The sequence below is a fragment of the Natrix helvetica genome (genome assembly GCF_964273705.1).
Source record: "Natrix helvetica genome assembly, chromosome: 1".
Classification (NCBI taxonomy): Eukaryota; Metazoa; Chordata; class Lepidosauria; order Squamata; family Natricidae; genus Natrix; species Natrix helvetica.
Window position 1 is genome coordinate 203,500,406 of NC_138548.1, and position 969,702 is coordinate 204,470,107.

The 969,702-nt window shown below is 42.0% G+C and overlaps 28 protein-coding genes, 4 long non-coding RNA genes and 1 pseudogene across 66 annotated transcripts in view; 11 read left to right on the plus strand and 22 right to left on the minus strand.

The window, feature by feature from the left end:
* Positions 1–8,539, plus strand: part of LOC309383282 (leucine-rich repeat neuronal protein 1-like) — a 48,709-nt gene extending 40,170 nt beyond the window's left edge. For both annotated transcript variants that reach the window (XM_081935649.1, XM_081935648.1), the window contains exon 2: positions 5,596–8,539. In XM_081935649.1, the coding sequence (XP_081791775.1) occupies positions 5,716–8,229 (2,514 nt within the window). In that variant the 5' untranslated portion in view covers positions 5,596–5,715 and the 3' untranslated portion in view covers positions 8,230–8,539. The remainder of the gene's footprint in view (positions 1–5,595) is intronic.
* A 10,307-nt stretch (positions 8,540–18,846) lies between these two features.
* On the minus strand, positions 18,847–48,426 carry ELK1 (ETS transcription factor ELK1). The gene is made up of 6 exons (XM_081950991.1): positions 48,021–48,426; positions 43,719–43,927; positions 41,854–42,282; positions 32,225–32,638; positions 26,376–26,477; positions 18,847–25,584 (listed from the first exon to the last, which is right to left on the minus strand). Exons 1-6 carry the CDS (start codon positions 48,064–48,066, stop codon positions 25,486–25,488), a joined length of 1,299 nt encoding a protein of 432 aa, XP_081807117.1. The 5' UTR covers positions 48,067–48,426; the 3' UTR covers positions 18,847–25,485.
* Positions 48,427–56,835: 8,409 nt separating this feature from the next.
* UXT (ubiquitously expressed prefoldin like chaperone) lies at positions 56,836–70,426 on the minus strand. 4 transcript variants are annotated; one of them, XM_081954799.1, is made up of 7 exons: positions 70,276–70,426; positions 69,292–69,410; positions 69,077–69,158; positions 68,853–68,920; positions 59,050–59,157; positions 57,610–57,673; positions 56,836–57,180 (listed from the first exon to the last, which is right to left on the minus strand). In XM_081954799.1, exons 2-7 carry the CDS (start codon positions 69,375–69,377, stop codon positions 57,115–57,117), a joined length of 474 nt encoding a protein of 157 aa, XP_081810925.1. In that variant the 5' UTR covers positions 69,378–69,410; positions 70,276–70,426; the 3' UTR covers positions 56,836–57,114. The 4 variants fall into 4 exon arrangements, with proteins under 4 accessions (XP_081810925.1, XP_081810928.1, XP_081810927.1 ...); XM_081954802.1 differs by lacking the exon at positions 70,276–70,426 and adding an exon at positions 70,191–70,209; XM_081954801.1 differs by lacking the exon at positions 70,276–70,426 and adding an exon at positions 69,629–70,080.
* On the plus strand, positions 70,323–82,654 carry LOC309393033 (ER membrane protein complex subunit 3-like). The gene is made up of 8 exons (XM_081954763.1): positions 70,323–70,617; positions 72,590–72,647; positions 73,429–73,522; positions 78,978–79,082; positions 79,843–79,924; positions 80,051–80,130; positions 81,161–81,240; positions 81,988–82,654. Exons 1-8 carry the CDS (start codon positions 70,460–70,462, stop codon positions 82,096–82,098), a joined length of 768 nt encoding a protein of 255 aa, XP_081810889.1. The 5' UTR covers positions 70,323–70,459; the 3' UTR covers positions 82,099–82,654.
* Positions 82,655–82,814: 160 nt separating this feature from the next.
* On the minus strand, positions 82,815–115,755 carry USP11 (ubiquitin specific peptidase 11). Its single transcript, XM_081954728.1, has 21 exons — positions 115,428–115,755; positions 109,962–110,071; positions 108,742–108,872; positions 106,858–106,975; positions 106,622–106,767; positions 103,339–103,400; positions 103,000–103,099; positions 101,368–101,541; positions 101,121–101,279; positions 99,428–99,652; positions 98,839–98,922; positions 98,643–98,737; positions 96,357–96,563; positions 90,627–90,769; positions 90,179–90,520; positions 89,269–89,339; positions 88,189–88,301; positions 87,696–87,845; positions 86,660–86,775; positions 85,605–85,693; positions 82,815–84,336 (listed from the first exon to the last, which is right to left on the minus strand). The coding sequence occupies exons 1-21, from the start codon at positions 115,607–115,609 to the stop codon at positions 84,163–84,165; spliced, it is 2,991 nt and encodes a 996-aa protein (XP_081810854.1). The 5' UTR covers positions 115,610–115,755; the 3' UTR covers positions 82,815–84,162.
* A 3,322-nt stretch (positions 115,756–119,077) lies between these two features.
* Positions 119,078–215,244, minus strand: CDK16 (cyclin dependent kinase 16). Of its 7 annotated transcripts, none has more exons than XM_081938032.1 (17): positions 215,234–215,244; positions 160,662–160,804; positions 157,600–157,740; positions 155,188–155,321; positions 154,343–154,468; positions 154,121–154,177; positions 149,675–149,789; positions 144,195–144,289; positions 143,155–143,217; positions 134,089–134,212; positions 133,694–133,814; positions 132,021–132,118; positions 131,455–131,560; positions 130,679–130,721; positions 128,860–128,950; positions 125,268–125,345; positions 119,078–123,486 (listed from the first exon to the last, which is right to left on the minus strand). In XM_081938032.1, the coding sequence occupies exons 2-17, from the start codon at positions 160,777–160,779 to the stop codon at positions 123,449–123,451; spliced, it is 1,548 nt and encodes a 515-aa protein (XP_081794158.1). In that variant the 5' UTR covers positions 160,780–160,804; positions 215,234–215,244; the 3' UTR covers positions 119,078–123,448. The 7 variants fall into 7 exon arrangements, with proteins under 7 accessions (XP_081794158.1, XP_081794155.1, XP_081794153.1 ...); XM_081938029.1 differs by lacking the exon at positions 215,234–215,244 and adding an exon at positions 205,447–205,583; XM_081938027.1 differs by lacking the exon at positions 215,234–215,244 and adding an exon at positions 203,981–204,001.
* Positions 215,245–215,506: 262 nt separating this feature from the next.
* On the minus strand, positions 215,507–216,337 carry LOC309385062. The gene is made up of 3 exons (XR_014174155.1): positions 216,288–216,337; positions 216,131–216,202; positions 215,507–215,555 (listed from the first exon to the last, which is right to left on the minus strand). It is a non-coding gene; the product is annotated as an uncharacterized lncRNA (long non-coding RNA).
* A 7,550-nt stretch (positions 216,338–223,887) lies between these two features.
* On the plus strand, positions 223,888–248,825 carry LOC309393025 (uncharacterized protein). Of its 2 annotated transcripts, none has more exons than XM_081954738.1 (21): positions 223,888–224,086; positions 225,222–225,280; positions 226,132–226,230; positions 227,129–227,256; positions 229,149–229,295; positions 232,117–232,200; positions 232,307–232,474; positions 233,201–233,297; positions 233,418–233,641; positions 234,457–234,610; positions 236,125–236,336; positions 237,831–237,948; positions 238,880–239,085; positions 240,469–240,586; positions 242,230–242,399; positions 242,782–242,855; positions 243,252–243,379; positions 244,497–244,686; positions 245,808–245,946; positions 246,350–246,446; positions 248,616–248,825. In XM_081954738.1, exons 1-21 carry the CDS (start codon positions 224,064–224,066, stop codon positions 248,696–248,698), a joined length of 2,718 nt encoding a protein of 905 aa, XP_081810864.1. In that variant the 5' UTR covers positions 223,888–224,063; the 3' UTR covers positions 248,699–248,825. The 2 variants fall into 2 exon arrangements, with proteins under 2 accessions (XP_081810864.1, XP_081810865.1); XM_081954739.1 differs by having other exon boundaries at positions 226,138–226,230.
* Positions 248,826–251,805: 2,980 nt separating this feature from the next.
* Positions 251,806–271,454, minus strand: LOC309393041 (transforming protein RhoA-like). Of its 2 annotated transcripts, none has more exons than XM_081954776.1 (5): positions 271,303–271,454; positions 256,996–257,156; positions 256,332–256,452; positions 253,360–253,490; positions 251,806–253,140 (listed from the first exon to the last, which is right to left on the minus strand). In XM_081954776.1, exons 2-5 carry the CDS (start codon positions 257,149–257,151, stop codon positions 252,967–252,969), a joined length of 582 nt encoding a protein of 193 aa, XP_081810902.1. In that variant the 5' UTR covers positions 257,152–257,156; positions 271,303–271,454; the 3' UTR covers positions 251,806–252,966. The 2 variants fall into 2 exon arrangements, with proteins under 2 accessions (XP_081810902.1, XP_081810903.1); XM_081954777.1 differs by having other exon boundaries at positions 256,996–257,153; positions 271,303–271,450.
* A 3,057-nt stretch (positions 271,455–274,511) lies between these two features.
* UBA1 (ubiquitin like modifier activating enzyme 1) lies at positions 274,512–322,360 on the minus strand. Of its 4 annotated transcripts, none has more exons than XM_081954453.1 (26): positions 322,189–322,360; positions 288,845–288,961; positions 286,855–286,913; positions 286,475–286,643; positions 286,216–286,350; positions 285,758–285,864; positions 285,443–285,533; positions 285,202–285,334; positions 284,262–284,359; positions 283,882–284,028; positions 283,301–283,477; positions 282,986–283,093; positions 282,243–282,323; positions 282,009–282,164; positions 281,564–281,729; positions 280,932–281,128; positions 280,512–280,576; positions 280,072–280,267; positions 279,888–279,962; positions 277,490–277,679; positions 276,955–277,043; positions 276,632–276,724; positions 276,204–276,395; positions 275,484–275,585; positions 275,255–275,355; positions 274,512–275,162 (listed from the first exon to the last, which is right to left on the minus strand). In XM_081954453.1, exons 2-26 carry the CDS (start codon positions 288,959–288,961, stop codon positions 275,027–275,029), a joined length of 3,180 nt encoding a protein of 1,059 aa, XP_081810579.1. In that variant the 5' UTR covers positions 322,189–322,360; the 3' UTR covers positions 274,512–275,026. The 4 variants fall into 4 exon arrangements, with proteins under 4 accessions (XP_081810579.1, XP_081810581.1, XP_081810580.1 ...); XM_081954455.1 differs by lacking the exon at positions 322,189–322,360 and adding an exon at positions 316,100–316,255; XM_081954454.1 differs by lacking the exon at positions 322,189–322,360 and adding an exon at positions 313,490–313,574.
* A 1,164-nt stretch (positions 322,361–323,524) lies between these two features.
* LOC309385153 (caM kinase-like vesicle-associated protein) lies at positions 323,525–358,261 on the minus strand. Of its 2 annotated transcripts, none has more exons than XM_081939276.1 (11): positions 358,134–358,261; positions 338,874–338,969; positions 336,940–337,071; positions 331,437–331,511; positions 330,353–330,491; positions 330,037–330,157; positions 329,630–329,705; positions 328,538–328,674; positions 328,069–328,147; positions 326,438–326,525; positions 323,525–325,223 (listed from the first exon to the last, which is right to left on the minus strand). In XM_081939276.1, exons 2-11 carry the CDS (start codon positions 338,966–338,968, stop codon positions 325,017–325,019), a joined length of 1,149 nt encoding a protein of 382 aa, XP_081795402.1. In that variant the 5' UTR covers position 338,969; positions 358,134–358,261; the 3' UTR covers positions 323,525–325,016. The 2 variants fall into 2 exon arrangements, with proteins under 2 accessions (XP_081795402.1, XP_081795403.1); XM_081939277.1 differs by lacking the exon at positions 358,134–358,261 and adding an exon at positions 342,289–342,552.
* Positions 358,262–366,490: 8,229 nt separating this feature from the next.
* NDUFB11 (NADH:ubiquinone oxidoreductase subunit B11) lies at positions 366,491–424,957 on the minus strand. The gene is made up of 3 exons (XM_081936415.1): positions 424,738–424,957; positions 386,094–386,224; positions 366,491–366,677 (listed from the first exon to the last, which is right to left on the minus strand). The coding sequence occupies exons 1-3, from the start codon at positions 424,927–424,929 to the stop codon at positions 366,548–366,550; spliced, it is 453 nt and encodes a 150-aa protein (XP_081792541.1). The 5' UTR covers positions 424,930–424,957; the 3' UTR covers positions 366,491–366,547.
* A 1,005-nt stretch (positions 424,958–425,962) lies between these two features.
* Positions 425,963–458,589, plus strand: RBM10 (RNA binding motif protein 10). Of its 2 annotated transcripts, none has more exons than XM_081954499.1 (24): positions 425,963–426,071; positions 432,117–432,235; positions 436,101–436,287; positions 439,003–439,194; positions 439,550–439,619; positions 441,795–441,868; positions 443,834–443,920; positions 444,787–444,847; positions 444,944–445,117; positions 448,489–448,649; positions 449,490–449,587; positions 449,711–449,798; positions 450,880–451,078; positions 451,181–451,341; positions 451,426–451,567; positions 451,717–451,808; positions 451,958–452,131; positions 452,758–452,907; positions 453,663–453,728; positions 454,046–454,231; positions 456,735–456,809; positions 456,913–457,016; positions 457,164–457,293; positions 458,327–458,589. In XM_081954499.1, the coding sequence occupies exons 2-24, from the start codon at positions 432,219–432,221 to the stop codon at positions 458,450–458,452; spliced, it is 2,814 nt and encodes a 937-aa protein (XP_081810625.1). In that variant the 5' UTR covers positions 425,963–426,071; positions 432,117–432,218; the 3' UTR covers positions 458,453–458,589. The 2 variants fall into 2 exon arrangements, with proteins under 2 accessions (XP_081810625.1, XP_081810624.1); XM_081954498.1 differs by lacking the exon at positions 425,963–426,071 and adding an exon at positions 426,456–426,591.
* LOC309392928 (uncharacterized protein) lies at positions 458,237–464,886 on the minus strand. Of its 2 annotated transcripts, XM_081954551.1 has the most exons (8): positions 464,765–464,886; positions 462,980–463,233; positions 462,732–462,795; positions 461,133–461,260; positions 460,196–460,314; positions 459,582–459,717; positions 459,084–459,180; positions 458,237–458,919 (listed from the first exon to the last, which is right to left on the minus strand). In XM_081954551.1, exons 1-8 carry the CDS (start codon positions 464,832–464,834, stop codon positions 458,873–458,875), a joined length of 915 nt encoding a protein of 304 aa, XP_081810677.1. In that variant the 5' UTR covers positions 464,835–464,886; the 3' UTR covers positions 458,237–458,872. The 2 variants fall into 2 exon arrangements, with proteins under 2 accessions (XP_081810677.1, XP_081810676.1); XM_081954550.1 differs by having other exon boundaries at positions 458,237–459,180.
* A 19-nt stretch (positions 464,887–464,905) lies between these two features.
* Positions 464,906–476,288, plus strand: LOC309392940. The gene is made up of 2 exons (XR_014175513.1): positions 464,906–465,044; positions 476,074–476,288. It is a non-coding gene; the product is annotated as an uncharacterized lncRNA (long non-coding RNA).
* On the minus strand, positions 468,617–481,899 carry LOC309392921 (adiponectin receptor protein 1-like). Of its 3 annotated transcripts, none has more exons than XM_081954516.1 (8): positions 481,839–481,899; positions 480,790–480,982; positions 479,991–480,143; positions 476,111–476,282; positions 474,462–474,648; positions 472,863–473,050; positions 471,967–472,160; positions 468,617–471,215 (listed from the first exon to the last, which is right to left on the minus strand). In XM_081954516.1, the coding sequence occupies exons 2-8, from the start codon at positions 480,907–480,909 to the stop codon at positions 471,087–471,089; spliced, it is 1,143 nt and encodes a 380-aa protein (XP_081810642.1). In that variant the 5' UTR covers positions 480,910–480,982; positions 481,839–481,899; the 3' UTR covers positions 468,617–471,086. The 3 variants fall into 3 exon arrangements, with proteins under 3 accessions (XP_081810642.1, XP_081810641.1, XP_081810643.1); XM_081954515.1 differs by lacking the exon at positions 481,839–481,899 and adding an exon at positions 481,763–481,831; XM_081954517.1 differs by lacking the exon at positions 481,839–481,899 and adding an exon at positions 481,343–481,528.
* Positions 481,900–487,857: 5,958 nt separating this feature from the next.
* Positions 487,858–494,227, minus strand: VMA22 (vacuolar ATPase assembly factor VMA22). The gene is made up of 6 exons (XM_081935776.1): positions 494,072–494,227; positions 492,491–492,619; positions 492,105–492,208; positions 489,742–489,848; positions 489,135–489,296; positions 487,858–488,215 (listed from the first exon to the last, which is right to left on the minus strand). Exons 2-6 carry the CDS (start codon positions 492,617–492,619, stop codon positions 488,091–488,093), a joined length of 627 nt encoding a protein of 208 aa, XP_081791902.1. The 5' UTR covers positions 494,072–494,227; the 3' UTR covers positions 487,858–488,090.
* Positions 494,228–495,311: 1,084 nt separating this feature from the next.
* Positions 495,312–504,313, plus strand: IMP4 (IMP U3 small nucleolar ribonucleoprotein 4). The gene is made up of 9 exons (XM_081935775.1): positions 495,312–495,474; positions 496,060–496,168; positions 497,293–497,376; positions 497,494–497,603; positions 498,044–498,176; positions 498,817–498,971; positions 499,886–499,980; positions 501,140–501,213; positions 504,095–504,313. The coding sequence occupies exons 1-9, from the start codon at positions 495,472–495,474 to the stop codon at positions 504,205–504,207; spliced, it is 876 nt and encodes a 291-aa protein (XP_081791901.1). The 5' UTR covers positions 495,312–495,471; the 3' UTR covers positions 504,208–504,313.
* On the minus strand, positions 502,576–504,088 carry LOC309383329. The gene is made up of 2 exons (XR_014173825.1): positions 503,811–504,088; positions 502,576–503,580 (listed from the first exon to the last, which is right to left on the minus strand). It is a non-coding gene; the product is annotated as an uncharacterized lncRNA (long non-coding RNA).
* A 955-nt stretch (positions 504,314–505,268) lies between the features above and the next one.
* On the minus strand, positions 505,269–559,467 carry PTPN18 (protein tyrosine phosphatase non-receptor type 18). The gene is made up of 17 exons (XM_081935774.1): positions 559,326–559,467; positions 542,636–542,744; positions 541,006–541,079; positions 539,625–539,720; positions 538,567–538,605; positions 538,361–538,429; positions 536,876–536,938; positions 535,793–535,935; positions 526,807–526,873; positions 525,096–525,173; positions 523,182–523,271; positions 516,261–516,340; positions 515,299–515,639; positions 511,921–512,003; positions 511,128–511,155; positions 508,997–509,095; positions 505,269–505,832 (listed from the first exon to the last, which is right to left on the minus strand). The coding sequence occupies exons 1-17, from the start codon at positions 559,416–559,418 to the stop codon at positions 505,765–505,767; spliced, it is 1,620 nt and encodes a 539-aa protein (XP_081791900.1). The 5' UTR covers positions 559,419–559,467; the 3' UTR covers positions 505,269–505,764.
* A 15,585-nt stretch (positions 559,468–575,052) lies between these two features.
* Positions 575,053–596,661, plus strand: LOC309399889 (vacuolar fusion protein MON1 homolog B-like). Its single transcript, XM_081968078.1, has 6 exons — positions 575,053–575,190; positions 579,647–579,751; positions 581,267–581,725; positions 585,871–586,669; positions 587,921–588,068; positions 589,461–596,661. The coding sequence occupies exons 2-6, from the start codon at positions 579,667–579,669 to the stop codon at positions 589,680–589,682; spliced, it is 1,713 nt and encodes a 570-aa protein (XP_081824204.1). The 5' UTR covers positions 575,053–575,190; positions 579,647–579,666; the 3' UTR covers positions 589,683–596,661.
* A 9,386-nt stretch (positions 596,662–606,047) lies between these two features.
* On the plus strand, positions 606,048–614,661 carry LOC309399898 (synaptonemal complex central element protein 1-like). Its single transcript, XM_081968091.1, has 8 exons — positions 606,048–606,139; positions 606,941–607,030; positions 608,602–608,665; positions 610,651–610,708; positions 610,881–610,995; positions 611,453–611,542; positions 612,753–612,845; positions 614,590–614,661. Exons 1-7 carry the CDS (start codon positions 606,099–606,101, stop codon positions 612,808–612,810), a joined length of 516 nt encoding a protein of 171 aa, XP_081824217.1. The 5' UTR covers positions 606,048–606,098; the 3' UTR covers positions 612,811–612,845; positions 614,590–614,661.
* Positions 614,662–622,643: 7,982 nt separating this feature from the next.
* Positions 622,644–652,482, plus strand: CXXC1 (CXXC finger protein 1). 2 transcript variants are annotated; one of them, XM_081951362.1, is made up of 15 exons: positions 622,644–622,797; positions 623,403–623,518; positions 624,799–624,899; positions 626,928–627,070; positions 629,436–629,594; positions 629,761–629,787; positions 634,449–634,556; positions 637,280–637,464; positions 638,403–638,610; positions 642,543–642,653; positions 645,201–645,250; positions 649,810–649,906; positions 650,775–650,927; positions 651,205–651,355; positions 651,911–652,482. In XM_081951362.1, exons 1-14 carry the CDS (start codon positions 622,795–622,797, stop codon positions 651,349–651,351), a joined length of 1,608 nt encoding a protein of 535 aa, XP_081807488.1. In that variant the 5' UTR covers positions 622,644–622,794; the 3' UTR covers positions 651,352–651,355; positions 651,911–652,482. The 2 variants fall into 2 exon arrangements, with proteins under 2 accessions (XP_081807488.1, XP_081807489.1); XM_081951363.1 differs by lacking the exon at positions 629,761–629,787.
* A 4,162-nt stretch (positions 652,483–656,644) lies between these two features.
* Positions 656,645–733,262, plus strand: LOC309384358 (methyl-CpG-binding domain protein 1-like). Of its 11 annotated transcripts, none has more exons than XM_081937770.1 (18): positions 656,645–656,850; positions 680,733–680,878; positions 683,997–684,111; positions 684,739–684,786; positions 689,995–690,320; positions 692,607–692,692; positions 695,756–695,796; positions 697,883–698,026; positions 698,178–698,312; positions 703,638–703,688; positions 704,121–704,186; positions 706,586–706,642; positions 711,440–711,523; positions 712,725–712,889; positions 719,319–719,558; positions 721,261–721,371; positions 722,515–722,634; positions 731,725–733,262. In XM_081937770.1, exons 2-18 carry the CDS (start codon positions 680,769–680,771, stop codon positions 732,184–732,186), a joined length of 2,361 nt encoding a protein of 786 aa, XP_081793896.1. In that variant the 5' UTR covers positions 656,645–656,850; positions 680,733–680,768; the 3' UTR covers positions 732,187–733,262. The 11 variants fall into 11 exon arrangements, with proteins under 11 accessions (XP_081793896.1, XP_081793899.1, XP_081793902.1 ...); XM_081937773.1 differs by having other exon boundaries at positions 656,645–656,846; XM_081937776.1 differs by lacking the exon at positions 711,440–711,523.
* Positions 733,263–752,286: 19,024 nt separating this feature from the next.
* On the plus strand, positions 752,287–764,830 carry LOC309384707. The gene is made up of 4 exons (XR_014174105.1): positions 752,287–752,993; positions 753,900–754,005; positions 763,416–763,484; positions 764,110–764,830. It is a non-coding gene; the product is annotated as an uncharacterized lncRNA (long non-coding RNA).
* A 37,776-nt stretch (positions 764,831–802,606) lies between these two features.
* On the minus strand, positions 802,607–807,856 carry LOC309383678 (lysozyme C, milk isozyme-like). Its single transcript, XM_081936482.1, has 4 exons — positions 807,727–807,856; positions 806,961–807,116; positions 804,247–804,325; positions 802,607–802,881 (listed from the first exon to the last, which is right to left on the minus strand). The coding sequence occupies exons 1-4, from the start codon at positions 807,758–807,760 to the stop codon at positions 802,713–802,715; spliced, it is 438 nt and encodes a 145-aa protein (XP_081792608.1). The 5' UTR covers positions 807,761–807,856; the 3' UTR covers positions 802,607–802,712.
* Positions 807,857–850,858: 43,002 nt separating this feature from the next.
* Positions 850,859–854,162, minus strand: LOC309385341 (lysozyme C, milk isozyme-like; annotated as a pseudogene). Its single transcript, XR_014176880.1, has 4 exons — positions 853,938–854,162; positions 852,997–853,157; positions 852,096–852,174; positions 850,859–851,145 (listed from the first exon to the last, which is right to left on the minus strand). The product of XR_014176880.1 is annotated as a lysozyme C, milk isozyme-like (transcript).
* Positions 854,163–859,530: 5,368 nt separating this feature from the next.
* Positions 859,531–873,496, minus strand: LOC309385344 (lysozyme C-like). Its single transcript, XM_081939705.1, has 4 exons — positions 873,352–873,496; positions 873,001–873,162; positions 860,760–860,838; positions 859,531–859,817 (listed from the first exon to the last, which is right to left on the minus strand). Exons 1-4 carry the CDS (start codon positions 873,479–873,481, stop codon positions 859,751–859,753), a joined length of 438 nt encoding a protein of 145 aa, XP_081795831.1. The 5' UTR covers positions 873,482–873,496; the 3' UTR covers positions 859,531–859,750.
* Positions 873,497–877,180: 3,684 nt separating this feature from the next.
* LOC309385340 (lysozyme C, milk isozyme-like) lies at positions 877,181–879,784 on the minus strand. The gene is made up of 4 exons (XM_081939699.1): positions 879,563–879,784; positions 878,619–878,780; positions 877,714–877,792; positions 877,181–877,467 (listed from the first exon to the last, which is right to left on the minus strand). Exons 1-4 carry the CDS (start codon positions 879,696–879,698, stop codon positions 877,401–877,403), a joined length of 444 nt encoding a protein of 147 aa, XP_081795825.1. The 5' UTR covers positions 879,699–879,784; the 3' UTR covers positions 877,181–877,400.
* A 10,738-nt stretch (positions 879,785–890,522) lies between these two features.
* On the minus strand, positions 890,523–904,148 carry LOC309385346 (lysozyme C, milk isozyme-like). 2 transcript variants are annotated; one of them, XM_081939709.1, is made up of 4 exons: positions 903,909–904,148; positions 903,558–903,719; positions 900,318–900,396; positions 890,523–890,726 (listed from the first exon to the last, which is right to left on the minus strand). In XM_081939709.1, exons 1-4 carry the CDS (start codon positions 904,036–904,038, stop codon positions 890,660–890,662), a joined length of 438 nt encoding a protein of 145 aa, XP_081795835.1. In that variant the 5' UTR covers positions 904,039–904,148; the 3' UTR covers positions 890,523–890,659. The 2 variants fall into 2 exon arrangements, with proteins under 2 accessions (XP_081795835.1, XP_081795834.1); XM_081939708.1 differs by lacking the exon at positions 890,523–890,726 and adding an exon at positions 897,543–897,824.
* An 11,336-nt stretch (positions 904,149–915,484) lies between these two features.
* On the minus strand, positions 915,485–918,658 carry LOC309385339 (lysozyme C, milk isozyme-like). Its single transcript, XM_081939698.1, has 4 exons — positions 918,442–918,658; positions 917,488–917,649; positions 916,583–916,661; positions 915,485–915,639 (listed from the first exon to the last, which is right to left on the minus strand). Exons 1-4 carry the CDS (start codon positions 918,575–918,577, stop codon positions 915,573–915,575), a joined length of 444 nt encoding a protein of 147 aa, XP_081795824.1. The 5' UTR covers positions 918,578–918,658; the 3' UTR covers positions 915,485–915,572.
* A 3,759-nt stretch (positions 918,659–922,417) lies between these two features.
* On the minus strand, positions 922,418–948,475 carry LOC309385338 (lysozyme C, milk isozyme-like). Of its 2 annotated transcripts, none has more exons than XM_081939696.1 (4): positions 948,242–948,472; positions 947,293–947,454; positions 946,388–946,466; positions 922,418–922,704 (listed from the first exon to the last, which is right to left on the minus strand). In XM_081939696.1, the coding sequence occupies exons 1-4, from the start codon at positions 948,375–948,377 to the stop codon at positions 922,638–922,640; spliced, it is 444 nt and encodes a 147-aa protein (XP_081795822.1). In that variant the 5' UTR covers positions 948,378–948,472; the 3' UTR covers positions 922,418–922,637. The 2 variants fall into 2 exon arrangements, with proteins under 2 accessions (XP_081795822.1, XP_081795823.1); XM_081939697.1 differs by lacking the exon at positions 922,418–922,704 and adding an exon at positions 945,161–945,447 and having other exon boundaries at positions 948,242–948,475.
* Positions 922,845–969,702, minus strand: part of LOC309385345 (lysozyme C, milk isozyme-like) — an 83,082-nt gene continuing 36,224 nt past the window's right edge. The window contains exons 2-3 of the mRNA XM_081939707.1: positions 935,932–936,093; positions 922,845–923,730 (exon numbers count right to left, since the gene is read on the minus strand). Of these exons, the coding sequence (XP_081795833.1) occupies positions 923,648–923,730; positions 935,932–936,093 (245 nt within the window). The 3' untranslated portion in view covers positions 922,845–923,647. The remainder of the gene's footprint in view (positions 923,731–935,931; positions 936,094–969,702) is intronic.

Below are 969,702 nucleotides of genomic sequence, written 5' to 3' on the forward strand. Positions count from 1 at the left end.
CTCTCACACACACACACACACACACACACACACACACACCCCTTAAGGCACTAACTAACTAACTACACTAAGTAGTCAGAGGGATGGAAGGTACCAAGTCTGGATCCCATTTTATTCCTTTGATTAGCTAGGATTTGGTTTTGGGTCCCCCTCCCTCCCTCCCTCCCGCTAAGGCCCTGCTTTGTTTGCCTGGTTCAGGTGATATTTTTCCTTTACTTCCTTAACAACTTGTTTCCTTCTTAGCTATTTCCCTGAAGGGTTCTTTTAGCAAGATTCCTGCTTATGTGCCAGCTTCGTCTTTTGTTATGGCAATTTCATCCTAGTTTCATACCACCAAGAACAATACTAGGAGATGTAGGGAGATGGTTTATTTGGAAAATAACAAATCCCTCTATTCCTGGGGGGGGGGGGGGACCTTCAATATACTTGTCACTCAAGAGTAGAAAAAACATTTTCTGCTGAAATTCTGTTTTCCTTACAGTCTTTAAATATGAAGGATCCTTGTGCTCTTTTGCATCTGGCTACCCTAGTGTACAGATTAAAACATACCTATTTTATGCCGAGGTTAAATTCCTTTTTTGGTGAAAAAAGCATCTCTCTATATATAATAAGAATATGAAAACTCACTATTTATTTAAAGCAGGAGTATGATGGGCATATTGATGGCAAGGTACGCCTTCCATGCCTTTGGGATGTCTGCATTAGTAAATCACCTGTTTAATCACTGATAGATGAAAGCAGTTTTTAGCAGTAACTATCTGTATATATTTTGCATGTTCTACTTTGTCATTGTCATACTTACAGCAAAAATGCACTAAAATGTCACCTATGAAAAAGAGCTGCAGTACGGAATCTCCACACTTTCAAAACCTCTCTGGCTTTTAGATATTTGGGATCACCCAGTGATCCCTTTCCTCACATAAGCTATTTAAACTAAGGGTCAGGCAAATCCTGCAAAGAAACAGCACATGGTAAGAATTAGGAAATAACTGCTGGGGGCAAAGATGGAATTTAAAGCTTTCAAATTCCTGTATTTCCCTGAAAATAAGATATAAATATTTTCTTTTGATCCCCAAAATAAGCGCTTGGTCTTGTTTTTGGGGAGGTCTTATTATTTTTGAGGTGCAGGAGGCGGCGAACATGGTCACCTCATGGCTGCTGCTGTGTTGCAATATTTTCAGGGAGGGCTTATTTTAGCACATGCGCTCAAAAGCCTGATTGGGCTTATTATCCAGGGAGGTCTTATTTTCAGGGAAGCAGGGTAGGATGTGAAATGAATTTTCAGAGAGCTAATCTTACAAAGCGATGGAGAAGATAACCACCATTTGGCCGAGCTGAACTGCATCAGAAGAACAGCAGTTTATGAAAATTCACATAAAGAATTCTTCTGAATTCCCACCAAAGCATCTGCTCCACTGAAAGAGGCATAGTTCATAATCCATCAGCAAAGGCAAATATATTATCTGAAGAAAAGTAGCTTTTGCCAAAACTGTTGCTGCTCTCCAAAAGAACGTAACTTTTGCCTGTCAAATATCTGGCTTTGGAGCGGGCGGGGTGGGGGGGTGGGGAGCTGTGAATGTTTCCACCAGACATTTTAGCTGAATAGATATGGCAAGGAGATAAGGATGATGGGCACATTCTCGTGAACATCTGTGGTCTCACCCAATCATCTCCTCCTCCCTATTCAGTGCACCATCTTCACAACTTTAAAAAGGACAGCTGCTGTTTTGTAAGGAACAAGAAGGCAAATGAAGGGTATATTGCCATATTTAAAAGGCATATATGATAGGTTGATTGTATAATCCTGCTTACCTAAGATGTGCCCAGTGTACATAGTAGAATTTATTTCTTTAGGAAATTTATTGCAGACTGAGAGCAGACCGACATTCTTCAAGAGACAAGTAAAATTGGTCCAATATTTAACTTACTGCCACATAAAGTAGGTTATTTCTCTTGTGCTTGCACATTCTGTCATTATCCTGCTAGAAACTCAAGGAAGAATGTACAGATTTGCCAAACAGAATGCTGTCCAACTATAAACTAGAACCTGATTTTCTGAGCTTTTAGGAAAGACTAACAGAATAATAGAGTTGGAAGGGACCTTGGAGGTCTTCTAATACATCATCCATTGCTCATTTATTGTCCATCATATATCATCCATTGTCCAACCTCCTGCTCAAGCAGGAGATGATGGATTACATCATCCAACAAGATGATGGATTACATCATCTATCATCTTCTTGTTCTTATTCCAGATATAATATCTTGTAGTAGCGACTATTCCATTTTGACTGATCTCAAAAGAAAAAAATTAGGCAGAGTCAGATCTGGCCTAAGTACTTGGGTAGGAAATCCCAGAAGTGTAGGTTGTATGGAGGAGTCAAAAGGACAAAGAAAACTGCATAGATCAGGGGTGTCCAAACTTGGGAACTTTAAGACTTGTGGACTTCAACTCCCAGAATTCCCCAGCCAGCATGGCTGGCTGGGGAATTCTGGGAGTTGAAGTCCACAAGTCTTAAAGTTCCCAAGTTTGGACACCCCTGGCATAGATGTAGCCTTGTAGTCATCAATTCACTACTTCCTTACCTTTCTGTATATTCATTAATTGAGATGGTTGTCCGTATCACCAGGTGTTTGGATGGGCAAAGCAAGACGGAAGGAAAATTACGCTTTAGTGCAAAATATACAAATGTGCAGTTCTTTCTCCTGCATCAGTAATACCAGTATCATTTACAAGGAGCAACTCAAAGAAGCATTCATTGCCACTTTTCACCATACAGGAAAGGCTGCCTAAGTAGTTCATTCCAGATAATACCAGCCATGAGGGAGGGAGGAGGTTGAGAACAGCTACAGTGGATCCCTTGTTTTAGTTCTCTGCTGCCTTGACCATCTTCCAATGCTCCACAGGTTCTCTTCTTGTGGACTTTCCATCCTGATGGCCACAGGAAGGGCTGCATTGGAGAGCTGCCTTTCAAATATATATAGTTACACAAAGTGATTGCACTCCAAAGAGTGCTATGGTATGTTTTAGTGTAAATTACTACCATGTTTGAGTGAACTATCATGCTGTGGTTTGTACACATTAAACCCTAACTCAAAACACAGTTTGTTTTTTGGCTGGCAGAGTGCTGCAGGCTGGGCAGGCCGAAAACAGGCCACTGGGTGGTGGGTGTGTGTGTGTGGCAGGTGGACCGTTTTGGCCGGCAGAGGCACTGCGAGCTGATCCTTTGATATTTTCAGGCCGGCCCCGCGGGGTGGATTTAAGCATCCCGTGGGGCGGATCCAGCCCATGGTCCTTGAGTTTGATACCCCTGTTATAGATTGTTCGTATTGGCAGCTGCCTTTCCCAAGCTCTGTGCTTTTAACTATCTGTTTCTGATAAGTAGTCCCGTTTATCATTATCCAAGAAATCCTAATTGCATACCAAGTTGTTATTTAAACCCATGGCAAACTTGGCTGATGGCTGATCCTGAAGTATAGAGATGGTCAGAATAAATCACGCCGCCTTTCGTGAGTCCAGAAAAATTGCACCAGATGTAGGTTCCCCCAGATAAGTGTAGCAAAGCAAACTGAAGGAATTGTTTCTCCTGAGTATCTTAAAGCAAAGAAACAATCACCAAACACTGGCTGGATGATTTTCACTGCATGTCTGGCAAATTCAGGCCCGCCTTTTTAATTTTTATATATGGTAATTGATGCAAGATTATTATATGTGCAATGATGCAAAAATACTGAAGCACCCATACTGGAGGAATGGATAGCAAAGATGGCAGAATTGGCAGAAATGATAACACTGACCTGTTTGGCCAGGGCAGGGATGGGTTCCTGCCAGTTCTAACCTCTTCTATAGAAGAGGTTCCACAAATCTACAGTGCCGTTTAGAACCGGTTCCAGCTCCCTCCCCCCGCCCGTCCACACATCATCAAGATGAAGAGCGAGAGGAGGAATTCTGGGAGTGGAAGTCCACAAGTCTTAAAGCTGTCAAGTTTGAACACCACTGGGTTTTTTTTCCCTAAAGGGTTAGGGGTGCAAGGGTCTTGTAACTTGACAGCTTTAAGACTTGCGTGCTTCAAATGCCAGAGTTTCTGAGCCAATATTTTGTCGCTAAGCAAGAGCGTTGTCAAGTGAGTTTCACTACATTTTACAAGTTGGCCACTCCCACCCAGTCACATGACTGGCAAGCTACTCTCAGCCAGTCACATGGCCAGCAAGCCACTCCCACAAAGCAGGCCACACCTACAGAAGAGGTTCTAAAAAATTTTGAAACCCACCACTGGGCCAGGGACAAAAGTATTATTGGAAACCATTTATAGACTTTTTTTCTGAAATAGAAAAAAAGTGAAATGAGTTTGTGACTTGACAATTGAAAAAAGACCACCTAAGGGGCTGAAGGGATTTTTGTAATATTAAAAGAGGGAGGACAATGAGTTTGTCTATAACATTTATTTTTTCCGGTTGAGATCTTTCAATCTTACACAGGAAAAGACCCGAATACAACAAAACCAGCATACCTACACCTGCGAAAATATACGAAAACACACACACACACACACAACATATATATATATATATATATATATATATATATATATATATATATATATATATATATATATATATATATATATATATATATATATATATATATACATACATACATTACATTACATTACATTACATTACATTTGTCTTTTATCTATGTAAAAACTCTTCATAAAAATTACATTAGACAAGTCTTGCCCTTTTAAAAAATCGCTGTGACATTTTCAAAACTAACAAAAACCCCCTTAGTTTATTTATATAGTGCATATGAGATTTAGTAATCTGGTTTGTCATTTTATGGTAACAATAGGTGACCTAAAATGCCATCAGTCTGAATTCAGAAATGGAGGCTAAACTGGGGTTATGAATGGAGTTTTATGTGGCAAACTTAATGCAAGCTCTCTTAAGGCCACAGACTTTCTATGGTATAAATCTGTCCTGAAATGTAGGAACTAAACAATCTGAGTTTATCAGCTCAGAGCAGAATTGGGAAATGGATGTGGGAAACAATATGAGGCAAAAACAGGGACTAGGAGAAATGTAAGGATCACAATGGCTATAAATTAGAGCTTGATTATTACAGAGTTTAGCTTAACATTTCTGACTGAGGTTACCTACCTTTTGCTTTATAAAATAACAGAGAATAGGAACTGACTCTAAAAATTAGTACCTTTAGAAGCAAGTGCACATTTTGTAAAACCGAGGGTCTCATTTGGGCTAGAAGTGACAGGGCTGCACTGTAAAATATTACCAGAAAAGGGACAAAAACTGATGTTCATCTACAATATAAGTTATGCATAAAATGAATGAAATTAAATCTAGTTAATATGACATTCATTCATTCATTTTCTCTTTTCTCTGTTAATGCTGCCACCAATTACAGTGGGTGGACAATGTTTGGGGAAACTTTTTGAACTTTTAAAGACCGCATGACCACCAGACCCAAGCTGACTGCTGACTAGAATCTCAAAACAGCTTTGATGAACTTTCAGAATAAATGTTTACCCTAGGAAGCCTTATACTTTCATATCCATCCTTTCTTTTCTCTTCCAGAGATGACAAGACTCCATAGGCTATTCTGAGCTCGTCTGATGGATTAAAGTCATCCTTTCTATTCGAAACTATACCATAAGTGGTCGGTGGTCAAGAAGGCTCATAGCAGGGAAGAGCACCATGTCCTGTTTCCCCTTGTATGCTCTACTGTTGCTGTGTCTACAAGGATCACCATTTGCCACGCACTCCTGCCCTCCACAGTGTGTCTGCGAGACTCGCCCATGGTTCACTCCCCAATCCATTTATCATGAGGCCAGCACAGTGGACTGCAATGATCTGCTGCTTACCCGGGTACCCGGCAATCTCTCCTCAAACACCCAAGTCCTTCTGTTGCAAAGCAATAAGATCTCCAAGGTCAACGGGGAGCTCCAACACTTGTCCAACTTGACTGAGCTGGACCTCTCCCAAAACCACTTCTCTAGAGTCAGTGATGCTGGGTTGGCTAACCTTTCACATCTCATTACACTTTACCTGGAAGAGAATCAGGTGGAGGAGCTTTCCAACCACTGCTTAAGTGACCTTACTTCACTAGAGGAACTCTACATAAATCACAATTGTATCTCCTCTATTGAGCCATTGGCTTTTGCGGGCTTAACCAACTTGCTCCGGCTGCACCTCAATGCCAACCGTCTCCATGCCATTGACCATCGTTGGTTCCTCCCACTCCACAACTTAGAGATCCTGATGATTGGAGAGAATCCCATCTCCCAGTTAACAGGGGGGAGTTTTCAGCCTTTGGAAAAGCTTCATAGCCTCGTCCTAGCTGGGATGCAGCTCACTGAAATCCCTCCTGATGCTTTCCAAGGTCTGGACTACCTGGAGAGTCTCTCCTTTTATGATAACCACCTTTCATATGTTCCCACCAAGGCATTAAGAGGCCTACCTCACTTGAAATTCCTGGATCTTAACAAAAATCCTATCACAGAAATTCAGCCAGGAGACTTCAAGGATATGCTGCATCTGGAAGAGTTGAGCTTCAATGGCATGGAGGAACTTACCGGCATCCACAAAGGGTCATTTGAGAATCTTCCAGAATTAGCCAAGCTTGAGCTGTGCAACAATCCACATCTGTCATACTTGCACCCACTTGCCTTCCAGGGGGTGCCGGCTCTTCGCACTCTGTTAATCAGCAATACAGCCCTTGGCTTTCTTCCCTTAGGCCTGAGAGATGCCTTGCCAACTTTGGCTGAACTCAGCCTCAATGGGAATCCATTGCGATGCGATTGCTTAGAGAACTGGAAACCATGGATCACAGAACACGTTCGGCTGATTGAATCGCAAACGACCCTCTGTACTTCACCTTCAGAAGCCATGGGTCAAGAGCTCCAAGAAGCCCTTAAAAATGTCAGTGGGGGAGGTTGTTTGCCAGAAATCACACCCAATCTTCCAGAACACATGGAGGCATCATCTGGTTCTACAGTGATTCTGAACTGTCAGGCCAGCTCAGAGCCGCCACCACAATTCCATTGGATCTTACCTTCTGGGAAAAAAGTGACTGCTGGAACAGGCAAGATGCATCTTAGGGCTGGTGGGACCCTTGAGATTAGCAGAGCCAACCCAGCAGATTCAGGAGTCTACACTTGCGTAGCCCGGAATGAACTAGCCTCTACTAGCCATAGTCTGTCCCTCAATGTCATTGGAGAAAGACCTGTAACTCCTGCCAGACTTTTGGTCTTTGCCAAAAAGGTACAGTCGCATTTTGTGGTGTTGGAATGGACCACATCTTACATAGAGGGGCATAAAAATGAAAGAGATGAATCAGCCACTGCCCACCCACCACCTCCTCCACCCTGGTCATCAGCTACCATGCGCATCCATAACCCCCATTTTACCTACACCTCACGAGTTCCTGTGAGCATCCGGGAATACAACCTCACACACTTGCAACCTTCCACCCGTTATGAGATTTGCCTTACCGTCATGTCTTCCATTCCCAGGTCCTCCATTGCTGCCAGTTACACTGATGTTCCCTCTGCCGTAGCAGCTTCTACAAACTCTCCTTTGTCTTCTGTGAGTTCTTCAGATATGGTCACCGCAACCACAGGTGCTTCTGTGCCATCTCTGAGCTCTTTGATAATCCCCAGGGGTCCTTCCTTGTCTCTCATGAGTCATTCAACTGTGGTTTCTCCAGGAACTTCCAAATCCTCCTCTGCACCCATGACAGGTCCCATGGAAGCTTCTGCAGGTCTTCAATCTGCTTGGTTATTGCCCCACGCTCAGCACGTCTGCCTCAATGTCACCACCAAGGATGCCTCCCTCTCCGTGGAGCTGATGGGAGGCTGGGCAGGAGGGGCAGCCTTGGCTGCTATTACTGGCTCCTTATTAGCAGCTCTGAGTGCTGTGCTCCTGCTCCTTTGTGCTTCTCGGCGACTCAAGGAGAAAGGGTGTCGCCATTCACTCAAAAAGTACATGCAACATGCAGCCGCCATCCCACTCAACGAGGTCTACCCTCCCCTGATCAGCTTGTGGGATGCAGAGGGAGACCCTTCCCTCCCAATGGCTCCGCTAGCACAACTGGCTCCGCCCACACCAACCTTGCCACTTCCCCCTGCCATAGGTGGGCACACTGTTTTGCTGCCATCTCCTCCTGGCCAGATTGACACTTCCAAGACTTACCTATGGCAACAGCCATGAAGGAATTTGAGGTGTGCTGGTACCCATACCTCAACACAGACATTGGTGGGAAATCTCTCCTCCCTGTGGCTTTTAGGATGTCAGAATTGGGTCTCCAGGCCTTCCCAGTTCAGGTTCTTGCCTCCCACTTTTACCCCTTGTACTCACCTGTGCACTATATGTACCAAGGGCACAAGGAACTTGGACATTTTTTAGCCAAGGTCTCACTGTGTAGTTATAGCCAACGAGGGAGGATAGTATCAGGCAGATAACAGGGCCCCTGGGACAGTGTAGCCCCTGGGGGGCAGGTAAAAAAATGAATAAAATTGAGTTGGACAAAGTTTAAAATATGTGGATGTGTTTGTTGGGGAAGGAGATATATTATTGAAAACAGGCAATGCAAGGAACCAAATCTCTTCACCTCAACCAGGATCAAGCCCGTTTTTCTGTCACCCAAGAAGATTGATATGCTGCCCTCTAGTGAACATTTTGGGGATAATAAGCCTGCTTCTCCTTTTGAGCAAGATTACAGGCTCCCATTTCAAGGGTCAAAAATAGCAAAATAAGAATCTGAATAGAAATCTCTTATACCTTCTAAATCTATACTTCCAGGGAGCTTAAGTTATTTTTACTCAGTGGTATTTTTACTCAGTGGTATTATAAAGGCACTATGCATTTGTCTAGTCCAAACTTGGCAACTTTAAGACTTGTGGACTTCAACTCCCAGAATTCCCCAGCCAGTTCTGCTGGCTGGGGAATTCTGGGAGTTGAAGTCCACAAGTCTTAAAGTTGCCAAGTTTGGACACCCCTGGTCTAGACCCTCCTAATTTTTATATTATTACTTCACATAATGTAGAGCCGGAGTCCCCCAACCCTTGGGTCGCGGCCCAGTACCGGGCCTTGAGCCATTCAGAACCGAGCCACAGAAATGGTGGGCAAGCGCGTGCATCCCCACTTGCACAAGTAGTGGGCAAACACTTGCGTGCTTGCCCGCTGCTCACACGAAACCATTCCATCTCCCCACCACCGCCACCAGTTCACAAAGCTAGAAAGGTTGGGGAACTCTGCTCTAGAGGCATGAGCAATTAGGGAAAAATGACAAAGGACCAGGAATAGTGACACCATTGGGGCAGGGTGAGACAGAGGCCTCGGGTGCAGATGCTACTTTGCAATCTTCCAGAATCGTTCTTTTGGAGGAAGAGACCTGAATATGTGCAGCCTGTCCTGGGGCTGATAAAACTAAGCTGGTGCTGTGGCACAAAGAAGAACATTATCCTAATACCATCACGGATATGCTGGTCAATTATTTACTTCTTGACTGGAAAGAAGACACCATATTATTATTTTAGTGTTTTGTCTTTTGCCTTGTGCAGCAGCAAATTGTCTTTGGTCCAGCTCAAGTCAGACTTTGACACCACTTACAGGAAAGGGTTCTGTGGTTCCCACTTTTTTTTTTCTTTTACTATTATTTTCAACAATTATTACACCTCCCTATAAGTATTGGGGAGTGAGGTTTTCCGTGGGAAGGTATTTTTCGGGGTTCCTTTCTTTTCCTCTTTAATTTCACTTTACAAATTTGAAGACTTCAAATGCTTTTATTTTGTTTCCATTAAAATTGGCAGGAAATCCCCATAGCAATTTCTCGCTGAATTTTGAGAGTCCAGTTCTCAGGGGTTTAGGAAACCACAAAAGGGTGCAAGCTGAGCTGTGAGTTCCTTCCCTCAGTTCTATGTGCACAGGCCTGACACTTGTCAGCTTGGATGTTGTTTCTGCCAAAACTGTTAGCTCTTGTTACCAGAAGAGGCAAGAAAGCACCAGGAACCAGGCTTCTTATTTTATCAACACGGTTTTGCTGAGATTTGCTGAGAAGCTACAGTGTTTCCCCGAAAATAAGATAGGGTCTTATTTTCTTTTGACCCCCAAAATAAGCGCTTGGCCTTATTTTCAGGGAGGTCTTATTATTTTTGAGGTGCAGGAGATGGCAAGGGTGGTCACCTCATAGCTCCTTCTGTGATGCAATATTTTCTGGGAGGGCTTATTTTCTTGGGAGAGCTTATTTTAGCACTCAAAAGCCCGATTGGGCTTATTATCTGGAGAGGTCTTATTTTTGCAGGAAACAGGGTAGTTGGGCGATGCTGATACATTTGCTATTCTTTCTCCAGGGAAAACCATTTCTAAAATAATCCTTACCAAGAAAACTGCAGAGACTAGATTCTATCAAAGTCCAGGCAGTCTAAGGAGTTTCACCGGGAGCTAAGACTGACTTAAAGGAGATACATACATTTTTATTCTTCCTCCACCATCCCCATTCCATGGCAGTATGTCATCATGTCTTAAATCTAGTTTCCTTTCTTTTCTTTAATTAAGCCACTAACCAACCACATTATGGCTTACAAAGTTTTTGTGTCTAATCATTGTATTCTCTGGTCATTTGGCATCCTCAAAGGGCTGATTCTCCTCCCTCTCCTTGTTTTCCCCCCTCTCCTAATTTATGTGTGAGGGTGAGAGAGAGACAAAGAGAGAGTCCACAAAAGAACAAAACTGAACAAACAAAACAAAACTTTTGCAAAGTTCTTAGTTCTCCAGGCCTGCTGATACCAGCTTTTTGAGGTGTTGCTATGCAGGAGCTACATAATAATCGGCAATTGGAATGAGTTTGTTATTAGCATATCTCATTATTAAAAGGAATATCTCTTTATCATATACACCTAAACACTAGATGTAGGAGGCAATTGTCAGGGGAAATCCATCACTTTTACACTCTGCTTGTGACAATCTGGAAGAAACTGGAGTGGCTGCTAATATAAAGAAAAGAACTAGATCAGCCTTTCCCCGTCCAGTGGATATGAGAGATAATTACTTTCATCATCTCCCAAAGGGTACAATTCAGAAAAGCATGTATTGTTTCTAAAATGAATCTGGACTTTGAGTCCCGAATAAATTTTTTTGATAATCTTTTGCTTTTAGAATCCCACAAACCTTGAAGTCAAGCCTGGAGATGCAGAGTGGATGTCCCCAATGACCTTCTATATTCCATTATACAGATGTGTACCTGTTATTGTGTGTGCTGCATTGAAACCTCTGCTGATTGGCTTACTTGGCACAACAGTGCACAAGGTCAAAATCCTTCCATATGTATTCGTATGGTCAGTGTTGCCAGTCCTGTTTCTTTGAAGTAATGACAATTTGTCCTGACAGGGCACAGAAACCTTGGGGCAGTCTGGGAGTCGGGAAATATAAATAGCCTATATAGCTTAGAATAAGAGGGACTCTGTAATATTGCCAGAAAGGAAATCACTTTGCAAGGCAAAAGTATAGAACAAGATGTTGGTTATCAGGGATACTACTGCTATATAAATGTAACCATTGCATATGATGGAAATTCTACCATCTTTTATCATTTGATGTTGACAGATCAATGTGATCTAGATGGCAACCTAGGGATCAAGAAGATGAGTGGAAGAAATTTTACCTAATCATCCAATTTTCTACCTTAAGGGGAAGTCAAATTGGTAGCTTGCAAATGGCTCCATAGCCTTAGAGCAGGGGTGTCAAACTCAAGGCCCGGATCTGGCCCATGGGGTGCTTAAATCTGGCCCTCGAGGCCTGCCTGGAAATATCAAAGGACTGGCCTGCAGTGCCTCTGGCAGCCAAAACAGGGCATAGGGGAGTCATACAAGGCTCCCCGTGCCCCGTTTTCGGCCTGGATAGCCTCCTGCAGCACTCTGCCAGCCAAAATGGGGCGCAGGGGGGGGCAAAGTGTTGCAGGAGATGTCCATCCCATCTCCCCACCCTGGCCAGCCTGCAGAGGAGAACTACAATGCTTATCCGGCTCTCAAAGAAATCCAGTTTGACACCCCTACCTTAGAGCATCCATTCCAGAGGTGGTATTCAGCAGGTTCTGACCAGTTCTGGAGAACCGGTAAATACCACCTCTGATTTGTCCCGCCCCCATCTATTCTCTGCCTCCTGAGTCCCAGCTGATCGGGAGAAAATGGGGATTTTGCAGTAACCTTCCCCTGGAGTGGGGAGGGAATGGAGATTTTACAATATCCTTCTCCTGCCACGCCCGCCAAGCCATGCCCACCAAGCCACATCACGCCTCCCAAGCCACAGAACCGGTAGTAAAAAAAATTGAATCCCACCACTGATCCACTTGTGCATATAAGATTCCTGGTGAAGAAATGACAGAGTTTGTATCATCAGCAACACCATTTTGCTATTATACTGTTTGTTCCAAAGTGGAGCTGTGCTAGAAAAAAAAAAAGCTAACCTTAGCAACATTCACACAATGCACACACACACACACACACACACACAATATTATCTGGGTGGAAGGTATAGATGATCACCACTAGCTGTTTATCAGTTCTGGATACAACAAGTGATGTGCAGTTTGGCAATGAATAGTGAAGAGAGTACCATGATGAAAGTAACCATTGTTGGACTTGGCAAACCACAGACCCAGGGACAGCAGGATTAAAAAGATCCAGAATGGTTCTGGGCAAAGAAGGAGAATTAATATAACATTTATACAAGTCGGGTTTCTTCAACACACTAGGCTAAAATTTACCTACCAGTTTTAGTCATCACCAGCCAGGATAGTTGATCTATGGTTCAGAGAGTTGTTCCAACCTGTACATTGATGAATCACTTAACCATCGTTCAGTTTAACTATAGATTCATGTTCTGTGAATTTGCAATGTGCCAAAAGCTTAATAAAATTCTTAGCAGTTATATAACTATTTCTGGTGGTTTTGCAACACTCCCCCACCCTGCCACAACACTATAAATTGGGTCAGAGTTTTTATCACCCTACTGTATCGTGACAATGAAGGCCTGAGGTAGAAAAGTTGCAGCTCTGCTAATGTTTCCTAACCAGTGACTAGCGGTGATAAGATTTCGGTGAAGAGCCTTTAACGGAACAGCTGTTCCAACCCCCAATGCCACATAAGCTATAAGAAACAACTCCTTCTCCTCTTTTGTTAAAAAACTTGGCTTGAAGCAAAGCAGCCAGAGCCAAGGGTGGCCAGGTGGGACAGAGGAGCTGGAAGGAAGACAAAGCCCAGGAGAATAGCAACCTTGATCTCCAAAGCCAAATTTGGCATCCACCCACATTGCAGCAGACTAGAAATATATTGGCATGAATTAAAGAACAAAGAGACCAGGTACAGTAGCTACATTTAAAATGAACAGCTAATAAGCGCCAGAGGGAAGGGAAAGGTGGAGCAAGTGATTCACCCACTCATTAGACTTAAAGCTGCCAACTTTTCTATTACTTCCTGGCAGGGTCCCCATATCTTTAACAGCAGTGTGACATGCTGAATTTCTTTTACATACGGCTGTCTCCCCAGGCAAAGTTCAACCAGCTGAATGCCTGTTATTTGGAAAGCTTAAGGACACAGAAGCCATGCCAGAGAAGAAAGCTGAAGACCCAGAACTCCTTAAATCAAGGCTGCAGGAGCTGAAGAAACAAGAAGTTGGAGTTCAGGAGATAGACAGAGGAAAGGGCAGATTGAAAAACAAGCTTAGACTCTCTGGAGGTTAAGCTCTCCAGGGCTCTAAATATGTCATGTTACATGTGAGGGAAAATGTGTGAAAAAGCATTTGAATCTGGGAGTGTATATAAAGATAATACATTAAAAAGCATTTTATGAGTATTTATGGTGATTGCTTCTAAATTTCAGAATGACTACCTGAAGAATCTGTGGAAGAACGTTCTATGCTCCCCTCCTCCATTTTACTTAAAGGAAATCTATTGGTGCTTTGACAAACAAGCTTTGTGTTAGATAGATTGATCTTTCTCACACATTCTAAACAATCCACAAAGCAATGAAAATAGAATCGGCTATACACTGCTACATTGGTACGCAACTGCTTTGTCACTCATCTAATTTGGTTCTCAAAGCATTTGGATGTGAAAATGTTATCCCAGTACTTGTTGTTTGTTTGATACTCAACACACAAGCTAGAACCTGTCGGTGTCAGCTGCCTTGTGATTCACTACATTATTCCTTACGGGAAAAATGTGTTTGGTATTCATTGTTTTTGGTACTCATCGCAGCTCCCAGAACCAATTAACGATGAGTACTGAGGTACCACTGTATATGCAAATAGTATGAGCACATGAGGAACAAAACTAGGGTGGCAGTGATGTAACATTTCTTCTCTTCTGAGATTCATTCGGGGGGGCTAGGAATAGAAGGCCATGTGGCTCAGATTCCTTACAGTCATATATCGGAAGGCAATTAGGATGAACTTCAACTCCCAGCAGGTTCAGGCAAGCTGGTCAGTGGTAAAGGATGCTGGGAATTGCAGGAGAGCCCAAGGTTGCCCATCCGACTCAAAGGGCTTTAGATCTATGTCACATATAAAAATAATGGGGCTATATGAAGTGTTACAGACTTGAAGTTGCCTATTAACAGGAAACAACTGGGTAACAGCGGGAACAGATGCATACATTATCTGATTATATAACAATAATCTATATCAGATTAAAAACAATTGTCTACATTGTATAGCAGGGGTGTCAAACTCGATTTCATTGAGGGCCACATCAGGGTTGTGTTTGACCTTGGGGGGGCCAGGTGGGCATGGCCAACTCAACGTCACTCGACATCACTCGTAGCACAAGAGCGCTCTGCCAGCGAAATCGGGCTCCAAAACTCTGTTTTCAGCTGCGATGGCTTCCTGCAACTCTCTGCCAGTGAAAACAGAGCTTGGGAGGGCTACCCGTGGCCCTCCTGACTTCTGTTTTCTCTGGTAGAAGCACGGAAGGCTCTGCTTCCAGAGTGGCCCCATGGGCCAGCTCTAAGCACTAGATCTGGCCCCCGGCGTTGAGTTTGACACCCCTGTTGTATAGAATATAATATACTACAATAATACAATAGTAGAGTTGGAAGGGACCTTGGAGGCCTTCTAGTCCAACCCCCTGCCTAGGCAGGAAACCTACATTGTATAACGATTTCTAGAGTGTATTTGCTGTATACACACAGAAAGCAAGTTTATATACATACAATTTTGTGCACATCTACACTCAGTTGGTCCTCTTTTGGGCATTACCCTTGCAGCTGTTTCATGGCTGTAACACAAATTCTTGCAATTTTCAGTGGGAAGAAAAAGCAGATAGGTGTATTTACAGCCACCATATTTAGGGGTGGGGGGAAATAAAGGGGAAAAACCTGAAAAGGAGGCAAATCCGAAATACATTCCAAAGGATAAAAAAAAAAGTGTTTATCCTTTTAACTGTGCTTTACAAAGGAAAATTGAAGAGGAAAGAAAATAAATAATTATATTAAATAATTCTAAAAGACTGCTTTCTGAAATAAAGAATGATCTTTTAAAATAAAGGATGCATTGTCAGTCTAGGTATATTAAGCTTCCCAAAGGCACAATACACCCAAAATAAATCCCTCCTTGAGTATTATTTAATCAGATCAAAAATTCTAGCCTGAGGCAGACTAAAAAGTTTGCTTGTTTGTTTATTTTTTTAAAGTAGTTTTCAACCATTAAATGGTTCCGTGCCTCTGCATTAAGATGAACATCACTTTAGGGCAGGGGTGTCCAAACTTGGGAACTTTAAGACTTGTGGACTTCAACTCCCAGAATTCCCCAGCCAGAATGGCTGGCTGGGGAATTCTGGGAGTTGAAGTCCACAAGTCTTAAAGTTCCCAAGTTTGGACACCCCTGCTTTAGGGGGAGTGGGAAACAGGAGAAAGAGTGGTTGGCTGGGGAATTCTGGGAGTTGAAGTCCACAAGTCTTAAAGTTCCCAAGTTTGGACACCCCTGCCCTAAAGTCTGGCTGGGGAATTCTGGGAGTTGAAGTCCACAAGTCTTAAAGTTCCCAAGTTTGGACACCCCTGCTTTAGGGGGAGTGGGAAACAGGAGAAAGAGTGGTTGGCTGGGGAATTCTGGGAGTTGAAGTCCACAAGTCTTAAAGTTCCCAAGTTTGGACACCCCTGCTTTAGGGGGAGTGGGAAACAGGAGAAAGAGTGGTTGAGGAAAACTTGTACCTTTTCCCCTGCAATTTGCCTCAGGACAAAAAATAAGTCATACCGGTTTTTCAATTTTGCTTGACCTGTGGTGGGGGTAACATACCATTGTGTACTGTGCAGAGATACTTCCATGTGCCTTGCTGTTTTTAACTGTCCCCCAGCAGATGGACTTTTTGGGAGAAGGATGCCGGCACATAACAGCAGACCCTGAGGGAAAAAAACCATTGGAAAGAGCAAATTTCCCTTTCTTTATTATCTCCATTGTAAGGAAAAGCCGTCTCAAAGTGGAGACCACTGAGAGAACACAAGCAGGAGCATTTCAGGCTGACTTCTTCCTGCACAGAAGGCACAAGGGCTACTAATAAAGGATATACATTAAATATTATGTCCATGTGATTTTAGGTTTAACCAAAGGCTGCCCCTCTTGGGCTGAGCTGAGATGCAATTCAGGAGGGGCATTTTGTGTTTTAATCCCATGTGAGCAACCTTTCTCTCTCTTTCCGAGTTCCTCCTTGCTCTTACGAAAAACATGAAGGTAAGCCGAAGGAGAAAGAAGGAAAGGATCCAAATTACTGCATGTGCCAGTTAGTGCCTTAAGGCATGATGAAACCTGTGTGTGTTGTCCTCACAAAGATTCATAAACATTCATATTGTTAATCCAAACACACAACACTCTTGAGTGTGCTTCATTTTATTCTGTATAATTCAGTTTGTGGTGGGGAAGAGAGTTAACACTTAGGGTTAGCCTGAAAGGATAATTTTGCACTGCATGTAACACGTACACCATACTGAGAGGCCAGGTGGTGCAGGGATGAAGTGTTGAACGCCATGGTTCAGTCAGGAAAGCCCATGAGGTGACTTTGGGCAACTTATTTTCTTTCAGCCCAACCTACCTCACAGGGCTGCTGTGTGAGGACCACTAAGAGGAAGGAGTGCTATGCATAATACCTTAAGCACCTTAAAAAAAAAAGGCCAAGCATACAATAAATAAATAATGGTGCTGTTTGGGAGGGTGTTATTTATGTCATTGTCTTCTGTTTAGCCACAAGGTTGGTAGAATATTAGCAGCTAATTGGGAGACAGAAGTAGAAATTCTGTCCTTGCCCCACTTTAAATATGCCACTGTTGAGGTAGTTTTTGCTGCTCCCAGATACTCCATATACATCTACAAACCTGTTAGTTTTCTCTCAACACCAAAGCCTACCACATATGGGGAAAGTTCCCATCTCTGCTGCTTAACCCTCTCATTGCCATTGAATGCATGGTAGCAATTGCAAAGCACACACACACACACACACACCTCCCAGCGATAGCCGGACGTGTGTGAAATATTGATCCTGGTAGTCCTAAAAGTGCTTTTCCAAAAGTTCTTCCTCTGTTCTTTTCCTTGGAAAGTCCAGCTGCTTCCTGAAAAAAAGCACTTTTGGGACAATCATGACCTGGATGACTGAGAATCTCTACAGATTTTCCTTGAAAATGTTTTGCTTCTCATCCAAGAAGCTTCTTCAGTTCTCTCTGCTTCAGAACTCAAAAAGCATCTTGAATGAGAAGCAAAATTTCTTCAAGGGAAAAAAACAACTCCAGTTGCCTTTTGTAAAAACACCTTTCGGACAACCATGACCCTAGGTAATTGAGAATCTCCATAGGCCTTGGTCCTCGTAGTCTCAAAGAATAAGATTTTGAATTTCCCACTGCTTCAGATATGGCAGCACCTTCCTTTTATTGGCCTCTACTCTCAAGCTATGTAACCTGTTGCAAAGGAGAGAATACCAAGCAGTTCCCCATAAAATGGATTCCTTCCTTCCTTCCTTCCTTCCTTCCTTCCTTCCTTCCTTCCTTCCTTCCTTCCTTCCTTCCTTCCTTCCTTCCTTCCCAAGAGAGGTGTAGTGGCATGGAGGCAGAACAGGGAAGGTCTGCATAGAGCACCAGTTGCACCATGGCAGAGCTCATACCACATGAGAAATGGTTGGACCTGCATTCTTGTGATCTGGGCTGTTAGCAGCTACACTGGTTGTTTTGCACCCCAACAGCTCTTCTCTAGAATTATATTTTTCCCTTCTTTCTTGACCATTGACTGGAGCACCCTTACCCTCTTCACTGTGAGAGACAAAGGAAAAGACTTACTTTATCCTTCTAGCCATAGTAAAATGGAGCATTAATCTATACCAGTAGTGGGTTCCTACCGGTTTGGACCGGTTCGGCTGAACCGATAGTGGTTTGGCGGCCTGGGTTGCTGGAAACGGCAGCGACTCAGGCCTGCCACGCCCCTGAACCAGTTCTTCAGGCGGTGCCATAGGCGCCACCATCTTGTTTTTCGCTTCTGTGCACAACTATTTTTATTGCACTGCGCGCAACGTACCCACAAGCGAACCAGTAGTCCCCTAGTCTATACCACCAACATTTGGAAGTGGGATTTGTGGTATGAAAGCAAATTTATCAGTCCAAAGAAAACATAAGGCAAGGTTGTGGTTCTCTGAGGGTCTGTCCTTTCTGAATTTTCCTCTTCGTAATGGCAAAAGCAACAGCTGTTATGGAGTCTTTTTTTTAAATTATGTTGGAGCATATGCACTAGGAATGACACATAGAACTGGAGTCTGTTAGAGAAACAGGAAAGGAAAATAAAAAGAAATCAGCAATGAATGAGTTTTGTTGAAAAATAAATTTATTTACAGGGCAGGATCCCAGAGTTTCGTCATAAAAATAAACAGGATCCAAACCCCAGTGCAGAGGTAACTAGAGAGGGACAGATCCTCATCACCTCTGGCTCAGGGACCAAGACCAGTTCAACAATGAAGAGAAACAGGGAAAAGAAATAATTCCCCAGACCATCTTGTAGGACTTCCTCCATGGGAAAAGAATCCCAAGAAAATATCTACTTCAACCAAAAATGTTAAATCCCTGGATTTTGCCCTGTTCTTTTCACATTATCTCACCAATCCCTGCTACACTGGCACTCTTAGCAACTCAAAGTGCCACTGAGAAAGAAATAAATTCTGAATATCATAGACTCAGCATGTTCAAGTGAGAAAGGCAAAAAAGACACTCCTGGTTTTTAGTATGTGTGTTAGGTACATTTTCTTGCTATAAATTAAATCAAATATTCTTGGAATCGGTCATGCAAAGTATCCCATTCAGAGACTACGGGGGAATTAGCATTTCCCCCTGACATTCTCCCAATTAAATTTGGAGGCTACAGCCAAATTTTGGAGGTCAGACTTCAGTATTTCTATGGTCAAATATAAGCCCGAAAGATGTGGATACACAGTCCCATCAAAGCTTTGCAGAATGACAGATCAAGCTCTTAGCCCTTTTCATCAAGAATGACCAGGCCAAATTAATCCAGCTTTATTTTATTCAAGTCCTATGGGGGGGTGGGGGGTCGGAGATCATCCTATCTCCTTAGTCCCATCTTTTCAAAATCATCTAAAAGCAGCCTCTTTAAAATATAAGACCAAATGCAAGCTGAAAGACTTGCAAAATATAGACTGTGAAATGGAATGAAATAAAGTCATGGTGCTTTATAATAAACCACAGAACTGAGCAATAATATTTTTCCTGGATTGTACTCTTGTTACGCAGCAATGCTCCACCATGTCAAATTCTCTACCACCACCACTTCGATTTCATTAACGAATAAACAACTGATGTACCAGTTGGGCAGTGCAGAAAAATCAACTTTATAATGGGAGCAAAATGTACTGACAACTGCAACCCAGTGTACATTCTAGGGGGGGAAATGGTATACCTGATTCATTTGTGAGGAAACACAAACCTCAAATGAGTCTTTAGAATCAATGATACTGTGGTATTAATTCTTTGGGATGGAAGTTCATGGACATTACATTTGGTGCCCTAGTCCATTACAATTAATAATAAGATTTTATGGTGCTTTACGATTCCTGGTAGAGACTGGGGGCTTTTATTTGTCAAGTGAAATGATCTGATCTATCATTTTGTTTTCACTTGAATATTTTATTGCAGAGACTTGGATCCTTGCTGGAAGAGGTCAGACTTCAGTCTTAAACAAGGGGATTGTTTTGAAATTCACTAACCATACATACAGTATGAGATTGGGTCTTGCCTTATTTTCCAGATTCCTTTTCTGCAAGGTCTTAAGCATGCAAACTGGATGGCTGTCTTTTAGGACTGTCATCATGAACAGTATTAAACGAATACATGTCTGTTAACAATTTCAGGGCAAGGAAGGCTGCTCAACATCCCACTGAGAATGGAACCTGCTCATTCCTACCTTTTGTGCACTGTCAAAAAATGCCAGCCTTTTTTAAAAAATAAAAATAGTGGCAACTTTGCCTATTAAACATACTCGTTTCGAAAAAGGTAGCCAGCTGGCAACTAGAGCTTCTGCAGTTTTTAGCCATTTTGTAGAAATACGAATTTCTTACCGATAACTTTTCTCTCTTCTACATCAAAAGCCACCTCCCTTTAAATGTCATCTTATAAGAAGAGGACAAAGTGAAATATTTCATGGCTGTAAAAACTCTTGTCAAAGAAACACATTCAAACCAATTGTTTGAGAAGTGTGAGGAATGCTATGCATTGTGGCATTTGAGGATTTTAATGGAATGGAGAGAAAATGCACTTTCATGCTCATCTGTTCTAGAAGGACATCTCCTGGCATAAACTGGGGGAGTATTTTAAGGCTACTGCTGCTTCTCTCTCATTTAACATTTTGCCAAGCAGATAACAGTACACAGTTTATTAAAGTACTTCATCTTTTCACCACGAGGAAGGTATAAAAGGATTCACATCTACTGCCTTCACCCAGTTCAATTAAAAATTTTGGAAGGAAAATTGAATTTTGGATTTCAGTGGACTTAAAAATGTAAATGATAAAAGATCCCCATTTAATTTACTTTTGTGGTTAGGATACTATCAACTTACAATTATTTTTATTAATGTTCTTTGAAAGATATTAAGCACTTTCAGAGTAAATTATCTAAATTATGTTTTCCCTTTTTTGAAGATAAAGGAATCCATAGCCCCATGAATCCCGAAGAGTTACTTATGAAAGGAATATAAATATATACCTATGTGTCTGTATTCTGAATAGATATACCTTTATCATATATCTCTGTGTGAGTCTATGTGCTTCTCTCCCTCTCTCTCTCTAAAATGTTTGCAATCTTCTTTAGTAGTCCTTTTGCAATTGCCCCTTGAACATGCCGCCATAGCAGGGATACCTTTGTTGTATGTGTCAGCAATAATATATGGCTACAAAATATTGTCTTACTCTAGCACAAAGTTTCTGAAAGCTGCACAAGTTGAAGTGAGGAAAGAAGCCTGGGACCGCAGTGCTACTATTTGGCTCTGGGAGCCACACCCTCCTAAGCCCTATTAGGACTTTAAAGCAATTAACCCTGAAGACCAAGCTTCAGGATGGAGAGTGCCGAAGCAGCCATTGGTCCTAGACAAGATTCTTGTAAAGCTACTTTGCTGGGTGCTCTCAATAAAACTGGGCAAGCCCAATGGCACCTGCATGAGAAAAAAACAGAGGTTTAATGTGGAAAGCCAATGACTTAAGAAAGCAACCATACCCCAAAGGGTTTAAACATTTGCATCGGCTTCCACATGGCTTGACCATCGGTCAATAATGGCTTACATGACTTATTCATTGTTTGCATATGGTGTACTCAAAGTATAACCACATTCCACTTACAGTTTACAAGAAACAATGTTTGCAATTTTACTGATGGCTACTCATGGTTTACTCATGGCCTGCATGTAGGAAGGCTAAAATAAAACTGAAGGTTATTGTTTGAAAGTACACTGCAGATCCATTTACAATGCAAATACTTACTCTTGATGAACTAGTGGCATTACATAAATATGCCACAAAATAAAGCTTTGTTCATTTTTTACACATCAGCTTGAATGCTTTGTGCTCAGCCACAAAATAGTCTTCCTTTCCATCTGTTTTGCTGAATATGAGTACAGCATGCATGTGTGTATATGTATATTTTGTGTGTGTTGTGTGTGTATACACCCACGTACATACCCACATACCCACACACATGCATGCTGTGCTCACAGTTTACTCTAAAGTACAGTTTACTTATACACAAATCACATATGATTTACACATGATTTGAATGGTAACACCCATGAATTGTACCTGATTGTTTTGCAGATTGCTGATCACACAAAGTGCCTAATTTATTAAATAAAACTGTAAACCACCTCTTATAAAGCACTTAGATTTCTCCCAGGAGGAGGCAATATGGAAGTGCAACAAAAATATAATCAGTATTATTATTAATGCTACAGAATAGGATGATTAAAAATAAACCATATTTTTTTTGGCTATAAACGTTTGTTTTTGAAGCCTTCCCAAATCCAGTATCTAAAATATTGATTAAATCTTAAATTTCCTACTCAGTTTCATCTCTTTCTTGCCAGAAGAAATCCAGGTAGACTTGCTTAATTCCCTATGAAATCGGATTCTATCTCAACACTTCAAAATTACAACAGCGCTCCATTGGGCATATCTTTTAAACTCACTTCTACACCATTCACATAGAAAAGTTGGAGCAGGGAGTGAGTTAAAAGCAAGTTGGCATCTAGATGGTGAAATCCTGCTCTTACTTCACCTCTCTGCAGTCAGTTTCCCAAGTAATTTAATTAAAGTTTTACATACTGAATGAGACTTCTCCTAGAGCATAGAAAAATCACTTGGGAGTTCAGTACAAATTGTGAGGAGGTAAGCCTGTTAGTTGCAAAAAATTCAGGCACATTCCTCTTTTGCTCTCTTAGCTGGGTCCCTTAGCCTGCTGCCCATTTTCATCATGATTCATACGCAAGATTTTAACCCACAGATTTTCTGGCATTCTAATCTAAATCCCAGTGATCACAAATTTTAGTGAAGTCATTCTCCAATGATAGATTTTCTAATACCCAAGTTCAGAGTCTGGCCTGACCTTCTCATCAAATGTTTGCTTTGATCCTTCTTACTGGTATTAATGTGCTGATTTGCTCTTACAGAGCTGACTTTCGTTATCCATACTTTAAGGAACTGCTCAGTAGCTGTTAGTATTCCTGGAATGATACCAAGAATGCCAAGGGACATTGCAGGGAACACCTTCAGCACAAGGCAAGATAGTGTCTATGGGACCGCATACTCTCTCCAAATACACCCTGGAAAAGGCTTCAGACTGGTGTCTTCTCAATAGTTTGGATTAAGACTTGAGATCTTCAACCATCACAGTTGGAAACTGTTCTTATAGAGAACCTGGTCCATCATTATTGAAGTTCCATTGCAAACTCTACTGGGAATAATTTCAAAACCACATTTCTCCACCCTACGCCTTTTTCACTTCAAAATTTGTACACAGGTACATACAAACAATTAGAGAGCGAAATGCTTTCCAACTTCACTTTAAAAGAATCTTCTCCCATTCCCATCCTGTGGTTTAAAAAATAGCTATCAAAATGGACAGATGAAAAGATAAATATAGATCTGAACCATCTCCTTTTCTCTTAATACAACTCTCTTGACAATAGATAAAATTGTGATATATAGATATAGATACTCTGTGAAAAAATAGAAGGTGCCAGGAACTCTGATTAAGAATTGGCTGATACCTCTGAAATAGCATATCTTTTGTGGCATTAACAAATATTTATGGATAACCTCCAAAAAACCCCACAATAAACTAGCGATGAAATTCTTGTCATCTGAATATATGAGTTCTAATAAACCCACTGATAAAGAGACGCAGCCCTTTGCAGAGTCCCTTTATGATGCATTTGAAATAAAATGTGGAACTATAGAAATATACCATTTCCACTGTTTCCATTTAAAAAAAAAGCTTTTTTTTGGTTCCAGGAATTGAAGAGATTGTAAGATGGTGGATTTGCCATTGCTGTTTCCAGGATGACTCAAGAGTTGGAAGAAAACTGGAGAGGTATATGAGATCAGGATCAATCTGTAATGAACATTTTCCACCATAATAGCTGATGCCTGATATTTCTTCTATGGTGACAGAAACGAAACCATAAAAAGCAGTCAAAAATAGAGAAGGTAAAGACTTCCCCTTTGGCCATTTCTGTCATGACTTTTGATCGCCAGGAAATAAATTAAGGAAACCATTCTGCTACAAAAAAAAAAAAATAGGTCTTGAATTCAGTAAGCAGACTTCATTCTCTGGTCTCCACGTTGACGAATCGGTGACTTTTGACCAATGGGGGAAAATGATCAAAACCTCCCCAGCTATAATCTTGGTGTCAGATGGAGAATTTTTCTCCTAAAGAAATACCAGAAACATTCTGACCAGTAAGTAAAAAAAAAAATCACAATTAACTCAGTTTAAAGTAAATGCAACTGATGCTGTTGCTTTTGCTGGTCAAATAGAAGATGGCTGACAGTTAATTCCTACTGTGTTGCACAGCAAACACATCCCGTTATTTTTTCCCCCTATGAAACCAAATCAAATACAGTAATGACTTATCAGTATTCTTGGAAGAAACATGATCAACAGTGCTTCCTCTTCTCTACTTTGTTCACCTGCAACCGAAGTGAGTTGCTATGGCACTCCCACACCTATCCATCCAAGATCAAAGCTGACCAAAATCCCTTATGACTGTATATCCTGCCAAAACAAAAATGGCTTGCATATCAGCGTGTTGTCCATATATAGATAAAACAAATAGGACTGGCACTGGTTTCTTTGTATACTCCTAAAATGAACCTGGCTGGCAGGATCTACTTACTTCTCTAATAATAACTAAGCTAAAAGTAAGCCAGGAAAAAAAAGGTAGAGATGAAGTGAGATACTTGATTTATCTTGCAAAGTGGATGAAGATTGGTAGCCTTCTTGACCTTGGACCATCAGATGAACTGTTATTAAAAGTGACTACCACCACATGGGGACAGATAAAGAAAGCCATATTGCCACAACAGTGTCAAATAAGGGCAGCCTCTTGGAGAGGCGACCAAATAAAGCTTATATTCTCGTTGCCCTCACAGACATATTTGAGGGCTGCCTGAATTTTGCAACAAGAAGCAAGTGCGACACATCAAGTGCTTGATACCAGCAAAACACCATTTGGTTTCAAAGAAAAATTCCGGCAGATCAAAGATTAATGGATGAATCTGCTTGCCTATGCCATTTCCATTCTTCAAGCTGACGTGGCTTGAATCATCAAAGGGTGCTTCCAGTTAACGAAGGGACACATAGCTTCTAGCTGAAGTAGACCCAAGTGCTTGAAAAGAGACTCAAGCCAGTTCTTTGGCAAGAGTAGAGAATGTGGTGATGCAGAGGAAAGATTATGGCTTCTGGGGACCAGGAGAAAGGACTACAGGAGTGGAGAGTCCATCCACACTGAGTGACGGGATGTGAACCTGCGAGCTAGAATTACTGGGAAACTGAAAAGAGAGAAAGAGGGAAAAGCTTAGGATCTGTCTAATGATTGCGTAGCCTATGAAAAAAACAATTTTGAAAGGGCACAATTTGAAGCGTGAGGGTTGAAATGCTCCATCTTCTCCTTTCCTCATTTCAAATCTCCACACATGCATATCACATACACAAACATTGGCTTTCCAACAAGAGCCATTCTTAAAAGTAAAACAAAAGTAGTAGCCTTGAAGACTTGGCCGTTCTCCCAGGCCTGAATTTAGGATGACTGGGACCCCTTCTGAGTTTTGTTGTTCGCTAGATTTGATACCTTACATTTTTCTTATATCTACTTTCTTATCTCTTGCTAGTTGTTTTTTTAAAAATTTTTTTTAATTTTTATAGTATTGTGAGCTGTCCAGAGTCATTTGTAATTGGGCACTGCTAAATTAAATTATTAAATTAATTCAGAACAAAGTTAGGGCAATTGGGGGCTGAAACTAATATTTTGTAATCCCACTGTTGAACAGATTGTCAAATTTGTATTGTACATTAGGTCCACGATTGATTCAATTAAAAATAACAGACAAAGAGGTCCATCAGGTTTATTTTAGGATGTTCGTATCCTATTGGATTACATTCCAATTGCATGGAAGCTGATATCGGGACCCCAAAAAATGGATTGCCCGTGATTATTCTTCCACTCTCTCAGGAAATTATGATTTCAAATCCATTCACTATTAGTGATCCCAATCTCAGGTTTTACCTTTCCCTCAGACATCCTTTCTCTCCCCTCACAGATGATATAGATTTCAAACCATACCTGGAAGGAAAGCTTGGCTGGGCTGCGTGGTGCAATGGGGCTCAGGGTACTCCAGAAATGGATGGTGGGTGGCAAGGAACTTGGGGTGAGCAGTACTGGAGTCTGCAAAGAAGAGCAGAATAAAACAACAAAAATTTAACAAGGAAAACCAGCAACATCCCAATTCTTCAAAATAGCCACTTATTGCATTGGCCAATTTTTCCAAGTTTGGTTCTCACAAAGAAAAGATTTTGAAGGAGAGAGTTGGCACTCTTCTGTTGCGAATATTCTCATTTTTCCACAGGTATTAAAGAGATATTTTCCTTCTTTGCATATAGAGAAGCATCAGTGCTGTGGACAATCTTACAAGCTTTCTATTTTGGTGTTTATCTGGTTATATGTATTTTTAAAATCATGATTTATTATTGAAGAGACATACTTTTTTAAAATTATGCATTATTATTTGACAGACATAACCACTTGTTACAACTCAGGCTTATCATTCAGCTGCAAGCTATTTTTGCAACTTGGCAAACCATTTTTCCAGTCTCCAACTCAGAAGGTAAGGTATGCACAATTGTGGGTGGACATCAACTTTCAAAAGTCACCAACTTTCAAAAGTCACCAATACTAAATGAAGTTGGGCTTTTTTAACCATAATGGCCATTTAAAAAGCGTCTTCAGAAACATCTAGGTAAAAGTATCAGTGAAAGGACTTCCCCAATAGTGTCAGGCCATAAAATTATAAATTTTCACCTAGACTATCAGAGACTCCTTTCTCATATCCAGAATATCTCTTCAGATTTCTCTTGTCTCTGGTCTAGTAAGTAAAAAAATCAATTGCTGGTATTCAGGAAGGAGAGCTGATCCTGAAGGCCCTAGTTGTCCTACTGTACAGGTATAGCTTTTAGATATTGATGATAATGAAATAATAATAATAATAAAAAACAACCATGGTACCACATCCAAACATTTTATAAGATACATCAACAAACTGCAGCTTCCTGCAATAACACCAGTGGAACTGCAAAGAACTGCACTACTTGGAACATCGTATATTTTAAGAAGGTACTTGGTTGATACTTAGGATTCTTGCATCAACCCGTATCAACCATTAGCACCAGACAATGGTATTTGTGATTTATTTGCACTTTTGAATGTTCAGTTGATTGAGTTTCATGTTTAATGAATAAAGCATATAAAAAAAACCAGTGACACCCATTGTCATCGGGGCACTTGGTACCATGTCCAAGAATTTTATAAAACACATCAAGAAATTGCAGCTTCCTGCAATAAAACCACTGGAATTGCAAATACTGTGCTATTCGGAACATCATACATTTTAAGAAGATACTTGGTTGATACCTAGGACACTGGCAGCAACCCGTATCAAACATTAGCACCAGTTAATGGTATTTGTGATGCACTTTTGAATAGTCAGTTGACTGAGTTTCATGTTTAATGAATAAAGTATATCATCATCATCATCATCATCATCATCATCATCATCATCATCATCATCATCATCATCATCTTCTTCAAAGAAGTTTTAAGCAATCTATTCAAATCAAGTTTGCTCCTTGCAGTTAGGAAAGCACCTCCAGGTTCTATCCCAGGTTTGAGGAACAGCTTAAAACTCAGCGGAACCTGCTGTTAAAACAAGAGAATGTCACACTGTATATACATTTCATGTATGCTGACTTACAAGATTGCCAAGCTTGCAGAGAAGAGAACATGAACATGTCTGGGGATAAAAATGGATTTTGGCTGCACATGTGATATACGGATTAAATTATTGCCAAACTTTCTTTTCAGCAGGCAATACTACGGGTGGCCCAGGTGAAGTGCAGTAAGCATCTTACTAAGAAGTATTGTGTGAATGCCTTGATTAGTGGCAGAGGTCAATACTACTATTCATGTAGTAATCACTTTTTTTTTGTAATTTATAAGTTTTTTACACCAATCCAATCCACTGAGCCTCTAAATTGGGGTATAACAGTTCACCCAAAACTAGCCTGATAGAATTTATTTGCAATATGTGGTCAACGGCACATAGAAGATTTCAACTTGGCATGTAAGAGAAGTAAATGATAAAAAGTTTTATGAAATGAATGAACGAAAAACTGATACACTTTTTGTATGAAATCAAGAAAAATGGGAAGGATGTAATGGATATGAATGAAGGTGATCTGGTCTTGTGGACTGGAGTTGCTGCATACATGGAGGTATATGAAAATGTAGGCTTAATTATGAACAAAATGGCTAAAGCGTACATCCAGAAGAATGAATTTTTACACTCTTTTGGAGATCTGTGAAATCAGGAATTCACAATATGGAAGAGACATCTTATCCTCTACTGATTTGGAAATCAATAGAAAAGAGTCAGGGATGAGTTTGATGAAAATTGTGCAACATTCTGAATGGATGTGATGGGGGTGGGGAATTATTCTAAGAGGGACATGGATGTGTGGATAGATAGAAATAAAATGAGAGTACAAAAATGTGATTGGGCTGTTAGGAGACCCAGGAATACATCAGAAAGATAACTGGGAAGTATCTGTTTAAAAGACATATGTAGTATTATAACTATCATGGAATAGGGATAAATTAAAAAAACCTGATGAAAAACCTAGATAGGGATCATTATTAAGAGTAGATCTTCGGGGAAATGCCAGTGAAAGAACAATTGCAGGAAAAGTAAACGATATGAAAAAAAAATGTATGAAAAATATTAGCTTAGCCTCCCAACAGAACAAATAGAAAGGGGGCATGAGAAAAGAGGGCATGATAACCGCTTGGAAGAGGGAGAAAAAAAGTTGCATTCCAAAGGGTATAGAAGGGAAAGTATGAAAAAAAAAAAGATGCTTGGTGAAGTTATGAACTGAAAGAAGTTGAATAAGAGAAATTGCTCAGAGAATTATTCTGGCAAAAATGGGGATGAGATAAAGATGTATAGAGTATAACATACAAAGAGAATAAAAGATAATTGCATAAATTAAAAGCTTGTTTAAAAAAAATATGTCCAACAGACAGGCTGCACGAGATAAAACCAGAGAAAATTGTTCCAACATGCCTAGGGTTCAGCCTGCACTGATTCTCACATGTAACCTGTTTCCTTGGCATTATTTTTTTGAGTAGGGGCCACAGTTGTTCTGCTATTCTAGAAGACCCCTAAAAATGTGTCCAGAATTCGCTTCGCGCATGATCTACACTACAGCAGTGAATTCCCACTTGGGGAACTTGAAAAGTAACTCAAGTTACCAATCAATGCACACCTTAAGGAAAGTGATTGTAGTTTCCCCACCATCCCCACCTCCCTTCAGGTACATAATGCTGGTTACTAGAAAGAAAAACAAAACCAGAGAATGGATCAATTGATGCCTTTAAAGGGTCCCACATTAAAGCTGTAAGGACAGCACCATTTACTGGCAGCAAATGCAATTTTGTCAACATGCTGGCACAAGAGTACAGTTTTGTCAACATAGGCTTTGTTAATTTAGGAGGAATGCACATCAAACATGAGGATTCAGGTTTTTGCTGTTGGGCAGATCCCTGATAAATATATGAACATGAGAAAGTCTTAACTCAAATGTATTAATTGAGAAAAAAATGTAAGATAAACAAGTGCCAAGTGTGGAATGTTTTCCAAGAATGTGGAATTGAAGTAAGGCTGCTGAATGCAACAGGTGTGGCATACAAGTAAAATATATTACATGCTTCCTGAATCATTCCAACACCAAGAACAGAGCAAGAGAATATCTGATGTTGTACCTGGAGCCAGCGGCGATGTGGCGGGAGGGAAAGTGGGTCAGAAATGCAATAAGTTAATAAATGGTTGTGGTGATATTATAGATGTGCTAGTCAGAGAAATGAATATGCATGTCCTTTTGTATGCAGATAATTCCATTTACTGGCCTGAGACTATTTGCAATTATGTTACATGGTATGTGACACTGGGACAATGAAATAACCATATGCAATTCATACATAAAGAGCAACTAAATAAATGCATACATTTAGTGAGTGTTTACCAATATGGGGAAATAGATGGAATTTTTGGAAAAGTAATGGGAAATATATGGTCAGCTGCAAGAAATGAATGTTTATAAAAAGAAGTGAAACGGTTATGTACAAAAACATGATTCTGCACACTCTATTATATGAGTGTTGGAAATGTCAGAAGAAATATAATAGTATTTTGAGTGCAGTGGAAAATAAGATACATAAGAAGTGTGCAAGTGTACAAAAAGAGGTACGGCTGGGAATGAACAAGTGATGAAAGGATGTATGAGGAATGCAGAAGTTAAGTGCCCATGTTAAAGAAGTACAATGAGGTGGTTTGGTCACATAGAGAGCATGAATCAGCTATATTAATGTGCTTTCCTACCATTCCTGAATTGGAAGTATGTTGACATGTTTCCTTCAAAGCCTACCTGCAGTTTAATGTGACGTTGTTTTAGGGCAGTGTTTCTCAAACTTGGCGACTTTAAGTCCTGTGGACTTCAACTCCCAGAATTCCCCAGCCAGCTATGCTGGCTGGGGGATTCTGGGAGTTGAAGTCCACAGGACTTAAAGTCGCCAAGTTTGAGAAACACTGTTTTAGGGCAATGATTGGTGGGTTCTCTGCTACCTTTCCTCACCCACCCAGTATTGTCTATCAATAGTAAAAGCAACCATCAATCACTTTTCTCAACATATAGCAGAGTAAGGTAGGACAAGGTACTCATTTGTGTTATTTCTGTATGTTCACTGAGTGCTTACCATGGCAAGCTGAATCACCCGGTAAGTAGGCTTTTTCCTTTTCTTATGGGGGATGGAATTCATGTAATGTTTTAAAAAAGTTTTTGCCATAGGAATAGCGCTCTCTTAATTTCTGAGAAGAGACCGATATTCTCATTGAAATTTCAGTAGAAACACACCTCTTCCCCAGTTTGGCATGCCTCTCTAAGCAGTCAGGTAATTTAAATAACTAAGCCAAATTATATGCCAAGACTAGCCATGAAGTGGATAGTAGACAGACGGCTATATGTATGGTGGCGATGATAGAAGAAACTGAAGAACTATATAGAGAATATTACAGTAGGGGGAGGGGGGAATTTTGATAGGCAGGTGGGATTAAGAAAGATGTGCCCAAGAAGAGTGACTGGATCAAGTGGAAAAGGAAATATGAGATTCAGGGTAAGACGGAATTGATGAGATTCTTAAAAAGAGAGAGATGAGAAGTTTTAAAAACAAAAGACAATGTACGAATCAGGGCATGGATGCGGTGGAAGCAAGGATAGACTGTAAGGAAAGAACAGTATTAAGAGGCGTAGTGAATGGATGGAGCAGTTTGGCGCAGTAGTTATTGGGGTAGAAAACAAGAGACTGTGAGTTCTAATCCTGCCTTAGACAAAAAAGCCAGTTGGATGACCTTGGGCTACTCTCAACTTTAGGAGGGGGGGGGGGGCAAAAGCAAACCCACTTCTGAAATCTTGCCAAGAATACTGCAGGATATGTTCAGGCAGTCGCCAGGAGTCAACACTGACTCGAAGGCACACCCCTCACTCCAAAAGTGAACAGTAAATTAGAATTAGTTATATGTTCTTTTCTTCTCTATTATCTCATGCCTTTAATTCTTTTTACTCATTACTTCGCATTTATTGCCTGTGTCTTAAATACTACAACTAATCTCCACCCAAACCCAAAGAAACAGTGTGATAGGTTTTTCTGCCTGGCACTCCAAGGAAACAGTAAACATCCCGCTCAAATTAGATGCATCCACAATGAAAACCAGATCCCTTTAACTTTGGAAAGGAATCCCCAGTTGCATCCTTAGTTTGTGGGAACGGATCAAAATCCAGTAAACCTACTGAAAAGTATGGTCTCACCAGTGCATGGGAGGAAATAACTGTGGTTGGTGTCAAGGTGCTTCCCGTCCCGCCCGGCGCCAGGAGGCTGTTAACAGCTGCATTCACTTTCTCTTGAGTTGGCAATGAAGGAAGCTCCAAGACCTTAGGCTTCTTGCCCTTCTGTGGCTGCCCCTCAAGAGAAACAGACACCAGGCTGGGAGATAACTGGGCTTCCTTCTTCAGTAGCCTCTCTCCGTCTTGTTGCAGATCGGCCTCCACAGATTCCTTCTCCGGAGAAGACTTCTCAGGAGAAGCTGCCTCTTCCTTCACTCCACCATCCATTAAAACCATCAGAGCAGCTGCCTCTTCGTCAAGGTCCAGGTTCTCCTCCACTTTCACTAGCACCTTCTCATCAAGGACAGGAGTCTCCAAAGGAATGGGCTCCACTATGACCTGGATGGAGACAGAAAACAGAGATGATAAAAGTGATGCTACCAGGAGAAGATTTGGGAGATCAAAGAGTGTCTCCTAAACAAAGCAGAACCAGTTTACTTGGTTTGGAAGTTAATTGCTGTTTACAGGGGAAGTCCCAAAAATAAACCTCAGAGCCTAACTTTGCTCAAATGATTCGTTTGGTACTGTAGACTAGTTTCAGGCACAGTTCAGTTTTCTTCCCGAGTTCTCTGCTAATAACCGGTCCTTTTGTAAAATAAAAAAATAAAAATAAAAATCAAGACTCACTCTTGGTCTACTGATCTGGGACTAATTTGTTTGCTCTGTTTTCCTTAAAACTGAGGTTTCATAAAATGTATCTTTCAGGTTGGCCATACATTCCCTTTCTTTCAAAACACTGTCAGATTATTTCAAGATGGTCATGAAACTGCTCTCTGACGGTCATGGCCATGAAACATCCTCTCCTGAGGCATTTGGAAATATTTTGTCCCTACAAAACCATTTCCCCCAATCTGGCGTCCTTCATATGTGCCAGAAATAAAGTTCCTAAAATTCCAAGCCAGGACAGTCACTGTCTGTATAGGCTGGGGATTCTGAAAATTGCAGTTTCAATACATCTGGAGGGCACCGGGTTCAGGAAAGGCTTCTGTTAAAGAAAACTGGATCCCAGCAAAAAGCTATTAGCAGACTGGTTGCAATTTTAGTCAGAAGCTCTTTTGCTATGTCCAACAGTACCTAGGCTACCACATCAACCTAAAATACAATGTGAGTTTTACCTTAGCATGTTATATGAACCAATCGATTTCAAAATCATGATTTACATTACAGCATAATCTATGATGCTGCCACAGAAATATGCTTAGTCAACACACCATTTCTAAGCACATAATTTAGCACAATATGAGACTGTAGTCATTGATTATATTCTAAATACATAGTTATTTTTTATTGTCTTGCTCCTCTCTCTCTCTCTCTTCTCAAACTTCTTCTAAATATGTTCTCCAGTCTAAATCCACTTCATAAGCTTTTTCTGGCTATGTATTATCCCAGCCATTATTCTAACTATTGCCATTTCTATATTGGCCAACCCCTTTTAGTTAACATGTTCCTTACGGTGCAAACAAACAGAAAAAGAAAACGAGAGCCCCACTTTCTGATCCTTAGTTGTTTATAAAGTTATTTGAGAGTCATTGTTCATTCTGTATATGTGATATACAATTTAAACATAAAGCAAGTTTTAAAAAGCTCTTCTCCATTTTTGCTCTTCATTTCCTTGTGTGCCAGTTTCAAACTCCTTTCAGCAACTGCTTTTATACTTTCTTGCTTTATATATTTAGAGTTAAACTTAGTTGCTTTTCTGTATTACTTTTATATACATACACACAAATGCACATATGTGAATTTTTGTAAAAATATAAATTAAAACCATATTTTAACCCTATTCTTTCTTAGGTCTGGATTTCCTATGATGGGTCCTGTTTTCCCTACATAGTAACTTCCTTTGCTTTTTATATTATAGTTTTATACTTCTATACCCTTTGTGTATTGTACTGCTTTATTGGTCTTTTGCCATAACAAGGTGTTTTTTTTTAGTATGAACTTAAGAAAAGCCCTGTGGGTCACAACAAAAGCTAGTCTAATTCAGCATTCTGCAGACTGCTCAACAACAAATGGAGAAGTTTGCAAGGGGGATATATGTCCAATAACACTATCAACTGGTAATTAGGACAAGCAATTTTTGATTCTGTAGGTTTTTGTTTAAAGGGTATTTCCCCTTTTAAAAACATCTACATTAAAAGGTCATGACCATAGTTGGTAGCTATAAATTCCATATTTAGCTAATGGATAGTCACAAATTTAATGTCATAAGGCAGAAGAAAAACATCACATGATATATCTAACACATTAAAACCAAGATGGAAAAATATTTTAAAATACAGAACCCTAGCTGCATTTTAAAGCATTTTAATATGTGATGAAATATTTTTAAAAAATTAACTGTCTATTAAAACACATTCAGGGTGCCTCCGTTTAAATGCCACTTACGGCTCTTAAAATCCTTGAGAAAGACTCCAGAACTTATCTAAAATTCTCAACAAATAAGAACAATAGTAATAGTAGGTAGATAAAAATGCCAAATCCAATCTAAATTTATGGCTGACTGTGCAATGGACCATAATAATTGAATGTACGGTATATATTATATATAATATATATATAAAATAAGAAAATCAAAACTAATTTGCGTGTGAAGTATTATCTATAGAGTAAGGAATTGCAGAGGATATAGAACAACTGAAACAAAGTGTCATGGTTATTGCAGAGAAGATCAAAAGATATGACAATTGAATATGAATATTCCAACAAATTTTGCAGTTTAGAGCAAATTGACATCAATGCTTTAAAACCTTTGAAAATGGGAAAGGACTGACAAATAATGAAAAGCCTGACAAGAAAAGATCCTAAAATTTTAGAAAGGTTTGTGAGGAAAACAATGCAATAGGAATCCAACATGGATTAAGCAAGATGAAAACACAGTGAAAGTACTTATATGGAAGACATTACAATAACTTAGAAATGGCATGAAAGCAATCAGAGAAGATCAAAAACTCTTGGACCAGATGAGTGCCATAGATTCTGGCTAAAATCGCTGACAAATCTACGGTTGAGATTGGCAGACCAGATGAATAAGGTTTTGGAAGCATCAGAAAACAAACAAAGTGAAAAGGAGAATGGAAATAAGCCCAGAAACTATAGATCCATCACCTGTTTGCCTATAACATACAAGTTATTTATGGGCATAAATGCAAATCAAATCTATAGTGATTTGGAAAAAAAAAGATTTACTCCCCGTAGAAAAAAAAGGGTGCTCCAAGAATTTGAGGGAACGAAGGACTAGATATTGATTGACATTCTTTTAAAGAATTAAAGCAAATATGTTTACACTTGGATAGACTGCAAAAAGACATTCAATTCTCAATGTCTCGAAATTTTTGGAATCAGCAGAAATGTTCAGCAATTTATGAACACATCAATGAAATTTTGGCAAATGAAGCTGATGGCTAACAGGGAAGAATTTGAAGATGTCAAAATCAAACATGAAATTTTCCAAGATGACTCATTATCACCTTTGCTTTTTGTACTATCAATGTACAATTTTGTACTAAAATTGCTGACAATAATTTTAAGCAAGACAAATTGTGGGTATGAATTGGCCAAAAATTTTCATACTTATTATATATAGATGATTTTAAACTATTATGAAAAGCAAAGGCTAAACTTGTTTCCATATTAAAAAGCACAAAAGACCTCAGTAAAGATATTTGAATGCAATTAAGCCTCCACAAGTGTGCAACCATAGTCATAAAGTCAGGCAAAATTGTTGAACACAATGAATGCAGCTTAACAATGAAGATCTAATAAAGGCGATAGCACCAGAAGGCGGCTACAAATATTTGAGAATTTTGGAAGTGTCCAATTTATTACAGAATCAAATCCAAGAAATGATCCTTGCGGGAGAGGGGGTGGTCTATAAGCGCTCAGTAAATAAATAAATAAATAAATCCATTCTACATCAAACAAGTTCAGAAACTTTTGAAATCAAAACAAAATGGTGGAAATATCATGAAAGCAGTTAAAACCTGAGCAGTTTTTCTTGTTTGCCACATAGAAAGAATAGTTGATTGGACTCAAATGGAACTTGATAACTTGGATTGAAAGACAAGAAAATTAATGACAAGACGCCATACTTTGCTCCCAAAAAGTGATGCTGATCGACTATATTTTCAAAGAGCTGAAGGGGTAGAGAACTTTTATACTTGAAACAAACTAAGAAAAGCATGGCCTAAATGATTAAATTAAGAAAAGCGAAGAAATTACTGGTAGTTGAAGGCAATCATTCAAGGAAAGCTCTTGAAAACAAGAAAAGTGAAGGCTCAACATGGAAAAGAATATAGAATTGAACAATTTGTTAATTGGAAGAACAAGTCAATACATGGTTAATGCTTAAAGGAAATAGAAGGAAAAGCTGATTAAAAAAACCCACATATACTGTAGTTGGACAAGATCAGGGGTATTGCAGAAAGAAACGGAAGGCTTTATTTTAGTGGTTGAGGAACAAGTTTTGACTATTAACTGCACCAAGGTAGAAATTCAACATGTATCAAACAACAGCAAATGTCATCTTTCTGGTTAAAAAAAAAAGATGAAACAATTGACCATTTGATCAATGATTTCAGGAAAATTTCACAAACTAATTATAACTCATGGCCAAGTTGCCAGAATTATTGATTAGAATCTTTGCCAAAGGTTTGGATTTTGAATGGAGTAAAAATTACCAGGGCCATGAAGTTGAGAAGGTTTTGGAAAATGAGAGGGTTAAGATGTTACGGGACTTTAAAATCCAAATAGACAGTCATCCTGTTCATAACATGCTTGATATAACAATTATTGAAGAAACAAAAATATGATTCACTGATGTTGCTATTCTGGATGATGCCAGGATTAAGGAAAAACAATTAGAAAAAAAATGAAATTCTGCAACTTGCAATTTGACGCTGAACACTTATGGAAAAGGAAATCTGCTGTTATACCAATCACGATTGGAACACTCGGAGTGATACCTAAAGGAGTTCCTTGATATCTGGAAATATTCAATTTATCAGACCTGAACCACCTTCTGGAACTGTCTATATTGTTAGATGCTATCTTAATCATTCTTAGGTCCATGGTTAAGACTTGAATTATTAAGTTTCTACTAGTCTTACTTAGACTGTGAATCTAACTGTAGATTACTCATACATCACAATTAATTGCATGTTACCAAATCTTTCCAGACTCATGCAGCTAATAGCAAGACACCAAAACCCAATAAACGTACATAATAAAGTAGCAAAATTAATCCATAGCTGCAAATAGTATCATAATAAGAGCACAATAAACCTCCCTCCATTCCCACCCCCTGCAGCCAGGAACTCTGGGAGCTGTAGTCCACAAGCTACTGGGAAAATATTATTCTGCTGTATTTTATTAAATATATTAGTACAAAAAAAAAGAGCACAATAAAAACAACAATTGTAGCGTAAATAAAATTCGGCTATAGATATCAAGCGATTATTCCCCAAAGTCACCTTGAAAAAAAGGTTGGTCTTCATTTATTTCTGAAGCACTATTATCAAGGGGGCCAGCCTAGTTTCTAGAGGGGAGGGGGGTTAACCACTAGTGCCGTGATTGAGAAACAGCATTTTCTGGCATCAACTCCAAGGGTGGGATTCTACCAGTTCGGGCAAACCTGTAGCTCTGAAGGAGCGAACCAGTTTGCTTCCACAAGCAAGTGGGTCTGCCCAGCTGCCCAGCGCTTTACCTACCTATCTTCTTAGCTGAGTTACACGGCAGAGTGGATTGCTGCGCCTCAGCTGTTTTCCTTCCCAAGCAGCAATCCAGAAGGTAAGTATATTCTCGCAGCGAGCCAGTTGTTAAACCGGTAGGATCCCATCCTACCCCTGATCAACTCCGCTTACTGCACTACATCGGGGTTCCACACAAGGGCGGGTTCCTATACTGGTTGGTATCAGTTCGCTTCGCTCACTTGAGCGCCCACCACGCACAGTTGACTATAAATTGTACTGCACATGCACAGAAGCAGAAGAGACCGAGGAACCATTTCGGGGGTGTGGCCAGCCTGGATCACTGCCGGTTCTGTGACCCAGAGCAAATCACCACTACTGGTTTGGGAGCAACCCACCTCTGGTTCCACATTTGGTTGGAATAGGTGGCCCTGGAGATGTATTTTATAAGTAGACCTTTGAATGGCACTAAGAAATCTACTAGTTACTAACTCACAACATGCCAGATAGATGTAATCATAGCAATTACTGTATGCCAGTCAGCAAAATGCTACTGCATTGTGAACTATCTGTATTTTCTCAGTGATTTTCAAAGGCAGCTCCATGTAAAACACATTGCAGAAGTTTATAACCTTGTGGTGGAAAGGGAATGAATCACTGTGGTAGCTCTTCCCACTTCAGAAGGGCCATAATTGGCTCACCAATCGCCCTCCTGGCCACAACAGTCAACAATCTATCCAGTTATAGCTGTGAGTTCTGGAGATTGACAGAGGAGAATATACAACTAAGTCTTGCTAAGTAACTTAACCTGATTGTTAAGGCTCACTTTCTACCTGTTTCATTCCATCAAGATAACCAAACATCTTCAAACAGTGGAAGAAATTTTATTCAAAATCTCCAATGAGGCCCGGATACTATAAAGCTGAGTATCATCAGTCTATTGTGGAGAGACTCTCCCAGCAGTTTCACACATATTAAATAGCAAGAGGGCTAGACTGACTCCTCCAGCATCCCACAAGGAAGTGACCACCAAGCAGATACCTTCTTCCCCACCACTGATTGGAACTGCCCACTGATCTACCAACAGAACCACTGCAAAACAATGTCCTTAGTCCACAGGCAGGAAGATTCTATAGTTAATAATACCAGAAGCCGCATGCCCAGTAATATCACATAGAACGTGCAGCTCTTTGCTTCACTATAACTCCCTGTCAGAAAGGGGGGAAATGATAAATATTTGATTCTCTGGCTACTCTTTACAGGATAAACACTTTATCCCAATGTTTTTCAGTTTTTTTCTACAGGTTTACTTTGAAAAAAAAATTACATGTTCCCAAACTACCCTTATCATCCAGCATTCGCAAAAATAAAATTCCCATTCCCATGGGAATACCCATGTCTCTGTCTCAAGCGGGACCTCCCCGAGGAGAGAGGTTTTTAGCACGTCACAAAAGAAGCCATTCCTAGAAACACTCCCTCTCCAGGTGGAACAACTTTTATTCTTCTGAAAATGACACAAAGTTCTCTGAGAGAATGAAAAACAAGCTCAGTACATAGCCTTCCTGAACTTCTGAAAGAAAGATTATAATCTACATGAAGCTGGGAAAAGGCCCAAAGCCAGAAAGGGACTCTGGCTTCAGTCATTAGACTGTCGTAGGGAACTTATGGTAGGCAAGTTGAGCTAGAAATACTGCATGGCAATTATTTCTATTTTGAATCTCTGCTTTTTTAGTGTAATTTATTACTTCTGATATGTATTGTCTAATGCAAGCTCAGTGTCTTTGTCTTCTGACAGACTGGAACTCCTTTACAATAGAATTAGTTCTAAATAGGAGCAGGCCAGCATTATCTCTACTTAGCCAAACCTTTTATATTTTCTTATGGGAGATCCTTTTAAAATGCTATCTGAGATTCAGCAACTGTTTTTTTTTTAAGGATTTGCTTTGCATTGGAATATTTTGCTTCTGACCATTTAAAGCCAAAAATAATTTTTACATTCTCCCTTTTGTTTTTAAATAAGGTTTTATGTTATTTGCCTCTTGTGAGATTGATCTAGCTCCCCAAAAGGGGAGAGGAAAGAATGGGCTATTTTCCATAATCAAACAAACCTCAATACTACATGGACAGTAGATGGTGCTATAGAATTTATCTTATTTATTTATCTCTCTGTTTTCTTCGTTTTAAATTACCAGGAAGTGACAGAAGGTGTGAAAAGCTTATCCTGCTTGTATGTCAGGATTAGTGGAGAAGATGCTAGGGAAAGCATTCCCAGCAAGAAGGACCAAACTGCATACCAAAGCAGGAGGTGGAGCTAGGGTGTGTAGATCCAGAAGGGGAGAAGAGCTGAGACTGCCAAGCTTTCATCTTGCAGGCTTAGTCCTGCTGTCACAAACATGTAATAATTAAAGGCCCAAAGATAAAACCAGAAACAAAATGGCAACCCCAACAGGGTACAGCTAGTCCTTGGCTCATGACCACAAATGAGCCTAAAATGTATGTTGCTAACTGAGAAATGTGTTAAGTGTATTTAACCATTTTGCAACTTTTCTTGCCGCATTTGTTAACTGAATCACTGCAGTTGTTAAATTAGTAACCCGGTTGTTAAGTGAATCTGGTTTCCCCAATTGACCTCGCTTGTCGGAAGGCTGCAAAAGGGGATCGTGTGACCCTGCGACACTGCAACCATCCTAAATGTTAATTCGGTTGTCCAGCATTCGAATGTAAATCACATGACGATGCAGATGCGGCAATGGCCATTAAGTATGAAAAATGGTTGTAAGTCAATTTTTTTCAGTGCCGTTGTAACTTGGGACAGTCACTAAATGAACTGTTGTAAGTAGAGGACTACGTGTACACACAAGGATCCCATGACAGCCAAATGTGGGCATTCTATAGTTCAGTCAGCACTGCTGGCCCTACTAAAACCCTCTTTCCTGCTGGAGATGGCTATTCTTGTCCTTCTCCTGCTGTTCTTTGCTAGCCTTATTCATTTTTCTGCCCTGCCTAAAATATCAGTATTTTTCTTCAAAAGGATGAAGGGGAAAAGAAGCAGGAGCTTTGAATTGCTTCGCTATTTCCTTGGGTGTTTTAATCCAATACAGGTAGACTTACAATCGTTTGTTTAGTGACCGTTTAAAGTTACAACGGCACTGAAAAATATGACTTATGACTGTTTTCCACGCTTACGACCATTGCAGCATCCTGTGGTCATATGATCAAAATTCAGATGCTTGGCAACTGACTCATATTTATGACGATTGCAGTGTTCCAGGGTCATGCGATCGCCTTTGACGACTTCCTGACAAGCGAAGTCAACAGGGGAGTCAGATTCACTTCACAACTGTGTTACTAAGTTGCAGTGATTCACTTAATAACTGTGGCAAGGGTGGTTGTAAAATGGGGCAAAGCTCACTTAACACATGTCTCACTTAGCAACAGAAATTTTGGGCACTTCGACTGAGGTCATAAATCGAGGACAACCTGTATATGCATATATATATATATATATATAGATAGATAGATAGATATAGATATAGATATAGAGATAGAGATAGAGATAGAGATAGAGATAGATAGATATAGATATAGATATAGATATAGATATAGATATAGATATATAGATAGATATAGATATAGATATAGATATAGATATAGATATAGAGATAGAGATAGAGATATAGATATAGATATAGATAGATAGATAGATAGATAGAGAGAGAGAGAGAGAGAGAGAGAGACACCACTGCAAAAGATGAAGCAAACCCATCCAGGGAGTGATCTGCTGAGATCTTATCCAAAGCCCCCTTAAAAACTGAAGCTAGCTCTAGTCTTCCCCTTCCAGCAAGCTAGAAATCTCCCTTCATGACTCACCTGCAGGGACTCTTGCGATTCCTCTGGTTCTTCAATGCTTATATGTAGTTGCGGGAGGTCCTCCACTGGGGCCATGGAAAAGGGGGCCATTGGCTCAGGAGCAGCAGCAAGAGGAGGCACCACAGGCAAGACCTCTGTTTCCTGGCGTGAGGGCCGTCCAACGGGTGAAGGGTTCTGTAGTGACTGAATGGTGAAAGTGGAGTACAGTCCGGAACGCATGTATTCATTTCGACTGCTACGTGGGGCACCTCCGCCTCCTCGGGGAGCTTTGGAGGTACCAAATGCTCCTTCACCCCCTTTGGCCTCACCTGGGACCTGCTCAGGTTTTTTGGTACCTGCCTCATCCTTCATGCCTTCCATACTCGAAAGTTCCGGGTAAGAGACAAACTTGTAGACAAATTTCTGACCACTGACTTTACGGATGATATTCTGGAATGGACAGAAAGGATGGCTGAATTAGAGCAGCAGAGACAAAGTAATCCAGCTACGTTTTTCATGAGACAACGTTCTATTCGGTGGTGGGTTCCTACCGGTTCAGGCGAACCCATAGTGGTTTGGAGGCCTGGATCGCTGGAACTGGCAGAAACCCAGGCCTGCCACGCCCCCAAACTGGTTCTCCTGCCGCCGCCATTGGGGGCGTCATAGGGGGCACCATCTTGTTTTTTGGTTCTGCACATGCACAGAGCAATCTTAATTACACTGCGCATGCGTGCACAGCACATGTAAAATGTGCGCGCACAGCACACACACAAGTGAACTGGCAGTAGTGCCTGCCGGAACCCACCCCTGGTTCTATTGATAATGTTTTTCTGGAAAGATATTTGAATTTTAAAAACCCAGTGTCTTCTGAAATGAGCTAGACTGCAGTTGACACTTTCTGCCTTGAAAAAATAGAACAACTATTTGCTGTGTTTTATTCGGCTTTTGGGACAATACGTATGTGCACATGTGTATCTGTTAAAGGAGAGTAGCTTTGAAACCTTCAGACAATAATAATGTGTAGGTGGATTTCTAGCAGTTGATAATGACTGCCAATATCAATTGGAGCTGCTGGTAGATTAGCAAAAACTGAAGGTCGGCAGATGTTGATGGTGTTTGCTTCCATTTATGTATTCCATAGATTCACAAAGTTGGAAGGAGCTGTGGAGGATTTGCTCCTGTGTGATGCAGGAATCCTAATTTAGCACCCCAAGCTAAAGCTTAGCATCCATTGGAACAAATACAAGAAAACACCACCCTTCTGTGTTAGTATAATTCCACCGTCAAGCTGCTCTTGCTATTCAGAAGCATTACTTAACCTTCAGTTGAATTCTGACTTCTATTGTATTTTATTTCCTGCATTCAGAATGAGAGAATGTGTTTTGGCTATATATATATATATATATATATATTTAAAAACTTCAATGGGCTTTCTTCCAGGGGGGGAAAAATCAGGTCACTCTGTTCTGGAAAGTGGGGTGCATATAACAAAACATCAGTTGCTAGATGTTTCTAAATCTACTTTGTTTTCCTACAAATAATTACTCTTTTCTTATTGAGATACAAACAATTTTCAGAGATTTCATATAAATTCAAGCTTATCTTTGCAGGTATAAGAACTGCAAAGGGGCAGGGGAGAGAAAAAGGAAGCTTGGGAGTCTCAGAAGACAAATATAGACATTTAGCATTTAATTCTTGCAGAGAGTCTCAAAACAAAGCCTGTGCACCATCATTTACTCCTTCCCTATTGATCTGTAAGAAAAGTTCATCTACCCAAATATTCTTTTAGGTTTCCACTGTGCTCTCCTTTAATTAAGGCTGGGCTGAAATGGAAAGCAAAGCAGGAACTGGCAGATTCATCTTGAATTTACAAAGTGGTCTCTCACTTTGTCATAGTAGTAACGCAGGGCCCGGCTCAGCTTGTCATAATTCATGTTGGTCTTGTTCTTCCGCAGGCCCCAGAGTCGTGCAACCTCTTCTGCATCCACCAGCTTGAACTCCCCATCATTGGATGTCCATGCAATCAGATGCCCATTGCTCTGCTGTTCCAGCAATTGCAGAAGAAACTGCCACAGAGTGACTGAAGGATCCATGACTAAAGGGGGGGAGGGGAAAAGGAAGAGCAAAAGGACAGCCAATTCAGGGATACGGATCGTTGAAGGGCCTTGATAGGTAACAAGTAACATTTGCAAATGAGAAGAATCCAGGAATAAGTGCTATGGTTGAGGTTGACTAGAAAATGAGGGTTTCTCTCATTTACAGAGAGAAAAAATAGCATCGAGGAAAAGATTGGGCTGAATCATTCTTTGACATACTTGCTTTCTACATGCAAGGAAATGGGGATGAGGATGGGGCTCATTGCAAAGCAACCAGTTATTCTAGTCTCCCCAATCAATCACACAGGTACTCTCACACAGCCATGCTGAAGAGATAAATTTTTTTTAAAAAAGTGTAACCACTTGATTTGGCTAAAACCAGTTTGGTGAATACTTCCAGATGAGCTTTGTAAGGCTGTGTCCAGTCTATTGAGCTGTGAAGCGAAGAGTAGCCTAGGATGGGGGAAAAAACACACCACAAATACCATGAACATCAACTCTTTGGGCTGCTTCAGAGTCTTGATACAGAATGTTTAAACAAGCTATTGCTTCAGGGCTTTCCTCAAAGACATTTGATTTTTAAAGGGGAAACGCTGAAGATAACATTAATCTTTTGTCCAGGATCCACAGACTTAAAAGAACTGCAGTCCTCAGCCTTCTTGGAGGGTGTTTCATCACTTTTCAAACAACAGAATGGATTCTTTCTTTGGTCTATATGGCCTACACTGGACTTTGAAGTGCTGGGTGAGAAATGTACTCCAAATAGTGAGCATGGGCCAAATTAAAGAAATGGAACCACGGCCAAAAAGATATTCCTTTTCGTATAATTAAAATTTAAATGCATGGAATTTACCCAGTAACTCCCTGTGCTTTTATTAATTTCCTTTTATGTCACCTCAAACCTACAGTTCAGCAGCAGTTTTTGAATGAGTTTTGGGGATAATGTGCAATTCCGGGAGCACTGATTACAGATTATTGATATAATAGCACACACAGTACTCAAATAACCAGAAATGAGACCAAAGAGCACTGGCTAGGGCTACGAAGTCACTCCCTTGCAGGCTTTAAATATAACTTCTATAGCTGTAAATGATTATTTGTGTGATGCTGTTCCTTTATCACTGGAAATTATAAAAGCATCTCATGCAAAACCTTGATTTTTTTTTTTTGCCAGATATAATGGGGGGGGGGGCTGAATCATCAATTATGCATGCAGTATCATGTCATCAGTTTGCTTCATCAAGGACAACAAAGATAATCCTTGATTATCCCAATCTTTAAAAAATAATGCTACAGCTTGCGCTGGGACATAACTATTAAAATAGAACAATGAATAACAACAGAGTAGATACCATTCCACCCCTCAAAAGAGCTATTATAATAGATATTGCAGGAGTACCCATGCACATATGTAAACAACTGAGAATGGGTTAAAAACACAGTTTCACCTCACAAAATGTCTGGAACCTGAGTAATACTCAAACAAACAAGGCTCCCTCCCAAAATTAGCCATGGGAATTGTTCCAAATGACCTGAAGCAAAATTAATTCATGGAGAGCCAGCAGTCCTATTCAACACCGCAAACACACAATCATCCTTTCCTTTAGATCCAGGTCATTCCTGAAGAGCATTTGGCATTTTTCTTCCTTTGGAAAGGCTTAAAATATCATATTGTCACCTGAACAAGACCTCATGCATCCAAGGAGAAAAAGAATGTGATAGCAAGGTCCACCATCTTTTACAGTGGAGTTGTTGAGGCCCATAGTGAACCTCTGAGAAGCATGTCAGGGGCCAGGCCCCAAAAAGTAGGTGAGAACAGTTGAAAATGGGTGTAAACAAGGACACCTTTTTTTTGCATTTTATATAAATGCAAACCAAATTAAAATATATTTAATTAAGGAAAATTCACTTCCCTGTAGTAAAAATTTCCCCTTTCTCTCACATTAATTATTCTAATGTAATAGCAAGTTTTGGAAAGGTCCTTGGGATATCCAAGACTATTAAGGGCTTAAATAACCTGTGGGCTGCTGGTTATATATTCTTGCTTTAGAATGCAACATTTTTTTGTTAAAAAGAGTTAATTCTAAATTTTCAAAAACAAGGGAGAAAAGAGGTAAGGATTCATGCTTAAAGATCACTAAGTTAGATGACTTAGTGCCAATTTATGCAATGAGGGCTTAAGCCAAAGCTTTACAGAAAGAGTAAGTTTCAAGGAATTTGAAGGAAGTGATGATACTCCATATAGATGCCTAGAAGGAATAACCAAGCAAAGAAAAGGCAGTTGTCTCATTCCTGTAGTCTTTAGTTCTGTAATCATTTTTATTCTGTCAGTTATTTATTCTGATATTTAAAAAAATTAAATGCTAATAACTATCCATTTCAGCCATCGGGTATAATGAAGGATGAGTTGATCCTACAGTACATCTGAATGCTTGTGTCCTACACTGTGTCTCATTCACACATAACCAAGGGAAATGTGCTGCAAAACAAGACAGTGTGAGGGAGAAAGAAAGCAGAAGACTGTATGCAGGGAATATATGCAAAAGACATAGCCACAGGTACATTGTAAGAAACAGATACTTAACAGAAATATGTGGCTGTTTAATTGCATTTGCATATATATCAGCTAGATTTTAAATCATTGTAATTCATGCTACCATACCTTAACGCCTCAAGCAGCAATCACTAATTTCTAAAATGGAATCAGAGAGGTCAAAATTGCAGCTGAAGACATTCTTCAGCCCAAATAAACACTAAAGAGTTGGAGGTATTCAGGGGGAACAAAATGCATTCTACATATGCTCCAAGAGGTTTCCGGAAGGTTGAATCTACCTGGGTGCTTCCCAAATCCCAAATCCTGAACCACAACAGAGATAAACCCCATTCCTTTCTGAGCTACTGTAGTCTATTTCCTCTGTCATATGTATGCATGTGATTTCTATGCACTGTCGTAGTGAGACCTTCTAGTCATCCATATATTTTTTTTAAAAAAAGAATTAACTTGTGTTCACCTCTTTCATTTTCCCAAGAAGCACACAAAATACCCAGTTTGTTGTTTCTGATTTTGGAGGGAAAGTATACAGGAGGTCTGAGAGAAAAGTCACACTGAGTAAAGGCTTTTTCACCCACTCATTCCTCTTCTCCTGTTTCCTCGGCTCCACTTGTAAATGCCTATCTGGATTTGGCCTAAAGAAAGGATTTTAGGGCTGGATTTCATAAAAAATCTCATCAAATGCTGTAATCCAGCAGTAAATGTAGTGAAGGCTGTAGGGAAAGCTGGGAAAGACTACAGGCCTTATCAGAAGAGATGAAGGAACAAGGAACAAACTTAGAAGAGAGGTGGGAAAAGCCCAGAATTATTTTTGACATGTAACTGACATGGGTTTGATGGTAAGAGCATTTTGGTAATCTATGATTTTATTGTATTTTATGTTTGATGTCTTGGCCCAAACATGTCTTATTTGTGTGCATACACGTGCGCACACACGTACACACACGTACACACACACACACAAACACATAACACGTAGCACTTGAACAGAAGATCCTAATAAAAATAGCTAGTGGTAAGATGTTTTTGTAGGAAATCAATGGGATGAAAGTGCCATGAACAGGAGAGATGTGGTACCCCATCTCTCCTTTCCAAGTGAAAACAAAATTATTTTAAGGTAATAAAGCATATGTGACAGAAATCTCCTCTGGCTGCCAGGAGTCCCCATCTCAAATGCCCAGCAAAGGGGACCCACAAATAAACACACACAGTTTCACCCTGTTTGCACATCCATCCTGTCTCTCTCTCTCTCTTTCCCAGATTTTAACAAGGATGGGTTCACAATAATCTGAAAATGACTTCAGACTCAAGATTGGTAGAGGGACAGGTAATGCCTTCTTTCTGTCACTTTCCAGTCATGGGTGTGGGAGGTGGTATCACTTGCCCAAAATGCTGTGCCCATCTTTTCCCAAGCTGTCTAACCCAAGACCAGCTGTCAACTGGGAGGAGGGATAGTTACCTTCTGGATCTCTAAGGTCTTAGAGTTAGAGAAGAGGCGTGAACGGAGGTCTCTCTTTCTCCCTCCATCGTCTACTACTCACCAGTGAGCATGGCGGCGCCCCCCAACCCAGATCCCGGCGGCTCCATGGGCTGGGTAGGGGGCCCCAGCTCTGCCGCCGGGGGGGTGGGTAGCTTGCCAGTCCGCTTGCTGTTTCCCAGGCGAGAACGACCTGCCTCGGTCCCCTAGTTCCCACTTTCCTTCTCAGTTCGTCCGCTGGCCCTGTTGCTCTTTCCCACCACCTCTTGCTGGTCCCACTTGAGGTTGCCGACCGGTCTCAAGTTGAGGGTCTCTCCGCTGGGATGGATCGCCGTCGGGAGGGCTCGGCGAGGCGGGCTCTCTCGCGTGGGGAGGCGGCGAGTGTCCCCCGCAAGACCTTGACGTCGCCGGACCGCCTCGCCACTCGGCGTGGGTGCTCTCTGGGATGTGCTGGGGAGGGTGAATGGGGGAGAAGGTGCGGGGGGGGAGGAGAGGGGGCGGATCCGCTCTTCTTCCTGCCTCTGACGAGCCGTGCAGGCCGCTGGTTGCAGCGCCGGGGATGCAGCGGTGACGGCGCCTGTCACATGGAGAGAAGGCGGAGCCGGCAGCGGCCCGGTCGCCTCGTTCCGTCTCCTCTCTGCCTAGGGCTGCACGGTGTCCGCGGGTAGAAGCGCTCCAGGCAGAGTCCCGGGTCAGGTCCGAAGCCCGTGGAAGACTGGCGTGAGCCCGATCTCTGCTGGAGCGAGGCGGGAGAAATTGAGGGCGCCTGGATCTCTGGCTCTGGAATCTGGATCTCTCTGCTCAGGCCGAGGCAGGAGATCTATTGAAACCAGGACGCCTGGGATTCTTTCCTAAAACGCGGGTTACGGAGAGCCGAGAATCCCAGGCTGGGCTGACCGCTCTGGACCGGCGGGCTGGAGACGCCGCCAGAACTTCCTAGGTTGAAGATGGAGTGAGAGGATCCTTGCGAAACCCGAGCTTCTCGGCCTGTTGGATGCCAACTACGGGAGGAGAGATTCCAGGACATCTAGGCTCTACCTCTACACGAGGAAGTCCGCAAGGCTCTTGCAAATGCGGAGGGGGACGGGGCTCCTTCAGCAGTGTTAGGACTAACATTCCCACCATTCCCAGACGCCATGAGGACACCTGTTTGGAGAAAGCTGGGCTGGAAAAAGTTAGGACCCAGAAGTGAGATGGGGGTAGGGGGGGGGGGAGATGTCCATTCCTCCGCTATTCCAGCCAAACATCGCCGCCCCCTCCGCCCACCTTGCGAGGGGGGGTAGATCTTGCCTTCGTGGCAGCCAGCCCACGACCTTCTCGCCCCCTTCGCCTGAGCCTTATTTGCCCCTTGGTTACCACGGCAACGGAAAGCCACCATGACAGCCGAGGCAAGGCAAGAAAAAGGGTGGGTGGGAGAGAAATAAGATGCTGCCATGGTAACCTCTGGCCCTAGAAGGATACGATTGTTCAAAAGGCTCCATTCCTCTCCTAACGGAAAGTTTCCCAGGCCTAGACTGGCTGGGGAAAGGGACTGAAGGAGGGGTGATGACCTTTGGTGGGTAGGGAGGCGTTATTTTGTAAAATGAGGGGGGGCAACATTTTTGCTCTCCCCAAATGCCATCAGAATCAGGAGCAGCAAGGTCATAGTTCATTTTTTGCAATTAGTCATAGGAATGCTACTTATCACAGAAGCAGCTCATCAGCACAACACAGTGATTATAAACAAATTTTGGGGTGCTTATCAGGATTATTAAGGTAAAATATTTGAATTGCTTTAACCAGAGTTCAGTGAACTATAATCTCATACTGATCTAACAAACAGAAAATCCTACTTTTCAATAGAAATTAAAGGAGGTTGCTCTCTGAGTGCCACTGAATTCACTAACATCCTAAATCTTAAGTGATCTAGGCAGGCTTTCACTTTAGCAGTTTAATGCCATTGGCTTTATTTATATGTACAGTATTTGTTAGATATTCAATAGAATTTCCAGAGGAGTTAAAATTAACATTAAAAACATTAAAATGTTGACATAAATGTGTTAGATATTAACATATATCGGGATAAGTCTTCCCTCTGGTCCGCTCCTACAGCGGGAAACAGGTATCCCTCTGATTGGTCGAGGGGCGGGCCCAATCCCTATAAAAGGGGAACCCTCCGACTACCAAACAAGCTGGATCACTATTACTACTAATAAAGAGCTGTTAAGTCACTTCGTGTCCGCAGTCTGTCTCTCGTTGCCCCGATCTAACATTGGCGACGAAGGTGGGATCGAGAGACAGATAGGACGAAGAACGCTACCTCCAGAATCTCCGGATTTGATCCAGCCCAGGAATTCGGCAGCAATTCCGACAGCCATCTCAGATCACCGCAGCGCGGCAAATTCAAACAGAGAAGATGGCGATGCATGCTCCCCCCGCTCCTTTCGACCCAGCAAACGACGAATGGGAAGCCTTCATGATTCGTTTCGAGTGTTTCCTCGAAGCGAACGAATACACGGGGATCACTGATGCGAGGAAGAAAAACATCTTCCTCGGCTACTGCGGAAAAGAAGTCTTTAATACGGCCAGAGACCTCACCGCGCCTACTCCAATACAAGCAGTATCGTGGACAACGTTGCAACAGACTCTGCAAACTCACTACGCGCCAAAACCTTCCCGCCATGTCTGCCACAAAGAATTCAACATGAGGACTCAGAAGGCGGGAGAATCCATTAATCAATATGTTGCAGCCCTACGAAAAGCAGCAGCTCACTGCGAGTACAGGGATCTGGAAGAACACATCTTAGAGCAACTCATCTGTGGGTTAAGAGACATTTCGCTGCAAAAGAAGCTGTTGGCAAACCCGAATTTAACCCTACAGACAGCGTTAAACGAAGCAAGAGCGTCAGAATCAGCGGAGAAATCATCTGTAACCATACAACGAGGGGCCAACATAAACCAGCCAGCAGCAAGGCAAACCAGAGTGCACTACGAGGACGCAAGCCCTGACTACGAGAATCCCGAGTTCGAGGACAGTCACCTGATGCAGAGCAGTCACTTGAGGCCTGGGGGGAGACCCGGATCCCGTTTGCCGCCCTGCGCAAGTTGCGGAGGAAATCACCCCAGGTCTACTTGTAGGTTCAGGAACGTTGTTTGTTCGCATTGCAACAAACTTGGGCACATCGCACGAGTGTGCTGGAGCGGAGTCCCTGCCTCACGGCAGCCACCCATGTACCGCCAACAGAAGCCCAACCCAGGGGCTTGGCGAAATCAAAAAGGGCGCCCAGAGAGAAATCCACAAGTGTTTACCCAGAGAGAACATTTCCAAAGAGCTGAACGAGCGTATCCCCAGAGAGATTACTCACAAGGAGTTGAGCGAGCGTATCCCCAGAGAGAATACACACAAAGAGCTGAACGAGCGTTCTATCAAGACGCTCAACGAGAGTATTTTCAGGATGTAGACGATGAGATAGAGTTGACCCAGAGAGAGGAGTTGCGAACGTATCTCACCACAATACATCAAGTCCGCCCTAAGCGGCCCAAAAGGCTGAGAGTCACAGTCCTCTTGGAGGGCTCACCCTGCGAGCTAGAAGTCGACACAGGATCGACCCTGACGATCATTTCATGGGCATCCATGAAACAGGCTATCCCTAGCCTCAGAAAGAGCCAACTACACGCTCCAGACGTCCTGCTACGAGACTACCAGGGGAACCAAGTCCCCATCGTGGGCCAAGGCACGTTCCACATCTGTTTCAAGGACATCGAAGCCCAGCTGCCCGTGACCATCGCCAGGGCGCCATTGCAGAACCTTCTGGGGCTTGATTGGTTTGAAGCCCTGGGGTTAGAAGTCACCGGGATCAACGCCGTAAGAAACAGCAGCGCTGAACAGATTTTTAAGGAATTCGAGGATGTGTTCAGCCCCGGTCTTGGTAAGTATGTGGGTAAACCAATATCATTCAATTTAGACCCTAAAGTGGCGCCAATCCGACTTAAACCGAGACGAGTGCCTTTTGCACTCCGCCCTAAAATAGACAAAGAGATAGATAAGTTAGTGGAGTAAGGAATCCTTGAGCCGGTAGATCACGCGCGCTGGGAAACGCCCATCGTGACCCCAGTCAAGCCAGACGGATCAGTCCGCATCTGCGCGGACTATAAGTGCACAATTAATGTCGCGCTACAACAGAGCGCATATCCTGTGCCAGTAGTACAGCACTTATTGCACTCGTTGGGGCCAGGAAAGGTATTTGCAAAGTTAGACATGGCACAAGCTTACCAGCAACTGCCAGTTGATAGCGCCACAGCGGAGGCCCAAACGATAGTGACGCATAGAGGAGCATTCAAATGCAACCGGCTACAATTCGGCGTTAGCATTGCCCCAGGATTGTTCCAGAGCGTCATGGAACGACTGTTGCAAGGGATACCAGGAGTCGTCCCCTATTTTGACGACATCTTGGTGTCAGCTGCAAACGAGGAGCAATTAAACAAAAGAGTCAGATCTGTTTTGGCCAGAATCAGAGAAAAGGGTCTCCGCCTTAAAAAAGAAAAATGCCAAATTAACGTGCCTAGCGTAGAATTCCTGGGTTATAGAATCGATGGTCAGGGAATACACCCCACTTCAAAGAAAATTAAGGCGATCCAGGACGCCCCCACACCACGAAATCAGACCGAGTTGCAGGCCTTCCTCGGATTACTTAACTTCTACAGCGTTTTTCTGAGACAGAAGGCGACCGTTGCTGAGCCACTACACCGTCTACTCCAGAGGAACGCACCATGGAAATGGGGACGATCCGAAGCTGCAGCTTTCGCCGGAGTAAAGCGTCTACTCACCACTGACTCATTGCTTGTTCAATACAGCCAGACCCTACCGCTGGTATTGACCTGCGACGCATCACCTTTCGGAGTTGGAGCAGTCCTCAGCCACAGGATGCCCGACGGAAAAGAAGCACCCATCGCGTTCTACTCCAGAACTCTTTCATCGGCCGAAAGAAATTACAGCCAAATGGACAGGGAAGCGCTGGCTGCCGTCGCGGGAGTAAAGCATTTCCACGAATACCTCTACGGCCGCGATTTTGAACTGATCACAGATCATAAACCGCTGTTGGGACTTTTGGCGGGAAACCGCCCCACTCCGGTTTCCCTTTCTCCTCGCATGACCAGGTGGACTGTTTTCCTGGCTGCATATTCATACAAATTGATACATCGACCGGGCTCCACTCTTGGACACGCAGACGCACTCAGCCGTTGCCCATTACCTGACATTCTGCCAGACCCCACTCCAGAAGTACCGGTATTGCTCATTGACTGTTTGGATTCGGGACCGGTTTCTTCCTACGATGTTGCAAGGTTCTCCTCTAAAGACAATGTAATAAAGCAAGTTCAAACTTGGGTTTGGAGGGGGTGGCCAAAGGGAAATGTGGGCCCGGAATTCAAAATGTTTTGGTCGAAACGAGACGAGCTCTCAGTACTACAAGGGTGTTTGTTGTGGGGGGATCGAGTTGTTATTCCGTATGCTTTACGTAAAAATGTATTAGATGCTTTACATATGGGTCATCCGGGGATTGTTAGAATGAAGGCGTTAGCAAGAAGTTACGTGTGGTGGCCAAACATGGACAAAGAAATAGAGGAGTGGGTGGCCACTTGTGACCCATGCCAGGAATCGAGACCAGCACCCCCGGAAGCGCCCGCCACAGAATGGGAGAAACCCAAAGCACCCTGGTCGCGAATACACATCGACTTCGCAGGGCCATTCCAAGGTCAGACGTTCCTTATAGTTGTGGATGCATATTCGAAGTGGCTAGATGTAGTCCTAATGACTTCAACCACGGCAGAGGCAGTCATAAAGGTTCTACGGCGACTCTTCGCCACCCATGGCCTGCCAGATCTCCTCGTATCCGATAACGGGCCCCAATTCACGGCCATGCACTTTGAAACATTTTTAGCAGGGTTGGGAATCCGGCATGCCCTCATCGCGCCATTGCATCCAGCATCAAACGGACAGGCGGAGAGAATGGTGCGATTCGCAAAAGAGGCCCTCGCCAGGATGGGTCCAGGTGATTGGCAAACACGCATTGACCATTACCTCCTCATTCAACACATTACCCCGAGCGCAACGACGGGTAGGAGCCCCGCTGAACTACTCATGGGCCGTCGCCTACGGTCTCACCTAGACCGGCTCCACCCGAATTACTCTGCCACGGCTCCCCCAGACTCTACAAGTAAGGTCCGGTCTTTCAGAGTAGGGGATTCAGTATACGCTCACAACTACACGGGGGGAACATTATGGATGCCGGCAAAGGTCATAGGCATCACGGGTCCACGATCATATTTGCTAGAGCTAGAAGATGGGCGGAATTGGAAAAGGCACATCGATCAACTGCGGGGTCGCCTAACACACCCCAACCTTAGAAATGAAGACGAAAGTTTCCTGTCTACGGAAAGTCAGCCACAAGAAAACCCCAGCATAGGAAACAACGACGCCGGCGAGCCAAGCGTGGAACAAGACTACACACACGTAGCAGAGCAACCCCCAGACAGCGCAGCTGAACAAACTCCTGAACACCCGAGCAACGAAGGCACAAGACCTCCAGAACGGGAAATAGAAAAAGCACCCGATCCTGCAACTACTTCAAACCAACCCGCACCCAGTCCTGCAACCACTTCAAGCCAACCCAAACTACGACGTTCCTCCCGAGCAAGACAAACACCCACCTACCTAAAGGATTATGTTACCTACCGCAACGTCCCATCTAGGAGGGGAGGGGTGTTAGATATTAACATATATCGGGATAAGTCTTCCCTCTGGTCCGCTCCTACAGCGGGAAACAGGTATCCCTCTGATTGGTCGAGGGGCGGGCCCAATCCCTATAAAAGGGGAACCCTCCGACTACCAAACAAGCTGGATCACTATTACTACTAATAAAGAGCTGTTAAGTCACTTCGTGTCCGCAGTCTGTCTCTCGTTGCCCCGATCTAACAAAATGTGCATGCAAATGCAAACTGGCAAACATGACACAAATTAATTGGTTTTTATATCCTGTTTCAGAAAAAGTCATGTTTAAAAAGGTTATCCAGCCAAGGATGTTACAGTATGATTAGAAGTGTTTTTCATTCAAATACATAGGTTGCACTGAGAAGACATTTTGCATAACCTAAAACAAATGTATCACAAATTTCAGCATTCTTGACTCTGGAATGCCATTTAAAGAATCATCTTCTTGGGAATTATCATTTGATGTACTTGTGTTTACAAAATCTTTCATCTAATTAACTTTTACAAACTTGGAACTTTATTCTGATTCTAAAACCATTAGCATTATTGCCCCCTGCCCAGGATTCCTAAGCATGGTAACTTCATCTCACAACTACATATAAGAACCAGAGGAATCTGCAGATGTCATGAAGAGATTTCTAGCTTGCTGGAAGGGGAAGACTAGAGCTAGCTTCAGATTTTAAGGGGGCTTTGAATAATGACATCCATCATGCAAGTTGTATCTCAGTTCACAGCTGCAGAAAGGTGCGGAAAATGTTTCAGAAGATGCCATTGTTTTCTGGAGAGTAAAAACGAAGGAGAGAAATAGTTTCAGACTTGCAAGAGTCTGTTAATGTAACCTTGAAAACTAGTATTCATTGCTGTGCTTCACTGACTACTTCAAAGGGCTAACATCTAGTTTGAGCAGCCCACATGCAAATGGTCACAGTGCCTTCCTACTGCCTCTTGAATTTAAGTAATGCATACCTTGCAATCTACCTATCACCTTAGCCACCATATATCCACACAGCTCTCCATCTTACTTAACTACCAGTAATAGCCATGCAAGCCACAGGTCTATGCATGGTTCACTCCAAAATTGCAATACTTTGCATATCCTTCAGTAGCACTATTAGATCAATCTACTGGGTTTATTCAGAGACTACACTTAAGCGGTCAGCTAAATGCTGAACAGGTGCATTTGCACGTGTTAAGCTTGTATACAGTAGAATAATTTCTACTGCATTAGATTTTGTTTCCTGAGTGTGGCTTAACATATTGGGTAACCTAGCCTATTTGAACAATGTATGGGTTAATGTTGATCAAATTGAGCTATGAAAGTTGTGATAAAAAGGCAAAGTCCACCTAGAAAATGGGCTAACTCTTAAGTGAAGTGTGTTATATGAAAGGACACTGAGTCACTAGAGTAAGGAGCAGGTAAATCAGCCCCAACTCATCCCTTCCTCCCAATTATCTGTTTTTGATTTATCAGTATTTTATAATCAGGACAGGAAAAAATCCTATTAAGGTAACAGTAGCTCTGCTGGATATGGTCAAGGCCAATTTTGTCAGCTTCTTTGTTTCTCCCAGTAGCCAGTCAAGATACCTTTGGAATGTTTGCAAGATGGAGATGGAGACATACCCCTCATTCACTTCTCCACTCTGTCCTTCTGCAAGAGGTATTTGGAGGCATTGTATTTCTAGCCTGGCCTTATCCTTTATCAAATGTGGTAAGTATTCACAATATTCCAAATGCTGTATGAGGGCATTGCATTGCAGGTTTTTTTTCCCAGGGTGTTAACTTGAAGAATACAACTGAAGTGTATGATTGATGGTAGTTACATTTTGAAAGGGAGGTCCTCTCTTCTATGTTAAAATTCCATTATCAAAAAGGCAATAAATAATCGTAATACCAAGATTGTTCTATTGTATCAAAAAGTTCATGAAATCTTTCTATAAATCATACATATCTTATTTTTATTTTTTATATTTTATTTATTTTGATAGGAAGAAAAGGTTATAAACATAAAATAAACGAGGAAAAAGTAAAGATGTCAACTTTGCACAAGTAAAAGCAGAGGCTATTCTTATAAATTAAAACACAACTTAATGGAACAGATACTGAAAATGGAAGGAAGACAAGAGTCCAGAATCCAGTACAAATACATAATCTTTATTAATACAATTATTTTTAAAATGAAACACTAAAATTGGAACCAGACATGGGAGGAAGTTCAAAGAGCCTAACACCCTCACTAAAAGTGGAGTTGTTCTTCCCCATGTCACTGTGTCTCCCCATGTCACCTCATGCCACTGTGTCTCTTTCACCAGTTTCTCCTCATGCATGCAATCCCTACTGCAGCAAAAAATCCAATCCAATTTTCTTCTAGAAAACCAAAATTACTCCCTGTGGATCACAGAAGATGAATACCTAAAGGAAAACATCGCTTCTGTTCTCCTCAGGCAGATCTTTGAAACCTTGCAGTTCACGTAATCCCTTTGGAAAGAAAAAGAAGATGAGATTCAGGTTTCTCTACTGATTCCTTTTATTTTCTTTTGTAGCATAATCACGATCCCAAACTATATAAGAAAAAAAATATCCTCTTTATTTCATAAAGGAGCTTTTTTGATCTGATGTGGGACAAAAGCACCTAACCTCTTCAGCCTGTATGGTACATCATCACACTAGTTATGGAAGATGGAAATAGCCATCCAACATACCTGCCAACATTGCAGCTTGGGAAAGTCAGAACAGTAGCCTAGGAAAGAGCAGTTCTTACTAATTCTGCACAATTACTCTTTTCTTCAAGTCTAGTTCCAACCCACCGTCATTTCTTTCTCTGCTTGCCAGAAGAATGAATGCCATCTGCCACATCTCCCCATTTCTCCCCCAACAGTAAAAACTTTGCTGACCACATCCCATTACCTCTAAAACCATCCGGATATTGGCTTTTATTCTGGCAGAATCTTTAGTAAGAGTTTCACTGAGCCTGTCAAAAAACAGAAAAAATCCACAGGAGATAATGGAGAAGGAAGGGTTGGCCTGGTAAACCATAACAGCTCTTGATCGCCCATTGATGAAGACAATATGGCATACAGGGAGGACCTGTTTTTATAGTGCATGCTGGAAAATTTATCTGAATATGAATAAGAATGCAATCCTATATGAACCCATCAAAGTTCAAACTCCACTGAATACAAACATGGATTAAGCTGCACAAAAGAAAAGGAGGACATATATTTTTTCTGCACAAGAGACTTCATCTATGCTTGCTCGGCTCAATATTTTATAGTTTGCTGGAGCCAATCGAAGTAAAAAGAGGACATGTCCAGCTATGATGCAGAATGTAGCTGCACAGAATTCAGGCTCACCCACAGAATTGGGTCTCGCATTTTCAAAAGTATCCAAGTTATTGATGTTACTTCACTGCTCATTTCCAATTCTACACTGCGGAGAAGTCATTTTAATTGTGGTTTGGTTTACATTTAGTTTGGTTATCATTACAATTCAGTTACCATTCCTATTTCACAAATGATCTATTTTCCATCATCTGTGGTTGGAAATTGCCTTTACACTTATAGAAAGACACTTTTTAAATGCAGTGGATAATTGCATTATTGTAAGTTATTTTGCGAGCCAGCTGACTGGAAGCGTGATCTGAACAGGAGGAAAGAATTTAGAAAAAATATTCCCACTAATGGCTAGTATTTAAGGATATAATCCAATTAGCAAAATTATACTCCATAAGTTTCAAATTCAGAAACTGCACTGAAAACCACTTTAGGAGCCAATCTTGCTTCTAATCATACACTTGCAACCTCCTTGTCCTTTCAATCTCCTCACTTTATAAATACAGTACCACTTTATAAAGTTGTAGCCATGACTAATGATATATAGCTGCATGAAATGTATACCAATACCATAAAGATGCACTGAGTTTACATTAATTTACATCCAATAAATCCAATAAACAGAATAGAACATGCGATGACATTCTTTCCAAACCCTGTGAATGTTATTTCTGTGATGGCCGATGACTGTCAGATTCTTAGCCTCATGCACAACAATACAAACTGCAGATTTTTCTATGCCAGAGTGACTATTAACTATGTTAAGTCAATAATATGTACATGCGCTAAAAGAATACATGGATCTACTGAATCAAATATTTATTTTAAAAAATGGCTATACTATAATATAGTCTCATCTTGTACATACATTCAAGAAGCGTGTTCTGCTTATAGCAGCCAGAAAATAGGGAAGCATACTAACCCTAGGTTTTATCAAATAGGACATAACAGAGCAAATCATCTTTCAGTAATGAGGTGGGAATAGAAAATATAAAGAATAAGTTCTTCTACTTACTCATTAAGCAACTTCGTCTTCTTCTCAATGAAGGTTAGCGCCTCTGGTAGAGTCAGCTCCACAAAGAACCCATAACCCAGAGCTACAAACATGGTGGATGTATCAGGCCTATAGGCAGGAAAAGGAAACTGAATACAATTGGCATTTAATGCAGCCACAGAGATAACCAAAATAGAAACTGTTATTCTGCTGAGTATAAAAGATCAGGTCACGTTCTGCTAAATTACATGAGTTTGTTTCATTTTGAATTGTACAGATCTAACCATTTATGATTTCTTTAATAAAGGCTAAGGAAATCGTAGTTGCATATTATGTAAATCCAATCACAGTTTATATTATTTAAAACAATGCAAATATATCTCAGAGAAAATGAGTCATCTCTTCCTATTTTCTTCATGAAAGCTAAACTGGCAGACATTAGGAAGATTTGAAATGTAAAATATACCATGTTGAGGTAGAATATACTGAAATTAGTTAATGAACCAAGAAAAAAATGGAGTATAGTAAACAAAGCATACAATGTAGTACAGTAAAGATTTCCTTCAGTTGAGATCAACTTCTTGGTAATTACATGAATATTAGCTCTGTTGGAAGCAAAATGGAAATGGTTTGCCACTGTCTTTATCTGGGAATTTTTTTCAAGCTTCACTATCTAGCTTCCAGATCCAGGATTTCCTGGTTGTTTCCTATCCAAATATTATCCAGATCTGTTCCTATATAGCATTTTTTGGATTAGTCAATGCCAGCTAAATACTGCCATGCATTCAGTGTTTCTTTTTCCAGTTTTGAAATATTTGGGTGATAGCAGTATAGTATAACCGAAAGTAACAAAATGGGTGTTGGTCCTTACCTGATATGCTCATTTTCTGGCAGCCAGACTGGCTATGCTCTGTCCATTAACCAATCGGACTGAGTCTACACATATGATGTCATTGAGCCCTTGTGGCTCCTCCCCAGTTTCAGATGAGGAAAACTATAGACTCAAGTGAGAATTGTGAGCAAAAAGTGAAAGTCCATAGTCACTGTATCTCTCTCTCTCTCTCCTCCGCATAAGGAATCCCCTCACGTGACCCATACCAAGGCGGGGCTGGTTGCTGTCTCTACTCTTACCAGAAAGTGAGCATATTAGGTAAGGATCAATGCCCATTTTCCTGTTATCGTAGAGACAGCAGCCAGACTGGGACATACCAAGACTGGGCTATCCACTAGGGTGGGAAATTGTAAAAAAGGTCCATTAGGGCACAAGCACTTGTTGCAGCGCCCTGCGCCCAAAGTCCACGTCAGCCGAAGCATATTTGTCCAAATTGTAATGACGTATGAAGACTGTGGGAGACGCCCAGGTGGCCGCCCGGCAAACTTCTTACAAGGTGGCTTAAGTGGACCAAGCTGCAGATGTCGCAGCGCTGCGTGTAGAGTGAGCTGTAATGTTTGCAGGGACCTGTATGGATTGAAGTTCATAAGACAGTTTAATACAGGCTCTTATCCAGCGCCCCAGACTAGACAATGAAGCCTTGGTACCCAAGGAGGCCTGGCGAAAGAAGATGAAGAGAGCTTCCATGCGGTGGAACGAGGGGTGCGGTCGATGTAGATCTTGAGGGCACGACGTACGTCAAGAGTGTGCCACTTTTGCTCCCTCTCATGACGGGGAGACGGACAGAAATCAGATAAGGTCAACTCCTGACCTTGGTGGAAACAGCTATTGACCTTTGCTATGAATGTTCTATGAAGGCGAGACGAACCACCCACAATTCTAGCCAATTTATGCTGTTTTGGCTCTCTTCGAGGGACTACTGACCCTGAGCCACTAGGTCCTGCATGTGTGCCCCACATCCTGTCAGACCTGTGTCCGTCGTAAGTGTGAGACGGCACAGCTCCCTGAATAAAATCCCTTGCAAAATTGCCGGGGACTGCCACCATTTGAGAGTGTAACACCTGTCTGGGAAGGGGGACCCTGAGGGGAGAGCTGCCCCTGTCGGCCTTTTGATGTGGAAGCATGAACCATTGAAGGCTCCTGCTGTGAAACCTGGCCCACGGGACAATCCCGAAGCAGGATACCATCTTGCCCAAGACTTGGAAGAGAAGAAGGGATGCCTTGCGTAGACATAGCACCTTCCTGACAAGTTCCCTCAGCCTGAGAATGCGGTCATTGGATAGGAACACCCCCTCTGCCATGGTGTCTATCAAGACCCCAAGGTGGAGAAGGCGAGTGCTGGGAACGAGGTGAGTTTTTTTGAGATTCACCCCGAACCCATGATTCCGCAAGTTGTGAATGGTGAGATCTCTTTCTGCCTGAACCGGAGACTTGGACAACAAGAGGATGTCATCCAGGTAACAGAGAATCCAAACTGGGGATGACCTGATGTGGGTGGCCAGTGCTGCCAGTACTTTTGTGAAAACCTTGGGAGCAGAGGATAGACCGAACGGAAGAGCTCGGTACTGGAAGTGCCTCCCCCCATAGGAGAAGCAGAGATATTTTTGGTGTTCTATGAAGATGGGGATATGAAGGTAAGCTTCGGTCAAGTCTACCGATGTGAGGAAGTCGCCTTTCCTGATCGCTCGGAGGATGGTGTGCAGAGAATGCATTTTGAACTGCCGATAGACAATGTGGCGGTTCAGTGTTTTTAGATCTAAAATTGCTCTCCATCCCCCGGAATTCTTTGGTACCACAAACAGGCAGGAATAAAAACCCCGCCCTTCCTGATGGGGAGGAACCAGTTGGATGGCCCGGATCTCCAACAGGTGCTGAATGGCCTGTTCCATCAGTGCTCTCTTGCGAGGACATCCGAGACCGGGCATGGCACGAAATGTTCCTGGGGAATGGAGAGGAATTCTAGCATGAGACCAAATTTGACAGTTTTGAGTACCCAATTGTCTGTTGTGGTCTCCTCCCAGCGGTGGGCAAAGAACATCAGGCGGCCTCCGATCGGAAGATAGTCCAGATAGTCATTTCCTACGTGAAAAATGGTGGTTGCCTCCTCCACGGTAAGATTTCTTGGAGGGGAAACGCTGTGTGTTTCTATTGGACCTGTCCTGGTGAGATCCCTGTGTAGGATTTGCGTTGTGGCTGGGGGAAGGAAGGCCCCCCGTCTGCCGGTCAAAAGAGTGACCTCCTATAGAAGGGAGCGGGCCGACTGACCTGTTTCTTGTAGATGGATGAAAGGACCTTGCACTTGTCTTTAGATTCTGTGAGGTACGGGTCTAAGGGATTACCAAATAATTGGGTGCCACTGAAAGGGGAGGCTGCTAGGCGCCATTTGGTACAGACATCCACCTGCCATGGCTTGAGCCAAAGCAGACGCCTGGCCGTGACCGAAGAAGCCATGGCTTTAGAAATGAATCTAGCAGCATTAAGGGAAGAATCAGCCGCAAATTCAACTGCTGCCCTGATCTTGTTGAGATCCTTATGTGATCTAGTGTCAGTAGGAGCAATGCGCTCCTGAAGCTGTTCAATCCAAACCAGGGCCTCCCTAGAGAAAAAGGAAGTGGCCGTAGAGACCCTAACAGCCCAGGCCCCAGTCTGATAGTTTTTGACTAAGGTTTGATCTGACCTTTTCTCCTCAGGCTTGAGAATCTCCTCAGGGGCTCTAGCGACTACAGTAGGTGAAGACAGGGCTGCAACCGGTGTGTTCACTGGGGGAGTCTCGAAGAACGTGGTGAGGTCTGGTGCAATGTTGTAGAGACGTTTGTCAAGGTTGGTTGGCTGTGGGCCCGTACCTGGAGATTTCCACTGCTTCTGGAAGACGTTCAGAGTATCTTAGGAACAGGGGTCACCTCTTTTTCCACCGTGGGTTCGGTGAATGTGGTACTGGGACCCTCAGTTGAAGCCAGTTCTGCCTGTTTATCCTGTGAAGTAGAAGCTGAAGCAGAAGATGGTTAAGTTAGCAGCTTTAATGGCCTTAAATAGAAGGGAGTTGAAACTATCAGTTTTGAATAATCCGGTAAAGGCAGGGATATCTGGGGTGACCACCTCGTCATCAGACAGGTCTGAGTCCCGCAGATTATCTTGCTCCCTGCCAATTGAGGCCTGAGAAGTAGAGGCAGAGGGATCAGATTGCTGAGCCGCAGCAGATGATTTATGCTTATGGCCATGTGATAGAGCAGGTTGGGGTTGCTGTTGTAGGACAGCATCCATGACCTGTTTAATGGTTTCAGCAATGATGTTTGCCGTATCAGCAGGAGAGGTGTACATGGTGTGGGGCCCCCCGAGAGCCATGTATAACCGGGAGGGAAGCCTGTTCAAAGGTGTGCTCCCTCTTGAGAGGGACATCAAAGAAATTGCCTCTGTTGTCAGGTTCCATCGAAGACAAGGATTCCGAAGAAGACAATTCCCCTTCTGAATAGGCCGGGGGAGGCGGGTGTCAGGGCCCATGGGAGGCAAAACAGGTGGAGCTGGGGACGCCACTTGGTGATCCTCGGAGGGAGGGCTGGGCACTTAGACAATGTTGTTGTTTTTGGGCCCTCTGAAATTCTTTCTCAAGGGCCTTCTGCCTGCGCTCTTCTGGTAGTCGCTTTAGAGACCTTGGGGTTTACTCCTGAGGAAGGGGCCTCTTTGGCTTGCCTCTTCCTGCTGCTCTTTGCTCCTGATGGCCCTGCGTCCTCTAGTCCTGCATTCGTATCCATAACTGGATCAGCCATTTCCCCCAACATAAATCAACACCCCAATAAGATAGGCAACGGTCTCACCCGTTTGCTGGCCAGGCGCTCCTGATCCCGTCCACCTGGGGGGATCCTGCATTGCTGGGCACTCCAAACGGCTGCTGTAGAGTTCACACCTTTTTTAAAGCGTCCAAAATGGCCGACTTTTTTTTTCTGAGGCTTTTCCGAGCCTCAAAATGGCCACCACTATCTTCGCGGGCTTTTCTGACCGACAAAATTTGCCACCGCTACTAAGTGTGGCCAGGCGATCTGCAGAATGGCCAGCAGCCTCGCCTGGAACTGCTGCGCGCTATATGGCCGATCACGCGTCCCTCCGAGTGCCCAGTATCAAGGAGCGCCGCGGGGAAACAGCCGTGGAGCCGTAGCTCGTGAGCTGGCCGATCTGATTGCAAGGCAGGCTTCCTGAGCGAACTCGTGGCCGCAGGCAATCAGACGAGGAGAGTCAGCCAGAGATCAGTTTTGAAGTTCCCTCCAATTTGTAGAATAAAGGATTAAGGAACCAATTTAAAGGAAGAACATTTTTTTTTTTGAAAAATTCACCAATTAAAGATATAATTAAATAATTTGGAGGAGAGATCAATTCTCACAGCCAGTCCAGGTTGGACTGAGTCTAAAAACTGGGGAGGAGCCACAAGGGCCTGATGACATCATAAGTGTAGACTCAATCCGATTGGTTAATGGACGGAGCATACCCAGTCTGGCTGCTGTCTCTACGATAACAGGAAAATAGATGGGATGGATTAATTTTTTTTCCTACAAGAGGAAAAAAGATCTAAGAGCAGGAAAGCAAAGTGAAAGAGAGTTGATCTTGTAGATTGTTTTCTATAAACTGTTGTACTTCTCTACTCCCATACATATATACCGGTACGTGTAAAGTTAACTTTCTAATATATTACATTTGTACTACTGTAGGATGATATAGAAAGAGAGCACCATGCTGTCCATTAAACCACCAATACCTTTTAAGGGTGCCTCAACATTCAGGGATGATAAAAGAAGAAACAGTTGAAAAGAATAGGCAAGACGTACAATAGAGTGCAATAACAATCTGCCTGGTAAATTTAGCCCTTTTTGTAATCTCAAAGGTCCTTTTTCAAGAGGCAACTGGACTTTGTTTTTCTTTGAAGACGTATCACTTCTCATTCAAGAAGTTTCTTCAACTCTGACTGGATGGTAGGAAATGGAAGGATTTTTGTAATGTTTCAACAGGGTTTATTTCTCTTCTGTTCTTCCCAGCTATTTCTTCCCCTTGTCTTATCTCCATCCAGTTTTCATCTTTTTTCTTTCCTCTCCCCTTCCCAGGGAAGCTCCACCATCCCCACATCATGTAGAAAGAGAAACATGCTCATGTGTATGGGTTGTATTTGAAGATAGCAATTACAGGTAATCTTTGGCTTACAATCATTTAGTGATGGTTCAAAGTTACGATAGCCTTGGAAAAAATGATTTACAATTTGTCCTCTCACATGACTGTCACAGCATCCTCCAGTCACATGATCACAATTTGTGATCTTCCCAGCTGGTTTCTGGCAAAAAAAGTCAATTGGGGAAGCTGGATTTGCTTAACTAAAATGGTGGTTTATTTTTACCCAATATAGGTAAAATGTAAACCCAGGTCTGGTGACATGATGACTCACTTTAACATCTGCTCTGATAGAAATTCATGTCCCAATTCTTGTTGTTAAGTCAACAACAAATAGAGTTAACTTATTTTAAAGACAATGTATGCTAATTAATCAATCTATAAGCCCTGAGAGATTATTATTATTATTATTCATCAACAATTGTCTATCTTTGTTAAATATTTTTCATTCTTATACAGGATGCCAGCTTTTCATCATTGTGTTTTTGTTTGGCAAACACAATCTCTTTCTGCTTACAGTTAATGTGTGTTCACACTATCCTTGGCCCTTTGCTATTAGGAAGAGGAAAGAAAGAAGTGTTACTTCACACTCAGCCACCTGTCTTTATACTGGGCAATGCTAGTGGGAAAGCAGCCTAAATTTGGCTCTCTTTCTGCACATTATCTTTCAATGCACAACCTTTTGTTCTTAACCAAGAATGAGTTCATCTGGGGATAAAATATCCACAAATCATCATCATCATCCATTCGTAATGAAGTTGTAGATTTCATAACACTAATATTTAGGGAAAAGCAGAGAACATTTTTATATCATATTTTCCCAGGCTGAAAAATGAAATGTTAATATTTTTTATTTATAGGGAAATTTGGTTAAGAGAGTTAACTCCATTCAGACGCATATTCTGACAGATGGGGTGGGGGGGAGTCAAGAGAAAAGACAAGACTTTCACTGCTTGTCTCTCTTCTGACTTTGCCTTTTTTCAGTGTTCCATCTTCTTTTCATTTCTAACACCATTTGTTAAAAAAAAATACTTCCTAAACTAGCAGTCGCCTTAGACAGCAAGATGGGCCGCATATATATTTAACAAATATTTATATTATTATTTTTTTATATTTTATTATTTCTTAGATTTTTAGACCGCCCCTCTCCCAAAAAGGGACTCGGGGCGGTGGACAGTCAATACAATAAAACCAGTCATAATAATTAAATACATTTAAGCTACATTTAAAATACATTTGGAGGGGGAGATAGGCTGTACTAAGAAATAAATACCTAAAAACATCACAATTAAAACCCCAAACCCTAAAATAAAATAAATCCCTGGGAGGTAAAACTAAGAAAGTGCCATAAATGTATATGTATAGTAAGTATTTTTTTAAAACCCTGAACCTAAAAACATTTTATTGTGCAGCCCAAAGAGTTTTCTCCAGAATGTTTTACCACTAAGAATAGCCTGAGTGCATGACTCATCATTCTGAGCATGTTTCTTGATTGAGGGGATGGAGAACTAAAAGTCCAAATCATTCAGAGAAATTGCAGGCAATCTCCTCAGCAGATTTGCCCATTAGTCCAACAAAAATCTTTGATTAAATCATTTTTCACACTTCACTTAGAGCTTTCTCATGCAACACAACATGAAAATTAAGGTTTTAGAAAGGATCTGGATGTCTTGTTTGGGGATTAGGCTGTAAATTACAGCATACAGTATATAAATGGTGCCCTGTAAATAGGTTTCAGCCTTTACAGCTGTCCTATGACAGCCTAACCAAAAAGGAAACCATTTACAAGAACCTAGCAGAGATTACTTTCAAAAATTTAATTTAGGAACCCTATTACGCTATTCTTTCCTTACATTTAAAGAAGAAAAATTTAATTTTCTTGGTTTTTTCCTAATAAAATGTATTTCAACCTTTTGACAAGTGTTTCAGGTTAAGAAAATAATAATAAGATTGGGCCATGAGAAGATATATAGATTCCTTGTTATATTATAAATCAGGTTATATAATATTAGAATATAGGGTCATGACGGCGAACCTATGGCACATGTGCCAGAGGTGGCACACAGAGACCTCTCTGTGGGCACGCACACAGTCGTCAGCTGCTCTTCTGGTTTCCGGTATACACATCCATTTTCCAGGGCATTTTTAGGGCATTTTCTGGCACAGTTTCAGGCCATTTTTGACTCCAAAAATGCCCCTGAAAACAGTGCAAAAAACGCCCCCCAAATGGCCCAAAACAGGCCATTTTTAGGCCATTTTTCAGCTATTTTGGGGCTAAAAACAGTCCTAAAAACAACCTGAAAACGGCCAAAAAATAGGCATGCACACTGGCCAGCTGGTTTTCAGGTTTCCGGCGCTCCTGCCTCACATGCATGCACACATTCCAGTTTGGCCACTCGGTGCCAAAAAGGTTTGCCATCACTGATATAGGGGCATTCAAAGGTGGGAGAGTCAAGGCAGAAAAATAGTTTTCAATAAGAAATAGATAAATCTGTGAAGACTGAAACTATCAGTGGTTATTAATTATGACAGTTATAAAAATATACTATTCTAGTATGAATATTTTTTTAAATATTTTTAGGAATGGAAGGAAGTTACCTGGCCTATTTTAAAATCCAAACCAAGACAAGATATTTTGAGTACAGATAGTCCTTGACTTACAACCACAACTAAGCTCAAAATATGTGTTGAGACATTTGTTAAATGAGTTTTGCCCCATTTTATGACCTTCTTTGTTAAATGAATCACTGCAATTGATAAGTTAGCACGGTTGTTAAGTGAATCTGGCTTCCCCATTGATTTTGCTTGTCAAAATGTTGACAAATGTAGGTGATCACATGACCTTGGGACACAGCAATGGTCATAAGTATGAACCAGTTGCCAAGCATCTGAAGTTTAATCACATGACCATGGGACAAAGGCTGTAAAAGTGAAAAATGGTCCTAAGTCACTTTTTTTAGTGCCTTGTAACTTTTAGCAGTCCTTAAATGAACAATGAGTTGGAATTTAAGTGTATTATGTAATCATTATTAAATATTTTATTTGTTAAATTGTTTTATCTAATTCCAAATTAATTATATTTATAACTTGCTTTTGGGCCTTTTGGTCATAAATAAAATCATATCAGCCAAAGAATAATAATACAAGAAGCTATAGTGTTTTTATTCTTTTCACTGACTTCATAGTCAATCACTGTGAAAAACAGGATGCCAGTTCAGATAAATATTAATCCAGCATGCAATTTGTTTATCCTCCACCAGATACTCTTTAATAGCTGAAATCCTTCAAACCTATCATTCACACACAGGTAGATCATATTAGTTTTATGAAGAAGAAGAATCACCAATAATCACTTATAAATTTCAAAGTGTATTTGTATATCTAATCTCACTACAAGAATATTATCATTTCTATTTATCTTTATTAAATCCTTTAGACTTTAGCATTTGTATGATTGGCAGTCTTTGAAGAAGTGCAGCCTTCTTCTCAATCATGAAGAAAATTAAATAATTGATGAATAAACTGTCACAATTGATTTGACTGCCACTACAACAAACTTAACTGCTAGTAGATACACAAAGATCACTTCTCTTGCAAGAGAGAATGGACTAAATAGCCCGCTGTCTCATTTCAACTACTGCGATTTTACCAGTTGGTTCTTATGAAAGGCATAAAAATAGTATTTTTAACTGAATTTCTCAAAAGTTGCAGAACATATAAAAAAGCATAAAAGACTAGAACGTTATATGATATTGAATACATGGAAGATCAGTGAGCTACTCACACTTCTGCATTGACATAAAAATGGCAGCCTAGATCCACTTGAGTTTTCAGCTCCTGGCTTCCTGTTTCCTAAAAGAAAATAACAAATTTACCTGGGGCACCGCAGCTCTTAATTCTTATCTCCTACCTAGTGTCTACTACAACAGGGTACTACTACATCACAAGGTTGAAAAGTATAAACAGTATATTTCATAAATCAAGTAGTTGAAAAGAGTTTTGAATTACCTGTAAACGTTCAATAATGTTCTTGAGTTGCAAATACTGAGCAATCTTTTCATAAAGCTCATCTCGCTGCTCCAACACTTTCCTGTAGGGAAATATCAATGTCTGAAATATCTATATCAATGACTAAGAGACTTAGAAAGCATGACATATGATGGGTTAACTGCAGTGAGGTAGTTAAAAGGAGGATTTGGAAAGTATTTTTAAAAATCACTCACTTAAGGTCTCTCTGCAAAACATCACTGATAAATGCTTCATATTGAAGCACCTTCTCTTGTAGCTGCTGTTCACTAAGCATCACCATGAGAGTTCCACCAAAAATATTAGTAAATAGATCCTGGAGTGGAAAGTAATAAAGTTAATTGGAAAAAAGAATATGTATAACCAGGAAATAAAGAAAGAAAGAGATTTTGGAAAGTTAGTCCACCGGACCTGCTTTTGCAAATGATATTTTGTGTTGCCTGCAAAAACCCTGTAGGCAAATACAGCCCATTTTTCTCCCCATCATTTCCCCCTTTTCGGCATTTTTTATAATTATCTAATTTGAATATTTACCCCAGGTCAGCCCATGAAACCCAGAAATGCACATTTAGGTACAATAAGGACAGGGCAGAATTCCTTATCCTTTCTCGAAAACGCAAGCATGCAATCTACAAAAGGTAGAAAAGCAGCTCCGAAGCGTCGCCCTACAAGCAGCAGCACCAAGGAGCCCCGTCCCTTCTCTACATCCAGGGTCCTACGACTTTAAAAACGAGGTTAAGTCTCTCCTCGGACTCAAGCTCGCTTCCAAGCACGTCAGAAAAGAAGGGAGCCAGGAGGGAGAAACTGTTGCCCCCCTCCACCCGACCCATAGCAGCTTTATGTATCCAGTGAAAGCCGCCAAATTAGGGGGGAGGTTGCCCGAGGCAGAAAAATTAAAGCAACGCTCTTCTTTTCCCGCTCTAAGACAGGAGGCGGTTCCTGTCGGCTCGGCGTCTGAGAAATCAAGTGGTTTTATTTTCCCAATTTAATTATGGGGCAGCCTCGCCCAACCTGGTGAACTTCCAGATGTGAGGGCGTTTTAAGTTTCCAATAGTGGCCGGGAATAGGGAGAGGGGCACCAATTTAGGGCAACTACCCTGCTGCCATGTTTTCAGGGAGGGGGGGGGGAATAATCGCTATCGCTTCTGATAGCAATGTGAGGGCGGCCATTCCTCCTTTACCCGAGCCTCCCTCCAGTTTTCATTCGGGCTCTCGAGACGTCAGGTACATAAACATGACACCGGAAGTGAAAGGTACTTCCGGTTGATAGGCGTTCCCGCCGCCTTCGTCTCGTTGCAGCCCGGCTCGCCTCAATGATTAAGGAGGCTCTTTCTTTGATTCCGCGGTCTCTCTCGCGCGCGCTCGATGACGGTGCCGGATCTGCGGCTGGACCCTTCCATTCGCTTCTGGATTCTGCTGCCCGTGGCCTGGATCGCGATGGCTGTGGGGATTCTGCGCCTGCGCGTGGCGAAGTTGCTGCGCGGCGAGCGCGAGCCGGCCTGGCCTGAGCAACTGCAAGACACGTGAGTCGCGGGAGGTGGGGGTGTCGCGAAGGACGCGCCGACGTTCCAAAGCATCGGGCGGGGGGAGGTGAGATGCGCGACCTCGCTGGAACGGTTGAAAGTCCAACGATTCTGTGGCACTTTTGGCATTCTGGTGGGGGAATTCTGGGACTTGAAGTCCACAACGTCTCAAGGTTGCCCAGTTTGAAAACAACCGGGCAAGAAATAAGTAGTAACCCCGTCAAGAATTTTCCGTCAATTCTTGGCGGGGTTGCTACTTTTCTCTTGCCTGGTTTTGTTTCAAACTAGGCAAGTTTCAGACTTGTGGACTTCAAGTCCCAGAATTCCCCAGCCAATATGCCAAAACTAGAAAGCCAAACTGGTTCCCGTGATCATGTGATCAAAATCCAGAGGCTTGGCACTGGGCTCATACTTAGGACCATTGCTGTGCCCCAAGGTAATGTGGTTGCCTTTTGCAACCTTTTCACTAGCCAAGTCAATGGGAAAACCAGATTTACATAACAATTGGGTTACTAACTCATCAACAGCAGGGATTGACTTAACAACTATGGCAAGAAAGGTTGTAAATGGGACAAAACTCAAAGTCTCGCTTAACAACATAAATATTGGGCTCAATTGTGGTCATAAGTCGAGGACTACCTGTGCTCAATGCCTAACTCAGTTTAATATAAATCTAGTGCTAATATACAATGAAAATGCCCACCAGCAGCAATAAATACAACATTAAACAGACTCATGGCCTGCCCGTCTTTTAGTCAGTCTGAAACTAGCATATTTTTCATCTTTCCTGAAAAAGTGGGGGGAAAGTTGAAGAGAGACCATACGTAAAAAGAATTCCATAATGTTTACATTAGGGAGCAACAGCCTTTTTCTTTTTGATGGTTCTCAGCTAAGAATAAGCAGATATTAAACTTCAAGATATCAGCATAAACCTGTATTTCTTAAACTGTCTTCCACAAACTTCCTCAAAAACACTAAAGAACATACCACTTTTTTCTTCATGGTGTCTTTGTGAAAAGTGGATTTTCAGCAGGCTACAATCAAGCTCAAACATCAGGAACATTAGCTCATTCTTTTTAAAAAAACAGTTCTCATTCCAGATGTAGAAAAAAAATACAAGCTTGCACATCCTGGTAATGATTTATAATTGGTGCATTAAATGTAAGAGAAAATGAAGAATATGAACATTTTTATTTCAATATTCTTTGCATTTCCCTTCCCCCCTTTTAAAGAAACACAAGTGTTGTACTCCCTATTGGGGATATTTCTTTTGAAAGATTCATGGAAACATGTAGATATTTTCAGCTATGTATTATATACTTTTGTGAAGATTCAAGGCAATCCCATTGTGTTTTTAAATGACTTATAATAAATGTCTCCATAATGCAACTGCAGTTCCCCAAGTGGCTTCCAATGATATCCCATGTAAAGGATGCTGACTTCATGACACCTATATGAAGCTGTTGTAAAATATACTTCTTGAGTAGAGTTATTTCGCTGATCATGAAGAATACTGGAGGCAAAGAAGCCTTGCATGTTTTTTAATTGCCTATTTCCAGTGTCATGTTGATGACATTGGAACCATGTCAACTAACTACTACAAAAACATAAAGGGGAAGTCACAGTAGGAATCATGCAACAGTTCTCATAATACTGCAAAAATCAAGGAGTTTGGTAGCACCTTTTAAAACTATCACATTTTATTAAAAGGACTTCTCATTTTTGAAACCAACAAAGCTTTTCTCCTACAATGTCTATAATATTGCATGGGATTCTAAGGGACCAATTAAATTTCATAGACTACTTCATCAGTGCCTTTAAAATGCTGCCTTAAGCAACTGTATACAGGTAGATTGTGTGTGGGGGAACAAAGTGTGGTTTGATGATATATCCGGATTTGCACATGAGATAATCTCTTGGGCTAACAAACTTTATTAGTATTACAACTGAACTTGAGTGCTCTATCTGTCAGGCAAATTCTGACTCGCAGCCGCCTCTTGAGAGAAAATGGACGGTTCCTAACTCACCAGGTGAGAGAATGAAGTCAGCCTATTCTTGAACACCCCTATTCCTTAGACAGATTTTGGCAGATGCCCATCAGAAGCTTCTTGGCATGAAGATATCTCCCAGCATTTCAAGCTGCATGTGCTTGTTCCTATCAAAACCAAAACTTTGCTAAGGATGCAGAATGAACTAACAAACATAACCAAAGTGGATTTTGCTGCTCCTGCTGTTGTTTTGTGATACTTACCTCAGGTTCTCTTGGATAACAGCTGTTCCTGGACCAAGACTGTTTTTGGATGACTTTTTCAATGAACTTTATTTTAACTTCTATATTGTCACTGTCTTCCGAGATTCTAGAATTGTTAGACTTATTGCTGGTGTTATTTAAGGTTGTTCTTGTTTTGTAGGTTGCTCTGGTAATATTATTATTTTAATCAGCATACTTATATTAGTATTTGACCTTTGCCTATGCATCTCCCTATCCACCTGACCCAAATTAAAATGACATTCATCATAATATGGCACTACAGACTATATGAACTTATGTGCTTATCTGGAATTGCTTTCTACATCTAGATGGATAGGATTGAACTTTAAGAGACTAGCTGAAGGCAAACCTACAACAGTGCTCTACCTATAAGTAAGGTATGCTAAAGATTTCAAATAGAATGCAAGAGAGGTACTGTAAGCAACTCTAAATAAAGGTAAATTTATAAATGAGATTGTCAACATGAACTATGTGTATTTTTCTTTTCTGAACAGAAAAGAATTTCAACTCAAGTTTTGTCACCTTTTTATTTTTTCCAGGGATTTCTTATGCGCAAGCATTACTTCAATAATTCTGAGAATGGCTTCTTTTGCAAAACTAAACGCAAACTGCAGTCCCGAAACCCGCTGACAGGTAACAAGTATTTATATTTATTTATTTATTTATATTTGGTGCTTCTAGACCGCCCCCTCTCCCAGAAGGGACTCGGGGCGGTGTACAGTCCATAGAGAATATCACAAAATACAATAAAAAGTTAAATATGTACAGTTTGGAGGAGGTTAAAATGCAATTAAAAGAACTGTACAAAGCTAATATAAATATAAGTTTTAAATCCCTAAAACAGACACAACAAATTAAAAAACCCCTAAGATAACCAGATAATAATACATTTGCCAGGAGGGACAGTTGTAATTATGCCAGGCCTGCTAATCGGAACAGGTGAGTCTTCAATTTTTGCCGGAAGGAGCGGAGGTCAGAAGTGGTTTTAATGTCGGGGGGGAGGTCATTCCAGAGGGTTGGGCCCATCACAGAGAAGGCCCTACTCCTTGGTGTCGCCCGTTGGCATTGCCTAGTGGACGGCACCAGGAGAAGTCCCTCCCTGTGTGAGCGAATTGGCCGCAGGGATGTATGTGGGAGGATGCGATCCCGCAAGTAACTAGGTCCCGTGCCATGGAGCGCTTTAAAGATGGTAATCAGCACCTTGAAACGCACCTGAAAAACCACAGGTAGCCAGTGCTGCTCGCGCAGGAGAGGTGTTACGTGGGAGTACCTCGTACTCCCCATCACAGCCCGCGCGGCTGCGTTCTGAACTAACTGCAGTCTCCGGGCGCGTCCCAAGGGCAGCCCCATGTAGAGAGCGTTGCAGTAATCCAGGCGGGACGTCACCAGCGCATGAGTGACCGTGCGTAGGGCATCCCGGTCCAGTAGGGGGCGCAATTGGCGCACCAGGCGAACCTGGTGGAACGCCCCCCTCGCCACGGCTGCCACATGGTCATCCATTGACAGCCGGGCATCAAGGAGGACGCCCAAATTGCGCGCCCGTTCCACAGGGGGCAATTGTTCGCCCCCTATGGCCAGCGATGGAATCAGCTGGCTGAACCGAGGTGCCGGTAGCCACAGCCACTCGGTCTTGGAGGGGTTGAGTTTAAGTCTGTTGCCCCCCATCCAGACCCCGACGGCTTCCAAGCACCGAGACATCACTTCGACAGCCTCGTTGGGGTGGTTTGGGGTTGAAATATACAGCTGAGTATCATCAGCGTAGAGGTGATACTCAACCCCAAAACCACGGATGATCTCACCCAGCGGCTTCACATATGTGTTGAACAGGAGAGGCGAGAGGACCGACCCCTGTGGCACTCCACAAGTGAGTGGCCTCGGGGTCGACCTCTGTCCCCCTGTCAACACACATTGCCTCCGATCGGAGAGGTAGGAGCCGAACCACCGCAAAACGGTACCTCCGACTCCTATCCCCTCCAACCGGCGCAATAGGATACCATGGTCGATGGTATCAAAAGCCGCCGAGAGGTCTAATAGGACCAGGATAGAGGAACAACCTCTATCTCTGGCCCTCCAGAGATCATCAACCAACGCGACCAAGGATGTCTCTGTGCTGTGCCCGGGTCGGAAGCCGGACTGGCGTGAGTCTAGATACTCGGATTCGTCAAGGTGTCGTGGAAACTGCTGCGCCACCACATTCTCAACAACCTTCGCTAGAAACGGAAGGTTGGAGACTGGACGATAGTTAGCTAGCTCCATTGGGTCGAGTGAAGGCCTCTTAAGTAAGGGCCTCACCACCGCCTTCTTCAAGGCGGTTGGTAAGGATCCCTCACCCAATGAGGCATTCACCAGGCCCAGAAGCCAGCCTCGGGTCACCTCCCAAGATGCCAGTACCAACCAGGAGGGACACGGGTCCATTAAACATGTGGTGGGTCGCAGCCGTCCACGCAACCTATCCAAATCCTCGGGGGCAACAGAATCAAACTCCTCCCAGGATGGTCTCACAAGACTCGCTGTTGGCGGCCCGTCCGGTCCACTGAGGGGGGCCCATCCGCTCCGGATCTGAGCGACTTTATCCTGCAGATATTCCCCAAACTCCTCTGCTCTGCCCTGCAAGGGTGCCCCCTGCGTCCTCTGTGACAAGAGGGAGCGGGTCACCCTAAACAGGGCGGCAGGGCGGTTATCCGCGGACGCAATAAGAGCAGCGCAATATCTACGTTTGGCCGCCCTTAATGCCACAAGGTAGGTCCGTAAGTAGGCTCTTACCTGTGTTCGATCAGATTCGGAGCGTGAGGACCTCCACCTGCTCTCTAGACGTCTCCTATGGCGCTTCATCACCCTCAGCTCCACGGTATACCAAGGAGCCAGAGTGGGTCGCTGCCGCAGGAGAGGTCGCAAAGGCGCAACCCGGCGCAACCCGGTCCAAGGCCCCAGCCGCCGCCCTATTCCAGGCGGCCGCTAGGTCCTCTGACCGAGCGCTGGTCAGGGCTACAGGTAATGGCCCAAGCTCCGTCTGGAACCTATCCGGCTCCATCAGGTGCTTGGGGCGGTACCAGCTTGGACCATCTGGTCCCGCCTCCTCGCGGTGGGGGGTAGCGCCAGGGAAGTCCAGCCGGAGACATGAGTGATCTGACCATGACAGGGGTGTAACAACAAAGTCCCCTATACCCAGATCACTCGTCCACTGCTCAGATACAAAAACAAGGTCCAATGTGTGGCCACCTTCGTGTGTGGGGCCCTGAATTAACTGGGTCAGGCCCATGGCTGTCATGGAAGCCATGAACTCCCGAGCCACCTCAGACGCTGCTCCCGTCGACGGCAGGTTGAAATCCCCCATAACCACAAGCCTGGTTGTATGACTGGTTTGTACTCAGAGGGGGTAGCAGAAGCACCTTAAGTGGACTCACCTTAAGTTTTTGCCATTTCCTGCCCTAGTTCAAAAGATTGTTATCCGTAGAAAGAGTCTCAGTTTTGGGTATCAATATTGACTGTAACATTTTTGACATATATCAGTGTTTTTCAAAATTGGCCATTTTAAGATATGTGGATTTCCCAGAATTCCCCAGCCAGCTGATGTATACGTCTACTATTGAAGCTTTCTCAAAATAGTTTACAGAACCAGCTCTATTACCACCCTTCTTGCTGTTGTCACTGTTACATAAACCAGCCAAGGCTCCCCCATAAGAGGGGTGGGAGGCATTAAACTATGTTGTCTAAAGGATCTCTTGTCGATTCTGTTATGGAAAATGTTTCTGTATTCTGTGTGGCAGAAGGCTATCAAGAAGGTTCACAAGGATTACACTCCATGTTTTGTAGGGGCATCCATTTGAATGTGTATTCTCTATTAGACTTTCATCCTTCCAAACACTGATTTTGCCATGACTTAGAGAATGAGAAATCTAGTGAATGGTTGGTTGAGATTTCCCTTTGCTTTTAATTCAGTAGGTAAATAGGAAAATTGCTCTGCTTCCAGTTTGCTCACTGCACCCATTCCTAATACAGAAATCATACTGCAGTTTTCCTTATCATACTGATAGGATTATATATTTGAGGTCCTATTGCAGTGATAGCGAACCTTTTTTGGCTCGTGTGCCACAAGTGGGAGGAGCGCAGGGGGGGTCGAGTGTGGGCGTGCCGCACCCATAATGCGCGCACAACACGCGACCCTCCCCATTTTTACATGCTTTTTTCGCCCTCCCTGGGCTCCAGGGGCTTTATAGGAGCCTGGGGAGGGCGAAAAGAGCCTACCCTGACCCGCCGGAGGCCCTCTGGAGGCTTCAGGGACCATCCGGAGGCTTCCCTGAAGCCTTTGGAGCGCTTAAAACCACCCTCCGAGCAAACCGGAGGTGACTTCCGGGTTGCTCGGAGGGTCGTTTTAAGCGTTCCGAAGGCTTCAGGGACGGTCCCTGAAGCCTCCGGGGGGGGGGGGGGCTCTTTTCGCCCTCCCCAGGCTCCTATAAAGCCTCTGGAGCCTGGGGAAGGCGAAAAATAGCTTTTAAAAAGGTGAACTCAGCTGGCCAGTGCGCGCATGCGTGCTGGGCAGCGCCTCACGTGCCCTGACAAATGGCTCCGTGTGCCACTTGTGGCACGCATGCCATAGGTTCACCATCACTGTCCTATTGGATAGTCACACCCATCCCCCATTCCCTTTTGAGGGAAGCACAGCAATAGATAACATAGAAAAATAATACAAAATAGTATGCTAAAGGACTAAGACATAAGAGAAGGTAAATTTAGCTGATGTTAAACTATTCAGTATCCTTGCCTCCACCATAATTTCACTGCTTTATAATTGTCATTTTAAAAATTTCACTCTTTTTCCATCTAATTGAGGATCCTCCAACCATATAGACATGGTCTTCCTCTTCTCAAGTCATTTGCTCTTATCTTATACATATTGTCATACACATTCTTTGGAATATAAACATTAAATTATATATTACTAAATTAGGCTAAGGTACATGATTGTCCCTGCAAAAAGAAATGAGGCTTTGGTAAAAGACAAGATTCAGAGCAGGGAGCAATTCCATTCCATCTTTTGATTCGTCATCTTGACTGACAGCAGGTTTCAAGGGCTGCTCTAGGAGATGGCTTTCTTAGCCTTATTGGGATGCAAAGTTTCAAACCTGCCTTCCTCTATATAGTACATACAAAAAACATGCCCAATTTACGCTGCCTCCTGCGCATGTCCTCCATTGTTCTGCCACCGAGTCTGGTTTCCTTATCCTTCATCTAATCTTTGTCACCTTTCCTCAGTCTTCTTATCGATCTTATTGGGGGGGGAACCGTCTGAAATGCCTGGGAATGTAAGCAGATTGCTGCTTCTTTGGATCATTTTTGTCAAGATGTCTTCTTACATTAGCACCAACTGGAAAAGGAGGAAGGGCATTGCCAAACTTCACAATAGGCCTAGAGGCTCCAGGCAATTTATTTTTCCTAAGGCAGAGACACATAGCTTTTAGAAATTTTCAGTGTAGACTCAGTCACCTCTCCAAAACCTCTCTCATAGGTTGTTAAGTACATGACAGCAGTACTTACAGTATTCAATTACTGTAACTACAGTAATTCAGTAACTACAGTATTCAATTTTAAGTACACAACACTAACTTTAATTTTTGCCATCGTTCCGGCCATTAAATATCAATCTCCGAAGTTTCATATCCGGGCCCTAAATAATTCCTAATCTGTCAACTAAAATAAGTGCTTTAGTGTAGGACTTATGCTTAACTGCTTGCAAACATAGCCCATACTCTGCAACTAGCAGACTTGGGTGGTCTGTGTATTAGGCTAATTAAATACATTTGTGTTTGACTAGATTCTTCCAAGAAGAAGAGAGCTCCTTGGGGCACCAAAACACTTTCCTTGGTTACCATGGTTCAAAATTGCCACCCCCCATCCCTGTATTGTAATATTTAAGTACAGTAGGGATTACCCAAACGCAAACCACCACAGATCAAAACTTTAAAAATAGGCCTGAGTGAAAGTTGACTTGGAGGCCCACTTTAATGTGCTTTAAATATTCTGCAGTTTTTTCTCTATTGTTAAATATGGTGAGGGCTCTAATTCAACACTTCCTTTCCCTTTCCTTTAGATCCCACAATGGTTACAGAGATGATGAAGGGCAACCTTATCGATGTTCTGCCCATGATTCTCATTGGAGGCTGGATCAACTGGGCCTTCTCTGGCTTTGTGGCTAGTGAGTGGAGGGGAATCAGTGAGGGGAGGTGACAAAGCATTTTGTGTATAGTTTCCTATTTATTTGATATCCTCTGTTATTCAATGTCTCCAATGACCTTCGGGCTTGTGAATATTGAGTTAAAATGATTACAGCCTGCAACACTATTGAAATAGAACCATTTTAATTAAAATAGTGAAATGATGAGGAGAGCAAGATGACCGCGCCAATAACTTTGCTAATGTACCATGTGGTTTACAGTTCTTAGTTTAGCTGGTCCGTGAGGTACACCTAGTTTTATATTGTTACAAATGTAGAAATGCAGGTGATTGGTTGCTTGTTGTCGTCCAGATATGCTGAGACCTCATTTCCCAGGACTATTCAGCCAGCAAGCTAGCTCAGTACACCTGAAAGGCACAGCCTGGGAATGGCTACTGCGGCATCTGAACCATAAATCAGGAGGTTCACTTTGTTTACTTCTACCTTGAATTTTAGGATAGCCATACACCGCCCTGTGTTAATTTATAATACAGGAAAAAGAATGTGGCATTACCATTGTAGCAACATAAGGGTCAGGTTTGGAATGCCTTGGGAAACAAAGCAGCAAGGGGTACGTGGTCCAGCAGTTTTAGTAGAAATTTTCATCTGATCTGGATATGGGTGTCATATCTAAAGCAACAAGGAACAGCAGTTTGGAAAGGTTGGGGAGCTGGGGATTGAATGGTGAGAGTAGAATTTGGAGGGAGAGGCAACTCTAATCCCTCTCCCTCCAACCTTCTAGCTAAGGTTCCCTTCCCCTTGACCCTGCGATTCAAGCCCATGTTGCAGCGTGGAATTAACCTGCCTTCCATGGATCCCTCATGGTAAGCCGCCATCTGCCCCAGGTCTAGCCAGTCCTTTGGGCGGCAGGATGGGAAGAAGACATTGGTTGTGGATTGGTGAGCAAGAAGGCTGTTCAGGATAGTTACTGAAAACTCTTCTTTTCCCAGGGTGAGTTCGGCATCCTGGTATTTCCTCAACGTCTTTGGACTCCGCAAAATATACAAGCACGTTCTGAGAGAGGATCCTGGTGAGAAATTGTTCATAGGGAGGGACCCATGTGTGGGCTTAGTAGCCTTTCAAGTGAGCAAGCTAACCTTAAGAGACCCGGATACAACGCTTGCAACTCCCAACTTCATGGTTGCATAGAAAACAGGAAGAAAACATTCCGTAAACAGTAGAGTTGAATAATGAGAATGCTAGAGGGGGACAATGTAGCCTTAAATGGAGTTTGAATTGTTCCTAACTTACTACATTGTCAGGTCTGGCTTTCAGATCTAGCTTTGTAAATGGTTACAGAAATAGGATGCTGTGCCTCCTACAAGTCCTATTTGCAGAACAGCATCTGCCACCTTCCTTTGTGGCATAATAAAAGCTCACTTGATGCATTGAATCACAAACTAAGCCAATCACATTTTAGCTTAGCCTGTGCTATGGATTTAGCTTGCATGATTACTTATGGTTCATGTGTCGTGTGAATCTAGCAATTGGGTTAAGTAAACCATCTTATGAGTGCAGCATAAGAACTAAGTTTTATTTATTTCAACTTTCAGTCTAGTCTCTACTACCTTTTCAAGCAAGATTCAATATTTCAAGATTGTTTTGACTTATTCTTTTCCCAAAAGAAAATATCCAGCCAGCATTCAGTAATACCTTCATTCTAATTTTCTTAAGAGTACATCTTATCCAGTTATGAATGTGCACTTTATAATTGTTTTGTCCTTATAATTACAGAGAAATAATTTCAAGGATAGCTATAACAGTCTGTCATAATGGGGGAAACCTTTCTAGTATTCTGTAGTCTCAGATTCAAGATACACACATAGAGTAAATCTCACTAGGCAATTATAGTTTCCACATGTTCCCCTGGCTTCTCGTGCTCTCCTAATAAACTTAACTCTTCTATAATGTAGAAACCTTACACTTAATAAAATGTGATCTGCTGAGTGTCTTGATATTAAGTTTCCATTCTGCCTCTGGCAGAATATTTGCTTACCAGTTAGCCTAAGTAGGCTTTCATTCTCACATATTCGCACTTACCTTTCTTTCCTTCACTGCAGAGCCAAGTCAGCTATTGCTCGAAGTTCAGTTCATGGGCCCGGATATTCCTGCTCCACCAGATCCCAACAAGGCCTTCAAAGTAAGGTTCTTTATTCTACTGAATAATTCTACTGAAAAACATTAAGACAGGTGCAGGGAACCAGCTATTACCAAACTACAACTCCCAAGATCCCTCACCATTATCTATATTGACCGGGCTTCTATAAAGGCCGTAGAGGATCATAGGTTTTCAATTCATTGTGTGAACTTCTGTTTTATTATGATTGTCAAAATTTCCTTTAGATCAGAATATGCTCTGTCAGGAACATATTCCAACAATGGATGAGAAAGCAAACTTATTTCATATAAATCAAAACTATAGTAAAAAAACAACCACCACAAATTATGTTGGATTAATGTAGAACAGGAACAGGTAATCTTTTCCAGGAAATGGGAAGATGGGATTTTTGAAAGCAAATGTCTTCATAAAATGCCTTCCAAGGAAGGCATGGCTATCACGAAACACCCTGTCAGTAGGTAGCAAATGGGTGGTATTACCTGCACTAGACACAGGTGCTTCCAAATACTTTAAAATACTTAAAACCTTTCCCCCTTTTTCTGAATAATTGGGCATTCTTCCCACTCACCATTAAAAGAAAAAACATTCTTCCAAGACGTGCAATTTTTCTTAATGTGAAAACTAAATCTACTGAAAGTCATTTAATTTGAAGCCTGGGCTTCGATTCTGCCACTCTTGTAAGATGGTAGTGCATTGGTGGATATAATAGTACTTGAGAGTTACAGCATGGATTCGTAAATTACCAACAAACCCTTTCTTTTCTTTCAGGCTGAGTGGGAAGCCTTGGAATTGGTCTCTCACCACTGGGCACTTCAGGATGTTGAGGAACAGCTGATATCACAGGACCTCAAGTTGACCGGGATGTCCACGCCAGATTGAGCTCTATCAGTCCACTCTGGAGTACAGTCCTACAGAATGGCAGTGCCCAGAGATGCTCTGCTCATCACTACGAATTGGTGGCCAAGGATCACCTATTGTGCATGGTGTGCTAAAGTTGTGAAGCTGTGCTTGACTTAAATGGCAAAAGGCACTGACAGGGCTGAAAATCAATGATCATCAGTCTGATCAGGAAATGGTTTTAGAGACCTTGTGAAGAGCTGAAGCCTGGAATAGTGTCTGCTGCCATTTCCTGGTGTGCAGCAAGAGGAAAAAATGTGATAAATGTATCCGGAGGCTTCAGGTAGAAATTTAATGTATATGGTATTGCAGAATACTGAGTAATAAACCAAGGTAGCTGCAACTCTTCCTGCCCGATCGTTATCTGTTCAGGGACAGATTCTAAGAGGTGCTAACTAGACACCAAGTTTAAATACTTTTAGCACAGCACTGAAATAACTCTTTGTGGGCACAACAGAGTTATCTCTAGCAAGAGGGATATCTAGATTGAAACTCTTAGGGGGTACAATTGCCTGATGTGAGCTGAGAAGCTTAGCAGATGTGGATGTTCTTGGTTTGTACTGACCGAAGCAAAATAGAAAGAAAACAAATCATTACAGACCTTGGTTCAAAGCCCCCCAAAGGGGAATAAAGCAAGGCAAAAATGTACTCCGTGTGCATCCTGTAAGGGACAATACCAAGGGAAAAGAGAGTCCATATGCCTTTTAAAAGAAGTTACTTTATGTACACATGCCAAAAAAATATTTTCTTCTGCAAGATAACTTCAAGAGAAATAAAAGCTCAAAGAGTTAAGTGAAGGAATAATCTTCCAAACTCTTTAAGTAATTAAATGCACTATGTGCTCCTGCCAACAGTGAGTGTCCAGTGCTTGATCAACACTGCTTCCTGCTGTATTCCATCCACTGCATTGCGCACACAAACCTATTTACAAACTAGTGCAATCCCTGAGCCTAGAAGTAGCAACAGCAGTGGCAGCAGAGACTCGGTAAAGGAAAGAAGTCCAAAGCTTTGCTCCAACGGGGATACACCTGGTAGGTATCAGGACAACTGAGAAGAAACTTCAAGAGCTGGTAGTTAAGTTTCTCCTACAGTCCTTAGGCTTAAGGGAACTGTAACACAGTACAGACTGAAAATGGCTGTCTTCCCAAACAGGTTTGGATGCAAGAGTAAAAAGTAGGGTTTTAGGGCTCAGCGGCTCTCAGTCACCTTAATAACTGGAGAGAAGCTTCAGAAATGAGGAAAATTACAAATTCAGAAACATGCATACGAGTTGCAGATTTCTACCAGATGCTGGAAGATAGGCAGGACAATATTGGAATTATTGCTTAATTGGGAAGCTAAAAGGAGGCACTTGGAAGGTAAATGACAGGAAAGAATATGGAGGGGGTGGGGTACATATATCCAGACCTATCCAATGTCAGACGTAGGGCAATAGCAGGGAAGTGTCCTAATTGGCCAAAGACTACACAGGAGTTAGTATCTCTGCAAACTCCTCCCAAAGCACAGGAACCAGCAATGGAGAACCGCAGGCGAAGACAATGAAGTCCCGAGCAGCAAAACAAGGACAGATACCCTGATTAGAGAGTGGCCTAATACTGCGGGAGATTGGGGGTGGGGTGCGGAGTGCACAGCCAACATAAAAATGATGCATTTAAGTTTCCTTCCACGTAGGAAACCTAGCGCTAATAAAAGCATCTCAATTTTGAGATGTAAAAAAAAGGGAATGGAGGAGACAATCCAAGCAGCCTCTGTTCTCCCCCCCCCCCCAGCCATCTTATTATGTTGATGTAAGGCACAAGCCTTTTAAAGGGTAGTCAATCTTCCCCCCCACAGTGGGGAACCATGTGCTAGGCAAAGAGCCTTGCACTTTGGGACACAGGGCGATGGCAGGTCTGCTTGTGCTGGTAAGGGGCTCTATCTCGTCTCCTACATCCCTGCCCTGCCCTTATTCCAAGGCCTGAAATCCAGCTGCCCCCTTCAGTTCAAGGAAGGGAACGTATATGGCTCTCCTCCTGTTGCAAATGGAGAAGGGAAGCGAGGTGAAGGTCAGTCCACATCCATGAAGTCCCGGTTTGCTAGCTCTTGAGCGTGAGAATCGCAGCAGGCAGCATAGTCCTCCTCATTCCCGCAAGCAGATGTACTCGTCGTGGATGCAGCAAGGGGAGTTGGGTGGCGGATTTTGTCCTGGCGTTGATAGAAGAGGACATAGGCAGCTTTGGACTGGCGAGAAGAATGGGGGAAAGTTAATGAATGACAAAGAACAACACAGCCTGGAAGATACACTTGGGAAAGCAGCTTCCGGGTCAAAAAGAAGGGAACAATTGAATTGACAATGGTTTCCCATCTGCCTAAATCCCCCAAACTTGATGGACTATCAAACTGGCCAAGGAAAGACTAGACAGGTCACAAAAAACTTTATACAAAATTTTGCATTGCTTTAATATAAGAGGCATCATAGGAGATAAAGCTTTGCATTGTCATTGTTTATTCCAGCTCGGCCACTATGGAAAGAATGAAGATTCTGAAGCATGTCCTCAGAGCAGGTTTCTTCAGTCTTTTAAATTTAATCCATGGCTCTTTACTAGGACCGTGATGGTGAACCTATGGCACGCATGACAGGGGGGGGGGGGCATGCAGAGCCCTCTCTGGGCATGTGCGCCATTGCCAGATGCTCTTCTGGGTTCTGTTGCGGGCATGCATTGTGGCCAGCTGATCCGGCACGCATGCACGCGGTAGTCAACTGCTCTCAGCATGCATGTGCCGGAACCCAGAAGTGGATCTGGCCATCCTGCGGATGCACACCAGCCAGCTGCTCTCTTCCAGGTTCTGGTGCTCTGGCACGCGCATGCACTCCAGTTTCGGCACTCGGTGCAGAAAAGGTTAACCTTCACTGTACTAGGAAGTACTGAAACTGACCCCTCCAGAATGTGCAGCCCAAAAAAGAATCACCATACTAGCTGGAAAAACCAGGGATGATAGTATCTTAAAAAATACCCAGGTATCAAAAAGCTGGGTTTAAATAATTCACTTTAATACAGGACATTAGTCACATTCTGCACTTTTACTCCCACTGCAGGTGCAGCACACATCTTACATAGCAATCCTCCATCGTACAATGCCCTGAGTCGATGGCAAGTCTAAGGACGCAATCCAAGGCAAATAAGCCTCCTTTCTCCCCTACAGTTGTTGGAAATGACTCTTTAGAGACATCGGAATGTGTCTCATTTCTTAACAAGTAAGAATATATAGGCAGTTTATTTCCATTTGCTCCCACTAAGAAGCCCAGTCCGCTTGGAAACACATGGTTTCCAAGGTTCCGCTCAAAATTTACCCCTAAAACAAATGCAAGTCAAAGAATATATTGTGTTGCAAGATCCGACAATCCGTGCAGCAAAAAACGATGAAGGAGAACAGCGCTTTGATTATGCAGCAAGACGTTCGCTGGCAAAGTACTGAAATGAGCCCCATCCCAAGATGAAATGCCTTACCTCAATCTGGTTGTTTGAAACCGCAGACACGTTGCTATCATCAAAATAAAACCACACCCCAGTGTCCTTGTTCCGGGCAAAAGTGGTGTCTAGAGAGTACAAGAGTTGAGTCAGATCATGCCGTATTCTTTTGTTATCCACCCAGAAAACAAACGCGGTCTTATCACAAAGGAATTCAGCAGAGTTGTGTTTCATGTCTGTTTCTTTACAGTTCCAGTGAATATATCCCCTGAGCTAAGCTCTTCTCTTTTTTTTTCTCATTGTTTTTGCCTTCTAATCATGTTGGGCTGAGAGAGAATGACAGCCAATTCGGGCCAGTGGTTGAGGCACCAGACTAGAAACAGTGTCTAGTCCTGCTTCAAGCACAAAGCCAGCAGGGTGACCTTTGGGCCAGTCATTCTCTCTTAGCTCTAGGAACCAGGCAATGGCACAGCACTTCTAAAAAATTTGACACAAAATACTGCAGGGACTAGTCCAGTGAGTCATCAGGAATGAAGACTAGTTCAAAGGAACTAAAAAAAAGAGTGATCTTAAGTCTCCTTCCTAACAGAGGAAGAGAAAACAAGATTCTTTCCTTACAGTTAGTTAAGTATTGGTACCGTTTGCCAGCAAAAAATTGGAGCAAGTTTTCAGCTACTACTTTGCAACTACTTTAAGGACAAAGCGTCCTCATCCATCAGATGAGTGGCAGGCAGCTTGTGACCTCCAGATGGAGAGGAGGAGGAGTGCAACAAAATAAAAACAAAAAAAACATAGCAGATGGGTTCATGGACCTGAAAGTTATAACTAAAGGCAAAGTAGGTTCTGAAACAGAGAGGCTGGGGAAATCTTGTTTGCTTGTTTATTACATTTATATCCTGCCCATCACACTGATAAAGCGACTCTGGGTGGCTTACACTTCCATATATAACTATCCTTCAAATATTTTTGCACATATCCCTTACTAAGAGCAGTATATTTTCATTGGATTATGCTTCAATTATTCTTCGTTGAAGCCCCTAATTTCTCCCCGCCTCCTAAAAAAAATCTACTTCCTCTAGGGCCAGGATACATACAATGCCCATCCCGGAGGCCACCATAGTGATTGGACACAGCAATGAGGTCATATTTGTACAGAGAAGCATCAGTTTCTTTCTGGGGTTTGATGATGAAATCTGAAAAATCCAGGCCCCTGTAAGAGAGAAATTACAAAGCCACTTTGTTTTTTTTCAACAGTTGCGTAAGGATACCCCGACAGCAACCCCTCTGGAGAAACGTCATATACTATGTGCACAAAGGAATTGCTACTATCTCAATGTGGGCTCCCAGCTGCCACCATAACTTTACACTACGGCAGTCTTCCACACCTTGAGCCCGAGATGCGTCTGACAACAAATTTCCAAATTGCCTCACAGTCTTTATCAAATGTAACCCAAGAGAGCTGAAGGCTTCAGCAGAAGGAAAGCGGTGCTGCATTTCCCCCTGTTCTTTCAATTAACTGGTATTACACAAAGCAAGTATTTTCTGCAGAGAGCCTTAAAACAGGGACAGAGAATCTCCCCACATTTGCGGGAGGCCAGCATGCCCCGTTTCTAAATCCTCAACAGCACTGGAGAGCTACCTTTGAAAATCCTTTAGCAGCAAAATCAACTATGACAGGGTATCATGGTGATGGGAGCTTAGACGATTACTGAGATTTCTTCTTATTGATGTAACATACATACAGTACATACCCATCATGCTATTATTCCCTTTATGGTGTAGCAGTGTAACAGAGTGCAGAAAAGAAGTAAGTAGTAAGCAACAACAACAACAAAAGGTAGATAATAGAAAGGAGAATATAGATAAATCTAGTTTCACCAACACCATTCACACAGTCGATTCAGGCTGAGTTTTTGATGGCCTCCAAAGTAGACGATGAAGGCTTTCAATCATCTTTCACAATTTCAGAGGCCATAAATGATCACTCATCTGTTTCCTCAGACGAAAGGATGAGCGTTCCTCGGTTGCATTTTCCATGATCTATGCTATCCAAAGGTAAGCCACATACATACAGCACCCACCCATTTCACTCCTGGTAGCAAAAAATAATGACTAGATCCCCTGGCTTACTGGATAGGGAATTCCACGAGGGTATCAAGTTTCTCCCGGGATAATTTGGTATAAGAGAAACGCTTGAGGTGAATAATCAGAATCTCCGGTAGTGACCATAAATCCAGCTTCTTGGTGGCAAGTTGGTGTTTTTTGCAGGTGGGACAATACCTGAAACAAACAAGTCCATAAGCCTGACACCTTTTCCTTAAGCATTCCACAAATTGCCTCCTTTCCCTCTCCCCAATCTTGAGAGAGAGGTTTTAGCATGGAATGATCCAATGAGAGCTTATCATATATTCCAAAATCTGTTGGATCTTCTATTTGATTTGGATTATTATGAAATAAGACCCACATGGATTTCTTTGGCTCATGTAGCATTCTTGTTTTGTTATCTTTATCTACTGAATTTTGAAGTGTTGACCAGCACTAAGTCAGCATCCAATCACCTCACACCCTTCCCTGCTACCTTAATGAAAGAGCCTCTATCATAGACAGGTTTTTCAATTCTCACCAGGGATTTTCCTCCTCCAGTGTTTCCATGGTAGTGAACAATTCAATGCACTCCTGCAGCTTAATGGGATCCTTCTTCAGCGTGTAGTCCATACAGTCATGTTTGTCATAGCCCTAAAGGGAAGAACAGCCGTACATGATGGATAAAGTGATCAGAGGCTAACTTCTCCCCCCAAGAGAGAAAGAAAGAAAGAAAGAAAGCTTCTTGTTCTCCAAGGCACCTGAGGGTAGAACAAGAAGCAATGGGTGGAAACTAATCAAGGAGAGAAGCAACTTAGAACTGAGGAGAAATTTCCTGACAGTTAGAACAATTAATCAGTGGAACAGAAGTTGCCTCCAGAAGTTGTGAATGCCCCAACACTGGAAGTCTTTAAGAAGATGTTGGATAGCCATTTGTCTGAAACGGTATAGGGTTTCCTGCCTAGGCAGGGGGGTTGGACTAGAAGACCTCCAAGGTCCCTTCCAACTCTACTATTGTATTGTATTAAAGAGCAAGGTCGTTTTCACATTTATATCTGAGAAAAAGTTTTGAGAGCCCAAGATGTCATACGTTAAAGGTAAAGGTTCCCCTCACACATAGGTGCTAGTCATTCCTGCCTCTAGGGGGAGGTGCTCATCTCCATTTAAAAGCCGAAGAGCCAGCGCTGTCCGAGGACGTCTCATTGGTCATGTTGCCGGCATGACTAAATGCCGAAGGCTCACAGAACGCTGTCCCACCAAAGTGGTCCCTATTTTTTCTACTTGCATTTTTACATGCTTTCGAACTGCTAGGTTGGGACAAGTAAGGGGAGCTCACTCCATTACACGGCGCTAGGGATTCGAACCGCCGAACTGCCGACCTTTCTGATCGACAAGCTCAGCATCTTAGCCCCTGAGCCACCGTACGTTAGGCGTTACTTTATTATCCGCACAACTCTGCAAGACTGATAAAGAGTGTCTAGCCTAAGATCTCCTGGTGAGATTTGTAGCTGAGTCTACACTTGAGACTTCGCCACAGTAGTCCAGGTTGCAGAACTCGAGCACAATACTACAGGAAAAACAGGAAAGAGAGGGTTCCCTACTTAGAAAGTTACACACTCACTTCGGCCTCGATGTCATTGTAGTAGCGCTTCTTCATTTCAGAATCCCAGTCCAGAGCAACATATGGTAGGGCTGAAGCAAAGGATGAGAAATTGAGTCAGAAATCCAGGAATGTTGCATGTTAACTGCATAGGTTCAGCAAGCAGACTGGGCCCAGGCATGAGTGCTCTGTTGCCTTGGCTTTCCCTCCAGCACACATACTGCGAGCAGTCAAGGCAGCACTCACCTTTCCAGTCCTTAAAGCATCATACAGTAGCTGTTTCTGTGGACGTTTTGGGCTCACCTATAAAATCCCAGGACCAAAGGGCTGAGACGTTAGCTCATCCCAGGAAAAGACCGCTGAGATTAATGGAGGGATTTGAATGATCTGATGTAATGGGAACAAGTGAGAAGATGTAAAGCATGGGTGGGGAACTATGGTCAGTCTGAGGGTTGGTGGCCAGATTGGGAATGATGGGGAAACATCATTGGCACGGTCACAAAAGGGCTGCTGAGGGAAGCCTGCAATGGTGGCTGTGATGGAAAGGCTAAAAGAGTCTTATCCTTGTGAGTCTCAATACATGATAGAAGTCAGGACAGAAACCCCAAATACTGACTCCTTTGCAGCTGAGGGCTTCATTGATGCTATATAAGGCAGACCTATTTCTGTTATTGCAGTTTCTCTCCATGCTCAGCTTTCCCTGTCTCTAATAGCTTCCCTTCCTATTACACTTATTATGTCCCTTTAGAGCAGAAGTGGGGAACTTGTGGACTTCAACTCCCAGAATTCCTGAGCCCTGCTGGCTCAAGAATTCTGGGAGTTGAAGTCCACAGGTCGTAAAATTCCCCAGCACCACCACCACCACCAAACATTTTCTTAGCGGAAAGCTTTGTTACCACGAACTTGAAGTTATTCTACCGGAGGGACTTACAGTTGATTGTTCTCAGAGGATTGCTCTCCTCTTGGCCGGCCAGCCAGTCACTGGTGCCATTAGAACTGACGGGTTGGACTGTAAAAAGCAATTTTGGCCGCTTCTGGGGCAGACAGCATTTGCGCTTCGCCTGGTTGGCTGTAGGAGGACTGGGACTAAAAGGCGGCACACGGGGAGACTGGGGAAGCTGTGGGGGAGACGTGTTGGGGCTCCGCCTCTCCTCCACACTAGCCCCTTCTTCCCCCACCGATGTGTCCGAAGGGGTTTCCTCTGTCCCTGAGCTAGGGTCCTGATTGGCAAAGCCTTCCGCTGTTGTTTCCTCATCTTCCTCCTCATCCTCCCCTGCAAATTACAGGCAAAGACAGGCAGGTGTGAATTAGCATGAAGGTCTCATTTTTTCCTCCCTTCCTATTCAAAACACTCTTGTTATCTCACCAGCCTTCCTCACCTTCACTCAGCCCATTGGATCTCTTATTGTAGAGATCCTCTTCTTCCTCCTCTTCTTCTTCCTCCTCCTCCTCTTCTTCCTCCTCCTCCTCTTCCTCCTCCTCACTCTGTTCTTCCTCAGAGTCTGGCCATGTCACATAGCGGCTGTCAAAGGGAGAAGCAGATCACATCCTCTGCCTGACACAGGGAGAAGAAGCTTTCACCTGCCCCTGTGACTGTGATCCAATGAAAGGAACAGTTGTAGGATCAGGGATGGACAGGTTCCGGGAGGTAGGGGGAGATATTATGTGGTCAGATGTCTGTCAACATTCATTTAAAAAAAAAAACCAACCTTACAATTTAGTCAGACTTCTGATATAGGATCAGCTTGCTCTTAAGGCCTTAAAACACCAATAGGGGGGGGGGGGGGGGGGGGGCATCTGAATGACAGGAAAACCTCATTTCAGAGGGCAGGCATTGTGACCGAGAAGGCAGATTTATGGGTTCCTGACAGGCGGCAACGTTTAAGTAAACCCACAATATACCACCTTGCTGGATTGAATCAGCCCGGCATACCAAGGCATGCCCATCACTGCCTATCCTGCCGCAATCCAGTCCCGTTGAAGTTTCCAGGTGGTCTTCAGCCCATGAAGTGTGAGTTTCAGTAGTCAAGCCATGAGGCACCAGGGTTCAAGTGACTGTCTGAAGGGCCTCCCAATCTAGGAAGGGGCACAACTGGTGCATCAAATGAACCTGTGCAAGGGCCTTCCTGGTCGCAGCTGCCACCTGATCGAGAAGCAGCTGAGTCCAGAAAGACTCTCAGATTGCACAGCCTTCTTGAAATGGGGAAATGCTACCCCCATCCAAATATGTCAGAGCCACAATCCCTGGGAAGCAAAACACTACCCTCTCGGCATAATTGGCTTGAGTACAACTTTGCTATCCTGAACGGTGTATTTGACTGAGACTAAATGGCAGGCCATCATTTGGTTATGCAAAGGAAGCGCCAGGATGGGACTATGCAAAAAAGCCACACAACACACCCATATGGGCCCCCTCCAGTCCTGTAGCAGTTCTTGCACTTGTCACAGCTACAAAGTCCAATTCTCCTTTCAGGAGGTCCCAGTAGCTAGCGAAGAAAATCTATCATCCCGACCACGTTGCCAGACAGCCTGCTTCACCTCCCTGTTTTTTGCCATGACTAAAACCAGGAGGTTAGCTCCAATCTAGGGCCAGAATGTCAGGTGGTCTCACCTGAACTGCATGTCTAGAAGCTGGCGTGGGAGGAGTCACGTGGGTATTATCACGGCCCATTTGTCCGGAGACTGAGGTAATTTTGAGACCACTCCCTCTACTCCTCCTCGTGACTCCCTAGATTAACCAACGGTACAGTCCAAGAAGAGCCTGGGAAGGAAGGGAACAAGAAAACACTAAACAACAACTCCCTCCCCTAGGCCAGATTGACCAACATCTAATCTCCCTCAGGCCCCCATGCGCAGGCGCGCACGGAACAGGCGGGTAGTGACTGCTCCCATGCCAGCTTCTAGACATGCAGTTCAGGTAAGATCAATTGACAGTCTCGGAAGCGGGGTGTGGGAGGAGTCACATGTGGGACATACCAAAGCTGGATGTCCATGGGAGGGAAATATTGGGCCTGAATCCCCCCGAGTGTCCAGCACTCTCTGAAGAACCCTCCTACCAAATGATGCCTCCGCAGAGGCAGAGGCATCCAGCCGGTAATGCCTAATGAAGGGAGAGGGCGAGGCCCAAGCAGCCGCCCTGCAAATGTCCTCAATGGGCGCCTGGGTAGCCCAGGCCGCAGAGGTTGCCGCACTCCTGGTGGAGTGTGCAGTGATGCCCTCTGAAACCAGGATCCCCCGTGCCTCATAGGCCTTAGTGATGGCTAGCCTAATCCACCTGCTGATGGTGGCAGGTGATATCTTTGCCCCCCCGGTAGAAGCCTGGAAGGAGATGAAAAGCGCCTCCAACCTCCTGAAGGCAGCGTTTGAGGTATATACGCTATGCCCTACGCACGTCCAGGAGGTGCCAGGACCTTTCTCTCTCTCTGGAAGGTGCCGGACAGAAGTCCGAGAGCACCACCTCCTGAGCCCTATGGAAGGGGGTGTTGACCTTGGGAAGGAAAGCAGGGTCGAGTCTGAGAACCACCCTGTTGTTGTGGAAGGTGCACAAATCTGCCCTGGCAGATAAGGCATTGATCTCAGATACCCGCCTAGCTGAGGTGATAGCTACCAGGAACACCACCTTAAGCATAAGGAGCTGGAAGGATACCTCCCTCAGAGGCTCGAAGGGCGCCTCCGTAAGCGCCTGGAGCACTGTGGGAAGGTCACAAGTGGGAAACCGAAGGATCACCGGGGGCCGAAGTTTAGCCGCCCCTCTGAGGAACCTCTTTATGACTGGGTGCTTAGATAAGGTCCTAAAGCCCACCTCCCCAATGATCGTGGCCAAGGCTGAGCCCTACCTTCTGAGGGTACTGGGGGCCAGACCTTTTTCTAACTCATCCTGGAGAAACTCCAGTACCTGTGATGCTGATGCCGGGATCGGATCTACCTGGGCCGACCTGCACCATGTTACAAAGGAACTCCGGGTCGCATCGTAAATGCATATGGCGAACTTCCTTCTGGAAGCCTCAATGTTCCTGATCACCCTGGCTGAGAACTGTGCCTCCCTCAGCTGTTCCCGCTCAAGGGCCAAGCGGTTAATTGGAGCCACTCTGGATCTGGATGATCCAGACTCCCCTGGCGCAGAGCTACCTCCTCCCCGGGAATCCTCCAATGAGGCAGAACCGACCTACCCACTAGGTCCACAACCCAGGGACGCCAGGGCCAATGGGGCGCTATCAGGATCACTTCTGCCCTCTCTAGCACTAGCTTCCTCAGAACCCCGGGAAGGAGACGAAGGGGAGAGAAGGCATAAAGGAGGCCTGATGGCCATCTGCAGCGAAGGGCGTCGCCGTCCACCACTCCTCGGGCCGAGAACCGTGAGATGAACCTTGGAACCTGGGCAGTCAATAGGGTGGCGAAGAGATCCACTGTCGGCCGACCAAATCTCTGGCAAATCCATTCGAAGTTGCTGGGATGCAACTGCCACTCCCCGTGGTCCATCGTCTCCCTGCTGAGCCATTCTGCCTGTCGGTTGTCCACCCCGGAGATGTGTTCCGCCAAATCAACAGGAGATTCCTCTCTGCCCAGTTGCCCAGTCGAACTGCCTCGTCGTGAAGTGCCAAGGAGTGCGTGCCCCCTTGCTTGTTCACATGAGCTTTGGCTGCCACGTTGTCCGTCAGGACCAGAAGATGTTGACCGGCCACCGCCTCCTTGAAGGGAAGGTGATCTAGGCCCTGTATTGGTAATGCACCCCCCCCCCATATGCAACCTAAGGAATTTACGGTGGTCCGGTGCAATCATGATGTGGAGGTACGCTTCTGTGAGATCAATGGATGCTAAGAAGTCACCTTCTCTGATACCTTCTAAGATGGACTTGAGGGAAGCCAACTTAAATTTCCGGTAGACCAGTCTGGAGTTGAACAATTTGAGGTCTAAGATTGCCCTCCAACCCTCTGAACTTTTAGGAACTATGAACAGATTGGAATAAAACCCTAAAACCCTCTCTTCTTCCGGGACCAACTCCACTGCCCTGATGTCTAGCAAATGCCATGTGCATAACGAAACGCTTAGCCAGATCCTTGGAGGAAGGGAAAAGACGGAACCTAGTCGGGGGACTGCAAACCAAACTCAACCAACTGAAGAACCCATGCATCAGTAGTGATGCGATTCCAGCGATCCGCAAACAAGGTAAGGCGACCGCCGATCGGGTGATCCGATCCCAAATCACTTGTTCCTGCGGTAGGGACAGCCACCACCACCACCACCCTCAAAAGGGACGCTTACTGGGCTGTTGGTACCTGTCCCTGTCCCTAGAGAAATTCCTATCCCCCTGTCTGGGGTATCTGGGAGCAGAATACCTCGGCTGTTGGAAGTCCTGCTCAGTGGGACCAATAGGAGGACCTCCCCGGCGTCCTGAAGACTAGGCAGGAGACAGAGGGGGAGACAGGGGGCTAGCCCCCCTCGCAGAGCCACGTGGGGAACCAGGAGAACCCAGTTGGACCTCTGGCAAGGGTAAAGGCCAAAGGGGAGAGTGTGACCTGGATGGGGAAGGGCTGATTTCCTCCCTTATCCTTCTACCAGCCGTCCTGGTGATGCGGGGCTCCTTGCTAGGCTCTCTCCTCCTAGCCGATTTGGAGATGGCCTTCTTTGAGGTAGACCTCCCCCTCGTTACAGGGGTAGTTCCTCGGGAGGTCCCCTCGTCCGGATCTGAATCTCCTGGTGATCTAGGGGCAGCCACCACCACCCCGCTCCTCGTGGCATCCGCCATTGCTTTACTCAGTTGTTGCCTTCCCACCTCCTCTCATGCTGCCAACCGGCCTGGGCTTCTGTGGGCGGTCCGGAGCTCCTTCAGACCGGCGCCCCCCACAACCACGCCACTGATCCGCGGCTTGAAGAGGCCGGCCCACCACCGAAACAAAGGGGCCCTCCCCGGACTACCAGCGGAGCACAGGCCCGAAGGACCCTCCCCACTGGTGTTCCTGGGCGCTTGCGGTGGCTGCAGACAATCGCGACGATCTCCGCACCCCACCACGTGCGTCCCAAGATGGCGCCATCCAAGATGGCAACTGCTGACCACACGGTCCGATTGCAAGCTGGCTCCGACCGAGCCGCTCCCTCAGAAGCCTCCTGAGTGCTCCGCACCACCCTCCAATGGAACCAGGGGCTGTGCGGACAGCACCCTCTGGTGCGCGGCCTGGAGCCTCCTCTTTAACAGACCAGCGGCTTGGGGGCTCCCCAGTAACGCAGCAAGCCCGGCTTGTGCAGAGAAAAAGGTTTAAACAACACAGAGACGCAAGGAAGAGAGGTGGAAGGAATCACAAGTGGGAAAAAGACTAAGGACAAAATTAAAGTAACCAAAAGCACCTCGAAACCAATGGAGAGTCAGAAAAAGTACTCCTTCTAGGCCGAAGACTGAGGTTAATCTAGGGAGTCACGAGTAGAGGGAGTGGCCTCAAAATTACCTCAGTCTCCGGGCAAATGGGCCGTGATAATACCCACATGTGACTCCTCCTATGCCCCGCTTCTGAGACAAATACTTTTGGGGCAAAATCAGAGCTTGGATCCTTCAAACAAAATCAGTACATCAGTTGTAATGGTATAAAATAGAAGTGGATTCACTCCGAATTACTGGAATAGCACTGAGTTGAGACTTCCATGAGACATCTTTTTCCCAATTTAGCCATCCCACCAAGAGCCACAGTGGTTCAGTGGTTAGAGTGCAGTACTGCAGCTTATTTCTGCTGACTTCTGGGCTGCCTGCAATTTGGCAGTTCAAATCTCACCAGGCTCCAGGTTGACTCCGCCTCCTATCCTTCTGAGGTGGGTAAAACGAGGACCCAGATTGTTGGGGGCAAGAGGCTGATTCTGTAAACCGCTTAGAGAGGGCTGCAAAGCACTGTAAAGCGGTAGATAAGTGCTATTGCTATGTGGACTTCAATTCCCAGAATGCTCAGGAATGACCCTATTGGTTGGGGAAACACTGGGAATTGAAGACTCTTAGTAAGGGGGGGTGGGGGAAGGATCCAAATTGGAGAAAGCCGTTTCGGGGGAGTATTCTCGTACATCTCTCCCTTCATATTCCAGCTGTGAAGGAGCTATGCTAGGCTAGCTCACAGATTGAAATCACTCACGAGAGCCGATGCAGCAGGAGCTGGTACAAGGCATCTGAGGAGAGCTGATCCCGGGGCACAGATACCAGAAGGGGGTGACCAAAAAGCACCACCCCATAGTAGCTGTTGCTGTAGTCCCGGCCCTGGGTACGCTCCCGAAGGTAGATTGGCAGTACCACTGCGTCTGCTGAGGCTGGGTCTTCCAGACAGGACACAGAAACCTCGTATCTGGAGGAAGATGGAGAGACATGCAATGAGGAGGAGGAGGAGGAGGAGGAGGAGGAGGAGGAGGAGGAGAAGGAGACTACTTGCTTATTTATAGTGTTTCATTTCTCACCTAACCTCTATTTACCGTATTTTTTGGAGTATAAGACAGACCTTTTTCCTTCAAAAAAGAGGCTGAAAATCTGGGTGCGTCTTATACACTGAATACAGCATGTTTTGCCTCCCAAAGTCCCACCCCTTCACCAACTGGCCATGCATACCCTTATGGAGGCTTTCAGAGAGCTCCTGGGGGCTGCGGAGGGCAATTTTGCCTTACCAGCCCCCAGGAGTTCTCTATAAACTTCCTAATGCCCTTTTTTGACAAAAAAATGGGCCCGTTTTCACAAAAAAATGGGCCCGTTTTCACAAAAAAAGGGCAATTTTTTGGTCATTTGGGGGGGGGGGCTCACCCCCAGGAACACTCTACAAGCCTTCTAAAGGCTATTCATGCCCTTTTGGGGAGGGGAAGCATGCCGTTTTGGGAAGGCTTGCAGAGTGCAAAAACTTTTTTTAAAAAATTACCTCTTCAAAACCTTGGTGCGTTTTATACTCCGAAAAATACGGTAAACGCCATTCCAAGGTAATAAGCAGAACCAGAAGTGCACAATACACATAAAATTCTATAAACACAGTAGAAACAAAGACTTTATAGATCACAAACTGAGAGGCAATGAGCCACTAAACAGTACAAGGGAAACAGCGTCAATTACAATTACAATTGGAAGACAAATACAAACTTGATGGCTATACGGGTAGCCCTCCACTTACGACCGTTCATTTAGTTCCATTCAAAGTTACAATGGCCCTGAAAAAAGTTACTGATCACCATGTCTCACATGTATGACCACTGCAGCCTCTTCACGGTCACGGGGAGTTACGTCCGGATGCTGACAACTGGCTCCCATTTATGACGATTGCCGTGTCCCAGAGGTGATGTGATCATCGTTTGAGGCCTTCCGACAAGCAAAGTCAACGGGGAAGCCAGATTCACTCAACAACTGCAGTGATTCACTTAACAAATGTGGCAAGAAAAGTTGTAAAATGGGGCAAAACTCCCTTCGCAAATTTCTCGTTTAGCAACATAAATTCTGGACTCAATGGCGGCTGTTAAGTCAAGGACTACCTGTAAGACTATAACGGTGGGCCCAACCAAATTTCCTTAAGGAAAGGAAGAAGTTCAAAAGCAGCAGATAGACCCTTAGGTGGGCAGCTTCAATTTTCCAAGTACACTGACATCAACTTGCTTCTGACACTGAAGGAAATGTGCCCTAAACTCTAAGAGTGTCCATCTTGAGTGCCATCCCAAGATCTTCCTTCTCTGCCTTTATCTGCTGGGATAAAGTAACAGGACTCGGTGCATGTCATGCTCGGACCATGCCAACCCACTGAGCTATGACATACTTATCTCTTGTGCTCATTGTTGCTTCTGCTATCACAACTGACCTACCTCTTTTTGCTGTGAACCTACTCACTATAGTAAAACGGTAGTCTAAATTACAGGTCCATCTTATTATTCGGACTCATTGTAATGGAAAATGCTCCAGTGCGTTTTATAGTGAGGAGGGGATTGACTACCTGACCTCCCCAAGATCCCTTCCAATTCTGTAATTCTACGTTTTACTAGCTCTCACTCCTTGGCCTTATTTAAAGTAAGAGCATCTTAAGAGCCGTGGTAGTGCAGTGGTTAGATTGCAGCGCTGCAGGCTACTTCTGCTGATCACCGGCTGCCAGCAGTTTGGCAGTTCAGATCTCACCAGGCTCAAGGTTGACTCAGCCTTCCATCCTTCCGAGGTGGGTAAAATGAGGACCCAGATTGTTGGGGGCAACAGGCTGACTCTGTCAACCGCTTAGAGAGGGCTGGAAAGCACTGTGAAGCGGTATATAAGTCTAAGTGCTATTGCTATTTTATTTCGGGCTTTTCCAATCTGGGCTTTTTAGGTAAGTCAACTGTGCTGAGTAATGAAAGTTATAGTCTATTGCACTGGAAGGGCATCAGGGTAACAACTGCTCTGCCTTATATTATTATCCCATCCCCAAACTCACATGAAGATGTCATCCCGTTCCTGGATACAGCTGAGAGATTCTTCCCTCTGATAGATCTTGTAGAAGCGGTGACTGAACACATCGGCCACCATCATCTGGAGAGGAGGCGAAGACACAGTCATGAGAAAGGGAAGGCACAGAACAGGCTCCTACAGTCAATTGAGGCATCTCTCCTTCACCCTCCTGGCAAACTTACCCGCTCAGCAGGCACATCTGTGTGCTCTGATAAAGCATGACAGAGATCTAGCATTTTCCCAGCTTTCGGGACGATCAGCCTATGCTGTAAGAACAACAACAACAACAGAGGCCAGGTCCAAACTAGTAAGAAGGTCAATTGAAAATCAAACCTCAAACCCAAGTCAAATTCCTCACTAGGCTGAATCCATCTCCAGGACAGAAACTGATCTGGGGATAGACCTATAGGTCTCAATTAAGTGCAAAGTCCATAGTCGGATCTAAACTATTTGCATTCTCTATCTTTCAGCATAAATCCTAAAAATAAATTGAAGCTATATCAACGCCAGTCAAATTTGGGTTCCGTTTGGTCACCGTTGTCCAAATAACTGGAAACCTCTTTCCTGGGTTTCAGATGGGAACCTTTTTCCCCACCCCTAGTATCAAGCGTGAAAATGTCTACATATATACAAAGGCTCTAGGGCCGTTTCCCCGCCAACTCCGGAACCCTCAAATAAATTATAATCAATCAATCAATCAAATAATTCAAATAAAGATGTGCCACAACTTTCTTGCCACAGTAAAGTGCCTTCTAGGCAGCTCGTTGGTACCTGTTCAGGTTTCTTACAGGGATCCATGGATACAAAGAAAACCTCCAGCACTCGGTCTTTGCTGATTGGCAGAGGGGCACTGAGGTAGCAGAAGGGGTCAAAGGTCACCGAAACTTTGTTACATTCAGGGCAAACCAATGTTGATTTGAAGAGTCCATGGAAGATATCAACAATGATGGAATTGTTGCGACGTTTGTGATTGCGCCACGCTTCTTCTGCTACTTCCTGAACAGAAAGAGGTAGAATGAATAGTCTGAAAAGCTACAGCCTCTCTCTTCCCACGCTCACCCATTTTTTCTGAATTACAATTCTCAGCATTTCACTTTACTAAATACATCAGCTGAAGCAATGTTCACCACAACTTGAGGTCAAAGGGAAGTTCCCTATCTCTTCCTAGATGCTTACAAGCAGAAAAGTTTATTTCAGAATTTTACCATGGAGTTTGGCAACAAATACCTCACAATTAATAAACAAATCCCAACCGCCCCCAAAGGACTTTTCCCCTGCTACCCTTCTTTTTAAAGTGAAACCAATTATTCATGCTAGTTTCATCTGCTGTTGGGAAAAAAAACTGCAAGGGGATATAGGGGGAGAGAAAGAGGAGGTCTATTATATCACCACCAATTAATGCATAGCATATGTGATGGAAAACCTCAAGAGAATTTATAAGCATTGTAAACTGAGCACAGGAGTCTGAAGCAAGGATCCTATAGAAAGGAATAGCACTCAGTCCCTAGTGAAAAGACATCCCCAGTTCACTGCAGTAATGGAGTAGTTCTTATGGTCCATTGCCTCATTTCAGCAGATTCCAAGCCTCATCAAATTACATCCAGCTTCCTTTATTTTTTTACTGCCAAATCTCTATCTGATTACTATAAAGCCTTTGGAAGCTTCACCCCCCACCCCCACCCTTTTATCACTGCATTGCCCTGTTCTTGCTCAGGGAGAACAAAAGTTTGGTTTTTATTTCTATCTACATGCTAAGGTTTCAAGAAAAACCTCCCTCTCGTGAAATTTAGACGAAAGCAATAACATTTAGAGTTCACTGAACTTTGGAGTTGAGGAATCAATATGAATTCTTCATGGGACTGCACTGGGAGTAAAGGATTGATTGATTGAATTTGCTTAGTCTCTAGTACCTCATTTCTGTGACTCTGGGCAGATTACCAAGTTAACCACCCCATAGAAAAAATAAACCCATACTGTAACAAGAGTCATTAGAAACAGTAAAAAAAATAGCCAAAAGCCCATAATCTGTGGGAAAGCACCGTTTTTCTAGCAGCACTACCAGATACCCGGGCCAGATGACAAAGCCATGTCTTCAGGCCCTTCCCGAATTCCAACAAGGTCAGGGCCAGTCTGATGATGTTCCAAAGGGCAGGAACCATGCGGAAAAGGCTTTCCTCTTGGATCCCATCAGATGATATTCCTTCATGAACCCACAACACACCCTTCCCAGCTAGACCTGGCAGGCAGGTGTGACTGGGCAAAGGTCTTCCTTCAAGTTCCGTTTTTCCATACCGTGGTATAAAAATTGAAATGGACCAGAAGAACGCATGTAAAGATCACAATGGAAATTCAACAGACAAGATCTCCAGTTAGAAGCTTCCAAGTTTGATGATACATTATTCCTTCTGCAAAGACACTGGCTAGAATTGGACCCTCTGACATTTCCCATACAGTCCATGCTCACCTCATCGGGTCTCCCTGCTGCATCCTTTAATTCAATGTACTCTTTCTTCTTCACGCGGTTGAGATCCTCATGCAGACCATCAAGCAGGAAGGAGAGAAGCTCCTGGGAGTCGTGCTGCTGATAGCCAAGGAACTGAGAGGCAAAATGGCCCACTTTGGTCTGAAGGGAATGCAAAAACGGCCTCTGAGATCAGCAACGCGCTAAGGTAGAGCAGTAAAAAAGCAGCCAAGGCAAGAATGCAACTAACCTTGAACATTCGGGGCACGATGGAGCGGTGGTGGCCAGACCACTTCTGTTTAATGAGATCCGCATAGGCTTCAGCAATTTCACCTTTCATGCCAAGAGGGTTGCTGAAGTTTAACTCATCCAGGTAATTATTATTGAGGAAGTATTCTGTCAGAGGGGGCACATTGCTGAGACACTGGAAGAAAGAATGAAAAGGTGCCAAATGTAGTGTTGAGTGGTAGTTCGTTTTTCAGAATGAAGCTCGGGGGGAAGAAACACCTTTGCCGCAAAGAGAATATTTTCCTTTGTGAAATGAAATTAAAAGGAAGGTTAAGCAAACTGATATTGACCCAGAAGTGGAGAACTTTTCCAGTAGCCATTTTTTCACATAAACAAAAATAATGTGCACAAAAGACGTGCCTAGCTCTGGCATTTATACAGCCATTATTTTTATAATGGGTACACAAACTCTCATTAGTAAGGAATGGGTAGATGCAATTTAGCTTTTTACTAGTTTCCCATAGCGAAAGGTCAGAAGAGTCCTTTCCGTTCCTCTTCCCATTGGGTAAAAGAAATATTTGGCTGCATTATTACAATCTATGTTGTTGTACTTTCTCCAATTTAAAGTTAAGGAAGAGGAAAAGAAGGGAATTATTTACAAGGGAATTTAAAAAAAAAAAACAGAAAAGAGCAATCTTTAATTTATCAATCCTTCCAAGTCATGATAAAGATGGTGTAATCAAAATTCCTTGAACTAGGAAATCCATTATTCTTCCACAGATGGTAAGATGGTACAAAAGGACCCTGGGTGGGTTGCAACTCCCTCATCCAAATCCATGTGTGGGAGAGAAGCAGGAATTTCTAGCCATCTTTGCTGAGACAGTTGGTTCTGTTGATCAAATGCTGCAGTGGGCAGGAAAAACCTATAGCTTCCTTGCTGTAAAGGATGGGAAAGACATCATGCCTCACTGGCATGTATGGGGCAGAAATGAGAATTGGTTACGGGGGGTACTTGGGAGTGGAAAGTAAATATAAACAAAGAGGTGGTGTTATTAGAGTTGATATTAGGTTAGGACTGTAGAGAGACTGATACAAGCAGACTTTATTGAATTATCGTACATTATCATACTGTAAGAGAGATCTGTTTTGTTTTGATTAGGATACCGGACAATCAAATGCAACCAGAGGCTTATCACTAAGAGGTGGCTGGTGATATCATAGCTTTCCAGATGATTGAATTCTCCATTTTATGGTTTGCAGGTCAAGCAAAAGCTATTGTCAATATTATACTTTTTACAAAATTGACATTTATCGTAATAGATCACACAGATAAGTACACAAGTGCCCTTCTCAGAAAAAGGGTGGCCCTTTTTTATCCCTTTTGGAAGCATTCAGGGATTGGTGAGTGTTAAGAAACAATCAGCCAAGATGGGTTAATTCCCTTACAATGTAACAGCTACTCTAAACAGGCATTCAGGCAGACAGTTCCAAAATGCATAACCCGTTAGTGCATGTTACATGTGGGCAGACATGTAACAACCCTGGCAATGCACCCAATATACTAGCAAAATGTGAGCAAAGTTTTTGTTCTGCTTGGTGGCAGGTCATCACAGTACCCAAAGTTTGGCACCAAAAGATCACTCATATTTCTTACTTGCAAAGCGGAGTTCATGAAGCACGTGTTCCCCAGGTTGGTAAGGCCACAAATCCCTGGCTGGCCCCGGTACCGCTCTTCCTCGTCAATGGAATTCTTCCTGAAAAGATGCAAGGGAAGTGAGTGTGAAAAAGAAGAGGCGAAACCCACAGCCTGCTTGGTTCCTGTTGGAGCAGGACGAGATCAGAAGACAGCCAGACCTCCCAAAGCTCAGGCAAGCCGGGACCGGGAATGCTGCCCAATTTGGACAGTACAATCCCACCCTAGGCATCCATCCCCTAGAAAGGGGACGCAGGTACACCTCAAAAGTGTGGAAATTGTAATGCGTTAGATACTCACATGATATGTGGTCTGGAACTGGGCCAAGTACCGTCTTTACTCCTGGTCTCCATTATCACAATCTGCAGGGAAGAGGTACAAGTAGCAAAAGGTCAATAGAGGCACAATTAAAGTTTAAAAAAACCAAACCTGGGCCACATTGACTAGTATATGGCTGGGCAACTGTCCATGGCCTGTAGAGTCCTTGGGCCTCTCTGAGTTGGGTTGTTTTGTTACCAAACTAGTTAGCATTATCAGCATTGAGGATGTGACCTAGTTTGGTAATGAAATGACTGCAAGAAAACAACCAAGCTCAGAGAGCACCAAGGATCCCATAGCACAGGGGTGTCCAAACTTGGCAACTTTAAGACTTGTGGACTTCAACTCCCAGAATTCCCCAGCCAGCTCTGCTGGCTGGGGAATTCTAGAAGTTGAAGTCCACAAGTCTTAAAGTTGCCAAGTTTGGACACCCCTGCCATAGCATCTATATTATTCTGGAGTTGCTCAAGCTACCCAAGCACATTTTTAAAACCCACAGAAAGCAGACATGCTATAGTACAAATCTAGCTGAAAGCAATTTCATCTTTCTTTCCATTTTCATTGCTTTTACAGCATCTATCTCCTTGCTCTTATCGTCTATCCCTTGTTATTGCAAGGGTCAAAGCAACATAACTTTCAAACCATTGCTTGCATATCAAAGTAGTGAATGGCTCAAGGGCAGCACAGGCACTCCTATGGTTTGTCAAAAATGCAAACTTATCCTTCATTTTCTCTCCTACTGCAAGGCAACTCCCCTAAGGTTTAACAAGATCAGCTAAACATTTCGCCGGTGAATGCCACAAATGCTAAGTGGGTTAATTTTGGGTTGCTGTTTTTGTTTGGCATTTTGTGGGAACCCAACCTACTTATATAGTAATTCATTTATTGCTTAATATGTTATGTGAACTCCCCCAAAATGACCATTAAGCAACCAGGGAAATGCCTGTTAGGTGAACCTAGATACACGCATGCACACAATTCATTCCATCTATTTTTTTTCATTTTGTTTTATCTTATCTATTTTTAATTTTGACTTGATGACTTCCATGGAAATGGAACATTTTGAAGCCATTGGTGAATAGTTTCCCTAGAGAAATTATAATGCGAGGCACAGCTGTTTCCAACAAAAGCAGCATTTTATCATAGCCTCTAAGAGTGCACACACTCTCTTATGGTACTGGAACATTCATTAACACCTAATTGTGGCCAAAGAGCTTCCCCCCACCACACACACAATTTCCAAATATGATTGTGATCATACATTTTCTTCAATGTTAAAAGCAGGAGATCTGAGATAGAAAAGGCGTTGGAGGATGTTTGAATGTGTGATGTCAAGAAATACAGAAGGCTTAAAATCAAACTAGCTGCCCAGAGGTTCTTTCCCTTGTTAAGATGGGTGTCGGAGAGGCCATAAAAGATTCCTAAGGGGGAAAAGCATTCTGCATGTCTTCCAATATCCTCCCTCAGCACAAATGTCTTGAGACCTTCCAAAACAGATTTCAGGAAGGAGACCTAGAAGCAAACAAAGTAATAGCCAAAAGCCAACATGGGTTTGTCAAAAACAGATCATGCCAGACTAATCTTATTGCATTCTTTGATAATGTGACAAAATTAGTGGACCAGAGGAATGCCATTGATATAGTTTACTTGGACTTCAGTAAGGCATTTGATAAGGTAGACCATAACCTACTACTAGATAAAGTAGAAGAATGTGGGTTAGACAGCATCACCACCAGATGGATTCGTAACTGGCTGACCAACCGCACTCAACGTGTAGTCCTCAATGGAACTGCATCTACATGGAGGGAGGTATGCAGTGGAGTACCCCAAGGCTCTGTTTTGGGCCCAGTACTCTTCAACATCTTCATCAATGATTTGGATGAGGGAATAAATGGGCAAGTCATCAAATTTGCAGGTGACACCAAGCTGGCAGGAATAGCCAACACTCCAGAAGACAGGCTTAAGATACAAAAGGATCTTGACAAACTTGAACATTGGGCACTATCTAATAAAATGAAATTCAATGGTGAAAAGAGTAAGGTTGTACATTTAGGCAAGAAAAACAAAATGCACAGGTACAGTATAGGTGGTACCTTGCTCAACAGTAGTAACTGTGAGAGGGATCTTGGACTCCTAGTGGACAACCATTTAAATATGAGCCAGCAGTGTGCAGCAGCTGCCAAAAAAGCCAACGCAGTTCTAGGCTACATAAACAGAGGGATAGAATCAAGATCACGTGAAGTGTTAATACCAATTTATAATGCCTTGGTAAGGCCACACTTGGAATACTGCATTCAGTTTTGGTCGCCACGATGTAGAAAAGATGTGGAGACTCTAGAAAGAGTGCAGAGAAGAGCAACAAAGATGATTAGGGGACTGGAAACTAAAACATATGAAGAACGGTTGCAGGAACTAGGTATGTCTAGTTTAATGAAAAGAAGGACTAGGGGAGACATGATAGCAGTGTTCCAATATCTCAGGGGTTGCCACAAAGAAGAGAGAGCCAAACTATTCTCCAAGGCACCTGAGGGTAGTACAAGAAGCAATGGGTGGAAACTAATCAAGGAGAGAAGCAACTTAGAACTGAGGAGAAACTTCCTGACAGTTAGAACAATTAATCAGTGGAACAGCTTGCCTCCAGAAGTTGTGAATGCCCCAACACTGGAAGTCTTTAAGAAGATGTTGGATAGCCATTTGTCTGAAACGGTACAGGGTTTCCTGCCTAGGCAGGGGGTTGGACTAGAAAACCTCCAAGGTCCCTTCCAACTCTACTATTGTATTGTATATAACTAATAGGTCTCCTTACTAAAATTGATCAAGTGTTGGGGGTTTCTCTTGTTTTTTCCCCAAAAAGTAATTATTGGATCTGGATCCAAGTATGCCAGTTGTGTAGGAGATGCAAAGAGTGGCTTCTATCCAATAAAAACTGCTGCTAAATCTTAAATCGGCTTTGCTAGTTAGATAAGTGTAGTCCACTGTAGTCTAAACTTGTAGCCCCTCTCCAGACAGACTCTGTCTGTCTGATTATCTCAAATCCAGTCTTTGGAACTGATAATCTCAAATCCAGTTCAAACTGCTATCTTCCAGATGGCTCCACCTTCAGCCAGCCTGCTCAATGCTGATGGTAACAATCAAACACAGTTGAGGAGCAACAGGCTGTGGAAAACCAATCCATATAAATATGCCAGAGACAAATTTTGGCCCAATACCAATTCTGCCTCATTTTGTAAACAGGCCAGCCTCAACCTGGTGACAGCAGCGTTACCTGCCCTGAACTTAGGCAGGCATCCAGCACAGTCATCTGCAAGTTTCGTAACCTCTCATAGGAGCCATCAGCATTTTTCACCCAGAGTCTTGATTCATCTTCTGCTGGAACTGAAAACTGATTCCGGGCCTCTTTTAGCACTGTATCTAAGAGGACAAAGAGAAAAAAATGACTTCTTGGGACAAAACCCCACTGTTTTTCCCTCTCGGCTGAATTCAGAATTCCTGAGACCTTACCAATGGTATCCATCCGGCTAAATTGAGAGATCACAGGACTGTCTACATCATTGTGCTGACAGAGGTACAGCTCAACCAAGTAAACCTCCACCTTCTGCATGCTAGGAAGATCTACCACCTGGGAAGGAAGAATCAAAATATCATTAAACAGAATAGCATTAAAAGAAATTGGGGGAATCAGTAATGGTAGAGACTTATTGCTCTGAATAGACTCAGAAGGGGAAAGCCAACCCCATCCTTAAAGCCGAATGGCCCTTATTTATTAGTAGAACACATAGTTCTTTCAGAAAAATATGTAAAAAGAAACAAAAGTTGTAACACTAGCAAGAACCTAGCAGGATGTCCATCAGTATATGGGATGTACAAGCAGCATTCTTGGCAGGAATGAGATCCATGAACTAATAATCCCCCATAGGTTTTACTTTCATTACATAAGCCACTCCCCGTTCTCTCAACCCCTCCAATTTACCATTAGCAAGACCTAGATAATGATGCGGGAAAGATTACTTAAAAAAAAGGTAGCATATAAATTAAGTATTAAATTCTACCGTGTTTCCCCGAAATTACGACATGTCCTGATAATAAGACCATGCCATATTTTTCCGGTGGGCAAAAATATACGCCCTCCCCCAATAATAAGCCCCCTGGACAAGATACAATACAATACAATACAATACAATAGTAGAGTTGGAAGGGACCTTGGAGGTCTTCTAGTCCAACCCCCTGCCTAGGCAGGAAACCCTATACCGTTTCAGACAAATAGCTATCCAACATCTTCTTAAAGATTTCCAGTGTTGGGGCATTCACAACTTCTGGAGGCAAGCTGTTCCACTGATTAATTGTTCTCACTGTCAGGAAATTTCTCCTCAGTTCTAAGTTGCTTCTCTCCTTGATTAGTTTCCACCCATTGCTTCTTGTTCTACCCTCAGGTGCTTTGGAGAATAGTTTGACTCCCTCTTCTTTGTGGCAACCTCTGAGATATTGGAATAATGCTATCATGTCTCCCCTAGTCCTTCTTTCTCTTAAGCTAAACATACCCAGTTCCTGCAACCGTTCTTCATATGTTTTAGTCTCCAGTCCCCTAATCATCTTTGTTGCTCTTCTCTGCACTCTTTCTAGAGTCTCCACTAGATAACACTCTATGGTTGTGGGCTGGCTGTTGGAAGAATCTGGTGGGACAGAAAGTCTTCCCGCAGCCAGCCCACACCATAGAGCATAATCCCAGAGCGGCCGCTTTCGGAAGACTTGGCAGCGGATCTCCGGAGTTTGGAAGCCGGTTATGCTCCAAGCATGGCGGCGGCGGCAGGACTGCAGCGGTGGCAGCACCCTGACCCAGCCCTGCAGGGAGAGCTGGCCATGGTGAGGCTGGGAGGCACGCAAGCTGGAGGCAGAACAAGTGCTCCCACAACCTCTCTTTCCAGCCGGGGAGAGCACCACGCGGCTTAGCACCTTTGGGATATTACTGGGTCAGTGAGTGGCGCTCTGCCCGGCTGGAAAGGGGGGTTGCCGGGCAGCTGCTCATGAGCATGGTCACCTCATGGCGGCTTTGTTGCGCTGCTGTGACAGCGCAACACAGCCGTTTGCCCCTGAGGCTGTACCCGGCTCTTTGGGCGCCCGCTCGCAAGAGAGCAGCCACCCGGCAACCCCAAACCAATAAGCCACCCACCCCCCAATAATAAGGCCCAAGCAAAATTTGGGGGGTCAAAAGAAAATAAGAGCCTGTCTTATTTTCGAGGAAACACGGTATCTCTAGAAAAAAGTCTTCCACCCACATAGGGAGTTGAGTCTTCATTCTCTGGCTTTCTATTAATTACAATGGAAAAATGCTGCAGGGCATGCAAATGCCAAAAAAAAGCCTTTGCTTCTCAACTCCAAATTTCTCACCTTTCGTTCAATGGCTGGCTGGCCATGTTCAATGCCGTACCAGCTCACCAGCTTGTCCCACACTTCCTCTGGCACCAGAATGTACTCTTCATGTTCTATCAGCCTGTCCTTCAACCGGTAAGATTCCAAATCTGAAGGGAGAAAGAAGGAGGGCAGGCTGAAATCATGGAGAGCTCACCCTCTTTAAAGGAGCCCATAGCTTAAGAGCAACTGAGGCCTCATCAATTTTGGCATTCATGAAAAGGAGCCAAGGGCTTAACATGGAAATATTTTTGTAGCTTCCCTAGAAGGCCCCTTCTCATAAAACCAGTATGGTATAGCACCGTGGTGGTGAACCTATGGCACCAATGCCACAGGTGGTACGCAGAGCCATATTTGGCGGCATGGCAGCCCTACGCTTTGGTGCACATGTTGATTTTCGGCTTTCTGGAGGGCCAAGGGAGGCTGCTTTCGCCCTCCCCAGGCTTCAGGAAAGCCTCCAGAGGCTAGAGAGGGCGAAAAACAGGCCCAACGGGCCAACCGGAAGTTTGCTTCTGAACTTCCGGTTGGGCCGTTTTTCGCCCTCCCCGGGCTCAAGTGTAGGGAGGGTGAAAAAGGCCTCCCCCAGAGGGCCATGGGAAAGCCTCCGGAGCCTGGAGAAGGCAAAAATCCCTCCCCTTGCACGGGGGGTCGTGCATGCATGTGTGTGTGGGGGTCATTCACGCATGCGCAGGTGGGGGAGGTTCGTGCACACATGCACAGGTGGGGGGGCGCGCACACATACAATTTTGGCACACCTTTAGAAAAAGGTTATCCATCACTGGGTGTGGCAATTACTGCTGAAATAGGGCAGAAAGCCAGATTCAGTCTAAGCTACCTGGGAAATATACTATATGAAGTTGGGTCTATAATTTTTCAGATTCACACATTGTGACAATTATTTTATCTATCTTATGTTGATTTAGCATGCCATATGAACCCACTCATTTGTGTCTTATTCAGCAAACCACATTAGGTCATCTCTGCTGAACGGCAGTGAGAAAACCCAATGTCACTTTTCATTAACCCAATATATTTTATTGGTCTATTGCAATGATCAAATGTACGCAATCTGGAGCATTCTAGTGGAAGAAAGGGAAAAATCACATCATTCGTATCCTCCTGATTAAGTAATGTGGGAATTTATCTGAAAGGCAGAGAAGAAGCCTCAAATGAAAGAAATAAGGCAGAGGAAACTATACCTTCAAAGAGTTCAGCATTGTTGATCCGTCCAGGGAAAGCATTTGAGTTCTGATCTCCAGATTCCACATAAGCTTTCCACTGCTTGTACCAATGATTTTCCAGCAAATACCTGAGCAAGGAAGCAGACAGCTCAAATCTAAATCGAGACCACATTCTAACATACAATCAGGAGCAGTTACCGGTAGCAATTCTTCTCCCTCCCATTCCCAATCCCAAATAGGATTATAAGAAGTCCAGGCCTCAGACTGAAACACCGGCTGTCTATGTGATTATGCTAAAGAACGGCAAAATTCTGTCTGCAGTCCTTATAGGCAAATCCCCGAGACTCCTAAATATTTCCTAAAGTTTCAGATCTTTAAGACAACAGACGTAAACTTACGAAAGTCAAAAATCTTTTCAAGGGCTTCCTAGAACCACAATATGACAATATGTTCCATTCCCTGTAACATCTTACATGACATAGTTGCAGCTGGCATCTCTCATTCCCTTCCATGGTCTTTAATTAGGATGGCTTTGGTGAAACAGGGAGTAACATAAAACCATGTTGTTTGTTCATCTCTCATTCTCCAAACTGGAATTTATGCCACCAGTTATTCCTAATTCAAATCTCTACTGTTAACTGTCAATTTACCAAACCAGTCACTGTCCTTGTGCCATAGTTTACTAACCCTTCAGTTGCCCGCAACAGATAGAAATGCAGACAAATGGGTACGAAACACTTGGTAATCCTTGGAGAACCTTACATTTATAAATGGCTAAAATCTGGCCTCCTTAGTTATCTGCTTATTTTCCACTTCCCAAAGTCAAATGTTTGGACAAGTCAGTTTGAATTTTCTGCTCAGCAGCAAACCATAATCCTTGTTCTTCCTAGCTGTTGACTACTCCACTAAAAAGAAAATGCATTCCATTCTCAACACAATTAATATTATGGTGTACCATTGTGCCGCAACATCAACAAATCAGGCCGTGCAGGCTGTAAAAAGAACTTCCCCTTGGTTTGACTTGGAAAGTAGAGTAACACCCCCCCCCAAAAAAAAAAGTCTGTAAAAAAAAAAAGAGGCAATCTCAGTGTAATCCGCTACCATTAGCTTCACTGAAAGGCAAAGAGAAATCTACCAGCTCCATCTGCCTATGTATCTATTATACTTAGAAAGCACCTTCACTAAATTCCATGGTTCTTGCTTCTAAATAAATGTATGTAGATTATAGCCTGCTGAAAATTTTTCCTATTGCCATACCAAGTAATGTAGAGATTTATTTAAAAAGGAAGCATGGTGTAAAACTGGTTGGTAAATAGCTTTTTGTATTGAATCTATTTGTCGGCAGCAAATACAATATTGGATGTATAGTTGTAAGACAAGGTCTAATTGCAGCTTGATTTAGTATGGACAGGCACTGTAACAAAAGATGACCATGTATAGATAGATGCACTGCTCCCAGCAGCTGCTAATACTGTCACTAAGGAATACTGGGAATACCTGGAGGGCCACAGTATCTCAAGGCGCCCCAGTTTGGTGTCAATGGCTAAGATCTAGAAACTTGTGACCACAAGTTTGAGTCCCACCTTGGGTATGAAAGCCAGGTGGATGATTTCGGGAAAATCCCTCTCTCAGCCCAACCCTCTTCACAGGGTGAGTATCGTGGGGAAATAAGGAATATTAAGTATGTTTGTTCCAGAAGTGGTATTCAGCCAGCTCTGACAGGTTCTGGAGAACCAGTAGTGGACATTTTGAGTAGTTTGGAGAACCGGCAAATAGGCTGGCCACACCCCCACTGCCTCCCATCTGATCTTCTTTTGTTGCCCTGAACAAAACAGGAAATCAGGTTAGTGGGGAGGGAATGGGGATTTTGCAGTATCCTTCCCCTGCCACACCCACAAAGCCACACACTGCCCACAAAACCACGCTACGCCCATAAAGCCACGCCCACAGAACAGGTAGTAAAAAAATTTGAATCCTGGTTTGTTCCCTTGAGTTTTAAAACCACAAAGCTTTAAAAATTAAACGCCTTAAGGTTGAAGCGGATGTTGAAAGTGCCATGTGTGTGCACATTGTCAAGTTGGTGATGACTCCTGGCAGCCGCCTGGACAACTCCCTGCAGTTCTTTGGAAGATTTCAGACGTGGCTGACCATTACCTGCTTCTTGGGGCTAAGAGAGAATGACCGGCCCAAAGTTACACAGCACTGTGCATAAAGTTTCTAGCCTGGTGTCTTAACTATAACATCAAACTAGATTTCTCAAAAGTGCATTTGTTACTTACTACCCCTCCCTTGTTTTTCTTCATGCATTATTTTTTTCAGCAGGCTATAATCTACATACATTTATATAGAAGCAAGATCCATGGATTTTGGTGGGAGTGCTTTCTAAGTATAATAGATACATAGGCTGAGCCTGTAATTTCATTATAAGAGGGTAAGTTATAAATGTGCAAGATAGTTTCTTTTGTAATAACACAAGAGGAGGTTCCTATTCTCTTACTGGGTTGCTGCTTCCTGTTTGTCTCACTCTAGACATAGCAGCATACAAATCAGCGTGTAAGGGAAGACTCAAACAACATAACTTTAACGGCCATCCATCAGGATACAAGAACAATTGAAATAATTCCTATTGTGAGCTCAATTTGCTTCATAAACTAGGAAGTCTGGTAGCTGAGGAGTGAAACCAAAGTCACTTTCTTAGACAAGCACTATTTAAGGACGATCACAAGTAGGTCAACTGACTATGTAAAATAAAGGGGAAAGAAAGCAGAACTGGAGTTTTGCCTCCAAAGTGAGATACATCCCCAGTGAAACAAACTTTGTTTAGACACATAAGACTTCACCTTATATTATTAGTATATCAATTATAACATCTACCTCAGCATGCAAAGCAGGGGTTATTCCATTAAGCCGCAATATTCTCAAAAAGGCACATAAGCAAATAATTTAACACAGGAGCCTCAAGGATGCCCATGACAATTCATCCTCTGAAACAGGCAGGCCTTGTGCTGAACTCCAGTAGACTTCTACACCCATTTCAAAGTGCTACTAGTCACCTACAAAGCCCTATATGGTGTAGCTTGGTAGCACCATAGCCTTGCCAAAAATGAATCTAGCCATCTCAGGAAAGGAATATCAGGAAGATCTATTAAGTGTCCCACTCTTTATTTTGAAGTCAGAAGAATATTTTCTATGGCAGTGACCATACTTTGGAACTTCTAACCTACAGAGGTTCATGAAGCCCCATCCATGATATCATTCAGAAGAGCACTAAAGATAGTTTTATTTCACCAAGACTTCAACCCTAGCTAAACATTGCTGATCTCTATGTTAGGGGTTGGCTGATTTATAGTTGTTGTTTTAAATTAACATGTTGCCCCATCTTTTAAGTTGGGCAGAATCTAAAAGCTATGAAATAAATAAAACTAATCTAATGGGTGAGATCATCTGTCACTATGGACTGTATCACCAATATGCTAATGATACTCAGCTGTCTCGGCCCATGGTGAATTAAGTGATGCCATGTCGTCCCTCTCGCGGTGCCTGGAGGCTGTTAGGGGTTGGATAGGGACCAACGGGTTGAAACTAAGCCCTGGCAAGAGTGGCTCTGGGTTTGGGGTTCTTTGGCCCAGGGAGAATTGCCATCTTTGGTCTTGGATGGGGTGGCACTACCCCAAACAGACCCTATGTGTAATCTGGAGGTTCCCCTGGACTCACGACTCCTGCTCGAAGAGCAGGTGGTAGTCATGGCCAGGAGGGCCTTTGCGCAACTGTGGGTTGTGCACCAGTTATACCCTTTCTTGGATCAACAATCCCTACTCACAGTCACTCATGCCCTAGTCACTTCTCATCTTGACTATTACAACACCTCTACATGGGGCTGCCCTTGAAGAGCATCCAGAGGCTCCTGTTGGTGCAAAATGCAGTGGCCAAAATGGTTTTGTGCAGACCCTGGTATGCATATGTATCACCTCTCCTGCAGGAACTGCATTGGTTGCTGAATTGCCTCCGGGTGCAATTCAAGGAGCTGGTTGTCACCTTTAAAGGGATCTGAGAGACCATCTCTTGCTGATCCCATCTACCCAAGCCATCAAAGCGGGGAGGCAGGGAACGCTGTGTGTCCCATCCCCGAGGGAGATACACTTGATGGGAAGCCACCTTCTCTGTGGTGGCTCCCCCTCTCTAGAACATCATTTCCACCAGAGATTAGAATGCCCCCCCTCCTTTAATACTCTTCCAGAAGGCGCTGAAGCCCTGATTCTGCCAGCAGGCCTGGGGAACCCAGAGCGGGATGGAGCCCATTAAATGGCTCATGTGATCAGCTGTCGCCTGGGCAGGGTGTGTGTGTGATTTTATTATACTATATTAATTTGATTCTTTTTATTAGTTTTATTGTTTTAAATGTGGTTTTATATTCTGTAAGCCGCCTTGAGTCACCGGCAGGCAGCAATATAAATTTAATAAATAAATAAATATTTTTTTAAAAAAATATCTGGTCTGCCAAGCACTAATCCATGTCAATCAAAGTTACCTATAGCTTGAAATTCTACTAGTTACAATGATAAAAAAAAATACAAGATTTCTAGGAGAAGAAAGAGGAAGTGACCAAAAAAAGTCAAGTTTCCTTTATAGCGGAAACTAGTTCCTCCTTTATATGAATGACAAGTTGATTTTTAATTCCGTTTCGGTTTCCTTTCTTGACTGGTAAAATAAGGGACAAACATTTGATGATTATGGAGAAGAAATCTACTTTCAAAGTACTCAGCTGGTCTAATTAAAAAGTATCTATTCATCGTGATACTACTGAACCAAATGGAAAAGAAAAGGAGAGAAATAACCAAACTCAGCTAACTTGGGAAAACATGCTTCAGAAAGCTATCCAGTTTACAATTAAGATTGCTAAGAGCCACCGTTGTACACCCACCGTATATTAAGAATATATGACATACTGAGCATCACTTAACCAACCCAGGAGCAATTAGGGAAAGCATTAGACATATAAGAAAAGGGGACAAATCTAAATAAGGCGATTTTGAGAAGGCCCTTCAGCCAGAGGGAGACTACATGGTACCTAGTTCGTCCTAAAATAAAACTTCATTCATGTTTGCCTCAGTGCACTAATTGAAAGCGCATATAAGGCTAATAAGGGGGGGGGGGGCGTCCGCGGATCATGCCCCGAATCAAGGCTTGGGCGAGGCTGGGAGCAGGTGAACCCAGTAACAAGAGTTGGAAGGGATCTTGGAGGTCATCTAGTCCAACCCCCCCTTGCTCATGCAGGAGACCTGTACTAGGGATTCGAACCGCCGAACTGCCGAGTTTTTGATCGACAAGCTCAGTGTCTTAGCCACTGAACCACCTGGTTAGGTCCCCGGTGGAAGCGAAGGAAGCGGGGGAGCGCTCAAGGATCGACAGAGACCCCAAAGCCCGAGCAACCTCTCCACCCGGGATGCACCCCCCCACCCCCGCCCCCCGCTTTGCACTACTTACCACTTATCTCCCGCTCCCAGTGGTCTCTTCCTCCCGGGCTGGCCCGGCCCCTCTCCCTCTACCTGCCGCCGCTGGGCCTCCAGCCCAGGCAGCCTCTTCTCCGCCATCGCCACCCACTCCTCCGCCAGCCCGGAAACGAGAAAGGGAGACACCTTATTTCCCTCTCCCGGCTCCTTCTTCATGGCCACGCCCACCCGCTTCCGACCGGCCGGAGGGATGTGGCAAACGGGACGGAAGAGAACGGACCTAGAGCACCATGTTGAATGCGGCCTGCGGCGAAGGCGTCGCGACGACAGGCCGCGCTGTCCGCCCTGCCCTATTGGTGGGCTGGTGGCGCGGGAAATTGAACGAACGGGGGCGGGGCGGAATGGGGCGTCGCGCTTTGATTGGATGATCCGCGTTTACGCTGGTCAGAAACAAGAGGCGACGAGATTACTTTTCTCTTACGACAGGCATCCCCAAATTTGGCAACTTTTTAAGACTTGTGGACTTCAACTCCCAGAATTCTCCAGCCACCTATGCCGGCTGGAGAATTCTGGGAATTGAAGTCCACAAGTCTTAAAGTTGCCAAGTTTGAACACCTCTGTTTTACGGCATTTTTTAAAAAAAAAAAACATGGTAAAAAATGAGGGCGCCTGTTCATGTATTGATCCTCTTCCGGCGCTGCTGACCTTCGTCCCGCTTCGGTGTCAGAATTCTTGCGACTGAAGTAACCATGACCAGGAAGATACCGTGCCGCGATGCTTGCAGTTGCCAATTTTACTATGGGCAAGTTTTAAAGCGCCTACTCGGCTAACGCCGCTCTTCACGTTGCCGGTCGAAATGAATTTTTGGCGCTGTGGTTTGAAGAGCCGGGGAGAAAACAAGAGCCGAAATAGCAAACTGCCTATAATTTTTAAATTGCCTTTTGAGATACTAAAGCTCTCTCTCAGCGGTTTTTAAAGTTATTTACGCATTTGATGCCACACTTTCTAACAGAGGATCTCACTATTAGTTTAAGTTCCTATGCAGATTTGCATAACCTGAATACGAGCGTGGTATTTTGTGCTGAGACGGCTATTTTGACTTAAAATTAAAATAAAAGCATAATGTAGAATAGCGCCAGTTATTGAGAGTCCAGACTTAATACATTTTGGGAAACCAATGCTATAGAATGGGCAGAATGAGACATTCCTGAATGCAGCCGTGTACCCAATTTTATTCAAAACTATTGTGGGCAAGGCAAACCATGGCTTGGCACAATGCATGTAAAGTATGTGGAAAGTTAGCACTCACCCCTCTCTTGGTAAAATTAAATATTTTAGGAAATATTAAAAAGGCAGAATATTATATTTCTCCTAAAAGAGAAATAGAAATCTTAAGGGAAACAGAAACTGAACCACAGGTCCCTGCCCCCAAGCAGATACTAAGCTGAGCCCAGCTTTTAGAAATGCAGATTTGGTCATCCATTCAAGATGGATTCAGGATATTTTGAACAAATGCAGAATTAAGTAGAATGGTAGGATCAGCCCTCACTCAAGATCCAAACCAGGAAAGCCATTAAGACACAATAGGAATGGCCCAGCACCCTTTCAGAACACAAGCCTCTTCATTGCATCACCCAGCAGGCTTCTAATTTGATTCAAACTGACCCTACATGGGAGTCTGACTACAGCAACCAACAGAATACATGCTCTTGCCACAGGAAGCTCAAGGGCAAGGCTCAAGAGAGGGTATTAATAACTCTATGTATTCAGCTGCACCAGGACCTCAAACCCATGCGGTCCTGTCCATCCACAAACCATCTTTCCAATCAGCCTCCATGCTTCCAGTGTCTTTCTTCCCACTCTGAACTGAACTAGATAGATTTTTCTTCGAACAAGTCCATGCAGTTCTTTCACTAACTTTTTTTTTTGCAATACCTTAGCAACCCTCTACACTACACTTTACCTTTGATTTTTTCCCCCCAAACTACCCTTCCCATGCAACGGAAAGTCCTGCAGGACAGCTTGAATGTACACATTGCTTAAGAATGTCCCAAGTTGAGAATTATGGATGAAACTTCAAAGCATACTTTGACTTTTATAGCATTTAACTTTGTGTAGATTTACGTATTGCAAAGATGAAACAAATTCTGTTGTGAAGAGAACAGGTTTACTAGTCTGCCCATTCCAACATTACAAAGTGTAAGTGCAATGTCTTAATTGTTATTAGTTCAGTGGGCTAAACATGGCAATCATTTCCTAAACTATTAGCAAATAAGATCAGGATGAAGCCGCTTAGCAGTAATCCTCACGTTTCCCACAAACCAGCATGCCTGCTGGTACCCTCCTTGGCACCCACTAGCCTCACTTTTTAGAAAATAAAATCACCTGCACAAATTCAAGGCAAGATAAACAAGGGATTATAGGAATCACTGAAATTGTGGGTAGCTTTAAATCCATTTTACTTTTTAAGGGACCAATAGGTTTGTGGCAGTCCTTTTTGTAAAATAAAGTAACAATTTTATCCAGTAGATCCCTGTTCTCAAAATTCCAAACATCAACCCCAAAATGTTGGGTAACTGTTGTGGCCCAGCAGGAGCCTTGGAGCTACCACCAGACTTCGACAGCAAGGGTCCCTATGAGTCGGCTCTGGAGGACCCTGGACAGGGTTCCGACTCCGAGCAGGGATCAGAGAGGCTGGTTGGCCACCAGGAGGCGCCTGAGGCATGGAGCAGTGGTGAAAGCCAAAGGGAGTGTGCTCCTGATGTCATGCCTTGAAGAAGTGGGGAGGAGACAAGGGACAGTGAGTCAGACGTCAGCAGTGAGTTGTTGTTGGATGCTCATCACCATAGAGCTAATAGGCATCAGGAACAGTTGCGCAGTTACAGGAGGTAATTGCACTCGGCTGATGGTAATTAGACTCCTCTCCAGACTATAAAAGGACTGCTTGTGCACACACCCTTTTGCAGAAGTCAATGCATGAACTAATGTGGGAGAACAGTCTTGTGAGTGTGGCAAACTGGATTGCTGCTAATGCTTATCAGTGCCGGGTTGTTGCTGAAGCTTATCTGTGTTGGATTGCTGCCAAGGACCTGTCTGTCTGTAAATAAATTCTGTAACTTATCTTTGGCTCGGAGTGTGTGTTGGTGGGGGACGAGGGGGGTCAGAACAGGTAACTAGGTCTTAGCATGTTGCATGACTATCTGCCATTAAGCCAAGATGGGTCACAGAAAACTATATTCACTTCAAAATGACTTATTTCTCCAGGTGTCCCATGACATGTATGAATAGAAATTTTGCTTTTCAGCAGGACAAGTTTCTTTCTAGTGGCTCTACTGAGGTGCGCGGATAATATGGTATTCTTCATAGAAGACTGTTATCTAATCTGGCAACAGTCATTCCTCATCAACTGGCTGGCATTTCATGAAGGCAAAATCCTGACTTCAGAGGATTCCCCAGAGCCCTATCAATGGGTAAACTTGCTTGTGAGTCAGCATGTCATTTCCATGGTTTGCCTCTGAGAAATCTGAAGGTGCTTTACAGTGCTTACTGATATGAACCGAGCATCTGGAAATATTGGTAGGAGCAGAAAATATCTAAAAGGCAGTCAAATGTTTTTTTCTCTTCTACTGAAGAAAAAGATCCCTTTATTCTTAATCCCAACTCAAGATTAAATACAACGCAGCATACATTGAAGATTGTTGGAGACTTTTAATCAGTTCCATACATTTGGATATGGTGCATTAATTAACCCCAAAGAAGGTGGACAGAGCATGAGGGGGGAGACAAAAGATTGTTCATTTTGTTCCTTAGGGACTTTTCTTCTATAAATGGTAAGCTTTGATCTTTGAAACAGAAAGTTCCTCCCCCAATTCAAGTTATGTACAACAATAAGAGTTTCTTCTTCCATACTAGGAGAGCTGAAACTCCTTATCTACTCCACTGATGTGGAGGGAAGCAGGATTGAGGTGGGGGAGGCCCATGGAGATAGTCCATTCCATATGTTAATGATTATCCATTCCTGGGTTTCTGTTTCCTGCAAGAAGAGGTTGGTTGCTTGTCTCCAGTCTAGAAACAAATTATGAGGTTCTGCCCTTTCCCACCCTCCTCAAAAGCAACATCCAAATCCTCTGTACATTCATTATCCAACAGGCCATCTTCAGTTTTCTTCTCACATAAAAGCTCGCATAATGGATTGTATTAAGAATACATCCATACTATAAGCAAACTGGTTTAGCCATCGTGGGTGGCGTTTGTTCCGGCTGTCATTTCTGAGAATTCTGAATCCTCAGTTTAGGACCTAAACTGCTCCCAAATTCTCAGCATTATTCTGAACTCACACTTCCCCAAATTCCTGAACTCAATAAAGTCATTTGTGTTTGGAGAATACCTCATTGTCACACCTCGGCTACATTTTTCCATATTCTAGAACCTCATTTCTTCTCCTTCGACAAAGGCAAAAAATGGGAATTCCATGAACTAAACCAGATTAGATTCTGGATCCCTTCCCCAAAGGTAGCCCTGTATATCTTGGCCTTATTTCTCCGTTAATTTACTCAACCACAGCATAATATGAGTTCCTGGCAGTCCCATACAGATTCAATACTTAATCAGCTATGGTTTGTGGTCCTCCACTAGGGTTAAGAGGTCTGTTTGGATTAACAATGGATAAAGAATGCAGCAAATCAGCCCTTAAAACTACGGCCTCAAGTGGGGTCCTGAATCCAGAGTTTGTGTTACCTATGGTTGAACACTGTATTGAGTAAATCTTAAACCAGAGGTAGTCAACCTTTTTATACCTACCGCCCACTTTTGTATCTCTGTTAGTAGTAAAATGTTCTAACCGCCCACAGGTTCCACAGTAATGGTGATTTATAAAGTAGGGAAGTAAATTTACTTTATAAAATTTATAAAGCAGAGTTACAGCAAACTCCTACCGCCCACCATGAAAGCTGGAACGCCCACTAGTGGGTGGTAGGGACCAGGTTGACTACCACTGCCTTAAACTGTCTCCTGATCTCCCCAGTTTTTCTGGTGACTCCTTATATGTCCTCTAGGAGCAGGATTTTAAATTGAGCAATCTCAGCTATAGACTCACTGTACCTCTACCATCAAGATTCCGACAGCAAACCAAGTCTAGTGCTCTTATCGCATTGACAAATTATGCCTGCAAGAATGGAAGTAACAAAACATACACATGATTGTTGAGTTCCTGCTGGAAGTATGACCTCGTTTCAGACTGACTAAAGACAGGTCAGTTTTGAGGGCAGAGAAACTTTTTGAACCACTAGGTCCAGAGTGCTTCAGAGACATGTTCCAGGGAGGAAGGCAAGAACTCTGATCAGAAGGGACTAGAAAATGATCCCTCAACTAGAGGCTTCTGATTCTAAGGTGCAGTTGAAAGGAGAAAGGACCTGGGAGGCCATCGTCAAAAACCCAGTAGGCAGTAACTAAGGGGAGGATCATGCAAGCAGGTTAGTGGGCTAAAAAGGACCTGTGGATATTCACTAGGTTGAAGGAAAGAGGCTGGTCTTTCCTGCTTATTAGGATGTCTGTGTAAACACAACCTTCTTATCTCCTGAGCTGAGCACTGGTTACTTTCAACCTATGCACAGAGGCTAATGCTGGGCAAAGTAGTGTAGGCTAGATTTTTCCCCAGATGTCCCCATTGCACGGACAGCAGCATCTGAATGCCAAGGCAAGAGGTCACCAGCACCACAAACTCCTTGCATCCCAGGGCACAAGGTAGGCTACATATCTGTCCTCTGTAGGCATTTTCAGAAATCCTTTTAAGTTGCCTGAGCGTTGTAAGAGTAACTAGAATAGTTCATCGTATGGCTCTCATCAAGGGAAGATCTTGGAACCTTAGAAGCGCTTCGTGCTGCATATAAAAATGGTTGCATATGTACATATATACACAGACATACGCACGCACGCACGCACACACATATATATAGGCTGTGATCAAACAGCAAAAATTGGTACCGTCTTGTCTAATACCCCTGGAGCACAAACTCTAGGAGATGGATTTCCCCACCCTTCAGTTCTGTGCACCGAAGTTTCTGTGCCCTGAGCTCAAAGGAACAGTCCTGGCCTTGGGAGCTGTGATACTGTTAGGTGTTTTTCCCTCTTCCTGTAAATTAGCTCTCCTAGTTGTAGGACAATTGGAAGCAGAGGGAGCCCAGACACTGAAAATACAGAGGCAGGCCCCATGGAGACTTTTTTGTCTAAATATGGAAGGCTCTGGAATACAGAGCTGAATCTCTAAATACTGTAATACACAGAGCAGGAGGAAAGGGCATCAGAGTCGTCTGAGTAAAGACCAAAAAAGTAAATCCAACAGGCAGATAGTTTTGGAGGGATGTTGGTCAAAGCAAAGGGGGCTAGCTCCTCCAGAAGCACAGACAGGAGTTGATCGATCTTTGAACCAGTGAAGACGTAGCTGGGGAAAGGGCCCATTGCCTCCTAAGTATCTCTGATTCCCAATGGTAAAAGAGGTAATTGGAGTGGCTCACTGCAGAACAGTTGCTCTGTTCTGGTTTACTTTGGATTCAAAAAACAGAATGGGAATTAATGGGAATGATGTAACCCACATAACTAAGGACTAAGAACCTGCCCCTGCAAATTGTTACAATGATAACAACGGGGTGAACATTGTAGGAACTGATGTGAAAATCTAAGCAGCACTGAGACAAGGCAAATGATTTCCATGAAGACCAAATAAAGGTTGGCATTACGTATGTTTTGGACGATTACTCCCATATTCCTAAACTTCTGGTCCTGCTGACTGAGGATGAGGGGGTGGTGTTGTCCAACATTTTTGGAAAGTGCCAAGGTTTTCATACCAAAATAAACACAGCATCGGAGAAAGATCTCGATGGGCCCGTTCTAACATAAGTCGTTTGGATATAAGAAATGTTAAGACAAGCTACAAATCATGATCACCTAGGAACTGTAGTGTACATAAAAAACAAAGAACAGGGGTGAGAGAACAAGGCACAATCCACTGGGAATTGGATCCACCATCCTACACAAGGCCTACTAGAATATCTGATCCTTGTGTCTGGACTAGAAGTCAGTGGACTGCGTCTGGAAAGGCAATGGAAGAAATGCAAACCCTGAGTACCAAGCAAGTAATATAAGAGCCGTAACAGATGAACAGGAGTGAAGCTTCGATTCAGAGCACTAACAAAGCACAAGCCCAGGCGAGGCACCAGTCAAGACCCAAGGGATCAAAACGGAGACTCCACTTTGGTGTGAGAAGGAGATGGAAGCAGCTCCAAAGCTGAGCAAAAAGGGGTTCTGCCTTGCAGCCAGAAAGTCCCAATAAGAAAGAAGACAGGAAAAGAAGGACCATCTTTCCAAAGATTTGGAGAATTCTCAGAGGACACCTGGTTGCCTGGTCCTCCCCTGGACTTCAAAATACACAGTTAGGCCAGGAAAACAGATTCCCCCATCACACCCAAAGAAAGTGATTATAGCTGGGGAGGAGGAGTCCGCTCATTCATCCTAAATACTAACAACCTCCCCACTCCCATCAATTCCTAGATTACGGAGTGCAAAGGATGGAACTACTCTGGCCCCAGTGCTTCTCCTCCCTCCACCTGGCCCACTATTGGGATGAGATAGGGAGGGGATTGGCTCCCTCAGAGTTAATACTGTACACTCCCCATTTCTGGAGAGGCTAGGGTGTGTGTGTGTGGGGGGGTGTCTCTCTCTCTCTCTGTATAGATATTTGTAAATATAATATTTATAATATTGCATTGAAAAAATAAAACTTAAAAAATAAAATGAAACACCATGTGTGTGAGAGGGAGGGAGGGAGAGTCCGTCCCAGCGGCACAGAGAATTAGTGGCTGGCTTGTTGGTGCCAGGAGCGGTCATTTTCTCCTCGGTTCCAGGGCCCCCCACCCTTGCCCAGCAAATTCCCAGTACAGGTTCTCATGCCACAGTTCAATACCAAGAAGCCACCAGTGGAGACAGTCCATGGGGTGGAGGTGGGGGAGTGGGGGAGAAACCTGGCTTCTTTCTACCCTTGCCAGCCCAGAACTGTAGGCTTCAAAGCAGCAGGCTTGGTCGTCCATTCTGACCATTCACTGTAGGGAAACAGCAAAAGTGTTATAGATAGAATGCATTTTGCGCCTTCTCCCAACTTCTAGATCATCATTTTTCAAACTGGACAATTTTAAGATGTATGGACTTCACCTCCCAGAATTCCGATTGCCAAGTTTGAAAAACACTGTTTTAGAGGGTGTGATTGCCATTAACATTCCCCCCAGATTCCTTCTAATGTTTCCTCCCCAACCTCGTAGTGTCTCCCTGTCTCATAGAAATACCTGGCCTTGTCACAATGCTTTGAGCAATCTGGAACTGCATTTTTTTTTTGTAATATGGATACAAATTTCACATTCTCCCAGCAATCTGATGAAGCAGCCAAATTAGGTAGGTCCAATATCTTTAGCCCCATTTTATGGATGGAAGAACTGTGGGCTAGAAAATGCAGCTTGCCTAACACCGCTTGATGAAAGCAACACCAAGCTGGGTTTTGAACAAGGGCGATTCAATCCAATCCGATTCGCTCACACAGAGAGGGACTCCTCTGGGTGCCGTCCACTAGGCTGTGCCAGCGGGCGACGCCTAGGGGAAGGGCCTTCTCTGTGATGGGCCCGACCCTCTGGAATGACCTTTCCCCCCGACATTAGAATGACTACGGATCTCCGCTCCTTCCATCAGAAACTTAAAACCCACCTATTCCAGCTAGCCGGCTTGGCCTAATTCCATCTTTCCCACCTCAGTTTTATTTCTAAATTTTTAGGATTGGTTTTAGGGTCTGTTTTTAATGTTTTTAATTTTTATAAATTCGTACAGGGGTTGTTTAATTTGATTTTTAGCTATGTATATGTTGGTTTGTATGTTTTTAAATTTATTCCTGTACACTGCCCCGAGTCCCTCCAGGGAGAGGGGGCGGCCTAGAAATTTAATAAATTATTATTATTATTATTATTATTATTATTATTATTATTATTATTATTATTATTATTATTATTATTATTATTATTATCCTAAGGTTCCAATGCCACACGCTTTTTGCCTCCTGGTTCCTTCCCCCACCTCCTCCATCATTTTGCTCCACCTTCCCTACTTCTGATCCCAAATTTCTTCAGCTTTGAACTAATAGGGAAAACTTTGAATTGGAGATGCACTGAGCTAAAAAGACTCAAGTCTTTGAAAGAGAGGTGCCAGGAAGACTCTAGTCAGGGTGACTGAGAGGGGGGATGGTGCCAACTCATAGCAGTAGCACTTAAGACTTATATACCACTCCACAGTGCTTTTACAGCCTTCTCTAAATGGTTTAGAGAGTCAGCCTATTGCCCCCAACAATCTGGGTCCCCATTTTACCCACCTCAGAAGGATGGAAGGCTGAGTCAACCTTGAGCCTGCTGAGATTTGAATTGCAGCTAGCAGTCAGCTGAAGTAGCCTGCAGTACTGCACTCTAACCACTGCGCCACCTAGGCTCTCATGATGATGAGAACAGGAAGAAGTGCCAATGGAAGTGGGTGGGGCACAGATACCTAGCCTGGTGACTACAGTTCAATGTCCACTAACTGGAACATGGTTGCTACTTATGGGAGCGGTGAGAGTGGCTACTGCATAACCACACACACAGATGTAGCGTTAAGCAGGGAGATGGGAAAAGACTGATTCTCCAAGAGAGCAGTCTTTGGAGATAGAAAGGGACTATCAAGGTGCCCCTTCAGTACCAAGAAATGTGGGCCACCCATTCAGGGGGAGGAAGAGACTTTTATTCAAAGCTGAGGGCTAACGGAAAAGCTGAGGGAGTCCTGTTGACAGAATTGCTCGACAACCACTTCTCACCTGATTCAGGCAGGGAAGCAGATCTCAGCCCAGTCTCCTTCTGTAACTGAATCTCCTTTAGTGCAAATATTGATGTTGCTACAGGAGAAGAAAAGAAAGAACACAAAGCCAGTGAGATAACCCTAATTACTAGGTCGGCTATTATATAGCATGTGAACTGATAAAAGGATTAAAGTAGTGTGTGTGAGAGAGAGGGGGGGGGAGGGAGAGTGGGGGGGGAGAGAGAACGAACACATATTGGCAAATGTTTGAATCCATTTTTATGGATTTTATCCCATTAAGGGAAGTAGTAGATACTGGTTTCCTTCTGATCAATCACGTTGATCCTCAAAGACTGTCTAGACTCTAGACAAGTCCCTGCAGTTTTCGTGGTGAGTTTTCAGAAGTGACTTGCCACTGTCTTTTAACTAGGGCTGAGGGGAAGTGACTGACCTAAGTCCCCTCAACTGGCTTTATGCCTGAAGCAGAAAGATAACTTAATCGCCTTCCAGTTTCTAGCCTGGTGCCTTAACGGCCATACCAATCTGTTTACATTCAAGACAGGCATTCTTCATTGAGCTTTGATGTATGGAAAAATGAAAGTTATTGATTAGAAAATGAATGTTAGTGGTTCCATTATGGATGAAATATATATTGCATACTATCCGGTTCTCAGTTATTGGCCCATTTGAAACTCTTAGAGCAGTGGTACATAACATTAAAGGAAAGTTTAACAACAAATAATGTTGTCACAGTAGATTGTGTAAAACATGTGACAGTGAAGTTTCATTTAATCTGATGCAATGAATTTTCAACAAGTGTTTAAAATTCAACAATAAATATCAGCATTTAGGTTATGGGAACAAAAACTTCAAATAGATCAGGGGTGTCCAAACTTGAGAACTTTAAGACTTGTGGACTTCAATTCCCAGAATTCCCCAACCAGCATGGCTGGCTGGGGAATTCTGGGAGTTGAAGTCCACAAGCCTTAAAGTTCCCAAGTTTGGACACCCCTGAAATAGATCCTACATGGGAAGGCTAAGGGCTCTTCCCCACAATCTAACCACAGATGGAAATCTATTTTTAAATGGATATAGAAGGCTTGTCCAGATGTTAACCTCAGCAGACCTACCCATAAGGCAGCCTAAACTCATCTTCCTGATCCAGTTTTAAAGCGATGTTTGCCGGTTTCTTCCAACATAAACTAGAATGGAAGGGGTTTCTTCCAAGATAAAGTTAGGGGCAGGACACCTATACCACCCCAGCCATTGGCCACTGATTTTTGTGTGGGAGGAATTTATGGGTGGGAGAACACAGGATCTCCTGCCGTGCCAAAAAACCAGCTTTCCCACCAATTTTGCCAAACCACGGATGATGGGAAAAGCAGGAAAAATAGAGAAAGGGGAGGACACTGGAGTAGAAGTAACTCTGCAGTTAGTTCCCTGCCACTTACAAGCCTAGGAAGGAAAAGTGGCAGGGCAGGGGAAGAGAAATGGAAATAAAACTGCTTTCTGTCCTTCTCTCTCATTGTTTCTTTTCTCTCTCACCCATGAGAAGGATGGTACTTTGGCTGCCAGATTTCCAATCTCACAGATTTGTTACTTCTGGACTCCTCTACTCCTTTCCTCTGCAGCTCCCTGGGCATCACTCTTCTAATTCCATGGAAAGCTCACTCTATGAGCTGACCGTCCTGCAGTTTTCTGCTGCCAGTAGCTGACAGCAAAGAAGCTATTCCTCATTCGGCCTCCTCCCTGCCCTTCTTCTGCCTTGTTGAGGCAGAGGATGAGGTCAGTACTTCTTTAGGCCAGCATATTTTTCCAGAGGCCCGGTTTTGGAAGGCAGCACTTCATTGCTGCCATGAGGAAGAGCCCCCAGATAAGAAAGTGAGGTCATCTCAGAAAATGAGAAAACTGAAGTGCAGGTTAATTAAAGCCAGGCTAAATAAAAAGGACAGGAGAAGCAGGAAGCAGGTCAGGGAGGTGCAAGTCTAAGGAAAAGACTCTTCGCACAATGTGCCAGAGGGCCAAATAGTAAACATCTAGATCAGGGGTGTCAAACCTGCAGGCCGGATGTGGTCCATGGGGCCAGCCTGGAAATATCAAAGGACCAGCCAGAGGTGGATCTGCTGGTTAAAATTGGCTGCAAGGGGGGGGGGGGGCTGTATGCCCGTTTTTGGCCTCCACAGCTTCCGGCAGCACTCTGCCGGCTAAAAACAGGCCACATGGAGCCTCCACGTGGCCCAATTTAGGCTGGCAGAGTGCTTCTGGAGGACGGGGAAGCCAAAAACGGGCCACACAGGGACCTCCCGAGATATTCTTGCATAACAACTTTTCAACACATCCCTAAAAGAGCACAAAATGTTCGGGATCATTGATCTTGGGTTGAACATCTGATCAGATCACCTGGAAGCCAATGATACTAATCCTATTCTTTATATAACTTTTATAAAAGATTACAAGGGAGAGGTTCCAAGAAATTTATTTTCCAACCATTTCAGAAGTTAAATGGTCACTATTCGGACAGAATTTTCAACTAAACAAAACTGCTCAGAACAGAAACATTATATTTGGGAGAAGGGAAGCAAAGGCATTTACAAAAGTCTAAACACATACACACACTCCCACACACAAAACTGAAAGCCAAGTTATCAACAGCTACATGCCTGCAGTTTTCTGGATATGGTAGAAAGAACAACTGAAAAATATATATATTAACACCTTAAAGAACAAGTGAGTTGCACTGACCTCAAAAATGTGGAGAATTCTGAAAGGTGTAATCAGAGTCTTATTTAAGATGTAGGGCATTTTTATTGTTAAGGCACATAGGACCCTAACACTAAGATCACTTGACAGTTACGGTACATATATTTCAAATTATTATTATTTACTTTTAAACAATGGGGTATAAATTTAGAAACCAAACGTTTAGTGGAGTGTGAAGAATAAGTAATAGATGTTTGCCCGTAATACATGGTAGAAAAGATAGGAACATGGCTATAGTAAAGAACTGTGGAAAGAAAGAAGGGGAAAAGCACATCTTGAGCCTGTGTCAAATGTCCACCATAAGCACGCTTACCCTGGCTAAGTCCAGCATGACCACGTCCACCCCTGGCCGCCACCACCATCCCGGCCCTCTGAGGTCAAACACAACCCTGATGCGTCACTCAATGAAATCGAGTTTGACACCCCTGATCTAAATCTTCTGTTTTTCGTGATTCTGAATTGACTGGAAGTATGAAGATAGCTGTTATATGCTGAAGTAACTGATCAGATTTGCCCTGCAGTCTTTACCAGGAAATTACACTAACCCACTAGATGAGCTGAGTAATAAAATAACTGCAAAAAGAGCATGGGTGCCCTTAAATTCTTAGCCCATCAATGAAAACGTCCTCTCCAGTTAACCACTACATAATAACAGATGGAACTGAGAAGTTAAAAGAAGTTAATGGAGATGTCATTCACAGCAAGAACTGGTCATAGCATGCAAAAGAATTCATGGTCATCCACTTGGTGTTTTCATCACATGCCCTTCTCTTAACCTTGTTCTCATTCACTCAACCACTACTTGACATTTCTGGCCTCCCTCCCTCCCTCCATCTTCAGCCTGCACCTACTGTCTGGAAGTTTGAGGACCCGCTCTCCCAGACTGTGGAAGAACAGGTGACGCATGGCCTCATCTGCAGAGATCCGCTTCCTGCCCTCAAACTGCATTCGGGGAGAGAAAAAGAGAGAATAGAAAAGAGATCAATCTTAGTGACTCGATGACGGTTGCTAATGGCATCTAGCTTTTTGCTCCTAATACAAAAGCATTTCCCCCCCAAAAAAAGTTATCACATTGTTGGAATCACAGGTTAAAGTGTGCCCCAAATCTCCACAACATCAAAACACAACCATTCAGATACCTCTGTCTCCTCTTCCCAATGCTTATGACAAGAGAAAACTCAGAACAAACTGAAGTGCTGACCCAGAATGCAAGGAATGTGCAAAGTATATTACTTTGATTTATATCCCACCTTTATTATCCCACCACTCAAGGTGGTGAACATAATTCCACACACTTTCCTCCTATTTTCTCCACAATAGCCCCGTGAGGTGAATTGAGCTGACAGAGTGGCCCAAGGCCACCCAGTCGGCTTTCATGGCTAAGGCAGGACTTGAATCAGTCTCCTACTTTTTAGACTTAACAAGTAGACCAAACTGGGCGTAAAAGCACCAGGATTTTAACTATCTTCAGTTACAAGGATACTATGAATTGTAAAATATTTCTAATCAAGTATTGACTACATATAGCACCATTTTTTTTAAACACACGGATTTTACACTCCAGGCAGGCTGCAAACAGCCCACAGGGGCTGTACATGGCAGGCTGACAATCCATGCCTAGTGCAAAATATTTGAATTGGATCAATATTTGAACTTTTGGATCAAAGGTTTCACCTATTTTGACCAACAGACAAATGAATAAAACCCTGCCAGCAACGACCTGCAAAACAAGCAGAGGGGCTGAAATCCATAGTGTTCAAAAACTCTTCTACTTCTCCATCTACAGCCACATGCCCTATTAGCACCCATAGGTTGTACAGGGAGGAATTAAGGCGAGCAAAGCAGAATTATTTCTGCAGGAGCACCTCCTCTATGATGGATCCCCTTGATGGATCCCTTTTAATGTATTCCACTTTGGAATTTGTTTTGTGTGTACGCGCATATATGCAGACATTCCCAAAGAATACCTCTGCAACAGTCCTTGAAGATAAGCAGTTTTACTTGAGGTCCTAATTGGTAGCCCATTTTGTCCAGTGCATTTATTCTTTGGGGACAAGACAATACTTTCTTTATATGATCACTATTTGTTAATGAGGTTGACTGTTGCTTGCTTGCCGTGGCAGGGAAGGTTTTTTTACTGCTTAGGGATGGGAAAGGAATGTAAGTAGTTTAGGATTCCTAGAAGAAAAGGTCAGAGACCTGAAAACCTTAATTATCCAAACAAACAAACAAAATAATAATAATAATAATAATAATAATAATAATAATAATAATAATAATAATAATACCAGGACTTAAAAATTGATATTCAACGATTATGGCACAAACCAGCAGTGGTCATTCCAGTGGTAATCGGCACACTGGGTGCTATTCCAAAAGCACTGGAATTACATTTAAAACAGTTAAAACTTGACAAAATCACCATCAGTCAAATGCAAAAAGCTGCACTGATTGGATCTGCACGTATATTACGAAAATACGTTATGACGTCCTAGGCCCCTGGGTGGGGCCCGACCTAGTAATCAATGCCAAATCCGGGGAAACAACTGGCCGCTGTGATACAATCGTATAATAATAATAATAATAATAATAATAATAATAATAATAATAATAATAATAATAATAACAACAACAACAACAACAACAACAACAACAACAACAACTGCTCACCTGCAGCAGCTTTCCTAAAAGGTCAACCCCATCATTGTCCAGCCTGTACAATTAGGAGAGAAAAGAAAGGACAGATTCATTAATTTCCTGAGGAAAATTGTGGCTTTGCTTCCTGGGACTGTTATTCTCTGACACTGATGCTGCTATCCAATGTCATCCCAACATCTGAAGATGTAAAATATTTCATGTCCCTAAGTCAAGTATTCATCTGGAATGCACCAAAAAGTCATCGATGTTTCTTCCACCCGTGGAAGCCAAGGCCCAAACAAAGATCTTGTTAATCCCCCTTTCTTCCCAATAAAGCACAAAGATTTTAAACAAATGCTCATTGATGCACCCTAGCAACTCACAACCGTGTATTTGGGTCTTGCCTGGAATTCATCAGTGACAGTACCCCGGGCAAAACTCCTTGCCTGCATCTCTGCTGAAAAAAAAGAGCAACTGGACAGGAAATATCTTCAGTACAAGATCCTGGGAGGACCTGACCCCACTATCTTTACTCTTGGACTATCTTTACTCTTTCCACATGAGAGAGGGAGAAAGCAAGACAAGCTATCTATGGCTGCACATTGAGTCCATATGTCTCTTTTCTTCTTCTTAAAGAAGTCTCCATTCTTAATGGTTGAAAGGATTACATGAAATTGTCCAAAACGTCCTATCCTAACTCTACGGAGGACGCAGCCATCTTTCTCCTTCTCTTTTATGAGATCATTACAGCAGCCATGTTGTCACCTATCAAAAGCTACCATATCTGAACTACAGACGTTGACACTCACCGTGGAGCGTGGTTGATCAGGGCCTCAGAACGATATTTGGGGTAGTTATACGCTCGGAATTCTTCATTGGACAGGATTCCAGGCCACGTCTCTTCATTGGGTGTCCCTGGCAACAGAGAAGAAGAAGCAGAGTTCTGAAAAGTAGCTTAAAAAAGGGATTTCCAATTTTCATATCACATGAAAGTAGCAAAAAGATGAGAAACAAGTTCATTTCAGCAGCATGGCCAAGACTTTCCCTCTCCTGGATAGTTTTCACTCCAGCTGATAGGGGTGATTTCCCCCCCCCCCCTTTGTTCCAAGCTCCTTTTCTTCTTCTGAATTGTATCTTTCAAATTTCAAGTGAGATCCGAGACATTTTTTTTTTTTAGTGACAGACAGGCTGATCTGGGAATGTTTTAAAAAATGTACTTGTTTTGGATCATCTTATGGTGTTTTAATTGGTATCCCTGAAGAAACTCTTAACCTCCATTATGAAGTTATAGATCAACCTGTCCGATGGTCTTCCTTTCCTCTGCCTCCCATTTCTTCATTGATTTCCCAGCAATGCAACCTTGGCAGATATTTACCCAATATCCGAAAAATGAAATGCAGCTGCTCCTCAACTGTGGAGCCTGGGAAGAGTGGCCGCCCTGTGGACATCTCATAGAAAATGCAGCCCACACCCCTGTGGAGGAAGGCAGGCAGATTTCAATATCAGCACCAAGAAAATAGGAAGGACTGTAACTTTGTGCTATCAATTACATCTTATCTCTGTTGTGATGACTGAACAAAATCACTTGTAGACCAACAAAACATTTCTATGACCGGATGTTGCTGGTCAGCCAATGGTTTTGGCATTTGAAACCATATTTTCAAAAATCTGCCTTAAATATATATAATAGTCCGCATCAAAATGAGTGTGTGTGTGTGTTTAAATCTGAACATTCTGCTAAAAAAGGGAGCAATTAATGTTTCCAATGACCCACATGTGATGGCTGACAAATTCGCAGTCTCGTGTTCGAGACCCATTGCTGCAATGGGGAGGGGGTGAGCTCCTATCACACACTCCAGCTCCTGCCGACCCAACAGTTTGAAAGCAGGAAGCTGTGAGTAGATTAATGGGTACCATTTCGGGGGGCAACTTCACAGAGACATGAAAGGAACCCCCAACTGGGCATCCCCTGGGCAACGGTGATGTCACCGGCAAATCCTTTAGCCATGGGAAAAAATATCTGGAATTTTGAAAATATCCAAAAATATACTTAGGATTTTAAACAGAGCACCTATATAACATTATCATCTATATATTACGGTAAATATCAATTCATGTGAATAAGCTGACTTGTCTGCCAGGATGAGCCACTGCTTTATAAAACTGATGTTATGCTTCCTGGAAACCCCACAGCAGTTTAAAAACCACTAGAGGTAACCCTCATCTAACAATGGTAATTGAGATAGGAGCTTCTGTCACTAAGCAGTGTGGTCACAAAGAGCGACATCACGTGAATGCACTGCTTAGTGACAGAAATTCTGGCACTTCTGCTTGCCATCATTAAGCAAACCAGTGCAAGTTGTTAGGTGAGGGTAACACATTGGCTGCGATTTGCAACCACCTACTGGCTTCTCTACTGGCAAAAAAAAAAAGGTCACAAATTTATGTGACCGTGGGACACCGCAACGTCCAAACTGCGAGCTGAGCAACCAAGCACCCAGATCGCAAAGATACAGTGACCAACATAAGGACCAGTCATAACTACCACTTGTTCATCATAATTTTGCACGGACACTGAACGAATGGTTCTTAAGCGAGGACCACTTGTATTCTTATTGCAAGAAGAGTTGACTGGAATTGGGGAGACCCAAACTGAAGTTAACTGCTTTAGGGAATCAGCAGATGTACATTTAGCACTTCACTCTAGCTTCGATCCTCTTTTTCTCTTCTACAACAATTTCCTTCCTGAACTCTGAGTGGCCTAGAGTGTGTTTATTAATGAACGAGGCACAGAGCCTCAGTTCTGCATACAAGCCAGGAAGGACGCAGCCTGAGCCTTTTCAAAGATGATGGGGAAAAATGCAAAACATATTTTCTGAAAACTTATAATTAACTAAATTGTTTTGTGCAGTTTTTAAATCTTAGGAGTACTTTTTTGAACTTGGGTATCATTTAATTGAGTGCCCCACGATGTGGCAAATGAGTAAGTTGCCCTAGGGAACTATTTAAAAACAACAACAACAGGGAATCAGACATTAGAATCCGTACCACATGTCAATCTGGGTGGAATATTCTGTCGAGCCCAGAAGAATATCAGGCGGCCGGTACCAAAGTGTTACCACCTCGTTGGAGTAGGTCTTGGTGGGGATAGATTTTGCCCGGGCTAATCCTGTAAAACACAGACATGTATTTGCAAAACCTTCCATGCAGCAGAGGGATTCCTCATCCTCCTGCTCCTGTTTTAAACTATGTTACAGCTGATAGAATTGTAACAGTGGAATTTGATAATATATTGCCAAACATTGGAAGTATGATAGGAATGAAAAATCTGGTTCAATCCTCCTATCGCTCCTACCCACGAGGCCATCAGTTACCAAGAATAAGAGCATGCCAGCCTGAAGGTTGCTGGGATATAGATCCAAAAAGGATTTGACAATACTCACCAAAATCTGCTAGTTTGAGCTCCCCTCTCTCGTTAATAAGCAGATTCTGGGGCTTCAAGTCTCGATGCAGCACCTTCTGACGGTGACAGTAGGCTAGGCCACGTAGCAGCTGGAACAGAAACAACTGGAAGAGGGAACAAAGCCACCGAAGTGAATTTTTCTAGACAAACACAATTTCCTACCATTCACAGAATAGTTCATGCTGCACATCTTTTACACAGACATTTATGTACAATAATTGAACTGTATGTTGCTTTCTTTTCCTGATACACTTCCAAACCACACAGCAGTGCAACATAGCATGAAAGGAAAACACAGGTAGTCCCCAGTTCTGTTCCCAAGATCTGCCCTTTAGTTGAATTTGCATGTAAATCAGAACCAGTATTACTGTACAATACTGTGCAACTAGTATTGTGTAATGAACTTGAAACATTGTGTATGACTTGGATTTTGCTACAATAGGCTCTGTACTTAATTGTGGGTCATCCTTAAACTGAGGCATTCTTAACTTGGGGATTTGCTATATATAGTTAAAAGTATTTTTTTTTAAATTCTCTTTACTGGACATCACTGCTTGTGATCACTTGGGGAATATGTATCTTCAAAAGCACATTTAGTACATTTAATGTAGGAATGTCCAATAGCAGTTCCACTTGAGTCCAAAATTTGCACCATGGACAGGAAGGCTATGCAGAGAGTGGTAAGGATGGCAGAAAAGATTATTGAAATTCATTCTCTTCTTTCCAGGGCGTGGCATATAAGCAATACTTTAACAGGACTTGCAGTACTGTCTGAGATTCTACGCATCCTCTCCATGACCGGTTTTCTTTGTTACCTTCTGGGAGGAGGCTTCGCAGTATCCAAAGTAGAACAACGTTCAACCTTGTCAAATCTCAAGACTCTTTTTTCTGCTATGTATTCTAAATGGTGTGGTGTGTGTGTGTGTGTGCAGTATATGTGTGCACACACACACACATATATTTCTTTTGAGAGTGGACATCAGAATTTCATATTTTAATGTATCCTAGTGTGTTCACAGAAAAAATGACAATAAAGGTTAGCTTAACACAAAGGGATAAAACAGTCCAACCTATCAAAAACAGCACAACAAAAATCAGATTAGGAACACAAGTTGAAATAGGGAAGAAAATGGTAAGTCTACCCTACATGAGTTCTACCCTAGATGAGTTCAAATCACCAGGACCGGATGGATTACACCCCAGGGTTCTGAAGGAACTAGCAGATAAGATCTCAGAACCACTGAACTATATCTTTCAGAGATCCTGGAGCACCGGGAAACTACCAGAGGACTGGAAAAGAGCTGATGTGATTCCCATCTTCAAAAAAGGGAAAAAAACAGATCTAGGAAACTATAGACCTATCAGCCTGACCTCAATACCAGGAAAGATTCTGGAAAAGATAATCAAGCAACGAATTAGCGAACATCTAGAAGCAAACAAAGTAATAGCCAAAAGCCAACATGGGTTTGTCAAAAACAGATCATGCCAGACTAATCTTATTGCATTCTTTGATAATGTGACAAAATTAGTGGACCAGAGGAATGCCACTGATATAGTTTACTTGGAGGTAAGGCATTTGATAAGGTAGACCATAACCTACTACTAGATAAAGTAGAAGAATGTGGGTTAGACAGCATCACCACCAGATGGATTCGTAACTGGCTGACCAATCGCACTCAATGTGTAGTCCTCAATGGAACTGCATCTACATGGAGAGGAGTATTTTGTGGAGTACCCCAAGGCTCTGTTTTGGGCCCAGTACTCTTCAACATCTTCATCAATGATTTGGATGAGGGAATAAATGGGGAACTCATCAAATTTGCAAATGACACCAAGCTGGCAGGAATAGCCAACACTCTAGAAGATAGGCTTAAGATACAAAAGGATCTTGACAAACTTGAACATTGGGCACTATCTAATAAAATGAAATTCAATGGTGAAAAGAGTAAGGTTCTACATTTAGGCAACAAAAACGAAATGCACAGGTACAGTATAGGTGGTACCTTGCTCAACAGTAGTAACTGTGAAAGGGATCTTGGAGTCCTAGTGGACAACCATTTAAATATGAGCCAGCAGCGTGCAGCAGCTGCCAAAAAAGCCAACACAGTTCTAGGCTGCATAAACAGATGGCTAGAATCAAGATCACGTGAAGTGTTAATACCACTTTATAAGGCCTTGGAATACTGCATTCGGTTTTGGTCACCATGATGTAGAAAAAATGTGGAGACTCTAGAAAGAGTGCAGAGAAGAGGGACAAAGATGATTAGGGGACTGGAGGCTAAAACATATGAAGAACGCTTGCAGGAACTGGGTATGTCTAGTTTAATGAAAAGAAGGACTAGGGGAGACATGATAGCAGTGTTCCAATATCTCAAGGGTTGCCACAAAGAAGAGAGAGACAAACTATTCTCCAAGGCACCCGAGGGCAGAACAAGAAGCAATGGGTAGAAACTAATCAAGGAGGGAAGCAAGTTAGAATTGACAGTTAGAACAATTAATCAGTGGAACAGCTTGCCTCCAGAAGTTGTGAATGCACCAACACTGGAAGTCTTTAAGATGATGTTGGATAGCCATTTGTCTGAAACAGTATAGGGTTTCCTGCCTAGGCAGGGGGTTGGACTAGAAGACCTCCAAGGTCCCTTCCAACTCTGCTATTGTATATTTGTATCTTATTTTATATCTTATGATACATTCAATTCTTCTCATATATCACATAGGATCCATGATATTGGGGTGGGGTGGGGGGTTGTAATTGCCTGGACATACACCTACAAATATTTTAGGCCCTGAACATGTGGGACTTAGAAGCTCTGTTCCTTTAATACCATTAAAGAGAGATAGAAAAAAAAATCAAGATGGGATCATGGAAACAGCTTGCAAAATCCTGGTACAGTACATCTTTTACTTTTCAGTAAAACATTAATAATATATATGGTGCATTTGACTTAGTGCGATGGTCTTTTTTTCTACAATGGAGGTTATCCACAATTGCTTCTCCCATTCACTCCATCAGACAGGAACAAATATTCTTTGATGCCCCTATATACAGAGAGAGCAATCTCCAAGCCTACCGATGGAAATATCAAACAACACGAGAATTCCAAAATTAGTAAAAAATTAGTAAAAACAACATGAGAATTCCAAAATTAGTAAAAAGACAGAATAAAAGGCCCTGATGTTCACAAGGAACTGGACATGGAAGAGTAGAATACCTTCTGTCCACTGCAGCAAAAAAACCTTTAATGATAGTCCAATGTTATTTTTCCAAAGGGGAGAAGGATATCCACAGCTGGAATCTACCAAAACATTTCCAAAAGTGGCAGATGTCTGATTGTCATATATGTGGAATATATATATATATATATATATATATGCTGGTCTTGTTGTATTCGGGTCTTTTCCCGTGTAAGATTGAGATTGTCTTGGCAACGTTTCGGCGAGTTCTCACTCGCCATCCTCTGGCTGGTGTTTTTGGCTAAAAGCATGGCCAGAGCTGCCGTCTTCCTATAAATCTTGGTGTGTGTGTATGTGTGTGGAGTGCTGGTTTTGTTTCAGTAAGTGGATTGATTGGATGTGTGGCTGTATCATGATTGGTAGATTGGTGCTGATTGGTGCTGGCTGTGGGTCCGCTGTTGTTTTGTGCTGTAAGTAATCTCCAAAACTGAACACTTCAACAAGAGAATAATTATGGAAGCTATCGAAATAGAGAAACACCCCAACAACATAAATAAACGTGACGATGCCTCCCGCCTGCCAGACATCTGGAAACCAACCCTGGTATAAACAAACGAGCCCCACCCACCATCCAGGCATTACAACACAAAACAACAATGGACACACAGCCAGCACCAATCAGCACCAATCTACCAATCATGATACAGCCACACAGTCAATCAATCCACTTACTGAAACAACGCCAGCACTCCACACACCTCCACCCCCATCAAGATTTATAAAAAGACAGCATCTCCGACCACGCTTTAAGCCAAAAACACCAGCCTGGGGATGGCGAGTGAGACCTCGCCGAAACGTTGCCAAGACAATCTCAATCTTACACGGGAAAAGACCCGAATACAACAAGACCAGCATACCTACACCCGTGAAAATCTACGAAAACATATATATGTTTACCAAGGCATATCTACCAAGGCTTGCACATCTAAACTGAAGTGCTGCACAGTGGAAGAGATGAATGATCATGCCAGCTGCCCTACTAATGTTTAACAGAACAACCTGAGGGACAAAAGTACAGAAATGGATGCAATCTTAGTAGAACAAGTTGTGGCTCTGACCAAAACAGCAGCACAGCAACACTTAAAGAACTATGCAGACCAAGATTCACCTGCAGAGACTTGCAAACAATTACTCTGTGCCACAATGGCTGTTGAAATAAAACAAACCCAAAAATATAAATCTTGACGGTTTGCCACCTCTAGCTCGTGCTAGTCATTTTTAACCTAGACAAAATAAAAGTTGGGAGGCACAACCCCTAATATGTGCTGAAAACATTTATGCATAAATGAAGATCTTAGGCATAGCTAAGGTCCTTAGGCATAAAGGATAACCTTAAGTAGGCATGCATGATTAAATAATTCAGAGCACACACAAAAACATATACGGCACTGCAAGTTCAGAAATATGACAGGTTGAAATAACAGCAATTAATTATTCTGAACAGCGATAGAAAAAATGGGAAGTTTAAAGCAGGCTTGGAAGCCATTCAAAACTTAACATGTCTTCCACGGCTGCTGCCTGTGTGGAGAATCAGAAGAAATAATTCAGTTTTCAGTTGGTGACATGAAGAGAGGTTTTCCCAAGCTTCATAGTGATTCTTACCTGAGATCAATTGGACAATCAAAGCAATCAGCCATGAGTGGAAAAGACTTTGGATGTACTCCACCGAAATAGAAATCAGATGCAACTATCTGTAGTGTAAGGTCTTCCTTACTACTTCATTCAGGTCAGATATGCACGTAGGTTGTGGTGTTTCCCACCAGGAGTATGTGGTAATGGTACAGAACAGGACTGTCAAACTCCTGGCCCATGGGCCACATGCATCACATGCTGGCCACACCCATGACCGGTTTAGCAAAGGGGGGGGGGAAGTCCCAATACATGTGACACCGCCATGACGATGTATGTTTGACACCCTTGGTATAGAAGATGACTGAAGCTAAGCAGAGCCCGATGAATGGCCTCAAACTCCAGGAAGTTGATAAGGAAGAAGCAATAGCCCTCAGCTTAGCAGCACAAATAAAGCCAGTGATAGCTGATCTAGCTATGTAGTTACTACTGTTGGAGGAGTGCATGACCACAAAGTTTTTCCCTGTTGAAATCATGGAGATCTTTGTTTAAGAAAAGGCAGCCAGGCATTGATTCCATGGCCTCACTACTATTTCCTTCAAAAATGGCAGAAGTTCCAACAAAAATGATCTCTGACCTATGCCTGCAACCATGACTTTCTTGAGATGAGCTAGAGTTAGCACACGTAAGAGCAATCTGACAAGGTTCTTTATCTCCCCTGTTCTTTGAAATACAGGCTGTAGTTAATTTTTTAATACTGTACCCAAGTGCGGAAAGAGTAGGAAAATCTGTGTCTTTCTAGGCTGTCTCCTATCTCCAGACTGATCAGTCACAAAGTCATTGTCTCACTCAGCAGATGCTAAAACAAACCTCATGAAAAAATCATCTAGGTAAAGATAAACATGAATTCCCCAATCCCACAGAAACATCGCCAATGTAAAGTGAATGTTTTAGGAACCAACGTCAAGCTGAAGGAGAAAATAGCTTGAAAACAGTTCTCCAAACATTTTAACCGGAGGATCTGGTGGTGAGAGGGGTAGATCAAAATATACAGACCGGCCTCCTGAAGATCCAGGGAAGCTAGAATGTATCAGCCTATGAGACATTCCATGATGGAATCCAACGACTCCATACAAACCCTGCAGTATTCTATATGCTGATTCCCCCACTTCAAGTCTAGTATTGTTTCTCCTCCTCATCTTTTCTTTCAGGGAACCACAGCTCATATATAAAGTAGCACTTGAGGCTTTTTCAGCAGGTGTAAATGGTTCAGTGGCCTTGATGGCCAGAAAAAGATCTATCACCACCCCTAGTATTTGGCAGTCCTTCTGATTTCAAACCCGAGGAAAGAAATGAAGAATAATTTGGAACACAATGAGATATCTCTGCTGCATGTGCAGAGCATTTGAGAGACTGATGTTGTGAGCCAACGAAGCCTGCCATCATTGCTATTTGTGAGTCTCTTTGCAAAGATGTGAACGCTATATCCTCTAAACTGAAGATGGGAAGGTTATTGTTTCAGCTGTATGAGAGCCTAGATTCCAAAATGAACCAAGAAGGGCCAAAAAAAAGTGTCCCTGGTTTTTTTTATTAATTTCTCACCTAGGTGAAACTAGGGAGTCTTCATTTTTCCCTTAGTTTCCATCAGAACTTTATCTAAGAAATCCTCCAACGACTTATAATTTTTAAAGCTGCTGGGGATAAAAACACAGTTGGTTTTGGAACCTACATTCAACTTGCAAATGACCTTAGTTGAGAATTATGGTACATCAAGGTTGAAATCTGCCATGAAGTTAGCTTTATTGCCCAGATAATATACCCCCCTACATATTGCAACCAATTCCAAATAAGATAAAAGAAATTGCTTATGCTAAAAAATAGAGGCCATAGCAATTGAGGCACTGGCTACCTTTGTGTCATGACATCTGATCACATTTAAGAAAAACACGTGTTATCCTATTGGGATGAGGGAGGTTTTCTCCAGCATCATGCCTGAAACCAATGGATTATTGGAGCATTCATGAAAGAATCTTCAAGGGTTCAAAACAGAGAAAGAGATAATGATGTCTGGCCACTGTTGGTAATTTCTTTTTGAGTGAAACTTATTTGGTTTTCATGGCCAGGTTGACCAGTTACTGAGAGGCCCTTAAAATTAGCCTCTTACTGACTTCCTTGGTCAAAAGTGAAAAATCCACACAAGAAAAAAGGCTCTGAATAAGCTGTTATTTTGGTGTTCTCTTCAGCCAGATGTTATCCAGCTTCCCCATTAAAGGAAATGGTTTACGTAAGGCAGTAAGACATTCTACTATTTCCTCTCTGTCAAGTACCAGGAAAACAGGAGATTCAGGCAGTTCAAATGAGTATAAAGATTTACTGCAAGCTTAAACTCTCTACAACAATCTAAACAACTAATGATCAAGGGAAATTACCAGGAGTTAAGAAAGGAATTCAAGGGGGATTGGATTTAGATCTCTTATGGGCATGCAGGGACTCATGACCGATGACACATTTGATCACTCCCTCAGACTCAGCCTGGTCATCTCCTACACTCTCAGTCTTCAGTCTGAGTCCCAGTTTGCAGTTTTGCCCAGATTCCTTTAAGATTAAGCAAAGAGGGAGAAGGCCCCCTTATAAAGACGGGGTCACTTATGAAACAACTTTTTAAGACAAAGCTCCTACACACCAGGTTACCCATAAAAAGTGGAGGCAGCTGAGCAAGATGAAGTTTCCTGATTTCTCTTCCAAGTTTCCTGATTTCTCTTCTCTTCCAGTCATCAAAGATGTGACTATGAGGCAAACTTTGAGGGGAGCATGACTCGCATTTTAGAACCCAGAGAGCAAACAGAACGAAAGGAGCAAATCATTCTATGATTACATGCCTAATCCAACTTCACATTCCAGATGGAGGGAGCACTCTCCCAATCATCAATACAAGGGAATCAGTGATCATTCACTATAATCCTTAGGAGGTGCGAGGGTGTATTTCATGCCCTAAAAAACGCTGTACACCAATATTTATTGACACCGGTGCTCCTATGAATGTAGGTTGCAACCAGGGTGAATAGCCAGCCCTCCTGCAAAAGTAACAAGGCAGAGCCCTGAGATAAGTGATCCTAACTCCAGGGTAGCATACCTGAATAATCCCACAAGAGCTCCCTGAGAAATGGAGCTAGAAAACCAGCCTGGAGGTTGCTCTCTCTCTCTCTCTTCCTATAGGGAGAACAAGAAATTCGTAGCCCTGCCTGTTGAAAGGAGTGGAAGGGAGGAAGCCAACTAAGGATACTCTCCTCCACTACAAGAAACACATCAGATCCCCCAATGAAATCTACAACTACAGGTAGTCCTTGATTTACAACAGTTCACTTAGTGACTGTTCAAATGTCAGGCCTGTAGTTATGTTCTTTTTAGGATCTTTGGCCTGCCACACTTTTTAATAATTTCCTATGTGTTTTAGTAGTGTAGTAGTTGGGAGGGGGGAATAGAAAGGAGTAGGATTGTGGAATGTATTGTTGACATTCTTTTATAGAAGCCAAGGTCATCTTTTGTCTCCGCACCTCGACACCTGACCGGAAGCAGAGGGGTGTAGATGCCAGCGTGGAAGATGATGATTGGAACATGTGATGGATTATGGGGTGTGGGGATAGATCATGAACTTTCAACTGGGTGGAATCCCAGGAAGAACATTAGAGTTGGAATTCCATAGACGTGCTAACTTGCCTGTATGAATAAAAGGGAACTTTAAGGATGATTCTGCCTGGTCTCTGATATATTTCATACATGGTATTTAGAACGCTAACATCGAATTTACAACGGCACTGAGAAAAGTTACCTATGACCATTTTTCCCACTTATGACCACTGCGGCATCCCTCATGATCACATCATCTACATTTGGATGCTTGACCTCTGATTCACTTTTATGACAGTTGCCGTGTCCCGGGATCATGTGATCACCTTCTACAACCTTCTGACAAGCGAAGTCAATGGAGAAACCAGATTCACTTAACAGCGTGTGTTAATTTAACAACTGCAATGATTCACTTAACGCATGTGGCAAGAAAAGTCATAAAATGGGGCAAGACAAATTTCTCACTTAACAACATAAATTTGGGGCTCAGTTGTGGTTGTAAGTTGAAGACTACCTGTAATCTTTGCTGGCACTGTAAGCAATTCTCCTATCACTGAAGAAGCTGAAAGCAACCGCTGAAAGTAAAGGATCAGCCGTACTAAGAATTAACCCTTACCTTCACATTGTGCATATTTATTACGTTCCCACAATCATCTAGATACTGTTTGAGGTCTTTATCCTGTGAAAGAAAAGGACAGGATCTTATCTCTGGTACATTTATTGTTTCAACCAGATAATATTGTTCAACAATTAAATCGGAAGGTCTTAATATTGGGTAAGCAAACACAGACTGGCACACACAGCTTTACAGCTGGAAGATTCACTGCGTGTGGTTCCCACTCCTCCCATGATATAATGGGCCAAAATAGCAATCTGAGAACCAGTGGTACCCCAAGCATCCATCTCTACCTCAACAGTGCTCCAGCTTGAGTGGCTTGAACTGAAGTAAGAGGGAGGGTTGCATCAGATACTCCATGCCAGCTGGTTCCCAGGCTGACTCGTCTTAATTAAGGCATGTGTAATGAGTACAGTGAGCTTGGGCACTATGGTGATTCCCCCCTTATAGATACAGGCAACTGAATTAGGAAAATGAAGCATGGGAGCTGATGGAAACCAGTCCCTGATCCAATTCTCTATTCATAGCTCCACCAAGAAGCATTGACCAAAGGCATTACAAGCCTCTTATCTTTCAGCCCCACAAACCTCCCACGTGAAGCAAGAAAGCAACTGTAGAGATCTACGATATATACTTGTTTTGTGTAGAGGTCAAATATATGAAACGCTTTACCTTCTTAGAAGGAGGAGTGGTAGTGTCATTTATTAAGCTTTTGGAACTTAACCGTTGAGAACTACGGTAGGTTCCACCCAAGCTACAGAACCTGCTGCTGAACTGGCTGTTCCAAAAACAAGCAGAGAATTCTCTCAAAAGTACTCGAATTCTCCCAGAAAACTACAATTCCCAGAAGTCCTCAGAAGGACGTCTCTACTGCCTGGAGTTTAAAGACCATCATTTTCGAACCAAAGTGGCAGCTTGCATATAAGGAAAGAGGGTGGCAACTCTTAATTTTCTAGATCTTAGTGAGAACTGGATTTTCAGACATAAAAGAAAGTTGCGCTCCAATTTATTGCATTCCTTCCCCTCCTCCATATACTCACTAAATACTCGAAGACAAGAGTCAGGGACTTCTCTGTATGGATGATATCATGCAGGGTCACTATATTGGCATGTTTCAAATCTTTTAGAAGCGAAACTGTAAGAGAAAGAGGGATGGGAGACATGAGATCTGCATCACAAATACTTCTAATGCAATCATTTCCAAATACGTGGCTTGGAAATATTTATTTGAACATAAAAGAAAAGAATTCAAGGTTCCTGGAAGCCGAAAACATACTTAAGGAGCTGTCTGTTGCACTGTTCTAAAGTTAAGTATTCTAGCCTTGAATTCAATTATGGGAGAGAAAGCTAGGGACCTACATTTATCTGTGTAGATGAACTGCAATCCAGGTCTGAAAGGGATATGACTGCAGGAGTGTTTAGCTATGTACATTGGCCATTTTGCCTCTCTAATATCAATAATGTTCTTTCTTTCCTCCTTATGCAGATGCAAAGGGAGGGAGATCTGGCTTCATACATTGTTTTATAGGGCCAATGAAACTGGAGGACTTTGGAGAAGAATGGTTAAGATGAAAGGGTTGCATCCATCTGCTGAGATCCAGCTGAGATTTGCTAAACAGTGTACCCATTGGCTTGCTTCTTTGCTCTTTCATTTCTCCATGTGGCTGCATACACTAAGAACTTTTACTTTTTAATAGTTTGAGAATCAGCTGCCCTGTTTCAACGTTGGTGTCAACATCTGTCTTAATTACATTAAAAAATTTAGGGTCCTGCTGACAACCTAGCAATGCATCTCTTGCATGTTGGCAGAAAGGCTGCAGCTAATCCTGATTTCAATTTATGGCCACAATTGAACCCAAAATGTATGTTGCTAAGCGAGCCGTTTGTTAAGTGAGTTTTGCCCCATCGTACGACCTTTCTTGCCACAGTTGTTGAGTGAAACACTGGAAGTTGTTCAGTTGGGTGGTTAAGTAAATGATGGTTAAGTAAATCTGGCTTCCCATGGACACTCAAAAGGTCACAAAAGGCCATCACATGACTCCGGAACACGGTCATAAATCTGAGTCAGTTGCCAAGCATCTGAATTTTGATCGTAGGACCATGCTGCAGCAGTTATTAAGTGAGAAAAATTGTCATCATCACTTTTTTCAGTGCCGTTGTAACTTCAAATGGTTACTAAACAAACTGTTGTAAGTCAAAGACTACCTGTATATGAACGTTACATGAAAAGTAACGTTCCGCTTCTATTTCGTTAAAATATCCCTATTCATTCACTTTATGAATGAAGCAGGAAAATGTTCCCTGAAATAAATTCTTTTGTTACTTCAGTTTACATAATCACGATCATTTGCTACCCACTTCTGCCAACGATAACTTCTTAAAACTCTCACAAAAGAACCCCACATTTTGTCCTTTCTACCTTTTCAGTCAGATGCACGTGAAGGTATTCCTTCAATTTGATTTGGGGGAAAGGTGAAAGTTGTATGGCACCAACTCTTACTGTATGGTGAATGGGGATAAAAACATGAGAGCAACTCCTCTTGGGTGGCTCTTGATTTATAAGGCCTAGCGCTGCCGTGTTGCTGCAAAATGTTCTTCTTGTACTTTTGATCGTTGTTCCAAAGTTTTAAGTGTTGCAATACAGCACTCTGATTTTGATAACTCTGCCAGGCTCAAGAAAATGAATGAAAATACCACTCTCTCCATCTCAAAAAAAAAACTGGAAAACTGAATTTTCCTGCCAAACCTGGGTTGAACTTTTTCCCCCTGCAGATGAAATTATGTGATGATATTCCTTGGCTTCATTTCTGGGTCATAATGATGAGCCCATGTTTCATCAGCTATTGTGATGCTGTGAAAAAATTCCTCATGTTCATTCTCATTGTGCGGCCATGTTATGAAATGTGCATCTGGAGAAAAAGCTGGGGGGATTGGGGGAGAATCTCAGCCAGAATGAGACAACTCGCAACAGCCAACTTGACATGGTCAATTCACCATGGTCAACTCTCCACAGCTAACTCACCATAGCCAACTTGCCGTGGGACAATTGAACAATTCAATTATTTAAAATACAATGAAAATATATTTTAATTTTTGTCATTCACATTCATTCTGTCCCTCCTTTTGCATCCTTTCTTTAACAATTCTATTCCACCGTTTCTTAGTTATTAGTATAACTCTTGTTCCGCACCGAGTTGGCCATGGCAAGTTGTCCCACCTCAAGTTGGCTGTAGTGTGAGTTGGCCATGGCAAATTGTCATAGACCCAATCTCAGCAGCACCACAGTTTCTCAGGGAGGAGGCAGCACATTCCAGAAGAAGCTCAAGTTAAGAGACTACACAATCCCGAGCTAGATGAAGGTGGGAGGAAGAGGTTCAGGGTAAGGTTATGGAAGGTTCGTAGGTTATAGCTTTAGACTGGCAAGATTCTGTCCATTAGGTGTAAGCAAGATTTTGATGAAGGTGGGAGGAAGAGGTTCAGGGTAAGGTTATGGAAGGTTCGTAGGTTATAGCTTTAGACTGGCAAGATTCTGTCCATTAGGTGTAAGCAAGATTTTGATGAAGGTGGGAGGAAGAGGTTCAGGGTAAGGTTATGGAAGGTTCGTAGGTTATAGCTTTAGACTGGCAAGATTCTGTCCATTAGGTGTAAGCAAGATTTTGATGAAGGTGGGAGGAAGAGGTTCAGGGTAAGGTTATGGAAGGTTCGTAGGTTATAGCTTTAGACTGGCAAGATTCTGTCCATTAGGTGTAAGCAAGATTTTGATGAAGGTGGGAGGAAGAGGTTCAGGGTAAGGTTATGGAAGGTTCGTAGGTTATAGCTTTAGACTGGCAAGATTCTGTCCATTAGGTGTAAGCAAGATTTTGCTGTGTTGTTTTGGGGCAACTGCCAACAGACAGTTGCTAGCAAATTTTAACTCCTGAAGTTTTTATCTCTGCCATCATCATGAAAGGAATCCATGTTGCACATATCTTCTGTTACAGGTAGTTCTCAACTTGCAACCATTTGTTTAGTAACTATTCAAAGCTACAACGGCACTGAAAAAAGTGACTTATGACCGGTTTTCACAGTTACGACAGTTTCAACATCCCCAGAGTCAAGAGATCACAAATCAGGCACTTGGAAACTGGCAGGTATTTATGACAATGGCACTATCCCAGGTTACCATTTGTAACCTTCCAAGGCAAGTACAGTCAATAAGGGGAGCCAGATTCACTTAACAAGTGTGGCAAAAAAGGTTGTAAAAGGAGATGCAACTCACTGAACAACTGCCTTGCTTAGCAGCAGAAATTTTAGCCTCAATTATGGTTATAAGTCAAAGGCTTATACCTGCACTGAAGAACATCAATAAGGCGGACCACTTGAAATGCCAAGACCGATTGAAATTTCCCTTTGAGTAATCTGCCAATTGTCCCTAATCAAAGTTCATCAACTGTTTTGATGTGAAACTTGGTGGTTGTCACAGGTCTGCTTTGTTCTTGATCATAGAAATCAGCACTTCCCAATTCACTATCTTTACATTTTTTGGCCCAGCAGCACAATGTTCACGTCAATGCATTCATCACCGTAAGCAACCTACACTCAGCAATGGCAGTCAAAAGTACAGTTCAGCACGTTGTTTAAAGCAAATACTGACTGTAGGCTTCTATTTCACAAACAGCAACCCCAGCCGTTCTTCACAGCAACTTTCCCCCAATGAAATGAAAGAACAGGCAGACCAGAGTTCCTAATACAGGGAGTCCTCACGTTATGACCACAATTGAGCCTAAAAATGTATGTTGCTAAGTGAGACAGTTGTTAAGTGACTTTTGCTCCATTTTACAACTTTTCTTGCCGCCTTTGTGAAGTGAATCACTGCAGTTCTTAAATTAGTAACCTAGTTTTTAAGGCGAATCTGGTTTCCCCACTGACTTTTCTTGTCAGAAGGTTGCAAAAGGTGATCTCATGACCCTGGGACACTGCAACTGTCATAACTGTGAGTCAGTTGTCAGGCATATGTATTGTATTGTATTTTATTTATAGATCAAACACTACTGTGTGTCCAGATTATATTATCTTTCCCTGGGCTTCATTTAAGAATCCATGCCAACTGTCTAGTCTACTGCATAATCTATTGTTCAGTAAAAAAAAATAATCAAGGAGAGAAGCAATTTAGAACTGAGGAGAAACTTCCTGACAGTTAGAACAATTAATCAGTGGAACAGAAGTTGCCTCCAAAAGTTGTGAATGCGCCAACACTGGAAGTCTTTAAGAAGATGTTGGATAGCCATTTGTCTGAAACGATATAGGGTTTCCTGCCTAGGCAGGGGGTTGGACTAGAAGACCTCCAAGGTCCCTTCCAACTCTACTATTGTATTTATTGTATTGTATTATCCAAATGTACATCACATGACCGTGGGGATGCTGCAATGATCGTAAGTGTGAAAATGAGTGTTGGTCCTACCTGAACACGGTTTCTCCTCAAACGGGGAGAGAGAATTGGTCATAAGTCACTTTTTTTCAGTGCCGTTTTAATTTCCAAAGGTCACTAAGAGAATTGTTGTAAGTTGAGGACTATCAGTACAGGTAGTCCTCGACTTACAATAGTTCATTTAGTGACCATTCAAAGTTACAACGGCGGTGAAAAAAGGGACATGACCATTTCCCCCCGTTATGACCTTTTGCAGCAGCCCAATGATCATGTGATCAAAATTCAGATGCTTGGCAATTGGTTCATATTTATGACCGCTGCTGTGTCGTAATGTCATATAAACCCACTTTTGTGATCTACTGACAAATCAATGGGGAAGCCAAATTCACTTAACAACTGGGTTGCTAACATAACAACTTCACTGATTCGCTTCACAACTATGGCAAGAAAGGTTGTAAAACGGGACAAAACTGACTTAACTAATGTCTCACTTAACAACAGAAATGTCGGGCTCAATTGTGGTCGTAAGTCGAGGACTACCTGTATTGCCATCTGCTCGCAAGTCACAGTGCTCACTATTTTTCATTCAGCCCCTGCAGTTCAAAGATGGAAAAATGAAAATCTCACTTGTAGATCTGTCTCTCTAGACATCTAACTCATCCAGACTTCGACTGAATTCTACTGCATTTCTTCCTATGGTTTTTTTGTATTTCAAGGTCTATGCCCATCTACGGCAGCCTTCCCTGCTTTGACACGCTCTAAATTGCTCAGGATTCCATGCCAGCAGGACCGTATCTGAAGAATATGGGATTAGGAAAGGCTGAACTAAACGTTTGGTAAATGACTCCTCTAGGTGCAGTTACGGCTGTTTGGCTCAGATGAATGCTATGCTTTTCTTTGCTTTTAAGGTCTACAGATTCTTCTAACCTCCCATTACTTTATAGCTACATGGAGTTCTCAAGGCAGCTTACAAGTGGTGCAATTCTATAGCAAGCCAACCAGTTTTCAGGATTCTTTTCTTTCAAATAATACCTTCCCACAGTTTCTGTTAAAGGACAAGAAAATGCAAGGGTTTCTTTCCAAGCCCTAGAAGAAGTGGCTACAGGTTTATACCTTCCCGAATGGCTGTGCAAGGGGCGCCCTCTTCATGCTCAAGACGGATCTCCTTCAAGGCTACCAAGTTGTCAGTGAGTTTACTCTTTCCCTTGTAGACAGTGGCATAGGTTCCCTGAAGGGAAAGAGGCAGAATTTAAGTTAACAGCCCAACACGGTACTTGTAAACTGGCTAGTCTCTTAAGACAATGAGATGGCAGATATACAAATTTGATTAAATAATTTTTGATAAATAAATATCCTGTCATCTTTTGTAAGCACCAGCCCATCCCTCAGTTCTTGCATTTCACCCCACACTTAAGATAAAAAACTACAGTTTCAACATAAACATTATTTCAATGTATATCTTCTTTCATTGTCTCTCATTCCCTTTTCTCATCCTCATCCCACCCTGATGTTCCTTCTCCTCGCAATTCCCGTCTTCCCAAGCCTAAACTTCCCTAAAAATTATCTCTGAAGTTGTACCGATCAAATAAACTTGTCATTTCAATGAGAACAATCCCTACTTTATGGATTGTTCACCCAACTTCTTTGTTACCATTTCACTAGTGGCAGTGACATTTATACTCTTCCAGCAGAAGAAGATATATGTAACTCATGGTTGGACTGTGGAGTCCTTGCTGCTCTCTGAGCTTAGTTGTTTCATTACCCGACTAGGTAACATCATCAGTGCCAGTGAGTGTGGAATTTCCTCTTTCCTTGGCAAGAAAACCACATGTCCACCAACGCTGGCAGAGCAAGTTACTACAGTATGTATAAACAGAGAGCAAATTCCACACTCATAATGTTATCTACTCAGGTAATCAAATATCTGCAAGCCAACAGCCAAGCTCAGAGAGTACCAAGGACATATTTATACTCTTCACAGCCACAGTGATAGTTATATTCAATTTGCAGCAAATATGTGAGTCTGGCACTTGGGTTTGTAAGCCCCTCTCAGGCTTGTTTGGGCATCATCGGTGGGCATCATCGGTGGGAGAAGCATCCGAGGGGGTTCGGGAGTTCATGGCTTCCATGACAGCCATGGACCTGACTCAATTGATTCAGGGCCCGACACACGAGGGAGGACACACCCTGGACCTTGTTTTTGTCTCTGGCCAGTGGTTGAGTGATCTGGGAGGAGGGGACGTAACCATCACTCCCCTGTCATGGTCAGATCACTCACTCCTCAGACTCGACTTCCCTGGTGCTACCCCCCGCTGCGGGGAGGCGGAACCTGAAAACACTAGATGGTTCCGCCCCAGGCGCCTGATGGAACCAGATAGGTTCCAGACGGAGCTTGGGCCACCTCCTGCAACCCTGACCCGCCCCCGGGTAGAGGACCTGGTGGTCGCGTGGAATAATGCGACTACCGGGGCCTTGAACCGGGTGGCGCCTTTGCGGCCGCTCTGGCGGCAACGATCCACCCTGGCCCCTTGGTTTACTGAGGAGCTAAGGGTGATGAAACGCCGTAAGAGATGCCTAGAGAGTCGTTGGAGATCCTCCCGTTCCGAATTTGACCGAACACAGGTACGAGCCCATTTAAGGACGTACCTTGTGGCACTGAGAGCGGCCAAACGTCAATATTGTGCCGCTCTCATTGCATCCGCAGAGAACCGCCCTGCCGCCCTGTTTCGGGTGTCCCGCTCCCTCTTGTTCCAGAGGCCGCGGGAGGCCCCTTTACAGGGTAGGGCAGAGGAGTTTGGGAAATACCTGCAGGATAAAATCGCTCAAATTTGGAAGGATTGGGTCCCTGTCAGTGGTCCTATGGAGACGTCCGTGGCGAGTCTTGAGACTTCGATCTGGGAGGAGTTTGACTTGGTTGCCATCGAGGATTTGGACAGAGTGCGTGGACGACTGCGACCCACCACATGTTTATTGGACCCGTGCCCCTCCTGGCTTGTACTGGCATCCTGGGAGGTTACACGTGACTGGCTCCTGGGCCTAGTGAACGCTTCGCTGAGTGAGGGGTCTCTCCCGGCCTCTTTGAAAGAGGCGGTAGTGAGACCCTTGCTCAAGAAGCCTTCCCTGGACCCTATGGAGCTGGCCAATTATCGTCCTGTCTCCAACCTTCCCTTCTTGGCGAAGGTTGTAGAGAGTGTGGTGGCTTATCAGTTTCCACGGCATCTGGAGGAAGATGATTATCTAGATCCGCGCCAGTCCGGCTTCCGTCCCGGGCACAGCACGGAGACGGCCTTGGTCGCGTTGGTAGATGATCTCTGGAGGGCCAGAGATAGGGGTTGTTCCTCTATCCTGGTCCTATTAGACCTCTCGGCGGCTTTTGATACCATCGACCATGGTATCCTGTTGCGCCGACTGGAGGGGCTGGGGGTCTGGGGCACCGTTTTGCGGTGGTTCGGCTCCTACCTTTCCGGTCGGACGCAACGTGTGTTGGCAGGGGAGCAGAGGTCGACCCTAAGCCCCCTTACGTGTGGGGTGCCACAGGGGTCGGTCCTCTCGCCACTCCTGTTCAACACATATATGAAGCCGTTGGGTGAGATCATCCGTGGTTTTGGGGTGGGATATCATCTGTACGCTGATGATACTCAGCTGTACATTTCCACCCCGAACCACCCCAGCGAGGCCGTCGAAGTGATGTCCCGGTGTGTGGAGGCCGTACGGGTCTGGATGGATGACAACCGACTCAAACTCAACCCCTCCAAGATGGAGTGGCTGTGGGTACCGGCTCCCCGGTTCAGCCAATTAATTCCATCCTTGGCCATCGGGGGCGTTCAACTTGCCCCCGTGGAGCGGGCGCGCAATTTGGGCGTCCTCCTGGATGCCCGGCTGTCCATGGATGACCATGTGACAGCCGTGGCAAGGGGGGCGTTCCACCAGGTTCGCCTGGTGCGCCAATTGCGCCCCCTACTGGACCGGGACGCCTTACGCACAGTTACTCACGCCCTGGTGACGTCCCGCTTGGACTACTGTAACGCTCTCTACATGGGGCTTCCCTTGAAATGCACCCGGAGGCTACAGCTGGTCCAGAACGCAGCCGCGCGGGTAATTATGGGGAGTACTAGGTACTCCCATGTGACACCTTTCCTGCGCGAGCTGCACTGGCTTCCTGTGGTCTATCGGGTGCGTTTCAAGGTTTTGATAACTATCTTTAAAGCGCTCCATGGCTCAGGACCTAGTTACTTGCGGGATCGTATTCTGCCCCATACATCCCTGCGACCAATTCGCTCGCACAGAGAAGGACTCCTCCAGGTACCGTCCACCAGACAGTGTCGAGGGGCGGCGCCTAGGAGTAGAGCCTTCTCTGTGGCGGGCCCAGCCCTGTGGAATGACCTCCCTCCGGATATCAGGACTACGTCTGACCTCCGTTCCTTCCGAGTTAAGCTCAAGACCCACCTATTCCAAGTAGCTGGCCTGGCTCAACCATGATCTAACTATATCGCTCCTGACGGGTTTTTATTAGTATAATTCAATTGAATTTATTTATTGGGATTTTTAAATATTGTGACTTTTTCATTGTTTTACAGCTATCAGCCTACCTCCTCCTTGTATACGTCTTATATACGTCCTTGTCATATGTATGTCCTGTCCAGATTTGTATTGTACTTTGTATTCTATTTGTTTATTGTACGCCGCCCCGAGTCCTTCGGGAGAGGGTGCGGCTTAGAAATAAATATTCTATAAATATTCTATTCTATCAATAAATTAGCCATAGCACTAAGTGCATATACTGGTAGAAAGATACCTGTAACCAGTCTAGTTTTATCAGGACAGGAGAGTCTCTGACCAGGAATAGATGGGGATATTTTGTTCTTGACTTTATAACTTCAAAACAGTTAATGCTTTTCTTATTTATCCTACCCTGAAGTAGGTCATTAATAAGTCATTCAACAAACCCTCAAATGGGGTAAAATTGGAGCTCTGGATAGTAGCTGAGAAATATAAAATTCCAAGTGCATGTGCTTCTTTCTTGTGGGAAGGGAAAAGGAAGGGAAGGAAACTGATTCTCAGTTTAAAGGACTTCCAAATTCATTTGATTACATTTGACTCTCCCGGGCAAATCAAATCTTAAAGGTGGCTACCAAGATGGCAGGAACTAAAAAAAGTATTAGAATAAAAGATCAAATAAAATATATAGGCTAAACAATTTGCTCATGTACTGTACAATGGTGGAAGTAATAGTGCCGTTAGAAGCCATGTCCAAAATCAGAACATGGAAGAAGATTGAAGCCTGGGAGGTGGGCTTTCTTCCCATAACAAATGGTTTGGTCATGACTACTAGAGATGGTAAGAAAACAACCCACTGCGGAATGTTGTTCGCCACCATTAAAAGACTGGCAAGATCCGAGTCCAACCGGTAAGATAAAAAGATGGGAGCTGAAACCACCCTGAGCCCCTATACACCGAAACCCATTGCGTGTTCAAACAAAGAACCACCATTCGTCACTTGAACTACAATCCAGTTCTTACCTTTCACCAGTCTGAAAAAGGCCAGTTCACAACACTCACCTCTCCCAATTTGTCTAACTTCACGTATGTCTCCAGCTTCCCAAAGCCAATCTCCGACTAAATGAAAAAAGAACAAAGTGTAATGGATCTGCCCTCTTCGGTCTGGGGTGCTTAGAGAGTCAGTAACAGCAGCAGTTGTTGACCTGCAGTACTTAGTACCGATCCCGCACCAGTGAAGGAACAATGGGAAGTAGGAAGGAGGGACAGACGATTCCTATTTACCAAAGAGACTCTGCGTAACCGCCTGCTCAAGGGTTTGTCAAAGAGAGGACTGTTGAGGGTCAGCTTCTCCAGGTAGCCTTCGGGCAGACGGATGTCAGCTGGGAGTGACAGGCGCTTGTTAATATCCTGGGAAGCAAGGAGAAATTAGTCCGCTTTGTTTATTAAAGCATCCCAAAATTAGAAGCCTAGATGGATGGATGGATGAATGGACTGACAGATAGTAAAAGGAAATGCACAGGGCTAGAAGTGAAGAAAGCAGAGTCTCCAGTTTCTCCTGCACTAGCCTGATACAAATAAATAAATAAATCATAACTTCTCCTTTAACCAGTATGAAATCTAAGCAAAGACTAGGTAAGCCTGAGAAGAGCATCAATAACCTTTGGATTCTTCAGGACATTTGGGGGTGGTCTAGAAACCTTGGTAGGAGTTTCCTGTGCAATCTCACAAACCCATATATGGGAATACAAAGAAGTCACAAGGAACGATCCAATTTTACTGAATATGTTAAACTTGGTATCTGGATTAACAAATAGTAGACCTAAATAAACCACTAACAAACCAACCCCCAGTTTAATTTAGTCTAACATGCAGTACAAACCCGGCAAGGAATTTGGTGCAAAATCTATGCATTTATCAAATGTTTGTCTTACTTTATCTGAGGTTACTTGGAGTAGACTTTGCCTTCCCTAACCACTGAAGTTAAGAGAGTGTAACTTGAGAAGCAGGACATCTTTATTCCTTTCACATCTCTCCTTACAAAAACAGCCCATTATAATGGCAGACAGAGAACTCTTTGTTCCCACCTTAAGCTGTCCATCCATCATCACCAGCCAGCACCCACATACCTCAGTGGAAATCTTGCGCGCCGGGTTGTTCCGCATGCGCACTCGGACTGGAGACTGCACCTCATCTGATGATGTTCCTGATGCCTGATCACTCTCACCATCCGAACCCATTTTGAGGTCCTCGTGAACAATTTCTACACCAAGGAGAAAGGCAGATGAAGACACGGTGGGCAGAGAGGACTCACCCCATTCCCTCCAATATTTGTAAAGCTGGGCTGCAGAAGGAAGGAACGGATCAGCCCAATGTGTTGGAACTAGAACTCCCATCATTCCCTGGCCATGAGCTATGCTTACTGAAACTTCTAGAACTGCAATCCCATTACAATTGGTGGGCACTAGTCGGGAAGTGACTGCTGTCAACCTCTAAGCATAATGTTTTATGTAAACATTTTACGTAAATGCCCTTCTTTTCAGTTTGAAACCATTTTATGAATGTACCACATATAGCAACCCAACACTAATTTTCCCCCATTTTGGGGGAGGGGGCAATCTCAATTCTATCTTTCCAGAAGGTTTAGACATGTTGCCATCATGCTGTACCTTCACAAAGGAAGTAAGGCTATCTATTCACTTTTTTAGACTGATCACAATTTTAGGGGGTTCCCTGCATATAAAAAGCTACAACAACATGTAAGAGCCTTCGTTATACTTTCCCTCTTCCATGTAATTATCCTTTATTAGCAGGATCTTAAGTTCTACAACCTACTTAATTATCTTACTCAGCTATAGGGGGGTATAGGTAAGATCAGAAAATGGGATAACATATTCTGATCTCCTTCTGTCCACTTCATTTGTTTGTTAAATTTATTTGGCCTCCCGTCTCATTTCAGAGCGACTGTGAGCATAAAAAACATTAAAATTGTCCAGTATAAATATACACCCAATTATTCCCTGATTTATTAATCATTTCTAATAACATAGCTTGATTAATTGTGTTACTTATAATTATGTTACGGTAGCTCCACAATCTCATGTAAAAAGTCCTCTAAATGTTCAGTATCATATTTAAGTATGTAACAATCAAAAGTATATACCACTGTGGGCCAGCCTTCCTCAACAGGATGCCGTTAAAAAACGATAGCATCACCCATCTTCACCAGACAGCATGAGGCACTGGAAAGTGTAGTCCAGCACATCTAAAGAGCACCAGATTTAGGAAAGTTGCTCTGGGAATGGGATTACACTGGCTCTCTGACTCTGTGCATCTTTTTAAACACAACATGAACCTTGAGATCTACTTCAGTATTTTTTAAAAAATAGCTATATGATGAATTCATGTCAGTGATACTCTAAAGCAGTGGTTCTCAACCTGTGGGTCGGGACCTCTTTGGGGGTCGAACGACCCTTTCACAGGGGTTGCCTAAGACCATCAGAAAACACATATTTTCAAAAAAATATGGAAAACATAAAATAATTTTATGGGTGGGGGTCACCACAACATGAGGAACTGTATTAAAGGGTCGCGGCATTAGGAAGGTTGAGACCCACTGCTCTAAAGAATCCAAACAGTATTTTCTTACCTAATGCCTTTAATTTCCCACATTCCCAGCCTCCATAGTCATTGTTATGTATCATAAGCCAAAAGTGCCTTTTTTGGAATCAGGAAGTTTCAAATCCCAGTAAATTAAATTATAACTCAATACCCCTGGAAGTTACCTGGTTGGGAAAGGCTGATTTAAAAGGACAGCAAATCACTCCATATTGAGTAAGGCCACTGGTCCAGCTGCTCAGCACTCTCTAGAGAGCAACATCAGGGTGGTCTTATGAAAAATTCCCACTTTATTCCTAAAGCACGTCAATCTTTCATCTCTCACAGAAGATTGTGCTAATCAATTTCTGCTCAGAATCATCTTACACAGAGGATGTGCCTGGCATAAACTAGAGATGTGGAGGGCACTAGCCCAGGAAAAATAATTAATAAAAAGTAAATGTGACATCATGGTCAGATTCACATATTATGCTAGGGCAGGATTTTTAAATCATAATTACTGAAAAAAATCTACCTTTAGCTTTAGGGACAACACCTGCTGTAATACGAGTTTCACATATTGGGCTAAGAAATCACACTATGCATTAGCATAGTGAGTGATACCAGCCAGAATAAAACACAGAGATTCAGAATGATGCACTGGATAATACCAAGCCTAATTTCTCTTCAAGTGAGCCCCAGTAATTTGAGACTTCAACTTCCTTACCAAGCTCATCCTGGAGCAGAAACACAAGACCTTGGGTCCCCCAGACTCCTTATTCAAGGAATTGATGTACCCCAGCTTGACACAAGAGGCTCAGATGCATAAATAAGTTAACCGGGACTCCAAAAAGCCTCTCTTGAAGTTAGGCTGGCTTGACTTGTGGCCTCAACCCACAATGGGGAGCCCTTACTGGCAGCACAGTGGGAGGTGCAATAGTCACCTAATCGGGCGGTACGGCCGAGGTGAGAGCTCAGGCTGCGGCTGACGGCCAGACGAGGCCTGCGGAAGGAGCCTGCGTAGTGGTGCAGGAAGGCGTGAACGCTGCGGGAGGTGCTGGGATGCACGCTCTTCACTGTGGGGCCTGGGGGGCAGGAGAGGGAGGAGAGGAGGAAAACCCACAGACAGACAGATGGGAGGAAGTGGTATGGGAGATGCAGGAAAAATGGAGGGGTACACAGGTGGCCGGGGAATGTGGTGTTGGGACGGTGAAGAACAGAACATCAGCAAAAGGAGAGAAGGGGAGTGGTAGGAGGGGAAACACCAGTGAGAAGCAGAAGTAGCAGCAACAGAGGGAGAAGGAAGGTCGGATCCCAGAAAATGGAACACCAGAAGAATATCCATCTCCACCCACCACCAAAAAGTGGAAGTATAAACAGGGGGAGGGAGGGTAAAGTGGAAACAAAGGGGAACCCCAAGCAACATCGCAAAGAGAGTGATATGGAAAAGACAGATGCACGAGAGGCGGGAAAGGTAAAGAAGTGGTCGAGCAAACAGCCCACAACAAAGAACGGAAGGCACGGGGGACAGACAGTGGCCACCACATAAGCGAAGGGATTGATGCCACCACAGAAGAAGGGAGGCCAATATAAACAGAAAAATGTGGGGGGGAGGGGAAAAGAGGGGAAAAAAAGAGAAATATGAAGGAAGGAAAAACAAAACACAAATCAAAGTAGAATGGAAATCAAACTTAAAAGACAGCCCTCAGCCAAGGGGCAGGATTAGGGATATGATATAACGAAGAGACAGGACTTACCTGAGTGAGACAGCCTTCTCCCTACCATTTTAATAGCTGGAGACCCCACCCCACCCCTCAAATAAATTTGAGACTGGAATATTTATAGTATAACAATGAGCAATATTGGTTTGCTGCACAAAATATGTCTTCTAGTGTAGCTTTTCATGAGTTTAGCCAATTCTATAGGATCTCAGCTGCGTTCTTAGAAGTGAAATGTCAATATTCCAGTCCTCACTATTACACTGGTAGCCCTGACCCAGCAAAGGCAAGATGGGTTGAGTAGTCCACAATGAATTTCCAGATGTCTATCCGCCTTGACTATGCCTATGGCTATTTTTTTTTTAGTTTTGGCAAAAGAAACATCTTAAGTCATAATTGCTGATTTCACCTGCACTAATGCTCAGGATCAGACTCAGAACTGCTTTCTACCAAACTGTTTCCCCCAAAAATAAGACCTCCCCTGATAGTAAGCCCAATCGGGCTTTTGAGCGCATGCGCTAAAATAAGCCCTCCCCCGAAAATAAGCCCTCCCCCAAAAGATTGCAACACAGCAGCAGCCATGAGGTGACCACGCTCGCCGCTTCCTGCACCTCAAAAATAATAAGACCTCCCCGGAAATAAGGCCAAGTGCTTTTTTTTGGGGGGGGGGGGTCAAAAGAAAATAAGACCCTGTCTTATTTTCAGGGAAACATGGTATGCTATTCTGCATCCATCCAACATGTCCTTCATTTTCTGCTATTTATGAGTTTAGGATGGTGAAAATAGGTCCTCATGCTGGCATAGAGAGAGAGAAATAGGATGCATCCTTTTCCCCTTCACCTTTAATACCATCATTTTTCACCTCTGAAGCTGTCCATTACTGTAGCCTAGGCAGCTCAGTTCTTAGTTTCACAGCTGGGTAAAAGGGCCTCCAAGTTGCAGGGAATTATCTGACCGTTTGCAAAGGAAGTTGCTAAAACTCTTGTGAAAAGCATTCTGCTGAGTGTGCTGATTCTACACAATGGGGGCACATTTATGTCATTTTAACACAGAACAGCCCTACTTAAGCCAGGGTTTGGCAATGTTCAAGAAGTCAGGAGCCACATTTCTGCCTCCTTATCTTCCAGAGGGCTTCAAGGAATGTGTCCATTTTTTTTAGAATTGGGGGGAGGGGGATATTCAGTGGTAGAAATGGAAGCCTCCGGGGAAGCAAACCAATCACCTCTCCTTAAATTTCCAAATGCTAGTTTGAAAGCCGCTTCCAAATTTTCACTGACCTATTTTGCTGGTAAGGAAGTTAAAGGTGAGAACATGAATCATTTGCATCCAGATGTCTCCCATTTCAGTTCCCATCCTTCAAAACTGAAAATATGCCACCCCACAAAAAAAAAAAAAAAAAAAAAAAAGTTAAAATCAGCCTGACAAATGTACTGCATATTTTTGGGGCCTTTTAAAAAAGCAACTTGTATCCTGTGGGATTCTACTCAGGCTTACAGCTTGTTGCCCTTAATAAACTGCCATGACACTTCTATGTGAGTGAGTGGAGAGAGCTGCAAGCTGTATAAATTTTAGCATTACAAATGTGCTTTTTCAAAAATATTTTCAGTACAAAGGGCAACCTTCGCATTCTGTCCTGGATGTCCCACTCCAAAATGCATTCTTGACTCCTTTGCACACCGTTACTCAGCCTGCTGCAGGACCAGTGATGGGGGTCTATCTCCAAAGACAGTCCAAAAGCTTCAGTGAATACAAAGAGCCCCTGCCCAGAGTCTGAACAAGGCCAGGAGATCAGAAAACATTCTTTCGGTTTTGTGCCATCTCCTGGTTGTCCAGATGCTTTCATTCCTAATCCCAGATGCTATCTTAATTTCTGAATACCTGGAAGCTTTTATTATCTAAATGACTAATCCCATCCCTATAAATCCTCTCTATCTGGCTATTCAGTCACCTATAAATCCTATTTAATAAAGTTTACATTAGAAAATCTTCTGGGTCCATTTGCCAGTGCATAAAAGTTTCACATCAGAAGTTTATTTTAAAAAAAAAAGAAGTTTAGACAGGGAGCAAAGTTTGATAACTTCAACAGAATTAATAAAAAGCTTGAGCTTAAAGAAGCTTTGCCAAGCACCCTATGATCTTGCTGCTATAGCCGCTCTCCTTTGTAGGCTTGTTAGCATAATGTGTTCTGTTAAGGGTACAGCCAAGAAAAGCGATTGTAAGTAGATCAGGAAAAAACAAAACCTGCCAATTCTTTCTCTGAGGAAGCAAAGATGAAGGAGGGAACTCACCATTATCGCTGCTGTTGTTTTCCTCTATATTAATGGGTTCATTGAGGTTTTTCTCTACAGTTCGGCTCCCCCGCAGAGTCATGGACAGCTGCCTCTTGATCTTCTTCATCCGATCCATGATGGGGAAGGGGCTGGAGTCACTGCTGAAGGTACGGGATGAGGAAACGTTAGCCAGGGTGTTAAACAAGCAATTTTATTTGGTATAGAATATGTCAGACGTAGCAAAACGAATGCAGCATTAGACTGCAGCTCAGATTCTTCGCCAAACAGTAGCTAGTAAAAACTTCAAATGAATGCCCTCAATTAAAATGGATTTAAAAAAAACCAAAGTGACTCATCAAAGTTCCTCCAAAATTCACGGACATTTCTTAAGAGACTTTCAAACGTTATCGACATATGATTTTTAAACAACATTTTAGACACATGTAATACAGCTGGACAAGGCAGCATAGTCTAACATCCAGAAGATTACAGCCAAAGATGTGACTGGAGATTTCAAACCAACAACAAATCTCTTACTTTACTTGATCCCCAGGTTGAATAGTGCAAGATAAAGCAACCTATGGTTCCAACAGCTCCATCCAGCTTGACCAAAAGTGCCAAAACTGCTCTGGATCTTTTCCTGTTTCACCTTGCATGTTTTTGTCCTTTCTATTCGCTCCTCTGGAGAACTTCCTTTTGCACATCTCAGCCACCGTTTCCTAGTCCACAACCTGTATTCCTTGGCCTAGCTTCACTCCTCCTTTTTCCATCATTCCATCCCTAGGTCTACCTGCTCATTCCCCTTCTAGGTTTTGACCAGCTCTTCCGGTCATTTGTTCTTAGGTGAAAAGAAAGCATGACAGTCAATCACTGCCAGAAACTACAGAAGTACCAACCACCATAAATTCTCAGCACCGTGTAGTGATACAAATAAACATATGGTTTTAATTTTTAAGGAGATGGAAGCATAAAATAAATTGTGTTTCTGCATACTAAAGGTCGGTGCAAATATGAATGGCAGGGGAATCGCTCATAGAACCAAGAGCATGCTGGTTATCAAATTAAACTAGGGCAGAGAGCAGCCAACATCCTACACAATGACACTATGAAATTCACCATTGTACAGCTATCTACACTGGGGATTAGATAGCTTCGTAAAGAATACGACTGATGGTAGCTATTACCTCCAGTACAGAAGCCTGTATCTCAATAACTGTTCCTTGAGGGGAAAAGAGGAAACCCTATTAAACTTGTATGATGCTTAAGCATCTGATTACCTACCATCTGTGGGAACAGAGCACATTGCCTAAGTGGCCTTTGATATGATCTAACAGATATTTTGTTGCATCCCCCCACCCCCCCCCAAAAAAAGAACATCTAAAAATCCAGGAACACAACCAGCCCTTTTTTTTTCATCTCATGATAGATGGCAGAAGCAGCAGAGCTTACTCTTCGTAGTCAAGACACGCTCTACTTCACACTTTTGTCCACAAGTAGTCCTCGACTTACGACCACAATTAAGCCCCAAATTTATGTTGCTAAGTGAGAAATTGGAAGTGAACTTTGCTGCGTTTTACGACCTTTCTCGCCACGGTTGCTACGTCAATCACTGCAGTTGTTAAGTTAGTAACCCAGTTGTTAAGTGAATCTGGCTTCCCCCCCTGACTTTGCTTGTCAGAAAGTCGCAAAAGGCGATCACATGACCCCAGGACACTGCAACCGTCATTAATATGAACCTGTTGCCAAGCATCCAATTTTTGATCATGTGACCACGGGGATGTTGCAATGGTCGTAAGTCTGAAAAATGCTCGCAAGTCACTTTTTCCAGTGCTGTTGTTAACTTTGAATGGTCCTTAAACCAACTCTTGTAAATTGAGGACTACCTGTACTGTGCTTTCTTTGATCAACAAGATTCCTCAGGCTTATACTGGCTTCCACAAAAGTGAGACAACGTTCCTCTTCTAGGTTTAAAAAAAAGCTAATACTGAAGCTTAACACCACACATTCTCTCCTTCATTATCTCTAAGAAAGTCATTCAAAACCCAACGAAATCGAGAAATTCCCCGCTGTGCTGCCAATTAAGCACCCCAACCTTTTCACACAAATTCAGTGAAGGATCTATTCTTAAGAGCCATTCTAACCTCCAACAGGAAAGAACTGAGGGAGCCAAAACAAGCCTAGCTGGAGTGGCTTTATAGCAAGGGACTCAACATGCAATCTCTTTTTATAGTATGAAATCATTAAATGACAGGAGGTAGATTGGATTTAAGAACAAACATACTTCCCGAAAGGTAAATTCAAGTAAAGCTTGTCAAGAGGCAATCTCACCATAACTCTCCTTCGAAGTGTGGGTGGGTGTCTCTCTCTCTCTCTGTGTGTGTGTGTGTGTGTGTGTGTGTGTGTGTGTGTACATACATGTATGTATATACATGTATGAAAGGCATACAATCTTACACGGGAAAAGACCCGAATACAACAAGACCAGCAGACACACCCCCGTGAAAATCTACGAAAACAAACCTACATGTATGTGTATACACACACACACACACATTAAATGTGATAAGCCCATTGGATATTAGGGTATAACATCAAAGGCAGCTTATACAAACCTTCATCTGGACACTGTAGAAAATTAAACAACCTAACAATAAAACAGTCAATGGCCTGAGGACAGAACTAGCTCCTGGGATACCTGCCAGAGACTGGAAAACATCAATAGATTGGCCATCCACCCTTCCCCAAGCTTCTGCTCTCAGAGCTAATTATTTAGTGATGAAGGAAAAAATAATGCGTGCCTCCAAGGTGTAGTAGTCTCAGTTCACGTGGAATGACACACAGGGCTGTCTCTACAAAAAGGGAAAGGCAGAGCTAGGTGGAGACCTGGAATGGTAGCGAAGCATGGAAGGAAAAAGAGCTCTTATGTCCTTTGTCACCTGCCCTGTAACCCAATTAGCCAGTTGCCCTCGGGCACAAAGAAGAATGTTGTATAGCCGGCTTCTGTGCGTGGAAGTGGGCCTAGACAAATGAGACCCAAGAGGTATGTCAAATCTGCAGCTTCCCCAAAAAACAGGCACAGAGTTTATGTAGCAAATTGTAGGATTTCTAAAGTAACAACTCGGAGGAGAAGGATTCTTCAATAGCAGTAGGTTTAAGACGCCACCGTTCAGACTGGCTTTTTATGTCATACTTATAAACCAAATTGGAATCTGGGAAAATGTTCTGCCCTGGGTCATTGTGGCTGACAATACAATTAGCATAATTGATGCTAAGCGCATAATTTGAAGGGTGTGAATCCCCGCAGAAAGCCACTCTTCCCCATCTGTGGCATTCCTGAGGAAAAGAAGGATGACGTCATCATCTGAGGCCTGAACAAGCTGTGTTTGGGCACAAACCAAATTTGGAGGCTTTCTTGCTCTCATCTACTTCTGGAGCATTTATGAAACATAAACACAAAGAATGGTAACGAATAAGGAATGACCTATCATCTATGGCAGGGGTGTCCAAACTTGGGAACTTTAAGACTTGTGGACTTCAACTCCCAGAATTCCCCAGCCAGCATGGCTGGCTGGGGAATTCTGGGAGTTGAAGTCCACAAGTCTTAAAGTTCCCAAGTTTGGACACCCCTGATCTATGGGAACAGAGCACATTGCAGTCTTTAGTATGATTTAACACATATTTTGTTGTATCCCCGGTCTAGCCATGCACTTCACAGATAAGATCCAAACCAAGGAAGTGGATCTGCTGACGGCCATAATTTGTCAAAAGTGGAATACGCTTTCCCTCTTCGCAACTGGGCCTACATACAACTTGGACAAGTCTAATGTCAAAAAGCCCTCATTGCCGTATTTTGCTGCAAGGTGACTGTGACATTCCTAGTATTAGTCATATGTTGCACATTCAAAATGCTACCTTTGCTTGTAAACAGAACAAGCGACTTCCCCCCCCCCCATTTAATACTCTTGTGTATTTACTGTCTTTCTTACATGCAGACTTTGCAAAACGCTTCAAGCTACCAAGACAGGCACAGCCCATCAGCCACGTACAGTGGCTAATGATTTATTCAAATGTCTCCCCTTGTTTCATTACCGCAGGCAGACAACAGCAAAAAAAAAAAAAAAAAAAAACCCTCCCACCAGATTTATTTATATACTCCACTGCAGCCTAGGTAGCCATCAGACCAGCGTGGCCCAAAGTTGTACCTTTACTGAGTAGCAATCAGCAGGGGGGACTTCTCACGACAAGAAAATGAACATGATTGCATATTTATGCCTGTTGCTAAAACTGTAGCTGCAAGGGGCATACAAAACATTTCAAATTCAAAATGGCTCAAGCTCACCATCCTCGAACACCATCCTGTTCGCGTTCAGCATGCACATTGCAGGTGTGAAGAAAGGAATTCAAACATTTTGCACATTTTTACTTTTAAAAATATCCTTTATTTGCGATTATCAGCAGAGTCTCTTTCTATGTTGGCCTAGGACACTCTCATTTGTTAACATTCAGTAAAGGCAAGCTTTACTGAAATTTACACCCTTGGCCAATAAAGAATTCTATTCTATTCTATTTTCAGTTGTATACAATGAATGATAAAAAGGAGATTTTGAAACCAAAAGCTCCAGTCACTCAGTTCAGCAGACGCCTCAGATCATGATACCCAAGTTTGCCTTCCACAACCTGGCTCCTGTACATTTGTAATATTCCAACTCCAACTCTGGGCCTGCATGGTCATTAGAAATCCAATAGAGCAAATAAAGCATATTTTAAATTTTAAGTACGTATTTTTGGCATAAACAATACTCAGCACAATCCCCCAAACCATGTATAAATAGCACTCCTATTCTGAGCGGAATTTGAACAGACAGCTTGAACATTAAGGATGCGAGTTGCAATATTGAATGGCTTAAGCATTAGATACATTATAGTTTTGTACCTTCTAACCTTGAGCTCCCGAAAGAAAGGCAGGATATCTGATAAATCCATACCTTTAAGGGTAATGCTCAGGATCAGAGGAAGACAATTTGATTTTGCTGAATACAAACAATGCTGGAAAGGGAAATGAATGCTCACTTCTGGTTAGAAAGGACTGTTTTATACATTTGTGCTCCCCATCATTTCTAGAACGCATTTCCTCCAGCTAGCTCCGGGTGGGAAAACTTGTGGACCTCTACCCAAGTTTTTCCAATTACCTACATCGGCTATGTTCCTTGCCAGGCCCAAATATCCTTGAGTCAAAAAGATATGACAACCTTGGAGCCCAGGATTGTGAGACAGGCAGTGAACAGTAGACAGGCTATGAGTGAAGATGACATCCTTCACCTCAGTTTGTCACTTTGTGTTAAGAGCGAGCAGGGGAAGCCCTCATTAGCTTGGGATAATTTTAGGATGTAGAGCTATTGCCACCAGCACCCCCACTAGGAAATGTATACAGGAAATACAGCAGTGATGTTTTCCAATGAGGGGTGCCCAAAATTTCCAGTCTTCCTTTGGAAGCATTGGAGTTTGAGGGAGTATGTAAAGCAGGTGTATTTTACTTCCTATTTCTTCAGAAAAATATATCTATATATCTATATATCTATATCTATATCTATCTATCTATCTATCTATCGTCTATCTATCTATCTATCTATCTATCTATCATCTATCTATCTATCTATCTATCTATCTATCATCTATCTATCTATCATCTATCTATCTATCATCTATCTATCATCTATCTATCTATCATCTATCTATCTATCCATCTATCTATCCATCTATCCATCCATCCATCGATCTATCTATCATCTATCTATCTATCTATCTATCTATCTATCTATCTATCTATCATCATCTATCATCTATCTATCCATCTATCTATCCATCTATCTATCCATCTATCTATCCATCTATCTATCATCTATCTATCATCTATCTATCTATCCATCTATCTATCATCTATCTATCTATCTATCTATCTATCTATCTATCTATCTATCATCTATCTATCTATCTATCTATCTATCATCTATCTATCTATGATCTATCTATCTATCCATCTATCTATCCATCTATCTATCCATCTATCCATCCATCCATCGATCTATCTATCATCTATCTATCTATCTATCTATCTATCTATCTATCTATCATCATCTATCATCTATCTATCCATCTATCTATCCATCTATCTATCCATCTATCTATCCATCTATCTATCATCTATCTATCTATCTATCATCTATCCATCTATCTATCATCTATCTATCTATCTATCTATCTATCTATCTATCTATCTATCTATCTATCATCTATCTATCTATCTATCTATCATCTATCTATCTATGATCTATCTATCTATCCATCTATCTATCATCTATCTATCTATCTATCTATCTATCTATCTATCTATCTATCATCTATCTATCTATGATCTATCTATCCATCTATCTATCCATCTATCTATCCATCTATCCATCCATCTATCTATCTATCATCTATCTATTTATCTATCTATCTATCATCTATCTATCCATCATCCATCATCCATCCATCTATCTATCTATCTATCTGGCTGGAGCCCACATGTGGCCTTCAGGTTGTCTACCATTACAGCAGCAGTCCCCAACTGTTTTGGGTCTGCAGACCAGCAGCAGCAGCAGCAGCAGTGGGGGGATGATTGCCTGGGCACAACCTAATCCAACACATGCACAAATAAAGCTTTGCACACTTGCCCACAACTTGCGTGGCCCCAGTACCCAAAAGCCTGGGGATTGGGAACCTTGGCCTACAGAACAAAGTGCGGCTCTCTGAAATTTCAGACAGAGGTTTTTGCCAGCACCATATGATTTTTGCAAGGCTTCATAACTGTTTTATATCCTTGGTCAATAAAACGATGAAGCCAGCTCATAGCAACAATGTTAAACTGCAGTCCTGTGTGTTCTAACAATCACATACCAACAACAGTTCTTATCTATAATATAGTCTACCCTTCACCATTTCTGGCCCATAGATGCTATAACTGATATATTTGTATGGGTCACAGTTATGTTGGGATTTGTACGTCACACTAATCCATGGTTTCTTTAACCAGGTTTACTGAAGAATTCCTATTAAACAAGAGTAAACAGGCAATCTTCTTCCAAAACAAATTGCAGAGTGAAGCAATCAAAAGTTCCAGAGGTCTCTGTCTCAGGTGAGACCAGCATTCCTTCCGTGTTTTATCAGAAGACGTAATCTGGTCAGCCTAGGGCTCTGATAAGCATATCCAGTCCTTGACCCTTGGTTTTAGAAAGGTCAAGGAAGGAGAATAAATGTAAAAATTGCAACTTCTGATGTTTTGCCAAGCTCTGCTCATAGGGCAAAAGATCAAGAGGAACAGATAACCAACAGTGGTCTTCATAGAGGGAATTCACATTAACCGTCGCTGGAATGACAACAGCGTGTATCAGCCTCAATTATTTCAATTCAATATAATTTTGTTAATTTAGGAACCACCCATAATATCTCATAATGTCAAGCCATGGTGTCCACCACTTGAAAAAAAACCTAGCAACACAACAATCTTTGACATATACTGGAAGGGACCACAGGAACACATCTCCCAAGTGGTAAATAGATAGGGGGCAAGAAGTAGAGAGAGAGAAGTTGGATTTACACACTATGCTGAAACCATATGTATTTTTCTGTACCTAAATCTGTTTGCATGATTCAGGAGACCATGGTTGATCAAATCACGATTCATCGCAATAACCAAGTGATTACAAGAGCAAATATCTTGATATCTGTCCTCCGCCAATAGCAATAACACTTAGATTTATATACCGCTTTACAGTGCTTTGCAACCCTCTCTAAGAGGTCAGCATATTGCCCCCAACAATCTGGGTCCTCATTTTACCCACCTCAGAAGGATGGAAGACCTTGAGCCTGCTGAGATTTGAACTGCCAAACCGGCAGTCAGCAGAAGTAGCCTGCAGTACTGCACTCTAACCACTGTGCCACCTTGGCTCAAATCCTGGGCTTTGTTTTTAGCCTTGGCATTGAAGTCTGATATAATGTGTAACTCTAGTTCTCATGGGTATACAATAAACACAGGGCCCAGATAATAGAAGAACAAAAAGTGGGGGGAAATTTAAACCACTTTTAAAAACGTATCAATTCAGCATTTATCTTGCTGGCTCCATCCATATCTGAGTACTTCATCATACTACAGTACAGGGGTGGGTTCCTGCCAGTTCTAACCTCTTCTATAGAAGAGGTTCCACAAATCTACAGTGCCGTTTAGAACCAGTTCCAGCTCCCTCCCCCCCCCCCCGCCCGTCCGCACATCATCAAGATGAAGAGCGAGAGGAGGAATTCTGGGAGTTGAAGACCACAAGTCTTAAAGCTGTCAAGTTTGAACACCCCTGGGGGTTTTTTTTTCTAAAGGGTTAGGGGTGCAAGGGTCTTGTAACTTGACAGCTTTAAGACTTGCGTGCTTCAAATGCCAGAGTTTCTGAGCCAACATTTTGGTTGCTAAGCAGGAGGGTTGTTAAGTGAGTATCACCACATTTTACAAGTTGGCCATGCCCACCCAGTCACATGACTGCCAAGCCACTCCCACTCGGTCACATGGCTGGCAAGCCACTCCTACCCGGTCACATGGCCGGCAAGCCACTCCTACCCGGTCACATGGCCGGCAAGCCACTCCCACAAAGCAGACCACACCTACAGAAGAGGTTCTAAAAATGTTTGAAACCCACCACTGCGACAGTATATCTGACAGTGACAAGGCCCAATGATAATAACCATATCTTCTTTATATCTTAAAATCTGTTCCTCAGCCATAAACACGTACGCGAGTGACAGAAAAAGTATATACTTTCCACAAAAGGAAGTCCTCAACATACTGTAAAACTGTTTCTTTACTGACGGTTCAACATTACAACAGCCTTGGAAAAAGTGACTTTCTGACCATGCTCAACATTGTGATCATCACATCACACACACACACACACACACACCCCGTTACATTATTGCAAATCCAGCACTCGGTTAACCAGTTCACATGTACCACAGCTGCAGCACCTTGCAGTCACATGATTGCAATTTGCAACCTGCCTATCCGCAAAGTCAATTCAGGAACTTGGGTTCGCTTAATGGCCACGTAATTCACTTAACAACCGCAGTGATTTTTCTTAGGGACCATGATAAAAATGGTTGTAAAATTGAGTCTTGTCACATGCTGACTCAATTTACAATCACATTGGTTTATGACAGAAATTCTGGTCCCAATTGTGGTCATACGTTGAGGACTACCTGTACAATACAGGCGCTGTTTCACTCGTGCTGAGGTATACTCTCGATCAACAGTTACAAATATGTCTATTTTTAAAACTCTATGTAAATTCATTTACATATGCAGCAGAATGTGGTCGCATAACTCTGACAATGTACCGCTACAGCATTATTAGTGCTTACCACGCGGGGGCGTGGGGGGGCGTGGAATCTCTGACATTTTAAAAGAAACTAGGACAGTAGAATAGTATGGCTTGTAAAGGTTTACAACAACAATGATCAATGGAGTACGATATAGTATTGTACCTTTAACTGTGATATCACGGTTTCCTACTTCTAGATATATTTTAAATATTTTGTACGCCTATACTATAAACCCACAATAGGTCTATCTCCATTTACCAAAAAAAAAAAAAAAAAAGCAGCAAACATGCCCTTAAGTCAAACTTGACTCTTGGGAGATTACATCTACACAGTGATCTTGGCTATCAACATTGATACTATTTTCTTATTTCAGATTTTTTTTTTTTTACCTTCTCAGCCTCAAATTTCTGGGTGGTTCTTCATCAAAGCACTAATGAGAGCTAACCCTGTTTAAATTTTGAAATCAGCCAACGTTAGATGTCCCCAGCTGAAGAATCTTCTTTGAATCCTCCTCATATAATTCTGGGATTGATATTTTAGTGAGAATGTTGCAATTCTGTATAGAGAGACACCACTATGCATTCTACTTCATCAAAGCGTAACTCCCAAAATTAGCCGGAGGAGAGTGAATAGCTATTGAACTGTGGCATGAATGAATCCTAAGGTCAAGAATGGGAGACGCTCTGCCTATCAGTGTTGCTGACTAACAATTCCCATCAACGACCCAAGGGTGCTTTTTCAGGAAGCAACTGGACTTTCTTGTTTTTCTTTGAAGGCTGAAGCTTCTTGAGCTCTGACTGGATGGTGGGGAATGTAGGGATTTATATTTCTTGGAGACAGCTGGTCATTTGCATTATTTTAGAGAATTGTTGAGGAAATCCTCTGGAAATTCATTTAGAAAAACAGAGAGAAGCAGAGCTGAAGAAGATTCTTGGATGAGAAATGAAACATCTTCAAAGAAAAACAAGAAAGTTTAGTTCCCTCCTTAAAAAGCACCTTTGGGATAACCATGAGCTAGATACCTGAGAATCTCCATAGACATTTAGCTATGCACTTTGGGATGAATACCCTTCAAATGGGGTTGGGAGTATGAATGTATTTCCAGAAAAATTGCAGACTACAGGAACCATTTGCGCTTCAGTTTGAGATACAGACAGCACAGACTCATCCCCAACAGCCTGTGCTTGTCTTCAACAGTGAAGGGACACAGGGCAGAAAACATCATGTAGTCAAGAAGGCTCCACACCCATTTGCACTCTCTCTAAAAAGAATGCAAATGATCAGCTGTCTGCCATCCAGTCAGAGCTGAACAAACTAAACCAAACATCTTCAAACAAGGAAGTCCAGTTACTTCCTGAAAAAGCACCTTTGGGACAACCATGACCTCTGGATGATTGAGAATCTCCACATTCATCTCCCAACAACCATCTGACCAACAGTGAGGACTGTGGGGAAACAGCTCAGTAACATTTGGGAGACTGTAGATTCCCCACCAATGAATTACACAACTGAGCATTCAACATGGCATCCCCCACACCCAAGTTTACATGGTACAATGCAGTCAGTCTCTATGGGATTAAAAAGTCAATCTGTTCTAACATATGGTAGTCGACTTGTTTTCTAAAAACATTATTATTCTGTGTCTTAAACTTCATTTGGCCATTTTATACAGCAGATCTTATTCACATTAATCTCCATGGAATTCGGCTCATCAGACAACGGTTTGTCATCAAACTTTTCCCAGCTACAAAAACTAATTAGGCTGTAGGAAGACCTAATTAAAAACACACACACTTCATTACATATGGGTATACAACTGAATTCCGATGTCAGTTCCAGCAGCCTTCTCGGAGCTGTAACTTAGAGCAGCCACATGCAAGAAACAGTATTTTCAGAATCGTATTTTTTGATGGTGAGAGAAACTTGGAAATGTACTTGTTTCACTTTTATGAAAGACCCTTTGACGTTCCCTGCTACCCCTAACGATCTTCTGCAAACCAAACTTGCATGCCAAACTTGCAGAAGATGCCACTTGCCCACAAATAACAAACCCCCGTTCTTTTCAGTTGTGTTTTGAATTAAAAACAAGAAGACCAAAGCAAATGTGGGAGTTTGGATTGGAGGAATAGTGAAAGAGGCTTTCATTGGTAAGCGCTGCGGACTGGGTTAAAGCTTTAGGAAAGGATTGAACTGTGCCGTTCTTTCAGTTTAAAACATGGTTATCCAACCTTTTGGCTTGCCTGGGCCGCACTGAGTTAAGAGTAATTGTCTTCGGCTGCACATAAATATATTAATATAGTTAATGGTTATAAATAACAGACTTCCTTTGTTTTTGTACATTTTACATTACCTTCTGGGGCCTCATTACTAATTGTCCAGAATGGCAACCATTCTCAGTCATCACCACAAAAAGGGGATTTTAGCAGGTTTCCTGGTTCAATATTTGACATGCAGGCAGCCCTTGACTAGAAGTGCTGATTAGATAAACAAGTCTGAGAGTTTCATTTCTTTGCAAATACAGATTTCCTTGAAAAGTTTGATTGCCACTTTGTTTTCTGCCAGAAAAATGAAATATGTTAAGTAAATGTATGTATAGTGGGGGGGGGGGGACACCCTGGATAAACTGGGAGTGTATTCGGATTTCTCCTGTTTCCAATTTTTAAAAAAATCACCACCACTCCCAAACTCTGCTTCAGCAGCCTAATTTTATGACTACAACCTAGTCTACAAGTCAGTATGCAAAACTGTTTGCAGAAGATTAAGTGGCAAGAATTTTAGCCCAGGAGTTTTTAGTGGTCTTCTGCAATTAGCAGAGGCAAAGGTCTTTGCAAATACTTTGCTATTCTTCTGCAAGTAGTGCTGGTCTTTGAATATATGGGGTAGAATTATGGATACTGTATGTGATTGGAGGGAGAAGCCTGATAGGAACACACTGTCGCTTGGAAATAATGCCACACATTTTAGGAATTTCCCAGTCTTCTTTCCTCAAAGCATCTGCACCCTCAAAAGCCCTGGAATCGAAGTCAATGGGAATCAGCTTCTATAACCACCTGCCCTAATGTGTTTTGCAAAAGAGCGTTCTGCCCATCTGTCATACAGTCAGATATTTATTATGGACACTGATCAAAATATAGCATTGGTCACAGTAGCTAGGAGTTCAAGGAGCTGTAATCCCCAAACATTTGATGGTCACTAGTACTCTGTAAAGGATCTATGCAAAATATCATCAAGTATGAATTCCTCTTTTCCATAAAGAAATTAGTTTTCATTTTGTTTTGCTATATCTTAGGAACTCTGACACAGCAATGATGGATTGGCTAATTAAATTTTTAGTTGTGAAGTTTTAAAGCTCTACACGCCAGCCTTAATGATAATAATATAAATAATTAGAAAATACATGACCCCTTGGGCCATCTTTCATTTTCTCACCAGTTTCCACAGAGCCTTCAACAATAACATTGTTAAAGGTGGTGCAGTGGTTAGAATGCAGTATTGCAGGCAAACATTGCCCACTGCCAGCAATTCGATTCCCACTAGCTGAAGGTTGATTCAGCTTTCCACCTTCCAAGGTCAGTAAAATGAGGACCCAGAGTGTTGGGAGCAATATGCCGACTCTGTAAACTGCTTAGAGAGGGCTGTGAAGCAGTATATAAATGCTAATGTACTTTCTTCACTGGAAAAGTTGGGATACCTGCAGAGTCTGGAAAACAGCTCATATGGAACTGTACAGCACAGTCAAACATTAGTGCAGGAAATACTTTATGACATTTGGTGTCATATCATAAATTGTTTATAGTAATGTTTATGTCATAAAACATTTTATAAAATTTGCCAAGTTTCTCTTCCACATAGATTCCAGATTTTGGACACATTCTATAAGTTAGGTTATTTGACGTACCTTGGTTCAAAAATGGCTGTCCCAATATGCACCAGTTCACTCAGTTAAAGGTTACTTAAATGAGTGTTTTAGTAGTATATAAATAACACACAATATCTATTAGACATAGGTCATAGTTTTAGACCATCTTTGGAATTTAAGGGTGAACACTGAGTAGCTTGCCTCTTACTGTCAGTCCTGGCAGCCATCTTTTTCTTTGGATCTTCAGGCTGCCACACTTGGTGGATGGTCATGCTCTGGGAACTGGGAGCGGGGTTGGATGGCGACGGGGTAAGATGTATTGCCATAACAACATTCTTTCATTGGGAGTTAAGGACTTTCAGCCTGCATCTGGAGAGATGTGACTGGGAAACAACTCCAGTTAGGATGGTGACCTGATTGGACCATGTGATGGACATGTGGATGCAGGGGAAGGGACTTTGACTTTCCTTTGGGTGGGGAAAACATGGGAGACTTCAAATTCGGGGTTTCCCCAGATGTGCCAATATGACATCTCTAATAAAATGGAACTTTGAGGAAATGCCTGCCTGGGAATCTTACTTGGTTGGGATGTTACTTGGAACTTTGACATTTACAGGCTTCCCAATTTCTGTCTCACACTCAATTTTAGGATAATAAACCACCATATTCTGCCTGTGTTTGGTGATACGGTCCAGGAAAGGGGATCTTGTGGTTGTCTGTATCTGCTCTGAGGAATTACTGTATCCTGAACACACTAGTGTGATGCTGCAGCCCACAAGAAAACTATGGGGGAAAAAACCAAGAGAACACTGCTTCCATAATCTGGAATAGGGGACTTTTGTTAGCTGGATTTAGAAAGGCCTCATTAGGACAGTTTCAGTTCAAAGAACACCAAATTCAGAAAGAAACACCAAGCTCAATGTATTTACAAAAAGGCTAAATTGAAGGAACTACTATAGTTTAAAAGAACATGGTGGTGGAGAATACTGGTATTTTTTTAATCCTACTTTTATTATTTTTAAATAACTCAGGACAACTATCATAACTAATTCCATTTCCTCCTATTTTCCCCCACCTATAATGCATATAACAGACCCCTTGGCCCTTCAAATATATTGGGACTTAGAATTCCAGCCAACAATTCCAAAGGTTGCACCCCAAACGGGTCTGCGTGATGCTCGCAACAAAAGGCAGTATTAAATAATGATCAATTGCTTATGAAATGTATATGCGGCTTTCATTACAGGTAGTCTCGCTTAATAACTGTAATTGGGATTGGGATTTCTGCTAAACAAGCCTCAATTTGGCATGTGTAAATCTAACCAATATGTTAGGACTAGCAAATGCAGAGTTAAAAAAGGCTCCTGAAAAATCATCATACCCAAGATCAGGATATATTAGGTTAGCCCTCTGTAGTTCCGCTCTAAATAATGATACAAAAAAACCCACCAATAACAATTGAGAAAGTCCTTTAACAATCTTCACAAAATGTCCAGGTTGCAGCTCTTGCCTTAACCTTAAGAGCTCTTGGGGAGGTGGGGCCTGATGTCGCTATGACACGACATGCAATCTTGGGGCTCCAGGATTGCTGTCGATATCTCTGTTGCTGGGTGATCCTTTTTGGATCTAAACCGTTCTGAAGGAATGGTGATAGAGAAGGGCATGTCCTGCTGATCTCAGGGGCATTGCAAAGCCTCTGATTGATCCAAAGAAAACTCTTTTTGCCGGCTACAAGGGAAGCAGCCATGGCTGCAGAAGGTTGGGACAGACCCGTGAAACGGAAGCAGAATAGGAGAGACAGTGTGTCGAAATGGTGAGAAAAATCTTTATTATTAGAGAAGAGAAAATCCAAAAGACTGAAGAGTTAAAATAAAATTGAAGACAGAAGAAAGCAAGCGGCGAATTAACCTTGGTTTAAAACTATCGTGTTATCTTTTTCACTTTAATCTTGTTTGTTTTCTATGGGTGGACTTTTTACAAATGCCTCTTACTTTTAAACTGGACTGGTCTTTTGTTTTTCCTTCTTCCTCTATACTTTTCCCATTTTTTGTGTTCATGGATTAAAAGACTCTTTCCTCGCAAGGCTCGGTTGGATCGTAATCTTTAAACGATTTTTTTTTCTTCTCTTCCGGAGTTCGGAGCTTAGAAAGAGGCAAAAACAGAGGGAAAAGATGTAACTCTGCCATCTAGAGGCTAGAGGCTTGGCAACATCTGATATTACAAAGCTATTGGCTTTGTTTACTAACAGGGTCAGTGGAAAATGGTTTGTTTATACAGATGTTCCTTTGAAGGAAAGAAAAAGCTTTGACCTGAAAAACTTCACTGAATTTGTTTGAAACCTAGCAAAAGCCTTCGATGTTTTAGTGGCAGTGTTTATAACCTGGAAAAATGGCACAATATGAAGAAGAAAAGGAACTAACATTGCAAAGAATTATGCTAGAAATTCAAAAAGTCTTAATAATCACAGAGAGAATTGAAAAGAGACTTGAAATTATAGATCAAATACAGAAAGTACGGAGGGAAGAGTTGAGAATACTTATAAAACAACGATGAAATTTGAGGACAGAGTTCAAAAAACCACAGAGACATATGGAAGTGATAAGAAAATTGTTGACACTGACAGCAAATCGAGAGTGGAGGGAAATGAGAAGTGTGAAATACGGAAAGGAGAGATCGATGAACTGGAACTCTATCTCAGATGTCAAAATATAGATGAAGAAAGGGGAGAAAATTTGGCAGAAAAAATGAGAATAATTTTGGCAGAAGTACCAGTGATAACAAAAGTCAAGCTGATGAAAGGAACAGATGGAGGGTTTCGAATCCTTATAAGATATGCAATGAACAACAAGACGTCAAGAGAAGTCCACATAAGACCTATCAAGAAAACATTTAGAATACAGACTCTACAAATGGCAAGAGATATTGGACTGCACTATTTCTGGAAGGATACAGGATGATGAAATGAAATGTCACAATAAAAATTAGTTAAATGTAGTTAAACTTTGAGTACTATGTATAAGACAAAGTAATAATAGCTATAGTTAAATAAATGATCAATAATGATAATAAAGCATTTATATATACTAGGTTGATAATATGAAATTTTATATAAACTGTAAGTGAGGATGATGGAAGATGATGTTGAAAAGCCTTTTTATAAAACATAAATAATTCTATATAGAATAGAATATAAAGATGTAATATCATTGGATGATTTCAGGATGATGTAATAAAACACCATAATATAAATTTACTTCAAATTTAATATGCCTCATATAAAAAGGGTGTAATAATAGCTATGTTCAATGGATGTTTAACAATTATAACAATTTGTATACATGTATATTAGATTGATGATACTAATAATGGAAAAAACATGGAATTGAAAATTATTAGAGAATGTTATCAATGCTAAAATAATAGAATGACTTAGAATAGGATATTAAAAAAAATCTTTATTATTGGATATATTGAAGATGATATAATGAATCATTATAATATAAATGGATACATATTTAGAATACCTTGTTTAAAATGGAGAAACAATAGTGATAATCAAAATGAAGTATAATAATAATGTATACAAAGATATTTGATTGACAATATGTGATTTTTGATAAAGCTCAAGTGATGACTATGGAAAGGACGCAGAAAGACCATGTAACCAATCGACACACTGTATGCAGTTGAAGAGGTTTTTATGTTATATGTTTTGTGTGTTTGCGTTTGTTTGAAAATAAAAAATTTATTTAAAAAAAAACAAAAGAAAGAGCTCTTTTGTCACAGAAGTCCTAGCTCACTGTAGAAAAGGAAGATTCTGGAATTATCTGTTTGGGGAATATTTCAGAGCAGCTTTCCTCAGAAATCTGGTAAGCAAAGGGCAATCTGATTTTGAAAGGAAGCTTCTTAAAAAATACTTCCAATTTTGCAAACCTCTATTTCTCTTACAGGAATCTGAAATAAGGCCAAACCTCTAGAGCTACAGCTGATCAGGAAGGCCATCCTGCAGCACTTACAAGTTCCTGGAGAAAACTGGCAGCTTTATGATTCATTTTGATAGAGGTGACATTCAAGCTTGCATCTCTTGCCTTAAATTAGACGTTGTGAGATATCCTCAGCCTTTCCCTAACATGCAGGAAAAATAATCACAGATTGGGTTAAATTCTACTCTCCGTTACAGAATACTCAGCGGTTGGGGTACCTAGTCTTTAAAACATTGTTTATACTAAATTTCTTGAATTCCTTCAAAGAATTCCTTTCGTGAATTAACAATGTTTTTAAAAATACATTTATGTAAGATGGGGAAAAAGGTAAAAGGTTTGTACTGGAAACTGATAGTACCAAAGGTGCATTTGTTTCAGAAAGATCCTTTTGAAATGGAAGATAGAGGCACTTTTTTTCAGTATGTGCATATTAAACAGTACAAAGCAGGGTGCCACACCATGCCTCCCCGCTGACCCACCCTAGTTCCCATCTGCCTTCTTTTATATTTCATACGCAGCAAAATATACCTCAAGGAACCTTTTCATTCACGGCAGGAAGCAAAAACCACATGGAAATTATTTAAACAAGTACTGACTTTAAATAAATACTGACTTCTCCTGCAATGAATGAAATAGAATATATGCATCAGGAGGTGAAGGAAATAAAAAATCTTTTTTTTTTAATATCAATACAAATTTATATCTGTTTGTTTATGAAAACTTATATGGTTGCCCACTCATTCTCGGTGACTTTGGGCATTTTATAAACATAAAAACCCAATATATAAACAATAAAAAATAACCCCTCTCACCTTCCAGGTGCCACAATCAATCAGTCAGATAAGGCACAATGGGCTCCATCCCATTCTGTGTTCCCCAGGGCAGGCCTATTGGTAAAAACTGGTCTCCAGAATGGGGGTTACTCTAATCTCTGCAGAGTTGATGTTCCAAAGGAAGGGAGCCACCACGGAGAAGTTTTCTGGGTCCCACCAGATGTATTCCCTTAGGAGAGGGTGCCTGCAACATTCCCTGCCCCCCTGCTCTGTGGGTCAGGTAGATGTGGCCAAGAAAATACGGTCCTTCAATTAACTGGTCCCAGTCCAGGTAGGGCTTTAAAGGCGACAACCAGCACTTTGAATTGTACCGGGAAGAAAATCAGCAGCCAATGCGGATGATTTTACACAGATTTTACGACTGAAATCATACAATTTTTTTTTTTAAAAAAAACCTGAATCACAGACATTGCATTATTATGAAAGCACCATACAGAAAAGAAAAGTTTGTTTCTTTAAGGTAAATATGATACTCAAAGGAACATTATAAATTTTGTATATATTTATCTGGAAATTATTTTTACCAAAATAAATAACCAGGAATGCTTTGACCAGTTATATGAAGATTTTCTTTCAAATATATATTGTATTATTGAATATATATATATATATATATATATATATATATATATATATATATATATATATATATATATATATATATATAAACGTGTGTGGTGTGTGTGTGTGTGTGTGTGTGTTCCAGCATGATTCTGGAACGCCTTGAGCAATTTCAACCAAGCTTGGTACTCAGATAACTTACCCTCTGGAGACAAATACTGTGGGGGTAAGATACCCCCTAACACCCCTCGGGGGTGTGGGATCTGTTAAGATACAGCCTGTTGTGCCAAACTGGCTTCTTCTGTACAGCGCAGTGGAGTTGCCATGGTAATGGCTTCACAGTACTCCACAAGGGTGCTCCCTCTGGTAAGAGGGAAAATCCAACATTAGAATTTACGTTTGGTCCGGACATTTCCCCCCGGGCAATGTCAGGTTATTGGCTAGTATCCTATGAAAACCAAAAAATATCTACTTGAGTTCATACACCACCACATTAGACTTCCACACCTATCCAAAGAACTCAGTAAGGTGACCTGGGATTCTTGTTTTATTATCCTAAAATAAGAGTACCCTTACAGATACAGGTCTCTTATTGTGCTCCATCTCAGAAACAGACAGTCCTTGACTTCTGACCACAACTGGGATGGAACAATTCATCATTAAGCAGTGTGACTGTTTAAACGAATCTTCACATGACTGCAAGTTGCAACAATCCCTGCAAGCTTCCCACTAGGGAAGCCAGCTGGAAAGGTTGCAAGTGGCAATCACATGACCATGGGGATGCTATGACAGTTACAAGTGTGAGGACTGGTTATAAGTCACTATTTTCAGCACCATTGTAATTTTGAATAGTTATTAAATAAATGGTCATAAATCAAGGACCACCTGTATAATGGCAAGCAATTTTCAGGCCAAAAGGTGAACGTGAGATTGATTGTCAGTGGGCACAGGCAGAAATGATAGACCGATAAAAGAGAATATTTGTAGCTTGGAGTTGAATTCTGCAGTGCTTGAGGCTGAGTTTTTCTGGCAGATGTTTCATTACCCAAATAGGTACCATTATCAGGGCTAAAAGAGTGGGGAATGATAGATATGGTTATAGATGGCTTAAATAATTAAACTTTATTATGGTCTTAAATGGCAGTTGGTCTTACCTGAACTGCTATTTTCAGGGCTGGGACAGGAGGCTCCAGTGGATGGTATTAACCCGCCCAATTGGCCACGAGACTGGGATGAAGCTGAAGCCACGCCTCTGTGCCCCACCATTTATGTCCAGTTTCATCGAAGCGAGCTCCCCCAAGACCTGAAAACAAGGCACAAAGGAGAACTCCCTCCACCCCAGCTAGACTAACAAACCTAGGGCGGGAACTGGAGCCTCCTGTCCCAGCCCTGAAAATAGCTGTTCAAGTAAGACCAACTGCCATTTTCCGGAGCGAGGGACAGGAGGCTCCAGTGGATGGGACCTACCAAAGCTAAGTCCCATGGGCGGGAAACTAACTATCTGCAATGACCTGCTGTAGCACCCAGCTGGCACAGGCAACTTCTGGGACTCATATGCCAGGGTAATAGCTAAGCGGATCCATCGTTTGATGGTGGAAGACGTCACCCTCTTACCCAGCGATGAAGGTTGGAAAGATAAGAACAGGGCCTCCGACCTCTGGAAGGAGGTTGTCCGCTTCAAATAAATATGCAGGGCCCGTCGGACATCCAACCAGTGCCACTGCTGTTCACGTTCCCTAACCGGATCCGGACAAAAATCTGGAAGTACAACCCTGGGAACGATGGAAAATGGAATTCACCTTAGGCATAAAAACCGGATCTAACCTCAACACAACCCTGTTGCTGTGGACAATGCACAAATCCTCCCTGGAGGAAAGTGTTCCCAACTCTGACACTCACCTAGCCGACGTGATAGCCACTAAAAACACCACAAGAGTTAGGAGCTTCAGGCTAACTGTCCTCAATGGTTCAAAGGGTTCAGCCATGAGAGCCCGCAACACGGTAGGGAGATTCCACGTGGGGAACCTTTGGACCACTGGAGGGCGCAAGTTGGAGACCTCCCAAAGAAACCTCTTAACAGGTAGTTGGGTGAGGGCAACCAGGGCCTTGCCTGGGAGAACTGTAGCAAGGGCAGCCAGCTGCCTATGCACGGTGCCCCGGGAGAGCCCCTTATCCAACCCGTCCTGGACGAAGTCCAGGACCTGTGGAACTGAAGCCCTGGTGGGCACCACCAGGTTCACCTGACACCAGGCCACGAAGGAAACCCAGGTGGAGTCATAGATCCTCGTAATAGATTGTCTGCATGAGGCCTCTATAATTCTAATCACTTGCAGCGACAAGTGAGCCTCCCTCAGGCACTCCTGCTCAATCTCCACACAGCTAGTTGCAGCCAGTGTGGCTCCGGGTGACTAGCTTCCCCTGGTGCAACTCTATCTCCCCCTCCGGGATCTGCCATGGAGGCCGGACTGACAGGGTCATGAGTTCTGCAAACCAGGCCCTCTTTAGCCAGTGAGGTGCCACCAGGATCAGCTCTGCTTGCTCCCTGACCAGCTTCTGAACTACTCTGGGAATGAGGGGGAGGGGAGGAAAAGCGTACAGTAGCCCGCCTGGCCACCTTGTGCGAAGGGCATCAACCCCCTCCGTTCCCCGAGTTGGGAACCAAGAAAAGAACCGGGGAAGCTGGGCGTTGGCCGGAGTGGCGAAGAGGTCCACCACCGGTTGTCCGAACCTCTGGCAGATGCTCTGAAACAGCTCCAGGGAGAGGCTCCATTCTCCATTATCCACCGTCTCTCGACTCAACCAGTCGGCCTGATGGTTGTCGATCCTCGTGATGTACTCCGCCTGGATCGACCGGTGTCTCTCCGCCCAGCTGCCCAGCAACATCGCCTCGGTGTGCAGTGCCTTGGAACGTGTGCCACCCTGCCGATTGATGTGGGCCTTGCCGCAACGTTGTTGGTGAGAACCAGGATGTGATGACTCTCGATGGAGGTCCGAAAGTGTCAAAGCGCCAGATGGATTGCCGGGAACTCCAACCAGTTGATATTGTGTTGGAGCTCCTGGCAGGACCACCGGCCGTGCACCAACTGAGATCCCAGGGTCACCCCCAGCCGAACAGACTGATGTCTGTAGTGAGTACGAGGCGCTCCTGGTCCCTGAACTCGCACCCCCTGAGCAAGGCTTGGGACAGCCACCACTTGAGAGAGATCAATACCTGAGGGGTGGCCTCAACCTTGGCCGGTGAACTGCTGGTGTTGGCCCTCTGGAATGGCAGGAGTCGCCACTGCAGAGTCCTGGCGTGCAACCATGCCCACGGTACTGCCTCGATGCAGGATATGAGCTTTCCCAACAAGCTGGAGAGAAGGGCTATGGGAACATAACGGTCCCCGTGGACCTGCTTAACCATCTTAACCAAACTGGACCTAAGGTCCGGAGAGAGGAAAACCTTCCCTGCACGGGAATCTATAACAGCCCCCAACTTACTGGCAGAAGAAGAGAGCAATTCCAAAGGGAGGCTGCAATTGCCAAGAGGGTCCTGTAATGGTAGAATTACAGGAGAGAAAAATAATAGGTCTCGCTTTTTGACCGGACTGAGATAAAAACTGGACATAAAGGGTGGAGCACAAAGGCGTGGCTTCAGCTTCATCCCAGTCTCATGGCCAATTGGGCGTGTTAATACCATCAGCGATACTGCACATAGTTTAACTCCACATGAGATGAAGCTTTATACGCTCAAGCACAGCTTTGGATTTAAAGGGGCTCCTAACCTAAAGGGCTCCATAATAAATCATTATGATAACACTTAACAAGGATTCAGTATTCCTTTCTATCTATTATTAGATATGAGGTACAAGTTATTATCTGAAACAAGCTTTTGCCTGATAATAAACAAGCCAACTTTAGACAATGGCTTCTTTTACAAATCTGACTGTGGCTTAAACTACAGTTCCCAGAACTGAAAAAAATAAAAACTGTAAAAGCTAAAGGTAATTCATAGTTAATTTCTTCTCTCAGCTGCTTGACCAAAAATAGGAACGTAGAAACCTGCAGCTCAACCACATAATGCTAAATTTTTACTCATGTGCGAAATAGACCTACTGTAAGTATCATCAGGAAGCTAAATAAAAAGACACAGAGGAGTATGCATACTTTAATCACTGTGGAAAGCAAAATTCTGAGAATTAAACTTTTTTGCCAAGAAAATTACCTGGACATATCCATGAAGTGAATGGAAGCCAAGGTTGGCTTGAAAAAGATTCTTCTTCCCTTATAGGAAACTCTGAATTCTTGTAGGCATGCTTACTCAAGACCAAGTGCTATTTTGTTCTATGGAAGATATGTCAAATCACTTGAATCATTTGTATGACTTGTATCATTTGTATCTAAGCAGGGTTGTGGTCTGCCAGCAGCCTGCAGAGCTGGCAGCAGAGTCAGACAGTGAGAAGGTTGGAGAGGAACAGTCCTGGAGTCTGGGGAAGGCTTGGACGAGGGCTCTGCGTCGAAGGCAGAGAAGAGGCCAGGGCCATCTGGGAGTTATGTGCTGCCTCCAGAGTTGGACATCAGCGAGGCAGAGGAACAGGGGAAGCCTGTTCCCACTGCGCATGCACAGAGCTGCCAGAAGGCAAGAGCAGTTTGTTATTTTTTTAAAAAAAAATCCTCTCTGTAACTGCCGCGGTTCGCCGCTCAACTGCTAACAGGAGCGGCGGAGCGTTTCCCAGCGTTATCTTGGTTAGCCGACTGTTTTGAATGAGAGAAAGAGCAGCACGGCGAAACTCCGTCGGCGGCAAGAAGTGCCCCCCCCCCCCCGCCGAGCCAACAGTGATCGAGCGGCACGCAAACGAGGCGATGAGAATCCATTTGCAATTGCTATGGCTACCCCAGTCTCGATGTCAGCCTACGTGCCCTGACAGGGCTTAGAGGCTCCGACCCACGAAACGCTTGGTCTCTGTAAGGACCTTAGTGCTGTTGGGTCGCTGATGGTATTGTTTTCCAATATAACTGGCCAAGTACTCACAATCCACAACAGTTAAAGATCAATCACAAGTTGTTTAAAATGACCGGAGAGAAACGATGACGCAGCCGTCCTCATCGAGGGACTGAGTCGAAAGCTGGGTCTGCCTAGCAACAGGGGCATGGCTTAACAACTTTACCAGACTCAGTCCTCACGATGAGTGGATGAAGGTTAACCCAGCCTGGATGCTGCCTCCACCACTAGGGAGAACAAAAGGGACGACTCGGGAGTAAGGCTTGGAAGTGATTGGCCCCTTACATAGGACATAGAGGAGTAAAGACATGTGAGCCTTTGCAGGAAGCAACTTTGTTCATGCTGGTTTAATTCTGAAGCTCCGTTTTGACTCTTTGCTCTGTGTGGCCTTGCCAAACTAACTGCCAATTAGGTCTTTGGCAGTGTATTAAGGAAAATAAAGGTGGGTGCTTATAAGCCTTATCCCGAAAGACTTTGGCAGACTGCTGTCGGACTCATTACGGGCTGCGAATGAACATAATTCACAGCCTTTGAAATAAAAAGAGGGCTTCTGGGACTAAGCGTGTGCTTTTTACTGTATCAGTCTAGGTCAGAACAACTAAATGTAATTTTGTGTAAAAAGCTGCTGTGTTGTGCAAGCAAGATCTACAAAGAAGATAAACTGTAGCTCTTTCAACCAGGTACTGTACATGCTTACATTAAATTAAAACACGCATACATACTTCAAGTGAACAAGTTCTAAAGAGATGCCCATGTTAATCTACTCCTGCAAACACAAAATGATGCCTTAGGCTCATTTATTAGACCATGCACATTTTTGTGAAGTGGCTTCAAATAAATGAAGCATATCCTCAATTGACTTTTGGATCTGTGCGAGAGAAACAGAGAGCGTGCATAAATGGGTGCATTTGTAACCCTCTGCAACTCTGCCAGAGGATGATTAAATAAAAGATCAAAATAATTGCACATTTACCCGAATGTAACAAGATTAAAATAATCATTCATCAAGAAGTATCCTAAACGACCGGGCACTGTGAAGCTATTTAACACATGTGCTAGAAAACGTAATTTAAACCAATTCAACATGGAAGTAAAGGTTCTGTCCACAAGAAAAGCTAAGGAAAACAGCCAGAGGTTTTGTTGTTCCAAGAGCAGTTAATATATGATGTGGAATTTTATGGCCTTGATGAAGCACCAACTGGCTGAATTGTCCTAACTTCATAGGCAGAGAGGATGCTAGAAAATCAGAAAAAGCTCACCGTTTCACATAGTGGTCAATCAGATACCTCTCTCTTCCCCTCTCCCCCTTCCCCAACTTCCAAATATGTCATAAAGTCATCATATTTCTCTTACTGTTCCTCAGCCAGTCAAATCCAAATTCTCTCTCCTCAACCCATAATAGAATGCAGGCATTATAATCAACTATCACCAAGAGGCTCATCCTCCACTACCTGGCCTAATCCTGTTTCGAAAGTATCATTGCTCATGTGTGGCAGCAAATTCTATAAATCTGTTATATACTGAATAATGATTTCATTAGATGGCCTCGGATGGGAGCATTATAAAAAAAAGGTGGATCACGCATTATGTTACCAAAGTGGGCCACGTACCTCCTTTTTTCTTAATAAGCCCAACATTTCTGTTGTTAGGTGAGACATTTGTTAAGTGAGTTTTGCCCCATTTTACAAACTTTCTTGCCACAGTTGTTAAGTGAATCACTGCAGATAAGTCGGTTGTTCAGTGAATCCGGCTTCTCTATTGACTCTGCTTATGAGAAGGTCGCCAAAGGTGATCTTGGGACACACCAACAGTCATAAATATGAACCAGTTGCCAAGTGTTTGAATTTTGATCACATGATCTTGGGAAAATGCAAAGGTCATATCTGAAAAACAGTCATCCCATTTCAGTGCTGTTGTAACTTTGAACAGTCATTAAATGACTGTTGCAAGTTGTGGCCTACATGTACCGTATTTCTTCAAAAATATGACAGGGTCTTTTTTTCTTTCGACTCTCCTTCCTTTCGAGGGGTTCCTAATTTTTCCCCCATATGCCTCAACTGGCCGCTAGGCCACTTCTTTCGCGGCTGAAAGGAGTGCCCCACGCATCTCAACTAGCCACTGGGCCGCTTCTTTCGCAGCCGAAAGGAGTGCCCCACGCATCTCAACTGGCCACTGGGCCGCTTCTTTCGCGGCCGAAAGGAGTGCCCCACGCATCTCAACTGGCCACTGGGCCGCTTCTTTCGCGGCCGAAAGGAGTGCCCCACGCATCTCAACTAGCCACTGGGCCGCTTCTTTCGCAGCCGAAAGGAGTGCCCCACGCATCTCAACTGGCCACTGGGCCGCTTCTTTCGCAGCCGAAAGGAGTGCCCCACGCATCTCAACTAGCCACTGGGCCGCTTCTTTCGCAGCCGAAAGGAGTGCCCCACGCATCTCAACTAGCCACTGGGCCGCTTCTTTCGCAGCCGAAAGGAGTGCCCCACGCATCTCAACTGGCCACTGGGCCGCTTCTTTCGCGGCCGAAAGGAGTGCCCCACGCATCTCAACTGGCCACTGGGCCGCTTCTTTCGCGGCCGAAAGGAGTGCCCCACGCATCTCAACTAGCCACTGGGCCGCTTCTTTCGCAGCCGAAAGGAGTGCCCCACGCATCTCAACTGGCCACTGGGCCGCTTCTTTCGCGGCCGAAAGGAGTGCCCCACGCATCTCAACTGGCCACTGGGCCGCTTCTTTCGCGGCCGAAAGGAGTGCCCCACGCATCTCAACTGGCCACTGGGCCGCTTCTTTCGCGGCCGAAAGGAGTGCCCCACGCATCTCAACTGGCCACTGGGCCGCTTCTTTCGCGGCCGAAAGGAGTGCCCCACGCATCTCAACTGGCCACTGGGCCGCTTCTTTCGCGGCCGAAAGGAGTGCCCCACGCATCTCAACTGGCCACTGGGCCGCTTCTTTCGCGGCCGAAAGGAGTGCCCCACGCATCTCAACTGGCCACTGGGCCGCTTCTTTCGCGGCCGAAAGGAGTGCCCCACGCATCTCAACTGGCCACTGGGCCGCTTCTTTCGCGGCCGAAAGGAGCAACTCACTCATCCCATGTGCCTCGCTTGGCTGCTGGGCCACCTCTTTTGTGGACCGGCAGCACATGCGCTTAAATAGGGCTTAATTTTGGGGGTAGGGCTTAATTTTAACGCATGCACACAAAACAGTGCTGGGTCTTTTTGGGATGGGTTGTGTTTTAGGGGAAACACGGTAGTTTGACCTTTCCACCAAGGAAAAGGGTTTCTATCTACCCCACCACCACCATTACTGTGTTTAGTCTTCTTCCAATTCTTTAACACACATTTAAAAGGCAGCCATTAATTTCAATGCCATATTCCAAGTAGGGTCGTAAAGATTTTTTTCCCCCTAAAGGCATCGTGATAGTAGTTTTTATTTTCTATTCCCTTGGTTAATCATTCCAGGAATAGAGTTTGCCTTCCCACCCTCCACTCCCACCCCCACAATTGCTACCCATCAGGTTGACATTTTCAAGTTTCTCTGCCTACCAGCTTCTGAGTTGCTCGTATCCTTGAGCCGAAGAGCGGAAACAGAAGGGGCTAGCAAAACAGGAGATAAAGAGCCAATGGAAGCTGGGGGGAAAAGATCTGGCAACATTTTAGCTTGATATGGCACCTGCGGTAATTTTTAACCCCACAATCCTATAGTTTATATAGATAAGCCTCATTGATCTCGTGTGTGTGTGAGTGTGTGTGTCTGTCTATCTGTCTGTGTTTGTGTCTGTATGTGTGTGTCTGTGTGGATTCAGCCAATTAAACAGGTGCAGGGGCCAAGCCATTCTAACTATGCAAGTAAAAGGGGGGGTAGAAAATAAATTCAAAACAGAAAAAAAAATCCTGCTTGAAGATCAGAATAAATACTTATTTTTAAAAATCCTTCTAAATGGAGTATTTAAAAAAGCAATGTATGATTAGCAGACAATTGTTTTTTAGAACGGGCACATATCCAGCTGTTAATAACCTGAACCCAAAAAAAACCACCACAGTCCCAGACAGGAAAAAGAAGTTTCTGTTATAACATGCACTGCGTCTTGGGGTGTTGCCACCGCAGCTTTCTTCCAGATCAAGCTGCGACAACAGCTTTCCAAGCCAGCAGCACAGATAGAAAGGTACAATTCTCAAATCTTCTTCCTAGGTAAAGGAGGTGCATAGGAGCCCATCTCAGAGATTAACTCCTGGGTGAAAAAAATGGTGAACGCTCAGAAAAACACCTTATTATTTCAAAATGCACCCAAGGAATGCACTGCAGCTCTGAGGACAGATCTGATACGGAGCCTCACTCTGGGCTTTGCATTTGATGCAAGCTTTGGGAACACCAGTTATCTTCCCACCAATCCCTCTGACACAAGGCACGAAAATCAAACCCTTCCCGGAAAACAAATGGAAAAAAGAGCTTTCTGTGAAAAGGGCAGGAATTCACTGGGAATGCTGGCTGGAGTCATACATGCTTTAATCTCAGCTTTTCTCAACAATAGGTGAGGTCACCCAAGTTGAAAGACAGCCTAAGGAACCAGCCTTCCCAAGTTAGTGAATTATAATCATTATATTCAGACCTAGGTGGATTTGATCATACTGTCTCCTCCACCGTGGCACTGTGGTCTATTCCTCAAATGTTGGCAAGTGTAAGCAAAACAGGAAAGATATAGCCCTCTAAGCAGGAAAGCCACAACACCCAAAGTTAGCTCTCTAAATAAAAGCTGGGAAAAGACATGCTGACAGCAGGGCTGGCCAGGCAATGCAAGACAACTCTTACAGTCTTCCTATTTCAGCACAGCCCTCCAGCAGCCAATAAACCACCCAGCACCCTCCCCATGTTGTAAAGGGACAGATTCAAGGCAGAAATTGGATCCTACCTCACCAAGAGGGTCAGAGCCAGAAGCCACCAACTCCATTGAGTATGCAAGGGGCTACACTCATTATTCTATTAATACTCCTGGGAATAATTTGGCCAATGAAGTGGCAGGGAAGCAAGCCTGCTGAGTCCAGGGCAAACAGCCAAGGATTGTCTCAACGTAGGGAAGGCTGTAGGTGAGAGCAGGAGTGATTATTTTCAATAGATTTTCTTGCAATCCAATCTATTAAATGGCACTTGGCTTTGGCCCAACAAAGGACTCCACAAGCATGAATTGCAGGGTACAGGCAAGACCAGATTTGACGTGGTTTAAAATAGTGGGTACACTTAGGCTGATCAGTAGAAATATTTTTTCAGACAAAGCTGTTGCATAACTCACAAACTTGCTGATTATAGTCTTATCCCACTTCTCAATCAAGAGAAATAACTTGCAAGTAAAATCCAAAGAAAGGAACAAGTTCATAAGTATAGAATAGATGGTATGTGCTGAACTTCTATTCTGGCTCCTGGCAGGTTGATGAAAACAGATTCTTTTTGCTAGAAGACAAGGTTAGAAAGACTGGGAGTGCTGAAAAATAATCAGAAGATGCCAACCCATAAAGAAAATGCTTCATGTCTTCATAGTCTAGCCCCAAAGACCAAACATCCTAGAGCAGGGGTGTCAAACTCAAGGCCCTGGGATCGGATCTGGTTCACGGGATGCTTAGATCTGGCCACCCTGGAAACAGCAAAGGACCGGCCTGTGGTGCCTCTGCCAGCGAAAACGGAGCTCTCTTTTCACTGGCAGAAGGTTGCAGGGGCCTGTCGCAGCTGAAAATGGAGCTCAGGAGAGCTCCGGGTGGCCCTCCTGAGCTCAATTTTCTCTGGCAGAGGATTGCAGGAAGCCATCACAGCCGATAACTGAGCTCGGGAGCCCATTTTCGCTGACAGAATGCTCAGGCCACCACATGCATGATGTTGAGCCTGGCCATGCCCATCTTAGCCATACCCCCCCCCCCGAGGTCAAATACAACCCTGATGCGGCCCTCAGTGAAATCAAGTTTGGCACTCCTGTTCTAGAGGCACTAAAAAGGAAATCCTGAGCACTTAATTACCCTGGACAATTTCAGAAATTACGAGACCAATGTCCAAGAATCTGTAAAACGATTTCTAAGGTATGTTAGCCCAGAGGCTGGTATTTAGAAACTACCATGTCTAAAAATCGAAGCTTAAGGCAGAGCAGCATGAATTGGAGTTGGCTCAGTTCTCAATAGTTTCCACTGAGGTTAGGTCCACAAATCATGTGGAGCCACGGTTAAGTCGTAAGTCATAGCTAATAAACCACTGCAAATCATACCAACTAATCTGAAAACTAACAATCATATTAAGACCTACTGGAAAGTGTGGATCAGGTTCTCATCTCAGACACAGTTCAAATAATATATATATTTTCCACTACAGACAACTGAGGCTGAGTTAAGCTCCCAACTCACTGCTCCCTTGAATGCTCTGAATTATATAAATGCAAATGAAAAGTTTTACAAAGGGGAAAAAAATAAAAGAAATCAGGCAACATTTTTGTTGGTCCCTCATGCATAGCTTCTTAGCTCTACAGTGGAAGCAAGGAGAAAAAAAACAGAAAGCCATTAAATTGGTGGGTGGGGCGGGGGGAGATACACAAGGGAAGGCCGGGAGATTTGTAAAGAAGGTCCTAGTGTTTCCATCGTTTTCTGGAATGAGTCTGTGCTCAAAACTACTCTACCATATTCATGGGTTTTTTTGGACAGAACTTTAACTGGTGAGAAAATCTTACAAGCCTGAATTCCATTTGCCTCATTCTTTGGCAAGCCAGCACTAAGAATTCAAGCTTCAAAGTGATCGCTTATACTTGGTCAGCATGATCAAATCTCAAGAGGATGCATGTGAACAGGTCAACAACAACAGATACACAAACACATTCACAAACATATTAAGGCTGATTCCAGAAAGTACCTCAAGCCGAAGCCTATGACACCTAAACACGTGTGATTTGTAAAACCTGATTTATGATTTGGTGTGTACCGTGAATCAGCCAGTTGTAGTTTGTTTAATAAATTGTGGTTAAACAGAGTGAGGCTTACTATGTGTTAAGTCATTCTCTCAGATACACACAAATGATTCCAAAGCGATACCGGAAACAAATCATGTTCATTAACACCAGCAACGTCTCTTAAGAGGAATAGAGCTGAGGGTTCTTGAACCTCCGCAATCCCACCAACTCTTGCTGGAGCTATGTAAGTAAATGAAAGCTAGTACAGGTAGCCCTCCACTTACAACAGTTCATTTAGTGAACTGAATGAAGCTACGATGCCACTAAAAAAAGTGACCGATGACTGTTTCCCGCATCTATAACTGTTGCAGCATCCCCGTGGTCATGTGATCAAAATTCAGACGCTTGGCAACAGACTCACATTTATGACGGTTGCAGTGTCTCAGGGTCATGTGATCCCCCTTTGCGACCTTCTGACAAGCAAGGCCAGTGGGGAAGCTGGATTCACTTAACAACCCATGTTGCTAACTTAACAAATGCAGTGATTCACTTAGCAACTGTGGCAAGAAAGGTCGTAAAAATGGAGCAAAATTGACTTAGCACCTGTCTCGCTTAGCAACAGAAATTTGGTCTTCATTGTGGTCATTAAGTCGCGGACGCCCTGTACTAATCTATGTAGGGTACATCTTCCAAAGGTGACTCCCTTCATCAGTGGCCTCAGAGCTGCATGCTGTTCACTACCACCTCCAGGTCCTTGCAGAATGACTCTCCCAGACTCTTTGCAGGGCAGGACAAAAAGTTTACAAGATTTTTAATCCCTCCCCAATACTTTTCCATCAACAGAGGCCCTTCCCAGCAGGTCTACACACGGATGGGCTTGGTTTACTAAAACCGAAGAGATGAATCAGGTTATCAACATTAATAACCCTTCATTCAACTCCCTGAACTTCATCCTGGATTAAGAGACCGTATAAACAATAGCTGCATCCTCTATGAAGGGTGGAGTTCGCTATTTCATACCAAGAACTAGTTTTACTGGAGGGCCACTTCTGAAGCAGCACTAGAGAAGGTCTAATGCTGCTGATACGGACCATACTTAACATCGATGGGGGTAGGCAGTGAGGACCACTAAGAGCAGGAAGATGACACAAAGGGGTTTGAAGATGCATCATGCCTTAAGATGCATCATGGATAACATTTTCCTTTTTTTTTTCTTGGAGGGGTGTTCATTATGTAGAGCCTATTTTAGAGTTTGTACTGCAATATGTATGTATTCTTATCTCCCCTTCCCCTCAAACTACGGAAAACCACACAATGATCTTCGGCCACCCAAAAAAATCCAGGGACTTCAAATAAAGAGAGACCTGATGGTTGCATATGGCTCTGGTGCTACAAATGGCCCATCTCCGTCCCAAAAGATCATACTTCTATTTCTACAAGCTTGTTAGTAAATCCGCTCTCACGGCTTCTAGTACAGACCCCTTTTTTTCAAAACTGACAATTGAGGGAATTGTTGGCATTCTCCATACGGGATATACATCTGGGTCCCAGGACCTCTAACTGCTAATTACTAATGAGAGGGAGCAAACATTGTGAATGATTCCATTCAAGGGATGATTTTTTTTTAACCCCAAGCCCACTTAAAGCTAGACAGTGAAAAATGAAAACATTTTTTAAGCCTTATTAAGCTTTCACCTTATCCAAATAGAGATTTGGGAGTTCCATTACAGAATTTGAGACCAACGATACATTTGCGGAAAAGCAACATCCAGACATCTAATACAATACAATACAAATACAATAGCAGAGTTGGAAGGGACCTTGGAGGTCTTCTAGTCCAACCCCCTGCCTAGGCAGGAAACCCTATACCGTTTCAGACAAATGGCTATCCAACATCTTCTTAAAGACTTCCAGTGTTGGAGCATTCACAACTTCTGGAGGCAAACTGTTCCACTGATTAATTGTTCTAACTGTCAGGAAGTTTCTCCTCAGTTCTAATTTGCTTCTCTCCTTGATTAGTTTCCACCCATTGCTTCTTGTTCTACCCTAATACAAGGATCTCCAGCCCCCACCCCCACCCTGTTCGTGGAATGGCACCAGTTTATGGCATACCAGAACCCAGGCCACGCAAACAAGTGAAGTCCCATCCGTTGGGGCAGGCAGCACGTCAAACCACACCCCCTCCGGTCCATGGAAAAACCTCTCTCTGTGGAACCGATCCCTCTTGCCCCAAAGGTTGGGGGCTGCTGATCCTGGAATATTTGGTTCTTGCAGGTAACCGTCGCTATCTCAGCCAGTAATAAGCCCCTTTTCAGTATTGATCATTTGCTTGGGCTGTGAGCTTTCCTCAAACTGCGGTCCACCTCTCCCCTCCAGACCGTAGGAAATTAAAAGAGGAAACATTTAAAAGCCAGAGAGGTTTCTTTTCCACATCGAAGAAGAGCCAGGCTGGGTTTTTTTTAGACTCAGTTGCAGACTGTCTGGCGAACAGAGAAGCAGCTTACCTATTGGACAATGCAGACCTTCAAAAAAAAAAAAGCACCATTCTCTCCCTATTTCACATCAAGATACAGTCTCAGGCAGGTACGGGGAGGGGGAGAGGACAGGGGGACTCCTATCTCACTTCCGAGGCCTATTATTGCCAGCCCAAAGTTTGCTTCTAAAACCGAGTTATCGGGAGCGACACAGCATCCTAAGCTACAGTTGCACATGAGGATGGACTTCTGAGGTGCCCTAACATGTTTCTGTCTTGATTTGCACCCACTTACCCAGAGATCCAAAGCAAAAGCATTCACAAAGGAGGACTTGGCCAAACAAGCCATGGTTGCTTTGTTCAAGACTTAGCGACTCTGACTTGTTTAGCAAACAGTAGCTAACGGGAATCAAAAATTAATGCAGGGGCTGGCAATCTCTCAGCAGCTAAAGAGCTCACTTTTTGTTTTAACTTGGAGGAGGCACTTGAAGACAACGGTGGATGAGTCAGTAACACTTCGACAGCAATGAAGCGGGCAGAACTCAAGATTTCCAATTGAGAACATGATTTTGCTGCTGCAAATCTTTATTTTCTTAATACAGAAAAACTGTATTGGCTATCCCGTATTCCTTTCACTGAGCATGAGAGAGCAAACCAGACATTCTCCTACTTAGAAAGAACAAGAAATGGTCTCCATCTGGAGGAAATGGCCTGAATTCACTACTGGAAGTTCAAACAACTAGAATCCACAGCAATAAACATATGGTTCACCCAATTAAACTCAACAACAGCATTTCTGGACTGTAGACCAAGCCTGTTGGCTTTAGGCTCATTTATAAAAGTAGAGGCAATCTACAGTATCCAGATGGTGAGAGTCCTATCGATTTTCAAGCATGAGCTGGGCTTGCAAAGTAATATTCAATGAGTAAAATCCATGTTATCACTATGCTGCTCCTTGATAAACCACTGTTTGTTGAATAAACTGGCTGTGTTCACACAGCACACTACATCATAACGAAATTAACGTGCCATATGCTAAATAATAATACATAATAAATTAACGGCGTTATGGCTTATCAAGACACATGTATTCCAGCAGAGACATTCAAGCAGAGCTAACACATACCTTGGCCTGTGCCTGGTGATAGATCCAACCAAATCTTGCCCAAGCTATGCACTCATATCAATGCAACCAAAGCATTACTCCAAAGAGCCAAGGCTGCATTACCTGAGGGGCCCCTAGCTGCATCCTAAAACAACTTGCTGATAAAGCTAATCTCATCTAAGGCAGCACTGGAATTTATCTCAGGATTGCATGTCCCTAGAAAGGAATCGTGATAGAAACCACAACCCTGAACTCCACGAGTATAGGCTTAATGAAGGTTAAGCCTATCCTTGTGGAGATGGAAAGCTACCCATCCCAGCAGGAAAATTCCTCCACCAACACTCATCAGCCCAGACACAAAGGAATCAGCAGAAGTTGGGAATTGACTTCTTTTTTAGTTTTTCCTGTACATTCAATTGCTTTTTGTTTCCAATCAAGGCCAGTCTATTGAGTTGAACAGGTCAGCAAGATTCAGTACATTGTTATTTAAAACAGATAATGACAAGGATTTAAATTATGACAACCTTACTTTTAAAGATGCAGATTTCTACCTCTTCCATGAACAACAGGGAAAACAATTACTAAAGACTGGAAAACTCAAATTCAGCTCAATGTTTGAAAGATTTTGGGGGGAGGGGTTGTCCCAAGGCTGCCAAAGGATTTGTTTGGATCTAGCAACTACTATCCTTATCTATTCCCCATATGACTTTGATGTTTCATCCAAATTGCTGTTTTCCCTTCATCACATCTGTTCTCAACAATCACTAAAGTGGAAGGGTGGAACCGTCTCTCTGTGCCAGGCTCCAAAAGAATGAAAATGCCAAGGCAGCTGAACCAGGACATTTCAGATGGGAGCATGATACACCAGAACAAGCAGTAATAATTCAGGGAATAAGCTTATTTATGGCTAAACCCACACACGGCATTAAGCCAACACTGGGGAAGGGATTTGGTTTCCTTTTCTTGAATCTATCCTTTATGGTTTCTAAACTATGGTTTATGGTTCAGCATGGGGGTACAAACTCAGCCAATTGCACTTTATTCAAGGAACCACAATTGAAGCAAACACATCTTAGGTTCCTGAATGCTGCCCAGAAATCAAAAGGGAGTTAAGGCAAAAGTGTCAGGGTGCTTCTATCAAAGCAATTTCATTTAATCTTTAGCTTCCCCTAAGCAAGACTTGGTTTATAACAGACTTATAAAATACATAAAAACCACCAGTGTGGAACCAAAAGAAGCTGTCTTTAAACCAATTATCGTTATTTTTCAGCCCCCAAAAGATAAAACATGAGGAATGCCACATATGTTCCTGAGCATTTCAGAAAAGACAGGATGTGATATAAACGTATACTAGCAAATTGTTGATAAATAGACAGCGCCAAGGACTGGTGGATTGTCCACCCTCTTCTGCAATCCATTTTTGTTTTTACTGAGGTGTGACAGAAAGAGCTATTGAGAAGTAAAGGTTAGCAGAGAAGGAAAGGAGTAAGCTATTCCTTCTTCGTCAGCCTCCTCACTTGCCTGGAGAAAAGTAATGGTTGCCTGTGACTATCAGACAAACTTAGCTGGTAATGTTTGTTTTGTTCAAACTGACAGGATCTGGAAGGATGGGGAGGGGAACCCTTTCGGAGATTATCTTCAGTTGCATTTGGAATGTGGCCTCAGCCAAGACCCTGCAGCAAAGGTGGAGGTGTGGCGATTGTCATCTAGGAATCTCATGGCTTTCATGGTCCCTGTACCACAGATCACCAGATGCGAGACCTTGTTCATTAATTGGGCTCACAGGATCAGTTGGGATTGTTGCTATTAAACTAACCTCCTTGCTGTACAGCAACCTCCCTGCCAGAGCTCCTTGACTCCATTTCTAGAGTCCCCAAGACCTGAGGAATTTCAATCTGCCTTCTGTAGGAGCGGGGCATGAGGTGGCTCAGGAGATCGTGACAACCATGACATTTATGGGCCTATTCCACATCATTCAGAGCCCGACATGAGAGATTGGTCACGCACTTGACCAGGTCTTCCAACTGGAAGTTGGAACAGTGGCTAGGTGATCTGAGATGGGGAGAGCTCTTGATGTTCTCCTTGTCGTGGTCAGATCACACCCAGATTGCCCTGGGGTTCTCTAATGCCACTATCCACTACAGGGAAGCTGGACCATTAGATTGGTCTGTTCCCAACAACTAATGGGCTTCAGAGGGAGCAAGGGCTGTTCTTGCTGATCTACTGCATGGTCCATCAAAATCTTGGTCACTGTTTGGAATAAGGGGCTGGCTGAGCCTTTGGATTTCATTGTGCCCAAGCAACCTCTTTCCCCTCAGGGATCCCGTTACTCCACATGGTTAATGACGGAGTTGAGGGAGATAAAATAAGAGATGTCGAGAATATCACTGATATCAACAAGAGCTGAACACAACTAAACATAGGTTTGAGTACTGTGTGGCGGTAAGGGTGACATCAGTATTTCTCCATCTTTACTGCACCCATTTTTAGATGACATGAGCCCTTTTGGGGGGGGGGGGCTAGGAGAACCTCTTACAGGAACATGCAAAGGAATTTGTTCAGCATCTGTTGGATAAAGTTGCTTGGATTCACTTGGGAGTTGGATTCTGGTCTTGTAGCAGATCCAGAGGAGATGCCTTGGAAGAAGTTAGCACATTTGAGCTACCATAAGACAAGGTCTTTTTTTTTTTTTTTTTGGATCCCCGAAATAAGTGCTTGGCCTTATTTTCGGGGAGGTCTTATTATTTTTGAGGTGCAGGAGGAGGTGAGCATGGTCACCACATGGCTGCTGCTGTGTTGCAATATTTTTGGGGAGGAGGGCTTATTTTGGGGGGAGGGCTTATTTTAGCACATGCACTCAAAAGCCCAATTGGGCTTATTATCCGGGGAGGTCTTATTTTCAGGAAAACCGGATAGTTTGGTTGAAAACATCTTCAAACATTTTAAATGATACATCATTTTATCCAGTTAAACATTACAAACATAAAAATTCTAGTAGTACTGGTATATAGAAACTTTGGGCTCTAGACCATCATCTAAACAACAGATTAGGCATCTGCCAACTATTAAATATTATTGACATTAAAAAGAAGAAAAAGGATGAACATGCCAATGTATTGTAGCACACTCCTATCAGAAACGTTAAGTTATAATGTAGTTTGTTGAGCTTCGGCTTATCCACTCAATTACGTGAACTCAATCAGTTATTTAACCACGATTAAACAAACTATGACTTAGTGCAACAATGCACCCAGTCAACAAGTCAACACTATCTCTGTTGGTCTAAACAAAACAGTTAAGCAATGCCATAAAAAAGCCTACACATTACCTATTGATTCATGTCTTCTTTTTAAAGGCTTTTTTATAAGCTTGTCCAAATGAGAACCTATTCTCATGGTAAATACTAAAACACCCTTTTTATATACCACAACAACATACACCACTCTCACCCTTTATGTAAGACAACTGTAATCTTTGATCAATCTTTTCTGTACCTTCAGTAACCAGCTATTAGCCACATCCTATATGCAATTTGGGCGTAACTACTTGGCTATAGCTGAATGTGCTGAAATATGGCTACTTAGGATAAGCCAAATTTCTCTCTTTCTCTCCCTCTCTATCCCTCTATCTACCTACCTACTTTTTTAAAATTTGCCTCTTCAAAACCTTTCTGTGTCTTGGGAGTTCCGGTTCCGGCGGCGGAAGCGACGGGCAGCTCTTTGCCCGCTCCGGCTCCCCGGTGGGCTTCCCCACTCCTTGGGGGGCACAGGACACCCCGCAGAGGGGTCCTGCCGGAGGGGCGGCATCGCGGAGGACTCCTGCAGCAGCGGCGGCCGGCGGGAGGTCTCGCGCGCGCCCAAGGCACCGGGGAGCAAGATCGGAGGGCGCTTCGCGTTTCTGCGCCTCGCTAAAGCCGACTGGAGAATGCAACAATAGAAGGACGCAGCTGCGGTGCGGTGAGGTTGCTTCTCTCTTCACTCCCTATTTTGCACGAAGGATTATTCAGCTTTCTTTAAAACAACTTTCGGAGCAAGTTGGAGGTGCGGCTGGAGGGAGGGGGGTTTCCCCCCCCTTGGATAAGCGGCGAGGAACAATTTTGCTCTCAGCCCCCGGGGGAGGAGGAGGGGGGAGAGCCAACGAATGAAGCCTCACCCAGGTTGAGATGATTTTCTTTTCAATTTAATTTTATATATTACTGTGATTTGAGGACTTTTGGAACTTTTTTTTAAAAAAAAAACTTTATTATGCCTCTGTGCCCAAAACTGGCAGGGCAAGATGGCACACTTCCGTTGTCTTTATGAACTGTGAAACTTGACTCCACCTTTAAAATTCAGGCTTCCGGTCTTTGTCTCCATGTCTCCCAGAGGAAACTCTTGTGGATTGGTATTTTTTGAACTTTCTAGGGGAAACTTTTTATCCATTGCCAGACTTATTAGAGAGATTCTCTTCTGCCTGGTTCTTCTGCTCCCGGAATTCACCTGGCTACCCTTCTTTTCTAACTGTTTATCTTATATATGGACTGAACTTCTAACGTTATAAAGGATGGCGTCCAAAAGACCACCTCCTGGAAAACCTGGCTTTGCCACGTCTGCTCCAACATCTGCAGCATCCAGTCCAGCCACACAGTCAAAGATAACAGAACTGATGCAACCCAAGACTACTGAGATGGACTTTCAACAAATGCTTCAACAAATTTTACAGGGCCAGGAGGAAATCAAGAAACAGCTAAGGGAAATGAAAGATGAAATTAAAGAAAATCAAGCCCAAATTTATAAGAACTCACAAAGACTGAATCTTGTGGAAGGGGGGGTGGAGGAGGTGAAGGGGGTGGTGGAAGCTGTGCAGAAAGGGAACAAAGATCTTGACATCCAACAGATGAAATTAGAATTTGAGAGAATGTCCTATTATCTTAGATTTCAAAATGTTATAGAAGAAGATGGGGAAAACATAAGGGACATCATGACAAACATCCTGGCTGACTACACACACAAAGAAAAACAACAGATGGGGTGGGATATAGACCTGGTTTATAGAGTGAACTCAGCTTATGCTAGAACACACAATGTACCCAGGGAGGTTCATATTAAATTTCTTAGAAAAAGCACAAGAGATGAAATTCTGGGTGTACAAAGGGGGCAAGCATTGACATATCATGATATGGAGATAACCATTCTGAAGCAGATCCCTAAGAAGATTAGAGAAAAAAGGAAGAATTATTCGCAATTAGCGAATAAATTATACCAGAAAGGGGTGTGGTTTAGATGGTTGATGCCTGAAGGTATGCTGATATTCTGGGAGGAGACAAGAATCAGAATCAATTCACCCATAGAGGCGCAGGCCTTTATGGAAAAAAATAAAACACTCCTAGAGAAAACACCAGACACTACAACGGACACGCAGGACACGGGAGGGGCCAGAGCTCTGCCAGTGGAGGGAGATGGGGCAATAGCAAGAAGACTCAGATCACAAAAATAAACAAGAAAATCATATTATTATAAACTGACCGAAAGTGATAATGGAATTATACTTGGATTTTATACTGTAATGTTTAATCTGATTGAATTTAGTAATAGAATTAATATGCTGATTGTAATCAATTATATACCAATGCATTATATATAAATGTATACTATGGGTATGGAGGGAGGGGCGCCTTTCACATTTTGCAACTGCCAAAATTTGTAGACCTGTCCATTTACCCTTTTCCCTATAAATGTTGAAAACCCAATAAAATTTTATTATTAAAAAAAAAAAAAAAACTTTCTGTGTCTTATACTCTGGTACGTCTTATATTCTGAAAAATACGGTAGTTTGGAGAAAACTGGCAAAACAACCTTCTTTGAGTCAATATTTAATAACAGTAAATATAATGGGGCATTGTTTTCATTTTGCCCACACAACCTGAGCAAGAAAGGGACAAAAAGCAAGCTGGAATAAATGCCTAGCCAAGTCCTCTCCTTCCACCTCTATTCTGGCTGCCTGACAGACCCAAGATAGCCAAGTGATAATCACAGTCTTCGGAGGGTCTACTAAGTTCTCATATTGTGTCCAGGGATGGGTTGTTTTTTTTTGCGGCACTAACAAAAAATAGCCTTCTATTTTATTCCACTAAGCATACACATACAGCAGGGGTCCCCAATCCCCAAGCTGCAGACCCTCTGGGAACCAGGCCACCAAAGTGGGGGGCAAGCACATAAAGATTCATTTCTGCCTGTGCGGGATTTAGGTTGTGCAAAAAAAAAACCACCACCATCTTCGCTATCTAAACCACCGAAGCCGCTGGCGGTCCACAGAACCAAAAAGGTTGGGGACCCTTGGTGTACAGAATATATCCAACTCCCAACTCATATATAACCAACACCACTCCCCAATGTACCTGTAACATATGAAACAAGTTGGTCATGGATGCACTTACTGCATTACTGCTTCATGCCAACTCCCAAAGGGCAATGGACAGCAGCCAAAATTCCTCTTCAGAAAATCTTTGACTTGAGCTAGATTATGCAGTGTTTCTAATGTAGGGTTAGGGCTAGGGCTATTCTTTGGAGGATCTGGGGCATGGATCTAGCAGTTGTCTGAAACTCATCTTCATCCAGGATTTTGAAACAGCTACAGAAGGCGTTCATGCAATCCCAAGAGCAATTGCAGCTGCTTTAAGGAGCTGCAAACAGGTGCCATGTTTGTGTTATATGCACCTCACACCACCTTTTGTGTTTAAATCAGAAAGGCAGCACTGCACTCTTAATGAGAAAATCCAGAGTGCCTGGAGGTTGTAATGCTGGCCCTGCTTGACGTTTAAGGAAGATGTATAAGGAAGATTTATTTTATTTTGTTATTTAAATGACTTATAGAACCACCCATCTCATAGCAGAGGCTCTGGGCGGAGTACAAAGGTTAAAATCAACACAACATATAATCTATGATGATGAGAAGATGGCTACCCCTGTAATGGTAATTATAAGATTTTACAGAGCTGTAGCTATTTTGTGCTTTGTTCAGTGCGAAGTTCTTTACTTTGACAGGATTTTTTTAAAAAAATCTAACAGAGCTGTCATTCCAAACAGTCAAGAGCTGTACAAAAAGACAAGCAATCAGTACTCTTAGCAAAGTTCCTACCATCAGAGGAAAAGCTTGGCCTGATGTTGTTTTTAAAGGGTCATAATTCTGATCTTTGGCAGAATTTTATGCCAAGAAAGACTGAGCCCTATACCAATTATGGAAATTAGGAAGAGATAGAAAAAGTTGCTTATTTAGCATAATTTATTACTCTACCCAAGATGAGGGTCAACAAAGTACAAAAAGGAATTAAGGTGCCTACAGAGACCCATCTTTCCCTTCCAAGTGTTTGCAGTGTTACTCAAGCATTGCTGAAGTCTACCTTCACAAGGCAGAAGAAAGAAGAACCAAATCATCTTTTATATTCAAGGGGGAGACATAGAAGGTGGGGATGAATAAAAACTGAAAGGGCAGGAATCCTAAAATACTTCTAAATGTGTAATCGAATCCACAAAAAGCAAAACAAGGTAAATGAATCTGGGTGTACCCCAAAGGGGGGAAATGTATACTTCAATAATTAAATCCCATTACATAGATCAAAGGGCACTCCCAAACACATTTAAACTTAAGTAAATCTTAATAATTCAAAGAAGACTTATTCCCGATACAGATGTATAAAAACTGCAGCCTGACATATTTGCAGGACAATTAAGGAACAGTGATAGTCTCTTTAAGATTTTGTTCAGCAGTTAAGAACATGGGAGTTAAGCCTTGAGGGAAGAAAATGTGTCTTTAAGTTTTATTAGCATGGAGGATGACATGTAGATATAACACCGGCTTAAACCCAGTGTCAACTCATAAAGTTGCCATGGTGCCAAGTTTAAAATCCATACATTAGGCAGCGCAGCCGTGGGAAAATGGCAGTATCCCATCAACTGTTCCTCATTTGAATGCAGGAGAAGTTGTCCCATAGGTACTGGAAGGATAAAACATAAATACCATCACAACCAATGAAGAATGATAAGACAGAACAACTACAAGCATTGGATTGAACAGTGGAGATGGTCATGAGACACCAGAATCAAAGATGGTCCATCAATACAGTCTATGCAGATTTAATCAGAAATAAGACCTACTGGACTCAATAAGACTCGTTCCCCAGACAGGTTATTCAGTGAAAGAATAACACGGGAATCAAAAATCTGAATGCAATAGTATAATGTTTTCCATTCTCTTGTGTTTTTTATTTCATGCATTCAAAACATTCCAAGTTGGCTCATTTACCTGCATGTAGTACAGCTCTTTTACCTTGTGGACATCTTTTCTGCAGGTGCTTTTGTCATAGTGTGCTGGGATCTGCCTCGCATGGGTAACTAAAGTAGTTAAAGAGTGACAATCTGGTACCATTTTGAATTACAGCTCTCCTGATTCCTAAACATAAGCTGTATTGGTGTAGGACATACTATTGAAAATATCTGGAACGCTGTATTGCAACTCTAAGAAATAACTGATGACTACATTCTGATACTGCTTAGAGTTTATTCAATAACAAGCCACATTGAAGGGTACCTAAAACCCACTGACCAGTAAAAGCCATTAAACAAAAATAAAGTTATTAACTTAAGAGTGTAAGTAAAGAAGTCCTAAAATATTAAAAAGCGGGAAAGAAAGGTTTCATTGCAACCAAGCCTTCCCAAGTCCCTTGTCTTCCAAAAACTGACTGAGCAGCTAAGATATCAATGCAGTTCTCTCTGCAGTTCCCTGGGACCTGGCCCAAATGCCAAGTCCACTGAGTGCCAAAAACCAATCATCCATGCTTCAGTTGGCAGGGAAAGAAATAAGTTGGAAGGGGAAAGCCATCTTAACACAGAACTAAGTACCCACAAATTCTGTAGCACCCTAATGAGCACGCCAGACAGACAAAAACATTTTCCTCAAAGATTCAGGAGCCAAATGAGGACAAGCAAACTAAGAAAGACAAGGCAGCAGCTAAGTTGTCAGGTCCAACAAAATAAATAGTAAAACAGGTTGACAAGAAGGAAATCTGGCCTTCTAATAAATTCTAGGTTACTTACAGGGAACAAACCTAGAAAGATCCAGCTAGGCCCACTCCCTTTTTTCAGGCTTCTGCACCAAATGTCTCCAGGGGTAATCTGGACAGCAGCTGCCCCAAAGCAATTCCCCTCAGAACAACCCTGATCCATGCCAACCTTCCAGCATCGTCATAAGAACCATTTACTTACCCACACATTTTTAGTTGCAGACGCAGCGCTGCGTGAAGAGAGGAGATGGAAGCCCCCCTCCCCATTACATCATCAGACCTGTGAGGCAGAAGGTGATAGCATCAGATCTGGAGGTGGGAAGTGAGAAAATGATCTCCCTTCCAGTCTGACCAAGAACAGCTGGAATTCCAGAACAGAGATCAGCTCACATCAGTTTGTCCTCCTTTGGAATTCAATTTCTTCTCTCTTTTTCCTAGCCAGAAAGCATGCTGATCCCCATTACATTCTTTCCACACACATTTCTGCACATGGTTTCCGGGGGAGAAGGAAAGGAAGAGCACACAATCCTTTTCCATGTATATAAGTGTAAAGGGAGAGGGGGGAGGGAACACTAATTCTCTAGGAAAGACATACATCCAGTTCTAATCATCTCTCCAATATTGTGCAAAGACAATCTATATGATACAACCAATGAAATGCAACTTAACCACTTAGAATTACTTTTAAGACCAGAAGGGCAAAGATGTCTCACCTCCAAGAGACAGTAGTTACGTATATGTATCCGTGATGATGATTAGAGAGAGAGAAAAAGGCAATTTGAGAAGTCAATCTGAGTATAAAGCAAAGAACAAGAGGATGTCCCTAAAAAAAGAGAAGGAGTGAAAGATTCACTCAGCAAGTTGAAACACCTCTAAGAAAAGGACATCTAACCCTGAATCATCCAGTCACAGAATGAATATTAAATATCTGGACTGAAACTCAAAAAGGCCAAAGACAATGAAAAACTTGAACAAAAAGGAAGACTTTAGGGCCTGGCAGTTAATTGGGAGAGGTAGAGGCAGGGAGTCAATAATACAGATGGGACATGAAGTGGTGAAGACTCAAGATCCATTAAGTCCAACCCTACTTTTCCTAATTTCAGCCCTAAGGTATGCAAGATACACCAGGCTTCAAACCTTAACTGAAGGGGTGGATCCCAGGGACTTTGTAGAAAGAACATGAAACCAGGGAAGGAAGATTAAGAAGAAAGTCTGGACCTCTAATATCCTGAGCTAAAACAGCTTGCCTTTGGGCCAAAGGATCTGATTCATGCAGCTCTATTGAGGAAGCGTTTAGAAATAGACTGGAGATAAATATGGAATAGAAACAGCTGAAAAACAGATCAACGTAGAGTCATAGACCCTACTTTTCCCTAATGAAAGAGCAAGAAAAGACAGCAAATATTTTGAACGGGAATTCAGTAATTCAGTAAAGCACAGTATTAGGAGATTGGGAGTGTTTAGGCCAGTAAAGAATTAAAGAAAGGTCAACTAGACCGCTTGCACGATCAGATCTGTTGTATGAAAACGGGCGATCCAACCTAAAAGCTGGGAGAAAAATCCCTGGGGGGGGAAGAGATTCGGAACAAGGGATCAAAGGTCCTGCTGGATTCCACGACCCCCCATCCCCCCGCACAAATCTCTCCTCGGTAAAGAACTGTCTCTTACCTTGGCGGCGGTTATTGCTATTGCGAGTCCCAGTAATCCTCGGCCATGGCTGCCAGCATGGGCCGCCTCTGAACTCGGCACCCCTCAACCACCCATGGTCACCCCCCAAGCCCGGGTCTGCTCGACTCCTCCCTCCCAGCTCCAAAGAACCACCCCCAACCCAGCCGCCTCCCACCCTACGACTGACCAACGCCAACCCCCTGGCTGGGCTTAACTCTCCCCTCCCCTTTGGATCGTACCATTCCCTGTTAACATGGGTAAAACCACCAGAAAAGCTGGAGGCCTTGCACAATTCATGTTACCCCACACTTAAAGAAGGGAAGGGAAGAAACGGAACCAACACTTCAGTCATTTTCAGAAATAGAGAGTTTTAGGAATCTGTGCGAGAACAATAAAGTATCTCCCCCACTTTCATTTCATGTGGTAGAATCCCAGCCTTCTTATTTTCCCGAGCTGGGGGGGAGGGATCTCCCCTTAATAAAAACATCGATCTTTTCTTCTGTATTTTGATGAAACTTTTTAACTTTCTGCAATCCGTTTGCAATAAATCTCAGTCGCCGTGCATGACAACTTTCAGGTGCTCGGTAGACGTTAACGGGCTGGCCTATCCCCCATGTGCATCACAATGGTACATTCCTCATCTCTTCCCCCCCCCCTCCCAAGTAACCGTTCCTCTTAATGATTAGCAGACGTTGCCTCACCAGCGTTCGCTGGTTAGAGGGGGGGATGCTTTTAGTTTCGAAAAACCGATAGTGGCAACTTATATTCAAATCTCTTGGTTTCTAAGTCGGGACCCCGCAAATCAGTCGAGATGCATCAGGGTTACCAGTATGTAAACCCAAAACTACTATTCCAGGCTTAAGCGAAACTACTTTATTAGCTGCAGAAGAATGGATTGCACGACAACCAATCGACGTCATATTAATTAGTTACGTATAAGACAGTAGTGATGAGTTAAATGAAGCAGATTAGACTCTGTTATTTATTGGTGATGGGGTGGCGGAGAGGTTTACATTGGTAATTTTTTGTGCTCTCTCAAGCGATTAAAGTGAACCGAGCCACCTTAAAACATAGCGCGCAGCGGTCGGAGCAGCAGAATGTGGAACGCCCGTCTAAAATTTCGGGTCATTGTTTGAACATTCCAAGCTCTTCCTGAAATCTGAGAACAATGAAGGAAAGACCGAGAATAAAGCCGTGACTTAGCTCGCTTGAGATCCACGGCGGTTTCGGCCGCGGAATTCGCAAACTGGATGCTTCTTTCCTACCCTAATCCTAGAGGGAAAAAGCAATGGACTTTTTATTACTTCTTTTTCCTTCCTTCCGTGCTTCCTTCCACTAATCGGTGGCTTTTGTTTCCTGGCCGATTTTATACTGCTTTGCAACACAAATTGGTGTCCTCAAATTGTGTTGTTGTTTTTTTTGTGTTGCAAGCCGCCTGAACGTTAAGCATATTAAGAGGTTTTGAAGTGTTGCCATTATGTTTTGCATTGCCTGCTTTCTAGTAGTTTGCCGTAATTAATCTCCACTTTTTTAAATTGCTGGGGTTAGAGGAGGATCTAAGAAGGGAGAGAGAAAACGTATTTTCTTTTTTGCAGCCTCAGGTGAATAGCTAATGCGCTATACTTGTATGGCATTAAGCCTTGCTTCTGGGCCTTCTCCTGGCTAGTTAAGTGAGCCAGGAAGGATTACAGACGAATCATATTCCCTTGCTTTGCCACACTGCCCATAACCTTGATAATGTGAGAAGAAGGGAACTTAATCAGAGCCATGGTGTTGCTCTGCGGAGTTTTTCAGAAACCCATTAGGCCCAAAAAGGCTGCTGTCATAGTAACAACACTAAAGACACAATAACCAGTTAAGTCAGTGATGGCAAACCTTTACGGCACAGAGTGCCCAAACCAGAATGTGCATGCACATGTGGGCCCTGGAAACTCGGAAGACCAGCTGACCGGTATGCACATACAGTCTTCTGGTATCCGACACGCATATGCGCGTCGGCCAGCTGGTCTTTGCATGTGCCGGAGTGCCGGAAACCTGAAGATCAGGTGGGTGGTGCGCATGCACACACCGGAAACCAGAAGAGCAGCTGGCGATTGTGCATGCCCACAGAGAGGGCTCTGTGTGCCACATCTGGCACGTGTGCCATAGGTTCACCATCACGGAGTTAGGTCATAGTCACCATTCTAAAGGCTGTTATTTCCCAAAACAACTTGCCCTCCAGCCAAGGGTCCCAGAGTGAAAAAGCTTGGATGAAAAAGAGCAAACTGGAATCCACAGAGATAACGGCAGGATTTGTTTGTCTAATCTCTCACAATACTTAATACAGAAATCCAATTAAAATGATAATTTACAAATATCGCCTTTTTGCTCAGCAAAGGCGAGCTAACTTACCCATAACATTGTCAGAATGCTTTTATCTTTAATAAGCTTATATTTAGCAGAAATCTGCCTTTTTGTGACTATTGTGTGTCCTGAACCCTATGTTAGAGAACAAGTAGACACATTTTCCAAGTACAGTTTGTCCTCGACTTACAACCACAAGTGAGCCCAAAATGTCTGTTGTTAGGTGAGATATTTGAGTTTTGTCCCATTTTATGACCTTTCTTGCTATAGCTAAGTGAATCACTGATATTGATAAGTTAGTAGCTTGGTTGTTAAGTTAATCTAGCTTCCCGATTGACTTTGCTTGTCAGAAATGTGCAAAAAGTGATAATATGACCTTGGGACACGGCAAGTCATAAGTATGAACCAATTGCCAAGCATCTGAATTTTGATCACATGATCATGGGGATGCTGCAAAAATCATCACTGTGAAAAACAGTGAGAAAGAGAAATTTATATTGTGTTGGGAGGAGAGGGGCTACAATACGAGTAATTTACTTTAAGACGGGGGGAGGGGAGGGGGCAAAGTATTTGGTATAATATTTGAATGTGAATTTTTGCGGGGGGGGTTGGGGGGGCATAGCATTTGTATGAGATTTACATTGTATGGCGGGGGGGTGAAAAGGGGGAAAATCTGTTTGTACAAAACTCTTTTAATAAAAAAAAAAAACCTCAAGTCACTTTTCGGTGCCGTAACTTCGAATTATCACTAAGTGAACTGTTGGAAGTCGAGGATTACTGTACTATCTTCAAATAACTTGCAGAATGTTATCCCCCTCTGCCATGTTTTTCTAGACCAGTGTTTTTTTAAATTTAGGACATCTTTCCACTTTTAAAAATTGAGGATCCCAAAACAGTTTGTGCTTGTATGATTTATATTTATCAATATTTGTTATGTTAAAATTGATACATTTGCTACTGCTTCTCACTGTTGTTTGATTTTAATACTGTATTTCTCAATGCAGCCTGGCAAACAATTTTGATTTCATGGACCTCAGAGAGAGCTTTGGGGACCCCCAAGGGGGTCTTAAGACCACACTTTATAAAGCACTACTGTAAAGTTAACTAAAGTTATGTTTAGTCCATCCATAGGAAATTTAGTTTATAACCCCCTGATCCATCCCCATTTCCTTTTTTTGCATCTTAACTTTTCTTGAAATATAGTACCCAGAATTGGACACAGTATGAGAGACAGGTATGAGCAGTGCAAAATGGGATAAAATTATTCCTTTCTCATTGGGGGAAAAGATATATTTCCTTCAATTTAGCCATTTGCCTTTTTGGCAGTCATATTACACTGCTAACTCACTTTTAGTTTGTGATCAGTTCAGGTCGAAGATCATTTTCCCAATGATGGGGAAATGGGCTTAACCAAATACTCCCTATCCTATCCTTGTACATTTGTTTCCCCAATCTATATACTACTTTTTACTAAAATCTCTATACTAATAAAACTCTTGTTCAGGTAACCTTTAACTGGATGAAACCGTGCATCACAGGGCAACAATTTCTGAACCAAAGTACCTCAAATGGGCTAACTTATAGAATGTGTCCAAAATCTGGGAACCATTAACCCCTTTGGCAACCGTTATAAAACATTTTGTGACATAAAAATTAAAATGTCATAAAACATTTCCTGTGCTGATGTTTGACAGTGATGTATATAGTTCAACTTGGGCTATTTTCAAGGCCTATACTCTACATTTCCGAACATATTCCAAGTTTCCCAGTGAAAACAGTACATTAGAAATTCTGTCATAGTTGGCACAGTGAGGAATGTAGTAAGGAAATATCTCTGAAAGCATGAAAGTTGTAATGGGTTGTCTGGTTATTTTTGTTATATTAGCCCATTGCAATGTCACAGTCATGGAGCCTTAGATCTAGCCTACAAAGACCTTCAAACACCACTTTACTAATAACATGAAAAATATTTCGTCCGCATGTTTGGTGATGCTGCTATATCCTTGTATTCAAAGAAGACAAAACAATTGTGATACTACTATTGGGGGCTGTGACAAACTTATTCTACAGAAGGTTTTGTTTTTTTTTTGCCTGGAAAAGTAGGATGTAAAATAGGCAAAAATGCAGGGCTGTGTAGATTTTCAATCGTTCACTTTTTAAGCAAAGTCACCAAGCATACAGGCCAGCCTCAGCTCGAGATATTATTTTTTTAATATGTTGATTGTCATCCTTTTCAAACTGGCTTTAGGCCTGTGAATTTTGCTGGAAATAATTTAAATTGCTTGGAGAAAGATAGGATTCGTAACATATTGTTATGCCGGCCAAGTCCTTTTTGCATGGTGGACCCAGAGGAATTCTTGCTCAAACCTTGGCTATTGTTTTATATGTCAGCCTCTTTCAGCTTACTACGTTCCAGATGGGCTAAATTATAACTTCCAGAATTTCTAGCCATTGGTATGCAGTCCTTGATGAAGGCCTGGGTTTTTTAAAGTTCTGTTTTCTCTAGGGCTTTAGTGTTTATGGCTGTTTTATTATATTTGTTATCACTATCAACATTTTTAAATTAAATTCTCATTTTAGGCAAGTCAGAAAGGCCGAAATAAACAACATATGAATCGATATGACTTTCTTCTCCACTCTTTATTATTCTTTTAATAAATTAAAAACTAAATCCCTCAATTGATGCAGATGTTTTATTGCTGCCATTTTGACCTGACCAATGCCAGCTTTCCCATAAAGCAGGAGGGAAAGGATCCTAATTCATTTTGGAATCCTACCTGCCTAAGGACTAAATAAATCAGAAGAGGGGTGAACAGGGAACAGATGGAGAAAGTCATTTTTCTGCCTCCTGGTAGCAAGCTTGCTGTGATCAATCTTCTGCCAAGATTGTCAGCTGTAAATATTTCAATGATGGTGGTGTATGAAAAGAGCTCGGATGGCATCTCGATTCCATGCTTGCTCACATGCGTGTTCATATTGTGAGTTTTCATTTGAGATTTCGGAGCCAAGGGCACCGAGGAAAAGCTGCTTTTGTTTCATAAATAAGGATCAAGGCTTAGTAACAAATTTTCAAACGCCCTGGAACTAGAGCTCCCAGATTCAGGCTGCAGAAATCCAGCTAGCAGTAAGGAGTTAGTACATTCTGACCTTTTTTTTGTCATCCAGTGGCTGTTCAGATGTTTGCAGTCTAAATTTCATATTTTTACCAGGAACCATCGCATATCTGCTCATTTCTTTCAGTCATTGGCTACCAAAATTACAAGGCACTTAGAGCAAAGGACAACATAAAGTCATTGAGTTCCATAAGAGGCTATTTGTTAGGGTTTATGGATCCTAAATTGCAAAATATCTGGAGAACATCAGATTGAATGAGTTGTATTACAACTGATTATAATTTAGAGCAGCACTTCCCAAATTTTTCCTTCATTACCCAAAACCACCTCTGAAAATCCATTTTGCCCAATGTAGGTAAAACACTTAAGTCAATTTAAATATTCCTGTTGTGATTGGGTAATGGGTTCATGTGTCATTACCTAAAGAAAAACCGCTTCAATCCAATTGGGTAATTTACCAATTTCGGAATCGTTAGTTTAAGAGCGTTGGGTAAACCCAACTTGTATTAGACAATGAAAACAGCAAACATATCCAGCTCTAGATCTAGTAGACTGCTTTTTCTCTCCTCCTTTTTCAAAACCACATAAGCAAAGGCTGAAACCTGCTTTAGCTGAGATAACAATTTTATTTATTAGCTATGTTATACAGGTAGTCCTCAACTTATGACCACAATGGAATCCAAAATTTGTCGCTAAGTGACACATGTTAGTGAGTTTTGCCCTATTTTCTTGCAATAGTTGTTAAGTGAATCACTGCAATTGTTAAGTTGTTAACATGTTTGTTAAATGACAAAGTCCACATTGACTTTGTCAGAAAATTGCAAAAAGTGGGACACTAACACTCATAAATATGAGTCATTTGCCAAGTGTCTGAATTTTGGTGACATAACCATGGGATGCTGCAACAGTCATTAAGTCAGAAAAATGGTCATGTCACTTTTTTTTGTGCCGTTGTACCTTTGAATGATCACTACACAAACTGTTGTAAGTCAAAAAAACATCTGTATAATAAGGCCAAAATGTAGTTGCCTGGTTTTGAACACGCTAGCTGTGTTTGTATTACGTGTTTAAGGTAAAGGTGAAGGTTCTCCCGCACATGCGTGCTAGTCGTTCCCGGCTCTAAGGGGGGGGTGCTCATCTCCATTTCAAAGCAGAAGAACCAGCACTGTCCAAAGACGTCTCCGTGGTCCTGTGGCCAGCATGACTAAATGCCAAAGGTGCATGGAATGCAGTTACCTTCCCACCAAAGGTGGTCCCTGTGTTTCTACTTGTATTTTTTATGTGCTTTCGAGCTCCTAGATGTGCAGAAGCTGAGACAAGTAATGGGAGCTCACTCCATTACGCGGCGCTAGGGATTTGAACTGTTGAACTGCCGACCTTCTGATCGACAAGCTCAGTGTCTTAGCCACCATGCATAACCATGCTTAATTGATCTAATTTCCTTGGTTCATGTGTGACATGCTGAATTAGAAATTAACCAAGAACTGGAATAATATGTATATTTATATTAAGGTAAAATGTGATTGGTTATATTGTTATTCACTAGGTCAAACTCAATTTTATTGAGAGCTGCATCAGGGTTGTGTTTGACCTCGGGGGTCCAGGGTGGGCATGGCAGGCTCGATGTCATTCATGTCAGGGGTCCCTTTGGTGGCCCGGCGCTCTGCCAGTGAAAACGGGCTCTTGAGCTCCATTTTTGACTGCAATGGCATCCTGCAACCCTCTGCCAGAGCCGGGAGGGCTCCATTTTTGCTGGCACAGGCACCACAGGCCACTCCTTCATTGTTTCCAGGGAGACCCCACAAACCTGATTTAAAAACCCTGCAGGCTGGATGCAGCCAGTGGACCTTGAGTTTGACACCCCTGCACTATGTTGTACAAAGCCCATTTTGTTGCAGGCACAGCAAATGCAGTTAGTTTATGATGCTACATATGTTTCCTAAACCATGTCTTGCTTCTCTCTCTGCCCTAAGCAACAGCAAAATGTGTTTCCTTGCCACACAGCAGGTTGGGTAGTCCCTATCAAATAAAGCCAATTTTAGTCAAGAGGACACCTGCCAGGGTTTGCCTATCTTGTTGCCTAGCACTGCAGTTACTACAGCTGGAAGAAAAAGGGTAAGCAACAGGTGTGGGTGTCATGCACACTCTTCCCAGGGTCTCACCAGCCTAAAGAGAGATACATTGTCTTTGAAGGTCTTGGGGATGGGAAGCAGAGATGGTATTCTTCCAGTCTGCCCCAGTTCGGGCGAACAGGTAGCGTGGCAGCAGGTGGTTCCACCCACCCACCCAGATGCTATCACAGACACTATGCGCAGAAACACCGCACATAAGTGAAGCAAGTGCGCACACAAGCACGTTCCCGGTTCTGAACCAGTAGCGAAGATTAGAGGAAACCATTACTGATGGGAAGTCAATGGTTTACAAGAATATAAAATTTCCAGATGACCCAGGATTAAGAAAATAAAGATTATTCTAACACTTTTACAATCACTCTCTGCTTTTCACAGCAACATAAGTCTGCAGGTAAAGCAGCTCTTAAAGTCACAGGATTTCCCGGGAGCCATTCTGCTTCATATCCCATGCTTAGAATTAAGGAACAAAATGGTTGGGCAGCTATATCAAAAGGAATTCTTCCCGAGGAAATATTCGTCACATAAAACATTAGCTGCATTTCTTGGATACAGTAGTTGACCTTGGCCAAATGAAGCATGGGACTGCCATATAGCTTGCAATGCCATACTGTAGTTTGTCTTGTTTAGGAGGGTGGGACGGACATATTGGGGTTTATAATTCACAGTTCATTATATGCAAACTCAGCTAATTGTAGTTTACATTAAACCATAAAAAACCTGGCTAGTTTTACCAACTTCCTTTTAAAACATATTTTTTTTAATTTAAAAAGTTTACCAAACTAGTTTATAAAACCCTGGCAAAATAATCAGATGATTCAAAAAGATATGGCAGGCCATAAATTTGGACAGTTTGAAGAAGGAATCGGACATCTACATTATCAATAAAGCCATCAAAGAATTGCATACATAAAAATGGCTTTGTATGCTGTGTTCTAGACAATGAATCAGATTACTCATGAGAAAAACATGAGTGCAATCAAAGGATTTGACTCACCAGGTTTTTGATTTAATCCTTGAGCCTGTTTTATGTTCAGTGCAGCCATTTAAGCCAATGGACATTCTTTCATTTAAAAAAAAAGCATATTGTATGAGGTTCTGATTCACCCAGGATTCCTTTTCAGGTAAGATCAAGTCCTCCTAGGTTGATGCAAATTATAGCTTTCAGACAATTAACAGGAAGAGGCATAATTAGATTAGCTCTGAGCAATTTAACAGCCCTCTGGGGTTATTTTAGACCTCTTTTGCCTGGCAGGATTATGTTAAGGTTTCTGTACTTAGCTTCTTGAAAATTATGATTTAGTCACACAATTTCCATAAGCAACACCACTCCTCCTTCCTTTTTAAAAATAGTTTTTATTAAGAAAGTATTCAACAGAATGAAAACAATGCAAATTATGAACTGAAGAGAAAAAATGGTAAAAGTAATAAGAATGTTTTTCTTTTCTTTTCTATTTCTTTTTCACAAAGTAATAAGTGGCCTTCAAACTTCTTAAAAGCAGCTACAAGCACATTTATAAAGGTAATCCTCAATTTACAAGCGGAGACTGAGTTCAGATAGCCTCCTGACCCACTCGCCTAAGAGTCTGGGAGTACTTCTTTTGCCCCTTTGTTTATAATTGAAGGGAAGCAAGAGAGTATGCTTCCCTTTCCAGCCTTCCTTGAGGTCACCTGCTGAGTAGTAGCACACCTCGGTCAGCAGCTGGTCAGCTACACCCAGTCAGTGTGGGCTCATCTGCCAGACTGAAAATGGGCAATTGGTTTTCTCTTGAACTATAGGAACCACCCTGGAAGACTGCATCTTAACCCACTGCTTTGAGGTGTAGGAAGTTAAAACCCATCCCTCTCCCAGAAGAATGAAATATCCTAGGAAATATTGAAAAGGCAGAATATTATATTTTCCTGGATATGAAAAGGGAGAAACATGTTTTAAAGACAAAGTAGTTCCCTGCAGCTTCCTGCCCATCCCCCTTTGTCAATGGGCCATTAAGATGCCCAAGCCAGTCTATTCTAAATAATAAAGAGTTCTCCCTGTCAGCTCCAGGGTGATGGGATTAAGGCATGATAGTATTAGCCCTTTACCCAACTCACCACAAGGCATCTGAGAACTCAACCAAACTTGAGACTCAAAACACAGCCTAGAGAGTTGCCCCTGCGTGGCCCCATGGGAGTCTGACAACCAATCAGAATACATTTTCTTACACAGGAACAGGAAACAGAGAGGTGAGGCCGAACAGAGAGTATAAAGCCAGGAACTTTCAGCATCTTGTCCTCTCTTCTTCTTCTTCACCCAACATTGAAGCATGTGATCACCTTTTCTGTTCAGGACTCAAGCCATGTGGTCCATCCATCATTAAACCAACTTTCCAAGCAGCCGCCATGTCTCCAGTGTCTTTTTCCCCAGAAGGACATTTCTTCCAACAGCGCTTATTATGCCCTGGAAACACCTTTCCAAAAATGTTGGCTGCTCAGCTTTTGAATGGGTGCCACTGAGCCAGCTGATGGCATAGGTAATTGAGGTCATCTGTAAGACATACATACAGAAGAAGATCTTTATTCATTCATCGCATTAGAGCCATGGTGACACAGTGGTTAGAGTGCAGTAGTGCAGGCTACTTCAGCTGACTGCCTATTGACTGCAATTTGACAGTTGGAATCCCATCAGGGTCAAGGTTGACTCAGCCTTCCATTCTTCGGAGGTCAGTAAAATGAGCAGCCAGATTGTTGGAGACAATATGCTGATTCTGTAAACCGCTTAGACAAGGCCGTAAAGCACTGTGAAATGGTATATATGTAAGTCTAAGTGCTATTGCAATTGCTATCTCTGCATCAGCCCTACCATGTTTGTTAGATAGCCATGGCATGGCTATCTTATTTCCTGTCCTGTGTCCCCACCCCACCCCCAGCCATTGAAACAAAATGGCTAGAAACCTCTTACCTTGGACAGCTGTTGTTTGGCACTGTCCAAGATGAAATGGTTGCCACTCAGCTAGTCAGTGGCACAACTCATTCAATTTATTTGAAAGACAAAAGGAACAAGGATTTTAGTCATTCCTAATATATTCTTTTACTGTGTTATGATTGCTGGAAAACATTCACCTTCAAAAAGAGAAGACGAAGCATTAAAAGGGTGCCATCCTGCCAGCTGAGTGGACAGTTCATTTACGTCGTCTGTAAGACACAATAGAAAGCAAGTCCATTAGTCCATCATTTCTGGAACAGCCCAAATAATATTTTTATCCAGGGTTATTCTTACCTTTGAGCTGCCCAAAAGAGTATGGCTGCCACCCAGCTAGCAGGGCACACAAGTTGTCTATATCTGTAAGAGACACAAAAAAGGAGCTAGGTCATTAGTATTTCATCCCCTGAGATGCTTTAGAGATGCCTCAACCCATTGGTTTTCTTCTGACTTTCTTTCCACCATGGCTTCCCTTGGCTTTTCTTTTACAGCCCATCCCCAAATCTTCTATTCTCCCCAGCTCTCCTCTTAATGAAACTATTTCCCTCTGACTAAGTCTTCTGGAGAAACAAGGGATTCCTTCAATGGGTGAGATGGCCCAATTTCTACCTGTCATGTTGGAAGAATTGACTTTCCAAAACTACGAGTAATACTGGCACTATCTCCTATCGAGTCAGTGTCCGGTAAAGATGGTCAGTAAAAGTGGAATCATTTAAAAGTGTTTATTCCTGTCCCTACGGTAACCCTGGACATTCTGAGATGCAAAGAGAATTTTCAGAGTAGAAGCTGATGATGAAACGTGATGTCACTGCAGAAGCCAAGGAGCACATCAACAATGGCTATCAAGAGCTAAGCCTGGGAGGAAAGAAAATGTCCAGTCCTTCTGACCACCCACCTTCCCTTGTAGCCAATCATCACTTTCAGAGATATGGGAAATAGCTTTCATTTGGGCAGTAGATGACTTCTTTCTTCTTGAATAAAGTTTTCCTGAATGGCCAAAAGTTAGAAATCCTCACTCTGTTCCAGCTGTGCGGAAACAAGGAGCTGGTAACCCCATAGCTGTAATGTTTTTAAACCTTCTTCATGGCTAAAGTGCTATAAAGAGTTTATACCAGGGAAGAGATGTATAAAAGTCAACATCGGGGATCAGTTTCGCTGTCATGCAAGAGAGGCCTAAGTGACAAAGTCCTCAGTCCAACATCCATTGATGGTTTGGTGATTATATCACTGCCCTACATTTCAGGACTATCACAAAAAAATATGGAACCCAAAATGTTTGGCTTTCTAGGTCCACTCGTATGTAGATCTTTGGATGTTGGCAAAATCCAAAGCTTGCTAGATGGCCTTCCAGCCAGCTATGCCCACGATAGAATATAAATTGTGATGCTAAAGGCACAGTTGCCCATCTGCTGTAATTCAAATCCTGTTTCTGCGAAGACTAGGAAGGAGGACAAGCAGAGCTCTGGTTGATTCTAGGTGGACTGGTGAAGGCTAAACATGAACTATCCCTGAAAAATTGAGATGAAGGGATAATCAGGAAGATACTAGATTGTGCAGAAATGGATAGATTGATATTGAGAATTAAACAGAAAGAAGTAGAATGTTATCAAACATGGAATTTATTTTACCAATGGTTGGAAAAAAGGGGTGGAGATTAAGAATGTAAATTTGTATTGTTAAACAAACTACTCAGACAACATGATGTTTATTAAGCACTAACATGTATTTAATAGAAAATCAATAAAATAATAATAATAACCTATCCCTGAAAAATCTCAGGGAAGCATATTGTGTAGTGATGAAGGCCAAAAACACCCGACACCACCTTGGAAGTGTGCAGTAAGTACCTGCTACAAAATGACAATGATGGCAACCAAGCGATGGCTATTTGGTCAGATAGGAGATGACATTGCATTGTTAGAGATCCCCAACACCCACTTTATGATCTGTTTCTGTGGGAGAAGGTTTTGAAGTATTTCTAGCAGGACTATCAGATTCTGCAACAGCTTTGTTCCCTAGGCCATCTGCCTGGTAAACGCGCAAGATTTGTTTTTCTTACCATAAACATGTATACATCTGAACTAGACTATGTTGTTTCTCCGTGTCATATATGTGGGTATATGGATAATTTTGTATTTATCTTGTCATCAGAGGTGGTTATCCTTTGAGAGCTGTATGCCACAAAATTTCATTTTTAATGTATGCTGGTTAGTGTACATTCAAAGTGACAATGAAGTTTTCTATTCTATTCTATTCTATTCATTCCAATAGCCTATCTTATCCTACCCTGTCCTGTCCTAGCGTATCCTATCCTTCATTCCAATATCTATTCTATTTTATTCTATTCTATTCATTCCAATAGCCTATCTTATCCTACCCTGTCCTGTCCTAGCGTATCCTATCCTTCATTCCAATATCTATTCTATTTTATTCTATTCTATTCTTCATTCCAATATTTATTCTACTCTATTCCTGTTCTGTTCTGTTCTGTTCTATTCTATTTTATTCTATCTATTCTATTCTTCATTCCAATATCCTGTCCTGTCCTATCCTATCCTTCATTCCAATATCTATTCTAGTCTAGTCTAGTCTAGTCTATTCCATTCTAGTCTAGTCTAGTCTAGTCTAGTCTAGTCTATGTGGTTAAAGGCTTATTGGTGAAATTGAATCTGATCAGAGGACATATTTGGATGGAGACCATAGCATACCACGCCAGTGAGGGGGTGCTAAGATATACGACAATTAATAGCTGGAGCAGTGAAGGGTTGGACAGCGAGTAACAGCACACAGTTATAACCAATTGGCTGGAGAGAGCCAGCCACTGAATGAGGGAATCTGACCTGTAATTTGGTTGCTGTGAGAGTAAAGGGGGAAGTGTCCTTGTTTCCCGCCATTTTCCTATGTGCTGTGTGTGGTCTGTGATTTACCTCATGATGTTCCTGTCATGTTGATTTACCTGATGATGCTTCTGTTTGTCTCCTGTATATATATTTATTTACATGAAATTGCCAATTTGTGTCAATGTCTCTGAATCCATTTGAACACCGGCTGCGCAATTCCCTGACAAATCTGATCAGAGGACATATTTGGATGGAGACCATATCACACCACACCAGTGAGGAGGTCCTCATTGTTAAAGCTTCCCCTGCAAAGGCTCTTTGCTGCCAATTCACAACCTTCCCACCTCATGGTCCATTCCACACATGAACGTGTCACCTGAACAGGTACATCCCTTAAGTAATCCAACCAAAACTGAAAAGCTACACACCCAAAGCACCAACTGAACTTTGTCTTCATGAAGCCAATGCTACAGATACAGAAATGAGGATTGATTAGAAAGTCTTTTGAACAGTACATCAACCGCATCTCATCTTTTGAGATGGAAAAACTCAAAAGGTTAAAGGAACCTGCACATGTTGTGGTCCAAGAGAAACAGCTGTGCATCTTGTCCCGTGTTCACAATAGCCCCATAGTTTGTGACAAGGAAGGGATGGATGAGGAGAGCATAGGTGGCAGAAGAACCAATGCCTCTGTTCCCATGAACATCAGCCACTTGTTTGAGCAGGCAAAATTAAAAGGTGTATTGGCATCATTTTTGAAACCTTTTACCCAATATTAGGAGTACAGACTAGATAAAACAGATTTCACAGAAGTTGTGAGTGCTCCATTACTGGAGGTTTTTTAAGAAAAGATTGGACAACCAATTGGACAACCATTTAAATATGAGCCAGCAGTGTGCAGCAGCTGCCAAAAAAGCCAACACAGTTCTAGGCTGCATCAACAGAGGGATAGAATCAAGATCACGTGAAGTGTTAATACCACTTTATAATGCCTTGGTAAGACCACACTTGGAATACAGTTAGAACAATTAATCAGTGGAACAGCTTGCCTCCAGAAGTTGTGAATGCCCCAACACTGGAAGTTTTTAAGAAGATGTTGGATAGCCATTTGTCTGAAACGGTATAGGGTTTCCTGTCTAGGCAGGGGGTTGGGCTAGAAGACCTCCAAGGTCCCTTCCAACTGTGTTATTCTATTCTATTCTATTGTCTGGAATGATATAAGGTCTCCTGCTCAGCAGGAAGTTGGACTATCGAAGACCTCCAAGGTCCCTTCCAATTCTGCTCTTCTGTTGTTGCTGTTGTTGTTATTGAGAGAAAAAGAAAATTACTAGCCTAGAAACCTGTTGATCCTTACTTAAATTTGACTTTGATTTAAGATATTTTGTATCTGATTATTATGTTTCATTTATCTCCCCACCCTTACCTTTAGCCTAATGATGAAATTCAGCACAAACTTTGTATTTAGGGAGTGTCATGGCATCACCTTTTGCAACCTGACAAGCAAAGTCAATGTGGCAAGAAAAGTCGTAAAATGGGGTAAAAGTCACTTATCAACTTAAATTTTGGGCTCAATCATGGTTGTAACTCGAGGATTAGTTGTCGGTCATTTTTTCCAAGGCTATCATAACTTTGAATCATTGTTAAATTATTGTAAATTGAGGACTACCTGTATTTTACCTTCTCTAAGGTTACAGCATAATTTTCTACTTTCCATAATCTACCCTTTCTAAGCATAAAATCCATAAATCAGTTTTTTCCCCCCGGGGAAAACATGCATAAGGGGTTTCCATTCATTAACCATTGTAATTGTTAATCTAAGCAAACAGTTTTGCCATCTCTGCTAATTCCAACATCTTCATTCCTCTGTTGTGGATATTTCAGTCTTTCTATTTTTGCACATATTACACATCTGGCAGCAGTGATCATATATAAAAAAAATCTCCCATGGCACTTCTCTAATTGTCCATTAGCTCTGCCCAAAAAACTTCTGATTTCAGCTGAATATTAATCTTTAAAAAAGTTGTATTGTGTTGACCCAACATTTTCTGCTTCTTTCACAAGACTCCCAGACATGATAAAATGACCATGTTGGCCACCTTTCCAATATAAATTTGAAGTATCTTTTATACATTCCCGATAATTTTTATGGAACTATATACCAACAGTACATAATTTTATAAACATTCTCTTTTAAATTATAACGTAGTATGAATTTCAATCTTTTTAACCACATGTTTTCCCACCATCTCAACATTACATTATCACAAAAGTTCTTAGCCCATTTTATCATGCCAGCTTTCAATCATTCTTTGTTTCAAATTTAATGTACAAAAATGTGTACATTTTAATCAATTACATAATCAGCTTCAAATTCTGTCTTTTTCTGCTCAGTTCCAGATGCCCTATTATCTGCTTTAAATCTTTCTTTTTAACTGTCTGCAAAAACCATATCCTCTGCAACGAGTTGCTCTTTTGGTTTCATCTTTGATCCTTCTCGTTCTTGTTCTTGCATCTTCCAACAGGTTAACTACCGTAATTATTTTTGTCTGCTGTTTCCTTCTCCTGAAAAAGACGTGCCCATGCCCTTAAAACCAGGATATTCAAGAGGGGCATCTTTTTATTTTGGGAGGCTTCTGATGGATTATTGCTTATGAAAGGCACAAGATGTTGCCAGGAGCTTTTCTTTTTTTAAAGAGCGAGAAATAGAATAGCAAGCAGTCATAAAACAAACCATGCCAAAGGAATATCTTTAAACTAAACGGCATTCTAGAGGGGGGGGGGGGAATCTTTCTCCTGGAAGGCCAAAGGAAAAAACTGCAGAAATTAACAGGTCTGTCAACAACACGTTTTAAAAAATGAAAAATGAAAGGTATGTATAATGCCACGATTGTCCAAAGTTCCTAGGTAAAAGGTTGCAAACTAAAAAAACAAATGAAATTAAGATTCACATGACAGATGCCTTTTGACTTTTCTCTTTAGCTGCCATTTCTCTAAAATCTATGCAGCGCTTCTGTTTTCCGATATGTGTCCGGCAAATTCAGAAAATTAATCTTATACAAATGCATCACAATCCGATTAGGATTTGGCTCCTTAATAAGTAAAAATCAATATGCTAAGAAAAGTATCAAGGAAGTCTGCTCATATGCAAAATATACTCCCATAAAACAGCTTTCCCACAACATGTGATTTGCCTGTTTTGGACTATTCTTCCCATAAATGTTTACCACAATCTTTGAGAGCCAGTTGGTGTAGTGGTCAGGCCTCACACTACAACTCAGGAAACTGTGAGTGGGTGATTTTTGGCCAGTCTCTCTTTCTCAGCTATAGAAAGCAGGCAAGCGATTAGTCCAAGCTGCCAGAAGGACCCAGGACTGATTCAAAGGCATATATAATGATGAGTACCTAATATATAAATAAATATAAATATATAATACAAAATGTATTATAAATATATTATATAAACAACATCTGGGGCGTCACTGAACTACCATTGGCATTGACAAAATCACCCCGTCAATTGCAAAAGGCAGCTTTACTTGGCACAGATAAAAGGTATCCTGCAACGATACCTTTAATCCTATTCAGCAACATCTGCCTGTCCCAGATCCTTTGAAAGAGTTAATAGGTAGACAAAAATGCCAAATCCAGTCTGAACATCTGACTGTGTGACAAGCATAATGATGACGATGATGACAAAAATGACCATCAGTCAATTGCAAAAGACAGTTTCATATGGAACAGCTTACATCCTGTGACAGTTCCTTCTGTCAAGCAACATCTGCCTATCCCAGGTTCTTGAGGAGGACTCATTAGGTGGGTAACAATGCAAACTCATCTGATTGTGCACCTAACCATAATCATTTTTGACCACTGGAAATGAAATGTAAATACCTGGAGATGAATAAAAACACGTGGAATTGGAGTGGGCTACAGTATATCTTCCGTAGAGCAGAGGTCTTCAAACTTGGCCACTTTAAGACTTGTGGACTTTAACTCGCAGAATTCTCCAGCCAGCTCTGCTAGAATGGACACCACCAGCAAGGGAGGTTGGGAGGCATAACTTAACAATGTCAGGAAGCCATCAGCAGTTTCATTCAAAATGGGCTTTATATAAGGCATATCATATGCTCATCTTACTTTCTAATTTGCACTGTAATCTTCAGAGTGTCAAGTAATCTTACTCTAGGCTGGTTATATTTTATGAATGTTGCATTAAACAATATTTTCTTATGCAGTATTGACTTTTTTAAATATTGTAAAAAAAAGGGCGTTGAGTTGAAGGGGTGATGTGTAAAAATATAAATAAGAGTGCACAGAAAATGGAAATTTCTGGATAAATAGCACTATGGCAAGCTTTTTCCAAATTACTTAGGGCAGGATTTACAAAAGCACAGAACCTAACCAAAATTTTTCATGTAAGCTCATTTAAAATTAATATCCTCCAACTTGGCAGAAAGGCAAAAAAATATTGTTCCAAAAGTAATCTTTCCCATACCGGGAGTCGAACCCGGGCCGCCTGGGTGAAAACCAGGAATCCTAACCGCTAGACCATATGGGAAGGACATACTTAACTCGTTTCCCCAGCTCAGGTCAAGACTGAAGAAAGCCAAGTCAAGCCAGCCCGTGCCTGCCATCTTTTGGAGGGATAGCAAAGTGCTATAATTTAAAGCAGTCACTTTTCTGAGCGACTATCCTTTGCATTGTCAGTCCCATGCAGCAATAAGTCTACTACAATAGTATCTTAAATGAAAGAACACTCCCTGTTGATAGAATACATACCGCTGGAGCCTCCCTACGTTTACGTGATAGTAAATTATGTGATGAAGTTTACAGGAAGATGTGTTTAGGATTGCAGCTGGAGGTCCCTTCGGACTGAGATGTTGATCCAGACTGCAGAATTCCGAAAATCCACCAGAGGGCAGCAATGAAGAAGAGGATTGTTTACATTCCCTGCCATCCAGCGTTAATCCAGAGGTTTGCAACTCTACAGCTCCCCATAAGAGCAACATCTTCCTCTGATGAATCCAATTAAGGAGTAAGGGAAAGAGGTAAATTGGAGGTAACTGCAGACACCTGGGATAGCGAGGGGCCGAGCTGGTTAAAAGGCAGCTGCAAGCTCTCCTCCCTAATGTTCTCTTCTGAAATTGCTTTTGTACCGATGGGGAGAGTCTGAGTGATCCTACAGAAGGGAACTTTTAGCTTGGTAGTTTTGTCCTTCTCATGTTCCAGGAGAATGGTTTCATATCTTGCAGTAAGGTGAGTTTAAGGGGACGGTGGAAAAACTTGGCCTGGATTGAGGAAAAAAATGTGTCTTACTTAAAATAAGCTTACTATTTGGGATTGTGGGTCATATTAAGCTGCATTTTACTTAACTGTGGTTTATTAGATAAGCAACAACTGGTTGAGTTCACACAGCTTACAAAACTATCAATAATACTGGTACCTGAATGCCATAGGTCAGGGGTGGGGAACTGTGGCTCTTTTGCGACTTGTGGACTTCAACTCCCAGAATTCCTGAGGCAGCTATGTTGGTTCTGGAATTCTGGGAGTTGAAGTCCACAAGTCGCAAAAGAGCCACAGTTCCCCACCCCTGCCATAGGTGAACCCAAGTATTTGACACAATAGAAGGTTAGCTTTCCCTAGATTGTATCCTAATGTTTTATCACTATATTCTAAAAATGACGTAACTTCTTATGCTAAATTGTAATGTGGTTTGTTTTTATTTTGGCTTAATCTTCTATTAGTTGCAAACCATAGCAGATAGCTTAGTGTGTATAGTTCAGTACTTAACTATAGTTACACCTGAGTCCATCTCTAACCCATAATTTGTTAGCATGTTTGGCTGGGGTAACTCATTGCATCCTGTGATTTTATTTGATTTGGCTTGATATGATAGGTCAATCAATCCATTGTGGGTTGTAAACCAAGCACTTTATAAACCCAGCCAGTGACACCATAGGACTAAACTAGGATAGTGTTCTAAGATGTGAACTCAAACTGGATGCATTATGCACCCTCTGCGTTTGCCAGCAAAAACCAAGATGTGATTTCTTTGATTTTTGTCAAAGTCGTACATGAGCTCATCATCTCTACTGTGCCTTATGGGTTTTGGCTTAATGGAAAGATTGAGTCTGGGTGTTAACTTATTCTGGCAATGGGTTTTCTGTGGGAATGGAATTGAATGAAAGCTACTGAGCAGCTGCTCTTCCTGCTGTGGAGACCTTAAAGTAGGTTTTGGCTTTCGGTGCGGTAGATCCTGAAATCCCAGCTTCTGCTACAGTTAGTCAGCATCGTATCAAGCATATTAACCAGCCTGGGAAGAGTGAGGAGGATGCCCTCTGTGGCTGAGCTGCCTGTATAAAATGTGACCTTACCCAAATATCTCTTTCAGACTGTTTCTCCTCATTGTTCTGGTGCCCAGAACATGGCTCCAGTTTGCTTCTATAGCAGGTAAGCAGGAGGCTGAGCAAATGCAGCAAACTAAGATCTTTGGATGGCTTTGACTGCCGCTGGAGAAGGACATCTCTCCATGGAGTAGAAAGAGTCATTGGTGTCCCTCCCCCAATTTTCTTTCTTTTGAAGAAATAGAAGGTGGCCTAGTCCTCATCTTGATTAATCACACAAATTGGGCAAAGATTATGTCTTGCTCTTTTCCAAAGTGCAGCCTACTAAGAAATGGGTACCTTTTAGATATTTTGATTAATCGTTTCTTCCATTATTAAAATGGTAATAAGGAAGATCAGATAGTAGGCACAGCTAGAGATAGCAACAGATATTATACTTCTGGCTATTGCTTGATTGGAAGAGCATCTTGGGACCCGACTCGGGCAAAGCACTATCGTTAAATTTTTCCAAACTCTTCCATGCTACATTCATAATCCATACAGGTTATGCAGAGAGTAAGATGGTTTGGTGTTCTTTTATTGCAGCCTTCCCCAGCTTAACATGCTTTAGATATTTGGATTATCTTTTTGGCCTTTAGTCTCTGGCGGGAAAGAAAGAAATTGAAATGTAAAATATCTGGAGAAGCTGCTGAATTGGTTCAGGCTTCTGTAGTTATCAACTGGATCATGTCAGGAATTTCAGATATTCTGAGCAGTTGCCTTGCCCAGTGGAGGGACCATGACCTGATCCTTTTGGAAACTTTGTTCTCATGCTAAAACAGATCCAGTCAGCTTGCAACATCCCTCACAGGGCAATTGTTGGGAGAAATAGGCAAAGGAAAGCCCCAGGTACCCCCACCTTGTGCTCCTGAATGAAATATGAGATTAGAATCTAATGAAATGTTCTTCCTCTTTGAGGTTCAGATCGGGTGGAAGTGGAATGTCTAGGTAGCCTTGCAAAACTCAAGTTGAATCCGAGTTATTTCCAGAACAAGTATGTCACTTTTGCTGCCCTTGGTGAGTTTTGATCCTCCTCTGTCTTTTATTGTGAATCGCTAGGAATTCTTCAATCTGATCTTTGTTTTTTAATATGGCATTCCATCTGATGATGCAAGGATGAAGTAATGCTGTTTAGTAAAGCGGTGCAGTGCATCAGATTCGATCTCCAGAGAATGTTTTAAAATGCACCGCAGGAGCCTGCAATGGAGCATCTTGCCTGCAGCATCTTAAAGCAGCCGGGTCTATTCCCAGGATTGTCTGGCAGCTGCCTTAAAATGTTGCAAACAGACGCAGCATTCACTCTCTGCAACATCTTTCAGGAAGTGAATCCAAAGAACTGTGTGGCTTTCTACCTGAGTGGTTAATTCTCTAGGCAAGTTAACCTCCCTTCATTCCATTTGGAAATCAAATATTTGGATTTGTTTACTGCCTGGATGGGAGGCTGTCTGAAATCCCACTTGAGAATTCTCCACTTGCATATTGAATGATATACTTAATGTTTTCTATATGTTGTAATTCCTCTAAATCTCCCCACCACAATCAGATTTAAAAAAAAACACAACCTAGTACATTAGAATTATTAATATCAATTGATTTTTGAGGCAAAAGCTATCTTAGCAGCCATTTAATATTGTAGACACCTCTGTAGTATGCTCTCTTCCCTGCCAATGATGGCATACATCTATAATTCTGATGCATATTTTCTCTGCTCAAGCTCTCCATCTTTTATGCTGCACCACAAGGGAGGAAATCACTTTCCCCAAACATTTGCAAATCTGGATCTGGCTTAAGTGGAAAAATGCCTGTGCCGCTTAATTTTTATGCAAGATCATGCTTGTCAACAATTTGGTGCTGATCACTGCTTAGAAACGCAGTTTTCCTGTTTCTCAATAGCTCAATATATTTGTTCTTTCAGATCAGTTTGGCAGAGCTTGGCCGATCAATGAGGTCCAGGCTATGAAATGTGGCTATACCATCTTCCAGGATGCTTGGGGGAACATTGAGGTCCGGGCCTCCCTGATTGGCTGCTATACTCAGATAGTGGTAGGTAGGAGAGGTGTATAATGGTGGACTGGCTGTCACTGCGTTAAATTGTTTGCTAGCCTGAACTGAATAGCTGAACTGAAAGAGTTACTGCGCAGGTCATAAGGTCTTATCAGCAATGATGTACTGCGCCTGCTCTTCACACATTCCAGAGACTTCTTCCCTTTTGATCTTTGTCTGTCTGCCAGGAAGCTGGTAAACAAACTGTTTCTGCCAAAATGTAACAATTAGATAGATTTGTTTATTTCTTTATTTTCTTATTTTTGTATTAAAAGTTTTGTTTTTCATTAGAATATGTTTTCCGGGATTTTATTTCTTTTTTCGCAGCTTAAAGAGAATGCTGTTTGGAAAAGCCGCGATCTAAGACCTCATCTTGTTCAGGGTGAAATATTTTCCCCTGACACTGGCTGTAAAAAGATGATTTGTTCATCATCCCTCTTCTTTTAGACAAAGGCTGCAGGTAGATGTTCTGTAGGTTGTTGAGGGCATCCTACGGATGGAGGAAGAAATGAAATGCGTGTGATCAAAGCAAAAAGAAAGGATATGTTTTTATGTTGTCATAAGCCAATCTGTAAGGCACAGGTGTCAAACTCGCCAAGTCATGTTGCCATCATGTGACATTTTACACCATTTTTCCCATTCGCGGAGCTGGGGTGGGTGTGGCCTGCGCATGAGGCATCCGGCCTGCAGGCCACCAGTTTGACACCCCTGCTGCAGGGTTCGCTCAGGGGTGTGCTGCACATGCCTGCACAGTACAACTAAAATTGCGCATGTGCAGAAGCAAAAAACAAGATAGCGCCACTGGGAGAACCGATTTGGGGGCGTGGCAGGCCTGGGTCGCTGCCAGTTCCAGCGGCCACCAGGCTACTACTATTTTGGCCAAACCAGTCCGAATCGGTAGGAACCCACCACTGCCCTGCTGTGAGGTGTTCATACATTTTCCTCATTATACCCAGGGATAAGATGTTTAACCTGAATCTACAAAAATCTGAGGGACCCTGAAAAAAAATGCAGAATGTTGTTCCCAGGTTGGAAGATGTATGCACAAACACTAACCTAGGGGTAGGCAAGGTCATGATACTACTTATCACTGCCCATCTTCTTATGCTACATGCAGTCCTACTATATAATTGTGAGTCACCATCATCTGGAATGGTACAGGATCCCTGTCTCTATGAAGCTTGTAATCAGGGGTGGGTTCCTGCCAGTTCTAATCTCTTCTATAGAAGAGGTTCCACAAATCTACAGTGCCGTTTAGAACCGGTTCCAGCTCCCTCCTCCCACACGTCCACACGTCATCAAGATGAAGAGCGAGAGGAGGAATTCTGGGAGTTGAAGTCCACAAGTCTTAAAGCTGTCAAGTTTGAACACTCCTGGGGTTTTTTTCCCCTAAAGGGTAAGGGGTGCAAGGGTCTTGTCAGCTTTAAGACTTGCGTGCTTCAAATGCCAGAGTTTCTGAGCCAACATTTTGGTTGCTAAGTAAGAGCGTTGTTAAGTGAGTTTCACCACATTTTACAAGTTGGCCATGCCCACCCAGTCACATGGCTGGCAAGCCACTCCCACCCGGTCACATAGCTGGCAAGCCACTCCCACAAAGCAGGCCACACCTACAGAAGAGGTTCTAAAAAATTTTGAAACCCACCACTGCTTGTAATTTGTTCTGCAATACTGTTAACTTCCTGCTTGTGATGTTAATATGGAAATTGTAATCCTGTTCCAGAAGTTCTGAAGATGTTCTTTTTCTATACTGAACAGTACACCTCACTAGCAATGTTGTACCTTAAGTACTTAAACCAGCACCACTTAATAGCTTGGAGGAGGCGTTTCTATATGCAGGGCCCAAGACCTTGCTGTTAATTATTGCTTTCTTCTTTCTGCAATATTTTATTTAGGATGATCGGCAGTTCACGCTAACCATACAAATCGAGGAAGCAACAAACCCAGAGATGCACGATGCAGCTTTGCTCAATGTCCCTGTGAGTTGCTCATATGGCCCATGGCAGCCCAGGGAAATTGTCTGTGAGACAGACTACATGGAGGTAAGTTTGGAGAGCAGTCAAGCAATCCTCAGCACTGATAGTGCTACACAATCAAAATTGTGATGGTTGTACAATTTTCCTATAAACATGTTGCCAGGAGCTCTTGGGTACATTGTGACAGTGGACGGCTGAACTGCACTTGAATAGCTCTGGTTCTGTGTATGTTACATAGAAGTAATGGAAGTAGAATGCAGTTGGCACTTTAACCTGTATGGGCTCTTAGATTCTCCTTTAGGGTTTTTTTTGTTTTTAGTAATGCCAGGTTAAAGCCTGTAGGCGAATTATTTGAAAGGAGATTAATGCTGGAACTGTATGTTCTCTTTTATGGATACCAATTGCAGAATCTGTAGCCAAGAAGTCCTAATCCTCTGCCAAAGAAAGTCACATTTTGCAAGTATAATTCTGTACTAAGGCTAGATGTTGAATTGTGTCAATTTGAGAGAGGCAACTTTGGGAAGGAGGAGAATGTGAAAATCTTGCCAGTCTCTGCTTTTCATTCCTTCCAGCATTTTGACAAATACTACTGATACTTACAAGTAGGGCTGTGTGCTCTTCTGTTCAGTTGCCTGAGACAACACAAACACACCCAGCTTTCCACTACAGGTGGTCCTCGACTTACAACACTTCAGTTAGTGACCAAAGTTACAACAGCACTGAAAAAGTGACAGTTTTTCACACTTATGACCATTGCAGCATCCCCACTGTCATGTGATCAAAATTCCGTCGTTTGGCAACTGATTCCTATTTATGACAATTGCAGTGCCTTGGGGTCATGTGATCACTTTTTGCGACCACTTGACAAGCAAAGTCAATAAGGAAGCCAGATTCACTTAACAATCAAGTGACTAGCTTAACAACTGCAGTACTCACTTAACAAAGATCATAAGAAAGATGGTAAGAAAGGTTGTGAAATTGGGCAAAAGTCACTTAACAAATGTCTCACTTAGCAATAAAAGGTTTGGGCTCAATTGTGGTCATAAGCTGAGTACTACCTGTATAGCCACTGGCTTTGACTCACTAAGATGAGATTGATGAGTAGTTCAATAGGTGATAGACTAAGGCAGTGGCTGGATTTCTAGTATGTGAATGAGAGGCCATCAAATATTTTTGGTATTGGGATAGTCTATTTGAGTGAACATAATTAGCCTGTTGCATGATCATGCCAGTCATTGGATCCAGCTGGATTGGCATCTGAATTCAGTTTCAGGAGCAATGCTGGAAGAAATCTTCCTGCTGCAGAAAGGACCCAACTGTCTTAACGTTAGAACAATGGGTCAGTCCAGTCTAGGGACTGGGGGAAGAATAATGCAGAGCTGGGCCCATCATTTTCTGCACAAGGCAGTCCCTTTTTTTTTTTTTAACATAGTAAGGCTGGTTCGGTTTTCAGATAACCTTGAATGTGCCTGGAGATAAGTTTGGAATTGAACAATTGAAGTAACACATATAAAGAGGCATATTATACCATATAAAGAGCCATATTATATACCACACATAATATTACACCGGCCCAGCATCTGATTTTATTAATATAAATGATGCTGTGCTTCTGTGCTTAGATGGCTTAGACATTTGATATTTGAACATAGATCTTTTTAACATTTCTATTTTATTGTGTTTTACTAATCTAGGTGAAATGTTAATATATTGTAGTCCATGTAAATAAATGACTATACCACACCCATCAGTCTTGAGAATTCAAGCAGTAGAAATAGAGACACCAATTTTGCCTTAATTTTCCATTGATCCATGATGGAAAACTCAGCTGAAGTCAGGGCAGCATGCATCCGTTGTTAGAACAGACTGGCCTCTTTGATAGAGTAGAAGGGAGAACCCTTAATTTATAGCATGGACATAAAATAAGGCTGTCCATCATGCCCTGCTTACAATTTAATGCGTCTTTGATGCCTCATCTGCAAAGCATGGTCCAGGAAGCATGGATCATCAACATCCCAAAGGAATCAACTGGCCTCAGGATTACAAATATGAGGAAGGTGGCTTCTCGCCAACCCGAGTGCTCATCTTCCAATTGGATGGTATCGGTGTAGCAACTAACCATTCTGCGGTGCAGGCTTGTCTCACGTCATCTCAGGACTTTCCCAATGTACTGCAACACATTTGCTTTATATGACCTTCTAAGCTTCTGATAATACAACACATACTTCTGATTTCGGCAAGGAGTGTTGCCTTAAGCAGGAAGTTGTGGTGAGCTGCCAGTGTGGCTGGTGAACTAGATTAATCCGCTTCTAAACTCTAATCTTCCTAGCTCAGTGAATATACTTGTCGCTCCTGCCTCATTAGAAGGCAGGCTGCAGAAGGTGTTCAGCTACCTTAGCCTGGGCAAATAGAACATTTATTACCCATTCTTGGTCCTCCTGATTAAGGAAAGTGACTTCCATTTAATGCATGTTTGCACTATGCTGTTTTCCATCACAGATAAAGCCAGGATAGGGAGTCCCCAAGATGATAAACCTGCAGATCAGAGCGTGGCCCTTCTTGACCAGCATAAAAACAAACAGATTGTAGTTATTGAGAAGGTTATAGCTTCATGCAAGGGTGGGAAACTACGGCCCTGTTGTGACTTGTGGACTTCAACTCCCAGGGTTCCTGAACTAGCCATGCTGGCTCAGGAATTCTATGAGTTGAAGTCCACAAATCATAATGGGGCCATAGTTCCCCACCTCTGCCTTAATACCTACAAAAACATCCAGGCTGAATTTAAGAACTGGAAGCAATGGGGTGGAATGATAGACATTTATGCTCTTAAACCTCTTAAATGCCTTGAAGTATCTTCCAACTAAACTGTCTCTTGTTTCCCCACCAGGTCTCAGTGAGAAGAAATTTTCCCTCAATCTCAGATGGTTTTCTTCAAGATCAGCCTGAAGACTGGGCATCTGCTTTGTCAGAGGTATTTCTCCGTCTTCTCCCTGATCCAAACAGAGCCCAGGTAGCATAATTTCCACACATAACTCTTAAAATGTTTTGTTTTCTTGCTTTCTGCTCCCACATTTTAGGTCAAAAGTGGTGCTCCCTCCATATGGCAAATCATCTTTCACATGGGCTCTGAGAGTAGATTGATGCTGGTTGAAGAAGCTCAAGCTGCCGGTTATGGGATTAACATGACAGAGACCAGGATCGTGTTGAGAGCTCCCTACAATGCATCTGAAGCTCAGAAAGTGGAAGTGAGCTCACTTTAATTTTCAGAACATATGCAGGACAAAGGCAGTGGCCAGAATCCATGCGTTCAGTAATGTTGTTTATTTAAAATAACCATAGCTTGTGGGAATAGGGGTTCATTTCTTCTTCTTGTGCCATATCTGTCATCGGAATTTGGCAATCCTATTTTTATCAACAGCTGCATAAAAAAGTGCTGCTGAGTTTGTCCAAACCAGTCCCTTAGATTTTGAAGCCATGATGTTCTTCTTCTGCCTGGACCTCGTTTGCCTTCAATTTTTCCCTGGAGGATTAAGTGAAGGATGCCGTATTTTTCCAGGTGTTGCATCACATGTCCAAAATATTCTAACTTTTGCTTTTTTATAGTGTTGATTATTTCACTTGGTTTCCCCAGGCAGCTTATCACCTCCTCATTTTTGATTTGGTCAACCCAGCTTGTACGTAACGGCCACCAGTGGATCCACATTTTATTTCATATTCATTTCTACCCTTCTCTTATTAGTGTGGATAGGCACATGGGATTGGTGCCTTCAGTCTAAAGAACTTGGTGACATCCCTGATCCCCTACCCACCTGTCTGTCTATGGCCCAGGGATACTTGCTCTTTGAAAAAAAAATGTAATGTCACCAAATGTGATTTGTATATAGAGAGATATTTTATTCCATGTCCTGAAGATCTGGCAATTTGACACTTGGGCAAAGTAAAAAATTAGAAACTTCTTGCTCCTATTTCAGATCAGTGGGATCCCTTTTTCTTCTGTGAGATCCAGTACCTACTACAAGCAGCGCTGGACTGTCTTCATAGTCGACACTGCCGTGGCCTGCCCTATAGGTGGGTAAAAACAGAATAATGATCTACAGGCCATGGATCCCTGACCCGATCTCTGAAGGCTTAGGTTTCCCTCCTTATAGCCTTGTACTATCTTTTCTCTTCTACCCTTTTACTCCCTAGATGGTATAACCTACACCGAAGAAACAATCACTTGGACTATCCCAAAGCAGGTTTCTCCTCTTCTAATTGGAGCTGGTACAATCAAAGAATTGCACGTAGAGATGGGTGTCGACTTATACAAACTGTCAACCCAGGATATAAAAAGCCGAGGTTACATGCTGGCCAGTAACAAGGATGCCATTATAGTAAAGATACCCATTGGTGCACTGGGTGGTAGCTATAAGGTAGGCATGGGAAACGTTTTGAATATTAAAAGCTACTGTAGGTGATGGTGCATTACAAAGAGGGAATATGGTATATATACTGATGAGTCAGATATTCTGATGCAGGTTTTTAAATTTTCTCTTCATTTTTATTGTGTTAAGCCCATTGTGATACAATATAGCTCACCTATATTGGTGGGGGAAAGCATCTTTTTTTTTTTAGAGGCTGTGCAAAAATATTTGGGTGCCATATCAGTTCTCTTAAGGACCCAAGCTGCTCAACCCTGGTCTAGCATAAATAAAGACAGATTCCAGGTGTTTCATTTATTTTTCACATTTTTGAGTTCCCCATCTCCCTCCCAGAGGGACTGGTGGATTTCCACTGTCACAAGCCCTAGGCAACATGGCCAATGGTGAGAGATGATGGTGTAGTTTTAACGCCATCTGAAGAGCCTCATTTTGCACATTTTTGATCTCTCAAGATACATTATTTGAAGTGGGGAGAAGAAAAATGAATGGTTGACCACAGTTCAGCTTCTTCCTTCTGAGTGATATGGTGCATTGAAATGTCAGACTGATGGCAACATCAAGAAAAGAGCAAACTGGATTTTAAGGGGGCTGCCCATTTTTAATACATGATTTGTCTTGATATATGACCTCTTAAGCCAGGGGTGTCAAACTGGCGGCCTGCGGGCTGGATGCGTCACACGCATGCCATGCCCACCCCAGCTCCACAAATGGGAAAAACATCATGAAACATCACGTGACAGCAACGTGATGCATGAGTTTGACACGCATGACTTAAGCAATGATTACCAGTTGTTCTTGTCTTCCAGAGTCACGTGGTTGATGGAAAATTGATGATCACCTACAGGATCAACACCTTTGTGGAGCATTTATGGGTAGATGACAAGAGAAGTATTACGAAGCATCTTATACTGAAGAAGATCAGCACACCTTTGCAGCTTGCACCCATCAGGATTACAGACTGTGAGTTGTTGTTTTTATGAGAAATTTATACAGCCAGTAGAAAGATGCCCCTTCTATAGTCTTCTGTAGAAGGTGCTATTTTCTATAAAGCTTTCTAGTGGTGGAATGTTCTCTATTGCCCCCTAGTGGTCGGCAAGCCACCTAGATATGTGGACACACTTGAGTTTTGCAAGATCTGACTTTTAAAAATGCTCTCCTGTAATAATGAGCTCACATTTAGATGCTCATTTAAGCAGGACCCATTGTCTATCATCCCTAATATTGTTTCACCTGCACACTTTTTAGTTTACCACAAGCTGGTTACCCAGAGGGTAAGTTCAGAGAATATAAAGGCTCTTGTAAAAATATCCCTGAAGAAGGCAGTGGCAAACAACTTTTTAATGCAGCGTTGCCAAGAAAACTGCATGGGTGTATCCATGAAGTCATCGGGAGTTGCTTGAAGGGGATTTTGTATTACTGCAGAGCACAGCTCTAGGCAACCACACCCACCATCTTCATTTCCTTAAGTGCTGGATCTCAGTTAGACATTTAAAAAAACATGCTGTGACATGTTGCTGCCATCTTTATCCCTCAATAATAAGGGATAGAGAAACGGGAGAGAAAACAAAGGTCTTTTGATTAACTTATAAAATGTGGGTCAGAAGACGACAAAGAGGTGGTCCTGGAGTTCTTAACAGACAGAAAGCAATAGGGTTTTCTTAGAGGGAGTGGTGGAAACCAGGATATCTTGTCCAGGGTCCCCTGCAAACCTGGCTGAACCATTCTTGATGTGTTGTCTGCATATAGAGAGAGAGGAACGTGCAGGGGTGTGTGCGTGCATGTGTGTGTGTAGAGGGGGGGGGAAATCTGAACTCAAAAAGTCAGCTTCACTGAGGCTTAACGTACAGTATCTATTTGCAGCCTTTTACAGGGGTGGCAACAGATGGCAAAGGAAGAGAAAATGCACCACTTTTGACACTAAGAGTTGATCTGACACCCAGAAAATGGGCATTGGGTAGCAGCCTGTAAATTGTTCGTTCCTGATGTATACTACCTCCTTCCTATTACCCTAGCTTTAAAAAAAAAAAAATCATGCCAACTTTCCAACTGATTTATTTAAAAGTTCATTCAATGCCATCCACATTAAATAGGGTAGGAGCAGTGGCGGATTAAGGCTCACTGGTGCCCTAAGCACTGACAAATCTTGGTGCCCCCCCTCCTTTATACATACTGTACAAATCTTCATTGGGTTTTTTTTCCTTTCTCAACTTTGTGGTGGGCCCTTTGGGGGCCTGATGCCCTAAGCACCTGCTTACTCTGCTTAATGGTTACTACACCACTAGGTAGGCGAGTCTGGTGAGCATCAAGGGGTATCTCCGTGTGTACACTGGTGCCTGTGGGTATCATATTGGCTATTCAAGTCTTAGAATCAGCCAAGGGGGGGTGTCATTCACAAAGCAGCTGGAGGAAAAGACGAGAGAGAAGGTCAAGCTCAAAGCAGACTTTTCCTTCAAATGGTTTTCTTCCCCCTGCAGATACAAAGATTAATCTCAAGCTCTTCAATGCAACGGTTGGCTCCTTCTTGCCAGATGTAGACCTGGTTGGTGTGACTGTGGTTCATTCGGTGCCCTTGCCGTTGCCTGAGGCTGAGAAATGGGGCTGTAAGATCATTGAAATCAAACACCCCAACGGCAGCAAAGATTACCTTGTGCAGATCTCGTTTGATAGCCCTGCAGTTGAGAAGGAGGTATGAACAGATATCAATGTAGGTCTTGCAGGTGTCACTGTGGGATGTCTTAGCATTAGTAGCAAAAGAGCACTGACAACAGAACTGCTTATGTTCCTTTTAACCCCAATATAATAATTCAACCAAAAATGAACTCCATTTTTGTAACTCCGTGAAATGACATTCTTTGTTGAGCACCAATACATATTTGGGCGATCCGTTCCTGAGAATTCCTGGCAATTTCTAACTTGGGGATGGATTATCCTCCCTTAGTTTTCAGAATAATTTTAGGCCATGCGAATGTCTTTCCCTTCCCTCCCCAGCGCAAAATGGAACATGGTTGGTCAAAGGCTGGTAAAAGTAGGTGTTAGATAATTGTATTTGCAGAGGAATACTTGGTGAGGTAGGATTAAAATGCATGGACATCTTTTATTAAGTTGTATAAAAAATTCAAGCTGCAGGGCAGGTGTGGGTTGCTGCCGGTTTTATTACAACCCGTGTGTGCACTCTTCAATGTAAATTGCATGCGCAGAACAATTTATAGTGAACTGCGCACGCACAGTCAATAAAATCCAAAATGGCGGCGGCCCGGCGGCAGTGAAGGAATTGGTTCGGGGGTTTGCAGGTCTGAGTTGCTGCCCGTTCTGCGACGTCAGAATTCCACTACCGGTTCAGCCGAACCGGGCCAAACCAGGAGCACCCACATCTGAGGCAGGGGTGTCAAACGTGATTTCATTGAGGGCTTCATCAGGGTTTGGTTTGACCTCAGGGAGCCAGGGGGGTGGCCGGGGTGGGGGTGGCCAGCTTGATGCCACTCACATTGGGGGCGCCTGTGGAGGCACGAGCGCTGTGCCAACAAAAACAGGCTCCCGAGCTCTGTTTTCATCTGTGATGGCCTCCTGCAACCCTCTGCCTCTGCACACAGCCCTCCCGAGCTCCGTTTTCACTGGCAGAGGCACTGTGGGCCAGTCCTTCGCTGTTTCCAGGACAGCCACGTGAGCAGGATCTATGCACCCTGCAGGCTGGATTCGTCCCCCAGGCCTTGAGTTTGACACCCCTGCTGTAGGGTATCTGTGGTAGAGGTATGACAGTGTTTCAATGTGCTACACATGTAAACAAGTTTTGCAATTTAACTTTTCCAAGATGGAGTCAAAATCAGTCTTCCATGATCTTGGTTTACTCCAAATACGTGGTCCTCAGCTCCTAGAGTTCATAACGATGGTCATGTTGGCTAGGAAATTGAAATAAGTGAAGTCCTGATATCTAGAGTTTGCTTGGCTGGATAAATCTGCTCTAAAGAGTTTGCAACCATCTGAGGCAGTTCATGTATCTAAGTAAATTGTTAGATATTGTGTAGATTTTAATGTAGAGTTACAGAAAGGGACGTATTTTGTAATCCATAAATTTCATCCATCTAAATAGATTGCATGTAACCAATACTAAGCTCACTTAGTTAATAGTTACACTGTTAGTGATAATGTAGAAGTTAATGCTTTCCGTTTTAACTTTTCCCAGTATGTGCCAGAACATTTTCGAAATTATACTACCAACCCCGTATTGCAATTCAATGTGATTCCTCAGGGAGAAACCTTTGAAGTCCCAGTCCCTCTGTTTGCCTTGGTGAGGGATGCAGGTGAGTTGATTGGGGCTAATATTATCTGCCTCTTTCCATTATGGATATAATGGAATAGTAATATGGTTAGAACCTAGAAGATAGATCCTTGGATAGTGGTATACGTTTCCACTGCAACTTAGAAGGTAAGCTAGTGAATTAAAAATGAGGTCTGCATATCTGAAATGGTCTAGGGTCTCCTGCTTAAGCAGGGGGTTGGACTAGAAGACCTCCAAGGTCCCTTCCAACTCTATTATTCTATGCACTAAATGTTTAGGGTCTCCTGCTTGAGCAGAAGATTGGACTAGAAGACCTCCAAGGTCCCAACTCTATTATTGTATATCCTGTTGATCCAGAAGATGTTACTCTAAAGTTGTTAGAAACAATTATAGCCTTTCATTGATATCTTGATACTTTTTAATAAGACAGTTAAACAGTAGCACTATGATGCAGCTAGACATTTGTATAATGAACTAGCTGATGACCCGGCATTGTCTGGGTATTTATTTATAGGGGGAAATGTCTGGACCAAATGTAATTTCTAATGTTGGATTTTCCCCCTTACCAGAGGGAGCCCCCTTGTGGAGTACTGTGAAATTATCATTACCATGGCAACTCCACTGTGCTGTACGGTGGAAGCCATTTTAAGGCACAACAGGCTGTTTCTTAACAGAACACACCACCCCGAAGAGTTTTAGGGTGTCTTATTCCTACAATATTTTTTCCAGAGAGTACGTCATCTGTGTACCAAGTTTGGTTGAAATTGCTCAAGCCATTCTAGAGCTATGCTGGAACATACACACACAGCCATATATAATCAAGTAGTTGCTCATGCCACTCTGTGAAACTAAGCTGTCAGAAATGTGAATGGGAAATGCTTGTGGATTGGCACAGTGCTTGTGGATGGGAAAGTAAAAGGACAGGCACTCATCTTGTTCCCTCTTCTCTCCAGTGCTGCCCCGTGCAGAAGGATTCTGTGATAACGAAGCCCTCTATTTAGTGGTGAAAGGTGGCAATGTGGACCAGAATTGGTTGCCCTTTGTGGGAAACACACGTCTGACCCAAGAGACTGCACAGACCCTTGAATATGGATTGCAGGTCAATCAAACTCACCTGGTCCTGAGAGTGCCAAAGTTCGCCACTCACGTGTTCTTGGAGGTATGACAAACCTTGGTCTGGGCAGCCCTTCTATTGAAGAATGTAAAGGGGTGCCTTTCGGGATGGAGTGGGAACTGTGGGTAACTATTGTGAAAAAGCCTCCCAGGGTCTGCAGGCACAGGTATGCATTGGACTCCCCCTTGCTGCCTTCAGCTCCAACAATCTAGGTCAGGGGTCTCCAACTTTGGCCACTTTAAGCTTTGCTGGCTGGGAAATTCTAGGAGTTGAAGTCTGCCAGGCTTAAAGTGGCCAAGGTTGGAAACCCCTGATCTAGGTGACAAACATCTGGATGGCACTAAAAGCTAGCAAAGAGTGAGTTTTCAATGTCTCTGCACTGCCATCTTGTGATCATCTGGATGTCTCCAGCCCAAGCATGAGTCATGATGGAAGACTAGCCCAGAATAAAACAGAAGAGTGAGCAAGTGAAGGATCACCCACTTGCCCCTGTGGCTGCTATTATCTTTTCTCCTGATGTTCCTGACATTGCCTCATTAGTAACAACACGATACTGTTGGCAGCTAACCTTGGAAATTGTTCATGGTTTCCCCACAATCAGTGCTGCTCACTCACTTCCTTCGTCTCCCTCCTCCTACCTCTCTGTGAAAGAAAGCAAGGAGAGAAAATGGCCACATCATATCTGGACTGTAAAAAGTCCAGGGAACCACTGAATGGCAGGAAATAGGGGGGGATTCTTTGTTGTATCTAAGAGTCTTGCTTTGGGGGTAGAAAACATTACTTGTACTTTTTGGGGTGGGAGAGGGGCAGTTCCTGCTTCCTAGAAACAAACCTGTAGTCGACTTCTTTTACTTCTGGAAGTAAGCAACCTGCTTGTTTATTACAAGCCAGTATCAAAACCCTCTTTGGTTCAGCAGCAGGTTCTGTTCCTTCTCTTCCACCATGGTCTAGATGTGTTACTGTCTTCATGCTATTTCCAAAGAGGCCATTTCTTTTTCTGTATTAATGAATGGAAAAAATAATCTTCCTGGGAGCCGTCTTGGGCAAAGGTACATAAATTACTATGATTAAGAGCTGCATTTGAACTTTGAACAGCCTAGGTGGCACAGTGGTTAGAGTGCAGTACTGCAGGCTACTTCAGCTGACTGTTAGCTGCAGTTCGGCAGTTCAAATCTCACTGGCTCAAGGTTGACTCAGCCTTCCATCCTTCTGAGGTGGGTAAAATGAGGATCCAGATTGTTGGGGGCAATAGGCTGACTCGGTCAACCATTTAGAGAGGGCTGCAAAAGCACTATGAAGCGGTATATAAGTGCTATTGCTAGTGCTAGCCAGCCAGGAGAAAACCTACATAAATACCCTGAAAACCTAACATTAAATTGTATTTTGTGATATGATGCTTAATCATTTCCTACTCTCTTTGTGTCCTAGGAAATAAACTCCTTTGGGGTTGTGACCACCTTCCAGTTGAAATTTAAGGACCATCTCAGTCAAACAGAAATGATTGAATTTACCATTTCCTGCACCTTTTCTCCAAAAGATCTAATTGGTAAGTGATATTCCTGTTTCAATGTCTGAAGGATGTTGATTCTGGTATCCTTCCAGATACATTAAATGCAGAAATAACCAGATTTCAAGATGTCACTTTCAATCTATTTAATCTAGATTAATAAATTCAATATAAAGGCACTAATATATCATTCACGTTATTTTGTACACCACTATATTTTACATATTTTAAAGATTGAGGTGGGTTGGAACTGAAGATAAGTTTTGGAATCACCATTGTTTTACTGATATTTCATTAGCAACACAAACAGTTTTCCCCTATCTGAGTTAGTCCTTTCCACCTTATGGTTTATGGGAAAATACTGGCATGAATTTGACTTTCATGCCAGTATTTTCCTCCCTATTAGTGACCTGTATCTTGCCTTTCATCTCTGTTTTAAGTCTCTGCCAACAGCCAGCTTCTCTCCAAAACATCTTTCCTTCCTTAGATTTTTATCCACCCTTATTACTTTATAAGTAACTCAAGGCCACAAATATACTCCTGTTTTCCCCAGAACAAAAATCCTATGAGGCAGGTTGGGCTGAGAGAGAATGACTGGCATAAAGTCATCCAGTCAGCTTTCATGCCTAAAAACTCACAATCACTTGATTTCTAAGGCCAGCACCTTACATCAAATTGATCCTTCCTTCCTTCCTTCCTTCCTGCCTATTACAGATAAAACTAAAAACACATTTGAAACAGGGATCACAAGTGACAATGACCACCATGGGAGAATAAGGGAGAAATATTAATTTAATGCTGATAGTGCTAGGGACAGGAATACTTTCTCACTCATACACTAGGGATGAAGTCAGTGACCTGGGGGAGAACTGTTACTATTGAATGATTATGTCCAGCAGATATTTAGATGGGGATACAATCTCAGTTCTATTCTACAATCTTCCAAAGCATCTTCATGTTTTTAACAAAAGGATCAATAAGTTAATGCAGCTTCCATAAAGGGCTGCAGTGCACTCCACTCTTGTTAATCAACTCCACCCTTGTTGTAATTCATTCTCATTCATTCATATTCATTCTCTCTCTCTCTCTCTCTCTCTCTCTCTCTCTCTCTCTCTCTCTCTCTCTCTCTCTCTCTCTCTCTCTCTCTCTCTCATATATGTGGGCTATGCAAGAATTATAGGGCAAGTGGTTTTAAGAGGTCTGCTTCCCTGCTCTTCAATGTGTAGCCTTGATATTTTTTTCATGCTCCCTTTTGTTGCTTTTTAAAAAAAGGCATTGACCTCCTTTATGAAAGATGGGAGATTAATAAATAAATGAGGGAGGGAGAAAATGGTAAAAATGATGCCCATTACCGAGGGAGGTAGTGACATATGCTGTAAATTGTTATCGTCAACAATCAAAATGTGAAAATCGTGTTTCTTTGGGAATGGAAGGCCGGTATAAAGGTATTAGAGTGAATGGGTCCCCATTCCAGTTAACATGGAATGACAGCTGCAATGTTTGCTTGTTGCTGGCTGTGAAAAACTATGATCGGCACCAAGAGTTGATTGTCTGGAGGCATCTATGGTGGCATCAATGATGCGGATCTGCTCGAGGCGAGGGATGAGAGTGGGGGGACTGGGGTTGGCAAGGAAGGAATCCTTACCTCCTGAACTTCCTGGAGTAAATTGTGTCTCTTACAGACTGCCAGCCTAACGGCACAATTGTAGTCTCTGCTCGGACGTTGGTTGGCATGCCAGACTTGGACCTCTCCAATTTAGTGCTGAGAGACAAACGCTGTAAACCAGCTTCTGTGACAAAGGCAGAAGCAGTTTTCCTCTTCAGTGTAAACTCTTGTGGCACAACTCGCAAGGTGAGAGATTACTGGGGGAAGGTTTCCCCCTCTTCAAGAAGGTCTGGAAAAGATGTTGTCAAGTAGAATAGGATATATCCACTGACCTTCTTCCAGTCTGTCTACACTATGGCTGGGTTGGGTTGATTTTCCCAATGGGAATGCCAGGTTGGGAAAACAGATTTATATCCATCCAATAGGACATGCATCAACATTTGTGCTCGTAATACAGCTTTATAAGTGACAACTAGAGGAAAAGCTTATTTTTACTATGGTACTGGATCTTTCCTATTTTACATGGGGTGATAAAGGGGAAGAGGGAAAGATCCAACATAGTCCTTTGACCAACTAGGGCAGGGATCCAATTTCTACTTGGAATGCTTCATTCCATTCTTCTTTACAGTTTGAAAACACCATCATGACTTATGAAAATGAGGTCCTGTATTTCCTCCCAGGCCAAGCAACACCCATTTACCAGTGAGTATTTGTGACTTAAGAACTGAAGGACTTGAAGCCAACTTGACCCTGCCTTGTATGATTTCCAAACATGCTGAGATGGCAGTTCTCAGAATTCCCAGGTTGGGGAGAATTTGAGTTAAAGAACTGTTATGAGGAGGGATCCTTTGCTTCAGGAAGAATTGCTTTGGCACCCACTATTCTAAAATATCAAGAGATAAAAAGTGGGTACAATAGTATAGGGTGATTTGGAACCCATGGGTCTCCAACATAGCCAACTAAAGCTGCCCTGAATTTCCGATGTGCATCAACTTCTTCCCCAAAATGTGAAAAGAGAGAAGCTAAAATTTTGGAGCTCTTGGTGAGCTTGGGTGAATTAACGAAGGCTCTTTTGTTGGCAAACTTTATCTTTTCAAGGTTGAAATGTGCTTGCCAGTACTTCATTGGAAATACGCTGCTGTTCCAGTACAGCCTTGCACAACCACCATCGCCAACCATACTGCCTGGGACTGGGCAACTGGAACTTGCCCTTAAACTTGCCAGAGGTAATTTTAAAGCAGAGGGGTCACCTAGAGCAGATCTAAGACCATAATCAATAAAATTATGGTACTGTATTTTGTCGTATCGGCCACCAGCATGAGAAATGGTTTCTAACTTGGATTTTGCACTAATTTGAAGGCAAGGATTGTCTTGAAGTTTTCTTGCTGGATGGAGAGGAAGAATGCAAAAGTACAAGCAACAGTTGCTAGTACTTTTAAACGAACATTTGTATTTACCTTTTTTTAAAAATCCAACTTTAAAAAGAATGGAATATCTCGCCAAAGCTATTTTTAAATATTGTAAGCTTTGTTTATAATAAACTGGGTCCTAGAAGATTTCCAGCTTTATGTGGGATTCATCTTTGATGAATCTCAAGTATCTAAGTGAGCACTCATGAATTTCCACTGCTCTCTTGGCTTCACTGGGAATTTTTATATTGTTAGGAGATTGCGAACTTGAGTCCTGAAACTTGGGCTGTTTAGACTTGAATTAACTTTGTGTGTCACGTTTGTCAGTTGAAGGGAGCATACCAGGTCATCCAGCAAAACAGGGTTCAGTTTTATTGTTTCTTTTGTCTGTTCCTCCTCCCAATCTAAGCACGTGGCAGCAGCCAAGAACATCTCTTGGCTGTATTTTGGGTTAACAATAAACAATTAGTTTTGATCAAATTGGCATAGCTGGCATAGCATGAGTTGTAGATCTTTCAGGCCTATCACAAAATCTTTAATTGGGGACAGAGCGAGCAGTCTGGTAATACACATTTTTGCAGTTCCTACTGTTTAATTACATGAATAGACTTTTAGCAATTTTTACAGCATTCAACTTATAGAAGTTGAATCAATTATAAAATCATTCCGATCCCGGTTTTCTCACTAATGATAGCAATAGCTCTGACTCTAGAGATGTTTTTGCCTCCACTCCAGTTGTCTGATCTGGGTTTAAAATGTCAGTGTACTGTTGCATTGTGCTAATACAGTCCTTGGGCTAATAAGCAGATCAGAGTAGAATACATAATCCTAGTTTAGACTGGTGGGGAAGACTTGAGTCTTAAATTGAATAAATTAGTTTTGGATACTGGGGTCCTAATTATTTTTTTCTTTTGCCCATCTGACTTTCCTGCAGACCAGTCCTACAGAGATTTCTATCAACCCACCGAGTATCCAGTAAGCCGTTATTTGCGAGAGCCTCTCTACTTTCAGGTTGAACTTCTTCACAGCCAAGATCCACAACTGGAGTTGTTTCTGGAGAACTGCTGGGCTACTGCAAAATCTGACAGGAGCAGTTTTCCACAGTGGCACATAGTGGTTGACAGGTACCAGTTTCAAATATGGGCTGGTGGTCTTTTGCCACTTACATGAACATTTGAACATTGCGAGTGGAGTTGTTGCAGAAGGCAGTTTGACAAGGCCTGCATAGAAAGCAGCGTAGGTTATGCTAGGGCAGTAATGGTGAATCTTTTTGTACCAAAATTGTGTGCGTGTGTGCTATCACACACGTGCCCACAAGCACAATTCAATGTGCCCCGCCCACCTGCGCATGCGTGCATGACACCCCCCCTATGCGGGGGGAGTTTTTTCAACCTCCCCAGGCTCTGGAGGTTTTCCTGAAGGCTGGGGAGGGTGAAATGGCCTCCCCCGGTCTTCCCAGAGGCCCTCCAGAAGCCGGAAACAGATCATTTCTGAACTTCTGGTTGGCCCGTTGGGCCCGTTTTTTGCCCTTTTCCCAAAAATGGCTTTCCCCCAAACCTCTGGAGGGCCAAAAATCAGCCGGTCTGCATGTATGCATGCCAGAATTGACGGCTAACACTGCGCCAGAGCTGATGTCTCAGAGCAGACGCATACCACAGATTCGCCATCACGGTGCTAGGGAGTGAAAGACCTGTAAAAACTTTCCAAGTCATAACAAAATGTAACACTTTGTACCATCTGCAGTATTTTATGTTCAATAATTCAGTCACCTCAAAACTGAAAGACACATTGGCAAGTCTTGCCATAAGCTCAAAACTCAAGATAGAGCTTGATGGTGTATCTTCTAGAGCTTTAACATTATATCATCCAGCATGAGTTCTCTACTTCATCAGTCAGATGCAAAGGTTTCTTTATGGTTGAAGTTGTACTGATAGAAGTTGCACTTATATTGCACTCTGTGGCATAATCCAAAGTGGTCTTTCTGGTCTCTAACGCCAATTTGGCACAGGCTAGATCTTATAGCTATAGTTTTTTTTGTGAAGCAATACATGACTTATATATTTTATTTTATTTATATTTAATAATTCTTAACTACCTGTCTCCCTGAGAGAGGGATTCATTCTCTCTCTCTCCCCCCCCCATCTCCCTGAGAGAGGAATTCTGTGTGTGTACATGCATATGTTCAGGTATACATGTGTATATATAGCTTTAATATATAATGATTCTTTTTAATCTTATACGCTAGTTGTGAGAATACAGCAGATTCACATCAGACCATATTCCACGATGTCCCCAACACTTCTGTCCCATTCCCTACACACCTGAAGAGGTTTGAAGTGAAAATGTTTACATTTGTGGTGAATAATCAAGCTGTTCAAGGACAGGTAAGGGTTGCCTTTATGAGTTAATTGGGGTAATTTTTGACATGACATTTCATGATCTTACAAATTTGATAAGCTGATCCTACTGATGGTATATCAGGGTAGTTGACAGTTCCATTGATAAGATTCTCCTCCAGCATTCTGCCCTAATAGCATTATTGTCTTTATTTCCCTACCAAAGATATTGTATGACAATAATAGATTTTCTAAGCTATGAACTTTTACAAGCGTATTGCTGCAATATTGTGTTAAAACTGGAGTACCTCGGTTTTATTTTAAAACCAGTCGAATTCCATTCTTCCTAAGGGGACAAGTATTTTCTATATTTTCTGTATTTTGCCATGTTCTCTAGTAACATGCTCTCAAACTATTTTGTGATGCCTGGTGATTTTTGTCTATTGTTCAGGTCTACTTCCACTGTAACGCAGTAATCTGTGATTCCACTCAGCCATCTTCTGATGCCCTTTGCATCAGGCTCTGCTTTCCCAGAAAGCAAAGAAAAGGTAAGGGATTAGAATACAAATGACTCGTATGGGTTAATATTTATCTTTCAGTTCTTCCAGCATCTGCTCTGTTTTGGGTGCAGACAAAGAGTTAAGATAAGTAGACATGGTATAATCTCCATAAATGTTATGTTAAAATCCCTTGGTCTCAACCATGTATCATAACTACACTTGGAAGGTTATGGATGTATCTTCATGGCATTGCTTTGTCCTGTCCTGAAGCAGTTTACATTCACCTTCAACTGCTCCATTTAAAAATAGCATTTCCCCCTTTGTTCTGACATTAAGTTCTACTCTGTGATAACTTATTGACAAGACAGTCCAGAGCTGGGGTTTGCATAGTTTTTATTGGCTATTGTATGCTGGGGCAAGCATAACACCTGTCCTCTGGGGCCATTTTGGTTTGGACCACAGTAGCAACTAGATTCTGCAAAGAAATCTGCCCACATAATGCCTGATGTTTTCTGAAGTGCTTATTGGGTGTCCTAGTTGTTTAAAAATAATATTTGGTGAAGAGTGGTAGTTCTCAGAGGTATATGCACATAGGAGGGGGGATAAGGAGAAAGTGATGGCCTTGGTCATCTTATTCTTCCCCAGATCTCTCCATTATTCAGGGCTATTACAAGTCCTCCAGCTGTGAAATTAGACAGAGTATAAAGCTGACCAGGCTTTGAAATTTGATTTTTTTAAAAAACTGGCGAAAATCCTTTTATTCAGTTTCAGTGGCTTCTTTGGCACCTCCACCCATTTTGTGTGTATCCCCATCCGTTCTACCTGTTGATCCTCAGTTATACATTGGACAAGCACAAAATCAATCTGCTATCAGCCAAAACTGAGGCTGTCTCAGTGTATAAGAACTGGAATAGCCGTAACAAGAAGTCAGCCAATGGGAACTATTTGGTGACTGAGACACAGGGTTTGTTGTGAGCCATGAGATGGTTTGGAGCCTGGGTGTGGCTTAGCTTAACTGTTCTGTGTATGTACGTAAGAGTTCGTTTGTCTTTGCTTGAGTGTTCTGCCTCCTTGCTTCTAGTTCTAGTCCTTGTCCTTGCTACTTCTGTCTACCACGTTACAAGAGCTGCATGGGTATTGTATATATGCATCATGTTTTATATTATTGTATATTAAGAAGTTTCTTCTATTAATGAATCTCGCTGAATTATTTACTTGTGTGCTGACTGGATGGCTACAGGCTCTACATGAGGGTTATTTTTTTTTGTAAACACACGTTTAGTGCTACTCCAGAATCAAGATATTCCAAATTGATGCTATTTCAGAATAGCACTAAACCCATGTGAAATGGAGCCATTAGATGAACAAACCTTCATGAAAGACATGCACACAAAACCAGTGGGTTTTTGTTTCTTGTTTTGGCAAATGACCTAAACCCACCACTTCAGCAATCTGTCAAAACTCCCTTCCTTCCCACCCCCATCCCAAGTTTAGGGGAGTGGTTTTCCCAATAACTAATATTTGTTGAGGGGTAAGCAAAGTCACATGATACCACCCATTCCATTCTTGTGCCAAGCATTAAGAACTGTATACTGGCTTTGTTAATTGGAAATAGAACTGAGACCGAGAGCTGTGCAAAATATGCCAACATACTTTTCTGCCATCTTAAGGACTGGAAGAAAGTCTTCCAGAAAGAGGCCTTTTGTCTCTTGCAAAATGGTACTTTTCCTCCTTAAACCCAATTGTGTAAAAACAAATACACTTCACTATAGCTGATGATGTAAAATTGGTTGCAATATGTTCTGAATTATATAACTAGCATAAGCATTATAACATGTTTCCGATTAGAAAGGAATGGCTCTGAAGATTTTTTTATTTTATTTTATCATGCTTCTAGACCGCCCCCTCTCCCAAAAAGGGACTCGGGGCGGTGTACAGTCCATGCCAAATATATCAAAATACAATAAAATTGAATATGTACAGTTAGAATGGAGGAGGTTAAAAATGGAATTAAAAGAACTGTACAAAGCAATATATATAAATATAGGATTTTGAACCCCTAAAACACACACAATAAGTTAAAAACAATACCCCTAAAATAACCAGTTAATACATTTGCCAGGAGGGACAGTTGTAATTATGCCAGGCCAGTTGTAATTATGCCAGGCCAGTTGTAATTATGCCAGATGAAAAGGCTAACATTTTAATTCTTTCTAGGCCGGAGCACTGATTCCTTGAATGACATCCAGGGATACGTTTCATCTGGAGCAATTGTGATAGGAAGGCGGAATGATTCCTAAACATCTCATAAAAAGACTGGGATGGTGGCAAAATGTAATTTTGGTGTACAAGATGTAAAGTATTTATTTCTAGGAGTTGCAGCTGTGTATTATGTAATAAAAAGCCTACAATAGGCATATTTGAGTATCTTTGTGCTTTTGTGTAAATTTCTAGAGCAGTTTTATTCAAACTTTTAGGGATAGTGGGCGCATGTGGAACTTTTAGGGTTCTAAGGTCATAAAATATTGGTTGCAAGAATACTTTTGTAACGATTTGTCACAAAATATTAATTTTATAGAAAGGAAAACTAGTGAGGCTACAAAATCTGAACGCATAAGAGGTGAGGATCTGATCTTGAACACATTCCAAAACTCCCTTGCTTTAAGGCTTCCTGGCTTCCATGAAATGAAATTGTATCAAGCATGCTGTTACAGGGAAAACCCATCCTAAGTGATATAGGCACAGCAACAGAAATGACTGAGTATTTGCTACACAGGGTGTAAAGCATGTAGCACTTCATAAATAAATCATTTCTAATCTACATTCAAACTATTATTTTTTTAAGTGTAACGAATGCCTAGATTACCAACAGCACTTAATGTAAGTACACAAAGTAAACTATCATGACACTGTAGTCAGCTTCATTTACTTCATTTACATAAACAGCTTGTGTCTTCTGCAGATTTTCAATATAAATGTGCTTTACAGATTAAATAAAAAGCTATTTCAATGTTCTATAGATTCTGGATTCAGCCATGATGTAGCCATGCCTCTGGCTGCTTATAAATTGTATATGTAAGAACTTCTGAAGGCTATAAAGGTGTCCTTACCTTATATCATATACAGTATATAATGTATATTTTGAACAAATGACCAGTAAAAGAGTGTAAATTGACCATTCAAAAAAATTAGACGAAGGAATTAAATATCTATAAAGACTGGCAAGAAACTTTGATAAGTAAATGGTTAAGTGGTAAGGGAAACAAACTTTGAAGAGTGGAAGAAAAATCTAGTACAATTACCTGGCAGTTTGATTATCTACCTGAAGTAATCTTTACAACTCTACCATAGAAAGGAAATCAGAATGTGGCTCCAAACACGAGACTATAAAAAAATACGCCAATCTGCTCTGAGAGAGTTGCTAATTGACATTAGAGGCAATATTTCACCAAGAAATGTTCTTCTGCCTTTCAATTGACTTTTAAAACCACTACTATAATGCTATGTTTTAAATCTACACACTTTTCATTTTTGTTAGTCCTTGCATAGCATATTTCTGCTTTGTTATAGTGGTCATTTTAGAAATCTCCATGCTTGCTAAATGATGCATGAGTGTTTTTAGAAATTTCCCAATTAAAGAAAGCTATCCTGTTGAATACTTTGCCATTATATAATTACGCTTTTTAGAATTGAAAGTTGATCCAATTAATAGTTTATCTTTCCATTGTCCTCCTGACATGCAAAGGAGTAGTGCCTGGATAAAAAAATGGAATGTGCATGCTACACCATGCTCAAGTAGCCTTTAGAGAAAGTTTTATAACCCAATTAATCCCAAGTAAATATGGTAAAGGCTGCTATGCAACATATAAAGACTTTACACTTGATTGCCTTTTTTAAAAGATAGAAAACTACAACTGTTGCAGCTTCAGTTCGTTCTTCTGTAACAAGATGCATGGGTTTTCTAAATCCAAGTCATCTCCATTGTATTCAGTTCTTTCATAAAGAAGTTCTTTCATAAATAAGCATCTGAATGAGCCATCCACCAACTTGCTGTCCTACAGATGGGTCACACTATCTTTATACACTTTATGCAGCTACCATAGGCTTTGACTGTCTTGTCTGGCTGTTATGTCAGTTGAAGACTTCATCCAGGCTTTCCAGTTACAAAACAAGTATGCTTCATGTGGGAGAAACCATGAATGATATCCAAATTTTAAGAAAGATGAATTTCTCAGAACTGCAAAGCCTCTTGCCAATGTACAACCAATGAAAATAGAATTTTTTCTAAGTTACTTGATATTTACTTGATATCCATAGTGTAGATTGCTTCAATGTCAAATAGCAGCAATGGAGGTAAGATACTAGGGAACTACCAACATCAGCATCATAATACTGCTTTGTTGGACTGAAGAGATGCAGCACTCATGTACAAGCAAGCCAAACAGCACATATATCTATGATCCCTTGAACAAGGGGAGTAGTTGAGGAAGGTATATGTAGATTGAGAACAAATGGCTCAAAACCAGAACATCCCAGTTGCTTGACACACAATGCTATGAACCTATTTCCATCCTGATTTTCTTTGTAACAAACAGTGGTTTCTAGCAAATAAGATGTCCCAAATCACAGATAGTATTGAGAATTGAACCATTTAAAATTTGATCATGAAAAAATGTTTTTGTTTAGACTGCTACTCTTCATTTCTATCCACTTAGAGGACAGGTACTTTTATGGATATTACTGAAACTATATGGATTCAGGAAAACGTGTGGTTATCAGGATTGTTTGTAGCCAGAATCCAAGAGAAATTATGCTTCTCACTGGATATTCCTATGTTCCAATACGTCATTTTAAAGTATTTACCCTATTTCTAATAGCGGGGCTAAGGTTTAAAGGTTTAAAGGTTTATTAAATTTATAGACCGCCCCCTCTCCCCGCAGGGACTCGGGGCGGTGTACAGACCGTTCATATATAAAAACAACAAAACATGACATAAAACACCAGACAGAACCACGCAAACATACAGTCTGTATATATAACCCAAACTAATTAAATAATTAAAACAATTCTAAAACCAATTTAAAATCCCAAGATTTAAAATTTAGAAAGCCATCCAGGAAGGTCAGTAATGAGTGTTACTTGTAATTACAATTAGGCCAGGCCGGCTAGTCGAAACAGGTGGGTCTTGAGTTTCTTACGGAAGGAGCGGAGGTCCGAGGTAAGACATGCTCTTTGACTGTCTTAAAGTGCACATAAATTATTCCATGCCATTCACTTGATTTTCTTGAAATGTACCCTCTAGTGAGAACTATTCTGTGACCCTGTCCTAGCAACTTTCATCTTTCTTGGCTACAGAGGGTTCCCTTTCAACAGCAAATGTGTAAAGAGGCAAGAATCAGAACCTCACTTATACTAAACATTGCTACAAATTTATTACAGATTTCTCTTTCAAGTACATTTTGAAAAGTAACAACCACTTTTTAAACATGTGAATACAAATTAAACACAAAAATCATACATCCCGGTGGCAATGCAGTGAGTGGAGTTGGGGAGGGAAGAGAAGGAGGCAGCAGCAGGAGTGAATGAGAGCAGAGAGACAGAAGCAACAGAGTAAGGTCCTTTGCACTTGGGAGCTGTGGCAGTGACTATTTCAGCCACAGATCCAAAAAGCTGGCCCATAGCACCTCTGCTTACAAATGTAGATACGTTGCTAAGAAGGGGCCAAGCTGTAAGACCCAATCTCCTGAGCAGACTGAAAGAAAAAGCTCCCTGCTCTCCTGTCAGGAAATTAAATATTTTATTTTTAAAAAATTATTCAGGGTAGAAGTAAAAGGTAAAGGAGCCTGTGCCATTTTAACAAGGCACCCCTCAAAATAAAATCTTAAATTAGATGGCTTTTTGATTGGTCTTTTCCTTGAGGAAAGGGACATGGTCCAAAGTAATTCTGCTACACCCTAAACAGCAGAAAATGCAACAAAGGAATCAATGTATCTGCCAAAGTAGGAGGTGCTAAGTGAACTGTTGACTGCTGTGCCGGAGGCATTCCCTACCTCCCAAAGTGACTGACTTGTTTCACAAATCAACAGTCCCTTTTGCGCTAGGGGAAACTCTCTGGGGCTGGATATTCAGATTACTAAAGCAAGAAGCTTTCACAATTTGCAAGAAGTCTTCTCTAAAAGAATTGCCAAGAACAATGTAGTGCCGTGGGCTACTAACAAAAGAGGCAAGGCTGCTATGAGCAAGCAGGCATAGAAGGACAAGGAGCTCTCCCACTGACCCATCAAAGGCCAACACCTTCTGACCTTCTGTGGAAGGGTCAGACTTTTGTAATGGAAGGGGAAAATGCCACCCCCGCAGAGTGATGGAAACAGCCTGGGACAGATTGAGAAACCCATCTCCATAGTTAGTTGCCATGCTCCAGAAGAACCCCTGCCCAGCTCTAGCAGGATTCCCCTCTGAAGAGACATGCCAGTCCTGCCTTCAGCACAGTATTCAGAAGGGAGGAAAGCCTGGAAGCTAACAGCTCAAGGACTCGGCTGGCAGGCAGGGAAGGCAGGCTGGGGAGGCTTTAAAGCAATTGGCATGAGGTCTTCTTGCGCCCACGTTTGGCTTGTAGGGCAGCTCGGGTTGCCATCTCAAACACTTCCCGGACTCCATCCTTTGTTTTGGCAGAACATTCCAGGTAGCCAAAAGCACTAATCCTGTTGGCCATATCCCTGCCCTCCTCTGGCTTCACTGGTTCCTAAATGAGAAAAAGACAGTGAGGTCTCCTGTACTTCATCCTGAGGAAGGAAATAAGTAGTAAGTAGCACTCAGCAAAAATCCAGCAATAAGAATTATGGGCTTCCACAGGTAACTTCCATTTGAAATAAGGATCTTTTTTCTCTAAACAGATTCCAAAGCATTCCCATTTTAAAGACAGCAGTAGGTCCAGAAAGAGATGTTAAACTATTGACTTCACCTGCTTCATCTTGGCTAACTCCCGACGTGTATGTTCATCATTACGCAAATCCTTCTTGTTTCCTACCAGGATGATTGGCACATTGGGACAGAAGTGCTTGACCTCTGGAGTCCACTTCTCAGGGATGTTCTCTGTAGAGTAAGAGGACATAAATGAACTAGCACCTTTTCAGGGGAGGCTCACATTCACTGAGTAATTTGGTAATAAGACAATATTACAATTGTGATGGAAAATCTGTGAACTGTTTACAACTATCTGTAACCTTGCAGTAATATTGCAACTTTAATAAGATCAAAGTATCTTAGTCCTATTAATATATAAAGACATTTGGGTTATACTAATGACACATGGAAAAGCATCTTTATTCCAAAGTTTTCCCGCAGCTAATTTCTGAGAAGCATTTGCAATTTTAACTGCTGCTTCAAAGAAATGGAAATATCTTTCCCCTTCCTGGAACATTACTGCAATCCTCAGAAAAGAAAGAAATTACAGTAACAGTATTGCTATGGAGAAATATAGTAAATGGCGCAATCATATCCTACTACATTGACAATTTTGTTCAAGAATAGACACCATAAATATACTGTATTTCTACACATATAAAGGAAAAAGGATAACGAGTAAATCTGTGGACTCCTTTCTTCCCTGTACCAGGAAAAGGCCCTAGGACAATCAATCGATTAAAAACCTAAATACAGTCTCCAGAGGGCTGTCCACATTTTTTTTCTGAAATATAAATATCGCGTTTCCCCGAAAATAAGACAGGGTCTTATTTTTTTTGACCCACGAAATATGGCCTTAGGCTTATTATAGGGGAGGGCCTATTATTTTCTGGGGCAGGTGAGAAGCGAGGCACGCCTTCTACCTTTCCTGTTCCATTGCGTTCCTCGCCAGGGGCTTGGCAAGGAACGTGACGGACCTGAAAGGTAAGAGGTGCGCCTCGCGGCCCAACACCGCCCACCTCGCCCCAATGGTAAAGGCACCCTGCCTGGTTCCCTTCCCCGCCGCCCCTTTAGTGAGGGGTGGCAGGTGGGGGGGGGGGGAGAAGCAAGGCGTGCCTCTTACCTGTTCAGCCCCGCTGCATTCCTCGCCCATTCGTCCAGTGAAGCCCCTTGTTAAAAATACCTCGCAAGTTGAACTCACAAGTTTTTTTTTTTACAAAGACGAAAGGGCATGGAATGCAGCGGAGCTGTCAGTCTCCCGTAGCACTAGGACACGCGTCTCGCTTCTCGCCCCACTGCTACCCCTCACTAAAGGGACGTTGGGGAAGGGAAGCAGCCAGGCAGCCATTATCATTGGGGCTTGGTGGGAGGTGTTCTTTTGGCATGAGAGGGAATGGGGTGCGAGGTGCATTGCTGCCCTACCACCTCTCACCCCACCCCCAATGTAACAGCTGCCTGGCTTCTTCCCTTCCTCGACGTCCCTTTAGCGAGGGGAGGGGGAGAAGCGAGAAGCACGTCCTAGTGTGGAATGGGACTGTTCTCCTCCTGCCCTTCGCCTGCCTATTTCGCCCCCAGGGTTACTCCCACAGTCATCCACCTCTTATCACTTCGCCTCCGCTGTGAGGCACCTGGCTGTTCGTCCTTTTCTTCTGTCCCCAGCCCTCCCTCACGGGCCTTTGGGAGAGATACTCTTCACCCCGGCCTTTTGGGCTCAAGAGACAGTTAGCCGCCAGCCAATCGGAAGAAGGGAAGGGAGAAAGAGAGAGGCACGGAGGGAGGAAGTGTTTTGTGTCGAGTTTCCAGTTGCCTCGGGTCCAAGCTAGAAAATCTAATAAATCCTTTGCATTCCCCCCACCCCAAAATGCTTGGGAATAGCTAATAAATCCTTTGCAACCCCCCCACCCCAAAATGCGTGTCCTAGTGCTACGGGAGACTGACAGCTCTGCTGCGTTCCTTGCCCTTTCGTCCTTGTAAAAAAACCCTCGTGAGTTCAACTTGTGTGGTTTTTTTTACAAGGGGCTTCACTGGACGAATGGGTGAGGAACGCAGCGGGGCTGAACAGGTAAGAGGCACGCCCCGCTTCTCCCTCCCACCTGCCACCCCTCGCTAAAGGGGCGGCGGGGAAGGGAACCAGGCAGGGTGCCTTTACCATTGGGGTGAGGTGGGCGGTGTTGGGCTGCGAGGCGTGCCTCTTACCTTTCTAGGTCCGTCACGTTCCTCACCCTTTTGTCCAGTGAATCCCCTTGTAAAAAAAACCTCATGAGTTCAACTCGCGAGGTTTTTTTTACAAAGGGCTTCAATGGATGGAAGGGCGAGAAACGCAGCGGATCTGTCAGTCTGGTAGCCCTAGGACACGTGCCTCGCTTCTCCCCCCCCTCCCTGCCATCCCATGCTAAAGGGGCGGCGGGGAAAGGAACCAGGCAGGCTTCCTTTACCATTGGGGTGGGCGGTGTTTTTTTGCGCGAGAGGGAATAGGCAGGAGAGGGTGATCGCATTGCTGGCCTGCTGCTCTTTTTGCGGCAGGCTCTTTGCACGGGAGGGAACGGAGTGCAAAGCACTTTGCTTGGCCTGCAACTCTTTTTGCGGCAGGCCCTCTTTTTGCCCTGGAAGCTGTACCGATAGGTGGTACAGTGGTAATGGCAGGGACCAGTTGCGCATTCGCTTAAATAGTTGGGGGCGGGCTTATTTTCAGGGGAGGGCTTATTATAGCGCATGCTCTGAAAAGCCCGACTGGGCTTATTAGCAGGGCGTGTCTTATTTTCGGGGAAACATGGTATTTGATAAGTAAAACAATGTTTAGTGTAACCAACAAACAAACTTTTATATACATACAGGGCCATCAAATTAACTGTACTCAATTTTTAATTAAATAAAAAGGGAAGGAGGGTTTCTTGGTCTGACCTACCATTTTCCATGACTCCAAATTTTGAGTGTGGATCTCAACACACCACTCCGAAGGATAATGGGATTCTCTGCCCCATCTCCCAATTTAAATATTATTCTGTACAAAATGAGAGGTTAAAGACTCACCTAAACTGTCAGGGCTGTCAATGGAGAAGCACATGAGGATAACATCTGTATCTGGATAAGACAGGGGTCTCAGGCGGTCATAATCTTCTTGTCCAGCTGTATCCCACAGGGCAAGTTCTACCTGTTCAAGTACAAAGTTGGCAAACTTTAGAGACATGGTCTTAAAGAGTAGATTCTGAAATAAGCTAGTTGCTCACACCATTACATCCTTAGAATGGTTCAGTGAAACGGCCCAGAATCAAAGCACAGAGTATTAACTGAATTCAATTGGGGGAAAATGCAGATCTACATTTTATTTTTACTGTATTTCAATTCTTTCACACTAATTTTAATTCCTGTTCTTCAGCAGATACAACTGCTGATAAACTGGAGAAAGTAATCACATTGCATAGACCAATCAGAACAGAGAAAATATATTTAATCTCAGATGGGCATACTGCCTGGTCCAGTGTCCAAAGCAATAGGTAAAAGGCAAACTCATAACTTCCGCCAACTTTCAGCAGACATTTCATACATTCCAAAACACATACCCCAGAATTAAATAATTTATTTTTGCTTCTGCATATATACAGAATACAAATGTATCTTATGATCACCCCTTTCCATCAGCTGCGTTTTGCATTTCAAACTCCTATAGGATGAGTCTTGAAAATCAGCAAATTACCTGTTTTCCATCCACTTCAATGTCAGCCACATAGTTCTCAAACACAGTGGGGACATAGACTTCTGGAAATTGGTCCTTGCTGAAGACAATAAGGAGGCAGGTCTTTCCACAAGCTCCATCTCCCACAATGACAAGTTTCTTGCGTATGGCAGCCATCTCTACTAAAAGAAGAAACATTTTCAGCAACTGATTGCATGGCTCTTGGTGTACTATTTTTTTAATAAGAAGTGTTAAATATTGTCCCATTTGATTTTATTTTCAGATGACCTTACCTTTAAAAAAACCTATCACGCTACAGGGACTCAGGTACAATCGTCATTTCAAACTTTTTGGATCCTCATATTTATTGAACACATTTATATAGCTCCCACCTTATATCCAACTCTGGGTGGTTTCCAACCAACAGTGAGAGCCAGAACAAAAAAGATTGTAAAATCAAGCACGGAGGGGAGGGGGGGGGGGGGAGAGAAGAGGTCATAAAATCAAGAACAACTCACTTAACAACCATCTTGCTTATCAATAGGAATTTTGGTCTAAATTGTGGTCGTATGTCAAGGATTACCTGGATACTTGTGGAACCAGAACATCAACTATAACCTGAGAACTACCAAATCAGTCCATACATTTCAAGAACTGTGGTTGACATTATAGTTTCAAGAGATATGGTATAAGATTAAAACTGTCTGAAGAATGAAAGATCAACAACACTGAAACAAAAAAAAATGTGACAGAAGTATATACCAGATAAGTTTAAGAGAGGACTACCTATAAACATTGTTGGTCCCAAGGAAGACAGAATTCTAACATGAATCCTTCATCCAAGAATTTCCAAAATGGCAGGGCAAAAGTTAAAAGTAGCAATATGAAATTAAAGCTACAGGTAGTGTTCAACTTACAATCACTATTGAGCCCAAAATTTATGTTGCTAAATGAGACATTTGTTAAGTGAGTTTTGCCCAATTTTATTAATTTACTTGCCACTGTTGTTAAGTGAATTGTTGTGGATATTAAGTGAATCTGGCTTTCCCATTGACTTTGGTTGTCAAAAAAGGGAAAAAATTAGATCCAGGAAACTACAGACCTATCAGCCTAACCTCAATACCAGGAAAGATTCTGAAAAAAATAATCAAGCAACGAATTTGCGAACACCTAGAAGCAAACAAAGTAATAGCCAAAAGTCAACATGGATTTGTCAAAAACAGATCATGCCAGACTAATCTTATTGCATTCTTTGATAATGTGACAAAATTAGTGGACCAGAGGAATGCCGTTGATATAGTTTACTTGGACTTCAGTAAGGCTTTTGATAAGGTAGACCATAACCTACTACTAGATAAAGTAGAAGAATGTGGGTTAGACAGCATCACCACCAGATGGATTGAGAGCCGAGAGAGTTCACCGTGCCGCAGACATCCGGGTGTGAGTCCCTCGTCGTGAGATGGGGCCCAGGGAGGCAGTTGGGCCTGCTGATAGTATACCTGGCTCCTCGCTATACATCAGCGGCCCTGCCCGAACTCCTTGAGCTGATCTCATCGGTGGCGGTTGAGACCCCCAAACTTTTAGTGATGGGGGATTTTAACCTGCCGTCGATGGGAGAAGCGTCTGAGGGGGTGCGGGAGTTCATAGCTTCCATGACAGCCATGGACCTGACCCAGTTAATTCAGGGTCCTACTCACGAGGGAGGCCACACCCTGGACCTTGTTTTTGTCTCTGGCCAGTGGACGAGTGATCTGGGAATAGGGGATCTAGACATTATTCCCCTGTCATGGTCGGATCACTCACTTCTCCGGCTGGACTTCCCTGGTGCTACCCCCCGCCGCGAGGAGGCGGAACTGGAAGGTATTAGATGGTTCCGCCCCAAGCGCCTGATGGAACCAGATAGGTTCCAGACGGAACTTGGGCCACCCCCTGTGGACCTGACCCGCCCCCGGGTGGAGGACCTGGTAGACGCATGGAATAGTGCGACTGCCGGGGCCCTAAACCGGGTGGCGCCTCTGCGGCCTCTCCTGCGGCGACGAACCACCCTGGCACCTTGGTTTACCGAGGAGCTAAGGGTGATGAAACGCCACAAGAGACGCCTAGAGAGTCGTTGGAGATCCTCCCGTTCCGAATTTGACCGAGCACAGGTACGAGCATATTTGAAGACGTACCTCGTGGCATTAAGAGCGGCCAAACGTCAACATTGTGCCGCTCTTATTGCGTCTGCAGATAACCGCCCTGCCGCCCTGTTTCGGGTGACCCGTTCCCTCTTGTTTGAGAGACCACGGGAAGCCCCACTACAGGGCAGAGCAGAGGAGTTTGGGAAATATCTACAGGACAAAGTCGCTCAAATCCGGACGGGATGGGCCCCTTTCAGTGGTCCAGTAGAGACGCCCGTGGCGAGTCTTGAGGGACCGCTCTGGGAGGAGTTCGACTCGGTTGCCATCGAGGATTTGGACAGGTTGCGTGGACGTCTGCGACCCACCACATGTTTATTGGACCCGTGTCCCTCCTGGCTTGTACTGGCATCCTGGGAGGTTACGCGCGACTGGCTCCTGGGCCTGGTGAACGCCTCGTTGGGTGAGGGGTCTCTACCGGCCGCCTTGAAAGAGGCGGTGGTGAGGCCCCTGCTCAAGAAGCCTTCCCTGGACCCAACGGACCTAGTCAATTATCGTCCGGTCTCCAACCTTCCTTTTTTAGCGAAGGTTGTAGAGAGTGTGGTGGCACAGCAGTTCCCTCGTCACCTGGAGGAAAATGATTATCTAGACCCGCGCCAGTCCGGCTTCCGACCCGGGCACAGCACTGAGACGGCCTTGGTCGCATTGGTTGATGATCTCTGGAGGGCCAGAGATAGGGGTTGTTCCTCTATCCTGGTCCTATTAGATCTCTCGGCGGCGTTCGATACCATCGACCATGGTATCCTGTTGCGCCGGCTAGAGGGGCTGGGAGTCAGGGGCACCGTTTTACGGTGGTTTGGCTCCTACCTCTCTGATCGGACGCAACGTGTGTTGGCAGGGGAGCAGAGTTCGACCCGGAGGCCACTCACATGTGGAGTGCCACAGGGATCGGTGCTCTCGCCTCTCCTGTTCAACACATATATGAAACCGCTGGGCGAGATCATCCGTGGTTTTGGTGTGGGATATCATCTGTATGCTGATGATACTCAGCTATACATTTCCACCCCGAACCACCCCAATGAGGCTGTCGAAATGATGTCCCGGTGTCTGGAGGCCGTATGGGTCTGGATGGATGGCAACCGACTAAAACTCAACCCTTCCAAGACGGAGTGGCTGTGGCTTCCGGCCTCCCGGTTCAACCAGGTGCTTCCATCTCTGGCCATTGGGGGCGTCCAACTAGCCCCCATGGAACAGGTGCGCAATTTGGGCGTCCTCCTAGATGCCCGGCTGTCCATGGATGACCATGTAACAGCCGTGGCAAGGGGGGCGTTCCATCAGGTCCGCCTGATGCGCCAATTGCGCCCCTTATTGGACCGGGATGCCCTACGCACAGTCACCCATGCGCTAGTGACGTCTCGCCTGGATTACTGCAATGCTCTCTACATGGGGCTTCCCTTGAGATGCACTCGGAGACTACAGTTGGTCCAGAACGCGGCCGCGCGGGTGATTATGGGGAGGACTAGATACTCCCCTGTAACACCTCTCCTGCGCGAGCTGCACTGGCTTCCTGTGGTCTTCCGAGTGCGTTTCAAGGTTTTGATCATGATCTTTAAAGCGCTTCATGGCATAGGGCCTAGTTACATGCAGGATCGCATCCTGCCCCACACATCCCTACGACCGATTCGCTCACACAGAGAGGGACTTCTCCGGGTGCCGTCCGCCAAACAGTGTCGGGGGGCGACACCCAGGAGCAGAGCCTTCTCTGTGATGGGCCCAGCCCTGTGGAATGACCTCCCCCGTGACATCAGGATTACGTCCGATCTCCGCTCCTTCCGTGTACAGCTGAAGACCCACCTCTTTCAATTATCTGGCCTGGCTCAATCGTAATTTTTCTCTTATTCCTCCTAACTGTTTTTTAAATTGTTTTTAAACGTTAAATTTTTAATTACATATTGAGTTCTTACAATTGGGGTATTTTAATGCTAATTTTAACTGTCTATATGATGTAATTTGTTACCTCCTCCGTGTCCGTGTCCGTGTATGTGTATATGTGTTTGGTATGTATGTATGTCTATTTGTTTTTTATACATTTTCTATGTTTTATATGCTCCATTGTACGCCGCCCCGAGTCCTACTTGGAAAGGGAGCGGCTAATAAATTCAATTTATTTATTATATTTATTTATTTGGTAACTGGCTGACCAACCGCACTCAACGTGTAGTTCTCAATGGAACTGCATCTACATGGAGGGAAGTATGCAGTGGAGTACCCCAAGGCTCTGTTTTAGGCCCAGTACTCTTCAACATCTTCATCAATGATTTGGATGAGGGAATAAATGGGGAACTCATCAAATTTGCAGATGATACCAAGCTGGCAGGAATAGCCAACACTCCAGAAGATAGGCTTAAGATACAGAAGGATCTTGACAAACTTGAACATTGGGCACTATCTAATAAAATGAAATTCAATGGTGAAAAGAGTAAGGTTCTACATTTAGGCAACAAAAACGGAATGCACAGGTACAGTATAGGTGATACCTTACTCAGTAGTAGTAACTGTGAAAGGGATCTTGGAGTCCTAGTGGACAACCATTTAAATATGAGCCAGCAGTGTGCAGCAGCTGCCAAAAAAGCCAACACAGTTCTAGGCTGCATCAACAGAGGGATAGAATCAAGATCACGTGAAGTGTTAATACCACTTTATAATGCCTTGGTAAGGCCACACTTGGAATACTGCATTCAGTTCTGGTCGCCACGATGTAAAAAAGATGTGGAGACTCTAGAAAGAGTGCAGAGAAGAGCAACAAAGATGATTAGGGGACTGGAGACTAAAACATATGAAGAACGGTTGCAGGAACTGGGTATGTTTAGCTTAAGAGAAAGAAGGACTAGGGGAGACATGATAGCATTATTCCAATATCTCAGAGGTTGCCACAAAGAAGAGGGAGTCAAACTATTCTCCAAAGCACCTGAGGGTAGAACAAGAAGCAATGGGTGGAAACTAATCAAGGAGAGAAGCAACTTAGAACTGAGGAGAAATTTCCTGACAGTGAGAACAATTAATCAGTGGAACAGCTTGCCTCCAGAAGTTGTGAATGCCCCAACACTGGAAGTCTTTAAGAAGATGTTGGATAGCTATTTGTCTGAAACGGTATAGGGTTTCCTGCCTAGGCAGGGGGTTGGACTAGAAGACCTCCAAGGTCCCTTCCAACTCTACTATTGTATTATTATTGTATTAAAGTTGCAAAAGGTGATCACATGAACCTGGGACACTGTAACCGTCATAAATATGAACCAGTTGACAAGCAATTGATTTTTGATTGTATGACTCTGGGGATGCTATAATGGTTTTAAGTGTGAAAAATGGTCATGTCACTTTTTCCAATGCCATTGTGTTTGAATGGTCACCAAACAAACTATTGTAAATCAAGGACTATCTATACAATGATTAGTCAAAATTCAATCTCATCATTTACTGACATGTAAGACTTTACTGACATATCAGGGACTTCCTATTTTATGCTTATTTTAATCAGTATGAATATAAAGCCACGCAAACCAAAGTGTGTAATATCTAAATGCTACAAATCTAAGATTTACTGCATTTTGGGCTTGGCCCCAATTACATATTTCATTTCCCTGCCCTAAGACTACAATATTCAATTTCATTGGGTTATCAATCATCTAAAATCTGTCTGGATATAATCTTTATCAACTAAGGAAGCTAGGGAGGAGGAGGAAAACATTTTGGGAGAGGCAAGGTGAGTAATTACTCTGTAAAGTATTGATCTTAACTATTGTAGAGTTAAATTAAAACAAGATTGTTAAAAGTCCTCTTGGCTGACAGATTATAAACCTGAAACATATATATATATATATATATATAGATAGATAGATAGATAGATAGATAGATAGATAGATAGATAGATAGATATAGATACACACACACACACACACACTTATACTTATATAAATAAATATAAATCATTATCAGCAAAACCTCATATACAATAATGGAAAAGTGAGCAAGTAGTAAACCCTGTTTCAATATTGGGATGCACACTGCTCAACTCTAGCAGTGCAATTCATTCTTGTGAGAAGTGTTGTAGATGGAGAATTTCTACAAATGTTGATGCAGAAAGCAGGCAGTCATCCTTGATACCTGGGCATCTTATTTAAAGAAAACAGAAAGATACAAACCTTCTTTTTTAAAAAATACATAAAACTGGCATGTGAAGAAACACAATCGAGCCAGAATCACATATAAGTGTCCCCCCCCCAAAAAAAAATCACCCTCATTTGAAATATTAAATTGTGTCATTTAAACAAGTTAAGCACAATAAAAAGATTAAACCTCAGAGTTTCTTTTTGTACCATTGACAACTAAAGTCTTATGGGAATTTATATTAAATATATAATAATGAACATTATAGTTCAAATTTCATTTTAACTGTTATTAAAAGTCTGTTTTTTTATTTAAAAAAAGTATCAAAGAGGGAGGACATTCCAGAGATTTGGGCCCGAGATGGAAGAAGTTAGATATTATGATTGACTGCTGGAACTTCTTATGTTAGTACCATTGCAAGTGAAAGCTACATTGTGTACATAATATTCTATGCAATATATGCTCAAATAAGCACTTGTCCTATTTGTACGTAAAGGTAATTTAACAAATTCTGCATCTATGAGTTACATTTCATTTAAGGTACAGATAAGTCCTCAACTTATAATAGTTCGCTTAGTGACTCTTCAAAGTTACAATGGCACTGAAAAAACTGACTTATGACCGTTTTTCACACTTATAACCACTGCAGTATCCTCATGGTCATCTGATCAAAATTCAGATGCTTGGCAACTGGTTCATATTTATGACAGTTGGGCAGAGTCCCAGGGTCCTGGGATCCTCTTTTGCCATCTCCTGACAAGCAAAGTCAATGGGGAAGCCAAGTTTACTTAACAACCAGTTACTAATTTGACATCTGCAATGATTCACTTAACTGTGGCAAGAAAGATTGTAACATGGGGCAACATTCCCTGAAGAACTGTTTCACTCAGCAACAGAAATTTTAGGCTCAATTGTGGTTGTAAGCCAAGGACTACCTGTAATATTTTTAATAAAATATTGCAATAAGCCATTATTTATTTATTAATCCATTCAATTTGTATGTCTGCCCAATTCATCAAGTGACTGTGAGCAGTGAATAATCCAAAAATAAAATACAAAGCAGCTGAGAACATATCTTACAATAATCAATACTATAAGCAAGAAACAGATCCTTAAACACACCCAGGTCCAGAGGCAGATCTTTAAAGGCTTTTGAAAGGCCAGCAGAATTGGGGCCACCCAGATCTGAAGAAGGGAAATGTCCCATAGGGAGGGAACTGTGGCAGAAAAGATAGTTACATCTTGTAGGCTCCACTAACCAACACTCCCTACCTGATGGGATCCAAAGCATGCTCATCATGTCTGGCTCGAAAGAACTGTGGAGTTCTTTAACCTGATCCAAACTTAAGAAGGTCTTTAAAGGTGACAACAGCACCTTGAATTCCATCAGGAAGCATTCTGACAACTAATACAGCTTACAGAATAGTGGTGTTACACATGCCAAATAATCGGCACAATATTTACTTCCTATGCTGCCACATTCTGCTTCTCCTCTTATGGGCACTCCTCATTTAATGACCATTTGTTCAGTGACCATTCAAAGTTACAATGGCACTGAATGAGGGAAATTAAGTCTGTCCTTAGTACTTGCAGCCATTGCAGTGTCGCCGTAGTCACCCAATCATGATTCAGATGCTCGCTAACTGGATCACTATTATGACATTGTAATGTCCCTTAGTCAACAAGCAAAGTCAATGGGGAAGCCGGTAGGAGGTCGAAAATGGAAAATATATGAAGATAGGATGCTGCAAATGTGCAGGATTCGCCTACAATAGGACTGCTGGAACTGCCTTGGTGAAGTTGATGCAGTCATGTGACATCATGCTTTGTGACCACACTGGTTAGCAATGGAGTTTCTGTCCCAAACAGTCTCAGTAAGCAAGAATACTTGTATTTTTCAAAATGGTCAAAACCCCATTTTTGCCATTTTATTTTTGATGTCTGTGAAATCACATGGTATCTGAAATGCATGCTTTGAACCTATCTATCTTTATAATTTTTAAAATATTTTTTAGAATCCATACCTGTCTTTAAGGATTCTAAGCAACAGGCAAATATTTATCCCAACTTACAACATGGAAATAAAATTCCAAGTATATCCCTCTAATATGTATCACTTCCAATTACTCATTGAAGCCAAAAGCACATTGAAATGAAATAGCTTTAAGTTACTTTGGAAAGCTATAAAAGAGCAGGAGCTGAATTTAACTGCAGGAGGAAAGTTCTAAAGGGAGATGCTTATTTAGGCAGCAGAGAAGACCTGCTGCCTAAACCACTCCATATATTTCTTCTATAGGCAGATACTGTCAACAGGCTTCCTCTAAATGACTGGGCTAGACAGGCAGATTTAGTTTTACCCAGGCTCTGACAACTAGATCCAAAAGGCTTGATAATTGGGCCACCATACAAAGCCAACAAATATAATAATAAGGAATCAGAATTAGCCCTGCAAGTTTACTAGCAATCAATGTCATGATGATGTGTTGTTCTTAGACGCTGTCAGGACTTTAACCATAAAATGATTTATGTATAAAGTATTATAGCATATATTATGCAAACCCAGCCAATAGTGACTTATTTAAAAGCATTATTAAACAAACCATGGTTTAGTAAGATGGGTGAAGCAGGTTAGCAACTATATAGGCTCTAACTGTGTGCATTCACTTAATTTAACTATTGCTACCTTAATATAAAAAACAATCTATCCTTGGAAACCTGGAGTTCAATGATGCCGGGTAAATGTGGTTTTGCGTATCTGTGATCAGCATATGTCACAAGCACAACTATGCAACATCAGATGTTGTACAAATCCAATCAGATACAGGTGATATCATTCATTTAATAATTGTTTGCAGTTAAAACAGCAATGAAAAAAGTGATTTAGGATTGGTCCTTGCACTTAATACTATTACAGCATTCCTATGGTCAAGTGATCAAAATGTTAGTGCTTGGCAACCAATATGTATTTACAACACTTGCCACATCCTGTGCTCATGTGATCACCATTTGTGACCTTCCCAGCTGCCTTCTGACAGCAAAGGTATGGGGGAAACTGGATTCACCATGTGATTTACAGTGACTCACTTAATCATGGCAAAAAAAAAAAGTTGTAAAATTGGGCATGACTTATTTAACACCAGCCTTGCTTAGCAATGGAAAGTTTTGTCCCAACTGCAGTAGTAAGTCAAGGACTACCTGTATACCGTATTTTTGGAGTATAAGATGCACCAAGGTTTTGAAGAGGCAAATTAAAAAAACAAGTAGGTAGGTAGAGGGAGAGAGAGGGAGAGAAAGAGAGAGAAATACAGTAGGTAGGTAGGGAGAGAGAGTAGTTAGGTAGGTAAATAAAGGGATAGAGAGAGAAAAATACAGAAGATAGGTAGGGAGAGAGAGAGTGAGTAGATAGGTAGGTAAGTAGGTAGATAGAGGGATAGAGAGAGAAATACAGTAGATAGGTAGGGAGAGAGAGTAGGTAGCTAGGTATATAGGTAGGTAGATAGAGGGGGGAGAGAGAGAAACAGACAGTTAGGGATAGACAGAGAGAGAAAAATACAGTAGGTAGGGAGGGAGGGAGAGAGAGAGAGTAGGTAGGTAGGTAGATATTTCCAGGTGTATTTATTCATGTGCTGGAGAAGGAAATCGCTGACAATATGCAGCACCTAAGACTTCATTTATGCTGGCACAGCACTTGATCAATGTAATTCTCATCAATCAGTTAAAGAGCTTTCCAAAAGGAAAAAAAAAGTTTTTGCACTCTGCAAGCCTCCCCCAAATGGCCCGTTTTTTAAAAAGGCATGAATAGCATTGGGGGGCTTGCAGAGTGCTGGAGGGGGGGGAGAACGAGCAAAAAATGGCCCATTTTTCCGGAAAGCAGACCCAGTGTTTGTCAAAAGAAATTGCCTGCATAGCCTTATGGAAGCTTATAGAGTGCTGCTGGGGGCTGGCAAAAAACGGCCCGTTTTTTGCTCATTTCTGCCCTCCCCAGCCCCCAGGAGCTCTCTGAAAGCCTCCATAAGGCTATGCACAGCCATTTTGGTGAAGGGGGTTGGGCTTCGGGAGACCAAAAATGCTGTATTTGATGTACAAGACGCACCCAGATTTTCAGCCTTTTTTTTTGAGGAAAAAAGGTGTGTCTTATACTCTGAAAAATACGGTAACTATTGGCCATGCTGGTAGGCGACTGATATCAACTGCAACTCAGCAATAACCAGAGGGACAAACCTTGATTTACAATAAGACTGAAATAGCTTTTACTATACTTTATTTATTTTTAAAAGTGTATTTAAATTTTAATTTGCATTAAAAATAAAAATTAATAATGTAATACACAACATTAGCAAATGTCATATTAACAATGCTTATGAAAAAGAACTGAATGAGTTAATTGGTATTTTCTACAGTCTGACTCATTAGGTCCAAAACAGAAGGGTTTTGTTTGTTTTTTCTGCAGGAAAATTTCTCATTTGCCCACTTCTGAAATCTGGCACTGCCAAATCTAATGTTGCTGGAAACTTACATTCTGTTTTTAAAGATGAGAATGTTTTTATAACATAGCTCAAGGTTAGTAAGAGAGGAACTGAACAGTGAGAAAATGCTTTGGATGTGAGGATAAACATATTTAAAGCTAGGAAAGTTACACCAATATCTGGTGTTCTAAACAATCTTCTCTCAAATACTCAGATGAAGAGAATAGGAACTATTCTTAGCGCTCTCACCCTATGCTTAATTAAATCATAATAAAATTGTTTGCCAACTTGCTGAGTCACTTGAGGATGTTGACACTAATCATATACTAGAGAACAACATATCTTAATTTCAGAGTTTGTTAATTGGAACTGTGTTTGATTGCAGTCTAGCACCAAGGAGAGGTTAACATTGCTCTTATGGAGGATTCTCTAGCAGTATGAACTGTTTTCAGGATTCTGTGGAATTTAATTTGATCAGTTAGTTCTGGCCTTAAAATCTTTTAACAAGCATTTAGTGTACCTGTTGGTCAAGCAAATTGTATTTTTAGTCACCAAAACCAGTCCCAAAATTCTACTATATGGGATTTAGGTTGGCTTCCCCAGAATGTACACACTCTAATCAGCCGTCCCTTTACTCTTTCACTGTAATGAAATCTCCTTTCTTATATTACTTATAATTTTTTTTAAAAAAGAACTACAGATAGTGCCCATTTACCTTAATGTCTATGGAGATTCTCAATCATCCAGGTCAGTTGTTTTTTAAAAGGCAACTGGATTTTCTTGGGTTTTTTTCCTTGAAAATGTTTTGCTTCTCATCCAGAACTGAAGAAGTTCTTGGATGAGAAGTGAAACATTTTCAGGAGAAAGAAAAAATTAAGAAAGTCCAGTTGACTTTTGAAAAACACCTTTGGAACCAAAATAAAAATGAGTATCATCCCAGTGATTTAACAAAGCTTTGATATTCAACATACCATTCAAGAGAGTTAACTCACAGTAACAATCCACCTGCAGAAAAAGTTTTAGATAGCTCACAATAAAGAACTGTAGCAACTCAGTATTGGGGATTTGAGAGCATTTTGTTTCTATTCTCATACACAATGTATCAAAATTAATACTATTCATACTTGATAAAGCATGGTTTCTGATGTAAAAAATTATTTTAATTAAGATTTTTTAAATACATTTGAATCTAGAACTAAGAAATCAATAAATTGCTGGATATGAATATTCTCATATTTGAAGAACTATTATTGGGGATAAGCTTAAGACATGCTATATCCATTGTGCAATCCAGTTACACAAATAAAGAATATCATAGGTGAAAGTTTAGTAAAGAACATTAAGAGCAGAATGAGAAGGATTTAACATTTGCAGCCTGAGATTACTCTTGACTTTCAATTTATCACTGGTTCTAGCCCAAAGAGTGGATAAGTAATTGACCATAAACACTTGATCATAAACACTAAGATAAAAGTATCACACAATGCCCCCTCTCATTTAATTAGATAGGATCTATTTAGTTCATTGTTTTTGCTGAATAATGGCTGTAATAAATTGAAATTGCTGGATCTCAGAACTTTTGAAACAAACTAATGAGTAAATAAAAACAATTCCTCAAGAAATTAAATACAACTGTAGATTCCTCCAAGCACATGCTGAGCTGAGGAATCAGTTTTCAGTATCAAAATAAGTTTGCACCTCAAGTTTTCAAATGTGTTAATATATTTTTATTTCAAAATTAAACTACTAATGCAATTTAGAACAGGCAGTTTTTCCTGGAATGTATAAATAATTCAATCAATTCTTTGCTGATTTTACTGTGCCACAAATCTTCCAGAAAATTACCAGATCCTGACTGACTTTTGCCCACCTCTGACTTAAAGAAAACAAAGTTGGATAAGGGGGAATAAAGAGAGAAGCTGGAACATTTTATACTTCTCCTATGTGGATGTGTCACCATTTTTTCCATGGGAAAAGCAGAAGTTTGGGAAAACAGAACCTTGCACACTGAATTCTCTCCACCAATACTACAGATATTGCTTAAGTGCGAATTGTTATAGGGTTGCCATAAAAGACAAGATCATATACAAAAATCTACCTATCTACCAACAGCATAATAATAATAATAATAATAATAATAATAATAATAATAATAATAATAATAATAATAAATAAATAATGTAGGTATCTGCAACTATACATATATATTCAAGACACAAACATACAAAACCAAATCTTAATTCCTGAAAACTTTCAACTTAAATGTAGCTCAAAGAAAATTGATTAGAAAAATAATGTACTGCAGTATATGCAGCACATTTCCAAATTTCTACAGAACTTATTTCACAAAATTCAACTTAATTAGATTTGACTCCCAAACCAGACAGTCCTTGTACAGTACAGCTGAAATTTACTGTACAATTGTAATTACTGTACAATTACTGTAATCATGTGTGTGTTCTCAAACTATCCTTCATATTTACAGATGAAAAAGCTTAGCCAACAGATTAAGATGAATTCCATTTTTTTACATTTACCATAAAATTTGTGATGTCGGTTCTTCTCCGACTTTCAACAAGCCAAAACAAAGATACGATTACTGTGGAAGTGGTAAAGTTTTGTGTCTACAATTTTATTTGTTATTGTCCAAACAGGGATAAAAACATACACATTTTACATTTCAGTGGTCTTAGGACACGAAACGAAAACACTGCATATATTTTAGGAGATTTTATTTTTAACAAGAAAGCGGAAATGCGTTTTGCATAGCTTCCAAAGTTCCCAAGCTTTCTATATTAACAGTAAAACTGTGATGTACAAACTTCTCTCTCTCTCTTTGTCACCGGGATAAATGAACATGGAGCAATTTAAAGCGTTCTGCTCTTTAATCGTTTTCACTACACTCCTGCACCATGCAAATCTGTGACCACTAAGAAGCAAGCGCCAGAGACTACACCGATATTACGTACAAACAAGTGGTTGAGTCTGTCATCCGAAGTCACTTCAACTTCATTGTGAAAACAGGCGAGGAAACACAGAGGCCACGAGGGGGGGGGGAGACAAGAAAAGCAGGCGCCTGGCTTCCCAGCTCCCCTCGAAGGGAATTTCCAGAGCGCCTTTAACCACTTTTACCGTGTAAAATGGAGATTTCCGAATCGAGCCGGAAACCAGCGGGTGTGTTGGTTGGACTTTTTTTTTCTTTTCATAAGCTACCCCCGCCCCAAAACTACAAACCTAAGCTGCGCGAGCGCGAGGGACCCCGTATACCTTCACCCCCGACTTCGTAACTGAGACCCTCTCCACCCAATCAAAACCCGTTCATTCCCCCCCCGCCGCCTGCACCGCTTGGGAGAGAGGCACGAGCCGCCCCACCGCCAACTGTCTTCTCACTTCGCGCATGCGTCCCAGGCACCTCTCCGATTCCTTCCCACCCTGCATCCAACTTTACCCCAACTGTTTTTTTAAAAAGCTTCAGCCCTTTGAACCCCCCTTTCCAAACTTCTTAAATGTTCTCATCCTCGTAAAACAAAGTATCCCAGTCTTTTTTTTTTAATCCAATCTCCCACAAATTGCTTTCTTACCGGTTTCGTTTCACCCGACTGCCGGCTCCGCCCGGCTCCCCTCACCGCCGCCGCCGCCGCCGCCCGGACTCTCCACAGCTGCCCCTTACAAACCCCACCCACTTCGTGATTGACAAGAACCTCCACCCTATTGCATAACTCTATGCAAACTTCTTGGAGCTCTGCCGTCATATAAGAGGTCCGAGTCCGCCCCACTTTCAGATTGACAATAGAGGGCGAGCAATGGGAAAGCACCATGCTCTCCAACTTCTGTTTGATCGTGTCATCGGGCGCTGTCCGATTCCGGAATGATGGAAGCCGACGACCAATCGGCAGCCAAACTCCAGAACGATCTGATAGGCAATGCAGATAGACCAATCGTGCCTAGATTAAGTAAAAATGTGTCCAACTGCACACGGAAGGCGGGCCATTCCTTTCCTAGACTTGGTTGTCATTGGCCGTGTGTTCGTGGCCAATGAAGACGCATGAAGAAAGTACTGTAATCTTTTCCCGGCAAGGGCGGGTTTAAGTTGGACGCCACGCCCACCAAGTGATAATAGGATCAGCAGACCAATAGGATTTTCCCGGCAAGCTCCGCCCCTTTAACCCTTGCGAACAGGCTCGCCCCAGGCAACGCATGGAGTTTACTTCCCGCCTAGTTATGGCTCTCCAAGACAAAGTGATTTTATGTGGCAGCCATTTTGGAAGTTTCTCACTCGCGCCCCCAGAGGCCAATGGTCACGTTTCCTCCCTTTCTCCGCGAAAAGCTGCGAACAGATTCTGCATTACGTCTGTGGCAGTTAGAATTGTGTGAAGTCTTTTGGGGAACTGGGATGCTCCTCTACCACCCCGGATTCAAGGGCTATCTTAAAATGAAGGTGTACTGGAGCAGGGGGAAGGTTCATTTTCGTCCAACATCCAAACCGATTTCATAAGTAGCCAGACCATTGATCAAAGTTGAATTAGAAGAACCAGAGTGTTGTGATTTGATTTGTGGTGGTGGAAGGATGAGGTGAAGCAGACATATCTGAGCATTTTTTGTTTTAGACCGGTCTCCAGCCCATAGATAGGCATACTCTATGTATACTTTACAGGCTGTGACAAGTCAGTGTTGGCAACCTTACCAAAACATGCCAGAAGTCCAAACTGAACTGTAATTCTTAGGTTATGCTTTGAGATTGCAATTCCAACACATTTATCGTTGTGGTTTGCAAACTACCAAGTGAGAACTGCAGGGAAGTTATTCAGGCCCAATTATGTCTATCACTCAAAACTAAAGATGGAAGAATTAAACTTCACATAGGTCTAAGACTTGCAGAGATGCTAAAAGTTAAAGCTAGAAATTTCTGGCAGCCAATAGTCCAATATTACATAGAAATATATGGGCAAAAGAAACGAACATGATAGCCAGAAGGAGCCTACAATTAAACAGAATTACATCTTGTGTATAGAAGCAATTTAAATGTAACATTTTAATCTATATTTGTATGTTGGTACACTCTTAATGTCCATGGATCCTAGCTAACACACTAGATTTGCAATCGAATATCGTAAAAAAGCTAGGCTGTTTTCCCCTACATTGGTTTACAAAATTTATAGTAAACTCTGCACATTTTTATGGCAACACATGCATTTGAACTTTTTTTCCTCATAGCAATTTTTTTAAAATGTTTGTCTCCTGCACAAAGATTGGGAAAAACTGATATCTTGAACCTTAAAAATTAAGCCCCAATTAAATCACAAGTGCATTTTAGGAAAGCAATATCAGGGTTTATAAAATCTATCAGGATGGTAATATTCTTTGCAGTAACACAGGGCATTTATAGAGCTGAAGTGCAATTCCTTTCACATCTTTGAAATCAGTGTCATTTGATCAAAGTGGCCAATTCTATAAGGTTTTTTTTTTCTGGGGATGAGAAAGACAATTAAGTAGCAGTTGGAAAATGTGTTCATCACTGTTAAAAAACCTTCCATATAACCAATCCTTCACAAGATTCTGTGAAAATCCATTTGGAACAAACTGATGTTGTTCTCACAAATGCATTTGCTAAAGCCTGTAACTGAAATTCCATTTGAACTTAGTGGATAAACCATCCTGTGAACTGCTTGGTTTTGGCATGCATGATGTGAATCCAGCTTGTAAACTATAATTTTGCAAACATGTTATATGAAGACAGCCATCTGTGGTCCAATAAATTATAGTTAACCAAGCTGTCTTAGCATGTTGCAAACTCATCAGTTGTGCCACTGAAAGAGCAGAACATCTCATTTAATTATAAAGTTGTGAAATATAAATACGAATATCAATTATCATCCATGAGACTTCTACAACTTCTAAAGACAATGTCACAATAATTTTACCTGACTACAGCTTTCACATTCCAATGTATTAACTAGAGCTGCAACTCAAAACAAGAATTGCATGCTTAATGCATATTAAGCTTAAATATACCCTGAAAAAATTGCTTTCAGGCTCATATTGAGGAGCATCTTTACTACAGCAGCCACTCAAACTACATAAGCATATCTGTTTATGTATTGTAGAAAAGTAAAAATAAAAATGCTACCCAATTTTTGAAAATGGATTCCTTATTTACGACCCATTCAAAATGCATGGATACAAAATCTAGACTAAAGGTTTGCTGTAAAGTTCACAGAAGTTTGGAAACTATTATTATCACTGAAGTAGTCAAAATAATATTTCTTTGTAAACAAACATTCATCCCTCTAGAGCCCTAAACTTCAACGGATGCCAATCTAAAAAAAATTAAAAACAAATAATGAAACAGCTTCTTCATAGTGTCATATAACAAAGAACTGATAAATGATGATTGACTACATTAGGATCTTAGCCAGTGTATAGAACCAGTGCATGGACATAAATGAGTGAAGCTGCTTCCAGCCTAGTCTGTATACATGCACTTAATTTCATAAGGAGTTAAGGATAGACAGTATGGTTGTCACTGTATTATTTCAGATGTCACAAACAAAACAAGCAGCAAGATAACAAAAAATTCACAGCAGTAGAGGAAAACTATTTCAGACAATAGCTTTGAACACCTGATTATCAGGGAAACAAACTGCTTTCAAAAAATGAGAAATTATGGCATAAATCAAGATAAATTAAGAATTTGCTAGCATACTAGGAATGCCAAGCATTTGAACTGGGATGAGGTTTTATGTCATGTACATAGCAACTCTCCCCATTCCACTTAAACAATAAAGGACCATTGGCTTTTGCAAATGTTTATTGACTCGTTTACTTCTCTTATCAGTTCTGACCTACACTTTCTACCCACTCGTATCCTCTCCCCCGCAAAACCAGCCCGGGCAAGTTCTCAGAATACAACAAAGGGGCATTTCCTCTTACTAGCCACTTCCTCAGGATGAGAGAACAGCTTCCCTTACTAGTGAGTAATAGGAATGAAGGAGAGGAGCTGGTCAAGGAGTCAAAACACAACACGACTAACATTAACAGGAAAGGACAAAATGGGAAGTGGGTGTTAAGGCGCCTCAATAACATGACATAACTGCACGGGCTAAGGATAAGAGGGAGCAGCCGCAGGAGTGAAGAATTTCCCAGGCCCTGATGGACACGAAAAAGGAAAAAAAAATTCCTAAAAGATTACAAAAGTTATTTCATGTTTTGAGTCACTTTAACCGTGACAGGTGAGGGAGGGAGGCAGATCCTCCTCCACACTAACAGTCCGTGGCAGGCAAGTGGGCAATGCTAGCAAGGGGGCTGCTAGCGGATGGTGTAGCGCACATACGGCACCTCTGTGTCTTCGCCACTGTCATCATTGCAGCACAATTCAAAGACCAGAGCTTTCACATGACGCCCAATCTTCTTCTTGGAAACTCTGGTGACAATTTCCGTCATCCTGGGAGGAGAGGAAAAAGACAGCTGTCAGGCAGAGGCGGATTCAATTGAAGTAGTCAGTACCCTTGCTCATCCTCTTAAAACAATACATACGGCTGATCATGGCGCTCCTTCAGCTTGGCTGGCTGCATAAAAAATGAGTAAAGCATAGAAACTCCTTGGGACAGCATTGTTATCTCCAGCTTGTACTCTTTCTACATGTGGGAAGGAAAGAAAGAAAAAAGGTTCTTTACTGAAATGGTTTTCATGTCCATTCACAAGCCTCTTCTGAAGCCATTAACATATTGTGGCAAATGGCGACTGGGACACTCTCAATGCTTACCTTGAAATAAGCCAGGAACTCACGCAGTGTCATCTCCTGTCCATCAGGCTGGATACCCTGCACCTCAAAGCGGTCCCATAAAGTCCATTCAGTATTATAGTACTGAAGAAAAAAAATGTAATGCAACATGTTAATAATATATTAGTTGTAGTAACATGTGCTACAGTTAATGCTCAAGAAAAAATGCAACAAACACAAAAGCATAATTCATGGTCATTTACTCCATGTAAAAAAGCATCAGTTATTCATAATTTCTAAAATGTGAGGACATGGGAACGTTGTTAGAGCCACTCTTTTTAATCTCTATATCTCTATCCAAATAACAAAAAGAGAAAACAGACACAAGTATTCTCCCCTAACAGATGGAGATAATGAAAACAAAGCAACAAGTACACAAACAAAAGAAATGGAAGAGGCAGTTGCATGAAACTCTTGGAAAGGCTGATTTACATAAACTTCCAAGAGACTTCAACATGCCTCTGGCTCTCTTTTCCTTTCTCTGCCTTAAGTTGCTACGGAAGTATGTCCCACTTGGCAAAACTTAACAAAAAATAAAGGATTTTTTTTTTACAAGCTTTAGTAATATTCTTTGCATGGTATTCAAAGAAGGGGATATCAAATGCAAGTTCAAAAGATTATTTTTTCCATTATGTACCAGAGGCCATTTGTGCAAACAAAAGAAGAACAACATATGTGTGTGAAAAAAGCCACCCCACTCACCTTGTTCTTTGGGCAACATATAGGCTCAGAGAAGCCAAAGAAAGGCAATGCCAGGTTAAGGAAACCATTCTTGAAAGATTCAAGTCGCTTGTGGCCCTGTATTACTTTGTATAGTTCTAAACAAACCAAGCCTACTACAGCTGCAGTCGTTGTGGCAATTGCAGGTATAATTTTCCCTGCAATCAGCTTGCTCTGAAAAGAGAAGACAAAAGAGCTTTTTGATTTTTAAATTTTTATTTTAGACCACATTTAGGAGTTCGATAAAGCGTCCACAGCTTTTCCTCTCCCCAATTTTTCAGCCAGGTGAGGTAGGTCAAGCTAAAAAAGAGCGATTTCCTGGCTGAAGTACAGGAAAAGTCTGCACTGTCTCCCTCACACCCCTAATACATTCTACTGTACATAACCTTTATCCACCACAGTAAGCTTACCTTATGCCGGTCAGCAGGAGGAATATCATAATTTTCAGCTCGCAAGTTAGAAGCAGCAACAATAAAATCCATATGGAAATTTGTGTCATCATCCTGAAATTTGGTACAAATAAGGTGATAATTACAACCAGTAATGTCACGGTCTTCCGCATTCTTTTGGCTTTCGGACCTGCAGTGAATGCCAGAAAAAGTCTGAAGCAGCTTCCTAGTCAAACTGGAAGCTTACCCATGGCTTCAAAACTGAACAGCAGAGGTCCTTTCTGGTATCATTTGCATGTCAGGTTACAGTTAAATAACGATTTATTCATTGAAAAATGCCTTACTTTTTCAAAATCAATTGGAAACATCCTGAAGTCATGAAGTTGCTGAGGACTCGGAAGTGAAGATTTTAGCTCTTCTAACCGGCTATCATCTAAGAAAAATAAATTTAAAAATTTCAGAGAAGACTGCTACAACCTTTCTCAGCAACCTAAAACCTTTTCTGCTCTAAGCTGATGTAGTGTATTGCAATCTCAAAGCCCCTAAACTTGCTTAGTAGTCAGACTCTGCCATAAATCCATGAACAGCATTTCAAGGAAAACCCTATTAAAATCTGATAGTAATTATGTAAGCAGCACAAGAATTGCTCCAGAAATGAAACAGTAAATAAAAATATGGATTGTGAAATTGTGAGAGATAGCAACACTTAAAGAAGAAACTGGACCTTCCATTCAATAGAATCAAACTGGACCTTCCATTCAATAGAATCAATAGAATTATTCAGAGAGGAGAGTTATTCTCACTCAAGGCCTGGCATTCTTTACTTTTATTTAGTTAAAATTGTGCCTTTGGCAGAGTCATCTCATTCCCAGTTCTTACCAACTGAAGCATTGGCATTCTGTAGCTCCTGATCAGAGATATGGATGCGGACACCAGACTTGGGAGTGAATTCAGGAACTTGCACCTGGCACAGCAGCTCCACAATAGCTTCTCTGTCTCTAGTGCCAGTGATGCCATATGTTTGGGCAAACAAGTTTGCAGCTGCCACTACATAATCCATGTGCAAAGGCTGTGGAGGTAACGTTAGTTGAGTCAGATTGGCATTTTTTTCTGAATGCAGCCTTTTTAACTAAACATTCTACACATCACCAGATTAAATTCTACTTCAGCAACCAGCTTCTATCTGAAATGATTACCTAAAATGTACACGAGTGCATGCACACACACACACACACACAGTTTACATACAAGAAAACTGAAGATTATCTACTCCAGCTTAATTATATCATCACTAGGTTTCACCCATTGTCTTCTAACAAACTGCCTTATATGCTACTACCTATATGCATATTTTTTTCCTCCTAAGGATTATATTCCATGCATCTGATAGACTGTGCTCCATTGCTTATGCAGTAATAATAGTTGAAGTGCCATTGAGCTTTTTTTCTATTAACAATCCATTCCTTTGAAGCTGCAATGACAAGACATATGAAGCAAAAGATCCAAATTAAATGCTGGCGGTTATCATAGTGTCTTTAGCCAAAACAAACCAAGAGAAATTATTCTCATTCCTAAATATGATAATCAGATCTTGAGTAGAACCATTCATAAATTATTTTGAACAACTTTTCTTTTATCCCCTTCTGATTATCTCAATGTTTAGACAAAATATCTTTGCTTCTCACTGAAAATTGAACTAATTCATCTGCTAGAAGTCTACACCTTTTCCAAAATGGATAAACTGTAAACTGTATTTCCTCCTTCTAATCATGCTTCTATTTTTATAGCTTTATTCTAAAACAACATACTATACATATTTAAATACAGGTAATCCTTGACTTACAACGATATTTAGAACCAGAATTTCTGTCACTAAGCAATAAAGTCATAAAGCGTCACGTCATGGTTGTCAGACCTGCCATAACTTAAATCTCTAAATAGAAATGACCCTTTGTTCCATTTGTTGAGAAAGGTGTAGTTCATTAGAGATCAACAGTATTGCAAAGCCAGAATTGAAAATCGCCCACCAAAATCCCTACATTCTACTTTTCCCTCCTTTAACTGTCTCTCATTCCCCCATCCCCCGTAACCAATTTGGTTCAGGCAAGAATGTTTTCCTAACCATCAAGCAGAGTTTGGTATGAGGCTCCTTCCTTCTTCCCGCTGGGTGACCTTGAAGCAGTCTCAGAGGAGATACAACACTTACATTCCTTTCCCCATCTCATTCCCTCTCCCCAGAGTTCATGGCAGTCTGTCACTGCATAGCAGCAAAGCACAAGCAAGAACAGGGGACAGCTGACAATGTGACTACAATAATTGCTTAGTGACAGCAATCCTAGCACTTCCCATTTCCATTGTTAACCGAGAATTGTATGTCATTGAGTACTTCTCCCACGCCAAGCCATTGTGGGCTTGTTCTCTTCTAGCCTTGAACCTTGGTAAGGTAAAGGACTGTTCCCTCTTGAACTCTCCCCACCCGCATATTTTCTCCCCATCTATGCCTTTTGGTGACTTTGCTTTGTAGTGTGGCATGTAGACCATGAGCCACACAGCTGAGGCTGCTTGACATGCTGCAGCTCTGGAGCTACAAGAAACTTTGAGCTCAATGTAAATCCCTTTGCAGTGCAAAGCCCAGCCTGGCCCAATACCACTGTGTGATATTGCTACCCGGGAAGCCCCGGCTGCCTCGGTCCAACCACCCTTTGTGCCTTGCACTCCAAAAACCCTGTTGCTCTGCATTCTGCCACCCCAGCTGACCTTTGCCATCTTTTTGCCCCAATGATGATGGGGCAAACCTTCTGTGAGGTCACATGATGCCATCTGCCCCAGGTCCTGTGAGGAAACTGCCATGTGAAAGTTGGGGGAGAAAATCCCATGTGGCCAACAGGTGCCTTGCAAAGGGCCAGACCAGGCATGTTTCACCAGCAGTAGGAGCAAAAGGATGGCAAAGGGCAGTTAGGGGAGCAGGGGCCATGGAGTGCAAATTACAGGTCACATGATCAAAATTTGGCCACCCACAAAGACGCTTCAACCCCCCCCCCCCAAAGGCATCAATGGAGGCTGGGAGCAGAGTTGAAGTGCCTTTGTGGATGCCCAAATTTTCATGTGACCTGTAATTTCAAACGGGCACCAAACAATGGTTGTAAGTCGAGGACTACCTGTGTAAATGCCAATATTGCACTTTGTAAGGGCAGAAGGTCGAAGTAGAAATCTTTCTCCTATCACCTATCATCTAGCTAATATTTTTTTCAATTTTCAAGCAGATCATGATGCTTACATTTTTGACATCAAAAGTGAGTGGATGAGGACATCGCTTTGGACCTGACCAGAAGAGGGTTCCTGAATTAGTTTTCTGAAAAGAAAAATGGAAATAGTGTTAAAAGGACAGCAGAGCAAAATATACCATTTTACCATTATAAAGAGAGACTAAGGCCATGACACAGGAATCCTTACCAACTCACCTGATTTGGGGGGAAATTGTGCAGCAACTGACGAATATTATTGCTATACTGGGTATGCCAATGATTACATGCCCAGGCCACACAGTCACCCCAGGATTTAGGACGGTCAGTCACTAAGCTTTTGAATACAGCTTCCAAAACCTCTAAAGGTTGAGTGCCAGGCAGCTTTTGGGTTCGCTCCATGAATTTGGCATCTCTGGAAAGAAATGAGAACTGGTTCAGTATTTTTCCCTGAGCCTAATAGAAACTGCAAACCATACCACTATGATGCATATTTTCACCATTCTGAATCAGTTGGCTCATTAGAGATTATCAGAAAGTATTACACGTTATTAAATAGTGTCAAACCTACTGCTGCACGGAGCTATACTTTAGTATTTATAATGAAAAGTTAACCACCTTTAGCCAATTTTGGGCCCTCAATACAGTATAGTACTTACGTAATATACTGGTTGACATTTTCTGCAGGCTGCTTGAAAAGGCCTTCAAATTCATCACGGGCCCACTGGAAAATAAAACAAGAGTTCCAAACCTTGACACAGGAGTTAAACCAATTGATACCAAGCGCTGATGTTTGTAACAGTAGTTTGTTTTGTGCTAAACAGAATTATACAAAGAATCACACAATAGTTGACACATAGAAGTCAGCAGGATCTGCTAATAAGGTGAAGAGGAGATCCAGTTTGCTCCTTCTACAGAGAGCAAAAGCTACAATTATTCCTTGACCATGTCAACAGCAAGATCATTCGACCAAAAAGGATCACTATCACATTCCAATTATCACCTTCCAACTAAAAAAACAAAATAAAAACCCATTACTGTATTGTCGTTATCAAATGTTTGTATCCCTGGAATCTCACCTGTAGAGTATGCTCGATAGCATTAGGAAAGTTCTTCAGTGTACAAATAGGGATAGATTTTTCAGGTGGATCTTGGCTAGAGCTATAGGATTCTGTTAGGAATGGGATCACCACCTGGATGTTCCCTTTGGTCCCCAGTGTCCCTGATTCCAGCAGGGGCTTGCGGTAGTAAACACAGCGACGATCCATGTACATCCCTAAAGACAAGTATATATTGTGAATGATTACAATTTAACCTCCAGTCCTGGATAGCACTGGAGGTTAAAAGCCTCAAATTAGATCAGTTATATTTTCAGTGCTTGAAGGATGAGCACTTTATTTCCATAACTATTGTACTTGCTGTGAGAGCTACTCATGATCTAGAGAGGAGACAAATCTAAACTTCGGTCAATTAAAACCAATTCATTTTTTAAATCTAAAAAATTGAGATAATGTAATCCCTTTTGGTAATAATTTGGTTTGATTCAGTTTGAACGTTTGGCACTCTTTCAAAGTCGCTGGAGCTGGTCACATTCTTGCCTATTCTTCAAACATTGTGAACACAATGGCACAAAGCTTCACTACACTAATCTGTTATACTTCTATCCCCGGATATGTTTCTAACTTTCTAAAAACCACGTGCAGATACCTACTTGCATCTACGTTGTCCAGTGCATTTGCCACCCCATCAAGATTCTCAAAGAAGTCATCATCATATATACGTTCAGTGTCTGGGCCTACACGATCTTGGTGGCTTTTGATGTGAATGTTTGGGTTCATTTCTTTCACAGCAGCTGCTGCTGTATCAGATTTCATTTTCTAGATGGTTTGAAATATTAAGTTTTACTCGGGGGTATAGAAATTTCACATTACAGCTTCCAGTATTGCCATTATTTAAAAAAACTAAAAATAAAAAGTAAACACAATATTCACAATGGATCACAAAACGACATGTTTCCAGCCCTTAAATTTGCCGAAATCAACTGTTAAACCTCCACTAAACTCCCAAGGTAAACCATGACAATTTTTCATGGAAAGTCCAATGGCTGACCCTTCTGTAACCCCAGAAATCACACTCCTGATACTAATGAAACTGACCGTAACATCCCAAGGTCGGAAGAGGAATTGCCGGTTGAGATTGGACTTCTCAATAGTGTCCATGTCAGTCACAGCCACCTCTCCCCCTTGTCCGCATCCCAGACCAATCATAGCAAAGTTCTTCAGCAACTCACAGCCAATGGCCCCAGCACCAACCTAAGAGAGAGGAAAAAAATGTCAGCAGGTTGCTTGGATAGACATACCAAGAAACTGAAAAATCATGTCAACACTTACCAAAAAGTATTTTTGCTGGCTCAGTTTAACCTGTAATTCATTGCCAAACACAGCAATCTGTCCATCATATCGGCAATGTTTCTATCGGGGGGGAAAAGAGGCAACCAGTTTGTACCTGTTCTCCAAAGTATGGAATGTCCCCATTTCCCTAATCCTGCTCATTAATAATCATCATCAATAATCATAATTTCTTTATTCCTATAAATACAGAACACTGCATTTTATTTATATACTACTTCAAAAGTTTCAAGTTCCCAACGTTACTGTTTTCATATAAATGAATACAACAATTTCATTATGGGCCTATTCCTGGTTTTACATGCTACTTCAAATTGCATACCAGGGAATTCATGGGAAAGAATATATTATACGGTAATATACTCCATAATCAAATTTAGTATAAACAATTAAAACCACTCCGTTTTTTGGCCCCAGGCTTCATATATATGTCTCCTAACTTACAAATTGTTTTCCCAGCCATTTTGAGTAGTACTTTTTCCCCCATTTTATATTTTTATTGAGTTATGAGATAAAATAAGATACAAAATATGAAAGTAAATAGGAAAAAAGTGAAAGGGGGGGGGGGGGAGAAGTGAGGAAGGATTTGGAAAAAGAAAAAGAAGTGTTGACTTCCGAATCTCTCTGTTGCAGTAAAATAAGGCATCAACAGAGTAGTAAATTTTTTGGGGGGGTGGGTGGGTGTGATTCCCAGCATACATCTTATGTTTATATTAATTACTCACAGGGCTGCAATTTTCCTCAGTCAAGGTATCCTTATTTTCTTCAGGCAAGCACTCCAATGCGTCAAAATACAGCCACTGGATGATAGGCGTGAATTTGCCTGAACAGGCCTAAAACAGAGAAATAGAAAAGAACGTCTCTTTGATACCACACTGTTTGGTTCTGCCTGAAAAAGCCAACTTCAGGAATAAACTGGCATTATACACCATCACATTATTACAGAGGATTTGTTTACCACATCCAAAGCTGCTGATTAAGGGAAACATGGATTAAGTGGAATGCTTTTTATTATCTGCCAAGTTTTTCAAATATTGTACCTTCATAACTTCTTGTGCAGCTAGGCCTCCAATGAAGGCGTTGACAGGTGCCAGATCTCCAGAAGCTTGGAAAGCAATTTCCTTGATGATGTCCTCATTCAAATGTTCTTGCTTAAGTGGGGGCATTGCTTGCTCATTGAGATCTTTCACTAAAGATAGCACCTCGCTAGCGTCTGCCTGAGGAAGAATGGAAGAAGTCCGATAAAGGCTAAGGAAAGCTGGGAGGAGCCATTTTTCACCAAAACCATATATGTAACCTGTGCTAAATGCAGTCTGTGTAAAATAATGGCTATCATTAAAAATGCCTAAGCATAAAAGTACATAAAATAATAACTTTCCACAACTAGTGGTGCCTGAATAAAAATGTATTGTATTTAATGTAACATATTCAAGCAGATTAAGAAATGGAAAGTGAGCAACTCTGTACAAGATTTACACCAGTATTCCAAGCATTATTCTTTGATTAGTGATTTTGCTTGCAATAGTAGCTATATATTCTGTGGTTGATATGAACTATTGTTACTGGGGAAAAAATCTCAACTTGCAAACTAGAAAAAGAAAAATGGAACCAAATAACCTACCTGGTTACGAGGCCTGGGAAAATGCCCATGCTTTTTGTGAAACTCATGCAAGGCCTGAAATGCCAAATGCAGCTGGCCTGGCCGATCAAACTTGCCAAAATCAGTAACAACCAATTCTGGCTCTGGCAGAGAGGTACGCAGAGATTTCTGAAAGAAAAATAATGGAAAAATTGAAAATAGGCAGCGATGCCTTCATAGTTACCCTTTACTGGCAGGCAAGCTGCTTACTTCCAACCTCCAAGCCAGTGCTTACATACCACCGAAGAACAGGCACAGGCAGATCAAAAGGTGCCAGATTATTCTAATGGCAGGATGTTGTTGGGAACCATGGGAATTTGCCCAGCAAAAAAAATGCAGAATCTGTCAGAAAGGACACTTACAAAGCTAATCTTCTTTGGCATTTTGACCTGGGTAACAATGCCACCACGTACATAGTCTGAAAAGTTGGAGGTGTCACCAATACTAAATGTGTAGGGACCTAGAAAAGAATAATAAGTACAGCCATACAGATGTCACAGGTAAAGAACCACACTGAAAATAAAAACATTGGCACTGCAGAACTGCCATATTAACTTGGACCAAGAATCCTCAACAATCTTGTCAAATTAGTAGTCTCGGAGAACTTTCTTAATAGACACGAGAAAGTAGTACGAGCCAATTTTTCTAACATTTCCACAATAGGATTAAATTCTAAGTAATTACGGAAGAAAAGAAATATGCCCTCATGCTACAATAAACAAGCAGCAAAGAGAGAAGATGGACCGTGAAATGTTTTTGTTATGCTGTGCCAGAGTAATTATATTCTGAGTAATGAACTGGAGAATTTTCAGGAAACTAAAAAAAAATTCATACAAGAGAATGAAGATGCTACAATGAGCTTCTTTCCACATTCTCTAACATGCTTATTTGTAGCATGCTTAAGACTTACAATCAATTCAGTGTTTGTAGACTTCTTTTTCGTTTTGTTTTTTTGCACCGTCAAGTCAGTCTTCACTCTTAGACAAGTCTCTGCAGTTTTCTTGGCAACAATTTTAGAAATAGTCTGCCCTTGCCTTCTTCCTACGGCTGAGAAAGTGTGACTGGCCCAAAACCACCCAAACGGCTTTGTACTAGCTTGATATTTTTAACCACTGCAACAAACTGACTGTCACTTGTAACTCAGGCTAAAATTCCAAGTTAATGTTACATATTGGACACTCTATATGATTCCCAACATACCAAAAGATAATTTTGTCAAACAGTTAAAAAAAAACTTTTGACAGATATTCCATTCTAGTAACATCTACATTTTGTGCAATTCAAAGCAACACCATGTCTCACCCAACACTTTGATTTCCATTGGCTCACAACTGTTAAGCTCTTTCATGCCCTCAACTTCCAGGAAAGAAACAAAGTCTCCGCTTTCAAAACCATGCCGAGCCTCATCTAGACAGGTTACCTCTCCAGGGCACCCCTGTACAGGAAAAAGAAATTTGAGCTACTGTGTGGGTCTCAAGTGAAAAAAATCAATAAATCTACCTCAGAAACAGAACCTTGACTGCCAGCTTCAAGAAATAATTACCTTAGTAACCATTGAGACCATAGCACTAAGTGGCTGCTCTCCATTGGTATCTGTCACAACCATGTTCTCACCAAAGTCACAGAACAACTGGCTGTAAGAGAGAGAAAATGGGTGATCTTAGGGGCTCTGGAGCATCTTCAGCACTGTGCCTGGTGGTCTTGAAAGCCAAGGTTGGTACCCCATAACTGGGCTGTGTGGCGCATGACATATCGTGGTTAGGAATCCCAAACAGTTCATCCCAACCAAAAGAAGCACCCTACTGAAAGAAATGGTCACAACACGGAAAAGGGTATTAAAAACAAACTATTGTCTTACCCAAAGAGTCCTTTTGTATCTGCCACTACAAGTTTGATATTTTGGCTGTGACAGAAATCACTAATACGTAACTGTTCCTCCAAGGGACAATTGGTGAGCACAACTACCTGCAAAAAGGAGATAGGGAGATGGGCGGTTATAAAACTGGATGGATGGATGGAGGGAAGAAAAAGCCTTTGAAATAAATCACACCAGAAATCTGGAGCTCTTCAGTATCAGCTCACTGTTCAGACTTCCTGGTCTATGGCAAGTAATATTCCCAGCCATGTCTTCTCTCCCATCCTATTTTTCATTTTATTTAGTAATGCTCACAAAAACTCTCAAAAACGTTAGATCTTTGTGTATATAGAAAATATAAGCCGAATGTCTAACTATATTGTTTACTGAATCAGGAAAGTAATTCTTGATATAAAGTGCTTTGTAACCCTCTCTTCTGAGAAATTAAGAAATTAAAATACCTGGAAGTTGTTAAGAAAGTCCTCACTGAGGGGTCCAGTGTAAGCAGTAACAGGTACATAGGAGTTGAGTTCAGCGAGCCGTGTCTGAGATACTTCAGCACGGTTCTTTCCAAGGTCTTCCTCACGAAGGTAGAACTGGAAGAAAAGATGGGGAAGTGGGGGGATGTTTTAGTAGTAAATATGTTTCAATAAAGGGAATCACAAATAGAACCATATTTAAGTGAATAGAGTGAATTAAGAGGTATGATGAAGAACCTACCTGGGAAGAGAGATCAGACCATTCAGCTATACCTTGGTCATGGATTGTGACCGATTTAACACCACCTAAAATGATGTTTTTAGCTATCTCCACACCTAGTCCTCGCAAACCAGATACCAAGATGTTGGCATTCTGCATTCGTTTCATTGCCTCGTGGCCCAATACATATCTATACAGGACAAATGGGAAAAAGGATTGCATTTTCAGTGCCTTGTTGGTCCAACCTGAAAACTGAACATCCCATATACAGGCAGTTTTCTCTCAACATCTGATAAAGTTCAACAGCTCCAAAACACATCATACTTAATACTTAATATTCACATATTACTTACTAACAATCTACTTTTCAAAACAGCACCCATTCTCCTTTTGATACTTACAGCTGCCTTGAGTATAGACCCTCATCAATGTCTGTTTCACTTCCATTCTTGGCCATACCCTGGAAAGGACAAATATAATCACTTAATCCTTGGCTACCTTTTGATCATTAAAAGAATGTGATAAAGGAACACAAATAACTAAGAACAACCACTATTTGGTTCCTATATTTTATCACTCTCAATACATTTCAAATATTAATTATTTACCAAGGAAGAATTTAAAGTACAAAAAGAAGTCAAGAGATCTGATCAATTGAATTATGGATGGCAACTCAGGGAATATATTTCACAAATCCAGAACTGCATTACAAGAAAGAACAACAAATACAAAAGGAAACGGATATTACAGCATCCTTTGCCCCTCTATTCCTCTGTATAAATCTGAGTATTTATTTTAATACTACATGAAGACACACCTTCAGGCTTATTAATTCCTTACAGAAGAATGCAGAGCACATTTTAAGGGCACAGCTAAGGCTACCTATTACCAGGGAGGAGTTGCAGTTTTCAATCCCCCTCCCCCCAAAAATATGTAGTACTCTCAATGCATAGCAGCGGTTTCCCAATATTTGACAATCTGTCCCAAATTATTTCTCCAAGAAATGGAACCAAAACAGTAAAAGCCTATCTTTTAAAAAATAAATATACATTCTCCAAGCTAAGAAAGAGCTGAACACAAGCCAGTCATAAATCAACACAAGATGACCAGATGACTGTAAATTCATATTACAAGTACAGGTAGTCATTGGCTCATAACCGTTTGTTTAGTGGCCATTTGAAGTTACAACAGCACTGAAAAAAGTGACTTGTGACTGTTTTTCCCACATATGACCTTTGCAGCATTCCCATGGTCACACAATCAAAATTCAGACAATTGACACTGACTCATATTTATGAAAGTTGCAGTGTGCTGGGCTCATGTGATCATGTTTTATGACCTAACAAACAAAGTCAATGGGAAAGCCAGGTACACTTAAGAACTGTGTTCCTGACTTAACAATTGCAGTGATTCACTTAACAAATGTGGCGAGAAAGTGGTAAAATGGGGCAAAAATCACTTAACTGTCTTACTTAGCAATAAAAATGTTGGGCTCAATTGTGGTCGTAAATCAAGGACTACCTGTACTACCCACTGCTTGCTTATACCACTTGCTCTAGTAGGACAAGAAAGCATGTGTTGTAACATGTACAAAAAGCTAGATATAAGAGATAGTAGCAATGGGTACAATGACTTATATATATGCACATCACTAAAGGTTCCCAAGAGTTGTTAATGCAAAATCAGGGAATTTGACTCCTATATAATCAAAGGTTGCAGATTCCAGATTATCTTGTGCATTTTTATAGAAGTGTAAACTCTTGTATTAATTTGTAATTAATATGCTGTAATAATTGCTATCTATAAACATATTCAAGATGTAACTATTTGGATACTTAATGGTTTCTATCAATTTCACAAGAAAGGCTGTAACTAAGAGAAGGACTGTAATCAAGACTGTTTCAATCTGGGAGCAAAATGTAGAAATCCTTTTTAGCTCTCCCTCCCTCCCTCCCTCTCTCTCTCTCTCACACACACACACACACACACCAGTATAGACCTAGGGTGCTTACAAGTTGGGGAGGCATTAAGATTTTCTGCCTCCTCTCTGTATCATGACAATAGGCCCTTTACCAAGATCAAAATTAATGCTGGATTTACCCTTGCTCATCTTTAAAGCTAACATATTTTCTCTGTGCAAGTAGAGCAGGGGTCCCCAACCCCCGGTTCATGGACCGGTACTAGGCATGCCAGAAACTGGGCCCTGCAAACAAGTGAAGCCCCATCTGCGGGATGCAGGCGGTGCACAAAACCATGCCCCTCCAGTCCACAGAAAAATCTCTCTTCATGGAACCTGTCCCGGGAGCCCAAAAGGTTGGGGGCCGCTGAGGTAGAGAATCAGTATGTCAGAATCAGAGATAGTATGCTGCATTAATCAATCCAGAAACTTACGTTGGCAGGCGCTTCACGCAAATCAGTCTGTACGGATTTTCCAGAGGAGCAGTTTGAACCCGTCTTTGACTCTGATTCACCCAAGCGACGCTTCTTGGACAACGGCGAGCTGGACATCTAAATGCACAATGGAAAATACAGATATGAGAATACAATCTTTCATCATCTAATCATTTTGCAGCAGGATTATGACTCTGCCAAAAACAAAAATATCCTATGTAATAGGCAAAGCACTTATGGGAATAGGAGAGAAATACAAAAATGGTGTCTATTGCAATGAAGCAGAAGCAATTAACAATTTCCTCCCAATACTGGTCCACAATCTTTGTTGCCTGAGGGAATCAAAAGATTTACTCCATGTGAAGAACATATTGCTACCAGTGGTCTCTTAGGACACCCCAAAGGGACTATTTCCCATGTCCCATTGGAGTACTAATTGCAGAATCAACCAACTAAATCATACCAGTTAATCAAGTATGGCAGTAGCATAATGGAAAACAAACCTTTGAGGAAGCATAGCTTTCCTTCACCTTCTGTGCTTAAAAAAAGTACCTTATATTGGATCAATTGAAAAAGGCACTGTCTTTCTTAGCAGATTTCTCATCAGAAAAAAAAAGTATTTCCAAGGTATGGAACAATACGGTGTGCTATTTTAAAACAGTTTTAAAATATGAAGTTCCTTTTTAATCTACCATGTAAAACTAATTATTTTTCAATGCTACACCTACAATCATAGAATTCTGAACCAGATGACATCAGTTTAAGCTGTTCTTTTATGGCAAATGTCTCCAAGGTGCCACAGAAATAACTCAATTGTAATCAATAGGCTGACTAAGGAGGGGCTACTAATTAATCAGTTTTACTGGACAAAAAAGAGTAGCTGAATCACTCTTAGCTGCCAAAAATAATATTATTAGCAATTTACAATGAGTTTATTGCTTACAGAGCATTAGAACTTAGTATTATTAAAAAGTTTTTATACTTCTAAGAAACATCCCAATAGCTTATACTTCTGTAGAAATTGCAATGAAACACTCCAAAAGAAAATCCAGTTTTACAACATACTACCATTTAGAGTGATAAATGCAGGTATGAAAAAAGAATGTTAGAAGAAATGCTCACTATCCAATACAGGTAGTCCTCAATTTATGACCAGTTAATGACCATTCAAAATTATGATGGACCACCCAAAAGCTACTTACAACCCTTTTCCAAATTACAAAGGCTATTTACGAACATATCAGAGTCATATGATCGCATTTTAGACACACCTGGCCCTTGTTTGCTGCATCATGACCATTTGCAGCATCCTGCAGTCAATAAACCACAATCTGTGATCTTGGTCAAATTCTGGCATTTATTTCATTTCTGGCAAAAAATGCCCATTGGAGAAAATTGACTGACTTAACGACCGCTGCAAAAAAAATCTTTTTCCATAAATCCAGTCTGGTCACATGATGCCTCAGTTTAAGATTACAATTTATGACGATAAATCTGGGTTCAATTATGATCACAAGTAGAGATCTACCTGTACCACAAATTCATTGGAAGAAAGCATTTCCTTATTTCTTCCTAGGATATGCTTACTTAAACAGGTAAGAACAAAATTCTTTAAATGAATCCTACTGCTTTACTTATAGTCTATTTAAATCCATCCAATGATATTACACTTATTCTTGTTGTGTATGAATTCAGCATCTCATTATCAGCTCTATTCATCCAAGAAAAACAGTTTATAATCCTTTTATTATTGCAAGCCCTGAGCTCAATTAATGAGCATCCATTTCAAAAGAGCATCCAGGTTTTTTTTTTGCCATATGCTGAATTTAATTAATTTATGGAACCCCACACCATACACCCTGCTCAATTATGTTACATTATCATGATGTTAGACACAAATGACTGAATTTCCTCAGTCAAAGGAAAATCATAATAAAAAGTACGTTAGCCAAATGCCACCTTGAAGTGCTGATACTCTTGTTCTAGCAGCCAAGGTAATATTACTCTGGATCTGTTTTAAGAAATTACAGCATGAAGGGGGAAAGTAACAACTGGTTCAGTGATTACAATGGTTCTAAGAAACTATGATGCTAGCTGCAAGGTAAGCTAACAATGTTTGAAAGTTTTAATGTCAGTTGCTGCAAAGCTAATACTTCCCACCTTTCCTCCCAATTGTATATATAATTTTAGTGTTATATAAGTACAGGTAGTCCTCAACTTATAACAGTTCATTTAGTGACCAAAGTTACAATGGAACTGAAAAAAGTGAAGTATGGCCATTTTTCACACAACCGTTATGGCATCCCATGGTCACGGGATCAAAATTCAGATGCTTGGCAACTGACTCATATTTATGATGGTTCCTTGGGCTATGTGACCTTCTTATAAACAAAGCCAATCCAGATTCACTTAACACTGTGTTACTAACTTAACAACTGCAGATTCATTTACCAACTGTGGCACGGAAAGTCATTAATAGAGCAAAAATTCACTTAACAAATCTTTCACTTAGCAACAGAAATGGTGGGCTCAATTGTGGTCATAAATCATGGACTACCTGTAATCTTTCCTACCTGCTGGTAAAAACAGATCATAAAGACGAAGGATGTCTTGTTCCACGTAACTGTAAAATGACTGCAGTTATCCATGTTCCACACCAATGTAACATTTTATTTCCTGATTAAATACAATTCTTGCTGGTTTTTGAAAGAGAATATACCCTATCCAATCATCTAGTAAGGAAATGTCAACAGCAAATTAGTTTCCAGATTGAAGGGAAGCAATTTGGAAAAGAGCATCAATAAGACATAACACTGAGTAGGAAGTACAACTGATTTCAATTCAAAATCAGGCCAACGAAAAATAGGGAGTATATATTTTCTTTTCTCAATATGTGGAAGAATATATACAAGGTCGATAAGGTTTTTACTGCTTCATAAAAAAATGGGGGGGGGGAGCCTTAGGCAATGTACAGTAAAAAAATATAAACAGAATGAAGTAAAAAATAAAAAAAATAAAAGGAAGATTTTTACAGAGTTAAATCACAATACTGATTTATGGTAACAGGTGGCATAATCAGTAACAAAAGGATCATATTAAAAAATTAAATTAAAATTAGTTACAATCTAATTCTGTTCTCTATAATCTGTTCTTCTGTGGAGCTTTTGAAGAAAGAACATTCCTATTACATCTGAAGTATGGCTGTATTATCAGATAAGAATTCTTTTGAGACTATGTGTTCTATTGTTAGGTTTCCGATACCAACAGTTGATCTGCTGGTTCAATAATGATTGATTGTTTTATTACTATAATTGTTTAACTGTAAGTTAGTTAGACCCTGCAAATGAAGCGGCATACAAATTTGAACCTCTCTGAAATGGACTTTGAGGCTATTTGGGGGAGAGAGAAAAATGTCTCTACTATACAAGGACACTGCTGACTGAGGCATACAACTGGACCTAACATGCTCAGCATTACAACTATGAAGCCCAGGCAAGGATAGCTTCCATTACTTAAAAGTTAATCCATCCTTTATGCAGGGACCATTGAGGAAACTACAGCTGTCAGCTTTTTGATTAATAAAACCAAGTGAGCACTGGGTTCAGCAATTTTTTGGTGTGTTGTTTAAGCCGTATATCTCTAATAAGAATGACTATTTTTATTTAGCCAGTATATTCACTGAACTAAAAGGCTATCAAACAGTACTGATAGTCCTCAAAGATAGCTTCTACTATATTCACCTCTCCAAAATTATATATGTAGTAATTTTCTAGCAGAAATTACTGAAGTAGAATAAATTAAGCAGAAAAATGCAAAGGGAATTATCTTGAACAAAGAATAATTTAACTAAAAAATGATCCTAATAATTTTGGAAGAATTTCCACATATAATGAATGAAAATGTTTACCTCCTAGATCAGTTGTGTCAAACTCACATCCTCACGTTGTCATGATGTGAGGTATCATGACTTTTTCCTCCTTTGCTAAACTGGACATGGCCAGCACATGATGCATCCGGCCCGCAAGTTTGACACCCCTGTCCTAGATTAAATATCAACCATTATTGCTGATAAGTATTGTGAATTTAGAAATTCACAGTGGCGTAATGGACACTGTCATACAAATTCAAATAAAAACAAAGAAACAGTTTTTGCTATTCCTACCATAGTGACTTATGAAGCTAGAATCTGCAGGATATACTTTTGGGACAAGCATATTTATTAACAAATATATCCATTTTAATGGGCATCCAAAGAGCACAAAAGTTACACCATAATAAAATATTTTTTCACACGAGTTAATTGAAACAGAAATAATCAAAACATAAAACTTCTCCTTTTTAAGCCTGAAGAACAATAGGAACAACCAATGAGTAAAAATTCCCAACATTTTATAACATTAAGTCATTTTAACAAATTAATATCATATTGATATTAATCCTGATAAATCTTGATGAAAATACAGGTAGTACGGTATATGGTACTTTCCCTTAAAACCATTTACTCTTATTTGAACTGGTTGAGGAAAAAGCAGTAACACAAGAATGACATTAAATATAAGTAACTGTAGAATAAACTGTAAGAACCAATGTGAGGTTGACATTATGATGCTGGACTAGGAATGGGAAGAACACATGTTCTAATCCCTCAAGCATAGAAATCAGGCTCTATGACAAGCCAGCTAAAAAACAAAAGCTCTGATCATTTTATGTATTGACAACTTTGCTATGTGAACTGAAGTGGGGACAGTGCAAAACAAGAGGACTGTGCAACCATATGAAACTAACACTACAATGGTGAAATAAATAGCTTTGACTTGGAGCAAACAAGAAAAAAAAACAGGTGTCCATGCAGTTACTAGAAGTTGAGTTCTAAAAGGAATCTTTCTCATAAAGACAGGCAGAAAATGGAACTGGATATTCTGGCATGAATGATTTGCTGTAAAACAGGAATTTTAGATACTCAATTGTTTAACAATACAGCAATGAACTAAATTGCCATATCAACAGGTTGCTCAAAATTTGGGGTTAAGCCAGGAATAGGTTTTATGTGAAATTACACTATATTTTATCTCAACGACGACAACAAATTTTGTCTGTATGTAATCAGATATCTTTTTTTAAACTGTAAGTCACTATGTTGTATCAACTCTGTGATCTATAGCTTCCCATTCTAGACTCTTTGGAACTGTTTTCTAAATGATGTGAGCACCCCAAATCTATATTTCATTCAGGATATCTTAACTCTAGTATCTATATCTGAATTTTAAGCCCAGCAAAAACCAACCCCCACCCCAAAAATACACAAGGTATGTTTCAGGAAATATAAAGCATAATGCTATCATTATAGTTCAGTAAAGCAATAAGCAGGGGTGTTCTATGTAATGATCAACCAATCATATCAGATAGGCATCAGAAAAACAGGTAAATTAAAAAGACTTAGCACAATAATCTATACAATAATCTCTGGTGAAATGTAGTCCAGTTGAGGATTTTCCATCTAACAAATGCCTATTTCCATTGGCTCAATATGTCCCATGATTGACAATTTTGCAAATTGGTGCATATATCAAATGCTAGATAAAATTGATTTCAAAAATAAAGTTGCCAATCAAGAGATAAGTGAGACAAAAAGCCTGATTAGAAATAAAATAAAAATTATTATGGATGCTGAAGATGAAAGACTGTAAAATTTCACAACTTTGGAACAAAACTTCATTGGAGTGAGTTTTTACATAGAAATCTGTATTTTAATCTTTATTTATATTAACTTTCTTGCTTGGGGTTTATAAAGAACTTGTAAAGACATAATAATTGGCACACATACCATATTATGAAAAAGCATACAAGTTTGATGGGCTGTCTAAACTTAGCAGCCAGAAGTCCTATGCCTTGTCAGAACAGATCCCTTAAAATACTTAACATCTGAGATTTGATATGTCTACTGAAAGGCATAGGTTACAAAGAAATACACTTACTATTAATTTTTTAAATTAGTTTTAAGGTAATGAAAAGAAAGTAACAAAAAGGAAACAAAGGCAATGTCACAGGATTTTATATAAATGCCAAAATTAGATTCAGAATCCTATCTGGAGTTCTGTTCCCAAACTTCTTGATATCTATAAAAGAAAGCATAAAACAGAATTGGAGATAATACACTCTAAATACTTTTGGCCTACATGACGAAGGAAAATGCACAGAACATAATTCTGATCGGATATGAAGTTCTGAGCTTTTCTACTATAAAACCATGAATGAGCCGTGAATGAAAACACATCACATGCTTTCTTCCCCTTTACAGCTATCTCAGGTTAAAATTACAGTATCTGAAAAAATAAATTACAAAAATAATTGCCATGGAAACTTGACCTGGCATATTAAATGTCAATGCTTATTGGATGTACAAGATATAGCCAGTCAATTACAGTATACATTTTAAGTAAAGACTACCAATAAAGGATAAGAGTTAAACAGGGCAATCTTTTAATTAGCTTCTTGTGCAAGACAATTAAGTGGCAAATCAGTTCAGGCAGATTTACCAGAATCACATTCAAGCTGCCCCATGACACGCATGCACAGGCTGACAAATACAAAGAATATGGGCTATATTATTTCAGATAGATGGGATTGCATGCCAGAGATGTGATCATAAGATACGCCCAGAGATATGTAAAAGGGCAAGTGCCCTGATTGCCTCACAATTCCTAACATATCCCTTTTAATATACGAACTAGTAAGATATAAAACTACACTATCTGATCTCTGTCTGCCTTCCCTATTTTCAATAATATACAGCCTTCTCCAAAAATGAATTCTTAAAAGTTTAAAAACCCAGATAGCAAATCTTGAAATTCTTGAAAAACCAATCCCAGTGGTAGGAAAAGTCCGTGGAAAACTGGGGGGGGGGGGGGGGAATTATCATTTCTTCTGTGAAACCGATGCATTTTTGGAATAGATACCGAGATAACAACCACAACCAATGATGCAGAGCCAGCAATGTTAAAGCCAACTGGATTATACTCCTATCAAAGACCACTGAAGAACCACATTTTCCTAGAGGGGAGAAAATCCTTCAAAAATCTGTTTTGCCATGCTATTGGCATGACTGAGATTCTGTTTTATCTCCTTTGCAACTCCTCAGTAAATCGAAGAATACTGTTAATACGGCCTCTTCACAAATACCGTTAGGATAGACGCTGAAAGAAAGAACCCACCCCAACAATTCACAGCGCTTCCCACACTCCTAACTCAACATTTACGCCCAGGTGACTAACCTCCCCCTCCCCCGGGGACTTTTTATTCGGGCTCTTCTTCTCTGAAACCCGCATCCCTCCCAAGGGGGGGGTGGTGGAGAGAAACGGGAGAAAATTACAGTAGCTAACGGCAGCCCACACTTTCCACTTCTCCCCCCCCCCCAATTTGTTCCCCACCCCTCAGGAAAGAACAGACCAGTAAGAGTCAGGAATCCTTTGCTGGGGAAACGGGAATTATTCCCCCATTTAGCCTTCATAGAAGAGAGAGGTAATTTGAGGGGCGAAACGGAAAGAGCGAGAAAGGGGGGCATTTCTCTGAATGGGCTGAAAAAAAACGGGAGGAAAAGAAGGAAGGAAAAGGAGAGCTGCTCAGCTAAGAGGCCAGCTGGGCACCAGGCGGCCTCAGAAAAAGGGCGTTGGGAGGCAAGGAAAGCTAGAAATCCCAGGCAGGTAAGGGATGAAGTGGGGCGGGGGCGCAAGACGAGGAGCAGTTGGCCGTAACGCTACTTGCCGGCGAGACGCGGTCTAGGCCTTGCCGGCTTGGAAGAAGGAACCCTACACAAAAAGGGGAGGGGGGAAAGAGGCGTTTCTATGGAGACCAGATTCCTTTTGAATGTTCCTCTGTTTCTAGGGAAATTGGCGACGGGAGGGGGGGGAGCCCCAAAGATTACCAATGAGGCTGTGTCAGGCCCTGCCGCGGCCGCCGCTGCTGCCGAGTCACCGCTCTGCGCTGCTGCTGCTGTTTCCTCCTCCGGCCTGCACTGACATAAGATGGCCGCGGCAGGGCCCGGAACAAAAACCTCCCCAGTGTCGCACCGCTCCTATCTAGACTGCGACTAAACGCAACCTTTCCTCGGCGCGACTCCATTGGATTCAGCCAGCGTCCGTCACACAGAGGCTCGCCCTGATAGGCTAAAAGGAGAAAAGTTAGCGCGAGGCCACGCCCACTGACCTGGGGAATCTGCCTCCTTTTATGATGAAAAAAGTGATGCGGGCAAAACCCTCCCGCCCGACCTCAGCCTTGAGGTAAAAAGAGGCGGCCCTTGCAGTATCAGGGCCATGCCCCTTCGAAACTTCACGCCAAGACGGAGGAAATGAAACGAGCCCAGCAACGCCTTAAGGAATAGAAATGTGTATCTCACTCCTGAGTTAGAGCGAAAGAGGAATACAATTCCTTATTTAAAGGAACTGCAAGCAAGATAGGTATTTCGGCAGGAGAAATCTATAGAGATTGTCAAGTCATCCACTCAAAGGTGCTGAAAGTCCCGTTGCCTCCTGAATTGGGACAACTATGGCCTGGGTGACTGAGAATCTCTATAGACTTTTAGCTATGCAATTTGGGATGAACACCCTTCGAATGGTGTTGGGAGTAAAAATTGCAGACTACAGGAACCATTACTACTCAGGTGACCCTGAGGACACAGATAAACCTCCAAGTGCTTCAAGACTCTTTAGTCAAAAAGGATGCAAATGAACAACTGTCTGCAAGGAACATAAAGCCTTCAGTTTCCCACCATCCAGTCAAAACTGAAGAAACTTCTTGGATGAGAAGTGAAACATCTTCAAAGAAAAAAAACAAGAAAGCCAGTTGCCTCCTGAAAAAAATACCTTTGGGACAGCAGGAGAAATGTTTTGCCAGTGTGGAAAAAACCCTATACTTATAAAAATTAATTAAAAGTAATTTTCTAAAATATAATCAATTTATCCTTGCAACAACTGTATAAAATAGGACAAGTATAAATAATAATGGAACCAGTTGTCCCAAATAAGTTATGGTAGGCAGCATTTCAATCAGATATCTCCACTTGTTTTTACCAAAACATGTATGTCTAGCTCAACCACATAATAAGAGGCAGTTATGTTATTTTTTCTTGCACAATCCAGCAACCATTGGTGCTCTTTCACACTGGTGAAACCAAAAATCTATACTAAAGATTTAAGCATTATGCTCAAATCACACATGAGTAAAATGAAACTACTGCACAAATCTTAGGCAACAGTAAAAAAGGGTCAAGCTGTCAACATATGAAGTCAGACTGTACAAATCTGAATAGAACAAGTGTAATAATTGCTGCATACTTGTTGGTCAGCATTTATCATGGCTATTTGCCTTGACACAATTATAGGATATCAAGGGATACCAATCATTGAACTCTGATGCCTACTGGAAACTAATATTCAAAAATATCAAACCACATTTATCCCACCTCAATGCATTTACAAAATACTGTTCTATTCTTTCACGTATCTTAAATACCAATTAAGGAAACCAAAAATGAAAAGATCTGTTCTCAGAATGTTTTCAGCTGCTGTAACCTACACCAATCTGAAGGGCTCAACAACCTTACAAGTTGTTAATTGACAAGCTCCCTGTAGTCTCTCTTATGCATAACCTACATCTGAATACTACTTGTCTTCCGTCTTTCATCCCCAACTCATCCCAGTATAAATCCTGTATCGCTCTAGCCATTCTGTTACATCTGATTAAATGAAATGAGGCTTATGGAAGTTTATACCTTTTGTAAGCTGTAAAAGTTGCTAACAAATGACATCTGAAATAATCATAGCTCAGACCATCACACCTTACAGAGATATTATAATGACAAAAGTACAGTATTTTTCGGAGTGTAAGACGCACCTTTTCCCTCCAAAAAAGAGGGTGAAAATCTGGGTGCATATTATACACAATGCAGTATTTTTGGCCTCCCGAAACCCCGCCCCCTTCACAAAAATGGACGTGCAGAGGGTTTGGGAGGCCTGCAGAGTGCAAAAAAGGTTTTTTTTTATTTACATCTTCAAAATCTTGGTGCATCTTATACTCCGGTGCATCTTCCATACGGTAAATGGAAAATACTCTATGTCATCTGAAAGTTATAGAGGATTTTAAGAGCCTGGGTACTGTCATCCTTTAGGAAGGCCTTAAAAACTCTAGCTCTTGCCTGCCCTAGTGCTTACTGGAAGAGCCAGGGTTTCAAGTTTTCCTTTCCCCCAGGGCAGGTGTTTTGTTGTTTTATCGCCTGTCAATTTATGCCGAAAGCTTAAAAAGCAGCCATGAATCACTAGTCAACTGAGTGTCTCTATACATATAGTCCTCTTTTTTATTACAATTGGGACCAAGATTGTTACAATTAGTCAGTGCGGGCATAAAGTGAGACATCGCATCACCCCACTAACTTACATGGCAATCCTGGCACTCTCTGTTAAGGTCATTAACCCAGAATGATGGGCTTTTAAGTGATTCGTCCCTGTCTCCCCCCCCCCCCACCCAATCTCCCTCCCATCTCTGGCTGCCTGGCACTCTGCCTTGCAGGATGGAAAACAGCCCCATATAACTACATAATGGAAAGCAGCCCCATAACTGCCTGACCCAAAGGGGCTACTTGCCATGCCCCAGGAAGCCTCGGCCACAACAACAAACACCAGCAAGCATTTGTTTTCCTGTGTGCCTTCGCTCTCAGTTCTCCTCAATGATTGTCTGCCCTGTCAGGTAAGCCAGAAAAGAAATATGACTTGATGAGATAATGCTACTTTACTAACAGGATCTTGCAAGTCTGAAGATCTAAACTTCCCACTGCCACTTTAACCATTTGATCAATCAAACCAAGTCCTTCTTAAGTTTATTCCTCTAACTATTAAGCTCTGGGAGGCCTCCTCTCTCTTGTCTGATCATTTCCTAGGCAGAATCTAGGAAAGTTCCCCAAGGTCATTCACACATTATATTATATGTACTGACTGTTATCCATAGACAAAGCAGAAGTGCCTTGCGGCCTCCTTTTCGAACTCATAGCCACTATACTACATTAGGCACTCCTGCTTCTCCAGCAAACACTTCTATAGATGACTCTCCAGCACACCCCAGCAGCACAGTGCCAGCACCCATGAAACCCCAACAAGTGCCACCAAGCATTTGTTCACCCAGCTGTTTTCTCTCCCAATTCCCTGCATCAACCTGTTGCCTTTTGTGCCCAGCTGTTGTTCCCGAAGGTTTCCAAAGACAGTGCAACATTTTGAAAGCACAGACAGCCACTTTTAAGGAATGGGGAATTGAGACGGCATAGATAAAAAGGCACTTCTTCTTTGGCCACAGAGGCTGGGTGCAAAAGGCAAAACGTCAGCATGGGGAATTGGGAGAGAAGGCAGTTGGTCAAACAGATGCTTGCAGGGGCTTCATGGGCACTGCAGCTTAGCACTGCACTGCTGCAGCAGGATGGGGGAGCCATATGCAAGAAGCCAGAAAAGGAGGGATGCATGGGATTAGCAGAGTAATTGTGGGTCTGAAAAGGAGACAACAAAGGCATGGAGGTACTTCTCCTTTGGCCACAGTGGCTGGATGCCAAAGGCAAAAAGTCAGTGCAGGAAACTGGGAGAGAAGACAGATGGGTGAATGCTTGCTTGCTAGCGCTTGCTGGGATAGGTTAGTGTGACTGAGTCTTCCCAAGGCATGGCAAATAGACTCAGAGACACACAGTTCTGGGGCAACTTACTGTTCTACAAGGCAGAGTGCAGGTGGCCAAAAGGGCATACATCAGAGAGTGAGATAGACAGGTCTGGAAACACACACACACCATGTTGTAAGTGTGAGTCGACTGCCAAGTATTTTGACTACATGACCACAAGGGTGTTGTGATGACCGTAACTTTGGGCACAGGTCAAAAGTCCTTTTTTCAGCACCACTGTTGCAACTTCAAATGGTTGCTGAACGAATGGTCATAAGTCGAGGACTACCTACATGCTGAATTAATAATAAATCTAATATATAAAAATAATTTTAAATCTCACCACCAATATAGCAATATGTAACATAAGAAGCAACCTGGGAGCACAGAGAAGCTTCTCTCATGACAGTCTGCTATAACTCTAGGCACAATCAGCAATTATCAGTGACAAAGGTCCCTGCATAATGGGTGAACTGTTGGATTAGGGCTCAAGGCATTTTTCAGTCATCTAGTGACCCTAGGCCAGGCACAGCTTAACCCAACTCACCCAAAGGTATTGTGAAAATAAGATGGAGCTTACACACTATGCATATTGCACTTTGGGATGAATAGATAACAAGAAACATAAAACAAAAACCATCCCTTTAAAAAAATCCTTTGTGTGTCGCTGTTTCACTATAATAGAAGGCAGAGTGCTCCCAAAGGGAATATGGAATGAACTCACGAATCACCTACAAAATCCAATGTGCTTCTTTGCCAGGCTTTTAAGCCTGGCAGATTTATAAGTGCTACACTAGCTGTAGATTACCGTACCTCTAGACACCACTATACGCATTTTGTCAATGTAGAAAGGGCTTTTAAGAACAGGGTTAACTGAATAAATCTTATTTATTTATTTAGGAAACTTATATAGCTGCCCATTTCACTAAATGTGACTCTAGGCAGCATAAAATAAAACAGACAGTTAAATATTAAAAAACAAACATAAATAAAAAGCAAGACTATGGGAGAATGGACAACATCCTAAATATAATACAACTATCTTGCAGGCGTCTTGTCCTCATGGAATCCCCAAAGATGCTGCAATATATATATGTGTGTGTGTGCATTTGTGTTACAACCCCTGGTATGCCCATATGACATATATCTATATGTCTTAAGGGTTTTGTATGAGGCTGGGGCAATCTTTGCCTTGGGAAGAATGGTGTTCCAGAGAGCATGAGCCACAGTTGAAACAGTTTGTCTCACGGGTCTTGTCAGATGGAGCTCTTTAGCAAAAAGGGCATATAATAACATACCACTCCTGCCACGTAGAGTTCACTCAATATACTAAGTCGTAAGCCACTCTTTACCATCGGCAATAGCTGGATTCATACATCTTAAGCTTTGCTTGACTTGCTTGGCACATGAACCCAACCAGCATCTTTTTCAGTTCTACTATTTGATGTCTTTCTACAAAAGGCAAGGATTAAACTTGAAGTTGCTGCATTGGGCTCTTCATGGAAGCATAGTGTATAAAATTTTAAAGTGTGGTCAAAACCCTAACATATAAATATATCTTTCTAGCTGTTTAATCCTTCCTACATGATGTATTAATGTGCAAAACATGATACTTGAATTTAGCATTTTTGTGGAGCTTTGTGATTGCACAGCTCTAGAGATAATTTAGCAGAGATCATTTCACAAGGTTTGTCACTTCTAAAATTAGTACATGTGTACATTTATAAATACAGATATTACATACCCAGAATGTAACTTATACCATTTCATTTCTGGTATGAATATGTATGCAAAAAATGAATGCTTTCCCATAAGGTTTGATATAAAAATTAGCTCCACACATGATGCTAAGCCAAAATATGGCCCGCTAGATTTTAGATTAGCATTCTGTTCAAATCTAGCCACTGTGATTTTAAACGGTTTATGGCTTAGCTTGCTGAACAAGCAAAATCATTACCATTTATCCTAATTATTTCTTCTTCCAAAATGAACTTTAAAAAAAAAACTCAGAAAGTCCAAGGGATAAAGGATATTTTTCCCTCAGATTTCAAACTGTTTGAAGACTGGGGAAGGAAATGACGAGCCATTTCAGTATTCTGCACAGAAGCCAAATGGACATTCACATGGTCAATGTCAGCATAATATGATACAGAAAGCTGAAACACACACACACACACACACCAATTTAGAAGGTATCCATCATCAAGCTACTCAGGAAGAACAAACAGGGGGTAAACAAGAAAAGCACTGATGTTTATAATGTGGCTGCTGAAAGGATGACCACCTGCTGATATGCTCATAGCCAAAAGGAAAATTTAATGCTGCAAAGATATGTACAGTAAACCACTGATATGTGGAATGTCAGAGCAACAATTTGATGCTCTCAGTCCCGTCTGGACTACTGCAACACTCTCTACATGGGGCTCCCCTTGAGATGCACCCGAAGACTACAGCTAGTTCAGAATGCGGCCGCACGGGCTATCATGGGGAGTACCAGGTACTCCCACATAACACCTCTCCTGCGCGAGCTGCACTGGCTGCCTGTGGTTTTTCGGGTGCGTTTCAAGGTGTTGATTACCATCTTTAAAGCGCTCCATGGCACAGGACCTAGTTACCTGCGGGATCGCATCTTACCTCATACATCCCTGCGACCAATTCGCTCCCACAGGGAGGGACTCCTCCGGGTGTCGTCCACTAAGCAATGCCAATGTGCGGCACCCAGGAGTAGAGCCTTCTCTGTGATGGGCCCAACCCTCTGGAATGACCTCCCCCCCGATATCAGAACCACTACCGACCTCCGCTCCTTCTGACAGAAACTCAAGACCCACCTGTTCCAATTAGCTGGCCTAGCCCATTTATAGTCCCATTCTTAACCTCCTGCCAAACATTTTATTCTGGGGTAGTTTTTTAGGGGTAGTTTTTAATGTATCTCTAATTTTAATTTTAATTATTATTGTACAGTTTATATGTTACCTCCTCCATCTATATTTATCCATATTTATCTATATCTGTATGTATTTATATTGTGTTTTAATATGACTGTACACCACCCCGAGTCCCTTCTAGGAGAGGGCGCGGTTTATAAATTAAATAAAAGTAAAAGTAAAGTAAAGAAATGTGAAGAATGTAGACAGACATTCTAGAAGTTACCAAATAGAAAGTGGACTGGAATGGATCACTTTAGAAGAACATTATATTTACTGTGGAGAATAAAACCACTGCAGTCACCATCATATTAAAATAAAAGGGTAAAGAGGTAAGCGCTTGGTTCATCCCCCTACAATCAAACCAATCAGTATCACTGTGATCCAAGTCTATCCTCCAACCACAGATGCAGAAGGAGCGTTGGCTTACGGTCTTCTCTGTGCACTGCGGGAGAGTCCAAGCATGGGTTAATTCTGTCTGACTGCCCTGGACTGAATTGAAGATCTTTAGCCACGCCTCCTGTGCTGGCACCTCAGATTTTTTGATGAAGGCGTGGACCTGTAGTCTGTTCAACGGTGGTTCCAATAAGTTTATTACAAGATCAAGTCAATAGCAATTCGCAGAAACAGCGTAAGTCATGAGCTCTGGTCAGCTGAGAGTTCAAATACAGCCGTTAGAAGAAAGAAATGTCAACGCGAAATTAACACTGTGAGAGTCCTTAGGGCGGGGTTGGACTCTCCCGCAGCGCACAGAGAAGACCATTCAGGTAAGCCAACGCTACTTCTCCTGTGCGCTGCTTGGAGAGTCCAAGCATGGGACATACCCAAGCTAAATGTCACTAGGGCAGGGAGTAATTGAGTTAATGGTCTCTCCAGCCAAATGAATGCCCTGAAGAACTCGTCTTCCAAAGGCTGCGTCCGCTGACACAAACTTATCTAACTTGTAGTTCCGAACAAATTGAGACGGCGATGCCCACGTTGCTGCCCTGCAGATTTATTCTATGGGCGCTTAAGTCACCCAGGCTGCTGTAGAGGCAGCGCTTCTTGTAGACTGGGCCGTGATGTGACGTGGCACCTGTGTAGACTGGAGCTGGTAGGCAAGGGCGATGCAGGTGCGCAACCATTGGCCGATGGTGGCAGAGGTGACCTTGCTCCCCATAGTGGCAGGTTGAAACGATATGAAGAGGGATTCAGACCACCAAAACGATGCCGTGCGCTTGATGTACTTGCAGAGTGTCCTATGCACATCTAGTTTGTGCTATCTGCGCTCCCTAGGATGCCTTGGATGCAGGCTAAAGTTTGGAAGAATGACTTTCTGGCTGCGGTAGAATCAAGTGTTGACTTTAGGGATGAACGAAAGATCCAGACGGAGAACGACCCTGTTAGGATGTATGATATATAGGTCCTCCATGACAGACAGGGCTGCCAGCTCCGAGATCCTTCGTGCAGAAGTAATGGCGGTCAGAAAGACCGTTTTGAAAGTCAGGTGTTTCAAGTCAAAGGATCGAAGGGGCTCAAACAGAGGGCCGATCAGTACCCTCAAGACAATGTTCAACTCCTGTGGGGTTAATTGATTAATCAGTAGTTGGCAAACCACGCTGATTAAATCAGTCAAAGTCTACATTCCTTCCTCTTAATCCTTTTGCTTACAAGAAAGACGATGGAATTTGCACGTTGCAAGCAGTAATAAATTAACTTATAAACATATGGGTCACGTATCTTCATCATGAAGTGTCCATGAAGTGCCCATGAGGTGTCCGTGAGGAAAAGCATGCATCTGTAAACCAATCAATAGTTGCCAAGTGGATTTTCTGTCCAATGAGCTTTTCTATTCTGAGAAGTTTGACAATAAAACGTTGCTCAGGATGGCCTTCCCAGCACAACCTTACTCCTGTCTGCGTCTGCTTTTCTACGTCACCAACAAACTCCCAGGACGGATAACAATGGATGACAGGAGGACGTAAATTGGTGGCCCCTTTTAGGAAACTGCAGACCCTGGGATGATATGCAAGGGAGAGGTGGTTGCTGGAAGCCAGGACAGTAGACAGTGCTGCAACCTGACGCGGAAGCATATTCGCCGCTAACCTTTAGTCCAACCCCTCCTGCAAAAAATCCAAAATCTGTGGAATGGTGGCAGAAGTGGAATCAATAGATTTTTGAGTGCACCACCTGGCGAAAGCGGCCCAGGTGGCATCATAAATTTTGGTAGTCGCTGAGAGGCTTGAATGGTTTCTATGACCTTAGCAGATAGTCTCTCTCTAGGACAGTGATGGCGAACCTATGGCACGCGTGCCACAGGTGGCACGCGGAGCCATTTGTCAGGGCACACGAAGCGCTGCCCTGTCAGCTGGCCAGCGCACATGCGAGCGCTGGCCAACTGGGTTCACCCTTTTTAAAAGCCATTTTTTGCCCTCCCCAGGCTCCAGAGGCTTTATAGGAGCCTGCGGAGGGTGAAAAGAGTCTCCCCCGCCTCTCCCCCTGAGGCCCTCTGGAGGCTTCATAAGCTTCTGTGAAGCCTCTGGAGCGCAAAAAACCAGCCCTACGGGCAAATTGGAAGTTCAGGAACGGACTTCTGGTTTGCTCGGAGGGTCGTTTTGACTGCTCCTGAGGCTTCAGGGAAGCCTCCTGACGGTCCCTTAAGCCTCCGGAGGGCTTCCAGGGGGGGTGGGGAAGGCTGTTTTCGCCCTCCCCAGGCTCCTATAAAGCCTCTGGAGCCTGGGGAGGGCAAAAAAAGCATGTAAAAATGGGGGGAGCGCCTGTAGTGCACGCATGCGCACTGGGGGGTCACGCATTGCATTATGGGTGCGGCACGCCTGCACATGACCCTCCTGCGCTCCCCCCACTTATGGCACGCAAGCCAAAAAAGGTTCGCCATCGCTGCTCCAGGAGGTCCCTCTCAAGTGCCAGATGGCAAATTGCAACCACTGGGGCTCTGGGTGTGATAGAGCCCCCTGGTTGAGAGAGATCTCCACTGGAGGTATTCTCCATGGTTTGGCGATGGTGAGACTCACAAGGTCGGCAAACCATGTCTGTCTGGGCCACTAGAAGCACCTCCGCTTGTTCCGCTAGTATCATGCGAATCACGCTGGGAAGGAGTGGAAGTGGTGGGAACGCATAGAGCAGGCCGGGTGGCCAGTGGCAAAGCAGAGCGTTAACTCTCTCTGCTCCTGGGGACCGGAACCTGGAGAAGAAACAAGGGAGATGGGTGTTCTCTGGGGTGGCGAATAGATTGACTGACGGGCGGCCGAACCTCTGCGTGATCTTGAGGAAAAGGTCCGGGTACAGGCGCCACTCTGAGTGGTTGATCGTGGCCCTGCTCAGCCAATCCGCTTCGACATTGCTCACCCCGGAGATGTGCTCCGCTCAAAGGGATGACAGATGTTTCTCCGCCCACTTCCCCAGATGTTCCGCCTCCACCATCAACGAATTGCAGCAAGTGCCTTCCTGGCAGTTTACATGTGCCTTGGTCGCCACATTGTCCATGAGCAACATTACATGGTGACCTTGGATTTTTGTCTGAAAATATAGAAGAGCTAGCCTCGCCACTTTTAGCTCCAGCCAGTTTATGCTGTGCTTGAGATCGCTGGCAGACCACCTGCCTTCTGTGACCTGATTGTCGAGATGGGCTCCCTATCCAAATAGACTAGTGTCCGTCATGATGATGAGGCAATCCGGTTCACGGAAGAAACTGCCCTTGGTCAACGCAGGAGAAAGCCACCACTGCAGGGTCTGCTGGACATTGAGTGGAACTGGGATCGGAGTGGGGAAATTGCTGTTCTTGGCCCTTTGGTGAGGCAGAAGACACCACTGAAGCTGTCTCAAGTGCAACCTTGCCCATGGCACTATTGTCAGGCAAGAAATCATTTTGCCGAGGAGCGTCGATAACTGAACAATGGGCGCCGACCGCAAAGTCCGCACCTGGAGTACCAGTTTTCTGATGCTGGAGATACGCTCCTGGGACAAGGCGACCTGGCAACTGACAGTGTCTATTATTGAGCAGAGATACTGCAACCTGGTGGTGGGAGTGAGGTGGCTCTTTTCCAGATTGACAGAGAAGCCGTGATCTTGCAGAACTCTCATCGTCAACCGAAGGTCCCTGACTGCTTGTTGGGAGGACGACGATTGAATGAGAATGTCATCTAGATATGCTTGAAGTTGAACTGGGCATGACCTCAGGGATGCAACCACCGCTGCCAGAATCTTTGTAAATGTCCTGGGGACCGATGACAGGCCGAACGGTAGTGCCCTGTACTGATAATGCTTGCCTGCGTAATAAAATCTCAGAAACTTACGATGGGCCTTTCGGATTGGGAAGTGGAGGTATGCTTCCCGGAGATCTATTGATGTTAGCAGATCTCCCAGTCTGATGCAGCCCAGAATTGACTGGAGGGACTGCATCTTGAAGCGTTTGTACACCAGATGGTAATTTAACTTTTTTAGATCTAATATCCCCCTCCACCCTCCTGAGTTCTTTGGGACCAGGAACAGGATGGAATAGAAACCTGACCATTCGTGTCCCGCTGTCACTAATTCTATGGCCCTTATCTCCCAAAGATGCTGAATCTCCTGCTCCATCAGGGACCTTTTGGTTGGGGAGGAGGGAGTGGGACAGCGGATGAAGTGGCGGGGGGAGTGGAGATGAATTCCAGGGTCAGACCCAGTCGGATGGTTTGGAGTACCCACTGGTCTGACATGGTCTGCTCCCATCTCACCTGGAATAACTGCAGACAGCCTGCAATGGGAGAGAACCAGGTCCAAGGCCTCATCAAAGAGTTTTGTCCCCTTGAAGGGAGCTGAGGCCAACTTCCACTTGGACCTCATATCTGCGTTCCAGTGACGCAACCATAATAGCCAGCGTGTGGTGACATTGGAGGATAAGGCCCTTGATGCAAATTTTGCAGAATTAAGAATAGCATCGGCAATGTATTCAGCTGCCACCATAATCTTGTTCAGTTCCTGCCTCAACTTGGTGTCACCTTGCAGGAAGTTTCGTGGCAAGGCGGCAAAGCCACAGAAGAGACGCCCTAGACATAAAGGAAGCGGAGGAGGCCGTCTTAATGGCCCAAGCCGCTGCCTGATGGGTCTTATGACATGCTTTTTCTGATCTTTTGTCCTCTGCTTTCAGACCCTCTAAGAGGTTGGGGGGCAAGATGGAAGAGGAAGTAAGAGCCTGCACAGGCAGATCTACCTGAGGTAGTTTTAAAAGATTCTCCAAGGCAGCGTCCACAGTGTAAAGTTTCCTGTCGCTATTGCTAGGCGTGGCTAGAGTACCAGGTTTGGCCCACTGGTGCTGCACAACATTCAGAAATAATTTGGGTACTGGAACTATCTCCTGAGCAATGACGGGTTCGTCAAAGAGCTCCTCACCGTACTTGACTGTTTCGGAAGTGGCTTGTTCAGGTACGGAGGCCTCTAATCGGGTAGCCATTTTGGCCTTCTTAATGATAGTCTTGAAGGAAGTCTGGTTAAATAAACAAGTAAAGGCTGGCTTATACTGGTGGTGCTAGACTTGCAGGCTTGTTTGGATTTCTGTTTGAGCCCCTCAGCAATGCCCTAGGAGATGGCCCTAGTTATCACCTCCTGCATTTCTGCAGATAAGGCCAGACCCTGATCCTCTACCAGGCGGGCCCGTTTTGCGGCCTGGGGCAAGGGAAGCTGAGGGGCCAGGGGCAAGGCTGGAGGAAGATCCTCCTCAGCCTCCAGCGAGCATTGGAATAGGTCAGCATTGTCTGCCATTGAAGGCCTGGGAGACCCGGCAGATGCTATGGAAACATCAGAGGAAAATTGCTGGTCCTCATCCTCACTGTCTGCTATGGACTGCTCAATGGCAACAGGGGGCGGCTCCTGGGATGGATCCCTTATGGGAGGCTCTGCAGTTGATGTAGCTGTGCATTGAGCCTTCTCAAACTGCTTTTAGAGTGCCTTCTGGCGCCTAAGAGCCCTCTTGTCCTGAGAACTGGCCTGCTTCTTCCCCCCCAGCCTGATGGTACTTACTACGGGCCTTTGAGGTCGCCTTGCTAGCCTGTCTAACAACCCCCCTACTGGTTGAGGGAACTGGATGGTCTGCCTCATCGGGGGTTCTCTCTGCCATGGTAGGAGCTATGTAGTGTCCTTGTCCTGGCAGATGCGCTACACTCACCACAAGGGCTATGGAAGGTCCTGAGGAAGGAGCGAGGAGACAGAGAGCGATGGTGGTAGGCCAAGTCACGAGGCACAAGCCCAACTGCTCCCAGCGCTCCCCAGGTGGCAAAACAGGAGTATGGCCGGGAATAGTCAAAAACTACTACAGGCGCTCTCAGGATCAAGCCTCACTGATAGTGTGGAAGGAAACCCACCGGATAGAGAGACCCCCGCAGCTCTCTGCTGAAGGCAGGAATAGTCAGGTGGCAGCGAGATAGAGAAGCGGCAAGCTGACTCTGGCTGTGTCCGATGCGATGCATTTAACAGCCACAAAATGGCTGCCGCTTTGAAAAGATGGGAAACTCTCAATTTAAAATGGTCACTGCCTTCAATTTAGCTGGAAAATGGCCACCGCAACTAGGAAACAGGTTGGAAGGCTTCTGAAAACCACTTCCAAATCGATGGGCGAGAACGCAAGCAACCGGGTCCTTAACCACTGCCGCTGCGCCCAGAAAACCAGTAATCAAGGGAAGCGCTGGCGCTCCGACCCTCCCGCGTTGCCCCTTGCCGCCCAACAGCTGCGGGTGCCCAAGTGAAGCCCAGGACACGTTGGCTCGCAGATCGATGCAACCGAAGGGAAAAAACTCTTTAAAACGCTCACCGACCTGTAATTGGAAAATAATCAGAATGAAGGCTAGTTTGGAGAGTCCAATCAATGTTTTTATAGGAATCACGTTGTAACACGTCCACTGGGCTTAGACTGAATTGAAAAAACTGAGGTGCCAGCACAGGAGGAGTGGCTAAAGATCTTCAATTCGGTCCTGGGCAGTCAGACAGAATTAACCCAGCCTTGGGCTCTCCAAGCAGCGCACAGGAGAAGTTGAATATTTCAATGGCAACTTGCAACTCCTTGTCAATGTAACACAAAAGAAAATAAAAACAAAAAACCCTCATATTAATTAGAAGAGATTGGAATGCTGACATTGGAAGTAAAATGGCATCTGGAATAATTAATTTGGGCTCTATGTACAAAATTAAATAGGAGACAGGCTATCATTCTGACAAGGGGATTTAATATATATAACAAATATTTCTTTCAGTAAACTCAATAATTATTCTGTATTATCACCAGATAACCTCAAAAGCAAATCTTTGCTACACTATCTGTAGCAAAGATGTAAAAATTATATTCAGCTCACAAACCGCTTGCAAAATTACAATTTAACCTAAAGAAAACAAATACAATCATCAGAGCAACAGGAAGTGACATGCCACCTGAATATACATTGGAGGTACTGAAGAGATTTAGCTGATTAGATCTGATAAATATAGGGCCTAGAGAACTCTGAACTGGATTGGACTAGACTACACTAGATTAGTTGAAAGGATTCTGGTGTCAGGCCTGGAAGCCATTTTTTGCATTAGGCCTTCAGGCTTGCCACATTTATTGCTGTGGGAAAATGGGAGGGGGGATTATATGGAGTGGGGTGGATATAGTCAAAATAACATTTCTCTGTGAGTCAAGGACATCTTGCCCTGCACCTGGAGGGGAGTGACTGGGGGGGGGGGCATCTCCAGCTGTGACAGTGCTTGATTGGACCATGTGATGGACATGTGGGTGCTGGGCATGGACTAGAAATTTCGTTTGGGCGGGGAAAACCTGGAAACTTTCAGAGTTGGGTTTTCCCAGATGTGCCAATATGACATCTCTAATAAAATGGAACTTTGAGGAAACTCTAGCCTCAGAGTCTTCTTTCATTGGTGATGTTACTCGGAACCCTTACACCTGGAGATCTTCTAGTCCAACACCCCCCACCCACCCCCACCCCGCTCAGGCAAGAAATCTTATACCATTTCAGGCAAATGATTGTCCAATCTCTTCTTAAAAGCTTTCAGTATTAGAGCAATCACAACTTCTGGAGGCAAATTGTTTCACAGATTTATGACATTATTAAGGATGAGGCAAAGAAAAATATCCCAAAATGAGAACCATAAAAAAAATGAAATGAGTATCCATTGACATACTGAAAATAACTAAAGACTAGCAAAAAGAAAAAAAAAAACTGCATACAAAAATATGCATGCTGAGTTCCAGCAAAAAGGAGACAATCAATTATATCTAAAGACACTACGCAATTCTATGAGAAGGATAATAGATTTTTAAAAATAGAAATCAAGAGAACCACTTATTTAAAGACCTGCACTCTAACAGGCAAAGGCGGCAGAGAAAAATGATATAAAGAAGAGGTGATATGGCTACATGAAAGAACTACATCAAAATAATTCTCAAATTGATATCTACAAAGGCCTACTTGCTAGAAAGTAAAGTTAGAACAAAGGCACCTTGGAGATCATCTTAAAATGAATTCTAGAAAATTTTGCTGATGACAAAGCTGCAGAAATGGATGAAGTACCCGAAAAACTACAAGTGTACGAGATGACACAGTTAAGCACTACTGGTAGTCTGTAACAGATATGGAAAACAGAACAGTAGCCAAAGGACTGGAAAATATCAATTTATATTCGAAAAGCAAAAACAACAACATAGAATAGTACAGGTAGTCTCCAATTTACAACAGTTAATTTAGTGCCTGTTCAAAATTACCATGGCACTAAAAAAGTGACCATTTTTCTTACTTACAATCATTGCAGCATCCCCATGCAGAGGTGGGTTGTCAATTTTTCTACTACCGGTTCGGGTGGGCGTGACACTTCTGCGCGGGTGGGCGTGACACTTCCCGCCGCCACTACCATCAGTTCACCTGATACGGGCTGAACTGGGAGCAACCCACTTCTGTCCCCATGAACATGTGATCAAAATTTAGAGTCTTGGCAACTGACTCGCATTTGTCACTGTTGCAATGTCCGGGGATTTTGTGATCACGTCTTGTGACTTTCTGACAAGCAAAATCAATAGGAAGGCCAGATTCACTTAACAACCATGTTACTAACTTAGCATCTGCAGTAATTCACTTAACTGTAGCAAGAAAGGTCATGAAATGGGGCAAAACTCACTTAACAAATGCCTCACCTAGCAACAGAATTTTTGGGCTCAATTGTGGTCATAACCTCAGGACTACCTGTACTAAAGAATGATCAAACCGCCCAATAACTGCACTTATTTCAAATACTACTAATATCTTGTTCATGATTTTGCATTGGGGGTGGGTGGGTGGAGAACGCTAGATTGGGAAGTTAAAAACCTAGAACCAAGTTTGATTGTGTCCCATTCTAGGTTTTTAACTTCCCAATCTAGCGTTCTCCACCCACCCACTCCCAATCCGCCTGGATCTGTCATGCAGCAAAGAGATACAGTAGCTGGGCGCAATAGCAGCAATAGCAATAAGCAGATCCGGAGAGATTTGGGGTTGGGGGTGGAGAACGCTAGATGGGACACAATCAAACTTGATTCAAAGGCTTTGGCTCCTGAGATTGGTGCGCTGCCATCCAAAATGCTATTACTACGATCTCTGCCTCCTGGAACCGCCCGAGAAGCGGCAGGTAAAGCAGCGAAGAAGAGGAATTCTTGGGGTTCGAATAAAAACATTACAGCCTTATTTTTGTTACTTTCACTGTTTACTGACTTTACTGACTGTTAATGAGAGTAAAGATAGTTCTTAATATGTTACATGGTTGACATAAAATTGTTCTTAAACTGCTGTTAACTTTATACAATTGATATAAAATATTTTACTACAGTATTTGGTTCAGAATCTTTTTTTTCTAGATTTTCCTCCTTTAAAATTGGGTGCGTCTTATATTCCGGAGCGTCTTATAGGGCAAAAAATACGGTATATCTAAGCCATAGTTTCCCAGTTGTAGCAAACAGATGTGAAAAATAGATTACCAAAAAGGCTGAACAAAGGAAAATCAACACCTGCAAATTGTGAGGGGAAAAAGGATGGTTGAAAATACCTTGAACTGTGACTTCTCCGGCGGCAATGGCAGACTAAGCCAGTGATGAAACAGTGATCAAATAGGAGCTGCAGGAAGGATCAGCTCCCCAGAATTTCTCTCTGGATTAAAGAGAAGACAAGGATCGCCTGTGTTTGGATCCATACAGGATCTCCCTTCAAAGAGATCCTAAAACAGCATTCTCCAGCAAGTTTGAGAGGTCTGGGGGCCAGGGAATATTCATTTTGCCTAAGTCAATGGTTCGTGTGCCTTTCAAAGAATCACTAGATTTGCTTCCTCTCAAATTACTTATGACTAAGCAAAAATTGCTCATTACTATTTCTTAAGAACCTTTTAAAGGACAAGCTGTAGCACATCACTGGGAAAACCTCCTTTAACCTTGGTTTGAAAGACATTCCATGTATATCTAAGGATTGAAAAAGAGAAAAAATTGGGACTACAATGTGGATGTTGGAAAGTTAAAGGGCTAGATAGCCTTGAAAGAAGCCTGATTCACTTATCAACCAGGTTACTAACTGTGATTCACTTAACTGTAGCAAGAAATAAATGGGTCAAAACTCTCTTAACAAATGTCTCACTTAACAGAAATTTTGGGCAAAGTTGTGGTCATAAGTCGAAGACTACCTATACTCAGATGTTACTTACAAAATTGTTTGCTACTCTAGCAGAGGATATACAAGAATAACAGATTTTATTGGATAAAACCCATATTGATTTGAATGTGGGTTTGGAGTTTTAAAAAATTCTGAATTACCAGAGTGATCTGAAAATGATTATATGGATCTGAAAATAGGTTTTAAGAGGGATATGGAAAACAGTTGCCAAAAATGATTTACACATGACACCAACTTATTGTCTTAATAATTTAAATTAATAATTTAAAAGGACATACAAATAATAAATCAGAAGAGTGACTTGGAAAGTCTTCCTATCTTGGATTTACAAAAGGAATGTCTGCAATCACGGAAACTCTTTCTAGAAAGAGACAAAGAGGAATTACTCAAGCTATGCCTGAAAGGAGACAAGACTAGGATTGAATGATATGTTTTTGCAGTTTGATTACTCAGGCATGAGATATGGGTATACATTGAAGTACTAGAGGTGTTAATTTATCCAAACTGTTTGGAGAGAGGGGGAAGTAACCTATTACATATCTTCTTTTTTTCATTTTATGTCTATCTCTTTTCACTTTTCTTTCTCTTTTCTACACGTTTCATATCAGTTTATATCAGTTTTTTATCTTTGTACTTGTAATCTTTAACGAAGTGTCTGGGAAAAAAAGAAAATACCTCGGACTGCAAGAAGAATCAGTAAATACAGGTTTACGCAACTTATGATCAAAATTTCCATTGCCGAGCAATTCAATCGTTAGGCAAAACATCATGTGATCACAGTTCCAATAGTTCCAGTTACAGCTGTTAGGCCAGGAGAGTATCTTCATTATGTAAGGACCTCACACTTTCCCTCTGCTGTGCTTGCCTTTGCTTCAACTCCAGCCCACCTATCTGCACCCCCATTTTGCCCTTTGGCTGCTCAGCACTCCACTGCCTACCCCTGCCACCCCTGCTGCCTGCAGCTGACCTTGTGCCATCTTCTTCCCTTTGCCAGAATCCAGGCCCTGTGCCATGTGTAACAGGGTAGTGGAGCCTTGTCTGCCAAAAGGAGCTTGCCAGGCCTGGTTGGGGAGGAGGCAGTGGGATGGTGTGGTGCTCTCCATCGCTGGGTGAGGCAGAAGAGCCGATGGCAGTTCCCAGGCGAAGGTGGAGGCTCTTTGGGGGTGGAAGCAGAATTGAAGGAAGCAGAAAGATGCAGGCTTCCCAGAGACGCAGTGCCCACTCTGCAACTTATGTTGGAAGCACTCCTGGAAAACTGGGCTGAGGATTTCAGACAGGGGTGGAAGCAAGCCAAGCATCTGCAGAGCCTACCCACGGGCCCCCTGTTCACTCTAGACCCAGCCTTCCTCCAGCAAACCCTCACAAACTGCCAGCAGCTTCCGACACGCTGGAGCCTGCAGATGGTTCTCCAAGGGCACTTGCAGTGCGCGCTCTGCAACTCTCATAAAGGAAATTTGAACAACATTGGCCCCCTTCCTGTATAAATAGCACTGTCGTGTCTGCACATTTGGCTTTCTGAGCAGAGAATATCTTGTCCATGTATAAAGCTATTTAGGAATGAAACAAGAATTCACTGGATTAGACAAAAGATTCTCCATTCCTAATATTCTACTTCCATACTGTCTAGTCAAGTGCATCAGAGAGCTCACATTCACAACATAAACCAGTCAATTCTCCTCTATAATCTGCCCTTGCTAGTTATTTAAGGTATTTGACCACTGAGCATGGAAATTCTACTCACCATCACACTGAATAATTGTATACAAATGTATACAATTGTTCCTACCTATTTCAGTCGTGCCAGGGCAAAAACACTAATTGTTCTCTTCTGCTCCATAATCAGCACTGTGCCGTGCCTGCCTAGTGTCCTTTTAATCTGGGCAAACATTTTCAGGAGTTGGTATGGTGATAAATATATATAATCTATTCCTGTGTAAAGAACCTGAATTATAAAGCATGGAAAATGTTGTTTTTATTTCCTACATTTATAACCCACCTTTAGTTCAGAAGCACTATTCTGTGAGGTAGTCTGAACTATCTGCAGTCATCAATTGAAGAGGGAATAAGCCAAGAGTTGGTGGCTGGCTTATTGTCAATCAGTCAGTTTCACGACCAAATGGGAAGTTGAACCCAGACCTCACCAATCACAGCCCTTCACAGCCCAACCAACTATGAAATAAAAAAAGTTTTATCACCTTTTGTATAAATGCTGACGTGTGCATATAATACATAAAATATATCTATTCTGGACTACTGACATTTCTCTGCTTTGCCCATCTATTTGAACAATGTGGCTATTTAAATAGGAATAAAATGATTGCACTGTGAGGAAAACAAGAATCTGTTGGCATTTTAAGCCTGGGGAGGCCAAGTGGCAACCACCTAGCTCCTTTTTTATTGGCCCTGAAAAGTCCCTATTTTGAATTGGAAAATATATGAATACTACTATGATATAAAAACATCACAGCTGTAAAATCGTAATAGGGACTTTCTGGCTACTATGGGTGAAGTCTACGTTTTCAGTTATTTCTATCCATCTTTCTTTATGCTCGTTGTTAATGGAGCATTGTATTTCTTCCCCCAGATACGGGACGTCTGTTCTTCGGTATTCATATAAATTTTCTGTGGTGCGGCTCTAACAAGTAATGTACTCGCAAGGTATATTACGTTTCATACATTATGATTATGACTCTCATGAATTGGGAGTATTTTTTGACTGAAGGGAGAATCCACAGGACAGGCCATGCTACAACTATAGCAAAGCTCTTCAAGTGGGGAATGGCTGAGAGCTCGCCATGTGACTGTGGTGCAGCAGAACAAACAGTAACACATATAGTTCAAGAATGCCTCCTCAGGAAATTTCAAGGCACTTGGGATGATCTCACGCAGCCACATCAGAAGCAGTTAAATGGTTAGATATCGAATATATAACATCTGTCCTAAAATCTAAATAAAGCTGATGCTTTCTTTAAACTAAATTTTTATATCAGTGATTGCATGACCTCTGTAGATGCCATATACTAAATGGATAGTAGACTATAAAAATCAAGGGGGAAAACCCACAAATCCTATTGCAAAACCCAGCTCAGCTAGCCCCATCCATTTTGTAATCCCAAACTTTTTTTTTTTAAAGATATATTAAAACCAAAAGATTGAGCATCCTGCCTTAAAGGCTTTGATTATGGCACAGTTTTTCAGCAATTCTTCTTCTTCTTCCAGAACTAGCTCCAACGGTGATGATTTGGGGAAAAGGTTTAGCCATAGACCTGCCCTTTGCCGGGAGTAGGCTTAGGTCTATTTATTTATTTTTATCGGACCTTTATTATTCTATTCATTACTCAAGACAGTGAACATACTTAATGCTCCTTCCTCCTCCTATTATCCCTACAACAATAATGCTGAAAGAGAGTTACTGGCCCAAAGTCACCCAACCAGTTTTCATGCCTAAATTGGGACTAGAACTCAGTCTCCTAGTTTCAAGTTTGGTGCCTTAACCATAAGACCAAATTCTTTCCCTGCTCCTATTTAACATTGACATGAAACTTCTGAGTGAGGTCAGCCATTGGCATTGGCTCAAGTATCATCCCTATGATATTGATACACAGTTGTACATCTCTGCCCTAGGTAGTGGAGTGTTTCTCAGTGCTTGCAAACTGCACAGGTCTAGATGGGGAAGAATCAGAATTGGCTCAAGCCTGATAGAATGAGTGGCTGGGGGTTTACATCCCACCATATCTAGTGATTTACCCTCTTTAACTTTGGCTATACTCCCCATTAAAGTTGGTGGACTATCTGGGGGTTCCTAGGCTCATAGCTCCTGCTCAAACAGGGACTATTTTCAGTGATTCATATTTTACTAACCTCCTATTGTTGGATCTCCTATTATTCCCCCACAATTGCAATGTGCTCTACATCGGAACTCCTTTGAAGAGTATACAAAAACTTCAACTGGTCCAGAATCCAGTGGAACGGACAGTAATATACAGTACATCCACATAGCTACTGCTACTGTATGAGCTGCATTGAGTCCCAGTGGTTGTTAGCATTGACTCGCCAAATGACTATGAGGCCAGGTAATTTGTGGGACCAGATATCCTTCATAGTTTCTATCTGCCCCATCTTAATCTGGTAGAATGGGTATCCAGGTCGTCATGGTGAAACTGCATTACCTGGTGGGGCCTTAGAAACATGCCTTATCTTCTCTGACAAGATACCTGTCTCTTGGAAAACTCTCCCCACATAAATACAAATGACCCCAACTCTATTGGCCTTGATGAAAACGATAAGCGCTTACTTTATCCCCCTAGGCAGCAGGGCCAGGATGTCGACAGAGCCAGAATTAAGGAGTTACACTAAGTTATCCGTCTATATAGGAACAGTACACAATTTTTTTGTGATACACGGTAACAGATCTTTGACTATGAAGCAGCTATCTTTCCTGAACTAGCATAACACAATGAGCCATAAAATTCACTGCAAACGAGGGCTCAAATAACATCTAGTTTTTATAAAAAAGCATTTCAAGAAGTGAACAAGCAGTGAAGAGCTCCAATATGTCTGCTTATCACTCAGGTTTTGTTTTGCTAGACTGCATGTTTCCACTTTAAATGTCAAGGTTTGGCTACTGAAGGACCCATTGACATTCCCATGGGGACCTTAGTCAACATGGCCATTGACAGCCATCAACCTCTATCCTAAAAAGGACATATATCTTTTATATGTCTTTATAAGTACAAAGTATAGTGTAAGTCTTCTTCCACCTCTTGAGGTTACATGGCAGAGACTACCCTCCAAAAATTGATGGAGCTTGGTCAAAAACTAAATTTGACTTAAACTGACTTTTATTTAAAATAACTATAGAGTAATCAGGACACGGTGGCTCAGTGGCTAAGACACTGAGCTTGTCAATCAGAAAGGTTGGCAATTCGAATCCCTAGCACCGTGTGGGAGTACGTTCCCGTTGCTTGTCCCAGCTTCTGCCAACCTAGCAGTTTTAAAGCATGTAAAAATGCAAGTAGAAAAATAGGGACCACCTTTGGTGGGAAGATAACAGTGCATCTTCGGCATTTAGTCATGCTGGCCACATGACCATGGAGATGTCTTCGGACAGCGTGGTTCTTTGGCTTTGAAAAGGAGATGAGCACCGCCCCATAGAGTCAGGAACAACTAGCACATATGTGCGAGGGGAACCTTTACCTTTAAATCAGGTGCAGAAAAGATTATTTCTACCCACTATTTAATAATTTTCTTTATGGATCACATTAAAAATACAACTTTGGTAACAACTTATGGAGAAGCATTCAGGATCACTTCTGACTTAAAGCACAACTTGAATTCCAAAGTATTTTAACAGCTTATTAATAAGTGGCCACTATTAACTAAATTATTCTGCTCCATGTTAACAAGGTCAAATGGATCAGTTATAAGAAATAGGCAAAATACATAAAAATGACTGAATTAATTCTACATTTTGGGTTACTTATTCAAACCAATTTATTACTTCACAGAAAGACAATAACAGTCTTGTTTTCCTGAACAATACAGATTTACTCCATAATTCTGTTAAGTTTAGCCTTAAAGTATTAAAGAATCACTATATTCTGACAAAGCTTGAAGACTTTATTAATCAACTATAAAGTTTAGTTGATAAAATCAAGATTTATTTTTTGAAATTTAAATGAGACCTCAGATGCTTTCTTTGTTAACAGGGCTTTTGCAAACTCTGAGATTGTGTCTGCAAAGTATTTTGGACTACTGTTAACAGTATCATTTATACTGTTGCATACACAATAACACATGTATCTTGAGTTCAGAAGATATGCTTAGCTATAAGCCAACCAAATTCATTGTTTAGAAACCATGCCAACCTATTACAGATATGAGTCAAGGACAGCATGCCAGGCAAAGCGACAAGCAGTGTCGCATTCACTGTGCAGCCTTGTGTTTAAGCCTATTGTACTAATGTGACTTCACACCATTCCCTAGCAAAAGACTCAGAGGCTCTTAATATCAGATTTTCCCTCTTAAAAAAGAGTCTTATACAAGTCAGAAACCAGCAGGCAATCAAACTCTTTTTCTCCCACAGGTGGGAACGGACAGCAATGTCTAAAATAAAAGCTGTGACTGTGAAAGCCATTTTTGATCATCTAACAGCCCAATTCCTAATTCCAGAAAATTTGTACAAGGTCAGTCAGTGTTTCAGCAGTCTAAGGTATGTTTGAAAATGGAGGAACTAAATCACTTGCCTTCATTATTTTTCATGAGTTGATTCAATAAATCAACATATATCAAGTACTGAGCACAGATATCTATATAACTTCCTTTGTATATATGCAGAGAATAGGATATTTATAGGCTTTTTAAAATAACTGTTTAGCATCAACAAATTTGCTTCAATGACTGCCACAGTGAAAGATGTATTTGAGAAAGAATTGCAAGCTACGTTTTGATAGAAATTTTTGTTTGGAGCTTGTATTCAGAAGTATAGATGCTTAATCTTAGTAGTCATATGGCTGCCTAAAATTATTTTCCATATACAGAACTCCAACTGGCAGCCTAGGTAGTCTAATTAAAAGAGAAAAATATCAGGTAAATTTTATATTGATCCAACTCTCCTGTGGTACACATCAGAAAGATATTCTTACTCCCAGAATTAAACAAGACTGACCGAGTTAAACAAGGTTCATGGGATCTATTTTGTTTTCTTATTAAAACTCTGGAGATGCACCAACTGGAGTCTGGGTCATGAATAATTGAATAGAACTTACAGTCCTGCACAAAAAATCTGTTCCAAGTGTGTCCAGACTTTCACTATTTCATCAGCATAATGTAAAGTGAGGCATTATAATTAAAAATTAGGTACTTGCAAATCTATTGCAAGTCACCTAAATTGCCTAAAAGTAGATCTTTTTGTTGGTGTCTGGTTTAATCTTGCCAAAAAATTACTCTAGTTATCATTAGTTATTGATAAAGAAATTTTCCGCTGCAAACCTCCACCCAACTACTAGATGGCAGTAACCCTAATTCTTTTCTGTCATCTACTGGTTGTCCAAATTTCTGCAGCCCAGTTAGTCCGCCTCATTTAAATTCACATTCCCTTCCTGACAAGCCTTGCAACAGAACTGATCACAACCCTTTGTCTCCTCCAAATACACAAAGAAAGAGCCCCTGAGATCCAAGATGCTGTTAGAGGCTTCATAGCAGCACTGAGGCAGGGTTGTTGTTGTTTTGTTTTGCTCCATGAGCACAACTCAGAAAAAGGTTGGAAGTGAAAATATCTATGGTAGCACAGATTAAGCAATCCTTTTTAAGCCGGCATTCTCTTCACAGGCCAATGTGCCAGGAATGCAAGGCTGAATAAAGAAAGGGATCCTACTGATCGCTAGAGAGAGCCAAGGCAGGTTGTTTTGCTGAGGCCGTTTTTTTCCTCCACGTCCAAACTTAGGTTGTCTCTGGGGAGTTTTGAGAGATATCCCCCCCCTTTTTTTTTTGCTTAGGAGATTGCGAGGTGCCCCCTGACTACTGATGCGGCTCATATAAAGAACATGAAACGTTGTGGATTGTCCCGAGCTGGATAAAGGGGAGTGACTACACCTTCTCGTTATTGTATGCACGTACTGTATATGCACGTACTGTATATGCATCTGTCTATTATCTATCCACCAACAGTACCCAAACTCAGCATTAACGGAGCACAGGATGGCCGAGCTGGGGGGGGAGGAATGCTTAGGGTAAACCCATCCATATTGCTCGATCCCACCGTAAGAAATATATATATATCATATATACACACACACACACATACAGAAACCCTGCAAACAGCATGACAGGCTGTGAACTTTTCTTCCCCGGCCATACAGGGACCTTGATGCCCCCCCCCCCATCAGCAAAATGACCTTGTGCTTCAACGCGCCGCCTCCGCCCCCCACGTTCCTTCTCCACTCTCACCCTTTCCGCCCCTCATTTTATCACCATCGCTGCTTAACCGGTGCCCCCGCGCCCCAGAGGAGAAGGCTGGCCCTCGCTTTGGCTTCTCGCCCCCTTCCCCGCCCCCCTTCTTCATGCCTCCCCCGGTTTAGATCTTACCCCCCCACTGTGGACCGCCTGAGTTCCAACTCCGGCTTCTGCTCCCGCCGCTACAGATGCCTGCAGGCCCTCGTCGCCGCCTGCTATGAAGAAGGAGTCGGCCTAGCCGATTCAGGGGTAGAGGGGAGAAAGGTACCCCAGTCCTCCCTGAGCGGTGCCATCCGCTATCTTGTCAGCCATATAAGTAATTCCTGTCCTGTCCAGTGTTCTAGCGAAATGCTATTTTTCCCGTGGAGATCCTCTTTTGGAAAAGAATTGCTGGATTGAAAGAAGAGGGATCGAAGCAGCGATTCTCCCCCACCACGTTCGGAATGGTGGCGCTCAGCGAGCGCAAGGCTGCTTGGGCAATGTAGTTTATAATAGGCTGGATGGGTAAGCGAGCACGTGGCTGCTGCGGTCGCGTGAATTGGGGGGTAGATTAGACGAATGGTCGTCGTTCAAAAGGATTGAAGCGGCGGCGGATCATTAGCGGGATGAAACCAGCAGGAGAGCCGAATGAGATCAAATACAGAAATAGACATCTACCTGAGAAGCGTTAAAGTGAAGGAGCGTTTGACAGAGGAAGATAAGAGGAGGATTGATGGGAGAATTTGGCAGGTTCATTTGAATCAGATAATGATGGGAAAATATCCTCCTTTGAGGGCCTTTGGAAGATAGAGGATGCTTCTGAACCCCTACAGAATGGTTTCTTTATCCTTTGAATAAATATAGCCACTTGGGATCATCACTTTAGTGTTGAAGGAGTGGCCTTATTTGGTCCACGTGTTTTCTTCAGGTAAATTCACGTTTCACACGGAGGCTTATGAGGGGGCAGGGAAAATATAGCTTAATCGGAACCAAAAATGACTAGAAACTTGTATGTAATGTCAAGGTTCTGCTTTTTAATGTAGATTTATTCCAAAGCACACACAATAGCTTGATCTCTGCTATTTAGGAACCAGGAAATGCTTCCGAACAAAGTATCCAAACTATTCTGACACATGTTTTGCTTTGATTTAGAGATGTATGAAAGATGAGTAACTGTCAGATATACTGTCCTGGGTAAGAAAGTTGCTGGTTCTGGTGAGAACTGAGCTATCTCAAGGTGGGTCATCTTGATTGATAGGTAACAGTATTTCATGTTCCATTTGAATTCAAAAGGATTCACTGTTTTAAAAAAGTCTATAATATGTATATTTTGCAAAATTCCATATATATATATATATATATATATATATATATATATATATATATATATATATATATATATATATATATATATATATATATATATATATATATATATATATATATATATATATATATATATATATATATATATAATGTGATCTTCATTTGTTTTAGAATGGAACAGTCAAAAACCTCTGATTATTCTGAGGTTTCTCCATGTTTCTGTTTCAAGATGTTTTTTACTGGGAACTGAAAGATAGCTTTAACATAGGATAACTGATAAGTCATAGTTGGAAAGAGGTCTAAACACTATAATGTACTTAACCTGCAATACCCCAACACTTTTAACTTGGTCACTAAATTAATCTAGTTTAACCCATTTTCTAGGCTAAATACCATGGACTGAACTAGCCGAACAGACTAATCAAGTCTAACACTCAGATTTAGCAATGTGTACAACTGCAACTGCTAGATCTTTAAAAGTAGCCTGAATGAATGGGTTCTGTAGCCTGAATAAGTGTGTTCTGACAACACAACCTTTTGTTTTTCAAAGCAGGAAATCGAAAATCGATTCTTACTCCTCTCCCCAAATCTGTTTGGGGAATTTTTGAGGTACCTGGATGATAAATTCATCCCCAAGAAGCACATTTTTTAAAAAAGACAATAATCAGAGAAAGACCCTGTTTATTTTCTTTCCCAGAGCTGCCCCAGGGGAGAGAAAGACAGCACCAGGAGAGGGCAGCTAGGATTTTCTGTATTAAAATAACATCTTCATAAAACATGCAGCTGGCCTAGACATGCATCCCACTTACTCCAATCCCTCCTTCCACAGTCCAGCTGAGGTTGAGATTCGATTTAACAGAGTAACAATTCATCATTGCTGCCTTTCCAAGCTGTCCCCGTTGTTGCTAACAATTACATGTGAGACCGGCACTGTAGAATTGGGGTGGGGGGGGGGAAGCTGGAAAATTGACCTCTCTGACTTGTGGAATGGACTCTCTTCTGACTCTTGCTTGGCATTGCCTCTTTTCCATTCTCTTTGGATACATATTTGCCAGCAGTGTAGGCGTTTTTAGTTCCTAAGAGTATCTACAAGTAGGAGGTGAAGGTTTTTTTTTTCTCCTTTTTGGCTTTCCACCCCGAGGGAAGGAACTGTGAATCAAACTGTGCTGTCTTCTAAGCCCCTGTGAAACCACAGAGGCAGGGGTGCAAATATTGTGGGACCTTGGTCTTTGGACCTGAGACCTACTGCCACTCAGCAAGGCATAAGGGTTCGTTGCATGGGGACAAATAAAGCTGGAGGACAAGGGCCATGGCTTGTACTGGCTACTGGGATAGGCTTCAAAAGCAGGCCTATGCTCCCATAAAGGTATGAGGTGTATACTGCGTTTGATGACAGCTGAAAATTGCCTAGCTAATGGTGCCTCTGATCCTCAGGCTTTATTTCCTATATACAATAAGTAACTTGATGTGGTTGATTGGTCTTGATGTCCAGTCACCTGTCCATCAAACCAGCTAGTTCCTGACCAATAGGCAGGAATAGGGAAATGGATAATACCACTGTGAAGCTCCCCCCATGCTGCTATCCCACAGAACCCTCCCCTTCGAAGAGCAGAGTGTGTTGATCCAGCAGAGAAAACATCAGGAAGCAAGAGCAGTTATTCTCTCTGCTCAGCAGCTACTACTTCTGTCTTGCTCTCTTGCTCCTCTAGGGAACATGGAGTCTCCAAATGTTCAGCCAGTCTGGGAGCTTCAATGGTGACCTCGTGAGCCACGCTCATAGAGGTACGAGGAGTAACAGGGAGGCGGCCACTGACATCTGTGGCCCGGAGACGTTGCATGAATGTAGTGACTCGGATGGCTTTCTGCAATAAGAAAAGCAAGATCAAGAAATGGCATGAAACGAGCATCTGGACTGCTACCCTTTTTGGTTCTTCATCCAAGTACCAAATGATACTGGCTCTTGGATGAAGAACCGGTACAGATTTAAGACACCTGCAGCTTGCAACTGCTGTAACTAAAGAAGTAAAATGTTGGGAAGCAGGAACACGGTTTCCTTTTCTCCTCTTTTTGTAGCCTTATAACGGCAGCAATATAGTTGCATCAATGATTCCCTTAAAAACACTGGATTCTAAAGGTTCATAGGAGAGAAGAATGAAAAACATGATTGTATTACATGTCCTATAAGCCTTGCATGACTTGAGACCCGGCTGAAAGATCAAAATTCATCCCTAACAGCCTGTCTGGAGGAATCTGTCCTTCTGCCTCATCACCACTGAAGACACTTTTTCCTTACCTATTTCTTAAAATACCTTATTTTCTCATTACTTGCCATATTTCCCTTTGTTATATATCAATAGAGTTGGAAGGTCATCAAACCCAACCTGCAAACTACAGGATTCCCTTCACTATCTTTGTTAGATAACTATCCAGGCTCTGTTTAAAAACCTCCAGTAAAGGGGGAGAAATCAATCCATAGGGCAGTGATGGCTAACCTTTTTGACGTCATGTGCCATCACCCATAATGTGATGCGTGCACAACACACTGCGTGCGACACGCCTGCCACCCCTGTGCATGCCCCCCACGCCCCGTTTTGGGCCTAGTAGGCCTCCCTACAGCCTCCTGGGACTAAAAACGGGCCCCGGGGGCACGCGCCACACGCACAGACACACACATGCTCACCCCGGCCCCCCCTGCATGTTTGCACGATCCCCCCAAATGCGTGGGTGCCTCCGCATGTGCCTCGCCCCCCGTCAATGTGTGGCAGAGACCCAAAAATCAGCTGGCTGGCAGGAGGCGTGCGCACATGCGCGGTGGAGTTCAACCGTGGCAACGGCTCACATGCCCACAGAGAGGGCTCTGCGTGCCACCTGGTCACGCATGCCATAAGTTCATCATCACAGCCCTATGATAACCTCTTCCACTGATTGACAGCCGTTACTGTGTAGAAGGTCTTCCTCCTATCTAATTTGTATATACTCTGTTGAAGTTTCGTGTCCTTCTCTGGATTTGCTCCAATTTAACAGTGTCAACTTTGTAAACCGTGGTATATAGAATTGATCTATTCCAATGACTCACCCTCCATTTGGCCTTGGCAAAATTTTTCTCAATCTGTGCACAGACCCCTTCTTTGAGGTTCTTTTCGGAAGCAATGTTTCCCGATATCCTGAGAACAAAAAGAGAATGCAGAATTATGGCTTAGCACACACACTATGAGGTGTGACGAATTATCTAAACCAAACGGGGAAAAATTAAGCAGGTTTTCCAAATCTAAGAAGAGTTCAAGAGGTCTGTATCTAATTTTACAAATTGTCTCTTTATTTTAGGTAACTCATCTATCCTAAATGGGCACAGAGTTGTTCCTAAATATATGGAATATATTTTATGTAGAGCAATCTTAGCTTATGTGCTAAGCCTCCTTAGAAAACTGAATGTTTGTTCTCTATTCCTGTATCAAGATTCTTTTATCAGAGGTTTTATTTATCCATACAGAGGAATCCCTGAATCATCTTATTTAGTGCCATTAGGAAAGAACTAAGAGCAAACCATAAATTGTTTGTAGCAGAATAGTAGAAATAATTGACCACTAAAACATGATAAACTAACATTTTTGTGCACACTGAGAATTTAGGGATAGGATTTGCATAACAAATTGGTTTAGCATCAAAACTGAGGTACTGATTTTCTATTTATCGAGTTAATTCAGGAATGGCTTTATAGGAATATCTCCCTGTTTATGTGAAAAAATGTGCCTATCACAACAGCAGTTATACCAGACTCTACGGCAGAGGTGTCAAACTCGATTTCATTAAGGGTGGCATCAGGGTTGTGTTTGACCTCAGGAGGACTAGGGGCGGCGTGGCCAGATCAACGCTGCTCGTGTCTGGAGCGCCTGTGGTAGCCTGAGCGCTCTGCCAGCGAGAATGGGCTCCCGAGCAACGGCTTCCTTCAACCCTCTGCCAGCAAAAACAGAGCTTGGGAGGGCCGCCCGCGGACCGATTATTTGCTGTTTCCCGGGCGGCCTCACAGGTCAGATCTAAGCACCCTGTGGGGCAGATCTGGCCCCCGGGCAACATTCCTGCTCTATGGTAACAATTTGCAATGCTTTTTATTAAAGATACAGTAAAAATTTGCTCACTTCCCATATGATAAATAGGGCCAGCCTTAGGAGCTGGCTGCTTTTCTTTGCATGCCTATCAACTGTAGGGACAACAGACCAATATGGACATAGATGTAAGTTTCAACAAATTAGGAACAAAAGTAGAAAACATAGTTTTATTTCACATGTTCCTCCTCCAAGTTATTCAGGGCAGTGCTTGTGCTCCACCCATTTCTTTTATCATTGCAGTAATTCTGCAAAACAGAATAATGCAGATATAATGACTAGGCTCAAATCATTCAATGACTTCATGGCAAACCACATATTTAGTCTTTCCACTGCAATACTATTTTGGGAGATAGCAACTTGCAGATTCTAAGTATTGGGAGGGATAGATGGGAGAAGAACATAGGGAATGAATTGGGAAGTAAAATGGCCACATCTTTAAAAATAGTTATTCTTGTCCTGTTAGAATTGATACCATTATGTGGGAGACATAACCAGGTAGGTGATGCTGCAGAGTTGCACATAAGCCATTTTAGGTCAGGCATATGGACATCTGGGCACAGCAAGGGATGCATTTGCTCCTGTCTGAAAGAATTCCACTCACCAGATATGTCCCAAGGCTTCTTGGGCTGTGATTCGTTGGTCCTGATCTACCTCCATTAGTCTCGACACCAATTTTTTAGCTGCAAGAAAATAGAAAAAAGATAGGGAGCTAGGCAACGTTTAGGAGAGTCAGGTGATCACTCTTAGGAGTAGGTTTTGGATCCACATTGCAGGAAATGAAGAGGAACCATAGTAAGAAAGTAGAACAGATTAATGCATGGAGAGTTGCAGTTTTGAATATTCTGTTTTCAGACAGGAAACTAGAATAGCAAATAGGCAGGGTTGCAACCTCCCTCACTGTGCTTTTGCTTTTTTTAAATCGGCAAGCATTTTCCTTTTCAAAAAGGCATCTCCAACTTGCAGGGAAGAATTGTATTCAAGGGTGTCTCACTTCCTCCTGGCCTGGTGTGGTACAAAAGAGCAATTCCATGTCTTTGGGAGAGAAGCTAATGAGACTGCATAATGCTTACCAGAGACGGAGATATCATCCCAATATGGAGAGTCAAAATCATACTCCCCAGCCAGAATTTTGCGGAAGATTCGGCGGTTGTGACTGCTGCTGTTTTCATCATCTGTGTCATCATAGAATGGGGGGTTCCCAGACAATCTGTGTTGGTAAAGGAGGAAAGAAGAATTCAGGAAAATTGCAAAGTTGTTTTCTTATGTAGCGCTTATGCTTATATAGTTAAATACACTGGTCAAGTTCTTGTGATTGTTCAACTTATATTAACTTGTCCCAACATGACTCTTAGGCTTCACACCTGAGTTTGGCAGTAAATCAAAGGTCTTCGGTCCCCTTAATGTTAATTCAGGCCTAAGCTAGATTTGGCAGAAGACACAGTTTGGCTAGTTTAGAATCTTACTACAGACAGGAATGAAGCCTGAAACACAACTCTTGGTATCCTATTACAGTGCAAAAAAGTCAGAGATTTCTGTGTGGCTATGTTCCGGAATTTAAATACTGAACTTTTCCCCTAATCCTTCTAAAATGAATATCAGGAGGGGGAGGGATATGAATGAAATCCTTCTCCCAATCCCTCCAAAGTATAAATGGGAGAGGCTTGCTTGGTTGCTGAAGTGGCTGAAAAAATGTTTGCATAACAGCCCCCTCTAGCCTGGGACCTGCTCGCTCTCACCTCACTCCTCGGAATGATGTGATTCAAATGCGCTCAGTTAGGAGGGCTATTGTATCCACCTAGCATAGCATATCTAGGCTACAAAAATCCTGGTAATCATTAGATGGCAGCAAAGAATTCATGTTTTCCATATCACTTCTGTTTAGCAGCTGTTTGCCTAGATCGGATAGTCGTAGCAAAGCAACTGCAAAGAGATGGAGCTATCCTTTCTCTGTACATTTTGTCCTGCAAGCGCATGTGTTCTCTCTCTCTCTCTCTCTCTCTCTCTCTCTCTCTCTCTCTCTCTCTCTCTCTCTCCCTCTCCTCCCCCCTCCCCCTCCTCTGTCTCTCCCTCTCTCTCTCCTCCCCCCTCCCCCTCTTCTCTCTCTTTCCCTTCCTCCCTCTCTCTCCCCCTCTCACATACACACACACACTAATGGAACTCACAGAATAAACATGATAACTCCAACAGCCCAGCAGTCTACAGGACGTCCATAGCGTTGCCGAGCAACCACTTCAGGAGCTGGGAGGGCAGACAAATGGATCAAAGACAACTATAGAAAATGTGAGCAAGATATATCCCGCGCAGCAAGAGGTAGATGCTACGTTTGCTATTTTCGCATTTCCCAGGAGAACTCTGTCGATGCACAAAAAGCAGAAATTTAAGAGCTGAGCTTTTCTGTCTTATGGAGACAGCAACTCCACTTGTTGAACCTTTGCCTGTGTAGTTCTTTTTTCAGGACAGTTTGCAACTGTACGGGGCTCCTAGTTTTCAGCCCAGTTATTGCAATGCAGCAGAGAGAAAGTATCCCATGTCTGAGATATTTCTTCTCTGTCCAAAGGCAAGTACGTACCTAAATATTCAGGGGTCCCACATGGGTCTGTGATGGCACCATTCTCAAAGCGTGAGAGATAAAAATCCCGCAGAACCACTTTTGACCGGTTATTCTGGTTGTAGTACATCAGATTCTCCAGCTTAAAAAAAGAGCTCCAAATTAGCACTCTTCCTTGCGCTCCCCTTCACAACAGGGAGGCACCCCCCCCCCAATTCATGAAAATATGAGCCCATGTCTTCCAATGCTAAAAACACAGCTATCCCACATAAAACCACTAGGGGGAGATAGTTGCTCTGAAAAAAATCGGTGTTAGCATTCCGCGCTGTTCCTTTACCTTTAGATTGCGGTGAACAATGTGTAGATTATGTAAATAAGCTAATGCCTCCAGCACTTGCCGCACAACATTGCTGGCATCCTTTTCTGTGTAGTAGCCCTGGTCTAGGATCCAGTCAAAAACATCGCCGCCAGTAGCCCTGTAGGGAATACCACAGCCAGCTTGACAAGTGGAAATGAGTAGATCCCAGATGGCCACTCACTGGCACACAAAAAGATACAGGAAAGGCTCATCCTTTGCTACCATCTACTGGTCCTCTGGACTCCTGCAGCAAAGCTATAGTATGCTTCAGCAATAGGCAAAGGCACAGCACATACCATGCCAGGGTAGAGCTTGACATATGCAAAGTCTCTCTGTTCAGAATGCTAAACAGAAGCAATCTGAAGGCGGGGTGAATCACACTTGGACTGGGCTATTCATCCACTAAGCCAAAGCTTGCTTAACTATCATCTACTATAAAAAAAAATACTTGGCTGCATTTACATAAACCATAAAGCATGTTCACAAACCACATTTCTTTGTGTTCAGTTTATCCATCGTGCTAAAGTTATTATTTCCTGTTGCATTAAAAACTATGATTTGGTGATGGTAGCAATAGCAACTAAACGTATATACTGCTTCATAGTGCTGCCCTTTCTAAGCGGTTTACAGAGTCAGCCTATTGCCCCCAACAATCTGGGTCCTCATTTTACCCACCTCTGAAGGATGGAAGGAACCCTTGAGCCTGGTAAGATTCGAACTGCCAAATTTCAGGCAGCCAGCAGTCAAATCTCTGGTTTCTTTGGGCCAATAACGTCTCTCCTGATTAAATAGGATTATTGTGATGGAAAAAAAATAAGGGTATATGAAAGCTGCATATGTTATTTTGATTTCCTTGGAAATGTATAAATACAATAAAGCTGGCGTTTCAGCCTGGGGTTGTGGTGGAAAAGAACGTATCTTCAATACATTAATATTAATGTTCTGTATTCTTTTTGCATATCTCATTATCATCTATCTATCTTATCTATCTATCATCTATCTATCTATCTATCTATCTATCTATCTATCTATCTATCTATCATCACTTCCCAGTCAAACTTACAGTTCTTGGATAATGTAGAATTCCTTCCTCGTTTCAAATGTGTCAATAAGTTGTAAGATATTGGGGTGATTGACCCTGGAAGAAAAATGCAGAGAGACCTAAGTTTTTTCCCTTCTTCCCAATCATAACTATTCTGCCTGTAATCAACTTACCTGTCCTGTGATATCCTCCCTCCGTCTCCTCCCCTGCTGAGATCTTTCTTGCATTGCCTATTTCCCTACGGCCTGGCTCTGTTGTTTGCCCCCTAGAGTTCATTTCTACAGAGACCAAGTCAGCAGAAATCTCAACCCACCCCAGGGCAAGCTCAATAATTCATGCCTGGCCTTTAAAACAGCAAAGAAACTTAAAACAGTTCTTGTGATGCCAGCAGGTCAGGAAATAAAAGGTGCATTTTTTTTTAAAAAAAAAGAAAAAGCATTAGCTACAATGAATGATGGGGACAGAGAAGGGAATGTTAATTCTTTCTCTGAGGATGCGAACCTCGTTCTTCCTTGTCCTTGCTTTACTTTTTCCTTGCTTACGTAACAGCTCTTGGACTCGAAGCACTCGAGATGAATTTAAAGGAAAAAATTGACCTGGAAATACTGTTTCTGTTTCTGTTTATTTGGATTTATATGCCGCCCTTCTCCAAAAGGACTCAGGGCGGCGTACAACATTAAAAAAACACACATCCCAAAGTTTAAAAAATTATATACATATCCAAAAAAACAACCGAATTTAAAAGACAATACATTTAAAATAAGTTAAAATTAACAGGCCAGGCCGGCTTGCTGGAAAAGCCAACTTTTTAGGGGGCAGCTCATTCCAGAGCTACCTTTTTAACATTCTGAAAACAAGTTAAACGTAGACACACACCCTCCCCATCTGAGGACATTTATCTTCGGCATGTGGGTTGTGATTTTATTGGAGGTTGTTTTTTGCTGTTGCATGCTGTCCAATATTTTTGCAATTGGAGGAGAATGTTGGCATTGTTAAGGAATGGAATCAGAGGTGATATTCAACTGGTTCCCCCGAACCGGTAGTGGAAATCATGGGTGGGGGTGGGCCCGCCCGCCCACCCACCCACCCACCTATCCCGGCTCTATGCCGTCCTATTTAGGCATGTTTTCAATCCGCCCGCGTGCGTGCAGGTTGCATGCACGATCAAAGCGCATGTGCGTAATGCCAAGATCAAGCATGGATGGGTGCACTCATTTGTGAACCAGTAGGGAAAGTAAGCGAATACTATCCCTGAATGGAATGGAATGGAGGATTTTGCTGTAATTATGCTTCAGTTGTTTATGTGCTATTTAAAAAACACAGAACAGGAATACTTCCCAAATATCTTGGCAGTTAGTAACCTTGCTATTGTTAAGACTATCATTAAAATGTCTTAAACCTGTTGGCATGATTTAAGAAAAACAAAGAAAGAAAAACTAAGAAGCCTTCAGAGTAATTATCTTAACTGTTCTAGCACAGGACTCTTCTGGACAGAGAGAACGGATATTGTTCCCGGGATCTACTGGAGCTCCTCTCCCACCTTAGGAGTGACAACCCTGAGTAATCCTGCCACCGCTTTAGCCTTCGCTTTCCACATCCTCTCTAGTCCCTCCTTCAGCCCCCTGGTACTTCTCCAGCTTTCATGCTCCTTCCTGATGTCTACGCAGATTCTCAATCATCCAGGTCATGGTTCTCTCAAGGGTGGTTCCCCACCCCCACCCCAAAAGGCAACTGGATTGTCTTAATTTTTTCCTGTGAAAAGATGAGAAGCAAAACATTTTCAAAGGAAAAAACCCAAGCAAGCCCAGTTGGGGGAGGCAGGGGGGAAGCCCCTTTGGGAGCCCTCCTTGAAGTTGCTGCCACTTGGCACTGCTACATTTGTCACAAATGCTGTCTTCTGGTCCTCGTCTATTACAGGTAGTCCTCGTCTTACAACTACAATTGAACCCAAAATTTCTGTTGATAAGTGAGACAATTATTAAGCGGGTTTTGCCCCATTTTATGACCTTCCTTGCCACAATTGTTAAGTGAACCACTGCAGTTGATAAGTTAGTAACCCGGTTGTTAAGTGAATCTGGCTTCCCCATCGACTTTGCTTGTCAGAAGGTTGCCAAAGGTGATCACATGACTTTGGGGGCACAGCAACGGTCGTAAGTATGAGTAATTTGCCAAGTGTCGGAATTTCGATTACATGATCGTGGGGATGCTTTGAAGATCATAAATGTGGAAAATGGTCGTAAGTCACTTTTTTCAGTGCCGTTGTAACCTTGAACAGTCACTAAGTGAACCGTTGTAAGTCGAAGACTGCCTATATACAATGATGTGTGGGTTGATTGGCCAATACCTGCCTGTCTTGTCTGAATCTGGAAATCACACAGGAGCCTAGTCCTGTTATTCTCCATGATCTTCTGTGGAATCTCCTATCTGGGCTTGGGAGAGTCTAGCCCAAGGGGTATCAAACTCGATTTCATTGAGGGCTGCATCAGGGTTATGTTTGACGTTGGGGGGCCGGGGTGGGTGTGGTGGCCAGCTCAACGTCTCTCGTGTCGGGGGCACCTTTGGTGGCCCGAGTGCTGCCAGCGAAAACGGGCTCCCAGGCTCCATTTTTGGCTGCAGCAGCCTCCTGTAACCCTCTCATTTCATTCATTCATTCATTTCATTTATTGGATTTGTCAACCGCTCCCTCTCCCCAAGGGGACTCAGGGCGGTGTACAGACAGAATAAAAAACATTGTATACAACAATTACAAAACCCCATAAAAACAAATTAAACACAAGTCTGTACAATAGTGCAAATTAATTAGTGATTAAAACCAAATTAAAATACCCCAAAATTTAAAATAACCGGCCAGGAGAGTCAAGGGATTAGATCATAATTGTGATTGGGCCAGGCCTGCTAATTGGAACAGGTGGGTCTTGAGTTTCTTACGGAAGGAGTGGAGATCAGTAATGATTCTAATGTCAGGGGGGAGGTCGTTCCAGAGGGTCGGGCCCATCACAGAGAAGGCCCTACTCCTGGGCGTCGCCCGCCGGCATTGTTTGGCGGACGGCAACCGGAGGAGTCCCTCTCTGTGAGAGCGAATTGGCCAGCAAAAATGGACCTTGGAAGGACAACTCTGCTGAGTTTTGTTTTTACTGGCAGAGGCACTGTGGGCCAGTTCTTCGCCCTTTCCAGGGTGGCCCTGCGGGCCAGATCTAAGCACCCTGGGGCTCCCTGGGCCTTGAGTTTGTCACCCCTGGTCTAGCCCATCCACTGTGCAGATGTTCCTGTATACAATGCCAGCTACTTGGTTCTGCTGTTCATTATATGCTGTTCCTGCCATTGTGCATTGGATTGAAATCTCTCTGCACTGTCTGCACCTTGGGTGCTGCCTGGTGTAGTAGAACCCTGCTTCGAGGGATCTGTTGGTTGCAGGGAAACATACATAACTGGGAAACAGGTAGGTTTCATTGTTACTCTACTGCTGCAAATATATATCGAGCGTTGATAGGCAGGGAGCCTCCTCCAGAGGTGGGTTCCTACCGGTTTGGACTGATTTGGCCAAACCACTAGTAACTTGGTGGCCTGGGTTGCTGAAACCCGCAGTGACCCATGCCTGCCACGCCCCACGAACCAGTTCTCCTACAAGGGCACCATCTTGTTTTTTGGGGCTGCGCATGCACAGAACAATTTTCAGTGGAATAATTTATAGTTTTTTTTCATTTTTTAAGGTTTTGCACATGCACAGACTTTTTTATTTGCAAATGCGCGCGTGCGTGTGAAGTTAAGCGAGCATGCAAAATTTTTGAGGCACCGAACCGGCCGTAATGCTGGCAGCAACCCCTCCCTGGCCTCCCCCCCCCTTGTGCAAGTTTCTCCAGATCTTAAATCAAGTTCTTTTATCATTTTGCTAGCCAGAGATTTGCTGTAGTGGTCCCAGGATAGGATCTTAAGCTGAATCAGGCTCAGTGACTCTCTAGAAGATTCCCTCGGAACCACATTTACATCAGTTGGTGCAGTGGACAAAATGTAGCATGCAAATGAGTAAACGTACACAGTAGTTTTTTTGTCCTATGTCACTAAATAATCTGAAAAGAGAAGCCATTCTGCCATCCCCTACTGTCCAGCACTGACCCACTTTCCAGTGGAAAAGATCGGCATTGCAATGCTTCCAAGTAAGGCTGGACATGGATGCTTTAGCAATTATCTACAGCCAGCTGATCAGAGGATTCTCATGCAATTCTACCTGATCTAAAGTTTGGCTATCTTGCACAGCTCTTATCTGATCATATGTTGATCATGTTTTCCCCATAGACGCAGTTCTCATTAAGAGAATATTTTCCACTCTTCAAAAATAGTGAGGGGGAAAGCTGTAGTGAACAATTTCCTATCTAGTGGTACAGTTGTTAAAGGGCACAGAAGCCTGCCAGGAAAACAAAGAAGCAGATGGCTCCTTAATACCTCAGCATGTTTGCTGCTGTCTGTTGTTTTAATTTTCCTCAATATTTTGGTCTCTCTCTGTTCCCTTTCTCATTACTCCAGTGCGCTCAAGTTCCTTCCCTGTACATTTGTTGTCATATCTGAACATATAGGCTACAACTTAGCTGGAGTGTCCATTAACTCATTATAGACACCCTTCAGTTTAGATCAGGGTTGGGTTCCTGCCAGTTCTAACCTCTTCTATAGAAAAGGTTCCACAAATCTACAGTGCCGTTTAGAACCGGTTCCAGCTCCCTCTCCATGCCCGTCCGCACATCATCAAGATGAATAGAGAGGAGGAATTCTGGGAGTTGAAGTCCACAAGTCTTGAAGCTGTCAAGTTTGAACACCCCTGGGGGTTTTTTTCTAAAGGGTTAGGAGTGCAAGGGTCTTGTAACTTGACAGCTTTAAGACTTGCGTGCTTCAAATGCCAGAGTTTCTGAGCCAACATTTTGATTGCTAAGCAAGAGCGTTCTTAAGTGAGTTTCACCACATTTTACAAGTTGGCCACGCCCACCCAGTCACATGGCTGGCAAGCCACTCCTGCCCGGTCACATGGCTGGCAAGCCACTCCCGCCTGGTCACATGGCTGGCAACCCACTCCCACAAAGCAGGCACACCTACAGAAGAGGTTCTAAAAAATTTTGAAACCCACCACTGGTTTAGATGCAAAAATCTGGACAACCCCCAGATCAGGAGTGTCAAGCTCACGCCATCATGATGGTGTCACATGACATATCGGGACTTTTGCACCCGCTCCCTCATTAAGCCAGGCATGGGCGTGGCCAGCACGTGACACATCTGGCCCACGGGCCTGGAGCTTCATAGCCCTGCCCTAGATGATAACAAAGCATCGCCACCTAGTGGCCATTTGGATATATGCAGCCCAGATGTGGCATATCTCATTCTAATCCATTTGGTAGTTGTTACCAAAAAAAAGGTATCTTTATTTAGAGTGATACAGAAGGTGGCTCTTACTGAAATTCCTTTTGCTACACAAGGATAAAGAGGGGTAACGTTCGTCCTTGCACATGTGTGCCCACATATATACACACCAGGAACCTACATTTTTAGGATGAAGATTTCATTCTTGGCTGCTCTTCGCACTTTGCGTCCATCTTTCTTGAGAAATTTCTTGCAGATGTACAGCCTGTCTGTTTGTCGTTCACGGGCCACACAGATCTCACAGAATTCCTTCCTGTGGAATAGCAATCAGAAAGAACCCTGTTTTTTTTTTAATGGCTAGCAATGTTATGTTTTCAAAAATCAAATATTGTTACATGGTATAGAGCCAAAATGGAAAGAGGTGTCTAATCCCTGTTTTTTTGTAAAGCATCAAGTAATTAAAACTGTTTTAGCTATCAGAATTAATAGACAATGACAAACTATATTTTAGATGCACTCTGGTTAGGATCAAAGAAAGCAAAACAGGCTAGAGAGATTTCAAAGCCAAATATGATCACCATTTTTCAGCCTTGCCTGCCTCATGTTGTAGGAATATGATGTGTCTGTGAAAGACAGAAGAGCTTGTACAGCGTTTTACCTCCTTGGAGTAGAGAAAAGATAAAATATAAATAGAATTAATAAGTAAAGGCAAGGCACCATGGCAAACTTGAAACATCTAGAATTCCTTTGTGTATTTGGGGTAAGATAAAAGTGATTTATTTTATTTCCAAGTTTGATTTACATTTTGGGAAGCCTTGCATAAACAGTTTTTTTAAGCCATTGAATAAATGTATTCCGCAAGGACATAAAACAGAATCACCTGTAAAGAAAAGTGGACTTCCTGACTTTCAGCCTTATCACTGGCATTTATCTAATTGCTGACTGGAGTAAGAACTTCAGCTCAGTTTAACAGAGGTTGAGTGACCTCACGAAATCCTTACACAGAATGGGATTCTTGCTTATGCTCTTAAAGCTGTAAGATATCCTATATGGAAAATATTGGACTGCAGTTGTAATTTTTAGCTATAAGTAGTTCTTGACTGATAGCCATAAAGGAACCGAGAACTGTCACACAACAAAGTTAAATCCATCTAAACAGGCACAGGACTAGAAGTACTGCATGGTCAATGATACAAACAATACAGAAATGCCACAGAGGCTCCACTAGCTAATAACAACCATATTACCTGGAAACTGAACCAGATCTAAAGGGTTTTCTGGCCCTTAATGTTATTCCAGAGGGTGTGGGCCACAATAGAGAACACATAGGAATTGTTCCGTTAGAATAGTTTTCTAATCCTTTTAACTACATGATTATTAGTTTCGGTGATCTGACATTAGCAATATTGCTGTATGCATAAATACTATCTCTCTGTATTCATTGAGCGGCATAATCTTTATGTTGAAAAAGTTTGAAATTGAGTTGTGTTATATTATAAATACCATATGGCCTAGAAGACTGTCTGTTTGGCAGTCAGAATGGGAAGTCATCTACTAGCTATTGCTCATCCTTCTCAGTAGCCAGGAATGCAGTCGCAATCAGATAAGCTATTTCACAGGACCTACAGCAACCTGTACAGGTTGTGTTGCTGTTCCTTCCTCCTGCTGCTCGTAGCAAATTGGCTAACCAGGTATGAGATGAATCTCCATATCCACTGAGCGTCATAAACAGCATTTCACGAACCCCATCGCAAAGAGCAAGGCAAGCAAAGAGAGAGGGGCTATTAATCCACAGTGGAGAAGAGGTCATAGACCCACAACCAGGAGATACAAGACCCAGTACCTGGTAGCAGCAGAGAAAGTAGTGTACCTGTTCTGCAATTTGAAATCCACGTGCCTATTTCATAATAGGCTGACTTTTGAGAAGATACCACAGTGTGTTGGATGTGGCAGTGTTATTGCAAGGGATGTAATAACTGGAGAAGAAAGGGAGAGGCTTCCTTAATGATGCATCTGTCAAATCATTAGGACCCTGGTTGCAAAGCCATTGCTTTCTAAGGTGGCCCTCAGGACTTTAGCAAACTGGGAGTAGTTTCAGGCAGGGTCCCTACTTACGCTCGTAGCAGCTGTCCAATCTCATACTTGTCAGTGATGTCAGTAAGGCTGTTGTAATTCTTTTCATCCCGCAGTCCGATGCAGCCAAACGGCATCCTGGGGGTGAGGGAGACATAAGGACTGACAATCAGTCTCGGTGTAACTTTTCTGAGCCTGTTTATCCTGAGTTCCCTACAGATTGTAAGTCAGAGATGGAGATTGACTTTTGCCGTAGAACCTCAAGCAGTCGTGATTGCTAGATTCCAAGCACAAATCGGAAGGATTGGCATGTTTTGTTCTGAACCAACAGCTTCATTTTTCTCTTTGCTGAATACCTCCCAACTTTTATCACCAAATCCCCTGTCTCTATCCTCTCATAGAAGCTTCATGTGTACTCCAAACTAGCTCTTCATAGGAGGCATTGCCCTTCAGTGGAAAGAGGAGATAAGGTTATGTCATAGTTTGAAAGTGTCTATGCATTTATGACCCCTTTTTTCTGTCAGAATTCTCTTCGCGCTTCATTAGCATGACCTTCATACTTCACACATAGCGAATGAGAAATCTTCTAGAGCTGAGAATAAAGCCTTAAGTTGTGCCTCTCTCTCCACCCACAGGAGAACACACTTTCAACATATTCTCCAATTCTCTAGAAGTCCTCCATTTTTCCTGTGGCCAAAGAGATAATAAAAGATCTTAGGTCACATCGTCAAGGAAGAAAGCAAGATAGTGTGTTTACTTACTTATTCCATTTTTATGCCACTCATCTCCCATATAAGGTTGAACCTATACTATGACCTGAGGTCACATTGATTTCATGAGTAGAAAACTGTTCATCTCCATGTTTATTGAGCATCTCAGTTTACAGAAGGCCAAGTGCACTTCAATTTTTGTTGAATAGGTTAAACTTCAATTCATTCAATGAAATCATGACTGATGTGTGTCCCAATGTCTTTGATGGGATTTAAATATGTTTCTCCAACCTGCTGCCCTCCAGATATGTTGGACAACAATATTTACAATCTTTCTTTGGCATTCTGTTATGACTTCATTTGCATCCATATGAACAACTGTTAATGATTGCTGGTTGCTAGAGGCATCTGATATTTTTTGCATATGAACTTCTGCATATACAAACAGTCCTCCTTTTGTAACAGAATGAGTTCCCAAAAGGGGAAGAATAAAGTTTTGCAATATTTGAAAGATTAAAGTAACTATAATGATGTGGATTTTTAGACAATATTCTATTTTGATTCATTATGTCACAGGCTATCTTTGCAGTTTTTCACCTCCTTCATAATCCTGTCAGGCAGTTCCAAAAACTCCAACTGATTTTAAGACTTGACATATAAGTGTGTGTGTGTTGCGTCACATCAAAGTCCAAATCTATTTTAGGGCTAACAGTAGGCTATAGCATCATCTAGCTATTATGATGTTCCTTCCTTTCATTTATTGAGTGCAGCTATGCCTGATCTGTCTCCAAAGCTCTCAAGGTGGCATTCAGGGTCTGTATGCAATATATGAGATTGCAACTGGCTCAGAAACCTAGTCATTTAAAATGTTAAAAGTTAGTCATTAGTTCCTAGTTTTTTTATCCCTAAATTTTGCTCTGAATTATCACACATTATACCACATGGTGCCAATGTAATGCTTCTGATGGAAATATGCATCTTGAGAGGTAAAGACATTGTAATAAGTTTGTCTTGGTCAAGCAGAGTCCATGGTGTAATGTGTAGCATGTTCCAAGGTAAATGGCGAGTAACTATTTGTCCTTTAAAAAAAACTAGGTCAGACATAGCAAGAACATCTGTTCTGTATTCCATATTCGTGTTTTTTTTTATCCTTCGCAGTTTTGAAGGGCTACCTTGTGGGAAAAGAGGAGGATGTGGGAAGCATTATATATTCCCTGTATCCTGTGCAATGGCTGTGCATGAGCTTTCTGTTGCTTGTCAAATGATTACTGGGATAATATCCTGCAAAAAGAAGAAAATGGATGGTGTATAACTAGCTCTGATTTGCACAGGCATGACCTAGTGGTTACAATGTTGGGATGGACTAGAGCAGGGGTCCCCAACCCCCGGTCTATGGACTGGTACTGGTCTCTGGCGTATTGGAAACCGGGTCGCATAAGCGGTGGGCAAATGCGCAAAGCTACATTTGTGCAAGCACAGGGCATGTGTACGAAACCATCCCCTTCCCCCTGCCACTGCCACTGTCGGTCTGCAGAGTCAATCAAATCATTCAAAATTGGTGTTTTTCCAGGAGAAAATGAAAAGCAGGAAATGAAGATGTTGTGTCTTGGTAATTGGGAGGTGGGGATGTGTGTTGGCTGCTTAACTGCAACTATGGTTAACTATTAATCACCATCAGGGCTGGATTTTCCTATAGGCTAACTAGGCTTCGGCCTAGGGCCTCAAGATCAAGAGGGGCCTTTTATTTTTATTTATTATCCGTGCCACATTTTTTATAAAGGTTAGTACCAATTACAACATGTTTCATTTAATATATTGATATATATCACAGCAATGATGTATTTTATTATCTCTCATGTAATTTACAAAGTTAAAAATGGGAGGTGAAAGGGCCCCATAAGTGGAATAGCCTAGGGCCTCTTTTCATCTAAATCCAGCCCTGATCACCATATATTTATGGTAGTTAAGCATGTGTCAGTTTGGAAATGTAGTCTCTGTTAGGTAAAGATCTGAGAACTACTATAGAAATTAACTTTGTGTTAGTGTGAAATCTGCTGTAATAGTGCTAGTAGGGCCCTTTGAAAGGCATTTCCTCAGTATTATGATGCTCTATGACACCCATGTGAAATTTCCAGTGTCTTTTCAACTCAAGGGAAGGTCAAACTATCCATTCTCCAAATCTAGCTCCACAATGCATTCTAGATATCTCGGCACCCCAAGAGGCATCATTAGATACAGATGCTCCTTCTTGTTCAAACAGGGCAATAGCAGGGTTGATCTTCCTTGCACAAAGAAACATTGAGAACTGGGACCATATTCATGCAGCCAATTCTGGGTGACTCATCATCATGAATCTCAACAACAGATCCATAGATTTTCTGGCTCCACACTTAAAGAGCTAAAGCTAATATCTGGAGGCAGCTGCATGGAGCCCAGAAGTAAAAATGTTACAATTTTCTTTTATGGATGGTTTAGATTTGAATTTTCACTCAATTTCTCTTCGGCCTTCATTTCTTTCTGACTTTTTAAATCTATCCTTTTGACAACCAACTTATCCAGTGCTTTATATTCATCCGTGCAAGAAAAAAAAAGTTGCAAGATGCAGTAACCTGGAATTAGGAAGATTTTTAGCAGGTTTTTATTAGAAGATGGTGGATCCTGGGCATATAGACCTCTGGAGTTTTTGCTCCATTTTCTTAAATAGACAACCTGGAAGGAAGGAAATTATTAAATTTAATATCACTCACTTTGAGCAGTTCCTGGGGTTGAAGTCCCTAAAAAGATCAAAATCTGTATGTTCCCATGAGATGAAAACCTATTATATAAAGTAGAATTAACAGATGTCCATTATATGGAATCCAGTGACTTAAATCCAATGACTGAGGGAAGGAAAGGGGCTTAATAGAAAATCCCATTCTATGGGAATCTTCATTGCCGGTGTTAGATTTTGCCCATTGCCTATTACTCTCCAAGGTCCCATCCATATGGTGTCATGGAATGTTTAAAAGCATTTTAACCGAAGAGGGAAAACAATTAGCAATTGAATGCTCACAAACACTAACATTTCTAAGTGGAAAGTAAAATGATAATGTTTATCCAGCAAAAACACCATGAAGAAGAAAGAAAGAAAGAACTGCATGCAGAAAGACAGAGAGTTCAGATGATAAATGACAAAAGAGCCCCCTCCAATAAGGAAGCTAAGATACAGGAACCCAAAGGACAGGTAATTCAGTTTTAAAAAAGAACTAGAAAAGGCAGTGATGGAGAAAAACTCACGGGGAAGACTTGCCAAAGAAAAAGATGCTGAGGAAAAAAAATCAATAATCTTATTTTCACATCTCTTTAATTAGTTCTTAAGTTACAGTGCCTGGGTTCATAATGATGATAATGATAACAAACCAAACCTAAGCAAACTACATTAGGGCTGAGCATGATGTCTGACCCCAGCAAATAAAAATAAAAGGATAGGAAGATGAACTACAAAATGGAAAGAGAGCAAAACCAAGAGTACAGCTTAGAGAAGATGGTTGAGGGCCAGGAAACTAAATGACAGAAAACAACAGAATGAGAAAGGGATGGCAATAAGGAAGCAAGTTGGGCTGAAAAGAAAGAACTGGGCGAAATACTAAAGTTGGAGGAAGGCAAAGTCCAGGATGAGTTGCAAAATGTGCAAGGCTTTCTGGGAAAAGGTCTAAGACAGGGGTGTCCAAACTTGGGAACTTTAAGACTTGTGGACTTCAACTCCCAGAATTCTGGGAGTTGAAGTCCACAAGTCTTAAAGTTCCCAAGTTTGGACAACCCTGGTCTAAGAAAAACAAATTGGATGGGCAGAGAAAGGGCAGAGTGCCGTAAGATGGCATCAATATCATATTTGGTCACTCCCTGCTCAAGATATTAATGTATATCTGATATAGTAGTAGCTGGTTCATATATCAGCCCCACCAAAATCAGTCCAGAAGACCAAAAATAGTAAGGAAAAACCCAAAGCATTAAAAATATTAAAAATGGCCTGAGAATTATTCACCGAAGGATCTCCTAATTCTCTTCTGGAAGGTGATTGCTAATAAGGAAGTGACCCAGGCCTCCCTCAGGATGGCATTCCAGGACCTAAGTGCACTCACTGAGCAGACGTTCCAACAGAGCCTCTACTCAATGCCAATGGTAGAAATGCAGCAATGCAGGAGCACTTGCATCTTACGGACTGAGAAAAGCTTGCGTACATATATGCAAGGCCTACGTTGACTGTTTTTTCTAAACTAAGAAGAAGGGCTTTTCCCAACTCGCTGCACATGGGACACTTTTAAGCAAGTTCATTACCAGTCAACTCATCCTGAATCCTGTAATGTTGACTCTAGCAGACAAGAACAAAATATCAAAGAATAAACTATATTACTTTTTGATGTGATGATGTGCATTACACAATCATTACACAATCTCTTAAAGCAGTGGCTGGATTCCTACAACATGCTGAATTAAAATCACCCAACCCCATTTTTGCCCAGGCATTCCCATGTCTGGGTTGCAGGAATCAAGAGAACCATTGGTGCCATCCATGGCAGCAAACAGCAAGAATGTTCTGTATCATTTCACTGCCATCTATGGCTCACTTGGATTTTTTCCAGCTCAGATAACGGAGTCCGTCTTTTGACTAAGTAGGTAACTGGGGATGTGAGTAGGGAGACAGCTATCAGCCTTCCCAGGTAGACCAGACAGAAAACTAAAACAGATGAGTGGATTCTACTTTATTTTAGAATCTTGCAAATCTGAAAGTACAAATCTCCCACCGTCTCCTTTACAATCTGAGTAATTAGGGAGGTTCCTTCTGTGCCTTTTTTTCTGCCCATTATGTAGTTGCAGGCTATGCTCTCTCTTATCTGACTGTTCCCTAGGCAGCATCTCTTCTCCCACCCCCCCTTTCTCAAGGTCTTTCTCACATATCATTACATCATCTTCCTACAGCTTCACTTTATAACAGTAGGAAAGACTGAATGCAATCATGAACTGATTTGAACTACCTATAAATCACTGGAAGGCAGTGCAGATTATGGCCAAAGCAGTACACACTTATTTTTATTTTTATTCCTTTAATGTTTTAAAAGGGAAAAAAGAACCAAAAGTGAGGCAAAGAAGTACAGAAGAGAAGTACAAGTAGAAGTAGAGAAGTACAAAATAAACAGGCAAGAAATTGGCAAGCATCATAAAATCGACTGTACTGAGTACACATTTTCAAAATAACATTTGTTGTACGTACTTGGATATCTTCAAGCACAAATCATTATTATTTAATATTAGGTATCAACAACAGAATATAAATTATAAGTCAAAATGAAAAATTAGTCTTGCAAGTTGCGGGGGAAAAACCTTATCCTTTAACTTAAGAGATGTGGATGTGGAGCAAGTCTATGAGTAGAATGTAATCCAAAAATGATTACCAAATTAGATTAAATTTTGTATATGGATTATTTTTCAGGAAGTACATTTTAAATAGCTTATTTATATTTAAAATGTAAATCATTCAGTAGAATGAAATGGAACTTAAAATACAATGAGGGAGACGAAGGTTTAAAAACCCAGTGCCTGAAATGATTATGGTATTGGGAAGAAACCGTATCAACAAAAAGTTGAAAGGAAAGGAAAGAAGGTGAAGACTGAAAAGAGACTTTGTATGGCTTGAAAGCTGAGGCAAAAAGGGGACCACGGAATCCAGAGGTCTTCACAGATCAGAAAATAGGCATAGGAGAGAAAACTGCATGGAAAATTAAAGCAACTTAGGTAAAAGATAAAGGTTCCCCTCACACTTATGTGCTAGTAGTTCCCAACTCTAGGGGGTGGGGGTCATCTCTGTTTCAAAGCCGAAGAGCCAGCGCTGTCTGAAGACGTCTCGGTGGTCATGTGGCCGGCATGACTAAATGCCAAAGGTGCATGGAGCGCTGTTACCTTCCCATCAAAGGTGGTTCCTATTTTTTCTACTTGCATTTTTACATGCTTTCAAACTGCTAGGTTGACAGAAGCTGGGACAAGTAATGGGAGCTCACTCCGTTACGCAGCGCTAGGGATTGGAACCACCAAACTGCCAACCTTTCTGATCAAGAAGCTCAGCGTCTTAGCCCCTGAGCCCCTGCATCCCTGCTAAAGCAACTCATAGCAGACCAATTTTGTGCACTTGTAAACATAGCTCCTAATTCCGGCAAATTCAATTGCTGTTCAAGACTCAAAAATAATCCAAGCCCCTTTTTGTTTTAGAGCTGTCCTTGGCTGGCTGTTGTTTTTCAGCCCTAATCAGTCATTTCTTCTCCAGCATTTCTTCTATGGCAATGAGCAGACTATAGTTAATCAATGCCTACATTATAAAATGTTTAGGATTTGGGTAGAAAGTGATTTATTTGGTGGAAGTTTTCTCAATATGTTTTTGAAGCAAAAGCTTTCAATTTCAGCAGAATTGCAGCAATACATTATTGTAGGCTGCACATGCCACATCATTAATTTTACAACCTGGGAATAGTATATAAACAGCTTAGAGCTATGCTTGCAATCAGCATGTTGACAGGAAGAAGGAAGAAGTAACCACACACAATAATCAAGCTATAAAATAAACAGTTTGGGGTAAAGTTAAAAAAGAGAAACTTGGGTTTTTAATAAAAATTAATCAGATTCCTTCTGGTTGTTTTACAGCTCTAAGTTTAACTAAATTCCATATTGCTTTCCAGGTAAAATTGTCGAGGCTATATAGTTCTTCAATAAAATAAATTTCATTGAATGCATTGGGATTTGTTTTGGGGAAGGCTTGTGTTGGAGGATCGCATTGTAAGTATGACAAAATCAATAGTGTAGCTTTATCTGGTTTCACCTCTGTGCGTAAAGCAAAGTTATCTTAAGATTGCAATGAAAAGTTCTGCCAAAATCAATCCATTCACAAAAATGACTGCAGTATTGGATTACTGGATATTGGATTGCATCTTTCCGCTTGGAAAGGGATTCACAGTTGCCACATCTTTTATACCAAGAACCAGTGCCTGAGTGTTTTTGCTCTGCATAACAACATCTCATAGTTAACACATTGCCAAGAGCTCTACTGTGCCTTTAATTTAGCTCTCTCTGCAATATTTATCTTTTTCCAATTTGGAATTGTTAAAGAGGGGTTTTGTGCCTGTGTGCCTTTGAATCGTTGCTGACTCTTGCCCAGATTAGTCCCTGCAGTTTTCTTGGCAATGTTTTGGAAGTGATTTGCCTTTGGTTTCTTCTCAGGGCTGAGAGGGAATGACTGGCTCAAGGTTTTGTGCATAATATAGGAGTAGAACTCAGGGTGGTCTCCCAATTTTTAGCCCTGTGCCGTATCCACTACACAAAACTGGCTTTTCCAATCTGTTATCTGCACTATAAAATATATGCTAGAAAATAAGGTCACATTTTATTGGCAACCATTCCGAATGTACTTCAGCAACTGCCTTTTTACAAATTAAAGACATCCAGCTTTGTACAGAGCAAAATCCTTTACATATCTCTTTAGAATCCCCACTGGGTTTAGTGGATTTATTCTTAGACGAATGCGTAGATACAGGAGAGAAGAATCTGAGGCTCTCTAGATATCGTTCCAGCTTCTCCAGCCATCATGATCTAGGAAAATGGAAGTTGGAATCATCTTATTTTAGAGAGCTGCTGGCTGCTCTAACTGATATATAGAATATTGAACTTTTAATGATCCCGAGCAAGAAATAAAACTCTTGATTTTTGCCTTTCACACTAATAAAATTTAAAAGCATTTTTTTTACAGGAACAAGTAATAAGGACTATTCCCAATAAACAGATGTGATTTCAAGTCCCTGTAACCAACAGCAATTGAGTTCACCTTCTGGAATTCTTTATCTGTATCAAAAAACAAAAGGTTGACTAAGATGGCTCTTCGCTAACCAGGGGAAAGTATGCAAAATCATTTCCATTGGTTCTTGAGAAACAGAGTGAAAATGAGATTCTTCTGCCAGTGTTAGGCTGTTGAAATATCCTAATTAGTTGTAGATGCTGCCTTCTGCTTTTGCAATACAGATTCTTGTGGTTTATCGCTTTGTTGTTCTTTTTCACGAATTTTTGCCAAGTTATTAATAATACATACTGTATGATACAAGCTCTCTGAAAGGCCTTGATTGGCAGAAAATGTAGGAGAGATACCACATAAAATAGAATGAAATGGAAATAAAATTGACCTGGCATTGAAATTTGGTATGCTATCTTATTTTTCTAGGCAAGTTACGCTACCCAATGAAAGTCAAACAAAAACAAAATAAACTTAAAAGAGAAATTCTTGGAATGGGAAATTCTTGGAATTTCCCTCTCTTGTGAACTCCATTTCAACAGAACCTCTGCTCTCATACCAGCTGTTCAACAAGAGGAAATTAGCTCCTAGAGGGCTTCTGGGGAAAAGACCACTCCCATACTGTAAAACCATCTCCAAAACAGAACAGTTCAACAAGGGAATAATTATGGAAGCCATTGAAATAGAGAAACACCCCCACAACATGAATAAACGTGACGATACCTCCCGCCTACTAAGCATCTGGAAACCAGCCTTAGTCAACAAATGAGCCCCACCCACCACCCAGGCCAGTACAATACAAAACAACAATGCACACACAGCCAGCACCAATCAGCACCAATCTACCAATCATGATACAACCACACAACCAATCATTCCACTTACTGAAACAAAGCCAGCACTCCATACCCCCCCCCACCAAGATTTACAGAAAGACGGCAGCTCCGATCACACTTTAAGCCCAAAAACCAGCCTGAAGATGGCGAGTGAGACCTCGCTGGTTTTGTTGTATTCGGGTCTTTTCCCATGTAGGATTGAGATTGTCTTGGCAAGATCTCACCTGCCATCTTCAGGCTTGGGCTTAAAATGGGATCAGAGCTGCCGTCTTTCTGTAAATCTTGGTGGGAGGGGATGGGGTACAATCACACAACCAATCATTCTACTTACTGAAACAAAGCCAGCACCCCATCCCCTCCCACCAAGATTTACAGAAAGACGACAGCTCCGTTCCCATTTTAAGCCCAAGCCTGAAGATGGCAGGTGAGATCTTGCCAAAACTAGATCCATTTCAAGCTATTTAGCTCTCATCAGCTAGCCATACCCTTACTGGGATTCGAACCTGGGCTGTATTACATATTAGGCAGGAGTCTTAGCCACTATTAGGCAGGAGTCTTAGCCACTAAGCCACAGGCTCTCCTGCCTAATATGTAATACAGCCCAGGTTCGAATCCCAGTAAGGGTGTGGCTAGCTGATGAGAGCTAAATAGCTTGAAATGGATCTATTCTAGTCTCCCTTTATTTATTTATCAGCACAAATACAACACAAATATAAAAAGACAACATTAAAAATAAAAATATGGTTTTCTGCCTGGATGGTTTTCTGTGATGAGCCGAAGGACAGAAAGAGGGAGTAGTAAGCTTCCTCCCATATTTGGGCATACCAGGGGTTGTAACACACACACATACATACATACATACATACATACATACACACACATATACATATATACACACATATACATATATATACATACATACACACACACCACACACACACATATATAAAATATCTGATTTTATCTGTGGTGCCTGGAATTTGTTGGAGATTAATATGTTTGTGAGAGTGTGTAATTCAGTTTTCAGGTGGTCTTTGTCGGCTAGGCGTTTGGTTCTGGAGATGAAGGTCTTGGCTACAGAGTTGATCTGTGCAGGGTGGTGATGGGATTGTGCGTTTAAGTAGTGGTTGGTGTTTTTTTTTTTGGTAGATGGTGTATCCTAGGGAGCCATTGGGTTTTTTGTAGATTAGGACCTCCAGAAAGGGAAGTTGGTTGTTTGCTTCTATTTCCATAGTGAATTGTATTTTGGGGTGTAGGCTGTTGAGATGTGTGAGGAAGTTGTCCAGTATTTCTTTTCCATGTGGCCAAATCACGAAAGTGTCATCAACATATCTAAGCCAGAGTTTGTGTTTGTGTTCAGATTTATCTAAGGCATTAGTTTCAAAATGTTCCATGTATAAGTTTGCGATGACGGGTGAGAGGGGTAATCCCATGGGTGCTCCTTCTATCTGTTTGTATCTTTGTCCATTATGGATGAAGTATGTGTTGGTTAGGCAGTGGTTGGTCAGGTCCAGGATGTGTTTAGGGGGGTTGTGTTTGTTCTGGATAGCTCTCAAGCCTTCTTTTATAGGCACTTGGGTGAAGAGGGATATGGCATCCATATGATCTATTTGTGAGCTTCGATGTCATATCCCTCTTCACCCAAGTGCCTATAAAAGAAGCCTTGACAGCTATCCAGAACATACACAACCCCCCTAAACACAAGGCAATCTCAATCTTACACGGGAAAAGACCAAAATGCCTTCTGTAGCTTTCCCTAGAGACTCCAAAGAAGACGCACGCTATGATGATACTTCATACTAATAATAACAACTGAGTGAGAAGACAGAAGTGGAGATGAAAAAAAGACGACGAGGAGGATAGCTGCCCTCTGTAAAGAATGGGAAGCTACAAGCAGTTTCTTAGGTAGAGAAGGTCTCCAGAACGTAATGCATCTCCAATGTTCAAATGCCACTGAGAGGCAGAGTAGGGAGGCTGCCTTAGATGACAGTCTTGAATCTCTGCATCCTCCTATGACAGCAAATTGTCACCTGTTCATTTCTAAAGGAGGTGAAAGAAAACCCTTTCAATGTCCAGTGCTGAAATGTCTCGGGCAACCAGAAAAAGGTTGGGGAAAACAAGGAGAATTTGGCCAGAATTCAGGAGGTATTTCACTGTGAACTTTAAGGGGCACCCAGTATTTTCACTGCATTACACTATGGGAAACCTCAGAAACATGGAGCAGAAATCCAGAGAATTAGAAATTAAGGACTAGGGATGGTTTAAAAGATTACACTGAGATTAGAAACATTTGACCATTGCCTTCATTCTGCTAGAAATCTGGCACAGTGTTCTCTTACTGCTTTCTGGTGGAAATCCATTTCTATCTGAAGTATTTATGTCCATCTTTAGAAGAAAACTGGTTTCAGTTGTTCCAGAGCCACAATGATAGAGGCGTATTCTCCTTATATGTAAAAATATGTGGAATCCACAAGGAGATGCCATCATCCTGCCAGACAGTTGGCTCATGGTTGCTGTGGTACTACCCTGTTTGTGGTTTCTCTGGATGAAAAAATATGCCCTGGTAGGTAGGTATGTAGAGGACAAGCAACTTTGCCACTTTACAAGGAAGAGAAGCCAGAGAGAAGCTTTCATGACTTGAAAGAACCTGAAAACAAGATGCCAGGATTGGATTTGGGGAATAACGTTGGAAAAAGATCAGGGCAGTGAGGAGATCAAAGTGGCTTTTGGTGGAAAGATCCACATCAGACCAGGAAGCCAGGGATGCAATCTATGAGTGCAGCTACCTTTTTAGATGCGCACAAAATATCCCATAGTAGCTGGGATAGATTCCATTGCCAAATTGGTAGTCTGGCCTTCTGATTTCTTGCCCCAATGCGACTGTTCTTCAGGCTGGTCTGGAGAGGCCTCCCTCTGCCATTGGTCTCAACTTATAGTTTTCCAACCTGTTGCTGACAGAGAATGCCTGGGGAAAGTTCTAACCCTGTTATTGGTGTTTTAACCCCCAAGAAAGCTGGGAGTTTCCATGGCAACCCAGCAACTCGCTAGCAACACTGTCAGGTAACTTAATGGGCCACAATGCATGGGGAGCCAGCTCAGCTACACCTTGCAACACAAACATACCCTGACAGAGATAGTGCGGGAAATACACACAAGAACACAACAATGTGACTGTAAGCTTTGGGAGCTCTACATCAAGCCATTTCTGTTGTCATCTAGTTGAGTTAATAAGGATGCTGTGTGAATATGTCGAAGGACTCATATCCAGGGCTATTGGCCTGTGCACAGTTGTGCCCCACACATTGTGCAAGATATATCTGAATAATCTTCACCTACCAGGCAAGATGTATACTAGAGGTGGCATTCAGCAGGTTCTGACCAGTTCTGAAGAACTAGTAGCGGAAATTTTAAGTAGTTCAGAGAACCGGTAAATACCACCTCTGGCTGGCCCTGCCCCCATCTATTTCTGCCTCCCAAGTCCCAACTGATTGTGAGGGAATGGGGATTTTGCAGTAACCTTCCCCTGGAGTGGGGAGGGAATGGAGATTTTACAGTATCCTTCCCCTGCCACACTCACCAAGATACGCCCACCAAGCCAAGCCATGTCCACCAAGCCATGCCCACAGAACCGGTAGTAAACTTTTTTGAATCCCACCACTGATGTACAGACACCATCAAATTGTGCATGGTAGCAGCTCTTGGCAAGTAGGCCACCATCCTCATTTTGCAGAATCCCAAATGATGCACTGCAGATGGAGTGGCTTGCCTCAAAATACTCACATACTCAAAATACGGCACATACTCAAAAGGTACACCCAGTACCCTCACAGTTTGCTACATTTTGGAAATTCTCCAGAAAGACCGTTATTTGTTCAGTTTATAGTTTTTGGATGCAACCCGTCAGACTCTTGAGTGGTTTGCCATTGTTAAAAAAACAACAACATTGTAAAGCGATACTAAAACCTGACAAAACACATAGCAGATATGCCTAGCAACCCTAGCCTCACTAAAATATAACCACCAGAGACAATCTAGGGCAGTCACAATCACTGCCCACAAAGGATGATCTTCACCGGCCTCTTACATGAAAACAAGGGCTGCTGAACATGCCCGAACACCCATGAAAAAATACGTAATGATTGCTCCCAAAATTTGGCAGCATAAATTAGGTTGAGCCAGGCAATACAGTCTATCCTTCCTACCCCTAGGATTCTCGGCTTTCTCCTTACACCCACAACATCATGTTTGGTGAAGCATGAAAGAAGCAACGCAAGGCCGTTTCCTTGAACTACAATGATGCACCATTCAAGAATTTCAGAGAGCTGATACCTGACAGGGGTCAGCCACCCACCTGTTTGCCTCTACCTCCAAACTGCTTACAGTACTAAATAATATTTATTCTCCTTGCCCTCTTTTTGGAGCAACTAATCTTGCTGACCTACTGTTTTTAAAAACCCACACAGTTTTAAAAAGTGGACCTTGCAAGTCTGGTTCCCTTGACGTTTGGTAGTCTTTGAGGATAAAAACGTCTCAAACTCCTCTTTGGGCTCTCAAAAACCCAGCTAACCGTCTTTTGAAATAAGCACAGGCTGCCTCAGGCAAACCAGTAAATGGTTTATCACTCTGGCCCTAAATTAAGATCCATTGTACCCTAAACATATTAAATCTCCCAAGCAGTGCAATTGCTTTAGAATAATAATCATCATCTTCATCATCATCATCATACTATATTTAAAAAAAAAACACATTGCAAATCAGCTGTCTGAGACAACAGCCTCATCTTGCCTGAGGCAAGCAAAATTCAACCCCCCTCCAAATTTTTTTCCTTCCTTGCAGAAGAAACATATATTTGGAATAAAAAGAGGGTAATAGTTTTCCTGGATGTGTGAGCTTTAAAACTGGGCACAAAGACCGTACACATTAATAACTAAACAGAGTGAGAATGCAGGGATTTTTACTTGGTTCTTCAATATTTTAGCATGTGATCTTCAGCAATGCATGTTTTTGACAACAGGAACAGGATAATCTTTCCAGTGAACTCATGACATTACATTAGAAGATCATGAGAAGTTGTATCCTAAACATTCATGGCTTTTTAGGCCTAAGACCAATGAAATAAAGTGCTTGAAGTAATATCAGATCCTTCTGTACAAAATCCAAGGGGACAATAAAAGGAATTTACCTCAGACTCTTGTAGACCATAGTTTTTAAGCAGAGAAGCCCAGCGAACACTGGAATCAGGAAAAAAAAACTGTGCATGGGCATGTTAAGAGTCAAAACTTTCTCAGAACTCTTCCCTTTTTCTGCAGCTCGCTTTCAGCTTCTTTTCTCTGTTTGTCACCCGCAATTACAGCTAGCCAACCTTGTGTTTCAAGTCTTTCCTTTGCCATAAGATCACCCAAGGGCTTTTTACAAACCATCATATCTTAGATAGAAAGCAAACAATTGTTTTTGAGAGGACTAAAACTTAAAATTTGCGAAGGTTTCCATTCCTATATATTACACATGCCCCTGGTTTTCATTTGTTCCACAGTTGTTGTTGTTGGTTGCAAAGTTGTGTCCAACCCATTGCGACCCCATGGACAACGTTCCTCCAGCCTTCCTGTCTCTACCATCCTCTGGAGTCCATTTAAGCTCACACCTTCTGCTTCGGTGATTCCATCCATCCAGCCATCTATCTTCCCCTTCTTTTTTTGCCCTCAGTCTTTCTCAGCATTTGGCTCTTCTCCAGGGAGTCCACAGTTACACCTACAGAACAGAGGCTTCCCCCTTTTGCGGGGGGTAATAAAAAAAACCCTGCTCATCCCACAATCAGAACTAGCAAGCTCTACTTCAAACTTAACAAGGTATTCTGCTTCACATTTCAAAAATTATTCTCCTTTCAGGAAAATCTTATAAGAATTGCCAAGGTAGTATATATATAAAGCGCTACTTTCCAAAGTGATTTTTAATGTCTACTGGTGCTACTAACAATCACTATCACCTTGTTTATTATAACTGATTTTATGTTATTTTCAAATAACCCTTTTGATTTCAGTCCAGCAGAGAAGTGAATCCCATGAAAATCTTGGAAATCCTTCTTGTCTGTTCTTTATTTGTTAATCCCGTTAACCCTGTTAACCCCACTTACAAGCATTGGTACTCATGGCAAATTATGGGAAAGGCAACGAGTAAAAACCCATGGAAGCTGGCTCAAATGGGTGCGGTAGGTGCTGGTGGCTAAACTCGTCTGCATTCAAAGGAAAGGTTGTGATAGGAGAAAAACTGTCCCAGAAATAAACTAAACACATTCTGTGATCCCCGAGTGATTCAGGGTGGCAGGCAGCCATTTATGCAAGTCAATTTTTTTATGTCTGCAGCTTTTCTGACTCTATGGATGAGTCCTTGCATCATCCAGTTCCCTGATTCACACATACATTCAACTGTCTCTACATTTATTATTTTACCCCTGTTTGGCCTCAAGAAGTGTGAATATGTTGAAAAGCATTTCCTTGGAGGAGCTAAAAAAGGATGCTCGGGTTGGGGCCAAATGATATGTGAGAACAGATAAACAGTCCCAATATTTTAAGAAACAGGACTATTTAATGAATCCACACACTAAGGCTGAGTCTAATAACTCTCCCTCACTCACCGTCCCTCCCAATTCTGGCCAGCAATCCAAAAATCCCTCCCTGTATGGAAGAGTTTCTATTTACTGTACTTTTTACTTATTCTCACATTTATTTATCTCGCACCAGAATCCAGCAAAGCTACGCGGGATGCATATTTTGGGGCCCAGACACAGCCTTGCGATTGACCTTTCCACTTAAAAAGAAATGCACTCACTACTGAAGTGCGAACGCAGCTCTACCAGGGCAATTGACAGCCAGCTTTTTGCTTTTTTTCCCCTTAGCCGGACAAGATTGTCACAAGGGCAAATTCAAACACAGCATACAAAATGTGCAAGTTGCTGCTGAGCAGGAATTTGCCAAGGCGAAACACATCCCAGCTCATCCCAGCAGATCAAAGAGGTTGGTCCTTTGGACAAGGAGAATCCCAGTGGTCCTCCGATTAGCTGGGAGATCAAATCAGGATGGGGTGATGGTAGGAAGTGGGAGAACCACCGTGGGAGTATCACAACTACAATTTGTGCTGTTGTCCTACAGTGTATGTCATAAGCTACAGTTGCTTGGCTTTAATTAACTCTTTAAACCGTAAACTGGAGCATACACTACATCAAAACCAAACGAACCACCTCACAACTATGTGAGCCTGACTATTTTACCTTCCCATCCATCCCATCTATTTTTTTCTGACCACAGGCCTCTGCTTGCTGAGCCTTGAATAAAACATGTCTCTTTGTTGCAGCTGAACAGATGTGGATGCAACTAGGAAAATATTTGACCTGGTGGGGTTAGTGCAACGTCTCCCAAAACACTCTTTCCACCCCCACTGAAGAGGAAACATGATATATAGAAGGTTGGGAAGGGGTGGGAGAAGGGAAAGGAGGTAAAATGAAATATATTTTCACTTAGAATGGCAACATAGCTCAAGCTGGCAGGAGCATTAATGGGCTCACAGCTTACTTACTCAACTCCGAGTCTATGTCCATTGCGCTCTCTGCAAGAGAGAGAACAAACACAACCCACTGTATGAAGGACCAGGGACATGTCCAAGATCAAACAGAGCTGGGAGCTAGGCTAATGGTTTGTTCCTGTACAAATGAGCGGCACCTCTTTTGACTACCCTTAATTTCAATGAAGTGATCTGCAGGGGTTGGTCCAATCCTTGCAGACACAGTGAAGGCCACCGGAATTAAATCTCTCCAAAGAAGCATCCCCAGATTGTATGCCCATAAGAAGGAAGTCTTTCCTTGCCTGAGATTAACACTTTCTTAAATGGCTCATGGTGGACCTAAGAACAGGGCTGAATATAAGGCACGTTCTACAGTAATAAAAACACTGCTACATCAGACCATGATCCCATTCCAACTAGCCCAAGCACCCTATCCTCTACTCAACTGCTTCTGGCAAAGCTATAAGAAGGACAAACAAAAAGTCTCTTCACATTGGTGTTTTCCAGCACCTGGGATTCGGTGGCATGTTGCTTCTGGCAGCAGTTTCCCTAGCCATGGAGAGATCACCCGCGCAGGCTGGGGCCATGGCAAGCAAATGCCATGCATTAATAATGATAGGCAATGCTGTTTATTTTCCTGCTCTGAATTGGTTGCCAATTGGATTAAATCTTTGGCTCTCACAGGAAATAGTATATGCCTTTGTTTGAGGAGAAAAGCAGGGAAATCTTATGTATTCCAGAGTATTTCCATTTTACTTCAGCCTCTTTCTGAAGCTGTGTTATTTTAGTCCCTGAATTTATAACTTCTAATTATGCAGCACATATAAACAGGACAGACTTTTTCGCTCAGATACTTGCATATACACCCAGAGTTTGAACGTCATTGCTGACACATTGTCAACAAGGCATTGTCTTATAATATTTCTATAACTTTTCGGCATTCTTCAACACTGGGATTACCAGGAAAGTTTTCCCTTTAATCCCGACTGAGATTTCAGTCCAGGGGGGGATTTTTTTAGACAATAGAAGGATAGGGAAAGGAGACCTATTAGCCTCTGGCATCCTCAAACCTCATATTCTGCCAGCTCCAGTTTGTAGATTGTGTGATATACACAAAACGCACAAAATGCTCTTTGAATGAATGAATCAGATGTTATTTAGGCACAACACAAATCCGCTGAGCATCAACTGAGTATCAAACACTCTCCGTAGTTCTCCAGACAATCAAATCTTTCACCTTGTAAAACATTGTAAAAGAATACAATGGGGAGGAGAATGTGGAAAAAGCAACTCAAAAAAAGTCATGGGCTGCAGAGAAAGATGGAGAAAGGGTATTCTTGATAAGAGGAATAGACAAGGAGTGTTAAAGAGATCAATTAAGGGTCTCCCAAAAGCGTATTTTCCACAATTATGAGGATTGGCTATTCTTAGATGCCAAATCCATTGCCCATATCTCCAAAAGGTCCCAACCTTGTGTCTGAAGCCACAATTCCCTTTTGTGACAGTGTCTCTGCAGGGACCCCTGCAGAGACAATCTATTCCAGAGATGGTCATTTGGCAATTCGCAGTGAAAAGAAAGTCAGTGATTTTCTGTGCAGACAGAATCTCAAGGAAGTTGCCCCTATAGCTGTGAAAGCACAAAGCACACACATCAAGGTCCAAAGACACCAACTAATAGCAGGGCAATCTAACAGGAGCCTATTACGCACGAATGAGCACATATGAACGCACTGTTGCAGACATCCATGAATAAATGGATGCCTTTCACATTCGTGATCTTATGGGTATGCTTAAACATAGGCATATGGTCCACATAACACCAATCCTGTGAATATGTGCAGAGTAGTCCGTTTATAGTGTCCCTGCTTTGGTAAATGAGATGGATATCCAGATAGAAGCTTCTTCAAAACCCTTTAGCCCCAATGCATCTGATGCCCAAAGGGAAGTATCACTGCCTGCGAGTGCCTGCAAAGTAAATTTATTTTATGTGGAATAGTGCTCCCGGCCTCTTTTATTTAATGCTCTCTTATACACACACACACACACACACACACACACACACACACACACAGGAATATATACTCACAGCTGCTCTTGATCACCCCAGCTTTCCCCAAACATGGTCCTATTCTGTCCCCTTGTCCTAAAGATGCTTCTAAACTTTCTGACCATCCAGTGTCAAGAAAATAATTACACTCAGCCGTTGTCCATCAAGCAACACACGCCCTCCTCCCTCTTCAAGATGAGCATCCACCCCACTTCTTTCTTCGATTGGATGCTCCGGTACCCCCGCCTTATCCCCCCATCGTCCGCCTGCCTAGCCAATTGTGAATCCCACTCCCCAGCCTCGGCCCAAAGATCCAGCCGCCTCCCCGTTTTGGTTTCCCCGTCCTACCTGGGGTGGAGCTGGGCGTCCCTCCCCCACTTGGGGCTGGCGGGCTGGCTACGTTACTGCTTGCCGCGGGGCAGAGGATCGGCCGTTCGGGATGGCTCAGCCATGGCACGGAGTTGCCCGCCTCTGCGCTTCCTGGCAGAGTCTGAGCGCTGCCTGCGCTGGCAAAGAGCCCAAGTAGCGGAAGGCAGGAGCGGGAGGGAGCGGCAGCTGGGAGGGGGACGGAGCGAAGAGAGACCCAGAGACACGCGGAGAAGGAGAGCTGAGGCTGGGGGGGGGGGTTGGAAGAGGGGCGTGTATGCAGGGCAGATCTTGGCCACGGCGGGCGAGCGTGTCTTTTTTTCCCCCCCGAGGCAAGGGCTGGCCTTCCCACTCCCGGCTACCTGGAGGGGCTCCTAGAGACGCGCTGCCCCGGAGCCTCACCTGCGCGGCGCGCTTTCGCTCGGCTTCTCCCCGCCCTTGGCTGGTGAGGAGTTGCGTGTGTGGGAAGAGACTCCCCGCCGAGCAGCATGGCCTTGCAAGCAGGTGCCACTTTGCTCCTTGCCGGGGGAGGGGTGATCGATGGGCACAAGGGGTCTCTTCGGCGGGGGATGGTGGTGAGGGGGGGCTTGAGAAGTTGGAGTGCGGGCAGCCGTGTGTGGGTTTCCCTGAGGAAACGGGGCGTGGGTAGACGCGCGCGTAACCCCCGCACACACGGCGGCCTGTTGTCCCGGCGGGTCTTGGGGAGGCTCTTTGCCTTTACTTCAGAAGATGGGCCTGGGAGTCGCAACTACGGGCAAGTTCCAAGGGAGCCTCCTCTGGGCTCCAGCTTTCTTTCGACGTCTTCTTTTCAGGGGCGAGTCCAAGATTTGTGGTCGGTCCAGGGTTTAATCCCCGGACACGAGAAACAAAAGCAGCTTTTCTACAGATTAGAAGCGCGGCTACGGCGTGGCGTGGGGTGCGCAGGCAAAATGCATGTAGGCATTTGTTTTACAGGATGGCTGGAGCCTTGGATTGCATTCACTTTTCCTGAGGAGGGGGGGGGTTAGCCCTTCAGCAACAACCCAGCTAAAAAGAACAGAAATTCACGGTCTTCCGGCTCCTCTTTACGGGAACCAAAAAAAAAAAAAAAAGGGAGGGGGGGAGTCAGATACATCCAAGAATAGAATGGCACAATATAAAAATGATTGGATCAAGGATTGTTGATGGAGAATGAGGTACAGGATGACTGGACCAGGTCCTGGGTTGAAACGTGAGATGCCCACATGAGGGGAAAAAAGGGGGAATACGGAAAAACGGGTTTCTAAATCATTCACTAGCTGGCCTCCCCAGGGTTGGTTGCCATCACCTAACTTCGCATAAGCAATCAAACGCATCCTAGCTGGGTGCATCCAAGCGTTTACTCCTTCGTGACATTGTGTAAACAAGAACAGGGCATTTTTTTCTCTCCAAAAGCTGAATATTTGGAGATATAATTCTGAGCACACAGGGAGCTGAATATACCTCGCCCGAAGTCTGTTGTCGCGGTTGTGTCGGGTGCCCCTATCTCACCCTATGTATAAGTGAGGTGAGCTGTGCAACTCATGGTGTTCTGCACATCCAACCAGTTTCTTCCGAAAGAGAAGGAGCATGCTCTGTGTTAAGGGTGGGGTGGCGCGACACAGATGGGGAGTTCAGAGATATGTAGCTGAGCGCTAATGAGAGCAGAGATCCCTGGAGGTGGAGGTGGAGGGGGTATGTTTGGGAGTCAGACTATTAGCCATAGGCCCCCAAAGGATCAGGTCACTTTTGCTTTAAAGCTCCCCCCCCCCCAAAAAAGCTTAGTTTATTTTTGCCTTCTATTTCTATGTCATCCTATTTGTTTCTAAACAAAATGGGGATAAGTGGCTGAGAGGTAACCTGCCTTCACTCACTGCAGACAGATGGAAATAGACTCACACCTTAAACTTCAAGCAGCTCCCTCTCGTCTGTCCATACAAGCTGCACAGCTTTGCAGCCATTAGTGGCTGACACTCATCTCTGTATTAGGAAAAGCTAGAGCTGATTTCTGAAGCTTAAGCGCCAATTGAAAGGCAGCAAGACAGTCTCTCCCTCTCTCTTTGTGTGCGCTCGCGCGCTTCAAAAGTGATTCTTTTTTTCCTGATCAACAGGGCATTCCAGTTAATAAGACCCATCACTTTGTAAATTCAGTCACATCATGCGGTAAAGGTTTTGAATTGACTGCAGCCCAAGAGGCAGGAAGAATGGAGAAGTTGCACAATTCTCACTCTCACCTGAACAATAAGAACGTTTCTCTGTCCATTAAGAAAAGGAAGATCTGTTCATTGCCAGCAGAAAGCGAAATTGTTAAATGTTCTTCGTCTGATGAATATTTGGTATTGCTTCTTCTGCAATTTGAACATTTTCAGACTTTTTTCCCCGATTTGATTCTCCACCGTATATAAACCCCATGAAATCCACACATTAGCACATATAGGGTGACCATGGAAGCACAAGCATACGCACCTTTAACAGCATGTGGTTCAAATATTTTCTGAGAGATTTCAAACTTTCCAACTCTGCAGTCTTTTGCCAAGTAGCATCCTGGCCCAACTCTGCCTCAGTTCCAAGTTCAGACATGGACCGTTTGATGCTACCACCTGATTAATCCTGATTTATGGTGCAACCTGCAGTGGATGGAATTCATGTTACAAAGCCAAGTAAACCATACACGTATATAAATTTAGCCAAGAGCAGGTTGAAACATGGCCCCATTTGTTAGATTATACCAGGTCTTTGCAACATGAAGTCAAATTCTGTTGGCCATTGTTGAATGGAATATGATGGGAATTGTGATCCAAAACATCTGCAATGCATCTCCTTCGCCGAGATGTAGAGGACTGCCAAAGTACTTCAGGGTTTGGGGTAAGCTTCTTCCCTAAGCTATATCTCAAACTCCTTAAGGTTTGGATACCTATATAAAAAAGATTATTAGAGTAATTTATCTGGCAATTGCCAGGTTTTGGTTGGAACATTAACAAAAATAACACAAAGATTCAAAGAATGAGGCATTAAAAAAAGAGGTCAGAATGACTAAGTTTTCATCTAGCTACTAGAGCTGTAATTGAAAAAAGTTTATTAGAAACCTAATGGCAGGCCATTTTTCTGGTCAACTTAATTGACGGCTAGGAAACTTCTTTTGCAATCATATTCTTCATTGAGGGCCCCCAATAAAGGAGAATATTTGTAGCTCAAGGTTGAAATGAGGAGTCCTTGGTGCTCTTGGAGCTGGGTTGTTTTCTTGAGATGTTTAATTACCCAAACTAGGTAACATCACCAGTGCTAGTTTTTATTCTTTATTTTCTGCATTCTCTCCCCCTTTTGACATTGAGGCAGTTTACATGATTTCTCAAAGTATGCCATCTCAACTGTGGGACAATGTCATAGAAACCAAGCAACTTGTCGTTTTAGACTATCAAAATATTGCCAGGACAACATGGATAGGAAGGAGACCTTGAAGAAAGGCAGATGATGATGCAGAGGTTTCTTGGAGTCCCAGAGGAGAGATAACGGGGCATCATGTCCCATGAGCCTCTTTTTTGAGTCCTCCAAACTCTTCCCAGCATTCTTGTTCTGAGACTGACTATGCCACTCCTACTCCAGTAGCCATTTTTCTAATGGGCAAGCACCCTTATTCATGGTAGCCATAGCATCTGCAGAAGATTCTTTAAAAAAATTGTGCCCATTGGCTCAAAATGTTGAGAATCCTGGCACAGTGAATACATTGATTCAATCTCCCATGACTACAGATTACGATTTAAACCCAAACATTGGCCTAATGTGAGTGGCTTTAAACTTTCTCATTTTCATTTACACCATCCGCAAGTGTTTTGAGCCTTCTCACTTCTTCGGGAAACCCTCTCGCACACAACCAAGGCATATGTTAATAGGGAACACAATCATTTCTGTGAACCCCAGACCGTGTTAGCTTTTATTATCTCCCTTGATTCCACCTCCCTCCCCCCTCCCCCCGTCCCTAGATTTAACTCACAACCTCCATATGTCTGTCTGCCACACATCGAAAGGAACGCAGCCACCGTTGGGGCAGGCCTAGCAGTGCAGCCGTCTACAAAGCTTCAACATGTTGGCAAGATGATATCACAGCTCTGCCTTGGCTGTGAATGGAGATTAGCACCATTTGCTGAATGGGAACAGCTGTGCCTGAATTAGGAACTGCTATTCCCAGAGAGAGTGTAGCAAAACCTGGTGAAAAAGCTAAGAAGGTGAGGAGTTAGGATGCTTGGGTACCAGCCACAACTGAGAGGGGAGAAAAAGAGGATTGAAGCACACACGGCAGGGCAGGAATGGAGAGGGGGGAGGGAACCCTTTGTGCTCATTTTAAGGAGGGAAGAGGTGGGGCAAAGACAAGGAGAAGGCAGAGTTCCCAAAGCATTGCCTGCTGCACTCCCACGGCTGCCTGCTTGTGAAGCCCGCGCATGTGTGTGTGTGTGCGTGCATTTCACACAAGAATACATGTGAGTCATAGCTGCTTTTTGAGATGCAGTTTCTTCTCCCTCCCTCCACCAGACCAACAGTTTCTGGTTCTTGCTCTAAACCTGAGTTGCACAACTCAAGGGAGACCGTTCTTCTAGGCATGGAAAGATCTGCAGAGCAACCCTCTCTCAGGCTGCTATGGAGAAGACAATACACAAGGAAAGCTGTGAGCGTGTGCACGGGGAAACAAGCAGAGGGATCGTTCACACGTTCTCACTAAGATAGGCTTAAGCAAGTCAGATTCCACACTTTACGCAAGAACTGCTCACACTACCTGATAAGTCAAAAGTAACCCAGTCACTGATTCTGGATTAAAGCAGGACATGTGGGTGCAACCAACAGGTAGTCCTCAACTTATAACAGTTCGCTTAGTGACGGTTCAAAATTACAACGGCATTGAAAAACAGGACTATTTTTTTCAGACTTAGCCACAGTCGCAACATCCCCTTGATCAATTGAACAGAATTCAGATGCTTGGCAAACAAATCATATTTGCGACGGTCACAGCATCCTGGGATATGATATGGTATGTAACCTTCTGACAAGCAAAGTTACTGGAGAAGCCAAATTCACTTAACAACCGTGTTACTAACTTAACAACTGCATCAATTCACTTAACGACTATGGCAAGAAAGGTTGTAAAATCAGGCAAAACTCAACTGTCTCGCTTAACAACCGAATGTTTGGGCACAGTCGTGGTCGTACATCGAGGACCACCTGTAAAGCTTGATGAGTGGCTGCAACTACTGTTCCCACAAGTAAGAGGCAAAAAGTTGGTGTTTCTTCTCCTTTCGTTTTGAAAAGCAGCTGGCGGAGGAGGCTAGGTTTATAGAAACAGCTGGCGGAAAATTATCCAATGTTTTGTTTCCCCTTATTTCCAACACTCTTTTCTGAAGCAGCCCCCAGTGTCTGAAATTGGCCTCGTCTGTATTCTAAAAGAGAGGCTTAAGCAGAATACACAAGAAATTCAGGAACAGAAAAAAAGAAGTTGATGGTAACTTCCCTCAGCTCCAGTTAGCGTGGTTAGAAATGATAGGTGCAGGAGTCCTCATGATCTGATTAATATATGATAACCGGCCTTCTGTTATCATCCTGAGTTTTCTCCAATAGCGTGAGCGGGGAGGAATAAAAGTTATGGGGTCACCCTGCCCATCTAAACCATCAAATAATTGTGCTCCTTTTCGACTTCAGCTACTTATAGGTATACTTATCATCACGATTGAGAATGGAACTTCTGTTACCGAGGTACTGAATGTTTTGGCCATCACTGTTAAACGAATTGCACAGTCATTAAGTGAATTTGGATTTTCCCATTGATTTTGATTGCGGGAAGCCAGTTGGGAAGGTCACAAATTACACGCAACGGTTGTAAATGCACCCTAATTACCAATTAGCCCTATAGTTGTAAGTACAAGGATAGGTCGTGCCATTTTTTTCCAGTGCTGTCACAACTTCAAATTATCCCAAATAAAGGGTTGTAAATTGAGGAGTACCTGTATTTCAATTCTGTGAACGATACAAAAGCCTTGCTTTTTTTATTCTTTTTTGTTTCACCTCTTCAATAAAATAAAAAAACAGGGAGTGGGGGTAGATAGTGCATACCAAAAGGCTCTCTTTCTTCCTTTACATTAAAGCACGGGTGGGTGTCAAACTCGCCATGCCATGTTGCTGTCACGTGACGTATCGCAATGCTTTTTCCCCTTCATGGAGCTGTGGTGGACGTGGCCTGCATGTGATGCATCTGGTCCGTGGTTTGACACCCCAGCATTAAAGGAAGGCCCAGCTAGGATGACAAAAGAAGTTATATAGCCACACACATCATCAACAACATCATCCTCTTTTAACAACCCCATAATTCTTTGTGGGGTTGAGTCTGGGCATCTGAATGGAGCTGGGTGTTTACTGGCCAGATGCCCTTCCCGTCATCAATGCGGAGTTTTTTTTCAGAAGATATATTCCCAGAGAGAGAAATATCTGCCTCTACCTAGGATCGAACTTACAGCCTGATTGTGAGGCGAGAGCTCCACCTCTAGGCCTCCGCACCACTCAAGTTATACAGCCAGACAAATTGTGGCAAAAATGATATTTTCCCCCCTACACACACTAACACAAAGGCTGTACTGGCAAAAAAAAGGGGAAATAGAATTGCACCTCAAAGGTGTCTTGTACGTCTGCATTCCTACCTTTCAGTCAGGAAATGGAGGAGGTATGTGCAACATTCTTATTCTTCCTCACAACAACAAAGATAGGGCAGAGAGTGACTGGCCTAAACTGCCAGTGAGCTTCCATTGGTGAGGATAGACCAGAATCTGAGCATCCCCATATCGTCCATTCCTTTAGCTCCTAAATCACTCTGCCTCTCCTTTGCATTGACTGCTACAGCTCTGAATAAAATTTGGTGTGATACAGAATCTTTTGCCTGGTTCTCACCATACAGAAGCTGTGCACAGAATGGCCTGACTTTTTTCAGGGTAATCCCTTGAGAAGCCTTGAGTACCAGCATCCAGCTATGTAGGGGCAGCAGGGGTGTGTGTGTGTGTGTGTGTGTGTGTGTGTGTGTGTGTGTGTGTGTGTCAATGGAGTTGTATTTCAAGTATCGTCAGCATCAACAGCATGTCCCAAAATGGACACAGGGCTCCTTATTCAAAGTTAACCTTTAAAATAGAACTGATGGAAGAGCAATATAAGGTGGGAATGACAGCACCCTTGATTTTTAAAACATAAATACAACAGGAACATTTTCAAGGGAAATGACTAAAGAAATCTCTTACTCTCCTGTGCCTAAAAAGGAGCTGTCCTTTTCATTGCACCTCCCCTTCCATAACCAGGCTCTTTTTGTTTCCAAAAACATGTGCAGCAGGCAAAAAAAAAAAAAAAAACCACAACAGAAACAACAGAATGCAAGTGATATAACAGCACGGCTGTTGGATTTCTGCTTAACATGCTCCTTAAAGGCCTAATAGCCCTGCCAGAGGAGTAATCTGATGGCAGTACCAATAACTGTGCACAATGCCTTCATCCTTGTGTGGCCAATAAGCAGTATTTATCAAATTCCAACATGAGGGAAAAGGTACAATGCCAGGACCCCGGAGAACTAGATTCCAGGCTCCTTGCCAGTAATATGTTCATGCCGGATCGGCTGGCTACGAGGTAAGCACCGTAGGCAGAAATATATATATATATTTAGCTACACTGCAAGGCACCAGGCAGAGCCATCTGCTCAGGGTACAATTATGCCAGGGATGGGATGGTGCAGCCAAATTTGACTAGATTCTCAATAGCTTTAAGAAGCCTGGCAAGAATCCCTTCATTATCCCCCCCCCCCAAAGAAAATATAGCTAGAATTCTCAGGGCTCCTTATTCAAAGTCAACCTTAAAAATAGAACTGATGGAAGAGCAATATAAGGTGGGAATGACAGCACCCTTGATTTTTAAAACATAAATACAACAGGAACATTTTCAAGGGAAATGACTAAAGAAATCTCTTACTCTCCTCTGGTGTTTACATCCTTTTTCAGGCCTGGAATCTGTTGGAAATATTCAGCACCTGCCAGCCTTATGGCTCAATTTCTTTTCTCACCCCGGAAGGCCTCATGCATGCAGTCCCTGCCCCAGCACTGCAGGTAGGATATTGATACCTAGTACTAAAAGTAGCTACATACGAGCAAAAAAACTGAACACCTCCTCCTCCCCAGGGAACCATGTCTGGCCTGCTCCACACAGTAAGAAGACCAAGTAGCTAATTCACTTTTGCTCAAGAGGGGGGGGGAGGCAGAGAGAGAGAGAGACAGACAGACAGACACAGACACACACACACACACACAGAGAAATAACAGAAGGCTGGCGGCCAGGATGTATATATCTTAAGAGGTTTATTCTCAACACACAAGGAAACATTAAAGTGATCATTCTTCTTCTTCAGGAGGCAGCACAATCTTGCTAGGGTCATAGTAATAAGGGGAAAGGATGGGAAGCCCTTGTTCAGCTCGCTCCTTAACTCTTCGTTCAGCTTCCCGGCGAGCCCAATGAAGATTCCTACAGGGGAAAACAGAAAGAAGTTCTGAGTGAATTCTAGAGAAGTGTCATTATGTGTCATCATGAAGAAGCAGTTATGTAGATGTTGCATTCAAGCGGGCCTTTGATCCTACTCCAGGGGAGAACAGCAACAAGAACTGGTAGGTGTTAATCTGCCTTGGTGAGCAGCGAAACAGGATATATATATATATATATATTGGGTAATACACAGGATAAGCTAGAACGTTTCTAAAATAAAAGAGGCATTTTGTTACAGAAATGTTCTTTATTTCATACTGATGCAAATGTGCTTATTACATCATTTGCTCAAGCTGTGTGCTTTAACGGGAATCAGTGTTTTTGTTGTTATGGTTAAGACAGGGAGGAATTATAGCATTTGTGTTTCTTTGGAAAAAGGAAAACTAGAGTAGCAGATAGGGACACAGTGGCTCAGTGTCTAAGACGCTGAGCTTGTTGATCAGAAAGATCAGCAGTTCGGTGGTTCGAATCCCTAGCACCATGTAATGGAGTGAGCTCCCTTTACTTATCCCAGCTTCTGCCAACCTAGCAGTTCGAAAGCATGTAAAAATGCAAGTAGAAAAATAGGGACCATTTTGGAGAGAAGGTGACAGCGTTCCGTGTGCCTTCGGCGTTTAGTCATGCCAGCCACATGACCACGGAGAACGTCTTCAGATAGCGCTGGCTCTTTGGCTTTAAAACGGAGATGAGCACCGCCCCCTAGAGTCAGGAACAACTAACACATATCTGCAAGGGGAACCTTTATCTTTCCCTAGAGTAGTGGAAAAACAGCATTCGAATTTCCCAAAAAGAATGGAATTGGCAAGCCATGTGAAGAAATCCATTCCTCAAAGTGAAGACCTTTCATGACTCTGAGAACTTGAAATAAAATTGATTCAACTAAAACTGCCCGGGATGTAGAATTTAGCTTGACTAGACTGAAGCCAAGTGTGCTCATGTCCTCAGATCAAAAAGATATAAAGGCTCTTGAAAGGAACACAAAGACCACGTAGCATTCATCTTGACCCATCCAAGTCCCACCACTTCCCGAGGACTGACTTTTCCCGTGCTCTCTCTTACGCAGGCAGGCTCTAAGCAGTGCTTTTCAGCAGCACTCCCAGCTGTTTTGTCCGTAGCATCTTTGACACGCCATCAGCAGACGAAGTTAAGAGTATGAACCCAATCAAAGCCACAGCATTAATTACACTGTGCCGAAATGAAGCGCAAAGCTGCTTGCCTTAATTAGTGCTTCGTCAAGAAGTCATCAACCTGCTGCTTAGCTGGCGGGAATGAAGACACAATCTCCTTTTTTTCCCCCTTTTTTTGCACAGTTCTAGTCTGTTCCAGTTTGTGGGATTTGGGGAAGGGCGACCCACAGAAAGATCAAAAATCACAAGTGGAAGGGAGATCTCATGTTGGATTTTCATTAATTCCATCTGTCCAAACATTTTCCATTCCGTATTTGGATTGTTCCAGATCACTTGATCCTTGAGTTTCCTGCTTGAACTTAATCAGTCCAACCAGAGGGAGCGAGTCTGACATGAGATGCCCAAGTGGCTAATTTGAGCCACACGATTTGTATGTATATATTACATAAATCTAAAATCTAAAGAGCCAGCCATCTGCTTTCATGAATTAGAAAGCAGTAACGGGGCCTGGCCTAGTTTACAAACGCCTGCTGCTTCCTTCTCGTCTTCAGATGGAAAAGCAGGAAGTTAAGCAACTCCAAACCGAGAGGCGGAGAGAGGATGCTTTACATTTTTCTCTTTTGGATATCACACTATTCTACTACAGGAAAGCAAACACTGAGCCAGGGTCCATCCATTTTCTTTCTCAACGCCTTTCATAACCCCAACAACAAAACTCTTCTTGAGGATACAGATGCACAAATCCTACACATAATTCACCAGTTAATTCAGTCTACAAAGAATTAACTGGTTGGTCCAACTGCCACATGGCTCAAAACCTTGTCATTTATTTTTTTATTTTTTTATTATTAATCCAATTTATAGGCTGCTCCCTCTCCACCAAGGGACTCGGGGCGGCGTACAATTCATTACACAACAAATAAATAACGAGAAGGAGATATACAAAAAACATTGTACAATACATAATAAATAAATAATCAATTAGTTAAGAACAAGATAATGCAATTAAAAACAATTAAAATACCCAAAGTCAAACTTAACTTAAAATTTAAAAATTATCCAGGGGGATTAGAAAATATAGTTATAATTCAGGCCAGGCTGGCTAGTTGGAACAGGTGGGTCTTGAGTTTTGTGCGGAAGGAGCGGAGATCGGTAGCTGTCCTAATGTCGGGGGAGAGGTCATTCCAGAGGGCTGGGCCCATCACAGAGAAGGCCCTACCCCTCGGCACCGCCCTCTGGCATTGCTTAGTGGACGGCACCCGGAGAAGTCCCTCTCTGTGAGAGCGAATTGGTCGCAGGGATGTATGGGGCAGGATATGATCCCGCATGGGAGAAGTCAGCAGGGGTGGGCTGCTGGGGGTTCAGAGGGGTTCGGGAGAACCTCTAGCTAAGATTCTGTGGAGTTTGGAGAACTCCCAAATCCCACTCCTGACTGGCCCTGCCCCTTCCAATTGTCCCCACATGGCCTGTTTTGGATGCAGGTAAGTGCAAGGCGCGCGCGAAGACTTGGGGAGGGCGGAAAACTGGCCTACTTGAAGTTTGAGAAGGCTGGAAATGGGCCGTTGTCTGGCCTCCAGAGTCTGGGGAGGCCGTTTCTGCCCTCATGGAGGCTCAAGGAAAACCTCCGGAGTCTGGGGAGGGCAAAAATGACCCACACATGGTGCAGAAGGCTGACTAGGCCATGCCCACCATAACTACCCCCACCCAGCAACCGGGCAGAGAACCCCTTGCTAAAATCTTTGAAGCCCAGCCCTGGAGAAATGTCTAATTCCAGTCGTTGCAGGCTTTCCCCTCTTCTCAGGCAACCAGCAAATAGACAATGGGATTCATGTCATAAAGACGAAGGACCCCTGCCTGCTTCTGCTACCTTTCTACCTTTTCCTCCAGCTCCAGCTTTAATACATCCCCTTTCTGCAGTAAAATCCTCTTCTGCGCCAGAGCTCCATTACCCACCCAGCTTTGCTAAATCACTTTCCTCAGAGGATTCCCCAGCTCGACTGGCTCAGGTTCCCCAGCAAGATGACTGTAGATACCAAGCCACTGGCAGAAATCTCTTTACTGGTGTATGGCATACTTGCTCTACGTTATGTCTGGCATGTCGGTCCATGTGAAAATAAGTTGAACTTTTTATTTTTATTTTTTAAAAGTGAAAAAGAAGGATTAGGGGTGATATGATAGCAGTGTTCCGATAGAGGGGCTGGCACAAAGAAGAAGGGGTCAACCTATTTTCCAAAGCACCGGAAGGCAAAAGAATGGATGGAAACTAATCAACGACAGAAGCAAACTAGAACCAAGGAGAACATTCCTAACAATGAGAACAATTAACCAGTGGAATGGCTTGCCACCAGAAGTTGTGGGTGATTCATCCCTGGAGCCTTTGAAGAAGAAACCGGACAGCCACTTGTCTGGAATGCTACTGCTTGAGCAGGGAGCTGGACTAGAAGACCTCCAGGATCCCTTCCAACTCTGTTATTCTGTTCTCGTCCAGCTTGCTCCAACTTGCTCTCAGCTTGCTAAATATGCGCAGTGGCTTATAAAGCTGGAAAACATAATATCTTGTTCCTTTGACAGCCCCAGTTTAACACGAAGGATTTGGCAACAGTTGGCATTATGAAAAGGGTGGGAAATTGGTTTTGTGGGCATTTTGTTTATTTATTAACCTGCCCTTATTCTTCTTATTATTATTATTATTTACAAATAACTCAAGGGGGTGAACATATCTAATATTTATTTCTCCTCCTATTTTTCTCACAACAATGTTGTGAGATGTGTTCGGCTTACTTAGGATGACTGACTCAAAGTTACCCAGCTGGCTTTCATGTGTTCTGACATTACACAATGGTGGATCCAACCACTGGGACTTGTAAACCATACTTTGTAATTCAGCGTTACATATACACCAAGATGTTATGATTTGTCAACAAAGCAAGGTTAAAATAAACCACGGATGTTAACCTTGATCTGTTGACAAATCGTAAGGATGACCAAACGTTTGGTGGCAGGAACAGTTAACGGGGGGGGAGGGGGTTGCATAAAAGCAATAATAGATGGGACAATGATGCAAAATAGACTGAAATGTTCATTTTAAAATCATTTGGGAGGTGAGTGGTTGCTACTCGTTTTTAACTACCTGAAGATTCTTGCACTACTATTTTTAAGTTACATGCTTTAAATTGACAGGTACAGGTGAAACTCGAAAAATTAGAATATCGTGCAAAAGTTCATTTATTTCAGTAATGCAACTTAAAAGGTGAAACTAATATATGAGATAAGACTCATTACATGCAAAGCAAGATAGTTCAGGCTGTGATTTGTCATAATTGTGATGATTATGGCTTACAGCACATGAAAATCCCAAATCCACAATCTCAGAAAATTAGAATATTGTGAAAAGGTGCAATATTCTAGGCTCAAAGTGTCCCACTCTAATCAGCTAATTAAGCCATAACACCTGCAAAGGGTTCCTGAGCCTTTAAATGGTCTCTCAGTCTGGTTCAGTAGGAATCACAATCATGGGAAAGACTGCTGACCTGACAGTTGTGCAGAAAACCATCATTGACACCCCCCATAAGGAGGGAAAGCCTCAAAAGGTAATTGCAAAAGAAGTTGGATGTTCCCAAAGTGCTGTATCAAAGCATATTAATAGAAAGTTGTGTGGAAGGGAAAAGTGTGGAAGAAAAAAGTGCACAAGCAGCAGGGATGACCGCAGCCTGGAGAGGATTGTCAGGAAAAGGCCATTCAAAAGTGTTGGGGACTTTCACAAGGAGTGGACTGAGGCTGGAGTCAGTGCATCAAGAACCACCACACATAGATGGATTCTGGACATGGGTTTCAAATGTCGTATTCCTCTTGTCAAGCCGCTCCTGAACAACAAACAACGTCAGAAGCGTCTTAACTGGGCTAAAGAAAAACAGACCAGGTCTGTTGCTCAGTGGTCCAAAATCCTCTTTTCGGATGAGAGCAACTTTTGCATCTCACTTGGAAACCAAGGACCCAGAGTATGAAGGAAGAATGGAGAGGCACACACTGCAAGATGCTTGAAGTCCAGTGTGAAGTTTTCACAGTCTGTGTTGATTTGTGGAGCCATGTCATCTGTTGGTGTTGGTCCACTATGCTTCACTAAGTCCAGGGTCAATGCAGCCGTCTACCAGAAGATTTTGGAGCACTTCATGCTTCATTCCGCAGACGAGCTTCATTTTCCAGCAGGACTTGGCACCTGCCCACACTGTCAAAAGCACCAAAACCTGGTTCGATGACTGTGGGATTACTCTGCTTGATTGGCCAGCAAACTCGCCTGACCTGAACCCCATAGAGAATCTATGGGGCATTGCCAAGAGAAAGATGAGAGACATGAGACCGAACAATGCAGAAGAGCTGAAGCCGCTATTGAAGCATCCTGGTCTTCCATAACACCTCAGCAGTGCCACAGGCTGATAGCTTCCATGCCACGCCGCATTGAAGCAGTAATTGCTGCAAAAGGGGCCCAAACCAAGTACTGAGTACATACAGTGGGGCAAAAAAGTATTTAGTCAGCCACCAATTGTGCAAGTTCTCCCACTTAAAAAGATGAGAGAGGCCTGTGATTGTCATCATAGGTAAACCTCAACTATGAGAGACAAAATGAGAAAACAAATCCAGACAATCACATTGGCTGGTTTGGAAAGAATTTATTTGCAAATTATGGTGGAAAATAAGTATTTGGTCAATATCAAAAGTTCATCTCAATACTTTGTTATATATCCTTTGTTGGCAATGACAGAGGTCAAACATTTCCTGTAAGTCTTCACAAGGTTGGCACACACTGTTGCTGGTATGTTGGCCCATTCCTCCATGTAGATCTGCTCTAGAGCAGTGATGTTTTGGGGCTGTTGCTGGGCAACAAGGACTTTCAACTCCCTCCAAAGGTTTTCTATGGGGTTGAGATCTGGAGACTGGCTAGGCCACTCCAGGACCTTGAAATGCTTCTTACAAAGCCACTCCTTCATTGCCCGGGCGGTATGTTTGGGATCATTGTCATGTTGAAAGACCCAGCCACGTTTCATCTTCAATGCCCTTGCTGATGGAAGAAGGTTTGCACTCAAAATCTCACGATACATGGCCCCATTCATTCTGTCCTGTACACGGATCAGTCATCCTGGTCCCTTTGCAGAGAAACAGCCCCAAAGCATGATGTTGCCACCCCCATGCTTCACAGTAGGTATGGTGTTCTTTGGATGCAATTCAGCATTCTCTCTCCTCCAAACACGACGAGTTGTGTATCTACCAAACAGTTCTATTTTGGTTTCATCTGACCATATGACATTCTCCCAATCCTCTTCTGGATCATCCAAATGCTCTCTAGCAAACTTCAGATGGGCCCGGACATGTACTGGCTTAAGTAGGGGGACACGTCTGGCACTGCAGGATCTGATACTCTGGCGGCGTAGTGTGTTACTGATGGTAGCCTTTGTTACGTTGGTCCCAGCTCTCTGCAGGTCATTCACTAGGTCCCCCCATGTGGTCCTGGGATTTTTGCTCACCGTTCTTGTGATCATTTTAACCCCACGGGGTGAGATCTTGCATGGAGCTCCAGATTGAGGGAGATTATCAGTGGTCTTGTATGTCTTCCATTTTCTAATTATTGCTCCCACAGTTGATTTGTTCACACCAAGCTGCTTGCCTATTGCAGATTCAGTCTTCCCATCCTGGTGCAGGTCTACAATTTTGTTTCTGGTGTCCTTCGGCAGCTCTCTGGTCTTCACCATAGTGGAGTTTGGAGTGTGACTGTTTGAGGTTGTGGACAGGTGTCTTTTATACTGATAACAAGTTCAAACAGGTGCCATTGATACAGGTAATGAGTGTAGGACAGAGGAGCCTCTTAAAGAAGAAGGAGGTCTGTGAGAGCCAGGAATCTTGCTTGTTCGTAGGTGACCAAATACTTATTTTCCACCATAATTTGCAAATAAATTCTTTCCAAATCAGCCAATGTGATTGTCTGGATTTGTTTTCTCATTTTGTCTCTCATAGTTGAGGTGATGACAATTACAGGCCTCTCTCATCTTTTTAAGTGGGAGAACTTGCACAATTGGTGGCTGACTAAATACTTTTTTGCCCCACTGTATGCATACTTATACTTTTCAGAGGTCTGATATTGTTCTATGTACAATCCTTGTTTTATTGATTGCATGTAATATTCTAATTTTCTGAGATTGTGGATTTGGGGTTTTCATGAGCTGTACGCCATAATCATCACAATTATGACAAATCACGGCTTGAACTATCTTGCTTTGCATGTAATGAGTCTTATCTCATGTATTAGTTTCACCTTTTAAGTTGCATTACTGAAATAAATGAACTTTTGCACGATATTCTAATTTTTCGAGTTTCACCTGTAAGTAGGCTTGCACTACTATTTTTCAGCTCCATGCTTTAAATTGACAGGTAACGATAATATCTATTTTACACATTGTGTCTCTGAAATTCAGACGGTCGACTTATGACCACAATTCAGCCCAAAATGTCTGTTGTTGCGTTATTTTTTTTGCCACATTTTAGAACCTTTCTTGCTACAGTTGTTAAGTGAATCGCTGCAGTTATTAAGTTAGTAACATGGTTGCTAAGTGAATCTGGCTTCCTCACTGACTTTGCTGGTCAGAAGGTCGCAAAAGGTGATCACATGACCCCGGGACACCATCGTAAATATGAACCTGTTGCCAAGCACCCAAATTTTGATCACGTGACCATGGGACCATGCTGCTGTGGTTGTGAAAAACGGACACGGGTCACTATTTCCAGTGCCGTTGCGACTATAAATGGTTACTAAACCAACCAAGAATTACCTGAGGCTGCAGGGGATTTGTAAGGGCAAAGGCAGCTGCTTTATCTTCGAATATCAAATATCAAACTTTTGAGTCAGAAACAGACTTCACAGAAAGACCAGAACTCTACTTTATATAAGATAGGCTATATAATAACAGTATTTTGCAAGTCTAATTGGGCTTTTCCTCCCCTTCCTCTTACATCCCAGAGAGTCAGGGAGGTACCAACTGGACTCTCTTCTTAATACAGGTAGTCCTGAACTTACAATAGTTCATTTAGTGACCATTCAAAGTTACAATGGCATTGAAAAAAATGACTTATGACCCTTTTTTCACAGTTTACAACCTTTGTAGCATCCCATGATCATGTGACCAAAAGATGCTTGGCAAATGATTCATACTTAGTGATTCACTTCACATGGCAAGAAAGGTCATAAAACGGGGGAAGACTCACTTAACAAATGTCTCATTTAACAATATGAATGTTGGGCTCAGTTGTGGTTGTAAGTCAAGGACTACCTGTAGTCCTCACCCTTCCCATGACTTAAGGAATGCTTCTTCATTTACATAACAAAATATTTCTCAATATTTGCTTTAAAGTCATTCTGCACCCCCCTCCCCCCCCAAAAAACCCCTCAGCCTCCTATTCCAAAGAAGTTACAGTATATTTTTTTAAAAAATCTAGTTAACTCATAAATCACATGCTGCCAATATTGGCATTTCTACTTTTTTAAAAAAACCACTTTGAGCATCTGTTTAATCAAGCAGTTGGGAAGCTCAGAGATAGGAAGGTCCAAGCCCACCTCCGTTGTTACTTCTGAAGCGTTGAGTGTTTAACGCAGTGATGGAGTTAAAAAAAAATTATTACTGGTTCTGTGGGAGTGGCTTGGTGGGCGTAGCAGGGGAAGGATACTGCAAAATCCTCATTCCCACCTTACTCTGGGGCCAGCCAGAGGTGGTATTTGCTGGTTCTCCGAACTACTCAAACTTTTTGCTACCGGTTCTCCAGAACCTGTCAGAACCGGCTGAATTTCACACCTGGTTTAACAGCTGTCCTGTTTGAAGCTTCTTCTGTTTTCTTGCCACTTGGGGGAGGGGGTGGGGAGTGAATTTTTGCTAAACTGTTTTTTTATTGTAATCTTGAATGCTACTTGTTGGTTTCTACTGACACTTTTTCACTTTAAATGGAAACCTTGGAATAGCAGGACTGAACTTCAGTCAACAACACAGATGTAAACCATGCTACTTTTATATCCTTCTTGCCTGCCTTCAAAGCAATCAGGACTCTCTCCCTCCAAGGAGAGGCTAGTGCAGACCCCCCAACCTGTTTTCCCCAGATGTGTTTGCTTTCAAATCCCATCATACCTTGCCCATAAAAAATTAGGGAAATTGCAGTCCAGCACAGCTTGAGGGTGCCGGGGTTGAGAAAGATGGATAGACAGCCAGACATAACCCAGATTGACTGTGGGGGGAAAGCATCAACCCTCCACTCCCAGCAGAGGGCACTGTGGGAAACATTTTGGGTATTGTAGAAGACAGATGCCAAAGAAGGGCATTATTAGAGCATCAGCATTTTGCATTGGACTGATCAGTATACATATGAATCTATGTTAATATGCCTGTACCACCCATGCTGCACTGCTTCTGGAGGATATGTGCTTTCTCAAGACAAATCAGCCTGCTCTAACCACCTGAATGAGCTGGAAAGAGACGTAAGAAGTCGGGGAGTCCGCTCTTCCAATGTTCTTGGAAGAGCAGCAATGCCAAACCTTGGTCTACTACAGCAACTTTTAATTATTATTCCTCATTCTGCAATGACAGAAGATCTGCCTTGTCAGCTCATTAAGCCAAATATTAACGGCTGGTTGTGAGCTTTTGTCTGAACCCTTCCGGTAGACAAATGGGACTGCGGTAATTCCAGAGAGAAAGAAGGTGCTGGATGAGTGAGCAGCTGAATCAGGAACGGTGGCAGAAAAACATTTAAGTGGCAGGGAAAACACTTTCAGGGGAGGAAGGTTGTTAAGAATGAAGGAATGCAGAGAGGGGAGCATCATCCATCAGCAACAGCCTTCCAAAGGAAAGGAAGACAGAAGCCAGCCAGGAGGAAGTCCCAAAGGGCAGACTAAAAAGATCAGATTGCTTCCCTCGTCTCCCCTGCCAATTGGAGCAATATTTGATGGCCCTTAAGAGCACTGAAACTGCATCTTAAATATGTACCGAGGGCTGATGAAGCGTGCTACCTCACGCTCAGGAGACATGCAGAAAACGCGGAAGCAAAATGAGACCACGGCCCACGGAGCAGGGCTCTGCCACTAGCCCAAGGGCTGGAGCATGAGACAAAGGCATGCAAGATCAGGGGCCACCACAGCCACCCTCTGCCAGCACAGAATCTGATCAGACCCCTTGACTCAAGTCTGCCGTCTGTAAAACGGAAGGGTTCCCTCCACTCTCGGCTGAGCTGTTCTGAGGAAACGTAACTCCTCCTGAGGGCTTTGGGGCTGCTCTGTGAGGAAACGTGGGCTCCTGTGATGCCAGATAATTGTATCAGAAGAGCAGAAGGCCTCTCATCCCAGCATGGGTTTGTCTGTCTCTTTTCCTTCCTTGACCTACCCTCTCTAAAAGCTGGCAGTTCAATTCCCTGTGGTCCCCCCTCCTCTACCTCCCAAACTAGGCCATCGGAGATGCTCGCTGCAGCAGTGGTATTCATTACTGGCTCTCCAAGGGCCTCACTAATGAGGCCCCCATCAATTAGAGATAAGTTGCGTCTCACGCCTCCCCAGAACACAGAAGGGAGCCAGCTTTCCTCCGCACCGAGACACAAAGCGCTCCAGACAGAGAGGGATCTCCTCCTCCAGCTTTTGGCCATGCTTCATCCCATTTGTGTGTGTGTCTGGATCAGGGGACAGCTGGGGTTAAGAGCCAGACTACAGGTAGTATTCGGCTTACAACGGTTCACTTAGTGACCGTTCAAAGTTACAACGGCACTGAAAAAAGCGACTGATGACCCTTTTTTCCCCGCACTTACAACCGTTACAACATCCCCGTGGTCATGTGATCAAAATTCAATGGACGCTTGTCAACTGACTCCTATTTATGACAGTTGCAGAGTCCCGGGGTCGCCTTTGGCGACCTTCTGACAAGCAAAGTCAATGGGATTCACTTACCCACCTTGTGACTAATTTAAGAGCTGCGCTTACGACAACTGTGGCAAGAAAGATTGTAAAATGGGGCAAAATCCGCTTAACAAATGTCTCGCTTAGCACCAAACAATTCGGCCTCCCTTGTGGTCGCAAGTCAAGGACCCCCTGTATTGGCCCAGCATTCTTCCCATCATCTGATTCGGACACCTGCATAATTCAGAAGGTTACCTGTCAGAGGGAGAGAGGGGGGAAGACTTGAGATCCTGAAGAAGAGACACATAGCAGAGCCGCAGAGCTGTGGTTGCTGTAAGTAGGCAAAAAAAGATTTCCTGCTGCCCTTTAGTGCGTTTTCACAGCAAGCTTCATGCGTAAAAACAAGTGCAAGTTACTGCAGCAAATATTCCAGGCTACCTATTACATTTCCAAGCAATCCGGGCTCTGACTCTTTTCCCCATCGGGTCCCTAGCCTTTACTGTGGCAGGAAAGATAGAGCAGCGTTTCGCTCAGAAGCATAAACGTTTTTGGCTCACCACCCAACTTCCCTCCGCAAACAGTTAAACTCATTTGGGCCAGGGGGACCCTCGGTCTCCTCAAAAACTCATTTGCCTTTCCTTTTGTTGCATCATTTCACAATTAGAATACTTATCATTCTGCACCAGTGAGACTAAAATCTGATGAACTCACAATGCAATTTGCTCAGCGTTACCCGGCATTCATTAAAACCTGTCATCTGGGCCTAGTGAATTTGCTAGCTTCCTCCATCCTTATTATTGCTTTCGAAGTTCTGACTTCAAGCAGGTGAATATGACTCTCCACGGTTAGTAGTGACGGCAGAGTACTGCATGATGTTTCACAGGAAAGGACAATAAAGGCAATTCCTTTGGGACTGCCTGGCCCCTCTCTCAGCTGCTTTTTTTTAAAAAAAACCTGGTTTAAACAAGCGCATCTCTTAATCCCCAGCTGGGAGAAGTTATTTGAATGGTGTTGAGGAAGTACCTATGTACATATGTATGGGGCAGGTATAAGACATAAATTACAGGAAACAAAAGGGTATGAAATAAGAGTTTGCTTCTCTTAATTATTTGCTTTAATGATTAAAAAGGTGTACAAAAGCAGGCAGTGATTTGGAACAGGAATGGCCGGGATTTAAAAGGTAACCATAAGGATAAGAGCACAGAGAAATAAGCGGCAGTACAAAATAAAAAGGAGGGGATAAAGGAAAAACAGGAATGGTCCAGGAAAGAACAGCAGAAGAGAAAAAACGATCCTATGAAAGCAAAGCCAAAGCCGGAACAATGAAAAAGGTAGAAGAAGGCACAAATATGCTTGCTGTAGAGAGGCAGCAAGAAAAGATGAAATGGTGGGATGGGGACAATGGGTGTGGGAGAGAGGAAGAGAGAAAGGGTCTCCATCAATCAGAGAAGATGAAAGTCTACGAAGAATCCACCCTGAAGCCTTGCTGCTGGCTTAATATTGTGCATCTGCAGTCAGAAAAATAGCTCAGCACAGGTCACAACCATGTGAATAAGACCGCACACCTAGTAGCGTTGTTTCCCCCCACCCCGCCAAAAAAGCAAACCAAAAGCACTTCTTCGATATACAGCATATTTAACTTGGAATTTGGCATCAAGATGGCAGAAAGAGCATGTTCGGATCTACTAGCTGGGATCGATTCCGCAAATTCTTCTAAGCATCGCTGCTAAGGCTTGGCCGGGGGAATCACATTTGGAAGTACGTAAAGCTGTAGAAGATTGATTTGTAAAGCTGGTGTCGTGCATATGTTGCCTTTTAGCTGAAGCGAAGGAATAATCAAATGCACCCCGTGATCCAATATTAAGTTATGTTTTGTTTAACCGAGACTTATTACCTGCCAGAACTAACGTAACACGCTGGACCAAAACTAAGCACAACTCCGTGCTGACTTAATCGGTACCAATTCCCTCACTACAAAGGGAAGACGATTTCCCCAAACACCGACACCCGGAAGCACCCTTGAGTATTGCCTGCAGCTCGGCAAGCTGCAATCCTGCCCCTCTGAACTCACGGCTAATCTGCATCTCCCTTCATTCATACCGAACCTTCATTAACCCCGAAGAGGCACTGGAAGCCAAAAGAGCTAAAGGAGAGAGAATTGAGTAAGTGGGCTTTGTACTGCTCCTGAAGGTACACCCACTTCGAAGATGGGAGGAACAGCCACCAAAGCTCCCGAATTCCTTTCTCGGTGCAAAAAGGTGGGAGCAAAGCTCAGGTTGTTAGCAGGGTTCATCTTCAGGCTCTCTCATATGAGAACAGGAACTGTACAAGCTGCTTCTGATCAGAAGGCTCTGTCTGTGTGCGTCAGCAGCGGAGCTGGGCTATAGCCGGCCCCTCCCTGCCAGCCAAAACAACACGCTTCCCCAGTTCTGGGCCCTGGTCTATCTATATCCCATAGGCTATATATATACATGCACACACCTAGCACCAGCTGGTGCACCCCCCCAAAATAACTCCTCCGAGCGCCAGTGAATTTCCACAACGCCCCTTCTAAATAGGTTACCTTGCCTGAAAACAAATTCTTTCATCCAGCGAGGCAGGACGCAGGACTGGAAAAGACACTGAAAAGATTCCGGTGTGGGGAGGAAGAAAGGAAGGAGAATTGACATATGCTTGGGAGGGATGCTTTCAACACAGAGCACCATGATGGCTTTCGGAGACTGACGGGGCAAGGCTGGTCGCTGAGGCTGAACTCCAAGGCTATGCTCTAAGCCGATGTAGGGCTTCTAGTTCCTGTCTGTACAAATTTACTGCTTTGAGACACAAGCATGTTGAGTCCATTAATCGTGCTCGTCATTTGGCATCCTGAGAAATACAGCTTCCTTTACAACAGTCAGAAGCATTGTAGCAGCCTTCATCGATTGTAGAAAAATGATTTGTGTTTGTGTGTACAGTATTTGGTAAAGGATGGACAGTTCTTTGTGTGTGCGTGTGTGTGTTTGTGTGTAGTTGGTTGCTTTCTGCCTCTCACAACTCTACTTTCAACCCTACTTTCTATATCAATGTATCTCACCTTGGCCACTTAAAAGAGGTGTGGATTTTGGCCACCAGAATTCTCCAGCCAGCCATGCTGAGAATTCTGGAGGTTGAGGTTCACACATCTTCAAATGATCAAGGTTGAGAAATACCATTCTCTAGCTTTCTTTTCCTTCCTTAAGAGTTGAACAAGGAGGCAGAAGAGTGATAAAAAAAACCACAGGTTTATAAGCCTCTTATAAGAGGCTCAAGGTCTTCTAGATGTGATTTTATTTAGATGGGTAAGGAGAGCTGGGGGAGACATTATTCTTGCAATGTTTTAATCATGTTTAAGCAAATGGAAGAAGACTGGAAGGCTGCATACTTTCTCCTTCTGCTGCCAAATATAGATTTGACAGCCATTCTAACTTCACATTTAACCAGTTTCCCACTCAGTCATCTTGTTTGAGATATAATGCAGGATAGTGTTAAGACTAGATAATATTGAGTTCACACGTCACGGCAAGACCACAATACCATATACCATTGAACTGCAATTTAGTTGGGCAGGAACAACTTGGGTCAAAGGGAGCAACACTCAGTCCTATAGCTTACTTTTCATTCCCTTAGCTGTGGTTCAGCGATCAGAAGCCACCATGGATTTCTTGTCCTTTCAGACTCAGAGGGCTGAAATACATAGTATTGGGCTGCACATAATTACACGTAACTCAATTGCATTCCCCCTTGACTTGTCTTTTCTCTAAATGAAAAAAAAACCCACCAAAGACTGAAATTCTTTCTGCAAAGGGAAATACTTTAGCTCCAAAGTATTATGTGAATTATCCCTTGACAGATGCTGAATCCTACTTGATCCACAAGTAGGATAAAAATGAGGGCTATTTGATCGTTATACAGGAAGAGTTGCTTCCTTGAGGCAGGAGGCAATCTTTGCCCTGTGCTTCTGCACCCCTTTCCCTCTAGGTCAGACAAAGCCAAATTGCCAGGCCCTTGAGCTAGGTAGCTCAGATTGGGAGGACAGCAGTGGTGGGATTCAATTATTTTTACTACCGGTTCAGTGGGCGTGGCTTGGTGGGCATGGTGTGGCTTGGTGGGTGTGGTAGGGGAAAGATACTGCAAAATCCCCATTCCCTCCCGATCAGCTGGGATTCAGGAGGCAGAGAATGGGGGCGGGGCCAGTCAGAGGTGGTATTTACCCGTCTTTCGAACTACTCAAAATTTCTGCTACCGGTTGTCCAGAACTGGTCAGAACCTGCTGAATACTCTGGAGGACAGCATTAATATTTCAAAGCAGGATCTTTCCAGAACTTACTAGGGATAAACCTAGCCTTGAAGTTATTTGTATTCAATAGATGCTTTCTATCTCTTGGACCTTTCAGGTCCAAGGTCCACAATTTAACACTTTTATATTTCCTCCTTATGACACTGGTTTCTATAAAAATTCTTTACAATCTATGGAACCATCTATAACATTCAGATGTGCCAACTATCTTGAACTCTCAGTTGAAGTCAGGTTATGAATTATCTAAGACACCAAGAGGAATCCCTAATCCTTGGTACAGATGCCTAATTCTAAGGTCACGTGAGCCTGTTTACCTACACATAAAAATGCAAAAGGATAGAATAGAATAAAATAACAGAGTTGGAAGGGACCTTGGAGGTCTTCTAGTCCAACCCTCTGCTTAGGCAGGATTCCACTGATTAATTGTTCTAACTGTCAGGAGTTTTCTCCTTAGCTCTCCTTGATTAGTTTCCACCCATTGCTTCTTGTCTTACCCTCAGGTGCCTTGGAGAATAGATTGACTCCCTCTTCTTTGTGGCAACCCCTGAGATATTGGAACAATGCTATCATGTCTCCCCTAGTCCTTCTTTTCATCAAACTAGACATCCCCAGTTCCTGCAACCGTTCTTTATATGTTTTAGTCTCCAGTCCCCTAATCATCTTTGATGCTCTTCTCTGCACTCTTTCTAGAGTCTCCACATCTTTTTTACATCGTGGCTACAATATAGCTGCCAGGGACTCTGTTTCTGTTTTAGTAGGTTCAGAACTTGCAGCTATTTAACAGGGAAGCCTCTCTCTTCTCTCTAGCCCATGTTACAATGGCCTCTTTTGGGCTGCTGGATCTTGGAAAAAAGTGGTGGAGGAAATAGATTAAAGATACAAACTTATAACATCCTTCCCTAATTTGCGGCTTTTCGGATGCATTGGGAATAGAACTCCCAGAATTTCCAGTCGTGATTGTAATCATTAGGCAAAAGAGCCAGGTGGTTGGTCTGATTGATGAAAAAGTGTCATCCCACTCGAATTGTTAATCTTCATGATGCAAGTACTGTTCATCTTAATCTATTCAATTTCCAGTGTTTGTGTGAGTAATCCTAGATTTTCTAATTTAAGTGTAAGTGACGAAGGGAGGGAGGGAGGGGGGAGGGGGGGAGGGAGGGAAGGAGGAAGGATCCCAGTTCTTGCAATCGTATTTCAAAAAAGTAAAAACTAGAAAAAGCTATATCAATGGTCTCATTTCATTTCCAGTTGATCCAAGCTATATCACTCATTCCAGTTCCTCTGATGATATTGTTGTTAACAGACATTCTTGTTTGTTTTTAGTACTTTCCATCTGCCAAAACACATTCTTCCTTTTTCTCTGGAGAAAAGAAAGGAATGCCTCCAAATTGGATTTTCCAAATTCTGCTCAAAATGTAGCTTTTCCGTGGTTTCAAAATTTTGCTGTCCCCAAAACCAAAACAAATAAGGGAAGTATCCCAGTTCCTAATGGGTGGTTTATGTTTGCTTCCCTTATCCAAAAACAGTCACCTTTGTGTGGCACTTAACAGAAAAGTGAAATAAAAAGTTCCCTGTTTTCATTCTGCTGAGGATAGAAATAGAAACTGTACTGGGGACGCTAAGTGAAATATTGATTGAATCTCGATTGGTTAAACCAGGGTGGGGCAACTTTAAAAGTATTTTGGGAAACAAGCTCATCTATTTTAGGCCACTGTGAAAGGAGGGAGGTTATAGGAAAGGTTTAGGAGGATTTTGAGGGCCACATAAAGCTCTGGGACCTCATGTTGCTAACACCTTGAGTAAACCTTTGCAAATGTACAAGGTACAGATGCCCTCCAAGCTTATAGTAGCTACTGTCTTCTTCAGTAGAATAGAATAGAATTATTTATTGGCCAAGTGTGATTGGACACACAAGAAATTTGTCTTTGGTGCATATACTCTCAGTGTACATAAAGAAAAATAAAATAGAATGCATTCATCAAGAATCATAAGATACAACACTTAGTGATAGTCATAGCTTACTAATAAGCAATCAAATTATACTAGGAAACAAATAAAACAATATAAATTTTAAAGATACAAGCAACATGGTTATAGTCATAAGTGGGAGGAGATAGAGACTAGGAAAGAAGAGAAGAATAATAGTAACGCAGTCTTAGTAGGTAATTTGACATTGTTGTAGGGATTCGTTGTTTAGCAGAGTGATGGCATTGGGGAAAAAAACTCTCCTTGTGTCTAACTGTTCTAGTGCAGTGCCCTATAGCGTCGTTTTGAGGGTAGAAGTTGAAACAATTTAGGTGCAGGATTTGAGTACCTGTGAAAACAGGCACCAAACTAAGGTATCTGTCTGTGAAAGATACAATTTCATGCCAGAATATTTCATAGGGATGGGATCATTTGGAGCCATTTCAGAGGTGGGAATAACAGCAAAGTTATAGGCAGAGTGCCAAACACAGAATATTCTTTTGGCATCAGATGCAAGTATTGAATGCAGCAGGATTAGTTTCAAATCAAAGCATGATGTTTGCTTCTTGCTGAGTGGGAGGGAATCTGCTTTGATAGCTCCCTGTCCATCAAATCCACTGATATCCCTAAAGGGACTTAGACCTACCACAAACTGCAGATTCAAGGCCTTTGATTTTCTTCTTCTTCTCTGTAATAACCCCTATCTCTGCTAAATCTTTCTCTCTGATCTCCTCCACACAAGTTCCCTTTCTAGCCAAAAAAGGACACAAAAGGTAGTGAAAGCTCCCAAACACGATGCAAATCAATCTCTCTCCCTCTCTTTCTCTGCATGTATCTATGTGTGTGTGTCTGTATATATGTGTTTGTAAGGTGGGACAAAGAAATTTCTCAACAGTTCCTACATACCTAGAAGGTATCAGGTTGGGTTAGGGTTAGGCTGCTAGAGTCCGTTACTATTCTTATATTATACAACCTTCCCCACATTCAAACTCATGCAAATGTTGCTTTGGAAAAAGAAATAGTTATTTTAAAAAGCAGGTAACAAACTTCGTACAGTACAGATACCCATACCCTTATCTATGCAACATTTCTGATAAAGTTCTAGAAAACCCCTAACACAGAGGGACATAACATTTTCTGGATCATGGAGTGTACCTTTGAATGCTGGGCTGGAGCACATTCAAGAATTAATGCAAGGGTCCAGGCAAAAGCCTGGACATGATTTTAATTCATTTATGAGTACACAAGACATGTATGCACCTAAAATATAACTCACCTTATTCCTCAAGGTAATAATTTTCTACTTTTTTCATATTGGAAATTAGGACTAGAATTAGTGTGTGTTACCAACCCTAGTTTCTGGGAAGCCACATACAACACGGGGGGCCACAAACTGTGTACCTCTCCACTAACCTACTGAAATTGTACATTTGTGTGCATGTGTTAACATTTTGCTGGTGTGCCAAGCTTAAGAAAAAGAATCTACACTGTTGCTAGAATGGTAGAGTACTCCCATATTCATTAGTTAATACATCTCTCAGACTACTGAGCTTACACTTATAAGAGGTCAGCATTTATACTTTAGCTCACTAGTGCAGATAAAATGTACACCGGGAAATTGTAACGTAGGTTTAAAAGCATGTATGATGACCCTTGCCTTTCATTCAGGTGACATAAGATAAAATAGAACTATTTCCTAGTTCCTGGAATGCTGGAACCCTGTCATCTCATGTTCTAGGACATCTTTAGGGGATCCTTAAAGAGGATTCTCACAAGGTTATTTTTATTCCATTCCTCTTTGTAACGGCCCTGCTCTTTTTAAGGTAGTGTGGTACTAGGAAAGGAAATATCGGGCAAATATGAGACTCAAAAAAAATCTAGTGAACTTTGCCAGCATGGAGGCAGGGATGTATCGCTTTAATAGGGAAGCCAGAAGGAGCAAGAAATAAATGGAATTATGGAAAACGTATCGGAAGTGAAGACCCACTGGCCTCGGGGTTTGAAAACATCAAGACAAAAGACCCCAAAGGCTTACAAGGCAATGGTACAAATGAAAATGAAATTTAGCTTCTGAATCTTACTTATGGTCAGGCAGATAATACAGGAAGGCAGTGCCCAGTACGAGACAAACAGATATTCCAAAGAAGAAGGTAGCGCGCATATTCTGTACATCAGTAACAGGATCGTCACTGTAGCCGTGAAAGTCTGGATTCTGAAATGTAAAAACACAAAATGGAGTTAGATTACAGCTGCCCAAAGTGTATTCAACACATCCCCTTTGATATTTTCCCTTAAAGTTCACCTTCACAAGATACCCTCATTCTAAACCTCGCCATCAAAAGAAAAATAGCACGGCTAATCCAGCTCTAATAATGGAAAAGGCATCTTGTTTTATTTTAGGGCAAAATAAAACAACCATTCTAATGCCAAAACCATGGAGCTTTCATCCTTAAGTAAGGTTCTTTCTGCATTTGTCCATCCAACCTACTACGCTCCTGGAGGATAACAGAAGTTGATTCTGTCATTTTCTCCCATTTATAAAGATAGGAATTTCAAAAAGTGTTACTTCACACCAATAATTTTGCAAATTGATTCTATTAAATGTTTGCTAAGACCCAAAAATGAAATGTTTGGAGGGAAAAAAAACAGTTCTAAACTAGAAGGATCTGACCTTCTGGGCTCAGCAGAGACCCCAGTTCCACCACACGTCACTTTTTTACACATAGTGTTTGACAAACCTGAAGCCACTTTGGTAAGGCTAGAAGCCAGATGGGAGAAAGGGGAACAAAATGAATGCTGCCAAAAATCTTGCCTCAGCTGTGCAAAAAGGAAAAGGTGAAAATTACTAGAATACACTAGTGGAGACTGATTCTAAGCAGGAAAGGGAAGTGTAAAGGTATGAACTTCAAGCAGTTTCTGGACTGGCCAGGTGCATTCATGTGCGCCTATGATAGATTCTCTTATATAAAAATGTCCCAGAAAAAGATGACCAGTGCACATGAAGTTTATGATACAATTGCTTCCAAACATCTTGTCCTTCTTATCTTCCTAGAATTGTGCACAGCCATTCTAAGCCATTTTAAGTCTCAGGCTCTGTTGGTGTCCAACCTGCCCTTCTCGCTACAAAAGAACCTGCTCTGCCTTGCCATCATGAACTTGAACAGAAGCACAGAGGATGCTTTTGGAGATGCGTATGTCGTGTGTCCCCCCCCCGCCAGCTGTTGCTTGGGCAGCAAAAGAAGAAGAGCGTACATCTTTGCCCAGAGGCAGGCGGGTCACTAAAGAAACACATAAACACATCCTGAATGAGGGAACACAATACCCTATTCAAAAAAGGTGAGGATAGCCAAGGATACTAGCTACTATCTGGGGTTTCATTTAAGAAAAAAAAAGGGCAGAGGCAAAAGCTCAAAAGAAACACACCTACAGAGCAACCGCAGGTGTAAGGAAGCCAACTGCAGGGACCCTGTGGAAACAAATGCTAAGAGAAACTCTTTTCCCTTCAAATTTGCAGGTGCTAAGGAAAACAGGTCCAGCAGAGACTAGGTAGGCAATAACAATAACATTCCTAGTGATTAGCACAATTTGAATTGTAAGCTGGAACAGAGTGGGGGGAAAGGGGAAGGGAAGCATACTCAAATCCTTGGAAGTCCATGGTACTGACACCAAAGGCTACAGTTTGAAAAACAGTAGAAGACTCTAGCATGCAGCCTAGATTATTAAAACGTAAGCAAGATTTTAGAGCCAAAGCAATGTTATTAGTATTTCAAATTTGCTTTACTCATCCAAATACCCTTTCCCGGTGCAGTGCTGTAACATGAGGCAGTAAATAAAACACATGCGTTCATTTATAGAATATCTCACATATATTATTTGGGTGGATGTAGCACAATAATATAATCTACTCACTGCAAGAACTAATGGGCTAGTCAGAGCTACATGAGCGAGAGGAGATTTAAAGAGAGAAAGCATGAGACGAGGGCTTTGAACTAGAAGCAGCCGAGTTCTCTGATGGTAAATTGAAAGACTTGTGTGCCTCCTCGTATTCAACCTTGCAGAAACCAGGACACCTTTAAGGAGGGAAGTCCATTCATTTCTCAAGCGCAGGAGCAGGAACCTCTACCTTTAGTTTATCACTGCCTGTTTACTGCCCGCTGTCTATTTATACATCGGCGTTTGGGGTTTTATTTTCTCTTCTTGCCATCGCAGGCACCAAAAGGGGAAATGAAAGGAATTTCAGAAGGCTAATAAAAAAAAAAAAAACTGTAGAGCTGCAATCTCATTCAGCTGTTGCTTGGATACCCCTTTTGCCCAGTTCTAGGCACCAGGGTTGTGAAGGACAAATCTAAGAGTTTGGGTGCTGGGAGGGGCAGCACAGCAGCCTTCAAACAAATAAAATTCTCTTGCAGCAGCCCTGACTGCCTTCACACGGACGCATTCTTCTTTTCCCTGCTTCCTTGGAATCACAGGGAAGCCAATGGGTAGGCACAGAAGCCACGTTGACGGGCATCAACCAACTCCCAGGAATTCTGTCCACGCATAGTGGGGATGACATAACTAGCGGGTTAGAGAGCCAGTCTGGACTATGGAGTTAGGTTGGCCCCCACACATTCTCTCCTCCCCACCATCCCTATGCCACACACACACACACACACACACACACACACACACACACAGACGCAGCAGGGGTTCCTTATTCCTTCGCCTACTTAACTGGCTGAGACTGAGTCACACAGCACGCCTCCAAGTAGAGTCCTCCCTTTGAATCCAGGGAGCTATATCTGCAATAGATTCCCCCCTCCTTCCTTTTGGTGGCTGAGCTGGGACAATTCAATTTGGGGAGGGGAAGGGAGAGAAACCTGACATGGCAGTTTTTATAAAAACTGCTTGCTCCTGATCACTTAGTCCAGGGCTCAGCAATCTTGCGGCTCTGGAGCCACATGTGGCTCTTTCATCCCTCTGCTGCGGCTCCCTGTCGCTAAGGATATGTGTCACAACCGCCAATGGGCGACACCTGTCAGCACACAATTTATTGAGCTTTTCGACCCCCAGTAGGCCAACCATGGATAAATCCAAGAAAAGAAAAGTTTCAGAAGAAAACAGAACCTTTAATTCAAATACATATGCTGGTTTTGGGGGCACTCAGGAAATAGTCAGGCAGGGGAAGGATTTTGTGTTGTTTTCTTTTCTGTGGGAAACAGGTCCAAATGGCTCTTTTGAGTGTTTAAGGTTGCCGACCCCTGACTTAATCAAAGTGCAGTCCCTAACCCTGAAACCTCTGCCCAATCCCAATTTTCATTTCAATAAACCGAAGGAAGGGCACTACAATCTTATGATACAAAAGTGCTTAAGATTGCTTTCTGCTCGTTGTGCCCCACAAAGTTCTGTCATTATTATTATTTTTTAGTTTTCTTTTTTCTAATAGGACCCTAACGCTTTGCATCAAAACGTGTAACCACCCTATCGGAAAAAAAACATTGCAAAGGCAATGTTTTGTTTTGGGAAGACACAATTACTAAAGTCCACCCCCACTCCCCCAAACGCTTCACGTATACTGTATTTTTCGGACTATAAGACGTACCGGAGTATAAGATGCACCAAGATTTTGAAGAGGTAAATTTAAAAAAAAAACAGCTTTTGCACTCTGCAGGCCTCCCAAACCCCCTGCATGCCTTGTTTTTTTGTTTTTATTTTTTGTGAAAAACGGGGCACACAGAGAGTTTGAGAGGCCTGCAAAGTGCTCCTGAGGGCTGGGGTGGGGTGGGGGGCAAAAATAGGCAAACTAATTCTCCTTTTTTGTAAAAACGTGCCACTTTTTTGGAAAAAACAGGGCACGCATAGGCTTTGGAAGGCTTGTAGAGTGCTCCTGGGGGCTGGGGGGGGGAAATGAGCAATAAATGGCCCATTTTTCGCTCGTTTGTGCCCTCCCCAGCTCCCAGGAGCACTTTGTAGGCCTCCCAAACCCTCTGCATGTCCATTTTTGCGAAAAATGGGATGCACGGGGCGGGGCTTTTGGAAAAATGCTGTATTCAGTATATAAGATGCACCCAAATTTTCACCCTCTTTTTTGGGGGGGAAAAGGGTGCATCTTATACTATACATCTTAAAAATACTATGTATTTTTTTAGCCGAACCATAAACCTTATTGTTTTCTTCTCTTACCCTCCATCATAGCAACATACATGGCAAGACCATGGCCAACAGGAATTATTTCATTCTTTGAGAACTTTAAACCTAGGAGTTATACCCAAAAGGCATGATCTCCAATCTCACAGTATCCAGTCTGGTTCCAGTGAACCTGTTCCTTCAGTGGTGAAGAAGCAAAATGTACATGCTCAGAAGAGAGTCCGTGCCTTATCCATTTGGAGCATCCAGGAATCCACAGTTCCATATTGAAGAGTTATAGAAACGTTGCTTATTGGGCCATATCCTTTCGGTAGATGGATCATTAAGTGATATAAGTTAACTGGATTTAAAGATGGAGAGCACATGAAAGCAACTTGGCTAAACTGAATGGGGATAAGAAGGTTATTTCAATGGGATCCTCCCAAGCTTGATCCAATGCTTTTCCCCCCTCCACTTTCTTGTTTATCCCAACCTCATACATGCTGCTTTGGAGCATTCCCTCAGGCAAGGCAGCAATTTTAGGTCCTAGTGGCTTATTAAAAAAGCATGGGCAGCTTTACCACCTCTTAAATAATTAAAGAGATTTCCCAAAGAGGAGGGGCAATTCCATGAGTGGGTTTGCGCACATGCATGCAGGCACACAACACACAGAAAATTAGCAGGTGCTTTGCATGCCCCAAGACTAGGGTAAGTAACAAGATGGCAGAAGGTGGGATCTACGAGCCTTTTTTCCCCCCCTGTGGGTGGCTTCTGCCATTTGCTCATTTCAGGCTCCCACGACAGGCTTCAACAACTCTGGTCTTTAAAGATCAGAGCCCTTCTCGCTCAATTACACGCAGCTTTCGACCACGAGAGATAAAATTCCATCTGGATAGTGCTATTGAAAATGGTACAGAGACCATTTACCTCCAAATCCCCCATCATCTCTTAAGCCAGACCACCAGAGTGATGTGCTGAGCTAGGCAGAAGGCCTTTCATCAAGTATATAAGGAAGACGAGGATTCATTAAATTATTACAACTGCTTTCCTAGGTTTGCAAAGACCTAGGACAGGCTTGGCATGCTGTTCCTGACATGGTAAAACTGGAGCTGGGTAGACTTGGCACAGACTACCCGAGAATGCACAAACAATTATTCCAGGGGAAATAATTATCACAATTTACCATATTTTTCGCACTATAAAATGCACCGGACCATAAGACGCACATTAGCTTTAGAGGAGGAAAACAAGAAAAAAAAAATTCTGCCTCTGCCTCCTAGCATCCATCCGGTATTCTTCTAGCTAGCGTCCTTGCAGCACACAGCCTGGTCAGCTACAGAACATTATCACACCCCGAGCATGCGGCTTATCAGGGCTCCGTTCCGTTGCATCTACCACCGGTCAACTGAGCTGAGCTCCTGCCGCCGCCAGGGAACACTGGAGCCTTTGCTGCCGAGCAGCTGATTGCCGGTTGGATCGGCCTCCCGGAATATTGCTAATCAGCTGTTCTAAGTGGTGGGGATTGCCGTCACCTATTGCCTCTGTACAACAACTTTGGTGGTATTCTGGGAGGTTAGGCTCCAGCGTTCCCCTGTGGCAGCGAATGGCGGCAGCGGTGGCAAATGCCGCTGCCGCACCCCCGCCACAATATTCGCTCTATAAGACACACAGACATTTCTACCCACTTTTTTGGGGGGGAGGGAAGTGCATCTAACAGTGTGAAAAATATGGTAACTGTTCATACAGGGGTTGTTACAAGCAATCAGCAAAACAATACACATTTGCCATAACCTTTGTGGGAAAGGCAAAATACAAACCCAAGAACTAACACAAAGCCATAAACTATGGTTTGACTAGGCTTCCGCTTTTAATAGGTGCATTAAAAAAAGGTGGATTAATTATAAAGGCTGCTTCAATATTCATTTTCTAAAACTGTAAGTCCATAACTGTCTTAATTCCATAATGATGACATCGAAACATTCTTTTTGTGCTGCTCTGCCCCCTCCAATTGTGAATACGAAAGAGTTAGCTTCTCACCTCCCCCTGGCAACAGCTTGAGCCTTCTTTAAAGGAAATCAACATTACATATTGGTTAGGACACCCACACCCAGACATGAACCTGTGTTTGCGTGGAAAAAGTAGCTAAATTTTAAAAGACTCCTTGGTATCACCGGGCGTCCAATGCTCTTTAATCCCATCCTTATCCTGGGATGCCACCTCCAGAGACATAAGCATCCTCTATCTCAAATCTTTAGGGTTTCCTCTGCATCAATTCTGGTGTCACAGAAATGGAGACTTTTTTCCCCAGGGCGGTGGGTGGGTAAAATTACAGAATTTTGCTCCCCTCCTTGCAAGCCCAGCTTTGTGTCATGCATCAACTTGGCAGATTCATAAGTGGAGGTATTTGCCATGACAAGCTGTCAGTAAAATCTTATTATTTCTTTATTGGCAAGTCAGCTGTGACACCTGACCTTCCCACCTACATCCTTCTCGGAGCAAGCATGTTCCTCCACCCAACACAAAACACAAGGTTTGGCGTTTGAAGTCCAAGCAGGGCGAGCAGCTCAATGCTTCCGCTGGGATACATTCAAAGATAACGTTGTTCTTGGAACAAATCCTCCAGCAGGAAGAAATCTCTACAGTACTGTGGTAGAAAGAAAAGTGATGCAGCTTTCTTACACAGCGGTAACAAGCCCCAGCCTCAGAATTGTCTCAAACAGGTCTTACTTAAATCCTATTCATTCCTTTTTGGATGATTTGTGCAAATGTATTAACAAGCCTCTGACTTTTTCTGGAGGTTGACGGTTAGTGTGGAGGTATTCAAAGGCTGAAGCCGCCCAATGTTCACAACTTCTTTTTATAAATAACATGCCCTTCAGCTCTCGAAATTCAGGCTCCAGTTGTTTTAATAAAGAAACAGCAGGGTGCTAAACTCATGGCTGCAAGGGAACGCTGGGAAATATACAGTGGTATTTTAGAGCATAACAAGGCTTCTAATGAGTAGTCAGCATGCTTTTACTACAGTGCCTGGTCAGGTATGTTTCCCCCCCCCGCCGCCCCAAGGCTACTATTCAGCTCCTAATAGCTGTCTCCCATCCTCTGACTGCATCTCTTCTCGCCTGGCCATATTGCCATAGGATAAGGCAGATGGGCGAGATTAACAGACCTAGCCAACAGCCCTGTGAGTGATTCTTAATGCAGCTTTGGCAGTCTTTGAAAGATAGTTTTAATCATATTAAAAATGGAGGAGATCAGGCACTGTATAACAAAATAGAAAAACCAAAGTGATTATTCACTGCATTTAATACAAAGTAATTAGTCTGCCGAATGAATCCCAACTGCATTGTTCAATAATGCTGGAGATTTCTTCCAATTCACACTCATTTTTTTGTTGGCCCTTCTCCAAGGAACAGCTGCCAGTAAACTAAGCTCCCAGCGTGTAACAAACTTCAATCTAAGGTTCCACAAAAAGACAGAGGAAAACCTACCTCTCCGTCCATCTACATAATACAGTATTGCATTGTTTCATATTATTAGGGTTATTTAACTATAGCTTATTGCACAAACCAGTTTCCTACATTGTGCTATGTCAAAAAACAACAACAACAAATCACATGATGGCTTAGTGATATGTATCAATCGGACCCAAAGAAAGAGAAAACATTCACCATACTCATCTACTCTACATACTGTCCATCCTGGAATAATTCAGTGGAATTTTTGGTCTTAGTGTAACAGCTGAAGCCCCCACCCTGGATTTTATTTTTGAAATTATTTTGACTTGAGATGTGTTGCTATGAAATGAAAAAGAACATCCCCCCAAAAGACATATTGCCTACAATAAAATATGCTTAGTATATTTTAAATGCTCACATATCTCAGAAAAGTACTGACGTGTCAATAATACAATTTTTTTTAATACAATTGAAACTATTGTATTGAAGCACCTGCTTTAGTAAGCTTCTCCAAGTAGACAGTCCTAATTCCTCCTACATTCCTCTTCCTCTTAATTCCTGGGACATCAGATGCAATTCTTCCTTTTTTCAGGCAATCTCTTCTGAAAGCAGACATCAGAAGAGGTTTATTTATTTATAGGGTGGGGGAGAGGTAATTTGGAGTGACAAGTCAGAGTTGCCATGTTGATACAGACTGAGCAGTGACCTATTGCACTTCATGTCTGTTTCCCTTCCATTAACATTTCTGGTTGCCAGACCTAATCATGTATTGTGGTTGTTGTCAAATACTCTGTTGGATACGACACAATACATGGGCCTCTGTGAAGCAGACAGACATCTCTTGTATACTTCCATGACCTTCACCTCTTCAGGCAATCTTTGCATAGCAATTATTCAGTCAGTCTATCTTGGAAATGGATGCACTTTGCGACATCAGTGGTCAAATTTTAAAACCGCCATACCTCATATTTTTATTTAGAGCGTAACAGTCAATAGAGAGACGAGGACGAGGGTATCTCAAGTATAAACCTGTCTATCATCGGCAAATATTTCCACAATAGGAAAAACTCAAATTATGCAAACAGACTTGCATAACAAACGAACAAACGAAACAAACGAAACGCCATATAAAAGCATCATGCATATTTAGCGCTATGAACAGATATGGTTGGAGCCGAGTAACAGAATCAAAAGATGTGAAAATCAGGCAAGGCATAGAAGAATATGGCTGAGGAGTGGATCTCAAGGGAGGAAATAGTTGTCATTCCTGATCACTCCCTAAACACTCAAAGTGCCAGGAGACAAGTTTTCAATGTCCTTCCTGAAAGGTAGCAACTCGTATAAAAGCAAGGAAAACATGGCTTCTTAGAACTCAAAAGTGGCACGCAAAATTGCACATACCTCACTGCTCATTCGCACGCCTGTCTACAAATCATCATGTTACTGAACAATAATTGGACTTGCATGCAGCAACAGTCAAGTTAGTGATGCTTCTGTGGGCTCAATCAATGTTTCCCACTGTGGCCCTGCAAAGCCAGGCTATTATTAAATTTGCAAAGTAAGCGTGTGTGAGCCCCTTTTACATGGCAGACAGAAGTTTGAATGGGAGGAGCGGTTTCCATTTAGCCCTTTATTGTGACATATGTTATTTTCAAGAAGGTTAAAAGACCCAGCAATAGCATCCTGCTGTAACTTGAATCAACCAAACCTGGTGTATCCTGACTGCTTTGGTTCTCCCATTCAGCAGAATTTAAATATGTAGTTTCAATTTTCTCAGAGTAGAATCAGTCCATTCTTTCTTTCTTTTTTTTCCCTTTGGTAACAAAGGGCAGATAACCTTGCTCTCTTTTTCTGCTCATGAAATACACCTTAATATAAAAAGTACACCTATTTGTACTTTTAAACCTGTACTTCCCCAGAGCTCCCTTTCTTTATTCATCAATTAATTTATTTAATGGAGATGGAAGCATCTCCTGGGACTGGTTTTCTTCTCTCCGAAAGACAATCTGAAGTATGACGCTACCAAAATAGAGAAGAGGAAGGTGGAAGCAAGCATGCCGTTTCTTTAAAGAAGAAAGCTAATTCCAGCCATTGGAGGAAGAGACGACCTAGAATTTGGCTTCCCAATGCAAGACAAGACTATGATCTGTTCTTTCATAGACAATGAAAGTCAATGAGACAATAGACTGATTGTCACAGACAATCAGTCCAGCATTCCAAGCTAGGAAGTCAATAGATTTCTTCTAGGAGACTTTGTATCCATGCTGCAGCACCATAAAGGGTACTATCCTATTCTCCCCATTCTCTGGCTTAATTGCATTTTTATGAATGCTCAAACTTAAGACAATCTTGCAGTGATTCACCAAAAGAACAGGTGGCACCGTAAAGTCATAAAAATGCCTTCTTTCATATATCACCAGCAAATGCTGAATTAGTATTCATCGCCTAGCGAAAAGCAAAAGCTGTAAGTTTAGACCTATATTAACAACCCACTCTCGTTAAGCGAAATGGGGGCAATTTAATACTAAGATTGAGAATTGTGAAAAACGTTGAGCTGGATGATTTTGTTCTTCAGGACACCATGTGTTTTTCTCCTTTGTTTTATGTTTATTTTATTTTTGTGTTTTTTATAAGCTATCCAGAATTGTCATGTTCAGCCTTATCATTCATTCTCTCTCTCTCTCTTTCTGCTTTCTAATATTAAAACATTAGAAATATACAGATTAAAATATTATTAAAAACTGTACTAAGCCGAAATTAAGAGAGCTAAGAGACAGACGGGATAGGGATGAGGTCTTCTTACCCTGTCAGCCATCTTCCGTGGTGAACACCTGCGTTGGAGCTCCAGGCCCTCTGGCAAAGCCATGTTTTGATACCTTTCAGGAAGGCCAAAATGGAGGGGGCAATCCTCACTTCCAGCGGTATAGTGTTCTACAGGGATGGAGCCACAGCAGAAAAGGCTCTTCTCCTTGACCCCGCCTACTTCAATTCCTTAGCAGACGGGATCCGAAACAGGTTTCTTCTGCTGGCATGAGTGGGGCGGATTTGTCTTATTTGGGGAAAGATGGCTCCTCAGATAGAGATAGATCACTTAAAAAACTCTATCCCTGTCTCCGTTCCTACAGTGGGCGTTTCCTCATATTTCTTTTCCTTGGGGAGAAATATATCCATTTTCAAAGTCACCATGACCTGCTTCACGCATTGCCTTTAAACTATGATGTTTAATTAATTAGTTGAACATCCACAATAGGCTGAGATTGCGCATCGTGCTAAGCTACCTGCTACAAATTACAAGGCTCTGCTGCAGGATTTTTATAACAGGGTAAATCAAACCAAGCTATGTTACGTTTGTGCGAAACCAGTGATCGCATGCCTATGTGTCCTTTGAATTACTCATACATCATCAGAAGAGTCTAATTCAAAGAAGCGAATACTTCGTTTAATTGAAACACTTTTTGAACCTTTCCAAATTAGACTGATTCAATACCCAGTTTTGGACAAATCTGAAACAGACCATATGATTAACAATGAAGAGCAGATTCTATTTTATATTGTACCCAATGCAATGAAATCACTACAGGATCCTATTAAAGCCAAACGCCCTAATCTATTTTTGAGAGAGATGAGTGGCACTAAGGTTATCCCTTTGCTTCAGCCAAGACAGCCCTATCATTTACTCCTCCACTCTCCAAACCTTCCTCAACTATCATTCCAAGAATAATGAGATACAATAACTTGTCATAATTTAAAAAACTACTACCTGAACATGCCAGTTTTTGCTCCTTGCTCTTCTCCCCCTTTTTTTTGGCATGAGGATGGGGGCTCTGCCGGGTTTCACTTTTTGTTGAGCGTCTAGAACATTTTGGCTGCATCTATAAATACTCATAATTATACGTTCACAACTACCAGTCTAAAAAATTCCCAGTCAATCAATTACTTCTATTTTAAATTGATTGAAAGCCTTACTAATGTGGCATACTTTTGATTTATTTTAGTTCCTTAATGGCCTTGGGAAGCAGCTTCTGTTTTATGTTCTGACTGTAGCATGAAAAATTCCCAGGTTATTGAAATGAACACTGCAGCGGCTATTTAATGGCAAATTTTATATCTGCTTCTTTAGCTGAACTCAGGGTGGATATGTAAAAGGCTTATAATGTAAAGACACAGATTTTTAAAAAGTTACCCATACAAAGGCTTAATCAGCAGCTCTACTCCATCTTAGTCACATACTTGTATCCATATATTTTATAGCAATAGCATTTAGACTTATATACTGCTTCACAGTGCTTTTACAGCCCTCTCTAAGCAGTTTACAGAGTCAGCCTATTGCCCCCAACAATCGGGGTCCTCATTTTATACACCTCGGAAGGATGGAAGGCTGTGTCAACCTTGAGCCTGGTGAGATTCGAACTGCCAAATTGCAGTCAGCCGGCAGTCAGTAAAAGTAGCCTGCAGTACTGTACTCTAACCACTGTGCCACCGCTGCTCTTTATAACTGGGTTCTGCAGAATAATAAATAATCTTGTTTTCCAATCCGTTTAAAAATTAGTTCGTAAATGTACAAACTTGTATGCTTTACCATTCTAATAACACACTAAGGCAGTGCTTCTCAATTATTTTCTGTCATGCCCGCCCTAGGAAGAAAAAAACATTTCGCGCCCTCCGCGCGACTGTAAATAGTATCATTTGTCTATAAAATTGTTATAAGTACACCTCTGCATAACACTGTATCCTTATTAACGTATAAGAGAATAAAAAAAGAAAGAAATGTGGATCAATTTACAACAAAGAATAGCTTTATTAACTGTAGCAGAAAAGATTTAAAGGAGCACAGGATTTAAAGGAACACAATATTAAAAAAAACTTTAACCTGCAAAACAAAAATATATAAAATAATTTGAGCTGAGCCCCCCTTTACGGAGCCTCGCCCCCCCCCCTGGGGGGCCCGCCCCACTATTTGAGAAGCACTGCACTAAGGTAACCCACATTTTTGCATGGCAATAGCTCCACCTTTATAGGGCTTGACTTTTGTAAAGTATTTAGAAACTGTACTTCATGGAGAATGTCTCATTCAAAGTGTTACTGGCGCACACAATTTGTCCATGCATATGATCACGTAGATACAATATTACTAATATCAAGCAATTTGAAGAACTTTTTGTTTGATATCTTTGAGTCAGTATTTCGGAAGTGGTTTGCCCTTGCCTCCTTCCTAGGGCAGAGAGAGAGAGTGTCCCCCACCTGGCTTTGTGCTTAAGATGGGAATAGAATGCAAAAGTCTCTTATCCCAAAGGTGCTTTTTCAAGAGACAACTGGATTTTCTTGGTTTTTCTTTTGAAGATGTTTTGCTTCTCATCCAGGAAGCTTCTTCTGGATGAGAAGCGAAACATCTTCAAAGGAAAAACAAGAAAGTCCAGTTGCCTCTTGAAAAAGCACCTTTGGGGCAACCATGACCTGGATGACTGAGAATCTCCATAGTCATAGTCTCTTAGTTTCTATTTTGATGCCCTTACCACTAGACCAAAGGACTGGCTCAATGCTACTTAAAGCATGGCCTTCATCAGCGTGATCTTTCTTTCTTACTTAGGTCTTTGAGGGGAAAACCCTGTCACAGCATCTTTGGCAGTACAACTACTACATGCCTACTACAGTGTACCTGCAATGATAACTGACTGGGAAATTCCCTTTCCCAATAAGCTTACTTATCCTCCCATTGGCCTTTTTTATTACCTGGTTGAAAAATATTCTGCTTGATCTTACTCTGGGTCCTCCTCTCTACAATCTCAAGTTATATTGCTTGCAATTTAAGTCCTTCTTGATTTATTTTATTAATTTTATTGTTGCTCTTGTACGATTAGTTTATGTTCTTTATTTATTTATTTATTTATTTATTTATTTATTATTCATATTTATAGACCGCCCCCTCTCCCGAAAGGGACTCTGCTGTTATGTTCTGCTGTTTGATCATACCGTTCTCTTTGGCTTAAGCTTCTTACCATTGGTGGAGAAAAAAACCCACTTACGCAGACTTTTAACTTTCCTGGAAAGTAACTCATGCTCAAGTGGGAAGAAGTGAGTCCCCTGGTTTCAAGGAAGCAATCAAGAGTACTTTTCCTATAGAAATGCAGTGCTAACCTTTTTAATTTGAAGGAGGTTACTGGGCTAGAGGAGAAGTGGAAGAGTTTGACAGCAGCCACCCAGCTCTGGCAGAAAACTGGCTGTCATCTTCTGAACTTTAGTCTTTCCTACTCCCATTTGCCCTCCCTTCAATCAAACCTATCCTCCTTCGCATCCCTCTCAAAGAGGCATTACACAACCATTTTCAGGTCATAGACTCTGAATGGGAAGCAAGGGGCTGCATTCCCCCCAAAAAAATATTGGCGGGGCTAAGACAACCACATATGGATTCAATTTACATTGAATTAACATTTAAAAATATTTATAGAAAGTGTATTGGTTACCTTACAATATCTTTCAGTTGGGTACCATGATTGGTTATGAGGTGATAGGAGGCTGGATTTAAGTAATAATAGAAATAGCATTTAGACTTATATCCCGCTTCATAATGCCTTACAGCCCTCTCTAAGCAGTTTACAGAGTTAGCATATTGCCCCCAACAATCCTCATTTTACCAACCTCGGAAGGCTGGAAGGCTGAGTCAACCTTGAGCCTGATGAGATTTGAACTGTCAAATTGCTGGCAGCCGGCAGTCAGCAGAAGTAGTCTGTGGTACTTCTTTGAGTGAAGGATTGCTCCCATGACCTCTTTAGGGGGTTGTAGTAGGCCCCCACTGAAGAAGCCTTTGTTTGGCACAACTATTTATTTGTTTGATTGATTGATTTCTATTGCCACCCATCTCTGGATTTGTCTCCAAACTTGCCTTTACAGAGAACATTGTAGAGAAAATATTGGCCCTACAATTCCAGAGGACCCTAAGCAAAGTGGATTATTTGGACATTGGGCAGTCAAGTTTCAGATCTCTCGCTCTTTCTTGATGTCTTAGTGGCTTTCCATTCCATTGACCACAGTATCCTTTCGGGCTGCTTAAATTAATTAATTAATTTATTTATTTATTAAACTTCTAGACCGCCCCCTCTCCCCGAAGGGACTCGGGGCGGTGTACAGGTACAAATTTAAAAACCATACACTCGATAATATACATAACTAAAAATTGAATTAAATATCCCCTGTACAAATTTATAAAAATTAAAAACTTAAACCATTAAAACCACAACCATAAAATTTAAAAATACAAACTGAGGTGGGAAAGCTGGAATTAGGCCAGGCCGGCTAGATAAAACAGGTGGGTTTTGAGTTTCCGGCGGAAGGTGCGGCGGTCCGTAGTCGTTCTAATGTCAGGGGGAAGGTCATTCCAGAGGGTCGGGCCCATCACAGAGAAGGCCCTTCCCCTGGGCGTCGCCCGCTGGCACAGCCTAATGGACGGCACCCGGAGGATTCCCTCTCTGTGTGAGCGAATCGGCCGAAGGGATGTATGGGGCAGGATACGATCCCGCAAATAGCTAGGTCCTGTGCCATGGAGCACTTTGAAGATGATAATCAACACCTTGAAATGCACCCGAAAAGCCACAGGCAGCCAGTGTAGCTCGCGCAGGAGAGGCGTTACATGGGAGTATCTAAAGACTCCCGAAACTACCCGCGCGGCCGCCTTCTGAACCAACTGCAGCCTTCGGGTGCATCTCAAGGGGAGCCCCATGTAGAGAGCGTTGCAGTAGTCTAGCTGGGACGTCACAAGCACATGAGTGACTGTGCGAAGGGCGCTCCGATTCAATAGGGGACGCAATTGATGCACCAGGCGAACCTAGTGGAATGCCCCCCTGGCCACGGCTGTCACATGGTCGTCCATTGACAGCCGGGTATCTAGAAGGACGCCCAAATTGTGTACCCGATCCACGGGGGCTAGATGTTTGCCCCCAATGGCCAGTGATGGAGTAAGCTGGTTGAACCGGGGCGCCGGTAGCCACAGCCACTCAGTCTTGGACGGGTTGAGCTTGAGTCTGTTACTTCCCATCCAGATCCGTACGGCTTCCAGACACTGGGACATCACTTCGATGGCATCGTTGGGGTGGTTTGGGGTAGAGATGTACAGCTGGGTGTCATCCGCGTACAGATGGTAATCTACCCCAAACCCACGAATGATCTCGCCCAGCGGCTTCATATATGCATTGAACAGGAGAGGCGAGAGGACCGACCCTTGTGGCACCCCACAGGTGAGCGGCCTCGAGGTCGACCTCTGCCCCCCTGCCAATACAAATTGCGCTCGGCCAGAGAGGTAGGAGGAGAACCACCGCAGAACGGTGCCCCTCACCCCCAACCCCTCCAGTCGATGCAATAGGATACCATGGTTGATGGTATCAAAAGCCGCTGAGAGGTCTAATAGGACCAGGATGGAGGAGCAGCCCCCATCTCTGGCCCTCCAGAGATCATCCACCAACGCGACCAATGCCGTCTCCGTGCTGTGGCCGGGCCGGAAACCGAACTGGCGCGGGTCCAGATAATCAGTTTTCTCCAAGTGGCGTGGAAACTGTTGTGCCACCACACTCTCTACAACCTTCGCCAGAAAGCAAAGGTTGGAGACGGGACGGTAGTTGGCTAACAAAGCTGGGTCCAGGGAAGGCTTCTTGAGGAGGGACCTCACCACCGCCTCTTTCAAGACAGTGGGCAGGAACCCCTCACTCAAAGAGGCGTTGACTAACTCCTGGAGTAAGCCTCGTGTAACCTCCCAGGATGCCAGTACAAGCCAGGAGGGACACGGGTCCAGTAAACATGTGGTGGCTCACAGTCGCCTACACAACCTGTCCATATCTTCGGAAGTAACAGAGTCAAACTCCTCCCAGAATGGAACCTCAAGACCCGCCTCCGACGTCCCCTCCAGACCACTAGTAGGGACTAACTCGCTTCGAATCTGAGCGATTTTGTCCTGCAGATAGTCCCCAAATTCCTCTGCTCTACCCTGCAGAGGGGCTTCCCGCGGCCTCTGTTGAAGGAGGGAGTGGGTTACCCCAAACAGGGCGGCAGGGCGGTTATCTGCGGACGCAATAAGAGTGGCACAATACTGACGCTTGGCCACTCTTAACGCCGCTAGGTAAGTCCGTAAATGGGCTCTCACCTGTGTTCGGTCAGATTCAGAGCGTGACGATCTCCATCTGCTCTCTAGGTGTCTCTTGTGGCGCTTCATCACCCTCAGCTCCTCGGTGAACCAAGGAGCCTGGGTGGTTCGCTGCCGCAAGAGAGGCCGCAAAGGCGCAACCCAGTCCAAGGCCCCAGTGGCCGCACTATTCCATGCAGCCACTAGGTCCTCCATCCGGGTGCGGGTCAGGGCTACAGGAAATGGCCCGAGCTCCGTCTGGAACCTGTCAGGTTCCATCAGGCGCCTGGGGCGGAACCATCTTGGACATTCCGGTTCCGCCTCCCCGCGGTGGGGAGTAGCGGCTGGAAAGTCGAGCCGGAGAAGTGAGTAAATGAATTGGAGTGGAGGCATTATTTTGTCGTGGTTCTCCTTTCTACAGGGATGGCTTTAATCAGTGATAGGAGGGTAGGAGAGATCTGATTATGGATGACTACTCTGTAGAACACCTCACACCTTTCTGTTCTCTCCACATTTTTTAATATCTGCGTAAAACTGCTGGGGGAAGTCACATATTGTAAAAAGGCCTGATAGCAATAGATGCTGATTATACTGTCAGCCGTTCTAAGAAGATTAGATTAGGAAACCTATGTAATATAGCCAATACTGTTTTCACTGTAATGTTTTAATAGCAGAATCTTGCAAGTCTAAATGCAGCTCCCCCTCCCTCTCTATCATCATGGAAAGTAGGAAGAGGCTTGGCTGAGGTGTTTGTGCACATTACTGTTTTGTCCTAGACCGAGCCTTTTTTTTTAATGTGACCGCTGTTTGGACAGACGTTTTTCCTCCAGTTTCTCAAGATTATTCCCTCTGCCTTCTACAAGTATCTAGTTACACATCTTGGGCCTGAGTCAAACAAGTAATACAACAGAAATGCTAATCTTGCACCTAGAAGCTGTTGGGGTTGGATGGTGAGAAATAGACTCAGAACATCTCTCTCTTAAGACAGAATGGCTTTGGCTAAGTGGTTAGTGAACCAAACAATTCCACAGAATTACTAAATTTTAACCGAGTTGTGTTCCTCCAATCAGAGATGGTCCACAATTTGGAGGTCCTCCTGCCTCATACCTTCTGCTTAATCAGAAGGTGGCAACTGGGCTCAGAAAGGACTTCTGTACAGTACTTTGCGTCAATTGTGGCCTTTCATAGATCAGGAGGCCGTGCTCATAGTCACTCATGCCTTAGTCACCTCCTGCTTGGATGATTATAATCCATATTACATGGAGTTGCCCTTGGAAAGCATTCAGAAACTGCATCTGGTACAAAACATGGCTGCCTGGACGGGATGAATCCCCTGTTTTGGGAGCTGCGTGGTGTCAGTTGCTTCTGGGTGACAAAGTACTGGTTGTCTCTTTTAAAGCTCTTCCTGGTTGTAGGGCTGGGCTATCTGAGGGCCATAATTTGTTTCGCTTGGTGATATTTCTGAACTGCTCAGAGTTAAATGGCAGCACTTAATATAACATCACCTATAGGGATCACTCTTGAAGAATATGGTTTGGTAGTTTATAGTTCTTCACCATAAAGCCCAACTCACCAATTGAAGGGGAGGCGACATTTTAGTATTTCATGAGCCACATTCTCCTTGGTGGAAAATTTCTCAGGCAGAAATTTATTCTCTCCTCTCTCTCCTGAGCCTTCAGAAATACAGCAGGCATTACAATTAATTTCCCCTGGGCCTAATAAATGCCTACCCCCAGGGCTTTACAGTTGCTGCCTTTTCCTTGCAGCATCAGTACTGACATACATGGAACCTGTATAAAACATTGCCTAAAGCTACAAAACCAACTCCTTACTAAAAGGTACGGCAGTCGATGTATCATGCACTGACTGGCAGCCCCCCCACCATCTCCTTCTTCCAGCCCACCCAATACTGAGGGCTAATTATGGAGCCAGGTTCAAAATTGCTCCCAAGATGCTTTGACGTTTCCTTACATTTCCATCCAGCATGAAAGGTATGAGTCTGTCCTGGCTTCTGGGTAATGTCAATTTTGAGATTTTCAGAGAGAACGGCTGCTAAAATGAACCCGGCAGGAGATTTATGACAACGGTATTGCCAGTCTGGAAAAATCTAATTTCTCTACAGCAGGGGCTTCTTAACTATTCACTTATTGTGAACTGAAGTGGATTGCGATTCTAATATTCTAGCTATCCTAGCAAAAAGTAGACATCATGCTACTTAGAAAAAATTAGCCATCACAACCCTCTTCAGGGCAGACATCGGTTGCCTAATATTGAACCATAATTGTAAGAACAGAAATACATCTCCAAGGCCAGACTTAGTGCCAAGCTGGCAAGTACAATTAGAAGTGGGTTTGCAGATTGTGCAAGCTATTTCCCAATGTCATTAAAGAATGCTTCAATTTCTATAAAGATACGAAATACTACACAGCATCTCACTACCATCACCTTTGATTAATAATTTCGATAAAGAGATTACATGTCACAAAACAGAGCTTAAGCGATCAGCTATGGCCTAACAATTGGGAAGGAAGCGATGATTCAGTTTTCATAAGATTTTCCTAACTTTTCTTGCCATTTAGTGACATTAATATGTAACCTGTATTTAAATCCCTTAAGGCAGGACATATAATGCTTATAATTGTGTGAGGTTTCGTGAAGTGCATTGTGAAAGGCTGAAGTTCAGTTGCATGACTGACCCTTTGCAAGTGTACAATCTTAATATTCAAATCCTCAGAACTCCTACTCTGGGTTTAAGAAAACCACTGACTAAAATCCCGACAAGCTACTACCAGTCAGTGTAGACAAAATTGAGTTAGGTGGACCAATGCCTTCTCATACCAGTTCTTTTCCATAACACCATCCTACAAGCAGATAATCAAAAGTGTAGGACTGGCAAGAACCGTAAAACTGAGAATAGAATAGAATAGAATAGAATAGAATAGGATGGAAGGGACCTTGGCAGTCTTCTAGTCCAGCCCTCTGCTCTAGCAGGAGAATCTATGCTATTTCAGATGAATGACTGTCTAGACTCTTCTTAAAAACATCCAGGGATGGAGCGCCCACAATTTCTGGAGGCCAGCTGTTCCACTGGTTGATTGTCCTCACTGCTAGGATGTTGCTTCTTAATTCCAAGTTCCTTCTCTCTTTGATTAGTTTCCAACCATTGTTTCTTGTCCTGCCCTCCAGTGCTTTGGAGAATAAGTTGACTCCTTCTTCTTTGTGGCAGCCCCTCAAGTACTGTGATACTGCTATCATGTCACCCCCAATTCTTCTTTCCTTTAGACTACCCAAATAATAATAATAATAATAATAATAATAATAATAATAATAATAGTAAATATTTATTTCTTAGCCGCACCCTCTCCCGAAGGGCGGCGTACAACAAAACATAGGAAATAAATATATAGACAAACATACATATAACAAAACATATACCAGGACATATACAGATACAAGGAGGAGGTGAATTGATAGATAAAAACAAGTAAAAACACAATGTTTAAAAACCCCTAAATAAATTGAATGCAATTAAAATACCCCAAATAAAAAAACCCGTCAGGAGCGATATAGTTGGATCAAAGTTGAGCCAGGCCAGCAACTTGAAATAGGTGGGTCTTGAGCTTTACACGAAAGGAGCGGAGGTCAGAGGTATTCCTAATATCCGGGGGGAGGTCATTCCACAGGGCTGGGCCCGCCACAGAGAAGGCTCTACTCCTAGGCGCCGCCCCTCGGCACTGTCTGGTGGACGGCACCTGGAGGAGTCCCTCTCTGTGCGAGCGGATTGGTCGCAGGGATATATGGGGCAGAATACGATCCTGCAGGTAACTAGGTCCTGAGCCATGGAGCGCTTTGAAGATCGTTATCAAAACCTTGAAACGCACCCGATAGACCACAGGAAGCCAGTGCAGCTCGCGCAGGAACGGTGTCACATGGGAGTACCTAGTACTCCCCATAATTACCCGTGCGGCTGCGTTCTGGACCAACTGTAGCCTCCGGGTGCATTTCAAGGGAAGCCCCATGTAGAGAGCGTTACAGTAGTCCAAGCGAGACGTCACCAGCGCATGAGTGACCGTGCGTAAGGCATCCCGGTCCAGTAGGGGGCGCAATTGGCGCGCCAGGCGAACCTGGTGGAACGCCCCCCTTGCCACGGCTGTCACATGGTCATCCATGGACAGCCGGGCATCCAGGAGGACGCCCAAATTGCGCGCCTGCTCCACGGGGGCGAGTTGAATGCCCCCGATGGCCAATGATGGGATTAATTGGCTGAACCGGGGAGCTGGTACCCACAGCCACTCCGTCTTGGAGGGGTTGAGTTTGAGTCGGTTGTCATCCATCCAGACCCGTACGGCTTCCACACACCGGGACATCACTTCGACAGCCTCGTTGGGGTGGTTCGGGGTGGAAAAGTACAGCTGAGTATCATCAGCGTACAGATGATATCCCACCCCGAAGCCACGGATGATCTCACCCAGCGGCTTCATATATGTGTTGAACAGGAGTGGCGAGAGGACCGACCCCTGTGGTACCCCACAAGTAAGGGGGCGTAGGGTCGACCTCTCCTCCCCTGCCAACACACGCTGCGTCCGGCCAGAAAGGTAGGAGCCGAACCACCGCAATACGGTGCCCCGGACCCCCAACCCCTCCAGCTGGCGCAGCAGGATACCATGGTCGATGGTATCAAAAGCCGCCGAGAGGTCTAATAGGACCAGGATAGAGGAGCAACCTCTATCTCTGGCCCTCCAGAGATCATCCACCAACGCGACCAAGGCCGTCTCCGTGCTGTGGCCGGGGCGGAAGCCGGACTGGCGCGGGTCTAGATAATCATTTTCCTCCAGATGTCGTGGAAACTGGTAAGCCACCACACTCTCTACAACCTTCGCCAAAAAGGGAAGGTTGGAGACAGGACGATAATTGGCCAGCTCCAAAGGGTCCAGGGAAGGCTTCTTGAGCAAGGGTCTCACCACCGCCTCTTTCAAGGCGGCCGGGAGAAACCCCTTGCTCAACGAAGCGTTCACTAGGCCCAGGAGCCAGTCTCGTGTAACCTCCCAGGATGCCAGTACAAGCCAGGAGGGGCACGGGTCCAATAAACATGTGGTGGGTCGCAGTCGTCCACGCATTCTGTCCAAATCCTCGATGGCAACCAAGTCAAACTCCTCCCAGGTCGAATCCTCAAGACTCGCCACGGACGTCTCCATTGGACCACTGACAGGGACCCATCCCATCCGGATTTGAGCGATTTTATCCTGCAGATATTTCCCAAATTCCTCTGCTCTGCCCTGTAGAGGGGCCTCCCGCGGCCTCTGAAACAAGAGGGAGCGGGACACCTGAAACAGGGCGGCAGGGCGGTTCTCTGCGGATGCAATGAGAGTGGCACAGTATTGGCGTTTGGCCACTCTCAATGCCACAAGGTACGTCCTTAAATGGGCTCGTGCCTGTGTTCGATCAAATTCGGAACGGGAGGATCTCCAACGACTCTCTAGGCGTCTCTTGCGGCATTTCATCACCCTTAGCTCCTCGGTAAACCAAGGGGCCAGGGTGGATCGTTGCCGCCGGAGAGGCCGCAAAGGCGCCACCCGGTTCAAGGCCCCGGTAGTCGCATTATTCCATGCGACCACCAGGTCCTCTACCCGGGGGCGGGTCAGGGTTACAGGTGGTGGCCCAAGCTCCGTCTGGAACCTATCCGGTTCCATCAGGCGCCTGGGGCGGAACCATCTAATGCTTTCCGGTTCCGCCTCCCCGCAGCGGGAGGTAGCACCAGGGAAGTCAAGACGAAGGAGTGAGTGATCTGACCATGACAGGGGAGTGATGGTTAAATCCCCTCCTCCCAGATCACTCAACCACTGGCCAGAGACAAAAACAAGGTCCAGGGTGTGACCTCCCTCGTGTGTCGGGCCCTGAATCAATTGAGTCAGGTCCATGGCTGTCATGGAAGCCATGAACTCCCGAACCCCCTCTGATGCTTCTCCCATCGATGGCAGGTTAAAATCCCCCATAACTAAAAGTTTGGGGGTCTCAACCACCACCGATGCGATCAGCTCGAGGAGTTCAGGCAGGGCCGCTGATGTATAGCGAGGAGCCAGGTATACTATCAGCAGGCCAACTGTCTCCCAGGGCCCCATTTCACAACAAGGGATTCACATCCGGACGTCTGTGGCACAGTAGACTCCCTCGCCTCTAAGTCCTCCCGAATAATTGCTGCCACCCCACCGCCCCTTCCCTGGGCCCTAGGCTGGTGAAATGCTCGGTAGCCTGGTGGGCACATTTCCACGAGGGGTACACCTCCCTCGTGGCCCAACCAGGTCTCCGTTATTCCCGCGAGGTCCGGCTCCCCCTCTAAAATTAGGTCGTAAATGAGGGGGGCCTTGTTAACGACGGACCTCGCATTGCATAACAACAGCCTCAGGCCCTGGGTCTGTAGCTCCTGACCACCTAGAACGCGGGGGTTGGTACAAGCGACCGGGTGTAACCAGCACCCACGGTCTCCCAACCGACTGCATGATCTTCTGTCCTCGCATCTGCCCCTCCCTACGACCGTTGGAATCAAAGAGCCCTGTATAGGAACGGTGTCCTAAACCCAACGGTGTCCTAAACCCAAACCCAAAACCTACAGCTGTTCTACATAGGTTTTAGTCTCCAGGCCTTTGATCATCTTAGTTGCTCTTCTCTGAACTTTTTCCAAAGTCTCAACAATTTATAAAGGGTGCAGGAGTGGACTGCTGGGGGTTCGCAGGGTTTTGGGAGAACCCCTAAGAAAGATTCTGTGCAGTTCGGAGAACCCCCAAATCCCACTCCTGGCTGGCCCCGCCCACCTTGCCCTTCCCAGGAGTGCCCACGCAGCCCATTTTGGATGCAGGTAAGTGCAGGGTGTGCACGGAGGCTCGGGGAGGGCGAAAAACGGGCCTACTGGAAGTTCAGGAAGGCAGGAAATGGGTTTTCCAACCTCCAGAGGGCCACCGGAGCCCGGGGAGGCCATTTCTGCCCTCCCGGAGGCTCAAGAAAAGCCCCTGGAGCCTGGGGAGAGCAAAAACACCCTCCCCTCGCTGTGGTGCAGGAGGCCGACTATACCACGCCCACCATGGCTATGCCCATGCCCAGCAACCGGGCAGAGAACCCCTTGCTAAAATTTTTGAAGCCCACCCCTGCAGTGGGGGAAAAACAACAGAAAGATTTAGCATTTTGCAAGATTAAAAAGAAAGAGGCGTTCTTGCATTTCCTAATCTTAAATTACATTATGATGGTCGCTGTCTAATGTGGATAACTGAATGGATAATAGCAGAACATCTACCGGTATCATAAAAGCAGCTGGCTTAGGCATAGTCATAGATACGTATGGTATCAGGAAATGAAATAAGAAAATAATTTGAGTGGACACATTATAAGCCAAAGTCTGATAAAAATATGGCATTGAAAAAAAGAGGATGTCCATTTACTTCCCCAACAAACACCTTTTACTTTATAACATGGTAAATAAATTGGGGAAGATGGATATATTGCCAATATGTTTAGACTCGCCTTTCTAGTCAATGGTTTTTGAAACCACGATTCCTCTGTACGGTTCTTTTTTATTTATCTTTCTAGCTAATCTATTTAATGAATACTTCCATTTTTCATTATTATAAATATTGCTAACTTTATTGACATATAAGTGGGCATTTATACATGCTCTAAAATGACAATAAAGAGCAATGTTTTCCCAATCATCAAAGAAAAGGAAAATTAAAGATTGAAACAGACGCTGTCTAACCCATGTATTGTTCCCTATAACAAATGACATTGAAAAGTAACTTATTAACATTCACTGTCACTTGAGATGAGTGCCAGCAATAGCAATGAAACACTGAGAAGTGTATGCAGCCTACAAGACAATGGCTGAGTTCACAGTACAATAATTGTTCACAAAACAATAACCTTAAGGTGCTTACTTTGATTTTAGCTCACATAAGGAAATGATTGTAGTGAGTTATGACTCATTTAACAGACCGTAATTTAATGCACCACAGTTTAATTGAACACATGTGGTCTTTGAACACATTGCATACAATTGACAAAATAGAAGATGCCGAACTATCTCGTTTGGTAGCAAATAATGTACTTAGTGACTTTAGCTCTATCCTCTAATTCAGGCTTCTCCAACTTGCTATCTTCCTAATGGCACGGATTATGCATCTCATAATCTTCTCTGGCCATGGTCATTGATTGAGAACTGATGAAACCACAGTCCAATACATGTGGAAGGAAGAAACCCAGGAAATGTGGTTAACAGCACTAATAATCCAACCGGATCAGATTATAGGCGTTCTACGGTCTCTTTCCTTTCACCAGCATACTGCTTGCTATTTCTTTTATAAGTGTACATAAAGCAAACATTAAACTATGACTGGCCTCTATGCTATTGAAAGTTACTAGTGACAAAATAGTATTTCCAAGGTTGCATTAAAGACCTTGTCTCAATTCAGTGTGAAGCAGAGGAGAGGGGCAAGGGAAGAAGAGAGGGATAGGAGAGAGGGCGTGGGGGGGGGGAGAGAAGAGAAATGAGGAGTGGAAAGGGGAGAGAGGAGAAGGAGAGAGGAAGGGGAAGTGGAGAAGAGAAGGATGACAGAAGGAAGAAAGGAGGTAGGGAGGGGGAGGAGAGAGGGAGAGGTAAGTGATGGATAAGGTACAAATATGGTGTATGGAGAGCAGAAGAGCCAATCATCGTTTTTGGGAGTTGATGGTAAGATGAATTGATGTAAACATTTAATAATACAATACGATGTTGGCTATGTAATAGTATGTTATAAAAAATTAAAAAAAATTAAAAAAAAACTTTTAAAAAAAGACCTTGTCTCAATTCTTTTTACAACGGAATGTATGGGTTCACTGAAAATACAAATTACATTTCCTTGATTGCGGCTACCGATCTAGATCAGACAGAATCCCTCTCAACTGATAAATTTTAAGTGCCAAACTTGATTGAGTAGAAACAGATTTAATTGCATGGGCCCCTTCCATTGTACAATCAGAAACACAGGGCTAGAATGGCCATACTGTATGATCAAGCCCAAGCACCCACTCAATGCAGGAATCTAAATGAAAGCATTTTTAAAGCAGATGAACATGAGATCGGTGCTCTGAAATCCCTCTCCCCTGCCTTTTAAGTGATTCTTAACATTTCTTGCTTCTTTTTAATTTTATATATTGTTTCTTCATGCTTTTAATATTTTATCATACACCGCTCAGATTCCCTGTATGAGGCAGATGGGCAGTTCTTAAATATGACAAAATGAATAATTTCAGACAAAGAACAATCTAGATTTTGAGTACACCGAATGAGGATGAAATCCCCACCTCTGTTGATAATCAGTTCTAGTATTAAACTGCATTTACCGTTACAAGGTGTTTTTTCTCCCTAATGCTCAAGGGTTTTCACAGACTACGATTTTAAAAAAAGGCAACTTGGTGGCTGTAATAGAGCAATTAAAGTGTTTTGGTTTTTTTGTGCACTGTATGGATGATCCAATAAAAACCAGATAGAGCTTCAATCAGACCTTTGTGGCTGCCACCTTAACTTTTAATTTTAACCATAGCCTGTGGATGCCTCTTCTAATAAATTTGAAAAATATGTCTTTGGAAAACTTAGATCCATTCTTGCCTATCCGGCATTCCGAAATACAAGAGAACAGGTTTTGATTTCTTCTGTGAGATATCCTTTCAAATATTTTGAGAATACTATCCTACCCCATCCAGTCATCTTTTCTCCAGGCTAAACATAGTCAGCTCCTTCAGTCTCTTTTCATATGGCTGAATATCTAATGCCCTGATCATTGTTACTGCCATTCTCTGAATCTGAATCCATCTTATAGCATGATACCCAAAACAGGACAAAGTGGGGTGTGATCAAAGCAGAATAAAGTCAAACCATTACAATCCTTTCCATGATTTTGAATGTATACTTTTCTTGGTACAAATCAATAGTGCATTTATCATTTCTTCAGCATATCATGTAACTGCTTATTTATTCATTAACTGTATTTATTTCTTCATTTTATATGGACTCCCCAACTCTAAATAGCATACAAAGTAAGACCAACGTAAAATAGAATTATTCTACAAAGCAAATACCTGGAAAAAGCACACCAACACTACCAAACCAAACATCACCAATACATCCACCAACCACTGACTTGAGGCCTGGGGAAAGAACTATAAAAAGGAGGAAATCAGAAGTCTTAATAGTTTTTTCTTTATTTTCTTTTTTCTTTACTCACTCGTTCATCTACTCACTTACTCTCTCTCTCTCTCATAAACACACACACACACACACACACACACATCTAGTAACAAACAATTGAGACTATTTATTTATTTAACACATTTATATGGCTATGCAATTCATATATGATGACTGACAATATTTAACGTTTAGCTTAGTAGTATTATATTTAATATTAAGCAATTTAAGATTAAAATATTTATCATATAACAAATACACAGTTCTTTTTTCGACATAATATTCAATTTTGAATGAAAAAGCCAAATTATTTTATGTTTTGGAGGTTGATATCTGAAATTACGGATAACATATAGAATCCTTTTTTTAACCTATTTTCTAAGCTATCATATATAATAAAGGAATGTCAGTAATATTTAATTATATAAACATCAGTGAACTGAAATAATGCAATGTATATTTATTACAACACAGTAAAAAAAAAAGGGGGTGTGTGTGAATAGACAAACTTGTGCAAAGGCCTTCCTAGCGACAGCAGTCACCTACTCTTGAAGCAGGAGCTATGACTCCAAGAAGATCCTCAGTTGCTCATTAGCCTAAGGCGGAAATATAGCCCCATTCATTTTTCAGTGCTAGAAGTGCAGGGTGTCACTCTCTGTTTATATACAGCAGATTGCCCTGACAGTTTTGATGAGGTTGTTTTCTCCTTGGTAGTTCCTTGATTAGGCTGTTGTTTACTACTTGAGTGTTTGAGCTAGTAGTTCCTTGATTAGGGTATTATTTACTGCCGGATTGCTCTCCTGGTGTTCACCCTGCTTATCTGGGTGTTGATTGCTGGTGAGGAGGTGTTCTGTTGCTGTTTTTTTTTTAAAAAATTGTATCATCATTTTATTTATTTGGATTCCTTCCTGTAGTGACTCACAAATTATCACTGCTTTTCTTTTAGCCTTCTTACAGAGTACATTTCTGCCCGTTATAAATTTACTATGATGGATTTTTTTTTCTTCCTACTAAATTGCTCAGAACATGTTTCATCTCTAAAAATTGTTTCTGTTCCCACAGCACATCATATCATCCACATCCTCTTCTTCTAGTTGTTATTCTCATCTATTGATTTTTAATCCTAGGTTTTGATTGTCTTCCTGAACGGAAACTGCTTTTACTGTCAGCTTCTGTCGTACAATCTCTTTGTACAACTGATAAATCCTCATCTTTTCTCAACAGCTAAAGTGCTCCAATCCTTTGCCTGATTCTTCAAGGAAATGTACAAGCCAGCATTTACTGCATATATGTCGGCTTGTTTTAAAGTAGGAGTATATAGTTGGTCCTCAACCTATGACAATAATTGAGCCTGGAATTATGGTCTTAAGTCACGCGGGTTGTTAATTGGGTCATCGGGTGACTGACACAAATTTATGATTATTATTTTTGGGTGTGGCAGTTAAGTGAGCATCTCGGTGGTTAAGGGAACCCATTGTCTGCTTTCTGGCAAAAAATGTTAATCACATTCACATGACCGAGGGATGCTGCAAATGGCTGCAAAACGCAGGCCAGTTGCCGAGCACCCAAAATGTGAGCATCTGGATATGGAGTGGCCGCCGGAACCTTGAATCTGGGTTGTAAGTTACTTTTTTTTGGGGGGGGTCTGTCTTAATTTAAAATGGTCACTAAGCAACAGGTTGCAAATCACAGTTGTTGATTTTTATTCATTCAACTTCATTTTTGCTTACTGGGGCATAATGACTTTTAGTGCTTCTTGCTCTCTTGGTAGGATGTCAGATTAGCCAAATATCAGCTATCGACTTAAAGGGGAAAACATTTAGGGGCTTCTCCACTGGTCCTTCTGGCAAACTCCCAGGGGGTTCTATGAAATTTTCTGCAGCTAACTCACCATGGCCAACTTGCCAGGACCAATCCGCTGTGGGACAACTTGCCACAATCAACTCCTTGCAGGACAAGAGTTACACTAATATCAAAGAAATAGTGGAATAGAATCATTAAAAAAGGATGCAAAAGGAGGGACAGAATGAAATATGAATGGCAAAATTGAGAATAATTTATTTATTTTAAATAAATAAATAGAATTGTTAAATTGCCCCGCAGGGAGCTGTCCCGTGGCAAGTTGTCCCACAGTGAGTTGCACATGACAAGTTGGCTGTGGCGAGTCGCCCGCAGCAAGTTGTCCCATTTCAAACTCCTGTTTTGTCTCACTTAGTGACTAGTTCCCTTGGAGCATGGTTGTCTTACATTGTTCCAGCAGTCCTATTTATTCAACAAGAAGCAATCACTCAGTCAGCACCTCAAGGACATACTTCTTGCAGTCAGGGGATGGCATTTTCCCCATTCAAAGCTCACATTTCCATGTTGTCCTGCGCAAATACTATGGAACTGAATGAAAGGTATGCAAGCAACAAGTGCTCCTTTTTGGAACGGTGGGAGAACAGCACCATTTATATGTTGTACTCTCAAGTGTAAAGTTTTAATCTGGATCTGATCCAGCTCTTTCTTTCAATGGAACTCAAGTGAAACAGCTAGAATAGGGATACTGCCGCTTTGGGTGTCTATTAGGGAAAAGCAGCACAGGTGCAGTAGGCAGATGCTCCAGTAGGAATGACTCTCTGGGAGGGAAGCAATCAGCCAGCTGTTCAATGCTTCCAAGAAGCCTGGATCCCAGCTGTCCATCCAATAGCTCTGAATCCCATCCATCAAAGAGTTGTTGCATGCTCCTTAACACTAGGAATTGGGGTTCTCACCATGGGCCAAGTAGGAAAGGATTAAAAAGGGCTTGTAGACAAAATTAGTGTCCCCGTTTCAGCAAGCAGAGCAAGCACAAAACCTCTGTGACATCTGAAGATATGGACAATTCTCTATCCCAATACAGCCAGCACACATTTCTGAGAAACAAGAAGCTGCAAATTCTGGCTACTGTGAAAGTTTCCTTTGTATATTCAGTAAACCTTATACCTGCATTGCTATGTTTCCTCTGACCCACATAGTACCATGCAAGAATTAGAAATGAGATCTGAAAAAGGAAAGTAGATCAAAGGTGTCAAGATGCAGTTGGTACTGTGCCCAGATTTGAGTGATGAAGGATGGGAAAGGAAGTGTACTTATAAACGAAGCAGGAGACACAATGATAGCACTGTACAGTTTCAATTAATCTTGAAAACTTTGTTCCCAAAAGAATTGGGGGCAGATGGGATTTCAGAATTCAATTACAAATAATCTTCCTTCTCTGCAATTTACTTTCCACTCTTTCCTGAAACGATAATGCAATTGAAGCCTTTTTTCCCCCTTTCATCCTCATTCTTTCTTGCTGGACTGCAGTCCTATATCCTCGCTAAGTCATGGTTTCTATTAATTTTAGTTATTGCAAAAGCTACAATTAGCTACGTTTGAGCAACTTACAAGTCAAAAAACAAACAAAACACACGATCACTTAGTGTTCTGCGTGATCTTTAACAAACACAGCATCTCTTTATTATGCTAAGAAGAGAGCTGCCCCGATGGTTGTTCAGGAGTGGTATGAATACATGATACAACCACCCATTTGTTAACGGAAGGCAGTCAGTGACAGAACTACACCAACGTTCCAGCCCACACAGGAACTCCCTTTTTAAACATAATTCACATAACTTAAAATTATTTGCCAGTATCTACTGATGGTGTTAAAGGACCATGATTATTATTTCTACAACGGATTCAATCAAGAACAGCAGAAATATGAGTTTTCTCTAAAGAACTCAAAATTCACACGATTCCTCTGGAAATCTCAAGTTCAGCCATCATGAGAAATAGTATTTACCTCTAAGACAGCAGCCCCCAACCTTTTGGGCACCAGGGATCAATTTGGTGGAGAAGTGGTTTTCTGTGGCATGGAGGGGGCGTGGTTTTGCATGGGGCCTGTATCATGTGGTTGGCCCTTCCCTTGTTTCCGTGGCGCAGCTGTGGGCATGCCGCGGCATGATGCCGGTCTACAGACTGGGGGTTAGGGACCACTGCTCTGAAGTATTCTCAGAAACAGCAGGAAAAGAAATCTACGTAAAGATACTATTTTTCATCTCTCATAACTATAGGACAGCCCTAATTTCATCCCAACCTTCGTCAAATTCATAAATTAGTCTGGTGACAGTAACCTAACTTTCAAGGATATTGCCCCTTAAAACAGCATAGCATCTTAATGGCTTCACTATCACCGTAGTGATGGAAAAAATGGGTCTCAAAACTCATTACTTTGGCAGAGACAATGCTGTTTGCCTACCTACCAGACATCAACTTCAGTACTACAGTATAGGAAAGTTTGTGGCTATAATAATAATAATAAAGCAACTGAAAATCAGAAACCTATTCAGAAAGAAGAATAACAGACAAAGGGACCATTTTGTGGAAGAAACTTCTTTTTAAATAAAAATTTAAAAGCAGAATAAAAATTAATCAGAATATTTAAAATGGAAAAAGAAAAGAAAAAAATCCAAGAGAGCCAAGACAAAAGTGCAGCAATCAAAGAAAAGAAGGAAAAAAATGGTAAAGGAGTGACTTCCAATTTTCTCTAGCAGCAGTTATAAGTAAAAATATAAAATAATCTTATTTTATGGTTATAGAGTTGACTTGTGGTGTGATGAGTGGTAAATCAATTTAAATAAATAAATACAGCATTGTTTACATTTTCTCCATAATTTATTTTTAATCTAATCATCAAAACAATATATTACGATTTCTTTTGCTTCCCATAAGAAGTCAATAAGAGATTTCTAATCGCCATTAAATTTACACAATGTCCTTTCTCTGAAGCAGTCAAACTTGACATTAAATGAGCTTCCACCATCCGCACTATCATTCCTCCACTGTTGGTAAAGTCAAATCTTTCCACCTTTGTGCACATAACAGGGTTGATATTTTGTGGAAGAAACATATACCTAAATGGTAGAGATATTAATTCAAATGACATTCTTCTTTTTCAATTCTGGCCTTCTATTTCCAGAATGCCTTTCTTAGCAAAGGATGTCTGATGTCTGCTTTATTATTTTTTCAGATGTAGAAAAGGATATTTTTATTCTCTAAGGCCTTTAAATAGTTTAAAACACATTAAACCAAAAGCTATAGTTTACAAATCACTACAGCTGATTTTATGTATTCCCACAAAGGCAAAAACCAGAAGAACACTTCCTGATGTACTGTTTGAGAAATTACATAACACAAATTTATATTCACAGTAGGATATTATGTAGTACTCAACAGAAACATTCATAGCACTGGGTACATAATACTAATGGGAAAAAAAACCCACCAACCCACACACTCCTACCTTTCTATAGCCTAGAGATGATATTTGGTTAAATATATAGGATGATAAATGTTTGGAGTCAGGAAAATTGTGCAGCTGTGAGTAGTGTGTACTGACTAGCTAATGCAAATAACTTCACTTATTTTATGGTAAACTGCTGCTAAAGATGTACTTCATCAGTAGCCGGTTGGAAATTCAGCTCCAACTGAATGAAAGATTCAACTGCATACAAAGGAATATCAGTATCCTAGAGATACCAATACTGATTAAGGTAGGTTGCAAGATGTGGAATACAGAAAAATAACTCCTAGACAAAGAACCTTCCAAGATCCCCAGCACAGTCTTAAATTCTAAAATCCCTGTTATTGTATACTCAGTAGCTTTGGGCCCTGCAAATCAAGAAACAAGTGGAGATGGTTTCTAGCTTCCTGAATCAGGTGAGAAAAGCATATATATTTAGTCGTTCATTCAAGAGACAAAACATGGATTTTTTTCAACATCACTTTGAGCTAGACAGCCTTTGTCAAAACCTTATAAAGCATTTGAGGTTTTCATTTTCCTGCATCTTGTCAAGTAGAGATGTTTGTGCTCTTTGCAAATGTTGACATAATTTCTCAGTAGGAGAAAATTCCACTAAAGTGCCTGAATAGGTAACAATCTGTATTAATTGGCTCTCTAGCCCCTACTCTAAGCAAACCATCATGCTTTCCTGTAAAGTTTCCTTTTACCAGCAATCAGACAACAATCCAAATCGAAAAGAGAGAGAAATTAGAGAAACAGAAACAAACAAAATTATTTTAGTTAACTGAAACTGGGAGACGATGCCGAAGTTATAGCAAAGGGGGGGGAAAACATACATGGATAAGAAAGAATGAAGCAACATCCAACTCCTCCAATAATACATTTTCCTGTCTAGTAGCAAATAGCTACAATTCTCGGTAAACACAATGATATCCTTTTAGCTCCTGTCTTGCTTAACCAGACAATGATTAGATGACTCTGAATTGAACATTTCAATAAAGGTAATGGTAAAATGTGAAGTGGTTGGCTCTCTTGCCCTGCTACTTAAAATTTCCTTGAGGCACCAAAACTACAGAGGGCAGGATCAACAATCATGTGTAGCAATTAAAAACAAAACAAAAACCCTAGTTTAGGCACATGGAGTCACAGCGCCACCATGTGGCCAGATGTAACAGCTATTCCAAGATCAGTGGTTGTAGTAGCTGTGAAACCTAGAGTTCCAGTTGGTCCTTAAGTCATAAAATTCAAAAAAGGGATGTTATAATATTATAATTCAACTTTATAAAGAAGGCTGGAAACTCTTACCTAGTAGTGCATTTTTCACACATAACGACCCTTTGCAACATCCCCATGGTCACATGATCAAAATTTGGGCGTTTGGCAATTGGCTCATATTTATGATGGTTACAGTGTCCCAGGGTCATGTGATCACCTTTTGTGACCTTCTGACAAAGTCAATGGGAAAGCCAGATTCACTTAACAATTGTGGCAAGAAAGATAGTAAAATGGGTCAAAACTCACTTAACAACTGTCTCCTTTAGCAACAGAAATTTTGGACTCAGTTGTGGTCGTACGTTAAAGACTATCTGTATATAAACAAAGAGGAAACCCTACTTCCTTGTGGCACTGATGATGTTACCTTGTTGGGCAATGAAACATCTGCAGAAAAAAAGCCAAGTTCAGAGACCACCAAGTACTCTACGGTCAACCCCATGTTCTCTAAAGTTAACAATGAATATTTATTGTCCTAAAAGACAACAAAACTGAAAAGCAAATACTGGCTTAAGAATACTAATCTCTGAAAAGGTCAAGGACTACGAAAGAATATGACTGTAGTAACAAGTTATATAAGAAGGTTAGCTATTGGAAAGCTGACCTAATCTCCCAATGGTTTCTAAAGGTTATTTTTTAATAGCACTCATTTAAGTGTACAGTATCCACTTAGCACTTAAAAAGTTCTTAGCTTCTTTATTCTTGGAGCTAAAACCTTGAGATTCAAAAGATATTGAAATCTGCATTCAATATTAAACAAGAAAAATCCAAAAGGAATGAAATGTTTCAGTCAGACCATAAAACTACATTGATCTGCTACAGATGGGGTGATTCCTACCACAGTAACAAAAAAAACCTCTTGCTGGATTCCAAATTAAATCATAGATCACACGGAAGCTATAAAGAAAAAATATGGAACTGATTCAAGAATGATATAAACCACAATATTCTAAATTCAGGGAACTATGAACGTGAAACATGAGACTTACACTACAGAGAAACATAAATCAAGAACAAGCTCTAACATATGCTGGTGAAACATGGACACCAGGGTGGATTTGATTTAAATCAAGTCGATTTAAATCACGATTTAAATCACTAGTAAACAGGCTTGATTGAAATCATAATTTTTAAAAAGCAACTGTCATGTCTGTCCCACTGCGGCTCCTCCTCTGACCCACTGTTGACTCACCGACAGTCCCATTCAGTTTAATGGGATGGCTGGTGACGCATCAATGACACAAGGTGAGGGATGAGGTGGGCAGGTGAGTGGATGCCCGTTAACAGGCACACTGCCATGATGGATCTGAAATGACAGGTGCTCTTTAGATGTAAGAATTCGTTCTTGCTGGTAGTTAAGACTCTTTAATATTATTATTTGCAAACAAAATGAAGGTTTCCTATTTAGCTTGCAGAGCTTGGATTCTTTGAATGAGTTTATCAAAAATATAAATATTGCAGAATACACAGCATCAGGCTACATAACTAAGCTCCATTTCATGCTGAATAAACTAAATTATTAATGTATCTTAAATAGAAAACTATCTTTAGATAGACTTTTACTCCAAAAGCATTTTATTAAAATAAATTTGATTTAAAAAATCTGATTTAAATTTTAAAAATTCATTTTTTAATTTTTTTTTTAAATATCATCAATTTTTATCCATCCTGATGGACACCAACATCATAATTGATACAAATGCTATGAGTAGTGCAAAGAGCTATGGAAAGATACATGCTTGGCATTACAAGACAAGATAGAAAGACCTGCATATTGATTAGAAAACAAACAAAAGTGTATGATATCAAGAGAGTAAAAGAATTGAAATGGAAATGGGCTGGTCACACAGCAAAAAGAATTGAAGGCAGGTGGAACAAGGCGATGATACAATGGATCCCATTTGATAAAAAGTGTCCACGAAAGAGACCTACAAGATGGATCAATGACATCAATAAGTATTTCAGGCCCAATTGGCAAAAGAATCTAAGGACTGTATTGGATGGAAACATGTGGAACAGGCTTTCATTCTGTAGTGGACAATGGCTAAAATGATGATGTATCATCTACTTAATTCTAATAGATCTGAATATTTCTTTTTTAAATCTCTCCCACAAAAGGGGTTGGAGATTACCTTAATAATTGAGTGGAGTAGATGTTCTGATTTGGAACATATATACTGATCCAGCAAGAAGAGAGAAATCTAGCAATGATAGTAGTTAGCTTTATAATAACCACCCAAAAGTTGGACCTCTCAGAATTCCCTGCCTTACATTTTATTCTCTGAATTCCTTTTAGAATTTTTCATTTTATACAATACAATAGCAGAGTTGGAAGGGACCTTGGAGGTCTTCTAGTCCAAGTCTAGTCCATTTTAAAACATACAATTGGATAACTGTAACCAGATAAAGGTATCCATACAGATATAAAGTACAATTCTTATTTTCTTTAAAACAGTTGATTTTAATAAATTTTACAAGCATAATAAAAACTGAAGACACAATCACCCTTTTAATAAAAAATTATACTTTTTGAAGTTGTGGCTTGGTATGGCGAAAAGAAAAATATATACAAAGAACAGTTTACATTTTATTTATGTAAAATATTTGGTGTTCAGTTTTAATTTATTTAAAACATTTATATAGCTGCCTATCTTCCAATCAACTCTGGTCCGCTCCCAATATGTGCCACATTCAACGAATTAAGTTTTATTTCTGAGTAGAGAATCATATAGACAGGTTCACACTATGCCATGGCTTGTTTAGGCTCATACAACATGCTGCTTTAAACGAACTATTAGAATTGGTGTAAAATAGGAAGCCAATATCTAAATTGTATATTAAGATTATGAAAAAGAAATCAGATGATGAATGAATAGATGTTTATATAATGCTCACAAACCTCATGTCTATCTTTAACAGATAATTATGGAAAGTATATAGTTAAAAAAATCATTATTTAATATACATACTGATTTTTTGCCTGTACTTCCTTCATTTTAATTCTCTCTTTTGTCTTATATTATTTGCAACCAGCTACAGCATTTATGAGACCCAGTTTAATGTAGCAGTTAAAATATTAAGCTAGAATATGGGAGAATGAGTTCTAATTCCACTTTTGAGGAACAAAGCTAGCTGGGTGACCTTGGGCTAGTTACTTTCTCTCAGCCACAGGAAGGAGGCAATGGCAAACCACTTCGGGAAAAATCTGGCCAGTAAAACTGTAGGGATTGTCCAGGCAAACTCTACAATTTGTCACAACTGTATGGAAGGGAAAAAAAAACATTTATATACTCTTCTATTAAAATAATACTGTATACATTTGATTATACAGTTCACCTCATTTTTGCTCACTGCAAGATCCCATTGTTGCTATTTTTTTTAACAATACGCTACAATGAACAAATTAGCTACTGTTGGAACTCCTGCTCCCCTGGATCTAGTTATTTTTTTATCATTTGTGGTTTTTTAGTTTTTAAATCATGCAGGCACATAAGAGATTTTGGTGGTTAATAGACTGCATGAAAGCAAGGCTTGTTTCAATATATCACAATTGTACTTTATAGGACACTTTTATGAATGTTCCTGAAAAATAACTTCGAAGATGGTATTTATTTCCAGATAAGTGAGAATGTTAAAATCCCATATAATTGAATGAAATTTTATTTTAAAAGACTGCACTCATACATATTTCACATAATCAATTCTGCAAACTGTGAAAATACTGATTTATAAATGGGAATGAAACTAAGAATTAAATACCTGACCAAAACATCCCGCCTGCCTGTGAGAAAGAATGAGTATTAATTGTATTCAATCCCAGGGGCTATACCTTGAAAAAGCAAGCCTACTATAATGTAAAAATATGCATGGCATAATGCTAATCAACAAGTGAATATTATTTAGATATTATGGTGCTATCTTAGGCTTCAATTTAAACAATATACTAGAGGGAAAAATTGGAATCATTTGTCTTTGTTCATGATTCTTTTATGTTGTGACAGCAATTTGATTAATATTTGTAAAAATCAAGAGCCTTCTATCTCCCACTGACGTTGAGGTTGTATATTGCACTGAATATGGTTTGGAGATGACGATTTTCAAGATTCTTTCCAATGATAATTCTATGACATAATGGCTCTCTAAAATAGAAAGAAAAAAGAAAGAACTGTTTCAAAACTACAGCCTAAACTTAACAACCTTCTCTAGTGATCATATCAGCAATTCAGGATTCTGAAAGACTGAAATGAGACATACTAACATTTTCACTTAACAGAGTGAAGAAAATATATAGCACTAGTTTTCCCATCTCTCCCTTCAACACAAATCCTGAGTGAAAGCATAAAGGATGCACTCTTGGGCAAATTCCTTCAAATACTCTTATTACCCTACACTTACTCCAGTACAGGTAATCCTCAATTTATGACTACAATTGAGCCCAAAATTTAAGTTGTTAAGTGAGAAATTTGTTAAGTGAGTTTTGCCCCATTTTACCACTTCCTACATTTGTTAAGTGAATAACTGCAGTTCTTAAATTAGTAACATGGTTAAGTGAATCTGGTTTCCCCATAGCTTGTCAGAAGGATGCCAAAGGAGATCACATGACTCCAGAACACTGCAAATGTCATAAATGTAAGTCAGTTGTCACGCAATGTAAATCATATAACTATGGGGATGCTGCAACGTTGTAAGTGTGAAGAATGGTCAAAAATCAGTTTTTTCAGTGCTGCTTTAGGTGCGAATGGTGACTAAACTAACTTGTAAGTCAAGGATGCCTGTAGCTGCATCCTTTGGACACAGGTTTAGCATTAAGGGTACTATTTTGCAGCTACAAACAGGGACTGTTTGTTACAAACTGGTGCATAAGTGCACCACCTGCCTAACGTCCCTGTCCTACTGTCCCCATTTCCTGTGTTCATATTCATGTTTATTCTTATTCCTGTTATCTTGTACATGAGTGACAAACTAAATAAATACAATAAAATAAATAAATAAATACTCATAATTCCAGGATAGGCATTTCTACATTTCAGAAAGCTCCAGACGTGTCGGCAAAATCGCTGCCCAAATATCTGGCTGAGAATCCTGTAGCCCGACTTACCCAGAGAACACCATATCACAGAAAGATGTTCTTAGAAAACGAAGTCTCTTTCCAAAAGAAAAAAGGAAAAGAAATCGCACCTCCTTTTCAAACAGAAACGGAAGGAAACCCGTACTCGGCTGCCCCTTAGTGTCCCACTGCCCTTTTAGCTCTCTCCCCTCTGACAGTTCTCACCTTGACGAAAGGGCTCTTCTCCTCTTCCTTCTCAATTGGGTGCCACTCAACCACGTCCATAGGGCGAGAGGCCGGGGAGATCCGGGCAGAGACCGCGGGGTTCACTGTTTGGCCGGAGGAGACCGAACGAACCGGTAACCCCAGCAACCTCTGCGAGCCCGCCAGCCTCCGCAACGCCGCCATGGTCGACATTCTAACCGGAAGCGGAACCTGGTCCTCCGAAAGTTGCGCTAGGAGGAAGAAACCGAATGCTTCACGCTCTATTGTTTGTATTTGTTTAGTCTGGATACGGCAGTGATAGATCAGACGGATATCTCGGAACTGCAAAGAGATGCTTTAAAATAAATAAATAAATAAATAACAGCCCCCGATAGAGAAAGCCTTTGTGATGATGTATGACTAAATACTATTTAGATTAGGGGTCTCCAACCTTGGCAACTTTAAGGCTTGTGGACTTCAACTCCCAGAATTCCTCGGCCAGCAAAGCCGCTTCAGCTCTGAGAAGCTTCCCCACTAGCCTGTCAAAACTGAAGAAGCTTCTTGGATGAGAAGCAAAACGTCTTCAAAGAAAGAAAAAAACAAGAAAGTCTAGTTGGCTCCTGAAAAAGCACCTTTGTGGCAGAAACGGATGGTTATGTGTAACATGTTCCCACTAGTGCAATAGGATTGGATGTTTGTAAATATGATTTATTGGGACTTTAAAGTTAGGGACTTTTTGTCTTCACGGTGAGTTGTATTGTGTTGTGGAGTGCCCTGAGGAAGCTCAACCAATCTCATTGTACATATGTTGTGCACTGACAATAAAGTATTATTGTTGTTGCTATTGTTGTTGTTGTATTACGGAGCTGTTCCGCACAGCTACTCCTTTTGCAGAAGTTTTTGCAAACAGGAGCCGATCTTTCGAAGGCTCCAACTAACTCCAAAACCTATCCGCAACTGCCGACAGAGAAACGAAATCAAAGCAAACGAAATCCCAGCAGTCCGGAGGACCAGCTTCAGCGAGACGGCGCCAGAAAGGCGAGCGAGGAAACCAGAGCTCGAGCGACGGAGCCTCCTACCAATCCTAACCCAGAGCGGGCCGTTACTACGACGGCTTGCAAGCCAATGGGTGCGCGCGGACGGGCTTCTCTGGCGCGCTGGGGGAGGTGGAAACGAGGAAGGCGGTCGGAACGCTCCGGTGTCACCGACGACGACCGTGACGAAGGGAGTCTCGGGAAAGAGGCGCGGGGAGGGGAGGGGGAAGGAAGGTGGCTTGGAGGAGCGCCGCCATTTTGCGAGGCGAGACGGGTGGCTCGGTGGTCGCGCGAGCCCCGGGGAAGCTGTTCGTTCGCCAGGTGAGGAAGGCGGTAGGAAAGGAGAGGCCGAGGAAGGTGGGGCTTGGTGGCCTGGACGGGGCGGTGTAAGCTGGGACTCTCTCAAGGCGCCGCAGGCAGCCCCGGGAAAAGCGTCGTTCCTCCCTCCTGGTCGAGAAGAAAACCGCCCAGCTTTGGAGCCTGGCGGAAGCCGATCCAAAGCTCGCTTGATGTTTCCCTGGCGGTTGAAATACCCTCCCAATGTTTGACCCCCGTTCCCGAATACGAAATGTGTGGAAGGGGAAACCTGCCCAGTTAATACGAGGGTGGGAGCCCCCGAAAAGCTCCTATTGAGAGAGACCTGGGCTCGCTTCCTATGCCCTGTTTGTATATGGACGTGGGGTTTTTTTTTTTTTTTTGTGGCAGGTCAACACACATCGATCGTAGAACAAGCTTTTGAGATCTAGAGGATCTTGTTTTCTCTGGGGATTGGAAGGGCAGATCCTGCGAAAGGCTGGCTTCAAAGCGGAACGTTGAAACAGGAGCTAAAAGGCCAGGAAATGTAAGAGAGGCAGTTAAGTCTGTAACACTTGAGAATTGTATATGCAGCATATCATAACAAAGAACCCCCAGTTTGCCAGTTGCTGGTAATATTGCTCTCTTTAATGTGACAAGCCCACCCGTATCTAGGAGTGTCTTCTGTTCAATACAATACAATAGTAGAGTTGGAAGGGACCTTAGAGGTCTTCTAGTCCAACCCCCTGCCTAGGCAGGAAACCCTATACCATTCCAGACAGATGGCTATCCAACATCTTCTTAAAGACTTCCAGTGTTGGGGCATTCAAAACTTCTGGAGGCAAGCTGTTCCACTGATTAATTGTTCTAACTCTCAGGAAATTTCTCCTCATTCTAAGTTGCTTCTCTCCTTGATTAGTTTCCACCCATTGCTTCTTGTTCTACCCTCAGGTGCCTTGGAGAATAGTCTGACTCCCTCTTCTTTGTGGCAACCCCTGAGATATTGGAACAATGCTATCATGTCTCCCCTAGTCCTTCTTTCTCTTAAGCTAAACATACCCAGTTCCTGCAACCGTTCTTCATATGTTTTAGTCTCCAGTCCCCTAATCATCTTTGTTGCTCTTCTCTGCACTCTTTCTAGAGTCTCCACATCTTTTTTACATCGTGGCGACCAGAACTGAATGCAGTATTCCAAGTGTGGCCTTACCAAGGCATTATAAAGTGGTATTAACACTTCACGTGATCTTGATTCTATCCCTCTGTTGATGCAACCTAGAACTGTGTTGGCTTTTTTGGCAGCTGCTGCACACTGCTGGCTCATATTTAAATGGTTGTCCCCTAGGACTCCAAGATCCCTTTCACAGTTACTACTACTGAGCAAGGTATCACCTATGAATTGACAAATATTTTCAAGCAGAAACGGACGTTTAGCACCACTTTATGAAGCCTTAATACTGTAAGACCACACTTAGAATACAGTACTACATCTAGCTTTGGGCGCTGTATTATCAAAAAGATGTTGAAATTCTGGAAACTGCAGAAAAAAGCAGCAGAGATGATTAGGGGGCTGGAGAGTAAAACAGAATTCTTTATTGGCCGTGTGATTGGACACACAAGGAATTTGTCTTTCGTGCATATGCTCTCTGTACATAAAAATACAAGATACATATGTCAAGAATCATAAGGTACAGCGCTTATAGTCATAGGGTACAAACAATATCAATATAAATCGTAAGGATGCAAGCAAAGTGAGTCATGCAGTCATAAATGGGAGGAGATGGGTGATAGGAATGATGAGAAGTAATGCAGCCTTAGTGAATAGTTCGAAAGTGGTGAGGGAATTATTTGTTTAGCAGAGTGGTGGTTTTCAGGGGGAAAAGAATGGTATGAAGAACGGTTGCAGGAATTGGTTATGTCTAGTCTAGTGAACAGAAGAACGTGGGTGACATGATAGGTGTGTTCCAAGCAGGGTTGGGCTAGCCGCTAGAAGATCTTGAGGGTCCCTTCCAACTCTTGTTATTTCTGTTTTCTGAGAATTGAGAATTCATGGTTCAAGCTGCAGTACTTGATGGGAATGGAGTCTTCCATATTTCACTGTTCCTAAACTTGATTTAAGTTTAATATTTAACTTTTATATGAATATAAACTAGAACAAGTAGAATGATTTCTGTATCTTGGTAGAATATTTAATAAATATAGGAAAAGGGATGGAGAAATGTTAGGATTATAATATTGATAAAAAGAAGTGGGTAATATATGAGCTATTGAAATTGAGGAGTCCAAAAGGTATGATTGCAGCAAACAACAGTTGATTCTTGTTATACGATTCTGTATTTGCAAATATACCTATTGCCGAAACCCTAACCCTAACCACAAAATCAATACTCATGGCGCTTTCACGGTCATTTGTGGTTATGGAGAAAAGCAAAAAATAAAATAAAAATTGAGTTATACAAGTTGAGGTTTCAGTATTTGCTAATTCAGTTTTTCACTGTGACTTTATACAACACGATTACTACAAATAATGAGAATCTTCCACATGTTTGGATGATTTAGTGACATAGAGAGAATGAGACTGAATCACAAATCCAATATAAAAAGGAAGAGAAAAAGAGAAAGATTGTGAAAGTAGTCATGGCTGGTTGGATGGAGTTGGTAAAGATCCTTCAAAGGAAACAGTTGAGAATTAAATAATAAAAGGAAATGTAAAAAGCAGTGTGTGAAAGTAATAAAAATAAGGTTGGTGTGATAGAAGGATATGGAGAGATTCAGTGAATGATTTGATATGAATTAAATTTAGCTATATATTTTTCTCTTTGTATCTGATGTCTTCATACTTTGGCTTATTTTTATTCCTTTCCAACTCGTTGCAAAACATTGGTTTTATATATATGCTGGGTTTTTTCATCAGTACCCCTGTATCATGTACACACTCATGGATAACTCCATCTACATCTAAGCAGATCCTTGCTTTTTTAACCAAAATGATAATGAAGAATGCACTACCTGTAGATAAGTCAATTGTGATTTTTTTGAAAAAAAATACAAAACTTTTGAGGTATGCCTTATTTGATGGTGTCACATTTTTCATGATATTTTGGTTTAAAAATTGAGGGTTGTCTTATCCACAGATGGACACATGTGGATATATATTTTATGTATACAGTACTGCTGTTTAATAAACATTCACTTATAGAATGTTTAATGAGGCTGTGAGAATGATCTTGGGAGACGAGGAAGAGCTTCAGCTTAGACAATAGTCAGACAAGAGATATCTCAGTGGAAGGAAATGAGGGCATGGGAAATGTTTCAAAAGAGACCCATCCCCTTAATTCTCTGAAAAGTAAAAGCAAGGCAGTGAAGAAGTGCTTTCAGATTTGCAAGACTTTGTTACTGTAACCCCACAATAAAAATAGTATTGCTACTCATGGTTTTGGTTTTGGTCCAGATTAACTTGAAGCACTGACAGAATGGCTTTATTAATTTAAAAAAATGTTTATTTTGTACTAGATATTAAGCCAGTAATTGACAGTCTAACTATTCTCATCAAAGTAAGTTCAAAACATCAAAATTAAGACAAAGTAATCAAAATTTTGGAAGATGAGCAAATCCTCCAAAACTTTAATGTGAGATTCTGGAGGTTTTTAAAAAAAGTGATACTTGGTACATGAAACCTGATGCTATTTTCAGCAATAAGATATAACTTTGGTTCTTAAATCACATTAGATTCTTAGATCTAACTAAGCAAAAGCCAAACTATATTATGCTTAACCTATGAGATAAACCAATGAAGTTAAACATACATTTTCAAACTCAAACTTAAAAAAATAAAAATTCACAGTCACTGAATCTCAGCATGCTGATCTGCAAATGTATATTTCTTCTGACATGCTTGGGAAGGAAGACAGAGTGGAAGTCTTAAAACATTTTTGATTAGATTTAAATTAAACATCAGAGGATAAGATACTAATGGGAAATAAGAGATGTAGTGACTGATTTGGCCACTGGGAATTTCTTTCTTGGTCAGTTTTAATTAGTTTGGTTATTAAACTTTGATTTGGACTTCTGTTCTAAAGATGTGGCAGTAAAACCTTTTGTATCTTGAAGTGAATAAGAAAGCAGACCATAGAATAATAGTCATGCATGTGCAAAGAAACTCTGGCAATATTTATATCCTCTGTACGTCTCAAATTCCATTAGTAATAGCACTTAGACTTATATACCAATCCATTGTGCTTTACAGTACTCTCTGAGTCCTCTCAGTATGTTGGCATACTGCCCCCAACAATCTGGATCCTCATTTTACCAACCTTGGAAGTATGTAAGGCTGAGTCAAACTTGAGCCCATGAGTATCAAACTCCACACTGTGGGCAGAGTTAGCCTGTACTACTGCATTCTAGCCACTGTGCCACTACAATAAAAGCTGCAGTTTTGTGATGATTTAATTGTACCTTGCCTTTAAATTAACACTAGACGAATGGGAACTAGTAAGCCAAGCATAGGTCTTACAAAGGCCCATACATTTATCTGGCAGGGATGACAACATTTTTATTTCTTAAAAGATGAATTCCGGGTCCTCATGAGAATCATTATAGTGAGTATGTGAATAACGGTAGTAAAGTACAGGTGGTCCTTGGGGTATGGCTAATTGATTAGCAACCGTTCAAACTTGGTAACTGCATTGAACAAAGGGGATTTATAACTGGTCCTCGGAGTTCCAGTCATTACAGTGTGTTCCCTGGTCATGTGACTGTGATTTCCAATGTTCCCTGCTGGGTTCCCACCAGCAAAGTCAATAGAGAGGTTGGAAGTCATGGTCATGTGTGGTCCCTGCTTAATGATGGCAACTGGGACTATTGGAATTGTTGCTAAGTGACATGGTCATGTTGCATTTTGCATCTAGGTCAATTAGCAGCGGCAACTCCCAACTCAATTACTATAAAGTGAGGGTAACATTTGCTATGGCGCTCGTAAAGAATTCACAATTTTGACTTACCTGGATTTGTTGTTTTCCATGTTGAAAATTCATGGAATTTAGTTTTCATAAGCAATTGCTCTCTAAAAATAGAATTACTTCTGGAATTCTACAAGAGAATAACAGAATGTTTCTACTCTGAAAGGATTTTCTTTTTGCATGTTAGTGGAGGCTTTGTGTACTGAGACTCAGAGTGCTTTTAGACCATAAATCTTTCTAAATCTGTTTCAAACATAAACATGCAGATGATTATCTGACTGATAAAACACAGTATTATGTACTCAAAGTCAGATAGCCATTCTACTAAAAAACTAAGAATACATATGTAAAGTTTTAACTAGTATGAATACATGAAAGATTAGAATTTAGTCTCTTTCTGGAGCTCAAGAAATGGGATGGATCTGAGTGGGAAAATTAGTGGTCTGTCCTTATCTGCCTATGTTTTCTGAAATCATACCATTTTCCATCTTAACAGTTTACAAAAGAATTCTCCACATTATGTAATAATAACAAGTGATGGAAATTTGACCTTAGTTACATACTTAGCTGATTCTAGCAATGAGACATTAGATTTATGTTTATGTTAATAGTATTTGCAAAGTTGAAGATAATAACTGGAATTTTTGTGAAATTGTGGGTTACTGCTATGCGGAATTGCAGATTTGAGAACTTGTAATCATTCTTGCATTATAATACAGTATATGGATTTATGCCATATCCAGAATTTTGTTTTTCTTATTTACAGAATTATATCTCAATCAGATCTTCCAGTTTTACTATTGATCGAATGCATTGCTTTACTGTTCATAGTTTTGTCAGTGATTAGTACTGCATTAACCAAGTGTGTTCAATCCAGAGTTCAATCAGGATAATTATCTGTATCTTATTTCTTTTGTTTACATGTTCTGAATTTTTTTACTCACATTCTTTTCACTTCCTTCAAAATATGAAATACAATTAATTTAAAAATTATGCAGCCTGTACACATTAAGCTGGAAACATTTTGGTTTTAAAGTTGCTTTAGAATGTACTGCTGCTGGGATTATAAACTACATGAGCATTTGAATAAAAACATTGTATTCTATTTTCCCTACAGAAATCTTTATAATCCACTTCTTATGACCTTCTGGAATGGCAGTTACCCATTGAAAGGTTTGTGCTGGAAGATTCCTGAGGGATTTGTACTTCACAGATAGCAATGGAGTATGAGAGAAGGTAAAGTATTCTTTCAATTACTTTACAGCCTAGGAAGAAATATGTTGTGTCTCTTTTTCTTTAGAATTGCTCGAGTTAGATAAGCAATGCTGTTAAACAAAGAAGTTGTGAAAAGAAATCAGTGCTAATTTTAGGATCAGCCTGTTAAATTTTATACTACCAAAATGATGCCTCTATATATGGACTTGACCAGATATAATATATAGAAATCATGACTATATTATTGCTCATAATAGGAGGAACTCAATTGTATCATCAAAAGTATGACCAGGTGCTGACTGTGGAACAAACCATGAACTACTTCAAATTAAGCTAAAAAAGAAGAAAGCCAATCAGTTTCCAGGTTATGATCTTGATTATATACCACCAATTTTCAAGAAAAGTTTCAGGAATCGCTTTGAAGTCCTGATCTTCATTGATAGAGAATCAGAGAAATTATGGAATGAACTTAAACATGAATGTGAAAAGAGGTTGTTGAAAAAGAAGAAGAAAAAACTGGGTGTCAGAATACATCATGAAAATTGCCAAGAAGCCAAGAAAGACAAATAAGTTTCAGAGAGCTGTTTGAAGAGATGAGAAGCACTATTAAGCAACATTTATAAAGACATTGAAGTTGAAAAGAAACAGAAAAAATGATTGTCTTTTAAAAAGAAAGTTCTAACTTCAAATTAGTATCCTAAAGCAGGGGTCACCAACCTTTCGGATCTCAGGGACCACTAAATTCATAATTTTAAATCCCAATATGAATTTTTAAAAAAGATCAATAGTATTTAGTGCAATATAAAAAATACAAATAATTTTTCAACGGACCACAAACATTTTCTCATGACCACCAGTGGTCCGTGGACCACTAGTTGGTGACCACTGTCCTAAAGGACACTACAAGTGACACCTAATTCAAAGGAGATCAAAGGAAGTTGGAAGGAGTATATTGAAATACTATACAGTAGAGGTGTCAACATCTAAGATAACTTAGAGAAGATATTCCTTGTTTATGACAACCTCTAGTACTAGAAGATGATATTTTATCAGCACTCCAGTCATTACTAAATTGGAAAGCTGCAAGAACTGATGGAATACCCACTAAAAATGGTAAGCAACAACAAAAACCCCAGTCCTAATCAAGTTATGCCAGTAAATCTGAAGAATGACACGGGGCAAACCGATTAAAAGAGGTCAACCTACCGTATTTTTCCGACTATAAGACGCACCGGTGTATAAGCCGCACCAAGATTTCGAAGAGATAAGCAAGGAAAAAAAGTTTTTGTCCTCCCCGGCCCCCAGGAGCACTCTGCAGGCTTCAGTAGGGCTGGGGGAAAGCAAAACTGCCCCCTGTTTTTCACCAAAACGGGGGCATTTTTCCCTTCCCCCAGCCCTGCTGAAGCCTGCAGAGTGCTTCTGGGGGATAGTGGAAGGCAAAAACGCCCCCGTTTTTGTGAAAAACGGCCCATTTTTCACAAAAATGGGATGGGGAGGTGGGGCTTCGGGAGGCCAAAAATGGCTGTATTCGGTGTATAAGATGCACCAACATTTTGACGCTCTTTTAGGGAGGGAAAGGTGTGTCCTATACTTCAAAAAATACGGCATGTTCCAATACAAAAAAAATATTGCAGTGTGCAAACTATTGTACAATAACTTTAATTTCACATACTGGCAAAATAATACTTAGAGTCATCCAACACAAATTAGAGACCTACATGGAAAAGGAGATTGCCAGATGTTCAGTCTGGCCTAGAGAAGACCAAGCAATACAGGACATTATTACTGATGCATGCTGAATAACTGAAATGTCAAAGTATATCAAGAAGATGTCAGTATGTGCTTCATCTATTACAGAAAGGCCTTTAATTGTGTCAATTTGTGCAATATGCTCAGAAAAATGGAAATCTCAGAACATCTCATTGTCCTCACGAGAAATTTAGATACAGATCAGGAAGCCACAGTCCAAACAGAACATGGTGAAACAAATTGACTCTAGGAGTATCACAAGTTGAATACTCATCCCTTATTTATTCAACCAATATGCAGAATATGTATTAAGGGAAGGACTGGACTGGTAGAAGATGGATGTGGTTTTAAAATAGGAGGGGGGGGGGGGATTTAATAATCTGCTACCACTGTTGACACTACGCTGATAGTCAAAAATGCACAGGATCACCAAACCTTAGTACTAAGTCAAGCAGCACATTGAAAAAATGGGATAAAGACCAAATTAATGACAACAAGGTAGAACAACCAGCCTTAGAATTGACAATGGACTTATTGAAATGGTGGATAGCTTCTGCTTTTTAGGGTCAACCATCAACAGTAAAGGAATAAACAGTCAAGAAATATGCAACATGTTAGTACTTGGTAGAGCAGCCATGAAGACCTTGGAAAACTTATTCAAATGCCATGATGTGTCTACCCAAAAAAGTAGATCCAAAGGAACAGATTAGAGATAGATTGTTGTGGACAAAATCTACCTATATGATTGCTTAGGTGTTGAAAGCAACTTGATGGCACATAATTTATTAAAACTAAATGAATAGCTAAATTAAGGCCAGTCTCTCTTTAATCATCATTAATTTCAACATCATTATTAGTAGAATAGGAAGAATGTATAGTCTGTAATGATGAACATGAAACTTTGTGAGCTGGCTTACAAATATAGTGGAGCCTTTTGGGGGCAAAGCAACAATACAGTATGAGAATTGTGTGTGGATAACAATATAATCTACTGTATTTGCCCACTGTTCTTAATGTTGTAAAGAAAAGATTTAGCCCAAGAAAGTCACTTAATGCACTCTACCAGAGAAAGCAGCTATAGAAAGGGCTTGGCAGTACTAGGAAAACTATTGTGCTGAGTTTTGCCTGCGTTTCTCATCACTAGAACAGCAAAAAGAAATGAAAAACCATAACTTGTAGCGTCATTCATGTACCCTTCCAAGTTACAGAAGTATAGAAAATAGTAATCAATCAGTGGATCATTTTTTTAAAGACTGAGTTAGCCTAAATTGTTGCCTTTCAATTGACCAGGACAATTGCTTTCAATCATATCTGTTAGAAGGGATTTCCAGTATCATTACGGACATGCAGTAGGAGTGAATGCTCTGATTTCCATCGATTGCTTCATGAGGATTAAGAACAATTCACTGCAGCAGCAGAACTTGCTGGATAGAGAATGAAACATATCATGCATATGTTGAGTGACAGTCAATAAACTTTAATAGGTGAAGAACAGCTACTCTGTTAGGAATCTTAGTTTGAGCATACTACTGAAGAGGATTTCACAAAGATTTGTGTCCACCTACCATCAAACATGAATATAGTTCCATTTAACAACCCTATTCATTGCACTTTAGCATGCAAGTAATTTAATTTGCAGCCAGAACAATTCTCTCTTGCTGATTTTAGTTCATAATGAAGAAGTTATAGCCATTTAACTAATGTCAGTCTACAACACTCATCTTCAATCCCTCTCTCGTGCTGCCTGGGAGAGATGGGGCATAACGTCAATACTGTTTAGAAGCCACAAGCTCTCAGCATATGTTGTTTTAACACATACACAAAAATACAGATTTGTTGTATGCTCTGCCCAGAAAGACTTGATTGTGAGATGGGCAGCTATATGGATAAATACAAGTATATAAAGAGTAAGGGAGTAAGAGTAAGGGAAATAATTTCCCAAGAGTAAGGGAAATAATACTCTTTGGAAGCCCTGACTTCTTTAAATATACATTTTGTCAGTTTTTTTCTGTTTCAATCGTGGTATTAGGAAGCTGTAGCGGAAAGTTTAAGTAGGGCATGTGCTCCCCTCTTAATCAGTGGTTGTACTAGTACTTTACAATTCTTTTTTAACGTTTCTTCTTTTTGTACACTGTAGAGGTGGCCGTGGGGATCGGACAGGTCGATATGGTGCTGTTGAACAGGTTCAGGATGAAAACTCAGAAGGCCGGAATCAGAGGGACCATGATTACAGAGATATGGATTATCGATCCTACTTGAGAGATTTCAACAGCCAGGAACCTGCTAATGATTATGATGATTCCTCCGAAGAACACAGTGTGGAGGTGAGTGGAGGGTAAAATCTCCTTCCAGTAAATCTTACCTCCTATTCATTTAATGGTCACCTTCATGCAGTTTTCTCAGAAATAGTAGAGTAATGACTTTTCTGAGCAATTCAACAACTTGGAGCCTTTGAATAATTGCTGCCTTGTGAGTAAGAATTCCTTCAGCTCATCCTTTAGAGTCCCTAAGGAAATTCCATGCCGTTCAAAGTGGAGCTGATTGTGGGGAGGTCAAAATTATTTACTATTTGTTACTTTAATATATATGTCGCCCATCTCTCATGGAGGCAGCTCTATGCAGCTTATAATAATTAAAAACTAATAAAAATGTTAAAACAATAAATAGAAACCTTACATTAATTTGAAATTGACAAAGATGGTAAGAAAGAAAGCAAAAGCATGCAGCCAGGGGGGGGGGGGGTAGGGGAAGAGAAGAGGGAATGTTATCTAGTCTGTTAACCAGAATGATCTGATCCCATTGGGGCCCTTAGGCCAGTTGGCAGAGTCAGGTCTTCAAGCCCTTTCGGAAGGGTGGGTGCTGATCTCACTTTGGAGGGGGACAATGCTTTCAAAGGTCAGGAGCCATGGCAGAAAAGGCACTTCTCCTGGACTCCCAATCCAGGAAAAGGTGCAACTGGCAGACAATACGAAGTTGTGCAAAGGCTCTCCTAGCCATGACTGTCACTTGCTCTTCAAGCAGGAGTCATGAGTCCAGGAGAACTTCCAGGTTGTGCACCAGGTTGGTCTGGGGTAGTACAAGCCCTCCAGAAATAAAAATATTAAAAGTCCCAGATCCTGAAGGTCTGTGCACCCAAAGCCATTTGGTCTCATCCAAAATCCCCCATTCAGATCCCCACAGCTTCCAGGCACTGCAAGAGAGCAGTGACAGCAGCATTTGTATCCCTGGGAGTGGAGATATAATATTGAGTATCATTAGCGTATTGATTGTACCTCATCTCATGGTGGCGGATGAACTCACCCAACGGCTTTATGTAGATGTTAGAAAGGAGTAGAATACTGAGCCCTGCCACAAAGGAGCAGCCATGGGCTCTACTTCTCATTTCCTAACAACACCAATTGGGACCTGCATTGGAGAAAGGAGACAAACCAGTGTAAGACTGCCGCCCAGCCCCAAGCCTTGCAACCAGCCTCAAAGGATACCATGGTTATCAAAGGCTGCTGAGAGGTCAAGGAAAGCAAGGACAAATGCACTAACCCCATACCACTCTCACCAAAGATATCCACAGTAACAATAGCATTTAGGCTTATATACCGCCATAGCTCTTTACAGCACTCTCTGGATGGTTTACAGTGTAAGCATTATTTGCATATTGCCTCCAACAATCTGGGTCCTCTTTTTTACTGACTTCAGAAGGATGGAAGGCTGAGTCTTGAGCCCCATCAAAATTGAACTCCAGGCAGTGGGGGCAAAGTTTGCCTGCAATACTACACTTTAACCACTGTACCACCAGTGCTATTTCTGTCCCCAGAACAGCCGGAATCCTGACTGGAAGGGTTCAAGATAATCCATTTCATCCAGAATCCTCTGAAGCTGCTAAGCCACCACCTTTTCTACCATTTTCCCTAGAAAGGGAAAGTGGGAGACTAGATGAAAATTATCCAGACAGTTGGGATCAAGAGATAGATTTTTTTTTGATGAGCGAGTGAAGCTCAATCGCTAAGTTGCTGAGCTTGTTGATCAGAAAGGTCGGCAGTTTGGTGGTTTGAATCCCTAGTGTTGCATAACAGGAGTGAGCTCCTGTTACTTGTCCCAGCTTCTGCCAACCTAGCAGTTCGAAAGCATGTAAAAATGCAAGTAGAAAAATAGGAACCACGTTTGGTGGGAAGGTAACAGCTTTCCGTGCGCCTTCAGTGTTTAGTCATGCCGGCCACATGACCACGGAGACCTCTTCGGACAGCGCTGGCTCTTTGGCTTTGAAACGGAGATGAGCACTGCCCTCTAGAGTCAGGAACGACTAGCACATATGTGCGAGGGAAACCTTTACCTTTACCTTTAAAAAATCCTGGAAATGTCCTCGACTGCAATGAAGAATTTATCACTGCCTGTACCCACCGGACAGTCACCAAACAGAAGGGACAGGAATCTAATTGACAGGTGGTTGCAGTGATAGCATGTCCCTGTCCACTTCCTCAGGTCCCACAGGATCGGATATAAGATCTTTCCCCAGGGATCTCTAATGTACGTGCATCGTACATGCATTCCAGCTGGGAGTGAATCCAAACGACTTTGATTGCCAGTTGTTCAACAGATTCCTCTGTATGGCCTTGGAGATGATCACTTGAGCTCTCCTGTCCCAGGAGAGACCGGGTGATCCTGAACAGGGCTGCCAGGCAACAGTCTGTAGATGCAACAAAAGTGAAGAAACAATGGTGTTTTGCATCTCTTACCACCGCAAGGTAGACCTTAGTAGCAGATATAAGTGATGTCTGGTTGGATTCATCCTTATTTTCCCTCTTGCGGGTTATATGAAGAAATCATGTAGGACTATATGCAAAATAATTGAGACACTGGACCTGGGTTTGTAGATAAGTGCTTGTTCATAAAACATGGTGTCTATTTGGCAGAATGCTCGGAGGGCAACGTGGTTGTCTGTACATTTCTAGGCCTTTGCCTGCAAGCTTGAGGGATTCTTTGTCTAGGTCAGTCTTGGCCTTCCACTCTGCTAAGGTGTTGTCTTCTGTGCTGTTATTTCTTAGGATTCTTATGAGGCCTCCTCCGGATCAGAGACACAACACAGAAAACGAGATAGCCCAAATGAGCATTTGGGATTTCCTGGTGATGGTGATTACCGGGACCAAGACTATCGGACTGAACAAGAAGAAGAAGAACAGAAGGCTAGCAGTATCATCATGCTGAGGATGTTACCGCAATCTGCTACTGAGAGTGATGTAAGTTGGTTGCTTGGGCTAAAAGGTGTGTTTTGAGATCTTTGATTCAGGAATAGAGAACGTAAGGCCCCCTTGCATATAAATCCAAATAAACACTAAACAAATGTTACTGAACTCCATTGGCATGGTGGTTGGGATTACTGGCATTTGTAATTGAGCAGCATCTTGTAGGAACAGCCCATACAAGAATTCATTAACATTCACTACTACTTTCAGTGTCAATGGAATTTCTCAGTCGTCCAGGTCATAGTTGTCCCAAAAGTGCTTTTTCAAGAGGCAACTGGACTTCCTTCAGTGATTGTTATATTAAAGCCTCCCGTTACTGGCATTATTAACAGATTTTTTGCATTTGTAGATCCGGGCTCAGCTGCAGGCACATGGATTCCAGCCCCGTGAGGTGCGACTGATGCGAAATAAAGCCTCAGGTGAGCTTCTGTTCACAGTTTTTTCTACTCCTTTCTTTTGATATGATTGTAACGGTTCAAGTAGCATTTGACACACTGCAAACTAGAATGTGGTATGCTATGTGCGTGTGTGCTTGTGGAGCAGTTTTGCCCTGTGGCATTAAGTACTCAATTGTAGCTTCTGCTGTAGGGTATTTAGGATCTGCCAATCAGTGATAAGGATAAGTCAGTCTTCCCGATGTTAGCAGTTGATTCAGAGGTAGTCCTTTAAGTGCTATTGTCTGTTATCAAAATCCTATAAATGTAGGCCTCAGGGGTTCTTCTGCTGTGAGATTGGCCTGAAAAAGGAGCAGAAGATGTGGCCTGTCATTTCCAAGTTTCACTGTATTCTGCATAAGTGTGACTCTTTGGAGGTTTAGTGGTTCAATATTGCTTTTCCTATTAAGATGAATTCTTACTTGTGCTCTGTCTTTCTTACTTGGCCTCTTTCACAAATACATGGCAAAGGATGAAGACAACCTTTTGGTTATATATTGCACTTTCTATTTGACCATATTTTATCAGATACGTCGGTGTGCCTTTTTAGATCTTTGCAGCCTGAATTCGACTCCATTTTAAGATTGCTACCGATGAAACATATACCTGGGCATGTGTCTGACTTTTGACCCCCCACCAGGTTAACTATAATTCTCCAGGCACTTGTGATTCGCCAAGGATTTAAGAAAACTCCTAGCTTTTTTTTGCCTTTTTTTGTGATGGGATAGGCGATTGTCAAGCACCTGTGTGAATACAGTACTTAATTAGTGACATTGCTAAGTTTAATAAACCATAAATAGTGCCAGCCTGCATTAAGGAAGACAGGTTGCCAACAGGTTGGATGGGTATGGTATATGCAAGAATAAAAATAGATCTCTTTAGTTTGCTCCAAAACAAAACAATGTAGGGCTGTTCTGAGAATAAAGTAAGTTGTTTAATCAAGCAGGTAAGTATACTTCTTCTTGCCAAGGTTATTCCCTACCTATCTCACACACACTTGCAGGCCCTGAGATAGGGCTGTGTACCTTTCTTTTCTCTCCCCCCCCCCACTTCCTTTATTTTAAAGCAAGGTTTATGTTTTTGATGATATCCTCCGTATCTGCCCTTGTTGTTCAAGGCCTGAAGTGGACTGGCAGATACTGCAAGCCGGAGGGTACAGAAAGGCACCCTGCATCTATGGGCAACCAGAGGCTAAGAGAGGACAATTGCAATGCAAAATGAACTTTATATTTCAACAAAGGCTGGAATTGCAGACTTAGAGAGAGAGAGAGAGAGACTCACAAAACGTAGTCTCTTGAACGTTTCCATTTAGTGGACTGGTGTTACCTAATGTCAGTTTGGTTTCCCTTTCAACATTTTATCTTAATTCCAGGGATACTAAAGAAAAAAGTGGGAATCGGTGCCTTTTTGGAATTTTAATAAACATCTCTCAATTTAGGCACATGAATTTATGTTACATTTATGCAAGCAACATTTATTGTTCTTTATTGCAGTAGAAATGGACTATTGTTGTTTCTGTTGGACAGATGGACCGATAAGATTGAAAGGGTGCTTGATGGAGTCATCAGATGAATTTTAAGCTGGTATTTAATTCCAATTCTTTCAGAATCAAGTTCAGCAGACTGCAGCATTTTATCTTGATCCTCTCCTGTTACGTGGGGTTATTTTAAATCACCCTAAAGCTAAACAGCAAAGTTAGTGGGACAAGTGCCATATGTAGCCTCCTGCATAAGTTCTTTCAACCAGCTATTTCTTAAAATATGAAAAAAAAAATACAACTGACTCTATTAGTGCTAGAAATGGATCTCTTCAGTATTCTCCTTCTTGTCCTTTATCCTTTCGGTAAGCATGTTGAGACACCACAATTCTCTTCTCAGTTCTAGGAAAAATAAACAACGAGATGGTTTGAGTAGCAGTGAATAGCATCTGTCCATCAAAAATACTTTACTGGAATGATCATAAGAGATGCTGGTGACCAGCATTTGAGTCTGCACCACTCCATTTTGCAACTTAGGGTGCCTTTTCTGTGCCTTCCCACTCTACCTTGTTTTCTCCCCTGCGCCCTGCCCTTGCCCCATTTGGTACAGCAACAGGGGTGCGTGATGTTGGCTGGATCTGTTGACTAACACACTGCGTCTGTATCTGAATGCTGTCCTCCAGGTCAGAGCCGGGGCTTCGCCTTCGTCGAGTTTAATCACTTGCAGGACGCTACACGATGGATGGAAGCCAATCAGGTTGCTTTGCCGCACTTGAAACCCACAAGTACTGCTACTGTTAATGACCAATCTCAACACCTGGTTCATGTGACAAATTCTAGATGCCGTCCCCCCTTAGGGAATCACTGAACTGGGATTAGGAAGAGCAGCTAGAACTGAAAGTCAGCTATCTTGCCTTGTTTACAATTCCAGGAATCAGAGTACTGGGAACTGGGTGTTTGACTTCTAGGGTCTACTCATGACCTGAAAAAAAGGGGAGGGGGGGTTCAAGAAAACAGGGCTTCAGAGTGACATTAAGAAATTCAGGCAGCAAGTCAGAACTGGATTTAATTTCCACCACGGGGATGACAGTGGGATCTGACAAGTTGAGCAGGGGAATTTAGATGCTGATCCACATTAAGGGGATTGTGGGAGTTCCTAGCAGTAAGAAATAGGGGCTTGGGAAATCATGAGTCCTGTCTATGTTCTCCCTGCTCTGGAAATATGCATGCTCAGTATGACTCCGGAAGTTTATAGCTGTAGCTGAACAGTAGATATTGAAGCTGGCCACCTGTCAGTAGGTGTCTTTTTCTCCATAATCTGCCAGAGATTATTATGACAGGAGTGCAAATCTAAAATGGAAACTTCCCCAGGAAGGTTTTTTTTCTCTCCTTTATCACAACAGCTGTTTCTGGACAGTCTCTCTGTCTAAGACCCCATGTTCTCTTTAGCATCGTAGGTTTACAGCAGAGATGATGTTACATGCCAAGTTTTTAAGACCCAAACTGTGTCTATTCTGACTAGTTTAAAACTGTACTCTTATTTCCAAGCGACTATAATCTGGATGAAAATGCAATCCTAGCCCTGACTGGGTTTCCTGGGGTTTATGCAGCTGTGGCAGTTACCTTTGCCATTTCCTTTTCTTCCTGTTTTCTTGTGTTGACAATATAGTTGGGCCACGTGTGCGCATCCCCAGTGGGAGCTGACATGTGTAGCCCCAAGCATGGCTGAGATGATACATGTGGGAGGGATGTGGAAAAATTGAGTTGAGAGACATGGTGAGGGTTTCCTTTTAAGCACAGACTGTACAACTATGTGTGAAACTGGTAGTGTTTCTCTCCGAAGGTTGGCAGTGGGCAAGAGATAGGCAAGGTTCTTGCATTTACCAGAAAGAGGTTCTAGTCAATTAGGTCTTGACTTAGCAGCTTTTAGGAATTGGTTTTGGAAAGTGGTCTGGTCCTCCTGGATTATATGCCCATATAATTGTTTGACGTGTTCACCAAATGTTGAGACCTTGCAGTTGAATAAAATAGTAATTTTGATAGGCCATTTAGGGAATATACATTTAGAGTAGACAGTTGGATTGGGGTGTTGCGTATGGTAGAACAGAATAGAAGTCTAGCATTGAGCATCTGTGGATACGTGCATACTATTAAAATCTTATTTACCATTATCTCTCCCAAAAGTTTTCATTTTCAAGGGAGATTGAGCGTTTCTCCAAGCATGCCCTTAAACTGGAATTGACACTACTGTAGCAGAGATTTGTATTGAATGAGGGAACGGGTAGGGAAATATGCCCATTGTGGGGGCACAGTGGTACTGGGTTGGAAAAAGAGAAGAAAAGAGAGATGGTGGGGCAGAAGGTCAACAGAGGTTATTCTAGTGGTCTAGAGGTATTGTATAGTGATATCTCACAGCACGGCTGCATTTCTCTTGTCTGTTTCTCCCTTTCTTCATCTTTCTCTCTTTCTCTCTCCAACACACTCTCCCTCCATCACAGCTACCGGACGTCCCGGTGCCTTGGGTAGAAACAGGTGTCGGCCAGATTAGGTGTGCTCTAGCCAAATAGCCAAGTTCCAAAACTCTCTCAGCCTATGCTCCCTTCCCTCCCTCATCCATTCAGCTGAAGGGTTTGAACCTCTCCTTCTTTCTGCTGCGGCAGTGATGGGCACCTTCTCTTTGCCTCCACTTCAGAGTCTCATTGGGGTGTTTCTCTCCCTGCAGCATTCACTCACCATCCTTGGTCAGAAGGTCTCCATGCACTACAGTGACCCTAAACCCAAGATCAATGAGGATTGGCTCTGCAGCAAGGTACCTGCTTTTTTGAATCAGTTTGTAGAGGTATTCCATGATGTGGTACTCAGAGCTATGGGTTTGGACTGCAGTGTGAAGGATGTTGTCCTGCTGGGGTAACAAAATTAGTAAGCTCAGCAGTGGCCTGATGTTCTTAGAACAATGGTTATGACTTTTTTCCAATTGCAAGGGGCAAATATTGAATATTAATCAAAGGCAGAAGCAAAACCTCCCTGATTCTTTGATGAAGACTCAATATAAGTTCAGCCCTCTTACTTAGTTTTGCTTCTCAAATAATGATTAAAGTGTTATTTTTCTGAATATTTTCTAAAATAACAATTGCAAATGTTTTCGTCAAAGATTGCACCAACAAGAAAATAAAAGATACAGCGCAGTTTAGGAAGCTTGACTTTATGAGCAAAGACTAAGGCATAATCGGACAAAGGGATTATTTTCTCAGGTTTTATTGAATATTTTTGAATGCTTTTCCATCACAAGCATTAGGACAAGAATTTAAATTATGCATTAAGGGATAGTACTAGCAGGTATAGTGGCTTTCAGTCACAAAGATCCTATTCCAATAGAATATCTACTGATAACTAAGAACACATGCAGAAAAAGCTTCTTTGCAAGCATAAAATAACACAAAGTCGTGAAAAAAACCTGAGATGCGAGGGACAATACATTATGGATACCAAAGTCAGGTTGTGTATTTTCCAACTTTAATTATTTGAAACCACAGATACCAAATCCTTGGATAACGAGAGCCACTTGTGATTTTGCAATAAGGAACATATCTTGATAGGGAAACACTTTTATAAAAGAGTGTTCCATGGGGTACATTTATTTGAAAATAAAAATTGTCTTTTTTTTCCACCCAACAGTGTGGAGTTCAGAATTTCAAGCGCAGAGAGAAATGTTTCAAGTGTGGGATTCCCAGATCTGGTAAGATTAATAGCTCAATTCTTTTAGCTCTGTTTGGACCTGTAGAAACTACTCTTAATTCCCTCTCCCTTTTCATCACCTTCCATTTTGCAACAGAAGCTGAGCAGAAGTTACCCCCTGGCGGTCGCTTAGATCAACTAGTGGCATTATCAGGGCGTGAACTCAGCCAAGGCCTTCTGCCTCTCCCACAGCCATACCAGGTGTCAGCAGCTCTGTCCACTCAGCCTGTGGCCCCCATATCTGAACCATGTGCAGAGAATGCTAATGACAGTGAGTATAAAATTTGATATACCGTATTTTTCGCCCTATAAGACGCTCCGGAATAAAAGACGCACCCAATTTTAAAGGAGGAAAATCAAGAAAAAAAAGATTCTGAACCAAATACTATAGTAAAATATTTTATATCAACTGTATAAAGTTAACAGCAGTTTAAGAACAATTTTATGTCAACCATGTAACACAGGGGTGTCCAAACCTTTTTCAAAGAGGGCCAGATTGGATGAAGTGAACATGCTGGAGGGCCGAACATTTTTCCGAACATTCTTTGAACAATAACAATTAAATGCAAATGAATTATTTTATGCCAAGTTAATTGCAAATGGCATACTTTTCATTTCATAACATTAAGATCAACTGACAGCTGAGTTTTCACAATGTATCCATCTTTTCCCTGAAGACTCGTGTTTAGTACATTCAGATGCTTTCTTTCCTCTTTCCCTCTTACTTGTCTATCCTTCCTTCCACCCTCCCTTCCTCCTTCCCTTCCTTCCTGCCTCCCTTCCAGTTCCCTCCTTCCTCTTTCCTCCTGCCTGCCTGCCTTCTTTCCCTCCTGCTTATCTATGCTTCCTTCCTTCCTTGCACCTCCCTCCCTTCTGCCTGCCTGCCTTCTTTCCTCTTTCCCTATCCTCCTATCCTTCCTTTCTCCCTCCCTCCTTCCCTGCCTCCCTTCCAGTTCCATCCTTCCCTCCTTCCTTCTGCCTCCTTCCTGCCTGCTTGCCTTCTTTCCTCTTTCTCTCCAGCGTGTCTGCTTTTCTTTCCTTCCTTCCACCTCCCTTCTGCCCTCCTGCTTTCTTTCCTCTTTCCCTCTTACTTGTCCGGATTTGGGGTGGGGGGTGGAGAACGCTAGATGGGACACAATCAAACTTGATGGCAGCGCCCCGATCTCAGTAGCCAAAGCCTTTGAATCAAGTTTGATTGTGTCCCATCTAGCGTTCTCCACCCCCCACCCCAAATCTCTCTGGATCCGGAGAGATTTGGGGTGGGGGGTGGAGAACGCTAGATGGGACACAATCAAACTTGATGGCAGCGCACCGATCTCAGTAGCCAAAGCCTTTGAATCAAGTTTGATTGTGTCCCATCTAGCGTACTCCACCCCCCACCCCAAATCTCTCCGGATCCAGAGAGATTTGGGGTGGGGAGTGGAGAACGCTAGATGGGACACAATCAAACTTGATGGCAGCGCACCGATCTCAGGAGCGAAAGCCTTTGAATCAAGTTTGATTGTGTCCCATCTAGCGTTCTCCACCCCCCACCCCAAATCTCTCTGGATCCGGAGAGATTTGGGGTGGGGGGTGGAGAACGCTAGATGGGACACAATCAAACTTGATGGCAGCGCACCGATCTCAGTAGCCAAAGCCTTTGAATCAAGTTTGATTGTGTCCCATCTAGCGTACTCCACCCCCCACCCCAAATCTCTCCGGATCCAGAGAGATTTGGGGTGGGGAGTGGAGAACGCTAGATGGGACACAATCAAACTTGATGGCAGCGCACCGATCTCAGGAGCGAAAGCCTTTGAATCAAGTTTGATTGTGTCCCATCTAGCGTTCTCCACCCCCCACCCCAAATCTCTCCGGATCCGGAGAGATTTGGGGTGGAGGGTGGAGAACGCTAGATGGGACACAATCAAACTTGATTCAAAGGCTTTGGCTACTGAGATCGGTGCGCTGCCATCCAAAATGCTATTACTACGATCTCTGCCGCCTGGAACCGCCCGAGAAGCGGCAGGTAAAGCGGGCGCTGCAGCGATCGTCGTACCAGCATTTTGGATGGCAGCGCACCGATCTCAGGAGCCAAAGCCTTGAGGCACCTTTCATTTGCAGGAGGAGGGCAGCTTAAAGCAGCGCCCCAGCAATGTGAGGAGCCGCTGCCACCGCCACCACCGCCTAAGCCCTCTCGGGAGCCCAGCCGAGCGGGAGCTCTGAAAGCGAAACCTCTCTCCTTTCCAGCCATCACGATCTCTGCAGCCCCCTCTTTGCCTGCCCCATTTTCAGATGACCCAGTGGCTACATTCGGCTTACAAGACGCACTCAGATTTTTACCCTCTTTTTTGGAGTAAAAAAGTGTGTCTTATAAGGCGAAAAATACGGTATACAGCAGCAATAAAGTCATTCAATTTTCCTGTTGTTCCACCATGAAACTGTTAATAATTGTAGATGAGAGGGTTGAGCTTTATTAATTAGGTTTCTTCACTTGATTTATTAATTTAAAAACCTCAAGCTTCTGAGGAAGGTTCCATAACATTTTACATAGTTGAATTTTTGTGTTCAGTCTTAGAAGTCAGTTGGTAGGCCCAGCGTGGTTGTAAAATAGAAATTGGCTGGTTTAATTAGTGTAGCTTTTCAATGTAACTCCTAGCTCTAGAAATTGAGCGCATATTGATAAGTTTGATTGGCAAATAGGGGGAAATGTGCTAATGTGTAGATGTTTTATACTAGGTTTTAAAATCTTATACTGAAGAAAGCCCTTGCAAAAGTCGATTCTGCTGTTGGAATGAATTGTCAACTATGTTTGAAAGTAATCTGGTATCAGGACTTGGTATTATCATTGGTTTGAAATGGATAATGAAGAATTTATAAAGTTGAAACAGGAAACAGAGAAAAACAGAAACAGAAAAACACTGTTTGCAAAACAAACATAGTTTATGAAAATTATGGAGAAATATGTGACTGCAGTGAGCTGAATACACGCACGCACGCGCACACACACTATAGCTATTGGTCAGCTATTTTATTACTGTTACCTTGTTCCGTTCTCCTGTTGAGAAAAAAATATACAACAGCTTTTTATTTGATAAGAGATTTTTTTTCCTCTCCAGGAGTAGAAGATAGTTGCAATAGCAGTAAGAAAAACGAGAAGGGAATTTGCTCTGCTACTGTTTTATTGTTATTGCTGAGAAAGGGAATAGCATAGTCAAGTATCTGAAATTAAAAAAGGGTGTTCTCCTGACTTGAACTATTGGTTGGAAGGCTGTTTTGTTGTCCATTAGAAGCTGTTACCAAAACAAAGCAGCCAGACGGTAATGGCAGTGTATACTCAAACTGTAGATCTGCCATTGCAGAATAGCAAAAAGAGTGCTCACAGTGTTGTTTAACCTGTTTAATTCAGATTTGGCTTGGCTTCCTATTATATTTAACAGAAAACAAGGATAGTTAAATTTCCTTTACGGCCATGAGGGTCAGAGTCCTAAGAATTAGGCAGTATATAAATGTTATTTATTATCATCAATAAAAGAGGAAGGCAACATTTTATTGGCTTTTACTAACTACTTTCTTAGCTATGCAGAGTTAAATTCAGTCAGGTGGAAATTCACATGTCCTCATAAGTTTACAGTTCCAACTTCATACTGTTTCTTATTCTGCCAGCCATTATCTTGCGAAACCTGAATCCACATAGCACAATGGACTCCATCTTAAGTTCCTTGGCGCCATATGCAGTTCTCTCCTCATCAAATGTCCGTGTCATTAAAGACAAGCAGACACAGCTCAATCGTGGTTTTGCTTTCATTCAGCTCTCTACTATTGTGGTGAGTGCAACAAATAGCCCACGTGGCAATTCATTTTTGCATTAGAGGTTGAGATCGTGAGAATGATGAGCTTTAGGAAGGTAATATAATAGCTTAGAAAACAGAGCTTAATTGAACTTCTAGTCTGAGGAAAGCTAAGTTTATGGGAAAGTAAGCATACTAATACTTACTTTAATAACTGGAGAGCAAAACACCACCTTGGTGCTACCTTGGAGCACAATCCAAAATCTTTTGTGCATTGAGTCCATGTATTATAGAATTACCCATGGTACAAAATGGATGATCGAGGTAAGGATTAATAAGATTTTGTTTACCTCTGAGTTGCACCCTCCAAGACATTTAAAGAAATTGCTAAGACGAAATAGCAATGGCAGTAGCAATAGCAATAGCGCTTAGACTTATATACCGCTTCACAGTGCTTTACAGCCCTCTGTAAGCAGCTTACAGAGTCAGCCCCCAGCAATCTGGCCCCTCATTTTACCCACCTCAGGAGGATGGAAGGCTGAGTCAACCTTGAGCCTGGTGAGAGTCGAATTGTTGGCAGCCGGCAGTCAGCAGAAGTAGCTTGCAGTACTGCATTCTAACCACTGCGCCACCTCAGCTCATGTAGAGACTAAATACCAGTAGGACTCATGTTTCTTTAGGCAGATGGAAAACAATGTTGGAAAATAGGTTGGATTGAGACAGAGGGATCAGATAACCCAGCAATCCTTTGGGGCTGAGAGGGAAGTTGATTTTGCGTATTCCTGATTCACCCCTACAGCACACTTAACATCATATTAAGCAAACGGTATGTTTGTTTTTCTGAGGGTTTTCATTTCTTGTCCTTTTGTCTCTCAGGAGGCAGCTCAGTTGCTGCAGATCCTTCAGGCCCTGCACCCACCACTAAACATTGATGGCAAGACAATTAATGTGGAATTCGCAAAAGGTTCCAAACGGTTTGTAAGAAGTCATTTGCCTAGAACAGAGTCTTCTGTTTGTGTAGGAACACTCGAGTCATTGAGTTTGGGTGGGTAAAAGTTGAATGCAATAAAATTTAAAAATTCTTTATCCCTTTGCAGGGACCTAAGTTCATCAGATGGAAACCGCATTAGTGCTGCTTCGGTAGCCAGCACTGCCATTGCAGCTGCCCAGTGGTCTATCTCACAGGTAACTAACTGATTGAGAGAAGAGAAAGGAAAGAAGGTTGAACGGGTTTTGGACACAGAAGAGGAAGGGGAGATTTTTTTCTCATCTCTCTCCTCAAACCTATTCTGGAAAAAATCAGGCTAAGGCTTTTTTTCGGGGTAGATCCTATTTTCGGGAAAACATATTTTTTTTATTATACATATATTGAGATAGGTAGGTGGGTGGATGGATGGATGGATGAATAGAGTTGTAGATATATCGAGTTTCCCCGAAAAATGGGATCTACCCTGAAAATAAGCCCTAGATTAATTTTTAAAGCATGCACCTAATATAAGCCCTACCCCAAAAATAAGTCCTAGTGAAGGGGGTGGGCGTGGCCAGCACAGGAGGGTGCTGATGGTGTCAGAAAAGCAAGAGTTGTGGGCCAGAGCAGGCGACCAGCTGCGGGAGGCTCGTCTTCGCGTCTTTCACCTTGCATGTGGTCTAAGCGGCGTATCGGAATCGCTTGCCTTCTCAAGCGATTCCGATACGCCGCTCACACCTCTGCTCTGTCTGTTGCTGTACTGCTGTGCAAAGATGAGCCGCCCACGGCCGGCCAGCCACTATGGCTCACCAGCTCTCTGCTTTCCTGTGGCCCGCATGGCGCATCCAGATAGCCTGGGTTCCCCCTACGCCTCCGTTTCTGTCTGCTGCTTGGCAGAGAATCAACTCACCTGTGCAGCGCATGCTGATGAAGCGTAGTGCAATATATGCTGATGAAGGGGCCGACTGGTAGGTTGCTGCTGCTGCTGGGTACCGTCGGTCCCTGCGCGCTTTCTGCCTGTTGTACACACACACACACACACATATATACACACCACACACACACACACACACACACACACACACACACACATATATATATATATATATATATATATATATATATATATATAAAATTTAATATTACAAAACATAGTGCTGTAAAATAATTACCTTTTAAAAAGAAGAAAACAGCTATGTCTGACCATTTGAATCTTTTCTTTATTACTGTGTGGGATAAAGTGTAATTACTACCCTGCCTTAGTAACAGATTTCCTCTTAAACGTGGACTTCCAAATAGGCATCGCAAGGCCGGGAGGCCTCGTGGGCTACCCAGGATGAGCAGTCGGCTGATTATGGCTACTACCAGCATGATGAAGCTTACAGCACTCAAGAAGCCACAGCATACTCGCAGGGGGGATACCTGAAAGGATCCCAGTCTGGATCCTCTGGGACAGCAGCTGTTGGGAAGGCAGACAAGGGGGAGGGATCCATAGCAGGTAAGCTCCTCTGCCTCATATCCCTTATCTGACCTTTTGTAGGATGTTTTGTCCTCCTGACTGACTGGCTACTTGCCTCTCTGCTCTTCTGTTGCAAAATAGCTGATGGATCACAGGAACCTGGTGTGCCAGGAATTGATCCAATGCCTATCCTACCAACTTTCCCTCGTACCACCCAGAACGCAGCTGTACCAGCCACGTACCAGGCCAGTGGAAGCTCTGAAGGGGCAAGTCCGGCCCAAGGAAATTCTGCTGTTGCTCAGGTACAATTGGAGTGATTTAAGTGCATGTATTAAAAGATTTCAAAACCTATGCACCTACCGATCTACTATCTCCCCTCTTCTCAGTCATACACCATAGTTTCACCAGCTGTATTGAAGCCTGATGTGCCTAATGCTGCCCAGCCTTCTGGTGCAACTCCCGGCATGTCCACCAGCACTTCCAGTTTGCCAGCCGGCTCTGCTGGACAGGAACCTTACACACAATACCGTGAGTGGTGGAGGGAAGAGGGATTGGTATACATTCAGATCTTTTGGGGAACAGGAATCCCATTAGGAGGGGAGAGCAGAATAGATTGCCAACTCTCCTAGGCTGTGTGGCCGCTTTTGCTCATTGCTTTCTCTCTTTCTGGCCACTAGCTGTCCCAGATGTCTCCACATATCAATACGATGAAAGTTCTGGCTACTATTACGATCCTCTTACTGGCCTCTACTATGACCCTAATTCCCAGGTGAGTTGCCTGTCTTTAGGCGGACTTTGTTACTTTCTGCACATGGCAAAGGGATGAGAGCAAATTCGCCTTGTAGTGCTGCGATAGCTGTCAAATTGCACAACGCCCTGCAGTATCCAAAGATGAGCTGTGTCCTTGTTTCTTCCCAGTATTACTACAATGCTCAGATGCAGCAGTATCTGTACTGGGAAAGTGAGAGATGCACTTACGTCCCAGCCTCAGACCTGGCGGCTGACAGCCACAAGGATGGTAGCAGTTCAGGAGGTGGCAACAAAGAGGGAAAAGAGAAAAAGGAGAAGCATAAGACAAAAACAGCCCAGCAGGTGAGCATCACCCTTTTTTCTCATGCTGTTTCTCTTCATTTGCCTTTGAATTCTAGGTGTTGCACATCTGAAGACCTTTTAGAACAGGACTATCAAACTCGATTTCATTGAGGGCTGCATCAAGGTTGTGTTTGACCTTGGGTGGGGGGGCATGGCGAGCTCGATGTCACTCATGTCAGGGGCACCTGGTGTGGCCCGAGCACTCTGCCAGCGAAACGGGCTCCCAAGCTCTGTTTTCAGCTGCGGTGGCCTCCTGCAGCCCTCTGCCAACAAAAACAGCTTGGGAGTGCTGCCTACGGTCCTCGCGAGCTCCATTTTCAGCTGCGCCGGCCTCCTGCAACCTTCAGCTCGGGAGGGCAGCACACAGTTCTCCTGAGCTCCGTTTTCGCTGGCAGAGGCTCCATGGGCTGGTCCTTCACCGTTTCTGAGGCAGCCCCACAGGCCAGACAGCCCCCCCCCCCCGCCCCCGCTCCCCCGAGACTTGAGTTTGACATCCCTGTTAAGAGTTTTCTGGAAAGCTGGTAAGTCTATCTTCCCAGTGTGAAACGAGGGTTCATTTCTCCTTGTTTTTTTTTCCTCTTTCCCCCCTATATACTTTCCTTTCCTTTTTATGGACTGTCTGCCAGATTGCAAAGGATATGGAACGCTGGGCCCGCAGCCTCAATAAACAGAAGGAGAATTTCAAAAACAGCTTTCAGCCAGTCTCCTCCATACGAGAGGATGAAAGGCGTGAATCAGCCACAGCTGACGCCGGCTATGCCATCCTAGAGAAGAAGGTACGATCTGTGGGGAGTGCACCATTAAACCAGGAATATACCTGGAACAAAACAATCGGATACAGGTAGTGCTTGACGTAGAACCACAATTGAACCCCAGGTTTTTGTTGCTAGGTGAAACAATTGTGAGTTTTGCCCCATTTTACGATCTTTCTTGCCACAATTGCTAAGTGAATAACTGCAGTTATTGTTCGTAAGGTGGTTGTTAAGTAAGTCTGTTAAGTAAGTCTGGATCCCCCATTGCTTGTCAGAAGACTGCAAAAGATGATCACATGACCCAGGTCATAAATAGAAGTCAGTGGCCAAGCATCTGAATTTTGATCACGTTCCATAGGTGGCTAAGTATGAAAACCAGTCCTAAGTCACTTTTTTTCAATGCCACTGTAATTTCAAGTGGTCACTAAATGAACTGTTGTAAGTCGAGGACTGCCTGTAGTTAATAAAGGTATGCATGAAGGTTCATCAGCACTTGTTAACTAATAAAGAGCTATATAGGATATTATTTCAGCATTAAAGTGTATTTATTGTACAATTGCTGTTACAATGTGGTATTTTGTATTCTTTTAAAAAAAGAACAATCTTGCAGAAATAGAGAGGGAGTGGTTATATTTGAGTTAATGTTCATTATTATGCAACATCCTGAATGAATACCTTGTGCGACTTGGGAGACTGTTTTGACTGCTGAGTAGAAAAAATATGTATTTCCATTAGGAAAAATGATTAAATACTTCCCCGCTTGCTTTTGCTGTTCTCAGGGAGCCCTGGCTGAGAGGCAGCATAGTAGCATGGATTTGTCCAAGTTTACTGGTGATGATCGGCTGGTAAGCCTTGCCTCTCAACTTTCTCTGAAATGTAAACTTTCTGGGCTTCACTCTGAATGACCAGAAGAACGGGTAAAGATGTAGAGATTCTACAAATCTGGCTAATGTTTAATACGTTGAGGTATGAAATAGAGATACCAATATCTACGTATCACGGGAAGTGTTGAACACAAGAACTCTTTGGTGTCAAAAGCTATTTCTGGGGTAATCCAGAAGAGTGGGGATTATGGGAGTTAACTCGCCCAGGGAACACTACATTGAAAAACTAGATTAAGGTAATAATTCTGATTCTGGCATATAATCCTTCCCTCTTGCAGAGTCCGCCTCGAGGCTTAGTGGCTGCATACAGTGGTGAAAGCGACAGTGAAGAGGAACAAGAGAAGGCAGCTGATCGGGAGGAGAAATTAACTGATTGGCACAAACTGGCTTGCCTGCTTTGTCGCAGACAGTTTCCCAGCAAGGAGGCTCTTATTCGTCACCAGCAGCTATCGGGCTTACATAAGGTATCCAGCTGACAAGAGTCTTATCATTTTCAGTACAGGCAGTCCTAGACTTATGACCACAATTGAGCCCAGAATTTATGTTGCTAAGTGAGAAATTTGTTAAGTGAGTTTAGTCCCACTTTATTACTTTTCTTGCCACATTTGTTTAGTGGATCACTGCAGTTGTTAAATTAGTAACAAGGTTGTTAAATGAATCTGGCTTCCCCATTGACTTTGCTTGTCAGAAGGGTGTAAAAGGGGGTCAGATGACCCGGGATACTGCAATTGTCATAAATGAGCCGGTTGTCAAGCATCTGAATGCGAATCACATGACTATGGGGATGCTACAATGGTCGTAAGTGTGAAAGAGGGTCACGTCACTTTTTTCAGTGCCGTTGTAACAGTCACTAAATGAACTATTGTAAGTCGAGGACTACCTGTGCAATCAACAATAGCAGCTAACTGGATTACTTGGATTAGAGGCCATGGGGGAATTTTCAGATTTTAATTCCTGGTAGGCAGAGTGTCAGCGTTCCAGATATCATCCAGAATTAAATCAGAATTCAAGGCATAGCTTTCATCAAAGTTCCAATTTAATAAGAGAGACATGTTGGTACATCTGTGGAAACCCGAATCTGAAAGCTTCCTGGGTTTTCACCCAGTTGAAAGTTCAAAACCTTGCCCCCCCCCCCCCCCACAAGTCCATCACATGGTCCAATCTTCCTCTGCCACGCTGGCATTTCCACCCATCTAGTTCCGGTTAGGTGCAGAGACAAAGAATAACCTTGTGCTTCTAGAAAGGAATGACAACAACGCATTCTACAATTCTACTCCTTACTATTCCCCCTCCCAATTTTCCCACTAATGAAACAGCATAGTAAAATAAGAGAGAGTGTGGCAGGCCAAAGATCCTAAAAGGAATATGACTGCAGGCCTAACACAGAGTTTTAATACTTTGACCATATAAGATACAGCAAAATGTCACTGTTCCTAGCCCATAAATTATTAGAAAACAACTTTGTTCTTGTCAACGTGTTGAACAGATTGTTATTGTTTTGAATTAGTATTATTTCTGGTCTAAGACTAATCATAAAAGCAAATTGCAACAAATGCATAAATATAATTAAATATAAACTGAAACAGTTAACATTGTGAAAGAGACAATGTGAAGAAGACACCAAATGGTTTATAAGAATCATGGCTATCAGTAAGAATATTGCAACTTACATAAAGATTTCTGAGAATTGATCAAACAGGAGAAGCATAATCTTGTAATAGTAAGAGCAAGTGAAACTACTGACAATGGGAGATAGGAGTTTTGATTCCCGTTAGCTGTATAATATAATAGGAATGTTAATAATATGTGATGTAGATTCAACCTTTATATCTGAATACAGGCAACTACTGCTTTCATATAGAAGGGTTAGTCAGTCAGTTGTTGTCCTGATAGGTAGTATCTCGGTTTGTTCCAAAGCCTCTACTAAAGAATGTATAAGATATTAAAATCTAGATCTGAAGAAGGGGCCAATTACGTTGTAGGAAAGTTGGGAATTTGAATATCTAAATCCCAAATCCTCTGCTTCTGTTTTAACCTGGCCAAAAGCAGAAAATGTCAGCAAGGAAAGCCAAATCATCGACCCTCTGCCTCCTTAGAATAAAGCCAAACCTAGCTAGCAAGGTGAGATTGGCCAAGAAAGTTCCCAAAAGGTTTTTATCAGCAGAGTCTTAATCAAGCCCCAAAGACTGAGCCTAATTCTAACTGTATTATGAGATAGTTTCAGAGATAAATGATAGGTTAAATAGGGAGAAAGAAATAGAAGGCTTGACACAGATAAAACCATGGTAGTTCTATTGGGATTGTTTATCCAGCAATGCAATTTAAGTTGTGTTCCTCCTAAAGGAGCAAATACAACAAGCTTACTTTGCTCCTGAATACATCTGGCAGCTTTACCTAGTGTGCTTTTGCCCAGCTTGTAGGTGTGCTAATTGCAGTTGTTCCTGGAGAAAGCATACTTGTTTTTTTGGGGGGTAAAGAATGCCTCAATTTGATTGATAGATAGCAGAGACAGAAGGTTTTAAGAATTTGAAGAGGGACCAGCAACATGCACAGAAAAGACAATAATTTGCTTAAGTTATTTCTAAATTACGATAATTCCCTGTAGTGTTACTTCATTGGGGGAAAAGTTTCCAAATGGACCTTACAACTAGGAAGTGAGATTTGTAGGGGTGCCCGGAAAGCATTCTTTGTTGAGTTTGGATCCTTTAGCAAGGTTTAGATTGGAGCCTGAAAATGCTTGTTACAGTTTCACCTATAATGTTTTTTATACCTATGTATTTTTAATTTATTAATTTTAAGACACTTTCTGTCTTTGGTGCTTCAGAAATAAAATATTAAGTCAAAATATAAACATAATACTACTAATACAGAAATGATTGCATGTCATAGGAGCAAACATGGCTCTCCAGAGTGTGTTTTGATTCCACCTCCACCCCTTCATCCTTCTATTCTTTTTCTCCTCTGCAGCAAAATTTGGAGATTCACCGACGGGCACATTTGTCAGAGCAAGAGCTTGAAGCCCTTGAAAAGAATGACATGGAGGTACAATAGATGGGAGAGATGATGGGAGGGGGGGCACTACAAGGGAATGTGTCACATAGGAAACATCTCATCAACTAACACCGTCCATTCATACTATTTTCAGATGAAGTATCGAGATCGTGCAGCTGAGCGAAGGGAAAAATACGGTGTTCCCGAGCCACCAGAACCCAAGAAAAGAAAATATTCAGCTGTGACCCCAGCCACGGTGTAAGTTTTACACTACAGGTTTCATTTTTAGAAGAGACTGTGTTTCTTAGCAAAGTGTTCTTTGCCTCCTTGCATTGGGCTCGACTGGCAGGAGAGAGAGCAGGATTGTCTTAACTGTTTACTTCATCCCCTCCCCATTTGCAACAGGGATTTTGAACAACCAACACGAGATGGACTGGGAAGCGACAATATTGGCAGCCGCATGTTGCAGGCCATGGGTTGGAAAGAAGGCAGCGGGTTGGGTCGCAAGAAACAGGGTATTGTAACCCCTATTGAGGTAATTTTCCAGATTGCTCTACATGCAAATAAATAAATAAATAAATTTTGTATTCTGGAAGGACATGTGGTCTCCAATTGCTTTCTCTTATTATATACTGGCTTTGCGTAAAGGGAAAGTCTTATTGCATAGTATTAGCAGTGACGTGCAGGCAGGGGAGGCAGAGCCTCACCGCTCTCATGAAAATAAAAAAAAATTACTCCGGGAAGCCGTGAAAGTGGCTGGGAGAGGCGCGCGGCTTGGTTTAGCCTCCCTGGACATCTCAGCAGCAGCCCCAAGTGTGCCGATCTCACCATTTTTTGCATCGGGCGAGCCCAGGATCCTTACAAGGGGAATGGGACCACGTGTGCAGGCCTCAGATCAGTGCAGCCGCGGTCCCCTTCATGTTGGCTTAGGAAGGAGGGGAATGGGACCACGTGTGCAGGGGAAGGGGATCGCGGCTGTGCTAATCTGAGGCTGTGCTCTGAGGAGCCGCCTGCACACGTGGTCCCATTCCCCTTGCAAGGATCCCGGGCTCGCCTGATGCAAAAAATGCCTAGGTAACATCATCAGTGCTAGAAGGGGGGGGGGGGAGGAGAAAGGAGAAGTTTCTCTTCTCAGAAATGTCTTCTCATTTCTGAGAAGAGAAACTTCTCCGTTTGGGCTGCGCCCGTGCGATCGGAGCAACCACGCGGTTTGATGACATCACCAGCCTCACCAGTCATAAACCTCACCGCACGTCACTGAGTATTAGAGCATTAATAGATCTGTCCCATATATTATACTGTCTGTAAAAAAGGAAATTGTTGTGATAGGAAACATGATTGTTAAAAATAGAAATTGGGAGCAAGACTGGAACTGTTCCACAAGAAGGGAGTTGATGGTGTGGTTGTATGACATCGAAAAAATGATTTAACACAATGAGAAAAGATGGCATCTTACAAAATAGGCCAAAGAGTAGATCTGTGATGAAGAATTTTATTTTTTCCTTTTGTTACAATGTGTTATCTTGTTGGGGGGATGAATGTGATTTTATTTTTTCCTTCTTTCTTAGGCCCCAACCCGAGTACGAGGGTCTGGCCTTGGCGCCCGTGGCAGCTCTTATGGGGCGGTAGCATCAGAGTCGTACCGGGAAGCATTGCACAAGACAATGCTCACTCGTTTCAACGAGTCAGACTGAACTTTGTAAGAAGCACCTCCTGTACAGTATTTTGCTGCTGTCTTCCCTTACTCCCCTGCCTTCCAACTTCCAGAATGTTCCTTTGGTTGACTTTTTTTTTTAATTAAATGTTCAAATGGACAAGGATTTGGACAGAGGATTTTACATGGCTGAAGTATGTAGAAAATGAACAATACACTTGGTCCTCTTGTAACTAATAAGCATTTCCAATGTTCATTATATATAAACATGTGGTACAGTTAACTCTCTTGAGTTTACAAGCTTTCCACATATAGGTACAAAGAGGCAGTAATTGTAGCCCTGATCAGGATCTTGTAGCCTCAGTCCTCGGGGTTTCCATCTGAGATGCCTGCCAGTCTTGGGTTTAGCAAAAAGAAAACACAGGGAAAACTCTCATCTCAGCAGGCAGCCCTTGGCTTTTCAAAGGCTCTTGTGTAGCCCTTCCACCAACTCTACATAATGGGGTTCTGAAAAGAGAGAAGCAGAGGAACTCTGTATGCATGGTACTCACTATCCTTCAAGTGTGTTTCCACAAAGAAGCCTGTCTTTGCCATTTTCTCCCCCTTCTCTCTTCCCCTAGTTCATTTAATTTTTACTTTGACCATACATAGCTGACATTGAGGACGCCTACCTTCATCAGGTTGAATGTAACTATGTCTGATTAGAAAATCCAGTGCTACCATCGCGCAGTTGGGCTTGAAATCGGAAGATCCAATGGCCTCTCTCACCTGCATGGGAAGATTTACAATTAACATATAAAGTAGAAATGGCAGTTAACACTCCAGCGTCATGCCTAGACTAAGATAATGGCTACCATAGCACAGAATTAATGAGAATGTGTGCTAATACATTTCCTCTATCATTCCAAATAAAGCTAAACACAAAACATAATAATGAGCTAGGAAGCTGTAGGAGAGCTGCGGTCCTACTATCTCTAGTTTGAAATATGCCACAAAATGGTTCAGGATCCGTCATGCGTAATCATTTTTCATTGGGCTTTCCAAAGATAGACTCATTACAAATGGGAACAGCAAAGAACATTGCTTGTTTGTGGGAGGCCTCATTAGTGCTATCTTTCATTCTTCAAAAGGGGCAACCTTTATTGGTACGCAACATGGCACCTACGAACCTTATCAAGTGACCAAAGATAGAATTCTTGCACTTCTTCATCTCCTACTTGGGGCACAAATTCTTCAGGCAGCTCCAGGTCATATACAAACTGGCATTCAGGATAGATGCCTCCATCTGACCCTTCATATGTGTAGCTGGGATGGGTGGGGTGGGGGTGGGGAGAAGAATAATTCAATCACACCAGTGACCTGCGTAGAGAATGTTCAGGCAATGCTGATTTGAGTTACAGAGAGGAAGTGACCTCATTCAGAGGAGCCCAAGCCACCTTTTTATATTGCTTCCGGGATTCCTATGAAATTAGGAGTGACATTTAGAGGTCAATGTATACTTTAAGGATAAATGCTGTGTGCTACATCAAGGCAATCTAGTCTGGAAATTCTACATATTAACACTGCTTCTATATTTGACATATTTGTTTTCACTATTAAACTGGAGTATGCAGCAATGAAGAACATCACCATATAGTAATTGAATGAAAAATTATTGATTATAAATACAGTATGTTCCCTTAATGTCAACTTCAAGGGAAATATGTATGTATGTATCCACACAAGCAAACATAAATACTGCTACACTACAATGTACCCTGGATTTTAGAACTTTCTGCATTACCTGATGGTTCCAACAGATTTGGATAACGTAGCAAGGGAAGCAGGAATGCAAGCCTCTTCTTGGCACTCTTTTATTAGGGTTTCTCTGACACCCAGCTCTGATGAAATGCCACCTGCAGCCTTGCCAAAACAAAAACAAACTCCTTAAGTTGTGGTTCACCATAAAGCAAGCAGTCAACATTAGCTATTTTTTGTATTTAAGAAGGATCTTTTCCATCAAACAACAGAATAATTTCTGAGTTGGCAAATTAGATAGCTTCACGACGTCGTTGGAGCGTTTACACACAATCCCTGACTTGCAACCATTTATTTAGTAAACATTCAAAGTTACAATGGCACTGAAAAAAAGTGATTTATGACTGGTCCTTGCACTTATAATTACTGCCGCATGTCCATAGTCATATGATCTAAAATTGGTACTGGCATGAATTTACAACCGTTACACTGTCCTGGGGTCATATGATCACCATTTGCGATCTTCCCAAATGGCTTCTGACAAGCAAAGTCAATGGGGAAAATCCAGATTAATTACTGTGTATTTCAATTAATTGCAGTGGTTCCCTTAACAACCATAGCAAAAAAGGTCATAAAATTGGGTGCATCTCTCTTTAATTGCCTTGCTTAGCAAGGAAAATTCTGGTCCCAATTGTAGATCAAGGACTACTATATATGCTTTTAATCTGTAAGAAAAATATCCGCAGGAAGAACTATGTTCACATTGCTAAGAAAAATGGTTCAGGCTGAAATTGTAATTTTGTATAATTAATAAAGGCTTACTTCTATTTAGGGCATTCAACTCAATACTGTGGCCTGCCCAAGCTCATTAAGTTAAGTGATTTCTCTGGCTGTATTGGAGCAATAAAGAGTATTTAGACAACTGTTAGCTAATCCCATCTTCATATGAGATATTCTATTTGTCATCCTATTTTATCTCTTACCAAATTATCCAATAAGCCAGGATATGTGGGTTTGTTCAAGGCCCTACGGGCCAACCACATGTGCATTTCATCGTTTCGCCAAGTATAGCCATTCAGGTGGGCACCATAGCTCTTCACTCCCAATAGTGCTGGATCAAGAGAAATCAAATATGAATTTAGGCTAAACCAAACACCTACTTTTGCACCATATGTTCTGATTTTATGAGTAATTTCATCTGCTTAAGCCTTCATAATGTATTTACTATTAGTAGTATTTACTATTAAAATATTGTGTTGGGGAATGACAAGGAAATAGGATGTGAAAGGAACAGGTAGAATGTCCATACACAATTCCTTCTTTATGATTCACAATGCAATATTTGAAGAATTCTTATGCAAGTTCAAACTTCTTTATTTCTCTAGAGCTGCTGAAGTTGATCCAAGATTGGTAGTCCATTAAAAATACCTAAAAACCAATCCCAAATTTTCAGTAATCAGAATTTTGCATTGAAGAGACAGCATTGTGGATAACTCCAATGCAGAAAACAAATTCTGAAATGATTTGCCTATGGTTTAGCTTCCTATACACTGATATATCAAGGCCTATGGAAGTCTGATACTGTACTTCTAATTGTTGAGTTTTATGGGGGAGGAATGCTTGGCATGAACAATTTTTTTCATAGCATAATATTGGTGAGGAAGAAATCTGATTTTTCATAGGAAAGGAAAATTAAGTGTCTTAAGGTGGGTTGTTTTTTGTGTGTGCAGTGATCTTGACATGCTTCATTGCATTCCTCCTAACAATTTAAAGGAATAGCGATCTACCTTTTACGTCGAAACTATCCCATCTATTTTAAAATAAAATTATGAAATATGTGTTCAAAGGCCTATAAAATTATATACTGGTATTCAGGAAGCAATATTGGAGCAAAATGTGATGGCAAGATTTGTAGAATTTGTTCATTCCGACTTTTGGCTTGGGAAACGAAGAAAATATCATTTTCCTTTAGAATTGGTGAACAAATACAGAGATTTATTTTATGTATTTGTTAATGGTACATCTTAATAATGAAACAGTTTCTGACACAGAATATTTACAGTATTTAAACTATTGTCAATGCGCATATTTAAAAGAATATCAGCAAGGAAACCACATTTCTTGACAGAGATTTCACTAAGGCATTTCTTATCTAAATTTCCTAAGTAGATGAAATACTTTGGACTCTGTGACAGGAATGCCATTAAGTTCTTGGTTGAGGCTTTATCCCATGTCTCTGCAGCTTAAAATAGTTTTGTTCGATTTAAACACATTTTGCACAATCACCCTGCCTACATAGTGCACCATTCTAGTTTTCCTCATAACAGCCCAGTAAGAGAAGATAAACAGGGGGAAAAAAAACAATTAGCCCAAAGTTACCCAATGAATTTCCATGCCTGGGGGTGGACTAGGATCTTGGCTTCTCTGCCCCTAGTACAACACATTAACTATCATACCACTCTGGCTGTCTTTTCTAAGATAATTTATAATTTTAAAAATTACACACAGTGGAGTTACTTACTTTTGCACAAGTCAGGCCTTTTCTATATAGCAGTGCCAAGATTTTTAAATTTTAAACTTACGTGTTGCAGCACGTTCCATGCTGAAGAAAGGTGTGTCACAAAAATAGGGCATTACATTGTACATCTGAAACAGAGGCATGTTTTTATTAGTGAATAGCTCTGGTATTGCGCGCGCGCACACACTGCATTGTCTTCCTAAGCTGTTACTCAGAATAGAAACACTGGGCTTTTCTTGCCTGCATCTCTTGTACAGCCAGAAATAGAAGAAAGTCCCCTTCCTATTGCTTGGTTGCGCCAAGTCCTCTCACCTCATCCCTCCATCCTTTTAAACAAGGAAAAGCTTGCTGTGCTTTCAGCTCCTTGAACACTCTTTGAACAACAGCTGTCCTCTGGTCACAAGATGTCAGTTGTTTGTTAAGTTCCACCCTTGGAGGGGCTTTATTTCCCTGAGACACTGAGAAAACAGTCGGGTACTGTTGGAGACATTTGACTACAGCGGGTGGGACGTATCCTACTTGTTGTCCAGCAACCATAAATGGCAAACACAGCGCCTTGGAAGAACCTGCAAAGAAATGAAACCCAAATCAATCTCTCTTGCAGCTAAGATCTAGTTTCTACAAATAATTCAAATCTGCTAAAGTGCTTCTTTGGAAAATGATCTGTGGGTTAACTAACAACTGCAGTGATTCACTTAACAACTGTGGCAAGAAAGGTCATAAAATGGGGCAAAATTAACAAATGTCTTGCTTAGCCACAGAAATTTTGGATTTAATTGTGCTCGCAAGTCAAGGATTACCTGAACAAACCTAAAGATGATATAGAGAAAGTAGCTTTTGTGGTAATAAAACTTACAGCAAAATCATTATAAGGAAAGGATTAATAAGAGTCCTAGAACCTGAGGAAAAAATGCCTATGTAGACCAACATTTTCTTCTTATAGAGGTAAATAGGTGACCGTATGAAGATCACAAGCAGCATGCAAACAACCAGTACTGAAAAGCACTTTATTATTGATATTTATCTGCATGATTTTTATTAGATAATTTGATGGATTTATCCAATTTTGTTTCAAGCAATTCAAGTTGATGGCTATCATGTAGTAAGCTAAGAAGCTTCAAACTGCTTTCTTGACAGATGACTTGAGTTTTTGTATTTTCTTTTCTGTACTTTTCCAACACCTACAACTTTTTAAGGTGCAGTGATCAAAACCTGAATAAGGATATCATGTGACATCACTACACATTTGTGAAAAATCATTACAGTATCTGATTTTTTAAAATTCATTTCCTACTTATCCAAGTTATATAGAACTTGCCTTTTCAGAGCTACTGCCACAATTCAGTTGGCGTCTTCACCCACCAATTCACTACCTTCCAAGTTTCTTTCCTGGACATAATCTCAGATTCACTCAGAACACATAAAATTAAGCCTTTTGCCCCATTGCTTTTACATGACTTATCTTAAACCCTGTTTGCCATTTGATGTCCGTTTCTTCGTTTGCTTTTCATTGTCATTTACTTGAAAAAAACAACCTTAAAAAATATCAGCAGAGGGATCTACTCCAGATCGTTTTAGGAAGGTGCTGAAAAGCATCAGTCCCAATGTTTGCAAAAACCGTGTATTTATTCCTACTCTCGGCTTTCTGTATCAGAAATAATTAAACCATAAGCGAATACTTCTTTTTTTTCTCCTTGCTGTTTGCACAGCGGTCTTTGAAGAGCCGCAAGCGATTTGCAAAACGAAGCGGGGGGCGGGGGAGGAAATGAATTCAGTCCGTTTCTCATTTATTTCTTCCGGGCTTTTAAAGGAAGTGGCGGTTACCTTTATATACCTTCCCATTATTTGGGTCTCTCCCCATAGCGGAGCTGTAGGTAATGCAACATGTCCTTAATGAGGTCAAGCTCGCCCGGGCTTATCTTTTGGCTGAAGCTCGCTCCATTTCTAGCGGTTGAATTTCAATCCTGTCCAGGACGTTTAATATTGAAAGGCGTCTAAACGCTGGCTTTAAATCTGCTTGGTTGTGTCTGACGCGGTATGCGCTCCGGTGGCTAAATTCTGTAGAAAACGGCTCACGCGGAAAGCCCGCGGTCGTACCTGCCCCATGAAAGGAATTCATCTTCTTCAGCAGCTTTCGCACTCGTTCCGACCATCCTTCGGCCGCCATGGTGCCTCTTGTATAAAGCCCGCCCTCACCCCTGCTCTTCACGCTGGACCGTTCCAAGCGTAAATCTCATTGGTTCGGCCAGACGTTTTGATTCCTTGATTGGCCTTCATCCTTCGAATTCCATCGGGAAGCTCCGGAGAGTTCTGAGATCCGACTTAGTGATGCTTCGCCTCTTTTACCGTCCAAGGTTTCTCGTGTTGGTGTCTGGAGGTGAGAAACGCGTTAAAAAAACATCTTGCACGGAGAGAATTATGAGAGGAGGTTGTTTTTTTAAAAAGAAAAGCTTCTAGTAGAGAACTTGGAAAGCGACTAACTATTGCAATACATCTGGAGTGAAAATGATGTGGATCTGCATTCACTGGAAGATCTCTGGAATTTGGTTTAATAATGCAGACATAGGTACCCATCATACTGTTCTCTTTCAGAAAATGCCACTTTATCCAAAGTTGGACAAGAAAGAAGACAAAGGAAACTAAAATCATAAGCTAAGGCAGGGGGGGGGGGGGGAGAAATCTAATTAAATTTAGCTGACAGCAACAATACTGTGAGGGAGATGGGCAGTTAAGAAGTCTGAAACATACATACATGCATAGGTAAAGGTTCCCCTCACACATATGTGCTAGTCATTCCAGACTCTAGGGGGTAGTACTCATCTCTGTTTCAAAGCCGAAGAGCCAGCGCTGTCCGAAGATGTCTCTGTGGTCATGTGGCTGGCATGACTAAACACTGAAGGCGCAAAGTGGTCCCTATTTTTCTACTTTCATTTTTTACGTGCTTTCGAACTGCTAGGTTGGCAGAAGCTGGGGCAAGTAACGGGAGCTCGCTCCATTACGTGGCACTAGGGATTTGAACTGCCAAACTGCTGACCTTTCTGACTGACAAGCTCAGCATCTTAGCCACTGAGTCACATACATACATACATACATACATACATACATACATACATACATTCTGTGACATGGCCCTTGCTCTCATGCCCATTAGGCTCCCTGCCTTAACCGGTTTAATTTTTGAATACTTAATTTAAATGGAAAGGTGATAAGTAAACCAGCAAACCACCTTTGTATTTACAAGCGTGGCATTTGATTTGCTAGAAAATAAAAGTGATGGATGCCCACTACCCCACACTGCCCCGAAAAAAGGGACAAAGATTTTGTAAGTGACTATGACATGCTTTCCAATATTCTGCATTCAGTTTTGGTCGCCACGATATAGAAAAGATGTGGAGACTCTAGAAAGAGTGCAGAGAAGAGCAACAAAGATGATTAGGGGACTGGAGACTAAAACATATGAAGAACGGTTGCAGGAACTGGGTATGTCTAGTTTAATGAAAAGAAGGACTAGGGGAGACATGATAGCATTGTTCCAATATCTCAGGGGCTGCCACAAAGAAGAGGGAGTCAAACTATTCTCCAAGGCACCTGAGGGCAGAACAAGAAGCAATGGGTGGAAACTAATCAAGGAGAGAAGCAACTTAGAACTGAGGAGAAATTTCCTGACAGTTAGAACAATTAATTAGTGGAACAGCTTGCCTCCAGAAGTTGTGAATGCCCCAACACTGGAAGTCTTTAAGAAGATGTTGGATAGCTATTTGTCTGAAACGGTATAGTGTTTCCTGCCTAGGTAGGGGGTTGGACTAGAAGACCTCCAAGGTCCCTTCCAACTCTACTATTGTATTATTGTATTATTCTAATGTGCCTTCTGAATCTAAAGGAATGACTATTCTTTTGTTCATATGTTAATAAGGATTGTTCAGTTTCTGTTCTTTATGGTCAGAGAATTTAATTTTCGGGAAACGTTGAACTTTACAATCCAACTACGGTGTGTAAATGACAGAGCCAGGAAAAACTGCACTATTTGATTCAGGTAGATTTTATTACCCTGATTTCCAGATTGAGGCCAGGTACATCCAACTCTTTCTGCCAGTCTGGTGGTAGGACTTACATGTTTATATAAAAGATATAGAAATGTATTTCTTTAGAAAAGAAAATAATGCCAAATAACAGATTACTTTCTTCTAGAATTGAGTTAAATATCAAAAATAACTTGGTGGGAAGCTAACAGTGTTCTGTGCACCTCAGCTTATAGTCATGCTGGCCACATGATGATGGAAATGTCTTTGGACAATGCTGGCTACCTCGGCTAAGAAAGGGTGATGAGCACTACCCCCAAGAGTTGGACATGACTGGACAGGGGAAACTTTTACCTTAATCAGAAATAATGTGCAAGAATGTGAAAGCTCACTTGCTGTGTCATTGATTTCATTCTAATGTAGCTGTTAGCCTGATATTATTAATACAGTTCTTAGTTTAGCTACTTAGAGCATTATGGAAAAAGGAGGGAAGACAATAATAATTCTGCTCTGATTACACTGGCTACCTGTCTGTGGCTTGAATGTAGTGCTGGCTTTGAACTTTAAAACACTCAACTTTGCACGATCAGGTTATCCAAATAACCTGCTCAAGATTTCATCTTGGGGTCTTGTTGCATTGATAAATTAAATTACTGAATTTAACAAAAATATTACCTAGTTTATATTTGTACTTTCTTTCCAGCATATGGCCAAACACATACTTCCTAAAAGCTCCCCTTAACTATGTATCTAGGATACACTTAACTTATATAGTGGTACCTTGGTACTCAACTGCTTTGAAACTTATCAAATTTGGTTCCCAACACATTTTGACATGAAAATTTGTACTCATCGTTTGGTACTTGACACACAAGCTAGAACTTGTTGGTGTTAGCTCCCTTGTGGCTCCCTACAATATTCCTTGTGGGGGGGGGGGAATATTTCGCACTCATCATTTTTGGTACTCATTGCACCTGAAACCAATCAATAATGAGTGCCAATGTACCACTGTATATTGAATTGAGTCATATCCTCGGTTTTTACAGTACCTCAAACCAGAAATCAACTAATTAGGCTAAGGGAAATTTTGAAAACAAGCCCTTCTCCAAGATTAAAAATAAGATTGCATATTGTATAGGTGCAGCTACATGATGTCTTACTAAATTTGGTGAAGTATGTTGTATGAAAACAGCCAATGTATGAAAATAGTTTTTCATTATTTAGTTCAGAATCCAGTATCAGAAATGTGCTAGTCTAATAAAGGGGGCCATCAATTTTAATTCCAGTTCAAAGAATCAAACTTCAGTCATTGAGTTAGGGAAACATTCTTCTTTATTTTTATAATTATTAATATTACACTTTGAACATTTTTACATTTTTCTATTCTTTTCCCTAAAGTGTCTGATCTCTTTAAGAATTTTTTTTTATCACAATGGCCAGTAGAAAAATAACCAAACTCTTAAAAACAAAGATGCTCTTTAGCACTTCCCACAAAGATCAGGAGAAAAGAGAACCGTGGAACAGTGCAGAGTGGAGACACTTTACAGTATGGGGTGAGGAATCAATGGGCTTAAGAGCATATCACAAAGGGACTCACGGTTTACTATGTACAGAGCAATTAGTATCAATGGCTGTGCAAGTGCCCTGCTTTGAATCAAACAGTTGGGAATGCGAGGCGGAGTCATAAACCCTGTATAGAGGTTTGTAGTAAATTAATTTTCTTCAGTGTGTTTAATTTTAATTTATACTTGATTGGCCTCTGTTATGACCCACCAAGTAGCAGAACCCCTTTGGGATTATAATGGGACTAGGAAGTTGGAGCTGTTGCTTCATCTTTCCAGGTTAGAACCTAGGAATTTGAGGGAAATTATTGTTTTTCTGTGAAATTTGTACTCTAGCAAGCGATCCAGAAAATCAAGCGTTTCTAAAAAAAAAGGGGGGGGGATGTGGGAAAAAAGTATTTTAAAAGACTCTCTCTCTTGGCTGTTTCATCTCAGGGGAACATATCAATAGTATATCCTGTTAAATCTAGCTTGTTTTACTTGTTATCCCAGTCTCCAATATAAACCCAGTTGACTAGCATTGCTTAGCAATCCACTGAAGGTACTAAGTCATTCTGCTTGCCTGCTTGGGATTGTACAAAGGTATGGGTTGGGATGTGATCAAACTTTTTGGAAACTGCCACACCCTGCCAATATGCTGGGTTTGGGTTGGTAGGTCAAAAGCCATGCATCCTTTTGTTATGTGATCACCTTGCTCCCTTACCTCTCCCTTTGGAAGCATGGTCTCCACGCTCACTTTCCAACATGTCCCATCGTTTCTAGAGAAGTGACACACCTTCTCAATATTGTACCATGATAAAAAGTGCTTCTACCCCCCACCCCCCCACCCCCACACACAAAAGGGCCTGGCCTAGAGGCAAAAATATCTATGCCTAGTTGCCCCTCTTCTTCAAAGCTGCCAGTTTCTGGATTGAATATTGCAGCTTTGTACTCAGAACAAAGTTGACATATTTTAGATAATGGTCTTTTTTTCCTCTCACGTTTTCATATCAGTCAAAGCAGATGATTCACAAAAGAATCCAGATGATTGTCTTTATAACTGACCTCTTTTTTGTTCCTCCATTTCTTTTCCCTTTAAATTCTACTGTATCATGAAAGAACTAGAACTATCTCCAGTGTACTAAATGCCACTTACAGTAGATTGATCAATAGATGTTAACAATAAATTAATAAGAAACTGGCCTCCCCATCCTACCTCAGCATCTTAATACTTTACAGTTATTAAACACTTCAAAAGAACTGTATTTGCTGCAGGAGGAGAGAGAGGATGGGCATTTACTCAGACTTTAAGCAGCTGGTGTCAATTCCAGGTACATTGGTTATGCAGACTGAGAATCCAAAGGCAATCAGGTTAGGGAAGAATGTTCTAGAGCGTTTTGGGAATTGGCTTGGCTGATGGTGGAGTCCAGTGGTTATGGATTTGATTGCAGGGAACTTTCAGTGTTCAGAGCCAGATTCTAGGCTCTTTCCTATAAGACTGGTATTGCCGTTTTACCGACAGCATCCAAATAAGTTGCATCACTGTGCCATCCAGGATGAAAGTTGGAGCCCCTTGGTCTTCTAGTAGCAGGGAGGGATGTGTAAAGAAAGAAGACTCTTGTGTTACCCTGGACTGGCTTTTCCCTTCACACTGCATCTTCAACAGAGAAAGGGTGAGGGTTCTGTAGCAAAACACCAAATAGACTGACAGTCCTTCAAAAGACGGAGGATCAATGAGAGTTCAGTTCAGATGATTTTCATTTGCTGTGATCAAGATTCTTGGGGAGAAGAAGTAACCTGATCCCTCACTACATGCACAGACATACACACAATCGATTATTAAGAAATGTCCTACTCTTGAAGCTATTTGTCAGGGATTAAAGAACAGAGAACTGAGCAACAGCTACTGTAATTTCCAAACTAGTAAATTGATGGTTTAAAAAATGGAGGCTTTTCCAGCCCAAGCCCTGATCTCTCTCTCTCTCTCTATGCAGTCGTGATTGGGAAAGTTTCCCTTTCTGTACCCTAAAAACCCAGGAAGGCCGACACATTTAGACATCTACAAATCTCGGAGGGTGGAGTAGAGGGATTGCTGGCACATAACTAGCCCGGGAGTGGTGTGGGGTGGTAGAATAGATGTGTGCCAGTCATCTATGCCGAAGTTGGTCTGGACAGTAGGCTTAGCTCTTAGACTTATAATCTACATTTCCATAGAGAAGCAAGCAATCCAGCAACAAAGCCAACTCAATCACCCTACCTTGGGGGTTTCCTCCCTCACTTTTTACTTTTGATGGAACAAAAATAGTCTGTTGCGTATTTCAGTAGACAACATGCTTTCTTGGCACCCATCTGAAAATAAGCCGCCTCTTAAAAGAGCACCAGTTCACAAATAGAACTGAACAAATATGCACGGCTTGGACAGACCTGAGAATACTTCATTTTTTTTAAAAAAAAAGACATCTCCTTAGCTTATGGGAGATACTGTACGCATCCATCGTGCTCTATATAAATCCCCACATGAACCTACATTATAAGCTGTCTGAAGGGATTAAATGCCTACCCTATTATCGCCCATCTCTTTAGCCTTACACTTGTTGCTGGCAATTCACACACACGTGTAATCCACATGCTCACACATATCGTACATAGGCTAATGTGTGGGTTGCCCTAAAGGAGGAAAGGAGAGCCATCCCCCAACCGCAAAGAAGACCTGGGACACAAAAGGTTGTTTTTCAAACGGAGACTTGGTGCAGTGCTCTTTAAGAGAGGCCCTGTCCCTTATGGTCCATATCCAGAAGTGCTCAGGGTGATGGGAGGGCTGCCCTCATTCAGCAGGTATCCCTGGAGCCTCAAAAGGTATCAGAGCACAGTATTCTCCCTGCAGCTGCCACCCAGCGATGAGCGGAACGCTTGCAGCTGGGAGACCCCGTGAAGATGGACACAGGCAGCTGCAACCACCAAGACGTGGAAGATCTGGTGAGAATGGAACTAGAAAGAAAGGAGAAGAAAGGCATTGGAACCCAACGTGCCTCATATTGACCATCACCACATTAGGAGATTTCTTTTGGTTCTTGACATTCACAAATTGAACAAAAAACAAAGCAGCTGGGGCTTCTGCAGGATTTGTGACATACTATCCCCAGCCGAGCCATGAATTAAGTGTACTCGTCCCTGGTTTTTCTTCTGATCATGTAAATCTGTCATCTAAGCGTTTCGCAGCACTTACTGTCTGTTTTTTATTAATTTTATACTGCTTGCATGCAAGCACACATTAAGTACATTAATAATGTGCATAATTTTATATATATATATATATATATTTGACTTGTTGTTTTTTTTTAATCTTGCTTTTATGAATTGCACGCTGTCACATTCTCTGGGTAGCCTATCCTTAAGCTTCCTTATATTCTCTCTCCTTAAAAAACAACAACAATGGGAGGAGGCAAAAATGTCACTCTGCCTATTCTGGGAATGTTGCCATGCCACCATTTCTCTTGTTTGAATAAAGGTGGTCTACCTTGTCTGATTTGGTATGCCCCCCCCCCCCCCAGTTTGCCAAGGCAAAGTACTTATCTTAACCTGCCTCCTGATATTTTGGATGTGACAAAATGAAATGTCAGATTTATCACGGAATGAAGCTATGGCTTTTACCAAGAGAAAGGATCACGTGGAACTCATATGAAGACTCTCAGCTTAAATACTTCCACCCCTCTTCCGTATTTTCTTGCCAAAGACATACCCAGATATCACACTTGCCCGGGAAGAAACGTTCAGGAATGCGGGCAGCGTACAAGCCCACTCCCAAGATGTAGAGGACTGCCATGAGGAAGAGCCAACCAATCTGTCCCACTGTCGTGGCCTTGATAAAACCTTCAGTGATCATGAAATGGAGCGTGGGCACTAGTCCACTCAGCCCTAGGCCCAGAAATACACCTACCCCAAAAAAGAAAGAGAGAATGTAACTTGGATGGATGGTTCCGTGGCTTTAACATCAATCCAACTAATAAAATCTTAACCCCCAAACTGGAGTGTTTAATGTTGCTAATGAAGGAGCAGCTGATGCAAAGTTAGACAACAAAAGCACACACATATTTTCATATTGAACTGATGTTGTTGGCACTGGCTATCATATTATGCTAGTTTACTGTGGTCTTCCTGCATCTTTTATATTAACACAGTATGCCAGCTGTTCCCAACCTGGTTCCCTCCAGATGTGTTGGGATTGCAATTCCTTTTTCCTGTTGGACTTTCCTCACGTTTGGACAATGTTAGGTTTAGGAAGGCTGCATTGTGCTAGGCAAGTTCCTCTATATTATATAATTACTTCGGTTTGCAATGGTCAGGTTATGAGTGTTTTTTGTGTACCAAAATTGGCACAATTGAAAAATACAAGAAAGGTCTTGGAATCTTGGCACCCCTGAGATTTCCAGAAGCATATAAACAGAGGACTCCCAAAACTAGTCAGAACTGTGTGGACAAAAATATAAACGGTTGTGGGAAGAGAGGAGTGGAAAGACTAGGGAAAGGAAAACACAGCCAAAAGACTGGAAAGCAACTAACAGTATTCCCCATCTTTAATAGGTTTCTCCACATCATGTAGCAATGTGAGGATGCAGTCAAATCATGAATAGTTACCTGCCCGCACTGCCCGATATTGTGGCGTGGCAAAGTGATCCCACTGGGACACCATGATGGCAGTTATACCCAGCACACAGACGATGATGAGGTAGATGAGCTGGGGTTGTGGTGAGCAGTAGAACGAGTAATACAACCAGGGAACAAAACTGCCCATGGTGAGCAGGGCAATTCCAGAGTAATCCAATCTGTACAGAAGGTACCACAGAAAGCAAGGTTGGGTGATCAGTGGACATCACGCATAGGGCAGGGTTTGGTGTATAAAGTTTAAATTACAGGAACCTTTAAACTATGTTACTAAAGTATAGCTCTCTATAGCCACAGTGTGGGCAAGGTATTGTGAAGAACCTCTAGCTTTCATTATACTGCCAAGATGATCCAAGTTATGGGAAGCACATATGCAGACATAGATAGCAAGGATTGTACCTACATGCCCGTTTCTACAAGAACCACATTTTTTGACACATTATGATGGCTTGACTGTAAGGAGAACAATGAAAGACGCTTATGAACTAGTAATTGATACTGTCACCTCCTAAAATTCTCCACAGGCATCCTACTATAATCCCTGCCCACAAATTTTACAGGCTTCTGTAAAAATAACCAGAGACAAGATATAGCCAGAGCTCTTTCTCAGGCCTATACTTCTTGTGATCCACTAGGTCAGCCTTCAAATTCACATCCAGCACAACCTTTGACTTGGCTGCCTGGGAATTGCCATCTCAACAGAATCAGGAAGTGCTTGGGAGGTGAAAAGATGCTCTAGAATAAATGTAGCTCGCCCATTATTGGCTCAAGAAGTCTTGAGGAAAAGGGCTGTCTATTGGCTTTCCTGTGATAGCAAGAGCACAGCGAGAGCCCCTTCTGAAATCCCTCAAATATCTTTTGGGTAACACCTACCCCAAATACTTCTTTTGTAACACTTGTGTATGGTATATTTACCATAAATATACTTTGTGACTTACTGTCCTTGGGAAACCATTTATAGCAGTGTTTCTCAACCACAGCAGAGTTAAGGAATGTAGGTGAATTTTGGAAGTGGAAGTCCACCCATCTTGACCTTGCGGAGGTTGAGAAACATTGATTTATAGTGCTCTAAAGAACACCACTTCGGAGGCATTGTTAGAAAAATGAATCAGATGACTCCAAGATGCAACTCCAATTGCAGCACAGCATTTTTATTAAGTTTCAAATGGTGACGCATCAGCTGTGAGGTCCTATCAGGACCCTGGGTTGTTCCCAGATGCTGCAGGGTGCTACAGGCGAGCCCAGGCAGTGGCATACCAGAGTCTTGATGCACCTCCATCGCTGTTTGTGTAGCACAGAACAGAAGAAACAGGATGGGGGTGGGGAGATGGGCAAACTCCGGACAGATTCCAATACCTGATTGGTCATCTACTTTGGCTTGATGGGGATTTTCTTTTACAATAAGAAAAGGCTATCCAGTTATCAGCCAAAGAAGAAATTTACCTCGGATACTCTAAGCATGTCCTCACATTTCATTATGAGAGAATACATCTTGATTCTTAATTCTTGCCTGCTGGTCACGTGCCTCAGTAGTTTGCGGGAGGATGGAGAGAGGACGGGAAATCAACTTACTTGGAGAAGGTGCGAGAAACTTTCTCAGAGTGGCAATAGACTGTGTGAAATAGCCAGGAGAAACAGAGACAGAGAATGGCTCCGAGGAAAAACATGCCAAAGACCACACGCTCCTGGATGGGGGCCACATATTTCATGTTGGGACTGAACATGTATCCAATGCCCAAAACCAGAAAGAAGAGGAATCCTGAAGAGAAGGAAGAAAGTTACCAATATATAAATATTTCTGCATGTATTCAAATACTGGGCCATGTTTGGAAACGGGAAACATACGTCTGGTTTGGCAGGGACCAACTAGGAATCCTTTCTGAATCTACCCCTGAAGAGACTCCATTTCAGGAACTTCATAGGCCTTTCTCAAGTTGAGAGAATCAAGGTGTGAAATGGGAGACTGAAGAAGTACAAGTGGCTTCTGGTGTGAGTCATGGTGGACTGAAAATGTCTCTGCAAACGAGTGGACACAATCGCTATGAAGACAAAAGACCAGTGAGCAGATTGATGGAGTATCTCCAGAGAAGGGAAAATTGGACACTGCCTATGAATGCTCTGTACAGCAACTCCTCATGAGAAACAAGAAAAGCAGCCTCCAGCTGGTTTGAATGCCAGGAGCCAAGCAAGATAACATCTTTGTTCTGAGCAGCAGTGAAGCCTTTCCTAAGTTCACAAAGGAAATGTTCAATTTAATTACTTTAATTACATTTTAACATTCAAAATGGCAAGCTTAATTTGACACCTGATGGGTTTTGCTTTCTTCTTTGGATTTAACAAACTTTAAGTGAGAAACTTAAAAATCTAAAATAAATTTGAAAACTACAGCAGTGGCGTCTGGCATTTACAAAGTATTTTGGTGAAAGCTTTGCAGACTGTTAAATGCCAAAGAGTGATGAAAGATTGAATCCTGTGATTTTGCACAGAAATCATTTAAAGATCAAGATTGTATCTAATGAAAATAATGTAAAGTTGGATTATTTGATCACGGATAAGCTGTTTGTTTGATATTTCTAGAAACTCGATTCGAAAAGATAATGTCTGGATTGTGCATAGATAAAAGGCTATGGAGAAGAAGAGGTGCAGATTTTTTTGTAACTTTAAGAGGATTAAAAGTTATTATATTTGCTTATGCTTGGTATAATGAAGCTTGGAAGCCACTAATTTATTATTGTTTTAATTGTTTTTCTTTTCTTTTTTTAACCTTCTGAACTTTTTTTCTCTTTTAGTTTAGTTTTTATTAGTTTTTACTATGTTTATTAAAAACTTCAATAACATTATTAGAGACAGAGCAAGCGTTTTTCAGCTAGCCAGGAGAGGGGAAGGCCAAAACCTTGACCCAAGCTGGTCTAGCCTGCTGCCTTAAAATTCAAGAAGCAGCCAGTGAGTTAGTCTTACATTTATCGTGTCACCAGTAAAACAGAAGTGAGTACACTCCCTCACATTTTGTAAATATTTAAGTATATCTTTTCATGTGATAACACTAAAGAAATGACACTTGGTTACAATATAAAGTAGTGAGTATACAGCTTGTATAACAGTGTATTCCACTTATATTGTGGAAACCAAAGAGTTTCATTCAGAGGAGTGCAATTTATTTCCCACCCTCTTTGTTCCCCCTCAGACTATAAAGCTATACAGTCTTCTGCCCCGTGACTGACCAAGCAGATGAGTCCAGATGTTGCCAGTTTCTGTGTGGAGGCGGAAGATGCTGCGGAAACAGGCGCGGAAGGAAGGCATGGGTGGCCGATGTCCATGCAGGAGAAAATCGTTGTCTTTCAGCCAGTCAGGTAGCACATCATAGGGCATAACACGCCAACGGCCCTCCCAAACCTGCAACAGCAGAAGAGAGGCGAGAAAAGTCATAGAAAGAGCTTGCCTACCCTTCCTTCTGCCAGCTGAGAACATCAAAACAATGAGTGCGTTTGTATACTTGAGGATATGGTATGCTTCTTGGGAGGGGAGGGGGAAAGCAACCTGGGGGAGAAGAATTTCTAGTGTTTTCAGAAAGATTTTTTCTAGTGTTCACATCACTGAGTTTCAAAGTAGGTTTTTTTTTTTGCCTTCATTCCCTGTAAGCCTAGGGGTGGAGGTGGAGCTCTTGCCTCACAATGAGGGGGCTGTGAGTTCGATCCTAGACAGCAGCAGATATTTCTCTCTCTGGGCCCAATGAGAAAATTTCTGCTGTGAACTCTGCATTGGCGACAGGAAGGGCATCCAGCCAGTAAACACTCAGCTCCATTCAGTTGCCCAACTCCATCCCGATGCAAGGGATTGCGGGGTCATTAAAAGACAATAATAATAATAATAATAATAATAATAATAATAATAATAATAATAATAATAATAATAATAATAATTCAAGATTCCAAAGTGCTTTGAAGTTAGGGTGAAGTTACACAGCCCAACTCCTCCTCCCAAGATTTAGATGGGGTCCTCCAAACGTTCCAAGCAAATTGCTATTTTTCATGCCAAAGTGGAGGCGAATAATAGAATCCCCAAAGAATGAATTCTATTCAAATGATGCATTGAATTTAATGTAATCTAAAACAAATCTGTTCTAGTTTAAATACACTGTCTGGCCCTGTCTCTTTTTTTCTGATGCACAGCCACCATAGGCCACCCAGAGCTAAAGTGTAGACCTCATCGTGAAAACAGGCCTTGATCCTATATTTTGGAAATGGGCAGTGGGGTATCTTCCAGCTGATAATTAATTTTAAAGAAACTGATTATTATTTTTTGCATCGGGAAGTTTCCAATAATCTCCACTTGGAATCTCTTGTTATAAACAAATCTAGTCCACCTTACAGACTTGCCATGAGGATAAAATGGGCAGGATAACAAAGAATGCTACCTCTATTATCTGGAACTCCTTGAAGAAAGACAAGGTGTAATTATTTTTTATTATTTTTTTTAAAAAAGATCAGGATTAAACCACAGCAGGAGTCATCAATCACTTTCAGGCTCTTCTTTAACAATGCACTGGGTTCATGATGATCCCTTCTGCTTTGCTTGTTCATTTGTTAGCTGCAGAAGACAAGCAAGTGAGCAGAACTAGCCCTGCTCCAAAAGCGTTTACTTTCCACCTTGATGGAATGTCTGGTTGAAAACAAGCATCCCGCAATTGTGTGTGTGTGTGTGGGGGGGAAACCTATTGTAATTTCTTACTGTTCAACCAGCTTCTGTCATAAAAATGTGGCAAGTCTGATTACATGAACTTTTTGAAAAGGCAAAGTAAGAATGTTCTGGAGAGACAGCAAGCAGGAGGAGCAGCCGCAATCCGGGCAACTTAGAGGTAGTCCAGACAAGAAGCTCCAATTCCTTCCGAGGACTCAGCTGCCTCTTATTTAACTGTTGCCTCATCTGTGGATCCTCCTCCTGTTTCTCAAAAACAGTCTCACAGATCATTACAGAGAGGGATACAGAGGTAGAAAAAGTTGTTTGCAAAAAAAATGGCAATAAAATCAAATAACCATCTGAGTTGGGCTGGTGTACTGACCAAAAAGCCTTATTTCAGGAACAAGCCATCTTTCCAGGCCATGGGCACCACTGCATCATGTAGGGGCATGGAAATAATAGGAATTATATTATTACATACACAACAATGTGTGAAATCACAGCTGTCAGTTTTTTAGTTTTCATACACAAGTTATTTCCGAGAATCTAGGATTCATAATGTATCAGTGCATTATTATTGTTATTGTTGTTAATCTTCATTTTGATTCATAGTCTGGGGCTGGTAAAAACTTAACAGTTCAAGTCCTAACCAAAGAGCTGTTAAGGTAGGGTCTGAGTATATAGACGGTTCCGAGTAAGGTTGGTTTTTTTACAAATCATGACATTCAAGTCTTAATAAGTTCAAAATTTCCATGTATCTAGGCATCCCTTTGGGTATTGCTCCAAGGGCTCCTATTACTATTGATACATTATTGTTGTTGTTGTTATTAATAGTAGTATTTCATGCCAGAACATGGAATTATTTTGAGATGTAATTTTCTTGAGAAATTGCAGCTGGTTAAACAACAGCAACAACTAGTATTCAATTTTGGCGATCTAATAGTACTGTTGGTATCTGAAGGAACACATTGCCAACTCTGGCCTTACAGAGGTTCTGGGAATGTCATGATTAAGTGGAGATTTTAATCTATTCTTTATATCCAACATTTGAGACACATTGTGTTATTTGATGCATTTTTACTTAGATGTCAAAAGGAATTTAATGAAGCTTATATTCGGGTAAATGGATATAAGATTATGACAGTATCTCAAATTCTAATTCTATTGTACCACATTCAATAGAGGTAATGGGAAACTGTCTATCAATTGCAAGTCTTCCCTTTGAGAAATAAAGCAGGTAGAAGAAAGGAATAAATGGGTATGGGGGAGAGTCTCTTCTTCCCACCTCCCTTTTCCTTTCACTTTCCTCTAGTATTTTCTTTTAACAGAAATACCGAAAATGAAATAAGGAAGAAATGAATTCCCAGAAAAAGCAAAGAAATGGGCAGGAGTAAGAGCCATCACCTACATGACCTTTTTAATGTAAACAAAATAAAACAAAAACAAAACTTCCTTTCATTTTTTTCAGTGAATAAATTATCTCCCTTCCTCTGAAATTCTGGTCAGCCTTCTATCACAAATTCATTTTCTGGCCTTCTTAAAAGTTAGTCATTGCTCATCCACAATATCAAATGATGCAGTGAGGAACTCTAGACCCTAGATGTAATGATCTTATTTGAGAAAGAGGCTCTTAGATAGTAATACACACATACAGTCCATACATACCATATATACCATACATAGATACATACCTACCTACCTACCTAAATACATACATACGTACATATGTCTTTGGAACAACTTTCTGGGAGTCTCAGATATGATATTTTACATGCTAGAGTTTAGTCAATTTCAAAAGTAGGCTGGACATAGCTTACAAAAACAGAGGACAATACTGATTCAGGAGAAGACTGTTCTCACTTGCCTTCATCTGGCAGAAGTTCACATCCAGATCTTTGGAAATGTGGTTTTTTGCTCTTTGTGCTGCCTTATGTCTCCTTCCCATGGCCTCCCTCAGATGTGGACCTGAAGGGAACTCAGCTGGGTAACTGAGTTGCATGTCAGAAGAGTGAGCCCACACCATTTTCAATTTTGCTCCTCTTGGTCTTCCTGGTTCTGGGGAATGTGGCCAGATGGCCTTGCCCCTCTATGAACCCGTCCAGAAGCTGGCTCAGAATGGGTTGTCATGGCAGGGAGGAGACTCTCTTCCCCGGGGTAAAGGATGAAAATCTTATGGCTCTCCCACTCCCAATCACTTGGCAAAAGGGGCTATTTTTCCCAGCTTGGTAAAACTGAGAAGAAGAAGGATGTTGGTCAGCAGCTGAAGTCATAATGATGCTTCCTGGAGTACTGCTGTGACATATTGGCTTGCCTCAGAATCAATAAGGCTCATTCAAGGGTTGACTGTTGGACAACAGTTGTAGAAGAATGAAGTTACAAAGAGCTTGGCACCCAAGAAGGCTTAATTTAATTGGTGTAACTTGCCTTCAAAACAAATTCTTCCATCTTCTCCATGGCATGCTGGGCCTGAAGTGGCAACATCAAGACCCGCACAGGATCTGGACCAGTGTCTTCCTCCTCTAACTCTGGATCATCTGATCCCCAACCTGTGGGCTCAACCTTCATTTCAATACCATCCTGAAAAAGAAGATGCATACACTGGCCAATGGGATTCTATAGAAAGAGAGAATCTGAGAAGAGATAGGAGGAGTGAAGGAAAACCAGGAATAACATTTCCCTTTTATGCTATATAGTGCAGTACTCTGCTGATAGATTAACAGAGAGGTTCAAGGTCCTTTCCCTCTTAATGCAAGGGATAAAGAATAAGGCTCAAAATAAGATAAAGAGCTTCCTCCTTCAAAGAATCACAACCAAGAACAGTTGGTTTAGATTTGGCCTGCAGCAGCCACTAGATTCAGAGCACTGAGAATCACCTCTATTTATGAGCTTGCAGTCCACCTCTGTAGACATGCTAGCTTTTCATCTGATCTGCTGGACATGGTGTTTGTAATTCTACTGTTGGAAGCAGAAGACAGAACAATGGAACTGATGCTGACGTGATTCCATAAGCCAGACAGAAAAATTAGTAGCAAGTGTTGCTCTGGCCATACTTTCAGCTTTGAGTTACTACTGTACTTTTCTTGAAACTTCAGCCCAGCAAGACCATTTTCACATTCTTAGATAAATGTAATTGGCTTTGGACCATGATGACTGCACACAAAGGAAAGATGCAAAAGAGAGGAATAAGAAGAGAGACCCAATGAGTGGTTCTCCTGATACTCACCTGGCCAGCGTTCTCTTGTAGCAAAGGTCTCATTTCAGCCACAGCCTCCTCCCCCAGGTACCCTGCGCACCACCCAGCCCGCTCCTTCAAGGGCTCCATGATGGGGGAGGAGGGGGGCATACAGTTGAAGCCTCTTCACAGGCAGAGGCTCAGTCCCCTCTGCAAGCCACCAGCCCCATCGTCCCCACTGTCTCTGTGAGAAAGCAGAGGGGGTAAGGGATGCAGAGGGGTGAATCTCTGAATCCTTCTGTTCTCCTTCTCACCTGGTGATCTGCCATTTCTCCCTCTTCAGCTCCTACTTCCCAAACCACCCTGCATGCTTATCCACAAGAGCCATGCTTGACCACCTACGTCTCCCCCCCCCCCCGAAATCTCTACCTCTCTTCAGTTCAGCTGTTTCCCCAGTCTCTTTTTAAAATTCTTCTAACCCCTACCATCCTATCATTCCTTCTCCCTTTAAAATTTGATAACTTGCCCCCTAGTTGTATTGATTTGAACTATAAATATTGGTACTCTCCACCCTAACAATTTATGATAATTGCTTGACACCTACCCTTGCTCCCAGCAAGGGGTTGGTTGGGGAGAGTTTTTTTTTTCCATCTTCCCCTAGATTCCTAATATGCTACAGATAAGCAGTGCCACCCCATAGTTGACTTCCCAAAAGGGGGCAATAGACAATCTCTTGAAGATTTGTAAGTGAAATCCAAGGAATACAAACTTCTCTATAACCATTCCTTGGTCTCCCTTCCTTGCTATCCAAGCATGGTTCATATCTATCTACTCATCAACCCTCACAAAAACAACTATTTGGATATTTCCTTCTGTCCCATAGCATCCCTGGCCATCCTTCTTCCTTGTCCCCGTCCCCTTGAGGCCCCACCCACCAAATATTTCTGCCCCCCCCTTCCCCTCTCCATTGCTCCATCACCTTTCTTTCCATTCTATTCTCCCAGCCCCTTCATTATACCCTCACCCAAGAGCCCTAGCAGCAGCATCGGGACCCAGCTGTCCCGTAAAACCCCGCCTCCCGCTCCGATAAGCTTTGGCACCTGCCCATCAAATTGGGATCACTTCCTGCCAGAAGCCGAGCATCCTCGCTTGCTTGGATTGGGCAATGCGTGGGGGTGGGGGAGAAAAAAAATCAGGTGCAGATAACTTCCGGCTGATACTGGAAGCCTTCCTTTCATTGTTGCCATGGTGACCCTTAAAGAGCTACACGCCCTTTGTTTTTCTAGCGTTCGACAAGAAAAGGGGGAGCACAAATCGTTTTGCAGCTACTGGGGTGCAAAAGGGGAGGACCGTCTTTTGCCTCCCGTGCAGAAGTTAATAGGTTTGCGAAAGATCAGGACGTTTAATCTCGGGCACGGGTGTGGGGGTCTGCCTGCAGAAATCGCGTGGAAGATTTCTGTGCGTGGATAACCCCCGTTTTTTACGAGGAAAGCGATGCGTGTCGATATCTCCGTGTGCTTACGCGTGTATCTCGATGCAGGTGCACAATTGAATGAGGCAGGTTGAAACGCTCCTGCGCAGGTTGCTTATGCTTGTATCTGGGAAAGTTAAACACAATTCCCAAGTCGTCTTTATGAATCTCCTTTAATCTCGTTGGAAGGCATCTGTAGGAATCAACCGAAGTCATTGTTCTCCACTGATCACACTCCAGGACTGGCAATTAAGGCAGCCCGATGGGATCCTTTGGAACAGGGGTCTCCCACCTTGGCAACTTTATGGTGGACCAACTCTCAGCAAAGCTGGCTGGGAGTTGATGTCCGCCAGACTTAAAGTTGCCAAGGTTGGAGCCCCCTGCTTTGTAAGACCCATTCAATTTCCACTAGAGTTGTAATTCTTCTCAAGCCCTAGAAACTTTTAAGATGCCTGGACATCAACTCCCAGAAATCCCCAGCCAGCACGTGGCTGTGCAAAGCCGGGAGTTGAAATCTATGCATTGTAAAGCTGCTGAGAAAGTATTATTATTATTATTATTATTATTATTATTATTATTATTATTATTATTATTATTATTATTATTATTATTATTATTATTATTATTATTATTATTATTATTATTATTATACGATTTTATCACAGTGGCCAGTTGTTTCGCCGGATTTGGCATTGATTACTAGTCGGGCCCCACCCAGGGGCCTAGGACGTCGTAACGTATTTTCGTAATATACGTGCAGATCCAAGCAGTGCAGCTTTTTGCATTTGACTGATTTTGTCAAGTTTTAACTGTTTTAAATGTAATTCCAGTGCTTTTTGAATAGCACCCAGTGTGCCAATTACCACTGGAATTACCACTGCTGGTTTGTGCCATAATCGTTGAATTTCAATTTTTAGGTCCTGGTATTTTGCGATTTTTTCATGTTCCTTCTCGTCGACCCTGCTATCACCTGGTATTGCGATGTCTACGATTGTAATCTTATTTTTCTCAACCAGTGTGATGTCTGGTATGTTATGCGCCAGTATTTTGTCCGTTTGTATACGAAAATCCCATAGGATCTTGACCATCTGATTTTCGGTGACTTTTTCAGGCTTATGTTCCCACCAGTTTGTTGTTGTTTTAATATTATAATTTTTGCACAAATTCCAGTGGATCATTTGTGCTACTGAATTGTGCCGCAATTTATAATCAGTCTGCACGATTTTTTTACAGCAGCTGAGTATGTGGTCAACAGTTTCATCAACTTCTTTGCAGAGTCTGCATTTATCATAACCATAACCATAACCATAACCATAACCATAACCATAACCATAATAATAATAATAATAATAATAATAATAATAATAATAATAATAATAATAATAATAATAATAATAATAATAATAATAATAATAATATGGTTAATCTTTGGTGAGATTCACAGCCTTTGAGGCTGGTTGGTAGCCTAACAGCTCGAATCCTAACCAAGGACCTATTACTATTACTATTATTATTACTATTACTATTACTATTATTATAAAAGAATTGCTGAAGCCAGAGTGAAACTGACAAGGAAAAGACATGTGACACAGGTTCTCCGATTAATTTTTTTTTAATCCCTATTTTATTTTGCACATTTTAGTTGGGCTTGGAGTTTCAGTTTTCAAACATGTGCATATTAGGGGTTAAAATGTCAATCTTCCACTTTTCTACTGAAAACCATCAGGATTTACAAAAAGTTTTATGTGAAGGCGATTGGATTTTGAAGGACGACTGCTGCAATTCCTAAATATACCTGTAGGGGCAGAGACGATTGTTATGGCTTAGATTGGACCACCATTTCCTGGAACCTTTTTGCAAGTCCTTCCCATATGGTCTAGCGGTTAGGATTCCTGGTTTTCACCCAGGCGGCCCGGGTTCGACTCCCGGTATGGGAAAAAGGATTTATTTTGCGTGTGTGCTTCATTTTGATTTTTAAAGAATTCTCTTGCATTTTTTTCTTCCCAATTTCAAAATATCATAGGGTGCTGTATACTTTTCTGTGTCGTCTAAAAACCGAAAGTAAAACATACGATTGAAAATGAGAACGTACTAAACGCTAGAATCTCAACATAGATCACAAGAAACAAATTTATGTCTTCTCCCATATGGTCTAGCGGTTAGGATTCCTGGTTTTCACCCAGGCGGCCCGGGTTCGACTCCCGGTATGGGAAAAGCATTTCTTTTTAATTTAAAAATGGATTTCTTCCTTTACAAATACTCTTCCTAATTAAAATCATTAAAGCCCGCTGAAATTACATACTTACTTGATTGCAAAGAGCAATGTATCAGGTTCTAAAGTGTTACCTTTTAATATAAGCAAGATTCTTAAAAGAGGACAAACACAGAATTGATGCATCAACTGGACAAAAGGAATATGGAGGTTATTTGTATCAGTTTCCCAGAAATATCCAGATTGTTGATTTCTTACAGGCTTCATAAAACGCTTCTGCTGCAATTTATTAAGATATAAAATGGGAAGCTCCCTTTTAAAAACAACAACTGCATGAAAGTTCGTATTAGTATTTTTTGGGCAAAGGCAAAAAAACCCCAAGAATCGCATTTTCACGAATTAACGAAGGGGGAGCAGCAGGAGAGTTTCACTATAAAATTCCAACTTTCCCATACCGGGAGTCGAACCCGGGCCGCCTGGGTGAAAACCAGGAATCCTAACCGCTAGACCATATGGGAGAGCACTTAAAAACCCATTCAGCCACCAGAAATTCAATCTGATGTTCCGGATTAAAGTCTGCCAACTGCGAGATTCGCAAGAATTAATTAATGTAACATGATATATCCAGGGATAAAGACTCTAAGCGACTTCTCTCTCCAGGAAAATAGAGACACTCCAATTCAATGCGGGGCATGTCAAATCAATGGATCGGCCCTCAAATTTGACGAAATTCGCCTTGAACGGAGGCCTCTTTGGGCGACCCTGCGTGTAAACTGCGCTCTCGTTCGCTTTCTCTAGCAAGGGAGTTTTGGACTTGTAGGAAGGGCGGCAGACTGACCGTCTCTTGAGCCGGCGCTCACCGGACAGAGGAAGCCCTCCCCGCTTTGCTGAAAGCGGGGGGGGGGGGGGGAAGTGACTCCAGAGGTCGGAGAAGAGATACCGGTCCCAACTCAGCCGGTGCAAATCCAGATGTGGATCCAAATGCAATTTCCCTCCACCGTTGGCTCTTCTCGAGTCTCCGAAAACTATGGGCTCCTCGTCACCCACCCGTGTTTGCATTGTTTTGCATTATTGCATTAATATGATCAATTTATTTGCAAGATAGCGCACCAGCGTGCCTACCATCCCTGTCTTACTGTCCCCATTTATCTGTATTTACTTGCTTTGTTCATGTTTATGTTACTTGTATTGGTTACCTTGTAAATGTGAGACAAACAAACAAACAAATAAACAGACAGATTTGAGGTCCCATTGCAACTTTGGAGGCAACTTTACATAAGAACAGCCACTGCTATCTTCTTTTGCCATTCCAGGCGAGGTTGCTTTTATTAAAGGCTCGCAACCTGACCAAGATCAACTGTAGCAGGCAACCCTTCTCAATTCTTCCTTGTCAGTCGTCCCCCCCCACACACACCTCCCACCCCGCTTCCGCATCCTCATCGTGGTACTTTTTGAAAGCAGTTCTAAAGGCGTAGCGTCCCCTACTGACAGGCTAAGGAAATGCGCCTTTAAAGATTTCGGCAAGTGCAAGTCTGGTCCCAGAGTGGCCTTCTCTTTTTAAACGCAGTGTCAGCAACAAGCTGTTTCTGCTTTTTCTACAACAAAAAGCAGAGGAGTTGCTTTTGTTGTTTTGCTAATGCTCGTGTCTCCACAGTGAATAATTTAGAAACTTTTTAAAAAGTTATTCTTCCCATACCGGGAGTCGAACCCGGGCCGCCTGGGTGAAAACCAGGAATCCTAACCGCTAGACCATATGGGAGGAAACTGTCCAGCTGCTTGCAGAAATGACTGATAGAGGTAATGGTTCAATAAAGGCAATTGCGTTTCTCAAAGGTTTTTTGAATCTTATTATTCATTTTTTTTACAAAATATTGGTAGCTTTGATTAACATCTCTAATGCACTAGGCTATCTTTTATCTTCTCACCCATTCCTCAGGAATAAAATCTCTAAACTTGAAAACCTCATTAAGCATTTTCTTGTCTTGCTTCTTTCTTGTGCTTGGACAGTGGGTTTAATGGTGGTAGGTTTGTTTGTTTTTTGTATTTTTTTTAAACTTTTTGTACTAAGACTCAAATATACCAAAGCTTTGTGCTCTGTGAAGGATGGGCATGAATCGGCCAGGTCAGCTCAGCATATGTTTAAATGTGCCTGTCTTTTCTCCCCTCAGGGGGATTTGCAATAGGTCTGGGTTCATCATTAAAAACTCTTGCAAGGGGGGGGGGGGGTTACACTTCTTCAGCATTTGCACTTACCTTTCTGGAAAAGCTTTTGCTCCAATTTTCTGGAGCAATTCCAGCAGATATAAGAAGGGACATCTCCACCTCAAACCCTCAAATCCAATTGCCAACTAAAATAGAATAGGCAACCAGTTGACTTTTGAAAAAGCTATGATAACTACCCAACAGCATACTGATTTAGTGTGCTGTGAACTCAGTGGTAGCTTTAATTATTTATTTAGAAAATTTATATTGCCGTCTACTTGCACATGGCGACTCAAGGAGGGTTACAAGGCTATAAAACAGCATATAAAAGAAATAAAAAGAAAAAAAAGAAAAAGAAAATAATCCCCCACCAGGGTGACAACACACTGGGGGTGTCATTTGATTTAAGGCAGTTTCCAATATTCCTCTAGTGCCTTGTCTCTCAATAATTTTAAAAGAGTGATTCAGGGGCTCATTTTCAAAATCACCACAACTTTGTCATTAGAAGAAATTAAAACATCTGGGGGGCTGTAGAATAACTGTTAATGGTTGAAACCAGCTGTACATAATGTGAATATATGATCACCCTGACCCCGCAGCATTGCATTGTTTTAAATGTAAAAACAATAAAAATATATTTTTTTAAAAAAGAAGAAATTAAAACATCAATTAAAACAGTGGGTCTCAACCTTCCTAATGCCGCGACCCTTTAATACAGTTCCTCATGATGTGGTGACCCCCAACCATAAAATTATGTTTTCCATATTTTTTCAAAAATGTTTTCTGATGGTCTTCAGCGACCCCTGTGAAAGGGTCATTCGACCCTCAAAGGGGTCCTGACCCACAGGTTGAGAACCACTGAATTAAAACAACTACAATAGGCGGAAGAGAAATTTTTATTAAAATGAAAACCATAGTTTCACTATTGAACTTTTTCTTAAAGAGATACATGTCCAAGTAAGACAATATAGGGGCCCATTTCTTTGGGGTTTCCGCTTTTTTCTTTCAAGATATCAAATTTTTAAAAGCCCACACAGATTAATCATAATCGAAACTTGTGCCTCATGTAAATGTGTTTTTGGTTTGATAGATAGAAAAGTTTTGCTTATGATGAAAGCATGTAAGACATATGAAAATTAAATTACAAATCAAAGACATTTGTTTCAATACTTTAAGAGACATTGCCTCAGACATATAAGAAAAAAAGGCAAAATGAAGAATATACACACTAAGCTAGGTTTTCCAGCTAGGCTTTATTTTAAAATACATCCATCCATTTTTAGTTTTGTGCAAACAAATCTTTCTAAAGTGCATTGCAATTTACAAAGCCATTAATAATTATAATTATCTTTTACATAGAGATTTAAAAACGGTTCAGAACAAACATGGAGATTTTCAAAACGGCTCTAGTAAACATAAGCTATACTTTATAGCTTATATTGTATCATCAGAGATGATCATTATTGATCAAGGAGAGTACTGCTTCTTTCCAGCTACCAGTTTTTCTTTTTTCCCCAACAGTGACTGGTAATAACTCTGAGTGGCTACAATTTCACTTTGTATTGAGGCAATTTCTGCAGCCAGGTTGATCCCTGAAATAGGACAAGATGAAAAAGGGGTTATCAATAGACAAAAGTCTAAATAGTATTTTTAAAAAGAGAAATTCCATTCTACTCTGTCTCCTAAATTGGAATGTTTCCAGATATGATAGAACACCCAACTTCCATGTTGCCAAGCTCTAACTGGGAATTCCAGTAGATGGAATCTTCATTTATCTGTGCGGCATTTTGATTGGAAAAACTCTTTTATGAATGGTAAAGATCTCTAAAAAAGCTCATCTGACTTTGGGCCAGTCACTTTCTCTCAGCCCAACCCATTTCACAGATTTGCTGTTGTTGGGAAAACCAGAAGAAGGAGGATCATTAGTTATCATTATCTTGAGTTGTTTATAAAAATAATAGATGGGATATAAATTAAATAAATAGATAAAATTACAGATCTGGAGCAATGCCCTTATTCCATGTAGGAAGTGTCACAATATAGTGGGTTTGAGTTGAATACCAGAAATTTAGTCTGGTTCTTCAGATGGTGACTACCATAATATGAACAGAACTTGGCCGCAGAGCAACAGAGGTGGCATTCAGCAGCTTCTGACCAGTTCTGGAGAACTGGTAGTGGAAATTTTGAGTAGTTCGGAGAACTGGTAAATATCACCTCTGACTGGCCCCGCCCCCATCTATTCTCTGCTTCCTGATTCCCAGCTGATTAGAAGGAAATTGGGATTTTGCAGTAACCTTGCCCTGGAGTGGGGAGGGAATGGAGATTTTACAGTATCCTTCCCCTGAAGAGCAACTCCCAAAATTGATGTTCTGCTTCCCAATGGCAGCTTTCACATAAGAAAGCAACAGCTGCAGGATATTTTTTTTCCTTAGTACTTTAAACAAGGAATCAGAAGAGGACATACGTGCATTTGGCATTCATTGTGATTATCCCAGCTGCCTTTTTCCTCACCTTCTCGGAAAGTCTTTTGGGCTTGTCGGAGGCTTTGAGGCACAAGGATACCAAACCAGTTCAGGGGGTCATGGTGGCCTAAGGTCTCTGCAGGCTGGGATGCTGTATTCAGGGGTTGGGCCACATCCTCGGCTTTTCCTGGACCTTTTCGTCGTCGTAGAACTAGAAGCAATCAAATGAAGTACCTTCAATCAAAGGAGACTGCAAGCAGGGAAATGGATGCTGTTGAACTACAATTCTCAGGATATCTATTGTAGGTTCTTTTAGAAAGCGCAGTTGGACAGTTCTCATTCCTATCTCTGAAGAGTAATTGAGGCTGATTTCTGGTATTTTCAGTAGCTTCCTTGAATTCTTCCTTTGAATTGTTGCAGTGTAAGTTTTCATATTATTGGGGACAAAAAATTTCTGATTTGTGTATCTACTGTACAGTGTTTATTTCACCAAATTGTTACATCTTTGGTTTTTATTATTCATATACTAACCAAAAATCATTTTAAGAGCCATCTGACAGAGAAAGATTCAGACAGACCTTGGCAAGATCATTGCAGGTTTTTTTGTGAATTATGATCAAGTTGGTTCAAAAACCTTGTGAGTTTTGTTCCTTTACCTTGTTCACTGGGGCCAATTTCTTCCACAATAGTTGGGCTTTCATCCTTGCCTTTGAAAACATCTTCTGTGATCACCTGAAACTGAGTCTGCCCATCTTCTGCCTTGCTAGATGGAAGAAATAGAGTCATATGCAAGACTGAGCATTTAGTCTTAACCTGATCCCTTCCCAAGGAATAGGCAATAGAGATAATTATTATTTGGGGCTCTCTGAAATAGAGATCATTTCAGTTTTAGCTCTCTTTCTTCATATGTGTACATTATAATTGCCCCTATCAATGTTCCAGGACAACACTGTGACATTATGAGGAAAATATTGGGTCAAGAGTTTCTAAAGAGTTTTCCACATGGAATGGGGATTTGAATCTAAGTTTTTCCAGTCCTCATCCCAAAATCAAAGAAATAAAACTCCAGTACTGATTTTATCAACAAAGCAATCCAAAATATCCATAACTTGTCTCGCATGTCTAAAACCTTAGAGAACACAACACTCTCATAATTAAAGTTTGATTGAATACAGCCAAGTGAAACAGTCACTTCTTACAAAGGGAGTTGGATTAATAATTCCTGGAATTATTAAGATGACCTGATGCTTTGGATAAGTTATTATGGAATGGAGAGAGAGAGAGAAAGCTGCGCTTTAAGAAGGGATATGCTGATATATTTCAGCCAACCAATCTCATAGAATTGTTGAAAAGTAATTTTTGAGAAAGCCAGTATAGTGTAATGATTAAACTAACTAGGATAAGGAAGACCCAGATTCAAGACCCACTTCAGCTCTAGACCTGATATTTCATCAGAGTTTCCGTTTACCAACTTCAAAAGATGGCCATTCTAGGTATAAAATTGGAGGGGAAATGGAAAAAAACAGGATATAATTCTAATAAACACAGAAATAAAATAGGTGGGAATGTTATTCTTGTAAACTTTTCAAAAGCCGATTGAAAGAGCTAGGTCTTGCAGTTCTTACAGTACTCGCCTAAAACAAATAATGATGGGCATGCTAGCTGGTGAATGGAAGAATCCTCTCCTCAACTTTGCTTTCTCATAAGGATTGAATTATTCTTATTATGGAATGGAGCAATCTTCTCCAAACTAATACATCTAGAGATATAATTCCTACTCTTCCCCTGCTGAATGGCAATGGAAATAATAGCACTAAATAATAGTTTAAATATTTGCAGGGAGGTTCTAAAATCTGGTTTTAGAAAAATTCAAAGGGCAAGAACAAAAGCACCTAGTTACTCTTTTTCCCTTTCATTGGAGGTCATTATACTAGCTAGCTACTTTCTATTAGCCCCTGGATTAAAAACATTTGATTTAGACATACACTATATTGCCAAAAGTATTCGCTCACCCATCCAAATAATCAGAATCAGGTGTTCCAATCACTTCCATGGCCACAGGTGTATAAAATCAAGTACCTAGGCACGCAGACTGTTTTTACAAACATTTGTGAAAGAATGGGTCGCTCTCAGGAGCTCAGTGAATTCCAGCGTGGAACTGTGATAGGATGCCGCCTGTGCAACAAATCCAGTCGTGAAATTTCCTCGCTCCTAAATATTCCAGTCAACTGTCAGCTGTATTATAAGAACGTGGAAGTGTTTGGGAATGACAGCAACTCAGCCACGAAGTGGTAGGCCACGTAAGTGTGTGACCTCACAAATGCGCTTCTGAAAGAATGGTCAAAAATTCCCATAAACACACTCCTAAACCTTGTGGACAGCCTTCCCAGAAGTGTTGAAGCTGTTATAGCTGCAAAGGGTGGACTGACGTCATATTGAACCCTATGGCTTAGGAATGGGATGTCACTTACAGTAAGTTCATATGTGAGTAAAGGCAGGTGAGCGAATACTTTTGGCAATATAGTGTACCTTATACTTGTGAATGGAGTGGCTATTATTAAAAATGATGGATGGCATTCTCCTTCCTTGAGATGATAAACCACTGAAGCCATACAATGTTTTCATGAACTGTTGAAGTCGTATGCATTTTTAATATTGGATAATGAGATGGCCAGCAAAACATTGTGCAGTTTCAGTGGTTCATAGGCTTGAGGAAGGAAAATTCTGTCTGCCATTTGTACTAATAGGCAGTCTGTTCTTAAGTCCAAGTTCTGACTTAGATAGAAATTTGAGATAAAGACAGACAGGATTGGAACTCATTCTTAACTGGACTGAGTTTATACAACACATTAAGCCATAAATCATAATTCATTAAGCACAATGATTGTGTCTGTGCAACTAAACCAAAAAGGAAGGCAATCATATTTTGGTTTAGCGCAATGTATGATTGCAGCTATTGCCTTTATTCCCCACCAAAAAATTTCCTTCCTCGTCAAAATCCAACAATTTTCCCACTCACCTGGTTTCTATCCGAACAAGTGGTGTCATCTGGTGTCCATATTGCAGGGTAGATACAGATTTGTTACCCATGGCATAGCGGGATTTGGAAAGTGAGAACCAACCCTGCAGAGGCAAAATCGAAAACACACCTTACAGCAATCTTTCTGACCCGAGAATTTCAATACGAACAGTTACAATTGCCAGAATTCTTAGTCATCTTGAAAAGAAAATGAACTGATTCTGGATTTTCTGATATTGGGAAGACAAAGGCAATCTCTATGACACATTTCCCCAAAAGGAATCAACAGCTCTGTGCAACTGCAGCAACAGGGAAAGGAAAAATGACCCCATCATTTGGCAACATGCCCTTGGCCTTTACCCAGATCTTATGTTCCATGTTCTCACCTGCTCCACCATGCTATTGAAAGCTTCTCTCTTGGTCTGGAGCATTTCAAGAGCATCAAAAAGGCGAAGGATAACACGATCTAATTCCTCGCATATTTCAGTTTGTCCAAAGTCCTCTGCGGGAGCCATCTGAATGGAAAATTAGACAATTGATCTTATTCAACCTTGTGTCACACAGGTTTCAAGTGTTTCTGCTATAATAGAAAAACATCCATATTGATTTAAATTATTACCTTATATATTTAATTTGCACACAGTCTTTCCATCAAATAGTGTTCAAAACCACTTAACAGCAAAAAACAAACAAACAAATAAGTTTACAAGTTGAGCAGTTAAAGCCATTTGCAACCTATTTAACCATCAGTTAGAGCCAGATTTAGATGCATACAACTGGTAGAAGCAGATTCCCTGCCTTTTGTCCCAACAGCAATATTTTTTTCAAAATATTGTAAAGAAGTTGGGCAAACCCACTGAATGAGATATGCTCCAGTGGAGAAGAAAGGATCTCTGAAAACAAGGCAAAGTGAAGAATGCTGACAGAATGGTAGTGGTCCTCAGGCTCTCTACTCCATTTAGCAAGACCTTACAACTGTTTTTGTGATATTTAGAAAGCATTTAGGACTATAAGAGAGAGGAAAGGTAAGAAACGCTTGTTTCTTTCCCTCCAAATATGCAATCTTTGTATCTGTGTCCATATTTGCAAATCACTCTGGCAGCTAAAAACTTGTCTGAATCAACACAACTTCTGCTGTTGGAAAGGCATAAAAGAAGACTTGAAGTAAGCTTCCTTTGGCAAAATATATTAGGAGCTATCGCAGTCAGGTATTGTGGTGAAAATATTAGCGAAAAGCCGACTGGAGTCAGGAAGACTTACTTCTGAGCAGACATGTGCAGAATTGCTCTGCTTCATCAGGTCCCATACCACCACCCTCACCTTTCTCTTCCTTTTTAAAACATGTAAACTGCATATTTGATGCTTTATTTTTCCAACTTTCCTCCAGAGTTCAAAGTGATTGGAGTATTTGAGGACTTTTAAAGAGTTCTGACTGATCTATGAGTTTATTCTGCTTCGCTACATCCATCATTTCAAGGGCCAGATATTTACACGAGCGGGTTGCATTACTGTGAATCTGTGTTGATATTAGAGAATCACAGTCTTACTCGATAGCAGTATTCCAGTATTTGAGGGGATATGCCACAAAGAAGGAGTCAACTTATTCTCCAAAGCACCAGGAGGGCAGGACAAGAAACAATGGTTGGAAACGAAGCAAAGAGAGAAGCAACCTGGAATTAAGAAGAAACTTCCTAACAGTGAGGACAATCAACCAGTGTAACAGCTTGCCTCCAAAAATCGTGGGCGTTTCCATTAGTGGATGTTTGTAAAAAGAGTCTAGACAGTCATTTATCTCCTGCTTGAGCAGGGGGCTGAATTAGAAGATCTCCAAGGTCCCTTCCAGCTCATTCTATTCTAATTCTAATTTATGACGCCACAATAAAAGAATCCTGAGATGCCACAAGCCTCTCATTCTTTCTACCTGCAACTATGATCGGCTAATCTAAAGAAAGGAAGAAAAAAGATACCTTCGTAAATAAATATATCAGGGTAACTTCACAGGTCTTCCTCTAACGAAGATAGCCGGTCGCTCAACCTCCCGCAAATTCTCTCACTGCATCCGATCCGCTTTTCACAATTGACTTCCTATACTACTGCTTTTAAGACATGACTCCACCTTCTCTTCTTCCACGGCCAATAAGATTAGAAATGTTCATCTTTGACCAATGGCCTGCAAACCGAGGTAGAGAAGCGACAATACAGCTTCGGATAATAAGCATAGCCGCTTCCGGTTGTGAAGTTTCCCCCCTTTATCTCTAGAGTGGCATTTCTCAATCTCAGGAATTATGTTGGGGCTTCAACTCCCAGACTTCTTCAACCAACTCGCTCAAGTCTACATAAATTGAAGTTGCTGGGTGGATAAACATTTGTTGTAGAGCAGATGTCCCCAAACTTGGCAACTTTAAAACTTGTGGACTTCAACTCCCAGCTATGCTGGCTGGAGAATTCTGGGAGTTGAAGTCCACAAGTCTTAAAGTTGCCAAGTTTGGGGACCTCTGTTCTAGAAGCTTAAACAGGGACCATGTTCATTAAGGGAGGTGTGTGTGTGTGTGTGTTGTATATACGCGGGTTTGTATGTATGCTGCGCCCTCTGATATTTCGGGCAAGGGCGATGACATATATATTTTGAATCGATAAAGCTGACCAGATTCACCACCACCACTACCACCACCGTCACCAAAGGCTGGGAAATGATGGGTATCAGATCAGGGATAAAAAAATCCAGTGGATCTAAATATTTTGTGTGCCGTCTGGCGGTGGTAAGAATGCTGGCAACTCAGTTCCGGTTTCTCTCCTAGAAGCCCAAGAGCATTTTCATTTCTCCTTCAGATTGGAGTCTATGGGGGCAGGAGTGTGGAAAAATGTACGAAATATGAAACAGGATCCACTAGATCTTTGTTCCGTATTTATGCTCCCCCCCCCTATTGATGGAAGGGAATCAATTTGGAGAGGCACAGAAAGAGGGAAGGCAGAGAGGGTGGGAAAAAACCTAGATCCCAATATTTCAATATTCCATTAGAAAAAGAAAATCTCGACAACGTTACTCGGTACTCAACAGCCCATAAAGCTATAAAGGACTACGAAGCGGTATATAAATCTAAATGTCATTGCTATTGCTATGCGGAAACATCATCTGCGCGCGCATTTTAGTGACGTCGCCGTGAAGGCTTCGGGCACGCGTTCCCATTACGTCACCTCCTTTTGTTCTGCCATGTTTGTTGTGGGCGTGAGGCTTCTCCCTTTGGGTTTTTCATTCTCATCTGTTATAGGCCGTTTCTCCTGACCAATGAGAACCGACGTCAAGGGCGGAAGTGATTGAAAGAAAGTAAATCGTAACGTGGTCGAGTCGGGGAATCTAGGAGAGATCATGGTAAGAACTAATTTTTGTGCATATAGTAGTATTTCCTTTTTTTGGCAAAATGAGCAGTAATTGGTTTTGCTTGCTGGCTAAGAGAATAGAGACAGTTTCCAGATTGTTCAATTTAGACTTTGTCCAACCATTCAATGAATCAATGAAGCCTCGGGATAGTAGACATTCTAATCTAGACTAATTCGGAGCAAAGAGCATAGATTTTGCATATGCTATTTAGAAATTACCTATATTTTGATCATGCTTCTCCCCCTGTTGCTTCCTAGGTATATTAAATTACAGTGGTTGGCAATGTTGGTTAGATTTTTTTAAAATTGCCCCATAATTCTTCAAATGTTTACTTAGCAATCCAACTAAATTTGATGGGACTAATTCCCAAGGAAGCAGCTGTAGGATTACAGCCCTACTCTGTTTTAATTGTGGCTTGTCTGAATGCATGTAACTCAAAAGTTAAACATTTCTAGATTTTTAACAAACGTTTCAGGACAGATCCGTTTTCTCCCATCACTAAGAATATTGCAGTCAGAAGGGAAATGAAAAAAAAAGGTCCTAGTGAATCTAATTGTTGCTTTTGTACTTTTTTAGTTGCGTCGGGAAGCTCGTCAGAGACGGGAGTATCTTTACCGTAAAGCTCAAGAAGAAAAACTCCGGACTCTCCAAGAAAAGAAAGAAAAAATTAAAAAGGCTCTGGATGGTACACATTAATGACTTGGAATTGCAATATATAACAACAGGATTGTATTGAGGGCCAGTTGCCCTACTGAATTTAGTGGATTCTATATCTAAGAAAGCATGTATAGTTTGTCCTATAATTGAAGCAATGTGCTTTTTATTCACTTATTACAATTGTTCCCCATGTTTCCTTTCATTTACTCAAGATTTCTCCTCAAAAGGTATCTTCACAAATAACCTTGAGAGGTAGACCAGGTGCACAATTATCCATGAATTAATAACTTTATGGAGATTTGAAACTAAGTGTCTTTAGTGCTTGTCTGGCATTCTAATGAATACAGCCAAGTGAAACAGTCGCTTCTTACAAAGGGAGTTGGATTAATAATTCCTGGAATTATTAAGATGACCTGATGCTTTGGATAAGTTATTATGGAATGGAGAGAGAGAGAGAAAGCTGCGCTTTAAGAAGGGATATGCTGATATATTTCAGCCAGCCAATCTCATAGAATTGTTGAAAAGTAATTTTTGAGAAAGCCAGTATAGTGTAATGATTATACTAACTAGGATAAGGAAGACCCAGATTCAAGACCCACTTCAGCTCTAGACCTGATATTTCATCAGAGTTTCCGTTTACCAACTTCAAAAGATGGCCATTCTAGGTATAAAATTGGAGGAGAAATGGAAAAAACAGGATATAATTCTAATAAACACAGAAATAAAATAGGTGGGAATGTTATCCTTGTAAACTTTTCAAAAGCCGATTGAAAGAGCTAGGTCTTGCAGTTCTTACAGTACTCGCCTAAAACAAATAATGATGGGCATGCTAGCTGGTGAATGGAAGAATCCTCTCCTCAACTTTGCTTTCTCATAAGGATTGAATTATTCTTATATTTGTCTTATTTTTTCTTATTTGCTTTTTTATGTTCAGTTTGCTTGAATTATTGTATTTTATATATTCTTTTATACTATACAATCAGGGTTATATTATTTGTATAATATAATGTGATTTTTTAAAATATAAGTGGTAAACCATCTAGAGTTATTGGAAGTTGGGTGAATTATAATGTGTATAAATGAATCAATAACACACACAATAATGCGGATTTTCACAATTTTTTAAAAGCCATCTCTGCTTTTCCCTTCTAGAGAACTGCCTGATTCCCACGGAACTTCGGAAAGAAGCCCTGGTCCTCCAGAAAGCGCTGGAGTTTGATGATGGAGGGGCAGAAGGTGAGTGGGTCATTGGAGCCAAACCTCTGGGCTACCATACCCAACCTGGAGCCCTCTAAATGCTTTCTGGGGAATCTGTCTCTGGGAAGGTTTGTAATTATGACATTGGCCTGGCAGGAGTGACGAGTCATGTGGATGATGAATACTGCTGGGCTGGTGTGGAGGATCCCCGTATTATGGTTACCACCTCCCGTGACCCCAGCTCTCGCCTCAAGATGTTTGCCAAAGTAAGTAAACAGTAAATGTGTTGTCCTGCCTTAGATGGAGGCATGGCTTTAGAAAGCAGATTGATGGAGCAGGTTTGACTCAGCATCTTAGTAGAAGTCTTACTTTGCTTATTGGAGGACCTGCAGTCTTTCTGGGACAACTGCCTACAAAATCTGGCTACTAGCCTGCCTGAAGAGAAACTCATTGAAGAGGTTTACTTTGAGCCAGACACCAAAGCCACTTCAGCTCAGCCCTGGGCAGTTAGGAGGTCAAAGCAAATGGTTTGATAGAGACTTTGTGCAGGGGATCACCTCTAAGATCTCAGCTCAAGCTTTCCAGATTAAAAACAAAAATCAGTAGAATGAATCATTAGGTACATTGACATCAGTTGCTTCTGCTCAGAAATCTGATTGTAAATGGTTGCGTATAATGTCATGTGTTTTTCCCATGTTCCATTTAGGAAGTGAAGCTAGTTTTCCCTGGGGCCCAGCGAATGAACCGAGGCAGGCATGAGGTAGGCGCTTTGGTCCGTGCCTGCAAAGCTAATGGGGTCACCGACCTGCTGGTGGTGCATGAGCATAGAGGGGTGCCAGGTAAGTGATTTGTAAACAGTACATACTAGGTACTTGTGCTTTGAAACCTGTCGTTATGAGAGCATACGTATCTGGTAGAGATTCAGTGGTCATTTTATTTCATTTGTACTGGACTTGAGGAGGACAGTTTGATGGAATCATACAAAGGGGCAGCTCTGCTCATTTGGAAATGGGCTGAAGTTGCTTGTTTGATGTCAAATCTATCGGTGGTGGCTCTACTCTTCAGAAGCAACTTAATGCCTTCCAGATACTTTATGTTACAGTTCAACAATCCTTTGCTAACTTGCCTCAGGTTGAGGAGAGTTGAAATCCAGTATTCTGCTTACTTGACTCTAGGTAGAAGTTAATATTTAGTGGTAAAAGTGTAGGATGTGCACCCACCTACTCCCAGGTTCAGTGATCAGATCTCCGAGTAGAATTGGGAAGACTTCCATCTGAAGCTTCTGATGATGCTGAGCTAGATGGAATAGCTGGTTATGAGCAAGGATTAAGCAGAATTGGTGGATAAAGCATCAATCCCACACATCAGGTTGTGTCATAATAACGATTTCTTTTTTTCAGTGGATTTATCTTCTTCCATTGATAGCAATTGGGCCTAACTAGTTTCCCTTCTCCTTGTTTCCACTTCTTCATTACTTAGATGGACTCATAGTCAGCCACCTGCCTTTTGGTCCCACTGCCTACTTCACCCTCTGCAACGTGGTCATGCGCCATGATATCCCAGACATTGGCACCATGTCAGAAGCCAACCCCCACCTCATCTTTCACAATTTCACGTCTCGTCTTGGACAGAGGGTAAGATGAAGTGGTAGATCAGAATGTTGTTTCCTCAATGTTTGACAATTGTTTAGACTGAGATTGAAAATCAAAACAGAGAAGGTAGCTAGCAGTCTGCAAAACATAGGAGGGATGGCAGGGCAGGAAATCCTTTTTGACTTGACAGTAAGATCTACTGGCAAAAATGTGCACCAAAGTCACTAAATGTGATTGCTATTTCCTGGATTTACAAAATGTATCAAAGCAGCTGAATGCACTAGGTCTATTCAATAGACTAAGCCACAACTAAAATAAAACCAGGGTTAAAGCTGTTAGATCTTTTACTGTCTTAAGTTAGCATGTTGTGAACTCAGCCCCTGAAACCAGTGAAATCCACTCTACAGAAGTGAATGTAGGAGTTTTACTTTAGCCTGGATGCATCAGTGTTCTTTATATGGTATTTTGGGCAAAGTAAAGATGTGAGTATCAGAGAAGTGGCATAATCACAGGAGGTTTTCTCACCTTTTTATCTATCAGAAATTATACAATTAGTATTTTAGTTGAGTTACCAAAGATAATTCTAGGTGGGGATTATGGGAGGTCCATGGTCAAGCACGTTCAAAGATTGGACTGTTTCTAATTTCCTTTTAACTTTTGTACTATGTGTTTTTTAATGCTGTACGCCGCCCTGAGTCCTTGGGAGAAGGGCGGCATATAAATCTAATAAATCCAAATCCAATCCAAATCCAAATTGCCATGTGAGTTAAATCCGATTTAATGGCCTGATCTTGCAATTGTGTTCAGTTACATATTTCTTTAAATCTGATCCCATTAAGGAAAAACTTGACTAAAGGAACATTCAATACTTCATTCACTATTGTTTCCAACTTTCATCACACATCATCCACTTTCTACCACCAAGGTTCTGGCATTTCACCCTTTCTCCTTCACAGGCCACTAGCATTCTCAAGTACTTGTTTCCAGTACCTAAAGAAGACAGCAAACGGGTCATCACCTTTGCTAACAAAGACGACTATATCTCCTTCAGGTATGTGTACCTGGTTTGGATTCTGGGTTGAGGCTGAGCAGAAATGATTATGGGAGCCAAGAGAACAGAAACTTCACTGGTGCTAGATTCTTTGTTGGTGCCAGTTGTGAAGTCTTGTTCATGGACAGTGCTCTGGGTGGTAGTATAATCTTCTGCAATTTGGTCCCTTCTGAATAGTTGGATTATAATTGCTATATTTGTTGCAGATTGTGGTAAATGTTGTCCCAACACATGTGAAGGGACTCAGGCTAAAGAAAGATGAGAGAGCATTTTTTCAAGCTGCTTTGGAAATAAAATGGATGGGCAGCCATGGAGGGCATTCGTGGGCTTATTTGTAGATTTGCTTTAGTTCTGCACTTTATTGATTCTTTCAAAATGCCAAAGGAGGGAAACCATGACACTTTTCTTTAGCTATTTGCTGCCTGCTAACAATTTGAGATTGTCATTATTTAATAATTGTCATTATTTAATAATTGTCAGTAGTTTTCAAATACAGTAGGTCATGAAAGTTGCCTCTGCAGAGTCTTCAGTAATCTAGTGGGCAACTTAATCACTTTGTGTGTAGTACCTGTCCATCATTGAAGTACCCAATGGTGGGCAGGATAAAAGTTTGAAAATAAAGAAATAAACTTTATCCCTGGCTTATGTTCTACTTGGAGTATGCCGCAGTTGGGTTCATGCAATGTATAACACCAAAATATAGTTTATCTGTTGTTTAATTAATGTAGAGTCAACTAACAAGTTGTGCTGTTAGAAGTGTCCTCAAAGAAGATATGAATGCAGATGTTAAGAGATAGTGTTAATTGTAGAGGGGATGGATTGAATGAAAATATGCATATTGTCGCTGGCTCTGCATGGGGAGAATGAAAAGATCACCTCAGATGTGGAGCCACTTGAAAAGGCAGACAACTTATGAGTTTGATTTAGATTTGGTCATCAGATATGAGGAGAGACGTTTGCCAACATGGGGTTTGTGTCTCTTTTGCTTGAAATAATGAAGTGTTTGCCCTTTGCCCATGTTTTAGCAGCTGTGATTTGGGTTTAATGGGTGGAAAAACCTAGGAGGAGGGGGGACCAAAGAGCCTGTTGCTGGGGAAGAGGACTGCTCTTAATTCTTCCCGGTGCTTACTCTATAATTTTCCAATACTATCTGGGGCAGGCACCATGTTTACAAGAAGACTGACCATCGGAATGTGGAGCTCTCTGAGGTCGGGCCAAGGTTTGAAATGAAATGTAAGTATCACCATCAAACTATGAACTGTGAAATCAGAAACTTTGTCTCCATCACTGACCTGCCAGAGCAGTTTTAACTGAGTCACTGTTCTCTTAGTATCTGCTGCATTTTTATTTGTTTGTAACCCACCTTTATTATTTTTACAAATGATTCAAGAAGGGGAACATATCCAATGCACCTTCCTCCTCCTGTTTTCCCCACAACAACTCTGTGAGGTGAACTGGGCTGAGAGAGAATGATTGGCTAAGATCATCCAACTGGCTTTCATGCCTACAGCAAGACTTCAACTCATGATCTCCTGCTTTCTAGCTTGGTGTCACTAGACCATTCTCATTCATTCTCTCTCTTTCTCTCTCTCACACACACTCCCTCTCTCTCTCCCTCCCTCTCTCTCTCTCTGCTTCCCCCTCTCCCTCCCTCCCTCCCTCTCTCTCTCTCTCACACACACACACACACTCCCTCCCCCCCTCTCTCTCTCACACACACACTCCCTCCCCCCCTCTCTCACACACAAACACACACACGGAATCCAGTTAATGGTTGGGAAATATAGAAGTCTGAACATGACAGCTGGTTAGCAAGTGGACTCAATGAATATGTGAAAAACAAATTACTATCAACAGAGGGACAACTTCAACTTTGTAGCAATATGTGCTTAGATTTATGTACCACTTCACAGTGCTTTATTGGCTCCTCTAAAGTGGTTTACAGAGTCAGCATATTGCCTTTAGCAATCTGAGTCCTCATTTTGCTGACCTCAGAAGGATGGAAGGCTAAATCAACCTTTTGATACTTGATACTGTATGTATCAAGAATTGAAGAAGAAAAGGGAGGAGAAAGAAGAGAAGAAGAAGAGATTTTGAAATAATCTATGTGTTGGAGCAAGTCCTACTGGGAATTCTAGGTATTGTTCAGCATCCCTTGAATGGCCAAAGCTAATCTATAATGTCACTTATATTGTAGGCTTAAATGGAATGGCTTTTTTCAGGTAAAACCTCCCAAGTCAATATTAGAAATACCAAGCTTTGAGTAAACACGTGTAGAAAGGAAATCTATCTTTTTATCTGAGTTTCTTTCTCCCCATCTTTTTTAAAAATATGGCTGACTCCTCAGTAAAGAAACACCCATCTCCAGCCCTACTATTTCCAACAAATGGCAATTAAAGCAATAAGACACAGTATACTGTATGCAAATTGCAGTATTTTTTAGAGTACGTGAAGTCGTCAGTTATTTTTCTCACCAATAAGGTCAAGGGTTGTAATCCGATTTCCCCTGAGGTTGACAACGATGTTTTTCAAAAGGATCTGAAGTTCTAGCATGAGTCAATCTGCTTATTTCCTTCCTCACAAAAAGAGGAAACATTTATGACAATTCTTACTTTATTGTGCTACAGATGACATAATGGAACAGTTTTCTGCTGATGTTGACTGTAAGGCTGCTTCTTAAAAGAAAATGGCTTCCTTGTTCAAGAGCAGTACCCTCTAGTTATGTTTGGTCAAGTCTTGCAATTCAATGAAGCTATGGCCACATTGGTTGGAAATTATGAGAATTATAGTTTTCCACATTTGATTGAGCACCACATTTGAGAATGCTGTGCAAAAAAAACTTCTGCTGCCATGCATCTTGCGCTTCCATACATAATTCAATTATATTACATGGATTTTCACTATGCACTTTACAAATTGGACCAGTATGTAGATTTGTCCATGACTCTTGTCCTTCTGCATTTGCTTCAGGGAAGAGACAAAGTAACACAGTTAATCAATATTTGTGGGTCACAAGATTTTTCAAACGACTGCTATGTCTGCTGAACACCAGAATGGATTGGATCACCTTTTCAGAGTTCAGTATGATTCTCTTCCTGTCCCCATTCTGATCTAAAGACAATGCGGTTAGGAGCATGGATAATAATCAAGAAGTTGCTGATTCAAATCTCCGCGGACCCATGAAGCTGAGAGGCTTCTTTTTGTAAATCAGTATCCTGGCTTTTGTCCATCAGAATCATTGTTGTATGAGGGCTGTGTGTGTGTGTATAGCTACCATTCGATAATGGCTTCTGGTGACTGGGTTCACCTATTGCTGTAACTCTAATGTGGTTTCCTCAACTTTAGAACAACATGTTATGGCTTACTTCGTGACTCATCCTTAAACATACCGTTGCTTAGTGTAATCTGTGAGACTCAAATGCTGGGAATGATTATTGTGGTTTCAGGGTTTGCTTTCAGATACCTGGCTGGCTGTTTGGAGATTGTTGTCCTAGAACAAGATCTGATGTGCACCGGCTAGGCCACTTAACTATGGTTTAAAGAATAATGGTAGTTTGAGTTGACATATATTGCCATGCCCTAACCTCTGGTTGTGTTACACTGGCTAGGGCAGGGGTAGTCAACCTTTTTATACCTACCGCCCACTTTTGTATCTGTTAGTAGTAAAATTTTCTACCCGCCCACCGGTTCCACAGTAATGGTGATTTATAAAGTAGGGAAGTAACTTTACTTTATAAAATTTATAAAGCAGAGTTACAGCAAACCCCTAACGCCCACCATGAAAGCTGGAATGCCCACTAGTGGGCAGTAGGGACCAGGTTGACTACCACTGGGCTAGGGTCTCAACATACTAAGCCAAAATTTTAACAAACCTCATTAACGTTTAACTGCAGGTGTGAACTCAGCCACAGCATAAAATGCGCTTGAGTTTTAAGGATTCTTTCCATTGTTCGGGTAGGGTTTAATCTTTCCTTATCCTCTGCCCTAAAAAAATCATTTTTGGCGGACATTCAGAGACTGACATTGAACCAGACTGAAAACAGAATTGTGGGGTTTATTTCCTGAAGCACAGAGCACGACAGCCAGCTCAAACTTTCCTTCTCTTATATTGCAGTGTATATGATCAAACTGGGAACCTTGGAGCAAGAGAACACCGCTGACGTGGAGTGGCGCTGGCATCCTTACACTCACACGGCCAAGAAGAGAAAATTCCTCAGTGTTGAGTAGCAGCGCCTCAAAACCGCCACCTTCTCATCAAAGAAGCAGACTGTATGTTAGACTTTACATGAACTGGATTCTTCAAGCTTGCTTCATAAATACAATTTTTTCTTTCTTTTTGCCTGTTCTAGGAGTGATCATCTTTTTGGTTCATGTCAGAATTTGGTTCTTACCCATTCCAGAACTTCACTATTCTGACCTGGAACTCGTGATGTTTGTCCAGCAGAAAGGGGGCTTTTGCACTTCCTTGTTCTGACCGATCGGCCTTTGTGTACATTTTTATTTAGCAGAAATGTACTGGGTAACATTGGAGCTGGCTGTCCAGTTCTAAAAAATGTCTATGGGGAAAATTATTTTGAAAGCTACATTAGCAGCAAAGAAGACAGTCAAATAGCAGTTATGAAGACTCACAACGATGAAGGACAAGTTCACTGTAATTTACCATAGCATTATGTGACTCTAGTGCTTTCTCAGCCGTCCAATTGGTTTTTATTACTCCATGCCTGCAATTTTTCTACAACAGCTTCTTTCCTCTTTTGGTATCTAAGGTGGTAATGCTACCTAAACATATAAATAGGACTAGTAAAGAGATTACGAAATGGGGCAGGAGACTTTCCTCACCTGCTCTGTTGTTTTTGCTTCGCTAGATGTGTCTGTTGAGCCCACCCCAAATGTCTGGGTTGTAATTCACTAAGCTGTAGTTAACTAACTAATCCACACTGGCTAGGTTTACAACAAAGTTAGCTAAAATGCAGCACAATCACTTGACATTATCGGGTTATCGGAATTACGTTGGAAGCTCTGTTGAAGAAGAGCACGTGGGAGAATGAATCAGAGATTCCTTTCCAAATAGTGTAGTTATCTCTCCATACGGGTCACGCAAAATACGTTTCTTCTGAAGACTGAATTAGCCAAACCTGTTCCGATGCAATTCTTTGGAAGTGTGGAATTGTACGAGAGGTATCCTTTCTTCAGCACCGAACTTTTATAACTTTTGTACAATGATTTTCTCTTGGCTCCGGTTTCTTTTTTCCACGCTTTCCCTTACAAAATGAGACCATTCATGTGGGTTAGGCTCACACCCTGTATAAGTCAGAACCATCAAACAACATGAATGCTCAAACACAATAGGGAGCATCCGATAAGGCTTATCCTTACTTCAGTGGTTTCCACTTAAGGAGAACATTACATTAATAGCCATATATTTTGTTTAATTGGCTACCTGTTCCGGATTTCCCTGGCATGATTATACCCAGTGTTGGGTCTAAATGATTATTGCTGAAAATCTCCAAGCCAACCACGCTCTTGGCTCCCATCAATAAGATCTGGTAAAGAAAAGTTCATGTCGAAATAAGTTCTTCTAACTGGAGGATTTGGTCTTAGATATGTCCTGAGCTTTAGCTGCTCATAGTAGCTGTCCTCTGTGGTCAGAAAAACTTGCTGTTTTTGTGTAGTTGCTCCTTATAAAGGAGGTGAGCATCTAGTATTTGGTGCTCCCCTTTTTAGTAGAAGTAGCAGCCTTCTTTCCTCCCTGCTGCTAAAGAATGTCCTTCTCAGAAGTGCAGCTTACACTCTGCTCCACTCAGCAGGAGGGTCTCTTGGTCCTTTTGGCTTCCCAATCCGGATGTTAAATCCTGTGGGAGAATAGGAAAAGCCAGTAGTGAAATTCAACAATTTTCCCTACAGGTTCTGTGGGTGTGGCTTGGTGGGGTGTGGCTTGGTGGTCATGTGACTGAGCAGGCGTGGCTTGGTGCAACAAGCAGGAACCTCACAGTCACAGAGAGCTCAAAAACAAACACATTTTACACAAAAATAACAAAAGCTACACAACTGATTCACACACAATCTTACACACAATCTCACACACAATCAGCTGTGCCACAGGATCGTCGGAACCTTTTTTTAAACTTTCCTTTAGCATTTTTTTACTACCGGTTTGGGCAAATATGTAGTAAAAAATGCTTTTAAAAAGTTTTTTTAAAGGTTCCCAAGATCACGTGGCACAGCTGATTGTCAAATCTGATGGTTGGAACCTTCTTTTTACTTTTTTAAAGCATTTTTTTTACTACCTATTCACCCGAACCGGTAGTAAGAAAATGCTAAAAAAAATATGTTATGACTATCAGCTGTGCCGTACGATCGGTGGAACCTTTTTAAAATTATTATTTTAAAACACTTTTTTTATTATCGGTTCGTGTGGACCCGTAGCATTTTTACTACCTGGTTCAGGCGAACTGGCATTTCACCCCTGGGAAAGGCATTAGACACCATACTGGCCTTTTCCCCCCCCCAAGGATTTTGCCCACCTGACCTTTTCCTTATGTAGCTCAGCCTAAGATACACAGTGTATGCCATTTGATTTTAATTCTCATTTTATCAGTTTGTTGCGGGAAATACAAGACACAAGTCCTGTATAGTACAGGGAGGGACATTCAAAGAGCACTTGTCAGGGTCTCGTTAAAGCGGCTGTCTCCTAGAATTGCAAGCCAGCAATGCAGGAAAACTTGCAACTTTTTAAAAGGGTTACTGAAAGTGCTATGTGAATATATGCACCAAAACCTCTTTTCCCCTTTAAATCCAAAGGACTGAACAGCCTAACCAAGATCCTGCAGAAGTCTTTGCCCTCTTTCAAATTTTCTGAATAGTTGCATCTCTTTGTTACTGAATGTGAGAGCTTCACATTAGTACTATTGACATATAGGAGGACTCTTAACTAATGAACAAGTAACACTAGTTTAATGTTTTATTTCTCCATAAACAGTCATCGAACAGGCAATGTGCCACTGTGAAAAACTGACAAATACAGTAACTAGCACCACTTTTTAGCTGTAGTGACAGCAGCGAAGTGCTTCCTTTAACTAGTAACTGTTCTCTGGTATCACTGTACTGGAATTTTGGGGCATTTTTCTATGGGGAACTATTTCAGCTAAATAACAGGTTTTTAGCATAAACTATGTGATTCGGGTCATGCCACATTTCCATGGGGATTAAGTCCTGTAGAATTCTTTGATACGGTATAGAAGTGATGGAAGTGTTACGGTCCTGAGAAAACAAAGGATTCCCAAACTATGATACTACCAGGTCCTGCTGGGCAATTGGTATGTTTTTATTGTGCATTGTAGTGTTTTGTTTCTATCAGAGATAATGAAGAGCATGCAGCCTGAAAAGTTGTGCTGTTGGCTCATCTTGCCTAGAATATTCCTCCAGAAATGTGGAGGATCAAACCACAGTGGCTTTTGGGTATACTTGAGACAAGTATCAATATTTTTATTAGTAAGCAATGGTTTCTTCCTCACTACATTCCCAAGAATCACGTTTTTACCCAGTGCTTTTCTGGTGGTAGAGTTATGAACACTGACTTTAATAAAAGTGAGAAGGGCCTGCAGATTCCTGGCTATTGTTTTGGAATTCTCTGCCACTTCCTGGACAATTTTTGGCGGTGCTTTTGGAGTGGTTTTGTTTCTTAAGTCATTCTCAGGAAGAGTCTGGATTGTCTTAATCTTTTCCACATTAAGACTGCATGACTCACGCTCCAGAAATGGCTATGTGAACTTTTTCAGACTAATACACATCAATGACATATTTACACATGACTTTAGACATTTCTTTTGAATGGGTGCATTCTTAGGATCTGTGTGGTGAGAATTTCACTGTAATGAGGGGAGCTCATGTTTGTGAAATTTACTCATTGCAAGACTGGTCCAAAGCAGCCCTGTTTAAGGAGATACCTCCATAACTACCCCTAGCTGTTCCTTCAAATGCTGGCTGGGGAATTCTGGGAGATAAATTCTTAAACTTGCAAAATTTGAAAAACACTTCATATCACAAAACAGCATAGCTGACTCTGTTTAGAAATAAATGGAACATGGAGAAGGATTGGTGTTTATTTGCTCAGTCTCTCTTGATTTATCATTAGGATCCACACGATGCCCTGATCACATCAGTGACAAAGGGGTCAGAAGTCGAGAAAGCTGAAGTTGGGAGGAGCAAATGCTTTTTTGGGAACTGCAGCTCTTCTTGGTCACACCTTAAACCAAATGCAGCCATGGAGGGAAACCACATAACCCCAGGGGGGAAAAAATTAGTTGTTCTAAGAGATTGTCAACCGGTGTTCTGTCAATACTTTCACATGCTTCAAATTACACCTAGGTGCTGTACAACCATCTTAGGTACAGAATTTGGGACACAAACGGTCTCTCCTCTCTCTTTTTTGTCCTATACTGAAGCATCCTTGACACTTCTTAAATTGAGTTAAGGACAGCTAAAAACAAATGGGTACTTGAGTCGCTAGATCAAGATAATTCAAATGGATTTGAAATTACTAGAATCCTCTACTATTCTAAATGTTAGTTCAGTAAACAAAACCTATTCATAAAGTAGGTTTTTTAATGGTTATTTTGGGGAGTGAAATGACACCTTCTGAGTTACAGTTGTTGAGACAATGAATATGAGTTAATCTTTGATAGCTGTGCAGTTTGTTAGCTGTTCTGGGGGAACCAGCAGCACGAATAGTGAAAACTAAGTGCTCACTAATTGTCTTACACAACCAAGTGGGCATTTCACTAATTAAAGCTGCTGCTTGTTGAGGCATGACAATATTTTCTCCTTTAGCAGAAAAACATATAAAAAGTTCACTGTTGAAGCTGAAAATTGCTGTTTAATTGACTCAACATTTAGTTACAATTAAAAACTATGTGTATTCAGTTTTAGATACCAAAAAATTCTCCCCCTCCTAAAAAGTGTCATACCTTCACCAACTGGAATGTTATCATCACAATGACCTAGAGATCTTACTCACCCATGGCAGAAGACCCTGCAGGATTTGGGCAAGTCCTGAGTGGGGGGTCAGCCACATCCTCATAGGTTTGCGCAGGGACAGTCCGAGACAATGATGATGCTGTTCAGGGACAAAAGTGATTTTCTGACACTTGCCAATCTAGTACAAGAAATGAGTTGAGGAAATATTCTGCTAGAGCTAGAAAGCTAAAAGAGCCTCACTTCCAAGCCTGATTCAAGAGTGTCATCTCTTTTAAAAGGGGTGTTAAAACAAGGAAGGGAAAACTTTCCATTTAAAGTCTTTTGGTACTGTGATGCCTTGGCCAAATCTAGAATAGTTAAAAATGAAGCAGTGCAACTGGTTGTGGGCTATATTAGCTGCATCACATTTGTACTCCAAATGTTTCAAAACAAAATGTTCTGCACACTGCTATTTTAAGGTCATCCAGAGTACCTGTCATTATTGGGAGATGTAAAGCTGTCCAATTTTAAAGTGATACACAAATGTGATAATGCAAGTAGTCCTCAACTTACAACAGTTCATTTAGGGACTGTTCAGAGTTACAACGCTACGGAAAAAAGTGACTTATGACCATTTTTCACACTTATGACTGTTGCAGCATCCCCGTGGTCATGTGATTTATATTCAGATGCTTAGCAACTGGCTCACATTTATGACAGTTGCAGTACCCGGGGTCACATGATCGTCTTTTGCAACTTTCTGATCAGCAAAGTCAGTGGGGAAGCCAGATTCACTTAACCTTGTTACTAACTTAACAACAGCAGGGATTCCCTTAACAAATGTGGCAAGAAAAGTCATAAAATGGGGCAAAACTAACTTAACAGATTTCTTAGCAACATAAATATTGGGGTCGTACGTTGAGGACTACCTGTGCAAGGACAGCCTAGTTCTACTGAACTATTCTGAAGAGTAAGAACTCTCTGATGCCTCAGTAGAGATCATTTATATAGATGGGTGCTATATATCAAAGGGGGTAACCTATGGCTTTGAGATGTTGATTTACAACTCACAACATGACAAAGGAGTGTGAGAGTTGGCTCAACAATACCTGAAAGTCCACATCTTTGAAGTTCCCCCATCTTTGAATCACAGCAAAGGCCATCTCTGTTACTGAAGTGACTTAGTAATAAAGGAGAATAGTTGTAGCTCAGGGTTGAAATGAGGAGCCCTTGGTGCTCTATGAACTTGGTTGTTTTCTTGTAGATGTTTCATTACCCAAACTAGGTAACATGAGGGGTGGGATTCAGCCGGTTCGGACTGGTTCGGGCAAACCGGTAAGTCTGACGATCAGCTGAGAGCGAACCGGTTCGCTCCGATGATTAGGTTGGCATGCCAGCCTCTCCTTGTGCTTTACTTACCTATATCTTCTCAGCTGATTAATGCAGCAGAGTGAATTGCCGCACCTCAGCTGTGTTACTCTCCAAGAAGTAATGTGAACGGTAGGTTTTTGTAAAACTGCGCATGTGTGCACAGTTTTACAAAACATGTGATCACTGAAACATGCGATCACTGAAACATGCGATCACTGAAGCAGTTGTTAAACCAGCAGGAGCCTACCACTGGGTAACATCATCAGTGCACTAATGGATAATGAAACATCTACACACACACAACCAAGCTCAGAGAGCACCAAGGATGCCTGAAGTGAGTTAGTTGGAAAAGATATACGGTATATCATAGAGAGCCTGTTTGGTGTGGCAGTTAAGGGATCAGGAGAGAAACTAGAAGAGTGTGAGTTCTAGTCCCACCTTAGACAAAAAGCCAGTTAGGTAACTGGGCTAGTCACTCCCTCTCAGACCATCCCACCTCTCAGAGTTATTGTGAGGAAAACAGGAGGAGGAATGAGTATTAGATATGTCCACAGCTTTGAGTTATTTATCAAGTAATAAAGGTTATATAAATTCTAATAAATAGAAGGTAATTATCTTCTAATGTAAAGTTAGGCAAAATGAAGCTTTATATTCAATAGACTGTGAGTTTCTCTTATATAAATTTGATAAATGAATATACTTTTTTGAGCTTGACTCTATGGTTCTCTCTTCGTGGTTTCCTTGGCAACAGGCCTAAGTTGGCCTGTTGTTGCTCACTTCCAGATAGAAGGTGAATCCTATATAAGCCCATTTGTTCTTACCTTTCTTTCCCGACGAGGAGATAAAAGCCTAAGAAGCAGAAGGTGAAAAAATAAAATTGAATAAATAGAACTTTTCATTTTGTCCCAAGAAAAAGTGAGTCCTACAATATCTGTGAATTACAAAGCTGAAGCTCGTTCAGCTGGATGTTGCATCCAGTATTCTGCATGTTTCTCAAACATCCCTGCTACCTACATAGCAGTTGTGTTTACACAGCTTGCTTGTCTGCTCACTAGCTTCACTCCCAAAACATGCTAAATCCTCATTAGGGATTTGTACAAAGGAAGACTCTTTTGTTGAGTTTATGGTTCAGTGCATTGTGCAAACCTAGGGAGTGGATTAATTTACTAACCAAGCTACACATGATGTATATGCCAACAACAGATAACATGATACTCAAGAGGAAAGAGAAATTTACTTTCATTTCTTTGGCTCAATATGAATTGGGCCAAAGCTGAGCATGAATTTGCCTTGTTCACTGCCGACCTTTTTCAAAAGGTTGCTTAGGACTCATACAACATGATCACTGCCTAGCTACATCAACATCCTAGATTTCTGGTTTAATTTTTAATGGAGCAATAATAATTACTTCATAAGAAAAGAACTATTGTATCTTTTCCAGGCAGTATATAAATAAACATTCACTGAAAAGCAGAAATAGGCGGTCCTTACAAAATAGGCAGAATGGTGAAAGGTGAAGGCGAAAAAAGTTATTTTAAAAACTAATAAATGGGATGTGCATATTATGGCATCTATGGGTAGGGCTTGGGAAACAAAAAAGATCAGTCTACTTACTGGGGGCATCAGATTCCTGAGAAGAGTTTTTCCAAGTCCATTTGTATGAGATGGAGAGGAGGTGACTCCAGAAGTGGACTCTCCTAAAGAAGAGATATTGGGGGAGGGGGGGTATTTTTCTTCAGATTATAAGAATAAAGAACCCAGAAAACCTCAATCTAACCATCCCAAGGTTTTCATCTATTTAATTCTTATACTGGGTTCTTAATAAACAATGGTTTGGTTTGGTTTGATTTTATTGGACTTATGTGCCGCTCTTCTCCCAAAGGACTCAGGGCGGCGTACAACATAAAAACACATATGACAAAAGTTTAAAAAGATTAAATAGGAAATCCAATCACCTTCAATTGACAATTTACATCAAATTTAGGATTAAATTAAAATTGACAATTTAAAATTAATAATTTATTTTATTCTATTCAGGCCAGGCCGGCTTGCTGAAAAAGCCAACTTTTAAGGGCGCGCCGGAAGGACCAGAGGTCAGGGATTATGCGAAGCTCCGGGGCAGCTCATTCTAGAGGGAAGGCGCTCCCACAGAGAAGGCTCTCCCCCTGGGGTTCGCCAACTGACACTGCCTGGCCAACGGCACCTTGAGGAGGCCAACTCTGTGGGATGGTACTGGATAGTGGGAGGCTACCGGTGGCAATAGACAGTCTCACACGTACCCTGGGCGTAAGCCATGGAACGCTTTAAAGATCATGATTAACACCTTGAATTGCACCCGGAAAACAACCGGCAACCAGTGCAGGCCGCCTAAAAGGGGTGTAACATGGGAGCACCTAGGTACCCCCATGACAACCCGCACGGCCACATTCTGGACCAGCTGGAGCCTCTGGGTGCTCTTCAAGGACAGCCCCATGTAGAGAGCATTACAGTAGTCCAGGCGAGAAAGGACAAGGGCGTTAGTGACTGTGTAGAGGGCATCCAGATCCAGGAAGGGGCGCAACTGGCGTACCAAGCGTACCAGGTAAAAGGCTCCCCTGGTCACGGCCGTAAGATGTTCTTCTAAACTAAGCCACGTATCCAGGAGGACTCCCAGATTGCGGGCCCTCCCTGAGGGGGCTAAAATTTCTCCCCCAATCATCGAAGATGGTACATGATGCACAAATCGGGATGATGGGAACCACAGCCACTCAGTCTTGGAGGGATTAAGCTTGAGCCTGTTCGTCCCCACCCAGATCCGCACAGCCTCCAGGCACCGGAACATCATGTCAAGGGCATCGTTGGGGTGGTTTGGGGTAGAGATGAAAAGTTGGGTATCATCAGAGTATTTACAATGCAATAGCAGAGTTGGGAGGGACCTTGGAGTCTTTTAATCCAACCCCCTGTCTAAGCAGGAAACCCTATACCGTTTCAGATGGTATTGATGATACCCTACCCTGAAACCACCGATGATCTTGCCCAGCGGTTTCATATATATGTCGAACAGGAAGGGTGAGAGAACTGATCCCTGGGGCACCCCACAAGTGAGGTGTCTCGGGGTCGATCTCTGCCCTCCAGTCAACATGAACTGCGATTGATCCAACAGGTAGGAGGAGAACCACCGCAAAACAGTGCCCCCCACTCCCAACCCCCCGAGTCGTCGCAATAGGATATCATGGTCGATGCTAAACTGCCGAGAGGTCTAATAAGACCAGGACAGGGGAACAACCCGTCAGAGATCATCAACCAACATGACCAATGCCGTCTCCGTGCTGTACCCGGGCTTGAAACCTAACTGAAATGGATCCAGGGATCCAAGCAATGAGATCTAGGTCATTTCATAATTTATTTTAATTGGCTAAAAGCAAAATTTATACCCAATAATACTAGACTCTCATTGACATTTTCTGGAATTCTGCTAAATGTTGTAAATGGACAGAAAAGCCAAAATCTGACATTTTATCCATTTTCAGAATAACAAAGATATTCCTTCCCTAAACTTGCATTTTGTGATTCTCAGTGGGTTTAGAAATTTAGCACAATCAAGTAAGAAAATGTAATATAGTTTGGGACCTATTTCTGATAATGTTCACACATCCATTGTTGCTTGGTTAGTTGTAGAAGGCCTAGCAGACATTTTCAGACCATGATATCTCATAATCCATATATTGCTACCTATAGTGGCTGGGTTTCCACGTCAGATTAAGCCAAAAATCAAACACACCTCATTATGGCTTAGTACAAATGCAAAGCCAGTTCAAAAACGTCTTCAGCTATTAACTGACAAACAGTTCACATATGCTTACTCAAAGGTAAATACAAAGAGTTCAAGGTAAGCATTTTCAGGATTCCATTTACAATGGCTTCAGATCAGATAGCAATCTTTTAGCACGCCTATATTTTGTATGTTCTGTAAAATATGATAGCTTTTACAATGTTGATATATGGATAGAGTTTATGATGATGAGTTTTGATTGCTACATAAATACTAAAGTTAATTTCACACAAAAAGTTAACATGGCCTGTTTAGCTGTGGTACATCGTGCAATCCATGATTATTTGGGTTAAAACCATATGCCGAACCATAAAGAATAGTTTCCTTATCACAAGAGCTAGGTTCACATAACACAGTAGCCCTAAATGACTGTATTCATTATTGGAGCATTAACTCATGTGATTTGGGCTTGTTTCATTATTGCCATAACTGAGCCTTAGAGGTAAAAGGATTGTCAGTATGACTATAAGTTATTATTACTTGTCAAAATTACCTGTTTTTTGGCTATATATACACAGTAATTAAAATTGATCAAGCCATCAACAATTGTGGATTCTTCATTCAGGTGAGGGAGGATTATGTGGAACCAAAGTCATTAATGGATAATATTTGGAACACACCTGAATTACATCAATGGACTGAAGAGATACACCTTTTGGTCAACATTTGTATTAATTGGTTTAGGGCAGAGAGACAAAAGAGAGTTTTGATTAATCAAATCAATTTTCCTGGAACTATTTTGTTAATCATATAGTTTCTAAGCATTTTAAATTCTTTTCTCTTTGCTTTGTACTTTTAAATTATGCCTATTATTACCAATATTACATGTATTTTGCTATTGCTTAAGGCAATATGTGTGGGGGTATGCAAGCAGACAAGCATTGCACACAAAATCCTTAGCCAAAGTCTCAGATTCTATATTGGCTAAGTGAAAATATTTAGCCAAAAGAATTTGGCTCCTAGCATGCTATATGAACCTCAGCATCATGATTTATAAACAGTGGTTTACAGCTGAATTTGTAATATGGATTGTGCTTTAGTAAATAAAACAAAACATGCTTTAGTTAAACAATCTACGTCTAATCATATGTAAAGGTATGAATTCTTTAGCTTAGCTAATAAACCCAATCTAAAATTTACATTTCTGCATTTATGTATCCACAATTATTCTCACACATCACCTGTCAGAGATGAACTAAGACGAGCATTTTCACAAGCAGTATTCGGTGATGCCTTGTGTACAGGACTTCCAGGCAGAGAGTGACTGGCCTGTACTCCTACAAAGGCACTGGGGTCTATTGATGGAAAGTCAGCCACGGTGCTGTTGCGTGGCTTCACCGCAGTATAAAGCTGTGTCTCTCCGATGGACTTGTCCTCACTGGCAGGAGAAGCAGCAGAAGCTCCTGCTCCATTTCGCCGGAGTTTGTTCACAACAGCATAAGTGTCACCCATGTTCTTGACGAGTTTTCTTGGCTGTTCGGGAAGTGGTGCTGGTGTTGGATCAGCAGGCACTGAGATGCTCCTAGATCAGAAGAAAAAAAAAAGAAACAGAGGCCCAAATGAAATACCACCTATCAGGATTTCAGCATAGTGAAATTTGTCTCACTTGCAGAATTAGAAAGAGATATGCTTTGTGATGTACAATGGTACATCCAATTCTTTTCCTGCCCAGCTGAACATTTTCCTGTCCAGCTGAACATTTTCCATATATGCCTTTCTGAGATGCCCAGGCCTGATGCTGACAATTGGGAGATGAGGCCAGAAAGACACTCTTCAATCATGTACAGTTTCTTTCCTGACAATGACTGTTGTTAGTTTTGTATTTATTTACTCTATTTACTCACACCAGTAAAAGGCACAATCACCTTCCATACTTCCAAGATGACTTAAAACTCAACACAAACATTTACAAGGCAAAACAACAAAACAATACAAGCACAATTATTAAATCAACCCACACAAAACGTGACATACCCAAGTATGCATCAGTCTTATTAGAAGGCGTTTCACTCCCTCCTTAACATTGGACCCAGTGTCCACACACCCCTGGCTTTTCCCACAAGGGGTCATTACAGAAAAGGCTCTGCTGTTCTAGGGCTAATCATGTCCCACTGCCGAGGTGCTGACCCTCAGCCTTCCTTACCGGAGGATGGAGCTTCGCTTGAGCAAGGGGGCAGCCGGTTGCCTCAGGGAGAGGGCGTCGTCATAAAGGGGAAGACGATTCTGTGCAAAACCGAAGAGAAGGGAAGTGAAAAATGTTTTAGGTGAGGACAGCTGTTTGAACTTCCTGTAGCAGGAAATTTGCCATAAACCAGATTAACCCTGAAGTAGTCTTCTCCATGCCAAAGAGAGAAAAGAACAACTAGAATTGCTCCTTGAATTACTGTTCTTTATTAAAATCTATCCTATGCTTCATTGCTTTTTGAAAAATTTCCTTTCCCTGAACTTAGTGTTTTGTATTTTGTCTACCATATAATAGCTTGTATTTAATTTTGCAATAAAAATTAAAATAATTAACATTAAAATAATAAATAATGAAAATTTGCAATAAAACAATCAAAAGGAAAACTTCAAATAAAGAGTCAGTTTGGTCTAGCAGTTAAGGCACCAGACTAGAAAGCAGAAGTCCCAGGGGTGAAATTCTATCAGTTCAGACCAGTGCGCCCGAACCAGTAGTAAAAATGCTACCCATTCGTCCGAACTGGTAGCAAAATTTTTTTTTTCCAACGATCAGCTGTGATACGTGATTTATATTAATCTAAATCGTGTGGCACAGCAGATTTCTCCCCCCCCCTACTGTTCGCTTACCTTTGCAGACGCACTCTGTGCATGCGTGGAAGGTCCTGCACATGCACGGAGGTGGCGCGTGTGAGCGAAGGTAGGAAAGGTAAGTGGATTTCACCCCTGAGAAGACCCTGAGTTCATGTCCCGCTTTAACCATGAAAGCCAGCTGGGTGACCTTGGGGCACTTAGCCCTACCCACTGCAGGTGGTTATGTAAGTAATAGGACAGTGGTGGGCAACCTTTTTTTTCAACTGAGCCAAATCTCGCCAAAACCACGATTGAAATTTGGTCCTATGACTGCAGAATGCTGCAAAATACCATAAATGCAGGCCAGTTGTTGAGTGTTTCAAATGTGATTGGAACACTCAACAAGGTGACCACAGTGTGTGTGTGTGTGTGTGTGTGTGTGTGTGAGTGAGACAGACAGACAGACAGAGGAACAGAGAGAGGGAGTGAGAGAGGGAATCAGAGAGAGACTGACAGAGTCTGACAGAATCAGAGAGGTACTTTTAACTACCTGGCAGCGGCGTTTTGCCTTGGGGGGCTCCTCAGAACATCCCAAGACTTCGGAGGGAAGCTTACAGTCCGGAGCAGGAGCAAAGCCCCTTTCCTAACTGGCCCTTCCTCCCTCGGAACACTTCGGAGGGAAGCTTCTGCAAAAGCCCGGGCGAGTGACAACAAGTTCCCACCGTTACGAAGTCTCCGAGGCTGTAATTTTCTGAGCTGTGCGCGTGCGCCTGTTTTCCACGGCGTAGAGCAGCGGCGAGATTCTGCGCGGCGAGCGATGATTCCAGGGGCCATCCGGGAAGATGAGGAACACGAGGGGGGACCCTGCCCCCCCACTGATGGCCTCCGGAATCATCGCTCGCCACTGCTCCACGCCGTGGAAAACATAGGCGCAATTACAGAGGCTAGCTGCAGAGTCCTGACTTTTGGGGCAGCCGCCCGAGAGGAGGGAGGGGAGCGGGCGCCCGGCACACAGAAGAGCCGCATTAAAGGGTGTAAAGAGCCGCATGTGGCTCGCGAGCCACGGCTTGCCGACCACTGTAATAGGAGAAAGGTGCGTTAGATAAGTTAACCACCTTGAGCTATTATGTATGTAAAAATAATATTGATCCTTAAAATATCTCTGGAACTCAGGATTCTATTCTGATAGGCACATGAATAAGAACATCAAAGCCAATACATATAATTTTAGGAGACAGGTGTAGCTATATCCAGCTCCAAAGCGGATTTCCATGCAAGTGGATGCTTACATTTGGGTTTCTGTGGAAGGCAGGGAATAGGATAGCATAGCATATGAGAAAAGTGGAAGAAAGAAAATATTACCCCCACCAAATTTCCATGATTCATCTCAGAGACACACACACATGGAAAAATAATTGAATTATTCCGAAACTGTCCAAGCTCCTGTAATAATAACAAACTATTGCATTAAAGTGCAATATGGGATTTGCAATTCTTCTTGGAAAGAGGCAGTGAGTTGTGTCCTATAAAAGGACCAACCACTGGGGAAACGTCTCCAGATTCCGAGCCAACAAGATAGAATGGTGGGAAGAAAGTTTTCTTTGGGTAGAGGTTTTCTCTGTGGTAGAAAAGATTCGAAAAGCAGATCAGATACCTCTTTCCTTCCTGCCCAGCTGCAAGATACCATCCTAAGAAAGGAAATGAACGGGGTGTGTGTTGGGCTCTCAAACTACCACACCTGCACAAGCGTGTCCTCCCATCCCTTGCTGCACTCTTTCAGGGAGGAAACGTTCAGGGACAGAAATACCAGCCTCATGTCAAGTTTGGCATCTGGACTACAGAGGGAATGCTTTTCACCAGGAAGCCATGTCAATGATAATAATATAACCTTTCCCTTGGCAAACCTCTGGAGAAAGGAGTCATCTCAAAATCCATAGTAGAAGCCGTTTGTGGGTGTGAAAGGGGAATTTATGATGAGAGTGAAACGAAAGCAAAAATGAGGATCATAGATAGCCTGTCCAAGTTACTTCACATGCAAAGATGGATTGTGATCAGAGAGGCCTAAGTTCATCTCATTCTCAACCATGGAAGCTACTAGGGCTATGACATGGCATGGTATTTTTGGTGGTATTTTTGGTGGTATGTCAGGCCTCCGGACCAGAGGTGGTTTGTACCGGCATTACTGCAGGTTCGGTATGCCAGCTTGCTTCGTTTGTGCACACGCCAAACACACACTCTGCGTGCATGCGCCTTTACACATAAAAAGGACTGTGCATGTGCAAAACACTAAAAAAATGAAAAAGAAATACGTTTCTGCAAAGAAAGTTGTTTTGCGCATGTGCAGAGCCAAAAATCAAGATGGCGCCTCCGTAGGAGAACCCGTTCGGGGGAGTGGCAGGCCTGGGTCGCTGCTGGTTCCAGCGACCCAGGCCGCCAAGTTACTACCAGTTCGGTCGAACCAATCCAAACCGGTAGGAACCCACTCTTTTTTTTTTAATAATTTTTTTTTATTTTTTATTTTCAAAACAAACACAACTCATAAGATCTTCCTTCTTTACATACTGTAGAAAGTGTATCAGTTGGTTACAAAAGACTTTCGTGCATCTCTTCCACAGTCATCAACCATAGTTCATATTAACTCAAGTATTTTAACTCAGATATTTATACATGTTACCATGATCATACCTCCATTTTCATTTGACTATAATTGTTTAAACATCCTTCATCATAAAACATACCAAGATTTAATACATAACCACATACTGGCATTTCATTTACAATTTCTAAAATAAAATAGAACCCACTCTTGTGGGAGAGGGCCCTACACTTGTGCGACCTCTGGAGCTACCCAAAAGCACACAAGGCTGAGGTGTGCTTTCCTGGCTGTGTTTTTTTTTTTTGGAGGCCGCAAGATCACACAAAACCATTTGCCAAAGTTTCCAGGCTTTGTGCGACCGGGAGCTGCCTTGCATAGATATTTAGAAAAATCTATACTTTTATGTAAGCATTTATTTATTAAATAATAAATTTAAATATTTTAATTTAATGCATTATTTTGTTATGAATTATTTCTTTTTTCTCCAGGTGAAAAAGATGTGTGTGTGTGTGAGAGAGAGATGGGGGGTATGTGGTGTGTGTGAGAGAGAGAGAGAGGGAGAGGGAGAAAGAGAGAGAGGGAGGGAGGGAGGTATTTTCTGAATTATTGACATGCCAAGCCCAAAAGGTTCGCCATCAGTGCACTAAAAGAAGGACAGGATATAAATCTAACAAATAAAGAATAACTAACACAGAAGTCTACTTTGGAGTTAGACCATAGTCCCCTCAAAGGACTGTAGCAACTGCCAGCCCATCTTTTTCATTTCTTTTCTTTTTAAACATCTCACAGCAGAACCCACAGGCTCCCTGCTGAGCATTGCTTCAGCCAACTGTGCCCACCACTTTCATGAAACTTAACTTTCTATGAAGTTAAAATGGAAGCAACTCTTTTTCTGTTGGTGATGAATATTTTTATTTCTTTTGAGAGGGGGAAAAGAACCAATTGGGGCAGGGCAGCAGAGGTGGTATTCAGCAGGTTCTGACCAGTTCTGGAGAACTGGTAGTGGAAATTTTGACTAGTTCAGAGAACCAGTAAATACTACCTTTGGCTGGTCCCATCCCATCTATTCTCTGCCTCCCAAGTTCCAGCTGATTGGGAGGAAATGGGGATTTTACAGTATCCTTCCCCTGCCACGCCCACCAAGCCACGCCCACAGAACTGGTAGTAAAAAAATTTGAATCACCACTGCAGGGCAGGGAGAGACAATGATGGGTTAGAGCAGAGGTTCCCAATCTTTTTCGGTTTGCGGCTCCCATAACACTTCGGATTTTTTCCGCGGCTCCCTTAATAGGTACATCCGATTTTTTTTAATTTTTGACTTTTTAAGGATTTGGAAATCTACTTTTTAGTTCGTTAAGGTTAGGTTAATTGAAAAATAAATTAAACACGAGCTTTAAATTCACAATTTATTGAACATCGTTTAATGATTTAAAATTATTAATGGGATGGATGGGCTTGTTGTTCGCTGCACAACTTCTCAAATCTTGGAATAAAATTGGAAATGGCAACTCTCATTTCTTGCTCGACGTTAATTTTCGAGCGATATTTACTTTTTATTACCGCGACTGCCGAAAACCCAGCTTCGCACAAATAGGACCGCGGATCCTCATCAGAGCCGTAGGCTGGAGCCGTGCAAGAAGTCCGCTTGGGTGGGGAGGGAGGGAAGCCCTTGGCCGCCCGTCCTCGCCACCGCCACCCCTTCAGCCCTAGTACTGGGACGCCTTGGCAGCGCTCGCCTCACGCGGCAGCAAAGTGTGTGTGTGTGTGTAATGGGGGTCTGGCTGGGACCGATCAGCTGAGAGGCTGGCGAAGAAGCGGCGCTTGGAGGAAGAAGGCAGAGATGCTGGCTGGCATTCGCTTCCCTTATTTTTCGCCGCCGCTGCCCCGGCAGAAAGGAGCTTTACCACCCCTCCCTGCTGGTTGCAGCCCAGGCCCCGCCTGCCCTGCTTAGCTGAAAGTGGCGAGGGAGCAAGCCGCGATGAGCAGGAAGGGAAATGAGCGCCGGCCACACACACACACACCACTTGTTGCCGTGCAAGGTGAGCGCTGCTGGGGAGAAATCAGGGGGAGAGGGGGGAGAAGACCATCCCTAGCAGAAGATTGTTTTCTTCTCCCCCTCCCAGATTTCTCCCCAGCAGCGCTGGTCTCGCACGGCAACAAGCGGTGTGTGTGTGTGTGTGTGTGTGTGTGTGTGTGTGTGTGTAACGGGCTGGATGGGACCGATCACCTGAGAGGCTGGCAAAGAAGTCTTCCCCACTGCCGCGAAAAGGCAGGGATAGTGGCCAGCGCTCATTTCCCTTCCTGCTCATCGCGGCTTGCTCCCTCGCCACTTTCAGCTAAGCAGGGCAGGCGGGGCCTGGGCTGCAACCAGCAGGGAGGGGGTGGTAATGCTCTGTCCTGCCGGGACGGCGGCGGCAAAAAGTAAGGGAAGCGAATGCCAGCCAGCATCTCTGCCTTCTTCCTCCGAGCGCCGCTTCTTTGCCAGCCTCTCAGCTGATCGGTCCCAGCCAGACCCCCATTACATACACGCACACACACACTTTGCTGCCGCGTGAGGCGAGCGCTGCCAGGGAGAGATCAGGGGGAGGCGAGGGGGGGAGAAGGCATCCCTAGCAGAAGTTTGTGTTCTTCTCCCCCTCCTGCTGATTTCTCCCCGGCAGCGCTAGTCTGGCGCCGGGGCAATGAAATGGGCGCAGCGCTCTTCCAACAGCCGAGGAAGGAAGAGGAGCCGGGCTTCAGGAAAGTCCCCCTGGAAAGGACAATAAACGGCTCCAAAGAATCTGTTTCTGCTTCCAGAGGACATCTAGAAGGGCGGGGGAGGCCATTTTTTCCTTCCCCAGGCTTCAGGAAAGCCTCCGGAGCATGGGGGAGGGGGTGCATGCACTGTGTGTGTGTGTGTGTGTGTGTGTGTCACGTGCGCATGCGCAGTTGGGTGGGGAATTAAGTGGGCACGCGGGGGGGTGCAGTAGCAAGCGTGCACGCAATTCTGGCAAGCCGTAGAAAAAAGGTTCGCCATCACTGCACTAGACGTTTCAGAAATGGCGCATCAGCGTTAGACCCAGTGGGCGCAGGTATTAATTGAATATCTCGCGGCGCCCTTATGACGATAGCGCGGCTCCCCAGGGAGCCGCGGCGCACACTTTGGGAATCACTGGGTTAGAGTCTCCAATAGGCTTTTTCCATCCTGCCAGGGTGAATATTTATATAGTGGCATTTTCCCCCTATTTGCAGAAATAATAGTACCATTGGGTAGAGAAAATGCAATAAGAAAGATTAAATCTTCCTTTCTCAGTGTCACTGCAGCGATGAAATGGGATCTTGAGCCACAAGATAGGAGGACTTTTTTCATTTTTGTATGCTGATCTCAGAATTAACCTCACTAAATACAAAGGACCTAGCTTTAGAAGTCAGAGTAAGTCTTTGGGAAATGAAAAACAATTATGGGGATTAAAACGATCATATGAATAAGAGGGAAATCTAAATCTAAATCCTGAGTCTCACGGGTATAAGCTATAAAACACATAAAATGAATTATACAGTACAGGATTTAATTTTTGCCTGTATTAAACCAAGTATTTCAAAGTAGTTCTTGTAGGTTGCTTCAAGAAAGCAAAATTGCCTCATGACTGTCTGGCCTAAGGGGAAATTCCATTTTGCATAGAACAGGGAAGCCATTACGCCCTCTGTGGAAAAAGTTTGTTTGATCCCATCTCTTACCTCTTTGAGATTTTCATAATTTGGACAGGAAATGCCCAGGGCATCCCGGAACATTTCAGTGACTGCACGATACACAAACTCATACTGCTCCTGGCAAGAAAATATGTGACACACAGATGAGTGGGAAACTTATAGTTTTTAAACTATAAGCTTATAGTTTGTTCATGCAGATAGGGCTATTGTATCTAGGCTGCAAACTATAGGCAACTATTAAACTACAGCAAGGAGATACAAAAAAATATATCTAGCTCTTTGCTGTTATATAGAAGGAGGTGGATTTGTGTACAGATAGTCCTCAACTTACAACCACAATGGAGGCCAACATTTCTATTGCAAAGCAAGACAGTTGTTAAGTGATTTTTGCCCCATGTTACAATCCTTTTTGTTGCAGTTGTAAAATGAATCATGAAGTTGTTGAGTGAATCTGGCTTCCTCCATTGACTTTGCTTGTCAGAAGCCAGCTGGGAAGGATGCAAAATGTGATCACATGACTCCCAGTACAACTATCACGAGTTAGGAATACATGCCAGTTGTCAAGCACCTGAATTTTGATCATGTGACTATTGGGATGCTGCAACGGTTATGCTTTTTCAGTGCCATTGTTACATCGAACAGTCATTAAATAAATGGTTGTTAGTCAAGGACTACATGTAGTTGTGGACCTACATGCAAACAAGTATTTGGTAGCAATTCTCAGTAGCTCCCATTAAGTTTTGCCAGGTTTAGTAAAACAGGCTGTCAGGGTTCCAGGTAACACCCTCAACCAAGGAAGACTCCAAGGCCAGCAGTTCCTCAAAGTTCCATTTTATTAAAGATGTCATATTGACACATCTGGGAAAACCCGAATCTGAAAGGCCCCGAGTTTTCCCCAGCTAAAGTCAAAGTCCCTTCCCCTGCACCCACATGTCCATCACATGGTCCAATCACTCCACTGTCCCAAGTGGAGATGTTCCCCAGTCATGCCTCTCCTGGTGCAGGCTGAACGTCCTTGACTCCCAGAGAAAAGAATGTTGTTATGGCTATAAATCTTCACCAACTCCATGCAAGCCTCCTACTGTTTTCCTACAGCACTAAGTGTGTCAGTCCTGAAGATCCAAAGAAAAAGATGGCGTGCAGGACTGACACAGGCATAGGTTGACAACAGGAAAAAACTGATCCTGAAGGCAATATTAGCTTCCATCCACTGGTGTTTCTAAGAATACCCTTGTAATTTTTCTTATTATTTTAATAAATATATATGTTACCATACAATTCCCCTTAGCAGGGACATTCTTCAAGGTTCTCATGGCATAAACTACAGTTTCCTACTGAGACGTTTGGGCTATCTATACTATCTATACCTTCAGGCTTATCACTGGGCATTTATTTTAGCTTTTCATTATTATTATTGGTTGGAATAAAGGATTTTCAGAATTCAAGTTTTCTTTAGATTCAGGTAGAACAGTGGGTCTCAACCTTCCTAATGCTGCGACTCTTTAATACAGTTCCTCATGTTGTGGTGACCCCCAACAATAAAATTATTTTATGTTTTCCATATTTTTTTGAAAATATGTGTTTTCCAATTGTCTTAGACAACCCCTGTGAAAGGGTAGTTCGACCCCCAAAGGGGTCCCGACCCATAGGTTGAGAACCACTGAGGTAGAATGTAATTATTTCATCCCACTAAGATCTTAATAAGTATTGAGAAGTGGTCTTTTCCCCAAAGATTAGTTTCAATATTTGCATGGTATTCCCCAAGCTAATTTGTTCTTCCCAGCTATGGCAGACATAACTTTTGTCTCCTGAAGAACAGAATAACAGAGTTAGAAAGGACCTTGAAGATCATCTAGTCAAGTCAGCTTCTATATTGGTAAGAAAAGAGCAGTCCTGGTATTTTGCCTCACTCAACTATCTTGAGTTGGCAATGGGACTCACCTGGGTCTGGACAATAGCTGGCCTCTGCTTCCTCATTTCTAGGACTATATCAAAAATGCTGAAATATGGAGAAATCCTCTGAAAAATAATGAAAAACTGACAAATGGGGATACATTCTTTTTTCTCACAGAACAACATTTATGCATTTTTTTTAAAATGCCCAACTTTCAATGACTGGATGTTTTAAATGATAATATGCTAGTACAATAAAGTAAAAGAATAAGAGATGTCTGTTCACCAGAAGAAAATCCATGGCAAATAAAATTAAATCTTGCATGGCCTACCTCAAGATCTAGGAGAATAATTTCCTTTTCAAAGTCTATCTGGAACATCATCAGAGAGGGATCTGGATCTCAACTGGGGTTTATCAAACAGAAGTTATCTGCATATACGTATGTATGCATACGCTAATCTATTTTACTATTCCCTTCAGCTATAATTCTGTTTGAGCTATGAGGGTACTTTAATAAGAAGCCATCTGCATAAAAAGAGGACAAACAACTTAGGGTGAGCAAGTGGGTGAGCAAAAAATTAGGCCACCACTCACGGCAATCTCCTTCTGATTTGAACTGTGATCTCTGGGTAGATTTGAAGGATATTTAATCCTATATACTGTGTTTGCACCTGCTATTTGCATGGGGGAAAGAAAGTTCCCTTTGAAGTAAATGTATGGGGATCACTACAATCCAGTCAAAGGTTAAGCTTTTGTCCAGCTCACTTAGTCAATTCTTCAAGAAAAAGACTATAGATCTTTCCCCATTTGCATACAAACATGCCCTGCCCACCCCCTCCATCTTCCTTCTGCTATGTTTGTATCACATGCCTTTAGCGTGCCACAATCATGAATGAGGTTCATGCCTTAATTCATGCTTATCTTTTTCAATATGTCCCCCCACCCCCAGGAGCGGGCAGTAACCTACAGCAGTTCCAAGATGTGTAAAATCTAGTTGCTGATTATTGCTGATTATTCTGACAGCGTCACCATCAGTGAATCCTTGGGGAAGGAGAAATGTGATACTGTGGACAATTTCAAACCGATGCAGACCCATTCTTTCCAGCTCTCAGTTATTCTTCACTGCTACTATTGTGGGTTTTTTCTCTCTCCATCTAATAGGCTGCATGGAGTTCCCAGGTTTTGAACAGGGAGTTAGATAACTTTCAAGACACCCTGCTACTGCCAGGTTTTGAGTATATATTTAGTTTTGATGGCTGCCCTCTCCTACATGGCTAAGCGCTATGCATGAATATGCTTTATGTGACCAAATGCCACCAATTGCTTTTAAGGCCTCTTCTGGGGGAAAATGTACACTGAATAAATCATGGCAACCTGGAATGTCTCATTGCTTGGAAGTGTAAGCACACAACAATATTAAAGGGCTATATGTGCAGATGCTTCAAACATACAGTACGCATTACTGAACATTTTCTCTTCCTCATCATCTGTGATACCTTAATATTTCTGCAACTGTCTCAGGTTTTTCCAAGCCAATGTTCTCCCAATAAATTATACTATAATTCCCATATTTCCACAGTAATAGGTAGTAGGAATCCCATTACCCAAGGCATCTGGGAGGCTCTGTGTTATATCAGTATATAGACACAGGCCAAAAATAAATATAAAAAGCTGCACACACAAAGTCAGTTTCAGTTCACCAAGAAATCAACTTCTTTACTTTTTTCTTGGTGCGTTTGCTTAGTAGGGTCCAAGTACCTCTTTAAGCAGCAGCTGCCGTACATATTCCAATGTACAGATCACACCTGTCCGACCGCAGCCAGCACTATAAGGAAAGGAAGAGGACAAGGAAAGAGTGAGAAAGGATCTAACACCTCACACCCACCTGGAATCTTGCAAATATGATTGGGCAGGTTCTACAATGCAACAATGAATGTTTCTTATTTATCCAATATTTCTGGAATTCTTTGCAGTCTGCCTAGATCTTCTCCCTAAATGAGGGCATGGGTTTCTTTTGCAACTTAAAGTGGAATTTTTATCTGCAATTAATTTGAGAGTTACTGTGTTGAGGTGTTGATATCACTGAAAGAATATGTGTTGGAATTTTTGACAATTTTTGCCTCATTTGTTTTAGATTTGATTGTTTTAGATTTACAGTCAATCTGCTGTTACTGCTTGCTGTCTAATTTTGGTGGCATAATTTTAGGGAATTCTGGGGAACACAAGCCAGGGGTCTGTCAGTTTCCCCCCTTTGGCCTAGATATGACCACCTCACAGTTTACCCTTATCTTCTCATAATTTAAGTTTGACATAATTCCCCACTACTGACTGTATAGTAGCATCTTTTAGAATAATCCAACCATTACACTGTAGCGATCATGTTAAAAGTTGCTAGCTGCATCACATTTCTGCTAAGCCGGCACAAAGCTTGCTCAAGGTTTTGCTTTGCAACATTTCTATGCAACATTCTTCGCTTTGCAACATTTCTATGCAACAGTCTTCTGTAACATCTTTTTGTAACATGTGAACAAGCTTGCCCAGTAACACGTATACGTGACAAGTGAACAAAGCCTGCCCAGTAACAAATGTTTTAACCAATCATGCTATAACACGCTGTAAGATAGAAACCCTTTGTATGATTTTAATAAATACCGTCTCAATCGGCCAGCCGGGGTCTTTTTACCTCGCTGAGTTGGTTGGTGCGTTTCATCTCACCATGGTGTCCGTTCTTCCTTGGCAGTACCAGACCCGCCTAACTTAGGTGCACCTCCGTGGAGGCCAATAGCCGAGCTCAGACACACCCTTGCGAGGGTCCCATAGCCTAACAGGCTCACCCCTGTGGGGGTTCTAATGCCTAGCTCCAGCTCACCCTTGCGAGGGTTCCAAAAGCAGACGAGGTCATTACCGCGTGGCAGCCAGCCACGCACTCACAACTGGTGACCCCGACGTGCCGGATTGCCTTTCGGACGTCTCACGCCGAGTCCCGTGTCTACGTGTTCGGCGCCTTGATTCTCATCTTACGCACCTGGCGGGCAAGCGCTTCGTAAGTATGAGCTCTTCACTCTCAAAGTCTCATGCCTTTGATAGGCATGAACTTTCCCTTTTAATCAAGAAGCCAATAGTCTGCAGAAACTCAACGGCACCACTGTATAAGAACAAAGACTAAAATTGCCTCAAATGGAGGGAAATCTCTCCCTCGTTTGAAGAAAACATAAAAAAGGAATTAATTGACCTTCTGTCTTAATCATGGCAAACCCTTACCAATAAACAAAAACAATTGGCTGATTTAAAAATAATGGGAAAGTCCTGCCAGTGATATCAAAAAAGAATTTGATTTACCTTTTAAAATATATTTGGTAGATATGATTAAAGTGTGTCAGGACATAAGAACATCTTCTTATAAAACTAATTTGTTAGTAGCTGCTTTATTACAAGGCAGCAAACCTCAAGGAAAGTGTTATTTTAAAAGGGAGTGTAAAAATCCAAGGAGGGGCATGTCTGTAACATAATGATAGTGTGTAAAATTAATGTGATTTAATTAATTAATTGCTGGCCAGCAAAATGAATGTGCTTTTGCCTTGAGGCAGGCCAACTCAGACGGTCGTTAAAGGGCCCTATCACTTTTGTGATTAAAACTGCTGCCTGAGTTTTCACTGCTTTGGGGGTAAGCTAGTTCATTGAAATAAATTTAATGACTGATTTATTGTAAAAGAAATGTAACTATAGGTGTGAATGGGTGTGTATGTAGTCAGTATTGGATGCTTGAAATGTAAGGTTTGTTAAAAAACAGAGCGTGTGTGGTGCTAAAAAAGGTGTTTTTGAATGAATGATAAATATTTTCTCCCTGTATTCCTAGGAAAAAAGAGCCTGTCGTTTTAACAAAACATTTTTTCCTTTCCTTTTACCCCCCCTCTTTGCCTCTGGTGAGAAGGCAGGAGGAAGGGGGGCTGTGTTCTTTTCACCATTTTTTTTTCTCTCCTCTCCCTGCGAGCATCAGCAAGGCGGGGTTAAGGGTGATATCTGATGCCTGCATATTTCAGAGTATACTCAAACTATCTTAATTGCTTGTTTTATTTTTGAAGCTGTGTTTTTTCTCTTTTATGTTTTTATGTTTGCGCGCACTTTGTATGCTTAACAGATGTCACGTCTGTTTGTTTAATTGTTTGTCAGTAGCATTGGTTGCTGTCCCTTTTAGAATTTTAACAGAGATGACCTAAAAAATACAAAATGCAGTCAGAAAGAATGAATAACATTTTTGCTAGAATCCAGATTAGTTTCACACGGACATTTAGATCAGATATTGGAGCCAGAAAAAGGTTACTTTGTATATAGATGGGAAGAGAATGTTGTAAAAGGCATCTGACCTAAACGTGGGAAAAAGATGTGCTTTGTTGAATGGACTGGAGATGTTGCAGAAACAAAAGAGAGGAAATAGGAAAGTTGTTAAGGACAGTTGAAGCTTGGCAGTTGGTGAGGTCATTTTGAGACCGAATCAATGTGCATTTTGTACAAGCAACAAGAAAGGATTTCAGAAAGTGAAAGAAAGTTAGAGATATGTTTTTGTAAGGATTTCAGTAAGTGAAAGAAAGTTAGAGATATGTTTTTTCAGAAAGTCAGAGATATGTTTTTTCAGAAAGTCACAGATATGAATATGTGAGGACTTGTGTATGTGAGGACTTGTGAACTCTGGCATATGGATGATTCAATACCTTTTCTTTGCCCCATGGAAATATTTCCATGGATATTTATTCAGGATTTATTATAGCACCCCGCAAAGGGGTGTGATCAACCGCTGCATTTGTACCTTTCAATCACTTGAATTTTTTCACTTTCTAATTTGACCACTTATCAGAGGCATTTTCAACAAAAAACAAGTTTGCCTCTCCCTCTGGTATATTTTTACCAGACAAAACACCGATTCCTTTAATTACTTGGGGATATATATGGAAAATTTGCTTTTTACATGTTTAATCCCAAAACCTAAACTTTACATTTTAGAATGGTTACATCTAGCACACACACCTCGTAATTCACTCACACCCAGAGCAGCCCAAATGACTTTGCTCATTGAAAAAGCACGAAGAAGAACCCGTGCCTTAATGGGAATGGATTTTGTTACGCTTTACCTCCCTTTCAAGTTATCTCAATGGGAACCTCTTTTTCAAAATTTTATCCTTCTCCAAGATGCACTCACGGAATGGCCTGGTCAAATTTCATGTCATCTGCCAGCTGACCCAAGGCTACAAGTTATTAAGACCATTCCGATACAATTTTTTACACCAATAACATCACAACCCATCAAAGATGCGTTAACCGTATTCACAGATGGGTCCAAAAATCATGGTGCATGTACTTGGAATACACAACAGATATGGCATAAGAAATTGACTAATACACAAACATCTGCACAACAGGCTGAATTGGCAGCTTTTATTCTAGCTTTGGAATTATTTTCTTCCAAACCTCTAAATATCATCACAGACAGTCTGTATGTTGCTCAATTAACTTTACACATTTTTGATGCCTATATCTCACCCTCTTTAACACCTTCTCTTTTGATGTTGTTTACACAATTGCAAACAGTACTACACGCAAGGACTAAACCTTTGTTTGTAGCACACATTCGTAGTCATCAGCATCTGCCTGGGTTCCTATCTGAAGGAAATCACATGGCAGACGAGGCCTGCAAAATGATGCCTCTAACTATTGTTTCACCTCAGCCTGCCCCATTAACAGCAGGTGAAAGTCACACCTTTTTTCATCAAAACAAAAAAGCCTTGATGAAGCAATTTGGCATATCAATGGCAGAAGCAACTGCCATTATTCAACAATGCCCGACCTGTAGTCTCCAGGCTGCTGCTATCCCACAGGGCGTGAACCCCAGGGGTACCTCGGCCTGTGAGACATGGCAAATGGATGTCACTCAATATTCTCCCTTTGCCCCATGGAAATACCTTCACGTTTCTGTGGACACTTTTTCGGGTTTTATTATGGTAACCCCGCAAAAGGGTGAGAATACCAAGCAAACAATTAATCACTGCATTCGATCTTTCGCAACATTGGGGTGTCCAAAAATTTTAAAAACTGATAATGGTCCTGCTTATACCTCCTCTGCTTTTGCTGAATTTTGTTATAGGTGGTCCATTATTCACAAATTTGGAATTCCTTTTAATTCAAAAGGACAAGCAATTGTAGAACGAGCAAATAAAACCTTGAAAATAGCTCTTGATTGGCATATGGGGTCAAAAGGGTTACACCCCCCCAATCTCCCGATGTTGCAAAACATTCTAAATACTTGTCTTTATACTATCAACTTTCTTAACCTTACTGGCACACCTGCTTCCTCTGCAGCCTCTCGTCACTTTTCTAAACCTCCTATCCCTGCCTCCCGACCTCTTGTTTACTACAGGCAATTGCCGGATCCACAGTGGAAAGGTCCGGCACAATTGATCACTTGGGGAAAAGGCTACGCAGCGGTACAAATTGATGACAAGACTCTCTGGGTTCCTGCTCGTTGTGTTCATCCGTATCACCGCATACCAGAAGAAGATCAAGATGACCCTGCCTTTTCTTCTCCCCCTGACATATCACTCCTTTTTCTTTAAACTCTTTCTCTCATTGTTATCTTATGCCTCTGCTCGATTTGTTGCTCACCCTCAGGTGATTTTTGCACCTCTTGACACTCATGTGACTTTTGTGTTCAAAGACACTCTTCTCACTGCTTGCCCCTATGCCTTGCAGTATCAGGGCCAATTTCTTTTCCCTTCTTTAAAACCTTTGATATTAATTCAATACTTATATCATGACTCTTGTCAAGTTCGTCTTTCCTTACACGTAACTCCTCAAACTATTGGCTCCTACTCGTGCATTGGATTTTTGTCCAATAACACCTATTTTAACCAAACTGTTTATCTCTACTCAACACCCTCTGTGGCTTATCCTCCATTATCTTCAATTTTTCTTTCTTGGATGACTCTTGTCCGCACCTCTCCTCACCCCTCTTCAAGAACTTTGCTTCGCCATTTTTCATGCTGTTTTCCAGAGCCATGCGATGTGAATACTTGTTTATGGAAAGCCAAAGAAATTCCAGACTATGCACCAGGAGTAAGCGAGCCTCTCCCAGGAGCAAGGATTCGCCGAAACGCACCGGACTTTCCAAAATACAATTCCCTCATACGAACACACCAGGTACGCTACACCTTCATACAAGGAGTGCCATATGCTCCCTCCATGTCGTGTCGACAACGATCTCCTATCAAGAAAAAAGGTATTTTTTGGCGATGGTTTTTTAACAACACATGGCTTCCTGAAGATTCAGAACATTATTTACAAACATTTCATTTCCGTACTACTCAATTGACTGTCAAAAACCCTAAGGCAGTAGATTTGGGACCATATCAGTGTGAAATTACCAAGATAGTTAAAGGACTTGCCACTTCTGCCAGACTGACTTTATTGTTGTTCCAGAAACAATCCACTCATTCCTCACGAATTCGGCGTGCTGCATCACTTACGTCTAACAATCAAAGTTGTAGCGATTGCATCACCACCACAATACACAATGGCAAGGTCTCTAAGACATTGATATATCATACCATCAAACCTGAACATTGTCAAATTACTAATCCATCAACTTGTAGAGTCAATAATACTGTATATCACATGTGTACCCTTAACAACAAGATTCAATGTTACAACCCAAAAGAAGCAAAAACCGTTACTACATATGTGATGTCCATTTACACCATTGAATGCGGTAGAAAAGAATTACTCAACAAAACTGAGTTTAAATCCCTCAACACGCAAGTTCGCCTCAGTTTTGACGCTTGTTTCGCAATCAATCGCAACTGTTGGAAATCAACTTGTGGGACATTACAATGGGAAAGGAGTCTCATGCTTGAACGAAAATACATGTGCTACAATAACAAAGGGACTTGCTCCGAACGGGACACTTACAGCTTTTGCCCATATTGGTCCTGTGTCAGTATGTGGTCTGGGGATCCACCTGGTGGAAACCATAAATGCAAGTTGGAAACGGGCATAGCCAACAGCAAGTAAATTCGTGCAACCCAATTACCATAACCTGCACACCTACCAAAACATGGGAAGTAGAATATGGCTTGGCCATAGAAGCAAGTGGTAGAGACCCACACATTGCGTTGCGCTGGACAGTAACCAAGCAAACTAAGCAATTGCGAACAACTAAAGGACTTTTTTGGTCATTTTATCAGGAAATTGAGAAATTGAATATCCCCGAAATACCACAACATGTTACTAACACTTTTGTCCAATTAGCAGAGGACATTGCTAACACATTGAATGTTACTAATTGTTTTGTATGTGGGGGAACCAACATGGGGGAAAAATGGCCCTGGGAAGCCCAAGAACTGACGGCCCTGCCACATGGGCCGAAGATGGTATGTATGGATACCGCAACTATGGTATTTTACCCAAATTCCCAGGTTTAAAAGCTGTTTTTATATTTGTTGCAATGATTACTATGGGATGCATATTATTATCTTGCTTATTGCCTATTTTTGTATTCATGATTAAGCGTAGTTTGAATGCCATTGCTGAAGCAAAAACTACTGCACAAATTAATATGATGCTTGAGAATAATGCGTATATGTTGATACCAACAGATGACAGTAAGCAACCCTTGCTACATTTTTCCCCGAATAATGATTCAGAAGATGACGCTGAAAGAATGGTAGGTGCGGACACAGGAAGCCTGGGGTCGGAGGGCAACACGCGACCTGAAATAGCACTCACCTCCATGGACGTAAAAGCTCCATGTTTTCAGCCTTAATAAAGTTAAAACAGAGGAGATGTAGCGATCATGTTAAAAGTTGCTAGCTGCATCACATTTCTGCTAAGCCGGCACAAAGCTTGCTCAAGGTTTTGCTTTGCAACATTTCTATGCAACATTCTTTGCTTTGCAACATTTCTATGCAACAGTCTTCTGTAACATCTTTTTGTAACATGTGAACAAGCTTGCCCAGTAACACGTATACGTGACAAGTGAACAAAGCCTGCCCAGTAACAAATGTTTTAACCAATCATGCTATAACACGCTGTAAGATAGAAACCCTTTGTATGATTTTAATAAATACCGTCTCAATCGGCCAGCCGGGGTCTTTTTACCTCGCTGAGTTGGTTGGTGCGTTTCATCTCACCATGGTGTCCGTTCTTCCTTGGCAGTACCAGACCCGCCTAACTTAGGTGCACCTCCGTGGAGGCCAATAGCCGAGCTCAGACACACCCTTGCGAGGGTCCCATAGCCTAACAGGCTCACCCCTGTGGGGGTTCTAATGCCTAGCTCCAGCTCACCCTTGCGAGGGTTCCAAAAGCAGACGAGGTCATTACCGCGTGGCAGCCAGCCACGCACTCACATTACACTGTAGTGACAAACAAATAGTAATGCCAATTTTATCACTTGAATGGCTGAAGAAGAGCTGAGTGATGCTATGAGGATGTTGTAAGGGACTATTGGGGGAAAAAAACACTCAAGGCATCCTAATATATAATTCTTGGAATAGAACAACTCACTATGGGACAAATCACGGTGGAACAATTCAACAATTCAATTTAATTATTTAAAATAATTGAAACATATTTTAATATCTATCATTCACATTTCATTTTATCCCTCCTTTGCCATCCCTTCTTTAATTATTCTATTCCATCATTTCAATGGTATTACAGTAACTCTTGTCCTGCAGTGAGCTGTTCCTGAGTGAGTAGGCTATGGTGAGTTGTTCTGTGGCAATTTGGCCATGACAGGTTGTCCTAGGAGAAGATGTTGACATATCTCCTTCTATCATGGTATATGGAGATGACCTTGAGAAACAGAAGAAGAACCACGTGGGACAACTGTCATATAAAAGATATCTCAGATCACAGAAGGAGGGGAGGGTGTCTTGGGAAGTGTTTCAGAAGGGAGCCTCCCAATCAATCAATCAATCAATCAATCAATTTTTACCATGATCCCAGAGCTACAAAGGGATTCCCTCCTCCCATTTTCTAGAAAATAAAAAGAGGGGAAAAATTAGGGGAAAGAAATCGTAAAAGGAGGGGAGAAATTCTTTTAGTCCTGCAAGATTCTGTTAATGCATGGTCCTCCAAAGTGGTCAAGATTGATTCTCAAGGGTTGATGAGACTATCAAATATTATGAGGTAAACAAAAATGTAAAATCACAACTGCCAGTTTTTAGCTGCCGGTGGCCTTCACACTCATTGACCTCTTCCCAAAAGCCTAGGATGTTGTAATATATTGTAGTATATGTGCAGATCCAAGCAGTATGGCCTTTTGTAATTGGCAGATGGAAATTCTGCCAATGCACAGATTTTCTAAGTGATGTCCAAGAATTTTTGGTATGGCATGCAGTATGCCGATAACCACAGGGATTATTCACATTATAATTGTAGTAGTAACATTGAATTAGTATAGTATAATAAATGTTTGGGGGTTGATGAACAATCTGAAATTTCATAAAGGGGTCAATGAGAGTTTGGGAATACCCATATTAATATAAGTTAGAATTGATAATGTGCTTCTTGTCTACATTATCTTGAAGGGCTAACATCTTCAGCGCAAAAATTATCAATATATTCCCACTCTGCATCATTCATATACTCATTCATTCTACAAAAAGCCTGTTTTCTTTTGTTCAATTGTTACATTTACTCAGTAAATCAGCAGTGCGATCTTTCTACAGGGTCTTGCCACCAAATCCTCCCTTACCTGCAGTGCACACAGATGGGCACGGTGTCTTCACCCTGCTTAAATCTCACTTGCTCAATCATGTTGAGGAAGTAACCATAAGTGTCTGGGATGCCTCGGTCTGGCCAAGCCACATACTGGAAATGGGAAATCACCCGTTCTTCCTGAGATCAGAAAAGTAATCACTTAAATTTGTATTATAAATCGATGAGGAGACACCACATTTAACACTTTCATTTGATAAAATATTACAGAAGAGCATGTATGAATCAGGTTCACAAACATATCAAATCTCACAAGCACAACCACAAAACTGTTGAACTGGAATTCTAGAAAGAACTCTTTATAACAGGGGCTTGCAACCCAGAAGTTCTAACCTGCCTGCAAACAGCACCCTTGCCTCCCACAAAGCTCCCTTTAAAAAAAAACGTATTAAAAATATTAAATAAAACAACTGTGTAGTATAATGCCATCCTCCAAGGAGGTATTGGAACTGCAAATGACATTTGTCAGTGTTTTCTATATTTGTGCATTTCTTTGAACAAATTAGCAGGTTTGTCTTCCTTGGCAGAGTGTTTGTCTGGTGAGGATTTGTATGAATGACTACAGTGAAAGAGTGTGTATGTGTGTGTGTGTTTCTCTCAACATCACATTTTTCTTTTGTGCAGTGGAAACAGCTGATCTCAAACTCTGAGAAGACTCTGAGGCTTGAAGTTCCTCAAAGTTCCAATTTATTAGAGATGTCATACGGCACATCTGGGAAAACCCGAATCTGAAAGTTTTCCCCGCCCAAAAGAAAATCAAAGATCCATCCCCTGCACCCACAAGTCCATCACACGGTCCAATCACTTCACTGTCCCAACTGGAGACAATCCCCAGTCACTCCCATCCCGGTGCAGGCCGAATGCCCTTGACTTCCAGAGAAAGGAATGTTGTTATGGCTACTCCTCCACCACTCCTTACAAACCCCCCTCCCGTTTTCCCAGGCACCAAATGTGGCAGCCCAGAAGCTCCAACGAAAAAGGTGGCTTCCAGGGCTGACACTGTGGAGAGTTTCAAGAAATGAATTGGATCTGAATCCATTAAAAAAAATGGGAAGCTCACCTGCTGAAATGCCAGGGTGAGTACCCGCAAAATGACATCTGGGTTGAGTTCCTGTTCTTTGACCTAAGGCAGAGAAAAGAAAACAGGCTCAAAATCTCCCATTCCCTCAGTTATAGGGTTGCAAACATCCATATAAACCCTAGAGAGAAAAGAATTAAGAGGGTTTTTTTAAAAAAAGATCCTTTTGCTGCCATTTAATGGGAGTAGATTTCTGACAGTATTTGAGATTTCTGATCAGATAGCTCAAATCAGTTATGCTGTCTACCTACAGCATATGCATAACAGTGACAGATCTATATGGAAGTTATGTAACAATGTAATTGATCCTCTGCTCAACAGGAGCACGTGTGCCGTTCAGTTCACCAAGAAATTAACTTAGAAATTAAATTAACTTAGGTCTGGAAAATATTTTGTCACTTGCTCTGCTGATTGGGAAACAATGGCAATTGTAGTTCAATGCCTTGAAAGAGCAGTAGGGAAGGGAAAGCTGAATCAGGGATTGATTTAATAGCAGCTTTTATCTAAATAGGCCTGACTTAAAATGTAAAAGTAGGCTTGTTAAAATCCCATGTAATGGATCTCCTTTCTGCTATGGGTAACAGCAACAGGTAGCTATGGACTGAACTTCTATTTTACAGTTTAAGTTTCCCACAATGCCCTGGGAATGAGAGCATTTAAGTGGCAATTTGAAGATTCAGCCCTCGAACATGGCTGAATTCAACACAGATATTATCATCGGTGAGCTCTGCCAAGCATGCATCTCCTGTTTTGGAGGTTGTTCAAGATATTCTCAATACCCAATTTCAGATATTATTAGACTTCCTGTAAATGCTCTAACCTGTCAGTCCTAGAGGAGATCAATCCTGATTGCTCTCTAGAAGACCAGATCCTGAAGATGAAACTCAAATACTTTGGCCACCTAATGAGAAGGAAGGACTCACTGGAGAAGAGCCTAATGCTGGGAAAGATTGAGGGCAGAAGAAGAAAGGGACAATGGAGAACGAGGTGGCTGGATGAAGTCACCAAAGCAGTTGGTGTGAGCTTAAATGGACTCCAAAGGATGGTAGAGCACAGGAAGGCCTGGAGGAGTCACGATGGGTCGGATATGACTTTGCAACCAACAACAACAAATGCTCTAAATTCAGCCTTGAAATTCCAATGAGCAAACCAGGAATAACCATCTTTTTAAATGACCTACCGCCCCGAGTCCCTTTTTGGGAGAGGGGGCGGTTTAGAAATCCAAGAAATAAATAAATAAAATAAATTAAAAAAAACCTCTGGCTGGTTGGCTGAATGATGGACTGACTTGATCTAACCAGGCAATTTCTTTCACTCTTAATTACATTTCCAGAATTTGTAAACGATCCTTGATCTTTTATCCTTAATCAAGGTGTCTCTGCTAGACTCAGAAGCAACATGGCTTGCTATGGCTTGAATTCCTTCTCCTCACATTGCTTGCTGCCTGTCCAGATATAATCATCTCACCTGTGCCACAGAGAAGGGTCCAAAATGCGAGGCTTCCTCTGCAGAAGGCCAGTAACGTTCACATTTTTTCTATTTTTTTTTTTAAAGAAAGAAAGGAGGTTAGTTAAAATCCCAACAATACTTTCCCCATCAAGCCACAAGGCTGAAGGGAAGCAGAAGAAAGCTTTCAGGCTTCCCGATATTGTCCCTCTGTTACTAGCTCTTACCTTGCCCATTTCTACTTCCCGGCAAGCCATGACAATCACCTGCAAAGAGAGAGATTGTCAAAAACCACCTTTGTAAATTTATAGTAACAAACATGTATCGTAGAGGAAGGCAGGAGAACTCTCAGAGTGGAAGAATCCTGTCTGGAGCAATTCTCAAAGGTGATCAGATGACATTGAGTTTGAGGAAGCAACACAACTTTTTATCTTGTCTTGCCATTATCTCAGTGAAATAAAATTTTAAAAAATTCTTTTTCATCAGAAACACTGGCACCAAGCCAGCCATGCTCTCTTTGGCAATTCTATACATTATAAGGGCCGTGGGTTTCTCAGAATAACTAAATCCCTTTTCCTTTTTTCCTACTTAGCATTCCGTGCTATTGAGTATGCAAATTTTTGGATGACTATATTGATATCTATTGTTTCTCAATGGCTTTATTTATATCAGCAGCAACACCGCCCCCCACTCAAATACACACAAGTCTACCATTTTTACCAGGCCCCTGAGGGCAAAGTTATTACTTAGAGAAGTGATGTCTAACCTTTTTTGGATCGCGGGAAGAAGCAGGGGGAGCGCAGGGGGATTGTGTGCAGGTGTGCCCACGGCCATAATGCTATGGGCATGACCCCCCAAGCGCATGTGTGTGCGATGTCCTCACTCCCCCCCGCTTTTGGCGCACCTTTTTTTCAGCCTCCCCCACCCCCCTGGAGGCCCTCCGGAGGCTTCAGGAGGCTTCCCTGAAGCCTTCAGAGTGTGGAAAACAGCCCAACATGCAAACCGGAAGTCCATTCCCGAACTTCTGGTTTGTGCATTGGGTGGTTTTTTACCCTCCGGAGGGCGAAAAACGGCCGAAAAAGGAGGCCAAAGTCAGCTGGCCAGTGTGTGCATGTGCGCTGGAGCTAACAGGGCAACGTCTCGCGTGCCCTAACAAATGGCTCCACGGGCCACCTGTGGCACGCGTGCCATAGGTTCGCCATCACGGACTTAGGGAATCCCATTGTCCTTTCAGATTCTGCCTTGAGTTCAATCACTGCCTCTGCTACCCAGTGCTACAACTTACCTTTACTTTGTATTGCCAAATCATATGCCAGAAATCAAGCACTGTATGGGCAAGAGGCCCCTGAGTAGCGATATAGCATCTCTTGTTGTCCACACCCTGTGAGGTGGACAAAATGAAAGACGTCAGCTGCCTTTTAGATATTTTTTTTCCAGAAACTCACTTTTGTCTTTATTTATGGGTCATTTAATTATTACCGTGCAAATAGAGCCACATATTGTACATTGTTGCAAAAAATATGGAAATTGGATTGATTTTTTAAAAAGTGCTTCATTTCTGAAGAAGTAGAATCCTTGTATAAATACCGCTGAAGCATTTCACAGGGAATGCAAAAGTGTAACAATGTTTTCAGAATGACAATCAGGCATTTTTCTGGACGGTATGAAGAGTCATTGACATTTTCTGGTGCAGTAGTTCTCATATTGAGTGGCAGTAAGAGTATATTAGCATACCACAAGAGAGCTGCCAGTGTATCTTGAAAAATAAAAGCGTAGAAGTTAGACTAAAATATCTTTTGCATGTTGTATCTTTGCATGATGTTGTGCTAGTCTTTCCTCTTCTCATTTGCCTCAAATAGAGGCCTTCAGGAAGTGGTATGAATACTTTCCACAGCAAAGCAATCATTATTAGAATGATTACTGGTTAACTGACTGACCGCCTGTGATAGGCTCTTTCTTTCCGGTCACAGACTGCAATCTAATCCTTGGTTCTTGCAGAAACACTGCTGAAGATGCTCTCCCCTGTAGGAAGTTAGCACCTACCCCTCTCCTATAAAAATGAAATATTTTAGGAAATATTAAAAGGGCAGAATCTCCCCTAAAAGGGAGGCAGAAACTCATCCCTCTCATCTTTGTCAATGGGCCATTAAGACCTGGGCCAGTCTATTCTACATAACAAAGATCTGCCTCCTTCAGGCAGAGTTATAATAGGAATCCCAAAGCCCTTTCATGACATCATCACCCAGCAAGAGTCCACCAAGCTTGGGATTCAGAGTTGTAGACTTGCCCCTGCCTGCATGGCCCCATGGAAGTCTGACAACCAATCAGAATACAAGCTCAAATTCAAAAGAGGGCATAAAACCAAGACACTCTCACCATCTCTTCCCTTTTTGCCCAGCATCTCAAGCCATGTGATCCTGTTCATCAATAAACCTTCGTTCCAAGCAACTTCCATGAACCCAGTGTCTTTTTCCCCACTTGGAACTGAACCCAAAAGGAGATTTCTTCCAACACCCCAAATAAATTTTATAGGCTATAATAAGATCAACCAACTTGTGCTTCCAGTTTTAATCTTGAATGGCGAGATACCAGTTGCTCGGCTCTTAGAAGTCTGAGAAATTTTGCTTTAGGGATCTGCTATTTAATGGCTGTAGAAAATCTGTTACCTGAATGAAACTGGCATTGATGTAATCTGTTTGGCATTCTTCTAGTAAATTCAAAACAACTCTGGTTTGGTCATCTGTAAGAGAAGCACAATTAGAAGTTAGCATCACGGAGAACAAACAGGGATCGGGGCAGCAGTGGAGAATAGAGGTCTGGGAATAGATGAAAAGGATGGCTTCTTTCCCAAGGTTTAAAATTATGGATCAGTTATGTTTATCTTCTATGAACTAGGCTCCTATCAATGTGTAGATGTCAACTGCCAGAATACCCAAGCCACATGGTTAATGCTGAGAACTTGGGGAGTTGGTCCATGCACCCAGAAAGCACTCAGGTTGGAGAAGGCTACATTAATTGACACCATGCATTTTCAATGTAATGAAATGCACAGCTATAAGCATCTGAGAGTATGTGCACGGAAGTCATGAAACATGCACCAAGACATTATGACATAAACTTCACCTTTATAGACTTGATTCCTAATAGGGGACCTAAGAATGAAAGTTGCAGAGTTTGTCTTATGATGTTCCTATGCATCTATCATTTTTCTTCTAATATGGAAACCTATAGTGTGGAAGTCCCTCCCTCCCTCCCTCCAAAAAAAAAGTTGATGTGATGGCCACTGCTGAGTCATTTCAGCCATTCTTTTTTTTTTTTAAAGAAACAATATTTTAAAATGGCTGGTGGTTCTAACACACATCCTTGTGGCATCAAGGATGTTCCTGTGACAATTGCTTCTCAGGTCCGTGTAATATAGTAGTTCAGAGGTAACACTTGAACTGGAGAGCCCTCTCTCTCATTTCTATTTATGTCATAGACTTGTTATTGTGGGTGAAAACATAAGTACCGGATGTTATGTACATCACCTTGAATATCTAGAGTAGTGTTTTTCAGCCTTGGCAACTTTAAGATGTGTGGACTTCAACTCCCAGAATTCCCTAACCAGTATGCTCCCAAGATTCTGGGAGTTGAAGTCCACACATCTTAAAGTTGTCAATTTGTCACTGCTGTAGACAAAAGCCAAGTTACAAAATTACCAAATAGGTAATTAAATAAATAACAATTCTGATGAATTCCATGCGTGATTTCTTGATGGGTTAATATATGTATATTTGTCTTCTTTCTTTAGGTACATACTTTTTTTTTGAAAGAGGTAGCAGATCCCCAATATTCCAAGTAAAGTAGGAAAGTTGTGATGGGAAATGCAAAAATATTAGAGAGGGACAATATTTATTTTTGGGCAGGATGGAGCACTCATAACCATTGCTTCCACTGGCAAACCTTCTTTTGTGTCCCCCCCCCCCCAAGTTATCAGTAGAATTTTAGATAACCATGCTACTACGCCTGATTATAGAGCTACAAAGCGCCTGATTGGGGGACCTGAGAATTATGCCATCCTGAAATGGACTCCAAATCTTCAGCTGCAAAATCAGAGAAGAGAGCACTAGGTCATTCTTTTGCTGGAAAAGAGCAACTGTGTGACAGTCAAATTGTCCCTGGGGTGAGGTGCTCCAAGATGAAGAATAAGATAGACCAGCTAGGCTAGAGTGATGGCTGAAAAGGGCAGATTAGTCCTCCAGGCTATGGATGGCAAACTGTCCTTGGTAAGGGAGCACTCCTTTCTTGTTAACTCACAGGGCAGGATATCTTTGTAACGGTTCTTCTTGATATTCTCCTTGTTGCACCCAGCCTCGGTTGAAATGGCCTGCTGTTGCCGAAATGCTAATGTTCGGGCCCTGATTTCCTGGCAAGAGAGATTAATTTTCATTTTATTTATTGTATATCATTCTCTTCTGCTTTCTAAACTTAATAGATAGCATCCAAGGTGGAAGAAATAGAAGACTATTGAAAAACCACACACACACACACCTGGATGATATAATGGTTAGAGTGCCATCTTTGATGCAGGAAACCAGGGTTCTGGCTGGTACCTACCTTACCATTAGGCATCCTTGGGCAAAGGCCCCTGAAGCTTCCCCTGCCTACTACAAAATATGAGAGTGACACAAACTAGGAGCATCATGCCAGCACATTGCACATTGTCCAGATTCAACAAGGTCCTCAATAGATGTTGTGTGGGGGGCGGGGAGGCAATCTGAGGATATGTGAGCTACTGGAACAAACCATACATGACAAAACAAGAATTGGAACTGATGGAATCCTACTTCAACAGCAGAAGTAGCAACCAGTGAGAGAGGATATGTGAAACATATTAGGGACCTATGGATGAGAGAAAACCAGTATCCACACTAACCGAGAAACAGCTAGTTACTTAACGCTTCAACTTAGTGAAGAGCAAGCTGCTATCATAACTGAAGATAGACTAACTACACATTACATCCCATACTCAGAAGATACAATAGAAGATCCCGGAAGAAGTTGAAATGTCATTACCATCCTCTCCATTGCATGTACTCCTCAACTTACAACCATTTATTTAGGCACTGTTCGAAGTTACGACGACACTGAAAAAAATGACTTACGATCGGTTTCTTACACTTACAACCATTGCAGCATCCCCATGGTCACATAATCAGAATTTAGGCACTTGGCAACTGGCATGGATTTATGATTGTTGCACTGTCCTGGGTCATGTGTAACCTTCCAACAAGCAAAATCAATTGGGGGAATTCAGATTTGCTTAACAACCACATGATTCACTTAACAACTGTGGATAGTATTTCTTGTACCTATTTATTCACTGCACAATCAATCGCAAGTTGTTCTACAGGAATATCAATTATCTGGTAAGCTAGGATTCGTGTCATACACTAAGTCAAACCCAAAGTAGATGTTAAATTTTGAAGGAGAAATAATATTTTATTTTCATGAGAATTTTCCTTCTACCTTAAGTACAAACACAAAAATATTCTTTATTTTGATGGAAGTTAATAGTTAAATTGCTTAGCAGTCCACTTTCATTTTTTTAAAAAAAACTTATAAGTTGCATTGCTGGGTGTACCTATTATAACTGTGCCATAATACCTCAGGCAGCCACTAGACTAGAGTAACAAAGCAATATAGAAAAGTCTGGTTCATTGCTGCCACCTAATGGTCATTCAGTATATAGATTGTCTAGCACATGAAAAGCTTGTATGTGCTGTAAATAGAGTAGGCTTCCTTCACATAATGGGAAGGTCAGCAATGTGTACATGGAAAACTTGTTTTGCTGCCTCTTTGTGCTGCTAATGTTCCCGACAGATTGATTATTAGCATCAGCATAATTAGCATTAGAGTTTAGCTTGTTTCCACTACGTGGTGTAAACTGTGTGACCAAAAACCATATTATCGTTTATCATGTTATGGGAATGAAGCTATCGCTCTGACCTACAACATGGTTATTTTAGAATAGTATTTTACATAAACAAATCTATTATGGTTCGTTAAGCTTTTTGTGTGGCTTGTCGTGTGTTGCTACAGTTCAAGTCCCAGCAGCCTTAGGAAACATGAGAGATTCTGCGATTTGTAGTTCAGAAATAATTCAAATGTCACACGAGGTGGCTTGTCTTCTACTTTTCTAGATCTATACTTGCCCTGCCTTCCATTAGCACCCATACTCTATTTCAACCAGTCCCTAAGATCAGCTGGCTTGAGATATTTTGCTGTTTTAGGTAAAAGGTAAGATGGTGCTTCCTGTTACATATTTGGAAACGGACATGAGTAGCTTTCGGACCCTTCTTGCAGGTGATTCACATCTATGGGCAAAATGCTAGTTTTGAAGGTGAAATCCTGATGTGGGTCCCATACAACTCCATCCGCCAATATTTCACTGCTGATTTCTACCTTTGCTGTCCGAGGTGGCTGCCCTCCTTTTGCCAAGTTGTCCTGCTTCCTGTTCATTATATCTTTATCGGAATAGGATATTTGATTCCGTGAGTTGTTTACCTCAGTGCCAACTGGGACAAAATTGTTGAGCAAGCAAAACAAAAGAGAAATAATGACCACGGCAGTCAAAAAAAAAAAAAAAGTATCCTTCAAGCCCAGCTAGTCTCCTTGTAGGTCTCCAGAAGTATGGGGTGGAGTGAGAGCAGGGGCAAAGGACAAAATGAACATTGCAATGCAAATATTGCTACTTATATAACTTCTCTTTGACGTTGTGACATAGTTATGAAATGGTGGATCTTGCAACATGCATATTACATCATTTTGGCTTCATTGTGGCTCAGTATGTGTATAAATAGATCCAGGTACATTTTGTTGCAGAATATAAAAGCATTTGTGACTTCCTTCTTCTGAGATGGGTGGGGTTTTTTTGTTTTTGTTTACTTCTAGATAACTAGTAGAAGAATAAAAGATGAGATAGGAAAGGAGAAAGATGGGGAAAGAAGTACTTATTTTTTCCTTCTAGATAACTAGCAGAATAGAATATGAGATAGGCAAGGAGGAAGATAAGGACATAGGAAGCCATCTCTACTTCCAGATAACTAGCAGAAGAATAGAATGATTGAGATAGTTCACAGTGATGGTTATGAGACTATGATTGAAGCAAAAGCTCTATGCATATATTAATTTCTATATAAATGAACAATATACCCAAAATCATTGATAATAATTTAAGTCTTCCCTAGGCTCTGCCATTTAAGTCTTTCTGATTAGAACAGGTTATCCTTTGTTTTGGTCATTGACCAATTGAAGTTCTTCTCAGAATGGGTACTTGCAACCTCCCATTATTATTGTTCTTGTCTCTTGCCATTTGAAACTTCATCACTTTACCCATTTGCAGAACTGTAGAGTCTAGTATAGAACAGTGTTTCTCAGCCTTGATAACTTTAAGAAGTGTAAACTTGTCAGGTGTGAAAGACCAGGTCCATATGTTAAGGTCCAATTAAACTGATTTTATTGCTAAACAGTCTATGCACAGGAATCTTCTCAATTAAAGGATAGCACTAGAGGTAGTATTCAGCAGGTTCTGACCAGTTCTGGAGAACCGGTAGTGGAAATTTTGAGTAGTTCGGAGAATTATCGTCCTGTCTCCAACCTTCCTTTTTTAGCGAAGGTTGTTGAGAGTGTGGTGGCTCAGCAGTTCCCGCGTCACCTGGAGGAAGATGATTATCTAGACCCGCGCCAGTCCGGCTTCCGACCCGGTCACAGCACGGAGACGGCCTTGGTCGCGTTGGTGGATGATCTCTGGAGGGCAAAGGATGGGGGTTGTTCCTCCATCCTTGTCCTATTAGACCTCTCGGCGGCTTTCGATACCATCGACCATGGTATCCTATTGCGCCGTCTGGAGGGGTTGGGGATCGGGGGCACTGTATTGCGGTGGTTCCGCTCCTACCTCTCTGGCCGGACGCAATGTGTGTTGACAGGGGAGCAGAGGTCGACCCCGAGGCCCCTCACTTGTGGGGTCCCACAGGGGTCGATCCTCTCGCCTCTCCTGTTCAACACATATATGAAACCGCTGGGCGAGATCATCCGTGGTTTTGGGGTGAGATATCGTCTGTACGCTGATGACACTCAGCTGTATATTTCCACCCCAAACCACCCCAACGAGGCTGTTGAAGTGATGACCCGTTGTCTGGAAGCCGTGCGGGTCTGGATGGGTGACAACAGGCTCAGGCTCAACCCCTCCAAGACAGAGTGGCTGTGGCTTCCGGCACCCCGGTACAACCAGCACATTCCATCGCTGGCCATCGGGGATGACCAATTAGCCCCGGTGGAACGGGCTCGCAATTTGGGCGTCCTCCTTGATGCCCAGCTGGCTAAGGGAGATCATGTGGCAGCCGTGGCGAGGGGGACGTTCCACCAGGTTCGCCTGGTGCACCAATTGTGACCCCTTTTGGACCGGGAGGCCCTGCACACAGTCACTCACGCGCTGGTGACGTCTCGCCTGGACTACTGTAATGCTCTCTACATGGGGCTCCCCTTGAGGTGCATCCGGAGACTGCAGTTGGTCCAGAATGTAGCCGCGCGGGTAATTATGGGGAGATCGAGGTTCTCCCATATAACACCGCTCCTGCGCGAGCTGCACTGGCTTCCTGTGGCCTACCGGGTGCGCTTCAAGGTGTTAGTTACCATCTTCAAAGCGCTCCATGGCATAGGGCCTAGTTACCTGCGGGATTGTGTCCTGCCCCATACATCCCTGCGACCCATTCGCTCACACAGAGAGGGTCTCCTCTGGGTGCCGTCCTCTAGAGATTGTCAGAGGGCGGTGCCCAGGAGTAGGTCCTTCTCTGTGGCGGGCCCTACCCTTTGGAACGACCTCCCCCCAGATATTAGAACAACAACCGATCTCCGCTCCTTCCGCAGTAAACTGAAGACCCACCTGTTTCGGCTAGCCGGCCTGGCATAATTCGACAACTTTTCCACCCCTAGGTCATTTTTAATTGTCAATTTTAGTTTTTAAACTATTAATGTTATTGGGGTTTTAACCTTTTTGAGTATTGTAATTTATTTATTTATTTTTTACCTCCTCTGTATGACACTGTGCTGACTGTTGCTTGTGTACGTCGCCCCGAGTCCCTGTGGGGAGAGGGGGCGACTAATAAGTTTAAATAATAAATAAATAAATAAATAAATAAATAAATAAATAAATAAAATAACTGGTAAATACCACCTCTGACTGGTCCCACCCCCATCTATTCTCTGCCTCACGAGCCCCAGCTAATCGGGAGGGAATGGGGATTTTGCAGTTACCTTCCTCTGGAGTGGAGTGGGAATGGAGATTTTACAGGATTGTTCCCAAGCCACGCCCACCATGCCCACAGAACCGGTAGTAAAAAAGTTTGAATCTGGTTAGCACCTGCTTGGAATTAGATAAGGCTACGTGGAATTCAAGAGGGATTGGACTTAGGTTTTTTGTAGAGATTCTAGTCCGATCCCTTTTTTAATTTTGCCACCAGGTTCTGCCATTCCTTCTCCTACAGGCCTTCAACTCTCAGAATTCTCCAGCCAGCCATTTTAAGGTTGCTGTAGTTGAGAAACATTGGTATAGAACCAGTGAAATACAGAGCTCCATGAACCTAAAGACCTATAGTAGCTTTCCAGGCCGTTTCTCCAGCTGATTGTAATTGTGCAGTAGGCAAATCCCTATCCCTAGTTATGAATTATCTTGGTATCCTATAATACTGACTATATGCTGAGACCAGGAAAGCTTCATTCAGCCCTTCTGGGAAGCCGTGTTCTTACTTTGATATTTCCTTCTCCAGAACTGGTTGGGCCACTTAATAGTTTCTCACATCCCCACCCAAGGTTGCTCCAGGTAGGGTTTTTTTTTAAATTTTAAAGATAATGCAGATATTCCCTTGAGCTAAGATGAGACTACATATAGGAATTAGCAGTGTAGGAAGTTAGCACCCACCCCTCTCCTAGGAAAATGAGATATTTTAGGAAATACTAAAAGGGCAGAATATTTCCCCTGAAAGGGAGGTAGAAACTCACCCCCCCCCACACACACACATTTGTCAATGGACCATTAAGGCCTGGGCCAGTCTATTGTACATAACAAAGATCTACACCCTTCAGGCAGAGCCATAGGAGAAATTGCCCAAAACCCTTTCGTTACATCATCACCCAGCAAGGCTCAACCAAGCCTGGGACACAGACAACCTACAAAATTACCACTGCATGGTCCCATGAGAGTCTGACAACCAATCAGAATTCAAGCTCAAATTCAAAAGCCCAGAGAGGGCATAAAACCCAGGCACTCTCAGCATCTTTTCCCTTTTTGCCCAAGACCTCAAACCATGTGATCCTGTCCACCGTTAAACCATCTTTCCAAGCAGTCTCCATATTTCCAGTGTCTTTCTTCCCACTTGGAACTGAACCCAGATGGACATTTCTTCCAACAGCAGAGAGTCTGAAAATGACATTTATGATCATTGGGCAAAGTGTACCATTCAGAAATAAAACTCTCCTATGGAACAGATTTTATGGATTCTCTGAGAAAGGGATGGGTCACATAATCCTTCAAGACTGTAAAGTTTGTGTATTTTGAGACCATGGAGCTTAAAAAATTTCCAAAGCCTATCTGATTTACCTTACTGCCAATGAAAAATGTCATCATTAGCATATTTCAGAATCTATCAAAACAGTTTATATCCTTGGAAGGGCTCCCTAATGTTTTATCAAAATCCTTTTCAGTGTAATTGGAATCTACTCTGCCCTGTATAGTAAAAGGATATAAATCTTCTTTCTCATCTACATGAGATTCTTTAAAATATTTTGAACTGGCTGTTTTATCTTTTCAATCCCGCTGATTAATTGCCTCAGTCACCATCGTGGCAATGCTTCTTTTGTCATTTTGATAAAAGTCTCCAATCCTGCCAGAGAGCTTTGAAGCACCATCTCCATTCTAAGGTCTTTCCTTTCAAGGCATCTGGTTTGGTTTCATCTTCAGTTCCTCAGATTCCTTGTTCAAATCATTATTTCATCTAAAACAATACTGAGCTTGGGTCAAAACTTGGTGGTACTCCATTTGTCACTTCCCTGTAGATGGTAGAAGAGTAGAGCAGGACTTAATATGGGTCTCACCCTCTAACTATGGGGATGAGAAAACTTGGGTTCTTAGTGAGATCCAAAAACCTTTCCTATGATTTTAGTGCAGTCTTCCTCCTTGTATAATACTGTTAAAAGGAATCTAAGTGGGTTAAGCAGGAGATAGCAGGGGATGGCGTTTTAGCAGTTTTCACCCAATGGTTTTTATTTATTTTGTTTTGTCTATCTACCTCTCTGCATTGAAATCAGTAAAAGAGAAAATGCATAAACCAACCTCAGGACAGAATGGGGTTATGGGCTTAAAATGGGGTTTTAGAGAAACAGTGTAGCTTTCTATACAATGGGTACAAAGTCCTCCAGCTAGCAGAACTGGAAGTTAGGACTGTGCTCTTGAATAGGAGTTTTCAAATAACTCCAGTCTGCAGAACCTGTTAAGCCCTGACCACCCAGCAAAGTTCTAGCAATGAACAACTGATTGTGCTTGAGGTTCCACAAAAAACAGTTGGAAAAGCCTAAAAAATGCAGGCTGCCCACTTAAAGCATGAGGAAAGGCATTAAACAATGAACCTTTAATTCATGGGCCTGCTTTGTTTGCAGAATGTGCTAGGAAAGGGAAAATTCAAATTACACCAGTGAACTGTTGTTTATATATTTTTTCTTTGCTTTTGTGTTTCCTTCCCTTAATGCGCACATTGTTTGCACCTGAGAGCTTTTTCTATGACATTTTGAATTCCAGTTCCCAGGTGCTGATTATTGTTTTAGCTTAATCAACAGATGATATCATAGTGGAACCCTGTGCTGACTAGCCTGGATGTGCCTCTAAGACATCACATGAGCTTCCTTTGTGGCCTTTGTTTCTCTCTTTGCCCAGCCAGGGCTGAGCAATGGCAGGTGAGGGGAAACAGCCCATGACTTTTATTTATACCCTATCTTGATCTGGATAGAGACAGCAAAAGACTAATGAATAGATCTGGCAGAATGTCTTTTTCTTTCACCTGTATCTGGATGACTGCTTCTTGGCAGAATACATTTAGTTACCCCTCCTGTACAAAACTGTTTCTGGGCACAGAGAGATTATAGGATGCAGAATTACAATTTTATCACTATCAGTCAGCCTTCTTTTGTTTATAATAATTTTTTTTATTTTTGAATAAACACAAACAGACAAAACACAATAAACACCACAAAAATATCTTCCTACAAATTGTAAAGAGTGTGTCAATTGGTTACAAAGAGCTTTCGTTCATCCCTTCCACAGTCATCACCTACAATTCATATCAAGTTATATGTTTTAAATCAAATATATATTTTATATATTACTATCATCATACCTCAATCTTCATATGACTATAATTGTTTTTACATCCCTTTATATAAAATATTCAAAAAATTTAAAGCAAAACCACATGATGGCATTCCATTATCTATTTTCAATATCATCCAGCAACATTACATCTTTATGACACTTTCTAAATAAAAATTAATTATGTTTAAAAAGAAAGTTTCTAGACCTCCTTTCTTAATCACTGTTTATAATTTATATCCAATTTCCCTTTTATGTCAATACAAATATTACATTATTATCATTATCAATCATTTATTTAACAATATCCGTCATCATTTCATTTTTTTTGGTCTTAGTTTAACTAAATTTGACTTACTTTTTTAAAATATTATAAGCTTTTATACATAACAGAGTTTCTAAACTTCCTTTCATGATCACCATTTAGAATTTATACCAAATTTCCTCTTATCAAACCAATACATATGTGTACATTGTTATCATTATCAATTATTTATCTAACTATATCAATTATCATTTCATTTTTAACATAATGCTCTAATTTTAACTAAATTTGACTAATATTTTATTAGTTTTCATATCTCAACCTGTGTCTTTCCAGTAATGGTGCAGTCTTATGTCTTTTGCCATTTGTGGAATTAGTCTTCTGGTTATTTCCTGAATCAAATTTGTGTGGACTTCTCTTCGCAACTTGTTGCTTTTTATATATCTTGTAAAATCTTGAGACCCTCCGTCAGCTTCTTTAATCAGCTTATCTTTGGTTATCAGTAGTGCTTTTGTCAAAGTTTCTCTCCTTGAATCCATCAATTCTTCTCTTTTTTCTTCTTCTTCTAAACCTTGAAATCTGGGGTAGAGCTCCTTTCCATCTATCTTCCCTTTCCATGTTCCACTCTTTCCATCTCTAACCACACTCAGTTCACTGTCAGTATCCACAATTATCTTGCCTCTTTGTTCATTTTTCCCTTGGGTTTTTAGGACTCTAACCCCTACTTTTTCCATTTGCTGGATATCTTCAATTTTTCCATCGAATTTTACTGCATTACAGTCTATATTTTCCAATCTCTTCTCAATTCCCTCTGTTGTTTCTAATAATTTTTGAATTTCAAACATAATCTGTTGTAATGTTATGGTTTCTTTTTGGTGTTGTGCCATACTTCCAACTCATAAACACTGCCACTCTAGTTTCAAAATAAGATTTTGTTTTCACTTCTCTCCAGTTGCCAAAGAAGCATCCAAAGAGCACCTGTGTAAACAACCCATGCTTTTCTCCTTATCTCTTCTGTAAACAGGCTGAAGCCTTTGAAGTGCAAAGTAAAAATGATCAAAGAGAAAAAAGAGAAAGCAATATTTCCAGGACTCAACCTTCAACCTCCAAGTGGCAGTGTAACTTCTTTTCCCTCTGATGTTATTACCCTCTTTATATTCCTTTTATATCTTCTTTATATTCCAGGCTTAAAAGAAACAAAATTATTAAATGGAGCAAAATAAAGAGAAAAAAAACCCTCCAAACCAATATTATAAAAATAAAGAAAAAGATTTAATCCATAGGTAAAAAAGAAATAGAAGAAGAAAAACCAATACTTTCATTTTAAAAAGTAGGAAATATTTGCACAACTTCTTTCCATTAAAAAAAAGTATAACACACTGTCCAATATAGCTTAATTTCGCTGCTTATTTTTCTTTTCTTTGCAAGTTTAATTTAGCTTTGATTTTTTGGGGCAGTCTCTTTTATAACAATAAAATTTCCTCACCAGATGGACACACTTTCTCTTTCCGCTTTCCTCCCGTTGCGGAACTGTCCCAACTTCAGCAGCTTCTGTCACCGTCAAGAAGGGCTTCTCTTGGATCAATCAGTGGTTTGGCGGTGTCCATGAGATCAGCAAGACATATTCTTCTCTGTCACCATCTCTTCGGGACAGTTTAGGTCCAAAAGGACCGTCCAGTAGCAAAAGTATCGACTGCAATCTTGGAGCTCCGAGATCGCACATCATACCGTTGCGACATCAGCACCTGTCTCACTATCAGTCAGCCTTCTGTCAAAACTACCCCATCTTCAGGACCACCTAGGATCCTTCCATAAAACACTTTTGACTGATTTGTCCATTCCCTTTCAATTTTTATTCCTATGAACTTTACTTGCCTTTAAAGCCATGGCCAATTTTCTTTTCTGCTCTTATTTATTAGATTTGTATCCTATTTTTTTTTTGAGGAGGTGGGTTACAATTCAAGGCAATGTACTTCTCTTTGTACTGTGCCTCTGCTAAGATTAGAATTTATAATCTCCTGTTTTCTAGTCCAACACTTTTACCTCTAGGCCACTCTGGCTCTTGTTGCCCATGAAAATCTATTTGATAAGAATATATACTTTTCCAGCAAAGGTTTCAAATTTCACACCAAAACCTTTCCCTGTGTTAGGTTGCTCCTCAACTATCCTTGAATCTGGAGAAAAATGTATCTGCATGCCATTTCTTGCCTTTATTCCCAGTTAGCGTGGTCAACTGGATTTCATTCAAGATGACAAAGCTGAACAGACATCAAGGTTCCTTTGGACAGATTAAGAAGAAAAATCTTACTTTCTATGCCGGAACAACCAAGGATGACAATTAATGTGTTCGTTGGGGTTGACATAAAGACAACATCTTGGGAGAGAGAAAGTGTTGCCCTGGTCTGTTTACACCAAAGTTACGTGCAAGAGCAGAAATTTTCTAAGACAAAGGCCTCTGTTTGTTGATTAAATCCTGCAAAAGGCGTGGACCCTGATAACTGGAAATTTAGTATATTCTTTCCAGGAGGGACTTTTTAAAAAAAGAGAAACAGGAACGATAGTAAATACTGTTTTTGCCTCATTTCTACTCTGTTGGACAGCCTTTGTAATAATAAAATAGTAAGTACTGTCTGCATATTGAAAGGGGGGGGGAGGTTTGGTCAGTTTTGGATAAAAACAAATCGCTCAGATATACCTGGAACTCAGCATGCTAGCATCTTAGTAAATTAGTCTCTGATTTGGAACAAAATTATTTACCCTGGAAGTAAATCTATTCAAAAGTAGCATGTTTCTTCAAGGTAAATAAGAATCCTTTTCTTAGGCAAGTTTGAACCCCATTTCAGAAAGCAACCAATTCCTTGTTTATAACCTCTATGGAAGCCAACTGTGCATCCCTTTGGTGCAAAGAGACACAGAAGGTTCGTGGTTTTTATTCCTTTATTATTTTAGTCGTCTAAGCTAGCCAGAGCTTTATGGAAATGGGCAAGCTTTAAAATTAATAAAAACAAAAAAACAAAGGGGGGACATTGCAGACATCATTTGAACTATTTTTTTTTTCAAGCTCTGTGCCTTCCAGACATCTTGGACTAATACTTCTTTCATCCTCAACCTGAAAGTTGGTGAAAGCTGGATTTAAATACTTGATGAACCTTTATAGAAATTGGCTCCAGGTCTCATTTTCTGGGCTTTTACTGGCCATTCACAGAACAACATGACCAGCGTTTGAAAAGGTTCATATGTATTCCAAGGGCTCTTTGGAAAGTCTTCAGGAAGAGAATTGGGTTATATAACAATGAGGAGGAGCAAATCTCTTGGAGAACAGTCATTGTGAGAAGCTTCATGTGGCCAGGCAGTGGAGGCTCAAACATGCTGCAGCTTGTAGAGATCTCAGTAGCTAGCAGGGAAACTGGGCTGCCTTGATATCACTTTCAGTCTCTTGGTGGAATAGGAAGCCTAAATTGACCATATGCAGGGTGGAGGAACGTGGACTTAAAAAGGAACTGTTTATCAAAGCATGTCTTTATTTGTTTATTTGTTAAAGCTATATATTGCCTTGTTCTTCGCTTATAGAGAGATAACCCAAACATACAAACTCAAAACATATAACAACATATATTTTATTCTTGATGAATATATTTTATTCTCCTTAGGTAAACTGAGAGCATATGCACCAAAGACAAATTCCTTATGTGTCCAATCACACTTGGCCAATAAGGAATTCTATTCTATTCTATTCTATTCTATTCTATTCTATTCTATTCTATTCTATTCTATTCTATTCTATTCTATTCTATTCTTATTCCATTCTCCAAACATTGATTATATACTCTGTGGAATATTAGTTCAAAGACAAGGACTTTTCCGCCATATTATGCCAGTTTGATGTAGTGGTTAAGGTGCTCGCTTAGCAACAGGAAACTGTGAGTTCTAATCTTGCCTTAGGCACGAAAGCCAGCTAGATGACTTTGGGTCACTCATTCTTTCTCAGCCCAACTTATCTCACAGAATGGTGGTTTATGAAGAAAATAGGAGGAGGAATATTAAGTATGGTTACTGCCTTGAGTTATTTACAGAGTAATAATTAAAGTTGGATAAAAATCTCATCAATCAATAAAAATAAATTTTCAATACATACAGTTTCTGCTTCCTCTGCCTCTAAGCTAAAAATGAAATAGAAATATGCACACAGGCATATTTCTGTTTCACTATCTAGTTTGTGTGTGTGTGTGTGTGTGTGTGTGTGTGTGTGGTGTGTGTGTGCATGGGTGTGTATATGAAAGCCAGTGGGAAAATATTTCCATTTCCTTTTTCTGTTTAAATCAGCAGGTTATTTGATGAGGCCTATTAACCTTGAAGTCAAGATTTCTAGTATGTGAACTAGGTTTTCACAATCTATCCTTCCCCAACATGGTACTTTAAGGTAGGATCAGAGGTGGGTTTCTGCCCATGTGCAGAACAAGAAAAGATTAGTTAAAAAACAAACCAGCAATGGCACCAGTGACTGGGGAACCAGTCGGGGGCATGGTCAGCTTGCCGTCCTTACAAGTTTAGCGACCCAGTCCCAATTTCCACTACCAGTTCTCCTGAACCGGTGCGAACTGGCAGCAACCTACCTCTGGGTAGGATGCATTTGACTACAATTCCCAGAATTCTGAGCCAGCAAAGAAAGAAGTATGTCCCAAATTTTCCCTTATTTGTTATTATCAAGTGAGGATGGACCAGGGAATATGGGGGAGGGGGAAAGGAATAGTACTTTTCCCTTCCTGTATAATTTCATACTGTATCACTTTAGATTTAGTGCATTTCTCTTTACCTATATTTTCCAAGCTAAGATCCTTCAAACGTTGCAATCTGTCCTCTTTGAAATGCTACTCTAGCCCTTTCATAATTTGAGTTGCTCTTTTCTGTACCTTCTCCAGTTCTACAATCCTAAAATTATACATTAAGTGGGAATAGTCATTTTTATGATGAATTCTTCTTTCAATAGTGACTACTGAAATCCTTTACTATGGTAGCCAGTGTGTTTATAGGAGGAAATTAGGAGGAATTGAGTGTTCCTAAATGTCACTTACAGTACAGATACAAAATAAGCCCCTTGAGTCTGAAACACCTCTGCTCATCTGCTTCCTAGCAGGATGTGATTACATTATGCAAAGCAACCCTTTCCCAAATGATTCAATCCAGGACCGTGTTTGCAAATGTACTCATTTTTTAAATCCAGTACCTGCTGTGTGGCTGCTGACCATGCAGGTTGAATGACATCTTAAACCTGAATTTAAATGGAATGTATCCATGTTATCAGTTAGGGACCTATGGACCTACTGTCTACTTTTGTATCTCTGTTAGTAGTAACATTTTCTAACCACCCACCGGTTCCACAGTAATGGTGATTTATGAAGTAGGGAAGTAACTTTACTTTATAAAATTTATAAAGCAGAGTTACAGCAAACCCCTACCGCCCACCATGAAAGCTGGAACGCCCACTAGTGGGCAGTAGGGACCAGGTTGACTACCACTGAGTGAGGGCTTTCTTTGTGAACCCTTTATAATAGTGGTTGTTTTTTGTTTTTTTTTAACTCAGTTCAAGACCGACAAGTCTTTGAGGCATGTAGAAATATAATATCAACTTGTCAGAGGGCTGGCAATCATACTCAGTTTAAATACTCAGTTTATAAAGGGTATTTTGAATTTGCAGAATGGATCTGTAAGGATGTCTTACACAGAATGGAAAACTATCACTATTTCTTAAAATGTAGTTGGCACTGCCAGGACCAAAATATGACTCATAAGATATAGAGGGTTCCTGCATGTGGCCCTTTATGGTCAAACATAGCTGGCTGTATTTTCCCATCTCTCCAAGTGAGCTAAGAAATCTAATGAGTCTTTCTAGTCAGTTCACCCATAAAGTGACCAATTTCAGCATATCTTGGCACATGATGTGCAGTAGCCAATTGGGATGCTGGAGGGCTTAGAAGGACTCATAATTTCAGTTGTCTAGCTGAACATGGAAAAGTCCTGCTGGCTTTGTGTGCCAGAAACCTAGGTTCAAAGAAAAAAAAAACTGTATTCAGATTTATAGACTATAATCTACTCTTCATTTTGCACAGCTCTTGATTTCTAACAAATTGTCCCTCACAATTCTAAAGAAAGCATTCTATTTTTTGAGGGGGAGAATTGCAGAGAGAGGCGATACAATCCAGCGCATTCCTTTTAAAGTTCCATAAATATGATTCTAATGGAAGAGAATATTTGTAGCTCAGGGTTGAATTGTGGGGTCCTTGAGCTCGGTTGTTTTCTTGCAGACGTTTCATTACCAAACTAGGTAGCATCCATTAGGTAGCACTGATGAAGTTGGTAATGAAACATCTGTGAGAAATCAAACAAGCTCAGAGAGCACCAAGGACCCCACACAAATACGATTCCACAGCCCCTGCCTCTGAATCATTCCTTTCTCATTTTTTGAAATTGGGAATTATTGGTGTTTCTTTGGATAGAAATTTGAAGCAGAAATGCAAAGTCCTGCTCAATAGTGCATCAGGGCACCATTACTACATTTTAAAATAAGTGGTTACATACAACATCTAGAGAGGAAGAAGTTCCAACCGTAATGTCCAAAGTGAGTGTGTCAGTGGCTGAGAACAAATCTAAAATTGCTGGTTTCTAGCATCCCCTTCTTAGTGCCTATGCCTGCAGTTAAACCAGTCCTCTGAATTTAAAATAACAGAACTTTGGATCAAACACCTCATCTATTTGTTATTCTACAAACTGGCTCACAACTTCTTTTGTAGCATTAGTACTTTTGCCAGACTTTAAGGTTATTTGCAGAAGGTTTAAAAGTCAAATGGGCTTCAGAACAGTACCACAGTTTGCACCTGTAAAGTTTATTGACAAAGCAGGAGTCAAAGCAATACATTATAATTCAGCACTATCTTGCAAAGGACAGAGAGGAATAGAAAGATGGCTTGTGTCCTACAGAAATTAGGACAGAAATAAAATGAATGAATGAATAAATGAACTACAAATATCCTGGTTCACAGCTTCTTATGCGCTCATATAAATATCACTCTAGAGTAGTATTTCTTAAAGTGTGATCCGAGAACTACTGTGGATTCCCCAAGACCCTTTCAGGGGTCCACAAAATCAAAAATTATTTACATTGAAGAGATTTGCAAATATTTGAAACAATGCCGCTCTTTGGATTATTATTATTTATTTTAAAAAGGATAGGGTTTTTCATGAAATGTATTTACTGACATTTGTGTTAGCATCCAATGGACTTAATATCATTATTTTTACATAATTCAATAAATATTGTACGAATGCATTGATCTTCATTTTAATACACTAAATATCAATAAATGTAACCCATACAAACAAAAGCTCTTTTCGGGTTCTGGAGCAAAATGTTTACGAAACACTTCCTCATAACACTGAATACATTGTAATTTATGAGAAATTTTTGTCACATCTGATTGTTGGTTTACTTTGACGGCAAATGAGACATTGCTTTCTACTAATGCCATTAAAAAAAAACCTTTTAGCAACTGCTCTCCATGATACCAGGCTGTATGAAGCCCGGGCTGTATCAACCGGGCTTGATACAGTCCGGTTACTTCACAGTGCTTAAAAGAGAGATACGGGCAAACATATCCCAGTTGCTAAACAATTAAACACATATATTGGCTCCCTCCAAGAACTACAATAGACTGGCCTTCTCTCTTGGCATTCATCACCTGGCCACTTAACCTCAAGAATAATTATTGGCCAGCTGTAGAGGGATCATCTTTGCTTTTCCATTAGCTTTGGCAAAAGGACCCGACAGTCTTCGCAAGATAGACATCAGGCTAGAGTTCACACAAGAGCACATCAATACAATAAAGTGTGCACTGAAACATGAGCAAAAAGATATTTTTCAGCAGACCAATTCCACAGAAGCATTTACCAGGTGAGTTGCGCACACCCACCCCATTCTATTTTCTTTCCTATTTATTGGGGGGGGGGGGGAAGGCAAGCATACATTTTGTAGGTCAGACAAAAACCCAACATGTGTGTCTTTCTTGGAACAGAAACACAGAGCCAGGAACAGCTGTTGGATTTCTGTTTGCTGGGTACCTAATCAAAGCACTAGAAAACTGGGAGAAAGAGAGACAAAAGCCAACAAATAGCTTTGCTGCTGCTTTGCTCCTAGCAAACAGAAAGCTTTGGCTGTAGAAAAAAAAAGAGGGAAATAGGTACTGACAGAGACAGTGCAGGGTAGAATGAAGTTACTTCACAGCTTCCCTGAGGCCCCGCTCTTCATTTCCAGAGAAATAGATCTCACTCACCTGGAATTCCTCAGCCAGCTGCCCTTTCTCCTGCCCGGCCTTAGCTTCCACCTGGGCTAGAAAGCCCTTTAGGTATTCTTTACAGCGACTCATCCCTCTGCTTAAGAAGAGGGAACGGTGGCAACGTTGGAGCTGAAGGTTCTGAAATGCTAAGAGGAAGTTGACATCCTTGCACCACGCCTCCAGATTGTGGCTAGTGGGATGGGCCCAGCAGACCTGCCTGGCTCTCTGCCTCCTCTTGGGAAAGGGATGGTATCTTTCCTGCACACTGGGAACAGGGTGTGAACTTTGAGCACCTGAGAAGCACAGGTAAACCAGCACTGTTCTTTGTACAATCTCAAGATTTACAGCACAGACAGTAGCATCTATTTGCTGCACAGATAGTAGCATCCTTGATTGTCAGTTTCCCCGTGTGGTATCTGGGGGGAGACTGTGCCCCCCTAAACAAGTTCCTTACTGTACACATAAATACCTTGCCCTACCTAATTTATTTTTTAAAAGATTGAAAGTTAACGGGAAACCAGTGTGCTTCAGCATGAATAGAGTTCCCTGTATGCCTTTTGACTCTACCAGCATTCTTAGAAAATAAAATGCTTTGTGGCTTAAATCCTCCTTAGCTGTCATTTCTACCACATGTTCTGAAAATCACATATATACTGTATATCCCATTTTATACTCTATTTGGTATTTCAGGTGTTGCTAGCCACCTTGAGGTCTTGAAAAACAGGGCCTCCATCAATCAAATAAATAAAACAATTGCCCAAGAAACTGCTTAACCTGTTAGAACTGCTCTCAGTTGCAGCAATAGTGCACATCCACACCATAATTCATGTCACATGGTGTTTTTTCCATGTTACGTTTGCATCACTAGTTCTAATTTATGTGTGTTTCTTGTAAATGCTGTAGAAAGTTTATCTTCACAATAGAGGGACGCTATTGTATAATGTCGATATCCTTTTATTATAATCTTCTCCTGTGTATAGTCTCTCTTAGGGTAAAAAAGCATAGGATCTGGTTATTGTTCTATTGTTCTATTGTTATTGTTCTATTGCTGCAGTAACAACATAAATTATGTACTGTGAAAACGTATTTCAGTGGACTAATTCAGCAGATGAATGAAATAACGAAGATGTCCAGGAAATTAAAAAAACAACAACACTGTGGCCAATGCAAATGATACCGTTTGCATAATTTACATTATTTGCACATTGCAGGAATTTAGCTAGAAATTGGTCTACCGAACCATGCAAAGTCTGTTCAGCTTAAATTAAGCAAACTGAGGACTCACTGTATATGAAATTTCTAAGCTTATTTTTTTCCATTTTAATTTCATTTCTTGTTTCTAATCCTCATGGGTTTCCAATGCACATGGTTTCTCATAGAGGATTGAAATGCTTTATTTTAAGCAGTTACATTGAGTTTTCATATCAATTTTCCTCATTTACAAGTTCCCACATGGTGCTAGAATTGCCTGGTTGGGCCTTGAGAAATTGCCTTGAGAAAGAAGTATGAAGCTATATGATTTTCGAATCTGAAGTGAAAATGAATTAGCTTTAGTTGAAAATATAACAGAGCAGGGAAAAAGAAGTAGCTCAAGAAATACCATGATAGTCAGTTGTTATAGGAAGAAAGGGTATAATGAGTTTAGCTTATGATATTCACAACAGAAAGCTCCTGGCAATAGTAATTTTAAAAAAGGCCAGGAAGATGAATGATATAAAGTATTCCCCCATGCCCATCATTGCAAGTTCTTAATGCTTCAAAGAGGATAGAACCAAGAATGACAATGGATTAGCCTTAGGTAGATTGTTACATACATACGGACATTGTTAAATTTACATGTTTTCACATGCTCACCAGGGATTGGTTGCCCAAACCCCAGGAAATTTAAACAACTGTCATTGGTCAGTTGGTCTGCCAAAGCTCCTTAAAAGGCGAGCTCTAGCAGCCCAGCCGGCAGAGCGCGGTCACTTTATTCTTGCAATAAAAAGTGCTGAAACTCACTCTCGCCTCTCGCCTGCTGCTTCTCGCCAATCTAACACTGGCGACGAGGATGGGATCGCAAGCATCCCCTGCACCAGCGATCTTCGACCTGCAAACGGAAGACTGGCACATGTAAATAGGGTGATTCCGGATGTTCCTAGAAGCCAACAACTACCAGGACTGGCCGGACAATAGGAAGTGGGCATTATTCCTAACTTACTGCGGAATGAAAATCTATAAGATGGCAGAAACATTGATTGCCCCAGCAGATGTAGAGACCATTCCATGGACAACCCTACAACGCACCCTGGAAGACCACTATGCACCATCCGCCGCCCCCTTGGTGAGCCAGAATGAGTTTTACCACCAGCACCAATGGGAAGGAGAGACGGTGAACAATTTCATGGCCAGCCTCTGAGAAATTGCGACCCGATGTGAATTCATCAACCCATAAGAAATGATGAAGGACCGGATCATCCTAGGAATGAGAGACCTCTCCTTGCAAAAGAAACTGCTAATCAGAAGGGGAGTCTCATTCAAGAATGTGGTCTAGGAAGCCCGGGTAGCTGATTCATTGGATAACTCGACAGCGCACGTAAGGAAAACCAGTGGGGTACACCAAACGTTCAGGGAACCCAACTGGGCATCCAAAGTTCCGGAGTATGATGATGAAGGAGATGATGCAGACGTAATCCACCACGTGTACCCAGAGAGGAGACAAAGTGCAAGGGACAGCTTTAAGACTTGTAGACTTCAACTCCCAGAATTCCTCCTCTCGCTCTTCATCTCGATGATGTGAGGATGGGTGGGGGGAGGGAGCTAAAACCGGTTCTAAATGGCACTGTAGGTTTGTGGAATCTCTTCTATAGAAGAGGTTAGAACTGGCAGCAATGTTCCCTCTAAGGTGTGCGGCTGTGCGGCCGTGCATGTGGCAAGAAAACACCGCGCAGCAGTTTTCAACTGCCACGTAGTGATTTCTACTGCCACAGGCTCCGGAAGCTGGGGAGGTCCTTTGCAGGCGGCTAGAACTGGCCGCCCGCAAAGGACCTCCCTGGACTTGTTTTGATGAGCACGGGCGACTGACGCTAGTTGTGAAGCCCCAAAGCCCCTGCCGCCACCGGAATAACTGCTGCCACCTCCTCCTCCTCTAACAGCACTGCCGGATTTGCCGCCCGGCGCTGTGGCTGAAGTGAAGACACCAAAGCTCCAGCCGGCATCCCCGCGCGTGGCAGCGGCGCCTCCCCCTCCGCTCAGAGCACCTGAGCTGAGCCCCACGTCATCCCTGCCCCCTCCTCCTCTGCCATGCTTTTGAGGAGCCATGAGGCTGCGGGAGCCAGTAGGAAGGTGACGGAGGGGTGGGAGCAGGGGGAAAAAAGGCCTCATGGCTCCTGAAAAGCACGGCGCAGGAGGAGGGGCAGGGGTAATGCGGGGCTGAGCTCAGGTGCTCCGAGCGGAGGAGGAAGCACCGCTGCCATGGGTGGGGGCGCCAGCGGGAACTTTGCCGGCTTCACCTCAGCCGCAGCGCCGGGCAGCAAATGTAGTGGTGCTGTTGGAGGAGGAGGAGGAGGAGCCCTGCCCACGATGAAGAAACCAAGGATGGAGCAGATCCATGCAGATGACGTTGCTGCAAGATGATTGGAGGAGGAATTCTGGGAGCTGAAGTCCACAAGTCTTAAAGCTGTCAAGTTTGAGGACCTCTGCGTTTTTTTTCTAAAGGGTTAGGGGTGCAAGGATCTTGTAACTTGACAGCTTTAAGACTTGCATGCTTCAATGCCAGAGTTCCTGAGCCAACATGACTGGAGGAGGAATTCTGGGAGTTGAGGTCCACAAGTCTTAAAGCTGTCAAGTTTGAACACCCCTGGGGTTTTTTTCCCTAAAGGGTTAGGGGTGCAAGGGTCTTGTAACTTGACAGCTTTAAGACTTGCACACTTCAATGCCAGAGTTCCTGAGCCAACATGACTGGAGGAGGAATTCTGGGAGTTGAAGTCCACAAGTCTTAAAGCTGTCAAGTTTGAAGACCCCTGGGTTTTTTTCTAAAGGATTAGGGGTGCAAGGGTCTTGTAACTTGACAGCTTTAAGACTTGCGTGCTTCAAATGCCAGAGTTCCTGAGCCAACATTTTGGTTGCTAAGCAGGAGCGTTGTTAAGTGATACTGATATTATATAACACTTTTAATTAAGCGGGTACCTTGAAGAAACACAACTTTGAGTTTCAAATAATACTGATTTCGTTGTTGTCTTAGGTGAGATCTGTGAAAAAAATTCAGGTGCTCAGGCATGAAAATGTGCTGTTCAAACAGTATACTTTTCTGCTCACATTGAAAAAAAAAATAGAGGGAACATTGACTGGCAGGAACCCACCCCTGATGGCCACATACAAACATCTTCAAACCTAACCTTTTTATGGTACATCTATAAAAAGGTTAGGTTTGAAGATGTTTGTACATAGCCGTTTTATCTTTGGAAAGTCAATGTGGTTAAGCGAGAAAATGCTCATTTATAGGACTTTAGCTGCTTTTCAAACATGCAGTGTTGTTTAGAGAACCTTATGTTGCCTCACACTATGAGACAAGTGGCATATACATTTGATAAATAAAAGTATGTACAAAGTCTGTCGTTTTGACCATTACAATGCATATGTCATATTACACAAGTTTATGCCTAGAGGTTGCAGAGGGATGCAAAATGGGGCTTTGAATTGGCTTCACTTAGTCTCCGTTTCACCCTCTTGATTGAGCTCAGTGGGGAGAGGGGTGGGTTGTTCAAGCAGAGAAGCTCAGTAATAAAACTATTAATAACAATTGTGGTTTCTATTTTTAAAATATAGGTTCAGGCCTATGTCTTAAAACAACCATTAAAACAACCCATCCAGAATTTTGGTTGATACAAAGATTTTGAAGCTTCTCTAGCTAAGTAGACCAGCTGCCCTTTACTGTGTTTCCCGGAAAATAAGACAGGGTCTTATTTTTTTTGACCACCGAAATAAGAGCTTGGCCTTATTTTGGGGGAGTTTTATTAATTTTGAGGTGCAGGAGGCGGTGAGCGTGGTCACCTCATGACTGCTGCTGTGTTGCAATATTTTTGGGGAGGGCTTATTTTGGGGGGAGAGCTTATTTCAGCACATGCGCTCAAAGCCCGATTGGGTTTATTATCCAGGGAGGTCTTATTTTCAGGTAAACAGGTTAGTAAAGCTATCTTACCCCTAATCTTAAAGGTTTCCAGTGTAAGCAAGCAGGAAACAAGATATGGCATGTTTCTAAAAGAAACTTAAAAGAAGGTGTGTGCCTTAACAACTCATGTCTCTTATACAACTGCCAGAAAAAGGTCGAATGGGTTATGAATATTCATATTTTTTTTCATCTCTTCTTTTTTGCAAATAATAAAAAATATTCATTGTATTATAGCTACATGAGTGACTGTATGCTCCAATTGTGCCTAAGGAAGAGATGCAATGGAATTACCAGTCTTTAGCAAGATTGGAAAGAGATATCACAATGATATCGAGATGCAAGAGTAATCATTACCCATCCTGTAAAGTTGGATCCATAGAAGAATTGTGTAGTTCTGTATGAGTAAGATCCATTGGACTCTGAATAATTTAATATAATATTATTCATGGCATTTTATTTTCTTCTTCCTCCCAAAAACCCCATCTAGCTTTCCTTCTTTACAATAGCCCAATGAAGAAAATTGGGCTGAGAGAGATAGAGAAACTATCCTAAGATAATCTAGTGCAGGGGTGGCGAACAAGTTCGACAAAAAGAGCCAAAATTTTAAACTGTGAGAGTCAGAGAGCCACACCACGCAGTGACCTGCCAAAACAGACAAACACTCACACAAAAGCATATAATTTTAACAATAATATATTAAACACATAATATAACATGCTCAGTCAGGTGTTTTTTGTTATAAATTTTTATAAACCCATTAGAGCTGCAACGGAAGGCAACGGAAATATTTTTAGACACAAAGCTTTTGACAAGTTAAAATTCACAGTAAATGGAATAATCTCTACAATCTTTTAATATGGAAAGTCAAAGGCAAGGATGGGCATTTTCTATTTATTATTTATAATTGGTTAGGACAGGGGTGTCCAAACTTGGCTGGGGAATTCTGGGAGTTGAAGTCCACAAGTCTTAAAGTTCCCAAGTTTGGACACCCCTGGGTTAGGAGGTCCTGGAGGGCCAGAACTGAAAAGCTAAACAAATATTTCAGCTAAAGATTCAGGTAGAAAGAGATACAAGATGAAATGCTATGCAAATGATATAGTAGTAACGATTATGCAAACACAAAGCTCCATAAGATACTAATGGCAGAATCCAAAGATTTTTGGCTACCTTTTAGAGATAAAAAATTAAATGAAAAGTAAGATAATAAGGCATTCAATTTCCAATGAAAAAAAAAACATGAAAAGGGGGATTGGGATATGAGAAAAATATAGTGAAATATCTAGAAATCTTATTTAATAGGATATAATAATAATACATTTGAAAACAATTATAACAAATTATTGAATGAAATGAACAATTCCTTGAAACTTAGATATTATCTAAGATAAATGTTTTATTCCAAATGGCACCAACTGGAAGCTGGGTGGTGGGGTGGGGGAGCAAGATTCAAAATCATACAAGACTCAAAAGAAAGATATAGAGGAGCAGCATTTCTTAATCTTAGACTGGATTACAAAGCAAATTGTCTTAATCTTATTTAAAGATAAAATTGAACAATCACCTCTGTGGTCCCTTCCAACCCTGTGATTCTATGGGTTTGGTATATCTACAAATGATTGGCAGATCACCAATCTTTTCCAACTTCCAGTATTTTAAGTTAAATGAAATGTTAAAAATTTAGAAAGATCTCTGCCATAGCCACCATTCTGATAATTGCTTGTCTTTTAACTTCAGTATAATGATTAATTCATTGCATTTGAATTAATCTATTTCCTTGGACACTTTGATCTCTAGTAACTAAGATATAAGTTTGTATTTTTTAAAATATAGAATACTTGATTCATGATGAGGTGCAATAGGTGACTGACAGTACTGCTACAACCTTCCTCTGACTACTTAGTCTTAGCATTTTATTCTGATTAGCAAAGTTCAAGTTCTAAGGGCTGGTTTTTTTGTATTTTTTTTTTAAAGTGGACTCCACAACCCAAAGTCTCCATTCCCCTAATTATTACCCATCTTCCACTTCATCTTAACTTAAGACTTCATCTTAACTTAACACGCGGCTCGCGGCCAAAATAAATGAGGCTCTTTGCCTCTTACCATTATTTAGTATGCTGTGGCTCAGATCGCGCGCTAAACCCGGAAGTACGGTCGACGCGTCGTCGCGTCGACCGTACTTCCGGGTTTAGCGCGCGATCTGAGCCACAGCATACTAAATAATGGTAAGAGGCAAAGAGCCTCATTTATTTTGGCCACGAGCCGCATGTTCGTCACCCCTAATCTAGTGAATTTCATAGATCTAATTAGAATCTTGGGCTTATAAAATATTGACCCAGAATGCAGGGGTGAAATTCAGCAGGTTCCAGCAGGTTCTGGAGAACCGGTAACAAAGATTTTGAGTAGTTTGGAGAACCGACAAATACCACCTCTGCCTGGCCCCAGAATAAGGTGGGAATGGGAATTTTGCAGTATCCTTCCCCTGTCATGCCCACCAAGCCACACGAACAGAACTGGTAGTGAAAAAAAATTAGAATTTCATCACTGCCAGAATGTCATTTGTTTTGTTTCCTCATTTTGCTGGGTTGCATAAACATAACAAATTATGGTTTATTTGATAAACCATAGTTAAACAAACTTTGGCTTAACATAATAGATAAAGCAATCTAACTTGTTAACCCCACTTTCCCCGTGCTGGGGTCTTCTAGATATGTTTGGACCATACCTATCATAATAAACTATGTTAACTGAATGTGATGGGAACAGGTTAAGAGAGAACACAATTGCAGAAAGCTCACCTGCACACAGAATAATCAGAAAATCAGGTTCCATGGAGACAAAAGTCACAAATATGTCTTTAGCTCTTTCCTCACACTCACCAAAGCTATGACAGTATAAATTGCTTTATTTTAAATGTTGTATATTAAACATCTCTCAGAGTTGTAATGGAGCTGGGTGACTTTTAAATGTTAGTAAAGAAATAAATAGAATGGAATCTTTCAAATAGGAACTTTATTCCTTTTAATTTTAGAATATTGACAATCTATTGAATTTTGCAAGAAATCCCCATACTTCTACTATAGCCTTTAATTTTTATTTGCCAAGCAGTAATTGTATGAATCTGTTTTACTTCTGATTCAGCCACCTGTAGGAGGAATATATTTATTTACTAGATTTTGCTATATTGGGGGGTTGGGAAATATGATCCATTTTCCCTACTATTTAATCATAAGTCAGTGACTGTATATGGAAAGTCCCTCCAAAGACGTTGTCTGTAAATGGAAGAATGAAAAGCCAATAAGGCAGACTTGTAGTAGTTCTAACTTTCCGTACGTCCTTTTCAACCCAAGGTTACCAGATCTGGACAGCAAATATCTGGATGACCATATGATGGCATCAAAGATTAATATTTTTCTGACCCTCTTTGCTACAAGACTGAATTTTTGCAGCCCAGATATACATAAGCTGAAGTCACATACCCCCTTTTTCTACAAGCCCTCATTCTCCTTAGTCTTAGGTTTGTGAGAACTATGACAAATCAGTGGCTTCAATTTGTTGATGCTATCCTGTGTTTTCTTGGTTGTTGTTACTTCTTACCTAAAGAAGGTATAGAGAAAGAAGGCAAAGATTGGCTTCTGGAATTATTGCTAGTCCATTGACGAGTAGGGACCATATAGCTTTGTGCTTGTATACACTGGAAAGAAGGGGCAAGATGCATATGCTCTGTTGCGGATCATGTGACTGGAAGAGGAGAGGGTGGGGTCTTAGAATGGAGCTATGACCAATGTTCCATATCATGCATTGCAGCCTAATTGGGCCCATTTTCTTCCTTCACACCAAATTTGGCTCCATTCTGTTCAGTTTTTGGAGAGTTATGTGCTGATGAACAATTCCAACCTCCTTTACATCATTTTTTTTCAACATTCCAGTCAGATTGGAAATAACAATGAGTATGTCGTATGTATATATTTTGGGAGCCTAAAAGAGGAAACGAAGAGAGGAGAAATTTTATATCTTGTCAGAAAAATCTGGATGGCTAAAGCAATTCCTGTTTGACAAGGATGGTGTACGGACAGAATTACTAGGATCTACAGGAAATGAAATTAGGAAAGTTCAACTTTCTGTATGGAAATTCTGTCACTGGGTTCACACAATACAGTGGGGGCTAACCCAGTCAACTATATTTTAGCCTAACGTATTGTGTGAACCCAGAAAATGCGGTTGAAGAAAGGTTGGTTCAGTTAAACACAGAGAAAACACAGAGCCTGCATGACCTGTTAGAACTGCATGTTGTGGTGACCGGTTAGAACTGTGAGGGAACAATGTATTTGCAGGCTGGGTCTCCTCTGCCCACCCAGGGTGGCCACTGCAGAATCTTTTAAATCTGAAAGTGCATCTCTCTCCCCTCTTACCTTTACAGTCCCCTTTTAAAGATTTGCCATGTACCCATTCCTTTTAAGGACTAAGCTGCCACTAGTCTGATTGTTGTCCAGTGGCCACCCCCCAAAATACAAGGAACTATTTAAAAAGCTTCCTATATAGATTGAGGCCCTAGATAAACAACAAGGGTTCCAGACTATGGAAAGTACTTCTGTTGTGGCTTCCTTAATGACGGTGTGGCTTACCTTTCAAAAGTATTCATTTACATATAAATTAATAATTGTCAATCTCGTTAGATAGTCCTCACCAGGCACACACCCAGATGTACTACCGTAGCGTCAACTTTACTGTAATGTTACAATAACAGAATCTTTTAAATCTGAAAGTGCATCTCTCTCCCCACTTACCTTTACAGTCCCTTTTTAAAGATTTGCCATGTACCCATTCCTTTTATGGACTAAGCTGCCACTAGTCTGATTGTTGCCCAGTTGGGGTTCTTTTTCTTCCCTGTCTCCCTTTCTCCCAAGGGCTTTCCCATATACCATTACAATAGACAACTGAACATATGAGTTCCAAACACAATTTTTCCCCCTAAACCTGAGATGTTTCTGAACAAACATTTCATTTATATATAGAATAGATATAGTTCAGAGTTGAACTTGGAGTCCTTGATGCTCTCTGAGCTTGGCTGTTTGCTTGCAGGCATTTCATTATCCAACTAGATAACAGCTAGAGGTGTGAGGCTTACTCCCTGTTTATATACAGTAGCTTGCCCTTTAGTGTTGGTGGAGGTGGGGTTTTCTGCTTGATAGCTTCTTGATTAGGGTACAGTATTTTCTCTTTGATTGTTTGCTTTATGCTTTTTGATGTATGGTAGTGTTATCCTTTTCATAGCTTGCGTTGCTTATCAAGGATGGGTTTCAAAATTTTCTACTATCAGTTCTGTGGGTGTGACTAGGTGGGGGGGCATGTGACTGAGTGGGCATGGCCACCTTAACGTCACTCACGCATACGCAGTCACATGCTCCTCCCCCCACCTATCCATGCCCACAGAACCACGGAAATTTCTGTTTTGCCAGCTGGGAGGCTGGCAAAGAAGCCTCACTTTCCCCGCTGCCATAGCTTTCGGAAGAAGGAGGCAGAGATGCTGGCCCAGCACTTGCTTCCCTTACCGCTCACCCCCTCACTGCTTACCGCCTCTTGCCCCCTCACCGCTTTCCCGTCCAGCTGCCCAGCTAAGCAGGACAGGCAGGACTCAAGTTGCAGCCGGCGAGGAGGGGGCGGTAAGGGAAGCAAGCCCCATGCTGGCATCTCCGCCTCCTTCCTCCGAGAGCAGTAAGGGGCGGTAAGCGGTGGCGCGCCCAAGGAGAAGGCAGGTGGCTGGGTGGGAAACCAGTGGGTTGTTTTGGAGCCTGAAGACCCACGGAGCTGATACGGGGGGCACGTGGGCCTGGGTGGAAGGCAGCCTTTTCTGCAGCATCCTCCTTCCCTCTTCGGATTGCCCTGCAGTGTGGGGGGGGTCTGCCTTTGCAGAAATGGAGCAGGTGCATGCGCAGCAGCCCCAGGATATCCGCTTGCCCTCCCGCAGCATCGCCGCCACCGCCCCTCTCAGCCCCAACACAGTGTCTGTGTTTCCACCAAGGGCTGCCCACCCACCCTCTGACCAGGCTGGACGCTGACCTCAGAAGGCAAGCGGGCATGGGGGACCACTGGTAAGGCCACGTGGAAGGCAGGGAAGCATGGCAAGGCTGTGGGGAAGGAAGTAGGCTGCTTGCTCCCTTCCCCACAGTCCTGCCATGCTTCCCAGCCTTCCATGCAGGCTTCCACTTGCCCATCTTCACAAGCTGGCAGGGCCGTGGGGAAAGGAGCAGGGGCAGTATGCTAAGCCATGACTCAGAGGCTTACTGGCAGACAATCAGGGATGCAGCGCTTCAGGCAGGCAAGCTGCAGAGCAGAGACTGGGCAGGACGGGGCGAGCAAGCGGTGACCGGGGAACCGGTTCAGGGGCATGGCCAGGCTGCCATTACTACCGGTTCGGAAAGGTAGGCCAGATTTTTACTACCTGTTTGGGCAAACCGGACCGAACCGATAGGAATCCTCCTCAGTTACTTATGTTGTGTAGTGGATTAAGTACTCAGGCACTTTTTGATAAAGTTATATGGGTATCCATTTTGTTGGAAGATGTTATATAGGTGATTTGTTTCCTTTTTCTGGTGTTGTGGGTTGCTGCAGTGCATTTGTACTTGTATTTTGAACACAACAGTCCTTTCATTAGACCTTTTAGTAGACAGACTAGGTTTGCCCAACTTGCTAAATCATGGTTAACTCAACCATAGTTCAGTGACTTAATTCCTGGGTTTGCACAATCCTGTGAACATAGTGTCAGCTTTTGATAGTAATCCATATTTTACCTTTTTTCCATACCCCTTTATCTTAATGAAGATAACTGGGGGGAAAGACCCAGAAGAAAAATCCAAATCTTTGAAGGTGTGGATTGCCATAGGTTTGGGGAAGATCTTTTTAGTGTCATTTTGTGAGATACATTGCACTTCCCACTTCTTTCTTATTTCCTCCCACAAGTATTATGAACATGCATATGGGTATATACAGTACCTCTAAATATCTGATGGAGGAGAGAGATGGTAGAATTCCAGAATTACAAAATGTTGGTTTGAAACAAGCATTATGCCTCCTTTTACCTTTCAAACAAAACCAAAACTTTACATCCAATATATGTTCAGAAAAGGAGGAACTACTTACAAACTGTCATTTTTAATGGTTTCTGTATACAATACGACATTAATTGCAAGAGAAGGAAGTAGATATGATAAATGGCAATATAAGCTTTCTAAATAAAGCCGTTGCTCTATCCTCAGGACAGTGACTGCAAAGAATTGGTTTCTTTAGAATGTAACATAGAAATTTAACTGTGAAGATTCAGTATGGAACATTGCCATCTAAAATTGTTTTGTGAAAAAAAAACCTTGCTCTGATCTAGAAGTGCTCTTCTTATGCTCTTCAGAATATATAAACAGCGAGGATTAGTTTTCCAAATGTAAAATAGTGTTTTATAGATTCCAATTTTGCCATCTAGTGTCTATTATGCAAAGTGCTACAGTAAGGTGTTAGAATATACAGAGAATTTTAAATTACTTTTCTAAAAATGTACTTTAAAAATCTAATAGTTGTAGGCAGCAGTAGCACTTCTAATATTTATATATTAGATATATTATGATTTTCACCACCTAATCCTCCTTTAATCAGCTATTTTTTGCAGTAATATTGCACCTCTTCTTCCACATCTCCACATGACCAGCAAGGAGGAAGAGATCTGGTTCCTCCATAAGAGGGTTGTTATCTTTTTTTCCAGTGTGCAGGATCTACCATTGTCAGATGGCTGCTTTACAGGACTGCATTTTGGGTAGAGAGGGTCTGCCAGGCACTCAGTCTCATTCAAGAAAGAAAAAAAGTTGTTCCTCTTGTTGGAAAGCAGCAAACAAACCTCATCCTGTTTATAGGACACACTTAAGAGATAGTGTGGAAATGCATGGGTGCAAGAGCTGGAGGAGACACTAAAGGTTCCAGTGAAGTTTCTGGTTACTAGTTGGCTTTCCTTAATTTAATCTGTGAAGCAAAGTCACTGTAGGCATCTGGCTGACTTTAGCAAATTAATGAATTCACGATGTGTGATTTGATGTTTTTGAAATGTTTTTAAAATTGTTAAAATGAAACAATGAGGTTTATTTCTATAACATCCACACTTAATAACATTTTAAGGGAATTGTTATCATTACATGAGGCTTTTTTTCTCTTCAGTTTTAGCTCACCTTAATAATTACATATAATTTTTCCTGACTGGATAATCTCTGTATGGCTACTATTTTATATTTTCATTGCATTTTCTCCCAAAAAATAAAATAGAAAATAAGACATAAAAGCTAAGCGAGATCAAACCTGGATACTATTTGAAATGAAAATCAAAAAGCCCTAGCCTAAACCTGAAATTTTAAAAAAATATCCTGAAGATAGAAATGACCAACCCATCTTCCATTTATGTATCTTTTATCTTCGATTGCTGTCATTTTGTCTGAGAAAGAGCCTCCAGCTTGTTAGGAATGTGCCCAGTTTTTTTTAAACACCTTCGGGGGGGGGGGGGGGGAAACACCTTCTTCCAATCTGCAATTGTATTGTTGGAAGAAATGTCCTTCTGGGTTCAGCTCCAAGTGGGGAAAAAGACACTGGAGACATGGAGGCTGCTTGGAAAAATGGTTTTAATGGTGGACAGGACCACATGGCTTGAGTCCTGAACAGAAAAGGTGATCACATGCTTCAATGTTGATGGAGAAGAAGAGAGAAGGGAAGAGAAGAGACTGAAGAAGGGCTTGCGGGGCTTTTTATAATCTGTTCGGCCCCACCTATCTGTTTCCTGTTCCTGTGTAAGAAATGTATTCTGATTGATTGTCAGACTCACATGGGCCTGTTGGAAGTTATCACCCAGCCCTCTCCCAGAAAAATGAAATATCATAGGAAATATTGAAAAGGCAGAATATTATATTTTCCTGGATGTGAAAAAGGGAGAAACACATTTTAAACACAAAGTAAATTCCTGCAGCTTCCTGCCCATCCCCACTTTGTCAATGGGCCATTAAGAAGGCCAAGCTAGTCCACTTTACATAATAAAGAGTTCTCCTCTTCAACTCCAGAGTGATGGGATTAAGGCAGGATAATATTGCCTTTCACTCAACTGACCACATGGCATCTGAGAACTCAACCAAACCTGGATTCAAAACTCAGCCTAGAGGGTTGCCCTTGCACGGGCCCAGGTGGGGCACAACAGATTATAAAAAGCCCTGCAAGCCCTTCTTCACTCTCTTCCCTTCTCTTCTTCTCCACCAACATTGAAGCATGTGATCACCTTTTCTGTTCAGGACTCAAGCCATGTGGTCCTGTCCACCTTAAAACCATCTTTCCAAGCAGCCTCCATGTCTCCAGTGTCTTTTTCCCCATTTGGAGCCGAACCCAGAAGGACATTTCTTCCAATAGGCCCATGCAAGGGCAACCCTCTAGGCTGAGTTTTGAATCCAGGTTTAGTTGAGTTCAGATGCCATGTGGTCAGTTGAGTAAAGTGCCAATATTATCATGCCTTAATCCCATCCCCCTGGAGCTGAAGGGGAGAACTCTTTACTATGTAAAGTGGACTAGCTCGGGCTTTAATGGCTCATGGGGGCAGGAAGCTGCAGGGAGAGTTACCTTGTCTTTTTGAAACAGGTTTCTTTTCACATCCAGAGAAATGTTCTGCCTTTTCAATATTTCCTAGGATATTTCATTTTTCTGGGAGAAGGCTGGGTGATAACTTCCTACAGTATATTCAGGCTTTATTTTATTCAAGTATCCTTTTGTTTCACGTAGCTCCGCAAACTTCGCAGTTCTTTTATGTAGGTGGCAAACAGTAAATCGCAAAGCAGTGAAGATTTTATTTGCACGGAGGTGAAATCAAAATAAGAATCGGGAGAAGGAAAAAGGTACGAAATCCTAATGTCTACCGTTTTTCTTAAAGGTTCGGTTTTATATTGTTGTCCTTAGGAGAAACGACCCAGAGAATAAATTCTTAGGGTGCCTGGATCTGAGTTTGTGATGATTGTAACATCGTACCGCAGTGCAAAATGCCATTCCGAAACAAGGACTTTACCTTCGGGCTCCATAGGACAACAATAACAGGAGCCACTGCCAAATAATCCAGCGCCAATGAATTCCTGCCAAATGAGCAAGAGGTGCCAAAGCACACAAGCTGACGTCATTCCCCAGCCCTCCGCAAACAATGACAGTTTGCACCAACTTCGCCGGCCTGGTTTTTATATCGTTTTCTAAAGTAATGTCTTCTATCTGATTGGTACGAGAAGACAATATGGCCATCGCAATTGGCTGAAGTTGTGACTGATCCAGCCCTCTCCTCTCACCCAGTTTTTTACGATTGAATGACCGATTAAACCTCAGGCAGGATAGCTCCGCCTCGCCTTTTATCTTCCCATTTGATTCGCCAACTTCCCTGTCTCTCACTCCGGCTTCTCAAGTTTCTCCTCCGCCCCACTTTCAGACGCGCTTGTCGAGCGAGGATTCCATTGGCCTTCCGCGTTACGCTCCGACTGTGCGGGGCTACGATTGGCGTTTGGACTTCCGCAAGCCACGCCTCCTTTCCACTCGTTAGGTGATTAGTGGAGGTGGCCGTCAATGCCTCTACTGCTCCCGCCTTCTGCCATCCCGAATCAGGAAGTGTGGTCGCGGAGTGCTCGGGGATCTGTTTCTGCGATGGGAAGGCGAGCAGATCCCGGGTCTACGGTGAGAAATAAAGCCGGTGGTTTTGGAATTGAGCGGGAGGGAGGGATCCCCTTTCGGCTCTCCCTTCTCACGTAGGGTTAAGGGTGGGGCTGCCGGCAGCGAGCCTGCGGGGGTTTTCCTTCTTTTCCAAATCGGATGGCCTCGGGTATTGTCTTGAGTTGAACCGAAGGCTCCCGAGGCGGGTTGAGCCATACGACTCACCTTACAGGACTAGCTCGGTAATAGCGCATCTGATTCAGTATCCTGTTCTCAAAAACATCCGGCCAGATGTGCCGGGAGAAAGATCCCGAGGAAGTTGGGGAAAAGGTATTGGCCTGTCCTTCGTGTCCCCAAGAGTGCTGCTTGGAGCTTCTATTTTATACTAATCGCTGCTCATAGAGCTAATCTTTGTCAGCCCCCAAAGTTTTAAGCTAATAGATTTCTGCGTTTGTTGGATTTCTAAGGATTTACACTCTGAGGAGTGTGGCAAAACCTCCATTGCGCCAGAGAATTGTAGCGGCTTAGCCCAAAAGCACAGCAAATGTGCCAATAGTATTTGGTAGGAGATCGTTTTGATGGAAACATAAAAGGCTACATCTGGCTCCTGAATGAAAATTTTTAGAAACAGCAACACCTATAAAATTATCCATTAATTGTACACAATGTGTAAAACAAAACAAGCTTCGTTCTAGCAATCTTGACACTTTCTGTCATTTTGTTTCCTTGGGCCACTCACTTATAATAGAGGAGGGCACTTAGTGGAGGAGAAAGGGGTTTGGGAAACTCATGGTACTGAGCTATTCTGAAATTATTGAGCCTGCTAACATGGAATCTCATTCTGGAAATGTATGGCTGTGCTTTCTGAACTTCTTAAATGGGTTGACGTCTTATCTACTACTGGAAGTTGATGTCCTTGCAGATAGATGTAGGCCTGTGTACAGAGATGAAGAGATGCTCTGACTTGGTCATGAATAGATGGAATATCTTTCACTCTCTCAGGTAGCGTTGCCAGGAATTGCTTGAGAAATTGCTGAAAAAGATATGTTTCCATTCCTTTGATCTGAAATGTGGCATCTTCTACTTGAAATTGGACTCATTTGTACAAAATAATAAATGGCTAACTGCTTGGCTTACAAAGGTGTCTATCAAAGAGATTGTCCAATTCCTGAATTATGCAGGGGTGAACTCTGATCCTTTGTGTCTATCTTACTTGTTTATTTATTTATTTGAGACAAGTGGTTTCATAAGCAATCCTGTAGCAGGTTGTTTTCTCACTTGCCGGCTTTCAATAACCTCATTGCACCTGATACCATAAGTGTATTTGTGAAGGAGTTTCTTACTTTCTGAAAAGTATTGCCTTCATACTTCAAATGGGTGGATGCTACTTGAAATGTATAAATATGCTCTTCTCATATTTGCTTAACAATGCAGTACATTAATGCTTTATTCCATACTGCAGTACTTGTGTCATCAGTATGATAATTGACCTTTTAACAGTATCACCGAGCACTACAAAACTAGTTCTAACCAGATTTTGAGGGTGAAGATAGTATATGCAACTTGAGAGCAAAGCTCTTTTCCATTTTCCTGGAAGCTTCAAAGTTGCCAGCCTTAGAACAGCGATGGTGTTATGGCATCATTTGGGTAGGATTTTTTTGGAAGGTTGGCAGCATGGCACCTTCATGTTTCCTGTGGAATCCAACTCTTTAATTACCATTAAAATAGTTGTTTATTTCTTATTATTTTACCCGTAATTTATTTTTTTCAGTTTTTCAGTATTCTTGCATGACATCCTTCAAAAATTTTCCAAATTTTTGCTGATTTTATTTATTTTAATTTGCATATGTATGGTTTTGCCATGTTTCTGGAAAAGATAAACAATGCCAGAACTATTTGGCTGGTGGGAATTATCCTACCCTCTCCAGGACTCAGGGAGTTGAACATAATTCCTTGAAGGAGACCTAGATTGTTCTGAAATGAAGCCATTTCTAAATCCCCTATTTAGGTTTTGTGTTGGCTTCACTATTTGCGATGGCAAATAGAGTTGTCTGCAAGGTAGAAATTCAGACAGCAGCTTTGCAAATCAACAAAAGTTATTGACATTTTTTTTAGTGATTGCCTATTTTTAACTATGTTAGTGACCTAATGACCTAGGAAGCAAAAAATAAATATTCAGGTACATTTTTTCTAGCCTGTCTCTGTTTCCAGTTAGTAAAAAAAAAATTCTTTCACTATGATTTTGAGGTATTTCTTCCTTGACTCAGCCTGATTTACAAGCCTCCTGTAAATTATTTGAGAATGGTACTTTCAGAAACATCTCAGTTAAAGAGCAGCAGAAATGGCAAACACGCACAATAGGAAACCAAATACTGCACTGATTTAGCTGGTGATGTTGTTTCTTTTCTAACTCTTCAATTGTATCCTTTACTTAATTTTTTTTTCGGGACACTTCAGGATTTCAGCTAAGAGACATGTGCTTCCTCTAACAATGTCCTGAGTCTCAAGGCAAATAACTCTTGACATTCTTGTCCTTCATCTACTTATTCAATACCTTCTTTAATGCCATCCATTATTGGCCACCATCATATCTTGTGATATGCATTCTACAGATTATGTGCTTGGTAAGAAGCTTTGCCTGTAAATCTCTTTTTTAGCCAGCTTTGCTGAATGGCCCCTGGCCTTAGTCTTTTGAGACAAGGAGTTTTCTAGCTCCATAAGCTAGGTTCACATGTTGTACTAAGTCATAATGTAATTTGCTTGATTTCACCTTTGCTATGTCAGCCCATCGCTATGATTTACAGTTAAGGGATTTTGTCTGTGTTATGTGAGAATCAATTCCAGTGTAGCTTATTTAGTATGATTTTTAACTCATGGTTAACAAAATACCTTAATGCTGTGGGTGATTTCAACCATTGTGTTAAATCTTATTTTCAATCTATATCAATATTTGTCCCTCTTTTTCAATCAGGTATATAAGATACTTTTACAAAAATGTGTACTCTCTTGACTAGAAAAACAAAAACTCTTCATACCCGGCAGGTTCATTTTTAGTTGTTCTTTACATATGTTGCACTTACCAAAATATCCTCTTTTCTACAACAGGTTATTATTATAACTTACAGGTTATTTCTGTTCTCTTTAGACCAAAATGGAACAGCAAAAACAATGACATGTCTTCAAATGGTTCTCTTTCTTAAGTATGAGTGCAGCCAATTTTTGTTCAGTGTTCATTTGACACATTGGATTACAAACCAGGCAACTACAGTATAGTCCAATGTATTGTGTCAGTGGGTTTAATTTATGGCTTATGCTCTCTTGAACGCTTAATCAGGCTAATTGAGGACACTAATTAATAATAAATACCTTGTGTGAACACAGTTTTGCCAGTAGAGGGCCAGAAGAGGAAGAACATATTTCTCTCCAAAGAAAATCTGAACATATATACACATAAAAATTGTGTGAATTTATATGCTTGGATGAAAATGTAGAATTAAAAGTATCTCGATATTCTAAAATTGTTTTTACAGAATAATGGATATTTAAGGTTTCATCTTTCATCTTTAAGATTACAAGATGTATTTATATTCACACACACACACACACCCCGAAAAAGAATCTATTTGCTATTTGTTTCTGTATTGGCTTTGTTTTTTATTTCTTTTGGACTTTATTACACATAGGTTATTATCTCAGTGCTTATTGATACCATGTTTGTTTTGGTTCTTTTTCTTATTTGAGACAATTATGCAAATAAGTTGCTAATAATGACAGCCCAGGGCTGTCAAACTCACTGCCCGCATTCTGGCCACGCCCACGCCCAGTTTAGCAAAGGAGGGGGGAGAAGTCCCGATATGTCACCTGACGTCTCTGTGATGATGTGAGTTTGATACCCTTGATCTAGCCCCTTCAGCCTCCTGCCCTTTTTCTAATCATTAATGGCCAATTTCAAGGCCTTTGCTCTTTTTCAAGAGTTCTTTATCTCTGAACAGGGATTCAGGCAAATAGCTTTTCAGGCCAAGGGCTGTCTTCTGTAAAGAAAAGTTACAGTTTAGTGTGATTTTTATCAGTTATAGCCATGACAAAGAAGATCACTAAGGAGATGCAGCCCCTCCCAGGAATGCAACTCCAAAAACTTGCTTGTGGTGACAGCATTTCCTGCTGTCTCTTTGAGGCACCCCTGCTTGGGCATGTGATTGAGATTATAGCTGGAACAGCAGGCACAGATTGAGTTTTGCAAACAGCCTGGAAGTGGCTGTGTCCTTTCCCTCAATCTGGGTTGGTACATTCCAACTTAAAGAGTTGCATTAGGTGCACAGTTTGCTGTTAGGGGTGGAGGGTACAGGACACTCGGGAGGTGGTACTTGTAGCTCTGTTCCTAATTTGAGAAATGGGTTGGGCCTACTGAGGAGGCACCATGGCACCTGCATCCTGTTTGCTACTCAGAGAATTTCCTCATGCTTGCCTTTTGTCTTTGCAGTTGTTGTTTGAGATGTAGAGATGGAGAACGAAGACCCTGGCTTATCTTGTAAAGGGGAAATGGAGCTCCCTGACCAGAAATGTGGGCTGGATCCTACAGACAGAAGTGAGTACTTTGAACTATCTGATTTGGAACGAGAGAGTGGGACAGAAAGTTTAGTGCCCAGATACACCTCCTTTGATGGCTACCAGACACTGCTTGTCTAACTTAGGTTCATTTAGCAATAAATAAATAAAAATAAATAGGAAATCACTTGCTGAAAGCTACACCAGCTTCACACAATATTTATTTACAGTAACTGCCTTTTAGGTCTCTCTGATTTACTGGAGAGCAACTTGTGTGAAGTAGATTAATTCCTGGGGAGTGAATAATTTGTGGCAAGCATTTTGTGGACAGGCAGATTTTCCAGGGCAACTATTTTGTGGGGGTACCCACTTCATAAGGTTATACCCTTACTGGCCTAACCTTGATACGGTGTGTTTCTTCTACTCCAAACCTTCTGATTGGCTATAGTGAGCTTTTCACTCTGACACTGGATTCTTTTCACTTTATAGTCACTATTTAGATCACGCTGATTAGTTTGATGTGATCAAAGTTTGAACTGAGTTTGCTTCAACCAATATATTTGGTACTGTTCCAAGGGCTGTAAGCAGAAAATGATACATCCTTGCTCCCAAAATTTACAGTTTAAACCTCTGCATAATAAAGCGAAGAGCAAAGATAAGAACTGTATGTGGATCCACACATTTGCAGATATTTAATCTTTGTTTTCAAAAGCACTGGGATTAATGGGAAGAACAAGTGGGCTTGGAAGAACAATTCAGAAAATAATAGCGAGCACTATATTTGCATGATATGTTTATTGACTAAGCACCTATGGCCTTTTCACACAAAATAATGCATAAAATATTTTAAATTATTATACTACTTACTTGTAAATTCAGACACCTTACTAAATTATAATATGGGAGGATTGGGCTTTTGGTTTACTATGTTGTATGAACCCAGGCATAGTTTAATGATACATATTAATGTAGCATTTATAACAAATTCAACAAATTGTGGTTGAAATAAATCTTGATTTAGTATGATATATGAATTCATATTTAGTATGATATATGAATTCATATAGAACATAAATGGAAACAAAACATGGTTAGTGCAGGCTTTGGAGCCTACTTATCCTGACCATGATTGCTAAAAACTGATAGTATAACTTTTGACCATTTTCAGGTGAGAAATACATGAAAAGTATACTGTAAACAAAAAAGTGAAGTCCCCAAGCATTTTCTCTTACCGTATATAGGAATTAGCCCTAGCAACTTACAGCACTCAAATCCCACCCACCCTAAGTATCCTGTTTTCTGAGAATTAATTCAGGCATTATGAAAAAAAATAAGAGAGATTTGACCATTTGATTTATGACAATAGGAGGGATATATGTGTTGTGAGTTTACTGAATTTGATGTGAAGACTTTATTTATTCCTTGATATAGTTATATAATCTGCCCAATAAATTGGAATCTCTAATTACTGACCCAGTTAATGGAAAGTAGATGAGGGACAAAGATTTCTTCTGGATTTCTTCTTCTTCTGTGATTTCTCAATATGCTTTTCCAGATGGCGATGACTCCTGTTCTGTCTCAGAGGAGCAGGAGGATGTACCTGCTGTCCCAAATAATGGACCCATGAGTGTGGTAATTGACAAAGTGAATGGGCAGGAGGAGCTGAGAGAAGCCCCAGAAGAACTGAGTGACAAAGATGTGTCTGATTCAATCTCAACTGACAATACTTGGGAAGATTCGAGTGAGTTTCACCGACAAATGATGATAGGAGATGGACCATCAGGAGAAGAGGAAGCAGTGATACAGTCACGCCTGGCTACATACCGAGATGAAGACGTGACTGCAGAGAGTTGGCGGGCACACAGGAAACATGTCTTCATTTTAAGTGAGGCTGGGAAACCCATTTATTCACGTTACGGCAATGAAGAAGTCCTTAGTTCCACCATGGGTGTCATGATGGCACTGGTGTCATTCATCCAAAGTGGGGATAACTCTATTCGCTCCATTTATTCTGGTATGGAAACAATTTTAAAAGGAGTAATGCTTAACAAATATTGTAATTTATTAGGAGGTTATATGTGCCTATGATTTAACTAAAATAAGAAAAGCTTGGGATTGCAGCGCTTAAGAGTTTATTATGGGCCACCCACATAATTTAGGCACTGGATTATGCATCTGTTCCAACGTGTATACCCATTTTGATAAGTATTGTTTATTAAAGTGAGCCTTTCCAAGTAGGCTGTTCTAACCACTACCCCAAAAAACAGTTGTATTTCCCTCGCTACTTAGTATCTTGAGGTTGTCATTATACTATATGTATACTCTACTGTAGGTAGTGAAATGTAGGCAACAGTATGCCAACTTGTAATTTATAAATTAGAAACCTTACATAAAATATAGTGGGGTTGCTTGAAATAAGATGGTTTTTTGGTTAAATTTCTGTACATTGGCTAAAATTTCCTCAAACCTAACCAGTCTTTAAACGTTAGCAAGGAATGCTTTACATAATGCAGATATAGCTACAGCTGGTAACCTAGTTGATATTTTTTGTATCTTACTAAAAATGTTGTGTAAACGCCTCCATTGATTAAATTTACAATTTGAAATGTAAGAGGAGTACATCTTAAAGGGCATGAATTAACAAATAAAATTAAAGGAAAAGCAAATGAAAGAAAATAGAAAAGAAGAAATACTTACGATGTATGTTTAGAAAATTAAAAAGGGGAAGGGTGTCATTAGTGATCTAATTTTGTAGAGCAGAGTTGATGAATTCATGTAAACTGAAAATGTAAGTTAAGCTTTGAATAAAAGGGATAACAGTGTATCAGCTAGTATAAATTAGGTCAACCACGGATGGGTTTGGGGAAAAATGGTGCAACATTTTGATTAAATGTGAGGTAAGAAAAAAACATTTTAAAGTGACAAACAAGTAGATAGGAAGATAAAAGACCATAGAAAAACTGCCTGGGCCATTTGAAGACTCCGGAATAAATGAAAATGGTGATTGTTGGTGAATATTTGCTTAGGAAAAGGTATGTTTTTTAGTATATGCGGTTTAAATAGATCTGTGTGAATGTATGCCAAAGAAAGGAATGTAAGTCTAAAAGCATGACTGATTTGATAGTTTATGTTGAAAAGTTGAATGAATGAGGATCATATTGCAAAACAAATCTATAAAGCAAGAGTGAAGGGGTCAAGAGGAGAACCAAGGAATCTCTGTTTTGTTACACTGAGGAACTTCTCAAGGATGAGAAATTCAAGGAACAAAAGGCAAAGTATGAATTGATCCTCTCTTACCAACCTTAATTGGGACTAGAATTTCTATCACTAAGCAAAGTAAAGTGAAGCATCATGTGACTACATCATTTAGTGTTGGCAGTTCTAGCACTGCTGGTTGGAGTCATTAGGTCATGACTGCACTGTTGTTAAGCGAGGACCTCACTCCTGCTTTGTGTTGCTCATCTCCACTTCAACTTCCCCCCTCCTGCCTCGGTATCTTCCCTTTCATCTTCACCTCTTTTGGCTGCCCTGTGCTTTGCTGCTCGTGCATTCCTCCGTCCCTGTTGCCCCAGCTGACTTTCACCAGAGCCGTGGTAGTGCAGTGATTAGAATGAACTATTGCAAGATAATTCTGCCAACTGCCAACAGTTCGAGCCTAAATGGCTCAAGGTTGACTCAGCCTTTCATCCTTCCGAGGTGGGAAACCCAGATTGTTCGGGGCAATATGCTGATTCTATAAACCGCATAGAGAGGACTGTAAAGCACTGTGAAGTGGTATATAAGTCTAAGTGCTATTGCTATTGCTATCCTTCCTCCCACTGCTGAAGATGTGTGCCCAACCTGGGCCTTCGTCAGGCAGCTGCTGGCTATATCCGGCCTTCCTGAATATGGAAGGAATAATATGGGAAACAGAATGTGCTCTTTTTTGCTACAGGTTTTTTTTAAAAGAACCTTTTAAAATCAGCACGCCAGAAGAACATGCAATATGTTACTGTATTTTCTCCATTGCTAATTACAGGTAGTCCTCGAGTTACAACCTTTCATTTAGCGACCGTTCGAAGTTACAACAGCACTGAAAAAAGTTACTTATTCACACTGACGATTGTTGTAGCATTCTTCCGGTCATGTGATCAAAATTCAGATGCTTGTCAACCGGTTCATATTTATGACAATTGCAGTGGCCTGAGATCATGTGATCACTTTGCAAACATCTGACAAGCAAAGTCAATGGGGAAGCCCAATTCACTTAATGTTACCAAACTTAACAACTGCAGTGATTCGTTTAACAACTCTGGCAGGAAAGGTCGTAAAACGGGGCAAAGTTCACTTAACAGCTATCTCACTTAGCAAGAGAAATGCTGGGCTCAGTTGTGGTCGTACATCAAGGACTACCTGCATTAAAACAAAATTATTATAACATGTTCTAGGTGGGATGGGAAGTTGAACTTGGAGAACAGATACGTAAGGGTATAGCTGGAAGAATAAAAGCATGCTTTGACTGTTTTAAAAAGAAACTGTTGTTCCAGCTTGTATTTGATTTTAGTTCTGAGTTTAATAGATAAAATTCTGGCTTTTGTCTTAGTAGAAACCACAGACTATGATGTAGTATTATGCTGAGCAAAGAGAAAGGTGATTTTATGAGCAGCTCTTTATCCAGGAAAGAAAAAATCCCAAACTCTAAAGATAGTTTACGGTGAGCACATCTTAATTCTGGAACTTTTGCCATGCTATTAATATTTTGATATGTGCAGCCGAGTGCCTGCTTGGTGCAAATGCATGCTTCCTCTTAAAAGTTCCCAACCACATGTTCATGCTCCCAGCAGAAAGCTTAGAAGGTTGCTGACGTCACCAAATTCTAATTAAGGGAAAAGAGACTAGATTCATGCACCGAACTAATCTGTGATTTGGTACCAGAATTCTCAGCCAACTTAGCTTGGGATTTATGGGCATTGACGTCTGGATGGATTTAATTTAAAACAGATTCATGTGAAGATTTAGATAGGTAAATTCGTATTGAACTATAAATACATTTATATTTATTTAAATAGAAATACATTCATATTTAAAATTCTAAATAAATTATATTTCACTACTCAGAATTATATTTCAATTATAAATTATATTTCACTACTTAAGACAATCATTCTCATTTCTGATCAAAAGTTATTTTTGTTGTTTGATATAACCTGAAGACATAGTGCTCAGTAGGACCCATGGACTTCTTTTTTAGAAGATACACGATCCATGTCACACATAGCCAATCTAGGCAAACCTTGAAAAAACTGGTACTGTAGTATTTGGATGGGGATTAAGTGACTATTTCCTGAGTATTCCAGGACTGTTGATGAAATTAGGAAGGCAAAAAAGGAAGGAAAAGGCAGTGACAAATATTGCCAAGGTGTTAAGCTTGGTTCAAAATGCCAGATTTTTTATATTAATGTTTAAAATGGAACAATAATCTTAATATCAAGCAAGCAACTAACACTTGCAAAATCATTAAGAGCTGAACCAGTTTCAGTTCATTTCTAGAATAGCCATCATCAGTTCTTAATATTACTTGGTGGTTGTACTGATAAAAGTGGAGTAATTAGGGGAATATATCTCTTTTTTTTTAAACTGCATTAAACTATCTGACTTCAAGCTATTGGCCATAGATGATGAGATTAAAAAGCAGGATATTAAAAATATTATGTGTAAGACCTGTTCCCTCCAGCATCTTCAATGCAGGAGCAGTTTTCACTGTTACTTCGTTTAGTCCTTGAATTTCTGTGTCACACCATCATTAAAATATTCTTATTCTTAATTACTAATTTGTTTCTAGTTTTACTCAGTAGAAGATACATTTCAGAACCAGAAATCCTTATGATAAGAAAAATGCATTCTGCTCACTTTTCATTTCATGGTCTATTTTCCCAGTTGCTGGCATTTATACTGAGATTCTTCTTCTTTGCCCAGATTTGCTCCATCAGCTCAAATCCTGTATAGTAAATCCTCGATTCAACTTTTTTTTTTTAAAAAAAGGAAAACAAATAGAGATTCTAAGAAAGCTAATAAAGCATTTGTTGAGTGTCAAAAACTGGTTCTATTATAACAGTGCCGCACTCCGTCTACTGAAGCAATGACTGGTTGTTGTTTTTTCCCTCCCTCCTTTTACCATAGATGATCACAAACTGGTTTTTGTGCAGCAGGGCCCCTTGGTACTGGTTTCAGTTTCCCGCACCCTACAATCAGAACAGCAACTACGCCAGGAGCTTTTGTATGTCTACGATCAGATCATCAGCATGCTTACTCAGGCCAGCATCACTCGCATCTTTGAACGGAAAAAGAACTATGACCTCCGGCGTTTGTTGACCGGCTCAGAGAAGATCCTTGACCGTTTGCTGAACTTGGTTGAATCAGATCCTTGTTTCCTCCTTGGAGCTGTCCGCTGTTTACCCCTTGCCGCCTCCCTCCGGGATTCCCTGGGCACTTTGCTCCAAAAAGCCATCACCCCTAATCTGGTCTTCTCTATTTTGGTGGCTGGTAGTCAGTTGGTCACCACAGTGCAGGAGAAAACAGTCATTGAAGATTGCCGATTAGAACCGACTGACATGCACCTGTTACTCAATCTCATTGGAGCAACTTCTGCCTTTCAAACGGGGGAAATTTGGACACCCATTTGCTTGCCACGTTTCAACCCTGATTGTTACTTTTATGCTTATATTTCTTATTTGGATTCAGAATGTACTGTCTGCCTCATCCTTCTCTCTACGGACAAGGACTCTTTCTATTCTGTCTCAGATTGCAAGAAACGCATTGAGGAAGGTATGAAGACTCAGAACTATCTGCAGGCACTCTCAAGTGGCTTAAAGAGCCCATCCTATAGTGTAGGACTGGTGGGAGTGCCAGATCTTCGGCACTTTATGTATAAACCTCTGGATATACCGGATAATTACCGACAGCTTCCACAGTTCACCAGGTAATATGCTTTCGAGAGTTGAAATTGACTCTGATAGACATGCACTCCCAACCTAGAGAGATCATCCTACAATGCAATGAAGGTTCTGTCACCATGTTTTATGTCCTGAAGCAAGGAGGTATCTGTGATGCCATCCTAGGGGCCAGTTTCATCTGTCTTTTGTTTCTTCTTCCCCTAGATATTCACAGATGTCTTAATGTGGCATATCATTCATTTCAGGCTTGGAGTAAAGTCTAGAAATGTAGCTAGTTTTTTTAATGGCCTGCACCTGTTCAAGAAAGGATTCCTGAGATTTTGTTGTTGTTATTGTAACTTTCCCTCATAACAAATTAATGTTCCTCTTGATTTTGGAGATGTGCAGGGGAAGATGACGTTCTGATAACAAAAACAAAGCTGACTGGGTTTTGTCATTACTGGCAGTAAACATGTACTGCATTTTAAGTGTATCCTCAGTGGTAAAGCTACCTTAGATCTTTTTTCTTTTAACGTTTGCTGAGTTGTGGCTGTCCTTCTCACTCCTTCACTCTTCCCCTCTTTATAGCTGGCAGCCAGAAAATATGGGAAATCCTAAGCTACATTTATTCAGTTTGTTTTAAATAGAGCAGTCATCTGACATTTCTTTCCTCCAGTCCACAAGGATTGATGTGTAGAAAGAGGTTTTATCTTGCGGCTTCTGGGCTGCAAGAAGGGAATCAAAGGCCATCATAAGATCCCAATTAGCTGGCAAAATTTATAAACAATAATCTAAAAGATGTTAAGAAGTAAAATCGACTCTGATGTATTTTAGTGCCTTAAAGGGATGATGTTGTTTTAGAAATCCTCTTTCTTCTCTCTATTGGCTTTGGGAAAAAACTGCATGAATAGTATCCCTCTCTTATTAGAATGGACCATGTGATTTATTTTGAGAAGAACTTGTTCTGTAGCTTCTTTAATAGAAGAAACTAGGTCCAGGAAGCTTCTTCTGACCTATATAGTACAGTATATTATAGAATAGCCACAAATCTAGCCTGTTTCAGAATCAGATTTATAGTCGTTTCAGAAGATTCTGAAAAGTTTCCAAAAGCTGATGACATTAAACTTAAGTGATTAGCACTAGACTGAGCATTGCCACATCTGGCAATGCTCAGTTCTACATCTGTAGAACAACAGCACATTGTATACAAATTCTGGAGTCTGCTCTGTGGTAAGACATTGTGTAGGCGAACACTAAGCTGCTTGTTTCTTCAATATCTTATTTTTCATCTACTACAGTCCAGAATTGGAGGGGCCATATTGCAGAGAGAATGAACGGCACCGACTCTTTGACCTCTACCACTACCTTCACGATCGCATCCACAGTACCTCACGTCCTTTACGTCTCATCTACCATGTAGCTGAAAAGGAGACTTTATTGGCTTGGGTGAGGCCTGGCAACTTTATTGGCTAAGGCTGTGGTAGATTTTCAGGTGGATAGGCTAGATCTATTTTAGATGAGGACATTAGAGCGTTCCTAAACCTATGTTTTCTCCATATGACTTGTTATGTAAGATAGTTATAAAGGGAAAACAACTTTTAGGAAAGTATTTGAAGAGATGGAATCTTTAATCTTTCATCTGTTCACTGATTCCCTATTATGAATCTTTATTTGGGGAAGGGTTTTTCGGCCATGAATAATAATAAGCTACCAACCATAATAATACTTGATAGGTGGATAAAAATGCCAAATCTAGTCTAAACATTTAGCTGACTGCATGACCAATCATAATTACTATCAATCTTTCCTTATTGGTTTTAATAGCTGTAGCACCAGTTGGTTTTCTAAAGCTGAAATAAATAATTATTAGCAGCAGAAGGAGAAGAAGCAGAAGGGAAAGAGTCTCACAATGCTTTTTTAAAAGTGCGCTGTCCTAGATTAAACTGATTTTCATCTTTGTCACTGTTGGTAAAGGAAAGGTTAAAAAGAAAAATAAATAAATAAATACCAGTTAGAGAGTCATTACTTTCAGGAAGAATATGAAACTACTTTACAAAGGCTCAGGGAAAACCCTTCAGAAAAGATGTAAATATCTTGGGCATTTTGAAGTAATGACCAAAAGAACATTTCTATTTCCAATTTTAAAAATGGGAGAAATTTTTAACACGTTCAGTATTTTCTTATTTAAACATAAAACTATCGTGCATAATTATAGTACATACAGTTATGCTAATTGCAATGTTTACAAAATTACAAAACAATCCTGTTCATGGTTTGCCTGACCCAATGTCACCCAGGTGGCTTTATGCCTAAGACAGGACTAGACCCCAGAGTCTAGTTTGATGCCTTAGCCATTACACCAAGGTTACCTGTACATAAAGGCAGCAGGATGAAAGCTTTAAATTGATAAATTTCAATTTGTTAATTTACAGGGTATTGAGTAGTAGCAGTATGTTTAGACATCAAGTGAAAATATTGTATTAAAGCAATAGATGAATGATTTTAAAAAGCTCTGCAATATGACTAAGAATTAGCATTTTTAACATAGGCCATCTTTTTCATACTATACATCTTAAGAAAGTCAATGGTCCTATAAAACAAAAAGTATTTCATGGAAATATCAGAGACCATTTAGTCACTCAAAAATGTAGGAACCCCCTACCACTGATATGTTTTAAAATGAACTAAGGTTCCATCCAGGAATTGGGAAAGAGCTGGAGTTCTCTCTTTTCTATTTGGAATTGTTGGCTTCACCAGTTAAAATTTTACACATGTTATCTGGTGGTAGCTATGCAGCTTGAATGGTCAATCTTTCCCCCCCCCCCCCTTTCTCAATAGGTTACAAGTAAATTTGAATTATATACCTGTTTCAATCCTTTGGTGACGAAAGCTGGTGCCATCAATGTCTTGACAAAACTGTTGCGTTGGATAAAGAAGGAAGAAGACCGGCTCTTCATCCGTTACCCACCCAAGTATTCCACTACACCTAATCCTGGGAAAGGAAGCAGAGGTCCCCGAACAGATGGTACAGAGAACGGCTTCTTTGGAGGAGGTCACTAGACCAAGGACTTCCAGTTGCTCTCAAATGCATTCTGAATGCGTGCCACCCTACAGATAGCCCTGAATGATGGAACTGTTCTGTAATCTGGGGGAGCTCCTAGTCTTGTTTTCTAAACCAGGATGGGATGGTGAATATGAGAAGGATTGGAGTTTACTGGGCTGAGCTGGGTCACATCATTGTAGATAAATCCAGAAAGCTTTAGCCTGATGTTTTAAAATATTTTTTCCACTTATGGTCTTTATTTCTAGGAAGATATTGAGTCAGATGGAGATCCTGAGGTTGACTGGAAATAGATAAGGAGGCTTTGGCTGATATATCTTTGGAAGTGACATATAACTGGAAGTTACGGAATTACACAAGGATTGTGCTTAAATTACATTGATGCTTCTGCAGCCTAGTGGGTTTACATTTCTTACCACTCCTGTTATCACTGGGTAATTGCTTTGTTTTCTCCATTCAGTTTCCACTTCCTCCTTAGCAATTTACTCGGGTGCTTTGCTTGTCTCAAAGAATAGTACAAATGGGGTAATAATGAAAAGAGAGCCACAGTGGGAGACAAAAAGTTAATCTTAGAAAAGTTTGAAAATACTTGCTGCTTTCTGATACAACTGTTTGATTGTCCACAGTTCTTCTGGAATGTGTGTGCAAAGCCCATCACAATGATGGTGATTTATTGGAAGGCTGGCACTTTCAGACAGTGTAATTTAGTAAGATGATTTTCTATAAAGATAGCTGATAGCTGATATTCTGAATCATTTTAATGCAACTTTGGGAGTAGGTCAAAATGCCCAATTCCAAAGAGTCTTTTATCCTGGGACTATCTCGCAGTATTTTTGATGAACATACATGTGGCATCTTCATGTTGTACTATAATTATCCTTTGAATGAGAGAGGCTGCTTCAGCCCTTTGTTCTGATACCACGAGAAGGTATATAATGTGTGATATAATGTGGTATATAATATGTGAAGGGTATTTTGTAGTCCTTTGAGAAATTTGATGTCTGTATGTAATGGCTCAACTTGGACAATGTAATTGATTATGATGGCATTTTGATTTACTTTTTAATGTCTTCGGTTTGAACCTAACTGGATTTAACTGCTCCTTTGCCTTTCTTAACTTTCTTCCTGTCTTCCTTCCTCTTCCTCTTGCTCTGTTTCTTCATGTTTTAAAATTCCTATGTGCAATTGGAATACACTGCTCTTAAAAGGATTCTTGTATTTTTTCCCCCCTATGTTGAGATGCCACTGTTCTCTTTTCCCGCCTCATAATTAGGAAGGCACATAATTCCATCATAAATTTACTTTTAGATTTAGTACTGATAAATATCACTCTTTCCATGTCTGCCAAATTCAGATTTTGTCTGAATATATTAGCAGATGGGAAAGTATTCTCGGAAAGTGACATCACTGACAAGTAGTTGTATTTTTTCCCTTCCTGAGCAGTTGTTGCTCTGCCATGCAAAATGTGTTCTGTATAAATTAGTTGCTCTTTTGCTGGGTCTTGTGTTTCTATTCATATTTGTTAAAATTAAGACTTGGGTGTTGGAGTATATTCCTATCCCTGTATCATATCTTATGATGAAGAAGGGGAGAGAGGGTATGTGTGTGCATAGCGAGAGAAGACTTCATTTAACCTGCGACTGTGTAAGTGTGATGGTAGTTTTGGACTGAGTATAAAATGGATTTGACCCTCTTTGCCAATGGTGAAGGAAGTGAAGGAATTACGCTGCTTTGAATCTGTTGCTATTCAATTCCTTTTGGTGATCCATGGTTGCTTCTGGCTGGCATTTTTTTCCTACCCATTAAAGAACAACACTGCTTGTATGCCCTGGCTGGCTGATACTGAAGGTTTATATTTCTAGCTGAGCTGATACAGTGAGAACTGGAAACATCTGATGACATGCCAACAAAATCTATTTTAAAATCAGCTCCATCTTGGCGTGCGTTCCTTTTTTCCATCTGCCAGCACCTTCTGCAAAAAGATATATTTAAGTTGTAAGGATTAGTTGCATTATTTGTTTCAGGGATCCTTTGTGGCAATGTTGCAAGTAACAAGGCAGATTCTTCACACTGTTAAAGTATAAGTCTACTTTAATTGTATGCAGTTAATTTATTTATATCTATATCAAATCTGGATATAAGGAAAAAAGCAATTACTGTAAAAAAGAGAGAACATTTTAAACATGTATTTTTTTACCAAGGCAAACTCTTAAAAGTGGCATTCTTCTTACTTAGAAGGGGAGGAGTTTTGAAAGTTGCTGTGTTCTGTAAGTACTTGTAGGGTAAAGTCCTTGTACTTTTGTACAAGTACTTCTATGTGTAGTTAAAAAAAGGAACTCAATTTAATTGGGAGCACATTTAATCTATGCAAATGATTTTAATCAATTTATTTAATTAACCAGCATTGAAGATGTGCAAAAAGTTGATTAACAACACTTTTAATGAGGCTACCTGTTTTTAATGTAATTTGATTGGTAATTCATTTCTTGAAAGAAACAGCTTTTTTATCTGGAAGAGATTTCTTCCAATGTTTTAAAATTTACCTGCAGACTGTACTCAACTGATAACCAATGGCATACAAAATATCGAAGAGATCCTACAAGTAGAAATTTAAAAGTTACATCTCTTTACTCTCTAAAGTTTAAAGACAGGTTAACTGTATTTCTAAATAATATTTTTCTCTTTGACAATTGGGGAAGAAAAAAAAACTGAAACCCTTGACAAAAAAGATAATGCAATTGTCAGGCGGCTTTCTATGTGATTTTTCCCCCCTTTGTGACTTTTTTTGGACTTTTTTTTTTCTTTGTCCCTCTATTTTGCAGTTGTTCCAGATTTTGTTCCTTGGTTTCTGCAGTTGATTTTGAGCCTTTTGGGCTCAAAAAACTATTCTGTTCTATGCGGATTAATTGGCATTAGTGAGTTATGTGTAGTCTTACAACATATATTTCACTGATATGTTAATTTATTTATTTTTAAATTATTATTTTATTTATAAACCTTCTTTTTAGATAATTAATTCTTGGAGAAGATGTCCAGGTGCTCTATCAACACTAATCTGAGAATATTAGTTTTCAGGATCAATAGCAACAAAAGAAAATTGGTCAAAATTGTATGGGACAAGCCTGAGGTATAATGATGTTTATCTTTTCTCCACTAGTAAGTTAAAGTGCTATCTGTTGGTCTTGAGTTGTCCAAAAAAAAACCTATACTAAATGAATATTGTTGCTTTCTGTTGCTGATTCTTCCTTTACTGAGTGTATTTGGGGTCATTGACAAATGATGCTGACTAAATTATACATATAAAGGTAAAAATGTCTCTTGTCCAGTCATGTCCAACACTAGGGGGCGATGCTCATCTCCGTTTCTTAACTGAGGGAGCCAACGTTGTCCAAAGTCACTTCCGTGATCATGTGGCCAGAATGACTATATGGAGAGGTGCATGGAATGCTAATACCTTCCTACCAAAGTGGTGCCTATTTATCTACTCACATTTGCATGCTTTTGAACTGCTAGGATTGCAGGAGCTGGGGCAAGTAATGGGAGCTCACCCATTGCATGGCACTTGGGTCTCGAACCTAGGTTGTCATCTTTTCCAAGTGACAAAGCTCATTAACTTTAACCACTGAGCCATTGCACCCTCAAATTATACATATCATCATCTAAAAGAACATACTGTATGGCACTGTGGGAGATAGATCTGACTATGGGATCCTATCCACCTTCTTTTGTGTCCTCTTCCTATACCCTATTCAGACATGACACTTTGAATAAACTTTAAAAAAAAAACACAGATTGAACTCACAAAGGAAGCTGTGTCCCCTTCTTATGTTTCCTTTATGTAAAATACACGCTGACTTCCAGATTCCTTTGTGGTCTGCTTCAGAGGTAGATGAAATTGATCTTGCCATTTTAGAGTTGATCAATGTTAGTGCTTTATATATTATTCCACCCTGGTTTTATTAATACCACTTCATGCTTCTGCTTCTTCAGTCTTACTTTAGAGGAAATATTTACAGTATTGAGCTGTACCCAGCTTTTTAGAATTGATGGCAAAATAGTGACAGATGAAGATGACCAAGGATTGGAAGAGAGGGAGCATGTTGTATCCCCCAGAATTCACCAAGAAACTCCACTCTGGTCCCACTCACACTTGTCACCTGATGGATCTTTCCCTGTAGCACGTAAGCATGAAATAAACATGCCATTTTTGTGGGGTCCCCATAGTATTGCCTTCATCTCATCCTCAATTCATGCAAAGGCAAGCTTCACTCATTTTTAGCTGTAGTTTTAAAGCCTGCTTTCTTCCTTAAGCTGACAACATCCAAAAGCTGCTGCAATGGGTATAAAATTAGTCATTTTTTGCCTCCCGTTATATTGGAGACAAAGTAGGTTTTGAACTCCATTTTGAACATTTATTCATCGTTTTTGCTGGATCTGTTGCCTTGTCTGGAATAGGGAGAGCACAACTTAACATTGCTGAATCTACAATTACACCAAACCTGGAATAGATATATTGCATTGCAGGGGTGGGATACACTTCAGCTATTAATGGCCCATGGCAATTTACACAAGTTTGGGCTGTTTCTGCATGTCTCCCTTTCTCCAATGAGTGTGAATGTAACTTATTATTATTTTGGATCTCTTCCAAAAGAATTGGCTCTTTTCTGTTGTAAGATGTTGTATCCTTAAACTGCATGTTTTCAAAACATTTTCAAAATATATTTTTTCCAGTTCAGTCTACACAAAGATAGTCCTTATGTTTCTTTTCCCTCCGTCAGAAAGCCTATTAGCAATTATCCTGCACCTGCAGAATAAATTACGTTTCACATTACCAGTGGAAGAATGTTGTATTATATATATATATATGTAAATTATGTGTACTTTTTCGTTACTATACATTGGAAACTGGAAGCAAACAAGGCCATTGTATTTAAATCTAGACAAAATCAAAAAGTAATGCTTAGCAAGCTTTGTGGTATGAAAGACTTGAGTCCATAACTTAAAACAAACACGAAGTTTTACTATCTAGAGCTATACTTTTACTTTGATCTTTTTCAGCTGCTGAGGGCCATGCCATAAGTAGTGATGTGGTTAATCTTCTGAGAGGGGATTGAACCATATGTTTTGTTTTTTTAAAAAAAGTGGCTTGGTATTTCTTTTATGCAAAATAATGTGTTGTTTTATGTGTCCCCTCTCCTGAAATTGCATGTTATTAAATTGTGCTAGCACTATGGAGTGGAGAGTGATTGGGGGTTGGCTGCGAAAAATGGATCCGAGGACCACCTGTGCATCCTGACTCAATACATTTGGCTCATTCTCTTCATTTAGCCTGAGGCATTACTGAATTTGAATATTTAGGGACCGGTAGTGATTTTTACTTTAAGAATAAGCTATTATTTTTTTCATATATATAAATTATTCAGGTTTTTGGAATGGTAAAGGTAGGCTGCAATAACATCTGTTTATATAGGATTTCAGACAGTATAGATGCTTTCAGTGGTCATCTGCAAGGTCAAGGAAAATCTTACACAGATATTCTTAAATTTATGATCATTCATTCAATGATAGTTCGAAGTTATGATTGCTTTAGAAGAAGTGACTTATGACCTATCCTTGAAGTTACAACCATTGTACTACCCCCACAGTTGTGTAATTGCACCTGGCAACTGACTTGCATTTACAATGGTTGCAACATCTTGTGGTCACATGGACTGCAATTTGGAACTTTCACAGCCGGATTCCAACAAGATGAGTTAATTGAGGAAGTGGATTTCCTTAACAACCAGGTGCTTCATTTAATGACTGTGTGATTTGCTTAATGGCCAATTGAATATATATGTAGCTCGGGAGTGAACTATGGAGACCTTGGGGATCTCTGAGCTTGGCTGTTTTTTTGCAGACATTTCATTACCTGACTAGATAACATCTTCAGTGCTAGAAGGGAGCTGGATTTGCTTTTTGTTTATATAGTAGCTTGTCCACAGAGGCAATGTTTACAAGAAAACAACCAAACTCAGAGAGCATCAGGAGCTCTACAGCTTAACAACCATGGTAAAAAATGATTGTAAAATTGGATCTAGTCATGTGATGATTCACTTTATAACCAGAGTGGCTTCTGACAGAAATTCTGGTCCCAGTTGTGGTTGTAAGTCAAGGATTACCTGTATGCTTCATTGTCTCTTCTCTCACTCCATGTTATTTACCAAACCTTGTGATGTGCCAGAAGCGTTTCCATCCAAGAAACTTGTAAACTTCCTAGAGTCAAGAATGTAAGATGAGTGGCTAAATTAAAATAAATTCACTTCAGTTAAAATAGTGCATCATGTATTGTAAAATTTTGTATTCTGGAAGACTTGATAAAGCCTAGAATAATTTAAGAAGCAGAAATTCAAGTGGGCTTTGTTTACTATGGATAAAGCAGGTCCTACAAACCAATTTCTTCTGAGATGGGAGGGATTGACTTGATCATTTAAAAAATGCCATCTATCTTTTTCGGTGCTAAATGAAGAGTAATCCCTACTTTGTTATTAATTGAAACAGCTCTTTATTTTCCAGAAATATGTTTGGCTTTTATTTTTTGAACTTGAAAAATGTAATTTTCTGTCATATCATGTTTTCAGTGTTTTATTTGCTTTTCTTCCATTTTTTTCCTTCTCCACACTTTACCAGTATTCTGTTAAGACACAGCAGTTCTTTGGTCCTCTGCAGTTGTATAACCTGCCCTAGGATCTTGTATTAGTTATGTAATAGGACTGTTACACTTGACTATTGTTTTATTTCCCCCTTTTTTGCTGCTTTTGTACATTATAGAAAGGTTGATGGAGTGCTGTAAGCAAATTATCCTTAACCCCACCAGAGTATTTCTCTTTGGCAGAATCTCTGAGGTCTTGAAGGAAGAACTGAGCTCTTGTAAATAAAATAATAAAGCTATGTCAACAGCTGCACTTGAAGGAGCCTAATAAAATATTGGAGACTTAAGTGTGGTTGGTGTCTGACTTTGCATTCCTGGGTGCTCTTAACAAAAGATTGGAGTAGCAGCCGTCTTCTGTTGGTTGTATCATGTGCCCAAATTCACTTCCTCACAGTATTAGTAACAGCAAGACATGGACTCTACCATTTTCCTAGAATTAGAATGGTCTTTTTCCTGTTCTGGCCACAGAAAACCCCCACAACTGGTCAGCAGAAAAAAGGATGAACACTTAAAAGAAAGAAAGAAAGAATGGGAAGCTTTATATAAACTTTTTGTTGGAAGAAGAAAAGATTGAATTGATGATTTAGAGGTTTAAAAGGGTTGAAGAGGAAGGAAAAAAATTAAGACTCAAGGGAAAGAAGGGTGGAAGCCATAATTCGATGCTTGCTTCTCTGTTTTCTTTCTACCTTTTTTCTTTTATCTTTTTTCTTTCAATACTTTTATTGTATTGGAAATTTTAATTGAAAAATATGGGGTAACCCCCCCCTCCCCCACCTGTCTAAGATCCACACAGTGGTAACTGGTACGCGCAGGCTGGTTTTGCACGCAAGGGCAGGATAAACAGAGGCCTAGTTTTCTCTCCTCAGCCTGCAGCTGAATTGGTCTCTAAGCAGCAGAACAGTTGCCTCGGAGTCATTTTTTGTTTAGCGTCGGTTGAGAAGAGGTGGGAAGGAGGAAGGACCCTCCTACATCCCAGGGGAAGAGGATGGAGGGCAGCCACCCAGGTAAGAAGGAGATGGCTACCGTTGGAGGGAGGAATCCAGACCCATCAGAGGGGAGGCAGCAATTGAGGTTATCTAGCAGAACTAACCCCATTTTTAGAACAGAAGGGGTAGAAACCCCATTTGAACAAGGTGGGAGGATTGTAATATTGTAAATCATGATATCAGTTATTTTCAGAATATTTAGCAGAAGTAATGCCCATGGGTAGAACAGAAGGAGTGTTATGTTTGAGAGGGATAATAATATTGACTGGAACTGTGATGACAAAGGTTGGAAGCCAATTATTTTTTTCTTTTAAGAGTATTGTTTCCTATATTTTTTCCTCTTCCTTTTTTCTTTTATATATTACTTATTTTTATTTTACTCAAGGGAAATTTCTCAATAAAAATTATATATATGTAACATAATTATTTAATAATATAATATAATAATTAATATAATACAATATAATATAATAAAACAATACAAAACAATGCAATACAATACAATACAATACTATACTATACAATACAATATCTCAGAAAGAGTAGAAACCCCATTAGAATAAGGCGGAAGGATCATGTACTGTAAATTTCATTTTTCCTCATTTTCTCTCCTTTATTGTAACTTTGTAAATTATGATGCATGGTACTATTTCAAGGGAAATTTCAGTGCCGTAAGGTTTATATCATGATTAAACCTTACGAGTGTTTTATTATTTATTTAATAAAACTTTTTGTTTTATTATTTAAAACAATACATATTTACTTATTCTTTTATTATTAACATGCATAAAGTATTAAGATTTTTTTTTTAAGAATCCCAACTCATCCCTAGAGCCCAGCTTTATTAACAAGGTCTCACCATTTGGGGCATATGGTACAGGGCCTCTAAAAACTACAAGAGATTCTTGGTAACAATCATTAAACCCCCATCCCGAGTCTCTCCAGATGCCACACTCCATCCTTTTTGATATTCTGGAATATCAAGAACTGGTTATCAGGCCTGGGACTCCCAGGTAACCAGAGACATGCTTAGATGGCTCCATTGTTGGACTGGGTATTTTTATTCCCAATGAGCCCATTATTTGTACCTCTGTTTTTGTAATATTTAATGTGATTTTTATATTTTTAATATCTCTGGGTTTTTATATATAGTTTTACCTGAGGTTTGTTGTGTGCTACCTGGAGTTGCCTTTGGTGAGATGGGTGATGATATAAAATTGATTAATAAACAGTACAAATAAATAAATCCATAAATAAATGGCTTTGGTTCAAAGGAAAAATATCATTTCCTAAACTTCAAAAAGTGACATGGATGCCATGTTAAAATGCAAATATCTCCTTCATTAAAATGCTAATCATAAAGCATACTAATTCTCCATAACGATAAGAGAAATAAGCAAGTACATCAGCTAGGAAGTAGATCACATTTCCAAGTAAGGACATGCCAACTAGTAACTACTACAGGCTAAAGAGATAAAAGGTAATGAATAAAGGGGGTATCTGGCAATGTTCCTGGGCAGCCATTGGCCAACCCTGCTTACTTGCTATGCTGGGAATCTTTTAATAAAGAGAAAATAATATTCTCCACAAGTGTCATTTTGTATTAAAACCTTGAAAAGGTTGCTTATTTCCTTTTAAGAGCAGCAAGGAGGAGGGGCCCCTCACAAGATGTGGTAAAATTCTGCACAGTGGCATTTCCACCCAATCTCATCCATTTTATCACATTTCCCCCTCAGCCAGCTTCCCCTCCTTTTTTTCAAAGTTGCGGTTTACCGTTAGTGAGAAACATTTGGTAGATGAGCTGTGGTTTTTCTTTTTCCTCAGCTGCTCAATCCAAAAGGAAGGGAAATGATGGTTAAATAGGGCAATGGAAGAAGTAGCTGCTAAATTGGTTTGCTTTTCTCTTGCCAGGTGCGAGTGTTTAGCTTTTGAGATTTAGAATTTCCTGCTGGATTTAAGTTTGAGCCTCCCCAAATATTATGTACCAAAACCAAGAAAATAAGTGTGATCCAGCATTATGCTATGACAGGATGATATTTTTTTTTGATTGGTTAGATTTATATCCTTAGGGATTCCATGTGACATACATGGGGTCCCTCTTCCTCTACATCTGCACACACCGAAACAGAAACAGATTAGGCTTACCCAGTAAGCTTCTGTGGCTGGGTAGGCTTGAATCTGATGTTCCCTGCTCCAGGTCTTTTACCCTATACAGAGAAAATATGTGCAGCAAAGCTTGTTAGTAGATTTGTTTCCAAGTGGAGAAAAAAATGGTGTAGCCAAGGATTGGATTTTCAGTCCAGGTTTTAATCATGTGTGGCCCGAATGAAGTCTTAATGCTGAAGATCCCTCAGTTTGGTCCTACTGGATACAGAAGAGGAATGTTTTTTAAGTCTTAATGCTGAACTGTAAAGGTCTTCTATTATAATGAAAGCCTATTCTACAAATCCGTTTCTACTCTTTAAATATTTATGCGATATTCTTATTAATATTTAATAGAAACGACAAGATATTTCATGACATATATTATACTATTAATAATATTAATGTAAATATTATTATAGTATTCTACCAATTCATCTCAGGAAGCCCTCAACTCTGATGGATACGTTGGAGGGAAGGTACAATAATTTTCTACTCAACTGTATCCATATCTATAATAACAAAATCTTGCATTGCATTATACTTCCTCCCGCTTCCAGTGAATCAGGAAAGCATCTTCCTGAAATACTTCAAAATAGCAGTAACAATAGCACTTATATTCTGCTTCACAGTGCTTTGCAGCCTTCTCTAAGCAGTTTACAACATCAGCATATTGCCCCCAACAATCTGGCTCCTCATTTTACTGACCTTGGAAGGATGGAAGGCTGAGTCAACCTTGAGCCGGTGAGAATCAAACTGCTGGCAGTCGGCAGAATTAAACTGCAATACTGCATTCTAACCACTGCACCACCATGGCTCTACAATATTATTATCTTTTGAAGTTTTCCCAGGTTTTAAAATATATTTCAACCTCTTTTGTCTAAGTAACCAATTTCATTGTATTTAAGTACAATGACAATAAAGATTATACTTATACTAAGTAATGTACTGCATATTTCCACTAAGCTCATCCTCCTTACTCTCTACATCAACTGCAAAGGACAGCCACATGAAGAAATCTGAAAATGCACTCATTTGCCAAAAGAGATAAATTCCTTGTGTGTCCAATCACACTTTGCCAATAAAGAACTTTCTTTTCTGTTCCGTTTTAAATTGCACCAGTTAATTGTTACCGGTATTATCTTTTCTGTGTGGAAAGTAGTATAATTTTGATTTTGTAACATGTGCAGGAAGAACATTGCAATTTCCATTTCACAGGATGACTCTTTCAGTTAAGAGAAAAAAAATCTTCCATACAGGCAAAATGCTGTTACATGCTGTAATATACTACATGCTGTTCAGATTTTGATATACTCCATCTGGGTTAATACCAGAGATTATATTCAGCCAGTTCTGTCAGGTTCTGGAGAACCAGTAATGGAAATTTTGAGAGTGGGGAAGGAATGGAGATTTTGCAATACCCTTTCCCTGCCACGCCCACAAAGCCATGCCCACAGAACCAGTAGTAAAATTTTTTGAATCCCACCATTGGTGAATACATAATATTGTATATACTCGGGTGAATGATATCTTATGTGGATTATGACAATATTTAAACAATTCTGTTTGTTCTTGTTCTTTGTCCAGATTCTTGGAACTTTGCATCAAAAATGGAAGACATACTGTCTCTTGTGAAACAAATGCAAAAAGGTATTTTGAAATTAGGGCCAACAGTTAGAGTGGGCACTGGGCACTAGACATCTTAGTAAAATTTTGGAGTGTGCACATGACAGAAATGTGTACCTATAAATGGTTAGAATGGGTAGTCCTCTAGAAAATCTATGACATTTCACATTTGAGCTATGGCTGATCACTTATTAAAAACTGGAGGACAACACATTGCTTACCATATAGAAAATAGCTGGGAATTGAGACATTTGGAATTCTTTCCCTTCTTATTATGGAAAGAGTATGACTAGAGGATAAAAGTAAACAAAATGTAAAGGCTGAAATTTCTGAAATATATTTGCAGGAAATGAGTTTGCTAATTGTTGACTATAAATGAATAAAGTAAAGTAGCTTCAAATGAGTAAAAGTAGCCTGCCACTTCTATCCATGTACACAGCATGTTGCAACATTATGCCCGTACAGTGAAAATAGTTGATTTCATGCCACCTGGGGGGCGGGGGATGGACGGACAACGAAATACCACATTTCATAATCTAGGGGGATCTACAAAATGTAATCATTATGCATACAGTACTGTGATTGTAATATTGCTTTGGGGTCAAACAGTGGCCAGATTCTGCGGCTCCTGGATCTATTCATTTGAGAGGGGTGGGGTATCTATTTGATTTAAACAGAATTTTGCATGATGAGGGAAGGCCAGAAGTTCTTACTGGGTGCTGGAAGAAAAATATAATGGAAAGAAAAATATAATGGAAGAAGAGATGCTGATTTTAGGAGAAAAGTTTTCATTTAAAAAAAGTTTCAATCAGGATAATATAAACAATATAATTTGGCAGTTAATTATTTTAAATGATCCTATTTGCCCTCTGAAGCTGCCAATTGCATTTGCAATGGAAGGAAAGATATGCAACAATACACAGGAGAGTGGTTATGGTAAATTTATATAATGTTTTTAGACACTGATATAATGAAGAATCCAGATGAAACTTTCTCCTTCTTTTTCCTTTCCTTGATAGTGGGAAATCTAGAGCCAAAAATAGAAGATCTAGTAAAAAGAATTAATAAATTGCAACAAGGTAAGAGATTCAAATGGGACACAAAAGAAAGGGCTGGTTTCTGTGGTTGGCTGGAAGAAGTTATGAATTAGATTAATATACTTTGTTTGATAAACTTAGTTGGATGAACATAAATTGAGCAGAATAAATATTTTACCTCATTTGACAACATTATTCATTTTATTTATATATGTTGTGATATTTTGAGACTCTTGGTAGTTCACAACAGTTCTAAAACAAAACATTTCTATGCTAAATATAAAGTTAAAATAAAATCAAAGTTATATAACACAATATCACAATTCACCCCCAAACCTTCTGGAATAAATCAGTTTTAACTACGGTAATTTTTGAAAAGTTATTATCAATGCAACTAATTTCACCTCCAGGGGGAGGCCTGGGATTGTTGAAAGAAACATCTCCTGGCATTGATTTGCCGCCTCCTATTTTATAAGACTGGAGGGCTTCTCTTTTTATTTAATGCTGTAATATTTTCTCAATGCTGTTTCAGTCTTTTTCTATCTGCAAACAGTGGTCTGTTAAAAATAAAAAACAAAATAGCTCTACAAGATCTTTAATTGTTATTATTAGGACTCCTCTGTCTGGAAATTCTAGTAGCACAATCTTAGTAAAAATAGTTATTGTTGCACTTATTTTAGCTGAGTAATATTACAAAGGTTTAAGTGTATTTTATTTTATTTAGGGAATATATATTGCCGCCTATTCGCACATAGTGACACAAGGCGGCTTACAGAATGTTTTGACCATTATACTATAATATGTATTACTCAGATGCAAAAAGGTCCTTGTCATGAGCTTCCCACTTATTATGTACTGTCTCAGTTTATTTGTTATATGCATTTTTTTTCAGCCAAGAAGGTATTAAATGAAGAGATTTCTGAGGCAAATGAACACAGTAAGACACTTCAGCTAGAACTGGAAAAGCGTAGGTATCTGTTCTGTCATAGATCACATTGAAGCGAATTAATCAAATGCCACTAATATCTCCCTCCACAGCCAGTTTTTTTTAAAGCATATGAACTTCAGAATGCAATCTGCTTTGAAGAATGCTTAGTTTTAAATAGACATTTTTAAAACTGTATTATTACTATGGTCACCTAGTAATATTAAGGCAAGTTTAGTATAGTAAACTATACTAAGCTGAATACGTCATAATGGCTGGTTACTACATAACCTAAATCATAATGAATGGGTTCATATATATTAAACAATAATGGGTGGACATCAGTAAGCAAGCAGCCACATTATGCTATGTTGCTATGTATGATTTACTGTGCTGTTGCTCTGCAGGTACAGGCCTGTTAATTTAACTATTTTAACAGCAGCCAATGTATTACATGAAATGTACCAGTATATGGGAATGACTGAGAAACAGGAGGGAGAGCCACAAACTGGACAACCAGCATATAAAATCATGAAAGATCAATGCAATGAGATTATTTTGAATTGTTTTTCTCTTCATGACAGAGGGCACTTTAGCTGTAGGAGAACAGAGGGTAGGTTTTTATGATGCAGTTTTAGAAAAGTAAGCACCAACATCTTAGATTTCTTCCATTTGTATTTTCTGCAATATGATAAAAATAATGCCTAAAGGAAATCACTCCTTCTCTTGTAGTGAATGCGGAGAAGTCAAGCCTTGAAGAAATATGGAATGAGAAAAAGGGTAATGGAAAATTCTGAGATATTGGCTTGATTTTTTTTTAACATTATCAGTTTTAGCAGTTTGTCCACACTATATTCCTTAAAATTGCTTGTTGCAAGGACAATTCACTATTAATATGATTATAATATGAAATACAGTTTCAAGAGATACATTGCAGTATGAAATGCAGTTTTAAGTGATACTTTGTTTTGGCATTATTGTAAAATTATTTTAATTGCAGGAATTAAAACTAATTTAATTAAGATTTATCTTTCAATGCCCATACCATTTTCTATACGTTTCTATTGTGAATGTTAGGAAAAAAATCCAGGTTTTGTGTTAATAATTTCTCATTGTTGCTGTTACAATATACAGTTATATCCCATCCTTCAGTGCTTATGTTTCCAGGATGCAACAGAAACTGAGGGGGAAAAATAATCAAATTCATTTGAGACAATGGCATTGCCCCTTCTTTAAAAAAAGCTACAAAAGTCAGCATTTCACTTCCCAGCGTTACTTATTCTCATTCGTTACATGAAGATGACATATTTCATAGGCAATGAGTTAAGGCAAGGTGAGAACTTGTGGCCACAGGCTATATACAGCACAAGTTGGCTTTTATAGTGTTCTGCACCATCCCTGACAAAAGGCAACAGTTCCCCAAATTTTGAGATGAGAAGCAGATGAAAACTCTAGCATAAGTCCTAAAATACACATATAGTTTAAAACCACTTCTAACTCCCCCCAAAGTCCTATCACTTATTCACATCAAAATACATTGAGTACCAAATTCCATAAATTTCAAAGCAATTGAGTACCAAGGTACCACTGTAAGCAGTGACATGCAGTCAGGGGAGGCAGGGGAGGCACAGCCTCACCACTGTCATCATGAAAAGAAAAAGTAAACGGAAAAAGGCGAGAGCTGAGGTCAGGCTGAGCTAGTTGCTGCCTCACCGTGGATGACTCTGCTTACTGTTTAAAAAAGCCTCTAAAAAAGCACCCTCTACTATGAGGCAGGAGAACTGCATGCCTCATCTAGTCTGACTTTAGGCGTTTTATGATCACTCGAGCAGAGTTAAGCAAGGGTTAAAAGCCTAAAAATTCCTGATGTAGGTGAGGCACGCAGTTCTCCTGCCTCATGGTAGAGGGCGCTCGTTTGGGCGGGGCTTCTTCAGAAGACCCGACAGCTGGAAAAGGTACGTGTGGGTCGGAGGGAGGGGGAGGAATTCAAACTTCATCCTCCTGGTGCGGGGCTTTGGGCAAAGCTGGAGGGAAGGACTCTGGCTCGCTTGTGCTCTCCCTGGGGTGTAATTTGATTGCAGGCAGAGCCACGTTGCCTTTTCAAACCTGTAATCAGTGAAGCTGGGCTGGATCCTTCCGGGGCTGGGGGAAAGTGTGTGTGCTCCAGTATGGCTTTTTGACTGGCTTCCTGCCTCCTCCTGTGGTCTCCTCGCTGGTGCTCTTCCCTCCAATCCAACTTGTTTGTGTGTGTGTGTGTTTGAGAGAGAGGGAGGGAGGGAGAGGGAGGAAGGAGGGGAAGGGAGAAGAAAAAGAAAAAGAAAAAGAAAGAAGGAAGCTTCTTTCGCAAAGGAGAAAAACAAATGCTGTCGCTTTAAATCGGCACTGAGCATGCCTGGCTGTGGAATTCTGGGAGTTGAAGTCCACAAGTCTAAGAAAATTTGAAACCCAGCACTGTGTCAGTGCTTCACCAGCCATAAACCTCACTGCACGTCACTGACTGTACGTATAGCTAAAAGAACAACACTTAAAAGTTGTGTGTGGTGCAGTGAGAAAATTATCTCTTATGTACTTTCTCCACCTGGTAATTTAAACAATTTCTGTACTTGACAATATTGCCCATTTTTTTTTTTATTTATCTCTAAGTTTCATAAGATGGAGCTTTTTTCAAGGAAAGTACATACTGGACCAAAATTTTCAACAAGCTGATCATCACAAGCCCAACATGCTTTCCTGATGAGTCTTTTTTCTTTAAGTAACTTTCCGATTACCTGTGCTTAATACAGAGGAGAAATAAAAAATTCTCTTTCCTGCAACCCCTTGTTGCTTTATCTAATGAAAGTTGTGGCGTTGTGTGATTGCACATATTCTGTTCATTGAAAGTAGTGGTATTACTTCGGTTTTAAAGAACATACAGTATATAAAACCATGGCAGAAATATTGTGCAGAAAGAGAATAACATGAATTTATGATAGTTAATATTTACCTTTCTTGCAGAGATAAAAAAAGTCATGCAGATGCATTCAAAGGAGACACAAGCTGAAATGCAGAGGTGAGCTAAGGCTTCTAATCCACCTGCTTTGTGGACTTACTTATTGAAAAGTAGTGAACAATGTTCTAGACTACAGAAAGAAACACAACAAAATTACTCCAAGAAAATATGTGTGTGTGTGTGTGTGTGTGTGTGTGTGTGTATGCTGTCAGTATATATTATTATTTATTATGATTGTATTTTATCATGATTATCACTTGTTGCTTGTATGTATACTGAGAGCTTATGCACCAAGACAAATCTCTTGTGTGTCCAATCACACTTGGCCAATAAAGAATATTCTATTTTGTTCTATTCCATTATTCTGTTCCAGGGGTGTCAAACTCAATATCATTGAGGGCCACATCAAGGTTGGGTTTGACCTCAGGGGGGCCAGGGTGGGGCATGGCTAGGGTGGGCATGGCCAGCTTGACCTCCCTTGTGTCAGGGGCACCTGTGGTGGCCTGACTGCTCTGCCAGCAAAAACAGGCCCCCGAGCTCTCCTGCAATCCTCTGCCAGTAAAAACGCAGCTCGGGAGGGCTGCACACGGCCCTCCAGAGCTCTGTTTTTGCTGGCAGAGGCATCACAGGCCAGTCCTTTTCTGTTTCCAGAGTGGCCTCGCGGACCACATCTAAGCACCTTGTGGGCCAGATGCAGCCACTTTCTATTCTATTCTGTTCCATTCCATTTTACTATATCCTAATTCATATGTTTTCAGTAAAATGATTTATATTGGAATACATGGTCCAAGGGCAAAGTGATTATCATAACAAAAATAAGAATTAGCCCATTCTATATCTTGGCTTCTTCTCATTTATCAGGGAGCAGAAATTGAACCTGGACTGCAAGAAACAAATTGAAGAAATCACAGCCAAGATTCAGATGGAAAAACTGAAGCAGAGGGATCAGAGGTTGGTTCCTTGCAATTTTGCTATAAATGTACTGTACGTGTGCTTGCATCTTCTGATTTCAGTTAATTCGTGTATTATTGAAAAAGTTACTGCATTTACATTTATCAGATCACATTTCAGACTACTTTCATTCCTTTAGCAAATCGTTTTCTGAAAAGAATAAAGGGGCATTAATTGAAAGAATAAATAATACAGTAATGCAACTCAATAAATCTCTGATTTCATCACAACATTCATGTCATTCAATAAAATTGTTTGCAGATAAGTTTAATGCTAACAAAAATACCATTTTACTTAACATCTTTAGTATATGGAATTCCTTACTAGAAAAGCAAGTCTTCTGACTTAAATAGCTATAAAATAGTTTAGACAGACAGAATAGTCTGTACGCCTTAGCAACAATGGAAAGCTGTATGCCATGACAATATTCTGAAGTCCTGTACTTCTTTACAAGGTGCAGAAAACAAATGAGTTACTATTCCATTATTTTCCTCCTTTGGAATATGAATAGCCAATGTTGAATAATGAACGTGGAACAAGTTGAATCTATAGCAGTGTTTCAAGTATGTCTGTATAATAATGGTGTTATGTGAACAAGTAGACTATATTTTTAGAAACTCTTGCAGGAATGCTGTGGGCAAGTGTATCATGTGCATCCTCTTTAAAACCAAACTGGTCTTGCACATGTTGAACTGCGCAAATCATTTTCAGTGTTGGTGATTCAACATGGATCAGCACTTTGTTGACTGGATCAGGAAAATAACGATCCCCCACCTTGACAATGATATGGCCAGCCCGAGTCCACCTTGAGCCTGGTGAGATTTGAACTGCCAAATTGCAGTCAACTGGCAGTCAGCAGAAGTAGCCTGCAGTACTGCACTCTAACCACTGCACCACTGCAGGTCCTAACAGGACTGATGCTTTTATTTGCAGCTTCTTAGCTTACTGCACAATTATGGTAATAGGCATGGCCACACCAAGCACCCACTCCATAACAATGCCCTTTGAGTCTGGCACCTGATTCACTTTTTCTAACATATAGCAGTGATGGGATTCAATTTTTTTTACTACTGGTTCTGTGAGCGTGGCTTGGTGGGCATGGCATGGCTTGATGGGTGTGGTAGGGGAAGGATACTGTAAAATCTCCATTCCCACCCCACTCCAGGGGAAGGATACTGCAAAAACCCCATTTCCTCCCGATCCTCTGGGACTCGGGAGGCAGAGAATAGATGGGGGTGGGGCCAGTCAGAGGTGGTATTTACCCGTTCTCCGAAGTACTCAAAATTACTGCTACTGGTTCTCCAGAATTGGCAAGAACTTGCTGAATATCACCTCTGATGCATAGGTAAAGTGGCTCAGTGCTTCCAAAGTTGAGGCCCAGGATCTGCATTTGAGACAATGCCTCCCCTTGACTAGCCCTGCAAGAAAGCTCATCCAAGGGCTTGATGTGCTAGATTCTGTTTCAGTTGACATTCCCTAGAAGTACAGCAAGGAGTTGAAATTATTTGCAATGCAATAGTTTATTCTATCTTGTTCCTGCCTTGCATTTATTTTATTTTTTCTACTTTCAGATTCGCATTTGAGCAGTTACTTGATGAATTGATGGAGAAGCACAAGAATCTCTGGGAACTTTATGTAAGAGCCTGTTTTTCTTCCCCGTAGCATAAATTATATTCTACAGTACTCATTAATATTGTAATAAATGTAGACAGCAAAACTGAGTTAAAGATCTTGAATTCCAATTGCCTTTGGGAATACTGACATCAAACAATCTAAAAAAGAGTTGGCCCTGTCCACAAAGAGGTATTTCACAGTTTCATGCGGAGGTCTGAAAATGCAATAGAAAGAGTGGATATTACTGTAAACAGGCATGGGAAAATCCTTCCAGGAGAAACAGCTACTGCATTGGAGAAATACTGTCAAAGCTCTGTGGGTGCATTAGGAACAGGGAGGTACATATTATTTGCTTACAGACTGACTTCTGACCTAGATTCTTGGGTGTTCTAATGAGCCACATCTGTGCTTTTCTCAGTTTACCTTCCTATTTTAACTCCTAGGAGCACAGCTATGCAAATGAGATTAAAATGAAATGCCAGGCAGAAAAGGGCTTAGGCAACTGTCATGTTGAAAACAATAAAAAACCAGTGATATAGAGAGAACTTTCCCCACAATAATTGTTATGTCGAGGGCATCGGTAGCAAGACTACCTGTTATGCACCAAGAAAACTTTTATCTAGCTCTTATTTACCCAAAATGGCAAGGACATGATGGTCTATACAATTTAGGAGTACAGGTAGTTCTACTTACAAACATTTAGTGACCATTCAAAGTTATGATGGCATTGAAAAGAGTGACTTAATTACCGTTTTTCAAACTTACAACCATTGCAGCATCCCCATGGTCATATGATCAAAATTCGGATGCTTGGCAACTGGCATGTACTTAACCACGTGTTACTAATTTAACTACTGCATTAATTCACTTAACAACTGTGGCAAGAAAGGTCATAAAATGGGGCAAAACCCATTTAACAAATGAGCAACATAAATTTTGGACTCAATTGTGGTTGTATGTTAAGGACTATTTGTAGACTTACATTACCCCATAGATGCCAGATTATATGCCACCATGGCTCCTGTGTGAATGTATGATCACTGCTGGACAGATGAGGGCATGTGGGTGTTGCTGAATGGTAATACATGCATTTACTTTATTTATACAGTGTGGCTAGTTCAATCACTCTTGATAGGTTTTTCATTATTTGGTACATACTGGAATTGTCTTATTGAGTGGAATGGGCAACCCAAGCTAATACATGGGTTTTAATGTATTTGTGGTCCTCATGTCTCACTAAGACTGCTTTGCTTGAATTCAACAGTAGCTGAATTAGCAACATTCCTCCTGTTTAGTGGGAAAAGAATAGTACATAAATTGACAAAAGGCTTAATCATCAATAACATGTTTTTTAAAATCTCAAGAGAAAAAGTTCCAAATGCAATCTTTTTTTCTAGCAATATAATATTGTTGTTATCCCTTCGTTGCTCATTAGTAGACAAAATATTTATAAAAGTATAGATTGGTCCCAAAAAGATTGCCAGTCTCTCAATCCAGCTAACATGTAAACAGATGGGATTATTAATATTAAAATGCATATAATTAATGTAAAAAATTATTTTTATATGTATTGTCTTTTGATGTGATATTTTTCTGATTAACATTCTACCTTTCATACTCCTCCCTCATATTAATATTTGCTTGATGAGTAAAACTGGAGGCAATTTATGCATTTAAATATACATTACATTAAATATTTATTTATTTAATAAATATATAATTAACTCTTTATTCTCTTATCTCTCTCTCTCTCATCTCTCTAATTTTAATTGGGTAAATACGGGTAGCACTAGCAGAAAGGCTGGCTTCTTCCTGATTCTACAACATCTATTAGTTTTTGTTTTTGCTGACCACATATAGACATTTACATTATTTACTTTGTTTAAATTTGGGAGACTTTGTTTAAAGTTGGGAGATTATTTTTATTGATTTCCTTCCTCATATCTACAGCATATTTTTTTTTTAATTGTCTGTTTCTTTTCATCATATCATTTTCCACTTTTCAGACCAAGGAAAAACCAATGGCTGACATGAAAAAGAGTAAGGAGCAGTTACTACTTGAAGGTGAGAAAGAGAATGCACTCTTTGGGGCATTTAAATAATTTAGATTACCCAATCTAGAATCATTCCAATTAATATCTAATGTACTTTGAAAGTCCCTTCAGTTTTCAAGGCAGGTAAGAATTCTTAAATGTGATGTGCCATAAAGGATCTATATGTTGTAATATTCTATTAGAAAAACTAATCCAAGAGAAGCTGGCTCATGTTCAAGATGAACTGAATTTGCTGAGTCAGGTTGCATTTAGTGAACAGAGGAAGTTTCTGAAAAGCCAGTCAGCTACATCTACTTTGTGAGTATACTTCCGTTCCCTTTTGGGATAAATAATAAAATAAAAAATAATAATAACATTTAGAACTCAGATAAGAAAGTTTGCTCCTTCCCAAGAATATCCAAGAAATTACCTTTTAACATTTAAAATGAACTACAATAGCAAGTAAAAGTGCTATTTGTGCAAATAAGTAAAAACTTTCCAAGAGTAATTAATTTCCCTTCTTTGAGGGAGATGGGCAGTTCAGAAATATGAGATGTAAATTAAATGAATAAATAAGTAAAATTAATTATACATGCCTTAAGCAAAATTACACGAGACTATTAAAAACTCTGGTGTGCCTCATTATACTTTTTTTGTAATTTTGGACTGTTGAAATAAAAATGCATGTGCCAAATGATTTCTCACCACAAAAGCAACTAATAGCTTGATAGATTTGACATATAAGAACTCTTATTCATACCTTTTTCATTTCCAGGGAGTTATTTCAAGAGGAAAACAAAAAAGCAAAAGGTTATCTTGAAGCAGCCTCAAAGTACAATTCTGATTTGCAAGAGAAGTGCCACAAGTGAGCAGAAAAGTGGAAATGTATTTGGATAAGAAAAAAAAATTTAATCTTCTGCAGATTCATTTCTGAAAGATGAGAATTTCTAGGCAAGAGAGTAATTATCCTTGGACAATGGTGCATTATCTATATGAAGCAGATACAAAGTGTGAATTTTATGTATCATTAAACATTTAAAATCTATTAGGGTACAAGCAAAAGTCAATATTTAATTTCAATCAATTTTGGAGTTCTTCTAGTTCAACCCCCTGCTGAAGCAGGAGGCCCCTATACCCTTTCAGACAAATGACTGTCCAGTCTCTTCTTAAAAACCTCCGGTGATGAAGCACCTACAACTTCTGAAGGCAAGCTCTTCCATTGGTTGTTATCATTGTTAGGAAGTTTTTCTTTAGTTCCATGTTACTTCTCTCCTTGATCAGTTTCCATCCATCCATTGTTCCTTGTCCTGCCTACAAGTGCTTTGGTAAATAAGTTGACCCCTTCCTCTTTATGGCAACCTCTCAAATACTGGAATACTATATAACCCCTAGTCCTTCTTTTCTCTAGACTTGCCAAACCCAAATCCTGCAACCATTCTTCATGTTTTAGTCTCCAGGCCTTTAATCATCTTAGTTGCTCTTTTTTGCACTTTCCCCAAAATTTCAATTTGTTTTGTAGTGTGGTGACCAAAACTGGATGTAGTATTCCAGGTGTGGCTTTACTAAGGCTTTATAAAGCAGAACTAATATTTCACGTGATTTTGATTCTATACCTCTGTTTATACAATTAGCTTTTTTGGCTGCTGATGCACATTACTGGCTCATATTTCAGTTATCGTCCACTAGGATTTCAAGGTCCCTCTCAAAGTTATTGTTATTAGCAGTTATTAGCCAAAAAAGTTAATACCATCCTTGGTTGTATAAACAGAGGCATAGTATCAAGATAACGTGAAGTATTAGTACCGCTTTATAAAGCCTTAGTAAAACCACACCTGGAATACTGCATCTAGTTTTGATCACCAGAAACAATATATTATTGAAACATTCTAAAACAAAGATAACCACCTCTGCCATCTACCAGAATTCCTACTCCTGCAAGTTTTATTTATAATTATGAAAACTTTGTTAAAAATGGAAATATGGTCACTAGTTTTCTGCCTCTTTGTTTCCTTTATATTTACTTCTATTTTGATCATGTTTACATTGTTTAACTTCAAGTATTTAACTTACTTCAGGTTAAGAATAGAGCTGGAGGTCTTTGGGATGGAGGAAGACAGCATTAATGAAGATTAGCTTGTAGTCCACCATACTGCTGCACAGGAAGAAATGTAAATACTTTAAATGCATTCTTTAAAGCTATTATTTAACAGTTAAGGTCTATAAAGCAGGATGGGAGCAGCCACTTAGCTGGTATTCTAAAATTAGAGAGATGATTAATACAATACCTATTCCAAGTAGCTGGCCTGGCTCAACCATGATCTAACTATATCGCTCCTGACGGGTTTTTATTAGTGTAATTCAATTGAATTTATTTATTGGGGTTTTTAAATATTGTGACTTTTTAATTGTTTTTTATCTATCAGCCTACCTCCTCCTTGTATACGTCTTATATACGTCTTTGTTATATGTATGTCCTGTCTAGATTCGTATTTGTATTTTGTATTTTATTTGTTTTATTGTACGCCGCCCCGAGTCCTTCGGGAGAGGATGCGGCTAAGAAATAAATATTCTATCTATCTATCTATCTTTTAAGCAAAATTAGAATGGAATGAACTCTTAACAGAAAATGTCTAGGCTGCAACCTAAGTGTCCTTACTTTCCACTTAGAGATGTAAGGGAAGCGGCTCTCCCGCATTCAAGGACCAATATCGAAAAATTTGGGATCTTATGTGACACTAGATATGAGTTCATGGGCACAAAATGAAACATTAGTTTCTTAAAGTTTCAATAATTAGTTCCTATTCACTCACTCTCATGTATCATTCCTCAAGTAGGGCCTGCCCTCTGGAATAAGGTTCCCTTGAGATCTGGATGGTCCCTATCCTGCAGGTGTTTTGAAAAACACTGAAGATTTGTTTCTTTGCCAAAGCTTTTGGCCAGGCTAATTGAAGCCCATTTAGATTGTGTGGATGGTTGTGTGCACATTTTTTGTTTTTATTAAAAAAAAATACTTTTTACTTGTGAACTAACTAGGGTGGCTGGGAGGTGAGAAATATATAAAGCTCATAAAACAAATTAATTAGTAAATACAGTCAAAGCCTCAATAAAACATTGAAATGGTGCAGCTCTGAGGAGATAGCGGACAGTCTTTCTCAGTTGACGGGAACTTTGGTTATCCTTTACCGCCTGGTTTCTTGAGTTTGCCATTTTAGTGGATCTTTCAAAGGAAAGACACTCTGATGGCTTTGCAGCTTCCTCTCATAGGAACTACTTGGATTTGCGCATGACAAAAGTGTAATATAAAATACTTGATGTAAAAGCAATACATATATATGTCCATTGTTGTTTCATGTTGTAACGGCCTGGGTGGTCAACAAACGAGCCCCACCCACCACCCAGGCCGTTACAACATGAAACAACAATGGACACACAGCCAGCACCAATCAGCACGAATCTACCAATTATGATACAACCACACCACCAATCATTCCATTTACTGAAACAAAGCCAGCACTCCACACACCCGCCACCAAGATTTATAGAAAGACGGCAGCTCCGACCACACTTTAAGACCAAAACCCAGCCTGAAGATGGCGAGTGAGACCTTGCTGAAACATTGCCAAGACAATCTCAATCTTAATACGGGAAAAGACCTGAATACAAGAAGACCAGCATACCTACACCCGTGAAAAACTATGAATACACACACACACACACACACACACACACACACACAGATTATAGAGATAATTTCCTAATTTTACATCTCTCTCTAAACGTTGCCAAGACAATCTCAATCTTAAATGGGAAAAGACCCAAATACAACAAGACCAGCATACATATAAGATTATATAAGATTATAGAGATAATTTCCTAATTTTACATCTCTCTCTATTCTCATCCCCATGATAGGTTTGTGTGTACAATAGGAGCTTTGCTTTAGCACTGAGAGAAATCATCTCCATGGAATATTGGATGTCTTGCTTCACACTTAAATTTTTGGCAAACCATTTGCTGTTAATAAACCTCTGTTGTCATGAAAATGTTCTAATGGAATTTTTGGTTTATTTCTTGATGTTTATTGATGCAAGCTACCTCTTGATCAGTGTTTCTCAACCTTAGCAACTATAAGATTTGTGGACTAACATACGGGCTGTAGAATTCTGGGAGTTAAAAATCATACATCTTAAAGTTGCCAAGATTGAAAAATACTGATTTGGATATTAGCGCTTCACAAATTATTGGAAACAGATTCTTCACAAAGTGCCTTAGCAATAAATGCAATATTTGTTATCATAGTTTTAGCAGTGTGTTCTTTTCAAAGTTTCCACACCTATTTCAAAAACTGCTTCCAATGTCCAAAGACACAGCTACTTTAATGCTCCAAACAGATATCTTCATTTGCACAAATGTACTTTACAGTACAAAGTAGCTCTTTTGAATACTTTACATAGCATTTCCATACACAAAAAAAAATCATTTGGAGTTAATATAGAATTTTGCTAGCATTTCTGTTGCCTATATACAGCAAACTTTCCCCAAACAAAGTATATTTCTTGATGCAACGTGATTTGGTTATTGTGGCTTGAATTATGAAAATTAACACTATCCCTTAAGAATTAATAATGCATTCTTTTGAATTACTGTTATCAATTAAACAATTTAAGCAATTTTTAAAGTGGCTAGCACGATCAACTTCTCTTGAAGAAAAAAAAATGAAGGTACATTCAAATTGAAACTGTATTAAATTGCTGCAAGGACAATGTATTTTTTGGTTAAAATTTAATTTTAAAAAAATCCATATATTACTAAAAATTATTCACACAAAAATGACCCCCAAATGTCCTCCAGGGTCTCTCCGCCAATTGTGCCCGAAGGTCGGCGAACCACAGCCACTGTGGCCAATAGAGTGCCAGAAGGATGAGCTCCGCTCCTACACTGACAACTTTGCGGATCACCCTGGGTAGTAGAGGCACCGGGGGAAGGCATACAGGAGATCCCTGGGCCAGGAGCAGCAGAGGGCATCCACACCCTCCGATCAAGGTGCACGGAACCTCAAAAAGAACCTGGGGAGTTGGGTGTTGTGCTGAGAGGCAAACAGGTCTAGAATCGGGTCCCCAAACCGCTGTGCAATCTCCTGAAAAAGAGAAGGATGAAATTGCCATTCGGCCTGGTCAATTCTGGACCTGCTGAGCCAATCTGCTTGTACATTAGCCTCCACCAATATGTGTTCCGCCCTGATGGATAGCAAATTCCCATCTGTCCAGGAGCCCAAGATGTTGGCTTCTAGCATGAGATCCCGAGATCTAGTGCCCCCTTGTCTGTTAACATGGGCCTTGGCTGTTATGTTATCCATGAGGATGAGCACGTGCTGACCCTCAATGGAGTGTTGGAAACTCAATAACGCCAATCTGATAGCCGTAGTTCTAACCAGTTTATGCTCATCTCCGCCTCCTCCTGGCACCACTGACCCTGTGCCATTTGAACTCCCATGTGCGCACCCCAGCCATAAAGGCTGGCGTCCATGGTGATAGTGACTCTGTAGAGGACTCTGAAATGGTATCCCCTCTCTATGGCCCCAGATTTCCACCAACGGAGGGAGGTGACCAGTTCCTTGGACAGAGACACCTTAACCAGTGAGGTACTGATCCTCCTCTACTGAAAGGGGAGTAGTAATTCCTTCGTGTGGAGACGAGCCCAGGGGACAATATGGATGGCCGAAACCATTTTACCCAGCAGTTTAGTTAAAGTGGCAAGGGTCACCCTACAGTGCCCCCTCACTTCAGTCACGAGTGCCCGCAGGCTACGTATGCGATCCTTCGAGAGGAAGACCTGGCCGGCCACCGAATCTATCTAGGCCCCTAGGTGGAGAATTCTGGTGGTAGGTGTGAAATGACTTTTTCCCTCATTGATGGAGAACCCATGGGCCCGAAACACACGTAACGCCATGGTAAGATCAGCTGTGGCCACCTCCCGGGAGCTCGTCTGGACCAAGATGTCATCCAGGTAAAATTGGACCCTGATGGGAATGGTGTGTACGTATGCAGCCAGGGCTGCCAAAACCTTAGTAAACACACAGGGCGAGAAGAAAGGCCAAAAGGCAAAGCCGTGTATTGATAGTGGCGAGAATCATAACAAAAAAGGAGAAACTGTCGGTGCTCCTGCAAAATAGGAACGTGCAGGTAAGCCTCCGTGAGGACAATAGCGGTAAACATATCCCCATCTCGAACACCCTCCAGAATTGTATTTAGTGATTGCATCTTAAAACGTCTATAATGAACATAACGGTTTAACCTTTTAAAATTCAAAATGGCCCTCCAGCCCCCTGAGGCCTTGGGAATGACAAACAAGATTGAGTAAAACCCTTGTCCGACCTGCGCTGCCGGAACCTCCTGAATCACTTTAATATCTAAAAGATGCTGGATGGCCAATCCCATCAGGAGGCGTCTCTGGGGGTTACCAGAAACCAGACACCTAACAAAGAACTTGGTGGGGGGGGGGGTTGGAGATGATTTCCACAGCCAGACCAAACCTGACCATGTTCCTGACCCAGGAATCAGATGTTATGGCTTCCCACCAGTCAGCAAAAAATTGCAACCTGCCGCCAATGGGAGGCCCGCCCTGAGTCAGATTAGGGCTTGTGATAGTTGCGGTTACTTTCCCCCGAAAGGGCCATCGAGGCTGATTATTCCTCTGTTGTCGGTACGGCTGCTACCTTGAGCACTGGCCGTAATTAGTCTGGAGTCAGAAACCTGAGGGGGAGTAATCTGAATACCTAAACGACCCCCCCATACTCCTGAGCCCGAAAGGGCTGCCTTCTAGGGTAAGGGGCGAGGTGAGAAAACCCCTTTTTTGGGTTTGAGGGAAGAACCTTACGCTTGTCTTTGCCCTCGACAAGCAGTGGAATAAGCTCATCTCCAAAAAGTGTCTCCCCCTCTTTGTAAGGCTCTGAGGCCAGCTTCCATTTATGTTTCATGTCAGTTTGCCACTGGTGTAGCCATAAAGGTCTGCGGGAAGCCACCGCAGATGCCATGGCCTTGGAGGAGAGCCTGGTGGCACTCAGGGTAGTTTCCAATATTGCACCGCTGCAACGATTTTGTTTTAAGTCCTGGTGGGCCCTAGAGTCCCCTGCAGGAATACGTTCTTGTAATTGCTGGAGCCAAAAAAGGCTAGATCTTGAAAAGAAGCAGCACGCACTGCCCGATGACTGCTTGGTGACCCCGCTGAAGGACCTGGTCAGCCTGTCGATCCTCGGCTTGAGAATGTCCTCTTTTGAGCCCGGCATGGTTGTGGTGGTGTGCAGGGCTGCAATAGGGGAGTCAACAGTGGGCCATAGAAGTGACTTGTCCAGCTGTTCGGCGACATTGTAGAATCTTCTATCGTTAGCGGAGGGAGCGGGCCCAGATGGCGACGACCACTCCCTCTGCACTGTGTCCACAAAGAGTTGGGGAGCCGGAATGACATCGGCTTCTAACTTGTGTTCGTTGAACAGAGCGCTGGCTGTAGCTGGTTGTGGTGTGGCAGCGGAGGCCTCTGTCTCAGTCCCCAGGTCAGAAGCTGCCTGGACTTACTCAGCAGTGGTTTGAACAACATGCGGGGGGGGGGGGAGAATAGGCCTGTGCAGACTGGCTTATCCAGGGTTGCCTCCTCAGAGAGGTCTGCATCCCTGATTTCCCCCTCCTCAGAGGCCGGCGATGGGCTGCGCTGTGCCTCAATAGGAGATAGATGGTCGATCCCCTCCTGTGTCAGAGGGGAAGCAGTCCGGGGCACAGCCACTGGCGGGCCTGGGCTTTCTGTTGGAGCCCAGCTGCAATCCCCTGTGGAATGGCTTCCACAATGAAGTCCTTAATACCCAAGGAGTGCGGCACTGTGACCATGGTGGGTACGCTCAGCATCGCTGTCGGGTGTCCCTCTTGCCGAAGGCCAGCCACAGTCAGGGTGAAGGTGGCCTCGGGGGTCCTGCCCAGTGTCTGCGGCACAACATCACCCCAGAGCCAGATGTATTGATGGGCAGCATTGGGCTGAAAGGCCCTTGCATGATGTCCATTTGCAGCGGGGGCAATGGACTGGGGTGAGAAGTTGGGACCTCCCCTTTTTTTGCATGTCTAGGTGAGTGCCCTTGCTTCTCCGGGTGTTTAGTTTTAGCCGTGGCCTTAGCGGCTTTCTTGGAGTTAGAGCCCTTGTGTGATGAGGAAGAAGAGGCGGCCTTAGCACTGGCCTTGTCCCCTGGAGAAGACCTGGCTGGGGAACAAGGAGCCTGGCCTGCCACAAGGAGGCACTGGTTGGGCTCCGCTATGTCTCTGTGGGACTCGGCAGTGACCTCCGGAACGCTACTGTCTGCCATCTAGCTCTGACTGCAAAATTTGCAAGGTAAAATGGTGCCCGTTATGTGGCTTCGCCCAATTGAAAATGGCGGCCGTGCCTCTTATTCACGCTCTTTTCAACTGTCTCAGGCTTTGCAATGTCCCGGGCCTTTAATCACTGAAGAGCGCTGACTGCCAGCCGACACTAAGGTCTTCGGCACGGCCCCAGCGTCCCTGCACTGATCTTTGCACCCAATAGGTTGTCGAGAGAACTGGCGTTGGCGCTGTGATTTGTGCCTCAATGTGATCAGCCTCGCTAAGGGACACGTCGGCCGACCCGACAGGTGTCCCAATCCATGCAGTCGCGCAATTAGCCTTGCAGCCAGAGCTGCGTAAAAAGGCCTCATGTCACTTTAAAGTGCCACAGTCTGTGGATAAGCCTCCAAGGTACAGGTGGTCGTTCCCTCCAGAGCCAGAGGCAGGGCCTGTGGGGCAAAGCCCAGCGGCCAGTGGGTGATAGTCTGAAACCCACTATTATAAAGGTGACAGCCAGAAACCCATGTAAGTTGATGTTCAGCAGGTATTATAATAATTGAAGGAAGGAATGGATAACATGACCGTCCCAGAGTGGACTGAGTCGGAAAGCTGGGTGGGGACACTCACAAGGCGGGTTATATAGGCAGGTAATTAATTAATAATCAGACTCAGTCCATTCAGAGCACGGACCGTGTTAACCCATTCATGGATGCTATCTCCACCCTTATTGAGAATCTAAATGGTCGATAGGCATCGAAAACAACCTGATAGCACATAATCAATCAAAATGTGAAAAGAACTATACTGTAATTAAAATCCATGTTTCAAAATCTTAGTATTCTGCATTAGAGATTCCACAAACTAAATGGGCAGGAAGAATGAAATCTTTCTGAGGAATTTAGGACTATCAGGCCCGATCAACATATCAAAAGGTCATTATTTTTCTGATTTAATAGCCAACCATTCTGCTCAAAATCCAAGGCTGCTGATACACCGAATTTGAATGAGAAATAATAGAAAAATTAATCACATTAGCCTTTAAATGTATCATACTGGCTATATGGTCACATCCCAACTAAACCATTTATGACTATGAAAAGGTACAAAGGTAAATAAGTCTGAACAAATATATTTTAATTTCATTTGAAAAAAGGAAAAAAAACAAATAAACTGAAAGATAGCTGTTATCATTTCAGCTTTCTTGAGATAATATCTGCAAAAAAATGTGAAGTAATTTAGAAAAAAGATCATATTTTTTGTTGATCATGTGGTTAGCAAACTAAAATGAGAATGAGGGGTCCTTGGTGCTCTCAGAGCTTGGTTGTTTTCTTGCAGATGTTTCATTACCAGTGGTGGGTTGCAGATGGTACGCCCTAGTACGGGTGTACCGGTGCCTGCCTGGAGCACCAGGTACCGTTCCGGTACGGTGCTCCAGAGGGCCCACCCGTGCTCCTTACCTGTATTTGAGCTCTTTGGTGTTTCCGTGCACGCGCATGGAGCGGACGGCACCTGCGCGATGCTCTGCCAAGCAGCTGGAGCATCATGGAGGCGTCGCAAGAGGTAAGGATGCATGTGCTTGCTGTGTGTGTGCGCGCGCGCTGCGCGCGTTCATGTAGTGGACGCCAGGCCCCATTGCAACCGGTACGGATCCAGAACCCACCACTGTTCATTATCCAAAGTAGGTAACATCAATAATACTAGTAGGGAGTGGGGTTGGGTCTCATTTTATTTTCTAGTGTCTTGCCCAATTAGTGTTGATAGGAGTGATCTCAAGTGGAATCAATAGCACCCCCACACGTATACAAATGAAAATATGGATCAGGTTTTACTATAATAGAAAAGGACCAGCTAGAGTAAACCTACAAAAGTATCCACAACATCTTCAAAGGGGTCCAGGTCACAAGGAAAAAGAAAACAACAACATACTACCTTTCCTGGGTATCCTTATCAGTAGAGATTGCTGTGGCAAACAAAAAACACAAGTCTACAGAAAAAACTATCCACACCAACCAAGTACATCACTACCAAAGTAATAACCCAACCTCTCCTAAGAGAAGTCATGTATGACCATTATTCAGATGAGAACAAACACACTCAGCCACCCTGAACATCAGAAAAAGGAAACAGATAATCTATATAACACCTTGAAACAAAATAGGTATCCATGCAACTTCATCAAAAATTGCTTGACCACTCAATCCAATATAGCAATACAACCAAACACAAGCTAGAAGGATAACACTGCTACACACCAAAAATATTCAGAAACCAGCAATAAACTATTACAACTAGATGGTATCAGTATAGCACCCAAACCAACTAAAGCTCTCCAAAATATCCTAAGTAGACCAAAAGACCCAGCAGGCCGGGGTGGTGGTGGTGGTGGACGGGATGGATGGACCCAGGAATCATTTACAATATACGCTGTAAAGTCTGCAACAGCCACCATGTAGGACAAACAGAAGACTAGCAGAACATATCCATGAACACCAACTAGCAGTCAGAAGACATGATGAAAACTCTTTAATTTCACAACACCTGAACAGACAGACGCAGCAATCAACACCCAGATGTGCATAGATTAACACCAGACCAACAATCAAGACGTAAACAATAGCCTACTCGAGGAACTGCCAAACAAGCTAACAATAAACAGCCCAACCAAATAACCACCAAGACCACTCCCACCAATACTGATTGGGCAAGTCACTAGAATATAAAGAGACAGCAAATCCCACTCCTTAGTAGCACTGACGATGTTACCTAATTTGGGTAATGAAATGTCTGCAAGAAAACAACCAAACTCAAGAGAGGACCAAGAACCCATAGTTTCAACCATGAGCTACAAATATTGTCCTCTGCTGGAAAATGAGAGTTTAAGGTGCAACATATTTACGTTTTATATGACTATAGAATTTTGCGGTAGCTAAAATTATTTCCCACCTAGGGTAATTTTTATTTCAGCAGTAGTTACTATTCCCAGATTTGATCAAATGGGATAAGCTGTTTGATATTTTCGTTCAATGGGATAAGGTTGCATACAGCACAAATTATTGTACCAGCAACAAATGAAAAGGTGGGTGCTTTTCAAATGTTAGCATATATTATTATGAATGTTGTATCAAACATTATAAGTACCTTGCTGCTAGCTTTTTTGGGGGTATAATAAGAACTATCACCTGTTTCTTGAAATGTAAAAAAAAAAACAAACCTTATTTAGTTGAGCCTGGATCAACAGTCGCATAGGTCCTCCACATATTTTGCTAAAATCATCACCATCCTAAGCCAGCACGGGATTGCCTCGATCATTATGAACGCTGAGAGTCGTAGCACAACGTAACACTAATGGTTGTGGGCGACGGAAAATGTAGCTCTACCCTACTTAAGACAGTCCCAAGGTTGGGTAAGGCTACGCTAGGTGTATAAAGTCTGACTGCTTTGCTTCTGTCCGAAGCTCCGAGGAAACGGATTAATTGAGCTCTTTTTCCCCCAAGCTATTATCCAAAGGGTGGTTAAGCACGGTCACTTCGCCTTTCTCTCCTACAGAGGGCGCTAATTACTCTGTTGGGAACAATTCTGAAACCCGTGCAGTCCCGTCGGAAATGGCTGCGAGAACCGGCCATCTTTGTAAAGGGCAGAAGAGATCGAGCGACCCGGATGTTATTTCTCTCCTTGAGCGAATGGTAGCGGAAACGGATAGGAGCAGGCCGCCTGCCTTCCTGTCGCCTGGCCCCCTTGCCTGGATTCAGAAGAAAGGAGCTGGCCGAGCGGAGAGATCATGGTGAGCGGGCAAATCGCTACGGCTGCCTTTGGGTCGCTGACTCGCACCTGCTGCTATCAGAGCAGGGCCGTTTCAGGGCAATGATGTCGATCGAAGTCGGGCAAGCGGGATCCCGGCCGTGGAAGAAGAACGGCAGCTTGGTGGGAAGAAGCAGAGTCTTCCGGAATCTCTTCCGAGTCCCCCTCCCCATTAGTGGGGCCGCTCAGTGGGCTGACCAACGGTGGAAACTGGGCTATTTAAGTTTTGCAAAGAAAACGGGACTGATCGGATCTGTAGGATGAGACGATAGTTGAGCCAGGCGGGCTTCTTTTCTTACCAGCCAATTTTAAAAGCTGGATAAAAAGAGGGTTTTCCAAACCTTTGTTATTATTTTTTTGCAGGCTCTTTTGTCGGGGGCAGAGGCTCAACACAATTGGGCTTCCTTGAAATTTCACTCGGGATAAGATCTCATGATCTCCACTTATCCCTAGAAAATGTATTTTAAGGTTTTCCATTGCTCGATTCAAATACTTGAAATGGTGCAGTTTAAAGATCAGAATTCCCTACTGTTAGCTTATAATGGCCATGTCATTGCTAATGCTTTCTATTTTCTCCTGGAAATTCAGGATGAATTTTCTGACCCTGATTTGGCAGTTATGGGTGAAGAATCAAAATCTGAGAATGGAGAGAATGCTCCTGTCTATTGCATCTGTCGCAAACCTGATATCAATTGTTTCATGATGTGAGTATTGCTGGAAGGAATAAAAGAACTTGGTAATGGGGGCTCCTTCACAGACGTTATGAGTTTGCATTGAGGATGGCAGCCAGTGCAAAACAATTTTGCCAGTATGATATGTGTTGGTTTATCTCAGCAAGGTCTCCTGGACATGTTCTTTTTAAAAATGAATAATTTTAATTATTATAAAGGTTTAAAAAAACTTGGTTCATTCTGGAGAATACTTTTCAACATAAAGATATCAATGGCAGATTAAAAGGGGAAGATGAAAAGGGCAAGAGAACAGTGTACAGTCAGAAGGAATAATAAAGGCACTATTCTATTGAATGAAGTAATTGTGCAGGCAAATTACCCAATATTTCCCAAATATTTGGGGAAAAATAATTATAAAAATACTAACCAGTTTAGATTGACTCAATTTTAAACATATATCCAGAGGTTAAAGCCTGTAAGAACCTGGAAAACATTGGCAGATGATGCCTGGAGCATACAAAGCATTGATACTGAAGAAGCTATTTCTGTCTGATAACTTGAAGGAATATTAATCAATAGCAAGTGAATATAATTAAATCCAAACAGTAGTTCTAAAACAAGGTTAAGGCAAGTGCACATAAAAAGTAGTATGAAAAATGTTAAATATCTTGTGAAGTTGTTATGGATTTAGCATAGGAGTCATCAGGAAAAGGCCGCTATATGTGATGGAGCAGAGATGGGTAAAGTTTAAGACGATAAGATTACTTTGTTTTGTTTTTACCTTTATTAATTTGACAGTGTCTGTAAGTTGCAGAATTGTGGTTTGTGGCTCACCTAAAATTAATGAACACAGTGCTTTGGATCCTATGCTTAGCCTGGGGATTTATTTTTAGGACCAGAACTTCAACTTTTTTGACGTTTCTGATTTTCCCTTCAAGTGTTCTTTTGAGTTCATCTAAATATTTATTATTCAACTTTATCTCTTTTATTCACTCCTTTCCAATAAAAGATGCTATGTTCTTAAGAGTTCCCTGTTATGCTCAGTTACTTAGAGCCAGTTTGGTTAAGATATCAGGCTGGAAACTGGGAGATCTTGAGTTCTAGTCTTGCTTTAATTGCAAAGCCAACTGGGTGACCATTGGCCAGTCACTTTCTCAGCCCTAGGACAGAGGCAGTAACAAAGCACTTCAGCATTGACTTGAAGGGATATATACAGTTATACGTAAGCAGATGAGTTAGCTCTCTTGTACAGATTCATTAACCACATTTCTTCTGCATTTGAGAATCTTTACTTTTCTTTTTGCTCTCTCCAGAGGCTGTGATCACTGCAATGAATGGTTCCATGGCCACTGCATTAACATTACTGAGAAGATGGCGAAAGCAATTCGAGAATGGTACTGCATGCAGTGCCGAGGTAAGTTTGAAACCCTGTTTGACTTGTGTGTGTATGTCTGTCTGTGTGTGTGTGTGAGAGAGAGAGAGGGAGATGATAGATAGATAGATAGATAGATAGATAGATAGATAGATAGATGATAGATGATAGATAGATAAATCTCTGAAGCATATATGGATATGTCCTTAACTGGTGTGCTAGAAACTTAGGGATTTCCCCTCAAAATTTATATTTAAAATCTCATGGCAAAGCATGCTTCAGTAATGAACCTTCAATAATAAATTAAAAAGAAAACCAGCTTTTGATCTTTGATTCTATATAGCAAAGCTTTTTGTAGAATATAAAATATTTAAAGAATAATTGTTCTATATAATAAACAAGATTGACTAAGTGCAACATAGCTTGAACTGGTAAAAATGCAGTTTCCAGGGACAACAGAGAGCAGAAATTAGGAAGAGGAAGGAATATAATGTATGCTCATCCCTTTGAGTTATATATAAAAAGGAGGGATAAAAATATAATAATAATACCTTGTGATGCGCGAATTGAAGATAAGCAGCGAGAAAAAAATCACAAAGTATTCAGACTTGCAAATTGAAGTTGAGCGACTGTGGAAAAAGAAATCATGTGTTGTCCTGATTGTAATTGGAGCCCTTGGAGCAATACCTAAAGGGCTACCTCGCTATTTGGAAATTCTAAATTTATCGGACTTGAACATTCTGACTGTACAAAAAACCACCCTACTTGGAACAGCTTATATCCTCTGACGTTACCTTAACATTTCCTAGGTCCTTGGTTAGGACTCGAGCTGTTGAGCTACCAATCAGCCTCAAAGACTGTGAATCTCACCAAAGATTAACATCAATGCCAAATCCGGCGAAACAACTGGCCGCTGTGATACAATCATTTATTATTATTATTATTATTATTATTATTATTATTATTATTATTATTATTATTATTAATAATAATAATAATAATAATAATAATAATAATAATAATAATAATAATAATAATGTTTATGTGTTGCCTTGAGAAATGAGTAAGGTAGCTTTGCTCCATTTTACAACTTTTCTTTGCCACACTTAAGTGAATTTGGCTTCCTCATTGACTTTACTTATCAGTAAGTTGCAAAAGGAGATCACGTGACCCTGGGGCGCTGCAATCATCATAAATAGGAGTCAGTTACCAAGTGTCTGGATTTTGATCATGTGACCATGGGGATGCTGCAACAGTTGTAAGCATGGAAAAAAGGTCATAAGTCATTTTTTCCAGTGCCATTGTAGCTTCAAATGGTCACCAAACCAACTGTTGTAAGTTGAGGACTACCTGTACACTTTTGCAAAGTGACTTTTTACCACCACCATCCCCCAACCCAGTATGAATCATAAGAACATCAGGCAAAGTGTAAAGCATTTACTAAGGGGAGTCAAGTTTTTTATAGGGTACAGAAACAAATTATACATTTGGTATACATGAGGCATGGGAAAGCAACTAATCAAATAATAAAATATATTGATTCGATATAAAGCTTAAACAATAAACAAACAATTGATTCTAGATGATATTTTACAAATGGCAAATTTATGGGTTATAACCCTTTCCCAGCTGAGTTTCTTTCTTTCTTAACACTTGCAAGTGTATTTAAGGATTTCCAGAATATGCTGCCTATTATTTAGATGCTGAGAAAGCTAGTCCTTTTCGCTTATCAAAAGAAATGGCCTTTGACCGGAGCGCTAAAGTTAGAAAAAGAGGCCTATACTGCCATGCTAAAATACTAATATACACTTTTAAAAAGCCTTAAAATTCCAGGTAACAAATGAAAATGATCTCAGCTTCCTGCTATTTTATTTCTAAAGGAGAAAGTATGTTCCGACTGTTCCTTTTGCTTTACTTTGGGCATAATTGTTTTAAGATTATATTCTGTTTTTCCAAGTAACACGGAAAAGCATACATAGTGTTAATATAAAATAAATCAACCACATTCAGATATTTTTTTTTGAAATGGGATGCAGATTCTCATAATGTATATCACTATATCTTTTGCAGAAAGAGACCCCACCCTTGAAATCCGATATAGGCACAAAAAGTCCAAGGAGAAGGACCGGGAAGGTGACCGGGAACGTGCTGAAAAAGATGAGATGCGTGTGAAAGCCCAAGAACTGGCCCTGGAGCAGAGCCGCAACGCCAAAGTAAGGAGTGCAATAGAGATTACATCATCTTACAGGACCTGGCATTCTAACTCCAGAATGTTGACACTGATTTGAACTGTTGGGTTCTCGGCTAGTATACTGAAGCAATTGCCTTTCCCTAACAGTTGTGCCCAGGCTATTTATTGTCATTTATTAGATTTACATAGCCACAAGATCGAGATTTAATGCAATCAAATAGGTAAATACCATACTTAGTTTCTAGCTACTTGGGGACCCAGCTTTTGTGGCACGGCAGGAAGATGAAATCACTTTTAGAAGATCGTAGTATAGTTACAGATTCCTGAAGCCAAATTGCATTTATAAATTCAAGGCGTTCCTTTCAGTCTGTTTAGTTAATATGCTAAATCAGATTCTCTTGAGATTTTCTTTCCCTTTCCTCATTGTTACTGATATGAATGCTTACACAAATTATTATTTATTACTATGACAAAAAATATGTATTTTAAATCAGATGTGCCTCCTTAGGGTATATTTAGAGAGCTAGTTTCTGGTAGTGGTTAAGGTCTGTACTAGAAACCAGGATACTTATAAGTTCTAGTTCCCCCTTTGGCATAAAGGATCACCCTGTCTCAGCACAACCCACCTCACAGAGTTCCTATTAGGAGCAGGAGGAGGAAATATTTTGTATGCTGCCTTTAGTTGTAGAAAATAAAGTGGGGATATAAATCAAATAAATATCAGTTGGGCAACATCAGTTGCTTTTGTTGATATTTAATGTTTAAGCAGCTTTGATTTTGAATTTTCCTTCTGTATTCTTTCTATAAATCTAACCAAAGGCCCTTTTGAATCATGCACAGTGGAATAGGATTCATGAGATTTTGACTTGTGCAATTTTAGAATGCCCTTTATATTGCTTATATTAAAGCTTTCCATTTCCCTCCCTTCTTCAGCTGAAACCACTTCTCAGAAAGTCCTTTTCACCCAATATGGATAAAATACTTTAATTCAATTTACATGTCCCTGTTGTGTTTGGGGCAATGTGTTTTTGTGTGTCGTTACCCAAAGAAAAACCACTTTTATCCAATTCTGGATAATTTCCCAGGTTTGGGAAGCACTGGCGTATATGGAATTATGTACTAGCAGTTGTTTTATAAAATGCAAAACATAGACATGATAAGTCAGCAGGACCATAATGGGAAAGTTTAAAAAGGAGCTTTGAAAAGATTGTTTTCTAATTCTGTCACTTTTGATCTAAATCTAGGAAGGTTTTATTAGAATTGAAAAGCACTAGCTGTGTATTAGGAAAAGCTGAATTCTCCCAACTGAACAAGCCATGGTTACTTTTAATTGTGGGATGTATCTCTTCTAGAAGCTGCTAAACAATTCTGTGAGATTCATCCCTGTAGCCTGAGCACGCCCTCACTAAAAGAATACTCATCCGTACGGTGTTTCCCCCCAAAATAAGACCCTGTCATTTCTTTTGGACCCCCAAATAAGCACCATGTCTTATTTTCGGGGGATGTCTTGCCTGCTTATCTTAGGATCACCACAGCCAGGCCTCCCATGCTCCAACTCTTGTTGCGCTGCTTCCCAACTTCTGCGTCCGCTTGCGGCCAGATCGTCGCGCCGATGCCACCCTAGCACCCATCGGGCCAGTGCTGCCACCCACGTGCACAACAGCACAACATGCCAGGTGACATCCTGCCAAGAGCGGTGGCGCTGGTGCAACATGCCATGCAGCACCTGGCTGCAAGCAGCCACAGAAGAAGTCGGGCACTGGTGCGACAGGTGTCGAGGCATGGGAGCCCTGCTGCCACTTGCTGCATTGACCGTAATAAAACAGCGCGAGGAATAGATATAACTGAAAACTGTCAAAATCATATTTCCCTCTCTATTATGAAGAACTGAGCAACCTGAGTTCCCCAGGCACCATTCTTATGACTCTGGAGGCACCTGTGAGGATGGGAGTTGAAAACCGGTGGCGTATTTCCCCATCACGATGAGTTGGAATACAGTTAACAAATTACGCTAAATGAGTGTTAACATACCCTGCAAAAACAACCTTGATTTGCCAATTAATTTTACCCCTTCCCCCAGTCCTATTTCCCAACTCACTCATTATTACCATTATTAGCCCAGGACAGCAAAAAAAATGTTGTGTGTAGCCCTCAATCATGAGAAGGTTGCCTCAAACCCAAGAGATGAAGCTTACTTGTGCGTAAACCTGAAGTGGAGGTCCTTGCCCGTGATTAATCTCGAGTCCTTGCTTGTGCATCCTGGCTATTTTGAGGAATACGGCGACTATGCAGAGCGGGGAATGTTTGAGACTAAGCCAGAGACAGAGCTGAAGGGATTCCTCAGGTTCAAAGCCCTTCTCACATCTTTCTTGTATTCTTATTTGCAGCAGATCAAGCGCTCGGCCCGCATGTGTGGAGAATGTGAGGCCTGCCGGCGCACGGAGGACTGTGGGCAGTGTGATTTCTGCCGGGACATGAAGAAGTTTGGTGGGCCTAACAAAATCCGTCAGAAATGCCGCCTGAGGCAGTGCCAGGTTCGGGCTCGGGTGAGTGTCGTGGTGGGCAATTCCCTGCCCTTGAGATCATTGCATGTTTTCTCTAGGGGGCACTTTCTTGGCTGCTCATTCCCAAGAGGCAGCCACCTCGAATTTGAAGCTGTTGGTTGTGTGTAGCTCACACGTGATTTTTTTTTTCCCATTCTTTTCTTCCTAGGAGTCCTATAAATATTTTCCAGCTTCGGTAAGTTTCCTTTTTCCCTCCAGTTTTTTTTCGTTTCTTTTTTCTTTTTTAAAAAAATCTTAATGATCAGGATTAAGATAATAAGTGAATACTAAGTTTGGGACTCCTGGGATTTTTTTCCCCCCTAGATAGGGAAGCAGACTGAAGGTTGGCCTATACATCCAATACAATGAGGTGGTGATAGCCTAGAAGTGGTGGACTGAACTATTTGAGATTGTGGGTGAAACCTCTCTCTTTTACATACAGGTATTCCTCAACTTACAATGTTTCCTCTAGTGACCGTTTGAAGTTACCCTGGTTCACACTTAACGACCGTTGCAGCATCCCCATGGTCACGTGATCAAAAGTTGGCTGCTTGGCAACTGGCTCATGTTTATGACAGTTGCAGTGTCCCGGGGTCAGGTGACTTTTATGACAAGCAAAGTCAATAGGGAAGCCAGATTCACTTAATAACTGTATTACTAATGTAAACACCTGCAGTGGCCCATTTGACCGTGGCAAGAAAGGTCATAACAATGGAGCGAAACTCACTTAACAATCGTCTCGCGTAGCGACAAATTTTGGGCTCAATTGTGGTCATAAATCAAGGACTACTTGTACATAGCACCTGCGCCCATCTGAATCTCCCACTTAAAAGAGAAAAACCAACACAGAAGAGGGAGAAAGTTTTCCCCTCTGCCCTGCTTTGGGTTTCCAAACTTTTTAATTGGATGAGGTTTCTTGTCCTCTTCTTCCAACCCCAAGTAAGGCAACCGTTGTGATTCCTAGGCCTTTTCTCTGTTTAGTGATGCAGTCCACCCTTTCATCTTATCTCCACCTCATTCTGCTGCCTGTATAGATCCAGCTTAACACATAGCGGGGATTCGTATTTGACAGGCCGGGTGCTGGAAGACTTGAGATTGCATGCTTTCTGTATTGTATTAGGTGGCAGGTTTTGCCGGGCCGTTTGGCCTTGCTTCTTGGAGCTCTAAGCCTTTTTCTCCTCTCCTCTCCTTTTTATTTTTTATAAAGAAGTGGGTTTGGGGAGTCTTTTTTTGCTGCTCGCGCTTTGCCGCTTGGCCTTCAGCAAGCCCCATTTTCTCTGTTTGCCACTCTGGGCACAGGAAGAGAAGGGTGTGTGGTTTGCACTGTCTCGGTGCCTGGTGCTTTTGTGAAGCCGGGCAGAATGGCTTCTTTAATGCTTTCCTCTCTCTCTCTCTCTCTCTCTTTCTCTTTTCTTTCCCCACCTTTTTCCTCTCTCTCACTGCTTTTCCCCCCGCTCTCTTCCCCACTTCCCCAATCGCTCACTAGATGTTACGGGGGCGGGAGGATGATCTGCAGATGCTAAAGGAACAGCTAGAATCGGCTGCCACACCTGAGCCTCTGTCGGATGATGATCTGCACATAGATCCCGATTTGTATCAGGAGCTTTGTTCAGGGGCCTTCGATGATCAGAACCTGGTGAGACCTATGGTAGACCCATTGCCTTGGGATTCCTAGGTCATGTTGGCAGGGTAATGCTTGCTTGGGTAGAACCACAACTGCCCTAGGATATAGGGCATGTCCTGTGTCCCCCGCCATTGTCATTCAAGGCCGTGGAAGGACATCTGTCAAAGGTGTTGGGAACTCCGGCTAAATGTTTGGCTCAACATTTCATGTGGGACTTGACCCACTTTCTCAGCATATTTCAAGCTCCCTGCTTGCCCACTTTCGACTATTCCTTGAGCCTTTGTATCTTCAGTTTATTCTCCAGCAATCTTTTTTGCCTTGATTTCCCCCTTATTCCTTTTATCTTCTCCCTCTGATTCTTCCCCCCACCCTCCCCGCTTCATCTCAGCTCTGCTTTTTCTGCTGACTCCTCTGCCTCTCTTTCTGCAAAGATGCCCAATTCTAGGCTTTTTGCTTGCCTCTTGCCCTTTGCTTAGCCGCCCGTAGGTTTTCTTGTGGACGTTTCATGTCTCTCGCAGAAGCTGCACTATCAATCATCGTTCCATGGACAGTTCTTCCCCCCACCCACCCTCCCAGCCCGTAACTGAGAATATTTGTAAACAGTCAGAGATTGTTACTGTTGTTTTTGTCAGGCAAGCTCTTGCAAATTGCCACACGTGGCATATAAAATACGGGTCTTTGATTTGGTTCCTAAATTTTTTCGTTCACGTAATTTGGTTTTTCAAATGATTTCAGAAAAGGTCACCGTAGCACGCTTAGCCTGAGCCTGTAGTGGGAAGTGCAGGTAGCCATGGCTCGTTCAGCAACTGTTTTCGAAGTTACAAACAGTGCTGAATGAGGGGATTTAGGGCTGAGCCTCAAAGCCACGACAGCATCACCACAGTTCTTGGATTGCAGTTCAGGCATTTGGCAACCGCAATTGCAATGGTGGCCGTGTCCCCCTGACCCATGTTATCGCTATTTGTGATCTTCCGTGCTGACTTCTACCAAGCAAAGTCAATGGAGAAGCCTGCGGGAGGTCACGAATGGCCGTCACGGGACGTTGTGAGATTCGTCTAAGGCCTGCCGCTGGAACTGCCATTGTAAGTTGGTGGGTTCACATGATATTGCACTTTGCAACAGCATCATTTAGAAAGAGTATTCCCAGTCCCAGTAACTGCCGTTAATCTAGGACTATCTGCATAATAACCTCTGTACAGTGAACTAGAGTGTAATAGGCACTAAAGAGCCATTTTTTAAAAAAATTAATACAAATGGCCAGTCTTACTTTGCTTATTTGAGGCTGGGTTAGGCATTTCTTTTAATGAGACAGTGCCACCCATCTTAAGGCATCATAATATGCTTTTGTTAGGTGCTCTATTGATGTAGTATAGATATTTCTCACTTACCTCCCATTCGTTTACTGACCCAGCCATAACCTATTCACACCCTTTGCAGCATTCTTCAGTCATGTGATTGCTATTGCAGTCAGCATGCATTGTCTTATACCTGACCTATGGGTTTTTCTTACACCCCCCCACCACCCCCCAAACACACAGAGTGCATAGCAGAGAGATTGGAGAGAAAGGGACTGCAAGGAAGTAAGCTGTTTGTTCTTGTACACATTGAAAGCAATGTGATTCTGCCAGTAGCCTGATGCTTCCGTACTCCTTTGAAATCTTTTTCTCTCCAATCTCTTTCTTCTGTGAAGGAGTTGGGCAGAAAAAAAGGAAGTGATTTCTGTAGGCAATTGGTCCTTTGCCTGCCCCTCCCCCCAGAGCAGAAAGATTGGAAAGAGATTTCAAGAGAGTAAGCTCTTCTATATATTGAGGGCAGGGTGATCTCATGGATAGTTCAAATCTGACAGCTGCAGATGTGCTAGGCCAGGGCTGTCAAACTCCTGGCCCATTGGCTGGATGAGTCACATGCTGGCTACGCCCACAGCCCATTTAGCGAAGGGGGGGAAATGTCCCAATACATCATGTGATGCTGCCATGGCGATGTGAGTTTGACACCCCTGTGCTAGGCAAACAGCTTACTCTCCTGACATCTCTTTCTCTCCAATCTCTCCTCTATGGGTAGAGCAAGCAGTTGCTTTAGCCAATCGCTCCTTTGCTTGATTCTATCTCGCCACAGAGCGGAAAAATTGGAAAGAGATTTCAAGAGAGTAAACTGTTTGTTCTTTCATGCCTCAAAAACTGAATGATTGCACTGACAGTGAGAAAGAGTGAGGCAAAGGGGAAATTGCCTACATACATTTCTTGCTTTTTCCCCCTCCTCCCCATAGAGTGGAAAGATTGGAGACAGAGGGGTTTCAAGAGAGTAAAGCACATAGCACGTGGTTCCCATCTCTGGGCTAGAGTGCAAAAACATTGCTTTTAGTGTACAAGACAGTAAGCAGGCACTTGGGCATTCAAAGGCAGGGGAGTGGTTAGGAGTCAAACAAAAGCTGGAGGTGTGGAACTGGGTAGTCTTATCTCTTTCCAGTTGGAAGTCAGTCACATGCTTTCCCAATTAGTGACTGTTTTACTTAGTGGCAGAGCTGCTGATCCCAATTAGGGTTGTTAAGCAAGGACTATCTGTATAACTACAAAGCACCTAACTGGCAAAGGTATATACTTTCCATGTCTGTTGGCCATGCTAGCTGGGCATTTAAGAATTCTAACTCAAATGCGTTAGAAAGATCCTAGGAAGCCGGAAGGAAGTTGTGTGAATAGAGTGACTCAGAGTGAGTCCAAGGCAGATGTTACACTCTTATGGTTCCCATAAAACGGGGGGTTTTATATTTGCCTCTGATAGAGGTTGAATTTCTACTCAATTTGAGATGTTGTTGTGTGCTTAACTAATAGTTTAAAGATCAGCAGCATTGACTCCTAGGCCAGATGCGCTTTCCTCTCTAAATTCCAATCTTCATGAAGAAAAGAAAATCTTGGATTGTCAGCATCTGTGACAACTTGGCCATTAATGGAGCTGGAGCATGCAGTTTCATGTATTAAATGCATTTCTATTTTACATTTTCATTGTTCTTTTTAAATAATCCCAAAATGTATTACCCTGGTTTTTGTTTTTTTCCCCTCAAAGAGGTTCTATTACACAATAAGTTGCTGGCCAGAGTAATAGAATTACAGGGATGTATTTCCTGAAAGAAGAAATGGAAGCAAAGCTGACAGCTGTTTGGCTTTTCTTTTAAAAGTCTTGTTCTGGAAATGTTAAACTTCCCCCCACTTTTTTTTGTGTCTTATTCCTTCTTTTAGCCATGGCTCAGTGACACAGACGATGTGCCCTTCCTTGATCCTGTGTTGCGGAAACGTGCAGTGAAAGTGAAGCATGTCAAGCGCAGGGAAAAGAAGTCAGAGAAGAAGGTAAGAACCCAACAGGGCAAGTTTCCAAGATGGGAAGCGGAATTTTTTTTTAAAATATATTTTTATTGTTTTTACATTTAAAACAGTGCAGCACCGCGAAGTCGAAGTGACCATACAATCACATTATATATAAATAATCTCATCCAATAACGGTTAGCCTACTTAATACATTATCTATCCTTCTATCCAAACACATTATTTACAGTTTGTTCCAGTCTTGTCACCTTGTCTTATACCAATAATAAAATCTGTTCCAAACTTCAAAATATTCCGATTCCCCTTTATTTTTTAGTTCAAGGGTGAACTTATCTGCTTCCGCACAGGCCAAAATTTTTCTATCTAACTGATGGTGTATTTTATTTTTTCCAATACTGCGCATAAGTTATACGCACCGCAGTTAGTATGTATAATTAGATAAAGCACATCTTTATAATATAATATGCTAATTAATATAATTAGCATGTATACGCACCACAGTTAGTATGTATAATTAGCATGTATAATTAGATAAAGCACATCTTTATAATATAATATGCTAATTAATATAATTAGCATGTATACGCACCGCAGTTAGTATGTATAATTAGCATGTATAATTAGATAAAGCACATCTTTATAATATAATATGCTAATTAATATAATTAGCATGTATATAATATGCTAATTAATATAATTAGCATGTATAATTAGATAAAGCACATCTTTCTTATACCCCTCCGGCATTATGCCTAGGAGAAAAATTTCTGGTTTGAACAAAATTTGATCTCGGAAGTGGGATTTTTAACGAGAAGAAAAATCACATTCTAAAGCTGTAATTCCTTCCACAATGTGCTTAGAAGTCCATCAGAGTTGGCTTTCTTTAATGGTTTGTGAGGGACCTATTTTTCGTTTTCTTCCTCCTTGATTTAAAATGGCCAAATCTGAGACATCAGAAAGAAAAGAACTTCCTAGTTTACTTATTTATTTATTAGATGTATATCCTGCCTTTCATTCAGGAGCTCAATGCAGCAGGCAGAGTCCTTCATCCTCCCATTCCCCCACCCCACCCCCACCAATAATCTTATGGGTTACAGCTGAGCTGAAAGTGACTGCCTGGCCCTAAGTCAACCAGTGAATTTCTATGTTAGAGTTGGACTTCAGCCTAGGTCTCTTCAGTCCTACCCCCTTTGGCACCTTAACTGCTGTATCACACTGGCTCCCAAACTCCCTTGGTTGCCAATTGCAATCAGCCATGTGCTAGATGTGCAAAATAGAACAGCAGTAAAAAGGAGGGTGCCTAACAAATAGGAATCTTGATGCCGAGCTATCCTCTAGACTGGGAGTCCCCAACTTTTGGTCCATGGACCAGCACTGAGCCACGACATGCCAGAACCCGGGCCACACAAACAAACAAAGCCCCTTTCTGTGGGATGCAGGCAGCACCCGAAACCACGCTCCCTCCAGTGCGCAGAAAAATCTCTCTCCACAAAACCAGTCCCTGGTGTTCAAAAGGTTGGGGGCTTCTCCTCTAGACCAGTGTTTCTCAACCTCAGAAACTTTTTAAGATGTGTGGACATCCCAGAATTCCCCAGGTGGGAGATGGCCCATCCATTTTTAAATTATATTAAAAAATCATGGGTGGTTTGATTTTGGCTTAGCATATTTTGTGAGCTCAGCCAACAGTAGTTAATTGTATAATGTACAACATAAACAAGCCAGCTGGCATGATTTGTGGATTTGGCCACTACACTGTTGTCATGACAAAGAGTGTTGGATTTGGTGTGGGGAGACCCAGGACCAAATCCCTACTTAAACTGAAAATCTTTGGATGACTTTGAGTCACCATCTCTTAGCCTAAACTACTTCAGACCGAAAGAGGTAGGAAAAGATACCATCTGCTTTCTGAAGGAAAAGCAGAATATCACATAGAAACATTTTTTTTCCGTCCCGCCTTTAATTGAAGAGAAAAATACAAGAATTGCCCACCTGGTAGCTCGAAAGCATGCAAATGCAAGTAGTTGAATAGGTACCACTTTGGTGGGCAGGTAACAGCATTCCCTGCACCTTGGATTAAAGTCATGCTGTCCACATGACCATGGAAGTGTCTTTGGACAATGCTGGCTCCCTTGGTTAAGAAATGGAGATGGGTACTGCCTCCAGAGTTGGAAACAAGTGGATAGGGGAAACTTTTACCTTTACCTTTAGTCTTATGGGAGATGCTAAAGTGAATAGGTGGTGGCTTGTAGCCGTTTTGTTTTAGTAAGAAAAAGATGGAGAATCTGTGCTTCCCAAGTCCAGGGCTTAAATTGCTATATATACTGAGTCTGAAATAGTGTTTCCTGTTTAGATCAGATCAGGATCCATCCAGTCTAGCCAGTGTTTCTCAGCCTCATCCACTTTAAAATGTGTGAAATTCGGTTCCCAAAATTTCCAGCAATCAGAATCCACGCTAGCCCGGGAATTCTGGGAACTGAAACCTACACCTCTTAAAGTTGATGAGGTTGAGAAACATTGAGCCTGGCCTTGATTTCCAGTTTCAACCAACCATCTGTTGAATGCAAGAGCATTGAAAAAAACAAAACAACCCAAAGGTGCCCAAGAAATATGAGTCTTGATGTTGAGAAATATGGGCCTTCACATTAAGAATCTTCTTACTGGGGGAAAGAAAGGGGCTGAAAGTGGTTTGATTTCCCTTTGGAAATCTCTATAAATAACGAGCCCTCTTTGTGCCTCTTGCTCTGCAGAAGGAGGAAAAATATAAGCGACACAAGCAGAAGCAGAAACACCGTGACAGATCAAAACATGCCGAACGGGTGGACTCCAAAGATCCTTCTTCTTTACATCAGTGCCTGGGTCCCGGCTGCATCCAAGCTGCCCGGGCTACCTCCAAGTACTGCTCCGATGAATGCGGAATGAAGTTGGCAGCCAAGTAAGAACGATGTCTCCTTGGTGCCGTTTCTCCTCGGTATTTACTTTCCAGCATGGATTAGGGGAGAGGGGGACTTTGCTTGTGGAGCTGGAGTGAGATGAAAGGGTAAGATAGATATTGGTAGTGAAATGCGGGGCATCATCCCCCCGCCCCCCTTGCAAACATCAGCTGTATGGAAAGAGAGAATTATGGTGAAAGTAAAAGGGACAGTTTTGGGAACTAGCGTTATAATCCATAATAGAAACATCTTATGGTAGAAGAGCACATGGGCTCCTCTGATGCCAGTCTTTGGTGTGGAAACTTTTGGTGTGGGCAGCAGTGGGGAACTATTTTTGTAGTGCACAGAGAACTTTTAAAGCACCTTTTCCTTCTACACATATAAAATACATTCATGGCTTCCTTTCTTTAAAAGCATCTGAGGCATTTGCTGTTTTATTATGCCTTAAATCAGGGGTCCTCAACCCCCAGTCTGGCATGTCAAAAACCGGGCTGTGCAAACACGCAAAGCCCTATCTGGGGAACGGAGGCAGCACACCAAACTGTGCCCCCTCCAGTCTGGGGAAAACCCAGTGGTGCAATTCAGCCAGTTCTATCCGCTTCGGGCGAACTGGTAGTGGTGATGGCAGGAGGCTGTTTTTGACGCTCTGCGCATGTGCCCTCACATTTGCGAACCGGTAGCGTAGGTAAGTTGGTTTCACCCCTGGAAAAACCTCTCTTTGTGGAATCAGTACCTGTTGCCCCAAAGATTGCCTTAAATAGTCCCTTTCAAGCTTATGATACCCTTGAGGCATATGAATTGCATAGGATAACATGTTGCATCTTTCATAGTGACCTGTGATCTTTCATATTGACCTATGATTGGTTCCCTCCCTCCTTCCTTCCTTCCTTCCTTCCTTCCTTCCTTCCTTCCTTCCTTCCTTCCTTCCTTCCTTTCTCAGCCGCATCTATGAGATCCTTCCACAACGCATACAGCAGTGGCAACAAAGTCCATGCGTAGCGGAGGAGCATGGCAAGAAGCTGCTGGAGCGGATAAGGCGGGAGCAGCAGCAGGCGCGGCTTAAGTTGCAAGAAATGGAACGCAAATTCCATGAATTGGAAGCTCTTATTGTCCGGGCTAAGCAGCAGGCTATCAAGGAAGATGAAGAGGTATCTGGAAAATGTGGAGGAGGAAGAGACAGAATTGTTGGACACTATCTTAGAACAGATAGGGGAGCTTGGATAGATACAGCTAGAGCTTTTGGGCATCTTAACTCTATACACCTGTTTTTCATCTATGCAGCTTAGATTGTAAATCATCCAGAGTCAGAGATTGAGATAGGCGGCTGCAGAAATGGAAATAAATATATAAATAAATAGACATAGATTTGCAAATATTTCTAAACACCAGTAGCTTTTGTGTGTTCCCAAATTACATTGAGGCCATCTCTATAATGTCAGAAGAACTAAGCAGTTATTCATCGATAAATATTTTTCATTGATGAAAAAGCTTTGTTAACTCTTGATTTAAGCTACAGAGGAAAACACTGTTAAAAGATAGGGTATCTATCCGCTTGTCTTGATGAATTAATTAATGAGAAATCAGTTGCTTTAGCTGCTACTTATTCTGCCAGTCCATTGTATTTGTCCCGAGTTTGCTTACATTAGCATCATTGGCTAGTTGAGACTTGCCAAACCTGATAAGTATAATTCTAGGTTGAAGTTAAAGTGTAATGGTGGAACTCCTGACCATTTCTTTTGTTAACAGTGCATTAACGTGTGAGGAAATAGCAATAATTCTTGATTAGAATACTAAGAATTATTTTAGAATGCTCTCAAACAGTTAGCCCAACCTCTGTCCCTTTATTTCCTAAGCAAATGATTGTTCTTTCCCCAATTATATTAACAAAGTATAATCCAATACATGGAGTGTATTGAATTGCCTACCTCCTCCTGCTCTGTGTGTGGCGCTTTCTGATGTGAATTTTGAGTGGAGTTTTCCCTGAGCCTGAACCCATTATGTGCTGTGTGATATTGCTGCAGCAGTTAAAGTACCCTGAACTTTTCAGTTTCCTGGCTGGAGGGACAAAAAACAGTGGGCAGAACCCGGTGAAAAATAGGTCAGTAGTGATGTGGTGGCAGATACCTAATTTGAGGAAATCGGACAAATTTCCCAAGGCTGATTTGGAGCAGAATTACCATTGTGTATTGAGAAGTGTGAAATGGTACAATTTACTAGTCTATGTAATGCCCTAGAGCAGGGGTGTCCAAACTTTTTGCAAGGAGGGCCAGATTTGGTGAGGTGAAAATGTGTGGGGCCGATCATTCAGCCTGACATTCTTTGAACCCTTAACATTAAATGCGAATTGACTACCGTATTTTTCAGAGTATAAGACGCACCAAGATTTTGAAGAGGCAAATTAAAAAAAACGTTTTTACACTATCCCAAAAATGGCCCATTTTTCACGAAAATTGGCCTTTTTTTTAAAGGGCATGAATAGCCTTTAAGAGGCTTCTAGAGTGCTCCTGGGGGCTGGGGGGGGGGCAAAGTTGAGCAAAAAATGGCCTGTTTTTTGCTCATTTATGCCCTCCACAGCCCCCAGGAGCACTCTGAAAACCTCCTAAAGGCTATGCACAGCCATTTTGGTGAAGGGGGCAGAGTTTTGGGAGGCAAAAAAATGCTATATTCAGTATATAAGATGCACCCAGATTTTTAGCCTCTTTTTTGAGGGGAAAAAGATGCATCTTTATACTTCGAAAAATACGGTATTTTATGAAAGACTAAACAAATAACTCCAGTGGGGAGAAGAGGCTGCGGGCCGCTTGAAATTTGAAAAAGGGCCACATTTGGCCCCCGGGCCGCACTTTGGACATGCCTACCCTAGAGAGTCAATCTGGTGTCTTGGTTAAGGTACTGGATTAGAAACTAGGTGACGGTGAGTTCTAGTCCCTCCTCAGCCACAATGCCAATTGGATGACTCTGTCTAGTGGCTCTCTCAGCCCTAAGAAGGCAAAGGCAAATCACTTCTGAAAATCTTGTCAAGAAAATTACAGGTAAACCTCAGGTTATGGCCATTTGTTCAGCAACCATTCAAAGATATGGCAGTATTAAATGAATGGTACTTACTACTGGTTCTTGAAATTCCAGCCATTGCAATGTCCCTGCAGTCACATGATCAAAATTCACGACCGCAGGACGTATCGAACTCCCTTCTTCCTCCCTATCTTCCCACCGTCTCTACCCATTTGGCTGCCCTTCACTTCACCCACCCCCACTGCTGCTGCCCCCAGCTGACGTTTGGCAAGTACTTCTTCACGCAGCTGGCCTGGGATCCATGACCTGGTGCAGACCCAGTATGTGCATGGCAAAAGGCAGTGGAGCCTTGCCTGCTTACTGTGTCCGGCAGGCAAGGGCAGCAGTGCAGAAGAATAAGTGTGAGATGTGACACTGCAGAAATTGGAGACTGCAGTGGGAGAGGAGGGCAAGGCGGGGTTGCACTTTGTTGCTTGGGAAGGCAACCGCGGCTCCCCAAGTGAAGATGGCTATGGGGGTGTCATTCCGGGTGGCGGCAGAACTGGAAGAAATGGACAAGGGCTTCCCAGAAGCGCTGCCTACATTTTACACCTTCCGTTGGAAGAGCTCCTGGTGAACTGCTCCGCAGGCTTCAGCTTGTTGGAAACGTCTGGGCCTTTGTGAGGCTTTCCAAGAGGGAGTCTGGCAGAGAGGGTCTGTTGGTGCTGGGCTTGCCTCCCACCCCTCTTTGGAGACCACAGTCCAGATCTTCAGGAGCGCTTCCAACGTGAGCTGCAGAGTATGCATTCCATTTTCCCACATCCTTCTGCTTCCTCCAGTTCTGCCACCAGCCTCAACAGCACCTCCTGCACAGCTGCCACATAGGCAGCCACCGCTGCCTTGCCTGGCAAGGCAGTACATTAACTCTTGCTACCCCATCTTGCTGCGCTCTCCACAGTCTGTGGGCTATTGCCCCTTGCTGTAGTGGCAGAAGATGGGGCTTCTCCACCTGCAATGCTGCCTGCCTCCTTCCTGACTGAGCCTGTTCGGCAGATGGGGCTTCACCACCTGCCACACTCACTGAGTGCTTTCTGGGACTATGCCCATGCCCGGTACCTGGATCCTGGACGAGCAGGGGGAGGAAGCCAGTGAAGGTCAGCATGGGAGAGTGGGGCTCAGAGCAGGGGCAGATGGAATTCAGGGTACCCAAAATGTAGGGTACTCCATTTCCGCCCAGCAGAGGTTGGGGGAGGGGGGAGATAGTTGTAGCCGAGGCAGTTGCATAGGGCAGGAGAAATGTGAGGTCCTCACCTAATGACTATACAGTCTTGGCTTGGCCTAACTCAGCAATCTGGATTGCTGGGACTGCTGTCGTTAAGTCATGTGATATATGTCCATTACCAGTGGAAACTCCTGTTCCAATTAGGATCATAATCCAAGGACTCCCTGTTCAGGGGCTAGCACTGACTTGAAGGCGCATGTACACACACAAACACCCTCCCCTCCCCCAAGACTTAATAACCTGGCTCTGCAAGCTTGGTTGGCAAAATGGCTAGATCTGCATATAGTGCTTCATGATAGTATGATTTGTTTAATTAGTGTTGTGTGATACTATATTTTTCTCACCATTTTTAAAAAAAGATATAATTCAAGACGGGATACCCAACATTCCTGCCTCCTATTTTCCTCATAACAACAACAATCCCGTGAGGTAAATTTAGCTGAGAGAGAAAGAGACATTCCGTCACTCAGCTGGCTTTCATGCCTGAGGAAGGCCTAGAACTTGCAGCCTTCTGATTTCTAGCCCAGCGTATTCATCACTACACCAACTGATCCTCTTTAAGGCTTAGTTTTCTGAGTGTATCCCATGACGTCTGATTTGTTCAACAAGCTGTACTTAAAACCAAACCACCCTCTCACCGCTTTATGCATGAGTGCCACAGCATAATTCTCTGCACTTGGGTTGTTACCAGATTCTTGGTTCTTCTTTGCTTGCCTGGTTGGATTAAACGTTCTGTACACATAGGGGGGTAAGGTGCTAATTTCTTTAAAATTCAATGTGTTGTTTTGGCCTCTGCTTGTTTCTTAGACCAGTGAAGGAGACAGCGATGACACAGATTTGCAGATATTCTGTGTTTCCTGTGGCCATCCCATCAACCCCAAAGTTGCCCTTCGCCACATGGAAAGATGTTATGCCAAGGTATGTCGGTTTTCCCAGTGCTGCTTCAGTGTGCTGCTGAATTGCCTTTTGAAGGATTGTACAGGTAGTTCTCAAGTTACAACCACCCGTTCAGTGAAATCCAGTGCTGAATTTTTTTGGGAGGGGGGGGGGGAGATTTACAGCCGGTCTGAAAAATTGCAACAACCCCATGATCTCTGTGCAAAGTGGGTTGAGAAGCTGATAAGAAAGGTAGCAAGTTGCTCCTGCCACATTTTCTTGCAATTAGCTCCACCGTGGAATATGAAATTCCCTGGGACATCATATTCTGTAAGAAACTCCTGCCTACCTGGGCTCCCTGTGCCTGCCCGCGGCCCTCGTTGTTCTCCCTGCTGCCCTCGTTTGTCTGGTGTAAATGCTCACCTGTTGCCTTTGCTAGTCTGCCAGCACTTCCTACCACACTGGCCCATCCACCTGTGCTCCCCCAATGCCTACCTGCAGTTCTTCCCCCATGACACACCCTCCTGCACACCTGGCACTCTTCCTCTTCCTGCTTAATAACCTTTGAGGACCTGGGGTGGTGATGATGACAACTGGGATTGCTGTTACTAAGCGATGTGGTTGCCTAACACTGCATTATGACCACATCACTTAGCAATAGTAATCCTGGACCCAATTGCCATCATCAACTGAGGACTACTTATACCCAAGCCATAAGTTGTCTTCCTTGCTTCAGGTTAGTGTGAAATATTGGAGGGAATCAGTAAATAAATCATGGTTCATTGTTGGATTTTTAAATGGCAGCCGTGGCTTAGTATGATTTGCAAAAGATAGCCGTATGCTCAGCTTCAGTTGCCTTTTAACTCACAAAGTCACAGCATTCATGACCACGGATATCAAATAAGCTGGGCAGCAACAACAAATCATATTGTTAATGCCTTTTTTAAAACAAGCGTCAGAAACATTCATGTTAGCTATGTTGGCATGAAATACTTCTGTGTAGTCATTTTAATCATTCTTTATTCAAGCTTAATAGTAAGTGGTGTGTGATGGTGAAAAACATTTAAAAGCATGGGAAAAATCCTTGGGAAAAAGAAAGAGTATTCTCAGTTAAATAAGAGTATTTGAGAATGAAAGATGCCAAGGTACAACAATGCGAAAGTCCAGGTATTTAGTTGTAGCTTCATGTGATTTATGAAGCCAGCCAATTATCATTTATTCAAACAACATTCATTAAATGAAGACAAATTACTATTGTTATTTCTCTCCAAGTTTGTATAATTAAGGCTTCAGGAATTAACGTGTCAGAAAGGGTTACCTAACCTTTAGGGATATGCAAACTGTCCATGCGTGGAACATTTTCAGGTGGTGAAACAAATGAGGCTGTTGAGGGCAAGTGTGATTTATTTCAATGTTCATCTTAAAACTCTGAACTTTGGACAGTAAACGATAATATAAAACATCATACAAAGAATAAAAACAAGACACAATAAAAAATTGATTGGGGGTAAATTGAGGAAAAAGCCAAGTAGTGGCTGATGAGGAGTGAAGGTTAGTGTGTGGGCAATCCTTCTGTTGCCATCGCAGGGGCTGTATCCCTAGAATGGTACAGCTAGTCCTCGACTTACAGCAGTTCATTTAGTGACCGTTCAAAGTTACAGTGGCACATGACTGTTTTCACCCTTACAACCGTTGCAACATCCTCATGGTCATGTGATCAAAACACAGGCACTTGGCAACCGGTTCATATTTGGGAGAGTTGTAGTGTCCTGGGGTCAGGTGAGTCACCTTTTGCAACTTCTGATAAGCGGAGTCAATGGAGGGTGCCGGTTTCACTTAGCAACCCATGTTACTAACTTAACAACTGCAGTGATTCACTTAACAATTGTGGCAAGAAAAGTTGCAGAAGAGGGCAAAATTCCCTTAAATGTCTCACTTAACAACAGACATTTGGGGGCTCGGTTGTGGTAGTAAGTCGAGGACTACCTGTATACTGTAATCCACTTGTCCTTTAGTCTTCCTATCACCTTCCTTCCTTCCTCCCTGAAACTGCTGCTGATCATGAAGCCTATATAACTCCTTTTCGCTCTTGCTCCTTCGTTAGCCTTCTCAATACTTTCCTTCCCATCCCTGAATGGCCGTTGATGGCTCATTGCGCTGTACTCCACAGGTCTGCTCACCTCCAATCTTTTCCCCTCCGCCCCTCCTGCTATTGCGTTGCCAGTGCCTCATATGAACACAGGTGACCCTCACTTAATGGCAGCTTTACTTGTGCTTCCATTCCGCGCTATCCTGTCAGAGCTGAAGAAGCTTCTTGGATGAGAAGTGAAATGTCTTCAAAGAAAACAACAACAACAAGGAGGTCTGGTTGCCTCCTGAAAAAGCACCCTTGGGTTTACCTGTACTTCTACTTTTGAAATTAACAAAGTCTTGCAAAACTTTGCATGAGATAAGCAGTTCTCTGAGCTTTCATGTTAGGTACTGACACTCAATAGTATTGATTGATGTTTCCTCGCTTAATGATGACAAGTGATATTTTTCTTCTATCCAGACTTTACAACTGTGCTTTACTGTTTCTTCCCTCTGCAGTATGAGAGCCAGACATCTTTTGGGTCTATGTATCCGACACGTATTGAAGGGTAAGAAATCTTGAGTTCATTGCTACCAAACCCTGGCCACCCAGACTCTTTCTATTCATTTGAGATAAAAGTATATTTTTTCTCTCTACCCGAATTTCCTGATAGTCCTAAAGTTAAGACATCCCCTCCCTAGGAAGAATAGACAGGTGAAAAAATAATAATACAAATTCCTCTCTTTTAGGATCATCTTCAGGGATCCTCTTTCTTTCAGATAAACAACTATATTTCTCTTATAGAAGTAGACGTTAGAAATAGACATATAGACATTTCCCCCCTTCTAACGAGTATTTGTATAATGAGGATTGTCATTTTCCCCTTTCCTTATATTCATCCAATTATATTTCCTCTCCTTCCCCATGAAGCATACCCTCATTGCATTGCCATTCTTTTTAAAAAAATAATAATTATTTTTGTTATTTCTTCTGGAATTATGATGGGGACTGTGTAGATATTTGTGTGTGAAATCGTTTATAAGGGTCTTCTCTGTTACATAACCACTTTGAGGGGAACAGCAAGCTTTTAAAAAAAATCTTTTTAAAATTCCTAGGCTCATGTTCACTTGGTGTGAACGTTCTCCAAACTTCCCATTTTAGGGAAGGTTATTGAAAAGGTGATGATGACCCAGCTAGAAGACATGGACTGTCTCAGATTGCTGCTAGTGAGGATTCAGAAGGAATGGATGGAAGCCACATTCTTTGCCCCTGATGAAGGACTTTTGTTTGTACCTTGGTACTGTTAGACCTTTTGGGCTACCATAGAATCTTGCTGGACTGCCTCCAAACACTGGGGGAATCACAGGCTCTGAGCTCCGGAGATTCTGCTCTTGCTTGTGTGGGTGATTTAAGTCTGTAATCAAGCGGATGGCCAGCGCTGCAATCCAGAGTACCTCGAGGTTCAGTGCTATCTGCTGTGATTAATTAAAGCTTGTATGATGCCATAGGAGAAGTCATCTGACAGTTTGGGGTGAGGTGCCATCCGTGTGCAGATGACATCCAGTTGTACATTGTTACCCCAAGTCAGATTAGGGATTCTGTTGAAAGCATGCCTGGAGGTTGTCAGGATCTGGATAAGGTAAAATAAGCTTAGACTGAATTATTGCAAACCCTAGTTGCTTTTTGCTCAGCATTTGCGAACTCCAGCCCTGCTACTTTCTTTTGAATGAGGTGACAATCTCTTGAAGGCAGTTGTTTGTCATCTGGAGGGTCTCCTGGATTTGTGGCTACAGCTTAAACTGCAGATACAAGCTGTGTGAATGTGTACTTGTGTTGCTTGCCCTACCTTGGCTGGTATGCCAGTTGTGATCCTCCTAGGCTAGGATACTTCAACCACAATAATGCACACTTTGATCTTTGCTCAGTTGGATTATTGTAACGCCCTCTTCTTGGGACTGTCTTTGAATGTGATCCAGAACCTCATTCAAAATATTACGATTAGACTGTTGATGAGATAATCCTATCGCGTTTAGATGAACTCCACTACTAAAGTTGTTGCAATAATTACAAGAAGAAGGTGTCTGGGACCAATTCACAGCGCAGATCTATGAAATCCCAGAGGGCATAATATCAGTTTACCTGAAGCTTTGCCTGGCCAAGGTTAATCTGACTGTGTAGTAAAAATATTATGATGTGAGGGAGAGATAGACCAAGTGGCAGGCATTTAATGTCTTTTCCCCCCCTTTTGTTCTTAATCTGTAGTTTTACTCTGTCATACTCTGCTCAGTGACGGTAGATGGGGATGAGTTACAAAACCTGTGAACTAAATAAATCAGTAATCAAGTTAGCAAACGCTATAAAAGAAGCAGGAAGTGTCTCCACCCCACACGTATAAACAAAATGAATTCCAGTATGCAGAGTTCACCCTCAATTTAAAAAGCATGATGGGTCAATAAGGCAAGGAAGCAGGCTGCCAATATAGGCAGTCCTTGACTTAGGACCACGATGCAGCCTTGGGATTTTGGTTGTATGTTGTGGTTGTAAGTTGAATCACTGTGTGACGGGACTTGATTTTACAACTATTTTTACGATGGTCATTAAGCAACTGACTGTGGTCATTTAAGGGAATCATATGGTTGGAAGTCCAAATGCAGTTTCTCTAATGGACATTTTTTTTTTTTTTGCTGGAAAGCTTTGGAAAATTCAGTTGTGTGACTTGTAAATGCAAGCTGGTTGCCAAGCACCCCAAATGTGATCACATGACCTCGGGGCAGTGCAGCAATTATAATTTTGAGGATGGGTTGTAAATAACTTTTTTTTAAAAGAATTTTATTGGTTTTTAAACATTTATGGGAAAAGGTAAAGGGGTACATAGAAAATTTTGGCAGCTCCCACGATAGTGGTAGAAATCCCTCCAAATCTCACAATTTTTACAATATTAAAAACAATGTATAAAAGATAAGCAAAAAACAGAATCTTATTCTACATTGTATCAACCATGTGTTCAATCATTTTTCCTTTGTCACTTTCTAGTATATCAACAATTACAAATATTTCAAATACTTTTATTTTTGTGACCTGAGCCTTTTCGATATTGCTCCTTCCTCCCTGTCCCCAGGTGGAGCCACAGCCCCCCCTCCTTCATATCTTGTACCTTGCTACCCTTTTCACTACCTTCCCTGTGTTCGTCCTCTAGGAGAGAGAAATGTTTTTTAATGAAGGCTTCAGCCTCCTGCACTGTATTAATTTTAATTTTATTTCCCTCCCAAAAGATCAACATTCCCTCTGGCAATAGCCATCTGAACCAAACTCTTTATTGTATAATTTCTTTGATAAGGAGGAATACTTCCTCCTTCTTTCTCTTATCTTTTTCGGAATTTGCTTAAGAATAGTGATTTCTTCATCTTTATATTTTAGTGGTCCCTCCCTTTGGGCCCCAAGCACCTCCTCCCTTGTGGTCCTCCTGAGAAATTTAACGTACCTCCCTTGGAACATTATGACTTCTAGCATATGCTGAATTAATCCTGTAAACCAGATCCATATCCCACCACAACTGTTCTTTGTCTCTCTTAATGTATTCTGCTAAAATTGTACTCATAATATCCTTAAGGTCTTCATTTTCTGTCTCTGGTAGGTTCTGGAATCTGAGAAAAAAGGACATTCTTTCAAATTCTATTTTTGCCATGAAGTTTTCCAATTCTACATTTCCCTTCCGGACTGCCTTAACCTCCTCCCCCAGCCCAGCCGTCCCCTCCTCCAACACCATAATTCTCTGTTTGTTTTCTGAGATATGATGTTGAACACCTCTGAGTTCATCTTTAAGATCTGTCACCTCTTTTTTCAGCTCATTTTGACCCCTCATAATTTCTTGAAACATTTGGGTAACAGATAGCTCTTTTGGGGTCTCTCCAGACCCTCGTTGTAATTGAAGTAATTTTCGTTTGCTGCATGCTTGGACTGGAGGTGGCAGACGCAGGAGCCGAAAATGACTTGCCCATTGGTAGTTTCTTAGGCCCCATTTGTCTTAAGTTCACAGATGTATATAAGTCTTTTACAAAGAAAATGGCATCAGCGGATTGCGCAGCTGTGCCGATCCAAGGAGGCAGGCAAACCCGAAAGCGAAGAGTTAATTCTCCTTCACCGTTCCAAGACACAGAGGCACACCAGAAAGGGGAAAGTCAAATAATCAAAGTCCAGGAAGGCCACGTAATAGGAGAGGTCCCGGTCTCCCTCAGAGAGGGTAATAAAACAATACCAGAGGTTTTTTTTCCCCGAAGGTAGTTTCAAAAGGCAGACTTCATTTGTAAGTGCAAAAACAAAGACGGAAGGGAGCCATCTTGGCTCCTCCTTTCACAGGGAGAAGAACGGAGATCTCCATAAAGTTTTTTTAAAAAGACAGCTCAGCAATCATCTTGCAATTATGATAGCGATCTTTCTCACATAGTTAGTTCAAGTGACGAGTCAGCCTTTGTTCTCTCTCCATTCCAATATAGAGAGAGATAGTTCAAATGCCGCTTAATCCGAGGGGGGGGGTAAAGAGAAGAAACACCCCCCTCTAATCTTCAGTTTCAAATAAGTTGAACACGAACTTACAGTAGTCTGCTAGTTATCCTTTAATGACGATTAAGGAGATCACGTTGGCTCCCCCACCACCAGCATTCAGCCGCTCTTCCTTAGATAAACTCCTTCCTCCCGGAGCCCATTCGGCAAAAGGGCGGACAGCCCGAAGCTGTCCCAAACCCCCCCTCTGCTCCCCAGCTCTTAGGCGAGGCTGAAAACACCCCCACCGGCTGCCGCCGATTCCGGGGGGTTTCAGCGAGCCGCCCTTCGGCAGGAGACCCCTCCAAGGCCCCCTGTGCTCCTTACGGAGCCAACCGAGGAGACGAGCGGCGGACAGCACGTCTGTTGCCAGCAGGACCCGGAAGTGATCTCCCGTAAATAACTGTTTTTGAGATGATCATTAAATGACCAGTTGTAAGTTGAAAATTGCCGCTATATCTGGATAGGAAGAGTACAAATGGTTGGTACTAAATTTTTGCAGGCTTTTTAGCTTTGGAAAAAAAAATAGTGTGGGAGACATGTTTGAGGTATGTAAAATTATGCTTGGTGGTTGTTTTTTCTCCTCAGAGCTACTCGTCTTTTCTGTGACGTCTACAACCCACAAAGCAAGACATACTGTAAACGCTTGCAAGTCCTGTGCCCAGAGCATTCCCGTGACCCAAAAGTAAGCACAGAGTTGCATTCCCTTTTAGGGGCCAAGGTAGATCTTTGTGGAAGTTAGCCATTGGTCAGAATTCAGTAGAAAAGTACGTAAAGGGGACTCCGTGTTTCTGCTAACAGTGCAAGGAAAGTGTAGACTGCTATATAAAGTACTGATCTGGATTTCATTTCAGAATAAAAAATAAGTTTTTAAATCTTAGAATTTAAGTATTTTTTTTAATTGGATTTATATGCCACCCTTCTCCCAAACCCTAACCCTAACCCTAACCCTAACCCTAACCCTAACTCAGGGCGACGTACAACATTAAAAAAACACATATTACAAAAGTTAAAAAAGAAATTAGATAGAGTATCAAAAAAAACCCCAATTAATATGAACAATAACATTTTAAAAATTAGATTAAAATTAACAATTAAATCAGTCATTTATTTTATTTTGTTCAGGCCAGGAAAAGCCAACTTTTTAGGGCGTGTCGGAAGGATCGGAGGTCGGGGATTATGCGAAGCTCTGGGGGCAGCTCATTCCATTTATATTGTGTCCGCGCGTATATATGTATACATATGTATACAGATACACACATACATAAAGATACAGTTTTGTACCTGTACAACTAAGTTTGATACAGATTCTGGCAGTATCTGTTGTACCTTTAACTGGGGGCATGGTGGAGTAATATTTCCCCAGATTAGGAAGACTGTACTGTCCAGAATAAGTTATGTAAATGATCAAATCTGTATCACCAATACTGTTAGAATTGCACCTTATCCTTAGCTGCCTTTGGGGTGTCATAAGATGGGGCGGTATTTGGTCAGGGTAGACATAGCTCTCGTTTTCTCCTGCTGAATCTTGACTCTTTGAGTTTTTCTCGTAGGTTTCGGTAGATGAGGTGTGTGGTTGCCCCATGGTAAAAGATGTGTTTGAGCTCACTGGAGATTTCTGCCGGGTGCCCAAACGGAAATGCAATCGACATTACTGCTGGGAGAAGTTGCGCCGGGCTGAGGTGGACTTGGAGCGAGTGCGTGTGGTACGTTCAGGATCTTGTAGGAACGCAGAGACTTAACCTTTTGTTAAACATTTATTTAACAATAATGTTATAAATCGGACCGCTTAGCCTCTCTAATACAGAATATTTCACATGGGCTGGCATCAACTCTTCAGCTTTTCAGCTCCAGATCAACCTGGGGATGTCGAGGAGTGAACAGGGAGCCTTCTCTCTCTATAAGATCTGTTAAAGAAATAGTTTCCCTGAGGTTGACCCAAGAATGTTGATGGTAATCTAGGATGTCTTTATTCACTGGCAGTGGTACAAGCTGGATGAACTGTTTGAGCAGGAACGAAATGTTCGGATGGCTATGACTAACCGGGCTGGGTTGCTTGCCCTCATGTTGCATCAGACAATCCAGCATGATCCACTGACCACAGACTTGCGCACAACTACTGATCGTTGAGCTGGTGAGTTAATTGGCTTGGTATTACTCTGGGCTTTTGATTGGGAAAGATTGAATGTGTCCATCCAAGTTCTTAAGGAATTATTGAGTCTAGGCAAAGAAAGTCTAGGCTCTAGGGCAGGTCTGGATGCCTCCTTGAAATGGGGAGAAGGGGCCATATGTGTATATTTATTCTACAATTCCTTGTGCTGCAGGAACATATACAGTATGTAATATCTATTTTAGGGATAGTGTTTATTATCCCTGATCTGATCAGCTATTGTCATAAATCTGAGCCCCAAGAACTGATTATGCCAACTTCTTATGGCACTGAAAATGGAATTAACAAAAGAAGATATGGGGAACATCAGCTGTAATTCTTGGCTCAGCTAAGATAGAATGAGCTCACACATTATGGCAACCCTTAGTGTGCCTTGTCTGTTTGTTTGTTTTTGGTTCATATGTGTGCAGCAAATTATTGGTTATTTAACAAACTAGTTAAAACTATGGTTTATGCAAAACATAAATCCAAAATCTAAACTGTATTTCTTACCTCAATATTCATTTTTTTTTTTTGCAGGTGCTTTCTTGATTGCTGATGAGGCCTTCATGATTCAGTGCCAACTAAACCCGGATCTTTTTAAATTATTTTTCTTAAGCCCTTTTTTCATTAAAACTGTCTGGTCTTAGCCCTCCCTCCCCAATCACTCCTGTAGAATCTAGTTTTCCTTGACCGTAATCTCTGCGTCAGTATTATAGCCTTGCTGTGAACAGTCCTTTTTTAATTATTTTTTTACATTATTACAGTTCTAAGGTAGAAGTCTGACAGTAGGGTCTTGGAGAAAAGGAATGTAGTGATGGGTCTTCCTTGTTTTTTAACCCTGCACTTCCCCACCTGGACAATAAACATTTGTCTCTCACTGGCTTGGAATGGTCCCTGCCATTGGAGCAAGATTTGCAGCAAAGATCTTTATAGATAATAGGTTCCCATTGCCCTTCTGTGTAGCTTCTGTTGAGAACCTGGAAGTAGCGATCAGAGGCTGTTAAATCAGAGCAAAGGAGGGCAGTCTAGCACAGATGTACTAGCCTATTGTGTGCACTACTGCCTGGAAGTGAAAAATTAAAAACTAATAAAATACCCAGAAATATTAATTGTTTGTTTGTTTTACTGTGGATGGAGATTGTGTAATTTTTTAAAAAAAAATGAAAATCATACTAATTATTTGCTGTACTCCTTCATCCTGTCTTTGCACAGCTTCACAACTGTCCTCTCTCCATTTTATTGTACGTGCGAGATGAGTCTTTCTATCCCTGCATCCTCATAACTACTAATTTGCAGAAAGCCAGACTCATCATAGCTCCATTTTTTTCCTACGTGGACAATTTCCCATATTCTAACTTCTCTTCTTTGTTCCCTTGTGTAAAAATGTTTATGTCTTAAACATATGAAAGCAATGGATCAATTTGTAGTTATGCTCTTTCGTTTTTATACAATGGCAATGTACACCCTACAGTAGTTATTGGCTATGTTGAAATCAGTAACGTGCAGTCAGATGAGGCAGGGGAGGCACAGCCTCACCACTGTCATGAAAAGAAAAAAAAATGTAAAAGGAAAAAGTTGAGCTAGTTGCTGCCTCACCGTGGATGACTCTGTTTAACTGTTTAAAAAAGCCTCTAAAAAAGCACCCTCTACTATGAGGCAGGAGAACTGCATGCCTCCTCTAGTCTGATTTTAGGCCTTTTATGATCACTCGAGCAGAGTTAAGCAAGGGTTAAAAGCCTAAAAATTCCTGACGTAGGGGAGGCACGCAGTTTTCCTGCCTCATAGTACAGGGCGCTTGTTTGGGCGGGGCTTGTTCAGAAGACCCGAGGCAAGAGCAGAGTTGAAATCCTTTCTGAAACAGCTGGAAAAGGTACGTGTGGGTTGGAGGGAGGGGGAGGAATTCAAACTTCATCCTCCTGGTGCGGGGCTTTGGGCAAAGGCTGGAGGGAAGGACCTTGGCTTGCTTGTGCTCTCCCTCCCCAAGTGTAGTTTGATTGTAGGCAGAGCCACGTTGCCTTTTCAAACCTGTAATCAGTGAAGCTGGGCTGGATCCTTCCGAGGCTGGGGGAAAGTGTGTGTGCTCCAGTATTGAAGGGCTTTCTGCCTCCTCCTGTGGTCTCCTCGCTGGTGCTCTTCCCTCCAATCCAACTTAGTGTGTGTGTGTGTGTATTTGTTTGAGAGAGAGTGAGTGAGAGAGAGGGAAGGGGGTAGGAGAGATAGTCCAATCCAACGTGTGTGTGTGTTTGAGAAAGGGGGGAGGGAGGGAGAGAGGGAGGAAGAAGGAAGGGAGAAGAAAAAGAAAGGAAACTTCTTTCGCAAAGGAGAAAAACAAATGCTGTCGCTTTAAATCGGAACTGAGCATGCCTGGCTGTGGAATTCTGGGAGTTGAAGTCCACAAGTCTAAAAAAATGTGAAACCCACCACTGTGTCAGTGCCTCACCAGCCATAAACCTCACCGCATGTCACTGGTTGAAATGTATAAAACATGGAACTGTTGTTGAAACACATTCAGTACATCAACTAAACTGGAATAACTGGAGATCTAAAAGTAGTGGCCAGCTTCTTGGAATGCAGACAGTAATCAGAACTAGGAAGTGACAACTAACCAACACATTAAATTATATGCTTCCTTGTGCAAACTTTGTAAAAAAGCTTGATGCAAATGTGATCTATGGCTTTGCTTTTGCCTTTTGCAAAACACCTTTTGTTTCTGTGCAGAAATATAGTCCTCAACATGATAACTGATCCCAAAATTTCTGTTGCTAAGAGGCATTTGTCAAGTGAGTTTTGCCTAAGGTTATAGCTTTCCTTGCCAGAATTGTTAAGCGAATCACTGCAGTTGATACGTTAGTAACCCAGTTATTCAGTGAACCTGGCTTCTCATTGCTTGTGAGAAGGTTGTAAGAGGCGATCACATGACATTGGAACACAGCAAAGGTCATAAATATGAACCAGTTGCCAAGCATCTGAATTTTGATCACATGATCATGGAGAGGCTGCAAAGTTTGTAACTGAAAAAATATATATTTCACTGCTGTTGAAACTGGTCACTAAAAGAAATGTTGTAAATCGAGGACTACCGGTATTTGGATTCCACTTTCCTCCACTCTGCTTGATTAATTGGCCCATTGTATCAGGTAAACGAAGCCAGGTTTGGCACCTGGCCAACACATGTACACCCAGACCAAGGACGTTCTGGCATTAGTACTCCTTTTGCATGGTCTAGGGCAGGGGTGGGTTCTGGCAGTCGCTACTGCTGGTTTGCTTGTGGACGCGCTGTGCGCGTGCGCACTTTGTGCGCTTGATACGCAGAATCGAAAGATAAGATGGCAGCGCCTATGGCGCCACCTGGAGAACTGGTTCCGCGGCATGGCAGACCTGGGTCACTGCTGGTTCCAGCGACCCAGGCCGCCTAACCACTACCAGTTCGGCTGAACTGGTCCGAACCAGTAGGAACCCACCACTGGTCTAGGGGTTCCTACATGAAGACGCGGCCAGGCATGATCTAGCATATGGAATGGACTTTCCCATTCCAAGAAGCGCTGCATGCATCGGTATAACGCCCCTTTTTGTGAGGATAGCACGGTGAGGATCAGTAAGGACGTTTCCTGGACGCACAACTTCCATTCTGGTGCAAAGGCTAGAGATTCCAGGAAGGACAACTGCTGATCGGGGATTTGGTGTATAGGTAGTCCTCTAGTTACGACCACAATTGAACCCAACATTTGTTGTTAAGCAAGACATTTGTTAAGTGAGTTTTGTCTCAGTTTACAACATTCCTTGCCACAGGTGTTAAATGAATCACTGCAGTTGGTAAGCGAGTATCCCAGTTGTTCAGTGAATCTGGCTTCCCCATTGTCTTGGCTTGTTCAGAAGGTTGCCAAAGGGGATCACATGACCCAGCAACGGTCATAAGTATGAACCAGAGGTGGGTTGCTAATTTTTTTACTACTGGTTCGAGAGCACTCCCGTGTGGGCGGGAGCACACATGGGCAGAAGTGTCCGGATGGGTGGAGCCTCCCGCTGGCGCTACTACCAGTTCGCCTGATTCTGCCCAACCGACAGCAACCCACCTCTGGTATGAACCGGTTGCCAAGTATCTGAATTTTGATCACATGGCCATGGGGATGGCTTCAAAGGTCATAACTCTGAAAAACGGCTATCAGTCACTTTTTTCAGTGCCGTTGTAACTGTTGGAAGTTATCACCCAGCCCTCTCCCAGAAAAATGAAATATCCTAGGAAATATTGAAAAGGCAGAATATTATATTCTCCTGGATGTGAAAAAGGGAGAAACACATTTTAAACACAAAGTAAATTCCTGCAGCTTCCTGCCCATCCCCACTTTGTCAATGGGCCATTAAGAAGGCCAAGCTAGTCCACTTTACATAATAAAGAGTTCTTCTCTTCAACTCCAGAGTGATGGGATTAAGGCAGGATAATATTGCCTTTTACTCAACTGACCACATGGCATCTGAGAACTCAACCAAACCTGGATTCAAAACTCAGCCTAGAGGGTTGCCCTTGCCCGGGCCCATGGGAGTCTGGCAACCAATCAGAATACATTTCTTACACAGGAACAGGAAACAGATAGGTGGGGCAGAACAGATTATAAAAAGCCCTGCAAACCCTTCTTCACGCTCTTCCCTTCCCTTCCCTTCCCTTCCCTTCTTCTCCACCAACATTGAAGCATGTGATCATCTTTTCTGTTCAGGACTCAAGCCATGTGGCCCTGACCACCATTAAAACCATCTTTCCAAGCAGCCTCCATGTCTCCAGTGTCTTTTTCCCCACTTGGAGCCGAACCCAGAAGGACATTTCTTCCAACATAACTTTGAACGGTCACTTAATGAACTGTTTCGAGAACCACCTATACCAGTGTTTCTCCACCTTGGTGACTTTAAGTCCTATGGACTTCAACTCCCAGAATCCCCCAGCCAGCATAGCTGGCTGGGGAATTCTGGGAGTTGAAGTCCACAGGACTTAAAAGTCGCCACGGTGGAGAAAGACTACCTATACATGCGCCCGGAAAAGGGGCGCATGTTATAAGCAAGGAGTCCTTGACATGCGCGCTCCCACTCCCACGTTGTCTTTTGAATCGCGCGGCGGTTCAACGGCGAAGTGGACGCGACGCTTCGTTAACGTGCCACGCAAGCAGGCAGCGCTTTTCGGCGTTCAGTTCTACCAACACGCCCCCACCCGCTCCATTCTCTCCGCCCCCCCTATCACGTGCCACGGAAGGCCGTTCCGACTCTCCCAACTCCTGCCGCCGCCTTGGAAGTCGTTTCCGCTTCCGGGTCTTCTGCAGACTGTTGTTTCTGTTGGCGTGGAGGGGGGGCTGCTGGTGATTCACTTTCCTCCTTGTTCCTTTGGCGAGGCAGAAAAGGTTCGGCGGTGCGTCGCGGGCGACGGAGCTCCTTCAGCGGAGCTCGCCTGGATCCCTTCCGTCCCGAGGGCAAAAGCCGAGAGGAAGAGGTCGGTAAGTGAGGTTGCCGTTGGGCCTTTAAGATGCGGGCGGGCTCTGGCAAGAAAGCGGGGCAGAGGCGGGGCTCCAGATGGCTCCGGATAGAGATGCGTCTGTTGCGCACCTGAAAACATTGTGCGCCCGGTTGCCTCGGGATGCCGCCGACAGCATCCCTATCAAGAGTACTAACTGACAGAAAGCCACTCATCAAAGCCCTCATAGCTGGTCCGCTCGAGATGGAGCCCCGGATATTGCCCTGATGGCTCTGCTGGGTACCAAGAGCTGCGCCACATCCGAGAGGTCGAGAAAGGTGGCCAGCCTTACAAGGCGTGTGCGTTGGGAATCGGTCCCATGCCGATTTTTTTATACAGGTAGTCCTCGACTTTTCAACAGTCGCTTATAGTGACCGCTTGAAGTTAAGACGGCACTGAAAAAAGGGTCTTACGACCGTTCACACTTAACGACTGTGGCAGCCTTCCCCTCGGTCACCTGATTGGATGCTTTGAAGTTACCCTGAAAAAAGTGACTTACGACTATTGTTCACACTTACAACCGTGGCAGACTTCCCCATGGTCACCTGATTGGATGCTTTGAAGTTACATTGAAAAAAGTGACTTACGACCATTTTTTACACTTATGACCATGGCAGACTTTCCCATGGTCACCTGATTGAATGCTTTGAAGTTACACTAAAAAAGTGACATGACTGTGGCAGACTTCCCCATGGTCACCTGATTGGATGCTTGCCACCCAATTCAAATTTACGGTTGCAGTGTCGTCCCAGGGTCACCTGACCCCCTTTTGCCATCTTCCGACAAGCCAAGTCAATGGGGAAATCAGATTCACTTAATAACAGTGTTACTAATTTAACAACTGCACTTAACATATGCGGCAAGAAAAGTTGAGGCAAATGAGGCAAAACTCAACAGATTTCGCACTTAGCAACTTAAATGTTGGGCTCAACTGCAGTCGTAAGTTGAGGACTACCTGTCTCATGCTGTTTAATCTGCGAGCTGTTAACAATTGTTATTAGCACAGGTCTAATCCCTCAGATATGAGTTAACTGCCTTCAAAAGTGGCACTCTGTTGTCTTAAAAATGTTTTTGCACATCAGATTCCTCTTGGGTAAAAACTCTTTGTGGATACTTTTTATGTAAAACCACTATGAAATAAAGGTCATATCCTGAATCGCTACATTCTCGGAGCTATAATTTTGCACTGTGGCAATAGCAAAATTATCCAGAAGTAATGCATGGGATGGGTGATTATTTTTTTAAGTAGAATACTATGCTCCTGAAATTACAGTGAAATTATAAATTCAGTCAGTTTGCATAGAAACATGTGCTATAGGTTTGCCATCATGGGACTAAGATAAAGGATTGTAAGGAAGAGATCATTCCAAATTCTTGGAATGCCTCACCCTTGCTTTTGAGCAACATTTGGGTGTTAGTGACCCCTGCTCCAATGCCCGGGAAGGTATGGTTTCTTTCTTTGTCAATGGGTTATGCCCCAAAATTTCTAAGGCCATCTGGACCAATGTGATAGGATGGAAAGCCAAATCTGTGTCTGAAATCATGGACATTGCAAATCATTATTCCTCTTCCTTCAAACAAAAAAGGGAGGAAAAAGAAACTAAACTTATGGCTTTGCAACTCCATGCCCTTGAGAATTCACCACTCTTGTCCGAAACCTAGGGTAATACCCCCAACTTACCCTACTTCCTTTGATGCTCAGAATAGGGCTTTTTATTATTTTAATTGCGGTCAGGAGGGTCATAGGAATACTTGTCGCTACCCGCCTCTTGGATATCAACACCCCCTACCCTGTTCCTCGCCATAGAAATTGTCCCTTTCTTCCTCATTTTTCACAGCAAACTGATTCTTTTCCTGACTGTTAGTATTGCCCGACACCTAGCAACTTCATTTACTCTTTAATATGCCCCCTTATCCCCCTTACCCTTCTGATTCTGAACTTGCTATTCATATTGATGGCCACCCCGTTAAAGTTTTAGTTGATACAGGAGCTGGCCATTCTATCCTGTGAGCCATTGATTTCCCTCATATCAGGCCCTCCTAACAGGTTATTAATGCTGTTGGTGTTTCCAGTGTCCTTGTCCCCCATCCTGTTTCTGTCCCAATCACTGTCTCTTTAGGTCCTCTTTCCCAAGAACATGCCTTTCTCCTCAGTCCCTATTCCTCTGTTAACCTATCGGACTGCGAACCTCTTTGCAAATTGGTCTATTTACTGTCAACCTGATGACTTTTACCTGGACGTTCCCTCTTGTAATGAATTTTCTATGTTGAGTTTCCTTCATTCCACCCCTGCACATCTTGCTTCTGATCTTTTCCCCCTATCTTCTGTCACCCCTCCTCTTGACTCTTTCCTTGACCAGGTGTGCCAGGACCTTGTTGCTAAAGTTCCCGAAACCCTTCATCCTGATGATGTCAGTCGAATTCGTTCAGCTTTACCTGCCCGAGTTCAACTGGACCTCACAAAACCCCTGCCCCATGTGCAACAGTGCTTCTTATTGAAAGAAGCAGTGGAAGGGATCCACCCTGTTATTGAGTCCCTCCTTCAATAAGGGATTCTTATGCCTACTAGGAGTCTCTGCAGTACCCCTGTTCTTCCTGTCCAAAAAAAAGTCCTCTGGTAAAAGGAACTTTGTGCAGGATCTTTGCCATATCAACAGAATTTTCCCCCTCCTATCCCACCATCCCTAACCCTGCCACTATATTGTCCTCCATCCTCTCTGATGGCAAAATCTCGAAAGTCATGTGCTTGGATGGCTAAGCTGTGTAATGTAATGTTAGATAATGATTCAGGGCCAATTGGTCTCAAGCCGTCCCTTTTGACTGCTTGTCCGATTGGTCCTCATTGCAATGTGTTCATGATGTAAGTGCTTTATGTTTGCTATACTCTAAATTTCAATAAACCTCTAGATCCTAAAGTGAGATGCTTTTTGGCGTGTTGTCTGTTCAATTTCTACTGGGTGCAGTTTTGTTGCTAATGATTTGGATTTTCCTCTGACATCACTAAACAAATGGTTGTAAGTCAAAGATTATCTGTAATAGCTTTGACGGAAGGAATAGTTTATATCAATTTGTGGTTGCCTTTTAAAGTCCAGGATTTGGGAGATATGGACAAAAAACTGAAACCAGCTAATTTTGAAAAAGAAGTTATTTTTAATTATATAAGTTTCCAAGGAAGAGTTGCATGAAAAAAATCCAATTGGCTGATCTAACTCTCTTAGTCAGGGCTGTGATTCTTTTTTTTTTATTAAAAGTTTTAATAAGTTTTACAAGTATTATCCCTTCCCACCCTCCCTCCCCCCAACTTCCCAGAGCAAAATACAGGGTATAAACATTTAACAATCATACCCTAACATAAGCTAACTGATTTTGACATCCTACCTCCTCTTGTGCTTTAATTCCCCTTTTGTTAAGATAATTTTAGGTAAATTGTAACATTCTTTGTGCCTTCACTCATAAGCTAACTGAAATTTCCTATATTCTTAATCTCTGGAATATGGAATATAGATATAGTTTACATTTACTATATCTTATGAAAGGTAGCTGTTGAGATAGAAAGTTTCTTGGTTTGGTGCCTGAAAAACGAGTTAGAATTGGATGCAGGAACAGAGCAGAGCAGATTACACAAGGATGGGGTGGGGCTTACTGTATAACAAATCAGCCTTTTGTTAGATTCTGAACTACTGTATCATTTAATACAAAACTGGCAACACTGCAGATCTTAGTTGCTCTGAGTTTATAAACAAAGTCTGCCACCCATGGTCAACAGTGTGCCCATAGACATTTCAGCCATCAGCTCCACCTACTTTACTTTTTATTTAAAAATGTTTTAAAACTTCTAATTTTAAAAAGCTTTAAATAAGAGGCAGATATTCTGCTAAATAAAGCAGTAACCTCCATAATTTTATTTTAATTTAATTTTTTAAAATTGTCAATAATGTTCTGGAATCCAGCATAATGCTTCATTTTTCTTTAAAAAACACACCTGCACTTCAATCTTTGCCTATGAATGTGTCTGTTGCCAGAAGAAACACAAAGGTAAGCCGTGGGATGTTGCGAAGCAGAGGGCAAGCTCATTTATCCGACTTCTGATCAACTGGTATTTTGTATTTTGTGACTGGCCATCTCATTGCAACAATAATTTTGTGAATGGTCATTCTCCCTCAAAACAGCTACGTTCTCCACATGCTTTCAAAGATAAAACATGCCTCTGGCATATAAATGCTAAGGAGCCCTGCTCTAACCCAGGTTCCTTGAATGGGAATTGTTTGTTGCTGTTAATTCTGTGTGTTTTTGATGGCAAAACATACAGATCATCCTTTATTTATAACCATTTGTTTAGTGACCATTCAATGTTAAGTGAAACAATACTGAAAAAAATGACATGTGACAATTTCCTACACTTATGGCAATTATAGCATCCCCATGGTCACATGATCAAAATTAGGATGCTTGGCAACTGGTTCATATTTGTGGCAGTTGCTGTGTTCTGGGAGTCATGTAATCACCTTTTGTGACCTTCTGACGAATAAAGTCAGTGGGAAAGCCATATTCATTTAACAACTTTGTTGTTAAGGTGTTGTGGCCCAGCAGTGGCCGGCTGAGCTGTTGGTGGACTCTGACACCTCAGACCATTATGGGACTGCTCTGGAGGATGAGGAAGACTCTGGAGGGTGTTTAGAGTCAGAGTAGGAACTAGAGAGGCCTGTTAGCCACCAGGTGGCATCTGAGTCAGGGAGCAGTGAGGAGGAACAGAGGGAGGTTGTCCCTGATGTGCGTATGCGTAGAATTGATAGGAGAAAGGAACAGCTGTGGAAAAGACGTCATAGAAGGAAGTAAGGACAGCTGGCTAAGAGTGTGGCCCCTTCCAAAGAGTTTATAGGTGGAGCGACAGGAGGGGAATCTTTGCAGGAAACAACAGTCCATTATACGAGCCGTTGAGAAAACATTCTGTAAGTTTAATCTTGGGTTCTTGAAGATAACTTTCTAGGCTCCTAGCCAAGGGGTGGCTTTATGTAATTAGTCGTGGCAGACAGCCAAGCCTGTGTCTGCATATTCATTGGAATCACGGGACAGAACATAAGGTAATTGTATTAATTCAGTTAACCGTGGCAAGAAAAATCATAAAACAGGGCAAAACATAGCAATGGAATTTTTGGTTTCAATTGTAGTCATAAGTCAAGTTCCTGTAGTTTACCTGGGCTGATCTCTGAAGCTAAACAAGATCATATCTAGTTAGTTCTTAGATGATGGGGTAGGATGGCTGTTCAAGTTCTGTTGGCTATACTGGAAAACCAGAAGAACATTCTGGATGGGAATGGTGACAAAATACATCCGTAATGGCATAGCTGCAGTTATCAGAACTCAACTCCAGTTCAAAAGTGTCTTAACTGGTACATATCCAAAAGTATGAAAATGTGTTTCCTTGTAAAAGTGACCGTTTTACTTGTCTCCCTGTTTTATGAGCATTTTATACCTTTTAAATATTATTCAAAGACAGTTTAGCTGTAACTTTGTGATCTCATGGCAGATAGATTTTTTTCCACTTCTCTGCTCCATACATTTTACAGGCTGTCTTTGGAAAAAAGTAAACTGCAGAAATAAAAAATTAATTTCCAGTGCTTTCTACAAATTTGCATGAGAACCTCCTGCTCCAGATCCTTATATACTAATTCAGAAAGTATTAAAGGCTTAAGTGTTTTATTCACATGCTTAATGTTTGTAATCTGTTTTCAGTGGATAGCCTGTATTTTCTGTTTTGTACAAATGTCTATCAAACTATTATTTTATATATTATATTACACCACTTATTGTGATTTCTTCTATATATATGGTTTGACAAACTTTTTATATTACTATTAAAACAAAGGAAAATTATGAGGAACTTGAGAGAATGTCTTTGAAATCAGTGAGCAGGAAAAGAAAGAATTGAATTACTCTGCTTTCCCATTACTCAGAACATCTAACTTACTTGTATATATTATACTGTAGTAACACATGGACCCTATCTAACAAAATGAAATTCAATGGTGAGAAAAATAAGGTTCTACATTTAAGCAAGAAAAACCAAATGCATAGGTATAGAGTAGGTGGCATCTGGCTCAATAGTAGTAAGTGCAAGAAGGATCTTGTGGACACTTAAATATGAGCCACCAGTGTACTGAAGCTGCCAAAAAAGCCAACAGTAGCAGTTCTTGGTTGAATTAACAGGGATAGGATTACACAAACTCCGCTAGAGAGAAGTTCCCTGAATATGGGCTCCAGCATTAGTCTGAAAGCTTGGAAGACTAAACGTTTGGTCCCAGTGACTGACCCACATTGGATAGCATCAAGATCACATGGAAGTGTTAGTAACGCTTTATAATGCTTTGGTAGGACCATACTTGTAATATTGCATCCCTGTTTGTTTGCCATGATATAAAAAAGATGTTGAGATTCTAGAAGGAGTGCAGAGAAGAGCAACAAAACTGGTTAGGGGACTAGAGACAAAACCATACGAAGAACAGTTTCCGGAAGTGGGTATGTGTAAGGACTTGCCTCTCCTCTCTCCTCGAGAAAGCAGAAATCTTGAAACAAGTAACATTCCAAAAGGAAACTTTTATTGGGAGATAGGGATAGCAAGAAGAGTAAGGCAGGATCTGAAATTCCTGCTCAGAACCGTTAGATTAAACATTGCAGAAACCCCTCCCCTATGTCCAGTCTGAGGTGAGCCAATCCACAGGTACAAAGTTGTAAGAATTATAAAAAATTGTTCTCAGGCGCCACTTCGCCTGTTCCTTCAGAGCAGAGACAAAACAGATGGCCTCAGGCCTATACCTCCCCCTCCCTTTTCCAAGTAGTGGCAAAGTGACAAAAAGACCAGAAGCAGGAAAAGGTTGTAAAGAAGCATCCTGCCCCCCCATCCCCAGAATGCCAGTGTCCCGAAAGGGATCTTTGGGGACCTGACAGTATGTCTAGTTTAATGAAAAGAAGGACTGGGGTGACATGATAGCAGTGTTCCAATATCTAAGGAGCTGCCACAAAGAAGAGGGGGCAAACACTTTTCTAAAGCACCTGAAGGCACGACAAGAAGTAATGGATGGAAACTAATCAAGGAGAGAAGCAACTTAGAACTAAGAGATTGGACAACCATTTGTCTGAAATGGTATAAACTTCCTTCTTCAATAAAGGGTTGCACTAGAACAGGGGTGTCAAACTCGTGGCCCATGGGCTGGATGGTACCAGATGGTTTATACAAAATAGCCTCTGATGTAACATATCCTGAAACAATTCTATCCCAAATATCTAGTCAAGTTAAAGCTTTTAGTAAAAATACTATTCTGGTTCAAATTAAATGAAACCATTGCTGGATTCACTAAGTCTTGTACCACAAACATAATTTGTAAATTATAATCCATAGGTATACCGTAGTATATAACCGTCATGACTAGAATTGTATATCATCATTGGCTTATTGTTCAAAGCAAGTAATTGGATATGTACCCTATAATATATGACATCTGAGAGGCATTTCTAATCAATGATCATGTTTATGGTACTATTTGTTTTTACATGTATTATGTAAGAAGCTGCCTATTAGTTGTGTAATGGCTGTGTAAGTGGCTTATGAGCTAAGGACTGGAATTCCCAGAGCTACTCATGCCACTGCTATACAGGGATTTGAATCTGGATAGTTTTTCCAATTAAAAGCTTAACTTTAATTGTGCAATCGAAGCAGAGTGGTTATTCATAATAACTCATAATGAATTCTAAGGAAATTAATATATTAAATCTTATTTTATTCTGTTTTATGAGGTCTAAAATTGGCATCTAGCATTTTATCATTCTGAAAAAGCTGAAAGAAGTGATAACGTGTCCATGGCTCATTTGCTAAACCTGCTCTTCAGAGGTGATTGCTTGCCTGAAATACAAGATAAGGCATTTCCGGTTTGATTTCCTTCACTTCCAATTTTTGCCTGAAATTATAGTGTTGGGTCACATACCGTATTTTTCGCCCTATAAGACACACTTTTTTACTCCCAAAAAGAGGGTGAAAATCTGGGTGCGTCTTATAGGCCAAATGTAGCCACCTGGGCAGTGGTGGGTTTCTGCGGTTGGTCAATGAACCCGGAAGCTCCGCCCCTGTCACTCACTCGCAAGTCCTTGGTGTTTTTTTGCATCGGAGCTTGCTGCAAAAGAGAGGGAGCAAAGACCTTTTCTCTCTCTCCAACGTTCTTTCTTTCTCTTTCTATCTTTGTCTCTCTCTCTCCCTTCCTTCCTTTCTCTCTTACTCTTTCTTTCTCACTCTCCCCCCCCTCTCACACACACATACGTACCTTCCAGTTGGCAAAAATTTCTGTTTTGCCAGCTGGGAGGCTGGCAAAGAAGCCTCGTTTTCCCTGCCGCCTGTGGCACTTCACTTGCTGCAACTCGGACAATGGGGAGGTGGGAGTAGCGCTGTCCGGGTTGCAGCAAGAAGAAGGATCGGCTGCGGGAGTCCGGCAGAGCAGCGTGTGGAGCCGCACGGAACCCCCGGGGAGACGGGCTCTGCGCGCTGCTCTGCCGGTCTGCCGATCATCCGCTGACCCCTAAAGAAGAAGGATCGGCTGCGGGAATCCGGCAGAGCAGCGTGCGGAGCCGCGCGGAGACGGGCTCTGCGCGCTGCTCTGCCAGACTCCCGCAGCCGATCCTTCTTCTTTAGGGGTTAGCGGATGATCGGCAGACCAGCAGAGCAGCGCGCAGAGCCCGGCTCCGCGCAGCTCCGCGCGGCTCCGCACGCTGCTCTGCCAGATTCCCGCAGCCGATCCTTCTTCTTGCTGCAACCCGGACAGCGCTACGCCCACCTCCCCATTGTCCGAGTTGCAGCAAGTGAAGTGCCACAGGCGGCAGGGAAAACGAGGCTTCTTTGCCAGCCTCCCAGCTGGCAAAACAGAATTTTTTGCCAACTGGAAGGTACGTATGTGTGTGTGAGAGGGGGGGGGGAGAGTGAGAAAGAAAGAGTAAGAGAGAAAGGAAGGAAGGGAGAGAGAGAGACAAAGATAGAAAGAGAAAGAAAGAACGTTGGAGAGAGAGAGACACAAGAAAGGAAGGAAGGAAAGAAAGGAAGGAAGGAAGGAAAGAAAGAGGGAGAGAGAGACACAAGAAAGAAAGGAAGAAGGAAGGAAGGAAGGAAGAAAAAGAAAGAAAGAAAGAAAGAAAAAGGAAGAGAACTTATGATCACAATTGAGCCCAAAGTTTTGGTTGCTAAGCAAGAGCATTGTTAAATGAGTTTCATTCATGAGTTTTTACAATCTCCTTTCCAGCAGCATTCACTCAAACCAGATGCATATGAGGGGGTTAGAGACCACCAGATGAAATATGGGGGTTAGAGAGCACCAGATGAGATATGAGGGGTTATGAGACCACTAGATGAAATATAGCTGGATAAGAGAGCACCAGATGAAATATAAGTGGGGAGGGGAAATGAAGAACATATTGGTAATATTGACAGTTCTTTCATTTCTGGATTTCTTGCTGTTTCTTGCTCTGACTGTTAATGAGAGTAAAGATAGTTCTTAATATGTTACATGGTTGACATAAAATTGTTCTTAAACTGCTGTTAACTTTATACAGTTGATATAAAATATTTTACTATAGTATTTGGTTCATAATCTTTTTCGTCTAGATTTTCCTCCTTTAAAATTGGGTGCGTCTTGTATTCCGGAGCGTCCTATAGGGCGAAAAATACGGTAACTATTTTTTCCCCTATCTTTTTTTTTGTAATTTGTTTTTCATGTTTTCACAGAATATTGTTTTGTTTGTTTGTTTTGTTTTTATTGGATTTATATGCCGCCCTTCTCCCAAAGGACTCAGGGCGGCGTACAACATTAAAAAACACACATCCCAAAAGTTAAAAAGAAATTAAATACATATCCAAAAAAAAAACAACCCCGAATTTATAAGACAATACATTTAAAAATGAGTTAAAATTAACAATCCAGGTCGACTTGCTGGAAAAGCCAACTTTTTAGGGCGCGTCGGAAGGATTGGAGGTCAGGGATTATGCGAAGCTCCGGGGGCAGCTCATTCGAGAGGGAAGGCGCTCCCACAGAGAAGGCTCTCCCCCTGGGGGTCACCAGCCGACACTGTCTGGCCGACGGCACCCTGAGGAGGCCAACTCTGTGGGATCGTACTGGACGGTGGGAGGCTACTGGTGGCAGTAGGTGGTCTCGCAGGTATCCTGGGCCTAAGCCATGGAGCGCTTTAAGGTCATAATTAATACCTTGAATCGCACCCGGAAAACAACCAGCAACCAGTGCAGGCCGCCTAAAAGGGGTGTAACATGGGAGCACCTAGATACCCCCATGACAACCCGTGTGGCTGCATTCTGGACCAGCTGAAGCCTCCGGATGCTCTTCAATATGTGTGTATTGTGATAGTATCTTCTTGGATTGTAGAGAGTAAAAAAATGAAACCACACATTATTCAGTTCTTATTTTTGTTGATGTTTCAATGCTCTTAAGAGAGTCCTTGGAGCACAATGCATCTTCTTTCAAATAGGTAAGTGCCTTGATTTGATATTTACAGCAAGAATAATCAGCTTAAAATTGGGAAGATTGTGACTTTTTCAAACTACTTGGGTTTTGGAAGGTTATGTGGTAGAGGGACATAGGTTGAGAAGGCAAAACATTGTTATTTCTATTACTACTAAAAATAGGGTGTGGGAAGCATGGTGTGAAGTTCCCAGAAGATGACCTAATTAATTTACGAGCCTTGGGACAAAGTTCAAAAGAAATCCAATCATTTATTAGGATTGACATTCTGGCGTGGACTCCTGTGGAGCCAAAACTGCTTTCGCTTAATTGCGTTTACTCCTGTATCCCCTCCCTTCTGTCCTGTGTCATAACTCATATTGTCCAACTAGGCTGTAGACATGAGATCCGACTCCGGCCAAAGGCATGCATGGAATTTCCCCCTCCATGCCAGCCTGATAATAGTCATGGCAACGCTTTAGAAGTTGACACATGGCTTCTGGAATTTTTTCTTATTCTGTAAAAATAGTTTTCTAGGTCACAATGAGACAGCAGGAGGAAACCGAACCAATATTGGCCAGTTGACCATTGGGTATAGGAGCCCCTAGACTCCACTTAGCTAGCAATAACAGAAAACTCAAACCAGCATATTACTTAACTTTTGATACCTCTTTCTTAATAACTGTTACAAACTTTACTGGAACATGTGTTGCAAGCTGCTTCAAGGAATGGGCACAGGAAACATGTTGTTTGTGTAGGATAGAAACGGCTGTTAAGCGTATTAATAGAGTATAGCATTTACAGTTGCTGATTTTAACTTTTTCACTTCTCTTTCTGTAAGTTTCCAAAATGTATTTTTGAATCTTGACAAATATGAAATGTATACTCCTCTTTTGCTGACAAAGTAATACTTGCATAAATGCCCCCACCTTAGGTGGGCATAAAACTCCCGTCCTGGACAAAGCCAGGACAGTTCAGATGTTGGTGTGCGAACATGCTGAACTCGATGCATCAATAAACCTGTTTTCTCTTGCACCTTTGTGGTCTCACGTCCAGTCTTTGGCGTGCATTGCGGCTTAGGCCCCAATCCGCCGCAACATTTCTGGTGACGGCAGCAGGACTGTGAGGGGTCTTGGGACCCTCTGGAGTGTCCTCCCCGGTGTCGGGGCTTGGCTGGTCCAAGGGAACTTCCCTGGCGCCAACAGACCCTTGTTCTGAGGGACTTCCTGGGGGCCGAGGGCTCCGACAGCAGCGGCTGACAACTCCAAGAACCACTGAAGAAGGACCAGAGACCAGGAACTCAGAGCGCCGGCTGGCTGAGTCGAAGGGACCCAGACAGGCAAGTATTGTGGGACCCCAAAGTAGATCCGGACTCATTCGTGAACCAGACCAGTAGACCCGGACTCCTTGTCGAGCCGGAGGTGTGGCCTGATCCCCCGACGCTCACTGAACAGGTACCTCTGGGAGGGTTGTTTAAGCACAAGTGCTCTGTGAGGCTATTGCGGTTCCCTACGGTGGCCGTGGTTATCCGGCACCCTGGGCCAGTAGCAAGTGCGTGGAATAAACAAAAGTGTGTGTGTGGCGTTCGCAGTTCCCATCGGAGGCCGTGGTGATCTGGCTCCCTGGGTCGGATGTGTGTGTGTTTGACCATTTAGCTGTTGTGTCTGGTGCCCCAGGAGGAATATGGGTGGTAGCGAGAGCGTTCCCCTTCCCCCCCTCCAATGTATGATAAACCATTTTAAAACAGAATATATGTCCCAGGACTATGGCATTGAGTGGAGTAGGCACAATCTTAGAAAATTCTGTGAATCAGAATGGCCAACCTTTGGCTTTGGGTGGCCCACCACGGGCATTTTTGACCCCAACATTGCTCTAAAAGTCCATCAGTTGGTGTTCCATCCCCAATTGGGACACCCGGACCAAGCCCCCTACATCGATGTGTTGTACTTTCTAGTGAGGAGACTCCCCGCCTGGATAGGAAAATGCCAAACCAAACAGTGCAATGTCATGTTGACATGCACAATCCCTTTAAAACGCCTGAAGAAGATTCCGCCTGTTTTCGCCAGCGTTTCAGAAGAACTCCCCCATCCTCCACCATATGCACCCCCCAAGCGACGGCACCCTCAATGAGAGGAGCCAGGCCAAGAACCACAGCCCCCCAGCCGCTGCCAACCATCAGCAGCCCCCTCCAGGACAGTCAAAGCACCTCAAGGGGTGGCGCATCCGCCGCTGGGATGAAGGAAAATTGCAGGCTCTCTCCCCCCTGTTTTCCCCAACAAGTCCTTTCAAGGGCTCGGAGGACCTCACCCTCTCTGAGTGCCCAGTCTCCCCCGAGGAAAAGAAACAAGAGGAATCATGAGAGGGACTAGAAGAAAAGGGGGGGGCACTGGCGGGCGCAACGGACGAGCAGCCCATAGCCACCCGTACTAGGGCAAAGGAAATGGCCCCCATTCTAACAGCTCCTTTAAGACAGGTGGACTAGTTATTGGTGGACAGAAATGACCCAACGAGGGTGGTCATGAGCCCCTTGTTTCAGCATGTCCCTTTCTCCACTTCAGATCTTCTTAATTGGAAACTACACTATGGCCCCTTTACCGAAAAACCCAATGAAGTGGCCGACCTGATTAAAACCATTGTGGATACCCACAACCCGTCCTGGCTGGATCTACAACAACTCCAGGTCACCTTATTCAACCCTGAGGAGAGGGAGAAGATTAGAATAGCAGTCTCTCAGATTCTGAAGCCAGACACCCCGCCCGGTCAAAATTGGGCGATTTTGTGGCGGCGCGTTTCCCCTTTCAGGACCCGAACAGGGATCCTTATGATGCCCACCAGATGGCCCTCCTTCGCAAATTCCAGCAATTGGTAGTAAGGGCAGCCCGGGTAGCAGGAAAACCAACTGCAAACATGTCCAAACCCTCCCTAGTCCTCCAAGAGCCCGAGGCTTTCTATGCCAGGCTTATCGAGGCATACCAGATATATACACCTATAGACCCAACTATGCCTGAGAATGCTCAGATGCTCGCCATGGCATTCATCTCCCAAAGTGCTCCGGATATTCACCGGAAGCTGCAAAAATTGGAAGGGGCACTGGGAAAGCCCATGAGTGAACTGGTGGAGGTAGCCCGGAAAACATTTGTAAATAGGGAGGCAGTGGAGGAGAAGAAAAAGGACCTGAAGATGCAGAAGAAGGCCGAACTCTTAGCAGCCGCCATAATGACGATGCCCACAGGGGAGGGTAGAACGCGGGGAAGAGAACTGGAGGGTGCAATCAATGCACTTATTGCCACCAACATGGACATTGAAAGGAAGAATACCCCCAGAGGATGAGGGATGGAAGGGGGCTCAAGAGAGGACCCAGTCGCCCAGGGCCCTCCAGAGACCCTCGTAGACGCCCAAGCATGAGGGGACGGGGTAACGGAAGAAGGCCATTTCCTCGAGCCGCGCTGATGAGACTAACAGACATAGAGGAAGGGGACTGAAGCTGACCGGATTCTTTAGGCCTCCCAGAACCTATGGTCCGCATCAAAATCGGAGGCAAAAGTATTCCCTTCCTAGTGGACACAGGGGCTACCCGTTCAGTTTTAACTCAACCCCTTGGCCCCCTGTCCATCCAATCCAAAAATATCCAAGGGGCTACGGGGGACCCCCAAAAGCGCTCTCTATTGCAATCTTTACTCTGCACAACTGGAGGACATTCCATTACTCACCAGTTTGTATATTTGCTTGAGTGCCCGATCCTGCTGTTGGGCCGAGACTTACTATGCAAACTGAGCGCGCAGATTTTCTTTAATGAAAGTGGTGAGATGAATCTGAAGTATGGCAAAGTTAACTTAGAAGTACCCAGGGAAGAGGCCTGGAGAATCATGTCAATCATAGAAGACCCAGGGGAAAAATGGCAGGAATTTAGAGTTCCGAGAGTATGGGCGGAAGACAATCCACCCGGGTTTGCAGCCCATCATCCACCATTGTTGAGGAACTCCCGATGAGACTTCCCGTCCGGATTCGCCAAACAGCATATCCCCGGCCTATTGTCGCCTCTATCCAGGAAGTAATCGACCTATACTTAGACCATCACATCCTAGTCCCCACGGACTCCAAATGGAATACGCAAATCCTACCTATTCCAAAGGGAGAAGGCCATTTCAGGATGGCCCAAGACCTGCGCCCTGTGAATGCCGCCACAGTCACAATTCATCCAACTGTACCTAACCCTTATATTTCACTGGGCCTAATTCCACCGACAGCTAAGTGGTTTTCCGTCATTGACCTTAAGGATGCTTTCTTCTCCATCCCCATACACCAAAAGAGTCGTCATTTGTTTGCATTTGAGTGGGAGAGTCCTATTACTGGCCGTAAACAACAGTACACCTGGACCTAGCTCCCACAGGGCTTTAAGAACTCCCCTACTCTGTTTGGCGCCACCCTAGGCACCGATTTGGAACTGTTGGAAATCCCCCGGCCTGATGTGGTGCTTCAATATGTGGGTGACTTGTTGGTTACCGGGCACACCCGGGAAGATTGCCATCGAAATACCTCTGCTTTATTGCATCTCCTCCAGGAAAAGGGATACAAGGCTTCTAGAAAAAAGGCTCAGTTAGTCCGGTCAGAGGTTAGATATTTGGGGTATGATATACAACAAGGACAAAGAACGCTGGGTCATGAGAGGAAGGAGGCCATATGCCAACTGCCTGTCCCCAAGAACCGGAAGGAACTTAGAGGGTTCCTGGGAGCAGCTGGCTTCTGCCGCATTTGGATCCCCAACTTTGCTCTACTGGCCAAGCCCTTATATGAAGCCACTAGGGGTCAGGAGAAGAAGTCCATGTAATGGGGAAAAGAGGAACAAGCTAGCTTCCTGAAGCTCAAGCAATCTCTCACTCAGGCCCCTAGCTTGGGCCTCCCTGATTTGGACAAACCGTTTCATTTGTTTGTGGATACAAAACACAATATGGCCGTGGGGGTATTGACCCAGAAGTTTGGGAATTGGCACCGCCCAGTGGCAAATCTGTCAAAACAGTTGCGAAACCCGGTAGCGAAAGGATGGCCTGCCTGCCTTAAAGCAGTGGCTGGCACGGCACTACTTACCCAAGAGGCCAACAAGTTGACATTCGGCCAGGAACTGGACATCTACACTCCACACGCCCTCAAAGCCGTCCTGGATCGGAAAGGCCATCAACGGCTCACCAATCCCAGAATGCTCAAGTATCAGGGCCTGATCACCCACAACCCCTTAATCAAACTGGTCCAGTCCCAGTCGCTCAACCCCGCCACCTTGTTGCCGGAACCCGACGTACACACCACACATGATTGTTTGCAGACAATTGCCGACACTTATGCCAGCCGCCCAGATTTGAAGGCTGAACCACTCCCCCGCCCCGATGCAGCTCTCTACATGGATGGCACTAGTTTTCTACATGAGGGAATACGGAAAGCGGCCTATGGGAAGCCGAACCCCTCCCTCCAGGCACAAGTGCCCAGCTCGCCAAGTTACACGCTCTCACGCGGGCCCTTGAGTTATCGCGAGGCCTTAGAGTTAATATTTATACGGACTCCAAATATGCATTCCTCACAGTGCAAGTCCATGGGGCTCTTTACAAGGAACGGGGACTCATAACTGCAGGTGGAAAGGACATTAAGTATGGTCCGTAAATTTTGAGGCTCTTGGACAGTGTGTGGGCCCCCAAGGAAGTAGCGATCATGCATGTGCGAGGACACCAGAAGGGAGCCACAGACACGGAACTAGGCAACAATAGGGCCGATCGCACCGCTTGGGCTGTGGCTTTCCGGCCCCTGCAGTTGCAAGCCACTTGCCTCACCTTGTGGACTCCGCCTCATTCCCCCTCCCTTGCATTCTCCCCATGTTTGTGAGGACAATCAGTAACAGCATGTCCCTCCTCGTTGAGCAAAAGGCGACTGCGAAAGCCATGGCACTATGCGAGGAGGCCGGCGAGTATGTTACTTTGATCCATCCGGAAGAACCTGAGTCTGAGGTAGTGTATGAAATTACACATTAATCCTTGGATTGGGGTCCAGTTTCAAAAGGGGGGAATGAGGCAGCAGGAGGAAACCGAACCATTATTAGCTAGTTGACCATTGGGTATAGGAGCCCCTAGACTCCACTTAAGCTAGCAATAACAGAAAACTCAAACCAGCGTATTAATTAACTTTTGATACCTCTTTCTTAATAACTGTTACAAATTTTACTGGAACATGTGTTGCAAGCTGCTTCAAGGGACGGGCACAGGAAACACATGTTGTTTGTGTAGGATAGAAACGGCCGTTAAGAGTATAGCATTTACAGTTGCTGATTTTAACTTTTTCACTTCTCTTTCTGTAAGTTTCCAAAATGTATTTTTGAATCTTGACAAATATGAAATGTATACTCCTCTTGTGCTGATGAAGTAATACCTGCGTAAACACCCCCACCTTAGATGGGTATAAAACTCCTGTCCTGAACAAAACCAGGACAGTTCAGATGTTGGTGTGCGCTGCAACAACATGACCAGGAAAGAAAATAGGGGTGTGTGGGTTTAGAACAGAGAAGTAAGCAACATGCTAAGCCATTCCCAACTGCCTATGCCTTTGGGATGCATTGGATTTTTTCCCCCCTGGATTTGGATTTTTTTTCTCACAGCCCCTAACTGAATCTTGTGATTTTTAAAAACACTTTCAGTGCTCCCTCCCAACACCACATTTGCTTTGTTTTGATTTTGGAGTTGTGCTAAACAGACAGAGACCGATTGAAAGAATCCCAAGCCTTTCTACATAATTTCTTTCCAAATTTCTGTTAGATTGGAAAGAATAATATGAGTTATATTTCTGTATTGATTGTACAATGTATGTTCCTAATGCTAAGTTTAATATTAACTAGGTAGTGGCTGAAGGCCACATCCCTTTGACTTTTTATGATTAACATCCATGGTAATGTCATCCTAGCTGGTTGTTTGCATTTCTTACTGAAGCATAAACTTACCATGCAGTGTACTATGCTAAAATATGGATGACTATTGTGTTATATGGGGGCAGCTTATGTAGATTATTTATCTTGTATTATACAAGATGAGAAGGGCTGAACTCAGAAGCATTTGCTTTTCAATCAGGGCAGCTTTGGTATAGAGCACACCCCACTTTAAAACAGATTGGCCACCATATTATTTGCTTTCTGTAAGTTTAAAAAATGGAATTGTTTTAAAGAACTGAAAGACGAAATGTCATTGTTAATTTATTATTGTTGTTGTTGTTGCTGCTGCTGCTATTATTGTTATTGATTTAATCTTCAATTTGATTTACAGTCTGGGACTGGTAAAAACTTAACAGTTCAAGTCCTAACCAAGGACCTAAAATTAACATCTGAGTATATAGGCAGTTCTAAGTAAGGTGGTTTTTTTTTGAAGTCAGATTATTCAGGTCTAATAAGTTCAAAAATTCCATGTATCTAGGCAACCTTTTAGGTATTGCTCCAAGCGTTCCTATTACTATAGATGCAACTATTGATTTTTTCCTCCACAATATTATTATTATTATTATACTTTATTCATTAAACATGAAACTCACTCAATCAAACATTTAAAAATGTATCACAAATATTATTGACTGGCGCTGATCGCTGATGCAAGTTGCTGCCAGTATCCTAGGTATCAAGCAAGTATCTTCTTAAAATGTATGATGTTCTGAGTAGCACAGTTTTTTGCAGTTCCGCTAGTGATAATGTGAAACCACATGATGAATGCATACATTTATTACATAGGCATATGGGGCACTTTAATTTCAAGATGCTGCAACAAACTGTTAAATTGTCAGAAGGAGTAAAATTAAAATCTTGCAGGAAATACTTAAATTGTAATGTGTGTAGTCAGGAGAAAAGCAAGGTTACTCCAGCAAACAGACGGAATGGTTTTAAAACAAGGGAACCTCTGGAAGTTGTTTTTGCTGATCTAATTGGACTTATGAAACCCAGTTTGAGAGGTGCCTGTTATGTTTAGAGTATCATGGATCATTATTCAAGATATTGTTTCTGCTATTTACTGAAAAACAAAACAGAAAAGTTTCAACATTTCTTTAATTGGCTAAGATATGTTGAAAGAAAAATGAAATCTAAGGTGATTACTGTTGTAACCGATAACAGAACTGAGTTTACAATCTGTAAATTTCAAACAATGTTGAGATCAGCTGGTATTGAGCATAAACGTTCTGCTCCTTATAGGCCACAACATAACTCGTTTATAGAACGAAGGGGGCAAACATTACAAGCCATGACTCGAACTATGTTAGTTGATTCAGGATTGCCTGAAACACTGTGGGGTGAAGCTATGATCTGTAGTAACCATGTTTTAAATAATGTGGTAAAAACAACAACTGGTGAATTGCCATTCACTCATTGGCATGGCAGAAAACCTGATTTAAGCTATCTTCACACATTTGGAGCTCTGGCATGGGTGCATATTCCCTCACAAGTAAGACTGAAGGGACAACATAGAGCTTGACAGTTATATTTCGTAGGTTACAAGGCCTACCATAGATTGTTTAGGTTTTGGGAAAAAGGCATGACTAAAGTATACTGTAGCGCTAGTGCTCGATTTATTGAATCCGTTGGGTGGGATAAATTGGAACATAACAATGAGGTAGTTATTGACACCCAGGTATTCCCTAGTGATGACATAGAAAAACCAGCTATAGCAATTAAAGAGGAAGTGCAGAGTCAGGAGGAGTTAGAAGAACGGGAGGAGATGCAACAGGAGAGTCCACTGGTGAGCCCTGAGTTGCCTAGATGTTCAACCCGTGTAACACAACCACCTGACAGATATCAAGCTAGTATAGTGTGTCAAGTAGATAAAGTTCCTGCTACGTATCATGAACTACGTATCCACCTATCCTAAGGAGGAGCAGACAATTTGGAAAACAGCAATGAACAGAGAACTGAAATCCTTACAAGAGTTGGAGGTATATGAAAATGTAAGGTTACCCCCAGGTAAACATGCCATAGGATGTAAATGGATTTACAAGATTAAAACAAGTGTAGATGGGACTGTTACCCATAAAGCCAGATTCACAAGGTTCTGATCAGTCAGCCAATGACTATGATGAGGTATTTGCATCTACCGTGTTTCCCCGAAAATACACCATGTCCTGAAACTAAACCCTTGCGACATTTTTCGCGTGCGCAAAAATATAAGCCCACCCTCGAAAATAAACCCTCTGGACAATCCCCCCCCTCCGACCAGGCAGAGCACCGCTCGCCGACCTAGCGGTATCCCGAAGGCACCAAGCCACGGGAATGAGGTGGGGGCAAAGGCGCTTGCGTTGCTTGGTGCTTTCGGGGTACCGCTAGGTCAGTCAGCGGCGCTGTGCCCAGCTGAAGAAGGGGGGGTTGCTGGGCAGCTGCTCTCTTGCGAGCGGGCTCCTGAAGAGCCGGGCACAGCCTCAGGGTCGAATGGCTGTGTTGCGCTGTCGCAGCAGCAACGCAGCAGCCATGAGGTGACCAAGCTTATGAGCAGCCGCCCGGCAACCCCCCTTTCCAACCAGGTACAGCGCCGCTGACCGACCTAGCAGTACCCGGAAGGCACCAAGCAACGCGAGCGCCTGTTCACCACCCTCCGCGTCCCGTGGCTCGGTGCCTTCGGAATGCCCCTAGGTGAGTGAATGGGGCTCTGCATGGCTGGAGGGGAGTTTCGCAGCGGCTTTTCCTCTCCCCGCTCGCGCGAAGGGCATCTGCGCTGCTGGCGCCGTCCGCCGCTTGGTTTTTTTTTTCAAAGCACGGAGGATGGATGCCGCTCTGGAAGTACGCTCTATGGTTGTGGATTGTACAACCATAGAGCGTACTTCCAGAGCGGCATCCATCCTCCGTGCTTTGAAAAAAAAAACCAAGCGGCGGACGGCGCCAGCAGCGCAGATGCCCTTCGCGCGAGCGGGGAGAGGAAAAGCCGCTGCGAAACTCCCCTCCAGCCATGCAGAGCCCCATTCAGTTTAAGGGCTACAACATTACGTGCATCATTAGTTTGGGCAGCTAAGCATGGATATGTAGTGAATCATTTAGATGTCGAAACGGCATATCTCCATGCACTGTTGCAACATACTATATATTTAAAGAAACCTTTAGGGTTAAACACTGATAGCAACACTAATTGCTGGAAGTTAAAAAGAGTCTTTATGGTTTAAAGCAATCAGGCTATGAATGGAATCCTGTGTTGTTCTGGGTCCTGTGTTGGTTTTTGTGGCTGGGACTTGTTTATTGATTAGGGCTAGGTGCCTGGTAGGTGGGAGGTATCATCATGTTTATTCGTGTTGTGGGGGTGTTTCTCTATTTCGAAAGCTTCCATAATTATTCTCTTGTTGAAATGTTCAGTTTTGAAGAGTAATTTAGTTCCTTCAAAATCAATTTCATGTCCTGTTGCTTTAAGGTGCTGGAAAAGGGAGGAAGTTTTTTCTTCTTTTCTGACTGCGTTCTTTTGTTCTGCGGTGCGTGCATTTATTCTCCTATTAGTTTGTCCAATGTATGTGGCTGGGCAGATTTTGGATGGTATTTCATAGACTCCTTGGTTTTCTAGCTGGATCTTGTCTTTGGGGTTTCTTAAAATGTTGGATATTTTTTGGTCAGTGCCGAAGGCTGTCTTGATATTGTGTTTGCTGATTTTATCTGTGGTGCCTTTGATGTAAGGGAGGAGGGCTGATGATACCTCCTGCCTACCAGGCATCTGGAAACTAGCCCTAGTCAATAAACGATTCCCAGCCACAAAAACCGACACAGGACCCAGAACAACACGGGACACCATCACCAATCAACCTCACCAAATATCAATTCCATCAACCAATCAAGATGTGACAACACAGCCAACCAATCCGTTTAAAGCAACAAAGCCAACATTCCACACAGCCCCACCCATATTTATAGAAACACGGCAGTTCCGATCACACTTTGCTCGGACAAGCACGAAGCCAAAGGCACCAGCCTGAAGATGACGAGTGTGACCTCATCGAAATGATATATAATGATTTTTTTAAATTTAAATTGGATTTTTAAATTTTTTATCAAATTTATTTTAATAAAATGCCTTTGGAGTAAAAATCTATCTAAAGATAGCTTTCTATTTATGATACATTAATAGTTTATTCAGCATGAAATGGAGCTTAGTTATGTAGCATGAGGCTGTGTATTCTACAATATTGGGACTATTAGTGAGTCAAAAGTGGGTCAGAGGAGGAGCTGCTGAGGGACAGATAACAGTTATTCTTTAAAAATTATGATTTAAATCAAGATGATTTAAATGAAGCCTTTTTACTAGTGATTTAAATTGTGATTTAAATCAACTTGATTTAAATGAAATCCACCCTGGTATTCATAATATCTGTATTCTTCCTCTTCTGTTCAAATAAGTCTATCAAATTAGGCTAGAATCTTCTAGCCACTATTGCCTGACAGGAACGTTTTATGGCCATTGAATAATAATCCTGTTGTTTTCTACTAGATCTGTATGCCGCTGTCAGAGCTGCATTCAGATTATTGTAGTTCAGGGGGTGTAAAACCCAGAGCCCATGAGCCGGATGTGTCACACCTGTTTAGCAAAGAGGAAAAAGTTGAAATACGTCAGGTGATGCTGCCATAACACTGCGAGTTTAACACCTCTGTTGTAGTTAATCTCTTGGTCAAGTCCAATCATCAGTCAAGAATTTTCATGGAGAAATGATCACAAATCTAGTTTTTATCATTATGGAAGCAACCGAAAAATCTTTGGAACAATATTTGGTGGAACTCAAGAGTGAGCACAGTATAAAACAAGGGATGCCAGTGATCAGGAATAACTCTCAGTAATACATTACACATTGAAATTTAGCTCCTTTTAAGTGAGACTGCAGATTATCTGATATATTGATTGTGGTAGAAGGACTGAGAAGAGATGAGAAATCTGTTTCTGTTTCATTTATTTGGAAAATGCTGCTTGAACCTATTCACTGGATGATTTCTCTATAAAGTGACTATTAACAGAAATATTTAGGATTCAAATGGGACTCCTCCTTCAACCTAGGTTTTCCCAAGCTTTCTTCTTTCACTTCTGTCAACTTGAATCCATAAAGATTTGAAATGAAATGCTAGGTAAGCTGACTTGACCATTGTGTGTTTTAGGAGCAAAAATATGCTTGAGTCCTCCTAGAATGGTGAACAGTATGATAAATAGATTCTGACAGCTTATTCAATGCGCAGCTTTCTCCTTTTAATGAACAATATGATTGTTTATTTGCATTGTTTTGCAACTTTCTGTTACAGTTGTTACACATATTCCTTATGATTAATATATTGAGACATTTAAACTTTCATTAAAGATCTCCCTCACTCTTGTCTTTAAATTTAGAGACCCTTTTTTTGTTTGGTGGCCTCTTTCATCTGGCCTTAATAGATAGGCAATCACATGCATAGAGATGAGATAAGGAATAAGTTCCTAGAATGGCATCTTCCAAGAAAGAGGTCAGGAAGCCTAGCCAGAAACAGGAAGATTCCAAGAAAAGTCATGTTAAATGTCAGATGTGGTGGGAGCTGGAGATAGCCAAGACCTAGAATCAACGAAGACCGGTGTTATCGTAAATCTGCAATTGTAAACCGTTTGAACAAACTGCCCAATATCAGGAACACCAAGGAGGAGAAATACAAAAGGTAGCAGATATGGTTACAGGTTGGATCTGAACTTGTGAAGGATAGCTAGATCAAGACTTCAGGGAACAGCCTAGAAAAAGGCTGTGTTTGGTGAAAACACTTATTCAGTTTTTTACATACAATTGCAGCTTCCAGACTCATCTTGAGATGCTCTGATGAATGCTATATAGTATATTCTACCAGAAGGGTCACCCCCCACAACAAAGGGGTATCCATAGAAGAAGAAGAACTTTTTAGTTTAGTTTAGGTTACTTTATTGTCATTGCACTTCATACAATGAAATTAAATGCCATCTTCAGTGTACATTATAACTATAAAAATAAAACATAAACACACGTCTTTTGCATTCTATACAATTGAATTGAAAATCCCTGATATTGCATTAATATTAATATTGCAAAATTAATTAATATTAATCTTCTTCTTCTTCTTCTTCTTCTTCTTCTTCTTCTTCTTCTTCTCCTCCTCCTCCTCCTCCTCCTCCTCCTCCTCCTCCTCCTCCTCCTCCACCACCACCACCACCACCACCACCACCACCACCACCTCCTTCTCCACCACCTTCTCCTCCTCCACTTTCTCCTTGCCTTCTTCTTTGCCTTCTTGTTCTCCTTCTTGGTGTTGCTGCTCCACCTCTTCCCCCCTCCTCCCTCTATAATTTGCATATCCATAAATGTTTATTGTGTAGTTCCCCTTCAATGCCATTATTATGACCCTTCCATTTCCTTATCTTTTTAGGGCCTTTTCAATGATTTTTCCATCCCAGCAGAAAACATGACAGACGGCTGGGTGGATTGTCCCTCCTTGGGACCTGGCTGGAAGCGTCGTGAATCCTTGCGCAAAAGTGGAACAAGAAATGGCCATACAGACACTTATTATATAAGGTAATTCTGTTTGGGATCATATTGGAAAAAGGATGCTGGTATCAGTTTCTTATCCATAGGCAAAAGCGTTCAATCATTTCTAAAACATTTATTTGGAAACCTTTGAGAGTAAGAAACATTCTGGAGTTTCATGGTTGCTCAATGTAACCACGGCAACAATTGTCATCTGGTCTGTTTCCAAACATTTGTTTACTTCATTCAATGAAATACCATTGTCAGTTGTTGCTATGAATTGTTGATCTTGCTTGTTTTTTCTACTTCATCTAAGGTTGTCATATATGTGAGATTTCCAGAAATTCTACAAGCAGTCCCTTTGGCCACCCCGAGTCCCTTTGGGGAGAGGGGGCGGTCTAGAAATCAAATAAATTGAATTGAATTGGAATGGACAATATTGCGTCAGCAAGCTTAAACTCCTCTACTTTTTTGACTTAGAATGTACTAGATTGCCCCTTGATAGTTATTATTCTACCTTGTTTCCCTACTCTGTATGACAGATACGCTTACCTATAGAATTGTTCTAATGATTATTGAGAGATTGCATGTATTCTACTGAAGTTCCATTATAATTATTATATGCTATATGTGCAAAGAACGCCAGGCATGTTAAAGGCAGAAGTATAGCACAATTTTAAAAAAATATTTTTATTAAAGGATATAATTGCAATAGTAAAGGTTAACGCAAACTAAAAGAAGAGTAAAAAAAGTGTAAAAAGTATAAAGAAAAAAAGAAAAGAATAGAAAGAAAAGTAAGAATATAGTGAAGAAGAAAACTGTATGCAGAAGTCCCATCCAACTTTTATCTTAAGTATAAAAATCTGTAAACAAAGAAAACATTTCTTGTCAGTTTTGCTGTCAGCAACAGTTAATTAAATATTGCCAAAAATAACATGTCTATGTTAATTTTAATGAAATAAAAACTTTATATTTCTTCGTATGTCTAACAGTGATAATCTTTAGTCCATTCAAAGTATATCACAGAACTTGATTTACTTTGATTATTTTTACCTCAAGAGTCACCCCAGCTTTAACAAAGCCTTTTTTGTAAATCCAATGTAAAATAATTATCCAGATCATTCACAGTTTTTTATAATTGCCTTTTGATTAAAAAAAATCAACCAATTTCTTTTGTATGTCCAAACAAACATCTTTTTCCAGGTCATTCATGTAGCCTGTCATTTGTAGATCCCCTTTCACTGCCTTGTCAGGTAAAACGTTTTTTCCAAAACATCTTTTTGTCATACAATAGTTTATCCATAGAACCCAACATAGTTTTTGATATTGTTGATATTAACTTTTGATCTCATTTTTCAAAAGTATCCTTCAGTATTTCCAATATATTATAATATTTTGCATCTTTCAGTAGCTGTTAATCAGATTTATATATTCTTTCATTAAAATCTTCTGTTCCCTCTAGTGTCCAAGTTTTAAAATTGTTTATCTTAGAAAAAATTCAAAATAAGTACACTTTTCCAGGAAGGGATTTATTTATTTATTTTAAAATAATAGCAGAAAAAAGAAACAAAACACAACATTAATCATCCCCATCCTCAAAGGAGAAATGCATAACAGTGCTTTTAAAGGGGGAAAAAATACAACCAAAAAGGAAACAAAATATAATGTATTCTTATAATGGTAATCAGTTTTGATTTTATACATACTTATCTAATGCAAATATGCAAGTAGGTATACATTTACTTCTAATATACATTAAATATTAAAGGCAGATTCACTTGGTGTTTTCAGACTTCAATCCAGAGGTTTCTAATAGGTGAAAAATAGATAAAAAGCTAAATTTCTGAGTATGATTAGAAAAAGAATTATGCAAACTTAGCCTCCTTTTAAAAGTGCTGACCAGGGTTTGAGCAAAATGGATATTCTCTCATTTCCCAATGCTCAAAACCTGCCAGAGACCACTGTCTTGCAGTCTCCTTGGGAGAGCAACTGTCTGGAGCACTTGTGGGTGATTTCTCATCCTCTATTTGCCTAGAGAGTTTCAAAGACCCAGTCTACTCACAAGCTCTTTGTTGCTTACCACAGTCCATTTTTCAGGAGCCATCTTAAGCCTGCCATTTCTTCCTTTGGAAGTCCACATAGAACATAATGAAGAATATGTTAATTTGCCTAATGATCAATTTATCCTGGTTCTTGGCATTCAGTGATACAGCCTAAGTATCAGCTTCGCCTACTAAAGCACGGGTGGTGTCATGTTGTTGTCACGTGACGTATCATGACATTTTCCCCCTTTGCAGAGCTGGGGTGGGCATGGCCTGCGTTTGACACATCCAGCCGGTGAGTCACCAGTTGGACACTCCTGTACTACAGAGTCAGTGGTAAAAAAACCCAACTAACTTAGAAATAAACTCTCTTCTACTTTTATGTCCATCATCACTACTGAGAAAAATAACTATATAAAGATAGAGCCAAGGGGGAAATATTTACCCATTATATTAAAGCTATGCATTCCTTTAAGTTTATCTTGCCTCCTAAACACTTTATGAACATGTCGAGCTCTCTAGAAACAGTATGGGGATACCTTCTAATCTCCCAGTCTAATCTCCATCCATTGTACTTCTTGATCCCCCATCCATGTACCAATCAACCAACCCAACTCAGCTTCTGTTCCCAAACGCAGTCAGCTAGATATAATTGGATACGAAGACCAAATAAGTGATTTCCAGCCAGGGATTGGTGGGGAGCAGAAGAGGTGGGCATAGAGAAATAGTCTATAATTTTGAGGGTTTCCCCCCTACTATATCTCCTGTGCTCTTAAGCAACTAAAGATTCTTAGAGGCTGCGAGGATAGGAGATGTTTTTGGAAGATCAAATGAATTTTGAAAATAGGTTAAGTTATCAGATGGTTCCTAATATTATTTCTCTGGGAACAATAAGACAAAACTCTTGGCTACTGTTGCTAATATACAATGTGACCTTCTTCCCATACAGCCTGAAATTACATATACTAACAAAGAACATGATTTATTTTTAGCATCCACGCTGGTCTTGTAATAGAATAAGGAGGCAGCAGCAGAAAATGGAAATTTGATATAAGATGGTGCTTTTATTTTCATTGAATTTTTTTCCTGAAAGTTTCTAATAATAGCTTCACTTTCTCTTATAGCCCCAGAGGAGAGAAGATCCGCAGCAGAGTGGAGCTGTTAAGGTTGCTGGGATGCTCACGGGATCTGACTGATTTTGATTACAAGAGCGGAATCTTTGTTGAGCCAAACACAGAGGTATTATTATAGGTAACACTGGCTGTGATAGCCTGATTGGTTGCAGTGAATTTTGTTCCGAGTCATATTGCAAAGGTTTTGTCTTGCTGCCACCTTCCAATTAATTCTAGGTTTTAAAGTATTTTTTGTTGTTTATTTTTCCAAAGTAGATTTCTTTATTTATGTTTATTTTGTTTATTCCTGGCCCTTCTTTTATTTTATCCTCATAATTACTTTGTGAGACAATATAATCTGAGATATACAGATAATCCTTGATTTATGATTACATTTGGACCAGAATTTCCATTGTAAGTAGCTTTTAAATGAATGGTTTTAAGTTGAGGACTACCTGTAGTTGATCTGTGATTACTGGTGAGCTTTCTCCACTTGTACAAGATGATCCTTTTCTGTGATCATCTGTAATCCTTGTCTTCTTATGTGGGAAGCTGAGCTCACATCGTGCTTAATAAGTTTTGTTGGAAAGTCTATTGTTGAGGTGATTCGAAGGATGCAGGATTTTCTATTCTATCTATTAGTTAACTTCCTAAACTATATAATCTATTTATTTATTACATTATATAGTAGCAGTACTAGTAGTATATTACTGTAAGTTTAACTGTCTCCTCTGCCTCTTATCTCCTCTTGCAGCCTCTGCCCTCAGCACTCTTCTCACCTACTGAAGGAAGTCCTCCGAGGGTGAGTGTATACAATCTTCACAAGCCAGAGCATTGTGATATCTAGATTGGTAGTTTGGTTGCCAGCTGGCAAAATATGATAAGGCAGAAGAGGTGGAAAGCCATCAGCATGATTGGTTTACTTGTTTGGCAAGAAATTAACTAATGAGCAATTTGGAAAGCTATTTGATGAAAAGTACTCCAAAAAGTACATGCCAAAGATGTCCTGTTCAAGTGGTAAATTAGTTGTGTTCTCTGGATCATTAACAATTTTAGTAGCCTCCAATTCACCATGGATATTAGTCTTGTGATACAGGTAGTCCTCAACTTACATCAGTTCACTTAGTGATCGTTCAAAGTTACAACGGCACTGAAAAAAGGGCAATTACCATTTCTCCATAGTGGTGGAGGTAGCATCCAGACTGGGTTGACCTTCATCCACTCATTGCAAGGTCTGAGCCTGACAGTTGTTGAAACCATGCCCCTGTCACTAGGCAAAGCCCAGTTCCGACTCAGTCCCTCAATGAGGACGGATGCATCATCGCTTTGTTCTTGACTGAAAAGAAAAATTGAGGTATTGGCTTTGTGAGTACATTGAATGAAGGGATAACATCATGCTGGGAGCGACCCTGGATGGCTTAAGCCCCTTTTAGGAGCAGGAGCCTTGTGGGTCTGTGCCTGTAAGCCCCCTTGGGGACTTATTTTGCTGACTTGAAATATAAATGCGGCTTGATTAGCTCTGGTGGCTGCGAAGTTCGCCGTTTTAAAATCTGCCACCACTGCGCTTCTCTGGCTTCGCCGTCTGATCCTTCTGATTGCGCCCAGACCCTTTGCCTGCCCTGCGCGCTCTAATCAGCAGTCGGGCTCAGGGAAACACTCGGCCGCTCCTGCTTGCAGTCGAGTGGCGAACCACGGTAGCTTTAACTGTTCAATCTACTGCTGAGATCCTTTATGCTGCCGCGGAGCGACCCGAGCCTTCAAGGCGTGAATTTCACTGTGTGGAGCAGCACGTCCTTTAGCGAGTCACCTTGCCAGTCAGCAGTCCCGAACAGTTGAAAAAAGGCATGAAGTGCCATTTTTGTATTTCTGCGCCTTTGCCTTCCAATTCAAAATGGCAGCCGCCAGTTCTGTCAAACCATCGGACACTAAAATAACACCCCTGGTGAAAGTGAGAGCATGGAAGGGCATGGAGGCTCCCAATCACCCTCCAGACCTTCAACTTCTAATCCTTCTGACACTGCAAAGGGGCATAAGAAGACTTCAAAGCCTTCAGCCAAATCTAGCAAGTCTAAAAAGTCTGGTAAACCTGCTTCTTGTTATGAGAAACAGAAGGAGAAAGCCTTGGAGCATATTCAAAAAAGGCTGCATCTAAGGCGGCTCCTTCCTTGCATTCTACTAATACTCCACAGCTTGCTCAAATGCAGCTGGCTTTGCAGCTCTCTCCTGGGGACAGACAGGGCAGGGAGGCTTCCCTTAACCCTCTTTTTCCCATTGATGTCTCTGGCATTTGGGGGCCAGCGCAGGAGATCAATTCCTCTGCACCTCCTGCAATTCACATCACGCCTCCCAATTTGCAAAGGATGGATACTATGCCATCTACTTCAACTATACCATCTACCTTATCAGGCTTTAATCAACCAAACCCCCTCTGCATGGTAAATTTCCAGGACATCATTGCAACTGCAATTTTCCAGGGCATTGCAGCTGGATTGCAGTAGAGGGATACTCAATCCCAAAAGCAAGAAACACAAGCACCATCACTAGGGGCCATCTGTTCAACGACCAGGACTCGTTGACTCTTACCACGGATGCCAGCCTGTTTGGCTGGGGGGCCCACCTCCAGGGGAAGATGACTCCGGCAGTGTGACCAGGTGGACCGGACTCACAGTATAAACTGGTTGGAACTACGAGCGGTCCACCTGGCCCTCCACCACTTCAAGGACATAGTGGCGGGCAAACAGGTCTTGATACTGACGGACAATATGTCGGCCAAGGTGCATATAAACCGTCAAGGGGAGACCAGATTGCGTTCCCTGATGGACGAAGCCATGCAGTTGGGACTTTGGGCCGAGAGGCATCTGCTGTCTCTCTCCGTGGAGCACATTTCGGGGGTGGTGAATGTATAGGCGGACTGGCTCAGCTATGAGGTTGTAGACAGTGCCAAATGTCGTCTGCACCCATCGATCTTCCGGGACATTGTGAACAGGTTTGGCATCCTGGTGATCAATCTTTTTGCCACCCCCCACAACACTCAGTTCCCACGGTTTTACTCTCGGTTCCCGGCGCAGCGTTCAGAGGGGGTGGATTCACTGAGATGCAGGTGGCCTCCAGGTCTCCTTTATGTGTTCCCCCCACTCCCTCTCCTGCCTCGCGTCATCCAGAAGATACTGGGAGAGAAGGCGGAGGTGATCCTGGTCGCCCCCCACTGGCCACGCAGGCCTTTCGGTGGACAGGCCCTGGAAGATCCCTCAAAACCCGATCTCCCTCTCCCAGGGGTTGCTAGAACATCCCGATCCCCAATGGTTCCAGTTGACTGCCTGGCGATTGAGCTGAGCGTCTTGAGGGAGGACAACTACTCCTCCAGTGTCATCCAGACTATCCAGGCGCACAGCGTCCCTCAACTGAACGTATCTACGATGCCACCTGGCGGTCCTTTTACTCCTGGTGTGCTGGTAAGACTTTGTATTCCGTTAGGGTTACTATCCCACATGTCTTGGTGTTCCTCCCGGACAGTTTGGACAAGGGTTTGGCCACAAACACCATCTGATGTCAACTGGAAGATATTTCTTCCGTATTGACTTGTGGGGGTACCTCTTCACTGTCCCAGCAGCCATGGTACGTCGTTTCCTTAAGGGAGCGTCCAACCTTAAGCCACTGGCGGTGCACAGATATCCCCCATGGGATTTACCCAGAGTTCTTGATGCTCTTACAACAGCCCCATTCGAACCACTACGGGAGGTCTCAGGTTGTTAACTTTGAAAGTATCCTTTCTGGTGGCCATCAACTCCACCAGAAGGATCTCAGAACTGCAAGCGCTTTCGGTAAGAGAAGATCTGTGCTTGTTCCATCAGGACCGTGTAGTGTTACAACTGGATCCCTCCTTCATTCCCAAGGTGTGTTCCTGCTTCCACCGCGCTCAGAAACTTGTGTTACCCAATTTCTGCCCCCAGCCTTCTCCCCCTTTGGAACACAAGTGGCACACCTTGGACGTGAGGAGGGCTCTAAAGATTTATTTGAAAAGAACCCGACCTTTTCGTACATCAGAGTCTCTTTTTGTATCCTTCCAGCCGACATCCCTGGGTAGGAAGGTTTCGTCCGCCACCATAGGCAGATGGTCGCGGGCCATATAGCTGCAGCTTATCATTCCCACTCTGTTCCAGTTCCAGGTAGATTGACCACACACTCTACAAGGAGCACTGCTACCTTGCGGCCTAGGCGGCCCAAGCTTCCTTGGCAGAGATTTGTAGGGCAGCGACTTGGCTTACCCTATCTATTTTCATCAAGAATTATAAGCTGGACGTCTTTGCATCTGCAGATGTAGCCTTTGTCTGAAGAGTGCTACAGTCAGTCCACAAGACAAGCACTTTGCAGAACAAGTCATAAGCCCTCCTGGGGGGGGACAAAAATTACTTTGGTATGTCCCAGTCTGGATGCTACCTCCACCACTATGGAGAAAGGGCATTGGTCCTTACTTGAGACACCTCTTCTCATAGGGTGGAGGTAGCATCCAGCCCCTCCCAAGACGGGACTGCTTCCTTTGCTCAAGACTTCTGTTGGGATTGTTCTCATTGCGATTTTAGTGCATAAGGGTTTTGTGGCTGACTTTTACCTTAGACATCTCTACACCGGATACTTGATACCTTGACATGCTGGATTCCTGAAAGCGATGATGCATCGAGTCTGACATCCTTCGTCGGAACTGGGGTTGGCCTAGCGACAGGGGTGTGGTTTCAACAACTGTCAGGCTCAGTCCTCGCAATGAGTGGATGAAGGTCAACCCAGTCTGGATGCTACCTCCACCCTATGAGAAGAGGCATCTCAGGTAAGGACCAACGCCCTTTTTCACACTTAACGGCTGTTGCAGCATCTCCATGGCCACGTGATTTTATATACGGATGATTGGCAACTGACTCATATTTACAACGGTTGCAGTGTCCCAGGGTCACGTGATCCCCTTTGTGACCTGATAAGCAAAGTCAATGGGAAAAACAGATTCATTTAGCAACCGTGTTGCTAATTTAACAGCTGCAGTGATTCGCTTAACAAATATGGCAAGAAAAGTCGTAAAATGGGGCAAAACTCGCAAAACAAATTTCTCACTTAGCCACATAAATGTTGGACCCAGTTGTGGTTGTAAGTTGAGGCCTACCTGTATTACCCAGAGAAGAACCATAACAGGAGTATTAGCTGTATATAGCAGGCTTACATTCTTGCAAGTCTGAAAGTACTCCTCCTATCCCTCACTTTTACTCTCCCAAAAAATTAGGGAAGATCCTTTCTGAGATGCTTTCACCACTCTTCTTCCTTCCAACTCAAATTTCTGTTTATCAGGCCATTGTCCAGGCCATGGCTTTCAAACTCGCAGTGTCACATTACGTGACATATCACGATGTTTTTTCCCTTCACAGAGCTGGAGTGGGTGTGGCCTGCATGTGACGCATCTAGCCTGTGGGCCACCAGTTTGACCCCCCCTCCCCCAGGTCAAGGCTTTGGCTCTTCCTCCTGTCTCCCAAGGTCATTCCCACATACTGTTACAAATGGAAATCCATGTGATTAAAAGTACCATAAGAATAATCATTTACCACTCTTTCCCTGCAAAGGGAAGATTCTAATCCATGGTTTTTCAAATTGTATCCTACATTGTTTTGGTTGAGTGTTTGAATGAGAAAGTACCTAACAGGTGTCCTTTGCCTGAGTGAAGCAATGTAAAAAGCAAATGAACTGTAGAAATCTTGGATTGGCTTGTACAATTAATTAATTTCCCTGGTTTTTGGTCCTTGGTAAAACATTTTCACGGATGGAAGTGTTTGGTTACTAACACACACACACACACACACACACACACACACACACACACGAGAATCCTGTCTTTATGGTTCAGAAATGGCACTTGGGTGAACGTGAAGTATGGATCTTATATAGCCATTAACCTTGAAGTAAGCTTTTACTTGCAGACAAGAGTTTTATCTGTCATAGGCCTGAGACCACATTCTGTTTCTTCCTCCAACAGGTCAAAAAGAGTAGCAAAAAGCACCTACTGCATCTGACAGCAACCACCTTACCATCCAAGAAACCACCTTGTTTGCAGATGTTTCTAGAGCCTCAGCCTTCTCTAGGACAGGGGCTTCAGGACCAGAAACCCCCAGAGCCGGAATTAGTGTTCCTGGGAGAGAACCAAGCCAATATGCAGAGTCAAGAGTCAGCATTTCCTGTTACTCAGGATCAACCGGCACCAAAGGCGCACAAACGACATCAGCATCCCCTTCCACCCATTCCTTCTCCAGGAGCAATAGAAGATGTGTCATCGCAGGAGAGCAATCCAAAAGAAGCTATGGCGTGAGCAGTTCCCTTCTCCCATTACCAGCAGATCGTTGCCATTTTATTGTATTTTTTTCCTTAAATTTACAGGCACAAAATCATACATTCAGATACAAATTTTGATAGAGTGAGCTGTTGCTCTGTTCCAAAATCTGTTAATTTGACTGCATTCTAGCCAAGCCATTTACTAGCCAAATGCGAAACTCAAGTTTCTGAAATGCATTCTCAAACTTCCCTGGAATAAGTATCCCTTGGGTTTTAAATGTACGGTATCTTTAAATCATATTCTAAGGCAAAGAGGTCTCCTTCTCTCTTTTTACCAAAAGATAATTCTGTTACAGGTTAAAACAGACTAACATTGAATTTAAACAATTATGAAATCATATTCGGAAAGCCAATAATTTGATCACGATGGACATTTCTACACCAGGGCTTAAAAAAACCTCTTCTTACCAAGTTTATATGAAAGGTAGCCTTTGGGTTACCATAGGATTGGAATTTCCATCATTCTGCAATAGAGTCATAAAGCACAGTGTCACATGACCACATCACTTGGTAACAGCCGTTCTGAAGTCTCAGTTGCCCTTGTGGTCTCAGGACCACACAGTTCATTAACCGAGGCTCTCATGTGACCATGATATGTGAAAAGGGAGGAATCCCAGGCAAACAGGCCAATGGGCAAGAGTTGCGGGTGACAGCCACAGGCAGTTGTATGGATGCTCCTAGCAGGCACAATGGAGTAGGGCAGGTGGGTGCCAGCAGCAGCTGCTATGTAAGAACGGGTGGGCAATTGCTGTTGGCAAGCACTATGGAGTGGGGATGAGTGTATGGGTGGCACAGGCAAGTGCTATGGAGCATGGCAGTTGTTATGAGTCAATGCTAGGGTGTGCTGGCAAGGGATAGGTGCCATGAGCAGGCAGGTAGGTGAAAAAGTAGCAGGAATTATTTACAATGTCTCCCTGGCTTCCCCATTGACTTTGCTCGTGGGAAGCTGGCAGAGAAGGAAACAACTGGCATTCATGTGATTACGGGCTGCTGCTGCTGCAACCATTGTAATTATGAGCTTCTTGCTAAGTTCCTGAATTGCAGCCTTTGACCATGGGCATGCTGTGATGGCTGGAACTTTGCAGTCAGGTGATGAGTTCCCCTTTGTTCAGTGCCATTGTAACTTTGAACAATAGCTAAAGAAGTGATAAAAGCCTGAGGCAAGAAGGCATAAGCTGCCTTATTTCAAATAGCTCAAGTGGGTTCTTCATAAAGTTCATATTTTTTCTCATCAAATTAGTCATAATTAATTCCCTGTGTGGGACAGATAAAGTGATATGTCTTCTTTCCCACATAGTGCAAGATTTTTGTGACTTTAAAAAAGTTCAATTTTCAAGTTAGAACAAATCATTCTTGAGTTAGATTAACGTTGGCAAAAGCATATTCCCTGCACTTTGAGATTTTTGTACCTTGTTTCCCATCATTTTTAAATGATTTCGGTTGCTTTTTGTAGGGCTGCTATTTAGGAAACAAATTACAAATTGATAACTTTAATGGTCTTTCCTAACCGTGGCAGTAACTCCAGACATTAAGTAATAGAATAAAGGAAGGTATATTAAGACTAAATTCTCTCATACATTTGAATAGGGTGAAGGCAGAAAGAAAATAGTTTAGGCAAGGAATGTTGCTAAGAGAGGATCAGATAATCTCCAATAAATAGTCAGTTCTGTAGATATGTAAGTTTTAAAGACAGATAACTTTATTTTCACTCAGATAGAACACCGAGGTTTGGAAGCTTTTTTCAGCTAGAAACTGGGTAACCATACTTTGAATCCTATTTCAGCAGCCTGTCACATTCTTTTGTTATGTGTGTGAATATGCACACTTTTGAACAAATTCCGAACATAAATCTCAGTGTTCAAGGTTTAGCATGTAATATTTTTTGATAGCATGCAATGTTCCTAACATGGTATTACTGCAGATACTCAGGAAGATACCCTCCATCCTAAACTAAGCCATGTTCTGCTGGCCTGGACATCTTCAGTGAATTGTGCTGTTTAGCCAGTAATAGTCAAAGAATTATGACAAATCAAATCAAATATTGGATAAAAATGTTGCCAAGTTAATCATTGGCACCATATGATCGCAATGTTATTACTGTTCCCGATAATACAGCTGAATATGGTTATGTAGTAGAAAACTTTGGAGAGCAGTTTTGAAAATCTCTTGGAATGATAAAGCAGGTTGCAATAAGCAACAGAGTAAGAAAGAATTATGATGTGGGTGAAAAGGAGTGATCCTGTCCATCTCTTCTTCCAGGTGCTGTGCCAGCTGTCAGGGACAGTTCCCAGAAATAATGCTACCATCTCAGAGACGTTGTCGGTGGCTCTGCCCAGACTGCAGAGGTTGGTATTTCAAGTGATAAGGTGACAATACAAGGACTTGTTTTATTGATGCTGTGCTGGAATGGTAGATTACTTACTTACCTAAAGCAATTAAAGGATTGACTGGCCATTCCCTCAGTAGGAAGTGTAGAGGGGGGAAAAGTTGGAGAGTTGAGAAGGTGGGTAGGAGCATCACAATGGTAACAGGCAGAGGAAGGTATGGTGGGAATCTGAAGACGGGCCATACCTGGGGATACCAGATCCAATATTTGAAAGGGTATTCACTGTCTGGCCTTTGGCTTCTACTCTTGAGGCCTGGTCATTGGATCCTCAATAGCTCTCTGCTCTGGCTACTGCTGTTGAACTCCCTGATCAGTATGTCAAAAGGCTGCCCTTATTCATGATCTTACCTGGCATGTCTGAGATGTGCAGGTGGGCTTAGAGGAATGTGTTCCTCTTGAAATTATGCTCACCTGGTTTTGGGTTTTGCATTACCCAAGACCCAGAAGAGGATGGAAACAGGGCTGTTGTCTGAGTTTTTGAAAGCTCTCAGAGGCTGTTCTCTACAGATAATTGAATATAAGGTGCTGTGGTTGATGTTGGCCTCTAGGGAATAGCTGTTGTACTGGCCTCTCTGCTGCTGAGCTGCTTCCATTTTGGAACAATGGGATTCTATCACTGGGCTGATGTTGAAGTCCCTATGGTTACTGGTTCTTGGGGATTTCAATTTGCCATCTGTAATGTTGTGTCCAGAGCATTTTAGGAGTTGATGGCCTCCATAAGTTTCCACTGATCTGATACACACTGGTGACTAAATGATCTGGGGCAATTTTCTCAGGGCAATTATGACATGATCTAGTAGTGAAGGATTTTGACATCAATCCATTGTCATGGAGAACTTCAGGCTTGCTTTTGTCACCCTTCTTGGCAAGGGGACAGGAACTACTTGATCAGCCTGCTCCAGGAAACTGATGGACCCTATGGATCTCCAGAAAAGCATTTTCTGTGAGGATCTGATGGCTGGTTGATCAAAGCTCTAGTCACTGCTTGGAGAAGGCAGGTGGTAAAGTGTTTGGACATCATTGCTCTTATGTGATGTCTCCCTGTGCCTCTCTCGCTTTGCAAGGACCTCTTTTTTTCTCATGTGACTGCTCATTAATATCTAGAAGGAAAGGGCTGATACAGATTGTTCTCAACAGCCACAGTTGGGATTGGCAGTTCTGTTGTAAATTGGTGCAGTTGTAAGTCAAGTCAGACCCAATTTTATGACAATTTTTGATGGCAGTCGTTAAGCGAGTCACACGTTTGTTAAACTTCTCAAAGAGCATTTTTGCTGTTTGTTTTTGCTGAAACGGGCATAAAAGATTGCAAATCATGATCATGTGGTGCTGCAAATGGTCATAAGTACGAGCCAGTGGCAAGCACCCAAACTCCAATCCTATGAACATGGGGGAGGTGTGACAGTTGTAAGTGCAAGTTACAGATCGTAAGTCACATTTTCCAACACTGTTGTAACTTTCAGCCACTGTTAAACAAAGGGTTGTAAGTCAAGGGCTATTTATACTGCTATGACAAAGGTGAAAATGCTATCTTTGACAATGAATGATGTAAATCTTTGTAGACAAAGACTGCAAAGCCATATCTTGAAAGCTTTTGTAAGAATGGATGCTTTGCTTTGATATTATCAACAATGATGTGGTTTTAGGTGCACTGTGCCACAGATTACCTGATATGAAGTCCAATTTCTAAAATTGGGCACCAGGGATCAATTGGGGTTGCTATTCCTAAATTAGCTTTCCTGCAGAATAGGAACTCTGCTGCTCCTATTCAGAGTTATTCAGCTCTGAGTTAGTGGTGGAATTCCCTTCAACCTGTTTTTTTTTTCCTGGAGGTGGAAATGGAGGTTCTATGACCTTACTCAAATCCTTGATGGCTGATGCACAGAGGAGGTTATAGTCAGATCTGGTTTTTGTCTCAGGAGAATAGTGGCAAGATTTGGATATGAGAATAATGACATTGGTCTTTTGTCATGATCAATTGACCCCTTGATTGCTTTATTCCCAATGTTGGGCGCACGCCCCACAGGGTGGCAATTGATTTTTAATGGGGGCAATTTGAACCTTGTTTAAACCAAGTTAATGGTCTTTAGGCTTCCCACACGTGCGTAGAGTTCACTTTTTGAGTGAAGTACGAATTATATGTCACAAAGGGGGGGGGGGCATCAGGATTTTAGAGATGCTTAGGTGGGACATGGCCAAAAAAAAGGTTGGGAACCACTGCTTTAGAGTTTCCCTGTGCTTCCAGCCACAGGGGCCCTGTTAGGTTCCAGAGAGAACTTGGGGTTGTCTTGGAGGCTTGGGGAAATTGTTTAATTTAGGCTTTAGTTATTACTTGGAATGAGTGATTATGACCTTAGACCTGATTGTGACTTGTAGACATCTTCAAACTTGTGCTACCTGGAGAGTCCCTCTTTCTCTTTTGCTAGAGGAAAAAGAGTGAATCTAACCAATGATGCTCTGAGTTGGACTTTGGGTAAAGTCAAGCCCAATGGGATTCCTCCTGAGGGGTTTGAGCCGCTTGGTTTCAGGGAACAGGGTTTTCAAGACTTAGCAATTTGCCCCGCTTGTCAAGCCATCAAAATAATTAAATGTCAGTAGGAAAGATCAATTATTTTCCTTTCCTTCTTCAATAAAATATTGCTAGCTTTATATTTGAAGGCAAGGTATGAATCTGCAAGGCCTTTTTTTGACCAGAAGGGTCTAATGCATAAGTGTGCCAGAGTATCCATCTTTCTTGCTTTCCCTATTTGAACATATCTAGGTTTATTTCAGAGATAATAATTCTGTCAGTCAGAAAGACTGCTGGAAACCTTCCTTTGTTTTCTTCCAATCCAAATAATTACTCATCTTGTGTTCTGCCTGAGAAGTAGGGCAATCTGTCAGATGTCTGATTCACTTATTATTATGCCTACTAACCTTTTGATTGATTGCCTTCTTTTTTTTACTCTACTGCATTTGTTAGTAGACACTAAGACAATGTTTTTGTGTGCCAGCTTTACTTACTTACTTGTTTTGCTTCTTTCAGCTCAGAGAAGAGCTTTTAACAGGGAGCAAAGATATTACAAGGTAAGATCTAAGACGGGGGTCCCCAACTCCTGGTCTGTTGCCCACAACCGGGCCTCGAGCCCTTTGCAACTGGGCCACAGAAGTGGTGGGTGAATATGTATGCACGTATCCCCGCTTGCGTGAGCAGCACACGAGCATGGGCAAGGGTGCTCCATTTGTGCGAGCAGCATGCATGCAGGCTCATCACTTGCACAAACGGAGCTGTGCACTGCACATGCATATGCTAGCCCACCACTCATGTGGAACCATCTCCCCCTCCCCCAGCCATACCACAAAGCTGGGAAGGTTGGGGAACTCTGATCTAAGGCACAGTCACGCTTTCTGCTTTATTTAGAAAGTGTATTGAGATGTGTGAGCATAAAAGGTACTGTGCTTAGATATAAGTTTGTACCACATCAAAATGCTACTGCGACATTGTAAGATACAAGTATGCACGTTATTATTAGTCTGCATTTTTACGATTGCACCTCTGTGTTTGCTCTCCGCTTTTGCAACCGATGAAAGAATGGCTTTACTACAGACAGAGAGAAGTATAGAGCTGGAAAACGGAAGAGCTGAAAAGCTACGATTCTATCTCAAATTTGAAAGTTTGTTTGTTTGTAATTGAAACCCAACTTGGCTATATGCTGGAATATATTAGAAGAGGTTTTCCTAATGAGAGACTCTTAGATGCTTTTGCTCTTCATTTCCTATAATCTGTAGCCAGCATGTTGAGCCCAACTAGAAGGTGCTCTGTTTTGGATTTAGAATACAGGTAGTCCTTGACGTATGACCACAATTAACCCCCAAATTTATGTTGCTAAGTGAGACATTTGTTAAGTGAGTTTTGCCCTATTTTACGACCTTCCTTGCCCCAATTGTTAAGTGAATCATTGCAGTTGTTCAGTTAGTAACACAGTTGTTAAGGGAATCTGGCTTCTCTATTGGTTTTGCTTGTCAAAAGGTCACAAGAGGTGATCGCATGATCCCGGACACACTGCAAACGTCATAAATATGAACCAGTTGTCAAGGATCTGAATTTTAATCCCATGACCAATTGGAAGCTTCAATGGTTGTAAGTGTGAAAAGCATTCACAAATCACTTTTTTCCAATGCCATTGTAACTTTGAACAGTCACTAAATGAACTGTTGTAAGTCAAGGACTGCCTGTATTAGAGTATTGCAGAGGTACAGAAGCATATACTTTATCGATAGCAGCAGGGCTGAAGATTGAATTTAAGATGAAAAGATAAAGGTTTTGTTTGCCTCTTGGAGGAAGAAACCTCCTAGGACGATGACAGAATATAAGATAGAGCTATAAAACAAAATTGTCTATCTGGCAGGTCGTGCATTATGGTTGCTCCCATCTCCAGCCAAATTGTCCTAAGTAGTGTGTTTTGCAGAGATTCAGAGATTTGCCCAAGATAGTTGAGGACCGTGGGTTAATGACAACAACTGTGGTTGAAAAGAAGAAAGTGTGGATAATTGATGTGGCAATACCAGGGGTTAGTACAATAAAAGACTAAAAATTGGAGAAGACCACAAAGTATCAAGATCTGAAAATCAAAATTGAAAGATCAGTTGTGGTGGTCCCAGTGGTTATTGGCATACTGGGTGCCATATCAATAAACTTTGGCCAGCACTTAGAAAATCTTACATATTGACAACATTTCCATCTGTCATTAATAAAAAGCTGTACAGCTTGGATACGTGCATAGATTACACTGATAACATTACAACAGCCTAGGATCTTGGGAATGACTTGATGCCAATAAAGTCCAATATCAGTTGAAGAATTGACAACTGCGCCTTAACATTTTTGTGTATATAGTAATGATTTATTAAATTTACATGCCACCTGTCTTGTAGCGACACTGAGTAGTTCACAATAGTTTTAAACACCTGGTGTCTTTAGTTTAGAGAGTTGGTGAGCTTTTTCTGTTTAGCAGCCTGACAAATTACAGTTGATGCTTGATGTGTACATCCGGTGTGATGCTTTTGATGTGGTCAGCCAGATAGGTGAAGTGTGGTGCTTTTGAGGTGATGGGCCACTGAGGTGATTGCTTTCCCTGGAACCTTGTTTATCCCTACCCCTCTGCCCTTGCAGCAAATTGGTTGTGGTGTTTGCCAGGCCTGCCAGATGTCTCAGGACTGCGGCATCTGCAGTGTATGTGTTCTGCGAGCCCAAAGCCCCAAGTTCCACATTGACATCAAATGCTTGCTGCGCCGATGCTTGAAGATTGTCAAAAAGGTACCATAGGCTGCTTCCTGCTTTTCCTTCCCTTCCCACCCTTTTTCCATGGTTTGTGGTTTTCTGCTGATTCTTTCCAGCTTCAGGTAGGCTTACACATGGTCTTACGCTTTAACAGTTACCTCTCCTCCACTCTCATTCTGGTTTGCAGGGCCTTGATTGTGGCATATGTCAGGCCTGCGAGATAACTGAGGACTGTGGGACCTGTGCAATCTGTTTGCGGAGGCAAAGACCTGGCATGAAACGTCAGTGGAAATGTCTCAAGCGCCGTTGTCTCAAACGCAAGGTGTGTGCTTGATCCAACTAGTTTTGAATTTCTTTAAAGGGAGTGGTTGACGTAGCAATAGCACTTAGGCTTCTGTACCACTTTAGAATGCTTTACAGCCTCCTCTAAGCCGTTTATAGAGTCAGCATATTGCCCCCAACAATCTGGCTCCTCATTTTACCAACCTTGGAAGGATGGAAGGCTGAGTCAACCTTCAATCTGAGTCAATCCCGGTCAGGATCATTTTAACCACTGCATTTTAACCACTGTGCTCCACCACGGCTTCTAGAATGGATATAAAAGAAAGAGAAAGCAGCACCAGCCTATTTCATTTAGGGAGAAGTCCTTTGCAAATTGAAGTGAAAAAATGACTAAAGGCATATCTTAGAGGAAAGTTTCAATGTTTGTACTTCTAATGGACCACAGAGATTTGGCTTAAAGCAAGAAAGCCAAATGGGAATGACACATTTGGTGTTTAGTTCTTGTTATGCGGGAGTCCTAGGTCTGGCCTGGCACAAACAAAGAGTCTAGTTCTTTCTAAGTCACATGATTATTCAGAACCCCAAATGATTTATTCAGCATGCCTTTATAGTTTACTTGAGTACACAAGTAGGAAATACAGTCGTTTGCATGAAAGTAGATAAAAAAACAGTTGCTACAATGTCATCGCTGTACCAAGTACATTTAGAAAGGAGCATATTTAGCAAGTCCATTATGGTTTCCTGTCATGCCTCCCTGAGCTATGGACAAGTAGATGTTATTACAACTCATTTATTCTCTTTAATTCAGCCATTTCAATGGAAGACTCTTGATCGTCATAATCCCCCCTTTGATACTTTGAGCAATACGGAGAGGTATCACCTTAGAAAATTTGAAGTTCAGTCGCTGTATAAAATTTCCTAGGACAAGCCTGTATGTATACTGGTTTAAGATGTTTACAGCAACAACAAGAACGAAAGGAATTCAGAAGATTATGAAGAGCAAAACTAAGAATATTCCTTAGGCCATCCCAACCAGGCAGCCAATCTGAGAGCCAAGAAAATATGCCCAAGAACACTCCTAGGATGTCAACATCTGTGAATCTATTTGCAATATTACCCATGAGGTGAATGGTATGATTAATATCTACGTGATAATTAAAAATATAACAACAGTAAGCATGTATAAGTGCACAATCCCCCCCCCTCCCCCATTACTGCTAACTCAATGTCTAGAGCATGCTGGTTCTGGAGAACAACCTCCCTAATCTCATTTTATTCTTTATTCAGTTGGGACATACTCTTTATGGTCAAATTAAACATACTCTCTGCCCAGTTGTACAATAGATCCTTAATTAAGTCCTTGGTTCCAGTATGATGTGTTTTATAGTTGAAAAGGTGTTCCCGAACTGAATCCTGCACCAAAGTGTGCTTATTGCAGATCCAGTGGTTCCACTCTTTCTGGTATATTACTCGGACGGAGGGGATAACCATGCCCACTGTGCAAATTTCAGACCAGAAAGTTGACAAAATATTTATAAGCAAACCTACCATTTCAGAGCCACCAAGTGTGATACGAGCAGCTCAGTGGGCTGTGGTTTTCAACATCTATATTTTCTTATGCAACAACACCCATATAGTGCCAATGAAATTGCATAAAATAGAAGGGCGGAGATCGGTGTTCTTCCCAAAGGCCTCATGTCATTTTATTCAATCGGTCTAATAACTGGCAGTATTGACCACCCAGATACTGTACAGTCCCACTGCTCATAAGCTTCCAACTTTGCCTTTGAATGTTTCAGGCAGACAGCGGAAGATCTTGGATTCGTGCTCCAAGTTTAATAAGAGTCTGTTTCTTTGGGTGGGAATGTGGGTGCAAATCCAGCATTCAGTAACATTTAGGATTTTTGCCTACATTATGGATATGCATATTGGCATTCCACAACCCCAGTGATGGCACCAGGTATTGTTTGCCCCTGTGAAGATGGTCATGTTCCTATGTGTGAACTGGGAGATATCAATATATGTCTAGGTTGTCTTCAAGTCTTCATTCATCTTGGCTTTGAGGCTTCTAAGGCATTGCCTCTTCATGTATTTCTTGTTTTCTTGAGTCCCTAGAAAGGGTCAGAGAATCCTGAATATCGTTAATCACCTCTATGTCTACATCCCGATCATTTTCAGTCCCAGTGCCATAGCACTCATAATCCCCCCCTCCCCGTCCTGTAGAGAAAGAAGACAAGGAGAAGAATGCAGACAAAGAGGAAAGAATAGGAGAGGCCATGGAGCACAAAGAAAAAGAGGAGGTCAATAGTACTAAAGAGCAAACAATTTTGTAGCAAGAGAAGAAAGAAGGACCAAATGCGCAAAGTCCCTGGGCTGATAAGAAGCAATATAGAGCATTCAGCTCATATCACATAGCATCCTGAAATGAACCAACAACCACAGTGGTGTTTGGACCTATAACAACCCAAAGTTCATCATCAGCACGGAGAGAAGATGCCTTCAGATAGGTGTGATGAATGCAGGTCTGGGCTCCAGTAACCAACCTACGGGTGGTGAGAAGAACAACATAAGGTCTCTTCCACTTTCTGGACAAAGGATCACCGGAATGCCAGGATTTGATAAGAACCTAATTTCCAGGGCTGAATGAGTGTAGTAGTAAGTGACCTAGACCGGAAGGACAAAACAGTATTAAACAGCTACAGAAATAGAAGGAACATTTTTAATCACAAAGTGAACATATTCTCGAAGGACATGGCCCCTGAAGGTGGAAAGGGAGGTAAATATAGAATTATATGCAAGTACACATTGGGGTTCCAAGGCCATGGTTGTTAAAAGATTGTATTTACCTTGGGATTTTTATAAGGCACTCCCATGTCATCCTTATATGCATCTTGCTGGGAAGCAGGGTGCCATCCAAAAGGCACAGCATATTAGGATCATATTTAACTGGACTCCCCTGCGCAATTAACAAACCACGCTCCTTCCATAAAGTACCACGAGCATGATGGAGAAATTTCCTGGCAGCTAGATGGACAAAGATCCTGACAGTGAAAACAATTAGTCAGTGGAATGACTTGACTCCAGAAGTTGTAAATGCCCCTACAATGGAGGTTTTAAAGAAGAGATTGGACAGCCATTTGTCTGAAATGGTGTTGGGTCTCCTGCTTGAGCAGGGGGTTGGACTAGAAAATCTCTAAGGTCTGTCCGTTATTTTATTATTCTGTTACTTATTACACCATAAGCAAATTTGCTATTGGTATAAATATTGAAAACCACATTATTTGATAACTCCAAGGCTCTAGTCAAGGCAATAAATGCAGCCTTTTGAGCTGAAGTCACAAGAGGGAAAGTTGATCCTTCCAGTAACTGGTCCAGGGTGACCACAGTGTAGCCATTCTGTTGTTCTCCGTGACATATGGAGCTCCTGACATCTGTATACAGTTCCTATCAAAAGGATGGTCTGCCAAATAAATATGACCAGAAAACACTTTGGCTATAGTTTGCACACAATCAAGTGAGATGCCCTGTTCCAGTGGGGGGAAAAAGGTGTCTGGATTAAATTGCACGCGCCTCTTTAATTGAAGAGGAGGATTCTCGAGAAGAGCAGCTTGATATTTCACCAATCGACTTGCTGCTGGCCAATGACAAACACCTCCTCTCCTTTAATTCTAACAATTCCCATACGGAATGAGGAGTTTCAGCCTCTATAAGAGCTCCAAATGTCAGTTGTTCAACCCCAGAAAATGGACGCAGCTACCCGGAGACACCCTGGTCAGCCTTGACAAGAGGGTCCAAGTTGCTTGGAAGAATACACTACAGGGTCTGGGACAACAGCCCCACAGCCATTCCTTTGTTTTCAGACACATACAGTGTAAACAGCTAAGTAACATCGGGAATGCCGGGTGCACAAGTACTTTGTGATATTGGCCCACATCCATTCAAAGGGTTCCCTATCAGACCCTTTAGTAGCTTGCTTAGAGGAGCTTAGCAAAGAGCCGTAAGTTGTGACTCCAGATGCCTCAAATCCTTGTAGCTGGCGTTTTTGCGAATAGGAGACAGTTGCGAGAGGGCCAGGAGACATGAGGACATTTAAAAAAAAACATTTTAGTTCATCTTTATTATGATAGATATGATTCTATGTTTTTTGCCTTTCAGAATCTCTGCTGTTCTTTCCAGGGTATTTCTGGACTACTTAGGCACTGAGGCATTTTCTTTCAATATTGTTGCACATAGTGCTACTCCTAATTGTGACTTTTTGGTTAGTTTGGGATGAACCATTATTGGGTCCTCTAGTCTAAGAATACTATTTAGTATAAACCAGATGGGGAATGCTCAAGTATATTACCAGTATATTGCAATTCTGAAGGGGAATAAAAATGTGTGGGGCTAAAACAGAGGTTAGCCTCCTGAAACCCTAAATTTTATTTATAAAGATATGAGCTTGTAGCCTAACTTATATTGAAAAGCACAAAGTCAGATAAGTTAATTGTTCAAGAACATTTTCTATACAAGGCCTATTTGACTTAATACTTGATTTTCAAGTATGTGGCAATATAATTGGAACCTCAGTTATGATTTGTAGAGCCTGAGGATAAACTGTTGATGCCTGGTATATCTTTTTTTAGTAACTAGAACATTGTAAATAAGGTGATGCTTAAGTGTTTGTGAGCCCTTTTGAAATTCCAATATTTCTGCATAAATATGACCTAAAATGCAATCTGTTCTCTATGTATCTTAAAATGAAATAAAGAGAACTCAATTAAACAGATGAATCAAAAACAGTACACTTATCCATTTATGTATTGAGCAAAATGATCCGAAGCAACATGTTCTCTTTTGTGGACATCCAAAGGGAAACTAGGATTGCTTGTGAAGTATACTAAGATGAAGTTAAAATTTCTGCATGTTGGCTGATTCCCTTCTCTCTGAAACATGCAGGCATGAAAGGAATCTTGGGCTAGATAATCCTTAAGGAAGAGTTATATAAGGAACATTCCCTTAGGATATATAAAGATCATTTTGAATTGTTGGTGCATTTGATATGAGTTTCAAAATCTGAGGGTGCCCATGGATTCCAGTCTAACAATTATTTTGTGTGCTCTAATGTTTTTCTCCTGGGTCTGTAAAAATCTCTGTTCTGTGTGGAAATGACTAGGAAATGTAAAATTTTAATTTAATAATACGTGGCTGCATTAACTGGAAATGCTCACGGCTAGCAAATGCATGATTTTATCCTGAACCTGAGATCCCTGGTTAAAGACCCCAATGAATACAGATTCCACATGATTGATTTCTAAAAATTAAATGTATCTGAGATGTATGTTAATCCTGTCACTCTACATTAAATGGGTCTTGATCCTTCCAGAAAAAAATATCGCCCAAGAAGGACAGCTGCAGCTCGAAGAAAGTTATAGCAGTAAGTAGCTGCTGTGTGACCTTCCTGCAGCTTGGCATTTACCTCACTTTCATTCCACTTCATTCCATTTCGCTCTTTTTGCTCCTCTGATGTACTTGCATGGTTTTGTCTCTCTGCGTCCTCCAGCACGGTTTTTTTTCTTAAATGAATGAGCAGTAAGAGTGGCAAAGCAGGAATGATGCTACATCCTGGCAAATAGAATGATAAAGGGAACTCTTTTTCTCCCAAGCAACCACATCCCTTTTCGTTGTGAAGTGCTTCTTGGTTCATAGTGCCTGTGCATATTGGAATATGGCATGTAGCGCATCAGAAAGTGGCTTTGTGCATGGCTTGTTACATTTGTTTTTAGGGAGAAGCCCGTGCAGTGTGCTCATCCATGCATAGCATTTCTTTTTAACTTGCTACAACTCTTTGTTTCTCGGTTGCTCCCAGGAATCTTCAGCAAAGAATGTCTTCACCCCAAAACAATGTGGGCAGAAAAAGCCAACTTTGACCACAGTGAGTGGCACTAGTTCTTTGTGCAAATAGAAATGACAGTTAATACTCCACAGGGATCTGAGTCTCCACTCCCAGCCCTGCCCCTATTTATATATGTTGATAATGGAAGTAGACCAGTTTATGAGGTGGAATTAATTTCAAGGATGATACATGCTGGAAGCTTGTGCAACACTGTAATGTAATATTTGGACCGGCCGGAGCTTGGTTTCCATATCCTTCTCTGCCTCAGGGCAGGCACACTTCCTTAGGCTAACAATGGATACTACAAGGTTCTTGGGAAACAATTATATTGAATCTGACTAATAAGGAACTTGGAGCTAGACGTTCTTGTTACTCCTTCAGCTTTGTGTGTCTATCTGTTCCTTGTTTTTTCTCCTCTGTCTATCAGAATAGGAAGGGAAGGGAGTAAGTAAGTAACGTAAGTAAGTAAGTAAGTAAGTAAGTAAGTAAGTAAGTAAGTAAGTTGCACCTGTTTCTGCTGGTTTTTTGCCTGCCCTTGGTCATTCTGTTTTTTGTTTGTTTGTTTAGGTAAGGAAATATCTCTGAAACAATGACCCAAACAATATGGGTTTCTAGTTCTTTATAAACTATGTTTATAAGACTGCTAGAGTTAGGAAAATGGGTCTCACATTGTCAGTCTTCTAGGTCAGTATGGAATGCAACACACACACACACACACACACACACACACACAGGTGAAACTCGAAAAATTAGAATATCGTGCAAAAGTTCATTTATTTCAGTAATGTAACTTAAAAGGTGAAGAGGTCCAAAGTCCTCTTTTCTGATGAGAGCAACTTTTGCACCTCATTTGGAAACCAAGGACCCAGAGTATGGAGGAAGAATGGAGAGGCCAATCAAGCACAGTAATCCCACGGTTATTGAACCAGTTTTTGGTGCTTTTGGCAAAAGTTGCTCTCATCAGAAAAGAGGACTTTGGACCAAGGAGCAACAGGACTTTGGACCACTGTGCTTCATTAAGACCAGGGTCAACGCAGCTGTCTACCAGGAGATTTTGAAGCACTTCATGCTTCCTTCTGCAGACGAGCTTTATGGGGATGCTGACTTCATTTTCCAGCTGCCCACACTGCCAAAAACACCAAAACCTGGTTCAATGACTGTGGGATTACTCTGCTTGATCGGCCAGCAAACTCGCCTGACCTGAACCCCATAGAGAATCTATGGGGCATTGCCAAGAGAAAGATGAGAGACATGGGACTGAACAATGCAGAAGAGCTGAAGGCCGCTATTGAAGCATCCTGGTCTTCCATTAACACCTCAGCAGAGTCACAGGCTGATAGCTTCCATGCCGCGCCGCATTGAGGCAGTAATTGCTGCAAAAGGGGCCCAAACCAAGTACTGAGTACATATGCATGCTTATACTTTTCAGAGGTCCGATATTGTTCTATGTACAATCCTTGTTTTATTGATTGCATGTAATATTCTAATTTTCTGAGATGGTGGATTTGGGGTTTTCATGAGCTGTACGCCATAATCATCACAATTATGACAAATCATGGCTTGAACTATCTTGCTTTGCATGTAATGAGTCTTATCTCATATATTAGTTTCACCTTTTAAGTTGCAGTACTGAAATAAATGAACTTTTGCACGATATTCTAATTTTTCAAGTTTCACCTACACACACACACACACACACACACACACAGATACACTATTAACCTAATGAAAAGATTGAAGAGCTTTCTTATACAGATGTTTCAGGCAAGGATCTTTTCAATATCTTTGAGCACACTGACTATCTTCACTCTCATTTTCTTCGCTGTCTTCATTTGTTTGGCTGTCAGGGTGGGCAATTTCCAAAGGCTCAGTTGGCCCCAGGCCACCCCCACTGGAGGCAGGCTGCTACCCCAGTAAGTGGTCTGCATACCTGTTCTATTAGGCTAGTACTATAATATAAATTGTCTGACATAAAATCTATAATTTATGTATGTGGGTTGAGCAGAATTGAATCACAATATATGCTGCGCTCATTCCAAAAGATAAAATAATTCAGAATCATTTTTTTCTAATGTTTTTCAAAATGTTCAGTTGTTAAAACTGGAAATTGGATGGAACAAAAATGGGTGGAAGAGCAATTGAAAATGCCTTCTTTTTTCCCTGAACTAAGTTCAGTAGATTAAGTATTTTTATATAATTATAAAACATTTTTTTCTTATTTTCATTCCTTCTTATTTAGAAATTGATTTTCTTTCTTTACTCGTAGATAAAATTTTGAAAAACTCTTATTTGATTAATGTTAAAAGAAAATGCATTTGGTTAACTTACAGGAGTTAGGGAAGGCAACTTAGCCTTACTTCAGTCTTATATGTTTCCATTTAGATTGTAATTTCCGTTTGCTAATTCCATCACTTGTTCTGTCTTGCTTCTTATTCTAGAAATGGAAACCTACCATACAAAGGGATCCTGGAGGCAATCCTCTTGTAAGACAGACGGTATGTATGCAATAGGGGAAAATTATGTAGCAAATAGGCTGGTCTCTGCAAATTGAATAGTAAATATTCCTGTGGCATAGTGCTTAGGAATACCCAGATCCACTTGGACACAGGAATCTTGAATGTTTTCTAATGAAGGAATGATAAAATAGAGCCATCCACATTTATCCTACTTGTACTATAGATTTCTGCTCCTTTGAACAGTGATAAAAAGTTCTGGCCTTTTCTAGGTTGGCAAAGACTGAAGTTATTTCACTTCAAAATGTTGAAGGTATATATCAGTCTGGCCCCTTAGAAATTATGGGAAATATTGGAACTTCTGAACCAATAATACCAGATCATAACTTGTTTCCCCAAAATGGGAAAGAGAAAAAGAAAGATAGAAAAGTGTCAGTGGTCTTCAATGGAAAATTCTGGAGCAAAGAGCATTTCGATACAGCATAATCTGGGATCTGAGACTGAATTATTTTTTTGACAGGTTTGGAGGGAAAGTCATATGACATTCATATGAGACTTGAAATAACATTTGATCTGGTTAGCTCTCATTATTTAGATGTATATTTGATTCGGGTTTAAGGAAAGACTACTCTTGCATGACAAGTGTTGCTTCAGTTCCAACTAACTCTCACTCATTTGGATGTATTTGTATTCTGGCTGAAACTGACAAAAGTTAGTATTGTAATAGGATCCAGGTAGTAATTGGTGGGACTTAAGATATCTCTAGAGTGACTAGACAATGTAGTGGTTAGAGTGCTGCCTGGGGTTTGAATACTGGTTGATACCTACATTACTGGTAATCTCTGGAAAAAGATGCACTAACACTACATCTTCCTACCTCAGATATGAGAGTTAGGTGAATTAGAACAGTCACACTGACTCAGATGTTGTCTGGATTAATACAGTCTGTGTCAGATGCTGAGGAACCAGGGCAATCTGATAATTAAGTGCATTTCTGGAACAAACCATACTTGAGTGAGACATGAAAACCAGAAACTGAAGGAATGCTACTACAACAGAAGATGAAATCTATGTGGGAACTATAGATAAAAGACCTGTATCCACACTAACTGAGAAACAGTTAGTTAGCCCGTGCTTCAACATAGTGAAGAGGAAACTGCTCTCACAACTTGAGGTAGACCAACTACACATTGCATCTCAGACTCATGAACACCTTGAAGAACAATTGAATGTGCAACCAACACTAACTGGAATGTCACTGTTGTCCCCGCCATTACAAAACTCAGTACAAGAGTCAAAGCAAGAGCACTTTTAGCTGGTCCTTGAGCTGGTCAGGATCAAACTCCTAGCTGTGGGCAGAGTTAGCCTGCAATATGGCATTCTAACCACTGAGCCATCATGGCTCACAGTAACTAATATGAGGCACAAGATCATGGACAAACTAGCTAGAATCAGTTCTAGGGGCCAATTACCAAGGCTCAGTGGAGAAGTAACATCAAATAGTAGGCTAGAAGATGCCAATAGAGCCCTCATGACGATCCCTGCTACCACAATAACTCAAACCAGCAAACTGGTATACCTTACAACCATTGTAATCCTGGGGATGCTTGTCTACATGACCAAGAATAGCAATATATAATCTCTACCATAGATACACCTCTCTCCTTAAAATGAGATTAATGGCTAAAATAATATCAACTCAGAGGTTAACCAGCTGGTTGAATTACAGAAGTGTGTGGTGATTAAGAATAAGGCTCGGCTACTAAAAAAAAAAAAAAAATACAAGGACCTAACTGACTGGTAGGCTAAGGAGATATACCAGAGAAGCAAAGCCAAGAAGATAAAAGATTCCCAAAGAACTGTTCAAGGTGTACTCCCAATTGCAGTGCAACAACACAGTAAACAGTAATGGAAGAACATATGAGAGAAAGAAAAGACACAGAACACCAATGCAAAGTGGCTGCAGGATCTAAGAACAGATCATAATTATTTCCCCAAAATTGGAACAAGTTGCTGTCACAGTAGCAGACATCCAGTAGCGAGCATGAAGAATTGGACAGCACCTGCCCCAGATGAGCCACACCTAGTGGCTAAAAAAATGTAACATCGGGTCCTGAACGCCTAGCACCACAAATGAGCCAGCTGCCAGCAAGAAGTTCTTATCCAAATTGGCTAACATAAGAAAGGACAATGCTGATCATGAAATACCCCCTCTCCCAAGGAAACAGTACTACCTAACGGCCAAACAATAACCACCACTCCCCATGGAAAATCCTATCAGGCATTATAGTTGCCAAGTTACAGGACCATATGGGCCAGTACATGAGCACAGCTCAGAAGGGCATTGAAAACAATACTAGAAGCTCAGAACACCAGTTGCTCATAGATAGAACAGTCGTCCAAACTCAAGGTCTAGAGAGGCCAATCTGAGAGCAACCTGGATTGACTACCGGAAAGCTTTGGACTTAGTGCTGCACACATGATTCTGTGAATTCTAGGTACTATGTAAAGTCAACATAGCATTAAGGACTTTCCTCAAGAACTCAGTTGGGCTGTTGAAGACAACATTGGAAGTCAATTTGAGAAAGTTTGCACAAGTGATCAAGTATACCAAGGTGATGCCCTGTCCCTGCACAGGCCCTTACCCAAATAATCACAATAACTGGATATGGATGCAAGTTCTAGAGTAGAACTATCATTGGCCACTTCCTCTATATGGATGATATAAAGCTTTGTGCTAAGAATGAATAAGACATCAACTAACAGATTCACCTGACTTTGAACTATAGGGAGGACATTCGGAGGTCATTCGGAGAAGTGGCTGGATCATAGGAAAGAGAGGGAAGATAGTTAAGACTGTAGTGGGGCTACCTAAGTGGGCCACATAGCAAGCATATAGACTAGCTACATATACATTGGTATCCCACAGTGATATCACAACGAGGAGGCAAGGAAAATAGCAACATCCAGGTCCCATCAAAGATTAGACAGGTTATGAAGAGCCAGCTCAATGTGAAGAACAAGATCCACATCATCAACACGTACACTCTGCTGGTCATCAGATATTCTGCCAATGTAGTGAATTGGCCAAAGGAGAGTATGATAGCTGGCCATGTTGAGACCTGGATGCTCTTCACAATGTATGGAGATTTCCATCCCAACCCAGAGACTACATCAGATGGAAGGAAGGTGGGTTGGGTCTAGTAGTCCACAATCTTGGATGAAACCCAGAGCATCCAGGAATACCTCCATAATATTGCACCAAAGATAAGCTGCTGAGAGAATGTCTGAGGCAGAAGCAGACATGGGAGAAAGATCAAACAGAGGAAGTATCAGGGCAAGACAAGATCATGGATGGGATGTATCATTTACAGATAGTGTGATGGCCTACATTGGGAAATTCTACCAGAGGCTGGAAAAGGCTGGAGTGAAAGACAGCACTGAGCCAACGATATTAGCAGCAGAAGAACAGGCACTAAAACACCATATCCAGAGAAGCAGGGGCCTACTACACTAAGGACCCAAGGTACAGAGTCTCTGTATCTACTGGTACTAAATAGCACCACCAAGTAGTTGGCATTGTATACAGGAACACCTGCACAGTGTATGGGCTACATCCTCCCAAGCCTGACAGAAGAAAGTCATTCCACAGAAAGTCATAGAGAATAACAAGGCTAAGATCATGTGTGATTTCCAGATTCAGATACATAGGCAGCTACTGGCTAGGCAACCAGACATCGTGATAATAGACAAGGAGCAGAAAACAGTGATGGTGAGAGATGTAGCAGTACGATAGGAGTAGCTGGAGACGTACATGGGCCTGAAGGAGGAAGTAGAGGAACTAGGATTTTGAAAAATAAAGGCCAAATTGGTCCCAGTGGTGTTAGGCATACTTGGGACTGTGACTCCTAAACTGGGAGAGTGTGGCTCCAGCACGTTTTAGGAACAATGGTGCTAGGAACTGCTAAGAGTAGCCAGGGAGGACTTTGCAGCAGTAAGAGGAAGAGGCATCCCCGTGTGCTGTACCTGAATCTAAAACTTCTGTTTAAAATGTATATTAAAGGGGGAGAGGAAAATTACCATTCTTCCATATCAGTTACCTTATACAAGGTAGTCCTCAACTTAAAACCATTCATTTAGTGACCAAAGTTACAACAGCACTGAACAAAGTGATTTGTGACCGTTTTTCAAACTTTTGACCATTGCCGCATCCCTATGGTCAAGTGATCAAAATTTGGGTGCTTGGCAACTGGCATGTATTTATAATGGTTGCGGTGTCCCAGGGTCATGGGATCACCTTTTGTGACCTTCTGACAAGCAAATTCAATGGCGAAGCCAGATTTGCTTATCAACTTAACAACTAACACAACAACCTAAGTTAGTAAGTCAAGTTGCTAATCTAACAACCACAACGGTTCACTTAACAATTGTGGCAAGAGAGGCCATAAAATGGGGAGAAATACACTCAGTGGTCTCACTTAGCAACATAAATTTTGGGCTCTATTGTGGTCATGAGTCGAGGATTAACTGCACATGATTAAAATCTAGATGGTATTAATAAAAGGCATCAAAATCACTGCGCTGCTCCATAACATTTCTTGGACTCCTCTTCCCTAATAAGTCCTTTACTCATTTCATTTGGCTGTGCTATGACAGAAGGCATGTAATGCTGGGTCTTTTTTGTACTTCAAAGTACACCACACAAACTGCAGAGAAAGTCTTTCAGTGGGAGAAGAACGCCGCAATGTTTTCCAACTTTCTGAACTAAAAATGCCTTGGGGAACAAGTAAGAATTTCAAGTCCTCCCAACACTAACTTATGTTGGGTTCCTCCCAACAGAAGAAGCAATTGGGAGTGGCGAAAGAGAGGAAGAAAGTGGGCCGTCCTCCCAAGCATCCTGTGGCTAAACTCAAGAACAGTGTGGTAAAATGTGTTTCTTTTTTTGGTTTTCAGATTTATCTGGAACATGGCCAATGTTGAGTTAACAGGTTGGGCAAATGGGTTAAATAGGTGAACTCATAAGCTGATGAGTACTAGGTGAATCCACTACAAAGCGGATTCCACACTCCCAGGTGAAGTGCAAAACAGATTCTTTATTGGGATCTAATGGGCTATGAGTAGCCAAAGTGGGAGGAAGGAAAGTGGGTAGCTATAGAACTTGCTTTGTAGAGTTTTGTAACTCTGTCACTCTCCAAAGAGGCAGAGACAGCAATAAAATACCTGATCTAATTTCAATAATCTTAGAACAGTAATTCTTGATAAATCCATAACATAAGAAAGAAAAGGAAGATTTGAGTGTATAATCCTTGGAGGTTGTCACTTTTCGTCTTAATACTTAGGTGATTCTTCCAAGTAGCACCCTATGGTTATAGCAGATCAAACTAGCATGTTGAACAAGTTGGATTCACATAACTCTGAGCAGCTAAAACTTGATATGAAGGTCTGTGTCCTTATCTCACTGATCACTGGTATAGCTATAGCAAGTAAGGAATATTGCAGCAATCTTCTTCAGAAGTACAGATTTGAATCTGCTTCTTGTTAGACCGTAAAAGCTATGTTGGTCATTCTAGGTCCAAGGAACAATGTTCATTTTCTTTATTTTCTAAAATTTACTATAACAACTGGCTTTATATTTTAAAAATTCCTGCAGTACACAATGGTTTTAAGATTTCTGAAAAAGAACAGAGTGGGTTGAATTGTCTACGGAGATTCTCATTCATCCAGGTTGTGATTTCCCAAAGGTGATTTTTTAAAAAGAGGCAACTGGGCTTGTTTTTCCTTGAAGACATTTCGCTGCTCATCCATGAAGCTTCTTCAGTTCTGGGCTTCTTGAATGAGAAGCAAAATGTCTTCAAGGAAAACAAAGAAAGTCCAGTTGCCTCTTGAAAAAGCACCTTCAGGACAGCCGTGACCTGAATGAGAATCTCCATAGACATTTAGTTGTGCACGTTGGTTGAATTGTTTATGCTTTAATTGCATTTGAGATTGATTTATTTCCTAATTCTCACATAGTACAGGGTTTATAAACTTTGCGCCTTTTAGAAATAACTGGATTATTTAGATATTGTAGTAGGCTTTGCAGCATATTCTTCCTGGCTTGATAGCTCCCTTTGTCTCCTTGCAGCATTCCTCCAAAAATCGGCAAAAACGGAAGTGTGGTGAATGTGAAGCCTGCCTGCTGAAAACAGACTGTGGCCGCTGTGATTTCTGTTCTGACAAGCCCAAATTTGGAGGGCAGAACCTCAAGCAGCAGAAGTGCCGGTGGAGACAGTGCCTGCAGTTTGCCATGGTAGGTGCACCCTCTCATTTGTTTTATTGTATTCTCTATCATCACTTCGCTACTTGCTATTAATAGAGCTTTCTTTTCATCATGTAGTACTGGTATGTTGTAAACCATTTCATACTTATCTATGCTAAGTGTGGGTATTGAGAGCTCCTACTAACAAAGTCTTGCATGTAGTAGGTCTTGTTGCCGTATGTGCATTTTGTTCCAAAGCATGTTGTCTAATTGTCAGATCTAATGTCTATATATTGTCAGGATTGATCAGCTCAGGTTTCTTTATTCCAGTGATGGGTAGCCTGAAATCGATTGTTTATAAATACCTCCTGGAGGAGCATAGCAGACTCTAATTGATTTGTGTTTGAAATCTTTTGTTTTAAGGTTGATCTGGTGGCAGTGACAAAATAACACGACAGGAAAAAGCCATAATAATTCATTTTCTCTTCTCCCTTAGATCAATCCCTGCATTAAAATTGCCAGGCAATATTCAATGTGTTATAGGGAATGCAGTCAGTAACTCCACTATACAGTAGAACCTCTGGTCATGAATGATTCTGACCATGACCAAATTGGGCTCCAGCTAAAAAAAAAAAATTCGCAGCCAATTTCTTCTTCCGCACCAATTTTTTTTTGTAAGTGCCAAATTTCCAAAATTAGGTTTGGGTCACGACCAAATGGGTTGCAACCAAAATAATGGGCAAATTATGTATGTGTTCCTGTTTTAGCCCAAACAGTCTATATCTGATCACATGCACAAAGGGAGAATATGTACATTGAGTAACAGTGGTGGACTCATTAACTTCAACCAGTACTGCCACTGTGTGCACTTCCTGTGATTTATGTAGATTGATCTCATGAATTTAAAAGAAGTGGGGATTTATTTATTTATTTTATTTTCTTCACATTTTTTAACCACCCATCTCTCTCTATTAGAAATTAATTAAAAAGACAAAGAGGGGGCTCTTGGCACCAACCATAATGGGACAAAGATGGTTCCATATGTAGCCTGACCCCACGCCACGTAGGGCTTTATAGGTCACAATCGACACTTATCGTCACATCTAGAAGCAAACTGGCACCAGTGGAATTCTTTGGATCTATACGTTTTACAGCATTTAAGTGTGTGTGCCTTTCTGTGTCTAAAAGCTACTGTAGGAGAAGAACACATTTTACCTGGCAAGATTTGAGATTGATTTGAAGGCTACAAGAATGATATAGAAAAAGATATTACACTGAATATACAAAAGAAATATTGTATTGTTTTTTACTTCCAGCTTCACTCTCTGTCCTGCACTGGTGGGGACTTTCTCCCTGAGATTGTCACACTTCTCTGGATTTGATTTGTAGGATTTTTCTTTTTTTTATATAACAAGCTTTGCTTCTTTTACACCCAGGACTTCCTGCTATGAAGCAGTCCCTGCTGATTTGGCATGGTAGGATTAAATGAATACATAAAATGACTTTCAAAAAAAGTCCTTTTATTGATACTAACTATTGAAAGATTGAAATTAATAGTTTCTGCAGCAGTCAGCAAGCACTGCCTAGTTCAGTGTGTTTCAAAGAACAGGAATTATGCTTGTCATTCAAATTTGATGTTCAGATATATATTATGGCCAAGTGGGGTACCAGCTTCATAATTAATAAGGAGCTATGATTTATATTCTTGATATCTTTTTTACACTTTATTCCCTAATTCAGTTATAGGAACACAAACTTAAAAAAAATTAAATTAGAAACCAATTTTTTTTTGATAAGTTGCCTGACTAATAAGATTTGGCTCAGTAAATGAGGAAAATGAGATATTTTTGTTGCAACCAATCATTCCAGCTTCTATTCAGAGTTTTCACTTTGATGGACTGTTAAGTAAGTAAGCTCCCTGTTAGGAGAGCGAGTGCGCAGAGAAGCGTAATGAGAGTGGTATGAATGAACACGCACAGACCAGCATACAGGGACACTGAATAGTATAAAATATAGCATTTTACTATGTGGAAATATAGAGGTATTCAGAGTCCAGTTAACAGTCCAAGTCATACACGGTTCAGTCAGTCAGTTATCAAATAGTCAGTCTAGCACACAAAACAGCTAACAGTAGCAAACCACAGTACCTCACAATACACCGATCAGCGTCTAACAAACAGAGAGCTAACAGCCATTCTGGCTCCCTCTTATTTGTGCTTGAGGTAACAAGCATTTAAAGTAACAGATACATTTGTTACAATCATAGCTTATATACATTGCCAAGCCAAGCCTAGGGTTACATCCCTAACATGGACAAAGCTCCATTCTTCAGCTGAAGGATATAAATGGACATCTCAAAGAGTTATGTTTGTTTTAGAAGTTAAGTTTGTTATCAGAAAAACAGAAGAAGGAACCACAGAGTTTTATTTCTTTTGGAAGTTAGGTTTGTTTTCAATAAAACAGAATAAGGAACTATTGGGCCAAGTGGTCTTTAAAGTCTTTTCAGTTAGCTGTTATCAGTGCCATAGATATCAATGAATTGCCTTCATTAAACACAATTGAGGGGATTGACAGATTGTGCTGTGCCAAAATTTGGGTTTTTTAAGGATCTGTTGCTGTATGAACCCAACCATATGTGATTTCTCTAGATGATTTTGCGCAGATTTACCTGCTGTTGTATAAAGCCTACTTGCTTTTGCATGTTTTGACTCTACTTAACACAAGTTAAGGTAGAGTCTTAAATCTGACATTGGACAGACAATAAAATATTTCTCTTGTTTGTTTAATAAACCTTATATTATCTTTCCCCCCACATTTTACCATATCTGGATGATTTCGTCCTGTATTTTAATCTGCATTCAGATTAACCAGATCAGGATAAATACCTTGCTCTGGAACTGGCAATACCATAATCCAGTCAAATCTTCACAAGATTAATCAAAGAACATTATTTTAAGTGGCATAAATATTATAAAGAAACCAACTTGACCAGTTGTTTCAGCTCAGTTCTTTTTCCTGAATGTAGCCAACATTTAGATTTGGAGAAAGTTGGAATTTTCTTTTTTTCAAACAAGGATTTTACTTACCGAGGTTAACTATAGTTTCTTTACTTCCTTATGGAGAAATGAATTCAGCACCCATTTATTTAACTGCAATGGTGGACTTTTTAATTCTGAGCTAAACAGCTGTAGAGTTTGAAAGTTGTAGGAACTAAGGAAGAACCAGCAGGAAAGAGTTTGCTCTCTTGATTTTGTGTTGACCTAACTTAGACCACATAGGATTTGTATGGGGTTTTTTTGAGCAAACTGATCATATAAGTGTTAGTGGCTTGGGTTATAACTTGGGTTGGCTACATGGAAATGTTTCCTTACGCACATGTGCTAAGCAGTTTTAATCTGCTGAGAATAGAAGGCCTAGATTCTCGAAATGATGAATTCTTTCAATTCATCTTGGCATGACTTTAGAACAGCTGTTTGCATGCAAGACTAAGCATTGTATAAGCTACACCTATAGTTATAAATGAAACATAGAGGGAATATAGACGCAAATAGAGGGAATGCAAAAAGAGATACATGGACTCTGATGTATCTGCTAAGATGAGTTGGATACTGTTGTCTTTTTCTTCAGACGAAGAGGAGGAGAAATCCAGAAAAGTACTTGAGCAAGGACATATATTTCTAAATAATCTGTTGTTTTACCACTCTAGTTGTATATGATATTCCATAAAGTTTGCCTTGGGTGGTTTTGCGTTGACCTTTCTTTGATCGCTAATCCTGACTTTATTGTCTCATTCATTTGCTATCCTATCTGGACATATAAGCAAGAGATCTGCTCCAGTCCATAGTAAAAATAAGTTGGAAGATGAGTTGGATGAAAGAAAATGGGCATGCTATCTAAGTATTTACAGAAAAAGACTAAGAATCGTAAAAGAAAAATACCTTGAAAGACTACTTCTGATTTTTGTTTAAAAACAAAAGTAGTCTTTTACTATTCTTATTTCTACTATTCTTAGAAAACTAGTCTTCTACCATTATTATCTTTAGCAACAGAAACTGAGAACTTCTATTCCACAACTTTGTTCTAAGAGTGGCATAAACCTTGCAAATTAAAGAGCTTGCGTATAAGTTCCTTCACAGAGTGTGCTGTGAGTCTTTGGAAATATTTTCTTCTAGAAATTGAGGTTTTATCAAAGAAATTTTGTGGTAATTCTATGGAGAGCAGAGGAATATTGATTGATTGTACGGATTTCAGTTTTCTGTTCAGTCTAGGGCAGGAGTGTCCAAACTTGGGAACTTTAAGACTTGTGGACTTCAACTCCCAGAATTCCCCAGCCAGCATGTGATTGTGATGATTCACACAAAAAATAACAATCCGGCAAGGTCTTAAGAATAAGGTTAAAAATAACACAGAGGAGTTTCCCCCCCTCAAACTTAAACCTTTAACTAAGCTTTACCTGGAGGGGATGTAAGGGCTGGTGGGCTAATGTCTTCATTCTCAAATTTGCATGAACAATAAAAGAATCAGCTGATTTCATTTGTACCTTGTTTTTTTTCCCTCCTTCCTCCCTATTGTCTCCTTTTCGTATTTTTATTAGCATTTCTTTTCTCCTCCTCCTCTCCTCCAAGCTGGCACTTATAAACGATTACCCATTTTTTATCTGTGTAAAGACCTGTTGTTACTCTGTCATTGTGTCAAAGGGGCAACTAAGTCCCTCAGATAACAAACTTTCCATTTTGTCATTTGAGCTACAGTTTCCCCAGGGCTGAATAGGAGGAAGTGATGGTCTGGATCCCTTTCCCTTTTCTTGTGTATGGATTCTGTAAGTGTGTCACAGTTACAGGAAAGGAGGAAACCTCAAGGACTGGTTTCAGTTGGCATTGGGCAATCGTAGGGTAATCAGGCATGGGAGTTGGAAACTTTTTAGGAATTTTGTTTTACATGGTTTTTTTTTAAAATCAATTCTTCCCCTTTTTAGGAGGAAGTATCTTAAATTTACTACAGGTAATCCTCAACTTACAACCACAATAGAGCCTAAAATTTCTGTTGTTTAATGAAACATTTGTTAAGTGAGTTTTGCCCCATTTTACGATGCCACAGTAGTTAAGCAAATCATTTAAATTGTTAAGTTAGTGATATGGTTGTTAAGTGAATTTGGCTTCCCCATTGATTTTGCTTGTCAGAAGATCGCAAAAGGTGATTGCATGACCCAAGACACTGCAACCGCCATAAATATAAGTCCGTTGTCATCCATCTGAATTTTTATCCTCCTGCCCTCCCTCCATCCCATCCATTCATCCCTCCAGTTCACTTTTTGTTCCCGTTCTGTTCTGCCAGAAGGATAGGTGGGGATATATGTTGATTTAAAAATTAGATAAAATTAGGCTTGGGGATCTCAAGGGAATGGCAATCTAATCAGATAGTTGCATTGCTTTTAAGATTTTTCTTGGCTAGTAAATTACTGTCATTGTCGTCTTTTAATCATAGTTATTTTTAATATTTTGATTTTATTCTTTTTATTGTTCAAAATTTAGTGTCTCTTTTCTGTGAGATGGGCTAAATAAATAAATATCAGCAGAGATATGTTCCTCATCAGTAAATAAGCCTTAACTGCTGTCCTTAGTTTGAACTGATAATATTTTCTGAATTTTTAAGACAGCAAGGTCCTATCAATTGCATGATTTGGGACGGTGTGGAATTTGTCTGTTGACAGCAACTGGGAGTGCCAGAATTACTGTCATAAGTTGGCACGGTCATGTGACACACTGTGTCATAACCGTATTGCTTAGCTATGGAGATCCCAGTCCCAATTACCGTTGATAAGCGAGGAGCACCTTGCTTATTAAAAAAAAAAAGTCCAGGGAGGACCAGTGTACATTTGCTTGTGGAACAGTTCTAGGTTCAGCTTTTGGCATCTTCAACACTTAACTCGGATGATTTCTTCCTAATCTGGAATTTATAGATTCATAGAATCATAGGCCTGGACCAGAGACCTTTGGAGGTCTTCTAATCAACCCCCCTGCCCAAGATAGGAATCCTCATACCATCTTGGACAAATCGTTATCTTTTTTTCCCCTTAAAAACCTCCATCAATGGAGCACCCACAACTCCAGAAGGCAAGAGCCCTTTTATGAGAGTAATGGACTGTTAAGAAGCTTGATAGGTAAATAAGCGAATAAATAAATAATAAAACAAAATAAAACGATTCCACTGCTTAATAGTTTTCACTGTCCAGAAATTCCCCCTTATTTTCATGTTGGCTCTCCTGACAAACTTCCATCATTGCTTCTTGTCCTATCCTTGGGAGCTTGTTGCAGAATTCGTTTCCCAGTTGATGTCAGAATAGGAAAAGTCCCACCATTACTATGACTGTGGTGGAATTATTCACAGTAATTGTCCCTTATGATTCTGAATTCGATATTGCAGACTGAGCCTGTATAAGGTGGCTTATGTCTCTTCCTTTCCTTTCCTGTGGCACCGAAGGAATCTTCTTTGATCAGTGAACGGACTGAAGTGCCCAAATCCCTCGGCTTAGAGATGCCCAAGCAGGAGAAGCTTCATCTGCAGCCACAGCCACCACCGCTGTCAGTGAAGCTGAAGAAGGAAACCATGTCCTCTGCCTCTCACCAACCGACAAAGGAGTGTTCCGTTGTGCCAGCATATATCCAGCAAGAGCAAGATATACTTCACCGCCCCATCCTACCCTCCTCGATCATAGGAAAGGTGGGTGAAAGCTGGTACCTTTTAAGACACGTATGACTGTTCCTACCCTGAACAGTTTCTCCTGTTTTGCCAATGTGAAATGTTGGGGTTGCATGCTTAGGGCGGGAGGAGTTGCTATGTTTGTTAGACCTTCTTGATTTCACTTGCCTGAAAAATAGAGTAACAGTGAAATGAAAACAGAATCTTACTTTATAGATAGCTGCTGAAAAAGATAAAGGTATCAGTAATAGAGATTAAAACAAAACTGACTATCTGATCACCGAGAAAGATCACTGATTGGTAGGTTTGGGAAAGTGTCTATGTGTGGGAGAAGAGCATTGGAAAATTGGACAGCAATATCCTGAAAGTCTAATGCTTTGCAGATTTTTAGAAGATCGTTGTTGTTTGATTTAAACAACACAGGCATTTCTGATGCACTAGCGTTTCATCTTTGATAGTGTTTATTTGGCTAAGACAGGGATTGAGACCTCACATTTTTGTTCATATCATTTCCAAAAGCTGCTTTTGCTTAGCTTGTTTGGTGTTGAAAACACTGCATTACAAATGCTTTCTAGTACATTAGGATTTACTGATTTTCTTCCTTTAAAATGGAAGAGGGACATGCAGGAGCCACTCATTTAGTCCCGTCCTAAATGTGTTGACTGTACCAAAATTGGTTTTAAATTGCAAACAAACTTGCATTTTTCAAGTATCTCTCTCTCTCTCTCTTTTTGTAATGTACAGAAAGAAAAATTGTAGATTTTGCCGTGCATGTATTCCTTTGAAACTGCAAGGCTTTTGTTGACTAACCGTACTTGGTAGCTTATTTAAAATATGCTTTATCTTTTTTTATTCTGTTTGTATGGGACACCTAGTTTTCAAAAGCCGAGCAGAGTGATCTCACAGGTGTGTGTGTGTGTGTGTGTTGTATCCTGAACATGATTTTTCCCCAGAGTAATGAATTATTGAATGGACATGCTAACATGACACGATTAGACTTGAGAAAGAGCAGCAGTGATATACTGCCAGTGGTAGAGAGTCTGCTTGTGTCTCTTTTTTAAAAAACTGCACTTTGTATTGTAGCTTGAAACATAGGTTTAAAACCTTCATTTATAGCAGCGATGGCGAACCTTTTTTGGCTTGTGTGCCATAAGTGGGGGGAGCGCAGGGGGGTCGTGTGCAGGCATGCCATACCCATAATGCAATGCGCGACCCCCCAGTGTGCATGCACACACTACAGGCGCGACTCCCCCATTTTTGCATGCTTTTTTCGCCCTCCCCAGGCTCTAGAGGCTTTATAGGAGCATGGGGAGGGTGAAAACAGCCTCCCCCATCCCCCTGGAAGCCCTCCGGAGGCTTCAGGGACTTTCAGGAGGCTTCCCTGAATCCTCGGGAGCAGTCAAAATGACACTCCGAGCAAACAGGAAGTCAGTTCCTGAACTTCTGGTTTGCCCGTAGGGCCAGTTTGGTTTGCACTCCAGAGGCTTCAGGGAAGCTCTTTTTGCCCTCCCCAGGCTCCTATAAAGCGTCTGGAGCCTGGGGAGGGCAAAAAATGGCTTTAGAAAAGGGTGAAATCAGCTGGCCAGCGTGCGCATGCGCTCTGTCCAGCTGACAGGGCAGCGCCTCCCGTGCCCTATCAAATGGCTCCGCGTGCCACCTGTGGAGCGCGTGCCATAGGTTCGCCATCACTGATTTATAGGTTCTAATATTTTGTATCTCATAGGATCCAGATACCAAACTGCCTGTAGTCAATCTCCTTATTGCCACCTCTACCAAAAACAAGCAAGAATATGCAGAACCAGGTGGAAATTGTCAGGCATCCAGTGACTCTCTGGTAAGTTCTAGTTTAAGGTGTCTTTCCTTGTCAAATCACCTTAGCGTTCTGGCTGCTTGTTGTATTATTTCTTTATTTTGCATATGGCAGGCATACAATGTCAGGGAAATCACACAGTGCAGCCCTGACAGTCTAGATTGCTAGATCATTCTGTTTAGTGCTTGCGTGGCTATCCTTGGTTCACCATTGGAGGTGAATTAGCTTTAAACCAATTAAGTAGCAGCCCTCAGGTTGCTGGCTCTTACAGGCTTCTCTACCAGTCTCACCTCGCCTTGTGTTGTGATGCCTCGTGTCTGGCCAGGTCCATTGCCAGCTTCTGCTCTCTACACACATGAAAGCAGCTAGTCTCCCCCCACCCCCCACCCCGGTGAAGTGTTACCCATTTGTCTACTTGCAATGTTGCATGCTTTTGAACTGATGAATGGGTAGGAGCTAGGGACCAACAAATGGAAGCTCACTCTGTCTCACAGAGCCAGGCTCAAACATTTTTGGCCAGCAGTTCCAGCATCATACAGACTTAGCAGTTCTTCCAATTCAGAACCAAACAAATTAAAATTACAATTTGATGCTTGCCAAGTTTTGACCTGGGAAGAAATTAAATTTCTCAATCCTTTGCTTTTGTATCATTCCACCCAGGTTTGGCTGGTTTCAAAAAACATTTGGACCAATTCTTAGAGGTCAGTGACTATTAGACTTGATGGCAGTGTGACTGCTTTTGAAGGCGATCTCCTGGGAGACAAGTGGGATTTTTTGTATGTGTGCAATTTTTCGACCACTGTGAAGAACAGATTACTGGATTAGATGGATGAAGGATGCAGTCCATCAGGGAACTATTTATGTTATGTTCTTATGGCTTTATTTTCATGGATTTCCAACCATGCAAGAAATATTTTTAGGCCTATGCATTTAAAGAGATGTTTCAAGGAGATTTCTTGTAGTCTGCTTTGTAATCACATGTATTTTTATTTCTCTGTATAATCTGTTCTTCAGCTTCCTTTGAAATGTCATTTCTGTATATCTTTGTATGTACAATTCCCTTCTGATGTCAGACTTGTTGTCTGAAGTAGGCTTTCAGCACTGAGAAGTCTGAGAAAGGCCTATCCGTTGGCATTTTCAACTTTGTGCCTATTCTTGTTGCTGCAGGTATCAGCAAGATTCCCCCAATTTTACAAACGATCAGGAACACCAAGCACAGAAGTGGTAGTTCTTGACGATCCAGAAGACAATGAAATGGAACTATTGCAGCAAATCCAGCCTCCAGTAGTGAGTAATGGGATAATTTTGGGCACTGTGATGATAACTCTTTCTGGTTGTTGATCCTGGGCAAGTTTGTTCCTCATCCTGGGGGTGAGAGTCATAATACGTATGGCCAGCAGAAGGTGACGGATACTCAACAACAGATACTGAGTTCGGTGAGGTGAAGGAGATGTTGTGGACTATAGGTTTTTTTTCCTCAACAATAAGAGATTTGAGGTGGATCGTGGGATAATAGCATGGAAACCTTGTTTTGAAAAATATCATGGTCCTTGACCAACCATAATAATAAATACCTGATAAGACATAGGATAGATGAGTGGTGGAGAGGCCTAAAGGTGGAGCTCTCACCTCAAAGCAGGAGACTGTGAGTTCGCTCCTAGGTAACGACAGATACTTCTCTCTGGGCACAATGAGTAAATATCATCTGCGAACTCTGCATTGGCGACAGGAAGGGCATCTAGCCAATAAACACTCAACTCCATTCAGTTGCATTCAGACTCCACCCTGATGCAAGGCATTACGATGTCATTAAAAGAAAAAGAAGAAAAAAGAGATAGGACACATGTTGTTCTTCCAGCTTGCCAGCCATCATTGTTAAACAACGATGCTATCCATCCAATCATATCCAGTTCTCTGCGATTCTGTGGACCACCTGTTTCCACATTTTCCAGCCTTTTCCAGCTTTTTTCAGTTGTTTTATGCTCTGGCTGGCATTGGCTTTGATTATGTCTAGCAGCCGTGGTTTTTTGGTGGTCTTATTTCCTTTTATCACTGGCCATTCTAAGCAAAACTGCCTTTTCCAATGCATTTGATTGCATGACATGGCTGAAATAAGTAAGGTAGAATTTTGAGATTTTGCCTTTCAGCAATATGTCTGGTTTTATACACTCCACAGTACATGCTTGTTGTCACTTTCGCCGACCCAGGAGTGTGAGGAGCCTTCTCCAGCACCACAGCTCAAACAGACTAATTTTCTTCCTGCCTAGTTTTTTTTTTATAGTCCAACTTTCACAATTGTAAGTAGCTGTGGGAAACCTGATGGTGCAGTCTAATCTGCATTTAGTTGCCAGACAATTCATGCTCATCATTGCTGTGTGACCCAGTACAATTTAACTCTATTCTTATGTCTGCGCTCACTGCTTTGATCAATGTGCTACCCTAGAGAAGTGTACTTGCATACTTTTAATCTCTTCATTGTCAATTGTTATTTTGACATGTTCATTCCTCACGATGGTCATTAGCTTAGTCTTTTTAATGTTTAGGGAGAGGCCAAATTTCTTGCTCTCTTCTTTAATCCTTTGGACTTTCTTTCTTTGGTTTCTGAAAGGAGAGTTGTGTGGTCGGCATTTCAAAGATTGTTGATATTTCTTCCTCCAATCTTTACCCTGTTTTTTGATTCTTCAAATTCCAGATTCCTTATGATCATTTTGGCATACAGGTTGAATACCAGAAGTGCTACATTTCATTCTCTATCTTGAACCAATCAATGTCTTTATATGGTGTTCACACAATGGTTTCCTGATCTGTGGACAAGGGACTGCATCAATTTGACCAAATGTGTTGGCATCCCCCTGTCTTCCAGGACAGCGACCACCAACCTTTTGGGCACCAGGGACTGGTTCCATGGAGAGGGGTTTTTCTGTGGACCAGAGGTGGTGTGGTTTCGCATGCTGCCTGGCTCCCATGATGGGGCTTTGGTTGTTTGTGCGGCCCACTTTCTGGCATGCCATAGACCAGTACCAGTCCACGGACTGTGGGTTAGGGACCCCTGTCCTAGGACTCTCTAAAGCACATCATGATTGATATAATTGAAAGTTTTCTTGTAGTAAATAAAGCAGATGTAGATGTTCCTTTGATATTCTTGAGATTTTTTCATGATCCAGAGTAATTTGTAATATAGTTGCTAGTGCCATGGTCCCTTCTGAAACCAGCTTGAATATCTAGTAATTCCTTTTTTGATGAATGGCACCAGACACTATTGTATGATCTTGTTGGGAGAATTTCCCTTTTCTTTCAAACTGGAAAAAGAGTGCAAGCAATCAAGATGCAAGATGAACTGCTGGTAAGAAGGTCTCTTTTTTTTTATTCCAGAAACAATAACAGTTTGTTTTGGGAGTAGCTGGCCATTGACAGGTACATTAGTGAGATTATTATGGGATTTGAGGCCCTTTGTGTTATGTTTGTGAAGGAAATGTGAGTGTGATGTATGATTTTATGACCAGAGGAACTAGGAGAAATATCTTGCTTGTTATCTTCCTTATCATTAAGAGATTTTTCTCTGGGGCATATGGTTCTTATCACGGTCCTCCTTGGGTGTAAGAAATTTGGGCATAGGTGTGAAATTCCCACGCCTTTTAATCTAGTTCGCTTTCTGTAATCAGTCTCTGTCTGCCTACGATCTCAGTGCTTTGAGTGATCCCAGCGCTTTGAGTTTTATTGCCATTCTGTGGCTTTTTGAGGTCACGTTGTATCTCCGCCTTAATTGATCAATGAAGCAACATACCTTATGAATGGAGGCAAGGTCTCTCCAGCAATAAGCATTTCTGGCAGTCGGCAGTGAGTGGTTTAAAGGAAAAGGGAGAGACGGGTATTTTCCCATGGATTTCTTCTCACTTAGGGAATTTTCCAATGGGATGTAACTTTTTTTTTGGGGGGGGGGGAGTGTTTCAGAATAAACTGTACAATCTTAAGGAGAAACTTGCTAGGATGAGGGATGATGGCAGTTGTGAAATAATTGCAGAAAATCCTCGGAGTCAATCTTTTTTGGCAGTGGAATAAACACTGCTCATTTCCAATTCTGAGGCTTTGTATATGTTCCCAAAATCTTCCGGTACAAAGCTGTGGTGGTTATGGGTGAAACAGGCCTAAGAAATTCTACAGCCTTGCGGGGGTTTGGGCAGTTGGCTCATTGCCTACACAACATCTTCCTGAAGGATGACTGATTCTATTTCTGCTTCCCTTTCCTCATCATTCTGAGCAAGTTGAGCCTCTTTGTTGCTGGTATACAGCTCTTCTGTTTATCCTCACCATCTTAACACCTTATTGCTCAGACAGTTCTTACTCTTGCTAGTTTTTGAGGACGCTTTTATGAGCAGTAAACGATGTTCAAATCCTTGTGGAAATGCTTTCCTGGTGTAGCCTTTCGAGCAATCATCTTACACTTGCTTGGAAGTGAAACTTTGTTGCCTTTCCTTGATGCGCTTTGGAAATCTGCTTTTAATTTCTTTGCTTTCTCCCATTTGCCTGCTGCTTTGGCTGCTTGGCTGTCCTGATGGTTTCATTTGAGAGACACTTGCATTTTTCTCCAGCTTCTTGCTTGTATATGCTCAACTAAATGCAAATTTCTATAAGAGCAATAGCACTGAAGCTCTTTGTCTTTTTGAAGATAACATACATCATATATGATCTCTCTAGCATTCAGAATCCGACATTTGATATTTAAAAGCCAATTTAGTGCTATCTAGAACATAGAGGTGTTAAAACCAAAGGTAATTCTGTAAGACGCCCCTGCATTTCTTCTAAGAAGAATCAAAATTAATAAAAATTAGAGCTGTTAATCTGTGACAAGGAATATATAGCCTATTATTAAATAAATGGGCCCATGCCTACATTGGTTGCAAACTATAAATAGGTGTTCATTCAATATTCTCAAAATCAATTGAGATGATAATGTCTAGGAATTTTGATTGAGCTACTACTCTGGCTTTAAGTATCACAATTGTAGATGGTACATGATGATCACTACTAGTATGACAAGCTAGTAATATCTCAACTGCAGATAAGTTTACAATTGCCGTAAGATGCTAAGGTATTTTAAAATATTAATTACCAAGGGACAACGATGGTAACAGTCACAAAAAGATCAACCTAGCTCACTTCTATTATCTAAAATACTGTTCTCTTCCCCCTCCCCCATTTAAACAGCAAACCCTTTTACAATTCTGTTCCCATTTATTTGCCATCTATGTATTTGGAAAGCCAGAAGAATCTACAGAGTAGTCTGGCTGCCAGAAGTTGCTAGTTTGTTTAGTTAATGCTGTCACGCTAGCCAGTGTACACCATGGGGAGGCAAACTAGCTGATTTTTAAAAATATAAATGGTGCTGCACTTGAATGGTTAGATGACCTAGACCATGTCATGTTGCCATCATGTGACGCATCATGGTGTTTTTTCCCTTCGCGGAGCTGAGGTTGGCGTGGCCTGTGCATGCTGCATCTAGCTCCTTGGCCACCAGTTTGACACCCCTGGACTAGACATTGATATTTGAACATAGATCTTTTTATCATTTATATTTTATTGGGTTCTACTAATCTAGTTGACATGTTAATTTATATTGCTAGTCCATGTATGATGTGCCACACACTCAATAAATAAATGCCATCTATGTTAGGTTGATCTTTTTGTGAAGTTCACCATCTTTACCTCTTGGTAATTAATGTTTTAAAATACTTTTGCGTCTTGTAGCCAGATTGGGTGGGTGAAAGTTAGTACTAGTTTGTAGTAGTCAACCTTTCAACTGTAGAATTAACAAAAAAAAAATAGAGACAGATAATATCAACATTTAATTCCTTTCCATATTTATATAGGAATGGCTGTAAATATGAAGAGTAGAGTAGAGTAGAATTCTTTATTGGCCAAGTGAGATTGGACACACAAGGAATTTGTCTTTGGTATGTATGCTCTGAGTGTACATGAAAGATATAAGTGATAAATCATGATCATAGTAATAAATATATTCATCATGAATCATAAGATACAACACTTAGTGATAGTCATAGGATACTAAATAAGCAATCAACAAAAATCATAGTAGGAAACTAAATAAAGCAATATAGATTGTAACGATACTAGCAACAAAGTTATAGTCATAAGTAGAAAAGGAGCTAGGTAATAGGAAGGATGAAAATAATAATAATACAGTCTTAGTAAATAGTTTGACAGTGTTGTGGGAATTAGTTGTTTAGCAGAGTGATGGCAGTGAAGCTTCTTAATTATTTATACTGCCTCAATTGCTAGACCATAGTCAATGTTGTTCCCTATTACTGAGATCATCCATTTTCAAATAAAAATAAATATGTCTTTAAGATATTTGGGCCAAACCAAAACAACAACAAAAAAAACCCCCCGCTGCAAATCAACACATTTATCTTTAGATTGTCACATAAGGATAAAATTAAACCCATCACTTTTAGGGTGACTATTAAAATGTGACTGTAATGATCTTGCTGTTAAAAATCTCAGCTAAAATGAGATAACTATCCATTGAGGCAAGACAATAATACCTCTCCAGTTTGCCCTAGTTTTCTCCATTCTGCAGTCATTGGTGGAGGAAATAAATATTAATACTCAAGTCACTTCAGGATTTAAACATATACCAGAATTAAAGTTATACCACAGAGAATGTAAAATGAGGATGGAATTGAAAATTAAATCTATAAATATATTAAGGAGGCCTCACTTTTCAGTCCTTTTTCAATTCCATCCAGAGAGAACAAGTCGATTCACTTCCATGTACTTGGTTCTGCAGAAACTCATTCTCTTTTATATCTGGGTATTCACTATGTTAGTTTCTATAGGTCAGGAAGCTTGCATAAATCTTTCTTGAGCTACATCTAGAATTGTATAGTTTCTTAGAACAGATTCTTGCTGGCCTCCCTGGTCTGAGGATTCCAGAAGCAAAGGGGACTCTAAAATTTAATTTTGTTAATAATAGTTTCCAAGTGCTTTGACTACAGCCTCCATATTTCTTGTATGTCTAAGTCTCTCCAGCTTTAGTACAATTTCCAGTTCCTCATCTTCAATAAGGAATACAAACAGTTAATTGGTCTCATTTCTTTGCTGCTTCTTTCAATAGAGAAGGCACCGTACATTTACTTAAGTTTTACCTTGACAAGGACTCAGATACAGTCATTATTGTAAAAGATTGGAAAGAATTGTTTTAAGGGAAGGATTTGAAACATTGTTGGATAGCATTATGCCCACAGGTTTCAAATCCCTAGCTGTTGCATTTTTGTCACTGTAGTTAATAGCTGAGTTTCCTTTTCCTGAATTAGAAAATTTTGAAAGGCAAATAATAAATCTGAAAGGCAAATGAATCTGTTTTCAACTTTTAACAGCAGTAGTGAAGTTGCTGGGTAAGTATGATTAAGTATTAACAAAATTCTCTTCTTTCTTGTTGAGCTTGGCAAACACACCACTAGAATGAAGCCACGGTGGTCAAAATGTTCATGGAAAAGTTGATTCGGTGAAGATGCAATTGTCCTTCTAGAACTCTGTCCTTTATTAACTCTTTTGAGTGTAACCAGAATTATAATCTGGTTACATTTTGAATGAGTGCTTAACCTTTGTCTTGCCCAGGTGGGTTATTTTTAAAATTTGATTCCTGCTTAGGCACAATCTGAATCTGTTATCTAGCTCATCTCAAGGCTGGCTAGTATCAGTCCAAAGGCTCTACTTTTATAGAGGAAGTCTTCAGTATTTCTGTTGGACAATGCAATGGATATCTTTTAATTCACTCACATATTTTGCTGACTGCCAAGGATTGATCAAAAAGCAATTAGTGTCTCAATGTGAAGACACACTTACAGTGATAAAATATGCTAAAAGCTTTTTGGGGAGCATTTCTTCCTGACCCCAGCTCACAGACAGAGGTTCTCTTAAGCTACATCAACTGTTCCCTCATATATATATATATATTTTGACTACCGTATTTATTCGAGTATAACGCGCACACGTGTATAACGCGCACCCCCTAATTTTCGATTAAAAATCGGTATAAAATGTTGTTTCACACCAAGCATTGTAATTGACAAAAAAACGTTGTTGAACACGTGCGGCCATGACTATTGCCGCCGCCGCTGCCGCCATTCACAGGACCCGCCTCTCACCCTCTTCCTCCTGCCGACTGGAGGAAGAGGGTGAGAGGCGGGTCCTGTGAACGACGGCAGCAGCGGCGGCAATAGTCGCAACTCAGCTGCCTGCCGCCTTTCCCCTCTTTTGTCTCCCAGCCGGGGTGGCCCGCCGTCAAGTTGCAACTATTGCTGCCGCCGCTGCAGAGGCGGGTCCTGTGAACGGCGGCAGCAGCGGCGGCAATAGTTGCAACTTGGCGGCGGGCCGCCCCGGCTGGGAGACAAAGGAGGGGAAAGGCGGCAGGCAGCTGAGTTGCGACTATTGAGCACGGCGTGGCGCCGCCTGAGGCCGGGATCGAGGCTGCAGTCCGGAAATTTACAATTCGCCTGCGCCCTCAATGGACCGGCCGCCACTGCCACCCCACCCCAGCCCTCGTTTATAACGCGCACCCACACTTTGATTTCTTTTTTTGGTAGAAAATTTTGCGCGTTATACTCGAATAAATATGGTAGTTCTTCTTTAAATACAAAATAAATTTGTGATGGAAAATAATTCCCTGTTTTTTACGAATCTGTCCAAGCTAGAGGAGGATTTAAATTACAGGTACTCCTTGAATACAGAATAATAGAATTGGAAGGGACCTTGGAGGGCTTCTAGTCCAGTTGACTTAACCCTGTTTGTTTAATGGCAGCTCTAAGTTATTGATAGTCTTGGAAAAAGTAACTTACGGACTGTCCTACCACGCCCACAACCATGTGATTGCAATCCAGACACTTTTGCAACTGGCTTTTCTTTGCGATGGTCTTGTGGGTCACATGACCACAATTTATGACCTTCCCAGCTGGTTTTTGGCAACAGTCACTTGGGGAAGCTAGATTGACTTTATGACCACACTGACCTACAATGGAAATTGTGGCCCCAGTTGTGGTTGTAAGATTACCTGTACCTACAGTTTTCTTTAATTAAAAAACAGTCCATCGATTTTGATGTGATGTTGAGTTTGTCACAAGTAAGTCCTCAAAATATTAGCTTCTTCTGTGAGCTCTTTACTCCTCAGTCAAATCAATTGAACCTTGTCGGCATTAGTTTCGCCATTTGTGGCTCACCATTTGAGTGACCATCCCTGTAGGCCAGGGGTGTCCAAACTTGAAGTCCACAAGTCTTAAAGTTCCCAAGTTTGGACACCCCTGCTGTAGGCAACCACTACTGGCTTCCAGCAAGCAAAGTAAATAGGGAAACGAACTGGAGGTCTCAAAGAGTGATCGTGTGATTATGGGATGCTGGGTTCACATAGAATCCATCTAATGACGACACCAGAAATTGCCCTAACTGTCACCGTAAGTTGAGCCGGTCATGGGATATCATGCTTTATGAAGGGGCCACTTAGCAGTGGAGTTGCTGGTCCCAATTACCCTTGTTAACCAAGGAATACCTGTACTAGATTTGGAGCAGTTTTCAAACAATGTGTCTGATGTGGTGCAATGTAGTGATCTATTGTGGAGGTTACCAGGGCCTTGACTCGCTCGATCAAGATGTAGTTATAGCAGGCATTTTCTGCCATGTGAATGCCCAGATGCCAAACTGAGACAGAATGAATCCCCAGAGGGCAAAACTGGTTCTTTAGTGCAAGTGTTTTCAGAATACGTAAAACGTGATTTTCTGGGACAGATGAACCCCATTCTTAAACTAGTTTATTTCAGACCAAAGCTTAATTGTAGCTTATATAATATATTTGAGGCTGAACTGCTACATTAGTTGACACCTTGAGTCAATGCCCTAATCGTGGCAAGGAATGGCTTTGAAACAGAGGGCCTTGTGCCCTATTTAATCCAAACTGGGGGAAATGGCCGCTTATCTAAAGGTATTTTAGAAACAGGTAATCTTTGACTTACAACAGTTCATTTCGTGAACCATTACAACAGCATTGAAAAATGTGACTTATCACTATTTTTCACACTTAAAAGCCATCACATGGTCATGTAATCAAGATTTAGATGCTTGGTAACTGACTCATAGTTATAGGCTGCCATGTCTCGGGTGCCTTTTGGCAGGCAAAATTAACGGGGAAGCCAGATTCACTTAAACATGTTACTGACTTAACTGCGGTTAAACAGGGCAAAGCTCACTTAACGAATGTCTCACTTAGCAACAGAAACTTTGGGCTCAATTGTGGTCATACGTCGAGGACTACCTGTACTAAAGGATTCTAAATTGATCTCTCTCTCTTTTTATTGGTTCTTTCTCTAGATTATGGAGGTCTACAGCCTGGGTGGCGTGCAGCCCCTCTCTCAGTTGGACAGCGTCTTGCGAGAGTTCTTGGCTGAGCTGAATGAGATCCCTCTCCCTGCTCATTGGGAGGTGCTGCCTCCGCTTGGCAGCCCAGACCTGCGTCTCGTCCAGCGCTCGAAACATTCCACCATGTCTGCCGCAGTCATTCACATCTGCCCAGGCCTTTTTTTCCATGTGGTAGTGCAAGATCTGTTGGTGCCTCAGGAACATAAACTTTATGCCAGCCACCCGGCCCGCCTGACCACGGTTGATGAGGTGGTGGAACTGATCTGCGATCTGGAGGCCTACCAACTTTGTTTGGGTTGGCCTGCAGGGTGGCATGCTAGACAACGGTCCGAGACTTGTGATATTCTTGTTCATTCGGGCTGCTGCCTACAGTGCCAGCTCAACCCCTGGCCATCAGGAAGCGGCACTCACTGAGAACCAAGCTGGGCAAGGAATTTGGAGACAGATTCACAGCCCTCTAGCCTGACAATGGGCAGTTAATTGAATTTTAATTTTGACACTGGACATGGCTTGGATTTCTAAATGGATAATTCCTTGCCATAAATAGCTTTATCCCCCCCCCCCCCCATGTTGAATAGCTTGGCACAAAAAGATATATTCCCCCTTCTTGTCTTCTTTCTGATTTTTCTCCCTGGTAACTTGCTTCTGCTTCTGTTCAGAGAGGTTTCTTTTTTGACGACTAAACTCCAGTCTTGCTTTAGTCATTTACTAATTTCCTGCTAGAGAAGTACCGGGTGGACAGTGTGTATCACGGCAACTTGGGCTGACCACCAGTTTTGTGCACTTTTAAAACTTTTTATGCGTTTGGCCATGTAGTATTATAGTATTATAGGTTCATACAATGGGCATGTGGAGATGGGCAATGCATCCATTTGGGATCCTTTCCATTGTTTTTGCTTGCCTAGTCCCATTCTGTCATAATTAGCACTCTCCTGAAGAATTTTACATCTACAGTATGATCTTCGCCAGACCCAGGAAGAATGGGATTTTATAATAGAATTTCCTTCTTCAAACAAATCCTTGTGGTCTACACATTTTCTCAGATTTGTTTAGAACTTGAACTGTTGCGTCAAACTTTTTCCCCCCTTTGTTTCGTGCTGTGTGGTTGGATGGGGAATTCCGTTGGAGGATCTGCAAGATTTTGCTCTGGGGAGCAGGAAAGGTCCCGCAAATGGTGCCTGAGAAGACGTTGGTGAGCTGCCATTCTATATGCTGAGAGATTCCAGCATGTTCTGTTCAGGGAAGTTCTACAGAAGCCATAGCTGTATGTCACTTGCTAACTTGTGGTTTTGTTTCATGTCTTCCTTCAGTGCAGTTGGTGGCAGCGGTAGCAGCAACCTCTATCTGCCCTCCCCTATGCCTTTTGCAGTCTGTCTGACTTTCATGATGTGCGATATTTTTCTTTCAGAAGAAAAGAAGGAAACTATCCTCAAAGAAATAACAAATCAGAACTGGCTTCTATTTTTTTTAACATATTAAAAATTTGAAAGAGCAAATGGTCTTTGGTTGTTCTTGTTTCTGTTCAAGGTGAGAATCCTCAGACTGGTTTGTGAGAACTTGGGGGAGAAGAGTAGCTAAGACTGTTGCGTAAATTTCTTCTAAGCCTCGATACCTTTATTTTTTTTAATGACTGTTCATTATGTATGCAAGGGTGACTCACTGACTATCAACTCACAAATTCCCTGCTGAATGCCCATGGGCTCAGAATTGTAGTGGGAGATTTTTTTTAGCTTACATAAAGTGGTGGCACCTCTGCTAAATCAAACTATAGGGCAGTGTTGGCTAACCTTTTTGTCCACACTTGCCGAAATCGTGCACATACATGTGACAGCGCACGCACGTATGCCCACACCCATAATGCAATGTCCCCTGCCCCCCTGTGCATGCATGCATGACCCTCCACATTCCCCCACCTATGTGCATGCGCCACCCACGCTCCCCTGAAGCATCCTGGGACCAAAAACGGGGCACGGTGTGTGTGTGTCTTGCCAGCAGGAGGCGCGCGTGCATGCACGGTTGGACTGAGCTGGGTGACAGCTCGTGTGCCAGCGGAGAGGGCTCCGCATGCCACCTGTGGCACTCATGCTATGGGTTTGCCATCACGGCTATATGATCTCACAAGATCATGTTTTCAGGACTGAATACAGTCCTCCGTTTTTTCATATACAGAACTTCTTTGTCTTGCAAATTAGTCAAATTTATATAGTTACCCACTTCACAAAACAAGTGACTCTGGGGGGCTTATAATGATCACTAGAACAGTTAATAAATACTTTAAAACAATTATTTTGATTAAAAATATTAAAAATTATAAAAGCAAAGATGAAACAAGTAGTGGGCAAAACGATGTTAATAATAATGGAGCCACCTCAGAAGTTCACCTTGGGGTCCTCCGGTCTGATGGCACAATCAGGTCTTGAGGGACCTTTGGAAGGTCAGCAGTAATGGAGCCAGCCTCATCTCAAGTGGCAGGAGAAAGGAAAGGATATTCCACAAGGCAATGCAACGCAATGCCACAACAGGAAGATCCAACACATGTTGTTCCTGTGGCACTCCACATAGTAGGGGCTGAGGATGGGATTCCTCTGAGGGGATGAACCAGCACAACACTCTACTGTTCAACCCAATCTTGATCTGGAAGGATTTCATGGTTGATGGTATTGAAAGCAACTGGGAAGTCAAATAAGGGATGAACGAACACACATCCATCCAACAGTACAACCAATGCTATTTTTGTGTCATTTCAGGTTTGATTCTTTTCTCCCCAAGTCTAATACAAGAATATGTATTCTATAGTTTCATTTTTTCTTCTAAAAACTTTGTGGGTTTTCTCAGGACTTTTCTCTCAACTGTACCTGACCTGAGGTTCAATGCTGGTTTTGCAGGCACCTTCTCAGATCTCCGATTACATCCACTCTATGCCTTTCCCAGAAACAGAAAAGTCTATACACAAAGCCTTTCGTCCTCTGATGTCTTGTTCTGATAACACCCATCTTCCATGGCAACCTCTAGGTTCTAGAAGTTTCCTAGTGACTCCTCCCTTAACATTCTTAACCTCATTATGATATGCTGCATTTCCAAGTTTTACAGGTTAAAAATACGTATCGGTTTCAGGTTTCACAAACTTAGATGCCATGTTGATGCACATAACTATGGTTTAGAAGGCAGTGTTGTTTAACAAGCAGCTGCATAGATTCATTCTAACATGAATGTTTTATGAGTGGATATCTTTGTGAGCTGATCCTGAGGCAAAAATAATTGTGTATGAGTACGAAGTTGAAGAGGATGAAATGACGGTGTAACTCAGAACCAGATATTATGGTACCCATACTATTCCTAGACAGCATCCGCAAACCCTTGTAACAAAAAATGTTAAATTGATGTTGTTTGTTTATGGAATTTCAGGTGGGAGTGCTGAGGCTTTTCAGATTTGGAAGTCCTGTGAGATAGCTATCATTTTAAATTTTCATTCTTGGTACTTAGAAAGTTTACCAACTCTGGCTCCTTCCTCACTAAGTACAGTAAGATATTAACGAATAATGACAGCCAATCAGATTTCCCCCATTTTTTCTTAAAAGGGAAGCTAAATCCAATCCTGCAGAAGTAATTTGAATAGTGAAAGATCAGGATATGACCAGAAATATCTAACAGTCTTTGGTTAATTCACATTTTTGTTTGATATTGGTGATACTAAATGGGATTGGCCTTTTACTCTCACAGAAAATGCAAAGTATACAACCTATGTGGGAAATCTGTTTGAACAGAAGTGCAACTGTTGTAATTACTGGAGACATCCAGTGTAAGATTGGAGATGTTCAAATACTGCCATCTAGAGGATCCAGAAAATTATAGACAGGTTCCTCTGATACTAATACCATGGAAAATTCGGGAACAGATCTTAAAATGAATTGAAATAATTAAAAAGGTTAAGTGAGACTTATTTACATTTATTTAATGCAAAATAAATTCCACAGGTATGGGCCGAAAGATTGTGATCGTGAAAATTGCATGGGAGGATAATTTAAGCATTGATTCCTGTCTGAATATAGGACAGAAGTGTAGTACAGATAGCAAAGGAGGAAAAAGATGGGGTGCTAAGGGAGTTTTAAGCTGCATTTACAGATCCATTCCAAGCTGCTGGAAGAAACCACTTTTTTTCTGCATGATTTAAACCTCATCTAGATACTTTGGCTGGCTCTACATTCTTGTTTAAAGAAAGGTGGAAAAGATCTAGAGAAGGAAACTACAGAAACTTGTTAAATGATGAAAAAAGCTAGTCATGTATTTAAGATCAAAGACCAACCATCCATTGTCCTCACAAAGCAACTCTGAACTGTGATGTCACGGAGGAAACTGACAGCTGGTAATCTAGATCGTCACCTGCTCCACTAGATTATTATGCTCCCAGAAAATACCTATTTGCATCCCAAGGGATGACTTTCTCCACTACACACCATCTTAAAATGGATTCAGACAGAGGGCAGCCTTGCACGCTTTTAGTTTTTCCACTAATTCCATGGAACATGTTTCCAATGTCAGTTTCACAGACAAATCTCATTTATACAATGATTTTGTTTCTATCTTTCCCTGTGCTGATGGGTGCCATCTTTTTCTCCCGGATTGCAAATGACCTTTAGCAAAATCAGTAAATTGTGGCAACATTTTGCCATGATGAAAACCTGGAAATTTTTCTTCAGAATTTTAGTGTGGGAAAAGTTACTTTAAGATTACTGGTACTATCGCAACCTACCTTCTTTCTATTCCCTGCTGTCATAGCTCCCTGTACTGAGAAAGTCCCTTTGCATAGAAACTGCATGATCTCCCACCGTGATTTCTTCTCCTTCTAAAGGGAAATACTTCTGTTAAAGACAGCTGAAGCTTCATCTGGATTTCTGGAACTGTCCCATTGCTTTGCAATCAGAACACTAGTATGACTGTTCAGAAAAGAATGTGAAGAAAGTATTTTCTGAAAATTTCCCATGTATGTGCACCCTTTGAGGAAAACTGCCTTTATGGAGTGTGTACTGGGCCAATTATTTTTTTTACGATAGACAAATCAAAGGCAAACCAGTAACAAATCAAGTGAGTCGGCTCCAAGCAGACAAGCAAAGAGATTTTCAAGTCCTCTAAAATTGTCCTTAACTGCCCTGCTATCAAAGGTTAACTGTTTCCAGAATGAATTTCATTTGTTTTATAGCATTAACACTTCCTATTTTTTTAAGGCGGACAGATGCCATTAACAGAAGACATCTCTTCTGTTTTTGAAGAATTTTAGCCACAACATAATTATATCAATTAAAATTATTTTGTATTTATAAGACATAAACATGAAATAATTTTAATTGGTATAATTATTTGGTTATATGTGCACATCACCAAGAAATGTCAACGTTGGGAGAATTGAAAATTTAATAATCATATTAGATCACTGATGATTCAACAATATTCAGAATTTTGCTTTTTTTAAAAAAATTAAAGCAATATCATATGTTTCCTATTATACACAGCCATTACTTTTTATAACCATACCAGTTTATCTAATTCTTTGGAGAACATTATTTTCATGTATAGAACATCACTTATAAATGAAGAGTAAAATAAGTAAATGACACCACTATCCCCAAATAATAGTACTATGGCTCCACACTAGGAAAAGATTGCGCAATTTCATTACACATTCATGACAGCTTTGATACAATAGGATTTTTTTAAAAAAACCCTAGTTTTACTATTAATCTTACTATTTGTCCTTGCATGCGTGGTTAAAAAATGCTGGGTTCTGTATTATTATGCGATGGGATTGGATATTTTCTGGGATCAACTGCTTGGAGGGTGGAGTTTGAAGTCTCATTGCTGGAGGCCATAGGTTTTGGAGGAATCTTGGGTGGGATGGAATTTAGGGCTTCCCCTAATGCAACAGAATGTGTTGAGAGGGTGAATCTTGGAGGCTCTTTGACCGAAATGTTAGATTTTAGAAGCTTCTCAGATAGGAAGGTGGTATTTGGGAACTCCCTTATAGAAGCTGTAGGCTTTGAAGAACCCATGGCTGGAAGCTCAGACGTAGGCCACTTTTTAAATGGGAGGGTAGGTTCTTTGGGGTATATGTCTCGTAAAGGAGTAGTCAGAAGATCTACTCCAGGATGTATAGTCTTTGGCCTCTTGTCACTAGTAAATATTTTTTCTGGGACTGACGGTGAAGAGGTGACTGCTTCCAGGTCACAGCCTACAATATATTTCTTCAGATCTTCTCCTTTACAGTGTTTCCTCCAGGCAGTCCTATAATGAAACCCCCTAGGTCAGAATATTGTTGCCATTCAGTTGACTAGACATGTACTGTACTTGGGAAGACAAAAATATGAAGGTTGCCATATGGAAGCTTGAGCCCCCAAATAACTGCCAAATTGTACTAGTAATCAAGGCATTTTGTTTCATCCCTCCATAATTCACATCATTCTCTTAACAAATGTTTCTGTTCCATCATCACTGAATATGATATACAGAAGGGGTGGCCTGCTTATAACTCCCAAGATCTCAAACAATCTCTCAATCCCCTTTTTGGGGTCTTTACAGTCCCCGTGGTCACAACTGCTGAAAACTGATAGCACATCTTCCTGTTCTGAGGTGAGAAGCACCTGATAATTGCAGTGTAAGTCCTAAAATCAGCATATTAATAGACTTTAAAAAATATTTTTTCCCCTTGAGATGTTGATGTTAGCACAGGAGAAAAAATGTAAAGATTTTCTGGATTCTGCACAGGGAAATGGATACTACCAAGAAAAAGGCCTTCACACAGAGGACAGAACTTCTTTCCCTTAAGTTTTATTCACTGATGACATTTTGCCTACTGGGCAGGTGAACAAATGATGCTAGTCTCAGATCCAAATATGTTGGATGACTTCCAGAGTTCTGGGAGTTGCATCCCAAACGTTTCTGGAGAATGCCAGGCTAGAAAAACTACAATAATGTTCTAGCCATCTAATCAAAACTAATAATGTTCTAGCCATCAATCTGATCACCTTCTCCTCTAGTGAGTTTTCTTGAACTGAATTTGGCCTTCTTGCTTTATTTTACTTTAGGCGTAGGCAAACATTCAAGAATGCAACATTTAGAGGAGAAGCAAGCATAATTCCTGATTTTAGAAGTGAGTTCCATTTTTGATTTCCTCCCTTTTTGGGGAGAATAAGACCAATGGCAACCACAAATAATCACTGCAAACTTTAGCCTTTTATGGAACTATTCAGGCAACATATATACCTTTCCAGTGAATAAAGATTCATGGCAGTTTTCTTCCAGAAGATGGTACCTTACTTTCCTTCCTGGTATATGTGATTGATAACAGAGTAAATAAGAATATAACAATTCATTTACCATGCTGCAAAGCCATTGCTTTTTTGGACAACTCTCTTGGCACATTGGATATCATCAGTAATGTTATCATCCCGTAGGGCTAAAAAAGAAAAGGATGGGAGAATTGAAGTTTATTTGAGCATAATTATCATTAACATCCGAGGAGGTAATAAACAGAAAAGTAAAGCAAGTTGATTATTGTATATGTTCATACTTTGGCTATGTCAATATGTAGTTAATCTAGTTGCTTAATGTAGGCTGTTGAATGACTCCACATCCAGCCATTGTGGTTTGGCAATCAAAGTTTCTAACCCATTGTAGTATGAACCTAGCCAATGACTTACTGAGCAAATATGGTTATAACAAATCTGAGTTAGATCAATGTACAAACTCATTGTGTAAACCCATCAACATGTAAACATTAATGTGTAAACCCAACTCAAAGTTGGGTTACAATCTTGGACTGTTGCCAAAATATGATAATTCTCATACTAGAGTATCCTAATGTCTCCAGACTTACAGTGAAGTATATTCTCCTTTTGAAAGCCTACCCAGTCCTTGTTGACTGCTAGAGCACCATGAAACTCAATGCATTTGACTCTGTCAGCTCTGGACATTGTTAGTTTTGAGAGGAAGATAAGAGTTAAAAACAAGAGGAGTGCTTCAGAGTGAGTATTTTGGAGGAGGTAGCCTTTGAAAGAATACAGGAAAATTAAAGAAAATGAAGGAAAAGAGATACCAATATATTCAATACTCTTATATTAATCAAAGGGGCATCTTATCTGGATTTTGTGTGGTCATTATCAACTTTGAAGAGGACTGGCAACTGGCACATAGAAAGGGTTGTGTGAGATTTGGTCCTCTTTCATCTAAAAAGGAGGTGAATGAGAAAGGACATGATTGAGATGTATAAAGTTACACAAGATATGAATAAAGCAGTGCTTCTCAATTATTTTCTGTCATGCCCCCCCTAGGAAGAAGAAAACATTTCGCCCCCCCCCGCGCGACTGTAAATAGTATCATTTGTCTATAAAATTGTTATAAGTACACCTCTGCATAACATAGCACACCGGTCTTTCCTCGTCTCCCACCGTAGTCACATGCTTTCTTTCCTCTTTCCCTCTTACTTGTCTATCCTTCCTTCCACCCTCCCTTCCTCCTTCCCTTCCTTCCTGCCTCCCTTCCAGTTCCCTCCTTCCTCTTTCCCCCTGCCTGCCTGCCTTCTTTCCCTCCTGCTTATCTATGCTTTCTTCCTTCCTTGCACCTCCCTCCCTTCTGCCTGCCTGCCTTCTTTCCTCTTTCCCTATCCTCCTATCCTTCCTTTCTCCCTCCCTCCTTCCCTGCCTCCCTTCCAGTTCCCTCCTTCCTCTTTCCTCCTGCCTGCCTGCCTTCTTTCCCTCCTGCTTATCTATGCTTCCTTCCTTCCTTGCACCTCCCTCCCTTCTGCCTGCCTGCCTTCTTTCCTCTTTCCCTATCCTCCTATCCTTCATTTCTCCCTCCCTCCTTCCCTGCCTCCCTTCCAGTTCCCTCCTTCCTCTTTCCTCCTGCCTGCCTGCCTTCTTTCCCTCCTGCTTATCTATGCTTTCTTCCTTCCTTGCACCTCCCTCCCTTTTGCCTGCCTGCCTTCTTTCCTCTTTCCCTATCCTCCTATCCTTCCTTTCTCCCTCCCTCCTTCCCTGCCTCCCTTCCAGTTCCATTCTTCCCTCCTTCCTTCTGCCTCCTTCCTGCCTGCTTGCCTTCTTTCCTCTTTGCCTCCGGCGTGTCTGCTTTTCTTTCCTTCCTTCCACCTCCCTTCTGCCCTTCTTCCCTCCCTCCCTGCCAGCAGCTCCTCCAGCATCCCAGCTGGAAACAGCAGCACAACAGTCGCCGTTACCAGGGGCGAAGGGGTGGCGGTGGCAAGATCGGGCGACCGCCGCCCCTTTGTCCCTTCCCCAACAGCGGCTGTTGCGCTTCCGCTTCCAGACGGAATGCTGACGGTGGAGCTGCTGGCGGGGAGGCGAGCTACGCGGTGGCGAAGACGGGCGGTCCCATGCTTCCCTCCCTCCCACCCCCGCCCAAGCAGGCTTCTTGCACAGCTCCAGCCCGCGGCTACAATGAAAATCCACAGTCCGAAGTGCTGCCACTTCCAGGCGGGATATATTATGCCTCGCCCACGCCTTCGCCGCCGTTGCACCCAGATGGAAAGGGAGCCTTTGCGCCCCCCTTTACGGAGCCTCGCGCCCCCCCAGGGGGGCGCGCCCCACTATTTGAGAACCGCTGGAATAAAGTAAGAAAGGGGAAGCTACTTTTCTCTTCCCAAAACACAAGGTCCAGATGCCGTCCTATGAAATTGAATCCTGAAAAAATCAGGACAAAGAAAGGAAATATTTTTCATGTAGCATCATAGAATTTGCTACCACGAGTTATGGTGCTGACTTTGAGAAATAGCTGACCAGTTCATACAAGAAATGAAAGAATTTGGGAAGGATGGTTAACAAGGCGTTTCATCTTTATAATATAACAGGTAATTTTATGAATGATGGCATTCATTTTTTGATTTTCTGCCAAATGTTATTACCAATGGAAGGTCATGACTTCTTACCTTCACAACTTAAGTTGCAATAGTTTCGTGCATATGGTGACTTGAAATCATCACACCACCACTTTGCGCTTAGCAAGAAGATCCCGTAATTGGTGGCCCTTGGTCCCACGTTGAGGGCTGATGTATCAAAGCCACTGGTGTGAAACACCAAACAAATCCCTGGAGGGTAAGGAAAGCAGGCTCAACAAAATCATAATGATGGTTTGAGTTACCATTTCCCATCAAAGAGCTGTATCAGGCACTAGTTACAGAAGCGGGGGAGCAAATTATAGCCCAAAGAATGGAGGAGCTCTCTAGAGCCTTCAGAATCCCACTGCTGAGATGTGATTATCTACCATCAAGGCAGTTGGGTTGAGAGGAGCTACATAGCTGCATTAAAGACATTTCCTAAAAAGCATTATTTCAGGATCACGGAATATTAGCAGATTGTATTTTGAAAACAGGCAAGTACCATAGTATTACAAATACACCAAGGGCATTAAACATCCCGACTCCTGCTGGGAATCAGCATATTTTAGAATAACCGAGGAGACTGCGAGCAGAACAAAACAAAGCACACTCACATTCTGCAATGGTGGTGCCTGAAAATCCCTCCAATCCATTTTCCTTCAGGATGCCCGAGAAGCTGCATATGTCAAAGACAATAGCATTGCTCCTGGCCACTGCAACAATGAGGAAAAAAAGAACTAAGCTGCGAGTCTTCATTTCAATACTGTAATGATGATTGGGGAAACATAACATGGTTCTTTATATACTGCGGGGAGGAGATGGAGTTGCCCAGCTGCCCTACATAGTAGGATTATGTCCCAGGGTCCCTCTACCCCCCAGGAAAGGATGGCTTCCCTCACTGAATGCTCAAACATCCTATACATCTTTCAAAACAATGTAATCTATTGCCTCCCTGGGTCTCTGTTCACAATGCTGACCAACCCTCTCAGCTAGAAGAATTGTGGAGAAGAAGGAATTGTGGCAGGTGCTGATTGTGGCATCACTCACAGTGCCACTGGGGCTTAAAAACCTGACACCTGACCAGCTATTAAGGATACAACATACTTAAAGGTGGGTGTTCCTGCACTGCTAAAATGAATGGCTAATGCTTTTGAGTTGCTGAAGGAGTCCATATCTTAAGGTGGATCCAGGGCTGCACCTGGGCAACTTTGTCAATTGCCCATGTGTAGTACGAAAAAAGGATTTTGGCAAATCCTTTAAAACAAAGCAAACAAGGAAACAAAGCTCCCCAAATACCTGACCACATAAAGGAGAATATTAGTAGCTAAGGGTTCAAATGAAGGTTCCTTGGTGCTTTCTGAGCTTGGTTGTTTTGTTGCAGATGTTTCATTACCCAAACTAGGTAACCTCATCAGTGCTGACCAATGCACTGGTGATGCTACCTAGTTTGGATAATGAAACATCTGCAGGAAAACAGCCAAGCTCAGAGAGCACCAACGAACTCTCATACCTGATCGGGAATATATTTAAGTTGGAAAGGGGCCTTGATAAAGACAGCAAGATGGACCCCTCATAGTATGTAGGCTGAGCTTAAAAGCATGCACAGAGCACAGTGACACTACCAAACAATGCTCATATCCAACCAACCCAAAACAAATCAAACCAAACTGAATGCCTTTGATATGCTGCCCGAATCTAAGTCTGCACATAGTACAATAATAATAAATAACATATCAAAGGAAACCAAATTTCTACATGGCAATAGCTTCCTTTTTGGAAGGCACTCCTTCCCCTCTGCCTTTCCTTTTCTTCTGTCTAAGCTGTTGAGCCTGCTGATTCAGAGCAACAGCCAGGTGACACTGGACGTATTGTGCAACTTCATAATCCACCATCACAGTGATGGCGAACCTTTTAGATACTGAGTGCCCAAACACTGCCTGCCTGCATGCCCAAACTGAAAGGTGTGCATGAACATGAGTGCATGCACAACAGAGACCCAAAGGCCAGCTGGCCAGCGGGAGGCAGGGTTCCCCAACATCGGCAGCGCGGCAAGAGGTAAGATCTTTTTCTTTCGTGAGCTTCTGTTTCAGCATTTGCAGGGAAACAGAAGCTCACAAAAGAAACACCACGGAGATCTGACTTGGGGGGACGGGGGTGGTGAGCATGGCAGCACAGAGAGCTCTGTGTGCCACCTCTGGAACATGTGCCATAGCTTCACCATCATGGCTCTATCACCTTTGACCGCTGGTTTGGGGTCTGACAGGAGCTATTCTTGTTTGTATACAGGAGAGAAGGGATTGTAAAGGGTGATTCACTTTTCCCCCTTTAGTCTGTAGATAGAGGGATTAACTTTAGAATAGACAGTTTTCTGGCAGCTCATTTTCCATTGGCAGCATACACATTTAGGTTCTGCTTTGGGATGTGTTACTTTTTCAGCTTTAAATCTAAAGAATGACCTTTTTGTAGCTACTATTGTCAAAGTAAGGTTTAAAAAAGCACTCATTAAGGGGCAGATTTCAATACAATGTGATGACAGGGCATGGTTTTCTATGATAAGATATTATGCAGCTTTTTAATGGTTGATTTATTTATTTTTATCAATTTCAATAATGATCTGAAGAACAATGCCATGGACATAAACCTGAGAAGTCAGAATTGTATTCACCAAGCTGCCTACATTCTTTCATCAGATTTCCTGATGTAGAGATTACTTTATTCGGGCTTCTAAAACTATGTTTGATTTGCTGTGCCTGGTGTTGTAAATAATATAATTATATTAAATACCTTTTCAAATATTCCCCCTTGATTTTCACAAAGGTCAACAGATTTTTTTATTTTACTCATGTTACATGGCAGTCTCAAGACAAACAGTCAAAAAAAATGGAAATGACTGAATGGCTGAACAAGCAAACAAAGTGATATTTATATGATAATTTTGCAGAAAATGACAGGCTTTAGACTTCTCAGGATACAGGAAAAATTTATTTGGCAGCCAGGTTCAGAAAGCTAGTACGTAGCTAACATTGCAAATTCTGAACAACCTTCATTATCGAAGCACGCATTCTTATACATTCTCAAAAGCAGCGCAACACGGAAATACTTAACTTATTTCTTATTGGCTATTTTGGGGTAAAAGCCTTATAAGTAGATGGGGGTCTTACTTTTCCTTTTGTTACAGGTATGGACTACGTGTCATTAACGAACTTTATTTGAACCTTGTGGTTTGGACTTTTGACATAGGGACGTTGGCTGGAACATCTTGTGGTTAGAGGCTGATGACATTTTCCTGTCCTTTTAAGCAAGCTTCTAATTAAGCAATGCCACGTCTTCATTCTTATATTTTAATTCATATTTTATTCTACTTTAATAAGGTTATTCAACAGAATTGTATGTGATTTATTAAGGCCAAAACTGCCCGGATGTCTTTAACGTGGTTAAAAGTAGACATTGGCTGCTTGGAAGGAGCATAAACATTATAAACTGGGGAATTATCAACAAGACAGAGGAGTATATTGGAACATTCAAGTGTAAATATATATTGTAGAAAAGGCAAATAGGTTGGATGGTCCTTTTTAGATGGCACCCTAAGTGACCGGACAATTTTTCTCTCCTGTTGACAAAAAGCTGGCTGTTTGGCAACATGTTCCCCAAATTCGAACAGGAGCTATTAGGAACGACCCAAGACAACCTTCAGAGAACTATGAACTTACCTGAGAAGAGGAAACTATTATTTTTGAAATATTTATTTAAAAGGTTATTTATGTTTGTGTTCAAAGGTGAGGGGAAGTATTTATGTATGTTTTCTTCTTTTTATGCACATTTATTTTCTTCCTTTGTTTTGTTTAAATTTGCTTCATTTTGTATTTTTCTCCTCTCTTTTTGCAGTTTGTATTTCAACATTTGGAATAAACAAAATAAAAAATTGTAGAAAAAATGCAACCTGAGCAAGGTGCATTGGGAGAAACTGACAAAAGAGGCACCTGGGTGGGTTCTGGCTTTGGTTACTGCTGGTTCCGCTCGTGCTTGATGCGTGCAATGCGTGCATGTACAGTAGTAAAAAACCCAAGATGGCGGTGCCTAAGGTGCCAGCGATAGAACTGTTCGGGGACGTGGTCTGGTGAGTTACTACCTACTCGGCTGAACCAGTCCAAAGCGGTAGGAACCCACCTCTGGTACCTGGTCTATTGATGGCATTGTTAGGAAATAAAAAGAAGGACCTGTCATAACATGTACTGTGACTTGCAGGCATTGGAGATGTGGGCATTGAGTTTTGAGTATTACAGGAACTTCAAGCATTCTAGTGTTAAAAAGGTAAGAATCCAGAACATTAAACCTCATATTCCAGCCAACTCTGCTGGGAAGAGAACCAATTCAATGACACAAACAATAGCTCTGGGGACCCAAGACAAACTTTCATTTTCCTGCCTTTCCTAAGAACAACAAACTGTGCAGGGTTGGGCTGATAAATATGCATTTGCAGATATGGAGTACTTTCCTCCCTGGCAACCTGGACTAAATTGTGTTCAGTTGCTAAGAAAACAAATCCTGAGTTCTAGAGGGGAACTTTACATTTTGACTTCTCAGCCAATTAGCCCCTGAATACTTTCATTGGAAGTCTTACACACTTTAGAAGCTTTGGGGTACACAACAGTTCTGTTTTTCCTTCAATTCTTCCACCTTCTTGTTAAGTTACTGTTGGATTCAGTCTGTGCTAAACCATAATGCATTTGTTTGTTTTTCTCAAGCATTTTTGTGATGACAACAATAGGATGTGGTTAGGACATGTGGATCTGATCAATATTAAATCATGCTTAAGTAAACTGCATCCTGTACAATGGGTGAACTCAACCTGATTTTATTTTCGTTGCCTGATTGTTTGCTTCCAGCAACTGTTCTGACTTCCAGTAATCATACTGCCTTGTTTATATTTTCTCCTCATCCGGCAACCCTCCCTATTCCCTTTCTTGGTTCCTTTCCCCTCCAATTCAGCCTTTTCCATCTGTCCCGTTTTTTCCTGAATTTTCTTTGGGTTCCTGTAACTTCCTTCCAGCAATCTTACACCTGACTTCTTTGCTCCTTATCTTCTGAGAAATAAAGGAATCCCCTTCTGCAATTTCTTCTCCTTCACCATCCTGCCAACACAGATTCTGGGAAAATTGTATTGTGATATTGTAATCCTAGCTCAGTGAATGCGGCTTCCTTCAGAACACCACAAACATTCAATAGGTTCCATTTTTATTCGCATCTAGTTAGAAGAGCTTTGAGAGGTTTAGGCATTAGTCAGAATGCCTAAAGGTCCTTCAAGACCATGACCTTCCTTCTGATGGTCTTGAAGGACCTTTAGTTAGCTCAGGGGTGTTAAACTCAAGGCCCATGGGCCAGATCTGGCTCGTGGGGTGCTTAGATCTGGCCCAGGAGGCCACCCTGGAAACAGCGAAGGACCAGCCCATGGTGCTTCTGACAGTGAAAACGGAGCTCTGTTTTTGCTGGCAGTGCATTGCAGGAGGCCGTTGCAGCTGAAAACGGAGCTCAGGAGCCTGCTTTCACTGGCAGAGCGCTCGGGCCGCCACAGACATTCCCAATATGAGTGATGTGAAGGTGGTTACACCCCCTGGCCATGCCCCCCCAGGTCAAACACAATCCTGATGTGGCTTTCAATGAAATCTAGTTTGACACCCCCTGTGTTGCCTGATCTGATTAGAGGGAATCATATTACATGAGTCGAGGTTAGAGACCAATGCAAAATGTTTCTGTTACCTAGACTGTAAAATCCGGGTATAGGAAAATTGTAAAGGTAACAAATCTAGCCTCAACCCTCAGATTTTTCACAATTGCCGTACATGAACTATTATGGGCCATTGTTTACTATGATTGCCAGTGTCGATGAGGCATAGACTTGCTTTCTAGAGTGAATGGAGCAGATAAAATATTATCTGTAGAATTTTTCTTATGGCTGAATATTTCTTATTTCTCCAATGTCAGAACATGACTGTTATTGGAAGGAAAAATTACATCTCATTTGTGAGATGTATATCCAAATTTGGATGGGTTTTTTTGTCAGAAGAAGATGAAGAAGCTTTTAAAGCAAGTCAGGCAATTTTTAAAACTGTGCTTATGATAGAAATGTTTACCTTCTTTCAGTTTTTTTTCACTTTTAAATTTTCATATTACAAAGCACAAAGTTGTTTAATAAACCACATAAAAGTAGTGGCTATCACACATTTTAACACATTTCTAGCACACATTCACTGCTACAACTGCTTCGCCGCGGTGCGAAGCGCCTGGAGGAACTGGCTCACCGACTCCTCCGGCTTCTGTACACAGCGCTGGAAAGCGTAGTGCCTCGCCACCCAGGATGGAGTGGGGGCGTAGTGGCGCTGAAGACGTTCGGTTAATGTCGCCCAGTCCAGAGAATGGACTGGCTGTGGGGCGGCTAACGAGCGAGCGGCGCTAAACATTGGCGTGCCGCAACAGCTCAAGAAGAAGCTGCACTTCTCGTCGTCTGGAACGTCGCGACGGCCGTTGGCTATGAGGTAGCACTCGAAGCGCTCCATGAATGCCTCCCACGTCTCGCCGTCGCAGCCAAAAGGCACGAAGGTTGGCATTGCCGACATGGTCTCCTCAGGAACGAGCTAGGCCGGCCAGGAACAGGTCGCCGGTGCGATTGTGGCAAGATGACACGCTCGGTGGGTTTCGGTGGGTTAGCGGCTGAATCCCATCCTCGTCGCCAGTGTTAAGTTCGAACGAAAGGCGAGCGGAGACGTGAGGAGAATTCAACCAACTTTATTGAACAAGCTATTCACAGTCAAAATACAGGAGAGAATCAAATCAAGGATCGTCTGACAGCTATTTATACGAAGCTGTCAGACGACCCAGCCAATCCCCAAGCCAGAGTTTCCCCGCTCTCAGCCAGGTCGCGTCTTAGCCAATCAGACGCGACCTGGCTGTTGCTAGTGCAGATGCCGGCTGTCAGGGGAAACTCCCTGACGTCATCTGCCCGGACACAACAACAACAACAACAACAACAACAACAAAGCCATAGAGTTGAAAGTACCCTGGTTTCTTACATTACATTGTTAAAAGCAGCTTAGAATCATGCATGAAGGTCCAGAAATCCCATAACCAACATGACGATATGGCCAGGGAATGTAAAAATATCCTTTGGCTTCATTTCCATCATTGCTCAATTAATCTCTCTCTCTCACTTTTTTTCCTTGTCTTTTCCTTTCCTCAGATAACTTGGAGAAACACATTCCTGTTGTGATTATCCATAAGGAAGTACAAATAGTCAAGATGGCAGTTATGGCTGCATGACTGAAGCCACCATATTGAAGTTTTTGATGCTTCTAGTTGTAATTGAAGCGAAAAAGGTTCACCATCACTGCACTAGGCCCTTTCATTAAATAGAAGGAGCTGATTAGTTTCAAGCTAATAAAGCAAAAAAATGGTCTTTGTCATCTAATTGTCTGCCTTCATAATCTGCCTCCTTGATTGATTGGTTTAAGATCCAAACCAGGGGTGGGCTGCTGGGGGTTTGCAGGGGCTTGGGAGAACCTCTAGCTAAGATTCTGTGTCGTTCAGAGAATCCCCAAATCCCACTCATGCCTGGCCCCACCCACCCCTCCCATCCCAGGAGTCCCCACGCAGCCCGTTTTGGATGCAGGTAAGTGCAGGGTGCAAATGGAGACTCAGGGAGGGCGAAAAATGGGCCTACCGGAAGTTCAGGAAGGCCGGAAATGGGCCCATTTCTGACCTACAGAGGGCCTCCAGAGCCTGGGGAGGCTGTTTTCACCTTCCTGAAGGCCCGAGGAAAGCCTCCAGAGCCAAGGGGGGGGGCAGAAATGCCCGCCGCTGCCGTGGTGCAGGTGGCCGAATAGGCCATCCCCACCATGGGCATGCCCACCCAGCAACTGGGCAGAAAACCCCTTGCTAAAATTTTTGAAACCCTCCCTCGTCCAAAACATGGGGAAGATTCTCATGGTGATTATTCTGTCCTGTGAAACAGACATCCGATTCATGTCAGTTAATCTAAAATGATGTGATGTGGTATGTATACATGAGGGTATTTCTAAATATTTCTATATTTGCAGGACATCTGTACAGGGAATGTCTATAGTTCTGGAAAAACTGCATTGGTGAAAGGCATGTTCTGCAACCTCTTTGACTCAGCATGAGGATGGCCTACGAGCAGCTTCCAAATGCCACCGTCTGTACTTTGTAGTCTGCCTACAGCTTGAGGCAATTCATAGGTGATGTCATCTGCTGCTCTGGAAGCATTGTTTTCCCTCTTATCCCACCAGCAGACTCTCCACATGGGGCCTGAGAAGTTTGGGCAAGGTGGTCTGAATTGTCTGCATCACCAACTTGTGATCCTTGGTGGGTTTTGCTTTTGCAAAATTCCATCTGGAATTGACCCTTCTGATCAGTTCTCCCATCCCATTGTTGCAGAAAATGACAGGCTTAGACTTCTCAGGATACAGGAAAAGTTTATTTGGCAGCCAGGTTCAGAAAAGTTAGCCCATGGCTAACATTGCAAATTCTGAACAATCTTTATTATTGATGCACGCATTCTTATACATTCTCAAAGACAGTGTAACACGGAAACACTTAACTCATTTCTTATTGGTTACCTTGAGGAAAAAGCCTTATAAGGAGATGGGGGTCTTACTTCTCCTTTTGTTACAGGTATGGAATATGTGCCATTAACGAACTTTAATTGAACCTTGTGGTTTTGGACTTTTGACATAGGGACATTTGCTGGAACATGTTTGTGGTTGAAGGCTGATGACATTTCCCTGTCCCTTTAAGCAAGCTTCTAACTGTCCCTTTTATGCCACGTCTTCATTCTTATATTTTAATCCATATTTTATTCGACTTTACCATAGTCCAGGGGTGGCGAACACGTGGCTCTCGAGCCGCATGCGGCTCCCGGCCAAAATGAATGCGGCTCTTTGCCTCTTATCATTATTTTGTATACTGTGGCTCTTTGCCAAGTTTGGATTTTGTCCCTTTCGGCGCTAAACCCGGATCGCGCGCTCCCTTTCGGCGCTAAACCCGGAAGTACGGTCTTGCCCCGCCCCTGGCGACGCGACGACGCTTGCCTGCGCTCCACCAGCTCGGCTGGGAACGGAGACGTTTCTCTGCTCAGCAATGTCTTCAGTGGAGTGGTGGCAGCCTGGCAGGCTGAGCCTGCGTCCCTTTCAGGCGCTCCGCTCCGCTGAGGAAACGTCTCCGTTCCCAGCCGAGCTGGTGGAGCGCAGGCAAGCGTCGTCGTGTCGCCAGGGGCGGGGCAAGACCGTACTTTCGGGTTTAGCGCCGAAAGGGAGCGCATGGTGTGGCTCTCTGACTCTCACAGTTTAAAATTTTGGCTCTTTTTGTCGAACTTGTTCGCCACCCCTGCCATAGTCATCTTTTGACTATCAGGGACACTAGAAAAGTGCTTCTTCAGTCACTTTTTAAATAGATTTTTGATAGTTGGCTGGCAAACTGGCCAAGTGAATGAGGAACCCCCTGTAATTGACTAGCCTGTGCCTTTTAACATACTTAATTAGAAGCGTAATGGAAAATATTTTTCTCTTCTGTTTCTGTACTCTGCCTGGCAGGAAATTCCTTCCCTTTCTGTCCTCAGGAAAGCATAAAGCTTCATCGTAATATCAGGCAGCAGGATTTCCTGCTGGCTCTAAAATGGGAGGAGAGCACAGCAAAGCAGCTGTGTGGGTGATATCCAAGGCTAGCCACAAACATTATGCCTGAATTGTATTTTCCTCACCATGCAGGATTAATTATTCTCACCAGAGCCCTACACGAGCCTTCTTCTCCATGCTGCAGTTAACATTTCAATAGCCTAACTCACACACTGGTCTGAGGCCTTCATTAAAGCATTAAGTGCTTTTCTTCCGAGACATTTAGAGAATTGTCAGTAAGAAATGTGTTTTAATAACTGCTTTGCCAATTGGAACTTAGAATAATTGCTCTACCTTTGTAATTTCCTTTACTACCTCCATACAAGTCACATGGAAGGTTAGTTTTGGTGACCTATTGTCTCTGGTGGATAGATAAAGGTTCCCTTCACACATCTGTGCTAGTCGTTCCTGACTCTAGGGGGCAGTGCTCATCTCTGTTTCAAAGCCAAAGAGCCAACGCTGTCCGAAGATGTCTCCATGGTCATGTGGCCGGCATGACTAAATGCAGAAGGCACACGAAGCGCTGTTACCTTCCCACCAAAGTGGTCCCTATTTTTCTACTTGCATTTTTACATGCTTTCAAACTGCTAGGTTGGCAGAAGCTGGGACAAATAACAGGAGCTCACTCTGTTACGCAGCATTAGGGATTCGAACCGCTGAACTGCCAATCTTTCTGATCAACAAGCTTAGCATCTTAGCTACTGAGCCACCTTGTCCCTGGTGGATAGAAGAAGTGAATTACACTTGTCCCCTTGGTGAATGGATCTAAGAAACAAGCCTTGATTGTTACTATGACTTACAATCAAGCTGCTCCTAAGGGATGCAGCCAATGTGACCTAGTAGTTGAAGTGTTGGTTCAGCAGTGACAACACTCAGCTTTCGGCCTCTCTTCAGGCAGGGAAGTTGCCTTGGTGACATTGGTCAATTCACTCTCTTTCAGGTCTACCTATCTGACAGGGTTGTCACTGCAGGAAAAATTGGAAAGAGGGAGCACTATGTGTCCTGCCCTGAACTCCTGAAGGAAAAGCAGGACATAAGAGATGTAACTTTTTGATAGAGAAGGACTGCAAGAACCTGAGCATCAGAAAGTGGCTGCTGAAAGAGTCAGCACTTTGTGATACTCTGTTAGACTTCCTCTGGGAGTTCTATAAAGGTTTCTCTCTCATGATGTATGAAGCAAAGGCTATGTTTCACTTTCATTTTCTATTGTGCTTGATATTCTTGTGAGAACTTCTCAGAAACCTTCAAGCAGCTGGAGCAAATAATTCAAAATGGACTTTAAAAAGTATGTTGCGAGCCTTTTACAGAATGGATTATTACTGAATTTCGTTGTCACAATTATCCTGGCAGTGATTGAAAAATTTATGGAACTTGAATTTATCTGCGCACCACAGCCATATAACAAAGCTTATTTTGGGATATTTCTTTTGGCCCCAGCTGGCATTTTCTTCTTCCTGAATGTTATTGTTCAAGGGTATGTTTTAAACTCGGTCGATGTTAAAAAGGAGAAGTGGTACTGTATACTATGGCAGACTTCCTTCCCTCCCTGGATGTGGTTTGTGATTGTGTTGTTGGACGGAAGGTATCTTCAGTGTGCACTGAGTACAAATCATGATCCACCAAAAAATTCAACCAATTTTGAAATACCAGTAATATCTAAGGTAAGCTGTTGTTTTGTCTTATATTTCATCTGAGACTTGCCATAAAACCCTGGTAAAATTCTCGTAAATTTGAAATTTGATTTGAACATATAACGTTTGTTTGGGTGTTTGCTCATTAGTAAAGAAAGGCTAAGCTACACTGTGGAGCTCATATTGAACTCCTAATAGATGCTTGATATCGGGAAAAGAAGCTGGGTTTGGGGGGGTATTTTAGATTTGAGAGAGAAAGAGAACAATATAATCCTTTCTCTTCTAGTTGCTTTCCCATTCTGCTGTAACTGGAAAGTAGGAAACATTAATTTATTCAAATGGGTAAACATGGAAGTATGGATGAGAAGCACATAACTGTTTATCCATCTTAAGTCAATAAAGGAATTGGAACCCTATTCAACTTTTTTTTTACTTTTAGCTGTTTCACACAACTAACAGACTTCTTCAGATTAGTCCATGATGTATTTAACACCAAGTAGTTTGTATGCCACTGAATCATATGTTGCAATTTAGTTCTTATGGAACTTCAATAATTATGATACAAGCAGATCAATTTCTTCAAACAACTTATATAATAGCTTGATTTTCGTTAGATTCTTTGTGATGATTTCTTTTTCCTTTTGTCCTGATTTGAAAGTCTGGTATGAAAAACTGCTTCCCAAATGTACACTAAAAACAGCCTGTTGAAATAAATGATCTCCATAACATTTATTGTTGCACACATTTTTAGGAAAATCTTAGCTTTCTTGGTGACCTCAACCCATAAATAAACTAAAATAATTAAATTAAATTAAATTAACTGTATGAATATTGGGCATCTGGGATATCAAAGACAGGGTTCCTTTTGCTTTCAAATTCTGGAATATATTACCAGAGTGATATTGTTAATGAACCCTTTCTTTTTACCTCTTTCAGATTGCTGGATTAATCTTGCTCTTATTTATTACTGCACTAATGCTGTTAAATTATCTTTTGAAGTCCCAGAAATCTAACCCAGAGCCGAATCCACCTGAGAATCCAGGTAATCTTCAACATACGATCACAATTATACCCAAAATTTCTAGGCGAGCAGTATTTAGCTGAGTTTTGTCTCTATATGACTTTCTTGCCACAATCAAGTGAATTACTGCAGTTGTTTTTTTAAAATTATTTTTATTTTATTAAAAAAAGTTAAATGCAAAACACCAAAATATTTTAGGAAAAAACCAGAGAGGAATAAAGCAACAAAAAAGACATCGAAAAGAAAAAGGTGCAAGAGTAGCCAGATTGTTGGGGGCAATATGCTGACTTTGTAAACCGCTTAGAGAGTCCTGTAAAGCACTGTGAAGAGGTATAAAAGTCTAAATGCTAATGCTATTGCTATCTAAAAAATAGACTTATCCATACATACATATCATTGTCTGTAGCTGAATGTTGATTAATATATCACAACAATATTAGTTTCCCACCCCTTGTGAAACAGGCCCAAAGGATTTTAATTTACTAAACTACTAATTCTATTTACAAATTGTTAACCTGTCATCTATAAAGTATACCAGTAAGAAGAAAGCTCTTGATATAATTGACAGGAAGAACAATAATAATACAAAAAGACTAGATTAAAATTCCAAAACCCTCTGTAAATGGACTGTTATTGTAAACAACTCATAGCAAATTTATCACGGCTGTCAGGCCTGCAGCTTTCTTTTGGATCTTTGGCCTGCCACACTTTCCATTATTCTACTATGCCTTTTTCTATTGTGAGAAAATGGGAGGGGGGATTGTACAGAGTTACCTACTGTGTAGCCAAAACAAAATTCTTTCTAGAAAGCCAAGGTCATCCTTTGTCTCTGCATCTCTGCACCTGACCAGAACTGGATGGGTAGAACTGCCAGCATAGCAGTGGAAGATTGGACCACGTGCCTTCAAAAGCTGTGGTGGAAGCTGTGGAGGCTGCAGAGAGGGAACGCCAGCTGGGAGCCAGGCACAAAGAGCCGGCCCCTAGGCATCCCTCACAATTGGCTCTAACTGCAAGATGAAGCCACGGGATTTACTTCCCCTAAGGAGTTGCTATTGGAGCGACAGAGGTTGTGGGATCAGCCTCGACCCATGAGTGGAGGGGACCAAAGCAGACCCCAACCGGGCATTCCAATGATTGGGGACCCCAGCCACCCTCATGCAGTCAAGTCTCTGACCGCCCCCCCCCCCAAGGCCAATTCAGACAACTTAATGTGAGTGGAATCAACTCTTGCCTTAGCTCCGAACCACTGAGGTGGACCATATCCCAGCCAACATTCGCCTTCCTTGGTTGAGACTTTGCAACACAATGGAGTGGGGATTTATGCTCCTTCCATACAGCGACAAGCAGGTCAGCCCAAAACCTCGTCGCTGGAATAAGACCAATGGCAGCGCCCCTTCACTCTGGGGTGCAGATGGCCCATCAACTGGGATGGGGAAGTCAACCCAGCCAGCAGCAGAGGGTGTGGGGGATTTCGTCCCCTAGCCAGCCACCAATGTTTGGTTTCAGCCTGTGCGTCAACCCCAAGCGCCTGCCCAACCGCCCGCGCAAATCCAGGCAGCAGCCCCGCCAGGTCCCGTGTCCCCTCAATTTTGGGCAACTTTTGATGGGACCCCTGGGAAGCTAACCTATTTCCTAAATTGAGTCTGGGCGCACATTGATCAATTTGGGGATCAATGCCCTTCTGATTGAGAGCTGATTTCAGTGATAACTGATGGGATGAATGAAGGAGAAGCGGCTGAATGGATAGCAGAGCTCTACAATGAGGCGACTCCTAAATTAGAAGATGCAGATGGGTTCGTTCAGCTGATATGAATCCAATTTAGCAATGTGGCCCAACGAGTGGAAGCAGAAGAGCAGATCCAAGGATTGTGACAGGCTGGCTGTCCCATGAATGAATTAGTTTGGGAGTTTAGAAGGGCGGCTGGAAAACTAAGGGACTGGCTAGAATGACTCCTTGTGCGCATGTTCAAAGATGCCCTAGATCCCAAACTGAGAAAGGCATGCAGCATAAGGGGGGTACTGGCGATCTGAAGGACGCGGTTGCTGTGTGGTGAGGTGGAACTTCCCCCCATTCCCTTGCTTGCTCGAAAAAAAAAAAAAATTGCCAGCTGTTTTTAGAGTTACTTTCAACTCGGCTCGGAGAAGCGTGGCTGAAAGGAGGGGGATTCCCCCCCCCTCAGACAGGCGGCTATAAACGGTTTTGCTCTCTGCTCTAGAGGAGGAGGAAGGGAGAGAGCCAAGTAATGAATCCACGCTCATAACAAAGGCGGATCTGGGACTGTAATTTTATAAATGAGGTGATGATCTGGAAACTTTGGAAACTTTGAAAACTTTCCGTTATGCCTTTCAACTCCGAAGCTGGCAGGGCAAGATGGCATACTTCCGTCGTCCTCACAGACACTGAAATTTGACTCGACCCATAGGAACTTCAGGCATCTTGTCTTTGTCTCCGTGACACTCAGATAAATCTCTTGTTGTATTGGACTCCGCTTGGAACAAAGGATTTTATTACTCTATTGCCAGAAGCTATAACTAGAAAGAGCTCCTTTCTGCTTGAACTCCTTGCCTCCTAATCTCTCTTGGCTGTTTTCCTCTCTAATTGTTTCCTCTCTGTATTGACTTTGTACTTTTCCTGCTCATCATAATGCCACCTAAAAGACCACCCCCGGGGAAGCTGTGCTTTGCTGTCTCCGCCCCGACATCTACAGTATCCAGTCCCAGTGGACAACAGACCTTAACCTCCCTGTTGCAGCCTAAGCCTTCTGAGACGGACTTCCAGCAGATGTTTCAACAAATCTTAAAGGGACAGGAGGACATAAAAAGTCAACTAAAAGAGATGAAAGAGCAGCTTAAAGAGAATCAAGACCAGACGAGTAAAAACTCACAGAGATTGGATCTTTTGGAGGAGGGGACGGCTGAGATGAGAGGGGAGGTGAAAGGGGTGCAGAAGGGGAACCAAGAGCTTGAGATCCACCAGATGAAAATGGAATTTGAAAGAATGTCCTTTTTCCTTAGGTTTCAAAATGTGGTTGAGGCGGATGACGAAGATTTAAGGGACATCATGACAAACCTTTTGGCTGAATATATTCAAAAAGAAAAACAACAGATGGGGTGGGACTTGGATCTGGTTTATAGAGTAAACTCAGCATACGCTAGAACACACAATGTTCCAAGGGAGGTACACATTAAATTTCTTAGAAAGACTACAAGAGATGAGATTCTGAGTGCACAAAGGGGACAAGCTTTGAAATATCAAGATAGAGAAATAACCATTCTGAAACAGATCCCTAAGAAAGTGAGAGAGAAAAGAAAAAAACTATTCGCAATTAGCGAAGAAGTTATACCAGAAGGGGGTGTGGTTCAGATGGTTGATGCCTGAAGGCATGTTAATATTCTGGGAGGATACAAGAGTTAGAATCAACACAACCACAGAGGCTCAGGCCTTTATGGAAAAAAATAAAGTACTCCTAGATAAATCTGATGATTCTACACCAGATTTACAGGACACAGGAGGGGCCGGAGCCCTGCCCGCGGGGGGAGAAGGGGCAATACCAAGAAAACTCAGATCACAAAAATGAGTAAGAAAATCTGCTTGATATAAATTGATTGAAATTATTATTTGAATTTACATGCTGACAAAATATTGTTATTTAGTATTAAACTAATTTATGTATAAATGAAAATTATGAGTACGAGGGGTGGGGACACCTCCTACATATTGTGACTGCCAAAATTTGTAACTTATTCCACCATCCCTTTCCTTTTTATTTTTTTTAAAAACAAATAAAACTTTGTTTAAAAAAAAAGGGGGGTACTGGAACGGATCCAGAATTGGTACAACACCGCAGTCATTCTGGATCACAAACTTCACCTCCATTGAAAGCCCACTGCCGAATAGCCATCTAGAAGACCTTTGGGCTGCCGAACACAAATGAAGCAAGCTGAAACGCCTCCTCCCAAGTCTGCTGGAGCAATAAAATGTTACCGGTGTGGTCAGCATGGTCACAGAGCATCAGAATGCTTGGCCCAAGCCCCAATCCCACAAGCACGCACCCAAGCCACCAGTGGGACAAAAAAAGCCTCCCAAAACCACCCGAAAAGAGTCATCTTGCTCAACAAATGGAAGGATCCAATCCCCAGCCTGAGGAGACAGACTCCGCCAGATGGGGAAACCCCTCCCAGTTCAGAGGAGAAAAAAGCTGCAAAGATGACCCAATGGTAAATGAACTCATCTGCCCCTTTGCCAATAAAGCCAAACTCATAGTGCCCAAGATGGGGGTAGAAGGGGAAGTTGAGGCAGCTGTGGACACATGCTGCACCCGTTGCTTAATCAGCATGTCCATCGTGGAGCATCTAGGCATACGCACAAGACCCTTTGCCAATCCCATCCGGTTTGAGCAAGTGGATGGGATGATAATTGGAGGCCCCCCCGCCAAGCTAATTAGCGACTTGGTGAAGTTGCAGATAGGACGCCACTATCAACTTCTCAGATTCATCATAGCACCAAAAATGAATGAATCAATAATCTTGGGGCTTGCATGGTTGGACAAATGTGCACCTACTATAAAGTGCAACCCTACTGAAGCCAAAAATGTACTCCATGGCTCCTAAAGAGATGGCAGAATTAAGGAAATACATCGAAACCAATTTGAAGTGGGGCTTTATCCAAACAGCCAAGTCAGACGTAGCAGCCCCCATGCTTTTCAAAGAGAAGAAAGACAGGGTGGGGGGTTAGGCTCTGCATTGATTTCAGGGGATCAACTTTGTTTGCATAAAAAAACACCTACCCCTTACCCCTCATGAAAGACATGTTGAACCACTTGGCTAAAGGCAAAGTGTTCACCAAACTGGACTTGAGAGAGGGGCATTATCACATACATATCAGGGAGGGAGATGAATGGAAAACCACCTTTAACTGCCCCCTTGGTAGTTTCCAAGTCAAAGTCATGCCATTTGGGCTACAAGGGGACCCTGCAGTCTTCATGCAGTTCATTAATGAGGTGCTGCATGAGCACCTGTACAAAGGGGTGCTTGTTTACGTTGATGACATCCTCGTCTTTCGGAGAGCCTAGAAGAGCACATAAAGCTGGTGCAGCAGGTCCTGAAAAAACTTCTAGCTGCCAAGTTCTATGCTAAACTATCAAAGTGTGAATTCCAGAAAACTTCATTGGATTACCTTGGCTATCGTATTTCCAGCGAGGGGCTAGAGATGGACCCAGGAAAAGTGAAAGCGGTGCTAGACTGGCAACGCCCATGTACCCACAAACAGCTACAAAGCTTCCTTGGATTTGCTAACCTCTATAGGCAATTCATCCTGACTTTTGCAGGGAAGAACTTGCTGGCAGATGCCTTATCAAGAAAACCGCAGTATGACAGTAGGAGGGAAAAAGTGATTCACCCCATTATTCCCCTCAACCAAAAGGCAGCTCAAGTCATCACCAGAGGCCAGACCAAACAGCAGCCTACCCTCAGCCAGGACATTCTGACTGCAGCAATGAAATTGGTGCTGCCAACTGACCCCTGGCTCAACGACAACAAAGACATCCTGATGATGAGAGGTGGTTTAGCCTGGAAAGGATCCAAATTGTTCGTTCCTGCGAACTTGAGTGACTTCCGGTTTGTCCGTAGGGCTTGTTTTTGCCCACCTGAGCCTTCAGAGAAGCCTTCTGAAGGCCCCTGAAGGCCCCGTAAGGCAAAAAAAATGGCCCTATGGACAAATTGCAAGTCACTCAGGTTCGCAGGAACAAACAGTTTGGATCCTTTCCAGGCTAAGTCCCTCTTATCATCAGTATGGCCCTGTTGTCATTGAGGCAAACCGAATATCCGGTTTGCCCATAGGGCCAGTTTTTTGCGCTCCGGAAGCTTCAAGCTTCTGGAGGGCGAAAAATGGCCTCAAAAGAAGGCCAAAGTCAGCTGGCTAACAAATGGCTCCACATGCCACATGTGGCACACGTGCCATAGGTTCACCATCACAGCTCTAGATTGTATAGATTAGTTATGCTTATGTGAAACCCCCACATTATTCTCTTTTCAGGATATGCTTTTCTTCTGAGTAGAGGCTGCCTGTCCCAGGCCTGCAGCTTTCTGTGGATCTTAGGGGTCTAAGCCTTTTAGGGTGTCAGGGGGTCTATTAAATAATAACTCAAATGGGGAAATGCCTAGATCTAATTGGGGCTAGGTTCTGAGGTAAAACATGGGCTATGGGTACCTGTGTTTTTCCGAAAATAAGACCTGGGCTTATTTTGTTTTGGGGACCAAAATAAGCACTTGGGCAGGAATGGCTAACCTTTTTGTCCTCGTGTGCCGAAATCACACACACGCATGCATAATAGCTCACACGCGTGTGCCCACACTCACAATGCAAAGTGCCCCACACACCTGCACAAGCGCACACTCCCTCTGCACCCCCTGCACTCCTTCGCATGCATGCAACTGTGTCGCGCCCTGTTTTGGGCCTAGCAGGCCACCCTGAAGCCTCCTGGGACCAATAACTGGTTGCGTGGGAGGGGGAGCGCCGCACCCCGCCTCCGTAGCCCATTTTGGGCCTAGCAGGCATCCCTGAAGCCTCCTAAAACCAAAAATAGGGTATGGGGGGGCGCTGCACCCCCATGCTCCCCCCACCCCCGTGCATGCATGCACATCTCCTGCATGTACAGCAGAGACCAAAAAATCAGCTGGCCGGTGGGTGGCAGGTTGGACACCTGCCTCACCTTGTCTATCCAAACAGAAATTGATTCTCATTCATGAGAACTTTTTAAGGTTTGGGTCAGGTCTACATACTTTCTAACAGGAGGGGATAGGCAAAGTTTGCTTCAGTCTTACAGTAGAAACAGAGTAACAGAATGGAGTATTCTAGGATTTTGGCCCTTGCCACACCACCGCTGTTTTCATTCCTCTAAAACTCAAAATCCATTTGGAGATGCTGTGTAAGGAGGGGAGGGGTACTGGGTCATGTGAGTGACGGGCCAGTGTGACAAGCACACACAACTGAACTGGAGCTATGTACATGTGTGCCAGCCCATCGCTTGCTCAGGGTATTTCGTGGGGTAAATTACGTGGGGGTCAGAGATGGCTTCACTTGGGCTGACATGTTGCTCCTAATAAATAAGTAGATTTCTTTTTAAGCTTGGCTAGAGGCTCACTACTTAATTAGGACATCCATTGGAACCGTGACAGCAAGCCAGCTCTGATCCCACGTAATTTATGGCCCAATTATAACCCTGTTTCCCCCTCCCCCCAGAGTGTTTTATAAATCACATTGTCCAACAGAGCACTTTTGCGGGCTGTAGAGATACAGCCTGGGATACAGCCTTGAGCAGTGACATGCAGTCAGGTGAGGCAAGTGAGGCAGAGCCTCACCGCTCTCATCATGAAAAGAAAAAAAATGCAAAAGGAAAAAGGTGAGAGCTGAGGTGAAGCTGACCTAGTTGCTGCCTCACTGTGGATGATTCTGCTTAACTGTTTAAAAAAAGCCTCTAAAAAGTGCCCTCTACTATGAGGCAGGAGAACTGCATGCCTCATCTAGTCTGACTTTTTAGGTGTTTTATGATCACGCGAGCAGAGTTAAGCAGAGGCTTAAAAGCCTAAAAAGTCCTGAGTAGGTGAGGCACGCAGTTCTCCTGCCTCATAATAGAGGGCGCTAGTTCTTCCTGGAAATCAGTGGCAGCAGAGTAAGTGACGAGTCAAGTGCAGTCATTGGTCCCTTCCCTTCCAACTCTGTCATTCTGTTTAAAGCTGCAGCGTCGCGCCCACTCTTCCTCCTCTCTGCCTCCATTTCTGATGCCCCCCACCCCCACCCCATGCTCCCTCTTTTCCTTCAGATTTCCTTTTTCCTTTTTTCTTTAATAAATGCAATGCCAGTTGCCATTTGGATTGAGTCTTCTCTGTTGAGTTAACCTTGCATGAATTGCAAAGGGAGGAAGATTGGGGAGGGGGGGAATGCGAGCCTACCAATGCTTCCAACAAATAGGTGGGTTAGTCAGTGGGGTGTCGGGGGAGAGGAGAGAACACCTGAGTTCCGCCACGGGCAAAAGGAAGCACTTTCCCCATGCGAGCTTTCCCCGCTGCCTGGGCCAAGCTGCAAATGGTGGATTGGCTCAGATCTGGCACTTCTTGGCGGGCTGGAAGGCAAAGGCAAAAGAAGCAGCTGGCGAGGTAGCCGGGAGAGAGCCCAGGAGGAAAGGTGCGCACGCGGAGGAGAGGAATCTAAGGCGAAAGCAGCACGTGGCTCTCCCTGGACAAGCTTTCTCGCCCCTCGCTGCTTTTCTCCGATTGCTGCATTTTGTTGGAAGTTGCCCCATCCCCTGCCAGAGTGTCAGTGGCAATAGTGCTTTATTATCCGAGGTGGGCTAATAATAGAATTCAGTCATTTCTGCTGAGCTAAGGCCACGCTTATTCCCTTTTAACCGCCTGAGGTTCCTTTGGTGACAGACGGGGATGGCTGCTCCCCCCACAAGCTCCAGGAGGAACACGTTTATCTTCATTGTTTTCTACCCACTGCTAGCTAAATAATACCTGTGGTGCAAAGCGGGGTGGTTGAGCAAACCTGGATGTGAATTACAGTTACCTGCCATTGGGGGCTTTAAACATACTGCTGAGGGATACACTGGGAGAAAGAGTAGGAATTCCTCCTCCCCCTTTGCCTTTCACCTCTCCTCCTCCTCCATTCCATTATGCAAACATCCAGTGCAGGCAACTTATATTAAATTAATTATTAATATTTAACTTGCCTTAAATATATTCCAAAACTTCTATCCAGGATTGTAGGGGATGATATGTTTTCAGTAGCGTATGCCATTCCCTGCTAAACTTTATTACTGATAGCTGTTCATTTCCAAGTAGAACTGAAGTAGAATATTAATTCTTGCCATTTTCTATGCAATTGCAAAAAGATCAAAGATATCACAGTCCTCCCTTCATGATGATCATTTGTCGTGTTTTAATAGGAGACAGGTAGTCCTGAACCTATGACCAAAATTGAACCTAAAACTTTATTTTGCACAGTAAGACAGTTAAGTGAATTTTGCCCCACTCTACGACTTTTCATGTTGCAGTTGTTAAGTGAATCACTGCAGGTGTTAAGTTAGTAACATGGTTGTTAAGTGAATCTGGCTTCCTCCATTGACTTGGCTTGTCTACTGTCAGAAGGTTGCAAAATGTTAAGATGGTTGCACAAAGTGATCAGGTGACTCCAGGACACTGCAACCATCAAAAATATGAACCACTGGCCAAGCATCTGACTTTTGATCATGTGACCATGGGGATGCTGCAATGGTCATAAGTGAAAAATGGTCTTAAGTCACATTTTTCAGTGGTATAACTTTGAATAGTCACTAAATGAACAGTTGTAAGTTGAGGACTACCTGTATGCTGTTGAAGTACTGAAATGTCTTTGTTATATTTTGCAAATGTAAAACGTTTCTGTTCCTCAGAATCTTGGGTTATGATGCCAGTGCCTCACCAGCCATCAACCTCACCCCAAGTCACTGGACTTGAGCAAGGTATGCATGGGATGTGCTTCTGGTTGTGGCTGCCGTGTTGCTCCATCAGTCCCCACCCCTTGCCTATGGCAACTCGAGAGCAGGCCAGGGATGCTGTGCGAGTTGACATTAGGTGCTTCACATTTTTTTCCACTTTAAAACCCAGCTTTTGAGTCAATATTTCATATTCAAGTTTCTGAAACTGATATGCCTCCTATTGCTTGATGTGCCCATTTCTTCAGTTGGGTACAATATTAATTCATGTTTATCAAAAAATCCTTGGGGTTCTCCATAACCTACATCTTTGTTCTTGGTAAGAAAATAACACACCTTCAAGTTTGTCCCAATGAAATGGCATTATCTTCTTCAGAATATCTGTTAGGAAGGAGTGACCTTCTCCTTTTCTCAAAATTCTGACAGGGATTTTCTTCAATACAATTACATCTATATTTTCCATTCTTAATTTATATTTGAAGTGATAATCCGAAATGTAGCCTCTTGTTCTTACAAAATGGACTAAAACATCTCTTGGTAATTTTCTCAAGGTGGCAAATCTGGAGTTTAGCCTGTATGTTCTGTCGACTTCAAGGTCCATTTTCTTTTCTTCCTAATTAGCTAACCATTCTTGCTCTAATATCCTCTCCAGGCAATCCTTAACATCATAGCTGGAATTGCTTCTGCTGCATTCTTGAGATTTGAATATTGCCAATTACGAATAACTGAAGACCCTTGGACAACTTTGGACACATCTGAGAAGAGGAATCTTGAAGACTGCAATTTTTTGATATGAGAGGCCAGAGGTTTGGGTCCCCTTTCAGCTGTTTGTTTTTTTAAAACATACCTTGGTTTTCAGCACATTTTGATATTTGCTTTTTCCTTTTCCTTTTTAAATGTGAATCGATTAGTGAATGCAGATTTATTCTACCCACTTGCTAGATTTTGAAGTGGCTTTTTTGTGCTTTCTTTTACTGCTTCAAAGGTGGTATTCAGCTGGTTGGCACCTGTTCGGGTGAACCAGTAGGGGAAATTTGACTTTGAAGGAACCAGAGACAATGATTGTGGTGCTGTTAGTTTTACCTTTTAACTGTTTTTCTTCTTCATCTTCTATATAGTAGATAGATGTCAGATTAAATGGGTTGGTTAAACAGAGTTGTAGAAGTTCATAAACTGTGTTTGCTTCACAATGGCAGGAAACTATATTTTTTTTGCAGACTTTCTTTTTTTGGTCTAGTTTTGTTTTTGTATTTTCTTTGCTTTTCTTCTTTGGAGTTTGTATTTTGAATAAAAAATTAAAATAAAAAAAGTCTACAACTTTTCTGTTGAGCCTAGGAAACAATGGATTGCAAAAAAAGGATTGCTGCAGCTTACAAACATAGTTGGGGATTACAAGGAATTGTAATGTGAATTTGATTCAGAGTGGTGAAAATATGTGGAAACACTCTTTATTAAAAGTTCAAGCAGGAGGCACATGTCTTGGAACCACAAGAGAATTGTAGGAAAGGAACTACACTGAGACAGTGTTGTGTTAGAAAAACCAGGCCAGAAATCTCTAAACAGTGTTGCCACAAAAACCAAACTAGAGACTACTAGAATAACAATACAAATGTTGACTCACAAATACCCAAGCCAGAGAAATAGAAACTATGCGCATTTTAAAAGAACCTTCTGATAATAATTACAAGGGTATCAGAACCATTAGAAACAGCTGCAAAATAATACAAAGACCCACGACTTGCAGAAAGAAAAGCTATTAAGCTACTTTTAAGGGTAACGAAACAAAGAACTGATTAGCTAAGGGCGAGATATGAAGATTTAATCATAAAATAGTTAACAGGGAAAACATTGGACACATAACTAACACATCAGAAGGCCCTAAGGTTCATCCTCAACCCATGGTGTTTACCTTTAGGACAGAGGAATAACTAACGCAAGACAGGATTAGAACCATTAGCAAGTGCACACACAAAAGGAAAACGCACAATAGCCCAAAAAAGACAAAGAACTTCAAAAGGGAAAATAGTATGAAAATGTACACTTAACTGTATATCGGTGTCAGCTCACCCAGGAATGCTGACCCACGTCACTGCTGGATTTACTTTCCTGAAAAATAAAGAGATCTTGTTTTCACTTCGCCGGTGATGCTCTCCCAGCTGGGAAATTAGAAGGAAACTCTCTTTCCATCCAACAGAAGTTAGAGATCAGAGGTTTTGGGGAAGGAGTGGGGAAAAAATAAAACAGGTCAAGATGGCAGATCCACCATACAATTGAATTTCTATCTCTTTCATGTGCTGGGACACATAAAAACCATAGAATTACAATTGCATGGTGGTGGCCAACACACACACACACCATACAAACAGCCATGAATACCCCTGAAAGAGGTGTTAGAAAGATTGTACATTTCTGGTACACAGCAGATTGATGCTATAACTTCTGGCTGATGTTATACTTTTCTAGCCAAAATTATATCTGCAAAAACAACTGCAATTACAACTGTTAATGTGGACCCAGTTTTAAATCACCTGCACATTTCAGTTAGAAGATGATGGCTACAGTTATTAAATTTGTAAAAAATGACAACTGCAGAATACCGTTGGAAGAAATTTCCCCTGTTTGTTCCCAGCTGGGACATACCACAGATGCTGAGAAGAAATGGATGCAGAAGCCAGCTGCCAGAAAGTGGAATTATTTTAAAGTAGGAAGGCAAAAAGCAAAAAATGTCACAACTTGAGTGTTCCTGACTTGCAAGCCCTTGGGAGTGTGAATCTGAGCCTTTAATGCTTAATTCCCCTTTGATGCTCCTACAGTATGATGGGTTTTGATGTGTTTCTGATTGCCCTGGGTTTTGTTTTCCTATTTTCCTGGGTTAATCTTGATCCCAGGTCTTTTATTTTTCCTGTCCTTGGAGTTTAATCCTGTCAAGGGCAGGAAAAAGGGAGTTTCGGTTTACCTTGGAGAGTTTATTCTTAGTCTGATTCCCTTTATCTTAATGGTTCTACTTAAGTATCTCTGTGGTCAGCTTTGTTACTTTTGTAATAGCCATTAGCAGGCTGCTCTTTCCTTTCAGCTGGCGCTTCTTGGTTTTCTTAAAGGAGAAGGGCTGGTTTGAGTCTTTTGGCCCTGTTTTAGTGGTTCCTGGCACTGTCCTTTTCGGTGCACTTCCCACAATAGGATACCCATATCAGTATTTGTCTTTGCTGCCAAGCATAAATGACAGAAAACCTCTCAGAAATGCCTTGAACATTTGTGTACAAATAACATTCTTCTTCTAATTTGTCCTCCAAGGACAAAAAGAGAATTTGAGATTGCCACAAGTGCTCCAGACAGTTGCTTCTCATGTGAAGACATCAAGACAAGTTTAGAGATTTGGGAGATGAAGGAATAACCATGTCAAAATCGCAGTTGCTTCTTTTAAAAAATGACATTGTGTTCATGTACTTACTTTGCTAAACATTTTTGAAAATTGCTTGTTCACTGTTTTTTTGAAATTAATAATGTTTGGATGGACAGGTTTTACATGCTGGATAGGTTTCCTTCAATCCTTAATAAAAGATGTTTTAAATACAAGTTTAAGGACTTAACACTTTTTGTTTGGAATAAACAGTAAAAGGATGACTAAAATTTTGATTCCAGAAAGTGTTACACATGTGTTCCCAGGTTTAGTGTGTGGTCATTCACTTACACACTCATAGCCCTGAAAAATAGCCACACTCAAATCATTTTCAATTGAACACTGAGCCAAAACTGGTTCTTTAGAATACATGGAGACCCAGTGAATTTAAAATAACTGCAAAACTTTACTTGTCACAACATATATATTTGCTCTTTCTCATAGGCACCCTGCCTTGCTCCACACCCATTACCCACGTCCTCCTCAATAAGGCTGGCAGGTACTAGTCAGAGGGCTGGGAGCTGCCAAGTCTTGATCCAAAGATGAACCAAAGAATGGGTAGGCTTCAGGAGTCTTTTAATCCACTTTTAAGTTCTTGCTTTGTTGATTCTCAAGTCTGGTAATTATGGTGTAGAAAGTTAGTATCCACCCCTCTCCTAGAAGAATGAAATATTCTAGGAAATATTGAAAAGGCAGAATATCATATTTTCCTGGATGAGAAAAGGATAAATGTGTTTTTAAAGACAAAGAGCAGCTCCCTGTTGTTGTGGAAAGTAAGGACTCTAAGACCAGCTCTTTGCAAATATGGTAAAAGAGTACATGGAAAAATACAGAAAAGACAAGAATAAAAGTCTGTTAGTGGGCAGTTTATGAAACCCAGACATCTGCAAAAATAATAAGAAACTGTCCCCTGTCCTTGACTGATTAAACAGGAAACATCCATCCTCCCTGTCTGTGCCTAAAGATAAAAATACCACATCAGCAATTCTCACAGCAACCGTCTGCATATTTCTCCTTGACCAAAGTTTGCACTTATAATGAACCACAGTTTGAGGCCTACCTCACTGCAGCTCCCTGCCCCCAGATATTCGGTGCCTATTGAGCAGGACTAGGCCACCTTATCTACAAGACAAAATATTTTAATCTCCATGGTGATGGGATTAAGACATGCCCCTCCAAGACATAATAGGATGAACCAATCTAGCAGTTCACCACATGGCACAAACACCTGGGGACATTCCATCACCCCCCAGACTTCAACCAAACCTTCAAAGTTAGCTATGACTGATGCATAGCCCATGGGAGTCTGACAGCAACCAACAGAATACATGCTCTTGCCGCAGGAACAAGAAGCTTAAATTCAAATCCCAATAGAGGGTATAAATAACCCTCACTCTCCACTTCATGTGTTCAGTTACACCAGGACTATGTGCTTGATGGTTTTGCTCCATTAAACCATCTTTCCAATCAGCCTTCATGTTTTCAGTGTCTTTCTTCCTGCTTGGAACTGTGCCAGATGGATTATATCTTCCAACAATGGATAGGAATTTAGGAGACATTTTCTATGTGCTCGGGGCTAATTTCCTTTGTCAGCTCCACGTGATGTTTTCCCCTTTGTTTCCCTATTGACTTGGTTCTTTCTTAACTACTTCCCCTAACCTAGAGGGATCTTTTAGACAAGATTTCTTGTTATCCACCATGTCTATATTGCCTGCTTGATCTTTAGGTATGGCAGTGTGGAAAGTTATCACCCAGCCCTCTCCCAGAAAAATGAAATATCCTAGGAAATATTGAAAAGGCAGAATATTATTGAGAGTAGCTCCCTGTAGCTTCCTGCCTCCACCCACTTTGTCAATGGGCCATTAAGAAGGCCAAGCCAGTCCCTTTACATAATAAAGAGTTCTCCCATTCAGCTCCAGGGGGATGGGATTAAGGCATGATAATATTGGCCCTTTACCCACCACATGGCATCTGAGAACTCAACCAAATCTGGATTCAAAACGCAGCCTAGAGAGTTGCCTCTGCATGGCCCCATGGGAGTCTGACAACCAATCAGAAGACAAGCTCAAGATCAAAGGCCAGAGATTTATTTATTTATTTCTTAGCGCTTATAGACTGCCCCCTCTCCTGAAAGGGACTTGGGGCGGTGTACAGTCCATCTCAGAAATACATCATGAATAACTATAAAATTTAGACAATTAAAATTATTAAGTAGATAGATAAATAAATAAATAAATAAGAGGAGGATAAAAAAGATATACAGAACTGTACTGCTAAGTAAATAATTTAAAATGTAAAAATTTAAAACCCCAACAGATATCCTATAAAATTGAATATAAAAGAACAATCCCCCTAAAAAACCAGTAAGAAATATGTATGCCAGGAGGTAGACGTTATCATTATGCCAGGCCAGCCAGTCAGAACAGGTGTGTCTTCAATTTCTGTCGGAAGGAGCGGAAGTCGGTGGTGGTTCTAATGTCGGGGGGGAGGTCATTCCAGAGGGTTGGGCCCATCACAGAGAAGGCCCTACTCCTTGGTGTCGCCAGTTGGCATTGCCTAGTGGACGGCACCAGGAGAAGCCCCTCCCTGTGAGAGCGAATTGGCAGCAGGGATGTGTGTGGGAGGATGCGATCCCGCAGGTAGCTAGGCCCTGTGCCATGGAGCGCTTTAAAGATGGTGGTCAGAACCTTGAAACGCACCCGAAAAACCACAGGCAGCCAGTGCAGCTCGCGCAGGAGCGGTGTTACGTGGGAGTACCTGGTACTCCCCATGACTGCCCGCGCGGCTGCGTTCTGGACTAGCTGCAGTCTTCGGGCGCGTCCCAAGGGAAGCCCCATGTAGAGAGCATTACAGTAGTCCAGGCGAGACGTCACCAGTGCATGAGTGACCGTGCGTAGGGCATCCCGGTCCAGAAGGGGGCTCAATTGGTGCACCAGGCGAACCTGGTGGAACGCCCCCCTTGCCACGGCTGCCACATGGTCGTCCATTGACAGCCGGGCATCTAGGAGGACGCCCAAATTGCGTGCCCGTTCCACAGGGGGCAATTGTTCGCCCCCTATGGCCAGCGTTGGAGTCAGCTGGCTGAACCGAGGTGCCGGTAGCCACAGCCACTCAGTCTTGGAGGGGTTGAGTTTGAGTCTGTTGTCCCCCATCCAGACCCCGACGGCTTCCAAACACTGGGACATCACTTCGACAGCCTCGCTGGGGTGGTTTGGGGTTGAAACGTACAGCTGAGTATCATCAGCGTACAGATGGTATTCAACCCCTAAACCACGGATGATCTCCCCCAGTGGCTTCACATATGCATTGAACAGGAGGGGCGAGAGGACCAACCCCTGCGGCACCCCGCAAGTGAGTGGCCTCAGGGTCGACCTCTGCCCCCCTGTCAACACACATTGCGACCGGTCGGAGAGGTAGGAGCCGAACCACCGTAAAACGGTGCCTCCGACTCCCATCCCCTCCAGCCGGCGCAATAGGATACCATGGTCGATGGTATCAAAAGCCGCTGAGAGGTCTAATAGGACCAGGATAGAGGAACAGCCTCTATCTCTGGCCCTCCAGAGATCATCAACCAGCGCGACCAAGGCTGTCTCTGTGCTGTGCCCGGGTCGGAAGCCGGACTGGCGTGGGTCTAGATATTCGGATTCGTCAAGGTGTCGTGGAAATTGCTGTGCCACCACATTCTCAACAACCTTCGCTAAAAAGGGAAGGTTGGAGACTGGACGATAATTAGCGAGCTCCATTGGGTCCAGTGAAGGCCTCTTGAGTAAGGGCCTCACCACCGCCTCTTTCAAGGCAGTTGGTAAGGATCCCTCACCCAATGAGGCGTTCACCAGGCCCAGAAGCCAGCCTCGTGTCACCTCCCAGGATGCCAGTACCAGCCAGGAGGACATGGATCCATTGAACATGTGGTGGGTCGCAGCCGTCCACGCAACCTGTCCAAATCCTCGGGGGCAACAGAGTCAAACTCCTCCCAGAATGGTCTCACAAGACTCACTGTTGACGGCTCGTCCGGTCCACTGGAGGGGGCCCATCCGCTCCAGATCTGAGCGACTTTGTCCTGCAGATATTCCCCAAACTCCTCTGCTCTACCCTGCAAGGGTGCCCCCTGCGTCCCCTGTGACAAGAGGGAGCGGGTCACCCTAAACAGGGCGGCAGGGCGGTTATCCGCGGACAGAATAAGAGCGGCACAATGTCTATGTTTGGCCGCTCTCAATGCCACAAGGTAGGTTCCGTAAATAGGCTCTTATCTGTGTTCGGTCAGACTCGGAGCGTGAGGATCTCCACCTGCTCTCTAGACGTCTCCTATGGCGCTTCATCACCCTCAGCTCCTCGGTGTACCAAGGAGCTCGGGTGGATCGCTGCCGCAGGAGAGGTCGCAAAGGCGCAACCCGGTCCAAGGCCCCAGCCGCCGCCCTATTCCAGGCGGCCACTAGGTCCTCCGACCGAGCGCGGGTCAGGGCTACAGGTAGTGGCCCAAGCTCCGTCTGGAACCTATCCGGTTCCATCAGGTGCTTGGGGCGGTACCAGCTTGGACCGACTGGCTCCGCCTCCTCGCGGTGGAGGGTAGCGGCAGGGAAGTCGAGCCGGAGACATGAGTGATCTGACCATGACAGGGGAGTAATAACTAAATCCCCTATTCCCAGATCACTCGTCCACTGTTCAGATACAAAAATAAGAGAGCATAAAACCAGGGACTGAGCATCTCAGTCCTTCTTTCTCTTCTTCTTCCCAACATTGAAGCATGTGATCTTTTTTTCTGTTCAGGACTCAAGTCATGTGGTCCTGTCCACCATTAAACCATTTTTCCAAGCAGCCTCCATGTCTCCAGTGTCTTTTTCCCCACTTGGAGCCAAACTCAGAAGGACATTTCTTTCAACAATTGGCGACCCACAGATAGGACTCCAGGCTAGCTTAACCAATGGATATGGCCCAGGTAAGCCTCCCATGCCGGCATTGAGTCTGTGGGTGGACTTTATCTTGGCCTTAGCCATTTGGATCTAGGTTTTAAAGGAGTTTTGAGTTTGAGCTCAAAGGCTGCCTGGAAAGAAGGTGAGTACCTCTAAACTTTAATTCTCTAAATTTTAATTTTAAAGCATGGCAAAGCATGGGAAATGTGTGTATGCCTGCATGTGTGTGAGTGATGATGAAATCTTTCTCCCAATCACGGCTGGATCCTGGTTCCTCTGTGTGTTTTACCAAGAGAGCCTGGAAAGTATTAGGGTCAGGCCAGAGCACAGGACCTTCTGTTAGGGAAAGGAGAGTGTGTGTGAAAATGGATGGAAAAGTGAATGAAAATTGTGTTGTTGTTGTTGTTGTTGTTGTTGTTGTTGCTTTTGTCCTGTGAAAGCAAAAAAGCAAAGGCCCATTGTGTGTAAAGAGAGAAGGAGGTGCTGGTACTAACTGCAGAGGGGCAGAGGTCCTCCCCGGATCACCTTTTTGGATCCGGAAAACCTTAGCGGAATTCCCTATGAGGAAAGGGGCCAAATACTTCGTTGAGGGAATCGAAGTCCTTCCCAGAATTTTTTTCTTCCGAAAACTTACGGCGGGTCACTCGGATAGACCAAAGTGAGCCCTACATGTAATGGGTCATGGGAAGCATTAGCTTGTGGGTGACAGGAATTTCCCTTGGAGATTTCCTTGAAGCCTGGGATGCCAGGCACATGCCTATCTTGGTTGGCATGGAGAGCAAGGCAACTGTGTGGCAAATGGGCTTTGCTGAAAGATGATACAGGAAAACTAATCTGGCTACATAAAGGTACTTAAAAGAAAAGGGAAAATGTTGGGGTTTCTTCCCCCCCCCCTTGTCTATTTTTCTCTTTCTTTGTCTTCTATGCAACCATGTGGGTTTGTTTGTTAAGATTTGTGCCTTCCCTTATTTTACAGATTTGTGCTGGGAATGACTAGGGTGTGTAAACCTGAGAGTTCTCTTCCCCCCCCTCTTATTTTCTCCTTGCCCTTGTGTAAATGTATGTCTAAGTCTTTGTGCACCCTCAAGGTAATTGTAACTAAGATGTCTCCAATCCAAAAGACAAGAATTTTAAATTGTTCAATGAAAGAAAAGAATAAACTGGCAGAAATTGCCTTCGCTCAGTTTGTCGGCCCCAGAAAACTGAGTGAAGGGGGAGGGGAGTCTTTACGTTGCATTTGTTTGGCCAACAAAAACAGAGTAAAGCGAAGTATTTTTCCCTTCCTTCCTTCCCTGTACCTTAAAGTAACAACCTAGGAAATGTTTAAGTTCATTTACAAGAAAAGTTTCATCCTTGCATTTATTGTGTGTTTAAATGATTTTACCTGTTCATCTCTTTCCTGAAGCATGTGAATCCAGACCCCATTTCTCATCTGTGATATCCCCATAATGTTACCAGTTTATCTGTTTAGTAACTGATGGTTTTATTTTTCAAACTCTGCCTGCAAGCTATCTACCCCCCCCCCATGTTTCCCCTTACCCCTAATCCTCCAACAATGTCTTTTCTGTGTGGGAGGGGACCTTGTTCTCATGTCTTTTAGCCCTGGAAGATTGTACTCTTCGAGGTGCATATAGATTTTTCTTTTGCCTTTTGGGGGGAGGAGGAGAGTGTTGCCATGTGTGTGCATGTATGAGATGAAGGAAATTCTTACTAAAGGTTTGCCTTCAACCTGAGTAAAAATCTTCTGCACATTTATCTGGCCAACCTACTCTATTGGTCCTAAAGTAGAAACTGGGCCTCCAGAAGGCAGTTTTGATTCAGATTTTGTCAACAAAATTGCTGATTTCTGGCCACCATCAGATGAACTGAAGAGAAGCTCTACCTGAGTTTCTTCTCCAATTTCCTTTGTTGCCCAGACATTAAGAAAGCATGTGGGCTAACTCCCAGACCTCTTCTAAAATTTGTTCCCTTGTCCACCATTAAACCATCTTTCCAAGCAGCCTCCATGTCTCCAGTGTCTTTTTCCCCAGGACATTTCTTTCAACAGCAGTTTCAGCCTAGTCTCACAAAAGCCATAAATGAGCTAAAGGGACAGATACATTTGAAATAAGATTTTGGAATTAATTATAAAATCTTGGGAAAAATGCTTTTGTTTGGAATTTTTTTAAAAAAAATATTATAAGATTTTAAAATTGGACACCAAAAGGAACTAGAAAAAAATTACAATTAAAGAATATTGAAAATTGAAGTACAAATACAGAACGAACCAAAATATATTGAAATATATTTTTGGACAATGGATATATTATTACTTTTAAGTGTCAACCTCTATAGATAGACTGTTTAAAATACATTATGGAAGAGGAACAAGTTTTACTTGACATTATTGAGATTGATCTGAAAGTGTCTCAGTATGCTGATAAAAATAGTTTAGATGAGTACAACAAACTTGGCAGTGGTGGGTTTCAAACTTTTTAGAACCTATTTTGTGGGTGTGGCCTATTTTGTGGGTGTGGCTTGGCAATCATGTGACCGGGCAGGTATGGCCAACTTGACATCACTCATGCACACTCAGTCACATGACCCCCCTCCCAAGCCACGTGGCAAAATTTTGGGGACTCCTATGAAGGGGGGGGGGGAAGAGAGGGGAAAACCTCCCAAAAATAGACAACTGGACGATTAAGGGCCGAAATTAGGGAGATCAGAGAAGGCAGAACAGAGAGGAATCCAGTAGAAAATTATCACACACTGGGGAAAGAACTTTGGGAGATTGGAAGAGGCAAGACAGAGGGGAATCCAGTAGAAAGCTATCGCATGCTGGGGAAAGAACCTTGGGAGATCGGAGGAGGCAAGACAGAGGGGAATCCAGTAGAAAGATATCACACGCTGGGGAAAGAACCTTGGGAGATTGGAGGGGTCAAGACGGAGGGGAATCCAGTAGAAAGCTATCGCATGCTAGGGAAAGAACCTTGGGAGATCGGAGGAGGCAAGACAGAGGGGAATCCAGTAGAAAGCTATCGCACATTGGGGAAAGAACCTTGGGAGATTGGAGGGGTCAAGACAGAGGGGAATCCAGTAGAAAGCTTTCGCACGCTGGGGAAAGAACCTTGGGAGATCGGAGGGGGCAAGACAGAGGGGAATCCAATAGAAATCTATCGCACACTGGGGAAAGAACCTTGGGAGATCGGAGGAGGCAAGACAGAGGGGAATCCAGTAGAAAGCTATTGCACACTGGGAAAAGCACCTTGGGAGATCGGAGGGGGCAAGACAGAGGGGAATCCAATAGAAATCTATTGCACACTGGGGAAAGAACCTTGGGAGATCGGAGGAGGCAAGACAGAGGGGAATCCAGTAGAAAGCTATCGCACACTGGGGAAAGAACCTTGGGAGATCGGAGGGGGCAAGACAGAGTGGAATCCAGTAGAAAGCTATCGCACGTTGGGGAAAGAACTTTGGGAGATCGGAGGTCAGAGGGGAATCCAGGAGAAAACTCTGAGCTTGCCGCTGCTGTCTGGTGGATTGTGCAGCTGGACCTCTCCATGCTTCCTCCAAGTGAGGACCTCCGCTCCTTCCGTAAGAAACTCAAGACCCACCTGTTCCAATTGGTTGGCTTAGCCCATTTATAGTCCCATTTTTATCCTCCTGGCAATTATTTTATTCTGGGGTAGTTTTCTAGGGGTAGTTTTTAATGTATTTCTAATTTTTAATCTTAATTGTTATTGTACAGTTTGTATGCCGCCGCCTCCATCTATATCTATATGTATCTATATTATGTTTTTAAAAATGACTGTACACCGCCCCGAGTCTCTTTGGAGAGAGGGTGCGGTTTATAAATTAAATAAAAGTAAAGTAAAAGTAAGCTTCTCAGTTTACCACCTCCACTCCCAGGTATTGGACTTGACACTGAATTGGGCTAGGATAGTGCGGACGGGCGGGCGGGGGGGGGGAGCGAGCGAGCGAGTGACAGGGCCGGGGCAGGCGTTTCGGAAGTTACTTCTGGGTCCACTGGTCGAACCTCCTCTCACCGTATTGGTAACTTTCACCATCCGCTTCTCCTAAGCCGGTGCGAACTGGCAGAAACCCACCACTGAAACTTGGGGAAAAAAGCAAGATCCAGCATACTGGAAGAATATGGTCTAGGAAACAGTAAAATAAATTGCTTCAATCAACTCCTTGTTTCTCTATGTCTAACAGTGCCACCTAGTGTCTTCCTAGCCCAGGAGGCATTTCGTCATAATGTGTTGTATAACTCAACCTACATTTGGTGTCATCAATGAAACAGGATGAGCTAAAATTCATTGGATTTTTCTTTGACATTTTTCCTTTCCTTTACAATTTGGATTTACTATAATATTGGGATAAGAGGAGTATCAAAAGTGCACCAATGTATCAGCAGCACCCTTCTACAGAAATTGTAGGACTTTTAAAAACCGAGAGTAAAGATGAAGATTATGCAAGATACTCGTGAAAGAGGCGGCCTTAGACTCCCAAACCTTCGATTGTACTATGAAGCTGCGGTACTAACGCATGTAGCAGATTGGTTTGGGAAAACAAAAATGGATTTGCTGAACATAGAAGGCCATGATCTTGTTCTGGGATGGCATGCATATCTTTTTTATGAAGATAGGGTGGATAAAGTGTTCAACAATCACGTTCTCCGAAGTGCCCTGATGAGAGTATGGAAGAAGCACCGGCCCAATTGGGATTATAAAATACCGCTTTGGTTGGATCTTGCAGACACCATGGGGATTATGATTAAGTCACTCGGGGGTTGTTTATACAAAGATGTGCTTATCGCTGATGGGGACGAATGGAAGTTAAAAACTTTGGAACAACTGTTGGAAGAAGGAATTGTTTTAAATTGGTTACATTATATACAGCTACAGAAGAGATGGGAAGAAGATCGAAGGGTCGGTTTTATGGACAAAGAAGTGGATCTGATTAAGCAGATAAAAGAGACTGGCCCAAAACAAGTTAAAAGAATATATAATGTACTGTTAGAAAGAGATTCAGAAAGTGAATTGGTTAAGGATTGTATGATTAAATGGGCTCAGAATTTTGGTGAAGTGGTTATGTTGGAAACATGGGAAAGAATATGGGTTCAGAATGTTAAATTTACACAGTCACAGAATTTAAGGGAGAACTTTTATAAAATGTTTTACAGGTGGTATTTAGATCCTAAAAAATTATCATGCATGTACCCAAATGTTCAACCAAAATGTTGGAGATGCGGGTGCCTAGATGCTACCTTTTTTCATGTATGGTGGACCTGCAATAAGGTTAAGGCTTTTTGGATAAAAATATGGTGGGTCATGCAAAATGTACTGAAAAAAAGAATACAATTTACTCCGCAAATGTTTTTATTGGGTATAGCTAAGGATCTTACTAAAGGGGAAACAAAATTGGTTCTGTATATGGTCACAGCAGCTAGGCTGCTGATTGCGCAACATTGGAAGAAATATTTTTTACCGACAATTGGTCAATGGACTCAGAAAGTGGCGGGGTTCGCCGAAATGGCAAAAATCTCAGCTTTTTTAAAAGATCAGAAGCAGGAGAATTATACACAGGAATGGGCAAAATGGATTGATTATATACAGAATAAGTACCAGACTAGGAGGTATTATGTAGCCTTTAGGTAAGATTGTTTAGACTGATAGTTGATCAGAGTAAACAATACATGGGATGCTTGGAATCATTAGAGTGGTGTATAGTGGAAGTCAGGTGGGGGGGTTGAGTGGGAGGTGGGGGTGGGTTAGGGTGGAGGGTGGGGCAATATATATGTATAAATATACTTGAAGATGGGATTAATGAAATATTATTTTATGAGAAATTTATATTATGATTTATATATGTTAAATTAGTTTAGAAGAAGGGATTGATGGGCTATTATTATTCTAAGAGAAATTTATATTGTGATTGCTGGGAAGAGAGGGGGTACAATATGTGAATGAGTAATTTACTTTTAGACAGGGGGAGGGGAGGGGGTAAAATAATTGGTATAATATTTGAATTTCCTTTTTTTAGGGGGGGCTGGGGGGAGGGGAGGGGGTATAGTATCTGTATGGGATTTATACTGTATGGTGGGGAGGTTAAAAGGGGAAAATATGTTCGTATAAAACTTTTTCAATAAAAAAAAAAGAAATTGTAGGACTTTTACAGCCTATCAAAGCTCTGGCAAAAATAGGAAGGGAGGAAGGAAATGTTCCTATGCTGTTGCTTGATGAAGAACGGGTGAAAGAAAAGAGCAAGAAATAGTATGGGAGGGCTGTGGAAAGCAAGTATATTTATCTATATGTATGCAGGTAGATAGGTGATTGGGGAGAACAAAAGAACAGAATGGGAGAAGAATAGTAGGCACCAGCATGCCTATAGTTCCTATCCTACTGTCCCCATTGATATGCATTCATTTTATGTGTTCATGACCATGTTTTACTTATTTATATCCATCTAGGATGGATAGGACATTATTGCATGTACCAATCTCATGCAATAATGTCCATGTCTATACTAATACCTGTTACCTTGTACATGTTGACAAATAAAGAAATAAATGGATAAGATGGATGGATTAAGGAGGGATTATCCAGGAATCTGAGTAATTGCCAGATAATAAATTGGAAAGGTTCCACTCCATACTTCAGCACAATACCTGGGCCTACCTCAATGTTCTCTATGTCGGGCTACCCTTGAAGACCTCTCCAAAGAAACAGCTGATTCAGAACAGGACTGTAGAGATTATCGGTGCAACTAGGGATTCTACATGTGACCCCTCATCTTTGTGAACTGTATCGGTTTGTAGTTGGCTCCCCTGTGCAATTCAAAGTTTTGATTGCCATCTAATTTCAAGGCACTGGGGATGATCTCATTGCAGCCCTACCAGAAGCCGTTAGATGGTTAATCTCTTTATATATCAAATTAAAACTTCTGCTCTGGATTTCATCAATAAAACAATGCCATCTTATGGAAGAGAGGAAAGCAGGCCTTCTCTTTTACCACACCTGTCTTTTGTAACCTATCCTGGGTGGGGTAGCAATTGGAGGTGAGCTGGAGAGTGGAGAGTGGAGAGTGTGGTGTAGTGTAATGGAGAGTGGAGAGGAGAGTGGAATGGAGGGTGGAGTGGAGAATGTAGTGGAGAGATAAGGTAAGTAAGGTAAGATAAGAAAAGAAAGGAAAGGAAAAGAAAAAAGACAAACTAAGACAAGGCAAGATATAAGATAACCTTTATTGTGATTCTTTATTGTGAGCACATTGGTACACATTAAAACAGAAATTCTGATCTCAAAAAAGGGTACATATATATATACCCGTACCCATACCTAAGACACAAATACACATACTACATACATACATATATACACACACACACATGCACATGGACACACTAATCACTGTCCATTTTGAATACATAGCAGAAAGAGGAAACTTGAGAGTTCACAAGGTTGATACTATGTGGAACAAAGCTATCATTGAATCTAGATGTTTTGCTTTGGATACCATGAAGCCTCCTCCCAGAAGGTAACAAGGAAAAATGGTCATGGAGAGGATGTGTAGTGTCCCTGACAATACCACAGACGCGACTCAAGCAGCACTTATATGCTATGTCCTGGATACAAGGAAGTGAACTACCAATATTTTATTCTGCCATCCTCACCACTCTCTGCACTACCTTCCTTTCAAAGCAGTAATGTTTCCAAACCAGACAGTAATGCAATATGACAGGCTGCTCTTGATTGAAAGTGCAGATGCTGCTGTGCTCATTTAACCAGTGTCTCACTGTTGAGCGACCAAGCTAGCCTACTTGTTAACTGCACATCCAGAAACTTGATGGTGCTAACCACCTCCACAACTGAATCAATATTACACAAAGGTGTGTAGTTGTGCCTGTCTTTTCTGAAACCAACAATGATTTCTTTTGTTTTTTCCTATATTTAAAACGAGGCTATTTTTATTATACCATTTCACCACCTCTACCTCCTTGCAGTAAGTATCTTCAGTGTCATCCTGAATAAGGCCCACTACTGCATTTCACAATTTGGTTGGTGGCAAATTTTGCACAACAGTCATGGGTCAACAGGGCGAACAATAACAAACTTGGGACGCAGCCCTGAGGAGGACCTATGTTCAAGAAAATGGTGTTAGAAATATTAGTCCCAACTTGCACATACTTGGGCCTATCAATAAGAAAATCAAGAATCCAGTTGTAGAAAGGAGTGCTAAAGCCTGAACGGCCCAGCTTGTCTACTAAATGCTGAGGAATGATCATGTTTAAATGCCAAACTAAAGTCAACAAACAGTATTCGTACATGACCATTTCTTTCCTCTAGGTGTGCCAAGCTCAGGTGATGAACAGAAGAAATAGCATCCTTTATAGAGTGATTTGGATGGTAAACAAACTGAAGTGAGTAGAGTGAGGTGGGGTGGGATTGGTGGAGAGTAGAGAGTAGAGATTGGAGTGAAGAGTGGAGAGGAGTGGAGTGAGATGTGATGGAGAGTAGAGTGGAGTGGAGAGTGGAGTAGAGAGAGGAGTGAAGATTAGAGAGGAATGGAGTGGTTGTGGTGGAGAGTGGAGTAGAGAGTGAAGAGTGGAGTGGGATGTGGTGGAGAGTGGGGTGGAATGGAGAGTGGAGTAGAGAATGGAGTGGAGAGTGGAGAGGAGAGTGGAGTGGAGTGGAGAGTGGAATGGAATGGGATGGGATGGGGTGCAGAGTGGAGTGGAGAGTGGAGAAGAGTGACATGGGTAGTGCCGACATTCCGTAACTTCTTCCACACTACTGCTATACTCAGTTATTGCTGTTGTTTTGCATGTCTGCTTGCCCGCGGCCAGTGCCCAGTTGCCTGGGTCTGCTGTTGCCTGGTTGCTTGGGTCTGCTAGGTTGCGGTCAGCCTGGATCTACTGCTGCCTGTTTCTGCCCTTGATCTGTCACTCCTGTTGCTCTGCTTGCCCTCTCAACTGTCAACTGTGTTCTCGCTTGCCTGTTTATTTGGCTGCTGTTGTAACTGTAACCTGCCCTTAGTACTGGGTACTCACCCTTGTCTCCCAAAGTCCATGATTCTCAGGTTGCTCTGTCCTCCATTGCTGCTTGGATGCTTACCTCCAGTGGTTCATCTCTGGTTGTTTGGCGTTATTGGGGACTTATTTAGTTAGATTTATTTATTTGTTACATTTCCTTGCTACCTGCCTTGCCATGTGCCTATTCTAGGAGACGTACAACAATAAAAAGGAAGAAATGAAAAAAAAAAATGTAAGCAGAGCAGCAGTAAAATACTAGAACAGTAAAATAAACAACGAAAAGGAACAGGAGAAAAAATCAATATGATAACAAAAAGGTTGATGGGTGGAGAGCAGAGAGGAAGGGAGGGAGGTGGAGTTTGCCATCAATCCAGCAGCCGCATATAGTGTGGAATCCCCCTATTTAATATACAAATGCAATATGAATTTTCTAAAATTTTAAAAATTTGATAATCATGAAAGTTTATAATTTGAAAAACTATAACAAATTTTAAAAATTAAAGAATTCACAACTTAAACTTCTGTTATAAAATATCCAATCCCATCTTTTCTCCAAAAGCTTCAGGTGTTCTCTCCTGTTATTGGTCCCCACACAGCAACCCTGTAAGGTAGTTAGGGCTGATTCAGAGAGTGAGTGGTTGATGCAAAGTCACTCTGTCTGCTCCCATGGCTGCGCGAAGACTTGAACTCTGAATCTCCTGACTCCTAGTTCAGGGCTTTAACTATAATCTTACAGCGGATCTCATTTTTCATCAAATGTCTTACTCGGAGATGTGCAAAATTCATTAATCTGGGATTAATGAAGAACCATGGAATGTACATTCCATTTCCTTTGAATCATGCTGAACCTCCCTGCCGACTGCCATTCTGGGCGTGGTTGGTGTATCTTAGAAAGCAATTCGAACTGTTCTGTTCTGATCTGGATTGGCTCTTAGTCCAGCCCCTTAGCCAATCGATCAAAACATGTTGCTGTTTGTGTGATTGCCAATAAGACCCAGTTAGGTCTTAAAGGTGAGTCTTAGCAGGGTTCTAACAGGCAGTCAAACGAACAGCAAAATTCTTTGCAAAGATCCAGTGTCACTTCCATTTGTAGCACCAGCTGACTTTTGGAGCTGTTTTTGGTTTCAGCAGCTCCCCAAAGCAAAAAGCCGCAGAAAGATTTTATTTGCCTGATTTCTTCTGTTCTTCTGCTATTCAATCTGGAGTAAGTTCTTTTCTTTTCTTTTCTTCTTTTAAGAGATAGGAATTGGAGGGCAGAGGTGGGGAGTTTAGTTTTGGCATCTGAGTGGTAGGGTTTGTGTGTGTGAGAAAGATCAACAAGACTGCCTTTCCTAGGGTTTTTCCCCCTTTATTGAGGAAATATAGCTTTCTGGGGAAGGGAGGGGATTAAAGCACAGGAAATGTGTTGGGAAGCTGCCCCTTCAACATGCAAGCAGCTGGCTCCCCCAAAGCCTAGGGTACGTTTGCAGTCTTCCAACAGCCTGCTGATGGGAGCAGAAAGCAGCTGCCATTCAGGGAAGGAAATTTTGTGGTGCTGAAAATGGCAGCTGCTTCCAGGAGGCACATGGAGCACTCCAAGTTCTGTGGTGCCCCATTTGGGTAGGAATGGGGGAGAGGAGGGAGGGCACTGAGGCATCCCTGTGGTTGGCTGTAAGGGTGATTGATTGCAGGGGCTCTGCAGCTATTTTTGAAATGAGGTCCTGTTTAGGTTTTTTGGGGTGTGTGTGTGTGTCTGTTATAACTTTGAATGTTTGTTAAGTGACCTGTAGTTTCTTGAGGTCTACCTCGATGTGTCCCACCCTGAACTCCTGAAGGGAAAGCAGGACATAAGGGATGTGACTCTTCTCTTTTCTGGAGAAGAGAGAAAAAGATTTCTCTCCCAAGACATGATGTAACAAGTTATGTTTGCCTTTTGTTTCCTGTTGTGCGAGATAACCTTGGGAGAACTTCTCAGAAGCCGTAAGTGGCTGGAGCAGACCATTCAAAATGAAGTTTGGAGAATTTGTTGAGATGCTTTTGCAGAGCAGAAAAAGAATAATGAATTGCATTGCCATAATTATCTTGATTGCGGTTGAGGCAAATATGGATTTTGAAATCACCTGTGTTGGAGAGCTATGTGTTGGAAGAAATGTCCTTCTGGGTTCGCCCCCAAGTGGGGAAAAATACACTGGAGGCATGGAGGCTGCTTACAAAGATGGTTTAATGTTTTAATGGTGGACAGGACTGCATGGCTGGAGGTCCTGGGGAAAAAGGTGATCACATGCTTCCAGGTGTTGGGTGATGAAGAAGAAAAAGGGAAGAAGGGTCGAAGAAGGGCTTGCAGGGCTTTTTATAACCTGTTCGGCCCCACCTATCTGTTTCCTGTTCCTGTATAAGAAATGTATTCTGATTGGTTGTCAGACTCACATGGGCCCATGCAAGGGCAACCCTCTAGGCTGAGTTTTGAATCCAGGTTTGGTTGAGTTCAGATGCCATGTGGTCAGTTACCATGCCTTCATTCCCATCCCCCTGGAGCTGAAGTGGAGAAGTCTTTTATTATGTAAACTGGAGCAGCTCTGGCTTTAATGGCTCATGGACAAAAGGTGGGGGCAGGAAGCTGCGGGGAGAGTTACCTTGTCTTTTTGAAACATGTTTCTTTTCACATCCAGAGAAATATTCTGCCTTTTCAATATTTCCTAGGATATTTCATTTTTCTGGGAGAGGGCTGGGTGATAACTTCCTACATGTGCATGCACAGAACTAAAAAACAAGATGGTGATGACGACCGGGGAACTGATTCGGGGTTGTGGCAGGCATGGCTCGCTGGTGGTTCCTGCGACCCAGGCCACCACACCACTACCAGTTCGGCCGAACCATTCTGAACCGGTCCGAACCGGTAAGAACCCACCATTGGCAGGAATACTCTAAAATCTCCATTTCTACCTTACTCCAGGAGAAGGATACTGTAAAATCCCCATTCCCTCCCCACCCCACTAACCTGCCTTCCAGCTCTCCTATGCAGGGCAACAGAAGAAGACCCAGCTGATCAGCTGAGACACCAATCAGCTGGGACTTGGGAGGCAGCGAATAGATGGGGGCAGAGTCAGCCAAAGGTGGTATTTGCTGGTTCTCCGAACTATTCAAAATTTCTGCTACTGGTTCTCCAGAACCAGTCAGAACTGGCTGAATACCACCTCTGGTATCCTCCGTTCAATGTGACCGCAGGGTCCCACATCAAACTATAGATCAGATTGTGACTGGCTTTAAGCTGAGGGCCACTATCTGTCCAGTATCTGATTTTTTTTCCACATAAATGATGCTGCACTTCAGTGGTTAATTAGTCTAGACCAGCGGTTCTCAAATAGTGGGGCGCGCCCCCCTGGGGGGGCGCGAGGCTCCATAAAGGGGGGCGCGAAGGCTCCCTTTCCATCTGGGTGCAACGGCGGCGAAGGCGTGGAGCCGCGGGCTGGAACTGTGCAAGAAGCCTGCTCGGGCGGGGGTGGGAGGGAGGGAAGCATGGGACCGCCCGTCTTCGCCACCGCGTAGCTCGCCTCCCCGCTAGCAGCTCCACCGCCAGCATTCCGTCTGGAAGCTCCACTGCAACAGCCGCTGTTGGGGAAGGGACAAAGGGGCGGCGGTCGCCCGATCTTGCCACCTCCACCCCTTTGCCCCTGGTAACGGCGACTGTTGTGCTGCTGCTTCCAGCTGGGATGCTGGCAGGGAGGGAGGGAAGAAGGGCAGAAGGGAGGTGGAAGGAAGGAAAGAAAAGCAGACACGCCGGAGGGAAAGAGGAAAGAAGGCAAGCAGGCAGGAAGGAGGCAGAAGGAAGGAGGGAAGAATGGAACTGGAAGGGAGGCAGGGAAGGAGGGAGGGAGAAAGGAAGGATAGGAGGATAGGGAAAGAGGAAAGAAGGCAGGCAGGCAGAAGGGAGGGAGGTGCAAGGAAGGAAGAAAGCATAGATAAGCAGGAGGGAAAGAAGGCAGGCAGGCAGGAGGAAAGAGGAAGGAGGGAACTGGAAGGGAGGCAGGGAAGGAGGGAGGGAGAAAGGAAGGATAGGAGGATAGGGAAAGAGGAAAGAAGGCAGGCAGGCAGAAGGGAGGGAGGTGCAAGGAAGGAAGGAAGCATAGATAAGCAGGAGGGAAAGAAGGCAGGCAGGCAGGAGGAAAGAGGAAGGAGGGAACTGGAAGGGAGGCAGGGAAGGAGGGAGGGAGAAAGGAAGGATAGGAGGATAGGGAAAGAGGAAAGAAGGCAGGCAGGCAGAAGGGAGGGAGGTGCAAGGAAGGAAGGAAGCATAGATAAGCAGGAGGGAAAGAAGGCAGGCAGGCAGGAGGAAAGAGGAAGGAGGGAACTGGAAGGGAGGCAGGGAAGGAGGGAGGGAGAAAGGAAGGATAGGAGGATAGGGAAAGAGGAAAGAAGGCAGGCAGGCAGAAGGGAGGGAGGTGCAAGGAAGGAAGGAAGCATAGATAAGCAGGAGGGAAAGAAGGCAGGCAGGCAGGAGGAAAGAGGAAGGAGGGAACTGGAAGGGAGGCAGGAAGGAAGGGAAGGAGGAAGGGAGGGTGGAAGGAAGGATAGACAAGTAAGAGGGAAAGAGGAAAGAAAGCATGTGACTACGGTGGGAGACGAGGAAAGACCGGTGTGCTATGTTATGCAGAGGTGTACTTATAACAATTTTATAGACAAATGATACTATTTACAGTCGCGCGGGGGGGGGGGGGGGGGAAATGTTTTCTTCTTCCTAGGGGGGGCATGACAGAAAATAATTGAGAAGCACTGGTCTAGACGTTGGTATCAGAATAGATTTTTTTAACATTCATATTTTATTGTGATTTTAATCTAGGTGAAATGTTGATATATAATGCAAATCTATGTATGACATGCTGCACACATGACAGTAGCGTTCCAATATTTGAAGAGCTGCCACAAACAAGAGGGTGGGGTCAACCTATTTTCCAAAGCGCCAGAAGGCAAGACAAGAAACAATGGGTGGAAACTAATCAAGGAGAGAAGCAACCTGGTATTAAGGAGAAACTTCCTAACAGTGAGGACAATTAACCAGTGGAACAGCTTGCCTTCAGAAGTTGTAGGTGCTTCATCACTGGTGGTTTTTAAGAAGAGCCTGTACAGCCACCTATCTGAAAAGGTCTAGGATCTCCTGCTTAAGCAGAGGGTTGGACTAGAAGACCTCTAAGGTCATTTCCAGTTCTACTCTGACGTTTTGTTTTTTGATTAAAAAAACAAATCTGCAACAAACCCAATGTGAGTCCCCCATAGTTTGAAGGGTCACTACATTCAGTGCTGCAACTATCTTAACTTGTCTCTTCCTCAGCCTGCTCCCTTTCTCCCTAGAAGCCTTCTGCAGAAACTGGAGGCCTGGAGTTCTCTTCTGCAGCCCATCCAAACTCTTGTGTAAGTAAGAAGAAAGAAAATGTTCCTATGCTGTGGCTTGGCGAAGAAAGGGTGAAAGAAAAGAACAGGGAATAGTATGGGAGGATTGTGGGAAGCAAGTATAGGTATGTGTGTTTATGCGGGTAGATGGGTGATTGGGGAGAGTGAAAGAACAGAATGGGAGAAGAATAACGTGGATGGATTAAGGGTGGATTATCCAGGAATCTGAGCCAGATAATAAATTGGAAAGGTCCTACTCCAGACCTTGGCAATACCTGGGACTACCTTGATGTGTTCTATGAGGAGCTACCCTTGAAGACCTCTCCAAAGAAACATCTGATTCAGAACGGGACTGTAGAAATTATAGGTGCAACTAGGGATGTGTATGTGACACCTTTACTTTGTGAACTGTATCAGTTTGTAGTTGGCTCCCCTGTGCAATTCAATTGATTGCCTTGAATTGATTGCCATCTAATTTCAAGGCACTGGGGATGATCTCATTGCAGCCACACCACAAGCAATTAGATGGTTAACCTCTATATATATCAAATTAAAATATCTATCCTATTGCAATTTGATGGAACCATATTATGGTGATTTTATTATGTTTTATCATAATTCAGTATTTAATCTTGCATTTTGTTTTTGTTTTTAATAGTTTTATTAAACATTTTAATCTTTAAAAACAGAAAGAAAAACACAAGAAAAAACAAAAAAACCATACATAACAATATAAAGTAATTATATAGCCTTCTGTATCGACTTTTGTTTAGCTTTTATAGTTTTCTATTCTAATCTTGCATTTTGTATTGCTTATCTATTATATCTATTTGCTGTTGTTAAATTTAAATTTATATTTGTGTTTGTACGTATAATGCATTTTATTAGTCTTGCATGTCTTCTGTAAATGCCGTATACTAAAGAAACAAACAAACTTGTTATATTTAAAGGCTTCATGGCTCAGGGCCTGGGATGCCTGTCTCCAATTATTTCTGCTTGTGCTATAAGATTAGACAAAATTGGCATGCTCTGGATTTCATCAGTAAAACAATGCCCTCTTATGGTAGAGAGGAAAACATGCATGCTCCTTTATTGCACCTGTCTTTTGTAACCTATCTCGGATGGTGTGGCAATTGGACAGCCTTAGAAATGGAATACATGAATAATAATTAAACGAGCAAATGATACCGTAGGAGGGACTCAAAGCTGCATCTTGAGTGAGCTTTTAACAACAAAATGGTTTTTTGTCATTTTAAAATTAGTTTTGCTAGCCGCTTCGAATGCTTTTTTTGTTGAACAGCAAGAAAATAGAATGCACTAAGTACAGTTTGCTTTTTTAAACATTAAAAGGTATGGTGACACAGACTCCAGACATTAACATTTCTTTGTTTTGTTTTGCATTGAGAATCTTCAAATCATGAAAGCAGAAAATCCATTAAGTGAGTGGGGTTTTCAATTTTCAGGCAAATGCTATGGTTAGAAGACTCTGGCTAACATTCTGTTTAGTTCAACAGATCAGTCAAGGATTTAGTCTTGTTGATCTGAACACACACAGAGGAAACAGCTGTGAGCATTGTCCTCAAATTGCATATGTTATCTAACAATTGATGTAACATGTAAGTCAGATACAAGTAGTTGCTTTTGAGTAAAGCTGATTAATGAGAATTGTGTTTACCATTTGCAGTGATCTTGACAAATGCTGTATGTTCTGATTGTTCAAAAATAGTTCTTCATAAATCCAATCCAATCCAATCCAATCCAATCTGAAACTCTGGATTATAAATAATTCATAAATCAAATCTGAAACTCTGGATTATAAATAATTGCCTTTACTAGTTTAAACAATTATGCTGTTTATTTTTTGTCACGTGCAACTGCAGTTCACCAGTTTCTTCATGTAAACTGTATAGACATTCTTCTAAATAAGGTGTTGGGGGCCTTTGCCCATTGCTGAATTGAATGTTGAATTGAATTCTATTACTCCACGCAATTAAAAAAAAAACCACACACCATACAGTCAAGAAACTTGCTCTCTCCATTCTGCCTTTGCTTCATCTGTTCTTGCCTGTACAGTCACCCATTGACCTTCAAACATAATGCGTGACAAAGCCTGATTTTATACAGTTTGAAGTTGCCTTTGGTCAATGTTGGAATAAGAGGGAAACCATTATTTTAACTTGGATATAGTGAAGGATGACTCTTCCTTGAAAGTTAAGGACTGTAATTTACAATGCTTGACCAGTAGCCGCTGTTTATCATTTTAACATGGTGTTCCATAGCAGAAATTTATATGACACCCCCACCCCCACCCCCCAAGCCACATTTCTTACAGGGCAGCACCTTCCATTCCCAGATGATCTCCATGTAGACTCTCTCCTGTCTCAGAAAAAAATATGGGAAGCCCAGAACAATGGATGTATACTTATTCTCCAACATCTTACTAATGCAGAGGTCCATGAGGCAAGTCGTAATCCTGGACCAAAGACCCAGATAATATGGATTAAAAAGACAAAACAAAACAATGTCAACTGCACCACCCAAAAATGTAGAGACAGGAGATATGGTATGTGGCGCTCGGGTGATTATGGGGAGGACTAGATACTCCCCTGTAACACCTCTCCTGCGCGAGCTGCACTGGCTTCCTGTAGTCTACCGAGTGCATTTCAAGGTTTTGATTATGATCTTTAAAGCGCTTCATGGCACAGGACCTAGTTACATGCAGGATCGCATCCTGCCCCATACATCCCTACGACCAATCCGCTCACACAGAGAGGAACTTCTCCGGGTGCCGTCCGCTAAACAGTGTCGGGGGGTGACACCCAGGAGCAGAGCCTTCTCTGTGATGGGCCCAGCCCTGTGGAATGACCTCCCCCGTGACATCAGGATTATTTCCGATCTCCGCTCCTTCCGTGTACAGCTGAAGACCCACCTCTTTCAATTATCTGGCCTGGCTCAACCGTAAATTTTTTCTTATTCCTCCTGACAGTCTTTTTAAATTTTTTAAATTTTAAATTGTGTTATTATAACTGGGGTATTTTAACGGTGATTTTTAACTGTCTAAATGTGATGTAATTTGTTACCTCCTCCGTGCATGCATGTATGTCCTTGTATATATGTATGTTTATGTGTTTGTACATATGTTTTATGTTTTATATGTTCTATTGTACGCCGCCCCGAGTCCTGTCTGGAAAGGGAGCGGCTAATAAATTCAAATTTATTATTATTATTATTATGAAGAGATATTTGTTTGTGACCTTATAGGGTGTGAAAAGTTACTATATTTGTCTATGCTGGTAATGAAGGCTGGAAGTCACTTCTTTATATATTTTTGTTCTTTTTGTCATATTCTTTCCTTTCTCTTTTTCTTTCTTTGGGCTTTTTCTTCTTTTTATTTCATTGTCTTCCTTTCAGTTTAATTTGCAGTAGTTTTTGCTATTATAATCAAAACCCTTAATTATAAAAATACATACGGCACCAAGATTGTAAAGATTGGGGAGTATAGTCCCTACAGGCCCAAAGATATAGGATCCTACTTCATTAGAGCAGACATGTCAGTACAGACCCAGCCTCTTCCTCCTCACTCCTATTCTCATTTATGAACCAATTCTTTCATTGCATTTACTTGCTCTGTAAGATCAGAAGGAGACCTTCCTTTGAGTCTTGTTCAGGTGGAAGCATCTTGAAAGGCCCAAGGCGTGGATCTTTCTAGTAATTGAACCCAATTTATGAAATATCTTGTCCCATAAAATACAGTTGCTCCCCTGCTCTGATTTTTACCAGATGCTGAATTCATTTTTCTAGTATTTTTAAATATTATATCTGGCATATAATACCTAAGGTACTGATTATAAATTCTGGTCAAATTTTTGCTTGGTATGCACAGGCATACATATTACGATCTTGTGTGTCTCTCTGTGTGTAGAGATATATTTTTTCTAGTACTGGCATACAAGAACCTTAAGGATGCAACTGTAGACAGATGGTTGCTGAGCACAAGTTCAACCAAAACACGGCCAACAAGACCTCTAGCATTCAATTCAGTAATTGACCAGATATGTGACTGATTGAATGAAACCAAGGTGAATTTTAAAAGTTGTAACCTATTCTGATTTTGCATCCAAAGAATACAATATGTCCAGAGGAGGGTTTCTACCGGTTCAGATTGGTTCGGCCGTACCGGTAGTGGTTTGGTGGCCTGGGTCACTGGAACTGGCAGCGACCCAGGCTTGCCACGCCCCCAAAACGGTTCTCCGGGAGGCGCCATAGGCGCTGCCATCTTGTTTTTTGTTTCTGCGCATGAGCAGAGCAATTTTTATTGCACTGCACATACATGTGCACGCACGGCGCAGCCATGAGCAAACTGGTAGTAGTGGCTGCCGGAACCCACCCCTGGATATGTCAGCATTTAAACAATATTGTTTTTTTACTCTGTCCTTCCATTTTGTATTTTTGCAAGTCATACAATGGAAACATAAATATTCCTACCAGTTGGCTGTTTCATGTACTTTTAAGCAGATTTTATACTATTTATTTCAATTTTGTTCTTAGAGTTCAGATGATGGTTCTAAACATATTATTCCAAAACTCATAAAATTTGAGGGATACGAAAATGGTGTCCTGAAAATGGGTTAGATTTCCTCCTTGGTTTAGAAAGCAAGCAACTTGTGATTCTGACTGACCGAGGTTCAGATGGGAAGCTGGTTTCCAGGCAACAGGTACAGTCCTTCCAGAAGCTGTTTGGACTGGATAGAGTCATCCAAAAGCAGAAAGGAAATAAAAGGCCATATTGATTCTTGTATTTCATATACATTCCCAATATAATAGTTGGGGCACAGGGTGAGTGCAGTATTCGTAGAAGCGTATCCTAAAGAAATAGTGGAGTAGAGCAAAGTAGATTAAGTAGATAACAAAGTTGTCATTATTTTAAAAGGATGGAGCAATGATTCAACAAATACATTCCATAATGTGCTTTTGCATTGCACCTACCGTGTGCAAACAATTCCCTTTCACAGCCAATGCAAGGAGCAACAGAAATAGAAAAGAAGACTCTCAGGTCAAAACGTTCAATATTGTGAGGGAATGACAAAAGTCTGCATGGGTAGGGCAACTGCTTGGTCCGTACCTTAATATTTAGATTGGACATGTCTTCCATTATTATTCCTTATTATTCATTATTTGGGACTTATTTGTTCATTTAGATTTATAGCCAGTCTTTTTTTCCAAAAGCTTCAGGTTGCATACATAGTGCTCCCTTCTGTTATTGGTCCCCTTACAGCAATCCTGTAAGTAGTTTGGACTGTTTTAGAGTATTCATAGTTGGGGCAAAGTCACCCAGTCAGCTGCCATGGCTCAGAAAAGACTTGAACTCTGAATCTCCTGGCTCTTACTTCAGTGCTTTTAACTATCCCATAGTGGACCTCACATTCCATTGAAGTTGTATCGATGAGCAAAATTCATTAATCTGGGAACAGAATGTTCTGTAGAAATTTGGAACGCACATTCTCGTGACGGTGGGTTGGCATATTTTGGAAATAAATCCATTCCATCCCTTCATGTTGGAGGCACTGTTTATTTCTGGATTGAAAGGATCAGCTGGTGACATCACAATTGCTGGGAGGATGCCCATGGAGACTCCTTTCATGTCCCAGTCAAGGAGCTGGAGCGAATGATAGGAGCTCACCCCGCCACGCAGCAGCACACAGGTCTCGAATGCAGGCTTGCTAACCTCCAACCACATGAGCCATCACACTCCAATTAATTAATTAGTGGAACAGCTTGAAGTTGTGAATGCCCCAACACTGGAAGTCTTTAAGAAGATGTTGGATAGCCATTTGTCTGAAACGGTATAGGGTTTCCTGCCTAGGCAGGGTGTTGGACTAGAAGACCTCCAAGGTCCCTTCCAACTCTGCTATTGTATAGAACCAGAAAGCACATGTGATTCTGGGCAGCTGACCGCATGTAGTTGAGAGTGAGGGGTTTTTATACCTTCTTTTGGGCTTTGCACTTGAACTTCCTGTTCCTGTGGAAGAACATGTTGGCTGTTGTCAGACTCACATGGGGCCATGTACAAATCCTAGGACATTGTATAATTAATTAATCCACTAAAGCAGAAGCAATTTGAAGTGTTCTCTTCTGATCTGGCCTGGAAACAGGCTTGCATTGTGCAGCACATCCTGTCCAGAAAAATTTCAAACCACTTCTGTTTTAGAGGTTTTCTTTCTAGAAAATGCCAAATGGTCCCTGGAATGGCATGGTCAGAAACTGAAGTTTAATATGGTCTGGTGAAGGGTGGAGGGGGGGGAGGGGAAGCGGAATGGAACATTCCAGAGTCCTCTAGAATGTTACATTCCCAAAGTGAGAACTCTTGCATTTTTTATTTTTTATTTGATTTTTTTTAAAAAATCCCACCTTTATTATTGTTTATAAATAAGGCGGTGAACATACCTACTACTACTACTACTTCCTGTGTTCCCCAGAGCAACAATTCTGTGAGGTGGGTTAGACTGAGAGAGAGAGAGTGACTGGCAGAATGTCCTCCAGCTGTTTTTTTTAGGCCTAAAGTGAGACTGGAACAGTCTAAAGTTCTTAGGCCAGCACCTTAACCACTAGTCCAGTGGTTCTCAACCTGTGGGTCGGGACCCCTTTGGGGGTCGAACGACCCTTTCACAGGGGTTGCCTAAGACCATCGGAAAACACATATTTTCAATGGTCTTAGGAAACGAGACACCAATTTTATGGTTGGGGGGGGGTCACCACAACATGAGGAACTGTATTAAAGGGCCGCGGCATTGGGAAGGTTGAGAACCACTGCACTAGATCAAATTGGCTTGTCACATCCCTGTTATCTAGTAGCCACCACTATTGCTTTACCCCAATTTATTTTCAAAACAAGAATGGCCCACAGCAAAATACAGAAGACTCAAGGGTTGCATTTCATGCACAAAGATACTACAGCCCCCTAATAATAAGGGACTTCTACCAAGGTGTTGTAAAATGAAATAATACTTTCTACCACTTTTTTTCTTTCTTTCCCAGAATTAACAAAGTAGATGCAACTTACCAATACAACATTCCGTTCCTAGTCCTGGCAACTACCTTAGCACATCTGATGTCATCTGCAATATTGTCATCGAGGAATTCTGTGGAGGAAGAGAAGGAAAGCTTTCATGAAATCAAAGTTCCTTCCATGATAAAACTGGGATTTTAAGTAGTGAACCATCCACCGGAACGCCAATAGTTTTTCTGTGCTGACCTTTGGCTTTCCAGTGATGGTAATAAATAAACAGTAACAGAGTTGGAAGGGACCTTGGAGATCATCTAGTCCAACCCCCTGCTGGAATCTCCCAGGCTTAAGATGATCTTGCAAGAGATTTAGAAGTTCATGGCAAATAGTTTCCAGTGTGCTAATTCAAGGCAGTCTCAATTGTGATCTGGTTATCTGTGTTAATGTGAGCCAGTCTGCCATTTCAATCACTATCCCACACAGGCTCTCATATTTTTATTTATTAAGGATGTCCAAAATGCATCAACCTGGGAATGGGATCTTTGGAAGAACACCTTAGATTGTTGTGCACAGATCATTATATAGCTTAATAAAAGACAGTTCAAAGGGCATAGGGCTTTATGTCCAGGGCAATTTTTACTTCGATTCATTGATAATGGAACCCAGGTTGCTGGGGTCAATTAATGCAAAAGTACAAAGAAGTCACTCACTCTCACAATCTATTCGGCAAATGTTCTGGCTGTTATGCCTCCCGTCTGTGCACCATAATAGGCCACTCAGGTGAAATAAACCATAATATGGCTGTCCTTCAGTATAGATGTAATGTTCAGTGTTGAACCCGCTGCTAAATAGAATCAAACATAACCCTGGCGGGAAACCATAGCAATTAAAGATTAACAATTGATGCGCCATCAAACAAAACTTTGAAGTAGGAGTGTTTGTGACAATGCAATTGGAACATACTCATTTTTAATATCTCAGATGCATGATACATGTATAAAGCAGAGGTGGAATTCAGCAGATTCTGACCAGCCCTGGAGAACCAGTAGCGGACATTTTGAGTAGTTCGGAGAACCGGTAAATATCACCTCTGACTGGCCCCACCCCCATCTATTCTCTGCCTCACGAATCCCAGCTGATCAGGAGGAAATGGGGATTTTGCAGTAACCTTCCTTTGGAGCAGGAGGGAATGGAGATTTTACAGTATCCTTCTCTTGCCAAGCCCATCAAGCCATGCCCACCAAGCCACGTCCACAGAACGGTAGCAAATTGTTTTGAATCCCACCACTGGTATAACGGGTGGGAGACAGTTACGGGTGGCCCTCCTCCCGCTGCTCCACAGATGATTTTGCTTTAACCCTGGAACTTGCATACTCATATTACTTAACTATCAACCTTAATATGAATGTCCTTTTAAAAATCTAGACATTAAAGAAAAAAGAAACTTCCTCTAGAATAGAACTGAAAAGATATACAGTCATATTGGACTTAAGTAAAAGCCCCCAACAGGGAAAGACATGATGCACTCAAAGAACAAAACTTACAGTGACCTAGACCAATTTTATAGTAATCCTCCATTCCATGTCTTTTCAATTCTTTATACAGTTCACACTTGGAGTATACTCTGGCTTTACTTGCTTGAGCGAACAGGCAAAGGAAGGCAAACCACAGACATTTCATCGCTGCAGAAGTCTACAAAATGATGTACTCTGACTTACAAAGTTTTTATAGCCTTGCTTTATTTGTTTTAGTTGGGGGGCTGCTCTTCTACCTACCAATGTTATTTTTATAGCGGTCAGATGAAGTTTAGATCATTATGTTCCCACAGTCACAGGTTGGCATTCATAAAGATCTTGGATAGATGCATGCCTCAAATAAAAATAGTAATGTTAATGCCTGTTGTGCCCACCAGCGGTCAGCGGAGCTGGCAGCAGATTCGGACAGTGAGGAGGTTTCGGGGAGGAACATGGGCCAGTCCTGGAGTCTGGGGAAGGCTCAGACAAGTGTTGGAGGCAGAGATGGGGCCAGGGCCGTCTGACCGTTATCAGCTGTCTTCGGAGTCAGACATCAGTGAGGCAGATGAACAGCTGGAAGCTGTTCCCAGTGTACACAAGCAGAATTGCCAGATGAAGGGAACAGCTAAGGAACAAGGGTTGACTTGGGAGTAAAGCCACAAGTGGACAGTGAAGGCCCCTCCCATAGGGAATAAAAGAGGAGCGAAAGGCGAGGGGTGTTTGTAGGAGACAATTAGTTCATTCCTGCATTCTTGCCAAGTATTGCGGCATCTGAAAGATATCAGCCTGACCAGTCTCCAAGCCTGATAAAGGTTGGTAATTGTGAACTATCTTGAAAGACTGTGGGCTGGGATTTTGCTGGAGAGGAATTCACTGTAAATTAAATAAAAGGGGTTTATTGGGACGAGGACTGAGCTTCATGTTGCTGGGAAAGCCTAGGTCAGAACAATACCACTGTTTTCTTCAACACAGAGGAAGAATATAAATATTTGGCTTAACTAATAATTATGCAAGTGTACAGCAGAGAAATTAAAACCAGAACTCATAGCTAAACCTCTGCGGAGAACTTCATGAAAACATGGCTATGCTTGTTGGCATGGGCCCTTGTGCTCACATTTCTAGCTTCCACATTTGATGCATGTATTGAGAGAAAATGGTTTGCACAATCCAAGCATTTACTTGCAGGAATTGTAATGGGTGGAAAAAATTTCTAAAAGCATGGAATGGCCGACCATAATTCATAAAGGAAAAAGGTAATAATGATAATTCCTTTGGGGGCATACTTGAAGAAATTGAATAGCCAAGTTTGGCCAGCATATTCAATCTGCCTAAAAATGGAACTGTCAGTCAGAAGCACATAGCATAGTCTTGGGGTTTATCCATCCATGAGTGAGGAAGGGATGTAATCAAAGACTTCTTAAGTCCAGGAAGTAATAAATGAATAAAATAAAATAAATGGGTGTTATGGGGTACCATCCTCTATGCAGAACAGAGGAAGCTGAGATTTCAGCTTCTACAGTATAATTTGAGGAGTTGAAATGCTAGAAAATTTCTAGCTGCAGTCTTAAAGAGATATACAGGTAATTCTTATTTAGCAACTTCCTTGTTTAATGACTGTTTGCAATCACAAGGTTGATGAAAAAGTAACTTTTTGGCCAATGTTTGCATGTATAACTTTTGTAGGCCAGTAAAGCAACAGAAAGCTGAAGTAAGATTATAAGCATAGTTTCTGTTTCACTTAGCAACACTTTCCTTAACAACTGACACTTGTTGCTTGGTGCACTATTAGCACTCCCCCACCCCTCCAGCCAAGAGTGGAAGAAGGTGTGATAGGAAGTGTTTTTTTTCCAAACAGTGGGATGTTATGGGCAATAAAAGATGCAGAATTAACAACAGAAGGACATGTGTCTCTGTAACCTTTCTTCTCTTGGTAAAATGTCTGCACAAAATGCCACTGCTCCAGAAGCTGAAGATTCATGTTCAGGATGAGAATAAAGACATGGGGGGCTAGGGGTATGTGGAACCAATATGGAAATAATGTAGCAAGGTAATTTAATGCAGTTAATATAACTGCGTCCCATTTTTCCTTCTCTGGCAATTCAGAAACCATGTTTGAAGAGGTTCTAAAGATCACATTTAAAGGTGGTTTGTTTTGTTTTGCAATAGGGTATATGTTGCCCAGAGCTTTCTAGTTGTATATCTCAGTATTATCTAGTTATGAAAGTAACAAAGAAGTTAGTGTCTGTTGTCTGCTGGGGCTGGACGTCAAAGATGCCGGGGCGGAGCCAGCAAAACCCGGTTTCCCCGGTGGTGGTCTTTTAGGTGGCATTGTGGTAAACAGAGCTCAGAGACGACAATGTCAATACACAGAGGAAGCAATTGGGAAGGTGGATAGCCAAGAGAGATTGCGAGGCAGGGAGTCTAGGCAGATAAGGACCTTTTCTCAATTCTAACTCCGAGCAATAAAGCAATAAAATCCTTTGTTCCAAGTCCAGGATAAAATGTAACATGAGATTTATCTGAGTGTCACGGAGACAAAATGCCTGCAATTTCTGTGGGTGGAGTCAAGTTTCAAAGTACATGAAGACGACGGAAGTGTGCCATCTTGCCCTGCCAGCTCCGGGATCAGAAGACAACAAGCCAAAAGTTTTCAAAGTTCAAAAAAAACCAGATCATCACCTCATTTCACAATTGCAGTAGAAGAGATCTGCTGTTTGCTATGAGGGTGATTCCATTCCAAGACTCCCCCCCTCCTCCTCTGAGGGCAGAGAGCAAAACAGTTTAAAGCTGCTTGTCCAAGGGGGGGGGAAATCCCCCTCCCTCCAATCACACTTCCCAGGAACAGGTTGAAAGTTTTTCTAAAAGGCTGACAGTCTTTTGTTTTCCTTCACTCATAAAAGGGAACGGGGGGGGGGGGGAAATCTCATATCTCACCGCATTGCAACTGCGTCCTTCAAATCTTGAGTTTTCTTCCAGCTGCCTCAATGCGAAGATGCCACGGCACCTCCCCTCTTGCCTCCCAATGCCTAGGGCGATGCGGGGAGCCCCCCGGCCTCCGCCGACACAGGGGGCCCCCTGCTACACCGCCCCTTCGGCAGGAGCCCCTCCAGGGTGTCCTGTGCCCCCCCAATCAAAGGGGAGCCCACCAGGAGTGCGCGGGGCGAGCAAAACTTGCCCGTCGCGTACCGCAGCCGGAAACGGAATCATGATTGGTAGATTGGCGCTGATTGGTACTGGCTGTGTGTGCATTGTTGTTTTGTATTGTAACGGCCTGGGTGGTGGGTGGGGTTCGTTTGTTGACTAGGGCTGGTTTCCAGATGTTTGGTAGGCGGGAGGTATCGTCACGTTTATTCATGTTGTGGGGGTGTTTCTCAGGTTAATCTCCAAAACAGAACACTTCAACAAGAGAATAATTATGGAAGCCATCAAAATAGAGAAACACCCCCACAACATGAATAAACGTGACGATACCTCCCGCCTACCAAACATCTGGAAACCAGCCCTAGTCAACAAACGAACCCCACCCACCACCCAGGCCGTTACAATACAAAACAACAATGCACACACAGCCAGCACCAATCAGCACCAATCTACCAATCATGATACAACCACACAACCAATCATTCCACTTACTGAAACAAAGCCAGCACTCCATCCCCTCCCACCAAGATTTACAGAAAGATGGCAGCTCCGGTCGCACTTTAACCCAAAAACAACAGCCTGAAGATGATGAGTGACATCTCGCTGAAACGTTGCCAAGACAATCTCAATCTTACATGGGAAAAGACCCGAATACAACAAAACCAGCATATATATATATATGCTGAAGTAACTCTTAAACTAGGCAAAATCTATTTAAAATGTTATTTGAGAGTACCTCTTTTAAGAGAAAGTTAAAGAAAATGAAAAAAAAGTTTAAAGGAAAAAAATTCTATAAGGGTAGTTTGGAGAGAGGGAGCTAAATGCAATATCGAAGTTTAACACTTGTATGTTAAAGTGAAATAATAAAATGTATTAGAAAGTTTAGATTTTTTTAAAAAAGTGCTTTTTGTTTTTAAAAAGTTTAGTACTTTGAAAGAAAGAGGAGGGTGAAAGAAAAAGAAAGGGTGTCCCACCTTTTTTTAGGCCAAAGAATTTGAAAGAATACAATAAATTTTGTAAATAAAAATGGTGACAGTTCACAAAGATAACTAGGTACAAATAGAAATACACATTATTTCCATAGCAAGGAAGATAAAGCAGGAATGGTTAAATTGATTGTTTAAAGAGGAAAATATGTTCTTATTTGGATATCACTTCTGGAATTTGTGCTTGTGAAGAAAAAAAAGAAACTTACATCTTGGTTTTGTTGATTAGAAAGATTGGGTGTTATAAAAACAGTTAGTTATATATTAATGTGTAAAAGCAAAAAGTTGAAGTGTGTTTATCTTGTATTGTGCTATGAAGAGTTGGAAATCAATGCCCCATTTTCTTTCTTTTTCTCTTCCCTCTTGTATTTCACACACCCCTTTCCCTGTTTCTTTTCCCTCCCTTAATTTCCTATTTTCTTTTTTCTTTTTGGTATTTCATATAATAAAAATAAAAATGATAAAAGAGGATACAGGGGCAAATCTGGAAGTCTGGGAAAAATGACAGCTGGCACTTAAATGCAGGCATATTTCCATATGTACACACATAAGAGACATAAAACAAGATGGATTACCAATATCAGCAAATATTGCAGCCCAATTGGCAAAAGAAAGCTCAGGACTATATAAGTTGGAAACATGTGGAAGACGCCTCCATCCTGGAGTGGATAAATAATGGCTAAAATGATGATAATGACCATTCCAACCAGAACAATAGCAGGTTTCTTACACAGGTTCTCATGCTTTGAGATATTGAGATCTTTGTTTTCCAAGATACACTTTTGAATGTTCGTAATAAGAATAGATGACTCTAAACCTTGACAATTCAATTTCATAAGCAAATTGACATTGGTGTTCTTGATGATTGTAAAAGATGACAAATAGACCAAAGATGATCTTTCAAGAATCTGCTTTCATCAACATCCTACAATGTATCTGTGGGTTGGAGCACGGCTTGTCCTCTTTAAATAGGAACAAAATACACTGATCCTCATCGGGAAATTAGGCTCAATTAAAAGGAGCCCTTTAAACTGCATCCAAAGGTGATTTTGTTCTGGATGAACAGTGGGCAGAAGAAATTTGCGATGAGAACAAGGCCAAATGTACAGGTTGTAGTCTGATTGAAAAGGACTGAATGTAGTTGCACTTAGTAGTAGAAGTGGTAGATAATATTAATTCTTTATTCCTGTTATTCATGTGTTACCCTTAATTTTATTGGGAATAGATTCAGACTAAGAGTGTCTTCTTTGCACATTTTGGATCATATTGGGAAAATAAGCAAAGATCACATGGAAGATGGTGGATGGGAGCGGACAGCTGATGCTGAGCTCCCAATTACCCCCCCCTCCCCAGTGCTGGAATTTTGCTCCTTGATGCTGTCAATGCTATCATGTGTCAGTTAGATCCTTACTCCTTGTGGATGATAAAAGCCTTCAGGAAGGTGACTAGCAGTGGGTTCAGGCAGTGATTACTTTGTCGCTACACGAGTGGACATTTCTGGGCCTTTTAAGGAGTCCTAGTTCACCCATTCTTAGAAAGCTATACTTGATGCCACCTGCCTAGACAATTTTTGTCCTGTTTCCCATCTTTTTTTTAAAGGAAGGTGGTGAAAAGGGTAGTTGCTTGGCAGTTTTAGAGGGTCCTGGATGAAATGAATTATCTGAACCCCTTTCAGTCAGAATTTTGGCCTAGTTATGGAACAGAAACAGTATTGGTTTCACCTGTTAATAATTTCTGGTGAGAGCAGGATGAGGTAGTGCAACCATCCTTGCTATGTTTGATCTTTCAGTGGCCTTCGATACCAATGACCAAGGTATCCTTTTAGGCCAGCTATGACTACTAGGACTGCGTGGCACAGTCTTGTGCTGGTTCAGTTCCTTTCTCCAAGGCCGGTCCCACTCGATGTTAATAGGGAGTGAGAGATCCAGCCCAAAGCCACTCTCTTGTGGAATGCTTCAGGACCTGGTACTCTCTCCACTCCTTTTTAACATCTACATGAAGCTTCTGGGTGAGCTCATCCGTCACCATGGGCATCACCAGCATGCTCATGATATTTAGCTCTATATCTCTACCCTTGGTGACCCAAGTGAAGCCATTGCTGCCCTCTTGTGGTGCTGCAGGTTGTGGGGGGTTGGATGGGAGACAATCAGCTGAACCTTGGCCAGACCGAATTGCTTTGGGTGCGTGGAGCCCCAAGATCCGGGACTACTTCTGGATGGGGTGGCACTATCCCAGACAGATTTAGTCTGCAACTTGGGAGTTCTCCTGGACTTGTGACTCCTGCTCAATGAGCAGGTGGCAGTCACAGCTAGGAGAGCCTTTGTACAACTTTGGGTTGTGCACCAGTCATGACCTCTCCTGGATCAGGAGTCAATGTGCTCAGTCATTCAAGCCCTAGTCATCTCACGTTTGCACTATTGCAATGCACTCCACATGGGGCTACCCTTGAACAGCATTTGGAAACTACAGCTGGTGTAGAGTGTGGTGGCACAGGCACCTTTTGGGGCCTCCATAGTAGCTCATGTTGCATCACTTTTTCACAAGTTGCACTGATTGCTGATTCATTTCCAGTGCAATTCAAGGTGTTGGTTATCACCTTTATGGCAAGGATCCAGGTTACTTGAGGAACTAGCTCATTCCACTGGGTTTGGCCTGCCCACCCATGCCGGAAGATGAGGCAGGTTGTGGGCCCCATCAGCCAGGGAATTTTGCCATTGCTTGGGCCCATTGGAACATCTTGCCCCCCAGAGTGAAGTCAGCTCCTACTCCCTTGACCTTCCACAAGCATTTGAAGACCTCTCTCTGCCAGTTGGCCTGGGGCTTGAATGGGAAAGTGTCACGCTGGAGATGATTGATGGATCAACAACAGATCCCACTTCCCCCCTGCTCAGCCTACTCTCTCCCTCCTTGTCTTTTAGTTATAACTGATAATTTGCATTTCTGTATTATTTTATTCTTATTATACACATGTTTTTGTATAGTTTTATTCTTTTTAATATTTTAAGCTTTCCAGAATCTCTTCATGGTGAGTTGGGTGGCAAACAAATTTATTAAATAATAATAAATGTAATAAATAAATAATGAAATAGGTTTTCTACATCTTACTTGATTTGAAAAAAAAGAGTTAAAAAAGTAAAAGAAGCACAAAAATAACTGCAGAACAACCTAAAATATCCTTTCAAATAAAATACTCAAACAATTGTTTGGCATATATTTATGATGAAATAAAGAATAACAGATTCAAACAAGATCCACCTGTTCCTGAAAATTATTGGGAACATGTTTAGGGCCTGATTTTATGGATAGCAATAGCACTTAGACTTATATACCGCTTCACAGTGCTTTCCAGCCCTCTCTAAGCAGTTTACAGAGTCAGCCTATTGCCCTCAACAATCTGGGTCCCCATTTTACCCACCTTGGAAGGATGGAAGGCTGAGTCAACCTTGAGTCTGGTGAGATTCGAACTAACAAATTGCAGGCAGATGCAATTTGTTAGCAGAAGTAGCCTGCAGCACTGCACTCTAACCATTGCGCACCAAGGATAATTGATAAAGAGCTTAAGGAGAAAGATATCAAGAGCTTTCCTCTTGGAAACTTTCATTCAGAAAGAATTATAAAATATATTAAAAAAAGAAATACAATCTCTGTCTCTCTCTCTCTCTCTCTCTCCACACACACACTCATCTATCCTTTCCTATCCTATCCTATCTTATCCTATCCTGCCCTGCCCTGCCCTGCCCTGCCCTGCCCTGCCCTGCCCTGCCCTGCCCTGCCCTGCCCTACCCTTGTCTGCCTGCCTGCCTGCCTGCCTCTATCTATCTATCTATCTATCTATCTATCTATCTATCTATCTATCTATCTATCTATCTATCTATCTATCTATCTATTATCTATAATATCTGTCTGTCTGTCATCTATCCATCTACTTCCTTAGAGGTTCTTTTTGAAGTTTTGAAGCTGTTTTAAAGCCATCACCGAGCTAAGTATCCTTGTCTTCTGTGGAATTGTCTTTTGGGGTGTACCATGATTCTTACCAAAAAGGCATTTTATGTAATAATGGTTGATGGTCTGCTTGTTGCAGTATTTCAGATAAAGTGGCCTGAAAAAGTAATGGGGAAAAGTTCAATTAGTTATTATAATTGTTTATATAAGTGAGAAGAAAATAGTTCTGAAAGATTGATGTCTCATCCAACTAAGAAACATCTTTCAAACAAAAGGAGAAATAGAGTAATAGTTTATTTTTCCAGCATAAAGAATAGCTTATCTTGTTTTGACATTAGTGATACTCTTCAGTAAGGATTTTATTACAAAATTTATGAAAATTCAGTAAGACTTAGTAAGTTATAGAAAGCCACTTCTTTCTGTTTGTAACTCTCCCATCCTTTCTCTCCAATTAGCTCCTCATTCTATATTCTCACTTCAAAATGGGAAAATGTAAGCAAATGGATTAAAAAATGATATTCAAATATATTCAAAATTGTTGAAATTGTTTTCAAAAGTGTTACTGAATGAACGAAACAGATGTTTTTTTCCAAACACATGCACTCTTGACTATAATTTTCACTTAGGCCCCTTTTTGATAGCCTCCCCCCCCCCCCCAAATTGGTTCAGTTATTACTCTTCTCAGCTACCATGGCCATAGAAAGCCCTAAAAACAATTGCATTTTGGAGAAGAAGTGAAATCCAATCTGGGGCACCATTTTGGAAAAGTTGCTCCCGGAATAAAATTCATCTGATTGGTGCCTCAAGGCTTATCCAGACTTCCTATCTGCCCCAGCACAAGGTTAGGCCAATTCCATTTTAGAAGAGCAGGAATAGAAGAAGTCCTCAATTTGTTCTTATCCTGCTGGAAAGATGATCTTCATCTAAACTTTCTGGGTTTGCATCAAAAATAGTTTCCCCACTTTTGCTGGTTCAAGCAGAAATTATGCCTGTTGCGATTCATTCTACCCTACACAAAGATCTCTGTTCTAATTGGCTGGTATGTCCTCTGATGCCTCCCCTTTGCTCCCTCTGCTGTTCTCTACTGGACATTTCATACTGAGTTCCCGGGCTGCCTACAGTGAAAGGCTTAACTTTTTCTTCCTCCTCCTCCTTTTTTTTACAAGTTTGGTCATGAAAGAGTGAAATTTCTGAGAACTGCCAAATTTCCACTTGAGGCCAAGCAGAAGAGGAAGTTTGGAAGTTTTTCTTGCAGTCCTCAAAAGCTCTGTCTAAAAAATGGGGGTGGTGGTGGTTTGCTGTTTGCTTTCCTAGCATTGGCAGGAAGGAAGAGAAGTAGATAAATTCACTAATCAGATCCACATTATTTGCCATCCGTATATAACACTTGACCAACTCAATGGGCAATGTACAGACTTCATTTCCAGCCAGTTTCTTCAGAAGAGAGAAACTGGTGAAAGCTGCAATGCAGAAAAGCTCTTGAAAACAACTGAAAGGGGAGAAAAACACCACTGATACTCACCAAGCTCTCATATCCTTTGTTCTTTGAACGATTTTTTTAACACACGAAGTGTCATCTTGGATGCCGTCATCTAAGAACACTGTGAAGATAATTTCAATGAAGAATGTTAAATCTAAAAGTGTGACATGGCAGCCGATTCTCCAAGATGTCAGGACTTCATCTTGAAGTGGGACATATAGAGGCTATGCTCTTTCTACTCTATGCCTTACTCATATCTACTTTTTCGTCTACAAGTATTTCTACATTCAGTTAACAGTCTTGTGAGTTAATTCAGGTGCAAGAGAATAGGATTGGGTTCCTTAGCCTAAGAATGTCATCAGGTAATATACTGACGATGATAAGCCCATGGGCCAGTCAATAAACATGAGGGGACAGAAGATGGGGCTTATTATGACTTAACTCCTTGATGGCATGCCAATAAAGATCAATATAGCCAGCTGTCCCAGATAGGGGTTGTAGACATGAAAAGACATTACTAAGGAAATCTTTGTAATCAATTATTTTAGCATTTGTTAAAATGTTTTTAATCTACAGTACTTTAATAATTAATCTTAAAACAAATAAGGTAGCTGGGAAGCACAATTTTTCACCAGGAAATCACCCAACATCAGATCTTTATGTCCTATGTTCAAAAGTATCTCTGTGTTCAAAACTAATCACAATTAACATACCCAACAGAGCGTTTTCTGCTTTGATTCCATCCCTATGGAACAGTCTGTCACTGGAGGCGAGAACTGCTGCCACCTTTTTGGTCTATGGGAAGGGTGTTAAAACATGGCTTTGTGGGTTGGCCTGGAGGCACTCACTGCTCATAATGGATGACAGGGTAAGAAGATCTCATCCCTATCCTGTGCTTCCCTCAGTTCTGGTTTCAGGATAGTTTGAATAATCTTAACTTGTGTAGTTTTAGAATTTTAATATTTTTATTTTTTCTACTTGTTTTATAATTTACAGTATAAGCTGCCAAGAGTCACCTTATAGGGGAGATAGGTGGCATAAAATGTTATAACTAACCAACTAACCACCAACCAACCAACCAATCAACCAAACAAACAAATAAACAAGCAAAGAAACAAATCAGCTGTAAATTATATTAGGCATTTTTTGTTTTTAGATCCTGTGTATGTTTGTGACTTCTGGTATCCTCAAGCATACCAAAATTGCCCCTGGCACTCAAATTTTACGTAGACCTTGAGTTAAATAATATTGTTCGGTTTGATTAGAAAGCATTTGACTAGTAAATAGTAAGTTTATAAATAACATAGAGATACTTTTAATCTTGTTTTGTCTTGGGCAGCTTTGTCTATGATATTCCTAATTCTATCTTGGCATGCATTATACTGCATAGAAGAACTGATGAAAGAGTAATAAACAACTGGGACATGACTCACACAACAAATCCTGTGTTTCAGTTCCCATTGGCTGACTCATTGCCATGCCTATTCCAGTTCATGAATTCTTATACACTGACAGCAGTAGTTTCTAAAGTCTTTGATTTCAGGCATTTTTGAGCTTTGCTATATATGGTATATACTTGGCACATATTTGGTACATATTTGGTAAATATGGGAAGAATGCCTTTGGGATTCAATCCCAATACAATCTCTTCATAGATCACCTACAGTAGATCACTGAAGTGATAGAAACTCTGTGCTCATTACTGTTGTGTAGTCATAAGGATGACTCCAGAAATTGCTATAACCATTAGTGGGGAAATGGCCTTTGAGCAACTAGGAGGTTCAGTCACCAACATGACCGCTGCCACCATCAAGGGCCTTTCCCATTTTTTAGATTGTCAGAAAACTACACTGGCGTGAAATAGAGTGTTCCCATTATTACCCATTTCTCTTGCCTTTGTCCCTGCACCCACCTGATTTCCATACAAGCTAATAGGTGAGAAAGTCTAACATATCTTGATGCTGCCCTTGATTGTATTAGATAAAGGGAGGGAGAGATCACTTTATTAATATCAGAACAGGTAATCTCCAGTTATGATCTGATCTGAAGTTCCAATGTTCCAAATTATGATGAACCTCCAAAAGGTACTTATGACCCAGTTTCAAAGCGCCAATGGCTGCCCCCCTCCCAGCGATCATGTGACCACATTTTGGGTGGTTGATAAACAGTCATATTTGCAACACCCTGCAGTCACATGACCACAATTTATGCTGTTGTTTTTTTTTTGCCAGAAGCCACTATCTCTTCCAGTTTCCAGCAAAAAATGCTCATAGTGAACAATGGCTTTGTCTAATAACCATATCATTCATTTAATGACTCAGCATTCACTTAGCGCATTTGCTCAACAAGCACTGCATAAAAAGTTGGTAAAATCAGGTGCAATCATATGATGGACCATTTAGTGACTGGCACAACTTATGACAGTAATTATGGGCTCAATTATGGTTGTATGTTGAGGACTACTTGTATAGTTTAGGAAGACTTAAGTCTGTCTAACTTATGGAGAAGTTAGCTTTATTCATTTAAGGTTGTACAGCAAAAAACGAAATGGAAGAAAGAGGTTGCTAGGACATGATTATATGACAGAGGCAAGTAGGGAAAAGCCACAACAGAATGTAACTAGATCATTTATATTTAGAATTTGGAAGAACAGTTTATAGAACATTTTGTTTGGCTTTCTGCTTGGCATTTCCTTTTTGAGCAACAAAGGAAAAGCAAAGGCAAAGAAAAAAAAAACCCAAAAGGAAATCACTCACAATCACAGCTAATGTTGCATCTATTTTGAGTGGGGTGCCTCCCATTATCACACCATTCGAGGCCGCTGAGTTGGAATATTCCATAACGGGGAATACCATAAATGTTCTCATAGTACAAAGTGTCCAGCCTGCTTGAGTAATCAGCTGCACAGACAACTAGTGAGAGAAGAAGGAAAGAAATATTTTTTGGTTTTTTCCCCCCAAAAAAATCAGATCCAAAATGCAAAACAAGAAAGCAAGAAAAGTGCTTGTTGTCTTTGCCAACTCAATTCATCAGTTGGCATTTTCAAGACGCTGATGTTTTAATATTGATTTTTAAACTTTCGTTTTACCCACTAGGATCTTGTAAAATAGCAATGAATGCAATCAGACATTACTAAGGAACTAGCAAACTTCTCCAATGTTTGGGGTTTATCTTTTCCTTCATTGTAACTTGATGCGTTTTGCTCTTTGCATTCTTCCTTCTTATGTTCCATGTTTACCCTTTCATTTGAAAATGTTGGCCAACGACAATGAAACTTCCTGGATTTAAAGGAAACATTTGGAAGAAACAAAAAAAATATGTGCTGAAATTTATTTAATCAGGGAGAGAGAGAGAGAGAGAGAGAGAGAGAGAGAGAGAGAGAGAGAGAGAGAGAGAGAGAGAGAGAGAGAGAGAGAGAGAGAGAGAGAGAGATATGATAGATATTGGGAAAATATAGTACATGATAATTAGATCTGATCAATCCTAATGAAATGAGTTATGAGGACCTGAAATAGAACTCACACTGCTCTGAGTAAATGCCTTTGAATGGATCCATCCGAAAAAACTTCAGGTTGTAATATAAGTCACAAACATCAAATACTTTAGCCCTTTGTCTTGCTATGAGTAAGCAGAATAAAATGAGAAAAATCGCCTTCATTGCTGCAAGCCTTCGAAAACTGCTGTGTTCAGAACACTGAACACATTTATAGCTCATGGAAGTTGCAACTGTAGGCTGGTCTTGCGACTATTGGTTATTCAAACTCGCATTCAAAACATTTTTGGTGCAGGGGATTTCCTTCTTTGAAAGACTGAGTTAGGAACAAAGTGAATACAGCTTTTTCAATTGTCCCAAAGGTGCTTTTTTTCAAGAGGCAACTGGACTTTCTGGTTTTTCTTTGAAGACATTTCACTTCTCATCCAAGAAGCTTCTTCAGCTCTGACTGGATGGTGGGGAGTGGAAGGATTTATATTCCTTGAAGACAGTTGGACATTTGCAATCTTTTAGTGGGTCTTTAAGGTCACCTGGAGGTTTATCTGTGTCATCAGGGTCACCTGAGTGGTGCAAATGGGTGTGGAGCCTTCTTGGAACTGTTGAAAGGACTGTGTTGTAGACTGGAGATAGATGATGTCATATCCCTCCCCCTCTGTTAAGAGTGGGGAGGGAATGGAGATTTTACAGTATCCTTTCTCTTCCACGCCCACCAAGCCATGGCCATAGAATTGATAGTAAAAATATTTGAATCCCACCACTGGTGTGTGTGTGTGTGTGTGTGTGTGTGTGTGTGTGTGTGTGTTTAAATGTATCAAAAGAGAAGCAAAGTTCACATTGACATGGTTTCTAATGTCATAGACACAGTATATGCAGCAGGCATGCCTGATTCAAATAAAACAAACAAAATATTTAAAAAGTTATGATATTTATGTGGTTGCTTACCCAAACACATTAAATTATATTAAAGTAAGCTTAATAGTAAAGCAAATCTGCTCTACATAGCCAAAGCTGGAATGGGACAATTAGGTGCCAACTCTTCTCTGTGCCCACTTCACTCCCGGCCACCTGCCACAGCCAACCCACAATGGGCTTTCTTCCTCCACTGGCCCTTTACTGGCTCTCCACTGCCAACCCCTCATCTCCACTGATTCCCCAAGGTAAAGTTTTACCAGGACAATTCACTGCACGGGACAAGACGCCATGGCTCCTGACAGCCAATCGGTGGCAGTGATGTAGGGAGTGGCAGGCAATTGGAGGGGCTAGGGAAAGCCTCTCTGTTTATCTTGTCCCTCCCTCCCTCCCTTCCTTTCCCCCCTTCCTTCCTTCCTTCCTTCCTTCCTTCCTTCCTTCCTTCCTTCCTTCCTTCCTTCCTTCTTTCCTTCCTTCTTCCTTCCTCTCTTTCTCTTCCCTCCCTTCCTTCTCTTTCTTTTCCTTTCACCCAAGTGAGAAGATTGTGTTCCTGTCCTTACACAGCAATCAATGTACCGAAGTTTAAAATCCTGTTCCTTGCATCAAAGCCATCCTTCAATTGAGGAAAATGAGAATTCAAAGTGGGTTGGGCAAGGAGAGAAACATCATCAAGAGTGAAAACTATTTTAAAGTGCATTCCTCCTCGGCTTTCTCCAGTATTTAACATATTGCATACAATTTATACAATGAAGATTTGGCAGCAACAACAAGCTTAGGTGACACTTTAATAAAATAGGTAAATCAGGAATAAGGAACTCGTGATTCCCCAGTTTTTGCTAAATTACAGTAACCAGGATGGTCAATTGTGAGATATTCTGAATGCTTCTTTTCAGCAGCTTTATTAAAAAGAGGGGTCCTTTTACAGCTACTGGCCAAAATAATAAATTTTCTTTTCTGAGCTGAGAAAATGGAATTTTTTCCATTGCCTACAACATTTGTCCTTACTTAAGAAACAGATGAGAGCCTGCAATCCAAGAGCCCAGAACAATTCTTAGCCAGAGAAAGTAAAACCTTTGAATTACAGGAACCCCCACCTGTTTTTCTCATTAGACTGATAATCAGCATGATCATATATCCTGGGAAGAAATGGAGAATTATTTTTCTGTAATCAGAAGAGAGGAGAACTATGAAAATTGTTGGATTAATTGATTATGTGCCCTCACTCCTAGCAAACCCATCCATGATGAGATGGGAAGACAGAGGAGGTATAAATAAGCATCTGAAGGGATATACTCCTTCCTATTTTCCCCTCAACAACTCTTTGAGGTGGATTGGGTTTAGTGAGAGTGTCTTGCACCAAATCATCTAGCTGGCTTTCATGCCTGAGCCTGGACTAGAATTCACAGTCTCCTGCTTCCTAAGCCAGCACCTTAACCACTACACCAATCTGGCCATCATCAACAATGACATCATCATTATCAGTTTTGATTCAATGACGTTTTAAAATAGATTTAAAGTTTTTGTTTTTGAACATTATTAATTTGACTGGAGAATAAACACCAAAAAGATAGAAACAAACTGAGAGTTAATTTTTCACAGTGCTTCCTTCCTTGAATAATTCTGATGGGCTCTTATGTATTTGTATCTACAGGAGATTTAGCAGGAGAGGAAAATAGATGAAACATTCTCAATCGGACAGACCACGCTGTCTTCACCTACATGTTAATGAACAATTTGACCTGAAAGCTTCCTTTCCTTTAGATGTTCATGTGATTACCGCCTTGGCAGATGGATCCTCCGATAAATCCTTGAGTAGTTGAGTGGGCAGAATGGAAACTAATCTGTTCTCCCTTCAAAGTAAGAGTTTTTCCACAGTCACAGACCAGATTTGCTGCAGACTAACATAATTCCTATTAGTACTTGCCAGCAATCGATCATGAGTATTTCCTTCCCGAATTTACCCTGGCACATTCTGTCTCTGAACTGCTATGTACACTACCAGCCCACATTGCAGTGGCTTGCTTTCTGCCATCTTCCTGTAGTATCAGCTGATCTTCCTGTAGTATCAGCTGATCTTCCTGTAGTATCAGCTGATCTTCCTGTAGTATCAGCTGATCTGGTTGGGGTTCAGATTGAGAGTTCATCGGCCATAGAGATGACCTTCACAACAGTACCTTAGGGTCTTCATAGAAGATGCTGAAGGTAAATTGTCAGTGAAAAAAAGAGTCAATAAATGTATTTGTCTCAAAATAGAAATGAGCTGAAGATGAAAATTAGCTCCGTCCTGTCCCCTCCTCCTCTCATGTTTAATTCTTGCTATTTTAGTTCTTGCTAACTCTTCTTCTCCTTGTGGCCTTTAAAGCAGGAAAAAAAGAAGTGAAACCGAAAAAAAAAGTCCAGTCAGAATTGAGCTAGAAGGTTTTCTTGTGTACTGGCACTTAAGACTGTCATTTTTATTCATAAGTGGCCCTTCTTTGGAGTGACATTTGCTACCTGGAATACTTCCCTCTTATGACAGGGGTCTGTTCGCTGAGCTTGCTAGGTAACATGTCCTGGAGCTAAACAGCAAACTCAGAGAATAGACCCCTGAAACAACCTACAACCTGAGCTATGAATATTCTCAATAATTTCTGACTTTCCTCAAGGCAGCTCCGATGGGTCTCCTCAGTTTCTCTCTTAACCTAGGCTTATTTCCTTGGGCGGAATTTGGAGATGATTGATTTTCCCCCTTTTATCTTCCTTCCTGTTCAACCATTAATGAATGTTTAACATATGAATTATTGGGTGTGAATGTGAATGTTTTCTTTTCTTTTAATCACTTTCATACTGTAAACTGCTTTGAGATGATTCCACTGAAAGTAGATTCAAAGTGAATTAAATGAATTAAAATAACCACATTGTGAAGGAACACTGGTGGGAGGTGGGTTAGTAGCACATGTTCTCTGGGACTTAGTCATGGAAGAGTAAGCATATTTGGGCTTCTCAGATTCAGGACCATCATGGGTTGAATACTGCTACCATCACCTCACTTCCCACCTCCTGCAGACAGCATGATGAAATGAACGGTGAGCATTTGAGGTTGGCAGGGAGTTTCAGCCTGCTTCTGCTCCATATTTGACAAGGCACATGTGACATGTTCGATGTAGAATTCCAATTGCATGTTAAACAGGCCTAAAATATTCTGCTTTCTTATGTTTTTCAGTCTCTCTCAGCAAATGAGACCACAGAATGAAGGAATGACACATAACAATAGATGACAATACTTGGCAAAACACAACACTTTCCTTGTGACTTTTCTCAATATTTTGTCAAGGTCAATTGACATTACGTACTGTATTCAATGTAAGTATCTATTAATAATTTCTTTTGATGGTGGTTATTGTAAGTGTAATTAATTCCATGAGAACCAATAGGCCAATTAGGAGTTCTTTTTGAGTTAATGCCAAAGCTTACTTGAACATGTCCATGGTGAAGAGTAGATAATCCATGTACATTTCTTTTCGTTTCTTTTTTTAAGTTTGGACTTCTCGTTGTGAGTAAGTTCTCAGTGACTCTTCTTTTTGCCTGGATGTCCCCCAGCAATACCCAGTATTTCTCAGCTTTGGCAAACTTTAAGGTGTGTGGACTTTAACTCCCAGAACTCCTGGGGAGTTGAATCCATTCATCTTAAAGTTGAAGTCCAGACATCTTTAAAGTTCCTAAACTTTAAACTCCAAACTGGGAGTTGAAAACCATAAATCTAAAAGTTGCTAAGGTTGGGAAACACTACTCCAGCAGGTTCCTCACAAGTAGAACAGTACAGTAGAGGTGGGAAACATGGTACCTATTTGTAGATCTACGTATCTTTGACTAATATTATTGACAACTGGGATGTTATCAAACTACCATGAACAGTATAAAATGCAATGGTCTGGAATATAATAAATACATAAGTACATCATTTCAATGCTTTAGTAATAGCTCTGTTTAATAATCACTAATCCCTGTGACTTGTAATATTTGTATAATGCAAATGCTGGTGGCAGGCTGAGAGAAATTATGTTTTACTATTCTGTGATGGTATCGGACGTGGTGGCTCAGTGACTAAGATGCTGAGTTTGTCAATCAGAAAGATTGGCAGTTTAACGATTCAAATCCCTAGCGCCGCGTAACTGAGTGAGCTTCCGTCACTTGTCCCAGCTTCTGCCAACCTAGCAGTTCGAAAGCATGTAAAAATGCAAGTAGAAGAATAGGAACCACCTTTGGTGGGAAGGTAACAGCATTCCGTGCACTTAGTCATGCCGGCCACATGACCATGGAGAATGTCTTTGGACAGTGCTGGCTCTTTGGCTTTGAAACGAAGATGAGCGACGCCCCATAGAATTGGGAATGACTAACACATATCTGCAAGGGGAACCTTTACCTTTACCTTATATTCTGTGATGGTAGTAATGATAGTAATTGAGAGGAGCTAAATTCATGGTATCAATCCAAAAAACTACAGGAGTAAATGTGATATAAAATAAGTTAAACTGTCTCCTAGATCTTTAGTGTTACTTATTTACTGTATGTTATTTTATACTTTGGTTTCAAGGTGTATGTATGTATGTATGTATGTATGTATGTATGTATGTATGTATGTATGTATGTATGTATTTGTGTTACAACCCCTGGTATGCCCAAATATGGGAGGGAGCTCACTACTCCCCCTTTCTGTCCTTCAGCTCATTACAGAGGACCATCCAGGAAGAAAACCATATTTTTATTTTTAATGTTGCCTTTTTATATTTGTGTTGTATTTGTGCTGATAAATAAATAAAGGGAGACTAGTATAGATCTATTTCAAGCTATTTAGCTCTCATCAGCTAGCATACCCTTACTGGGATTCGAACCTGGGCTGTATTACATATTAGGCAGATATCTTAGCCACTAAGCCACAGGCTCTCCTCCTTATCAGCTGAGCCAGGGAAATAGGTATGGATTTGTGTTACATATTTGGGCATACCAGGGGTTGTAACACAAATACATACCTATTTCCCTGGCTCAGCTGATAAGGAGGAGAGCCTGTGGCTTAGTGGCAATTACATCGGCCTAATATGCAATACAGCCCTGGTTCGATTCCCAGTAAGGGTATGGCTAGCTGATGAGAGCTAAATCGCTTGAAATAGATCTATACTAGTCTCCCTTTATTTATTTATCAGCACAAATACAACACACACACACACACACACACACATATACATATATACATTTATACATATATACATACACACACACACACACACACACACACACACACACACACACACACATCTATATCTGTGATGATGTTTGTGGAGTAATGCAACATATTGAAATAACCCAGTTCTGCCATCATCCCAATCAGGCAAAAAACTGGAGATTGATCTGCCTGATAGAAATTCTGTATCTACCCTTACAGAACAAAGTGCACTGCCCACATGGGCTTTTCTGCTTAACTGCAACAGGGAACAAGAATGACCGTATGACCGTATGTTGGAATAATGGAGGATGGCAGGATTTATTTAGCGTATGGCAAATACATGGACTTATATTGGTTCAAATGCCTGAGTGGTCTCATCCAACCAGCCATTCAAGGACAGGGTTTTCTATTTTGAAAATTCAGACATTGGGCCGCTGTAAGCTCTTGATGGACATTCGGACACAATGTGATGGATATTTTGTCAAGGAGGACCACAGTCACACTGAGGGGATTCAGAGAAGACCCCACCGAAAGGAAATAAAGCATTATACATAGAAGGACTTTATGCACAATATTTGTTTTATTGAAGCAATTTTTGAAGATTTTAAAAAGCAAAGTCTTTCCCTCTCTCCCACCCATTCATTCTTCCCAACCTGTGAAGGACAAGCATAGAATGAAATAGTTCAATGTGTTTATATAGAGAATAATATCATTTTCATCAGAGGAGGAAGAAGAGATATGCCAGAGCATCAATCTCAGAGCTGGCAGCCACGGCTCCATTTTGACATTTTTTCCCCATAGCAGTTTTGGCTCCAGGGCATCCTTAAAAAAAGGAATAAGAATAAAAATAAGCACAATGCCAGTCTTTGCATGCAAATGCATGTTTTTTGTTTGTTTGAAGATTTCAGTCTCATAGGAGAGATTGAGGAATTTTCCAAGTTGGCTAGTAGCAATTACCATTCATTCATCTTTCCGCTTCATTGACTTATAATTTTCTTTGTTCTTTAAATGAAACTCTTTTCCCCTAGGTTTAAATAACTGTTACAGCAAAAATTGTTCTTTATGACTTTTTATTTCTGACAATAAAGTCAGAAATAGATATCATGTATTCCCAATATAAAATTTGTACTCCCATATAACCTTGATAGAGTCCATGCAACGCAGAGCTGAAGAAAATTAATTCCAAATTATTGGGTAACCACCAGAATATCATAAAATCCTAGGCAAAATCTGAGAATGCTTCAGAAGAGCACACAGCAGAGTAACTTTTACATATCTCAAGCGTTGGCTACCTAATGTCTTAATGGTTTGCTTTTAAATGCTGAGGGTCAAGAGTTTGCTGACTTAAGAGTTTTCCATCTAATAATCTGCTTCTGCAGCCCCCTTTCCTACCCATCCTATGACTCTCTCTGCTTCTCTCACTACTATGATGTTTACAGATCCAGTTGTCTGATCCTAGGGAGCTTCTGCAAAGGATCAAAATCCTGGAGTTTAAAAGGCTGTCTGCCAAATTCTTCTGCAACCTGTCCCTACTGGATAGAAAACTTTCAGATTTTAAAGCACACAAGTCCATAATGTAGGTGAAATCCCTGGGAAGGAATAATACAGCTATAATCAGCATCAGCAGCCCCTCCCCACCAATCTTAGTCTTGTGTCTTAGTCTATCCTGAGTTCAAAAGACAAAGCCATATTTTAAAGCGACCAGAATGCAAGTATAGCAGTTAAATGTAGCTTGTCATATTCAGAAAGCATATTTTACCACCAATGCTAAACGTTGTACAAAAGTCTTAAAAAGACTATTAAGTTCTATGACTACAAATTCAGTTGCTACCCAATGTTACAAATGGAAGATGTTAATGAGAGATTGACTCACAAGACACTAATTAGTTTGTGACTTCTCGAAAGATTCTTAGCACAAGCAATATCATCTGTGATGTCATCATCTGTGAAAGCTGTGGAAAGAGGCAAATTGGAATTTGTTCAAATCCAGATGTTTCACTGGTATTTGCAAAGATTTGTATAAAATTATTATTTAAAGTAGTTTCTTACCCAAAAGGTCCTTAATCATAGGATTTCTCTAGTTGTGTTACTTACGCTATATCTTCATGTCCTTAGTGATATCATATAGTTTTGTAAAGCTGGGGTAGACGATGAATTTCCTCTTCTCATGTTCTAAACCATGCAGAGCAATAACTCTGGAAAATGTGCTGGACTAGTAATCAGTTTCCCCTCTAGAGCTGAATATGTGGCATATGCAGACTTCCCAACAGTCTCATTGCACTCTTGGGAAGGAGCCAGAGAAGAAATCTCTCACCTGTGTCCAAGAACTAGATTTGTCCCACAAAGGGCAGAAAATACAGGATCATGTTCCTTAACTGGGTGGGGTTCAGAAGCTGAAATTGATGCCCTTAACTTGTGCCTCAAGCAAGGTATTGACTAATTATGGAGAGCAATCCCCTATAGAGAGCAATAAAAGAGAAGACGGAGGACAATAATCTCCCTATTCTTTTTTTGAAAATTCTGCTTCCGTTTGTTGAGAACGATGGACGTGTTCATCCGCCCTGCGCTCTCTTGGTGGGCTCCCCTCGGCTTGGGGGGGGGCACAGGGTGCCTTGAAGGAGTGCCCTGCCGTAGGGGCTGCTCGCTGGGGGTCCCCTGGATCGGCTGCGGCTGCGGGGGGCCTCCGGCATTGCCCCAGGAGCCGAGAGGCGAGAAGGGGTGCGCAACGGAGCTTCTACGCTCCCACGCGCTTTCATTTCAAGACAGCTGGATGATTGATAACTTGAAGGCCACAGCTGAAGTGCGATGGGAACCCTCCCCAATTCTCCTTTTGATATTTAAATGAAAGACCATCAGCTTTTTAAAAGACTTTCAATCTTCTCCTGGGAAGTGTGATTGGAGGGAGGGGGATTTCCCCCCCCCTCAGAAAAGCAGCTTTGGACTTATCTCCTCTCTCTCGGAGGAGAGAGAGTGAGAGTTAAAAGGAATCACACTCGTTATAAGCAATGGCAAAATGACTTTCTTAATGCAATTGTGAAAGAAAAGTAATGATCTGACTTCTTTAAAAATTTCGAAAACTTTTGACTTGTTGCTTCCCGATCCCCAGGGCTGGGGAAGCAAGATGGCATACTTCCTCCGTCTTGATGCTCTTTGAAATTAGACTCCTCCTATGAAAATTGCTGGCACTATACTTTTGCCTCCGTGACTCTCAGAAACATCTTTTGCTATATAATATCTTGGATTTGGAATAACTGAATTAGTTGACTGGACTTGAACTATATAGAAGATTTCTATTCCTGTCTGGACTGCCTGCCTCGTGGTCTCTCTTGGTTGTGCTTTTCCACAGTTGCCATTTCTTTGTATGGACATACATATCTCTGAGCTTTTTTTTTATGATGCCCCCGAAGAAACCACCACCTGGGAAACCAGGATCTGCCCCAGCATCTTCAACATCCAGCCCAATTGGACAGCAGTCACTAACATTGTTTCTACAACCTAAAGCCCCTGAAGAGGAATCAGTAACTCATCAGCTGCTCCAAAAGATTTTAAAAAGGCAGGATGAACTGAAAAATCAATTGAGAGAGATGAATGAACAACTCAGAGAAAATCAAAACCAAACTGCACAAAACAAACAAAGATTAGATGTTCTGGAGGAGGGGACAACTGAGATGAGGGGGGAGGTGAGGGTGGTCCAGAGAGGAAATTTAGAACTTGAGAACCACATGATAAAAAATGGAATTTGAAAGGATGTCTTTTTTCCTTAGATTTCAAAACGTAATTAAGACTGACAATGAAGACCTAAAGGAGATCATGACAACAATGTTAGCTGAATATATTAAAAAAGACAAACAGCAATTAGGATGGGATATTGACTTGGTTTATAGAGTTAACTCAGCTTATGCTAGAACACACAATGTTCCAAGAGAGGTTCATATTAAATTTCTTAGAAAGGCTACAAGAGATGAGATTCTGGGGGCACAAAGGGGGCAAACATTAAAATATAAGGACAAAGAGATAGCCATCCTGAAACAAATCCCGAAGAAAGTAAGAGATAAGAGGAAAAAATATTCAATACTAGCAAAAAAAATTATTTGATAGGGGATTTTGGTTCCGGTGGCTTTTGCCAGAAGGTATGTTGATTTTCTGGGAGGGCACCAGAGTTAGAATTAATACAATTATGGAGGCCGAGGCCTTCATTTGACATATTTCAATTTTGTTTGCTTTTCTAATGAAGTAGCTATGAGCTTTGGTAGCAAATCGGGTCTGGAAATAAACACTGGAATTAGTGTGTTACCGCTTTGTATAGTAGAGCATAATAACAAGAGAATTTTGAACACTGTTAAAGATTTGACAGATGTGACTTACCACTGCAAGATTTATGACAGCGATGGCACCAACTGCTATCAATCTTGAAAATCCCATAGTATTTATTGCCATACACAGCTTGGGTATTGTACTTGCTTGCATGATAAGCGATACATATCCCTGGAAGAAAGCAAATGGGCAATGAGCTATAAAGGACCAGTCCTATAAATGAAACAGCTATCCTGATTTTTTTAAATAGAACATTTATAACACAATGCTTAGCCATCTTCTCATTCTTCCCGCAACAAGAAGGTCTGAAGAACTCAAGAATATTTTGGAAATCTCCAGGGAAATTTGGAATAAATCTGCTTCTTGTCTCCAATTTATTCCTGAAGCTCTTAATGGCTTCCAGCAAGGAGGTACCTTTTCATTGTGCATCTTTTGCCAATCTGCACATGTAGGAAATTTTCTGTGATGGCCCCTTCAATTGCATACTGAATTGAAATGATTCGGTGGAATTTGAAAGATCTAACCTGTAAGAGGATGCTTATTCTGGCAGGGATAATCCATTATCCTTGAGAGAGTAAATGAAATATCGGCTAAGCTATCATTGTAAAAAGACAATGCAGAGACCAAGGTGGTGCAACCATATCCCAATTCTGCAATTGTCTCAATCAGCATAAAAATCAGCATTCCCCCCCCTCATAAAAATAAGGGTGTTGTACTTCCGGTGGCACTGTAGGCGTTGAAGGACGTTCCTTTGGGAACGCCAGCCTCGGGATCGTGTTTAAGGTGCTAGAACAGCATAAATCAGCTGTCAAGCAGCTTGAAAACTCTCCCCTCAGGAAAAGAGGGGGAGGAGAGCAGTCGGGCAAGGGTAGAGCTCCCCATAGACCCCCAGAAGCAATTCTGGGGCTCGAAGGGTGAGAACCCTCCAGCAGCCCGACAAGGCTCTGCATCTCGGGACGCTTCTGCTGCAGCAGAAACAAAACACCACGACCACCCCTGCAATCAATGTTTTAATCTACAATTGAATAAGAAGCAGGCAGAGAAAAGACAGGAGTGATTATAATTGCAAGTATAAACTTTAACTCCGACGCAGTATCACTTCCTTCTGTGAAGATTGAGGAGAACAAAGGGTAATAAAGATGGTGTCTGCAAGTCAAAGGGTGTGATCAAAGCAAAACTTAAAAGGAAAGTATTTGTTAAGTATTCATTAACGTCGTTAAAAGACTCAAGAGCTCAAGATTAAAGAAAACAGTTTTGGTTTACTAATGAGCTACAAGATTTAACAAGTTTGGGGTTAAGTGGACTTTTTGGACTCAATAATTTGGTTGTTGGAAAGTGTGATTTGAATATTCGGAAATGCCTTCAAAACAAATCAAAATAAGTGCCTCTAAGAGTGCTGGAAGTCACCCGGCCCAGCCACCTAAATTGCAGTCTTTATTATCTTTAGCAGATACACAAACAGTGACATTTGAAGCTCTCCAAGGCGCTTTAAAGGCACAAGCCTCATTTCTGCAAGAAAAAATTACATCTGCCCTTAAAGATGTGTCTAATGAAATGTCTGAAATTAAGGACTTAATTCAAACCCTTAATCAACAAATAAGAAAGGATATAGTGGATGCGTTTAAAGGTTTGTTTGCTTTTGTAACATCATTGGATGACAGGGTGGAAGAAATTACTCAGTCTAATGTGAATTTGGAGAATAAAGTTGATGAGATTCAAATCAAGATTGAAAAATCAGAGGCAGAAGTTACAATGATACAATATAGAGCGATGGAATTTGCTTTGAGAATAAGAGGCCTGAAAGAAGATAACCAAGAAAATTTGAAAGAAATCTTTGCAGAAGCTTTTGCTCAGTTAATTGGTGAACCAAAAGCAGAATATGATTGGCAGATTGAAAAAAATTATCGTGTTAATTCATGGATTGCCAGACAGAGACAACTACCAAGAGATATTGTAATCTACTTTGTTACCAGGAAAACAAGGAATGGAATATTACAAGTGACTTACGAAAGCAAACTACAGGTGGCAGGACAGGAGGTGGCAGTACTGAAGGAAATTCCTTTTGAAATATTGAGATCCAGAAAGGATTATGCATTCCTAGTTGATGAACTTAGAAATCGCCAGATACAGTATAGATGGGAGGCCCCAGCTGGATTGGTGGTGAATTATTTAGAAGAAAGATATCGTCTTAATTCAGTTTGGAAGGCAAAATATTTTTACAGTAATGTACTAAAGGCTGGATATCCACCAACCCCAGGATAAATCCCAAAGAAGAATCAGAAAACTAATAGAATGTGAGATAGTAAAAAAGGTTATCCACTTAGGACTCTATATTACAATTTTAAATGGGAGATTACATAAGTATAATTATGACCATTAGGGCACAAAATATAGATAGAGATGGATAAATGGGAGAACTTACAATAGTTTTTGCTGTGAAGGATAATAGTAGTAAAATGAAAGTCTTGTTTAAGTTTTTATTTTTTCTTTAAATGATACCAAGATTTTTTTAAAAAGGAAAAAAAGATGCAAATATGGAAGAATGGTAGAAAGGTATTGATAATTTTGTTTAATAATGATGGGAATATGGGAAAGGATTTGGGTAAGAAATGAAAAATTTATGCAAGTTTAAAACTTGATGGAGTGTTTTTATGTTGTTTTATAGACGGTCTTTAGATCTTAAAAAGTTAGCTTGTGTGTATCCCAATTTATAATTTAAATGTTGGAAATGTGATTGTGTTGATGCTATGTATTATTATGTATGGTGGATTTGTAAAGAAGCTAAAGCATTTTGGATAAAAATATGGTGGATTATTTAAAATATTCTCAAAAAGAGGATAAAGTTCACTCTTCAGTTGTTTTTGCTAGGTATAATTACAGACTGTACAATTATAGAGACTAATTTGATTCTGAATTTGATAATGGCAACAAGATTGCTGGAAGAAGGAAGAATTGCTTACTATTCAAGATTGGACGTTAAAAGTAGTTAATTTAGCAGAGACGGCTAAAATTTCAGCATATTGGAAAGACTATTCAGAGGAGAAACACAAGTTGGAATGGAGAAGATGGATTGACTATATTCAAAGAAACATTGGACTAAGGAACTTCAATTAGCTTATGAATGAATAAGGAATGTTATAGTTTATCTAAATTTAGCTTAATAAAAGGAGAGTTAAAGTACAAGAGGGAGGTAAGATGTTATAGTTAGTTAGCTTATGTTAGTGTATGATTGTTAAATGTTTATACCCTGCATTTTGCTCTGGGAAGTTGGGGGGAGGGAGGGTTGGAGGGGTGGCAGGTTTGGGGCGGAGGGAGGGAAGTGGAAGGGGAAATATCTGTAAATTCTACTAAAACTTTTCAATAAAAAAATAAGGGTGTTAGTGCAAGTGAAGTCTGAGGTCTCCCTGTCATTTGAGTTGAGAAGAAAGCATATCTCCTCATTTCTAAAACAGCATTTAATTCATTGGGTGGGCTGGTTGAACTCATTGTTGGAAAGATCTGCGCCATTTTGCATCCTCTTGCAAAGCTGGATCTTGCTCAGATGGAGAGAAAGAGAGTCAACTTACATTTGTCCAACTGGCCCTCATATCGAGCCAGGCCATTTTGTTTCAGAATTGAAGCCAGTTCACATCTGGAAAATATTTTGGCTTCACTGGGTGCGATGAGGAGGAAGAGGAGGGTGAGCACTAATGCCTTCATTGTTGTCGGCTCCTTGGAGGACAATGTCTGACTTTCCCAGGAAGGCTACTAGGTTTTATAGTCAGAGCTTGAGAAACTTGCATCTCTGGGGAGCTGGCAAAGAAAGCAATTATTCCCCTATTTGAAGTTCATTTGGACTAAGAAGCAGGGAGTACTAAGGCACAGATCAAAGAGAAGGAAATAATTACCATTTTCAATTTCAGAAGAAGCCAAACGAAACTAATAGTGGATGGGAAGGGCATTTTAAGATCCCAGACAGATTCTTGATTTTTTGTTTGTGATAAAGTTTGTGCAGCTTATTGGAACAACCCAGTGAACCGTATTTTATTTTCTTGGTTTTATTGCCATTTTACCCTACTTACATGAGTCAACAAGTCTTCATCCAGTTTCCGTGACCATGTAGATGGATTTTATGCATCTGATCTGAAATTGCTGAATTCTGCAACTGGATTCTATACATTATTCACAGTATAAATCAGTGCAGTGAATTCTACGTTGGATGCCTTGGAAAACTATGCAGAATCTATATGTAGTCCTGAAGTGGGCAGCAGAGGCAGGGCTGGGCATAAATCAGTTAGTTGCCACTTGGTTCCTTGAGGAATTCAGCATGCTGTTTTTAATCTATAGAAGCCCTACATGGTCACAGGATACAATACAATACAATACAATAGTAGAGTTGGAAGGGACCTTGGAGGTCTTCTAGTCCAACCTTCTGCCTAGGCAGGAAACCCTATACCATTTCAGACAAATGGCTATCCAACATCTTCTTAAAGACTTCCAGTGTTGGGGCATTCACAACTTCTGGAGGCAAGCTGTTCCACTGATTAATTGTTCTGTCAGGAACACAGCCATCCGTAACGATTGAAGGAATTGGCTGATTGATTCTGCTTCCTTCTGTACGCATTGGCAAAATGCATAACGGCGTGTGATCCGTGAGGGAGCTGGGGCGAAGTGGTTCTTCAATTTGGTGATTAAATTGTCCCAGCTGAGGGCATGAGCCAGCAGTGGTGTGGCAAGGGCCCGGGCAGAGTTAAACATGACCGGCCCACAGCAGCTGAGGAAAAAACTGGTCTGAGGGCAGGTCGTAGTTGCCATTAGCAATTAAAAAACATTCGAACCGCTCCATGAACCTGGCCCACATCTTGCCTGGGGTTCCGTAGGGAGCGAAAGGTGGCATGGATGCCATGGTAAATCAGACAAAGAGGTGAGAGTGAGAGAGCGAGAGGAAAAAAAATGCAGCCTCATCGGCTGAGGGAACTCCATTCGCTCCACTTGGTTGCTGTTGGCTGGCCTTCAGTATCCCACCTTCATCGCCAGTATAAAAGAGTGGCCGAAGGATGAGGCAGGACTCGCTCTAAGGCAACTCAACAGGCTTTATTAGAATAACAGGTGAATAACTATGTACAGACGGAGTTCAGCACCTTTCCCTGCTTAACAGCTATTTATATGGAGCTGTCAAGCAGGGTGGCCAATAGAACGCCCTGAACAGCCCGCGCTCAGCCAAGCCATGTCTTAGCCAATCAGGTGCAGCTTGGCTTTTTGCTGGCCGTCAGGTCGTAAGTCGAGGATAGAACATTCACAGTATAAATCAGTGCAGCGAACTCTACATAGGTTGCCTTGGAAGACCATGCAGAATCTATGTGTAGTCCAGAAGTGGGCAGCAGAGGCAGGGCTGGGCATAAATCAGTTAGTTGCCACTTGGTTCCTTGAGGAATTCAGCATGCTGTTTTTAATTTATAGAAGCCCTACATGGTCATAGGATGCCTGCCAGATTACCTGATCACAAATTTTGTTTATCTCTCTAGTAAGATCTTACAGGATTGGCATATTTCAGCTCTGGTCTCATCCTCTAAGATTGTAGAAGGGCTTGTACACCTTGTTACTGGGCTCAGTTCTATGACAGCTTTTCTGAATTAGAAATATTGGTATCAGGGGTGAAATCCAAAAATTCTCCCTACTGGTTCTGGGGTATGGCTTGATGGGTGTGGCTTATTCATGTGACTGGGTGGGCGTGGCCAACTTGACGTCACTCACGTTACCCACTTTAGATCCAGGAGCTGCATATTCTGAAGCACATTCTGCTCTTCTGAAGCCCCCAACGCTTTGAGTTTCCCTCCACCATCTGGCTTGACTGACCAAGTGAACCTTGGAGCCTTCCCTTGTTCTGGTCTCCATCCCGGAGGGCCACGCCTCCCCCGCATCAATCCTCCGTACAAATAAAGTAAACGGCGGTTCTGCAGCAGTGCTCCGGAAGGGCAGGCAAATGTCTGCAGCCAGGCAGGTAGGGAGAGTGGCAGCCACAGCCCATTCCAAGTGCACTGCATGGAGACGGCGGGCAAGGTGGGCAAAGTGTCCCTGGCTTGCCTTTTGCTGGGGAGGTTTTCACAGTCGCCTAGCCAGGGCCACTTGAGTGTGGGCTACATTGGCCCCTTCACCCATGCCATGTCCCACTCTGGCCGGCCACACGACTACATGTGTGGTGACCTGTTCTTTGGAGAGATGAAGCGCCACCACCCAGGCCAAAGGGAAAGCACTGTGGGTTCCACCATGACACGACCAGGTCACCCTCCAATGTCTTCCTCACTTATTGCTTTGCTTCTTCACAGGCGGGAAGTGGCACCATGACTGGGTCTCCTTCCTCTGGAGTGCTGGACTCCATAAGGCAAGTTCCTGGAGCGATGCCGGCAGTTGTCTGGGCCAATCTGCAAAGAGAACAGGCCAATGGATCTGGTCCGGGAGGCACACAGGCCTGGATGGATGGCAGTCTTTTCTGCAGCATCCCCTTTCCCTCCTTGGATCGCCCTGGAGGGGGTGTGGCTCTGCAAGTACACTTCCTTCGTAGATTTATTTCATAGTTTGTTCCTCATTCATTGTCTCTACGTGAACAAATCACCCACCCAAATCAAAGTAGATTACAATGTTCTTTGTAATGGTCCCTCACTGGTGCATTCAAACCCAAATGCCTTCTCTCACTCATGAATAATTACTTATCCCACCATGAAATTGTTAGCAGAGGTACTTCAGCATACAATTCCTGCTCCACTGGGATTAATTTCATCTCTCCGACCCTCAGTTCCAACTATTAAAGTGAACAGAAAGACTCTTACATACAAAGCTTTCTGCTTATTTCAATAAATGTATGATCCTTTCAACAGACCACATGCTACCAGGGGTGGGTTTCTGCTGGTTCTAATCTCTTCTGTAGAAGAGGTTCCACAAATCTACTGAACCGGCTAGAAGAGGTTCCTCACGGAGTGCCTGCCCCACCCCCTCGCTTGCTTTCCCCGCCCGTTCCATTGCCACTCATGGGCAGTAGCTTGTGCGGCGTGGCCGGCCTCCTAGGACCTCCCTGAACTTGCCTAGGAGGCGTGGCTGCCAGCAAAGCATGGGGGCATTCCAGGGCATCCCCCCACTGGTTCCCCACCTCCCTTCCCTGTGAAGTTTTCCAAGGTGTGGTTTCAAAAGCATCCTTCCATCCCTTGTGCCCGGCTCCCACTGATCTCCGGGAAGGAGGAGAAGAGCCTTTGGGGAGTGAGGAGGGGGAGGAGGTGCATGGGTGGGGCCCTGCCAGCTGGGCAAATGGCACTAAGAAAGCGTCTCACATCTTTTGAAGGGAGGAGGGGCAAAGGAAAGGGAGAATGCAGAGTCGCCTTTCAGGGATGCCGAAGTGGCAGGAAACTAGCACCGGCGCCATAGTCTAAAGCTTTCGGTGGCTCCAGAAAGGTGAGGCGGGGAGCAGTTTCCTTCGCTCTCCTTGCAAGGGAGTAGTAGGCATCTTTTTTGCATTCCTGCCTCTGCTGGACTTCGCTCTCTTCTCAGCGTACTCCTTGCGACTGCAATAGACGTCCAGAAGTGGCTTTTGGGGCTAATGGGGCCTGAGCTTTCAGCCTGACAGCCCCCACCACTTCTGGATGTCTATTTTTTTGAAAAGTTTTTTATTATTTTAATTAAACAAAAACACAAATAGAATCATCCTTCATTACATCCTGTAGAAAGCGTGTCAATTGGTTACAAACAGTTTTCGTGCGTTTCTACCATAATTATTACATATATTTCCTTCCCATTGAATAGTACATTTAAAAACTTCATGTATTTTACTATCAATACACCACCATTCTCATTTAATTAAAATTATTTAAACGTGCTTTTATCTGAATTTATTTGCATTCAAATAACACAGCCACCCACTGGCATTCATTGGTGATCTCAACAAACCTCCTGTAACATTACATCTTGTAACATATTCTAAAAAAGAAATCAGTTAATAAAATATCTAAGCATTTCCCCCCCTTCCCCCCCAACTCACTGTTTAAAGCTTTTATATAATTGCTTTTACCAATGCCAAAATGTGTAGATATCATTAAACATTATCCGTTAACATTTCTTTGGTTAATATTGTAGCTAATTTAAAATTATTTATTCTATATATCACATCTCCTCTCATCAGACCCAAGAAGAACCACATTTTTATACCTAATCTAAACAAAGATTTGTTAATAAGATTTATAAGTCTTTTCCCCAGGTCCCAATTTGCAATTTATACCCAGATAACTTTTACTAGTCAAAATCATTATTTCATTACTATTATCATTACTATTATCATTACTATTATTATTACTATTATCATTACTATTATCATTACTATTATTACTATTATTATTATTATTATTATTATTATTATTATTATTATTATTATTATTATTATTATTAACTAAGAATTATTTATTGTTTATATCACCTCTCCTCTCATCAGACCCAAGAAAAAATTACCTCTTTATAACAAAATCTAAGCAAATGTTTATTAATGACATTCATAAAAATTTCCCCCCCAGGTCCCAATTTGCTATTTATATCCAGGTTGCTTTTACTAGTTAGTATTATTATTTCATTGTTATTATCATAATGAATTACTTGTTAATGAATAAACATTTTAAAACAATCTAAAAAATCTGCAAGATACTAAAATTCCTACGTATTAGTCACCAGTAAATTAATTAATTTTTTTATCATCAACATTCATTATCAACCTGTAACTTTCCAGTAAGAAAATAGTCTTAACTCTTTTGCCAGTTATTGTATCAATCCTCTCATTGATTCTTTTATAAGGTTTTTATGGACTTCTCTCCACACTTTGTTGCTTGAAAGATCTCTCAAAAAACCTTGTTGCCCTTGAACTGGTATTAAAATTAGCATGTCTTTGGTTAAACATATTTCTGAAATGGTTTCTCTTCTTAGTTGCATCATCAACACTTCCCCCCCCCCTCTATATCTTGAAGAAAGGGATAAGGTCCTGGATATTAAATTCGCTTTTCCATATTCCCTTCTTTCCACTTTCACCCATGTTTGCTCCATCAGTAAGTTCATCTGTTATCTTATCTTTGTCTTCTTCATCTTCATTCATTTCTTTATTTTTTGGGACTCCGACCCCATCACCTTTTGTTATAGGAGACAGTAGTCTATCCAACTTCTTATCAAATCTCTCAGATCCTTCCAATAACTTTTGAATTCCAGCCAACAAATTTTGAAGACTTAGGGTTCCCTCATCTGAAAATTGATACATGTTTCCAAAAAAGGAAAAAGCAAGAAATAAAAGAAATAAAAGAAAAAGTCTGATGTCCACTGCCACTCTGTATAATGTTATGTTTTAAATTGAATTAAGCACAAGATCTTCTATATTCTTCATAAGAGAAAAAGTCTGTTTCTTTTCTTTTCCTTCCCTTGCCAAGAGTGTTTTAAAAAGGCACCTGTGAAAACAACCATGCCCTTGGCTCCTTATCAAACTGCACAAGTAAGCTGCAAAACTTTCCATTATAGCATCAGTAAGATCAAAAACAGAGGGAACAAAGGATACATTGTTTCAAAGAGAGAGAGAAAAAAAACCAAGTTCTAACTTCCGAGTGGCAGATTTGGTTTTTTTCTCCTATTTATCTCAAGCTTATGGAAAACAAAAATCTTTAAAAGTCATTAATGGAGATTAATAAAAAGTAGTAAGAAGGATTGTTAGGATAAAAATGGTTTCAATTCAAGCCAACAAATAAGGCAGCGGAAAATAGGAGAAAAAAAAAAACAATTCGCTCACTTACGAGGAGAAGCAGAAAGCGTTACAGTTACTTGAATCCACAAAACATCGTTAATAAGAAGAAAAAGAAATAAAAACTTTCCAAGGCAGTCCAATAAAGATAAATTCTGCCGCTTTATTCTTTGCTTAAAGGACTAATTTATCTTTAAAAAAATTCCTTTGGGCAATCATTCTCAAAGGAAAAGCCTCACCAGATGGACTCACTTTCACTGCCTTCTTTCCAGAGCCGTCTCTGACTTTGTCAGCATGGGGCTGTCTGTTTATCGCCAATTTGGAGTGCTTCCCTTGGGTCAATCAGGGACTTTGCAATGTCCCTGAGACCAGCAAGGTTTTGTCTCCCTGTTCACCATCTCTTCAGGATGGCTTAGGTCCGTTTGGACTGTATGGCGATAAAAGTATCAACGGCGGTCTCAGACAGTCGAGACCACACATTGTGTCGTTGCGACGTTGACTCTTCTCTCCCACTTCTGGATGTCTATTGCAGTCGCGAGGAGCGCACGGAGTAGAGCGTGAAGTCCAGTGGAGGCAGGAAGGTTCTTGGTGCTCCGGGAAGCCACAAAAGCAAATGGACTTCGCTGGACTTTGCGCTCTTCTCGGCGAGTGAGTGAGTGAGGATCAGGCTGTCTGATCCTCCATTGCTCATTTGTGTCAGGCCTATAGTTATGACTCTTTTAGGATCTTTGGCCTGCCACACTTTTTTATAATTTCCCATGTGTTTCATTAGTGTAGTAGTTGGGAAGGGGGAATAGAAAGGAGTAGAATTGTGGAATGTTTTGTTGTCATTCTTTCTAGAAGCTCAAGGTCATCTTTTGTCTCTGCACCTCGACACCTGACCGGAAGCAGAGGGGTGTAGATGCCAGCGTGGAAGATGATGATTGGAACATGTGATGGATTGTGGGTGTGGGGATAAGATCATGAACTTTCAACTGGGGGGAATTCCAGGAAGAAGATCAGAGTTGAAATTTCATAGCAAAAGGCCAACATGCCTGTAATATTAAATTGGAAATTTAAGGATGATTCTGTTCTGGACGCTGATTTATTTTGCATGGTATTTGGAACGCTGACATTATTCCAACTCTCTCTTTAAAATAAATCACTAGCATCCCCCCTCACAGGGGGGGGTGCTGGTGAGGAGGTGCTGAATTCCCAACGCTGACTGGGACAGCGTAAAATATCAGCGAACAATTATGAGTAAGCTTTTGATGATAAGAAGCTGAGATGGAACACGTCTCTGCTAACTTCAAAGGAAAAGGAATCTGCTTCAAGATTTATTGCATCTGGCAAGAGGACGAAGGGGGCTGGAAAAGACTTTTTCTACACCCGGTTAGAGGATGGCCAGAAGATCTGATGAAAGGAGATCCCAGCCATCCCCATGCTGTCATCTCTGATGGGCTTCCTGGACCATCTCAGACAACTAAATGTGAGTGCATGCTCCCCCTCCTTCCCCCCAGCTCAGAAGCAAGGCTTGGAAAAAAACCATGGAGTGGAGATTTTGACTCCTTCCAGACAGCGATAAATGAAATGACTTATTATCCTGCAACTGAGTGGGAGACAGATTCCCTATCAAAATGGGAATTTCAACCCAGACAGCAAGAAGGGATTTGGCCAGCATCTTTCACTTGCCAGCCATAAATTGGGCTGCAACCAGTGAATGAAGCACTACCAGATTGGGTTTTCTTCCCAGAGTATGGATGGATAAGATGCCACTGGACACATCCTTTGCCATCAACATGGGAAAATCCTCCAAGCCAGCAGAAGACACCTACTTGGCCCATAACTCCTCCAAGCCAGCAGGAGGGTCCTTGGCACATAAACCCCCCTAGCCAGACATCATTGGTTAAACTGCAACCTGTGAAGCAGGCAACCCTGGGATGGGTCTTAACCCCAGGTCATGGATGGGAGGGATGCCAGTGGGCACCTGCCCTCCCTCAGCAGATGGCACCATGGCAGAAAACTGGGCAGTGGCCAACCGAGGGATTGACCTCCCCACCGGTTCCAGTCTCCCCTGCAATGCCCCAACAGGTTCTTACCACACCTTCCTACAGAGAATCAATCTCCACAATGGAAGAACGTATTACCAAAGGAGGCCTGCAGGATGGATGGCGGGACAATGTGCACCTGCAATGCCCCAACAGGTTCTTACCCCACCTTCCTACAGAGAAGCAATCTCCACAATGGAAGAAGGGTTTACCAAAGGGAGGCCTGCAGGATGGATGGCGGGAAAATGTGCACCTGCAATGCCCCAACAGGTTCTTACCGCACCTTCCTACAGAGAAGCAATCTCCACAAGGAAAGAAGGGTTTACCAAGGGGGAAGCTGCAAGATGGAGAGCGGTCCAATGTGATGAGGTGGTTCTGAAGTTTAGAGATGTAACTAGGTTCCTTTCCTCATGTGTGCCAATAAAATGCCACCGTTGCTGTCATCTTGGCCACAGAGCGTCAGAGTGCTTGGCTCCAGCCCCAATGCCACAAACGTGTGCACCAATTGCCACCATGGTAAAGAGAAGGCCCCAGATGCCACCACAAAAGAGTAATCTGGGCCACCAACCTCTGGAAGAGGATCCCCAACTTTCAGTGACGAAGAGTCCTACCAAGGGGGAAGCCTCGGAGAGGGAAAAGGCCAAATGACCTCTGGAAGAGGATCCCCAACTTAAGGTGACAAAAGGTCCTACCAAGGGGGAGGTCTCGGAGGAGGAAAAGGGCCAGCCGTGGATGATTGAATCCAAGAGCCCAGAACCTGCAGCACCTGCAGCAGAGAGCCCTAACCAGCCATGGGAAGAGGTCACAATGGACTTCATTGTGGAACTCCCAGAAAGCAGTGGGAATAAAGTAATCTGGACAGTCATTGATGGGTTTCTAAGCAGGCACACTTCATTGCTTATTCAGGATTGCCATCCGCAAAGAAATTAGCGAAAATGTTTGTGAAACACATTTATCGCCTGCACGGAGTACCCAAGAGGATCATTTCAGACCACGGAGTCCAGTTCACAGCCAAGTTCTGGAGAGAGGTCCTGAGATCCATTGGGTCCACACAAGGACTGAGTTCAGAGGTTTATCCCAGCATGTACTGCGCAGCAGAGAGAGCCAATGCTGTGGTGGAACAATACATCTGGTGTTTTGTGGACTATCAGCAAGACAACTGGTTGGACTTGCTACCCTTCGCCGAAGTGGTGTACAAGGATGCGGTCCACAGCAGCACAGGATTAACGGGGTTCCAGATTACCAGTGGCATGGAATTTGTTGCCATGCCTGAGCTGTCGAGAGAGCCACCCTCCTCCATGCCTTTGAATGAATGGACGGACACGCTAAAGAAAGGATGGGAGAATACGAAGAAGGCTCTAGCAGTTGCGGCAAAAGCCTACAAGAAGCAAGCTGAGAAACATCGCTCGCTCCAAAACCCCTTCAGTGTGGGGGACAAAGTTTTTGTATCTACCAAATACATAAGATTAGGAATGCCTAGTAAGGAATTGGGTCCAATATTTCTAGGTCCATTCCCAATAGTGAAGATAGTTAACCCAGTTACAGTTCGACTCAGTCTACCAAGAAGTCTAGGGAAAATTGACCCAGAATTTCATTGTAGCTTGTTGAAACCAGTAATTGGGTCTAACATAAGAGCATCCACCCAAGCTCACTCTCTTCCTGTAGTGATAGCAGGGGAAACACAATCTGAGGCAGAAAAAATCGTAGACTCCAGGCTGAATAGGGGTCACTTACAGTACTTAGTACACTGGAAGGGTTACCCTTTGTCTGAAGCTACTTGGGTGAAAAGTTGGAACCTAAAAGTGGAGAAGTTAGTAAACAATTCCATGAGAAGTTTCCCAATTGGCCTGGGGAGAAGAGGTGGTTAATTTTGTTATGTTAACTTTTATGTTATTCTCTTTACAGGAAACATTTTTCTTCTGAGGAGAGGCCGCCTGTCAGGCCTGTAGTTATGTTCCTTTTAGGATCTTTGGCCTGCCACACTTTCTAATATTTTCCTATGCTGTTTCATTAGTGTAGTAATTGGGAGGGGGGAATAGAAAGGAGTAGGATTGTGGAATGTATTGTTGTGATTCTTTTCTAGAAGCTCAAGGTCATCTTTTGTCTCCGCACCTCGACACCTGACTGGAAGAGAGTGGTGTAGATGCCAGCGTGGAAGATGAAGATTGGACCATGTGATGGATTATGGGGGTGGGGATAAGATCATGAACTTTCAACTGGGTGGAATCCCAGGAAGCAAATCAGATTTGGGATTCCATAGCACAATGCCAACATGTCTGTCTTATTAAATTGGAACTTTAAGGAAAGTTTTGCTTTTGATTCTGATTTAATTCTGCATGATATTTGGAATGCTGACACCCAGCTAGAGTCCAAGCCGTTACCGAATGGGCACCCCCCCTGCACCCGCAAACAATTACAGAGTTTCTTGGGATTCGCGAATTTTTATCTTCAATTTATTCCATCCTTCGCCAGCATTGCGCTACCCATTACAAATCTCCTAAAGTCAAAAGGAGAGGCCAAACCCAAACCGGGGAAGCCATTGAAATGGACTATGGAATGTCAGGCAGCATTCGAAAAACTGAAGCGACTCTTTGCAGCTGAATCCATTTTGAAACACCCGGACATGGATGCACCATTTATCGTTCAAGCTGATGCTAGTGATGTAGCTGTGGGGGCAGTGTTACTTCAAACAAACACTGACGGGTACCTGCAGCATTGCGCTTATACCTCCCGAAAACTGACAGCGACGGAGAGGCGATGGGCTATATGGGAAAAAGAAGCTTTTGCTGTCAGGTGGGCTTTGATGACCTGGCAACATTTCCTTGAGGGAACTAGACACCCTTTTGAGGTGTGGACTGATCACAAAAATCTGGAGGCGTTAAAGATCCTCGAAAGCTGTCTCCTAAACAAATGCGTTGGGCGCAACATTTCAACCGATTCAATTTCACCCTAAAGTACATCCCTGTAGGGAAGAACTTCATGGCGGATGCATTATCCAGACTCCCACAATACAACAGTTCCAAGCTAAGCGTGGTACTTTCAGTCATCCCAGCGAAAAGTCTTGCTGCTCCAATGGTTACTAGAAGCCAAAGCAACTCTAATTTGGAGGTCACAACAGACCTCATCTGCAAACTCAAGGAAGGCCTTGAGTCCGATTACTGGTTTAAGGAACATTCAAATGAATGCACCATGAAAGATGGACTGGCTTGGATAGGCGCTAAATTGTTTGTTCCTGCAAGCATGAAGTCTTTTGTGCTACAACGAGCTCATGATTCCCGCGTGGCAGGGCATTTTGGGTTTGTGAAAACTCTGCATCTCATCAAAAGACAATTTTGGTGGCCGTCTTTGAAAAAAGACATTGAGTCATATGTGGCCAGTTGCCCCGTATGTGCTGCCGCTAAGTGGCCACCAGGAAAGCCCCAAGGCCTGTTTCAAGGTGTAGCCCATCCTGAATCCCCTTGGAAGGAAATATCAATGGATTTCATTGTTGAATTACCGGAGAGTCAAGGAAATACTGTGGTCTGGGTGGTCACGGACTTGTTCTCTAAACAGGTTCATTTTGTGCCTTGTTCCAAGATCCCTTCAGCTAAATCTTTAGCTAAATTGTTTATTACACATATATACCATTTGCATGGGGTGATGGAGCACATAATATCAGATAGAGGGGTACAGTTCACCTCCGTCTTCTGGAAGGAGTTTTTGAAGTTGATTGGCTCCGCCCAGGGGTTAAGCTCCGCCCACCATCCTCAGACTAATGGAGCTTGTGAAAGGACTAACTCTGTTTTGGAGCAGTACCTCCAGTGTTTCATCAATTATCAGCAGGATAATTGGACTGAACTGTTACCACATGCTGAAGTAGCGTACAACAACTCTGTGCACAGCAGCACCGGTTTCACCCCTTTTAGACTTGTGTTTGGGCAGGACTTTGTGCCAATCCCAGAATTGCCCCGTGAAAAGCCACAAGTCTTGTCCCTCTCCGAGTGGAGTGACCAGCTCCAAAAAGTCTGGCCCATAGCCCGAAAGACATTGGAAGCTGCTCATCAAGCACACAAGAAACAAGCTGACAAAAAGAGGGTGAAAGAAAGGGAGTACAAGATTGGGGATCAAGTTTTTCTGTCTACCAAATTTCTCCAAACTACCCAACATTTGAAGAAATTAGGGCCTAAGTATGTTGGTCTGTTTCCTATTGTGAAGATCATTAATCCTGTTTCTGTACGGGTGGAATTGCCAAAGTATCTCAACTGTATTTACCCCATGTTTCATGTTAACCTTTTGAAACCAGTGCACACTTCCTCTGTTTGGACACCAGTACCGCCGCCTCCTGCCCCTCTTCTCATTGAAGGAGAGCAGCATTTTGAGATCAAAGAGATTTTGGACTCCAGGAAATGTAGGAATCAGGTTCAATATCTGGTCTCCTGGAAACATTTTCTCCCATCCCAAGCTGAATGGGTTGATAAGTCCCATGTTAGAGCTCCTAGACTTTTGCGGAAATTCTACTCTACCTATCCCGATAAACCCTGACTCATGTTGCCATATATATGTCTAACCTGTCTTGTTCCTGGTTTTTTTTCTCTACGTTTTTTTTTCCAGGGGTGATGTCCTTTCCTGATGGGTGCCTGGATGTCAGCAGCTGCTTTGCTGCTTGCTTTCGGCTGCCATTGAAACGGGGAGGGGGGGATAACATGGTATTTGGGAGGGGAAGCTTCAGCACAGGACTGAATGAAGAAGGGAATGGTTTTCTCACCATCTACTGCGCATGCTGCAGATAGTGGAATTGCCGCCAAGGCCAACCGTCCGGCATACCAACCTGATGATGGGTTTTGAAGCTGCAGCCCAGATGACACCTGTGGGGTGTGCGGATTGGACTGGGTGATGTGGTTACTAGGGGGAGGGAGTTGGGTCACATATTGATATCTATGATTACATGCGCTTTGGCCTCAGATCTTGCTTTGCCTAGCTGCTATCTACTGATAACCAGTAAAAGTACTCTTAATTCTGAAATATGGAGTTGAGAGGTTTCTTTCTTGGTTACTGATGGAGGCTGCCCTGACACTTTGAAGGCTAGAGTGGCAGTGGATATTAGACTTCTTTTTCTTTTTTCTCCTCTCTTTTTTCTTGGAAACATGTATCAATATGCAGATGAGGAAACCTTAAATTTTCAAGATATTTTGGCTGGAATTCAAAACATATTGGAAGGATTTGGGAGATTTGAGAAGAAGTTGCATAGACTATTGTCTCTCACAGCAAAAGATGATGGGGATGGAGCCCCAAAAATTAAAGAAGAGAATGAAGATATAGAGGATAAAGATAAGATAACAGATAAACTTACTAATGGAGCAAACATGGGTGAAAGTGGAAAAAAGGGAATATGGAAAAGTGAATTTGACAATCTGGAGCTCTATCCCTCTTTTCAAGATATAGGGGGAAAAAAGACTGATGATGATGGAGTTAAGAAGAGAAACCATTTCAGAAATATGTCTGATAACCAAAGATATGCTGATTTCAATACCAGTTGAAGGGCAACGAGACTACCTGAGAGATCTTTTAAGCAATAAAGTGCAAAGAGAAGTTTATAAAAACCTTATAAAGGAGTTAATAAGAGAATTGACACAAAAACTGGCAAAAGAGATAAGACTGTTTTGTTACTGGAAAGATAAAGGGTGATAATGAATGTTGATGATAAAAAATTTAGTTAATTTTTGGTGATTAATAAGTAGGAATTTTAGTACTTTGTAGATTCTTTTAGATTGTTTTTAAATGTTTATTCGTTAACAAGTAATTCATTAAAATAATAATAATGAAATAATAATCTCAACTAGTAAAAGCAACTTGGATATAAATTGCAAATTGGGATCTGGGAAAAAGACTTATAAATTTTACTAACAAATTTTTGTTTAGATTTTGTTATAAAGATGTAATTTTTCTTGGGTCTGATGAGAGGAGATGTGATATAAATAGTAAATACTTTTTAGCTAACTATAATAATAACAAGGAAACAACTGGCAAAAGAGATAGGACTGTTTTGTTACTGGAAAGATACAGGTTGATAATGAAAGGATGATAAAAATTTAGTTAATTTTTGGTGATTAATAAGTAGGAATTTTAATACTTTGTATATTCTTTTAGATTGTTCTTAAATGTTTATTCGTTAACAAGTAATTCATTACGATAATAATAATGAAATAATAATCTTAACTAGTAAAAGCAACTTGGATATAAATTGCAAATTGGGACCTGGGAAAAAGACTCATAAATTTTATTAACAAATTTTTGTTTAGATTTTGTTATAAAGATGTAATTTTTCTTGGGTCTGATGAGAGGTGATGTGATATAAATAGTAAATAATTTTTAGCTAACTATAATAATAACAAGGAAATGTTAATGGATAATGTTTAATGATATCTACATGTGTTGGTATTGGTAAAAGCAAATTAGATACAAGCTCTAAATAGTGAGTTGGGGAAAAAAAGGGGGGGGAATGCTTAGATATTTTATTAATTGATTTTTTTCCAGAATATGTTATAAAGGTGTAATGTTATTGGAGGTTTATTGAAATTGCTAATGAATGCCAGTAGGTGGTTGTATCTTTAAACACAAATGATTTCAGATAAAAGCACATTTAAATAATTCTAGTTAAATGAGAATGGTGGTACATTGTTAGTAAAATACATACAGATTTTTGATTTAAAATGTACAATTCAATATGAAGGAAGTCAGTGACGTGCGGTGAGGTTTATGATTGGTGAGGCACTGACACAGTGCTGAGTTTCAAATATTTTTAGACTTGTGGACTTCAACTCCCAGAATTCCACAGCCAGGCATGCTCAGTTCCAATTTAAAGCAACAGCATTTGTTTTTCTCCTTTGCTCCTTCTTTCTTTTTCTTTTTCTTCTCCTTCCCCTCCTTCCTCCCTCTCTCCCTTCCTCCCCCTCTCTCAAACACACACACACAGAAGTTGGATTGGACTATCTCTTCTACCCCTTCCCTCTCTCACTCACTCTCAAACAAACCCCCCCACACACAAAAGTTGGATTGGATATCTTTTCCAGTGGCTTGAAAGCAGCTCCTCTGCCATCCCCCCTCCCATTCCCCTGCTGCCTTTCCCAAACACCTCCACCATTGCAAATGCAGCCTGCTGTCTGGGTGGGAAATGCCTGGAACACAATAAAGCCCACCTACCACCTCCTGCTGGCAGGCTGGGGTGAGAGGAGAGGCAGAGGGGAGCTGAGCCTTCCAAAAGAAAGAGGCTGGGGGGGAGGGTGTGTACTACAGCATGGCTCTTTGCCTGGCTTCCTGCCTCCTCCTGTGGTCTCCTCAGTGCTCGCTTGTGCTCTCCCTCCCCAAGTGTAGTTTGATTGCAGGTGGAGCCACGTTGCCTTTTCAAACCTGTAATCAGTGAAGCTGGGCTAGATTTTTATATAGTTTTATCCAGCTGTGTGTGTGTGAGAGAGAAATGAATGGGGGCCTGGGGAGGAAGTCACTACACTTGGGGAGGGAGAGCACCAGTGAGATTAAGCAGAGTCATCCACGGTGAGGCAGCAACTAGCTCAGCTTTTTCCTTTTACTTTTTTTTCCTCATGATGAGAGTGGTGAGGCTGTGCCTCACTTGCCTCACCTGACTGCACGTCACTGAAGGAAGTATAAGTAATGATTGTGGTAGAAACGCACGAAATCTATTTGTAACCAATTGACACACTTTCTACAAGATGTAATGAAGGATGATCCTTTTTGTGTGTTTTGGTTTAATTAAAACAATTAAAAAAAATTGTTAAAAAAAAGTGGCAGTGAAAAGTACAGTTAAATTGAATATTTAGAGAGAGAACAACAATTCAAAGGCTGCCTGATCCTCCATTGCTCACTTGCTGTTTCGCCCCCCCCCAGATCGCCTTGGCGCCCCTCTAGCTACCTACGTCCTTCCTTGCCCAGCAGCTGCGGCAACATCATCAAGACGAAGTGGCTTGGAAGTGAAGGGACCTTGGAGCCCTGCCTAAGCAGGTGGGGCCCTCTCCGGCTGGGCTCTTCCCTCTCGCTCTTCATCTTGATGATGTTGCTGCAGCTGCCAGGCCTGGATGGACGGAGATAGCCAGAATGGCGCTGAAGTGGTCCAGGGGGTGAAAGAGTGAGTGAGCGATGGAGGATCAGACATGCTCCTTGCGACTGCAATAGATGTCCAGAAGTGGTGGGGGCTGTCAGGCTGAAAGCTCAGGCCCCATTAGTCCCAAAAGCCACTTCTGGATGTCTATTGCAGTCGCAAGGAGTAAGCGGAGAAGAGAGTGAAGTCCAGCAGAGGCAGGAATGCAAAAATTATGCCTACTACTCCCTTGCAAGGGGAGCGAAGGAAACTGCCTGGGTCTCAGCTCCCTGCCTCACCTTTCTGGAGCCACTGAAATAAGGTGACCAACTTTTTTACAATGAAAAGGAGGACAAATAAATTGGAAAAAAAATCGTAAATAAAAGAAATATTTTATTCATTGCAACAATAATACACTAAAATATGATACATGCATAATAAAAACATTTGTAACATTTTATATTGTAATTATGCTTACATGCCTGTTAATTATTATTTAAATGAGTACTTTTCCATTGAATTAATATTTTTTGTCAATGTATCATCTTCTAACAATATATTGGAAATATCTGAACAAGAAATATCCTTCATATTGAATTTTACGGCAAGTGCTGCAGCTAGAGTATCAACATTCAATCTCGATTTCTCACTTGTCCAAAAATCATTGGCAATTGAAAAAACTCTTTCAACTGCTGCATTAGTTCCAGGGCAGCACAACATAAATTGAACAAGTATAAATAAATTTTCACGTGGAATATGTTCATTTTTTAAATGGCTGAAAATAACCACCCATCTTTTATCAATTTCAACGTGTTGATTTTCCCATTGTATTAATTTTTCAGAATTTAAATATACATTCAGTCTTCTAATTCCTTCAAAGAGACAATTGTCGTCTATTTTAATGTCTAGCATTTCTTTAGATAAAAATTCAACACAAGATTCAATATCTGTTCAATATACTTGTGATGAAGTAAAAAAAACACCATTAAAAACTGTTTAATAAAACGTGAATTGTACTTACCTCTGTATAATTGAATATTCACTGAGAAAGAAATAATTACAGTGAGTCATTAAATTGCCGACTTGCCGTGAGTCTATTGCGTGCGTATGTGCCGTGTCGTGTTTTGGTAAGAAGTAAACAAAGCCACTTGCACGTGGCGCTCTCTCAAGGTCTCCCGTGCAGAGCGCATGCATCTCATAATCGCATCTTATACTGCACTATACAGAGCCTTGATGAATTGTCATGTCAAATACAAATACGTCACATAATGCGCAACAGATTAGTCTTCAACTATCGGAAAGGAGGACATGTAGGAGGACACTTTTCGAGGGAGGACAGAACTTACAAAAGAAGGACTGTCCTCCCTAAAGGAGGACGGTTGGTCACCTTAACTGAAAACTTTAGACTCTGGTGGCAGTGCTGGTTTCCCGACACTTTGGTGTCCCTGAAAGGCGACTCCGCATTCTCCCTTTCCTATGCCCCTCCTCCTTTCAAAAGCTGTGAGGTGCTTTCTTAGTGCTGGTTGCCCAGCTGGCATGGCCCTGTGTGGGGGCCTCCTCCTCCTCCCTCCTCCTCCTTCTCACTCTCCAAAGGCTCTTCTCCTCCTTCCCGGAGTTCAGCGGGAGCCGGGCAGAAGGGATGGGAGGCTGCTTTTGAAACCACACCTTGGAAAACTTCGCCGGGAAGGGGGGTGGGGAACCAGTGGGGGGGATGCCCTGGAATGCCCCCATGCTTTGCTGGCAGCTATGCCTCCTAGGCATGTTCAGGGAGGTCCTAGAGGCCGGCCGCACCGCACAAGCTACTGCCCACGAGTGGCAATGGAACGGGTGGGGGAAGCGAGTGAGGGGGGCGGGGCAGGCGCTCTGTGAGGAACCTCTTCTAACCGGTTTGGTAGATTTGTGGAACCTCTTCTACCGAAGAGGTTAGAACCAGCAGAAACCCACTCCCGAATAGAAGTAAATAACATCTGGAAGGCAGCCTGACCGTGACTCTATTCCAGAAGGCGACATGCATTCTTTTAAAAAAGTACTTAATGAATTTTTGTTCCCTTTTGAAGTTTTCTAAGAGGAACTAAATTGCAAATAACTAAACTTTGCTGAAACTGGCTATTGGATTATGGGTTTGAAAGATTGGAGGAACCTAATGGATTAATTTGGATTTGGATTATTAATGCTATTTGACAGAACATTCTACAACACAAAGAAAAAAGGTGATAGAAGAAAAGAGAAAGGAAGAAAAGTTAAATAGGACTAAAATTTGGACAATTGGGAAGATATGTAATTGGAAACCACAAGGCTATACATTACTAAATAATTTTAAAAATTATAAATTTAGGGGATTTGGAGATATATCTATGGGATTGATAGAATTATATTAAACAGATTTTTTAAAAAATATTGAGATGCTGGAATCATAGAGGTTTACTGAGTACTTTTTATTAAATTGTTACAAAATGGATTTACAGGGGATAATAGAGGCATATGAAGAAATAATTGTGAAAAAAATATATATAGGGAAAATAGTAGGGGTTGATGACATTTTGTTAATATTTTGCATTATTAATAGTCCTAGATATTTGGGATATTGAAATTATGGTGGACTAATTTTTTAAAAATATATATATTAAATATCAGTAACTTAGTAGGAGATAACAAATTCTTGGCGCAAAGAAATGTTATTTATGTTTAAATGAATTAAAGGAAAAATGATAAAGATTTATAAAGGAAGGTATCGTTGAAGTTGGAAGACTAGGATGATGTATACTTATTTCTATTATTATGGTTAGCATTGTTCAAAAAAGATTTGATCTAGTCAATACACTATCCACAAAATATGTATGGTGTGAAAAGAAAACTGCAAATAAAACATGAATTATTTAAAAAGGAAAAGAAAAAAGAAAATTAAATTCCAAAGTATTGTGTAAGCGCCAGAGGATCATAAAAACCCAGCCAAAATCTGAGAATGCTTCAGAAGAGCACACAGCAGAGTAACTTTTAGATAACTCGAGTGTTGGCTACCTAATGTCTTAATGGTTTGCTTTTAAATGCTGATTACTGACTTAAGAATTTTCCATCAAATGATCTGCTTCTGCAGCCCCCTTTTCTCACCCTCCTATGACTTAGAGACTTCCCAAATGATCTCTCCCTGCTTCTCTCACTACTGTGCTGTTTACAGATCCAGTCCTCTGATCCCAGGGAGCTTGTGCATGGGATCAAAATCCTGGTGTTCGAAAGGCCGTCTGCCAAATTCTTCTGCAAGAGAAAGCCAGGAGCTGCCATTATTTTTTTCTGCCAAATGCTGTTTGCAGTTTTGTGCATATGTGTACTTGAACAGAGTTTCCAGCAGTCTTCTGAACTTTCTGCATGTGCAGGTACCATGATTTGTTGTACATACTGGAACTGAGGATGCCCAGAGTAGACTAGATTTAACAGACTGGCATATCTGGACAATGAGAAGAGATGCAAAAAGGACTTTGGAGCAGCAAAATCCCAATAGTTTGATCTGTGTCATTAACGTACTGATGTTGTTGTCTTCTTTGGATGCTCTGGTATTTGACAAGTAAACTAATGGGACTTAAATGGCCACCTAATTCTAAATTCAGATCTCATTTTTTCTTATATCACAGACCAAAAGTCAAACTTTAACATAACTGGAGGTTGACCATTGAATTGGTCAACTATTGTATGTAATACAATAGTTTCAAGATAGATTACTAATATTGTATGAAGAGATGCATCAAAGCATATAAAGAACGATTGCTGGAACTGGGTATGTCTAGTCTGATGAAAAGAAGGACTAGAGATGACATGATAGCGGCGTTCCACTATCTCAGGGGCTGTCACAAAGAAGAGGGAGTCAAAGCTATTCTCCAAAGCACCTGAGGGCAGGGCGAGAAGCTATTGGTGGAAACTAATCAAGGACAGAAGCAACTTAGAACTATGGAGAAATTTCCTGACAGTTTGAACAATTAATCAGTGGATCAACTTGCCTCCAGACGTTTTCAATGCTCCAACACTGGAAGTTTTAAACAATAGATTGGATAACCGTTTACCTGAAGTAGTGTAGGATATCCAGCCTAAGCTGGGGGTTGGACTGGAAGACCTCCAATGTCCCTTCCAACTGTCTATTCTATTCTATTCTATTCTATTCTATTCTATTCTATTCTATTCTATTCTGCCAAGCTTTGAATGAATATTTGGTTGCAAAGATCTTCTCTGCTGTAAGAATGATTGGTAGCCAGTTCAGTTATGAGGGAATAATGAAGAATGAAAGAAAATAAAGCATTATATAGAAAGGGGTTTATGCACAATATTTGTTTTATTGAAGCAATAAAAGATTTTAAAGATTTTAAAAAGATTTAAAATCTTATTGAAGATTTTAAAAAGCGAAGTCTTTCCCTCTCTCCCACCCATTCATTCTTCCCAACCTGTGGAGGTCAAGAAAATGAAATAGTTCAATGTGTTTATATAAGAAATAATATCATTTTCATCACGGGAGGAAGAAGAGATATGCCGGAGCATCAGTCTCAGCGCCGGCAGCCAGAGCTCCATTTTCGCATATCTGGTCCTCTGCAGTTCTTTTTCCAGGGCGACCTTAAAAAAAGGAATAAGAATAAAAATAAGCACAATGCATGTCTTTGTAGACCACAATGTACGGTTGTTTCTTTGAAGACTTCAGTGTAATAGAGAGATTGAGGAATTTTCCAAGTTAGCTAGTAGCAACTATCATTCATTCATCTTTCCACTTATAATTGACTTATAATTTTCTTCCTTGTTTAAATGAATCTCCTTTCCCCAAGGCTTAAAAAACTGTAAGCTAAGATTGTTCTTTCTGACTTTTTACTTCTGACCATAAAATCAGAAATAGATATTCCATATTCCCAATAGAAAATTTGTTTTCCCATATAACCTTGAACAAAGGAATAATACGGATATAATCATGCAGAAAGCATATTTTACCACAAATGCTAAAAGTAGTACAATAGTCTAAAGAAAGGTGATTAACTTCTATGACTACAAATTCAGTTGATACCCAATGTTACAAGTGGAAGATGTTAATGAGAAATTGACTCACCAGATCCTTAACGGATCAAAATCTCCCGCAATCGTCTTAGCACAAGCAATATCATCTTTGATGTCATCATCTGTGAAAGCTGCCAAAAAGGGGAAATCAGAATTTCTTCAATTCCAGATGTTCCAATGTTAGTACACTAATTATGAATTATGCAATACATTCGTGTCCTTAGTGATATCACTTATTTTTTGTACAGCTGGTGTAGACCATTAACTGCCTAGTCTCAGGCATGTTCTAAACCATGCAGAGCAGTTTCCCCTCTAGAGATGAATATGCTGGGTAGGCAAACTTCCCAACAGTCTCATTGCACTCTTGGAAAGGAGCCAGAGAAGAAATCTCTCACCTGTGTCCAAGAACTAGATTTGTCCAACAAAGGGCAGAAAATACAGGATCGGGTCCCTTAACTGGGTAGGGTTCAGAAGCTGAAATTGATGCCCTTAACTTGTGCCTCAGGCAAGGTATTAACTAATTACAGTGAAGATAGGATCAGGTGGCTCTCCAAGAAACAACCCTTTGAACTGCATGTGGAGACCCAGTTTAGTGCCGTAGTGGTTAGGACTTCCTGCTACAAACCAGGAGACTGTGAGTTCTAGTCTCACCTTGGAAATAAAAGCTGGTTGTGTAACTTTGAGCCTGCCACATCCTCTCACTTCAGAGGTTTGAGCTGTTTTAAGGAAAATAGGAGGAGGAGGAAGAGATAATCGGTATGTACCAACCTTGAGTTGTTTATAAAAATAATAAAGGTGGGGGATTAAAAACAATGTTTAGACGAGGAGAGTGTGAGATTGTTAATGTGAGTAAGACCAAGGGTACCTCACCACAAATGAGATTTTGGCTCTTTAGATAATTTTGTGGTGGCTGTTTTGGGGGCAGAAATTGAGATATATTTGTGTGAAGGAATTTAGAGTAGTTGTGACAAGCTGAGTAGCAGGACACTAAATGGAAGAAGGCTAAGAGGCCAGAAAACACAAAGGCTAGATATTTTCATTGTTGACCTGAGCAGGAACTCAAAACAATTTTGAGAAACAGTGACAATGATTTAGTGTTAATTCTCATGGAGAGCAATCTCCTATAGAGAGGCAATAAAAGAGAAGAAGGTGGACAAAAATCATCCTACAAAATTTTGATTTGAGAGATTTGGAACAGTTCATTATTTTGTTTTGCTTTTCTAATGAATTAGGTGGGAGCCTTGGTAGGAAATCAGGTCCGGAAATAAACACCAGAAGGAGTGTGCTACTGCTTTGTATTGTAGAGCATAATAAGAAGAGAAATTTGAAGTCTAGCAAAGCTTTGACAGACATGTCTTACCACTGCAAGGCTTCATACAGTAATTTCCTGAAAAGATCAGGTCATCTTTGCACCACCGATCACTACCAATCCACAAAATCCCATAGTTTCTACTGCCATCCTCATTTGGCCCAGCCACAGCTTGGGTATTGTACTTGCTTGCATGATAAGCTATACATATCCCTGGAAGAAAGCAAATGGGCAATGGGCTATAAAGGACCAGTCCTATAAATGAAACAGCTATCCTGATTTTTTTTAAAATAAAACATTTATAACACAATGCTTAGCCATCTTCTCAGTCTTCCCCCAACAAAGAAGATCTCAAAAACTCCAGAACATATTGGAAATCTTCAGGGAAATTTGGAATAAATCTGATTGTTGTCAGATATTCCTGGAGTTCTTAATGGCGCATAAAGCCACCTTACCTTTCTTCTCTCTTCCTAACTTCAGGCTTTCAGTGAGAAGCTACCTATTCATTGTGCATCTACTGTCAATCTGCACACGTAGAAAATTTTCTGTGATTGTCCCTTCAATCGCATACTGAATTGAAATGATTTGGTGGAATTTGAAAGATCTAACCTGTGAGAGGAGGCTTATTCTGGCAGGGATAATCCATTATCCTTGGGAGAGTAAATGAAATATCTGCTAAGCTATCATTGTAAAAAGACAATGCAGAGACCAAGGTGGTGCAACGATATCCCAGTTCTGCAATTGTCCCAGTCAGGCAACAAACTGGAGGTCTTCTCTGTCATTTAAGTTGAGAAGAAAGCATATCTCCTCATTCTAAGAAAATTATAAACAGCATTTAATTCATTAGGTGGGCTGGTTGAACTCATTCTTGGAGAGATCTGCCCCATTTTGCATCCTCTTGCAAAGCTGGATCTTGCTCAGATGGAGAGAAAGAGAGAGTCAACTTACATTTGTCCAACTGGCCCTCATATCGATCCAGACCATTTTTCATCATAACTGAAGCCAGTTCACATCTGGAAAATATTTTGGCTTCACTGGGTGTGATGAGGAGGAAGAGGAGGTTGAGCACTAATGCCTTCATTGTTGTCGGCTCCTTGGAGGACAATGTCTGACTTTTCCAGGAAGGCTACTAGGTTTTATAGTCAGAGCTTGAGAAACTGGCATCTCTGGGGAGCTGGCAAACAAAGCAATTATTCCCCTATTTGAAGTTCATTTGGACTAAGAAGCAGGGAGTACTAAGGCACTGATCGAAGAGAAGGAAATAATTACCATTTTCAATTTCAGAAGAAGCCAAACGCAACTAATAGTGGATGGGAAGGGCATTTTAAGACCCCAGACGGATTCTGGATTTTTCGTTTATGATAAAGTTTGTGGAATCATGCAGCTTATTGGAACAACCCAGTGAACCGTATTTTATTTCTTGGTTTTATTGCCATTCTACCCTTATACGAGTCATCAAGTCTTCATCCAATTTCTTTGACCATGTAGATGGATTTTATGCATCTGATCTGAAATTGCTGAATTCTGCAACTGGATTCTATAAGTTATTCACAGTGTAAATCAGTGCAGTGAACTCTACGTAGGTTGCCTTGGAAGACTATGAAGAATCTATATGTAGTCCAGAAGTGGGCAGCAGAGGCAGGGCTGGGCATAAATCAGTTAGCTGCCACTTGGTTCCTTGAGGAATTCAGCATGCTGTTTTTAATCTATAGAAGCCCTACATGGTCACAGGATGCCTGCCAGATTACCTGATCACAAATTTTGTTTGTCTCTCTAGTGAGATCTTACAGGATTGGCATATTTCAGTTCTGGTTTTATCCTCTAAGATCGGAGAAGAGCTTGTACACCTGGGCTCAGCTTTTCTGAATTAGAGCCATTGGTATCAGTGGTGAAATCCTAAAATTCTCCCTACCAGTTCTGTGGTTGTGGCTTAGTGGTCATGTGACTGGATAGGTATTGCCAACTTGATGTCACTCACATCACTCACTGTAAGATCCAGGAGATGCACATTCTGAAACACGTTCTGCCCTTCTGAAGTCCCCAACACTTTGAGTTTCCCTCCAACATCTGACTTCCAACATCTGACTTTACTTGACTTCCCAAGTAAACCTTGGAGCCTTCTCTTGCCCCGCTCTCCATCCCGGAAGGCCACATATCTCCCCCACCAATCCTCCGGACAAACCACCTGCCCCTTTTTGCAAAATCAGAGCACCCCCTGCAGGCCAATCCAAAGAGGGGAGGGGGATGCCTTAGAAAAGGCCAACTTTGACCCAGGCCCACATGCCTCCCGTACTGGCTCCATGGGGCTTGGGGCTCCAAAGCAGCCCATTGGCTTCCCAGCCAGCCAGCCGCTTGGTCTCTTTGCAGATCAGACTGGTCGACTGCCGGTGCCACTCAGGGAACTTGGCCGCAGAGTCTGGTGCTCCAGGGGAAGGAGACTTGGCCACGGCTTCCCACCAGCGAAGACCAGGTCGCCACACTTGTAGTGCAGCACCGTTTGCTTTCGTTTCAGGGCGGGAGAAGGAAAAAAGCGAATGGCAGTGCTGCAGGAGAACAGGCAGATGATGAGGTAGAGCAGTGGCATCAGCCCCTTCCAAGTTCAGCGCATGGAGGTGGCGGGCAAGGTGGGCAAAGTGACCCCAGCGTGCCTGTTGCTGGGGGGATGCGGCGATCACTCAGCCAGAGCCTCCTTGGTGGGGCTGTATCGGTCTCCCTGCCCATGCCATTCTCCCGCTCTGGCTGGCCATGCAACTACAAGTGCAGTGACCTGTTCTTTGCCAAGCTGAAGTGCCACCGCTCAGGCCAAAGAGAAAGTGCCGTGGGCTGCATGGTGGTGTGGCCAGGCCCGGCCTTTTCCCTGCTTGGGGGGCTTCCACCCACCCACTCACTGAACGCTTCCACACCTCTTGCTCCACTTTTTTGCGAGCAGGAAGTGGCACCGTGTCTCAGTCTCCTTCCCCCAGAGAGCTGGACTCTGTGGGGTGAGTTCCCAGATCTGTGCCAGGGTGGAAGGCAAACCTTTCTGTAGCATCCCCCTCCCCTCTTTGTATCACCCTTCATGGGGGGAAATCTTCCTTTCCCGAAACAGGGTGCATGTGCGGCAGCCCTGGGATATCCGCTTGCCCTTCCAGAGCACTGCCATCACCCCTCTCAGCCCCAGCACAGCGTATGCGTTTTCACCAAGGGCCACCCTACTCCATGGCCAGGCCGGCCTCGATGCCGACCTCAGAAGGCAAGCGGGTGTGAGGGACTGCCAGGAAGGCTGTGTATAAGGCAGGTAAGCATGGCAGGGCTGCGGGGAAGAAAGTAGGGGAGGCAACTTTGGATGGTGGGAGGGAGGGGCAGGGCCAGCTAGCTAAGCTGTGACTCGCAGGCTTACCTGGCAGGCAGATCAGGGATGCAGTGTTTTAGGCATGCAAGCTGCAGAGCAGAGTTGGGTGGGGAGAACAAGAGGCAACCAGGGGATCAGTTCGCGGGTGGGGTCAGCCAGCAGTCACTATCAGTTTGGTGACCCAGGCCAAATGTCTGCTACCCAAGAGTTTTTTTCCTCAATATTCTTTACATTTTGGAAATAAGAGCAGGCTATATTTATGCACTTATTCACACTTCCTTTACACGCCATCTTTCATTCTGTTCAACAATCATCTCTCCAGCAGTCTGCAAACCTGGGGACTTTGCTCAGGATTGTTTTTTCCAGCCTTGAGAAGATTGTTGAGCTGTTCTCCTTCCCCTGAAGAAAGTGGGAGTAGAAATTAGTCATTCTGTTTTATTAGAGAGACAGCTTGGTGTAGTGGTTAAGGCACCAGGATAGAAACCAGGAGACTGTCAATCCCAGTCCTGGGTCATCTTGGGCCAGTCTTTCTCTCTCGGCCATCTTTCTGACATGCAGTAGATATGGGGGAATGGGCTTTAAGTCTCTGGATCAAATGCCCTAAAACTGTTACCTTGAATTAGCAGGAATTGTAATTGTTGGTGGTATCTGCAAGCTCTCTAGGCAAGTATGCTTCTTTCCTAGATTTATTTCATAGTTTGTTCCTTATTCATTGTCTCTATGTGAACAAATCACCCACCCAAATCAAAGTACATTACAATGTTCTTTGTAATGGTCTCTCACTGGTGCATTCAACCAACGTGCCTTTTCTCACTCATGAATAATTACTTATCCCACCATGAAATTGTTAGCAGAGGTACTTCAGCATACAATTCCTGCTCCACTGGGATTAATTTCATCTCTCCAACCCTCAGTTCCACCTATTAAAGTGAACAGAAAGACTCTTACATACAAAGCTTTCTGCTTATTTCAATAAATGTATGATCCTTTCAACAGACTACATGCTGCACACTAAATTTCTATGAGGTAAACTATATATGTTTTCTCGTCCTCATGAGGATGAGCTGTTCTACCAAACTACATCCATGTACTTGTTCTAATCTTCCACCATAAATCTATAACTTGCATAATGTATGGGTGTCTTCCCCCTCTGAAGGTATAGGTTACCTTTCTGATTTCACAATATCTGACAGGAGCTCCCAGTGCTCTTGAATTTCTGAGGCATGGCCTTGGAGGGCTTTGGGAACAAAATGGGCCTCCAGGTGGCTGTGGGAAATTGTGACTAAATCTAGTTTTTGCTCTAATTAAAGAACTGAATCCTCTTTATGTTACATCCTTCAAATACAGAATAGCTTGGCTGTCAGTCTTCTCAACTTTCTGCATGTGCAGGTACCACAGCTGGGCCATGATTTGTTGTACAAACTGGAACTGAGGATGCCCAGAGTAGACTAGATTTAACAGACTAGCATATCTGGACTATTAGAAGAGATGCAAAAAGGACTTTGGAACAGCAAAAATCACAATAGTTTAATCTGTGTCATTAACATGCTGCTGCTGCTGCTGTCTTGTTTCCATGCTCTGGTATTTGCAGTGACGTGCAGTCAGGTGAGGCAGGTGAGGCACAGCCTCACCACTCTCATCATGAAAAAAAAAAGTAAAAGGAAAAAGCTGAGCTAGTTGCTGCCTCACCGTGGATGACTCTGCTTAACCTCACTGGTGCTCTCCCTCCCCAAGTGTAGTGACTTCCTCCTCAGGCCCACATTCATTTCTCTCTCTCACACACACAGCTGGATAAAACTATATAAAAATCTAGCTCAGCTTCACTGATTACAAGTTTGAAAAGGCAACGTAGCTCCACCTGCAATCAACTCTGCTTAACCTCACTGGTGCTCTCCCTCCCCAAGTGTAGTGACTTCCTCCCCAGGCCCCCATTCATTTCTCTCTCTCACACACACAGCTGGATAAAACTATATAAAAATATATCCCAGCTTCACTGATTACAAGTTTGAAAAGGCAACGTGGCTCCACCTGCAATCAAACTACACTTGGGGAGGGAGAGCACAAGCGAGCACTGAGGAGACCACAGGAGGAGGCAGGAAGCCAGGCAAAGAGCCATGCTGTAGTACACACACTTCCCCCCAGCCTCTTTCTTTTGGAAGGCTCAGCTCGGCTCCCCTCCGGCTTCTCTGCCTCTCCTCTCACCCCAGCCTGCCAGCAGGAGGTGGTGGGTGGGCTTTATTGTGTTTATTTATTTATTTATTTATATATTTATTTATTTATTTATTTATTATTTATTTATATATTTATTATTTCCCACCCAGACAGCAGGCTGCATTTGCAATGGTGGAGGTGCTTGGGAAAGGCAGCAGGGGAATGGGGGGGGGGATGGCAGAGGAGCTGCTTTCAAGCCACTGGAAAAGATATCCAATCCAACTTTTGTGTGTGGGGGGGTTTGTTTGAGAGTGAGTGAGAGAGGGAAGGGGTAGGAGAGATAGTCCAATCCAACTTGTGTGTGTGTGTGTGTGTGTGTGTGTGTGTGTGTGTGTGTGTTTGAGAGAGGGGGAGGAAGGGAGAGAGGGAGGAAGGAGGGGAAGGAGAAGAAAAAGAAAAAGAAAGAAGGAGCAAAGGACAAAAACAAATGCTGTCACTTTAAATTGGAACTGAGCATGCCTGGCTGTGGAATTCTGGGAGTTGAAGTCCACAAGTCTAAAAATATTTGAAACCCAGCACTGTGTCAGTGCCTCACCAGTCATAAACCTCACCGCACGTCACTGGGTATTTGGCAGGTAAACTAATGGGACTTAAACGGCCACCTAATTCTAAATTCAGACTGTTAAATCGGGTGAATGAAGGCACACCCAGGCTTCAGAGTAACAAACAGCTCTTTATTAGCACAAGTCAACTATGTACAATGCAGTGAAGGTTCAGTCTGACAGCATCCCTTTTATAGGGAGCTGTCAGACCCTTTGACCAATCAGATTGAATCTCTGTTCCCGCCAGAACAGAGGACCTTGGTGTAAACCATTACCAATGTTTCTGGTATCAAACACAGACCTCAGTTTTTCTTATAACAAAGACCAAAAGCCAAGCTTTAACATAACTGGAGGTTGACCATAGAATTTCTGTGGTCTAGGATGCCAATCTACCAGTTGCAAATCTGCTCTGCTGTTACAATGATTGGTGGCCAGTTCAATTATGTTGGAATAATAAAGTATGAAAGGAAATAAAGCATGAAACAGAGAAGAGGATAATGCACAATAGTCATTTTATTGAAGCAATTTTAAAAAGCAAAGTCTTTCCCTCTTTTCCACCCAGAAACCATTTCAAAATCATTGTTTGTATGCAAAGAAACTAATTCTCCTCAATATGTGGAGTGCAGGCATAGAATCAAACTGCTCAGTGTGGTTATATAAGCAATAATATTGTTTTCATGACAGGAGGAGGAAGAGAAATGAAGGATCATCACATTCAGAGCCGGCAGCCACGGGTCCATTTTGACAGATTTGTTCCTTTGCAGTTGTTTTTCCAGCCAAACCTTAAGGAAGGATTAAGAAAAAAAATAAGCATAATGCATATCTTTGTAATTCATACATGTAGTAGTTTCTTTAACATAATAATGAATCTCTACTTGGAGAGATTAAGGAAGCTTTTAGGTGAGCTAGTGCAACTACCATTCTTTCATTTTTCCTGTTCATTGACTGATAAAGTTCTTTTCTTAATTGTTTAAATGAATCTCCTTTCCTTCAGATTAAAATAATTCTTTTAGCTAAAATAGTTCTGGCTTTCTATTTCTCACAATAAAGCATACATGCAACTTATGCCCACTGGATACTTTGAACTCTCTTCAATACAACACAGAATACTTTTTATATTGTTTACCACAAAGCATTTTTATTCTTTGCCTTTCGATACTCAGCTGAAAAGTTTTCCATCTAATCTGATCTGCTGCTGCCTGCCCCTTTACTATTCATTCTATGATTGGAGGATTCAGGAATGATCTCTCCCTGCTTCTTACACTATTAGGTTCTTTACCTACCAGATCTCTGATCCCATGGATCTCACTCCATGGAATTAGAATCCTTGTGTTCACAAGGCCCTCTGCCTAATTCTGCTGCTACCTGCTCCAACCTGGAACTAAACTCTAGATTTTTTTAAACTGCTGACAAGCACAGGAGTGGATAATTGATGTAAAATGATTGGGAAGGAGTAATCCAGCATATAGTAAGCATCAACAGCCCCATCTTAAATTGAGTCTCAGGCTACTTTTAAAACAGGATTCAAAAGACTACTTAAACCCATATTTTAAAGCTACAAGAATGCAAGTATAGCAATAAAAATACAATCTGTAATGATCAGAAAGTATATTTCACTACCAATGCTCAAAAGTTTTACAATAGTCTAAAGAAAGTAATTAAATTTCATGACCCCAAGCTCAGTTGCTACCCAATGTTACATGTAGAAGATGTTAATGAAAGATTGACTTACCAGGCATTCATCCCATTGGGATCACGCACAATTCTCTTAGCACAAACAATATCATCTCTGATGTCATCATTTGTGAAAGCTGCCAGGAAAGACAAATTGGAATATATTCCAGTACAGATGTTTCAAACAAGATTTCCAAAGACTTGCATAACATTACTATTTAAAGCAGATTCTTATCCATGTGGTATTTAAGTATTTAAGCTGCCAGGAAAGACAAATTGGAATTTGTCCAACTCCAAATGTTTCAAAGGTATTACCAAGCAACACTTTTCATTGCACAACAGGGAGAGTTCAGTCTAGTGGTTAAGGCTCTAGGCTACAAACCAGGAGACTGTGAGTTCTAAGGTCACCTTGGAAATGAAAGCTGGTTGGGTGACTTTGGACCAATCACTTCCTCTCAGCCCAACTCACTTCACAGAGTTAAGTTGACTTAAGGAAAATAGGGGGAAGGTATGTGTGCAACCTTGAATTGTTTATAAAAATAATAAAAGTGAAGAAATATATAAAAAGCACCGAAGAGATTGTAAGATAGTTAATGTGAGTGGGAAAGGGGGACTTCACCACATATGGATTTTTTGCTCTTTAGATAATACTGTGGTGGATGTTTTGGGGGCAGAAATTGAGATATATCTGTGTGAAGGAATTTAGAGTAGTTGTGACAAGTTGGATAGCAGGACACTAAATGGAAGAAGGCTAAGAGGCCAATAGAAAGCAGAGTAGCTAAATATTATCACTGTTGACCCAAACAGGAACTCAAAACAATTTTGATAGATAGTGTTGATGAGTCAATATCAATGTTACTCATCTGAAAAACTAAAAGGAACACAGTCACATTATCCCATGGTGTAGTAGCATATAATAACAACAGAATTTTGGAAGGCTATCAGACTAGGTGTCTTACCACTGCAAGCCTTCTTGCAGATATTAGCTGTAGGGCCCTGGTAATTGTTGCACCACCAAAGGCTGCTCATCTGGAAAATCCCATAGCTGCGATTGCCCTCCGAGTCTGGTGGTCCCTCAAATCGGCTATGTATCTGCTCTGGTGATAAGCCATACAGATCCCTGGAAGAAAGCAAATGAGGAAAGGAGTATAAAAGATCTGTGCTGCAAATGAAAAAGCTATCAGGATTTTTTTAAAAAAATATAGCATTTATAACATAATGCTTAAATATCTTTTCATTCTTCCCTCAAGAAGGGACCCAAAAAATCCAATACATTTTGGAAATCTTCAGAGAATTCGGAATAAACCTGTTTCTTGTCTCCAAGATATTCCTGGAGCTCTTAATGGCACATAAAGCCATCTCTCCTTTCTTCTCTCTTCCTAATTTGAGCCTTCCAGGGAAGAGGTACCTTTTCACTGTGCATCTTTTGACAATCTGCACATGTAGAAAATCTTCTATGATGGCCCCTTCAATCATATACTAAATTTAAATGATTTGGTAGAATTTGAAAGATCTTACCTTTTAGAGGATGTTTATCCTGGTAGGGATAAACGCTTATTCTTAAGAGAGTAAATAAAATATTCACTAAGCCATAATTGTAAAAAAAACCCCAAACCACAGAGTCCAAGATGGTATAATAACCATATATCAGTTCTGCAATTGTCCCAGTCAGGCAAGAAATTGGAAATCTATCACTTTGATTAAAAAATAATAAGGGTGTCAGTCCAGGGAGAATCCTAATAATTTGGGATGGGAAGAAAGCATATCTTCTCATTCTCAGAACATTCAAAAAATTCATTGGGAGGGTTGGTTGAACTAATTATTGAAAGACCTGCTGCATTTTGGTTCCCCCTTACAAACTTGGAACTTGCTAAGATGGAGAAAAAAGGAGTAAACTCACAGTCGCCCAATTTGTAGCCGTAGTATCCATCCATGCCGTTTCGTTTCAGAATTGAAGCCAGTTCACATTTGGAGTATACTTTGGCTTCATTGGCTGCAATGAAGAGGAAGAGGAGGGTGAGCACTAATGCCTTCATTGCTGCAGCTCCTTGGAGGACGATGTGTACCTTCCCCAGGAAAACTACGGGTTTTTATAGTCACTGCTTGAGAAACTGGCACCTCTGTAGAGAGGGTAAACAAGGTATATAACAATAATTCTGAGGTTAATATGAGCTGATAAGCAGGAAGTGCTGAGGACAAATATCAAGGAGAAATCATAATTATCATTTTCAATTTTATCAGAAGCCAAAACCAAGAAATAGTTTAGCCCCGTGACATTTGTTGGATCAATAAACAAGTGGTGGTTTCAACTGTGTGATTGAAGCCCCAACCTTTTTTATGTGTCCGCATTTGATAGATGTGATAAAGGGACACGGCTTTTATTGTGTGGTGAATGCCACCTTCTTGACTTTTTGGACTTCTGTCCCATAGACATTCCTATCTCTCTGGGTAACTCAACATTTACTTGAGGTTTCTGTTTGTTTCAATACAACTCTGGTTTCGGTGTATGTTTTTTTTTTTTGCCTGATGAAATTTATGTAGTTATGCCTAGTTACCTGCGGGATCGCATCCTCCCACATACATCCCTGCGGCCAATCCGCTCTCACAGGGAGGGCCTTCTCCTGGTGCCGTCCACGAGGCAATGCCAACGGGCGACACCGAGGAGTAGGGCCTTCTCGGTGATGGGCCCAACCCTCTGGAATGACCTTCCCCCCGATATTAGAACCACTACTGACCTCCGCTCCTTCCGACAGAAACTGAAGACACACCTGTTCCGACTGGCTGGTTTGGCATAATTTTAACGTCTACCTCCTGGCATACACATTCTTACTGGTTTTTAGAGGGATATTGTTTTAAATTTAACTTGATATTTTAAACTTTTGTATTGATTTATTTATTAGCTGTACAGTTTGGCATATTTTACCCTCCTCTTATACATGTATTTATATAGTTATTTCTACGTTTTAATCTGTTGTATTTTAATACGGACTGTACACCGCTCCGAGTCCCTTTCGGGAGAGGGGGCGGTATATAAACGCTAATAATAAATAAATAAATAAATAAATAAATAAATAAATAAATAAATAAATAAATAAATGCAACATATTGAAATAACCCAGTGAATTGTATTTCATTTCTTGATTTTATTGCTGTTTTACCCTTCTTACCTGTGTAAGTCATCATCATCTCTCTGTGACCACATAGATTTTTCTCCATCATGATCTGAAATTGCTGAATTCTATAACTGGATTCTGTGAATTATTCATAGCATTCACAGTGCAGTGAACTCAACATAGGCTGTCCTGGGAGACTAACCATCATCAGCCAGTTAAAAACACTGGTTGCAGAATATATATCCCTGCTGCTGTATTGTTGCATGAAATACATGAACACTGTATTCCAACAGTTGCCACTTATTTTATTGGGAAATTCAGGGTAATAGTTTTTATCGGCAAAAGCTCTACATGTTTTCAGGATGCCTGCAGGACTAATTCATCTTCAATTTTATCTATCTATCTAGTAAGATCCAATAGATTTAGACCATTTCAGATCTGATCGAAACAGTAAAACTTTTGGATCCCAGGAAGCAAGAATCCCTGAGATCCACACAGCCTCAATTCTGCTCTTTTTTGAAAGATTTTGACTTCCTGAGCATCTTGTTGCTTCCTCAGTCACTGGGCCAGTGAATTTGAGTCATCATTATGAATGTTTGTGCGTTTCGTACCTCTTTTACATGGTTTTAAATTATTACTATTTTTATACATTGCTTTTTAGCAATTTAGAATTTATGAACAGAAAAACAAATCGTTGTCAAGTGAGACTTGAACTCCATTTTCAGTGCACAAATTCCTTCCTTTTCCCCCTTCACTTCCTTTTGTAAAAGAGTTTGTTGTCAACAATCTTTAAATTTTGGAAATATTAGAGGACACTGTGAGACTAGGCTGAAGTTTCTATACCTAAGGATGAAGTAAGCATATAAGCTATGTGGAGAAAAACTAGGAATCTTGTCTAAAATCTTAGGGAAAGTAGTTAAGAAAGAACCAAGTTATTAAGGAAGCAAAAGCCTTCGGAAAGCTTAAAATGACCCTACGAGTGTCTTCCAGTTTGCTCGGAGGGTCGTTTTAAGCGCTCCGAAGGCATCAGGGAAGCCTCCGGACGATCCCTGAAGCCTCCGGAGGGCCTCCGGGGGGGCAGGGGAGGTTCTTTTCACCCTCCCCAGGCTCCTATAAAGCCTCTGGAGCCTGGGGAGGGTGAAAAAAGCATGTAAAAATGGGGGGGGATGGCTGTAGTGCGCGCATGCGCACTGGGGGGGTCACGCATTGCATTATAGGCGCAGCACGCCCGCACACGATCCCCCTGCGCTCACCCCACTTGTGGCATGCAAGCCAAAAAAGGTTCGCCATCGCTGGCCTAGCCCTTAGCAAAAAATTGGCATGGCTTCCAACGCTCTGTCCAGCATGGGCAGTAATGACAGCAGCAGCTGCAGCAGCAGCAGTAATGACAGCAGCAGCTGCTGCAGCAGCAGTAATGACAGCAGCAGCTGCTGCAGCAGCAGTAATGACAGCAGCAGCTGCTGCAGCAGCAGTAATGACAGCAGCAGCAGCAGCAAATGGTAAGGGAAGTGAGCCCCAGGCTGGCATCCCTGCCTCCTTCCTCTGAGAGCTGGCTTGGGGGGATGGCCAGCCTCCCCCGCTCTTCCCTCCGCACAGACCCTCTGCTGGGTGGCATGCCTCCCATTTTTACTCTGCACATGCCCCCTCCCCGCTGGCTGCAACCTGGGCCCCACCTGATCAACTGGATGGCCAGCAGGGAAAGCAGCAAGGAAGCAGGCGGGCGGGCAGGAGGCTGGCCTCCAATGCTCCATCCCACAGGGGTGGTGGCGATGAGTGGTAATGGAAGTGAGTCCCAGGACAGCATCCCTGCCTCCTTTCTCCGAGAGCTGGCTTGGGGGATGGCCAGCCTCCCCTGCTACTGTGTCCTTCCCTCCGTGCCCCTGCCAGATGAAGCATTGGAGGCCAGGCCAGTCCCACCCACTCACTGCTTTCCTAGACAGCTGGAGCCTGGGCTGCAGCCGGCGAGAAGGGGGCATGTGCAGGGCAAAATGGGAGGCATGATGCTGGCAGAGGGTCTGTATGGAGGGAAGAGTGTAGCAGTGGGGTAGGCGGGCCATCCCCCAAGCTGGCTCTCAGAGGAAGGAGGCAGGGATGCTGGGCCGTGGCTCACTTCCCTTACCATTTGCCGCAGCTGCCGCTGCCGCTGCCGCTGCCACTACTGCCCAGGCTGGAGGGAGCGTTGGAAGCCAGGCCAGTTTTTTGCTGGTTTTGTGGCCATGACTAGGGGGGAGCATGTGACCTGCAAGGTTGTGAAGTTCCATCCCTATGAGAGAAATCCAGAACCCTGGGAAGATGGCTGTGGTGCTTTGAGTCTGGCGGTCACCATTCCTAGTAGGAAGTGAGTGGCAACCTCCAAGGTTGTGAAATTCTGCCCTGTGGGGAATTTTCTGGCATTTTGCAAGGTGGCTCACAAAGAGAACGTAGCAGGCACGGCACACCCAGAGTTGCTGCTTCTTCTTTGCAAGAGCTGAGGATGGAAGAGGAACTGAAGAATTGCAGGGAACCTCCCATGTGTCCCCCTCCCAGCCTTCGCCTGCACCTCTGTGCTGGCCAGCATCTCCCAAAGCCCCTGCCATTGTAGCTACGATAGGGATGGGGGGACAGGCCGGCAAGCTGGATGCTTGAAAATGGTGCGGAGGCACAGATGAAGGCTGGGGTGTGTGTGTGCAACATGTTGGAGACTCCCCATAGTTCCTTGGTTCCTCTTCCGTCCTCAGCTGTTGCAAAGAAAAAGCGGCAGCTCTGGGTGCGCCATGCCTGCTTCATTCTCTTTGAAAGCTGTCTTGCAATGTGTCAGAAAATTGGATGGGTGAGCAGAGGGAAAACATGGTGTTTTTGTATTGCTCCCTTCTTCCTGTCCCCAGGTGGAGCCACAGCCCCCTCCCCCCCTTCCCCATGTCTTCTACATTATTGCCTTTCCCCCACCTCCACTATCTTCATCCTCTGGGAGAGAAAAATGTTTTTTTAATAAAGGCCTCTGCCTCGTCCACTGTCTTAATTCCGATATGGCTTCCCTCACAGAAAATCAACATTCCTTCTGGCAATAGCCATCTAAACCAAATTGCACTATTATATAGTTTCTTTGATAAGGAAGAATATTTCCTCCTTTTTTCTCTTATCTTTTTTGGAATTTGCTTTAGAATGGTAATTTCTTTATCTTGGTATTTTAAAGGTCCCTCCCTCCCAAGTATAGCAATAAAAACAGTGAAGATAGGATCAGGTAGTTCCCCAAGCAAACAACCCTTTGCATTACATATGGAGACCAGTTTATTTATTCATTTAGTTTGTCAAACAAGTATGAGATAACAGGTATAAGTATAAACATGGACATGAACACACGAAATGAATACAAATAAATGGGGACAGTAGGACAGGGACAGTAGGCACGCTGGTGCGCTTATGCACACCCCCTTATAGACCTCTTAGGAATGGTGTGATGTCCACAGTAGACAGTTTAAGGTTAAAGCTATGGGGGTTTGAGGAAGTAACAATGGAGTCAGGTAGAGCATTCCAGGCATTGACCACTCTATTTCTGAAGTCGTATTTTCTGCAATTGACTCTGGAGTAGCTTACCTTGAGTTTGTATCTATTGTTTGCCCATGTATTATTGCGGTTGAAGCTGAAGTAGTTGTTGTCAGGTAGGACATTGTAGCAGATAATTTTGCGTACTATGCTTAGGCCAGACCTAGATGGCATAGTTCCAGGTTGTCCAAGCCTAGACAAGCCTCACTAGAATCCAGTGCTTCAAATCCCATTGAGTGAGATCTCAAAAAGGAGCATGGATTCTTTCTGCATGAAATTATTACAGACTGTGAGATTTTGCAGGCTGAACTTTGCTTAATGCTCCCCAAGTTAGCCAGGAGCTGCCATTATTTTTCTCTGCCATCTGCTGCTTGGGGTTTTCTGTGTATGATTACTTCAACAGTGTTTCCAGCAGTCTTCTCAACTTTCTGCATGTGCAGGTACCACAGCTGGACCATGATTTGTTGTACATACTAAAACTGAGGATGCCTAGAGTGGACTAGATTGAACAGACTAGCATATCTGGGCTACGAGAAGAGATGCGAAAAAGTCTTTGGAACAGCAAAAATCACAATAGTTTGATCTGTGTCATTAACCTGCTGATGTTGCTGTCTTGTTTGGATGCTCTGGTATTTGGCAGGTAAACTAATGGGACATAAATGGCCACCAAATTTTAAAGTTTTTCTTACACAATAGAACAAAAGCTGAGCCTTGACATAACTGAAGGTTGAACATAGTATTTGTCCGGCCTTCTACCATTTGCAAACCTGCCTTTCCATAAGAATGATTGGTAGCCAGTTCAATTATGTTGGAATAATGAAGGATGAAAGGAAATAAAGCATGAAACAGAGAAGAGGATAATGCACAATACTCATTTTATTGAAGCAATTTTAAAAACCAATGTCTTTCCCTCTTTTCCACCCAGAAACCATTTCAAAACCATTGTTTGTATGCAAAGAAACTCATTCTCCTCAATATGTGGAGTGTAGGCATAGAATCAAACTGCTCAGTGTGGTTATATAAGCAATAATATTGTTTTCATGACAGGAGGAGGAAGAGAAATGAAGGATCATCAAACTCAGAGCCGGCAGCCACTGGTCCATTTTGACAGATTTGTTCCTTTGCAGTTGTTTTTCCAGCCAAACCTTAAAGAAGGAATAAGAAAAAAAATAAGCATAATGCATATCTTTGTAATTCATACATGTGGTAGTTTCTTTAACATAATAATGAATCTCTACTTGGAGAGATTAAGGAAGCCTTTTGGTGAGCTAGTGCAACTACCATTCCTTCAATTTCCTGTTCATTGACTGATAAAGTTATTTTCTTAATTGTTTAAATGAATCTCCTTTCCTTCAGATTAAAATAATTCTTTTAGCTAAAATAGTTCTGGCTTTCTATTTCTCACAATAAAGCATACATGCGACTTATGCCCACTGGATACTTTGGACTCTCTTCAATACAACACAGAATACTTTTTATATTGTTTACCACAAAGCATTTTTATTCTTTGCCTTTCGATACTCAGCTGAAAAGTTTTCCATCTAATCTGATCTGCTGCTGACTACCCCTTTACTATTCATTCTATGATTGGAGGATTCAGGAATGATCTCTCCCTGCTTCTCACACTATTAGGTTCTTTACCTACCGGATCTCTGATCCCATGGATCTCATTCCATGGAATTAGAATCCTTGTGTTCACAAGGCCCTCTGCCTAATTCTGCTGCTACCTGCTCCAACCTGGAACTAAACCCTAGATTTTTTTAAACTGCTGACAAGCACAGGAGTGGATAATTGATGTAAAATGATTGGGAAGGAGTAATCCAGCATATAACAAGCATCAACAGCCCCATCTTAAATTGAGTCTCAGGCTACTTTTAAAACAGGATTCAAAAGACTGCTTAAACCCATATTTTAAAGCTACAAGAATGCAAGTATAGCAATAAAAATACAATCTGTAATGATCAGAAAGTATATTTCACTACCAATGCTCAAAGGTTTTACAATAGTCTAAAGAAAGTAATTAAATTTCATGACCCCAAGCTCAGTTGCTACCCGATGTAGAAGATGTTAATGAAAGATTGACTTACCAGGCATTCATCCCATTGGGATCACGCACAATTCTCTTAGCACAAACAATATCATCTGTGATGTCATCATTTATGAAAGCTGCCAGGAAAGACAAATTGGAATATATTCCAATACAGATGTTTCAAACAAGATTTCCAAAGACTTGCATAACATTACTATTTAAAGCAGATTCTTATCCATGTGGTATTTAAGTATTTAAGCTGCCAGGAAAGACAAATTGTGCAACATGTTGGAGACTCCCCATAGAAAAAGCGGCAGCTCTGGGTGCGCCATGCCTGCTTCATTCTCTTTGAGAGCTGTCTTGCAATGTGTCAGAAAATTGGATGGGTGAGCAGAGGGAATGGCTGCGTTGAGGGGAGGAGAGGAAAACCCAGGCATGTAGGGCCTGCCCACTCAGGACCTGCTTCTTCCTCTTCTGGTTCTCTCTGAATGACCATTTTTATTCCCACAAAACATGGTGTCAGCTATGAGAAGGAAAAGCAGGGCAGGCAAGAACAGTCATAGGTCCAACCCAGTCAACCTTGAGAGGCGGCTAAGAGGAAGAGCGGTGCTCACTGAGGTGACTTGGCTCGCTTTCCCATCTCCCTAGCACAGTGGTTCTCAACCTGTGGGTCCGGACCCCTTTGGGGGTCAAACGACCCTTTCACAGGGTTCTCATAAGACCATCGGAAAACATATATTTTCGATGGTCTTAGGAACCGAGACACCAATTTATGGTTGGGGGTCACACCATAACATGAGGAACTGTTTTAAAGGGTCATGGCATTGGGAAGATTGAGAACCACTGCCCTAGCAGAAGCTCAGCTTTCTCCTCCCCCTGATTTCTCCCCAGCTGCACTCACCTCATGCCGTGGCAAGCAGTGTGTGTGTGTGTGTGTGTGTATGTAAGGGGGGGCATGGACCATTCGGTGCTGTAAAAGCAGTGGTGGCGGGGAAAGCCTCCCAGCTGGCAAAACAGAAATTTTCGCCGGTTCGGTGGGCGTGGGTAGGTGGGGGGGCATGTGACTGAGTGGGCGGGTGCATGAATGATGCCAAGTTGGCCACGCCCACTCAGTCACATGCCCCCCACCCCACCTTCCCACGCCCACCAAACCGGTAGTAAAAAGTTTTGAAACCCATCCCTGTTACACAGGTATCTCCTGCCGCAGAAAAGATTGGTAGCCAGTTCAGTTATGAGGGACTAATGTAAGATGAAAAAGAAAATAAATAAATGATGAAACAGGGAAGGACATCCAATAATGCACAATCCTCATTTTATTGAAGCAATTTTTGAAGAGTTAAAAAAAAGCAAGCTACTTTCCTATTTTCCACCCAGAAATCATCATCTGTATGCAAAGAAAGCCATTCTTTTAAACATGTGAGGTACAAGCATAGAATCAAGTTGTTAAATTTTGCTTATGTGAGAGGTAGCATCATTTTCATCACAGGAGGGGAAAAAGAAATGGAGGATCAACAGTCTCAGAGGTTGCAGCCCCGAGTCCTTTCAGACAGATTTCTATCTTTGCATTTGTTTTTCCAGCCAACCCTAGAAGTAAGGATGAGAAGATTGTTTTCCTTTCTACCTCACACACATGCTTATTTTTTTCCTGCTATAACTCTGCTTCAAGAGAGTCAGGAAGTTTCAAGGTGAGCTAGTTTTTTCAATAAATCCCCTTTCCCCTTTGTTAAAATGAAAGGAAAATAATTGTTTTAGCTAAAATAGCCCTGAGTTTCTATTTCTCATAATAAAGCCTACATACCACTGATGCCCAATAGATACATTGGACTCCAGTCTCCAACATAAACTTGCCAGAGTCCATGTTAGCAAGGGCTAAAGACACTTAAACTCCAAAGTATTGGGTGAGCACCAGAGAGGTCATAAAATCCTGCACAAAATCTTAGAGTGCTTTAGAAGGGCACACCGTGAGCAATTATTGCTATGTAGATAACTCGTTGACCACACAATATCTTTATAATTTGCTTTTAAATGCTGATTGCTGGTTTAACAGTTTCCTATATTATTATTTATTATTATTATTATTATTATTATTCATGCTTCTAGACCGCCCCCTCTCCCAAAAGGGACTCGGGGCGGTGTACAGTCCATGCAAAATATATCAAAATACAATAAAAATTTGAATATGTACAGTTGGAATGGAGGAGGTTAAAAATGGAATTAAAAGAACTGTATAAAGCAATATATATAAATATAGGATTTTGAACCCCTAAAACACACACAATAAGTTAAAAACAATACCCCTAAAATAACCAGTTAATACATTTGCCAGGAGGGACAGTTGTAATTATGCCAGGCCTGCTAATCGGAACAGGTGAGTCTTCAATTTTTGCCGGAAGGAGCGGAGGTCAGTAGTGGTTCTAATGTCGGGGGGGAGGTCATTCCAGAGGGTTGGGCCCATCACAGAGAAGGCCCTACTCCTTGGTGTCGCCCGTTGGCATTGCCTAGTGGACGGCACCAGGAGAAGTCCCTCTCTGTGTGAGCGAATTGGCCGCAGGGATGTATGTGGGAGGATGCGATCCCGCAAGTAACTAGGTCCCGTGCCATGGAGCGCTTTAAAGATGGTAATCAGCACCTTGAAACGCACCCGAAAAACCACAGGTAGCCAGTGCAGCTCGCGCAGGAGAGGTGTTACGTGGGAGTACCTCGTACTCCCCATCACAGCCCGCGCGGCTGCGTTCTGAACTAACTGCAGTCTCCGGGCGCGTCCCAAGGGCAGCCCCATGTAGAGAGCGTTGCAGTAATCCAGGCGGGACGTCACCAACGCGTGAGTGACCGTGCGTAGGGCATCCCGGTCCAGTAGGGGGCGCAATTGGCGCACCAGGCGAACCTGGTGGAACGCCCCCCTCGCCACGGCTGCCACATGGTCATCCATTGACAGCCGGGCATCAAGGAGGACGCCCAAATTGCGCGCCCGTTCCACAGGGGGCAATTGTTCGCCCCCTATGGCCAGCGATGGAATCAGCTGGCTGAACCGAGGTGCCGGTAGCCACAGCCACTCAGTCTTGGAGGGGTTGAGTTTAAGTCTGTTGTCCCCCATCCAGACCTATATAATAACCTGCTGCTGAAGCCCTTTTCCTACCCATCCTATAATTGGAAGCATCACAAATGATAGCTCCCTGCTTGTCTCACTACTAGGTTATTTACAGATCCAGTTCTCCGATCCGTTGGAGCTCATTTGTTGAGATCAGAATCCTGGTGTTTAAAAGGCCGTTTACCAAATTCTTTTCCTGCCTGTCCCAACTGGGTGCTAAATCTTGATAGTGAACCTGTGTTTGAAAAGATCTATATATAGCTGACAGGCGCAAAACTGGATAAGGGATGCCAAATTACTGGGAAGAAATTATCCAGCTATAATAGGCACCAGCATTCATCCTTCTAAGTTGTGTGCCAAACTACTTTTAAATCAGGATTGAAAAGATGGTTAAATCCAAATTCAAAATGCTATTAAACTCATATTCTAAAGTAACCAGAATGCAAGCATAGCTATAAAAAAAAGCCATATCAAGAAACTATATTTTACCACCAATGTTAAAGTTGTACAATAGTACAACAAAGGAAAGATAATTAACTTTCAATACAGTCCATTTGCTATCCAATGTTACAAGTGGAAGATGCTAATGAAAGATTGACTCACGAGGCATTCATCCTTTGGGGATCACGCACAACTCTCTTAGCACAAGCAATATCATCTCTAATGTCATCATCTGTGAAAGCTGCCGGGAGAGACAAATTAGAATATGTCCCACCCCAGATGTTTCAAAGTTATTTCCAAACATTTGCATAAAATTAATATATAAAGCAGAAAAAAATAGAGAGATTGTAAAAACGTTGATGTTTGTGGAATTGGGGAGCTCACCAATCCTGGATCTGATGCTCATTAGAAATCAGACCATACTGGATTGGATGGTTTGATATGTCTTTGTGGGGGAAGGTTGACAACTTGTGAGAAGCTTAGAAATGGGATACTAAGTAAAAGAGTAGACTCACTAGGGATAACAGGTCAACAAAAAACAATGCGGATCGGTATTATCACAATGACCCAAGTAGGAACTTGAAACAATTTTGAGAGACAGGATGATTAAATGTGAATCTTCATGAAGTGATGGGTGCAATTGGACAGTTACAGAGGCCGATAAAGGAGAAGGATTAGAATTTCCCTACAAATTTTTAGGTGAGATATTTGGGACATTTCGCTTTTTTGCTTTTCTAATGAAATAGGTGTCAGCCCTTGTTAGTAGATCATGTCAGGAAGCAAACACTACAAGGATTATGGGAATTTATACTACTTCATTGTCATAGACTACAATAATAAGAAGAGAATTTTAAAAGTTTCTCTCTCCCATCTCACACACAAACAGGATCAAAGTGGGGGCATTTTCAATCTCTTTCAGATGCTTCCTTCTTTCCCAGGACTGAGTTATCATTCTTTTCTCATCAACTTTTCTCTTAATAGTTCTCCTAATATCAAGATTATATCTCTTCTACCCAACATATCTTACCACTGCAAGGTTTATTGCAGCCATCATTTGTACGGCCCTGGTAATTGTTGCACCACCAACAGCTGTTTATTTGGAAAATCCCATAGTCGCAACTGCCATTCCTGTTTGGCCGCCCCACTTGTCACGTGCCAAAGCTGCTCTCATGAATAGTCACTGTGTTCAGAGAAATAGAATAGAAACAGCTAAAGAAATCCCTATCAGATTTCAGCTCAGTTTCCAGTATAGAAGTTAAAATTAGTTCCTTCATTTCCCATTTCACCTTCTTTTTATTCTAGGAGTTCTATTCTATTCTCCTGTTTGTTCTAGATATTCATTAGATTTTGGAAATAGGAGCAGGAGATACTATAACACTTATTTACGTCCCACCTTCATCGCATCCAATAAAATCCTCTCTCCAGCAGCCTGCAATCTTGGGGACTTTCCATGCTCCTCTCAATTCACAAAGGAAGTTACCATGAGGAAATTCAGTGGGCCTTTTTTCAATTGTCACATCCTGTCTTTTGTCAGGATTTTTTTCCAACATTGATATTTTTTTTTGAGAGTTCTCCTTCCCTCAAAATAGCTCCCTTCATCATACCATATTAAAGATATGCAATAAATATAAACCCAGGTTGTGGCCACAAATACCTTGAGGTCTCTCAGCTCAAGAAGCATATTATGGAAGAGAACTGGCAAAGATAAAGAGTTGACATATCGAACTTATTGAAAAATCCTCAAGGGGAATTTCAAATCAGATAAAGAGAGCAATGAATAGCAGATGGATATAATTGTCAATGATTTCCCATTTACAGTCATCTGAAAGATTTAAAATAGATGAAAAGGCATAGTATGAAGCAAAGAGTGGCAGAATTTGAAATATAATTGTGTTTTGATGATGAACATGAACTGTAATTATAAAAATGTGCAAACCTGTTGATATTTGAAGCAGAGGAAGAACAGGTTAGAGTGTTATAATATGCAGATGGTCAGTAGGAAAATATGTGGTTAAAGTTGTTGTATTTACCGTACATTATGTTATGAGCTCAAAGAGAATTTTTATAAAAGGATGTCTCATTGGTACATAAGGCCAGAAAAAAAATATCTAGAATGTATATAAAGTCTCTTCAAATGCACATTGGGAATATGAACAACACAAGGGGACATTTTATCATGTTGGTGATCATGTAAAAAAACTAAAAATATTTGGTTTCAAAGGCATAGTTTGATACAGATGGTTTTATATATCAATAGTCTATGGGAGCCAGGACCTTCCCTTACATGATTATTGGATAAACAGTTAGACAAAAAAGCCATGGAAGATGATTTCAGTATATCAATGTTTCTCAACTTTGGCATCTTGAAGGTGTATGGACTTCAGCTCCCTGAAGTCCCCAGCCAGCTGGGGAAACCCATTATTTATTATTATTTAGTGGATTTCTATGCCTCCCATCTGATTAATACAACATCTCTGAGTAGCTTACACTATAATAAAAGTTAAAAAGTACAAAATCAATTAGTATACAATAAAAAGATAAAAATTAAAAGTACAAACCTGGCCATGAGAATCCTCTCTATCCCATCAGCCACCCCCCATTTGGTGAGCCCCCTTGGTAATATTATTTATATTTATTGGTGACTGAAAGCTTCTTATGGAAGTTTTGCATAAAAATAAAAAAGGAACATGATTTATGATTCTGGTGATTAAATAGTATAGATTATGGAAAAAGAGTATTGTGTCATTTTAGAAAGTAAAAATATATTACTTTTATAACATTTTTCTTCATTTTGTTTTTCCTCAACTTTTTTCTTTTGTTGTATTTTTGTCCTCTTTGCTTTATGTCTCTTTTTCCTTACTTTACATTAGTTTGCATCTTCTTGTTTAATACTTTTAATAAAAATCATATACAAAAAAGGAAACAAATTGCATTTCCCTAGTGCAGTAAACCACTGCAGAAACAGCATAGTGGAGAATGGGGTGTTTTAGGAGACTGAATATAAATCAAGTAGTCTTCTATTTAATTATAATAGCAATAGCACTTAAATTTATATACCGCTTTACAGTGCTTTTACAGCCCTCTCTAAGCGGTTTACAGAGTCAGCATATTGCCCCCAACAATTTGGGTCCTCATTTTACCCACCTCGTGTGGATGGAACCTTGAGCCTGGTGAGATTTGAACTGCCAACTTGCAGACAGGTGGCAGAAGTAACCTGCAGTACTGCACTCTGACCACCGCACCACCATGGTTCATTGTTTGCAGAACAGCTAGTTTGGAATAATGGCTAAAGCACCAAACTAGAAACCAGGACATCGTGAGTTCTGGTCCCACCTTAGGCAAGAAGCCAGCTGGGTGACTTTGGGTCAGTCTTCCTCTGAATTGTTAACTGATGCACTGAATAGACTAGATTTAACAGAATAACAAATCTATACTTTGAAAGAAGGTAAAATGAGGAGTTTATTTATTTATTGATTTGATTTGATTTGATTTCTAGACCACCCCCTCTCCCCGAAGGGACTCGGGGCGGTGTACAGGTACCAAATTAAAAACCATACAAATAATCATAAATATAGTTAAAATCGGATTAAACTTTAAACCCCTGTACAAGTTTATAAAAATTAAAAACTTAGCCTAAGACCAACCCGTGAAATTTAAAAATACAGACTGAGGTGGGAGAGCTGGAATTAGGCCAAGCCGGCTAGATTAAACAGGTGGGTTTTGAGCTTCTTACGGAGGAGCGGAGGTCCGTGGTTGTTCTAATATCAGGGGGAAGGTCATTCCAGAGGGTCGGGCCCATCACAGCATGTTTGGAACAGCATAAATCACAATAATTTTGCCTGTATTATTTAATCTGCGAATGTTGCTGTCTTGTTTGGATACAATTGGGAGAAACAGGCCCACAAGTCAGAAATTTGACAATGTCATGAAATGAAGCAGCAAGCAGTTTACTGCATGTAAAAAACGGTACTTCCTTGCAAGAATGGGTGGCTAGTAGGTAGGCACACCCAGGAATACATTTCTCAGATTTTTCTTCCCTCCAACCTGAACCACAAATCCCTCCCTTCAGCCCCCTTTGACAAAGGCCACAGGGTTGCAGTCTTCTCAGAATGCCTGTTTCTCCATGAATTTCCCCATACTTAATCTGTTTCCCCACCTTTTGTCCAGTTCCCCTTTTCCCAGACTACATTTTGTCCCTTTTTATTTCTTAACCTATATTAACTGTTTCCTTACAATCCTTGCAGCATAAGCTTAATAAATTGAGGCAAGCAGTTAATTAATCTCTTCACTATATACTAGAGCTGTGTGGTTAAAACTGTTAACTAATGTCCTTGCCCAAGCTGACTCGCTTATCAGAATAGCAGACCTTTCCTGTTTTCCAGTCTTGAACCTTTTACCTTTAATGTCCCAATGTCCTACTGAACTTTTAAATCCATCTCTCTCAAAGATTGCTTTCTTTGCAAAAATGACACTATCTCCATCAATTTCTTACACTCTGGTGTCTGCCAGGACGATGGATCCTAGTAAGATGGCCACCATATTCTAAATTCAGACATCAGTTCTACTGTACAGCAAAACCAAGCCTTAATACTCTATAACTGGAGGTGCATTCTAGATATTGTCTGACCTTGACTGCCAATTTAGAATTTTCATGTAAAAATTTCAATAATTTTACTAATATTGTATGAAGAGATTCATCAAGATCTCTATTACGTGACGCCAAGTTTTGAACCAGTGATTCATTTGGTTACACAATTCTCCCCTGCCATAGGAAAGATTAATAGCCAGTTCAGTTATGTGAGAATAATGAATGATGAAATAAAAATGACAAAATGCAGAATATTCATTTAATCGAACATTTTCAAGCGATATTTGAAGAGTTTAAAAGAGTTTTGAAATCATCATTTGTATGCAAAGAAGCTTGTTTTACCAACTTGTGGGGTACACGTATTGAATCGGAGTGTGAAAGATTGGTTATACGGTATAAGCGGTAGCATCATTTTCATTTCAGGAGGAGGAAGAGAAATGTGGAAGAGAAGTGCAGAATTATTCATCTCAGAGCTGGCAGTCACTAGTCCATTGTGAGAGACCTCTTCCTTTGCAGTGGTTCCTCCAGCCACCCCTAGGAGTAAGAATAGTGCATGTCTTTCCAAACCACAGGCACAGTTGTTTGATTGTTTATGCAAATCTACTTCAAGAATAACAGAATGTGGGAACAACAGAATTGGAAGGGACTTTGGAAGTCTTCTAGTCCAACTCCCTGCTCAGGCAGGAGACAGGAAATTCCATGCTAGCAGCAACTATATTTCATTCATCTTTCCTCTTTATTGATTGATAAAATTCATTTGCTGGTTTGTCAATGAATTCCTTTCCACCAGGCTAAAATCCAACACTTTTTTTGTTTGAGCTAAAATAGTCCTAATGTTCTATTTGTCACAATAAAGCCTGAATGCCAGTAATGCCCAAGAGATTCTTTGGTTCCCACATATCCTAGGTAGGGTCTACACTACCTAGAGCTAAAGGGAGTTCAAAGTCTTTGGTGAACACCAGAGGGCTCACAAAATCCTCCCCCATATCATAGAATCCCTCAGAGGGGCACACAACAAATTAACTTTTAAAGTATTATCATTTTTGACAATAATAATACTATTATGGTTTGGCCCTAGATGTGCAGTTTATCAGTTTTCCATCTAACCATTTGCTGCTGCAGCCCCTTTTCCTATTCAACCTATGATTGGAGGCTTGACAAATGATTTATCCCTGTTTCTCTCACTGCTTTATTTATCTACCAATTATTTGATCCTGTGGAGCTCCTCGACAGGGCCAGAGTCCTGGTGTTTAAAAGGCCATCTGCCAAATTCTTCTGCTACCTGCCCCAACTCAGTACCAACCAAACCCCAATGCTGAATCTGTAATAAAAGATTTCAAAACAAGTGAGAAGCACAAAAGTGGATAACGAATGGGAAATTATTGGGAAGAAATTAATCAGCTATAATAGGTATAAACAAACCCTTCTAATAACGTATGTGCCAGTCTACTTTTAAGCCTGAGTTTAAAAGACAGTAAAGCTCATATTCTAATGCAACCAGAATGCAAATGTAGCAAGAAAAATACAAATTGCCATATTGTATTTTACCATTAAGACTAAAAGTTGTATACTAATTTAAAGAAAGATAATTAGCTTTCAAGACAGTTCAATTGCTACATTACAAGAGGAAGATGTTAATGAAAGATTGACTTACCAGGCATCCATCCCTTGGGGATCATGGACAATTCTCTTAGCACAAACAATATCATATGTGATGTCATCATTTAAGCAATGCCAGCGGGCGGTGCCCAGGAGTAGGGCCTTCTCTGTGATGGGCCCAACCCTCTGGAATGACCTCCCCTCCGATATTAGAATCACCACTGACCTCCGCTCCTTCTGCAAGAAACTCAAGACCCACCTGTTCCAATTAGCTGGCCTGGCCCAATCATAGTTTTAATCTTCAACCCTCCTGGCCAGTATTTTAAATTCCTGGGGTAGATTTTTAAGTTGTTTTAATTTTTATTACTATTGTACAGATTTTTATTTAATTTGTTTTTACGGGGTTCTGATGTCTTTTTATGTATATGGTATTTTAACCTTTGTCTGTACACCGCTCCGAGTCCCTTTGGGGAGAGGGAGCGGTTTATAAATTTAATAAATAAATAAATAAATAAATAAATAAATAAATAAATAAATAAATAAATAAATAAATAAATAAATAAATAAATAAATAAATAAATAAATAAATAAATAAATAAATAAATAAATAAATAAATAAATAAATAAATAAATAAATAAATAAATAAATAAATAAATAAATAAATAAATAAATAAATAAATAAATAAATAAATAAATAAATAAATATATGAAAGCTGCCAGGAAAGACAAATTGGAATATATTCCAACACAAATGTTTCAAACAAGATTTCCGAAGACTTGCATAACATTGCTATTTAAAGCAGATTCTTACTAATGTGGCATTTAAGTTGTAGGGCTTCAATAGTTATTATGTTATGCATCAACGTTTTTACCAGTGTAACCAACTATTTATGCAGCTATTGTAGAGAATGAATCCCATTTTTCATCCTCTAACTGTGTAGAGTAACAAGTCTGAAAAGTGTAGAGCACTGGGAATCTGTTTTCCCCCTGGAGCTGAATATCCAAGGTCCCTTCCAACTCTTAATACTGTTATTCTGTTTTTTTTGCACTCTTGGAAAGGAGTGACAGAAAAATTCTCTCACCAGAGTCCAAGAACCAGATTTCTCTGACAAAGGGCAGAGAGCACCGAATCAGGTTCCTTGCTAGTTGGAGTTCGAGTGCTGAAATTGCTGCTTTAACTTGTCCCTCTGGGCAAGACATTGACTAATGTTGTAGTGGGTGGTGTGGAGGCACAAAGTGAGATATGTCTGTGTGAAGGAAGTTAAAGGATTTGTGACAATTTGGGAAATGGAGTACAAAGTGGAGGAGCAGATTGAGGAAGGATAAGAGGCCAACAGAAAATATGGTGGCTAGCAGGGACGTGCGGTCAGGGGAGGCAGGGGAGGCAGAGCCTCACCTCTCATCATGAAATAATAATATATAATAATAATATCCATGAGGGAGTTTCATATATATAAGAGGAAGAGGAGGGAGGAGGAGGAGCGCGCACGGGGCGGTGCCAGCTGGGCAACCGGCGGAGGCAGGAGGGTTCTCGGAAGCGCCAATAACCTTCCTGCCTCCGCTGTACTTTGCGCGCTCCTTGCGACTGCAATAGAAGTGGCAGGGGCTTGATGACATCACTGCAGCTGCCATGCACGGACGGACGGAGGTAGCCCGAGTGGCGCCGAGGCAGTCCGGCGGATGAGCGACCGATGATCAGGTTGCCTGATCCTCCATCACTCGCTTGCTCTTTCGTACGCCCGGACCCCTCGGCACCACTCTGGTTACATCTGTCCGGCCGCACCCAGCAGTGACGTTGGCGACATCATCAAGATGAAGTGGCTTGGAGGCGAAGTGCTTTTCAGTGCTTTTCTATGCGTCTGGCATTTAGGTAGATAGCTGGATGTCCTAAACGCCAGACGCACAGAAAAGCACTGAAAAGCAGCTGCTGTTGGGGATCGCAGAGCGCGAGCTGGTGGAGCGTGCTCAGGAAGGTGGGGAATGGGATCACGTGTGCTGGAGGATGAGGCAGCCTCAGCCTTCAGCACATGTGGTCCCATTCCCCGCCTTCCTGATGACGTCACCAGCCTCACCAGCCATAAACCTCGCCGCACGTCACTGGTGGCTTGATACTGTCACAGATAAGCCAAGCAGGAACTTGAAACTACTTTGAAAGACAGGGGGATTTAACGCCAAACTTCACGAAGCACTGGACAATACTGAGAAAGTACAAAGATCAATAAAGGAGAGGAAGAGCTAAACCTCCTCTTCAAAGGTTCCACCTGACTTATTGAGGACTTTTTCTTTTCTTTTCTAGTGTAATAGCCCTTGGTAGTAGGTCAGATCAGGAAAAAAACAGATTGCAGGAATACTACATCATAACAGCAACAGCAACAATAACAGAATTTTGAAAGCTTGTCAAAACTTTTCATTCCCACCTCTTATACCAAACAGAATCCAGAGTCATTTTCACTTTTGAATGTTTCTTTCTTTCCAGGGACTGAGTTGTCATTCTTTTCTCATCCACTTTGTCTTAACTGTTCTCCTAACAACTCTTGTATTCCTTCATCAAGATAATTTCTTCTCTACACTGGGTGTCTTACCACTGCAAGGCTTATTACAGCCATTAGCTGTAGGGCCCTGGTTATTGTTGCACCAATAGCGGCTGTTTATCTGGAAAATCTCATAGTCGCGACTGCCATCCGTGTTTGGTGGCCCTATAACTCGGCTGTTGAATCTGCTCTCATGATAGGCCATACAGATCCCTGGAAGAAAGCAAATGGGGAAAGGAGTATAAAAGGCTTGTGTTATAGATGAAAAGCTATCCTGGTTTCTTACACAGAATATTTAACCATCTTCAATCATTCTTCCCCCAACCAAGGAAGTATCAAGTACCAATCCCTCTTGAAAACCTGGACCAGGCTAACACAGAGAGATAGAAAGAGTAAACTCACAATCACCCAATCTGTAGCCTTTATATCCATCCAAGGCATCTCTTTTCAGAATTGAAGCCAGTTCACATCTTCGAAATACTTTGGCTTCATTGGCTGCAATGAGGAGGAAGAGGAGCGCTAGGGCCTTCATTGCCGCAGCTTCTCAGAGGAGGAGGTTTGACTTCTCCAGTTCGGCTCCTGGATTTTATAGTCACGGCTTGTGAAAGTGGAAACTCAGGAGAGATTGATAACAAAGTATGTAGCAATAGTAAATCCCAAACATGAAGCAATAACGGATCAGAAGGAGAATAACGGATTAGTTGAGGACAAAGAGGAAGAAAAAACTATTTTTAACTGTCATTTTTAATTTCGTAAGAAGCCAAACCAATTAAAAAAAGATGAGGGAGAAAAGCATTTTTAGCTCCCCGAGAGATCCTGGGTCAAAGGGAACGAGGTGCCAGAAATGAACAAGTGATGTTTACAACTGCATGATTAAAGCCCTATCATTTTTTTATGTGTTTTGCATGCGACGTATGTGAAAAAGGAAGAGGGATTTTATTCAGTGGTGGGATTCAAATAATTTAATAAGAGTATGTAGCAATAAGATTTCCTCAATGTGTGGCTAATATGGATTGACAAGCAGAGACAGTTGAGGGCTAAAAAAATAATGAGGAAGAAAAATAAAAGGCACGGATGTGATTGAGGATTGCAGAATCAGTGGGACACAAACCATGAAAAAGTTTTAACTGTCATTTTTAATTTCATAAAAAGCCAAACCTAACTAGCAATGGGTGAGAAGGGCATCGCATTCTACCCCACACATCCCTGCGACCAATCCGCTCTCACAGAGAGGGACTCCTCCGGGTACCTTCCGCTAAGCAGTGCGGGCAGGCGGTGCCTAGGAGTAGGGCCTTCTCTGTGATGGGCCCAACCCTCTGGAACGACCTCCCCCCCGATATTAGAACAGTGGTTTCTTTTAAATGCTGATTGCTGACTTAAGAGTTTTCCATCTCATGATCTGCTTCTGCAGCCCTCTTTCCTACCCCTCCTATGACATGGAGGCTTCACAAATGATCTTTCCTTGCTTCTCTCACCCCTATGCCTTTTATAGATCCACTTCTCTGATCATAGGGAGCTTGTGCATGGGATCAAAATCCTGCCAAATCCTTCTGCAATCTGTCCTTACTAGCTAGTAAAACCAAGATTTTAAAGGACAAGTGGATAATGTATATGACAACGCTAGGAAGGAATAATACAGCTATAATCAGCAGCAGCAGCCCCTCCCCACCAATCTTAGTCTTTCTCATGGTCTACCATTAAAACTGAGTTCAAAAGACAAAGCCATATTTTTTTTGTAAAATTTTTTACAATCAGAATGCAAGTATAGCAATAAAAATAATGCAAGTATAGCAATAAAAACAGTGAAGATAGGATCAGGTAGTTCCCCAAGCAAACAACCCTTTGCATTGCATATGGAGACCAGTTTATTTATTCATTTAGTTTGTCAAACAAGTATGAGATAACAGGTATAAGTATAAACATGGACATGAACACACGAAATGAATACAAATAAACGGGGACAGTAGGACAGGGACAGTAGGCACGCTGGTGCGCTTATGCACACCCCCTTATAGACCTCTGCCGAAAAAGGCAAATTGGAATTTGTCCAACTCCAGATGTTTCAATGTTAGCACACTAATTATGCCCATTATGAAATACATTCATCGTCTATTTTTTGTACAGCTGGTATAGACCAAGAATTTCCTCTTCTCATGTTCTAAACCATGCAGAGTAACAACTATGAAAAATGTACTGGACCAATTATCAGTTTCCCCTCTAGAGCTGAATATGCTTGATATCCAGACTTCCCAACAGTCTCATTGCACTCTTGGAAAGGAGCCAGAGAAGAAATATCTCACCTGTGTCCAAGAACTAGATTTGTCCCACAAAGGGCAGAAAATACAGGATCCGGTTCCTTAACTGGGTAGGGTTCAGAAGCTGAAATTGATGCCCTTAACTTGTGCCTCAGGGAAGGTATTGACTAATTACAATGAAGATAGGATCAGGTAGCTCCCCAAGCAAACAACCCTTTGCACTGCATATGGAGACCCAGTTTATTTATTTATTTAGTTTGTCAAACTTGTACAAGATAACATGTATAAGTATAAACATGAACATGAACACAGGAAATGAATACAGTAGGACAGGGACAGTAGGCACACTGGTGCGCTTATGAACACCCCCTTATAGACCTCTTAGGAATGGTGTGATGTCCACAGTAGACAGTTTAAAGTTAAAGCTATGGGGGTTTGAGGAAGTAACAATGGAGTCAGGTAGAGCATTCTAGGCGTTGACCACTCTATTTCTGAAGTCGTATTTTCTGCAATTGAGTCTGGAGCAGTTTACCTTGAGTTTGTATCTATTGTTTGCCCGCGTATTATTGTGGTTGAAGCTGAAGTAGTCGTTGACAGATAGGACATTGTAGCAGATACTTTTGTGTACTAGCTTAGGCCAGACCTAGATGGCATATTTCCAGGTTGTCCAAGCCTAGACAAGCCTCACTAGAATCCAGTGCTTCAAATCCCATTGATTGAGTTCTCAAAAAGGAGTGTTAAAAGAAATGTCCTTCTGGGTTCGGCTCCAAGTGGGGAAAAAGACACTGGAGACATGGAGGCTGCTTGGAAAGATGGTTTTAATGGTGGACAGGACCGCATGGCTTGAGTCCTGAACAGAAAAGGTGATCACATGCTTCAATGTTGGTGGAGAAGAAGAGGAGGGAAGAGAAGAAGGGCAGAGAAGAGCCTTGCAGGGCTTTTTATAATCTGTTCTGTCCCACCTATCTGTTTCCTGTTCCTGTGTAAGAGATGTATTCTGATTGGTTGCCAGACTCCCATGGGCCCATGCAAGGGCAACCCTCTAGGGTGAGTTTTGAATTCAGGTTTGATTGAGTTCAGCTGCCATGTGGTCATTTGAGTAAAGGCTTATATTATCATGCCTTCATCCCATCACTCTGGAGTTGAAGAGGAGAACTCATTATTATGTAAAGTGGACTAGCTTGGTCTTCTTAATGGCCCATTGACAAAGTGGGGATGGGCTGGAAGCTGTAGGAATTTACTTTGTGTTTAAAATGTGTTTCTCCCTTTTTTCACATCCAGGAAAATATAATATTCTGCCTTTTCAATATTTCCTAGGATATTTCATTTTTCTGGGAGAGGGCTAGGTGATAACTTCCTACAGGAACATGGATTCTTTCTGCATGAAATTATTACAGACTGTGAGATTTTGCAGGCTGAACTTTGCTTAATGCTCCCCAAGTTAGCCAGGAGCTGCCATTAGTTTTCTCTGCCATCTGCTGCTTGGGGTTTTCTGTGTATGATTACTTGAACAGTGTTTCCAACAGTCTTCTCAACTTTCTGTATCTGCAGGTACCACAGCTGGACCATGATTTGTTGTACATACTAAAACTGAGGATGCCTAGAGTGGACTAGATTGAACAGACTAGCATATCTGGGCTACGAGAAGAGATGCGAAAAAGTCTTTGGAATAGCAAAAATCACAATAGTTTGATCTGTGTCATTAACCTGCTGATGTTGCTGTCTTGTTTCGATGCTCTGGTATTTGGCAGGTAAACTAATGGGACATAAATGGCCACCAAATTTTAAATTTTAAAGTTTTTCTTACACAATAGAACAAAAGCCGAGCCTTGACATAACTGAAGGTTGAACGTAGTATTTGTCTGGCCTTTTACCATTTGCAAACCTGCCTTTCCATAAGAATGATTGATAGCCAGTTCAATTATGCTGGAATAATGAAGGATGAAAGGAAATAAAGCATGAAACAGAGAAGAGGATAATGCACAATACTCATTTTATTGAAGCAATTTTAAAAACCAATGTCTTTCTCTCTTTTCCACCCAGAAACCATTTCAAAACCATTGTTTGTATGCAAAGAAACTCATTCTCCTCAATATGTGGAGTGTAGGCATAGAATCAAACTGCTCAGTGTGGTTATATAAGCAATAATATTGTTTTCATGACAGGAGGAGGAAGAGAAATGAAGGATCATCAAACTCAGAGCCGGCAGCCACTGGTCCATTTTGATAGATTTGTTCCTTTGCAGTTGTTTTTCCAACCATCCCTTAAGGAAGGAATAAGAAAAAAAAATAAGCATAATGCATATCTTTGTAATTCATACATGTGGTAGTTTCTTTAACATAATAATGAAACTCTACTTGGAGAGATTAAGGAAGCTTTTAGGTGAGCTAGTGCAACTACCATTCTTTCATTTTTCCTGTTCATTGACTGATAAAGAAAGATAATTAGCTTTCAAGACAGTTCAATTGCTACATTACAAGAGGAAGATGTTAATGAAAGATTGACTTACCAGGCATCCATCCCATTGGGATCACGCACAATTCTCTTAGCACAAACAATATCATCTGTGATGTCATCATTTATGAAAGCTGCCAGGAAAGACAAATTGGAATATATTCCAATACAGATGTTTCAAACAAGATTTCCAAAGACTTGCATAACATTACTATTTAAAACAGATTCTTATCCATGTGGTATTTAAGTATTTAAGCTGCCAGGAAAGACAAATTGGAATTTGTCCAACTCCAAATGTTTCAAAGGTATTACCAAGCAACACTTTTCATTGCACAACAGGGAGAGCCAGTTCAGTCTAGTGGTTAAGGCTCTAGGCTACAAACCAGGAGACTGTGAGATGTAAGCTCACCTTGGAAATGAAAGCTGGTTGGGTGACTTTGGGCCAGTCACTTCGTCTCAGCCCAACTCACTTCACAGAGTTAAGTTGATTTAAGGAAAATAGGGGGAAGGTATGTGTGCAACCTTGAATTGTTTATAAAAATAATAAAAGTGAAGAAATATTTAAAAAGCACCGAAGAGAGTGTAAGATAGCTAATGTGAGTGGGACAGGGGGACTTCACCACATATGAATTTTTTGCTCTTTAGATAATACTGTGGTGGATGTTTTGGGGGCAGAAATTGAGATATATCTGTGTGAAGGAATTTAGAGTAGTTGTGACAAGTTAGATAGCAGGACACTAAATGGAAGAAGGCTAAGAGGCCAATAGAAAGCAGAGTAGCTAAATATTATCACTGTTGACCCAAACAGGAACTCAAAACAATTTTGATAGATAGTGTTGATGAGTCAATATCAATGTTACTCATCTGAAAAAGTAAAAGGAACACAGTCACCTTATCTCATGGTGTAGTAGCACATAATAACAACAGAATTTTGGAAGGCTATCAGACTAGGTGTCTTACCACTGCAAGCCTTCTTGCAGATATTAGCTGTAGGGCCCTGGTGATTGTTGCACCACCAAAGGCTGCTCATCTGGAAAATCCCATAGTTGCGATTGCCCTCCGAGTTTGGTGTTCCCACAAGTTGGCTCCTGAATCCGCTCTGGTGATAAGCCATACAGATCCCTGGAAGAAAGCAAATGAGGAAAGGAGTATAAAAGATCTGTGCTGCAAATGAAAAAGCTATCAGGATTTTTTTTTTAAAAATATAGCATTTATAACATAAGTTTAAATATCTTTTCATTCTTCCCTCAAGAAGGGACCCAAGAAATCCAATACATTTTGGAAATCTTCAGAGAATTCGGAATAAATCTGTTTCTTGTCTCCAAGATATTCCTGGAGCTCTTAATGGCACATAAAGCCATCTCTCCTTTCTTCTCTCTTCCTAATTTGAGCCTTCCAGGGAAGAGGTACCTTTTCACTGTGCATCTTTTCACAATCTGCACATGTAGAAAATCTTCTATGATGGCCCCTTCAATCATATACTAAATTTAAATGATTTGGTAGAATTTGAAAGATCTTACCTTTTAGAGGATGTTTATCCTGGTAGGGATAAACGCTTATTTTTAAGAGAGTAAATAAAATATTCACTAAGCCATAATTGTAAAAAAAAAACCCCAAACCACAGAGTCCAAGATGGTATAATAACCATATATCAGTTCTGCAATTGTCCCAGTCAGGCAAGAAATTGGAAATCTATCACTGATTTAAAAATAATAAGGGTGTTAGTCCAGGGAGAATCCTAATAATTTGGGATGGGAAGAAAGCATATCTTCTCATTCTCAGAACATTCAAAAAATTCATTGGGAGGGTTGGTTGAACTAATTATTGAAAGACCTGCTGCATTTTGGTTTCCCCTTACAAACTTGGAACTCGCTAAGATGGAGAAAAAAAAAGAGTAAACTCACAGTCGCCCAAGTTGTAGCCATAGTATCCATCCATGCCATTTTGTTTCAGAATTGAAGCCAGTTCACATTTGGAGTATACTTTGGCTTCATTGGCTGCAATGAAGAGGAAGAGGAGGGTGAGCACAAATGCCTTCATTGCTGCAGCTCCTTGGAGGACGATGTGTACCTTCCCCAGGAAAACTACGGGTTTTTATAGTCACTGCTTGAGAAACTGGCACCTCTGTAGAGAGGGTAAATAAGGTATATAAAAATAATTCTGAGGTTAATATGAGCTGATAAGCAGGAAGTGCTGAGGGCAAATATCAAGGAGAAATCATAATTATCATTTTCAATTTTATCAGAAGCCAAAACCAACAAATAGTTTAGCCCCGTGACATATGTTGGATCAATAAACAAGTGGTGGTTTCAACTGTGTGATTGAAGCCCCAACCTTTCTTATGTGTCCGCATTTGATAGATGTGATAAAGGGACACGGCTTTTATTGTGTGGTGAATGCCACCTTCTTGACTTTTTGGACTTCTGTCCCATAGACATTCCTATCTCTCTGGGTAACTCAACATTTACTTGAGGTTTCTGTTTGTTTCAATACAACTCTGGTTTCTGTGTATGTTTTTTTTTTTTGCCTGATGAAATTTATGTAGCTATGCAACATATTGAAATAACCCAGTGAATTGTATTTCATTTCTTGATTTTATTGCTGTTTTACCCTTCTTACCTGTGTAAGTCATCATCATCTCTCTGTGACCATATAGATTTTTCTCCATCATGATCTGAAATTGCTGAATTCTATAATTGGATTCTGTGAATTATTCACAGCATTCACAGTGCAGTGAACTCTACATAGGCTGTCCTGGGAGACTAACCATCATCAGCCAGTTAAAAACACTGGTTGCAGAATATATATCCCTGCTGCTGTATTGTTGCATGAAATACATGAACACTGTATTCCAACAGTTGCCACTTATTTTATTGGGAAATTCAGGGTAATAGTTTTTATCGGCAAAAGCTCTATATGTTTTCAGGATGTCTGCAGGACTAATTCATCTTCAATGTTATCTATCTATCTAGTAAGATCCAATAGGATTAGACCATTTCAGATCTGATTGAAACAGTAAATCTTTTGGATCCCAGGAAGCAAGAATACCTGAGATCCACACAGCCTCAATTCTGCTCTTTTTTGAAAGATTTTGACTTCCTGAGCATCTTGTTGCTTCCTCAGTCACTGGGCCAGTGAATTTGAGTCATCATTATGAATGTTTGTGCGTTTCGCACCTCTTTTACATGGTTTTAAATTATTACTATTTTCATACATTGCTTTTTAGCAATTTAGAATTTATAAACAGAAAAACAAATCGTTGTCAAGTGAGACTTGAACTCCATTTTCAGTGCACAAATTCCTTCCTCTTTCCCCTTCACTTCCTTTTGTAAAAGAGTTTGTTGTCAACAATCTTTAAATTTTAGAAATATTAGAGGACACTGTGAGACTAGGCTGAAGTTTCTATACCTAAGGATGAAGTAAGCATATAAGCTATATGGAGAAAAACTAGGAATCTTGTCTAAAATCTTAGGGAAAGTAGTTAAGAAAGAACCAAGTTATTAAGGAAGCAAAAGAAAATAAATATCATTTGAACTGGACAAAAGAAGTTGAGCCTGAGTACATGAAACTCACCTCCCCGCCCAAAATCCCATACATAGCTACCAGACTTATAAAACAGCAAGGTAAGAATAGCTGCCAGACTTGTCAATCAGCAAAGCAAAGCAAAGCAAAGCAAAGCAAAGCAAAGCAAAGCAAAGCAAAGCAGAGCAGAGCAGAGCAGAGCAGAGCAGAGCAGAGCAAAGCAAAGCAAAGCAAAGCATTCGGGTGCTAAAAGATCCACAAGCCCATTTACACTTTCAGCCACCTTTGGATCAAGTCTGGCAGCTTCTGATGAGTGCCTACCATCTAGTCGAGAAGGATGTGGATAACTTTGGATCCAGTGTTTGTTTGTGTGTATATGAGAAAGAGCAAATGTACATTGGAGCCTGTGAAGTTTTGCTATTATTTTAAATTCAGTCGCCCTTCAGTTGTTCCTCAATGTTCAGTTGAAAGTAATTTGAATACAGGTCTTGATGAGGGCTGTGAGTGTGGGACTGATCTTAAGCCGAACCCGGCAATGTGTACAACAACACGTTTGCACATATTTACACCCCATCTTTCATTGTGTTCATCAATCATTTCTCCTATAGCCTGTGGAGAATTAACTTTCTTAAGCCTAAGAATTAACTTTCTTAATTTGCAAAGAAAGTTACCATAAAAAAATTTCTCCAGATGGGCTTTTTCAGTAATTGCATATTGGGATAAAAATTTTGGTTATTTACATTGTGTCAAAGAGAGTCTCATTGTACATGAGGTCAGAAAAATGACCTAGAACTATGATGGCGAACCTATGGCACTCGTTCCACAAGTGGCACACAGAGCCATTTGTCACTTCTGGGTTGCTCGTAGAGTCATTTTTTCCCCATCCGGAGCCTTCAGGGAAGCCTCCGGAAGGCCCTTGAACACTCAGGAGGGCTAAAACTGGCTCTACAAGCAACCCAGAAGTGACTTCCGGTTTGCTTGTAGGGTCATTTTTTTCCCATCCGGAGCCTTCAGGGAAGCTCCTGAAGCCTCCGGAGGGCCTCTGGTGGAGCGAGGGAGGCTGTTTTCTCCCTCCACAGGCTCCTATAAAGCCTCTGGAGCCTGGGGAGGGTGAAAAAGCACGCCAAAAGTGGGTGGGAGTGCTGGTCATGCACGCATGCATGCTGGGGTCGTGTACATAGCGTTATGGATGTGGTACACCCGTGCATGACTCCCCCTGCGCTCCCCCTGCTTTTGTCACACGAGCCACAAAAGGTTCGCCATCACTTATCTAGAATGTATAAAGGTTCTTCAAGTGTATGTTGGAAATGTAAACAGCATGAAGGGATGTATCTTCATGCTTGGTGGACATGTAAAAAAAACTTTTTAACATTATTCAAATGCATACTTTGGTACAGATAATTGTATATAGATCAATATATTATTGATGCCAGAACCTTCCCTTTTAGGATTGATGGATAAACAGAAAAAGTCCATGCAAGATTATTTTAATATATAATTACTAAAATGGGATTACTATGCACAGAAAAATTGAAAGGTTTGACACTACCCATTATGAAGGAATGAATTCTGGTAGATGACTTTTGCTTAAACAGATAACTTGATTTATTCGATCTATTTATTGGTGATTGGAAATGTCTTATGGGATTTTTGTATAATAAATGAGCATGATTTATGGTTTTGATGATTCGATAGAATAGATTATTGAAAGAAGAGCAATATGATGTAATTCGAGAGAGAGAGAGAGGTTAAAATAGATTTGTTTATAACTGCTGTAAACATATCAGAAACCATTTTTCTTCAGTTGTTTTCAATTTTTTTTCTTTTCTTGCACTTTTTGGTTTCTCTTTGCTTTCTTCTTCCTTGCTTATATTAGTTTGTTTTAGTTTATATCTTCTTGTTTAATAATGTTATTAAAAGTTATAAAAAAGGTAAACAAGTTGCATTTCCATGATTCAGTCAACCACTGCAGAAGCAGTACGATGGGATGGTGGGGTGTTTTAAGAGATTGAATCAGAGGTGGGTTGCTGCTGGTTCAGCCCAGTTCAGCTGAACCGGTTCTGGAATTCAGGCCTGGGTTGCAGAACTGGCAGCGACCTAGGTCTGATACGCCCTCGAACTAGTTCCCTCGCTGCTGCTTGGCTGCCACCATTTTGGATATTAACTGCGCATGTGCAGTTCAATGTAAATTGTTCTGCGCATGCACACAGAACAATTTACCTTGAACACTGCACATGAGCATGCGCGCGCTGGCAAGCTGAGTTCAGCCTTTTTAAAAGCCATTTTTCGCCCTCCCCAGGGTTTAGAGTCTTTATAGGAGCCTCCCCAGGCTCCTATAAAGCCTCTGGAGACTGGGGAGGGCAAAAAAGCATGCAAAAAATGGGGGGGAGTGCCTCTCATGTGGGGATGCACACTGGAGGGTCTCGCATTGCATTATGGGTGCGGCATGCCTGTGCATGACCCCCTGGTGCTCCCCTCACTTATGGCACGCGAGCCAAAAAAGGTTCTAATAAGTTACTAATATTGTATGAAGAGATGCATCAGTATCTCTGTTAAATGAAGTCAAGCTTTGAGCCAATGATAACCCAGTGGTAGGTTCCTACTGGTTCAGACTGGTTTGGCCAAACTGGTAGTGGTTTGGTGGCCTAGGTCACTGGAACCGGCAGTGACCCAGGCCTGCAACCCCCTTGAACTGGTATCCTGCATTTTGCTTCTGCGCATGCACAGAACAATTTTTATTGCAATGGCTGGCCACACCCCCATCTGCTCCAATGTTTGTCCTGCCTTGCCTTCGCCATGTTGATCCACAGAACTGTCTCCTCCTGCCTACACAAAGGCAAGCTGCATTCATGATAGCCTAGCCCAGTGATGGCGAACCTATGGCACGCGGAGCCATTTGTCAGGGCATGCGAGGTGCTGCCCTGTCAGCTGACCAGCGTGCATGCACGTGTTGGCCAGCTGAGTTCACTGTTTTTAAAAGCCATTTTTCGCCCTCCCCAGGCTCCAGAGGTTTTATAGGAGCCTGGGGAGGGTGAAAAGAGTCTCCCCCACCCTCCCATAGGCCCTCCGGAGGTTTCAGGGACCGTCCGGAGGCTTCCCTGAAGCCTTCAGAATTCTTAAATGACCATCTGAGTGTCTTACGGTTTGCTTGGAGGGTCGTTTTAAGTGCTCCGAAGGCGTCAGTGAAGCCTCCGGACAGTCCCTGAAGCCTTCGGAACACTGAAAACGACCCTCCGAGCAAACCGGAAGTCACTTCCGGTTTGCTTGGAGGATTGTTTTAAGTGACTTCCGGTTTGCTTGGAGGGTCATTTTTAGCGCTCCGAATGCGTCAGGGAAGCCTCCGGATAGTAAATGAAGCCTCCAGAGGGCCTCCAGGGGGGGGCGGGGGAGGCTCTTTTCGCCCTCCCCAGGCTCCTATAAAGCCTCTGGAGCCTGGGGAGGGCGAAAAAAGCATGTAAAAATGGGGGAGTGGCTGTAGTGCATGCATGCGCACTGGGGGGTCACACATTGCATTATAGGTGTGGCACGCCCACACACAACCCCCCTGCGCTCCCTCCACTTGTGGCACGCGAGCCAAAAAAGGTTCGCCATCGCTGGCCTAGCCCTTAGCAAAAAATTGGCCTGGCTTCCAACGCTCCATCCAGCATGGGCAGTAATGACAGCAGCAGCAGCAGTAGCAAATGGTAAGGGAAGTGAGCCCCAGGCTGGCATCCCTGCCTCCTTCCTCTGAGAGCTGGCTTGGGGGGATGGCCAACCTCCCCCACTCTTCCCTCCGCACAGACCCTCTGCTGGGTGGCATGCCTCCTATTTTACTCTGCACATACCCCCTCCCCGCTGGTTGCAACCTGGGCCCCACCTGGTCAACTGGATGGCCAGCAGGGAAAGCAGCAAGGAAGCAGGCGGGCGGGCAGGAGGCTGGCCTCCAATGCTCCATCCCACACGGGTGGTGGCGATGAGCGGTAATGGAAGCGAGTCCCAGGACAGCATCCCTGCCTCCTTCCTCCGAGAGCTGGCTTTGGGGATGTCCAGCCTCCCCCGCTGCTGTGTCCTTCCCTCCGTGCCCCTGCCGGATGAAGCATTGGAGGCCAGGCCACTCCCACCCACTCACTGCTTTCCTAGAGGAGAAATCTGGTACCCTGAGAAGATGGCTGTGGTGCTTTGAGTCTGGCGGTCACCATTCCTAGTAGGAAGTGAGTGGCAACCTCCAAGGTTGTGAAATTCTGCCCTGTGGGGAATTTTCTGGCATTTTGCAAGGCAGCTCACCAAGAGAACGAAGCAGGCACGGCACACCCAGAGTTATTATTATTATTATTATTATTATTATTATTATTATTATTATTATTATTATTATTATTATTATTATTATTATTATTATTATTATTATTATTATTATTATTATTAATAATAATAATAATAATAATAATAATAATAATAATAATAATAATAATAATAATAATAATAATAAATTTAATTTGTTAGCCGCTCCCTCTCCACAAGGGACTCGGGGCGGCGTACAATAAGAGCACATACATATATACATATAAACATACACATACATGCATACACATACATGGAGGAGGTAACAATCATTAAATACATACAGTAATAGTAATAAAATTAGCAATTAAAATACCCGAAATTAAAAATTACAAATATAAAAAAGACTGTCAGGAGGAATAGGATGAAACTACGGTTGAGCCAGGCCAGATAATTGAAAAAGGTGGGTCTTGAGCTTTACACGAAAGATCGGAACTAATCCTGATGTCAAGGGGGAGGTCATTCCAAAGGGCTGGGCCCATCACAGAGAAGGCCCTGCTCCTGGGTGTCGCCCCCCGACACTGTTTAGTGGACGGCACCCGGAGAAGTCCCTCTCTATACGAGCGAATTGGTCGTAGGGTGTATGGGGCAGGATGTGATCCCGCAGGTAACTAGGTCCTGTGCCATGGAGCGCTTTGAAGATCATAATCAAAACCTTGAAACGCACCCGATAGACCACAGGAAGCCAGTGCAGCTCGCGCAGGAGAGGTGTTACATGGGAGTACCTAGTACTCCCAATAATCACCCGTGCGGCCGCATTCTGGACCAACTGTAGTCTCCGAGTGCATCTCAAGGGAAGCCCCATGTAGAGAGCATTGCAGTAGTCTAGGCGAGACGTCACCAGCGCATAGGTGACTGTGCGTAAGGCATCCCTGTCCAATAAGGGGTGCAATTGGCGCACCAGGCAGACCTGGTGGAACGCCCCCCTTGCCACGGCTGTCACATGGTCATCCATGGACAGCCAGGCATCCAGGAGGACGCCCAAATTGCACGCCCGCTCAATGGGGGCCAGTTGCTCGCCCCCGATGGCCAGAGATGGAAGCAACTGGTTGAACCGGGGGGCCGGAAGCCACAGCCACTCCGTCTTGGAGGGGTTGAGTTTGAGTTGGTTGTCACCCATCCAGACCCGTACGGCCTCCAAGCACCGGGACATCATTTCGACGGCCTCGTTGGGGTGGTTCGGGGTGGAAATGTACAGCTGAGTATCATCAGCGTACAGATGATATCCCACCCCAAAGCCACGAATGATCTCACCCAGCGGTTTCATGTATGTGTTGAACAGGAGTGGCGAGAGGACCGACCCCTGCGGCACGCCACAAGTGAGGGGGCTCAGGGTCGATCTCTGCTCCCCTGCCAACACACGTTGCGTCTGGTCGGAGAGGTAGGAGCCGAACCACTGTAAAACAGTGCCCCTAACCCCCAACCCCTCCAGCCGGTGCAACAGAATACCATGGTCGATGGTATCGAAAGCCGCCGAGAAATCTAATAGGACCAGGATAGAGAAACAACCCCTATCTCTGGCCCTCCAGAGATCATCGACCAACGCGACCACGGCCATCTCCGTGCTGTGCCCGGGTCGGAAGCCGGACTGGCGCGGGTCTAGTTGCTGCTTCTTCTTTGCAAGAACTGAGGATGGAAGAGGAACTGAGGAATTGCAGGGAACCTCCCATGTGTCCCCCTCCCAGCCTTCACCTGCACCTCTGTGCTGGCCAGCATCTCCCAAAGCCCCTGCCATTGTAGCTACGATAGGGATGGGGGACAGGCCGGCAAGCTGGGTGCTTGAAAATGGTGCGGAGGCACAGATGAAGGCTGGGGTGTGTGTGTGCAACATGTTGGAGACTCCCCATAGTTCCCTGGTTCCTCTTCCGTCCTCAGCTGTTGCAAAGAAAAAGCGGCAGCTCTGGGTGTGCCATACCTGCTTCATTCTCTTTGAGAGCTGTCTTGCAATGTGTCAGAAAATTGGATGGGTGAGCAGAGGGAATGGCTGCGTTGAGGGGAGGGGAGGAAAACCCAGGCATGTTGGGCCTGCCCACTCAGGACCTGCTTCTTCCTCTTCTGGTTCTCTCTGCATGACCATTTTTATTCCCACAAAACATGGTGTCAGCTATGAGAAGGAAAAGCAGGGCAGGCAAGAACAGTCATAGGTCCAACCCAGTCAACCTTGAGAGGCGGCTAAGAGGAAGAGCGGTGCTCACTGAGGTGACTTGGCTCGCTTTCCCATCTCCCTAGCACAGTGGTTCTCTGCCTGTGGGTCCGGACCCCTTTGGGGGTCAAACGATCCTTTCACAGGGGTCGCATAAGACCATCGGAAAACACATATTTTCGATGGTCTTAGGAACCGAGACACCAATTTATGGTTGGGGGTCACACCACAACATGAGGAACTGTTTTAAAGGGTCATGGCATTGGGAAGATTGAGAACCACTGCCCTAGCAGAAGCTCAGCCTTCTCCTCCCCCTGATTTCTCCCCAGCTGCACTCGCCTCATGCCGTGGCAAGCAGTGTGTGTGTGTGTGCGTGTGTGTGTATGTGTATGTAAGGGGGGGCATGGACCATTCGGTGCTGTAAAAGCAGCGGTGGTGGGGAAAGCCTCCCAGCTGGCAAAACAGAAATTTTTGCCGGTTCGGTGGGCGTGGGTAGGTGGGGGGGCATGTGACTGAGTGGGCGTGTGCATGAGTGATGCCAAGTTGGCCACGCCCACTCAGTCACATGCCCCCCCACCCCACCTTCCCACGCCCACCAAATGGGTAGTAAAAAGTTTTGAAACCCATCCCTGTTACACAGGTATCTCCTGCCACAGAAAAGATTGGTAGCCAGTTCAGTTATGAGGGAATAATGTAAGATGAAAAAGGAAATAAATAACTGATGAAACAGGGAAGGACATTCAATAATGCACAATCCTCATTTTATTGAAGCAATTTTTGAAGAGTTAAAAAAAAAGCAAGCCACTTTCCTATTTTCCACCCAGAAATCCTCATCTGTATGCAAAGAAAGCCATTCTTTTAAACATGTGAGGTACAAGCATAGAATCAAGTTGTTAAATTTTGCTTATGTGAGAGGTAGCATCATTTTCATCTAGGAGCTCAAAGGGGAGGACCATTAAAATATAAAGATAAAGAAATAACCATTCTTAAACAGATCCCAAAGAAAGTAAGAGATAATAGAAGGAAATATTCCTTCTTAGGAAAAAAATTATATAATAATGGGGTCTGGTTTAAATGGCTATTTCCAGAAGGAGTGCCAATTTTTTGGGAGGGCAGCAGAATTAGAATTCACACACCAGTGGAAGCAGAGGCTTTCGCTAAAAAACACAGTGCTCTTTTAGGTGAAATGGGGGATGTTACACAAGAAACAAAGGAGGGAGGGGCTGAGGCCCAGCCGGTGGATGGGAGAAAGGATGCAACAGTTAGAAGACTCAGATCACAAAAGTGACTTGGAACACTATTGCAATTGTTGCTACAATGTACTTTCATGGAAGTGATACAAAACAAATGATTGAAACATACTGATGTTTTTGTGTTAAATTTAAAACTGCTAATACTTAGGTAATTGTTGATATTTTTTTATCATTGTTTGTAGAAGTTGCAAGACCTGGGGGGGGTTTCCTCCCCCCCCCGCACGATGTAGCTGCCAAAATGTCTTTATAACCCTGTAACCTTTTCCTTCAATTTTTTTTAAAAACCAATAAAAATTTGAAATCAACATTTAGTTGAGGTTTCTGTTTATTTGTTTCTATACAACTATGGTTTTGGTGTATGTTTTTTTTGCCTGATGAAATTTACGTAGTAATGCAACATATTGAAATAACCCAGGGAATTGTATTTCATTTCTTGATTTTATTGCTTTTTTACTCTTCTTACCTGTGTAAGTCATCATCATCTCTCTGTGACCATATAGATTTTTCTCCATCATGATCTGAAATTGCTGAATTCTATAATTGGATTCTGTGAATTATTCACAGCATTCACAGTGCAGTGAACTCAACATAGGCTGTCCTGGGAGACTAACCATCATAGCCAGTTACAAACACTGGTTGCAGAATATATATCCCTGCTGCTGTATTGTTGCATGAAATACATGAACACTGTATTCCAACAGTTGCCACTTAGTTTATTGGGAAATTCAGGGTAATAGTTTTTATCTGCAAAAGTTCTACATGTTTTCAGGATGCCTGCAGGACTAATTCATCTCCAATTTTATCTATCTATCTAGTAAGATCTAATAGGATTAGACTATTTCAGATCTGATCGAAACAGTAAATCCTTTGGATCCCAGGAAGCAAGAATCCCTGAGATCCGCACAGCCTCAATTCTGCTTTTTTGAAAGATTTTGACTTCCTGAGCATCTTGTTGCTTCCTCAGTCACTGGGCCAGTGAATTTGAGTCATCATTATGAATGTTTGTGTGTTTTGCACCTGTTTTACATGGTTTTAAATTATTACTATTTTTATACATTGCTTTTAGCAATTTAGAATTTAACAGAAAAATAAATCATTGTCAAGTGTGAGAGTTGAACTCAGGACCTTCCCTGAAGCTCCGGAGTGCAAAACTCATGCTGTGGCAAGCAGTGTGTGTTTGTGTGTGTGTGTTTGTGTATGTAAGGGGGGCATGGACCATTCGGTGCTGTAAAAGCAGCGGTGGCGGGGAAAGCCTCCCAGCTGGCAAAACAGAAATTTTCGCCCGTTCAGTGGGCGTGGGTATGTGGGGGGGCATGTGACTGAGTGGGCGTGTGCATGAGTGATGCCAAGTTGGCCACGCCCACTCAGTCACATGCCCCCAACCTGCCCCTCACTAAACCGGTAGTAAAAAGTTTTGAAATCTACCCCTGTTACACAGGTATCTCCTGCCACAGAAAAGATTGGTAGCCAGTTCAGTTATGAGTAATAACTGTAAGATGAAAAAGGAAATAAATAAATGATGAAACAGGGAAGGACATCCAGTAATGCACAATCCTCATTTTATTGAAGCAATTTTTGAAGAGTTAAAAAAAAAAGCAAGCTACTTTCCTATTTTCCACCCAGAAATCATCATCTGTATGCAAAGAAAGCCATTCTTTTAAACATGTGAGGTACAAGCATAGAATCAAGTTGTTAAATTTTGCTTATGTGAGAGGTAGCATCATTTTCATCACAGGAGGGGAAAAAGAAATGGAGGATCAACAGTCTCAGAGGTTGCAGCCCCGAGTCCTTTCAGACAGATTTCTATCTTTGCATTTGTTTTTCCAGCCAACCCTAGAAGTAAGGATGAGAAGATTGTTTTCCTTTCTACCTCACACACATGCTTATTTTTTTCCTGCTATAACTCTGCTTCAAGAGAGTCAGGAAGTTTCAAGGTGAGCTAGTTTTTTCAATAAATCCCCTTTCCCCTTTGTTAAAATGAAAGGAAAATAATTGTTTTAGCTAAAATAGCCCTGAGTTTCTATTTCTCATAATAAAGCCTACATACCACTGATGCCCAATAGATACATTGGACTCCAGTCTCCAACATAAACTTGCCAGAGTCCATGTTAGCAAGGGCTAAAGACACTTAAACTCCAAAGTATTGGGTGAGCACCAGAGGGGTCATAAAATCCTGTACAAAATCTTAGAGTGCTTTAGAAGGGCACACCGTGAGCAATTATTGCTATGTAGATAACTCTAATTGTTGACCACACAATATCTTTATAATTTGCTTTTAAATGCTGATTGCTGGTTTAACAGTTTCCTATATAATAATCTGCTGCTGCAGCCCCTTTCCTACCCATCCTATAATTGGAAGCGTCACAAATTATAGCTCCTTGCTTGTCTCACTACTAGGTTCTTTATGGATCCAGTTCTTGGATCCGTTGGAGCTCATTTGTTGAGATCAGAATCTTTTGGTAAAAGGCCGTTTACCAAATTCTTTTCCTGCCTGTCCCAACTGGGTGCTAAATCTTGATAGTGAACCTGTGTTTGAAAAGATCTATATATAGCTGACAGGCGCAAAACTGGATAAGGGATATTTGGAACATTTCGCTTTTTTGCTTTTCTAATGAAATAGGTGTCAGCCCTTGGTAGTAGATCATGTCAGGAAGCAAACACTACAAGGATTATGGGAATCTATACTACTTCATTGTCATAGACTACAATAATAAGAAGAGAATTTTAAAAGTTTCTCTCTCCCATCTCACACACAAACAGGATCAAAGTGGGGGCATTTTCAATCTCTTTCAGATGCTTCCTTCTTTCCCAGGACTGAGTTATCATTCTTTTCTCATCAACTTTTCTCTTAATAGTTCTCCTAATATCAAGATTATATCTCTTCTACCCTACATATCTTACCACTGCAAGGTTTATTGCAGCCATCATTTGTACGGCCCTGGTAATTGTTGCACCACCAATGGCTGTTTATCTGGAATATCCCATAGTCGTGACTGCCATTCCTGTTTGGCCGCCCCACTTGTCGCGTGCCAAAGCTGCTCTCATGAATAGTCACTGTGTTCAGAGAAATAGAATAGAAACAGCTAAAGAAATCCCTATCAGATTTCAGCTCAGTTTCCAGTATAGAAGTTAAAATTAGTTCCTTCATTTCCCATTTCACCTTCTTTTTATTCTAGGAGTTCTATTCTATTCTCCTGTTTGTTCTAGATATTCATTAGATTTTGGAAATAGGAGCAGGAGATACTATAACACTTATTTACGTCCCACCTTCATCGCATCCAATAAAATCCTCTCTCCAGCAGCCTGCAATCTTGGGGACTTTCCATGCTCCTCTCAATTCACAAAGGAAGTTACCATGAGGAAATTCAGTGGGCCTTTTTTCAATTGTCACATCCTGTCTTTTGTCAGGATTTTTTTCCAACATTGATATTTTTTTTGAGAGTTCTCCTTCCCTCAAAATAGCTCCCTTCATCATACCATATTAGCATATACTATATACATATACATATACATATTAGCATATACTAGCAGACGAGATCTCAGAACCACTGAATTATATCTTTCAGAGATCCTGGAACACCGGGGAACTACCAGAGGACTTGAAAAGAGCTGATGTGGTTCCCATCTTCAAAAAAGGGAAAAAATTAGATCCAGGAAACTACAGACCTATCAGCCTAACCTCAATACCAGGAAAGATTCTGGAAAAAATAATCAAGCAACGAATTTGCGAACACCTAGAAGCAAACAAAGTAATAGCCAAAAGCCAACATGGATTTGTCAAAAACAGATCATGCCAGACTAATCTTATTGCATTCTTTGATAATGTGACAAAATTAGTGGACCAGAGGAATGCCGTTGATATAGTTTACTTGGACTTCAGTAAGGTTTTTGATAAGGTAGACCATAACCTACTACTAGATAAAGTAGAAGAATGTGGGTTAGACAGCATCACCACCAGATGGATTGGTAACTGGCTGACCAACCGCACTCAACGTGTAGTTCTCAATGGAACTGCATCTACATGGAGGGAAGTATGTAGTGGAGTACCCCAAGGCTCTGTTTTAGGCCCAGTACTCTTCAACATCTTCATCAATGATTTGGATGAGGGAATAAATGGGGAACTCATCAAATTTGCAGATGATACCAAGCTGGCAGGAATAGCCAACACTCCAGAAGATAGGCTTAAGATACAGAAGGATCTTGACAAACTTGAACATTGGGCACTATCTAATAAAATGAAATTCAATGGTGAAAAGAGTAAGGTTCTACATTTAGGCAACAAAAACGGAATGCACAGGTACAGTATAGGTGATACCTTACTCAGTAGTAGTAACTGTGAAAGGGATCTTGGAGTCCTAGTGGACAACCATTTAAATATGAGCCAGCAGTGTGCAGCAGCTGCCAAAAAAGCCAACACAGTTCTAGGCTGCATCAACAGAGGGATAGAATCAAGATCATGTGAAGTGTTAATACCACTTTATAATGCCTTGGTAAGGCCACACTTGGAATACTGCATTCAGTTCTGGTCGCCACGATGTAAAAAAGATGTGGAGACTCTAGAAAGAGTGCAGAGAAGAGCAACAAAGATGATTAGGGGACTGGAGACTAAAACATATGAAGAACGGTTGCAGGAACTGGGTATGTTTAGCTTAAGAGAAAGAAGGACTAGGGGAGACATGATAGCATTATTCCAATATCTCAGAGGTTGCCACAAAGAAGAGGGAGTCAAACTATTCTCCAAAGCACCTGAGGGTAGAACAAGAAGCAATGGGTGGAAACTAATCAAGGAGAGAAGCAACTTAGAACTGAGGAGAAATTTCCTGACAGTGAGAACAATTAATCAGTGGAACAGATTGCCTCCAGAAGTTGTGAATGCCCCAACACTGGAAGTCTTTAAGAAGATGTTGGATAGCTATTTGTCTGAAACGGTATAGGGTTTCCTGCCTAGGCAGGGGGTTGGACTAGAAGACCTCCAAGGTCCCTTCCAATTCTACTATTGTATTGTATTGTATTAAAGATATGCAATAAATATAAACCCAGGTTGTGGCCACAAATACCTTGAGGTCTCTCAGCTCAAGAAGCATATTATGGAAGAGAACTGGCAAAGATAAAGAGTTGACATATTGAACTTATTGAAAAATCCTCAAGGGGAATTTCAAATCAGATAAAGAGAGCAATGAATAGCAGATGGATATAATTGTCAATGATTTCCCATTTACAGTCATCTGAAAGATTTAAAATAGATGAAAAGGCATAGTATGAAGCAAAGAGTGGCAGAATTTGAAATATAATTGTGTTTTGATGATGAACATGAACTGTAATTATAAAAATGTGCAAACCTGTTGATATTTGAAGCAGAGGAAGAACAGGTTAGAGTGGTATAATATGCAGATGATCAGTAGGAAAATATGTGGTTAAAGTTGTTGTATTTACCGTACATTATGTTATGAGCTAAAAGAGAATTTTTATAAAAGGATGTCTCATTGGTACATAAGGCCAGAAAAAAAATATCTAGAATGTATGTAAAGTCTCTTCAAATGCACATTGGGAATATGAACAACACGAGGGGACATTTTATCATGTTGGTGATCATGTAAAAAAACTAAAAATATTTGGTTTCAAAGGTATAGTTTGATACAGATGGTTTTATATATCAATAGTCTATGGGAGCCAGGACCTTCCCTTACATGATTATTGGATAAACAGTTAGACAAAAAAGCCATGGAAGATGATTTCAGTATATCAATGTTTCTCAACTTTGGCATCTTGAAGGTGTATGGACTTCAGCTCCCTGAAGTCCCCAGCCAGCTGGGGAAACCCATTATTTATTATTATTTAGTGGATTTCTATGCCTCCCATCTGATTAATACAACATCTCTGAGTAGCTTACACTATAATAAAAGTTAAAAAGTACAAAATCAATTAGTATACAATAAAAAGATAAAAATTAAAAGTACAAACCTGGCCATGAGAATCCTCTCTATCCCATCAGCCACCACCCCCATTTGGTGAACCCTCTTGGTAATATTATTTATATTTATTGGTGACTGAAAGCTTCTTATGGAAGTTTTGCATAAAAATAAAAAAGGAACATGATTTATGATTCTGGTGATTAAATAGTATAGATTATGGAAAAAGAGTATTGTGTCATTTTAGAAAGTAAAAATATATTACTTTTATAACATTTTTCTTCATTTTGTTTTTCCTCAACTTTTTTCTTTTGTTGTATTTTTGTCCTCTTTGCTTTATGTCTCTTTTTCCTTACTTTACATTAGTTTGCATCTTCTTGTTTAATACTTTTAATAAAAATCATATACAAAAAAGGAAACAAATTGCATTTCCCTAGTGCAGTAAACCACTGCAGAAACAGCATAGTGGAGAATGGGGTGTTTTAGGAGACTGAATATAAATCAAGTAGTCTTCTATTTAATTATAATAGCAATAGCACTTAAATTTATATACCGCTTTACAGTGCTTTTACAGCCCTCTCTAAGCGGTTTACAGAGTCAGCATATTGCCCCCAACAATTTGGGTCCTCATTTTACCCACCTCGTGTGGATGGAACCTTGAGCCTGGTGAGATTTGAACTGCCAACTTGCAGACAGGTGGCAGAAGTAACCTGCAGTACTGCACTCTGACCACCGCACCACCATGGTTCATTGTTTGCAGAACAGCTAGTTTGGAATAATGACTAAAGCACCAAACTAGAAACCAGGACATCGTGAGTTCTGGTCCCACCTTAGGCAAGAAGCCAGCTGGGTGACTTTGGGTCAGTCTTCCTCTGAATTGTTAACTGATGCACTGAATAGACTAAACAGGTGGGTTTTGAGCTTCTTACGGAGGAGCGGAGGTCCGTGGTTGTTCTAATATCAGGGGGAAGGTCTTTCCAGAGGGTCGGGCCAATCACAGCATGTTTGGAACAGCATAAATCACAATAATTTTGCCTGTATTATTTAATCTGCGAATGTTGCTGTCTTGTTTGGATACAATTGGGAGAAACAGGCCCACAAGTCAGAAATTTGACAATGTCATGAAATGAAGCAGCAAGCAGTTTACTGCACGTAAAAAATGGTACTTCCTTTCAAGAATGGGTGGCTAGTAGGTAGGCACACCCAGGAATACATTTCTCCAATTTTTATTCCCTCCAACCTGAACCACAAATCCCTCCCTTCAGCCCCCTTTGACAAAGGCCACAGGGTTGCAGTCTTCTCAGAATGCCTGTTTCTCCGTGAATTTCCCCATACTTAATCTGTTTCCCCACCTTTTGTCCAGTTCCCCTTTTCCCAGACTACCTTTTGTCCCTTTTTTATTTCTTAACCTATATTAACTATTTCCTTACAATCCTTGCAGCATAAGCATAATAAATTGAGGCAAGCAGTTAATTAATCTCTTCGCTATATACCAGACCAGTGATGGCGAACCTATGGCACGCGTGCCACAGGTGGCACGCGGAGCCATTTGTCAGGGCACGCGAGGCGCTGCCCTGTCAGCTGGCCATCATGCATGCGCACGCTGGCCAGCTGAGTTCACCTTTTTTAAAGCCATTTTTCACCCTCCCCAGGCTCCGGAGGCTTCAGGGACCGTCCGGAGGCTTCCCTGAAGCCTTCGGAATGCTTAAAACAACCCTCCGAGCTTCAGGGACCGTCCGAACGTTTCCCTGACATCTTCGGAGCGCTTAAAACCACCCTCTGAACAAACCGGACGTCACTTCCGGTTTGCTCGGAAGGTGGTTTTAAGCGTTCCGAAGGCTTCAGGGACCATCCAGAGGCTTCCCTGATGCCGTCGGAGCACTTAAAATGACCCTCCGAGCAACCCAGAAGTCACTTCCAGTTTGCTTGGAGATCCTTTTGAGCGCTCCGAAGGCTTCAGGGAAGCCTCCGGACGGTCCCTGAAGCCTCCGGAGGGCCTCCGGGGGGGCGGGGGAGGCTCTTTTTGCCCTCCCCAGGCTCCTATAAAGCCTCTGGAGCCTGGGGAGGGCGAAAAAAGCATGTAAAAATGGGGGGTTGCGCATTGCATTATGGGTGTGGCACGCCCGCACACGATCCCCCTGCGCTCCCCCCGCTTGTGGCACGCGAGCCAAAAAAGGTTCGCCATCGCTGTACTAGACCCTGTGTGGTTAAAACTGTTAACTAATGTGCTTACCCAAGCTGACTCGCTTATCAGAATAGCAGACCTTTCCTGTTTTCCAGTCTTGAACCTTTTACCTTTAATGTCCCAATTTCCTACTGAACTTTTAAATCCATATCTCTCAAAGATTGCTTTCTTTGCAAAAATGACACTATCTCCATCAATTTCTTACACTCTGGTGTCTGCCAGGACGATGGATCCTAGTAAGATGGCCACCAGATTCTAAATTCAGACATCAGTTATACTGTACTGCAAAAACCAAGCCTTAATACTGTATAACTGGAGGTGCATTGTAGATATTGTCTGACCTTGACTGCCAATTTAGAATTTTCATGTAAAAATTTCAAGATAGTTTACTAATATTGTATGAAGAGATTCATCAGGCTCTCTATTACGTGACACCAAATTTTGAACCAGTGATTTATTTGGTTAGACAATTCTCCCCTGCCATAGGAAAGATTAATAGCCAGTTCAGTTATGTGAGAATAATGAATGATGAAATAAAAATGACAAAATGCAGAATATTCATTTTATTGAACATTTTCAAGCGATATCTGAAGAGTTTAAAAGAGTTTTGAAATCATCATTTGTATGCAAAGAAGCTTGTTTTACCAACTTGTGGGGTACACGTATCGAATCGAAGTATGAAAGATTGGTTATACGGTATAAGAGGTAGCATCATTTTCATTTCAGGAGGAGGAAGAGAAATGCGGAAGAGAAGTACAGGATTATTCATCTCAGAGCTGGCAGTCACTAGTCCATTGTGAGAGACCTCTTCCTTTGCAGTGGTTCCTCCAGCCACCCCTAGGAGTAAGAATAGTGCATGTCTTTCCAAACCACAGGCACAGTTGTTTGATTGTTTATGCAAATCTACTTCAAGAATAACAGAATGTGGGAAACAACAGAATTGGAAGGGACTTTGGAAGTCTTCTAGTCCAACTCCCTGCTCAAGCAGGAGACAGGAATTTCCAGGCTAGCAGCAACTATATTTCATTCATCTTTCCTCTTTATTGATTGATAAAATTCATTTGCTGGTTTGTCAATGAATTCCTTTCCACCAGGCTAAAATCCAACACTTTTTTTGTTTGAGCTAAAATAGTCCTAACTTTCTATTTGTCACAATAAAGCCCGAATGCCAGTAATGCCCAAGAGATTCTTTGGTTCCCACATATCCTAGGTAGGGTCTACACTACCTAGAGCTAAAGGGAGTTCAAGTCCAAAGTCTTTGGTGAACACCAGAGGGCTCACAAAATCCTCCCCCATATCATAGAATCCCTCAGAGGGGCACACAACAAATTAACTTTTAAAGGATTCTATTTTTGACCACATAATACGATTGCTGTTTGGCTCTAGAAGTGCAGTTTATCAGTTTTCCATCTAACCATTTGCTGCTGCAGCCCCTTTTCCTATTCAACCTATGATTGGAGGCTTAACAAATGATTTCTCCCTGTTTCTCTCGCTGCTTTATTTATCTACCAGTTCTCTGATCCTGTGGAGCTCCTCGACAGGACCAGAGTCCTGGTGTTTAAAAGGCCATCTGCCAAATTCTTCTGCTACCTGCCCCAACTCAGTACCAACCAAACCCCAATGCTGAACCTGTAATAAAAGATTTCAAAACAAGTGAGAAGCATAATAGTATGCTTATGGCGCGCAATTTGGGCGTCCTCCTTGATGCTCGGCTGTCCATGGATGACCATGTGGCAGCCATGGCAATGGGGGTGTTCCACCAGGTTCGCCTGGTGCGCCAATTGCACCCCCTATTGGACCGGGATGCCTTGCGCACAGTCACTCATGCGCTGGTGACGTCTCGCCTGGACTACTGTAACGCTCTCTACATGGGGCTTCCCTTGAAATGCACTCGTAGACTACAGTTGGTCCAGAACGCGGCCGCGCGGGTAATTATGGGGAGTACAAGGTACTCCCATGTGACACCTTTCCTGCGCGAGCTGCACTGGCTCCCTGTGGTCTACTGGGTGCGTTTCAAGGTCTTGATAACGATCTTTAAAGCGCTCCATGGCTCAGGACCTAGCTACTTGCGGGATCGTATCCTGCCCCATACATCCCTGCGACCAATTCGCTCGCACAGAGAGGGACTCCTCCAGGTGCCATCCACCAGACAATGTCGGGGGCGGCGTCTAGGAGTAGAGCCTTCTCTGTTGCGGGCCGAGCCCTGTGGAATGACCTTCCCCCGGATATTAGGACTACCTCTGACCTCCGCGCCTTCCGGATAAAGCTCAAGATGCACCTATTTCAAGTAGCTGGCCTGGCTCAACTGGTGACGTCTCGCCTGGACTACTGTAACGCTCTCTACATGGGGCTTCCCTTGAAATGCACTCGTAGACTACAGTTGGTCCAGAACGCGGCCGCGCGGGTAATTATGGGGAGTACAAGGTACTCCCATGTGACACCTTTCCTGCGCGAGCTGCACTGGCTCCCTGTGGTCTACTGGGTGCGTTTCAAGGTCTTGATAACGATCTTTAAAGCGCTCCATGGCTCAGGACCTAGCTACTTGCGGGATCGTATCCTGCCCCATACATCCCTGCGACCAATTCGCTCGCACAGAGAGGGACTCCTCCAGGTGCCATCCACCAGACAATGTCAGGGGCGGCGTCTAGGAGTAGAGCCTTCTCTGTTGCGGGCCGAGCCCTGTGGAATGACCTTCCCCCGGATATTAGGACTACCTCTGACCTCCGCGCCTTCCGGATAAAGCTCAAGATGCACCTATTTCAAGTAGCTGGCCTGGCTCAACCATAGTTCGTTCATACTGCTCCTGACGGGTTTTTTAATTTTTGTGACTTTTAGACTTTTATTAGGGGATTTTAAACTATGTTTTAACTGTCTTTTCTTATCTTCATACCTCCTCCATGTACACGTGTTCATTTATTCTGTTTGTGTATTGTCCATACTGTTTTTTATGTGTTTTATTGTACGCCGCCCCGAGTCCTTCGGGAGAGTGTGCGGCTAAGAAATAAATTTATTATTATTATTATTATTATTACAAAAGTGGATAACGAATGGGAAATTATTGGGAAGAAATTAATCAGCTGTAATAGGTATAAACAAACCCCTCTAATAACGTATGTGCCAGTCTACTTTTAAACCTGAGTTTAAAAGACAGTAAAGCTCATATTCTAATGCATCCAGAATGCAAATGTAGCAAGAAAAATACAAATTGCCATATTGTATTTTACCATTGAGACTAAAAGTTGTATACTAATTTAAAGAAAGATAATTAGCTTTCAAGACAGTTCAATTGCTACATTACAAGAGGAAGATGTTAATGAAAGATTGACTTACCAGGCATCCATCCCTTGGGGATCACGGACAATTCTCTTAGCACAAACAATATCATCTGTGATGTCATCATTTATGAAAGCTGCCAGGAAAGACAAATTGGAATATGTTCCAACACAGATGTTTCAAACAAGATTTCCAAAGACTTGCATAACATTACTATTTAAAGCAGATTCTTACCCATGTGGCATTTAACTTGTAGGGCTTCAATAGTTATTATGTAATGCATCAACGTTTTTACCAGTGTAACCAACTGTTTATGCAGCTGTTGTAGAGAATGAATCCCATTTTTCATCCTCTAACTGTGTAGAGTAACAAGTCTGAAAAGTGTAGAGCACTGGGAACCTGTTTCCCCCCTGGAGCTGAATATCCAAGGTCCCTTCCAACTCTTAATACTGTTATTCTGCTTTTTTGCACTCTTGGAAAGGAGTGAGAGAAAAATTGTCTCACCAGGGTCCAAGAACCAGATTTCTCTGACAAAGGGCAGAGAGCACCGAATCAGATTCCTTGCTAGTTGGAGTTCGAGTGCTGAAATTGCTGCCTTTAACTTGTCCCTCTGGGCAAGACATTGACTAATGTTGTGGTGGGTGGTGTGGAGGCACAAAGTGAGATATGTCTGTGTGAAGGAAGTTAAAGGATTTGTGACAATTTGGGAAATGGAGTACAAAGTGGAGGAGCAGATTGAGGAAGGATAAGAGGCCAAAAGAAAATATGGTGGCTAGATCCTGTCACAGATAAGCCAAGTAGGAACTTGAAACTATTTTGAAAGACAGGGGGATTTAAAGCCAAACTTCACGAAGCACTGGACAAAACTGAGCAAGTACAAAGAGCAATAAAGGAGAGGAAGGGCTAAAACTCCTCTTCAAAGGTTTCACCTGACTTATTGAGGACTTTTTCTTTTCTTTTCCAACGTAATAGCCCTTGGTAGTAGGTCAGATCAGGAAAGAAACAGATTGCAGGAATACTACATCATAACAGCAACAGCAACAATAACAGAATTTTCACTTCCGGTTCCGGTGGCCGACAGTGACGGGCAAGCTCTGCTCGCCCCCCGCATCCCCGGTGGGCTTCCCACTCCTTGGGGGGCACAGGACGCTCCGTAGAGGCATCCTGCCGAAGGGGCGGCACTGCGGGGGATCCCTGGATCGGCAGTGGCTGGCGGGGGGCCCCCCGCCTCGCTCCAGGCACCGGGGAGCACGATGGGGAGACGCTCCGGCATCTTCGCTACGATGCTGATTGGAGAAAAAGAGAATAGAAGGATGCGGCTGCTGTGCGGTGAGGCGTGAACTTCCTCCATTCCTTTTAACAACTCTAATAACATTAACAAAAAAAGTCAGTTGCTTGAACTTTACTTTCGGCTTGAATCGGAGAGGCGCGGCTGGAGGGAGGGGGATTCCCCCCCTTCCTTGGACAGGCGGCTGGAAACGATTTAGCTCTTAGCCCCAGGGGAAGGAGGAGGAGGGGGAGACCCAACCAATGATGTCACGCCCCCACTAAGTGATTTTTCGGATTTAAACCTTAAAACAATGATGATCTGGAAACTTTGAACATTGAACTTTGAAAACTTTATTTGTTGCCTCTAAACCCGAAGCTGGCAGGACAAGATGGCGCACTTCCATTGTCTTTATGAAATGTGAAATCTGACTCCACCTTTAAAACCTCAGGCTTCCGGTCTTTGTCTCCGTGCTACTCAGACAAATCTCTTGTTGATTGCTACTTTTTGATCTCCCTGGAGTGAAAAACTCTGCTCTATTGCCAGGGCTAGTGGAAACAAAAACTCTCTTCTGCCTGGACCTCCTGTCTCCTGGACTCTCCTGGCTGTCCTGCCTTTCTGATTAACCATTCTCTATACTGACTGAACTCTTTATTCTACAAAGAATGTCACCTAAAAAACCACCTCCTGGAAAGCCTGGCTTTGCTGCCTCTTCCCCGACATCTGCAACCTCCAGTCCTAGTACACAATCAATGATAATAGCCTTGATGCAACCTAAACCTATGGAGATGGAGTTTCAACAAATGTTTCAGCAACTCCTGCAGGGACAAGAGGAAATAAAGAAACAACTGCAGGAGATGAAAGAAGAAATTAAAGAGAACCAGGCCAAAATTAATAAGAACTCACAGAGATTGGACCTTTTGGAGGGTGGGGCGGCTGAGATGAGGGAGGGGATGGAAGGGATGCAGAAGGGAAACAAAGACACCCAGCAGATGAAAATAGAGTTTGAGAGAATGTCTTTTTATCTTAGATTTCAAAATGTGATAGAGACAGATGATGAAAACATAAGGGACATCATGACAAACATTTTGGCTGACTACATCCAGAAAGAGAAGCAACAGATGGGGTGGGAAATAGACCTGGTTTATAGAGTAAACTCAGCCTACGCTAGAATACACAATGTTCCCAGGGAGGTACACATTAAATTCCTCAGAAAAAGCACAAGAGATGAAATTCTCAGTGCACAAAGGGGGCAAGCCCTGACATACAAAGATAAGGAGATAACCATTCTGAAACAGACCCCCAAGAAAGTAAGAGAAAAAAGAAAAAGTTATTCGCAATTAGCGAATAAATTATACCAGAAGGGGGTGTGGTTTAGATGGTTGATGCTTGAAGGCATGCTAATATTCTGGGAGGAGACAAGAGTTAGAATTAATACACCCATAGAGGCACAGGCCTTTATGGAAAAAAATAAACTACTCCTAGAAAAACCTGATGATTCTTCACCAGACATACAGGACACGGGAGGGGCCGGAGCCCTGCCGGCGGGGGGAAATGGGGCAACACCGAGAAAGCTCAGATCACAAAAATGAGTAAGAAAATTCACCTGACATAAACTGATCGAAATTACCAATTGAATTTATATGCTGACTATATGCTACTACTTAATAATGAATTATATGTAAATGTATACTATGAGTATGGAGGGGGGGGCGCACCTACCGCACATTGCAGTTGCCAAAATTTGTAACCTTTCCCCTACCTTTTTCCTTTGCAAAATACTAAAAAAACCAATAAAACTTTGTTTAAAAAAAACAAAACCAATAACAGAATTTTGAAAGCTTGTCAAAACTTCTTCCTCCAGACTCTTATACCAAACAGAATCCAGAGTCATTTTCGCTTTTGGATGTTTCTTTCTTTCCAGGGACTGAGTTGTCATTCTTTTCTCATCCACTTTGTCTTAACTGTTCTCCTAACAACTCTTGTATTCCTTAATCAAGGCAATTTCTTCTCTACACTGGGTGTCTTACCACTGCAAGGCTTATTACAGCCGTTAGCTGTAGGGCCCTGGTTATTGTTGCACCAATAGCTGCTGTTTATCTGGAAAATCCCATAGTCACGACTGCCATCCGTGTTTGGTGGTCCTATAACTCGGCTGTTGTATCCGTTCTCATGATAAGCCATGCACATCCCTGGAAGAAAGCAAATGGGGAAAGGAGTATAAAAGGCTTGTGTTATAGATGAAAAGCTATCCTGGTTTCTTACACAGAATATTTAACTATCTTCAATCATTCTTCCCCCAACCAAGGAAGTACCAAGTACCAATCCCACTTGAAAACCTGGACCAGGCTAACACAGAGAGATAGAAAGAGTAAACTCACAGTCACCCAATCTGTAGCCTCTATATCCATCCAAGGCATCTCTTTTCAGAATTGAAGCCAGTTCACATCTTTGAAATTTTTTGGCTTCATTGGCTGCAATGAGGAGGAAGAGGAGCGCTAGGGCCTTCATTGCCGCAGCTTCTCAGAGGAGGAGGTCTGACTTCTCCAGTTCGGCTCCTGGATTTTATAGTCACGGCTTGTGAAAGTGGAAACTCAGGAGAGATTGATAACAAAGTATGTAGCAATCGTAAATCCCAAACATGAAGCAATAACGGATCAGAAGGACAATAACGAATCAGTTGAGGACAAAGAGGAAGAAAAAACTATTTTTAACGGTCATTTTTAATTTCGTAAGAAGCCAAACCAATTTAAAAAAGATGAGTGAGAAAAGCATTTTTAGCTCCCCGAGAGATCATGGGTCAAACGGAATGAGGTGCCAAAAATGAACAAGTAATGGTTACAACTGCATGATTGAAGCCCTATCATTTTTTATGTATTTTGCATGCGACATATGTGAAAAAGGAAGAGGGATTTTATTCAGTGGTGGGATTCAAATAATTTAACAACCGGTTCTCTGCCCTAATGGTTTTCTCCAACAACCAGTTCACCAAACTGCTTAGAAAGTGGTGCAAACTGGCTGAATCCCACCAAGACTTTTATTGTGCAGTGATTGCTGCCTTCTTCATATTTTTGGATCCCCGTCCCAAAGACTTTCCTCTCTCTCATTTGGTTGAGTTTTCTGTTTGGTTGTTTCAATTCAACTCTAGTTTCAGTGTGTATCATCTGCTCTGCTGTAAAAATGATTGGTGACCAGTTCAATTATATAGGAATAATGAAATATCAAAAAGAAATAAATGAAGCATGAGAAAGGGCAGGGCATAATGCACAAAACTCATTTTATTGAAGATTTTAAAACGCAAAGACTTTCCCTCTTTTCCACCCATAAACCATTTAGAAATCATCATTTTTGTGCAAAGAAACTCATTGTTCCCAATATGTGGAGTGCAAGAATAAAATCAAACTGGTCGATGTGGTTATATAAGGAATAATATCATTTCTAAATGGTCTAAGCACACTCCTGTTCTGCTGTTGCGCCAAACAGACAATGAAGTGGATATTGAAAACCTTCTTAAAACTAAGGGTGTTAGTGCAGGGTGAAGTGTGAGGTCTCCCCAGCCATTTGGGACGGGACAAAATAATATTTTTATGATTGTAAGAAAATTGAACAGAGCTTTTTATTCATTGGGTGGACTGGATGAATTCTTTCTGGGAAGGAAGTTCCTCATTTCGCATCTGTCTTGCAAACCTGGAGCTAGCGAAGGTGGAGAAAAAGATTGAGAAAACTCACAGTTGGCCAAATTTTAGCAATAATATCCATCCAGGCCACTTCGCTTCAGATGTAAAGACAGTTCACATCTGGAATATCGATTGGCTTCACTGGCTGCAATAAGGAGGAAGAAGAGAGTCAGTCTTCATTGCGGCAGCTCCTTGGAAGATGATGTCTGATTTTTCCAGCATGGTAAGAAACTGGCTCCTTTGGAGGCATGGTAAACGGAGTATGTAGCAATAAGATTTCCTCAATCTGTGGTTATTATGGATTGACAAGAAGAGGCAGTTGAGGGCTAAAAAACTAATGAGGAAGGAAGGAGGAGCCACGCGTCGCTGCGCTACCACGGGTTTTCTGGTTACTCCAGATGACCCGTTGAATCCTGATCGTTTGGACGGTCCATTGGACCCAAGCTGTCCCGAAGAGACAGTGGGAGGTAAGGGGAAATTCCGGGGGACCCAGAGACACTCACAAAGTCTCTGGAAACCCTGGTGAAACCCCTTTTTGCCTGCGGTCAGGAGCCAGCCCCCGGGCTGCCAAAGCGGCTGACGGCTCCGTGAAGCAAGAGCAGGAGAGAGAGAAAGCATGCCGTGGTTTGGTGAGAGTATTTGAAGAAAGTTTTTCTTTTTTGCTTAAATTATACAGAGGACACTCTTAATTTGGAAGATTAAAGGAAATAGAAAATAACCGAAGACTTAGCGGCGGGTTTGAATAGAGTTAATTGAAACCATTTGGGCTTTTTGTTCTTCCCTTTTTATTTACTGGAAACCAGACGGGACTTTCATTACTGTTGTTACAATTGCGGTTGAAGCTCTCTTTATTTTTAATTCCCCCTTCCTTATTTTTTCTTTTTTTTTAAAGCAACTTTACCAGAGCCTTTTTTCTTATATACCTTTTAATGCCTGAAAGACTTTTTTTTTTTTCCTCTTTGTGCTGAGCTTAACTTTCTCTTTTAGGCAGCGCTTCGAGGGGCTAGGGACTGGATACATTTTAACACTGTTACTTTAACACTGCCATCTAGCGGACTTTGAAACATTGTTGCCAATTCCTACAGCTGGGATTATTTTGAGAAAAAGACATTTATTCAAGGTCAGGACCTGATAAGAAGCAAGGAACACAGATGTTTATTGCAGGCTGTTCCTTGTGGAGCTGTAAGGTCTGGAAACTTATCTTGGAAGACTTATAAGAGAAAACTGGAGTGACTTTGGAAATTACATCAAGTGTTTATACTATTCTCCTGGGGATGTGATGACTTTTTCCTTTTTCTAGTTGGTGCGTGTGTTGTTTGTTTCTTTTTTTTTTTTTTTCTGAAGTCCTGGAGCCTGGAAGCGCTGAACAATTTTTTCCTTCTTTTTTTTTTTCCTTTCTTTTTTTCCTTGGTCTGCAATTTTTTCTTTTTCCATTTTTTTTATTTCCCCTTTTTTTTCTTCTTGAAATAACAGAGATACAATTTTTTTTCTTTCTCTCCTCCCGCTCCATTTACTCACCCTTATTTTTCTTATACAGATTGTCTTTTTCTTTCCCTTTTCACTCACTTTCTCTTTGTACCCCTCTCCCTCTTCTACCTCTCTCTTATATCCTATATCAAACCTTGCTTTCTCCCCCTATTACTTTTATCTAACTATCATACACTCTCTTCCCCTATTTCCTCCCCCCTCCCTCTTTTCCTCTTTCTACCTTCTTTTTTTTTTCTAGTGTTAACTGCAATTGGACTGAACCACAAAACGAAGAAGAAGAGAGAGTAAAATAGCAAGATGAGTAGAAAGCCAACACCAGTGGGTTCTACAACAACAACCCCTGCCTCCTCACCGGCAGGAGGACAAAGATCAATACAATCTATGATCCAACAGGAAAAAGAGAAGACCATATCATTAGATTCAATTATGCAAGCAATACAGAAACTTCAAACAAGCTCTGATGAAAAATTTGATACACTTGTAAAGAAGTTGGACAATGTGGAAACGAAGATGGAGAACATAGAAAAAAAAACAGACGAAGCAGAGAGAAATATAAAAGATATACAACAGTGGGTCAAAAAACAAGAAGATGTTATGCAAAAAATTGCTGAAAGAGAGAAGCAGAGAGAGAAGAGGGACGAAGAGTTTGATTCCAGATTGAATGAAGTGGAAACAGAAAGCAGTGTAATAATTGGACTGGAGATGGAGCGCTCTGAATATTTTTTGAGGTTTCAAAATATAGTAGAAGAAAAGGGTGAAAATCTGCCACAAATAATATCCGAAATTCTCATAGAAATATTAGGGATACCTGAGGAGAAGATAATGGACGGGATAGATGAGACATTTCGAGTTAACACAAGATATGCAACGAGGAACTCCCTCCCAAGGGAGGTCCATGTAAGATTTACGAAAAAAGCACTAAAACTACAAATCCTGCAAAACACAAGAGATAAAAAACTGGAATACAAAGGCAAGGAGATTGCAATTCTTAAGCAAATACCAAGACGGGTGAGAGAGAAAAGAAGAAAATATCAATTTTTGACTACAGTCTTACTTAAAATAGGAGTTAACTATAGATGGTTGATTCCGGAAGGCCTCATGTTTGTATGGAAAGGACAGAGATATAGAATTGATACAATTGAGAAGGCAGAAGCTTTCTACACAGAACATTTGAGAGGAAAGCCAGAGAAGCCTGGAAATGAAGAGCCACCGGTGCAACTGCTGGATCTACCCATAACCGAAATTGAGAGGACAGAGGGTGCTGTAGGTGGAATTGACATTGAAGAAGGTGCTGTTGGGGGTGTAGAGAGTAGAGCACAACGGGAACCAAGATCAACTAGAGCTATAAATCCTATATATAAAACATAAGGATGGAAGGAATAAAATTACTCTCAATTAATATAAATGGACTTAATTCGCCATGTAAACGAACGAAAATATTCCACAAATTAGGAAAATTAAAATTAGATATAATTTGCTTACAAGAAGTACATATTCAACAAAGTAATAGTCATTTATTAGTACAACCAAAACTGGGAAAAAACTTTACTTCGTTAGCGGACTGTAAACAAAGAGGTGTGACCTTCTACATTAAAGATAAAATCCCTGCGAAACAAATCTACACAGACGAAGATGGAAGAATTTTAATGGTGGAAATAATGGACAATGCTAGGAAAATACTGCTAATTGGAATTTATGCCCCTAATGAAAAACAAGATGACTTTTATAAAAAAATCCACAAGAAAATTTCTGATCTAGACTATGTTGACATTTGCATGATGGGAGACTTCAATGGTATTGTAGACCAGAAACTGGACTATAAAACCCACAAAACAACAAAACAAAATAGAAAAACACTCCCAAAGTCCTTCTTCAGGATGATGGATGAAATAAATCTAAAAGATGTGTGGAGAGAAAGGAACCCCATTAAAAAACAATATACCTTTTATTCAAATAGACACTCATCGCTCTCTAGAATTGATATGATTTGGGCTTCAACGGGCATATCCAGCAGCGCACTAGATGTGGAGATTGAACCAAACATCTGGGCAGACCACAATCCAATGGCAATAGGTTGGAGACAACAAAGAAGAAGATCTAGATGGACACTAGATAACAGGATATTGAAAGAGAAAGAATTTGTAAAGAAAATGGAAAAAGAATTGACTTTCTTCTTTAAAGAAAACAAAAAAGAAGATACGTCTTTACAGAATCTTTGGGATACAATGAAGGCCTTTTCTAGAGGTTTGATAATAGACTATATAAGAAAGAGAAACTTAAAGAAAAGACAAGTGTCTAAGGATCTAGAAAAAGATTACAGCACATTGGAAAAAGAACTACAGAAATCTCCACAAAAGAAAGAGATTAAAATAAAGATGGACACAATAAAACACAAACTTGACCTATTGGAAAAGGAGGACCTGGCCCAAAAAATCAGAGGCGCCAAACAGAACTATTTTGAAAATGCAAATAAACCAGGCAGATGGCTGGCTTATAAACTGAGAAAAGAAAGAGAGACCAAGAAAATACTACAACTAAGAGATGAACAAGGACAATTGCATCATGGAAATATGGAAAAAAGGAAAATTATTCAAGATTACTATGCCAAGTTGTATGAACAAGAGAACATAGAAGAGAAAGAAGTGAAACAATATTTACAAAACGCCAAACTCCCCCAAATACCAAATGATACTAGAACTATATTTGAAGATAAAATAACAATGATGGAATTAACTGAGGCCCTTAAAAGACAAAATAATGGGAAGGCCCCGGGACCGGATGGCCTTCCTGTGGAATTCTATAGAACATTAGAAAAATCCTTGGCCGTTCCATTACTAGAAGTCATGAATGAAGTAATGATTGAAAGTAAAATACCTAATTCATGGTTGGAGGCATATATTACATTAATACCCAAAGAGGAGGCAGACCATACGCAAATTAAGAACTATAGACCTATCTCCTTGTTGAACTCAGACTATAAACTATTTGCCTCAATACTGGCAGAGAGACTGAAAAAATACCTAAATGGGTTTATCCACCCGGACCAAAATGGTTTTTTACCAAAGAGGCAAATTAGAGACAACATAAGGACAATTCTAAATACCTTAGAATATTATCAGGTCCACTCTGAGAAGCAAATGGCTTTGATTTTCTTGGATGCGCAGAAAGCCTTTGATAACGTGAATTGGACATTTATGACTCAACAAATGGAACAAATGAATTTTGGTAAGAATTTTATTCAAGCCATACAAACGATATATCACAAGCAAACAGCCAAGATAATGATAAATGGAGAGCTGACGGATCCAATTGAAATTAAAAGAGGTACGAGACAAGGCTGCCCACTGTCACCACTGCTTTTTGTTTTAACATTAGAAGTACTAAATAGAAAGATTAGAGAAGAGGAAGAAATAAAGGGAATGACCATTAAAAAGGAAGAATACAAGTTGCAAGCATTTGCTGACGACTTAGTCTTCATTCTTGAGGAGCCATTTCAATCTGCACCTAAACTGATAGGAGAAATCGAGGCGTATGGAAAAGTTGCAGGTTTAAAAATAAACAAAGACAAAACAAAGATTTTAACAAAAAATATACCCCGAAAACAAAAAGAAGAATTGGCGGAAAACTTGGAAATGCAAATCACAAATAAAGTTAAATATTTGGGGATTCACCTAACAGCCAATTGCAGCACTCTCAAAGAAGATAATTATCTTAAATTGAAGCAACAAATTGTAACAGACTTGGCGAAATGGAAGAATCTTCAATTATCAATGATTGGTAGAATCGCAACAATTAAAATGAATATCTTACCTAGACTGTTATACCTGTTTCAGACTATTCCAATTAAGTCGGGGAAAGGATATTTTGAAGAATTAAATAAAATAGTGTTGAAATTTATATGGCAAGGGAAAAAAGCAAGAATAAAATGTAAATTGTTACAAGATTCCAAATCAAGGGGAGGGTGGGGTCTACCTGATTGGGAGTTATACTACCAGGCAGCTAGTCTGATGTGGATCAAGGAATGGATAATGCTAAGAAATGATAGGCTTTTGAATCTAGAAGGTCATGACTTGCTGTTGGGATGGCATGCATACTTATGGTATAAAGGAACTAAAAAACATGGTTACTTTAGAGACCATTCTATAAGAGAGGCTCTGTTATTAAATTGGCAGAAGGTTAAGAGGTTGCACTACTTGAAAATTCCAGTCTGGATATCAACTATTGAAGCCTTTTCATATCCAATAATATTTAAAAGGGAAGAAGCAGTTAGATATGCTGAATTATTGAATGCAGAGGGCGAACTTAAATCTATACAAGAATTGAAACAAGAAGGTATTGAACTCAATTGGTACTCATATGTGCAAATACATTCTAGATACAATGAAGATCGAAAAAATGAGGGTTTTTATGATAAACTGACTGAATTAGATAAAATTTTAACAGGTAATGATGAAAAATTAATTAAAAAATTTTATGATTATTTATTAGAGGTGAAATTATATGAAGAACAAGTGAAAGGAACTATGTTAGCCTGGGGAAAAAACTTTGGACATGGGATTGATTTAGAAAAATGGCAAAAATTGTGGACTCAAAATTATAAAATGACAATGTCAACTGCATATAAAGAAAATTTGTATAAGATGTTTTATAGGTGGCATTTATCCCCATCGAGAATAGCAAGAATGTCGAAGAATAAGTCTGAAAAATGCTGGAAATGTCAACATACACCGGGCACATACTACCACATGTGGTGGACTTGTCCTGAAGCTAAAAGATACTGGACTAAAATACACATGTGGTTGGAGAAAATGATACATAAACATATAGACTTGAAACCAGAACTTTTTTTATTGGGAATAATACCAGAAACATACAATAAAGACTTGAAATATTTGATCATAAATGTGTTAACAGCTGCTAGAATTGTATTTGCTAAATACTGGAAAAATGAGAAAGTACCAACAGAGGAGGAAATTGTTCGGAAGATAATGAACTGTGCAGAAATGAGTAAACTTACATTTGAAATTAGAGAATTAGAGGATGAGCAATTTTATAAAGTATGGGACTTGTTTTATCAATGGTTGGATAAAAAAACTTGGAAGTGAATCTTTTCTTTTTCTTTACCCTATCTTATATGTAATAATAATAGAAAGTTATACTTAATGTTTTGAAAAAATCTCTCTCTTTTTTCTTTCTTTTTTTTTCTCTTTCTATACATATTAAGCCTTTATTATGAAATAGACCATTTACTTATACGAGATAAGAATAATAATGTATTTAATGTATAAGAGTGAGATGATTTAAATTGTTAGGTATGATTATGGCTGGTGACTATTTTATAATATAAAATGGAATAATGATGATGTAATGAACAATGGATGTGAATATAGATTAAAATATTTAATGACTACATGGATTGACAAATAATAATGGGAAATTAAATTTGGAGTTGAGGATGATTGGAAACTTTAAGATTAATGGAAAATAGAAATGTCTTATATGAAGTAATGAGTTTCTTTTTTTCTTTGACTTAATCTCCACTTTTATTTTTGAGAGAATGGTGATACAATTTTATAAAGACCTATTGCTACCTAGTACATAATTATAGAGATAAAGAAATAAGGGTTGTCATAAAAGAAAGAATACTATGGTAACTTGAACATGCAATGCTCAATGAAATATTTAACTATATTTAATGGATAATTAGTGAACGCATCCTTAATTGTAAAAACCATCGCACAAAAACTTGTAACCAAACGACATGCTTGATGAAAATGTGTTTTTTTTTACTTCCCTGCTCTTGTACCTTATGTGTTGTCTTGTCTTTTTAAAGAAAAATAAATAAACATTTATAAAAAAAAAAAAAAAAACTAATGAGGAAGAAAAACAAAGGGCACGGATGTGATGGAGGATTGCGGAATCAGTGGGACGCAAACCATGAAAACGGTTTAAGTGTCATTTTCAATTTCATAAAAAGCCAAACCGAACTGACAATGGGTGAGAAGGGCATTTGTGGCACCCTGAGAGATCCTGGTCAAGGGAGTCTGCATGAGGCACCTCCCACAATAATGTAAGCCAGTAAGCTCATCTCCTCTTCCCCCTTGATTTTTGGAAGCCATGATGGGTTGTATGAGCCCAGGTGGTGGTTAGAGTGCAGTACTGCAGGCTACTTCAGCTCAAGGTTGACTCAGCCTTCCATCCTTCCGAGGTGGGTAAAAGGAGGAGCGAGGTTGTTGGGGGCAATATGCTGACTCTGTGAACCACTTAGTGGCGGTTGTACAAGCATGATGAAGCAGTATATAAGCCCAAGTGTTATTGCTATGGGTTGCAACTGTGTGATTGAAGCTCAAACATTTTATGGTCTTGCACTGAAAAGGAAGAGGATGGTCATTGTGTTTTTAGATTTTAGATAACTCAACTTTTACAAATCTCAAGTCTTGGCTGCATAATGTCTTAGTGGTTTCTTTTAAATCCTGATTGCTGACTTAAGAGTTTTCCATCTCATGATCTGCTTCTGCAGCCCCCTTTCTTACCCCTCCTATGACATGGAGGCTTCACAAATGATCTTTCCTTGCTTCTCTCACTCCTATGCTGTTTATAGATCCACTTCTCTGATCATAGGAAGCTTGTGCATGGGATCAAAATCCTGCCAAATCCTTCTGCAATCTGTCCTTACTAGCTAGTAAAACCAAGATTTTAAAGGACAAGTGGATAATGTATGTGAGAACGCTAGGAAGGAATAATACAGCTATAATCAGCAGCAGCAGCCCCTCCCCACCAATCTTAGTCTTTGTCTTAGTCTACCATTAAAACTGAGTTCAAAAGACAAAGCCATATTTTTTTTTGTAAATTTTTTTTATTGGTTTTAAAACATTTATGGGAAAAGGGTAATAGCGTACATAGAAAATTTTGGTAGCTCCCATGTTAGTAGTAGAAATCCTCCCAATTCTCATGCTTCTACAATTTTAAAAATAACATGTAAAGGATAAGCATATACAGAGTTCTTACATTATATCAGCCATATGTTCAATCCTCTCTTTCTTTCTCACTTTCTAGAATATCAACAATTGCAATAGTATTTCAATTGTATTTATTTTTGTGACCTGAGCCTTTGCGATATTGCTCCCTTCTTCCTCTCCCCAGGTGGAGCCACAGCCCCCCCTTCCCCATGTCTTCTACATTATTGCCTTTTCCCCCACCTCCACTATCTTCATCCTCTGGGAGAGAAAAATGTTTTTTAATAAAGGCCTCTGCCTCGTCCACTGTCTTAATTCTGATACGGCTTCCCTCCCAGAAAATCAACATTCCTTCTGGCAATAGCCATCTAAACCAAATTCCACTATTATATAGTTTCTTTGATAAGGAAGAATATTTCCTCCTTTTTTCTCTTATCTTTTTTGGAATTTGCTTTAGAATGGTAATTTCTTTATCTTGGTATTTTAAAGGTCCCTCCCTCCCAAGTATAGCAATAAAAACAGTGAAGATAGGATCAGGTAGTTCCCCAAGCAAACAACCCTTTGCATTACATATGGAGACCAGTTTATTTATTCATTTAGTTTGTCAAACAAGTATGAGATAACAGGTATAAGTATAAACATGGACATGAACACACGAAATGAATACAAATAAATGGGGACAGTAGGACAGGGACAGTAGGCACGCTGGTGAGCTTATGCACACCCCCTTATGGACCTCTTAGGAATGGTGTGATGTCCACAGTAGACAGTTTAAGGTTAAAGCTATGGGGGTTTGAGGAAGTAACAATGGAGTCAGGTAGAGCATTCCAGGCGTTGACCAGTCTATTTCTGAAGTCGTATTTTCTGCAATTGAGTCTGGAGCAGTTTACCTTGAGTTTGTATCTATTGTTTGCCCATGTATTATTGCGGTTGAAGCTGAAGTAGTTGTTGTCAGGTAGGACATTGTAGCAGATAATTTTGCGTACTATGCTTAGGCCAGACCTAGATGGCATAGTTCCAGGTTGTCCAAGCCTAGACAAGCCTCACTAGAATCCAGTGCTTCAAATCCCATTGAGTGAGATCTCAAAAAGGAGCATGGATACTTTCTGCATGAAATTATTACAGACTGTGAGATTTTGCAGGCTGAACTTTGCTTAATGCTCCCCAAGTTAGCCAGGAGCTGCCATTAGTTTTCTCTGCCATCTGCTGCTTGGGGTTTTCTGTGTATGATTACTTGAACAGCGTTTCCAGCAGTCTTCTCAACTTTCTGCATGTGCAGGTACCACAGCTGGACCATGATTTGTTGTACATACTAAAACTGAGGATGCCTAGAGTGGACTAGATTGAACAGACTAGCATATCTGGGCTACGAGAAGAGATGCGAAAAAGTCTTTGGAATAGCAAAAATCACAATAGTTTGATCTGTGTCATTAACCTGCTGATGTTGCTGTTTTGTTTGGATGCTCTGGTATTTGGCAGGTAAACTAATGGGACATAAATGGGCACCAAATTTTAAATTTTAAAGTTCTTTTTACACAATAGAACAAAAGCTGAGCCTTGACATAACTGAAGGTTGAACATAGTATTTGTCCGGCCTTCTACCATTTGCAAACCTGCCTTTCCATAAGAATGATTGGTAGCCAGTTCAATTATGCTGGAATAATGAAGGATGAAAGGAAATAAAGCATGAAACAGAGAAGAGGATAATGCACAATACTCATTTTATTGAAGCAATTTTAAAAACCAATGTCTTTCCCTCTTTTCCACCCAGAAACCATTTCAAAACCATTGTTTGTATGCAAGGAAACTCATTCTCCTCAATATTTGGAGTGTAGGCATAGAATCAAACTGCTCAGTGTCTTTATATAAGCAATAATATTGGTTTCATGACAGGAGGAGGAAGAGAAATGAAGGATCATCAAACTCAGAGCCAGCAGCCACTGGTCCATTTTGATAGATTTGTTCCTTTGCAGTGTTTTTTCCAGCCATACCTTAAGGAAGGAATAAGAAAAAAAATAAGCATAATGCATATCTTTGTAATTCATACATGTGGTAGTTTCTTTAACATAATAATGAATCTCTACTTGGAGAGATTAAGGAAGCTTTTACGTGAGCTAGTGCAACTACCATTCTATCATTTTTCCTGTTAATTGACTGATAAAGTTCTTTTCTTAATTGTTTAAATGAATCTCCTTTCCTTCAGATTAAAATAATTCTTTTAGCTAAAATAGTTCTGGTTTTCTATTTCTCACAATAAAGCATACATGCGACTTATGCCCACTGGATACTTTGGACTCTCTTCAATACAACACAGAATACTTTTTATATTGTTTACCACAAAGCATTTTTATTCTTTGCCTTTCGATACTCAGCTGAAAAGTTTTCCATCTAATCTGATCTGCTGCTGCCTGCCCCTTTACTATTCATTCTATGATTGGAGGATTCAGGAATGATCTCTCCCTGCTTCTCACACTATTAGGTTCTTTACCTACCGGATCTCTGATCCCATGGATCTCATTCCATGGAATTAGAATCCTTGTGTTCACAAGGCCCTCTGCCTAATTCTGCTGCTACCTGCTCCAACCTTTAACTAAACCCTAGATTTTTTAAAACTGCTGACAAGCACAGGAGTGGATAATTGATGTAAAATGATTGGGAAGGAGTAATCCAGCATATAACAAGCATCAACAGCCCCATCTTAAATTGAGTCTCAGGCTACTTTTAAAACAGGATTCAGAAGACTACTTAAACCCATAATTTAAAGCTACAAGAATGCAAGTATAGCAATAAAAATAAAATCTGTAATGATCAGAAAGTATATTTCACTACCAATGCTCAAAAGTTTTACAATAGTCTAAAGAAAGTAATTAAATTTCATGACTCCAAGCTCAGTTGCTACCCAATGTAGAAAATGTTAATGAAAGATTGACTTACCAGGCATCCATCCCTTGTGGATCACGCACAATTCTCTTAGCACAAGCAATATCATCTGTGATGTCATCATTTATGAAAGCTGCCAGGAAAGACAAATTGGAATATATTCCAATACAGATGTTTCAAACAAGATTTCCAAAGACTTGCATAACATTACTATTTAAAGCAGATTCTTATCCATGTGGTATTTAAGTATTTAAGCTGCCAGGAAAGACAAATTGGAATTTGTCCAACTCCAAATGTTTCAAAGGTATTACCAAGCAACACTTTTCATTGCACAACAGGGAGAGCCAGTTCAGTCTAGAGGTTAAGGCTCTAGGCTACAAACCAGGAGACTGTGAGTTCTAAGCTCACCTTGGAAATGAAAGCTGGTTGGGTGACTTTGGACCAATCACTTCCTCTCAGCCCAAGTCACTTCACAGAGTTAAGTTGAGTTAAGGAAAATAGGGGGAAGGTATGTGTGCAACCTTGAATTGTTTATAAAAATAATAAAAGTGAAGAAATATATGAAAAGCACCGAAGAGATTGTAAGATAGTTAATGTGAATGGGAAAGGGGGACTTCACCACATATGGATTTTTTGCTCTTTAGATAATACTGTGGTGGATGTTTTGGGGGCAGAAATTGAGATATTTCTGTGTGAAGGAATTTAGAGTAGTTGTGACAAGTTGGATAGCAGGACACTAAATGGAAGAAGGCTAAGAGGCCAATAGAAAGCAGAGTAGCTAAATATTATCAATGTTGACCCAAACAGGAACTCAAAACAATTTTGATAGATAGTGTTGATGAGTCAATATCAATGTTACTCATCTGAAAAACTAAAAGGAACACAGTCACATTATCTCATGGTGTAGTAGCACATAATAACAACAGAATTTTGGAAGGCTATCAGACTAGGTTTCTTACCACTGCAAGCCTTATTGCAGATATTAGCTGTAGGGGCCTGGTCATTGTTGCACCACCAAAGGCTGCTCATCTGGAAAATCCCATATTTGCGATTGCCCTTCCAGTTTGGTGGTCCCACAAGTCGGCTCCTGTATCTGCTCTCGTGATAAGCCATACAGATCCCTGGAAGAAAGCAAATGAGGAAAGGAGTATAAAAGATCTGTGCTGCAAATGAAAAAGTTATCAGGATTTTTTTTTAAAAAAATAGATCATTTATAACATAATACTTAAATATCTTTTCATTCTTCCCTCAAGAAAGGATCCAAGAAATCCAATACATTTTGGAAATCTTCAGGGAATTCGGAATAATTCTGTTTCTTGTCTCCAAGATATTCCTGGAGCTCTTAATGGCACATAAAGCTATCTCTCCTTTCTTCTCTCTTCCTAATTTGAGCCTTCCAGGGAAGAGGTACCTTTTCACTGTGCATCTTTTGACAATCTGCACATGTAGAAAATCTTCTATGATGGCCCCTTCAATCATATACTAAATTTAAATGATTTGGTAGAATTTGAAAGATCTTACCTTTCAGAGGATGTTTATCCTGGTAGGGATAAATGCTTATTCTTAAGAGAGTAAATAAAATATTCACTAAGCCATAATTGTAAAAAAAAAAAAAAAAACCCAAAACCACAGAGTCCAAGATGGTATAATAACCATATATCAGTTCTGCAATTGTCCCAGTCAGGCAACAAATTGGAAATATATCACTTTGATTAAAAAATAATAAGGGTGTCAGTCCAGGGAGAATCCTAATAATTTGGGATGGGAAGAAAGCATATCTTCTCATTCTCAGAACATTCAAAAAATTCATTGGGAGGGTTGGTTGAACTAATTATTGAAAGACCTGCTGCATTTTGATTTCCCCTTACAAACTTGGAACTCGCTAAGATGGAGAAAAAAAAGAGTAAACTCACAGTCGCCCAATTTGTAGCCGTAGTATCCATCCATGCCATTTTGTTTCAGAATTGAAGCCAGTTCACATCTGGAGTATACTTTGGCTTCATTGGCTGCAATGAAGAGGAAGAGGAGGGTGAGCACTAATGCCTTCATTGCTGCAGCTCCTTGGAGGACGATGTGTACCTTCCCCAGGAAAACTATGGGTTTTTATAGTCACTGCTTGAGAAACTGGCACCTCTGTAGAGAGGGTAAACAAGGTATATAACAATAATTCTGAGGTTAATATGAGCTGATAAGCAGGAAGTGCTGAGGGCAAATATCAAGGAGAAATCATAATTATCATTTTCAATTTTATCAGAAGCCAAAACCAACAAATAGTTTAGCCCCGTGACATATGTTGGATCAATAAACAAGTGGTGGTTTCAACTGTGTGATTGAAGCCCCAACATTTCTTATGTGTCCGCATTTGATAGATGTGATAAAGGGACACGGCTTTTATTGTGTGGTGAATGCCACCTTCTTGACTTTTTGGACTTCTGTCCCATAGACATTCCTCTCTCTCTCTGGGTAACTCAACATTTACTTGAGGTTTCTGTTTGTTTCAATACAACTCTGGTTTCTGTGTATGGCTTTTTTTTTTTTTGCCTGATGAAATTTATGTAGTTATGCAACATATTGAAATAACCCAGTGAATTGTATTTCATTTCTTGATTTTATTGCTGTTTTACCCTTCTTACCTGTGTAAGTCATCATCATCTCTCTGTGACCACATAGATTTTTCTCCATCATGATCTGAAATTGCTGAATTCTATAACTGGATTCTGTGAATTATTCACAGCATTCACAGTGCAGTGAACTCAACATAGGCTGTCCTGGGAGACTAACCATCATCAGCCAGTTAAAAACACTGGTTGCAGAATATATATCCCTGCTGCTGTATTGTTGCATGAAATACATGAACACTGTATTCCAACAGTTGCCACTTATTTTATTGGGAAATTCAGGGTAATAGTTTTTATCGGCAAAAGCTCTACATGTTTTCAGGATGCCTGCAGGACTAATTCATCTTCAATTTTATCTATCTATCTAGTAAGATCCAATAGATTTAGACCATTTCAGATCTGATCGAAACAGTAAATCTTTTGGATCCCAGGAAGCAAGAATCCCTGAGATCCACACAGCCTCAATTCTGCTCTTTTTTGAAAGATTTTGACTTCCTCAGCATCTTGTTGCTTCCTCAGTCACTGGGCCAGTGAATTTGAGTCATCATTATGAATGTTTGTGCATTTCGCACCTCTTTTACATGGTTTTAAATTATTACTATTTTTATTCATTGCTTTTAGCAATTTAGAATTTATCAACAGAGAACCAAATTGTTGTCAAGTGAGACTTGAACTCCATTTTCAGTGCACATATTCCTTCCTCTTTCCCTTTCACTTCCTTTTGTAAAAGAGTTTGTTGTCAACAATCTTTAAATTTTGGAAATATTAGAGGACACTGTGAGACTAGGCTGAAGTTTCTATACCTAAGGATGAAGTAAGCAAATAAGCTATGTGGAGAAAAACTAGGAATCTTGTCTAAAATCTTAGGGAAAGTAGTTAAGAAAGAACCAAGTTATTAAGGAAGCAAAAGCCTTCGGAAAGCTTAAAATGACCCTACGAGTGTCTTCCAGTTTGCTCGGAGGGTCGTTTTAAGCGCTCCGAAGGCATCAGGGAAGCCTCCGGACGATCCCTGAAGCCTCCGGAGGGCCTCCGGGGGGGCAGGGGAGGTTCTTTTCACCCTCCCCAGGCTCCTATAAAGCCTCTGGAGCCTGGGGAGGGTGAAAAAAGCATGTAAAAATGGGGGGGGATGGCTGTAGTGCGCGCATGCGCACTGGGGGGGTCACGCATTGCATTATAGGCGCAGCACGCCCGCACACGATCCCCCTGCGCTCACCCCACTTGTGGCATGCAAGCCAAAAAAGGTTCGCCATCGCTGGCCTAGCCCTTAGCAAAAAATTGGCATGGCTTCCAACGCTCTGTCCAGCATGGGCAGTAATGACAGCAGCAGCTGCAGCAGCAGCAGTAATGACAGCAGCAGCTGCTGCAGCAGCAGTAATGACAGCAGCAGCTGCTGCAGCAGCAGTAATGACAGCAGCAGCTGCTGCAGCAGCAGTAATGACAGCAGCAGCTGTTGCTGCTGCTGCAGCAGCAGCAGCAGCAGCAGCAAATGGTAAGGGAAGTGAGCCCCAGGCTGGCATCCCTGCCTCCTTCCTCTGAGAGCTGGCTTGGGGGGATGGCCAGCCTCCCCCGCTCTTCCCTCCGCACAGACCCTCTGCTGGGTGGCATGCCTCCCATTTTTACTCTGCACATGCCCCCTCCCTGCTGGCTGCAACCTGGGCCCCACCTGATCAACTGGATGGCCAGCAGGGAAAGCAGCAAGGAAGCAGGCGGGCGGGCAGGAGGCTGGCCTCCAATGCTCCATCCCACAGGGGTGGTGGTGATGAGCGGTAATGGAAGCGAGTCCCAGGACAGCATCCCTGCCTCCTTCCTCCGAGAGCTGGCTTGGGGGATGGCCAGCCTCCCCCGCTGCTGTGTCCTTCCCTCCGTGCCCCTGCCAGATGAAGCATTGGAGGCCAGGCCAGTCCCACCCACTCACTGCTTTCCTAGACAGCCATCCAGCTGATCAGTTGGAGCCTGGGCTGCAGCCGGCGAGGAGGGGGCATGTGCAGGACAAAATGGGAGGCATGCTGCTGGCAGAGGGTCTGTATGGAGGGAAGAGTGTAGCAGTGGGGTAGGCGGGCCATCCCCCAAGCTGGCTCTCAGAGGAAGGAGGCAGGGATGCTGGGCCGTGGCTCACTTCCCTTACCATTTGCCGCAGCTGCCACTGCCGCTGCCGCTGCCACTACTGCCCAGGCTGGAGGGAGCGTTGGAAGCCAGGCCAGTTTTTTGCTGGTTTTGTGGCCATGACTAGGGGGGAGCATGTGACCTGCAAGGTTGTGAAGTTCCATCCCTATGAGAGAAATCCAGAACCCTGGGAAGATGGCTGTGGTGCTTTGAGTCTGGCGGTCACCATTCCTAGTAGGAAGTGAGTGGCAACCTCCAAGGTTGTGAAATTCTGCCCTGTGGGGAATTTTCTGGCATTTTGCAAGGTGGCTCACAAAGAGAACGAAGCAGGCACGGCACACCCAGAGTTGCTGCTTCTTCTTTGCAAGAGCTGAGGATGGAAGAGGAACTGAGGAATTGCAGGGAACCTCCCATGTGTCCCCCTCCCAGCCTTCGCCTGCACCTCTGTGCTGGCCAGCATCTCCCAAAGCCCCTGCCATTGTAGCTACGATAGGGATGGGGGGACAGGCCGGCAAGCTGTATGCTTGAAAATGGTGCGGAGGCACAGATGAAGGCTGGGGTGGATTCTTTCTGCATGAAATTATTACAGACTGTGAGATTTTGCAGGCTGAACTTTGCTTAATGCTCCCCAAGTTAGCCAGGAGCTGCCATTAGTTTTCTCTGCCATCAGCTGCTTGGGGTTTTCTGTGTATGATTACTTGAACAGTGTTTCCAGCAGTCTTCTCAACTTTCTGCATGTGCAGGTACCACAGCTGGACCATGATTTGTTGTACATACTAAAACTGAGGATGCCTAGAGTGGACTAGATTGAACAGACTAGCATATCTGGGCTACGAGAAGAGATGCGAAAAAGTCTTTGGAATAGCAAAAATCACAATAGTTTGATCTGTGTCATTAACCTGCTGATGTCGCTGTCTTGTTTGGATGCTCTGGTATTTGGCAGGTAAACTAATGGGACATAAATGGCCACCAAATTTTAAATTTTAAAGTTTTTCTTACACAATAGAACAAAAGCCGAGCCTTGACATAACTGAAGGTTGAACATAGTATTTGTCCGGCCTTCTACCATTTGCAAACCTGCCTTTCCATAAGAATGATTGGTAGCCAGTTCAATTATGCTGGAATAATGAAGGATGAAAGGAAATAAAGCATGAAACAGAGAAGAGGATAATGCACAATACTCATTTTATTGAAGCAATTTTAAAAACCAATGTCTTTCCCTCTTTTCCACCCCGAAACCATTTCAAAACCATTGTTTGTATGCAAAGAAACTCATTCTCCTCAATATGTGGAGTGTAGGCATAGAATCAAACTGCTCAGTGTGGTTATATAAGCAATAATATTGTTTTCATGACAAGAGGAGGAAGAGAAATGAAGGATCATCAAACTCAGAGCCGGCAGCCACTGGTCCATTTTGACAGATTTGTTCCTTTGCAGTTGTTTTTCCAGCCAAACCTTAAAGAAGGAATAAGAAAAAAAATAAGCATAATGCATATCTTTGTAATTCATACATGTGGTAGTTTCTTTAACATAATGAATCTCTACTTGGAGAGATTAAGGAAGCTTTTAGGTGAGCTAGTACAACTACCATTCCTTCATTTTTCCTGTTCATTGACTGATAAAGTTCTTTTCTTAATTGTTTAAATGAATCTCCTTTCCTTCAGATTAAAATAATTCTTTTAGCTAAAATAGTTCTGGCTTTCTATTTCTCACAATAAAGCATACATGCGACTTATGCCCACTGGATACTTTGGACTCTCTTCAATACAACACAGAATACTTTTTATATTGTTTACCACAAAGCATTTTTATTCTTTGCCTTTCGATACTCAGCTGAAAAGTTTTCCATCTAATCTGATCTGCTGCTGCCTGCCCCTTTACTATTCATTCTATGATTGGAGGATTCAGGAATGATCTCTCCCTGCTTCTCACACTATTAGGTTCTTTACCTACCGGATCTCTGATCCCATGGATCTCATTCCATGGAATTAGAATCCTTGTGTTCACAAGGCCATCTGCCTAATTCTGCTGCTACCTGCTCCAACCTGGAACTAAACCCTAGATTTTTTTTAGCTGCTGACAAGCACAGGAGTGGATAATTGATGTAAAATGATTGGGAAGGAGTAATCCAGCATATAACAAGCATCAACAGCCCCATCTTAAATTGAGTATCAGGCTACTTTTAAAACAGGATTCAAAAGACTACTTAAACCCATATTTTAAAGCTACAAGAATGCAAGTATAGCAATAAAAATACAATCTGTAATGATCAGAAAGTATATTTCACTACCAATGCTCAAAAGTTTTACAATAGTCTAAAGAAAGTAATTAAATTTCATGAACCCAAGCTCAGTTGCTACCCAATGTTACATGTAGAAGATGTTAATGAAAGATTGACTTACCAGGCATTCATCCCATTGGGATGACGCACAATTCTCTTAGCACAAACAATATCATCTCTGATGTCATCATTTGTGAAAGCTGCCAGGAAAGACAAATTGGAATATATTCCAATACAGATGTTTCAAACAAGATTTCCAAAGACTTGCATAACATTACTATTTAAAGCAGATTCTTATCCATGTGGTATTTAAGTATTTAAGCTGCCAGGAAAGACAAATTGTGCAACATGTTGGAGACTCCCCATAGTTCCTTGGTTCCTCTTCCATCCTCAGCTGTTGCAAAGAAAAAGCGGCAGCTCTGGGTGTGCCATGCCTGCTTCATTCTCTTTGAGAGCTGTCTTGCAATGTGTCAGAAAATTGGATGGGTGAGCAGAGGGAATGGCTGCGTTGAGGGGAGGAGAGGAAAACCCAGGCATGTTGGTCCTGCCCACTCAGGACCTGCTTCTTCCTCTTCTGGTTCTCTCTGCATGACCATTTTTATTCCCACAAAACATGGTGTCAGCTATGAGAAGGAAAAGCAGGGCAGGCAAGAACAGTCATAGGTCCAACCCAGTCAACCTTGAGAGGCGACTAAGAGGAAGAGCGGTGCTCACTGAGGCGACTTGGCTCGCTTTCCCATCTCCCTAGCACAGTGGTTCTCAACCTGTGGGTCCGGACCCCTTTGGGGGGTCAAACGACCCTTTCACAGGGGTCGCATAAGACCATCGGAAAACACATATTTTCGATGGTCTTAGGAACTGAGACACCAATTTATGGTTGGGGGTCACCACAACATGAGGAACTGTTTTAAAGGGTCATGGCATTGGGAAGATTGAGAACCACTGCCCTAGCAGAAGCTCAGCCTTCTCCTCCCCCTGATTTCTCCCCAGCTGCACTCGCCTCATGCCGTGGCAAGCAGTGTGTGTTTGTGTGTGTGTGTGTATGTGTATGTGTATGTAAGAGGGGGCATGGACCATTCAGTGCTGTAAAAGCAGTGGTGGCGGGGAAAGCCTCCCAGCTGGCAAAACAGAAATTTTCACCGGTTCGGTGGGCGTGGGTAGGTGGGGGGGCATGTGACTGAGTGGGCGTGTGCATGAGTGATGCCAAGTTGGCTTTTACCGGTAGTAAAAAGTTTTGAAACCCATCCCCGTTACACAGGTATCTCCTGCCACAGAAAAGATTGGTAGCCAGTTCAGTTATGAGGGACTAATGTAAGATGAAAAAGGAAATAAATAAATGATGAAACAGGGAAGGACATTCAATAATGCACAATCCTCATTTTATTGAAGTAATTTTTGAAGAGTTAAAAAAAAGCAAGCTACTTTCCGATTTTCCACCCAGAAATCATCATCTGTATGCAAAGAAAGCCATTCTTTTAAACATGTGAGGTACAAGCATAGAATCAAGTTGTTAAATTTTGCTTATGTGAGAGGTAGCATCATTTTCATCACAGGAGGGGAAAAAGAAATGGAGGATCAACAGTCTCAGAGGTTGCAGCCCCGAGTCCTTTCAGACAGATATATATCTTTGCATTTGTTTTTCCAGCCAACCCTAGAAGTAAGGATGAGAAGATTGTTTTCCTTTCTACCTCACACACATGCTTATTTTTTTCCTGCTATAACTCTGCTTCAAGAGAGTCAGGAAGTTTCAAGGTGAGCTAGTTTTTTCAATAAATCCCCTTTCCCCTTTGTTAAAATGAAAGGAAAATAATTGTTTTAGCTAAAATAGCCCTGAGTTTCTATTTCTCATAATAAAGCCTACATACCACTGATGCCCAATAGATACATTGGACTCCAGTCTCCAACATAAACTTGCCAGAGTCCATGTTAGAAGGGCTAAAGACACTTAAACTCCAAAGTATTGGGTGAGCACCAGAGAGGTCATAAAATCCTGCACAAAATCTTAGAGTGCTTTAGAAGGGCACACCGTGAGCAATTATTGCTATGTAGATAACTCGTTGACCACACAATATCTTTATAATTTGCTTTTAAATGCTGATTGCTGGTTTAACAGTTTCCTATATAATAATCTGCTGCTGAAGCCCCTTTCCTACCCATCCTATAATTGGAAGCGTCACAAATGATAGCTCCTTGCTTGTCTCACTACTAGGTTCTTTACTACCTTGGACCTCCGCTCCTTCCGCAAGAAACTCAAGTCCCACCTGTTTCGACTAGCCGGCCTGGCCTAATTGTAATTGCAATTGTACCTACAGGTAACACCCACTACTGACCTTCCTGGATGGCTTTTTAAATTTTAAATTTTGGGGTTTTCAATTGGTTTTAGAATTGTTTTTAATTATTTAATTGGTTTGGGTTGTATATACAGACGGTATGGTTGCGTTGTTTTGTCTGGTGTTTTATGTTATGTTTTGTTGTTTTATACACGAACGGTCTGTACACCGCCCGAGTCCCTACAGGGAGAGGGGGCGGTCTATAAATTTAATAAACCAAACCAAACCAAACCTTTATGGATCCAGTTCTTGGATCCGTTGGAGCTCATTTGTTGAGATCAGAATCCTGGTGTTTAAAAGGCGATTTACCAAATTCTTTTCCTGCCTGTCCCAACTGGGTGCTAAATCTTGATAGTGAACCTGTGTTTGAAAAGATCTATATATAGTTGACAGGCACAAAACTGGATAAAGGATGCCAAATTACTGGGAAGAAATTATCCAGCTATAATAGGCACCAGCATTCATCCTTCTAAGCTGTGTGCCAAACTACTTTTAAATCAGGATTGAAAAGATGGTTAAATCCAAATTCAAAATGCTATTAAACTCATATTCTAAAGTAACCAGAATGCAAGCATAGCTATAAAAAAAAGCCATATCAAGAAACTATATTTTACCACCAATGTTAAAGTTGTACAATAGTACAACAAAGGAAAGATAATTAACTTTCAATACAGTCCATTTGCTATCCAATGTTACAAGTGGAAGATGCTAATGAAAGATTGACTCACGAGGCATTCATCCTTTGGGGATCACGCACAACTCTCTTAGCACAAGCAATATCATCTCTGATGTCATCATCTGTGAAAGCTGCCGGGAGAGACAAATTAGAATATGTCCCATCCCAGATGTTTCAAAGTTATTTCCAAACATTTGCATAAAATTAATATATAAAGCAGAAAAAAAATAGAGAGATTGTAAAAACGTTGATGTTTGTGGAATTGGGGAGCTCACCAATTCTGGATCTGATGCTCATTAGAAATCAGACCATACTGGATTGGATGGTTTGGTATGTCTTTGTGGGGGAAGGTTGACAACTTGTGAGAAGCTTAGAAATGGGATACTAAGTAGAGGAGTAGACTCACTAAGGATAACAGGTCAACAAAAAACAATGCGGATAGGTATTATCACAATGACCCAAGTAGGAACTTGAAACAATTTTGAGAGACAGGATGATTAAATGTGAATCTTCATGAAGTGATGGGTGCAATTGGACAGTTACAGAGGCCGATAAAGGAGAAGGATTAGAATTTCCCTACAAAATTTTTAGTTGAGATATTTGGGACATTTCGCTTTTTTGCTTTTCTAATGAAATAGGTGTCAGCCCTTGGTAGTAGATCATGTCAGGAAGCAAACACTACAAGGATTATGGGAATTTATACTACTTCATTGTCATAGACTACAATAATAAGAAGAGAATTTTAAAAGTTTCTCTCTCCCATCTCACACACAAACAGGATCAAAGTGGGGGCATTTTCAATCTCTTTCAGATGCTTCCTTCTTTCCCAGGACTGAGTTATCATTCTTTTCTCATCAACTTTTCTCTTAATAGTTCTCCTAATATCAAGATTATATCTCTTCTACCCAACATATCTTACCACTGCAAGGTTTATTGCAGCCATCATTTGTACGGCCCTGGTAATTGTTGCACCACCAACGGCTGTTTATCTGGAAAATCCCATAGTCGCGACTGCCATTCCTGTTTGGCCGCCCCACTTGTCGCGTGCCAAAGCTGCTCTCATGAATAGTCACTGTGTTCAGAGAAATAGAATAGAAACAGCTAAAGAAATCCCTATCAGATTTCAGCTCAGTTTCCAGTATAGAAGTTAAAATTAGTTCCTTTATTTCCCATTTCACCTTCTTTTTATTCTAGGAGTTCTATTCTATTCTCCTGTTTGTTCTAGATATTCATTAGATTTTGGAAATAGGAGCAGGAGATACTATAACACTTATTTACGTCCCATCTTCATCGCATCCAATAAAATCCTTTCTCCAGCAGCCTGCAATCTTGGGGACTTTCCATGCTCCTCTCAATTCACAAAGGAAGTTACCATGAGGAAATTCAGTGGGCCTTTTTTCAATTGTCACATCCTGTCTTTTGTCAGGATTTTTTTCCAACATTGATATTTTTTTTGAGAGTTCTCCTTCCATCAAAATAGCTCCCTTCATCATACCATATTAAAGATATGCAATAAATATAAACCCAGGTTGTGGCCACAAATACCTTGAGGTCTCTCAGCTCAAGAAGCATATTATGGAAGAGAACTGGCAAAGATAAAGAGTTGACATATTGAACTTATTGAAAAATCCTCAAGGGGAATTTCAAATCAGATATAGAGAGCAATGAATAGCAGATGGATATAATTGTCAATGATTTCCCATTTACAGTCATCTGAAAGATTTAAAATAGATGAAAAGGCATAGTATGAAGCAAAGAGTGGCAGAATTTGAAATATAATTGTGTTTTGATGATGAACATGAACTGTAATTATAAAAATGTGCAAACCTGTTGATATTTGAAGCAGAGGAAGAACAGGTTAGAGTGGTATAATATGCAGATGGTCAGTAGGAAAATATGTGGTTAAAGTTGTTGTATTTACCGTACATTATGTTATGAGCTAAAAGAGAATTTTTATAAAAGGATGTCTCATTGGTACATAAGGCCAGAAAAAATATATCTAGAATGTATATAAAGTCTCTTCAAATGCACATTGGGAATATGAACAACACGAGGGGACATTTTATCATGTTGGTGATCATGTAAAAAAACTAAAAATATTTGGTTTCAAAGGCATAGTTTGATACAGATGGTTTTATATATCAATAGTCTATGGGAGCCAGGACCTTCCCTTACATGATTATTGGATAAACAGTTAGACAAAAAAGCCATGGAAGATGATTTCAGTATATCAATGTTTCTCAACTTTGGCATCTTGAAGATGTATGGACTTCAGCTCCCTGAAGTCCCCAGCCAGCTGGGGAAACCCATTATTTATTATTATTTAGTGGATTTCTATGCCTCCCATCTGATTAATACAACATCTCTGAGTAGCTTACACTATAATAAAAGTTAAAAAGTACAAAATCAATTAGTATACAATAAAAAGATAAAAATTAAAAGTACAAACCTGACCATGAGAATCCTCTCTATCCCATCAGCCACCCCCCACCCCCCCCATTTGGTGAGCCCTCTTGGTAATATTATTTATATTTATTGGTGACTGAAAGCTACTTATGGAAGTTTTGCATAAAAATTAAAAAGGAACATGATTTATGATTCTGGTGATTAAATGGTATAGATTATGGAAAAAGAGTATTGTGTCATTTTAGAAAGTAAAAATATATTACTTTTATAACATTTTTCTTCATTTTGTTTTTCCTCAACTTTTTTCTTTTGTTGTATTTTTGTCCTCTTTGCTTTATGTCTCTTTTTCCTTACTTTACATTAGTTTGCATCTTCTTGTTTAATACTTTTAATAAAAATTATATACAAAAAAGGAAACAAATTGCATTTCCCTAGTGCAGTAAACCACTGCAGAAACAGCATAGTGGAGAATGGGGTGTTTTAGGAGACTGAATATAAATCAAGTAGTCTTCTATTTAATTATAATAGCAATAGCACTTAAATTTATATACCGCTTTACAGTGCTTTTACAGCCCTCTCTAAGCGGTTTACAGAGTCAGCATATTGCCCCCAACAATTTGGGTCCTCATTTTACCCACCTCGGGAGGATGGAACCTTGAGCCTGGTGAGATTTGAACTGCCAACTTGCAGACAGGTGGCAGAAGTAACCTGCAGTACTGTACTCTGACCACTGCACCACCATGGTTCATTGTTTGCAGAACAGCTAGTTTGGAATAATGGCTAAAGTACCAAACTAGAAACCAGGACATCGTGAGTTCTGGTCCCACCTTAGGCAAGAAGCCAGCTGGGTGACTTTGGGTCAGTCTTCCTCTGAATTGTTAACTGATGCACTGAATAGACTAGATTTAACAGAATAACAAATCTATACTTTGAAAGAAGGTAAAATGAGGAGTTTATTTATTTATTGATTTGATTTGATTTGATTTGATTTCTAGACCGCCCCCTCTCCCCGAAGGGACTCAGGGCGGTGTACAGGTACCAAATTAAAAACCATACAAATAATCATAAATATAGTTAAAATCGGATTAAACTTTAAACCCCTGTACAAGTTTATAAAAATTAAAAACTTAGCCTAAGACCAACCCGTGAAATTTAAAAATACAGACTGAGGTGGGAGAGTTGGAATTAGGCCAAGCCGGCTAGATTAAACAGGTGGGTTTTGAGCTTCTTACGGAGGAGCGGAGGTCCGTGGTTGTTCTAATATCAGGGGGAAGGTCATTCCAGAGGGTCGGGCCAATCACAGCATGTTTGGAACAGCATAAATCACAATAATTTTGCCTGTATTATTTAATCTGCGAATGTTGCTGTCTTGTTTGGATACAATTGGGAGAAACAGGCCCACAAGTCAGAAATTTGACAATGTCATGAAATGAAGCAGCAAGCAGTTTACTGCACGTAAAAAACGGTACTTCCTTGCAAGAATGGGTGGCTAGTAGGTAGGCACACCCAGGAATACATTTCTCAGATTTTTATTCCCTCCAACCTGAACCACAAATCCCTCCCTTCAGCCCCCTTTGACAAAGGCCACAGGGTTGCAGTCTTCTCAGAATGCCTGTTTCTCCATGAATTTCCCCATACTTAATCTGATTCCCCACCTTTTGTCCAGTTCCCCTTTTCCCAGACTACCTTTTGTCCCTTTTTTATTTCTTAACCTATATTAACTATTTCCTTACAATCCTTGCAGCATAAGCATAATAAATTGAGGCAAGCAGTTAATTAATTTCTTCACTATATACTAGACCTATGTGGTTAAAACTGTTAACTAATGTCCTTGCCCAAGCTGACTCGCTTATCAGAATAGCAGACCTTTCCTGTTTTCCAGTCTTGAACCTTTTACCTTTAATGTCCCAATGTCCTACTGAACTTTTAAATCCATATCTCTCAAAGATTGCTTTCTTTGCAAAAATGACACTATCTCCATCAATTTCTTATACTCTGGTGTCTGCCAGGACGATGGATCCTAGTAAGATGGCCACCAGATTCTAAATTCAGACATCAGTTCTACTGTACAGCAAAAACCAAGCCTTAATACTCTATAACTGGAGGTACATTCTAGATATTGTCTGACCTTGACTGCCAATTTAGAATTTTCATGTAAAAATTTCAAGATAGTTTACTAATATTGTATGAAGAGATTCATCAAGATCTCTATTACGTGACGCCAAGTTTTGAACCAGTGATTTATTTGGTTAGACAATTCTCCCCTGCCATAGGAAAGATTAATAGCCAGTTCAGTTATGTGAGAATAATGAATGATGAAATAAAAATGACAAAATGCAGAATATTCATTTTACTGAACATTTTCAAGCGATATTTGAAGAGTTTAAAAGAGTTTTGAAATCATCATTTGTATGCAAAGAAGCTTGTTTTACCAACTTGTGGGGTACACGTATCGAATCGAAGTATGAAAGATTGGTTATACGGTATAAGAGGTAGCATCATTTTCATCTCAGGAGGAGGAAGAGAAATGCGGAAGAGAAGTGCAAGATTATTCATCTCAGAGCTGGCAGTCACTAGTCCATTGTGAGAGACCTCTTCCTTTGCAGTGGTTCCTCCAGCCACCCCTAGGAGTAAGAATATTGCATGTCTTTCCAAACCACAGGGACAGTTGTTTGATTGTTTATGCAAATCTACTTCAAGAATAACAGAATGTGGGAACAACAGAATTGGAAGGGACTTTGGAAGTCTTCTAGTCCAACTCCCTGCTCAAGCAGCAGACAGGAATTTCCAGGCTAGCAGCAACTATATTTCATTCATCTTTCCTCTTTATTGATTGATAAAATTCCTTTGCTGGTTTGTCAATGAATTCCTTTCCACCAGGCTAAAATCCAACACTTTTTTTGTTTGAGCTAAAATAGTCCTAACTTTCTATTTGTCACAATAAAGCCCGAATGCCAGTAATGCCCAAGAGATTCTTTGGTTCCCACATATCCTAGGTAGGGTCAACAGTAACTAGAGCTAAAGGGAGTTCAAGTCCAAAGTCTTTGGTGAACACCAGAGGGCTCACAAAATCCTCCCCCATATCATAGAATCCCTCAGAGGGGCACACAACAAATTAACTTTTAAAGGATTCTATTTTTGACCACATAATACGATTGCTGTTTGGCTCTAGATGTGCAGTTTATCAGTTTTCCATCTAACCATTTGCTGCTGCAGCCCTTTTTCCTATTCAACCTATGATTGGAGGCTTGACAAATGATTTCTCCCTGTTTCTCTCGCTGCTTTATTTATCTACCAGTTCTCTGATCCTGTGGAGCTCCTCGACAGGACCAGAGTCCTGGTGTTTAAAAGGCCATCTGCCAAATTCTTCTGCTACCTGCCCCAACTCAGTACCAACCAAACCCCAATGCTGAACCTGTAATAAAAGATTTCAAAACAAGTGAGAAGCACAAAAGTGGATAACGAATGGGAAATTATTGGGAAGAAATTAATCAGCTGTAATAGGTATAAACAAACCCCTCTAATAACGTATGTGCCAGTCTACTATTAAACCTGAGTTTAAAAGACAGTAAAGCTCATATTCTAATGCAACCAGAATGCAAATGTAGCAAGAAAAATACAAATTGCCATATTGTATTTTACCATTAAGACTAAAAGTTGTATACTAATTTAAAGAAAGATAATTAGCTTTCAAGACAGTTCAATTGCTACATTACAAGAGGAAGATGTTAATGAAAGATTGACTTACCAGGCATCCATCCCTTGGGGATCACGGACAATTCTCTTAGCACAAACAATATCATCTGTGATGTTATCATTTATGAAAGCTGCCAGGAAAGACAAATTGGAATATATTCCAATACAGATGTTTCAAACAAGATTTCCGAAGACTTGCATAACATTACTATTTAAAGCAGATTGTTATCCATGTGGCATTTAACTTGTAGGGCTTCAATAGTTATTATGTAATGCATCAACGTTTTTACCAGTGCAACCAACTGTTTATGCAGCTGTTGTAGAGAATGAAATGCCATTTTTCATCCTCTAACTGTGTAAAGTAACAAGTCTGAAAAGTGTAGAGCACTGGGAACCTGTTTCCCCCCTGGAGCTGAATATCCAAGGTCCCTTCCAACTCTTAATACTGTTATTCTGCTTTTTTGCACTCTTGGAAAGGAGTGAGAGAAAAATTGTCTCACCAGGTTCCAAGAACCAGATTTCTCTGACAAAGGGCAGAGAGCACCGAATCAGGTTCCTTGTTAATTGGAGTTCAAGTGCTGAAATTGCTGCTTTAACTTGTCCCTCTGGGCAAGACATTGACTAATGTTGTGGTGGGTGGTGTGGAGGCACAAAGTGAGATATGTCTGTGTGAAGGAAGTTAAAGGATTTGTGACAATTTGGGAAATGGAGTACAAAGTGGAGGAGCAGATTGAGGAAGGATAAGAGGCCAACAGAAAATATGGTGGCTAGATCCTGTCACAGATAAGCCAAGTAGGAACTTGAAACTATTTTGAAAGACAGGGGGATTTAAAGCCAAACTTCACGAAGCACTGGACAAAACTGAGCAAGTACAAAGAGCAATAAAGGAGAGGAAGGGCTAAAACTCCTCTTCAAAGGTTTCACCTGACTTATTGAGGACTTTTTCTTTTCCAATGTAATAGCCCTTGGTAGTAGGTCAGATCAGGAAAGAAACAGATTACAGGAATACTACATCATAACAGCAACAGCAACAATAACAGAATTTTCACTTCCGGTTCCGGCGGCCGACGGTGACGGGCAAGCTTTGCTCGCCCCCCGCATCCCCGGTGGGCTTCCCACTCCTTGGGGGGCACAGGACGCCCCGTAGAGGCGTCCTGCCAAAGGGGCGGCACTGTGGGGGATCCCTGGATCGGCAGCGGCTGGCGGGGGGCACCCCGCCTCGCTCCAGGCACCGGGGAGCACGATGGGGAGACGCTCCGGCGTCTTCGCTACGATGCTGATCGGAGAAAAAGAGAATAGAAGGATGCGGCTGCTGTGCGGTGAGGCGTGAACTTCCTCCATTCCTTTTAACAACTCTAATAACTTTAACAAAAAAAGTCAGTTGCTTGAACTTTACTTTCGGCTTGAATCGGAGAGGCGCGGCTGGAGGGAAGGGGATTCCCCCCCTCCCTTGGACAGGCCGCTGGAAACGATTTAGCTCTTAGCCCCAGGGGAAGGAGGAGGAGGGGGAGACCCAACCAATGATGTCACGCCCCCACTAAGTGATTTTTCGGATTTAAACCTTAAAACAATGATGATCTGGAAACTTTGAACATTGAACTTTGAAAACTTTATTTGTTGCCTCTAAACCCGAAGCTGGCAGGACAAGATGGCGCACTTCCGTTGTCTTTATGAAATGTGAAATCTGACTCCACCTTTAAAACCTCAGGCTTCCAGTCTTTGTCTCTGTGCTACTCAGACAAATCTCTTGTTGATTGCTACTTTTTGATCTCCCTGGAGTGAAAAACTCTGCTCTATTGCCAGGGCTAGTGGAAACAAAAACTCTCTTCTGCCTGGACCTCCTGTCTCCTGGACTCTCCTGGCTGTCCTGCCTTTCTGATTGACCATTCTCTATACTGACTGAACTCTTTATTCTACAAAGAATGTCACCTAAAAAATCACCTCCTGGAAAGCCTGGCTTTGCTGCCTCTGCCCCGACATCTGCAACCTCCAGTCCTAGTACACAATCAACGATAATAGCCTTGATGCAACCTAAACCTATGGAGATGGAGTTTCAACAAATGTTTCAGCAACTCCTGCAGGGACAAGAGGAAATAAAGAAACAACTGCAGGAGATGAAAGAAGAAATTAAAGAGAACCAGGCCAAAATTAATAAGAACTCACAGAGATTGGACCTTTTGGAGGGTGGGGCGGCTGAGATGAGGGAGGGGATGGAAGGGATGCAGAAGGGAAACAAAGAACTTGACACCCAGCAGATGAAAATAGAGTTTGAGAGAATGTCTTTTTATCTTAGATTTCAAAATGTGATAGAGACAGATGATGAAAACATAAGGGACATCATGACAAACATTTTGGCTGACTACATCCAGAAAGAGAAGCAACAGATGGGGTGGGAAATAGACCTGGTTTATAGAGTAAACTCAGCCTACGCTAGAATACACAATGTTCCCAGGGAGGTACACATTAAATTCCTCAGAAAAAGCACAAGAGATGAAATTCTGAGTGCACAAAGGGGGCAAGCCCTGACATACAAAGATAAGGAGATAACCATTCTGAAACAGACCCCCAAGAAAGTAAGAGAAAAAAGAAAAAGTTATTCGCAATTAGCGAATAAATTATACCAGAAGGGGGTGTGGTTTAGATGGTTGATGCCTGAAGGCATGCTAATATTCTGGGAGGAGACAAGAGTTAGAATTAATACACCCATAGAGGCACAGGCCTTTATGGAAAAAAATAAACTACTCCTAGAAAAACCTGATGATTCTTCACCAGACATACAGGACACGGGAGGGGCCGGAGCCCTGCCGGCGGGGGGAGATGGGGCAACACCGAGAAAGCTCAGATCACAAAAATGAGTAAGAAAATTCACCTGACATAAACTGATCGAAATTACCAATTGAATTTATATGCTGACTATATGCTACTACTTAATAATGAATTATATGTAAATGTATACTATGAGTATGGAGGGGGGGCGCACCTACCGCACATTGCAGTTGCCAAAATTTGTAACCTTTCCCCTACCTTTTTCCTTTGCAAAATACTAAAAAAACCAATAAAACTTTGTTTAAAAAAAAACAAAACCAATAACAGAATTTTGAAAGCTTGTCAAAACTTCTTCCTCCAGACTCTTATACCAAACAGAATCCAGAGTCATTTTCGCTTTTGGATGTTTCTTTCTTTCCAGGGACTGAGTTGTCATTCTTTTCTCATCCACTTTGTCTTAACTGTTCTCCTAACAACTCTTGTATTCCTTAATCAAGGCAATTTCTTCTCTACACTGGGTGTCTTACCACTGCAAGGCTTATTACAGCCGTTAGCTGTAGGGCCCTGGTTATTGTTGCACCAATAGCTGCTGTTTATCTGGAAAATCCCATAGTCACGACTGCCATCCGTGTTTGGTGGCCCTATAACTCGGCTGTTGTATCCGTTCTCATGATAAGCCATGCACATCCCTGGAAGAAAGCAAATGGGGAAAGGAGTATAAAAGGCTTGTGTTATAGATGAAAAGCTATCCTGGTTTCTTACACAGAATATTTAACTATCTTCAATCATTCTTCCCCCAACCAAGGAAGTACTAAGTACCAATCCCACTTGAAAACCTGGACCAGGCTAACACAGAGAGATAGAAAGAGTAAACTCACAGTCACCCAATCTGTAGCCTCTATATCCATCCAAGGCATCTCTTTTCAGAATTGAAGCCAGTTCACATCTTTGAAATACTTTGGCTTCATCAGCTGCAATGAGGAGGAAGAGGAGCGCTAGGGCCTTCATTGCCGCAGCTTCTCAGAGGAGGAGGTCTGACTTCTCCAGTTCGGCTCCTGGATTTTATAGTCACGGCTTGTGAAAGTGGAAACTCAGGAGAGATTGATAACAAAGTATGTAGCAATCGTAAATCCCAAACATGAAGCAATAACGGATCAGAAGGACAATAACGAATCAGTTGAGGACAAAGAGGAAGAAAAAACTATTTTTAACGGTCATTTTTAATTTCGTAAGAAGCCAAACCAATTTAAAAAAGATGAGTGAGAAAAGCATTTTTAGCTCCCTGAGAGATCCTGGGTCAAAGGGAATGAGGTGCCAAAAATGAACAAGTAATGGTTACAACTGCATGATTGAAGCCCTATCATTTTTTATGTCTTTTGCATGCGACATATGTGAAAAAGGAAGAGGGATTTTATTCAGTGGTGGGATTCAAATAATTTAACAACCGGTTCTCTGCCCTAATGGTTTTCTCCAACAACCAGTTCACCAAACTGCTTAGAAAGTGGTGCAAACTGGCTGAATCCCACCAAGACTTTTATTGTGCAGTGATTGCTGCCTTCTTCATATTTTTGGATCCCCGTCCCAAAGACTTTCCTCTCTCTCATTTGGTTGAGTTTTCTGTTTGGTTGTTTCAATTCAACTCTAGTTTCAGTGTGTATCATCTGCTCTGCTGTAAAAATGATTGGTGACCAGTTCAATTATATAGGAATAATGAAATATCAAAAAGAAATTAAATTTATTTATTTATTTATTTATTACTTGAACTTATTAGTCGCCCCCTCTCCCCACAGGGACTCGGGGTGACGTACAAAAATATTATATAGCGTACAGAGGAGGTAAGAATAAATAAATAAGTTACAATACCTAAAAAAGTTAAAACCCCAGTGAAATTAACCCTTAAAAACTAAAATTACCAATTAAAAATGCCCTGGGCTGGAGAGGTTGTAGTATTATGCCAGGTCAGCTAGTCGAAACAGGTAGGTTTTCAGCTTCATACGGAAGGAGCGAAGGTCGGTTGTTGTCCTGATGTCTGGGGGGAGGTCATTCCAAAGGGTGGGGCCCACTACAGAGAAGGCCCTACTCCTGGGCGCCGCCCTCTGGCACTCTCTGGAGGACGGCACCCGGAGTAGTCCCTCTCTGTGTGAGTGGACGGGTCGCAGGGATGTATGGGGCAGGACGCGATCCCGCAGGTAACTAGGCCCTGTGCCATGGAGCGCTTTGAAGGTGGTAACCAGCACCTTGAAGCGCACCCGGTAGGCCACAGGAAGCCAGTGCAGCTCGCGCAGGATAGGTGTTATATGGGAGAACCTCGATCTCCCCATAATTACCCGCGCGGCTGCATTCTGGACCAACTGCAGTCTCCGGGTGCACCTCAAGGGGAGCCCCATGTAGAGAGCATTACAGTAGTCCAGGCGAGACGTCACCAGCGCGTGAGTGACTGTGCGCAAGGCCTCCCGGTCCAAAAGGGGCCGCAATTGGCGCACCAGGCGAACCTGGTGGAACGCCCCCCTCGCCACGGCTGCCACATGATCTTCCATAGACAGCCGGGCATCAAGGAGGACGCCCAAATTGCGTGCCCCTTCCACCGGGGCTAATTGATCATCCCCGATGGCCAGCGATGGCATATGCTGGTTGAACCGGGAAGCCGGAAGCCACAGCCACTCTGTCTTGGAGGGGTTGAGCCTGAGCCTGTTGTCATCCATCCAGACCCGTACGGCTTCCAGACACCGGGACATCACTTCAACAGCCTCGTTGGGGTGGTTTGGGGTGGAAATGTACAGCTGAGTGTCATCAGCGTACAGATGGTATCCCACCCCAAAACCACGGATGATCTCGCCAAGCGGCTTCATATATATGTTGAACAGGAGAGGCGAGAGGATCGACCCCTGTGGGACCCCACAGATAAGGGGCCTCACGGTCGACCTCTCCTCTCCTGCCAACACACATTGCGTCCGGCCAGAGAGGTAGGAGCGGAACCATCGTAATATGGTGCCCCCAACCCCCAACCCCTCCAGACGGCGCAATAGGATACCATGGTCGATGGTATCGAAGGCCGCCGAGAGGTCTAATAGGACAAGGATGGAGGAACAACCCCCATCCTTTGCCCTCCAGAGATCATCCACCAACGCGACCAAGGCTGTCTCCGTGCTGTGACCGGGTCGGAAGCCGGACTGGCGCGGGTCTAGATAATCAGCTTCCTCCAGGTGGCGCGGAAACTGCTGAGCCACCACACTCTCAACAACCTTCGCTAAGAAAGGAAGGTTGGAGACAGGACGGTAATTTGCTAGCTCCGTTGGGTCCAGAGAAGGCTTCTTGAGCAGGGGCCTCACCACCGCCTCTTTCAAGGCGGTTGGTAAAAGGCCCTCACCCAGCGAAGCGTTCACCAGCCCCAGGAGCCAGCCTCGTGAGCCCTCCCAGGAGGCCAGTACCAACCAGGAGGGACACAGGTCCAATAAACATGTGGTGGCTCGCAGTCGCCCGCGCAACCTGTCCAAATCTTCGGTGACAACAGGGTCAAACTCCTCCCAGCATGGTCTCTCAAGACTAGCCTCAGACGTCCCCACTGGAGCACTGAGGTGGGTCCATCCCCTTCGGATCCGATCGATTTTATCCTGCAGGAACTCTCCAAATTCCTCTGCCCGGCCCAGCAATGGGGGGTCCCGCTGCCCCTGTGACAAAAGGGAGCGGGTCACCCGAAACAGGGCGGCAGGGCGGTTCTCTGCGGACGCTATAAGGGTGGCACAATACTGACGTTTGGCCACTCTTATTGCCACAAGGTAAGTCCTTACGTAGGCTCTTACTTGTGCTCGGTCGGATTCGGAGCGGGAGGACCTCCACTTGCTCTCTAGGCATCTCCTAAGGCATTTCATCGCCCTTAGCTCCCCGTTAAACCAGGGGGCCCAGGTAGATCGTGGCCGTCGGAGAGGCCGCAAAGGCGCCACCCGGTCTAAGGCACCGGCGGCCGCATTATTCCACGCGGCTACCAGGTCCTCTGCCCGGGGGCGGGGCAGGTCTGCAGGAGGTGGCCCAAGCTCTGCCTGGAACCTATCTGGTTCCATCAGACGCCTGGGGCGGAACCATCTGGGATAGTCTGGTTCCGCCTCCCCGCGGTGGGGAGCAGCGCCAGGGAAGTCCAGCTGGAGAAGTGAGTGATCTGACCATGACAGGGGCGTGATGACTAAATTCCCTCTTCCCAGATCACTCGTCCACTGGTCGGAGACAAACACAAGATCCAGTATGTGGCCTCTTTCGTGTGTGGGGTCCTGAACTACTTGAGTCAGATCCATGGCTGTCATGGAGGCCATGAATTCCCGGGCTGCCCCGGATGCCTCTCCCGTCGATGGCAGGTTAAAATCCCCCATCACTAATAGCTTGGGGGTTTCAACCGCCATCTCCGTGATCCGCTCGAGGAGCCCGGGCAGGGCCGTTGATGTATGGCGGGGAGCCAGGTATACTATCAACAGGCCCAGCTGACTCCCTGGGCCCCATTTCACGCCCAGAGACTCACAACCAGATATCTGCGACACAGTGAATTCTCTCGGTGCCAAATCTTCCCGGATGATTATCGCTACCCCACCACCCCTACCTTGGGCCCGTGGCTGGTGGAATACACGGTAACCTGGAGGGCACATTTCCCTGAGGGGCAACCCCCCCTCTGGGCCCAGCCAGGTTTCCGTTATTCCTGCGAGGTCCGGCTCCCCCTCTGTGATCAAGTCACTGATGAGGGGGGCCTTATTAATCACGGACCTCGCATTACATAACATCAGCCTAAGGCCCAGGCTCTGCCGATCCTGTCCACCTAGCCTGCGGGGGTTGGTACAAGCGACCGGGCGTATCCAGCGGCCCCGGTCTCCCAACCGACTGTATGTTCTTCTAGTGTCCTCGCGCCCACCCCTCCTTACGACCGTGGCAATTGGAATTCCCCTTGTAGGAATGGTGTTTCCTCCCACCCCCCTCACTCCGCTCCCCTCCGTCCTGACCCCACCTGTTGACCTGGCTATGTCCATACCCCAAGGCCAAGTAGCCTTCCCCCCCTCCCTGGAACCCCTTAAAACCTTTAAAAAACATTTTACTAAAAAAACCCTAATCCCCCGCTTCCTCCACCTCTCTAGGTTAATAAACCCCTCATCAAATGAAGCATGAGAAAGGGCAGGGCATAATGCACAAAACTCATTTTATTGAAGATTTTAAAACGCAAAGACGTTCCCTCTTTTCCACCCATAAACCATTTAGAAATCATCATTTTTGTGCAAAGAAACTCATTGTTCCCAATATGTGGAGTGCAAGAATAAAATCAAACTGGTCAATGTGGTTATATAAGGAACAATATCATTTCTAAGTGGTCTAAGCACACTTCTGTTCTGCTGTTGCGCCAAACAGGCAATGAAGTGGATATTGAAAACCTTCTTAAAACTAAGGGTGTTAGTGCAGGGTGAAGTGTGAGGTCTCCCCACTCATTTGGGATGGGACAAAAGAATATTTTTATGATTGTAAGAAAATTGAACAGAGCTTTTTATTCATTGGGTAGGCTGGATGAATTCTTTCTGGGAAGGAAGTTCCTCATTTCGCATCCGTCTTGCAAACCTGGAGCTAGCGAAGGTGGAGAAAAAGATTGAGAAAACTCACAGTTGGCCAAATTTTAGCAATAATATCCATCCAGGCCACTTCGTTTCAGATGTAAAGAGAGTTCACATCTGGAATATCGATTGGCTTCACTGGCTGCAATAAGGAGGAAGAAGAGAGTCAGTCTTCATTGCTGCAGCTCCTTGGAAGATGATGTCTGATTTTTCCAGCATGGTAAGAAACTGGCTCCTTTGGAGGCATGGTAAACAGAGTATGTAGCAATAAGATTTCCTCAATCTGTGGTTATTATGGATTGACAAGAAGAGGCAGTTGAGGGCTAAAAAACTAATGAGGAAGAAAAATAAAGGGCACGGATGTGATGGAGGGTTGCGGAATCAGTGGGATACAAACCATGAAAAAGTTTTAACTGTCATTTTCAATTTCATAAAAAGCCAAACCTAACTAGCAATGGGTGAGAAGGGCATTTGGGGCACCCTGAGAGATCCTGGTCAAGGGAGTCTGCATGAGGCACCTGCCACAATAATGTAAGCCAGTAAGCTCATCTCCTCTTCCCCCTTGATTTTTGGAAGCCATGATGGGTTGTATGAGCCCAGGTAGTGGTTAGAGTGCAGTACTGCAGGCTACTTCAGCTCAAGGTTGACTCAGCTTCCATCCTTCCGAGGTGGGTAAAAGGAGGAGCGAGGTTGTAGGGGGCAATATGCTGACTCTGTGAACCACTTAGTGACGGTTGTACAAGCATGATGAAGCAGTATATAAGCCCAAGTGTTATTGCTATGGGTTGCAACTGTGTGATTGAAGCTCAAACATTTTATGGTCTTGCACTGAAAAGGAAGAGGATGGTCATTGTGTGGTGGCTTCTGACATTGTTAATTTTGGGACCCCACCATAGATATTCTCCCCTACCCCTCCCTCCCTCCCTTCCCCCCCTCTCTCACACACACACATCTTTTCATTTGTCTTTTACACATGTAAAAACTCTTAATAAAAGTTACATTCAAGAAAAGAGAAAGGCCCTCCATCCACTGAAAAGTTATTCTTTTCAGAAATGTGGAGAAAAAGTTTAGTTTTTCATGATCAAATTTCTGCTTTTATGAAGCATCCATTTATGCCCAGTGGAAAAGAGAACAGAAAAGTGGCATAGGCACATGTCATACTAGCATCACCCAGTAGGTGAATCTCCTCTTCCCCCTTGATTATTGGGAGCCATTACACAAGCAAGATGGGCATACAAGCTTGGAACTGAACTCTGGGATTTCTTCCAGTTTGCATGTGGACCTGGCTGAATTTATACAATCTGAATCAATATAAACACTGAAGACACTTCTCCTAGATGACTGAACTTACTGGCCAGTGAATCTTTTTAATAAAATCAGTATGCCAGGCATACTTACTGGAAACCTTGGCCAAAAGATGTTACTACCCTTCTAGCCAACAAATAGACAGTCTTAAATTCTGATATTTGCTAGGCCAGGGCCTGACCCTCTCCCACCTGATTGAAAAGCATATTTATGCTTCTAAGATCCCTTTATCCACTTTGCCTGTAGACCCAAAGCAAATGAGCGATTCTGTTTTCATGGAAACCTCTTAATAGTACTGGCTCTAGACTATATGGCACTCCTCCTAGGCCATATTGAGTGATGGGACCATTCCCCATCAATGCAAAGAGTCGGTCTTCCCTTTTCCAGATTTAAAGAATTATTATAGCTAAAATAGTTTTGTCTTTTTACTTCTGACAATAAAATCGGAAATAAATGCCATGGATGCCCACTAGATAATTTGGAGTCCCACATGTCCTTGATGGAGTCTACGCAACCCAGGCCTAAAGAAAATTATTGGATAAAGCACAAGAGAATCATAAAATCCTAGCCAAAATCTGAGAATGCTTCAGAAGAGCATACATCAGATGTTTTTAGATTTTAGCTAACTCAACTTTTACATATCTCAAGTGTTGGCTACATAATGTCTTAGTGGTTTCTTTTAAATGCTGATTGCTGACTTAAGAGTTTTCCATCTCATGATCTGCTTCTGCAGCCCCCTTTCCTACCCCTCCTATGACATGGAGGCTTCACAAATGATCTTTCCTTGCTTCTCTCACCCCTATGCTTTTTATAGATCCACTTCTCTGTTCATAGGGAGCTTGTGCATGGGATCAAAATCCTGCCAAATCCTTCTGCAATCTGTCCTTACTAGCTAGTAAAACCAAGATTTTAAAGGACAAGTGGATAATGTATGTGAGAACGCTAGGAAGGAATAATACAGCTATAATCAGCAGCAGCAGCCCCTCCCCACCAATCTTAGTCTTTGTCTTAGTCTACCATTAAAACTGAGTTCAAAAGACAAAGCCATATTTTTTTTGTAAAAATTTTTTTTTATTGGTTTTAAAGCATTTATGGGAAAAGGGTAATAGGGTACATAGAAAATTTTGGTAGCTCCCATGTAAGTAGTAGAAATCCCCCCAATTCTCACGCTTCTACAATTTTAAAAATAACATGTAAAGGATAAGCATATACAGAGTTCTTACATTATATCAGCCATATGTTCAATCCTCTCTTTCTTTGTCACTTTTTAGAATATCAACAATTGCAATAGTATTTCAAATGTATTTATTTTTGTAACCTGAGCCTTTGCGATATTGCTCCCTCCTCCCTGTCCCCAGGTGGAGCAACAGCCCCCCCCCTTCCCCATGTCTTCTACATTATTGCCTTTTCCCCCACCTCCACTATCTTCATCCTCTGGGAGAGAAAAATGTTTTTTAATAAAGGCCTCTGCCTCGTCCACTGTCTTAATTCTGATACGGCTTCCCTCCCAGAAAATCAACATTCCTTCTGGCAATAGCCATCTAAACCAAATTGCACTATTATATAGTTTCTTTGATAAGGAAGAATATTTCCTCCTTTTTTCTCTTATCTTTTTTGGAATTTGCTTTAGAATGGTGATTTCTTTATCTTGGTATTTTAAAGGTCCCTCCCTCCCAAGTATAGCAATAAAAACAGTGAAGATAGGATTCGGTAGTTCCCCAAGCAAACAACCCTTTGCATTGCATATGGAGACCAGTTTATTTATTCATTTAGTTTGTCAAACAAGTATGAGATAACAGGTATAAGTATAAACATGGACATGAACACACGAAATGAATACAAATAAATGGGGACAGTAGGACAGGGACAGTAGGCACGCTGGTGTGCTTATGCACACCCCCTTATAGACCTCTTAGGAATGGTGTGATGTCCACAGTAGACAGTTTAAGGTTAAAGCTATGGGGGTTTGAGGAAGTAACAATGGAGTCAGGTAGAGCATTCCAGGTGTTGACCACTCTATTTCTGAAGTCATATTTTCTGCAATTGAGTCTGGAGCAGTTTACCTTGAGTTTGTATCTATTGTTTGCCCATGTATTATTGTGGTTGAAGCTGAATAGTCGTTGTCAGGTAGGACATTGTAGCAGATAATTTTGTGTACTATGCTTAGGCCAGATCTAGATGGCATAGTTCCAGGTTGTCCAAGCCTAGACAAGCCTCACTAGAATCCAGTGCTTCAAATCCCACTGAGTGAGATCTCAAAAAGGAGCATGGATTCTTTCTGCATGAAATTATTACAGACTGTGAGATTTTGAAGGCTGAACTTTGCTTAATGTTCCCCAAGTTAGCCGGGAGCTGCCATTAGTTTTCTCTGCCATCTGCTGCTTGGGGTTTTCTGTGTATGATTACTTGAACAGTGTTTCCAGCAGTCTTCTCAACTTTCTGTATGTGCAGGTACTACAGCAGGGCCATGATTTGTTGTACATACTGGAACTGAGGATGCCTAGAGTGGACTAGATTGAACAGACTAGCATATCTGGGCTACGAGAAGAGATGCGAAACAGTCTTTGGAATAGCAAAAATCACAATACTTTGATCTGTGTCATTAACCTGCTGATGTTGCTGTCTTGTTTGGATGCTCTGGTATTTGGCAGGTAAACTAATGGGTCATAAATGGCCACCAAAGTTTAAAATTAAAGTTTTTCTTACACAATAGAACAAAAGCCGAGCCTTGACATAACTGAAGGTTGAACGTAGTATTTGTCTGGCCTTTTACCATTTGCAAACTTGCCTTTCCATAAGAATGATTGGTAGCCAGTTCAATTATGCTGGAATAATGAAGGATGAAAGGAAATAAAGCATGAAACAGAGAAGAGGATAATGCACAATACTCATTTTATTGAAGCAATTTTAAAAACCAATGTCTTTCCCTCTTTTCCACCCAGAAACCATTTCAAAACCATTGTTTGTATGCAAAGAAACTCATTCTCCTCAATATGTGGAGTGTAAGCATAGAATCAAACTGCTCAGTGTGGTTATATATGCAATAATATTGTTTTCATGACAGGAGGAAGAAGAGAAATGAAGGATCATCAAACTCAGAGCCTGCAGCCACTGGTCCATTTTGACAGATTTGTTCCTTTGCAGTTGTTTTTCCAGCCATACCTTAAGGAAGGAATAAGAAAAAAAATAAGCATAATGCATATCTTTGTAATTCATACATGTGGTAGTTTCTTTAACATAATAATGAATCTCTACTTGGAGAGATTAAGAAAGCTTTTAGGTGAGCTAGTGCAACTATCATTCCTTCATTTTTCCTGTTCATTGACTGATAAAGTTCTTTTCTTAATTGTTTAAATGAATCTCCTTTCCTTCAGATTAAAATAATTCTTTTAGCTAAAATAGTTCTGGCTTTCTATTTCTCACAATAAAGCATACGTGCAACTTATGCCCACTGGATACTTTGGACTCTCTTCAATACAACACAGAATACTTTTTATATTGTTTACCACAAAGCATTTTTATTCTTTGCCTTTCGATACTCAGCTGAAAAGTTTTCCATCTAATCTGATCTGCTGCTGCCTGCCCCTTTATTCATTCTATGATTGGAGGATTCAGGAATGATCTCTCCCTGCTTCTCACACTATTAGGTTCTTTACCTACCGGATCTCTGATCCCATGGATCTCATTCCATGGAATTAGAATCCTTGTGTTCACAAGGCCCTCTGCCTAATTCTGCTGCTACCTGCTCCAACCTGGAACTAAACCCTAGATTTTTTTTAGCTGCTGACAAGCACAGGAGTGGATAATTGATGTAAAATGATTGGGAAGGAGTAATCCAGCATATAACAAGCATCAACAGCCCCATCTTAAATTGAGTCTCAGGCTACTTTTAAAACAGGATTCAAAAGACTACTTAAACCCATAATTTAAAGCTACAAGAATGCAAGTATAGCAATAAAAATACAATCTGTAATGATCAGAAAGTATATTTCACTACCAATGCTCAAAGGTTTTACAATAGTCTAAAGAAAGTAATTAAATTTCATGACCCCAAGCTCAGTTGCTACCCAATGTAGAAGATGTTAATGAAAGATTGACTCACCAGGCATTCATCCCATTGGGATCACGCACAATTCTCTTAGCACAAGCAATATCATCTGTGATGTCATCATTTATGAAAGCTGCCAGGAAAGACAAATTGGAATATATTCCAATACAGATGTTTCAAACAAGATTTCCAAAGACTTGCATAACATTACTATTTAAAGCAGATTCTTATCCATGTGGTATTTAAGTATTTAAGCTGCCAGGAAAGACAAATTGGAATTTGTCCAACTCCAAATGTTTCAAAGGTACTACCAAGCAACACTTTTCATTGCACAACAGGGAGAGCCAGTTCAGTCTAGTGGTTAAGGCTCTAGGCTACAAACCAGGAGAGTGTGAGTTCTAAGGTCACCTTGGAAATGAAAGCTGGTTGGGTGACTTTGGGCCAGTCACTTCCTCTCAGCCCAACTCACTTCACAGAGTTAAGTTGACTTAAGGAAAATAGGGGGAAGGTATGTGTGCAACCTTGAATTGTTTATAAAAATAATAAAAGTGAAGAAATATTTAAAAAGCACCGAAGAGAGTGTAAGATAGTTAATGTGAGTGGGACAGGGGGACTTCACCACATATGGATTTTTTGCTCTTTAGATAATACTGTGGTGGATGTTCTATGGGCAGAAATTGAGATATATCTGTGTGAAGGAATTTAGAGTAGTTGTGACAAGTTGGATAGCAGGACACTAAATGGAAGAAGGCTAAGAGGCCAATAGAAAGCAGAGTAGCTAAATATTATCACTGTTGACCCAAATAGGAACTCAAAACAATTTTGATAGATAGTGTTGATGAGTCAATATCAATTTTACTCATCTGAAAAACTAAAAGGAACACAGTCACATTATCTCATGGTGTAGTAGCACATAATAACAACAGAATTTTGGAAGGCTATCAGACTAGGTGTCTTACCACTGCAAGCCTTCTTGCAGCCATTAGCTGTAGGGCCCTGGTAATTGTTGCACCACCAACGGCTGTTTATCTGGAAAATCCCATAGTCGCGATTGCCATTCGAGTTTGCTGGCCCCACAAATCTGCTATTGTATCTGCTCTGGTAATAAGCCATACAGATCCCTGGAAGAAAGCAAATGAGGAAAGGAGGATAAAAGATCTGTGCTGCAAATGAAAAAGCTATCAGGATTTTTTTTAAAAAAATATAGCATTTATAACATAATGCTTAAATATCTTTTCATTCTTCCCTCAAGAAAGGACCCAAGAAATCCAATACATTTTGGAAATCTTCAGAGAATTCGGAATAAATCTGTTTCTTGTCTCCAAGATATTCCTGGAGCTCTTAATGGCACATAAAGCCATCTCTCCTTTCTTCTCTCTTCTTAATTTGAGCCTTCCAGGGAAGAGGTACCTTTTCACTGTACATCTTTTGACAATCTGCACATGTAGAAAATCTTCTATGATGGCCCCTTCAATCATATACTAAATTTAAATGATTTGGTAGAATTTGAAAGATCTTACCTTTTAGAGGATGTTTATCCTGGTAGGGATAAATGCTTATTTTTAAGAGAGTAAATAAAATATTCACTAAGCCATAATTGTAAAAAAAAAAACAACCCAAAACCACAGAGTCCAAGATGGTATAATAACCATATATCAGTTCTGCAATTGTCCCAGTCAGGCAACAAATTGGAAATCTATCACTTTGATTAAAAAATAATAAGGGTGTTAGTCCAGGGAGAATCCTAATAATTTGGGATGGGAAGAAAGCATATATTCTCATTCTCAGAACATTCAAAAAATTCATTGGGAGGGTTGGTTGAACTAATTATTGAAAGACCTGCTGCATTTTGGTTCCCCTTTACAAACTTGGAACTTGCTAAGATGGAGAAAAAAAGAGTAAACTCACAGTCGCCCAATTTGTAGCCGTAGTATCCATCCATGCCGTTTCGTTTCAGAATTGAAGCCAGTTGACATTTGGAGTATACTTTGGCTTCATTGGCTGCAATGAAGAGGAAGAGGAGGGTGAGCACAAATGCCTTCATTGCTGCAGCTCCTTGGAGGACGATGTCTACCTTCCCCAGGAAAACTACGGGTTTTTATAGTCACAGCTTGAGAAACTGGCACCTCTGTAGAGAGGGTAAACAAGGTATATAACAATAATTCTGAGGTTAATATGAGCTGATAAGCAGGAAGTGCTGAGGGCAAAGATCAAGGAAAAATCATAATTATCATTTTCAACTTTATCAGAAGCCAAAACCAACAAATAGTTTAGCCCCGTGACATATGTTGGATCAATAAACAAGTGGTGGTTTCAACTGTGTGATTGAAGCCCCAACCTTTTTTATGTGTCCGCATTTGATAGATGTGATAAAGGGACACGGCTTTTATTGTGTCGTGAATGCCACCTTCTTGACTTTTTGGACTTCTGTCCCATAGACATTCCTCTCTCTCTGGGTAACTCAACATTTAGCTTACTGGCTTACATTATTGTGGCAGGTGCCTCATGCAGACTCCCTTGACCAGGATCTCTCAGGGTACCCCAAATGCCCTTCTCACCCATTGCTAGTTAGGTTTGGCTTTTTATGAAATTGAAAATGACAGTTAAAGCTTTTTCATGGTTTGTATCCCACTGATTCCGCAATCCTCCATCACATCCGTGCTCTTTATTTTTCTTCCTCATTAGTTTTTTAGCCCTCAACTGCCTCCGTCCCTCATCCTGGAGCCCTCGTAACGGCAGGAACTTGTTCTCACTCGACCGGTCTTCTGCAGATGCTTCCTTCCAAGAGTCTCTGTAGAGAGGCTGTAATTGTGCAGGTTTTGCATGTGCCTATGTTTTCCACAGTGTGGGGCCGCTTCTGGAAGATGAGGAACACAAGGGGGACCAGTGGGGCCTCGTCCTTCTGAAGAGAACCTGTCCCAGAAGAGGCCAGATGTGGTGGCATCGGTCTTGGGAGGTTCTGTGGAGCCCCTCAGAGAAAAACACCACTGCCAGGAACTTTTTACCATATATTTTGGTCCTAAGACTGCAGAATGATGCAAAATAACATAAATGCAGGCCAGTTGTTGAGTATTTCAAATGTGATTGGACAGACAGACAGACAGAGACAGACAGACAGAGAGAGACACAGAAAGCGAGACAGACACACAGAGTGAGTGATTAAGTGAGTGAGTGAGAGACAGACAGACAGACAGACACACACATACACACACAGAGTGACAGAGAGAAAGGAAGGGAGGGGAGAGAGACAGAGAGACACACAGAGAGACACACAGAGAGACAGACAAACAGAGAGAGAGACACACACACACAGAGTGAGTGATAGACAGACAGACACACACACACACACAGAGTGACAGATGGGAGGAGAGAGAGAGAGCTAGAGAGAGACAGACAGGCATATACAGAGAGAGAATGAGAGAGAGACAGAGAGGGAGGGAGGGAGAGAGAGACAAAGAGCCACAGAGAGAGAGAGAGAGAGAGAGAGAGAGACAGACAGAGAGAGAGAGAGAGAGAAAGAGAAAGAGAGAGAAAGAGAAAGAAAGAAAGAAAGAAAGAAAGAAAGAAAGAAAGAAAGAAAGAAAAAAAGAAAGAGAACTTATAACCACAATTGAGCCCAAAATTTTGGTTGCTAAGCCAGAGCGTTGTTCAGTGAGTTTCACCACATTTTCCAAGTTGGCCATGCCCACCAAGTCACATGACCACCGAGCCATTCCCACAAAACAGGGCACACCTACAGAATAGGTTCTAAACTTTATCAGGCATTCTTTAACCTGTTCTTCCTCTTCTGCTCTAAATTTGCACAAAAGTTTGTACATTTTTAATAATTACAGTTCATATTCATCATGAAAACACAATTATATTTCAAATTCTGGCTCTCGTTGCTTTATCCTATGTCTTTTTATCCACTTTAAATCTTTCAGATGACTGTAAATGGAAAAAATCATTGGTGATTATATCCTTCAGCTATTCATTTTCCAATAAGTTTGATATGTCAACTATTTATCTTTATCTGCCAATTCTCTTCCATAATATGCTTCTTGAGCTGAGAGACCTCAAGGTATTTGTGACAACAACCTGGGTTTATATTTAATTGCTTATCTTTAATAAGGCATCATTTCAAGGGAAGGAGAACTCAAAAAAAATTCTTAATGTTATGGTGGTGGTGGCTGAATTATCTCATGGTAACTTCCTTTGTAAGGGGGTTTGACTAGATGACCTCCGAGATCCTTTCCAGCCCTGGATTACTGTGCTGTTTCAAAGCATCCTCTGAAGCTGTGTCTGGTGCCAGGTTTGTGGTCCTTCCTTCCTCTTCTTTTTATTTCTCTCCCTCCCTCCCTCCTTCTATCCATCCATCCATATCTCATTCACTTTCCCTTCCCTTTTTCTCCCTTCCCTTTCTCCCTCCCTCCCCCCTCCCTTTCTTTCTTTTTTCTCCCTTCCCACCCCTTCTTTCTTCCTTTCCTCCTTCCTTCCCTCTTTCTCCCTTCCCTCCCCCTTTCTTTCCTTCTTTCTTTTTCTCTTTCTTTCTCCCTTCCCTCCTTTCTTTCTTTCTCCCTTCCCTCCCTCTTTTTCCTTTTTTCTTTCTTTCTCTCTTCTCTTCCCTCTTTCTCCCTTCTCTCCCGCTTTCCCCCTTACTTTCTTTCTCCCTTCCCTCTTTTTCTTTCTCCATTCCCTCCCTCCCTTTCTTTTTCTCCCTTCCCTTTCCTCTATCCTTCTTTCTTTCTTTCTTTCTTTCTTTCTTTCTTTCTTTCTTTCTTTCTTTCTTTCCTTCATTCTCCATTTCCTCCCTTTCTTATTTTCTCCTTTCTCTTCCTCCATACCTCCTCCCCCCTCCCTCCTTCCTTCCTCCTGTGAAGAAACCCAAAAACTCTTTGGTAGGAGGAAGAAAAGCCAGATGTTTTGAAACTGAGAACATGCTCATTGATCATCTGACATTCTTAGACCTCCACTATTGATTAGCTTAGCCTGAGCAAGGATAGTTTGCCACACTTTCAATAAGCTCTCAACTCAAGCTGCATGCCAGAGGTCTTCAAACTTGGCAACTTTAAGACTTGTGGACTTCAACTCTCAGAATTCTCTAGCCAGCAGAGCTTAATTCTGGGAGTTGAAGTCCACAAGTCTTAAAATTGCCAAGTTTGAAGACCTCTGCTCCATGCACTTTGGGATCCCCAAACAGTGAGGATTTCTTTCTTTCTCCCTTGAAGCCCACCCTCCACCTGCAGTCCATTTTTGCTCCCAGGATGACAGCTTGCCAGCGGGGTTTCTGCATAACTCCACAGAGCTCGCTATTTACCCAATTGTTCTCACTGCGGAGCTTCTGGGCTCTCCCTTAACCTTCTTCTGTTTAGTGTCCTGCTACCCAACTTGTCACAACTACTCTAAATTCCTTCAGACAGATATATCTCAATTTCTGCCCCCAGAACAAGCACCACAGAGTTATCTAAAGAGCAAAGGTTCATATCTGATGAAGTCCCCCTGTCTCACTCACATTAACTATCTCACACTCCCTTCAGTGCTCTTTAAAGATTTCTTCACTTTTATTATTTTTATAAACAATTCAAGGTTGCACACATACCTAATATTCCTTCTTCCTCCTATTTTCCTTAAATCAACTTAACTCTGTGAAGTGAGTTGGGCTGAGAGTCACTTCAACTGGTGCAAAGTCACCCAACCAACTTTCATTTCCAAGGTGAGACTAGAACTCACAGTCTCCTGGTTTGTAGCCTGGGGCCTTAACCACTAGACTGAACTGGGTCTCCCTGTTGGGCAATGAAAAGTGTTGCTTGGTGAGAGAGCCACACAATCTTATCTTCGCAGCAATTAGTCAATATCTTGCCAGAGGAGCCAGGTAAGGACAGCAATTTCAGCTCCAGAAACCCACCCAGTTAAAGAACCCAATCCTTGTGAGTTTTCTGTCCCTTGTCAGAACTTAGGACTTAAGTGAAAGATTTTCTCTCGGGATCCTTTCCAAGAATGCAATAATGCTGTTGGGATGCCTTCATATCCAGCATATTCAGTCCAGAGCAGAAACAAACTGCCAGTACTCTACACTTTTCAGACTTGTAACTCTACATGGTCAGAGCAGGTGAAAAGATATTTCATGGTCTACACCAGCTGGGTAAATAGTAGCTGATACTGATAATGATATGAATGTATTGCACACTATATGTAATTAATGATGTCCTAAAGGACACTTATGTAAGAATCTACTTTAAATAATAAGTTTAAGCACACATTTGGAAATACCTTTGAAACCTCTGGAGTTGGACACATTCTAATTTGCCTCTTTTGGCAGTTTTCAGAAATGATGACCTCACATATGATATTGCTTGTGCTAAGTGAATTGTGCGTGAACCCAATGGGATGAATGCCTGGTGAGTCAATCTCTCATTAACATCTTCCATTTGGAACATTGGGTAGCAACTGACCTTGTAAAAATTTAATTTCTTTGTTAAAGCTATTGTAAAACTTTTTAGCATTGGCAGTGAAACAGTGGTGGGATACAACATTTTTTAGTATCAGTTCTGTGGGCGTGGCTTGGTGGGTGTGGCAGGGGAAGGATACTGTAAAATCTCCATTCCCACCCCACTCTGGGGCCAGCCAGAGGTGGTATTTGCTGGTTCTCTGAACTACTCAAAATTTCCGCTACTGGTTCTCCAGAACCTGTCAGAACCTGCTGAATTTCACCCCTGCATTAGTGGCATGTATGCTATATTGTGAGAAATACAAAACCAGGACTATTTTAGCTAAAATAATTATTTTAATCTGGAGGAAAGGAGATTCATTCAAACAACTAAGAAAAGAACTTTATCAATCAATGAACAGAAAAAATGAAAGAATGATAGTTGCACTAGCTCACCTAGAAGCTTCCTTAATCTCTCCAAGTAGAGATTCATTATTATGTTAAAGAAACTACCACATGTGTGTTTCACAAAGATAAAATTTGGTGGCCATTTATGTCCCATTAGTTTACCTGCCAAATACCAGAGCATCCAAACAAGACAGCAACATCAGCAGGTTTAATGACACAGATCAAACTATTGTGACTTTTGCTGTTCCAAAGTCCTTTTAACATCTCTTCTCATAGTCCAGATATGCTAGTCTGTTAAATGTAGTCCACTCTGGGCATTCTCAGTTCCAGTATGTACAACAAATCATGGCCCAGTTGTGGTACCTGCAACATCAGAAAGTTGAGAAGACTGCTGGAAGCTCTGTTCAAGTAAATATACGCAGACAACCCCAAGCAGCAGATGGCAGAGAAAACTAATGGCAGCTCCTGGCTAACTTGGGGAACATTAAGCAAGGTTCAATCTGTCTGTAATAATTTCATGCAGAAAGAATCCATGCTCCTTTTTGAGATCTCACTCAATGGGATTTGAAGCACTGGATTCTAGTGAGGCTTGTCTAGGCTTGGACAACCTGGAACTATGCCATCTAGGTCTGGCCTAAGCTAGTACACAAAATTATCTGCTACAATGTCCTACCTGTCAACGACTACTTCAGCTTCAACCACAATAATACGTGGGCAAACAATAGATACAAAGTCAAGGTAAACTGCTCCAGACTCAATTGCAGAAAATACGACTTCAGAAATAGAGTGGTCAACGCCTGGAATGCTCTACCTGACTCCATTGTTACTTCCTCAAACCCCCATAGCTTTAACCTTAAACTGTCTACTGTGGACCTCACACCATTCTATAAGGGGGTGTGCATAAGCGCACCAGTGTGCCTACTGTCCCTGTCCTACTGTATTCATTTCCTGTGTTCATGTTCATATTTATACTTATACATGTTATCTTGTAGAAGTTTGACAAACTAAATAAATAAATAAACTGGGTCTCCATATGCAGTGCAATAATAATAATAATAATAATAATAATAATAATAATAATAATAATAATAATAATAATAATAATAATAATAATAATAAATAAACTTTAATTTATAAACCGCACCCTTTCCTAAACAGGACTCGGGGCGGTGTACAGTCATATTAAAACAGTATAAATACAAAATATGGGTATACTTAAATATACAAATATGTAAAAGGAGGAGGTAGGATGTGGACTGTACAATATTTAAATTAAAATACAAATAAACATTAAAATACATTAAAATACCCTTAAAAACTACCCAATAAGATGTTTGCCAGGGGGTTAAAATGGGACTATAAATCAGTAAAGCCAGCTAATTGGAACAGGTGGGTCTTAAGCTTCTGTCGGAAGGAGCGGAGGTCGGTGGTAGTTCTAATATCGGGGGGGGGAGGTCATTCCAGAGGGTTGGGCCCATCACAGAGAAGGCTCTACTCCTGGGCGCCGCCCGTTGACACTGCTTAGTGGACGGCACCTGGAGGAGTCCCTCCCTGTGAGAGCGGATTGGTCGCAGGGATGTATGAGGTGAGATGCGATCCCGCAGGTAACTAGGTCCCGTGCCATGGAGCGCTTTGAAGATAGTAACCAACACCTTGAAATGCACCCGAAAAACCACAGGCAACCAGTGCAGCTCGCGCAGGAGTGGTGTTATATGGGAGTATCTTGTCCCTCCCATGATGGCCCGCGCGGCCGCATTCTGAACTAGCTGTAGTCTTCGGGTGCATCTCAAGGGGAGCCCCATGTAGAGAGCATTGCAGTAGTCCAGGCGAGACGTCACCAGCGCATGAGTGACCGTGCGTAAGGCGTCCCGATCCAATAGGGGCGCAATTGGCGCACCAGGCAAACCTGGTGGAACGCCCCCCTTGCCACGGCTGCCACATGGTCATCCATCGACAGCCGGGCATCAAGGAGGACGCCCAAATTGCGCGCCCGTTCCACGGGGGGCAGTTGTTCGCCCCCTATGGCCAGCGATGGGGTCCACAGGTTGAACCGGGGTGCCGGTAGCCACAGCCACTCAGTCTTGGAGGGGTTGAGTCTGAGTCTGTTGTCCCCCATCCAGACCCGAATGGCTTCCAAGCACCGGGACATCATTTCGACGGCCTCGTTGGGGTGGTTTGGGGTGGAAATGTACAGCTGTGTGTCATCAGCATACAGATGGTATCCAACCCCAAAACCACGGATGATCTCATCCAGCGGCTTCATGTATGTGTTGAACAGGAGGGGCGAGAGGACCGACCCCTGCGGCACCCCACAATGAGTGGCCTCAGGGTCGACCTCTGCTCCCCTGCCAACACACATTGCGTCCGGTCGGAGAGGTAGGAGCAGAACCACCGCAAAATGGTGCCCCCTAGTCCCATCCCCTCCAGCCGGCGCAATAGGATACCATGGTCGATGGTATCGAAGGCCGCTGATAGGTCTAATAGGACCAGGATAGAGGAACAACCCCTATCTCTGGCCCTCCAGAGATCATCCACCAACGCGACCAAGGCCGTCTCCGTGCTGTGACCGGGCTGGAAGCCGGACTGGCGCGGGTCTAGATAGTCGGTTTCCTCCAGGTGACGTGGGAACTGTTGTGCCACTACACTCTCTACAGCCTTCGCTAAAAAGGGAAGGTTGGAGACAGGACGATAATTAGCTAGCTCCACCGGGTCCAGGGAAGGCCTCTTGAGTAGGGGCCTCACCACCGCCTCTTTCAAGGCGACTGGCAAGGACCACTCCTCCAATGAAGCATTCACAAGACCCAGGAGCCAGCCTCGTGTAACCTCCCAGGATGCCAGTACAAGCCAGGAGGGACACGGGTCCAATAAACATGTAGTGGCTCGCAGTCGCCCACGTAACCTGTCCAAATCCTCAGGGGCAACAGAGTCAAACTCCTCCCAGCGTGGTGCCTCAAGACTTGTTTCCGACGCCTCCCCTGGGCCACTGAAGGGGGCCCATCCACTCCGGATCTGAGCGATTTTGTCCTGCAGATATTCCCCAAACTCCTCTGCTCTACCCTGCAAAGGGGCTTCCCGCGGCCTCTGTGATAAGAGGGAGCGGGTCACCCGAAACAGGGCGGCAGGGCGGTTATCTGCGGACGCAATAAGAGCGGCACAGTGTCTACATTTGGCCGCTCTCAGTGCCACAAGGTAGGTCCGTAAATAGGATCTTACCTGTGTTCGGTCAGATTCGGAGCGTGAGGACCTCCACCTGCTTTCTAGGCGTCTCTTGTGGCGTTTCATCACCCTCAGCTCCTCGGAAAACCAAGGAGCCAAGGTGGTTCGTTGCCGCAGGAGAGACCACAAAGGCACTACCCGGTCCAAGGCCCCAGCAGCCACCCTATTCCAAGCGGCCACTAGGTCCTCCGTCCGGGAGTGGGTCAGGGCTACAGGAAGTGGCCCAAGCTCCGTCTGGAACCTGTCCGGTTCCATCAGTCACCTGGGATGAAACCATCTGGGACAGTCAGGTTCCGCCTCCCCGCGGTGGGGGGTAGTGCCGGGGAAGTCGAGCCAGAGAAATGAGTGATCTGACCATGACAGGGGTGTAATAACCAAATCCCCTATTCCCAGATCACTCGTCCACTGTCCAGAGACAAAAACAAGGTCCAGTGTGTGCCCACCTTCGTGTGTGGGGCCCTGAATTAATTGGGTCAGGTCCATGGCTGTCATGGAAGCCATGAACTCCCGAGCCACCTCGGATGCTTCACCGAGGTTGAAATCCCCCATAACCACAAGTTTGGGGGTATCAACCGCTGTCTCCGCGATCAGCTCGAGGAGCTCAGGCAGGGCCGCTGATGCATAGCGAGGAGCCAAGTATACAATCAGCAAGCCCAACTGCCTCCCGGGGCCCCATTTCACACCAAGGGACTCACAACCGGATATCTGCGGCACAGTGAACTCCCTCGGTTCCAGACTCTCCCGTATAATTACCGCCACCCCACCACCCTTACCCAGGGCCCGCGGCTGATGGAATGCACAGTAGCCTGGTGGGCACATCTCCACGAGAGGTAAGCCACCCTCGTGGCCCAACCAGGTCTCCGTTATCCCTGCAAGGTCCAGCTCCCCCTCTGAGATCAACTCATTAATGAGGGGGGCCTTGTTAACAGCGGACCTTGCATTGCAGAGCATCAGCCTCAGGCCCTGGCTCTGTAGGCCCTGGCCACCTAGGCTGCGGGGGTTGGTACGAGCGACCGGGTATGTCCAGCAGCCACGGTCTCCCAACCGACTGCGAGATTTTCTTCCGTCCTCGCGCCCACCCCTCCCCACGACCGTTGGAATAAAACAACCCTCTATAGGAATGTCATTTTCCCTTCCCCCCCACTCCGCTCACTTCCCCCTTGACCTCACCTGTTCGCCTGGCAAAAGTCCCCCTCCTGGCCTGATTATCCCTCCCACCCACCCTGGTGCCCCCTAAAATGGATAAAAAACATCTGGTGCCCCTAAGTCTTCGCTTTCTCCACCTCTCGGGCTTAACAAACACGTCATTAAGGTGGGCCCTTGACAGGGCAAAGGGCCATGTCTGCGAGAGGGGGGACTCCCGCAGCAGGAGCAAGTCTGACCTCGAGTATATACTGGGGGGAGCTGTAGCAAGGGCCAGGGTGCTGTAGATGTTAAATTGAGTCAGCAAGCCAGGTTCCACATCAGATGGTAAGTCAGTACGTGGGTGATAAGTGGATGGTAAATAGATGGTGAATAGGTGGAAAGTAGATGGTAAATGGTGGAGGCTCGGAGGCAGTCTGTGGTGTGGGTGGGGCAGACAGTCTAAGTAGATATTTGATGAAGTTTGATGGTAAAATTGATGGTAAATTTGATGGTAAACGGGTGAAAGATGGTGGGGGACAGTCACGCAGGCACGCACAGCAGTCAGCGGTCATAGATAGTCAAAATAACAAGTGGGCAGGTAGTTATAGATAGCCATGGCAGGTAGATGGCAGATGGCAGGGGTTGATAAATCCTTTCTCTTCCTGGCACCAAACCTCCTGCCGATGGAAGCCTCCTGCCGGTCTCCTGGGCACAAACTCGTCCTGCCCCTGGTGCCACAGGTCTTCCTCCTTCTGCCAGGCTTCAGCATAGATCTTTAAAGACTAGACCCATCGTAGCCTGCCTCCCCCTGCTTCAGCGCCCCCCCCCTGCTTCAGCGACCGCCCCGCTGTTAGTCCTGGCCCGAGCGCTGCTCCGGCCGGCCTACGGCTCCCCCGCAGGCCTTCTTTCGGCCTCCAGCTCCAATACCGACTCCACCTCCAACTCTCAATGATCCTATTTTCATTGTAATTAGTCAATACCTTGCCTGCGACACAAGGGCATCAATTTCAGCTTCTGAACCCTACCCAGTTAAGGAACCGGATCCTGTATTTTCTGCCCTTTGTGGGGCAAATCTAGCTCTTGGACACAGGTGAGAGATTTCTTCTCTGGCTCCTTTCCAAGAGTGCAATGAGACTGTTGGGAAGTCTGCATATCAAGCATATTCAGCTCTAGAGGGGAAACTGATAATTGGTCCAGACGATATTACCAAGGACATGAATGTATTTCATAATGGGCATAATTAGTGTGTTAACATTGAAACATCTGGAGTTGGACAAATTCCAATTTGCCTTTTTCGGCAGCTTTCACAGATAATGACATCACAGACGCTTTTGCTAAGACAATTGTGAGTGGTTATGCAGGTTTAAGGATCTGGTGACTCAATCTCTCATTAACTTCTTCCACTTGTAACATTGGGTAGCAACTGAATTTATACTCGTAAAACTTAATAGTCTTTCTTTAGACTATTGTACAACTTTTAGCATTGGTGGTAAAATAAGCCTTCAGCATATGGCAAGCTGCATTTTTATTGCTATACTTGCATTCTGATTGCTTTAAAATATGGCTTTGTCTTTTGAACTCAGTTTTAATGGTAGACTAAGACAAAGACTAAGATTGGTGGGGAGGAGCTGCTGCTGCTGATTATAGCTGTATTATTCCTTCCTAGCGTTGTCACATACATTATCCACTTGTCCTTTAAAATCTTGGTTTTACTAGCTAGTAAGGACAGATTGCAGAAGGATTTGGCAGGATTTTGATCCCATGCACAAGGTCCCTATGATCAGAGAAGTGGATCTATAAAAGGCATAGGAGCGAGAGAAGCAAGGAAAGATCATTTGTGAAGCCTCCTAGTCATAGGAGGGGTAGGAAAGGGGGCTGCAGAAGCAGATCATGAGATGGAAAACTCTTAAGTCAGCAATCATCATTTAAAAGAAAACACCAAGACATTATATAGCCAACACTTGAGTTATCTAAAAGTTGACTTATCTAAAATCTAAAAACATCTGATGTATGCTCTTCTGAAACATTCTCAGATTTTGGCTAGGATTTTAGGATTCTCTGGTGCTTTATCCAATACTTTGGAATTTAATTTTCTTTAGGCCTGGGTTGCGTAGAGTCCATCAAGTATATGTGGGACTCCAAATTATCTATTGGACATCCATGGCATTTATTTCCGATTTCATTGTCAGAAGTAAAAAGACAAAACTATTTTAGCTATAATAATTCTTTAAATCTGGAAAAGGGAAGACCGACTCTTTGCATTGATGGGAAATGGTCCCATCGCTCAATATGGCCTAGGAGGAGTGCCATATAGTCTAGAGCTAGTACCATTAAGAGGTTTCCATGAAAACAGAATCGCTCATTTGCTTTGGGTCTACAGGCAAAGTGGATAAAGGGATCTTAGAAGCATAAATATGCTTTTCAATCAGGTGGGAGAGGGTCAGGCCCTGGCCTAGCAAATATCAGAATCTAAGACTGTCTATTCGTTGGCTAGAAGGGTAGTAACATCTTTTACCCAAGGTTTCCAGTAAGTATGCCTGGCATACTGATTTTATTAAAAAGATTCACTGGCCAGTAAGTTCAGTCATCTAGGAGAAGTGTCTTCAGTGTTTATATTGATTCAGATTGTATAAATTCAGCCAGGTCCACATGCAAACTGGAAGAAATCCCAGAGTTCAGTTCCAAGCCTTTATGCCCATCTTGCTTGTGTAATGGCTCCCAATAATCAAGGGGGAAGAGGAGATTCACCTACTGGGTGATGTTATTATGACATGTGCCTATGCCACTTTTCTGTTCTCTTTTCCACTGGGCATATATGGATGCTTCATAAAAGCAGAAATTTGATCATGAAAAACTAAACTTTTTCTCCACATTTCTGAAAAGAATAACTTTTCAGTGGATGGAGGGCCTTTCTCTTTTCTTGAATGTAACTTTTATTAAGAGTTTTTACATGTGTAAAAGACAAATGAAAAGATGTGTGTGTGAGAGAGGGGGGGAGGGAGGGAGGGAGGGGTAGGGGAGAATATCTATGGTGGGGTCCCAAAATTAACAATGTCAGAAGCCACCACACAATGACCATCCTCTTCATTTCAGGGCAAGACCATAAAATGTTTGAGCTTCAATCACACAGTTGCAACCCATAGCAGTTATGCTTATATACTGCTTCATCATTCTTTTACAACCCTATCTAAGTGGTTCACAGAGTCACCATATTGCCCCCAACAACCTGGGTCCTTCTTTTACCCACCTCAGAAGGATGGAAGGCTGAGTCAACCTTGAGCTGAAGTAGCCTGCAGTAGTGCACTCTAACCACCACCTGGGCTATACAACCCATCATGGCTTCCAAAAATCAAGGGGGAAGAGGAGATGAGCTTACTGGCTTACATTATTGTGGGAGGTGCCTCATGCAGACTCCCTTGACCAGGATCTCTCAGGGTGCCCCAAATGCCCTTCTCACCCATTGCTAGTTAGGTTTGGCTTTTTATGAAATTGAAAATGACAGTTAAAGCTTTTTCATGGTTTGTATCCCACTGATTCCGCAACCCTCCATCACATCCGTGCCCTTTATTTTTCTTCCTCATTAGTTTTTTAGCCCTCAACTGCCTCTGCTTGCCAATCCATAATAACCACAGATTGAGGAAATCTTATTGGTACATCCTCCGTTTACCATCCCTCCAAAGGAGCCATTTTCTTACCATGCTGGAAAAATCAGACATCATCTTCCAAGGAGCTGCAGCAATGAAGACTGACTCTCTTCTTCCTCCTTATTGCAGCCAGTGAAGCCCTGGAAAGAAAGAAACATCCAAAAGTGAAAATGATTCTGGATTCTGTTTGAGTTATCTGTGACAGGAGCTAGCCACCATATTTTCTGTTGGCCTCTTATCCTTCCTCAATCTGTTCCACCACTTTGTACTCCATTTCCCAAATTGTCACAAATCCTTTAACTTCCTTCACACAGATATATCTCACTTTGTGCCTCCACACCACCCACTACAACATTAGTCAATGTCTTGCCCAGAGGGACAAGTTAAAGGCAGCAATTTCAGCACTCGAACTCCAACTAGCAAGGAACCTGATTCGGTGCTCTCTGCCCTTTGTCAGAGAAATCTGGTTCTTGGACTCTGGTGAGAGAATTTTTCTCTCACTCCATTCCAAGACTGCAAAAAAACAGAATAACAGTATTAAGAGTTGGAAGATCACTTCCGGTTCCTGCTGGCGACGGATGGGCTGTCTGCCGCTCGTCTCCCCAGTTGGCTCCGTAGGGAGCACAGGGGGCCTTGAAGGGATCTCCTGCTAATGGGCAGCTTGCTGAATCCCCTTGGCCTTGGCGGCAGCGAACGGGGGTGTTTTCAGCCTTGCCGAGGAGCTGAGGAGCGGAGGGGGGGCATGGTACAGCTTCGGGCTGTCCGCCCTTTCGCCGAATGGATTCTGGGAGGAAGGAGTTAATCCAGGAGCGGCTGAATGCTGGTGGAGGGGGACCCATCCTGATCTTCTTAATCGTCCTTAAAGGATAAGCAGCAGACTACTGTAAGTTCGTGTTCAAGTTATTTGAAACTGAAGATTAGAGGGGGGTGTTTTTTCTCTTTACCCCACCCCCCCCGGACCAAGTGGCATTTGAACTATCTCTCTCTAGATTGGAATGGAGAGAGAACAAAGGCTGACTTGTCACTTGAACTAACTATGTGAGAACAATTGAAATCAAAGTTGCAAGAGGGGATTGCTGAGCTCTTTTCTTAAAGAATTGAAACTTTTGCTCTTCTCCCTGCGAAAGGAGGAGTCAAGATGGCTCCCCCCCCCAGTCTTTGCTTTTGTACTTAGAAATGAAGTCTGCCTTTTGAAACCACCTTTGGAAAAAAAATCTCTGGTATTGTCTTAAAACCTCCCCCTGAAGGTGCGCTGGACTTCTCCTATTGCGTGGTCTTCTTGGATTTTGATTATTTGACTTTCCCCTTTTTGGTGTATCTCCGTGCCTTGGAACAGTGAAGGAGAACTAACTTCTCACTTTCGGTTTTGCCTGCCACCTTGGATCGGCCTGGCTGCGCGCTCCGCTGACGCCATTTTCTTTGTAAAAGACTTATCATCTCTGAATTCAGACAAATGGGACCTAAAAAGCCACCAACGGGCAAGTCATTTTCGGCTCCTGCCTCTGCAATCTCCAGTCCAACCATGCAGCAGACCAAAATTACTTCATTGTTACAAAAAGAAGGGGCTGGAGAGAGCCCAAAAGAATTATCTGTCAACCAAATGTTTCAGGAAATTATGAGGAGTCAAAACGAGCTAAAGAAGGAGGTGGCAGATCTCAAGGATGAACTCAGAGGGGTACAACAGCATATTATAGAAAATAAACAGAATTGTGGTGTTGGAGGAGGGGACAGCTGGGCTGGAAAATGAGGTTAAGGCAGTCCGGAAGCGAAATTTAGAATTGGTTAACCTTATGGCAAAAATAGAACTTGAAAGAATGTCCTTTTTTCTCAGATTCCAGAACCTACCAGAAATAGAATGAAAATCTTAAAGATATTATGAGTACAATTTTAGCAGAATATATGAAGACAAATAAAGAACAGTTGTGGTGGGACATGGATCTGTTCTATAGGATTAATTCAGCATATGCTAGAACCCATAATGTTCCAAGGGAGGTACATGTTAAATTTCTTAGGAGGACCACGAGGGATGAGGTGCTAGGGGCCCAAAGGGAGAGACCATTAAAATATCAAGATAAAGAAATTACCATTATTAAGCAAATTCCAAAAAAAAAATTAGAGAAAGAAGGAGGAAGTATTCCTCCTTATCAAATAAACTATACAATAAAGGAGTTTGGTTTAGATTGTTATTGCCAGAGGGAATGCTGAATTTCTGGGAGGGAAACAGAATTAGAATTAAGACAGTGGAAGTGGCTGAAGCCTTCACCCAAAAACATTTTTCTTTCCTAGAGGATGAAAATAAGGGAGGTGGTGAAAAATGGGGGAGGGGGGCGTGGCTCCATCTGGGGACAGGGTGGAGGGAGCAATATGAAAAAGGCTCAGATCACAAAAATAAATGTATTTGAAATATTATTGTAATTGTTGATCTACTAGAATGTGATCAAGAATGAGATGATTGAACACATGATTGATATAATGTAAGAATTCTGTTTATGCTTATCTTTTAAATGTTGTTTTCAAAATTGAAAAAATTGTGAGATTTGGAGGATTTTCCACCACTAGCACGGGAGCTGCCAAAAATTTGTATGCACCTTTGTACCCTTTCCCCATAAATGTTTTTAAAAACCAATAAAATCTTTTTTTAAAAAAAGAGTTGGAAGGGACCTTGGATATTCAGCTCCAGAGGGAAAACAAATTCCCAGTGCTCTACACTTTTCAGACTTGTTACTCTATACAGTTAGAGGATGAAAAATGGGATTTCATTCTCTACAACAGCTGCATAAACAGTTGGTTACACTGGTAAAAACGTTGATGCATTACATAATAACTATTGAAGCCCTACAACTTGAATGCCACATGGGTAAGAATCTGCTTTAAATAGTAATGTTATGCAAGTCTTCAGAAATCTTGTTTGAAACATCTGTGTTGGAACATATTCCAATTTGTCTTTCCTGGCAGCTTTCATAAATGATAACATCACAGATGATATTGTTTGTGCTAAGAGAATTGTCCGTGATCCCCAAGGGATGGATGCCTGGTAAGTCAATCTTTCATTAACATCTTCCTCTTGTAATGTAGCAATTGAACTGTCTTGAAAGCTAATTATCTTTCTTTAAATTAGTATACAACTTTTATTCTTAATGGTAAAATACAATATGGCAATTTGTATTTTTCTTGCTACATTTGCATTCTGGTTGCATTAGAATATGAGCTTTACTGTCTTTTAAACTCAGGTTTAAAATTAGACTGGCACATACGTTATTAGAGGGGTTTGTTTATACCTATTATAGCTGATTAATTTCTTCCCAATAATTTCCCATTCGTTATCCACTTTTGTGCTTCTCACTTGTTTTGAAATCTTTTATTACAGGTTCAGCATTGGGGTTTGGTTGGTACTGAGTTGGGGCAGGTAGCAGAAGAATTTGGCAGATGGCCTTTTAAACACCAGGACTCTGGTCCTGTCGAGGAGGTCCACAGGATCAGAGAACTGGTAGATAAAGAAAGCAGCGAGAGAAACAGGAAGAAATCATTTGTCAAGCCTCCAATCATAGGTTGAATAGGAAAAGAGGCTGCAGCAGCAAATGGTTAGATAGAAAACTGACAAACTGGACATTAGAACCAAACAACAATAGTATTATGTGGTCAAAAATGAGAATCCTTTATTTATTTATTTATTTATTTATTTATTTATTTATTTATTTATTTATTATTCACACTTATAGACCGCCCCCTCTCCCGGAGAGGACTCGGGGCGGTGTACAGTCACTAAAATACGTTGTAAAATACATACATAAACAATTAAATTAATACTGGTGAAGGAGGTTGTGAGACTGTAATAGAATAATAAATATAATACGTTAAAAGCCTATAAAACCCCAAACCCAATTAAAATAAATAAATCCCGGGAGGTAAAACTAAGAAAGTGCCAGGCCAGCTGATTGAAATAGGTGAGTCTTTAACTTTTGCCGGAAGGAACGGAGGTCGGTGGTAGTTCGGATGTCTGGGGGGAGGTCATTCCAGAGGGTTGGGCCCATCACAGAGAAGGATCTGCTCCTAGGTGTCGCCCGCTGGCATTGCCTAGCAGACGGCACCAGGAGGAGCCCCTCCCTGTGTGAGCGGATAGGTTGCAGGGACGTGTGTGGTAGGATGCGATCCTGCAGATAACTAGGTCCTCTGCCATGGAGCACTTTAAAGATGGTGATCAATACCTTGAAACGCACCCGAAAGGCTACAGGTAGCCAGTGCAGCTCGCGCAGGAGAGGTGTTACGTGGGAGTAACGGGTACTTCCCATAATAACCCGCGCGGCTGCGTTCTGAACTAGCTGCAGTCTCCGGATGCGTCCCAAGGGAAGCCCCATGTAGAGGGCATTGCAGTAGTCCAGGCGAGACGTCACCAGCGCATGAGTGACCGTGCGCAGGGCACTCCGGTCCAGTAGGGGGCGCAATTGGCGCACCAGGCGAACCTGGTGGAATGCCCCCCTTGCCACGGCTGCCACATGGTCCTCCATTGACAGCCGGGCATCAAGGAGGACACCCAAATTGCGCGCCCGCTCCACAGGGGACAACTGTTCGCCCCCTATGGCCAGCGATGGAGTCAGCTGGCTGAACCGAGGTGCCGGCAACCACAGCCACTTGGTCTTGGAGGGGTTGAGTTTGAGTCTGTTGTCCCCCATCCAGACCCCGACGGCCTCCAAACACCGGGACATCACTTCGACAGCCTCGTTGGGGTGGTTTGGGGTTGAAATATACAGCTGAGTGTCATCAGCGTAGAGATGGTATTCAACCCCAAAACCACGGATGATCTCACCCAGCGGCTTCACATATGCGTTGAACAGGAGAGGCGTTAATTTGTTGTGTACCCCTCTGAGGGATTCTATGATATGGGGGCGGATTTTGTGAGCCCTCTGGTGTTCACCAAAGACTTTGGACTTGAACTCCCTTTAGCTCTAGGTAGTGTAGACCCTACCTAGGATATGTGGGAACCAAAGAATCTCTTGGGCATTACTGGCATTTTTTTTTAATTAAAAGAGTTTTGTACAAACAAATTTTCCCCCTTTTCACCCCCCCTCCACACAATATAAATCTCATACAAATGCTATACCCCCCCCAACCCCCCTGCAAAAATTCACATTCAAATATTATACCAAACACTTTACCCCCTCCCCTCCCCCCATCTTAAAATAGATTACTCATAACCCCTCTCCTCCCAACAAACACTATATAAATTACTCTTAAATTAATAATAACACATTGATCATTTTCTAAGCTAATTTAACATCTATAACTCTTAATATAAATTTCTCCTAGCCTAACAATGTTTCATTAGTCCCATCTTCTAATTTATTCATACATATATATTGCCCCACCCTCCACCCTAACCCTCCCCCACCTCCCACACAAACCCACCCCCTGACTTCCGCTGTATACCACTCTAACAATTCCAAACATCCCATATACTATTTACTCTGATCATCTATCGGTCTAAACATTCTTACCTAAAGGCTAGATAATAACTCCTAGTCTGGTATTTATTCTGTATATAATCAATCCATTTTGCCCATTCCTGTGTGTAATCCTCCTGTTTCTGAGCTTTTAAGAAAGCTGAAATTTTTGCCATTTCAGCGAACCCCGCCACCTTCTGAATCCATTGATCAATTGTCGGCAAAAAATCTTTTTTCCAATGTTGCGCAATCAACAACCTAGCTGCTGTAACCATATACAAGGCCAATTTTGTTTCCCCTTTGGTAAAATCCTTAACTATACCCAATAAAAACATTTGTGGAGTGAATTGTATTCTTTTCTTAAATACATTCTGCATAACCCACCATATTTTTATCCAAAAAGCTTTAACCTTGTTACAAGTCCACCATACATGAAAAAAGGTAGCATCTAGACACCCGCATCTCCAACATTTTGGTTGAACATTTGGGTACATGCATGATAATTTTTTAGGATCTAAATACCATCTGTAAAACATTTTATAGAAATTCTCCCTTAAATTCTGTGACTGTGTAAATTTAACATTCTGAACCCATATTTTTTCCCACGTTTCCAACATAACCACTTCACCAAAATTCTGAGCCCATTTAATCATACAATCCTTAACCAATTCACTTTCTGAGTCTCTTTCTAACAGTACATTATATATTCTTTTAACTTGTTTTGGACCAGTCTCTTTTATCTGCTTAATCAGTTCCACTTCTTTATCCATAAAGCCGACCCTGCGATCTTCTTCCCATCTCTTCTGAAGCTGTATGTAATGTAACCAATTTAAAGTAATTCCTTCTTCCAACAGCTGTTCCAAAGTTTTTAACTTCCATTCGCCCCCATCAGCAATAAGCACATCTTTATATAAACAACCCCCGAGTGACTTAATATTCATAATCCCCATGGTGTCTGCAAGATCCAACCAAAGCGGTATTTTATAATCCCAATTGGGCCGGTGCTTCTACCATATTCTCATCAAGGCACTACGGAGAACATGGTTGTTGAACACTTTATCCACCCTGTCTTCATAAAAAAGATATGCATGCCATCCCAGAACAAGATCATGGCCTTCTATATTGAGCAATTCCATTTTTGTTTTCCCGAACCAATCTGCTACATGCGTTAATACCGCAGCTTCATAATGCAATCGAAGGTTTGGGAGTCTGAGGCCGCCTCTTTCACGTGTATCTTGCATAATCTTCATCTTTACTCTCGTTTTTTTCTCCTTCCAAACAAATTTATTTAATGTTGTTTGCCAATTTAACAAGGTTTTATCTGACTTAAGCACCGGAATCATCTGGAATAGAAAGATAAATCTAGGTAGAATGTTCATTTTAATTGCTGAGATCCTTCCAAGCAAAGACAATTGTAACTTTTTCCACGCTTCAAGATCTTTCTGTATCTTTTGCCACAACACTTCATAGTTATTTGAGAAAAGTTTTGTGTTTGATTCTGAAATTTGTATTCCTAAATATTTAACTTTAGAAACTATTTCAAAACCTGCTAAACTTACAAGTCTCTTTCTTTGAGTCTCTGTCATGTTTTTAACCATCATTTTCGTTTTGTTTTGATTTAGTCTAAACCCAGACACCATGCCAAATTCTATTATGATATTTTTCATCTGGATTATTGATTTCAAAGGATGTGAAAGGGTAACAACCAGATCATCGGCGAATGCTCTAGTTCTGTATTCCTTTTGCCTGATAGCTATGCCATCTAAGGATTTTGAGTCCCGAATTGCGTTCAACAAGACTTCCAAAGTTAAAATAAATAACAATGGGGATAATGGGCAACCTTGTCTTGTGCCTTTTTGTATCTCGAAAGTTGTTGACAAATTTCCATTAATAATAAGTTGTGCATTTTGTTGCTGATAAATTGCTCCAATCGCCTGCCGCAATCGTGGTCCCATATCCATCTTTTCCAAAGTCTTGGTTAGAAAGTTCCAATTCACTCGATCGAAGGCCTTCTCTGCATCCAAGAAGACCAGCACTGCAGAGATCTGCTTATTCTTATCAAGATAGTCAATTAAATCTATGAGTTGCCTTACATTCTCCTTCATATGTCTGCCTTCAATAAATCCTGCTTGATCATGATGAATAATCTCTTGAATAACCGGCATCAATCTGTTGGCTAGTACCTTAGCAAATATTTTATAATCTGTGTTCAGAAGAGATATCGGCCTGTAATCCTCTGGTTTCTTAGGGCCCTCTTTATCTTTAGGTATCAATGAGATAAAAGCCGCTTTCCATGAGGGAGGTATTTTACCTCCTTGTTGTATATTACAAAATAGTTGTGTAAGATATTCAATCATTTCCAGTTGTAAAGTTTTATAATACATTGCAGTCAAACCATCAGTCCCTGGAGCCTTAGCTAATTTAAGTTGATTTATAACTAAAGTGATCTCATCAGCGGTTATAAGACGTTCCAAATTTGCCTTTTGAAGCAGAGAAATTTTTGCAACCCTTTTTCCTTCCCAAAAATCATCTATTAACTTGTTCTGTATATTATCCTGTACGTATAGCTTAGTATAATAGTCCACAAATGATTTTTTAATCAACTCTTGTTGATATACCATCTTCCCTCGAAACTCAATTTTATCAATAATTCTGTCATTCATATTCCTTCTCAAAGTATATGCTAACCATCTACCAGGTTTATTAGCGTTGGCAAAGGTGTTATGTTTAGCAAATTGCAAATTGGTTGCTGTTTGTTCTGCTATAAGCATCTGAAATTGATCTTTCAACAGCTTTAGCGCCATCTGGAGTGCCTGGTCATTCGGGTTTATTATAAGCAGCTGTTCTTTGCGTTTTATTTCATCTTCCAATTCCATTCTCCTTTTCTGTCTAATTTGTTTGTGTTTAAAGTTCATATGTATCAGGACCCCACGCATATAAGCTTTACTTGCATCCCAAACTATTTCAATGGGAGTGCCCTTATTCATATTAAAACTGAAAAATTCCTTCATGTGTTTTTTAAGTTCATCAACATTTTTTTCATATCTAAATAAATTTTCATTTACTCTCCAAGACCTTCTTGGCCTCATCCCTAATTCAATTTGTAACCACACCGGACTATGATCGCTAAGT

Excerpts from the sequence above, each read along its gene's own strand:
- UBA1 (XM_081954453.1), bottom strand. The coding sequence starts at position 288,961 with ATGTCCAGCTCGCCGTTGTCCAAGAAGCGTCGCTTGGGTGAATCAGAG. Across the intron at positions 284,360-285,201 it reads AATGGAAATCAAAGTGTTGG|GTCCCTACACATTTAGTATT; the intron begins GTGAGACATGGT and ends ATTCTTTTCTAG. Across the intron at positions 276,725-276,954 it reads TTCCAATTGATTTTGAAAAA|GATGATGACACAAATTTCCA; the intron begins GTAAGGCATTTT and ends ACCAAATTTCAG.
- LOC309385338 (XM_081939696.1), bottom strand. The coding sequence starts at position 948,377 with ATGAAGGCATTTGTGCTCACCCTCCTCTTCCTCTTCATTGCAGCCAAT. Across the intron at positions 947,455-948,241 it reads CGGCTACAAATTGGGCGACT|GGATCTGTATGGCTTATTAC; the intron begins GTGAGTTTACTC and ends GCTTTCTTCCAG. Across the intron at positions 946,467-947,292 it reads CTGCAAGAAGGCTTGCAGTG|CTTTCATAAATGATGACATC; the intron begins GTAAGACACCTA and ends CTTTCCTGGCAG.
- CDK16 (XM_081938027.1), bottom strand. Across the intron at positions 154,469-155,187 it reads CGCGCAAGATTTCCACTGAG|GATATTAACAAGCGCCTGTC; the intron begins GTATGTGGGTGC and ends CTTGCTTCCCAG. Across the intron at positions 144,290-149,674 it reads TTGCACAGCCATTCGGGAAG|TTTCGCTTCTAAAAGATTTG; the intron begins GTATAAACCTGT and ends TTTCTCTTACAG.
- LOC309392928 (XM_081954550.1), bottom strand. The coding sequence starts at position 464,834 with ATGGCGGCCGAAGGATGGTCGGAACGAGTGCGAAAGCTGCTGAAGAAG. Across the intron at positions 463,234-464,764 it reads GAATTCCTTTCATGGGGCAG|GTTCTTCCAAGGCGCTGTGT; the intron begins GTACGACCGCGG and ends ATTTCTTTGCAG. Across the intron at positions 460,315-461,132 it reads CTGGCTTATTGGATAATTTG|GCTGCAGGTGGCATTTCATC; the intron begins GTAAGAGATAAA and ends TGTTTTGGCAAG.
- LOC309385344 (XM_081939705.1), bottom strand. The coding sequence starts at position 873,481 with ATGAAGGCCCTAGCGCTCCTCTTCCTCCTCATTGCAGCCAATGAAGCC. Across the intron at positions 873,163-873,351 it reads AGGCTACAGATTGGGTGATT|GGATCTGTATGGCCTATCAT; the intron begins GTGAGTTTACTC and ends GCTTTCTTCCAG. Across the intron at positions 860,839-873,000 it reads CTGTAATAAGCCTTGCAGTG|CTTTCATAAATGATGACATC; the intron begins GTAAGACACCCA and ends CTTTCCTGGCAG.
- LOC309384358 (XM_081937770.1), top strand. The coding sequence starts at position 680,769 with ATGACAGACGGCTGGGTGGATTGTCCCTCCTTGGGACCTGGCTGGAAG. Across the intron at positions 684,112-684,738 it reads TTGTTGAGCCAAACACAGAG|CCTCTGCCCTCAGCACTCTT; the intron begins GTATTATTATAG and ends CTCCTCTTGCAG. Across the intron at positions 690,321-692,606 it reads AATCCAAAAGAAGCTATGGC|GTGCTGTGCCAGCTGTCAGG; the intron begins GTGAGCAGTTCC and ends CTCTTCTTCCAG.
- LOC309385339 (XM_081939698.1), bottom strand. The coding sequence starts at position 918,577 with ATGAAGGCATTAGTGCTCACCCTCCTCTTCCTCTTCATTGCAGCCAAT. Across the intron at positions 917,650-918,441 it reads CGGCTACAAATTGGGCGACT|GGATCTGTATGGCTTATCAC; the intron begins GTGAGTTTACTC and ends GCTTTCTTCCAG. Across the intron at positions 916,662-917,487 it reads CTGCAATAAGGCTTGCAGTG|CTTTCATAAATGATGACATC; the intron begins GTAAGAAACCTA and ends CTTTCCTGGCAG.
- LOC309392921 (XM_081954516.1), bottom strand. The coding sequence starts at position 480,909 with ATGCCCCCCTCCTCCCCCATCATGGAGCCCTTGAAGGAGCGGGCTGGG. Across the intron at positions 474,649-476,110 it reads CATCTGGACTCATCTGCTTG|GATTCCTCTTCTTTCTGGTT; the intron begins GTCAGTCACGGG and ends CCTTCTCTTCAG. Across the intron at positions 471,216-471,966 it reads CGGGCAAGTGTGATATCTGG|TTCCATTCTCACCAGATCTT; the intron begins GTATGTCTTTGG and ends CTTTCTTTCTAG.
- LOC309399889 (XM_081968078.1), top strand. The coding sequence starts at position 579,667 with ATGGAGAACGAAGACCCTGGCTTATCTTGTAAAGGGGAAATGGAGCTC. Across the intron at positions 579,752-581,266 it reads GCTGGATCCTACAGACAGAA|ATGGCGATGACTCCTGTTCT; the intron begins GTGAGTACTTTG and ends ATGCTTTTCCAG. Across the intron at positions 581,726-585,870 it reads TATTCGCTCCATTTATTCTG|ATGATCACAAACTGGTTTTT; the intron begins GTATGGAAACAA and ends CTTTTACCATAG.
- LOC309393033 (XM_081954763.1), top strand. The coding sequence starts at position 70,460 with ATGACGGTGCCGGATCTGCGGCTGGACCCTTCCATTCGCTTCTGGATT. Across the intron at positions 72,648-73,428 it reads GACGGTTCCTAACTCACCAG|GGATTTCTTATGCGCAAGCA; the intron begins GTGAGAGAATGA and ends TATTTTTTCCAG. Across the intron at positions 80,131-81,160 it reads CGTTCTGAGAGAGGATCCTG|AGCCAAGTCAGCTATTGCTC; the intron begins GTGAGAAATTGT and ends CCTTCACTGCAG.
- LOC309385346 (XM_081939709.1), bottom strand. The coding sequence starts at position 904,038 with ATGAAGGCCCTAGCGCTCCTCTTCCTCCTCATTGCAGCCAATGAAGCC. Across the intron at positions 903,720-903,908 it reads AGGCTACAGATTGGGTGACT|GGATGTGCATGGCTTATCAT; the intron begins GTGAGTTTACTC and ends GCTTTCTTCCAG. Across the intron at positions 900,397-903,557 it reads CTGTAATAAGCCTTGCAGTG|CTTTCATAAATGATGACATC; the intron begins GTAAGACACCCA and ends CTTTCCTGGCAG.
- VMA22 (XM_081935776.1), bottom strand. The coding sequence starts at position 492,619 with ATGGCTCCCGCAGAGGACTTTGGACAAACTGAAATATGCGAGGAATTA. Across the intron at positions 489,297-489,741 it reads AATTGGCCCCAGTGAACAAG|TTCTACGACGACGAAAAGGT; the intron begins GTAAAGGAACAA and ends GATTGCTTCTAG. Across the intron at positions 488,216-489,134 it reads CCAAAAGACTTTCCGAGAAG|GGATCAACCTGGCTGCAGAA; the intron begins GTGAGGAAAAAG and ends GTCCTATTTCAG.
- LOC309385153 (XM_081939276.1), bottom strand. The coding sequence starts at position 338,968 with ATGCCGTTTGGCTGCATCGGACTGCGGGATGAAAAGAATTACAACAGC. Across the intron at positions 328,148-328,537 it reads GGATGATATCTCCGTCTCTG|CTAAAAAATTGGTGTCGAGA; the intron begins GTAAGCATTATG and ends ATTTTCTTGCAG. Across the intron at positions 326,526-328,068 it reads GAAGCCTTGGGACATATCTG|GATATCGGGAAACATTGCTT; the intron begins GTGAGTGGAATT and ends TTTTGTTCTCAG.
- PTPN18 (XM_081935774.1), bottom strand. The coding sequence starts at position 559,418 with ATGAGTCGCTGTAAAGAATACCTAAAGGGCTTTCTAGCCCAGGTGGAA. Across the intron at positions 541,080-542,635 it reads TTACAAAGATATCCTGCCCT|ATGACCAAACCAGAGTTGTT; the intron begins GTGAGTTAACAA and ends CTTCTCTTACAG. Across the intron at positions 526,874-535,792 it reads CCCATCTGTGTGCACTGCAG|TGCTGGCTGCGGTCGGACAG; the intron begins GTAAGGGAGGAT and ends CTTTCCTTATAG.
- UXT (XM_081954799.1), bottom strand. The coding sequence starts at position 69,377 with ATGGTGATGCTTAGTGAACAGCAGCTACAAGAGAAGGTGCTTCAATAT. Across the intron at positions 57,674-59,049 it reads AAGACGAAGTTGCTTAATGA|GCTCAGTGAAACTCTTACTA; the intron begins GTAAGTAGAAGA and ends GTTTTTTGACAG. Across the intron at positions 57,181-57,609 it reads ATATCCGGATGGTTTTAGAG|GGATTACGTGAACTGCAAGG; the intron begins GTAATGGGATGT and ends TTCTTTCCAAAG.
- LOC309393025 (XM_081954738.1), top strand. The coding sequence starts at position 224,064 with ATGGTTTCATATCTTGCAGTAAG. Across the intron at positions 242,856-243,251 it reads CAAGCAACACCCATTTACCA|GTTGAAATGTGCTTGCCAGT; the intron begins GTGAGTATTTGT and ends TATCTTTTCAAG. Across the intron at positions 244,687-245,807 it reads TGGCACATAGTGGTTGACAG|TTGTGAGAATACAGCAGATT; the intron begins GTACCAGTTTCA and ends CTTATACGCTAG.
- USP11 (XM_081954728.1), bottom strand. The coding sequence starts at position 115,609 with ATGAAGAAGGAGCCGGGAGAGGGAAATAAGGTGTCTCCCTTTCTCGTT. Across the intron at positions 106,768-106,857 it reads TAGCCGGATGGATACCATTG|ATACAGTGCTAAAAGAGGCC; the intron begins GTAAGGTCTCAG and ends TTGTCCTCTTAG. Across the intron at positions 98,738-98,838 it reads CAGATGTGCCTGCTGAGCGG|ATGATGGTGGCCGATGTGTT; the intron begins GTAAGTTTGCCA and ends CCTCCTCTCCAG.
- LOC309385340 (XM_081939699.1), bottom strand. The coding sequence starts at position 879,698 with ATGAAGGCATTTGTGCTCACCCTCCTCTTCCTCTTCATTGCAGCCAAT. Across the intron at positions 877,793-878,618 it reads CTGCAAGAAGGCTTGCAGTG|CTTTCATAAATGATGACATC; the intron begins GTAAGACACCTA and ends CTTTCCTGGCAG. Across the intron at positions 877,468-877,713 it reads CCCAATGGGATGGATGCCTG|GGATGGTTGGAAAAACAACT; the intron begins GTAAGTCAATCT and ends TCCTTCCTTAAG.
- LOC309383678 (XM_081936482.1), bottom strand. The coding sequence starts at position 807,760 with ATGGATCCATTCAAAGGCATTTACTCAGAGCAGT. Across the intron at positions 804,326-806,960 it reads ATGCAACATTAGCTGTGATT|TGTTCTTAGATGACGGCATC; the intron begins GTGAGTGATTTC and ends TTATCTTCACAG. Across the intron at positions 802,882-804,246 it reads ACAAAGGATATGAGAGCTTG|GCCACTTTATCTGAAATACT; the intron begins GTGAGTATCAGT and ends TTACTTTTTCAG.
- ELK1 (XM_081950991.1), bottom strand. The coding sequence starts at position 48,066 with ATGGAGCCGCCGGGATCTGGGTTGGGGGGCGCCGCCATGCTCACTG. Across the intron at positions 43,928-48,020 it reads GGGCGCCGCCATGCTCACTG|TCATGGATCCTTCAGTCACT; the intron begins GTGAGTAGTAGA and ends CCCCCCCTTTAG. Across the intron at positions 26,478-32,224 it reads TTATTTCCTCCCATGCACTG|ACTCCAGTACTGCTCACCCC; the intron begins GTGAGACCATAC and ends TCTTCTTTGCAG.
- LOC309393041 (XM_081954776.1), bottom strand. The coding sequence starts at position 257,151 with ATGGCTGCCATACGCAAGAAACTTGTCATTGTGGGAGATGGAGCTTGT. Across the intron at positions 256,453-256,995 it reads TTGAAGTGGATGGAAAACAG|GTAGAACTTGCCCTGTGGGA; the intron begins GTAATTTGCTGA and ends GTACTTGAACAG. Across the intron at positions 253,491-256,331 it reads TGACAGCCCTGACAGTTTAG|AGAACATCCCTGAGAAGTGG; the intron begins GTGAGTCTTTAA and ends CTTACTCTACAG.
- NDUFB11 (XM_081936415.1), bottom strand. The coding sequence starts at position 424,929 with ATGTCGACCATGGCGGCGTTGCGGAGGCTGGCGGGCTCGCAGAGGTTG. Across the intron at positions 386,225-424,737 it reads AGAAGAGCCCTTTCGTCAAG|AATCCAGACTTTCACGGCTA; the intron begins GTGAGAACTGTC and ends TTTACATTTCAG. Across the intron at positions 366,678-386,093 it reads TATTATCTGCCTGACCATAA|GAATCTTCATTGGGCTCGCC; the intron begins GTAAGATTCAGA and ends TTTCCCCTGTAG.
- RBM10 (XM_081954499.1), top strand. Across the intron at positions 439,620-441,794 it reads GATGCGAAATAAAGCCTCAG|GTCAGAGCCGGGGCTTCGCC; the intron begins GTGAGCTTCTGT and ends GCTGTCCTCCAG. Across the intron at positions 457,294-458,326 it reads GTATTGTAACCCCTATTGAG|GCCCCAACCCGAGTACGAGG; the intron begins GTAATTTTCCAG and ends CTTCTTTCTTAG.
- CXXC1 (XM_081951362.1), top strand. Across the intron at positions 629,788-634,448 it reads ATAAATATTTTCCAGCTTCG|CCATGGCTCAGTGACACAGA; the intron begins GTAAGTTTCCTT and ends TCCTTCTTTTAG. Across the intron at positions 642,654-645,200 it reads TGGAAAGATGTTATGCCAAG|TATGAGAGCCAGACATCTTT; the intron begins GTATGTCGGTTT and ends TTCCCTCTGCAG.
- LOC309399898 (XM_081968091.1), top strand. The coding sequence starts at position 606,099 with ATGCAGATGCATTCAAAGGAGACACAAGCTGAAATGCAGAG. Across the intron at positions 610,709-610,880 it reads GGAGCAGTTACTACTTGAAG|AAAAACTAATCCAAGAGAAG; the intron begins GTGAGAAAGAGA and ends ATATTCTATTAG. Across the intron at positions 610,996-611,452 it reads CAGTCAGCTACATCTACTTT|GGAGTTATTTCAAGAGGAAA; the intron begins GTGAGTATACTT and ends TTTCATTTCCAG.
- IMP4 (XM_081935775.1), top strand. Across the intron at positions 497,377-497,493 it reads TGATGATGGAGGGGCAGAAG|GAGTGACGAGTCATGTGGAT; the intron begins GTGAGTGGGTCA and ends TTGGCCTGGCAG. Across the intron at positions 501,214-504,094 it reads GCCAAGGTTTGAAATGAAAT|TGTATATGATCAAACTGGGA; the intron begins GTAAGTATCACC and ends CTTATATTGCAG.